This window comes from Nasonia vitripennis (genome assembly GCF_009193385.2).
Source record: "Nasonia vitripennis strain AsymCx chromosome 2 unlocalized genomic scaffold, Nvit_psr_1.1 chr2_random0007, whole genome shotgun sequence".
NCBI lineage: Eukaryota > Metazoa > Arthropoda > Insecta > Hymenoptera > Pteromalidae > Nasonia > Nasonia vitripennis.
This window is the reverse complement of record NW_022279614.1, coordinates 1309328-2359094: the sequence shown is the minus strand read 5'-3', so window position 1 is coordinate 2359094 and position 1049767 is coordinate 1309328. Positions and strand designations below refer to the sequence as shown.

At 38.0% G+C, this 1049767-nt stretch overlaps 17 protein-coding genes and 4 long non-coding RNA genes across 49 annotated transcripts; 7 read left to right on the top strand and 14 right to left on the bottom strand.

Annotated features, from left to right (window-relative positions):
• Positions 1-121611: 121611 nt before the first annotated feature.
• LOC100115226 (uncharacterized protein C1orf43 homolog) lies at positions 121612-123681 on the bottom strand. 4 transcript variants are annotated; one of them, XM_032601562.1, is made up of 4 exons: positions 123281-123669; positions 122597-123084; positions 122130-122286; positions 121612-122055 (listed from the first exon to the last, which is right to left on the bottom strand). In XM_032601562.1, the coding sequence occupies exons 2-4, from the start codon at positions 122753-122755 to the stop codon at positions 121826-121828; spliced, it is 546 nt and encodes a 181-aa protein (XP_032457453.1). In that variant the 5' UTR covers positions 122756-123084; positions 123281-123669; the 3' UTR covers positions 121612-121825. The 4 variants fall into 4 exon arrangements, with proteins under 4 accessions (XP_032457453.1, XP_008208547.1, XP_032457454.1 ...); XM_008210325.4 differs by having other exon boundaries at positions 122133-122286; XM_032601563.1 differs by having other exon boundaries at positions 122133-122286; positions 122597-123681.
• A 13120-nt stretch (positions 123682-136801) lies between these two features.
• Positions 136802-142778, top strand: LOC116416479. Of its 2 annotated transcripts, none has more exons than XM_031925202.2 (3): positions 136802-137074; positions 139843-139926; positions 140419-142778. In XM_031925202.2, the coding sequence occupies exons 1-3, from the start codon at positions 136973-136975 to the stop codon at positions 142690-142692; spliced, it is 2460 nt and encodes an 819-aa protein (XP_031781062.1). In that variant the 5' UTR covers positions 136802-136972; the 3' UTR covers positions 142693-142778. The 2 variants fall into 2 exon arrangements, with proteins under 2 accessions (XP_031781062.1, XP_031781063.1); XM_031925203.2 differs by having other exon boundaries at positions 136821-137074; positions 139840-139926.
• Positions 142779-145670: 2892 nt separating this feature from the next.
• On the bottom strand, positions 145671-146576 carry LOC103318043. Its single transcript, XM_008219153.2, has one exon. It carries the CDS (start codon positions 146574-146576, stop codon positions 145671-145673), a length of 906 nt encoding a protein of 301 aa, XP_008217375.2.
• Positions 146577-154166: 7590 nt separating this feature from the next.
• LOC116416500 lies at positions 154167-158084 on the bottom strand. Its single transcript, XM_031925248.1, has 2 exons — positions 156393-158084; positions 154167-156323 (listed from the first exon to the last, which is right to left on the bottom strand). Exons 1-2 carry the CDS (start codon positions 156512-156514, stop codon positions 154268-154270), a joined length of 2178 nt encoding a protein of 725 aa, XP_031781108.1. The 5' UTR covers positions 156515-158084; the 3' UTR covers positions 154167-154267.
• Positions 158085-159550: 1466 nt separating this feature from the next.
• On the bottom strand, positions 159551-163653 carry LOC116416501. The gene is made up of 2 exons (XM_031925254.1): positions 160201-163653; positions 159551-160133 (listed from the first exon to the last, which is right to left on the bottom strand). The coding sequence occupies exons 1-2, from the start codon at positions 160285-160287 to the stop codon at positions 159636-159638; spliced, it is 585 nt and encodes a 194-aa protein (XP_031781114.1). The 5' UTR covers positions 160288-163653; the 3' UTR covers positions 159551-159635.
• A 22874-nt stretch (positions 163654-186527) lies between these two features.
• Positions 186528-189448, bottom strand: LOC116416498. 2 transcript variants are annotated; one of them, XM_031925244.2, is made up of 2 exons: positions 189170-189448; positions 186528-189075 (listed from the first exon to the last, which is right to left on the bottom strand). In XM_031925244.2, the coding sequence occupies exons 1-2, from the start codon at positions 189272-189274 to the stop codon at positions 188233-188235; spliced, it is 948 nt and encodes a 315-aa protein (XP_031781104.1). In that variant the 5' UTR covers positions 189275-189448; the 3' UTR covers positions 186528-188232. The 2 variants fall into 2 exon arrangements, with proteins under 2 accessions (XP_031781104.1, XP_031781102.1); XM_031925242.2 differs by having other exon boundaries at positions 186528-189094; positions 189170-189374.
• Positions 189449-189784: 336 nt separating this feature from the next.
• On the top strand, positions 189785-195294 carry LOC116416499. Its single transcript, XM_032601561.1, has 5 exons — positions 189785-190162; positions 190249-190382; positions 190487-190639; positions 190705-191044; positions 194707-195294. Exons 1-5 carry the CDS (start codon positions 189967-189969, stop codon positions 195156-195158), a joined length of 1275 nt encoding a protein of 424 aa, XP_032457452.1. The 5' UTR covers positions 189785-189966; the 3' UTR covers positions 195159-195294.
• A 5454-nt stretch (positions 195295-200748) lies between these two features.
• Positions 200749-201912, bottom strand: LOC116416495. The gene has a single exon (XM_031925240.1). The coding sequence runs from the start codon at positions 201910-201912 to the stop codon at positions 200749-200751; it is 1164 nt and encodes a 387-aa protein (XP_031781100.1).
• A 960-nt stretch (positions 201913-202872) lies between these two features.
• Positions 202873-203582, bottom strand: LOC116416494. Its single transcript, XM_031925239.1, has 2 exons — positions 203531-203582; positions 202873-203417 (listed from the first exon to the last, which is right to left on the bottom strand). The coding sequence occupies exons 1-2, from the start codon at positions 203580-203582 to the stop codon at positions 202873-202875; spliced, it is 597 nt and encodes a 198-aa protein (XP_031781099.1).
• Positions 203583-212031: 8449 nt separating this feature from the next.
• On the top strand, positions 212032-213554 carry LOC107981482. The gene is made up of 2 exons (XR_004345203.1): positions 212032-212442; positions 212535-213554. It is a non-coding gene; the product is annotated as an uncharacterized LOC107981482 (long non-coding RNA).
• A 17998-nt stretch (positions 213555-231552) lies between these two features.
• LOC100114658 (protein prenyltransferase alpha subunit repeat-containing protein 1) lies at positions 231553-271788 on the top strand. 7 transcript variants are annotated; one of them, XM_032601560.1, is made up of 3 exons: positions 231553-231693; positions 231763-231943; positions 270491-271788. In XM_032601560.1, the coding sequence occupies exons 2-3, from the start codon at positions 231936-231938 to the stop codon at positions 271698-271700; spliced, it is 1218 nt and encodes a 405-aa protein (XP_032457451.1). In that variant the 5' UTR covers positions 231553-231693; positions 231763-231935; the 3' UTR covers positions 271701-271788. The 7 variants fall into 7 exon arrangements, 4 of the variants coding, with proteins under 4 accessions (XP_032457451.1, XP_031781073.1, XP_003425915.1 ...); XM_003425867.5 differs by lacking the exons at positions 231553-231693; positions 231763-231943 and adding exons at positions 242418-243410; positions 243481-243597; XM_008206270.3 differs by lacking the exons at positions 231553-231693; positions 231763-231943 and adding exons at positions 242981-243244; positions 243290-243597.
• LOC103315784 lies at positions 234676-238194 on the top strand. Of its 3 annotated transcripts, none has more exons than XM_016987477.2 (6): positions 234676-234980; positions 235518-235672; positions 235817-235908; positions 235989-236294; positions 236641-237032; positions 237116-238194. In XM_016987477.2, exons 5-6 carry the CDS (start codon positions 236867-236869, stop codon positions 238048-238050), a joined length of 1101 nt encoding a protein of 366 aa, XP_016842966.1. In that variant the 5' UTR covers positions 234676-234980; positions 235518-235672; positions 235817-235908; positions 235989-236294; positions 236641-236866; the 3' UTR covers positions 238051-238194. The 3 variants fall into 3 exon arrangements, with proteins under 3 accessions (XP_016842966.1, XP_016842965.1, XP_031781076.1); XM_016987476.2 differs by having other exon boundaries at positions 235814-235908; XM_031925216.1 differs by having other exon boundaries at positions 235814-235908; positions 235989-236298.
• Positions 238345-240459, bottom strand: LOC116416483 (putative nuclease HARBI1). Its single transcript, XM_031925215.2, has 5 exons — positions 240363-240459; positions 239948-240281; positions 239511-239863; positions 238834-239419; positions 238345-238753 (listed from the first exon to the last, which is right to left on the bottom strand). Exons 2-4 carry the CDS (start codon positions 240277-240279, stop codon positions 238875-238877), a joined length of 1230 nt encoding a protein of 409 aa, XP_031781075.1. The 5' UTR covers positions 240280-240281; positions 240363-240459; the 3' UTR covers positions 238345-238753; positions 238834-238874.
• A 56853-nt stretch (positions 271789-328641) lies between the features above and the next one.
• Positions 328642-391556, bottom strand: Ndufb8 (NADH dehydrogenase (ubiquinone) 1 beta subcomplex, 8, 19kDa). The gene is given in 4 exon segments (NM_001167978.1): positions 328642-328862; positions 328933-329091; positions 359408-359628; positions 391365-391556. Coding segments are annotated over 4 exon segments (525 nt in total). The 5' UTR covers positions 391450-391556; the 3' UTR covers positions 328642-328802.
• LOC116416496 lies at positions 389722-391282 on the bottom strand. Its single transcript, XR_004226893.2, has 3 exons — positions 391048-391282; positions 390740-390927; positions 389722-390204 (listed from the first exon to the last, which is right to left on the bottom strand). It is a non-coding gene; the product is annotated as an uncharacterized LOC116416496 (long non-coding RNA).
• Positions 391557-452886: 61330 nt separating the features above from the next.
• LOC100118087 (40S ribosomal protein S6) lies at positions 452887-461759 on the bottom strand. The gene is made up of 5 exons (XM_001599652.6): positions 461529-461759; positions 460845-461049; positions 454420-454565; positions 454144-454344; positions 452887-453153 (listed from the first exon to the last, which is right to left on the bottom strand). The coding sequence occupies exons 1-5, from the start codon at positions 461532-461534 to the stop codon at positions 452956-452958; spliced, it is 756 nt and encodes a 251-aa protein (XP_001599702.1). The 5' UTR covers positions 461535-461759; the 3' UTR covers positions 452887-452955.
• A 2037-nt stretch (positions 461760-463796) lies between these two features.
• Positions 463797-468715, top strand: LOC107981214. 2 transcript variants are annotated; one of them, XM_031925251.1, is made up of 4 exons: positions 463797-463972; positions 464425-465185; positions 465867-466284; positions 468208-468715. In XM_031925251.1, the coding sequence occupies exons 1-4, from the start codon at positions 463813-463815 to the stop codon at positions 468210-468212; spliced, it is 1344 nt and encodes a 447-aa protein (XP_031781111.1). In that variant the 5' UTR covers positions 463797-463812; the 3' UTR covers positions 468213-468715. The 2 variants fall into 2 exon arrangements, with proteins under 2 accessions (XP_031781111.1, XP_031781109.1); XM_031925249.1 differs by having other exon boundaries at positions 464425-466284.
• Positions 468716-473048: 4333 nt separating this feature from the next.
• LOC116416497 lies at positions 473049-474640 on the bottom strand. Its single transcript, XR_004226894.2, has 3 exons — positions 474206-474640; positions 474023-474128; positions 473049-473952 (listed from the first exon to the last, which is right to left on the bottom strand). It is a non-coding gene; the product is annotated as an uncharacterized LOC116416497 (long non-coding RNA).
• A 26748-nt stretch (positions 474641-501388) lies between these two features.
• On the bottom strand, positions 501389-1043136 carry LOC103316186 (endophilin-A). 15 transcript variants are annotated; one of them, XM_032601548.1, is made up of 13 exons: positions 1042620-1042679; positions 965559-965715; positions 934007-934103; positions 895523-895591; positions 809092-809308; positions 711827-711960; positions 693645-693711; positions 688323-688423; positions 649366-649469; positions 623077-623174; positions 590591-590683; positions 551857-551978; positions 501389-501851 (listed from the first exon to the last, which is right to left on the bottom strand). In XM_032601548.1, exons 3-13 carry the CDS (start codon positions 934049-934051, stop codon positions 501732-501734), a joined length of 1170 nt encoding a protein of 389 aa, XP_032457439.1. In that variant the 5' UTR covers positions 934052-934103; positions 965559-965715; positions 1042620-1042679; the 3' UTR covers positions 501389-501731. The 15 variants fall into 15 exon arrangements, with proteins under 15 accessions (XP_032457439.1, XP_032457446.1, XP_032457448.1 ...); XM_032601555.1 differs by lacking the exons at positions 965559-965715; positions 1042620-1042679 and adding exons at positions 919908-920013; positions 959076-959225; XM_032601557.1 differs by lacking the exons at positions 965559-965715; positions 1042620-1042679 and adding exons at positions 919908-920013; positions 959076-959225 and having other exon boundaries at positions 688323-688408.
• LOC116738643 lies at positions 721488-728916 on the bottom strand. The gene is made up of 2 exons (XM_032601547.1): positions 728740-728916; positions 721488-723662 (listed from the first exon to the last, which is right to left on the bottom strand). Exon 2 carries the CDS (start codon positions 723658-723660, stop codon positions 721900-721902), a length of 1761 nt encoding a protein of 586 aa, XP_032457438.1. The 5' UTR covers positions 723661-723662; positions 728740-728916; the 3' UTR covers positions 721488-721899.
• Positions 959300-960738, top strand: LOC116416478. Its single transcript, XR_004226890.1, has 2 exons — positions 959300-959601; positions 960548-960738. It is a non-coding gene; the product is annotated as an uncharacterized LOC116416478 (long non-coding RNA).
• Positions 1043137-1049767: the final 6631 nt, after the last annotated feature.

Here is a 1049767-nt window from a genome sequence, read left to right as displayed (position 1 = left end):
GATTTATATGAGATGTATATGAGATCTACGTGAGATCTACGTGAGATCTCATATGCGATCTTATATAGATCTCATATAGATCTCATGTAGATCTCAGTACGAATTTCAGTCATATGAGATCTCATATAATATTTTTACGCGGGTAAGGACGTGTTGGTAGAATCGGTAATCAACTTAATGGCCAGTTTTTGGCCAGTGCTGGGGTCACAATTATTCGGAGAGTCGCTCAAATGACAACTTAAGGGGGGGGGGGCATTGCGGTAAAAGCGATCTGTTTTGTCCCCTGAAGTCAGCCATCGGGCGACCCTGCATCAATTCGAAAATGTTCGAATTACCGGTGACTGCACCGATGAATAAGAAAATGTCAAACTAAAACTTAAAAACAAGAACCCTACGCACCAAATCTAGTTACCAAAAATTTGAATATCATACGTGAATATTAATATGTCCCATAAACTTAAATCTACCTATCCCACGCACAGCGAGATGCAATGTGACGTCACAATAGTACAGTGTTGTTGCGAGAGTCGCATCGTAGAACAAAGCGAGCACATGTTCGAACGTGCACGGAAACGTTGGTGGGGACAGATTTCGGGTGCCAACTAGCCGAGTCAAGAGCCCACGTCCGCGACAGGCTCAGAGTTTTTATGAGTTGGACTATAGGGCCTCTTTGTATTTAAGAAAAGAAACTCGAATCCTTCGATATTTTCCAAGGTAATAACGTAACTGTTGATAACTGTTAAAATCTGGTATCATCCATGGTAAACTAAAAAAAAAACTGAAAAAAAATCTAATCATACCTGTAAATAACTGTTGTCTTTGTCTCAATTCCGACATTCTTCTGCTGAAAATTTCTTGTTTTTTTCAGTTATCTTCTGTTTTAGTCTAAAATCATTAAATAGAAACTGTTATGTGTAGAATTTTTGTTACACTAACGATCACTATAAGTATAGAAAATTATGTAATTTTATACAAAATCATATGTTATATCCTTACATAAAGATCAATTAATTTAATTATCATTTTATTGAATACTTATCTAAATTATTAAATAAGTCAGTATTTAAAATATACTTCGATATAGTTGTCGTAAAGTGCACCATTACGCACGCTCCCCGTGCGTTCAAGCACATTTCCGCCCCCTGTATCAAAAAATAACGTTTGATACACATGCAAAAAGTTGATTTTTAAAATTTTATAAATAGAAAAAATTCAGTTGTCAATAATAGAATGACACTTTATTGATTTTAGAATCACTATGAGTTTCTCACCTAAAATTTTCATCTCTAATATTTTAAAATCAAAATATTGCTCAAAATGGTTTGATGCATCTATTTTTGAATATGGTTTTACTATTTAAAAAATAATTTTCAGTTATAACAAACTTTATAAGACTATTTTAAAAGTAAACCCAATACAATAGTAAACCTAATAGTAGAGATCTCATTTGAGATTTATCAACAGGGATGACTATAGATAATTGATGAAAACGTTAAAATATTAAAAATTCACATCTGCTTGGAGTGCGCAGTCGCACGGCTCGGATATATATATATATATATATATATATATATATATATATATACACACAGGGTGGGCCATTTTAATCAAACCAGTCTAATAACTCCTAAATTAAGCCATGAACAGAAAAATTGTTCAGAGGAAAGTTGTCCAGGATCAAGGGGGACATCTTTTTGTGCAATTATTTTTGACCTTGAACTCAAATTTCAAGGTCATTTGAAGGTCAAATTTTTTTTTTAACTAGGAACCCCTATTTTTGATAGCAGATTCGGAAAGAACAGGAAATTTTACGTCCGAAACGGTATTTCAAAATTTTTTTCATGACCTTCACAAGGTCATTTCAAGGTCAAATGTTAAGAAATACTGTAATTGCTATTTAATCGCATTTTCTGATAGAATAATCGTAGTTAATGTACTTTTATGATGAATATTGAAACCCAATGTGACAATGACCATGAAAATATTTACCTTGAAAACAAAATAATTCCCTCATTTCAGCGCTACCCAGGAACAACGACGTGGACGTATTAGGATTATGTTCCCTTTCGGGTGCTTTTTTAACGTGAGTCCCCTTGCCTCTCACTGGGGTGCTTGTTTACTGTGAGTCCCCTTGCCTCTCACTAGGATGCTTATTTAACATTCGTTAACAAATTTTTAGTGGTCAAAAGTAAATTTTGAAGTAAACATGATAATTTTAAATATCTGAGTTCTTAATGGGAGTGGGAAATGGAACGTTAAAAATCAATGTTGTCAATTCATTCACGGTCGAAGCAGAGTCAAGTAAAAGTTTAACGTTTCAAAAGCGTAAAGAATGGTTAAACAATAAAGGTACGATGTTCAAAAATACATTATTTAAGATAAAATATTAAACAGCATTTTGCTTTTGTAATATTAAAAAAAATTTTTAATAATTGTATTTGCCAAAGTGCATCACTTCCAGTTTAGATGTTTTTTTTTTTAAGTTGAATTTCTTTAATCTAATATGAATTCTAACGATTGTTCTCACGCTGTCTTCAATTTAAATCACAATGTCTTAACGTAAGAAAATAAGAAGTTACAAATTTGATTTAAAAATTATACAGTTTGAAAATTCCTCCTTATTTGTTGTCACTTTCTTATTTTGGTTTAATTTCAATTTCAATAAAGAGTGAATGTAAATAAAATAGTTTTTCTTATTATAAACAAAATTTTCAACATGGGCGATTATCAATCCAATGAAATTGTTGATATGATAATGATCTTAGGCGAAACCCAAAACAATGCCAGAGCCGCGGTGCGACTCTACGCTGAACGCTTTCCTCTAAGAAGGCGTCCTACTCACGACACATTACTCAGATTAATTCGAAAAGCTCATGATGGACATCTTCGTCGTCAACGCAGACACCACGAATACAAGGAAAATGATCCTAAGGTTATAGCTGCCTTAGCAGATGTTCATCTCAATCCACAAATTAGTAGTCGACAAATTGAAAGAGAAATCGGTATACCACGAAGAACAGCATTGAGAATTCTCAATAATCTCCACTATCACGATTACCACATAAGATTAGTTCATGAGCTGAGGCCACGCCATTTTCTAATGCGTATTAACTTTTGCCAGTTTTACAAAATGATCCAGATTTTTTCAGATTTGTTATGTTTTCTTACGAGGCTATATTTCGCAGTGATGGTCAATTAAATAGGCACAATAGTCACTACTGGTCACCTGTAAATCCCCACTGGTACAGGGCTATTGACCATCAAAACCGATGGAGTTTAATGGTGTGGTGTGGGATCATTAATGGTTACCTGATTGGGCCATATTTTTTCGGTCAAAATGTTAACCAGAATGACTATTTAGCATTGCTCAGAGATCGACTGCCAGAGCTTTTAGAGGATGTTGACTATCGGACGTTTCGGACGTAAAATTTCCTGTTCTTTCCGAATCTGCTATAAAAAACAGGGGTTCCTATTTTTAAAAAAAATTTGATCTTCAAATGACCTTGAAATTTGAGTTCAAGGTCAAAACTAATTGCACAAAAAGATGTCCCCCTTGATCCTGGACAACTTTCATCTGAACAATTTTTCTGTTCATGGCTTAATTTAGGAGTTATTAGACTGGTTTGATTAAAATGACCCACCCTGTATATATATATATATATATATATATATATATATATATATATATATATATATATATATAAATTTGTATTACATATATTTTAGTATTATAGTAAACATATATAATATAATAATATTTGTTTAAAACATTTATTTAATAAAAAGTTACGGTTTATTTAAAAAAATTTATATTGTTTAATATTAATCTATTTTTCCCTACTGATAAACTCATGTAAGTGCTCTTTATATAAAGAAAATGATTACATAACGATTTTTGTCATTTCATATTCACAAACATATTGCTTTATACAAAGTGCACACCTGCACTAATAACTATTAGCAGCATCCCTATTATCCAAATCTGCAAATTCCGTCTAGTGATATGCGTGAATACATAGAGCAGTCATCATTTCACATTCATGAACAAATATTTTAAAAAAATTGGATTATAACTGCACAGATAATTATTCTCAGCGTCCCTTTCTCTGGGCCAAATCTGCACGTTACGTCTCGTGAAACGCGTAAATCGATAGAGCACTTGTCATTTCACATTCACAAATAGATACCTTAAAAAAACAAGATTGTATCTGCACCAATGTTTATTCGCAGTATACCTTCCCTTCGGACCAAATCTGCAGATTACTTCTAGTCATATGCGTGAATACATAGAGCAGTCGTCATTTCACATTCATGAACAAATATTTTTAAAAACTCTGATTATAACTGCACAGATAATTATTCTCAGCATCCCTTTCATCTGGACCAAATCTGCAGATTACCTCTTGTGAAACTCGTAAATCTATAGAGTATGCGTCATTTCACATTCACAAACAGATACCTTAACAAAACAAGATCGTATCTGCACGAATATTTATTCGTAGTATCCCTTTCATCTTGACCAAATCTGCAGATTACATCTAGTGATATGCGTGAATACATAGAGCAGTCGTCATTTCACATTCATGAACAAATATTTTAAAAACTCTTATTATAACTGCACAGATAATTATTCTCAGCATCCCTTTCAACTGGGCGAAATCGGCAGATTACTTCTAGTGATATGCGTGAATACATAGAGCGGTCGTCATTTCACATTCATGAACAAATATTTTTAAAAACTCTGATTATAACTGAACAGATAATTATTCTCAGCATCCGTTTCATCTGGGCCGAATCTGCACATTACGTCTCGTGAAACGCGTAAATCTATAGAGTATGCGTCATTTCACATTCACAAACAGATACCTTGAAAAAACAAGATCGTATCTGCACGAATGTTTATTCGCAGTATCCTTTTTATTTGAACCAAATCTGCAGATTACGTCTTGTTATATGCGTAAATTTACAAACCGGTATCTTTAAAAAACAAGATCGTATCTGCACGAATGTTTATTCTCATTATTTCTTTCATTCGAACCAAAAATCTGCAGATTAAGCCTTGTGATAAAAGTAAATACATTGAGCAGTCTTCATCTTTCATTTAGAAACAGGTATCTTTAAAAAACAAGATCGTACCTGCACGAATGTTTATTCGCAGTATCCCATTCATTCGGACCAAACCTGCACATTACGTCTGGTGATTAACGTAAATACATAGAGCTGTCGTCATTTTTCATTTACAAACAGGTAACTTTAAAAAACAAGATCATATCTGCACCAATGTTTATTCGCAGTATCTCTTTCATTCGGACCAAACCTGCATATTACGCATGGTGATTAACGTAAATACATAGAGAAGTCGTCATTTTTCATTTTCAAACAGGTAACTTTAAAAAAAAGACCGTATCTGCACGAATGTTTATTCGCAGTATCTCTTTCATTCGGACCAAACCTGCAGATTATGTCTTGTGATAAACGTAAATATATAGAGCAGTCGTCATTTTTCATTCACAAACAGGTAACTTTAAAAAAAAGACCGTAACTGCACGAATGTTTATTCGCAGTATCTCTTTCATTCGGACCAAACCTGCAGATTATGTCTTGTGATAAACGTAAATATATAGAGCAGTCGTCATTTTTCATTCACAAACAGGTAACCTTAAAAAACAAGAACGTATCTGCACGAATGTTTATTCGCAGTATCTCTTTCATTCGGACCAAACCTGCAGATTATGTCTTGTGATAAACGTAAATATATAGAGCAGTCGTCATTTTTCATTTACAAACAGGTAACTTTAAAAAACAAGATCATATCTGCACGAATGTTTATTCGCAGTATCTCTTTCATTCGGACCAAACCTGCAGATTATGTCTTGTGATAAACGTAAATATATAGAGCAGTCGTCATTTTTCATTCACAAACAGGGAACTCTAAAAAACAAGATCGTATCTGCACGTATGTTTATTCGCAGTATCCTTTTTATTTGAACCAAATCTACAGATTACGTCTTGTTATATGCGTAAATTTACAAACCGGTATCTTTAAAAAATAAGATCGTATCTGCACGAATGATTATTCTCATTATTTCTTTCATTCGGACCAAAAATCTGCAGATTACGCCTTGTGATAAAAGTAAATACATTGAGCAGTCGTCATTTTTCATTTACAAACAGGTAACTTTAAAAAACAAGAACGTATCTGCACGAATGTTTATTCGCAGTATCTCTTTCATTCGGACCAAACCTGCAGATTATGTCTTGTGATAAACGTAAATATATAGAGCAGTCGTCATTTTTCATTCACAAACAGGTAACTTTAAAAAACAAGAACGTATCTGCACGAATGTTTATTCGCAGTATCTCTTTCATTCGGACCAAACCTGCAGATTATGTCTTGTGATAAACGTAAATATATAGAGCAGTCGTCATTTTTCATTCACAAACAGGTAACTCTAAAAAACAAGATCGTATCTGCACGAATGTTTATTCGCAGTATCCTTTTTATTTGAACCAAATCTGCAGATTACGTCTTGTTATATGCGTAAATTTACAAACCGGTATCTTTAAAAAACAAGATCGTATCTGCACGAATGTTTATTCTCATTATTTCTTTCATTCGAACCAAAAATCTGCAGATTAAGCCTTGTGATAAAAGTAAATACATTGAGCAGTCTTCATTTTTCATTTACAAACAGGTAACTTTAAAAAACAAGATCATATCTGCACCAATGTTTATTCGCAGTATCTCTTTCATTCGGACCAAACCTGCAGATTACGCATGGTGATTAACGTAAATACATAGAGAAGTCGTCATTTTTCATTTTCAAACAGGTAACTTTAAAAAAAAGACCGTATCTGCACGAATGTTTATTCGCAGTATCTCTTTCATTCGGACCAAACCTGCAGATTATGTCTTGTGATAAACGTAAATATATAGAGCAGTCGTCATTTTTCATTCACAAACAGGTAACTTTAAAAAAAAGACCGTATCTGCACGAATGTTTATTCGCAGTATCTCTTTCATTCGGACCAAACCTGCAGATTATGTCTTGTGATAAACGTAAATATATAGAGCAGTCGTCATTTTTCATTCACAAACAGGTAACCTTAAAAAACAAGAACGTATCTGCACGAATGTTTATTCGCAGTATCTCTTTCATTCGGACCAAACCTGCAGATTATGTCTTGTGATAAACGTAAATATATAGAGCAGTCGTCATTTTTCATTTACAAACAGGTAACTTTAAAAAACAAGATCGTATCTGCACGTATGTTTATTCGCAGTATCCTTTTTATTTGAACCAAATCTACAGATTACGTCTTGTTATATGCGTAAATTTACAAACCGGTATCTTTAAAAAATAAGATCGTATCTGCACGAATGATTATTCTCATTATTTCTTTCATTCGGACCAAAAATCTGCAGATTACGCCTTGTGATAAAAGTAAATACATTGAGCAGTCGTCATTTTTCATTTACAAACAGGTAACTTTAAAAAACAAGATCATATCTGCACCAATGTTTATTCGCAGTATCTCTTTCATTCGGACCAAACCTGCAGATTACGCATGGTGATTAACGTAAATACATAGAGCAGTCGTCATTTTTCATTTTCAAACAGGTAACTTTAAAAAACAAGACCGTATCTGCACGAATGTTTATTCGCAGTATCTCTTTCATTCGGACCAAACCTGCAGATTATGTCTTGTGATAAACGTAAATATATAGAGCAGTCGTCATTTTTCATTCACAAACAGGTAACTTTAAAAAACAAGAACGTATCTGCACGAATGTTTATTCGCAGTATCTCTTTCATTCGGACCAAACCTGCAGATTATGTCTTGTGATAAACGTAAATATATAGAGCAGTCGTCATTTTTCATTCACAAACAGGTAACTCTAAAAAACAAGATCGTATCTGCACGTATGTTTATTCGCAGTATCCTTTTTATTTGAACCAAATCTACAGATTACGTCTTGTTATATGCGTAAATTTACAAACCGGTATCTTTAAAAAATAAGATCGTATCTGCACGAATGATTATTCTCATTATTTCTTTCATTCGGACCAAAAATCTGCAGATTACGCCTTGTGATAAAAGTAAATACATTGAGCAGTCTTCATCTTTCATTTAGAAACAGGTATCTTTAAAAAACAAGATCGTACCTGCACGAATGTGATATGCGTGAATACATAGATTAGTCGTCATTTCACATTCATGAACAAATATTTTTAAAAACTCTTATTATAACTGCACAGATAATTATTCTCAGCATCCCTTTCAACTGGGCGAAATCGGCAGATTACTTCTAGTGATATGCGTGAATACATAGAGCGGTCGTCATTTCACATTCATGAACAAATATTTTTAAAAACTCTGATTATAACTGCACAGATAATTATTCTCAGCATCCGTTTCATCTGGGCCAAATCTGCACATTACGTCTCGTGAAACGCGTAAATCTATATAGTATGCGTCATTTCACATTCACAAACAGATACCTTGAAAAAACAAGATCGTATCTGCACGAATGTTTATTCGCAGTATCCCATTCATTCGGACCAAACCTGCACATTACGTCTGGTGATTAACGTAAATACATAGAGCTGTCGTCATTTTTCATTTACAAACGGATAACTTTAAAAAACAAGATCGAATCTGCACGAATGTTTATTCGCAGTATCTCTTTCATTCGGACCAAACCTGCAGATTATGTCTTGTGATAAACGTAAATATATAGAGCAGTCGTCATTTTTCATTCACAAACAGGTAACTTCAAAAAACAAGATCGTATCTGCACGTATGTTTATTCGCAGTATTCTTTTTATTTGAACCAAATCTGCAGATTACGTCTTGTTATATGAGTAAATTTACAAACCGGTATCTTTAAAAAACAAGATCGAATCTGCACGAATGTTTATTCTCATTGTTTCTTTCATTCGGACCAAAAATCTGCAGATTAAGCCTTGTGATAAAAGTAAATACATTGAGCAGTCTTCATCTTTCATTTAGAAACAGGTATCTTTAAAAAACAATATCGTACCTGCACGAATGTTTATTCGCAGTATCTCTTTCATTCGGACCAAACCTGCAGATTATGTCTTGTGATAAACGTAAATACATAGAGCAGTCGTCATTTTTCATTCACAAACAGGTAACTTTAAAAAACAAGATCGTATCTGCACGAATGTTTTTTTCGCAGTATCTCTTTCATTTGGGCCAAACCTGCAGATTATGTCTGGTGATTAACGTAAATTCATAGAGCTGTCGTCATTTTTCATTTACAAACGGATAACTTTAAAAAACAAGATCGTATCTGCACGAATGTTTATTCGCAGTATCTCTTTCATTCGGACCAAACCTGCAGATTATGTCTTGTGATAAACGTAAATATATAGAGCAGTCGTTATTTTTCATTCACAAACAGGTAACTTTAAAAAACAAGATCGTATCTGCACGAATGTTTATTCGCAGTATCCCATTCATTCGGACCAAACCTGCACATTACGTCTGGTGATTAACGTAAATACATAGAGCTGTCGTCATTTTTCATTTACAAACAGATAACTTTAAAAAACAAGATCGTATCTGCACGAATGTTTATTCGCAGTATCTCTTTCATTCGGACCAAACCTGCAGATAATGTCTTGTGATAAACGTAAATACATAGAGCAGTCGTCATATTTCATTTAGAAACAGGTATCTTTAAAAAACAAGATCGTATCTGCACGAATGTTTATTCGCAGTATCCCTTTCATTCGGACCAAACCTGCAGATTACATCTGGTGATTAAACGTAAATACATAGATCAGTCGTCATATTTCATTTACAAACAGGTAACTTTGAAAAACAAGATCATATCTGAACGAATGTTTATTAGCAGTATCCCTTTCATCCGGACCAAATCTGCAGATTACGCCTTATTATATGTGTAAATTCATAGGCCATGAGTCATTTCCCATTCATAAACAAATATTTTTAAAAACCCAGATCCTAGCTGCACAGATAATTATTAACAGTATCCTTTTGATTTGGTCCAAATCTGCATATTACGTCTTTTGAAATTCGTAAATATATAGAGCAGTCGTCATTTATCATTTACAAACAGGTAACTTTGAAAAACAAGATCATATGTGCACGAATGTTTATTAGCAGTATCCCTTTCATTCGGTACAAATCTGCAGATTCCGTCTCGTGAAATGCGTGAATCCATAGCGTATGCGTAATTTCACATCCACAAACAGATACATTGAAAAAACAAGATCGTATCTGCACGAATGTTTATTCGCAGTATCTCTTTCATTCGGACCAAACCTGCAGATTACATCTGGTGATTAAACGTAAATACATAGAGCAGTCGTCATAATTCATTTACAAACAGGTAACTTTAAAAAACAAGATCATATGTGCACGAATGTTTATTAGCAGTATCCCTTTCATTCGGTACAAATCTGCAGATTACGCCTTATTATATGTGTAAATTCATAGGCCATGAGTCATTTCCCATTCATAAACAAATATTTTTAAAAACCCCGATCCTAGCTGCACAGATAATTATTAACAGTATCCTTTTGATTTGGACCAAATCTGCATATTACGTCTTTTGAAATTCGTAAATATATAGAGCAGTCGTCATTTATCATTTACAAACAGGTAACTTTGAAAAACAAGATCATATGTGCACGAATGTTTATTAGCAGTATCCCTTTCATTCGGACCAAATCTGCAGATTCCGTCTCGTGAAAAACGTAAATACATAGAGCAGTCCTCATTTTTTCATTTACAAACAGGTATCTTTAAAAAAGAAGATCGTATCAGCACGAATGTTTATTCTCAGCATCGCTTGCATCCGGACCAAATCTGCAGATTACGTCTTATTATACGTGTAAATTCATAGGCCATGAGTCATTTCCCATTCATAAACAAATATTTTTAAAAACCCAGATCCTAGCTGCACAGATAATTATTCTCAGCATCGCTTTCATTTGGGCCAAATCTACAGACTACGTCTCGTGAAACGTGTAAATCTATAGAGTATGCGTCATTTCACATTCACAAACAGATACGTTAAAAAAACAAGATCGTATCTGCACGAATGTTTATTCGCAGTAACCCTTGCATTTGGACCAAATCTGCAGATTCCGTCTCGGGAAATGCGTAAATCCATAGAGTATGCGTCATTTCACATTCATAAACAAATAATTTTAAAAAACCAGATCCTACCTTCACAGATAATTATTCTCAGCATCCCTTTCAGCTGGACCAAATCTGCAGATTCCGTCTTGTGATAAACGTAAATACATAGAGTATAAGTCATTTCACATTCACAAACAGATATCTTTAAAAAACAAGATCGTATCTGCACGAATGTTTATTCGCAGTATCCCTTTCATTCGGTCCAAATCTGCAGATTCCGTCTCGTGAAATGCGTGAATCCATAGAGTATGCGTCATTTCACAGTCACAAACAGATACCTTGAAAAAACAAGGTCGTATCTGCACCAATGTTTATTCGAAGTATCTCTTTCATTCGGACCAAATCTGCAGATTCCGTCTCGTGAAATGCGTAAATCCATAGAGTATGCGTCATTTCCCATTCATAAACAAATATTTTTAAAAACGCAGATCCTACCTGCACAGATAATTATTAACAGTATCCTTTTTATTTGGACCAAATCTGCATATTACGTCTCGTGAAACGCGTAAATCGATAGAGCAGTCGACATTTTTCATTTACAAACAGGTAACTTTGAAAAACAAGATCATATCTGCACGAATGTTTATTAGCAGTATTTCTTTCATTGGACCAAACCTGCAGATTATGTCTTGTGATAAACGTAAATACATAGAGCAGTCGTCATTATTCATTTACAAACAGGTAACTTTGAAAAACAAGATCATATGTGCACGAATGTTTATTAGCAGTATCCCTTTCATTCGGTCCAAATCTGCAGATTCCGTCTCGTGAAATGCGTAAATCCATAGAGTATGGTTCATTTCACATTCATAAACAAATAATTTTAAAAAACCAGATCCTACTTTCACAGATAATTATTCTCAGCATCCCTTTAATCAGGACCAAATCTGCAGATTCCGTCTTGTGATAAACGTAAATACATAGAGCAGTCCTCATTTTTCATTTACAAACAGGTAACTTTGAAAAACAAGATCATATGTGCACGAATGTTTGTTAGCAGTATCCCTTTCATCCGGACCAAATCTGCAGATTACGTCTCGTGAAATGCGTGAATCCATAGAGTATGCGTCATTTCACAGTCACAAACAGATACATTGAAAAAACAAGATCGTATCTGCTCTAATGTTTATTCGCAGTATCTCTTTCATTCGGACCAGACCTGCAGATTACGTCTGGTGATAAAAGTAAATATATAGAGCAATCGTCATATTTCATTTGGAAACAGGTATCTTTAAAAAACAAGATCGTATCTGCTCGAATGTTTATTCGCAGTATCTCTTTCATTCGGACCAAACCTAAACAAATGGACATAAACAAATATTTTTAAAAACCCAGATCCTAGCTGCACAGATAATTATTAGCAGTATCCTTTTGATTTGGTCCAAATCTGCATATTACGTCTCGTGAAACGCGTAAATCTATAGAGCAGTCGTCATTTTTCATTTACAAACAGATAACTTTGAAAAACAAGATCATATCTCCAGGAATGTTTATTAGGAGTATCCCTTTCATTCGGACCAAATCTGCAGATTCCGTCTGGTGATTAACGTAAATACATAGAGCAGTCGTCATTTTTCATTTACAAACAGGTAACTTTGAAAAACAAGATCATATGTGCACGAATGTTTGTTAGCAGTATCCCTTTCATTCGGCCAAAATCTGCAGATTCCGTCTCGGGAAATGCGTAAATCCATAGAGTATGCGTCATTTCATATTCATAAACAAATAATTTTAAAAAACCAGATCCTACCTTCACAGATAATTATTCTCAGCATCCCTTTCAGCTGGACCAAATCTGCAGAATCCGTCTTGTGATAAACGTAAATACATAGAGTATGCGTCATTTCACAGTCACAAACAGATACATTGAAAAAACAAGATCGTATCTGCTCTAATGTTTATTCGCAGTATCTCTTTCATTCGGACCAAACCTGCAGATTACGTCTGGTGATAAAAGTAAATACATAGAGCAATCGTCATATTTCATTTGGAAACAGGTATCTTTAAAAAACAAGATCGTATCTGCTCGAATGTTTATTCGCAGTATCTCTTTCATTCGGACCAAACCTAAACAAATGGACATAAACAAATATTTTTAAAAACCCAGATACTACCTGCACAGATAATTATTAACAGTATCCTTTTTATTTGGACCAAATCTGCATATTACGTCTCGTGAAACGCGTAAATCTATAGAGCAGTCGTCATTTTTCATTTACAAACAGATAACTTTGAAAAACAAGATCATATCTCCAGGAATGTTTATTAGGAGTATCCCTTTCATTCGGTCCAAATCTGCAGATTCCGTCTGGTGATTAACGTAAATACATAGAGCAGTCGTCATTTTTCATTTACAAACAGGTATCTTTAAAAAACAAGATCGTATCTGCACGAATGTTTATTCGCAGTAACCCTTTCATTTGGGCCAAATCTGCAGATTACGTCTCGTGAAATGCGTGAATCCATAGAGTATGCGTAATTTTACATTCACAAACAGATCCCTTGATAAAACAAGATCGTATCTGCACGAATGTTTATTCGCAGTATCCCTTTCATTCGGATGAAACCTGCAGATTACATCTGGTGCTTAAACGTAAATACATAGAGCAGTCGTCATTTTTCATTTACAAACAGGTAACTTTAAAAAACAAGATCATATCTGAACGAATGTTTATTAGCAGTATCCCTTTCATTCGTACCAAATCTGCAGATTCCGTCTCGTGAAAAACGTAAATACATAGAGCAGTCCTCATTTTTCATTTACAAACAGGTAACTTTGAAAAACAAGATCATATGTGCACGAATGTTTATTAGCAGTATCCCTTTCATCCGGACCAAATCTGCAGATTACGCCTTATTATATGTGTAAATTCATAGGCCATGAGTCATTTCCCATTCATAAACAAATATTTTTAAAAACCCAGATCCTAGCTGCACAGATAATTATTAGCAGTATCCTTTTGATTTGGTCCAAATGTGCATATTACGTCTTTTGAAATTCGTAAATATATAGAGCAGTCGTCATTTATCATTTACAAACAGGTAACTTTGAAAAACAAGATCATATGTGCACGAATGTTTATTAGCAGTATCCCTTTCATTCGGACCAAATCTGCAGATTCCGTCTCGTGAAAAACGTAAATACATAGAGCAGTCCTCATTTTTTCATTTACAAACAGGTAACTTTGAAAAACAAGATCATATCTGAACGAATGTTTATTAGCAGTATCCCTTTCATCCGGACCAAATCTGCAGATTACGCCTTATTATATGTGTAAATTCATAGGCCATGAGTCATTTCCCATTCATAAACAAATATTTTTAAAAACCCAGATCCTAGCTGCACAGATAATTATTAGCAGTATCCTTTTGATTTGGTCCAAATCTGCATATTACGTCTTTTGAAATTCGTAAATATATAGAGCAGTCGTCATTTATCATTTACAAACAGGTAACTTTGAAAAACAAGATCATATGTGCACGAATGTTTATTAGCAGTATCCCTTTCATTCGGACCAAATCTGCAGATTCCGTCTCGTGAAAAACGTAAATACATAGAGCAGTCCTCATTTTTTCATTTACAAACAGGTATCTTTAAAAAAGAAGATCGTATCAGCACGAATGTTTATTCTCAGCATCGCTTGCATCCGGGCCAAATCTGCAGATTACGTCTTATTATACGTGTAAATTCATAGGCCATGAGTCATTTCCCATTCATAAACAAATATTTTTAAAAACCCAGATCCTAGCTGCACAGATAATTATTCTCAGCAACGCTTTCATTTGGGCCAAATCTACAGACTACGTCTCGTGAAACGTGTAAATCTATAGAGTATGCGTCATTTCACATTCACAAACAGATACGTTAAAAAAACAAGATCGTATCTGCACGAATGTTTATTCGCAGTATCCCTTTCATCCGGACCAAATCTGCAGATTACGCCTTATTATATGTGTAAATTCATAGGCCATGAGTCATTTCCCATTCATAAACAAATATTTTTAAAAACCCAGATCCTAGCTGCACAGATAATTATTAGCAGTATCCTTTTGATTTGGACCAAATCTGCATATTACGTCTTTTGAAATTCGTAAATATATAGAGCATTCGTCATTTATCATTTACAAACAGGTAACTTTGAAAAACAAGATCATATGTGCACGAATGTTTATTAGCAGTATCCCTTTCATTCGGACCAAATCTGCAGATTCCGTCTCGTGAAAAACGTAAATACATAGAGCAGTCCTCATTTTTTCATTTACAAACAGGTATCTTTAAAAAAGAAGATCGTATCAGCACGAATGTTTATTCTCAGCATCGCTTGCATCCGGACCAAATCTGCAGATTACGTCTTATTATACGTGTAAATTCATAGGCCATGAGTCATTTCCCATTCATAAACAAATATTTTTAAAAACCCAGATCCTAGCTGCACAGATAATTATTCTCAGCATCCCTTTCATTTGGGCCAAATCTACAGACTACGTCTCGTGAAACGTGTAAATCCATAGAGTATGGTTCATTTCACATTCATAAACAAATAATTTTAAAAAACCAGATCCTACTTTCACAGATAATTATTCTCAGCATCCCTTTAATCAGGACCAAATCTGCAGATTCCGTCTCGTGAAAAACGTAAATACATAGAGCAGTCCTCATTTTTCATTTACAAACAGGTAACTTTGAAAAACAAGATCATATGTGCACGAATGTTTATTAGCAGTATCCCTTTCATCCGGACCAAATCTGCAGATTACGCCTTATTATATGTGTAAATTCATAGGCCATGAGTCATTTCCCATTCATAAACAAATATTTTTAAAAACCCCGATCCTAGCTGCACAGATAATTATTAACAGTATCCTTTTGATTTGGACCAAATCTGCATATTACGTCTTTTGAAATTCGTAAATATATAGAGCAGTCGTCATTTATCATTTACAAACAGGTAACTTTGAAAAACAAGATCATATGTGCACGAATGTTTATTAGCAGTATCCCTTTCATTCGGTACAAATCTGCAGATTCCGTCTCGTGAAATGCGTGAATCCATAGAGTATGCGTAATTTCACATCCACAAACAGATACATTGAAAAAACAAGATCGTATCTGCTCGAATGTTTCTTCGAGTATCTCTTTCATTCGGACCAAACCTGCAGATTACATCTGGTGATAAAAGTAAATACATAGAGCAATCGTCATATTTCATTTGGAAACAGGTATCTTTAAAAAACAAGATCGTATCTGCTCGAATGTTTATTCGCAGTATCTCTTTCATTCGGACCAAACCTAAACAAATGGACATAAACAAATATTTTTAAAAACCCAGATACTACCTGCACAGATAATTATTAACAGTATCCTTTTTATTTGGACCAAATCTGCATATTACGTCTCGTGAAACGCGTAAATCTATAGAGCAGTCGTCATTTTTCATTTACAAACAGATAACTTTGAAAAACAAGATCATATCTCCAGGAATGTTTATTAGAAGTATCCCTTTCATTCGGTCCAAATCTGCAGATTCCGTCTGGTGATTAACGTAAATACATAGAGTATGCGTAATTTTACATTCACAAACAGATCCCTTGATAAAACAAGATCATATGTGCACGAATGTTTATTAGCAGTATCCCTTTCATTCGGTACAAATCTGCAGATTCCGTCTCGTGAAATGCGTGAATCCATAGAGTATGCGTAATTTCACATTCACAAACAGATACATTGATAAAACAAGATCGTATCTGCACGAATGTTTATTCGCAGTATCCCTTTCATTCGGACCAATCCTGCAGATTACATCTGGTGATTAAACGTAAATACATAGAGCAGTCGTCATATTTCATTTACAAACAGGTAACTTTAAAAAACAAGATCGTATCTGCACCAATGTTTATTCGCAGTATCCCTTTCATTCGGACCAAACCTGCAGATTACATCTGGTGATTAAACGTAAATACATAGAGCAGTCGTCATTTTTCATTTTCAAACAGGTAACTTTAAAAAACAAGATCGTATCTGCTCGAATGTTTATTCGCAGTATCTCTTTCATTCGGACCAAACCTGCAGATCACGTCTCGTGAAATTCGTAAATCCATAGAGTATGCGTCATTTCACATTCATAAACAAATTATTTTAAAAACCCAGATTCTACCTGCACAGATAATTATTCTCAGCATCCCTTTCATCTGGACCAAATCTGCAGAGTCCGTCTGGTGATTAACGTAAATACATAGAGTATGCGTCATTTCACATTCACAACCAGTTATCTTTAAAATACAAGATCTTATCTGCACGAATGTTTATTCGCCGTATTCCTTTCATTTGGACCAAATCTGCAGATTCCGTCTCGTGAAATGCATGAATCCATAGAGTATGCGTAATTTCACATCCACAAACAGATACATTGAAAAAACAAGATCGTATCTGCACGAATGTTTATTCTCAGCATCCCTTTCATCCGGACGAAACCTGAAGATTACATCTGGTGATTAAACGTAAATACATAGAGCAGTCGTCATTTTTCATTTACAAACAGGTAACTTTAAAAAACAAGATCATACCTGAACGAATGTTTATTAGCAGTATCTCTTTCATTCGGACCAAATCTGCAGATTCCGTCTCGGGAAATGCGTAAATCCATAGAGTATGCGTCATTTCACATTCATAAACAAATAATTTTAAAAAACCAGATCCTACCTTCACAGATAATTATTCTCAGCATCCCTTTCAGCTGGACCAAATCTGCAGATTCTGTCTTGTGATAAACGTAAATACATAGAGCAGTCGTCATTTTTCATTTACAAACAGGTAACTTTAAAAAACAAGATCATATGTGCACGAATGTTTATTAGGAGTATCCCTTTCATTCGGAACAAATCTGCAGATTCCGTCTGGTGATTAACGTAAATACATAGAGTATGCGTCATTTCACATTCACAAACAGATACTTTAAAACACAAGATCGTATCTGCACGAATGTTTATTCGCAGTATCTCTTTCATCTGGGCCAAATCTGCAGATTCCGTCTTGTGATAAACGTAAATACATAGAGTATGCGTCATTTTTCATTTACAAACAGGTAACTTTGAAAAACAAGATCATATGTGCACGAATGTTTATTAGGAGTATCCCTTTCATTCGGAACAAATCTGCAGATTCCGTCTGGTGATTAACGTAAATACATAGAGTATGCGTCATTTCACATTCACAAACAGATACTTTAAAAAAACAAGATCGTATCTGCACGAATGTTTATTCGCAGTATCTCTTTCATTCGGACCAAACCTGTAGATCGCGTCTGGTGATTAACGTAAATACATAGAGCAGTCGTCATTTTTCATTTATAATCAGGTAACTTTAAAAAACAAGATCGTATCAGCACGAATGTTTATTCTCAGCATCGCTTTCATCCGGACCAAATCTGCAGATTACGTCTTATTATATGTGTAAATTCATAGGCCATGAGTCATTTCCCATTCATAAGCAAATATATTTAAAAACCCAGATCCTAGCTGCACAGATAATTATTCTCAGCATCGCTTTCATTTGGGCCAAATCTACAGACTACGTCTCGTGAAACGTGTAAATCTATAGAGTATGCGTCATTTCACATTCACAAACAGATACGTTAAAAAAACTAGATCGTATCTGCACCAATGTTTATTCGCAGTAACCCTTGCATTTGGACCAAATCTGCAGATTACGTCTCGTGAAATGCGTAAATCCATAGAGTATGCGTCGTTTCACATTCACAAACAGATACCTTGAAAAAACAAGGTCGTATCTGCACCAATGTTTATTCGCAGTATCTCTTTCATTCGGACCAAACCTGCAGATTACGTCTGGTGATTAACGTAAATACATAGAGCAGTCGTCATTTTTCATTTACAAACAGGTAACTTTGAAAAACAAGATCATATGTGCACGAATGTTTATTAGGAGTATCCCTTTCATTCGGAACAAATCTGCAGATTCCGTCTGGTGATTAACGTAAATACATAGAGTATGCGTCATTTCATATTCATAAACAAATAATTTTAAAAACACAGATCCTACCTTCACAGATAATTATTCTCAGCATCGCTTTCATTTGGGCCAAATCTGCAGATTACGTCTCGTAAAATGTGTAAATCTATAGAGTATGCGTCATTTCACATTCACAAACAGATACGTTAAAAAAACAAGATCGTATCTGCACGAATGTTTATTCGCAGTATCCCTTTCATTCGGCCAAAATCTGCAGATTCCGTCTCGGGAAATGCGTAAATCCATAGAGTATGCGTCATTTCATATTCATAAACAAATAATTTTAAAAAACCGGATCCTACCTTCACAGATAATTATTCTCAGCATCCCTTTCAGCTGGACCAAATCTGCAGATTCCGTCTTGTGATAAACGTAAATACATAGAGTATGCGTCATTTCACATTCACAAACAGATATCTTTAAAAAACAAGATCGTATCTGCACGAATGTTTATTCGCAGTATCCCTTTCATTCGGACCAAACCTGCAGATTAGATCTGGTGATTAACGTAAATACATAGATCAGTCGTCATATTTCATTTACAAACAGGTAACTTTGAAAAACAAGATCATATCTGAACGAATGTTTATTAGCAGTATCCCTTTCATCCGGACCAAATCTGCAGATTACGCCTTATTATATGTGTAAATTCATAGGCCATGAGTCATTTCCCATTCATAAACATATATTTTTAAAAATCCAGATCCTAGCTGCACAGATAATTATTAACAGTATCCTTTTGATTTGGACCAAATCTGCATATTACGTCTTTTGAAATTCGTAAATATATAGAGCAGTCGTCAGTTATCATTTACAAACAGGTAACTTTGAAAAACAAGATCATATGTGCACGAATGTTTATTCGCAGTATCTTTTTCGTACAATTGCAATTCGTTCGTAATCGTAATCATAGTATCGTATTAATCAAAAAGATACATGATAAAAGATCGTATCTGCACGAATGTTTATTCGCAGTATCCCTTTCATTCGGACCAATCCTGCAGATTACATCTGGTGATTAAACGTAAATACATAGAGCAGTCGTCATATTTCATTTACAAACAGGTAACTTTAAAAAACAAGATCGTATCTGCTCGAATGTTTATTCGCTGTATCTCTTTCATTCGGACCAAACCTGCAGATCACGTCTCGTGAAATTCGTAAATCCATAGAGTATGCGTCATTTCACATTCATAAACAAATTATTTTAAAAACCCAGATTCTACCTGCACAGATAATTATTCTCAGCATCCCTTTCATCTGGACCAAATCTGCAGAGTCCGTCTGGTGATTAACGTAAATACATAGAGTATGCGTCATTCACATTCACAACCAGTTATCTTTAAAATACAAGATCGTATCTGCACGAATATTTATTAGCAGTATCCCTTTCATTCGGTCCAAATCTTCAGATTCCGTCTCGTGAAATGCGTAAATCCATAGAGTATGCGTCATTTCACATTCATAAAAAAATAATTTTAAAAACACAGATCCTACCTGCACAGATAATTATTCTCAGCATCCCGTTCATCTGGGCCAAATCTGCAGATTACGTCTCGTGAAACCCGTAAATCTATAGATTATGCGTCATTTTACATTCACAAACAGATACGTTAAAAAAACATGATCGTATCTGCACGAATGTTTATTCGCAGTATCCCTTTCATTCGGCCAAAATCTGCAGATTCCGTCTCGTGAAATGCGTAAATCCATAGAGTATGCGTCATTTTTCATTTACAAACAGGTAACATTGAAAAACAAGATCATATCTGCACGAATGATTATTAGCAGTATCTCTTTCATTCGGACCAAACCTGCAGATTACGTCTGGAGATTAACGTAAATACATAGAGCAGTCGTCATTATTCATTTACAAACAGGTAACTTTAAAAAACAAGATCATATCTGCACGAATGTTTATTCGCAGTATCCCTTTCATTCGGGCCAAATATGCAGAATACATCTTGAGGAATGCGTGAATCCACAGAGCATGCATCATTTCACATTTACAAACAGGTATCTTTAAAAAACAAGATCGTATCTGCACGAATGTTTATTAGCAGTAACCCTTTCATTCGGTCCAAATCTGCAGATTCCTTCTCGTGAAATGCGTAAATCCATAGAGTATGCGTCATTTCACATTCATAAACAAATAATTTTAAAAACACAGATCCTACCTGCACAGATAATTATTCTCAGCATACCTTTCATCTGGGCCAAATCTGCAGATTACGTCTCGTGAAACGCGTAAATCCATAGTGTATGCGTCGTTTCTCATTCATAAAAAAATAATTTTAAAAACACAGATCCTACCTGCACAGATAATTATTCTCAGCATCCCGTTCATCTGGGCCAAATCTGCAGATTACGTCTCGTGAAACCCGTAAATCTATAGATTATGCGTCATTTTACATTCACAAACAGATACGTTAAAAAAACATGATCGTATCTGCACGAATGTTTATTCGCAGTATCCCTTTCATTCGGCCAAAATCTGCAGATTCCGTCTCGTGAAATGCGTAAATCCATAGAGTATGCGTCATTTCACATTCATAAAAAAATAATTTTAAAAACACAGATCCTACCTGCACAGATAATTATTCTCAGCATCCCGTTCATCTGGGCCAAATCTGCAGATTACGTCTCGTGAAACCCGTAAATCTATAGATTATGCGTCATTTTACATTCACAAACAGATACCTTGAAAAAACAAGGTCGTATCTGCACCAATGTTTATTCGCAGTATCTCTTTCATTCGGACCAAACCTGCAGATTACGTCTGGTGATTAACGTAAATACATAGAGCAGTCGTCATTTTTCATTTACAAACAGGTAACTTTGAAAAACAAGATCATATGTGCACGAATGTTTATTAGCAGTATCCCTTTCATTCGGTCCAAATCTTCAGATTACGTCTCGTGAAACGCGTAAATCCATAGTGTATGCGTCGTTTCTCATTCATAAAAAAATAATTTTAAAAACACAGATCCTACCTGCACAGATAATTATTCTCAGCATCCCGTTCATCTGGGCCAAATCTGCAGATTACGTCTCGTGAAACCCGTAAATCTATAGATTATGCGTCATTTTACATTCACAAACAGATACGTTAAAAAAACATGATCGTATCTGCACGAATGTTTATTCGCAGTATCCCTTTCATTCGGCCAAAATCTGCAGATTCCGTCTCGTGAAATGCGTAAATCCATAGAGTATGCGTCATTTCACATTCATAAAAAAATAATTTTAAAAACACAGATCCTACCTGCACAGATAATTATTCTCAGCATCCCGTTCATCTGGGCCAAATCTGCAGATTACGTCTCGTGAAACCCGTAAATCTATAGATTATGCGTCATTTTACATTCACAAACAGATACCTTGAAAAAACAAGGTCGTATCTGCACCAATGTTTATTCGCAGTATCTCTTTCATTCGGACCAAACCTGCAGATTACGTCTGGTGATTAACGTAAATACATAGAGCAGTCGTCATTTTTCATTTACAAACAGGTAACTTTGAAAAACAAGATCATATGTGCACGAATGTTTATTAGCAGTATCCCTTTCATTCGGTCCAAATCTTCAGATTCCGTCTCGTGAAATGCGTAAATCCATAGAGTATGCGTCATTTCACATTCATAAAAAAATAATTTTAAAAACACAGATCCTACCTGCACAGATAATTATTCTCAGCATCCCGTTCATCTGGGCCAAATCTGCAGATTACGTCTCGTGAAACCCGTAAATCTATAGATATGCGTCATTTTACATTCACAAACAGATACGTTAAAAAAACATGATCGTATCTGCACGAATGTTTATTCGCAGTATCCCTTTCATTCGGCCAAAATCTGCAGATTCCGTCTCGTAAAATGCGTAAATCCATAGAGTATGCGTCATTTTTCATTTACAAACAGGTAACATTGAAAAACAAGATCATATCTGCACGAATGTTTATTAGCAGTATCTCTTTCATTCGGACCAAACCTGCAGATTACGTCTGGAGATTAACGTAAATACATAGAGCAGTCGTCATTATTCATTTACAAACAGGTAACTTTAAAAAACAAGATCATATCTGCACGAATGTTTATTCGCAGTATCCCTTTCATTCGGGCCAAATATGCAGAATACATCTTGAGGAATGCGTGAATCCACAGAGCATGCATCATTTCACATTTACAAACAGGTATCTTTAAAAAACAAGATCGTATCTGCACGAATGTTTATTAGCAGTAACCCTTTCATTCGGTCCAAATCTGCAGATTCCTTCTCGTGAAATGCGTAAATCCATAGAGTATGCGTCATTTCACATTCATAAACAAATAATTTTAAAAACACAGATCCTACCTGCACAGATAATTATTCTCAGCATACCTTTCATCTGGGCCAAATCTGCAGATTACGTCTCGTGAAACGCGTTAATCCATAGAGTATGCGTCGTTTCTCATTCACAAACAGATACCTTGAAAAAACAAGGTCGTATCTGCACCAATGTTTATTCGCAGTATCTCTTGCATTCGGACCAAACCTGCAGATTACGTCTCGGGAAATGCGTAAATCCATAGAGTATGCGTCATTTCACATTCATAAACAAATAATTTTAAAAGTAATCTGCAGGTTTGGTCCGAATGCAAGGGATACTGCGAATAAACATTGGTGCAGATAATGATCTTGTTTTTTAAAGTTACCTGTTTGTAAAATGAAATAATTAATCGGCTCTCATGTATTTTACGTTTAATCACCGGTATTTTAACCGTGAAGTGATTGGTCCGAATGAAAGCGGGATACTGCGAATATTTTCATTTACAAACAGGTATCTTTAAAAAACAAGATCGTATCAGCACGAATGTTTATTCTCAGCATCGCTTTCATCCGGGCCAAATCTGCAGATTACGTCTCGTGAAATGCGTAAATCCATAGAGTATGCGTCATTTCACATTCATAAACAAATAATTTTAAAAACACAGATCCTACCTTCACAGATAATTATTCGCAGTATCTCTTTCATTCGGACCAAACCTGCAGATTACGTCTGGTGATTAACGTAAATACATAGAGCAGTCGTCATTTTTCATTTACAAACAGGTAACTTTGAAAAACAAGATCATATATGCACGAATGTTTATTAGCAGTATCCCTTTCATTCGGTCCAAATCTTCAGATTCCGTCTCGTGAAATGCGTAAATCCATAGAGTATGCGTCATTTCACATTCATAAACAAATAATTTTAAAAACCCAGATCCTACCTTCACAGATAATTATTCTCAGCATCCCTTTCAGCTGGACCAAATCTGCAGATTCCGTCTAGTGAAAAACGTAAATACATAGAGCAGTCCTCATTTTTCATTTACAAACAGGTATCTTTAAAAAACAAGATCGTATCAGCACGAATGTTTATTCTCAGCATCGCTTTCATCCGGACCAAATCTGCAGATTACGTCTCGTGAAATGCGTAAATCCATAGAGTATGCGTCATTTCACATTCATAAACAAATAATTTTAAAAACACAGATCCTACCTTCACAGATAATTATTCGCAGTATCTCTTTCATTCGGACCAAACCTGCAGATTACGTCTGGTGATTAACGTAAATACATAGAGCAGTCGTCATTTTTCATTTACAAACAGGTAACTTTGAAAAACAAGATCATATATGCACGAATGTTTATTAGCAGTATCCCTTTCATTCGGTCCAAATCTTCAGATTCCGTCTCGTGAAATGCGTAAATCCATAGAGTATGCGTCATTTCACATTCATAAACAAATAATTTTAAAAACCAGATCCTACCTTCACAGATAATTATTGTCAGCATCCCTTTCAGCTGGACCAAATCTGCAGATTCCGTCTAGTGAAAAACGTAAATACATAGAGCAGTCCTCATTTTACATATACAAACAGGTATCTTTAAAAAACAAGATCGTATCAGCACGAATGTTTATTCGCAGTAACCCTTGCATTTGGACCAAATCTGCAGATTACGTCTCTTGAAATGCGTGAATCCATAGAGTATGCGTCATTTCACAGTCACAAACAGATACCTTGAAAAAACAAGGTCGTATCTGCACGAATGTTTATTCACAGTAACCCTTGCATTCGGTCCAAATCTTCAGATTCCGTCTCGTGAAATGCGTAAATCCATAGAGTATGCGTCATTTCACATTCATAAACAAATAATTTTAAAAAACCAGATCCTACCTTCACAGATAAGTATTGTCAGCATCCCTTTCAGCTGGACCAAATCTGCAGATTCCGTCTAGTGAAAAACGTAAATACATAGAGCAGTCCTCATTTTACATATACAAACAGGTAACTTTGAAAAACAAGATCATATATGCACGAATGTTTATTAGCAGTATCCCTTTCATTCGGTCCAAATCTTCAGATTCCGTCTCGTGAAATGCGTAAATCCATAGAGTATGCGTCATTTCACATTCATAAACAAATAATTTTAAAAAACCAGATCCTACCTTCACAGATAATTATTGTCAGCATCCCTTTCAGCTGGACCAAATCTGCAGATTCCGTCTAGTGAAAAACGTAAATACATAGAGCAGTCCTCATTTTACATATACAAACAGGTATATTTAAAAAACAAGATCGTATCAGCACGAATGTTTATTCGCAGTAACACTTGCATTTGGACCAAATCTGCAGATTACGTCTCGTGAAATGCGTGAATCCATAGAGTATGCGTCATTTCACAGTCACAAACAGATACCTTGAAAAAACAAGGTCGTATCTGCACCAATGTTTATTCGCAGTATCTCTTTCATTCGGACCAAACCTAAACAAATGGACATAAACAAATATTTTTAAAAACCCAGATACTACCTGCACAGATAATTATTAACAGTATCCTTTTTATTTGGACCAAATCTGCATATTACGTCTCGTCAAACGCGTAAATCTATAGAGCAGTCGTCATTTTTCATTTACAAACAGATAACTTTGAAAAACAAGATCATATCTCCAGGAATGTTTATTAGGAGTATCCCTTTCATTCGGACCAAATCTGCAGATTCCGTCTTGTGATAAACGTAAATACATAGAGTATGCGTCATTTTTCATTTACAAACAGGTAACTTTGAAAAACAAGATCATATGTGCACGAATGTTTATTAGGAGTATCCCTTTCATTCGGAACAAATCTGCAGATTCCGTCTGGTGATTAACGTAAATACATAGAGTATGCGTCATTTCACATTCACAAACAGATACTTTAAAAAACAAGATCGTATCTGCACGAATGTTTATTCGCAGTATCTCTTTCATTCGGACCAAACCTGTAGATCACGTCTGGTGATTAACGTAAATACATAGAGCAGTCGTCATTTTTCATTTACAAACAGGTATCTTTAAAAACAAGATCGTATCTGCACGAATGTTTATTCTCAGTATCCTTTTCATTCGGACCAAACCTGCAGATTACATCTGGTGATTAAACGTAAATACATAGATCAGTCGTCATATTTCATTTACAAACAGGTAACTTTGAAAAACAAGATCATATCTGAACGAATGTTTATTAGCAGTATCCCTTTCATCCGGACCAAATCTGCAGATTACGCCTTATTATATGTGTAAATTCATAGGCCATGAGTCATTTCCCATTCATAAACAAATATTTTTAAAAACCCAGATCCTAGCTGCACAGATAATTATTAGCAGTATCCTTTTGATTTGGTCCAAATCTGCATATTACGTCTTTTGAAATTCGTAAATATATAGAGCAGTCGTCATTTATCATTTACAAACAGGTAACTTTGAAAAACAAGATCATATGTGCACGAATGTTTATTAGCAGTATCCCTTTCATTCGGACCAAATCTGCAGATTCCGTCTCGTGAAAAACGTAAATACATAGAGCAGTCCTCATTTTACATATACAAACAGGTATCTTTAAAAAACAAGATCGTATCAGCACGAATGTTTATTCGCAGTAACCCTTCCATTTGGACCAAATCTGCAGATTACGTCTCGTGAAATGCGTGAATCCATAGAGTATGCGTCATTTCACAGTCACAAACAGATACCTTGAAAAAACAAGGTCGTATCTGCACGAATGTTTATTCACAGTAACCCTTGCATTCGGTCCAAATCTTCAGATTCCGTCTCGTGAAATGCGTAAATCCATAGAGTATGCGTCATTTCACATTCATAAACAAATAATTTTAAAAAACCAGATCCTACCTTCACAGATAATTATTGTCAGCATCCCTTTCAGCTGGACCAAATCTGCAGATTCCGTCTAGTGAAAAACGTAAATACATAGAGCAGTCCTCATTTTACATATACAAACAGGTATCTTTAAAAAACAAGATCGTATCAGCACGAATGTTTATTCGCAGTAACCCTTGCATTTGGACCAAATCTGCAGATTACGTCTCATGAAATGCGTGAATCCATATAGTATGCGTCATTTCACAGTCACAAACAGATACCTTGAAAAAACAAGGTCGTATCTGCACGAATGTTTATTCACAGTAACCCTTGCATTTGGACCAAATCTTCAGATTCCGTCTCGTGAAATGCGTAAATCCATAGAGTATGCGTCATTTCACATTCATAAAAAAATAATTTTAAAAACACAGATCCTACCTGCACAGATAATTATTCTCAGCATCCCGTTCATCTGGGCCAAATCTGCAGATTACGTCTCGTGAAACCCGTAAATCTATAGATTATGCGTCATTTTACATTCACAAACAGATACGTTAAAAAAACATGATCGTATCTGCACGAATGTTTATTCGCAGTATCCCTTTCATTCGGCCAAAATCTGCAGATTCCGTCTCGTGAAATGCGTAAATCCATAGAGTATGCGTCATTTTTCATTTACAAACAGGTAACATTGAAAAACAAGATCATATCTGCACGCATGTTTATTAGCAGTATCTCTTTCATTCGGACCAAACCTGCAGATTACGTCTGGAGATTAACGTAAATACATAGAGCAGTCGTCATTATTCATTTACAAACAGGTAACTTTAAAAAACAAGATCATATCTGCACGAATGTTTATTCGCAGTATCCCTTTCATTCGGGCCAAATATGCAGAATACATCTTGAGGAATGCGTGAATCCACAGAGCATGCATCATTTCACATTCATAAAAAAATAATTTTAAAAACACAGATCCTACCTGCACAGATAATTATTCTCAGCATCCCGTTCATCTGGGCCAAATCTGCAGATTACGTCTCGTGAAACCCGTAAATCTATAGATTATGCGTCATTTCACATTCACAAACAGATACGTTAAAAAAACATGATCGTATCTGCACGAATGTTTATTCGCAGTATCCCTTTCATTCGGCCAAAATCTGCAGATTCCGTCTCGTGAAACGCGTAAATCCATAGAGTATGCGTCGTTTCTCATTCACAAACAGATACCTTGAAAAAACAAGGTCGTATCTGCACGAATGTTTATTCGCAGTAACCCTTGCATTTGGACCAAATCTGCAGATTACGTCTCGTGAAATGCGTGAATCCATAGAGTATGCGTCATTTCACAGTCACAAACAGATACCTTGAAAAAACAAGGTCGTATCTGCACCAATGTTTATTCGCAGTATCTCTTTCATTCGGACCAAACCTAAACAAATGGACATAAACAAATATTTTTAAAAACCCAGATACTACCTGCACAGATAATTATTAACAGTATCCTTTTTATTTGGTCCAAATCTGCATATTACGTCTCGTCAAACGCGTAAATCTATAGAGCAGTCGTCATTTTTCATTTACAAACAGATAACTTTGAAAAACAAGATCATATCTCCAGGAATGTTTATTAGGAGTATCCCTTTCATTCGGACCAAATCTGCAGATTCCGTCTTGTGATAAACGTAAATACATAGAGTATGCGTCATTTCACATTCACAAACAGATACTTTAAAAAAACAAGATCGTATCTGCACGAATGTTTATTCGCAGTATCTCTTTCATTCGGACCAAACCTGTAGATCACGTCTGGTGATTAACGTAAATACATAGAGCAGTCGTCATTTTTCATTTACAAACAGGTATCTTTAAAAAACAAGATCGTATCTGCACGAATGTTTATTCTCAGTATCCTTTTCATTCGGACCAAACCTGCAGATTACATCTGGTGATTAAACGTAAATACATAGATCAGTCCTCATATTTCATTTACAAACAGGTAACTTTGAAAAACAAGATCATATCTGAACGAATGTTTATTAGCAGTATCCCTTTCATCCGGACCAAATCTGCAGATTACGCCTTATTATATGTGTAAATTCATAGGCCATGAGTCATTTCCCATTCATAAACAAATATTTTTAAAAACCCAGATCCTAGCTGCACAGATAATTATTAGCAGTATCCTTTTGATTTGGTCCAAATCTGCATATTACGTCTTTTGAAATTCGTAAATATATAGAGCAGTCGTCATTTATCATTTACAAACAGGTAACTTTGAAAAACAAGATCATATGTGCACGAATGTTTATTAGCAGTATCCCTTTCATTCGGACCAAATCTGCAGATTCCGTCTCGTGAAAAACGTAAATACATAGAGCAGTCCTCATTTTACATATACAAACAGGTATCTTTAAAAAACAAGATCGTATCAGCACGAATGTTTATTCGCAGTAACCCTTCCATTTGGACCAAATCTGCAGATTACGTCTCGTGAAATGCGTGAATCCATAGAGTATGCGTCATTTCACAGTCACAAACAGATACCTTGAAAAAACAAGGTCGTATCTGCACGAATGTTTATTCACAGTAACCCTTGCATTCGGTCCAAATCTTCAGATTCCGTCTCGTGAAATGCGTAAATCCATAGAGTATGCGTCATTTCACATTCATAAACAAATAATTTTAAAAAACCAGATCCTACCTTCACAGATAATTATTGTCAGCATCCCTTTCAGCTGGACCAAATCTGCAGATTCCGTCTAGTGAAAAACGTAAATACATAGAGCAGTCCTCATTTTACATATACAAACAGGTAACTTTGAAAAACAAGATCATATATGCACGAATGTTTATTAGCAGTATCCCTTTCATTCGGTCCAAATCTTCAGATTCCGTCTCGTGAAATGCGTAAATCCATAGAGTATGCGTCATTTCACATTCATAAACAAATAATTTTAAAAAACCAGATCCTACCTTCACAGATAATTATTGTCAGCATCCCTTTCAGCTGGACCAAATCTGCAGATTCCGTCTAGTGAAAAACGTAAATACATAGAGCAGTCCTCATTTTACATATACAAACAGGTATCTTTAAAAAACAAGATCGTATCAGCACGAATGTTTATTCGCAGTAACCCTTGCATTTGGACCAAATCTGCAGATTACGTCTCGTGAAATGCGTGAATCCATAGAGTATGCGTCATTTCACAGTCACAAACAGATACCTTGAAAAAACAAGGTCGTATCTGCACGAATGTTTATTCACAGTAACCCTTGCATTTGGACCAAATCTGCAGATTACGTTTCGTGAAATGCGTGAATCCATAGAGTATGCGTCATTTCACAGTCACAAACAGATACCTTGAAAAAACAAGGTCGTATCTGCACCAATGTTTATTCGCAGTATCTCTTTCATTCGGACCAAACCTGCAGATTACGTCTGGTGATTAACGTAAATACATAGAGCAGTCGTCATTTTTCATTTACAAACAGGTAACTTTGAAAAACAAGATCATATGTGCACGAATGTTTATTAGCAGTATCCCTTTCATTCGGTCCAAATCTTCAGATTCCGTCTCGTGAAATGCGTAAATCCATAGAGTATGCGTCATTTCACATTCATAAAAAAATAATTTTAAAAACACAGATCCTACCTGCACAGATAATTATTCTCAGCATCCCGTTCATCTGGGCCAAATCTGCAGATTACGTCTCGTGAAACCCGTAAATCTATAGATTATGCGTCATTTTACATTCACAAACAGATACGTTAAAAAAACATGATCGTATCTGCACGAATGTTTATTCGCAGTATCCCTTTCATTCGGCCAAAATCTGCAGATTCCGTCTCGTGAAATGCGTAAATCCATAGAGTATGCGTCATTTTTCATTTACAAACAGGTAACATTGAAAAACAAGATCATATCTGCACGAATGTTTATTAGCAGTATCTCTTTCATTCGGACCAAAGCTGCAGATTACGTCTGGAGATTAACGTAACTACATAGAGCAGTCGTCATTATTCATTTACAAACAGGTAACTTTAAAAAACAAGATCATATCTGCACGAATATTTATTCGCAGTATCCCTTTCATTCGGGCCAAATATGCAGAATACATCTTGAGGAATGCGTGAATCCACAGAGCATGCATCATTTCACATTCATAAAAAAATAATTTTAAAAACACAGATCCTACCTGCACAGATAATTATTCTCAGCATCCCGTTCATCTGGGCCAAATCTGCAGATTACGTCTCGTGAAACCCGTAAATCTATAGATTATGCGTCATTTCACATTCACAAACAGATACGTTAAAAAAACATGATCGTATCTGCACGAATGTTTATTCGCAGTATCCCTTTCATTCGGCCAAAATCTGCAGATTCCGTCTCGTGAAACGCGTAAATCCATAGAGTATGCGTCGTTTCTCATTCACAAACAGATACCTTGAAAAAACAAGGTCGTATCTGCACGAATGTTTATTCGCAGTAACCCTTGCATTTGGACCAAATCTGCAGATTACGTCTCGTGAAATGCGTGAATCCATAGAGTATGCGTCATTTCACAGTCACAAACAGATACCTTGAAAAAACAAGGTCGTATCTGCACCAATGTTTATTCGCAGTATCTCTTTCATTCGGACCAAACCTAAACAAATGGACATAAACAAATATTTTTAAAAACCCAGATACTACCTGCACAGATAATTATTAACAGTATCCTTTTTATTTGGACCAAATCTGCATATTACGTCTCGTGAAACGCGTAAATCTATAGAGCAGTCGTCATTTTTCATTTACAAACAGATAACTTTGAAAAACAAGATCATATCTCCAGGAATGTTTATTAGGAGTATCCCTTTCATTCGGACCAAATCTGCAGATTCCGTCTTGTGATAAACGTAAATACATAGAGTATGCGTCATTTTTCATTTACAAACAGGTAACTTTGAAAAACAAGATCATATGTGCACGAATGTTTATTAGGAGTATCCCTTTCATTCGGAACAAATCTGCAGATTCCGTCTGGTGATTAACGTAAATACATAGAGTATGCGTCATTTCACATTCACAAACAGATACTTTAAAAAAACAAGATCGTATCTGCACGAATGTTTATTCGCAGTATCTCTTTCATTCGGACCAAACCTGTAGATCACGTCTGGTGATTAACGTAAATACATAGAGCAGTCGTCATTTTTCATTTACAAACAGGTATCTTTAAAAAACAAGATCGTATCTGCACGAATGTTTATTCTCAGTATCCTTTTCATTCGGACCAAACCTGCAGATTACATCTGGTGATTAAACGTAAATACATAGATCAGTCGTCATATTTCATTTACAAACAGGTAACTTTGAAAAACAAGATCATATCTGAACGAATGTTTATTCTCAGCATCGCTTGCATCCGGACCAAATCTGCAGATTACGTCTTATTATACGTGTAAATTCATAGGCCATGAGTCATTTCCCATTCATAAACAAATATTTTTAAAAACCCAGATCCTAGCTGCACAGATAATTATTCTCAGCATCGCTTTCATTTGGGCCAAATCTACAGACTACGTCTCTTGAAACGTGTAAATCTATAGAGTATGCGTCATTTCACATTCACAAACAGATACGTCAAAAAAACAAGATCGTATCTGCACGAATGTTTATTCGCAGTAACCCTTGCATTTGGACCAAATCTGCAGATTCCGTCTCGTGAAAAACGTAAATACATAGAGCAGTCCTCATTTTTTCATTTACAAACAGGTATCTTTAAAAAAGAAGATCGTATCAGCACGAATGTTTATTCTCAGCATCGCTTGCATCCGGACCAAATCTGCAGATTACGTCTTATTATACGTGTAAATTCATAGGCCATGAGTCATTTCCCATTCATAAACAAATATTTTTAAAAACCCAGATCCTAGCTGCACAGATAATTATTCTCAGCATCGCTTTCATTTGGGCCAAATCTACAGACTACGTCTCTTGAAACGTGTAAATCTATAGAGTATGCGTCATTTCACATTCACAAACAGATACGTTAAAAAAACAAGATCGTATCTGCACGAATGTTTATTCGCAGTAACCCTTGCATTTGGACCAAATCTGCAGATTCCGTCTCGGGAAATGCGTAAATCCATAGAGTATGCGTCATTTCACATTCATAATCAAATAATTTTAAAAAACCAGATCCTACCTTCACAGATAATTATTCTCAGCATCCCTTTCAGCTGGACCAAATCTGCAGATTCCGTCTTGTGATAAACGTAAATACATAGAGTATAAGTCATTTCACATTCACAAACAGATATCTTTAAAAAACAAGATCGTATCTGCACGAATGTTTATTCGCAGTATCCCTTTCATTCGGTCCAAATCTGCAGATTCCGTCTCGTGAAATGCGTGAATCCATAGAGTATGCGTCATTTCACAGTCACAAACAGATACCTTGAAAAAACAAGGTCGTATCTGCACCAATGTTTATTCGAAGTATCTCTTTCATTCGGACCAAATCTGCAGATTCCGTCTCGTGAAATGCGTAAATCCATAGAGTATGCGTCATTTCCCATTCATAAACAAATATTTTTAAAAACGCAGATCCTACCTGCACAGATAATTATTAACAGTATCCTTTTTATTTGGACCAAATCTGCATATTACGTCTCGTGAAACGCGTAAATCGATAGAGCAGTCGACATTTTTCATTTACAAACAGGTAACTTTAAAAAACAAGATCATATCTGAACGAATGTTTATTAGCAGTATCCCTTTCATTCGGACCAAATCTGCAGATTCCGTCTCGTGAAAAACGTAAATACATAGAGCAGTCCTCATTTTTCATTTACAAACAGGTAACTTTGAAAAACAAGATCATATGTGCACGAATGTTTATTAGCAGTATCCCTTTCATCCGGACCAAATCTGCAGATTACTTCTGGTGATTAACGTAAATACATAGAGCAGTCGTTATATTTCATTTAGAAACAGGTATCTTTAAAAAACAAGATCGTATCTGCACGAATGTTTATTCGCAGTATCCTTTTCATTCGGACCAAACCTGTAGATCACGTCTGGTGATTAACGTAAATACATAGAGCAGTCGTCATTTTTCATTTATAATCAGGTAACTTTAAAAAACAAGATCATATCTGCACGAATGTTTATTCGCAGTATCCCTTTCATTCGGCCAAAATCTGCACGTTCCGTCTCGGGAAATGCGTAAATCCATAGAGTATGCGTCATTTCACATTCATAAACAAATAATTTTAAAAAACCAGATCCTACTTTCACAGATAATTATTCTCAGCATCCCTTTCATCTGGAACAAATCTGCAGATTCCGTCTGGTGATTAACGTAAATACATAGAGTATGCGTCATTTCACATTCACAAACAGATATCTTTAAAAAACAAGATCGTATCTGCACGAATGTTTATTCACAGTATCCCTTTCATTCGGACCAAATCTGCAGATTCCGTCTAGTGAAAAACGTAAATACATAGAGCAGTCCTCATTTTTCATTTACAAACAGGTATCTTTAAAAAACAAGATCGTATCAGCACGAATGTTTATTCTCAGCATCGCTTTCATCCGAACCAAATCTGCAGATTACGTCTTATTATATGTGTAAATTCATAGGCCATGAGTCATTTCCCATTCATAAACAAATATTTTTAAAAACCCAGATCCTAGCTGCACAGATAATTATTCTCAGCATCGCTTTCATTTGGGCCAAATCTACAGACTACGTCTCGTGAAACGTGTAAATCTATAGAGTATGCGTCATTTCACATTCACAAACAGATACGTTAAAAAATGAAAAGGATACCGCGAATAAAACATTCGTGCAGATACGATCTTGTTTTTTAAAGATACCTGTTTCTAAATGAAATAACGACTGCTCTATGGCTTACGTTAATCACCAGAAGTAATCTGCAGATTTGGTCCGATGAAAGGATACTGCTTAATAAACATTCGTGCACATATGATCTTGTTTTTCAAAGTTACCTAAGGTTTGTAAAATGAAAAATGAGGACTGCTCTCTATGTATTTACGTTTTTCTCACGAGACGGAATCTGCAGATTTGGTCCGGAATGAAAGGGATACTGCTAATAAAAACATTCGTTCAGATATGATCTTGTTTTTAAAGTTACCTGTTTGTAAATGAAAAATGTCGATCGCTCTATCGATTTACCGCGTTTCACGAGAGACGCACATGCAGATTTGGTCCAAACAAAAAAGGATACTGTTAATAATTATCTGCAGAAATTCAAGGCTTTTAAAATATTTGTTTATGAATGGGAAATGACGCATACTCTATGGATTTTACGCATTTCACAGACGGAATCTGCAGATTTGGTCCGGAATGAAAGAGATACCGCTGAATAAAACATTGGTGCAGATACGACCTTGTTTTCAAGGTATCTAGTTGCACTGTGAAATGACGCATACTTCTATGGATTCACGCATTTCACGAGATCGAATCTGCAGATTTGGGACTGAATGAAAGGGATACTGCGAATAAACATTCGCAGATACGATCTTGTTTTTAAAAAGACATCTGTTTCAGAATGAAATGACTTATACTCTATGTATTTACGTTTATCACAAGACGGAATCTGCAGATTTGGTCCAGCTGAAAGGGATGCTGAGAATAATTATCTGTGAAGGTAGGATCTGGTTTTTTAAAATTATTTGATTATGAATGTGAAATGACGCATACTCTATGGATTTACGCATTTCGAGACGGAATCTGCAGATTTGTCCAAATGCAAGGGTTACTGCGAATAAACATTCGTGCAGATAATACGATCTTGTTTTTTTTTAACGTATCTGTTTGTGAATGTGAAATGACGCATACCTATAGATTTACACGTTTCAAGAGACGCAGTCTCAGATTTGGCCTCAAATGAAAGCGATGCTGAGAATAATTATTCAGCAGCTAGGATCTGGCTTTAAAAATATTTGTTTATGAATGGGAAATGACCTGCGGCCTATGAATCATTAACGTATAATAAGACGTAATCTGCAGATTTGGTCCGATGCAAGCGATGCTGAGAATAAACATTCGTGCTGATACGATCTTCTTTTAAAGATACCTGTTTGTAAATGAAAAATGAGGACTGCTCTATGTATTTACGTTTTTCACGAGACGGAATCTGCAGATTTGGTCCAAATGCAAAGGGTTACTGCGAATAAACATTCGTGCAGATACGATCTTGCTTTGACACCTGTTTGTGAATGAAATGACGCATACTCTATAGATTTTACACGTTTCAAGAGACGTAGTCTGTAGATTTGGCCCAAAATGAAAGCGATGCTGAGAATAATTATCTGTGCAGCTAGGATCTGGCTTTCAAAAATATTTGTTTATGAATGGGAAATGACTCATGGCCTATGAATTTACACGTATAATAAGACGTAATCTGCAGATTTGGTCCGGATGCAAGCGATGCTGAGAATAAACATTCGTTCAGATATGACTTTGTTTTTCAAAGTTACCCGTTTGTAAAATGAAATATGACGACTGATCTATGTATTTACGTTTAATCACCAGATGTAATCTGCAGGTTTGGTCCGAATGAAAAGGATACTGAGAATAAACATCTCGTGCAGATACGATCTTGTTTTTAAAGATACCTGTTTGTAAATGAAAAAATGACGACTGCTCTATGTATTTACGTTAATCACCAGACGTGATCTACAGGTTTGGTCCGAATTAAAGAGATACTGCGAATAAACATTCGTGCAGATAATACGATCTTTGTTTTTTAAAGTATCTGTTTGTGAATGAAATGACGCATACTCTATGTATTTACGTTAATCACCAGACGGAATTCGCAGATAACTTTGAAAAACAAGATCATATCTGCACGAATGTTTATTAGCAGTATCCCTTTCATTCGGTACAAATCTGCAGATTCCGTCTCGTGAAATGCGTGAATCCATAGAGTATGCGTAATTTCACATTCACAAACAGATACATTGATAAAACAAGATCGTATCTGCACGAATGTTTATTCGCAGTATCCCTTTCATTCGGACCAATCCTGCAGATTACATCTGGTGATTAAACGTAATACATAGAGCAGTCGTCATATTTCATTTACAAACAGGTAACTTTAAAAACAAGATCGTATCTGCTCGAATGTTTATTCGCAGTATCCCTTTCATTCGGACCCAAACCTGCAGATCACGTCTCGTGAAATTCGTAATCCATAGAGTATGCGTCATTTCACATTCATAAACAAATTATTTTAAAAACCAGATTCTACCTGCACAGATAATTATTCTCAGCATCCCTTTCATCTGGACCAAATCTGCAGAGTCCGTCTGGTGATTAACGTAAATACATAGAGTATGCGTCATTTCACATTCACAACCAGTTATCTTTAAAATACAAGATCGTATCTGCACGAATGTTTATTCGCCGTATTCCTTTCATTTGGACCAAATCTGCAGATTCCGTCTCGTGAAATGCGTAAATCCATAGAGTATGCGTCATTTCACATTCATAAAAAAATAATTTTAAAAACACAGATCCTACCTGCACAGATAATTATTCTCAGCATCCCGTTCATCTGGGCCAAATCTGCAGATTACGTCTCGTGAAACCCGTAAATCTATAGATTATGCGTCATTTTACATTCACAAACAGATACGTTAAAAAAACATGATCGTATCTGCACGAATGTTTATTCGCAGTATCCCTTTCATTCGGCCAAAATCTGCAGATTCCGTCTCGTGAAATGCGTAAATCCATAGAGTATGCGTCATTTTTCATTTACAAACAGGTAACATTGAAAAACAAGATCATATCTGCACGAATGATTATTAGCAGTATCTCTTTCATTCGGACCAAACCTGCAGATTACGTCTGGAGATTAACGTAAATACATAGAGCAGTCGTCATTATTCATTTACAAACAGGTAACTTTAAAAAACAAGATCATATCTGCACGAATGTTTATTCGCAGTATCCCTTTCATTCGGGCCAAATATGCAGAATACATCTTGAGGAATGCGTGAATCCACAGAGCATGCATCATTTCACATTTACAAACAGGTATCTTTAAAAAACAAGATCGTATCTGCACGAATGTTTATTAGCAGTAACCCTTTCATTCGGTCCAAATCTGCAGATTCCTTCTCGTGAAATGCGTAAATCCATAGAGTATGTGTCATTTCACATTCATAAACAAATAATTTTAAAAACACAGATCCTACCTGCACAGATAATTATTCTCAGCATACCTTTCATCTGGGCCAAATCTGCAGATTACGTCTCGTGAAACGCGTAAATCCATAGAGTATGCGTCGTTTCTCATTCACAAATAGATACCTTGAAAAAACAAGGTCGTATCTGCACCAATGTTTATTCGCAGTATCTCTTTCATTCGGACCAAACCTGCAGATTACGTCTGGTGATTAACGTAAATACATAGAGCAGTCGTCATTTTTCATTTACAAACAGGTAACTTTGAAAAACAAGATCATATGTGCACGAATGTTTATTAGCAGTATCCCTTTCATTCGGTCCAAATCTTCAGATTCCGTCTCGTGAAATGCGTAAATCCATAGAGTATGCGTCATTTCACATTCATAAAAAAATAATTTTAAAAACACAGATCCTACCTGCACAGATAATTATTCTCAGCATCCCGTTCATCTGGGCCAAATCTGCAGATTACGTCTCGTGAAACCCGTAAATCTATAGATTATGCGTCATTTTACATCACAAACAGATACGTTAAAAAAACATGATCGTATCTGCACGAATGTTTATTCGCAGTATCCCTTTCATTCGGCCAAAATCTGCAGATTCCGTCTCGTGAAATGCGTAAATCCATAGAGTATGCGTCATTTTTCATTTACAAACAGGTAACATTGAAAAACAAGATCATATCTGCACGAATGTTTATTAGCAGTATCTCTTTCATTCGGACCAAACCTGCAGATTACGTCTGGAGATTAACGTAAATACATAGAGCAGTCGTCATTATTCATTTACAAACAGGTAACTTTAAAAAACAAGATCGTATCTGCACGAATGTTTATTAGCAGTAACCCTTTCATTCGGTCCAAATCTGCAGATTCCTTCTCGTGAAATGCGTAAATCCATAGAGTATGCGTCATTTCACATTCATAAACAAATAATTTTAAAAACACAGATCCTACCTGCACAGATAATTATTCTCAGCATACCTTTCATCTGGGCCAAATCTGCAGATTACGTCTCGTGAAACGCGTAAATCCATAGAGTATGCGTCGTTTCTCATTCACAAACAGATACCTTGAAAAAACAAGGTCGTATCTGCACCAATGTTTATTCGCAGTATCTCTTTCATTCGGACCAAACCTGCAGATTACGTCTGGTGATTAACGTAAATACATAGAGCAGTCGTCATTTTTCATTTACAAACAGGTAACTTTGAAAAACAAGATCATATGTGCACGAATGTTTATTAGCAGTATCCCTTTCATTCGGTCCAAATCTTCAGATTCCGTCTCGTGAAATGCGTAAATCCATAGAGTATGCGTCATTTCACATTCATAAAAAATAATTTTAAAAACACAGATCCTACCTGCACAGATAATTATTCTCAGCATCCCGTTCATCTGGGCCAAATCTGCAGATTACGTCTCGTGAAACCCGTAAATCTATAGATTATGCGTCATTTTACAGTCACAAACAGATACGTTAAAAAAACATGATCGTATCTGCACGAATGTTTATTCGCAGTATCCCTTTCATTCGGCCAAAATCTGCAGATTCCGTCTCGTGAAATGCGTAAATCCATAGAGTATGCGTCATTTTTCATTTACAAACAGGTAACATTGAAAAACAAGATCATATCTGCACGAATGTTTATTAGCAGTATCTCTTTCATTCGGACCAAACCTGCCGATTACGTCTGGAGATTAACGTAAATACATAGAGCAGTCGTCATTATTCATTTACAAACAGGTAACTTTAAAAAACAAGATCATATCTGCACGAATGTTTATTCGCAGTATCCCTTTCATTCGGGCCAAATATGCAGAATACATCTTGAGGAATGCGTGAATCCACAGAGCATGCATCATTTCACATTTACAAACAGGTATCTTTAAAAAACAAGATCGTATCTGCACGAATGTTTATTAGCAGTAACCCTTTCATTCGGTCCAAATCTGCAGATTCCTTCTCGTGAAATGCGTAAATCCATAGAGTATGCGTCATTTCACATTCATAAACAAATAATTTTAAAAACACAGATCCTACCTGCACAGATAATTATTCTCAGCATACCTTTCATCTGGGCCAAATCTGCAGATTACGTCTCGTGAAACGCGTAAATCCATAGAGTATGCGTCGTTTCTCATTCACAAACAGATACCTTGAAAAAACAAGGTCGTATCTGCACCAATGTTTATTCGCAGTATCTCTTTCATTCGGACCAAACCTGCAGATTACGTCTGGTAATTAACGTAAATACATAGAGCAGTCGTCATTTTTCATTTACAAACAGGTAACTTTGAAAAACAAGATCATATGTGCACGAATGTTTATTAGGAGTATCCCTTTCATTCGGAACAAATCTGCAGATTCCGTCTGGTGATTAACGTAAATACATAGAGTATGCGTCATTTCACATTCACAAACAGATACTTTAAAAAATCAAGATCGTATCTGCACGAATGTTTATTCGCAGTATCCCTTTCATTCGGCCAAAATCTGCAGATTCCGTCTCGGGAAATGCGTAAATCCATAGAGTATGCGTCATTTCACATTCATAAACAAATAATTTTAAAAAACCAGATCCTACCTGCACAGATAATTATTATCAGCATCCCGTTCATCTGGGCCAAATCTGCAGATTACGTCTTGTGATAAACGTAAATACATAGAGTATACGTCATTTCACATTCATAAACAAATAATTTTAAAAACCCAGATCCTACCTTCACAGATAATTATTCTCAGCATCCCTTTCAGCTGGACCAAATCTGCAGATTCCGTCTAGTGAAAAACGTAAATACATAGAGCAGTCCTCATTTTTCATTTACAAACAGGTATCTTTAAAAAACAAGATCGTATCAGCACGAATGTTTATTCTCAGCATCGCTTTCATCCGGACCAAATCTGCAGATTACGTCTCGTGAAATGCGTAAATCCATAGAGTATGCGTCATTTACATTCATAAACAAATAATTTTAAAAACACAGATCCTACCTTCACAGATAATTATTGTCAGCATCCCTTTCAGCTGGACCAAATCTGCAGATTCCGTCTAGTGAAAAACGTAAATACATAGAGCAGTCCTCATTTTACATATACAAACAGGTATCTTTGAAAAACAAGATCATATATGCACGAATGTTTATTAGCAGTATCCCTTTCATTCGGTCCAAATCTTCAGATTCCGTCTCGTGAAATGCGTAAATCCATAGAGTATGCGTCATTTCACATTCATAAACAAATAATTTTAAAAAACCAGATCCTACCTTCACAGATAATTATTGTCAGCATCCCTTTCAGCTGGACCAAATCTGCAGATTCCGTCTAGTGAAAAACGTAAATACATAGAGCAGTCCTCATTTTACATATACAAACAGGTATCTTTAAAAAACAAGATCGTATCAGCACGAATGTTTATTCGCAGTAACCCTTGCATTTGGACCAAATCTGCAGATTACGTCTCGTGAAATGCGTGAATCCATAGAGTATGCGTCATTTCACAGTCACAAACAGATACCTTGAAAAAACAAGGTCGTATCTGCACGAATGTTTATTCACAGTAACCCTTGCATTTGGACCAAATCTGCAGATTACGTCTCGTGAAATGCGTGGATCCATAGAGTATGCGTCATTTCACAGTCACAAACAGATACCTTGAAAAAACAAGGTCGTATCTGCACCAATGTTTATTCGCAGTATCTCTTTCATTCGGACCAAACCTGCAGATTACGTCTGGTGATTAACGTAAATACATAGAGCAGTCGTCATTTTTCATTTACAAACAGGTAACTTTGAAAAACAAGATCATATGTGCACGAATGTTTATTAGCAGTATCCCTTTCATTCGGTCCAAATCTTCAGATTCCGTCTCGTGAAATGCGTAAATCCATAGAGTATGCGTCATTTCACATTCATAAAAAAATAATTTTAAAAACACAGATCCTACCTGCACAGATAATTATTCTCAGCATCCCGTTCATCTGGGCCAAATCTGCAGATTACGTCACGTGAAACCCGTAAATCTATAGATTATGCGTCATTTTACATTCACAAACAGATACGTTAAAAAAACATGATCGTATCTGCACGAATGTTTATTCGCAGTATCCCTTTCATTCGGCCAAAATCTGCAGATTCCGTCTCGTGAAATGCGTAAATCCATAGAGTATGCGTCATTTCACAGTCACAAACAGATACCTTGAAAAAACAAGGTCGTATCTGCACGAATGTTTATTAGCAGTATCTCTTTCATTCGGACCAAACCTGCAGATTACGTCTGGAGATTAACGTAAATACATAGAGCAGTCGTCATTATTCATTTACAAACAGGTAACTTTAAAAAACAAGATCATATCTGCACGAATGTTTATTCGCAGTATCCCTTTCATTCGGGCCAAATATGCAGAATACATCTTGAGGAATGCGTGAATCCACAGAGCATGCATCATTTCACATTCATAAAAAAATAATTTTAAAAACACAGATCCTACCTGCACAGATAATTATTCTCAGCATCCCGTTCATCTGGGCCAAATCTGCAGATTACGTCTCGTGAAACGCGTAAATCATAGAGTATGCGTCATTTCTCATTCACAAACAGATACTTGAAAAAACAAGGTCGTATCTGCACCAATGTTTATTCGCAGTATCCTTTCATTCGGACCAAACTGCAGATTACGTCTGGTGATTAACGTAAATACATAGAGCAGTCGTCATTTTTCATTTACAAACAGGTAACTTTGAAAAACAAGATCATATGTGCACGAATCTTTATTAGCAGTATCCCTTTCATTCGGTCCAAATCTTCAGATTCCGTCTCGTGAAATGCGTAAATCCATAGAGTATGCGTCATTTCTCATTCACAAACAGATACCTTGAAAAAACAAGGTCGTATCTGCACGAATGTTTATTCGCAGTAACCCTTGCATTTGGACCAAATCTGCAGATTACGTCTCGTGAAATGCGTGAATCCATAGAGTATGCGTCATTTCACAGTCACAAACAGATACCTTGAAAAAACAAGGTCGTATCTGCACCAATGTTTATTCGCAGTATCTCTTTCATTCGGACCAAACCTGCAGATTACGTCTGGTGATTAACGTAAATACATAGAGCAGTCGTCATTTTTCATTTACAAACAGGTAACTTTGAAAAACAAGATCATATGTGCACGAATGTTTATTAGCAGTATCCCTTTCATTCGGTCCAAATCTTCAGATTCCGTCTCGTGAAATGCGTAAATCCATAGAGTATGCGTCATTTCACATTCATAAAAAAATAATTTTAAAAACACAGATCCTACCTGCACAGATAATTATTCTCAGCATCCCATTCATCTGGGCCAAATCTGCAGATTACGTCTCGTGAAACCCGTAAATCTATAGATTATGCGTCATTTTACATTCACAAACAGATACGTTAAAAAAACATGATCGTATCTGCACGAATGTTTATTCGCAGTATCCCTTTCATTCGGCCAAAATCTGCAGATTCCGTCTCGTGAAATGCGTAAATCCATAGAGTATGCGTCATTTCACATTCATAAACAAATAATTTTAAAAAACCAGATCCTACCTTCACAGATAATTATTGTCAGCATCCCTTTCAGCTGGACCAAATCTGCAGATTCCGTCTAGTGAAAAACGTAAATACATAGAGCAGTCCTCATTTTACATTTACAAACAGGTATCTTTAAAAAACAAGATCGTATCAGCACGAATGTTTATTCGCAGTAACCCTTGCATTTGGACCAAATCTGCAGATTACGTCTCGTGAAATGCGTGAATCCATAGAGTATGCGTCATTTCACAGTCACAAACAGATACCTTGAAAAAACAAGGTCGTATCTGCACGAATGTTTATTAGCAGTATCTCTTTCATTCGGACCAAACCTGCAGATTACGTCTGGAGATTAACGTAAATACATAGAGCAGTCGTCATTATTCATTTACAAACAGGTAACTTTAAAAAACAAGATCATATCTGCACGAATGTTTATTCGCAGTATCCCTTTCATTCGGGCCAAATATGCAGAATACATCTTGAGGAATGCGTGAATCCACAGAGCATGCATCATTTCACATTCATAAAAAAATAATTTTAAAAACACAGATCCTACCTGCACAGATAATTATTCTCAGCATCCCGTTCATCTGGGCCAAATCTGCAGATTACGTCTCGTGAAACGCGTAAATCCATAGAGTATGCGTCGTTTCTCATTCACAAACAGATACCTTGAAAAAACAAGGTCGTATCTGCACCAATGTTTATTCGCAGTATCTCTTTCATTCGGACCAAACCTGCAGATTACGTCTAGTGATTAACGTAAATACATAGAGCAGTCGTCATTTTTCATTTACAAACAGGTAACTTTGAAAAACAAGATCATATGTGCACGAATCTTTATTAGCAGTATCCCTTTCATTCGGTCCAAATCTTCAGATTCCGTCTCGTGAAATGCGTAAATCCATAGAGTATGCGTCATTTCTCATTCACAAACAGATACCTTGAAAAAACAAGGTCGTATCTGCACGAATGTTTATTCGCAGTAACCCTTGCATTTGGACCAAATCTGCAGATTACGTCTCGTGAAATGCGTGAATCCATAGAGTATGCGTCATTTCACAGTCACAAACAGATACCTTGAAAAAACAAGGTCGTATCTGCACCAATGTTTATTCGCAGTATCTCTTTCATTCGGTCCAAACCTGCAGATTACGTCTGGTGATTAACGTAAATACATAGAGCAGTCGTCATTTTTCATTTACAAACAGGTAACTTTGAAAAACAAGATCATATGTGCACGAATGTTTATTAGCAGTATCCCTTTCATTCGGTCCAAATCTTCAGATTCCGTCTCGTGAAATGCGTAAATCCATAGAGTATGCGTCATTTCACATTCATAAAAAAATAATTTTAAAAACACAGATCCTACCTGCACAGATAATTATTCTCAGCATCCCATTCATCTGGGCCAAATCTGCAGATTACGTCTCGTGAAACCCGTAAATCTATAGATTATGCGTCATTTTACATTCACAAACAGATACGTTAAAAAAACATGATCGTATCTGCACGAATGTTTATTCGCAGTATCCCTTTCATTCGGCCAAAATCTGCAGATTCCGTCTCGTGAAATGCGTAAATCCATAGAGTATGCGTCATTTCACATTCATAAACAAATAATTTTAAAAAACCAGATCCTACCTTCACAGATAATTATTGTCAGCATCCCTTTCAGCTGGACCAAATCTGCAGATTCCGTCTAGTGAAAAACGTAAATACATAGAGCAGTCCTCATTTTACATTTACAAACAGGTATCTTTAAAAAACAAGATCGTATCAGCACGAATGTTTATTCGCAGTAACCCTTGCATTTGGACCAAATCTGCAGATTACGTCTCGTGAAATGCGTGAATCCATAGAGTATGCGTCATTTCACAGTCACAAACAGATACCTTGAAAAAACAAGGTCGTATCTGCACGAATGTTTATTCGCAGTAACCCTTGCATTTGGACCAAATCTGCAGATTACGTCTCGTGAAATGCGTGAATCCATAGAGTATGCGTCATTTCACAGTCACAAACAGATACCTTGAAAAAACAAGGTCGTATCTGCACCAATGTTTATTTGCAGTATCTCTTTCATTCGGACCAAACCTGCAGATTACGTCTGGTGATTAACGTAAATACATAGAGCAGTCGTCATTTTTCATTTACAAACAGGTAACTTTGAAAAACAAGATCATATGTGCACGAATGTTTATTAGCAGTATCCCTTTCATTCGGTCCAAATCTTCAGATTCCGTCTCGTGAAATGCGTAAATCCATAGAGTATGCGTCATTTCACATTCATAAAAAAATAATTTTAAAAACACAGATCCTACCTGCACAGATAATTATTCTCAGCATCCCGTTCATCTGGGCCAAATCTGCAGATTACGTCTCGTGAAACCCGTAAATCTATAGATTATGCGTCATTTTACATTCACAAACAGATACGTTAAAAAAACATGATCGTATCTGCACGAATGTTTATTCGCAGTATCCCTTTCATTCGGCCAAAATCTGCAGATTCCGTCTCGTGAAATGCGTAAATCCATAGAGCAGTCGTCATTTTTCATTTACAAACAGGTAACATTGAAAAACAAGATCATATCTGCACGAATGTTTATTAGCAGTATCTCTTTCATTCGGACCAAACCTGCAGATTACGTCTGGAGATTAACGTAAATACATAGAGCAGTCGTCATTATTCATTTACAAACAGGTAACTTTAAAAAACAAGATCATATCTGCACGAATGTTTATTCGCAGTATCCCTTTCATTCGGTCCAAATCTTCAGATTCCGTCTCGTGAAATGCGTAAATCCATAGAGTATGCGTCATTTCTCATTCACAAACAGATACCTTGAAAAAACAAGGTCGTATCTGCACGAATGTTTATTCGCAGTAACCCTTGCATTTGGACCAAATCTGCAGATTACGTCTCGTGAAATGCGTGAATCCATAGAGTATGCGTCATTTCACAGTCACAAACAGATACCTTGAAAAAACAAGGTCGTATCTGCACCAATGTTTATTCGCAGTATCTCTTTCATTCGGTCCAAACCTGCAGATTACGTCTGGTGATTAACGTAAATACATAGAGCAGTCGTCATTTTTCATTTACAAACAGGTAACTTTGAAAAACAAGATCATATGTGCACGAATGTTTATTAGCAGTATCCCTTTCATTCGGTCCAAATCTTCAGATTCCGTCTCGTGAAATGCGTAAATCCATAGAGTATGCGTCATTTCACATTCATAAAAAAATAATTTTAAAAACACAGATCCTACCTGCACAGATAATTATTCTCAGCATCCCTTCATCTGGGCCAAATCTGCAGATTACGTCTCGTGAAACCCGTAAATCTATAGATTATGCGTCATTTTACATTCACAAACAGATACGTTAAAAAAACATGATCGTATCTGCACGAATGTTTATTCGCAGTATCCCTTTCATTCGGCCAAAATCTGCAGATTCCGTCTCGTGAAATGCGTAAATCCATAGAGTATGCGTCATTTCACATTCATAAACAATAATTTTAAAAAACCAGATCCTACCTTCACAGATAATTATTGCAGCATCCCTTTCAGCTGGACCAAATCTGCAGATTCCGTCTAGTGAAAAACGTAAATACATAGAGCAGTCCTCATTTTACATTTACAAACAGGTATCTTTAAAAAACAAGATCGTATCAGCACGAATGTTTATTCGCAGTAACCCTTGCATTTGGACCAAATCTGCAGATTACGTCTCGTGAAATGCGTAAATCCATAGAGTATGCGTCATTTCACATTCATAAAAAAATAATTTTAAAAACACAGATCCTACCTGCACAGATAATTATTCTCAGCATCCCGTTCATCTGGGCCAAATCTGCAGATTACGTCTCGTGAAACCCGTAAATCTATAGATTATGCGTCATTTTACATTCACAAACAGATACGTTAAAAAAACATGATCGTATCTGCACGAATGTTTATTCGCAGTATCCCTTTCATTCGGCCAAAATCTGCAGATTCCGTCTCGTGAAATGCGTAAATCCATAGAGCAGTCGTCATTTTTCATTTACAAACAGTTAACTTTGAAAAACAAGATCATATGTGCACGAATGTTTATTAGCAGTATCCCTTTCATTCGGTCCAAATCTTCAGATTCCGTCTCGTGAAATGCGTAAATCCATAGAGTATGCGTCATTTCACATTCATAAAAAATAATTTTAAAAACACAGATCCTACTGCACAGATAATTATTCTCAGCATCCCTTCATTGGGCCAAATCTGCAGATTACGTCTCGTGAAACCGTAAATCATAGATTATGCGTCATTTCAAACATTACAAACAGATAATTACAAAAACAGATCTATTGCCGTAAATGTTCTAGCATGTTTCTTTCATTGCCAACTGCAGATTATTCGTCTTATTAAACGAAACCAGATATAGCAGTCGTCATTTTCATTACAAACAGGTAACTTTGAAAAACAAGATCATATCTGCACGAATGTTTATTCGCAGTATCCCTTTCATTCGGCCAAATCTGCAGATTCCGTCTCGTGAAATGCGTAAATCCATAGAGTATGCGTCATTTCACATTCATAAACAAATAATTTTAAAAACACAGATCCTACCTGCACAGATAATTATTTCAGCATCCCTTTCATCTGGGCCAAATCTGCAGATTACGTCTCGTGAAACCGTAAATCATAGAGTATGCGTCATTTTACATTCACAAACAGATACTTTAAAAAACAAGATCGTAACTGCACCAATGTTTATTCGCAGTATCCCTTTCATTCGGCCAAAATCTGCAGATTCCGTCTCGTGAAATGCGTAAATCCATAGAGCAGTCGTCATTTTTCATTTACAAACAGGTAACTTTGAAAAACAAGATCATATCTGCACGAATGTTTATTAGCAGTATCCCTTTCATTCGGTCCAAATCTGCAGATTCCGTCTCGTGAAATGCGTAAATCCATAGAGTATGCGTCATTTCACATTCATAAACAAATAATTTTAAAAACACAGATCCTACCTGCACAGATAATTATTCTCAGCATCCCTTTCATCTGGCCAAATCTGCAGATTACGTCTGTGAAAACGTAAATCTATAGATATGCGTCATTTTCATTCACAAACAGGTACTTTAAAAAAACAAGATCGTATCTGCACGAATGTTTATTCGCAGTATCCCTTTCATTCGGCCCAAATCTGCAGATTCCGTCTCGTGAAATGCGTAAATCCATAGAGTATGCGTCATTTCACATTCAAAACAAAAATTTAAAAACAAGATCTACTCACAGAAATTATTCAGCATCCTTCATTGGCCAAACTGCAGATTACGTCTGTGAAAACGTAATCATAGAGATCGTCATTTCATTACAAACAGGTAACTTTAAAAAACAAGATCTATCTGCACGAATGTTTATTCGCAGTATCCCTTTCATTCGGACCAAATCTGCAGATTACGTCTCGTGAATGCGTGAATCCATAGAGTATGCGTCATTTCACATTACAAACAGTAACTTAAAAAACAAGATCGTATCTGCACGAATGTTTATTCGCAGTATCTCTTTCATTCGGACCAAATCTGCAGATTCCGTCTCGTGAAATGCGTAAATCCATAGAGTATGCGTCATTTCACATTCATAAACAAATAATTTTAAAAAACACAGATCCTACCTTCACAGATAATTATTCTCAGCATCCTTTCATCTGGGCCAAATCTGCAGATTCCGTCTCGTGAAAGCGTAAATCCATAGAGTATGCGTCATTTCACATTCACAAACAGATACGTTAAAAAACAAGATCGTATCTGCACGAAATGTTTATTCGCAGTATCCCTTTCATTTCGGCCAAATCTGCAGATTACGTCTCGTGAAATGCGTAAATCCATAGAGTATGCGTCATTTCACATTCACAAACAGATACTTGAAAAAACAAGGTCGTATCTGCACGAATGTTTATTCGCAGTAACCCTTGCATTGGACCAAATCTGCAGATTACGTCTCGTGAAATGCGTGAATCCATAGAGTATGCGTCATTTCACAGTCACAAACAGATACCTTGAAAAAACAAGATCGTATCTGCACGAATGTTTATTAGCATATCCCTTTCATTCGGTCCAAATCTGCAGATTACGTCTGTGAAACGTAAATCATAGAGCAGTCATTTTCATTAAAACAGGTAACTTTGAAAAACAAGATCATATCTGCACGAATGTTTATTAGCAGTATTCTTTCATTGGACCAAACCTGCAGATTATGTCGGTGAAACGTAAATACATAGAGCAGTCGTCATTATTCATTTACAAACAGGTAACTTTGAAAAACAAGATCATATGAGCACGAATGTTTATTAGCAGTATCCCTTTCATTCGGTCCAAATCTGCAGATTCCGTCTCGTGAAATGCGTAAATCCATAGAGTATGCGTCATTTCACATTCATAAAACAAATAATTTTAAAAACACAGATCCTACCTGCACAGATAATTATTTCAGCATCCCTTCATCTGGGCCAAATCTGCAGATTACGTCTCGTGAAACCGTAAATCTATAGATATGCGTCATTTACATTACAAACAGATACGTTAAAAAACAAGATCGTATCTGCACGAATGTTTATTCGCAGTATCCTTTCATTCGGCCAAATCTGCAGATTCGTCGTGAAACGTAAATACATAGAGCAGTCGTCATTTTCATTACAAACAGTAACTTTGAAAAAAAGATCATATGGCACGAAGTTTATTAGCATATCCTTTCATTCGGTCCAAATCTGCAGATCCGTCTCGGTGGAAAATAGACGTAAAAAAAAAAAAAAAAAAAAAAAAATCCCCATCGCAGATCGTGAACGATATAGAGTATGCGTCATTTCACATCACAAACAGATACTTGAAAAAACAAGATCGTATCTGCACGAATGTTTATTCGCAGTAACCCTTGCATTTGGACCAAATCTGCAGATTACGTCTCGTGAAATGCGTGAATCCATAGAGTATGCGTCATTTCACAGTCACAAACAGATACCTTGAAAAAACAAGATCGTATCTGCACGAATGTTTATTCGCAGTATCCCTTTCATTCGGTCCAAATCTGTAGATTACGTCTGGTGATTAACGTAAATACATAGAGCAGTCGTCATTTTTCATTTACAAACAGGTAACTTTGAAAAACAAGATCATATGTGCACGAATGTTTATTAGCAGTATCTCTTTCATTGGACCAAACCTGCAGATTCCGTCTCGTGAAATGCGTAAATCCATAGAGTATGCGTCATTTCACATTCATAAACAAATAATTTTAAAAACACAGATCCTACCTGCACAGATAATTATTCTCAGCATCGCTTTCATTTGGGCCAAATCTGCAGATTACGTCTCGTAAAACGTGTAAATCTATAGAGTATGCGTCATTTCACATTCACAAACAGATACGTTAAAAAAACAAGATCGTATCTGCACGAATGTTTATTCACAGTAACCCTTGCATTTGGACCAAATCTACAGATTCCGTCTCGTGAAATGCGTAAATCCATAGAGTATGCGTCATTTCACATTCATAAACAAATAATTTTAAAAAACCAGATCCTACCTTCACAGATAATTATTCTCAGCATCCCTTTCAGCTGGACCAAATCTGCAGATTCCGTCTCGTGAAATGCGTAAATCCATAGAGTATGCGTCATTTTTCATTTACAAACAGGTAACTTTGAAAAACAAGATCATATGTGCACGAATGTTTATTAGCAGTATCCCTTTCATTCGGTCCAAATCTGCAGATTCCGTCTCGTGAAATGCGTAAATCCATAGAGTATGCGTCATTTCACATTCATAAACAAATAATTTTAAAAAACCAGATCCTACCTTCACAGATAATTATTCTCAGCATCCCTTTCAGCTGGACCAAATCTGCAGATTCCGTCTCGTGAAATGCGTAAATCCATAGAGTATGCGTCATTTTTCATTTACAAACAGGTAACTTTGAAAAACAATACCGTATCAGCACGAATGTTTATTCTCAGCATCTCTTTCATTCGGCCAAAATCTGCAGATTCCGTCTCGTGAAATGCGTAAATCCATAGAGTATGCGTCATTTCACATTCATAAACAAATAATTTTAAAAACACAGATCCTACCTTCACAGATAATTATTCTCAGCATCGCTTTCATTTGGGCCAAATCTGCAGATTACGTCTCGTAAAACGTGTAAATCTATAGAGTATGCGTCATTTCACATTCACAAACAGATACGTTAAAAAAACAAGATCGTATCTGCACGAATGTTTATTCGCAGTAACCCTTTCATTTGGACCAAATCTGCAGATTACGTCTCGTGAAATGCGAATCCATAGAGTATGCGTCATTTCACAGTCACAAACAGATACCTTGAAAAAACAAGGTCGTATCTGCACCAATGTTTATTCGCAGTATCTCTTTCATTCGGACCAAATCTGCAGATTCCGTCTCGTGAAATTCGTAAATCCATAGATTATGCGTCATTTCCCATTCATAAACAAATATTTTTAAAAACGCAGATCCTACCTGCACAGATAATTATTAACAGTATCCTTTTTATTTGGACCAAATCTGCATATTACGTCTCGTGAAACGCGTAAATCGATAGAGCAGTCGACATTTATCATTTACAAACAGGTAACTTTGAAAAACAAGATCATATCTGCACGAATGTTTATTAGCAGTATTTCTTTCATTGGGCCAAACCTGCAGATTATGTCGTGTGATTAACGTAAATACATAGAGCAGTCGTCATTATTCATTTACAAACATGTAACTTTGAAAAACAAGATCATATGAGCACGAATGTTTATTAGCAGTATCCCTTTCATTCGGTCCAAATCTGCAGATTCCGTCTCGTGAAATGCGTAAATCCATAGAGTATGCGTCATTTCACATTCATAAACAAATAATTTTAAAAAACCAGATCCTACCTTCACAGATAATTATTCTCAGCATCCCTTTCATTCGGTCCAAATCTGCAGATTCCGTCTCGTGAAATGCGTAAATCCATAGAGTATGCGTCATTTCACATTCACAAACAGATACGTTAAAAAAAGAAGATCGTATCTGCACGAATGTTTATTCGCAGTAACCCTTGCATTTGAACCAAATCTGCAGTTTACGTCTCGTGAAATGCGTGAATCCATAGAGTATGCGTCATTTCACAGTCACAAACAGATACCTTGAAAAAACAAGGTCGTATCTGCACCAATGTTTATTCGCAGTATCCCTTTCATTCGGCCAAAATCTGCAGATTCCGTCTCGTGAAATGCGTAAATCCATAGAGTATGCGTCATTTCACATTCATAAACAAATAATTTTAAAAAACCAGATCCTACCTTCACAGATAATTATTCTCAGCATCCCTTTCAGCTGGACCAAATCTGCAGATTCCGTCTCGTGAAATGCGTAAATCCATAGAGTATGCGTCATTTTTCATTTACAAACAGGTAACTTTGAAAAACAAGACCGTATCAGCACGAATGTTTATTCTCAGCATCGCTTTCATTCGGCCAAAATCTGCAGATTCCGTCTCGTGAAATGCGTAAATCCATAGAGTATGCGTCATTTCACATTCATAAACAAATAATTTTAAAAACACAGATCCTACCTTCACAGATAATTATTCTCAGCATCGCTTTCATTGGCCAAATCTGCAGATTACGTCTCGTAAAACGGTAAATCTATAGAGTATGCGTCATTTCACATTCACAAACAGATACGTTAAAAAAACAAGATCGTATCTGCACGAATGTTTATTCGCAGTAACCCTTGCATTGGACCAAATCTGCAGATTACGTCTCGTGAAATGCGTGAATCCATAGAGTATGCGTCATTTCACATACAAACAGAACTTGAAAAACAAGTCGTATCTGCACAATGTTTATTCGCAGTATCTCTTTCATTCGGACCAAATCTGCAGATTCCGTCTCGTGAAATGCGTAAATCCATAGAGTATGCGTCATTTCACATTCATAAACAAATAATTTTAAAAAACCAGATCCTACCTTCACAGATAATTATTCTCAGCATCCCTTTCAGCTGGACCAAATCTGCAGATTCCGTCTCGTGAAATGCGTAAATCCATAGAGTATGCGTCATTTCACATTCACAAAACAGATACTTAAAAAAACAAGATCGTATCTGCACGAATGTTTATTCGCAGTAACCTTGCATTTGGACCAAATCTGCAGATTACGTCTCGTGAAATGCGTGAATCCATAGAGTATGCGTCATTTCACATTCACAAACAGATACCTTGAAAAAACAAGTCGTATCTGCACGAATGTTTATTCGCAGTACCCTTGCATTGGACCAAATCTACAGATTACGTCTCGTGAAATGCGTGAATCCATAGAGTATGCGTCATTTCACAGTCACAAACAGATACCTTGAAAAAACAAGATCGTATCTGCACGAATGTTTATTAGCAGTATCCCTTTCATTCGGTCCAAATCTGTAGATTACGTCTGGTGATTAACGTAAATACATAGAGCAGTCGTCATTTTTCATTTACAAACAGGTAACTTTGAAAAACAAGATCATATCTGCACGAATGTTATTAGCAGTATTTCTTTCATTGGACCAAACCTGCAGATTATGTCGTGTGATAAACGTAAATACATAGAGCAGTCGTCATTATTCATTTACAAACAGGTAACTTTGAAAAACAAGATCATATGAGCACGAATGTTTATTAGCAGTATCCCTTTCATTCGGTCCAAATCTGCAGATTCCGTCTCGTGAAATGCGTAAATCCATAGAGTATGCGTCATTTCCCATTCATAAACAAATATTTTTAAAAACGCAGATCCTACCTGCACAGATAATTATTAACAGTATCCTTTTTATTTGGACCAAATCTGCATATTACGTCTCGTGAAACGCGTAAATCGATAGAGCAGTCGACATTTATCATTTACAAACAGGTAACTTTGAAAAACAAGATCATATCTGCACGAATGTTTATTAGCAGTATTTCTTTCATTGGACCAAACCTGCAGATTATGTCGTGTGATAAACGTAAATACATAGAGCAGTCGTCATTATTCATTTACAAACAGGTAACTTTGAAAAACAAGATCATATGAGCACGAATGTTTATTAGCAGTATCCCTTTCATTCGGTCCAAATCTGCAGATTCCGTCTCGTGAAATGCGTAAATCCATAGAGTATGCGTCATTTCACATTCATAAACAAATAATTTTAAAAAACCAGATCCTACCTTCACAGATAATTATTCTCAGCATCCCTTTCATTCGGTCCAAATCTGCAGATTCCGTCTCGTGAAATGCGTAAATCCATAGAGTATGCGTCATTTCACATTCATAAACAAATAATTTTAAAAACACAGATCCTACCTGCACAGATAATTATTCTCAGCATCCCTTTCATCTGGGCCAAATCTGCAGATTACGTCTCGTGATACGCGTAAATCTATAGAGTATGCGTCATTTCACATTCACAAACAGATACGTTAAAAAAACAAGATCGTATCTGCACCAATGTTTATTCGCAGTATCCCTTTCATTCGGACCAAATCTGCAGATTCCGTCTCGTGAAATGCGTAAATCCATAGATTATGCGTCATTTCCATTCATAAACAAATATTTTAAAAACCAGATCCTACCTGCACAGATAATTATTATCAGTATCCTTTTATTGGACCAAATCTGCAATTACGTCTCGTGAAACGCGTAAATCGATAGAGCAGTCGCATTTATCATTTACAAACAGTAACTTTGAAAAACAAGATCATATCTGCACGAATGTTTATTAGCAGTATTCTTTCATTGGACCAAACCTGCAGATTATGTCGTGTGATAAACGTAAATACATAGAGCAGTCGTCATTATTCATTTACAAACAGGTAACTTTGAAAAACAAGATCATATGAGCACGAATGTTTATTAGCAGTATCCCTTTCATTCGGTCCAAATCTGCAGATTCCGTCTCGTGAAATGCGTAAATCCATAGAGTATGCGTCATTTCACATTCATAAACAAATAATTTTAAAAAACCAGATCCTACCTTCACAGATAATTATTCTCAGCATCCCTTTCATTGGGCCAAATCTGCAGATTCCGTCTCGTGAAATGCGTAAATCCATAGAGTATGCGTCATTTCACATTCATAAACAAATAATTTAAAAAACACAGATCCTACTGCACAGATAATTATTCTCAGTCCCTTTCATCTGGGCCAAATCTGCAGATTACGTCTCGTGAAACGCGTAAATCTATAGAGTATGCGTCATTTCACATTCACAAACAGATACCTTGAAAAAACAAGGTCGTATCTGCACCAATGTTTATTCGCAGTATCTCTTTCATTCGGACCAAATCTGCAGATTCCGTCTCGTGAAATTCGTAAATCCATAGATTATGCGTCATTTCCCATTCATAAACAAATATTTTTAAAAACGCAGATCCTACCTGCACAGATAATTATTAACAGTATCCTTTTTATTTGGACCAAATCTGCATATTACGTCTCGTGAAACGCGTAAATCGATAGAGCAGTCGACATTTATCATTTACAAACAGGTAACTTTGAAAAACAAGATCATATCTGCACGAATGTTTATTAGCAGTATTTCTTTCATTGGGCCAAACCTGCAGATTATGTCGTGTGATTAACGTAAATACATAGAGCAGTCGTCATTATTCATTTACAAACATGTAACTTTGAAAAACAAGATCATATGAGCACGAATGTTTATTAGCAGTATCCCTTTCATTCGGTCCAAATCTGCAGATTCCGTCTCGTGAAATGCGTAAATCCATAGAGTATGCGTCATTTCACATTCATAAACAAATAATTTTAAAAAACCAGATCCTACCTTCACAGATAATTATTCTCAGCATCCCTTTCATTCGGTCCAAATCTGCAGATTCCGTCTCGTGAAATGCGTAAATCCATAGAGTATGCGTCATTTCACATTCACAAACAGATACGTTAAAAAAAGAAGATCGTATCTGCACGAATGTTTATTCGCAGTAACCCTTGCATTTGAACCAAATCTGCAGTTTACGTCTCGTGAAATGCGTGAATCCATAGAGTATGCGTCATTTCACAGTCACAAACAGATACCTTGAAAAAACAAGGTCGTATCTGCACCAATGTTTATTCGCAGTATCCCTTTCATTCGGCCAAAATCTGCAGATTCCGTCTCGTGAAATGCGTAAATCCATAGAGTATGCGTCATTTCACATTCATAAACAAATAATTTTAAAAAAACCAGATCCTACCTTCACAGATAATTATTCTCAGCATCCCTTTCAGCTGGACCAAATCTGCAGATTCCGTCTCGTGAAATGCGTAAATCCATAGAGTATGCGTCATTTTTCATTTACAAACAGGTAACTTTGAAAAACAAGACCGTATCAGCACGAATGTTTATTCTCAGCATCGCTTTCATTCGGCCAAAATCTGCAGATTCCGTCTCGTGAAATGCGTAAATCCATAGAGTATGCGTCATTTCACATTCATAAACAAATAATTTTAAAAAAACAGATCCTACCTTCACAGATAATTATTCTCAGCATCGCTTTCATTTGGGCCAAATCTGCAGATTACGTCTCGTGAAATGCGTAAATCCATAGAGTATGCGTCATTTCACATTCACAAACAGATACGTTAAAAAAACAAGATCGTATCTGCACGAATGTTTATTCGCAGTAACCCTTGCATTTGGACCAAATCTGCAGATTACGTCTCGTGAAATGCGTGAATCCATAGAGTATGCGTCATTTCACATTCACAAACAGATACCTTGAAAAAACAAGGTCGTATCTGCACGAATGTTTATTCGCAGTAACCCTTGCATTTGGACCAAATCTACAGATTACGTCTCGTGAAATGCGTGAATCCATAGAGTATGCGTCATTTCACAGTCACAAACAGATACCTTGAAAAAACAAGATCGTATCTGCACGAATGTTTATTAGCAGTATCCCTTTCATTCGGTCCAAATCTGTAGATTACGTCTGGTGATTAACGTAAATACATAGAGCAGTCGTCATTTTTCATTTACAAACAGGTAACTTTGAAAAACAAGATCATATCTGCACGAATGTTTATTAGCAGTATTTCTTTCATTGGACCAAACCTGCAGATTATGTCGTGTGATAAACGTAAATACATAGAGCAGTCGTCATTATTCATTTACAAACAGGTAACTTTGAAAAACAAGATCATATGAGCACGAATGTTTATTAGCAGTATCCCTTTCATTCGGTCCAAATCTGCAGATTCCGTCTCGTGAAATGCGTAAATCCATAGAGTATGCGTCATTTCCCATTCATAAACAAATATTTTTAAAAACGCAGATCCTACCTGCACAGATAATTATTAACAGTATCCTTTTTATTTGGACCAAATCTGCATATTACGTCTCGTGAAACGCGTAAATCGATAGAGCAGTCGACATTTATCATTTACAAACAGGTAACTTTGAAAAAACAAGATCATATCTGCACGAATGTTTATTAGCAGTATTTCTTTCATTGGACCAAACCTGCAGATTATGTCGTGTGATAAACGTAAATACATAGAGCAGTCGTCATTATTCATTTACAAACAGGTAACTTTGAAAAACAAGATCATATGAGCACGAATGTTTATTAGCAGTATCCCTTTCATTCGGTCCAAATCTGCAGATTCCGTCTCGTGAAATGCGTAAATCCATAGAGTATGCGTCATTTCACATTCATAAACAAATAATTTTAAAAAACCAGATCCTACCTTCACAGATAATTATTCTCAGCATCCCTTTCATTCGGTCCAAATCTGCAGATTCCGTCTCGTGAAATGCGTAAATCCATAGAGTATGCGTCATTTCACATTCATAAACAAATAATTTTAAAAACACAGATCCTACTGCACAGATAATTATTCTCAGCATCCCTTTCATCTGGGCCAAATCTGCAGATTACGTCTCGTGAACGCGTAAATCTATAGATATGCGTCATTTCACATTCACAAACAGATACCTTGAAAAAACAAGATCGTATCTGCACCAATGTTTATTCGCAGTATCTCTTTCATTCGGACCAAATCTGCAGATTCCGTCTCGTGAAATGCGTAAATTCATAGAGTATGCGTCATTTCCCATTCATAAACAAATATTTTAAAAAACCAGATCCTACCTGCACAGATAATTATTCCAGTATCCTTTCATTTGGACCAAATCTGCAGATTACGTCTCGTGAAACGCGTAAATCATAGAGCAGTCGCATTTATCATTTACAAACAGGTAACTTTGAAAAACAAGATCATATCTGCACGAATGTTTATTAGCAGTATTTCTTTCATTGGACCAAACCTGCAGATTATGTCGTGTGATAAACGTAAATACATAGAGCAGTCGTCATTATTCATTTACAAACAGGTAACTTTGAAAAACAAGATCATATGAGCACGAATGTTTATTAGCAGTATCCCTTTCATTCGGTCCAAATCTGCAGATTCCGTCTCGTGAAATGCGTAAATCCATAGAGTATGCGTCATTTCACATTCATAAACAAATAATTTTAAAAAACCAGATCCTACCTTCACAGATAATTATTCTCAGCATCCCTTTCATTCGGTCCAAATCTGCAGATTCCGTCTCGTGAAATGCGTAAATCCATAGAGTATGCGTCATTTCACATTCATAAACAAATAATTTTAAAAACACAGATCCTACCTGCACAGATAATTATTCTCAGCATCCCTTTCATCTGGGCCAAATCTGCAGATTACGTCTCGTGATACGCGTAAATCTATAGATTATGCGTCATTTCACAGTCACAAACAGATACCTTGAAAAAACAAGGTCGTATCTGCACCAATGTTTATTCGCAGTATCTCTTTCATTCGGACCAAATCTGCAGATTCCGTCTCGTGAAATTCGTAAATCCATAGATTATGCGTCATTTCCCATTCATAAACAAATATTTTTAAAAACGCAGATCCTACCTGCACAGATAATTATTAACAGTATCCTTTTTATTTGGACCAAATCTGCATATTACGTCTCGTGAAACGCGTAAATCGATAGAGCAGTCGACATTTATCATTTACAAACAGGTAACTTTGAAAAACAAGATCATATCTGCACGAATGTTTATTAGCAGTATTTCTTTCATTGGGCCAAACCTGCAGATTATGTCGTGTGATTAACGTAAATACATAGAGCAGTCGTCATTATTCATTTACAAACATGTAACTTTGAAAAACAAGATCATATGAGCACGAATGTTTATTAGCAGTATCCCTTTCATTCGGTCCAAATCTGCAGATTCCGTCTCGTGAAATGCGTAAATCCATAGAGTATGCGTCATTTCACATTCATAAACAAATAATTTTAAAAAACCAGATCCTACCTTCACAGATAATTATTCTCAGCATCCCTTTCATTCGGTCCAAATCTGCAGATTCCGTCTCGTGAAATGCGTAAATCCATAGAGTATGCGTCATTTCACATTCACAAACAGATACGTTAAAAAAAGAAGATCGTATCTGCACGAATGTTTATTCGCAGTAACCCTTGCATTTGAACCAAATCTGCAGTTTACGTCTCGTGAAATGCGTGAATCCATAGAGTATGCGTCATTTCACAGTCACAAACAGATACCTTGAAAAAACAAGGTCGTATCTGCACCAATGTTTATTCGCAGTATCCCTTTCATTCGGCCAAAATCTGCAGATTCCGTCTCGTGAAATGCGTAAATCCATAGAGTATGCGTCATTTCACATTCATAAACAAATAATTTTAAAAAACCAGATCCTACCTTCACAGATAATTATTCTCAGCATCCCTTTCAGCTGGACCAAATCTGCAGATTCCGTCTCGTGAAATGCGTAAATCCATAGAGTATGCGTCATTTTTCATTTACAAACAGGTAACTTTGAAAAACAAGACCGTATCAGCACGAATGTTTATTCTCAGCATCGCTTTCATTCGGCCAAAATCTGCAGATTCCGTCTCGTGAAATGCGTAAATCCATAGAGTATGCGTCATTTCACATTCATAAACAAATAATTTTAAAAACACAGATCCTACCTTCACAGATAATTATTCTCAGCATCGCTTTCATTTGGGCCAAATCTGCAGATTACGTCTCGTAAAACGTGTAAATCTATAGAGTATGCGTCATTTCACATTCACAAACAGATACGTTAAAAAAACAAGATCGTATCTGCACGAATGTTTATTCGCAGTAACCCTTGCATTTGGACCAAATCTGCAGATTACGTCTCGTGAAATGCGTGAATCCATAGAGTATGCGTCATTTCACAGTCACAAACAGATACCTTGAAAAAACAAGGTCGTATCTGCACCAATGTTTATTCGCAGTATCTCTTTCATTCGGACCAAATCTGCAGATTCCGTCTCGTGAAATGCGTAAATCCATAGAGTATGCGTCATTTCACATTCATAAACAAATAATTTTAAAAAACCAGATCCTACCTTCACAGATAATTATTCTCAGCATCCCTTTCAGCTGGACCAAATCTGCAGATTCCGTCTCGTGAAATGCGTAAATCCATAGAGTATGCGTCATTTCACATTCACAAACAGATACGTTAAAAAAACAAGATCGTATCTGCACGAATGTTTATTCGCAGTAACCCTTGCATTTGGACCAAATCTGCAGATTACGTCTCGTGAAATGCGTGAATCCATAGAGTATGCGTCATTTCACATTCACAAACAGATACCTTGAAAAAACAAGGTCGTATCTGCACGAATGTTTATTCGCAGTAACCCTTGCATTTGGACCAAATCTACAGATTACGTCTCGTGAAATGCGTGAATCCATAGAGTATGCGTCATTTCACAGTCACAAACAGATACCTTGAAAAAACAAGATCGTATCTGCACGAATGTTTATTAGCAGTATCCCTTTCATTCGGTCCAAATCTGTAGATTACGTCTGGTGATTAACGTAAATACATAGAGCAGTCGTCATTTTTCATTTACAAACAGGTAACTTTGAAAAACAAGATCATATCTGCACGAATGTTTATTAGCAGTATTTCTTTCATTGGACCAAACCTGCAGATTATGTCGTGTGATAAACGTAAATACATAGAGCAGTCGTCATTATTCATTTACAAACAGGTAACTTTGAAAAACAAGATCATATGAGCACGAATGTTTATTAGCAGTATCCCTTTCATTCGGTCCAAATCTGCAGATTCCGTCTCGTGAAATGCGTAAATCCATAGAGTATGCGTCATTTCCCATTCATAAACAAATATTTTTAAAAACGCAGATCCTACCTGCACAGATAATTATTAACAGTATCCTTTTTATTTGGACCAAATCTGCATATTACGTCTCGTGAAACGCGTAAATCGATAGAGCAGTCGACATTTATCATTTACAAACAGGTAACTTTGAAAAACAAGATCATATCTGCACGAATGTTTATTAGCAGTATTTCTTTCATTGGACCAAACCTGCAGATTATGTCGTGTGATAAACGTAAATACATAGAGCAGTCGTCATTATTCATTTACAAACAGGTAACTTTGAAAAACAAGATCATATGAGCACGAATGTTTATTAGCAGTATCCCTTTCATTCGGTCCAAATCTGCAGATTCCGTCTCGTGAAATGCGTAAATCCATAGAGTATGCGTCATTTCACATTCATAAACAAATAATTTTAAAAAACCAGATCCTACCTTCACAGATAATTATTCTCAGCATCCCTTTCATTCGGTCCAAATCTGCAGATTCCGTCTCGTGAAATGCGTAAATCCATAGAGTATGCGTCATTTCACATTCATAAACAAATAATTTAAAAACACAGATCCTACCTGCACAGATAATTATTCTCAGCATCCCTTTCATCTGGGCCAAATCTGCAGATTACGTCTCGTGATACGCGTAAATCTATAGATTATGCGTCATTTCACATCACAAACAGATACTTAAAAAAACAAGATCGTATCTGCACGAATGTTTATTCGCAGTAACCCTTGCATTTGAACCAAATCTGCAGTTTACGTCTCGTGAAATGCGTGAATCCATAGAGTATGCGTCATTTCACAGTCACAAACAGATACTTGAAAAAACAAGATCGTATCTGCACGAATGTTTATTCGCAGTATCCCTTTCATTCGGTCCAAATCTGTAGATTACGTCTGGTGATTAACGTAAATACATAGAGCAGTCGTCATTTTCATTTACAAACAGGTAACTTTGAAAAACAAGATCATATCTGCACGAATGTTTATTAGCAGTATTTCTTTCATTGGACCAAACCTGCAGATTGTCTGTGAAAACTAAATCATAGAGATCGTCATTTTCATTAAAACATAACTTTAAAAACAATATATACACGAATTTTATTCAGATCCTTTCATTGGCCAAATCTGCAGATTCCGTCTCGTGAAATGCGTAAATCCATAGAGTATGCGTCATTTCACATTCATAAACAAATAATTTTAAAAACACAGATCCTACCTGCACAGATAATTATTCTCAGCATCCTTTCATTTGGACCAAATCTGCAGATTACGTCTCGTGAAACGCGTAAATCTATAGAGTATGCGTCATTTCACATTCACAAACAGATAATTTTAAAAAACAAGATCGTATCTGCACGAATGTTTATTCTCAGTATCCCTTTCATTTGGACCAAATCTGCAGATTCCGTCTCGTGAAATGCGTAAATCCATAGAGTATGCGTCATTTCACATTCATAAACAAATAATTTTAAAAAACAAGATCCTACCTGCACAGATAATTATTCTCAGCATCCCTTTCATTGGACCAAATCTGCAGATTCCGTCTCGTGAAATGCGTAAATCCATAGAGTATGCGTCATTTTTCATTTACAAACAGGTAACTTTGAAAAACAAGATCATATCTGCACGAATGTTTATTAGCAGTATCCCTTTCATTCGGTCCAAATCTGCAGATTCCGTCTCGTGAAATGCGTAAATCCATAGAGTATGCGTCATTTCACATTCATAAACAAATAATTTTAAAAAACCAGATCCTACCTTCACAGATAATTATTCTCAGCATCCCTTTCATGGACCAAATCTGCAGATTCCGTCTCGTGAAATGCGTAAATCCATAGAGTATGCGTCATTTCATTCACAAACAGTAACTTTAAAAAACAAATCGTATCTGCACGAATGTTTATTCTCAGCATCCCTTTCATTCGGCCAAAATCTGCAGATTCCGTCTCGTGAAATGCGTAAATCCATAGAGTATGCGTCATTTCACATTTACAAACAGGTAACTTTGAAAAACAAGATCATATGTGCACGAATGTTTATTAGCAGTATCCCTTTCATTCGGTCCAAATCTGCAGATTCCGTCTCGTGAAATGCGTAAATCCATAGAGTATGCGTCATTTCACATTCATAAACAAATAATTTTAAAAAACCAGATCCTACCTTCACAGATAATTATTCTCAGCATCCCTTTCAGCTGGACCAAATCTGCAGATTCCGTCTCGTGAAATGCGTAAATCCATAGAGTATGCGTCATTTTTCATTTACAAACAGGTAACTTTGAAAAACAAGACCGTATCAGCACGAATGTTTATTCTCAGCATCGCTTTCATTCGGCCAAAATCTGCAGATTCCGTCTCGTGAAATGCGTAAATCCATAGAGTATGCGTCATTTCACATTCATAAACAAATAATTTTAAAAACACAGATCCTACCTTCACAGATAATTATTCTCAGCATCGCTTTCATTTGGGCCAAATCTGCAGATTACGTCTCGTAAAACGTGTAAATCTATAGAGTATGCGTCATTTCACATTCACAAACAGATACGTTAAAAAAACAAGATCGTATCTGCACCAATGTTTATTCGCAGTATCTCTTTCATTCGGCCAAAATCTGCAGATTCCGTCTCGTGAAATTCGTAAATCCATAGATTATGCGTCATTTCCCATTCATAAACAAATATTTTTAAAAACGCAGATCCTACCTGCACAGATAATTATTCTCAGCATCGCTTTCATTTGGGCCAAATCTGCAGATTACGTCTCGTAAAACGTGTAAATCTATAGAGTATGCGTCATTTCACATTCACAAACAGATACGTTAAAAAAACAAGATCGTATCTGCACGAATGTTTATTCGCAGTAACCCTTGCATTTGGACCAAATCTGCAGATTACGTCTCGTGAAATGCGTGAATCCATAGAGTATGCGTCATTTCACAGTCACAAACAGATACCTTGAAAAAACAAGGTCGTATCTGCACCAATGTTTATTCGCAGTATCTCTTTCATTCGGACCAAATCTGCAGATTCCGTCTCGTGAAATTCGTAAATCCATAGATTATGCGTCATTTCCCATTCATAAACAAATATTTTTAAAAACGCAGATCCTACCTGCACAGATAATTATTAACAGTATCCTTTTTATTTGGACCAAATCTGCATATTACGTCTCGTGAAACGCGTAAATCGATAGAGCAGTCGACATTTATCATTTACAAACAGGTAACTTTGAAAAACAAGATCATATCTGCACGAATGTTTATTAGCAGTATTTCTTTCATTGGGCCAAACCTGCAGATTATGTCGTGTGATTAACGTAAATACATAGAGCAGTCGTCATTATTCATTTACAAACATGTAACTTTGAAAAACAAGATCATATGAGCACGAATGTTTATTAGCAGTATCCCTTTCATTCGGTCCAAATCTGCAGATTCCGTCTCGTGAAATGCGTAAATCCATAGAGTATGCGTCATTTCACATTCATAAACAAATAATTTTAAAAAACCAGATCCTACCTTCACAGATAATTATTCTCAGCATCCCTTTCATTCGGTCCAAATCTGCAGATTCCGTCTCGTGAAATGCGTAAATCCATAGAGTATGCGTCATTTCACATTCACAAACAGATACGTTAAAAAAAGAAGATCGTATCTGCACGAATGTTTATTCGCAGTAACCCTTGCATTTGAACCAAATCTGCAGTTTACGTCTCGTGAAATGCGTGAATCCATAGAGTATGCGTCATTTCACAGTCACAAACAGATACCTTGAAAAAACAAGGTCGTATCTGCACCAATGTTTATTCGCAGTATCCCTTTCATTCGGCCAAAATCTGCAGATTCCGTCTCGTGAAATGCGTAAATCCATAGAGTATGCGTCATTTCACATTCATAAACAAATAATTTTAAAAAACCAGATCCTACCTTCACAGATAATTATTGTCAGCATCCATTTCAGCTGGACCAAATCTGCAGATTCCGTCTTGTGATAAACGTAAATATATAGAGTATGCGTCATGTCACATTCACAAACAGATATCTTTAAAAAACAAGATCGTATCTGCACGAATGTTTATTCACAGTATCCCTTTCATTCGGACCAAATCTGCAGATTCCGTCTAGTGAAAAACGTAAATACATAGAGCAGTCCTCATTTTTCATTTACAAACAGGTATCTTTAAAAAACAAGATCGTATGTGCACGAATGTTTATTAGCAGTTTCCCTTTCATTCGGTCCAAATCTGCAGATTCCGTCTCGTGAAATGCGTAAATCCATAGAGTATGCGTCATTTCACATTCATAAACAAATAATTTTAAAAAACCAGACCTTCACAGATAATTATTCTCAGCATCGCTTTCATTTGGGCCAAATCTGCAGATTACGTCTCGTAAAACGTGTAAATCTATAGAGTATGCGTCATTTCACATTCACAAACAGATACGTTAAAAAAACAAGATCGTATCTGCACGAATGTTTATTCGCAGTAACCCTTGCATTTGTACCAAATCTGCAGATTACGTCTCGTGAAATGCGTGAATCCATAGAGTATGCGTCATTTCACAGTCACAAACAGATACCTTGAAAAAACAAGGTCGTATCTGCACCAATGTTTATTCGCAGTATCTCTTTCATTCGGACCAAATCTGCAGATTCCGTCTCGTGAAATGCGTAAATCCATAGAGTATGCGTCATTTCGCATTCATAAACAAATATTTTTAAAAACGCAGATCCTACCTGCACAGATAATTATTAACAGTATCCTTTTTATTTGGACCAAATCTGCATATTACGTCTCGTGAAACGCGTAAATCGATAGAGCAGTCGACATTTATCATTTACAAACAGGTAACTTTGAAAAACAAGATCATATCTGCACGAATGTTTATTAGCAGTATTTCTCTCATTGGACCAAACCTGCAGATTATGTCTTGTGACAAACGTAAATACATATAGCAGTCGTCATTATTCATTTACAAACAGGTAACTTTGAAAAACAAGATCATATGAGCACGAATGTTTATTAGCAGTATCCCTTTCATTCGGTCCAAATCTGCAGATTCCGTCTCGTGAAATGCGTAAATCCATAGAGTATGCGTCATTTCACATTCACAAACAGATACGTTAAAAAAAGAAGATCGTATCTGCACGAATGTTTATTCGCAGTAACCCTTGCATTTGATCCAAATCTGCAGTTTACGTCTCGTGAAATGCGTGAATCCATAGAGTATGCGTCATTTCACAGTCACAAACAGATACCTTGAAAAAACAAGGTCGTATCTGCACCAATGTTTATTCGCAGTATCCCTTTCATTCGGCCAAAATCTGCAGATTCCGTCTCGTGAAATGCGTAAATCCATAGAGTATGCGTCATTTCACATTCATAAACAAATAATTTTAAAAAACCAGATCCTACCTTCACAGATAATTATTCTCAGCATCCCTTTCAGCTGGACCAAATCTGCAGATTCCGTCTCGTGAAATGCGTAAATCCATAGAGTATGCGTCATTTTTCATTTACAAACAGGTAACTTTGAAAAACAAGACCGTATCAGCACGAATGTTTATTCTCAGCATCGCTTTCATTCGGCCAAAATCTGCAGATTCCGTCTCGTGAAATGCGTAAATCCATAGAGTATGCGTCATTTCACATTCATAAACAAATAATTTTAAAAACACAGATCCTACCTTCACAGATAATTATTCTCAGCATCGCTTTCATTTGGGCCAAATCTGCAGATTACGTCTCGTAAAACGTGTAAATCTATAGAGTATGCGTCATTTCACATTCACAAACAGATACGTTAAAAAAACAAGATCGTATCTGCACGAATGTTTATTCGCAGTAACCCTTGCATTTGGACCAAATCTGCAGATTACGTCTCGTGAAATGCGTGAATCCATAGAGTATGCGTCATTTCACAGTCACAAACAGATACCTTGAAAAAACAAGGTCGTATCTGCACCAATGTTTATTCGCAGTATCTCTTTCATTCGGACCAAATCTGCAGATTCCGTCTCGTGAAATGCGTAAATCCATAGAGTATGCGTCATTTCACATTCATAAACAAATAATTTTAAAAAACCAGATCCTACCTTCACAGATAATTATTCTCAGCATCCCTTTCAGCTGGACCAAATCTGCAGATTCCGTCTCGTGAAATGCGTAAATCCATAGAGTATGCGTCATTTCACATTCACAAACAGATACGTTAAAAAAACAAGATCGTATCTGCACGAATGTTTATTCGCAGTAACCCTTGCATTTGGACCAAATCTGCAGATTACGTCTCGTGAAATGCGTGAATCCATAGAGTATGCGTCATTTCACAGTCACAAACAGATACCTTGAAAAAACAAGGTCGTATCTGCACGAATGTTTATTCGCAGTAACCCTTGCATTTGGACCAAATCTACAGATTACGTCTCGTGAAATGCGTGAATCCATAGAGTATGCGTCATTTCACAGTCACAAACAGATACCTTGAAAAAACAAGATCGTATCTGCACGAATGTTTATTAGCAGTATCCCTTTCATTCGGTCCAAATCTGTAGATTACGTCTGGTGATTAACGTAAATACATAGAGCAGTCGTCATTTTTCATTTACAAACAGGTAACTTTGAAAAACAAGATCATATCTGCACGAATGTTTATTAGCAGTATTTCTTTCATTCGGTCCAAATCTGCAGATTCCGTCTCGTGAAATGCGTAAATCCATAGAGTATGCGTCATTTCCCATTCATAAACAAATATTTTTAAAAACGCAGATCCTACCTGCACAGATAATTATTAACAGTATCCTTTTTATTTGGACCAAATCTGCATATTACGTCTCGTGAAACGCGTAAATCGATAGAGCAGTCGACATTTATCATTTACAAACAGGTAACTTTGAAAAACAAGATCATATCTGCACGAATGTTTATTAGCAGTATTTCTTTCATTGGACCAAACCTGCAGATTATGTCGTGTGATAAACGTAAATACATAGAGCAGTCGTCATTATTCATTTACAAACAGGTAACTTTGAAAAACAAGATCATATGAGCACGAATGTTTATTAGCAGTATCCCTTTCATTCGGTCCAAATCTGCAGATTCCGTCTCGTGAAATGCGTAAATCCATAGAGTATGCGTCATTTCACATTCATAAACAAATAATTTTAAAAAACCAGATCCTACCTTCACAGATAATTATTCTCAGCATCCCTTTCATTCGGTCCAAATCTGCAGATTCCGTCTCGTGAAATGCGTAAATCCATAGAGTATGCGTCATTTCACATTCATAAACAAATAATTTTAAAAACACAGATCCTACCTGCACAGATAATTATTCTCAGCATCCCTTTCATCTGGGCCAAATCTGCAGATTACGTCTCGTGATACGCGTAAATCTATAGATTATGCGTCATTTCACATTCACAAACAGATACGTTAAAAAAACAAGATCGTATCTGCACGAATGTTTATTCGCAGTAACCCTTGCATTTGGACCAAATCTACAGATTACGTCTCGTGAAATGCGTGAATCCATAGAGTATGCGTCATTTCACAGTCACAAACAGATACCTTGAAAAAACAAGATCGTATCTGCACGAATGTTTATTAGCAGTATTTCTTTCATTGGACCAAACCTGCAGATTATGTCGTGTGATAAACGTAAATACATAGAGCAGTCGTCATTATTCATTTACAAACAGGTTACTTTGAAAAACAAGATCATATGAGCACGAATGTTTATTAGCAGTATCCCTTTCATTCGGTCCAAATCTGCAGATTCCGTCTCGTGAAATGCGTAAATCCATAGAGTATGCGTCATTTCACATTCATAAACAAATAATTTTAAAAAACCAGATCCTACCTTCACAGATAATTATTCTCAGCATCCCTTTCAGCTGGACCAAATCTGCAGATTCCGTCTTGTGATAAACGTAAATACATAGAGTATACGTCATTTCACATTCATAAACAAATAATTTTAAAAACCCAGATCCTACCTTCACAGATAATTATTCTCAGCATCCCTTTCAGCTGGACCAAATCTGCAGATTCCGTCTAGTGAAAAACGTAAATACATAGAGCAGTCCTCATTTTTCATTTACAAACAGGTATCTTTAAAAAACAAGACCGTATCAGCACGAATGTTTATTCTCAGCATCGCTTTCATTCGGCCAAAATCTGCAGATTCCGTCTCGTGAAATGCGTAAATCCATAGAGTATGCGTCATTTCACATTCACAAACAAATACGTTAAAAAAACAAGATCGTAACTGCACGAATGTTTATTCGCAGTATCCCTTTCATTCGGCCAAAATCTGCAGATTCCGTCTAGTGAAAAACGTAAATACATAGAGCAGTCGTCATTATTCATTCACAAACAGATACGTTAAAAAAACAAGATCGTAACTGCACGAATGTTTATTCGCAGTATCCCTTTCATTCGGCCAAAATCTGCAGATTCCGTCTAGTGAAAAACGTAAATACATAGAGCAGTCGTCATTATTCATTCACAAACAGATACGTTAAAAACACAAGATCGTAACTGCACGAATGTTTATTCGCAGTATCCCTTTCATTCGGCCAAAATCTGCAGATTCCGTCTAGTGAAAAACGTAAATACATAGAGCAGTCGTCATTATTCATTCACAAACAGATACGTTAAAAAAACAAGATCGTAACTGCACGAATGTTTATTCGCAGTATCCCTTTCATTCGGTCCAAATCTGCAGATTCCGTCTCGTGAAATGCGTAAATCCATAGCGTATGCGTCATTTCACATTCATAAACAAATAATTTTAAAAACACAGATCCTACCTTCACAGATAATTATTCTCAGCATCGCTTTCATTTGGGCCAAATCTGCAGATTACGTCTCGTAAAACGTGTAAATCTGTAGAGTATGCGTCATTTCACATTCACAAACAGATACGTTAAAAAAACAAGATCGTATCTGCACGAATGTTTATTCGCAGTAACCCTTGCATTTGGACCAAATCTGCAGATTACGTCTCGTGAAATGCGTGAATCCATAGAGTATGCGTCATTTCACAGTCACAAACAGATACCTTGAAAAAACAAGGTCGTATCTGCACCAATGTTTATTCGCAGTATCTCTTTCATTCGGACCAAATCTGCAGATTCCGTCTCGTGAAATGCGTAAATCCATAGAGTATGCGTCATTTCACATTCATAAACAAATAATTTTAAAAAACCAGATCCTACCTTCACAGATAATTATTCTCAGCATCCCTTTCAGCTGGACCAAATCTGCAGATTCCGTCTCGTGAAATGCGTAAATCCATAGAGTATGCGTCATTTTTCATTTACAAACAGGTAACTTTGAAAAACAAGACCGTATCAGCACGAATGTTTATTCTCAGCATCGCTTTCATTCGGCCAAAATCTGCAGATTCCGTCTCGTGAAATGCGTAAATCCATAGAGTGTGCGTCATTTCACATTCATAAACAAAGAATTTTAAAAACACAGATCCTACCTTCACAGATAATTATTCTCAGCATCGCTTTCATTTGGGCCAAATCTGCAGATTACGTCTCGTAAAACGTGTAAATCTATAGAGTATGCGTCATTTCACATTCACAAACAGATACGTTAAAAAAACAAGATCGTATCTGCACGAATGTTTATTCGCAGTAACCCTTGCATTTGGACCAAATGTGCAGATTACGTCTCGTGAAATGCGTGAATCCATAGAGTATGCGTCATTTCACAGTCACAAACAGATACCTTGAAAAAACAAGGTCGTATCTGCACCAATGTTTATTCGCAGTATCTCTTTCATTCGGACCAAATCTGCAGATTCCGTCTCGTGAAATGCGTAAATCCATAGAGTATGCGTCATTTCACATTCATAAACAAATAATTTTAAAAAACCAGATCCTACCTTCACAGATAATTATTCTCAGCATCCTTTTTATTTGGACCAAATCTGCATATTACGTCTCGTGAAACGCGTAAATCGATAGAGCAGTCGACATTTATCATTTACAAACAGGTAACTTTGAAAAACAAGATCATATCTGCACGAATGTTTATTAGCAGTATTTCTTTCATTGGACCAAACCTGCAGATTATGTCGTGTGATAAACGTAAATACATAGAGCAGTCGTCATTATTCATTTACAAACAGGTAACTTTGAAAAACAAGATCATATGAGCACGAATGTTTATTAGCAGTATCCCTTTCATTCGGTCCAAATCTGCAGATTCCGTCTCGTGAAATGCGTAAATCCATAGAGTATGCGTCATTTCACATTCATAAACAAATAATTTTAAAAAACCAGATCCTACCTTCACAGATAATTATTCTCAGCATCCCTTTCATTCGGTCCAAATCTGCAGATTCCGTCTCGTGAAATGCGTAAATCCATAGAGTATGCGTCATTTCACATTCATAAACAAATAATTTTAAAAACACAGATCCTACCTGCACAGATAATTATTCTCAGCATCCCTTTCATCTGGGCCAATTCTGCAGATTACGTCTCGTGATACGCGTAAATCTATAGATTATGCGTCATTTCACATTCACAAACAGATACGTTACAAAAACAAGATCGTATCTGCACGAATGTTTATTCACAGTATCCCTTTCATTCGGTCCAAATCTGTAGATTGCGTCTGGTGATTAACGTAAATACATAGAGCAGCCGTCATTTTTCATTTACAAACAGGTAACTTTGAAAAACAAGATCATATGTGCACGAATGTTTATTAGCAGTATCCCTATCATTCGGTCCAAATCAGCAGACTCCGTCTCGTGAAATGCGTAAATCCATAGAGTATGCGTCATTTCACATTCATAAACAAATAATTTTAAAAACACAGATCCTACCTGCACAGATAATTATTCTCAGCATCGCTTTCATTTGGGCCAAATCTGCAGATTACGTCTCGTAAAACGTGTAAATCTATAGAGTATGCGTCATTTCACATTCACAAACAGATACGTTAAAAAAACAAGATCGTATCTGCACGAATGTTTATTCGCAGTAACCCTTGCATTTGGACCAAATCTACAGATTACGTCTCGTGAAATGCGTGAATCCATAGAGTATGCGTCATTTCACAGTCACAAACAGATACCTTGAAAAAACAAGATCGTATCTGCACGAATGTTTATTCGCAGTATCCCTTTCATTCGGTCCAAATCTGTAGATTACGTCTGGTGATTAACGTAAATACATAGAGCAGTCGTCATTTTTCATTTACAAACAGGTAACTTTGAAAAACAAGATCATATCTGCACGAATGTTTATTAGCAGTATTTCTTTCATTGGACCAAACCTGCAGATTATGTCGTGTGATAAACGTAAATACATAGAGCAGTCGTCATTATTCATTTACAAACAGGTAACTTTGAAAAACAAGATCATATGAGCATGAATGTTTATTAGCAGTATCCCTTTCATTCGGTCCAAATCTGCAGATTCCGTCTCGTGAAATGCGTAAATCCATAGAGTATGCGTCATTTCACATTCATAAACAAATAATTTTAAAAAACCAGATCCTACCTTCACAGATAATTATTCTCAGCATCCCTTTCATTCGGTCCAAATCTGCAGATTCCGTCTCGTGAAATGCGTAAATCCATAGAGTATGCGTCATTTCACATTCATAAACAAATAATTTTAAAAACACAGATCCTACCTGCACAGATAATTATTCTCAGCATCCCTTTCATCTGGGCCAAATCTGCAGATTACGTCTCGTAAAACGTGTAAATCTATAGAGTATGCGTCATTTCACATTCACAAACAGATACGTTAAAAAAACAAGATCGTATCTGCACTAATGTTTATTCGCAGTAACCCTTGCATTTGGACCAAATCTACAGATTACGTCTCGTGAAATGCGTGAATCCATAGAGTATGCGTCATTTCACAGTCACAAACAGATACCTTGAAAAAACAAGATCGTATCTGCACGAATGTTTATTCGCAGTATCCCTTTCATTCGGTCCAAATCTGTAGATTACGTCTGGTGATTAACGTAAATACATAGAGCAGTCGTCATTTTTCATTTACAAACAGGTAACTTTGAAAAACAAGATCATATCTGCACGAATGTTTATTAGCAGTATCCCTATCATTCGGTCCAAATCAGCAGACTCCGTCTCGTGAAATGCGTAAATCCATAGAGTATGCGTCATTTCACATTCATAAACAAATAATTTTAAAAACACAGATCCTACCTGCACAGATAATTATTCTCAGCATCGCTTTCATTTGGGCCAAATCTGCAGATTACGTCTCGTAAAACGTGTAAATCTATAGAGTATGCGTCATTTCACATTCACAAACAGATACGTTAAAAAAACAAGATCGTATCTGCACGAATGTTTATTCGCAGTAACCCTTGCATTTGGACCAAATCTGCAGATTACGTCTCGTGAAATGCGTGAATCCATAGAGTATGCGTCATTTCACAGTCACAAACAGATACCTTGAAAAAACAAGGTCGTATCTGCACCAATGTTTATTCGCAGTATCTCTTTCATTCGGACCAAATCTGCAGATTCCGTCTCGTGAAATGCGTAAATCCATAGAGTATGCGTCATTTCACATTCATAAACAAATAATCTTAAAAAACCAGATCCTACCTTCACAGATAATTATTCTCAGCATCCCTTTCAGCTGGACCAAATCTGCAGATTCCGTCTCGTGAAATGCGTAAATCCATAGAGTATGCGTCATTTCACATTCACAAACAGATACGTTAAAAAAACAAGATCGTATCTGCACGAATGTTTATTCGCAGTAACCCTTGCATTTGGACCAAATCTGCAGATTACGTCTCGTGAAATGCGTGAATCCATAGCGTATGCGTCATTTCACAGTCACAAACAGATACCTTGAAAAAACAAGGTCGTATCTGCACGAATGTTTATTCGCAGTAACCCTTGCATTTGGACCAAATCTGCAGATTACGTCTCGTGAAATGCGTGAATCCATAGAGTATGCGTCATTTCACAGTCACAAACAGATACCCTGAAAAAACAAGGTCGTATCTGCACCAATGTTTATTCGCAGTATCTCTTTCATTCGGACCAAATCTGCAGATTCCGTCTCGTGAAATTCGTAAATCTATAGAGTATGCGTCATTTCACATTCACAAACAGATACGTTACAAAAACAAGATCGTATCTGCACGAATGTTTATTCACAGTATCCCTTTCATTCGGTCCAAATCTGTAGATTACGTCTGGTGATTAACGTAAATACATAGAGCAGTCGTCATTTTTCATTTACAAACAGGTAACTTTGAAAAACAAGATCATATGAGCACGAATGTTTATTAGCAGTATCCCTTTCATTCGGTCCAAATCTGCAGATTCCGTCTCGTGAAATGCGTAAATCCATAGAGTATGCGTCATTTCACATTCATAAACAAATAATTTTAAAAAACCAGATCCTACCTTCACAGATAATTATTCTCAGCATCCCTTTCATTCGGTCCAAATCTGCAGATTCCGTCTCGTGAAATGCGTAAATCCATAGAGTATGCGTCATTTCACATTCACAAACAGATACGTTAAAAAAACAAGATCGTATCTGCACGAATGTTTATTCGCAGTAACCCTTGCATTTGGACCAAATCTGCAGATTACGTCTCGTGAAATGCGTGAATCCATAGCGTATGCGTCATTTCACAGTCACAAACAGATACCTTGAAAAAACAAGGTCGTATCTGCACGAATGTTTATTCGCAGTAACCCTTGCATTTGGACCAAATCTGCAGATTACGTCTCGTGAAATGCGTGAATCCATAGAGTATGCGTCATTTCACAGTCACAAACAGATACCCTGAAAAAACAAGGTCGTATCTGCACCAATGTTTATTCGCAGTATCTCTTTCATTCGGACCAAATCTGCAGATTCCGTCTCGTGAAATTCGTAAATCTATAGAGTATGCGTCATTTCACATTCACAAACAGATACGTTACAAAAACAAGATCGTATCTGCACGAATGTTTATTCACAGTATCCCTTTCATTCGGTCCAAATCTGTAGATTACGTCTGGTGATTAACGTAAATACATAGAGCAGTCGTCATTTTTCATTTACAAACAGGTAACTTTGAAAAACAAGATCATATGAGCACGAATGTTTATTAGCAGTATCCCTTTCATTCGGTCCAAATCTGCAGATTCCGTCTCGTGAAATGCGTAAATCCATAGAGTATGCGTCATTTCACATTCATAAACAAATAATTTTAAAAAACCAGATCCTACCTTCACAGATAATTATTCTCAGCATCCCTTTCATTCGGTCCAAATCTGCAGATTCCGTCTCGTGAAATGCGTAAATCCATAGAGTATGCGTCATTTCACATTCATAAACAAATAATTTTAAAAACACAGATCCTAACTGCACAGATAATTATTCTCAGCATCCCTTTCATCTGGGCCAAATCTGCAGATTACGTCTCGTGAAATGCGTGAATCCATAGAGTATGCGTCATTTCACAGTCACAAACAGATACCTTGAAAAAACAAGGTCGTATCTGCACCAATGTTTATTCGCAGTATCTCTTTCATTCGGTCCAAATCAGCAGACTCCGTCTCGTGAAATGCGTAAATCCATAGAGTATGCGTCATTTCACATTCATAAACAAATAATTTTAAAAACGCAGATCCTACCTGCACAGATAATTATTAACAGTATCCTTTTTATTTGGACCAAATCTGCATATTACGTCTCGTGAAACGCGTAAATCGATAGAGCAGTCGACGTTTATCATTTACAAACAGGTAACTTTGAAAAACAAGATCATATCTGCACGAATGTTTATTAGCAGTATTTCTTTCATTGGACCAAACCTGCAGATTATGTCGTGTGATAAACGTAAATACATAGAGCAGTCGTCATTATTCATTTACAAACAGGTAACTTTGAAAAACAAGATCATATGAGCACGAATGTTTATTAGCAGTATCCCTTTCATTCGGTCCAAATCTGCAGATTCCGTCTCGTGAAATGCGTAAATCCATAGAGTATGCGTCATTTCACATTCATAAACAAATAATTTTAAAAAACCAGATCCTACCTTCACAGATAATTATTCTCAGCATCCCTTTCATTCGGTCCAAATCTGCAGATTCCGTCTCGTGAAATGCGTAAATCCATAGAGTATGCGTCATTTCACATTCATAAAAAAATAATTTTAAAAACACAGATTCTACTGCACAGATAATTATTCTCAGCATCCCTTTCATCTGGGCCAAATCTGCAGATTACGTCTCGTGATACGCGTAAATCTATAGATTATGCGTCATTTCACATTCACAAACAGATACGTTACAAAAACAAGATCGTATCTGCACGAATGTTTATTCACAGTATCCCTTTCATTCGGTCCAAATCTGTAGATTACGTCTGGTGATTAACGTAAATACATAGAGCAGTCGTCATTTTTCATTTACAAACAGGTAACTTTGAAAAACAAGATCATATGTGCACGAATGTTTATTAGCAGTATCCCTATCATTCGGTCCAAATCAGCAGACTCCGTCTCGTGAAATGCGTAAATCCATAGAGTATGCGTCATTTCACATTCATAAACAAATAATTTTAAAAACGCAGATCCTACCTGCACAGATAATTATTAACAGTATCCTTTTTATTTGGATCAAATCTGCAGATTCCGTCTCGTGAAATGCGTAAATCCATAGAGTATGCGTCATTTCACATTCACAAACAGATACGTTAAAAAAACAAGATCGTATCTGCACGAATGTTTATTCGCAGTAACCCTTGCATTTGGACCAAATCTGCAGATTACGTCTCGTGAAATGCGTGAATCCATAGAGTATGCGTCATTTCACAGTCACAAACAGATACCTTGAAAAAACAAGGTCGTATCTGCACGAATGTTTATTCGCAGTAACCCTTGCATTTGGACCAAATCTGCAGATTACGTCTCGTGAAATGCGTGAATCCATAGAGTATGCGTCATTTCACAGTCACAAACAGATACCCTGAAAAAACAAGGTCGTATCTGCACCAATGTTTATTCGCAGTATCTCTTTCATTCGGACCAAATCTGCAGATTCCGTCTCGTGAAATTCGTAAATCTATAGAGTATGCGTCATTTCACATTCACAAACAGATACGTTACAAAAACAAGATCGTATCTGCACGAATGTTTATTCACAGTATCCCTTTCATTCGGTCCAAATCTGTAGATTACGTCTGGTGATTAACGTAAATACATAGAGCAGTCGTCATTTTTCATTTACAAACAGGTAACTTTGAAAAACAAGATCATATGAGCACGAATGTTTATTAGCAGTATCCCTTTCATTCGGTCCAAATCTGCAGATTCCGTCTCGTGAAATGCGTAAATCCATAGAGTATGCGTCATTTCACATTCATAAACAAATAATTTTAAAAAACCAGATCCTACCTTCACAGATAATTATTCTCAGCATCCCTTTCATTCGGTCCAAATCTGCAGATTCCGTCTCGTGAAATGCGTAAATCCATAGAGTATGCGTCATTTCACATTCACAAACAGATACGTTAAAAAAACAAGATCGTATCTGCACGAATGTTTATTCGCAGTAACCCTTGCATTTGGACCAAATCTGCAGATTACGTCTCGTGAAATGCGTGAATCCATAGCGTATGCGTCATTTCACAGTCACAAACAGATACCTTGAAAAAACAAGGTCGTATCTGCACGAATGTTTATTCGCAGTAACCCTTGCATTTGGACCAAATCTGCAGATTACGTCTCGTGAAATGCGTGAATCCATAGAGTATGCGTCATTTCACAGTCACAAACAGATACCCTGAAAAAACAAGGTCGTATCTGCACCAATGTTTATTCGCAGTATCTCTTTCATTCGGACCAAATCTGCAGATTCCGTCTCGTGAAATTCGTAAATCTATAGAGTATGCGTCATTTCACATTCACAAACAGATACGTTACAAAAACAAGATCGTATCTGCACGAATGTTTATTCACAGTATCCCTTTCATTCGGTCCAAATCTGTAGATTACGTCTGGTGATTAACGTAAATACATAGAGCAGTCGTCATTTTTCATTTACAAACAGGTAACTTTGAAAAACAAGATCATATGAGCACGAATGTTTATTAGCAGTATCCCTTTCATTCGGTCCAAATCTGCAGATTCCGTCTCGTGAAATGCGTAAATCCATAGAGTATGCGTCATTTCACATTCATAAACAAATAATTTTAAAAAACCAGATCCTACCTTCACAGATAATTATTCTCAGCATCCCTTTCATTCGGTCCAAATCTGCAGATTCCGTCTCGTGAAATGCGTAAATCCATAGAGTATGCGTCATTTCACATTCATAAACAAATAATTTTAAAAACACAGATCCTAACTGCACAGATAATTATTCTCAGCATCCCTTTCATCTGGGCCAAATCTGCAGATTACGTCTCGTGAAATGCGTGAATCCATAGAGTATGCGTCATTTCACAGTCACAAACAGATACCTTGAAAAAACAAGGTCGTATCTGCACCAATGTTTATTCGCAGTATCTCTTTCATTCGGTCCAAATCAGCAGACTCCGTCTCGTGAAATGCGTAAATCCATAGAGTATGCGTCATTTCACATTCATAAACAAATAATTTTAAAAACGCAGATCCTACCTGCACAGATAATTATTAACAGTATCCTTTTTATTTGGACCAAATCTGCATATTACGTCTCGTGAAACGCGTAAATCGATAGAGCAGTCGACGTTTATCATTTACAAACAGGTAACTTTGAAAAACAAGATCATATCTGCACGAATGTTTATTAGCAGTATTTCTTTCATTGGACCAAACCTGCAGATTATGTCGTGTGATAAACGTAAATACATAGAGCAGTCGTCATTATTCATTTACAAACAGGTAACTTTGAAAAACAAGATCATATGAGCACGAATGTTTATTAGCAGTATCCCTTTCATTCGGTCCAAATCTGCAGATTCCGTCTCGTGAAATGCGTAAATCCATAGAGTATGCGTCATTTCACATTCATAAACAAATAATTTTAAAAAACCAGATCCTACCTTCACAGATAATTATTCTCAGCATCCCTTTCATTCGGTCCAAATCTGCAGATTCCGTCTCGTGAAATGCGTAAATCCATAGAGTATGCGTCATTTCACATTCATAAAAAAATAATTTTAAAAACACAGATTCTACTGCACAGATAATTATTCTCAGCATCCCTTTCATCTGGGCCAAATCTGCAGATTACGTCTCGTGATACGCGTAAATCTATAGATTATGCGTCATTTCACATTCACAAACAGATACGTTACAAAAACAAGATCGTATCTGCACGAATGTTTATTCACAGTATCCCTTTCATTCGGTCCAAATCTGTAGATTACGTCTGGTGATTAACGTAAATACATAGAGCAGTCGTCATTTTTCATTTACAAACAGGTAACTTTGAAAAACAAGATCATATGTGCACGAATGTTTATTAGCAGTATCCCTATCATTCGGTCCAAATCAGCAGACTCCGTCTCGTGAAATGCGTAAATCCATAGAGTATGCGTCATTTCACATTCATAAACAAATAATTTTAAAAACGCAGATCCTACCTGCACAGATAATTATTAACAGTATCCTTTTTATTTGGATCAAATCTGCAGATTCCGTCTCGTGAAATGCGTAAATCCATAGAGTATGCGTCATTTCACATTCACAAACAGATACGTTAAAAAAACAAGATCGTATCTGCACGAATGTTTATTCGCAGTAACCCTTGCATTTGGACCAAATCTGCAGATTACGTCTCGTGAAATGCGTGAATCCATAGAGTATGCGTCATTTCACAGTCACAAACAGATACCTTGAAAAAACAAGGTCGTATCTGCACGAATGTTTATTCGCAGTAACCCTTGCATTTGGACCAAATCTACAGATTACGTCTCGTGAAATGCGTGAATCCATAGAGTATGCGTCATTTCACAGTCACAAACAGATACCTTGAAAAAACAAGATCGTATCTGCACGAATGTTTATTCGCAGTATCCCTTTCATTCGGTCCAAATCTGTAGATTACGTCTGGTGATTAACGTAAATACATAGAGCAGTCGTCATTTTTCATTTACAAACAGGTAACTTTGAAAAACAAGATCATATCTGCACGAATGTTTATTAGCAGTATTTCTTTCATTGGACCAAACCTGCAGATTATGTCGTGTGATAAACGTAAATACATAGAGCAGTCGTCATTATTCATTTACAAACAGGTAACTTTGAAAAACAAGATCATATGAGCACGAATGTTTATTAGCAGTATCCCTTTCATTCGGTCCAAATCTGCAGATTCCGTCTCGTGAAATGCGTAAATCCATAGAGTATGCGTCATTTCACATTCATAAACAAATAATTTTAAAAAACCAGATCCTACCTTCACAGATAATTATTCTCAGCATCCCTTTCAGCTGGACCAAATCTGCAGATTCCGTCTCGTGAAATGCGTAAATCCATAGAGTATGCGTCATTTTTCATTTACAAACAGGTAACTTTGAAAAACAAGACCGTATCAGCACGAATGTTATTCTCAGCATCGCTTTCATTCGGCCAAAATCTGCAGATTCCGTCTCGTGAAATGCGTAAATCCATAGAGTATGCGTCATTTCACATTCATAAACAAATAATTTTAAAAACACAGATCCTACCTTCACAGATAATTATTCTCAGCATCGCTTTCATTTGGGCCAAATCTGCAGATTACGTCTCGTAAAACGTGTAAATCTATAGAGTATGCGTCATTTCACATTCACAAACAGATACGTTAAAAAAACAAGATCGTATCTGCACGAATGTTTATTCGCAGTAACCCTTGCATTTGGACCAAATCTGCAGATTACGTCTCGTGAAATGCGTGAATCCATAGAGTATGCGTCATTTCACAGTCACAAACAGATACCTTGAAAAAACAAGGTCGTATCTGCACCAATGTTTATTCGCAGTATCTCTTTCATTCGGGGACCAAATCTGCAGATTCCGTCTCGTGAAATTCGTAAATCCATAGAGTATGCGTCATTTCCCATTCATAAACAAATACTTTAAAAACGCAGATCCTACCTGCACAGATAATTATTAACAGTACCTTTTTATTGGACCAAATCTGCATATTACGTCTCGTGAAACGCGTAAATCGATAGAGCAGCGACGTTTATCATTTTACAAAACAGGTAACTTTGAAAAACAAGATCATATCTGCCGAATGTTTATTAGCAGTATCCCTTTCATTCGGTCCAAATCTTCAGATTCCGTCTCGTGAAATGCGTAAATCCATAGAGTATGCTTCATTTCACATTCATAAACAAATAATTTTAAAAAACCAGATCCTACCTTCACAGATAATTATTGTCAGCATCCCTTTCAGCTGGACCAAATCTGCAGATTCCGTCTTGTGATAAACGTAAATATATAGAGTATGCGTCATTTCACATTCACAAACAGATATCTTTAAAAAACAAGATCGTATCTGCACGAATGGTTATTCACAGTATCCCTTTCATTCGGACCAAATCTGCAGATTCCGTCTAGTGAAAAACGTAAATACATAGAGCAGTCCTCATTTTTCATTTACAAACAGGTATCTTTAAAATCAAGATCGTATCAGCACGAATGTTTATTCGCAGTAACCCTTGCATTTGGACCAAATCTGCAGATTCCGTCTTGTGATAAACGTAAGTACATAGAGTATGCGTCATTTCACATTCACAAATAGATATCTTTAAAAAACAAGATCGTATCTGCACGAATGTTTATTCACAGTATCCCTTTCATTCGGACCAAATCTGCAGATTCCGTCTAGTGAAAAACGTAAATACATAGAACAATCGTCATTTTTCATTTACAAACAGGTAACTTTGAAAAACAAGATCATATGTGCACGAATGTTTATTAGCAGTATCCCTTTCATTCGGTCCAAATCTTCAGATTCCGTCTCGTGAAATGCGTAAATCCATAGAGTATGCGTCATTTCACATTCATAAACAAATAATTTTAAAAACACAGATCCTACCTGCACAGATAATTATTCTCAGCATCCCGTTCATCTGGGCCAAATCTGCAGATTCCGTCTAGTGAAAAACGTAAATACATAGAGCAGTCCTCATTTTTCATTTACAAACAGGTATCTTTAAAAAACAAGATCGTATGTGCACGAATATTTATTAGCAGTATCCCTTTCATTCGGTCCAAATCTGCAGATTCCGTCTCGTGAAATGCGTAAATCCATAGAGTATGCGCCATTTCACATTCATAAACAAATAATTTTAAAAACAAAGACCTTCACAGATAATTATTCTCAGCATCGCTTTCATTTGGGCCAAATCTGCAGATTACGTCTCGTAAAACGTGTAAATCTATAGAGTATGCGTCATTTCACATTCACAAACAGATACGTTAAAAAAACAAGATCGTATCTGCACGAATGTTTATTCGCAGTAACCCTTGCATTTGTACCAAATCTGCAGATTACGTCTCGTGAAATGCGTGAATCCATAAAGTATGCGTCATTTCACAGTCACAAACAGATACCTTGAAAAAACAAGGTCGTATCTGCACCAATGTTTATTCGCAGTATCTCTTTCATTCGGACCAAATCTGCAGATTCCGTCTCGTGAAATGCGTAAATCCATAGAGTATGCGTCATTTCGCATTCATAAACAAATATTTTTAAAAACGCAGATCCTACCTGCACAGATAATTATTAACAGTATCCTTTTTATTTGGACCAAATCTGCATATTACGTCTCGTGAAACGCGTAAATCGATAGAGCAGTCGACATTTATCATTTACAAACAGGTAACTTTGAAAAACAAGATCATATCTGCACGAATGTTTATTAGCAGTATTTCTTTCATTGGACCAAACCTGCAGATTATGTCTTGTGACAAACGTAAATACATAGAGCAGTCGTCATTATTCATTTACAAACAGGTAACTTTGAAAAACAAGATCATATGAGCACGAATGTTTATTAGCAGTATCCCTTTCATTCGGTCCAAATCTGCAGATTCCGTCTCGTGAAATGCGTAAATCCATAGAGTATACGTCATTTCACATTCATAAACAAATAATTTTAAAAACCCAGATCCTACCTTCACAGATAATTATTCTAAGCATCCCTTTCAGCTGGACCAAATCTGCAGATTCCGTCTTGTGATAAACGTAAATACATAGAGTATGCGTCATTTCACATTCACAAACAGATATCTTTAAAAAACAAAATCGTATCTGCACGAATGATTATTCACAGTATCCCTTTCATTCGGACCAAATCTGCAGATTCCGTCTAGTGAAAAACGTAAATACATAGAGCAGTCCTCATTTTTCATTTACAAACAGGTATCTTTAAAAAACAAGACCGTATCAGCACGAATGTTTATTCTCAGCATCGCTTTCATTCGGCCAAAATCTGCAGATTCCGTCTCGTGAAATGCGTAAATCCATAGAGTATGCGTCATTTCACATTCATAAACAAATAATTTTAAAAACACAGATCCTACCTGCACAGATAATTATTCTCAGCATCCCGTTCATTTGGGCCAAATCTGCAGATTACGTCTCGTGAAACCCGTAAATTTATAGATTATGCGTCATTTTACATTCACAAACAGATACGTTAAAAAAACAAGATCGTATCTGCACGAATGTTTATTCGCAGTATCCCTTTCATTCGGCCAAAATATGCAGATTCCGTCTCGTGAAATGCGTAAATCCATAGAGTATGCGTCATTTCACATTCATAAACAAATAATTTTAAAAAACCAGATCCTACCTTCACAGATAATTATTGTCAGCATCCCTTTCAGCTGGACCAAATCTGCAAATTCCGTCTTGTGATAAACGTAAATATATAGAGTATGCGTCATTTCACATTCACAAACAGATATCTTTAAAAAACAAGATCGTATCTGCACGAATGTTTATTCACAGTATCCCTTTCATTCGGACCAAATCTGCAGATTCCGTCTAGTGAAAAACGTAAATACATAGAGCAGTCCTCATTTTTCATTTACAAACAGGATCTTTAAAAAACAAGATCGTATCAGCACGAATGTTTATTCGCAGTATCCCTTGCATTCGGACAAATCTGCAGATTCCGTCTTGTGATAAACGTAAATACATAGAGTATGCGTCATTTCAATTCACAAATAGATATCTTTAAAAAACAAGATCGTATCTGCACGAATGTTTATTCAGCAGTATCCCTTTCATTCGGCCAAAATCTGCAGATTCCGTCTAGTGAAAAACGTAAATACATAGAACAATCGTCATTTTTCATTTACAAACAGGTAACTTTGAAAACAAGATCATATGTGCACGAATGTTTATTAGCAGTATCCCTTTCATTCGGTCCAAATCTTCAGATTCCGTCTCGTGAAATGCGTAAATACATAGAGCATGCGTCATTTTTCATTTACAAACAGGTAACTTTGAAAAACAAGATCATATGTGCACGAATGTTTATTCTCAGCATCGCTTTTATTCGGCCAAAATCTGCAGATTCGTCTCGTGAAATGCGTAAATCCATAGAGTATGCGTCATTTCACAGTCACAAACAGATACCTTGAAAAAACAAGGTCGTATCTGCACCAATGTTTATTCGCAGTATCTCTTTCATTCGGACAAAATCTGCAGATTCCGTCTCGTGAAATGCGTAAATCCATAGAGTATGCGTCATTTCGCATTCATAAACAAATATTTTTAAAAACGCAGATCCTACCTGCACAGATAATTATTAACAGTATCCTTTTTATTTGGACCAAATCTGCATATTACGTCTCGTGAAACGCGTAAATCGATAGAGCAGTCGACATTTATCATTTACAAACAGGTAACTTTGAAAAACAAGATCATATGTGAACGAATGTTTATTAGCAGTATCCCTTTCATTCGGTCCAAATCTTCAGATTCCGTCTCGTGAAATGCGTAAATCCATAGAGTATGCTTCATTCACATTCATAAACAAATAATTTTAAAAAACCAGATCCTACCTTCACAGATAATTATTGTCAGCATCCCTTTCAGCTGGACCAAATCTGCAGATTCCGTCTTGTGATAAACGTAAATATATAGAGTATGCGTCATTTCACATTCACAAACAGATATCTTTAAAAACAAGATCGTATCTGCACGAATGGTTATTCACAGTATCCCTTTCATTCGGACCAAATCTGCAGATTCCGTCTAGTGAAAAACGTAAATACATAGAGCAGTCCTCATTTTTCATTTACAAACAGGTATCTTTAAAATCAAGATCGTATCAGCACGAATGTTTATTCGCAGTAACCCTTGCATTTGGACCAAATCTGCAGATTCCGTCTTGTGATAAACGTAAGTACATAGAGTATGCGTCATTTCACATTCACAAATAGATATCTTTAAAAAAACAAGATCGTATCTGCACGAATGTTTATTCACAGTATCCCTTTCATTCGGACCAAATCTGCAGATTCCGTCTAGTGAAAAACGTAAATACATAGAACAATCGTCATTTTTCATTTACAAACAGGTAACTTTGAAAAACAAGATCATATGTGCACGAATGTTTATTAGCAGTATCCCTTTCATTCGGTCCAAATCTTCAGATTCCGTCTCGTGAAATGCGTAAATCCATAGAGTATGCGTCATTTCACATTCATAAACAAATAATTTTAAAAACACAGATCCTACCTGCACAGATAATTATTCTCAGCATCCCGTTCATCTGGGCCAAATCTGCAGATTCCGTCTAGTGAAAAACGTAAATACATAGAGCAGTCCTCATTTTTCATTTACAAACAGGTATCTTTAAAAAACAAGATCGTATGTGCACGAATATTTATTAGCAGTATCCCTTTCATTCGGTCCAAATCTGCAGATTCCGTCTCGTGAAATGCGTAAATCCATAGAGTATGCGCCATTTCACATTCATAAACAAATAATTTTAAAAACAAAGACCTTCACAGATAATTATTCTCAGCATCGCTTTCATTTGGGCCAAATCTGCAGATTACGTCTCGTAAAACGTGTAAATCTATAGAGTATGCGTCATTTCACATTCACAAACAGATACGTTAAAAAAACAAGATCGTATCTGCACGAATGTTTATTCGCAGTAACCCTTGCATTTGTACCAAATCTGCAGATTACGTCTCGTGAAATGCGTGAATCCATAAAGTATGCGTCATTTCACAGTCACAAACAGATACCTTGAAAAAACAAGGTCGTATCTGCACCAATGTTTATTCGCAGTATCTCTTTCATTCGGACCAAATCTGCAGATTCCGTCTCGTGAAATGCGTAAATCCATAGAGTATGCGTCATTTCGCATTCATAAACAAATATTTTTAAAACGCAGATCCTACCTGCACAGATAATTATTAACAGTATCCTTTTTATTTGGACCAAATCTGCATATTACGTCTCGTGAAACGCGTAAATCGATAGAGCAGTCGACATTTATCATTTACAAACAGGTAACTTTGAAAAACAAGATCATATCTGCACGAATGTTTATTAGCAGTATTAAAAAAAAAAAAAAAAAACAGTATTAAACAAAAAAAAAAAAAATATATCTGCACGAATGTTTATTAGCATATTTCTTTCATTGGACCAAACCTGCAGATTATGTCTTGTGACAAACGTAAATACATAGAGCAGTCGTCATTATTCATTTACAAACAGGTAACTTTGAAAAACAAGATCATATGAGCACGAATGTTTATTAGCAGTATCCCTTTCATTCGGTCCAAATCTGCAGATTCCGTCTCGTGAAATGCGTAAATCCATAGAGTATACGTCATTTCACATTCATAAACAAATAATTTTAAAAACCCAGATCCTACCTTCACAGATAATTATTCTAAGCATCCCTTTCAGCTGGACCAAATCTGCAGATTCCGTCTTGTGATAAACGTAAATACATAGAGTATGCGTCATTTCACATTCACAAACAGATATCTTTAAAAAACAAAATCGTATCTGCACGAATGATTATTCACAGTATCCCTTTCATTCGGACCAAATCTGCAGATTCCGTCTAGTGAAAAACGTAAATACATAGAGCAGTCCTCATTTTTCATTTACAAACAGGTATCTTTAAAAAACAAGACCGTATCAGCACGAATGTTTATTCTCAGCATCGCTTTCATTCGGCCAAAATCTGCAGATTCCGTCTCGTGAAATGCGTAAATCCATAGAGTATGCGTCATTTCACATTCATAAACAAATAATTTTAAAAACACAGATCCTACCTGCACAGATAATTATTCTCAGCATCCCGTTCATTTGGGCCAAATCTGCAGATTACGTCTCGTGAAACCCGTAAATTTATAGATTATGCGTCATTTTACATTCACAAACAGATACGTTAAAAAAACAAGATCGTATCTGCACGAATGTTTATTCGCAGTATCCCTTTCATTCGGCCAAAATATGCAGATTCCGTCTCGTGAAATGCGTAAATCCATAGAGTATGCGTCATTTCACATTCATAAACAAATAATTTTAAAAAAACCAGATCCTACCTTCACAGATAATTATTGTCAGCATCCCTTTCAGCTGGACCAAATCTGCAAATTCCGTCTTGTGATAAACGTAAATATATAGAGTATGCGTCATTTCACATTCACAAACAGATATCTTTAAAAAACAAGATCGTATCTGCACGAATGTTTATTCACAGTATCCCTTTCATTCGGACCAAATCTGCAGATTCCGTCTAGTGAAAAACGTAAATACATAGAGCAGTCCTCATTTTTCATTTACAAACAGGTATCTTTAAAAAACAAGATCGTATCAGCACGAATGTTTATTCGCAGTAACCCTTGCATTTGGACCAAATCTGCAGATTCCGTCTTGTGATAAACGTAAATACATAGAGTATGCGTCATTTCACATTCACAAATAGATATCTTTAAAAAACAAGATCGTATCTGCACGAATGTTTATTCACAGTATCCCTTTCATTCGGACTAAATCTGCAGATTCCGTCTAGTGAAAAACGTAAATACATAGAACAATCGTCATTTTTCATTTACAAACAGGTAACTTTGAAAAACAAGATCATATGTGCACGAATGTTTATTAGGAGTATCCCTTTCATTCGGTCCAAATCTTCAGATTCCGTCTCGTGAAATGCGTAAATACATAGAGCAGTCCTCATTTTTCATTTCCAAACAGGTATCTTTAGAAAACAAGACCGTATCAGCACGAATGTTTATTCTCAGCATCGCTTTTATTCGGCCAAAATCTGCAGATTCCGTCTCGTGAAATGCGTAAATCCATAGAGTATGCGTCATTTCACAGTCACAAACAGATACCTTGAAAAAACAAGGTCGTATCTGCACCAATGTTTATTCGCAGTATCTCTTTCATTCGGACAAAATCTGCAGATTCCGTCTCGTGAAATGCGTAAATCCATAGAGTATGCGTCATTTCGCATTCATAAACAAATATTTTTAAAAACGCAGATCCTACCTGCACAGATAATTATTAACAGTATCCTTTTTATTTGGACCAAATCTGCATATTACGTCTCGTGAAACGCGTAAATCGATAGAGCAGTCGACATTTATCATTTACAAACAGGTAACTTTGAAAAACAAGATCATATGTGAACGAATGTTTATTAGCAGTATCCCTTTCATTCGGTCCAAATCTTCAGATTCCGTCTCGTGAAATGCGTAAATCCATAGAGTATGCTTCATTTCACATTCATAAACAAATAATTTTAAAAAACCAGATCCTACCTTCACAGATAATTATTGTCAGCATCCCTTTCAGCTGGACCAAATCTGCAGATTCCGTCTTGTGATAAACGTAAATATATAGAGTATGCGTCATTTCACATTCACAAACAGATATCTTTAAAAAACAAGATCGTATCTGCACGAATGGTTATTCACAGTATCCCTTTCATTCGGACCAAATCTGCAGATTCCGTCTAGTGAAAAACGTAAATACATAGAGCAGTCCTCATTTTTCATTTACAAACAGGTATCTTTAAAATCAAGATCGTATCAGCACGAATGTTTATTCGCAGTAACCCTTGCATTTGGACCAAATCTGCAGATTCCGTCTTGTGATAAACGTAAGTACATAGAGTATGCGTCATTTCACATTCACAAATAGATATCTTTAAAAAACAAGATCGTATCTGCACGAATGTTTATTCACAGTATCCCTTTCATTCGGACCAAATCTGCAGATTCCGTCTAGTGAAAAACGTAAATACATAGAACAATCGTCATTTTTCATTTACAAACAGGTAACTTTGAAAAACAAGATCATATGTGCACGAATGTTTATTAGCAGTATCCCTTTCATTCGGTCCAAATCTTCAGATTCCGTCTCGTGAAATGCGTAAATCCATAGAGTATGCGTCATTTCACATTCATAAACAAATAATTTTAAAAACACAGATCCTACCTGCACAGATAATTATTCTCAGCATCCCGTTCATCTGGGCCAAATCTGCAGATTCCGTCTAGTGAAAAACGTAAATACATAGAGCAGTCCTCATTTTTCATTTACAAACAGGTATCTTTAAAAAACAAGATCGTATGTGCACGAATATTTATTAGCAGTATCCCTTTCATTCGGTCCAAATCTGCAGATTCCGTCTCGTGAAATGCGTAAATCCATAGAGTATGCGCCATTTCACATTCATAAACAAATAATTTTAAAAACAAAGACCTTCACAGATAATTATTCTCAGCATCGCTTTCATTTGGGCCAAATCTGCAGATTACGTCTCGTAAAACGTGTAAATCTATAGAGTATGCGTCATTTCACATTCACAAACAGATACGTTAAAAAAACAAGATCGTATCTGCACGAATGTTTATTCGCAGTAACCCTTGCATTTGTACCAAATCTGCAGATTACGTCTCGTGAAATGCGTGAATCCATAAAGTATGCGTCATTTCACAGTCACAAACAGATACCTTGAAAAAACAAGGTCGTATCTGCACCAATGTTTATTCGCAGTATCTCTTTCATTCGGACCAAATCTGCAGATTCCGTCTCGTGAAATGCGTAAATCCATAGAGTATGCGTCATTTCGCATTCATAAACAAATATTTTTAAAAACGCAGATCCTACCTGCACAGATAATTATTAACAGTATCCTTTTTATTTGGACCAAATCTGCATATTACGTCTCGTGAAACGCGTAAATCGATAGAGCAGTCGACATTTATCATTTACAAACAGGTAACTTTGAAAAACAAGATCATATCTGCACGAATGTTTATTAGCAGTATTTCTTTCATTGGACCAAACCTGCAGATTATGTCTTGTGACAAACGTAAATACATAGAGCAGTCGTCATTATTCATTTACAAACAGGTAACTTTGAAAAACAAGATCATATGAGCACGAATGTTTATTAGCAGTATCCCTTTCATTCGGTCCAAATCTGCAGATTCCGTCTCGTGAAATGCGTAAATCCATAGAGTATACGTCATTTCACATTCATAAACAAATAATTTTAAAAACCCAGATCCTACCTTCACAGATAATTATTCTAAGCATCCCTTTCAGCTGGACCAAATCTGCAGATTCCGTCTTGTGATAAACGTAAATACATAGAGTATGCGTCATTTCACATTCACAAACAGATATCTTTAAAAAACAAAATCGTATCTGCACGAATGATTATTCACAGTATCCCTTTCATTCGGACCAAATCTGCAGATTCCGTCTAGTGAAAAACGTAAATACATAGAGCAGTCCTCATTTTTCATTTACAAACAGGTATCTTTAAAAAACAAGACCGTATCAGCACGAATGTTTATTCTCAGCATCGCTTTCATTCGGCCAAAATCTGCAGATTCCGTCTCGTGAAATGCGTAAATCCATAGAGTATGCGTCATTTCACATTCATAAACAAATAATTTTAAAAACACAGATCCTACCTGCACAGATAATTATTCTCAGCATCCCGTTCATTTGGGCCAAATCTGCAGATTACGTCTCGTGAAACCCGTAAATTTATAGATTATGCGTCATTTTACATTCACAAACAGATACGTTAAAAAAACAAGATCGTATCTGCACGAATGTTTATTCGCAGTATCCCTTTCATTCGGCCAAAATATGCAGATTCCGTCTCGTGAAATGCGTAAATCCATAGAGTATGCGTCATTTCACATTCATAAACAAATAATTTTAAAAAACCAGATCCTACCTTCACAGATAATTATTGTCAGCATCCCTTTCAGCTGGACCAAATCTGCAAATTCCGTCTTGTGATAAACGTAAATATATAGAGTATGCGTCATTTCACATTCACAAACAGATATCTTTAAAAAACAAGATCGTATCTGCACGAATGTTTATTCACAGTATCCCTTTCATTCGGACCAAATCTGCAGATTCCGTCTAGTGAAAAACGTAAATACATAGAGCAGTCCTCATTTTTCATTTACAAACAGGTATCTTTAAAAAACAAGATCGTATCAGCACGAATGTTTATTCGCAGTAACCCTTGCATTTGGACCAAATCTGCAGATTCCGTCTTGTGATAAACGTAAATACATAGAGTATGCGTCATTTCACATTCACAAATAGATATCTTTAAAAAACAAGATCGTATCTGCACGAATGTTTATTCACAGTATCCCTTTCATTCGGACTAAATCTGCAGATTCCGTCTAGTGAAAAACGTAAATACATAGAACAATCGTCATTTTTCATTTACAAACAGGTAACTTTGAAAAACAAGATCATATGTGCACGAATGTTTATTAGGAGTATCCCTTTCATTCGGTCCAAATCTTCAGATTCCGTCTCGTGAAATGCGTAAATACATAGAGCAGTCCTCATTTTTCATTTCCAAACAGGTATCTTTAGAAAACAAGACCGTATCAGCACGAATGTTTATTCTCAGCATCGCTTTTATTCGGCCAAAATCTGCAGATTCCGTCTCGTGAAATGCGTAAATCCATAGAGTATGCGTCATTTCACAGTCACAAACAGATACCTTGAAAAAACAAGGTCGTATCTGCACCAATGTTTATTCGCAGTATCTCTTTCATTCGGACAAAATCTGCAGATTCCGTCTCGTGAAATGCGTAAATCCATAGAGTATGCGTCATTTCGCATTCATAAACAAATATTTTTAAAAACGCAGATCCTACCTGCACAGATAATTATTAACAGTATCCTTTTTATTTGGACCAAATCTGCATATTACGTCTCGTGAAACGCGTAAATCGATAGAGCAGTCGACATTTATCATTTACAAACAGGTAACTTTGAAAAACAAGATCATATGTGAACGAATGTTTATTAGCAGTATCCCTTTCATTCGGTCAAATCTTCAGATTCCGTCTCGTGAAATGCGTAAATCCATAGAGTATGCTTCATTTCACATTCATAAACAAATAATTTTAAAAAACCAGATCCTACCTTCACAGATAATTATTGTCAGCATCCCTTTCAGCTGGACCAAATCTGCAGATTCCGTCTTGTGATAAACGTAAATATATAGAGTATGCGTCATTTCACATTCACAAACAGATATCTTTAAAAAACAAGATCGTATCTGCACGAATGTTATTCACAGTATCCCTTTCATTCGGACCAAATCTGCAGATTCCGTCTAGTGAAAAACGTAAATACATAGAGCAGTCCTCATTTTTCATTTACAAACAGGTATCTTTAAAAAACAAGACGTATCAGCACGAATGTTTATTCGCATCCTTTCATTCGGCCAAATCTGCAGATTCCGTCTCGTGAAATCGTAAATCCATAGAGTATGCGTCATTTCACATTCAAAAAATAATTTTAAAAAACAGATCCTACTGCACAGATAATTATTCCAGATCCCTTCATTTGGCCAAATCTGCAGATTACGTCTCGTGAAAAACGTAAATACATAGAACAATCGTCATTTTCATTTACAAACAGGTAACTTGAAAAACAAGATCATATGTGCACGAATGTTTATTAGCAGTATCCCTTTCATTCGGTCCAAATCTCAGATTCCGTCTCGTGAAATGCGTATAATATTCATTAACATATTTACCCTACATTTTTCATCTTATTTCAATTCGGTACGTATCATACATTCAATACAAACAGTACTTAAAAACAAGACTATGCACGAATGTTTATCAGATCCTTCATCGGCCAAATCTCAGATTCTCGTGAAATCGTAAACATAATTCCATTTACAAAACACAGATCTACTGCACAGATAATTATTCCAGATCCCTTCATTGGCCAAATCTGCAGATTACGTCTGTGAAAACGTAAATACATAGACATCGTCATTTTCATTTACAAACAGGTAACTTTGAAAAACAAGATCATATGTGCACGAATGTTTATTAGCAGTATCCCTTTCATTCGGTCCAAATCTTCAGATTCCGTCTCGTGAAATGCGTAAATCCATAGAGTATGCGTCATTTCACATTCATAAACAAATAATTTTAAAAACACAGATCCTACCTGCACAGATAATTATTCTCAGCATCCCGTTCATCTGGCCAAATCTGCAGATTACGTCTCGTGAAAACGTAAATACATAGAAGTATCCTCATTTTCATTCAAACAGTATTTACAAGATCGTATTCACGAATTTTATTACAGTATCTTTCATTGGCCAAATCTGCAGATTCCGTCTGTGAAAACGTAAATACATAGAGCAGTCTCATTTTCATTTACAAACAGGTATCTTTAAAAAACAAGATCGTATTGCACGAATATTTATTAGCAGTATCCCTTTCATTCGGTCCAAATCTGCAGATTCCGTCTCGTGAAATGCGTAAATCCATAGAGTATGCGCCATTCACATTCATAAACAAATAATTTTAAAAACAAAGACCTTCACAGATAATTATTCTCAGCATCGCTTTCATTTGGCCAAATCTGCAGATTACGTCTCGTAAAACGTGTAAATCTATAGAGTATGCGTCATTTCACATTCACAAACAGATACGTTAAAAAAAAAGACCGTATCTGCACGAATGTTTATTCGCAGTAACCCTTGCATTTTGACCAAATCTGCAGATTACGTCTCGTGAAATGCGTGAATCCATAGAGTATGCGTCATTTCACAGTCACAAACAGATACCTTGAAAAAACAAGGTCGTATCTGCACCAATGTTTATTCGCAGTATCTCTTTCATTCGGACCAAATCTGCAGATTCCGTCTCGTGAAATTCGTAAATCCATAGAGTATGCGTCATTTCCCATTCATAAACAAATATTTTTAAAAACGCAGATCCTACCTGCACAGATAATTATTAACAGTATCCTTTTTATTTGGACCAAATCTGCATATTACGTCTCGTGAAACGCGTAAATCGATAGAGCAGTCGACATTTATCATTTACAAACAGGTAACTTTGAAAAACAAGATCATATCTGCACGAATGTTTATTAGCAGTATTTCTTTCATTGGACCAAACCTGCAGATTATGTCGTGTGATAAACGTAAATACATAGAGCAGTCGTCATTATTCATTTACAAAGGTAACTTTGAAAAACAAGATCATATGAGCACGAATGTTTATTAGCAGTATCCCTTTCATTCGGTCCAAATCTGCAGATTCCGTCTCGTGAAATGCGTAAATCCATAGAGTATGCGTCATTTCACATTCATAAACAAATAATTTTAAAAAACCAGATCCCACTTTCACAGATAATTATTCTCAGCATCCCTTTCATCTGGACAAAATCTGCAGATTCCGTCTTGTGATAAACGTAAATACATAGAGTATACGTCATTTCACATTCATAAACAAATAATTTTAAAAACCCAGATCCTACCTTCACAGATAATTATTCTCAGCATCCCTTTCAGCTGGACCAAATCTGCAGATTCCGTCTTGTGATAAACGTAAATACATAGAGTATGCGTCATTTCACATTCACAAACAGATATCTTTAAAAAACAAAATCGTATCTGCACGAATGATTATTCACAGTATCCCTTTCATTCGGACCAAATCTGCAGATTCCGTCTAGTGAAAAACGTAAATACATAGAGCAGTCCTCATTTTTCATTTACAAACAGGTATCTTTAAAAAACAAGACCGTATCAGCACGAATGTTTATTCTCAGCATCGCTTTCATTCGGCCAAAATCTGCAGATTCCGTCTCGTGAAATGCGTAAATCCATAGAGTATGCGTCATTTCACATTCATAAACAAATAATTTTAAAAACACAGATCCTACCTTCACAGATAATTATTCTCAGCATCGCTTTCATTTGGGCCAAATCTGCAGATTACGTCTCGTAAAACATGTAAATCTATAGAGTATGCGTCATTTCACATTCACAAACAGATACGTTAAAAAAACAAGATCGTATCTGCACGAATGTTTATTCGCAGTAACCCTTGCATTTGGACCAAATCTGCAGATTACGTCTCGTGAAATGCGTGAATCCATAGAGTATGCGTCATTTCACAGTCACAAACAGATACCTTGAAAAAACAAGGTCGTATCTGCACCAATGTTTATTCGCAGTATCTCTTTCATTCGGACCAAATCTGCAGATTCCGTCTCGTGAAATTCGTAAATCCATAGAGTATGCGTCATTTCCCATTCATAAACAAATATTTTTAAAAACGCAGATCCTACCTGCACAGATAATTATTAACAGTATCCTTTTTATTTGGACCAAATCTGCATATTACGTCTCGTGAAACGCGTAAATCGATAGAGCAGTCGACATTTATCATTTACATCAGGTAACTTTGAAAAACAAGATCATATCTGCACGAATGTTTATTAGCAGTATTTCTTTCATTGGACCAAACCTGCAGATTATGTCGTGTGATAAACGTAAATACATAGAGCAGTCGTCATTATTCATTTACAAAGGTAACTTTGAAAAACAAGATCATATGAGCACGAATGTTTATTAGCAGTATCCCTTTCATTCGGTCCAAATCTGCAGATTCCGTCTCGTGAAATGCGTAAATCCATAGAGTATGCGTCATTTCACATTCATAAACAAATAATTTTAAAAAACCAGATCCCACTTTCACAGATAATTATTCTCAGCATCCCTTTCATCTGGACAAAATCTGCAGATTCCGTCTTGTGATAAACGTAAATACATAGAGTATGCGTCATTTCACATTCACAAACAGATATCTTTAAAAAACAAAATCGTATCTGCACGAATGATTATTCACAGTATCCCTTTCATTCGGACCAAATCTGCAGATTCCGTCTAGTGAAAAACGTAAATACATAGAGCAGTCCTCATTTTTCATTTACAAACAGGTATCTTTAAAAAACAAGACCGTATCAGCACGAATGTTTATTCTCAGCATCGCTTTCATTCGGCCAAAATCTGCAGATTCCGTCTCGTGAAATGCGTAAATCCATAGAGTATGCGTCATTTCACATTCATAAACAAATAATTTTAAAAACACAGATCCTACCTGCACAGATAATTATTCTCAGCATCCCGTTCATTTGGGCCAAATCTGCAGATTACGTCTCGTGAAACCCGTAAATTTATAGATTATGCGTCATTTTACATTCACAAACAGATACGTTAAAAAAACAAGATCGTATCTGCACGAATGTTTATTCGCAGTATCCCTTTCATTCGGCCAAAATATGCAGATTCCGTCTCGTGAAATGCGTAAATCCATAGAGTATGCGTCATTTCACATTCATAAACAAATAATTTTAAAAAACCAGATCCTACCTTCACAGATAATTATTGTCAGCATCCCTTTCAGCTGGACCAAATCTGCAAATTCCGTCTTGTGATAAACGTAAATATATAGAGTATGCGTCATTTCACATTCACAAACAGATATCTTTAAAAAACAAGATCGTATCTGCACGAATGTTTATTCACAGTATCCCTTTCATTCGGACCAAATCTGCAGATTCCGTCTAGTGAAAAACGTAAATACATAGAGCAGTCCTCATTTTTCATTTACAAACAGGTATCTTTAAAAAACAAGATCGTATCAGCACGAATGTTTATTCGCAGTAACCCTTGCATTTGGACCAAATCTGCAGATTCCGTCTTGTGATAAACGTAAATACATAGAGTATGCGTCATTTCACATTCACAAATAGATATCTTTAAAAAACAAGATCGTATCTGCACGAATGTTTATTCACAGTATCCCTTTCATTCGGACTAAATCTGCAGATTCCGTCTAGTGAAAAACGTAAATACATAGAACAATCGTCATTTTTCATTTACAAACAGGTAACTTTGAAAAACAAGATCATATGTGCACGAATGTTTATTAGGAGTATCCCTTTCATTCGGTCCAAATCTTCAGATTCCGTCTCGTGAAATGCGTAAATACATAGAGCAGTCCTCATTTTTCATTTCCAAACAGGTATCTTTAGAAAACAAGACCGTATCAGCACGAATGTTTATTCTCAGCATCGCTTTTATTCGGCCAAAATCTGCAGATTCCGTCTCGTGAAATGCGTAAATCCATAGAGTATGCGTCATTTCACAGTCACAAACAGATACCTTGAAAAAACAAGGTCGTATCTGCACCAATGTTTATTCGCAGTATCTCTTTCATTCGGACAAAATCTGCAGATTCCGTCTCGTGAAATGCGTAAATCCATAGAGTATGCGTCATTTCGCATTCATAAACAAATATTTTTAAAAACGCAGATCCTACCTGCACAGATAATTATTAACAGTATCCTTTTTATTTGGACCAAATCTGCATATTACGTCTCGTGAAACGCGTAAATCGATAGAGCAGTCGACATTTATCATTTACAAACAGGTAACTTTGAAAAACAAGATCATATGTGAACGAATGTTTATTAGCAGTATCCCTTTCATTCGGTCCAAATCTTCAGATTCCGTCTCGTGAAATGCGTAAATCCATAGAGTATGCTTCATTTCACATTCATAAACAAATAATTTTAAAAAACCAGATCCTACCTTCACAGATAATTATTGTCAGCATCCCTTTCAGCTGGACCAAATCTGCAGATTCCGTCTTGTGATAAACGTAAATATATAGAGTATGCGTCATTTCACATTCACAAACAGATATCTTTAAAAAACAAGATCGTATCTGCACGAATGTTTATTCACAGTATCCCTTTCATTCGGACCAAATCTGCAGATTCCGTCTAGTGAAAAACGTAAATACATAGAGCAGTCCTCATTTTTCATTTACAAACAGGTATCTTTAAAAAACAAGATCGTATCAGCACGAATGTTTATTCGCAGTAACCCTTGCATTTGGACCAAATCTGCAGATTCCGTCTTGTGATAAACGTAAATACATAGAGTATGCGTCATTTCACATTCACAAATAGATATCTTTAAAAAACAAGATCGTATCTGCACGAATGTTTATTCACAGTATCCCTTTCATTCGGACTAAATCTGCAGATTCCGTCTAGTGAAAAACGTAAATACATAGAACAATCGTCATTTTTCATTTACAAACAGGTAACTTTGAAAAACAAGATCATATGTGCACGAATGTTTATTAGGAGTATCCCTTTCATTCGGTCCAAATCTTCAGATTCCGTCTCGTGAAATGCGTAAATACATAGAGCAGTCCTCATTTTTCATTTCCAAACAGGTATCTTTAGAAAACAAGACCGTATCAGCACGAATGTTTATTCTCAGCATCGCTTTTATTCGGCCAAAATCTGCAGATTCCGTCTCGTGAAATGCGTAAATCCATAGAGTATGCGTCATTTCACAGTCACAAACAGATACCTTGAAAAAACAAGGTCGTATCTGCACCAATGTTTATTCGCAGTATCTCTTTCATTCGGACAAAATCTGCAGATTCCGTCTCGTGAAATGCGTAAATCCATAGAGTATGCGTCATTTCGCATTCATAAACAAATATTTTTAAAAACGCAGATCCTACCTGCACAGATAATTATTAACAGTATCCTTTTTATTTGGACCAAATCTGCATATTACGTCTCGTGAAACGCGTAAATCGATAGAGCAGTCGACATTTATCATTTACAAACAGGTAACTTTGAAAAACAAGATCATATGTGAACGAATGTTTATTAGCAGTATCCCTTTCATTCGGTCCAAATCTTCAGATTCCGTCTCGTGAAATGCGTAAATCCATAGAGTATGCTTCATTTCACATTCATAAACAAATAATTTTAAAAAACCAGATCCTACCTTCACAGATAATTATTGTCAGCATCCCTTTCAGCTGGACCAAATCTGCAGATTCCGTCTTGTGATAAACGTAAATATATAGAGTATGCGTCATTTCACATTCACAAACAGATATCTTTAAAAAACAAGATCGTATCTGCACGAATGGTTATTCACAGTATCCCTTTCATTCGGACCAAATCTGCAGATTCCGTCTAGTGAAAAACGTAAATACATAGAGCAGTCCTCATTTTTCATTTACAAACAGGTATCTTTAAAATCAAGATCGTATCAGCACGAATGTTTATTCGCAGTAACCCTTGCATTTGGACCAAATCTGCAGATTCCGTCTTGTGATAAACGTAAGTACATAGAGTATGCGTCATTTCACATTCACAAATAGATATCTTTAAAAAACAAGATCGTATCTGCACGAATGTTTATTCACAGTATCCCTTTCATTCGGACCAAATCTGCAGATTCCGTCTAGTGAAAAACGTAAATACATAGAACAATCGTCATTTTTCATTTACAAACAGGTAACTTTGAAAAACAAGATCATATGTGCACGAATGTTTATTAGCAGTATCCCTTTCATTCGGTCCAAATCTTCAGATTCCGTCTCGTGAAATGCGTAAATCCATAGAGTATGCGTCATTTCACATTCATAAACAAATAATTTTAAAAACACAGATCCTACCTGCACAGATAATTATTCTCAGCATCCCGTTCATCTGGGCCAAATCTGCAGATTCCGTCTAGTGAAAAACGTAAATACATAGAGCAGTCCTCATTTTTCATTTACAAACAGGTATCTTTAAAAAACAAGATCGTATGTGCACGAATATTTATTAGCAGTATCCCTTTCATTCGGTCCAAATCTGCAGATTCCGTCTCGTGAAATGCGTAAATCCATAGAGTATGCGCCATTTCACATTCATAAACAAATAATTTTAAAAACAAAGACCTTCACAGATAATTATTCACAGTATCCCTTTCATTCGGACTAAATCTGCAGATTCCGTCTAGTGAAAAACGTAAATACATAGAACAATCGTCATTTTTCATTTACAAACAGGTAACTTTGAAAAACAAGATCATATGTGCACGAATGTTTATTAGGAGTATCCCTTTCATTCGGTCCAAATCTTCAGATTCCGTCTCGTGAAATGCGTAAATACATAGAGCAGTCCTCATTTTTCATTTCCAAACAGGTATCTTTAGAAAACAAGACCGTATCAGCACGAATGTTTATTCTCAGCATCGCTTTTATTCGGCCAAAATCTGCAGATTCCGTCTCGTGAAATGCGTAAATCCATAGAGTATGCGTCATTTCACAGTCACAAACAGATACCTTGAAAAAACAAGGTCGTATCTGCACCAATGTTTATTCGCAGTATCTCTTTCATTCGGACAAAATCTGCAGATTCCGTCTCGTGAAATGCGTAAATCCATAGAGTATGCGTCATTTCGCATTCATAAACAAATATTTTTAAAAACGCAGATCCTACCTGCACAGATAATTATTAACAGTATCCTTTTTATTTGGACCAAATCTGCATATTACGTCTCGTGAAACGCGTAAATCGATAGAGCAGTCGACATTTATCATTTACAAACAGGTAACTTTGAAAAACAAGATCATATGTGAACGAATGTTTATTAGCAGTATCCCTTTCATTCGGTCCAAATCTTCAGATTCCGTCTCGTGAAATGCGTAAATCCATAGAGTATGCTTCATTTCACATTCATAAACAAATAATTTTAAAAAACCAGATCCTACCTTCACAGATAATTATTGTCAGCATCCCTTTCAGCTGGACCAAATCTGCAGATTCCGTCTTGTGATAAACGTAAATATATAGAGTATGCGTCATTTCACATTCACAAACAGATATCTTTAAAAAACAAGATCGTATCTGCACGAATGGTTATTCACAGTATCCCTTTCATTCGGACCAAATCTGCAGATTCCGTCTAGTGAAAAACGTAAATACATAGAGCAGTCCTCATTTTTCATTTACAAACAGGTATCTTTAAAATCAAGATCGTATCAGCACGAATGTTTATTCGCAGTAACCCTTGCATTTGGACCAAATCTGCAGATTCCGTCTTGTGATAAACGTAAGTACATAGAGTATGCGTCATTTCACATTCACAAATAGATATCTTTAAAAAACAAGATCGTATCTGCACGAATGTTTATTCACAGTATCCCTTTCATTCGGACCAAATCTGCAGATTCCGTCTAGTGAAAAACGTAAATACATAGAACAATCGTCATTTTTCATTTACAAACAGGTAACTTTGAAAAACAAGATCATATGTGCACGAATGTTTATTAGCAGTATCCCTTTCATTCGGTCCAAATCTTCAGATTCCGTCTCGTGAAATGCGTAAATCCATAGAGTATGCGTCATTTCACATTCATAAACAAATAATTTTAAAAACACAGATCCTACCTGCACAGATAATTATTCTCAGCATCCCGTTCATCTGGGCCAAATCTGCAGATTCCGTCTAGTGAAAAACGTAAATACATAGAGCAGTCCTCATTTTTCATTTACAAACAGGTATCTTTAAAAAACAAGATCGTATGTGCACGAATATTTATTAGCAGTATCCCTTTCATTCGGTCCAAATCTGCAGATTCCGTCTCGTGAAATGCGTAAATCCATAGAGTATGCGCCATTTCACATTCATAAACAAATAATTTTAAAAACAAAGACCTTCACAGATAATTATTCTCAGCATCGCTTTCATTTGGGCCAAATCTGCAGATTACGTCTCGTAAAACGTGTAAATCTATAGAGTATGCGTCATTTCACATTCACAAACAGATACGTTAAAAAAACAAGATCGTATCTGCACGAATGTTTATTCGCAGTAACCCTTGCATTTGTACCAAATCTGCAGATTACGTCTCGTGAAATGCGTGAATCCATAAAGTATGCGTCATTTCACAGTCACAAACAGATACCTTGAAAAAACAAGGTCGTATCTGCACCAATGTTTATTCGCAGTATCTCTTTCATTCGGACCAAATCTGCAGATTCCGTCTCGTGAAATGCGTAAATCCATAGAGTATGCGTCATTTCGCATTCATAAACAAATATTTTTAAAAACGCAGATCCTACCTGCGCAGATAATTATTAACAGTATCCTTTTTATTTGGACCAAATCTGCATATTACGTCTCGTGAAACGCGTAAATCGATAGAGCAGTCGACATTTATCATTTACAAACAGGTAACTTTGAAAAACAAGATCATATCTGCACGAATGTTTATTAGCAGTATTTCTTTCATTGGACCAAACCTGCAGATTATGTCTTGTGACAAACGTAAATACATAGAGCAGTCGTCATTATTCATTTACAAACAGGTAACTTTGAAAAACAAGATCATATGAGCACGAATGTTTATTAGCAGTATCCCTTTCATTCGGTCCAAATCTGCAGATTCCGTCTCGTGAAATGCGTAAATCCATAGAGTATACGTCATTTCACATTCATAAACAAATAATTTTAAAAACCCAGATCCTACCTTCACAGATAATTATTCTAAGCATCCCTTTCAGCTGGACCAAATCTGCAGATTCCGTCTTGTGATAAACGTAAATACATAGAGTATGCGTCATTTCACATTCACAAACAGATATCTTTAAAAAACAAAATCGTATCTGCACGAATGATTATTCACAGTATCCCTTTCATTCGGACCAAATCTGCAGATTCCGTCTAGTGAAAAACGTAAATACATAGAGCAGTCCTCATTTTTCATTTACAAACAGGTATCTTTAAAAAACAAGACCGTATCAGCACGAATGTTTATTCTCAGCATCGCTTTCATTCGGCCAAAATCTGCAGATTCCGTCTCGTGAAATGCGTAAATCCATAGAGTATGCGTCATTTCACATTCATAAACAAATAATTTTAAAAACACAGATCCTACCTGCACAGATAATTATTCTCAGCATCCCGTTCATTTGGGCCAAATCTGCAGATTACGTCTCGTGAAACCCGTAAATTTATAGATTATGCGTCATTTTACATTCACAAACAGATACGTTAAAAAAACAAGATCGTATCTGCACGAATGTTTATTCGCAGTATCCCTTTCATTCGGCCAAAATATGCAGATTCCGTCTCGTGAAATGCGTAAATCCATAGAGTATGCGTCATTTCACATTCATAAACAAATAATTTTAAAAAACCAGATCCTACCTTCACAGATAATTATTGTCAGCATCCCTTTCAGCTGGACCAAATCTGCAAATTCCGTCTTGTGATAAACGTAAATATATAGAGTATGCGTCATTTCACATTCACAAACAGATATCTTTAAAAAACAAGATCGTATCTGCACGAATGTTTATTCACAGTATCCCTTTCATTCGGACCAAATCTGCAGATTCCGTCTAGTGAAAAACGTAAATACATAGAGCAGTCCTCATTTTTCATTTACAAACAGGTATCTTTAAAAAACAAGATCGTATCAGCACGAATGTTTATTCGCAGTAACCCTTGCATTTGGACCAAATCTGCAGATTCCGTCTTGTGATAAACGTAAATACATAGAGTATGCGTCATTTCACATTCACAAATAGATATCTTTAAAAAACAAGATCGTATCTGCACGAATGTTTATTCACAGTATCCCTTTCATTCGGACTAAATCTGCAGATTCCGTCTAGTGAAAAACGTAAATACATAGAACAATCGTCATTTTTCATTTACAAACAGGTAACTTTGAAAAACAAGATCATATGTGCACGAATGTTTATTAGGAGTATCCCTTTCATTCGGTCCAAATCTTCAGATTCCGTCTCGTGAAATGCGTAAATACATAGAGCAGTCCTCATTTTTCATTTCCAAACAGGTATCTTTAGAAAACAAGACCGTATCAGCACGAATGTTTATTCTCAGCATCGCTTTTATTCGGCCAAAATCTGCAGATTCCGTCTCGTGAAATGCGTAAATCCATAGAGTATGCGTCATTTCACAGTCACAAACAGATACCTTGAAAAAACAAGGTCGTATCTGCACCAATGTTTATTCGCAGTATCTCTTTCATTCGGACAAAATCTGCAGATTCCGTCTCGTGAAATGCGTAAATCCATAGAGTATGCGTCATTTCGCATTCATAAACAAATATTTTTAAAAACGCAGATCCTACCTGCACAGATAATTATTAACAGTATCCTTTTTATTTGGACCAAATCTGCATATTACGTCTCGTGAAACGCGTAAATCGATAGAGCAGTCGACATTTATCATTTACAAACAGGTAACTTTGAAAAACAAGATCATATGTGAACGAATGTTTATTAGCAGTATCCCTTTCATTCGGTTCAAATCTTCAGATTCCGTCTCGTGAAATGCGTAAATCCATAGAGTATGCTTCATTTCACATTCATAAACAAATAATTTTAAAAAACCAGATCCTACCTTCACAGATAATTATTGTCAGCATCCCTTTCAGCTGGACCAAATCTGCAGATTCCGTCTTGTGATAAACGTAAATATATAGAGTATGCGTCATTTCACATTCACAAACAGATATCTTTAAAAAACAAGATCGTATCTGCACGAATGGTTATTCACAGTATCCCTTTCATTCGGACCAAATCTGCAGATTCCGTCTAGTGAAAAACGTAAATACATAGAGCAGTCCTCATTTTTCATTTACAAACAGGTATCTTTAAAAAACAAGACCGTATCAGCACGAATGTTTATTCTCAGCATCGCTTTCATTCGGCCAAAATCTGCAGATTCCGTCTCGTGAAATGCGTAAATCCATAGAGTATGCGTCATTTCACATTCATAAACAAATAATTTTAAAAACACAGATCCTACCTGCACAGATAATTATTCTCAGCATCCCGTTCATTTGGGCCAAATCTGCAGATTACGTCTCGTGAAAAACGTAAATACATAGAACAATCGTCATTTTTCATTTACAAACAGGTAACTTTGAAAAACAAGATCATATGTGCACGAATGTTTATTAGCAGTATCCCTTTCATTCGGTCCAAATCTTCAGATTCCGTCTCGTGAAATGCGTAAATACATAGAGCAGTCCTCATTTTTCATTTACAAACAGGTATCTTTAGAAAACAAGACCGTATCAGCACGAATGTTTATTCGCAGTATCTCTTTCATTCGGACCAAACCTGCAGATTACGTCTGGTGATTAACGTAAATACATAGAGCAGTTGTCATTTTTCATTTACAAACAGGTAACTTTGAAAAACAAGATCATATGTGCACGAATGTTTATTAGCAGTATCCCTTTCATTCGGTCCAAATCTTCAGATTCCGTCTCGTGAAATGCGTAAATCCATAGAGTATGCGTCATTTCACATTCATAAACAAATAATTTTAAAAACACAGATCCTACCTGCACAGATAATTATTCTCAGCATCCCGTTCATCTGGGCCAAATCTGCAGATTACGTCTCGTGAAAAACGTAAATACATAGAACAATCGTCATTTTTCATTTACAAACAGGTAACTTTGAAAAACAAGATCATATGTGCACGAATGTTTATTAGCAGTATCCCTTTCATTCGGTCCAAATCTTCAGATTCCGTCTCGTGAAATGCGTAAATCCATAGAGTATGCGTCATTTCACATTCATAAACAAATAATTTTAAAAACACAGATCCTACCTGCACAGATAATTATTCTCAGCATCCCGTTCATCTGGGCCAAATCTGCAGATTCCGTCTAGTGAAAAACGTAAATACATAGAGCAGTCCTCATTTTTCATTTACAAACAGGTATCTTTAAAAAACAAGATCGTATGTGCACGAATATTTATTAGCAGTATCCCTTTCATTCGGTCCAAATCTGCAGATTCCGTCTCGTGAAATGCGTAAATCCATAGAGTATGCGCCATTTCACATTCATAAACAAATAATTTTAAAAACAAAGACCTTCACAGATAATTATTCTCAGCATCGCTTTCATTTGGGCCAAATCTGCAGATTACGTCTCGTAAAACGTGTAAATCTATAGAGTATGCGTCATTTCACATTCACAAACAGATACGTTAAAAAAACAAGATCGTATCTGCACGAATGTTTATTCGCAGTAACCCTTGCATTTGGACCAAATCTGCAGATTACGTCTCGTGAAATGCGTGAATCCATAGAGTATGCGTCATTTCACAGTCACAAACAGATACCTTGAAAAAACAAGGTCGTATCTGCACCAATGTTTATTCGCAGTATCTCTTTCATTCGGACCAAATCTGCAGATTCCGTCTCGTGAAATTCGTAAATCCATAGAGTATGCGTCATTTCCCATTCATAAACAAATATTTTTAAAAACGCAGATCCTACCTGCACAGATAATTATTAACAGTATCCTTTTTATTTGGACCAAATCTGCATATTACGTCTCGTGAAACGCGTAAATCGATAGAGCAGTCGACATTTATCATTTACAAACAGGTAACTTTGAAAAACAAGATCATATCTGCACGAATGTTTATTAGCAGTATTTCTTTCATTGGACCAAACCTGCAGATTATGTCGTGTGATAAACGTAAATACATAGAGCAGTCGTCATTATTCATTTACAAAGGTAACTTTGAAAAACAAGATCATATGAGCACGAATGTTTATTAGCAGTATCCCTTTCATTCGGTCCAAATCTGCAGATTCCGTCTCGTGAAATGCGTAAATCCATAGAGTATGCGTCATTTCACATTCATAAACAAATAATTTTAAAAAACCAGATCCCACTTTCACAGATAATTATTCTCAGCATCCCTTTCATCTGGACAAAATCTGCAGATTCCGTCTTGTGATAAACGTAAATACATAGAGTATACGTCATTTCACATTCATAAACAAATAATTTTAAAAACCCAGATCCTACCTTCACAGATAATTATTCTCAGCATCCCTTTCAGCTGGACCAAATCTGCAGATTCCGTCTTGTGATAAACGTAAATACATAGAGTATGCGTCATTTCACATTCACAAACAGATATCTTTAAAAAACAAAATCGTATCTGCACGAATGATTATTCACAGTATCCCTTTCATTCGGACCAAATCTGCAGATTCCGTCTAGTGAAAAACGTAAATACATAGAGCAGTCCTCATTTTTCATTTACAAACAGGTATCTTTAAAAAACAAGACCGTATCAGCACGAATGTTTATTCTCAGCATCGCTTTCATTCGGCCAAAATCTGCAGATTCCGTCTCGTGAAATGCGTAAATCCATAGAGTATGCGTCATTTCACATTCATAAACAAATAATTTTAAAAACACAGATCCTACCTTCACAGATAATTATTCTCAGCATCGCTTTCATTTGGGCCAAATCTGCAGATTACGTCTCGTAAAACATGTAAATCTATAGAGTATGCGTCATTTCACATTCACAAACAGATACGTTAAAAAAACAAGATCGTATCTGCACGAATGTTTATTCGCAGTAACCCTTGCATTTGGACCAAATCTGCAGATTACGTCTCGTGAAATGCGTGAATCCATAGAGTATGCGTCATTTCACAGTCACAAACAGATACCTTGAAAAAACAAGGTCGTATCTGCACCAATGTTTATTCGCAGTATCTCTTTCATTCGGACCAAATCTGCAGATTCCGTCTCGTGAAATTCGTAAATCCATAGAGTATGCGTCATTTCCCATTCATAAACAAATATTTTTAAAAACGCAGATCCTACCTGCACAGATAATTATTAACAGTATCCTTTTTATTTGGACCAAATCTGCATATTACGTCTCGTGAAACGCGTAAATCGATAGAGCAGTCGACATTTATCATTTACATCAGGTAACTTTGAAAAACAAGATCATATCTGCACGAATGTTTATTAGCAGTATTTCTTTCATTGGACCAAACCTGCAGATTATGTCGTGTGATAAACGTAAATACATAGAGCAGTCGTCATTATTCATTTACAAAGGTAACTTTGAAAAACAAGATCATATGAGCACGAATGTTTATTAGCAGTATCCCTTTCATTCGGTCCAAATCTGCAGATTCCGTCTCGTGAAATGCGTAAATCCATAGAGTATGCGTCATTTCACATTCATAAACAAATAATTTTAAAAAACCAGATCCCACTTTCACAGATAATTATTCTCAGCATCCCTTTCATCTGGACAAAATCTGCAGATTCCGTCTTGTGATAAACGTAAATACATAGAGTATACGTCATTTCACATTCATAAACAAATAATTTTAAAAACCCAGATCCTACCTTCACAGATAATTATTCTCAGCATCCCTTTCAGCTGGACCAAATCTGCAGATTCCGTCTTGTGATAAACGTAAATACATAGAGTATGCGTCATTTCACATTCACAAACAGATATCTTTAAAAAACAAAATCGTATCTGCACGAATGATTATTCACAGTATCCCTTTCATTCGGACCAAATCTGCAGATTCCGTCTAGTGAAAAACGTAAATACATAGAGCAGTCCTCATTTTTCATTTACAAACAGGTATCTTTAAAAAACAAGATCGTATGTGCACGAATATTTATTAGCAGTATCCCTTTCATTCGGTCCAAATCTGCAGATTCCGTCTCGTGAAATGCGTAAATCCATAGAGTATGCGCCATTTCACATTCATAAACAAATAATTTTAAAAACAAAGACCTTCACAGATAATTATTCTCAGCATCGCTTTCATTTGGGCCAAATCTGCAGATTACGTCTCGTAAAACGTGTAAATCTATAGAGTATGCGTCATTTCACATTCACAAACAGATACGTTAAAAAAACAAGATCGTATCTGCACGAATGTTTATTCGCAGTAACCCTTGCATTTGGACCAAATCTGCAGATTACGTCTCGTGAAATGCGTGAATCCATAGAGTATGCGTCATTTCACAGTCACAAACAGATACCTTGAAAAAACAAGGTCGTATCTGCACCAATGTTTATTCGCAGTATCTCTTTCATTCGGACCAAATCTGCAGATTCCGTCTCGTGAAATTCGTAAATCCATAGAGTATGCGTCATTTCCCATTCATAAACAAATATTTTTAAAAACGCAGATCCTACCTGCACAGATAATTATTAACAGTATCCTTTTTATTTGGACCAAATCTGCATATTACGTCTCGTGAAACGCGTAAATCGATAGAGCAGTCGACATTTATCATTTACAAACAGGTAACTTTGAAAAACAAGATCATATCTGCACGAATGTTTATTAGCAGTATTTCTTTCATTGGACCAAACCTGCAGATTATGTCGTGTGATAAACGTAAATACATAGAGCAGTCGTCATTATTCATTTACAAAGGTAACTTTGAAAAACAAGATCATATGAGCACGAATGTTTATTAGCAGTATCCCTTTCATTCGGTCCAAATCTGCAGATTCCGTCTCGTGAAATGCGTAAATCCATCGAGTATGCGTCATTTCACATTCATAAACAAATAATTTTAAAAAACCAGATCCTACCTTCACAGATAATTATTCTCAGCATCCCTTTCAGCTGGACCAAATCTGCAGATTCCGTCTTGTGATAAACGTAAATACATAGAGTATACGTCATTTCACATTCATAAACAAATAATTTAAAAAACCCAGATCCTACCTTCACAGATAATTATTCTCAGCATCCCTTTCATTCGGACCAAATCTGCAGATTCCGTCTAGTGAAAAACGTAAATACATAGAGCAGTCCTCATTTTTCATTTACAAACAGGTATCTTTAAAAAACAAGATCGTATCAGCACGAATGTTTATTCTCAGCATCGTTTTCATCCGGACCAAATCTGCAGATTACGTCTTATTATATGTGTAAATTCATAGGCCATGAGTCATTTCCCATTCATAAACAAATATTTTTAAAAACCCAGATTCTAGCTGCACAGATAATTATTAATAGTATCCTTTTGATTTGGACCAAATCTGCATATTACGTCTTTTGAAATTCGTAAATATATAGAGCAGTCGTCATTTTTCATTTATAAACAGGTAACTTTGAAAAACAAGATCATATCTGCACGAATGTTTATTCGCAGTATCCCTTTCATTCGGTCCAAATCTGCAGATTCCGTCTCGTGAAATGCGTAAATCCATAGAGTATGCGCCATTTCACATTCATAAACAAATAATTTTAAAAACACAGATCCTATCTGCACAGATAATTATTCTCAGCATCCAGTTCATCTGGGCCAAATCTGCAGATTACGTCTCGTGAAACGCGTAAATCTATAGATTATGCATCATTTTACATTCACAAACAGATACGTTAAAAAAACAAGATCGTATCTGCACGAATGTTTATTCGCAGTATCCCTTTCATTCGGCCAAAATCTGCAGATTCCGTCTCGTGAAAAACGTAAATACATAGAGCAGTCGTCATTTTTCATTTACAAACAGGTATCTTTAAAAAACAAGATCGTATCTGCACGAATGTTTATTCGCAGTATCCCTTTCATTCGGGCCAAATCTGCAGATTACATCTTGAGGAATGCGTGAATCCACAGAGCATGCATCATTTCACATTTACAAACAGGTATCTTTAAAAAACAAGATCGTATCTGCACGAATGTTTATTCTCAGCATCCCGTTCATCCGGACCAAATCTGCAGATTACATCTTGTGGAATGCGTGAATCCACACAGCATGCATCATTTCACATTTATGAACAAATATCTTTAAAAACCCAGATCATATCGTTTTCGATTAATTAACGAAATGGACCATTTACAATAAATAAATGGTTACATTAATAAAAAGAAAATTCTCTGACTAAGATTTGAACCCAGAACCTTGGCATGATAATTCAATGTGCTGCTGAGCCATTTGCTCCCTTTGCATGTTTATGTATAAAAGCAATTCATATCGATACATTTTCATTTTTATTATTGTTCTTTATTGTACATATAATTTTTTTTTTAAACAGAAATAAATAAGTATATATATTGTTATATTGATCAGTTTGAAGATTCCAAAATACCCAATCACGAAATTAATTGATGGGATTATAACTAATTACTTGTTCAATAACAATAAATTTGTTTTTTATTATTCATTTCTATTTCAAAAAGAAAATTTATTTGTACGAGAAAAAATGCCTATAAGAATGAAAATCTACATATATGGATTGTCTTTATACATAAACCTTCGAAGAGAGCAAATGGTCCAGTTAGTAGCGCATTGGATTATATCGCCAAGGTTCTGGATTCAAATCTTGGTAGGAGAATTTTTTTCTTTAATGTAACTCTTTATTTATTGTGAATTGTCTATTTCGTTAATAGATACCGTTTTTAGTATTTTCAATCACATTTCAGAATTTATTATTAATCGCGTGATAATTTTGTCGATAACTTCACGTGATTATCACATAATTATCACAGTAATATATGTACTGTTTAAGTTACGTGATTATCACATAATTATCACAGTAATATATGTACTGTTTAAGTTACGTGATTATCACATGATAATCTCGTAACATTTTTAGTAAAGATAGCCGTCACGCATGGCCGTAATTCTGACAAAGTTTCGTGCCGTCTCAATATGCGCATGCGTGCTGGCACGCTGTGCCGCTAAAATGTCAACATTATGACTTCCCGAATAGCAGGAAAATTTTTTTTTTAAATTCCAACGAAAGATGTCTTGAATACGTCACAATGACGCCATTTACGGCAGGCACGCGTTACCCCAAAATGCCCGGCACACGATGTTATCGGGGTCCCCGATAACATGATGTTGGCCGAATGACGGCACCGAGATTACTCCGAATAGGCCCCCTGATAACATTGCGTGCCGGGCAATTTTGGGTCACGCATGCTGGCCACTCGTGCAGTTATTGTGACGTCCCCAAGACATCTTTCGTTGGAATTTTCAAACATTTTTTTTCCTGCTATTCGGGAAGTCATAATGTTGACATTTTCGCGGCACAGCGTGATCACATTGCGACGGCACGAAACTTTGTCAGAATGACGGCCATGTGTGCCGGGCACAATGCCGTCATTTCCGGGATATGGAGCAGGGGTACCTGCACGTCACGCATGGCCCATTCCGAACAGTCTCGGTGCCATCATTCGGCCAACATCTATGATATCAGGGCCACGCGTAACGTCCAGGTACCCCTGCTCCATGACCCGAAAATGACGCGATGCTTGAAATGAAACGGCACGATGCTTGCACGCGGTGCAAGCATTGTGCCGGCACTTACATTATGAAAAAAGAAAAAAATTTTACCCGAGCGGGCATCGAATCGTGAACCTTTCAGTTAGCAGGCTGGCACTTTTTCTTCCAAGTGATTCTTTATAAACAAAAGAGGTTATTAGATACATTGGTAAAAGAATACATACAGAAAACCAATTACATAATAAGTGTTACGCAGAATGACCCCATAGGACTCTCGCTGTGATAAGATATACAATGTTTGTGTTTACTTAAGTATCGTTTTGTAATTTAATTTTTTAAGTTTCTCGTATCTTGTTCTTATGCTAGAAAATATGCGGGTACAAAACAAGCTGAATTTTTGTCGTTGAAGTTCCTTACTAACTAATTAATGCTATATACATTAATTACAAACAAATATGACTTGTCACTGGTTTCACACTTTTATTTATTACATTTTTGTGAGTAGTAGTCGAAGTCTTGTAATTCTATTTGTCCAATTCGGTTATTGAGTAGTTGTAAACTAGATGTACATTGTGTATTCTGTCTGGTGTGTATTGAATAGATTTGTTATGGATGTTTCTCGGGATATGGTATATTATTGGGATTTGATGGTTATTTATTAGGTAGTTATTCTCGTCGGGTTATTTAAATGCTTCCGGAGAGATTAAGCCAACAGGTAAGCATCTTTCGTAGTACATAGGTCTTTCCATGAATGGAGCTAAGATCAAATTATTAGTTTTGTTTTTTATCAAATTTTTTATATGATTTCTAGTCAGTTTAATAATGAAACAGTCTATTCTTACGATTCCTGCTCTTTTATATAAATTATAATTACTCACTCTTTTTTTGTAATTATTATAATCATAGCGATACCAGTTAAGACATACACGGAGGCATTTTCTTTCAAAAAGTCTTAGCTTTTCCATGTAACTTACACTGATATTAAACCAGAAGTTGCAACCGTATGTGAGAATGGGTCTGATTAACATTTGATATGTTATTATTTTTGTTTTTGCGATTAGGTGAGGGTGATAAAAAAGTCTATGTAGTTTTTTGAATGTATTTGCGGCTTTTTCTAATTGATTTTTAATATGTAAGTTGAATTTTAATCTTTCGTCGAGCGTAATGCCTAAATATTTTACTTTATTAGAGTGTGGTATTTGTGTTATTTGGTCAGCTTCAGTATCTATTAATTGAAATGCTTTCCAATGTCTTTTATTTTTCCTGGATTGGTTCCTTAATGTATTGCGGAATAAAATCGTTTCGCATTTTTTTGCGTTTATACTTAAGCCTCAGTTTTTGTAATAAATTTTTATTGTATCGTATAGTTTTTGCAATTTGTCTGGAATGATCGTAGCGTCTTTATTTGCTATGTAGATGATTAGATCATCCGCAAATGCCAGTCCGTAGTTTCCATGTTCCTTGTTTATATCAGAGTTTCAGTAATTTAGCCGTAAAGATGTTAAACAATATTGGGGAATTGACCGTGCCTTGTTGAAGTCCTCTGGTAATTTCGTATGTCTTCTTTGAGATATTATTATTTAGAGCGAATACGAACTTTCTTTTTCTTATCGTGTTATTCATTAGTTTAACTAAGTGGCTAAGAGTATTCTATTTAAGTAGTTTGTATATCAATCCGTCTAACCAGACTGAATCGAAAGCTTTTCTTAAGTCAATAAGGGCAGCTTCAATCATCTCATTATTAATAAGATGCCAGTTAATGTCTGACATCAGTTTATTTATAGCATGCAACGTTGAGTGATGATTCTTAAATCCAAATTGGTGCTCTGGAATGATATCATTTTCTTTGCAAAATTTATCGATCGATTTTTTTTATTATTCTTTCGAATATTTTACTTATGGACGGTAAGATGCTTATTGGCCTTAGGTTATCAAGTTCGTTTAGTTTTTCTTTTTTTTTTCTTTAAAATGATTAGTTTAGCAGTTTTCCATTTATTGGGCTAATAGCCTAGGTTTAGGGCATTGTTGAATAATATAGTGTAGTGTTTAGTAAGTTCTTGTCTTCTCTTGCATTGGTGAATAGTATTGAGTCTTGTTCTTTAATTTTTGGATCGGTAGTTTTATTCTCGTCATTGAAGGTTGTAAGTGGCGTATTATTATTAAGTTCGTCTCTTTGTGAATGAATATGGTTTTCTACTATATTTTTAAGGAGGGAATCCATTTGGTCGTCTTTGGTGTTGATAATTTCTAGATGTTTGCCTATTACATCCGGGAGTATTTTTTGGTCGTCTATTATCAGTTCCCTGTTATTAGCTGGGTTGATGAAGTCGGATTGATCGGGAATTACGTCAGTCAAGAGTTCCTTTTCTTTTTCGTTTATTTTTAAGTGATCTATGTCTACAGTATCTTTTGGCCGAAATAGCTTGTTCAAAAGTGGAAAGAATTTCGGAGATTGTCTATAGTACATTTTTTTTATTTCATTAGTCGAACTTTTGTTTGAGCTGGCAGTAAATTCTTATTTTATAGATTTTTTGATATTTTTTAGTTGAGCGTTAAGTCTGATTAGGAGAAGCTGTGAATTTGTGTCATTTATGTGTTGCATCCCCCCTATGAATATAAGTTTGGATCTTATGTTTTGATTCATAAAGTTTTAAGATTTTGTGATTGGTTATTTTTTCTAGTCTGTTTTTGTACTTAAGGACCGATGTGGTTTCTTCTATTGATTTTAAAATAGCGTTTTGCAAATTGTCAATATGTATGACTATCTCTTTCGTGCTTAGATTTTTATTTACTCGGAATATCAAAGATGTAGTTTTTATTTAATGATTTTTCAAATTTATTCCAATTAGTTTTTTTATAAATATAGATTTTTTTTGCTCCTCTTCCACAGGCTTAATTTCATTTTTTAGTACAAGTGTTGTTTCTATAGCTTGGTGGTCACTATCGTAGTCATGTGTGAATAGGTCATTATGAGAGAATTCTAGTCTCGAGTCTGAAATTGAAGTATCAATGAAAGCATTTGATTGTGGAAAAGTAGGGTTGTTTGGGTTTTTTATTTCACATTTGTAGATTATGTTATTTTCCGATATCCAGTCATATAATTATGTGCCTCGAAAGTTTCTTTTTTGATCGCTCCAATGTTCGTGTCTCGAATTTAGATTACCTATTAGTATAAAATAATTGTTTGTCTTATGAAGCATCAATATTTGCAGATTAAAGTTAACTCGTCAGCTATTTTATTTTTGTTCGAACCGGATGCGTAGGCGCTTATTATGAAGAGGTTTTCATTATCGTGAATCGGAATTTTTATAATGCAAGTTTCTATCAATTTTAAGTTATTGACTTTAACTACAACCATGGGTATATTATTTTTTATCAGTAGTGAACCTCCCCCCCCTTTATTATTTATTCTATCGTTCCTTAGAATAGTATAGTTATCAAAAAATATTTTATGTTTTTTGTTAATCTTGGATTCGTTGATAGCCAGTATCTCTGGATTGTGAGCTTGAATGCATTGTTGGAGGTTGTATCTCCTATAATTAGCTGGAAGTGAGTTTACGTTTATTGACATTATTTTCAATGACGTTATATTAAATTGTTTAAAATAAGTTGTGACGGCCGAGTGCACGTCAAATGTCTAACGGCTAATCATGTACTAATTGTAATAAGATTATTGTTTCAGCAAGCTGCCAACGAGCGCCGAAACGAGCGAGAACGAGAGACAAGGCAAGATAGAGACAGAGAGAGTGAGAGCATAGGTAGCGCGGTTGCCGCCTGGCCGCACAGCGTTGGCGAGATATGACAACGATGTGCCGACGGCCGGGAGAGCCGCGACTAGAGTTAGTCTCGCTGCGCTATCCACACGAGTAGCTCGCGCTACTATATACGCGGGTTTGTTGTGAGTCCTGCGAGCATCCCGAGAGCGAACGATATTCGTCCGTGCGTTACCGCCAAGTTGCTGCGACGCCCGTCCGAACTGTTACATCTCCACGTCCGAGACTGGATCACGTCCGTTGCGTCAAGTACTACTACCACTACTGAGTTGTAAGTACCTGCACTCTCACTCTCTCACGTCGACAGGGTAATATCTCTCGTCTCTCTTTATCGTTCGTCGAAGTGTGCGGTGTTTGCACCTCCGTGTATAGTTACAATTGAATATATATTTCCTTATCTAAACTTCTCGTGTGTTATTTCCTACGACCCGACCTACGCCGCCTCTGCGGGCTCGTGTAAAAACACGTGCATGATCTGAGTCGGCCGAGCCGTGCCTTCTGCACGCCCGACGTTAATTTACAATAAACAGGGCCCTTCTGGTCCTGGTTATAACACGGCAGAAAAGTATTAACCGAGTGTTATAAAGTAAAATTTATAAATTTCAAATAATGAGGGCCAGTACTGGTGTTACCATCAGGATAATAACACGAAAACTCTGGCTGTGAGCTCCAAAATTTTTATTTTTTAAGAATTAAAAAAAAATTGTTTAAATTAAATTATTGAAAAACAAAAATAAATATATTAAAGGTTACAAATCTTGAATGATTATCACCTGATTATCACCTGATTATCATCAACATTTTATCTCACATAAACGCATATTTATAACTATCAGCTTTATTAAAAATACTGAGCCGAAATCACCTGATAATCAGCTGACGTTTTAGCATGATTATCAGCTGATTATCAGTTGATTGTCATCTGATTTTTTTCAGTAGGGAACTAACCTAGTGAATCAAAACACTATAAAAATAGACTTAATAGCCCAACATTTCGGCCTTGAATGGAGTGATAAGACGATCTCAGACCTGACCAATAATGGATAATATAACGTCATTGAAAATAATGTCAATAAACGTAAACTCACTTCCAGCTAATTATAGGAGATACAACCTCCAACAATATTCATCCAAGCTCACAACCCAGAGATACTGGCTATCAACGAATCCAAGATTAACAAAAAACATAAAATATTTTTCGATAACTATACTATTCTAAGGAACGATAGAATAAATAATAAAGAGGGAGGAGGTTCACTACTGATAAAAAATAATATACCCATGGTTGTAGTTAAAGTCAATAACTTAAAATTGATAGAAACTTGCATTATAAAAATTCCGATTAACGATAATGAAAACCTCTTCATAATAAGCGCCTACGCATCCGGTTCGAACAAAAATAAAATAGCTGACGACTTAACTTTAATCTGCAAAAATTGAAGCTTCATAAGACAAACAATTATTTTATACTAATAGGTGATCTAAATTCGAGACACGAACATTGGAATAATCAAAAAAAATGATCTTTTGTGAAGATATTACATTTATTATTACCTATATTCTTAATAGAGAAAATTACCTCTTTGTCGATAGACCTTATCTTGTTGATTAGGTCGTAGGCGTTGAGTCCCTCAGTGATGATTGGGGGTTGTTTCTGTTGTTTGATTGAGGTCGATGACTCGTTCGAGTGGATGCTCATGTTGTCATTCTCTTGGTCGTCTGCAGACTGCTGCTGTTGGTTGGTAACATTTCTGTCGTCGGGTAAGGTTTTTTTGTATAAACCACTATATTTAGTTATTTTTTACGGAGCTCGAGCGAACGTGTGCTCATGGCTTGGCGGTGGGAGGCCCTCTAGCAGGCTGGCACTTTACCACTCGACCACGAACACTTGTTAGAAGTCATAGAAAATTGTGTCCTCATTTACTGCGAGTAGCTGTTGATGTTAATAAAGTTGCAAGTTATTGTAATAAACAATCACCAAAATTATTATTAACGCGTTTAACAACATTAATATTCGCCGCTTATTTCGTGTAAGGCGTGAAACTGGCAGGCTGCTATAAATTCCGTAGTAATGAAAGAATAGTCATAATAATATAATTGATAAAAATTGGCAAGGAACAAAGTTCGGTGGATAAATAATAGCCCAAATTAACAAAATCAACAGCCTTAAAATATAACACATTGAAAAGCTTTATTTCGTGAATTGTGCGGCTGAAAATTTTCTAAGTTTCGCAGCCAACAAAGCCAGCATTCTGCGGGAATTTCGTTCAGCAACCCGAAATTCCCGTAAAATAGTTGCGTGGCGTCGTCGCCGGTCGAGCGGCGGTAGCGTTACCCTCTTAACGAGGAGTATTCGCAGCCACGCATTACGAATAACCGCTGTTCGCATCGCCACCGAAGTATCCCTTATTGCGAGGGTTTTCGCGACGTTGTAGGAGATTTTCGCGATTTTCAGCACATATTCTCACTGCGGGAAAGACGGCAACGAAGAACTAATACCTTTGCCACGCCAGGCATATCTGTTCCTAGACCTAAACGTTGTCCCCTTCTATAGATGTAAGAGTCCGCGGTACGAAGATCGACGTAAAAACAAGTGTAATCTAATTGTTTGCGTCACCGGTTTGGTTATAAAAAGCGCAACATCACATTATATAAATTAAATTATATTTCAAATCGGTTTGAAATAATCATATGATTTACCATATGATTATATTTGCAATTTGATATTTGATAGAATATATGTTTATACATGTAATAAAACTTATGATGAGACATGTGATTAGATATGTGATTTACCATATGTATATTTTCAGTAGGGGTATAGACCGATAGAATCATTTTAACATCTTTTGTAATTTTAAATGAGCGATAGTCTCACAATATATATATACTTCTATAAATATATTATTAGCTGTACCTTTTATTCTTTTTGATAAATTGGACTATTCGTAATATAAGTAATAATATAAAATAAGTAATAATTTATATTTTCCCAAAGAATTAATCGAAGCATTTATTCTTTCGAGCGCCTCTTTTTGTTCTTTTGACTTTAGAGTGTAGTGCTGCCATATTATGCCAGGTTACGCCGTACTATATCGTACCATACCATCAAAATGTACTTAAAATTTGTAAAAAAATCGAGAAAAATATTTTCAATCCTCTAAACATAATATAAATGACATTAGTATAGCACAATAAGCACAGTTTGGCATGATTTTGCATAATTCGACATAGATCAGCATGATTTAGCACAGCTGATTGTTTCTATCAGTGCGAACATTTAAAAAAATGAGAATTGTCATCTACTCACGAAGTCAAAATTTAAGAAACTCGAGCTTGAACAGCTCGCTTCGCGCGCCCTAACTTAAAAGACATTTGACTTCCTGACTTATGTTAGACGCATGCACACTACATAAGCCAATCACAAAACGTCTATCTTGGCTTCACAAGATCCGGTCATGACTTTTTTATATAGGGAAACTACCTTCTCTCTTACAGTATACTACTAATACATTTTGCATCAATATCTTAGTTACCATGTTCATGACGCATAGCTGAGTGTAATAATGTCTATTGTAGCATTAAATTAACAAGAACTGAAAATTTGAAATTTTTAAAATTTTTGTCAAGAAATTAAACATGAGATGTCAGCTGAGATCTTATCTAAAATCTCATGTTGAAGGTTTGATAAAAATTAAAAAATTTAGCAATACAGTGTACAGCTATTTTCCAATGGTAGCACCAATAAGGCATGTCAATTTTCATTTGAAGCTAATTTCTTGTGTTTATTGATCTACTAATGATTTTGACTTCCAAACATACATAAGATTTTGGCGTGAGATCTTACACGAGATCTTATTGCAAAGAAAACCTCAAAAATTGAAAATCAAATAAATATCGAATGTACTAGACTACAATTCCCATTCCTAAAAGGTACTTCTTAATGTATCCAAATGTATGCTTCATACACCTTAATATATCTATAATATGTGTCTAAATATAGCTTAGCGTATCGTATATAATATATAAGCATGTTATAATTTTTACTTGCTATAAGGTATTTGGTAGTCTTCTGAAGTCATGCATCACTTTTAACTGTTTGTTGGGTATGAAAATATCTACTTTATTGGTTGAGCTTCTGAAAAGCATGTGGTGCTCAATTTTGCACGAATATAGAGTAGAATAGAATAGAACAGAATACTATTTATTTTCAGGGAAAAAAAATGTATAAACCAATAGCCCAATATAACCCATAAATATTACAAAATATGATGTAGTTCTAATGTTGACACCACTTTATTTTCATCATCATTAATTATTAAAAAATAGAGGTAAAAACCAAAAAAGTGTTTACCCTGTTGCATTTGAAAAATTTCTCATAATATACTTTTTCTATATTAAACATAAGCGTCAATTAATTTCAGTAATAATTTTGAATAGATTTCATATTCTTCATCCTGAAATTCTGATGGATCATGACGAGCATGTTCATATAAATCACAAAATTCATGAATCATGTGTTGTCCATTTCCAGTTAAATTATCTGATAATGCATTAATTAAGTATCCTCGTATATTTTCTTTTGGGTGTCGTTTAAAAAAGTTATTCTGATGATTAATTTGTAATTCTAAAAATAATATTCAATATTTTTTAATATTAAAATCCACACAATATCTGATAAAAATGTAAATTATTTATTACCACCTAATTTTTTAAAATCATTTACAGCTTTTAATCTGTAAAAATGGGAAGGAATTGGACCTTCATTCATTAATTTATGTATACTCTCATCAAGATATGGCTCATACTGTATCCTTGGAATAACATGAATCCTTCGATCTATTTCCTTTCTAAGAGACTGAAATAAAGATCAAATTTATAAATAAAAACAGATGCAAATGATATGCTACAACATAAATAAAATGCTAGAAATTTACATGATAAATATAGAAGTATACAAAAAAAATTTTAGCCTTGTTTAAATATTTGCCTATTCAAGCAAAGCAATTGTAAAAGTATTATTAAAGTTTGAAATTACATTCTCTTACATTTATAGAATTATTTTACTTGATATGTGCGCAAAAGTGTATACTAAATCATGAGTATACACTTTTTTTATATTAAACTTTAGTATTTAAACAAAATTTGTATGCAATACCTCAACTTACTTTAATAGTATCATATGCTATTGGAGTGTGAGGACCTCTTCTAGAGCGCAAAGTGAATCGCATTATTTGTCTTTTTGCAAAAATAAATAGAAGAATCACAGTTTGAACCCCTGCAGCGATAAACAGTACAATGTTGACACCAGACAATTGTTGCAACATGTTTGACAGCAGACAATATTTTTTGTATGACAAAATCAATTTCACAAGATTATGTCATATGAATAACCTGAATTACATTTTTCTAAGGAAGTAATTGCTGTACGGTTAAGAAACAATGAATGACGCGTACATAAAAACTTATCTTCTTCTTTTTTTTTTGTTCCTTGTAGGTATCGTCAAGATGCGCTATAGTGCGCATACTCAACTATGTAACAGTTCCGGGACTCCGAGTTCCCAACTTAGTCCAGTGAAATTAGCTTAGAAATCGAAATGCGATAGAAATGGCTGCATTTCGGTTAATAGGTAAATCGAGGTCGAAAAAGACGATTCTGAAATTTGCAGCTTCCTAGGTTAACGGGTTCTATGTGTGCAGAAATTAATTTTGCTTATATCTCGAAAACGGATTAACGTACAGTAAAATGACCTGCACCATTCGAAAGAGCGTTCAATTTTGCATTGGAATCGATTTTTTACTCGATTTCGACGAGTGCAAAGTTCCGAGATAATAAATAAAAAAGAAATTACCTAAATGTAGAAGGAGGAGGAGGCGCGACGCGTACAAGCCAGCTCCGGGACCTAGGCGAACGATTTGCATATTTTTGAATTTAAAAAATTCCATTAATTGCGGAATCGTTAACAATATTAACAATCTCACTCCAAAAAATTGCGGGTGCTTTTGTTTTTAAAAGAAAAATCAAAAACTATTTCAGCTGCGAGAAATCATAATATATGGTATTCTCAAAACAGGCACTCATATTTCAAGGATGAAACCAATGCGAATCGTTTTCAATTTAATTGCGGATTGCAAATATAAACTTTTTATTTCATGATTCGCGATAATTATTCAGTTATAAATTAATTTTAATCTTGGGTTATTCGCCGAGCCAGTCCACCGCTCCGCGTCCTTCTGCGTATGTCCAGTGCTGGGGTCACGATTATTCGGAGGGTCGCTCAAATGCCAACTTCAGGGGGCATCGCGGTGAGAGCGATCCGTTGCGTCCCCTGAAGTTAGCCATCAGGCGACCCTGCATAAAGCGGCTATGTTCGAAAATCGAAATTTCCCTTTTATGAGTTCCTCCTTGTTATCAGAAATTTTTTTTTAAATTTGCAGAAAAGTAAATAATTATGCCTAAATATCCCACGCATTACTTTTTGTCGTAAAAATATATAGGGAGAGGGGGGCTAACTTGAACGCTTTTTTTTTGACGCTTTATAGTTTAAAACGGTTACGTGAAAATAAAAATTCAAATAATTGGGTTTCAAAAACTTGGTTTAAAGTAGTTACACATTTTCAGCTCCCTAACCGCCACTATAAAAATCCGTCTACAGCTTTAACAAAGCATCAAATGTATAAAATTGCCACAGAGGTGGGGCAATCCTATAACGGTCTCGGGCAATATTAAACAGATTGAATTTAAATACAAAATGGGGTGAACAAATTAATCAGAAAATTGTATACATAATTTTTCAAACTTTTTTATTTTTGAAAGCGCTGTGGCGGAGATGAAGCTTTTATATCATATTGGCGACCCATATCGCTATTATAGATCAGTCATCCTTTACCACAGCTTATGCGGCATTTGACAGCTTTTTTGAGCATACTGCATTTTTCCTAATCTTTTTTTATAATATTTACGAACCATTTTAAGATATAATTGAAGTACTAAAGGCATGTTTATAAAAAATGGATTTTAAGTCCATATTTCTCTATGTTAATCTTATGTACAGTATTGCCCCGTACCTGATGTACGAACGAGCTCCAAGGGTTTTGAAAAATTCAATTGTCAATGTCTAGCCTTAAAACTTACGTACAGCAAGCGACCCAGCGTCAAAATCGCCCTTTTAACATGTACTTTTTTATCTCACGGGCCTGCAATAATTATTTTGAGACACACTGGCGTGGTCACACTTTTCCTGACTTTTAAAAGTTACAGTGTTCGAGAATTTTTTATTTACTGGCCCTGAACGCATAACCGCCGCTTAAAGAAAAGTCCGACGGTCCAAATGTTGGTTTTAGTAAGATATGACATACATGTTACCGGCGGAGCGTAGGCGCGCTTTACTTAAGTTATACAACAGTATATACTTCGAGAAGAGAGAATTTTAAGTCAAAATAAGATTTCTCGTTTTTTTGTCAGAATATTTGTTTATTTTTATTTATTATCATTATGTATAATACTATTATTTACCATCATTATTATCATATTTATTATCATTAAAAACACAGGGAAATAAACTTGTTAACGTAGTTATAATATTATGTGCGCGTTCGTTCAATGCGCGCTAATGTTCGCGCATTTTGCCAGTGTCTATCGGATTTGTGAATGAAAGCCAAATTATTTCATTGTATATTTAAGACGTTAATTAATGTTAAATAAAGAAATATTTCACCGATTGCAGAAAATGATAATGGTCTTACTGTTATTTTCTACAAGATACACTGTATATCACTTTCTCAAGTCAAATCTCAAAACATTTTCTTTCGGTAGTTTAAAAAAATGAATCCTGAAGTCTTGCGCGATTTTCCAAATAATAGACTAGAGAGAAAAAGAGAGATCCAGAATCTTATTCTTCATTAATGAGCTCCAATGGTTGATGACCTAGGACTTTGCTGCTTGGTGTACTCCTTTGGCTATTAGCATCATCATGACGATGGTTTCCATCTAAAACAGTTATTACTATTAGTTTTACTTATTATAATAGTTGAAATAAATCAAATGTAATATCATTAAGTAAGTATAACTTTATCAAAATACGTGTTCATTTGCCAAAGTGGACAAAATAGTATATTGTGTACCAAGAGCGTAAAGTAGGCTTTTTTAGACCGAGTGTGGAGATTGCAGCACAAGTCGAGGCGAGTAGACCGAACCGAAGGCGAGGGCGTTTACGCGCCGCAGACGAGTACTGCAATATCAACACGAGGTCAAAAAGCCTGCTTAGTCGTTCGTGCACACCGTAATTTTTGTAACGCATGTATTAATTACCGAGTTTTTTGTGACTATGAGCGAAACTAAGGTGACTTTTTTTTGACACGGTACCTCAAAGTATTAAGTTCTATATATTATACACAAATTTATATTTATATGTGACGGATACATGTTTTAATTATTTTTAATATTTTTTAAAAAGCGGACAAAAAATTCTTTTTTGCCCGCTTTATCAGGCCGATTGAGGACAGGTCACTTAAGAGCCGCTTTTTAGGTATAAATAACGCGGAAATCGTGCGTGTGTTACAAAAAAAAACTTGTTAGGTCACTGCTCAAAAAAGATTCACTCTAATCCCGATTAATAGGTTCGTCCTTGAACTGTATATGAAAGAGATTGAAGTTACATATATCATACCATATCCATTGGAGTTTTTGTGGCTTCCATTGTCACCATTTCTTTCATCACGGCCCCTTCCGCCACGACCTCTTCCACCACCTCTTCCACCACGATATCGTTCTCCACCTCTGCCGCCATGACCTCTTCCAAGTCCTCGTCCGCCGCGCGACTCTTGGTTACCATGAGACTCTCGTACTAAATCTCCAGATGCTGAAATAGTTAATTATGCAGCAAATAGCAAATGTAGCAGATTTAACCCGCTAGTGAGTTTACATGCAGAAATTATTTTTGCTCTTTGAATTATTTTTGTTCTTAAATAGAAAATTGAGCAAATATGGAGGAGATGCGCCCAGCGCGGGACGTTGCCTTCCGTGGGACGTTAAAAATAACATTGCTTAGCCTGGCAATACCTTGAGAGAAGATTGAAGGAAAACTGCGATCGATTTTCATAAATGCTGGAAATTGTTATGAAATCGACGACAAACAAGGAAAACCGGCTTCAACGTTTTTTTTTTTTTCATGTAAAGCAAACAATTACATAATTTTATTAAGACGATTACAGTGTATATATCGTAATTATTGTGAATATTAGTGGCTTTCATTTGGGATATTCCGCAAAATTAAGGACACGGCCTAACAGAACAACAGAAGCCTATATAACAAACACCAAATCCTCTAGTTTGAACAACTTTTACTAATCGAAAGTTAAAGTCAAATACGCTAAGTAGTTTTATACTGGGCGCATCTACCCTGTAGAACGTGCGTAGCACGTCTAAAGTCACTTGTCGATAAAAGATTTACTTACCAGTGTCGGCAAGAAGTGCAAAATGCAGCCCCCAGACTTTTCTGGCCCGGTTCATAATGGCGCATTCGGTACGCTTTGTTACGTGCGATACTCGGGTATTAGGATTAGGGTGGTCGTAGCGTTCGCAGCCCTACTGAAAAAATCAGATGATAATCAACTGATAATTAGCTGATAATCATGCTAAAACGTCAGCTGATTATCAGGTGATTTCGGCTCAGTATTTTTAATAAAGCTGATAGTTATAAATATGCGTTTATGTGAGATAAAATGTTGATGATAATCAGGTGATAATCAGGTGATAATCATTCAAAATTTGTAACCTTTAATATATTTATTATAAGTTGTTTAAAATAAGTAAAATTTATAATTTCACATAATGAGAGCAAATACTGGTGTTACCATCAGGATGATAACACAAAAACTCTAGCTGTGAGCTCCAAAATTTTTATTTTTTAACAATTAAAAAAAAATTTGTTTAAATTAAACTTGGCGAAGGAACAAGAAAATCTTTGGATATGGTGTGACTACTTTTATTCAAAGATAAGTAGCGAGAGAGAGGTGTGACTGCTTGAGAGATTCCCGTAGAACTGCCTCGCGAGCCGGTTGCGCACGGCTAATTAAGCCTGCCACTGCACGTCGGTATGCAGTGATAAGGCGGGTGTAAGGTGTCATCCGCTCGGTTCGTCCGAGCTCGCGATGCCCTTCCGTTGTTGCCATGCTGCGCTACACGTAAGCACGCTAGTGTGCGTACGTGACACGCCCAATGGCCGCGACGTCATCGTCCCAATGACGTGTGAATAAATTGGATCGTGTGTATGTAAGTGTACTGGTGTTTGTGATTTCTTCTTAAGTGTAGGTACATGTGTGGCCTCTCTCTCATTTTGTATATAAATAAGAAAAGATGCTTAATCTAGTTGTAGACTTTTCTTATTACTATAATCTGTGTAAAAATATATCATAATAAAATGGTAACATTACGTATAATATGAAAATACAATAGGTGATTAATTCGATACAATGATTAAGAAATGTGATTACTAAGTCACTTTGTTCGTATGCCGTATGTAAATATAATTTTACCTTGTATCTGGTGAAATTGGATTTTGTATGATTTTTTGTGAGTTTGCTACATATCATCGATAGTCGAGTTGAGCTTAGTATCGTAGATTATTTATTTAAGATTATTTAAAAAATTTTTTTTTGTCCTAAACGATGTGTGCGATTGAAGCAATTAATTAAATAACTAATTTTTGTTAGTATTATATCTGTGTTTATAAAAAATGGGAGCTAAGAATAAATGTGGTCTTATCTCACACAAAGATCAAGAAGCTTGAGAATTTTTTTTTTTATGATGTGACTACTTTTATTCAAAGATAAGTAGAGAGAGAGATTGTTCACTAGTTGTGCAGAAAAAGATATCAATATTTTCTGCTGCATAATTGTCAAGTTTTGCTTGGAGAACTTATGCTATATAAATATGCTTAATTATTATAATTGTACTGATAAAGTCGTAGAAGTGAACAACCAAATATAAGCTCATGATATGAGACTATTAATAGTCGTACTTTTAATGTTTCTTTTGTATTTTTGTGCTCATATAAGTATATTGAGCTTTGATTTTGAGCAACAGTTAATAAATTCCTTTTCGTTCTCTCATACCATCCGATGATCGTTGAAATCGACACGAGCATTCGTGCTCCTATATTTCCTGATTTCCGCTGTGTAAGAATTATTTGTTAGTTTTGTAAATTTTAAGTTCTGCACCCTATTGACAAATCTCAGGTGAGATCTCAGGTGAGATCTCACGTGAGATCTCACGTGAGATCTCATGACAAAATCTCATCTGACCTAGTGCGTCAATTAACTAAGTCCGTCACTCAAAAAAATTCTAAGTTCATCTCGGAAAAAATTAATTTAAAGACCATTTTTGTACGTGTTTCAGACGATTTTGAATCGTTCTAGATAGCTGCCAAATGTATGTTCAAAATATTTTTTTTTTAGAAAGATTTGCAAAATCCGACCAAGTCCTTAACCGAAAAAAGTTCTAAGTTCATGGGGGAAAAAATAACTTTTAGAACCATGTTTTTTATGCGTTTCAGACGATTTTGAATCGTTCTAGATAGCTGCCAAATGTATGTTCAAAATATTTTTTTTTTAGAAAGATTTGCAAAATCCGACCAAGTCCCTCAACCGAAAAAAGTTCTAAGTTCATGGGGGAAAAAATAACTTTTAGAACCATGTTTTTTATGCGTTTCAGACGATTTTGAATCGTTCTAGATAGCTGCCAAATGTATGTTCAAAATATTTTTTTTTAGAAAGATTTGCAAAATCCGACCAAGTCCCTCAACCGAAAAAATTCTAAGTTCATGGGGGAAAAATTACTTTTAGAACCATGTTTATTATGCGTTTCAGACGATTTTGAATCGTTCTAGATAGCTGCCAAATGTATGTTCCCAATTTTTATTTTTATAAAGAATCGCAAAATCAGACTAATTTCTTGAGCCGAAAAAATTCAAAGTGCAGGGGGGAAAAATTACTTTTAGAACCATGTTTTTCCCGCGTTTCAGATGATCTTGTATCGTTCTAGACAAAAAAAGAATCATAATAAGAAAAAAGTTTCATATGCAGAAATATTAAACAACTTTTATTTCATAACGTATAATTGTGTAATGTATTATTTTCATCTAACGTTGTTCATTCAAAAGAATTCTTTTTCTCCTGTTGTCTCTTATGTTAATACTTAATCTTCGTGTACTGTCTCTTATCATTACTCTCTTTACTTCGTCCTCCAAATTTTTGTAACGATCATCTGTATTGATGTAGTCTTTAACTAAGCCTGTAAACAGAAAGAAACTTTTTATATTTACTCTGTCGCACAGAAAATTTCACAAAAAGATAACACTTTTTATATTGTTGCAAAAAATGAAAAATTAATTTTGCTTACTTAAATATAATTCCAATTTTCTTGGTGAGCACAATTTTACAGGACTTCGACCAGGAATGGAATTTTTTACTTTTGTTATGTCCAAGCAAATATTTTCAACTTTATTTTTCCACAAATATTTAGCCATCTCCCTGGTAAAGACCAACAAGCCTTTTTTTTTGCTTAATTTCCAACTATATTTTCCAGCGGTGCACCCTAGTCCTAAGTACACCTACATATTAATAATATAATTATTTACTGAATAATATTGAAGTAAAATACACATGATTTAAGAAAAGTTATTACTTTATTATTTTCAACTATGGCATAGCGATCAAATCGTTCAGGTGTCGCTGTAAGAAAAAAACAAATTAATTAAATAATAGCGTACTTCCGGTGAGGGCAGAACAAAAAAAGCACTTTTGCTTCCTTTTCTTCTGTCGCTCGATAAACTGTATTTTAACTAAACTTAATAAATACTGCAAAATGTCTTTTTTATGCATGTGTTATAAAATAATTGGTACCTGCAGGTGTAAGTAGATTATATTTCTTGTATCGTTTGTATAGTTTCGGCTTATATCTTTGTAACACAGGAAAGTTTGCATCTTCTTCGCCCACTTCATCGTCATCCAAATCTACGGTAGTTTTGGATTAGTATTTTAAACTATGTGTATCTAGGTATAAATCTAAATATTTATAATGTTCTAGATTTTGAAAGACTAAGTAATAACCGCAAACTGGAATGTAATGAGCAAGCATCAATCCAAATTTTAAAAATTTTAGATTTGTAAATTTTATTTTTTATTTTTGGCTTACTAAATTTGAAATAGAACCACTTTTTGTCACGGTATTTGTATATACACATATAAACAACAAAATTTTATTACCATCATCATTTTCATCCTCCACTTGTACTTGTGCATGCTGCTGTCTTACAGGCGATTGTGATCCAGATCGATTTCCATCCTCAAGGGCATCGCCAGCATTAGAACGGTGGGGAGAGAGAGAAGGAGAACGGGATGGCGGATTATTTCGTGACCCTACCCGTGACCGCGAGCTTGAACGAGACCGTGACTTTGACGTACACAGTGATTTTGACCTAGACCGTGACTTTGACCTAGACCGTGACTTAGACGTAGACCGTGACTTAGGCGTAGACCGTGACTTAGACGTAGATCGTGACTTAGACCTAGAGCGTGAATTACACCTGGACCGTGACTTAGAGCTAGACCGTGATTTTGTCCTAGACCGTGACTTAGAGCTAGACCGTGATTTTGACCTTGACCGTGAATTAGACCTAGACCGTGACTTTGACCTAGACCTCGACTTTGAGCTAGACCGTGACTTAGACCTTGACTTTGACTTCGATATAGAACGTGACTTTGACCTTGACTTTGACTTAGATCTAGAACGTGACTTAGACGTTGACTTTGACTCAGATCTTGACTTTGACTTTGACCTTGTCTTTGACTTAGACCTAGAACGTGACTTTGACTTTGACCTTGTCTTTGACTTAGACCTAGAACGTGACTTAGACCTTGATTTTGACGAAAATCTTGAGAGGTCGAAAGACACACCACCAACGATACTTGAAATTGACCTTGAACGTGACTTAGATCTAGATCGTGACTTAGACCTAGAGCGTGAATTACACCTGGACCGTGACTTAGAGCTAGACCGTGATTTTGTCCTAGACCGTGATTTTGACCTTGACCGTGAATTAGACCTAGACCGTGACTTTGACCTAGACCTCGACTTTGACCTAGACCGTGACTTTGAGCTAGACCGTGACTTAGACCTTGACTTTGACTTCGATATAGAACGTGACTTTGACCTTGACTTTGACTTAGATCTAGAACGTGACTTAGACGTTGACTTTGACTCAGATCTTGACTTTGACTTTGACCTTGTCTTTGACTTAGACCTAGAACGTGACTTTGACTTTGACCTTGTCTTTGACTTAGACCTAGAACGTGACTTAGACCTTGATTTTGACGAAAATCTTGAGAGGTCGAAAGACACACCACCAACGATACTTGAAATTGACCTTGAACGTGACTTAGATCTAGAACGTGACTTAGACCTAGAGCGTGACTTAGTGTTAGATTGTAACTTCGATCCAGACGGCGACTGTGATCTTGATTGTGACTTTGAAAGTGCCCGTAATCTTGACAGCGACTCCGTTCCTGGCGGCGACTGTGATCTTGATCGTGATTTCATTCTAGACGGTGACTGTAATCTTGACAGTGACTTAGACAATGACTGTGAGTTAGATTTAGACCGTGACTTAGACCTAGATCGCAACGTAGACCTAGACCGTGACTTAGTCCTACACCGTGTCTTAGACCTCGACCGTGACTTAGACCTCGACCGTGACCTAGACCGTGACTTAGTCCTACACCGTGTCTTAGACCTCGACCGTGACTTATACCTAGACCGTGACTTAGACCTCGACCGTGACTTAGACCTAAACCGTGACTTAAACCTAGACCGTGACTTTATTTTCGAATTCGATCGTGACTTTGGCGTAACATTTTGTGACAAGCAAGACTGTAACTTCGCTTTAGGTTTTATTGCAAGTAAGGAAGGTGAGGAGCAGTTGATTTTAGAAAAAGGTTCGAGTTGAAGGGACTTCTGTCTCGACAGTTTTAATGGAAGTGTAGAAAACCCAGATGACATTGAATCGTTTCGAGTAGGCATTGTATTTAATGGTATCTTTTGTAAAACGATGCGTGGCTCCTTATTGTTTAGTAATTTCGTGGAATCACCAATTGCACTACAACCCAGAATAAATAATTTGTATTATTTTTAAAACTATTTCATTTGCATTAAAAATAATTAAAAAAATATAAAAATATACGTATGTACGCTGCTAAAAAAAGTTAATAGAAGTTGATAGAAATCAATAAGATTTTTTCTCGACTTTGAGACTAACTTTTAAGACCATTTTTTGCATTAGAACTTGATAAAATGTGATAACATCGATTTAAGTCGATAAAATTCTATACGAAAAATCACACTTAAAAGCTATAGACTCAATCTTCTTAAACTTCCATCTATTTCTATTGAATTTTTTCATATAGAATTTTATCGACTTATATCGATGTTATCGCCTTTTATAAAGTACTAATGCGAAAAATGGTATTAAAAGTTAGTCTCAAGTCGATAAAAAATCTTATTGATTTCTATCAACTTCTATTAACTTTGTTAGCAGGGTACACATTTATACTAAGGAAATTCTTTAATTTAAAATTCGATTTAAAAACCATTAATTTCTGTCTAAAAGTAATAACATTATTAAACATGCTAACATTCAATTGTATAAATTCTCATGTTTATTTACATTTACAGACGTTAAGAAGTTTTTAAAATAATTATAAGCCTTTGAATAGAAATTTTGATTACCCTAAACTAAGGTTTTCACACATTTCTGATATGCGCCTTTTTTTTATTACACCTTCATCGGTAGATTTATCATCATCATTTGCATCATCGAGACAAAGCTGCTTTCTTGTTTGTAATAAAATGCTCTTTTTGTACTTTTGGATAACATTACTGGAGTTAATAATATTTCCTTTACTTGTAGCAAGTTTACTCGATTGCTATAAATATAATATACAGTTTATTTAAACAATCATTTTATACAAAATAACTACAATATTATATATTGCCTTTCATAGCATAAATATTTTATGTAATATATCACGTAAAATCGCTTGGGCGCTAACCTCAGCAGCAGGCCTTTTTCATTTTTTTTACCTGTACAAGCAAGCGTTTTTTATATTTTTTTTTAAAAATGGACATTTTGGTTATAATAGTTTATGACACGCCGTGGCCTAAACCTCGATTTAGGTCACGCACGTGCAAAAATGCACTCAATAAATCTCGGTTTATTCACGTTATTTCATAAAATATCGTACGATACTCGCTTCGCTCGGGCGATATTGTCCCCACGAGGGTGAAACTACTCTACCACACTACTTTGCTTGTGCGGGAACGATCCACTTTGCGCACTCGTATCGTAATATTAGTATATCGCAAAGTGAGATATCGCGTGAGTAAACGCGTGAGTAATCACGTGAGTGACGGGGTGTGTGTGGGGGGGGGGGGGGTGTAAATGTAGGAAATTGACAGCGACAATAGTTTGATAGCGATAAAAACACGCAGCAAAGGCCCACACACACACACACACACACACACATATATATGAAATTATTATTAAAAAATATAGTTATATTAGTAAAATTCGGGAAATTTTTTTTCTAATTTTGACAATTAAAGCCGATTTAATGGCCATTTTTTGATTTAAAAAAAAAAAATATTTTTTCATTTTTTTTAAATATATAATTTATTTAATAAATATGTTAATAATGGTTCTACAACAGCTTATAATTTTCTATTTTCTCCCGCAAGATTTTCAAGATTGACCATTTCATTGAATTGTTATGATAAAAAAGGTGCTAATTTTAAATAGAATCACATTTTCAAAAATAAATAGTCCAAGGTTTTGAAAAAAATCATGACAGTAAAGAATAATAAAAACCGAAAATCAAAAAAAAAAATTGGTTGGGTTATCTATGTCGTACAGCAATTTTCAGTGATTAATTTTTAAAATATCGACTTTTCCTATTAGCACCAAACGTATTTTAGATCATAGATAATAAATATATGTACTTGTTTTTTTTGGTTATTATAGCCATAAATAACATTAACATAAATACATACATCTTATAGTTCAAATTTCAAACATGAACTTAACGACGCCGAACATACTGTACACAAAAATACCCTACATGAACTTATTTTCGTACACGGAATAATTCTACAAAGATATTTTCTATATAAGAATTCCCTACACACATTTTTGGTTATTTTTACTCCACTGCAAAATTCTACACAAGCGTATAACCTATTGTTATACCATTGTTACAATAATAGGTTATACGCTTCTGTAGAGTTTTGCAAGGCAATAAAAATAACCATAAACGTGTGTAGGGAATTCTTATGTAGAAAATATCTATGTATAATTTTTCCGTGTAGGAGAATAAATTTTTGTAGGGTATTTTTGTGTACAGTATGTTCAGTGTCAACTTAACATTATCGTTACAATTACCCATTAATAAAAACATGAGAAGAATACAAAAACTTCAAAATTGACAAGCTTGGACCTATGTAACTCGATTAGCAATAATCTATCCTACAGAGAACCACCAATATACGCATGTGTTTAAACATAATAAAAAGTAATAATATAACTAGCAGGGTCAGCCGCTCCTAACGTCACTCCATTTATGTAAGGTATAAATATTTATAGCTTTAAGGAAAATTTGAAAAAAATTATATTATAATAATAACTACAAAGATATAAAAGGTTAGGCGAGTTTTTTTTTTCTGTGTATGTTAATATCACAATGTGATAATAGTACACAGATAGCAGCACGTGCCAGCAACTTTGTACGTTAAAATACTACTAACATTACAAATATTACAAATATTACTAATTTTGTATGTTAAAATTTTCTAGAATGTTTTAATATAGTTTTTCATTAGAAATATATTTTAGTATCAGAGCAGACTAAACGTTCGGAAGGCTGTGCCGGTTATATTTATTTAAATATTTTGCTCTTGTTTATCAATAAAATCTGAGCATGCGTAACAATATGTATAAATAGTGTGAAAAATTGGTTTTACTTCAAATTAGATGCGATATAGACAAAATAACGTCAACTGTATGTATAAGTAACTAAAAAATTTTAATTAAAATCAAATTAGATGCGATATAGACAAAATAACGTCAACTGTATGTATAAGTAACTAAAAAATTTTAACTTTTTGTGATAAAAACTTGTGCCTATGTTGACTTTATGTGTTTTAATTGAGGGGCACTGTTCACTTTCGTGTTCTGTGAGACGGGTCTGAAATTGTTACCCTTGTCAATGCTGTTGTTAAACACAAGGTTTTAAAAAGAAGATTTAAAAGAGATACGAATTAAAAAATTTTCCTGTAGACGATGTTTATGTATCAAGATGACTACTAAATGTTAAGTAATTGAGAAAAGATGTGGAAACCGAGAGGCTTCACGGCCCATGGGTACGTTAAGCCCTTTTATATAATAGAGGATTATAAAAATAATAACAATAATAAAGACTTACGGATATTTGTACTTCCTCCTCGACCGTACTTTCAGTTGATTCACAGCTTGTATCAATTTTTTTCTTTAATCGAAATCTTTTTTGCCTTTTATTAGCTGCTTCTAATGTCTTATCTTCAGATTCTGTAAGAAGATAAGTAGATATATAAGAAATTAAAATAGAATTAAATATATAAGTAGTTGCAATAAGGAATATGTATATGGGTCATTTGCAAAAAAATAAGATTTTTTTGGAGCCATAATTTGACTCAGAAGTATCCATTTTTTTGCAAATGACACATATCTTAAAATATACTAACCTCCTAGACTGATAATATGAGCTTTGTAAAATGAGCAACATTTATCTTCAATGTTACAGTTGCTTCCACACGACCTCCAATAAACTTGATAGACGTGACTCTCATCAAAATCTTGTGCATTAGATGGAGATATATGTTCTTTTTCCTTTTTAGATTTGTAGATAACATCAACTGGTTTACAATACCTTTTGTTTGGATCATCTTTTGTGATAATACATGCGTATTTTATTTTAGCCATCACTAAACTATTATTACGTAGTTTTTTTAAAACAGTAAAAATATATAATAATTTATATAAAATACTACTTCGTATAGTTTGCACATCACAAAAGATAAGTGATAACGCACACATGTATATATATATATATATATATACATCGTCGATCAAAGCAGAAAGATTATATAGACCATAGACTATAAACAATAGAGGGGATACCTCTTTTCTATTTTAAGCAACGAGAAGACGCGAAACGAGACAACTAACAAGGGAACGGAACGGACTGTAGATCTATACATGTTGATGTATATATACAAAAGTGAAAAGTTTAACTTTCTCTCTCTGTGAGTCGAATACACTGTCGCCGTAAGCGTCCTTCCTCCATGTAGTATATGCTCTAAGGTGTCAACACGCATGTAATCTATATGTATGCATATTATTTACTTAGATAATAATTGAAATAAATAGATTATTTTAAATAGTGATAAATAGTGCATAATGAAGAGGTATAAGCAATATTTATTTGATGGAGATCCAGCTATTATACCGCGTACAGCTGAACGCCATAATCTTGATCTGAATACATCAGATACTGAAGTGGTAAACAAAATTATATATTCTTAAAAGTAATGTTTTAATAGTATACATAATTTTGCAACTTTTAAAAATAATGATATTAAGAAGGCCTATTTATTTTTTTTTAAAACTTATTGACAAAATTTATGGATTTATCTAATTACAAAATTAAACATTTAATTTATATTTATACTATACATTGAAAAATTCATTGTTTGTTATTAATAATATTATTGCAGTTGAATACTAATATTACAATATTGAACGCACGTTTCTCAATTTTTGTGTACAGACTTGATCATTTCAGAATAATGTATGTACACAATTTATTAATTTGATGATAATTATTATTTAAAATCAGACAATGTACTGTAGTATAATTTTGTATGTTATATTTGCTTTTATTTCTATAAAAACTTATATTTATTTAAATATAAAGTGTAGTGTCCATCTACCTATCTGTCTTTGTTCGGTGCGTCATATTAAACTGTGTGGTATTTACAACTGATTAATAAAATTAATAGACATTATTCATATCACCATCATTATAGTCGAAATGTCTTGTTTAACATTTAACTAAACCTAATATGAACCTACTAGGACATTCATTGTGATTTATCGAGTACATTAGATTTCAAAATTTGCTTGGCATCGGTGTTTGGTCAAAATCTGAAATCAGCTAATGAAAATGATTACATGATAAATTTTATTTTAACTTATTTTTTAGCTTTTGGCATTTCCGAAAAGAGTACAGATCAATAACTTTTTATTTTATAGTTCAGAAGCTATTGGAAAAATTCAAAAGAATCTTAACCATTGGGTCGTACTTTTTAATTTTAAAAGATAAGAATTTTCTAATAGCATCTGATCTATATCTATACCAAGCAAGATTTAAAATTTGTATCTAGTGTGCTCGACAAGTCACGATGAATGAATTCTAATGGTTTCATTGTAATTTAAGTTTTGTTAAACAAGATATAATATTTTGCACTATTATCATGCTAATTTAAATAATATCTATTAATTTGTTTAACCAAATAACATGAAATAAATTTTGATGACTTAATTGCTTTAGTTAAGTGGAATGAAGTTCAGTGTACGCGATCACAAAAACTTTGTGAAGATTGAGAAGTAGGGCTGTTTTGAATAAAGCAAATTAGATTATTTATGAAATTGAATTAATTTATTAACTGGCATTATGATTAAATGTAGTTTATCGAGTTGTAAGCAAATCAATATGTGTGTGCCATCCTAACCTCCTAACCTCAAATTAGCCTGCCTCTACCTCTATAAGATAGTACATATCTTATATTCAGCTGATTATGAGCTCATAATTAGCTGATAATGTGCCAAAACGGCAGCTGATAATCAGGTGATAATTAGCTTAATATCCATAATTTTATTTAAACAAAAATTTTTTTTAATTTTGTAAAATAAAAAATTTTAAGCTCACAGTCAGAGTTTTGGTGTTATCATACGGATAGTAACACCTAAATAGGTCCTCATTATGTCAATTTTAGGGATTTTAATTATTTTATAAAGAACTTCAAATAAAAAAAAGAGGATCCAAATTTTTTGATAATAGCCCTGTTGGAAAAAGTTAATAGAAGTCGATAAGATGTCTTATCGACTTGAAAAGTGAATCTTAATGATAATTTTTGCATTAGGGCTTGATAAAATGCGATATAAGTCAATATAGGCCGATATAGGTAAATATTGTATTGTATATAGATATTGTAAAAAATTACAATTGATATCGATAATATTCAAGATGATCTTGAGTCTATTGATTTCAATTGTAATTTTTCGCATAGAGTTTTCATCGGCCTGTATCGATCTATATCGGCCTATATCGACTTATATCGCATTTTATCAAGCCCTAATGCAAAAAATGGCATTAAGATTCACTATTCAAGTCGATAAAAAATCTTATCGACTTGAATGGTGAATCTTATCGATTTCTATCGATTTCAATCGGCTTTTTCCAGCAGGAAGGGAACAGACATGATTTTTAAAATGTATTCTGAAATAAAGTTAAAGTTAAAACTTATACAAAAGTAGTAAGAAATCACGTGATTGTATCGATAAATTACTCACGTGAATACTCACTTGAGTACTCACGTGAGTATTTACGTAAGTATATAATCATGTGGCTACTCACGCGAGTAATCACTGGAGTACTCATGTGAGTATCCACGTGAGTAATCACAGGAGCACCCATGTGAGTACTCACGTAACTACTCACGTGAATTACTAAAAAAATTATTCGTCGCAAAATTCATGTTTACAATTTTTCCCTTCCCTGCTAAAAATAGTCAATAGGGGTCGATTAAATTTTTAATCGAATTTGAAGCTGAATCTTAATCACATTTTGTATTAGAACTCTATTAAAATCGATAGAATCGATAGGAATCAATAAAACTCTATACGAAAAATGACTATTAAAGTTAATAAACGCGAATCGTTGGTATTAACTATCGACTTTAATTGTTGCTTTTCGTATTAAATTTTATCGACTCCTATCAATTCTATCGATTTTAATCGAGTTCTAATACAAAAAGTGTGATTAAGATTCAGCTTAAAATTCGATTAAAAATTTAATCGATCCCTATTGACTATTTTTAGCAGGGTTATCATACAAAATAAAATGGCAATAAATATGCTTTACACTTTTAATGCTCACTCACTCAGTCACGATAATAAGTACCTTGAATTATGAAGAGTTGCAATAATGTATACTTATTAATTTTTTTTATTACTAACAAAATTAATCAATTATGTATTGAAAGTAGCAGGTAGAGACAGAAGAAAATGATTTAATGGATATAGAGCAGGATACTTTTATCAATACTGATGCTCAGTCTACAGTTATAGAGGTTAGTATTTGTTTATGTTCTAGAGCAAACTGTTTTTTAAAAACATTTACAAATTGAATTCAGATCATTAAAATTGTCAAAAAAGTTTAGTCACGCGATTAATCACGCAACTAATCATACATAAATTAGGCATCCTACTTCTAAATTTTTCGTTTTTAAAAATTTTGTATAATACAAAAATTATTGTAAGTAAATCACGTGAATAGTCGCGCGATTAATTGCGTGATTAATTGCGTGATTAATTGCGTGATTGGCTGCATCATTAATCAAGTGACTGATCTCGTGAATAATTCTCAATTATATAATCACGTGATTAACCATATGATCAATTGATTACTAATATCGCGTCATTTATCACGTGATAAGTCACGTGTTTATCACGTGATTTTTTTCAGTAGGGCAATTTGTACGAAGTAGAAAACGAATTTTGTAAAATGCAGTTTGCTATATACTTATCGTTCTAATAAATTTTTAACACGTCATATTCTTTAGGATATTAATGTAGAAAATATCTATGATGGAGACGTAGAAGATACAACGTACGGCACAACTGAATGGAATTGGAGAATCGAACTATCTAAAATAATTCTGAACAATGAATTGAATAATATATATGGCAAGATCGGTAATTTGAAGGAGTTTATTGAGCATAAAGCTTTTTTTGAAAAAATTTCAACAACAATGAACAAAAGTAGAGGAGAAATTTTTTTAATGATTTTGAAATTTAGTATTTCTAATGAGTTATCTTTCTCTGGCTTGATAAATTTATTCAAGCTCATTAATAGTATGTTTGAGACTCCTATATTACCAGATTCGCGACATATTATTGATAAACTTGTCAATCCGAAAGAGGGTGTGGAATATCACGTTGTTTGTCAGGAATGTTCAGTATATTTAGGAAAAATTGGAGATATACCATCTAGTAGTATTTGTAATGTCTGCAATTCTACAATTAATCTTAAGAATAATACCGATTCAACCTTTTTTACCTTAATAAACCCGGCACAACAAATTTCGGATCTTATAAGTAATCATGAGGATTATTTTTATTATGTAACGAATCAAAGAGTGCATAAGCAAGGGCATATTAGTGATGTTTATGATGGTAAAAAATATACTGAGTTCGTTAAATCGTTACCAAATGAAGAGAAAGATAATTATGTTACTGCAGTATTTAATACTGACGGAGCCCCGAAATTTAAGTGCTCTCAGTATTCTATTTGGCCACTGTATCTGATGATCAACGAACTACCGAAAGAAATTAGAACAAATAAACTAGTAGTATGCGGATTACTGTTTACTAATAAAAAACCAAACATGACAGTATTTTTAGATAAATTTGTAGATCTTGTTAATAAATGTCGAGTTCCTATTAAAATAAAAAATGAACAACGAACTCTGAAAATTTATGTACAGACATGTTGTGTTGATGCTGTTGCCCGAGCTCCCGTTCAAGGCTTAACTCAGTACAATGGTAAATATGGATGTAATTGGTGCTTACATCCCGGAGAATATCATGGAATTATGAAATATCCATTAATGAATGCACCAATAGAACTTCGAAATCACAATGATACTGTGTCTCTCATGTTAGAAGCGGTTCCGGGGAAACCCCCGGTCTTCGGAGTAAAGAACCCTTCACCTCTTATTAACCTACCGAAATTCGACATCATTGAAGGATTTACTCCCGATTATATGCATATGGCATTAGAAGGTGTTGCAAAGCAATTAACTTCTTATCATTTGGACGTTTTGAGCGACGATGTTATTAAAGCTCTTGATAACAAAATGAACATGATAACTATTCCTCAGCAAGCTTCTCGTTATTGTAGAAGATTAAGTTGTCGAAAAGATTGGAAGGCCCGGGAATGGGAAAATTTCGTCTTGTACTATAGTATTGTTATTTTTCCATCTATCTTGAGCAGAAAAGCTATGCAGCACTGGTTACTATTTGTTGAAGCCTTATATATATTATTGAAAGATAATATTCATATTGACGAATTAAATAAAGCTGACGAAATGTTACATCAATTTGTAGGTGAAGTCCAAGAAATATACAATGTGAAAGCCATGACATATAATGTACATATTTTGTTACATGCAAGCAAAAGTGTATTGAATTGGGGACCTCTGTGGACGAATTCCACGTTTAGCTTCGAATCGGCTAATCAGCACCTCTTAAAAGCTATTAAGTGTGCTAAAGGTGTATCGCATCAAGTTGCAAGGTTCATAAACGTCTGCCACAGTTGTTCCGTAGTAGAAGAAAAAGTTATTCATCAAGCTGACGATGATGTTGTAAAATATTGTAATGATATTCTATTAAGAAATGTCCAAAATGTTCATTTATCTAATAGTAACATATTATATTTTAATCGATATAAAGCAGATGATAAACTGTTGCATTTATTACACTTATCTACACATTCTACTGAATTCTTCTATAAAATGGTTAAAAATCATTGTCTGTATGAATCACATCTGATATCAAAAACTCGTTCAAACAACTCATTTGCATTGCTGAAGGACGGGCAATTTATACGTATTGTTGCCTTTATAGATGATATCTCTGATGGTATTGAATTAACAGTATGCAATTATGTACAGACTAAAAACTGTTTTACAAGGGCCTACAAAGCATGTCAAGTAATAGAAAGAATTCACGAGGAAAATATAGCTATACCCACTAGTAGCATCGAGAAAATAGTAGTTTATATGAATGTAGACAAGATGTACTTATGTCCTATGCCAAACTTATTACATTACTGAATAAATATGTAATATTCTAAATATTTTGATACACTACTATGCATATTGTTATAATAAAAGATTCATTAAAGTAATTCTTAGAGTAATTATGTTTTCAAATTTATTATATTGTTGTATGGGACACAACCAACATTCGTTCAAAGTAAGTATGACTAATAAAAATCATTAATTATAATTTCTTTTGTTCACGCAATAATCAACCGAGATTTACATTCATAAAACTATAACAGCTGCGTTAATATTTTCTACATTTGGCAGCTATCTAGAACGATTCAACATCATCTGAAACGCATAAAAATCATGGTTCTAAAAGCAATTGTTTCTCCCATGAACTTAGAACTTTTTTCGGTTGAGGGACTTGGTCGGATTTTGCAAATCTTTCTAAAAAAAAATATTTTGAACATACATTTGGCAGCTATCTAGAACGATTCAAAATCGTCTGAAACGCATAAAAAACATGGTTCTAAAAGTTATTTTTTCCCCCATGAACTTAGAACTTTTTTCGGTTGAGGGACTTGGTCGGATTTTGCAAATCTTTCTAAAAAAAAATATTTTGAACATACATTTGGCAGCTATCTAGAACGATTCAAAATCGTCTGAAACGCATAAAAAACATGGTTCTAAAAGTTATTTTTTCCCCCATGAACTTAGAACTTTTTTCGGTTGAGGGACTTGGTCGGATTTTGCAAATCTTTCTAAAAAAAAAATATTTTGAACATACATTTGGCAGCTATCTAGAACGATTCAAAATCGTCTGAAACGCATAAAAAACATGGTTCTAAAAGTTATTTTTTCCCCCATGAACTTAGAACTTTTTTCGGTTGAGGGACTTGGTCGGATTTTGCAAATCTTTCTAAAAAAAAATATTTTGAACATACATTTGGCAGCTATCTAGAACGATTCAAAATCGTCTGAAACGCATAAAAAACATGGTTCTAAAAGTTATTTTTTCCCCCATGAACTTAGAACTTTTTTCGGTTGAGGGACTTGGTCGGATTTTGCAAATCTTTCTAAAAAAAATATTTTGAACATACATTTGGCAGCTATCTAGAACGATTCAAAATCGTCTGAAATGCATACAAAACATGGTTCTAAAAGTTATTTTTTCCCCCATGAACTTAGAACTTTTTTCGGTTGAGGGACTTGGTCGGATTTTGCAAATCTTTCTAAAATAAAAATATTTTGAACATACATTTGGCAACTATCTAGAACGATTCAAAATCGTCTGAAACGCATAAAAAACATGGTTCTAAAAGTTATTTTTTCCCCCATGAACTTAGAACTTTTTTCGGTTAAGGACTTGGTCGGATTTTGCAAATCTTTATAAAAAAAATAATTTGGAACATACATTTGGCAGCTATCTAGAACGATTCAAAATCGTCTGAAACACGTACAAAAATGGTCTTTAAATTAATTTTTTCCGAGATGAACTTAGAATTTTTTTGAGTGACGGACTTAGTTAATTGACGCACTAGGTCAGATGAGATTTTGTCATGAGATCTCACGTGAGATCTCACGTGAGATCTCACCTGAGATCTCACCTGAGATTTGTCAATAGGGTGTCGTCTCGATTATCGAATCATGTTAACTAATTTCTTGTTTTATAAAGAAGGTTTCGAGTACTGTGTATCAAGCGTTTATAAGGGATGAATTTAGCAATTGTAAAATAATTCTGCTTAAGCGCACGCATATACTTAAACTCATTATCATAAGCTTAATACATGACGGTAAATTTACGCAGTATGTAATGAGTACATGTTTGTTTGTATAATCACATACAGTAAAGACAAAAACAAGAAACATGAGGTTGGCATAACTCAAGAATCAACAATAATCATAAATTGAATAAAAATTGATTTACAATATATATGTTTCTTGTTTTGTTTAACTATTCGTGTTATTCTATTTTAATTTCTGTAAGCATTGTTTTGTTTAAAGTTATTTGTGAGACATGAGCATTAGTAGGTAGGCTAGGCCGGTTCTGGACCATTTACCTACCGTCGGTAAGGTAGATCTCTAACCCAACTTACCGGTCTGTCCTGGAGCACTTCCCTACCGTCGGCAAGGTAGATCTTTAACCCAAGTTACCGACTGAGCAGCTAACCCAAGTTACCGATCGAGTAACCCAAGTTTTCGACCGGGCTGATGACCCAAGCCCGGGAATCCCCGAGGGGTATAAGTTTTAGATAGGACCCAAGACTGGGAATCCTAAAGGTGAAAATTAATTCACTACAAAAAAAATTGAAAAAAAATTTTTTTAATTTAATTTTTTTTATAAATTTTTTTTTAAAGATATTCTCAGAATCTCTTGTATCCTTCTCGTTCAGGTAAAGAGCGTGTGTTGCTGGAGTACTTCTCGGTCAGCTTACTATTCTTCTCATCTGCTTCTTGTCGGTTCTGAGAAGTATCCTTATTTTCACAATCAGGAAGTGAAGTATACCTTACGTTGCTCTTCTTTTCTCGCTCCATGTCTCTCGATGTATGCTGGGAGAATCACAGAGTATTTATAGGTGTCCAATCCATGTAAACGTTGTCCAGGTAGAATTTTTTCATCATCATAACGTTGTGGAGTGCGCACAAGCACAGATCGTCACCAACTTTGGCTGGTCCACACAGGGAAAGCCTAATTTTTCGATGTCTTGAACTCGGAATTTAAAGCGCTCCAACCACTCACTTTTCACTGGACCAATCACAAGTATTTTCGTGGCGGCTCGTAAAGTTGATCGAAGAATATCTCCGATTTGAGTGTAGAGTAGATTACCCGAAGTCCAAGGTATGCCATGATAGCTGCGCTCGAGCCATGAATTTTCCTTTCTGTTCTTGTCCGAGAGTCTGCGCCAGGGAAAGGGTTCCTTGAATAGCCAGACTAGAGGTTCAACGTGTAGAGGCGCTATCGCCAACTCTTTGAGGATGAAGTCGTCCACAGGTTGCTTGAAGCCCTGCATGTCCACCATGAACTCCATCTCTCTCGAAGTGACTCAGACAAGTTTCTTTACGTCTCCACTCACAGGATTGTACTGCACAATGCGATCGTGAAGTATCAAACAGTAAGCTGACGTTCCAGCTGGGAAATTGTTTCTCGCTTCGAATTCTAGACAAACGTCCACTGGAGCGCTCTTCAATGACTCGTTCTGCTTGGAGCAGTCTATCACAATGAGAGGCAAGTGCGTGATGTAGTCAGTTTTATTCAGTACAGGCTCGGCCTGTTTCTCGTAGTACGCACTCTGGAAGTTGGTGTACATTTTGTAGAGTACAGGATACTGGTTGCGAGATATATCTAGATTGAGATTTCCATAGGGATAGCACTGCGAATTCAGGAAGAGTTTCACATTGCTGATGTTGCAGTGATCAAAGCGACTGGCATTAGCAGCTTTCTGTCCTTTTCGATTCGTTTGGTAACCCACCACAACGAAGCGGGGCTTCTCCATCTGATTGGAAGTTTTCACCGTCCAGACGTGTTTCGGTGTAGCTGGAAGCAGTGGATACTCGAACAACTCGCAACTGCGAAAGCTCATGGCAATGGGTCTATCCTTCTCGATGTTATTCAGAAGACGTATCTTGTGAGCATTGGATGCCAACACATACGGCACGAGCCATTCGATTCTCGTTAAATTAATCTTGAAATCTTCAAAAGTAGCTGGATTACCGGCTGCCGTTTGAACAACAGCATTTAAATCGTTTCTCGATCTCCTGATTATGAGCTCGTGCTTGACGTTGACCACGATCTTGCGATAATCTTCGGCGAAGCCGAGGATCATGCTCAGAGGAATGTATACGTCAAAGTAGCCCTCGTTGTTGCTCAAACTCAACGCTGTCTCCTCGACGTCGAGCCATCCCGCGTTCTCCAAACTCTGATTGGGATTGATGGATATCCAACCCTTCATTAGGGTAGTCAAGCCAACATTCTTGCACCTGTCTATCTCGATAGCGTTTATCTCATATCAAACTTCCTCTATTATTCTCTACTATTATCAGCTTTGTCGATTCGACCGCACACGTGCAATGAACTGCGTGCTGGCAGAAGACAGAGATCTTGATGTTGAATGGAGATGCGGATCTCGTCGCTGTTGTTGTAAGTGCTGGCTGTATACGGCTGGTGCGCGTGAATCTCGTAGTGCGCGACTGATTCGTCAAACGCGACGGGTGTCTGAATGTTTAGAATCTCTTCCATGCCAGTGACAGATGAATACACACTTCAATCTTTTCCAACAACGACTCGCAAGCCTAGACTTTTCAGAAATTGAATGTTTCGCCGTGTTAGCGCTTTGACTGCTCGTCGACGACTGATAGTTGGTCGAGGTTTCGAGCTCCTTATATAGCTGCTACTGTGATTGTACATGATACCCATCCTCAGACTTGCTTCACATGCAATCTGATAGTTATGACTTCCTCTCGAAAATTCACCAAATTACCGTCCTGGTCGACTATGCGCACTTGCAAGTGATCTATGCTCTTGACAGCGATTGGAAGGTAGATTACCTGCGATGGAACTTCGATGATCTTGTATCTGGGTGGTACTGCTGGGAAGAACTCGTGTATCGTGTGGACTCTTTGACTGTTTATATAGGCACCCAATGTGATGTTGCACTCGACGCGTATGCCGTTGACCTTGAGGATACGCACAGGTAGATCAGAGCTGTGAGTGACGTTTGCCTCGAGGATGCGCCTTTTGAAGCCCAGTAGCGTAGCTATGGAGTCAGCTGGACGGAAATCAATGACGTGACTGCACTTCACGACACTGCGTAACGTATTGTTATTTGGTTTGAGACTGATCGATATACCTTTTGGAGCTAGTAACTCGTGAAGAGCTTTCTCTATGTCTTCGATCTCGTAGCTACCCGTCGCTACAGTAACTTCCTCTTCGCCCACGTAGAACTTGTTCTCACCTGTATCGATGTTCGGTATGGTATTGAAGGTGAGAAGTTCAACTAAACCGAGAACGTACGTCTCGTTCGGTGAGAGCTCAATAGGCGGAAAATACTCAGCTTCGAGTACGGAGGAGTAGCCTGACAGAGTCAGAGTCAGTGATGACTGCTCCATGGATGAACTCATAATGAGGCGAATCTACTCTCGCTGGTCTTTATATAAGCTTACCCCTCTCTAGCTCGTTGCACAAAAACTTCAGACAGAGGTGACCGCAGTCAAAGGTGTCAAAGTTCTGATACCTCTCGTGATTGTAATGGATCTCATCGACGCCGAGATACAGCATTAAGTCCCGAGGTGGTTAACGATCGCTGACTCACGATATTGCGGACCATCAGGCAACGAGTCACGCATATACACTCCGCGGAAGTGAGGAATCTTCAGCAGTTTGGCGAATTTCATCGTCGATGTTGGAGAGTGCTCTTTGCGGCAATCTCACTTCAAGGATGTTTTTTTTTTCGTTTTCGTCACCATGTGAAGGCCAAGTCCGGTTTTGTATGGTTTCAAGTAGAGACCTTTACCAAGAGCGATGGCCTCCATCGTCTGGTTGTGGCGTTGACTCTCGGCCAAGTGTTTCTGAGCTGCCTTGAAATCGTTGACAGCTTTTGCTATTCCAGCAGCACCACCTGCCAAAGCACCCGTTGCACTCAAGCCGGCAAACAGAGGTATGAGAAAAGGTAAGAATCCACCTAGCTTCTTTGGGATTGGTAGAATACGCGGCACCTTAAAGCAGCACGAATGGCTTTGCGTGCACTACTAGTTGGTACGGTTGACACAGATTTGATCACCTTGTTCAACGAGACAGGTGGGTTCTTCTTTTTGCACTTTTTGAACCCCCTACCGAGTTTGGACTTCAGCTTCATAGCGTTGGTTATAGTGTAGGCAGCTGCCTTCTCAGCAAGACCCGAGTCTTTGATTAGAACTCTTCGCCAGGCTTTGTCAGCTAGAACTCTGTCTGCTGCGTTCCTAGCCTCAACGTTCTCACGATTCTGAGAATAGGCAGTATCGTGCTCCTTGCACGCTGCGCCCAGAGGATTGATACCCGGATCACCTCGGGCAAGGCGTTTTTTCAATTTGGTGCCGGGTCCACAGTACTGGTATCCAGGCAGATGAAGCTCCACTGGTAAATTGTTGATGAGATTGTTCAGTAAGTCACGTCCTCGTTGTCGTCGTCGCTTCTTTACGATCATTACGCTTCAGAGGTTGACTCACGACTGAGGATGCGACTATAAAAGCGGTCTATTTATAGGCTGAGGCTCAGTCGTGATCGAGACAGTTGCAAACATGGATTTCAAGGAACCAACTGTCAAACTACCGGTATTGAATTTTGACGATATAGCGCAGCAGGATATTGGACCTAAGAAGCGACATGGTGAATTACTTCCGAGTAACGTACGAGCTGTATTCTGTGGACCATCCAACTGCGGCAAAACTAACAGTCTACTGTCACTCATCACACATCCCAATGGACTGGGATTCGAAAACATCTACATCTATTCCAAATCACTCGATCAGCCGAAATATCGTCTGCTCAGAGAACTCTTGGAATCCATAGATGAAGTGCAGTATTTTGCTTTCAAAGAGCATGATGAAGTGATCTCTCCCGACAACGCATTACCCAACTCCATCATCGTATTCAATGACATAGCATGCGAGAAGCAGGGCAACGTGAGAGCGTTCTTCTGCATGGGTAGACACAAGCAAGTCGATTGTTTCTATCTCTGTCAGTCTTTCGCGCATATTCCCAAACATCTCGTGAGAGACAACATCAATTTGTTGGCAGCATTCAGACAAGACGATGTGAATTTGAGACACATCTACAACGATCATGTGAATACCGATATGATATATGCGCAATTCAAAGAACTGTGCTCCAAGTGTTGGACAGATAACAAGTATGGATTTCTCGTGATAGATAAAGATAGACCACTCAATGCCGGACGGTACAGAAAGGGCTTCGACTGCTTTGCTATAAATACAAGACCTCTCAATCGAGTAGACAGCAGTTGAGTGAGAACTGTTGAACCATCAACATGTCAGTAGAGTTTCGACGAGAAAAAAATGCTCTTCGTCAAATTGCGAGAGCGAGAGAGGCGATCAGACGAAAACATAGACTACTGAAGTATGGTAAAGAGAATACCACGAGAACTCTGGATGAAACCTTCAAGCCCATCGTCAATCCACTAGAGAAACTCATCAACGTTACGGAGAGCAGCAGCAACGATATCAAGCATGAAATCAAGCGTATGAAGCCTGAACTCGATCGTGATGAACCAATCGAGGATGACGATAAGAGCGTTTTATCGACTGGCAGCCTCGACGATACCTATAAAGTTGACAATGATGCGATACAGATTTATAAGGAAGCCGACACATCTTTTGAAACAGCTGAAGAAGAAGATAAAGAAGTTGATCATTCAAAAAATAAAGAAGATCGTCAAAATAAATTCATGCTTGATTCAAGATATAGCAAGCATTTGGATAAAATTTATGGAGTGCGCAAGGAGAAAGGGGCATATATGATTGGGAATTCTCCGATACTATTCGATGATCTGCATGTCAAAGTGAATAATAAAAATTATACAAAAACTCAAGGATTATTGGTCTTACTTATATCAAAGCATCCCAATAGACAGTTGATTACTGGCGATGACTTAAAGAATTATCGAGAGATTCTTGAAACGTCTAGCGTACACAAAAATAAATTCAACCCCAATAAATCTATTCGCGTGCACAATAGTAAGAAATGCAGTGAATTCATTGCCCCTCTTTTTACTGTTGTGGATAATTCGCGAAAACGAAAATCTACTTCGAAAACAGGTGGACAGATATTACAACGGCTACCTCCGTACAAAATCGCAAGAAGAGATACGCGAATGGATTACGTTGCGACGCTGTGCCTCCCAACACAGGTGCGCAACACTTGACGCCTCGTACGCGCCAAGATTTTTCGTTAATCTCGGGATTTAATGTAATCGCCGACGTTTGGGAGAACGTGGAGGAAAGAAGGAGGAAGTAATCACACAATTTATTAACTTGTATTGCACGTATATTTATCCCAGCCCTTCCTTACAGCGTGGTGGCCGTAGCCGCCCACACACAATAGCCACGCAGGGCTCGCCGTCACACCTCTACTCTCATATACGCGCGCACGCCTCGAGTCTCTCGCCTCTGACGTTGCGCTGTCTGACCCGTCTGCGCTCTCTCTCTCCCGCTTCCGAATTTCGGCTCGGCGCGACCCGCTCGAGTAGCGATACGGCCGGCGCGCTCGTTCTCTCTCTCGTTCTCTCTCTCTCTCTCTCTCTCTCTCCCGCACGGATACTCGCGAGCACAGCGCGCGCTCACGGCAGCGTTGTCGGCCGAACCAACGCGGCCCCCCCTCTCTACTCTCGAGCACGCACACACGTATCGGCGCGCTCACTAACAGCTCGCGCCGGCGGTCCCGGCCTGGCGAGGCCTAAACCGACGCCGGCGTAGCTATCGGTTGTCCCCTTCCTTCTCTACTCTCTCCCGCTCTTCTTGATGCTCGCGCGCACCGACTTTGCCGCGCGTTGGCAGCAAGCCCGACCTGCTGCTACCGAGCAGCGAGGACTTCTCGAACGCCCCGATGCTTCTCTCTCTCTCGCTCTCGCACACACACACTCTCCCGCGATCCTTCTACGCTACGCTGTTCTTTTCTTTTCCCGCTTTCGTGTACACTGGCCCGATGCCCCGCGTAGACGACGTCGAGGTGTACGCCCGCACCGTACACCGCTCTCTCGTCTCACTCACTCTTTCTCGTACACACTCGCGACTTTCTCTCTCTCTCTCTCTCGCTTCTCTCGGCGGCCTAATGGCTCGCACCGAGAGTATCCCGAGCAACCCAAGAATTCTTACCTGGTGTAGGAGAGACGAACACCAGTCTCTCGTCCCCCAGTGGAAGCCTCGCTAGCCCAGGAGGTGCTGGCTTCCCGTACTCTTTCTCTCTCGCTCTTCCTCTCTCTCTCTCTCTCTCTCTCTCTCTCTCTCTCTCTCTCTGCAGACAGGGGAATGAAGGCCTGGCTCCCGTTCCGGCTTCCTTCCTCTGGCTGAACGGCTGGATAGTCGTCTCCGGGGAGGGATCTCTTCCTCGGGGCGATGGTCCAGGTCGTGGCGCTGCTGCTCTCTATCTCTCACTCTCACTCTCTTCGTGATTCCCTCTCGCGTGCTCTCGTCACTTCGAAGTGTTATCGACAAGGCTCGGAAAGGAACTGCCGAGCCGCTCCGCCGCGCGCGCTCGGCGTCTCGCCGTCGTCCGTCGGGCCCGGCTGATAACGTAGCCCGATTGGCTGCGCGAGGCGCGAGACGTGCTAATTGGCTGCTCGTTTCGCGCCAGCTCGAACCGGCGAGCTCCCCCCTTGGGTACGTCGGCCAGCGAATTCCACGAATTCCCGGGACGTAGTTCGCGTCCGAGAAAACGCGGGCCTCGCTGGAACCGATCGTCTTTTCTTCCTCGCATCGAGTGAGGTTACCGCGCAAACAGCAAAGCGCGATTTGCTCGGCTGCGACGTACAACGTCGCAACGTCTACTGGGATGATCCGAACGAACTCGTGGATAGACTTCGCCTATTGATGGCTGAGACAACAGCTGGCAATCCCAGTCACACCAATGAGATTCGTTCTATTATAGAAGAGTTGCACGAGGGAGGCTATATAAACTGAGCATGTACAAAGATTTTAATCATTTCCAATATGAGCGTCGACGTGTTTGGTCACACTCTGGAATAAGTCAATAGCAGACCAGGTCCTCCCGGTATCGGCTTCCAATTGACAGCAGACGGTCAGTACGATCTGCAAAATAAGAGATTGTGCAACCTTTCGGAGCCTCAGGAGTCGAGCGATGCAGTGAACCTCGACATCTTGCAACGCTCGCTTCATTCTGAAGTACGCAGTGTGTACGAGGTTACAGCTCGCTTGAGAAAGGACCTCGCCGATGCAAAATTAGAGCTACAAATTTTCAAAGACCAGAGTGCAGAGAAAGTGAAGAAAATTGACGTGGCTATCGAGGAATTGCACAACTTACTGTTCACTGGCTCACAATCGAATATCGAGGCAAACGATGACACATCGGGGAATAGTAGAGGAAATTCATAAGCCAGCACGACGCAACTATCCCAGACGAAAGTTTAACGTACGAGGATTGGATGAGACTTGGCAAGCTGATCTCGTGGAGATGCAACCCTACGCTCGAGTGAACAAAGGCTTCAGACACTTGCTGACCATCGTGGATGTATTCTCCAAGTCTGCGTGGGCTGTCCCAGTCATGCGAAAATCCGGACAAGAAGTCACTGCAGCGATGAAGTCTGTACTGCATCAAGGACGAGTACCTACAAATTTGCAGACAGATCGAGGCAAGGAGTTCTACAACAAGAGTTGCCAGAATCTCATGAAGTTCTACAACATCAATCTCTACTCCACATACAGCAATCTCAAAGCTTCGATTTGTGAACGCTTCAATCGGACTCTCAAGAACAAGATGTGGATACAGTTCAGCTTACGAGGAAACTACAAGTAGCTCGACATCTTGCCCGATCTCATAGCAAAGTACAACGATACCAAGCATCGAACTATCGGTATAAAACCCAACGAAGTCTCCAACCATCGAGCCCAAGTTTTGAAACGATTTCGTAAAAAGTCCGGAGTAACGAAGAAAAAGCAGAAGTTCAAGGTTGGCGACAAAGTACGAGTGAGCAACGCCAAGCAAGTGTTCGATAAAGGATACACACCCAACTGGTCCACGGAGATATTCACAGTCAGCCACGTGATTCCTAACAATCCAGTGACTTACAAGTTGAAGGACTATCGAGACGAGCCCATAGCTGGTGGATTCTACGAACAAGAACTCTCGAAGACCAAGTATCCCGACGTATACCTCGTGGAGAAAGTCTTGAAGAGACGAGGAAATCAAGTCTATGTCAAGTGGCTGGGGTTCGACAGCACTCACAACAGCTGGACTGACAAATCATCGGTGTAAAAAAAAGGACTGAAATAAAGAATTTTTTTTTAAAACTTATATGATAGTGTTATTTCTAATCCTAAATTTTTTTAGAGATGGTGAGAGCCCCCACCTTCGCTCTGACCTGTGAGGTACTTCCAGTTCAACGTCACTAATGAGTCTCTTACCACGAGTGGTGGAAGGCGCACGAGCGACTCGTATACCTCTCCGTTTATCTCTTTTTTTTATTTTTGATCGGTGTATTTAACAAATAACTTGTAGTGTTGGATAGACTCCTGCAGGCTCTCGAAGAAGTCTTCATTCCTATTGAGTGCACCCGACACTCGGCTGGGTAGGAACATCTGGAACTCGTTGTTGAGCTCCGCGACGACTCTCTTGCCGTACTTGGTGCTGACCTTCCTCAGCGCCGTCACCAGGAAATGCTGATTCTTCGCACACTCGGAGAACTTCTTCGTGGGCAAAAAGCCTCCTGTGCGATCTGGTTCAGCTTGGTGATGTCCATTTTTCTGAAACAAATGACTCGTCATTATCGAGATAAACACCTATCACACACACACGCATACACACACACATTTACCTCTGATCAAACTCGTAGATGGTATTCAATGTTCCTTTCGAGACCTCTTGTTCTCTGGCTCTTCGGACGACTCAATTATGCCAGGTCCGCGGCGCTCCGCCTTATGTAGGGCTGTCCCCACCACTTCTTCGGGCGGCGGGTTCGCGCGCGCTGGCGGGTCCGCGTGCGCCCCGACAAGATTCATCAGGAGCTCCTCCTCCGATATGGCGTAGTGCCCCTAGGGCAGTGTGTCCGTCTCGCCGGGGACGAGGTAGCGCTTGTTGTCGTGTGGGCTCAGCGCTATCTTGCTTTCCTTCTCGCTGCGTACAACGTGAAGTCGAGACGTCAGCCTTCACACCCTTGGCCTTCTTGATGACATCTTGGCCCTCGTTCTTCACGGTGTACATTTTGCTGCGCAAGCCCACAAACTCCGTCATGACACGGCCGCAACACTCGTCCTTCATGAGGCCGACTACTTCCTTATTGGCACGAGGTATGCCGAACTGATTCGTCTCGGGATAGTCCGATGTATCGAAGTGGTCGATATCCTGCCTCATGGCCTCGTACATGTTTAGATCCGTTACCTCGTACACGAGGCTGTCCGTGTCAGTGTACAGGAGCTTGCAACGATCACCCACTCGGTCTCGTATGTACTCGTAGTGGAAGTCGTAGACGAGCGACTTCGATAAGTCGAGCACACAGAGACCGATGTACATGGGTTTCCTCACGGTGATCTCTGTGCGTGCAAGTTCCACGGCAACGAGATTCTCCTCGAAAATGCAGCAGCTGTGAAAATTGGGCTTGGCTACGAGTGCTTCTGCACCGTATCGCCCACACCACTTTGTGACGAGCTTCACGTCTATTCGCTTGCGCTCGTTCTCCATCGTTTTTCCATATATGGCGTTGTTGAAGAGCTTGTAGAGGAGCTTCTCGAAGTCGTTCTTAGCCTGCTTCCTCTTCTCGCTGTTCAAATCGATGTACGATCGCAGCCACACCCTCTGGTCGAACTTCAAGACTCTGTGGATCTTCTTCAGTCGCAGCCCATGCTTGAGAGCCTGTTTGAGACTACGATAATGGATGACGTATCTCTCCTTGTCGTGGAGAGTCGTCATCAGCTTCTCTTGTCGGGTGCCTGGAGCTGGCATACGCTCGGGACACAGGGGCAGGTCCTTGTGGGCGTCGTGAAGTGCCTCAGGGTACTCGAGGTCGACCTCGAGAATGTAGCCCACGGGATGATCGTCTGGCACTTGGAAAAAGTCAGACGTCTCGACGGCGACGTTGACCCACTTGAAGCCGCCGTATGGCAGACACTCCCGCATCGCCCAACCGTAGAGATTGTTGACGTCGTAGTAGACGAGATACTTGGACTCCTCTATCTCGTTGTAGGTCTCTCCCATGTATCGGTTGTTGGCCTTGGCGTAACGGTTGGAGCATTGACTCACACCACCTCTTATGCCCCATTCGACAAACAGGAGCATGTCGACGTCAGTCAGCAGCTCGAGCTCAATGTTCGTATACTTGAGCATGGCGTCCCACGTGAGGCCAGGGGTGGTGTAGTAGTATGCGGGGTCGAGGCCGTAAGCTTCGAGACAGTTGTCCCTGAAGTTCTCGAAGACGTCAGCGTGAAGGAGCACGTCTGTCTTGAGATACAGGTCCGAGTATTCTCCAAGAGTCTGGATGTCGAAGGCTTGCCACACAGCCTTGGCGTGTTCGTAGTCGTCGTCGGAGATGTAACTATCATTCAGTTTGTTGTAGAATTCCTCCTTGGTAGGTAGCTCAGTCTCTTTGAGCTTGTCGAAGCAGCTGATGTAGTCGTAGGGGAACACCCCCTTCCTCTTCAACAACTCCGTCTGATCAGTTGTGTAATCCAGCTGGAACTCCTCCTCTGCAATGCTCAGTTTCTCGAGGTAGAAGGCGAGCTTCTCCAGACTGGATGCCATGAAGCGGTAAGAGTCAATGAATCGGATGTTGAATTCCGTACCCTCGACAAACTTGGAGAAGGAGATGTATCGCTCCTTGGTATGTGGTATAAGCGACACTCGACCCTTGAAGCAGGTTGCTTTCTCCTTGATAAAGAGATGACAGTCGTAGCCGCTGAGGTTGTGGAATATCACCCGTGGTATGGTTCTCGAGTCGTTGTAGTTGATGTTGCACTTATTGTGTGCTGGACCTCTGTACCTGAAACACACATACACAGAACAATGTGAGGTTAGAAATAATCAAATTGACATAATTCAGTATACATACCTTCCCGTGAGGTGACAATGATCCTTGACCTTCGTGTCCTTAGCTGAGAATGGCTTCCGACAGATGTGGCAGACTCTAGCTCTCTCAAACTCTTCTCTCTCCGAAGCAGTGAGAGCATTCATAGGTTTGGGGTTCTTGTATATCTCTTTCAATTCTACAGTCAAAACTTGCAGGCTCTTGACGAACCACCAGGCTGAACTTTGCGAGCCTTCGTCTATCTGCCTGTAGCACTTATACTCGGAACGAGAATCGTCGAAACTACATCTGAGGTAGTAGCCGACACTGAATGGCTCGTGCTGCTGGTACGCACGCTCGTCGTCGACAGGTCGCAACAGGCACTCCAAGTCGGCGTAGACGACGAAAGGCACTCGCTCTCTGTGCCCAAAGTTCTTGAACTTAAGGATGTTGTCGTGTTTCGTGGGCAGTTTCAATTTGCATTGATTGACTTGTGCGCAGTCGACCTCGTGAGCCCGCAGTTTTAATTGATTACGAAAGTAATGGAGGCACCTTTCACAGATATATTGTTTGTGTGTTCGATTCGACAACTGCGCACTCACTAGCCTCGACAGGTCTTTTATCAACACATAGTGGAATTTAGGCAATAGCTCGATGTCGTCATCGTCGTCGTCGTCGTTGTCGTCGTCCTCGTCCACGTAGTAATCTTGCACGAAGAGAAGATTGACGTGTTTGATCTTCTTCGACGCCGTCACGTGGCACGGAGACACTTCAAATTTCTCACCCCTCTTTTTGAGTATGTACAAGTTCACCGACACGTCGTTCTGAACTTGACTTGATCTTCTCGAACTTGACGATATGTTTCGGCGGCACTGGGAAGTCAATAACCTCAAAGTAATTCGTCCGCGAATTCCTGGTACTTTGAAACTCTATCTACATGATATTGTACTGGATGCAGCGCGGATAGCACAGCCCACTTGAAACACTGGTTGTCGTTGTTTTTAACGTTGACGCATGCGTGCTTCGACTTGATGAGGGATGGTAGATCGATGTAGGAGTTTCCTCTCATCGGATTCAACTTGTTCACATTCACCGACAAGTTCAGAATGGAATGCAGGGTCCAGCCGGATCTCGCTCTTGGAATTCTTCCATGTCGCGTTCAATGGGCTGTTGGACTTTCGCGGAGAACCACTCGTTCAAGTCAGTGGTCTGATCAATCGACTTACTCTTCGTGTTGAAGTACTTGATGTCCTTCGTTTCCTCGTCATTCTTGACGATCACTTACTCGGCTGCCAGCACTGTATTCACTTTTACAGCATTGTGTTCACGGAGCGCGAGCTCGATCTGCGAGGCGAAGAGAGCTCTAGCGTTATCCATGAACGTGGTTATGTCCAGATGTCTCATGTTCGTGATCACACCCGATCTGATACGACTCGCAAAAGCCGACTTCACTTCGTTCCAAGCTACACTTGGCTGCTAGAGGCTTCCACCACGCTTGACAGAAATTCTATGTGGCATGGTATGCAGGAGTGCCACTGTAGACTAGTACTTCTGTCTCTCTGGCACACTTAGCCCTGGTGTCTCCAAGAGACGCTCGAAGGTAGCGATGTGATCGGGTACAATGACGTTGGTCCAGCGTTCCACGGATGCATCGTCGATGGTACCCTCAACCATGAGACTCAGTGCCTCCTGCATCATGGCGACGGCCTCCCTGCAGTCTTCCGCAGAAGCCATGGTGACCCTGAAGAGTGTGTCTTCTTCGTAGGCTGTTTTTCCTCTAGGTCTTCCGAAGAGTTGTTCACTCCTCGAAAAACTTTTGATACTGAAGAAATCTCGGACCCCTGGCTCCTTATATACACCTAAAAGTGCTACACGTTCGAACAGATATTGGCAAAACCAGCATCGGCTTGAAAGAAATTCTGATCGACGCTCGCTGAGATCTACAGGTTAGAATAGCTTCTCCAGTACCTGCATGGACTCGCAGGGTCTCAGCAAGTTCTGCCGATCGATCGAACATGCATCGACTCGCCATAGCAGACGTGGTGGGGTAAGCCTCAGAGAAGGGTATAAAAGCGGTGAGAGCAGCCTAGCGAATCAGTTGCCATCGAGATGGAGTTTGTAGTAGACGTACAAGGCTTCAAGAGGCCGGTGAACGACTTTGTATTCAAGGAGGTGGCCGTGGTCCCTCTCCAGGAAGACTCTCTGCCGTCTGTTTACCTCTTCCAGCCACCATCTAGCTAGGACTACTTATCTGCCAAGTACAAGAGCGAGAATCGATGGTTGGAGTACAACTACCGGGATACCCTGGAGCTCGGGTGACATCTGCTACGACGAGGTCGCCACCACAATCCAAAACGTGCTGCAAGATGCGAGCAAGGTCTTCGTCAAGGGCCGAGAGAAGAAGAAGTGGTTGATGGGAGTGACGATGACGTACAACATCTACGATCTCGAAGAAGTAGGATGTCCTTCACTGCAGAAGCTCCAGGAAGCCACGATTACCAACACCGCCTGCTCGCATCATACATCGAACTGGGTTCCGATCTGTGCCGTGCACAACGCTATGATAATGAAACAATAGCTGCTCAGCAACCGAGGTATTGACGAGGTCGACTGTGGATGGAGCACCGAGTGTCTTGCCCCCTCGTCACCACTCAGAAACTATTACAATGATGTACAAAATATGATTGAATAAAGTTAAAAAAAAGAGAGATAAACGGAGATGTAAACGAGTCGCGCATGCGCCTCTCACCACTCGTGGTAAGAGGCTCATTAGTGACGATAAGTTGGTAGTATCTCACAGGTGAGAGCAAAGGTGGGGGCTCTCATCATCTCTCTAAAAAAAATTAAACTATTTCGCGCTATCTCTGAGTGGTAAAAGCAAGCTCTAGGATTCAAGGTCATTATTAATTTAATAAAAAAAAAATTTTAAAGTTGTTACTTGAGGACACGTTACAGGCGTCTAATTACTATAAGAGATCGATTAGAAAAATCCATCGTCGGCTTTGACTCAAATGGTAGAGTGTCGGACTTGCAAGTCGGAGGTTCGAGGTTCGCGCCCGACTCCCGTCACTTTTTTTTTACAATAATAAAAACTGTAACAAAGTTACGTAAGTGGTGAAAGCATACTATCGGATTCAAGATCATTTTTTTTATTTTATTTTATTTTATTTTTTTTAAGGAAGTGATGAGAGCCCCTACCATCGCTCTCACCTGTGAGGTACAGCCAATCAAGTTTACCTCTCCATTTGACTTCCTTTTTTTTATTGCTTTTATTTAAAAAAAATACAATTAAAATTCATTAAAATCTAATCTGCGGCGCTTGGTGCCAACCACCTGCGCTGGTCGGGTGACCTTGCGTACGCAGGGACCTTCCGGGGAGCGTTTACGAGGTGCGCGCTTCTTATCAGCAGAGGGTATCGGACAGCGCACGGGAGAATTTTCTTTCTCCTCGTCGTCACTCGACGGTACACTCTGCTGACGAAGAGGGCACACCTTCGCCAACTCTTCCAACACGAGATCGCTGTTGCTGGAGAGGTAGAGGTCGCGCTCCAGTAGAGCCCACTTCCCCGGTACCTCTTTCTTCGTCGATGGGAGGCGGGAGACTGAGTCTCCCACCAGCAGGCTCTTCTCCAGCAGGGCCTTCTCCAGAAGGGAAGCCGCCGCCACCAAGCTCGTGTCCAAGCTCGTGTCGGACAGAGCAGAGCTGTGCGCCAGGGGAGACCACGAGAGAGGAAAACCTTCCTCCTCCGAGCTCGTCGTAGCCATGGTCTCGTCGTTGTGTGTTAACTATGAACAAATGTCAAAATTTAATTATTGACAAAAAAAAAAATCTATGTAACATATTGATACTTACGGCAAATGGTGGAAGAGGTAGCTCCATCGGCCTAGCCCTCTGCAGACGAGGATCATTAAGATGGTCTAGGCCACAAGAACAAAACATTTCTCTAGCTCTTACTCTCAGTCAAGTTAGACAAATAATGACAGTTCCTCGCTCTACGACTTCTTTTTATAGGGTCAGTAGTCGAGACAGTCTAGAACTTGCATAGCGATATTGGATGCTGCAAGTACGACGAGCAGTCCCGAACCTGCATACAGGATATTGGGTACAACGAGTTTAACAAGCAGTCTCGTATACCCGTTATCTGAAAATAATCTTTCGTCATTTCAGTCATCTTTTAGCATCATTTTGTATCTCGCTATCTGTAATAGCTATGGGGGAGGTGATAAATGGTATCGATGTGTTTCGGCCCCCTCTCTCGATTGACGTCATCAGTTTTGAATAAATTTTTCAGGTTAGGATTCGTTTTTTTGTCTATATCTCGGCAGGGAAAGCTTTTCGTGCAAAACGGACGAAATTTTCACCCCATACATGGGGGTCCGACTTCGCACTCTCCACCTAATAGTGAAAAAAAAAATTTCAGATTTTGAGGTTAGTTTATCTAAAACTTATACCCCCTCGGGAATTTTCCGGGGTTGGGTCATCAGCACGGTCGATAACTTGGGTTACTCGATCGGTAACTTGGGTTAGCTGTTCTAGTGATTTAGATTCTATTTTACATGTTTATACTTGAATTTAGCATGAATCTCTCTTTTCTTCTAATTTCTATCTCAAATTTTGTGTCCCTGGATGCCAGGTGCATAGCTAATATGCACCGATTAAAGTCCCTAGCGGATTGGATTCTAATCCAAACCTCTTATTGATTTGTGAAAGTCGCAATTAGTATTTTGTGTGTGTGTGTGTGTGTGTGTGTGTGTGTGTTCTTGTAAGCGCGTGTGTTGTGCTTAGCAGCCGCTGCTGCCTTACATGGATCTGCGAAGCGGAGCTCTTTTACATACATACTATTACAACTGTGTATTGTTATCATCTGTATGCATATAATATTAAAATGATGATATCATTACCTAACATTACGTGAAGCTGAAACCAAAAAAAACAATGAACATATTGCATTGCGCGATACAGGCTAATGCACTCTTATGAACTAAATATTTTAGGTTTATTATTCCGCTGCGCCGCGAAGGCATTCGCCTTTCTCGCTTAGAACAGCTTGGCTTTTTCGATTTTATTACTTTCTTTTACTATAATAAAGCAAATAAGTGCGCTGGCAACGTCGCCTGCTTTGTGCGAGAAAGAAAAATAATTTCTCCTCTATTGTATTTATCGGCTTCATGAGGTCCGCTTCCCGGTGTTCTGCGCGCGAGATGGACGGGTAAGTTTTTACTGCTTTTATGCCGCGGCGACTCGTAAGCCGGCTCACGGTAGTGTACACCGGCTGTTACGCTGCGGATAAAGCCGTGCGACCATACCTATGGATGCTGGAAGCTAGGGAAAATAGCTACTTAAAACCGCTCACTAAACGGTAAGATAGAAACGCCTTGCCGGCGTCTTAGCGAAAACTTATTATGAATTTTATATTAAAATCTTACAAATGTGGTCAACTAAAGTTAACCTTTTAATGATTTTGCTCGTTGATTTCCTACCAGGGGAGTTAATCGGTATTAATAGAGCGGTGACTATTACGTCGATGATTCGGCTAGATTCCGGTGGAATTCGCGCGCCATTTCCAGATGCATGATTGTTTTCTGTTGTTTCATGTGAGATCACGCATGGGTTTACCTGCGCGGTAGCGTACAAAACACCATATCAGTCCGATCGCGATTACGAGGGCGCCTATCATGGACCACGATGAGTATCCGAAGATGCTTGAATAATTGCTCAAATTCTTTAGCTCGAACGCCGTGGCTTTTCTCTGCGCGATTTCCCGAGCTTTGTTCGCGATTTCGCGTAGGCCCGTCCCGGCTTTTAAATTCTCGAGGTCAGTGCCGTGCAAATTTTTGGCGCGGTAGGCCCGCGCCTAATAATCGGGTGGCTATTTGTTCAGCGCGTAAGCATTGGATGAAAATGTCTTCTGGCCATCTTGTGGAGTAGATCCACGTATTGGCTTTGTATAATCTAAGCCAAAACGTGTCTCTTCGCTGCTTAATTCTAATATCACAATGGCTCGGATCTTCGACCGGATGCCCCGAAGCTATTTTTATTTCGCGCGCGGCGCTGTCCTGAATCTCTCGGATGGGTTCTGGATTTACCGCGATTAAAATATTACCGAGCTTGCGCAGCTTCGCGACTCTTTCTGCTGACAGAGGCATGTAGGTGCGGTTCGAATCGCTTACCGCAAAATAACTGTACTTCGGCCAGATATACGCGGCGATGCTCGACGCATTCAATATCTGCTGCACCACCGGTATAGGCGAAGCTTTAAATAAGTTAAATTTTTCAATGTCGAGTAGCGGAATGGCCACCACGTAGACCAGGTGGCCGTTCGATAGAATAATTGTTATTTTTGACACCTTCATCACCGGAATTACCGATAACTTGCCGTCGGGGAGCGGAAATTTCGCGTTGACCACCGCTAACATTCGCGGATGGATGAGACCCTTAGCCGCGAATAATACCGCGTCCGTGATGACTTCGATGTCAAGCCTAAATTGAGCTATACTAGCCCTCGCGCTTTGAATCGCGTTTTGCGCGGCTAGATTGTTGCTGTTTTCGACTGATCTGTTAAATAAGATGTCGGTTGCTACCTTCATTTTCCATATTCTGCTATCTACATCGGAGAGTTCGCGTTCGACGATCTCTGTTTGGTTTGCGAGGAGGGCCGCGGTTTTACGCGTGTCCTCGGCGATCGCTTTCACTGCCTCCTGTATTTCGGCCTCGTCGGCTTCGGTCAATGTACCATACAGGAATTTGTGAATTGAGCCGATAAACGGGAACAGGGACCGTCGAGCGCGACGGGACCCTTCGCCCTCGCCGTGCGTTAGGACTAATTGTAAGTCTATGACGCGTTCGGCCTGGCGAGCAGCTATGCTGGCCTCCTCGATCAAGCCGTCGGCAGCGCACCGAGGCGTGCAGGCGCGAATGATGCTCGTTACGTGCTCTACGAGTTTTTCGCTTGCTTTAAAATAAGGTCGCAAATCGGTTTTTTGAATAATCTTCCAGTCCGTACTGGATGTCGCGAGGGGTGCGATTTTTTCCGTGATTAAGCCCAAGTTCTCCTTTAACTGGTGAATAAATCGGCCTGGGCCGCTACTGGGCTGCGGATCGACTGCCCCTTCGCAGATGTGTGCACGAAGTCTGAAACCAAAAGCTTTGGTTAACGATTTTTGGTATGAAAATCCGGAGCAGTCGGCTTTACGTTGCGTGAGGCGCGTTTCGGGAGTACAAGGACGTTTTGTTTTATTGCGCGGCCCTCGCCCGGGGACGCGTAAAAAAACAGTAAAAAAAACGTCCTACTCCTCGGGATCCGCCGCTGAAGAGTCAGCTTCCCTAGCTAGTGCGCTTGGTCGTACCAATTTATTTATATGCACTACTTTTGACATTTGCTCATTTTTAATCGTAACGTTATTCGTTTTTCTATTTATACCGATTATTTCGAAGGGTCCGTTAAACTCTTTCACGAATTTCCCTTTTTTCGTTCTTTAAGTAAAAAGACTATTTCACCCTCGCGGAAATGCTTTGAATTTAACTTCCGGTCGTAGTAATGCTTTGATTGCCATCGTTTGCAGGGCCGTAAGATTAAGAGTCATGTTCCGTGCAGTTATACGCGTGCTTGCAAGTCGCGGTCCAGACATCCCATTCGTCGGTGTTTCTAACGTACTTCCGCAGGTATTCCGTGAGCGTATGGTGCATCCGTTCAATGGAGCCATTCGCTTGCGGATGGTATGCCGTGGTACAAAATTTGTTTAATCCGAAAATTCTCGCGAGTTCGTCGAGTACCTTATTTTGAAAATGCGTACCCTGGTCGGTCACGATCGCGGCTGGTGGCCCGAAATACAAATTATATTTTCGGTGAGCACATGCGCGACTTCCTCCGCATTGGCATGTTTTGTCGTTGTCAAAATTATGTATTTTGTCAGCATGTCCTGCGCGGACAAAATGTATCTATAGCCGCGTCTCGTTACCTCTAGAGGGCCGTAAAAATCTAAGGCTATTTGCGCGAAGGGGGTGACGTATTACTGATGAGAAGCGGAAATCGCGTTTTACTCGAACTAATTTGTTGCTCTGACACGTAGCGCATCTTGCGACGAATTGTTTTATGTCCGGACGCATATTACGCCAGTATGTTGACTTCGCCTAGTTTAAATTCATTTTCGGTTAAAACGTTCGGGTCCAAATATCCCCGTTCGATCAACGCCTCCTGTATCTCGGTAGAAATGAATTTATCTGCCGAGATCAGGTAGACTAAGTTTTCCTCGAAGCGAAACGGGTGTTCATTATACGATTGCATGTGAACAAACGGAGGGGGCTCCTGATCAGCGGGAATCGTCCATGGGGACTTTTCGCGCGGGGGCCTCGGTCCGGCAACTCCATAGCGCTTCATTTTGTTATTGCTTAAAGCGGCTGCGACGGCGCTGGCGCCCACGCCAGCGGCCTTCGCTGCATCGCTCTCGCTACCGACGTCGCGCGCAGCTGACCAAGCATTTACGGCACTTTGTGGCGGATCCGAGTTGTGCTGAGCTGCGACCTTGGCGGGGCTCTCGCCGGTTCGGTTTTCGCTGAAGTTAAGTTCGAAGCTTGATTCCGGGGACTTGGCTGCGCTTAGCGAGTCTCCATCCACAATTAGCGAGAAATTCATGGACGAGTCATTTCCGACGTCTAACTTATTTTTAGGTGACGGCGAACGGGTCGCTACTTCCAGCAATGGCCCGTCCCTATCTCCCGAGGCCACTTCATCCTGCATATCACCGTGATTTTTACTACCGACTTTACCCGGACGTACGCTCTTGCGCGGCGCCTTTTTATTTTCACGATTCTTTCTTCCCAAAATCGGAGACTTAGGGCTCTCGCTTTCCTCGCCGCTCGATGGGGACGAATCGCGTGTGTGCTTTCGCGCTTTCGCTTTCGCGGTATTGGGTGTTTCTACCCGTATGTAAGGCGTAAAGTGCTGCCCGGTAAGGTTTAGGTGTATCGTTTCCGATGCTCCCGGCGCTATGATATGGCAGAAAATGCGCGTCTCTCCTGGAAGGTCATAATGAACGCAGATATTCACCTTGAACTCGCTTGCGAAAATAAACGCGCAGTCAATGTTGCCGTACTCGGTGTTTGATTTTAAAATTCTTTCCGCTTCCGCCGGTTCTCCGCATGAATTTAGCATGGACGATGTGAGTAATCTACGCCTGAGGCCGGTTGCTGATGTTTCGAGCTTGAGTACTTTTATTAGTGAGTAGAATAGACAATTTCCCGGCGGTACGCTGGGAATTTGTCAGATCGGCGTAGCTTCGCGTGCGGTTCCGCGCATTGCTTCTTGCGTATGTATGTATACATGCAGACGTTGCCCGAACTTGCTGACGAATTCTCGTTCGATGGGGCGGCTCTCCTTTCGTAATTCCGTGGTATACCCGAAAAGTCCTCAAGTGGGCCTTCGGTTTCGGATGGTAATTCGAACTGAGACTCGCTAGCTTTATTCGCGTTACAATTCGTCGCGAAATTTTCGTTAGGTGCGCACTTTTGAACGTCGGCGGATTTTTCGGGCTTCGAGTTGCTTTCCTGCCTGCCAGATCCGTCTTTTCTGTAGGAAGCGCTCAGTTTTCGCGATCGAGTCGATCCTATTACGCTGATGGAACCTAAGCTTACCGCGCGCACGTTTTGCTCGATTGCGCGCGTGTTTCCGTCCCGCGCGTGCAGCGCTCTTGCTGACGCTGCGTCTGCCTTACTGCCGCCCGGTGCAACCGACGACTTCGCTTCCCACACGTCTATGCGCATGCCGCCTTTGCCCTCGAACTCCTTTCCCTGTAATTCGACCCTTAACTTCTTTTTAAAATTATCTCCGGACCACGGCCAGGCTGACGCTTCCTGGCTCTTGGGTACTTCCGTCGACGGATCTTTCGTCCGCGCGGTTGGGCTCGCGGGTTTCGGCTTAGCTAGTACGTTTGCGTATGTAGCGGGGGAGAGGAATTTCTAGCGGCTAGTGACGCATTCGATGAACGGGGGTGCTGTGTCGGTTCCGGGGAGACCACGTTCCGCGCTAAGGGCCCGAATGGGAAACTGAACGTTTGGAGTGGCTCTAGATTGCTGACCACTTTGCCCGATGGGGGAGTACGGCGGCGCTCGTCCTCGCTGCTAGTGCCGCTGGGCTCATAGAGTTTTTGGGATGCTGGTCCCCGTGTCCGCTGAGAGCTGCGGACTGCCTCGCTTGCACGATCTACATATTTTAAGTATGGCCGAATTTCGGGCAGGATAGATGAGCTGTCCGTGTCGTACGAGAGCGCGGATTTTACCGAACGCATGGATTCGTCGGCGCTCGTCATCCCGGCACGACTCGGGCTCGGTGCGGGAGGCCCCATAGCGGGCGCGTCGGCGCAAAATTCTATTGACGCTTTTAATATTTCTTTGATTCGTGCGCTTTCGGCCCCATCCAAGAAGTATCTATTTTTATTTGCCCTTTTTAACGTGACGTTAGTTAATACGCAGTTAAGCCAAGTTGTATCTCGGTATTCCGGGGTGTAAACGAATTCGCAGCCTTCTACTGCCGAGAACCATTGAATTTTTAATTTCTCGTCATCGTGATAAACGTCGTGTAATAATCGGCATATGTAAAAGTCGTCGAACTCGTTTCTCACATCTAGGAATTCCCCCCGACTGTACATTAACGAGTCCTCGCCACAACGTTTTTTCGCTCCCTCGCGAGTTGCCGAACTCTCCCAGCTCGAAGCTTCCCGCCGCGTTTTCTCGTTACCGTCGGCGCCCTGTGCCTTGATTGCGCGGGCCCGGAATATTCTGCCCGGCGGTGCGCCGGCTTCATCGTCCAGATTTTCCCTAATCTGCTTATCGGCTTGTTCGTACAGTTGCAAACGCGGTAAATCTGGGTTCACTTCGCCTTCTGCAATTACCGGGTTCCGAGAAAGCGCGTCTGCGTTCGCGTTCTTAATGCCGGGACGATATATGACGTCAAATTCGTACCCCGCGAGAGCTGCTTTTAGACGGTTGAAGCGCAGGTCCGGTTTCCTGGTAGTATGGAAGTGCTTTAACGCCTCATGATCCGTGCAAATTGTGAATTTTCTTCCGAAGAGATAATATCGGAACTGCTCCTTTGCGAAAACGATTGCGAGGAGCTCCTTGTCTTATGTCGGATATTTAAGCTCGACGCGTACGCGCACGGTTGATCCGAGCCTATCTTCCCCTGGCTCAAAATTGCGCCTACGGCGAAATCGCTGGCATCCGTGGTCACGACATTAATCTGCGTAACGTTTCGAAAGCCGTGCGTTCCGTATCGCCCCAGACAAACTCCGCATCTTTTTGCAACCGTCTAAATAGAGGGTACGCGATCTTGGAAAAATACGGACTGAAACGCCTGTAATAGCTAAATAAGCCTAAGGCTTGTTTTAGCTTTCTCGCGTCCGTGGGCGCCGGATAATTCGCCATTGCGTGCGTTTTAGCCGGGTCCGTTTTTATGTATCCCCCGCCAACTATGTGTCCGAGCACGTGAGACTCTTTCTTTAAAAATTGACATTTTTTGGGCTCTACTGTCATGTTCGCGTGTAAGAGTCTTTTTAGACAGCGGCGTAGACGGTCTCTATGCTCATCGAGGGTCTCGCTGAAAACCATCAAGTCGTCGAGGTAAATCTCGATCTCATCGCCTTGCAATCAGGATTTCAACACTATTTTGTGCTGCAGCATGTGAGTCGCGGGCAACGGTTCGCCGTCTAGCCCGAATACTCCCGCATATTCATCGACAATCTCGCGAATGTATTCCCTTTCCTCCGCGTTGCACCCTTCGAGGTCCGCCAGCCCCATGATTTCATCGACCCTAGCGCGCCTAACTTCGGCGTTCTCCTGCAGCCTATTATTCAGGTGGAGAACTTCTCGATATTTTTCCGGTTTGTTCAAACATCCGGCGTAAATTAGCGGAAAATTTTGCAACATTTTCGGCAGAGCCGTGCTCATCGGCTTGAAATAGATTATTTTCTACGACTGTTTCGCATTCAATCAATTCTACCGTAGGTGTTGGGATAGTCACGTCCGCGTCACCGATATTGATACACTCCGCGATGATTCGACCATTGATATTTCTGGATACGAAGTTCCCGAATAACAGATTAGGGTGTAAGTCCATCAGCGGGACCCACCCTTCCTTCGTATCGTTATTACGGACGCGCGCGCTTATAATCATTTTAACCCGTGCTGGGATGGGGATCTGCTCGTCAGACTCGAATGGAAAAGTAACGCCACCGAGTTTTAGGGTTTTGCTTGCTGCATCGACACATCCGTCATGGGTGTCGATTACGTCCCAGCCAATGATTCCCGAGTTTTGAACCGGAAAATCGTTGGGCACAACTTGGAAGTTGCAGACTAGCCCTTGCAGTTGTATAACTGCCTGACCGAGCGTGTACGCGGTACCCGCTGTCACCCCCTTCACTTTAACTATTTTCTGCGCGTCGTACGGATAACCGGGTGCTAACTCCCCGATTTTCACGACCGAAATATCTGCGCCGGAATCCGCGTAGAATTTACCCGATCTTTTTAATAATTGCGGGCAATTCACGGTGACGACTGGTGGCTGCCTGCCCGCGGTTAGAAACTTGATTTTTGCCGAAATTAAATGTTGCTCATTTTCCCGCTCGGTATTATTTTCCGATTCGGTAGACTCACGCTCGACGCTTGAGGATCGTGTCGAACGTGCGTCTAGTTTAAATCCTCGGCTTGCTCATCAATCCCCGGTTTCCCTCGTCCCTATCGTTTGATTCGTCCGAGAGATTTTTATTACGGTGATTCTGATTTCTCTTTTTATTGAATTTTCCGTTACCGCGTTTATTACCAGAACTCGGATTGTCGTTGTTGCCGCCGCCCGATTTTTTATTATCAGGGCCCCCGCCGTTTTTCTTGTCGAGGTTAGCGATCAGTTTTTGGGCCACGTGTTTGATTAACAGATTGCAGTTCTCCACCGCATGGCCCGTCCTGTCGCAATAACAGCAGTGGGGTCTAGTTTTCGGTTTCTGGTCTTGAGATTGGGCCTCCCCCGAATTTCCCGGGTTTGACTCGTGCTGCTGATTCTTCCTAGTGTCGACCTCCTCCGCCGTGGCCCTACGAACCTGCGCGGCTGGCTTTACGGGCGGGGTTACAGTGTGGCTCGCATTTCGGCCACTCTGTTTCCCCTCGAACTCGATAGCCGCCGTTATTGCGGCGCCTAGGTCTTTCGGAGATCTACTGCGCACTAAGTGATCTAGCGGGTGATTTATTGGCTCTTATTTGCGCGTGGATTTGGTCCGCGATACCGATGTTGGCGAAATGCAGCGTGAGATCGTGGAGAAGCTTTTCTACGGAGGTATAGTTGGCTATTCTCGCGCGATACCCCTCTGTACTTTTTGCTTTCAGTCTATTCGCGATGTGCAAAAGCATATGTTTCTCGTGGCTTTGACCGTACGAGCTCATGACGTCGCGGATCGCATTGCAAAATAGATTAAGGTTATCGGGATCGCCGTCGAAATACGGGACAAAGGCGGCCGCTTGATGGAACGGCATTTTTGGCTCGTACGACTTATTTTCAGACCAAATCGCGGTTACTCGTTCCATGGGCGGCTCGTGAGGCGGTGATTCATCTACTGTCTACTGCCCGACTCATTTCCGACGCGCGGTTACGTTTCTTATTTGATCCATGGTCCGGCGGGCGTCGTTTCTCGCCATCCGATGGCTCGCGGCGCGGTGGCTCTCGTCGGGTCGGCTCGCGTCCACTACGTCTACCCTTGTAATTATTCGGATTATTTCGCGGGCTTTTATCATCGCTGTTCCGTAAGCTCTTATCGCCGCGACTTCGTATCTCCTTTTTCGGCGAGCTTGCGTGCTTCGATCCGTATTTGCGCGTCCTTTCATTCTCGGCGGGATTTGCACGTCTAACGTGTTTGTGCCTCTTTGTTGGGAGTAATCATCCTTCCATCCGCTCGCCGTCTCGAAAACAATTGCTAGCGTCCTGCTAACGGAGTCGCCGTCTGATTCACTTGCTGAGATATAACCGGCTCCGATATCTACTTCGGATTCTGATTCGTAGCTGAATTCGGTACTCGACTCATCGCTAAGTGTGGCGAATGAGCCATGGTCAGACGCGTCGTCGGGCTCGCTGTCGAGCTCGAACTCGGACTCCGTGTCCGAGTGGACTTGCTCTACCGCGTTTACGTTTCTACGGGGGGAGCGCTGCGCTGGTCTGCAAGGGCTTGAATTTGACCGATTGCGGATGCATGCGTGGGCGCGGGGGCCATGAGTTAGGCGGCTGTCCACTCGCCGCGAGACCCCCGATTTCGTTTTCTTGATGGCTCGGTTTGGACGGGCCGGTGACACTTGCCCCGGCTTCCCGGATTTCTCGGGATGCGCCGTTCTCTTGGTCCTCGCATGGCGACTGTCGCGGCTGACGCTCGAATGGCTTCTACGCTCGATTCCATTGCCCGTCGTGCCCTGCTCGATTAATGTTTTCAGCTGATCTATACTAAGCGTTACCGTGGACTGGTCGACACCAATATTCTCGACCACAAATGCTCTTCGCTCGGAGCGTCGACTTCTACCGGAATCGCTGAACTCACTACAACTGCTTGAACTTACGCACGACTCTACGGTGCTTTTTACGCGCTGGTTATGTTTCGGGCGATTCTTTCCCGGTGCGATGGTTTAGGCCACGCGTACGCCAGGCTGGCGTGCCGCCGTCAGCTCCCGCGGCTGCGCGATTCCGTCGTGCGGCCCGCCGTTATTGGACGGATTTGGGTCCCCTGGCTGTGCTGCTGACTGCTGCATTCTATTCGCCGGGTCGACGGGTGGCCGTTGCCTTCTGGCCATTGGGTTTATCACCCGGTTCTGTGAGCTCGCGCCGACGTATTTCTCCTCGTAACGCTCCTTCCTAAACGCGCGATTTTCTCAAACCTTCCTGCGCTCGTTCGGATCCCCCCAGACTGCTCTTTTTATGTCGTGATATGTTCTAATCCCCTCTAAACACTTGCTATCGATGTTTAGCCGCTGCTTCGCGGCGAGGGGTATTCCGAGCGGGCCGAAAGCTTCGTCCCCGTTACGCGTATCCGCGTCCAACTTAAGCTCGCCGATTTTGTCGCCTAGTTTGTCTAGTTCTTGTAGAATCGGCGATTCCCTTTCTACCTCGGCTAACGTCCGTGCTCCCGCGACTGAAGCGGCCGGGCTTGCGGTTTTATCTTTCGAAAGATCGCGGCTCTCCTCCCCGGAAATTTTTCGATCGGGCGCGGTTGCGATAACTTTGTGTTACCGGCTAGCAGTCGCATTTGGTCCGCTTGCCAGTCACCGGTCATTCTCATCGCGCGTTGAACGGTGTCCGAACCGTCCGAATCCAGCACTAACTGACTGGCGGTTTTCACGAACGCTCTCCCCGTACGCGGCGTCATTCTACCGAACTGTTCAAGACCTTGGTAAGCGAGCTTTTCCTGCTCTCTGGAATGCTCCGGGTCGCTTTCGACCGCTCTCGTATGCCCTTTCTTCCACGTGCCAAGGCCGAGCGCGGCCTTGGCCGCTCCGAGTACACCGGTCGGTACCATCCTGAAGCCGCGACGTGTTTCAGATTACTACGGATCGGGTTCGCGACTTCTGCGGGATTTACCCTGCACTACCGAAAAACCAAGCTGCTCGAGATAAAAGCGAGAAAGACTTACAGTAGGATGACGACGACTAACGCACGCATGATGACGTTTCTCCGGACTGCTCGATGAGTCGCGCGCGTCGGTGGCTGGTCCGCACCGACGACTAAATTGCGCGCGGTGGCTGCCGTGTTAAACTGCGTAATTCGGCGGCTGGTCCGCGCCGATGGCTATTCGTTGGCCCAGGTTGGCTTTGAGGGCCGAAGGTCGGCTTTGTGGGCCCAGGAGGGCTTTGATGCGTATGTGAGCCGGGAGCTTCTCCAATTCGCGGAACGTCTGCTCCCGCGTGTTCGACCGTCGCTTATTTCCCTTACTGCTGGAGCCGGGAATGCGAGATCCAGACGGCCGAAAAAAAATTCTTTCTTTTTCGAGCTCGAGAATTTGTCTCGAGCCTCGGCGATTATGCTGTGTTAAATTAATCTACACTTGGCGAAAGCTTCTTAATTATGTGCTGTTTGCTTGTCCAGTCGTCCCAACTCCCTGCTTGAAGCGCTCTGCGATGGGGCCGCAAAATTAATTTCCGCGCGCTGGGATGTTGGCGGTCCGTAAAACAAAATGATCTGCGGTATGCTGGATTGCTTCTCTGCGCTGTCTCGTAGACTCTGCGACAGAGCCCCGCTTGGGATGCCAGGTGTTACGGATAGATGGTGGGTAGGTTCTGCTCTGTGAGCGAATGGAGAGAGCAGCTGGAATAGGGTTATGATGCTTTATTCCCTCAAACTGGAGCTCCGCTCGACTTGGTGGTCGCCTGTGATCTGCCCGCTCCGCCGTCGAAGTGCATTCGCTGCACTTCTGCCCGAGGAGACTCCGGGCACCGGCTCTGTCTGCTGACGCCGCGCTGCATGCGCCGCGAGCAGCCGCCATCGGAGATGCCACCGGAGAGCCCATGGCTCGTCCGGGACACTGTGTAGAGTCACGGCTTTTGATTTTCGCAGAGAATGTTCTTATCATATACGCAACTTTCAATGAATTTATTATTTACCTGTGTACGATAATTCTTGATATTTTCATGAACAATTTTCAAAATATTTTATTGCGCAAAATTCATTGTAAGATGCGTTTGTAATGTCTTAAAGCCGGCTTAATACTTCACGAATATTCCATTATATTCATGATAAATGATTTTAGTAATCAATTCTGATATTACGTGGCTTACATTTTAAAATTGCGTGCACTGCCGCGCGCCCTATGGGCGCGGAATTAATAAGGTGATAGTTTTACTAATAAATTGAATAATGTGTTAGTAAAATGCGAGTGACAAAATGATGTGACGTTGAGTGTTTTATTATACACAATAATTGATCTTGTAGATTGTGTTCTATTTCAATTCTGTTACCTTGAATCATTGCTGTGATTCGATGTGTTTATCTAAGTGTGTTGTAAGATACTTTGACGGCAAGGCGGTGGATCCTTGAGTGCCGTGCATCTCTTAATTTTATCCATGATCGTTACTTTGATTACATCGCCGTTTTTCAATTTGACATTCTTCGTTTTATAATTTATGCCGATGATTTCGTACGGTCCTTCGTAGTCTCGGTCGTGCTTGCCCTTCTGCGGTTCTTTAAGCATATAGACTAGTTCCCCTTCTCTAAAATGTTTTACATTAAGTTTCTTATCATAGTAATATTTAGATCTATATTTTGCCTGAACTAAGTTCATTGCCGCCAAGGTTTGTAATTGAGATAAATTGCTTATTAAATCGGTAATGTATTGGTTGTAAGTTACAGACATGTCAACGTCTCTCGGCTGGAAGCTTGATGGTGTTCGTGGTTTTTGTCCGAAGACTAACTCGTGCGGCGTGAAATCCGATGCCTCGTGTTCCGTACAGTTATATGCGTGCTGGCAAATAGGAAGCCACTTGCTCCAATCCGTTTGTGACTCCATGTATTTTTTTAAATATTCAGTCAGTGTATGATGCATTCTCTCGATGCCGCTATTTGATTGTGGGTGATAGGCTGTTGAGCAGTACTTATATATTTTGAATAGCCTCGCAAATTCCTCCAGGAGTCTGTTTTGGAAGTGTGTGCCCTGATCCGTTAAAATAGCTGCTGGCGGGCCAAAATAACATATTACTTTGTCCGTGAATGCTCTTGCAACCTCTTCAGTTGTCGCTCTCCTCACCGGTATCAATATGCAATACTTTGTAAGCCAGTCTTGCACGGTCAAAATATAATTGTAACTTTTCAACGGACCGTAGAAATCCATTGAGACTTTCTGAAAAGGTTTGGATGGTGTGTCCGTTATTTTTAGAGGCATTCTTGTTTTAACCCGTATAAGTTTGTTGGTTTGGCATTGAGGGCAGCCCAACACAAATTGCCGTACGTCTGGTCTCATATTTCGCCAGTAATAATCGTTTGCGATTTTACTAATAGTTTTGTTTATACCTCTATGTCCAGCGATAGCGGCTTCGTGGTAGTCCTTAATTAGTTTGTATCTATCCGCCACCGGAGGAACCGGTAAAGTGTTAAGATAGATTATTCCTATGGCTGGTATGCCATTGAGGATTGTCTCAACAAGATTCATGAAATCCGCCCACTCTGATAGAGTTAGCATTCCTAGGTCTCTAATAAGTGCAAAAGATTTTATATTTGATTTTGTGATTTCAGTTCTTAGATTTTTAATATATTTTCTTAAATGCACTTTGAGCAGTTTCTCATTAATGTGACTTTTGATGAATAATCCGAAAAGTTTCATGCCTTTGAAATCAGTAATGAAAACGTATCCCAAATTTCTCTCGGTGCTTCTTAGAACATTTTCGTTTATATATCCTCTTTCCAGCATAGCATCAAGGATTTCCGTTTCCAGGAATATATCCGTGGTTAACAAGAAGATTATATTTTCTTTGTATTTAAATGGATGTTCTGGAATTTCTTGCAGTTTTGTAAATAACGCAGGTACTTGATTCTCTGGTATTGACCAAGGAGGTTTTTCTCTTGGTGGTCTTGTATTTACTATAAGGTATCGATTCAATAGTGCATTTTTGCCTCTTTCGACAATCAATGCCTCTCTTGCGCTTATGTCGGATGATTTTGGTATGGTAGTGTCATTATTATCTGCATGCTGGATTCTAGAGGTTTGTGAATTATTTTGTTCTAATGGATTTTGTTTGTTGCTCGCCTCATGCCGATGCCTCTTACCACTGTTTGCGTTATAGGATTCTTTAGGTTCGGAATTTTCGAGGTTCGGTAATGTATCAGATTCTGCCCTTATGTATGGCGTGAAATGTCTGCCGACTAAATGTAAATGTATATAGTCGTGTGTTTGGTTTGTAGTGATATGCCAGTAGTCTATTGTTTCGTTGTTCTGTTAATGTCACGTTGTTCAGGTAATGTATACATATATTTTGTTTGAATTCCCAAGCTTTTCAAAGCTTCTTGAGGACTACCACAATTCTGTAAGAAAGGTGATTGAGCTAATTTTGCTCTGAGACCAAGAGCCGAGTAATTTCATTTTGCTGTTTTAATAATAGAATGGAATAAGCAATTGCCCGGTGGATATGGTGGTATATCGTCGCTACGTATAAGGTTTGCATGTGAGTCTGCACAGTGATCTTCGTAGGCGAATACTCTGAATCTTCCAAGATAGAAGACTGAGGTATCTGGAGTCGTTGATTCTGCTACTTGTTCTCGTTCGGCTTGTCGTGGGACGTATGCGAAGTCGTCGAATGCTTCAAAAACGGATACTGGTATTCCAAGAGGTTCCGAGTTTTCCGAAGATGTGTCTGATACTCCACATTCCGATTCCTCATTTGCCAAAAAGCCACTAACGGTAGTCATGCTATTATACGTTGGATTATTGTCCAAGTTTCTATCCACAACGTTTGGTTTTTCCGCGTCATTGATGTCCTTCTTGGCAATGTTTATAATTTCCTCGATCGAGGAGTTACTACTTATAGCATTTTTGCTATTTTGTTCTGGCGTTACCTCTCACGATGTGTGTGTTGTGATTACCCCTTCCCCGTGAGAGATGTTATTCAGTGTGCCTGGTTTTGCTTTGTCAGTATTGTTTGTACATTTTGACTGTGAATCAGTTTCCCAAATATCCACTTGTATGCCGTTTTTACCGTTGTGATCTTTTTCTTTGATGTTCACTCTCAATTTTGCGTGCATCTTCATTGCTATTTCGGGTAGCGTTTGGTTTGGGGGTGAATTATTTGGGCTATCATGTTGTGGTTATATCATTTGATTTTTTCTGTTGCAACTTTTCGGGCGGAGATTTAGGTGTGGAGTGGATTGGTGGCTGAAAATTACTTGTTATATTATTAAACAGCGTCTCATTTTCGTTGTGACTAATAATTTCTAGTGGCGGCATGTTTTGATTTTCTCTAACTAAATCCTCCGGGGTTACGTCAAAATTTGGCAATGACCTGTGTAGTGAAGCCGGTCTAATTGGTTTTCTTGTTTTAATAGCCGGATTTTGCGTGGATGATTCGTTTTGTTACGATTTTGATTTTTCGGCACTTATGTTCTTGTTGCATGTGAGTGTGTGATTATGTCCGGATGATTTTGAAGCATAACGATCAAATAGTTTTTGTGCATTGGGAGAGTATGGGAATGAAGTATTCTGCATCTTTTTCGTCTTCTTGCGTTTCTTCCTACAACTTTCCCAAGGATCCCTTGTGACATTTGGGCCTAATAAATCGTCTGGAGAATAGTTTTCTATATTTGCAGGAACAATAATGGAAGTGTTGTTGGAGATAGGTAGGGCACCTTCAACATTTAAGGCAAATTTTTGTATTGGCTCATATAATATTGATTAAATACGCTGTTTTTCTTTTGGGTCTAAAATGTATTTATCTCTACCTGATTTCGCCACCCTTACATTTGTCAAAACACTGGACAATGGTATGCAATCCCTGTAATCTAGTGTTCTTTATCATATACATGATGTGTTAATAAGCATAAATAAAAAGTATCCTCCTCATTTCTTACCGCAAGTACTTCTCCTTTTTTGAATAAAATTTCAGTTTCCTTGTCTCTTTTACGAGGGATGTTGGTTAGTGAATTTTCGGAATCTGGATGAGGTCTCTTTTTCTTTTGTAATTTGGTTATGATATTTTCACCAGTTGCCTTGATTACAAATAGTCTAGCAGGTGGTGATTTTTCGTCGAGATCACTATTCTCATATTCTTGCTCACTGGCAAGTTTATATAATTGAGCCCTCGGTAATTCCGGATTTTTCTCGCCTTCAGGTATGATGGGATTGCGTGAAAGAGCGTCTGCATTTACATTGGTACGTCCCGGTCTGTATATTATGTCGAAATCGTAGCCTCGTAGAGCTGCTCTTAACCTGTTAAAACGTAAGTCCACTTTCTTCGTGCTGTGAAAATGTTTGAGTGGTTCATGATCTGTGACCACTGTGAATTTTTGGCCATATAACCAGTGTCTAAACTGTTCCTTCGCGAATACTATGGCAAGAAGTTCTTTGTCATATGTTGAATATCTGAGATCGCTGCCTTTGAGTGGTCTTGAAGCATAAGCGCATGGTCGGTCTTGTCCAATTTTACCTTGGCCTATGACGGCCCCGAGCCCATAGTCACTTGCGTCACATGTTACAATAAACGGTTACAATAAATCGACAACTAGTCGCCATCTCTGGTTACCGTTAGCGTCTGGCTTTTTGGGAACGATCCATAAATTACTGCAAAAATCCGAGTCCGAAGGTTCCACGATTTGGTTGTTTCTTAATTCTTCTACCTCATGTATTAAATGTTTTCTTAAATTTACCGGAAGTCGGAAACGCTTGGCATGTACAACTTTCCCTGTTTTTAGTTTAATAACATGTTGAAGTACGTTCGTTGCTGGCAAAGGTTCATCATCTAAGCCAAACACTCCCGAAAAATCTTTTGTTAAATCACGCACATGTTCTATCTCTTCCTCAGTGCAACCTCATGTGTCTATGATGGACATGACTTTATTTATCCTTTCTTCTCTTAAATCTGGATTTTCCGCTAAAATTCTATTTTTCACAGCGACGTCAATGGGTTCTTTAGTGTTGCAAAATAGTGTACGTATGTTTACATAATTAGAAGCGTCAATGTGATCATCCTCATCGACCACATGGCCGCTAGAATGTCTAGAAGTGAGACATTCGATAAGTTCAACATGTGGTACAGGTAACTTTACAGGGCAGTGGACTGTATTGTAGCAGTATCCGTAAAGCATATTATTTTTGTTTGTTTCGAGAAAATTTCCGAATAATATGTTTGGTCCTAGGTTCTGTATTGGAACGTATCCATATAATTATTGTTTCGACCATTGTTTAACTGATATTCCTTGGTACGGCAAATGTCTATAGTATGCCCGATTCTGCCGCAATAGTTGCAAAATCCTTTTTCTTTCTTCCACTTTTCACATGCAGGTTTTAAATGATCCTTGGACCCACAATAATTACAAGTAAAAGAAAGCGCCTCCTTATCTTTTCCGTTTGTATTTGAACCCTTATTACCGTTGGTCGGCTCGTTTCTCTTTTGGGTTTGTTTCGCAGTGGAGAAATTTAATTGCGCGTGTGACGCATTTTGGTTATTCATGTTTTGATATTTATTGATTCGCGCGCTTTGCTTGTATTCATATTCTATAGCGAGTCTAATAGCTTCGCCAAGTGATTTGGGATGATCACTGCGAACTTGATGATCGAGAGGGGACCTAAGGCTAAATGTGAAGTGTTGTAATGCTTCACTATTTGCTGTTCTTTTTCTGTACATGCGATCATTATCATCAATGCTGGGAGCAGACTCGTAGATCGTAGTGAGTCTGTTGAGCAACTTTTCCGTTCTAATACCATAGTCCCCGGCCTTTTCTCTCGGCATTTGAGTGATCAATTTCAAATCACTCATAATCTCATCCGCTAGACCAATATTACTATATTGTAAAATTAGATCTGATCTGAAAATCGTATATAGAGCTATAGTTTAATAAACGCGCCGCAAAGCTGTCCGCGGCTTTTCCGGATAATTTACTAGCCAAAGACATAAAAATGTATTTGTCCGAGTCAGGACCAAAATTCGCACGTACCTGTCTAATTGCCATGCAGAACATGTTTCATTTCTCCGGGGAACCATCAAAATTCGGTATTAGGTTTAAAGCTTGCGAAAGGGTCAAACCCCTTGTACGCTGATAAATATCTATACGGGCGTTAAGAGAAATTTGTTCTGGACTTTTTAATCTATTTACGGGTGTTTCAATATATTGTGAATTGTTTAAATCATGTATGTTCTGTTCGTTAGAATTATCTTGCATTTTGAAGGGTGTAAAGTTTACATTGTTGTTCGGAATTTGATGCGCTTCAAAATTTCTATTATCAGTTAATTGTGTAAAATTTGATTCAAGGCTACTTCTGTTTGCTGTTACTACGTTATTATTATTCAACTGTGACTCGGGAGGTATAAATATTCCGGTGTGTATAAATACAGTTGTGTCAAGTTGTGATCCCAAGTAATTTTTATATCCCTATTTTCGTTTGAACTTTGCCGATTAATCGTATTATTATAGATGTATGTCGGGACGGTTGTGAAAGCTACATTTTGACTAGAATAGATAGAATGATGTTGTGTGTGTATGGGAGTGCTTGCATGACGCATATTGTCTAATATGCGATTGTTTTGCGAATAAGTAACTAAGGATGGATATAAGTCGCCTGTCGTGGATTATTTAATTGATTATTTTGCCAACCCGTATATGGATTGTGGGTGGAAATACTTAGCGTGTTTGTTTCTGTAGTGTGAGGCTGTTGTATTTTTTTAATACTAGAAATAGGGAAGAAAGGTGACTGAATTTCGTAACTTGAGAGCGGTATGCCGTGTGTAAAATGTTTCTGTATGGTGCCCGTATTATGCGCTGAGGTGGCAAACTATTGTGGTATATGAGTGATTGTATTAGTATTCGGAAATGTAAAAGCACTTCCCTGATGTACTGATGTAGTGTGCGTATTGGCCAAATTCGGAGATCTAATAGCACTTGATGTTATGATAGGTGTGGTGAATTGCGGCTCGCTTTTAGTAGTTTTTGTAAGCGGTGGTGGGTTTAATGAAAAATTTTCTTTCGCCGCGGATTTATATTTTTGCGGGAACTGATCCCATTCCGTTTCTATCGTTGGTTTTGATGTGGGTGGTTCCGATTGTGTATGATCCGGATAAGCACCGGTTACCGAAGAGGGGCGAGATGTAGCTGTGCGACGGATAAATTCTGCTGCATCTTCCGGATCTAGGCGCGAAATTATCTTTTGAACCAGCGAATCCTGTTTATTTATAAAGTTTGCCGGATCAAGGCCATTTAAACTATTATAGCGCGACGGTACCGTGCTTCTGGAGGGCGATCTCTTATTTTTATTTAGATTGAAAATTCCCGAAAATGCCATATTGTGTGTTTGAATATGTTAATAAAAGGAAAGAAAATTATGTTAAATGCTTGTTCTTTTTATAAACAATTCATAAATATTTTACCCTTAATACCGCTTGATCGAATACTATTTGTTCTTATTCAATTCACTCGTTGCAAAATTATATAATTTGTCAAATTTTGTCCCTATTTTTATTTGAAATTCAGAGCATTTGAACAGGCTGTCATTTGATGGTGCCGTTTCTCTTTGATTAGAATCGTGTGTGAAAGAAAGCTTGTCAATCTTTTTGTAAACAATTCTTAACACCTCTAAGAGTTGATTTTTCTGTTTTATTAATTCTAGTAAGAGTATTTTCTTTCCGCTCCGTTTGCTTTTATTTTTGCTTATGCCACAAGTCCCACTATTCATGAGATGAAACAAGCTTTCGTATGGTGAGAGTGATCTGTTTTAAACAGATCGAAGGATAGGCCGCAATTAATTTGGCCCAGGAAAGATGACCGCTAAGACAGCAGATCTGGGGAAAGCCGCTACAAAGCAGGCCGTTAGGTGGTGAGAGAAGACCGCTACAAAGCAGAATTATTGAGTGTGTGTGTGTGTGTGTTTGTATATACCTCATTGATGTATATACTTTATAGTAAGAATCTATATGCAAATTACAATCAATAGTTTTAGGAAGCTAAAAATTAGCAATAGTTTTTATTCCAATTAATCTATCGAAGACATTTCTTTATTGAGAAAATTATTATGTTTTGAAATGCCTTTACTATATTTTGAGGCCTTTTAAGGGCGAAGCAATTAAAAATAAAATAGTTATATAAAGTTATATATAATTTATATACGTCTATTCACCTCTTCTGTTGTAGCCAATTTTGTCATTTTAATCATCAGCGACATCAGCTTTATACAATAAAATCAGTATTATAGAATTATACAAGTGTGTTATTTTGTTATTGATACATGAAAACATATCAGATGAGCAAATCCACGAGCGAGTGGAAACAACTCGGGTGTTGGAAGATGAAAATTTCAAATTGAGGACACACCGATCAGACCAACTTTTTTTCATTCTTTGGGCTATCTGGTATGAGAAAATGCGTGCGTGCATGGCCGATCGCTTGCCAAACTTTTTTCGGAGTAGTTAAAATTCTCTTATGGGAATTTGACACGGGGAAAATTAGCGAAAACCAGAAAATTGCCACTTTTTGTCTGGAGACGCAATCCAAAAATGTGCTTTAATAAAATCGAGGTATTAAAAAAAAGAACACAACGATTTTTTACGAAAATTGGCGATTTTTCCTATTTTTAAAATCTTTATAACTTTTTATCACAGCGGTCAATTTTGACCATCAATGTTTTCACTCGCTCGTGGATTTGCTCATATACAGTGCAACAAGTATGTACTATCAGAAACATAATCTATGATTAAAAAGCGAAGTAAACCAAACTTTTGTGTACATTACGAAATAATCAGCTTTTTCTGTGTATCAATATCACTTAACAGACAAACACACACACACACACACCCACATATATATACAATATATATGTATATATATAATAAATTATTTACCATTGGGTACCAACTCGTTCAAGTTTTTGTTGTTGTCTGAAAGAAAAAACTATTTTGTATTTCCAAACTTCTAGAAAAACAGAAAGTCCGATCGAATTTTTCTTTCGGTAGAACGATTCATTAAACTTAACACTACGGCGCTACAGACTCGGTTTTTCATTTGCAAACTTTATTCAAAAAGTTTTATGTAATAGAAAAACAGTTAAAGTTGTAGATATTTTCAAAACACAACTTTTCACCGTGACAAATATTTTTTTGAAACGCTTTAACGAAGGACAAATTCTCAAAAATTGTTTTTGAAGTAGATTTTAACACAAACGATAGATAACGAGTACGAAGCGCGAGCGTCAGCGGTCGCGTCTTGCAAACTATTTATTAATTAATACAAAATCGCATAAGTTGTAATAAGTGTTTATAGATGGATCGAATAATTTTCTAACTAACGACTATGAGATCAATGTTATACTTGTAAGCATATAATTTGGGTTAAGTAAAAACTTCTACTATAACGTACTTATTACTATTTACATAACAAATTAAATATTATTCACTTAAACTCTTCAACGACGTCAATAATAAAAACAACAACAATCTTACATTTTTATTCATTGCATTTTCTGATCTCTAAAAAAAATAGTAACATATTTTAGAATGTATGCGCATCCTGGTCAGCTAAATATTTCAACAGTAAAGCTTAACAAATTTACAACAAACAACAATTTTGATACAAAAGGATCACTTATTTCAGCGAATTTCTTTACTTGATTAAACATTGTTATAGTTGATTTAAAAACAAATTGTCGGGAAATCAATAAAATAGTATATTGTGTACCAAGGGCGTGAAGTTGGCTTTTTTAGGTCGAGTGTGGAGTTTGCGGGCGATGGCGTTTACGAGCCGCAGACGAGTACTGCAACCACACGAAGATAAAAAGCCCGCTTAGCCCTTGGTGCACACCATATTTTTTGTAAGGCATGTACTGATTTTCGCGTTTACAACTGCACTTTTTGAATTTCACGCGAATTTAGAACATTTGCCAATGAATTACTTTTGCGCCCGCTGCTGCATTTTTCCGCCCACCAGTCTGATAACGACTACTTTTGTCTCTAATTTTAGGTCAAAAAAACGCGAAAATCGTGCATGTGTTACAAAAATTTTTTAAAGTATAATTTCTTTAAGTAAAAATTTCTAAGTTTTACAAATATAAAGATTAGAAAGTACTAGTATATTAAGTGCCGATTCAAAAAGTTTGGAAATTTGGATCATTATGAGTCATCGTCACTTAATATCGAAGCGCGGCTTCATGAATGCTTTGATTTTGAATTCCAATAATTAAAATAAGCCGTTGTGCTTTTCAAATAATTAATGATAAAATTATACTTTTATCACAATTATGAGAAGTTACATGGCTGTTTATCGGTCATTTCACTGTATTTCTCAATTTCGTATTAATTTTTTTGAAAATATGAATTTTTCTATTGTAATTTAGTATATGACTTGAAATTAAGAAACTACGTGAAATACGAGGCACATTAGTACAATTTCGTTCATATATATTTATTTACTTAATTCAAAGGGAGTTTTTAAAATGATAAACATTTGTTTTTTTTTTATTTTCAAAATTTTGGATGACACTACTTAAAAAATTTAGTGTTATAGCATTATCCCTTAATACTGAAAATCAGAGTAGTTTATTTTAGAATTCCATGAATAAATATATCTCACAATGTGTGGCTTCAATATTCTATTCATTGAGCCTCTTTCAATTTTCGTTTAATATATCTAGGACTCTTTACAAATATTATGAATATATTATTGTACAGTTTAATCTGCACAAAGCATACAAGTGTCTATTGACTCATATGGAAGATAATTTGATTTGTAATATCTTGTGTGTGTATATCGCTTACATTTGCGCAGCAAATTTGCATTGCTGCGCATTTGCAGCATTGAAATTCATTAAGTATATCAGAACGGTTCGAAAAGCATAATTGACATAAATTTTTCATGTCATCCGATCGAGACAACAGCAACTGTGCAACGTATATTCTGTACAGCAAAGGATACAAATTTTTATCATATTTCTCACCTTTTTTACCACCTTTGCCGATGCAATCCATATAATACATGACGTATGCACCACAATTATAACCATCTTTTTGAAGTGGACACCTTTTGGTAAATGGTTGTAATTTCCATTCAGTAATGCAATTTAAATTATAGTAAGTGTTTTTTTATTAACATTAATCACAAACAAACACCAGTGGTTACAATGCTCATAAGGCATAAGTATAGTACCTTTAAATTTTCCATTAAGATAATACATGAATCAATTATCATCTGGTTTTTGAATTTCGTTTGGAACCAAAAGCAACTTGGTGATCTGAGTGGGGACATAAATTGTGTTTCTCCATTCTCTTTCTTTAATGACACAAAACGCATCAATGGCATCTCCATCAATATAATTGTTTTGGTCATTGCTGACGAATAATGTTTGATACTCTTCGGAGAAAATCTTAAATGTATGATCTTTGTTGAAAAATAATGGATGTTCCATATTTTCAAGAGGTCGATAGTCTCGTATTGGATGATCTTTAATACTTGAATACTGACCAATAGTGTATATTACGCTACGATTATCATTATCGCCAATTCCATTTACAAAATTTACAGATATTTTATCTCTATAAAAGAAATAATTAAACATTAATCCATTTTGCATAATAGGACAAGAAGGTGATAATTCGCGACCATTGATGATAAAATCATCTTCTAGAAAAGAAACACATTTCAATTTTTGTTTCTTATCGACATTCATCTGATCAAGTTCTTCATTGACAACAGCAGCATTATGATCCTCTATTATCATGTTTTCTGTTGAAGTATCGATTCTTTGATGTTTTTCTTCCTTGATAACGATATCAAGACTTTGCTGCTTTAGTTTTTCAGTAATTATATCAAGACTATGATGCTTTACTTCTTTAGTAAAAAAATCAAAGTCTCTATCAGCTGTCTTATTTTCTAATAAGAACAGATCCATATTTTCAAAGGTATCACTAACGTTGAAATCTGTATCAAACTGTCTCTTCTTTGATATATGATTGTCGCATTCGTTGGAATATTCATCGTCGTTAAAGTCGTCATAATTAAAATTTATTTTCTAATCACTACCATCAATACCATCGTCATCATTATCATCGTTATCATTATCTTTAAGTCTGCCATACTTGCGAAAGTATCGAACATTTGCTTCTAAAGCTTCGAACATTTGATGTTCCTCTATGATGTTGTCACCATATGTTTCGGACGTCTGATTATTAGGAATTTGTTTTTTATCCCTTTTTCTTTTGTAAGTACGAATAGGCTTTCGCATGCTATCGATCATTTCTTTTGGAGGCTCAAATTTTATTGCCCCGCCCTTTTCTTTAACACACTGAGCTTCAAGCAATTCTCCTCGAATGCTGGAAAAAACTAAAGAAGCTCTTTTTTCAGTTTTTAAATTTTTCAGTCTGCTCCATGTTCTTTCAGGTGACGCATTTGAGTTCGGAATGCATAATGCATGCAGAGAAAATGTGGCAATATTTTCGAAAAGTAAATCATTATTTGTGTTAGTGATTATTTTATTGCAAACCAAAAATCATGAGGATTTTTGATTTTGTTAAGTTTATTTCTTTCATCTTCCGAAAATTCATACAGCACCAAGTTCATCCACTCGCTATTAATTTTATTTTTCAAAATTTGGTCATCGTGATTTACAATACATTTGAATTCATTTAAAACATGATTCAAATCAGGATATTCTACACGACAGTTTACACTCAAGGCATTTGTTGGGTGAAAAACTTTAGAATGTATTCCTCTGGGATTGTCAAACGTAAATCTTTTGTGCATCTGTGCGCAAACTTCTACATAAAAGGATTGACAATTTTCAGTGAATACCTTTTTCTGTTCTAACGTCATTTTGTTTGTCTTAAGAAACTTTCGGGTATGCCCTGGCGGAAAAATGTGCAGTTTTTTTTAGTTTTTTTTAGTTTTTTCTTGTTGTATGTTACTATTTTGTGTTCATTATGTGTTTTTTGTTGTATAAAACTGCTATTTTTTTACCGAATTTGGAAAATTGAAACAAAAAAAAACAGTAAAAAGCTAAGAAAAACTAGAAAAAATAGAATACTAACAAAAAACTCAAAAAATAACTGCAATAAACAGATATAAACTATAATAATTAGTGAAAAACAGTACATGCATAATATAATTGTAATATAAAATTAACGTACAATAATGAATTTAAACCTAAAAAAACAGAAAAAAACCATAAAAAACAGATATAAACTATAAGAATTAATTATTTTAAAAAATCAATGAAGTTAGCATGTGTTCTACTTTTAATTAAACATATAATAATAGAAAAAAAAAATGAATGAAAAACCAATATTATTGAATATCAACATGCATAAATAGATTTTAATCACAAGAAACGTTAATGAATAAGAATAAACGATTGCTGCACAAAATTTGTATTTAAATTATAAATGTCTGAGTAAAATATAAAATTGATTTTAAAAGCATTCGTTTTCAATATTAATTAGATTTTTTCATTAATGAGAAGGAAAAATGTGGGGAATATATATGATAGAAAAAATTATTGTAAAACATGTAAAAAATAATTTATTAAAATATACACATCATTAATCACCGAGACATCCTCTTTTTATTTTACAAATGTAATTTTTTGCATTTACTGCCATTAAAATACACTGCCCCTTCAAATCTTCTAATTGACATACATCTAGTTTGTTATATTTAATTATACATTCTTTAATGTGACTAATGTGACGTAAATTAAAGATTGGTTTTTTTTTTTAATATAATAGGATTAAAAAAAACCACTATTTTATTTTGACTGTCGTCATAAAAAAAACATATTTTCTTTATAATACCTGTATGACCAGTCTTTGTTTCTATAATTGAATCATTAATTTTTAAATTTTGTGCATACGCACTGGTTGTGTAACGAATTCCTTTGTAAATGAGCTTTTTGTAACTGCAACATATACCACTATAACCCAGTTGTTGTTCTTCTTCAGATAGTTCATAACTCGTCCCATTAATTAAAATAGCTTTGTCAACTCTTACATAATATTTCAGACGACTTTCAAAATCTTCAGTAAATTCAACAACTCTATTTCCTATCTCGAAATTTTGGCAAAATGAAGGAATTGATCTGTAGAACATGTATCTTTTTGCTATCTGAACTGGTATATCAGTAGGACTGGTTTTCATCTGTAAAAGTAATCGATTTTCGTTTTCAAAAGCAAATGCATCGTGCACATATAAAGGTCCTAAATTAATTACACTTCTTGTAAGGTGCAGCAATAAATGAATATTGTATGTCATCTGTTCTTTACCAAAATAGCTTTGGAAGTAGACGACAAATTCAACTAATAAATTTTGTGCAACACTTAATTTTTCAGGTATGATAGAATCACTTATTAAAATTTCTATTGCTGCTACGAGTTTTGACAAGTGCGTTAAATACTTGTTTGGAATTATTCCCTGTAAGGATACAAGACTGTAATTAAGTAACCAAGAACGCCATTCCGAGGCTTTCCATGAATTTCTGTTAGTCAAAGATCTACACGTCCTTGTAATTATTTTTGGAGATTTAAATGACAGAAGGCGAGCATCAATGACTGATAAATCATTTGGTGCTCCTACGTAATAAGGTTCATGACATCGGCCTAAAATTAAATTTGTGTATTGTTCTGTCACACCTAGATATACACAATGCATGCTATCCGGAGTCATTCCATCACTTAAATTGAAATACTCCAAATTTAATAATATGGATGGTCCTTTTACTCCATTAACCTCTTGCGTCTCAATCTGTCCAGATTGTGAATTCACTGATCTCGTTAAAATCATATCCTGAACAATTTTATCATGAGTTCGGAGCAGATGTACATTTTCATCTATTGGATATTTCCTAGTTCCTTCGACATTTTCTGTTGGATGGTAACAAAATGTACAACCAAAAATTCCATTAAACTGCTTCATATTTAATAAAGAACATCTGCAAACAGAATCCACACAACAGCATAAGGCTATAAATTTTGATTTTATTGTTTCATCATCCATTTTCCATTCTATTCCTTCTGTTGCGATGACATTTAATTCTGTAATTATAGGCTGCAAAAAAGTATTCAAAACCGGTTTTTCCTCGTTTACCCATAAACCTACTAATATCATATGTTTGTCTCTTATTTTTGGTGGTAACTCATTGATTTTTAGATAAACTGGCCATGCACTCACTTTGCTCGAGTCACTAGTTTGACACCCATCAGTGTTTAGTATATATGAAAAATTCCATTTGTCGTGTAAAACATTCCAGGTAAAGATAAATATTCATACAAGTCGCCGTCATACACATCTTCAATATTCTTACTGTCTTGTTTTTGTCGAATATACTTATACTGAAGGTGTTTATTGATCATCGGATTATCCAATAGTTGTTTTAGTTGTGATTTTATATTCAGTGTTAAAAAATACGGAGATTTCTTAACATTTTCTATCACATGTTCACAAGAAGGACAAACTATAGTATTTGAAAAATGTGAACGATTTCCAATATAAATTTTACATACTGGACAATAAATATGATAATTAAACCACTTTTTATTTTCAGGAAAGAAATTGAACAATTTGTATTTACTTAAATGTATGACATCTTCGTCAAATAATTTATTAATTAAATTAAAAATATCAAGCATGGCTGTCCAAGTAAGAGAATGACGTACGCCTAGCATAATGCACATTAAAATAATCTCACCATACCTGACGTTTGTTTTTTTCTGCAATTTTTTGTTTAAATACTGATTTTTCTTAAATTGTTTTGTAATTGATTTGTTGTTTTCTTCTTCGTAAACTGTATTTTCTTCACAGCTTTCACTTTGTACACTTTCTTCACAAATTTCACTTTGTACACTATTGTTATTTGTAAAAGCATTAATCCAATCTTCGTTATTATTATTTTCCATTTCACTGTAAATAAAACAATTCTCTCCAATATGTGTGAAGTCTTCAGAATGATAATCTAGATTTTGAACAGGCAGAGAAACAGGAGATTGTATATCATGAGGTAATGAATCATGATTTTCTTCCTCACTGATTTCGCTATTCTCAAGTAAACTCTGAAAATAAAACATTGTTCTTTAAGTTTAGAAAATTTTAGTTTACCTACGTTTTATGTTAAATTCGTAAATAAAATGTTTATAGCTTACTTACTTTTAACATTTTATGTTTATACAAGTACTCTGTAGATTTAGGAATTCGTTTTTTGCAAGTTGGATCCATCCAATTTTTATACCCCTTTCCTTTCCTTCTTGACATTTTTAAAGTAAAAAATCGTTTTAATTTTTTTTTATTCAAGTTAAACTTTTGAGCAAAGTGTGTATACAATTTGATTTACCAGCTACACATAACCTAAGAAATATACATATGGTATAGAGAGTACTATTTCATACATAGTGTACACACATCGTAAGCATGTTCCGTGTACACTGCACAGGTAAGCATGTTCCGTGTTCCGTTTTTCCATTCCTGTGCCGCGAAGCCCGCGACTGTGCGTGTGCCGTGAACATAGCTATGCAGCCGACGGTAGCGCAAAAGTGCACTTCGGACGGATACCGTGCGATGGGCGCACTGAAGAATCAGCAGCAACATTGTTTCATTCTTTTATTAATTAGTTTATTAATTAATTTTGCCGCCCAACGTCGATGGTATACAGTGTGTGTTCGTAGCTCGGCGGATCATGGTCCATGGATGACGGAACGAAATGTGAATCGACAGTTTTAATAAAACGAACGGACCCATACATGCAGGTTCAGTTCACAGTTTGATATATATATATAGTTCGCAGGTATAATACACCAATACGCGTGTAATACGATTGTAACCTCTTATGCATTTGTCTCCGATGTCCCGCTGAATATATTAGGAAAAAGCTCTGATCCGTCATTCAAAAAGTGAAAGTCGTAAAAAAAATAAAACTGCTTTTGCAAAATTTACATACACATGTAATTATGGCGGCAGAAACATTGTATGCATATGTCTATGTAAAGGCAAAAACAAAATACTACACTTTAGAAGAGTCTGATATTGTGAATTTTAGTTATGAAAATTTGGGAAACCAGAGTGTTGAATTTTCATCAAAACCATTCAAGTGCTATCTAAATGACTCAGAAAAACAGGAAGTGTGCCAAATTTTAATTGTAGCACGTACGTTATAACAAATTTACCTTTGATTTTATTTTGATATACATCATTTCATTAAATGTTGTTAATAAAAATGTACATTTTTTCAGAAAATGCCAAAGATTTGAAAAACTACTTGTCAAAACAAAGAGTGAAAGTACCAAATCTAAATAAATCTGATTTAGAAAAAACACCAAACTTGACACCCGCTGCTGAAAAGCATAAAGCTCAAAAAAATAAAAAGGTATGCAAATTTAATATCGTTTATCGATGCAATTCTGCCTATATATTTTGGTTTTTAATTACAATTTTCGGTATATGTTAATATTCATATCATATTTTTTATAGGTAGTAGCAAAGAAAAGAAAAATTGCATCTGAAAAGACAAATTCAGAGATTATCAGAGCTTATTCAAATGCGAGCGTTAGAACGACAGGTTTACCCACGACAAGCACACCAAAATCATTTTTAAGCATAAGCCCACCTAAATCACCTCCAAACGTATGTACTTTTTTATAGTATACATAATGTTCTTTGTATTTGTACTAATTTTATGCTTTTTGCAGGAGAATCAATCAGATGGTACATTTACGGATTCAGATATTGATCCATTAGCTGGAGATGACGAACAAGCAGGAAATCGCTCAGATTCACCTCCTTTTCAAAATATAGATGATGATGATGGAATGTCAGATAATGGGGAAGAAGAAGAAACTACAAATAGAAATGAAGAGAATGGAGCATCAGGTGAAAGTGATAATTCCTTGTTAGAGCGTACCAAGAAAGAATTTGAGAAAAAATTGGCAGAGGAAAAAAAGAAAAACACAATTTTAGTACGATCAAATCGACTTTTTCAAGAAAAATTACTGCAGCTAAATAAGAAGGCATGCAAAACTGCGCAAACAGGTTAGTTACAAAAAGTTCAAGCTTTGAAATCATAATACAAATTTATTTTTTATTTTTGAATTATTCATTTGAAATTATAATACAAATTCTCATGCAAAAGTGAAGCTCCTTACATGTCACAGCCTTCCAATGAGAGCGAATAACAAATTTTTATTAATTCAATTGCTCGGATGGCATGTTGTTTGTGGTTGGATTCTAAAAGTATTATGCCAACAACAAAGCTGAAATTTTGCATGATAATTTGTATTATGATTCTGAAGACATGCATTAAGTCAAGTGGCGCGGGAGCGCCACGAAGGCGAGTTTGAGAAGCAGACGACGCCGCGGCGCCCGTGACACTATTTACTTCTATATTGGTCTCTCGAATTTTCAATTAAGGAAATAAATTATTTATCATTCATGTAACCAGCTAATTTTGATAAATGTTTATACTGGTATGCCAAACTATGATTTTAAACCAAAATATCAGCAATAAACCAGCTTTAACATAATAAACAAGTATGCAGGTGAACAAAAATGCTGAAATCACTTGCTTAATTTTTCTTCAGCCCAAAAAGTGGTAAGACCGTTAAGTTAGCTGCGTGCAGTTTGACCGAGTGGTTAGACTGTGAAGTTGGCCGCACAAGCTATTGAGCCTACATTGTCTGCTCCTCTGCTTGAATTATAAATGTGTGCTCCGTAGTATTCGGTGTTTTGGTGTAAAAATCTTTCAAGGAAGGTGTCTAGATAAATAGGGTAGCTGATGACGACGTCTAGGTGGTGCGCTCCGTGATTTTTGGTGTTTAGATAAATAAATCATACGAGGACGGCACCTAGGTGTACAGGGCGGCCGATGGCGAGGTCTAGGTAGTTCGCACCGTGGTTTTTGGTGTCTAGGTGTTGAAATAATTCGAGGGCGGTACCTAGGTGTACAGGGTGGCCGATGACGAGGTCTAGGTAGTTCGCTCCGTGGCTTTTGGTGTTGAAATAATTCGAGGGCGGTGTCTAGGTGTACAGGGTGGCCGATGACGAGGTCTAGGTAGTTTGCTCCGTGGTTTTTGGTGTCTAGGTGTAAAAATCACTTGAACGCGGTGTCCAGGTGTACAGGGTGGCCGATGACGACGTCTAGGTGGTGCGCTCCGTGATTTTTGGTGTTTAGATAAATAAATCATACGAGGACGGTATCTAGGTGTACAGGGCGGCCGATGGCGAGGTCTAGGTAGTTCGCACCGTGGTTTTTGGTGTCTAGGTGTTGAAATAATTCGAGGGCGGTACCTAGGTGTACAGGGTGGCCGATGACGAGGTCTAGGTAGTTCGCTCCGTGGCTTTTGGTGTTGAAATAATTCGAGGGCGGTGTCTAGGTGTACAGGGCGGCCGATGGCGAGGTCTAGGTAGTTCGCACCGTGGTTTTTGGTGTCTAGGTGTTGAAATAATTCGAGGGCGGTACCTAGGTGTACAGGGTGGCCGATGACGAGGTCTAGGTAGTTCGCTCCGTGGCTTTTGGTGTTGAAATAATTCGAGGGCGGTGTCTAGGTGTACAGGGTGGCCGATGACGAGTTCTAGGTAGTTCGCTCCGTGGTTTTTGGTGTCTAGGTGTAAAAATCATTTGAACGCGGTGTCCAGGTGTACAGGGTGGCCGATGACGAGGTCTAGGTCGTGCGCTCCGTGGCTTTTGGTGTTGAAATAATTCGAGGGCGGTGTCTAGGTGTACAGGGTGGCCGATGACGAGGTCTAGGTAGTTTGCTCCGTGGTTTTTGGTGTCTAGGTGTAAAAATCACTTGAACGCGGTGTCCAGGTGTACAGGGTGGCCGATGACGACGTCTAGGTGGTGCGCTCCGTGATTTTTGGTGTTTAGATAAATAAATCATACGAGGACGGTATCTAGGTGTACAGGGCGGCCGATGGCGAGGTCTAGGTAGTTCGCACCGTGGTTTTTGGTGTCTAGGTGTTGAAATAATTCGAGGGCGGTACCTAGGTGTACAGGGTGGCCGATGACGAGGTCTAGGTAGTTCGCTCCGTGGCTTTTGGTGTTGAAATAATTCGAGGGCGGTGTCTAGGTGTACAGGGTGGCCGATGACGAGGTCTAGGTAGTTTGCTCCGTGGTTTTTGGTGTCTAGGTGTAAAAATCACTTGAACGCGGTGTCCAGGTGTACAGGGTGGCCGATGACGACGTCTAGGTGGTGCGCTCCGTGATTTTTGGTGTTTAGATAAATAAATCATACGAGGACGGTATCTAGGTGTACAGGGCGGCCGATGGCGAGGTCTAGGTGGTGCGCTCCGTGATTTTTGGTGTTTAGATAAATAAATCATACGAGGACGGCACCTAGGTGTACAGGGCGGCCGATGGCGAGGTCTAGGTAGTTCGCACCGTGGTTTTTGGTGTCTAGGTGTTGAAATAATTCGAGGGCGGTACCTAGGTGTACAGGGTGGCCGATGACGAGGTCTAGGTAGTTCGCTCCGTGGCTTTTGGTGTTGAAATAATTCGAGGGCGGTGTCTAGGTGTACAGGGTGGCCGATGACGAGGTCTAGGTAGTTTGCTCCGTGGTTTTTGGTGTCTAGGTGTAAAAATCACTTGAACGCGGTGTCCAGGTGTACAGGGTGGCCGATGACGAGGTCTAGGTCGTGCGCTTCGTGGTTTTTGGTGTCTAGGTAAATAAATCATACGATGACGGCGTCTAGGTGTACAGGGTGTCCGATAACGAGGTCTGGATAGTTCGCGCCGTGGGTTTTGGTGTCTTGGCGTAGAAATAATTCAAGGGTGGTGTATATCAACAATCAGTGATCTCATGTTAGTGATAAAAATGTTACAAAAAAGCTTTGATCTAAAGGTGCTAAATATGCTTATATTTTATTTCTACGACGTCGAATATGAAATACTCAAAAAATTTTACTAAAAAGGATTGAAATCTCTAAAAAAAATAACTTTTAAAAAAGTAAAAAGTTAGGCAAGTTTAATATATTTCGCAACAAAATTACAGATTGAAAAGTACTAAGATCAATCAAACAAAGTCAAGTTTATTATATTTAATCGTGATGAAGCAAGGAACAACTCTCAAGATAAGTATTACGTAACTTGCCATGCCCGTTTAATTTTGTTTATTGGTGAACAACTAAAATTTCCTTTTATGTATTAGAACGTCATACAAACACCATAAGTACAATGAAACGGGCATGGCAAGTTACGTAGTAATTATCTTGAGAGTTGTTCCTTGCTTCATCACGATTAAATATAATAAACTTGACTTTGTTTGATTGATCTTAGTACTTTTCAATCTGTAATTTTGTTGCGAAATATATTAAACTTGCCTAACTTTTTACTTTTTTAAAAGTTATTTTTTTAGAGATTGTATTTACCTGGAGTTTCATACTTTTACTTATTCGTGTTAAGGTAGTACCGTGCCTGTAGTCAAAATGAGCGTGCACGTGTAATTTCTTGTTTATTCACGATATTTATGTTATTAAAGAATCTGCATAAATGAACATCAACCAAATAATTAATATGCATTGGCATTAAATTACTTTATTCGTCATTATTATTAAAAATTTGTACTAATTAGACTTACTTTTAGAGGTTATTTAGTTAACTATCTTAATATAATAAAACAAACATCGCAAATTGTTTTATTTATATGCATAGATCATATGTAAATATATTTTTATTTTATTTTTATTCATAAAAATAGGTGCTAAAGCTGACAAGGAGTCTGAAAAACAGCCCACAAAAAAAAGAGAAGGATTCCCTACGCCAATAAATACAGGCAGTGGCATAATGGCTCGTGCCGAAGCAGTAGATAACGCATATTCTAAAGATGAGCCAAGCAAGTTTTATATTAATTTATGCTATGCTACTTGGGGATACAAAGATCTGTCTGAAAGATGCATAAAAAAATCTAAAAAAACATTGGATAAAAAAGTTCTTACACCCAAAAAGAAGAGGACGGTGAATCAACATTTTACTCACTACTTAGAGCACTATAATTACTCTGACTATTTAAGTAAAGTCTATACGTCAAAAGCAAATATATATGCTCATAGAGCTATCGTTAATGCCAAAGCTCACATGAAGCTGATAGAGCAGTATCCAGAATTAGGAGAAAGCAACGAGGATGCTAATACAGAAATGATAGAATTATAATAGTATTTTGATATTGTTGATTATTAATAAATATAATATTTTTATATTAATGCGCGAAGAGTAACAAAATATTTTTATATTTTTCAGACTTGTAAAAAATGTAAAAAATCAATAAAAATAATATATAATGACAAAATGCCTAATTCATGCAATTAATCTCCATGAAAATTATTCAATGTTTTAGATTTTATATTAATAATTCTGTAAATTATATTTGTTGTGCATCACTAAAATCGATCTGCTTTTATTAACTTATTATAGTATTTATTAGCTTTGCAAAATTATTTCCTATTTTTTCTTGCTTATTTCTGTATTTTTTAGTTTTTTTCTGTTTTTTTCGGTTATTTGTAACATAAATTAGTAGATTTTTATTTATGTTTATATTTTAATGCATTTTATTGTTTCGAATTTCCAAATTTGGTGGAAAAAATACATTTTTATACAAATTTTTTTATAACTTTTAACGCAATTATACCTTTTTTAACATGTTTTAACAGAAATATTTAACTTACAACTACGATCAACATAAAAGTACAGAATAAAACCATAAAAAGCAGAAAAAAACAGAAAAAAACTAAAAAAAAACTGCACATTTTTCCGCCAGGGTGTGGATCTAAATCTACTTTTGTTTTGAAATATTCACGATTAGCCGGATCAATCTCTGATATCTTAGATTTTCGAATAGAATTTTCTATGTTTTCTTCCTCCATGTACCGGCGTAAAATTTGTATATAAGCAATCGACAAGTCTTGATCTTCGGATGTAATTGGGGTCTCAGACTGCAATATTCCATTCGCTCTCACTATTATAGATAGTGTGGCTTCTAGAAATATGAAGTAAGCTTCACAGTGAACATCATCTATCACATTTAATAATGCTTCCAAAGATTGTTCAGTACTTTGTGAGTTGGTACTGTTCTCTATAAATTGTAGTTCTTCGTGCAGAAAAAATTTCAAACATGGGAACCTACGAAGAATGCGTTGGATGTCTTGTAATGATTCTAGCCACCTTGTTGCACAAGGTTTCAATATTTTAATTGGCTTCAATCCCATTTTCTTTTGTGCAACTTTCCATCTATTCATTTTTTTAGAACTAGAGGATAAATAATAATAATTATAAAGAGCTGGCCAAAAATTTATATACTCATTTGGACATTTTTTGACTGCATCTCGAGCACATAAATGTTCTAGATGACATTTACATCTAACCAGTATTACATCTGGATTTAAACATTCTAATCTTTGAAATACTGAGTTTTTTTCTCCTTTCATGACATTCGCACCATCCGAACAAAATGCCATGATATTTCTTGTATTAACATTTACGTCTGTAAAAGATGATATTATTTTTTTGTATAAATTTTCTGTGCTTGCAGTCGAATTCTCATCATCGTCATACACTGCAACTAACTCCCATAATGTATCAACAATTTTTTCTTTTTCTTCGTCCATATAGCGCACATTAATGCACAAGTAAGAATCAACAGATTCATCTGTTGATTCGTCTACTAATATTGAAAATTTCGTCTTATTCAAAATATCGATTAACCCATCTTTATGCCAAATAGCTATGACGTTATTAATGATATTCTGAACTTTTTTATCATCGATTTTAACTTTTTCAAGTAATTCCGAATCAGGTAATACTGATTTCATAAACTGTATCATATTATTTGTAAATCGAAATGACAAATTGTGATCCGCGCATAAAGCAGCTATACGAATTTCAGCGGCAGCAACCGCAGGATCGAATTTTGGATTCATTTCAACATCTTCACCATTTGTATGTCTATGTTTTAAGGAGTTTAAGTGATTATCTATTACCGTGGTTGTAGCTGTCATTGATTCCTGACAAACAGTACATAAAACTCTTTTCTTGTTGCCTTCTATAGGCTTAATACATTTTCTATAACCTTCCTTGTTAATCCATTTTTCTTGAAAACCTCGGTGATACTCTTTATAAACTTTACCTATCGATCGATCTGTAGGTTTCGATACTACGGTATCAATAGATTCGGGTTGAGTTTCAAAATTTGGGGGATTCTCTGAACTAACATTTACGTTTGATAGCTCATCATTAGCTGCATTTTCTTCCACCCCATTTACTAATGAATCTCCTTTAATATTGTTTTCTTCTTCAACGGAATTTATAACATTTTTTTTTCGAGCTAATTTTAGAGCTATATCAACAACATGATTTCATGTGCCGTTTAAGAGTGTCTTTCCTAGGCTGTAGGGCGTACCTACAAAGCGTGCAATACGCATCTACTTTATTAATAGCTTTTCTTAACCAAGGATTAAAATGAGGCTCACGTTCCCACTCCTTACGATACCTTTTGGAAGGCATTTTACTTAACGATATTTTAATACAAAAATCCTTTTTTTAATTTTTAAGTACAAACAAATTTAGTGGGTAGGCATTTCTCTATTTCTGGGAGGATAGGGCGCAAATATGGATCCAGGAAGGATTACCTAAGAAAGGAAAAAGGCAAAAGTTAGGACTGTATGTTTGGCTGAATTTAATAGTATATTGATTGCAAATTATTCAAAACAATAACTACTCTGGTGGAAATAATCAGCTGTGCTCAAGCATGCTAAACTATGTCAAATCGTGGTAACTGTGCCACATTATGCTCACTCATGACATATCGGACATAACGCACAGTTTGGCACAGTGTGGTACAGTATAGCGCAGTATGAAACAGTATGGCACAGTTAGGCACAATATTATATTTTTAGAATTACAAATATTCTTCATAACAGTAAGTACTTTCGCCCCTAGGGAAACACTTTCACCTGAGATATTTGTATTTTCATATGTGTGTGTATGTGTGCGTGTGTGGGTGGGACACACACTCATATATGTATGTATATACCGTCGGTCTGTGTGACATTAGCTGCTTTTTCAGGCTAAAAAGAGCGTTATCGATGCACTGATTATAAAAAGCACGGTACACAACAAGAGGCGAATTCAATAAGAAAAAAAACCCTGTGGAACCGGAGATGAGAAAAAAATTGAACCAGGGTCGCCGGCGTGCCAATTGAACACCCAACTGCCTGAGCTTTTTTCTTATAATGTTATTCTACCTTTTAAAAAGTAGCCAATATATCTATTAATTTATAAAAAGTAGTTAATTTAATTGGTAAACTTAATAAACGATTCTCAATTTTTATAAACTTGTATTATATATGTATATATATATATATATATATATACTAGGGGGGTACCACCCTGCTCGCTCCGCTCGCCAACCCCTAAATTTTGGTTTTTATTATGTTGTATTGATAAATAATAAATTGAGTATAAAAAATGTAAATATTTATTTATATAAAAGTATTGTAAATAATTAAAAAAGGACAGTTCATCTGTAGATAGTCAATTTGGATAGGTTTTTTTGGAATTTAATCTTGAAATCATATTTTAACTCTCGTTTTTATTGTCTGATATATTCTGAAATTAATGTAAATAAATCAATTTGGTATTCAGATAGAAATTCATTTTTTTACTTAATAACCAATCTATTTTATAATAGATGATATAAAAATGTTACCTTTATGATAAAAAGCAATAGCTTATGTCATTACAATAGAATTTCAAAAGAGAGGATTACCACACGCTCATATTGTAGTTACGCTACATCCAAAAAACAAGCTCATGACACCTCAATCTATTGACAAATACATTTCTGCTGAAATTCTTGATAATTCAGATAAAGGTTTACAAAAATTAGTAATTAAACATATGTTACATGGACCACATACAGATAAATCTCCTTGCATCATCAAAAATAAGACTATTTGTAAAATAAAATTTCCAAAACCATTCCGCGATATCACCATTTTTAAAGAAAGTGGTTATCCTGAATATCGAAGAAGAAATAACATTTCACAAAACTATACTTATCGAATTAAAAAATTTAGAAAAATTATTCCAGTTGACAACACAATGGTTGTTCCTTATAATAACTTTTTATTGAAAAAGTATAAGTGTCATATTAATGTCGAATATTGTGCATCAATTCAAAGTATTAAATACATATTCGATTATATTCACAAAGGTGGAGATAGAGTATTATGTAAGATGAAAAAAATTGAAAATCCAAATAATTCTAGCGAAGAAACTCCCATAGTACATGATGAACTCATTCAGTATGTAGATGGTAGATATTTAAGCCCAATGGAAGCTGCTTGGCGTCTACAAGGATATCCTCTTTGTGGTAAAATACCCGCTGTAGAACGTTTAGGAATCCATACAAAAGATCAACAACATATAGTTTACGAAGAAAATAAAGAATTGCAAGCCTTAAACAATAAAGAAACTACTTTAACAGCATGGTTTAAATTAAATAAAATTGATGATTTTGCAAAAACACTTAAATATGTTGAACTGCCTGAATATTATAGATTTAATAAAAAATCAAAATCTTGGATAAAACGTTCACGTTTTTCTCAATACAATACTATTGCTCGACTTAATATCGTATCACCAAAAGATACTGAGAGATTTTTTTTAAATTAATACTAAATCGAGCAAGAGGTCCAACTTCATTTGAAGATTTGAAAAATCATAAAGATATAGAGTATCAAACATATAAAGACGCAGCACTTGCAATGGGCTTAATAGAGATGATTCACATATTTTTATTATTTTTGAAGAAGCTTGTCACATCATGTTACCATTTCAATTACGTAAATTTTTTGCATGGTTTATTTTAGCAGAAAACATACAGGGTAATACAATTTGGAACAAATTTAAAAATTATTTCACCGAAGATTTTAAGACAAATAAAGAGAATAATGCTCTATCTCATATTCAAATTATATTAGAGAATGAAGAAAAATCTTGCAAAGATTTCAGTTTACCAACCAAATAGTATTATTAATGATGATGCATCTATAGATAATGTCTTACAAAGTGCCGATATCTTTAAATGTATGTTTGATCAATTGACCGATGATCAAAAGGCAATTTTTGAAGAGTTAGTTGACAATGAACACAAAATTTATTTCATTGATGGACCTGGAGGTTCGGGAAAAACGTTTTTATATAAAACATTAATTTATTATTACATGTCATTAAACAAAAAAGTTTTATCAATGGCATGGACTGGTATCGCGTCTATTTTGTTACCTAGGGGATTGATAAGTCATCGAACCTTCAGATTGCCTTTAGATTTAAATACTATTGAAAGTGCTTTTTTGAAATTAGAGTCTGACAAAAAAAGATTAAGAGAGGCAGATTTAATAATTTGGGATGAAGCTTCAATGATATCTAAAAAAGCTTAAGAAATTATTAATCGTACTTTACAAGATGTATGTCGTAACGATATTCCTTTGGCGGGAAAATTAATAGTATTAGGAGGAGATTTCAGACAAATTCTTCCAGTAATTAAACATGGATACCGAAACTGTATCATAGAAGAAACAATTAAATATTCAACTTTGTGGCCTCTTTCTAAAATCTTGAAGCTCAATAAAAATATACGTTCGAATAATGTAGAATTTTCCTCTTTTTTGTTAGAAATAGGAGAAGTCGATACATTTGAAATTCCTCAAAAATGGAAAACTACCGATTATTATTATTATTATTACTATGGGAGTCGGTCTTGTACAGACCACTGGACGCATGGGTAATCCCTTGGCGTCCCTCCGGTTAGTTCAGTCGCTAAACAAGCGCCAATCGCCTCCCAGAATGAAAGAATTCCGGGGGCGTGCTTGGCTTGAACATCTTCCGCTTCTAAGAAAGGGGCACCTAGATGGCGCCGCCTCATGCCCGTTATGGCGGAGCAGTTGCACAGGAGGTGTTCAGGGGTCTCCTCATACGTGCAGCAAAATCTGCAGAATGGGTCTTTGCTTAGTCCCATTGCATGTCTGTGGGCATTTAGGATGCCGTGATCTGTGAGGATCTCTACGAGCAGCTTGGTTTTATCCCTTTTGAGTCCTAGAATTGCTCTGGACCAATCTTTTGCATTATCTGTCGTCACGAAGGCTTTAGTTTTGCCGCACGTGGCGATTTCTTCCCAGATCCGGTTGGTCTCATTGCTTGCCCATTGTCTGATCTCCCCTTTGATCAGACTCTGGCAGAGTCGGACAGCCGGTTCTGGTCCTATAAGGTCGCTTTTTGCGCCTAGCTTAGCCAGGTCGTCTGCTATCATGTTTCCCTTAACACCGTTGTGCCCCGGGACCCATAATAGTGTGACACTTGCTTTGAGAGCTAGTCTGTTTAGGGTCTGCACACAGTCCCATACCAGCCTAGATTTAGTGGCGAAGCTATCACGTGCTTGTAGGGCACTCTTGCTATAAGAGCAGATATAAATCCGCGGGCGCATGCTCCCTGCTAATGCTGCTTGCGCCGCCCACATGATTGCTATCAGCTCCGTTTGTAGTACGGTGGTATATCGACTCAACGGCAGGATTGTTCCAACGCCGTTCTGACGACAGTACACCCCCGCTCCTGCGGCATGCTTCCTTCTGGATCCGTCTGTATACCACAGGTCTCCGTTGTTCGGGATGTTTATTCTTTCGTCATCCCGTTCCACACGGGATGGGATGCTTAATCTATATTTCTTATCAAACAGGAGGGTTTTGCTCATCCGAAGAATCCCTTTTTCGTCCAATCCTTTGGGGAGCTGTGGTAGTCCCTGCATATTGCCTTTCCCGAGCGAGTTGGTGATCCTGTGCAGGGCTTGCGCAGCCGCTGCAGCCAGTGTCACTTTTAGTGGTTCTATATTAAGCAGCAGTCCCAGTGCAGCCATTGGTGTCGACTTGATTGCGCCCGAGATGCTCCTCACGATTAGACTCCTTAGTCGCTCTAGGAGGATGTTTCAGGTGGAGAGGGCTGTTCGCTTCCACCACACCGCCGCTCCGTACCTCAGCCTGGGTTTGAGAACAGCCTCATATATCCATCTCATGGCCTCTGCCGACAGGCCCCAGTTCCTGCCTATGACTCTTCTCAGTTGCTACAGGTTGGCCGTGACCTTGCCTATTACATATTCCAGATGTTGCTTCCAGGACAGCTTACTGTCCAGGATGACTCCCAGGTATTTGACATGACTCTTAAGAGATAGTTTTTGTCCCCCAAGAGTCAAGTTACATTCCCTTTTCCATTTGTATCTTCTGGTGCAGACCAGGATCTCCGTCTTGGCTGGATTGACAGATAGTCCGGTCTTGTTGCAGCACTTGTTAACTAACGTTAGGGCTCCTTGCATTACTCCCATCAGGGGGTCAAGAAAAGAGCCACGTGCAATTATTAGGATATCGTCCGCGTATCCAATAGCCGTGCAGCCTGTGTTGTTTAGTTGAGTCAGCAGCTCGTCCACTACCAAGCACCATATTAGTGGTGAAAGGACGCCACCTTGGGGGCATCCTGACCTCACTGTGCCTTTGAGTGTTGTGCTGCCTTTACTCGCTTCTAGGTTCCGGTTTCCCAACATGTGGTCAATCCATCCCGCTATTGCTAGAGGGATCTTGTGGCTATTCATAGCTCTATTGATCACCTCTCGCGATGTGTGGTTGAATGCTCCTTCGATGTCCAGTAGTGCGCCTACGGTGTATCTTTTAGCATTCAACTGTGTTTCGATCGTAGATACTGCTCTATAAAGTACTATCTCGGTAGATCTGCCAGCCCTGTAGGCATGTTGCTCCTTATGTAGCCCTTCGTCCTTCAAGACCATATCTCAAATGTATCTGTCGACCATTCTTTCAACGGTCTTAAGTTATATGATCAGCGAGTGGTCCGACAACGATGGTTCGTCGCTCACTCGCCATTCGCCGATCAGATACGCTATCTTGGTGGATGACAGAGTTAGGTCTATCACTTCCTCTCTAGCAGCGTTCCTGAATGTGGGTGTGTTACCAACGTTCATTATCTCTAGGTCTGTTCCCGCGAGATAATCAAGTAGTCTAACTCCCCTAGCATTGGTGTTAAGCATGCAGTGTTCCACTAACCTTTGGACTTCCCTTGTCGGGTTGTCTGTACTATCGTACGGTAGGTAGGCGGAAGCTATCACGACCCGTCCTACGTCTTCTAACTCTGTTTGAACTGCCATTAGGTCCCCTGTGGCGAAGTCCAGTAGCGGCAGCACGTTCACTCCCTTGACTGCGATGCAGGCTCTTGGCCTCTGCTCCTTTGGGTTCCTGAAACAGACTAACAATAAGTTACCTAGTCCCCTTATGGCACCCTTCACTACCCAGGGATCCTGGATAAGTCCTATGCCTGTGTGCGCCACTGTCAAATTCCTCAGTAAGATTGCTGAGGCATCTTTACAGTGATGCAAGTTAATTTGTGAGATAGAGAAGGAGGAGCCATTTATGTTTCCATCACTTCCACCTCAGCCTCTTTTCCATTCTCGGCAGACCCCTGCGTCTCTCGGCGGTGCACCTTCATGTGCACCATTCCGAGGTCGTACCAGGGCCTGTCCTCCATCTTCGCCAACGTCCCGGCGTAGGATTAGGGGATGGTTAGCACAAGGAGCTGCTTGTCCCCTGCACCCTCCTCCCCCTCCTCCCCGATCCCCGATTTGAACCCCGAAATTGACCGCTCGGATCAAAAGTTATAAGGATTTTAAAAATAGAAAAAATCACTGATTTTCGTAAAAAATCCAAGTATTTGTGATTTTTCGCTACTTTCAAGCCTAGACAACTTTTTACCTAGGCAACCATTTTAACTCATCAGCCCTCAAATTAAAGCTCTCTTCTAAAAGTTCGACCCTAGTAATACACATTTTTGGATTGCGCCTTTAGACACTGAGTGGGTAAAGTTGAACCATGGCTAATTTTTGTTTATTTTTCCCATGTTAAATTCCCATAAGAGAATGTCAAGTGCCCGACAAAAGAATAAGTATTTCGTAATCTTGGGAACCCAAGGTTTTTTGGGTTCTGGGTGGCCTAAGGAACACAAAAAAGTTGGCCTGGAAGGTGTGCCCTCAAATATCAATTTCGTTCACTCAGACCCCTAAAAGTGTCCGTTTTTTTTTTGATTTGCACATATAAGTGGTGTTATTCAAAATAATTTCGTTCTTTTAAATTAGTCCTTGTTTCGATTCATTGTTTAGGCGCACGTTAATTAATATAGTTTATTTGCTTCAATTAACAATTATTTATTAAAATCTTAGTTTAGAAACGTTGGAGGCATTTTTCCCTATTTTCCAAGAATGTTACCCTATTTTGCTCTCAACCTTTGTCAGAGTCGGTTATTTTCTACGTTTTTAAAAAAACACACAATTGGCCAGATAATAAATTAACCAAGGCGCAACAAAGACTATATTTGGCAATAAGTAATTGATCCGTAACTTTTTGTTGTCATATAGTATGGAGGTAGCACCCATGTTGCTTATTATTGTATGTCCAAACGCATGTAAAAATCTTGGTCTGGTGCGTGTGTCCTCAAAATTACAAGAGCTCGATTTTTCGACTATAACTTGCCCAACTTTTCTTAGAATCATTTTTATATGTGTGTGTGTGAGTGTGTGTACATATATATATATATATATATATATATATATATATATATATATATATATATATATATATATATATATATATATATATATATATATATATATATATATATATACACAAGACAACACGCATCCACAATGAAATATGGTATTTTCAAAACAGGATCACACCATATTTTAAGCAAATGCATATTTTTTTGCATCATACAATTGATTAAAAAAAAACAGTTGATTCTGTAAAAAATTGTTAACGATTAAAATTAGTGAAAAATCATTAAAAATATACACTCGATATTGAAACATTTCTATAAACGCAAGAAAAAACAAAAAATCCACAGTTTGTCCGGATATATAGTTCATTTTCTCATATAGTAACAATTGGTTCAATGTAAAACATCAAATTGTGGTAGTTAATAGTTAATTATCTTAATAGTTTCATCTTAATTTGTTATGCATGAGTTGAATTTCAAATAATGTTTACTATAAAGCTTCTTCAATTAATGCTATAGTACAGAGTATACAATTATATACGTATTATTATACACAATTATATACGGACAAGCATAGTGTAAGAAATAAGTTAAAAAGTAAGTGTGACTTACCTTTTATTTGATATTTACTTCATATTATTCAAGTTGCTTTTGTTGATAATTATATTAAAATTTTACATAAATATGTTCATTATTAGAACGGAATCGTTTTGAAATTGTATATATATATATATATATATATATATATATATATATATATATATATATATATATATATATATATATATATATATATATATATATATATATATATATATATATATATATATACATGTATGTGTATGTGTGTGTACATGATCATTTTATACTGATACTTAAAATGCAAATATTTTCTTAAGAAATATCTGCGTCTTCTTCTATTCCTTCGATGTTTCCAGAAAAATATTTTACTACTAAAATACTTCGCGTAGATATCATCTGTAATGCCCTATACACGGTCCCGCGTGTAACTTCCTAGAACATATACATTTAAAAAAATCCTAAAAAACATCCGACTCTGCCTATACAGCGAGCGCACGGAATATTTCGGCCGTCCCCACTCTTCTCACCTCCTACGAAACCAGCAGCTACGCAGTATTCAACGCAGCGACGGCAGGCCATCGACGCGCAAGTGTGCGTGCGCGTCCCCCTTCTCTCTCCAGCTACCAAGCCAGCATTAGCAGCAGCGCGTTGCGTAACAGTATTTATATGTATATGCGAGCGTAAGCGAGCGACGGCGAGACGTGCGCATCCAAGTGTTTGTATGAATGATAAATGAAAATATGAATGAATGATAGTATGATTGTGTGAATGTCAACTATAAAAAACTATATAACACTGCTAGGCAAATAAATTGGTCAAAATTTAAGAATACAAATGATCCAAATGAGAATATAAACGAAATGATAAAAGAAATCCAATATTGCGTGGAGAGTTCGAAATATAAAAAACCAAATCTGCGGAAATCCAAACAAACCCCCAGGAAAGACTGGATAACAAATGCGATTCTAAATTCCTGTAATACAAAAGAAATACTTTACAACAAACTCAAACAAAATCCGAATAATGAAGAACTAAAAGCAAACTATAAACATTTCGTTAAAACTCTAGATAAAGTTATTAAAGAAGCGAAAATCGAACATGAAAAAAAAAAACAATTGAGAAAAATAGGGATGATCCCAGAAAACTCTGGGCCTGCATTAATAGCAAGATAAGCAAAAATAAAAATAAAACAGATAGTACTATCAGTCAACTAAAAACTGAAAACAATACTACAATAACCGATAAGAACGAAATTGCCAACAATATGAACCAATTTTACTGCAAACTTGGAGTAATAAAATAACTTCACCAAGAAATAAAAAACTAGAATTACCTAAAAGCAATCCAAAAACAATCTACATCAAGCCAACCAGCGAAATTGAAGTTATAAAAATAATAGACTACATGAAACTTAAAAAAGGTGGTATTGATAAAATAAGTGCAAAGGCACTGAAAACTATAGCTACTATTATTGCAGATCCCCTTGCCCACGTAATCAATCAATGTATCGAAATGGCAATCTGGCTTGATATATTGAAGGCAGCTGAAGTGATACCAATATACAAAGCTGGGAAAAAAAACTAAATGGGAAACTATAGGCCTATATCACTAATATCAAACATTGCTAAAATCTTCGAAAAAATTATACATAATAGAATAATAGAATTTATATGTCAAAGTAAAATATTAAGTAAAAATCAATATGGATTTAGAAAAAACATTGGAACGAAGGATGCATTAAACACGATCTCAAAAATAATATATGAAAACCTGGATCAAAGTACACCGATAGCTATTACATTTCTAGATCTAGCAAAGGCATTTGACACTGTTAATCATATAATACTTCTAGACAAGCTTTATGCATATGGTATAAGAGGCAAGGGGCACCAACTTATTACAAGTTACCTAAACAATAGGAAGCAAAAAGTAAGAACAGGTTCGCATACAAGCGAATTCGAAAATGTAAATACCGGCGTCCCCCAAGATACGATACTTGGCCCTTTGCTATTTATACTTTACGTAAATGACTTGCTAATAAATATGCCAGAAAACTCCATAATTTCTTATGCAGATGACACTGCAGTAATAACTACTGGGAAAACTTGGTCCGAGGTTGAAGTAAAAATGAACAAACATCTCGACGATATCTCTACATGGCTCAGGCTAAATAAATTGACACTCAATGTTCAAAAAACAGTATACATGACTTTTGGAAATTACTGCGTTAGTGTGCCGAAAAAAATTGAATTTAAAATTAATAATGAAATAATATAGAGAGTAGAAGAAACGAAATACCTAGGCTTAATTTTTGACACGAACATGAGATGGGATAAACATATTGAATACCTTATAAACAAGACAAGATACCTTGTTTTTATCTTCAGTAAAATCTCCAAATTCATGGACACAACTACTCTAAGAATAATTTACTACGCATTCTTTCATAGCCTGATTAACTATGGAATAGTTGCGTGTCAAAATAACCTAAAATTGTTACAAGCGGTCCAAAAAAAGAATCATAAGAATTATAAACAAAAATACCTTTCAAAGTGTTAACCCACTTAACCTTCAACAATTATTCGCCTACGAAAGCCTACAGTGCCACTACAATAGCCTCAAAGATCAGTATACAAAATCATCAAGCATAACAAGGAAAAAGCTAATAATCCTACCGAAGTATGCTAAAACTATTAGTACAAAAACCAGCTACATTAAAGCTATCATCATCTACAATAATCTACCAAACAATCTCAAAATCATAGATTTACGGAAAAAATCAAACATCAAGAAAACACAAGATTGGTTGAGAAATAATGAGTGAGATAAGTACTCCCACTACAATTGACTGCAAGCAACTTAAATAATGGTTCTTAGAGATGTCCAATCAGGAGCATGGTGACCAACAGAGAGTAATATCTTCATTAATACAGGATTTAATGCAGCGCAGAAATGATATGAAAAGTAATAGACAAAAAACTGAAATAAATTCTGTTTACTTAGATATTAGAACTTACATTTGCGCTAAGGGCAAATGTAACTCTCACAAAATACGTAAACATCGACGTATCTCCAACTACAACTATAAAAAAATGATTTTAACATATCAGAATATTACAGATAGTTTAGACAACATAACGAATGAAATAATAAATACCTGCATGGTCAAAACTACAAAAAATAAAGCAAATACAAAATTGATTAATTTCGTAAAAGCAACTGCAAATGAATGGGATGATAACAAAAACGTAAACACTGAAAAATACAAACCAATAGAAACGGTCTTCTCTATGATAGATGAAATGGCTGAAGAAAATAGCAACAAAGCAAGGAGTAGAGAAGCGACGGCCGCACCGGGCCTAAAAATCACAGAATCAGCCAGTCTCAGAATGACGTATGGCGATATCAACTATCTAGGATTCAACAAAGCTTTTTTCTATTTTGATAGAGGAATACGAGGAAAACAGCTTTTTAAGAACTCAGTGTCCTCACTTAAATTACAATCACCCTACAAAGACATAGTAATCATAGATGATATTGTTTTACGTCAGACTGTAAATGTGACTCATCTAATCAGCACAAAGAAATGTTTCCACACTATAGAGTTACCTGTACTGTCGGACTCACATGCCCGGCTAGGCTCACCTCTACAGAGAAACTGTCATACATAAGAGAAAAAAATGCAACAACGGACAGATTTATGACAGCAAGACAAATGTTAGTTCGGAACTGGTGAAATTGTGAAAGCTGTGAAAAGTGCCATGATACAAATGATGATTAAGTATTCATCGATAAATCTTGAACAAAGTTCATTTCACATTGAACATCGTAAATTGATAGTCAATGGTAGTTGTCTGCCACGAAGGCAGTATTTTATAGATTGTTCTACCAAAATCTTGAGTTTTCGTAACACATGCCCTTTTGACAGCATCTCTGAAATCATCACAAGTATGTATGTAGAAAATACATATTTCAAGAAAGATCTTCATACTAAACTAAGAAATGAACCTGTGACTGGATTTTTGCACTCAGTATTAGAGTATTGTCAAGAATCTTTTGAGCTAAATAATTATTATAATAGTAGAGCAAGCATTTTATATAGACGATATAAAGCTAGAGAAATAAATTTAAATAAATGTACTATTGATTGTCAGGACAATGTAACAACTCTGTTCATAGATTTAATGAAGTTGGTCCCAAGCATTATTCAATTTTCTCAATGTGCTTATGGACTTGAAGAAAAACGGTGTGTAGTTACATCTAGCATATCTGCTATGGAATTTTTCAAAACTAGTCTAAGCAATTTAGAATCTATTCTGAAGGAACACTGGAAAGAGAAAGTGACTTACTGTAATTCATGCAAAAATAAAAATGCAATATTAAGTCATGAATTACATAATTATATTGCAGTGGACGTAGAATTTCTATGTGAAAAAAAGAATACCACTTTACTGCAACGCAGTGCTAAAAATGCAATTGTTAGAAAAACTAATCTTAACACATTACCAAAAAATTACTTTTGGAAAGAAAACCTTCGTATTAAGAGGAGTAGTGTGTTTTGAAGGAGAATCTATTCCGTGCGAAAGTATTGTACATTATATAACATACATTTTAGAAACTTTTACCACGGAACAAATAGCAAAGTGGACATTATATAATAGTTTATCACCAACCGTTCAAGAAAGCGAATCACCGGAGGAGTATATGGCTCTAATCCTATTTGATGCAGTTTGATATGATCAGCTGACTTACTACTGCACCCAGATTACCGTAGGCGTAGAGGAGCGCATTATACGCCGATATAAATCTAATCTACATTTATTGCGCACTGACAATAATATTGTGAACGAGACAGTACTGCTGATATCTCATGCTTACTTTTCACTTCTAAGAGTCTTGCATACTCTGACTAAATTAGAAAGTATTCTTTTAAGTCTGACTGTCGATCATTTATGCAATACAAGTACGCAAAGTTTACGCGATCATCAGTAATAAATTGTCAGAGGAATTGTGGAAAGCGACGTTTGGAGAACATTTGCAAAACTACATCAGTGCATGGGATGCCGAGTAAGTTGTTATCAGTCGTACAGCTATATACATATAATTAGTTACAATGTGTGCGCACCGATTAATTTTAAAAGCAGTACAGCGCTTTGCATGTACTATGCAAATGCTGGTTTGAGCCTGAGGTGAAGAAACTCTACTCCTGGCGTTCCTCTTGGATTGCTGCAGTCGGGAGCACGGCGACCAGAGCCTCCGCTACCAGTTCCATCTTCTCCGCATCAGCAAGAAATATGGAATACTGTTTAGCCTCGAGAGCCATGTCGAGCATTGCATCCATGCATACAATCTTTCATTGATAACGCTTCTGGAATTCTGAAAAATATTTAAGAAAAAATTAGTATTTTTATTAATTTATTTATTTACTTATGCTAAATGATTTTTGTGAGTCTACGCCTATAAAGCTTCTTGAACAAATAAGTATAATATAATCAGAACTGATCAGCCACACTTTACTTAAAATTGATTGCACGATATAGATTTGATAAATGTGAAATAAGCTACTACCTTAGCCTAATATTAAGTTTATTACTAATCAATGTAAATGCATATTTTATAAGATTTTATGTGACATGTACACCATTGTGTTATATATTGTATTTAACTTATTACTACAATTAAAGACTATGAAAATCATACCATTATGTTGTCTAGATGTGATGTAGAGACTTCAGAATGACGTCGAATTTAGATCATCAGTTAGAGGAAACGACCAACAGGTTAGAAGCATCCAACCGAGAAAGAGATAAGTATGAGCGGGAACTGGTCACAACAAAGTCAAAATCAGCTGGAGTGAAACGTACCCTAGGTAGGTTAATGTGAAATATATAACATTCCATACATCAGATTGTATCATCAGTGATTTTATTTTAAAACAAATTTCTTAGATTTGGACCATCTAGAAAGAAAAGGAAAATAAATTTAATCAGAACAGAAGAAATAAGAAAATGCAGAAAAAGATCAAGTAACCCAACTCAATAAGCACATTGAATCACAGACAGTACGTATTACAGAATGCAGCGGATGGAGTGCAAACTAGAAACTGCAAATGCTAAACTAATGCTCGTGCTACATAAGCAACACGAGCTTCTGAACAGTCAAGTAGAAGAGATGTCTAAAAAGAAAATAGCTGAGAAGCAGATGGAAGAAGCATTGAAGTCGTTGCAAGTTGAAAGGGAAGCAAAATATGTCCTAAAGAAGGAACAGGATCAAAGAAATCAAATGAACAGTGAATAAATACCTCAGTAATCTTGCAAGTTGTTTCGCTCATTCGAATGAAGGATTTGTCTCTCAAAATGCTAGCTTTGTTCATCACAATTTACAATTCTTCAAAAGGCAATATATATCAATCTGAATTATACACAGATAAAGTTCTTTATAAAATACTGTACCGGGTGAACTATTTTATTTCAAGCTTTTTTGATACCACCACCCATATCAACCAAGGTCATTTTTGGATTATTTCTGAAATAAAACTTTCATTAACTAGCATTATAATTATCATAATTTTTCACTTCACACTTACCCAATATTGTTGATCATAACATTTTTTTTGTACGTAGATTTTGGAACTATTTTGTCAACTTTGTTGTACCAGGGTATATCTGTAATTCTTACAAGTTTCATATTACTCACTTTTATTAACCTATTTTTATTTTTAGACAAAGTTTTCGTTCTTTTGAATCCAGAGGATAAAGGTCTTCTTTTCAGCGGTGTTGACGAATTTATTGGATTTGCAATTGAGGCAGTTGGTCTGGTATTTCTTTTTACCCTTATCATCTTTCTTTTCGATAACGACACTAAACTCGAGTTTTTAGAGCCAACTTAATTATAGGAACTGGAGTACGAGATATAACAGGATTTTTTGTAACTGAAGCCACTGTACTAGTTAATTTTCTATGACAAGAGCTACTCCTAAAATTAGTGGTATTACCAGTAGAGCAACTTGGTCCACTATTGGAAATTGTATTTCGTACATAAGGTATCCTAGAAGTGTCTCTATTTCTGTTGTAAAACTTTGCCTTCACCAAAAGTCTCAGAAACTAATGGCTGCAATAAACTTTGGATTGATATGGATTGGAACACTGTTTGGTATATTACTGCATGAGTTATTTACTGGAATCCTCGGTTGATTAAAAACTGCTGGATTAACACGAACCTTGCTTGGAACATTTCTTGGTATCATCTGATGATTGTACGTAATTGGATTAACACAACTTGGAATTTGTAAATCTTGATGGATTATCTTTGTTTGTATTAACTGATTAGAATTGAAATAAATTTTAGCTTTTGCAGCTGCAGCAATAAAATTAAACAACTGTTTCCAAGCATAGTCTCTCTTGGCGACTCACGGGATGAGGTTAAGTTTCGCAAGCAGAAGCAGCTGATTCTGTCCCCGTGACGACGCAAGATAATTATACTGGATTATCTATCTTCTTCTTCTCCCAGCTAGCACAGGTTAACTTTTTGGACGTCCAAAACTTGACCATTAGAAGTTATCTTATGGACGTACCAAATTGTTATCAAAGAGATACGCTGCAGACAAAAATTTTGAACATCTATTTTTTGGATATACATTTGACATCTAATAGATGTTCTTTATTTCTGTCACGTCTGGCGATAATGTATTAAACGAAGGATATATAAACCTGTCAGTCGGTACTACAGAGAATAACAGGACTCCAGAGATACAGGACCAATCGTCGGTACAGCAGAAATCCTATATAACACAAGATATAGTAGGATTCGACAACATGAAACTACCACTATCGCAATGGCAAATCCAATCAGCCACGCACACAATTACAACAGACAAGACACGTGTTATGACTCCAGGAGGTCATCCGAAGGAATCAATACCGAACTTGCAACTAGAAACAAGAAGCTGACAGCTGCCCACCTGTAGAAGGGGAGGTACAAATTATGAGTGTTCGGTCTCGCAAGTAGGTGACAGGCGGCGACCATCGGATAAGCTATAAATTAACTGCGGGGAGAAGGGACGCCGACGTATTTTCGGAGCACCGCCAAAAAAGACACACCCTTCATCCTATCCTTTTCCATACCTCCATCCACCTATAAAAACCCATGTGTGACCACGATGAGGAGCCTTCTGCAACCGGAGTTCACACTGACAGGGCGAAGCTCTGTCTGTCCGCCAACTGATCTTTATTAAATTTCGGACTTAGTTCTCGAGACATTCCGAGTTTCTTAGTTTCATTTAACGTCTGACTTAGAATAACTCTCTGTAAAAAGTCTTTTGTAAATTTTATCCGAGAATAAACTGAAACTCTTTATTAAACTTATAAATTGCGAGTCACGCGGCTTATTCAAACTTCCCGCTCTAAGAACGAGTCAACGTAGCTGTCTGCCGTCGCGAAGCGAAGCCAAGCCGAGACCCGAACAACTTCACGACAAGGTAAGCTATAAACTACTCTGAGCTTTATGTCCATGTATGCATGATTGTGTAAGTGTCGTAAAGGAATCTAGTCCTCACTCCCGCTTAACAGAATAGCCGACGGATAATCAGTACGGGCGCGACCGATCATTAATAATACTTGTTCGGTCGTCTCTACCTGTGCGTTCGCTACCTTTGCCCAAGGCGGTCGGTGTAAACCGCCGTGCTGAACTAAAGGACGCAGTTTCCGGACAAATAATAAATATTTTACGCAAGTATTCGCTCTGTGCGGCTTACCCGGACGTAACATTTCATTAAAAAAGTTATCTAAAAATTGTTTATTTAAAATTTAACAAAATGCTATCAGTTTTCTGTTACCAATCAGATATTTTAGGTGGATATTCGGAAGATGCCTTTTTTAAGGATATTTGTAGAGGCACCGATAAGCGGTTGTCTAATGTATAAGCAAACGTTGTTTTGTTTTGGATAAAGAAAAACTGTCTAAAAAAAGATTGCCGAAATGTTAAAAACTTTTCGTTAACCAATGAATAACTGAAAAAAGATTATCAAACGATGGACTTATTAAGATATTTTTCAGGCGGCAAAGAAATAATCATCCAATCAATATCCAAATGTCGTCCATTTTTCATTCTAATGACAAACTTAACTAATGATAACTAAATAATATCAAATATTAGATGTTTTATATCTCAAAAATTAGGCTGCGTTTAGATGGAGTCTGTCAATCAGAATGGCAGATTGGAGAGACCGCGAGATTTAAATTCAACGTCAAAAGTATAAAAAAGTCATCATCATAAATGTTGTGATCCACTTTATGGATATATATTATAATATTTACATGTATAATCATGTTAACGCATCAGCAAATCATAATTTTTTCGAAAATATGCTTGTAAATTTCATAACCTCAAAATGGCGGATGTCGCGAGATATTCATATTGACATTCTATCTTGGATTCATAATATTTTGCTTACATATTTGGCTAAAACTGAATGCTGTTTTTTAAAAATAATACAAAAACTTTTCCTAAGGTGCATCACTACATTAATAATAATGAATTTAGTAGACGAGAATGAGTTTGCCAGACTCCATGTAAACGCAGCCTCACGAAGTAGTCGTCGATTTTTTAATATCTTTTGGACAAATTTTTCTGGATATCCTATGGTTATCATTCTAATGCGCTCCGCTGTAATACCGACTGCTAAAACGTCCAATATATTGATATTTATACTATGCTTTACAGTACACTGGAAGCCAAAAATTTTTCGTCTTATTTAAACAAAATAATAGAGAGCGAGATAGCTCTCAAAGCAAACAATTTACACAAAATACATACTGATACACTCAGCACAGGCTCAAGTTTTTATGACATCATACAAAAAGCCAAATCTCTATCGGAGTTTCACAAAGCTAATAGCAATTTCGAAACGTTTAAAAATACAATTCAAATCTCAGGATATACGCTAGCAAGCATTGCACTGTTTATAATCATAGTTTGGAAATGAGCAATCCCGGGGGGATCCCGAATACTAAAATTATTAGCAGTCTCAGCCACACCGGAAAACGCGACAAACAGCCATGTTATAAGACTCGACTTGAGCAGAATAAACAGCCAAGAAAAAATGCAGCCGCTTTACGACCCTCAAATTCCATCGGCGATAAGTGCGCCTATGCCGATCCCATTGCGGGCGTCAGATGTCAACTATACCCAGAATCAGAGATCTTCGACAACTCGAGCCCTCAGCATAAAAAGAAAACACACCATGCACTGCCCGATTTTATAAACAATGACGACCTAACGCTTGACGACACCGCAACCAAGAACATGCTGGAGGCCGCCGTCTGCAATTTGAGAGTGTCCATGATAAACTAGGAACTTATTGCAAACAACATTTTAAAGAAAGTAGAAGAAGAGGAGGAGAAGACACTGCAACCTGTCCCGTCAACTAGTGGTACACAAGGCAAGGCCGCAATTCACACAGAGACAATATTCAAGTAGCGCTAGTGAAAATACAATCAAGAAAAAGAAAAGTGCACTTAGGAGAGTAAGGAGAGAAGAAAAGAGAAAATTAAAGCGAAAACGGCATAGTGAGAAGGAAAAATTGAAGAAAGTAGTGAAAAGTGAATTTCTCCGTAAAGCAAAAATGTGCGTACATAGGGATGCATTCCCAAACCCGGAGGTTGTAAAGTATAGCAGCAGTGATGAGCACAGTTCGGAAAGCGCACCACTCGCCTCCCGCATAGGCGCTAATCCAGTCTCGGCCATAAAACGGCTAGCGGCTGAAAGAGAATCCTTTGCGGCCCCATCTATACAGCAGGGTACACAGTGCGTGAGGTGCGGCACCAGATTCAGGAAATCAAAGGAGGAGGAAGCAGAAGAAAACATGGACGTTCGAAATGAACAGTGGTAGATATGCAGATTATGCAGTAATCATACACATAATTCATGCATGACAAGGCACGAAATACAGCAAGGACCGCTGTTCGTTTGCAGGACATGTGCCAATACAAAATCTATGATAAATTCAAGATCCTGCAGCAAGAGCAACAAACCAAGAGTTTAATCCAATGGCGTGGTGCACGTGCACATAGCACCTGTGAATTCGGTCGGATCAACTACCCAAGCTGCACCATTCCAATCTACCTCACAAACAATGCAGCAGTGGAGGGAGAATAAGGAAGCCTTAACAGAGGCAACAAGTCCCAGCTGCGACACATGCGAGGATTCATGCATGGATCCTACCTGCAGCTGCAGCAGCCAAAGTGAAAGTGATTAGTGAAATGTGTAGTGCGAACGAGGTGTGAGAAAGTATGTAAGGTATGGGCTATGATAATATTAGAATATAACTAATTATTATTCAAAATTTATTAAAATCACGACATTTCAATGTATATACAGTATACACTTGTATGAGATCAAGTCTTAAAGTCAGTAAAAACTTCAAACATTTCAGTTACAAAATATTTAAATATAAATGTCATTATTTTAGTAAATTAATATTCACGTGATTTCATGTTAACGCAAAGATATATAGAAAAAAAACTATTAAAAAAAATGTAGACTACGTAACAATAAAACCAACAACTGAAATCGTTCATCGCATAATCTTTCACTTAAAATATTGAAATAGGGAATTCCGAGACAGCCAGATAAAGTACCTGATCGACACGGGCGCTGACCTCTGCATCTATCCCCGTGCCGCGATTCGCGGGCAGTTAAAAAAAACCACGTACGAGCTCTCGCCCGCTAATGAGACGGCCATTGCTACGTACGGAACGCTTACGCTGTCGCTCAACCTCGGACTCCGGCGCGCATTCTTGTGGCGATTCGTGATCGCGGATGTGCCCAAGGCCATCATCGGGGCGGACTTTCTGTCGCACTACGGGATACTCGTCGACCTCCAAGGCAGCCAGCTGCTCGACCGAGAGACGAAACGCAGGTCACGAGGTCAGATCCTCACCGACGGAGGTTCGAGCGTCAAGGTCATTTCCGGATCGTCAAGCTACCACCAGTTGCTAGCCCGATACCCGGACATCACGCGACCTGACGGACGAGCACCAGTGACGCGGCACACGACGCGTTATTACATCAAGACGACGCCAGGACCGCCGGTAAGCAGTCGCCCCCGCCGCCTCGCGCCAGACCGTTTCCAGAGACCCAGAGAGAAGTTCAACCTCATGCTACGCCTCGGAACGGCACGGACGTCCAACAGCTCCTGGGCTTCGTCACTCCACATGGCACCGAAGGGCGAGGACGACGAGAGGCCATGCGGCGACTACAGAGGCCTCAACGCACGCACGATACCGGACTGGTATCCAGTACCGCACATCCGAGACTTCGCACAGCGGCTCCGGGGCAAGAAGATCTTTTCCAAGGTCGACTTGGTCCGAGCCTACAACCAGATTCCCGTCGCCGAGGACGACATCCCCAAGACGGCCATCACCACGCCATTCGGACTCTTTGAATTTCCATTCATGAGTTTCGGGCTTCGCAACGCGGCACAGACTTTCCAGCGCTTCGTAGACGAGATGCTACGGGAGCTGGATTTCTGCTACGCGTATATCGATGACATCTTGGTGGCATCAGACGACGAGGAGCAGCACCACCAGCACATGCAGCAGCTGTTTGAACGCCTGCAGGAATACGGGATTGTCATCAACCCGGCCAAGTGCGTTTTCGGGCAGCCGGAGGTAGAGTTCCTGAGTTATACCGTCACGAGCAATGGAATCCGACCGACCGGGAAGAAGGCCGAGGCCATCCGAGGCTATCCACAGCCTCAGACCGCCAAGCAGCTTCGCCGTTTCCTCGGAGCTGTCAACTTTTACCGGGACCTTCTGCCAGACGCGGCGCAGATGCAAGCACCCCTCAACGAACTTCTCAAGGGCAACATCAAGGGGAACGCGCCGATAAACTGGAACGACGAACGCGTCCGCGGCCTTCGAGAAGGCGAAGTCCGATCTCGAGCGAGCAACACTCCTGGCACATCCGAAGATAGGCGCCGACCTAGCGTTGGTCTGCGACGCATCGGATATCGCAGTCGGCGCCGCACTCCAACAGAAGATCGACGGACGTTGGAAGCCGCTAGGTTTCTTTTCGAAGAAATTGAGCCCAGCGTAAACTCGCTACAGTGCTTTTGATCGCGAGTTACTCGCCATCTACAAGCACTTTCGCCACATGGTCGAGACTCGAGAGTTCACCATCTTCACCGACCAAAAACCGCTAATCTTTGCTTTGAAACAGAAACCGGAGAAGGCAACACCACGACAGGCACGGCACCTCGATTTCATCGGACAGTGCTCCACGGACATCCGGCATATCTCCGGCATAGACAACGTCGTGGCTGACGCGCTGTCTCGCATCGAGGGCATCTCTACACCCATCGACTATGCCAGGCTAGCCGAAGCACAACGAGATGACGCCGAGCTACGGCAGCTAGAGAATTCAGGCACCGACTTGCAGCTGAAACTCGTTGAGCTACCCGGAGCAGACGCCCGAGTACTTTGCGACGTTTCCTCTAATACCGCGCGACCGTTCCTCACGAAGACCTTCCGGAGGGCAGCATTCGAGGCAGTGCATGACCTCGCACACCCCGGGATCAAGGCCACGGTCAAGCTGATGACGCAACGATATGGCTGGCCATGAATCAAGGCCGACTGTCGAGCCTGGGCGTAGGCGTGCATCCAGTGCCAGCATTCCAAGGTCTCTCGGGACGTCACATCGCCAGTCGGCGACTTCCAACCACCAACGGCCAGATTCGAGCACGTGCACACGGACATCATCATCCTCCCAACGTCGGAGGGCCAGAGATACTGCCTAACATGCGTGGATCGGTACACACGCTGGCCAGAGGCTTTCCCGATGCCAGACCAGGAAGCAGAGACCGTCGCACGCACATTCTACGCAGGATGGATCTGCCGATTCGGCACACCGCTGCAAATCACCACCGACCAGGGCCGGCAGTTCGAGTCGCACCTGTTCAAGTCGCTCAGTCGACTGACAGGTACGACTCACCTCCGCACGACCGCGTACCATCCGCAGGCCAATGGCATGGTGGAACGTCTCCACCGGCAGCTCAAAGCAGCAATCCGCTGCCACCAGGATGACCAATGGACGCGCATTCTGCCCACCGTCCTACTTGGTATCCGGGCAGCATGGAGAGAGGATCTGCAGGCAACCGCAGCAGAACTCGTTTACGGAGAGCCGTTGCGACTCTCTGGCGAGTTTCTGACCACCAACGACCGTCAGAACAAGGACCAAGCGGCCTTCACCAACGAGTTACGCCGCCACCTCCAGCAGCTACGGCCCGCAGACGTCACACGCCACTGCACAAAGAAGACCTTCATTTTCAAGCAGCTAGCAATATCGAAATGCGTTTTCATCCGGCACGACGGCGTGAAGAACTCGCTTGAAATGCCGTACGACCGTCCATACGCAGTCACCAGTCGAAGCGACAAGACGTTCGTCGTAAACATCCGCGGCAAGGACGTCACAGTTACCATGGATCATTTGAAGCCAGCGTACATCCTGTCGGAGGACCAGGCAGACCATGAACTACCAGTCCCGAAGATACAACCACAGCCACCGCAGAGTACTTCAACAGCGAACCAGCCAATCCAGCCTACGGCCATCCAGAACGAGAGGACGTCGGACGAACCAGCAGTTCGTCGATCCGGTTCGTTCGCGGAACGCTACCAAGCGGGTTTTAATTAATTTAATGTTATTTCTGTTTTGTCATTATATTATTAGTTATATTCTAGAAAGTAGGTTAATTACACACCGACAGATTTTTTTTCACACACATGTATATATTGTAATACACGTAACTTCACACGAACATCATTATACAGAATTGTAAATATTAGGTTAAGTTCTACTGTATCGTGATTTCATCACTGGCAAGGGGGTACTGTGATGACCACACAGCACCCACTCGCCCACACACACACGCTCACACACTCGCACTCACACGCGCGCGCGCACATATACAAACCTCACGCGCGCGCGCACGTGAAGACTCCAGCGTTCGTGCCTCGAACGACGCGGCCCGCATTAGAACTTGGTTTTTCCGGCCCGGCCGAGCGCATTTGGACAATTAAGTCCTCCGCATCGAGGAGGCAGTAAAACGCTCGGGCCCGCACTCGAATCCTTTTATTGCGGTCATCCGCACCTCGACGCGGGCGGCTAAAGCTCGCCGGCGCGGGCAATCCCTGGTGTAATAAAACAGTAATCGGCCGGCCGTTTAGGCCAGCTGCCCTCGCCACCGATGCGCTATCCGGACTGCGCGTGCTCCGTCCCTGCCAATCCGATCGGCGATCGGTACAGGAGGCGGAACGATCGAGACCTTCGACGGTCGACGCTGGAGCCGACCAGAAACAGTTCAACAGCAAATCAACGACAAATAAAACGACCACTCCGAAACATCAAGTTCCGCGTTATTCGATTTCTTCACCTCACATTCTCCTTCACTCTCCTGCACCACCTCACTCCAAAAGATCTTAGGCAAGATCTTAACACCATGATCAATACAAATCTTTTAATTTATAATTTATTCAAGATCCTATGCAAGTTCTTTTATAAGATCCTATGTATATCTTGAGTTAGTGATCAATAAAACGGTATCCCTTTAAGTGTTATATCAGATATTAGATAAGAACTTACATAAGATCTTGAATTAATTATTAATAAAAAGATTTTTTTTGATCATGGTGGTAAGATCTTGCATAAGATCTTATGTAAGAAATTGGAAAAGATATTACGTAATGTCCTATGCAAAATCTTGAATACTATCTTGAATGAATATTTGATGAAAATAATTTTTTTTATCATGAACATAAGATCTTATATAAGATCTTCCGTGTGATCTTATCTTCGTTCTTGGTCGAAAATCGCTGATAATAATAATTTTTAATAGGGTCGCGGCGCGTGATTAGATTAATACGCACTATTATATTATTTGCACGAAAAAGATATGAGAGGCTTCACATGTTGCTAATATATATCTAAAAAAACTAAACCATACATTGTAAATTACGATTAATAAATGAACACATTTACCGATAATAATCTATTGTACTCATTTCATCGCCCCGATATTTTCGCAAGAATCGTAAACTTAACACGAAGAACAAAACCATCGACTCTCACATGTAACATTTGTACTATAATATTTATATTTTACAATAACAGTCCGTGCATGCGTACAAATATTTTATATATATATATATATATATATATATATATATATATAGACTGATCAATGGAACAACTTTCACTTTATATATATATATATATATATATATATATATATATATATATATATATATATATATATATATATATATATATATATATATATAAAGTGAAAGTTGTTCCATTGATCAGTCTGCTCGAATCTTTCGATATAGTATGAACAGTAAATTATAAACATTTTGTACGATAATGTTCCTATAAGTTTATGTGTAATACTTTTCTAATATAGTATTTGACGCAGAAAATCATAGTGTCAAAGCCGACCAAACTTTGGAAGGCAGTGTAAGTTAAATATATATATTTATACATATTTCTGATATTCACAAATGCAATCTGCGCATTCGTACCAATATGTATAAATAGCCGGAAAAGTGGTTTGGATTTCTCAGTCTGCCCTAAACATTAGAAGTGGCCAGTTCGGAAAAATTATAATAATTTTGTACGATAATTAGATAGCCGGGGAAATTGTTTTGATTGCTCAGTCTGCTCTGGCCTTTGAAATTGGAAGATCATCAATTTTTGTGCAGGGATGGCAACCGGAAGTGCAGAAAGTTGCACCGAATGGTTAACTTCAGACCACGGAGCGTAGAAAATAAATTTCTATAGTCCGTAGCGCGAGAGTCGCTCTTCTGCAGTGCGTTCTGCTAGGCGCATGTAAACAGCTGTGCATAAATCCTCGCAGTGTACGCGTACTTGTTGTTCAAACCCCTTCTTTAGTTATAGTCAGGTAGAAAAGTTAATCAGTTGCGATGCAAAAACTTTCTAGAAAATTTGTTTGTTGATTTCGCATATGCTACAAAAATTTCACGCACGCTAAATTTTCTTTCGCGTACGCGATATCGGCCGCGTAGATACACTCGGAAAGAGTGAAAATTTATAACATTATTTTTTATTTATTCTGACAGGTAATCCATATAATGATAATTTCTACATAATCCGCAAATGAGGAGAAATCGATTCGTGTCAAAAATATTAATATTAACGATTTTTTTGTATAGTTATAGGAAAATACAAATTTAGCGCCGTACCTGGATCAGCGATTTTCTTTTCTTGGTAAATGGAAAACGGGAAATCCGCAAGTGAAAATTCTTATGGAGATTATTTCCGCAAGTAAGGAGGAATCGTTTTAGATAGGGTAGGTTCATAAATAATAATATTGATTTATCTCGTGCGCTAAGAATTACTATTCAAGTCGATAAGTGATATAATCGACTTCAATCGTCCTTTTCCAACAGGGTACGAACATTAATATGTTAATTATAATGAAATTTATTTTTTAGATGCTGCACGGGAAGTAAAAAGAAACCGTCAACGCTATTACAAGCATTGAGTATACAGTGGATTTTTTATGTTTATTGTGTTTAATAATAAATTGTATTCATAATATCTTCTCTAACTGCTGCCATAGCACGTCCCATCTCATGCACAGCACTGCATAATATTAATGAGAGCACGTAGTATCCCATTTCATTGTAAGGAATGTCAACTCCTGGAACCTGGTGACGATTAAATTATTTTTATAACTTTCAAGAACACTAATAATAGAATGGTAATAAAAATACAATTAAATTTACAATAAGTTCAAATACTTGTTCTTTCTTTTCATTTGGCAATGCTGGATTGTACAGCCAAATGTTAAGTGTCACTTTTAAAATGACTACTATCGATATTGGAAACAGTAGAATTGTTGAGACCATTCCTGCATTGTACCACAGTGACCAGAATTTTGAACAATTCATGCCCCATCTCATTAATGAGCGATTCAAGGTAGTGGTGAACCATTTTATGCGTATAATAATTGGATTTCCAGACAGAATTTTTTTAACAGAGTCAGATAGGGTAGGTGCATACATGACTGCAATAAATATTTCATATTAAACAAGCAAAATTTATGTCAAAGTAGAAAAATATCCAGCTATACATGTATCATACGCTTGGCTGATGAATGACTAATCCAACGTTGTTTGTTCCTGGATTCTGGTCTCGCATGAAGTCTCTGTGACACCAGGTATGGCATCAGGTTGCACCAGCGTCTAATCAAACTTTGGCAGTCACAACATAATCGATAAACTCTTCTCAGTCATCACCTCAACCGTTGCAAATATTAAATGCATCCTAACCTAACATCTTGATTTTGGAGCTCTGTGTGAAAGGCAGACTGTTCACTCGCCAGTTTTGTTCAAGTGTGCAATAGCTTCTGTACAAGAGAATAAGTACAGCGATGGTCCAGAACATCTGAAGCAATGAGCTCGACTGCTGCAGCACACATTTTACAACTTGGCAATTCACAAAACAGCAGCATCTCCCGTACACCCACAACTGCTGGAATCCCTGCTTTTGTTCGCACATTTTACAACACTACACTATTACAACTATTAGCAGCACGAGAACGGGTTTGAGCAACAAGTACGCGTACACTGCGAGGATTTATGCACAGCTGTTTACATGCGCCTAGCAGAACGCACTGCAGAAGAGCGACTCTCGCGCTACGGACTATAGAAATTTATTTTCTACGCGCCGTGGTTTGAAGTTAGCCATTCGGTGCAACTTTTTGCACTTCCGGTTGCCATCCCTGTTTTTGTGCTACAAACTTGTTGTGACTGTCGACTTTATGGGTTTCAGTGAAGGGGAGCTGTTCGCTTCGTCGATCGTTGAGACGGGTCTGAAATTGTTACCCTTAAGCCTATGTTGTTACACAGTTTATAGGACTTCAAAAAATTCAAATGAGATAAGAATTATACTAATAGATATAAATAGGTCAGTTATTGAGAAAAGATATGAATGGCTTCACGGCACACAGGAATATTTAAATAACCTGAAATTATTGAGGGTTACAAATTTTAAGGTTATAAATTTTAAGATTTAAACCTGTTAAGGCTCTAAAATATTTAAGGCCCAATAATTTTGATGCCAAAAAATTTTAAGGCCCAAAATTATATCCTAGATGTTAAGTTATTGGGAAAAGATGTGAAAGGCTTCACGGCACACGGGGACATTAAGCACTTCAATATAATAATAGATTTTATAATAAAATGTAACAATGCATAAGAAATTGTAAGAAAAAGTAAAAGGATGTAAGCAGAAGTAAGAAAATAAAAAAGTCGTCATTTTCTTATATAATATTACGCTTACAGACAATTTTTTACATTTTGTTATACTTTTATACGTATCGATACATTTGCCGTTTCAAAGAAGAGACCCCCATGAAATCCTGGATCAATGGATTTGTAATAAATTGTAATAAAACGTAACAAAATCTAATAAAATGTAGCAAACTGTAATAAAACATAAAAAAGGTCCGAAATTTAACGAAAACGTACAAAATGGTACGATTTGTTACATTATCTTATATGTTATTACACTTCATTACATTTTTTATTTCCACTAGGGTTGGCACCCAGAATTATAAATTTTAACTTTATAATAATTTAGTTTTTCTCCACACCTGCACTGAAAATACCACATTTCCTCCCGGGTACCTGGAGAGTAATGTGCATTTTCGGTACTGGTGTAAAGAAAAATAGTATACGCACCACGGGAGGAAAATTGGACAGCCCATATCTCGTGTTTGCCACCCTCGCCTTCGGCTCGGGTGACAATTTACACGAGATATGGACTGTTCAAGTTTTTTCCTCCCTAGGCACGTAATATACTATTGATACTTCCTAGACCTTGTAAAAACTTATAATATTTCATTCGCCTCGTTCTCGAGATTATGTGTAGTCATCATTTCATCCGCTAGATGTCACAACGTTTAGAGACTGAAAGGAGAAGAAGGTGGGGAGAGCGCGGCGCGACTCGCGCTGACTCCTCGACTCACCCCTCATATTCTTTCGTTGTGCGCTAGAGTCAGGACGAGTTTTTTTCGTTTGGGCTTTTGCGTTTTGTTTTTTCTTGTGCTTTTTCCTTGAGAGTGATCGGCTATAGGTAAGAGGAAGATTGATGAGTTACCGTTCGGTAGGACCAAGAAGTTGAAGAATAATCCTGGACGAAGAGACGAATTCTCTTCCGGCGAGGAATCCGACTCAGGAAGCACAGACCCTGGTAGCTTCTACGACAAGGACTTTGATTTCGGCGGACAGGATGAAGCCAAGTCAGAGGGTAGATAAAAAGCTATATTTGTAATGTGGAGAGTTTTTGAGTGAAACCACCTTTGTTTTTTTTTGTCTAAACGCGCTCGCAAGACGCGGTTTGTCATTCTTTGTCTTTGGCTTTCGGCCTGTTCGCAAGGCGAGTCACGGGAAATTTGTTTTTTCCTTTTTCTCTCTTCTAAATATATACAAAATACAAAACATTCTAAATATGTACACTCGCAGGATGTGCATAGTATCTTATAGAAGAGTATTTAACGTTGCTCGCAGGATAACGCAGTCGAAGCTTTGCATTGTTCGGTCGACAGGTCTGTGCTTGCTATTCACGGTATTACCCGCTCGTGTTTTGTCTGCCGCGCGCGAGCCAGCGCAGATTCGTGGAAGGCGGCGCGCTTATCGAACCCTCGCATGAGGTTTGTGTGTAAGTTTGGCCTGTTTTTTCGTACAAGTGACACCCGATAATTCTTTTCTTGATATCTAGAGGGGAAAGTTTTGGTATGAGAATGGTTTGCCAAAAGAAGAGAGAGAGAGAATATTCTAGAGAAATATGGCACCGCAGTTGGAGTTGTAGTACCCGAATCGAATCGTGAGGTAGAGAAGAAGTTACCGAGCCATGCCAAGACAAGGGATTCTCTGATGCTCAAGAGACAGCGACTTGCTGCTGCGTCTTTTAAACCTAATAGATGGCTATTATGTACATTTATTGAGAATAAAGAAGGTGTTGATAGACTGGAGTATTTGAAAAGGTTGACTGATGTTATGAAATTGATAGCAGAAATTATGAACAGTCAGACAAAATCGTGAAGAGCACTTATCTTAGGAGGCCTAGACAAACAGTCAAAGAGTATTTTGGAAGAATGAAGGCCGATAATTAACTTTTCGGCGAAAAGCTGAGTGAGAAGGTGAAGGAGACGAAGAACATGGATTCTTGTCCCATTGGCTCAAGGAAATAGCCTAGTCAAACTTCCCGGATACCTTTCACGCATCGCCAGCCTTTAAACTCGTGCGGCCAGCAGGGAAAGAGATCGACCCAAAGCGACGTAGGCCGCTAGCAAAGTCAGTTCAATTCGTTCAGAGGCAGAGGGCGCGTGAACTTCAGGAGCAACTACCGCAATCAACCGTTCGACCAAAGGGCGCCGTACCAAGGACAGAACCAATTCAGGAATCAGGACCAACGAAGATAAACGATGTATGTGAAGTTGTTGATCGTCTGCAAAAATTTGTTAAAGCTTAGGAGGAGGTTACCTCTGATAGTTTTATTTTAGGATGCGTGTCGGGATATAAGATCGATTTTAGTTTGGAAGTTTCTCAGGCTATGTTACCGAGAGAGAAAAGTTTTTCGCGAGAAGAGGTTAGACAATTAGAAATTTCTATAAAAGCCCTTCGTCAGAAAGAAGCGATTGAAACTTGTAGTTTTCATGAGAGGCAGTTCATATCCAGCTATTTTCTAGTGTCGAAGTCGGATGGTTCTTCACGTTTTATTTTGAATGTTAAAGAGTTGAATAAGTTTATTATAACTCCACACTTTAAAATAGAAGATATTAGAACTGCGACCGGTTTGGTCTTTCCTAACTTTTATATGGCTAAAATTGGTCTCGAAGATGCCTACTTTCCAGTGCCAGTTCATCCTAGTAGTACAAAGTATTTAAGATTTATTTTTCAAGGTCAATTGTATCAATTTGTATGTTTACCTTTTGGCTTAAGTCTAAGCCCATTCATTTTTACCAATTTATTGAAACCAGTAGTGACGTTACTAAGATCGAGAGGCTGTGTGGTTGTAGTTTACTTAAACGATTTCTTGTGTATCGGCGCCGATGCGAGGGATTGTAGGAAGAATGTTTGTATGACTGTAGAGTGCTGGAATCTCTAGGATTTATGATAAATAAGCGTAAATCATGTTTCGAGCCGGCAACTAGTTGTGAATTCTTAGGTTTTATTATAGATTCATCCAGTTACGTTCTTGAATTACCTCCCAGAAAGAAGAATGTTTTGTTAGAGAAGATTATGGAGATAATTAGGAAACGTTCATGTTCGATTTTGTTGTTTGCCAAGTTGATAGGTAGTTTGGTGGCGGCGTGTCCGGCAATCGAGTATGGGATTGTATATATGAAGGTCTTGAAGAGAGTTAAGACGTTAGCCTTAATTAGGAACAATTTTGATTTTGACAGTAAGATGCTAATTTCAAAGTCTGTTCGGTCGGATTTAACTTGGTGGATTAATGTGATTCCGAAAGCTAATAATAGTTTTAAGTCGTTTGACTTTCAGATAGAATTTTTTACAGGCGCGTCTAATATGTGGTGGGGTGCTACGACGGGAGACACGGAATGTCACGGTTTTTGGGCTGAAGAACAGAAAAGTTTTCGTATTAATTACAAGGAACTGTTAGCGGTTAAATTGGCCTTAGAGAGATTAGCGGCTCACCTTCGGAACTGTCAAATCCTGTTGAGGGTTGGCAACACTACGGCAATCGCATATGTCAATAGAATGGGAGACGTTTGTTATGAGCTGTATAATAGACTTGCAAGAGAGATCTGACAGTGGGCAGAAAGTAGGAGGATATTTCTTTTTGCTTCATACATTGCTTCGGAAAAAAATAAGGAAGCTGACAGACTCTTTAGGCTAGTCAACGACGATATTGAGTGGGACTTAATGATAGTTTTTTCACTAATATTGTAGAGGAATTTGGAGAACCCGATGTGGATTTGTTTGCTAACGCGAGTAATTCGAAATGTAACAAATTTTTCCCTTGGAAGCCCGGACCTGGAGTGATGGGTGTTGACGCTTTTACTTACGATTAATCCGATTGGTTCTTTTACGCTTTCCCGCCAGTTAGTTTAATTCTGAAAACATTAGTTAAAATCCGGCACGAAGGATCGTCGGGTATCTTGGTAGTACCTTTCTGGTCACGGCTTTTTAAGAAATTGCTCTGTGATGAGGAATTAGTTTTTGGACCGGACATTAATATGTTATTATCACCCTGTAGGGAGAAGACACATCCTCAAGCGTCTCACTTGAAACTAATGGTCGGAAAAGTATCCGGGAGGCCTTTCTAAGAAGGGGCGTTCCTACGGAGGCTTTGGAGGTCGTGCTTGCATCGTTAGCGCAGTCGACGATAAAGCAGTATGAAGGTGCCATCAAGAAGTGGGACCTCTTCGCATCCCAGAAAAGGCTCGATTTTCTTAACCCGGACAGTGCTGGTTTAATTAGTTTTTTTATCAGGTAGCTATAAGGAAGGCGCGTCATATGGTACGCTAAATTCATATAGATTAGCGTCTTATCTCCCGTAGTGTTAAGTTTAATGAATCGTTCTGCCGAAAGAAAAATTCGATCGGACTTTTTATTTTTCTAGAAGTTTGGAAATACAAAATACCCCGTGGCGGATTTGCGAAGCTTTTGCGCCGACATCCCCTTAAGGTAGTTCACCGGCTGCAGTGGTGCTCAATTAGGGTTTTTTTATTAAAAAATTCATTTTTTAAGATATTATAAAGTGTTATCTAATGTCAAAACCTTACAATTCATAGTATCAAACATTAGAATGGTGATATAAATTGTTTAGAGTATAAAATACTCTCAAAACTTGTAAGGAGGAACACTGCGCACCTATATAAATATACTGATAGCATGGGATGAAAACATTGAATTGTTGTATCTTTAAAAAAAGCCTTGTTTGCCCTATCCAACTTTTTCTCCATGATTTGTATTGCTATTTTACACCTTAAGCTAGTTTTTCAAAAATATTCTAAGAAAACTCGCTTCGCAATTCAACTAAACGTGCTCAAAATTCGGACTCGGTATAGGCTTCCCATGTTAAAATACAAAATTTCAAGGTTCAATATCTCTAAAAATAATGTTGCTTGAGGGGTAAACAAGAATACCACGTTGTAGAGGACACTTAATTAAACATGTAAACAAAGTTTGAGCGTTATCCTAAGAAAATAAATATTCCGTTGAACTACCTTAAGGTCTAGATACTTAAGAAAGAAATACAATAAATGGAGATGTTATTTATACGACAAAAAGTTCCCTAGGAGATTTAGCCTAAAGTTAGTTTATATTTCGCAGCTATTTCACCGTAACTGTCCCACTCCCTTCTTCTCCATGATGTAGGGAGAGAAGGTGTCAAGGTGTGCTCCATGGAGGAGGGGAGGCCGGAGCAGACCAGACTCCGTGTTTCAAAAGTGTCTTACTTTTTTGGCCAGAGATTGCCAGTACTGCTGCGCGAAATCGCTGAAGCCAGTGAGTTACAGAGCCCTTTGTTAGCGGAGCAATTTACTATTAATTAAAATCTATTATGCTGACATTTTTTTCATACTTTTATTTTTATCATTTTATATAACAAATAATATATACACGTAAATTAAAACATATTTATTTTTAACAAAAATCAGGTTAATTATATACGCTCAAATATAATCAAGTGTAAAGAGCGTAACTTATTAGAATAACATATTTCGAAACGCTTTTTATTATATTTGAGATTGTTTATTAGTTTTGAGGTACACTTAGCAAGTCTAATTGGAAATCGCAGGATTTTCACACGGTCTAGCAATGTCCTTATATTAACAAATCTACATGCTCATAAACGTTTAAAAAATATAATTTGGATACGCATATATTTGGTAAATCGCATAATAAATTTCAAAATCTTGAGCAGAGATCTCTGCAATTGTAAATTATTGACATTACATACGCCGTAATTTCGTACGCAATTTTCTCAAACTGCCGCAAAGAACCTCTGAAACTCGCTGGCTTCGGTGATTCCGCTGAGCGGATCTCTCGATCTCTGTCTGAAAAAACTGGCCACTTTTGATGCCTCGGCTCATAAAAGTTTGGTCTCCTCCGGCCTCTCCTCCTCCTCCATGGTGTGCTGCCAAGGCGGACTAATTTTCGACGTCTAGTGCGCCTTTCCATGTTCCGCCATATTGAAATATGGCGGTCGTTCGTTTACTTCATGAGAAGTGTTTACGACTTGTCAGTGGTGTTCAGTAATTATTATGGAATATAATTAAAATGTCAGGTTGTTTAGTTAAATGTTGCACGAATTGGAATAGCAATACAAAAAATACTGATATACATTTTTTTCGTTTCCCAAAAGATGAAGAAATAGTAAATAAATGGATTGAAGTTTGTAGTAATGACAACCTCGATCTGAAAAATGGTAAAACATTTTAAAAATAATCAAATTACTATTAACTCAAAAAATTACAGTAAAATTAAATTTTCGAATATATTTCATTAAATCATTTATTGCACATACTGTTCCGTCGAGACCCGAGGTGTAAGTTCCGCCGTGAAAACGGTGTCGAGCGAACTCAGCGAGGTCGACGTAGAGCATGTGGCTCCATCTCCCGTGCTCGAGTTGAACAAGCGGAGTCGCGACTTGCCGCGCTCGCCGGCAGCGCCGCCGGCCTCGTGTCGCGCGCGGCCGGACGAGCGCCGAGTCAGTTGACGATAAGACGCCAAGCTTGACAGCTCGTGCAGTTAAGCTAGCGAACGATCGAACTTTTTGGCTCTTGCGAATCCGTCCGTACGTCCATCGAGCGTTTCTGGTGCTGGTGCTTGTGCTACTCTCTCTCTCTATCTCTCTCTCTCATTCTCTCTAACTCTCTCTCCTTTGTCTCTTTCGCTGCCTGCTACTCGCGTTCGGCTCGCGCCCGGTTCCGCGAATCGTATCTCGCGCGCGTCGAAACGTGCAAGTCGGTAGAACTGCGCTACCGACTTGAGTCTGTGGAACTGCGCCACTGACACGAAGCGAAGATTCTCTCTGAGAATCGCACGAACACGACACACACACGAACACGACACACGTTCTTCTTTTTCTTAGCAGCTTGTAAGAACTTCGAGAGGGGTTTTATGCCTCACGGCTTTCCCCTCTCAATTTGAGCGTGATTAAATATTCTCGATTTTCGCTCAATCGACTTCTTTATTTCTCCCACACCTCACTCCTTGCGAACTCGAACACACACACAAAAAAAGCGGGAATATTCGCCTCAGAATATTCCGCGCGCGACAATTCACATACTATATATTAATTTTTTCATTTAGCGCCTGGATCTACTCTATCCATTTTACTCAGGATTGCTTTAAAAAAAACCGGATTATTTAACTATTCCTGGCGACAAAAATATATTCAAATTGACCAAAACAATCCCAACAGAAAACCTAACTATAAATAAAGATCAACTAAGGTATGTGATTTTATTATTTACATAGAAAAAATTGTGTTGATGTATGTTAAATAATTATTTTCTTTTCAGATGTAACAATTAATAAACGTAATGGAGAAGTTAATGTTCTGAAAGATGCAAACCAAAATAATGATCTGGAAAGTAAAAAGCTTAAATATGGTGCTGCGAATCCTATATTTTTTACGCCACCAACAAATCAAGAAAATGAATCCGCACCTCATGTAATTGAGCTTGGCCAATATATGTCTCGGTAAACTTTATAAGATTTTATTATGAAATGTTATAAAATATAATAAGATTGATATATTGATAGAGTATTAATAAAGAAAGTGATTAATTAACACTTTCATTGCTAACAATGTATAAGGGTTTTCTTTCCCCCAGTGCTATAGCATTTTTAAGATTATTTCATATGAAAGAAAAAAGTTGCTACTGATTGATAAATGCATATTTTATGATGTTGCGCTTTTTATAACCGATTCCGGTGACGCAAACAATCAGTTTACACTAGTTTTTACTTCGATCTCCGTACCGCGGACTCTTACATCTACAGCAGGGGACAACGTGTAGGTCTAGAAACAGGTATGCCTGGCGTGGCTAATGGTTGAAATAATCGTCACTCAATATTGTTTATGCTGTACAAAAATGTCATAATATATTCTTCAACCGCCGGGTGTATTAGATATGGTTACAATGTTTTCTCACGGTCAAAGATTTGTCACGGTTGATGATTGCTTTAGGCTTTCGTGTTATCGCCAAACGGCGGTCGATGTTACTTCATAATTACGGCACAATTAGTCGCGAGGACGCGATTTACCTTCAATAGTACGAGAATCTTTCTGTGCTTCTAAACGCGACTTCTAAATTCGATTAACGACTTTTAATAATCACGCGACTTCTCAATATTCTCCAAAAACAACCGATTCAACACTTTATTCAGTACTTCTCCGCGATATTCACACTTCAGTGGTCCAAAATGGCGGTGGCGTCCTTTTAACCGACGCGGCTCGATCAAGATAGGCGCAATGATAGGAGGAAGGAATCCTCGGTCGCAATGGCCTGACGCCGGCGCTATCCAGAGATTTCTCTGATCTGTTGTCGCTATCTGCTTCGCGTTTTGGGTTTGCGAGTCTATTATTTAGTCCTCGACTTATTGGCGCCACGATCCAAAATACAATTTGTCCCGTTCGCCTTACCGATCTCCATCCAGACTCCGCGATCGCGTCATCTAACCGAAACGGACAATACTTGTTGGCTTATTTTTCGCGGTTCGTACAACAACAAAACGGCGAGAAAACACGATCTCTTTCGTGACAACTTCGTTCCTGATTTATGCGAACACTTGCGACTCGACAACTCCATACGTACGACTCCACGACTTTACAATGAAGGACTACTACTTCGACTACTCCAACTGTTTGGCTCCAGGGTTGACGACGAATTGAACGATGAGGAAGCTTCATCGCGGCGCGAGACCCTGCGCGTCTCGGAAAAGACGCATTCGGAACGCCCTCTATATATTATTTCTCCCGCGCGAAAGAATGCGAGTCATAATGAATATTAATGGCGTCCTGCGGCGTCAATTACGAATTGGCACTATTGTCGCATCCTGACGCTACCTAACGCGGTCATTCGCTACGATAACGAATGGTACGGAAACTGCTAGTGGCGACGCGCCATATTTTCCAACAACGCTCGCGAGTGTCGACGCGCCTTTACGCCTACTGTACGCGAGTCAGCTGCGCGGCTCTCTGGCCCTGGCCACATAGACGCGTATACGTGCGTATACATGCGTACGCGTGCGCAGAAAATGTTAGTGACATTTCATACTGCCAACTAACGAAAGTCAGTGAAAACGAAAGCAGGAAAATACGAATACACCACAACAATCATAACCTCAACGAAAACGTCTACCTATACTTATATATCTACACATGATCTACACGTTCTCACTCTCTCAGAATAGGTAATTATACAACTGATAATAGTAAATAAAAATAGCAAAATCTTTTGTAATAGAATATTAATCAATGATATTTTGTATTAATGTATTTACAGTATACAATCATGAATAGAGTAGAAAGGATTATCATTAGATTTTATGCTGCAAACACTTTTATGTTTGATCATGAGGACGAAAGGTATTATTTACGGAGCGAAAAAAATAATATTTTATCAAATATAAAAACAGCTATTTTAAAAGAGCAAGCTATTAATATATCAGGTAATTAATTAATCCATATATTAAAAAATAAATCATTAAATGAAAAAATTGTTATTGCATACAAATAATTATTGTTGTTACAGAGGAAGAAATCAAAACTAAATACAAATATCTTAGGGATAATTTTGTTAAGGTTGATAAGTTAATTGAAGAGAAAAAGAATATTACGTATTTTCAGAAATGTTTATATCAAAGGATGTATTTCTTAAAGCCATTTTTGGCTCCGAATGCGAAAACTGAATCAACTTATGAAGTGCAAAGGAGTATACAATCTTCTGAGACCAGTTCAGAAGCTTTTATTAAAGAACTTGAAGCATATCGTATAAACACTCATAAATTGATTCCAAATGAATATGTTAATATTTTAAATAAGAAATTACAGGAGAACACTGATACACGTGTACAAAGATTAAAGTTTTCTATCATCATGAAATCAATAAGAGCTTTTAAAAACCATTATAAAGTCAGGTAGAACATTGTAAAAAATGAAATTTCTATTTGTAAAATAATGTAAAAAATCACTTGAAAAAAATTTTATAATTAAAAATTTGTTGAAATATTTCTTTTTATATATTTATCAATGCCAATTTGTATACAAAATCTTGTATAAAAAGTAACAGTTTGTAATATCTGCTTTTAAAGATTTAAATATGAAATGAATAAAAACTTAGATAAAGTGATATGCCTATACATATACGTTCACACACACAGACTCTACCTATTGATTTCAATCTCTCTATCCTCCCCCCCCCCCCCTGTCTCTCTGGCATTCGTGCCATGCCATCTGCTCTGCTCAACTGATGTAGCTTCCATTTACTTATAGTAGCTATAGGTATACCTCCTACTTTATGTACAATATACAGTGAGAAAGAAACTCCGCCATTTTATATTGCTCCAGACGCAATTATTTTGGAGTCGAGTTGGTGAAAATCGGAGCCGCTCGCCATTTCGATGGAATTACAATGTTAATTTATTATATTGCATAGGATAGTTCACAGCCATCATAAACATCGATTGCATTAAAAAAAAAAAACAGAAAAATACGTTTGAAATGAAAGAAACAGTGAGTACTATGTTTACTAGATTTATTTCTCATTTTACAAAACTGTAAAAAAAACATAAATTAGCTGATATCATAAACTTTGCATGCATAATTAAAAAAGAAATAAAATATGAAATGATTAGTAGCACCATTTATAGCTGATTTTTTCTTCCAAGAGATAATATTAATTAATCTGCAAAAATATTTTTATGTAACACGCGAACGATTTTCGTTAGTTACGATAAATAATAAAAATTGCATCACTTATTTATTCTGATCAATTACCTTTGAGCGCATCTTGTTGCTGGTCGAACTGTTCCAGTTTTGTTAGAACGTATTCCAGACATTGTTCTTCATAACCTACTGGAATTTGATTGAACGCAGAATTCAAATAATGTCTGAAATCAATTGTTGATTGATCAGATTGATCTGATACTTGAGCTATTTCTGGATTGTCCATTTTTTGTTGGACATGCTGTAGAGTTCGAAGCATTTGGCTTTGCATCTCCCGTATTTGTTGATCATCTTCTGCCATAATCTTAAGTTTCTTTTTTGCAGGTTCATCGAGAACTGGTACCCTTGGTGACTGTGAAGCTGGAGGAAACAACTTGAAACTCAGATTTCTCCTGGTAGCAGATGAGCAGCTAGTCGATGGAAAGGTGGCAGTGGCAGCAACCTCTGGCATCCCCTTATACATCAAGGTTCCTGAAAAGGTAAAACTTATACAACTTACTCTAATACTGATTAAATGAATATTTTTTCTTTAAACTTACGTAATCCCACATCATAAACTGGCAAATTTTGTGATCTTGGAGCTGGAGAACCATCAAACGTCAAATTAATTTGTTTTCCAGCAGCAGATGAATAGCTTGGCGATACAGAAGTGGCAGTGGACGATGGCTTTGCTGCAGCCTGCGGTATCTCCTTGGACATTAAGTTTCCTGAAAAGGTACAAATTTTACTACTTACTCTAATATTGATTGAGTAAATTATTTTGTAATAACTTACGTGATGCCTGTTTATTTGTAGGAGCAATGATGCCAGTCGACAATCTTTCACGATGAGCCAAAGCAGGTTTTAGGAACAATAAATGTTGATAGTATGGGAAATCATGTTGGACGGCAGCTGACCCTGTTCCTGAATTTTTTTCATTGTTCAAGCATTTTTTGAATTGCTGCACTAGCGTTTGCCAGAATTTAATGGCCTCAGATACTGATGAAGGGAATATTAAGTAATTAATAGATAAAATACGCAGTCTACAATATCAAAATACAAAAATATCTGAAAAATTTGTTGTAACCTGATATGTTGATGTCCAATTCCTTCAAATAATTTGTGGGTACCTTGATTTTTTCTATTTTATCTATTGTATAAATATAGCGTTCATCCATCTTATCATAGAGATCAGGATTATTCATGTAATAATTTATAATAAGATCATGAACAATTGGTTTTTGGAATTCTTCTAAATTGGCCATTTTTTATTTAGTCATTTAGTTATTGAAAAGAAAAAAATCATCATTTGAAATCTTCAACATAACCTGTATTATAATCATAATAAACGATAAGTTATAAGGATATAGTAATTTATAGTAATTAATAGTTTCCACGAATCTATTAGACAATTTAGTAATATTTTACGCATATGAATAATACTTATTAATAACAACATTACTTACAGATCAAACAATTGAAATATAGATAATCCAAGTTACCACAGCTCTTGCGGTTTTCGAACGTGAAGAGGTTCCAGGAAAATGTGAACTTGTCTGGCTTTGCAATGGCAAACGTCTTCAGTCGCCTGTGTTGCCCGCTCTCGCTTCTGATTAATTTAGACGATTCATATACGAAACGCAAGGTGGTGAAGTACCAAACTCAATTGTTATTTTAACAAGCATTAATCAAAAATGGACAATATACAAAAAATGATCGTGAAACATTTATTGAGTAGTCATTATTACGACTTTATGTTCGATGCGAGACATACTAAACACGGAGACCAAGAGAGCATTATCAATTTTTGTGAAATAGTGAAAAGAGAAATTAAAGGCAAAGAAAATGTTGACATTGAAGGTAATAGTAATCTATTAACAATTATATTTGCTTGTGAATATTTTAAATTTTTAACTGAATAAATAAAATTCTGTTCTTTGTAGTTGACGATGTGAAAACTAAGTGGCACAACATGCGTAGGAAATTTGTGGACATAAACTTAAAGAAATTTCGACGACAAAAGATCTCAGCTGCTCATGAAGACTTTTACGTATATCTGATTTTTTTAGAGGATTACATATCGCACAAAAATGCACCTGTTTTCAAGTCCCTTAATAAAAAGGAAATCCAACAAAGTGTGTATGATCTTCTAACAGGGCACACATTTGAAGAGCCACGAGAACAGTTTGAAGAGGTCAAAGAGGCAGATAATATTGATGATAATAGTGATGATTTTGATTTGCAAGATTATCCAGATTTAGGTCACATATTTCATGACAACAGCCATCAATCTCAGGATCTTGCTGCTCCAGAAGTCGATGAAATATATGAAGAGGTGCACGAACAAGCAGCTACTTACAAAAATACAGAAAGTACAGAAGAAACTGCAGAATTAGAAATTCTTGATGGTTATGAAGAAGTAGTGATCATGAATTTGGTATCACATGCGAATGAAAACGAGATACCGTCTACTTCTCAAGAACAACCAACGCAAACCCAATTTCTATTTCAAGAGCCAATCGTTAAAAAGAAAGATATTGATAGGCAAGCTGATAAACAATTTCTGTCTGAAAATAAATTACAAAAAATTAATTTAGCAATGAATGTCAGCATTGAAACATCAGTAAACCACAATCTAGTTCAATCTTGTATCGATACAGTTCATAGACATGAATTTCAGCTTTCTTCTGTCCGCTTACACAATGAAAAATTAAACTTGAAAATTAAAAGTGATTTGATCAAAGAAGCTGTTAATATTATTTATTCAGCATTAATGGAATCAACGAGCGTACCATTGAGAACAATTCGTTTCCATATTATAATTAATGCTGTAAATGATTTTATTAAATCAGTTTTTCATATTCCAATTACAAAATAGAAAAAGGTTATTTGTATTACAATCACTTTATATCAAATTATAAAAAATACTTCTATGCACTTAATATCAGATCAGAAAAAAGGCTTCAACGATAGAAAAATGTATTTTACAAACTATGTATTTTATCAATAAAAACTATAAAAAGAGACATATTTCATTTTAATACAAAAACATTATAATGTTTACCATTTTATTTTAGAATTGCAATAATTGGAAAGTTACATATTTTTGAAAATTTTTAAATTCCTACTTTATCCATATCTTACATTAAAAAATAGATAAAAAATGTGTATAAAATGTTATTTACATCACTTGAAAACTTTTTTTATTACAATACAGTTTCTGTCTAAGGTGTTAAAAATGATTCTTGTACGTTCAGTCTTATTTAAATCTGAATATATTATCTGAAATGTATATGCTATCATACGTGGAAAACCATTGATAATTTTCTGAATTTTTCGATGTTATTAACCCTCTTGTATTCTTCAGCTGCTCTGAAAACTATATCTGGTTTACCCTTCTTTTGTAGTACATGAACAGGCACTAGTTCATCCTCAAACGCATTCTGTTCTTCGTTTGTAACTATTAGTGGTGAGTTCATCTTGTTGCTTACGAGTTATTCCTAGTTTTTTGGTTGTATTTTTAGCACAGTTGCCCATATAGAATTACGTCTGTTAAGTAATCCATGAAACACAATACCATCCTAAAAATTGATTTATTTGATTAGGAACAGTATTTCATTTGGTGGCATTTCAAACAGCAATAAGAAAAAAAATTATATACCTCTAGTTTGACACCTCCATAAGTGGAATACAGTACACTTTTTAAATTCTTGCCCACTGCCATGGAACAGACCCAGCAGGAGTAATAAAATATTCACAGAACTGCTCACGTATTCTATGTGCTCCAAGGGGTTGATCTCTGTTAATATCCTCGTGTTGAAGAATGGGTATGATTCTATGATTATTGTTCCATCTGTTTCCTACCTCGTTATACTGAAAGTCTTTTATAACATTATGAAGACACAGTGAACTCATAATTATCCTTTCTGATGTTGTTAGCTTCCATTTTAAATTTGATTCATTTACTAACCACCTTTCAGTCAATTCTCCAAACGCACTTTCAATAATCCTACGTGCATGACTCAGTCTGTAATTAAAAACTCTATGCGGTATAGTCATGTTACCATTTCTTATGAAAGGCTTCATTAAATTCGATTTTAATGGAAAACCTCCATCTCCGATCAATACATATGGACTTTGGATTTGTGTGTTTGGCAATGGTTGTGAAGGCGGTAGCTCGATCTCATTGTTTAATAAAGCATGTCCAAAATCATTCTCAGCAAATATGCTTGCATCGTTGCAAGATCCTGTAAACGTATTTCAATATATGTTTCAATTAGAATACAAAATAATAATATAAGTCTTATAAATATATATTAATGTTAATACACGTCTCACCATAATCTCCAATATTTGCCCAGATAAAGCGTTTTTTTTTTGAATCACAAACTGCCATCAGAACAATACTATAGAAATTTTCGAAGTTGAAAAATAAGCTACCGCTACCTGGAGGCTTGTTGATCTTACAGTGTTTTCCGTCAAGAACTCCTATGCAATTTGGGAAATACAAATCTTCCATCAATTCATTTGCTATGACTTGAAATTGTTGACGTGAAGGATATTGGAGGAATAGTGGCATGAGTACTTCGCATAAAACAGTGCATACTTCTGGTATCACTTGTTTGACAGTAGACAATCCAATATTATAAAACCATTCGTGCTTTCGAATTGAATCACCATGCGCCAAATAGCTAAAAGAAACATATTTTATATTTTTATGTTAAAAATAATCACATAAGGAAAAATTTATTGGAGAAATTATTTTGTTTACCTACTTTAAAGTTAAAGAAAATCTCAGCTCAGGTGGCAAAGCTGGTCTTATACTTCTTTTGACCAATCTTTCTCTAACAAGATCATACACATACATGTATGTCTGTACATTCATCCTGGTGAAATTTATAAACTGCTCCTCATCATGAAGTTGAAAATACTGGAATGTCATTGCGTAACCACCATATCCTGTCAGATAGTTTTGTCGGATCAGTGGTTTGCTCCACCATCTCTTGAACTTCTTTCTTCTTCGAGAAAGGTATTGCTTTAATACAATCAGCTGCTGACTTAACTCAACTAGTAGTACTCCGATTTCCACATAATTTTCATTATTCATTTCTTGAATACAATGTAATTATTAAAAATTAGATCCCATGTTAAATCAATTAATATGCTTATACTATAATAATTTTCACTTACTTCAATAATTATTCCAAGGCCAATTTGTAAATATAAACAACGCTGTATCTATTTAACTACGTAGGAGTTGTATACATTCACGTTAGTTAGGTTAGAAAGAGAGCAGAAGATGAAACTGCTTCAAAACTCGCTATAGCCACCTTGGTGCGTTCGTTCATACACTACCAGAAACATGGTTATTTTTTACAGTTGCCTCCATGAAAAAACACCACATTTTCTTAGTTACTTCTGCGCACGCGTACGCATGCATACGCACGTATACGCGTCTATGTGGCCAGGGCCTCTCTCTCGCCGAGGCTCACGCGCGCGTTCCCCCTCTCCGCGGCTATACACTATCGCAGCTGCCATATGCTCGCGGCTTGGCGCTTAACTACTCGTACGAATGTTTTTGCGAGCGGTCAGTTGCGGCCTCGTGGCTATCGCGCGCGGATCTTCTCGTATTCCGGAGGACGACGCCGTCACCAGCAACAGGCACGACGGTTCTGCCGATATAACAGCGACCCAGGGTTTCTGCTGGGCCGCATTGGCGCTATTTCCGCAAGTGATGCTCTTTCTGTCAGTACCGGGGAGCTCTGGCTCCGGTGCTGACGGGTGAGGTTAGGAACCCCAGGCGTACCGGATAACAGGAAATATAATCCAATGTTGTTGATTCCCTGATGCATTTATCACAAATACGTCCGAGAATCAACGGCTCAAAATTATGTGTTGTAATCGCGTGTCGTTATTCTAACGACACGTCGCAATTTTTGTAAAATATTATTATTTTTATTTTTTAAAATATTATTCATGTTTTTATTTTTTAAAAAATCACGAACCGTATGTGGCTCATGTAGCAGTGAAAGTGTTAAAGCGTATACGTATATTTTCAGACATATTAACAATTATGACTTGGTTCAAGGTGAAATGCAATCATCACTAAATCTCAATGTTATTGGAGATGTTTCCTTGACACATTCCACAGAATCTGACATCAGTTCAGTCTTCAACAGTACCGAAGATAATGTTGTATTAGAGGACAATGCGAATGTGGTAGATTCGAGCGCCACGAATACTTCTAGAAATGTGTAAGCTATTTATAAAACGTATTATAAATACAATTTTAATATTTATAGGAGAGATATAATTGTTTATATTTCGAATTTAACTACTTTTCATAGTCTAGATTTAGATATAAAAGGATTAATGACAGCAAATGACATTTTAAAAGCTAAAAATCAAGATTTAAATTCAGAAAATAAAAAATTGAAGAAAGAAGTACAGAAATTGAATAAAAGGATGCGTAAAGTGTATGAAATTTTAAAACCATTTTTTACTACCGAACAAATAAACAAGCTGTTGCATCCCGGAAAATCGAGTATAAGATGGAGCTCCGAAGACATTGCCTCTACAATAACTCTGAGAAGCGTGTCACCTATGAGATATAGACCCTATTTTAAAAAAGCACGTGATTATCACGTGATTATATGTTACAATCATGTGAAGTTATCGACAAAATTATCAGGCGATCTAATACGCGATAATTCTCAGATTTCGGGCCCCCCCCCCCCCAGAACCTCGAGGCCCTAGGCCTCTATACAAATGCGCCCCTGCCGCCCTGTTCACCTGAACGGCCGCGACGGGATCCTAAACACCTCATTGTCCGCTCGAATCTACCTGCGCGTTCGTTACCTTTGCCCAAGGCGGTCGGTGTTAACCGCCGTGCTGAACTAAAGGTCCTATCATTCTGGACAAATAATGATTATTTCTATTTTACGCAAGTATTCGCTCTGTGCAACTTACCTGGATGTAACAGCATGAACTCGAGAAAAAAAGTCATTTTTTATTGTAACTTTTGACCTTGGCATTGATTATGCAATAGATGAAAGAATTCTCATTCCTACAATCTCCATGTTGTTCGCATGCCTAGCCTAACTCTCGCGCAATATACTATAGCTTTCTGCTGTTTAAGTCGGTGCGGTCTGAAGTTAGCCACTGGGTGTGTTTTCTGCACTACTGCTCGGCAACACTGATTATTTGTGGCAAATATTTTGTCTACACGATTTTGGTGAACAGTACAATAAGCCGCCGTCAGGCTGTTCTGTTACTCGCTAGGTCACGGAGGCTTCGCCGAGCGCCGGCGATCTTCGCCGGGAAAAAGGAGTCACGTCAGCAATGTGGGCCCATAAGAGATTGGTCTCCTTCTCTTTCACTCCCTATTAGCAAATTAGTTTCTTTTGTCGTCTGCTGTTTTGTGGCGCGAAATCTGGATTTGAATTGACTATGGGACTCCCTTAAGGGGATGTCGTCCCAAAAAACACTTTTTTTCTATTACATAAAACTTTTTGAATAAAGTTTGCAAATGAAAAACCGAGTCTGTAGCGCCGTAGTGTTAAGTTTAATGAATCGTTCTACTAAAAGAAAATTACGATCGGACTTTTTGTTTTTCTAAAATCTTGGAAATACGAACAGATGTTTACGCGTACTTCGTCGTACTCATGCGATTGTAGCGCCAACCTTAAAATCTAATTTTACATAAAACTTTTCAAATAAAGCTTGCCAATGAAAAACCGAGTCTGTAGCGCCGTAGTATTAAGTTTAATGAATCATTCTACCGAAAGAAAAATCGATCGGACTTTTTATTTTTCTAGAAGTTTGGAAATACAAAATACCCCGTGGCGGATTTGCGAAGCTTTTGCGCCGACATCCCCTTAAGGGAAAAAAAGGCGGAGGCGTGAACTAGACTGACCGCTGGACGCTGACGCACAGCGCAAGTGTGCAGACTGTGCACGCTGCGCTTGCGAATTGCGTATGATCAAGGTGCGTAATTCGTAATTCGTACATACTTGCGTATGATCAAGGTGCGTAATTCGTAATTCGTACATACATACTTGCGTATGATCAAGGTGCGTAATTCGTAATTCGTACATACATACTTGCGTATGATCAAGGTGCGTAATTCGTACATACATTCTTGCGTATGATCAAGGTGCGTAATTCGTACACACATACTTGCGTAGCAAGTTGATGGCCATACAGACCTCTTGTACTACTAACCATAAAGAAGAAGAAGTAAGACGACTTGCGCTTAGGGTACTTTATTATATTTTTTCGGATGGGCACTTATACTTAATGATTCTAGTATTTCTAGTTGGAAATTGTATTCGATTATTTTACGCATAATGGAAGAGGATATTTTTCTGGCAGCTGAAAAAATATTATCTGATATTGAAAATATCTTACGGAAGGATACAAATTTGTGAGCATTTAATTAATGATAGTATATAGGTTTTTAACTTACAGCAAACAAATATTTTTTTATTTTAAGGTAAATAAATCTGGACCTGTTAATGATCTATTATTTATTTTTCACTAATATTTATTTCTTTTTAAATTTTTATTCCCTGCCAACAGTTGGAGATTCGAACGGATTAAAAAATTAAAATGGAGCACAAATGCCGATTAAAATCGATTAATTTAATCTATTTTGATCAGCATTAGTGCTCAATTTTAATATTTTAATCTGTTGTAATTTTCAACTGTTAACAGGGTTACTCTACTATTGTCATTATGGTCCACTCTAGTCAATGCAAAGTAGCATTATATAAATTCAAAGTTAATTATATAACATTTTTTACTTGCTAATAGTATATTATGCTGGGTAGAAGGTAAAAATGTCGCTTATCATTTCACCTTCCCAGAGCAATATGCTACTTTTTGCAACATTTTCGGTAAAAGCAGATTTTTGGCATCAGTAGAGAATGAGAAACTTTTACCCAAGATGTTGCAAAAAAATGATTCATCATGGATGTATTTTTCTTCCAAGTAAGATTAATATATTGTTTTCTGTCTTTTATAATTATTTATTGAGTTTGTATCAGAATAATTGAACCATTAGACTGAAATCTCTCGTGAAAGGTACCTAGGTGGATATTTATGTTGATTCACATTTATTCTATGTTTCTTCAACATGGATAAATGAATTTATTACTTTGGGAATCACTCCTGTATTGAATCCTGAGTATGTTAGATTTGAATGATTCAATAATTGACCCTAGGCTTGTAGTCGTTTGTGGCTTCTCTGTCGGCAGCAAAATTGTCTTGTTATGTCACAACACAAACAGCAATAGGGACTAACAAATTTAGGCCATTGCATAAGCAGCATTCTCTGGCATGGTACAGGCGAAAATTCTACTAGATAACATGCGTATATTTCACACTGGTAAAGTACTATGTGTACTTTTAAACACAATAATTTACTTTAAAAGTAAATATGCCAATGGAATATGATTATATTATAGTAATATTAGATAAAAATATTTATAAAGTAACAAGAATATGTAGGGTACTGGTATAAACAATAAATCTGAATTTTAAGGTTAAGTTTCTGTATTACAAGATATCAGATTTTATTGTAATGTTTTATAATCTTGCGAACACTTTAATAAAAAATTCTGACACTATTAGGAATAATCCTAAAAATACTAAAATGGAAAATCTGGCTTTTAATCATTGAAGTGAGATTTAATAGATATGTTATGAATATTGTTCTACTCAAGATTATTAAATTAAAATTTTATATGAAAGTTTATTTTATTAAAAAATACAATAAAAAAACTCTGAAGAAAGTGTTTAAACTTATCTTTAGTTAATGTTAATAAATAACAATACTTTTTGAATTCAAATAACAGGTTTAGAAAAAAAAAGTTTTGTACAATGAAAAAAAAGATATGTGTCAAATTACCATACTATTATAGATACCTGTACCATAATTTTAACTTTTTTTTGGCAAATAACACTTGTATCCAAATGTACTATTGCAGTAAAGAAACCTGAATTGATAATAGTTTATTATTATGCAAAAATTAATATCCATATTATGAATTGTCAAATATCAAATACAAGACAAAGCTTGACATAAATCACGTTGCTAGCGATACAAACCAATCAGCTGATTATCATTAGCATTTTATTTCATATCAACGCATATTTGTAACTATCAGCTTAAATAAAAATATTAAGCTGATATCACCTGATAATCAGCTGGCGTTTTAACACGATTATCAGCAGTTTATCAGCTCATAATCAGCTGATTGTCATCTGCTTTTTTTCAGTAGGGGATCAGGCAAATCATACATTTTTTGAACTGATCGGAAGCAACTATGAATACGAGTCTTACTACAACGATAGTAGGATTAATAGGAATGACGGAGTTATAGTAAATAGAAGCTTAGTTCAGAGCACAGAAATTGTTCAACAGGGTAGGATTAGAATTGTAAATATAAAAATTAACTTGAATAATAATAGCATTATTGAAGTCTTATCCATGTACAGATCTCATAGCATACCTAAGACTGAGTTTATATTAGATTTAAATAAATATTTGATAAAAAAGAGGAACATTAAAAATCACTTAGTAATAGGAGATTTCAATATTGATATATTGGAGTACGATCATGTAAGACAAGAATTCCTGTGTAATTTCTTTGATAAAGGATATATTCCTGGATTCGTTGGAATTACGAGGCCACCTGTGGGCATTGCAAAGGGATCTTGCATTGATAATATTTTCATAAAAACTGATAACTCAAATACAATTACTTATAAACTTAAAATATCTATATAACAGACCATTACTCTATATTTATAGCTCTTAATAAAATGAAAATAGTACATAACAAACCAACAATAGTTTTAAATTATAAAAAATTAATAAATAGTGCTGAAACAAGAAACTGGAATGAAATTATCACACTGCAGGATCCTAACTTGGCCACAGATAAATTGTTGTATTTATTTATTTATTTATTTACCAGAGTAATACATGACTAATACAGGTAATACATGTTTGCTAACCTCTTGACATACTTGATATGTCCGAGGAGGCAGCTAAAACATCCTATAGAGGTAGACATAGCTACCTGTACATAGGTCCAATATGATACATACTACTTAAAACTACTTAAGAAAGACTTAAAATTAGATTCCAAGGTCTTCAAAAAATCTTGAACAGAATTAACAATTTTAATAAACCCAAAATCATAACATTATAATTCAATTATTCAAATATTGCTTGTAATATACTATTAATACTATAGTATATTTGTTTTAATCCATTTTTTAATTTTGTTCTTATTATATTTTTTGCTAATATCTAGGACTTAAAGAAAAAAATGTTGTTTAAGATTTTGTTCTTTGGAGGACTATTATATACTTGTATCGCTATTATGTAGTTATATTTATCACTAACTGCTTTAGAGCTCTTAGGCGGTATTATAAGTTTGTTTCTAGTTACACTGCTAGACATTACATATAATTTCTTGAGATCAACATAGTTATGCACTCATATGCAAAAATTTGTTTAACGTTCAAGGGACTTTCTTCATCGAATTTATACTTGTTTACAAGTTTTAAAATACTTTTCTGTGCCCTTTGTAGTAGGTCGAGCTTATTTTTATAAGCACCACCCCATGCTGTTTCCATAGCTTATGATGCTATGGAAGAATGCATAATATATCATTTTGAGTGTATCGGTTTGCATATATTTCGACATTTTATACATTATATATATTATATATTTGGTTTTCTTTATTGGATACTCAATATGTTTATCGCATCTTAAATTATAATCAAATATAATACCCAGGTATTTACACGATTCGACCCTGCTTAATCTATTACCCTGTATATAAATGTTCAGATCAACTGGAACACTATCTTTATAATTACCAAATGTTATATATACAGTTTTTGTTACATTCAAGGATAATTTATTAAGTTCCAGCCAAGTAGTTATATCCTCTAAGAACTTATTCATTTTCTTTCAACTTTCTCCCAAGTGTTATCAGTTGCAATAATAGCTGTATCATCAGCGTATGAGATAGTACTTTCATTCTGATCAGTTAATAAGTCATTGACATAAATAATGAACAGGAGTGGTTCTAAAATAGTTCCTTGAGGTACACCCGTACTTATACTTTCATAACAACTTTCAGTCGTTCCAATCCTTACTTTTTGCTTCTATTGTTTAGGTAGTTTGATATTAGTTTATGGGCTTTCCTGCGGACACCATAATTATATAATTTATCTAACAAAATCGAATGATTAACAGTGTCAAAAGCTTTTGCCAGATCAAGGAAAGTAATGGCTATTGGTTTACTTTTATCTAATTTGCTATACAGTAGATTCGTTATATAGCTAAGCGCATCTTTAGTGCCTTTATTTTTCATGAAACCAAATTGATTCTGTGCTAATATTTTATATTTATCAAAGAATGAGTGAAGTCTTGCATAGATAATTTTCTCAAAAATTTTAACTAGATTTGATATCAACGATATCGGTCTATAGTTTGATATTTTAGTTTTAGCACCAGATTTATAGATTGGAACTTCTGCTGTTTTTAGGGCCATTGTCGATACAGATTTTTCAAGGAATAAGTTAAAAATATGAGACAGTGCATTAACAATAATTATGATATTGTTTCCAGGGATTTGGTTGTAATATTATCAACCCCCCCCCCCATTTTTTAATATCATATTTTCAATAATTTGGAGTATCTCTAAATTACTAGTCGATTCTATGAATATAGAGTGTGTGTTAATAGGTGTCAATTTTAAATGTTTACCCTGTGGGTTTATTATTTTATAACTTAAGTTTTGTCCAATTTAAAAAAAAATAGGAATTCATGTTATTAGCAATTAGAACTGTGTTATCTATCATTGTTGGAAGGAAGTAGTGAGGTGGACGGATTAAGTACACTTAACACTCGAACAATCTTTTAAGTACCAAGGCTTTATTATTTAATATCTATATCAACTCTACGTGACCGAACGTGCGCTCTCTTTGAGGGTTGACGTTACTCTAGCCGGCGGAGCGTCGAGAGTCTCTCTCCAAGCGAGCGCAGGCGGCGCGCATGCGCAAAGGCTTGCGGGCCTGACTAGAGAGCGAAAGTGTTGCTTTATTCCAACAATCATATTATCATTAGTAATTTTAATTTTACTTATAGTATTTTCGGTTTGTAAATTATTTCCCATTTTATTTTTATGTATTTCCAAAGTTCTTTTGAATTGCTCATATTCTTCTTAATTAGTTTTCTTTCATAATTCATTTTTGCCTCATTAATCACTTTATCAAGACGCTTTACATAGTTTTTATATTCTAGTTTTATTTTATCATTATTTGGTTCCTTTTTCATTTTAAAATATAATTGTTCTTTTTTTTTCACATGATATAATTATTGCCTTGGAAATACAATCCTTTTCTTGGATTTTTTTCATGATTCTTTGTCCTTATTACTTTTTTTGATTTAATTAGGCAATCTTGTATCTCATTTATAAGAAAGTTTATAGCTTCATCAGGATCATGCATTGACTCTATTATATTCCAGTCTTTGTTGGTTGCTATTCTATATAATTTAGTATAATTATATTGATGCTGTACAGTCTTATTTTTTATATTTGGTAGTTTTTCCATTTTCAAAAATAGTGGATAATGATCTGTAAAAGGGGTGGATATTTTAAAAGTGTTAGTGCCAATTGACTGAGATTTTATATAGATATTATCAATGCATGTTCCGTTGACGCCAGAATCACTATAGGTCTACCCTGGTAGCAAATGGCCGATAAGTTCTGGCCCGTTCCCTAGCGACTTGGTAGAAATGAAACCCAGAATCCGTCGAAAAATATGCGTAGTTTCTAACCCGAGTAGCAGAAGTTCTCTTAATTTTTTGCGCATGCGCGTACGGTTCAGGCTAGGCACAGGCATACTAGAAGGATATGACGCGTATTGTAGAGGTTGTCTGCTATGTTATACAGCAGAATAGCATAGTAGACGAGAACTATAGTTCTAACAGTTTCAGTCAATGTTGAATAATAAATATCGTATAAATTCATCTAGTATGTTTTTTGAAGGGGAAATATGATATTCAACTGTTACAATGCCGCTACCCTAAGCGGGTCTTGGGCGTTGTCGTACAGATCGGACGGGTGGGTGCCTATCACCACTACACAGCGCGTCCTTAGGTTGCGGATAGAGGAACAGCCCCTGAGAAAGAGGTTAGCTGCGAATAAATTGAATAAGCAGCCGCGGACAGCCGATAGGAACAGGCATGGGTGTGATGAGCTCACACTGTCGAACGCATTCATCTAGAAACACTACGCAAGCACCACAACAACAAAAACACTTCACATTATCTCTTATCTCTCAATCTATCTCTTTCATCACACATTACAAAAATGGGTAAAAATCCTGCTGCCGATGAGGATGCGGGAGCGATGACAACTGCCCCGAAAGGGGATGTGTAGAATGATTCGTCACCTGGTCTTACGCGGTAACGATGCCAGCGAAAGGTGCGCTGCCTTGCAGGGGGGCGTTAGGATGCGAGAATGAAACCGCAGTGTGTCTGACGACGAATTGACACTGTACTCGTCAAAGTCGGAAAGCTCTCATACTTAGTTCTAGAGAGGTATGGGGGTTATCACCTCTAGAACGGTGGACTCACCTGCGATCGGAACAGGATCCGAAGCGCCCGGGTTTAACATAACATCATGGCTCAAAAAAATCAAATCCGAACCAAAAGGGACTTAAGGGTCGGAACTTGGAATGTTCGCAGTCTATACAGAGCAGGTGCGTTTAAAGAACTCGTAAAGGAAGCTGATAGGTACAATCTAGATTTGGTAGCAATACAGGAATCGCGGTGGCCAGATGGCGGAGTACTAGCATCGGGTAACTTCACGTACCTGTATGGGGCCGGGAGTGGGGAATCTCTAGGCACCGGATTTCTCGTAAGCAAAAGCATCATACATTCGGTTAAAAGTTTTAAATCCGTCAATGATAGGCTCTCGTACATCATTATCGAAGGTGAATGGTATAGATATGTATTTATTAATGTACACTGTCCTACAGAGGACAAAGAAGAAGAAGCTAAGGATCTCTATTACGAAACTTTAGAGCAGGTAATCGACCAGTTCGCGTCTTACGATACAAGAATAGTATTAGGCGATTTCAATGCTAAAATAGGTAGGGAGGAAATGTTTAGGCCTACTATAGGTAAGGAAAGCCTGCACGAAGCCAGCAATGATAACGGTATTAGGGTCATAAATTTCGCGGCGGCAAAAGATCTTATAATCAAAACTACGTGTTTTAAGCACAAGAACATACACAAGGCAACGTGGACATTGCCGGACGGGGCCACACAGAACCAAATTGATCATTTCCTCATTGAAAAAAGACGTCATACTAATGTTCTTGACGTAAGGGCTTACAGAGGGGCAGATAGCGACTCGGACCACTTCCTAGTAGTAGCCAAATTAAGAGCTAGACTAGTAGCGAATCAAAGTAGTAAGCGAGCAAACAAGGTAGAAAGCTTCGATATTGAGAAACTACGAGATAGAACAGAGCGAATTAGGTACCAGATAGAAATTAATAACAGGTTTCAGGCACTTGAAGAAGCAAATACATCGCCGGAGGGGAATGACGAACCGAATAGCTTATGGGGGGACATCGAAAAAACGGTAAAAGAGGCCGCGAACAAAGTACTCGGTAAAAACAAAAAGCCAAAGAGCAAACCATGGTTTGACGAAGAGTGCGAACTCTGGTTTGAAAGGCGCAAAAAGGCTAAATTAGATAGCTTACAAAATAGAAGCGATAGGACCGTAGAAGAGTATTCTAACGTAAGGAAACAGACGAGCGCGATCTACAGAAATAAGAAGCGGGAGTATCAAAAGAATCTTATTAGGAGAATAGAAACTAACAGTAAGGAAAATAACCCCCGCGAAATGTACAGAGGGATTAACGCCATCAGAAAGGGTTTTAGGAGTAGAGCGCAATTGATGAAGGACGAAAACGGGGACCTCGTAACAAATGACAACGAATTACTGTCGCTGTGGAAAAATTATTTCGATAAATTATTAAACGTGCACGAAAATAGCGAAGAATTAGGGGACGAAATTCACACTGCTGAACCCCACGTGGAGGAACCGAGCTACCAAGAAGTAGAGAAAGCGATTAAAAAACTAAAAAACAACAAAGCCGCGGGAAATGACTCTATACCAGCTGAGTTACTCAAATATGGGGGCGTCGAGCTCACTTTCAAAATCTATAAACTAGTATGTGCCATCTGGAAAAATGAAACAATACTCGAAAATTGGAAGGAATCTATCATTATACCGATTTTTAAAAAGGGAGATAAGACAGACTGCAATATCTATAGGGGTATTTCACTTTTAGCAACGTGCTACAAAGTTCTGTCAAACGTAATACAAGCTAGACTCACTCCATTCGCGGAAGATATAGTAGGAGATTATCAGTGCGGATTTCGGCGCAACAGATCGACGAGCGATCAAATGTTTACCATAAGACAGTTGTTAGAGAAAAAGTGGGAATTTTGCGAAACCATACACCAACTATTTATAGATTTTAAAAAAGCGTACGACTCTATTAAGTGAAGCAAAATGTATCAAATTCTAGTACTTCTCGGTGTACCGAAAAAACTCGTGAGATTAATTCAAATATGTCTGAACGGAAGCACGGGATAGGTCCGAGTAGGCGGTAATGTATCAGAACCCTTCATGATACGCGATGGTTTAAAACAAGGGGATGGGCTCTCTACGGTGCTGTTCAACTTAACGTTAGAGTATGCCGTTAGAAAAATGCAGGTTAGCCAGATGGGCGCAACGTTCAATGGAACAACGCAGATACTAGGCTACGCAGATGATTTGGATATACTGGGGGATTGTAGGGAAACGGTAGCAAGAAACGCGGAAATCCTCATAAAAGCGGTGGAGTATACAGGGTTAGAAGTTAGTGAATCAAAAACAAAGTACATGATTGTGGATAAGCTAGGCATCTGGGGAGGAAGATCTCAGAGTTGGGAATTTTACTTTTGAAAAGGTTAGCGAATTCAGGTATCTGGGTACGACCATAAATGATAGAAACGAGATTAATGTCGAAATAAATAAGAGACTCCATTCAGGTAATGCTTGTTTCTACGCCGTGAGTAATTTACTTAAGTCGAGGCTGTTGTCTAAAAACGTTAAAATAAGAATATACAGGACAATAATACTGCCGGTGGTTCTGTACGGGTGCGAAACGTGGGCTCTCACTAAGCAGGCGGACAACCGTTTTAGGGTATATGAAAATAAAGTCTTGCGAAAAATATACGGGCCGAAGAAAGATGAGGAAACCGGGGAATGGCGGAGACTACACAATGATGAGTTACACAATCTGTACGCGTCACCAAATATTAACAGAATAATAAAATCGCGCAGATTGGGATGGGCAGTGCACGTAGCGAGAATGGGAGACGACCGTACGGCAGCGCGTGTCATGAAGGGCAGGCCGATGGTAACGCGACCTCTAGGTAGACCTAGACGTAGATGGGAGGACAACGTAAAAGCGGATCTAGTAGAAATAGGACGGGTGGGTGTCGATCGGAGAGGTGCATCTTGGGTGGGGTTGACACAAGATAGGGCAGCGTGGAAGGCTTGCGTAGATGAGGCGATGAACTTTCGAGTTCCAAATGCCATGTAAAAAAAAAAAAATATATGATATTCAAAGTGTGCATTAAGAGTGAAAACCTACACATGCATACTCTCATACATGACAGTATGTACAAGCATGCTGTACTGACTTTGTATTATTCAAGTACAATTACTGTGTAAAAAGTGTCATCAATGTGCTCAAAGTCACCGATGATTTTCACAGAGGTTTGCACAGATGTTTCCACCACATCAGTATGCGAGCCAGTTACTCTCAACTACCAAATCTCTCATAATCATGGTAAATCCATGATATTAAAGGTGGATGTCTGTTTCTTTTGCGTTAAGACTTGTTCAATTATTTAGAAACAGACTGCCATATCAGTTTTTACTTAACAGTCTTGGTTCGGCTTTTCAACCTGAACCCTATGGATTTGGCGTCAAAAAATACAGGTGGGCCTATAGATAAAAGTTGAATTCATATCAGCTAGAATTAATTCAACTCAATATATTGTTTTAATATGCAAACACAAATTAGGTTGCAAAATTTCAGCCCTCTAGGTATGATAGTTTTCAAATCATCATTCACTTTCCTAAATTGCTTAGTTTTAATGTCTTTCTCGTTGACTAGGATATCACAAACCTTGTTTGTAAATTCTTTCTAGCCTTGTTCATCTGTTTTAATGTTTTTGACGATGATTTTGGGTATTCTTTTTCTTTTAGTAGGTAGTACATTGGACGTGACTTGTGCGTAAGTTTATAGGTTATGCTGTAACCTCACTGAATCATCACTTTTCTCTTTTTTTATTAATTCTTTGAGCAGTAGATTTTTATCCATTAGTTCTTGATTAAGTTGTTTTAATAACTGATTTTCATCATGTAAATTTTTTTAATCATTATTGTCCGATAGAATTGTTAGGTTAAATTTGTTTCCTCCATCCACTAATTTGGATGCATTTTCATGTGATGACAAGATCGAAATTTCATCTAGAATTCTATGTTTAACCTCATCCTCCTTTGAACTTTTTATATGAGCTATTAGAGTTTTAGCTTCTTGACTTAATGCAATATCATGGTCTTTTAAGGTTATTAAACTATATCACGCAAATATTGTACAATAACGTAAATAAATCGATACCAACAATAGTCACTTTTCTCGACTTGGCTAAAGCTTTTGATACAGTCGACCATAAGTTGTTATTAGATAAACTTTATTGTATTAGTATTAGAGGACAAGCGTTGGATCTTCTTTGAAGATATTTGAATAACAGATATCAAACTGTTAAAATTGACGGTGTAGAGAGTGATAGTTTACTAATAAGTACGGGTGTTCTACATGGTACGATACTGGGTCCACTCCTATTTATTAGGCACGACCGCGACACGGAAGTGCCTTATAGTTTCGTGTGCGAAAAATGTGTGAGATGCGATATCTCACGCAGTTTTCGACTGATCGGGCTGAAAATTTAGGAGGTCTCCTTTTGCAAAAGCTAAAAAACTATTTTTTTTTATCCCGATCCTCTACGTCGTTTTGAAATGTGGGCACAATTTGTTCGATTTTTAAGCGTTTTTTTAATAAAAATTTTCCTGTGATGCGATTATCTCGGAAAGACTTTAATCAATCGGGCTGATCCTGCACGTATACGCAGAATGCGGTCACCTCCAAAAATCGCTAAAAACGGTTTTTTAGCTCTAAGTCGAATTCTAAGCATTCTACAAAAAAATTTAAATGGAAAAGTTATACATTTTTGAAAAATACAACTTTTTCCCATTAACATCAAATCATGAAAATGCTTATAACTCGAGTTTATAGCCTAAAATCGATTTTTTACAGCTAAAAACCAATTATTTGCCATAAAACATTACGGATTTACGTTTTACATGAAAATGTTAAATGTAAAAGTTGTAAACATTTTCAAAATACAACTTTTTACCGTGGCAAACATTTTTTTAAACACTTTTTGTCATACACAACCCTAAAAGCGATTTTTTGATACATAAATTCAATAATAACTTCGGTGCAACATGCCCCATCCAACCCAATTATTTTCAGCAATTTTCCTATATTATTAAAAGCTGAAAGTTATATTTTGGCCTTTATCTCATACATATATACAAAATTAAACCACTTTTTAAATTAAATTATAAAAAATGCATAATTTAGGAAATACGTAATCGCCGAATACAAACTTGGCATCATATAACTACGTACGCTATATTAATTAAATCTTTTAAGCTGAATCAGTACAATTCACTTTCAAAATTCAAGTCTATACTGTGTATATATACTGAACTAGAAAAACCTAAAATCAATAAAGAAAATTGCTTAGATTGAAGAAAAGTTCTAAGTAGCTTACTACATCCCTCTAAACTATGCTAAATACCTAAACAATCAATTTTCTAATATTCTAATTGAAATCCTACAAACGAAATATCATCCTTTTGTTTACTTCCTCTTGAAAACTGCGATACAAGAGTGTTGTATTATTTATCTGAAATTACAATAGAATAAAATTAAGATAAGATATATTTTAAGAATATCTACAAACAAAAATAAATAATTGATACAAATACAAATAAGTTACTAATTTTCCAGTAGTTTTGATGATAGTGTTGATGACCACCAGAAGAATACCAATCAAAACTTTGACAACAATATGGAAAAAAAAAACAGGATAACCTTGCGTACTGGCACCGGATTTAACCACACTACCCTGTAAAGACAAATAATCCTAAATAAATAATATTAGTAAAACAATTATCTACCTATTAGATAGACTTAGGCATCACCAACACTAATACTGCAAACAATTTCTTGTTTGCTGTATGAGCCACCTTAATTTTCTTTGCACCTGTAAACAAGCCAACTTTCAAAAGATTTGCCAAAGGTACAAAATTTATTGTCATTGAATTATTCGATCCTATTTGTTGGTACGTTTATTTTTGCGCATTTTATAGGTATAAGTACTTGTCTAACTATTTGTAGCCGAGTGCAAGCCACGGCTACGCTTTAACCAACACCATAGCAAATTGCTCGGCCCGAGAATAATACCCTCCCTTTTTACAGGCTGGAGTACACGCGCGTTAGAAGCGATTCGGATTTAAGCACGCGAGACAACAAATTTGCGTTAATGGATTCGAATAGAAGAGTACACGTTCAAACGTATGTGTCACTTTTTAAGTGGTGCACAGGCCATAGTGTGAGCTCTATCTGCAAATATTTACAAGAACGCCAGACGAGAAAGGACACTGTATCTGAATTAAGTTGCAATCAACGTGACGGTAATGTTAGTGCCTACAATGCAATTTACAAAGTAATAGTTACAGTAAGATTACAAACGCCTCAACGTGTAGAACATCTGATTGGCGAGCACTTCTTACTTATTTTCCCGACATTATGCGAGACGCCACACGTATTTGTCGATGAACGCAACTTAGTCAGCAAGTATACATTTATAAGGAAAAATTTGTTACCTCATGAAATTTTTCTTCAATATATGTGGGGGTCCCCTCCGAGCACCACCAAGGGACCGACGCGCCACCTGGCGCACCACCCCGCCGTGGCGAGCGTGAGGCGAGCTTAGGCGCTTATCAATCTCGGCCTGGTCGCCGATCTGGACAGACCCTTCGGTATATTACATTGTGCCAAAATTGCTCAAGTTGAATGAATGAAGAACTTCGCTGTGACCAATGAGTGAATGAAGATGACTAAAAAAAATATTATGATTAAAATTCTATAGTAAAATTGCAAACCTTATCAGATTTTAAAATGTACGAATAATAAATCATCACTGATTTGAAAGATAACATTTCTAGACATTTCTCTTGTCATCTATGATGCTCACTATTCTCAAAGACAATAGCGTATCAAGATAAAAAATACAACACAAGATGTAGTGTATCAAAATTTCATTCAGTATGATTAATGCATTTTTTATGCACCTTTGTCTCTAAGTAATTCAAATTACTATGCTGCTTATGCTACGTAGTTGAGTCATTTTTGTTTTCAAGACAAAGTTATTTAAATCATGAAATATAAAGCAATTTGCAGTTGTTTTATATTGTTGATTAGACATTATTAATTAAACTAAATAATATAGTTCCTCACCTTATTCAAAGGACCATCTCCATAGAATTCTTGAAACATTTCACACAACAAGATTTGCAGAACTGAATGTTCAGTCATGCTATGCTTCTCTGCTGATGTAGAGCCAATGTGCTCATCGCATCCAGTGCAATACAGCCTAAGAAAACGGACAAAAGCAACATCTAGATAAACAAAGAACAGTTCTCAGTTATAAATCAATGTTACACATTAATTTACGGTTGATAAAATAATTTTAACTTACCACTGCCATATGTCAATTTAGAAAAGTAGTTTTCTTCCTTGGAAAAATTCTGAAAAGAAATGTAAAAGAAAAGCGATGCAAGGCGGCAAGCCAACGCGGCCGGAGGGCCGCGCGTGGCGAGCTAGTTTTATATACAAATGATGTTCTAAAGGAGATTCCACTAGAATCAATTCTATCGTACGCTAATGATACTGCAATAATAGCAACAGGCAATACGTGGATAGAGGCGCAAAAAAATATGAATGATTTTCTTACTGTGATATACAAATGGTTGGCGGTAAATAAGTCTCTAGATGTGGATAAAACAGTTTGTATGACATTTGGAAGCTATTGAGACAGTGTACCGAGGTATATTGATGTAAAAATTCTGAATAAAAAGATAGCTAGAGTTGAGAATTACAAATACTTGGGGATTGTCATAGATTTCAATCTGAAATGGGATAAACACATCCAATATATAATAAAAAAAAACAAAGTATCTAGGCTATATTTTTCATAAATTATCACACACTATGTCAACAAAAACTTTAAGAATGATATACTATGCTTTCTTCCATAGCATAATCAGCTATGGAATAGTAGCCTATGGTGGTGCCTATAGAAATAACCGTGATTTATTGCAAAGTTCACAGAGGAAAATTCTTAAGATTATAAATAAAAATACTTTTAGTATAGAAGATAGTTCATTAAACTTAGAGCAACTTTAATTTTGAATCCCTTAAAATCTATTATAAGGTAGTGAATTATATGTTATAATGCCATTATAACATATAATTCACTACCAAATTAGCTCAAGGAATTAGATATAAGCAAAACCGCGGTAAAAAGTAAACTTAAGGTTTGGCTATTTATGTCGTACGGGTCACTTCGATGAGGACTGGCAACAATTGAGTGTATCCACCTTCTGATTTGATAGGCGCGACACAGTGTGCAAAAATTTTTCATATTCTCGAATTTCTTGATACCGTGACTAGTGCACAGCAAGACGTTCGGAAATTGCTGCGCTAGTTCGTCAAACGAAGGCGCACTGAAATCTTCTAAATTGATGATTCTTTGAGCCACTACTTTTTCCAAAAACTTGGCTTTTGTCTGGCTACGCACGTATATACGGCGGGCGTCTTTCACTAAGTTGCACAGATTACGACGCAGATTCTTAAAGAGATATCTCCGTCGTGCCACTCTAGACCGTGTACATCAAGAGTGCAGTAATTATTCGTCTGCTGCATATCCGCGGGTAATTCGGTAAAACTGAACAGCGCGCGAATGATTCAATGACCAACTATACGGCTCTGGGCAGATAAAACTCCGACTTCTTTGGGAATACATTTTTTATTTATATCCCGAAAGCCTTGAATATCGAACACGTATTCCGCCATGATGATAACGATGATGCTGTTGCTGCTCGAGTACGTTAGGTGCTGGCTGTTGCGAGAGGGAGACTAACTGCAGACTGTCATCGCGCTCGCCTTATTAAGCGCAAATCAAAAAAAAAAAATTTTGGGGCGCTGCGATCTCGTATGCGTGTGCATCAAGCGCTAAAATCCGTTACGATATGGCGGCTAGAGTCGATTTCCAGAACGTTGTCGTACTCTGCGTAAACGATACAGTTGATAGCAGTGAGAAGAGCCGTCTCAAATCTCACTTCAATGCGTATGCTACCCGAGCGCACGAGATTCCAATGTGTGGCACAGTGTGCCGATAAATCAGGACTGAGATCGAAGGCTGTCAAAAAATTGCCTTTGTCATAGTTGTAGCGATTGATGCCAAAACCTTTGTTGAGAAAATGCACGCCTGTGCCCGTGTAAAGTGTTCGAAAAGTGTCAATGTAGAGTTTGTCAAGACCCGTGAAACGTGGCTGCAAAGGTTTGCTTGGAATTTGTACGCCGTCGACGTAGAGAGAAATATAATTTATAGAGAAGTGTTGAAAATTAAAAGGGTTTAACACGCGGTTACCGTTGAATGCTGTGTTTTCCCAAAGCCCAAGATTATTCTCTTCGGCAGCTGACCGTGTATAACGTTGTCGATCGAATCGCCCAATATTCCCGAATGAAGAGTAAACGACTTAACTTCGACTCTCGTTATGCGATATTTAGCCGTAGTTTTCGATAACGCTTGCGCATAAGCCAGTAAAACTCCAGGACTGATTTTTACTCTGCGAACTATGAGCGTAGCTTCTTTGATGCTGAGTTTGAATTTTCCATCGGCTGTCGCGTCCATCAGACAAAAAGCATCCTTACTCCTCACTGGACGTACGCGCATTTTTACGCCAATAATCAGCATTTTATCCTGATTAAAGAGGTCGTGATGTAGATGTCCAATCATGTCAAAGTATCGTCGATTCTGTGTAAATATTTGCGATTTTCCAGCTTTTTGTTCACGATCATAGGTGCTGTGGCAGTGCTCACCGCATTAGCTGACGAATCGAAACAGCCGCTTGTGTCGTCGTACCACAGACTCGCTGTAAGATGTGACTCTTTAGCAGCCGGAGCGTAGTTGAGAGGCGTCTTGGTGTACGCTCTGTAAGGATTGGCGTTATTAGGCGGCAAAACAATTTTCTGATTGAAAAAATGTCAATCAGATTGAACATTGAATTCATGAAATTGTTCATTGGTCCGACTTGAAGGTCTTCGGTCGTTGCGGTAGCGTCGTCAGCGGGTACGATTTTAGCTTGAACATGAAGAATAGTGTGAGACAGATCGAAGTAATGCTCGCTACCTGCCGGCACGACAAATTCCAATGGTGCGTCGACATCGTCGCAAAGAGACGACACAGGCTTACAATCCAGAAAGCTGCAGCTTTCAATGGACGTTTGGGTGGCTGGAACCGTTAATAGATCCAGCTCGCTGGACATGCATTCCGTCGAGTGAGAATGTAAAAATACCATTTTTACCCCAAACTTAATACGTCTAGGACCAATAATATCCGTAACACTTTGCAAACTCTGCTGCTGTTGCTGAGTACTTCTCTTTATAGGCCTTTTCTTCGTTTTCCTCGTGACTCTCTTCTTCCGTCCTGTCGTATGTTGTTTGCGTTTTTTGCTAGAGCCGATTGTACTCGATGTACGTGTCTTTCTCAACTGACGCCTTCGATGCACTGCGCGTGATTTATAACCATAGCCTTTCATCATTTCTGCTATCTATTCACCGGCTTTTCTCTTCAATTTTTTTCCAGACTCTTTAGTACGATATTTGAACGCCTCCTTGAAATTCGAGCCGTTGTTTGCAACGTCGTCCAACACGTTGATGCCTGTGTGCACAGCCTCTTTGCCCACAACTCTGATACCAAAAGTGATGTACGGAAGAATTTTGCGAAATAAACCTCCGAGCCACGCACCTAACCTCGTCCGCGCTGATACGTTGAACTGGAATAGACGTGTCTCACTCCTCCACCTCCTACTTGCTCGTCGTAGTAGTGTGTGTAGGGACTCATCGTGACATAGCTTTGCACTCTCTCTCTCTCTCTCTCTCTCTCTCTCTCTCTCTTTCTTTCTCTCTCTAGCGATTACGTTTAAAGTGAAGCGTAACCGTCAGCGTTCCATATTCGAATGGTATTCGCACTCCGTGCTGATCCCTTATATCTATGACAATCGAGCAAAAACTGTGGAATATAATTAGCAGGTGCAAAATGTCTCACGATATTACTGCCGAATTTGTACTTTGCACTATCCACGGAAAATATACGCAGTAGAGCAGCTTGAGTGTCGCCTACAGTGTATGGCTCGCATACATCCGTGTACACATATTGCTGATCGGGAATAGCTCGGGAAAGCGATGCTGGTCTGTTTCCTAGCGTGACTACACTGCCCATTAACGATGTGACAAAGGTGCCGTTTTTTCGCCGAGTCTCGGCATCTTCGAAATCGAAAGTACGACAAATTTTTTTCGTTAAATATTGTCTGATGCTGATCAACGCAGGCATACTTGCGCTGTAGCATGTAGTAGCCCTTTTGAAAGGGTGCAACTTCGAGACGCAGATGATCGTGAATGGCGGCTGATTTATTTATTTCGTTGGCTAGTTGCTCGATCTTGTCGTCAATACCGTGCGGAAAAAATGCGTTTCCTGCTTTCCGTTTTCCGACTATTTAAACGTGTAACAGGCGTCCGATTCTTGAATGTGCGTGTCAGTGCTCGGCACGTGCACGGCAATTTCGACGAGCGCAACGGACCAATTCCCGCTTAGTCTGAGCTCGCGTGAGAGCTGCGTTGTAAAGCAGCTGGTGGCGTTTTCTTTGTAGTACATCATACTGTTGCTAGGCAGAACTAGGTAAAAATCGTTCTAATCCATTTTAAAATTTTGTGTACTTTAGAGGCTTTGATCCACGACTTGAATTTGTCCGGATAGCCACGACCCTTTGTACGAATTACGCGTTGTATTTTGAATTGCTCAGCAGCGTCCGACATGCGTTTTGTGACAACGTGAGCGAGCTCCTCAAGATAGAAAAAGCCGTCAATCTCTTCGACGTTCAAATCTTCCAGGATAAACGTTGGTATCTGCTGTCTGTTGGATATGCGCTTAATCTTGAAAAATTCGTCGCTAAAGTTTTTTTCGTGTGACTAATGCGTACGTAAGATCCGGGCTTGTATTTATTGATTACACCTAACGCCATGTTTTCGCGATTCTTGTAAGCCGATTGCAGACGAGCTCTTTTCGCTAAATTTTCGCGCGCTTTCCCAGTATTGTATATGCTCACGTCACAGGGGCGCATCTTTGTACCGCTGTGTTGCGTATGATTGTAAGCCTCTATGATTTTCTGCACCACGTAGATGTAACGTTACGTGTTATTGTGAGAAAAGTATCGCCACATTCGTTCGCGTATAGTACGGTTTAGTCTTTCCACCACAGCCGCTTTGATATCGGTGTTTCGAGCTTTACGGAATTTGATGTCGCGTTTTTTTAAAAATTCCTGAAACGTCGAGCCTACAAACTCCTTACCCTTGTTGGATTGTAAGAGTATCGGGACGCGTCCGCCGCTGCGTTCGAGTATTTGCCCGAAGGCTGCGGTTACGTTAGCTGTAGTTTTATCGCGTAGAGGCTTCAGCCACACGTGTTTACTCAATACATCCACCACTACGGGTAGGTTACAGTATCCGTCATTGTGCTCTTTGATCGTGGTTAATTAAAGCAAATCGCACTCCCATACGTCGTCGATATTGCTCATGTTGTAACTTAATCGCGGAAATTTACGCTTAACGGGTCTGTGAAGAGTATAGGCGTCTTGATTATTAAGCCACTCGTATATACGTTCTTTCTCCCGCGTGTCAGCCGCGCTAAATAATTTGCCTTTTCGATTTACACGCACGAGATTGCGCGTACCCGCGTAACCAGCCTCGTGCGAGACATCGTACGACGACGATATGCTTAAAAGTTTGCGAGATGTAGCCACTTATTCTTTTCTCGATTTCTCATCAAAGTAGGCGATGCCGGTGATCCGCTGCTGCTAGCGTTGTGTATTTCCATCAACGCGTTGATGCTCTCTTTACTAGGCAGTCGTCGTTTCGATGTATTATTGGGCTCTGTCAAATTTCCGGGTTTCCAATCAGCATAATCGGTGTGTCGACTGACTTGATGAATTTGGCGAAAGGTAAACGGCCGATGGGCACTTCCGACTGATCCAGTGTCTTTTTTCTGCGTGCGACAACGTCGCTAATCAGTTCTATAATCTTGGAATTTTGTATGGGGCGGCCGTCTATACTGACTCTGCCAGTGATATCCCACATGAGACGATCGCCGGCAACGGTTTTCCAGTGGTTCAGCAGAAGGCGCGTTTTTTGAGCGTAACTCTTGGGGACGCTGTCGAGTATTATTTCTTCAGTCATTGGTGCCGATGTGGCCTCTATTTCGTCGACGTCGCGCTCGTAATCGTGTTCATCGTGACGTTCGGAATCTTTGAAAAACAGATATCGCCGCAGTACTTGTAAATAGTTTTGACATTTTTCACGCTCATCTGTAAATTTATTCGAATGTATAATTGTGTACATCTCGGAAACAAGTCTCGAGAGATTGTCGCCGCACGTTTGAACAGCGTTTTCACACTACTCGTTTACTACTGGCACTGCTGCTGGCTGAACGTTTTGCATGCTCGAAAACATATCTTCGGGCACGATAATCATTTTTCTCGCACGATCCATTTTAGTCTTCCGCTGCTGAATTAAATAAGTTCGAGACAAGAGCCCCGATAGTAGGTGCGAGTAGAAGCGGCAAAAAAGCACAACCGTGCTGTACGAAAACTCGTTTCTTTTTCTGCCAATCTCTGACAGATTCCTTATTATTGCAAATTGTCAATTTTCTCAGCACGTTTTTGTGTTTTTTGAGTCGTCGTTTATGCGAGTCTTTGATTTTGATTACACCTTGTAAGATATTCAAAGCGCAATCGCATATGCAACGCACGAGTCTCTTGTCGGCTGTGCATAAAAGAGCCGTACATTGTTGGCCGTCCGTGTGACAAAGAGCGTTCAGTACTGCTACTCATTTTCTGTTGAAATGCTTGGTGTCCAGTGCAGCCACGGGTATACAACAGCCAGTCTATTTCTTCCGATGTTGTTGGCACCATAGCTTCTCGCCTACTGTCTATGCCGAGAGCTCTGCACGCCTATTTTGTATTTTTACTTTTTACCGATTTTCGGCACGTAGGCGTACTGAATATCGTCGCTTGGGAATATACACATGCAAACCCTATACTTGTCCACGGCCGCTTGAGTTAAATCGAGAAAAAGATACGAGTGAGGTCCGCGCGTAGCGTCTATGTAAGCCTCCTGCAGAAACCTCGGATCTTCCGGATAAATTTGTCGCGCGAGATTCCGAATCTGAGCTCTGTCGCGAGGATTTTTAAATATAACAAGATACTTTGAATTTAAACTTATGTCGCGCTAAGACTTTACCTGGTGAAAAATATTCTGCGTCACCAGAAAGACCGCCAAATTGAAATAATGAGACGAACGCGAGAACAAATCCAGAACTATATCGTTCCATGATTCTCGCATCAAGTCGTCGAGTAATAAATAATTTTTTCTTTCTCGTATCTACGGAGTAATCGCTTCGCTGCGGAAGTCCCTCTCGAAACTGGATAGGTACAGCAGCACTCCCACCAACTTTCAATTCACTGCGGTACGTCTCTTGCCACTCGGTATAGTAGAGCAGAACCCTGTCGAAGCGAGCATCGCACATCTTCGGCAGATGATCAAGAAATTTTTTCAGAAACCAGCTTTTTCCAGCTCCTGTCGGTCCTGCTATGCGCGCCGTAAAAGGATGCTTCCAACGCGTATCCATCTTTTCGACTGAAGCGCTCTCTTCTCGAAAAGCGCTTTTTATTAGTATTATTCCTCTACCGCGGGCCGCGTATACGCGTGTACTTTCGGGGACCTCGTATACGCGCATACTCACACGGGCCGCGTATACGTGTATACTCACACGGGCCGCTTATAAGCGTATATTAGCGCCCACGAGTATCATCCGCGGACGAGCCGTCTATACGCGTGCATGTACGGCTCGCCTATAAGCGTGCGATGAAGAGTAGGTAAAGGAGAGAGAATGATGTTATAATTACAAGAAAAATTTGAAAATACTTTTTTTTTATTATAAATATATTAAACATAACGTAGAACAATTTATATTACTTCAAAACTAATACAAAAACGAGATTCTTAAATTAACTTTATTTTATTCACAAATAACTTACATACTATACTTAACTTTTGTAACCGTACAGGAGCGATAACCCGGGAGTAACATACCTATGCTTTTTTAGAACTATGCTACACGATTTGACCTCTTCTCGCATGACGACAGTGTGATCTGGCAGTCTTTTAATAGAATTAAACTTAAGAATAATGCATTCATTCTCTTCATCAGGATTAAAATAATGTTCAATCATACTCTTAATGCTAGGATAATTTATTCTCAAAGAATTGGAGAAATTTAGCGAGATACCCTTGACTTTACATTTTTCGGATACCTCGCCAGTTCTCGAATTCACGGTTCTGTAGCCGTAAAATTTCGGACCACCTCAGAGGAAGCTCGTAATATAAGTCCCTTCGTCGAGCTCGTCGGTCATATCGCCGAGAAATGAGCCTAACGGTGGCCTGTATTTTTGTGCGTTTCCGTTGCACACAAATATGCACGAATCAGTGTCGCAGTACAGCGTTCGCTTGCCGAGCTTCTCCAAATACGAAAATAGTTTCAAGCGGGCCAGAGTTGTCGTGTAGGCTGCTATAACTACGTTCGTATATGGAGTAGACTTCACAGCATCGTCGATGTACTGCCAGCTGGCGTACATCACCTCCTCGTTGACTAGCAGGAGACTCAAGACCTCTTTATCCTCGGCTGTTAGAAGTTTAAGGAGGTCTTCGCGCTCCTTGGCGATTACCGTCTGTTTTAAATTATCGCGCTGTCCGAAATTGCCCCAGTACGAGCGATATCCCCTCATTCTCGCGATATTCGCGAACGTAACGCGCTTTCGATTCCGCGTCAACGCACCAAGCTGGAAACCCCGATGATTCCTGCTTTAATCCCAAGAAAGTGTCGATGTAGCCACCGAAAAGTCCTCCTTCACCTGTGAGCGGGTCGAGTCGGTCATACTATACTGCCATATGACGAATATTTCAGTTATAGTATAGCCGAGTTCGATGGCTTTTCGTAGCTCATCCGCCACCCAGGTTCCGCTGAACTCTCACCGACTCGCATCCATCGAGGGGCAGGTGGCAACAATCGCTCTGCCGCATCTCTTCGCGGCATGTACGACACAGTGCGAAGAGAAGCTTGCCGTGCATTTTTATCGGCAATACAGGCTAATAGAATTTTCTCGGCGGTAAAACCTTACATTTTACCAGCCCATCTATGACTGAAAAATTGTTGAGATTGCCACCCGTCAGCTCATTAGATTCCTCGCCGACGTAAACCTTTGGATGACTGAGCGGAAATCTGCCTCATTTACAAATGTAAGGATACAGCGAGCATATATCTGTATACAGAATACGCTCGCCTGGCTTAGCATCGTAAACTGCGACGAAATTTTCGGTCCGTCCGCCGAAGAACGCGTCACGAGGATTAAGCGTTATTTTGCTGATGAGCGGATGCTCCGACACGTACTTGGCGATTTCGGGGTTTTCACGCTTGACTCTGTCAAACTCGCACTCCCAAATTTCGCGCGTCTCGTAACCGAGCTGTTGGATCTGCGCGATTTTAGCGCGTGTACTCTCGAGCAACGCGTCGACAGTACGACCCCAGGCATTCGGCTTGTTGCGATTGTTTTCGAAACATTCAGGACAGCCATGCGTATAGCAGCCCTGGTATTCAAAAACAATGGGATTTTCTGCTGGATTGGTAGATGGTAAGAATCCATCGACCAAAAATCCCCCGCGAAGCCGATATTCGCGCGGTCTGCCTGCATGCACGATTTCGCGACCGATCTCTCACTCGCACTGCAGCAGCCATTTTACAGCTTTTTGGGAGTGCTTATCGGCGCGTCTATAGCCGCCCCTGGGGACTATTCCTATAGTCTGTGGTTTTAAGAAATTTTTTCTATAGAGATAAGAGCATGCGGACGCGATTGTAGTAGCCACTACAAACGGGTCCAGTCTTCGACCTCGAGAAAATTTTTTCTGAAAGCCACACACGCGCGACGCAGAATCGTCACATCCGTGCGACAGTAGTCGATGATTTCCTTGCTGAAATCGAATACTACGTCCGCTGCACGCATCTCGCTGTGCCACAGAAAGAACTGCTCGCGCTCGCTCGACGACATAGTGTCGAGCGAATAATTGTGCGCATCCGGTATGGCGCCACGGTATTCAGCGTTAGCCGAGGTGTTAGAAAGGTGGGGAAACAGCCTTTTTTCGTAGTCTCACCTAAACCGAATGTAGCAGGCAACGCAGCCAACTTCATTTTAAAATAGCTAAGACTATCGATGAAATTTGTGCGTCCATACCCGATGCACAGTATTTTCTGACCATTCAGTATGACGCTTGGCGTGCAAATTATTTTACGTTTGACAAGTCGTCGTAAAACGAATTGCGCATCGTACCCTCGTGCGTTGTGTGCGATGCATATTATATTTTCAAAATCCGTTTTTTCGCGTAGTACAAGCTGTAGCGGCTGACCAACTGGATCTTCGGTAAATATATGTTCGCGCACACCGCACGAGGGACACTATTCTGAAATGTTGTCAGAACTTATGCACTCTGTGCAGACTTGCTGTGCAACGCAGACATTCGGGACGTGCATCTTTATGCTTTTATCGCCTCGATATGATGCTTCTTGCATCGTTTCCAGATCTTAGAAAATATAAAGATATTTGTTCGCTGAAGCATCATTTTTTTTCGGCTGTATAAAACAGTGTTGATTATAACCGTGTGTCGACTTGCAATGTCGACACCAGTTTTTATCGCACTCGTGCTTACCGCGCTGCCGGTTCACGCTTTTAGGTAAAGGCGCGCGGCGCGAATGTGTATAGGTGTGTTCACGGCGCGCCGCTTGCGCTGCCTGGCGCGTCGCCGTTGAGTCGCTCACCGGCTTTCGCGCTCTGCGCTCGTGCGGACTCGCCTTGCGGATGTTGCGCGCGGGCTCAATCCGCGTCGGGCGGATTCGTCTTTCGTTCGTTGCACGCGCTCGCTCGCTGCGTATGCCGCGTCTATTGCGGCCGCCTTCACACGTCTTTACGTGTGCGAGACACGTGTCTCGTCACAATAGGTATAACATATATGTATGACTTTAAGGGTATTTTTATTCAAAAGGTGAGAAAATTTTACAAAAATAAGTATATCCATATCTATAGTGAAAACTGCTTCCCTGAGGAGCTATGAATTAATTAATTTGTGCTGAAAACCCACAAATTTCCAAAATTGACATCTTTAGCTCTCTACCATTTTGGTAAAAAGTAATTTAAAATTCAGGTGCATTGGAAACTGTTTCTGGAACATATTTATCGTGGGTTGAAGAAGAAAAAAATGTTTGTTATATAACCGCAAGTGTAAGAGGCTAGACTTATGCCAGCTTCTTAACTCGCGCACAAAAAGATACTCTGACCGAACTCTGATAGGAAAAGGAGACTCCATGCTCCTTTCCGTTCGAGCTTGGTCAAGCGAATGATGCTGAGGAGCTGAGCGAGGCGCCTTTTATCTTGTAGGCGCTACTGCTCCGAGCCACTGCTGCACGCTTCCCCCTCCAGTCCGCCGCTGCTGCTGCTGCCGCTTCCCCTTCCAGTCCGCCGCTGCTGCTGCTTGCTGATTGGTTTGGCGCTGATCTCCTTTTTGATATACTCCGCCGTCGTATCTTGCTGCTCTTTTTGAAAGGAACCCGTCTAGAACCTCAGCTAGGGATCCGCAAGAACTGGTGGTGCCTAGCGCGCGTACCAACGTGGGGCTGTATTCCTTTAAAGCCCAGCGTGCGCGCCTTTGGAATTCTCTCCCCGCGTAAAAATATTATATGAGATCTCATATGAGATCTCATATGACTGAAATTCGTACTCAGATCTACATGAGATCTATATGAGATCGCATATGAGATCTCATATGAGATCTCACTTAGATCTCATATACATCTCATATAAATCTCATATGGAGTGAAAATATTATATGAGATCTCATATAAGATCTCATATAATATTTTCACGCGGGTCCCACACGAAGTAAGAGATCTTCCATCGCTTAAATATTTTAAGGCGGTAATGCGTAGGCGCATATACGTACGCGAAATTTAATGTACTGTAGATCAGAACACTGTTTCTGCAACATTTCTGTGACTTCGTTAAATATTGTACCGTCCAACTATTTATTTTATTTATATTATTATTTTATTTTTGATGACCATGACCAAAGGTTTTATTTTAAGTGACGTGATAGAGTAGTAAATAAGAACAAATGTACATAATGCGTAATAATGACTTAACGAATCTGTGATAAATCTGTGACAATATGTGATACACATGTATTTTTTGACTTGTGCAAAATAAATGCTAATCAATCTATCTATATATCTACTTCCTTTTCGCGATTTTTTTTGTGCGCAAGTATTATTCTGACTGCATAGGCCAGGCTGTAGGAATTTAAAACAGCCTTATCGTGACATAATTTGTTGCAGCAAACCGATTGTGCGATCATATAAGGGATGATAAGCAGATGAAAAGGTATGTTTTTCACTCGTATTTCTGTTTCTTATTGTTGGTTATTAACAATTTATTGCAAAATGAACGCGACTTTGGTCTCTTTTGCTTATAACTTTAAAACTAAGGGATCTATCGGAATGTTCCAACGAAATGATTTGTAGAGAATAGAAATCTCAGGACCTAATAATCCGATTGAGGCGTTCGACCTCTCATTTTGTAGATATTTCTATTTTCTACATATCATTTTGTTGGGGCATTCCGATAGCTCCCTTAGCTTTAATGTTATAAGCAATAAAAGACCAAAATCACGTTTATTTTGCAATAAATTGTTAATAACTAACAATAAGAAACAAAAATGCGAGTGAAAAACATATACCTTTTACCGGCTTATCATCCTGTATATGATCGCACAATCGGTTTGCTGCAACAAATTATGTTATGTAAAAATGCTCTACAGCTTGGCCTAGCACACAAGTCAGGACCGTTACATGCCGTGTAACTTATGTGAATTAACCTTGGGCCCCTGCATTGGGTTTTATAATTTGTGCCTATTTAATTTAGATCTAATAAATTTTGGATCTTATAAATTTTAAGTTTTGTAAATTTTGGGTCTTGTAAATTTAGGGCCTTATTATTTTGGAATCTTATTTTTAAGCTTTCTATACATCGTGGCCTTAAAATTTTGGATCTTATCAATGTCGAGCATACTTTTTTTCGTGGCCTATTCATTTCAGGGCTTTATATGGATTTGTATCTTTTACCAATGTAGGCCTTATTTCTTATTTTGTTATTACTTCTTCTCCTTCTTTTTTTTTATTATTTTCTTATGCTTTCGGAAACCAGGTATCTCAGAGAATCTCATTACCTGAGTTACTTGGTTTTCGAATGCATTTACTGAGATACTTGGTTCTTCAACTTAATCTCCGAAATAGCTGGTTTTCGGAGACTCCGCTGAACTAACTCCTAATCGTCGATATAGACTTAGTTTATAGTACATTCCTATACAAGCGATACACGTGACTTAAGTGGCTCATTATTGCATGACAGGCAGTTTGCGTCTGAGCATAGCACAGGCAATATTGACGTTATGCAATGGGCTGCTTAAGACGCGAGTATGTTATACTATTTTATAACACTATTTGTTTTCATATCTAATTATTTATATTTATTGGAATAACTAATATCTGTTCTCAAATTTCATGTAGTAAAATGTAATATATTTTGTTGCAGGATAAGTTTTGAAATAATACCTGTTAAAGACAATGAAAATAAATCGCCAATATTTTATGAAAAAAATTCACTTGGCCTTGCATCTTGGTGCATCCAACCTCTTTACTGCTATGTTTATAATCGACTGATAGATCTAAGACAAAATCTGCATCAACGAGAAGAACCAGAAGTTATTGCCCGATGGCTTTTAGGGGCTCTTTTATTAAATCCCGACGTTTCAACATTCTGGAATATGAGAAGAGGATTGTTGCGAAGTAGTAAAATTGATCCTATAAAAGAATTACAATTTATAGATGTGATCCTTTACTTTAAAGCAAAATGTTTTGAAGCATTTTCATACCGACGCTCTGTTTTGCAGTTTATACTTATTAATGATCGAGGATCAACCTATAACGTAGAAACAATATTACGAAATGAATTTTATATTACTTCTCTAGCAGCGGAAAGGTATAAGAACAATTCTCATGCTTGGAGTCATCGTGAGTACATTATTCGTATGTTTGAATTGAAATGTACTAAAGAAATTGATATTCTTTTAACCGAGGAATGGGAAGAATCTACAAAGTGGTGCAATAATCATGTATCTGATTATAGTGGTTTTGCTTATAGACAATTCCTGTTAAAAAAATTACTTTTACGCGCACAGTGCCCTGAACAATCCGAATATTTTCATAAAATATGTAAACGGCGAGAAATTATTTATGAATTTGTAAAAAATACTATTAAAGATTGTTGTGATGCTTTAAGTGATAAAAGTGATGAGGAAGTTTTAAACCGTTTACATGGTGTCATTTCTATAAAATCTTCTGAAATAACATTTAAACAGACATTAATAAATCTATCATATTGGGTTGAAGACTGCATCATTAACGAAGATTTACTTAACGCTTTTCCAGGACATGAATCTTTGTGGTATCATAGACGTTTTCTTGTTTTTTTATTTATTACTTTAAGTAATTCCTATGCTAATTATTTTACATACAGGGTAGAAGATTCAAAACTATTTGATATAACAAAAGTTTATAATAAAATAAATAAACATTCAGAATCAACTATCATAACTGAAAATACTTATCATAGTCTCTTAAGTATGGCATTTCGTTTGCGGAATAAAGATATCATGTTTGCTGCGAAACAATATGAAAATTATAGCAACGATTTAGCAGAAAAGTTTTCGAACTTTCTTATATGCATGAAATTTGAAGTGTAGCAATCATTTTTTCTTATATGATATGTATAAAGTAATGTTTCAAACAATTCTGTAAAATAATAGTTTGATAAAACATTCCTACTGAAGATATGATCTTACTTTTATTTTTATATCCTTCTCCTTTTATTATTTAAAAATATTGCTGAAAAAAGCTGACGAAAGCCGATATAAATAGAAATGATAAGCTAATAAGAAATCTTACCAAATCCTATCAGCGTTTCCCAATAGAAAATCTAAATAAAGCCTGTAGTCAGGTAAGAACAGTAAAATTGCCTTGTCAAAATTAAGCTATCGGGATGACAGGACATGACGATATTTGTATTGTATCAAAATATTCCTACAAATTGTCAGCACTCTGGACATTTCTCCTTACACTTTTGAATAGTAGTCACTTAAAAAAAAATTATATCTTTCTACTATATTTCTAGCTAAACTCAATGCCAAAACCATGAAAAATATTTGAATTCTTTGAAAAATACTACGGTAAATACATAAAAAGATAATTTGACAAAAAATTCGCTGTTACTTTCTTATTATTTTCTTTGATTTAAAGAAAATAAGTCAAGTTTAAATCAATCAATAACTCAAAATATTAGCCAGAATGCACTAAATAGTCGAATCACTTGAAATTTTTGTGGTGCATAGTTTGACTAATAACCTATCATTATATTTTATTCATTCATTATATCAGATATATCTACCTTTAAAAAATCACCTCTTTTGCTTTTAGTGCCGAATCGTGCGGTCGTTTCCAATTGCCTAACGGGAGAAAGAAGACAATTTTTTCTTTCAAACGCGTTGTAGCTGTGTTTTTTGTAACAATAGAATTATAAATATAAATGCCAAAAATGCATTTTCTTATGTGTAGAACTTTCTTGAAATCATTCATTCAACCCTACTGAAAAAAAAGTCGCAGGAAAATGGCATGAGTTTTCTGATTAGTTCCTTGCACGAACTTTGCGCGATAAGCACGCGATTATAAAATTCAAAAACTTCAATAACGATAAAAAATTCAGCATTAGCTTCCATTTCCAGTGCTACTATTCAAATAATAACTCCTTTAAAAATAATTTATATTTGCGTTTCGTTTTAGGTCTGTTTTTTAGACTCATCAATGAGGTATAAGAAACGTAAATTTTTCTTTATTTAAGGGGACACAACACCTTTAAATCCTGAAAAAAAAGAATTATGAGTAAAAATGACAAAATTATAGTATAGTATAGAAGTTTTATTGATCATACCTTAATTATATACAATATTAACATTTCCTTTCGTATAAACATAGTTATTACTATACAGTTTGTTTATTTTTTTATTTTAAAAACTTTAATCTTCCTTATTCCTTCTCATGGCTCTCTCCTCTTCTTCATCTTTTCTCACCTCCGGTCTCGCCTTTCTAATCCTTCCCTCTTCCTCGTTCCAGACGTATACTTCTCCTTCCACTTTGACCCTGAACTCACCCTTTCGATCCTCTTCCCCGTTTCTTTTTGCTACTTCCTCCCTTCTTTCTATAATATCCATGACCACCCTCCTTGCTATTCTCTCCTCTCTACTCATCCATTGTTCCAGTCTCACCTCACCTTCTGTGTTGACCTTGTCCCTTTTCCTCCATATTTCTTCCAACTCCTCCTTCGAGGAAAAGATTATTTTTTTATGTGTCCACATTCTGCGTCTCCTCTACCTCCCAGCATGTACCTTGTAGAAACTCCTCCAGCAACTCGTGCAGCTCTTTCTTTTCGTCCCACTTGGTTCCTCTGTGCAGGATTAGGCCTCTTTCCCACACTTTGCTCTTTCCCTCCTCGTCTCTTTTCCTTTTGCTCGCACTGACTAGCCTAACCTCACTTTTCATCTTCACCTTATCATTGACAGATCCTTTTCTCTCCTCTCTCCTTGTCTTACTCTCCACTTTGCATTCTGTCCCTCTCTCTTCTTTCTTGTCTTAGCTTCTCTTTCAACATCACCACGTCTCCTTCCAAATCCGTCATCTTTCTTTCTACCGCTTTCTTTTCCCTCTATCCAGCTCTAGTTTCACATTCCACTCTTTTACCTCCTCGCTTAGGTCTTTCATCTCACTCTCTAGCCTTCTCTCAATCTTCTCTATCTCTCCACCGCTTTTTTTTAAACTTTCTCTCTCTCTTTTTTTATCTTTCTCTGCATTCGTTGTTATCTAACCTCTCTGCCACCACGTGCTGCTAAACTTGGTTCCTCCTCGTTCCTCACGTCTTGTCTGTTCCGTTCCTCCTTTCTGTGCTGTTCTGCCTTATCGATCAACCTAGTTCCTCCTCCTTCGGCCCCTAGTAACTTTTCGCAAACGGCCCTAGATGTTTTGCGCGGTCTGTTTGAATTTCTTTTTTACCTCTTCTTCTTTCTCGCCTCTATTCTGTCTCCTCCTCTTTCTTTTTCCTCTTCCAGATGATTCCGTTTAGGTGTCTTACCTGGTTTTTCCTCCCTCCGCAGACCTGTTGCCATTTCGTACCTGGTATTTTCGTTTCTTCGCAGTGTTCTATAATGTGCCTCAGTGTCTCCTCTTCCTTCCCGCACATCCTATACCTTCTCTCTTCTTCGTTTTTCCAGTTTTTTTTTTGCCTCTTGTTTCGTTCTCCAATTTGAACCTCACTATAATGCCAAGCGACCCTCTCCTATACCTTCCTTCATCGGTCATGTGCTCCAAATTTTCTCCTTGTTCTTTCAGCAGCTCCCTCGTTTCCCTTGCGTAGTTTGAATCCCTTACCTCCTCTCTCCACTTTTGCCATTGCGTGTCTTTATTTATCCTTTCAATCTCCACTTCTATTCGTTCTCCTTCCTCTACCCTTCTTGTATATTCTGTCTTTGCTATCCCACATTTCTCTAGCTCGTTCCTTCTCACGTTCTTGCCTCTTCCCTTCGATCCTCCTCTTTCTCCCTCCTTCTTCAGCAACCTCCAGCATTCTCCTAGGATAGAGTTTTCATTCGCCCTGCTCAGTTTTCCCTCATATTTTATCGCCCTTTTTCTTGCTCTCGTTTCCAGCCTAAACCTCGTCGTCTCCCAGTGTAGGATATGCGACGGTGTGGTCCTCTCTAGCCTCAGTACCCATTTCATATATCTTCTCTGTACCTTTTCTAGCTCTTCATGACATTTCCAGCCCCAAATCTCCGCTCCATACTCCATTACACTTTGTACGAATGTGTCGAAAAGCTTCATTTTGATCTTCCAGTTTTCCTTACATATAGCCTCCCCGATTCCCCATACCGTGCTTATAAGCGGCATTGCCTTATCTTTCAGTTTCTTTATCGGTTCCTCCTCTTTTCCATTTTCTTTCATTGTGTAACCCAGATATTCGAATTTCTTCGCCACTTCTATCTCTATTCCGTTCCACTCAAATTTGTCTTCTTTCCTTCTTCTACCTCCGTTTTTGAATATGATCACCTTGGTCTTCTCTGTGTTCAACTCTAGTCCCTTTCTTTCCATAACCTTCTTAAACCTTTTCAACATTTGCTTCGAGCCCACCGCATTTGTTGCCAGTAGCACCACATCATCCGCCTATGAGATTAACCATGTTTTTTTTCCTAGAATAACTCCTCCTTCCTGGATCTTGCTCATCTCTCCTTCCAGGTCCGACATTGTCACGTTGAATAGCATTGGGCAGTACGGGCATCCTTGTCTCACTCCTTTATGTGTCTCGAAACTTCCAACTCCCCTATTTCCTATCTTCACTTCACATTCTGTTTTGTCGTAGATCTCCTTTACCCTTTTTATTATTTTTCCATTCACTCCTAAGTTCTTCATCATTCTCCAGATTTCTTTCCTTTCAATCTTGTCGAACGCGGCCCTCATATCTGCAAAACAGGCGTATATCTTTCTCCCTTTTTTCTTCAATTCCTGTTCTACTGTCTTGCTCACAACGTAAATCGCGTCCGTCGTTCCTCTGCCTCTTTTGAACCCTATTTGAGTGTCGCTTAGTCTACCCTCTTCTTCCAGTTTCTTTTCCATCCTACCTCTTATCATTTCCGCATATATTTTGTATCCTAAATCCATTAGTGTTATTCCTCTATAGTTTCTGCAGTCTCGATTTCCCCCTTTTTTGTAGATCGGTGTCACTGTCCCTTTCTTCCCTTCCTCCAGCAGGCCTCCTCCATCCCATATCTTTCCCAGGATATCCGTTATCACTCCCAGTAGCATATCCTCGCCGAATTTCCATGCCTCGTTTTGTATGCCGTCTCCTCCTGGAGCTTTTCTTTCCTTCAACCTACCAATTATCTCTCTCACCTCGTCTATTCCTATCCCTCCTTCTTCACTTCCTTCTGTCTCCTTTTCTAATCCATTCTCTTCCCTTATCTCCTCCTCTTTTTCCTCCAGTTGTTCTTCGAAATGTTTCAGCCATTTACCGTCCTCTTCTGCTTCTTTAATCTCCCTCCTTAGCCCTTCTTCCTTTTTCTTCCTGCACAAGTTTCTTAGCTCCTATATAGCCTGTATATATCTTTCTCTGGACCTCCTTTCCTTCTTTAACTCTCTTTTTGCCTTCTTCATTTCAGCTTTCTTATTCTTGCATTCCCCATCCCGCCACTTTTCCTCTTATTTCTTTTTCCGTCTCCCTCTCCTATACTGCATCGCGTTTCCTACCTTTATTTTTAACTCTCTCCATGTTCTGTTCAGCAGTTTTCCCCCTCTTTGTTTATGACCTCATATTACCTTATTGACGAAAATTCAATCCAATAAGTGAACTTGATGACACAAACTATCGAATGCATAAAAAATATGAAAAACTTGATGACTTGCAATAACTTAACAGATAAAACTACCAATAACATACGCAATATACTGATCAAAAAGATCACACAACACAGATAAAAAGACCGTACTTGATATCAGGACGGGCTGCTCGAGTCTACGAATAATTATTTAAAACTCGAAACGAATTGCCTATCTTTCAAATGAACTATCTTTCAAACCAATATTCTTTTACCGATATGTCGACGACATTATTACATGTGTGCCGAATGACAAAGTTGACAAACTTTTAAAAACATTCAATTCTTATAACAATAGATTACAATTTACTCACGAGACTAAGATCGATAACTCCATAAGTTCTTTAGATGTTTTATTGATGAAAGACGCAAAAAAGTTAATAACCGATTGGTACACCAAACCTATGTTCTCCGGCAGATTTTTAAATTACACATCATAACATCCTATGTCTCAAAAAATCGCCATGGTGTACAATCTTGTTGATAGCGATAAAACTATCTAACAAGAAATTTCATGATAAGAATATTCATAACATCATAAAATTACTGCACGAAAATAATTATCCACCCGCCTTCGTTAATAAATATATACGCAAAAGAATGTCCACGATTACATCAAACACACTTTCGAGGCAACAGATCAGCAGTAACAAAAAATGTAACATTGTAAGCCTACCATATATTCACGGTTTTTACGAACAGACCAGTCAAGCATTCAACGCTCTTAATATTGAAACTGTGCCAGAAATAAACAGTCAGATGAAAAATATCATTATAAAAGGCAAAGACAAAAAAGAAAAAGATCTCGAAAACAACGTTGTCTATAAACTTGAATATAATGACTGTTCTGCTACGTACGTAGGCCAAACAAAAGGGATGTGTGTATACGTATAAATGAACATAAGAAATCGAATAACACTGTAATCTCCGATCACATCAACAATTTGAATGACACTTTCGATTTCGAAAATTATCACATTAAAGACAGAGATCAATTGAAACAAATACTAGTTTCTGAAATGCTACACATACACCTACAAGAAAATGGAATAAATAAGACAGATGATAACCAAATTTAAATACAGTATACACACACTTTATACACCAGCTGAAAAAAAAAACAAAATCATGAGCCATGCTCTGACGTCAATAGCGGAAAAAATTGTCAACACGGCCACTCGACTCTCTGCTCACTACTCCGCGCTGTATAAACACGACGAAAATCTCGACTCGCACAAATTAGAAACAAACACCTTGAAGAGACATACTGTTCACCTACGTTCTCCCGCCGCGCGGCGAGGACGCGCCTACTCGAAAATTTTATACTAAGTGATACTCCATAATTGTAAGTTTCTTCTTGTCATACTGTACATACATATATATCAACAATTTTTAAATAAATACAACTTTTCACGTAAGTTTTCTGGTGAGGGCGGCATTGACTGTCAAAACGTTGAGAAAAGAAGAGAAAATGTTATAGAAAAAAATTGTTTCTCCTTTTCACCACACCATCTGCCTTGGGAAGACCAATAGAGTCAAAATCAATATTTTAAACGTTTTCCATCACAAATATTTAATAGCCATTGTTTAAAATTGTCATCATTGTTGGATACACGAAGGTTTCGATTCAATATCATGCGTCTAAAATTCGTCCATAAATAGCCACTTTACTTCACTTCAATTCGACTACCGTGTCGTAGGACCGGTAATGTTTGTCTAAAATCTCCTAAAACGATCATAGATTTACCAGCAAATATTACTGTTACGTCACATAAATCTTGAAAAAGACGATCAACTGCTTCAAAAGCTAATTTCGATATCATTAATATTTCATCTCATACTATAATATGTACATCTTTAAGTTTTCTTTCATTCCTAAATTAGATTTTATGTTGTTATAAGAGTATTTCAACAATTCATATTTTGTGTATGTCGACCACTGTTTTGATTCACCCAGTAAAGCGAACCGAGAACAGTGCGAGCCACGAGCGTTGACGCGCTCTCCATAGGATCAGATCGCGCTGTTTCTGTTCAAGCAGGAGCTCGAATAAATGTACAAGGTTACCGCGCCTAAAAGTTTCATAATAAATACTCTAAGTGTCTTCCATATACAGGGTGACCCAATTTAAACGAGCATCGCTCATAACTCGTCAGGGACAGCCACAATCGAAAAAATGGTAGAGACCAAAGTTGTAGGATATCGAAGGGACAACCCGATGGTGACCTTGGATTTGACTTTGAACGCGTTTTTCAAGGTCATTTGAAGGTCAACTTTGGTTTTTTAAATAGGAACCCCATTCTTTTATTGCGGGAATGGAAAGAGCGGTAAATTTTACGTTCAGAATGGTATGTTCGGTTGCGGCACTGAAGGTCATCGCAAGGTCATGCAGCCAGAATGAAACCCCGCCTACGTAATTCCTCTAGCAACGCCAAATTAAAAAAAAGTGGTAGAGACCAAAGTTGTTGTATAGGGGGGGGGGGGGGGAGAATTGTGACCTCGAATTTGAGCCAGTCCTACAAGGTCATTTCAAGGTCAAATTATTTTTTTTCAAACTTTACTTTTACTTTGTATCCGAGATGAAATCCCTTCTTAGATGTTCTCTGTCCAGCGGCCAAGACGCAAATGAGCCCTCGCTAGCGTCCAAACATAAGTCTCGCTATTCCCCGAATGATCCCTTCCGACAGTTAACTTGCGAATGACTCCTCTAGGTGGTCGCCACCTACCTACCCGAACTCCTGATGTGCGAAAAATAAAAATGGCTCCCGAAATAAGCCTTTTAAAATAAGTCCCGCGCTCAGTCTTGCCACCGCGACTCCGTCGAACCTTCCCCTACGACGCTTAACTCACGAATGATTTTCAAGCAGGCGCCCCGGCCCCGCGCCGTACCTGCCGCCCGAACTTTCGATTTGCAAAAATAAAAATAGCCTCCGAAAATTGTCGAAAGAGTCTCACACTCGGCCTTCCGCCAAAAATATTAACGAAAATTTTTATTAAAAAGCCAATCATCGATACAGAAAAAGATTAAGTAAAACATCGAAGTATTGTAGAAAAACGTCAAAGTTTGATAAAAACGTAAAAAAAATATTAAATGTTTTATTTTTAAAAAATCATAAATTGATAAACCGTAATGCCAAAATACGAATAGAATTTTACAATAAAAAGCCATCGATACAGAAAAAGAAAAAGTAAAACATCGAAGTATAAAGTAAAAAAGTTTTTATATTTATTTTACACACATTTATTATTTGAATCAGAAATAAATTGCATTATGTTTTTTTAAATAACGTTGTTGTTTTTCCATTTAATTTATTCATAAATTATTATTGTTTTAAGTATACATAGATATACATACATACGTATGTTTGTATACATATGCTATACACACATACATGTAAACACGCATGTTGAAAATACATATGTATAAGCAGAATTATAAAGTTTGTAATACATACCATGTCGTCACACAGATTATACATACAATTACTGGCAACAGTTAATATAATTATTTAGTGATAATTCCACTGTATAAATATTTTAATTCTATTAGAAATATTTTTGCAGCAGAAATTGGTAGGTACTTAAATTTTTTGCACTTTTCTATTAGATAAGTAATAATAAACAACCAACAACACTAAAAAATGTATGTTCATTATTTAAACTTGTACAATATGTAAGCTGTAAAATATTGTATTTAACACGATAATAATTAATTAATAACATACATATTAATATAAAATATTGCATCTAAAGTTATGTTAATGTAAAAAAATTTTTATCTAACGTAACAGAATATTTATTATTGTTAACAAATGAAGATTGTACTTTTTACATCATTTCATTTAATATTAAAAATAATACGAATATACATTTTCTATTAAAATTTTTGTATTAATGTCTTGTATAAAAAAAGTTCTGCAATACGTAATGAAGGTATTTCTTGAAGAATCAATTTACTTAAAATTAAAAAATGTTTGATATAATTTCAAGTCATAGCGATTATTCTAGAAAATATTGTTTAAGAGCTAAATATTCCGATTAATTACCCATATTTTAAATGTATGTATAAGTTTGATTTCACTTCATAAAATTTAATAAGTTAAAATAAATCTTTTACTAAAATACAATTTTAACTATTTTATAAGTTATCTATTAAAATTTACTTTTAACACTTTTGGAATTACAAAATATTTATTTATTATCTATTTCATAAAAGCTTCCTAATCAATAAATTATTTTATAATAAAAAATTAATAATTACTATTTGCAATTAAATAATTGTTCAAGTAGTTTTTTATTTATTATTTTTTGCAGAAAACAGTCTAAGTTCTAGTAATGCAGTAGAATTTTTAAATTTACTTAGATATTTATCGACTTCAAATACTAATTTAATAATTGAAAATATGTGATTTGAGTCATTTTTTTTATTTTTGTAATATTTATAATCTAAGTAAATATGCCGGACTATAGTCGAAGCGAAATTGTTGATATTTTATTGATTTTGGGAGAGTGTCGAAGAAATTATAATGCAGCAGCACAATTATATCGGAGGCGTTTCCCAAACAGAAATCATCATCCATCTCGAAGTACGATCCAGAGAATTGAACAGCGAGAGAGGCGAGGACCTCAAAGATGGTACGCTAAATGATTAAAATCTTTTCTTCTATTTTAAATTTACTACTTCGTTTAAAGTGCAACATTTTACACGCTTTCAGGATCCGGAGTCGAAAAAGTGGGTGCTGTTTGAAAAAAAATAATTTGACCTTGAAATGACCTTGTAGGACTGGCTCAAATTCGAGGTCACAATTCTCCCCCCCCCCCCCCCTATACAACAACTTTGGTCTCTACCACTTTTTTTTAATTTGGCGTTGCTAGAGGAATTACGTAGGCGGGGTTTCATTCTGGCTGCATGACCTTGCGATGACCTTCAGTGCCGCAACCGAACATACCATTCTGAACGTAAAATTTACCGCTCTTTCCATTCCCGCAATAAAAGAATGGGGTTCCTATTTAAAAATCCAAAGTTGACCTTCAAATGACCTTGAAAAACGCGTTCAAGGTCAAATCCAAGGTCACCATCGGGTTGCCCCTTCGATATCCTACAACTTTGGTCTCTACCATTTTTTCGATTGTGGCTGTCCCTGACGAGCTATGAGCGGTGCCCGTTTAAATTGGGTCACCCTGTATATATGTATATATATATATATATATATATATATATATATAATTTCCTCTTGCTTTTATTTATTATACCTCAAATACACCTAAATTTTACATTACATATTGTACAGTCATTAATATTCAATAATGATTTAAAAATTGTATGTACTGTTCATCAATTACTAAGTAAGTTCGCTGCAATGCCGGTCCAAGCAACACATAAAAATGGTATATTATGTTATTTTTAGTAATCTATTAAAACATTGAGTAAATAACTTTTTCCACGTCCTCCTGGTCACACACACACGCACACACGCATACACACACACAGATTCCAAAGAGGAGACGCAGGGTCCATCATAGATCTCACGTTTGTCAGCAGCTGTCTGATTGGCTCAGTTAGATCGTGGATGATGAGCGATCATTACACAAACAGTGACCACCAAGCGATAATAATGGAGATAAGAATATCAAAACAGAGATCCAACGGGAGGGCAACGACAAAAAAAATCGGCTATAAAACGAAGGATTATGATAAGGAGACATTCCTGCTGGCCCTAGAAGAAATACAGCTGTCTGGATCTTCGAATGATAAGGTCGAGCAGGTAATAGGAAATATTAGCCGAGCCTGCGACGCAACGATGCCAAGAAGAACTCCCAACAATAGACGACCGCCAGTATACTGGTGGGATAAAGAAATCGACGCGGCCCGCAAAGAGTGTCATCAAACCAGAAGACGGGAACAGCGGGCTAGGAATAAATACTACAAGACTGATCGTGGTAAAGAAATAGTAAACGCCCTAAATAAAGAAATGAAGAATGCTAAACGGATACTCAAGAGAAAAATCCGAGAGAATAAACGACGGTGCCTGAAAGAGTTACAGGATGAGGTTGAGCTGGACCCCTGGGGTGACCGTACCAAGTGGAAATGAAGAAGATAAACGGAGGTTATATCCCCCCTCCTAAAAGCTCGGAATCGTTGGATCGTATTGTGACCATACTGTTTCCCCTTCAACTGAAAGTAACAGCTATTCCTGAAGCAGAGGTGAATGACGAAACCATTCCAGCAATCACCACAGAGGAATTACTGGCTGCATGCGAAAGAATTTAGAACAACAAGGCTCCAGGCCTAGATGGCATACCCAATATCGCATTAAAACAAGCTATACAGGCGCGCCCCGATGTCTTTATGGACTTGTACAACTCATGTCTTGAAGAAGGGACGTTTCCTAAGAACTGGAAGGAGCAACGCCTGGTACAATTACCAAAAGGAGATAAGCCGACTGGAGAAGCTTCCTTATACAGACCACTCTGCATGCTGGACACCCCGAGCAAGATCTTATAGCGAATAATCGGCGTTAGAATCGACCAAGTCGTTGAAAAACCAGGCGCGCTTGCGGAATATCAATACGGCTTCAGGGAAAAACGCTCCACTCTTGATGCCATAAGCTTAGTAGTTGACACCGCTAGAACTGCAACAGAAGAAAAAAAGGAAAGGAGGATCCAAGAAGTACTGTGCTATTATTACACTGGATGTCAAAAATGCGTTTAACTCACAAGGAAAGGTACCCAACCCGAACTCACCGATTTTGATGATTTTCATATATGTTGTAGAACATAAAAAAATAAGAGACACGTATTTTTTTTTATCGGCTAATTTTCACTTTTAAGGGGTAAAAACCTCCCCTAAAGTTAACCCCCAAAAAGCGTTTTTTTTAAATATCTCGGCTTAAAATTAATATTTTTCAATGAAACAAATTGGAGGTTATTTCTTACAAAAAGAGCAAGTATTTCATGGTGATTTTAAGAGTAAGAGTAGCATCCCCTATTTTTTAGGGGTTGAAAACATATATTTTTTGGCATAATTTTATAATAAAAATGTTTAAACCGACTAAAAAAAATTGGAAAAAATGTTTAAACATACTTAATAACAAAATTTAGTTGACGTCTTTCGGTGTTTTCATAAATATTACCCCTAAGGGGGTAAACCACCTCTAACACAAAATAACTGTAAATATGTAATTCAATACATAATATTTCGTAGAAAGTTTGTATATAGAGGTTTTCGAGGTCGCTGATTACAAATCTGTTATCAGATTTTGAAAATTCAAAATGGCGGAACCAATAGGACGGAAATATCGAAAAAAAATTTTATATAATAAAAAAGTTTTAAACGACTAAAAAAATTGGAAAAAATTTGTAAACATCTATAATAAACAAATTAAGTTTTTCGATTTTTTCATAGATACTACCCTTTAGGGGGTAAACCACCCCTAACACAAAATAACTATAAGTATACTTCAATCCATAATATTTTGTAGAAGGTTTGTATATAAGGGTTTTCGAGATCGCTCTTTGCAAATCTGATATCAGATTTTGAAAATTCAAAATGGCGGAACCAATGTGGTGGACGAAAATGTCGAAAAAAAATTTTAACTTTCATAAAAACTTGTTATAAATGTGTTATCTTTGTAGCCTGTACATGTGAACTAAAGAGCCTTAAACCCTAAACCCCTAAAGAACAAATAGGCTAAATGGTTGTGATTTTTAACCAAACCACCTCAAATTCCTAAATTTGTAAACAAGAAAATTCTGTGTGTGAAGCAGTTTTATAATTTCCGTAGAAATTGTTATCAGAATGTTATTGAAATTCCTTTATTGTAAATTCAACTTATAATGTATTTTTGTTTATAATATTAGAGTATAATAATAATCTACAATCTTGTATCTTTTACCATAGTGCATTTTTTGTATTGAGCATAAAATATATTATTTTACGATGTTTTTACAATAATGGTAGTCCTCATAAAAGTGTTTAAAGCACAATGCTTTTTTGCACCAACCACATCGTACAATTGCAATGTTTGTGCACCCTTCTATTTCACAATGTGTTGCACAAGACTTTCCAAAACTGAAATCTATAGGATTATCAAATTTATCTGGTTTTTCATTGACGTAACCGCTTTTATACCAGGAATATTTAAACAAATCTATATATCTCGGTGAAGACAGTTGGTTGTGAACCAATGATTGAAGTTTAATTATATTATTTCTCACATGTAAATTCATATCATGATCCATTAACATTACATTATCAGAAAATGTTCGGACAAAGTTTTTCCAAATACGGAATCCATAGACATCAAGTGGTTGTATTTTTCCTGTGGTTCCAGTTGGAATTTTTTTATGTTAATAATTTTATTTTGTGGCATTGTTTCTTCTATAACTTTGTCACAATGACCACTCCAAGAATCAAGTAATAGTATTGAGTGATGGCCTACATAGGGATAAAATATTTTTTCCAACCAGATTTTGAAGTGATCTGCAATTAAACGACTTACTAATTAACTGATCAACGATATTACAATGTAAAAATTGTTATTAGTTCACTTACTTGTTGTTAATTTTCCAGATTTGGATGCTTCCACGTACACGTTTTCTGGTCTAAATATGTTTTGTTCTACAATAGGGCCAAACTTGCCACTTGGTTCCTTTAAAACAAGAAATAGCGGTGACAACAGTTGTCCAGTAGCTGATATTAGTGGCTGTATAGTATAACTATGCGTTGTTGCTGAAATTGACTGTACCAGACATTGCACTTGCTTTTCTCCTTCTACTGCTAATGTTCTTCCAGAATGCATTTCTAGCTGAAATCCGCTCTGATCTGTATTATACAAATTTTCGAGTCCAATCCTTGGTATACACGATTTAACGTCATCGATAAATGCTTCAGCTTTAGCCGTAAGTTCTGCACTACTTTCTAGTGTTTTTCTTGTTATGAACTTATTTATTTTCCTAGAAACTATTCGGTGTGCTTGCTTAAATTTGAGTAACCAATGTTTAGAAGCTTTGAATCTAATATCATCAAAACCAATTTCTTTTTTAGCTTGTAAGGCCCATCGAATTATATCTTCATCATGGATAATTGAACGACTGTCGAGAGCTGCTTGAAAATTATCCAGGGTATACTGACAAATTTGTGCTACTTTTTCTCTATACGTGCCACCTTTATTAATTGAATGAGCCCAACGACGTAGCTGACTAATAGATGATACTTTTTTTAATCTGTTTTGCACTGGTTTGAGACTTAAATTTTGCTTCGTTTTGCTACTTCTCCAAAATTCTACAGCTCTTTTTTTGTATTCAAAATCTAGTTCTTCATTATCTGCTGTACATTGATTTGTTGGTGCTATATCCGGATCAGGAAAATGATGTTGCACTTCATCTTCAATTATTTCCACATTATGGTCTTTATACTCTTCTTGAAAATCCAAAGAGTCATCAGTAATCATTTCTACATCGTTGAAATCATGTGTTGCATCTATTAAAATTTCTTTTATTTTTTCGGCCAACTCTGTTTCGTGATAATTCGTGACACTATCTGGTATGTTTAACGCTTGAAAGTATGCTAATAATAAGTTTAGAACGTTTAACGGATTAATTTTCATTTTTCAATCTAAAATGAAAACAAGCGGTAAAATTTATACAAGCTGTGTTTTTGCATGTAAGGCACGACTGCTACATTTCTACCAGAATAAAACGAGTGAATGTAAATTGAATCAAATCATTAATTTATGCATTGGAGAAGAATTCTCGTTCCACTTTGTGATGTTCGGAAAACTCTATTTTTGGTTTTATTCAACTTTTATTCACTTTGAAATTGAATAATGTAAATCTATATAAAATCACTAAAGAAAATTTTCTACAACTGTATGATACCACTGACAAACAAAAAGACGTACTATTCGTACTTTCCGGCATCGAACTAGAATACCCACAAAACTCACTCACTGCCTAAAAAATAACACAGGCAGCTGAGGTAAACACTCGATGAAAACAATCTAAAAAAAGAACATACTAATTCGCACATATTGTCAACAACTTTTATGAGTGAAAGACATTTATCTGTGGAATTATCATTGAATGTACGATAACATTCATTAAACTAATGAATGCATATAAAATTCCCTTTCAATAACAACGTGTTCTTTAATTGCAAATGAAGTTCGAGTATTAATATTCTTTTATGTATTTTTACCAATAACAAAAATTATCATAGTAATATAATAATAATAATAAGAAGAAGAAGAATAAGCATAATTGCAATAGCAATAATAACAGTAATAATGATAATAGCAATGATAATGAAAAATAATAATAATAATTAGAATAATATTTATTATTAAATTTAGATTTTTTGATAAATTCATTAAATCGTATCAAATAGTATTATTATAGAATTCCAGACTGTAAATATTTTACTATAGATACAATAATCATTACTTCAAGAATTCATCTAAAAAACGTTTGGCTTACGAAATAATTGTAACAATGAAAAACTCCCAAGTTTGACAACATTAAATTTTATTACAAAGCGCAAAAGAGTTTGATAAACTAATTTTATTAACCTATGTTTTTTCATTTGCAAAAAAGTGTGGACTTTTTGAATTTATAAAATTATATAATTATGCAATTTATGAAATACTTTATAATTTATGAAATTACTTTTGAAATTATGCTAATTTATAAAAGCAGAAAAATAAATAATCTTTGATTGAAACATAAAACGAGACGTTATTTGTTACATACAAAATGATAGAATAAAATATCGGTAATATGTCTATACTCGTGTCTACGGTAAAGCATAGGCCTTCGGCTTGTCTGGAGGTTAGGGGTTTGGAGTCGTTTGGTTAAAATGCACAACCATTTAGCCTATTTGTTCTTTAGGGGTTTAGGGTTTAAGGCTCTTTAGTTCACATGTACAGGCTACAGAGATCACACATTTGTAAACAAGTTTTTTTGAAAGTTAAAATTTTTTTTCGATATTTCCGTCCACCATATTGGATCCGCCATTTTGAATTTTCTAAATTTGATAACAGATTTGTAATCAGCGACCTCGAAAACCTCTATATACAAACCTTCTACAAAATATTATGGATTGAAGTATACTTATAGTTATTTTGTGTTAGGGGTGGTTTACCCCCCTAAGGGGAAGTATCTATGAAAAAACCGGAAAACTTAATTTGTTTATTATAGATGTTTACAAATTTTTTCCAAATTTTTTAGTCGTTTAAAACTTTTTTATTATATAAAATTTTTTTTCGATATTTCCGTCCGCCATATTGGATCCGCCATTTTGAATTTTCAAAATCTGATTTGTAATCAGCGACCTCGAAAACCTCTATATACAAACTTTCTACGAAATATTATGTATTGAATTACATATTTACAGTTATTTTGTGTTAGAGGTGGTTTACCCCCTTAGGGGTAATATTTATGAAAACACCGAAAGACGTCAACTAAATTTGGTTATTAAGGATGTTTAAACATTTTTTCCAATTTTTTTTAGTCGGTTTAAACATTTTTATCATAAACTTATGCCAAAAAATATATGTTTTCAACCCCTAAAAAATAGGGGATGCTACCCTTACTCTTCAAATCACCATGAAATACTTGCTCTTTTTGTAAGAAATATCCTCCAATTTGTTTCATTGAAAAATATTAATTTTAAGCCGAGATATTTAAAAAAAACGCTTTTTGGGGGTTAACTTTAGGGGAGGTTTTTACCCCTTAAAAGTGAAAATTAGCCGATAAAAAAAAATACGTGTCTCTTATTTTTTTATGTTCTACAACATATATGAAAATCGTCAAAATCGGTGAGTTCGGGTTGGGTACCTTTCCTTGTCAGCCAGCTGGGGCAAGATATAGGAGGCACTACGGAAAAAGAGGTACCCGCATATATAAGAAGGATTATGTCCGACTACCTGAAAGACAGAACCCTTTTGTATGACACAGAGAGCGGCACGAATCCTATGAAGTAACCGGAGGGGTCCCACAAGGGTCAGTGCTCGGTCCACTATTGTGGAACATCATGTACGATGGCGTACTTAGGCTACCCAAAGGTGCAACAGTTGTAGGGTTAGCAGATGAAATTGCAGTAGTCGTAGTAGCAAAGCAAAAGGAAGAGGTGACGGAAATCGCTAACGAGGCCGAAGGTTATTCCTAGCCAGTGTAACTATTTCAATTATGTTATACGGTGCCCCAATATGGGCAGACGCTATGTTGGTGAAGTCCTATGCACGAAAGCTGTCAACAGTTTATAGGAAAAGTACATTGCGGTACCGAACAGTATCAGAAGATGCAGTGTGCGTTATTTCAAGCATGCCGCCTATTAACCGTCTAGCAACAAAACGAAAGAATATATACGAAGAAAACTGGCGTGGTGACAATACTCAAAAGAAAGTACGGAAATCCGCAAAGGAATAAACGTTAGCTGAGTGACAAAGACGATGGGACTTCAGTGGAAATAGGCGATAAACGCACCGCCTCATACCATGTATTGTTGGCTGGAACAATAGATAGGGTAACCCCTGAGGCAATGATGACAGCTATGCTACCGTCGAAAGATGGCTGGTGCGCAGTAAACAACTACGTAAGGACTATTATTGTATGGGACAAGACTAAATTAAGGTTCAAAAATAAACTGTGAAATCATTGTTGATCAGATATTATGACTTTATTGAAATCACCTAACGATATGGTCCTTGTGTGACCTTCTCTCACAAGTTGTCGCCGAGAACTGACGCTCTACTCATTAAACGCCGCCGAAAACTTGGGCTCGCTAAAACAAAAGCGCTTACCCGAGGACTGCCGAAGGGACTCGAATCAGTGCGCGCGCTCCTCTATATCTATAGCTATACACACGCAGTCATGTGCCCACGCGAACGCCTCCCGCCACTCGACTCTCTGGCCTGTCAGTCACAGATCGGCCCTTTAGCCTCTTCGCACTGAAAGTGACCCTCAAAATCCACGGAGTAAAACTCCTAGAGGGGGTCGTAGCAGTCTAGGAATGATTATAAAATCACTCCTAACCGTATTGTCCTGAAGCCACGAATCGCCTTATCGATTTGTGCATATGAGAGGAGGGCTAGGGTAGTATCGCGTGCTATACTCTGGTATGTTGTTTCCAGTCTGGCACCGCTTACAATCATGTGTTGGAGCCATGTCAGCTGTCTCCATAGACGGGGGGATCGACGATGGTCAGACACATACCGGAATGAAGACTATTATCAAGCATGGAAAATTTAACTGAGCCAGGAGAGAAAGCAGGAAAAGGAGCTCTCGAGATCTGGAATACAATCCGGGATGCTGAGAGAAAACGAGAAAGCATATAAGAGAAGATCCGGGACAGGCTGGACTCTATGGATAATGCTGTGTCAAACACATCCAATATTCATAAGTTTGTTAAAAACGATCTATCGGCGATTATTATCCAGGTTGAGCGGCTTAAGAAAGGACAAGTGGCGCTGGAAAAGAGCAAGGAGAGCCTTGGATTAATGCTAAAAAAAGCGGAAATGTCACCGAACCAGCAGCATATTCAGAAGGAGGACAAGGCATCACAGACGATAGAAGCATCAAACGCGGTGACGACAAGAACGCTAAATAAGCGTAAGGCAATGTCACCAAGCCAGGCAGAAGAGCGACAATAAAACAACGCTAAAAAAACGAGGAAAAATAAGGAAGTAGCCTCTGTGAAAGTCGCATCAAAAATCCAATCCACTTTGTGATGGTCAGGCTCTTCTTGTCCACCGTTCCCCCTTTCACGCTATAGCCGTAACTGAGACCTGGCTAAGCGACAATATAGCATCCATACCTTCACTGGATGATTACATTTTGTACAGAAAGGACAGAAACAGGAACGGTGGAGGCGTGGCCTCTACATTCATCATTCATTGACAGCCAGCGTTATCTCGTCATCTGACGGCGAATAGTCGGGCAAGCCGGGTGACCTGGCTTGACCTATGCTTAATTAATGAGCAGGATCTCCTGCTCTCACACTGGAAGACACCATACTGAAAAAATCAGATGACAATCAACTGATAATCATGCCGAAACGTCAGCTGATTATCAGGTGATTTCAGCTCAGTATTTTTAATAAAGCTGATAGTTATAAATATGCGTTTATATAAGATAAAATGTTAATGATAATCGGGTGAGAATCATTTAAGATTTGTAACCTTTAATATATTTATTATTAGTTATTTAAAATAAGTCAAATTTATAAAATTTACATAATGAGGTCCAGTACTAGTGTTACCATCAGGATGATAAAACGAAAAATCTGGCTATAAGCTCCAAAATTTTTATTTTTTAACACTTAAAAAAATGTTATTTAAATTAAATTATTGAAAAACAAAAATATTGGAGCTCACAGCCAGAGTTTTCGTGTTATCATCCTGATAGTAACACCAGTACTGGCCCTCATGAGAAATTTATAAATTTTAATTATTTTAAACAACTTTTAATAAATATATTGAAGATTACAAATTTTGAATGATTATCACCTGATTATCATTAACATTTTATCTTATATAAACGCATATTTATAACTATCAGCTTTAATAAAAATATTGAGCTGAAATCACCTGATTATCGGCTGATTATTAGCTGATTATCAGTTGATTGTCATCTGATTTTTTTTAGTAGGGCAGACACTCCTTTCATCAACGGACATGGCCTTATCACGGCCACACTTGACGTGCAGATTCCACGCTACGTACCAGCTATATACTCTTACAGAAACTACAAAGGAATCTGTGCTGTGAAGTTAAGGGACATTCTTAGCACACGTGACTGGTCATCCTTGATCACGCCATCACTTGACGAATGCATTACCATTCTTAACACTAACCTAACCAACGCCATAAATCATCTCGCCCCATTAAAGACTGTGACACCAGGACGTAAACGTCACCCGTGGTTCACGGCGGCTCTTTGTGACCTTTTGACTGAAAGGAACAGACTTTACAGGCGCTTTCGCAGAAGTCAATTACCTTGGGATCTATACTTCTATAAAATTGCAAGGGACGACGCTCATAAACAGGTTGAGGAGGCTAGGCTGAATTTCTATTATTCACGCTTGTCTACCTTGACCGACGTTGCAAAGTTCTGGAGAGAGCTTGAAAATCTTGACATTACTACCTCTAAATCTCCTTCACCTGCTCGGTTCTCTTCAGATGCTCTCAACAAACACTTCAGTTCCATCTCTTATGACCCTCAAGCTACATCTGTTGAGGAATTATCTGCGAACTCTGGAGAGTCTGGACCTCCCTGAACACTTCATCTTCAGGGCTATTACAGAGTTGGATGTGTCGGCTGCTGTATCACACTTTAACTCCCAGGCCAGGGGAAGCGATGGTATCTCACAGGTTGTAATCTCCAAAGAACTGTCAATACTCGCTCCTCTATTATGTAAAATATTCAACCTGTGTTTGAGCGAGGCACGCTTTCCCTCCGCCTAGAAGTCGTCGCTCGTAAGAGCACTAAACCCATGTTTATAAGTAGCTGATAAGGTTAATAAATATGATTTACGACCGCTACTGTCATAAACAGTCTGTCATCGATGGGTGACTTTTGTTTGTTTATTTATAAATAATTATAAATAATTTTTAAACAAAAGCTATATCACGCATACGATGCCATAAGGTTAATAAACATGATTTACGACCGCTACTGTCATAAACAGTCTGTCATCAATGGGTGACTTTTATTTGTTTATTTATAAATAATTATAAATAATTTTTAAACAAAAGCTATATCACGCATACGATGCCAGCCCTCCCCCTTTTACTCAAGCAGACCCGAGCGCGACGCTCTCTCTCTCTCTCTCTCTCTCTCTTTCGCTGTCCACTCTATACCGGCTCCGAGCTCGAACGCACGTGCGCGACTCTCGCTATACCAGCCCGTAACCCCCTCTCCTTTTACACTACAGGGTGTTTCATTTTAATCCGACCACGACAAAAAACCATGGAAAAACTAATTTTAACGAAAAATGACCTTAACAAAAGTTGAAGGGGGTAAAGGGGGCCATCGAATGACACAAACACCTATGACCTTGAACTCGATTTTCAAGGTCATTTGAGGGTAATTGTGATTTTTTTAAATAGGAACCTCTATTTTAGACCTTGGAATCGGATAGAGCGGAAAAAATTACGTCGCAAAGGATATTTTAAGTTTGCTTTGGTGACCTTGAGAAGGTCAATTCAAGGTCAAATAACAAAAAATCTGCTAAACAGCTGTTTGTCTGGTTTTATTTTACTGATGTCGAAAGATGACCTTGACAAAAGTTGAAGGGAGCAAAAGGGGCCATCTAATGACACCAACACCTTTGACCTTGAACTCGATTTTCAAGATCATTTGAAGGTCATTGTATTTTTTTAACGGGAACCCCTATTTTTGACCTCGGAATACGGAGCAGCGGAAAAAATTACGTCGGAAATGACATTTCAAGTTTGCCTTAGTGACCTTGAGAAGGTCAATTCAAGGTCAAATAAAAAGTACCAGCCTAAGATTGTTTTCCTTTCAATTTTTTCGTAGAATTATCATTTTGTTATTGTAATAAACATTAAGAGAATAATTGACTTAAAATGTGATTATGCTTTGCTGACTTCAAAGCCATTTTGTAAGGTCAAAAGTGCAAAAATGCAATATCAAATGTTATGTGGAGTCCATATTTATATCCTAACTTTAGCGTTACCCAGGAACAACGACGTGGACGTAATAGGATTGTGTTCCCTTTGGGGTGCTTGATTAGAGTGAGTCCCCTTGCCTCTCATTTTTCGGGGTGCTTGATTAGAGTGAGTCCCCTTGGCTCTCACTTTTCGGGATGCTTGATTAGAGTGAGTCCCCTTGCCTCTCACTTTTGCTCAAAATTCAACGCAGGTGCTCAAAGACACCACCATTTTGTTGGATACACAATTCAATTCGCTGCTGAAAATGTTCTGAGTAATACAGCTCTTGGGATATTTTCACAAGCGGTTTGAATTCTGTGGATCATATCTTCCCTTGTTGTAGTTTCATGTTCATAAACAACATCTTTCAAATACCCCCACAAATAGAAATCGGGTGATGTCATATCTGGAGATCTCGGTGGCCATCGAACACCCAAATCTCCACGTCCAGTGCGTCCAATCCACCTGTCACGGTAATTTTGATTAAGATATTGTCTAACTATTCGAGCATAGTGCGCAGGAGCTCCATCTAATTGAATCCACATTCTTGCTCTTGTGTATAAATCTACTTCTTCAAGAAGTACTGGAAGACGCTCTCTCAGGAACTGTAAAAAATTATGGCCATTCACATTTTCATCGAAAAAGTATGGGCCTACAAGGTATCCGTTAACAATTCCACACCAAACATCAAGACTCCAACGATTTTGGTTATCTATCTGCCTGTACCAATGCGGATTAACATTCGACCAATAATGACAGTTGTGTCGGTTAAGCTCTCCATTGCTTTTGAATTTTGCTTCATCAGAAAACATTACGTATTGAAAAAAGTGACGATCATTCGCAATCATTTGTCGTGCCCATTGGCAAAACTGTAGCCTTAACCTCATATCAGCTGGTGTGAGATCCTGAGTGAAAGTAATATGATATGGATGATAACGTTGACTTCTCGGTATTCTCCAAGCAGTAGCCATAGGTATACCACTTTGCCTTTGAATTTCACGGGTACTAACGTGGGGATTCAAATGAAACATTGCTAAAACGACCATTACACGAAGATCATCTTCGTTGTAATTACGACGTTCTCTAACCCGTGCTAGTTGTCCTTGTTGAGCTCTACGGTAAATCTCACGAATGGTTGTATGACTTGGATGTTTTCTATCGGGATATCGAATTCGATACAAAGCTGCAGCTTGTCCATAATTACGTCTAGATTCACCAAGAATCAATAAAATATCAACCCTTTTAGCGGCTGGATAATCAGCCATTGTTAAGAATTTATAACAAGTTCAATAAAAAATTTTGTTTTTACCAAACTGAACAAATTAGATAGCTTTCGATGAGTAATAAATTTTAATAGAAAAAACAAAGGTCAATGAATGAAAAAAAGAAAATGTTAAACAAATGATATTTGATTAGTTTGGCTAATCAATAACTATTCAATAACTAGTAAACTATTGAATACTAAGTGTAAGTAACAATGAGTAGAGGATAAATTCATATGAAAAGAGATCTCTTATTAGAAAAATTGTCTATTTCAACAATAAGTCGCGGGAAAATTCAACATGAAAAATCATCTTTACAAAATAAATTATTTATTTCAACAATAAATTCAGGCAAAATTCGATGAGGAAAATTAGTAGCCAATTGTGTCCACGTCGTTCCTGAGTAACGCTAAAGATAGGATAAAAATTTGCTTACGAAAACATCCCAAGAACTGAATAGAATCCAAAAAAATGGTGGTGTCTTTGGGCACCTACATTCAAATCTGTACATAATAAAAGTGAGAGGCAAGGAGACTCACTCTAATCAAGCACCCCAAAGGGAACACAATCCTATTACGTCCACGTCGTTGTTCCTGGGTAACGCTAAAGTTAGGATATAAATATGGACTCCACATAACATTTGATATTGCATTTTTGCACTTTTGACCTTACAAAATGGCTTTGAAGTCAGCAAAGCATAATCACATTTTAAGTCAATTATTCTCTTAATGTTTATTACAATAACAAAATGATAATTCTACGAAAAAATTGAAAGGAAAACAATCTTAGGCTGGTACTTTTTATTTGACCTTGAATTGACCTTCTCAAGGTCACTAAGGCAAACTTGAAATGTCATTTCCGACGTAATTTTTTCCGCTGCTCCGTATTCCGAGGTCAAAAATAGGGGTTCCCGTTAAAAAAATACAATGACCTTCAAATGATCTTGAAAATCGAGTTCAAGGTCAAAGGTGTTGGTGTCATTAGATGGCCCCTTTTGCTCCCTTCAACTTTTGTCAAGGTCATCTTTCGACATCAGTAAAATAAAACCAGACAAACAGCTGTTTAGCAGATTTTTTGTTATTTGACCTTGAATTGACCTTCTCAAGGTCACCAAAGCAAACTTAAAATATCCGTTGCGACGTAATTTTTTCCGCTCTATCCGATTCCAAGGTCTAAAATAGAGGTTCCTATTTAAAAAAATCACAATTACCCTCAAATGACCTTGAAAATCGAGTTCAAGGTCATATGTGTTTGTGTCATTCGATGGCCCCCTTTACACCCTTCAACTTTTGTTAAGGTCATTTTTCGTTAAAATTAGTTCTTCCATGGTTTTTTGTCGTGGTCGGATTAAAATGAAACACCCTGTATAGTAGCCCGTGAGCTCTGGCGCGGTGGCTCCCTCCGCTGCTGTACCGGACCCGCTTCTCTCTCTCTCCCCTCTCTACGCCATACTCGCGCGCGTCCGCCGAAGCCGCCGTCTACCTGTCGCTCGCGTATACCTGCTGTTTGGCTTTATTGCCCTAGCGCCGGCTCTGATCCTTTCTGCGCTGTAAATAGAGAGATTGTTCCACGTAAATAATTTATATGGTGGCCCTGAAAAGGGCCGATTGTTTTTTGAAATATATATTATTGTAATTAGCGTTTCAGCTTGCTGTAGCCGTCTTTTTCGGGGCACGAAAAGGTGTTTGTGGAAAAGGATTTTTGATTCTGTGACGAGGAGGTGGAGGAGGATTTTTTAGACAGATTATTATAACCGCTTTTCTCTGGATACGAGAAAGTGTTGGTTGAGAATGACGACTGATTGTTCTGCTTTCTTGGCTCCTTGCTTCTCACGAGAGGCTGTCTCTACTCCCACGTAGAACCCTTTTTCTGCTCTTTGCTCTGCTTCTGTCCCATGGTCGAGTTGCTGCTTTGCCGGTCGCTTGACGAATGATTCGCATCGAAATGAACGCGTGCATATATAACTCTATTACTCGGTGCCGCAAAGCTTACTCTAAATTTCGGCTTTGGGGATCGTTGATGGGAGTGGGGGGTTTTGCACGCATAAAAAGAGAAATTCTGGCACAATATTTATTTACTAAAAAACGCGTACGAGTCGAATGACTCAGCTTGCAAGGTAATGAAATAATAAAATGACACACGAGCGCGAGCACACACACACACAAACATACTTACACAGCCGCACGCACACACACTCTAAATTTCTACGCTATAAATTATAAACAAGCGATACGCCTACACTTGCGAGTGGCGCGTTGTATGCGCAGTTGACGTGTGGGCCCTCCTCGCAGTAAACCAGGCACCAACTCTTTCGGCGGAGTAGGCATCCGATGAAAGTTGTAAGGTACGCTGCGGTTGCGGCGTGCTGTCGGTGGTGTACCTTGGACGTTGTTGTCGTCACTGTCGTTGTCGTCGCCTGCTGCTGATGATGGTGGAGGCGAAGGCGATCTCGGCGAATCCATATCCAGGATGCACGGGCAGGGCTGTCCGATGCACTTCCAGCAGCGAAAGAGAAGGCATCTCCAGCACAGTTGCCACACGTCGTGCTCCGAACTGTTGGTTGAGATGCACACTCTGCACCTCACGTTGATCGGCACAAACTGTACCGCCAGAGAAGCCTTTCGCTCGGCTTCTTGCTATTTTTGCTGCAACAGCGCTGACATGTTCAGCATTCTCTGCTAGTAGCGCTCGAGCTGGCCGTTCAGCTTCTCCATTGCACGTTTTTTAGCTTCGATACTTGCGAGAAGCGTATCGCGTTAGGCTGCTAATTTTTTCAATTGTGCCATGATGGTGGCCACGCGTGTGCTCTCTGTAGGGACTAAGCCGTTGGCAAAAATTTCTGCACGTAGGTAGAGGGGGATCGCACCTCTCCACTCTTTGCCTTTTAACGACGTTCGTTGTCTTAAGAATGCGAGACCGTTGGTAACGTTATACTCGGACTGGATTATTTGTATACACTTGAGCTCCAGCGTCGTGGGCTTATCAGAAAAAATCGGAGACGGGTGAGAGCGAAAGAAAGGTTTTCAATGTCTCGCGAATCAGCTCCAGGAAGTATCGTGTGATCATGGACTCGGGCTTTGTTTTATTATCGCCAACGGATTAGTTTTCAAAACTAAGCAGAGAATGAATCAACGGATCTCCGGTAGACACTTGAGAACGAGTGTAAACTGTTTATACAGAGATTACAGGTGTCCGGTAAGAAAGATTAAAAAGGGTCAGCCGTAGAGTCATAAAAAACTGTTTGGTCCGTGTCACCGGATCTAGCGGTGGCGACGGCCCATTCTCTGAGACGTCCGCTATCCGCCTAAGGTTTATGACGTGTACGGTATCGGATTTATTTCTTTCGATCACTGGTGGCAGCCTAGATTTCTCAGCTATGGCTGTAATATGCGCTGTTTTAAAACAAATCCCCCTCTTTAACGGTTTTTCTGCTCTGCAATCTTCTTATTCGATGAAATCATTCCTAAGAAAGGCATGTTATTTTCATATCAGCCCTGAGCCGTCTACAGAACTTCTCCGTACGCTAGCGCAGCCATCAGTCTCTCGAAATGCGTGTCATTGAGAGAGCCAGCTTACCACGTGTTGCAGAAATGCCCAGTGCTACGAACGAAGTTCGCGATGCGATCCTGCGCGTAGCCAACGCGCTCAAGGGACGTCACATACCTGTGCAGAGGACGTGTACCCGCGAGTGGTACGTGCGCGTTCATCGGATATGCGAGGAGAGGCTGCGACGCGAGCTACACTGCTTGCTGACGCATTGCGCATACCGCTGGATCGCCGATTTTTATCAGAGATACTTTAAACATTCTAGTGTTGTGATAAAAATCGTCGGCAGTTTTTTGGTGGAACGCGGTGCACTTGATCTGTACTCTCTGAGGCATATCATCGAGGAACATGGTAAGTGTTTACAGTGTTCCCTACAATCAAAAAAAATAGTACTTTATTTTTGTTCTTCTTGTAGCTCAAATTACTCTGCAGGAGGACACTGAGGAGAGCGACAACTTGCTTGAAAAATCAGCAGACGAGTTATTTTCTATGACTGAGTTCTAGATGGCCGAGTTGTTCTGCGACATCATTCAATGCTACAACGGTCGTGCGGAAGAATGAAGGCTCGCTTCTTTGCAGTCGACGACGATAATGTCAGCAGTAGCGAGGAAGAGGGCCCATCATCGCCGGAAATATCATCGCACTCTTCAACAGCGCTGAGCCCTACATTGTCGATGCTGCAGGAGGTCGGTTCTACGATGCGGGTCACCCGATCATCGATGACAGCACAGCGGCATATCGCAGGTAGGTGGCACCGTCACCGAATAATAGTATTTTAAGCGGTCCTGCTGCAGCTTCTGATTCGGATCAGGAGGAGGAGGAGGAGGAGGAAGCTCGTGACGATGAGCGATATCGTCGCTTCGAAATTATCGCGAATACGGTGCATCGCGTACGGAAATTCCGTACAGACGCTCGCCGTCTGACGCTAAGGATTAAAACACCGCCGCGTGGGACCAACATGCTCAGCTGGGTTGAGTTAGCAATACGTGACATTTACGAGTATTTGCTAACTCTAATCAAAAGCGGAAGCGATCGCGTCGGTGTTTCAATCTCTAGCGAATATTTCGCAAACGGGTCAGCCGGGCTCTCGTATCGTCTCGCGAACGCGCTGACTGGCAATGATTTATGGTCTGTGGTGTCTGGACTCGTTCAGAGCAACGCAAATTTTCGAGTCGACGAGTCATTTACCGTTTGTTTGACCGTCGTAGAGATGCCTGTAGGTGCAGGTGGCTCTCGACGGAAAAACTTGACCGTCGACAGCGTTTCTCAACGGTCCATCATTCAGATCGGCAATCGTGACAACCTCTGTCTGCCGAGAGCGCTCGTTGTAGACGAGGCGAAAATCGCGCTTCAGACGAACAATACCCCGGTGATGCGAGCCGAGTGGAACGTCATCCGCGACGGTCGTAGGCAACTACAGCATGCGCGAGCTGTAAAATTGTGCCAGGATGCCGGTGTTCTCGTACCTCGCGAAGGTTGCGGTGTACGAAAGCTTCGTCAATTCCAGCATTATTTTACTGCTCGTGGTACAGCTTTAGTTGCTTACGAGAAAGACTCGATGGGCAGCGATGAAGCACCATTTTTTGACGGACGCTGCGATGCCTGCACAACCGTAATATTTTTGATCTACTCCGAGCTACATTACGACTTGATCGTCAATATTTTTGGAGCTGCGAAGGCAACATTTTTCTGTACTTTTTGCAATCACGGCTACAGTAATATCGAGGATCACATCTGTAGGCAGCTGTGTTCGCGCTGCTTCGTCTCGCCACTCTGTAGCGAAAACGAAGCTTTGCAAAAATGCGCATCGTGCAATCGAAGCACAAGCGATTGTGCGATGTGCTGCAGATTTGTCTTACCTGCTGCAAAAGCGTGAACCGGCAGCGCGGTAAGCACGAGTGTGGCAAAAATTGGTGTCGACATTGCAAGTCGACATACGGTTATAATCAACACTGTTTTATACAGCCGAAAAAATATCTTTATGTTTTCTACGATCTGGAAACGATGCAAGAAGCATCGTATCGAGGCGATGAAAGCAGTCTGCACAGAGTGCATAAGTTCTGACAACATTTCAGAATAGTGTCCCTCGTGCGATGTGCGCGAGCATATATTTACCGAAGATCCTGTTGGTCAGCTGCTACAGCTTGTAGTACGCGACAAAACGGACTTTGAAAATATAATATGCATCGCACACAACGCACGAGGGTACGATGCGCAATTCGTTTTACGACGGCTTGTCAAACGTAAAAATAATAATGTTTGTTTGATTAGCGTCTGCCCTCCATGCGTGGCGGCCATGACAGCTGAGACGCGTACTGGCGCCACCTGGGCCGAGCTTGCAGGGCAAACATCCTCATATTTGCAACTCCTTGTGCATGGGGTAAATAGATTTAGGGTGTGGGGGTTTTGTTTTAATTTTTAGATTTGCAATTTGTTATGTTCGAACGGCTCGGTCACCGGCAACACGAACATAGCTACTTGCTGCTGGGGCTCCCAATGACTAACTTCGGGGGGCACCGCGGATCGTCTTTACAGCAGTGCCCCCCTGAAGTTAATCATTGGGAGTCTCAAATAATAATCGTGACCCTAGCACTGGCTATCACACGTAAAAAGGAATGAAGGCACAGCGAGGATTGCGGAGGAACAATCAGCGTCTCTGTTCCCTCATGTGCCTCCGACGTGTTTTTACGTGTGTCTTGTTAGGTCCGTGACAGACAAAAAGGCACAGAGCATAGCACACAAGATTAGCATTGGTTAGTATATTTGTGTAGCTCAAACACACAACACACAAGATCTTGTGCTTTATATCTATAGATATACTAACCAATCTAAATCTTGTGTGTTGTGCTCTATGCCTCTTTAGCTGTAATGGCCCATATTTGATAACACGCATGTCGCGGTTACTCAGATAAAAACAAAAATATTAGATTATTCTGGTTTGTACTTTTACGATAATTGTATGCGCCTGAACTCCAGAGAGCTTTTAATTTAATTTAATATCTCAGTTACCTGATGCCCTTAGTTTGTGCCCCTAAATTTTGTGAACTTTGATAATATATTGTTCACAATATCATCATGAAATTTTACATAAAATTATATGTAAAGATTTCAAACTTTACTTACATGTACAGTTTTACATGTATCGATAAAATTGTAAAATTTGACGTGCAGTTTTACAATTTCATTGATACATGTGAAATTTTACATGTAAAAGTTCGAAATCTTTATTTACGCGATCCACATCAGTACAACCATTTAACTACATTTTGTCATTAGATATAATTATTAGAAGCTATCAAATAAATGAGATTCCAAACCTAATTTCCACGACCATCGTTATCATTGATAGAATATCATTATATGTACACGATCCTTATATAGGGAACTATACAACAACTTTTGGGAACAGAATATGATTCTGGTCCTATATACACTGAACAAGCAACCAGACCTAACTTCCAAGACCTCAGTCAGGATTGGTGTAGTACTACAGTTAGCATGTGACCTTCATCTATTAAAAAGAAAATTTTAACTACTCTAAGGAATCCAATATAATTTTGAATTTATATCGAATAAAGGGGCGATAACACCGCATTTCCACGAACTCAAACATTATCGGTAGATAAACATTTCATTCAAGCAATTCACATAAGTATAACAATTTAACTACTTTTTGTCATTGGATATAATTATTAGAAGCGATCAAATAAACGAGATTCCAAACCTAATTTCCACGACCATCGTTATCATTGATAGAATATCATTATATGTACACGATCCTCATTTAGGGAACTATTCATTTTTAGGGGAAAGAATATGATTTTTGTATTATATACAAGGAACAAGCAACCAGACCTAACTTCCAAGACCTCAGTCAGGATTGGTGTAGTACTACAGTTAGCATGTGACCTTCATCTATTAAAAAGAAAATTTTAACTACTCTAAGGAATCCAATATAATTTTGAATTTATATCGAATAAAGGGGCGATAAAACCGTATTTCCACGAACTCAAACATTATCGGTAGATAAACATTTTATTTACGCGATCCACATCAGTATAACCATTTAAGTACTTTTTGTCATTAGATATAATTATTAGAAGCTATCAAATAAATGAGATTCCAAACCTAATTTCCACGACCATCGTTATCATTGATAGAATATCATGTATACGATCCTTATATAGGGAACTATACAACAATTTTGGGAACAGAATATGATTTTAGTTCTATATACAATGAACAAGCAACCAGACCTAACTTCCAAGACCTCAGTCAGGATTGGTGTAGTACTACAGTTAGCATGTGACCTTCATCTATTAAAAAGAAAATTTTAACTACTCTAAGGAATCCAATATAATTTTGAATTTATATCGAATAAAGGGGCGATAACACCGCATTTCCACGAACTCAAACATTATCGGTAGATAAACATTTTATTTACGCGATCCACATCAGTATAACCATTTAACTACTTTTTGTCATTAGATATAATTATTAGAAGCTATCAAATAAATGAGATTCCAAACCTAATTTCCACGACCATCGTTATCATTGATAGAATATCATTATATGTACACGATCCTCATTTAGGGAACTATTCATTTTCAGGGGAAAGAATATGATTTTTGTATTATATACAATGAACAAGCAACCAGACCTAACTTCCAAGACCTCAGTCAGGATTGGTGTAGTACTACAGTTAGCATGTGACCTTCATCTATTAAAAAGAAAATTTTAACTACTCTAAGGAATCCAATATAATTTTGAATTTATATCGAATAAAGGGGCGATAACACCGTATTTCCACGAACTCAAACATTATCGGTAGATAAACATTTTATTTACGCGATCCACATCAGTATAACCATTTAAGTACTTTTTGTCATTAGATATAATTATTAGAAGCTATCAAATAAATGAGATTCCAAACCTAATTTCCACGACCATCGTTATCATTGATAGAATATCATGTACACGATCCTTATATAGGGAACTATACAACAATTTTGGGAACAGAATATGATTTTAGTTCTATATACAATGAACAAGCAACCAGCCCTAACTTCCAACACCTCAGTCAGGATTGGTGTAGTACTACAGTTAGCATGTGACCTTCATCTATTAAAAAGAAAATTTTAACTACTCTAAGGAATCCAATATAATTTTGAATTTATATCGAATAAAGGGGCGATAACACCGCATTTCCACGAACTCAAACATTATCGGTAGATAAACATTTTGTTTACGCGATCCACATCAGTATAACCATTTAACTACTTTTTATCATTAGATATAATTATTAGAAGCTATCAAATAAATGAGATTCCAAACTTAATTTCCACAACCATCGTTATCATTGATAGAATATCATTATATGTACACGATCCTCATTTAGGGAACTATTCATTTTCAGGGGAAAGAATATGATTTTTGTATTATATACAATGAACAAGCAACCAGACCTAACTTCCAAGACCTCAGTCAGGATTGGTGTAGTACTACAGTTAGCATGTGACCTTCATCTATTAAAAAGAAAATTTTAACTACTCTAAGGAATCCAATATAATTTTGAATTTATATCGAATAAAGGGGCGATAACACCTCATTTCCACGAACTCAAACATTATCGGTAGATAAACATTTTATTTACGCGATCCACATCAGTATAACCATTTAACTACTTTTTGTCATTAGATATAATTATTAGAAGCTATCAAATAAATGAGATTCCGAACCTAATTTCCACGACCATCGTTATCATTGATAGAATATCATTATATGTACACGATCCTTATATAGGGAACTATACAACAACTTTTGGGAACAGAATATGATTTTAGTTCTATATACAATGAACAAGCAACCAGACCTAACTTCCAAGACCTCAGTCAGGATTGGTGTAGTACTACAGTTAGCATGTGACCTTCATCTATTAAAAAGAAAATTTTAACTACTCTAAGGAATCCAATATAATTTTGAATTTATATCGAATAAAGGGGCGATAACACCGCATTTCCACGAACTCAAACATTATCGGTAGATAAACATTTCATTCAAGCAATTCACATGAGTATAACCATTTAACTACTTTTTGTCATTGGATATAATTATTAGAAGCTATCAAATAAACGAGATTCTAAACCTAATTTCCACGACCATCGTTATCATTGATAGAATATCATTATATGTACACGATCCTCATTTAGGGAACTATTCATTTTCAGGGGAAAGAATATGATTTTTGTATTATATACAATGAACAAGCAACCAGACCTAACTTCCAAGACCTCAGTCAGGATTGGTGTAGTACTACAGTTAGCATATGACCTTCATCTATTAAAAAGAAAATTTTAACTACTCTAAGGAATCCAATATAATTTTGAATTTATATCGAATAAAGGGGCGATAACACCGCATTTCCACGAACTCAAACATTATCGGTAGATAAACATTTTATTTACGCGATCCACATCAGTATAACCATTTAACTACTTTTTGTCATTAGATATAATTATTAGAAGCTATCAAATAAATGAGATTCCGAACCTAATTTCCACGAACATCGTTATCATTGATAGAATATCATTATATGTACACGATCCTTATATAGGGAACTATACAACAACTTTTGGGAACAGAATATGATTTTAGTTCTATATACAATGAACAAGCAACCAGACCTAACTTCCAAGACCTCAGTCAGGATTGGTGTAGTACTACAGTTAGCATGTGACCTTCATCTATTAAAAAGAAAATTTTAACTACTCTAAGGAATCCAATATAATTTTGAATTTATATCGAATAAAGGGGCGATAACACCGCATTTCCACGAACTCAAACATTATCGGTAGATAAACATTTCATTCAAGCAATTCACATGAGTATAACCATTTAACTACTTTTTGTCATTGGATATAATTATTAGAAGCTATCAAATAAACGAGATTCTAAACCTAATTTCCACGACTTTCGTTATCATTGATAGAATATCATTATATGTACACGATCCTCATTTAGGGAACTATTCATTTTTAGGGGAAAGAATATGATTTTTGTATTATATACAATGAACAAGCAACCAGACCTAACTTCCAAGACCTCAGTCAGGATTGGTGTAGTACTATAGTTAGCATGTGACCTTCATCTATTAAAAAGAAAATTTTAACTACTCTAAGGAATCCAATATAATTTTGAATTTATATCGAATAAAGGGGCGATAAGACCGCATTTCCACGAACTCAAACATTATCGGTAGATAAACATTTCATTCAAGCAATTCACATGAGTATAACCATTTAACTACTTTTTGTCATTAGATATAATTATTAGAAGCTATCAAATAAATGAGATTCCGAACCTAATTTCCACGAACATCGTTATCATTGATAGAATATCATTATATGTACACGATCCTTATATAGGGAACTATACAACAACTTTTGGGAACAGAATATGATTTTAGTTCTATATACAATGAACAAGCAACCAGACCTAACTTCCAAGACCTCAGTCAGGATTGGTGTAGTACTACAGTTAGCATGTGACCTTCATCTATTAAAAAGAAAATTTTAACTACTCTAAGGAATCCAATATAATTTTGAATTTATATCGAATAAAGGGGCGATAACACCGCATTTCCACGAACTCAAACATTATCGGTAGATAAACATTTCATTCAAGCAATTCACATGAGTATAACCATTTAACTACTTTTTGTCATTGGATATAATTATTAGAAGCTATCAAATAAACGAGATTCTAAACCTAATTTCCACGACCTTCGTTATCATTGATAGAATATCATTATATGTACACGATCCTCATTTAGGGAACTATTCATTTTTAGGGGAAAGAATATGATTTTTGTATTATATACAATGAACAAGCAACCAGACCTAACTTCCAAGACCTCAGTCAGGATTGGTGTAGTACTATAGTTAGCATATGACCTTCATCTATTAAAAAGAAAATTTTAACTACTCTAAGGAATCCGATATAATTTTGAAATTATATCGAATAAAGGGGCGATAAGACCGCATTTCCACGATCTCAAACATTATCGGTAGATAAACATTTCATTCAAGCAATTCACATAAGTATAACCATTTAACTACTTTTTGTCATTGGATATAATTATTAGAAGCTATCAAATAAATGAGATTCCGAACCTAATTTCCACGACCATCGTTATCATTGATAGAATATCATTATATGTACACGATCCTTATATAGGGAACTATACAACAACTTTTGGGAACAGAATATGATTTTAGTTCTATATACAATGAACAAGCAACCAGACCTAACTTCCAAGACCTCAGTCAGGATTGGTGTAGTACTACAGTTAGCATGTGACCTTCATCTATTAAAAAGAAAATTTTAACTACTCTAAGGAATCCAATATAATTTTGAATTTATATCGAATAAAGGGGCGATAACACCGCATTTCCACGAACTCAAACATTATCGGTAGATAAACATTTCATTCAAGCAATTCACATGAGTATAACCATTTAACTACTTTTTGTCATTGGATATAATTATTAGAAGCTATCAAATAAACGAGATTCTAAACCTAATTTCCACGACCTTCGTTATCATTGATAGAATATCATTATATGTACACGATCCTCATTTAGGGAACTATTCATTTTTAGGGGAAAGAATATGATTTTTGTATTATATACAATGAACAAGCAACCAGACCTAACTTCCAAGACCTCAGTCAGGATTGGTGTAGTACTATAGTTAGCATATGACCTTCATCTATTAAAAAGAAAATTTTAACTACTCTAAGGAATCCAATATAATTTTGAATTTATATCGAATAAAGGGGCGATAACACCGCATTTCCACGAACTCAAACATTATCGGTAGATAAACATTTCATTCAAGCAATTCACATGAGTATAACCATTTAACTACTTTTTGTCATTGGATATAATTATTAGAAGCTATCAAATAAACGAGATTCTAAACCTAATTTCCACGACCTTCGTTATCATTGATAGAATATCATTATATGTACACGATCCTCATTTAGGGAACTATTCATTTTTAGGGGAAAGAATATGATTTTTGTATTATATACAATGAACAAGCAACCAGACCTAACTTCCAAGACCTCAATCAGGATTGGTGTAGTACTATAGTTAGCATATGACCTTCATCTATTAAAAAGAAAATTTTAACTACTCTAAGGAATCCGATATAATTTTGAAATTATATCGAATAAAGGGGCGATAAGACCGCATTTCCACGATCTCAAACATTATCGGTAGATAAACATTTCATTCAAGCAATTCACATAAGTATAACCATTTAACTACTTTTTGTCATTGGATATAATTATTAGAAGCTATCAAATAAATGAGATTCCGAACCTAATTTCCACGACCATCGTTATCATTGATAGAATATCATGTACACGATCCTTATATAGGGAACTATACAACAATTTTGGGAACAGAATATGATTTTAGTTCTATATACAATGAACAAGCAACCAGACCTAACTTCCAAGACCTCAGTCAGGATTGGTGTAGTACTACAGTTAGCATGTGACCTTCATCTATTAAAAAGAAAATTTTAACTACTCTAAGGAATCCAATATAATTTTGAATTTATATCGAATAAAGGGGCGATAACACCGCATTTCCACGAACTCAAACATTATCGGTAGATAAACATTTTATTTACGCGATCCACATCAGTATAACCATTTAACTACTTTTTGTCATTAGATATAATTATTAGAAGCTATCAAATAAATGAGATTCCAAACCTAATTTCCACGACCATCGTTATCATTGATAGAATATCATTATATGTACACGATCCTCATTTAGGGAACTATTCATTTTCAGGGGAAAGAATATGATTTTTGTATTATATACAATGAACAAGCAACCAGACCTAACTTCCAAGACCTCAGTCAGGATTGGTGTAGTACTGCAGTTAGCATGTGACCTTCATCTATTAAAAAGAAAATTTTAACTACTCTAAGGAATCCAATATAATTTTGAATTTATATCGAATAAAGGGGCGATAACACCGTATTTCCACGAACTCAAACATTATCGGTAGATAAACATTTTATTTACGCGATCCACATCAGTATAACCATTTAAGTACTTTTTGTCATTAGATATAATTATTAGAAGCTATCAAATAAATGAGATTCCAAACCTAATTTCCACGACCATCGTTATCATTGATAGAATATCATGTACACGATCCTTATATAGGGAACTATACAACAATTTTGGGAACAGAATATGATTTTAGTTCTATATACAATGAACAAGCAACCAGACCTAACTTCCAAGACCTCAGGCAGGATTGGTGTAGTACTACAGTTAGCATGTGACCTTCATCTATTAAAAAGAAAATTTTAACTACTCTAAGGAATCCAATATAATTTTGAATTTATATCGAATAAAGGGGCGATAACACCGCATTTCCACGAACTCAAACATTATCGGTAGATAAACATTTTATTTACGCGATCCACATCAGTATAACCATTTAACTACTTTTTATCATTAGATATAATTATTAGAAGCTATCAAATAAATGAGATTCCAAACCTAATTTCCACGACCATCGTTATCATTGATAGAATATCATTATATGTACACGATCCTCATTTAGGGAACTATTCATTTTCAGGGGAAAGAATATGATTTTTGTATTATATACAATGAACAAGCAACCAGACCTAACTTCCAAGACCTCAGTCAAGATTGGTGTAGTACTACAGTTAGCATGTGACCTTCATCTATTAAAAAGAAAATTTTAACTACTCTAAGGAATCCAATATAATTTTGAATTTATATCGAATAAAGGGGCGATAACACCGCATTTCCACGAACTCAAACATTATCGGTAGATAAACATTTTATTTACGCGATCCACATCAGTATAACCATTTAACTACTTTTTGTCATTAGATATAATTATTAGAAGCTATCAAATAAATGAGATTCCGAACCTAATTTCCACGACCATCGTTATCATTGATAGAATATCATTATATGTACACGATCCTTATATAGGGAACTATACAACAACTTTTGGGAACAGAATATGATTTTAGTTCTATATACAATGAACAAGCAACCAGACCTAACTTCCAAGACCTCAGTCAGGATTGGTGTAGTACTACAGTTAGCATGTGACCTTCATCTATTAAAAAGAAAATTTTAACTACTCTAAGGAATCCAATATAATTTTGAATTTATATCGAATAAAGGGGCGATAACACCGCATTTCCACGAACTCAAACATTATCGGTAGATAAACATTTCATTCAAGCAATTCACATGAGTATAACCATTTAACTACTTTTTGTCATTGGATATAATTATTAGAAGCTATCAAATAAACGAGATTCTAAACCTAATTTCCACGACCATCGTTATCATTGATAGAATATCATTATATGTACACGATCCTCATTTAGGGAACTATTCATTTTCAGGGGAAAGAATATGATTTTTGTATTATATACAATGAACAAGCAACCAGACCTAACTTCCAAGACCTCAGTCAGGATTGGTGTAGTACTACAGTTAGCATGTGACCTTCATCTATTAAAAAGAAAATTTTAACTACTCTAAGGAATCCAATATAATTTTGAATTTATATCGAATAAAGGGGCGATAACACCGCATTTCCACGAACTCAAACATTATCGGTAGATAAACATTTTATTTACGCGATCCACATCAGTATAACCATTTAACTACTTTTTGTCATTAGATATAATTATTAGAAGCTATCAAATAAACGAGATTCTAAACCTAATTTCTACGACCTTCGTTATCATTGATAGAATATCATGTACACGATCCTTATATAGGGAACTATACAACAATTTTGGGAACAGAATATGATTTTAGTTCTATATACAATGAACAAGCAACCAGACCTAACTTCCAAGACCTCAGTCAGGATTGGTGTAGTACTACAGTTAGCATGTGACCTTCATCTATTAAAAAGAAAATTTTAACTACTCTAAGGAATCCGATATAATTTTGAAATTATATCGAATAAAGGGGCGATAAGACCGCATTTCCACGATCTCAAACATTATCGGTAGATAAACATTTCATTCAAGCAATTCACATAAGTATAACCATTTAACTACTTTTTGTCATTGGATATAATTATTAGAAGCTATCAAATAAATGAGATTCCGAACCTAATTTCCACGACCATCGTTATCATTGATAGAATATCATTATATGTACACGATCCTTATATAGGGAACTATACAACAACTTTTGGAAACAGAATATGATTTTAGTTCTATATACAATGAACAAGCAACCAGACCTAACTTCCAAGACCTCAGTCAGGATTGGTGTAGTACTACAGTTAGCATGTGACCTTCATCTATTAAAAAGAAAATTTTAACTACTCTAAGGAATCCAATATAATTTTGAATTTATATCGAATAAAGGGGCGATAACACCGCATTTCCACGAACTCAAACATTATCGGTAGATAAACATTTCATTCAAGCAATTCACATGAGTATAACCATTTAACTACTTTTTGTCATTGGATATAATTATTAGAAGCTATCAAATAAACGAGATTCTAAACCTAATTTCCACGACCTTCGTTATCATGGATAGAATATCATTATATGTACACGATCCTCATTTAGGGAACTATTCATTTTTAGGGGAAAGAATATGATTTTTGTATTATATACAATGAACAAGCAACCAGACCTAACTTCCAAGACCTCAGTCTGGATTGGTGTAGTACTATAGTTAGCATATGACCTTCATCTATTAAAAAGAAAATTTTAACTACTCTAAGGAATCCGATATAATTTTGAAATTATATCGAATAAAGGGGCGATAAGACCGCATTTCCACGATCTCAAACATTATCGGTAGATAAACATTTCATTCAAGCAATTCACATGAGTATAACCATTTAACTACTTTTTGTCATTGGATATAATTATTAGAAGCTATCAAATAAACGAGATTCTAAACCTAATTTCCACGACCTTCGTTATCATTGATAGAATATCGTTATATGTACACGATCCTTATATAGGGAACTATACAACAACTTTTGGGAACAGAATATGATTTTAGTTCTATATACAATGAACAAGCAACCAGACCTAACTTCCAAGACCTCAGTCAGGATTGGTGTAGTACTACAGTTAGCATGTGACCTTCATCTATTAAAAAGAAAATTTTAACTACTCTAAGGAATCCAATATAATTTTGAATTTATATCGAATAAAGGGGCGATAAGACCGCATTTCCACGAACTCAAACATTATCGGTAGATAAACATTTCATTCAAGCAATTCACATGAGTATAACCATTTAACTACTTTTTGTCATTGGATATAATTATTAGAAGCTATCAAATAAACGAGATTCTAAACCTAATTTCCACGACCATCGTTATCATTGATAGAATATCATTATATGTACACGATCCTCATTTAGGGAACTATTCATTTTCAGGGGAAAGAATATGATTTTTGTATTATATACAATGAACAAGCAACCAGACCTAACTTCCAAGACCTCAGTCAGGATTGGTGTAGTACTACAGTTAGCATGTGACCTTCATCTATTAAAAAGAAAATTTTAACTACTCTAAGGAATCCAATATAATTTTGAATTTATATCGAATAAAGGGGCGATAACACCGCATTTCCACGAACTCAAACATTATCGGTAGATAAACATTTTATTTACGCGATCCACATCAGTATAACCATTTAACTACTTTTTGTCATTAGATATAATTATTAGAAGCTATCAAATAAACGAGATTCTAAACCTAATTTCCACGACCTTCGTTATCATTGATAGAATATCATGTACACGATCCTTATATAGGGAACTATACAACAATTTTGGGAACAGAATATGATTTTAGTTCTATATACAATGAACAAGCAACCAGACCTAACTTCCAAGACCTCAGTCAGGATTGGTGTAGTACTACAGTTAGCATGTGACCTTCATCTATTAAAAAGACAATTTTAACTACTCTAAGGAATCCAATATAATTTTGAATTTATATCGAATAAAGGGGCGATAACACCGCATTTCCACGAACTCAAACATTATCGGTAGATAAACATTTTATTTACGCGATCCACATCAGTATAACCATTTAACTACTTTTTGTCATTAGATATAATTATTAGAAGCTATCAAATAAACGAGATTCTAAACCTAATTTCCACGACCTTCGTTATCATTGATAGAATATCATGTACACGATCCTTATATAGGGAACTATACAACAATTTTGGGAACAGAATATGATTTTAGTTCTATATACAATGAACAAGCAACCAGACCTAACTTCCAAGACCTCAGTCAGGATTGGTGTAGTACTACAGTTAGCATGTGACCTTCATCTATTAAAAAGAAAATTTTAACTACTCTAAGGAATCCAATATAATTTTGAATTTATATCGAATAAAGGGGCGATAACACCGCATTTCCACGAACTCAAACATTATCGGTAGATAAACATTTCATTCAAGCAATTCACATGAGTATAACCATTTAACTACTTTTTGTCATTGGATATAATTATTAGAAGCTATCAAATAAACGAGATTCTAAACCTAATTTCCACGACCTTCGTTATCATTGATAGAATATCATTATATGTACACGATCCTCATTTAGGGAACTATTCATTTTCAGGGGAAAGAATATGATTTTTGTATTATATACAATGAACAAGCAACCAGACCTAACTTCCAAGACCTCAGTCAGGATTGGTGTAGTACTATAGTTAGCATATGACCTTCATCTATTAAAAAGAAAATTTTAACTACTCTAAGGAATCCGATATAATTTTGAAATTATATCGAATAAAGGGGCGATAAGACCGCATTTCCACGATCTCAAACATTATCGGTAGATAAACATTTCATTCAAGCAATTCACATAAGTATAACCATTTAACTACTTTTTGTCATTGGATATAATTATTAGAAGCTATCAAATAAATGAGATTCCGAACCTAATTTCCACGACCATCGGTATCATTGATAGAATATCATTATATGTACACGATCCTTATATAGGGAACTATACAACAACTTTTGGAAACAGAATATGATTTTAGTTCTATATACAATGAACAAGCAACCAGACCTAACTTCCAAGACCTCAGTCAGGATTGGTGTAGTACTACAGTTAGCATGTGACCTTCATCTATTAAAAAGAAAATTTTAACTACTCTAAGGAATCCAATATAATTTTGAATTTATATCGAATAAAGGGGCGATAACACCGCATTTCCACGAACTCAAACATTATCGGTAGATAAACATTTTATTTACGCGATCCACATCAGTATAACCATTTAACTACTTTTTGTCATTAGATATAATTATTAGAAGCTATCAAATAAACGAGATTCTAAACCTAATTTCCACGACCTTCGTTATCATTGATAGAATATCGTTATATGTACACGATCCTTATATAGGGAACTATACAACAACTTTTGGGAACAGAATATGATTTTAGTTCTATATACAATGAACAAGCAACCAGACCTAACTTCCAAGACCTCAGTCAGGATTGGTGTAGTACTACAGTTAGCATGTGACCTTCATCTATTAAAAATGTTGGAGTGGTGGATCAATAATTACTACACTGTGAGGTTTAAATAATAATATGGTATATTGTAATATAAGGTAGAGTGGCAAATAGCCTTGTCGGTACGTCCGACTACATCGGAGTCTAACAGAAGAGAGAGTGTAGAGTACAGAACAGCATAGTCTGACTCTACACACGGAGTATAGTATAGTACGTAATAGGCGCTTAGAGTATAGTTGCGAAGCATGCGCGATACGCTCGCTCTGACTTGATCTCGTCTCACTGCACAAAATCGTTGTCTGCCAATAGATGGCGCGACGAGTATCGTTATGGTATCTCATCAAGATTATAATACTTAATATTACAACAAAAAAGAAAATTTTAACTACTCTAAGGAATCCGATATAATTTTGAAATTATATCGAATAAAGGGGCGATAAGACCGCATTTCCACGATCTCAAACATTATCGGTAGATAAACATTTCATTCAAGCAATTCACATAGTATAACCATTTAACTACTTTTTGTCATTAGATATAATTATTAGAAGCTATCAAATAAATGAGATTCCAAATCTAATTTCCACGACCATCGTTATCATTGATAGAATATCATTATATGTACACGATCCTCATTTAGGGAACTATTCATTTTTAGGGGAAAGAATATGATTTTTGTATTATATACAATGAACAAGCAACCAGACCTAACTTCCAAGACCTCAGTCAGGATTGGTGTAGTACTATAGTTAGCATGTGACCTTCATCTATTAAAAAGAAAATTTGAACTACTCTAAGGAATCCAATATAATTTTGAATTTATATCGAATAAAGGGGCGATAACACCGCATTTCCACGAACTCAAACATTATCGGTAGATAAACATTTTATTTACGCGATCCACATCAGTATAACCATTTAACTACTTTTTGTCATTAGATATAATTATTAGAAGCTATCAAATAAACGAGATTCTAAACCTAATTTCCACGACCTTCGTTATCATTGATAGAATATCATGTACACGATCCTTATATAGGGAACTATACAACAATTTTGGGAACAGAATATGATTTTAGTTCTATATACAATGAACAAGCAACCAGACCTAACTTCCAAGACCTCAGTCAGGATTGGTGTAGTACTACAGTTAGCATGTAACCTTCATCTATTAAAAAGAAAATTTTAACTACTCTAAGGAATCCAATATAATTTTGAATTTATATCGAATAAAGGGGCGATAACACCGCATTTCCACGAACTCAAACATTATCGGTAGATAAACATTTCATTCAAGCAATTCACATAAGTATAACCATTTAACTACTTTTTGTCATTAGATATAATTATTAGAAGCTATCGATAAATGAGATTCCATATATCGTGGGAGCGGTTACCGGGGGGAGGGGTTTCGCGATCCTATGAGAGGTGGAGTTTTAGTGGGTATGCCTGGCGATTGTCCCGCTTTAGGAGAGGCCCATACACGGGGAGTCCCGCACAACTCCTGACATGGTGCACCAAGCATTTCTCCAACTATCCAGATAAACAAAAAAAAACCTAGTATATTTTATGTCTACCGATACGTATATATTAAACCTTGATATCTTAAGAACTATGGGGGTTTGAAAGCTGCGCAATGACCTTAGCCAAAATACATAAAATATCTACTTTGTCCCAAAATCTCGAGTGCCAAAGAGGCCTTTTTACGTCCGTAATCGAGGCACAAAAAATTCTCATTTTTTCAGTTTTCGATTTATTATTGAAAATAGTACATTGTGCAACAAGGGGAGAAAATAAGCTATGTCAGGCGTGGGTGAGGTGTTCAGCACGAGTTGGAGTCGAGTGCTGAAAACACCTCACCCGTGTCTGACATAGCTTTTCTTCCCGTATTGCACACCGTGTTTTTTCCAACAAGGGCATGAAAGGGAAACTAGATATGCATGTCAAATTTTATTGATATTGACGGAGTAGTTCCAGAAATATTACGGTACACATACACACACATCCATACAGACATTTTCTAAAAACACTTGATTTAAACTTCTAACACAGCAAAAAGTATTTTTTAGAAGTTTTGACGAAACTTAAAATTTTACTATTACAAAGCTTCCTCTAGGAGGAAGCAATATGATAATCAGAACATATCCTCTGCGAATATTAGAAGTTATAAAATTAATTTTAATTATAAAATATACAGTCATAGATATCCTGCACTTTTCTATGAAAACCTTGCTTCAGAATTGGTCCGGATCGAACGCAGGTCTTGGTGGTTCTTTGGAGACTCGTCGTAGCTCGTTCAAGCATTCCCTGAAGAAAAGGGGCTCAGTCCTGGGGACGTGAGTTCCGAGATTGCGGACGTATCGCCTTTCCTGGCGCCATCCGTGGGAGCAGAGTGGACAGTCTCGCAATGTAATGTTCGGGCGTCCGCAACGGTAGCAGAAGGTGGTGGGCGGGTGTTCGCAGTTTCGGTAGTGGTGTTGTCGGCCACAGTGAAGGCAGCCTTGGAGCCTGGGAGTATATCTACCCAGTTGCGTGTCGGTGGCCTTGTCTCTGACGAGCACGGTCACCTCTACTCGGGCCAAAACCTTATCCAGAAGGTGTAGAGGGTTTTGGATTTGCTGGTTTCGCTTCCCGTCCAACAACTATAGGCCTATTAGCTTGGGCTTTGGCACGTGGAAGAAGGTCCGTCTGTGTTGATCTCGTGAAAGTGGTGACCGTAGAGGCTGGGCTCGTTGGCTCTGGCTCAGCGATGGTCGGAGATGCCATGGTTTGGGTAGCCAAGTTCGTTAGGCGAGGAGCTCGAGCTTTTTCGGGTTTCGTCTAAGTGGCCGTGGAGGACGCAGCAGCTACTTCCGTCTGTGTGTGAGCAGAGAACTTCTGTTTGCGTCTCTCTGCCTGCAGCTGAATTAAGCTGGTACACTGCACCGCTTGCCCAGCTGGTGGTCCTACTTGGTTTGAGCATTTCAAGTATTCCGATGTAGGTCAACGAGCCGGACAACATGCATGATCGCTTTTGGGCCATTTCGATGATGTTGGCTTTCACTTCCCTGAAGGCTCCTCCTAACCATGGACTTTCTTCAAAGAGTCGTTCGAAGGCTTTAATGTGGACTCTTAACAGGTAGTACGGGTGGACTTTCAATTCTATCGCCTCCCGCCTTCTTCTCTGCTCTCTTATTTCTCTCCGAGGCACTTCTTTTGTGTCCAGGATCTCCTCAGCCATCTATCTGTCAGTCCATGTCACCTTCGACGAGACCGCTGTTGCTTTTCGATGAGCCGGGACTCTGAGTTGATGCCGTCGAGTTGACTTCGTCTGGAACTTCATTGCGCTTCGGTTGTTGGTCATCCTCGACCATGACGAAGTCGTCCTCCGGAGGAGACTCCCCCCTCCTTAACAGAGAGCCTGCCACAGGCTCTCGCCCTCTCAATTGGTCTTGATCGACAGCTGGCGGATTCGCCTATCGTGGAGCCGGTGGAGGCAGCGAAAGTACTTCTATATCTGAATCCGTCGGACTCAACGTCTAACAGTAGCTGTTCCTCTTCTTCCGTTGACGAGTCAGGTTTATAGTCCATTATTCGGTAAAGATAGCGTTCTTACAAAAAGTAGCCGTCGTAGACCTAAACCATTACAATAATAAAGATATCCGTTCGCTCTAACTTTATTTCATAATTTACGATATACTTACAACCTATGAAGGTAGCCGTAGATATATATAACCAGTGCCGATTCCAGTGTAGGTAGTCGGTAATATAGAGATCCGCAAGGTAGTCTGTTATAACCCACCCGCAGGCTCTCTCGCACAAGCCCCTGGATGCCGGCAACCCGCTCGACAGCGCCGCTAGTACCACGCGCGGCCGTCAGGCGGCTGCCGTAATCCCCAAAGAGGAGCAGCGCCTTGGAGGGCATATAAGCGGGCCGGTTTCCAGGCCGAGGCACCTCTCCCACCCCGCATCAGACCGCGTCTGAGTGGCAGCAACGGAGCCCAGGCTACTTGCACAGTACACTCTAGCGCAATAAATCTGATTTTGTTCGCAAAAGAAAATACTTCGTGTATTTCCTTTCCCCCTTCCCTAATCAGCACTTCTCAGCGCTAATTTGGCGAACATCGATGCCGACCTTTCGAACTCTTCAGGAGCTGAGGGCCGAGTGCAACTTGCTGCATCTGCTGCTTGCCGAGACCAACCGAGCGCTCATCTCAGAGCGACACCAGCATCGGAGGTCTCCCACTGCCGACGCCGCCGTCCAGACCGATCCCACACCAGATCGCCAGCACAGCAGTGATCAAACGGATCTGCCGCTGCCCGCCACTCCACCGCCTGGGTCAAGGCCACACACCCCAGGATCATCATCCGACGTGCTGAACGCCGAATGGCCCGAACATCTACAACCCCCACTTTCCCCTTTGTAAATTGGGTGGTGCAACCTACATCGGGTTGGGCGGCCCTCCCTCGTCCAGACTCGATCCAAGAGTCGACCTAGAGAGGTCCGAGCAGTGTCCGCTCTCTAGGCAACGAAGACCCAAGGCCCTTTCTGCCTGCCTGCCTCCTCACCGCCTGCTTTACAGCAGGCCTCTTCATCACTCCGCTCTCCAAGGAGCGAACTCCACTGACACCAGCGGGCTGCGTGTCGCAACGAGCGCACGTGCCTCCTTCTCTTCACCCGACCTTTTTAGACCACCCCGACTAGCCCGCTTACATCAAGCCTTGGGTGACCTATGCACGATTTGGATTTATGGAAATATATGGTTTAAGGTAACATATGTGTATCTTCGAGACGACTCGACTGTTCGCCGTCTTAAGCTCATAAACCAGTGGCGAAAGTGACTTTTGAAACTGTGTAAGGTCCTTTGAAGGATTTTACTAATTTGGCCGCAAAATTTTTCGTTGCGTCTGAGAGGACTCTATTGCGCATTAGAACAGTGGGCCTATTTTGTAAGTTGTTTCGCGGTATTTTTCGTTGTAGTAAATTGCTTGTCTATCATGCGCTTTTTCTGAATTTTCTACTAACCAATCTCGAACGGCGTGTAACCTGTACAGTCTTTCCGACCACTGATAGACGTTTCCTTTTTCCAATTGATTGATCTTTTTAATTCTCGTCTAAGAGACTTTATCAAAAGGAGTTCTGTCCTGAAATTCAAAAAAGCTGGTGTAGCTTGTGTGGAGCTGAGCTTGGAAATCGATAATATGCGCGTCCCAATCGCGATGGTCTTGGTCAACGAAAGCGCATATAAATGTCTTTAAAACTCGGTTTACTGTTTCAATGGGGTTCGCCTGAGGGTGATAAGGTGGTGTTGTTAAGTGTATAATATTAAGTTCGTTTGCGTATGATGTTAATGTTTTGTTAATAAATTCTGTACCGTTGCCTGGAATAAACACTCGCGGTGTTCCCCAACGCATTGTCACTAGATAGTGAAGAGCGTTCTTAATTGAGCTTCCTGTCGGGTTTCAAAGCAGTTGGACTTCTATCCACCTAAAGAGATAAATAAAATCCTGTATAACTAGCAGATATCGCATACCTTCCTTGCTACGCGGGAAAGGGCTTATGATGTCTGCTGCGACGACGCTCCACGGGTGCTCTATTATGCGTTGTCCTAGTAAACCAGGTGGTGCGAATTGTTCCGGCTTTAATTTTTGACAGACGTCACAGTGTTTTATATAATTAACGATATCCTTGAACATACCGGGCCAGAAGTAATCGTTTGTTATTTGTGCATGCGTTTTCTCAATTCCAAGGTGTCCGCTTTGGACGTTATCGTGCGCATCGAATATTACTCGGTCGCATCTTTTTGCCTAACTACAATTATCCATGCAGTATCATCTTGTTTTACGGCATCGCACATTGTATTTGTGGTTTTATAGTATAATATACCTTTATATGTTCGCCAATTATAGAATTTCTTCGGGTTTTGTATCGCAGCTGTCATGTGGATTCATACCAGTCGTTATTACTCTTTTTTAACGAGTTCAACTCAAGCTGATTTTCGTACATGCGCGAAAGCGCGTCCGGGATATGATGCATAGCTTCTTTTCTATGGATAATACCTACATCATAAGCTGCTAGGTACATTGACCATCGAGCTAGTCTACCTACGGGTTTCTTAAGCGTTTTGAAGTACGCTCGACGTGCCCTCTAAACTTCTATTGCCCAAACAACCCCCAGGCATTCAAGCTCAGTGGTGGTATAGTTTCTTTCCGCGTCTGTTATTGCACGGCTCGCGTATGCGATAACTCTCTCCTTGCCGTCGATTCAGTGCTGGATTAAGGGGTGGGGGCTTTGGGGGCTACGGCCTCGGGCCCCGGTCCGCAGGAGGGCCCCGTCTGACCAAAAAATTTGAAAAAAAATTTTTAATGAATAAATTTTTAAAGCTAAAAAACTCACACGCAATAATCTGCAACCCAAAATATTTTTAAGAGCGTGCAATTGTAAATATATTACGTAAACGAAAAACAAAATTATTTTAAATTTATTTTCCCCTCATAGATCGATTTAAAAATATAAAATGTAGGATTTTCAAACTTTGCCGCGTGCGCGGTGTGCGCTCTGATTTCATTTTTGATTGGTCAACATCGCTGTGTTAGTACGCGTACATGCCTCATAACCTCTCCCACTCTCTCGCTCTTTCTACACATACATACTATACATCCACAGGCCCGTTCGTTACACTTGGTATCACCGGCTTTTCAAGCACGTGCTTTCTTCTGTCGAAACAAGTTCGAGTCGTTCGTCCACTATAAATTAATACTAATCAGTACGTGTATATGCTTGCAAGATATAATTCATAAATGTTTAAACATGTCAAGAAAATATCTTAGTGGTAATTTGAAGAGAAAACGGAAAGCAGAAGAGACAATTTTGAAAAGAAGCTGCCTAAACTATCAAATTTTTTTCCTTCGACGAGCACTGCAGGGAGTGATCCTTCGATTACAGAACAATCCAGTAATGAAGCAGTTGATCTTTCCAATTGTGATTCACTGATTGAGAGATGAAACAAATAAAAAAATGAAGTGTCAGTTTCATTAAAAGTGACTAACTCTAATTTTCTTGAAGATTCAACGAAGTCAGGTATGTTTATTGATACAATAAGAGCTACTTTCTGCTAATCCAATCTGATCAAGGAGATGCAAAAATGCAGGGAAGAGAGGGGCCTCTCTCTCTCCGCGCACTGCTCTCCTTGTGGCGCACCTCCTCTCGCAGCCAACGAGCTTGACGGCTTGTTTACGTTTTCGTAAATTTCTAAGAAATCCACGTGACGACCTAGGTTAAACTATTATATCTTAGAAACCAAATCTTCTAAAATGAATTCAACGTCTCATATATTTTTATTCTTAATCTATTTTCTTATAAATTTTATACGTATGTAAACATCACATTTCGATGTTCATGCAGATGCTGATTTAAGATCTTCACACCAGTGATAAAGTAACTCTGAAGCTATCATTGCAACAACTTCAAAAGAGCAGATTACAAATAAAGATAAATTATTTTTAGATGCAGACGAAATTGATATTGTAGAAACAGACGAAACTTTAACATTAAAAGATGATCCAAAGACAGGTACTACTTTGTATTTTATATAAGGTTTTATGCATGAGGCATTTCAAAAATATGTAATGAACATTTTAAAATTATAATTATTTTGATAAAACTATTTAAGATTTATAAAATGTTATAGTATTTATTATATTTTTTTACGAAAGTTATTTTTATAGATAAGGTGGATCAGGATCCAGCTCTTTGGCCGTTACATTTCACAGATGTAGAAAGATCTAGATACTGCGAGAAAGACTCGACATTTTTTCAAAATAGAAATTCGGATTTCAAAAGTTCTGTAACATATTATAAAAAACAAAATAGATTTTTCAATCCTAAGCATTTTACAAGGATATTGAATAATGGTGAAAAGTGTAAAAGAAAATGGCTCTTATAATCTCAATCAACGGGAAATGTTTATTGCTATACTTGTAAGCTTTTTGGGGTCGATCATGATAACTCATTTGTCACAGGATTTTCGAATTGGAAAAAAAAAACAAATTTAATTAGTGCTCATGAAAATAGCAGCGAACATAAACAAAATATGTTGTCGTGGATTACGCGCATGAGAGTATCAGAGAGAATAGATGTTCATTTAATGAATGTTATAGATAGCGAAATAAAATACTGGATCGAACTATTAAAAAGAGTAGTAGCAGTTATCAAATTTATTGCTGAGCGAGGTCTTGCGTTTCGTGGTACACATGAAGTTATAGGCTCTCAGAATAATGGAAATTATCTTGGGATCATAGAGTTAATATCTGATTTTGATCCGTTCTTAAAAGAGCATATAAGTTTATACGCAAATAAAGGCCGGGGAACGGTTTCATATTTGTCAAAGACTATCTGCGAAGAATTGATAACTATAATATTAGAAGCTGTTAAAAAACAAATAATCAATGAAATAAAACAAGTAAAATATTGGGTACCAGTAGCCGATTCTACCCCTGACATTTCGCACACAGATCAGTAGTTATCTGTAATTTTAAGGTACTATTACAATGGCCATGTATATGAACGATTTTTTTGCTTCCTGCCGATAGCTAGTCACACCGGTGAATCACTTAGTGTAGAAATATTTCAATTACTCGAAGACGTTGGAATCAATATAAGTAATTGTCGAGCACAGACCTATGATAATGCCAGTAATATGTCTGGCAAATATTCGGGATTGCAGGCACGAATAAATGAAGTCTGTGACTTGGCTATCTACGTACCTAGTGTTGGACATTCTCTTAATTTGGTTGGAGAAAATAGTGAAAACGAATGTATTGATGCGATGAATTTTTTTGGTATACTTCAACGTCTTTACGCTTACTTTGTTGCATCGACACTTAGGTGGAATATTTTAGTTAAAAATAAAGGTGCTAAAGTAACTAATTTGTCAGATACAAGGTGGTCCTGTCGAGAAGATGCAGTAAATGATGCGGTAAAAATGCTCTTTTAGAATTAAAAAACGATGTTCATCAAAAAGCAGATACTCGACATGAAGCTGCGACATTGAGAAAAAATATGGCGAAATTGGAATTCGCCTGCATGGCTGTGTTTTGGCATCGAGTTCTAAATCGATTCCACAAAACAAGTAAGTATTTACAAAAAGTAGAGCTGGATTTATATACCGCTAATAATATATTAAAATCGTTGGTCACATACGTACAAGAATTACGCGACGATTTTACAAATATAGAGCATAAAGCAAAGAAATGAAATCCTCTTGTTAGTCAAGCATACTCTGATACAGAAACACGAAAAATTACTCGAAGGCTTGCGGATTCTCAAACACAAGCACCAAATTTGGAAGGCTCTGATAAATTTCGTATGTGTACATACTATGTAATCATAGATAAGCTGACTGCAGAATTAAACAAACGAAGTTCTGCTTATCTCTTTTATCAAATTATTTGGTTTCTTAGCTAATCTTAAAAGTTTGGAAAGGACTGATTTGCAAACGAGTGCTGAAAATTTAGTCGAAACATATAAAAAAGATTTGGAAAATAATTTTGTATTAGAATTGGAGCAATTTGTAACATTATTAAAAGAACAACCTCGAGGATTATTTTCAAATCGTATTGAAAACGAATCTTTGTCTGAAAAGAAAAGAACAAGGACGATTCTTTATGCCCTTTGAAGGTTTTAAATTGGATGATAGATAAAAACATAACAGACATTTTTCTAAATGTTTCTATCGCATATCGTTTATTTGTAACTGCGCCGATTGCTAATTTTGAGTCAGAAAGATCGTTTTCTGTTTTGAAACGCATAAAATATATGTACAGATCTACGATCGCGCAAGAACGACTAACATCATTAGCAATATTGTCTATTGAATCTGAGATAATGCGAATGCTTGATTTGACTCTCTCATAAAAGATTTTGCTACGATGAAAGTCAAAAAGCGCGCCTTAGTAAAGTAATAAGTAAATATACAATAATTTAAACAATTAAAATTATAGTAATTTTATTTATCAAAACCTTATTTGTATTGAGTGCATATTATCTATATAAATTTATTCTTCAACCTTCTAGGTGTGCATGGGTTAGAAAGATTTAAAGGCTCACGTATAGTGATATTTTATATAGATAATTTTTTTACTTCTAAATATTTGCTAATAAAAACCTAACAACCCGAATGAAAAAGGATCCCCGACTGATCACAGCCCCGAGTCTCCCCAAATCTTAATCCGGTCCTGTGTCGATTACCTGAGTTAAGACGCTTCCTAGACAATCTGCTACAACGCCGAAGTCATGTAAAGTGTCAAGTCCTATGATACAGTCTTGGTCGAGACTATTCAAAAATCGAGCTTCCACTACTCTCACTCTTTTTTGTAATTTAATTGGGATTTCTATCGTTTCGCGTATCTCTTCTGTTTATCAAAGCGGTGTTTTGATTCTCGTTGATATAGTTTTGTTAATAAATAACGCGTTTCGTACGGCAATTTTCCCGAATGGCCGGGCCTACGAAGGTTTTACTAGCCCTACTATCTATTAAAGCTTTAAACTTATTACCCGCTATGTCAACGGTCGAGTACAGCAAGCCAGGTGTCGTGCCTGGTATGTTATACATTTCGTGTAGAATATAAGGCTCTTTGAACAGAAGATCGTTTTTAATCGGTGAGTATCTATAGTTTTCGATGGCCACGCTCGGAATCAAATTTTCTAAAGATTTTATATCTTCCACGTAATGCGCGAACAAAAGTTTTTCTTTTTCTTCCAGGATTAAAATATCTAACTGCGATGAAAGCCACGTATTAACGATCGGCTATGATCTTTCGATACTTTGGCCAATCTTCGTCTCTTGGCCTTCATTATTATAGATAGCCTCCAAACCGTTTTGACTTACGTGTGTACTCGCATTGATTGAGGTAGCCTGCAGAGATTTACTATAGATATCCGTACGATCAATCGTAATATTGGATATAGCCTGTAATATTTTACTATAAGCATCTGTACAATTTATTGCATTATCGGAGATAGCCTGTGAAGTTTTACTATAGACATTCGTACTCTTGATTGCATTATCGGAGATAGCCTGTAAAGTTTTACTAAAGGCATCCGTGCTATTAACCGCGTTATCTTAGATAGCCTGCGAGTTTTTGCTGTAGACATCCGTGTTATAAACTGCGTTATCTAAGATAGCCTACGAGGTTTTACCATAGACATCCGTTACACGAGTTGTATCATTACAGTTAGACATTGTTTCTATGCGCTTTGAGGTCTCAGTACGTTTTTTTTAGATAGCCTACTAAACCGCAGTCGTGACAAAATATTTTTGGTGGATTGCATGTTGGACAGTTAGTAAATTTCACGCCTGTTTTCCGCATTTGTAACAAACAATATGTTTAGGATTCGTGCCACCTTGCGAAAAATGTCCCGGCCTTCCGCAGTTATAACGAATAGTTTGTACCTGGCCTGCTGTTCTATTTGCAATCTGATTTTGCTGTCACGTCATGTTGTTGTAACATTTATCCCCGCGGTAACCCACGGCATATAAGCCTTCGTCCTCTGGCGGCATTACATCGGCGAGATATAAGCCGATATCGCTTTTAGATTGTTGATCATCACTCTCAACCAAGCATAAGTTTGCTAACGTCTGTCGTATAGGTCGCGTTGGACGCTGGTCTTTGTATGCTAAGTCCGGTAAGAGGAAATAAAAGATAGGATAAACAACCTAAAAAGGCAGCGTGGCCGAAAGTCGTCACAAGAAAGTCAACGAAGAAGAAGAAAAAAGCAAGCAAAGAGGATAAAAGTGTCCCCGGCGTTACAAACCAGAATAGGACCAGCAAGAATGGACCGAAGCAGGCAAGACCCCTCAGACCGGATGCTTTAATCATCAAGGCTGCAAAAGAAAAGAGCTATGCAGACATTTTGTCAAAAATAAAAGCGGCTCTGTCACTCAACAAGATGGGAAACAGCGTAAATAAAATACGCAGAATGGTTTCAGGAGATCTTCTTATAAAGAACAATAAAAGCACTACAGCAAAAAGAAACCATTAAAGTGAGAGATCTGGATATGCTTACCTCAAAAGAGAAGGTACTAGAAGCACTACAGAAGGAAATTGGCAAAGAGAACATCATAGAAGACTCTACGATGAGATCTCCTCGAAAAACGTACGGTGACACACAGATTGCAGTAATGCGGGTACCAGCTCAGATACCGGCTAAGATCACAAAGCTACAGAAGATCAGAACAGGATGGGTCGACTGTAGGACCCGGGTAGCTAACCGCAAAAACAAGCCACTTTGGTGTTATAAATGCCAAGGTTTTAGCCATATCAGTAAAAACTGCACAATAACTGGAGATAGAAGTAAGCTTCGCCTTAAGAGTAAAAAAGATAGGTACAAAGCGAAGGAGTGTCAAAACCAACCTAACTGTGTACTCTGCAAAGAAGGAACCGGTGGAAAGAGTGACCACGCAGCTGGTAGCTACGTATGCCCAGTTTACCGAGCTGCAGTAGAAGCCACTGACAGACGAAGGAAATGAAAATAGTGCAGTTAAATATAAATAACTGCAGAACTGCACAGGACCTACTGAGCCAGTATGTCCGTGAGACAGAGATCGACATAGCTATCGTCTGTGAACAATACAGAGACCTAGACAAACCATCATGGGATATGGACAGTACTGGTTAAGCGGCGATATGGGCATGCAGAGACGCCGCTTTCCAGGAAAAAATGACAAGATGTAAGGAAGGATTCGTACGCGCTAAGGTCGCAGGCGTACAAATAGCTGCTATGCTTCTCCTAACGTGCTGATAGAATAATTCAGACAAATGTTTGACCGGCTAGTGCAGGATGCTGTAGAAAGAAAACTGGTAGTGATAGCAGGCGATTTCAACGGCTGAGCAGTAGAGTGGGGCAGCGAAAGGACGAACGAAAAAGGACGAGCGCTATTAGAAGCATTCGACCTTCTTGACTTGATCTTAGTTAATCAGATCATGTTCTTACACATTTTAAAGAGGTCCATCATAGATCTCACGTTTGTTAGTAGCTGCCTGATTTGCTTAGTAAGATCGTGGACAGTAAGCGATTATTACACAAATAGTGACCACAAAGCGATAATAATCGAGATAGGAATATCAAAACGGAAATCCAACGGAAGTGCAACGACGAAAAAAGTCGGTTGGAAAACGAAGGATTATGATAAGGAGACATTTCTGCTGGCTTTAGAAGAAATACAGCTATTTGGATCTGTGAATGATAAGGTCAAGCAGGTAATAGGTAATCAGAATTGCATTGCGGGTCGCTTCTACCTACCGAATAGTATCAGAAGATGCAGTGTGAGTTATTTTAAGTATGCCGCCTATTGATCTTCTAGCAACAGAACGAAAGAATATATATGAAGAAAGCCGGCGTGATGACAATACTCAAAAGGAAGTTTGGAAATCCGCGAAGGAACAAACCCTAGCTGAGTGGCAAATACGATGAGACTACAGTGGAAAAGGGCGATGGACGCACCGCCTCATACCACGTATTGTTGGCTTGACCAATAGACGATACAGGGAAGTGAATCACTACCTTACGCAGTTTTTGAGTGGACATGGTTGCTTTTGAGCCTACCTACACTGCTTTAAGATAGAGGACAATCTAAATTGCCCAGTATGTTTGGAAGCAAACGAAGATGCGGAGCATGTCTTCTGTGACTGTTCGCGATACGAAATGGTACGAGAAGAACTCGAGTGTTACCTTTAGATTAGCGTGACCCCTGAGTCAATGATGACTGGTCGATGTTGCTCGAAACAGACGACCGGACGATGCTGCAGGAAGCGGACGGCTGGACGATGCAGAATGAAAAAGACGGCAGGACAATGCAGAATGAAGAAGACGAGTTTGATCCTGAACTCCTAATCACCTTGGTGGATAAGGGATGTATGGAAATGTCAAACTTCAAAGAAGAAGCATAAAAAGGCTAGTTAACGGGCTCCACGGAAGTATTGTTCAACGATAGTACCTGCGGGGATCCGGTGTCGGAGGGCCACTTGTGCAGAACTTGCTCTGCCTAAGCCACATAAAAAAGAAAAAAAAAACACACATATCCATACGGACATTTTCTAAAAACACTTGATTTGACCTTCTAACACACTAAAAAGTATTTTCTATAAGTTTTGACGAAACTCAAAATTTTACTATTAGAAAGCTTTCTCTAGAAGGAAGCAAAATTTCAATTCAATTTGGAGGAATTTGAATAAATTGAACCAAAAATGACATTTCTGATTGAAAATTAAGCAAATTAATATTATGTAGATGTAGATGTAGGTAAATAAATACAATGATGTTAAACAAGACTAGCCAAAAAAAACTGCATTTCTCCACCTGGATATCAATTATATTTTTGTGGATGCATTCGTTTAGTATAGCTGCAGATAATAAATACCTAAATATTGTTTCGATACTTCAGTAATAGACTGTTTTACGTTTCCTGTTACACAACGAACACAATGACCCTCTATAAAGTCATTGTAGACTTTCATTTTTTTCAAACGACTGTTTTTTTGTGTTAAAATCCCTGCTTTCCAGATCACAATCGACGTATTGGTCCAAATAGAGAACGTTTTGCGTAGATGAACCGTAGTCGACTGCCCAAGGCTCTCTCATATGATTGCTACACTTGCCTTACTTGCATCGTTTAGGTTGGCTTCTCCCTCGGTCATGCGACGTTAAATCTGGACCTAGAAGCTGACGCCGGTCAAGTAAGCTGCTTCTGCAACAGCACACTTAAAGTGAAATGATCTACAACACATATTTGCTTATTAATATTGCTGATTACGTGATTTGGAGCGGAGAATTCGTGCGTGGATATAAGCATAGACGAAAATAATCCTCGGATTCACACTTAAACTACGTTAATTTGAAACGTGCCATTACATACTTTATTTATTAGTGTATTTAGAATCTCATCTTGCAAAGTATCGTGATTACACGTTAGTTTAATTGGACATAAAAAATGTTATCAACATCTAATTTATCGTTATTTAGAGTACTTTAACATTAAATTATTATGCTTTAGACTTATTCAATTCTTTCCGGCACTGTGTTAGTATCAAGGGTAATATTTGAAGTAGCTATCACAATAAGAAAAGTAGAAGCTGACATTTAGGTGTGCAAGTTTAAATATATTCTATTGCAATGCTTTCGATAATGCTTAAATGAACAATAGTCTAATACAGGTTTGAATAGAATTTTCTAAATACAATTTTTTTTTAAGTATAACTTAAAGAATTTACTTTCATCAATAATTATACATTTTGTTTTATTAGTTCACTTTTTCAAAAGTGTAATATGTCTTTCCTTTCCATGGATATTGTTTTTCTGCCTAAAACAATAAACAATATTATATAATAATAAGTTTAATTTTTACGATCAAATCTAATGTGTTTACTTACAACGGGCTGAAACATTGGAATGTAGTCGGATAAGTAGCATGCGCCAAAGAGAGTTCCAAAAATAAGTAAGAAACTAGTCACCATAACTTTATTTGAATATCGATCAGAAGCACCAGCATCATAACGATCTTCACCAAGTATGTTTATATCAATATGAACCTGCAATTATTTAATAAGCAATTATGACAATGAAAAAAAACCGCTGCCAATTCTTTGGCACGTAGCTTCCTCCAACTAAATTTATAGTTTGAACAGATAAAATATTGTTCTAATATACAGTATATTAATTCTGTATTAAAATATTTTTAATCTTAGTTATTTTACTGAAGAAATTTTATTAGCGAAAGACTATGGTAATTATCAAGATCTGATGAAAATCTTTAAAATAGGGAAAGGGTGACACTTACAGGGGTGGGGTGATATTTACAGTGTGTGAGCCCATTAATACGAACTGTATAAAAGAAGTGTATCAAACATTAGTAAGTGGCTCGCAACTACCTTGCCACCGCGCTGACTAGCTGTTAAACGGACGCCATTTCCGCCCATCACTCGTCACAGTATCAAATCATATAATATCCATGAAAAAATTTGAACCTCAACATTATTAATACCATAGGATTCTCGTAATCTCATAAAAAATTCATTTTCTTAAAACATTCTGAACTTTAGTCAGCTAGTTATAAGGTTTAATAAAAATAGTAATTTTTAGTTATACAGGGTATACAGGATGAGAGAAAAAGAATTCGAATCTTAATATATTTTAAACTAATCGGTTATATAAGCTGCAAAAAGTATTTAGCCGAGGCAAGCAATAGACCTATCTTTTCCCAAAATTTTAACACAATTTTAGCCTTTTTTACTTCCGTAATCGTCCGATATAGAAAACCCATTTTTTTGGTTTTCGATTTTTAGCTCGAAAACAAGTCGCCTAAGGCTTAAAATTTTTAGAACAAATAGATATTATCGTTTTTTATTGTCATAAATTTTTTTCATAACGTTTGAGAATTAAGTTTTAGAGATATTATTATTATTTTTTTAATAATATCTCTATTTTTATCAAATCCTTTTTAATAATAATCGAACAGAGCTGGAAAATCTTGCGGGAAAATGTAGGCAATTTAATGCTTTCTTAGAAACTAATTGCTAAATTTATTGTATGCATCATATCTTTAAGAAAAGGAAATATGCTTTTTCAAAAACTGAAAAATGGCCGTAAAATAGTCAGAGTAATAAAAAAAATTCCTATATCTAAAATCAAAAAGTATACATGCATGCCAAATTTTATTACGATCGGTCACGTGCTTCTAGAATTTTGACACTATACATACTTATATACGTGCACACATACGCAGATAATTTTACTTCCCTGCCCGATGCAGAGGAACGTAGTAGCTAGAATTGAGTATCACCAAGTGCTCCTTAGACCGATGCTGAGGAATGTACACTGAGGAAAAATCATGGACTCGTTGCTGGTGAGTCCCCCATGGAGTATATCCTGCGCGAGCAGCCTGGAGTAATTCCAAGTGCTGCCGCCTGGACTGCGACTGGCGCTACGGAAAAATTGCAGGCGCTCTCTCCCGCCAATAATTCCATGGCGTAACCCCAATTATCGCGACAGGCGCCTTGGAATTTACGGACCACGTGCATGCACGCGTGACAGTACTATGCCTTTAGATTGTTTGCAGGTTTTTCGCAAAATTTTGTGCATGAGATAAGACGGAGGAAAAAGCAGATTTTCATTCAATTAATCCCATCAACTGCTGCTAAATTATTAAATTAGCTCAGACTAAGAAAAGAGATACAACAACAAACAACCCAAAATTGCTTTTTCGCACAAACTTTTTTATTAAAAGACCTACAAAAATTAAAAAAATACTGGCTAATTCTTCATCAAAGCAAGATAAAAGAAGGTTTCTATAATATTTTTTGTTAACCTAATAGTTTTTCAATTAAAAATCTGACAAATTTTGATTTTTCCAAGTTTGCATGATTTTTAATTGAAAATCTATTAGGTTTACAGAAAATATTATAGGTACCTTTTTTTATCTTGCTTTGATGAAGAATCAGCCAGTATTTTTTTTATTTCTGTGGGTCTCTAAATAAAAAAGTTGAAATTTGGACCAAATCACCGATAGAAGCAAAATTTTGAGGAACTCCTCTAAACATTAGTTTATTTAATCTATACACTTGCAAATGCATGACAAAGTTATATTTCAAATATATTGGATACAATCTCAACTTTGTGGAGGTTATACTATGCATATAAATTAATACTTGAGAATTTATGAACTTTCATAACAAGGAAGACACAAGATTCCAACTAAACCATATATTCCAATTTTCTTCGAGTAAAAACATCTATCTATAACTGACATGAATAAGATATTTGTTATTAAAGTTCATTCAATTAACTTAAAGTTTTTGATCAGGTCACAAACTCACTGATGAGATTTGTATCCTAGCAGTACGAGCGCCCGCAACTATTCCATGAGCCTGTCCCGATAATTGCGGATGGCTCTATGGAAATATTGCTTGGACTTCGTTCAATAAGTCTCGTGCCCGTGAAAAGGGTTACAAATATGTATGGACCCGCGATGATAATATTCTTGTACGCAAGAACGACACGTCGGATATTATCAATATCGTTACTAGCCGCGATCTTGAGCTTTTGTCTTGACAGCTAGCACCTCCCTCTGTCAACACCAGCGATTCTAGCCAACTTGTAAACAAAAATGAGCCTTCCATACGCATACATGGTCTGTTACGGATTGCTCATATCAACGCGAACTCAATTAAAGGGCATTTAAATGAAATTGAAATTTTTCTTCGTGACAAACATGTCTATCCTAACAATATCAGAATCCTGGTTAACGCCCTTACACGAGTCTGCTGCGTTTGATATTCAAGGCTTTAATCTTATACGCAACGACAGAGGCCTAGAATCCATAAGAATTCGCGGAGTAGCGACCACATACATTCAAGGCAGCGGTGTAGTCTGCTACATTCGTGACGATCTTCGTTCTTCTATTATAGAATCCCCACAAATAGTCTACATAAACGACACAGAATTCCTCCTGATTAATATCGAGTACTCTCCGAAACTGTTACTTGCGGTAGCGTATCGTCGTCCTAAAGGTCGATCCCTCTCCAATTTCTTTGCTATTCTTGAGGATAACATTCATCGTTTCAGTAACTTGGTACTAGCCGGTGACCTTAACTCTGACTTATTGTCAGATGGCTTTTATGGCACACACTTGCGTGGCCTCATCCGAGAGCACTCTCTTTTCCTCGTTCCATTCGGAGCAATTCACCAACAAGAAGGCTCGGACACGTGACTGAATGTTATAATTACCGATTCAGCCGATAAAGTCGTCTATTATGAAAAATCTTCTGCTCCATTTATAAATGGTCATGATTTCCTCATTATCGACTTCCTATTCGATATACCTCCTAAAAAGGAAGTCGAGCTCGTTTCACGCGATTTTCGCACATTCTGTCGCACTTCCTTTGTCAACGCCCTTGCACTAAATCCGGGCTGCGACATGACTACTTAGACAGGAAGCTAGAAAGCTTTCTATTAACCGCTATCAACCTGCTCGACATACATGCACCGTTCACCACACGCAAGCTCAATCGTCGCCCAGCTCCCTGGTTCACACCTGAGCTTAGGGCAAAATGCAAAGACCGGGATCGGTTATGCAAGCATGCGAAGCGAACGGGAAACCCGATTTTATACCAGGAGTACCGTCTGACAAGGCGGCAAGTCAAAACTGACATCAGGAAAGCTCGAAATGATTATTTATCTCATAACTGCCTTGACCGTTCTAAGTGTTGGACTCTCCTACGTAGGGTCGGCCTAATACGTGGCAAATCCAAGTCCCCCTTGCACTTTTTCACCAAAGACGAATTAATGGAATTCTACTCGTCAGTCACGTGCGTACACCCGTCCTGTTCCGAGGATTCCCTAAAAAGGTTATGTGATTCCACATTCGACATTCCGGACACCACTGAGAAATTTAGTTTTAGACAACTCGATAACATTGAAGTCTTGCAAATGATGCAGCAGTGCCTCCCTAAAGCTAGAAACCGAGGCTGTGACGGTCTCTCTTTATCTTACTTTAAAGACATCTTGCCGAAGGTCGCCCCTTTCTTTACTGATTTGTTCAACCTCTCAATAAATAAGTGCTGCTACCCGAACATCTGGAAAAGGTCCGTGATTGTACCTCATAGTAAGGTTGCTACGCCAAGCTTGGTGTCTGAGACAAGACCAGTAGCAAACATCCCCCACTTTGCTAAGGTTTTTGACACGCTACTGACCAACCAAATAGTTGAGCACATCGAGAGGAATACTCTTATCTCGCCTTATCAGTCGGGATTTAGAAGAAATCATAGTACAGAGACTGCGCTCCTAAAAATTGCCGAGGACATCTGACGTGGAGCTGAGGATGGCGTGCTAATCCTGCTACTACTATTTGACTTTAAACGAGCATTTGATTCCATCGATCATGAGATACTGCTGAGAAAATTAAAAAATCTCGGATTTACTAACGAGGCTACGACTCATATTTTTGTAATATCACTTGTAAATTACTATAAATTTTTGTTGTATTTTGCACTACGCCCTTCGGCCCTCGGGCCTGGGCGTTAATAAATAAGTTATAATCTAATCTCTCCCCCCCCCTCTCTCTCTCTCTCTCTCTCTCTCTCTCTCTCTCTCTCTCTCTCTATATATATATATATATATATATATATATATATATAGACGCACACACACACACGTACGTAGATAGATCCTTATATTATTTGTAGACATTGTCTGCAAATAATATAAGGATCTAGACGAATTATCGTGGGAAATGGACATTACGGGTAAAGCAGCGATATAGGCATGCGGAGACGTTGCTTTCTGTGAAAAAATGAAGACCCGTAAAGAAGGATTTATACACTGAGAGAAACCTACAGTTAAAATCGCTTCGGAGGCCCAGGCAAAAAACGGCTTGGCTTGCCGAAGACTACTAGAAAAACAAAACAGTGCGCGTATAGACACGCACAACATTATAAGTTGGCGACCGCCGTGACGGTACTAGAGAAGGAGAAGAGGCGAGGCCATATGGCATCATTTTAAGCCTACTGCGCATCTGATGTCCATCTACCGCGCATGTCATAGCGATTACTTGAGAGCCAGGCAAATACTCCCGGAGTCTTCGGCAGTTTTAGCTTTAGATTTCTCTCAGTGTACAGGCTAAGGTAGTTACAGCTGCTTCGCTTTACCTAACGCTCTAATCGAGCAGTTCAAGCAATTGCTAGATCGGCTCATACAAGACGCAGCGTGGAGTAGGGCAGCATAAAGACTAACCACAGAGGTCAAGTACTCCTGGAAGCATTCGCTTTTCTGGATGTGGTCCTAGTTAACCAAGGATGCACCCACACCTTACGAAGAGAAGACACAGTCGACCTGACGTTTGTTAGCAGCAGCCTTATTGGCTCAGTTGATTCATGGCCAAAGTGAGCACTACACACATAGTGATCGCCAGGCCATAATAATAAAGGTAGAATATCAAAACAGGGACCAAGCGCAAGTACAACGATCAACAGAGTTAGTTGGAAAACGAAGGATTATGATAAGCAGATGTTACTATTAGCACTAGAGGAAATGCAACTGTCTGGAACGGCGAACAGCAAGGCGGAGCTGGTAACGGTAAACATCACCCGAGCATATGACGCTGCAATGCCACGAAGAGTGGCATACAGTAGACGACCACCAGTATACCGTGGGAATCACTACCTTACGCAGTTTTTGAGTGGACATGGTTGCTTTTGAGCCTACCTACACCGCTTCAAGATAGAGGACAATCCAAATTGCCCAGTATGTTTGGAAGCAAACGAAGATGCGGAGCATGTCTTCTGTGACTGTTCGCGATACGGAATGGAACAAGAAGAACTAGAGTGTTACCTTCAGACTAGGGTGACCCCTGAGTCAATGATGATAGGTATGCTAGCGGCGAAGGATGGCTGGTGCGCAGTAAGCAACTACGTAAGGACCATTCTCAAGAAGGTTAGAAATCACGAAGATAGAATGGAAGGACAAGGCGAAACAGCTGAGTAAAACTGTTGCTAAACGAAGGCCACTTGGTCGTAGATACAAAACGCTCCTCGAACTAATGAAGAGGAACGTCGGTCACAGAGTTGAGTTTCACTCCCCTGCCCGATGCAATAGAACCTAGGAGCTAAGGTTGAGTAGCTCCAAGTGCTCCTCAGACCGATTCTGAGGAACGTAGGTAAATGAGTTGAACCCAGACTTTTTCACCCGATGCAGAGGAACATAGGTGTCGGGGTTGAGTCTGTCCAGATGACTGGTTGATGCTGCTCGAAGAAGACGGCAGGACGATGCAGAATTTGCGAAGACGAGTTTGATCCTGAACCCCTAATTACTTTAGTTCTCTCAAATAACTAATCTTTTAAGTATCCTAACTAATTTTTATATCCTAATTTTTTTAGTTCTGCTCAAATAACAATGTAGCGCCGAAGCTACGCAAATATTTTTGTTGCTGTTAAACGTGGGTAATAGTAAACAGCTTGTTTTCTACTTTTCACTGAAGTTTTTATGCGATCTAGAATTTTAATTTCAATGCCCGATTCTTTATCTTCGATGTTGTCAATATTGATTAGTGAAAACGTTTGCATGCGATGTGCAGTTATTAACGTTAGCAAGGTAATTAGTTTTATACTTGATTCTTTTAAACATAATTCTTCATTTTTATCTCAAGAAGAAAAATATTCCAGAACAATCTTTGGATTCCAGGTAGAATTGTACTTCGGTTTGGGTGGCCTTAATTTTGATTGCCCTTTAAACAATCGTTTTGCTCCCTCTTTTTTTTCTATATCAGTCCTGATGATCAGAGCTATCGCAGATCTATCACAATTTTATGAGCCATAAGCCACTTCTTGATTGTATATTTGCGTCAAAAAAGTTAGCACATTTTCTACCGAATTATCGAAAGGGTTATTTCTCTTTCTTTGCAAACCGACCACTTCTTTAAGCATGTTTCATACTGCTTAAGTGATGAGTCGGTTAAAATAAAGTGTTATCTGCAGTAATTCTTTTGGAATTCCGCTTCTCTGGAACGCTTTGCTGATAAGACTCCGGCCACCTGGATAACCTCGTTCCAAAAGGACTGCTTGTCTTCACTGGACAATATAAGACAATCTTCAGTTTTATATCTTACAGGTTCGAACATTAAGAAGTTATAAAAGAGCGGGTACCTCGATTGTGCTGGCCACTCTTCTAGCATTATATGTTTTTATTTATGATCAAGGCAGAAATGCATAGAAGAAAAGTTGCTTCCAATGCAAAGTGAATGCATCTATTGCTACGGATTCTGGGTTTTTTCCCGCAAGACGAACGTAGCAAATTTCGCATTTTTTCTACTAGCAAATACATCGATTTCGGGATTTTCAAAGCACTTACAAAGGTCATTAAATGCAAATATAGATAATTCAAAATCAGCTTCGATGTTTCGATTGGATTCTATATCCAAATCCTGCGCATTTCACACCTTTGCTGTATATTTTTGGCTTTTTAATTCAAATTATCAAATTGAACACCTTCTATTTGATTGATGTAAGCGATCGCGTTAGTGTTATTAATATGTAATAAAATTCGGCAATTTTTTTATTTAGAAGCAAAGATTTTAAATCCAAAGAAAGCTGTTAGTAATTCTAGATGATTTACAGATAGTTACTTTTCATTTGCTTTCCAGCATCTGTTAGCGTTTTTGTCATAGCAAAATGCTCTCCAACCGGAGAGGGAAGCATCTGAATATATTTCTATGTCGAATTTAGAAAACTTTATAGGATTTTTGGACAAGTCATCGATGCTTTTCCACCACTATAAATTATCAATAATTTCGCGGGTGACATTCATTTTTGCATTATAACTGCTATTTGTGTTATCTTTAATTTTAGTAATTTCCTTATTTGATCTCTCTTTTTTTATAGATGGTTCTATAGTCATTTTAGGGAGTTATAACGAAGCCCTTAAAATGGGCATTTTTGACTGGTCACAAAATTGCTTTTCTTACTATTTATTATGAACCCGATTTCTTCTAGTAACAATTTTGTTCTTTTAATATTTTCCAGGCGCTTATCATAACTGTCACCGCAGAATATTATGTCATCATGGTACACGACGGAGTAAAACCCTTGGTTTCGCAAGTGTGAAATAACTGGTTTTAAAATTTTTGTAAATACCAGCGGTACTACGTTCGATTGGAATGAGAGACATGACAATTCATATAATTTGTTTTGAAATCGAAACTTTAAGTATTTACGTGATGTCTTATTTATTGGTATAAGGTAATATGTATCTTTTAAGTCTAGTTTAGCCATTTAGCAACCTTTGTTCATTAGTATAGCAAGCAACTGTTCTTCCATCCTCTAGTTTAAAGTGATTCGTTTCAATAAATTTAGTTAAATTTTTTTAATTTGAGATGAGCCTATTACAGCCTTTTCTGCCAAGGTGAAAGAGCCCTTTTATAAGAGAGCTCTCTAAGAATGTTAGAAATTTTAGCATCATTGTTCGAGTTTGTTTCTTTCGGCTCGGATACATGGTGAGCTTTATTTACAAATAATATTTTGAAACCTTTTAACTAGGAAAGAATTGTTAAGTCTGAAATTACTTTTGGCAACTTATATCTAAATGAGTGTCATCTATCTGCGATATTCTTTACATTTTCTTTTAGCATCGCCTGTGGTAGTCCTGGTGTTTCTTCGAGTGATTGCAACACCCCGTACAGGATCCGCAAAAAATTATAAAATATATTAAAAACTTAAATTTATCAAACGATATTCTAGAGTATATCGCGCTCCCCTACTCTCCATTTGAAGTAGCGATAGAGCGGGAAGTGCGCGCAACACGCGCGTATACCTGTATATAGCGAGCGGTTCGAGAGAAGGAGTAGCGAGCGCGTTAGAATATATTTCTGTGAATGACTTATGTATATAGGTGTAAATGTACGCGTGCAAGTATGAATGTAAACGTTTTTTCGACGGCTCGATACCCGCTCTCTTCGCTGCCTATATAAAGACTTGTACGGGCTATCTGAGCTCACTAGCCAAAGCGCAACTTAAGCGCCAGCGCAACTAAAGCGCCTATACCCTACTCATGAACAACTTACGCCTTGAGTAGATAAAACTTAGAAGCATTTCCGTATTTCAAAATTCTTATAAATTTGTCATGTCGAATCTGATAACGCAACTAAGGCGTATTAGATAAAAAAAATTCAAATATCCGTCATACTTAAATAATTCTGTTCAAGATTCATACATTTTTCTGTGACCAAGAATATTTGCTATTGACGCAATAAAAGACTATTTATTGAATATATTTAATTTTGCTATTAAAACGAAATAACAAAGTATTATTACTATTGTAACATTCTTCCACTACCTGGTATCCCGGATCTCTTTTATTTTATTAATATATTTCAAACATAGAATCAAATTTCTATTTATGCTGCCGATACTGTCTTCTGTTCGGATTCCAAGTTTTAGATTTATTGTTTTGTGTTGTAATTCGAAGGCTCTTAGCTGACATTTTTAGCGCTTTTGCCGATTTGATCGTGTCGCCTAACTTTTTCACAGAACAAGAGTTTGTCGCAAGTCGTGTTAGCTAATGTATCTTTTGATGCTGAATTGATACTTGTGTTCGATATTATTAGGCTTCGTCGTATGCCTGATTCTGTAACGGAGGAGCACTAGGCTTCTCCGGTGACGAAAGCCGACGATGGTCCTGCATCGTCAGCGGGGAACGCCGTCGCCTGCGTTTCTCACGCTCAGAAGTGCAGTGGATGCACTTCTGCACGTGGGATCGCTAGCCGTTGCCTAGTCGCGACAACGGCGTAGCGAGTAGTCTACCGGCGACCACGACTAAGAGAGGAGCTCAAGCGTCGAATAAAGCTCGAACAGCATCTCTTTCTTTTTCCTTCTCCGTGTCCGGAGAGCACCCTCGACCACCCGCCGTCCGTAACATTCTGGCATCCCTCGCGGGTCTCCGACACAGTAAACGTAAAGTGCGGAGAATATTAAAACTATTCGTTGAGTTTACCAACGAATAGATCGTTTTTACAAAAATTTCGGTCGCCGAGGCTCGGAATAATAATTAGTCCGGGCTAAAATCATCAAGGCCAACAGCCAGCCGCAGGACTCCGTCCACGAGATAGACGGCGGCAAATAAAGTCTAGTGCACTGGTGAGACGCCCTCAGCTCCAGCAGTTCGAGCAAGAAGTTGCCCAGGAAATCGAAAAACTCCTTCAGAGCAACCGGGCAACCACATCTTCACCAGCGCACAGGTCACCGATCGTTCTAGCACCAGGAAGGCCAGAGAACGCAGCGAGCCATTGCCTCCGCTACGTGATCGAATTCCGGTGCGGCGGTGAACCAGCCGTAGCAGCAGCCTAAAAATACGCGCCGCTCTACAAAAACAAACAGAAAACACGAAAATCAACGCACGTCGTGCGCCTCAAAGTCGACCTTCGGCCAACAAAGCCCGCCTGGGCCAACGATAGCCGTCAGCGCGGACCAGACGCTGACGTGCGAAGCAGCCGCAGGAAGCAGACAGCGCGCGCAACCAGACTCCGGCGCGAGCAGCAGCCCAGCTCCACAAGCCAGCTCTGCCAGCCCAGGTCTTCGCCCAGCAGCAACACTTCACGATGAATCCGAGCGTTCTTCTAATGTAAGTTTTTCTTGCCAATTATTCTTGAGCAGCTTGGCTACATGGGAGTACGCGTCGCGATTTATTCGAGAAAATAAAAAAAAAAAAAAAAAAAGTGTTTCGTTTCTCTCGCGAGCGCCGCAATACATTTCGCGTCGAGTAAAATCTTCAGAATAAGAATTTTTCTTTTTGTCTTTCTCTCTCGTGAACGATGTTAACCAGAAGAAAAACATTCAAGACGAAATTTCGCCCAGCGAGCCGCGAAAGCCTAGACCGCGAAAACATTAAAGCTGTAAAGCGAATAAATAAAATTATTGATTTACATACTAATAATCCGCGGGTCGCACGCAAAGCTCTCGCGCGCACACTCAGCCGCGACGCTCTCTCTTCCGACGAGGCGAACGCGCCCGCCCGGGAGCAACCAGCGGACTTGCTGACCGGGGCGTACCGGCAGCAGCAAGGGAACGATTTTCCCAGTCGCACGGAGGACGAAAGCGGCGAATTCGAGCGACAAGTCGCGCCTAGCCCCGTAGACTCGGTGGACGGAGCACGTGCGGTCCCGACGACACAAAGAAAACCAACCAGCGGCCTCGATTGGATCGGGTTAAATCAAAAACTGGCGGCATGGAATCTAAAGACCGACATGCGCCCCATGAGCGCCCCTAACGCGGGCACGCCGCTCCCCACCGCGCCGAACGACGGATTTAAGCGAAAGTCGCAAAAGGTTTTGCTGCCTATGCCGAGCAATCCAGCCGGCGGAAAATTTGAGCGCAGTAAGCAAGGAGCTTTTGCGCGATTCTCGCGAGCTGGCGCTAACCAGCATAACCTCGCCAGCACACTAAACCCGCTTCCCCCGTTCATGTTTCCGGTCGCATCGGTCCCAAATACGATGGGACAGTTAAATAAAAACACAAACGCGTTCGCGAACGAATTGCAAAGGGGCGCGCCCGAGCGACAAGCAAGGAGTACTGGTGCGTACGGTCCAGCTCGTGTTGTGAAAGAGACACGGCGGCTTTCCAACGCATCCGAGCGCCCAGTATCGCGTACCGCCAGCGTAGCGAGCACAGTAATCGGGAGCGCGTGCACCGCCAGAAGCAGCCAGGGTGGCACGGATTTCGCAGCCCTGTCCGAGCACATGGAGTCTATCGAGGCAAAGCTGTCAGCAAAGATCGACAGCTTGGCGGAAAAGATCGATAGTAGAGCCGGGCCCAGCCACGCGAAAAATCTTAACGTGCACGAAGCGATAAGGGAAGAAGTCGGAAAGCAAGTCGACATCCTTCGCGAAATTCGCGAATCAAGCTTAGCAAGCACCATGCCGATTCAAACGCCGCCAAGTCGAAAGCTGACGAGTCAGGAGCCGCGGCGCCAAGAGCCCGTACACCTGAATTCCTCGGGCAAAACACCGGCGCGCAAAGAATCGGCAGGTCTCGACAGGCGGCCGACGAAAAATCGAGACCCCAAAACCGCGCAGCTCATTGAACTCGCAGAATCCTCGAGCAGCGACAGCGCGGCAGATACCGAGTCTGACATCGAAGCGGTCACGGAAACGCGGCGAAACGGCGGGACTCGCGCCGAAAAGCTCGTGCATAAAAAGACGGCGCAGCAAATACGGGCCAAGGCCGAAGCAGCAGCCCGAACCGCAGTGCGCGAGGTGTCAAGCGGTACGACGGGCCAGAATAAAAATAAACGTCACGCATACGCTGGCGGCTTCTACCCGTCGGACGACGATCCGGAATCAGATCCGTCTGATAAAGACGGCAAGGGAAAAAAGCCGGACAAGCCGGGTAATCGGAAGCAGGACGCTGACAGAAACCCGGCACGTCGGCAGCCGCGCCGCGGCGATAATCGGCCACCGTCAGATGACCCGGACGATGGTCCGTCGGATGGCAGCGACGAGAGCGAGAGCGACGAGGACGACGGCGACAAGGGTCCCGAAACCCCGCGCATAAAGAAAAACAAAAATGAAATTGGGAGCGGCACGAGTAAGGGCGAGAAAAATCTGCTCCCCCCGAAAGTGTCATTTAACCAGGCGATCGGGAGTCTGCCCGATTTTGACGGAGACCCAGACAATCTCAGCCTGTTCAGCCGAGCAGTGCGCAACGTGTTAAAATCACACCCGGCGCACGAAGACTACATCCTAATGTATGTCGCAAAAAAGCTCACAGGAGAAAAAACCAAGGGCTACCGCACGCGCATCGGAAGTTACACTTCCGTGGAAGCCCTACTGCTCGACTTGACCCTACACTTCGCAAATGTGAGCGTAGCGGACAAGATAATGGCAGAGATTCGCGCTGTCAAGCAAGGCAGTGCGGAGTCAGCAGGAGATTACGGTCTGCGCGTCGAGAGACTAATCAATCGTTACTCGACGATTATCGAATCGGCGCCAGACCTATCCAAAGCGGAAAGGCGACTGCGCGAGCGCCTAGCTCAAGAAGATGCACTAGAGCAATTTTTGCTCGGCCTCAAGGCACCGCTAGATCACCTGGTGCGAGGTAAAAACCCGACCAGCCTGAAAGCCGCGACAACCACGGCAATCGGTTTCGAGGCTAAACAGAGCGGTCGAGGAGCCCTGAGCACCTCGCTGGGCCCCGAAAATGGGCAGGCGCAGGTGCGTCGTGCGAAGGCTGAGCAAGCTCGGCCAAACAACGGCGCGCGAGGCACTGCAGATAGCTCGCCAAAGCCACAACCGGTCTCGGGCGATGGCCCCGAGAAGTATTGCCCGTACTGCAATAAGTATAACCATTCGCTTAGCGAATGTAAGACAATAGCCCGACATGTCGAGTTGCAATTGATCAAAAATCCAAATTACTCCAACGATGATAATCGAGGTGGCGGCGACAATAATCGCAACAACGGCGCTAGCAATCGCGGCAGTAATAATAACCGCAAGTATAACAAGAAAGACTCCCAAAACAACAACAAAAAAGGCAAGCGCGACCGCTCTAGCGACAGCAATGGTCGTAACCAAGAGAGCGGAGAGCAAGCCGACAAAAATAACAAAAATAATTTAAACTAAAAACACGTTCGCTACAATCCTCAAGTAGTGAGCGTAAAAACGCCGAGCAAGTGAAGGACGAATATCAGCTGACAGCGGCTACTAGCATAAAATTCATCGTCACGGGTACGCAACCGCCGATCGTAGCTGTAGATTGCCCGCAAATGTTAAAACGCAGAGGCAAATTCTACGCCGATTCGGGAGCGGATATCTCAGTAATAAAAATCGAGGAATTGGCACCGGGCTATCCTATCGACACTGATAAGATAGTGAAAATTCAGGGAGTGACCGAAGGCACAGCCTTCACACTTGGCCAAGCAGAAATCCAAATAAATGGACTACCCTGCAGTGTACAAGTGGTAAAAAATGATTTCCCGATAGAAAATGCAGGAATCATCGGCTGGGACGTAATCGACAAGCACAATGGATGTGTCGATGCGCTCAGCAAAAGCCTCAAGCTAGGTGCGACCCACCTACCTTTCGAGGCTGACGAAAAAATCACAATCCCTCCGCGTGTCAAAATGGCCATCAGCGCACCTCTAAAAAACCACGACGTAAAAGTCGGGTGGGTCCCACTGTACGACCTTCACCCCGACCTATTATTCGGCAATTTCGTTTCCGAAAATCGGAACGGCCGTGTGCACGGTGAGTGCATAAACGTCAGTGACTCTGAAATAACGATATCTGCCCCGATGGTCGAGTTACTCGAATGCGAAGAAATCACTAACCCGCTATACCAGGCCGATGAGGACGGCTCAGCCGAAAATGTCGCCACATTCACTGCCAGCTTAAGACGCTTATTCGGCACAGAAAACCCAAATGAAAAATATCGCGAGGTATCTAACCTCAACCGCGAGCTGCAGTCGAACGCCGAAAAAAGGCGCGCCAGAGTCGACAAAATTATGAGTTTAGCAGACCTCGAGGGATGCAGCGAAGCGGAGAAAAACATAATCCGCGAAATCGTTGACGAATTCGCCGGTGTGTTCGGGCTCGAAGGGGAACCTCTTCCCGCGACCCACCTGTTACAGCACAAAATAGTGCTGAAATCAAACAGGCCTATAAGGAACCACCGCTTTCGCTTCCCGCCTGCTATAAAGGAGCACATGATTCGCGAGCTAGCAAAGCTACGCGAGCAAAACGTCGTGGTGCCTTCTAACTCTAATTACTCGTCGTCGCTGTGGATAGTCCCGAAAAAACCAGATGCCAGCGGAAACAAACGATTCCGGCTAGTAACTGATTTTCGAGGACTCAACGAGGAAACAGAGGGAAGTTGCCACCCTCTCCCGTTCACAAGCGACATTTTGGAGCATCTCGCGACGGCTAATTTTATAACCGTCATGGACCTCAAACAAGGGTACCACCAGATCGAGATGCATCCCGACTCGGCGCACCTTACAGCGTTTTACGCTCCCGACGGCAACCATGGCAACCAGCTGTTGCAATTCAACAGGATGGCGATGGGCCTGAAGGAAGCAACTATAACGTTTACTCGCGCCATATCATTAGCCATGAAGGGCTTACAGGGCGACGAAGTCGAAATCTACCTTGATGACCTCATGGTATTCGGCGGGACATTCGACGAGCACAATAAGCGTCTGCGACGAGTGCTCAAGCGGCTACTCGAAGCAAATATGACTGTCGAGCCAAAGAAATGCCAATTTCTGAAGAAAGAGGCCCAAGTGCTCGGGCATATAGTCGGGGGCGGTCTGATCAAAACAGACCCGGCGAAAACTCACGCCATGGCCAATTACCCGACGCCCACCGACGCCAAAAAGCTAAAACAAGCTCTCGGCTTGTTTAGCTACTACAGGCGATTCATACCCGATTTTTCAAAAATCGCATATCCCCTATTCAAACTCCTACAAAAAGATATAAAATTCCAATGGGGGAAAGCAGAAAAAACTGCATTCGAAAATCTCCGAAAATTAATGGCGGAGGAGCCGGTTTTGAAAGCACCAGTCTTATCAGAACCTTTTATCGTGACGACGGATGCGAGCGACTACGCCCTTGGCGCAATTTTAAGCCAAGGAAAAATAGGCGCGGACCACCCGTGCGCATACGCATCGCGCTGCTTAAAGGGCAGCGAGCTACGTTATCCGACGTACGATAAAGAGCTTCTTGCCGTTGTTTTTGCTAAAGAGCAGTTTAAGCCTTATTTATACGGCAGAAGATGGACCTTGGTAACGGACCACGAACCATTGAAGCATTTTCATACGTCCAAAAAGCCAGACCTACGCTTTAATAGGCTCAAGGCTGCGCTAAACGGCTATGACTTCGACGTCGTGTATCGGCCGGGCATTAAAAACTCGAACGCCGACGCGCTCTCTCGCAATCCGGTACTAGCAGAAGGCGAAGTAAACCCGGATTTGCCGCGCTACGAGCTCTACGAGCTCGCTGACCAGCAGGTAAAGGAAAACCCTGACGAAGAAGCAGGTGCCCCTCCGGGAAGAGTCTTCCGTGCACGCGCCGTAAAAAAGCAAAACCAAAAGGCGGGAAAGAAAGAACGCGTGTCTGAATCAAGCTCTAGCGACGCATCAAATCGCGGTTTAAGCAAAAAACCTCGGCAAGATAACGCACTAATTTACGAGCGCAACGAGTGCGTGGCGGTTAGAAACGAGTTCAACGGATATTACATCTGTCGCGCGTTACACGATGTTCACCAAGGCGACGAAAAAATCGCTGTTCAATGGTTTACGGAAACCAAAAATCTAAAACACGTGTACGCGCCGGATTACCGCGACGCGGTTTGGTTTGATTCCATATTAACCAGCGCATCCTTGAAACGGCTCGACAGAAATCATTATCTGCTGGGCGCCGCGGAACGTACGCGCATAGACGCAATCTTACGCGAAGCCATTGAATTTATCGCCGACGCACCAGCTCCGAAGCCTCCGGAAATTTCGGCAGTTGCAGCCGAATTTTCGGATTCCGACCAATCAATGAAGTCGGTAGCATCAGCGCTTTCTAGCTCTTCGGGATTTTCGTTACTCCCTCCGGAGTTGCGCCCGGTTGCAAAATACGTGTGGCCCTCCGAGCGAAAAACTCGCGGGTCGGAAAAAACAAAAATGACAGTATCGCGAAAATCGCGCGAATTGGGCAATTCAAGCAGCGAGGAAAGCATACGGATCTCGCCGTCGGGAAAAATCGCAAACGTGATCGACGAGCCGCAGATCTTCTCTTTCCCTCAAAGGGTTTTTTCGCGAAGCCCGAGCCCTCCGCAGAGCCCAAAGACGCGCGTCACGCCTGAACCACCCGTAATGACTAAAAGCCCTTTGCGTCCTACGGCTGCCGAATTTCAAATGCCGGCGTCCACTCAAGCCAGCCAACCGCGCGATAGCAGCAACGCGCCGCGTGCTGAGAGTGCGCTAGCTGAGCCGCCGGGACCCAAGTCAGGCTCAACGTGGCCATGGTCAGGTAATAAAACCAAGAAAAAACTAAGGGTAAATATCGAAGGGAAAGACTTCGATGGAAAAGGCGGCGTCCGCATCGAATGTTGGGAATTAAACTCAAGCGTCGCGCCACAGGATAAAATAATACCTGCACGAGTGGAAAACTCCCAGCAGCGTACACGCGCGCGCGAGCTGTCCGCAAGGAAAGACAACGCCATGGCGATAAGCAAAAGCCCAGTCAGCTCGGAAAAAGAGACTGCTGCGGGTAACGCGAGTGCGCCTAGCGGAAAAAACAGCTCCAAGAACGGTCGCAACGAGAGTGGCAAAAAAGCACCCGATACGGGCAGCCTTACGCCAGCCGTCGTATCACCGCCAAAATCAGCCGCGTGCATGACACACCCGGCAATGATTCCGCCCCCCCCCCCCCCCTCGTCAGTGGGTCCAAACGAGGATTTTGCGGGAATACTGCGGAATTATGAGCGCGGCCCGCAGCCGTCTGACGAAAATTCGTCAGCAAGCTCGGGCAACGCGTGCATATGCGTATATATTCGCAAAAAGCGCTGCGCTGAGCCTCTCGCCCAACTGCGACGCTCAAACAAGATTCCTAGTGCTCCGCCAGGAAATTGTTTGTTTTACTCGCTCATAAAAATTACGAAGCTGAGTATATCGGCTACGGAGCTGAGGCGCATGTTGCTAGACTCCCCATGGCTCGGATCATGCGGAGAGCCGTCTTTGGCACACGAAATCCTGAATTCTCGCTCTGAATACGGCAATATAGATTGCGTATTCATATTCGCGAACGAATTCAAAGTGAATGCGTGCATTCATTACGACCTCCCTGGGGGCAAGCGAATATTTTGTCACATCCTAGTGCCAGGCGCAACCGACACTATCCATTTAAATCTCTTAGGGCAGCATTTCACGCCCTATATTCGCCAAAAAACCCCCGAGGCGCAAAGGAAACGCCTAAGTCCAAGGCGAAGCCGCTCGCCTTCTAGCGGAAGCGAGGATGGGCGAGCAAAATCGCCAGTTTTCGGGTTGAAAAAGCGTTCGAAGAAGAAAAATCGGCGCGCCACCTCACCACCGGCAGCTGAGCATAGTAAAACCGGCAAGTTCGGCGGCCAGCAGGTCGCAAGCTCGGCAATTACGTCGCCCGCAGCTGTGCCCCCGGTCGTTCCGGACCAAGCAGCATCAACCGCGGAGCTCGCCGCGCAGGAAAATCATTCAGCACAGTCGAAAGCAGACCGAATGTCGTATGAGTACCTGGATTTTCCATCGGCAGCTGCACCGTTCGAAGACAGCCCGCCACTGCACGAGCCGGCAGCGCCAGACAGCACCCAGCTGAGCGCCACCGAAGGTCAGAGCAGGGCAAGCACCGATGGCAATGAGTCGCTGCAGGCCACACCGCGAACACATAGCAGGGCAGCATCAGCGATAAATAACTGCAGCGCCAGCAGCGACAACGCAGCATCGTCCGACGACGAGCGCACCGCAGCTGCTAGAGAAGCTGCTGTTAAAAATGACAAATTAAAGCGCTACACAGTAGCAAAAGCGAGACCTCCTCGCGAAAAGCCGCCGTGGGCATGCCCAGACGGTCAAGAGCCCCCAGCTTTCGTTCACTTGCAGAGCTACAACGAACATCCCTTTCGCTTCAAGGAAAACCTAGTTTACCTGGTTTCGGCCGACGGAGTTTTGTCCACCGAAATTCAGGAAGCTTTATGCGAAAGAGGATATATAAACCCATTCGATTTGACTGAAAACGAGTTCAAATTGGGCGAGATAAATGTTACGGCCTGCAGGAATTTTAAGCTGTTCGGAGTATATATCAAAAATCACTTCGAAGATCGGCCGCTTCGCGCCGACTTGCGAAAATGTCTAAAAACCTTAAAAAACGTTATATTAAAGGAAAATATCCGCAGCATAGCTCTGATTAGAGATCTGGCGATGCTCACGGTATCCGAGTGGACAAACTTCGTCGAGTTATTCGACAATATTTTTGCCGGAGTTGCATTAATTGCAATTCTGTACAAAAATAATTTGCCAGCCCCCCCAGTCTCTGAGCGCTTTAATCTCATTAAAGAGTATCACGAGGCAACAATGGGAGGGCATCGGGGCAAAAATAAAACATACAGCAAAATCGCCAATGATTTTTATTGGCGAAATATGCGCCCCGATGTAAAGCAATTTGTCGCTCGCTGCCCAACGTGCCAGAGCAATAAGCTGGTCCGAATAAAAACTAGGCTACCCATGCTTATCAGCAACACGCCATCGATGCCATTTGCTCATATCGCCATAGATTTCTATGGGCCGTTGGAACGTTCCAAACACGGGAACAGATATATTTTGTCGGCGCAGGATATGCTCACAAAATATATAGTCCTAACGCCAGCAAGGCATGCGAATGCGGACGAGGTCGCGCGAATTCTCACGGAGAAAATTATTTGTGTTTTTGGACCACCTGCCGCATTGGTCTCGGACCAAGGTAGCCATTTTCAAAATAAAATTCTGGAGGAATTCGCTAGGATCTTCAAAATAAACAAATTTTGCACTACGGCATATCATCCGCAGGCAAACGGCTCGATCGAGCGTATGCGCCATACGCTGACCGAGTACCTGCGGAAGTATGTAAGACGTGCCGATACTTGGGATGAATGGACGGCCGTATGCCAGCATGCATACAACTGTACCGAGCACGAGAGCACTCGGTACTCGCCGCACGAGCTGCTCTTCGGCTTCAAGCCAAGAACGCCATCCAGCTTCCCCCGAGTCAGCGACGATATGTCCTATAACAATTATTTGACCGAGATGACAAACAATCTCACGGCCCTGCAAACGACGGCGGCCATGAACTTGGTGCAATCCAAGTATCGGTCAAAACACTACTACGATCGTAAATTAAACTCGAAGCATTTTCGGGAAGGCGAAATCGTCTTTCTGATAAATGAGCCCAAGAAAAACAAATACCTTAAAGAATACCGCGGGCCCTTCGAGATAATTGCGATCAACCGCAAGACTAATAACGTGACGTTGCAAAACGACGAGATAACAAAAGTCGTGCACGTCAACAAAATCGAACGGCCGAGCGAGCTAGCAAGAAACGCAGACTTATCGGATTCCGACCGTGCAAGTTAGGACGTTTTTTTTTTCCTGTTTTTTTGCGCGCCCCCGGGCGTAGCGCAAAAAAAAACAACGTCCTAACCTCAAGATTTAAAAATGAATAAATGAAAGACACTCCCAGCGCGTCAAAAGCCAGCTGCTCATTTCAGCAACATAGATATAAGGTGCTTTTACCATTAATTGCAGGCTATGCGCAGCCTGCGTGCTAGGGATCGAGGAAACTCCCCAGGTCCACAGCCCAGGGCGTTTCGTGCAGGAGTTAAAACAGAACTTGGGGTTGATCACCGAGAAGATTGCACCCCTCTCAACATCCAGTACTAGCTGGAAGTTAATAGAAAAAATCGACCTGAACGAATTCTTCCAAGCGAGTAAAGTTTTGGTCGATCGCGTGTCAACCGCCGCTCGAGCATGCCATCCGCGTTGCGATGCCGCCGGGTTGATCAAAGAAGCCGAATCCGTCACCGCGCAGGCTGAACGCGTTATAAAATTGATACAAACGGATAGCAGCGGACACCAAGCCCCACGGGAGCGCCGCGCCATACTACCCTTTATTGGCTCACTCCACAAATGGCTATACGGTACACTAACGGAAGCCGATGAAGCTGAGATTCAAGCGGCAGTGCAAAGGATCGCAGAAGATACTCGTCTGACAGCCGCGTTATTGGCGAATCAGACCGAAATAGTTGAACACGAGTTATCACACTTGAAAAAGAGGATGCGCAAACTTGAATCATTTGCAGTAGTGTTGGAAAATAATTCGGCCAAAAACCTCGCCAACATTAATAGCCTGGATGTCGAAATGAACATTAAGACAACTCTATTGCAGTTCAAAGCCGACACCGAGCTGATTAATACAGCAATACTATTTGCAGTCAAGGGTCTGATTCACCCAAAAATCCTAGCGCCGGAGACGATCGCCCAAGCGGCGAAATCGGTAGAGGATTCACTTTCTCACGCGAAATTTCCATTATCTCCGGGCGATTTTTCCGTCATTCCGATAATGGAAATATCGAGAGTGGCAATCCTATTCTCCAACGGATACTTAATTTATCACATTGCAATACCGCTGGTAGATGTCGAGGAATTTAATCTCTTTAAGGCATCTCCGATACCCACAGTGCAAAGCATCCTTAATAGTGCTCACACGGCCGCTTACATATGGCCAGTGCACACCTATTTTGCGATAAGCACGTCAAATCTCACCTACCTTCCGATCCCTGCAGAAGAAGTGCGCAAGTTGCGCAAATTGCAGGACACACTGATTGTGGTCAATCACCCGGAACCAGTGCGCGAGATCAGTGACAGCGTATCGTGCGAGATCAAAGTCGCCGCGGGCCGTAAGATAGAAAGCCCGGAGGTATGCGACATCCGCTTAAAAAGATTACGCGAATCATTCTGGCTGCGCCTACACCGAGCTAACACCTGGGTGTATTCAGCCAGAGAACGGGAAAATATTTACATACAGTGCCCAAAAAAGGAGCTTGTCACCGCACAGATAAGCGGCGCAGGAGTCCTCGAACTCCGCGAGGGGTGCGCAGCGCACACGGCAAGTGCGCGCCTGGTCGCCTCTCATATAATAACAAAGCAGCTAGAGACGCTATCTCTCGGCGCCTTGCAATTCAACATGTCCAAAATATGGGCACATGTAAACGAGTCTTCTGCCGCAGCGGCAGATCTCAAGCAAGCCATCGCTATCGGCACCGAGCATCGCGCCGATAACGTGCACGGCTCGGACCTCGACAACTTGAAAGCAGGCGAGAGCTTGCGCGAGATTACGGCAAGAGCACGTGACATTGCCTACAGGAAGAAAACAGAGTTCGAACTCAAGGACCTAAGCGGACACACCGGCATTTTGAGCTGGGTATCCTGGTCCTCGTTGAGCATCGTACTCATCTGCGTCGTCGCAGTATGGTGCTTCATGCGCTATCGTGCTCAGCAACCCATGCGCGACCTTGCGCGCCAGCAGCGCGACCTCATGCAACTGGAGGCCGCACGCAGCTTTGCACAGCTGTCAGCCAGTAGAAGGGCCGCCGAAGCCGCGAACGCGCAATAGCTTCCCTTCTCCCCCCTTCAGGGCCCTCGTGTAAAAACAAAAAAAAAAGAACGCGCGAAACGGCCAGGGACAAAGAAACGCGCGCCACTTTTCCGAAAACAATAAATTAAAATTTTAATACAAAATATAATACCCAAATACCGGTAACGCCGCGTCGCGCGAAGCAAGCACGAACGGAGCTACGGAGCTCTGGAGTTTTATCGCGCGGGCCGATAACGCGTGCCTCTATTTCTATAAGAATAATCTAATCGCCAAAATAGCCAAGCTGCCGCTATGGCAAGAAAAATATCCAAGCGATATGATGCGCTGCATAACGCGCAATTTTGTTATATATACATATATGCATGTAGGTTATAATAAGAAAAATAACAAAATATACACATTTATATGCCATATCCTACAAATTAGAATGTTATAGCTTATAAGGAAATACCGTAAGTTGCGAATGCAAGTACGCCATGAGGCTTATAATTATATTAATAAATGTAAACACACTATGTTATAGCTTATAAGGCAATACCGTAAGTGGCGAATGCAAGTACGCCATGAGGCTTATATCTATATTAAGAAATGTAAACATACTAATATTAAAAAAAAAAAAAAAAAAAAAAAAAAAAAAATGTATCGAGCTCCGCCTCTAAAAAAAAAAAAAACTCTGTGAGACAGCAGCGGCTGTCGAAAGACAACATCCGCGCCGACTCACACACACACACACACATACGCACACATATCAACGCTTAACAGATTTTTTTTAAGAGAAAAACAAAGAGAACTGACATTACGGAGTCAGCAGGATTTAGAAACCCAATGCGCTTCTAATGCGCTGTGCTCAAGCACTGGCATCCCAGAAAATAGAAAAAAAAAGAAGTAAAAACATGTACACATACATATACCCTCAGGCGAGGAGCGCGCGACAGCGCGCCCCGTCGCCTTACACACTCAAGCAACGCACGCACGGCTCCGCCGGCGACCCTGTTTTTTGAGGGCGCTGAGGACGTCACCCGCGCGCCCAAGGGCGTGTAACGGAGGAGCACTAGGCTTCTCCGGTGACGAAAGCCGACGATGGTCCTGCATCGTCAGCGGGGAACGCCGTCGCCTGCGTTTCTCACGCTCAGAAGTGCAGTGGATGCACTTCTGCACGTGGGATCGCTAGCCGTTGCCTAGTCGCGACAACGGCGTAGCGAGTAGTCTACCGGCGACCACGACTAAGAGAGGAGCTCAAGCGTCGAATAAAGCTCGAACAGCATCTCTTTCTTTTTCCTTCTCCGTGTCCGGAGAGCACCCTCGACCACCCGCCGTCCGTAACAATTCATTTCGTTGTATGTCTGCCATGAGTTTTATTGCGTCACTAAGATATTCAATGGCTGACAAGTCTCTGCCATCTTTCATGAGCAACGTCAGCGCTTAAGAAGTATCTGCAAGCAACGCTGCAATTATTTATTGTTTTAGTTCAATCCGAGCGTCTCTAGTCGCAGCAGCTTGGCAGATAACATTTTCGATCTCCAGATTAATTTTCGGTGGATTACTGAATACGCAGTTTTCTGGTAAGTGAGACTTCTTAATAGATTCCATCCTATCGTCGTTGGGAAGTCCTTGTGTAATGACGTCTTGCCAGCGATTAGCTATTTCCGAATGCAACAGTGTAGCAAGGATACGCTCTTCGAAATACCTCTTGCCAATGGCGCTCAGAAAGTCTGCACTTAGCTGAATTTCACATAGAGAAACGTAGCCTTTTCTCGGTCACGTGGGTTAGGGCCACAACGTGGTCGCATATTAATCTGCTAACGGTAGGCTTATAGTTGGTAAAGGCCAACATACATTTTATTCCGATGTAAAGATACGCTGTCTATTGATTCTTACGCGATTGCGACTAAGAAATTTCAATTGACATTCGTAACACTAACCTGCTGGATGACATTTTTCTACTGCAACTCGGTAAACTGGGCATGCATAGCTACCAGCTGCGTGGTCACTCTTCCCACCTGTACCACCTTGGCAGAGTACACAGTTGCCTTGGTTCTTACACTCGTTCGCTTTGTGCCCATCTTGTTCACATTTAAAGCAGAGCTTAGTTCTATCTTCAGTTACTGTGCAGTTTCTGCCGAAACAGCCAAAACCTAAGCATTTATAACACCTAAGCGGCTTATTTTTGTGGTTAGACACCCGGATCCTACAGTTGACCCATCCTATTCTGATCTTCTGAAGATTAGTTATCTAAGCCGCTATCTGAGCTGGTACCCGTATCACTGCAATCTGCGTGTCACCGTACGTCTTTCGCAGATATCTCATCGTAGAGTCTTCTATGATGTTCTCTTCGCCAATTTCCTTCTGTAGTACTTCTAGTACCTCCTCTTATGAGGTAAGCATATCCAGATCCCTTACTTTAATGATCTTTTCTTGTTGAAGTGCTTTTATTGCGGCGCCTGCCACCAGTACTGCTTTAACTTCTTTGGTAATCCGAAGTTTTGACTTCTTTTATGTGTTAAAGCTCTATCAGGAGATTTCCTGCAACTGTTCTGCGTATTTTATTATATTGCGAGGAGGTCTTGTCAGCTTCGATCTATCGTTGCTAGTCCTATTCTGGTTTGTAACGCTAGGGACACTTTTATCTCATTTGCTTACCTTTTTCTCTTTTTTTGTTGACATTCTTGTGAAGACTTCTCGCCACGCTGCCTATTTGGGTTGGCTATGCTTTTCTTTATTTCTTATATTTTTATCCTGCGGAGAAGTTGGGGCTTTCTTTGTTGTACCCGCCTTCCGAGATCTAAGACTTAAGATTGTCTGGGTTTTCCCTCCCCTGAGTTCCCGGGCGTTGGCATTGCTGTAAGTTATCATCTGCCATGCAGATATTTTTACAGCTTGCTTTTATGATCCGGGCAAGATCTTTAATTTGTTTGTGCACATTGTGCCTGTCCTTGACATAGTTCATCAATTCCACGATTCTGCTGCCAATGCGGTCCAAGTACGCATTCCTTTGCGTTATGCAAACAGCTCTCTTATCCCTGTCTGCATCAAACTCCATTTCCATATCACATGCGTCTATACATGCAGCAAGGGTCAAGTGACAAATCTCTGCGGCTTCTAAGTGAGTTTACCCCCCCCCCCCCCAATCTCTATGAGGCTAGCGCCGACCACCTGGGCTTTCACCCGATCGAAATCGACAGCAAGACTGGGCTCTATGGCGTCACCCGCTTGGAGTAGTAATGTTATTAACTCAATATCCATGTTTAATTCATCTTTGGGGTTTCTTCTCCTAGCTTGTTTGGTCCGCGGAGCATATTTTATTTCTTCTCTACCCTTTGGCCGGTTGAGGAGACCTCAACGCGCAACATACGGGGTATCGGCATCCCCGCGCGGGTGTGTGTGTGCGCGTGTGTGTTTGTTTGTTGTTCTTTCTTGGAGAATGAGGTGTTACGGAAAATCTTAAAAAGACCATAGCATGAGTTTGTTTATGGGGTCGTCGAAACAGCTTATCTCCAATGTCAGCCGTTTGTCGGATTCACACCGACTAAACCCATACCCCTTACGGCCAAATGAAAAAATACCCAGCCGTAAAATGAACGCTCTCTTTGCCTTTATCGACTCTCGGTAACGGTGCATAGTTTTATCTTCTATGCACCTGAACCCCGCGGTACCACCGTCAAGCAATGCTTCGCGGGGCCGTAAAGCTTCTGTCCGCTTCTGGTTAATGTGGTCTAAGACGGCGGGCCCACCTGACTGGTAAGAGAGCAGCAACGGATAACTTGCCGATATCGGCAAGTTACCGACCATGTGGCGCTAGTGTCGACTATGTACTAATCTACCTAGGCGTAGGTAGATGGCGTGCGAGTATAAAGCATTGGAGAGAGGGATAGCCCCCGGTATTAAAGGAGCTCCCCGCTGACGGAGTCATTCGCTTTCTGATGAAGCAAGCATAAACACACACACACACACGCGCGCGCGCGCGCGCGCATATATATATATATATATATATATATATATATATATATATATATATATATATAATATAGGAATATATATATATATATATATATATATTCCTATATTATATAGTTATTTTGGCTATACTCCCCCCACCCCCCCACAAAATAACGTAATAATCGTTTATTGTATTTTTAAAAATATGTATCCCCCCCCCCCACAGCCCTTTACACAGCAATAACACGAATTTTGTAGAATTAACTTACTTAAAATGTACTGTTAGTTAACTGTCAATGTTTATGGTTTAAAATTATATACTATATTCTATAGTTATTTTAGCTATACTTATGAACGGTAAAATAACCACCAGTAGAGAGTTTTCCACACCACCCAAGGGGTACTGTCAGAAGCACACACAGAATACATTTTTTTAAACATAAATTTGCAATATACGATTTCTTCACTATTATCAATGTTATGGAAATCGATTTTGTTTGGCATAGGTAAACCAAATTATTCACATGATTTATCATCAGTTTCAAATATGTTATTAATATCTATAAGTGCAAGATTTTCTTTGTTTTCAGTAAAATCTTCTGTAAAACTATTTTTGTATTTGTTCCATATATCATCACCTTGAATATTTTCTGAAAGTAAAAACCATGCATAAAACTGTCTTAACTGAATTGGTAACATAACAGTGCTTGCTTCTTCAAAAATATCCATTATTTGAAAATCATGTTCTAACAAACCCATTGAAATAGCAGTGTCTTTATATGTACTGTAATTTATGTTTTCGTGAGTTTTTAAATCTTCAAATGAGGTTGCATCTTTTATTTTATCTAATATTAATTTTAAACAAAATCTTTCGTGATCTTTAGGTGAAACTACATTTAATCTATCAATTGTAACATTTTTCTTTACATTTTTTCTCTTCTGCCATATATTTTTTGTCTTATTAAATATATAATTTTGCAAAATTATCAATTTTATTTAATTCAAACCAAGCTGTTAATGGCGTTTGCCAACTGTTGATTGCACTTTTAATTTTACTCATTTCAAATATCTTATAATTTTTGTATTTTTCATGTACAGGCATATTTTCAACTTTATGACTTCTTATACAAATTGGAAATTTGTGAAATCGCCAATCTGCTTCATTTGGATTAAGATATCTACCATCAAGATAATTTGTAATTTCGACAAGTTTTTCTTGATTACAATCATCATTTTGACATTTTTGAATTTTGATAAATGCTCTATCCCTACCTTTGTGAATATACTTATAGATATATTTTATACTCTGAACAGATGCACAAAATTCAACATTTGTATTTCATTAACAAAAATTTATTATATGGTACAACCATTGAATTATTAACTGGAATTTCTTCCTTATTTTTAGTTCTATAAATATGATTTTCAGAAGTATTGTCTGTTCTTTTATATTGAGGATAACCATCTTGTTTTATTATTTTTACATTAGCAAAAGGTGTTGGAAATCGTTTATTGCATTCATGCTTAGGATTCTTAAGACATGGACTTGTCTCATTGTGAGGTCCATGAAGCATATGTTTAATAATTAATTTCTTAAGTTTTTCAATATTTGAAATTATTTCAGCAGATATAAATTTATCAATTTGTTCCGAGGTTATTAATTTGCTGTCAGGATGTAACGTTATTAAAATATGTGCATGTGGTAAACCTCTTTTTTGAAATTCAACTGTATAAACATAAGCTAATACTTTACCAAAAATCTTTTTTTCCGTTATATCATTCATAATTGATTGTAATTTTGTGTGAAATAGTCTAACAGTGATATTTGGTATATCATTTGGATTTGTTCTTTTTGGAATTTTTTTTTAAAATTAATTTTAATTCTTTCGTACTTTTTCTTGCTAGTGCAGTGCTATCGCACCACTTGATCTAAATAATGTACATACCTAAGACTTCAGAAACGGATTTTATTTTTATTTTCTCAACTTCGACAAACATTCAATCTTTTTTTATAATCTATAAAATTGAAATAGAATAAAACTTTGAAAATAAAAATCATACAAAAACTATACTGGGGGGTTGGCGAGCGTAGCGAGCAGGGGGGGGCGAAGCCCCACTAGTGTGTATATATATATATATATATATATATATATATATATATATGCATATAACTAATAACTAATAATTGTATTCATCGTTTTGAAAGAATCATACCGATAGATGTGGATAACAATGACATTATTTATTTATCAAATTAAAACAGTATAGAATTTTATAATATCTTATTGATAACAGATCAATTATTAATTATCTATAAAAACTATTATCAATAAGATATTATAAAATTCTATACTGTTTTAATTTGATAAATAAATAATGTCATTGTTATCCACATCTATCGGTATGATTCTTTCAAAACGATGAATACAATTATTAGTTGTTGCATCAACACTAAACTTATTATTTTATTATCTACATTATTTTTTGATTGATTTGTAGCAGTTACTTTTTCTTTTTGTTGGTTTCTAAAAAAATTTCTAAAAAAAAGTTTATCAATAGTATCATAAATGTGTCATAAATAGTCGTGCAACAGCAAATAATCTTTTTTTTATTTTTATTTTTGACAGGTTGTTAAGTGACGAAGTTACTGGATGAATATTCAGAAACATTAAATTAAATGAAACAAAGACAACAGGAAAAATCCAGAAACTTCGACGCTTAACGAGCGCAAGAAGTAACCCTAAACCAAAACAAACTTCTCCTCCCTCGGCTGAAAGCGCGCGTGCACAGTCGACGCTGCAGTTTAGCCGTTGACCGTACTTAGGCCCATAAGGCCTAATGAGTAAGAAAGAGAGCGCGGCTAAACTGAAGTGCGAAGGAGATTATTCATTCCTGTGTGTGCGATCCAAGAGTAAGGACGCTATTGAAGAGTTCGATTTTATAGTTATATTTCTGAGTTTTTAAGTTGGAGTTTAGTCTTAATTGTGTTTCCGTCTTGATCATCATTTATCGAAATTGTGTCTTATTCAATTTGAAAGTTATTTGAAGTCTCCAGAAACAAATAAAGGAATTTTTGAAATAATTGAGTCTAAGAAATTGTTTGATTTGAAAGTTTTGATCGTCAACCTTTGGGTCATCCTCGTCAACAAACACAAGTAAGTCGTTCTCGTTAACAATTTAATTTTCCTTGGTGTTTTATTATCACGCAAACGGTTTCGGCGCAACAATCAGTGCGAAGTACTGATCTCCCCCCCGTATGGGAGAGTAAGCTATCATCCGCATAATCACACAACATTACTTTGTTAGTTCGGTAAATTTATTACTACCCTAACACAGGTATTTTTAGACTAATTAACTAATTTAAGTGATTTTCAGCATACTTTTTTTTTACTTTTTTTTAAATCAAATATCACATCGACAGTGATTAATTGACGTAGAGAAGTATACAATTTTAATACATAGCGAAATCACGCCATTGATAAATATGCATATGATAATATAAAAATTTCACGTTGCTTACTAGATAATAATGAGACACCATATTTTTCTATTTGTTTACGAAAATTTTAGCGTCTTCATTTTCATGATAATCAGTGCCTGAATAATCAATTTAACTTGGCGGCAAAAATTTAGAAAAATTAGAATTTGAAAAAATTAAAGCATGAAAGGCAAAAATTAAAAAACTGAAATTATGAAATCAAACAATTTTTAAAACGAAAATGTTGAATTGAAATATTACACTCTAAACCGAAAGTTGAAAATCTGGAGGTCGAAAGTTTAAAACCTACATTTTAAACTTTATGAAATATTAAAAGCAAGAGATTAATTTATAATGCAATTTGATTTTTGTAAAAAGATTGAAATCAGGCAATTAAATTATGCAACGTTTAAAATCTATAAATTAATCTCTTAATAGTTAAAGTTTAAAGTTTGGCTTTTAAACGCCGATAAAGTTTAAAATGTAGGTTTCAAACTTTCTACTTCCAGATTTTCAACTTTGGGTTCAGAGTGTAGAAAATAACAAGAGTTTAGAGTATTTCTATTTTAAATTTAGAATTAAACATCTTTTTTTTGACTATCATAGCTTTTTATTATTTTCAGTTTCAAAATTTTACCTTCCATTATAAATCAACGCGTAATTTACCTGTTTCAAATATTAATTATTTAAAAGTTTTACTTCTACCCCTATTAGAAATTGACATTAAGAAAACAGATCTTAACAAAACTTGTATTTTATTACTATTGCAATATATATTTTAATATACAATGTTAATATCAAAAAAATTGCTTACCGGTTCATCGTAATTCCTTCTGTGTTCAGGATGATCATAAGGATAATATGGATCCCGCAAAGCAACCCCTTTAAACGGGAGCTTAGGATAGTCGCCATAACCAAGTCCATCATCTGGATACGCTTTATATTCATCTGGATGCAAATTATATTTTTCTGCAGCAATCTTACGTTCTTGTTCAGTTTTCGGGTATGGCTTTGCAATCCAATCTTTGTTCCAGTCTATAAAAAATAGTATAAAAATACTTTTCATCAAAAAATATCTACAAATCCCTCTTCCATAAAGTATTAAACATTTTTTATTTATATTAATGGAAAATAATACTTTTATTAACACTTTGTAATTTCAGTAACTTCTGGTTTACTTCCGGTTCACTTTCAGTCGACTTCCGATCTAATACCGGTCAACTTCCGGTTTACCCCAATCCCTAAGAAGGGTTTTGGAGATGAAGTGAACTTATAGCCAGATACTACCAGATACATTTAATATAATAGAGGAAGAGGATATTAAAAACTTAACAGATAACTTAGCAACAAAACTAACAATAATTAACGAAAACAATTGTTTTGTAATTTTTAATGTTTAGAAGAAATTAAAAAAAAAAAAACACGTTATTTTCGTCAATCAGCTCAAAAATCTTATCAGTTTTGTTAGGATATACTTGATGAACCTGTAAAGTTTCAGGGAACAAGACGAGTACATTCGAGAGGGCTCGTGGTAACCATTTTTGGCCAAATATTACATTTTTTAATGTTTACGAAGAAATTAGAAAATACTTTACTTTAATCAAACGGCTTCAAATTGTTATCAGTTCTTCACTAGGTTATACTCGATGAATCTGTAAAGTTTCAGCAAAAAGTACAATTGCGTTCGGGAGTTATGATAAAGAATTTTTTTGTCTTTAATTTTTTTATGTTAAAACATATTTATTTTTAAACGCACTTTATTTCAGTGAATCGGTTCCAAATTCAATCAGTTCTTTGTTAAGTTATACTTGATGAACCTGTAAAGTTTCAGCAAAAAGTACAGTTGCATTCGGGAGGTGCAATAAAAAAATCTATCAATTTTTTAATAAAAAAAAATTATTCTTAAAAATACGCTTCATGTTTGTGAATCAGCTTTAAAATTTAATCCGTTCTTTATTAGATTATACTTGATGAGCATGTAAAGTTTCAGCAAAAAATATAAATGAGCTATCGAAAAATAAGAAGATATCGAAAATTTTATCATCACAAAGCATTCTCTTGGAGAAAACAAAAGTCTCCTTAAGACCAATTATTTCAATAATAGGATCGCCTATATATTTATTATCAAAAAGCTTATTTCAAATTTTACAAGTTAGTATAAAAAAACTTGTCTCATATATAAAAAATAGCTATGATTTCATAGATAAAACAGAAAATATAACAGTTCCATCGAACCACCTCTTGAACAGTCTAGACGTAAAATCGCTTTATACGATGAAACGGTCACGACTCTTCTCGGTCTTGTGTGCGTATATGATTTTAGTTTTTAGAGAAGAGCAGTAATCATTTAATCTACATCGTTATTATGCCGACAGATCATAAATAGAAATTTGATTCTATGTTATAATAAGAGAGGTCCGGGATACCAGGTAATGGAAGGATATTACAATAATAAAAGTTTTGTTATTTCGTTTCAATAACCAAAATAAATATTTTTTATAAATAGTGTTTTTAGATAGAATATTGTGTGAATTGCAGATATTCTTTGTAACAGAGAATTTTATGTCTTCACTTTGATTTTATAGTATATTTGCAAGACAATACGTTTAACTTTTGGCGTTATTGACTCTAGATCACGATTGCATAAGTATATTAGATATTTGAAATTATTCTATGTTCTCGACTGATACGCGTTAGTTTCGTTATCAGTTTTGATTCGACAAATTTATAAGTATTTTCAGATACAGAAAATTTATAAGTTTAAGAAATATTCGAAAATATTTAAAGAGTTTTACCTGCTCAAGGTGTAAGTTTCTCAAGAGCAGGGACTAGACGCTTTAGTTGCGCTGGCGTTTAAGTTGCGCTTCGGCTAGTGAGCTCAGATAGCCCGTACAAGTCCTTATAAACGCAGCGGAGAGAGCGGGTATCGCGCCGCCGAAAAAACGTTTACATTCATACCTGCACACGTACATTTACACCTATATACATAAGTCATTCACAGAAATATATTCTAATGCGCGCCGCGCCGCCGCTGCGTCGCTACTCCTTCTCTCGCGCCGCTGCGCTTGCCGCTCAATTTATATAGGTACACGCGCGAGTTGCGCGCTCTCCCGGCTCTATCGATGCTTCTGCTGTCGCCGCTCGCTGGTACGTCGCGGTGCTGTTGTGAGCTCAGCTGTGGCCTGAATAGTTCAAATGAAAAGTGGGGGAGCGCGAGATACTTAGGCCAAGCAATAGAGCATTTCTTCATGACATAAATACTACCTGTAAACCAACTATGCGATTTTGTGGAGGGCAGTTAATAGATGAATTCTGCACACTTTCCAACTCGTGAATCGTAATTTTTAATTAGTTATTAATAATTTAGATGAAAAATTCGCATTTTTTTAGTTTTTTGCATATAAAATGGAAACTATGCGAGCAATCTTAATGCGGTTACAAAATGAATTGTAGATAATAAAATTACGAAGAGAATGAGAGGTCAAACGATCCGATCGGATGATTAGAACCAGGAAAAAATCCGGAAAAACAGGAAAATTTGACGTTTTTTTGAAAAATTCGCAACTCCGCCATTTTTCAATATCAAGAACTGAAACTTGGCACACAGGTAGCTATTTATATGTATTTTGTGTGTGCAAAACCCTAATTCTGTCAAACGAATAATTTTTGCACAATCGCGACTGTAATTTTTTAGCAATTTTTTTCGCGGAGGGCGGATGTTTGTTTGAGTGTCCGATTTAAGTTTTGAAAACGGAATTTGAAACTATTCAGGCATAGCAACAAAACGCCTATTTCCGTTTTATAATAAAATAAAGCGAAGTAGGTGAAATACGGCCTTGAATATGTGCTAGTAGAGGGGGCAGCGGCAGCCCGAACGGCGGCTGAGGGGATGCGCGTATATATAGTTTTTCCGGATTTTCTCCGGTTCTAATCATCGGATCGGATCGTTCGACCTCTCATTCTCTTCGTAATTTTATTCTCTACAATTCAATAGAAAAAAAAGAGGGTGGAAGGAGGAAGCAAGATGTGTGAAAGAGGGCTGATCATCTACAGCAGCTTCAGCTGAGAAGAGGACCAACCTCTCGAGGGATGCCTGAATGAAGCGTTGAAAGGGGTATACTGGGAGGTAGAGGATACGAGGACAACGGGGGCAAAAAAGTTGATCTTCGAAACCTAGGAGGACATAATGAGGATCTGGGAGAAGAGGGAAGAGATAAGTGGAGGGAGAAAAGTGAGACTGGAGCAGTGACAGACGCAAGAAGAAAAAAGGGCGAGGAAAATAATACTGGACGAGAAGAAAAAGAGGAGAGAACTAAGTGAAAAAGAAGGAGTGTTATTCCAAGTAGACGTGATTATAGCAGAGGTAGAGGGAGTCAGGTATAAGTGGGACGAGAACCAGGATAGACTGCTAAAGATTAAGAGGGAGGCAGGGGACGAGGAAGAAAAAAGGGTATTCAAAAGGCAGAGAAGGAGAGGAGCACTCACACACACACACAGACACACAGAGACACAGAGACACATACATCAAACGAATAAATGAAGTAAATAAGACTAAGCACGCAGTGTAAAATATTGTAAAATTTAATGCGAGTTAAAGATTAAAGATTATTATTATTACTTAGCCTACACTCGTGGAAGCAGCCACAGAAACTGGAAATTAGCAGTACAGCAGACGATCTACCATTGAGCCCTGGTCATACAACTGCAGTAGATCCAAGATAAAAATCAACAGCATGATGGAAGATGCATGCCTGTTAGCACAAAAAAAGCTGACCTTGTAGTTGCAGCACTAAATCTTGTATGTACAGCTGCAGTAGACCATAGATTAACAACAGGAGTAGAGCGGGACATGCAGCAATAGAGATCCGTAGTTGTATAGCAATAGTTGACTCCAGACAAGTATCTTTAGAGTCGTTTCCGGGTGGTTGAACCAGATGGAAACACTATCCAGAACTGCCAGAACAAGCATTTACATATCCAGGGTTGTATCCAAGTGGTAGAAGCATCCGGCTGCGCAAGCCAGCACCAATAGCTGTAAACATATAGTTTCAGGGTGCCAGCAAGGTCAGACTGTGAAATTTAGCTCCAGAGTCGTATTTAGATAATTTAAGTGCCCAGATACGCCAACCAGCACCACCAGGCAGTGTGAATCAAGTACCAGGGTCGTCCTGAAGTAGGTCAAGCAGCCGGAAATCCCAACCAGCACTCCAGGGACGTTTACGGGTAAGTGTATCAACCAAAAACGTCAATCAGCACTGCCAAAGAGCGAATACCCAGGATCAAAGTCATATGCAGTTTCTGAGTCATCTCTAAGTAGTTCATCACTAAGAGACCTGAGAAGAAACATTAATTTAATTCTAAAAGTAGATAATACAATTGAAGATTCATTAATTTGTGAAGAAGGTATCGAGGCACAAGCAGCGATGGTCACTCTTCATCCAGACTGCGACCAGGAAGAGAGTATCAACGCAGGAGTACTAAAAAAAAAACAAGGAATAATCTCCAAGCGATAACTGAAGTTTCTTGCTGGTGTTGCATATTTTTCTCTTTAGCAGCACTCGCAATGAGAGAAGACTACTTGAAAATAAATACGTCGCACACACAGGCCTCGATGCAGCACTTTTAATAGTAAACTAACACTACTGCATCACGTCATTGTTGCCGTTATGTAAATACTTCTAATAACGCCAAGAAGTTTAACCGAGCAAGATATTTTGCAATAAACAAAGGCCAGGATGCCGCTCTAAACGTCAAAAAATACGCGGCATGCGGCTGCGTGAATGTGTAGCCGGCCGTTAGATCGATGCGCACAACATAAGCGCAATCATCCAACTCCCTTTGCTAGAGCTACGGCCAGATTCAACAAACAGCTGATCGGCTACTCTTGGATGATAATAAATCTTCTTTTTTTTCGAATTACGCAAAACCAGGTCATCGTTGCCCTTCATTTGCTTATTTTATATCTCTATGCAAAGTTTCAAGTCGATCTGTCAACGCATGTAAAAATGGAATTCAAAAGAAATTTGCAGTATGTGAATTGCTACAGCTACTAATTTTTGTTCGAATGCCATTTATTAATGCGTTCATATTTTTATTTAAGACTTTGCATAGTGGGAGATGGTTCCGAGTGGGAGGGCAACGATGTCTTAGTTTTGCGTAATTCATTATATTTATTTAGTTTTAAGTAATTTTCTATCGAGTACTCGTACTATTGCCTTGGTCGGTAAAAATTGACTTTGACATCCCCTTAAAGCTTACTATTTAGGAATTTCTAGCGATGTTCGTGGGGATGTACAACAAAAATCGGCACTAATATCTAGCAGGAAAAACATTAAGACGATCACTCTAATAGTAGATAGCTATAAAATTATTTTTAAGCCGTCCATGTGTTTGCCTCGGCTTAGCGAAAGTGTGCAGGCTCTCTTTTAACAAAGGGGCGCCAGACGACCGAATCGTCAAGACCGCGAGGTCTTTTTCTTGCATCTGCACTCTCGCGTCACTGAATCTTCCCGCAGCTCAGTCGTGATAATGTTTAGAGCGGGGGGGGGGGGGGTCCTTGGTCAGTAGAGGAGGTGGAACAGAGGGGAAAATTACGCAGAACTCAAGCGGTTTATGCTGTGACTGTATTATTTATTTATATCCTTCATTTCACGCTTACAGCATATTTTACTCAACACTTTAGATACACCGAGTCCTCGCAAAACCAACAGAATTCGATAAACCGCCGAAAACTGCCGAATTTTTGTCCCAAAGCCGAACTCATTTACCTAAGTACTCATATATACGGTCATACGAACCCCCCGGCACTCCTCACGAAGCGGCACTCCGGCCAAGCTCGTGCATCAGGCGACACTCTATCGCCTGTCCCCGGACGACTCCTTCGCATTTACCCGCCGCGCTCACCACCTCGCTAAATCGTACTCGGAAAGTCCAGACGTGGCCGACCCTTCCCAGACACACCTTAATACCGAACCTCCCGACGTACCGAATAGATCCTGCCCTTGCTACTGCTGCCCGCGACAGATAACCGCTGTTATCCTCGCTCGCGCCAGGAGATAGCGGACAACAACCGTTTAGGACGCACAAAAAATTCACGCTTCTAACCGCTCGCGCACGGCTCTGCCTGCAACGAGCAACCGCTGTCGCTCTCGCTTGCACCAGGTCGTCGCAGGCACGCGCCGGCCGTCTAGTCCAACTAACCAATATGCACTTTTTACTTAAATCTTTCCGAATTGAACAACACTACCCGGTGATATACTTTTGCCTTTAAAACCTCCGATTTTCAACAGCACTTCGTCTTTACCAATAAACCGAGCTTTCTGTATTTAATGTAAGCCAATTGTCGACCTAAGATAAACCTCGATTTTCGCATTAAACCAAAAGATAAACCCACTTTAGCGAACACCAAAAAACCGGGAGACAAACTTGCGGAAAACCGGAAATCTATATCTCGATGGGCGACACAAAGAAAACAAAAAAACGACACAAAACTAAAATGAAACAAACACAAAACTCTCTAAACCGAAACCCGTTCAAGTCCCCTCAACCAGGAGTTTCGGCGGCACGCCTGACCGTGAAGAAGATTTTCAGAGGAGAAAAACCCCTGACCTTTGTTTGAGTGCGTAGATGGACAGGTCCGTCCCGGACCAGAGCTGGTAAGCAAGAGCGCGAGCGCTGCTCCTTGTTCAAACTTGTGCATAAATTTGTTTTAAATCTCTTTAGAATAGCATCAAGTTTGAGCTACAGGTGCGGAAATTATTGTAGCACCTTTCCCTAAACCCATCCGACCCCTAGAAACCACCCCTACCGAACCACAAGCAGTCTAACTCACCTAACCCAGGGAACAGCGAGATTAATCGCGTCCTTTATTCTTAAAATAATTCAGTTCCACACCAGAAGCCAGCAAACCACCTAAATACCTACCCCTAACCCACTTAACCCCCATCGCTACCAAAACACAAGTAGGCTAACCCACTTAACCCAGGAACAGAGAGTTTAATCGCTTTCTTTATTCTTAAAATAATTAGGCCACACACCAGAAGCCAACAAACCACCTAACTACGTACCCCTTAACCCCTAGAAACCACCCCTACTAAACCACAAGCAGGCCAACCCACCTAACCCAGGGAACAGCGAGTTTAATCGCTTCATTTATTCTTAAAATAATTAAGCCTTACACCATAAGCCTGCTAAGCACCCAACCACTCACCCTCCTAACCCCTAGAAACCACCCCTACTAAACCACAAGCAGGCCAGCCTAACTACCCCTGGGAACAGCAAGTTTAATCACTTTTTTTTTAATAATTTAGCCCTACACCAGAAGCCAGCTGATCATCCAATCCCTAACCCATGAAACTGGAAACCCGTTAACTCCAAGACCCACAAAATCCAAAACTCATTCTCTCCAAGATCTGTCAACCCTAATACCAATTAACTCGAAGATCCATGAACTCCAATACCCATAAACCCCGAGACCCAAAAACTGTTAAACACATCAATCTCAAAAAATATAAACCCAGAAACTCATAAATACCTATCTAGCAATCCATTATTTTCAAAACCCGTCCTTAATATGTATGAGCTCATAAACTTTGAGTCCCATAAATCCGAAGATCTATAAACCCAATTTAACAGTCAAAGACTGTATATGATTTTTTCCAATAAAACAGGGTTTAAACAAAATTTTATCATGTCGATTTTTAACATTGAAATCATTTAAGATTTAATGTTTGGAGCAAAGAAATCGTGACCTCGAAACTTGAACTTCAAAGTGTCACAATTAAAATTTTGAAAAAAAAGGTGAAAGCACATAAAATGGCGGCTAACACGGAAAAATCGTCAAAAATTTCCAGAATTTTTTACTTAAGAAAGATAGACTTTAGAAAAAAATTTACTGAAGAAAAAGTTCTTAGAACTTGTTGTTTCCTGGGTTAGGTAGGTTAGCCTACTTGTGGTTTGGTAGCGATGGGGGTTAAGTGGGTTAGGGGTAGGTATTTAGGTGGTTAGCTGGCTTCTGGTGTAAGGTTTAATTATTTTAAGAATAAAGCCTCTTACAAAAATCGTGGATCCTCAGGACGCAGTTGACGTGATAGATGCTGTATCTGAGATGTCTCGGAAATTTCTAAAAACTACAATATATTGTGAGTTCAGGGATATGTCACGTTATTCTCCACCCTGATGAAAGATGTTCTGTGTGATGAATATCACCGTGAGCGACTAATGATGGGATGCCTTCGAGAAAATGTCGACTATACTACAATTGGACGAAGATTCACGCATTACATCATCAATGATTACAAGTTTAGGATGAGAATCATTAGCGTAGTCAGTAGTCTGGAGCAAGCCCTCACGAAATTCCACGTTCTTGCCGTGAAGATCGTTATAACCTGCCTGCCACTCTGCGTAGTAGATAATGATGCGCTCAATTCGGGTATCACACATACGCTCGAGATCCTTGAAAAACTCTTTTACAAACACCGTTTTACCAAATCCTGTTGGACCACACAGCATAGATGTAAACGGATATTTCATTGTGTACCCATAATAGCTATTGACACAATCACGTGTCCGTTGCCTTACTTTACCCTTTACATGGAACCTCGCGCGATTATACTAATAGTTACATAAGTACAACCAATCAGATTAGCGATGGTGAGAAAGAAAGAAAAATTTTTCCTCGTTGAGGACTGCCACAATCTTCGAGCAAAAACGTGTCTTGACTTCTTTCAGTGACGTCACCATATGATGACGGTCAATCTCCAGCTCGGATATTTTCTTCGCGGGAAGGTAGCCGCCGCTAGCAATCTTGTTAAGGCCTTCTAAATCCATTTAATATAATATACTTTAATATATTATATTATTCGAGTGATAGTAATAATCATTATTCATATACATACTTTGTTATTGAAGCAAAAAATCCCTTTTAACGTTTTGTCGTGTAGCTGGTCAAATACTGGTAATTTTAAGAGTGAACGCTTTTGCTTGGATATAAATGTACCCGCTGCTAGCGCCATCGTTGCTCTATCACCACCACCACCACCTCCAGTGTCGTCAGTACAAACAGCCAATCAGCTCGGTGGTTACGAATTACGAGCAATCAGGTTGATGACGGTGTGTCGCGCTCATTCGGCAAGATGCTCGGCCAATAATCAGCTCCTTTGATAACGCCATCTGTGTACAGGGTTTCGATGTATCCCAGTGTAAATCATCAGTTGTCGCTGACTCACTATTATAACCTTATGGGTAGCTTTTATCTAGCCTCACAAATCTTCGTTTACCATATACAGGCTTACATGTTTTGGTCTCATCCTGAGTAATAACGTCGTGAAATGCCCTTCTACGTATAGCGCTGTTAGTCAGCAGTATTTCCATGTTTGGAGAAGTTATCATCTCTCGAATCGTATCAAAATTGACTAGCTGACTATTCGTGTAGTTCAGACGAATACCTTTCCCTTGCACACGCAGTCCTCTTCATCGTTTGGTTTTCTACATTTGTACGCGTAAAATTTTGGACTCCCGTCAGAAAGCTCGTGATGTATGTACCAACACCTTTGTCGGCTAACTCATCCGTCAAACTACCCAATGGCGTGCCAATTGGTAATTTATACTCGTCATTTTCCCCATTGCTAACATAAATTACTGAATCCGTGTCATAATAGATGGCTCGAGGTCCCAAAGCATGCAGATATTCGAACAGTTTGAGACGTGCTTGTGCCGTTGTAAAAGCAGCAAGGACCACATTTGTCATCGACGATGATAGAAAAGATGTCAGAGCCTCGTCTCTGTAGCACCAATTGACGTAGAAGGTTTCGTCGTTAACAGGTAAAATACCGTTAACCTCTACCTCGGAACTGGTAAGTAAATTTATCAAAGTCTCTCGATTGTTTACAAGCGTTTTCGTTAAGTTTTCACGCTGACCAAACTTCCCTCACAGAGAGTTTAAACAGAGTTTTTCCACGGATCGTAAACCGGAATTTAAACGTATATCATCTTTATTCAAACTTATTCCCTCGCCGTGTTCCGATTCTTTGATGTAGCGCTCCTTGTCTTCCTCTGTGATACAGTCTGGTGGGTAGCCCGACGCTGCAACCTTTTGAGTAAAGAACTCGTTGATGTATTCAGCAAAAATACAACTTTGACGTTCCTTCTGGTTGTACTGGGTCTTTTCGTATTGCCAAATTTCATAAACAGCTTTGACAGCTTAGCTTCATGTGACAGCCACTGTCACTTTTTCCGACACCCATGTTCCTCGCAAAAGGCGCTCTTTAGGATCTTTATGAGGACAGTCATCTTGTATCATTTGTTCGCAACATGTTCGGCACAATGGAAATATCAATTTGCCATGCATTTTTACTGGTAATAAAAGATGATATAAATTTTGCGGTGGTAATATATCGGACGCAATCAATCTATTTACTTGTGAAATGTCGTTTTGGGGACCAATGGGGTAGACACCACGTTTACAAATAAATGGATAAATTTGCTCTGTTCTTGGCCCTGACAATCAAACACCTTGACTGTGATACCTGTGCGTCCGCCGAAAAATACATCTGGTAGATTGTGGTTTTCGTCTTACATTCACCACATTTTCACGAGTAAAATGACGGAGTTCCTCATTTTGCGACATCTCATGATTAAACTGACACTCCCATTTTCCAATTAACTGATAATTGGCTGACCTCAATCTATTACTTATCCCCAATGTTCTTTTGTATCTTTTATCCATCGACTCACCACTCGCTAATTTTGTATCTCTGTTTATTCTATAACATTGGGGACACCCGTGTTATAGAAAACAGCCGTGAAACTGTAACACTATACCACGGTGATTATCCTCGCCTTGCGGCTCACAATAACCATCAACTACGGTATTTTCTGGTAGTCTTTTTTCCTGTCCTCGCCCCGCATGTTCGATGTTACGATGAAGGACTGACTGCTCCACCCAGGTGAGACAGTGTATAGCAATTTCAGACTGATTGTCAGTCAAGGTGTAACCACAAGGTGGTATAATACCAATTTGATCCTTTTTGAAGAATTTCTTTCTAAACACTCGCATGAAGAAGAGGCTATAGGTGTGCATTCAGTGAAAGGATCTACATCGAATTCCATGAAGGTTCTGCGGAAAGCTAAGCAAGCCAATCTCAAAATGGTCACATCTTGTTTAAAGTATTTTAAAATTTCTCTTTGGAAATTAAACACGGATCCATCTTGCACTTGTTCATCGTACCACTTTAAAAATTGCTCTCATTCCCTGCTACTCATTGTATCTGGAGTATACGAGTCAAGGGGCGGTAGAGGACCTTCGTAAGTCTGCTTTTCCACAGTATTGAATAAATGCAGGAAAATACCTTTCTTTATATCAGGTAAACCGTAGGCTTTCGGTGAGCTGCTTAGAGGTATGTGAAAATAATTTAAACTATCAATAAACTTTGTTCGTGTAACCTCCATTAAAATTATTTTTGAGCCATTCATGACAACCGATGGTACGACTCAATCTTGATTGAATTTCTCAACAACATATTTAAATATAAATTGCGCGTCGAATCCTTGAGAATTATATGCTATGCATATAATCTGAGAAAACGCAGCTTCCTACATAAATTTCTATCGATTGCTGCTGAAGATCTGAAACCTACACTGCACCACACATCGTATGAATGTACGGATCTAGAACTTTCGCAATATTCAATGCTTCACGCAAAACTTTTACTAAATGTGTCACACTTGCTCGAATAATTCTATAAAAAAAGATGTTTTGACTATCCGAAGGAAACTGGCAAGACCCTCGAGCGGAGCTATTGAAATACTCTCTCGATGCAGAGTAAACAGTGGGGATGCAGTGCAAAATCCCACGCTCTTTTTTTCGCTGATACGGCTGATAGAAGACAAGTTATTTTTGACTCATTCTGCTTACTCACAGTCAGGTGTACATATTTTTTTCAGAATTTGTTTTGCAAAGGCTTCTTAGAATGACACCGGCGAGTCCTCATATTTACAGGCGACATGAAAGCTAAAAAAAAAGAAAGTTTAATGCAAGGATTTCTTAGAATGGTTAGTAGAGAGGCATTCGTTCAATAATTTCTTTTAAAAAATTAAAACGCCGACAGCCCGTGCAAGTGTTGAATACGGACAAAAATGTTCCTGTGTACATTAAGGGGTCCAGCCTGAGTTAAATCCTGAAAAAACAAAAAAATATTCGTCTGATTAAATTTTTTTCTTTTCAAGTAAATTATAAAGCAAAAAATATCTAGTGAAAATATTTACAATATACATTATTTCTACCAATAAATATTATATATATATATATATATATATATATATACACATACCATACAAAATCACTGACCAAAATTCATGACATTTTACTATATAAATAAGTGTTTTTAGTCACTTGCCACGGCTTTGTGAAAGATTCGCACCGTCTTTTTTACTCTATCCGTGCTTAAAATATACCTTAAACATGCACCCTCAGACCTAATGATAGACATTTTAAAAAAATATTAATTAAATGTTGTTAGCAACAAGTACAGTGTTAAAAATCTACACTATATTAAAACACTAAAACGAGCAATTATGTAAAAATTCGCCGGAACTAGTGAATCATTCCGGGATGATAATTACTTTATGATAGATATGTGGAACAAACATAAATACATAATCCTACTGAAAAAAAAATCAGAATTAAGTACACTTTTTCGATAAAGAATGATTCACAAAAAGTGACTGGGTCATGAAAGATTTCACATAAATTACGTATAGGTATAAAATAATAATAAACATTTATATTTATGTGATTTTTTTTGTAGTTGATTCGAAATAAAGTATATGTATACATATATCAAATACGCAGTAAGGATGGTCCAGATGTGTCGGATGCTGTAAATGATAATCTTTTTAGAGAAATATGGCAAATATGTTTACTTATATTTATAATCTGAATTATTTTTTAAATCATATGCGCCACATAGATACATGTATGTTTTACATATATCATTAGTAGTGATCTTGAGATTCGGTCCAGATGAAAGGGATGCTGCGAATAATCATCTGTGCTGATATGATCTGGTTTTTTAAATATATCTGTTTGTAAATGGGAAATGATGACTGCTCTATGTATTCATGCATATCACGAGACGTAATCTACAGATTTGGTCCAAATGAAAAGGAAGCTGCGAATAATCATCTGTGCAGATATGATTTGGTCCGGATGAAAGGGATGCTGCGAATAATCATTTGTACAGATATGATCTTGTTTCATGCCTGTTTTTGTAAAGAAGCCTGGAAATGATACTATTGTAAATGATTATTTATATGAATTATTTATATTACAGGCGACATGAAAGTAATTAATTTCAGTTGTAAATTTGCTCTCTGCGTTTCACGGCGTGGTGACTGTCGTTAATTATTAAATGTAATATTTTTAATAATAACGCCCGCATTACAAATTATTTAGAAATGTGTCATCAGATTTAATATATATATATATATATATATATATATATATATATATATATATATATAAAAAAATTATGATAATGTTAATATATTGCTACAAAATTAACTTAACGATTACTTATCTAATATTTATACAATTTAATATCGAGGAAATGTCGTCCCCAAAGCTTCGCAAATCCACCACGGGGTATTTTATATTTCCAAACTTCTAGAAAAACAGAAAGTCCGATCAAATTTTCTTTCGGTAGAACTATTTATTAAACTTAACACTACGGTGCTACAGACTCAGTTTTTCATTTGCAAACTTTATTCAAAAAGTTTTATGTAATAGAAAAACAGTGTTTTTTAGGACGATATCCCCTTAAATATATCTAACATTTGGATTTTGAATATAGTTTCTGTGACGATTATTTGGCCAATATTTTACATTTCTAATTTCAATATAATTATGTTAAATTCACATTTTATTTACAATTCTTAATATGACATATGATATTTATTTTCAAGTGATAACTTAGTTATTCAATATGTAGTTAAAATTTTAGTAATGTACTATTAGTGGAGATAATTTAGCCGATCAATAGAAAAGTAATATTTGAACAATTTATAATTAATGGCGATTACTCAGCCAATTAATTTAAATAACTTAAATTTTATTAATTTACTATTAGTGGAGACAACACAGCTAATTAATACATAAATTGTATTTTAGTAATGTACCATTAGTGGAGATAACACAGCCAATCAATATATAGTTTAAATTTTGGTAATGTATAATTAGTGGTAATTATTCGACCAATCAAATAATAATTTAAATTTGAGTAATGTACTATTTAGTGGAGATGACGCAGATTTTAGTAATGTACTAATAGTGTTGAGTTCTCAGCAAATCAATATATCATTTATACCTTAGTATTGTTGCATTAGTAGCGATTACTCAATCAATCAAAAGATACTTTATATTTTAGTAACGTTTTATAATATAATATAATTAATTTCTGAATATTTCAGAATAAACTATGTTTTTTTGTAAATTTTCATTTCGTTGTTTAATTTTTGTTTTTTACCGTTATTTGTAATATTTGTATTATTTTTGTATGCAGATTCATCATTTAAAAATTTTTAATTTCTCTTTTGATGTTGTTCTTGATAATGCAACATGTAACTGACCGTGACTAAATACTGGAATGGATAAATATAAACCAACTTTGTCAAACGATTGGCCTTGAGATTTATTTACTGTTATATCAAAGCTAAGTCTTATTGGAAATTGCCTTCTAACCATACCAAATGGTATTTCATCTAGTCATAGAGCTAAATCGATAGGAGGCAATAATACTTGTTTACCGAAATATTTTCCAGTAATAATTTCTGCTGTAAAAACATATTGTTCCATATCTTTAATTATCAATCTTGTACCATTACAAAGACCACCGTCAATGCCTAAATTTCTTAAGCAACTAATAATTGCACCTTTTTTTAATATTAATTTATGTGGTGGCAACCCATTAGGTGTTAATGAATTTAAAAATTCTGTAGGTATCGTGTATGTCAATTTGTTATCTGCGTCACTTTGGATTCGATCATCACTATAGTATATATAGTGGTCTCCATCTATTCTTTCAACTATACTTTCATTTATTTTTAGTACATTAGAATTTAACGGTGACAATATCACTTTATTTTTCAATGTCAAATCATTAGGATCAATTTAATGTCCAAAAATTTCTGTCATTAAATCACTTTCACAAATATTTAGTCATTAATTCATATTTAGTCATATTTTTGTTTTCACCTATGGCAAGTAACCAATTTTCAAATTTATTATCTGGACTAGCAAAAAACGCTCGCTTCACTGGCAATTTACATATTGATTAAAATGATATTCAATCATTCAATGTGTCATTATTAAATATACTGTTAAATATTAGATGTATCTTCGATGATGATTAATTTTCGTAGAACGTTTTTAAAATGGTTTAATTAGATTGTCGGAAAAATTCCAATTAATCAAAAAGCACGATTTCAAAAACGTTTCAATACTCTAACGTTAAGTTGAACAGCACCGTAGAGAGCCCATCCCCTTGTTTTAAACAATCGCGTATCATGAAGGGTTCTGATACATTACCGCCTACTCGGACCTTTCCCGTGCTTCCATTCAGATATATTTGAATTAATCTCACGAGTTTTTTTCGGGACACCGAGAAGTACTAGAATTTGATACATTTTGCTTTGAATTGGGTTTTCTTAACCTTAAAAAAATCTCGAGAGCATTTAAATCATTATGTGTATTACGCGTATGCGCAATCTGTTGGTATCTACTTGAATATATTAACCTAATCTTTCATGATTAAAAAGATTCATCCAAAATATTAAGTTATTAACTTAATATTGCAAGTTGAAAATTTGCTCGGTATATTTCTTTTCGTTCAGAGTTTCCATCCTCTCCCGATTTTTTTCGCCTCCTCCGGTCACGTGACTCCCGGTGAGTATTATATTAGCTATTATACACCAGTGGTTAAAGTGGTTCATCTACTTGACCGACATTCGTCTGCTACTTGGCGACACACGCGATTATATGAATATAATAATGCTATACGATTATATGCGCGATGCGATCAATGTCTAAAGCAATAGTAGCTTCGTGTCTATCGAATAGATCAAGATTTCATGAAGTGCAATAGCAAGGAGGATATGCTTTGTAAAAGATGTGGAATCTCCCAAAAACACTTTTTTCAAAAGTGAAAACCTTGGCAAGAAAAAGACTAATAAACGTAGTGAAATCTCTAAATATTAAAACGTCAAGTAAATGTTTTTTGCTATACGCATTAAGATATAAAATTAAAGTTAAAATTAGTTTTCCCAAAAAATGATATCTTAATGCGTATAGCAAAAAACATTTACTTGACATTTTAATATTTAGAGATTTCACTACGTTTATTAGTCTTTTTCTTGCCAAGGTTTTCACTTTTGAAAAAAGATTTTTTGGGAGATTTCCTATACTGTTAATTGTAGCATTAATGATTGGATCATAATATATCATAGATAATTTTTTTTTTATTGGTAGACAAAGTATTAATTAATGTTTCTAAATTTTCACCATCTTTACATACTTGTAATTCGTTATTATATTCTTCATCATCGTAATTATTTTCAATACTAGATATATGAAAATCATTTAATCTCAACCCACGTAATAATAAAAAACTTTTTATGTTTTTCAAAGCACTTTGTTCTACTTGAATTTTTGGTAATTTTAAATCCATAAAGTGACATTTATATTTATCGTATAATTCTAACGAATTAATAGGTTTTTGAAATTCAAGAATGTATGCAAATAATTCACACATGGATTTTGAAAACTTGAATACTGCAGTTTCTGCCAAACATTTATTTCATTCCTCATCAGTACTAATAATACCTCTTGATATACAAGCATTTCCATATTTATCATAAATAATTCCATCTACAGTACGTATATCCGCAAACGATTTTGCACCACGTACGTGTAATAATAAATGTCGTAGAACAAGTGCTTCACGCTTATTTGGATTTACAAAATACATTCTACTAATGAGAGGTTTTATAAATTATTTTCTTTTATTCCATTTTTTTGTTTTTTCATCAAAAACTTAATGGAACGGATTTTTATCTTCTTTATTTAATTTAAATCAAGATGTCAATGTAGTATGAACATTTTTATCAATCATTCCGTGTTCACATCTTTCTTGATAATAAACATATTGTTCATCGTCTTCATGAACAGGTAATCTTTTAATTACATAAGATTGCTCATGTAGTAAAAATTCCCATATATGATATATAGCTTCAGATGCACATACATATCTGGTAGAAAGATTTGATATTTCATCATATTAATATGTATCGTTATTTTCGTTTACATTATCTTCATTACCTGGATTATGTTCATTTGCAAATTTCACAAGAGCTGTATTAGGACCTTTATGAAAATATTCAAACAAATATTTTATAGCTTTAATCGTACTACATATTTCTACATTAATATGACATTCTAAAAGTAATAATAAATATAGATTATACGGTACGACACAACTTTTATCTGCAATCCTATGTTTTGAAAACGTAATTTTATTATTATTTTTTCTTCGTCGGTAAGAAGGGTAACCTTCAAGATTATAATCGGTTTGATTAACATAAGGTTTAGGAAAATTTTTAGTACAACGTGTTTTATCTTCATTCATACAAACACAATTTTTTTTTGTGATCCACAGGGACCGTGTATCATATTATTTTTTACTATATTGTATAATCTTGGATATTCATTTTCATTTTGTATTTCAGCACTTATGATAAAATCAATTCGATCAGTATCTCGAAATTTATCATTGGTATGCAACCATAATAACATATAAATATGTGGTAATCCCTTTTTTTTGAAATTCTATTACGTAAACATAACCTTTAACTTTACCAAAAATATATATTTTTTAGTAGTTCGGTTTTTAAAATTTTAACTTTTTCTTGGAAGACTCTTGAGATTAAATCAGGACGATCTATTGTGCTTTCATACGGTAATAAATTTTCTTGAATTTCCTTCCAATTTGGATTACATGTAATTGTTATAAAAATATCTGGTTTTCCGTCGACTTGTAGTTAAGTCATTGAATCTAAATAATTTTGTTGTATTGATTTAGGATTACCTATATAAGATGATAGTAATATTACCATTTTTCCAATTCGAGAATTATCAATATTTGCCCGATTGGAAACGTAATCCATTAATCTTTGATACATTTCAGTTCTTAATTGTGCTTGGTGAGTACGTAAGTAATATATTCGACATCCTTCGATCCTTGTCCAAACAACAACAATGAATTGTTGTGAAAAATTTTACAAATTCAAATAAGGATTGAAATCACCATTTATGCTTAATCTATATGAATAAAACTGTAGTGTAGATATATTATTATTTTTATATTCTTTTTTTGTACATTTTTAATAAGGTTGCCATCCTGGATGACCAAAATAAAATATCAAAGGATATGTCATACGATTATTTGCAATTTCATTGTCAATAATATACAATTGGCCATATTTCGAGTCTTCGTTTTTATTCGGATGTAATGAATATGGATTATGATATACCTGTCCACATATCTTTAATACTTGTAGCCCTGGATTGTTAAAGTATACTAATTTAGACCCAAAACTGGCAAATACAAATGAATTATTGTAACCTTTTATATTTTTCTTAAAATTAATACTTTTTGAATTATTTTGAAATAATAGATCCTTCAATTCTTGGGGATATGATGTTTTATCATCAAGAATAACCCTATTTTTATGACAACAACGATTGTATTTTTTATCATAGGATATTGCTCCTTTAAAATGTTTTGCTTTACAAAACTTACATTTATTATCTTTTGTGATAATTTTATCGAAAGAGTTAATAAAAATAGTTAATGTGTACCTAAAAGTGAATAATATAGAGATATCGATAGATATATAATAGATATAATATAATATAAATATAATAGATTATCGTTTATCGTTCTTTTGTTATGCAGCAAAAGTGACATTTTTTTAAACCCTTATGGCTCGATCACTACACTGTGCAAGTTCTACAAAATCATGATTGTTATAATTAATACTTACCGCGTAAATATCAAGTTATTTCACTAATTATTTCCTGAGAAAAAATTCAATTATTAAAAAATAAAGTTCTTGTTTCCTACTTATAGAACCTTTGCATTTTACAGACCAAGTTAATTAAAGAAAGAAGGCATAAATCATATCAAAAATTTTGATCTAAACAGATTTTTTTGTTATCTTAATTCTTATTTTTATATGAATTTATCGATCTCTACAAGTTAAATATACTTCTTAAATCTTTACTTCTAGCTCCTTATTAGCTGTATTCGATTTATTTTTTGTCAATATTTTTTCGAAAACTTGAGATTAAATCTTACACCAAAGTATGCACAAAATAACTATATACTATAGGTATGTATGTATGTATGTATGTATGTATGTCTCTGTGTGTGTTTTTTTTTATGTGGCGTAGGCAGAGCAAGCTCTGCACAAGTGGCCCTACGACACCGGATCTCTGCAGGTACTATCGTCAAACAATACTTCCGTGGGCCCGTTAATTAACCTAGTTGGCTTCCTCTTTAGTGTTTGCCATTTCCATACATCCCCCATCCACCGAAGTGATTAGGGGTTCAGGGTCAAACTCGTCTTCTTCTTTCTGCATCATCCAGTCGTCTGCTTCTTGCAGCATCGTCCGGTCGTATACTTCTTGCAGCATCGTCCGGTCATCCTCTGGACAGACTCAACCCCGACACCTACGTTGCTCTGCATCGGGTGAGGGAGTCTGGGCTCCAACTCAGTTACCTACGTTCCTCAACATCGGTCTGACGAGAACTTAAAGGTACTCAACCCTAGCTCCTACGTTCCTCTGCATCGGGTAGGGGAGTGAGAGCTCGACTCTAGGACCTACGTTCCTCTGCATCAGTCCGAGGAGCGGTTTGTCTTAGCGACTTAATGGCCTTCGTCTAGCGACTTTTTACTCGGATATTTCGTCTTGTCTTTTCCTTCTTCGTCTTTCCTGACCTTGTTAAGAATGTCCGCGGCATAACTGTTTACCGTCTTGCATCCTTTCTCTGAAGCCAGTAATGCTTCCATTATAGACTCACTCTTATAGGGTAACTCTGGTATGGAGGTAGCCCTCAAGATTTTCTCGCTCCTACTGATATCGTGAGCATTCACAAAAGCCATGCTCTACATCTTCGTCAGCGTCCAAACAGACTGGGCAGTTTGGATGGTCCTCTATTTTAAATCGATGTAGGTACGCCCGAAACATCCGTGCACCGTCAAAAACTGTGTGAGGTAGTAATTGACTTCCCCATGTCCTCTTTCCATCCAGTCCGCTATTCTTGGAATAAGGCGATGTGTCCATCGCGCCTTGTCGATGGAATCCTATCTTTTTTGCCACTCGGTCATTGCCTGCTTCCTAGCGGAGGCACAAACTTCCCTCTGAGTGTTGTCATTAATCCGTCTCTTCGCCTCGAATATGTCCTTCTTCTCCATTGCTAAAAGGTCGATAGGCGGCATGCCTGCTATGATGCAGACCGCCTCGACCGATACCGTACGGTAAGCCGATGCAACCCTTAATGCACTTCTCCTGTACACGGTCGATAGCTTTCTTGCGTAACTTTTCACCAACATAGCATCCGCCCATATTGGGGCCCCGTACAATATAATCGATATGATTACACTGTCCAAGAGCAACCTTCGTTTCTGCGTTGGCCCTCCTACATTTGGCATCAACCTCGATAAAGCAGCGCCAACTTTTGCTGCTTTATCGCTTACTACTTCGAGATGTTGTTTGAACGTTAGTCTTGCATCGATGGTGATGTCCAGGTACTTGAGGGTCGGTTGAGAGACAATCTCATGTCCACCCACCGTCATTGTTATTGTCTCCATCTTCTTCCTACTAGAAATAAAGATAGGTTCGGTTTTGTGACTGCCCAGTTCTAGCCCTGCTTCTGCTAGCCATTCGTGCATTATACGAATAGACTCCTCGGCTATGTCTATCACTTCTTCTTTGTGCTTCGCTACCACCATTCCTGCAATATCGTCAGCAAAGCCTACCACTGTTGCCCCTTTGGGTAATTCCAGTCTTAGTACCCTACTGATGTTCCAAATAGGTGGGCCAAGCACTGATCCTTGGGGGACGCCTCCTGTTACTTCATAGCTCTCCGCGCCGTTCTCGGTGTCATATAATAAGATTCTGTCCTTCAAATAGTCAGACATCATCCTTCTTATATATAGAGGCACATCCTGCTTACGGAGTGCCTCATGTATATTACTCCATTTCGCCGAGTTGAATGCATTTTTGACATCCAGTGTAACGATGGCGCAGTACTCCTTTGTTCCGCCGTTCCATCTTTTCCCTGCTATCGCTGATCGCGCCGTGTCAATCACTAATCCTACCGCGTCCAGGGTTGAACGCTTCTTCCTGAAGCCATATTGGTGTTCCGCAAGTCCTCCAATGCCTTCTATAGCCCGATCCATTCTGACGCAGATTATGCGTTCTAGGATCTTGCCCAAGGTGTCTAGCATGCAGAGTGGTCGGTATGCTGCAGCATCATCGGGTGGTTTCTTGCCTTTTGGTAGTAGCACTAGGCGTTGTTTCTTCCAGTTCATGGGGAAAATTCCCTCTTTGAGACATGAGTTGTACAAGTCTACAAAGAGCTCTGGCCGGGCTTCGATAGCATGCTTCAATGCGATATTGGATATGCCATCTAATCCTGGAGCCTTGTTGTTTCCTATCCTCTTGCAGGCAGTTAGCAGCTCGTCCGTCGTAATGGGGGGAATATTTTCCTGGTTTACCTCTGCTTCCGTGATAAACGGTTCGTCCAGCTGTCTGAGAAATAGTGCATTCACAACCCTTTGCAATAATTCAGAGCACTTAGGAGGGGGTACATAGCTTCCCCTAATCTTCTTCATTACTATTTTATATGGTCTACCCCAGGGGTCCTGGTCGACCTCGTCCTGTAGCTCCTTAAGGCACCGTCGTTTGTTGTTGCGAATTATCTTCTTTAGTTTCCGCTTGGCGTCCTTCATTTCTTGCTTGCAGATATCCACTGCTTCCTGTCCTCTTCCAGTTCTATAGTACTTCTTCCTTGCCCGCTGTTCCAGCCTCCTGGTTCGGTGGCACTCGCTACGGGCAGTGTCCGCTTCCTTGCTCCACCAATATACTGGTGGTCGTCTTCGGTTAGGAACTCTTCTCGGCATAGCAGCATCGCAGGCTCGGGTGATTTCCGTCACCTGTTCAGCTTTACTGCTTGCCGATCCTATCAATTGCATTTCTTCCAATGCAAGCAGAAACATCTCTTATCGTAGTCCTTCGTTTTCCAACCGACTGTATTGGTCCTTGTACTCTCGCTGGAGCCCTGTCTCGATTTAACCAACTCCATTATTATGGCCTGGTGGTCGCTATTTGTGTAGTGTTCACTCACAGTCCACGTGTCAATTGTGTCAATTAGACAGCTGCTAACATACGTCAGATCTACAATAGATCCTGTGTCTCCTCTTCTAAAAGTGTACGTGCTACCCTGGTTGACTAGCATTGAAGTCCCCTGCGATTAGTAGCGGTTTTCTTCCTACCGCATCTTGTACAAGCAGATCCAGCAGTTGTTCAAACTGCTCGATTGGCGCGTTAGGGGAAGCGTAGCAGCTATAAATATGTATACCTGCTACCTTTGCGCGTACAAATCTTTCTTCACGGTTAGTCATTTTTTCCTGGAAAGCAACGTCACCACATGCCCAGATTGCTGCTTTGCCAGTGCTGCCCGTATCCCACGATGGTTCGTCTAAGTCCCTGTATTGTTCGCACACAATGACTACGTCAACCTCTGCCTCGCGGGCGTATTGGATTAGTAGGTCCTGTGCTGTCTCGCAGTGATTCAAGTTTAGCTGCACTATCTTCATTTTCTGGGTCTATCTAGTGCTCCTACTGCAGCTCGGTAGATTGGGCATCCATAACTATCAGCTGCATGATCACTTTTCCCTTCTGCACCACGTTCCTTACAGAGTACGCAGTTCGGTTCGTTGTTACATTCTCTGGCTTTGTGTCCTCCGGTTCCACATTTGTAGCACAGTCCACTACGATCCTGAGTTACTGGGCAATTTTTGGCGATGTGGCCAAAACCCAGACATTTGAAGCATCTAAGCGGCCGCGTGTTCCGCTTCATCTCCCTTATTCGACAGACCACCCAGCCTATCTTGATTTTCTGCTTTGCTAGCATCCGCTGGGCCATTCTCGCCGGCATTTGGATGACCGCTGTCAGCGTGTCACCGTAAGCCTTCCGCAATGACTTCACTAACATCTCCTCCGTCGTGGACGTGTCGTCATTTTGGAACTCCTTGTGTATTGCCTCCAAGACTTCTTCCCTGCTGGTTAATACGTCGAGGTCCTATATTTCAAAGACCCCTATATCTAATAGAGTCTTGGTACCATCCTCCAGCACCCCTTCGACTACTTTTCGAAGCTCTGCTGTCTTCCCTTTCGCCTTGTGTTGGAGTTCCAAGAGCAGGTCTCCGGTCGTCGACCTGCGTACCCTGCTTACGCTATCGCTGAGCATCGTCAGTGCAGGGTCCGCCTTCATATTTCTCAAGATGTCGGCGTAAGACTTTCCTTCCGCAGCCTTTATAATAAGGGCATCTGGCCGGGTTGGTCTTGCCCGTGGCGGTCTTTTATTTCTGGTTCCTTTTTGGCTTAAGGTACCAGTGCCACCATTGTCGTCCTCTTCATTCTTCTTTTTCTTCGTCTTCCTCGTTTCCACCACCTGCCAAGGTGGCTTTGTGCCTGGTGTGGGCAATGGGGACTGCAACGTTGCAGCCTTTTTTGCCTTCGTCCTGGTCGCCGTGTCCTCCTCCGGTGATGTTCTCCTACGCTTGTTCGGCGTTTGCTCCATCTGTCTCTGGACGAAGGCGGGAGAGGTTAGGCTCTCTCGATCCTTGCTACTTTTAGCCTTCGACTGTGTACCTGTTGTGGTCTGGATCGAAGTCGTAAAGTCCTTTAGCGCTCTTCTAGTAGCCTTTGCCACAGTCTTCAACTGTGTGTGGATGTTTTTCTTATCCAAGATAAAATCCACCAGAGCTTCAACTTTCTCTTAGAGGAGACTGAACGACATAGCCTCAATTTCTTGCTCCTTTTCTTTTCCTTCTCTTATAATGCCCTCCTGATTTAGCCAATCAATACCTCCATTTTCATCCTCCGTCGCATGGGCAATGGGGGACAGAAGGACTATCAGGTTTGCGTTTGACGCGCTACCCAGACTGTTACTGTCTAGTTTACTTCCTTGCTGCTGATTTAGCCAATCTCTTCCCAAGCTGTTGTTGCTGCTTGGTTTCTGGGTAGGGAAGCCAGCTTCAATGGCACTTTTCGAGGTATCCGAAGTCCTCGGGTTATTCTTTGATTTTTTTTTTTTGCTTTGGAGTGAGAGGTGTAAGGTAAAAATCTTAAAAATGCCATAGCGCGACGTTGTTTATGGGGTCGTCGAAACAGCCCCATCCGCAATGTCAGCCGTGTGTCGGATTCACACCGACTAAACCCATCCTTTTTATGACCAGATGAAAAACATCCAACCGTACCAAGGAACGCCCTCTTTGCCTTTATCGAACCTCGGTAAAAGCGCACCTAGCTCTACCGTAACCTTCGCTTCTGAGTTGGGGCCTCCTAAATTTGGCATCAATCGTGATAGAGCAGCGCCGACTTTTGCTGCTTTATCGCTGACTATTTCCAGATGTTGTTTAAAAGTTAGTCTTGTATCGATGGTGATGCCCAAGTACTTGATGGTTGGTTTAGAAGCTATCTCATGTCCATCTACCGTCAGTTTAATTTCCTTCATCTTCTTCCTACTAGAGATAAGAATAGCTTCCGTTTTGTGGCTGGCTAGTTCCAGACCAGTCTCCGTTAGCCATTCGTGTATTCTACGGGTCGCCTCTACCGCTATTTCTGTCACTTCTTTTTTATGTTTCGCTACTACCACTACTGCTATCATCGCCGGTGGGCTAAGCACTGACCCTTGGGGTACGCCTTCTGTAACTTTATAGGTCTTGGTACCGTCCTCCGTCTCTAAGATCCTGCGTCTCCTCTTCTAAAGGTGTTAGTGCTACCCTGATTAACTAACACCAAGTCCAAGAGGGCAGATGCTTTTAGCAGTACTCGTCCTCTTTGGTTAGTCCTTTGACTGCCCCACTCTATGGCCCACACGTTAAAATCGCCTGCAATAATTACTGTCTTTCTTCCCGCAATATCCTGCACGAGTCGATTTAACTGCCGCTCGAACTGTTCGATCGGTGCGTTATGCGAAGCATAGCAGCTGTATACGTGTATTCCTGCTATCTTTGCACGAACAAATCCTTCCTCGCTGGTCAACATTTTTTCCTGGAATGCCACGTTCCCACATGCCTAGATCGCTGCTCTGCCAGTGTCGTCTGAACATACTGGTTAAGTAAATCCTGTGCTGTCTCGCAGTGATTCAAGTTCAACTGCACTATCTTCATTATCTTCGTTTTTTCAACTTCTCTACTGCCGCTCGGTATACTGGGCATGTGTAGCTACCAGCAGCATCGAGTTACGGTTTTATTGAAACTGCTACTGAGATACGGCCTTCTTGCATTCAGGTGTCGATATAAAACAATATTTAGTTAGTAGCACGCTGCAGTAGACAGCCACGTCGCAGTAGCAACCGTTTCCTCTAAACTTTAATAAAACGCATTAAAAGTATATGAAATCGGTTTAAAAAATACCTTTTACAAGGTAAAATGTTGGCAACCATAAGTCTTGTGTCCATCCTCACCAATCTGTCGCTTATAATTATAATTTCTCCTCCAAAGGGTTATGAAATCCTTATAGGTATTGTAGAAAGTTTTTCTGTATTTTTATCAATACTTATACGCTAATCAATGTAGTGAAATCAGTTTTAAAAATGTCAAGTGCTAAAAATCAGCACACTCACAACAATCATTTCTTATTACTCTAAGAAGAATTAATCTCACTATAGCTTCAAGATGAAAATTCGCTTAGTATTTAATGATTCTCCTTCATCTAATCTGAATCTTCTAAAACTAATCCGAATCATCTTCTGCAAAGAAATGCGTAGAATCATAAATATAAAAAAATCAAGTTGATTCCCTGCTAAAAATGACCAATTAAAAATGATTAAAACCATAATTGGTTTTAATACGGAATTGTGATCCGGAATTGTCGAATTCAAACCGATTAATACGATATAAACCAATTATAAAAGTTCATCGGTTTTAATCTGATTGAATCCGTCGGATTTTGATCGGAGAAAGCTTCAACTGAATGGATTAAATACAATTAAAACCGATCAATTTTTATAATCGGTTTAAATCGTATTAATCGGTTCTAATTCGATAATTCCGGTACACAATTCCGTATTAAACCCAATTAAGGTTTTAATCGTTTTTAATTGGTAATTTTTAGTAGGGTTCCTCTTAATTACAGGAGAATTATTTCAACAAAAAACCGATTTTCATCTAGAATCTATAGTAAGATTAATCCTTCTTTGTTCTCTGTTGACTAGTAGAGAGATTAATCATCTCTCTACTAGTCAGCAGATCGGGATTAATCTTATTACAGAATCTATAATAAGCTGAGTAATTGTTTTTGAAGTAAGAAATGATTTTTGTCAGTGCAGGTAAAAAATATCTGCTGACTAGTAGTTGCATAAATTAGGATGGTTATACTTTTTAAATTTTAATTTTAATGCTTACTTGCCCTCCCGTTGTCTTATAGTTTATCAATGAAACACTAAAATGACTACTTTAAGGTATGAATCTGCGAAATAATATTAATTAAAATTACAACATTTTTATATTATAATCTTCAAATATATGTTTGTAGAAAAGAAAAAAATCTTAAAACTAAATTTAATATTTTGCAATAATAGCAAGTAGTTTTTGAATCACATTATTTTTGCTTCAATAATTTTGCTTTACGATAAATCTTGATTAAAAAGGCGATAAATTTTTATATTTTTGCGGGGATTGATTGTTAAGTAATCAATAAGTTGTTTTTAGTTAGTATGCATACGATTTGCAACGGCAAGTAAGCATTAAAATTAAAATTTTTACAACAATTACAGCCATCCTAATTTTTGCAACTACTAGTCAGCAGATATTTTTTACCTGCACTGACAAAAATCATTTCTTAATTGGTTTAAATCGTATTAATCGGTTTGAATTCGACAATTCCGGATCACAATTCCGTATTAAAACCAATTATGGTTTTAATCATTTTTAATTGGTCATTTTTAGCAGGGAATCAACTTGATTTTTTTATATTTATGATTCTACGCATTTCTTTGCAGAAGATGATTCGGATTAGTTTTAGAAGATTCAGATTAGATGAAGGAGAATCATTAAATACTAAGCGAATTTTCATCTTGAAGCTATAGTGAGATTAATTCTTCTTAGAGTAATAAGAAATGATTGTTGTGAGTGTGCTGATTTTTAGCATTTGACATTTTTAAACTGATTTCACTATACATTGATTAGCGTATAAGTATTGATAAAAATACAGAAAAACTTTGGACAATATCTTTAAGGATGTTATAACTTTTTAGAAGTTTTAGAAACCTAAAAAAAAAGATCATTTTGTTCTATTTATGCCTTGACTGTAGGGAAAAGTTAGAGGGCAACATTTTTTGACGCATGCAGAAACAATTTAAGAGGCGGCTGCATCTGAAAGTGTGATTTTTCTTTTGGGTATCCTCTCTTTAAAAAATGATGGCCTTTGTTGTGAAGCATTTAATACGTGATTCTGATTGTTTGCTGGTTGGTTGCCTAGGCAACGAGATCAGAACCGCTTTAATTCATAACCCTCAAAACAGTCATAACTCATAACCCTGGTAGAAATGTTGGTGTTTAAAATGAAATGTGGAAACCTTGATAACAGATAAAATATATGTAATATAACTAGCAAGAAATTTTAGTAAAAATTAATCATTACCAAGAGTGTGTAGTATTACAATATGTGTATTGAAAAGTGGCACCCTAACCCTATTTAAAGTAGTAATAAAGTGTGTGAATATTATTCAGTTTTTTTTTTAAATGTCAGTGAGAAGTTCAATTAAAAGAATAGAGTTTGAAGATATACTGTGTCTCTGTGCCCAAAGTCGCCCTCGGTGAGGTTTGAGGGGTGAATTTAAAGAAAAGTTCAGTATCCGAGTCTGTAAGTTTAAGTCTATCATTATACAATGCTCTTTGAATTGTAAAAAGGCTACTAGATAACTAAAATATGACACTGCCACTTCCTATGTTACCTAGAAATATGTAACCTAGATGATTCTGATTTAACTGTTTTCATTCATATGTTCACATCAAGGCTCATGCGAATCTTTTAATTGAGCAGGTCGAATTTTACTTATAGCCAGTTACGCAGAAACTACTATCTCTAGCACATTGTATTTCTGGTTTCTGGTGTATTTTTACATGGAGAAAGTTATAAATGTTTTGGCTTTTTTGTCAAGGTATTATTTAGAATTTTTACTTTTAATAGTTGTGAGAGATTTTTAGACTAATACCTGTTTTTTCATTTTTGGATTTATTCTCATTCAAAAACTAACAGGTCTAGAAAGCTTATATTTTGCATATAGATTTCTTTTGTGATTGTGGAAAGATATTTAAAGTTGGATCGACTTTAACTGAAAAACTTCTGATATTGACTCCGACACTGATGTGAATGCAAACTCATGCTATACGACTAAATAATTATTATGGGTGTTGTAGTCGAACACAAAAGTATTTCAGTTAACGTTGATTCAACTTTAAATATCTTTCCACAATCACAAAAGAAATCTATATGCAAAATATAAGCTTTCTAGACCTGTTAGTTTTCGAATGAGAATAAATCCAAAAATGAAAAAACAGGTATAGGTCTCAAAATCTCTCACAACTGTTAAAGGTCATTTTATAATTAATGCCTTGACAAAAAAGCTAAAATACTTATCACTTTCTTCATGTAAAAATACACTGGAAACCAGAAATACAATGTGCTAAAGATGGTAGTTTCTGTGTAACTGTCTAAAAGGAAAATTTGATACGCTAAATTCAAAAATTCAAAAATATGAATGAAAACAGTTAAATCATAATCATGTAGATTGCATATTTTCTAGGTAGCATAGCAAGTATCTGTGTAAAATTTCAGTTGTATGGCTTTTTTATAATGCAAATAAATGGCATTGTAATGATAGACAAACCCATTGACTCTTATACTGAACTTTTCTTCAAATTCACTACTTAAACTAATGATACCGAGATTTAGGATTATTAATATATTTTTTTTAAATAGTTTTGAGGGATTTAGTAACATGTTACATGCTTATAAAATATTAGCAGACGTTAGTGTGCCGCCCAACACTTATGGTGGATTTTCTACCAGTGTTATTAGACAGAAATAGAATCAAGAGCGTGCGAAGCGCGCCTTCATTCCTAGTAGCATTATAAATAAAACTTGCAATAAAAAAGCAAGAATAGACTAGTGTAGTGCTGAGTTCAAAAAATTGTTTTTTTTTGTAATAAACCCTAGTGGAAAAAAAAATGTAATAAATTGTAATAAAACATAAAAAATGTAAGAAACTGTACCTTTTTGTTGGATTTCGGACCTTTTTTCTCATACGTTTTTGTACACTTTCTTACATTTTCAGATTTGTTAACTTTTTTTTACATTTTATTACATTTTATTACATATGTTATTTTACAGCCTCATACAGTCAATATATTTTTTTAATTATTAATTTTATAATAAAATGTAACAATGCATAAAAAATTGTAAGAAAAAGTAAAAGGATGTGCGCAGAAGTAAGAAAGAAAATAAAAAAGTCGCCATTTTCTTATATAATGTTACACTTACAGACAATTTTTTACATTTTGTTATACTTTTTTACGTATTGTTACATTTGTCATTTCAAAGAAAAGACCCCCATGAAATCCTGGATTAATGGATTTGTAATAAATTGTGATAAAATGTAACAAAATGTAATAAAATATAACAAACTGTAATAAAACGTAAAAAAGGTTAGAAATCCAACAAAAACGTACAAAATGGTACGATTAGTTACATTTTCTTATATTTTATTACACTTTATTACATTTTTTATTTCCACTAGGGAATAGGTCAATTAGACTTTTAGTTTTTTTTGGCATTGGAAATACACACGAGTGTTTGACGACTACAGAAAACTTCACTTAACCTCAAAATTTCTTTCTTTCATTAAATAACGTTATTATAAATAGGTTTTCATTAATATGAAGAGTTGATTGGCATAGTTTTAAATTCACAGAATCATTTTAACAACACGAGAAGCCGATCAGACTCTTAGTTCTTTTTTGGCATTGGAAATACAAAATGTCTGGTGGCAGCATTGCAAAGCATTAGCACTGACCACTCCTTAAATTTCTTTTAAAAATGTACATTTCTAATTGTTTGAGGCACACTTAGTTTCAAAATTCGTATAGTTAAATTTACTTACCCCTCTAAAAAAAGTGATGGCCTATGTTTTGAAGCATTTGTCGTGAAGTATTTAATACGTGATTCTAATTGGTTGTCATGGTTTATTGGTTATGAAGCGACATCTGTGTTAAATGGCGCAAAAATTTTAAATGTAATTTCAATTATAACAATAAAATCATTATTTTCAAATCATTTTGAATCAGAAATTTGAATTTAGCATTTTCAGCGGCTTTACCATATCACTTTTTTAAGAAAGGATTGTAAAATTTTAAGTAAAGTTTTAGAGGTCAAGTAACAAACTGGGCAACAAAACTGAGCGCGCATAGCGCATTGGACTTTGCTAGTACATCAAATTTTATGTTATGATTTTGAACACATATATATACAATTTCATATAAAGATTAGTACATAAAGTTTTTGATGGAATTTTATGTAAAGTTTCACAATTTTATTTGCGCATGTGAAATTTTACATGAAATTTTACACAAAATTTAGTGTAAAATTTGACATAAACATTTTCAACAGGGTATGTTGCAATTTTTGCCACCTTATTTGATTCACTGTACATTTTTTGCGATATTGTGCCCTGACCTAGGCAAGTTGTCAATTTATAAATGTATGAACTCAAAACGTTCTGTTAGAGTCTTAAAAACTTACATCACTTCTCTAAAATGGGCAACTATATCACCATACAATATTGATTATACATTCCTCTGATATCGAAAGCAGACATACATTTTGTGTAGAAATTTTTTAACATTTTTTATCAAGATATCTGAGTCATATGATTTTATTGCTGTCCAATTTTGCCCCAACCTTTTCTACTACAGGACCACTATATTATACTAAACAAAATATGCAAAATATAAAATAGAGTATTCATTCATAAGTACTAGTTTTTGTACGTAATATAATTTATGATTATAATTTAAATTATAATTTCTATTAAAAATTGATTGCCTAACCTTAAAAATCAGTTATATAACTAAATTAAGAGATATGCTGGAGTTTTGCAGCAAATTTTACTAAAATCAATATTATATTCTTTAAATAGTCCTATGTGCAAACAGATTAAGCATCTTTTAAACAGAAAAAAATATTATGAATACTTTTAAAGTTCAATGAAGAATGACATATTTTTATAACCCTGATAACGTGTGCGAAATAATAACAAATATATATTTTATAAATTAGAAAATGTTTTGCAATAAAAAATGTATTAAAAGAAACGGAGCTAAATTATAAAAATCCAAAATGTAATATATTTAATCTTTAAACTCACGAGCATTAATCGAATGAGACGAACAAATATTTCGTTGAAAACTAATCCTTAGAATATTCGGTATTTTGTTTAATAAAAGAGTCATTTTTTTGAATAATTAATAATCAGAATATCATAAATATTTATAAATATTAATATTTTTAATCAACTATCCAATCTATTTGTTTTATTTTTATTTCTTAAGGTTTTGGCACAGTGTTGGCCCTTGAAAATTTGATTAGTGATCAATTTCGCGCGTTTAAATGCTAACTTCACGGAACACAGAAGTTCTAAGGTGATTTTGATTTATTATGCTATAAAATTTTAAACATGCAATTCTTTTTTGTATGCGTTATATAAGAATAAACTATTTTATTGCGAAACCCAAATACGTTTCTACTATTATTGAATAACGATATAGAATAAAATTTTTGATAAAAGTTTATTATATGGTTTTGTAACAAGATTATTTGAATTGCAAATAAAGATCATTCAAAATATTATGTTCATAGTTAAAGACAAATTCACCCTTTTTCAGCACTAAATTATTATAACGCAAAATAATGAATTATTTTTTTTTTTTTTTTGTAGATTTGGAGTATGTTGGTTCTCCCCGGCTTGACGATGTCAATACGCCGACCCGACTGGTGTTGAGTATTTGGCAGGGCAACACCCTGTTTTCCGTGAGGGGTTTAGAGTAGTAGATTTAATTTGGAGTGGTTCTTGATGATTTTCTTTCTTCAGCGATTGCTAAAACTGGAGTAGTCTTCTGTCTTCGTATGAATTGAGTCAGTTGAGACTTCTCCGAGAGGTGGCGTTGGCTTCTAGGTGTATATCGGACATAGTATATCTCTGAAATCGCTAACTTCCATAAAAAGCGGGCTCTTTAAAAGAGCATAAGAAGTGTTTGGATTTTACAGTACATTATTCTATATTCTAACGCCTGCTTTAATAAGGAATTCGCAAAAGATTTTTATGACTTCTACATTCATAATAGCCAGAACAGAAGGGGTATTCGTAGCATTGATGTTGAATTTGTTTTGTAAGGACTCTTTCATTTCCTCTCTAAGGATAATGTGCTGGTTTCATTCCCAAGCAATGTGATGCAAGTCACAGAAATCATATCCACAAATGCAATTTACTGATTCTATAAGTTTAAATTTGAAAAGTTTGTTTAGGTAGTTACGGTCCTTTTCATATAAGTTACTCGAGTGAATCTTGTGCCATTCCTCTGACAATTTTAATGATAAAGACTTGAAGAGTTGAAACCAATTCGATTTAAAATAAAAAGAGATAGGGAAATTGATTGCCTCCTTTGCAGCACGGTCAGTGATCTGCATACCTGTGCTACTATTGTGACCTGGGATCCAGGCTAGTGAAATTTGTTTGTTTTGACGAATAATAAATCTGATATTTAGTCTACAGTCTAGAGTGGTTACCGTTGTTTTTGGATCTATCTTTTTATTTGCTATCGACTTTAATGCTTCCATTGAGTCTGAAAATAGGATAACCCATTTGAAATTATTTGACTTAACGAATCTGAGCCCCATCAGGATAGCGCATAATTCCGCGTCAGTGCTAGTGTGAGCATTTTTAATATTTCTTTGTGAAATGAAGTTAGAGTTTTCATGAAAAATTGCGATCCCTGGGACTCGCCTCTGAGTGGTTTGACTGAATCTACGTAAATCCTGTCATACTCCGAAAATTTAGTCAGGACTATTTGATCTAAGTTTGATTCTTCGGCGCTAAGAAGATTGGCCGTGACCACCTCCAGGTGAATTTCAGGGTCATGGCTTTCGAGTGGATATTCGTATGGGATTGCCAATTCTGTTCGAAAAATGTCTTGGATTTTATCCTTTATTTTACTATAAATGAGGAGATTATTTTTCATGATAAATTTTTATTTTATTTTTGTGGACTGTATTTGATAGTTGTTCAATAGTGGATATTATGGGATTGTTTTTCAGACTGTCATATTTTAGCAAATATTTATATGCGAGGGTGTCTCTACGATGAGCTAGAGTAGTTTCTCCAATAACATTCAGGGATATTACATTTGCGGTAAATTTTGGAAGTCCTAAACACATTTTTATTCCTGAGTTGTGAACAGATTCGAGTTGTTTAAGATGAGAGGCAGCTGCATTTGAAAAGCAGGAGTAACCCCATTCTAGCGTGGCTCTCATAAGTCTTGTAAGTGTTGAGAAGTAACCTTGTTGTGACCCCAAATTTTTTATTTGTAAAGGCTTTTATAAGATTTATATATACTGCTCTATTTTTAATATATTTAATATGGTGAACCCATTTTAATTTATGGTCCAAAATGACTCCTAGAAAATTGACCTGATTTGATGGAAGAAATTCTGTGTTTCCAATTGTGATTTTACAATCTAGTGGCAATTTTCGTCTGTTATTAAAAAAGATTAATTTAGACTTATGGGGGGCTATATTTAATCCTCTGTTTCCCAACCATATTTTAAGTTTGTTTGCTCCTTCTTCGATAGCTTCAGCGGCCCTGTATGGATTTTTGTGAGAGAAAGTTATGGCACAGTCGTCTGCGAACTGCAAATTATTGCATTTACCTATGTTAGCTATTATTTTCCTAACATATATATTAAAAAGCAGGGGCTAAGAACCGAACCCTGTGGAAGGCCCTTATATGTAGTTTTGTCCGCTATGTGTTTTTTGTTAACGTAAAATGAAATGTTTCTACTTCTAATGATATTTTGGATAAAAGATATAATGTTGCTAGAAATATTCAGTTCGATAAGATCATTTATTAGTGTGTTGGGGTCTACATTATCGAAAGTTCCTTCTATGTCCAGTGTTAGGGCAGCAAAAACTTGTTTTTTTTTGACAGGGATAGATATGCTCTAGTAGCTAGTAAGGTGGTGCAATCTTGGGTGGATTTCTGCTTTCTAAACTCGTACTGGGAGTGAGGAACGATGTAGCTTTTTTCGACAAACCATTCCAACCGATTTTTGATTATTCTTTCAAGAAGTTTGTGGATGTTTGATGCTATGGCTATAGGTCGAAAGCCCTTGTTTCCTGGTTTGGGGATGAGTATAGTAATATAGTTAGTCCAATCTTTAGGGAATTGTTTAAATTTGATAAGATCGTTGAATATATTTCTAAGAGTTTCTTTTGCACTGTGCGGAAGTCTTTTTATTATATCGTTTGAGATCATATCTTTTCCTGGGAACGATTTGGATTTTAGATTGTCAATCGTGTATCGCATTTCATTTGTCGAGATTGGATTGTCAAGTTGATGGTTGTATTTTGTGTTGGGGATAACTATAGGGGATTTTTCAGTGCTTGTACAGAGTTTGTCGATAGTTTGGGTAATCATGGGGTTTTCATAGTCAAAAGCTTCTACAGTTTTTGGCGTATTTATGAACCCCTTCAACCCTTTAATCGTGTCCCAGATTGATTTTTTACTCGATGCTGGATTAAGGGGGCACACCACCTTTGAAATTAAAATCAAAATTTTTCATAAAAAATTTATAAATAATTATATAAATGAACCAGCTGGATCTGATTTGGCGGTTGGTTAGATCAGAAGCGTTTGAGTGAGGTGCGTTAGTAGTGTACAGTTTTAGAAAGTAGTAAGCGGAGAAGAGGGAGAAGGAGGGATTAGGGAGAGAAAGGGAAAGGTGAAGAAAAAACAGGTCAAAAAATCTGAACTGGAGCGTCGAGGAGGGATAAAACAGAAGGAGAGAAAGGTGAGAGCGGCAAAGAGAGGTTAGGATAGAGTAGAGAAGGACGGAGATAGAGAAGGCATGAACTATAGCTACGAGCAGATAAACGAAGTGGTAATAGGGAAACAGAGGAACGACGGAAGCGGAGAGGAACAGGAATACGGAACCCCGCGGGGATTTGAATTTACACAGGAAAGAGGAGAGACAGGGAATAGACTGAAGGACACGCCGACGGGTAGAGGATCAAGAAGAGGAGGAAGAGGAAGGGGAAGGGGTCTGAAACAACGAAGTTTATCGGAGAGCTTTGCAAAAGACATAAAAGAAGGAGGAAAGAGAAAGGAGAGGAGCCCAGCGGAGGACGAGGCAAAGAAGAGAGAAAAGGTCGAGGAAGGAGAAGAGAGAAGCCGGTTTGAGAAGAGTAACCTGACGCTGAGGACACCACCGAAGAAAGGAAACGAGAAAGAGATAGAAGACCGGGAAATGGAGCAATTGCAGGAAACCCTGAACAACATATGTGAAGGGATGAAAGAAGAGAGGAACGAGAGAAAAAGAATGATGGAGAAGTGGGAGAAAAAATGGAAAGAAAATGAGGAAAGGATAAAGGAAGCCCTGGAAGAATTCAAGAAGAAGATGGAAGAGGAGAGAGAGGAAAGAATAGAGATGGGAAAGAGAGCAGAGAAGGCGGCAGAGGAGGAAGGTAAAAGAAGGGAACAACTAAAGGAAGAAATGCTAGAGAAAATAAAAAACCTAGAGGAGAGATTTGAGGAGAGAATGCCGGAAAGAAGCAGAGAAGGACCAGAGCAAGATCGAAGGGAAAAGAGTGCAGAAGAGGAAGAAAGAGAAAAAAGGCAGATGGAAGAACTGGAGTGGAGAATAGAAGAGGGAGAGAGAGAGAGGAAGAGAAACAACGTGGTGATATCAGGAATCAGAGGAGAAGGATGGGACAAGGATAAGCTGAAGACTGGGTAAGAGACAAACTGAGAATAGAGATAGAATTCAAGAGAGTATGGACAATAAGAGGAAGAGCCAACAGCAAAATAGGAGCTCAGTGCAAAGACGGAGAAGAGAAAGAAAAACTGGTGGGGATGAAGAGCGCGCTGAAAGGGACGGACGTTTTCATCGACCACGACACGACCTGGAGGGAGAGAAGGACGAGGGAGAAACTGAACGAGTTAGCAAAACAGTGGAAGAGAGAGGGTCACACAGTAAAAATAAGGAGAAACGGGCTCACAGTAGGAAATACTGAATATGTTTGGGCAGAGAGGAAGGAACAGCTTTTTCGAAGAGAGACAGGAAAAAGGGCAGAGGACAGAAGAGCAGAAGGACAACACAAGGGAGGAGACCAATGAGAGCATAAAGGTAGTAAGCTGGAACGTGGCAGGGATAAAAGGACTAGGAGAGGAGGGCTGGAGATACCTAAAAGTGTTCGATGTGATCTGCCTGCAGGAAACATGGATGGAAGATGGAGAAGGAGACAAGATAAAAAAGAGGCTAAAAGGATACGAAATCGAGGTAAGAGAAGCAAAGAAGGGGGGTAGCAGAGGTAGGCTTAAAGGGGGTTTGCTAATGGCAGTAAGGACAGGGGGGAGCGGGGATAAGATAGAATGGATGAGAGGCAGGTCAGGAGAATGTATAGGGGCGAAGGTGAGGATAAAGGGGGAGGAATGGTGGATATGCACGACATACATGAGAGAAGAGAGGAAAAACAACTATGAAGAGATGGAGGAATTAGTAGAGAGGGCAGGGGGGGACAAAATTTTGTGGTGTGGTGATCTAAACGCTAGAACAGGAATAGAAGGGGGCGGTTTCGATGAGGAGGGCAACGAGGAAAAAAGAGAGTCGAAAGATAAGATAAAAAATAGAGTGGGCGAAGAACTGTTAAATAGTATCAAAGAGATGGGGCTCAGCATACTAAATGGCAACATACAAGGGGACGAAGAAGGGGAAATCACATACGTGGGAGGGATGGGGTGCTCGGTGATTAACTATGGAATAACGAATGAGGAAGGGAGGAATAGGGTGAAGCAAATGAGGGTAGTAGACAGAATGGAGTCGGACCACGAGGCGCTAGAGGTCGACCTCGAATCGGGAAGGGAAAGGAAAGGCAACGGAGGGAGGAAACAGTGAAGGTCTCATGGTCAGAGAGGGCAATCGAAGAATATAGAAGATGGATAGTTAGAGGGGGGGCCGCGAGGACGTGGGGGGAGATCAAAGTGAAGGTAGGGAACGCGCTACAATTCAAGAAAGGGAAACCAGGAAGAAGAGAGGAGGGAAAGTGGTGGGATGAGGAGTGCAGGAGAAAGAAAGCAGAAATGAGAAAGGCAAAAAAAGAGGTAGGAAAAGGGAGGAACAGCATGGAGAAATATAGGCAGGTCAAAAGAGAGCTAAGAAACCTATGCAGGAGAAAAAAAGAGGAGGGCCTAAAGTCAGAGATAAAAGAGGCAAAGGAAGATAGAACGGGCAAGAAATTCTGGGACATGGTCAAAAAGAGAAGGAAGAGAAGAAGGGAGGAAATAGACAAGAGCATAAGAGATGAAAAATGGTTAGAGCACTTTAAAGGGCAACTGGGGGAGAAAGTAGGATGGCAGGACGAAGAAAGGGGAGCGATACTAGAAACGGGCAGTGAGAACGAGGGCGGAGAGGGAGAGATAGAAGTGGACGAGGTGAGAAAGATCATAAGAAAAATGAAGGAGAGAAAGGCACCTGGAGACGACGGAATTCAAAACGAGGCATGGAAACACGGAGAAGATCTAATGCTGGAAGAGTTAACGGAGATTATGGGGAAGATATGGGACGGAGAAGGCTTTTCAGAGGAATGGAAGAAAGGGACAGTGAAACCGATATACAAAAAAGGAGAGAAAGGAGACTGCGGGAACTATAGAGGAATCACACTAATGGACACAGGATATAAAATCTATGCGGAGCTTTTAAGAGGGAGAATGGAAGCAAAACTAGAAAAAGAGGGAAGACTAAGCGACACACAGATGGGATTTAGGAGAGGGAGAGGCACGACGGACGCGATATACGTGGTGAGCATGGCGGTGGAGCAGGAGCTGAAGAAAAAAGGAGGAAAAGTGTACGCATGCTTCGCAGATATGAAAGCGGCATTCGACAAGATAGAAAGGGGAGAGATCTGGAGAATGATGAGGAAGCTGGGAGTGAACGAAAAAACCAGAGAAAGGGTAATGGAGATTTATGATAGGACAGAATGTGAGGTGAAGGTAGGAGAAAGGAAGATAGGAAGCTTTGAGACACAGAAAGGAGTGAGACAAGGATGCCCACTAAGTCCACTACTCTTCAATGTAGCAATGACAGACGTGGAAGAGGAACTGAGTAAAGTACAGGAGGGAGGAGTGATACTAGGAAGAAAGAAGATATGGTCGATTTCGTACGCAGATGACGTGGTGCTACTAGCAACAAACGCGACAGGGCTAAGACAGATGATGAGAAGATTCCAGAAAATTATAGAGAAGAAAGGGCTGGAGCTGATGCGGAAAAAACGAAGGTGATGATATTCAGAAACGGAGGCAGAAGGGGGAGAGAGGAGAGATTTGAATGGAAAGAAAAAGAAATAGAAGTGGTGAAGAAATTCGAGTACCTGGGATACACAATGAAAGAAAACGGAAAAGAGGATGAACAGATAAAGAAAATGAAAGAAAAGGCAACAGCTTTACTAGGCACAGTATGGGGGATAGGAGAACAGATATGTAAGGAGAACTGGAAAACCAGGATGAAGCTATTCGAGGCACTAGTGCAAAGTGTGATGGAGTACGGAGCAGAGATTTGGGGTTGGAAAGGCCAGGAGGAGTTGGAAAAGGTGCAGAGGAGATACATGAAGTGGATACTGAAGCTAGAGAGGACAACTTCAGCGCATATACTACACTGGAAAACGAAGAGATTCAAGCTGGAAACGAGAGCAAGGAAAAGGGCCATAAGATATGAGAGGAAACTGAGCAAAGCGAGCGAAGGCACGCTACTAGGAGAGTGCTGGAGAATACTAAGAAGAGAGGGGGAGAGAAAAGAGAGGAGCGGAAGAGAGAAGGAGCAGCGGAAGAAAGAGATGGAGAAATGCGGGTTATCCCTGACAGAATATATCAGAAGAGTGGAAGCAGGAGAGGAAGTAGAAGAGGAGATTGAGAGGATAAACAAGGACACACAATGGCAAAGGTGGAGAGAGGAGATAAGGGACTCAAAATTCGCGGGGGAGACCAAAGAACTGCTAAAAGAAATAGGAGATACCCCACTACATATGACGGACACAGGAGAACACAGAAGGGGATCATTAGGAATAATAGCAAGATTTAGACTGGGGAGTGAAACGAGGAGCAACAAATACTGGAGAAGCGAAGAAGACAGGAGGTGCAGAATGTGCGGAAAAGAAGAGGAGACACTAAAACATGTAATAGAGAGGTGCGAGGACACAAAGATACCAGGAGCGGATTGGAAAAAAGTTTGCGGAGGAGAGAAAACACAGATAGGGTATCTAAACGGAATAATATGGAAAAGGAAAAATAGAGAGGAAAGAGCTGAAATATAGGGAAGAAAGGAGTCACAGGAGAAGAAGGAGGATTGAGTGAAGAAAAATAGAGAGAAGAGAAGAAAATAATAAAGAAAAAACAAAAAAAAAAGTGATTTAAATATATATTACTAAGCTGTACACTACGACGCAATAGTTTATAGTTTTTCATTGTAAAATATTGTAAATACTAATGTATAAACAATAAACGATTCTATTCTATATAAATGAACCAAATTTTTATTACTATTCTTAGACATAATTACCTTTACTTTGATGGTTTTAGACCTTCTATATACCACTATAATACCTACGTATAGTAGGGAGTCCATAATTCACTTACCGTAAGATTCCAAAGGAATGAATGGCGCAAATGAGCTCAAACTCTAGGATATTGTTGAAAAGTACATTAGTTATGTTATGAATGAGGGGATTTGGTTTAAATTTCATAGAAAAAAAGTTACATGATAGTTATGTTAAAATTAATCAAAAATTGATAAAAAAATCAGTAATATGCTTATAAAACTTTTTCTATGAAATTTAAACCAAATCCCCTCATTCATAACATAACTAATGTACTTTTCAACAACATCCCAGAGTTTGAGCTCATTTGGGCCATTCGTTCCTTGGAATCTTACGGTAAGTGAATTATGGACTCCCTACTATACGTAGGTATTATAGAGGTATATAGAAGGTCTAAAACCATCAAAATAAAAGTAATTATGTCTAAGAATAGTAATAAAAATTTGGTTCATTTATATAAGAATTTATAAATTTTTAATGAAAAATTTTGATTTTAATTTCAAAGGTGGTGTGCCCCCTTAAGGGATTGCAAGAATTTTCGCGTGAATTCTTTTTTGGTAATTTTAGTTAGATTTTTGACAAACTCATTTGTTTCTGCATATTTACGTAAATGCTCACTATTTCTGTTTTTCCGGAATTTAGATGTGGCATTTTTCCTTTTATTAACCGCAATGTCTAGTTCTGTCGTCCACCAAATCGGTTTCGTGACCTTAGAGTTTCTATTTCCCTTAGATATTTTGGCACCTGCTTTCTTCAGTTCTTCAGTAATTAGTCCTGTAAATCTTTCGTAAGCTTCAACTGGATTTTGGGATGAAAAATTCTTTTTTAATAACTCTAATTCTAATGTTTGTTGGAATGAGTCCCAGTTAACTTTATTAGTATTAAGTTTAGTTCTATTGGTGAAAAATTCTGTAGTTTGTTCTGAAATTGAAATCACAACCGGAAGATGGTCGCTACCTAAACCGTCCTCCAATAGGGACCAATTTGTATTGTAAATAAGACCTATAGAAACCAAAGTTACATCGGGGGATCCAGATTGATTGCTTAACTTGGGAACTAGCGTAGCTTGAGAGGGATCATTTATTATGACAGTTTAAAGAATTAAGCATTTCTGAGACCAGCCATTTGCCGATTTTGTTTTCTCTACCCGAGCTCCACAGAGGGCTATGTGCATTGAAGTCGCTGCATATCAGTACATTTTTAAATCTAGATATGAAATTGATTAAATCTTTTAAAGTTTGGTTTTCGAGATTAATTCTATGATCTCGGTAAATATTGAAAATATTATAGGTTGAGTTGTTTGATTTGACTCTAACCGCTAAAAACTCAAATCCGTTGAACTCTGGGACTTTTTGAATTTGATTATGACTTAAGTCATTTCGAACGGCTGTAATTAAGCCACCTCCATGAGTATCTGAAACACGATGTTTTCTAATCAGGTTAAAATTTTTAAATCTAAAAATATCAGAATCATTTAACCATGTTTCTTGAAAGCAAGCTATATTGAAGTCATTTAAAAGGCTTTCAATTTCATATCTTTTGTCTCTCAAGTTACGAGCGTTCCATTGCAAGAGTTTTATATTATTTTGTAGAACCATTTTTAAAATAATTGTTTGAATGAGTGTGGGTGTTCGTTATGTAAGAGTACTTGAAGATTGAGCAGATTTGCAGATAATTTTAATGATTTTTTGGAGATTTTTCGAGAGAACGTCTGTATAGAATCGTTTGGGATGCGTGTTTAGATATGGAATTTGACGTAGGACTAATGGTGCGGTGTTGCTTTTGTTTTAAAATTAACAGAAAGAAATAAAAAGATATTATAGATAAATTGAAATAAACATTTGGACTAGAATAGTGTTTAAGTAAAAATTGACTAAGCATTAACTGAGTTAATTCCCATTGGTAATACTGTTTGGGATATTTTTCTCCTTGGAAATAGCCTCTATAAGCGTAAAAACCGCGGTATTCATTTTTATATTTTGCTGAATAAGAGTGTTTATCGCTGAGAGAAGTATACTAATGTTTGTGTTTGTCGTGTCTTGAGTTTGATACTTCCTTTGGGTCGGAGATATTTTGGTTAATACATCTCCTCGTCATCGAACTGTACAATAGGTGGATTGGTTCTACGCTTTTTGTTCAGTGTTTCTAAACAATTTGCATTGGAGAACATTAAAAACGTAGGGATAGACCTTGACTGCTACACCGTAGAATTTAACTTGTTCTGGAAGAGAATTTGTATGGAAGAAAATTTTGATAGTATTCGTTGGTGTAAGAACTTCGTCAATTTTTTTGTAAATTCTTTCGATTTTCTCTCCCTTATATTTTGATTCTATAGCAAGAGTAAGTTTGTCAACTGGGTAAGATGGGTCTATGCCGTGGAATTGACCGATTTTAAGGACCTTGTAATTCGGGATATAAGGTGCCCATCCCGCGGGAAGGTTTTCTGGTTCTTCAACCAGTTGATTGGCATCATTAAGATTTGAGAAGTTTAGTTCGATCTTACGTGGTCCTATTCTCCTAACATTATCAAAATTTACATGCTGAGCAATTAACAATTACAAGTGCTATAATTTAAAAAGCATAGTAGCTTGAATTTAAGTGCTTTTCTATTTAATATATGAAAATAAGAAAAATATTAAACAATTTTTGGGTTTTGTAGGTTATCATAGAAGGTTTATAGATAAATTCGCTGACATCGCACTACCGCTAACAGAAATGTTAAAAAACGACGCGGAATTTAAATGGTCAGACGAAGCGCAGAGAGCATTCGAAATATTGGGAGATAAATTATGCGAAGAACCGATATTAGCCTTTCCTGATTTTTCTAAGCCATTTACATTGGTAACAGACAGTTCGGGATATGCTTTAGGAGCGTGTTGTTAAATGGAGAACCGGGTAAAGAACATCCGGTAGCATACATGTCGCGTACCTTAACGGAGGCCAAAAGGAAATGGGATACGTACAATAAAGAAGCAAATGTCTCGGCGATAAAACATTTTAGACCATATCTATTCGGGAGAAAATTCGAGTTAATCACGGATAACATCGCGCTACAATGGCTGAAATCCCACAAAGATCCAAATTCGAGGGTTAATCGCTGGAGACTATTGTTGGCTGAATTTGAGTTCAATATTCAGTACAAACACTTTCAAGGAATCCGGTCGAGGGCATAGTAAATATCGTAACGGCCGAGGAAAGCGAAGAAGGTAAAAAACAAGTGCGGACGAAGTCTTGCAAGGGGGGACCGCACGCAGTGAAAGTGCGGCGCCGGCACATGCAATGATGACGCGCACTTGAGCAGGTAGGCAGTTAGGAGAAAAGTATAAAGAAGCAATAAAAGCCCTCATGCCCCGGGAACAAAAAAGAAAAGAGGCGCGAAGCGAAGAACAATCGCGAGAAGAAAGATGTCAGAAAAGTAATAAAGTTGACGAACCGACAGAACAAAGCGAGAAAAAAGGGCCGACTGAGAGCGACGGGTGCGAAGTAACGGAGTACGAGTTACGACTAGAAAGCAGCGGGGGCGAGAAAATCGAAATCGAGAACGAAGAAGAATCGGAGGAGAGTAGGCGCGAAAAGACGAGAGATACTATCGTTCAAAGCGAAACGCCGCAAAGCGAAACGGAGAGCGAAGGGGGCGATGTCGAAGAAAGGGAGGAGCCCGACCAATGCCAGGAAAATGAGGGGCAGACCGCGAGCGTGGAGAGAGCGGCCATTGTATGCAGGGAACAAATGTTTATGAGAAAAGACAATTTCGTGTACTTTTTAACAACAAAGGGACAACCGTGCGATGAAGGGTCGAGGCAATTAAAAGTAAGGGGGAAATTACTGCTGTTTACGCAATTACAAGTAGGAATCCCTAACTCTGTGAAAATAAATAATAAAATTCACCTCGCTCTACCGTTAAGAGAGGAAGCGATAACGGGACCTACGAAGTCGTTAGAAACAATTAAAATTTTGTGCGCCAATTTAACGCCGTTTTTGAGAAAGTTCGAGATAAGTTCAATAAGTGTAGCAAAAACCGAATTAATCGAGGGAGTAGAATGGGATAGAGTATGTAAATTACTAAAAGAGGTATTTGCACATAACAATATTAAATTAATTATATGTCTATGAATAATTAAATATCCGCTAATGGAAGAAAGGGAAGAAATAATTAGAGCAGCACACGCAACAATAGTCGGCGGACATAGAGGCGTAACTAAAACTTATAAAAGAATTAAACAACATTTTTTATGGGGGAATCTAAAAGTTGATATTCAAAATGTTATCCGCAAATGTTTAGATTGTCAATTAAAAAAGTTAGTAAGAGTACAAACGAGACTGCCTATGGTTATTACGGACACACCTACCGTGAGCATGGATAAGCTCTCGATGGACGTAGTCGGGCCGCTGCCGGTCACGGAAAAGTGCAACGAATACGTTCTAACATTTCAAGATAATCTAACTAAATTTGCAATAGCAGAACCGTTAAAAGATACGACCGCGAGTACGGAAGCAACAGTGTTAATTCGGAAAGTAATATGCGTATATGGAGCACCGAGAGTCATACTAACAGATCAAGGCACAATTTTTTTAAGCAAATTAATGAAAAGAGTAGCGAAAAGATTCCAAATTAAACAAGTAAAAACAACAACTTTTCATCCTCAGTCAAATGGTTCACTCGAGAGATCACATTCCAGTCTGATGGAATATATTAAGTTTTTCATACAAAAGAATAAGAAAGACTGGGACGAATATATCGACTTAGCGACCTTTAATTTTAACACAAGCGTCAACGAAGCTACCTGGCATACGCCGTTCGAACTCGTGTTCGGGAGACTAGCGCGTACGCCGACTGAGGACGAACTGGATGCAGATGATTTATTGCCTACCTTCAACGGGTACATGAAAAACTTGGTCACAAGGCTAAACGAGTTGCAGGTGACTGCCAGAGAAAACGCGATAAAAGCGAAAGAGAAAGCGAAAATATATTATGATAAACGCGTAAATATAAAAACATTGCAAATCGGAAACTATGTATGGTTGCTAAAGGGACCAAAACCTCATAAATTCGAAGATCAATATAGCGGGCCATATCAAGTATTGGACGTCAGTCAGAATGGAAATATTAAAATTCAAATAAGCGGAACTAAAGAAAAGGTCGTGCATGCTAATCGCTTGCGTATGTCACATGTTGAAAACACAGAAAAATCTTAATAAACTTGCATAATTCATCCTAAACATATACATACATAAACACAAATATTCAAAAACAACAAAAAAGAAGTAATAATAAACAAGCTTGACATAAATAGCAATTTTTTTTAAGCATGCAAAGCTAATAACTTTCGCCTACAATAAAAGAAATTCGAATAAAAAAACATAGAAAAGCATGTAAAAAAAACATTCAACAATAAATGGGCTTAAAAACATTAAATGAATAAAATAATAATGTATGCATTCCAATGTTTACAGATGTTAAAATCACTACTTATTTGGTGAACAGCATTAAGTCAACTAAGCATCAACAGTGAAGCAATAATAGCTTATGACTGCTCTCAACAAGTTTCAAATCTAACAACATTTTCACTAATTAATGTGGGAGAATGCGATATAGACATACCAGTAGTAAATACGACACGGGTTTTTGTCAAACTTTTATAAATTAACGAATTCACGAATACGCACGTAAGATTTTGCAAAGTCGAAATTAAACGAACAGCAAGGTCATGCGGTGCATTTTCACACGCGAGCGACGTATTTAATGGGGAGGTGAAATTCATGGATGATATAACGAAAGATGAATGTAAAACAATGCATAATCACCGAGTGCATAGATTTCATGAAAAGTTAATAACTAATTTGAGAGTAAATGCTACTACTGTACACCCAATGACCTATGCGGGAAAATTAGATCATAAAGGTAATTGCGAAAAAGCGGGAAGGTATATGGAACCGTATGGGGTGTACGAACACGCAGTAGTATCCGGATATCTGTCAATAACGCTAAAAGAATACGAAGCATCGGTAAATTTGAATACTAATGAGATAATAATGAGATCGGGGACGAGATGCACATTAACATTAAGATGACTACGCATATTGGGATCCGATTCCGCCGGCAACGTGCAAATTTAGCAAATACGCAGAATTATACGCAGGCGAAGTTAACAAAGTAATAGAAGAAGGGTCGGGGTTGAGACCGGTATACATAATGGAGTCGGAGGAAGTCACCTTCGCATTCACAGCAGTAGGCACAGTAAACGTATGCGGTTACGATATAATACGTACTGAACATCCTAAATTATTATTTTTAGAAGGACTGCAAACTGAATATTTCCGTGCAGTCAAAGGATCTTCTATCAATAATCTCGACATCTTTGCATATGTAAATTCGAAATTTGTTTACGTTGAGAAACACATCAAAGGACAGATTAAAAGGCTATATCATTATTTGATTATGCAAAAGTGCGAACTTGAAAAAAAAATGATAGCAAACGCGCTCAGCATAGCAGCAGCTGCACCCGACTTAATTGCATATCAAGTTACAAAAAGAAGCTGCTATATCGGACTGGTAGCAGGAGAAGTAGTACATTTAATGAAATGTGTGCAAGTCGAAGTACACAGAAGAGAAGAGACTACATGTTATCAGGAACTACCGGTAATGAAAGATGATAAAAAATATTTCTTAACTCCGTGAACTCACATATTAAAAACATTCGGCACATAAACAACCTGCAATCCCCTCATACCACCGATGTTTCAATTAGAAAATGAATGGTACACGGTGCTTCCGGGCTCAGTAACTAAAGACATAACACCAAATGCATTAAAACCTCAAACAAAGCTGACCTGGAACTACACTGATCCAACATATCTTGCAAAAAGTGGCATATATACGCCAGCACAAATCCAGGCGTTGAGACATCATTTAAGGGGGCACACCACTGTTGAAATTAAAATCAAAATTTTTCATAAAAAAATTATAAATACTTATATAAATGAACCAAATTTTTATTACTATTCTTAGACATAATTACCTTTATTTTGATGGTTTTAGACCTTCTATAATACCTACGTATTGTAGGGAGTCCATAATTCACTTACCGTAAGATTCCAAAGGAATGAATGGCCCAAATGAGCTCAAACTCTAGGATATTGTTTAAAAGTACATTAGTTATGGTATGAATGAGGGGATTTGGTTTAAATTTCATATTTTTAATTTCAAAGGTGGTGTGCCCCCTTAATGTTTCCGGTAGAGAAACCTGCAGTGTTAAATTCTATCGCTATGAGTATAGCAGGAAGAAGCTCGAGAATTTACGTTATCATGAACGACGTATTCAGAAATTACGTAAGGGTGGCGTACTTGTACGCTAACCAAAGTATATGTTTGGAGTCGTGATTATCCGCAGAGAGGAAAGGAGCTGGAAGGTGGAGATCCAGGTCTCTGAAAGAGTAGACTGTTCAATCTAAAAGCGCTTTTATTCTTACGTCTAAACTATGTCTAGGTAATAAAATCTAACGTAAAATCGTAATCTAAATCTAGTTGAAAGTGCGGCCTTGAGAGGACCGCTCTGGGAGACCACTCAGAACTATCTGAAGGAACGTACTCCTCGTCGCTACATCTGAGGCGGCTGTTGGCTCGAGAGAGGTGGATTTTGCCTCTGGTGGTCTGGGGGTTCCGGCTCTATGATTCGTGGCTCAGAAGAGCTCTCTCGGCACCAAGAGTTGTTTGCGCCTCGATCGCGGCGCTGACGTAGCTGGTTGTATCGCCACATATGTACTAAATGCTATGTAAGGATGAAACCGCTCGAAAGGACGGCAGCCGCATTAAACGTAACCAGAGCAACCCGAATGCAAAGAAACAGAACACCATCACTGTATTGTGGAAAGTGTAAAGAAATCATTGAGTTCGTTGCGTGCTTTATCGATCAGTCGATCAAATGTGGTGTCAGAGAAATGACACTAACGAGGAAGGTAAAAATGAAAATAGGAATGACTGGAATCCGGGGTACTGATCGAACGCACATCACTCACACCTTACTTAACCGGTGGAATAATGAGTATATCACCGAGGTCAAGATAGAAGAATCCAGAGCAAATGCATAGCTTGAAAAGGCAAAGAGATGGACAGACGATGCGTAAGAGAACGACGGAGCAGGTAGCTCGGGGGGTCCCTGGGATCTGCAAATAATAGAAACAGGGGGGTTAATTGAGGTGCAGTCGCACTGTACAGGTCAATTGGCCGGCGAAGTAACAGGCTCTGGAATTACAAAAACTGAACCGATGAATTCCAATCACAAAGAAAATTCGGGAAATACAAACACTAACTGGACATTTGAATTCATAGAGACTGATGAGACTATGTCTATTGAGTTCATGGAAGCTATTGATAATTTCATTGAGTCATTAGGCGAGAGTGGCAGTGAGGAATTAAAAGAGAATGAATGAGAATTGACTGAACTGTAAATCAATATCAATATATGATTACGATTCAACTAACGAAATTCTTGCAGATGAAGAACACATTTGCGGCCTTCGTTTCGGTCATAATGGGGATAAGCAAGGCTCTTGGAGGGATTCGAGTCGCCGAGAGAGAAAATAACCCAGGGCTGATGTACCGACGCATTGATGACATCTGATTAACCCTTGGAGAATGGATGTTCGTCACGGGAATCGATCTAAGCAGCATATTTGAAAATGCTGGAGTGTTTCAGCGAGCGGCACAAATGTTAATGCAAACGGAAGAATATAAAAATGCCAATGAATCAATATTATTAAATCAAATGTACACGTTACAAGACAAAATATCACAGTTGAATAAACAAACGGTAATGTTTAAAACGCTTAAAGGACCGTACGACATCGGGACACACAAACGCAGAGGAAAAATCATCGAGGATCTTGAGCAAGAAGACATAAACAACTTGATTCTCTTGGAAGACCTAAGGAGGGGAAAACAAAATGAACTGTATCAATTTTCATATTACAAAGTCATAGTGGAAAATGAAGTGCACGACGATAGAAAAAGGCTAAAAGACAGGATTAATGAACTCAAGAAGAAATTCAATCTCGATGAAGAGGAAGAAGATGAACTAGTACCGACCGCACCACCAACCATAGAAGAAACTACGCATATTATTAATAACAATTTGGAAATAACTCAAAAAATCATTAATATAATGCAAATTAAAAATATGCTCTGGGAACACGCACTCTCAGAAATGCATTAACCCGACTGAGAAAACATGAAGGAAGAGATTTTACCACGTCAATCGAATCGGTTAACCAAGCAACATTAGAGGAATATGGGCCTATGGAAATGTCGATATTAAAAGGGCAACTAATACTACAGTTATCACTGCCGCTAGTAACGGAAAAAACGTACCAGACCTACGAGCTGGTGCCAATACCAGTGTTCGACACGGAAGAACTCCCCTTCAATACAGCGATGACAATAGTCCCGACAGCCAGGTATCTGGCAATCAATGACAATAATAACGAACACTTTTTCCTGAACGAAGAACATCGAAACAAATGCATGAAGACAAGTTACGGTAGGATATATAAGGTCATGGAAAAAATCACCCAAAAATCAGATTGTGAGAGTGCTCTTAAATTAGATCCGGAATCTTATCAGGCGCACAGTTTGTATAAAGGGAAGCTAATAACTGGGCCCGATCATTATCTTATTAAAACCTCCAATCCCGCAAAATGGATTTATTCAATTTCTCGGCGGATAAATAGTACCGCGAGGTGCAAGGAGGATGAGTCAGTGTGAATATTAAAAGGAACGGGAGAAATCAAAAGAAAAAAACCAAGCCATGTACTTCGACTAAGAATAAATAATTGTGTGGCTAGAAATAAGGGAATTTTATCTTAATCTTAACATTAATCGCCAAAAAAGGTAAAAGTCGCGGAATAAATTAAAATGAAAGTAGTACAAAGATAACGAATAAGCTGAAAAACAAAAGAACAAATAAATAGCAAAGGCAATTAATGATAAGAAAGCTTACTAGAACAACGTATATCTGAATGTCTATAATATGTAGTGAATAATAATTATAAATCCTAAACAAGCTGTAAGAGAGAATAGAACTTACGTCAGAATAAAACGACAAAAAGATAAATGAGGCTAGATAATAAGAATCTTTTCTTTAAAAGGTGAATGAATTTACAATATAATTAAACAATAAGATATTTTAATAATAAGAACAACAAAAGAGAGAAAATGTAAGAATTTGGTACAGAAACAGCTAAAAGAAGCCGAAAACTGTACTAAGTTCGTAAATAAAAAAATTGTATAACCAGAATCGTGTAATCCAATTATTCTATTAATTGATAAATGTCGTGTTAACAAAAGTAACAAATCAATAAAAACGGGCTAATATAACCACCCACAAAAAAACAAAGGTTCTGAGCACTTAATTGAACGTGAGGGGGACAAAAACGGGATAAATAATTACAAGAGAATTGTACATAGAAAGGGGTATATTGACAAATTGAAAAATAAATTTTTCAGTCGGGGCATAACAAATAGAGCAAATCACGTAAGCACCTTCAGGGAAATTCCAGAAACAGTTATGACATCGGAGCCAGGTAACACGTCGAACCTCGGGAGACAACTCTTCGAGCTCAGGACGAGAATCCACAGCATAATAACCGAACTGCAAGCGAACAGGATCCATAAGAATTATATATATAACAAGGAGCAGGTAGGAAATTTTTTTTTACAACTCACCCCGCGAGAATTTCCATCGTCGGGTTCATAAACATCCACACAGGAAGGGTCACGGGCGTCTTGACGGCAAATCAGACAAACTCCGTAAAGCACTCTGATTCCAGAACCAAAACGATGACACGGAAAAATCATGGTGTCAGATACCTCTGAGGATGGAACAGATACGGAGCCGTCGGAGGAGATGGAGGATGAAGATTGTGCACTCTCAGAAGAAGATGATGCCGGGGTAGGCGGCGGAGCGACCACCCTAAGTTCAACGTCGTCGGTGCAGTTAGGAACCGAACGACGCGTGAACCACACACACCACCAACAGGTCAAAAAGGTGGAAATTACACAGATCACTGCTAAAGCGGAAAGCAACATCTTGAAATACTCCGTACGAAAGCTCGAAGGAAACTGAGAGAAAAAATAAGGAGACTGGATGACAGGACCGGGTACAAGTGGTGCACAAAAGAAAAGTAGAGGGAGACCAAGCAAGAAAAAAGGAAAAGCATAAGAAACTCCCCTTGGGAAAAAAAAAGAAGAGAGACAGTACGAAAAACTAGCAACACCTTACCCTCACCACGGAGCGACACTAGTACGTGTACATGGGCCTGAAGGATCTGAAGAACACGCCCCCGCAAAAAGGCCGAGGAGTAGACGCAGGCCGAAAGGTCATTACGAATTCAGCTGACAGTTAAGAAGGACCGTATCACACCGCAGAACCATGGCATCGAGGAATTTAAAAAGGAAGCGGAGCGAAGCCGAGGAAGTCGAGGAGGCCCTACTCTGCTATTCGGGGCACAAGCACGCGAGGATAGAAGGACACCGGGAAGCACACGCTCTTCATGGAGGGAACTATGAACCGGTAGCCCACCAATTCCGGAGGTGCAATCGCGTTTCCCTGGCCCACAGGGCAATTTATCAGGGGTGCACGATGAATTGGGAGTTGGCATGGGAAGCGGACCTCAGGCGTGGCCTGAAGTGCTATTCCAAGGAGAACACAAGAAGCCAGAATGATGAAAACTAGCATCTAAACTATCCCCGGGAGAGAGAAGAAGAGGAGGACCTCGGACTCTGGGAGTATGAAGGAGATGACCCGGAGGCCCGAGCTAGGCAGAACCAGGCCAACGGAAAGATGGTCCAACAAAATCTTTTCAACTTGTGGGATCAACAAGCTCAAGAAGAGGAATTGGGACAACCTACGCAGACAGGTTGGAATTATTAAATTACGGATGGAAGGAAGATCAACACAACGAGATGGAGGAAAGCTGGGATTAGACATCCAACAACAAATGATGATGAATGAAAAATGAAACATGAAACTACCACTATCGCAATGGCAAATCCAATCAGCCACGCACACAATTACAACAGACAAGACACGTGTTATGACTCCAGGAGGTCATCCGAAGGGATCAATACCGAACTTGCAACTAGAAACAAGAAGCTGACAGCTGCCCACCTGTAGAAAGGGAGGTATAAATTATGAGTGTTCGGTCTCGCAAGTAGGTGACAGGCGGCGACCACCCGATAAGCTTTAAATGAACTGCGGGGAGAAGGGACGCCGACGCATTTTCGGAGCACCGCCAAAAAAGTCACACCCTTCATCCTATCCTTTTCCATAACTCCATCCACCTATAAAAGCCCATGTGTGACCACGAGGTGGAGCCTTCTGCAACCGGAGTTCATACTGACTTCAATTAACTTCTGACTTAGAATAACTCTCTGTAAAAAGTCTTTTGTAAATTTTATCCGAGAATAAACTGAAACTCTTTATTAAACTTATAAATTGCGAGTCACGCGGCTTATTCAAACTTCCCGCCCTGAGAACGAGTCAACGTAGCTGTCTGCCGTCACGAAGCGAAGCCAAGCCGAGACCCGAACAACTTCACGACAAGGTAAGCTATAAATTACTCTGAGCTTTATGTCCATGTATGCATGATTGTATAAGTGTCGTAAAGGAATTTAGTCCTCACTCCCGCTTAACAGAATAGCCGACGGATAAGCAGTACGGGCGCGACCGATCATTAACAATACTTGTTCGCTCGTCTCTACCTGCGCGTTCGCTACCTTTGCCCAAGGCGGTCGGTGTAAACCGCCGTGCTGAACTAAAGGACGAAGTTTCTGGACAAATAATAAATATTTCTATTTTATGCGAATATCGCTCTGTGCGGCTTACCCGGACGTAACAATATATAGACTACAGATATACTGAAACTGCGCTCCCCATGAAACTAGCGAGTGAGGGTTCATACGGCCCGTAAGCGCTGCCAATATACCAGTAAATTATGCTTTTAATATTGTTATCTATGAAAGTCTATCACGTTCACGTATTATAGCGAGTATATACTTGAGTAACCGTGGGAAAATAACATTTGTCATTTACATCCTAAAGTTACTCTACTAAAAATTGCGACGCGTGCGGACATATTTTAAATTTTTGCGAAGTATATTTAAATGTTAGATCATATAGTGACAGTGGCGCATGGGGTATTTTGCGGCGCGTGGTATAGGTGAGTTTGAGAGTGCTCATTTCAAACGCCACCTCCAATTTCACTCTCAACCCTTCGATACACGGCATATTTTTGAAATAGAAATATTTTCCCGCAGAGAACTCGCGAAGCGTAAGGTATCCTATTTCAGTTATTTTTAAAATACTGTCATTGTTGTCGTTCGCTTCCCTTTGATATGCCGGCGTATTTCGTTAAGTAATATATTTTTGCCTTAAACATTTGCGGCGAGTGGAGTAGGTGGGTGCGGAAACTTTTGGTTTAAGCGACGGCTTGCTCTCGCCCGGCCCTCTTTAATGTTCTTTCTATTTAAAAATATATATTTTTTGTATAGAACTCGTGGCTCGAGGTGTAAATGGATTATATATCAAGATAACGTTCCCTCCTTCGCATGCCATCCTCCGATGTGCTGGAGTATTCTTCCATGAAAATTCGCGGCCCGTGGGGTAGGCGAGTTTAAGAGCTTTCATTTAGAGGCTACCCTTGCTCTCGCTTGCCACCCTTCGATGTCCCGGCGTATTTATTTAATAACTATTCATACATAAACAATTGCGAGACCCGGGGTAAGTAGGTTTAATGGCTATAGTTTTAGATCAGGGAAAGTGGGGTAGTTTGGTTTTGGAATTATTCCTCGCTCAGCTCGCCTTCCTTTGTGTACCGACGTGTTTTCAATAGTATATTGTGTACCAAGGGCGTAAAGTGGATTTTTTTACGCCAATTGTGATGTTTGCAGTACGAGTAGCAGACGAGTACTGCAAACTCTCCGCTGCTGCATTTTTTGCCCGTTGGTCAGAAAACGACTACTTTTGTCTCTAATTTTAAGTCGAAAAAACGCGAGAATCGTGCAAGTGTTACAAAAATAAATTACTGTACTCGGGGAATGGGTAATTGGGTTTACACATTTATGTTTCAAATTTATTCCTCGCTTCGTTCGCCTTCCTTTGATGTACCGAGGTGTAGTTTGAATAAATTATTATACTTGGAAAGCGCGGGGTGCTTTGGTTTTAGTATTTCGGGTTTAGATTTATTCCTCGCTTTGCTCGCCTTCCAACGATATGCCGAGGTGTAGCTTGAATAAATTATTAAACATGGAAAGTATGGGGTAAGTGGGTTTAAGCGTTTTGGGTTTAGATTTATTCTCGCTTTGCTCGCCTTACATTGATGTGCTGACATATTTTTGAAATAAATTATTGTACTTAGGGAGCGTGGGGTAATTGGGTGTAAGCGATTTGGGTTTAGGTTTATTTCTCGCTTTGCTCTCCTTCCTTCGATGTGCCTACGTGTTTTTTAAAAAAATTATTGTACTTGGGGAGCGTGGGGTAATTGGGTGTAAGCGTTTTGGGTTTAGGTTTATTTCTCCCTTTGCTCTCCTTCCTTCGATGTGCCTACGTGTTTTTTAAAAAAATTATTGTACTCGGGGAGCGTGGGGTAGTTGGGTTTACACATTCAGGTTTTATTTTTATTCCTCGCTCAGCTCGCCTTCCTTCGATGTGCCGAGGTGTAGTTTAAATAAGTTATTTTACTCGGGAAGCGTGGGGTATTTTGGTTTAAGTATTTTGAGTTAGAGTTATTCCTCGCTTTGCTTGCCTTTTTCCACAATGCCAACGTTGTCTTTAGGTGAATGTTTTTTTTTAAAGGGCGTGTGGAGAACGTTAGTTCAACAATTTTGATCTTACATTTTATCCTCGCCTCTCTCCGAGGTGCCAATACAGTTTTAAAATAAAATAAATATATCGATATGAATTAATTAATATTTTTTTGCCACAAAAACGAAATCTCGTTATCAGATTCGTGCTTGGCAACCCCAGAAACAGTATATATATGATCCTCTTTGTGAAACGTATGTAAAAGAGTGCATTTCGCCATAATTTATGTAAACACAGTTGTTAAAATAAATGATTTTGCAAATCAGATTCGTGATCAGCGACCTTCGACACCCCCAGAAAAACACTAGTGTTCATTAAATCCTTAACTTTGCAATAATTTTTATAAACAGCATTATTATATAATATTGCAAATCTGTTATCAGATTTGTGTTTAGCGACTCCAAAAATGGTATATATTTGACCTTGAAAAAGATGAATTTTGCCACAATTTATTTAAAAACAATCGTTTAAACAAATGATTTTGCAAATCTAAACGCATTCGTAATCACCTGGCTGAAAATAATCCGGAGATCATATTATAATCATATGAGCACTCATATAAGAATCATATGATACTTTTGACTGAATTCTCATATGATTATCATATGATATACCGCAAGTTTTCATAAAAATTGATTATCTTACTTACTTATTTCTACCGTGCTCTGACGTTTATTAGATTTTTTTTTAGTACTACTGCTTTGTTCTGTTACAATGCCGCTACCCTAAGCAGGTCTTGGGCGTTGGCGTCCAGATCGAACGGGTGGGTGCCTATCACCACTACACAGCGCGTCCTTAGGTTGCGGATAGAGGAACAGCCCCTGAGAAAGAGGTTAGCTGCGAATAAATTGAATAAGCAGCCGCGGACAGCCGATAGGAACAGGCGTGGGTGTGATGAGCCCACACTGTCGAACGCATTCATCTAGAAACACTACGCAAGCACCACAACAACAAAAACACTTCACATTATCTCTTATCTCTCAATCGGGGACACACAGAACCAAATTGATCATTTCCTCATTGAAAAAAGACGTCATACTAATGTTCTTGACGTAAGGGCTCACAGAGGGGCAGATAGCGACTCGGACCACTTCCTAGTAGTAGCCAAATTAAGAGCTGGACTAGTAGCGAATCAAAATAGTAAGCGAGCAAACAAGGTAGAAAGCTTCGATATTGAGAAACTACGAGATAGAACAGAGCGAATTAGGTACCAGATAGAAATTAATAACAGGTTTCAGGCACTTGAAGAAGCAAAGACATCGCCGGAGGGGAATGACGAACCGAATAGCTTATGGGGGGACATCGAAAAAACGGTAAAAGAGACCGCGAACAAAGTACTGGGTAAAAAGAAAAAGCCAAAGAGCAAACCATGGTTTGACGAAGAGTGCGAACTCTGGTTTGAAAGGCGCAAAAAGGCTAAATTAGATAGCTTACAAAATAGAAGCGATAGGACCGTAGAAGAGTATTCTAACGTAAGGAAACAGACGAGCGCGATCTACAGAAATAAGAAGCGGGAGTATCAAAAGAATCTTATTAGGACAATAGAAACTAACAGTAAGGAAAATAACCCCCGCGAAATGTACAGAGGGATTAACGCCATCAGAAAGGGTTTTAGGAGTAGAGCGCAATTGATGAAGGACGAAAACGGGGACCTCGTAACAAATTACAACGAATTACTGTCGCTGTGGAAAAATTATTTCGATAAATTATTAAACGTGCACGAAAATAGCGAAGAATTAGGGGACGAAATTCACACTGCTGAACCCCACGTGGAGGAACCGAGCTACCAAGAAGTAGAGGCCGCTATTAAAAAACTAAAAAACAACAAAGCCGCGGGAAATGACTCTATACCAGCTGAGTTACTCAAATATGGGGGCGTCGAACTCACTTTCAAAATCTATAAACTAGTATGTGCCATCTGGAAAAATGAAACAGTGAAGGGGATGGGCTCTCTACGGTGCTGTTCAACTTAACGTTAGAGTATGCCGTTAGAAAAATGCAGGTTAGCCAGATGGGCGCAACGCTTAATGGAACAACGCAGATATTAGGCTACGCAGATGATTTTGATATACTGGGGGATTGTAGGGAAACGGTAGCAAGAAACGCGGAAATCCTCATAAAAGCGGTGGAGTATACAGGGTTAGAAGTGAGTGAATCAAAAACAAAGTACATGATTGTGGATAAGCTAGGCATCTGCAGAGGGGAGGAAGATCTCAGAGTTGGGAATTTTACTTTTGAAAAGGTTAGCGAATTCAGGTATCTGGGTACGACCATAAATGATAGAAACGAGATTAATGTCGAAATAAATAAGAGACTCCATTCGGGTAATGCTTGCTTCTACGCCGTGAGTAATTTACTTAAGTCGAGGCTGTTGTCTAAAAACGTTAAAATAAGAATATACAGGACAATAATACTGCCGGTGGTTCTGTACGGGTGCGAAACGTGGGCTCTCACTAAGCAGGCGGACAACCGTTTTAGGGTATTTGAAAATAAAGTCTTGCGAAAAATATACGGGCCGAAGAAAGATGAGGAAACCGGGGAATGGAGGAGACTACACAATGATGAGTTACACAATCTGTACGCGTCACCAAATATTAACAGAATAATAAAATCGCGCAGATTGGGATGGGCAGGGTACGTAGCGAGAATGGGAGACGACCGTACGGCAGCGCGTGTCATGAAGGGCAGGCCGATGGTAACGCGACCTCTAGGTAGACCTAGACGTAGATGGGAGGACAACGTAAAAGCGGATCTAGTAGAAATAGGACGGGTGAGTGTCGATCGGAGAGGTGCATCTTGGGTGGGGTTGACACAAGATAGGGCAGCGTGGAAGGCTTGCGTAGATGAGGCGATGAACTTTCGAGTTCCAAATGCCATGTAATAAAAAAAAACTACTGCTTTGTTAGCTGCTTTTAGAATTTATTTTTGAATAAATATTACCGTGAAAAAAAATTGGACTCGCGGAGATTTAAACCCGAGATCTTCTGTTTATGAAGCAAGCGTTCTACCACTGAGCCATCGTGGTCTTTGATATCTTAAGATTCAAATCGTCATCATAACTTACACGTCCTTGTATATTCTATTTATTATTACTCGATTACAATTATTTAGTTTATTCACAACTAATTAGTTTACTTCTAAGATTACAACTTATTAGTTTATTTTCTTCATTACAATTGGTTTATTTTATTAAAACATAAAACATAATAAACTAATTAGTTTATTTTCTTGATTAAAATTAGTTTATTTTATTAAAACATATTAAATGAAATCAAGTAATGATAAATGGAACATATATGGGCGTGAAATAACTAAGTAAGATAATTAATTTTTATGAAAACTTGCGGTATATCATATGAGAATCATATGAGAATTCGGTCAAAAGTATCATATGATTCTTGTATGAGTGCTCATATGATTCTCATATGATTATAATATGTCCGCATATGATTATAATATAATCCTCATATGATTATCATATGATCCTCATATAAGTGCTCATATGATTCTCAAATGATTATTTTCAGCCGGGCAACGACCTTTAAAACCCCTAGAATAACACTAGTGTTGGTTAAATTCTCAATTTTGCAATAATTTGCATAAACAGCATTGTTTAAATAAATAATTTTGCAAATCTGATATCAGATTCGTGTTTAGCAACCCTAAAAACCGTAGGACTGATGTGGTGACAAGAAACAAATTTTCAGAGCCATATAGTACAAAAACGCATGCAGTGATCGGCCATTTTGAATTTTGATTGTCAAATTTTGGTTTAGCCATGTCAAACATACGACAAGAAACAAATTTTCAGAGCCATATAGTACAAAAACGCATGCCATGGTCGGCCATTTTGGATAAGCTATTTCAATTTTTGTTCTTAAATTGCTGTTCGTATAGATTATAAATCTTAACAATCGATGCTTTTACTTAGGCATTATCAGTATTTATCCTGTTGAACCTCCAATTCACGTTTGATATCCGTTTCGATCAAAATGCAATCAAGGTTGATATCAAGATGAAATCAAGGTTGATATCAAGGTTGAAATCAAGGTTCAATCAAGGTAGTATCGACCTTAATATCAAGGTTGATATCATGACATTTCCAGCCCCAAATCTCCGCTTAATACTCCATTACACGAGTGTGTCGAAAAGCTTCATCCTGATCTTCCAGTTTTCCTTGCACATAGCCTCCCCAATTCCCCATACCGCACTTATAAGCGCCATTGCCTTGTCTTTTAATTTCTTTATCTGCTAAAAACGGACTGTTATCCCGCTATATACTAGTAAATACAAAGAAAATGAGACTTTGGAGAATTGAAATCCACTGGGTAGAAGCTGAGCTAGAGGGGATACGAATGAACGCACACACACATCCATACGGACATTTTCTAAAAACACTATTTTTCGACTTAAAATGCCTCAAAACATAGTTCCTACATGATTTTACCCAAACTCCAAAAATCACTATTACAAGGCTTCCTTAGGAAGGAAGCAAAAATTAAAATCCTACGTCCACGCTATTCGACGAAAGGCGCAAGCGGCCGAATCCGAATTCCTAGAAATAAGCACGCGCGACGTACAACCACGTGAGCAGGTCGGTGCTCGAATTCGTCGAAACGAACAAGTAGTGTAAGAATACGTGACCAACGCGCGCGAATTAAACGCGTAAAATTTCAAAATGGCCGCCGATTCGAAGAAAAAAGGCACTGACGCAACTAAAAAATCCCGCACTTTTTACTTAACCTAATCGCGAAATACCTTGACGCACGTAGTGAAGAAATGAGGATGACGATGACGTTGATGATGACAGGCCCTGGTGACGATGTCCAAGTGAGCTGCTGGACAAGATGCTGCCTGTCGTCTGCCGCGATGCTGCCATTGACTGCTTGCGCTGCGATGTGACGAGCAGCGAGGTTTCTGGAGATGCCGACGACGATGACGATGACGAGCTGCAGCAGGTAAGGCGGTCGCTCCTAGAGCTGTAGCCGCCGAGACTGCTGCAGATGCAGCTTATGATAAAAGGTAGTCGCCAGGAAGGCAGACTACGAGATGATGAAATTTGACTTGAAAATCACCGAGAGCCTGCCTTGTCCTATGTCCTTCGGCGAAACGGCCAAAGTTCTTCCTGCCGTCGACTGAAGTCGGGGTCACCAATGTAGCGATGGTGTAGTCCAAGGATGACTACGAGAGTCCCACAGCTCTGGAGGAGGATGCACGAAGGAGTACTGAAAGACGCAAGGAGTAATTAGTATCGGGCTTTATTGTGGTGTGTACAGCTTAGATGCTTGTGTTCCACTGTCTCACGCAGGAGGCTTTCTCTCTCACTCGCTTAACCGCTCTCTCGTTTCAAGATGGCCAAACCTCCACTACTCTGTGGTCGGAGATGAGGGAGTAGTCCCTACAAGGTTTCGGCAATTTCGCTGGGCGGACCTGTCGATCTCGAGCGAGAAACGTGAGCCATTTTCATTACACGGAGTTAGGTCTCCTTCTCTCTTACTCCCTGCTCATGATCATGACGTAAGTATGTTTGCCCTACAAGCTGGAGCCAGATGGCGCCAGTAAGCATGTCGGCTTTCGTTAATGCCACACCTATAACTTAGCTGAATACATAGCTGCGCTAGCGGCTAGTCTGCCGCATACTCGTGTGCCTATTGACAACATAACCGTATAGGCGTCTGCTACGTGATACGTCATCAATATGGCCGCCAACGACGGAGCAATTGTACGTGGTATATGGAGCTTATTAGTTTTTTTGAGTTTATACATTATTTTTAAAGCAAACATAAAATTGCAAATGGCTGAAATATGCAGATTTGCCCAATGTACGGTATCAAGCCGAAATTACGTTATAGGAGAGAAAGTCTTTAACTCAAAACACGTATCGTAGCATAACCGCTGGTAACATAAAAATAATTGTTTATTGTTTACAAACATCAGACTTAAGAGGTACCCTACTAAAAAAATTATTAGCGAGATTAATCGCGGGAATAATCGCGTTAATTTATCGAACATTTTTCGACGCGATTAGTCGAACGATTAACCGCGTGACTAATCGCGCGATTCATCGAAAATAAATCTTGTAGTAAAATAAAATTGTTTGAAATGCAAAATTATTAAGCGGGGTGGTCAATTTAGATGTTAAAATCCGGATGGTAACACCTATACTGACCACTCCGCTAACTAATTTTGAACCTTAAACAATTTTATTTTATTCAAAAATTTGTCTTAAGAAAAATCGCGTCATACGTTCCATGGTTAGTCGTGCGACTAATCACGCGACTAATCGCGCGATCACTCGCGTGATTAATCACACGATGAATCGCATGACAAATCGCGCGATCCATCCAAAACAAATTTTCAAATAAAATAAATTTATTTAAAATGTAAAATTAGGTAACTGGGTAGCGTGTAATTGGTCACCCTGTTAATAATTTTGCATTTTAAACAATTTTATTTGATTAAACAATTTATTTTAGATAAATCGCGCGATTAATCATACGATTGATTGTGCGACTAATCGCGTCGAAAAAAGTTTTTTTTTCGACGCGATTTTTTTCCGTAGGGTACACCACATGAAATTAATGGTGAAATTAGTGGTAATAATACCATTACAAGTTTCAAATGTTCATGTAAGGCTGGATTAAGTGGAAAATGTAAACATGTGTTCGCTGTATTATTGCATTCTAACATGTAACTGATGATTTAAGCAAATGCACCTATTTTAAAAATTTAGTAAATACATGTTTTTTATTATAATGTAAGGTTTGATTCGAATGACTTTGAAGTTTTCTCTTGCACCGACATAAAATGTACATAAAAGCAGTCTCAGAATAAAACTCTGGAACAGTATCGGTAGGTGCAAGAAAAAATTCAAAGTCATTTGTATCTGAAGAAAAGCTAATGAGTTAAAAAAAAATTTATATATATATATATATATATATATATATATATATATATATATACACTAAAATTAGGATGGTGGAATGGCTAAGGGAAGGTTGGGAAGTCAAATCAATATTACACAAATTTCGCAGGTAAAAGACGAATTGCCTCAGCTTAAAAACTCTCACGAATTAGAGTAAAGCCGGCACAAGTGAACTATTTATTAGATAAAGAAAGGAAATTATACAAATAAAAAAGACTCTAAGATATTCGAAAAAGAGAGAGAAACGCAATCACAATTTACACTATCGCCGCGAGGTACCTTTCGCATGCTGGAGAGTTCTGCTACTTTAGACGCAACGAACGTGGACAGCACAACGAAAAGCCCTGGCCACACGTGGGTGGGATGCACCTTCCCTGGTCACAGGAAGTATTAAAGTCTCGAGGAAGCCTATCCTGGACCACGGGCAGACACTTTTAGCCCTGCCGCGTAGGTGACGATCGCCGGGTGGAGGTCAGCACGCCGAGGAAGCTCGCACGTAGCCAACGTCCAAACTCACGAAGAAACACTCACACAGCACATCGCTCGAATAAATTGCACACACAACGCGACGCACGCTACAAAAAAGAGGTCAACCGTCCTGAAAAGGACGTTCGTGAATACCTGATACGCTTGATGTACAAAGCAAGAAAAATCGCAAATAGACGCTGCTTAGCTGAAGTTACTGGTTCCTCAAGAGGAGCTGTCAAAACTAAACAGCATGTGCTCGCGCGCGCTGGAGCGCGCAAACGGAAGAGGCCCTAAACGGCGCGCGCATGCGCTCGACCGGTCTCGCCGCGCTCTGGCGCAAAATTCAAAATTCCCCTTCCCGCACTTACATAACCCAAACAGTATCAAATCTTACATTAAAATAAAAAATATGTATTTACCAAGTTTTTAAAATAAATGGATTTGCTTAAAAGGAAATTTCGATGATGAGCATTGCAAATAATGAGATCCGAAATGCGATGAACTGGGGGAAGTAGCATCGCATGTTTTTGATTGAAAAGAAGAATGGAATTTTAGCTCCCGCAACCTAATGGAGTGAAAGCCTTACGACAAAAGACAGCCTAACGTTCAATGGTGAGTACGCCCTTGACTCGAGTGTGTAAAAAGGAACGCCCTCTTTGCCTTTATCGACCCTCGGTAAAGATGCCTATCTCCATCTTCAATACCCCTGAACCCCGCGGTACCATCATCAAGCAATGCTTCGCGAGAAGGCGTAAGGCTTTTACCCGCTTCTGGTTGATGTGGTCGTCATCGATATAATCATCCTTTATTTTCTGCGTCACACACACACACACACACACGTATGTACGTGTGAAAATAAAGGATGATTATAGTGATGACAACCACAAAGGAGTATGTACTCAGCCTCTTCGTCTTCTTCTGTCCTCTTCGTCTTTTCTGACATTCTTGAGAATGTCTGCTGCATAGTTACTGACGGCACACCATCCATTCTCTGAAGTCAGCATGGTCATTATAATCGTCTTAAGAGATACTCTGTTCTGAAGATACCTCTCAAGTTCTTCTCGCTCCTGATGATATCGTGAGCACTCGCAAAAGACGTGCTCAACATCCTCTGTTGCATCTGAACATATTTGCCGTCTAGTTTGAACCGATGCAGGTACGCCCGGAAACATCCATGCCCGGTCAAAAACTGCGTGAGGTAGTAATTAACTTCCCCGTGCTTCTTCCAATCCAGTCTCATATCCTTGGTATAAGGCGCTGAGTCCATCGCCCCTTGCCACTAGCGTTTCATCTTGTTTGCCATTCAGCCATCGTCTTCTTTCTTGCCGCATCCGAGATTTCCTTCTGGCTTTTGTCATTTGTTCATCTCCTAGCTTCGAATACGTCCTTTCTTTCCAACGCTAAAAGGTCAATAGGCGGCATGCCTGCTATAATGCAGACAGCATCGTCCGATACCGTACGGTAAGCGGACGCCACTCTTAGTGCACTTCCCCTGTACACGGTAGTCAACTTTCGTTCATACGATTTCACTCGCATCACATCTGCCCCTATTGGGGCTCTGTATAACATAATCGATGTGGTCACATTGGCTAAGAGTAACCTTCACTTGGCCCTCTTACAATTGGCATCAATCGTAAAAGAGCAGCGCCAACTTTTGCTGCTTTATCACTGATTATTTCCAGATGCTGTTTAAAACTTAGTCTTGCATCGATAGTGATGCCCAAGTATTTGATGGTTGGTTGAGAAACGATCTCATGTCCATCCACCGTCAGTGTTATTTCCGCTATCTTCTTCCTACTAGAAATGAGAATTACTTTCGATTTGTGACTGGCTAGTTCCAGAGCCGTCTCAGCTTCGTCTACAAATACTGCTTTAACCGCTTTTTAAAGTTCCTGCGTTTACACATACTTGGTGCGTCGTAGCTCCAAAAGAAGATCTCCTGTCACCGTTTTGCGTATCTTATTTTATGACACGCCGTGGCATAAACCTAGATTTTAGTCACGCTCGTGCAAAAATGCACTCGCTCAATCTCGGTTTATGCACGTTGTTTTATAAAATACCTTACGATACTAGGGGGGTAAAGGAATTTCACCCTCGTGGGGGACATTATCGCCCGAGCAAAGCGAGGTGAAACTACTTTACCGCACTAGTATCGTAATATACTATGCGCTGTTACCAAGCACTGTCAGATTGGGGTCCGCTTTTATTTTCCTCAAAATATGAGCGTACGAATTTCCCTAAGCAGCTTTTATAACAAATGCATCATGCCTGCTGGGTCTCTCTCGTGGTTTTCCAGTGCCATTTTTATTATTGGCACCGATGCCTTCATGTATATCCTTTTTCTCTTCTTTTCTTTCTTGTTTTTCTTTCTGGTAATAATCTCCTACCAGGGTGGGTCTGCCTTTTTTTTCTAAAGACTCCAGTGATTGGATTTTTGACGTGCCCACCACAGAGACTACTTCCTTATTTTTTCTTGTCTTCTTAGCGTAGTTTTCTTGTCGCCTTTCTACCTGGCTTGGAGACATTGCCTTACGCTCATTTAGTGTTCTTGTCGTCACCACGTTTGATGCTTCCATCGTCTGTGATTCCTTGTCCTCCTTCTGGATATGCTGCTGATTCGGTAACAATTCCGCTTTACTTAGCATTAAACCAAGGCTTTCCTTACTCCTTTCCAGCACCTCTTGTCCTCTTTCAAGCCGCTTAACCTAGATCATGATCGCCGATAGATCGCTTTTAACAGACTTATGAATGTTGGATGCGTTCGACACAACTTTATCCATATAGTCCAGCCTGTTTTGGATCTTCTGCCAGATGTTTTGTTATTTTCGCTCAGCATTTCGGATTGTATTCTATGCCCAATAATAGTGTTCATCCCGGTATATGTCCAACCATCCGCAATCCCCCTGTCTATGGAGGCAGCTGACATGGCCCCAACACATGACTGTAAGCACTCGCCCTAGCCGATTGACTAGTACTGGCTATGTGCAGGTTTCCCTATTCTTGCGGTTAGCGGAAGTCTAAGGTAGTTCGGTTACTGTGGCTTGCAACCTCAGATTGCCTCCCTACCCAGAATCTCCTTTGGCAGCTTACGGGTCGCACTGCACGGAAAACGCGGAGAACTGATTTAGTCTACTGAGTATATTTTATTTTTGCTCTACTCTCCGAGGTATATAACCCAGCGAGCTCTCCCCCATCCGCTACCTAGGAAACGCGCCACATACGGAAGTCAGGCTTCGCCGCATATATAGAACGGGGAATGGGAACGGAGCAGAAGAGCAGGTTTTTAGAGCACCACAGCCAAGCATAATAAAGTCCCTAGATGAAGAGGAAGAAAACACCAGAGGGTCTGGAACGCCGAGAGGGGGAACAGGAAGTGGAAAAGGAAAAAGGGGCATCAAGCGCAAGCAGAGGAAATTAGAGATCAGCCTGAGGGAGAACTCGTTGAAAAGGAAAGAAAGGAGCCCGGGAGAACAAGAGGACAAGAATAAGAAAGAATCAACGGAGATGGAAAGGACATACGAGGAGGAGGGAATATTTGCTAAAAGTAACAAAGTAAAGAGGTCGCCGCAATCGGAAAGTAAGTTGAAAGAAGGGGAAGATAAAGAAGAAAACTAGGAGAGTGGAGCTGAAAAAGAGAAAGAGAGTGGGACAATGGAAAGGATTTTAAAGAACCTGGATGAAATGAACAGGAATATGGACAAGGAACAGGAAGAGAGAAAGAGGATGATGGAAAGATGGGAACAGAGGTATGATGCGCTGGAGGTTAAAATGAACAAGAGAGTAGATGAAGGGCTGAAGTGGATAGAAGGCAAAATAAAGGATGAGAGCGAGGAAAGGAAGAGGTTAAGAAGATAATGGAAAGAAGCTATGGAGAGGGAGGAGGTTAACAGGAAGGCGGACAAGGAAGAATTGGAAAGCGAGCTAGAGAAGGAAAAAACAAAGAGGAAAGAGGAGACAAAGAGGATTTTAGAAAAACTAGAAAAACAGGAGGAAAGACAGGGGGAGAAGGGCTCGCAAACAGGACGAGCAGTAGAAGGAGGAGATAAAGGAATAACAGCAATGACAGGGTTCGACAGGAAACAGATGGCAGAGTTGGAATGGAGGATAGAGGAGGGAGAAAGAGACAGAAAGTAAAATAACCTAGTGATATCAGGATGGCAAGAAGAAAAATGGGACAAAGAGACAGTGGAATCGTGGATAAAGAAGAAGCTAAATATAGAGGTAAAGATAAGAAAGACGTGGACAATAAAAGGAAAGACCTGCAGGCTAGGGCTAGAATGCGGGAAATGGGAGGAAAAAGGGGCGATTATGAGAGTAAAGTCGAAGCTACAAGGCACAAACATCTTCATAGATGACGACCTAACCTGGAAAGAAAGGAGGAATAAGGAAAAAATAAAAGAGGCGGCGATAAAGCTAAGAAAGGAGGGAAAAGTGGTGAAGATAGGATACAATAGGCTATGGATAGATGGGATAGAGCACACATGGAATGAAAGGGAACAAGAATTTTTTCGGAGCAGAAGAAGGACAGGGGAAGTAACAAAGAGAAAACGGAGGAACATACGGATAGTTAACTGGAATATAGCGGACATAAAAGGATCAGATGAGGATACATGGAAATACTTGAGAGGATTTAACATCATCTGTCTACAAGAGACATGGATAGAAAATAGAGAGGGTACATTCTGGAAAAATAAGCTTGTTGGCTTCGAGTTCAAGACAAGGGATGCAAAAAAAGAGGGAGAAAGAGGAAGAGTAAAAGGAAGTTTAGCAATGGCAATAAAAATAAATCAAAAGGCAGAAGAGGTAGAATGGGTATAGGAAAAATCAAGTGAATTCATAGGGGCTAAAATAAAAAAGAAGGGAGAGACATGGTAGATAGGGACAACATACATGAGAGAGGAGAAACAGGAAAACTACAAAGAAATAGATGAACTGATAGAAAGGGCCAGAGGAGAGAAGGTGCTAATATGTGGAGATATGAACGCAAGAACAGGTACGGAAGTAGGAGGACTGGATGAGGAAGGAATGGCGAAGGTAAGAGACTCTCAAGACGAAAAGAAAAACAGAGAAGGGGAAGAATTGGAGGACAGGACAAGAGAACTAGGCTTAAGCATTCTAAACGGAATCACAGAGGGAGATGAACAGGGAGAGTATACTTATATATGAGGAGCGGGCTGTTCTGTAATAGACTATGCCACAACAAATGAGGAGGGGAGAAGAGGAATAAAGAGAATGAGTATAGCATACAGGCTAGAATCGTACCACAACGAAATGGAGATAGAGGCAAGTACAGAGGAATGGGAGAGAGAAAAAGAGGAAAGTCAGGTTGAGACGGTAACAGTGTGATCAGAAGAGGCAGTAGGACTCTTTAGAAAGGGTCTAGAGGAAGCAGAAGAAGCGATAGAATGGAAAGAGTTGAAACAGAAAATAGAAAGGGCAACCAAGAAAAGAATAAGAAAAAAGGGGAAGAAAAAAAGGAACACCTGGTGGGATGAAGAGTGCAGGAAGAAGAAAGCCGAAGTAAAGAGGATAGGAAGAGATATAAGAGGAGGAGAAGAAAGGAGGGAATACATAAAAGCAAAGAGGGAATGGAGGATACTCGTGGAGAAGAAGAAAGAGGCGGATATGGAAAAGAGGATAAGGGAAGCGGAAGAGGACAGGTCAGGGAAGAAATTCTGGGAAGTGGTGAAGAAAAGAAGAAGGAAGAAGAGAGTAAAAGGAGGCAGTACCATAGGAGAAGGGACGTGGATTGAACACTTCAAAGCACAGCTAGGAGAGGAAGAGGAACAGGAAAACTCAATTAGAGAAGGAGGAGCAGTGGAAAGGGGAGAGGACTCGGGAGAGGATGGACAGATAACGGAAGAAGAGGTGAGGAATGCCGTAAGAAAAATGAAAAAAGGTAAGGCACCGGGGGCAGGTGGGATACAGAACGAGGTATGATTGTACAGGGAGGAACAGGTGATAGGAGAGTTAACAAAGATACTAAATGACATATGGGCGAGAAACACAATCCCAACAGAATGGAAGACGGGTTTAATTACCCCACTATTTAAGAAGGGGGACAAAGAGGATGCAAAAAACTACAGAAGGATAACGCTGATGGACACAGGGTATCAAATCTACACAGAAATAATCAGAGGAAAAATGGAAAGGGTACTAGAGAAAAATGGGATGCTGAACGATACAGAACTCATGAAGAAAGGAGGGAAAGTGCCTTCTTCGCGGATATGAAGGCAGCGTTTGATATAACCGGGAAGTAGAGTTAGGGACAGGGTAAAGGAGCTTTATGAGGGCACAAGGAGTGAATTAAAAATTGGGAATAGAAAGATAGGAGGCTTCGAATTACACAAAGGTGTAAGAGAAGGATGCCCGCTAAGCCCGACGTTATTCAACGTAGTGATGGCAGACGTAGAAAATGAACTAAGTAAATTGCAAGAAGGAGGGATCGTACTAGGAAAAAAGAAATTTTAGTCTTTATCATACGCGGACGATATCGTACTTCTAGCGATGAGCGCAGGAGGATTAAAGCAGATGCTAAGGAAGTTTAAGAGGATTATAAATAGGAAAGGGCTGGAGCTAAATACAGAAAAATCTAATATAATGGTATTTAAGAATGGAGGAGGAAGGAAAAAAGAAGAGAAATTCTACTGGGAAGACACAGAACTGGAAATAGTAAAGAGCTTCGACTACCTAGGATATACACTAAAAGAAAATGGCAAGGAGGAGGGACAGATAAAAAAGCTAAAGGAGAAGGCTAACACAGTGATGAGCTCAATGTGGGGGCTAGGAGAAGAGCTTTTCAGAGACAACTGGGAATTAAGGATGTGGTTATTTGATGCAATGGTCAAAAGCGTAACAGAGTATGGGGCAGAGATATGGGGATGGAAAACAAAGGAAGATTTAGAGAAAATACATGAAATGTGTATTAAAACTGGATAGGACAACACCAGAGCACATACTGCACCTAGAGACGAAAAAATTCAGACTAGACACAAGGACAAGAAAACGGGCGATGAAGTATGAGGAAAAACTATGCAAGGCGGAGGAGGGCACACTATGGAGTGAATGTCGGAGAGTTTTAGGAAAGGAGACGGGAGAAAGAAAAGGAAGGAGAGAGCTCAGAAAAACAAGAGAAGAAGAGCTAAACAAAAGAGGATAGTCAATAACGGAATACCATAGAAAATTGAGAGAAGGAGAGCAGGTATGGATAGAAATAGAAAAAGTGGACAAGGATATGCAGATCCAGACATGGGAAGGGGAAATGAGATACTCAAGACAAGCAAGAGATGTAAAGAAGCTAATAAACCAAACAGGAGAGAGGCCTGAGTACTTGAAAAGAGGAAGAAACACGAGGAAGAGAGGTTTAACCACGACAGCAAGATTCAGGATGGGGAATGAGGCTAGAGGATACAGATATTGGATGAAGGAAGAGGAAAGAAGATGCAGGTTATGCGGAGAAGAGGAGGAAACGCTGGGGCACATCTTTGAACGTTGTAGCTATACAGGAAGCAGCGTGGAGGTCTGAAGAAAAGTATCAGAGAAGTGAAAGTGAAAAGCAAAGAAAGCGAAGTAGGGTATCAGAAATGTCAGAGAAGACAGAAAAATAGCAAAGGGAGATAAGAGATTTAAAGGAAGAGGTGGAGATCTGGAAAATCAAGATGAAGCTGGAAAGAGGGAGAGGAGACGGATTGGAGAAAAGAATGCAAGAGATGAGAGAGGAACTGGAGGTAATAAAAGCGAAAATGAGGAGCTGAAAAAAAGAGATGGAGGCCCGCGTGAAAATATTATATGAGATCTCATATGAGATCTTATATGAAATCTCATCTAGATCTCATATAGATTTCGTATGACTGAAATGCGTACTGAGATTTATATGAGATCTACGTGAGATCTCATATGAGATCTCATATAGATCTCATGTAGATCTCAGTACGAATATCAGTCATATGAGATCTCACATAATATTTTTACGTGGGAGAAGAAGAGCTGGAGACAGTATGGATAGCAGGAGCAGAAGAGAGGGAAGAAGAGAGAGACCGGAAAAAAAGAAATATGAAAATAAATGTATGGTGTGGGAAAGAGGGTTGATTGTGCACCTAACTAATTGGAATGGGGAGGACTCGTTGAAAGAATGGATGGAGCATATCATGGAGGGAGTAGCATGGGAACTAGAAGACACGAGAACGGAGGAGACAAAAAAAGTAATTTTCAAGAGTAAAGAAGATATGGAGAAAATCTGGGAGAGGAGGGCAGTGATTGGAGAAGGAGGAAAAATTAAATTGGAACAGTGGCTCACGCACGAGGAGAGAAGAGCCAAAGCACTCATTATGAGAGAGTTAAGGAAGAGAGAGGAAGAGGAAAAAGGGGGAGATGGAAGATGTCTGCAGGAGGAAATAATAGCAGAAGTGGACGGTATGAGGTACTCATGGGACGAGGAGGAGGAGTGGATAGTGAAGAGAGGAACGAGGGCTAGGATCCAAGTAGAAGAAAAAAGATACAAAAGATGGAAGGATGAAGATAAAGTGGAGGAAGAGGAAGAGTGAAGGAGTGACAGAGACAGTAGAAGGAAGGAGGGAGATGGGAAAAAGCCCATAGTTCGCCTACAAAAGTGGAGGAGCAGGCGCGCACGCGCACTCATACACACGCGCTCACACAAACACTCACTTAAAGACACGAGCACAAACAGACACATCCGTATATGAAACTACAGAACATACAAACATGCACACAAAACATAACCTAAAACAGACACACACCACAGACGGACATACACAAAAGGAGACAAGAGGATGAAAATAAATAAAATAAAAAAAAATAAATGTAATATAAATGATGTAATAAAGTGTACAAAGGAAGAAGTTTGTAAACCCCAGAGAGGAGACACAATAAAGCTTAATAATATACATATACATGTTTAGCTTAATAATATACATATATAATTTTGAAGACATACACAACATAGAACGTGATGCAGAAAACATCAGATCACTCAACAAGATCATCTCGAAGAAAAAGAACTTAATTCTCTGTGTAAATATAAGAAGTTTAAACGCGAATTACGAAAAATTAGAATCATTTATTGAAAGCTTGGTAGTAAAACAAATTATTATAATATGTACGGAAATATGGATCTTACAACATCCTCAATACTATCAATTACAAGGCTATAAAAGCTATTACAATAACAGTAAAATAAATAAGACTGATGGAGTCATGTTATATATAAAAAACAATATACAGGAAAAAACTAAAATAGAAATAATTGATAGATTGAGTGTTGTAAGTTCTGATACCTTTCTAGAGTCAGGTGATGCAATCAGGATCTCTGCTATGTACAGGTGCCACGATGTATCGAAATCTGAGTTTACTAATTCAGTAAGAAAATTCCTGGCTAAACAGGTTAATATAAAAAATCAATGTATATTTAGAGATTTTAATATTGATATAGGGGAAACTAATCATGACAAAATTGGTTTAGCTGAAAAGACAATCGCTCAAGAATTTCTGAATAATTTTTTTGAAAATGAATATACTCCATTTTTTAGAGGAATCACAAGACCATCTCAGAACAGTGAGAACGGTACGTGTATAGACAATTGTTTCGCCAAAGTAAGAAATATTGAGTTGGAGTCTTTTAAGTTAAACATACCGTTTAATGATCATTATCCACTCTTCATAAGTATTAATAAATTCAAAATACAAAATGATTACAATCAATCAGCCTGCATTAACTATGGCAAGTTAATAAATATTGCAAAAAGAATTGAGTGGGACTCATTGTCACAAATAAATGATCCTAACCAAGCTATAAATGAATTAATAAGTATGATCCAAAGCAGTGTTGAAAAATCAACTGATAGAAAATATTCTAATAAAAACAAAAAAGATTCAGTTCCTAAGAAAAAATGGAATACGAAAGCAATATTAATATCCTGTAAAACTAAAGAGTTGTTATATAATATATGGAAAAAGAATCCAACAAATATGAAACTGAAAATGGATTATAAAAATTATGAAAAAATTTTGAGTAAGGTAATTAAAGATGCTAAGTATAAATACGAAAATAATGCCATTAGAAAATGCAGTGGTAATTCAAGGCAGCTTTGGAGCATAATAAATGATAAGTTAGGAAAAAAAAGAAGAAAAGGAGGATCACTTGATAGTATAATAGTTAATGATCAGAAAATTGATGACAAGACTACTATTGCGAACACTATGAATGAATATTATTGTAATGTAGGATTAAATTTAAGCAATCAAATTTAAAAAATGGACTTAGAACAATTGAAACTGCCAGTTCGAAACAACTACTCAATTTTTATTAATCCAACTAATATGTATGAAATTCAAAATATAATTATTGCAATGAAAAAAAAAGGCTGGTGGAGTAGATAATATTAGTGCAATAACTATCAAATCTTTATCGAAACATATATCAAAACCGTTAGAGTATATATTTAATCTATGCATACAGAAATCAATCTCGCCTAATGCACTGAAAAAAGCAGATATTGTACCTATATATAAATCGGGAGACAATAGTTGTATTAGCAACTATAGACCAATATCGCTAATTTTTAACATTGCCAAAATACTTGAAAAAATCATATACAATAGACTTTATAATTTTATCATGAAGCACAAAATAATATCTGATAGACAATCCGGCTTTCTAAGACAGAGAGGAACAAAGGATGCTCTCAATTGTCTATCAAATATTATATATAGAAACCTAGATAAAAGCAAACCGATTATAACTGCGTTCTTAGATCTGGCTAAAGCCTTCGATGCGGTAGATCACAGTATACTGCTGGACAAATTAGAAAGATACGGTGTAAGAGGAGAAGTATTAAAATTACTCAGCAGCTATCTATCATCTGATAGGAAACAATGTGTAAAGATAAGTAACGGCAAGAGTGAGTACAAAAAAATCAGGATAGGGGTTCCACAAGGAACAATACTTGGCCCTCTATTTTTCATATTATACGTGAATGGCCTACTGATAGATATGCAAAATGAAACAATATTATCTTACGCTGATGACACAGTTATCATCTCATGTGATAACTCGTGGACAGCTGCGCAAGAAAAATTAAATGAATATCTTCGTAAGGTGGCAATATGGCTAAACCTAAATAAATTATCGCTCAATGTAAATAAAACCGTATATATTGCATATGGCAATTACTGTGATAGTGTGCCTAGCACCTTAAACATCAGAATTGGTGATAATGTAATAAATAGAGTAGACAGTTGTAAATATTTAGGTTTAATAATAGACTATAACATGAAGTGGGATAAACACATGAATTATATTATAAAAACAACAAGATATTTAATCTTTATTTTTGCGAAGCTAAAGAAATTTATGGATAGTAAAACGCTAATGTTACTATATTATGCCTTCTTTCTAAGTATTACAAACTATGGCATCATTGCATGGGGTGGGGCTTATAACAATTACTTAAATTTAATTCAAGGAATACAAAAGAAAATACTTCGAATTATAAATAAAAACTGTTATATAGCAGAGAACCAACCTCTAACTATAAGGCAAATGTTCGAACTAGAGTGTATAGTATACCATTATAATGAATTAAGAGACAGATACATAAGAAGTACAAACAAAACACGAAACAAGAATCTACCATTGCCTAAAATTGATAAAACAGTAAGCAAGAAAAGCAGTTATTTCGTGGCTGTAAGTGTATTTAAGACGCTACCGAATGATCTCAAAGACTTAGCAATAAGTAAAATCTCTATGAAAAGAAAATTAAAAAGATTTATAGAAAAGAATTAACTTTTGGATGTTATATATTTTTTTTAATATTTTAATATTGTTAACTTGCTATGAAAAGGAAAAAGGGCATGCTAGCGTTAAATGCGTTATCTTGGCTCTATATGGTAGTTTTAAGTATATTAGTATTAGTGATTATGCCATCCCTATGTACAGGCAACTGTGTTTGCCTCTATAGGATGCCTTTTAAAGGGCATATGTATATGGTGTTGAAATAAATAAATAAAAAAATATATATATAAATAATAATAATATATATTTTTTAGAGGGATTATGATTGAACCGACACAAACAAGTTAAGCTTAAGCTTAAACGAAGCTAAATTAAACTAATAAGCCACCCCAACATCCCTATAAACATATGCTACTTTCAGTTTTCATACATCAACGACGATCGTGGCGGCGCGGTCTACTTTATTGCTTAGTATTCTTATGCTCTTATGCACTCGGGTTCGAGTCCGAGTCTCGGCAAATTTTCTTTTTTTTTTTTTATTTGCTTATAAAATGTTACAATATGCCATTCTGCTTCTGCAATTATATTTCAATTTAGGTAAGTATACGGTGGGCCTGCAATAAATATAGATATGATTTACTTCTCAATCACTTTAGTAGACTCAAATAGTCATTATATTATCTAACACGTCCTTGTATACTTTATTTATTATTAATTAAAATGAGTTTATTTTATTAAAACCCACCAATAGTAATTGAGTAATAATAAATAAAACATACAAGGGCGCGTAAGTTATAATGACTATTGCATTCTACTAAAGTAATCGACAATATCAAAGATCACGATGGCTCGGTGGTAAAACGATTGCTTCATAATCTTGAGGTTCTGTGTTAAAAAATCTCCACAAATCCGTATTTTTTTAAATGTAATATTTATGTAAAAATAAATTCTCGATGCAACTTACAAATCGGCAGTACAAAGAAAGATAATTAATAAGTATCAAGTAAGGGTAAAATAATTATTTATTTTTATGAGAATTTACGATATATCATATGACAATCATATGATTCTCATATGAGGATTCGGTCGAAAGTATCATATGATTATTTTCAGCCGGGTAAGCCACACGTATCGTAATGTACTATTAAATACTGACTTATTTAATAATTTAGATAAATATTAAATAAAATGATAATGAAGTTAATTGATCCTTATGTAAGGATCTATATGATTTCGTATAAAATTACATAATTTTCCATATTTATATTGATCCTTAGTGGATAACAAAAATTCTGCACATAATAGATTTCATCCAAAGATTATAGACCAGAACTGACAACCCTGCTAAAAATATGCGATTGAATTCGATTGAAATCGATCAAAATTTAATCGAATTTAATCAGTTTAAATCCATTCAATCGACCAGCCAAATTTGGTCGATTAAATTCCTATCGATTTAAATCGTTTTTAATTACAATCGGTTTCAATACGAAAAATAAGTATTAAATTTAATATATTTTTATCGACGTTTATGTAGTAATTATTTTAGTGCAGTGAAATTGTAATTTTTTTCAGTAATTCTAATCGATTTGAAAATCACTATTTATTACTAAATAGTTTATCGATCCCAATACTAGTTTTATGAATGGCTCTGAATATAGTTTAATAGACTTTAAAAACCAAAACAACCATTATTCTTGCAATATCATTTAATTGTTATTTTATCAGTATATGTATATAAATCTGTTCGAATGGTACTTTATTACGTATAATAAAAATAATAATTATTTTTCTAATATGATTTGTTCGTAATTTTATCAATAACTTTAAATTAATTTATAATGTAATTCGTTTATATAATATTTAATAAATCTCGATACTTTTTTGCGGTTAGATTCAATTATCCTTTAATCAATTAAAATAATCAAAAAAAGAATCCCTGCTAAAAATACTTTTTTTGTTTTACATGGCATTTGGAACTCGAAAGATCATCGCCTCATCTACGCAAGCCTTCCACGCTGCCCTATCTTGTGTCAACCCCACCCAAGATGCACCTCTCCGATCGACACTCACCCGTCCTATTTCTACTAGATCCGCTTTTACGTTGTCCTCCCATCTACGTCTAGGTCTACCTAGAGGTCGCGTTACCATCGGCCTGCCCTTCATGACACGCGCTGCCGTACGGTCGTCTCCCATTCTCGCTACGTGCCCTGCCCATCCCAATCTGCGCGATTTTATTATTCTGTTAATATTTGGTGACGCGTACAGATTGTGTAACTCATCATTGTGTAGTCTCCTCCATTCCCCGGTTTCCTCATCTTTCTTCGGCCCGTATATTTTTCGCAAGACTTTATTTTCAAATACCCTAAAACGGTTGTCCGCCTGCTTAGTGAGAGCCCACGTTTCGCACCCGTACAGAACCACCGGCAGTATTATTGTCCTGTATATTCTTATTTTAACGTTTTTAGACAACAGCCTCGACTTAAGTAAATTACTCACGGCGTAGAAGCAAGCATTACCCGAATGGAGTCTCTTATTTATTTCGACATTAATCTCGTTTCTATCATTTATGGTCGTACCCAGATACCTGAATTCGCTAACCTTTTCAAAAGTAAAATTCCCAACTCTGAGATCTTCCTCCCCTCTGCAGATGCCTAGCTTATCCACAATCATGTACTTTGTTTTTGATTCACTCACTTCTAACCCTGTATACTCCACCGCTTTTATGAGGATTTCCGCGTTTCTTGCTACCGTTTCCCTACAATCCCCCAGTATATCAAAATCATCTGCGTAGCCTAATATCTGCGTTGTTCCATTAAGCGTTGCGCCCATCTGGCTAACCTGCATTTTTCTAACGGCATACTCTAACGTTAAGTTGAACAGCACCGTAGAGAGCCCATCCCCTTGTTTTAAACCATCGCGTATCATGAAGGGTTCTGATACATTACCGCCTACTCGGACCTTTCCCGTGCTTCCGTTCAGACATATTTGAATTAATCTCACGAGTTTTTTCGGTACACCGAGAAGTACTAGAATTTGATACATTTTGCTTTGCTTAATAGAGTCGTACGCTTTTTTAAAATCTATAAATAGTTGGTGTATGGTTTCGCAAAATTCCCACTTTTTCTCTAACAACTGTCTTATGGTAAACATTTGATCGCTCGTCGATCTGTTGCGCCGAAATCCGCACTGATAATCTCCTACTATATCTTCCGCGAATGGAGTGTGTCTAGCTTGTATTACGTTTGACAGAACTTTGTAGCACGTTGCTAAAAGTGAAATACCCCTATAGTTATCGCAGTAAGTCTTATCCCCCTTTTTAAAAATCGGTATAATGATAGATTTCTTCCAATTTTCGGGTACTGTTTCATTTTTCCAGATGGCACATACTAGTTTATAGATTTTGAAAGTGAGCTCGACGCCCCCATATTTGAGTAACTCAGCTGGTATAGAGCCATTTGTCCCCTAATTCTTCGCTATTTTCGTGCACGTTTAATAATTTATCGAAATAATTTTTCCACAGCGACAGTAATTCGTTGTCATTTGTTACGAGGTCCCCGTTTTCGTCCTTCATCAATTGCGCTCTACTCCTAAAACCCTTTCTGATGGCGTTAATCCCTCTGTACATTTCGCGGGGGTTATTTTCCTTACTGTTAGTTTCTATTCTCCTAATAAGATTCTTTTGATACTCCCGCTTCTTATTTCTGTAGATCGCGCTCGTCTGTTTCCTTACGTTAGAATACTCTTCTACGGTCCTATCGCTTCTATTTTGTAAGCTATCTTATTTAGCCTTTTTGCGCCTTTCAAACCAGAGTTCGCACTCTTCGTCAAACCATGGTTTGCTCTTTGGCTTTTTCTTTTTACCCAGTACTTTGTTCGCGGCCTCTTTTACCGTTTTTTCGATGTCCCCCCATAAGCTATTCGGTTCGTCATTCCCCTCCGGCGATGTGTTTGTTTCTTCAAGTGCCTGAAACCTGTTATTAATTTCTATCTGGTACCTAATTCGCTCTGTTCTATCCCGTAGTTTCTCAATATCGAAGCTTTCTACCTTGTTTGCTCGCCTACTATTTTGATTCGCTACTAGTCTAGCTCTCAATTTGGCTACTACTAGGAAGTGGTCCGAGTCGCTATCTGCCCCTCTGTGAGCCCTTACGTCAAGAACATTAGTATGATGTCTTTTTTCAATGAGGAAATGATCAATTTGGTTCTGTGTGGCCCCGTCCGGCGATGTCCACGTTGCCTTGTGTATGTTCTTGTGCTTAAAACACGTAGTTTTGATTATAAGATCTTTTGCCGCCGCGAAATTTATGACCCTAATACCGTTATCATTGCTGGCTTCGTGCAGGCTTTCCTTACCTATAGTAGGCCTAAACATTTCCTCCCTACCTATTTTAGCATTGAAATCGCCTAATACTATTCTTGTGTCGTAAGACGCGAACTGGTCGATTACCTGCTCTAAAGTTTCGTAATAGAGATTCTTAGCTTCTTCTTCTTTGTACTCCGTAGGACAGTGTACATTAATAAATACATATCTATACCATTCACCTTCGATAATGATATACGAGAGCCTATCATTGACGGATTTGTGACTTTTAACCGAATGTATGATGCTTTTGCTTACGAGAAATCCGGTGACTAGAGATCCCCCACTCCCGGCCCCATACAGGTACGTGAAGTTACCCGATGCTAGTACTCCGCCATCTGGCCACCGCGATTCCTGTATTACTACCAAATCTAGATTGTACCTATCAGCTTCCTTTACGAGTTCATTAAACGCACCTGCTCTGTATAGATTGCGAACATTCCAAGTTCCAACCCTTAAGTCCCTTTTGGTTCGGATTTGATTTTTTTGAGCCATGATTTTATGTTAAAACCCGCGCGCTTCGGATCCTGTTCCGATCGCAGGTGAGTCCACCGTTCTAGAGATGATAACCCCCATACTTCTCTAGAACTAAGTATGAGAGCTTTCCGACTTTGACGAGGACAGTGTCAATTCGTCGTCAGACACACTACGGTTTCATTCTCGCGTCCTAACGCCCCCCTGCAAGGCAGCGCGCCTTCGCTGGCATCGTTACCGCGTAAGACCAGGTGACGAATCATTCTACACATCCCCTTTCGGGGCAGTTGTCATCGCTCCCGCATCCTCCTCGGCAGCAGGATTTTAGCCCATTTTTGTAATGTGTGATGAAAGAGATAGATTGCGAGATAAGAGATAATGTGAAGTGTTTTTGTTGTTGTGGTGCTTGCGTAGTGTTTCTAGATGAATGCGTTCGACAGTGTGGGCTCATCACACCCACGCCTGTTCCTATCGGCTGTCCGCGGCTGCTTATTCAATTTATTCGCAGCTAACCTCTTTCTCAGGGGCTGTTCCTCTATCCGCAACCTAAGGACGCGCTGTGTAGTGGTGATAGGCACCCACCCGTCCGATCTGGACGACAACGCCCAAGACCCGCTTAGGGTAGCGGCATTGTAACAGCTGCTAAAAATACTAGATTGATTTAATCGACGTTTTAAATTATCGATGTGAATCTGTCTCAATCGCAATCTAAATATCAAAATAAAGATATTTTTATTGATTTTTATGTGATGATTATTTTAATGCAGTTCAATTAGGATTCTTTCAATAAAGATGAATCAACTTTTTAGTCGATATTAAACTAATTAGTTTAATTTTACAAATAATTTTGATAACATTTTAAGTGACCTAATGATCAAAGTTTTGTAAAATCCCTTATGAAAAAAAAACTTTTATATTTCGATTAGAATCGATTAAATTTATTGCAAAACTAGTCGATTTTAATCGCCCCTATGTTTCTTAATATAACCGCTTGGTGCCGCATCAATCATACTCGCAAGTGACAAGATTTCTTCTCCGTTACTATATAAGAAAGGTCAAATGCTGTACAAGACAGAATAGATTTATTAACTACAATCGATTTGAATTGAAACTTTATTAAAATCGATTGACTTTATTCAACGACACATGAAAAAATTCATGTCAATTCAAATCGATTAACACCACGATATACACATCAGTAAAAGCGATTGCATAGTTGAATACAGTACGATTGAATAATATCAAATGTTATTTTAGATATAAAAAATCATTAAAACCGTTTTTCTGTGTACACAGATACATTGATTCCGATTTAAATAGGCATTGAATCGATTATGTGAATATCCTAATACTTATGTATTCTAATCCGGTTTAATCGGTGCAGTGGCACCGAGTATCGGCCTTCTCGTTCGCGCTTAAGCTTCGCGAGATACTCTCCACGTCAAGTTTCACCCCGTTACATGGCGCCCAACTGAATTACCCACAGGTGTGGATAAGGAAGATTTCCACGGTTCTCCAGGAGTTCCACGAAGAAGGAGGAGACGAGGAAGAAACCCCCACCTACGAAACTGACTCTCCCAGGCGGGAAGAGGGATCGAGCAGATCAGCTGCAGCGGTAGCCCAGGGCACTGCGGATTACGACATGCGGTCAAGAAGACGAGTGCGAAAGGTGCGGGGATGTACGAGGTTGGAGACATCGTCGAAGAGCTAGTCGGCGAAGAAGAGTTCCTGCATTACCGGCGATCCTGCGGTGGATTGGTAGAGTCATAATCGGGACGATAATCCGACTCTAGCGGGGAGTTGTAACGAGGAACAACGTCCCTCGCCACGCCGGTAATTGAGGCAGGATAGAGTGACGAAGTAGGGCGGCGTTGCCTCAAGTGGTAGCACGCGCGCCTAGAGATCTCGGAAGCGCCGGATCGATTCTCGGTCCCGGCGTCTCCTTTTGTGATTTTCTCCTCTCACGTCAAAGTCACACCCCGTTACAAGTTACAAATATGCGTTTATATGAGATAAAATGCTATTGATAATCATCAACAAATTTTTAACCTTTAGTATATTTTTTCGAAGTTGTTTTTAATTAATAAAATTAATAAAATTCAGATAATGAGGGCAAATAAATACGGTTTTTTATCCAGATAATAACACCAAAACATTGGCTGTGAGCTACAAAATTTTTATTTTTTAATAATTTAATCTAAACAAATTTTTTTTAAATATTATAAGTTCCCTTAACAAAGCAATGCTTACCAAATATGTAAACTAACATAAAATATAATTATTAAATAAATGAATATTTTTTATAAAACATTTAATATGAATAAAATATCTCCCGCGAGTCATTAAAAATTTCCTGGTGGACTTCTATATAAAAAAATCAGAAAATTAAGAAATATTACTTTTCTGTAAAATTGTGTAGAAACATGTATAATTGTGTACGTTCGCGTACATTCGCGTTTATTCGCGTACGTTCGCGTATGTTCACGTATACGTTCGCGTACGCTTATGTACAAGCGAGTATCTTTTAGAACCGTTAAATTTTACGTATAAAAATTGTTTTATCTCTGATAATGTTTAAAACTGTACATATTCGTATAAATGAGTATATTTCAGCAATTTTTCCGTATGGTCACGTACGTTGGCGTACGTTTGCGCACAATTGCGTAAGTTTGCGTACGATTACGTATAATGATGTATTAAATGTCCGAATTCCATCCAAAACGTACGCGAATGTACGACAACGTACACAAGTCTACAGTAATGTGGAGGTGATAGATGCGTGAGAGAGAGAGAGAGAGAGAGAGAACCTTTGTATAGGTTTACAAGCGCGAGCGACGGTTGAGCGAGAGAGTCTGAGAATATGGTTGACACGTGTGCAATATGCGGGGGCCAGCTGAGGGCCTGAGAGCGAGTGACGTACGAGAGTGAGTGAAGAAGGGTGACTGGAAGGGGCAGGTTCACGGAAAAAACAAAGCACTAGCGGCGGCGCTGCCGGCAGCGTCGAGAGAGCTGCCCGGCACCTGTTTTCCAGTGCCGCGGCTGAAAAACGCATCGGGAGATTTTCGCGTAGAAAAATCATGCGCGTCAAGATTTCAAGGAGAAATAAGTAAAGAAAATTTATTGCATTTTTTTTATTAAAGAACTTATAAAGTGTGTCTGGTAGCGACGAACAAAGCATCTTCTTCTTTAAATAACAAGTAGGGAATTTTGTTTGCTAATGCATCGTACATAATTGTATGTTCGTCTGAATCTAAATAATTAACACTGTACGCAAAATAATCAGTATTAAACCCTACACTAATTAAAGCTGAGTAATAAAATATAATTTTATCATCATCAATTTTATTGATTTTGCCAAACATTGGCATATCATCTTTGAAGTCCAGTACAATAATACTGTCTTTTTTATAACAAAAACTATTAATTGTAACATTTTTTATCGCATTTTCGTTTGAATTATCCCATACCGTGGGGCCGAATGTTATATAGTCATATTCATATTTTGAAAATTGTAAGCCCATTTGCGATAATGCATATCTTAAACTTATAGTCTTTAAAATTTGAGGATGCGAAGATGAATGGGATAGAATTAATTTTATTATTCGGTGATACGATTCGAATCTCATTGATGAGAATTTAGAAACTGGTCCATTTGTCAATAGTTGTTTTGGATATTGAACGAGTAGATGGAATTTCGGTTTTAAATTTCCAATGAGTTGAAGGTGCATATCATTTAATTCAATAATTAATCTTTCAATTTGCAATATATGAGAATATGTTAAAGATGGTGCAGTAAGAAAATGAATTAATGCTCTTAATTTTTTATACATTTTCCAATATTTGTTGTCAGAGTCTATAACGCCGCCTACGATTACACCAAAATAACGCGTAAAAAATAAGCTTTCAGCTGCAGACATTTTCAATCTTCGATTATTTTTAAGATAATCTAAATTAATCGAGGGTGGTAAATTAGAGGAGTCAAAACCGAAATCCATAGAATGCAGCCTATACTTAATATAATCTATATTAAGTAATTTATCTTCTACTACGAGCTTTAATAAAATTTCCGCCATGACGTAATTACAAACTCCCTCATATGTATCGTGCATAACGTCTACACTTGAATTTTCAATTACATTAATATCTTTTACGGCGTTAAAATATATTTTTCTCTAATACCGCTGTCAGAAAAACATATTTTTTGTACATCCTCTTCATATTTGTCAGCAGTCCGCAATAAACTTTCATCCTCACACACTAAAGTATGCATAGCGTCTGCATTTACGTAGCAAATTCGGCACCAGCAAGTTTTCGAGATAGACGATGTGAATCCAAAGATACTATTAATTCCAAGGTTGTCACCGAGTATGAGAGTAGTTATGAAATATACTTTTACGGTTCGAGATTCGTTTTTCTCTTTTATAACCAACTCAATTCCATTTTCGCGTAAATCGTTCAGTTCGTCGATAAATCGCTTAAAAATGACACCGTTACCGTATTGTTTTCTGTCATTTGTATAAAATATATCAGATAAAACAATGCTCTCAAGTTTAAAGGTGAAGTTTGGAGGCAAGGAAGGTAACGTAACATAGACTGATCCAACTTCGTTGTTTTTCGCATGGGATCCTAAGCTGTTACCTGTTTCCACATCATCGAAATATCCGAATAAAGGGAGAACGATACCATTTTTATCAAATGTCGATATCTGTTTTTGCCATAGCTGGCCTTGAATAAAATTCGTCATGGCTGTTTTGTCATTATTTAAAAATTCCATATACTCTGTAAGTGCATTTAACAATCCATTGATCTCAAGCAAATTCTTGAGCTATGTTTTCAATGGTATATGCGTCATTATAACATTCTTGTCTTGCACAACAAGCTTTTTTCCATTCGATGTAGTGATTTCTTTAGTAGCTAAGCAACAGTCTTCTGGCTCCGAAAGTAAGCCAATTTTTTTATAATATCCCATTAACGTCCAAAACAGAGAAATCGTAACTCTGTTTTCAACCGTAAATCTATCACATATTCCACGAATATATTCAAAGCAAACATACTTTTTCTGAAGTATTTTTTTCTCTACTTTCCATTTCTGGTATCAGAATTGCGTATTTTTCACTCAAAAATCCAATATGGCGACGTTTAAAAGAAAAAATGCAAAATTTCGATACTTTTTTTTTTAAATCCAATTTCTTGTTGGGTTAACGTTGAGGACGGAACTTTATTTTTCAACTATGAGTGCATAAATGAGTTGTACTTTAAATTCAGTTTGGTCCCGAATCCAGAAATTCAATATGGCGGCTAGAAAATGGCGCCTGAAGCGCAAAATTTTGCCCAAACTTTCACGAATTTTTTTCTCAAATATAATGCATTCGACGAAAAAATCAATAAGAATAAAAAGTACTTAGAATCAATCAAGGAATATGTCTCAATTTTTTCACTGAGTTTTGAGCAACTTTTTTATTTTTGCCAATTGGCAATTTATGACAAATTGGAAAAATTCATCGAATCGTCTCGAAAAAATTCAGATATACTTCTTGGTCAATTATAAGTACTTTTTATTTTCTAACTTTTTCTTATATAACACTTTGTTTTTGAGTAAAAAATCAAAACCTTAAAAAATTTGAATTATGCAACTTTTGGAATTGTTTCATAAACTATATTGAATTCTCAATCGAAAAAGTCTGAATTTAATTACTATATTCAATTTGCCGAATTTTGCCAAAAGCTTTTGTAATGTTTTTATCTGAATTTCAAAATAGTGAATCATCATTGAATGTTCATAAATCGATTTTGAAGAATCTTTAGTTTTTTCACTCTTTGTCTACTATACTGTTAGTGTTCTAAATATTAGCGTTAATATTTTACTTGTGTATTTAGCTTTTCAAGTATTTAAATTGTAATGGCTCCAAAACGCCGGAGAAATGTAAGATCTCTGTTATCTCTCGATAATATTTTGGTACCTAATCCAGATGATTCGGGCAGTTCTGGTCAGAGTGACGAAGATTCTGGTTCTGAATCTATTGATAACTTATTACTGAGTACATACGCAGAAACTTCTAATAATTATACGAATGATCAATCTAAATTGGAAAATGAATATATTTATAAATGGATTTTTCAATGCGAAAATCATATCATCTGGAATGTGACAGATACTCGGGCACAAATTTGAAGTAAATTTGCTCATAATTGACCAAAAAGTGCATATGGAACAAAACATTTTAAAGTTTTTGATATTTTTAGAATTTCAAAAAATCTTAAGAATTTTAAGGTTTTTGATTTTTTACTCAAAAACAAAGCGTTATATAAGAAAAAGTTAGAGAATAAAAAGTACTTAGAATTGACCAAGAAGTATACCTGAATTTTTTCGAGACGATTCGATGAAATTTTCCAATTTGTCATAAATTGCCAATTGGCAAAAATAAAAAAGTTGCTCAAAACTCAGTGAAAAAATTGAGACATATTCCTTGATTGATTCTAAGCACTTTTTATTCTTATTGATTTTTTCGTCTAATGCATTATATTCGTGAAAAAAATTCGTGAAAGTTTGGGCAAAATTTTGCGCTTCAGGCACCATTTTCTAGCCGCCATATTGAATTTCTAGATTCGGGACCAAACTGAATTTAAAGTACAACTCATTTATGCACTCATAGTTGAAAATAAAGTTCCGTCCTCAACGTTAACACAACAAGAAATTGGATTTAAAAAAAAAGTATCGAAATTTTGCATTTTTTCTTTTAAACGTCGCCATATTGGATTTTTGAGTGAAAAATACGCAATTCTGATACCAGAAATGGAAAGTAGAGAAAAAAATACTTCAGAAAAAGTATGTTTGCTTTGAATATATCCGTGGAATATGTGATAGATTTACGGTTGAAAACAGAGTTACGATTTCTCTGTTTTGGACGTTAATGGGATATCTCAAACTTTTGTCTTCGCTGCTAAATTGTAAAAAGGGATTTTGCCATTTTTTCAAAAGTTTTTCTTATTTCCTCACTAACTTCGTGATCGACACCATTATGCAAATTGGTAGACAATTGTTCATATAAAAAAAGGGTTGTAAACATTCGTAATTAAATTTTGCATCAACTCAATAACAAATTGAATATCCGTCCTTGAAAGGCTCAAGTTGCCATACAATTGACAGGTTATCTTCAATATTTTTTCCTGAATATCCATTATATATTATTATTTTAGAGTAATTTATAACTCTATACTTTATTATACTACGATTTTACTATATTAATGACTACGATTTTTTTAACACAAACGTTTTGCTTATAAACTACAAACGACTTACAAGCTACTTTATTTGAGAACTACGCAACTTTCGGAGTATTTTCTAATTCGAAAACAAACTCATTAATTAATCGACTACCTAATGTTCGCCTTTCGTTTTCTAATTTATATACATAGCGTTGAAAAAATGCCCATAAGCGAGCAGTCATAACAGGATAGTCTATTTTTAAACTAATAAAAAGTTTGAAGAGGAAGTCGATCGCTTCAATACAATTTGTAAAATTATAATAATTGTCAGCGATTATTACATGACAACACTGTAGAGAATCGAGACTACCGCAAAATACGGCATACGGTATACTTTTCAAGTAATTATGATTAAAACTTGTACGATGCTCTTTTACCGAATCTTCAAAGTTTTCGTGACCCTTTAAGGGGATGTCGTAGCCAGAAATTGCGAGTTGTGGGGTCTACTGCTTGTGTCACGTGACAGGTGGAATTATATAATGGCGCCATCTATCATAACACAAATTAGCCGATAGATGGCGTCCCACTTTTAAAAAGCGATAGAATGTGAACACAATCAGAACCGTGCTTTCTTGTCAATTATTAGAGACGCAACGGCCATGACTGCAGTTTTTTTGCACATCTTATTTTTTTGTAAAATATATTTTTTTTATAAATATATAATTTTTATACTGCACATGCGGTATAATAAACAAAATTTTGACTTACAAAAATGTTGCATAACTAAAAAAACTATTTTTCTATTTCCATTTTGTACTCTTTTCAATTCCGTTGAAGAGGTTTTTCAAAGCGTCTACAACTCACTTTAGCATATACCATACATTCTTTTTTTTCTTGATAAAGTCTTATAATTTTATATATTTCTATTGGATATATGCAAATATACACACATTTTCTTGTAGAACAACTTCCAATAATATAGGAGTATAATAAAAATAAGCGTGGACTACAATAAATGTACAAAGTTATAAAAAAGCGTATGAGATAGAGCATGTGATAGACATAATTGACATAAAGCGGTTTCCATAATCTGTCATTGATGTTGTTTGTATAATATTTGTGCCAGCATTTTTTTTTATTTAATGTAATAATTTTGATTTACTTTATATAATTTGTTTTTTTGCACCACAACTAATGATAATTTTTTAATACAGAAAAAGGAAGCATGCACTACACAATATATAGCAAGTAATCAAAAGTAAGAAATTTAACATACAATGAATTATTTCTGACATTTTCATGTTTTATTGTAAAGTACTGTAGGTTGGAGAGTATATCAAGCTACTTTAAATAAGAACTCGGTGTTCGTTTTGCTTTATTCTTTATTCGTCGGACGTGTGACAGTGGGCTCGTCTCTCGACGTTGACAGATCCAGAGGCGAGGAAGGACCGCCGTCCGAGGTACATCTGCGAAACCAAAGTACCTCGGAAGGTATCGCGGAGAGTGGGAGGCTAATACGCGGTGCAGATGCAGAAAATACGCTCTGGGAAAATGCCGAATATCGCCGGACGTTTTATGACTTAATCCGACGGGCCGCTCGGCGACGTGCCGCGCGGCGTCGGTTGGGGCTTATCCGGGCCCTATCATAAAGTCCGGACGACGGAACATTTTCCGAGCGCGTCTCGATTTCTGCTCGCCACAGTACATTGCATTTTATTTCGCTTTTGTACGTATTTATATCTTTTATTTATATAATTTTTTTTCTTTTTATTTACAAACTATTATCATAGAAACTAAAAATAGTATCTTGTGTACCAAGGGCGTACAATAGGCATTCTTAGACCTAGTATGGGGTATGTGTATGGTCGAATTGGTAGCGATAAACAGTAGGTTTGTTCGATTATTGAGATTGGACATGAATTGGACAGTCTAGTTCACTAAATATAGACATACTGCAGCATGCGCTTCGGACAGTTCCAGGCAGAACTGAACTGTCTAATCTCCAATATTGAACGAATCTAGTACTTAAATTATTTCTGTCCTCTGATAGCAATGTCACATAGCTGCCAGTAGGAGACATGGGAATTACAACATTGATTCCACTCTAAAAACAGATCACACAGTCACATAGATACTTATTTCACTGCACATAACACGATAAATATCTGTTGTAAACATAATAAACACAAGAATAACGAAAAATCTATTATCAATCTTGTGTGATGGTGAATCTTTATCCAGACAGCATCTAGCAAAAAGAATGTATGAGTACATCAGTAGAATCAGCAGGAGCAGTCAAAAATACAAGGGATAACCTTCAAACGCCAAAATCTCAAAGTTTCTTATTGGAGTTACGTATCTTCCTATACTGCAGCACTCCTTGATGGGATGACACTCAGGTATATCATCGTCAGTGCCATTCCGGGTGCATCACTTTTAAATACTTGTCGTACTGTCTCATAAACGAAGAACCGTGAACAGACGATCAGCGTGCGAGATCGCGGGGAGCTGAGCGGAGGTTATGTCTCAAAACAGATACGGGCGCCACACTAGCACTTCTGATTATATAACTGACACTTGTAGCTACATCGCGTACTCGCTATCACTGCGTAATAATGTCCAAAAAGTTGATCTGAGCAAAATGTCGCGGTTCGCGGAGGTCCTCAAGCGGCTTCGAAACGGTCAAAACACGCACAGGCGGGATGGCAGAGCATGAACGTGCTAGCCGCTCGCCAAATAGACGCGCACAATGCTGCGCATAGCGCAGAAAAGCTGACAGTCTGTCGAGCTCACTTCTCCAGAGCCAACGAACAGCTGTTCGACTAAGTCTGGATGATAGTAAAAATATGAATAAAACATTTTTTTATTCGAATTAATCAAATCCAGGACACATAGTTGCCGTTTGGCAATAATCTATCCATGTAAATTTCATGACTTTAGGAACGTGATGAAATTCCCGCATCTAATACTTATAAACTTGAATTAAAATACTATAAATAGATAATTTTTTATAAATTTTTTAATTTCCGGAAATAATAATGGTTTTTAATAATATTTATAATAATTTCGCTGAGCTAAAAGAACGCATCTTAAAATTATGAATGTATATTTCAAAATAAACAATATTGAAAATTCGAATTCGTGAGTCGAAATTATTCACAAAGAACTAAAAAAGTTCGGATATGATATTGGATACTTGCAGAATGGTCGTATATAACTCGTATAAGCTTTTATAAAACTACCGAGAGCACTATATAGAGCCCATATTTTCACGTAGAGCTAGAGTCTGCGGGGACCGGGTAGCAGTTCAAAAGGACCGTTGCTCGGTCCCCACAGGTTCTAGAACTTTGTTTATATCCTCCTCTATTTACATATGATATTGAATACTGATTTCGAGGTCGAGTATAACTTATTATATCATTTTTATCATAGGTAAATATCATAGGTATATAGATGAGGATCTGAACAATGTTCTAGAATCTGCGGGGACCGGGCAGCAGTTTGCAGGTGTGTTACCCGGTCCCCACAGGTTCCAGCACGTTGTTTATTATATCTTCATATACAATATGCACGATATATATATATATATATATATATATATATATATATATATATATATATATATATATATATATAATATCGTAATCTTTGTTTTTTAATTTTTCTAAAACTACCTCGTCTATTTGAAAAGCTCGCCTAGTATTTGTTTCAAGTGCATTGTTTGGTAATTCTGCAGCAATATCGCTATTTTCCAACAACTTGAAATATCTCGTAAGGTAGTCTGATTGCACTATTATGAGCCTGATCAGCAGAATTGTACTCGGGAAACCTCTTAAACATTTTATACATGGTGCAAAACTTATTCTTCAATTCGCATTCTACGGGTACTATGCTATTAATATCATCTTCACTTAACGACAAAAACTTTTCTTTGTCGATTTTTTTCACTGCAACAATATAAACCAAAATCTCAACTACTATACTACTAAAATCTAATGTAAACAAAATCTATTTCTACATGTGCGCGCGTCATGTACATACATAACCTCCGCACTTGCTACGTTCTTTATTTTGTAGTTTATATAGAGTGAATAAATATATATACCTGTAAAGAAATACAGAAGGTCGGATAAGTTCCACTTCTCCAACATTTCTTCTACGTACACGTCCATTATGCCATTGAAATCCAGCCAAGAATCACGTTGAAAAGTCGCAAAAATGCACACACGCTCAACCACGTTTTCCGGAACGGCACTGAAAAACAGATGCCGGGCAGCTTCGCGCACGCTGCTCGGAAAAGGCAAACATCGCGCCGCGCCCCCCACCACGCCGTGCGCCTCGGCCTGCTTCGGGTAGCTCTCTCGACGCTGCCTTTCAGCTCCGCCGCTGGTGCTTTGTTTATTCCGTGTATAGCCGTGGCGCTGACCAGCAACCCCAAGAGCGACAGATCTAAGCGAGACGCCGTAGAGTGCGGATGTAGACTGACCCGAGTAAAGACGATGTATCTTATGGTTTAAATATATTTGACATTTCTTAAATATACACAAGGCTCATTTATGCAATCACCCCGTAATATCCTACAGTAATGAACCGAAATGTACCACAATCGTACGGTAATTTGCGTTATAATACAGTTGAAAATTTCCATACGGATTTTCTATGTCGTACGATTACGGGAGTAAAAGGCTTTAAGTTAAATTTTGGAAAAATATCGATTTTTTGATTAACTGATCGGCTAGATTCTTTCTGCAGCTAATGAAACCGTTTAGTTTAAAAGATAGGATTCAAATTTTTTGTCTCACCCTATGTATACCCTGTATGACCGAATATTATTATTTTTGTTAATTTTTATAACTTGTTATCCAAAGCTCAGAATGTTTTGAGAACATTTATGGTTTTATGAGGTAGAAATGTCTGTGCAGATGGCTTTGTGTGTGTGTGCGCGCGCGTGTTAGCGTGTGAATGTACGTATACCGACATAATTCTGGAACCATGTGACCGATTGTAATAAAATTGGACATGTATATATGTTTCCTGATTTTCAATTTGAGTACATTTTATTTCAAGATTCTAACCATTGTATGATCATTTTATGGTCATTTCATGTCTATTTTTCAATTTTATAAAAACTATTTTTGTTTTTTTTTAACTTAATAGTCAAGAGTTTTGAAAAAATTATGATAATAGAAAATAGATAATATCTACTTCCTTTAAAAATGTTAAGCCATTTTGACGAAAGCCATTCTGTTTCAGTTTACATTTACCTTTTACCTTTTCAAAATGCAAAAAATGCTTAGACCACCCTACGACTTGACCCTCTGTAACTCGAAGAATATTTATGAAAGATCCTGAAATACATGAGATCCTTGAAACACTGTAAAATGTCGCCGAGAAAACCTTGAAAAATGCAATTTTTAAATATTTTTAAAGGTTTTCTCGGCGATATATTATTATAATAACTTGAAACTTTGCACAATGATAGATAATTACATTACGGATGGCAAGTAACTCTTGGTTTTTTGTAATTTTGCTTTATTTAAATGTTATAAGTTGGGTGAGACGACGTGAGAGGAGAAAATCACAAAAGGAAACGCCGGGACCGAGAATCGATCCGGCCCTCCCGAGATCTCTAGGCGCGCGTGCTACCACTTGAGCCAACGCCGCCCTATTTCGTGACTCTATCCTGCCTCGATTACCGGCGTGGCGAGGGACGTTGTTCCTCGTTACAAAGTAAATTAATTATTTTTTCGTGTGCTATTTTGTGGCGCGAAATTTGAATTCTTAATTAAGTATGGGACCCTCTTAAAACAGTTAATGAATATTTCAAAGCAAATACTTATGAAAATCAACGAAAAATGCTTCTAGTTTCTGTGTATCATCGTAAAATATAAACATTGAGTCTTAAAAATTAATTTAAACAGATTGAAAATCGAAGTGAAAAAAGTAGGTTGGTTTAATTTTTCATTTGTCTGACAAAACGCGAATAAACAATGTACCCGTTAGAATCAAAGCTTATTTGATAGTTTAGACATCGTACCTTCAGGCTTTATTTCAATTTTTATCTGACAGTGCATAATTATTGTGTATTAACAATCGGAAAAAGCAACAAAAATGGGGCACGACAAATTTGTTGCGCGGCGCGTCTGCTGTTGTTTTCCTAACCTCAAAAAGTGTATACCGCTGTAAGATCGAATTTTGCTTTTTTATGATTGTAGCACCTATCATACAATGAAATATAGTTCAGTACTTCTTATTTTATTAATTTTCCATTCCATTATTTTTGTTTATAATATCCCATCGTGTCCTACCTGGTGCCCATTCGAGTGGGGTATGACGGGCACTTTAACAGACTTTGCTTTTTTATTTTTATAAATAAAACCGTCACAACAAAGAAATTCAACTTTCTATTTCGATTCTTGACGTCAATGTCCAAGTTTCACTTTTTTAAATGTTTTCCATGTATTTATATTTATTATAGTTTTATACTAAAGTTAGCAAATAGGTTAAAAAGCAATTTCGAAGCTAGAAATTTTCTTAGGGCGCGTGTTGATTCTGTTGTTATGGAACCCTCTGAAGTTGCTCCCTATTTCAACTTTACCCGCATCAATGAAAATTTTTGATAACGGTCTGAATTGACTCTATAGCATCAATTCGATACTAATCGCTATCTCTATTGTAGATGGGTTAGGTCCCTGTGCTTCCCGACGACACAGTGTATAAAACTTATACTTACTATCGGGGCGCTACCATGCTCCTTGATCAATCTCTATTGACTATTTTTAGCGGCTGGATTTAAATCATTAATAACATCTTCAGCTTTAGAGATCATTTTATTCTAATAAAAGTTTTTTGCTCTTGCTATGGTCAATAATTTATAGAATAATGCATGTCAAAGTCACAAAGAGCACAAAAAAATCATTACATTACCAATCATATATAGAAAATGGAAATCAGTGATGGAGAATGTAAGCATTTAAACATGTAAATATATTATAAGATCGTATTTATTAATTATAAGATCATGTTAACTATCACGTAATTAATATACAGGATAGCTATTTGACAGCAATTGGTGTTGATTGGTTTGATGATTTTGAGTCACGAATAGAAGCACTACGTCTTCGTTTTATTTCTTCTTGACGACGAGCTTTAGCTTCCTTCTGTCGCTGAGCCAAGAGTTTTGCATATTCAGCAGCTTGCTCTTTTCGTGCTAAGCAACGCCTTTTTTTCAGCGCAACTCTATGCCTTTTACGCTGAAATCATACATTTTATAAAAAATATATATAAAAAATGTTTAAATAACTTATTGATCAAAGTAATATTTTTTTTGTTAGTCATTTATTAAAGTTATAAATATTGTCTATTATTAAAAATCTTCATTGCTTCAAAATCAATACAGACTCTCTTTTGTATTATATTATAACTCCAAAGGTATGTTATTGTAAACTTTTACAATAATGATTCAATCTATGATTGCATTGTATATTAATCGATTAGAACTCAATTTTGAGAATCTTTTAGTAAATAGATATTAATAAAATACATTGTGAATTTGATCATCAATATCATACAAATATATATTTGAGATGTATATGTATTCCCTTACTGGAAAATCTCAGGTGAGATCTCACGCCAAATTTTCATATAAATTAGCAAAGTGAAAATCAGCTACGCTTTGAAAAGCTTAATAAAATATAATAATAATAAATATAATAGCATGAGGATTAAAATAATTTTTAGGAGTAGGTGCTTACACTTGCTTGTAGAGATTAACTTAATAAAATTGCGCATAAAAAATCTGATGCACCTTATTGGTGCTACTATCCGGATGATACATCGGAAAGTAGGTGCATTAAAGTACTTTTGTGCAAATATTTTGTTTTTTAAGCTTTTCAAAAATCTCACGTGACAACTCACATGAGATCGAAGGCGAGATTTTTTAAAAAGCTTAAAAATAAAAAAATTGGCTTTAAAGTACGTCAATGCATCTATTTTCCGATGTATCATCCGCATCCGACTTTTTTACAAGTGAATTCATGCATTTTTCTAACACGTAGCTGATTTTTATTTCACTAGTTCGAATAAGAGTTTGGCGTAAGATCTCACCTGAGATTTTCCAGTAGGGTCATGCTTGATATGGCAACAAATTTCATATCCACCCATTCCTTAATTGTAAAACTTGCAGTTCTTTTACCCATTCGAATAGCTTGCATGCATTTTTTATAAATAAAAAAAAACATTACCTGTAAAGTCAGAGGAGTAATAAGGCGCTGGATTTTAGGTGCCTTAAATCGTTCTTTCTTGCCTTCTTTCTGAATGGGTCTTTTAACAACAAATCGTCGAACATCATCTTGTTTTGTTAAATTGAAAAGTTTACGGATTTTACTGGCACGTTTTGGTCCTAAGCGGCGTGGAATATTTGTATCAGTAAGTCCGGGTATTTCCTAAATAATTAACAAATGTTGACTGCTTATTTATTCAATACAAGTGCAACAATAAATCAAACATTTTTTTCTCACCTGTTCACCTTTTTTAATAATCACAAGAGCCAAGACTGATAAATTTGCATCGACAATACATCCTCGAACAGATTTACGTTTGCGTTCTCCATCACGACGTGGTCGATAACATGAATGACCCTTTGAAAGCAATAGACGTACGCGACCTAATAAATAAAAAAATTCATTGATTTATTTGAATAAAATTAATTTCTTTTGATACAATTTTTTAATGAATTTCCCATTCTTTATTAAGAAGATCTTAGAACACATTAGTTATATTTATTGATTGCACATAAACACAGTAAACCAAGATGTACACTTAATACATATCAGTATAAGTTAAACGCTTATCTCATGTCACATTTCTTATTGTTTTCTTTACAAATAATAAGAACCGTGACGTGAGATAAACGTTTAACTTATGCTGAAATGTATTCTGTACCATAAAAGATATATCACTCTTCTATCCTGGTAGCAAATGGCCGATAAGTTCTGGCCAATTCCCTAGCGACTCGGTAGAAATGAAACCCAGAATCCGTAGAAATATGTCTAGTTTCTACGCTGAAACCCGAGTAGCAAAAGTTCTCTTAATTTTTAACGCATGCGCGTACGGTTCAGGCCAGGCACAGGCATACTAGAAGTATATGACGCGTGTTGTAGAGGCTGTCTGCTATGTTATACAGCAGAATAGTATAGCAGACCAGAACTACAGTTCTCACAGTTTCAGTCAATGTTGCATGATAAATACCGTATAAATTCATCTACAATGTTTTTTGAAGGGGAAATATGATTAAAAGTGAAAACCTAACTCTACACATGCATACTGTCTCATACATGACAGTATGTACAAGCATGCTGTACTGACTGACTTTGTTTTGTTCAAGAGCAATTACTGTGTAAAAAGTGTCATCGATGTGCTCAAAGTCACCAATGATGAGGTTTGCACAGATATTTCCACCACATCGGTATGCGAGCCAGTCACCTTTAACTACCAAATCACTCAAAATCATGCTAAATCCATGATAATAAAGTTGGATGTCTGTTCTTTTGTGTCTTGTTACACCTCTATAGTACCGAATGAATTCCTGTTCAAAGAAATTATTTAAGAATTCCTGACTTATTGATATTGCACCTATATTATTATTTTGTACATTAACTTTCTATTATATCTATATTGAAATCTCCTATTATACAGTGATTTTTGGTTCTAATGTGTTTTGATAGAAATTTTTTTACACTATTAAGAAATTCTTTTTTGGAAACATTATGACACCTGTACAAACCCGAAACTCTTAATGATTTGCCTGATTGAAGCTTAAGATCTGAGCTAAACACCCTCAATTTATCAATTACTTCTACTTTGGTTTTTTCATAAATAATATTTTTAATATACACATGGACACCATCTGCCCTATTAATTTTACTCTCGTTGTAGCATAATTTATACCCATGTAATTGATAGAAATGAGGGTGCTGCACGATCCATGTCTCCGTACAGATTATCACACATGGCTTTTTTGACATACTTTCTACAAATGTTTCTAGTTTTTCAAAATTTGCATTGAGACTTCTTATGTTCACACACAAAATTAAATTTTTCTTCGTGATCTTCCTGTTGAGTTCTCTGATGTTTTCTACTTCTTATTTATTCAAGATGGTTTTATTATCAAGTTGCTTAACCCAATAACCCAAGTAAATATGTAAAACCTCTCATAAGAGCAATGTATCTCACAATAATTATTTATATTCCAATTTTCGCCACCAGTTGAATCCTCATTTGATTTAACATAGCAACTTGGCGCTAGTGTGCCCTTACCAAGGCGAATAATTTTCATTTGGATGTTATTGAGTTGATTTACCTAACATCTTTACATAAGTCATGAGGTTAAGTGGTTATAGTTTACTGTGGATTGTGGCTATCCAGTCTTCTTCCATTATTGCATAAAACCTGTACCATTTACCATTGACTATTGACTCAAAGTAGTACAGAAAACTATCAATCTTTGTAGTATTCACAATCCACTATTCCCTGTTAACCCTTGCTGGTGCTGGTACCTAGACACTATGTTTCTATTATTAAAACATTCTTAAAATTGTTATATATAAAAGAGAGTGGAGCATGGTGGGCACTGCGTTTAGATGGGCACCTTGATCTTCAAACAAATAATAAATATTCCAAAGAAATTAGCATATTTAACTTTTTAGCACAATGGTGGTGCCAGCTATAACCACTTAACCTCATGACTTATGTAAAGATGTTAGGTAAATCAACTCAATAACATCCAAATGAAAATTATTCGCCTTGGTAAGGGCACACTAGCGCCAAGTTGCTATGTTAAATCAAATGAGGATTCAACTGGTGGCGAAAATTGGAATATAAATAATTATGGTGAGATACATTGCTCTTATGAGAGGTTTTACACATTTACTTGGGTTATTGGGTTAAGCAACTTGATAATAAAACCATCTTGAATAAATAAGAAGTAGAAAACATCAGAGAACTCAACAGGAAGATCACGAAGAAAAATTTAATTTTGTGTGTGAACATAAGAAGTCTCAATGCAAATTTTGAAAAACTAGAAACATTTGTAGAAAGTATGTCAAAAAAGCCATGTGTGATAATCTGTACGGAGACATAGATCGTGCAGCACCCTCATTTCTATCAATTACATGGGTATAAATTATGCTACAACGAGAGTAAAATTAATAGGGCAGATGGTGTCCATGTGTATATTAAAAATATTATTTATGAAAAAACCAAAGTAGAAGTGATTTAGCTCAGATCTTAAGCTTCAATCAGGCAAATCATTAAGAGTTTCGGGTTTGTACAGGTGTCATAATGTTTCCAAAAAAGAATTTCTTAATAGTGTAAAAAAATTTCTATCAAAACACATTAGAACCAAAAATCACTGTATAATAGGAGATTTCAATATAGATATAATAGAAAGTTAATGTACAAAATAATAATATAGGTGCAATATCAATAAGTCAGGAATTCTTAAATAATTTCTTTGAACAGGAATTCATTCGGTACTATAGAGGTGTAACAAGACCCTCTCTAGATAACGAACCGGGTTCTTGTATTGATAATTGTTTTCAAAGACTATAGACGTTAATATTGAATCTTATAAACTATGTACTCCGTTTAACGACCACTATCCGCTTTTAATAAGCATCGATCAGCTTAAAGTGCTGAATAAGCAAGAAAAGATAGAAAATTGTATTAATTATAGAAAGTTAAAGGAATATGCTAAGAAAATAGAATGGAATTCATGTTTGCATTTGCTGGATCCAAATCTTGCTTTGGATGAACTAATAAAAATGATACATAGCTGTGTTGGAAAAGCCACTTGTAACAAAAAAATAAGAATAAACAATTACCTAGGAAAAAATGGATAACTAAAGCAATATTAGTACCGTGTAAAAATAATGAAAATCTATATAATATATGGAAAAAAATCCCACAAATATAACTCTAAAGCATGAATATAAAAATTATGAAAAAATTTTGAATAAAAGATGCTAAATACAAATTCAAAAACAATGAGATAAGAAGAAGTGGCCATAATCGAAGACAGCTATGGAGCATCATAAACAGTAAAATGGGCAAAAGCAACAAACAAATGAAATCGCCTGACTGTATAGTGGTAAATAACCAAAAAATAGTAAACAAGACAAATATAGCGAATGAAATTAATGATTATTTTAGTCAAGTTGGATTAGACTTAAGTAACCAAATAAATAATAAGTGCGATGATCAAATAAGACTGCCAGCAAGAAATAGCGAATCCATATTTATACAACCAACTAATGTTTGTGAAATACATAGAGTAATAAGCGAAATGAAGAAAAAAGCTGGTGGGGTAGACAACATCAATGCAAGTACAATCAAGTGCATTGCTATGTTTCTGGCAAAACCCTTGGAACATATTTTTAACATAAGTATTCAGCAATCGATTTGGTCGAATGCGCTAAAACGAGCTGATATAGCACCAATTTACAAGTCTGGAGATAGTACATGTATTGCAAACTATCGCCTAATATCACTGATTTCTAATATAGCTAACATATTTGAAAAAATTATATACAACAGACTTTTCAATTTTATAGTGAAGCATACTATTATATCAGAGAGACAGTTTGGTTTCGTCAGAGGCAGAGGAGCAACAGATGCGCTTGATTGTCTTGCGGATATTATATACAAAAGTCTAGACAAAAGTGAACCAATAATAACGACATTTCTAGATCTAGCCAAATCTTTTGATACTGTTGATCACAGAATATTATTGGATAAGTTAGAAAGATATGGAATAAGAGGATGTGCCTTAATACTCTTAACTAGCTATCTATCATGTATGAAACAATGTGTTAAGATAAATAATTTCAGAAGTGAATACAAAGATATTTCCATAGATGTTCCGCAAGGAACCATTTTAGGTCCTTTATTTTTTATCCTATATGTAAATGACCTACTGATAGATATGCTAAAAGACTCTATAATGTCTTATGCAGACGACACAGTCATCATCTCGAGTGATGACTCGTGGTCGGCAGCACAGGACAAGATGAATTTTTATCTTAGCAAAGTTGCCAAATGGCTGATGTTAAATAAACTATCGTTAAATGTAAATAAAACTGTATACATAACCTATGGCAACTGTTGTGATAGTGTTCCAGAGGATATAAATATTAAAATTGGAGACAACTTTATAAATAGGGTTGAAAGCCATAAATATTTAGGGTTACATTTCAATTACAATATGAAATGGAATATACACATTGACTCCATTGTAAAAAGAACAAGATATTTAATTTTTGTCTTTGCAAAAATTAAAAGTATAATGGATAGAAAAACCTTAATGATGATCTATCATGCATTCTTCCAGGGCCTAGTCAATTATGGAATAATTGCCTGAGGTGGGGCATATAACAATTGTATGTACTCGATACAAGGAGTACAAAAGAAGTTATTAAAAATTATTAACAGAAATCATTTTGAAACACAAAATTCCCCACTAACAGTTAGGCAGTTGTTCCAAATTGAAGCAATAACATATCACTATGGGAAACTAAGGGATATTTAGGGTAAAAATACGAAAACTACTAAGCAAAAGAGTATATCATTGCCAAAAATTAATAAATCTATAAGTAAGAAAAGCAGCTACTACATGGCTGTGAAAATTTTCAATTTACTCTCTAAAGAGTTAACAGTTAGAAAAGTAACTATAAAAAATAAATTAAAGGATTTCATAAGAAATCTAATAGTATAAATCTATTAGAGACACTAGTTTAACTTCTGTTATAAGTACAAGAAAGAACAGTACAAAAAGATTAATTTTAGTTTTTAAGCTATCTGTATAATTATTGTGCCATACCTATGTACAGGCAACTTGTTTGCCTCTATAGGAAGCCTTTAAAAGGCTTATGTATATGATCATTAATAAATAAAATAGACAAAAGGGGTTATGGGCTATTTTTATGGAATTTAATTCTTTGTCAACAATGCTAAAATATTATTATAGTTGATTCGTTTACTGTTTTCGGTAATCTATCCAACAATCTTGAGTTCTTTTTACAATTTATTGTTACATACTGTTCACTGACCACCATTCAGTTTATTATCATGCCCCATAATAAAGATTTAAGAAAAAGTTAGAGAAAATATCTGAATATTAATATAACTACACACACACACACACACACATAATTATTCATTAATTAAATTAAAATATATAAAAATTTACTATATATTTATGCTAACAATGTTCATCAATACAAGGTTTTAGACAGACCATACATATAAATTTATTGTTCAATCTTATATCATTATCATAAAAAGTTAAGATTACACCAATTCTATTTTTATTCTGTCTAAAGACCTGTATTTGGTAGACAAAGTATACAGAATAATGTTCAAGAACAAAATTAGTGTTTCCCAAGGATGATACTAGGATGATTTTAGTTAATATTTAATTCAAATATTGACAGTACTGACTCGTGTATGAGTAATATATTTATAAAAAATTTAAGTAATACTAATCACAATTCTAAAAACTCACAAGTTATTTTTCACTCTTCTTCACTTTTGTACATCTGAGAATACAACAATGTAAAAAGGAGTGGGTAATATAATAAACCGTTTAATTATTTAATATAATTATTTCAATAAAATTCACTTGATAACAAAAAATAAAAAATATTTTAAATAAACTTAGGTAATGTATTTTACTGCTAACTTTTCTCATTCAATATTTATTATACATTAATACAAACAAAATTGTAACTATGATAAATATTGAACGTAAAAAAAAATGTGATGATTCCTTTAGCTTATTATTGTTGGAAGATGAAATATGTGCACATTTTAGTATGTTAATATGTGTAAGAACTTTAATGTATATAAAGAATGTATATTAAAAATAGGTAACTAATTCTTAGATTACCATTAGTTAGAACACCCTGCTTCATTGGAAACCCTTGTTTGTCATTTCCACCAGCAACGCGAACAACATAGCCTTTCCATTCATCGCCTAATGAATCAGCTTCTACTTCAGCCCCCATACGCTTTTCATTAAATATTCTAAGCTTGTGTTCATCAGCAATTTCAAACAATTTTTGACATCCTGTCGCTGGGAAAGACACGTTGAGCTGAAAAAATTTTTTCAAACCAAAGTTAAATTTTTAAACTTCCTTCATATTTAGAAAGATTTTAAAAAGAAAAATCCGATAAAAATAATGGACTAATTATTACTATCAACACTATCAAATCTCTACAGTTATTATTGAATCAAGGACATTAACTTTTATTTAGATTAGATAATATAAATGTTTAGTCAATCAGTTTATAGCGACTTTTAAATTGTTATGAACAACTTTCGTTTGTTATACATTAGATTATCATTAATAATGAATTATTCTATTTATTAAATAAGAATAAGAGATAAAATAAAAAATTAAGACTGGTAGGCAAGTTTTACAAACTAAGGTTAGAAAACAAGAGGTGTACAAAAACGAAATAATTTTTTTTAATATACATAAAATAATATCGTAAATATTACAAGCACAATAAATTCTACAAAATATTTTTGATTATTTTGAAGATTACAATGATATTTTAAGATTTTTACCTTCATCGTGCAAAATTACACGATGCAGCTTAAACGAGGGATACAAAAGAAAGATTACTTCGTGAAGATAAAAGTGTGCTCACAATAATTTAACATCAACGGCACGCTCATATAAGAATCAAAAGAATCGAGAAAAGATGAAGTGTCGCTTATTTCCAGCGTTCCGCGTCTAGTAATGTGGTTATATTAGGTTTGTTAGATTTACCTACTAGCCACTAGGGAGTGCTGACCTTGTCGAAAGTTCCGTGAGACATCTACTTATTGTTAGTGATAGACGAAAACTACTACTTGGATAAACAAACATTTCAGATATGGATGGACTATGGAGAAATTCCAGAATAATGAAGAAAAATAAATCTATATCTGTTCTGTATTCTTTGTATTATAATGCTTATTTCACCTTTGACAATTATCAAGTGGTATGCGACAGTCCCAAAAGGACGTTATTTTTTGTCAGGAATTGGAACTCATGACTTCATTTTACGTTTGAAAATAATACTCTATTGAAAATAAAGACGTTATCAAGTGGCGCGGTATAAGCGCCACGAAGGCGAGTTTGAGAAGCCTCCGGCGACCGCGAAATAGGGTAGAGGCGCTAGTAGTTGGCCAGTTTTATTTTAACTTTAATTAAATAAATTTCGGTTATCAGGCAAAATAATTAGTTCGATATAAATCCATAGAACTTGTCTGCCCTATTGAAAATTATTTCATTGCGTGAAAAGATTCAAATTTACTTATTTGAAAGTATAAAAAAGTGTCCGACTACTGGTACATGAACTTTCTGATTAAGACCAGTGGTCGGACATTATATGAATGCAAATAGAGGTACTGTTTTTGTTTTATTTCGTTGTATAACCTTTTTTAAATTGTGCTACAGTATCCACTGAACAAATTTTCGATATTACGTTTTTCGTTTAGTCTTTTAAAACTAAATATACAGCTGAAATGGCCGACCACTATGTGTCCAACGGCTTAAGTGGCCGAGTACTAGTGCCTTTACCTTATATACTTATACTTATTTACTATTTTCTTCTATATTAAGTTTTCAAATTTTTAATTCAATGAATATAAATATTTACATTATTTACTATTTTCTTCTACATTAAGTTTTCAAATTTTCAATTCAATGAATACAAATATTTACATTATTGTATCTGAATTTTTTTGCGTATAGTTATATTTGTATGCTTAACTGTGATTTCTAATCGATGTATTGGCAAGAAAGCAGCTTTTTTTACAATAAACGAGCATGCCTTAACAAAACGGCTCAAATCCGTTTGGGATTCTTTAGCCCAACAATGTTCAGACCATGAAGTTAGCCGCACATGGTTTGTTAAGACCGTGAATTTAGCCGCACAACTTTGCCACATACTTATACAGACCAGCGGGATTACCGATGTGATCACACATATACAGACCAGTGGGATTACGGGTGTGATATTAACGAGAGTCTCTATCCCACTCTAGCCCACGATGCGTACGGCTGGTGCGAAAGAGAGAGGGAATACAAGCCGAGCGCGGCAAAGCATTCAAATCAGTCACGTGAGAGAAGGGGAAGTAGTTCATACCACAGACGCTACACGAAGCGCAGCCATCTTTGGCGCGTAAGGAACAGGCATGCGCACGTTCTATGGCTGGCCCAAGCGGCAGCTATTGTGGATGAAATCGCTCCGTCTCTTCCGCGAACGGGGACGTACATGCGCGCGGAACTAGTGAAACGGAGGGAGAATGGACGAGTTCGCTCTCTCTCTCTCTCTCTCTCTCTCTCTCTCTCTCTCTCTCTCTCTCTCTCAGTATGACAGGCGCTAAGTTTAACGAGTTCCGCTATGTTTTTCGCGACGTCTACTAGGTCAATGTTGTGTGTGGATATATGACGACGCTAAGGAACGGAGGGAGAATGTGTGTACGCTAGGAGACGACAGGTGTTTGGTTTTACTAAGAAGCAGCAAGCGCACAGATAAGAACACACACAGGCCAGCGCACGACTAGCAGAAGCCTTTCGGAAACTGCGATACACCTGCTGGCCGGACACGTGTGTCAAAATCCACGCTGCATGCTATAAGAATAATAAATAGTGCCCATGTGTTTATACTTATGATTATATATATAAATATATGTAAATGGTTCGGTATATGCGGGATAGGCTATGTATATCAGCCAGCGTCAGGCCGACGGTGTACGCCCCCCCCCCCCGCCCCGCGCATCCGCATGCGTGCGCTGGCGCCGTGGGGCAGCTCTCTGGCCGACGCCTCTGCTAATTAAGGAATGTAAAGCTAATGAGATTATGCATTTTTCAGCTTCAAAAAGGGACTACGAGGAAGCAGCCAAAAAGCTTAAAGACGCGTATCTTACGGAAGACTATGCATTTAAGCACGCTGTTTACCTCGTGCAAAAGAAAGGTCATCTATTTTTAATCACCGAAAACTTTGAGGATTTACGCATAGGTACGTTAAGTTTAAGTTATGTTTACGTCATGTTTAAGCTTATATCTACGTTAATGTTTTTGTCAAGGGGTTATGTGACCCACATGTTATGATTAGGCTTGGATCTGAGTCTGCGCGAGCTCGTGGGGGTAAAGCCAACCACGCGTAACGTTCGACTGTAGATGTGTGGCCACACATCAGCCCCTTAGTCCGGGTAACGATTAAAAGTCAAAATCGGGCCACCACGAGCTTGCAAAACACCATCTCCAAGGCGCGCAGGTTTCGGAAGGCGAGACAGTACCTAGTACATACTCGACTGGACGGAACTAGGGCTACCGGCTGAAGCTTTTCGTAAGCTCGCCGGCGGCTCAGTTGTCAGTACGGAACATGTACACAATATCTTTGTACCTGGCAGCACGGTTACCCTTCAACAGAGCAGACTGTACGCTAACGTTCATCTTTAAATGTTTCAGACGCAAATCTCTTTACCATGGAAGAACTGGCAGCCCCGATTGCGGTGGTAAAGAACACGAGAGATCGGACAATTCTGTTGAGGGAACCACCAAGCTGCTCTACCGACTTAATTGAGATGAGTCCGACCAACCTAGGCCAGGATAAGGAAGCGATAACGTGGAAAACTGCCAACAAGATGATATCCTATATGAGTAAGCAGGAAGTGACGATGAAGGCATTGGCAGAGAGTATGGATACTCTGGTGAAATGCTCGGTCAGAAATACGGATGCGATTGTTAAACTAAGCAATCATTATCGAGCCGCTCAATGTAATGTAATGCCTGCTGTTAAAGCCATAAAGGAACGCTCAGCTGAAGGAACAGTCAAGCCTGCAGACAAGAGTTTGTTCCATAGTGTCGGAGCACAGACAAATCCTGTCTTAAGGGCTTCAGAGGGAAGGAGCATAAATAAACTTTTATGCTCAACCAAGATTTATTCTCCGCTTTTGAAGAATAACCAAGTCATGGAAAAGGCAAAGGTTCCGGACGTGTCAGCCATCGGGTTGGTGGACACCGATGAGGATGAAAGACCTAGGAAACGACTGAACGTCACTACACCTGTGGGACATTGGACCCAGGAACAGCAGCAGGAGGAATCATGGGACGAAGACCCCATGGCTCAATCCATGCTGGACAAGCATGCGTACAAGGACTGGCGCAAAGAGGCGACAGAACACTTGGGAAAGGGTCACAAAAATCTAAGATTAAGCCCAAGACATGAAGTAAGTAACGATTCTTTGAATTTACTTGATTCTATGCTTACAAACCAGGAAAAAGCCAGTCAGCAGATGTGCTGTACACACGGTGGGAGTACGGCAAACAGATCTAGCATGGCTGAGTTTAAACTTAAGCAAGCTAGTATTACACGGACGTACAGACTCAAAGCTAACTCAGAGTACGCCCCTTTCGAGGACTTCCTCTTCTCAGAGCTGAAGTCTCGAAAGTTGTTTTATATTTTCAGCAACGAAAGCAATCTAGTCCCGGAGGATGAACTCATGCATGACAAGAATGTGGTAAGAGAGATAATACTTAATCGTATAGACGAGAAGTATCATCTCTACACGATGTCAATTAAAGATCCAGTAGAACTACTGGTTAAACTGAAAGAAATAAAACGCAGCGAGTACCGGATAAACCCTTACACAGCTCAGAAAAGGCTTTTCAATCGAAAAATGATTAAAGATAAAGAAACAGCTTTCGAATTTTGTTTGAAGTTCGAAACGCTTATGCGGGAGTATGAAAGTGTAGAGGGAGTTAGAAAACTGCCCGACGTACAAAAGAAAAGCCTTCTCTATAACGCTGTACTTCAGGTCTTTCCGGAAATCGCTACGGCCGAGAACTTAGCAAAGCACAGTTGCGGCAAAGGATATGACTACGACCAACTAAAAGATTTAATCTTTCAGATCGACGCCTCTAAAAGCAAGGACTCATCGAGTCAAGCTATGATGACCAGCCAGTCAAGGACACCGTCTCGTTCACGGGAGAACTCAAGGGAAAAAGAAATATCCACGAACATGCCGCATAGGGAACGCTCCAAAAGCCCAATACGGAAGCGGTGTGAGCGTTGTGGCTCTCTAGACCACATCCGAGTGGACTGTAAACACAAGGACCCCAAATGCTTTAACTGTAACCAATTTGGGCACATCGCCTCTGGACGTCCGGAACCCAGGAAACGACGAGGTGGGGCAAGCCAAGCGACAAAACGGCAGAGTCGCCGATCGGACAGCAAGTCACCCCGACGCAACCACCAGCGATCGGCATCCAGGAGCCCGGCTACTAAAGTCCGACGACACAGGTCACTTACACCACGTAGGGAGAAAGGTAAACAACATGATATTTGTCTCTATTCTAACGCTCCCAAACACGAACACACGCTAGAGAAATTTGTGGTAGACTAAGGTGCCACGAGCCACTTAACAAATTCACGAATGATTTTTACTAGCTTGAACAATCAGGTAAAAGGTATAGTAGGTTGTGCGAATAAAAATCCAAAAGCGGACTTGCATATACAAGGTCAAGGAAATGTAACTAGGATAGTAATCAGAGATTTCAAGGACATGAATCTTTATGATTTATGCGAGACTTACGCACCGTCTCGAGACTGCCCTTGGTACGAGCAGTTATATCAATTGCTAACAAGTTCGATTTGATTCTTTGGCAGCTAGATGTTGCGACGCTGTGCCTCCCAGTACAGGTGCGCAACACTTGACGCCTCGTACGCGCCAAGATTTTTCGTTAATCGAGGGATTTAGCGCAATCGCCGACGTTTGGGAGAACGTGGGGAAAGAAGGAAGAAGTAATCACACAAGTTATTAAGTTATATTGCACGTATATTTGGCCCAGCCCTTCCCTATAACGTGGTGGCCGTAGCCGCCCACGCACAGTAGCCACGCAGGGCTCGCCGTCACACCTCTACTTTCATATACACGCGCGCGCCTCGAAGCTCTCGCCTCTGACGTCGCGCAGGCTGACCCGTCTGCTCTCTCTCTCTCTCACACACACACACACCCGTATTTCGGCTCGGCGCAACCCGCTCGAGTAGCTACGCGGATTTGCTCGGCTGCTACGTACAACGTCGCAATGTTAAAGCAGCCTTCCTTCACAGCCCAATCAAACGGGAAATTCTGATGGAAATTCCAGACGAATACGCAGAGCAGAAGATACAAGGCAAGGACATGGTGTGGAGATTAAAGAAATCTCAAGTAGAAGAGATCCATGCCTATTTCTCCTTAACGAAAAGGACACAGTTGTCATACTCCTGCTCTATGTCGATGACATACTCCTGACAGGAAACAAGGAAGAAAGGCTGGATCAAATTCAACTTGAACTGGCTAAGCGATTTGATATGAAACTCCTAGGAGAACCGAAAGAGTTTCTAGGATTGTCAATCACACGAAATCAGTCTAAAAGAGAGATCAAGCTAGATCAAAAGAAATTCATCGAGAAGATGCAGGTTAAATTTGGTTACTCTCAAGCCAAGCCTCAGAACACGCCTATGGTGACTAATCAGGTATTGACCAAAGAACGCCAAAATCGCGAAGAAAGTGTTACGATTGACAAGGTAATCAATCAGAGGAAATATCGTGAAATTGTGGGTTCTTTGATCTACTTACTTGTTAGTTAACGGAATACGTCCAGACATAGCATACGCTGTAAATGTACTCAGTCGGCACCGGCTAAGTCCAACGGAACACGAATGGAAAATGGTCACACGTCTGTTCAGATACTTAGAGTACTCTAAGGACTGGAGTCTGACATACAAAGGTAAATCAGACAGCATAGAAGCTTTTTCAGATGCCAGCTTTGCAGACTGTAAGAACTCTCTTACAACAAGTGGACACGCAATTCTGCTGTACGGAGACATAGTGTCATGGAAGACACATAAGCAGTCATACGTGGCCTTGTCAACCTGTCAGGCTGACTATGTAGCTCTAAGTGAAGCATGCCGGGAGTCGATAGCACTTAGTATATCACTCAGAGATATACCAAACGCAGTTTCATACCCAATCACGCTATGGTGTGATAACAAGGCACCCAAATGGATGGAAGCAACAAACTCAGGCACATGACAGAGGTTTACGAGGATTATGTCAAACAGTGTGCAGAAAACAAGCTAGTAGAAATTAAGTGGATATGCTCTAAAGAACAGAGAGCAGATGTGTTCACAAAGCCTCTTCCCCATGAAACTCATTATAAGCTATGTAAGTCTTTGTTCAATTTCTAATATGTTTTCATATGTTTTAGAGTGAGTCTACAATCTCAACCAAGTCTGCGACCCTAAAGGTGCACATCTCCCAACGGGAACCATACCAAAAGCAACCTCTGCCAAAGACAAACCGAAGAGAGTGGACCGGCTCGACCAACACTACAAACACAGATACTACACACGGTCAACCCTTACACACACACACACACACACACACACACACACACAACATAAACACTTACACTATAGTCTATAATCTTTTGTTACACCCCTAACGAAGCCAGGGTGATCTCCGCTCCGAACGGCTATCGGGAGGGAGTGTTAGATTTAAGAACACCCAAGAGGGTTCACGGGCTAGTCTTTAAGAACGCTAGCCATTCTATGCTGCGCGCAGAGTGAGCATAGCTCCCCACCACGAGCGGCCCTTTTCCCCCTTTCTCAGCCGCCGCAGAGAAAGGACGGCAGAGCGTTTAGTTCCTCTCGTCATCCCGACGTACACGCACGTCTCGTTTACGCTAAAGAATAAAGACCACGTTTCACGCTGAATCTTTTGTTCTCTTTCTTGCCCTGTCTCCTTGCGCTTTCCTGAATAACCCGCTTAATACCAAAAGTAACAAAATGCTGGTTAGCTTAGCTGTATACACTACAGCCAAAAACCTCCAGCTATACTAACTACCATACTCTACTTCAAAACATTCACTCTGTATGACCGTACTTTCCATGTCGGACTTCCAAACAATGGTTATACCACCATACTTACTCATTCACACTCAAATTCGGTATAAGGGTCTATTTGACTCCAATAGCTTCCAAAAGTTATAAAAACCGTTTTTTGTATATTTAATGTTAGTTTGTTTAGCCGAAGCTATGTTGATACCTCTTCTAAGTATTTGTTCATTTTGATTTCTACCTCATTCCAAGTTTCACCATTAGCTATTACAGCAGTATCATCAGCATAAGACAGGATAGTATTTTCTAGCATATTCGTCAGCAAGTCGTTCACATAGAGTATAAAAAGTAAAGGGCCAAGTATAGTCCCTTGTGGAACTCCAGTATTTATGTTTTCAAAGTCACTTGCATGTGTTCCTATTCTTACTTTTTGTTTTCTATTATTTAAGTAACTCGCAATAATTTGATGGCCTTTTCCTCTTATACTGTATGCGTAAAGCTTATCTAACAGTATCTTATGGCTTCCAGTATCAAAAGCCTTAGCCAGGTCTAGGAAGGTAATAGCTATAGGTATACTTTGATCTATGTTTTCATATATTGTTTTAGAGATCATGTTTAAAGCATCCTTAGTTTCTATGTTTCTAATGAATCCGAATTGTTTTTTACTCAATATTTTATTCTTACTCAAAAATTCTATAAGCCTGTAGTGTATGAATTTTCAAAAATGTTTGCAATGTTTGATATTAACGATATAGGCCTATAGTTACCCATTTCGTTTTTCTTCCCTGCTTTGTATATATGTATCACTTCAGCTGCCTTTAACATATCAGGCCAAATTGACATTTCTATACACTGATTTATTACATGAGCCAAAGAGTCTGCAATGACTGGAGCAATTGTTTTCAGAGCCTTTGCACTTATTTTATCAATCCCACCTTTTTTCAATTTCATATTGTTTATTATTTTTATAATTTCAAGTTCGTTTGTAGGTTTAATGTAAATTGTTTTTGGATCGTTTTAGGTAGTTCTAACTGTCTATCCTTTGGTGTAGTTATTTTGTTACTCAATGTTTCTCCAAGTTTGCAGTAAAACTCATTCATTTTATTAGCAATTTCACTCCTATTTTTGATTATTATGTTATCTTCAATTTTTAACTGATTAATATTAGTGTCAGATTTATTCTTACTTTTGCCTATTTTGTGATTTATGCAGGCCCAGAGTTTCTGGGATCATTACTGTTGCTCTCAATTTTTTTCCGATCATATTCGATTTTAGCTGCCTTAATTACTTTATCTAGAGTTTTAACAAATTTTTTGTATTCTGCTTTGAGTTTAACGTTGTCTGGATTTTGTTTTAATCTATTGTATAAAATTTCTTTAGTATTGCACGAGTTCAAAATTGCACTAGTTATCCAGTCTTTCCTGGGAGTTTTCTTTGATTCTTTTCAATGCATAATTGAATTTCATTTATTATTTCATTTACATTTTCATTTGGATCTTTTTTATTTTTGAATTTTGACCAGTCTATTTGTCTAGCAGTATTGAATAATTTTTTGTAGTTGTAATAAACCATGTCAGTCTCTGTCTCTTTGTTGTTTGGATTAAGTGTACCATTTTTTATTTCTAGAAATAATAGCGCTGGTAGAAAATTGACTAGTTGAACTACTCAGTCATTTAAGAAATCGCCAGTTACGAAAATGAATTGTTCGCCGCAAATTCGAATAAAACTCGGCAGTAATTCGTGAACGCGAAATCCGTATACGCGCATGCGCGCGTGTGTAGCAGCCGCTCGCCCGCTTCTGCCTATGTGTATAGCGCATGGTGTAGTCAAGTGTGTGCAGCGTCTGTTGTGAACATAACCGTATTGTTCCTTTTTGCATTTAGTGAAGTTAGAAAGTTATAATCAATTTTCGGAAGATCGAGAGAAAAACTTATATATGGAAGAAGATTCTCCAATTGAAAACATTGCTTCATATCATATTTATTATTCAGACCACAGCAACAGTTCTAGTGAAAGTGAATTTAACAGTGATTCAGTTAATTAATTATTTATAATTTTTTTATTGTTTTTTTAAACATATTTATTATTTTAATTACAAAAACGGACTATATGTTAAGGATAGAATGAGGATAAAATGGACGCTCATAACCTACAAATTCAAATTTCATTCGCTAGACGGGTTTTTCTCGAGTTTTTGAGTAGTTAACATCGCAGATGACGAGGTTTCTGGAGACAATGGCGAGCATAAATTGGCGTAATTTTCTAAATTCGAGATAAACTGGGCAACAACCAGTCAAGATATCTACCAGGGGGGTAATGATCTGTTATATGCACCTTTAGAGTTAGTGCTTTTGTATTTAGGAAATCCGTTTTGATGAGGATATTGTCAATACACGTTCCTTCATTCGAAGTTATATTTGATGGTCTGGTAGTATTTATAAATCCTGGGAGGAAGCCCTTTTCTAGTAGGTTATTTAGGAAATCCATGCTTATAAGATTATGATCCTGTATGTTTAAATAAAATCACCTATCATAATGTGGTTTTTAACCTTTATTTTTTGTTCTAAGTAAGTTTTGAAATTCTGATTAAATTGGGTGCAACTAAGTCCATGCGATCTATATAGAGAAGAGATTTCTAGTTGTTTATTGTTATTTAAGGTAATAATAGTATTTAATATTTTAAGTTTACTTATTTCTATCGTCTCGTTAGTGCGCTTTACATTCTCTTTTACATAGACCACAATACCATCATTTTTATTAATATCTCCATGATTGTAATATAACTTATAATCTTTGAGTCTATAATACTGGTAATGCGTTAATTTCCATACCTCGGTACATACAATAACGTAAGGTTTTATTTTGAGGCTTTTAATAAGGATTTGTAGTTTATCAAAATTGGCATTTAGACTTCTAATATTTAAGTATAATATTAAAATGTTATTACTATTTCTTTCCTTATTAAAAGTCTCAAGATCTCTGTATAGCCTCTCCTGTTCATGAATACTATTTTGTATTTCTTCAATTATATTTATTTGTGCTTCCATTATACGACCGTTCCTGCTGAGCTTGCTGAAGGTGTCTAGTGACTGCTGCGTTGCTGTTGTGTTGCACTTGTTTTATTTCCTGTATTCTTCTCTGGCTTCCTTTGGTAAAGTAGTTTGTTAGTTTGTTGACTGTGTATTTGTTTTAGTGCACTTGCTTCATCCCATGTCGGTAATATAGGTGCAATCGGGTAATCAATAGAGTTGATATATTTTTTGATCTTTTTTTTTGAGTATACTACACTTAAGTCTGTCTGTTGGCAAGTGATCCGTAGGTAGACTTGTTCTGTATGTAGTATTATTAAAAATACAGTTCACACATTCAATTTTTATGTTCTTGGATACACTCACATTATGATTTCCGGAGCACTTTATACAAGCAGTTTGATTTCTACATTTAGATGCACTGTGTCCATATCTTTCAGAGTTATAGCAAGGGGTAATGTTTATCAGATCTTAGACTTTGCAGTACTGATGACCTACAAAGGCTTTGCTATTGTTATCACGTATGCACTTGTAGATTTCTGGTGTTACTTCCATTAGCACTGTGCAGTTTTTGGTTCTGTTGTTTATGTACATGTGTAATACCTTGCCATTGCTATTATATTGTCTGAAGTTCCTTGTGTTTATGTCATCTTCAATATCCTGTTCATCCATATTTGTAACATTGTTTATACCAGTGATTTTTATTTTCGGATTACCTTGTTGTTCAATCTTGATCTGGCTGGTTATGTTTAGATTCCTGTTTAGCACGTTCTCAATTTTTTCTAGACTTTTTGTATTCATGCAGCTGATTTCAATTTCGCTGTCATTCTTCTTGCGGATATACTTAGTTTGTGCATTCTTCTCTGAAACTAGACACTTCGTGACCAGTTCCATTGTGTTTGTATGGCCGGTATCATTGGCCTTAACTATTATACTTGGAACTCTCTTCGGCTTCGGTTTTATATCTCTCATCACTTCAGCATAAGTTTTTATGTTTGTTTGTGTCGCGTTACTTTTATGTTTTTGCAATTCAATGATTTATTTTTGTAGTTGGTTTTTATCTTGCAGTTCTGTAACTAGTTGCTTGAGTAAGGTGTTTTCTTATAAATCTTATAACAATAAATAAAAGATTTCTATAATAATACAAAATTATAAATTACATTTTATTCGTGTATGTCATCAGCGGGTCAACAAACATAATCATAGCAGGTACAATGGTACATGCATTTGGACCGATTAACTTTATATCTTATAACTAGTTTTATGAATGTATCAGTTAACATTTTTTTAAACTATAAAACATTTATAATCTTAAACAAAAAACTTTTATCTCAAATAAAAAGTAACTTTCTTCTGATTAAGTAATCACAGCCTATCATTTAGGACACTAAATAGTTTTTCTAAGTATTTGAGTACTTGACGGTCAAAATAAGCTTAATCTAATTTCCCCGTCAAAACGATCAACGTTGATTCAATGCTGATTTCAATATTGATTTCAGTCTAAAATCGGCGTTGATTCAGTATTGAATCCACGTTGAATCAACGTTGAATCAACATTGAATTTGTCCGAAAACGCAACGTGGATTCAGCATTGATTTCAGACTGAATTCAGTGCTGGATTTCATGGTTCAATCAGAGTTGTAATAAATAATTGTAAAAAAACATATCGCTAAAACCTGGGGTCGAACCCGAGACTTTTTGAATAGTAGACGAATGACGACTTAGCCATTTCGACACTTACATTTATATCTCATAATGTAACATAAACGGATTCCTATAGAGAATAACCGAAAATTAACCTACTATATCATGATTTTTATAATAATACTGGACTGGACCCTCAACTGGACCTCTCTGTGCATATGGAAAATCCACCTGGATATCCAGGTATATATTTTCAACAGGGCTCTTATTTAAGAATCCTATAATTAGCATTTGAACTGGCAATCGCTCACTCTGAGGTATTTTCCTCATGCACTCTCCAACTTGAATCAAAAACCCGTCAACTTTATCCAAAGGCTGGTTTCTCTTTCAGTATATCCATTACTTTATTACCAAAATCTTCATGGTCATTTTTCTTAGCATCTGTAACATATTTATATTTATATTTTATGTCTTTTAGTATAATTCTTAATACTCCAAATAAAATACACACGTTAGGCTGGTTTTTTATAAAAATCATGGTCGATCTTTAGATCTTGATTTTTTTTGATAGTGGAGAAGATCTTGATTTTTCCACTTCTTGCAAAGATGTAATGGGGCTTAACAAAAATTAGAATCCATTAGATGTATGCAATTATTATGTGTACAGATATAAAAGCATAATATGTTTGCTCACCGTACTGGATCTGTTGAGTCATTCAAGGACTGCATGCAGTAGTAAAACTTGAAAGAATCATTCATTTTGTGGTTTTGCTGCAGATCCACTGGGTTTATAAGCTAAAACTTTACTTCTAGTTATGATGTATCTATTTCTTAAATATTCCTAACGTTGTTTTACTTCAGTCAAATCTAGACTTAGTTCTTCGGCTACTTGTATCCAAAGAGTAGTCTTCTTGAGACGATTTCGGTCTTATACTGACACATTTTTAGTGTTATATAATGCAGGCCTTTTTTCTACAGCCAGTATTATTTATTTGTCAATTTTGTCTTCTTTTGAAACACTAGTTGATCATTTGATAATTCCACTGGCTGCATATCACTTTTTAATGCTTAAAAGAAATAACATATACAAGTTAGCTCATTGTGCAATTTAGAAACATCACATAACTTACCGGCAAACAGTTGATTATTTTCATTTGATACAATGGAATAGTTGATATAATCTATTTCAATGAAACAGTCACGATCCCATAAATTCTGATTCACGTCGAGAATACCCGCGCACTCTCTGTATATGAATAGTTGCTAAAATAAATGAAATTTTGCATTAAGTAGGTTATTTCATGCAATTTAAATAATAAATGTCGATATTAATACAGTTTTATTATTTCTTTCTTTATACACGTTTTAAGCTTGTTTTTATCAACAAAAAATTGAGGTTATGTGACAGTAAACATAAGTCATACTTACATTATTATTGTATATGTATAAAGTAAACTTAGAGAAAGTGCAAAGATGTTTACTCAAAGATAGGTTGATTTTGAATGACAGTTATTTTTACAATCAATAATATGAAGTTGCATGAAAAACAATAGAACTTAAAAAGAACGGTTATTGAAATATACTACATTTCCTCCCTCCTTTATAAAGATTTCTTGAATTATCTTGGTGGAGAGTAAATTGTTCGTGATTTGCGTATCCGAGATGATTGTTATGTCGCAACATTTTGTCCAATGCTAACTATCCATTGGACGTGTACATAATTTCGTTCTGCGCCTGCGCGCGCACCGAATGTGTGTGTGTGCGCGCGCGCGCGCGCGTGTGTGTGTGTGTGTGTACTGACAGAGTTTGGCGTGATGGCAGCACCGCGCGTCGCTGCCTCCGCCATCTTGAGCGGGACTCTCCCGCTTCTTTCGTGCGGCTAGTCCATTAGTCACCGACTATCCTTCTAAGCGTGCGGAGCTCCTTCGCGACTCTTTGTCTCCTCGAGACTGCCAGGCATCCTTGCCTATACCGAATCTAAGCTGTCTCCACGAGACTGCCAGGCATCCTTGCCTATATCGAATCTAATCTCATCGAAATTGTGCTTTCAGTGTAGTTTGTTAACGAAATAAAAGGGTTTTTATGCCGAAAGGCTTTTCCCTCTAACAGAGTGTAAAATGAGTTAATCTAACCACTCACAAATTAGCACCAATTTTATCTTCAAAAAATTTTACTCTTTCTGATTTCTTTCTTTTTCTTCCCCTTCTTCTGATTTCTTTGTAAAAGCACGAATTTGGCCGACGTGTCGCTTATACTTTTTTTCCATGTAACTGATTTCATAATGCAGATCTCCTAAACGAGAATTAATTTGTCCTAGAATCCATTTATCTAATTTTGAATTACCGGAAAGAAAATAAACATTTTCAAGTGGTTTAAATTCTTGGTATGTATTGATAAAATCAGTTTGATTTTTCTCAGCAATCTTCTCGTTGATAGGTTCGAGTCGAACAAGATTTAATCTTGTGCGAATGTTTAACTTTAAAAAAATAATAAAGCAGGTGGTTGTCTAGTAGTTGAATTAGGAGCTTTTCTATATTGTCTCAAGAATTCATTCAAGTTCCCTTGCAAAGAATCTTGTGTCGTATCCATTTTAAGTAAGGCTCTTTTTGTTGTACCCACACATTTTTCTGCTTGACCATTTGTCGAAGGGTGATAAGGTGCAGTAAGTTTATGATATTTCACTCCACTTATCCTGAGAAACGTTTCAAACTCATCTTAAACAAATTAACGGCCATTATCTGAAACAACAATGCTAGGTACTCCATACACTCAAAAAAAGCACAGTCGTTTCTGCTGTAAAGTACGGTAGTTTTAACCGTTCTGCCACCGTAACGACTGTTCAGTAAGAACAACGGTGTGCCACTGGTAGTTTTGGCGAGTCGCGACTCGTAAAATTGGTCGCTTACGCGGGACACCAGCAAAAACGAACGAACTGATTCTTAAAAACTGCTGAACTCTACGGTAATTTTGGCGAGTCTTCGTACAATGACGGATTACCGGTGCGAGTTCAGTTAAAATGGCTGTGTTTTTTTTCAGTGTAAGTAGCGAATAACTGATCGAGAATATCGAGTGTAGCAGTGCTAGTACTGGAACTTGCGACCTTCACTTTAAGCCATTTACTATAAGCATCAGTGATAACTAAAAGCATCTTACCAGCTACTAGTCCAGCGTAGTCTATATGGATACGTTCTCATGGACTTTTAGGATATTCCCAATGATGTCTGTTGAATTTAGGAGGAGCATAAGCATGCTTGGCTCACTCAGCACAAGATTTAGCAATAAATCCAATATCTGCATCAATTCCTGACCAGTAAACAAAAGATCGTGCTAAACCTTTCATTTTGACAATGCCCAAATGCACGGAATAAATGTCGTTTAAAATTGCTTGACGAATAGACGATGGAATCACAACTCGGTTTTCAAATTTAAGCAATTTGAAGATAGACCATAAAAAGACTCAGGTGCTAACGGTATGACTTCCCCCGAGAGACTGGATAGTCAGTCGGATCCAGGATCTGGATAGGGAAAAGGAGCAATAATGAGTCTGTTTTTATATTTTAATAATAATGAAGTATATTTCGTAACTACACAATAGTGTTGGGAGTCAGGTGTTAAATCCCGGCTGAAACAGAAATCAATTATGCGTTTCGTTAAGAAACGAGAGCCTTTACAATTGGAATGGTTTAAACTAACGTGGTTAACAAATTACAAGTATGACTACGTGATTTCGGTACAATTGTGGTTCGGTGGCGGTGTTACGGGTCGGTAACGGATTTCGAGGTTAGAGAATTCATTTGGTACGGTGGTGTCGTGTGCGCACGGCTACACCGATCCGAATGTGTCACGTAACAATGGTTCCGATCGCTCTGTGGGCGCACAGGTGCGGTTGGAATGGTGTTACAATGTTTTGAGGTTATCCCTTGGACTCGTAGAGTCGTGAGCGCACAGAGAGTCGTGAGATGTCAGCGTAAAGTTGGTTGTGGAGGTTAGAAGTTAATCTCAAATTCACCAGGACGTGAGCGCACGACCTGGAGGATCGTCGACGAGATTATCGTTACTTCCTCAACCCTGTGTGCTCACAGTGGCAGAGGGAGCAGCAATATATCGAGACGTAGGTTAGGAGGTTATGGTGACGCTGGGTGCCGTCCATGTATGCTCACGTAGACGAGATTCGGTGTCGTTCGGATGTTCCGGGTTGTCTCGTGTGCTCACGACGGCAATCCGGAATTTCGGGTTTCGGTGCGGCTAACTAGTCGTCACATGGGCTTACGAGACGATTTCGTCGGCGTGGGTCTATCTCTCGCTTTCCTTGTAGTAACGTGTGCTCACGATAATATCCGGAGTGGAGCTCGAAAACCGCTCGAATCGTAATTCGCTCAATTCTATACAAAAAATATTTCCTGCTTGTCCCAAAACAATTCGCCTATTATACGCTTATAATACCTTAAACTTAAACTATAACTCATTTTCTACTACAATTTCCTAAACTTAAGCGATAAACTAAATTTCTATTTTCTTCATCTTCCTCGGAGCTACTTCCTATTCGCAGCCATCGCAACCTCTGTGCCTGGTGTCTGCTGAGCCTTCGCCCCTGGTTTTTCTTTTCCTGGTTTACTGGACACATAAACATTCGAGCGTGGATGGAGGTCAGGACATTCATTCCGATTATTCAATGTGGTTGCTGATCTGCTATTGCTGCCCAGGGACTAGTAACTAAGAAGCCTTTTATCCTAGTTTGGACCATTAGAATGCGAATTAGAATTTATTTACTCACAGACTAGGGACTCAGGGTCTGTTTTAGTCATAATTGCTATAGAGTATATTTACAACAAAATAAGTGCAGGAGTGGACTGTCGCTGTAGTCCTAACAAAGTTGACAGACGGTAAAATACATAAAACTTAAAATTAACGTAAAACAAATGCGTAAAAACAAATAAATAAAATACATTTTCGAAAAAGAAACAAAACAACAAATGGCACGCGTGAACGCCGTAAGCACAAAATAAATAAAAAATAAGGCTGTCTCGGGGAAAGCCGATAGAAGTGAATACTGCAATAGGTGTTATGGAATTCAATTATTTTTTAAAAATAGGTGAAAAATGAAAATATCGTTTTTTGTATAGAAATTTATTTTGTACAAATTTTATTTACAACTTTATTTATCTACAGTAGAATCACAGGCATCTTCATTTTTTGACTCAATAAAAGAAACAATTGGTTTGTGGTAACTAAAATATGATATGAACGTTTTTGAATCTATCTTATATAAAAATCTTGAAAATACTGCATCTAATGTTGTGCCGTACTTAGTAGCTGATTGTTGCGAATCATTATTCATTTCTAAATGAAATTTATTTATGAGGAACGTAATTAATGGTTGTGCACCTTGGTCAGCAAAGTTAACATTAAAATCTCCTGCTAAAATCAGTGGAATTTTATGGTCATTTGTACCAAGCTCCCGAGCCCCCACCTCAGTGAATGCAAGTAGTGATCTGTGGATGAATTGAATTATGTCTGGAATGTTTTGATTTGGTGAAATGTAAATCGCCGACATGACACATATTTGACCATCTTCTAAAATGCAGTGAGCAGAGCATATTTCAGCTATTTCTGACGTCTGAACATCTAAGTTTATCGGTCTTCTAATTTGCAATGATATATGTTTAGTGACAATGTTGGCAGTGTCACGTACATTTTGAAAAATAGCAACTTCCCCTGCTCTTTTATTTTTCCGATTCAAACGTGCTATACAATTGAAATCTGGTACATCGATAACATCTTCTTGAGGGCTCATCCGAGTTTCGGTTAAAAGTAATATATTACTATTTCTAAAGACGGAATCAGTAAGATCTAGCGCATGAGATCGAAGACTTTGGCAATTAAAAGTAACAAATGACAATCCTTTTTTAGTTGTAATGAAATCTGTAATCATTTCTGCTGTTGTTTGTAATTTTTTAAGAGATAATCTACGGAATTCATCTTGCAAAGAGACATATATTATATATACTATATTCATCATTTCGTCGACCATGATAAAATATGAATTTGCTTGGATCATCTTTGAAGGTAGTAATGTAAAGTTCTTCTATACTCGTAACACGGGATAAAGCGACGTATACTAACTGTTGAGAATGCTTCCTTTCGTATTCGTAAACAACTTGATTAAAAGTGCATCCTTGTCATTCATGTATTGTCATAGCTAACGCCGGAATTAATGGAAAATGATTTCTTTTGGCAAGGATAGTTTTATTGTTATTGAGAGGAATGCTACTTGTTCTTCGGTCTATTGGTACAGCTTGAGGACTAATGTTGTGCGTAGCAGCATAATGTGCTGCTTTTAATCTAGATTTTTGACCAATTTTCGGTGAGTTTGGAAATTGTAGCCAAACTCTCTTGACCTCATCATTAACATCAAATTCAAGGCGTACCAAGTCTCCAACTGCACCGTTTGCCAAACCATTTGATACTTCGATATTAGTTGTAATTATATAGCATTTATTTATCACGAATATAATTTCATACGATAAACTACGAATATCAATGACAGACATTTTGTGCAGCTTTTGTGTTACAAAAGTTTCTTGTTCCTTACTTTGACACCCGGTAATAATATATCTTGCAATAGAAATAGTTTTGTTTTCTGAGCGCTGTAAAATTGAATTATTGTACTCATTAACTGAGTGATTGGTAAGGAATAAGAGTATCCCGTCTGGACACAATCGATTAGCATCACTTTTTTGTAAAATCTTGCTTCTATAAGAGCGAGTTCAGCGTCATCTAGCTGAATGCTATTTCCGACCTTAGTTAGCAAGTGTCAGTTCATAAAATCGTAATCCTCGCCACAAAACTGGCCAACCATCCGTTGTCTAAGTGGCTTATTGATTGGAGTTGCCTGAACAGACGGTAATTGTCGCAAATCTCCAATTAAAATTATATCTAAACCACCGAAATTAGTTTTGAAATTCCCAGTTATCTGCTTCAATCTAGAATCAATTTGTGCTAACAGCTCCGCATCCATCATGCTAATTTCATCAATAATTATAACCTTAACGAATTTAAATAACGCTCTGTAAAGCTGTGCCATTTCATTAGATAGTGTCAATAACTTTGACAGTGATATTTTGAGAGCTGTATGCACTGTTATTCCATCAATTGCAACAGCGGCTTTTCCGGTTGATGCACAAGTAATATATGCATTACAGTATCCATCAGTGTCGGTAGGTTAGGTTAGGTTAGGTTGAAGGGTTCTGTGCAGTCTTCGAAAGAAAACCGCACTTCGCTCGGTGGCCTGAGGCCCATTGCGATACCCTGTTTGTCGATGATCGGAGCTAACCTAGTTCCTTTACTTTTGCTGAAAGCATTTCCAGCTTTTTGCAAAGTTCGTTATCTTCCCAATATCCATTCCTGCTGCCTCGTCCAGTTCCACTAGGAAGCTGTGGCCCAACGTATTGTGCCTTTTGCTTTCCAGGGCTGGGCAATGACATAGCAGGTGGGATATGGTTTCTTCTTCTTCGCAGCATTCTCTACAGAAGTTGTCTTTCGTCTTTCCCCATCTCTTGAGATTGACCCCGACCGCACAGTGACCTGTTACTACTCCTGTGATCGTGCTTAAAAACATTTTCCTGTAATTTAGCAGCTTCTTTGTTTTTTCCTTGTCCACCTCTGGCCACAGCGTTCTCGATGTAAAACAGTCATCTCGTGTTCTCCATCTCTCGCTGTGAATTACCTCGATGGCTCTGTCAATGATCGTCTTTATCACGTTGATCGTTGGCAGTGGGTGGCTGATCGCTTCGCTGCTGTCTTTCTCCGCTCCAAGCTTTGCCAGTTCATCTGCCTTGATGTTCCCTTCGACACTATTGTGTCCGCGTACCCAGCAGAGTCCGACTTCGCTGTTGCGGATCCATGACAGGGCTTCGTGGCAGCTCATCACTGCCTTTGATCTCGTTAATTTCGACGCCAGAGATTTGAGAGCTGCTTGACTGTCTGTGTAGATAGTCACCATCATTGGCGCACCATCGTTTAGCTGTGCCAATCTCGCTGCTTTCTCAATTGCTAGGATTTCCGCTTGCAGAATGTTGCAGTCGTTCTTGAGTCTGTATGACTTTTGAACTCCTAGTTGTTCTGAGTAGACTCCTGCTCCCGTACCTTTTATCGTTTTTGAACCGTCTGTAAACATTGAGATCTCGTCCTCTTTTATTATTGAGTTTTGTTCCCAGTCTTCTTTCGTCGGTATTGTTATTTTGATGTTTTCTTTGAAACTTAGGTAAGTGACCGTGTAGTCCGTCTGCTGTGTTAGCAGGGGCTTTAGGTTTTTACTTAGTTTCCCCATCTCCTTCATCACCGACGCATGCCCGTGGTTGGTTTGTTTCCACAATTTGGAGTCTCTTAATCTGAGAGCCCCTTTTGCGGCTAGTCCTTTTACGTACAGATCTATCGGTTGTAGGTTTAGCATTGCCTCTAATGCCGCTTGTGGTGTGCTTTGAATTGCTCCAGTGATACCGAGTGCTGCAAGTCTTTGCACCTTGTTAAGCGTTTTCCTGCTTACTTCCTTATCCATGGCTTGCCACCATACTAAGGCTCCATAGGTAATTACAGGTCTTACAATCGCCGTATACATCCAGTGTATGATGTATGGTTGTAAACCCCATCTCTTACCGAACATCTTTTTGCATGTGTAGTATGCGTTTATTCCTTTTTTCATCCTTTCTTCCACATTCCTTTTCCAAGTGAGTTTGGAGTCCAGGATGATTCCCAGATACTTTGCCTCCTTGGATAGCGTGATTTCGCGCCCTCCAATTCTTGGCGGTGTGAACTTGGGTATCTTGTATTTTCTTGTGAACAGTACTAGCTCGGTTTTACTTGGGTCGCCTCCCAGACCGTTCTGTCCTGCCCATTTAGAGATTTCCCCCAGTACTGACTCCATGATATCTCTAATCGTGGTTAGGTCCTTACCCGTGATTAGTACTACCACGTCATCTGCATACGCTATTATTTTTATCTTTTCATCCTCAAAGGTTTTTACTATCTTATTGATTACTATTAGCCATAGTAATGGGGAGATTACTCCACCTTGTGGCGTACCTCTTGTGGTTTTCCTTTTTATCGAGCTGTCACCCATCTCTGAGCTGATGGTTCTGCTTTTCAGCATTTCCATTACCCAATTGATGGTAGTTTGATCCGCTTCAATTTCTTTTAAAGCTTTGTCTATTGATTCCGTGTTCACATTGTTGAAAGCTCCTTCTATGTCTAGAAATGCACCTAATGTGTATTCCTTTTCATGTAGAGCTTTTTCTATAGTTCCCACTTTTCTATAGTTCCCACATCAGTGTCGGTAAATCTATTGTAAATTTTCATAATAAGTTTTATTACAAAAGTCTTACCACAACCTGCTGGACCAGTGAAGAATATTTGAAGCGGTGACGAATTTGAAGAGAGAAGATGTGAGATAACATGTAATACAATTTCGTTTTGTTTATAGTAAGCCATTCTCATTAATTCACAAAATTGTTGGAGATTCATTAAATTTTCTTTTTTTTTTAGCTATAGGGCCAAGTTTATTGAGAGTTGCTAGACGCAAATCCATGTTGACATCTGAATGTGGATCATGGTATAACTGTTCAAAAGGATTTGCTTCTGGTATTATGGCTGCAACATTTTGAACCTCTGATTCATCATTAGAGATTCATGATTCATCACTAGATTCAAATTCTTTTCTTCGTTCTAGAATCAAATCTGTATTTTCTTCATATATTTGTATATATTTATCTTCTTCCAAAATATCTCGTTCTTCATTTCTGAATGGTATATGTAGCATCACCATTTCTCGTTTATAGCCATTATAATCCGTACCCATATGATAATCTCTATATCTGATAATTCGTGGCTCTTGTCTTTGTACATAAATTCCTTTATTATTTTTATAATATTTTGAAACAAATTATGTTAAGTTCACGTTATTTAAATCTTCTGGTCGTTTTTCATATTTATCAAACCAGTTTTCTTTCTAAACATCTGTAGAATCATCATCCATTTCATTTAACTCCTGCATAGTTTTTCTAATCCGTTGACATTCGATAGGCAAAACTGTTGGCATGTAAACAATAACGACTGAAGACTTCGACATTGGCTCACGCAGCATATACCAAGCATCCATGATTTGTATTATATTTCGTTGCAAATTACTAATGCCTCTATTTGTTTTATTTACATATTATCGACATATGCAGCACATGAATGTTCTCCCGTGATGATTTTAAAATCCATATTCGATTTTAAAACGCTGAACACAAATGGATTAAAAGGATTATGCCATTTTTCAGATGATAAGCGCTTCGGGTAAACCCTTGGTCTCGTAATTCCAGGCCGAAGAATATTACAGTAATGCTCATCTGATAAAATATTGTTTTGTTCGTAAAAATCATGAATATCATTATAATCATTATTTTCCAAGTTAGTTATAATTATGGCATAATGAGTTTTGTAATCTCTGTAATTCTCATGTTCTTTTTGCATAGGCGTTAATATAGTAGTTACACGTGATGGCATAAACGGTGCTTCAAATCTACATTTTTGGGCTCTGTTGGCGACAATTTTTTTGTAACATGTGAAAGTGTGTTTGAAGTTTGCTGTTACCTGATGCTTCTGATGCTGATACACAAATCAATTCGTCGACTAAATGTATAGCTTCTTGATAATTTTTATATCCTCTTGAAGTAATCGATCATTCTATATTTTCCAAATGGACTCGACTTTTTAGCCATTAAGATTGACATTATACCATTCACTAATTTGTTAAAGTAGACAGAACAAGTAACAGAATCATCATTAATAAGAGTACTTTTTTCAATAAAATTTAACTGCGTAATAACCTTATCTCGGACATCATGTACGGTGTGTTTTAATTTAACAATAATTTTAAATATTTTTTGTATTCAGACTTTATTGGTATGTTGCCTTTGTCAATTGCTCTTTTGCAAGTAGATCATATGCTTATATTATCCAAGTTTTCATAATTCTAAAAAAATATCCGTGGCGAAAAAATCACGTGATTTATCACATGATTATTGGGGTGATAAATCACTCAATTTCTTACGTGATTATTTGGCGTGATTTATCACGTGATATATCACGCGATAAATCAAGTGATTTATCACGCGATTAGTCTTTAATCCTTGGAAAATTATCTGTAGGTAAATGAAGCTGATCCTTTGGAGTATGTACATTATGAATTAATGCTACAGTTTTAACTTGTATAGCGCTAAAAGTAAATCATAAAACGGATGTTATTTAATAAAGCGCGCGCGTGCATGCGTTTCTGTAATAGACGAAATATACTTGTTTTGTTCTTGTTTTTTTCGTTGTCGATATTCTCTGCAGTGTTCAGCATGACTGTTTTAGAAAAATCACGAAAGATATTATTAAAAAAGAATGTTACTATGGTAATGAATAATTATAAATAAATTACCGTTTTGATATTTTGGTGGCACTACTAGATTGATTCCCTACTGAAAAAAATCAGATGACAATCAACTGATAATCAGCTGATAATCAGCTGATAATCATGCCAAAACGTCAGCTGATTATCAGGTGATTTCGGCTCAGTATTTTTAATAAAGCTGATAGTTATAAATATGCGTTTATGTGAGCTAAAATGTTGATGATAATCAGGTGATAATCATTCAAAATTTGTAACCTTTAATATATTTATTATAAGTTGTTTAAAATAAGTAAAATTTATAAATTTCAAATAATAAGGGCCAGTACTGGTGTTACCATCAGGATGATAACACGAAAACTCTGGCTGTGAGCTCCAATATATTTGTTTTTCAATAATTTAATTTAAACAAATTTTTTTTAAAGAGAATTTTTTATGAGGCGTAAAGAGGAGTAAAATGCCGATTTAAACCATCAAAATCTGATCAAAATAAGTTAAAGTTTAATTTTAAAACATTTTTGCAAAATCTTGTTTTCATCATCAGTGGCTGTATCAGTATCAGTGGCTGCTTGAGGAAATTGTTGTTTACATGTTTGTTCATCACGGCTTTGTTCTTCCCTTTCACCTTCACTTGCACTCTTTGCATCTAAATTAGTGTTTGTATCACTTTCCATTATATAATGCGATGCGTATATCAGTTATAATAAAAAATGAACTGATTTGTTTACATACAACTGACGCTATTAGATATAGAACGCCGAGCGTGTGGAGACGCGGCATAGCCTTACATCAGATTATACTAGGTAGAGAACGCCAAGCGCATCAAGGGGCCCGAAATTCGGCGGAAAGAGCCAAGAATACCCGATAGCCGCTTGCAGCGCTTGTAGATCAGTGCGGGGACACGGTGAGGTGAGAGGAGAGAGCTGTCAGCTACGCGTCGGCGAAGAGAGCGTGGTGAAGGGGGAGCTGCATGTACGCCATGCGCGCAGGGAAGAGAGCGGTGGAGGGGAGAGAGCGTAGAGAACACAAAACGCAAGTTACAAAAAATAAATAAATTAATAAAGTGCAAAAAGCAGATGACTAGTTACGACTAGTTACAATAGACGAGGGTCCGAAAGTGTCGAAAATTTCGTCAAGCGCGATTTGAAAGCGGATACAGGATACATGCTCCCGTACAGTTCGCGGAGATCAGTGGGAAGCTCGTTCCAAAGCTGGGCTGCACCTACGCGAAACGAATTAGCGAAGTACTTCGTGCTAAATTTGTGTCAACCAGCGCTAGCACTGTATCTCGGTTTATCTGTACACTTACTAGGTATCGGTCGTCTTGGGACGGTCTCTTGCTACCGTAGAGCCGTCCCTTGGTGCGTTTCTCGAACGATCCGGGAATCCATGGCAATCTCTTGAGGACACCGTCCTTCCCGCATACGGAACAGAACTTTTGTGCTATATTTTTGCAGTCAGCGCGGGCATGGCCGCGTTGTTTGCAACGCCAACAGCATTCGGCACTGTTATAATAGTCGGTCGTCCCGGTGTTCTTACTCGTAGAGGTGCTATTAATGACGGTTTTCCGTTCTTGTTCGTGCAGTTTGGCGGCAATATCCTCGTATTCTTCGATGCGCTGTATGAGCTGAGGCACATCCTTGATCTCTTTTCTACGCACTTGCAATTGCAACTCGGGTTTCATATTATAATACAGGTTGTCGATGTGTTCTACCTCCGTCTCATCGGGGTTGTTAACGCGTTGCAATAAGACCTTATGTTCTCGTTGGGTTTTTGAATTCTCTCGGCGATTTGTCTTGTTAGATTACGCCGTTCTCTGCTCGATAAGTAGACATTTCTTAACCTGATTTCGAGCTCCTCCCAGGTCCGACAATCGCTGGCGTTATTCCGTCGCCATTGTAGGGCTTCTCCTCGCAGCAGTTCAGGGGCTCCTTGAAGAAGCTGTTCACCGGTAAACCCGTAAGACACCTGTAGTTCCCGGACCCTTTCTAAGAAAGAGTAGACGTCTCTTCCCTCAAAATGACAGTTCTATTTGCGTATCTGGTCGAGAACTTTGTTTTCACCTGGTGGTAGTTCTGGTGGATCTCCGGTTAGAGTAGATGAGCGTCCGGCATTACGGGTCTCTTCAAGCGTTCGTTGAATTGATTTGTAGCATTCCAGTTCTAAGTCTTGTTTCAAATCGGCCTCTTCATCATATCCCGTTGGATCTTCTGCTTTATCCGATAAGTTCCTGCGGATTCTTTCGGACATATCGAACTAGCCGTTGGTGAAGCTCTACTACGGTATTATCGCTGTCGAAGTTTCCCCCCCCGCACTTCGGTGATAAGCTGTTCCTTGTTGAGGCGGTAAATACAAATAACCCTCATCGCGTAAAAAAAATTTTCCAGTTTTTCTTCGAGAAGTTTTTTCTGTATACAATTTATCGTAAAATTTTAGGCGAAATATTCTTAAACAGGTCCCTGTCCGAGCGCCATGTAACGGTATGTCTTTCCCCGAAAGGCTGGATAGTCGGTCGGATCCAGGATCTGGATAGGGGAAAGGAGCAATAATGAGTCTGTTTTTATATTTTAATAATAATGAAGTATATTTCGTAACTACACTACGTACAATAGTATTGGGAGTCAGGTGTTAAATCCCGGCTGAAACAGAAATCAATTATGCGTTTCGTTAAGAATACTTCGCCTTTACAATTGGAATGGTTTAAACTAACGTGGTTAACAAATTACAAGTATGACTACGTGATTTCGGTACAATTGTGGTTCGGTGGCGGTGTTACGGGTCGGTAACGGATTTCGAGGTTAGGAATTCATTCGGTATGGTGGTGTCGTATGAGCACGGCTTTGCCGATCCGAATGTGTCGCGTAACAAGGGTTCCGATCGCTCCGTGTGCGCAAAGGTGTGGTTGGAATGGTGTTACAATGTTTCGAGGTTATCCCTTGGACTCGTAGAGTCGTGAGCGCACAGCTCTACGAATCTTCGTCGCTCGTCTCGTTCTTCTCTTTGCCCTATGTGCATACAGTGACAAAGAGAGTCGTGAGATGTCAGCGTAAAGTTGGTTGTGGAGGTTAGAAGTTAACCTCAAATTCACCAGGACGTGAGCGCACGACCTGGAGGATCGTCGGCGAGATTATCGTTACTTCTTCAACCCTGTGTGCTCACAGTGACAGAGGGAGCAGCAATATATCGAGACGTAGGTTAGGAGGTTATGGTGACGCTGGGTGCCGTCCATGTGTGCTCACGTAGCCGAGACTCGGTGTCGTTCGCAAGTTCTGGGTTGTCTCGTGTGCTCACGACGGCAATCCGGAGTTTTGGGTTTCGGTGCGGCTAACTAGTCGTCACGTGGGCTCACGAGACGATTTCGTCGGCGTAGGTCTATCTCACGCTTTACTTGCAGTAACGTGTGCTAACGATACTACTCGGAGTGGAGCTCGAGTAGAACTGCCCGTTGCACCGTGCGGTCCGCTTTATAAAGGCGCGTGGCGCGTATGCGTACGGGTGTGTTCACGGCGCTCCGCGTGCGCCGCTCCCACCGCCTAGCGTGTCGCGGCTGAGTCGCTCGCCAGCCGCCGTAGTCCGCGCTCATGCAGATTCGCCTTTCGTTCGTTGTGCGCGCGAGCTCGCTTTGCATGCCTTGCGACTACTGCGTTTGCCTTCGCATGTGTTTACATGTGCGAGGCTCGTGTCTTGTTACACCTCCAACCGTTAAAGGAAGTGGAGCACGTGAGCAATAATCTGCATTTGCATTAGCTTTAGTTGGTTTGAACTTAATATCGTAGTTGAAATGAGCTAAGTAATCAGCATAATTAGCCATTCCACTGATACAAAAAATACGAAGTGATTTTTCAGGATGAAACATCTGTGTCAATGGCTTGTGATCTGTAAACAGTGTAAAATGACAAGCGTATAAATAATTGAAAAATTTTTGACAAGTCCATACAATAGCTAAAGCTTCCTTGTCGATTTAAGGATAGCGTTGTTTAGTAGTAGTTAATGTAAGGTTTGCATAAGCAATTGGCCTTTCGATTCCGTTGCTAAGTTTAAGTGATAAAACAGCTCCGTGTCCTACTTTGCTTGCATCAGTGGCGAGTATGAGAGGTAAGGATGGGTCGTATGGCATCAAGATTTAAGAAGAAACGAGAATATTTTTGAGCTCTTTGTATGCTTGTAAGAGATGCTCTAAAAAGATGATGTTAGAAGATAAGATAAGTAAAGAAGATAAGTAGTTGAGCTTTTGTAGCTAAATCAGAAATGAATGAATTCTAATACGTAGCTTTACCAATAAACAATTCTAGTTCTTGAGGTGTAGAAGGTTTAGGTGCATTAACTAATTGCCTTGATGTGAGAATCAAATTTATAAATACCTTGTGTATCTAGTTTATGACCCAAAAATTCTACAGATTTTGTAGCGAAAACACATTCACATCTATTGTGACGAACAACATTTTCAAGAAGACGCATCAAACACATTTCCAGAATAATCAACAATTCTTCGAAAGTTCCAGCCCATACAATGATGTCGAAAAAATTCCCAACGTCTTTTAGACCTTGTAAGATTTTTTTTCATCCACGTGGCCAAACTGCATGAACATTAGCTGCGCCGTAAACAGCTCGTGTAGGACGAACTAACATATGTGTAGGTGTATTGAGGGTCAAAGCATGGCTATACTCGTCGTCAGCAGGAAGATAAGTATAAGCATCTGTAATATCAAGATGTGTGTAAATTTTAGCTCCTTTTACTTTGTTGAAAATGTCACAAGGTTTTGGAATAGCACATTCATCTATTATTATACGTGAATTCGACGTAGGTTTATAATTGTCAGCTATACGAATATCACCATTTTTTCTAATAACTACGTGTGTAGGCAAAGCCCACTCGGAAAAATCGACTTTTTTGTAAAATCCAGATGCAAGTTTAGCGTCAACTGCTTTAGAATATTTGTTACGCAACGCATATGCTATATCTTGAGCACAAGCAAAAACAGGAGAAGTTCCAGGTTTAAAATGTACCTTAACTGGGGGTCCAATAACTTTTCCGGCTGTTTCACTAAAAATTTCAGCGTACCTTGTCAAAAGTTGACCCAGCTTTGCTTGTTGATCACGAGTTAATGAAGGTAAAAGAGTAGAGAGCGTATTAACCTTGATTGGAGAAAAGAATTTGGTCCAATCAATTTCGTGAGTGAATTGTTTGATCCGTTCACGACCAAATAAGGAATCGTAATAGCCTTGAATAACGTAAACTGGTAGTTTACAAGATGTAGAACCAAATGAGACATTCACAGAGCAAGTACCGATGCAGTGGAGGCGATGTTGCGAGTAACTCATGAATTTCTTAGAAGTTGGCTGCAATTAAAAATTAGGTTTCAGGTTGTGAAGTGTATCGCTATGAAACCATATGGTGCACCAGAATCTAATTCCGTATTAAATTTATGGCCTTCAATGAGCACTTGAATTATTTTCTTACCACAAGAATCAATAACGTGGATTTCTTCGACTGCGTTGAAACATTTCAATGAGTCTATTTGTTGTGCAGGCTCTTTAAAACTTTGTATTTGAGAAGTAGAAAGCAAAGATGAAGCTCTGCAAAGTTTCGCTATGGGCCCACGTTTTTTGCATTAATGACATTCAGAAGTACGAAATAGACACTCATTGCGTTTGTGACGTTTTTCGCATCCATAACAAGTGTACTGACCTGGTTGTGTGCCATGATCTTGCTTCCAAGAAGTACTGCGTGATGTATGCGAATGCATTCCATTTATGCTTGAAATGAGTCGTTGAATAAGATAGTGCATGTATCTTATTGGAAGTAGAGGTAACCTCATCCGCTGTTCGAGTTAATTCCTATGTATGTACTATTTTGTAAGCGTCATTGAATTTAGTAGGTTTCTTGGCGATTATTTCGTATGTCCTTCCATGTAGGAGCTGCTTAATCAGCATCCTGTCGAGAAATGTGTCGTATTCGCAGAACGTAGCTTCTTGCTTTAATCGCAGTAAGAAATTAGCAATGGATTTATTTTGTAGCTGTACAATTTGTCGGTACTTAACACTTTCTGCACATTTATTTTTCTCGACGTCAGAATGTGCAATTAAAACAGTGCGAATTTGTTGATACGACTTTCTGGTGTATCAGGAGCGACAAGAATGTTTAGAGCATCATTAAGTTCTGCACTCATATGTACTTGAGCGAAATTACAGCATTCTTCTTCCGAAATGTTACTTAGTTACAATGCCCACTTGAATCTCTTGAAATAATCGGCGACTGTCGTTCCGTTGGACGAACGATATTCTTGGTACTTGAACGGAGGAGCTTTGGGTTAAGCTTGAGAAGTAGATTCAGGTTGGTTTATAACAGAAGTGGTAACTTTTGGAATAGCAATCCTTAGAGCATCCGCCAACGCCTTCGTCACAGCAGCAATCAACGCAGTAGAAGGTTCGACTACGTCCGACATGGTTATGTTGACTTTGTAATGAAAATATGTACTTTTCACTATTTCTCTCTGCGTGTTATTGTAGTAGAATATAGAAAATCAAGTAATAGGCGTATTTTCGAAAATAATTCTGATACCAAAATATTGTATATGTTTAGAGTAAACTTAGAGAAAGTGCAAAGATGTTTACTCAAAGATAGGTTGATTTTGAATGACAGTTATTTTTACAATAAATAATATGAAGTTGCATGAAAAACAATAGAACTTGAAAAGAACGTTAATTGAAATATACTACAATTATCATTTACATTACTCATTTTTTTTATTAATTCTATACTACATCAAGTATTATATGTTCTGAACTGTAATCTTTTCCTGTTCTAGATTGTACTCTGTACAAAAAAAAAACGCCTTTTAAAACATGCCCACCTTCGAACTTGATCTGACAAACTTAAGAACACTAGACTCCATGTAAATGCAGTCTCACGCTTATACAGCTGTAACTCCTAATACAAATTGAATGTTGTAAAGTGAAAGGTATTTAATTGAATTTTTTAAATGGTATAAAAATAAATTCCGGTCGTATTAAGAATTTAGTTAACGGTGCCTTCGCAACCAATAACCAAGAAACTAAAAAAATGAACGATTAATGTAGTAAAATACAATTAAAATTTAAGGCTATCAGACGAACTAAAGTGCACGAAGTTATAGCGTGTGAAAAATCGAAAAAAATGCTGTGTTGTATTGAAAACAAGTATAATTTAACAAAGAAGTGATTAAATTTTGAAGCCGTTTGACTGGAATAGTTTTTTTTTTATTTTTCTTCAATATTAAAAATGGCATATTTGGCTAAAAATGGTTACCACGGTAACTCCTAAACGCAATGTAGTATTTCTCGCTGAAACTTTACAGGTTTATCAAGTTTAAACGAACAAAAAACTGATTAAATTTTGGAAACGATTTACTAAAATAAAGGGCGTTAAAAAACGTTTTAACATTAAAATAACCGCTGCCAATTCTTTCGCACGTAGCTTCCTTTAACATTATGTATCGCTTTAATAACTGAATTGTTTTTACTTCATATATAATTCTATAAAGCTTTTGTACTTTCTCGTTTGATAGATAAAAATAACTATAATTGTTTAACGAAGCTCCAACGAGATCACCCTTCTTTTTTTACCTGACATCTTATTTACCAACCTGTATATTTGTAACAGGGTTGACTTGTAGTTGAAATACGGTTGAGAAGCAGAACATTTAGTTTCCGAGTTATAATGATTTGGATAGTTCGAGGAACGTATCTAAAATCACTAGTGATCGAAAAATCGCCATAAAAAAACGCACATGCGTAACTGAAAATCTTGTTTTTAACAAATTGGTAAAACAATAACAGAAAAAAATGAGCCTAGGTATAGCTTAAAATCCATTAAATAGAAGCTGAGATCTAAGCGATGCAGTTTCCAGTTATATACAGTATACAGGATGACAAAACAAAATTTTGAAGCTTAATATCTTTGAAACTAACTGGTATCATAAACAACCCAAAGAAAGCGATCAAGGTGCTATATAATTCTGACTAAATCCAAAATTTTAAATTGATTATTGCTTTTTTACTCCAGTTATCGCGTCCCATAGAAAAAAGACTTTTTTCAGTTTTTGATGTTTTTCTCCGGAACTGATCCATAAAATGACTTAAAATTAAAGTGATATATAGTTATAATTACCTTCAATAATCATATAATTTTTTAGAAAGATTCGACATTTACTTTTCGAGTTATAACGGTTTAAAAAAATTGCACTTTATGGTGTATAATATAAAAACAACGAACAATAATATAAATTTTACGCGGTAAAAAGATAGGTAATTTTATTCTCTTTTAGGTGCATACTAAGCAATTTACTTTTATCAACTTTGTCAATAATTTTATTAGAAAAAACTGAAAAATCGATATAAAAAAACTGGTCCAGAAAATGTAAAAACAGACTGTTATCCCGCTATGTACTAGTAAAAACAAAGAAAATAAGACTTAGTGGATTGAAATCCACTGGCTAGAAGCTGAGATACAAATGTCTACGAACGCATACACATACACACACATCCGTACGGATATTTTCCAAAAACAGCATTTTTCGACTAAAAATGCGTCAAAACACACTTCCCACATGTTTTTACACAAACTCTAAAAATTACTATTACAAGGCTTTCTTAAGAAGGAAGCAAAACTAGAAATTCGCGAGTTCTAAAAAAATATCAAAATTTATATGATGCAATGCTCAACACACGTCGGCATCCGTGCCGAACACACGTGGTAGGTCGGCGATACCTATATGATGTTGCTAGCGTGACAGACAACAGCTGCTTGGTTTGACCCGATAGTTGTAGTACTTACTTTCCTTCAAACCACAAATGAACACAAGGGAAGGTACTTTGTCTTATTACTTTTGCACAATTTATTGTATTTATCCAGCTTCAAGTATTTTTCTACTGTGCAATTGCACTATATGACAGCTGGTAGATAGGCTTACGTGCTACCATCTGACGGCAGGTAGTCTTGCAGAAATGATAGTAAAATTACTTTTTTTAAAAATAATTATGCAAAATCACGGCATAGTTGCCCTTCCTTTCATTATCCCCTACCTCTGTTCAAAGTTTCAAGCGATTATATGCATTCGTATAAGAATGGCATTTGAACGAAATTTCCAACATGTGCTCGATGCAGCTACTAATTTTCGTTCGAATGCCATTTGTTAATGCGTTAATATTTTTATTTGAAACTTTGCATAGTACTAGATAGTTTCAATACGAAGGGCAACTATGTCGTGGTTTTGCAATATTCATTGTATTTATTTTGTTTCAAGTATTTTTCGACCTTGTAATCGCAATATTGACTCAGTCGGTAAAAATTGGGTTTGATACCCCCTTAATGGAAATTGTTATAATTTATTAAATAAAATATATATAAATATATATATATATATATATATATATATATATATATATATATTGTTACGAGAAGGAGAAGAGGAGCACGGTCGTGGTTCGAGGAGAATGACTGAGTTCCTGTTTGGTTGCTGCTTGCTGTATTCGAAGAGACGAAATCTTTTTAGGTTGCCAGGATACAAATTAAGTGTGCGTGTGTATTTGTATAGTGTTGAATGTGTGTGTGTTCCACATGAACACAGTGTTTTATAAAGATTGTTTGTGTGTATATCCTCTCTCTCTCTCTCTCTCTCTCTCTCTCTCTCTCTCTCTCTCTCTCTCTCTCTCTCTCTCTCTCTCCTTCTTAGATATAATTCGTTAGTCTCCGTGCGATAGATAATTGCTGGTGATATTATATAATGTGGTAAATAATATGTATGTGTACATGGTTTTGTAAAATAATATATACTATGGACAATAGCAGGAGTTTATACTGATATGAATGTTAATACATGCTAAGCCTAATCTGACTTCTTTTAAATATTTTGTGATAATTGTAGAAGAATTGGAAGAGTGATTATATAAGTATATATGTCTCGAAACCTGAGTATCGTAATCTTACAAGTTGAACTTACATTGTTAAGTTTATGACGAGAAAAGAAAAGAAAAAAAATTTAGATTAATATTTTGACGTGTTTACCACCATTATGAGGATAATTTTATAATTAGGAATTGTATTTATAACTAAATGTTTGTTGCTGTTATCCAAACGCTGGTGCTATAGTGGCGTACTTTAATTATCTGAACTTATTCTATTAAGTGTAAAAGGGAAAAAAATTCATCTTAATTCATGGTAACTATGTTTACTGCTAAATGCAAAGAGGAAGAAAAAGGAACACAACCTTATGATAAGGGATAATGTTTATATTTGATAGTCTACTTGTTACCTTTATTTAAGATGTGAGCGCCTTAGTGGCACTGTTTTCTTGGTTAAACCTATTCTGTTTAGTATGCAAGAAAAGTTCATCCTGATTAATGGCAACTGTATTTACTGTTAATGTGAAAGATTTTATAAAAGTTTAATTTTGTGTCTGAGAATTTGCTCGTTACCATTATTTAAGATGATGATGTCTTAAGGACGTGGTTGACTTAACTTATTTTATTAATTATACGAGAAAAGCCATCTCGAATAATGGTAGCTGTCTTTGCTGCCAAAGTAAAGATATTATGGTAAATGATATTTGAGATTGAGAATTTGCCAGCCACCATCATTCAAGATAGCAGGGAGCCTCGGCTGTAGAAGATTGCTCTTTTCATTGTGATGAGAAGGCGTATACCCTGTTAAGGTAAAGGTGTGCAAATTCCAACAGTGCCCCTTTCTAGTTTAAATTTGTATAGTATATAATGAGCGTTTACTGTTATTATTATTGAGTGTTAAACATATGCTGTTCCGAGGCTACATGGATTCTTATAATCATAATGTTGATGAAAGTCTGAGCATGTCGCGCCTTTGTTGTTGTTGACCCCTCCTGGAGATACCCAAGTAATCGGTGACCTCGCATCCGAATCCATCATATACCGGCGTGTCCGCGTGTATGTGGATGATGGTGATGTCTCTAGTCTTTGACGTATTTCTCGGATATCTGTTCATTTGAGACCGTGTATATGGATTCGCATGTACGCCAGCGTGCCTGCACGTACATGGAATCCTACGGTGCTGGTTCTATGGCTCTGAGCCAGGCTTCCTGTGGAGTTGATAGGTCCAGTAGACGAGCAGTCTGTGTGCCACGTCTGGGCATAGGATTGATTTGATCATCCCATGTATATATATATACTAGTGGGGCTCCGCCCCCCTGCTCGCTTCGCTCGCCAACCCCCTATTGTAGTTTCTGTGTGATTTTATCTTCAAAATTTTATTTTCATGAACTGATAATTATGTTCTGGATGGTTGAAAATGATCGATCTTATTGTATAAGAAAACCTGTTACTGGAAGTAAAAGTATTGTTTAACATTGAACTTCTACTATTAATGGCATTTAAAATAGTTTTAGCTAGTTTTTGAAGTTTTCTGACGCTTGAAATTCATCATTTGAATTTATATATATATTTTTTTTTAAATTAATTTTAATTTTTTTTAATGTTCTTAATGTTTAAATCTTTGTGCCGCAAAAGGCATCTATAAAATGATTGACTTTATAAAATTCGAGTTGCGCGCCATTGGGAGACGTGAGGTGATCCTGAGAGCAGTCATGTTATTTGGTGGGGGGGCCAGGCGGGGGGTGGTGGGGGGTTGGTGGGGGGGTTTTTGAGATTTTCGAAAATAACAGAAAAATGAAAGAATTTTACGTGTTTTGGTGGGGGGGCCAAGGTGGGGGGGTGGTGGGGGGGTAGTGGGGTGGTGGTGGAGGGGTGGTGGGGGGGAGTCTTGCTAAAATTACTATATAATATAGGAAGATATATATATATATATATATATATATATATATATATATATATATATATAGTGTACATCTATATAGTCTAATGAATAGTAAATCAATATGTTATATGATATAGTAACAATGAATATTATATAAATTTATTGAAACAGTTTTACCAGAATTGCGTTAATATTCATGAAGGTGAGCTACAATCGAGACAAGCTAAGTCTTTATTATTTGTACGACCAATGACAGTAGGGGTCAGGAAAAAAATATTGTTCTACAATTGTAACAGGGTTGCACGTAAAAATAGATTCCTAGAGGTGATCTTATGTATATGGAATATTGGGAAAAAGTCCGTTTCTGTGTGAATCGACTGCTCAAGGGCTTTGCCAATTTGTCAGAGTTTTGCGCGATTAGAGGAGGGGAAAGATTTTTCGAATCCAATTTATAATCAATGTGTTTTCTGCGTGTAAATTATACCATAAAAATTTGTTGTTATTTGGATGTTTCGGATACCCAAGAATTTAAATGATGTAATATTAGCGTTTGAAAAGGCATAAACAAGTTGCAAGGTACACCTGTGCAAAGGTTCTGAAAACTTTCAAGACTGAAGAAGTTATAGAGTGCTTAAATTTCTCTGATTCCCTAAAAACAATTACGAAAGAGGGTGTAGAGTTTGTAGTGGTGTGCTTGAAAGGCTTGATGCTTTAAAGGTCTAATGACTATTTTTCTATTTTTTTGAAAACACCTGACAAATCGAATGACTTTGAAGTGTTTGAATTGTTTGATTTATCGAATCTTGAAAAGGTTCTAAATTTGCAACAGCTTTGTTATAAATATGTAATGATCTAAAAATTTTATAATTCTCACTGATTTTGAAAGGTTTTAGGATGTTTGAATTGTTTTAAGTGTCAAAATTGAAAAAGTTCTGAAATTGCAACCGCTTTCTTATGAATATGTAGTAAGTTTAGAAGTTTTATAATTCTCGCTGATTTAAACGGTTATAAGGTGCCTGGATTGCTTTAATCTCTAGTAACAATAAAAGCTTTCGAGTTCATGCTAGTTTTCTAATAAATAAATAATTATTTGTACAAAGTACGGTCTTTACACGTTGTCACGAGAGTTTGAGACGGAAGAAGAAGAGGTAGCAGGTTTTGGAGAAATTAAAGACGAGACGTATCTCGAGTTGCTTGTCGAGGTAGAGAAATTTCCGCTTAACTGGCAAGTTGAAGACGGTAGCTATACCAGTTTCAAAATAAGCCCGTGCTCGATCCGATAATCAATCGGGATGAGGGTTGACGTTTAGTAGTGCCGATAGAGCAGAGTGAGCACGTTCTTATGTAGGCTCATTGCACGCCGTTGACGGGACATTTAAGCGTGGAGAAAACGTATGATCAGGTGGCGCGCAAGTGTTATTGGAAGGGAGTATATCTCGATGTGTACAATTTCAAGGCAAGAGAATAGGCAAGAGGCCTTGGGTGGTGGTAGCCGCTGACTTAATGAAGTTTCCATCCAGCAAACTGTGAAATAAATACTTGGTTGTATTCCAAGATTCATTTACTACTCATAGACGCGCTAGAGAAGGCGTGAGTCTTCAGTGCCCTTATTGTTCGAAATAGTACATTCGAAGAAAGTGATAGAGACATCCGGAAGATAGGGGTGAGTCTTCACCTGGGAAATTAACACCGAGAAGCCATAGGGAGGAGTTGGGTAGAGGGAAGGAAGATAAGCGACGATAGCAGGATGAGTGTAAGAGAACGGCTGAGTGAAGGCAACAGGAGATGAGAAGAGAAGTGGAGAGGTGAGTTCGAGATGAAAGATAAAGAGCAGGAGAAGAGGGTTGGCAGAGAGAGAGGAAGAGCAGATAAGCAGATACTTGAAGCAACGTAAAGTGGAAAGGCGCGCGAAATAATCTTGTCAGGAAGCAGAGGCTTTGAGATTGAAAGAGAAACGATGGAAGGAGAACGAACGCTTACAAGAAGAGGTTGCTCGTCTCCTAGAGTGGCAAGAAGAAGAGGCCCTGAGAACGCAGCTTCTGCACAAATGAAAGAGAGGAGGACGGAGGTACAACGGGTAGCGGCAGTAAGGATTAAGGAGGAAGCCTGTAGAGTTTAAGACCAAAGGTGGCTGAGGAAACAGCAGGACGAGCTACAGAGAGCCAAAGAAATTTGCTGGCAAATTCGAGAGGCAGAACTTCGTACGGCTGAGGAACTAAGAAGAGTCGAAGCCCAGTGCCAAGTACTGGAGGCTCGGTGGCTGCAGCCAGTCCTAGGAAACGCGTCGAAGTTAGAAAACAGGGCGAAGCGACTACCAAAAGTACCGCACTTGCCAGCAGAATAAGCCCAAACCAGAGGCTCAGTACGAGATGCCCAGTCTACTACGCCCGAGGGAAGAGGCCATCCGGCGGAGGATCACAGAGATAACGACGAAATAAACGGCGACGTCGCCTCCGACGACAGAGATAATAAAAGCTCTCCTTGCACGTCTATCTCTGATTCGTCACAATCGATCACCGTCAGCTGCACAATCGTCCCTGCTTCTTGGCAGCCATCACGCAAAAGGGAAGAGTTTTAGCTGTCCGTCGCTCAACGTTCGCCACCTGGATTCTTCACTACTGCAAAGCGGTACTGTCATCTCATCCCTGGTTACGTAAGCGAACTTGGTTCGCGAGACGGTAGGGTAAGCGATAGCCTCCTGGCAGGGTTCGATTGAGTTCAAGCTCGGGGAGATCGTTGATTCTCTGAGTGCTTTGTCAACCTTAACACAGAGAATCGGCTGCCTCGAAACGAAGGTGGATTCGCTCGAGGCCCGGCTTATTAAGCTTGGCGATGGAATGGTGGCAGTGTCGGAGGAGTACGAGAGACTGTGAAAAGTCGTTGATCTCTTGAACAAAAAATTAGCGCGCATGCCCTGTCTTCTCCTTCCTCCGATACGACCATTATTATTGTGCCTCCGTCAGTGTCATCCGTCGATCACTCGGGGACTTCTATCTTGGTTTTGGGGACGAAGCTGTCCAGCGAACGTCTGGACGATGCCACACAAAACAGACAACCGGACCATGCAGAAAAAAGAAGACGAGCTTGATCCTAAACCCATAATCACCTTGGTGGATATGAGATGTACAGAAATGTCAAACTTCTGAAGAGAAGCTAATTTGGGCCATTCGTTCCTTTGGAATCTTACGGTAAGTGAATTATGGACTCTCGTAATTATGTCTAAGAATAGTAATAAAAATTTGGTTCATTTATATAAGTATTTATAAATTTTTAATGAAAATTTTTGATTTTAATTTCAAAGGTGGTGTGCACCTTAAGCACGGTTCAAAAATGGACTACTTATGTCAAAGATAGGCGTGACGTAAGTGCGGATTTATGCTAATTAGTGCTATAAATTTGGTTTAAACGTATCTTTTGGACTTAGGAACCTTGACAACATTGAAATTTATGAATCCTTTGATTCGGAAATTTGAATCGTTACAAACCTTTTTTTTGAGGAAGAAAAATCTTTTCATTTAATGCAGTGTGATTATGTTGACTACGTTGGACTAGGTCTAAAAACGAGCAGATTCCACACTGAGAAATTCTCCGGACTGCTGCTCTGCTGCTGCCATCATTTTCATCCTTCCAAAATTTTGCGCCGCTGTTATACAAAAATTGCGCAGCAGTCGTCCAAAAATTGAGCAGCAGCTGTGCAATCTACTCTAGGTGGCGCCATCTAAAGCACTGCTGCTTAATTTTCGGACGACTGCTGCACTATACAGTGCATGCGTAGGTGCCTATTTTTTCCTCTGCACATTTCACGCCAATCACTTATCACCTTATTCAAAGTCAAACGATGGTTTAACTCGTTACAAAAAACAGCGCTTGGGCACTTTTATGATTTAATTTTTGCATTACTTTTATTATTATAATCATAATATTTATGTTCATTATATTTTAAGTGTTTAGATATTTGAAGCAAAATATGATCAAATAAACAAGAGCCGCATCTATATTGAGCTAAAAACAATTGACTAGGGCAATGAAAGACTAAATTCGTTATTTTTATTTAAATATATGGTTGTAATTTTTTGCTTTATTTAAAAGTTCAGTTAGTACGCCACAAAAATAAATAAATAAATAAATTTTAAACGAACAACCCGTTTTTATCACACATTAAACCAATACTCTTAAAAGTTATTATAGAGCATTATATAATGTTGTTTACTTCTGGTCTCTTCCAGTCTTCTTTGCTATATTTCAGTCACTTTAACTTTATTTCTGATTAATTTCAGTTACTACAGTTCTCTTTCAGTCCCTTTTTATTCAGTTTTGGTTGACTTCTAGTTCACTTACTATTCTTTCTGATTTATTCTCGGTTTACTTTCAATCCTGACTGGCCTACTCAACATTCGGTTTACTTCGGTCGCTTGAAAAGTGTAATATTTGAGAAAAAATGAAATTGCAATCTATCGAAAAATTATCACCAAAGATAAGTCGCCTCTTAATGTATAAAAGGACTAAAGAATGTGCTACAGGAAAAATTTGTAGGATAAAGAAAAGCTTTTTTAGATATTTTTTGTAATATACTGTGTGCAATAAATATAAACATTCGTATCATTGTTTATCATATAGATTACAAGATCAGAAAATTATTTAAGAAACTCGGTTAATTTGGAAAAAACTAATCTAAAAAATTAATCCTTAAATTAATTTATTACATCAATAAACTTAAGGTTGTTTAACATAAGTTTAACATTTTCCATTGTACATTATACACACGCGCACACATACATACATGCACGCACATATATTAACATGCTTATATATATTACTTATTATCTTTATTTTGGTACATTCGTCATTGGACTTATAGGAAGATTATCCATTTAAGATCAGGAATAACCACAACAAAAAAAAAACATTAAAATTTTAAGAATACAAGAATAAGGACATAAAGAGTATTGTAGGTACATCCGTGTTAGATGACATTATAAACAAGTGCATTATTTTGGCTTTCAAGCTTCACCCAGTATCTTTCTATGGTAACGGCACGACGACTTGCACGTAAGATACAGGGAAATAACCAGTTTGACCATTTACAGTGCCTTCAAACCAATTGTCATCGATCTTCTGAATTAAGGTGATCGTATCGTTTTCCTAAAAAATAAAAATAAGTTTTTATCAGTAAAATTATATATTTCATATATTTATGAATTACGATTCATTTAGAGTTTATCAATAATGATTGATAATGAATTAGTGCTGTATATTTTTTTAAAATAATTTCGAAATAATCTTACCAATTGCATTATTTGGAGATGCTTACAGTCAAATTGAAATAAATAACTAAGCTAACAGCTAGTTAGTGTAATGGAACTAGAAGAGTAATATTAAATATTAAAGACCAGTTTAATAATATTGACGAATGTGAAACGGAGAATTCTTAAAAAAACGTAGAGGCGGCTTGGGGATTGTAGAGTAGGAGAGTATTGCAGAGATGTAGCATTGCGATCTCATCCTTTGTCTAGGAGTCAGTAGTACTGATTATTCTGTCAAATTTCGGCGTATTTGTAGGGGCGAAGATGCGAGAAAGGGGGCCAGAATACTGTGACAAACGGCCACTGTGATTTCGCTCGGTATCAGAAGGGCAGGAGAGTGCAGGAGGTGTGGGAACGAGTTTTATCACCGATGGGAGTTTACGCAGAGCCGCGCCTATGCATAGCACGTCTATGTGCTCCCTCACGCCCCTACGATGTTCCGCATCAGAGGAAGGGCCTACTACGCCTAGTGAAAGGCGGAAGGACCGGAAAGGTAATTCCCACTTCTCTTGTCACACTATCCACAATCACAAAAAACTACCTTGACTTACTATCTCATAGATAAAGTCATTCTTCTTTCAGACCCCATCTTTCATAGAGATAATATAGTCTAAATATTGTAAAAAACAACTGTACATATTTATAAAAAAATTGGCTCAATACAAACGCTGACACGAGAAAACACACCGACAACAATAGACACAACATACCAATTCTTCCACATAATAAATCCATCAACCCCAAAATAAAACGAATACTTAAAAAACATGACATCTCACTTATCAATAGAACCTTGGACGAATTCAATGAATATTAAAAATTAGACTAAGACAAGATAGACAAAAAAGATACGAGTAATGTAGTACACAAATAAGACTGTAATGATTGCGACGCTACGTACATTGGCATAACATCTTGACTCTCAAAAAGATGCCAATATGAACACCCATACTGTGTAAAATATAAAGACCAACAATCTCCCCTAGCAATTCACTACATACAAACGGGTCACGAATTTGATTATAAAGGAATCAAGATTGTGGACAAAGTACAGTCTAATTACACGAGAAGATTTTCTGAGATGCTACGTATATCAATAGATCGAAAGATACCGATTTCCACCAAAGTAGATATAAGTCATCAATTAACCATCTAAAAACTCATATGCACCAGAATAATAGCACTTCATTTACTTCACTTGCCAAAACATCCACCCAATTCTCCAATTTCCGCACGCTAGCCCGATCCACAGTACCAGGATAGCAGAACGACGAAAGGGGTGGGGAGTAGCCGCGCCTGAGCTCCTCTCGGTACCTCCGCCTTCACTGCGGTAGGCCCTTTCTCTGACGCGAGACATCGCACGGGTGGGAGGGAGCACAAAGACGTGCCATGCTTAGGCGCTGTGTGAACTCTCATCGGTGACAAAACTCGTTCCCTCTCCTTCTGCACTGCCCTGCCCTCCTGAAATCAAGCCAAATTACAGTAGCCGTTTATCGCAATATTCTCACCCCCACTCATCTATACGAGCACTACAGAATTTCATACACTCTCTCGCCCGAATTCTCTATACCCTCGCCCCTTCACCCCTATAATCAATGCTACATCTCTGCAATCCTCTCCTTCCTTGCAATCCCCAGGCCACTTTTCTACGTTGTTTCAAAAATTCTCTGTTTCTCATTCGTTTGGGTTATTATACTGGTCTTTAATATTTAAATTTACACTTTCAGTTCCATCATACTGACTAGCACTTAGCTTAGTTATTTAATTAAATTAGACTGTAAGCATCTACGAATGATGCTATTGGAAAGATTATATGTATATATATATATATATATATATGTGTGTGTGTGTGTGTGTGTGTGTGTGTGTGTGTATGCATTAAAACTGTTTTTGCCGCATTGGGAAAAAGTTGCATCAGTCCCACTTAATATGTAAAAAAACGCGGAAATCCATACTTGTGGTAAAAAATATGATGTGCACCAAGGGCTAACTGGACTTTTTGACGTACTGCAAACACCCTACTCGGTCTAAAAAAGCCCACTTTACGCCCTTGGTACATAATATTGATCTATAGTTAAGAAGATATTGAAAAAATTTAAACCAAACGATATTAGAAGGCACGGCTCGATACCTTAATAATATTAAAAGTAACACATGCACGATTTTCACGTTTTCGTACCTATTTAGCGGGCGTAAACTACCACTTTTTTTACCAGCGGGCAAAATGTTCGCAGCGGACAAAAAAGGCTGCAGCGGGCAATAAACTTAGTGGCTGACAAAAACTTGAGCAGCGGGCAAATAAAGTGAGCAGCAAGCTAAAAATAGTATATTACATACCAATAGCGTAAAGTGGGCTTTTTTAGGCCAAGTGTGGAGCTTGCAGTACGAGTCAAGGCGAGTTAGTCCGAGCCGAAAGTGAGGGCGTTTAGGAGCCGCAGACGAGTACTGCAACTTCACGAGGCCAAGATGCCTACTTAGCCCTTGATGCACACCATATTTTTTGTAACGCATGTACTAATTTCCGCGTTCACACACACACACACACACACACGCACACACACACACACACGCATATGTGTGACGCTGCCCGCAGCGAGTGTCATCGAATCAGAAGACGGGAACAGTGGGCTCGGAAGAAATACTACAAGACTGGTCGAGGTCAAGAAGTATTAGACGCCCGAAACAAAGAAATAAAGGATGCTAAACGGATACTGAAGAAAAATATCCGAGAAAATGAACGACGGTGCCTTAAAGAGTTACAGGACAAGGTTGAGCTAGATCCCTGGGGGCAACCGTACTAAGTAGTAATGAAGAAGATAAAGGGAGGTTATATTCCCCCTTCTAAAAGCCCGGAATTGCATGGACCGTATTGTGACTACGCTGTTCCCCCTTCAACTGGAAGTAACAGCTATCTCCGAAGCGGAGGCAAATGACGAAATCATTCCAACAATCACAACGGAGAAGTTACTGGCTGCATGCATAAGAATTAGGAACAACAAGGTTCCAGGCCTGGATGGCATACCCAATATTGCATTGAAACAAGCTATACAGGCACGCCCCGATGTCTTTGTGGACCTGTAGAATTTATGTCTCGAAGAAGGGACGTTTCCTAAGAACTGAAAGAAGCAACGCCTGGTACTACTACCAAAAGGACATAAGCCACCTGGAAAAGCTGCCTCATACAGACCATTATGCATGCTAGATACCCCGGGCAAGATTTTAAAGCGCATAATCGGCGTTAAAATGGACCAAGTCATTGAAGAATCAGGTGGACTAGCGGAATATCAATACGACTTTAGGAAAAAACGCTCCACTCTTAACGCCGTAAGCTTAGTAGTCGATACCGTGAGAACTGCAATAGAAGGTAAGAGATGGAAAAGAGGAGCCAAGAAGTACTTCGCTATTGTTAAACTGGATGTTAAAAATGCCTTTAACTCAGCCAGCTGGGGCAAGATACACGAGGCACTACGGAAAAAAGAGGTACCCGTATATATAAGAAGGATTATGTCTGACTACCTGAAAGACAGAACCTTTTTGTATGACACAGAGAACGGCACGAAAACCTATAAAGTAACCGGAGGGGACCCACAAGGGTCAGTGCTTGTCCCATTATTGTGAAACATCATGTAAGATAGAGTACTTAGGCTAGAGCTACCCGAAGGGGCAACGGTTGTATGATTTGCAGATGACATTGCAGTAGTGGTAGTAGCAAAGCAAAAGGAAGAGGTGACGGAAATAGCCAACGAGGCAGTAGATATGATCCACGATTGGCCAAAGCAGACTAGACTTAAGCTTGCTAGCCATAAAACGGAGGTTATCCTTATATCTAGTAGGAAGCAAATAGAGACATAACATAATAACATTGACAGTGGTCGGACACGAAATAGACTCTCAGCTGACCATTAAGTACCTAGGAATCACCATGGACGCCAGTTTAACGTTTAAGCAGCATCTCGAGAGGGTAAGCAATAAGGCAGCAAAAGTCGGAGCTGCACTATTGCGACTAATGCCTAATGTGGGTGGACCAACGCAGGGTCGAAGGTTACTCTTAGCCAGTGTAACTACATCAATTATGTTATACGGTGCCCCAATATGGGCGGACGCTATGTTGGTGAAGTCCTATGCACGAAAGCTGTCAACAGTTTATAAGAGAAGTGCATTGCGGGTCACTTCTGCCTACCGAACAGTTTCAGAAGATGCAGTGTGCGTTATTTCAAGTATGCCGCCTATTGACCTTCTAGCAACAGAACAAAAGAATATATGCGAAGAAAGCCAGCGTAGTGACAATACTCAAAAAGAAGTTTAGAAATCTACAAAGGAACAAACCCTAGCTGAGTGGCAAAGACGATGGGACTCCAGTGGGAAGGGGCGATGGATTTTGTAACGACTTGAATTGTTAACACTAAATGCTATATCTCGTCGCTCTTAACAAAAAGTAGTGCATTTTGAATAGTTATTTTGGTTAAAACTAATAAAATTGCAATATTTTTAAAGTTGCCAAAAAAACGTTTCAAACCTTTTAAAATTTAAAAAGTTGTTATGCGATTTGATATTCATATTTTTTTTTAATATAAATTTTTTAATTTTTCAAAAATTGTTTAGCAATTTTAAAAATATTGCAATTCTATTAGTTTTAACTAAAACTATTTGGTTTCTTTAAAACAATTGGACATTTTCATATGGGAAAGATCTGAAATGTACTAGCCTTCGCAGCAAAAATGAAATGTACTAGTCTTCGTTAGAAGCGACGATCTGACCTTGTGCCTGCACTTCTACATAATTTTGAAATATTGTATTTGATCAGAATTGTAAAAATTCCCCAATACTTGTTAATATACATTTTTATCATGCTTCTTTAGGGTATATATGTGCAAAAAATATAAACGCTTCATCCGTAATAAATTTTATATTTTTCTTTATTTAAAAATTTGTTTAGCAAAATGTTCTGTTTTTTTAGCAAAATGCAAAAATGTCCAAGGACACGTAAAACATCCATTCTTTTTTAAGTATACATTATTTTATTATGATTCTTTGAGGTATATATGTGCGAAAGTTTATAATCTATCATTCTACTATTAAAGATTTTACATTTATTTTTTTTTTTGTTAACATTTTTCAAGCTAAATGTTGATCGGTAAAATGTCTGGGGTGAAAAATGTCTTTTGTCTTTTTGCATATGAATTCTTTTACGGATAGTTGAAAGAAGTAAAGAAATACAGTTTTATTATAGTATATTTATATGTATACATCTTTATAGATATATTTATATAATCTATAAAGATTATAAACATACAATGATTATATTTAATCAATATTTAGTGGATTATCTTGAAAATGATGTTATGTCATTAGAATTTAATTTAAATAATAAACATTTTTTGAAAATTATGTCTCTTTTCTATTATTAAATTATTTAAAATAGCAGAAAAAGTTTAAAATAATATTAATCTTCTATATCTACATCTACATCCTATTAATTTGCTTAAATGTCTGTCCAAAACATCATTTTCAGCTTAATTCATTCAAATTCGTCGAATTCTAATTGAAATTTTTTTAACTGTCACGCGAGACTTAACATCTAAGAATATTCCTACCGTTTCATTTTTTTTCTTTAGTGCACCAATATCGCAATATTTTAATGAAAAGATAAAATATAGCACTTTCCGGATTTTTTAGGGAATTTTTCTGGACTTCTTGGAATTTCGGTCTTCCTAGAATTTTAACGCTGATAATAAATAACGAATAATAATAACGAGGTTTCTTGGTGGTTAAACTTGGTGTGATTTAAAAGATAGTACCATATATCATTTACCATAACTATAATGGGTTAACCTCGGGATCATCCTGACACATGAACATTATCTACAGGAAATGAACTTTTTTTTCGGTACATTTGTTGTATACTTAGTGCGTTGTATCATAGACCATGTCTCGCCATTTGGAAGGTAATTTTGACACCTGGGAATCATCTACAGGAAGTAAAAAATTTTTTTAGTATACTTGTTGTACACTCAGTGCGTTGTATTATAGACCATGTCTGGTAATCCGGGAGGTGATTGTGACACCTGGACATCGTCTACTGGAAGTGAAAATTTTCTTTGGTACATTTGTTATACTATAATAATAAGCGTCAAATGGTTATGTATCAGTAAAAAAAGTGTAACCTAAATTAGGGGCCAATTTTACCCAGTTTTCATCGTGTAATATACACGAAGAGAATTGGTAATTGTTTAACAACCTAAAACACTGGACAAGTAAAAATTTTACTAGTGATTTTCGTCTTGGGTATAAAATATACCATTTTTATTAAGACTAAATATATTTAATAATGAAAAACAATAAATGATATTTAAAAAAAGGAAATAAATTAAAAATAAAATATATATACACTTATATGTAATCAATAGCCAACACTTAACCATTGAATTAAAATAATAAATATTATCACTAGTATAATAACGTTCGCAATTTATCCTGCCGGCTGCCATGCTACCACGCGCCCCACAAAATGTGGCTTACATTAACACATTAATATACTTTTTCATTTAATATTTTTCAACTTATAAATTTAAAATTATCCTATTATTATATTCTACTTAAATTTAAGACTTCAATGTTATTAACTTAAATTTTTATCAAGTGGCGCGGTAGCGCCACGAAGGCGAGTTTGAGAAGCAGACGAAGCTTTGGAGCCCGCGACACTATTTACTTCTATATTGGTATCCGAGATTTTACTTTTAAGAAAAACAATACTTTCCATAATTGTTTCTAAGTGATTTTATATATTATCACATTCGTGTGCTAATTAGTGACTTTTAATATAAGTTGTCAAAAAAAAAAAAAAAAAAAAAAAAAAAAAACGCTGTCATTTATATAATATGAACAATCTTGTATATGATTTCCTCAAATTATTATCTTTTTCTCCAGTGTGAAAGGACGGTGAAGTTAGCCGCCTCCACTGTGAAAGGACGGTAAAGTTAGCTGCGCATCACTGATTTTTTAAATTAATTTTTGATTAATTTTAACATAATTATCATGTAACTTTTTTTCTATGAAATTTAAACAATAAATGTATTTTATTTATTTGGGCCATTTGTTCCTTTGGAATCTTACAGTCAGTGAATTATGGACTCCCTACTATACGTACGTATTATAGAGATATATAGAAGGTCTAAAACCATCAAAATAAAGGTAATTATGTCTAAGCACAGTAGACAAAAATTTGGTTTATCTATATAGGTATTTATAAATTTTTAATGAAAAATTTTGATTTTAATTTCAAAAGTAGTGTGTCTCCTTAAATTGAAAGTTTATATTATAGATATAAAAATCATTCAAGGGCGGTGTCTAGGTGTACAGGGAGGCCGATGACGACGTCTAGGTAGTTCGCCCCGTGGTTTTTAGTGTCTAGGTGTAAAAATCATTTGAACACAGTGTCCAGGTGTACTGGGTGGCCGATGACGAGGTCTAGGAGGCGCGTTCTGTGGTTTTTGGTGTCTAGATGTAGAAATAATTTGAGGGTAGTGTTTATCAAAACAATCAGTGATTTCATGTTAGTGATAAAAATGTTACAAAAAAGCTGTGGTCAAAAGGTCCTAAGGATGCTTATATTTTATTTTTACGACGTCAAATATGAAATACTTAAAAAATTTACTAATAAACATTTAAATCTCTAAAAAAAATTAACTTTTAAAAAATTAAAAGGTTAGGCGAGTTCAATATATTCCGCAACGAAATTATAAATAGAAAAGAACTGAGATCAATCAAAAAATGTTAAGTTTATTATATTTATCGTAATGAAGCGAGGAACAACTCTCAAGATAATTACTACGTAACTTGCCATGCCCGTTTCATTGTACATATGGTATTTGTATGACGTTCTAATACATAAAAAGAAAATTTTAGTCACCAATAAACAAAATGAAACCAGAATAACATAGTATTAACTAATAAATAGACAGAACTGACATAGTGTCGGTATATAAGGATTTTTCGGACGCGAGTAGGAATAAGGTGATATGCCATTTAAGAACACTTCACAAGTAGAGTAAGAGAAAAAGCGTGGCTTTATTAGAGAGTAGAAAAAACAACAGGCTAAGACGCGTAACGTGAGCGAAGAGCATGGAGCTGGCTCAAGGAGCTGGCAAGCAGTGAGGCGGCGAGCGGAGAGCGCCGCCGAGCTCAGCGGCGGGTCACGTGGTCACAACGGCTTAACGTCTTGGGGGCGCTGAGGCGCCATCGGAAAGAGCTAAGTGTCGTGTGATATCGTCAATATTTTGGGCGTACTGCTCAACGTAGTCCTCATGTACCTCCGGCATATGTCTGAGTTTATTACTCCCATCTATCTTTGTGCAAGCTACTGCTGCTTTGTTATCGGACCATAAGATGATTGGAAAGTACATTATATCTGGAATTTCTTTTAATGACAGGCACATGCTAATTGCTTTCCTACAAGCATCAATTATAGCCACATATGCGGCTTGGCATGTTGACAAAGCGACATAGGCCTGTTTGTGCGTTCTTCATGCTATCGTATCTCCGTACAACGTAACTACATAACCGCTAGTAGTAAGTGAGTTTTTGCAATCTGCAAAACTTGCGTCTGAGAAAAACTCTATTTCCTCAATTAATCCTCTGTACGTTAATTGCCAACTCGCAGAGTAAGCAATGTACTTAAATATCCTGGACCATCTTTCATTCGTTTTCGGTCGGATTCTGCTGATGTCTACCCAGATGGTTGACTGCATATGCTAAGTCCGGCCTTGTACCTGATACCAGATAGATGAGAGAACCAATCAATTCTCTATATTTACGTTTCTTTATAACTTGCTCGTTTGTTGATTCATTCTCTAGTTGTTTTCTTTGCTTGTTCAATACCCAATTGGTTACCATAAGGGTTGATTGACCTTTGGCCTGTGCGTATCCAAATTTCGTTTGCGTTTTGTTGGTTATAAACTTAATTTGGTCCAATCTTATGATCCTTTCTTTTCTTGATATGGTAATTCCTAGGATTTCTTTAGGCATACCTAGGAATTTCATATCAAACTTCTTACTTGATTCTTTCTGTACTTCTCTCATTTTAGGCTCGTTACTGCCTGTTAGCAATATGTCGTCGACATACAACAACATTATTATACGACTGTTGTTTTCAGTATACACAAATAAACATGGGTGTCTATTGTTTGCTAGAAAAAAAATGCGTATTGCAGTTCTTTGGACTTGTTTTCAACCCATACAAGGATTTGTGAAGCTTCCAAACTTTTGTTTGTCTTTGATTTTCATAGTCTTCGAAGCCATCTGGTATTTCCAGAAATATTTTCTTCTTTATTGGGCTGTAAAATAATGCTGCTTTAACGTCCAGTTGCCACAATACATAGTCGTGTTTGTTCGCTATGGCTAGAACTGCTCTTACAAGTGCAAGTCGTGATACCCGTACGTATGTTTCTCAGAGATCGCAGAGATTCGAATCTTTGAAGCTTCTTATGACGATTTTTGCCTTGTAGTCTGGGTATTCAGTTCTGTTATCTTTATGTTTAAAAACCCATTTCGAATCCAAGATTTTCAACTTCTTGCCGTCCTTGCACGTTCTATTAACTACTTGTTATACTTTGTTCTTCTTAAGAGCTTCTCTTTCTTTGCTTATGGCTTCTTGCCATCTGTCTGCATCTGGTGACGATACAGCTTCTCGATAAGATTTTGGATCCCCATTGATAGATGTCAGTAGTGCATAGAGACCATATGGGCCTTCGATTTCCTCCTGAGCATTTTCTTAACTTGCAACTTCTTTACTTTGAGTCTGCCTATGTGTAATGGGTCTATGTATTACCTTTGAGGCTAACTTCACCGCTGATTTTTGATTTTCTTTACGTGGCTTGCCTCTCTTCTTTGGTGTTATCACGACTTTTTCAGATTGAACCGAGTTTTCCTTCTGAAATTCGAATAACCAAGTGTCCTTGTTCAAGGTGTTCGTTATCGTTTGATTCTTTATATCTTAGTGTCAGTATATCCTACTAACACTGTTTTGTTCGATAGTTTATCAAACTTGGTTTCCTGCTGTCCTTGGAATTTGGTAAATGCCACGCATCCAAATCTTCTGATTTGATTTATGTATACTTTGGACTTATAGGGCGTCAGGTTGTACAGATATACTGCAGCTTTCAATGCCAGATCCCAGGCATTTGCTGGCAGTCTTGAATCATACATCAGAGCTTTCGTGATCTTCTGGATTGTCTGATTGTAGCGTTTTACGATGCCGTTCAGCTGTGGTGTATATGGGCAAACTGTTCTTAGTTGCGCACCATATTTATCCAACACCTACTTGATCTTCCCACTGGTAAATTCAGTACCTTGATCGCAATCTAAGTAACATAATTTTTCATCTATTTCCGCATATATTTTTACATTTTGCTATGAAATCGTCAATACACTGAGAAGCGTCTGACTTCTGCTTAACTGGGTAGGCTATCGCAAAGCGTAAATAATTATCCACTATCACAACTATAAACTTGCAGCCTTTCAGATGAGTAGCTGGCTTTGTAGGTTCCATTGTATCAGCACTGACTCTTTGCAATGGTTTCTTTGCCATTATCTTGTTATTTTCGAATTTCGGCTAATTCATTTTCGTTACTTTACATATTTCGCAATCTCTCAAGCACACACCGTGGTCATTCTCCCAAAATTCCTTAATATCCGGATACAACTTTTTCAGAACCGTCACTTTGTTCGAAGACGTGTGTCCTAACCTAATGTGCCACAAGTTCATAGTATTTATCACGCTTGTCGACTTATCTGTGTTATTGTCATCAATTTGACTTGTCGAGTCTGTAATTACATTTTCGTCGCCAATCGTTTTCTTAATAGTCTTTTCTTAACAGTCTTTTTATTGTTTTTATGAGAGACCAGAGCATTTGTGTGTATCGCTTGGCTCTCATTTGTTTTTAACTTCAAGTCAATTATCCAAAACGGATTTTCAAACTTCCCTTCTAAGATCTTTTCTTTCGTATTTGGTTAGTAAACAATTATTGTTTTATTGTCCAGATACACACATAGGCCCTGATCTGTGAAACGCTTGAGTAACCGAAGATTCTTACTTAAATTTTCCGCGTATACTACTTTATCTAGTTTTATTACTTTGCCATTCGATAACTCGAACTTGACTCGACCTAGATTAGTTGGTTTTATGCTCGACTTTTTGTCTCTGTTGGCCCAACCTATTACATACTTGCCTTTTTCATGAAGTTGTGTTAAAATGAGTTTAGACGTCGTCATATGATCTTTTGTGTCCGAATTTTTCGCTGGCGTTGGTGATCGAAAGACAAATCGTCTGAATGGCGATCTGGACATTGACTTGCTGTATCGACCTTGGTTACGTTCCGGCGACTTGCTTTCGTGCCTCCTTTGCTTTCACTTCGGAGAAAGACTCTCCTCTCGGAGAAAGACCGGAGAAAGACCTCTTTTCCTCTCTGACGTTCTTTTGCGTGAAAGTCCCTTCTTCGGTTTAATGCAGTCTTTTGCAATGTGGCCAAACTTGTTGCAATTGACGCACTTCGGCTCATTGTGTGTGTAGTCAGCAGTCACATGACTCTGAGTGCCACACCTCTCACATCGTTTGCTTGCGGTCTTTCACGGCTTTTTAATCGTCCTTCTGATGAACGTTTTCTTCTGTCCTATTTAACATTCCTAAGCAAGGCTGACTTTTCTGTGCTTTTCTGGCGTGAGTTATCGATCTGAAAAATTAAGTCTTTCAATTCATTGTATGTATATTTCCCACCCATACCACGGTTTGCTATCTTTTCTGCCGTGATAATCTCAGGAAAAGCTTGCAATACTGCTTTGTAGAGCAGGCTTTTCTTTTCTACATTTGTCAGCTTGGAGATTCTTTCATCGTTTTCATATTTTCTGACTAGATTTTTAAATTTTAAGCAGAACTTAAACGATGATTCTTCATCTTTATAATGCCTTACGTCGAACAGTCGTTTTTGAGTTACGTCTATATTCTCCGTCGGTCTCAAATCCTCAAAGTGGATACCGAGGTATTCTGTATTCTTCAATTTATACATGCAAACATGATTATCTTATATCTGTTTGTATCTGCGTATTTGTTTCATTCGTACAGGCTGAGGTCTGATGCCTTGGCATAAGAGTAGACGAAGTCCTGAATGTTGACCTTGTTGCATCACTTGCATCTATCTTCTATAGCCAAAAGTAGAGAGCGGCCACCATTCGTCGCCTGATGATCTTACCTTCTCAGAGGCAGATAGTACGGCTTCTTGGGACGTAAGTCACTCAGTAACTTAGATTTACCCAAGTTGGCAGTGACTGATGCAGACTTGACTGAAGTAAAAAGACTTTTACGTGCATTCGTGCCCTGATCAGGTTAACGTTCGTTTTTCGTTGGTCCTGGTCCTAAGTCATACTCGTGGGTATGGACGTAGTGGCTCCTGTTCTCTCTACATTGCTACAGTGGCTTATGGGTCCTCTCAACCCTGCCACTCGTTTCTTGGCTGTAAAAAATATACGTGGGCGTTATAGTCTGCGGTTGAGAGGATACTTGTACAAGGCTCCCGATTCTTTGTGAACAAGTTTCGGGCTAGAGGCTCCCCAACCGGCCTAGTCTCTTTTTGCAAAATATGTACTGAAGCACGACTCTTGCCGTCCGAGACCCACTGAGCACGAGAACAGATTTGGCAGATCTGTGTGAGGGTCTAGTTTTTATTGAGCGTGGGACACTGACCAAGTGTCTGTACGTGCGCACGTACCTAGTCAAATTCGTGGTTTCATGTTAAACCTCTCACAGATCCGTGCTGAGTTTTACATACATTTCCATATATTCATAAAAACTTTATACACTATTCATGAACAGACTTCATTACCCAATAGAAGTCTTTTATCCTTGCTGTTGATGAACCATATGTTATCACTAAAGAGTGCCAGCAAGAATTACTTATCGGACTAGTCATAATACAGATCACATTGGTCCAGAATCTTGTTCCGTATGTCTTCCCAGTCTGTGCATGAGCTTGAATCTGTGGGGACAGTTCTTAATTAATATATGTTACTTTATTTGAATTGTCTTTTCTTTATCCTGCATACAAGTTTTCAAATGAAGGTCGTTTTGTTGAACTGATTACTCAATTGATTCATTGCAGAGTTTACTTACACACCAGCAGCCCAACCTACGCGGTGTCTGCAAATAGCGCAGCACGCAGGCTGACTTACACTAGATGTGTAAGCGTTCATTCACAAATATCGCGTCGTTTTCCTTATAGATAAATCGTTCCTTATTTAATTAATTTAATAAATTAATTTATTGCTGAATGCACCTGTACATCAGCAGCCCCACCTATGTGGTGTCTGCAAGCAGTGCAGCATGCAGGCAGACTCACACTAGATGTATATGTGCGCGTTGACGTTTCAAAGATTGCCGCGTATGAAGCGAGTGATCACGTGACTTTCTGCGTCTGCGCGCAATCTTTTTCACCGCTCTCGCTTTATCACGCGTGTCGATGTTGCTTGCATGAACCGTACAATTTTGAACATGCATATACCTGCACATCAACGTATATATGTATATAGATGTCTCCTTGACTTTACTGTATCGTGTTTGCACACGGTCTGCTCTGAGGCGAGAGCGCAGCGACGGCAACTCTCCCTCCGTTCTCATGCACTCGCGCAAAGATATAGTGCGCCGCTACTTTAAAATGGCGTTGCCGCGTTTCACGTGCGCCTTGCTCTCTCTCTCTCTCTCTCTCTCTCTCTCTCTCTCTCTCTCTCTTATACATACTCTAAACATGCTTCAATCTATTGTTATTTCTTTTCTTACTTTGTAATGCTGTAAACTTACAATTGTACAATATAATGTACGCAAAATAAAACTAATTAATCTAATCTAATATAATCTCTCCCTCCCTTTCGTGGGGGGCTCATAACCTGTCGGTATATAAGGATTTTCTGAACGAGAGTAGAAATAACGTATACGCAAATCAAGAACACTTCACAAATAGAGTAAAAGAATAAACGTGGCTTTATTAGAGAGTAAAAAATGCAGCGGGCTGAGACGCGTAACGTGAGCGGAGAGCGCAGCCAAGCTTAGCGGCGGGTCACGTGGTCACGATGGCTTAACGTCTTGGGGGCGCTGAGGCACCATCGGAAAGAGCTGTGATATCGCCAATATTCCGACACATAGTAACTGTAATAACCGCGCCATAATATGGCAACAGATACAGTGTTAAGTATATTAGAAAACCGAGTTAAAAAAAATCACAATGTCATATATCTGTTGTATGACTCCAACAACCAATCGAAGCAGTTCAATTAACGTGACATCAACATCTGTATTATATCGCGCCTTTTTTACGTTAATTCGTCTCATCGCCAGATCTCGATGTAAAGAACATCTAAAAGACTATGACCGTCGTTATGACGAACATTTCGCAATTTCGTATTTATCATTTATCGTCTATAGTGATGTAGTTCTGTCTTGACGTCAAATTTAGTCCTTTTTCTCTGGTGCTTTGTCCGTCGTAAATAAAATCTAATTCATTCGGTATTATGTTTAATACATCACATCGCATCAAAATAAATGTATTTTTTCAATAACTACATAATATTACTAAGTAACAATACATTCTTCGAATTTAATTTAATTTAAACTAGTCAAAAGACTCGCTCGCTCACTTTCGCTCGTAATATCAAAATTGATATTTTAAAGTTATAACTTAATTACAAAAAAGAACTAAATATTAACCTTTATAGGAAATATATCAAAATATACAATAAATATAATTAAATAATGTAAGTAAGTTAAGTAATAATCGAAAATTATTATAAAATTAAAAAGTAGATTAATTTAATCTTTTTTAATATACAATCAAGGACTCTAATGCTCGTTGTACTTACGAATCTTAAACTTTTTTAATATAGGAAATATAAAGAAAATGTATTAAAATTCTTAACAATTTGTAAAATTATTTTGATGTATTTAATTTTATTATCAATTTTATAAAAGTTTTATATTCAAACTAAATTTTTTTATAAAAATAATAGAAGTTACATACGTGTCATTGGGGTGCATTGTAGCACGGATTAGAAATTTTTTAATAAAGTTTGATGATTTTAATTTCATCATATTATATTAGTTATAATATTTAGTATACTCAAAAGATTGTATATACATTATAATAAAAATGATTCTCAATTTTTATTTATCTATTACTATAAACGTAATACTATAATATTTCATTTGAATTGTATTTTATAAGAGAATTATATTGTGCATTTGATTTTTAGAAAATTATAATTAAAGTTACAAATGGCTTTTAAATATTGGTGACGGAATATTTTCAACTAATTTTGAAAGTATCAACGAAGTAGTTAAAATACTAAAAGAAATGTTATGCACTAACAATATTATTGATAAAACTTATGGAAGTAGCTTTAATAAACAAAATATTAATGAATGTACTAAGTATTAATGATGAAATTTTATCAAAAATGGAAGGTGAAGTTGAAGAATACATTAGTATAGATTCAACGCTTAATGATAACGACAAAATTTTAAGAACTGATTTACCATTTGATTGTATAAATTCACTAACACCAAATAGCCTTCCACCACATAAATTAAAATTAAAAGTTGATGCAATGTTACAATATTCTATTCGTACAAAAATAATTGATGGGAGTAAAATGGGAAATAAAGTATTGAGTATTTAATATAAATTTAATCTAAATTACATATTAAAAAACTCATACCTAACGTCGCTCGTTTAAAGTATATTCTGCAATAGTGATAAAATAAAAGTTTTGTTAAAATCGTATTTCCTAATTTTTGATAATATATAACAAAAATTGTCTTGATGATGATCATACAATTTTTAATAATAGGCTGTTTCCAAGTAAAGATAATTTACGTATATCTTTTGAACAAGAACAGTATCAAACTAATTCTTATGATTGCGGCGTTTTTGCTATAGCATTTACAGTATGGAAATCTTAACTGTAATATTTAAGAAATCTTAGTGTCGCAGACAATGAAAGCTTAACCCATATATCTTGAGAGTTATTTATAAAATGCAGAAGTGTTTTTAAAAGCTTACAGTAATTTAGACGGTCTCTCAGAACATAGTGGAAGCCTTTTTGAAGCGTGCATTAAATTTCGCTGAAACTTTCATGAAATTTTTCAAGAAGTTTTCTTACTGTAATCTTTCTTATTAAGTTTAACAGCTTCTCAAAAAATGGCACGAGCTTTCAGTAAGCTTCAATAGACATTCACTGAATCTTTAATAAAATCTTTAAAAAGTATCCCTGGAATGTTTAAGTAATCTTTCCTGAAATATTTTTTGCGTAAAAGTGTCGCGGTCATTTTCATCTTTCAGGAAGGTTACATGAAAGCTTTTCAAAAGATTCCACAAAACTCATTTAAATTATTTCACAATATTTATGGAAGCTTACTGCAATCTTTTTCAGTAAGTTGAACGGCCTTTTAAAACTTTCTCAAGCTTTCAGCAAGCTTTAATTCATATTATTGCAATATTTAATAAAATATTTTAAAAAGTTGGTTGCTAGTTACTAGTACACTAGGAAGTACTAGTAATATTGACTGAAATATTTCTGAGGTTAAAGTGTCGCGGACATTTCCGTCTTTCAGGAAAGTTACACAAAAGCTTTTTGAAAGGTCTCCAAGTTTCCTTGGAAGCTTCCAGGAAGCTTCCCCTAACCTTCCATGCTATGAGGGATTTGCAGTCGCTATTGTATTTAATATTTGCCCATGTAATGCACCATTTGATATTAGTAAAATTCAAGAACATTTTATTAGAATGTATGATACATTTACTTTATCATTTTTTCCAATATCAAAAGATTCTAAAAATAAAATTAATTTTGACATAATTGCTAAAATTCCAATCATAAGAAACGTTACTCACGCAATAAAAATTGCAGATTTTAAATCGAATTTTGATAAAATTAATATTGAAGAATTTGAGGAATTATATACAGGAAGACTTCGTTAAGAACAGCAATCATCAATGAACTCTTTTAGAAGCACACTCAAAGAAAAAATAACTGTTAAAAATTAATAAAAAAATAATATAGATAATAACAATGACATTTTTTCAACGAATTTCGAATATAATATTTTTATATAAAATTGAAAATAAAATAAAATTCATCAAATTAATTTTACCAACAGTCAAATATTTTCTTTGTATTTACATATATTAAAAAATATATAAATTGATCTACTTTTTAATTTTGTAATAACTTTTGATTATTACATTTAGTTATATTTATCATATGTTTTGATATATCTCCTATAAATGTTAATATTTAGTGTAACGGGCGTAAGCTTTAACATCGGTAATTCCTATTATTTTGATTATTAAAATTATCTGGAATATACTTTTATATTTATCCACTCAAATTTAATGCAGTATCAAAAGTAGGCTAAACGTTCGAAAGACTTAGCATGTTGAGTTTATATAAATATTTTCCTGTTGTTTATCAATGACGTCTGCGTATGCGCGAAAATATGTACAAATAGCGTGAAAAATTTGTTCAATAGCTCATTCTGCTCTGATCTCTTGAAGCGGTGTCATAATCATAGTCATATATAATTTAGTATCATAAACAGAAATTTTTTGAAGTCTGCGCAGGTTATTATTTATATTATTTCTCATTTTCAGCGTGTTTAATAAATTCAATAACTACAACCTTGCAATGTGCATATATTGACTTTATGGGTATTAATGGAGGGGCACTGTTCGTTTTGGCGATCGGTGAGACGGGTCTGAAATCGTTACCTTTAAGTCGATGCTATTGCACAAGGTTGTTAATTAATTGATGATTAAAATGAGATTTTAATATAATAGAGAGGTCACTTTAACACACACTCTAATTCATAAAAAAATATGAACTCGGAAAATCGGAGAAACGGAGAACCGGAGAAACGGAGAACCGGAGAAACGGAGAACCGGAGAACCGGAGAAACGGAGAACCGGAGAACCGAAGAACCGGAGAACCGGAGAAACGGAGAACCGGAGAAACGGAGAACCGGAGAAACGGAGAACCGGATAAAAGGAGAACGCCCAAAAGGATTTGAGGGTAGCACCCGTAAGAGCTAGTCGGTGCGAGTGCAGGGTACACGGAAAAAACAAAGCACCAGCGGCGGAGCTACCGGCACCTGTTTTTCAGTGCCGTTTCGGAAAGCGTGGTCGAGCGTGTGTGCATTTGTGCGACTTTTCAACATGATTCTTGGCTGGATTTCAATGGCATAATGGACTTGTACGTAGAAGAAATGTTGGAGAAGTGGAACTTATCCGACCTTCTGTATTTCTTTACAGGTATATATATATATATATATATTTATTCACTCTATATAAAACTACAAAATAAAGAACGGAGGTTATGTATGTACATGACGCGCGCACATGTAGAAATAGATTTTGTTTACATTAGATTTTGGTAGTATAGTAGTTCAGATTTTGGTTAATATTGTTGCAGTGAAAAAAATCGACAAAGAAAATGTTTTGTCGTAAAGTGAAGATGATATTAATAACATAGTACCAGTAGAATGCGAATTGAAGAATAAGTTTTGCACCATGTATAAAATGTTTAAGAGGTTTCCCGAGTACAATTCTGCTGATCAGGCTCATAATAGTGCAATCAGACTACCTTACGAGATATTTCAAGTTGTTCAACAAATAGCAATGCAAATATCAGTACAAATGCAATGGAAAATAGCGATATTGCTGCAGAATTAACAAACAATGCACTTGAAACAAATACTAGGCGAGCTTTTCAAATAGACGAGGTAGTTTTAGAAAAATTAAAAAACAAAGATTACGAAAAGTTCTACTCGCAAAGTAAATTATTAGTTATTATTTTGATTTCTTCTTTAGTTGAAATTAAGAATTACAAAATATTATTTCTGTTTTGAATTTTATATGTTAGTTGAAAAAAATAAGCCGCTATACAAGGTACTGAGTGATTCAAATAATTTAAAGGGATGATTAGCGCTATTGAAATACGCCGAAGATCAGCAGCTCACATTATTTAGAAAACCAATTAGTGATATGATAATCCAGCATGAATTATTACAAACGTTGCATTTACAAGTCCCTATGAAGTAAGCTTGCTTTGAAATGATGGTTTTATGATGTAGAATAATTTTTATAATAGATAAGCACAGTATTCGACTATAAATCGCACAATTGCGTACGTTTATTACGACTGTAATTGATGATATTTGTCTCCTCTTACAATTTTCACTTTTAATACTGCTGTATATCAAATAGGTACAAATTATAAAATAATTATGAATCCTGTATGCACTAAGAAAAGAATATGCTATAAATGCAATATTTAAGTTTTTATAAGATTGAGTGAATTTGTATTACTTTTTTGTTTACTTTTCACATGTATATATAAATATAATCAAAATTTTTCAATATAAGCCATGATAGATATCTTGATTTAGCCGCATCTGTAACAGAACTTTTTAAAAACGAAAAAGTTGAACTTTATCACGAATCAGGATACACAACACATAGGACAGTGAATGGAAAACAAATTTCCGAAAAAAAGAATGCTAGTGGACTCTTGCATCAAAGTTATGAGCGATGGAAAGAGTGTATGCGTAAAGCTAATCTCATTAAAGTAACTTATGTACAAAAGAGAACGAATTCTGATAGTAACGGTAATAATACATCGAAATTTTATTTTTTTGTATATATCCTATAAATTAAATTCTTAATAAACACTATTTCATTTTTAGTAACGCCTACAGAACTTGATTTGTCCGTACTGCAAAAAACGTCGAATGATTTAGAAGCTCATGAACAAAATGCAATAAAGGAAGTTTGGAAAAAAGTCGTAACCATAGGTTCAAAACGATATATACTAATGAAAGTGGTCTACAAATTATAAATGCGTATGGAATTTTAAAAACTCAATTTGCATGGCAGTTGGTAAATTTTTCTAATAACTTTAATTTTTTACTTTAATAATTTAGTGATCTTTTTTGAAATCGTAAATTTAAAATTGGTTAAATTATGCACTAATTTATGGTTTAGATATGTTTGGATTTTGAAAGTCAAGTTACCGTAGATATACAAAATAAAGATAATCAGATATTGACATCAAATCGATTGAAGCAAGACTGGCCTGCAATAGCAAACGCAATAATTGAAATTGCTAAAAAAAATGTTAGCCAACTAAAAGCTAAAAATGATTTTATCGCGTCGATTATCCCAGATTACAATGAATTGCTCGACGTATTGGAAGCTAACGAAACCTTGCATAATAATGGTAAAACTACTAATTTCTATTAAAAATATAAGTCACATTACACATACGTTGCCTACACGTTTTAAAATAATAGCATTTCAGAAAATAAAAATGCGTTAGAATTTTTGCTACTCGTATCATTGTTAAATGATCCATATAGAAAACCACGTGATTGTACTTGGGCAGTAACGAGAGGACAGATCAGCAAATGTTATATACAGCATATTGAGGTAAAAAGCATTCGTCTTTTTTTTAATGTACTTACTTAGTTTTATTACTTTTTTTGAATATTGTTTAAAGGGGATGTCGGAGCCAGAATGTCGGCAATGTAGGTACCTAACCTACCGAGAAACATATTTATTGCAATAAATAAATAATAAATCACGTATGGCCCAAAAACGTTGTGTTCCGCGGTACCTATCATGATTATCAACAATATGAAGCCATCAAACTCACATTTACTAGTGTATTTTTTACAAACAATGTAAACTACGACGGGAGGTGATGCAATGCCGTGGAATGGCATACGGATATCAGAATCGCTCAATACGGAAGAATAAAGCACTGCACATCACAAACATTTGTGTTCCGCGGTGCCTATCGCTTTTAGAGACATGCGTAGGCATAAATTAACACTGATACATAAACAATTACGACAAACAATGATAACTACGGCACGAGGTGGGACGACAAGAACGACGCCATGTTCGCCATGAAAGTAACTGGTAGCAGTACGTGGCTGTAGATGGCGTTTGCAATGTTTTCCCGTGCCAAAATATATAGTTATTATCTCTACACATAAATAAAATCTTTATTCATAAATATAATATTAAAGTCACACCCTCAAATTTATTCATGTATATTATCTATAAAATAGTATATTATGACACAACAGTTATATTTTATAGCACAACAATCTCAAAATCTACAACGAAGTTGGCATTTTGAGTTTAGTGTGCTATAAATGATATAATAAGTTATACTCGACCTCGCGATCAGTATTCAATATCATATCTAAGTAGAGGAGGATATAAACTATGTTCTGGAACCTGTGGGAACCAGGTAACAGTCCTTCCGAACTGCTGTCCGATCCCCGCAGACTACATATTTTATACTGTCCATAAATACATCTATATACTAACAAAATGCAAAACAAACATTTATAGACAAATGCCCATACCCCATATTATAGGTCGATGAAGGTCTACAATAAAACTGATATATATATATATATATATATATATATATATATCGTGCATATTGTATATGGAGATATAATAAACAACGTGCTGGAACCTGTGGGGACCGGGTAACAAACCTGAAAACTGCTGCCCGGTCCCCGCAGATTCTAGAACATTGTTCAGATCCTCATCTATATACCTATGATATTTACCTATGATAAAAATGATATAATAAGTTATACTCGACCTCGAAATCAGTATTCAATATCATATGTAAATAGAGGAGGATATAAAAAAAGTTCTAGAACCTGTGGGGACCGAGCAACGGTCCTTTTGAACTGCTGCCCGGTCCCCGCAGACTCTAGCTCTACGTGAAAATATGGGCTCTATATAGTGCTCTCGGTAGTTTTATAAAAGCTTATACGAGTTATATACGACCATTCTGCAAGTATCCAATATCATATCCGAACTTTTTTAGTTCTTTGTGAATAATTTCGACTCACGAATTCGAATTTTCAATATTGTTTATTTTGAAATATACATTCATAATTCTAAGATGCGTTCTTTTAGCTCAGCGAAATTATTATAAATATTATTAAAAACCATTATTATTTCCGGAAATTAAAAAATTTATAAAAAATTATCTATTTATAGTATTTTAATTCAAGTTTACAAGTATTAGATGCGGGAATTTCATGACGTTCCTAAAGTCATGAAATTTACATGGATAGATTATTGCCAAACGGCAACTATGTGTCCTGACTTAGTCGAACAGCTGTTCGTTGGCTCTGGAGAAGTGAGCTCGACAGACTGTCAGCTTTTCTGCGCTATGCGCAGCATTGTGCGCGTCTATTTGGCGAGCGGCTAGCACGTTCATGCTCTGCCTTCCCGCCTGTGCGTGTTTTGACCGTTTCGAAGCCGCTTGAGGGCCTCCGCAAACCACGACATTTTGCTCAGATCGACTTTTTGGAAATTATTACTCAGTGATAGCGAGTACGCGATGTAGCTACAAGTGTCAGTTATATAATCAGAAGTGCTAGTGTGGCGCCCGTATCTGTTTTGAGACATAACCTCCGCTCGGCTCCTCGCGATCTCGCACGCTGATCGTCTGTTCACGGTTCTTCGTTTATGAGACAGTACGACAAGTATTTAAAAGTGATGCACCCGGAATGGCACTGACGATGATATACGTGAGTGTCATCCCATCAAGGAGTGCTGCAGTATAGGAAGATACGTAATTCCAATAAGAAACTTTGAGATTTTGGCGTTTGAAGGTTATCCCTTGTATTTTTGACTGCTCCTGCTGATTCTACTGATGTACTGATACATTCTTTTTGCTATATGCTGTCTGGATAAAGATTCACCATCACACAAGATTGATAATAGGTTTTTCGTTATTCTTGTGTTTATTATGTTTACAACAGATATTTATCGTGTTATGTGCAGTGAAATAAGTATCTATGTGACTGTGTGATCTGTTTTTAGAGTGGAATCAATGTTGTAATTCCCATGTCTCCTACCGGTAGCTATGTGACATTGCTATCAGAGGACAGAAATAATTTAAGTACTAGATTCGTTCAATATTGAAGATTAGACAGTTCAGTTCTGCCTGGAACTGTCCGAAGCGCATGCTGCAGTATGTCTATATTTAGTGAACTAGACTGTCCAGTTCATGTCCAATCTCATTAATCGAACAAACCTACTGTTTATCGCTGCCAATTCGACCATACACATACCCCACACTAGGTCTAAGAATGTCTATTGTACGCCCTTGGTACACAAGATACTATTTTTAGTTTTTATGCTAATAGTTTATAAATAAAAAGAAAAAAAATTAAATAAATAAAAGATACAAATACGTACAAAATCGAAATAAAATGCAATGTACTTTACAATAAAACATGAAAATGTCAGAAATAATTCATTGTATGTTAAATTTCTTACTTTTGATTACTTGCTATATATTGTGTAGTGCATGCTTACTTTTTCTGTATTAAAAAATTATCAGTAGTTGTGGTGCAAAAAAACAAATTATATAAAGTAAAACAAAATTATTACATTAAATAAAAAAAAAATGCTGGCACAAATATTATGCAAACAACATCAATGACAGATTATGGAAACCGCTTTATATCAATTATATCACATGCTCTATCTCATCCGCTTTTTTATAACTTTCTACATTTATTGTAGTCCACGCTTATTTTTATTATACTCCTATATTATTGGAAGTTGTTCTACAAAGAAAATGTGTGTATATTTGCATATATCCAACAGAAATATACAAAATTATAAGACTTTATCAAGAAAAAAAAAGAATGTATGGTATATGCTAAAGTGAGTTGTAGACGCTTTGTAAAACCTCTTCAACGGAATTGAAAAGAGTACAAAATGGAAATAGAAAAATAGTTTTTTTAGTTATGCCACATTTTTGTAAGTCAAAATTTTGTTTATTATACCGCATGTGCAGTATGAATATTATATATTTATAAAAAAAAAATATTTTACAAAAAAAATAAGATGTGCAAAAAAAACTGCAGTCATGACCGTTGCGTCTCTAATAATTGACAAGAAAGCACGGTTCTGATTGTGTTCACATTCTATCGCTTTTTAAAAGTGGGACGCTATCTATCGGCTAATTTGTGTTATGATAGATGGCGCCATTATATAATTCCACCTGTCACGTGACACAAGCAGTAGACCCCACAACTCGCAATTTCTGGCTACGACATCCCCTTAAAGGGTCACGAAAACTTTGAAGATTCGGTAAAAGAGCATCGTACAAGTTTTAATGATAATTACTTGAAAAGTATACCGTATGCCGTATTTTGCGGTAGTCTCGATTCGCTACAGTGTTGTCATGTAATAATCGCTGACAATTATTATAATTTTACAAATTGTATTGAAGCGATCGACTTCCTCTTCAAACTTTTTATTAATTTAAAAATAGACTATCCTGTTATGACTGCTCGCTTATGGGCATTTTTTCAACGCTATGTATATAAATTAGAAAACGAAAGGTGAACAGTAGGTAGTCGATTAATTAATGAGTTTGTTTTCGAATTAGAAAATACTCCGAAAGTTGCGTAGTTCTCAAATAAAGTAGCTTGTAAGTTGTTTGTAGTTTATAAGCAAAACGTTTGTGTTCAAAAAATCGTAGTAATTAATATAGTAAAATCGTAGTATAATAAAGTATAGAGTTATAAATTACTCTAAAATAATAATATATAATGGATATTCAGGAAAAAATATTGAAGATAACCTGTCAATTGTATGGCAACTTGAGCCTTTCAAGGACGGATATTCAATTTGTTATTGAGTTGATGCAAAATTTAATTACGAATGTTTATAACCCTTTTTTATATGAACAATTGTCTACCAATTTGCATAATGGTGTCGATCACGAAGTTAGTGAGGAAATAAGAAAAACTTTTGAAAAATGGCAAAATCTCTTTTTACAATTTAGCAACGCAGACAAAAGTTTGAGATATTATAAAAAAATTGGCTTACTTTCGGAGCCAGAAGACTGTTGCTTAGCTACTAAAGAAATCACTACATCGAATGGAAAAAAGCTTGTTGTGCAAGACAAGAATGTTATAATGACGCATATACCATTGAAAACATCGCTCAAGAATTTGCTTGAGGTCAATGGATTGTTCAATGCACTTACAGAGTATATGGAATTTTTAAATAATGACAAAACAGCCATGACGAATTTTATTCAAGGCCAGCTATGGCAAAAACAGATATCGACATTTGATAAAAATGGTATCGTTCTCCCTTTATTCGGATATTTCGATGATGTGGAAACCGGTAACAGCTTAGGATCCCATGCGAAAAACAACGAAGTTGGATCAGTCTATGTTACGTTACCTTCCTTGCCTCCAAACATCACCTCTAAACTTGAGAGCAATGTTTTATCTAATATATTTTATGCAAATGACAGAAAACAATACGGTAACGGTATCATTTTTAAGCGATTTATCGACGAACTGAACGATTTACGCGAAAATGGAATTGAGTTGGTTATAAAAGAGAAAAACGAATTTCGAACCGTAAAAATATATTTGATAACTACTCTCATACTCGGTGACAACCTCGGAATTAATAGTATCTTTGGATTGACATCGTCTTTCTCGAAAACTTGCTGGTGCCGAATTTACTACGTAAATGCAGACGCTATGCATACTTTAGTGTGCGAGGATGAAAGTTTATTGCGGACTGCTGACAAATATGAAGAGGATGTACAAAAAATATGTTTTTCTGACAGCGGTATTAGAGAAAAATATATTTTTAACGCCGTAAAAGATTTTAATGTAATTGAAAATTCAAGTGTAGACGTTATGCACGATACATATGAGGGAGTTTGTAATTACGTCATGGCGGAAATTTTATTAAAGCTCATAGTAGAAGATAAATTACTTAATATAGATTATATTAAGTATAGGTTGCATTCTATGGATTTCGGTTTTGAATCCTCTAATTTACCACCCTCGATTAATTTAGATTATCTTAAAAATAATCGAAGATTGAAAATGTCTGCAGCTGAAAGCTTATTTTTTACGCGTTATTTTGGTGTAATCGTAGGCGGCGTTATAGACTCTGACAATGAATATTTGAAAATGTATAAAAAATTAAGAGCATTAATTCATTTTCTTACTGCACCATCTTTAACATATTCTCATATATTGCAAATTGAAAGATTAATTATTGAATTAAATGATATGCACCTTCAACTCATTGGAAATTTAAAACCGAAATTCCATCTACTCGTTCAATATCCAAAACAACTATTGAAAAATGGACCAGTTTCTAAATTATCATCAATGAGATTCGAATCGTATCACCGAATAATAAAATTAATTCTATCCCATTCATCTTCGCATCAACAAATTTTAAAGACTACAAGTTTAAGATATACATTATCGCAAATGGGCTTACAATTTTCAAAATATGAATATGACTATATAACATTTGGCTCCACGGTATGGGATAACTCAAATGAAAATGTGATAAAAAATGTTACAATTAATAGTTTTTGTTATAAAAAGACAGTATTATTGTACTGGACTTCAAAGATGATATGCCAATGTTTGGCAAAATCAATAAAATTGTTTTTGATGATAAAATTATATTTTATTACTCAGCTTTAATTAGTGTAGGGTTTAATACTGATTATTTTGCGTACTGTGTTAATTATTTAGATTCAGACGAACATACAATTATGTACGATGCATTAGCAAACAAAATTCCCTGCTTGTTATTTGAAGAAGAAGATGCTTTATTCGTCGCTACCAGACACACTTTATAAGTTCTTTAATAAAAAAAAAATGCAATAAATTTTCTTTACTTATTTCTCCTTGAAATCTTGACGCGCATGATTTTTCTACGCGAAAATCTCCCGATGCGTTTTTCAGCCGCGGCACTGAAAAACAGGTGCCAGACAGCCTCTTGACTCAGTGGTAAGAGCACGCGCCTTGAGATCTCGGGGACATGTGGTCAAATCTTCCTTGTCGCATTACTTTTGTGCGAATTAGTTCCCGAAAACCACGTCACATTAGATTGAACTTTAATATGTAATTCACGGTTTTTTGAATTAACAAGATACAAACTGGTAAAAATTGGTTTTTATAATTCTTTTCTTGCTTTCCATACTTTTTTAATTTCTTTAAATTTATATATGTATGGTACATCCGTGTATAAATAATTTTTTGCATTTTCATCATTCTGATTAAGTAGAAACCATGCCGTTAAAGTTTACGTTGTATTTAAATTTTTATTAAATAACATTTCTTCACAGCCTTCTTTAAAATAAACATATTGTTCATTCATAAGATGTACTGTTAATCTATACATATATGACGTTTGCTTCAGGAGGACTGACATACCTGGTATTATGATATTGCTTAATTTCATCATAATTATAATCTTCTTTTTCGATTTCACAGTAGTTATTAAAACTAAAAGACACATCAATGTTACTTGTTTTTAAAAATTCGCAATCGTTGTCTTTAAAACAATATTTAAATAAATATTGAACGCCCTGTACAGTTGAGCACACTTCAACGTTAATGTGGCAGTTAAATTTTAATAATAAATATGGATGTAGCAGACGACGCACTAACCTCGAGTCACAACAGTACGGAAGTGCGTCGAATGCTGCCATCTTCGGTTACCCCGCAAAATATTCCCTCTTCAGAAATTAATTTTCAAAATTGATTCAAAATTGAATAAACACAAGCGTAATCGTATAATCGTGGTTTTAAGCATTATTTGCCACGGCCTATCGAATAAAAGGGCTTAGAGCACCTTACCTAACTTTTTTATGCACCGTTGCATTATACCTATTGCCGTAAAAAAACCTTACGACTCGGGGAAAAAAGGGTACGGTAACTTTGTAGAGCGTGATTTGACCTTTAATTATCCCCCCTAGTTTTATTTGCGCTCACGCTATTTTTTTCTGAATCACCAAAAAAGCAATGTGTCCGCTTTATTTGCGACATACTGTATATAGTTAAGAGTATTTTTATTCAAACATTCAGGAAATTTTACAAAAAAAATATCCTGATAGTTTTAGTTAAAAATGCATCCATTATTAGCTAAAAATCATTAAAAATAGGCAAAAATGCAAAAATTTCTTGAAACCCCAACTTTTACTAGCTATAACTCGAAGCAAAGTGAAGGGATCGCGCTGAAATTTTTTTGACAGAGAATCACCCATACATAAATATAAAGAGCCCGCTTTATACATTTTTTGGGAAGAAAATGGGAGAATCTTTCTCTAATGAAAGATGGCAATTTTTATGTTTTAAATCAATAAATTGTGAAAAAAATATCAAAGTTATAATTTTTATATATAGATTTTATTCTCGTGCTTTAAACAAAAAAAAATACTTATTAGATTTGACAAAATACTACTCAATATAAAATGTAAAGATGAAAGTCTTAACCCTGTTAAACGCAAAGAGTAAATAATATTCTGCAATAATAAATAATATATACATTAATGAAAATAAAATACCAAAGTAATAAGCTTTATTACAATAATATATCGAAATTAGGCAAAACTCTTCGTATACAATATCCAATAGGTAGAATGACCCTTAAGTTGATGAATTATTGTCTACAAAAATGAGCACCAGATGTACATCGAATCTATTGAAAAAGGAATTGTACGTCCCTGTAAACGATATCCAGGTGTCAGGGTACCTCTAGGTCGACAAGACATCGTCTAGGAGAATAAGCACCAGGTGTATATTCCAATTTACCAAAAAAGTAATTATACCTCCCTGTAGACGATGTCCAGGTGTCAGGGTGACCGCAAGGTCGACGGGACATCGTCTACAAGAATTAGCACCATGTGTACATAAAATCTACTGAAAAACAAATATGTACCTCCCTGTAGACGATGTCCAGATGTCAGGGTGACCTCTAGGTCGGCGAGACATCGTCTAGAAGAAGAAGCACTAGGTGTATATTCCAATTTACCAAAAAAGAAATTTAACCCCCTGTAGACGATGTCCAGGTATCAGGGTGACCGCTAGGTCGACGAGACATCGTCTACAAGAATTAGCACCATGTGTACATAAAATCTACTGAAAAACAAATATGTACCTCCCTGTAGACGATGTCCAGGTGTCAGGGTGACCTCTAGGTCGGCGAGACATCGTCTAGAAGAAGAAGCACTAGGTGTATATTCCAATTTACCAAAAAAGAAATTATACCTCCATGTAGACGATGTCCAGGTGTCAAAGAAAAGTCGATAAAAAAAGTGCTGAGTCACGATTTTGATGACCGGAGAATCTCAAAAACAAGTTATCTACCTTTAATCCGTTTTTTTTTATAAACGTAGAAGCAACCTCTAAAAGCTTTTTTCAGAACAATGTAAAGGAGTATGTAGTCAAGAAAGGGGATCCAAAATAGTTTAACAGAATTGTAAGAAGATATGCATTATTAGAAGGAAAAGTTGAAAAACGCATTAGAAAAATCTAATTAATATTATGTAGATATAACAAATAATACTTTCTAATATTAATAATTGAATATATTTATTATTATTATCATAACACAAGATCCGAATCTAATTATTGTAATAATTCTCCACTACCTGATATCCCGGACCTGAACATAATTGATTCTAAATCACATAAGATTATTTACCTATGTTTGACTTGTTGTCATATTTACGACGTAGGTGAGTAAATGTGAATCACTCTGCACAAACAACTAAAAGCATTAAAGCACATAGGACCGAGCAGAGGAGTGACCGTTTCAGTATTCATGTTGGTATGTGCGTGTGAGCGCGAAAATGGTTACAACGATAACTCCTTAACGCATTTTTATTTTTGTTGAAACTTTACAGTTTTATCAAGTATAATCTAACGAAGAACTAATTAAATTTTGAAGCTGTTTGATAGAAGTAAAGTGTTTATTTTCTAACTTTTTCGTAAACATTACTCTCTAAATTTCCAGGAGTAATTTTTTCACTCTAAAAAGAAGTGATCAGGAAGATCACTCAAGTTTGAGTCATAACATGATCCAAATCACTCTTATAGAGTGATTTTCCATCACTCTAGTTATAGAGTCTTAAAATTGCTCAAAGTAATCAAGTGATAAAATTTTCCTGCTCTGAATCACTCGATGCTGGAGTGATGTCGCACGGAAAATAATGCGAATTTAAAAGGTATGAATTGACTTATCTAATAATCAGATGTTTATTTACATTATGCAAGTACTGCTGATTTTATTTATTAATTATTGTTCATATATTATTAACTTTAGTTAATATGTAAAGTAGTTGATATATTCGATCCGAAAGTCTGTGTTCACACGAGTCCTGTTTGGATGAGTGGTTAGTGTACTCGACTGTCAAGCTGGGGGTCCAGGTTCAAATCCCGTCGCCGTAAAAAAATTTTAATTCTCTATACTAAATCAATACATAAGGTAATAATAATATAAATGCATGAATAATAAATTAATAATAATACGAACAATAAATTAAATAATGAGTTAATAAAAATAATGAATCTAAAATATAATAGTAAAAATAATTAAATTTTTGAAAATTTATCTTTTTTCAAAGTTACTCGCAGCGTGATGATAAACATACATTTTTAATTATTTTTAGGTTAGGTTTGTAGTATTAGTAGAAATATCATGTCACTCAAAGATTTGAGTGACATGAATCACTCTTGAAGAAAGTAACTTTTCACTCTATTCCGACTGGCTCTGTTTTATGTTCCCAAAAGAGTGATATTTGACTCTATTAGAGTGATTTTTCACTCTTGTACATTTAGAGAGTACAAATTTAATATTTGACCAAAAATGCTTACCACGACAACTCTCGATTGCACTCGTATTTTTCGCTGAAACTTTACAGGATTATCAAGTATATCCTAACAAATAACTAATCAGATTTTTAAGCTGATTGACGAAAATAATGTATTTTTTTAGATTTCTTCTAAACATTAAAAATTAACAATAATCAATTAAAACAATTTAAAAAATTGTTTTTATTAATTATTGTTAGTTATTTAGGAACTGTAAACTATCCGTGGTTTTTTTAATTGTTCCAGTCAGAGGTCATGAGTGCGTCGTTGGCTCAGTGGTAGTGCACGCGCCTTGAGATCTCGGGGATGTTAGGTCAAATCACCATTATCGCTTTACTTTTATTCAATTCAGTTCCCAAAATCTCCGTTACAATATATACATTGATGTTACTTGTTGACAAAATAGAACTTTTTATTGGCTGTTTGGAGCTGGTAAAAATATAAGGTTTTTAAAAGGCATCATTCTATCAAAGTTAAACGATTCTTTTAATTATCACATCTCTCGGAGAAAGCATATTGTTAAAGAAGTCGGCAGAGGTTTTTTAATGTCGTAAGTGTGCCTTGTCGTATCAAGCGCACAGGGGAAGTAACACTAATTAAGCGGGGAATTCTCTCTCTCTCTCTCTCTTTCTCTCTCTCTCTCTCTCTCTCTCTCTCTCTCTCTCTCTCTCTCTCTCTCTCTCTCTCTCTCTCTCTCTCTCTCTCTATCACACACTCCTCGTGTCGTCGACCTAATATCGACGAGCACAGGAAAAATTCTTTAATCTCTTACACGTCGACGTGCTCCGTCGCAGTTGGGAGAGAACTGGTAGTTTCCCGCTTGTTCTCGCGCTTACACTATTTCTAAGTTGGTCGGGCTCGCACTTCTAAGCTGTCCTTTGATTTGCTCGTGGTCCGTGCAAACAACGAGTCATGCATCGCTGCTCGCTGATTGGCTCGCGACATGCGGAGGACCAATCAGCGAGCGCGGCGACAATGATTGTTCTCACGTCAATGTTGACGGATAGCTAGCCTGTTCTTCGAACTTGAGGACAGGCCAGCACCGTCAACTACAAGCCGACTTGTGTGTTTCTTCCGCTAACTCAAATGCAAATTAAAAGGTATGTACTCTTTTTCGAAATGCCAAGAGGTGATTAATAAGTTCAAGTAACCTTTATTGTATTATTACTTTAATTGATTGATTTGAGATTTTGGTGCAAATCACCGATGCCAAGAAAATTGTGAAATATTCTTATCTACATTTTTTTTTAAAGATTTCAGATCTTTTTAGTGAATTTTTTTGAGTGTTTCATATGGCCCACTATCTACACTTCGTCATTGGCCACTCTGTACACCTAGAAGTTGTCATCGTATGATTTCTATACCTAGACACCGAAAACTACGAAGCACACCATCTAGACCTCGTCACCAGCCCCTCGTCACCAGCCACTCCGTACACCTAGACACCGCCCTCGAATAATTTTTACATCTAGATAATAAAAACCACGGTACGAACTACCTAGACCTCGTTATCGGCCACCTCGCACACCTAGACACCGCCCTCGAATGATATAGAGCAAAGATTTATAATACTGTAGCTGACTTCACGACACACGGCCCTCTGTGTACTGTTAGTATGAAGAAAACTATGGAAAAGCAATGCCCAACTATATTACACACATAACTTGTGCGGCTAATTCACGGTCCTACCACTTTTGGGCTGAAGAAGAAAATTTAATATGAGCATTCTTGAACTACACACTCGTTTATTAGGACATGAAACGCCTTTTTTGCTAATATTTTTATTATAAATCATAGTTTCACATTAAAACATGCTAATAAGTCAAAATAACTTAAGAACAGTCATGATGTCTTGATGTTTTGATGGAATGTTGATAGAAAATAGGTGTATCGATTAAAAAAAGGCGTTTATTTGTTTAAAGGAAATAGCTCTTGATAAAAGTGGGAATGCAGTCTCAGTGAACTGTCCTAAAGGACTCGGGGAAGCCCGCTCGCTTCGCGAACAAAAGTTTAGGCTTCGCGTCTATAGAGGAGCGAGATATCTTACGAGATTGAGAAAACTAACTTCTACACTTCCGCTGTTTGCACAATCTCGCGATTGTCGGATTATTGTAAGAAAGATTCTTGGCTTACTAGACCGAGGCTGCTGCAAAAGTACAAAAATAGATTTCTTGGCAGAGCTTTCGTGAATGTGTCTGCCAGGTTGTTTTTCAAGGTTACATACTTTATGTTAAGTTCACCATTTTCGTATTTCTCGCAAATAAAGTGGAACCGGACGACGATGTGTTTAGTTCTTTATCACATCGATTGCCCTTATCAAATCGATATCCGAATCCGGTCAACAGCTTTCTCAGCCAACACGTTTTTTTGGCTGCGGTTGCTGCAGCCACGTATTCAGATTCGGTGGCACTCAATGTTACAATTTTTCGACATTGTAAAGTCTACGTTATCGCGCCTCCGTTCATGCTGAATATATAGCCCGTTGTGGATCTTCGGGTGTCCACGTCGCTCGCGAAATCGGCGTCTGAGTGTCCTACTACAGGTGTACATTCGTTTTTTCCTCCGTACATTATTCTTATGATTTCTATCGTGATTGTTTAAGTATTTGCTTAATGAATTTATAATGTAAGCTATGCCCGGCCTAAAGACGATACTTAGAAACATTAATGACCCGATGGCCTCTCGGTATGGTACCGCGCACTCGTTCTCGCATTCCAGATCAGCTGTTTGTAGCCTTACCTTCGGATTTGCTGGCACACACATCGGTTTCGCATCGTATATTTTGAATTTCTCCAATGTTTGTTTTAGGTACAAGCTTTGACTAATAAACATCGTTTTCTCATCGCGATTTCTCTGAATTTGAAGACCGACAAAATAGCTTACATCTCCTACAAGGGGAAAATGAACTTGAGTTTATTGCATGAACGCACTAACAAATAATACCTAAACCTAAACGCATGCTTTTTTTGAACGAAATAGACAGATTTAAGGCAAGTGAGATATACGAAAAACGCCTGAGCGCTCAGTATACAAAAATCACAAACGATCCATCGGAAAATCCTATGAACCTCATGCAAAATATACATGACTCGACGGTCCTTAGTTTGTACTTATCTTTGTGGTACGGATCTGTGTTCAAAGGGCTCTCCGGTGTATGCTATACCAAGGGACGGATTTAGCCCGCTCCCAAGGTGTTGGACGGATTAGCACGCTCCAAACACTAACACTAGCAAACACCGCCGCTTCACCTTAGAATCAGTCGTAACCGCCAGTGACGTTTGAATCCATCCTATATTCATGGAATCGCTGGGATAGTACGAGCTTGAGCGTCAGCGATTTTGGCTCGTAAATGGACAGTAGGATATCCCACATTTCTATCGACATCGTACATACCAGTCGTCCATCTGTTCCGGCTCCATCGCCGCTAATATTAGGTATTTGGCCTTGGCGTGCTGCTTGAACCAGGCTTTACCTTCGGCTTAAGTATGATTATTCGGCCTTTGTTCTGTGCCGTCGACGTATCCGAGGAGATCATTTGCCACTAATGCTGCTGTCAACTTGAATTTCCAACGTTGAAAATTCTTCCCATCAAACTTGGTTAGACTTCGTGCTTATATTTCTCCGGCCATTTTCCATTTTGACTCATGCAAATGGTTTCTTTAAGAGACACTTACTTAGTACTATTGCTATGTCAAGCACTAAATGCACAGGAAACCCGGACGTTCCGGAATATCTATTTTGTAGAGTACAGCAGGGGGCTCCCCTCCGATCTTGGTTGGTGTAGTATACAGACCCCCGAACGTCGCTATGCAGAAAAAATCGGACCTTTTTGATCTTCTACGCGAAATTAGTAGTGACTATAGTAGCAAGATTATTATGGGTGACTTCAACTCCGATATAATATCGCCAACCGACGCGGACGCGAAAACAATCAAGCATCAAGTAGACGACCTATCGCTTAGGCTAATCGAGCACGGTCCGACGCACCACACTTCTACATTTCACTGGACATAAAAATCAATGCTTGCCCAGTTTCGGGAAGCACGCTATCATAGATGTCACCATTGATATCTTTGTGGCGGCTCCCCCCAAAGAGACATTTTCATTTAGAAATTTCAAAAATATATGTCCAGCCTCGTTAAATGAACTGCTATTAGGCTGTGACTGGACAAGCATGACTGAGATCGAGACCGATCTGGAGGGGGCTTTAAATAATCTCAACACAAATTAAAATTTTTCAATAGAGGAACTCGCTCCCCTAAAAACAGTTAAACCTAAAAAGAATTTTGCTCCATGGATTGGTCCTGAGTTGGAGAGGCTTATTGACAAGCGGAATGCTACCCAGCGACGCTATGAGCGTAGTGGGCGAGCAGAGCTTTTTGATGAGTTCCTTCGGCTCAGCAATGAGGTCGACTTACGTATTACTCAGGAGCGAGACTCCTTCCTACATAAACATCTCTCAGACGCTCTCGATGAAAACAAGGACATTTGGAAGGAAATACGTAATCTCGTCCTCCTGCCAAAAAGAAGAAAGGAGGACTGTCACGGTTTCACACCAGGGGAGTTGAACGACCACTTCACTGGGATCTCTGTCTCACCCTTTGAAAACACAGAAGACGCAATGAATATAATTTTAACTGCAAACGAGGAAGGTTTTTCGTTACAGTCACCATAAACGATGTAATCCTTGCTATATCTCATTTCTCCACGCAGGCAAGGGGGGGGGGGCGACGGTGTTCCGTAGGGAGTGGTCGTGAAAGCTCTGCCGGTTATTGGTGGTTATGTTCTCCTCTCTTGCTCGGGGGGTTTATCTTGGGCCTTGGAAGAGGGCGCAGATCCTAGCGCATAAAAAGACCGTAGCTCCGACAACGGTCTCGGACTTTCGTCCCATAGCGCTGCTCTGCTTCCTCTCTAAGGTGCTCGAAAAGATCGCCCACGACCAGATCATGGAGTATCTAGATAGCACTAATATACTTGATCCCCTCCAGACCGGCTTCCGTCGGAATCATAGTACACAAACAGCTCTACTGAAATTTATCGACGACATGAGGACGGCCAGAAACCGAAAGAAACTGACGCTACTGCTACTGTTCGACTTCAGTAAGGCTTTTGACAAAATATCTCCGTCAAAGAATGGCAATATCGTTAACGATATGAGCTTGCCAGGCATTGGGATGTGGTACTTGATAGTGGTCTAACGTGGAAACCGCAGATAAACCAAATAGTAAAGAGAGTCAACAAGGCCCTGTACAGCTTGCGGTTTATCAGGGCCTGTACCACTGAGGCTCTTCGCAAGCGACTAGTTGAGGCACTGGTCCTGCCGCATCTTGACTACTGCTCTGTGACATATTTAGACGCAACGAACGAGCAAAGGACGAAACTACAGAGACTGAATAATTCATGCGTGAGATAGATTGTGTCTTCGGGGTTAGGAGGGATGAGCATCATCATCATGAGCACATCACTCCGTACCGAAAACGCCTGGGCTGACTCCGAACTGACTCGCGAAGGCAGTACTTTATCGCACTGCTAATATATAAAATCCTACCTATTGGAGAGCCGAGCTACCTGGATACTCTCTTCGCGATTTCAGCCACGTCCTACATATAGAGGAGAGCCGCCGGAACTCGCCACTCCGGCGGTGTGCGCGGGGTTTTTTCAGACTGAGAGTGTCCGCCTCTGGAACTCTCTGCCATCATCTTTGCGTCACGCACCATCCTACGCGAGTTTCAAAAGGATGGTGCATCAACATCTATTTGAGATTGACCCGTAATGAAACAATCTAACTTTATGTTTTATTATAGCGACAGTGTTATTACTTTCCGACTGTATTATTACATGATGGAAACGATAACCTTGACAAAAGTATAAATTAATATTCTATTGTGTAATCTCACTATTTTCGATGTGTTCTCACGAACTATATTTTAAATCTAATGACTTGTATCTACTGATTGTATTTGTACTGTTTTGCTAAGGCGAATAAAAGGTATCTCTCCCTCTCTCTTTCTCTCTCTCTCTCTCTCTCTCTCTCTCTCTCTCACTCTCACTTAACTCATGCGTTCACACCGTCGCGGCACGCTGGACAGAATTAGGGCTCAGCCTGACTAAGTTTGACTTACAGGTCGTACAAAAGACGCTAGCCTCCGGCTGCTTCCAGCTCTGTCTTGATGCTGCTCGTCCCGTCTTCTTCCTCGCCTCGTCTTCTTCTTCTGTACCTTCCAGTCCAGGACTGGCCAGGAGTCGCTGGGTCGTCTCCTCACGATCCTCGTCGCCTTGGCCTGGAATGGATGCGGGATGGTCGTCTTCTTCCTCTCGCATTTGCGCTCTCTCTCACATTTCTACACACCCTCACTCTCGCTTGACTTCTCGTCTCGCACACGCGAACGCGCTCCCCCGAACTCTCACGATCTCACACCTCGAATTCGCGATGTACAAAAAAGCTTGTAAGACTGTTACACCGATACGTGCGTCTCGGGCAACGGTCGGACAAGAAGTGTCGCGCCACGCCGGCCGCCGCATCGATGCGCGCTTTCTCCGCTTCAGCCCGGCCAATCAGCGCTCGCGAATCGGCCTGACCTCGACAACCGCACTCTACTCGCGCCCCGACTAGCCTGAAATCAGGCTAGTGGCCGTCGATGCGGCCCCATTCTCTGACGGCTCGAGTCTCCTCTCCCGCTCGACTTGCGTCCAGCAACCCGCTCCCCTGCGATGCTCAACGCGCGTACCCATACAAATTTCCGCGAATTCTTCGGACGCAGCCGGAGCTACAAGGATTCTGCGAACATTCTCACATTCGGTTTTCTTCCTATTCTCCCCGAACTCGCTGCTTCCCTGAGTCCTCGTCGTCGCTCCTTGCCCTCCGGCTTCCTAGATTCCTCACACAACACTCGCACCGAGAAACAGTAAAACACACACGAGTTAACAACAATTTGCGTACACGACACAGAGCACGCCGAAGATCACGGCGCACGACGAGTTGCCTCGTCGCATTTTAATTCATTAGAATACCAATTTGGGAAATTACCAGAATAGAGTCGTTTCAAAGGTACCAGTTTACGAAGCACACTGTATAACGTTTCGTAAAAGATATTATTCTTACATTCTAAATATTTGGCATTAAATTCAATCTTATCGTTTAGAATACTATTCCAACTCAGTGAATGTGAAAAACGCGACTTACATTTTAACGCGCTTAGCTTAGACTTTAATGAAGTTAATTATTCCGTAGTAAATGATCAACTGAGTTCAACAAATATGTGTTCATGGTGGCTATCGGACTTGACCAGCTGATCTTGAAACTTCAGTGTCGCTAATTCAGGTATGTCCGAGGACAGGAGGTCCAATGTATAACCTTTAGCTTGATGAACGGGATAATGTTGAGACAGCTGGAGATAAGAAAACATAGTGCAAATATGAGAGATCCCGTCACGTAAGTTTGGAGGAAGGTAACCATGGGAGATTATAGATAAATTTGTGTTATTCACCCATACTGTGTTGGGAAGGTTGTAAACAATTTTACACTAAATACAATTTTACCTAAATTTGTTGAAGTCTGCGCAGGTCATTATTTATATAATTTTTCGTTTGAAGTGTATTTAATAAATTCAATAACTACAACCTTGTGCATATATTGACTTTATGGGTTTCAATGGAGGGGCGCTGTTCATTTTGGCGATCGGTGAGACGGGTCTGAAATCGTTACCTTTAAGTCGATGCTATTGCGCAAGGTTGTTAATTAATTGATGATTAAAATGAGATTTTAATATAATAGAGAGTCACTCTAATTCATGAAAAATTATGAACTCGGAAAATCGGAGAACCGGAAAACCGGAGAACCTGAAAACCGGAGAACCGGCGAAACAGAGAACCTGAAAACCGGAGAACCGGAGAAACGGAAAACGCCAAAATGGATTTCTCTTTAATATAATAGGGGGTAAAATGAGATTTTAATATAATAGAAAGGTTACTCTAATTTATAAAAAAATATAAAATCGGAAAATCGGAAAACCGGAGAGCCGGAGAACCCGAGAAACGGAGAACGCCAAAATGGATTTTTCTCTAATATAATAGGGGATTATGAACTAGGAAAATCGGAGAACCGGAGAACCAGAGAACCGGAGAAACGGAGAACCGGAGAAACGGAGAACGCCAAAATTAATTTTTCTTTAATAATATTTTGTGATCTGGGTATTTAAGAGATACTTCCTTTGCACTTGCAGCATGAAGTTCATAGACGTTAGCTGGTGAATTTGGCGGAATGTAGGTCACTCCTACTACAACTTTAAGTGATCCTGTAGAGATGGCTACAAATTTTTGTCTTAAGCATATACAGGAAGTAGCAATTGGCGTAGATATCAGCTGTTTACTCACAGCTATGAGAACTTCACCACCGGTTGTGAGAAACCTAGTGAGGTTGTTTCTGTCTTGACGGTAAATGTGGTAATTTGGTAAAAGAAGTTCCTCGTTCAATATTTCTTCAGATAAATAAGTTTCAGTCAGAGTGATCATTTTAGGTATCACAGGCATTAGGTAAAGATTTGCAGATAACGACTTTAGCTTAGTTCTAATGCCATGTGCAATTTGATAGTAGATTAAGTTCCTTGACTCTGGCTTGTTGTTGCTGAGTTTTTTGGCTGCATGTCGGAGGAAACAGTTTTAGGAATTCCATGTATGTATTTTATAGTTTTTCGCTCTGCAGATTTGATGCCATTTGTGCGTTTAATTCCGCACGGAGAGATTTTAGGTATTCTCTTTGCTTAGGAGTAGACTGTACATGGTCATACCTTGTGGAAGTAGGTAGGTAGTAGATTTCTTAGAAAGAATGGAAACTGCTTCTGCCTCCGATGATAATTTTAGTAGGATTTGTCGAGTCTTATTTGGAGAAGCTTTCCCCAATCTTCTTTTATGCTCAATCGGAGGACCATTACAGATTACATCATTAAGTATAGCTTGTACTTTAGATCGGTCCACTGATGTTGGGTTTTGTGTAGAGGCAGGGATTTCAGGTACACCGTACATTACAATCTATTTTGCACGGACAGTTCAATCCTTGAACTCAGCAAATAACTCTTCAGTGATTTGGGAGAGTATAGGGGATCCTTAAGTTTGACCTCATCCACGTTCAGCCTTTCTAATGCATTGTCGATTTTAGCATAAAAATTATCAAGACGTGTTTGAAGCGATGAAATTTTATCCTCGAGATGCTTTGTGTTTCTATCGGACATCTCCTAATGCTTGGAGAAGAGTTGGTCAGAAGAGGTTATGCCCGGAGGATTTGGCGACGAGGATCTTGACATGCCACAACATTTTTTGAATGCACTGTTTGGTAAACGGCCAGCGCGTTCGGGCTTATAACAGCTGGCATGATAATAAGAGTCACACCCAGGACACTTCACTGCATTGGCAAGCAATATCAGGCCTTTCTGAGGGCACAAGTAACATTTGATTTCTGGCATCCTGGTAGCTGCCAGTAATAAATTACCGAAATTGATTCTTCGTGGTAACGGTTAAAGGTTAGGAATTCACACGTCGGTAAGAAGTTCAGGAGGCGCACCCGTGTCACTAAGTCTCACCAGGGTTTGTATTTCAATACGTATATTAGCACTTTACGAAGCTATTTAGAATATGTCAGTGAATTTTGAGTCTATTATTCAATAATTAAATCACAAAAGAGTGAGAGCTATATTCTGCAGTGTGTCAACTTTTCGCCACCTAGCGGTCGATGAAACGTTAGGAATAAATAATAGTGACGCGGATTCGGGACTTTTAAGCGATAGAGAAAAATCGTTTCGCAGGTTTTGCCATATCACATTTATAACTTGAAGTAGAAATCATGGAGACAGAAATAAAAATTATAGTTTTCAAAAGTTACGCTCAATTACACACAGCATTGTAACTGTCATTTCAGTACACTTTTGTATACTTTTTATACTGCGCTCAATATTATAAAATAATCAGGGGCAGCTGATTCATTAGCGAAATCGTGGTACGAGAAAGCTGCTTGAAAATAATACACGTACGTCATAATCAGCACTTTTAATCTACATTTATACTTATAATACTATCAAAAACTTGAACCAAACGTGACATTGCGATGGGTGAAAGCATGGAGGCTGCCGTATAACGTCAAAAAAATCGACATGCCAGGTGGCTGCGTGAGCGTGTCGCCAGCCACCTACCTCACTGCGCCAGATACGCACAATGTATGCGCACATTTCTTGTCACCAGTAAAACGATAAGAAAACTAGTTTTTTTTTTCTAAATTATGAAATACCAAGACATGATTGCCTTTCTTTGATCATTTTACATCTCTATGCAAAGTTTTGAGTCGATGTATCATCGCATGTAAAAACGGTTTTAAATAAAATTTCCAACAAACACACGCTGTAGCTATTTAAATGCAATTTGTTCAAGCATTTATATTTAAAAGGGAGGGCAACTATTTCTTAGTTTTGCATAATTCATCGTATTTATAATTTAAAGAAAAAATAATAATACGAAATTTTTTAATTATGTTAAATTAACAGACTAGGTAGGTGCTCACAATAAAGATACACAAAAGATTTGGTCGTAAGTAAAAAGCTTTATTCGGTAAGAGTGACAGGCGATGCACACCGATCGGTAGCTCGGAAGCAAGTGGCGCGCAGCGCCGCTTCTCGCGGAGATGCCAACATGGCGCTCTCCACTCCTGTACATGGGCATAACGCCTATGGTCTATATATATATTCCCACACTCTCTCTCCATACGCGTTATGTCCTTATGTCTTGATAAGACTATTATTTGGAACTCTGGACCAAGTGCCTCTGGCGTAGACTTATTCTTCCTCCTCATCTCCAGTCTGTGGCTCCCAGGGTTCTTCTGTAACATGAGGCATATATTAGTTATAAATCATATTTAGTAGTAATAAGGATAACTTTTCATGCACAGGAAAGGATAGGGCTTTGGTAAATATATCTGCTAACTGATCAGCAGATTTAACCCATGTTATCTTAACGTAACCTCGCTTCACACACTCTTTAATATAATGCTCTTTCCTTTCAACCATATGCCTCAGCCTATTACCACCATCTGTGTTAGCGCATGCTTGTGCTGCCATATTATCACAAAATAGATCTATTGGATACATGTCGTTCCTTAGTATAAAACAAACTGAATTATGCAGAGCTAAAATAGCTTGGCATGCTTCGCTCATGGCTACATACTCAGCCTGACATGTCGACAAGGCCAAGCTTTGCTGTTTGTGTGTCTTCCAGTCCACTGTGTCTCCGTACAATTGTATGGCATAGCCACAAGTCGTCAGAGAACCTCCACAATCGGACAAGCTCGCATCTGAATAAGCTTTCATGTAATTTTCTTTTCCTGAATATATCAATGAGTAATGGCGTGTTCCAATCAAATATTGGAACACTCTTTGTACCATTTTCCATTCATACTTTGTTGGAGCTACCTGATGTCTGCTCAAGACATTCACAGCAAACGATATGTCTGGCCTTGTCACACCAGCCAAATACAACAAAGAACCTACAGCTTCTCTGTACAACCTGTTATTAACAGCCTCAGATACAATATACTCAGTCTCTCGAGTTTTCCTATCTTTATTCGTGATTTGTGTTGATGCTATCGGAGTATTGACAGATCTAATTTTATCAAAGCCAAATCTTTTTAACATATTATCTATAAACTTCGTTTGATTTAATTTAATTATTTTCTTTTCTTCACATCTCTCAATTTTAATCCCCAAAAACTCTTTTGGTTTACCCAAGTCCTTAATTTTAAACTTCCTACTTAACTTTGAGCTAAACTCAGTCAGTTCTGTCATATTGTTGCCTGCCAACAAAATATCGTCTACATATAAAACTACAATCATCACCCCGTAATTAGATTGTCTGAAAAATAAACAAGGGTCCATGTCACTAGAAATAAAACGTAATTCATTCATGACAGCTGTAAATTTATTATTCCATTTCTTTGGACTTATTTTGAGTCCATACAAAGCCTTTTTCAATTTCCAAACAAACTTTTTTCTGTATTCTTTGCTAACCATAATCCCTTCTGGTATTTCCATGAGTATTTCCTCAGACAAATCTCCATATAAAAATGCAGTTTCTACATCTAGCTGCTTCAATTTCAAATCATATTTATTTGCAATCACAAGAAAAGATCTAATCAAGGACATCCTAGATACCGGAGCATACGTTTCACTCAACTCATACGCATTCTTATCCTTGAATCCCCTAATGACTAACCTACTCTTGAATTTAGTTTTTTCTTGCTTATCAATTTTCCTTTTGAAGACCCATCGTGAATCAATTACATTGGGCTTTCCCATACGTATTCTTCCTTTCGGTCTTTCTATTATTTCATAGACTTCCTTATCTTTAATTAAATCTAGTTCTACCTGTATAGATTTGAACCAGTGTTCACTATCTTTGGAGCTTACTGCTTCCCTATATGTCTGTGGATCACCCTGGATTTTAGCTAATAGTGCATGAAGTGCAAAATCCCTTGTTTCTGTTTGTTCAGTATTTTCATTCGCCTCTGAACAAAACATCACTGACTGCTTGGTCAATTTTTTCGGTCTACCTCTCTTTCTTTTAGTTTCTTTCACTTTATCATTGGACTCAACTTCTTCTGAGCTAACTAGTTTGTTTACATCTATAACATCAACCTGACTCATATTTTCTTGACTTTTCCTCTCCTGCTCTACTTGTTGACTATCAACCTCATCCTCTATATTTATCTTGAATAACTCTTCGTCAGACTCTCTTTTATCAAAATAATCTTTGTACACTACCTCCTCTATGCATTTAACATGTCTACTCTCATATAACTTTTTCTCTTCAGGTGTATATAAAATATACCCTGTTGGAATATAACCCACTATAAAACTCCTGATTCCTTTGACGCTAAACTTAGTGCCCTCATTTCTAGTTGCCCTTACATAAGTTACACATCCAAACCTCTTTATCTGTCTTAAATTGCTATCAATTTTCGAGTTTAACAAATCTATCAGAATTTTCATTTCATTAGACTTATGCGGCGTTCGATTATACACATACATGCTCGCTTTCACTGCCAAATCCCACATCGTAGAAGGTAAACCTGAGTCAAACATCCATGCTCTTATCTTGCTCTGAATAGTCCTATTGAAACGCTCAGCCACGCCATTATGTTCTGGTGTGTCTGGGCATGCCAATTGCAGTTCAGCTCCAAACTTATCCAGAACATCTATTATTGCATTTCCTGTGAATTCTGTCCCTCTATCACATCTCAAATAGAAAAACTTCTCATCTGAACCTAACACGTATCTGACACTCCTAATAAATTCTACTAGACATTTGCTAACCTCAGTTTTGTGTCTAATAGGATATGCTAAAGCCGTTCTCGAATAATCATCTATGGAAACCACAACAAACTTATAGCCTTTTGGAAATGAAACTGGACTAATAGGTCCCATCGTGTCTGCATGGACAATTTGCAATGGCTTCGATGCTCTAGTCCTAATTTTATTGATAGGAAGTTTGCAACTTTTATTTATTAGAAACACTTCACATTTACTAACACTTTCTTCTACATTTACTCGTTTTATATCAAGTATTTCAGGAAACTGTTCTGCCAGTTTTCTGATGTACATAGCCGATACATGTCCTAGTCTTAAATGCCAAATCATGGCTTTGTCAATTTTATTAACTGATTCACATGATCTTCTTTTATAATCAATCTGAAGATTATCATTAGAGCCATTGCAAGCCTCCATTACATGAACCTTTCTATCTGTAGCAGTATGTAATAAATCAGATATTCTGTCTCCTAGACTTGAATTTTCTGTGTTTTCATCTGTCACTAATTTTTCCATATTCTCCTCATTTTTAGATTCAACCCTCTCTTCTACCTGACTTAATTCATTTCCCTTACTCCTGGTATTGTATGGATGATTCTGTTCTAAGGAGCTTATTAAAGCAAAAGCTTTAGACACTTCAATCTCGTTCTTGCCTTTGGGTGCAATCTTTAATTTAATTAGCCAAAATGGATTTTCATACTTTCCGGTCATAAATTCTCTTGGGATTTCGGATCAAATATATTGATTACTTTATTGTTTAAATAGACTTCGAGTCCTTGATCAACAAATTTCTTTAGTGACAATAAGTTTTCCGACAACTCATTAGAATACAATACATCTGACATTATTAACTCCTTACCATTTTCTGTCCTAATTCTAACATAACCTTTTCCCTGAGTACTCAGATAATTATTCTTATTCGCACAATTAATTTCATTCACTTCATTTTCACTCAATCTCTCAAAAATTAATTTCGATTTACTCAGATGCTCTGTTGCACCAGAATCCGCTATAAATTTAGTAATTTTATTATACTTCAAATTTCTATCAATTAAATTACAATTTAATTTACCTTGGTAATACTGATCCTGCTCTGGGTTTTCCATGTAGCCGAAATGGGCTGAGGTACCTCTGCCTCTAGCACTTCTGCCTCCTCGTCCTCTGTTTCCTCCACGTCCTCGGTTAATCGAACCTGCGCCACCACCTCTCGTGGATCCTTGGTTGTGGCCTCCTTGGCCCGTCCAGTCTGGTCTTCCACGTCCTTGGTTGTGAGCAGGTTCCAATTTCGCCCTTTTGCTAGCTGGCTAGAGATGTGATTTCCAACCTTGTTACAATTGTAACATACCACCTCTCCTGGGGTCGGACAATCTCTGCTGATGTGTCCATTCTTGCCGCACGAATAATACCTGACATCATCCTTCCCTCTTCTCTGAATTTGCTCTCCTCTCTTGCCTCCTCGAAATCCGGCGTTGAACGCGGACTTAGGTGGTTGCCTCTGCGGTCTCAAAGCTTCCTCCTGCAAAATAAATTTTTTTAATTGACTGTACGTCATTTCTCGCCCAGTCGATTCCTCAAGTAGACAATCCGTCACAGTTACGTTGGGCACCGCATCTTTGATTGCTTGTATAAACAGATTCTTTTTATCTTTTTTCCGGTAATTTATCAGCATTAGGCGTATTTTCATATACTTTCACTTTTTCCTCAAACAAATCCCAAAATTCAGAAGCTTTATGCTTATTTACATCATATCTTAAGTTGTTTAAATCGTTTCTTGCAGTTAACCGCATGATTCTAGTTTCAAACCTTTTTAATTCCTTTAGTTTTTCCACCATTTCAATAGTTTCTTTAATATCAATCATTTTAGTGTAATATTCTATGTCAATATGATTGATTATGATATCTCGAACTCTATGCTTATTCTCAATTAATTTAGGTTCATTCACATCCTCACATTTCTTTTTATCAAACACATAGTCTAACCTTTTGGTTTTAACCTCAGACATCAAATAATCTTCAAAAATCTCAAACTTCATCCCAGTAGTTAACTTATAACTTCGCATCACATTACTCTCTTTGCTAGAAACCTCAATTATGATTTTATTCTTGTTACTGTCATTAGTTGGGTTTATTCCGCCATTTCCTCCCTTATTATCCTTAGCTAACGATTCTTTAATTTTATCTTCTATAATTTTAACTATGTTTAGATTATTATTGCTTACCCCATTTACTCCATCAGATATTCCTATATGATTCATATCATATTTACTTGTGGTCTTGTTTGCCCTTCTGGTGACGGCCTCATGTCAATCGATCAGATCCATCTGAGTTTTGGGTGATTTCCCTGTTGTCATTACAATCTTACCTGGGATGATTTGTTTACCCTCCCAGTCTTGAGCTTCATTGACTTCTCCTTCTTCCAATTCCTCATCCTGATTTCTCTGTCGTCCTAAACAATGAAGGTGTCGGAGAGCAGAGATGCTTTCTCCCAATTCCCTCTTCCTCGGTCCCGGTCTTCTGGATTGGAACTACAAAGTTTTCTTCTTCCAGTAGACTTTCGTCAATGGTGGGCTTTAGCCTTAGATCCGCTCCTAGTCTGTTCCTTTCTTCGTATTCCTTTACACCCTGCCTGATCTTCAGTTCAATATCCACGTCTTCTATGTTTTTTATTTTTGGAGCAGCTTTGGTCCCTGGGGTGGTTTTAGTCGTTGCCCACCTTAGCCACGATCTGACTTTTGTATCATTCTCAACCTTGTCTTGCTTTGGAGCTTCGATCTCTTTCTGCTTCTGTATGCCTTCTGTCATTTTTGAAAGCGTGCTTTCGATTAACTCTTTGTTGAGTTTTGCTTGCATATCAAAGAATTCCTTCTGTTGTTCAGTGATCCACTCCAGTGTAGTCTTCACCTTCGTTTCTACGGTCTTTTCTATTTCCTGCATAGCCGCCTTCAGCCTCTCCTCTGTCACCATTCTTTCGGATATTCTGGGCTCCGACACAAGCATGACTTTCTCCCCTGGAGGCCATATTTTCCTCAGGAACTGACAGTCATCTTCTGACAAGAATTGACCTAAAATAGCACAAATAAGCATTAGTTTAATTTGAATATGATAAGCACCTCATTTATTCTGATCATTTCAACTCATCATATAGCATCACATAACATAACTCATCCCGGAATTCGTTGTTCATTTCATATACCATCTCATATATCTCATCTTTGCATGCATCACATCTTATCTAGTCATATATTCATCATTAAAATATCTCATGTTCAATCACACTTCATACATGTCATACATTTCATTTTATTTATTTATTAGAATTCAATTCTTATTTTATTTTACTTTCTATAACTCATGCGTTTCTTAATAAATTACTGTCCCATACTTCATATCCTAATCTGATTTTACGAGGATCCTAACTTACTCTACTCTTTAGCACATCCCATGCATGCATAATTTTAATAGTAAGTTAAGAATTATCCCATCTGAATAAATTCCCTCAACCTAGTAACCTCGGTTTCCCGTCCTCTGTCAGTGCGCACTTTCTCATCTCCTTACTAGGACACGCCCTCTTAAATCATCACTAAATACACTTCTTTACTTTTAATCCATCAGTACACTTCCTTACCTATTTTGAACAGCGAATTCTTCGTGGAAAATACCAGTTTTCCATCTTTTCCTTTTCCTAGGTACACTCTCTCCTCTGCCAGTATATGTAAAGCATTCATCGCCTTACATACTCTTCTCACTATCTCTTCGATTCTCTCCTCAGTCTCTGTAAATTCAACATAGCATTAGTTCCACAGATAGCTTATTGTATACTACGGCCGCAGACAATCATCACGCACTACGCCTGGCAATAGTGCCTATCGGCCATACGCGCGTGAGCACGTGCCCTCGGCACTAGAACCTGCGGACATTCGTCGGCGTCGAGTCAAGTGGCAACCGCAGCACTTCGCTTAGGGTAAAAAACGATCAGCTGTTTTTCAAATTTACAGTCTCACGCTCATGCATACTCTCTTGTTCACTCATGTATGCTCTTTCTCTCTCTCTCTCTCTCTCTCTCTCTCTCTCTCTCTCTCTCTCTCTCTCTCTCTCTCTCTCTCTCTCTCGTGCATGGCATACGCTCTCGCGTCCCCGCGCTGTACCGCTTTTTCCCTCTCTCTCGCATGCACGCGCTTCAACTCTGCCGGTACAAAATCTCTCTCTCTCTCTCTCTCTCTCTCTCTCTCTCTCTCTCTCTCTCTCTCTCATGCACCCCATCCTTGCCGCTCTTAGCGCGCGCAGCTAAGCCACGCCCCCTTCCTTGCGCTACTCTGCTTCTTCACGGCGAAGATATGCTCGCTCCCGCTTTCTTTTCCCGACAGTGTTGCCGCTCTTCCTTTCTTTCTCGCGCATGATTTCCCGCTCAGACTTGCGCCGCTTGTCAGCCATCTTGCCGATTTGACCGGTTCTTGGAATTCAGAACACGCTTGCTTTGTGCCAAGAAACGCATGCACGTTTAATCACGATTTCAGCTTGCGTCTTTTTTTTTTTTATAAATTTTCCTAACTTTCCGTTTAACCCTTAAGTCGTCAAATTTCTGAGAGATCGTTTTTGTTTCGCGTCTTTTGTTCAGCGTTTCCTGATAAACGAATTTATTTTACACTATTTCACACACGTCAGATTTACTTTACTCTCGATTCCGTGATTTTAGTTTTCTTTATCTCCGCGTCTTTTCGTGCATTATGTAAACGTCACTTCCGCGTCTCTAACTTTCCTAAGATTTTACTCGCGTCTTTTGTATGTACACTCACATTAATTATCACCTACCTGTCTCCATTATTGACTTAAGCGCCGTACTCTCCTCAGGAATCTCACGACCTTCCTCAATGCCGCTCGAAGCTACGTTTTCTCTCTTCCTCTTAAAGTACGCACTCACGAACACTTTCACACTATTAAAATTGTTTATTCGCGCCGTGGATGCGGGCTGGGACCCATAACCTGTTAGAATAACAGACTAGGTAGGTGCTCACAATAAAGATACACAAAAGATTCGGTCGTAAGTAAAAAGCTTTATTCGGTAAGAGTGACAGGCGATGCACACCGATCGGTAGCTCGGAAGCAAGTGGCGCGCAGCGCCGCTTCTCGCGGAGATGCCAACATGGCGCTCCCCACTCCTGTACATGGGCATAACGCCTATGGTCTATATATATTCCCACAAATTAGATCCTAAGCTACTAGATTCTCAAATCAGATTTCAAGATACGGGGTTCTAAAACCAGAAACTTCGATACTGGGTTTTTGAACTCAATTTAGAGCTTGCGAAGAAGGAACAGAGATTTGGGATTCTTAAAGCGGATAGGAAAAAAAAAATAATTGGGGGCTTTTCCGAACTCGGCTTCACAACGTGTCGTGTTAGATTTCTGGATGAATTTAAGCTTTCAAAAGCTTATAGGGTAGGCTCATCGCATCTACGCTTTTTTTAATCCTAGTGTCGTGAGTAAGATTTCCATTAAAACCGAAAAAACAGGTCACGATAATGGGATTTAAACCCACGATCCCTCGAGCGGGTGGTTTACCACGAAGCCGTCGCCGCTCTATCCCCGGCAGCAATATTACGTAAAATAATGATAAAGTATAGTTTACAAAAAGTTGCACAACCATAAAATGGCAATAGCTTCGGTAACAGTTATATGAGAATGATACTTGAGTTTAAACCTTATTACCTTAAATCCAAGTTCTCCGGGATTTTCAGGTTCAAAGTCGTAAAGAGCTGTACAGTAAGGCTGCTTTTGAGGTTGAATAGGAGTCCTTGATGGAGATTTACTTGGTGATGGTAACGGTGAAGCTTAAAATATAAAGATAAATTGCGTTCAGAAACACGACCTTATGCAGTATTAATTAAAATTATTTTATTTAATTACCAGCAAAAAAATGCTTGATCACGTGATTTACCAAGTGATTTTTCGAGTAATTTATAGTTATATAACGTTATTAACAGAAATTAATGTTATTACATATCCAAAAGTAAAAAACATTAAAACAAATGATATATAGAAAATTTTGCCTGGCCGAGGCTTGAACTCGGATCCTCAGTGCAGTAATTTGCTATCCTACTACTTGAGCTGTTTTTGCTCATACATGACGTAAGTTTAAGTGGGTTGTTTATTATAAAATAAATGGAATAACTTTTAATTTATTTTTAGGCACGACCGCGACACGGAAGTGCCTTATAGTTTTGTCATCGAAAAATGTGTGAGATGCGATGTCTCACGCAATTTTCGACCGATCGGGCTGCAATTTTAGGAGGAGTCTCCACAAACCTAAAAACTTATTTTTTTCATCCCGATCCTCTAGGTTTTTTTTAAATGCGGGCACAATTTGTTCAATTTTTGCGTGTTTTTTTAATAAAAATTTTGGTGTTACACGATTATCTCTAAAAGACTTTTATCAATCGGGCTAAAAATTTTTGTGCGAACTCCCCTCGTAATAGTAATGTGCCAAATTTATTTTGGGCTCGATCCTGCATGTATACGCAGAATGCGGTCACATCCAAAAATCGCTAAAAACGGTTTTTTGGCTCTAACTCGAATTCTATGCATTCTACAAAAAAAAGTTACCTAGAAAAGTTGTAGATCTCGAAGAAAAACAACTTTTTCCTATTTACACTTAAGCGTGAAAATGCATTTAATTCGAGTTAACGGGCCAAAATCTATTTTTTTTATAGCAATAAACCAGTATTCATCATAAAACTGTAAGGCTATACATTATACATAAAAACCTTGAACGTAAAAGTTGTAGATATTATAAAAACACATCTTTATACCGTGACAAACATTTTTTCAAAACGCTCATAAACAACAACTCTAGAAATGATGTTTGATACATATGATTGAATAACAATTTCGGTGTGACACGCCCTATCTGGCCCAAAAGCTTTAATTGATTGCCTGACGCTCGCGCGAGCGTCGATGAATCGGGCAAGCGCGCAGCGGGAGCGTCAGAAGGCACGCCCTTTCGCGTTTTGCGCTCCTTGTATCGCTTTGCGTGGCCACCGTGGCCGGAAGGCCGCGTGTGGCGCGCTAGTTCATAGTTATTTTGGTTTGCCTTGCAAAAAAAGGATTAAGATATGAATAATTAGTAACTTAATTTCATGCATAATCTGCATGCCCAATAAAAAATAATAGGATAGTTTACATAGTATTAGCGCAAGGATTGCGTCTAATTGTCATTAAATTATGATTTATATACTTCAATTAAAATAACTTTAGAAATAAAAAAAGTTGGCACACATATAATAGTAAACAAATCAAATTCAAACTGAAGTTCTAGATTTACTAAAATCTTCGCTGGATGTTTCTAGTTAGGTCTGCGTCAGGTAAGATCCAACTAAATGCGATTGGTTGCATTTCTTGAATACCTCCGTATTGATATTATTTAAGTCTCGTATTTAGATCTTTGAAGGGATTCTCTCTGGCTTAAAAAAATTAAGATATAATTTAATATAATCAAGCCCAGCACTGAAAGGAGCCTCTGACTTTCTGTAGCCAGTTACGGCATTCTCCGAGTGAGTTATAAATAAGTCAAGCCAGGTGTTGGACAACGTATCCGTGTGAGTGATGCGTGGCTTTGGACGGTGAATACGGAGCAGGTGCGAAAAATGGCTAGCGTAACCTCAAAATTCTTAGAAGCAGACAAAGCAGAGATTCCCGGCTCAATGGTAGCGAGCCCGGTGGTGAAAACTCGCTTAAACGAGAGCCAGCTGGATCCCGCAGTGCCTGTACGGAAAGAAATATTGAACTGTGAGACTACCATAGTTTGTTAAACGCCCCCATTACCATCGCCTTTACCTCTCAGAATACCAAAATTGGACAGCTGGAGCACCAAAATCATTCTCAAGTAAAAAATTCTGGAAATTTTTCACGATTTTCCCGTGTTAGCCGCCATTTTATGTGCTTTTACCTTTTTTCTTCAAAATTTAAACTGTGACACTGAAGTTTAAGTCTCGAGGACACGATTTCTTCGCTCTAAACATTAAATCTTAAATGATTTCAATGTGAAAAATCGACATGAATAAAGTTTTTTTTTAAACCATGTTTTATTGCTTGTGGTTTGGTAGGGGTGCTTTCTAGGGGTTAAGCAGGTTAGGGGTAGGTATTTAGGTGATTACCTGGCTTCTGGTGTGTGGCTTAATTATTTTGAGAAAAATAAAGCGATTTAACTCGCTGTTCCCAGGGTTAGGCTAGTTAGCCTGCTTGTGGTTTGATAGGGGTGGTTTCTAGGGGTTAAGCGGGTTAGGGGTAGGTATGTAGGTTATTAGCTGGCTTATGGTGTGTGGCTTAATTATTTTAAGAAAAAATAAAGCGATTTAACTCGCTGTTCCCTGGGATAGATGAGTTAGACTGCTTGTGGTTTGGTAGGGGTGGCTTCTAGGGGATCGCATGGGTTTAGGGGAAGGTGATACAATAATTTCCGCACCTGTAGCTTAAACTCGATGCTTTTTTAAAGAGTTTAAAAAAAAATCATGGCTCTATGATTAAAAATGACGCGTGGCTCGAATTTTGTCCATTTTCTCCCACTGTGCGGCCGCTCGACTCTCTTCTTGCTGCTCCGCGCTATACAAACACGACGAAAATCTCGACTTGCGCGAATTAGAATCGAATAGCTGAGAAAGAAACACTGTTCACCTACTTTCCGCCCGCCGCACGGCGGGGAAGCGCCTTCTCGACAATACTTTGTACCGATCTTCTCCATAATTGTAAGTTCTATTCTTCACACTGTACATATATTGTTATACAACAAGTTTTTAATAACAATTTTTCACATCAGTCTCCTGATGAGGGCGGCATTGTCCGTCGAAACGTTGAAAAGAAAAGAGAAAATGTCTTAAAGTTTTTTTTTCTCCTTTATCACCACACAACCTGCCTCGCGAAGACCGATAGAGACGAACCAATATGCTTGATCACCACCGAGGGACAGCATCAGATAGAGAAAAACCATTTTTCTCTAAAAATATTTTTATTATCTGACACTTGTTGAGTGTACGAATCATTAAATGTTATAATTTCACTATGATTTAAAATTGAAGCTTCAAATAATTTAATTACTTCATACGAAGCACAAAAACCTAACGATTGTAAAATTTGAATTAATTCTTTAGATCCATATTGCTTATAAAGTATAGCAGCTAGTCCAACTTGTACAGATGAAATGAACGATCTTGGTCGAGTTGCGGCGATTATTGCATGTGCAATAGCTATAATTATTGGCTCGTAATTTTCCGGTTTTGCTTTATCTTGAGTTATAATACCAGATACCAATTCTAATAAAGTTTTTGGAATATCTGCCTTAGATTTTTCCAAAAAGCAATTTGGAGCTGGATAATGCTTCGTGTCGTAATAAGTATTTTTGATGTCTTGAATAATTATTTTTGAGCTATTTTTTACAAATCTAAGGTGTTCTTTAGTTCATCAGCGCTCTTGTTTTTGTACCACTTTTCAGTTAAAATTTTGTTACCTACGTTTGAAAATGTTATTATAGGCCCGTCTCTTGATCTATGAATAGTTATGTCGTTTCTAAAGCTATCGTTTAAATATTTTATAATGTATTTTAAATACGGCAGTCTGTCAGTCTCAAATTTATCTGAAATTTCTGTTATACAAAATTGGCAAGATTGCTCTTTATTTTTTATAACATATTCGGCAATGAATCTAGCAGCTTTGACAGCGACTGCATTTTCTGGGTCTGCAGTATCTAATTTGTTTTTTAATAAACGCGGTATACATTCGTGATATCTAGCATGTACTGCGACTAAATCTGGAACGCTCCTTATGCGAAAAGCAACATATACAGCCTCTGGATCACTTCGGTTTTTTAACTTTTCAACTAGCGAATCTTTGGTTTCTGATTTCGTAACATGCCTTACAATTTTCCGGCTGCTTGTTGGTTTTTAGCCTGCTTTTTAACGAATTCGTCGGATGCATCTTCAGCACATACAAAACACAGATTTTCAAAGTCGAAATCACTATGAACGAGGCTTCTGGTAAGGTGAGAAGAACTTTCATTACTTACACGACGTCTTAAAGTGATTGGTTTTTGTTTTCACCTTTCCCGCTTTTGCTCGCCTGCCGCCGATTTACCAAAGCATTTTTTAAAATAAAGTTCGCTCGTCTTAAACTGTAGGTGCGTGGGGTTTGAGTGTTTTTAATCCTTATTGATTTCGCTTGCCTTTCTCCGATGTGCCGAGGTACTTTATATTATACTGGCTACGTATGGGGCAGGTGGGTTTAGGCATTTTTATTTTAGATTTTATAGAAAAAATTAAAAATGTTGTAGTCCCATCAGCCTCAATGTAAAATCACTCTATTTATCACAACATTGACAAATCATTAGTCAAGAAGAGCATCGAAAAAAGATATATACAAATTGTACAAAAATCTGAAATACCTCTTAATGAAATCTTGTTGGCTTGTGAATTACTTATGGGGAGTACGTTCTTTCAATTCAATGGCAAATTTTACAAACAGCTATTTGGCACACCAATGGGCTCTCCGATCTCAAGTTTCTTTGCTGACATTGTCATAGATGATCTCGAAACGTATTGCCTATCTAAACTATCGTTCAAACCAACATTCTTTTATCGATATGTTGACGACATTATTACATATGTGCCGAATGACAAAGTCGACGAAATTTTAAAAACATTCAATTCTTACAACAATAGATTACAATTTACTCACGAGCCTGAGATCGATAACTCTATACGTTTTCTAGATATTCTATTGATTCAAGACGATGATAAAATAGTAACTGATTAGTACAACAAACCGTCCCTTCTCTGGCAGATTTTTAAATTACACATCACAACATCCTATGTCTCAAAAAATCGCCATGGTGTACAATCTTGTTGATAGAGCGATAAAATTATCCAACAAGAAATTTTACAATAAGAACATTCAAAACATCAAAAAATTACTGCATGAAAATCATTATCCACCCGTCTTCGTTAACAAATATATACGAACAACGTTAACATCGAACACATTGTCAAGGCAATAGATTAGCAGCAATGAAAAACGCAATATTGTAAGCCTACCCTGTATTCAAGGTTTTTACAAGCAGACCAGTCATACATTCAAGACTCTCAACATCGACACTGTACCGAAAATAAATAGCCAAATGAAAAATATCATCATAAAAGGCAAGACAAGAAAGATAAAGATCTAGAAAACAACGTTGTCTATAAATTTGAATGTAATGATTGCTCTACCACGTACGTAGGCCAAACAAAAAGGAATGTGTATATACGTATAAATGAACACAAAAGTACTGTATATCTCCGATCACGTCAACAATCTGAATCACACTTTCATTTTTGAAAACTACCACGTTAAAGACAGAGAGCTCAATTTAAATAAAAGACTAGTTTCCGAAATGCTACACATACACCTACAAGAAAACGGTATTAATAAGAAGGAAGACACTCAAAATTAATATACAGTATACACACACACCTTATACACCAGCTGAAAACAAAACAAACATAAGCTAGGCTCTGACGTCAATAACGTAAGAAATTGTCAACACCGCCGCTCGACTCTCTTCTTACTGCTCCGCGTTATATAAACACGACGAAAATCTCGAATCGCGCGAATTAGAATCGAATAGCTGTGAGAGAAACACTGTTCACCTACGTTCACCCCGCCGCGCGGCGGGGAAGCGCCTTCTCGACGAAACTGTACCGATCTTCTCCATAATTGTACGTTCTATTCTTCACACTGTACATATATTGTTATATAACAAGTTTTTAATAACATTTTTTCACATCAGTCTCCTTGTTGAGAGCGGCATTGTCCGTCGAAACGTTGAAAAGAAAAGAGAAAATGTCTTAAAGTTTTTTTTTCTCCTTTATCACCACACAACCTGCCTCGCGAAGACCGATAGAGACGAACGAATATTCAGTTTCAGATAATGCTGATCATAATATAAAAACCATTGATGGTTTAAATACTTTTCATGCTATGGGTAGTATTTTAATAATCACTCCCGCAGAGTCAGTTGAGTCGAGTAAAGTTATTGATCGCATAACAAAATTCCGAGCACAGAAATTATTGGGAAATTTCATAATGATAGCGATGATGAGAGTAAATGTCCAGTTGAATATGTATGTAAAAAAGCTAGATTAAGTATGGATATATAAACACTTCATATGTATCATTATAATAAAACAAATATTTTTAATATAATTGAAAAATTTCACGGAGTTTAAATTAGTTTATAACCCAGAAAAATCCCCATCCCGTTTACTCCTAACTCCTGAAAAGACTATAAATTATTTTCTCAATAACATTTTTAACAATTAAATATGAGAAACTGCATTACGGTTTCAATGCAGCCAGAATAATGAAATATAGAAAAAAAATGGAGTCCGCCAGTATTATCAATTCGTTTCGGTATATAAAATTAAAAAATCATCTATCTAGCTTGTTTAGAAGCTGAGATATCGAGATTTTTTCCGACATTCTCATTTTGAAGCCATGCGCTCCAGTTTCTCTCTGCTGCGAGTCGCTCCCCCCACCGCCGCGCCCGACCGGACGCGCCTGCTTTCCCGCTCGGTTACAAAAACTTTCGTACAAACTATCAATGTGAAGCTTTTGGCGCATTGGAAAGATATTTTATTAGTGAAAAGTACTCTATAAATGCTGCGTTTTGCTGTGCGATAGTTCAAAGTTTCAAAGCTTTGTTAATTAACTTAAATCAGTATGCAAAACTATTGCACGTACTGCGAGCGGGGTTCGTGCACTTATTGTAGATAACTTTAAGTTACTTTTTCATTACACATCAGAATCTAAAAGCTAATTTAATAACTTCATAAAATTCGGTAAAAAAATGCATTTTTTTTACATTCACGCTATTTGCAAGGTCATTTTTGCAATTTTGGACATCGGACCCGATGAACCTTATAGGAAATTTCCCAAGGAACAAATTTGCATCAGCACTATTTTTGCTAAAATACATTAGTTTCGGAGATATAAGTCACAGTCCGAAACAAAAATCTCATTTTTGAGCATTTCTGAGCATTTTTGTTAATAACTAAAGAAGCTCGCACTTTCACGCCGGAGCATGAAATTATTTTCTGCTGCCCACTTTTCCGACCGAATCCAATAATAATCTTGCCTCTACCTCTTACATCCACTTTGAAGCTTAAATTCGAGTAATTCGTCTGGACTTAAGAGAGAGAAAGAGAAAGGGAGACTGTATTTTTCACATTGGTCATGTATGATTATTGGGGTGGTGCTTATTTCCCAAACTGCTTGAGTCCGTGCTCCTTAACCTAAAGTAGGTTTGTTATCACTAAAAAAATGAAAAGTCAATTTTTTTTATCCTCTTAAAAAGCCGTTTAAACCGTTATACTTTGCAAAGAACATGATTTATTTCGCTCTTACGTATTTATTGCTTTAGCATTCAAGGACAGTCAAACGTCCATTTAAAAAATATGTCACATTTTGATTTTATCATACAACTCAAGCTAAAAGCGCTAGGGGCAAAACATAATGCTTTTCAGTGATTTCTTGTACCTAGCGCTCAAATTCGAACACTCACTTTCGCCCCTAGGGAAAAAACACTTTCGCTTTAGATATTTGCATTTTCGTGTGTGTATGTGTGTGACACATCTCATACATGTATGTATATACTATTAATCCGTGTGACATCAAACTCAATTCAGATTTACAACAAAATTTTACCATGAGATACTGGACGACTCTGCTTTTTCAGGCAAGCTAAAAAGAGCGTTATCGATGCACTGATTATAAAAAGAACGGTACACAACAAGGGACGAATTGGCTTTTTTAGACTCATCATCCTTGTCTGAAAAGCCAACTTTCATCCCTAGTTGTGTAATCTACTTTTCGCCTCATATTATATGTATATATAGTCCAGTATGTATGTATATAGATACATGTAGTATATAAATATATTTATATACTACTGCGGAGCTTGTACGAGGTGTTACATGATTTCTTACTAAACTGATTTTTGAAAAGAAAAATTTACTATATTAGAAGTTATTTCTAAAACCTTTTGAAGCATTGACAAAAAATTTCTAGATCTTCATTAACTAAATACCAGAAAATCTCGGATAAAAAGTTAGAGGTAGGAGATTACTTAGAATGTATAATTTTTAGGTTATATTATGAAATATTTTTAAGATGATGATAAGTAATTAGATAAAATTGAAACTAAAATTAAAATTATGAGGGCCAATGCAGGAGCCTAAGGTTAATTTGCGTAACTTGCACCTTGCCAGTTTGCCTAAAATAACATTTTCAAATATTGGCGAACGCAAATATTTTAGTAGTTTTGAAAAAGAGTTAGAAGCGATTAAAATTCCACACGAAATATTAGCAAGCCACAATATTATTACAGAAATATCGGAAAAAATTCAAGTATCAATAATGAGGAGATTCACAAAGAAGTTATTCTAGCTCCAAAAAATGTAGATGCACATAATGTTACCAATAAAATACAATTTTCCCAGCCTTCCCGGAATTATGAAAAAAAAAATATATATCTACTGAAAATATTTACAATACACACCATTTCTTCTGAAACATATCATGTATACCATACAAAATCACTGACCAAAATTCATAACATTTTACTATATCAATAAGAGTTTTTATAGTTACTTGCCACGGCTTTGTGATAGATCAAGACCGTCTTCTTTACTCTACCTGGACTTAAAATGTACCTTAAACATGTCCCCTCATACCTAATGAAAGATATTTCTAAAAAAGTTGTAAGTGACTAAAAACTTATTTATATAGTAAAATGTTATGAATTTTGGTCAGTGATTTTGTATGTTTTTTTTTTTAATTTACGTAAAAAGAAATAATTTTTAACAGACAAATATTTTTTTTTGTTTTTTTTGCATGATTTAACCCAGACTGGACTCCTCAACTTTCTTACCTCGTGAACGTGCTTGAATAAGATTCATTTACTCTCGTCCTTCCGGCAACTGCCGCTCCCGGGTAGCTCCATCCCGACCTCGTTCGTCTTCTTTCCGGATCTCCCTCGTCTTCTTTCTTGGCTTCGCTCGCTCGTCGCCTTCGTCCTCCATGTCGATTTCCTCTGCTTCTCTCGGTACCAGCGTCCCATACTCTACATACGTCACATTCTCGATTCTCTTGCACTGCAAGCATCACCGCTAGATCAACTTGCTTTGCGCCCAAGTCTCGTCACTAGGTATTATTATCGACACAACGTCGACGTTAAAGCACAGTGTACCTCTAAAAGAACTCTTCAGCCCGCGAAGACGCGACACAAAAAATTCACAGCTAGACTTCTCGAAACACGACACGTGTGTCTCGGTTCGAAGCTTACTGCAAAGTGCCGGGATGCACGCCTCGGCTCGCGTGCTCGTGCTTTTGCGTCGTAGTTGTGTCGATAATAATACCGAGTGACGCGACTTTGGCGCGAAGCAAGTTGATCTCGCGGTGCAAACGAACCGAAAGTGTGACGTGTGTGGAGTGTGGGATGCCGGTACCAAGAGAAGCAGTGGAAGCCGACGTGGTGAACGAGACGGCGAGAGAGCGAAGCCTAGAAAGAAGACGAGAGAGATCCAGAGATCAGCCGAGGAAGAAGACGAGCGAGGTCGGGAGGGAGCTACTTGGAAGCGCCAGTTGCAAAATGACTGACCAGTTCATAATCTGCAATTAAAAGTAGGCATTGTTGTAATTTATCTTCATAATATTAATCGGAATGATGGTCTTTATAACGATGCTTGATTGATTGTACGAAAATTAATGAATTTTTGTTTTTATGCTCAAATGATTAGTGGTTGTAAAGCAGGAAATATTGTGAATGGTCAATACTACGTGTTAATTTAATTTCCTCTAAAGATGAAATACTATTCGGAATGAAAAGATGACAATTTCTACTAAAATTAAGATACGTAATGACAATTAATAATTTTACAGGTCAAACTTTTATAAAAGTTTGAATATATTTACCAAATCCAGTTTTTAGCCATAATTCGTAGCACTTTAAGTGGTAGTTTTGAAAAAATTTAAGGATTTAGCTCCACAAGAATTTAACAATTTATAATCATAAAAATGATTAATCAAAAAGTTTATATACTAATAATGTTGTTTATCAAGAAATTTTATGATACATAATTAAATTCTTATCATAGAGTCCAAATAACAGATATGGGACGAGAGGTTAGGTTTAGTTTTAGGTCTTTTTTTTAGGACGAGAGGTTAGGTTTTTGAACAAAAGCTAATGAGTTCAAATTATATATATATATATATTAAATTAAAATGGTGGAATGAGTGAGGGAAGCTTGGGTGAATAAATCAACGCAAAACACAATGAATTTCGCGGGGGAAAAAAGACGACTTGCCGCGGCGTAAAAACTCTCACGGAGTAGAGAGAAAAGCCGGGACAAGCCTATAGCTTTATTTTAGAAATAAGGAAATTATACAAAGAAAAGTGACTCTAGGATAGACTAAACAAATAGAGAGAAACGCAATTATAATGTACGCTTATACAAAAAAAGAGAGACTCTACTATAGACAACAACCGAGAAAGAAACGCAAGTAGCTTAATTCTATCGCCGCGAGGTACCTTTCGCACGCTGGAGAGCTCTCCTACCTTAGACGCAGAACGAGACGTGGACGGCGCGAAGTAAAGCCCTGGCCGCACGCTGGTGGGATGCACCTTCCTCGGTCGCAGGTCGCCTCGACGTCTCGAGGGAACCAATCCTGGACCACGGGCAGGCCTTTTCAGCCCTGCCGCGTAGGTAACAATCGCCGGGTGGAGATCGACACGGCGAGGAAGCTCACACGTGGCTGAAATCCCAACACTCGAAGAATTCACACAATCCGCACACCGCACGAAAAATGCACACACACTACGCAACGCACGGTGATACAATAAAGAGTGTCGATCGTCCTGAAAAGGACGATGATGACGACTCTATTCGCTCGCAATTTACACAGAGGCCTTTGCAATTGCAAGTACAAAGGCGCAAGAGGTCAACTGATTACTCGAGAGGAGCTGTTAGAACTGAACTGCACGTGCACCCTCGCGCCGGAGACCGCGCAAACGGGAGAGGCCCACATCAGCGCGCGCATGCGCTCGACCGCTCTCGCTGCAGTGCTCGCCGCGCTACGGCGCGAAATTCAAAATTCACCCTCCCGCTCTTACATAACCCAAACAGTTTTCTTAAATTAAAAAAGTGACTTAAGGTGGGTCTCCACTGATTTTTAATTTTTCTTACTTTTTGCACTATCTATTGTCAGATTTTGAAGGCTTGATTGTGGCAAATAAAGAAGGTTACGTACCAATTTTGGGTTATATTTGTCCACATATACTTAAATAAAATTTTCAAAAGGAATAATAAAAATGCCTTGCGTAAATAACTTGTTGAAGTCAAACGAATAAGTTACGAGAAAACAGCGTTTGAAATTTTGTTTTTGTATGCAATCTAATGTAAAATATTTTACTTAACTGCCTATAACATTGATATAATTTTGAACTTTTACATCAAGGTGGTCTCAAAATGTTCATAAAACTATAAGCAATTAAAATATAAAATAAAAAATATTTTGAGTTTTTGTCCAAAAATCAGTGAAGTTTCACCTTAAAAAACTTGTTTGAGAAAAAGAGTTTAAATTTATAATTTTAAAACTTCATTAAGCCCAAACGCTGATTCCTCAATTTTTGAAAAGTTTTTATCATAAGTGTCAAAATTCAAAAAGCTTAAAGAAACAAAACCCAATATTGGTAAGACCCAACATTTTAAGGCTGTAATGCCCCGTACATGATCCGTCGGGCATTGAAAAATAAATAAAAAACTTAAGTCATTGGATTGTATTGCAGAAGCTACGCGAGGCTTTTCTACTGCCCCTCTCTTTCCATAAACACTCCAGCTTACAGCCAGCAGCGGCACAAGAGTCGCATACCAGCAGTTTTATAGCTGTATAAAATGAGAACATATCCTACGGAGTCATAAGAGACCTTTGACGATTCTACAAGTTTTTTCCAATTGTCTAAATAAAAAAAAATCCTACAAAATTTCAAAGGGCAGATTTGAATTCAACGTGAAAAAGTACATAAAAATAGTGTTTACAGACATTAAATAAAAAAATCCATTGTTCTGCAGTGACATTTGTAAGTTTTTTGCGAAAACCGTCAACTTTAACGAATTTTCCTAGGCCATACAGTCAACATCAACCTTTCTGCTTATTTTTCTGTGATTTCTGATAGCTATTTAATTTTGAAACACGAAAAGTCGAAATACCCCATAGTGCGGCGTAGCAAAGCTCGCATGAATAGTATGGATGTGTGTGTAAAATAGAAGCGAGCGATGACGCAGCAGCGGAGAAGCGCGCGCATCCTTGCATGATTATATATACAGGCTGTTTCATTTTAATCCGACCACGACAAAAAACCATGGAAAAACTAATTTTAACGAAAAATTACCTTAACAAAAGTTGACAAAACCTTCTGAAGATCACCAAAGTAAACTTAAAATATCCTTTGCGACGTAATTTGTTCCGCTCTATCCGATTCCAAGGTCTAAAATAGAGGTTCCTATTTAAAAAAATCACAATTACCCTCAAATGACCTTGAAAATGGAGTTCAAGGTCATAGGTGTTTGTGTGATTTGATGGCCCCCTTTACCCCCTTCAACTTTTGTTAAGGTAATTTTTCGTTAAAATTAGTTTTTCCATGGTTTTTTGTCGTGGTCGGATTAAAATGAAACACCCTGTATATATATATATATATATATATATATATATATATATATATATATATATATATATATATATATATATATATATATATATATATATATATATATATATATATATGTATACAAATTCATAATATTTATGACCTACGGGAACTAAAGTGACATATAATTCTATAAAAAATTATTTTCTAACTTTATAATTAAATAACAAAGTTGATATCAAAGTAAGGTAAGGATCGTGCATCTGGATACAGGCTTTGGCCTGTATTAAGACCTATACAGTGCAACAGGGATTTTTAGTCGTCGACTCGAAGACATGTAAGTCCTTGTGACGCTGCCTTCTATCTATAGGTATACTGGTATAGGGCTCTTTGGCCTGGACTCGGCAGCCTCCCTTTCCGCGCAAAGCTAAATATAGGTCAACCCTCTTCGGACCCTATACCCTCTCTCCGGGTGCTGGAATAAGTATAAATACAGCAATACTTTCGAACCACCTTTCTCTCCGGGCATTGCAATACCTATAGATATTTTCATCTCTAAAAAAATTAAGAAAGTAAAAGGTTATGTGAGTTTGATATATTTCGCAACGAAATTACAGATAAAAAAGAACTGAGATCCATCAAAGTCAAGTTTTTAGGCACGACCGCGACATGGAAGTGCCTTATAGTTTTGTCATCGAAAAATGTGTGAGATGCGATATCTCACGCAATTTTTGACCGATCGGGCTGAAATTTGGAGAGGAGTCTCCTCTTGCACAAACCTAAAAACTAATTTTTTTAATCCCGATCGTCTACGTTTTTTTAAAATGCGGGCACAATTTGTTCAATTTTTGCGTGTTGTTTTAATAAAAATTTTGGTGTTACACGATTATCTCTAAGAGACTTTTATCAATCGGACTGAAAATTTGTGTGCAAATTTCCCTCGTAATATTAAGGTGCCAAATTTATTTTGGGCTCGATCCTGCATGTATACGCAGAATGCGGTCACATAAAAAAATCGTTAAATACGGTTTTTTGGCTCTAACTCGAATTCTATGCGTTCTACAAAAAAAGTTATAGAGAAAAGTTGTAGATCTTGAAGAAATACAACTTTTATCTATTAACACTTAAGCATGAAAATGCTTTTAATTCGAGTTAACAGGCCAAAATCGATTTTTTAATAGCACTAAACCAGTATTCATCATAAAACTTTAAGGCTATACATTTTACATAAAAATCTTAAATGCAAAAGTTGTAGATATTTTAAAAACGCAACTTTATACCGTGACAAACACTTTTTCAAAACGCTTATGCATAAACAACAACCCTAGAAACGATTTTTGGTAATATAATTGAATAACAATTTCGGTGTGACACGCCCTATCTGGCCCAAAACCTTTAATTGATTGCCTGACGCTCGCGCGAACGTTAGAGATCGTGCCTTACACGCAGAACGCGAAGCGTTTTGTGCCCCTTGCATCGCCTCGCGATGCAAGGCGGCAAGCCACCGTGACCGTAAGGCCGCGTGTGGCGTGCTAGTTTATATTTAATCATAATAAAGCCAAAAAAATTGTTTTGTTTAATCAAGGGCTTACTTAACTTAAAGTTAAGTTATATGATGATCCATTAGGAACAACTTTCAAGATACTTACTACGTAACCATAAAAAAACTATCTGCTGTTGAAATCTTAAACGATTTCGTTGATCAGTTTTCAAGTAAAGAGCTGAAATGTAAAAACCGATGTTTTTTACTCACTCTTTGGGAAATGGGTTATTTAAATTAAACCATACCTTCAAGCGCGGTTTTGCTAGCATTTAAGAAAAATTTATTCGTAAACATTTAAAAAGCATAAATATACTCTATATTAAAAAAATATTCTATTTATAAATTGAGTTGGACCTATGAATTTAGTTGGAGGAAGTTACGTGCTAATGCATTGGCAGTGGTTTTTATTATTTAAGCTTTTTCAAGTCTTACATATGTAGAACTTATACAGCTGTTTAGAAGAAGATACATACATTTTACATGATAGTTACATTATAATTAGTTACATAACATATTTTGCACTTATTTTAAATATACAAATCGTATTTTTTAAAGAAAGAACATATTAATTCACATGCTTTAATGTTAGGTTTTTCAATGATGCTTTTGATTTTAAGCAGTAGGTACAAACGAATTTTTGTCAAGTTCTCTATTAATTTTGATCTTTCAGCATCATATTCTTTACATTGCCATAGGACATGGTTTAGATCTTCGACGTATTCTTGACATGGACATATTGCATTATTAGTGCATGAATTAGTATATGAATTTTTGCAAGCGATGCTGAAAGATTATATTGGTTCGCTCTGCACCTATTTATGGTTACAATACTACGTCGGCTAAGAAATACATTAAAATACCAAGGCTTTTTGTTTGCTGAATAAAATAATCAAAAATACTCTATTCCTTTATTTAGGCCTATTTCTTCTAAACAAAAAGATCAGTTTGTGTATTCGTATGTTTTCTAAATTGCTCATAATAATCAGTAAAAGGTATTAGGACAGCTTCATCATGATCGATATTAGTGGACATTTTTGATACGCTACCTGCTTTTTCGTTTCCGACAATGCCAGTGTATGCTCGACTACAAAAGAATCTTACGGAGTTGTCAGGATTATTTAAATAATAATTGTTATATCTATGCTTGCTTTCAAAGATGTGTAGGTTGATAGTTGAAGTGTGTTTGAGCAATTAAAGGCATAAAAGGGGACTAAATGAGTCGGAAAATATTATATAATTCCTATGAGCATTCTCGAGGGCTATATCTAGTGCATTTGATAGAGCAAGACATTCAGCTGTGTACACTGAACAGTTTTTGTTGATGGCCTAACATACAAATTCTGTTCGAGGCTCTATTAACGGAAGCTTTAAACCGAATGATTTCGCTAACAGAATATTTTTTAGTGTACCAATGCAGTAATCTAGAGCTGTTTTTAATGCTATGAACTAAATCTTTTCTATCATTTTTTAATAGTTTTTTTTGCGTTGGGTAGTATAATATAGGAAATGGTTCAGGTAGAAACTTCACCAACTGCTGCTCAGCGTCGCTCAAACCAACGATGTCGACAATTGGCGACGTCAAGCGCTCAGCCGAATCACTTGCTGCCATTTTATTGTTAATAATAATGATGCACGCACAATAAAGCACAAGTATGGACACACCGTTCGCGAAGAAAGCTGGCCGATTACTGACAGCCCGAGAGATTAATATCTACAGTGATGCAAGGGATTATCGCCTTCTTCTGCAGAAATAATTTCTTTAGAAAATTCTAAAATGCTCAAAAAAGATACCTGACTTCTAGTCTTGAACCCATTTCTTGATAAAGAACACGTTCTTCGAGCGACAGGTCGATTAAGTAACTGTCAGGAGAAAAATTCATTAGTTGAACCGATCATCTTAGATGCAAAAGATTATTTCACTAGCTTATTGATAAATCATTATCACAATAAGTACTATCACGGGAGTACCGATACTGTTTTAAATGAATTGAGACAAACTTATTGGATATTAGGCCTTCGGCAAGCTTTACGAAGTCTTATAGCAAAATGTAGCGTTTGTAGAATAATGCGCGCGAAACCTGCAAATCCAAAAATGGGCGCTCTTCCCCTTGCTAGATTAGTTTATCGTTTACAGCCGTTTTCACACTGTGGACTCGATTATTTTGGGCCAATGCTAGTCAAAATTGGTAGAAGACAAGAAAAATGTTGGGGAGCATTATTTACCTGTCTAACCACCAGAGCCATTCACATCGAATTAGCGCATTCGCTTAGTTCTGATTCAGCAATCATGTGTTTGAAACGTTTTATTGCTCGCGGGTGCACCGTTGAAAATTTATTGTGATAATGGAACAAATTTTCGGGGTGCTAGCACAGAACTTAAACAAGCCGTAAAGGAAGTAAATGTAAAAGCGTTAAATGAATTTTCTACACGTAACAAAATTGCGTGGAGTTTTATACCTCCAGCAGCACCACACATGGGAGGAGCATGGGAAAGACTAATACGTTCGGTGTAAACTGCTCTTTCTGTAATTTTGCGAGAACGCGCACCTAAAGAGGAAACACTCGTAACTATTATGGCTGAAGTAGAGCACTCTATAAATTCACGACCACTTACACATGTCTCATTGGATCCTAGGGATCAAGAAGCGTTGACGCCTAATCATTTTTTGATTGTTACGTTCTCGGGTGAAATTCGATTTGGTAGATGTGATGCTCAAATATTATGTACACGAAAAAATTGGAAAATAAGTCAATCATTAGCAGATGTTTTTTGGAAGAGATGGTTGAGAGAATACCTTCCGTCATTGATTTCTGAGAAAAAATGGCATCAAAGTGATAAACCTTTAAAGAAAGGTGATATGGTTCTAATTTTAGATGAAAATTTAGAGCGAAATCAATGGCGGAAGGGTTTAATTACACGAATTTTTCCTGGAAAAGATAATGAAGTACGAGTGGTTGAATTGCGTACAGCTAATGGAATTTTAATTAGACCATCTAGAAAGTTAGTACGATTTGCGGAGGTACAAAACCTCTAGGTTTTGTACGGGAGGGAGAAATGTACTCTACACTATATTGTAAATTCGATGTTCCGGAAAATAAATGATAATAACTCAATAAATTGAGAAAAGCTGAAAGAATGATCTCGCCTCGAGGGGTTGAGACTCTCGAGTAGGCTGTGTCACGGCGATCGCAAAGGATCGTCCGGGGACACCTAATCCTTTTTCGACTCGAGAAGTCAAAAATAAAAGGCACGTAACGGAAAAATAAATAAGGTTTTTGCAGGCTACGGTGAGCCATAGAGACATTCTGTGGAAGTGCTTCTCAATTTTCTTTTCTTTCTTTTTTTCGAACTTTCTGAGGTTGCTATGACAACTAATTCTGGAAAATGAATCCCTCGTCGTTTTGTTTTTTCATTCGTTCTGCGACTATCGATCTATCAAGACGTGTTACTTAAAAATAAAGATCTTGAAAAAACCTGAATACGTTTATTATAGTTAAGTCGAAAACAGGACCTATAAATTTAGTTGGAGGAAGCTACGTGCCAATGAATTGGCAGCGGTTTTATATATGTGTGTGTGTGTGTGTGTGTCTATATATATATATATATATATATATATATATATATATATATTCTGTAACTACCAAATAATTAAATAAACATTGTAATATTCGTATTGCTTGCTATTATTATTATTTATAAATTAATATTTAAACTTACAAAATTAAAAATAGTCAAGCATATTTAATACATAATTTTATAATGGTCATTAATTGAAGGAGACAAAACAATCAATCGAACTGTAATAATATCATATTTTTTAAGTACGATTTGAATATTGCAACGGGACTTGATTTCGGAGGAAAACTCGGCAATACTCGACCAAATCGCAATCCCTCAGTGCGTCGGAGAACCCTCTCAACGCCTGTGATTAACCCGCGTTGCAACGCAGATCGCCGCAAGAGAAAATAATGTTTAAAGAAACCCACAAGAATTAATCTGTAATAATGATCTGACTACAGAAATTTTTGGTCATAAAATTGATACAAATGATTTATCTTTAAGAAACAAAGTAATTTTATCACCTCTAAATATAATATATGAAAAATTGATGAAAATATAATTAAAAATATTGATGGAAAAAGCTTTCTCTTTTATAGTGATGATAAAATTAAAAGTGAAAATGATGACAATCTTATAAACGCAATACCAAATGAATTTCTAAATTCGTTGTCACTAAATGGTTTACCACTACATATATTAATCTTGAAAAAAGGGGACATAGTTAGTTGTTTAAGAAATTTAGATATCGATGGCAGTTTTTGTAATGGAACATTGTTATTTAAAATATTAAAAAACATTTATAAGTTGGAGAAATCATAACTGGTAAGTATTCTGGTAATTTTTCAAAAATAAAAAGAATTAAATAAATTTTATGTATACTGGTTATTGTTTGGATAAGTTATCGCCATTATAAAGTCTAAATATATAATACCATTATACAAATTGTTTGGCTTAGTTATCGCCATTATTGTTCCTAAATGTATACCATAATAACGAGTTAATTATTTTTTTTGGCTGAATTATTGCTATTGCCATTTTTATATATAACAATAATAATAACCACTTGATAAAGATATCAAAAAATGTATTACACATGATAGTTATGATACTGGCTGTGTTATTGTGATCATAAATTTTATCATTATTATATAAGTGTAATATTTTAACTATTTTTTGTATTATTTCCAAATATAAATTATGATATTCATAGTAAAATATATTTACACAGGTCGACAAATCCATTATTATATTTATTTGATTTAAATGTGTAATGATAGTGCATAGCATATAAAAAACATACTCATATTTTTTAAGGGGACACATTTCTTTTAAATCCTGAAAAAAAGAATTATGAGAAAAATGACGCACGGACAGTGAAAAAATTCAGAAAACATTGCACCGAGTGCCATAATGGGCCAGCAGGGATAATTAAGGTTTTAGAACGGTAAAGTTAAAGGTATTTATACCAAATATTAGTCAAAAATTTTTATATGATTTACTTTAATTTTGTGATTTTCACTTAGAATTCTTTTTTCAAGGTTTAAAGGTGTTGTGTCCCCTTAAGGGGTCAAGCCTGGGTTAAATCCTGCGAAAAAAACAAGCCCCGATAGAGTAATGAAGACGGTCCGGATCTTTCAAAAAGCCGTGGCAAGTGACTAAAAACACTTATTTATATAGTGAAATGTCATAAATTTTGGTCAATGATTTTACAAGGTATATACATGTTTTTTTTTCGATAAAAATGGTGTATATTTTATATATTTTCGATAGATTTTTTTTTCAAATTACATCAAATCAAAAATTTTTTGTAGGATTTAACCCAGGCTTGACCCCTTAAGGTATTATATACAGCAATCATTAATTAACTCTTTTAGAAACCAACACAAAAAAAAGTAACTGCTAAAAATCAATCAGAAAATAATGTAGATAATAAAATAATAAGTTTAGCTGATAAAACAACTAATAATCGTTTAAATGTACATTTTTGAAAATGATTCATATTTATGCGATTTTTAGTATGAGATACAATTAGAATATAATTATATTTCAACACTAAAATATGTTGCGATGTGTAGCCTGTTCGGCTACACGTGTACCCGATTGCGACACTCAGTTTGCGCCACACGATGTTTTTCCCTGCTGCATTTATGCATGCAGCAGAGGAATAACAACAATGATTGTTTGCGCCGAGGAAGCTAATCTCACCTGCCAGCCGCATGGAGCAACGGTGGCTCCCCTGCAGGCTCGGCAGGTGACTGAGCCCTCACTATAGCGCCGCCGCGGATCACCAGGTGTTCTCGGACACGGCTATGCCGACGCAGCCGACACGCACCTGCTCCTGTTCGCACCAGGAATCGCGCCGCGAAACGAAGAAACGAACTCGAGACAAGGGCGGAGAGCAGCACGAGACGGAATGACGCGTGCGCATTATCGCCGCGCATATGCGAGCGCGCCGCGGTAGCTCGGCGGAGCGATAGAGAGAGGGGGTGAGATAGACCGAGAGAGAGCGCGCGGAGAGAGGGGCTCGCGCGCGAAGCCCGCATGCCGTCGCGGAGTCAGCGTGACTAGTGGGTGGAGAGCATACACCACTAGCGCGCTCCACTATCCGAGCCATGCCGCCGCACTAGCGCAGTCCAGTGCGCTAGTGGGAGTCTCGTGCACTATGACTGCACGGTGACTTAATCTTAACAATCGCGCCAGATGACGCGTCAGAGCGATCTAAAGTGTTCGCGCCATCTCTCTCTCTCTCTCTCTCTCTCTCTCTCTCTCTCTCTCTCTCTCTCTCTCGTGTTAGGCGTTGATGGAAGAGATCTTTCCTGCGGTTGACGCTGGCGGTGTCGCGCCGCCGGCGATTGATATAGAGAGCGCGGATTCGGACTTCCGGGTACGCGCAGGACCTCGAGGACGAGAGAGACTTCCTCCTCGTCCATAGTAGTCTTAACCTTTGCAGAGAGCAGATGTATTTTCCAGCCACAAAGCAACATCGAGAGATAGAAAGAGAAGTGGAGAGTGAAATTGTCAAGTGCATTGCGTTGAGCCGATGCAGATCGCTAAGCGATCCAGCAATTACCAAGTGTATCCAGCTTCCAAACTGAAGAATTGTCGAGCCGCTGTTAATCAAAAGAACCAGCATTTAAGCTGTAATCCTTAGGTTAAGCCGCCGTCGATCTTTAAGATCCGGCAAAATACGATTTTTCCGATTACAATCTGCGTAGCGTCGTCGCCGTGATCGAAAAAGCGGTCCAAAAAAGAATCATAAGAATTATAAACAAAAATACCATTCAAAGTGTTAACCCACTTAACCTTCAACAATTATTCGCCTACGAAAGCCTACAGTACCACTACAATAGCCTCAAAGATCGGTATACAAAATCATCAAGCATAACAAGGAAAAAGCTAATAATCCTACCGAAGTATGCTAAAACTATTAGTACAAAAACCAGCTACATTGAAGCTATCAACATCTACAATAATCTACCAAATAATCTCAAAATCATAGATTTACGGAAAAAATCAAACATCAAGAAAATACAAGATTGGTTGAGAAATAATGAGTGAGAGAAGTACTCCCACTACAATTGACTGCAAGCAACTTAAATTATGGTTCTTAGAGATGTCCAATCAGGAGCATGGTGAGCAACAGAGAGTAATATCTTCATTAATACAGGATTTAATGCAGTGCAGAAATGATATGAAAAGTAATAGACAAAAACTGAAATAAATTCTGTTTACGTAGATATTAGAACTTACATTTGCGCTAAGGGCAAATGTAACTCTCACAAAACATCAACGCATCTCCAACTACAACTATAAAAAAATGATTTTAACATATCAGAATATTACAGATAGTTTAGACAAAATAACGAATGAAATAATAAATACCTGCATGGTCAAAACTACAAAAAATAAAGCAAATATAAAATTCATTAATGTCGTAAAAGCAACTGCAAATGAATGGGATGATAACGAAAACGTAAACACTGAAAAATACAAACCAATAGAAACGGTCTTCTCTATGATAGATGAAATGGCTGAAGAAAAGATCAACAAAGCAAGGAGTAGAGAAGCGACGGCCGCACCGGGCCTAAAAATCACAGAATCAGTCAGTCTCAGAATGACGTATGGCGATATCAACTATCTAGGATTCAACAAAGCCTTTTTCTATTTTGATAGAGGAATACGAGGAAAACAGCTTTTTAAGAACTCAGTGTCCTCACTTAAATTACAATCACCCTACAAAGACATAGTAATCATAGATGATATTGTTTTTACGTCAGACTGTAAATGTGACTCATCTAATCAGCACAAAGAAATGTTTCCACACTATAGAGTTACCTGTGCTGTCGGACTCGCATGCCCGGCTAGGCTCACCTCTACAGAGAAACTGTCATACATAAGAGAAAAAAATGCAACAACGGACAGATTTATGACAGCAAGACAAATGTTAGTTCGGAACTGGTGAAATTGTGAAAGCTGTGAAAAGTGCCATGATAAAAAGTAGAAATTTTAATCTTCAAATGTTTTTGCCGTTAAACAACATCAAATTATAACACAAAAATATAGACTCTTAGAATCGTGCAATATAATCTTATTTAATATGATATTTAATGTCGTCGTAGCATTACTGGTTTAAAAGACAAAAATATAGAATCATTTACGAACACTTTAGAAAATACCAACTAATAACTTATTTTTTTATATACAACTGTTAAATGGATTATATGTCATTGTTAATTTTTTATGTAAATACTAATATTATATACTGTTATCAGAGTTGGGGCGAATAGAGTCCAGGGACTCCTGTAACCCAACCTAGGTTAAGTGTGAATGAAAAGGATGGTATGATCTGCGTCTGGAAGTCCGACAAGGATTTATGCTATTCCTACGTATGAATGGAGGCTGGACTGTATGTAGTATGACTGGAGGTTATTGCTGTAAAGCAATAACTAACCAGTATTTATATGTATTCTCGTTATCTCTGTTATCCGGACCTGCGAACAGGAAATATTGTTTTCCTCTGCATCGGATGCAAATGTTTGTAACTCTGGAGTTAAATAAATAAATAAATAAACTAAATTTTTATTACTATTCTTAGACATAATTACCTTTATTTTGATGGTTTTAGACCTTCTATATACCTCTATAATATCTACGTATAGTAGGGAGTCCATAATTCACTTACCGTAAGATTCCAAAGGAACGAATGTCCCAAATGAGCTCAAACTCTAGGATATTGTTTAAAAGTACATTAGTTATGGTATGAATGAGGGGATAGAAAAAGTTTTATAAGCATATTACTGATTTTTTTATCAATTTTTGATTAATTTTAACATAACTATCATGTAACTTTTTTCTATGAAATTTAAACCAAATCCCCTCATTCATACCATAACTAATGTACTTTTAAACAATATCTTAGAGTTTGAGCTCATTTGGGCCATTCGTTCCTTTGGAATCTTACGGTAAGTGAATTATAGACTCTCTACTATACGTAGGTATTATAGAGGTATATAGAAGGTCTAAAACCATCAAAATAAAGGTAATTATGTCTAAGAATAGTAATAAAAATTTGGTTCATTTATATAAGTATTTATACATTTTTAATGAAAAATTTTGATTTAATATCAAAGGTGGTGTGCCCCCTTAATAAGAATTTTAATTTTCAAAAGTGGTTTTGAACACGATGACTAATTTTCAAATTTTTTTGCTGCTCTCATTCAGAAACTAATATACGTATAGAGCTGATCTTTTGCATGCACATTTCTTTTACAATAATGAAACAATATTTAAAGTTAAATTTTTCTGACGTGATATACTTTTAATTTCCATCCAGATCCCCATGTAAATATTAGAGTTCATCGCTGAGATGTTCATATGGGTGTCCGGATGAAAATTAAAAGTATATCACTTGAGAAAAATTAGAGAAAAAAAACAGAAATACAAGTGGCTAAAGTTATTAGATCCTCTGGAACAAGCCTAACAAGAAATGTCATCAGCCAAATCCAAAATTTCTCATAGCCCTCGAGCTGAGAATTCCAACTAGGACATTTAAGTAAAAACTGATACGGTGACTAATTTTTGAATAGTTAAACAAATATCTGTACAAAAATGCAGATATCTAGCTTTAATACAACACAAATGGAATAGTAATAACGAACTTGGACGTCGACTACTAAGACTATGGCTCCCATATAACTTAAGTCACTAACATAACCAAGATGTAAAATAATGTTTGATATCACTTAATTAAAATATAATCAATAAAAATATGAGCCTTCATTAAAAAATCATTTTTATACGAGCGTTTTTTACTAGAGAATATTATTTTATTAATGATGAAAGAGGTTTCAGCGTTTTCATGCATCTCATCAAGCAATTTATTATCAAGAGAATTTCTAATTTTTTATTTAAAAATATAGAAATGTTAAAATGAGGGATGTGGAATTGTTGCATTCCTTTAAAACTGCAGCTGACCTGCACGCGATTACTGCATCCTACGACTGTGCAATAGGCACTAAAAAATGTGTAAATAGCGGTCATGTAGGAAGTATAGACACGGCGAGTGTAGACTCACATACGGTGACTAGTGAGAATTGACTAGATCATGGAAGGGTGACAAGAACAGAGTGTGACGGGTTCATGGCAGGTTTTCTTAACGCCACCTCCCTATATGCGCATATGGGGATGTTCCGTTAATTCCTGGACACTGCTCGGCCCTCGTATCAGATTTTCGGCGTGGCGGAGACGCAATTCGGGCATGAGGTCAATGACGCGTTCGCTCGGATAGATGGGTTTTCGATTATGAGGCAAGATAGGAATAAGCGCGGCGGAGGAGTAGCTCTGTATGTCCGGAACGACTACAAGCTACACTACTATCCTCATAACCTACACAGATTAAAGGAAAGCCGGGTATTCCGGAATACTTAATATGTAGCGTACAACAGGGCACCCTGACGCCGATATTCGTTGCTGTAATTTACCGTCCACCAGGTATCTATCTCGAAAATTCAAGCTTTACTGATGATTTGCGAAACAATTAGGTAGAGTATGATCGTAGGATAGTGATGGGAAATCTGAATGCTAACATGTTATCGACCTCACGTGATGCCGAGTTTTTCCGATAGCTGGCCTGTGAAATGAATTTAAAGTTAGTAAATCATGGTGCGACACACCATGTCGGTGATTCGCACACATGGATTGATGTAATCTATACTGACGACGACAATGTAGTGCTGAATGTAAACAGTTCGCTGGTGACATTCCCAAGCAAGCATAATATTATTGATGTTCAGATTAACTTTTAAACTCCCTACTCTTAACAGTTTTATGTACTGGGATTTTAAGTCAATTAATACGGGGAATTTCTGTCCCTTCTTGCTTCTTGTGAATGGTCGACGGTGAATTGTCCGGACAGCGGAGTTGACACCCGACTCGAACATCTGAGTTGAAACATCATGAGCGTCATTGACGAACTTGCTCTACTGAAAGAATATAAACCGAAGAAAAAAGGTCTTTCTCCTTGGGTTGACACAGAGCTTAAAGACCTTTATAACCATCGAGGTGCGTTAAAAAGACGGCACAAACAAGCACGGCGAGACACACGACGACGAGACGAACTGTGGACGATATATCAGTTTCTCTAGGGCAGTAGTCCTGTGGGTCAAGTCATTCATTACAGGACGTAACCAGCGAGTGGTTACGACATCTAACGGCGAATCAGGTTGGCAAACTACCAACCTTTGATTTCAAAGACGTACTGACTGACTTCAAGAGATCAGAGAGACCGGAAAAACTGTTGACGAATAGTGTTGCGCATTTACTATACGCAGACGACCTGCAAACCTACACTCAATGTATGAGCGATAATCTTCGTGACGGTATGGATCGTCTGTAGGCTGTGGCGAGAGCTGTGTCGGGGTGGACCTCTGATAATGCTTTGTATCCTTATACTAGCAAGACTAAAGCGATAATTTTCGGATTAGATTATAACATTAATCAACTGCAGGGGTTGAACTTGCCTGGTGTTGAGGTGCAGGACGGCGTCTTTGTCTTATTTGTCGACACGGTAACTAACCTCGATGTAGTCATGGACTCTAAATTAACGTGGAAAGCGCAAGTTGATGCTTTCCTTAACCTTTCGGCTAACAGAGGCCTTTATAGACTAAGGTCTTTTCAATCCTTTAGACACACGACATAGACCGAACGATACCGAGTCTTGTCTACATAAGCACACCCGATATATCCAATTTTGCTTTTAGATCACAATCTAATATACTTTGAGAAATTGCAGGGTGCTCTAATGTCGCAATTGTTCGATCTTCATGGTGTAAAAAATCGTTATGTTTGAAACACTTTTTTGATGATTATCATTATTGTTCTACTTATGATCCTTAATAACAATTAAGATAATCATGCCATTTTAAATTACAGATGTATTACACATAAATTGCATGTTCTAAATTATTGTAATATTATAAGTTTGTAGAATGTATTCAAAATAAAATGTATTAGATTTTTCAATAATCCGCAGTGAATATTATTAATCAACATATCTAAATACAATTATTGGTAGCGGATAATATAATCTTGACAAATAATTTATTACACTAGAGTTCAAAATTTAAATTTATTTCAAACCTTAATGTTGTTTTATTAAAAAGTAAAAAATATACAATAAATGTGTAAATCTGCAAATAAATTAAAGAAATTAAAAAATTAATTTTATATCGCTTACCAAACATTTTAAAATTGAAAAATTATTCATAAATATAATTTTTCATTTAAGGATAAAATAAAATAATAACCTCAGGGGTAAAAGTTTTTTCTTCGTAAATCTCAAAACACTTCAACTTTAATTTTTTATTTTCTTGATGATAGTGTAATTTTGAGCCAAATCTAATTTACCGTTCCAATACCCCTAAAAACAATAGAGGTTGACACCCTTCGGAATAAAAGTTGTGTCTATAGTAGCGTCTTTTTATAATAAAGAATTGGCGTTGGTTTTATTTAAAAACTCCAAATAGTTTTTGGGATATTAGAAAAAACCTGTTTTTGGTAGTAAACTTCAGGGGCAATGTTCTACCCTTAAATCGACGAGTTAGCACGTAAGAAAAAACACGTGTCTAATATTTTCTCGAGTACTACAACATATCACAAAATGATCAAAATCGGTGAGGTACACCTGGGGACCCTTCCTTGTTAAACGATTTAGGAAAAATATAAACAAAAAGTTGGATTTTTCATTTTTTGACAATTTAAGGTGTATACGTCCCATTAATCAGCTATTAAAATGATAATCCGATTATACAATCTGTAATTCTATGTATATTTTGTTTTTATGACCATGAAAATAAAAATTATTTCTATTCTATCCTATTCTATTCTATTTATTACATGACACTCGATTCTTCAAATCATCAGAAATTTGGTAGGCATGTAATTATTCAATTGCTTACTGATGATGGGGAATTGATGTACAGTAACAATTTTGATGCTTTGCATAAATTGCGACGCTACCACCAGATATCGCAAACACATAAATTCAAAAATAGATAGCTCTTACGCGGCATCTTGCGTCTATGTCATCTCGAAGTCACCGTGCAGTCATAGTGCAAGGGACTCAAGAGAGCACACTGGGCTCTGCTAGTGCGGCGGCATGGCTCGGCTAGTGGTGCGCGCTAGTGGTGTACGCGCGCGCTCCCCACTAGGGGCGCCGACTCCGCGGCGGCGATCTCCCGCTCCGCGCACTAGCTCTTCTCTCTGCACGCATGCTACTCGGCAGCTCTCTCTCTCTCTCTCTCTCTCTCTCTCTCTCTCTCTCTCTCCTCTCTCTCTCTCTCTCTCTCTCTCTCTCTCTCTCTCTCTCTCTCTCTCTCTCTCTCTCTCTCCGGCTCGTTGCGAATAGTGCTTTCGCGGATACGTGGTGGCGATACATACTCGTCAGTACGCTTCGTGTTTTCGCTTACGCTCATGGTGTGCCCAGGAGCGTATGACCATGAGCTGCGTGGGCATAGCGGTAATTCAGCGTAGCGCCTCTGGACTGTAGAGACCGCAGGTTTTCGGCAGGTTGCCGTGGTTGTTAAGAGAGAACATGAAAAATAAATACGACATATCATATCAGCAGCAAGCCTTAATGAGTTTTATGACCCACGACCCTGTTCGATACTCCACCCATTCCTTAGAGCTAGTCGAGCTCGTCTCCCACGCCGTCAGGTCCCAACACACGGTGGCGCTCACACGGAAAGGGTATCGCGGGATCCTTGGAATCTCGATGCCTGGCGCCCTGGGCCAAGGCGGCCCGCCACCGTGTATGCATTGGAGTGTGACGGCGTGCGAACATAGATTTAAGAACGCTGCGCTGCGCTAGTAGACCCCAGTGTTTCAACTGGCGTCCAACTTGCTCGTAAAATAATTCTCATGCGGGCTGCTGCGGGCTGATATGGTCGTACATGGCATGATTTCGAATGTACGAATTGGAGTAATTAGTAGAATTGTGAATTCCGAGTGTGTATGTTAAAAATTACCGAATTAAAAAAATCATTTAATTTAAAAATAACGTAAAATAAAATGCGAATTTAAATTAGATAGTAATAGTTAGATAAGTAAGAAGTAGAATTAAGTTATGCGTTTAAATATATATATATATATATATATATATATATATATATATATATATATATATATATATATATATATATATATATACAGGGTGTTTCATTTTAATCCGACCACGACAAAAAACCATGGAAAAACTAATTTTAACGAAAAATGACCTTAACAAAAGTTGAAGGGGGTAAAGGGGGCCATCGAATGACACAGACACCTATGACCTTGAACTCGATTTTCAAGGTCATTTGAGGGTAATTGTGATTTTTTAAAATAGGAACCTCTATGTTAGACCTTGGAATCGGATAGAGCGGAAAAAATTACGTCGCAAAGGTTCCCGTTAAAAAAATACAATGACCTTCAAATGACCTTGAAAATCGAGTTCAAGGTCAAAGTTGTTGGTGTCATTAAATGGCCCCTTTTGCTCCCTTCAACTTTTGTCAAGGTCATCTTTCGACATCAGTAAAATAAAACCAGACAAACAGCTGTTTAGCAGATTTTTTGTTATTTGACCTTGAATTGACCTTCTCAAGGTCACCAAAGCAAACTTAAAATATCCTTTGCGACGTAATTTTTTCCGCTCTATCCGATTCCAAGGTCTAACATAGAGGTTCCTATTTTAAAAAATCACAATTACCCTCAAATGACCTTGAAAATCGAGTTCAAGGTCATAGGTGTTTGTGTCATTCGATGGCCCCCTTTACCCCCTTCAACTTTTGTTAAGTTCATTTTTCGTTAAAATTAGTTTTTGCATGGTTTTTTGTCGTGGTCGGATTAAAATGAAACACCCTGTATATATATATATATATATATATATATATATATATATATATATATATATATATATATATATATATATATATATATATATGTATACAAATTCATAATATTTATGACCTACGGGAACTAAAGTGACATATAATTCTATAAAGCTCGTTCTCGTAATATACAACTACCGCAAGCTACCAAGAAATTACACGACCAAGCTATACCGTAAAATATTACCGACTATAATTGCCTCCTTAATCCACAGCTACTGAAAAATTAAAATACCGTGATTCACTATCGATTATTGTTTTATTTAGGCGTGAGACAGTTACCGAAATTCAAGCTACCGTAAATTTGAAAACAAAGCTATCGTAAATTAGGACCGAGTGAATTTGAATTGTCGCACTACACGTGGCTATCGGAATATTAAACCAATTTTTTTTTTTCACACAGCTATCGATTCAAAATAGTTATCGAAAAAAGGCACGGTATTAAATTCCTTTTTGTTACCAAAAAGTAAATTTACACTACCGTATCTCGTGCAGTAACGACAGAAATAATTTTTTTTTGTTTCTAAACAATGACGGACGCAGGTCAAAAGGAGGAAGAAATTAACCGTTGGGTATTGAGACTGACAATAGACGACTTACGCATGGAACTTTCGAGTAGAAACTTAAATGCAGGGAGCGATCTCAAAGACTTGCAGATACGCCTCGCAGATGCATTATATGTGGAAAGAGGCATTGATTCGATGTCGGGGGCAGCTGGCGGTAGTAAAGGAGAGGGAAATAGACTAAGTTTAGGTCCGCTTGGAGTGATTCCCGAAACAAACACGTTGTCGAATCAGGACTCGAGACTGAGTCCCCCAGGCGAATTCCCTCTCCGCGACGCGAGAGTGAGCACACTCGACCCCAATACGTCCTCGAGAATTGCATCATGGAATTTTACGAACACGCAAAGTTTCGCGCCATCCTCCCAAAACATCAATACTAGGACAGTAACGTCCACTCAAACATTATCGCCGGGCGCAAATAATTCTGGGGGGGGGGACAGTCAAACGTACAGGGTTCAGCAGTAGCATAGCACTTCTTAACCCTGCAGGTAAATTTCCAATTAATCCGGGAAACACGGCAACTAACCGCAGTCTTGAGCCCCAAGCGCAACAACGTGAAGGTCGTCAAGATCGAACGGATTTCGATATGACTTATGGGACACCCGGTATACGCACTGTACACTTCGTACAAGAAACGTTTCGCGATAATCCAACGTTTACGGAAGAACACCCCCGGGATCGATCTAATAATTTTTCAAATGATAGACAAGTAGATAGGAGTCGGCAATGGACCCCTAATCACGTCTTTGAATTTCTTCGAAAATGCAGAATGCGTTTTTCGGGTCGTCGGGACGAAGACGCGGAGGAGTTTCTACGTCGTATTACGGAAGGCAGACGTTTCATGGAAATACCGGACACGGAACTGATCGCGATGCTACCATTTCTCTTAGAAGGAATAGCTTTAAATTTGTTTAGAAATAATTCACATAAATGGAGATCGTTCGGGGAATTCGCGTCGGACTGGCGTAAACGCTTTTTAGACGCAAACTTCCAACACTCGTTACAAACTGAAGTACAGAACCGACTCAAGGACCAAACGAACCGGTTGCCGGCTACTTAACATGTTTACGTACGATATTCCGCAGACTGGAACCGAGACTGACTCCCGACCGAGAATTAGACATAGCATGGCGAAACATGGCACCGCGAATTCAATTAAAAATCGACATTAACGACATTTTCGACTTAGACGACCTCGAACGTGCCGCGGTTCAGAAAGAGAAAGGATTACGGATTGCAAGGGACTATAGACCTCCACCTAGTGCAAATGATTCGTTGTTACCGAACGTCGCGTACAGAGACAGCAGTTACATGAGAGTACAACGACCTAACAGACCAGGCTTGGCCAATCTCGACATTACCGAAGACGAACAACTAGACGATGACTTTAACGATAACATGGACCTATCATTCGTCAATTCTGATGACGAATTAGACTTAGCAAATCTAACAATAAGAGACGGACAAAATAACCGACAACGCACAAATTACCGACAAAATAGAAATGACAACGCTACCGTAAATCAGCAACCCCAAGGGAATTCGCGATTCAGATCCGATCAAAATGGCGTACGCTCAGACAGATGTCATAACTGCGGAGAATCGGGACACTTCGCGCGCGAGTGCAATGGTCCACGGAGGGTGTTCTGTCGTAGATGCGGGAAGCGGGGAACGGTAGAAAAACTTTGCCCGAAATGCAACCCCAAAAACATATTTTGCTATCGCTGCGGTAGATTAGGTGTTATCCGAAAAGACTGTCCGGATTGCTCGGGAAACGGAAAGTGAGGTCGCCCAGGGAGGCGGGAGCGACCGACATAAATAGTCTAACCGCCCCTAAAGTATCGATTAATGACACAACACACAGACAAGACGAACTCGACGAAGCTATCGTACCGATGATTGATCCAGAACTGACTGATTCGATTCTCGCACTAGAAAGTTTAACGTTCAAAGAATATTTTTCGGATATAATAGATATTGTAGATAATGACACAGAAACGGAAAACGAGACGCTTTACGTGCTACCGCTAAAGAAGAGACACAATTTGCTGTACTTAAAAGTCACTACGCTTGAATCGGAAATACTGGCTCTCGTAGAATCGGGCGCTTCAAGCACATTCATCGGAAAAGAACTTTATCATCGCGCAATGACCTACGGCGTAGAATTAATTAATAATATACGCGGGAATGTAACTACAGCTGTGGGTGCGGTAGAACCCATTAAAGGCGGGATCAAATTATCAATTAAAATCAAAAGAGTGACGAATCAGTTAACGGTACGCGTACTTGACAAACTGGACTATGACTTGATACTTGGTATTGACGCTGTCGAAATTTTCGAAATAAATATAGACTTCTCGACATGCACGTGGAATTTCCGTAATAACAGACAGGAAAACTTTACATTCGACCATCCCGTGACAACCGCAATGACGGAAACCGATTCTCGGGCTTGCGGACTAAGAGACCTAGACCGCGAGCAAGAGAAAACGCTCAGTGATTTTCTTAGGCGCGAGTTACCACCTGACAAGGGAAAATTAGGACTAACAACGGTACTACAGCATAAAATCGACGTAAACGGACACCCCCTAATTAAACAACGTAGCTATCCGGTTTCGAAAGTAAAAGAACAGGCACTTCATGCGGAAGTGTACGAGATGCTAAGTCAGGACATCATCGAACCTTCACATAGCGATTGGGCACCACCCGTAGTAATGGTAAAGAAAAGCAACGGTACATATCGATTCTGCCTCGATTTACGTAAAGTAAATCAAGTTTCAAAAAAGACGCTTATTCACTCCCACTGATGGACGCAATTTTAGATAATCTAAAGCGAGCGCGCTATATTTCGACAATAGACCTTAAACAAGCGTACTTTCAAATTCTATTAGAGGAAAAGAGCAGGGAAATAACAGCTTTCATTGTACCGGGACGCGGTTTATTTCATTTCAAAAGACTTTGTTTTGGCCTTTCGGGCGCGCCAAGTACACTTCAAAGATTGCAAGATAAAATATTAGGCCCGGGCCTACAACCGCACGTATTCTATTACTTAGATGACATATTAATAGTTACAGAAAACTTTGATGATCACCTCCGTTATTTAAAAAATGTTCTCGATAAGCTCAAGGGCGCGAACTTAACGCTAAACAGGGATAAATGCGAATCCTGCTGCGCGTCGGTAAGATACTTGGGTTTTGTTATCAACGAGGAAGGGTTGAAAATAGACACCGAAAAAGTAGCACCCATTAGAAATTACCCTCCACCGAAAACGCTGCGCCAAGTCAGACGCTTTATCGGGATGGCATCGTGGTACCGTCGCTTTACCAAAGACTTCGCGACGATAATTGAACCAATTACCCGACTACTCCATAAGAAACAAACATGGGAATGGGGCCCCGCGCAAACCAAAGCATTTGACACCTTAAAAGAACTACTAACCTCAGACCCTATCCTAATTAGACCAGATTTTGAAAAACCGTTGCAATCCACACAGAAGCGAGCATGGTAGGGCTTGGAGCAGTTTTGACCCAAACGATCGATGATACGGAACACGTGATTGCGTACGCAAGTAGAGCCCTTTCAAGTCCGGAGAAAAATTACACAACTACGGAATTAGAATGCCCACGCTCGGACGACGAGCCTCTCCTTCGTCGACCCCACACGAGACCACGCGACAGACAATGGACAGACAGACAATGGACAGATGACGCGGAGTACCCGGAGTACGAGGCACTGTGGCCCTCGAGCCCCTCGACGGACACGTCGACAAGATCGAGGCCTTCCTCCGCGCCAACCCTCCGAGATGCGATGCAAGAGACGCTAAACAGGATCATCGAAGTAGTGCGCAGCCGACCTTGCAAGGCAGCAGGGCCCACTCTATCCTGCATGGGTAAAGTGGACATACCAGTAGTAGTGGCCTCTCGCTCGCGACAGCACCTCTCGGTGCAGCCACTCCGATCGTCTGTAGACGTCGAGACCTGGACGGAACAGACGACGACAGACACGACGACCCAGACCGACCCACCAGATACCGACGAGAAAGAGACGCAGTCGACGACGACGATCACAACCGACGCGGAGACGCAGACGACCCAGCCGACGAAAGCTCGAGTCGAGATGGAGGCGGTACGGACCAGCGACGAGGCCGAACACCGCCAGGATGCCACCCCCTCGGCACCGGCCCCCAGACCAACAGCAGAGCCAACGCCATCAGCACCACACCTGTGCCCCGAGAATTTCACGGGGTGGCAGACCATCAACGGCAGGCAGGTCTTCGTGAATGCTCCTCGGCCAGGGTGCTGGGCCTGCGGAAGCTCCAGCCATCGAGCTCCACGCTGCCCTGACCGCCAGCGCCACAGCTACCGCTACTGCTACCGGTGTGGCCTGGGCAACGTCATCATCCGAGACTGCCCCGTCCACGGCGAGGCTTGGCGAGCCCAGGGCCCATACATCCCCTCTCGGGGCACCAACATCCCTCGGGACCAACTGCCCCCTCGGCGATAAGACCGACGCGACACGACGACTGACGAGACTCTTACTTAGCTATCGACCTTGACTCACTGCACGCTCTCGCCTACCCTTACGCACCTCATCACATACCCACGCTCTCGCTACACCTGTAATTTTTGTAATAACCTGACACTCTCACTTACACACATACTACCGCTCTCACCTATCGCTATACACACCTACACGAATCACCTAAGCTACCGTCACACCTTACACCGCATATAAAATTGTTATCGTTCTCTTTTATTTTGTGTTAACTATGCCATGAGGGTCAGAATAAAGAATATAATCAACTAACCTAGACGCCTTTATTTTAAAATAAGCATTATTCCTTAACCTACCACCCCGTATTACCTTCTCACTCAGCAAGCTTGCGTAGTAAGTTCAAGCGATTTAGGGCCAGCGAGGAAGCCACTACAACCGGACGATACCAACCATCCACCAACCAGGTTGCCACCATCGAGCAAAGGGTCTAACTACAGCGCAACCCCTCCACCCCAGGAAGAAGGGAGTTGGAACATGGCAGTTCGACTACACGTTACAAGTGGAAAATTTGCGCCGCGCAGTAGAGAGGCGACGACAACCTCGCAACGTGGCAGGTCGAGCCGCTAGTAGGCGCGCAGAACGGGGAGTAGTTCTCGTGGGGAGCGCGCGCAGCGCTGGCCCCGCGGCCACGTGTTGCCGCATCACGAGAGCTCGGCCTCTTTCGCTCCGCAACGCTGCTACCGATAGGACGTCTGCGCTGCTCACCGAGGTTTTCCATTGTCTCGTGACACCTGTACCTGTGCGCCATTGCAGCTCGCCTTTGCTCTCGCTATCGTAGCAAGTAAGTAAAAGTGTACTTAGCGTGCGAATAAATTAATGCGGCTGTGCCTCGGATGAACGCGTCGTGACACGGTTAGTGCGACGCAATGCACTTTGACGGTCGTGGCAAGGGCGGCGAGCCGAGTGCCGTGAGGTCTCGTCGCCTGTTGCGAATTTTGTAAGCTCTCGTTTTTCCTCGCTATCGTTCCTTTCACGCTACCGTTACCCTCCGCTCGAGCTACCGTTTGTCTTTTTCACGCTCTAACTCTCGCACAATTCCTCGCTATCGTTACCCATGTAGTGTGCATATTTCCTCGCTATCGCTCTCCTCTAGTATTGTACCTCCTCGCTATCGTTTCCTTACCCACGCTATTCCTATCAGCTACCGATTACTGTGTGTTACCGAGCTACCGTTAGTAAGTAAGTTAGCGATTAAGTTAGGTTAGTTATTATTAGAGTTTCCGTTAAATAACCGTTAGAATACACGAGTGTGCGCGGAGAGGACGGGCAAGTGTTGTGTGTCGTCGCGCGGTCGTATCGAGGTCGTCACATCGTGAAGTGGTTTTCGGGGATTTATTATAGTAGGAGGGTTTTTCACGACGCGGTATATGGGAAAATAAGCGTCTGATGGGCCGGGGAAATCGCATAACTCGCGAGAATACGCCGCGACGTACGCGCTGGTCGTCGGGGCCGGTAGACGATCAGAGAGGCGAGGCGGGTATTCGCCCGCACCGACAAGTCGGCGGATGGCGCGCTGACGAGCGTGGCGGTGGCGTCGATTGTTCGGTGGGCGCGGGTAATCTCCCCGGAAGGAGGTTAGAATTATTAAAATCGTTGCGGGGCCGCGTGTAGAAATTCGCTCTTACTCACGATGACCTCGATTCGGTGGCGTGACGTGCCGCATAGTAGTTTGGTTAATTCAGCGTAGCGCCTCTGGACTGTAGAGGCCGCAGGTTTTCGGCAGGTTGCCGTGGTTGTTAAGAGAGAACATGAAAAATAAATACGACATATCATATCAGCAGCAAGCCTTAATGAGTTTTATGACCCACGACCCTGTTCGATACTCCACCCATTCCTTAGAGCTAGTCGAGCTCGTCTCCCACGCCGTCAGGTCCCAACACACGGTGGCGCTCACACGGAAAGGGGATCGCGGGATCCTTGGCATCTCGATGCCTTGGTCCAAAAAATTGGTTTGTTTAATCAAGGGCTTACTTAACTTAAAGTTAATTTATATGTTGATCCATTATAAACAACTCTCTAGATACTTACTTCGTAACTTGCCATGCCCGTTTCATTTTGTTTTCTGGTGAACAACTAAAATTTTCTTTTTATGTATTAGAACGTGATACAAACACCATAAGTACAATAAGGGCATGACAAGTTACGTAGTAAGTATCTTACGAGTTGTTTCTACTGGATCAACATATAAATTAAATTTAAGTTAAGTAAGCCCTTGATTAATTTATTTTTATCTGTAATTTCGTTATAAAATATATCAAACTCGCCTAACCTTTTACTTTTTTTAAAGTTAATTTTATTTAGTATATTGTCTCATTATTATCTAGTAAACGTATGAAGAGATTAGGGCACTCGACGCGGGAGCCATATTGACCTTCTGGAGAAGGGCAGGCTCACCTGCGTAGGGGATGCCATGACGAAGGGTGGTACAATGGGTTTACAGCCTAAGTGCCAGGGATCTTGGTGGTCCCCCCTTTATAGTAATAATAATAATAATAATAATCTAGTAAGCAACGTGAAATTTTTATATTATTAAAAAAGTTATCTATGCATATAGTTATTTATCACTGGCAACAACATTGACGTGATTTTTTTATGTATTAAAATTTTATAGTTTTCTACGTCAATTCTTCACGGTCGATGTGACGTTTGTTTAAAAAAAAGTAAAAAATTATATGCTGCAAATCACTTAAACAATTAATTAGTGCAGAAATACCTGATAAAAATGAAATGTTCACTTCCAGTTCACTTCCAGTTCACTTCCGATTCAATTCCAGTTCACTTCAGTTTCATTTGCAGTTGACTTCCAATTCACTTCCAGTTCACGTCCGGTCGACTTCCGGTCGACTTTTGGTTTACTTCTAGAGAACTTCTCGTTTACCCCAATCCATAAGGAGGGGTAGTTTTGGGGATGAAGTAAACTTATAGGTAGAGACTACAAGACACATTTTAATATAATATAAGAGAACGGTCAACTTTTGGTTTACCCTAACTCCTAAGGAGGGGTAGTTTCAGGGATAAAGTGAACTCATAGCTGCAGACAACTAGACATATTTTAATATAATAGAGGATAGGAGATGGTCAACTTCCGGTTTATCCCAACCCCTAAGGATTTTTGGGATAAAGTTATAGTCGGAGATTACCAGACACATTTTAATATAATAGAGTATTTTTAAATCAATCTAAACATATAGAGATACATTGTCATTCTGTTTATGAAAGCGTGAAATAGTATATTGTGTACCAAGGGCCTGAAGTGGACTTTTTTAGACCGAGTGTGAAGTTTGCAGCCTGAGCTGAAGACGAGGGCGTTGACGAGCCGCAGACGGGTACTGCAACCACACGAGGACAAAAGCTCGCTTAGTCCTTAGTGCACACCATATTTTTTGTAACGCATATACTATTTTAAGCTTAATCCCGCGGCAGATGTCAAAACTGTGCGACATTGTCGCATCTTTTTCTTGGGCTTAAACCGTTGCCAATTGCACAAAAGACGATGCACACAGAAGAAATTACATAAATTCATTAAACTATTATTAATAACCAAAGTCTCCTGGCAATTCTACCATGAACCTTAATAATTCTGCTTTCTAGCTAATTATATCAAACAGTAAAAATATATGGTATTAAGAGTACAGATAACATATCAATAAATACTGGCGTTTTGGTAACCACAGTAGGACTAATGTTTTTTATTCTGTATATTAACGTTTAGGAGCTATGTCGATAGAAACGGATCCCAATGATGGGATTCAAACTCACGATCCCTTAAGCGGAAGGCAGGTGGTTTACCAAGCTATTCTTACTCACTACATAGATCATTAAATGAAAAAAAACTAGCATTTAAGGTCAAATAACGAGATACTATTAAGTCAACTTATCATGGATAAGTTGACTATATTGATAACCCTCACGCTAAGATAAGCGAAGATTGACAAAAACGAGAAAAAGTCCAATATTTACTCTGCGAAGCCCAGCGGTCTGCACCGTTCAAGTGACAAAAAAAAACTATTGTTATCATTCAAAATATAATAATGCAATATTTATTTAAGAAATAATGTATCTGTGATTTACCATTTGTTGATTGCGGTTGATTACCCGCTGAAAATAACTCCAGTTGCGAACGCTTACTATCACTAGGTACCGGAGATCCAATTCTGCTTGCTCCTATCAATTTTAAAATATAAATTATCATCAAGTTATAATGTTGATACAGTAAAAATTTACTATTTACATTCACTAATTAAAAAAAAAAAAAAACTCAAATAAAAAAGTATCTAGTCTGTTTGGAAAAGATAGGCCTCTCGTTTTTAAATGTATGACTTTGGAAAAATAATCGCTTAAAAAAAGTAGAATTTTGCAAATTAAATTATCTGCTTATCAATTAAGGTAGTTTACGCTTAATTAAAGTAATTAGCATATGATGAGCCGTACGCTTTGCTTTTTACATAAGGTACTCAACTATCGTCGAAGATTGGGTACAACACTCTTAGATACAGACAAAAAGGCATTATAAGGTAATATTTAAATGAGGCTTTTTACCAACTTGAGTCAACGTTGCTGACGAAATCAGATGGTGTGGCGGATAATAGTATATTGCGTACCAAGGGTGTAAAGTGTGTTTTTCTTAGACCAAGTGTGGAGTTTGCATCATAATGGACGCAGCAACAAAAGGGCCAATTGGCAGAACGCAAAGCTAGAGACTCGAGGAAAGAGGGGATTCTGCTGCAAAATAGTCTGTGCACAGACTCGTAGCAGACTCATCGAGCTCGTCGGTTCCGTCACGGCCGGGAAAGAAGCGCGGTGATTGGCAGGGATAGATCGAGCGCGTCTGAGAGTCACGGCGCACGGCCCGCCACTGAGCCTTGAGCCGTCGAAGAGGAGAGATGTGTTCGCGAGTTCTATTTCTTGTGTCTGTGCCGAGAACTTCTTGGGTCGCGTCGCGTAGCATCGCCGAGCGTGCATCGAGAGAATCGCGCGTGGGATTCTCACAGAGTGGTGTGTGCAAAGAGAGAGAGAGCGCGAGGAGTGTAGTGAGAGAGAGAGCCAGCTAAGTACCAGCTCCAGAGAAAGAGAACGCGGGCGCCCTGTCAGGCGATAGGAAGCAGAAGAGCAAAGGTTGAGTCCAGGAAGTTGTCGGAGAAGACGAGCGAGAGAAAGTTCAAGAAGAAGACGAAAAGAGAAGTATCGAAAAAGCAAAGGAGTCAAGAGAGAAAAAGAAAGTCAAATTGGGCAACTAGCTATGTTGCCACCTGACAACTAACATACGCGCTTCTCGCGCACCAGTCTTGTTCTGACCGCGATAGTATTCGCAAGTCTCGGTCGTCTGCGATTTTAGATAGGTCCCGACACCGCTCTGATCGCGCACACTACTCGATATGATTGTATCGACATTATTGTATCGAAAATAACGAGAGGCACCTTCCGATAACCACCAGACTAGTCCTGAACCGTGTTTCCCCGGCCGTCTTTCCAAGGGCAATCGGGACGGACGTCCAAGCACATTAACTGCTCCCTCCCTCCCTCCCTCCCTCCCTTCCTCCCTCCCTCCCTCCCTCTCTCTCTCTCTCTCTCTCTCTCTCTCTCTCTCTCTCTCTCTCTCTCTCTCTCTCTCTCTCTCTCTCTCTCTTTCTCTCTCAAAAATATTAGTTTGTAATAGTCAAAAATTTTAACACATTTTGATTCTATTTACATATTGAAAAATATATAAATTGATCTACTTTTTAATTTTATAATAACTTTTGATTATTACATTTAATTATATTTATCATATGTTTTGATATATCTTCTATAAACACAATAACAATAATACAATAACACTACGCCTAGCCTAAATTTTTAAAAAACCTTATATTACATGTCATACTTGCTTGAATCAACTTTTTTTACTCAAACTCACTATATACAGGGTGACCCAATTTAAACGGGCACCGCTCATAACTCGTCAGGGACAGCCACAATCGAAAAAATGGTAGAGACCAAAGTTGTAGGATATCGAAGGGGCAACCCGATGGTGACCTTGGATTTGACCTTGAACGCGTTTTTCAAGGTCATTTGAAGGTCAACTTTGGATTTTTAAATAGGAACCCCATTCTTTTATTGCGGGAATGGAAAGAGCGGTAAATTTTACGTTCAGAATAGTATGTTCGGTTGCGGCACTGAAGGTCATCTCAATGTCCTGCAGCCAGAATGAAACCCCGCCTACGTAATTCCTCTAGCAACGCCAAATTAAAAAAAAGTGGTAGAGACCAAAGTTGTTGTATAGGGGGGGGGGGAGAATTGTGACCTCGAATTTGAGCCAGTCCTACAAGGTCATTTCAGGGTCAAATTATTTTTTTTCAAACAGCACCCACTTTTTCGACTCCGGATCCTGAAAGCGTGTAAAATGTTGCACTTTAAACGAAGTAGTAAATTTAAAATAGAAGAAAAGATTTTAATCATTTAGCGTACCATTTCCTGCGTTTTGTCATCATTATAAAACTTGATGTCCAGGACCCACGACGAGGACGTAGCAGGGTGGATTTTCAGGTCCCATTTTGATCCGGCCGATGAAGGCAAGACGTGAAGACACCGGCCGATTAAGGCAAGAATCATAGCCCGGCCGATGAAGGCAAGACGTGAAGACACCGGCCGATTAAGGCAAGAATCATAGCCCGGCCGATGAAGGCAAGACGTGAAGACACCGGCCGATTAAGGCAAGAATCATAGCCCGGCCGATGAAGGCAAGAAGTGAAGACACCGGCAGATGAAGGCAAGACCATGAAAAAATCACTTTATAAATAGAGTTTAAGCTTTACCTAATTAAGTGTTCAAAAATCCCTCCATGATGTCTAATACATAGTTGAATTCTTCGCTCAAAGCTTCCAACAGTCGACAGAAGCACATGCCTTGGTATGCCTCTGCAAGTATTAATGATTCTTTGCATTTGATTTAAAAAATCTTGAACATCTAAACTTCTATGCGCAGGTGCACCATCATGTTGAAGCCACATACGCATTCTGGTTTGTATATTAACATCTTCTAACAGATTTGGTAATTCATTTGTCAGAAAATGGAGGTATCTATCTCTGTTAACATTACCGTCAAAAAAGTAAGGTCCAATTAGATAGCCATTAACAATACCACACCATACTACAAGACTCCATTGATGTTGGTGATCGACTGCACGGGTCCAATGAGGATTTTCAATGGACCAATAGTGGGAATTGTGTCGGTTTAGTTGACCTGTATTATGGAAAGTGGCTTCATCGGAAAACATGACGTACCTGAAAAAATGTGGTTCGTTTTGCAATCTTTCCTGTGCCCATTGGCAAAATCGTAACCTTCTTTCAAAATCACGTTCTGTTAGCTCTTGGGTCAAAGTAATATGATATGGATGGTAACGATGGAGTCTTGTTATTCTTCTAACTGTTTCTCTCGGGATGCCAGATCGTACTTCTATTTGTCGAATTGAAATATGAGGATCTAAATAAATCATAGCAAGCACCACCAATACTCGTGGATCATTTCGCTCGATAGTCATTACTCTATGACGTTGTCGTGATATTTGAGGTCCTCGCCTCTCTCGCTGTTCAATTCTCTGGATCGTACTTCGAGATGGATGATGATTTCTGTTTGGGAAACGCTTCCGATATAATTGTGCTGCTGCATTATAATTTCTTCGACACTCTCCCAAAATCAATAAAATATCAACAATTTCGCTTCGACTATAGTCCGGCATATTTACTTAGATTATAAATATTACAAAAATAAAAAAAATGACTCAAATCACATATTTTCAATTCTTAAATTAGTATTTGAAGTCGATAAATATCTAAATAAATTTAAAAATTCTACTGCATTACTAGAACTTAGACTGTTTTCTGCAAAAAATAATAAATAAAAAACTACTTAAACAATTATTTAATTGCAAATAGTAATTATTAATTTTTTATTATAAAATAATTTATTGATTAGGAAGCTTTTATGAAATAGATAATAAATAAATATTTTGTAATTCCAAAAGTGTTAAAAGTAAATTTTAATAGATAACTTATAAAATAGTTAAAATTGTATTTTAGTAAAAGATTTATTTTAACTTATTAAATTTTATGAAGTGAAATCAAACTTATACATACATTTAAAATATGGGTAATTAATCGGAATATTTAGCTCTTAAACAATATTTTCTAGAATAATCGCTATGACTTGAAATTATATCAAACATTTTTTAATTTTAAGTAAATTGATTCTTCAAGAAATACCTTCATTACGTATTGCAGAACTTTTTTTATACAAGACATTAATACAAAAATTTTAATAGAAAATGTATATTCGTATTATTTTTAATATTAAATGAAATGATGTAAAAAGTACAATCTTCATTTGTTAACAATAATAAATATTCTGTTACGTTAGATAAAAATTTTTTTACATTAACATAACTTTAGATGCAATATTTTATATTAATATGTATGTTATTAATTAATTATTATCGTGTTAAATACAATATTTTACAGCTTACATATTGTACAAGTTTAAATAATGAACATACATTTTTTAGTGTTGTTGGTTGTTTATTATTACTTATCTAATAGAAAAGTGCAAAAAATTTAAGTACCTACCAATTTCTGCTGCAAAAATATTTCTAATAGAATTAAAATATTTATACAGTGGAATTATCACTAAATAATTATATTAACTGTTGCCAGTAATTGTATGTATAATCTGTGTGACGACATGGTATGTATTACAAACTTTATAATTCTGCTTATACATATGTATTTTCAACATGCGTGTTTACATGTATGTGTGTATAGCATATGTATACAAACATACGTATGTATGTATATCTATGTATACTTAAAACAATAATAATTTATGAATAAATTAAATGGAAAAACAACAACGTTATTTAAAAAAACATAATGCAATTTATTTCTGATTCAAATAATAAATGTGTGTAAAATAAATATAAAAACTTTTTTACTTTATACTTCGATGTTTTACTTTTTCTTTTTCTGTATCGATGGCTTTTTATTGTAAAATTCTATTCATATTTTGGCATTACGGTTTATCAATTTATGATTTTTTAAAAATAAAACATTTAATATTTTTTTTACGTTTTTATCAAACTTTGACGTTTTTCTACAATACTTCGATGTTTTACTTAATCTTTTTCTGTATCGATGATTGGCTTGTTAATAAAAATTTTCGTTAATATTTTTGGCGGAAGGCCGAGTGTGAGACTCTTTCGACAATTTTCGGAGGCTATTTTTATTTTTGCAAATCGAAAGTTCGGGCGGCAGGTACGGCGCGGGGCCGGGGCGCCTGCTTGAAAATCATTCGTGAGTTAAGCGTCGTAGGGGAAGGTTCGACGGAGTCGCGGTGGCAAGACTGAGCGCGGGACTTATTTTAAAAGGCTTATTTCGGGAGCCATTTTTATTTTTCGCACATCAGGAGTTCGGGTAGGTAGGTGGCGACCACCTAGAGGAGTCATTCGCAAGTTAACCGTCGGAAGGGATCATTCGGGGAATAGCGAGACTTATGTTTGGACGCTAGCGAGGGCTCATTTGCGTCTTGGCCGCTGGACAGAGAACATCTAAGAAGGGATTTCATCTCGGATACAAAGTAAAAGTAAAGTTTGAAAAAAAATAATTTGACCTTGAAATGACCTTGTAGGACTGGCTCAAATTCAAGGTCACAATTCTCCCCCCCCCCTATACAACAACTTTGGTCTCTACCACTTTTTTTTAATTTGGCGTTGCTAGAGGAATTACGTAGGCGGGGTTTCATTCTGGCTGCAGGACATTGAGATGACCTTCAGTGCCGCAACCGAACATACCATTCTGAACGTAAAATTTACCGCTCTTTCCATTCCCGCAATAAAAGAATGCGGTTCCTATTTAAAAATCCAAAGTTGACCTTCAAATAACCTTGAAAAACGCGTTCAAGGTCAAATCCAAGGTCACCATCAGGTTGTCCCCTCGATATCCTACAACTTTGGTCTCTACCAATTTTTTTAATTTGGCGTTGCTAGAGGAATTACGTAGGCGGGGTTTCATTCTGGTTGCATGACCTTGCGATGACCTTCAGTGCCGCAACCGAACATACCATTCTGAACGTAAAATTTACCGCTCTTTCCATTCCCGCAATAAAAGAATGGGGTTCCTATTTAAAAATCCAAAGTTGACCTTCAAATGACCTTGAAAAACGCGTTCAAGGTCAAATCCAAGGTCACCATCGGGTTGCCCCTTCGATATCCTACAACTTTGGTCTCTACCATTTTTTCGATTGTGGCTGTCCCTGACGAGTTATGAGCGGTGCCCGTTTAAATTGGGTCACCCTGTATATTGAATATGCTATATTCTACACTACGCCTAGCTTAAATTAAAAAAAAACCTGATATTACACATACTTGCTCGTACTTACTTGAACTAACTTTTTTCACTTAAACTCTACCCTACTGAAAAAAATTAGATGACAATCAACTGATAATCAGCTGATAATCAGCTGATAATGATGCCAAAACGTCAGCTGATTATCAGGTGATTTCGGCTCAGTATTTTTAATAAAGCTGATAGTTATAAATATGCGTTTATGTGAGATAAAATATTGATGATAATCAGGTGATAATCAGGTGATAAAATTTTTGTTTTTCAATAATTTAATTTAAACAAGTTTTTTTTTAATTGTTAAAAAATAAAAATTTTGGAGCTCACAGCTAGAGTTTTTGTGTTATCATCCTGATGGTAACACCATTACTGGCCCTCATTATGTGAAATTATAAATTTTGCTTATTTTAAACAACTTATAATAAATAACTTATAATATTAAAGGTTACAAATTTTGAATGATTATCACCTGATTATCACCTGATTGTCATCAACATTTTATCTCACATAAATGTATATTTATAACTATCAGCTTTATTAAAAATACTGAGCCGAAATCACCTGATAATCAGCTGACGTTTTGGCATGATTATCAGCTGATTATCAGCTGATTATCAGTTGATTATCATCTGATTTTTTTCAGTAGGGTACACCATGCCTAGACTAAATTATATATCTATATATATATATATATATATATAGACACACACACACACACATATTGGGCTTTCTACTGGGCTTTTACGGAAAATCTTAAAATTATTAATTCGTTAAAATACATTAGCTTATACTTTTAACGCACAGAATGATATAATTTGCTCCATAAATATAAATCTCATTTAACCTTATAGTAACAGAATTAAGAACTATTTAGATAAGAACACATCTATTTAAGAGAGAGCACACAGTAGTGATGTCGGCGTTCAACAAGTTTAAAACTATAGGCCGCAACAACGCGACATAAACCGTCATTAGTGGTGATTACTCAGCCAAGAAATATATAATTTTTATTTATTTATTCCAGAAAATGTACAAGGTATGAGGTTCATACCTGTAATCCTGTAGAGGTACACGTAGGTACCTGTTGGCAGGCCTGGTTACAAAAAAGAAAATACAAAATAATACTTAAAATTAAAACTTAAAACTATTTATATCCTGTTGTTTATGTACATTCACTTTAGATCATTCTAACAAAATTTGTTGCGCACGCGCCACAATAACAGTTTTATAATTCTAGACCTTAACAGTTACATTTTATCCACGCTTTAATAAGTTTCTTATTCGAGTATTTTTCTATATTCAAAGCTTTTAGATCACTCGGAAGCTCATTGAAAACATTAATTGCTTTCATGAAGCTATTTTTATTACTAATCCTTTTTTTAGTTTTAGTTATAATAATACTTTTGTTTCTCGTAACACTATTTGATGCTAAATATTTGTCTTTCAGATCATTGTAATGTGATTTCAGAGATTCTAGGGCGAAAAGTTGTCCTATATTTAATGGATTATCATTCACTAGGAAATTATTTTTATTGACAATTCTTAAGATTTTGTTCTGAAGCTTTTGTAATCTGACTCGACAATTACTATATGCTCCACCCCACGCTATAATACCATAGCTTATTACGCTATGGAAGAAAGCATAGTAGATCATTCTGAGTGTCTCTGTGTGCATGTATTTAGAAATTTTATAAAAAATATATACTAGGTATTTAATTTTATCAATTATATATTGAATATGGCTGTCCCACTTTAGATTGCTGTCAAAGACAATCCCTAAATATTTAATATTTTCTACTCTAGTTACATTTTTATCAAAAATTTTTACATTTATTTGAGCTGGAACGCTCCCAACACTACTTCCAAATGTCATGTACATAGTTTTTCCAACATTTAATGACAATTTGTTTACAGCCAGCCACTCAGCTATCATAGATAAAAACTTGTTCATGCTAACTTGGGTTTCTAACCAATAATTTCCAGAAGCTATTATAGCAGTATCGTCTGCATACGAAATTATTGACTCAGAAGGAATCTCCTTTAATATATCGTTAATGTATATAATGAAAAGCAGCGGTCCCAAGATTGTACCTTGAGGGACACCAGTGTTAACTACTAAGCTATCACTCTCAGTACCATCAATTTTGACTATTACTTAGAGCATTTATTTTATCAACTCCCCCATTTTTCAGTTTCAGTGTGTTGATTATGCTTATTATTTCCGTATTACTTGTTGGCTTCATAAAAATCGAAAGAGGATTCATGGCCGGGAGCTTAAGTTCAGCACTTACTGGTTTAACAATACTTGCACTCAGATTCCTACCTATTTCACAAAAAAATTTATTCATGTTTTGTGCAATTTTGAATTTGTCCGTAATTTTTTGGTTATTTATCTTTATATGATTTATGGCATCATTTGATTTTTTCGCTTTCCCGATTTTCGTATTTATTATTTCCCAAAGTTTTTTCGGGTTATTGGAATTTTTTTGTACAAGATTTAATTCATATTTTATTTTGGCATCGGTAATAACCTTATCCAAAACTTTAACATAGGTCTTATACTCTGCTTTTAGTTGTTCATTTCGCACATCTTGTTGCCATAAATTATATAAAAATTCTTTTGTTTCACATGACCTAATTATTCCATCAGTGATCCATTTTTTCCTACCAATGTGCCTTTTTGCACTTTTCTTTGTTTTCGCTAGTTCAACGCATAGTTTGATCTCATTTAACAGTTTCTCAACGGCCAAATTTGGATCAGTTATCGACAATATTTCATTCCAGTTCTTATAGTTAGCAGCATTTATTAATTTTTTGTAGTTTAAGAATACATATGGCTCTTTAGTTACTGATTTCAACTTATTTACAGCAATAAATGTCGGATAATGATCTGTTATATCAAGTTTAAGTTTGTATGTGCATGAGTTTATGTTATGTGATTTAATGAAAATATTGTCAATACATGACCCCTTTTGTAATACCCACAAAACCAGGAACATATCCTTTATCGAGAAAATTACACAGGAAATCTTGACTATAATGATCACAGTTAAGTAGATCAATATTAAAATCACCTATCACTAAGTGATTTTTTACGTTTTTCTTATAAACTAAATAATTATTAAGGTCTAGTATAAACTCCGTTTTCGGTATCTCGTGTGATCTGTACAACGCTGATATTTCAAGACCGCTTTTATCATTTAAAGTTATCCTAGTATTTATTATCCTAATTCTTCCAGCTTCTACCACTTCCGTATTTTGGACTAGATTGTTGTTTACAAAAACGATGACTCCATCATTTTTGTTTATCCTACTTTCGTTATACTACGTTTTATATTCGTAATTAGGACCATTCAGTTGATACATTTTATAATTAATTTGTTCAAAAGCTTCAGAACATATCACGATCGCTGGTTTAATAGTTAGACGTTCTATTAAGATTTTGCGTTTATCAAAATTTTCTGTCATACTTCGAATGTTAATATGCATGATATAGTCTTTTTTATTGTTTATAGATTTATTAAAATTTTCAATATTTCCGCATGTCTTTTCTTTTTGCACCGAATCATTTTTAAACCTATCTAAATAATCAAAACTATCCATTTTTACCTATTTTTAATCCTGTTTTTTTCAATCTTGTTGCTCGGTGTCGATGCAGAGGAATGCGGCTTCAGATGGTTTGGTGGAATTTGTTAATCCCGCTTTGTGAGAGGTCTTCGGTTGAGTTCTGTTTCTTGCCTTGTTTTGTTACGTAGTGTTCCATTTTCTTGTTGTTCATTAGCTACGACGTTATTACCATTTGTAGGTACATTACGCCTATTTGCTAATTCCAAGTTGTAGTAGATCAGTTCCGTTGCCGGTAACGTAGGTTTTATCGGATAATCGATAGAGTCAATATATCTATCAATTTTCTTTTTTAGAATGCTGCAAAGCTTCAGGTCAAGGTGTGATGCTTTGTGTCTAACTTTGAGTTGAATTTTGCATTGCTATAGTTACAGTTTATGCACCTTGCAACATCTTTATCACAGTCACAAGTATTATGCTTTCCTGAGCATTTCAAACATAGAATCTCATTTTGACATTTCTTGGCATTGTGTCCAAATCTATCGCACTTGAAACAAGGACAGATGTTGACCAAATCATAGGCTTTACATTGTTGATATCCAACAAAAATTTTGTTATTACTTTCTCGTAGATGCTTGTAGATTTCAGCTGGAACTTCCATTATGACCGTACTCAAGCTGGTATGATTATTCTTGTACATGTGTATAGCTTGGCCTCATTTATCAAAATGACTGAAGTTCCTTTCATTAATGTCCTTCTCAATATCCGTGATTTCCATGTTTGTGTGATTATTAATACCTACTATCTCGATCTTCGGGTTTTTTAGTTCATTCTTCATGATATCACATTGGTCCACCAACTTTTCTTTTAGCACTGTCTCTGTCAATTCCGCACTATTATCATTAAGACAGCTTATAATGACTTCTTCGTTTTTTTTTTGACATACATGTTTTTTGTTTGGATATTTTTTTCAGCTGTGAGGCATTCAATAACAGTCTTCATGGCATCAATACTGCTATCACTGTTTTTCCTTACAGATATTTTAGGAACTTTTTTTTAGGTTAGTCTTGGGTACTTTATAACATCTGAGTACGCAAGGAAATTGCTATCCGTTTTGCTACGGCTATTTTGCAACTTTTCTTTCAAGAGGTCATTTTTCTCTGTCTGTTCACTCACTAATCTTTTCAACAGCATGTTCTCGGTTTTCAGCAGTTCAAGATCACTTTCTTCAATGGATTCATTTTCTAGCTGGTCTTGAGTCCTGTTACTAGTCTCAGCCAGAAGGTCACTCCTCACCTCTTCTGATTTTTTTAATTTGATCTGGGCTATCAAAATTGCTGCTGACTCACTCAGAGGTACCTCTTCAATTTTTGAGGTTATATTTCACTCGCTGTGTTCCGAGCAAACTATGAGGTTATTTCCAATAAACTTATAGTTTTCGTTCTTTTGCCTAAGACAGCTAAAATGATGTGCCTCATCACAAATTACACAAACTGCTGTTGTTGCTGGTTTTTGTTTGCAACATGCAAAATTACCGCAACACTTATCAGGAGACTTATCTCGGCGCGGCGCCATATTGACAATAATTTTTATATTAGTAATGTTCTATTAATGGATATAATAACTAACTAATACATAATTTATATTTTAGTTATATATAATTAATGGCGAATACTTAGCCAATCAATATAAAATTAATTTTTGATAATGTATTATTTATGGCGATTACTCAGCCAATCAATATAGAATTTAAATTTGAGTAATGTACTATTAGTGGAGATGACGCAGATTTCAGTAATGTACTAATAGTAAAGAGTTCTCAGCAAATCAACATATAATTTATACTTTAGTATTGTCGTATTAGTAGCGATTACTCAATCAATCAAAAGATACTTTATATTTTAGTAATGTTTTATAATTAATATAATTAATTTCTGAATATTTAAGAATAGACTGTTTTTTGTGTAATTTTTCATTTCGTCGTTTAATTTTTGTTTTTTACTTTCGTTATTTGTAATATTTTTATTATTTTTGTATGCAGATTCATCATTTAAAAATTTTTAATTTCTCTTTTGATCTTGTTCTTGATAATGCAACATATAACTGACCGTGACTAAATACTAGAGTGGATAAATATAAACCAACTTTGTCAAAAGATTGGCCTTGAGATTTATTTACTGTCATAGCAAAGCTAAGTCTTATTGGAAATTGCCTTCTAACCATACCAAATGGTATTTCATCTGGTGATGGAGCTAAATCTATACGAGGCAATAATACTTGTTTATCGGAATATTTTCCAGTAATAATTTCTGCTCTAAGAACATATTGTTTCATATCTTTAATTATCAATCTTGTACCATTACGATGACTACCGTCAATGTCTAAATTTCTTGAGCAACTTATTATTGCACCTTTTTTTAATATTAATTTATGTGGTGGCAATCCATTAGATGTTAATGAATTCAAAAATTCTGTAGGTATCGTGTTTATCAATTTGTCATCTGCGTCACTTTGGATTCGATCATCACTATAGTATATATAGTGGTCTCCATCTATTCTTTCAACTATACTTTCATTTATTTTTAGTACATTAGAATTTAACGGTGACAATATCACTTTATTTTTTAATGTTGAATCATTAGGATCATTTTTATGTCCAAAAATGTTGTCATTAAATCACTTTCACAAATAAATTGTTTTGGTATTTCATTTATATTATTTTCTAATTCATATTTAGTCATATTTTTGTTTTCACCTATGGCAAGTAACCAATTTTTAAATTTATTATCTGGATTTCGTAATCGTAGATTCTCACTTAAAGATTGTCACTCACTTGAAGACACTTGTTCGGTTTCTATGCCGTACCATAGGCAGGGTTTGTCTAAAGTCACCAGATGTTACAATAACTTTCCCTGCAAAAGGAAGGTGTTATGTCCTAAAATATTGAAAGTTGTCACCGGACAGTAACTCTACGGGTTGGTTTGCTTTATAAGCACGGAGGACGACAAAGCTTTGAACGCAGAGTCTTAACGCCCTCGGTGCCTGACTAACTTTGCGATTTAAGAAAGAACAGCCTCCAGTAGCCGCCGGAAAGTTTTTTGAAACTACTAACGCCCTTGTATAATTTTAATTGGAATCCCACCCTAAGGTGAATAATTTAATTTAATTCTCTCTTGACAGTTGGTGGAATAAGACGTCACTCCTATCGTTATGGTTGTATCGCGGACTAATATTTCGCTACGCTATCGAGTGGTGTGGTTAACTTTTTATGAAACGCAAAGAAAAAGAGAGGAAGAGAGAAGTGATGCGCAATAGAGGCGTGCAGCCTGTTTAGTAATGTGTCACCTATCTTTCTATATTTTCTGCTGCTGATCCGCTCTGCGTCCAGCACGTCCTCTTAGCAGCTTTGGCTCAGCTTCCGAAGCGAAGTGAATGCGAGGGTGGACGAGTTCGCAAGGAGTCAGTAGTTTCCAAGTACAAAATACACTCGCGATTTCGTTTTTTCTTATTTTATTCAATTTTAAACAACTTGAAAATAACGCTCGCTTGCAACTATCTAACGTTTTGTTAATTATTTCGGTTTGTCAAGAATGACGAACAACAACGTAAGTATGCTAGTTCGATAAAGTGGAAAATTTTATAAGTGTTGCACGATTGTTTTAAACGAGAAAATATATTCTAAGTTCCCGAACTATCTAAAATATTCAAAGTTCCAAGATGTTATACTGGACCGGGCTCGGGCAGAGCTTGGCGTGGCGATGAATTTTGAAGAAGACTGAGGACGTGAGGACGTTTTGCTGGACTCTTTTATGCTCTCGTAGCAGAGGCCATCTCCAATTTTCGTCTCCTCGGCGGGGTGGGTGTTTGGCCAATTAGGTGGCCTAGATGCAGCTTCTTGCCTGATTTGGAGCGTTTAATGCATGTGACGTTGCAGGAAGGGCCAATCAGAAAACCAGAGTAAAAATCCTCTCCTCTAGTACATCGAGTCCCATTGTGCTCTCTGCTGTTAGCTAGCCTCTGATTTACTTTTTCTCATCTGCATTCTCATCTGTATTCGTTATATTTTGTAGCGGCTCGGTTTTATTATCGGTGTGTTCTGCTTATTGTTAGTCTCCTGCCGTAGAGTCATAAGATGTGCGTGAATGTCGGTGTGTCTTTACATTATTATGTGTTTGCTCTAATTTATCATTATTGTCTTACGTAAGTCTAATATTATTATTGATTTCTTAACTGATTTTACTTGTAAACATTCGAATTTAATTTTGTTTTTATTCTTACTTCGCCTTACGTTGTCGTTCCTTGTTCTTATCTATTTCAATAATTATTGAATGTGTCAATTACTATCGGTTCCGTATTTAGGGTCTGTTTAATGATCATTTGATAGTATTCCAATACCAAGTATAGTGTTATACTTTGTGCTATCGAGAGCGTATTTTACTATACGCTGCATTCTCGTGGGAAGGGTATCGAGTGATTTGCTTATAATAACTAACCTTACTTGTTTTTAATATATTAAAATGCGAAAGAAAGTGAGCATTTCACAAAGGCCATTTTTACATATATCACGAAAAATTTATCAATTGCTTCAAAAGCAGTTTTTAAACCATTGATAATTCATCCCAAATTATAATTTTTACATTTTTAATATGTTCACCATATTTTGAATTAGGACAAATATTACACTTGTTTGTTCATTAATATTTAATGGTAATTTAAAAATACTATAGACAGTTTCTCCATTAATTAATAAATTAGCAGCAATACCAGTCCAGGCCATTGTAATGAACGGAACATTCATTGAAATTGAATGTTTAAGCATCACGTTATGTAAATAACTTTTAGCGCTTCCACCGAGACCATCGATAAAATAGTATTTATTTCCTATACTGTTAATTGTAGCATTAATAATAAGATCATAAATTTTTGCTTCCTTCTAGAGGAAGCTTTGTAATAGTAAAATTTTAAGTTCCTTCAAAACTTCTAGAAAATACCTTTTGGTGTGTTAGAAGTTCAAATCAAGTGTTTTTAGAAAATGTCCGTATGAATGTGGGTGTGTATACCGTAATATTTCTGAAACTACTCCGTCAATATCAATAAAATTTGATATGCATATATATTTTTGGATTCTGAATTCGGGAAAAATAGTTATTTATTTTCTCAACTATATTTTTTTAATAAAATTATCTATTTTTTTTCGTTTGGTCCTCGGAATCGACCGCTTTGTTAGGAAAATAAAATGAAAACAGTGATTAATTAAAAAAAATTCATATCTCTGAAACTAAACATCATAACCTCACGAAAAAAATCATTTCGATGGGTCACGTGTCAAGCTATATTTCATTAAAATTTTAAGTGATTTGACAACTTATTTTTCTAGTAATAAATCGAAAACTGAAAAAAATGAGTTTTTTTGTGCCTCGATTACGGACGCAAAAAGGCCTTATTGCACTTGAGATTTCGGGAAAAAGTAGATATTTTATGTGTTTTGGTTGAGTTCATTGCACAGCTTTCAAACCCCTATGGTTCGTAAGATATCAAGGTTTCAATTTTTTAATTTCTTATACCTCTAAAACAATGTAGTCAAATGCTTGAAATTTTATTTGGTGATTCACCATAAAAAAGCTATCTGCTGCTGAAATTTTAAATGATTTCGTCAAGCGGTTTTCAACTAAAGAGCTAAAATGTAAAAATCGTTTTCTCGAAAATTGCGCAAGCGACCTATCTAATGAATAGCCTGTTGTTTTGATGGTTAGATTGGTTAGGAACACATGTAAACATGCGTGAATTTCTGTGAAAAAAAAATGATTACAGTGTTCATATTCGATAATAAAAAAACATAGGGGTCTGCAAACTTTTGGACAATGAACCATCCAAAATTTATATTAAATTATGTATCAAAAACCGCCTTATACATTAGCAAGCAGATATATTACAACATTTTATTTATTGGACCTATAAATTTAGTTGAAGGAACGTGCCAATGAATTGGCAGCGGTTTTTTTTCGGTAGACAAAGAATTAATTAACGTTTCTAAATGTTCACCATCTTTACATAATTGTAATTCGTTATTATATTCGTCATTATCGTAATTATTTTCAATACTAAATATATGGACATCATTTAATCTCAACCCATGTAATAATAAAATACTTTCTATGTTTTTCAAAGCTCTTTTTTCTGCTTGAATTTTTGGTAATTTCGGGTCCATAAAGTGACATTTATATTTATCGTATAATTCTAACGAACTAATAGGTTTTTGAAATACAAGAATGTATGCAAATAATTCACACATGGATTTTGGAAACTTGAATACTGCAGCTTCTATTTATTCCATTCTTCATCAGTACTAATAATACCTCTTGATATATAAGAATTTCCATATTTATCATAAATAATTCCATCTACAGTACGTATATCCGCAAATGATTTTGCACCACGTACATGTAATAATAAAAGTCGTAGGAAAAATGCTTCACGCTTATTTCGATTTACAAAATATATTCTACTAATGAGAGGTTTTATACATTTTTTTCTTTTATTCCATTTTTTTTTGTTTTTATCATCATTATACATTTTTTTCTTTTATTCCATTTTTTTGTTTCTATCATCAAAAATATAATGGTACGGAATTTTGTGATATAAATATTGCGTTGCATTTTTATCTTCTTTATTTAATTTAAACCAAGATGTCAATGGACATTTTTGATATTAAACATATTGTTTATCTTCTTCATGAACAGCTTCATATATAGCTTCAGGTGCACATGCATATCTGGTGGTTGTGATATTTAATCATATTTATATGTATCGTTATTTTCGTTTACATTGTCTTCATTACCTGGATTATGTTCATTTGCAAATTTCACAAGAGCTCTATTTAAACAAATATTTTATAACTTTAATCGTACTACATATTTCTCCTTTAATATGACATTCTAATAGTAATAATAAATATAATTATACGGTACGACAAAACTATTATCTGCAATCCTATGTTTTGAAAACGTTATTTTATTTTTTTTTCTTCGTCGGTAAGAAGGGTAACCATCAGGATTATAATGGGGTTGATTGACATAAGGTTGTAACGGTTGCCAGTGCAATTAACGCACGTTACGACGTCTCTCCGGGATAGAATCAACATTCGGTATAATACTTCTGTTGTTACAGCTACTAAAGGCGCAGCATGTGAGAGAGTAAGAGAGACAGAGAGAGAATAAGCATCGAGATTTAAATTCAGCAACGTACAATGTTGCCACCTGCTCGCACACTGCTGTCAAGAGTTGACAACAGTGTGTCAGAGGGCATAGGTAAATCTGTGCTCGCGCTAGCGAGCCATTCCGAGTCTGTCTTCGCACCGCTCCTTTTCGCGAATAGACACTCTGCGATTGCGATTATTGTGTGCGAGGGTTGCGAGGTCAACCGAACCGAGGACAATCCATCCGAGACCATCTTCGCGTGGGTTAGAACGGCCGTACCGGCCACGTACATCTGTAAGTACTAGTTCTTATCAACTCTCGCTTACTCGGGCGACTTTAAGCCTCCTCTCTCTCTCACCTCGACTACATGCTGGTAGCTGGCATGCGCCCGTCTGGCGCGCTTGTGTAAGCCAAGCACCAATAAACAGTTAATCTAAGTTTTACAATAATCCGCGAGTGTCATTGACATTTCCTCCTTTTGAATCCACGTCCTGAGTACTACTGTTACCGCCGTGTGTTCATACGTCTTTACGTCCGTGCGCGGATAGATTATAGTCGGTAGAATTTAGTGCCTTCTGCACAGCCGACGGAATCGGTGAATACTAACATAAACAACAAACAATTTAAAATAATAATGACGGCCGAGCTACCGTCATAAGGTTTAGGAACATTTTTAGTGCAACATGTTTTATCTTCATTCATACAAACACAATTTTTATTTTGTGATCCACAGGGACCAAGTATCATATTATTTTTTACTATATTGTATAATCTTGGATATTCATTTTCATTTTGTATTTCAGCACTTATGATAGAATCAATTTGATCAATATCTCCAAATTTATCATTGGTATATTGCAACCATAATAACATATGAATAGGTGGTAATCCTCTTTTTTGAAATTCTATTACGTAAACATAACTTTTAACTTTACTAAAAATATTATTTTTTAGTAGTTCGGTGTTTAAAATTTTAACTTTTTCATGGAAGACTCTTGAGATTGAATCAGGGCGATCTATTGTGCTTTCATACGGTAATAAATTCTCTTGAATTTCCTTCCAATTTGGATTACATGCCATTGTTATAAAAATATCTGGTTTTCCGTCAACTTGTAGTTAAGTCATTAAATCTAAATAATTTCGTTCTATTGATTTAGGATTACCTATATAAGATGATAGTAATATTACCATTTTTCCAATTCGAGAATTATCAATATTTGCTCGATTGGAAACGTAATCCATTAATCCTTTATACATTTCAGTTTTTAATTGTGCTTAGTGAGTACGTAAGTAATATAATCGACATCCTTTGATCTTTGTCCAAACAACAACAATGAATTGTTGTGATAAATTTTACAAATTCAAATAAGGATTAAAATCACCACGTATGCTTAATCTATATGAATAAAACTAATGTAGATATATTATTATTTTTATATTCTTTTTTTTTTTACATTTTATATAAGGTTGCCATCCTGGATGATCAAAAGGAAATATCTAAGGATATGTCATTGGGTCAAGATGTTTACTGAGAATATTTATTTGTTGTGGTTTTTCAGTTTTTGGATAAATACGTATATCACTGTCAAACGGAGGTTCGCCAGAATTTGCTATATATACAACAGCAACTTCAGTACATGTTGCGAGATATGATTTATTCTTTGTATCATTATCACGCGTTAATAACATTACTATTTCAGAACGTGTTATATTATTATTATGAGCATTAATATTTTCTAGTCCATACATCATTTTATATGCTTTTGCATAAGGATTGTTTAAAGACAAAAAAGTACATAAAAATTCTAATATGTTTGAATCGGGTTTATCAATTTTATAGTTATTTGCTCTATATAATTTCATTGCCAATAATATACAATTGGCCATATTTCGGGTCTTCGTTTTCATTCGGATGTAATGAGTATGAATTATGATACCTTATAGTTATGATTTCTCTTCTAAAAAGTTATGCAATCCTTAAAAAAATTGTCTAATGTTTATAGCTTACAAAAGTTTTTCTGTATTTTTATCAATATACGCTAATAAATGTGATGAAATCAGTTTTAAAAATGTCAAGTGTTAAAAATCAGCACACTGACAAAAATCATTACTTATTCCAAGAAGAATCAATCTCACTATAACTTCAAGGTAAAAATCGGCTTTGTATTTCACGATTCTCTTACATCTAATCTGAATGCTCTAAAACTAATCCAAATCATCTTGTGCAAAAAAAGAGCAGAATCATAAATATAAAAAAATCAAGTAAATTCCTTCTAAGTATATAGAAGAATCATTTAAACGCAAAGCGGATTTTCATCTTATATAAAAAATAAGATGGTTGTACTCTTCAAAATTATTCTTTTAATGTTTATTTGCTTATTTCACAAAAGACCAAAACGGTCGGAAATTGCGCTTTAAGCCCGACTCGAGAGACGAGATGTAATCACGATACTTAGACCTAGACATTCTGAGACAGACGGCTCTCAGTCTTTTGAATTGGATTTCATCTTGCTTACATTTAGACGATTTCCACGTAATGTGCGCTATTTTCTTTTTACGAATCGCATCGATGAGGTCAGAGTCATACCATTTTGGGTATGAACTGAGGGACTGTCTAGAGATTGGAACGTGTTGTGCCATGACATCATTTATAATGACATTGAATTTATCAACAGTTGCGTCAGGATCATTAGACAGTGAACTGAGGACAGTCTCCCAGTTCACCTCCGAAAGGCGGACCCCGATTGCCTCATAGTCGGCAGCGGAGAATTCACGTTTACAAAATCTAAATACACGGGACGCATCGGGTACACTGCACACATTACACATAAATACACTAGGAACGTGATTCATTCATGAATTACAGCATAGCATAGTTAGAAGTTTAAGTTTCATTTTTGCACAATCTACTACACCTGCACTCAAATACCCTTAAAGTCACACACACACACACACACACACACGCGCGCGCGCGTATATATATATATATATATATACAGGGTGACCCAATTTAAACGGGCACCGCTCATAACTCGTCAGGGACAGCCACAATCGAAAAAATGGTAGAGACCAAAGTTGTAGGATATCGAAGGGGCAACCCGATGGTGACCTTGGATTTGACCTTGAACGCGTTTTTCAAGGTCATTTGAAGGTCAACTTTGGATTTTTAAATAGGAACCCCATTCTTTTATTGCGGGAATGGAAAGAGCGGTAAATTTTACGTTCAGAATAGTATGTTCGGTTGCGGCACTGAAGGTCATCTCAATGTCCTGCAGCCAGAATGAAACCCCGCCTACGTAATTCCTCTAGCAACGCCAAATTAAAAAAAAGTGGTAGAGACCAAAGTTGTTGTATAGGGGGGGGGGGAGAATTGTGACCTTGAATTTGAGCCAGTCCTACAAGGTCATTTCAAGGTCAAATTATTTTTTTTCAAACTTTACTTTTACTTTGTATCCGAGATGAAATCCCTTCTTAGATGTTCTCTGTCCAGCGGCCAAGACGCAAATGAGCCCTCGCTAGCGTCCAAACATAAGTCTCGCTATTCCCCGAATGATCCCTTCCGACGGTTAACTTGCGAATGACTCCTCTAGGTGGTCGCCACCTACCTACCCGAACTCCTGATGTGCGAAAAATAAAAATGGCTCCCGAAATAAGCCTTTTAAAATAAGTCCCGCGCTCAGTCTTGCCACCGCGACTCCGTCGAACCTTCCCCTACGACGCTTAACTCACGAATGATTTTCAAGCAGGCGCCCCGGCCCCGCGCCGTACCTGCCGCCCGAACTTTCGATTTGCAAAAATAAAAATAGCCTCCGAAAATTGTCGAAAGAGTCTCACACTCGGCCTTCCGCCAAAAATATTAACGAAAATTTTTATTAACAAGCCAATCATCGATACAGAAAAAGATTAAGTAAAACATCGAAGTATTGTAGAAAAACGTCAAAGTTTGATAAAAACGTAAAAAAAATATTAAATGTTTTATTTTTAAAAAATCATAAATTGATAAACCGTAATGCCAAAATATGAATAGAATTTTACAATAAAAAGCCATCGATACAGAAAAAGAAAAAGTAAAACATCGAAGTATAAAGTAAAAAAGTTTTTATATTTATTTTACACACATTTATTATTTGAATCAGAAATAAATTGCATTATGTTTTTTTAAATAACGTTGTTGTTTTTCCATTTAATTTATTCATAAATTATTATTGTTTTAAGTATACATAGATATACATACATACGTATGTTTGTATACATATGCTATACACACATACATGTAAACACGCATGTTGAAAATACATATGTATAAGCAGAATTATAAAGTTTGTAATACATACCATGTCGTCACACAGATTATACATACAATTACTGGCAACAGTTAATATAATTATTTAGTGATAATTCCACTGTATAAATATTTTAATTCTATTAGAAATATTTTTGCAGCAGAAATTGGTAGGTACTTAAATTTTTTGCACTTTTCTATTAGATAAGTAATAATAAACAACCAACAACACTAAAAAATGTATGTTCATTATTTAAACTTGTACAATATGTAAGCTGTAAAATATTGTATTTAACACGATAATAATTAATTAATAACATACATATTAATATAAAATATTGCATCTAAAGTTATGTTAATGTAAAAAAATTTTTATCTAACGTAACAGAATATTTATTATTGTTAACAAATGAAGATTGTACTTTTTACATCATTTCATTTAATATTAAAAATAATACGAATATACATTTTCTATTAAAATTTTTGTATTAATGTCTTGTATAAAAAAAGTTCTGCAATACGTAATGAAGGTATTTCTTGAAGAATCAATTTACTTAAAATTAAAAAATGTTTGATATAATTTCAAGTCATAGCGATTATTCTAGAAAATATTGTTTAAGAGCTAAATATTCCGATTAATTACCCATATTTTAAATGTATGTATAAGTTTGATTTCACTTCATAAAATTTAATAAGTTAAAATAAATCTTTTACTAAAATACAATTTTAACTATTTTATAAGTTATTTATTAAAATTTACTTTTAACACTTTTGGAATTACAAAATATTTATTTATTATCTATTTCATAAAAGCTTCCTAATCAATAAATTATTTTATAATAAAAAATTAATAATTACTATTTGCAATTAAATAATTGTTTAAGTAGTTTTTTATTTATTATTTTTTGCAGAAAACAGTCTAAGTTCTAGTAATGCAGTAGAATTTTTAAATTTATTTAGATATTTATCGACTTCAAATACTAATTTAAGAATTGAAAATATGTGATTTGAGTCATTTTTTTTATTTTTGTAATATTTATAATCTAAGTAAATATGCCGGACTATAGTCGAAGCGAAATTGTTGATATTTTATTGATTTTGGGAGAGTGTCGAAGAAATTATAATGCAGCAGCACAATTATATCGGAAGCGTTTCCCAAACAGAAATCATCATCCATCTCGAAGTACGATCCAGAGAATTGAACAGCGAGAGAGGCGAGGACCTCAAATATCACGACAACGTCATAGAGTAATGACTATCGAGCGAAATGATCCACGAGTATTGGTGGTGCTTGCTATGATTTATTTAGATCCTCATATTTCAATTCGACAAATAGAAGTACGATCTGGCATCCCGAGAGAAACAGTTAGAAGAATAACAAGACTCCATCGTTACCATCCATATCATATTACTTTGACCCAAGAGCTAACAGAACGTGATTTTGAAAGAAGGTTACGATTTTGCCAATGGGCACAGGAAAGATTGCAAAACGAACCACATTTTTTCAGGTACGTCATGTTTTCCGATGAAGCCACTTTCCATAATACAGGTCAACTAAACCGACACAATTCCCACTATTGGTCCATTGAAAATCCTCATTGGACCCGTGCAGTCGATCACCAACATCAATGGAGTCTTGTAGTATGGTGTGGTATTGTTAATGGCTATCTAATTGGACCTTACTTTTTTGACGGTAATGTTAACAGAGATAGATACCTCCATTTTCTGACAAATGAATTACCAAATCTGTTAGAAGATGTTAATATACAAACCAGAATGCGTATGTGGCTTCAACATGATGGTGCACCTGCGCATAGAAGTTTAGATGTTCAAGATTTTTTAAATCAAATGCAAAGAATCATTAATACTTGCAGAGGCATACCAAGGCATGTGCTTCTGTCGACTGTTGGAAGCTTTGAGCGAAGAATTCAACTATGTATTAGACATCATGGAGGGATTTTTGAACACTTAATTAGGTAAAGCTTAAACTCTATTTATAAAGTGATTTTTTCATGGTCTTGCCTTCATCTGCCGGTGTCTTCACTTCTTGCCTTCATCGGCCGGGCTATGATTCTTGCCTTAATCGGCCGGTGTCTTCACGTCTTGCCTTCATCGGCCGGGCTATGATTCTTGCCTTAATCGGCCGGTGTCTTCACGTCTTGCCTTCATCGGCCGGGCTATGATTCTTGCCTTAATCGGCCGGTGTCTTCACGTCTTGCCTTCATCGGCCGGATCAAAATGGGACCTGAAAATCCACCCTGCTACGTCCTCGTCGTGGGTCCTGGACATCAAGTTTTATAATGATGACAAAACGCAGGAAATGGTACGCTAAATGATTAAAATCTTTTCTTCTATTTTAAATTTACTACTTCGTTTAAAGTGCAACATTTTACACGCTTTCAGGATCCGGAGTCGAAAAAGTGGGTGCTGTTTGAAAAAAAATAATTTGACCCTGAAATGACCTTGTAGGACTGGCTCAAATTCGAGGTCACAATTCTCCCCCCCCCCCTATACAACAACTTTGGTCTCTACCACTTTTTTTTAATTTGGCGTTGCTAGAGGAATTACGTAGGCGGGGTTTCATTCTGGCTGCAGGACATTGAGATGACCTTCAGTGCCGCAACCGAACATACTATTCTGAACGTAAAATTTACCGCTCTTTCCATTCCCGCAATAAAAGAATGGGGTTCCTATTTAAAAATCCAAAGTTGACCTTCAAATGACCTTGAAAAACGCGTTCAAGGTCAAATCCAAGGTCACCATCGGGTTGCCCCTTCGATATCCTACAACTTTGGTCTCTACCATTTTTTCGATTGTGGCTGTCCCTGACGAGTTATGAGCGGTGCCCGTTTAAATTGGGTCACCCTGTATATATATATATATATATATATATATATATAATACCTATCTTATAAGCCATTTAAACCCTAATATTGGTGAAAGTAAGAGTTTGATCCGGAATACGACCACCAAAAAATTCGTGGAGATACCTTTTTATAGTGCCAAAGTTCCTGAATTGCAGAGACCCTGTATCTTTGGCAAAAATTAAGATATTCATAAATTTGTGCTAAAATTATTAAAATTTATATTTAAAGCCTCTGGCAAAGCTTATGAATTGCTTGGAGCATTCCTAAAAAAATCACATGACACTGGGAAACTCTTCAGTCTTGACTGGACTCAGGTTGAAGGCTGGAGACTGCCCTCTGCGCACTCTCGTCTGAGGGCAGAAAGATGACCTTCACAACTGGACGCTGGAACTCGGAATTGTCAGTACGGATGGTAACTACTCGAACTAGACCATCTTTCCCTGGATGTACCGCTGTAATTCGACCCAGTGGCCACTTGGATGGAGACAGAGCTCGCCCTTCAGAAGCACCAAGTCGCCCACGACCAACTGTCGTCCAGGAGTCAGCCACTTGTTTCTCTGCTGTAAATGATGCAATACCTCCAGTCGCCATCGCTCCCAGAAATGGTTTCTCATAACCGAGAGTAGCTTTCACCTGCAAGTGCGAGATTTTAGATTCACTTCTTCAAAGGGCTCGGGTAATACATTGAGAGGAGCGTTCACAAGAAAGTGACCAGGCGTAAGCGCCACCGAATCAGTGGATTCAGAGCTCAGTATCTGCGAAATAATCTTCGCAATATTGATCCTCCTCGGACAAAACTTTAGAGGTGGAAATCTCCTCTATTTCCCAAAACCTCTCTATTAACGTCGAAATTGATGGCTCTACTTCCACATGACAGGCCTGAGCGCTCTGAGCTCTATCAGAACTCCAAACAAAATTCTGTGTTCAACCTGGACTTTAATTGAAGAAAAACTTCACTCTTTGACACCGCAGAAGGACCTGCACCGACACCAACCACAGACACAGAAATAGGCTTAATCTTTGCGGACAAACATTGCACAACTCTTTGCGTGACAAAAGAGACCTCTGCACACGGATCAATCAAGCATCTAGCGTACATCGAATTACCATCTACGTATTGAAGTAAGACCTTGGCTGTGGCCATCAACCGGGTCCTACCCACCACTGTTGTACTTGCTGATACCTCCAGCATACTTGACTTGCCAGGCGCGCTAGAAGAGCCGTTCTAACCTGTTGAATTTGAAGAATCCGCAGCCTCTCCTCCTTGTCGTCGATCCGAGTGAATCTTCGTGTGGTGTCTGCCCTTACAATTGGAGCAACGATTCTGAGAGGTGTAATCAGCCAAAAAATGTCCAGATCTCAAACAATTGAGACACAATCTCTCCTTTTTACAATGTTCAAAACGAGCGGAAGTCGACATACCATTGAACCTTGGACACGCTTGAAGCTGATGAGGACCCCTACATAAGCTGCATTTTACAGAGGCATTGCGATTGCCTTTAGCAAACGACGTGCTAGTTGCGTTGACTGAGACTGACTCACGCCGAGACGAACGATTCGAACCATTACCATTCTGACTAGATTGTTTGGTAGGCGTCTCCGCATCACTATCTGCATCCTGATCAAGCGAGGACGCACGAGTTTCGAGAAAATTTGTGAGAGCTGAAAATGTCGAAAAACCTACCACCGACTCTTGCGAAATACGCCACCCTTCTCGCGTCTCATTATCCAACTTGCGCTCGACCATATGGATAAGACAACTGTCCCAATGTTCGCACGGGCAACCTACATCCTTGAAGGTTTTAAGCGCGGCTTCCGCCTTATCGAGTAACTCGATCAACTCTCCCAAAGATTTCCGCTTAACCGGTTTCATATCTATCAGCAATTCCATATACGTATGCATGCGCCTCGTAGGGTTATCGTACCTGCGCATCAATTTTTGCCAAGCCAACTCAAAACTAGCTCCCGTCAACGGAAGACCCTTTACTCTGAGTGCTGTAGGCCCTTCCACTGAGTCTACTAAATATTGCATCTTGATAGCATCCGGTAAGTTGGCCTTGTTTTTCACCATCGAAGAAAACTGATCCTTGAAGGTCTCCCATTCCTCGGCTTTTCCGGAAAATTTCGGGATTTGACATTTCGGCATGTTCGCGAACTCCGACGGACCCGGAACAGGTGGTGCATGTACGACCTGATTATTTTGCGCGCTTGCAGCGGTTACCGGTGGCCTCGCGGCAATTTCTAAATCTTCAATTGATTGAAGCACATCCGCTTTACTCTCCACATAACTCGACTCAACCTCGAGATACTCGTCGTTCTCGAAGTACGCCTCGCCTTTGAAAGCCGACCTATTCGCTTGCAGGACCAGATCCCTTGGAGTGTACTCGGACCAATACGACTAACAAGCTCAAACGCGTGCGCATGTGCGGCAGCGTGCGAGCAGATTTACGTTTGAAATTCAGCAAGAACCCGCTTATGCGCTTCTGCTGAACTAATTCTGCAGCCGCATCAGCCATTGTTACAAAGTGCCAACTCGATCAAATACGAATAATGCTTGATTCAGAAATTCTAGCAGCGATCGAACTACGAGTAGAGAGCGAGTCAAAAAAATAAAAGGCATGCTTAAGTGCCGCCGAAGGTCTGCATACACACGGACACTATTCAATATGGCCTTTGAGACGCCAATGCGCGAAGAAATGCGCTGTGTGGTGCGGCCCCCGCGGCCTAACGACGCATGACAGCGAAAATGTCCGTCTCGTCCGGAGGGCGAGCCGAGCAACGAGCGACGCGTCAAGCGAGCGAGCTTGCGCCGGCCGTTGAACGAACGAGAGACAGAGAGAGAGAGAGAGAGAGAGAGAAAGAGAGAGAGAGAGAGAGAGAGAGAGAGAGAGAGAGAGAGAGAGAGAGAGAGAGAGAGAGAGAGAGAGAGAGAGAGAGAGAGAGAGAGAGCGAGACTAAAAGCGAACACCGCTCTGCCGCTGCCTCAACGTGGCCTAACGACGCCAAGTGAGCGAGAGCGAGACAGAGCAAGCGAGAGAGAAAGAGCGAGAATGAAATTCAAACCTCGTTTACGCCGGTGCCGTCGACTCCCGTGATAACTTTGCGTACTGGTCGCGTCGTCCGAAGTTGGCGGGAATGCGGTACCAATATGGCCGTCTTCTTCTTATTTCCCCTCGTTGTGCCCCAAATGGCGAACTCTTGGCGTCCTTCGAAGTTCAAATCTTGACCGTTGACCTCTAGCCTCTAAACCTCTAACCTCTAATCCTCTAAACTTCTAATACGTCTAACCTCTAAACAAATAAATACTTCTAACCGTCTAAACGTCTAAATTGTTACAACAACAACAGGCAGCTAGGCCCCATGCGGCCAACTGCGAGAGCGAGTTCCAGGAAGATTCTGGACGCTCTCCGACCGTTGCGACTTCGAATAGTCGAACGGCTGCCGAAGTACTTTAACACGCCTTCACTATGCAAAAAACCTCTCCGTACACAATACACTTAATGCCACGATACTGCATGCTCTGCTACCAATATTTATAGTCTCTCGAACTGATGTTAGAGACTTGTGGATCTCGAAGGACTAGTTGGCAATAAACAAAAACACTCTCAACCGTTAACTTGAATTAATATGCCGTAAGAAAAGGCCTTGATATTTATTGAAAGATAGAGTGTATTTACAAGTGTTTAAACTACGGAAAAGAAATGAAGGCTACAGTGTTAAAAGTACTGACGCGTTAACAAACGATATTGTTTAACGGTCGTCACTGTGAGGCGAGTCCTCACAGCGCTTCGGCAATACGATAACTGAATAACACAAATCAGCGAAAGCGGCAGAAGACCGCTCACGAAACACTTAACTTTAAGTTAAGTAAGCCCTTTATTGATAAAAAAAATGTTGTTGCTTCATTATGATTAAATATAATAAACTTGACTTTGGTTGATTGATCTCAGTTCTTTTGTATCTGTTATTTCGTTGCAGAATATATCAAACTCGCCTATCCTTTTACTTTTTTAAAAGTTAATTTTTTTAAAAGATTATAGTCCTTATTAGTAATTTTTTTTGAGTATTTTATATTTCTCCAAAAAATAAAATACAAGCATCTTTAGTACCTTTCGACCATGGCTTTTTTGTAACATTTTTATCACTATGAAATGAAATCACTGATAGTTCTGATACATTACCCTCGAATGATTTCTACACCTCGATACCAAAATCCACGGAGCGCACCACCTAGACCTCGTCATCAGCCACCCTGTACACCTAGACACCGCCCTCGAGTGATGTATTTACCTAGACATAAGAAATTACGTAGAGCACCACCTAGACCTCGTCATCGGCCACCCCGTACACCTAGACACCACCTTCGAATTATTTATACACCTAGATACTAAAATCTATTTGTGATCGAGCATGCGGAAATCCGATAAAAAAGCAATACCCATCTCTACATAGCTGCGCGGCCAACTTCACGGTCCTAACACTTGTTGCGGCTAACTTAACATTCCTAACATTTTTGATTTGATCTAAGCATTTTGTGAATGATACACTCGCGTATTATATCAAAGGTAGCTGTTTTTATCAATATTTTTGTTGAAAATCATAGTTTGGCATAATAAAACATGATATAAGTCAAAATATATTAGAGACAACAAAGAAACGCATTTATTTCTTTGTAATGAAAAATGGCGAACCCCAACATAGAAGTAAATAGTAGCGCGGGCGCCGCGGCTTCGTCTGCTGCTCGAACTCGCCTTCGTGGCGCTGCCGCGCCACTTGATTCTTGTGCAACGTTTTTGAAATCGTGCTGTTTGATTCATTGAAGTTTTTTAATCTGACAATCTAATTGAACAATTTTAAACATTTCTACAAAAATTAATTATCATCAAAGATACATCTAATATAAGTATATTTAATGATGACACATCGAATGATTGAATATCATTTTAATTACTATGTGAATCGCGAGGGAAGCGAGCGTTTTTCGCTAGTACATCTTTAATTCTTAAAATAGTATCAAGATTTTCAAACTACAATTGTTTTGTATAATTCTAATATCAAGTGGCGCGGTAGCGCCACGAAGGCGAGTTTGAGAAGCAGACGAAGCTTTGGTGCCAATGACACTATTTAATTCTATATTGGTGTTCGGATTTTTCATTATACAAAGAAAAAATACATATCATTCCTGTTGGTAAGGGTTTTTGGCTTATTAGAATGTTTTCTGAGCTAAACTATGATTTCCAACGAAAATATTAGTGAAAAGACTGCTTATTTTTATAATATGTGAGTGTATATTCCACAAATGCTAAAATCACGTTTTTCTTCTTCAACCCGAAATGTGTTAGGAGCGTTAAGTTAGCCGAAAGAAGTGTTAGGACCGTGAAGTTGGCCGCACAGTTATATACAGATGGGAATTGCGTTCTCAAGAAAATATAAATAATATATCACGATATGCTGGTGCATACTCTGCGTCCTGGAGCAGTTACTAGATAGCCAGGGTAGCCAATAATAAGGTTCAGGTAGTTTTCGGTGTCTTGGTATAAAAAGCAATCAAGTACGGTGTCTAGGTGTACAGGGTGGCCGATGACGACGTCTAGGTGGCGCGCTCTATGGTTTTTGGTGTCTAGGTAAATAAATCATACGAGAGCGGTGTCTAGGTATACAGGGTAGCCGATGACGACGTCCAGGTAGTTCGCACCATGGTTTTTGGTGTCTAGGTGTAGAAATCTTTTGAACGTGGTGTCTAAGGGTGCAGGGTGGCCGATAACAAGGTCTAGGTAGTGCGCTCTGTCGTTTTTGGTGTGCAGACATCATTGATAAACAACAGGAAAGTATTTATACAAGTAAAATCTTTGCAGCCTTCCAAATGTTTAGTCTGCTTCTGATACTAAAATATTTCCAGTGAAAAACTATAATAGAAAATTTTGAAAAATTTTATTGAATAAAATTTGTATGTTTTGCCAATCTCACTGCTTCCAAAGGTCAGAGCAGACTGAGCACTAAAACCAATTTTCACAATATTTATCAAGTGGCGCGGTAACGTTCGGAAGGCTGCGCAGGTTGTACATATATAAATACTTTCTTGTTGTTTATCAATGACGTCTGCGCATGCGCGACAATATGTATAAATAGCGTAAAAAATTGGTTTTAGTGCTCATTCTTCTCTGAGCTTAGGAAGCGGTAAGATGAGTAAATCACACATATAGATATAGCGGAAAGTTTTTTACATTTTTAAAATGTGAATAATAACCCAAGATATCGATTTGTTGCTCAGTCTTTTCTGAACCTTTGAATCGGTAATTTCAGTAAATTTTTGAACCATAATTTATCTGTATTATTTTAATATGGTTTTTCATTTACAGGATGATCCAAGCCGCATTGTAGTGTCATAGCCGACTAAACGTTGGAAAGGCTGTGCAAACAATAGTCATTTAAAAATTTTCTTGCTACTTATACATACGATTAACGCAGTTTGCAAAATTATTCTAATTGGAGTTGAAAATTATTTAGCGTTTTGTGTATATTATTTCTTATTTAAAATTTGTATCTACAACCTTGTTGTAGATAAAAACTACATTGACTTTATGGGTTTCATTGGAGGGGAGCTTTCTACTTCGGCGATCTGTGAGACGGGTCTAAAATCGTTACCCATAAGTCGATGATTGTCAATTATGAACTCGGAAAACTGAAGAACAGGAGAACCGGGGAACACCAAAAGTGGCTTCTCTTTAATATAATAGGGGATTATGAACTCGGAAAACTGGGGAACAGAAGAACCGGAGAACTGGAGAACCGGAGAACCGGAGAACGCCAAAATGGGTTTCTCTTTAATATAATAGGGGATTGTTAAATTATTTTAAAATATGGATAAGTATATTCAGAAGGTTATAGTCATGGTGAATACTGCATAATTTTGCAGTATTTCATTTAACATAATTAAGTCGCTATTGATTTCATAATATAAATAGATTTTAAACTGATAGAAGAGTGCGCGTTAAGTAGCGTTATCTTTCTTTGACAGAATTTTTCTAAGTATGTTTCAACACTGTGATCCGACCTGACTAAAGACCTTGACACTAAACTACAAAGACTAATTAATACTGTAATACGTTACATCCAGGGTATGAGACGGGCTAAGCACATCACCCTTTACAAGCTAGAGTTGCATTGCTGGACAAAGAAAGTACTTTACAGCCTGTTTTCTCAGGAAAATGTTTAATACAGCAACCCTATCATATCACTCCGCCCAGTAAGGAGTGATTTGATACCTCTGGACATTCAGTCCTTCGGTACTAAGACGCCGAGGAATTCATTCCATATAAGCGCCTCACTTACGGAACTCTCTACTCCCACAGATTCGTAACACAACATCACTTACCCAATTCAAACTTGAAGCTAAAAAATACCCTCACCCCCTCTATATTCACCTTAATCCACAATTCACCTTCAATGTTTCTTACCTTTCAATATATTTAGTAAATGTACAACATAATGTACAGAAAAATAATTCCAATCTCAATCTAAAATCTCTCTCTCTCTCTCTCTCTCTCTCTCTCTCTCTCTCTCTCTCTCTCTCTCTCTCTCTCTCTCTCTCGCTTTTCCTCTAGTTCCCGCGGATAAATAGCCATGCATCAGTGCTCGCTGATTTGCTTGTGACGTGCGGAGGACCAATCAGCGCGCACGGTGACGATGATCGTTCTCGCGCCAACGTTAACGGTTAGCTAGCCCGTTCCTTGCACTTAAGGACAGACTAGCACCGAGAACAACAATCCGACTCGCTTGTTTCGTCTGCTCACTCGAGGTTCCTTCGGGGTTCGAGATTCCTTATATCAACTTGTCTGCAACGTTTGCAACGTCACAAGATCAGTTTCTTTATAATGTGTTACAGACGCACACGTCTGCAACGCGAGCGTCGAGAGGAGTCAGCGATAAGAGTCCGCCGAGCCGTACTACGATGCATAACGTCCGAATTCATCGTTGACGTTAGCTCTGTGGTTAGAGCTCTCAATTGCTAATCTTGGGTCCCTGGGTTCAAGCCCGACCTCGTCTGCTCTTTTTTGCTTTCCAACTTGCCTCCTTTCCGTCCGTAACAAATCCATCAATGAATTTCAGTATAAAACCTGATACATTCGATAGAGTTTACATTCTTCATTTAACAAATAAGTAACATAAAAAGCTACTTCATAGTACAGTAGATCTCAACTTTATTTTAAAAATTATGAGCACTTGATAAATGGAAATTTATTTTAATCATATAAAAATTATAAAATGAAATGCTTACCGTTCATTCCATCCGACGCAGGTAATGCATCTACGTGTAAGTCAGCTAAGGTTTTTGGAACAAATTCTAATTTTGGTCGATTTGCCGCTTCTTCTTTTCTATAATTGAACATTTTAATGAATTCATGTAGAATAATTCATTTTGTTTATAAAAATTAGCAATACAAGTTTTATCTTCTAAATAACACTTGAATTCAAATATCTGTTTTATTTAGTTAGTTATTAAAAAAAGTATTTTTTACGTGATAAGTGCACTATTAATATAAAATTAGTCATTAAATTATGAACATGGGCGACAGGTGAACGTTATCTCGGTTAGTCGAGTAGAGCATGTATGCCAGACGCCAAACTCAGTCATTCAGGAAAATAACGACTGTTTATATCAAGTGTTATTATATGTATATTTAATGGCACTTTGAAAAGATATGATTATATACAGAAAAGCTGCTGCCAACTTCATTAGCAGTATGCTTTCTCCAAAAGATATGATGATTGAAAGAATCATTTTTATTGAATAAAAAGATTCAAAGTTTCTGAGAACACACTTGATAGCATTGTTGGTGACGTCCATGCTCCTAAAATAACGACACAACTTGCCCTGAATTTAATTTGCATTTTCTAGAAAATACAAAAATTTAATTGTTATTATACAACAAAACATATCAGTTACGAAGTATAAATATATGCATAGTTACCACTTATTAATTAAAAACTAATATATTGTTTTCTTAATGTTAAAATTTTATACGCTCTATTTACATTAGTCAAGCGCTTTTTATCGGGCATAGAATATAACCACGCATAGTTTATATTTTTCACACAACTAACAATAATGGACAATAACATTTTTTTTTCAATTTTTAATGTTTAAAAAGAAATTGAAAAAAAAAACTTTTTAATTTAGCAAGCAGCTCCAAAATCTAATCAGTTAATTTTTAGGTTATACTTGATGAACCTGCAAAGTTCCCGCAAAAAATACGATTGCGTTTAAACGCAACGATGGAACAATTTTTTTTCTTTAATTTTTTATTCTTAAAATAGTTCAAGAGCCAGCGCCTAAAAAACTGTTTCAATTTACTAAGGTTAATTTTTTAATAGTTCATTACAATGGTTGTGTACACAAACATACTGTGGCCACTTAAGCGAAACCGAGATCAGGTGACTCAGTTCCGCTATGAGAAGTGGCGTGCCTGCCGATGTAATAAAATGAATTTACTAGGCCGAAAATTGTTAGAAAACTTGTAAATTGCATATAAATAAAAGTTGTAATGGTCAGTCAGCTGGATTTGGGGACAAAACTAGTCAGTCGGCTGCTATTTATGTGCAAAGTAGTACTGTGACGAGACACGAGTCTTGCACATGTAAATACGTGTGAGGGCAGCCGCAATAGTCGCGGCATACGCAGCGAGCGCGTGCGCGCGCAACGAACAAAAGGCGAATTTTGTTGCACGACGCGGATTGAGCGTGCGCGTGCAACATCCGCAAGGCGAGTCCGCACGAGCGCGGAGCGCGGCAGCCAGCGAGTGGCTCAGCGGCGACGCGCCAGGCGGCGCGAGCGGCGCACACGGTGCGCCGTGAACGCACCTATATACTTCTGCGCCGCGCGCCTTTATAAGGCGGATCGCGCGGCGCAACGGGCAGTTCTAGTCGAGTTCCACTCCGGGTAGTATCGTGCGCACACGTTACTACAAGGAACAGCGAGAGATAGACCTACGCCGACGAGATCGTCTCGTGAGCCCACGTGACGATTTTGTAGACGAACCGAAACCCGAAACTCTGAAACCCAAAACTCCGAATTGCCATCGTGAGCACACGAGGCAACCCGGAACATCCGAACGACACCGAGCCTCGTCTTCGTGAACACACGTGGGTGACACCCGGTGCCACCGTAAAATTCTAACCTTCATTCCAACATATTACTGCCTCCCTCTGCCACTGTGAGCTCACAAGGTTGAGGGAGTAACAATAGTTCCGCCGGCGATTCGTCCGGTCGTGCGCTCACGTCCTGGTGAAACAAAGGTTAATTCCTAACCTCCAAAGCCAGCCTTACGCCGACATCTCACGACTCGCTTTATCTTTGTGTGCTCACAGGATAAAGAGAGGAATGAGACGAGCGACAAAGATTTGTGAAGCCGTGCGCTCACGACTCCACCGTACCGAATGAATTCCTAACCTCAAAATCCGCCACCGACCCGTCATACCGCCACCGAACCGATACACCGCAGCCGCGAACACCGAATCATTCTTGTAATGAAATCGCGTATATATTCTTGTAAATTGTCAACCGCGTTCTATTTGCAAAGGCGAAGTATTTTTAACAAGACGCATAATTGATTTCTGTTTCAGCCAGGATTTAACAACTGATTCTAAATTGCTATTATTTAATTAAGAAATATATTTTGTTATTGTTGAGAATATAAAAACAGACTCTTTTTTGCTCCTTTCCCCTATCCTGATCCTGGAACCGACTGACTATCCAGTCTCTTGGGGAAAGTTAAACCGTTACAGTACATTATGCAACAAGGGACTCAAGTCGTAGATTATTCCCGCGGGTGGGTTTACTGCGCGAGTGAAGCGAGGGCAGTAATCACCCGAGGGAATGATCTAGTTTAGCCCCGTGTTGCATAAAGTGCTTTATTCACGACTAAACTATGTAGCCACTTTATTTCTTGAAAAGTGGGGCCTTTTCAGCCATCGGCATTATAATGAAAATATACATTTAAACATTCAAAATATTTAAAATTTTTAATTATTTACAAACTTTAACATTTTTTCATAATTTTTTTACTTTTTAACATATTAAAATTTTCGAAATTAAAAAAAAAAAAATTTATAGCCCAGTGTGGCTAAAATCCGCTGTTAAGTCACGAATAGGCGAGACTTGCGGATTTTAGCAGTCTGTGATATAAAATTTTATTATGTAACACGCGAACGATTTTCGCGTTTTTCGTACCTATTAATAGGGACTAAAATGACTCTTTTTTTGACCGGCGGGCAAAAAAGTTATTTTAGCGGGCAATAAAACCTTTATTGCCCGCATATTCAAACAGCGGGCAATAATGGTCTGTATTGCCCGCTGTTTGCGGGCAATAATAGCCTTTATTGCCCGCAAAAATTTTTTTTCTGTAATTTAAAAAAAAAGTTGATTTTGATAAATTTGCATTATTTATTTATTTTATATAATGTTTGAACAAGACAAGAGCACGGTTGCCGTGTCAAAAAATAGTCACATCAGTCCCTCTTAACACGTACGAAAAAACGCGAAAATACGTCCGCGCGTTACATAAAATATGGTATGCACCAAGGGCTAAGTGGGCTTTTTGGCCTCGTGGATTTTGCAGTACTCGTCTGCGGTTCGTAAACGCCCTCGCCTTCGGCTCGGGCTAACTCGCCTTGAGTCGTACTGCAAAATCCACACTCGGCCTAAAAAAGCCCACTTTACGCTCTTGGTACACAATATACTATTTTATATCACACCGGCGCTTACACTGCGCCGTGTAAAAAAGAATCATTTGTCACACGTATCGTAATGTACTATTTTTACATTTTGCGCGAATAAAGTTCTTTATTCACGTGTTTGGTGCAAACAAGAAAAGATTAATGCAGCAACAACTTTAACAATTGAAGATAGCTCAAACACTACAATAACAAGCTACTCAGGCGAAAAGTACAAGATTAAGAAGCAGTAAATCTTAAATTAATAAAATGGTTACTTTTGATTATCTAGATATAATACAAAAGAATTCAATGCAGAAAGAAAAAATATACAGTGGTATTGGCAATTTAAACAAGGCGATTATTAACAAAAATGATACAATTATGCACATAAGTGTAAGAAGTATGAATGTCAATTTTGACAAAATGAAAATATGTTTTGAAAGTCTTATCGTCAAGCCATCTGCTATTGTTCTTTATGAAAACTTTGAACAGGTAAATCATAATTTTTTGAATTGATCGGAAGTAACTATAAATATGAGTCTTACTACAACGATAGTAGGATTAATAGGAATGACGGAGTTATAGTATTCGTAAATAAAAACTAGGTTCAGAGCACAGAATTGTCCAACAGGGTAGAATTAGAATTGTAAATACAAAAATTAATTACTTATGAACTCAAACTATCTATAACAGACCTAATGGGTAATCCCTATATTTATAGTTTTCAATAAAATAAAAATAGTATATAGCAAAACAACAATAGTTTCTAATTATAAAAAATCAATAAATAGTGCCGAAACAAAAAACTGGAATGAAATTATCACAATGCACGATCTTAATTTGGCCACAGATAAATTGTTGTATGAAATTAAACAATGTATAGAGTTATCTAGAATGAATTAAAGAAAGCCTGTTGTATGAAATTAAACAATGTATAGAGTTATCTGAAATGAATTAAATAAGACCTAAACATGTAGGGAGGAAAAATTGATCACTGATGCGATAATCAAATCGTGCGAAACCAAAGAATTCTTGTAGAACTTATGGAAATTAATTATCAATAACGAACAACTTAGAACTGAATACAGAACTTATTCAAAAATTTTAGAGATAGTTATTAAAGACGCTAAATATAAATATGATAATAAACTAGTCGAAAAAAATACTTATAACCCCCCAAAAAATATGGGAAATCCTAAATAAAAAAATCGGCAAAATAAATCTAATAAAACCATAAGTTATATACAGATCAATGATATTAAAGTTAAAAAAAGTTGAGATAGCTAAAAACATGAACAAGTTTTTCTGTGAGATCAGCCAAAAATTGAGTAATGATATTGTGCAACCCAATAACCCTGAATTTTGACTACCCAATATTTATCTGAATTCTATTTTTCTAAAACCTACAAATACAAATGAAGAGAAAAACACAATCAATATATTGAACATGAAAAATGGTGGAGTGGACAAAATAAATACAAAGTCTTTAAAAGTAATTTGTAATTATATTGCGGTACCCTTAACGCATATTTTTAATTTGCGCATTGAAAAAGCTTTATGGCCAGATGCACTAAAAAGAGGTTGAAATCATTCCAATATATAAAGCAGGGGATACAAATTATCAATTATAGGCCAATATCACTCATATCAAATGTCGCTAAAGTTTTCGAAAGAATTATCTGTAACAGACTATATGATTTTGTCCAAAAAAATAAAAATTTCCAAACACCAATTTGGATTTATGAAAAATATTGGCTTAAAAATGCTTTAAACTATATCACAAAAATATTGTACAATAACGTAGATGAGACTATACCAACAATTGTAACTTTTCTAGACTAGAATCAATACTATCGTATGCAGATGATACTGTATTAATAGCTACAGGCAATACGTGGATAGAGGCGAAAAAAAAATGAGTTTCTTTCTGTGATATACGAATGGCTGGCGGTAAATAAGTGATCTTTAAATGTGGATAAAACAGTTTGTATGACATTTGGAAGCTATTGCGACAGTGTACCGAAGCACATAGACGTACAAATTCAAGATAGAAAGATAGCTGAGTTGAAAACTATAAATACTTGGGAATTGTCATTGACTTTAATCTAAAATAGGATAAACACATCCAATACGTAATAAAACAAACAAAGTATCTTGTCTATATTTTTCACAAACTATCACACACTATGTCATCAGAAACACTAAGAATGATCTACTAGGCATTATTTTATAGCATAATCAGCTATCGAATAGTAGCCTGGGGTGGCGCCTATAGAAATAACCGTGATTTATTGCGAAGTGTACAAAAAATTCTCAATATTATCAATAAAAATAATTTTATTATATAAGATAGTCCATTAAACCTAGAGAAACTATTTAATTTTGAAGCCCTAAAAATCCATTATCATGATCTAAAAACTCAATTCTGCATCAGCTTGTATTTTATTTTTCTGTTGCGGGTAAACCTTGTACTTGTTTGCTTTCTTTAATCTTTCGTACTAACTCTTCACTTTATTGGCAAAACTAAACACTGATTCGTCTTCTTTTTGCAAAATCTTTTCAATTCGCCCGTACAGAGAGTGCATATTCTCTCTCTTGATGGCTATATTTGTCGTATTGCTTTTATAAAGTCCTCGATATTGTTGATTCTTACATTTAACAAAGCTTTATAAGTTTCATCCTATAATTTAATTTTTAAAATTGGAATTAAATTAGCTTGATCTAATTGTGATAACATATTCTTAGCATGTTTCAATTTTTCAATATACTTTTCTACTGAAATATTTTTTTCATCAAATTCTGGTACTAAATTAGCTACATATTTTAAATATAAACGTAACGGATTCTCCGCCATGTTGTTATCGTTAACGCGATTATGGTTTGAAATGTTCTCAAAATCAAAAGTAAAATTAAACTTGGACAACTTGTTTCCAATTAATCTTGGCTGGTCACCAATACCATCGATTTCTATGAGCGATGCTTTCTGTATTACTTGTTTAGAGCTATTATCAAGCGTTATATCTTCTACTTTAGGAATCGCTGTACGTGGTGTTACTGGCAATAGTATAGGCCTCGTTGGTGTTTTTAAACTTTTATTAGCTTGTTCTTGTATAGGCAATATATTAAGAGTTACCTTGTTTATTCTGATTTGTTTTTACTTTTGTTTGAGAACGAAAAGTTGTTTTACTTTTTGCAAATGCCACTTGATCGTCCGGACCTCTCAATTGTTCTTTCAATGCAGGATTTACCCGTACCGCGTTTCTCGTTAATCTCTGATCTTGTTCTTCGCTATTTTTCTTACTTCTTCCTTAGTATTATTCATCTCTCAATTCTTCCTTAGTATTACTCATTTGACTCTTTACATCATTTATGTTGCATAATTTTACCCATTAATTATTTCAACTGCTGTTTTCTTTTACATATCTTGCTACGTATGCTCTACTAAAGTTATATATTACTTGTATTTAATTTTCGTCCACACATCAGCAATTTTTTGGCAATTCTTTTACCGCAATGTTATATGACGCAAGCCGATTGATGTGCTACTTATATTTCCAAATCTCGCGTGTGACCTACTCTCCGCGTTTTTGCAAAATATACAAATTTCAGTCAGTTCGTTTACCGCTGCTCTTTACTCGTAACACTGTAATTTGACTCAACTCTGCTATACAAGTATTCTTTAAATGGTTTTAGGCTTAATACTGTTTATCCTGCTAAAGACCATACGTGATTCTAATATTTTAAATTCAAGTTTACTTTACAAAATCTGATCTATTTATTTATTTATTGATTTTTTTTGGTTATTATTGATCTATTATTGTTTATTTATTCCTTTATTTTATTTTATCGTTCGATTACGTACCAGAATCAATGTTAATTCGACCCTATCCATCGTTAGTTATTTATTTGAAAAACTAAATACCTAGTCTATATTTTTTATAAAATCTCTAAATCAATGCCCATAGAGACTCTCAGAATGATTTACTACGCATTTTTTCATAGTATTATAACTTATGGCATCATTGCTTGGGGCGGTGCATATAGGAATAGCCGAGACCAAGTTCAAAAATTACAAAACAAAATTTTAAAAATCATCAATAAAAATAACTTTTTGTTACAAGACAATCCATTAAATATAGGTCAACTGTTTGCTTTCGAAGCTCTTAAACTACACTACTATGATCTCAAAGAAAAATTCTTAGCATCAGATAGTGTTACTAGGAATAGAAGTATTATTATACCAAAAACAAATAAAAGAATCAGCAATAAGAACAGCTATATGAAAGCAATTAATGTATATAATGAGCTTCCTAATCGACTAAAAGTATTAAATATAAATAAATACCCTCAAAAGAAAATCATAAAAGACTGGATACGATACAACTGTTAGAAAAAATAATAAAAGAAAAAAATTGTTTCTGTATGCAATACACAAATTTGTTATTAGAAGCTATGCCAAATGTATATATCTTAGTTTTAAGTTTTAATTTTAAGTTTTGTTTATATCTTTCTTTTCCTTTGAAACCAGACTGCGAACAGGTAATTTTATTTACCTCTGCAGGTTTCCAGGTATGAAATACATACCTTGTAAATTTCTTCTGGTAATAATAATAATAATAATAATTGTACTTATACTTAATAACACTTGATGTGGGCTGAAACTCTGCTGCTGTAGCTGGGACAGTCGTGTGTAGGATATAATTAATAATGAACACTTATAATTTATAGACTTTACTATTTATTTAAACCGAATCGTGACTCAATCCTGGTAGCTATCTTTCCCCAAGAGACTAGATATTGAGCCGGTATCAGGATCTGGGTAGGGAAAATGAGCAAAAAAGAGTCTGTTTTTATATTTTTAACAATAACAAAATATATTTCTTAGTTAAACAATAGCATTTGAAACCAGTTGTTAAATCCCAGCTGAAACAGAAATCAATTATGCGTCTCGTTAAAAATACTTCGCCTTTACAAGTGGAATTGTTCAAAATAACGCGGTTAACAATTTGCAAGAATATGTATGCGATTTCGTTACATAATGATTCGGTGTACGCGGCTGCGGTATATCGGTTCGGTGGCGGTATGACGAGTCGGTGGCGGATTTTGAGGTTAGGAATTTGGTACGGTGGAGTCATGTGCGCACGGCTACACCGAGCCGAATGTGTCGTGTAACAACGATTCCGACCGCTCTGTGTGCGCACAAGAATGGCCCGGATAGTGTCACGGTGTTTTGAGGTTATCCCTCGGATTTGTGGGGTCGTGAGCGCACGGCTTCACAAACCTTCGTCGCTTGTCTCGTTCTTCTCTTTATCCTGTGTGCACACAGAGATAAAGCGAGTCGTGAGATGTCGGCGTAAGGCTGGCTTTGTTGGTTAGGAATTTACCTTTGTTTCACCAGGACGTGAGCGCACGACCGGGCGAATCGCCGGCGGAACTATTGTTACTCCCTTAATCCTGTGGGCTCACAGTGGCAGAGGGAGGCAGCAATGTGTCGGAATGTAGGTTAGGATTTTACGGTGGCACCGGGTGTCGCCCACGTGTGCTCACGTAGACGAGGCTCGGTGTCTTTCGAGTGTTCCGGGTTGCCCCGTGTGCTCATGATGGCAATTCGGAGTTTCGGGTTTCGGTTTGTCTACCAAATCGTCACGTGGGCTCACTAGACGATTCCGTCGGCGTAGGTCTATCTCTCGCTGTTCCTTGTAGCAACGTGTGCGCACGATACTACCCGGAGTGGAGCTCGAGTAGAACTGCCCGTTGCGCCGCGCGATCCGCCGTATAAAGGTGCGCGGCGTGGATGTGTAGGTGCGTTCACGGCGCACCGCGTGCTGGCAATTAAACATTGCCAGAAACAAAATTTGTTGCTAGCAATATTTAATTCATATTTTTTAGAAATGTCTCTAGTTCAGTCTGAGGGGGCATGTTTAAGGTACATTTGAAGCCCGAGTAGATATAAGAAGACGATCCGGAACTTTCAGAAAGCCGTGGCAAGTGACTAAAAACACTTATTTATATAGTGAAATGTCATGAATTTTGGTTAATGATTTTAAAAGGTATATACATGTTTTTTTTTTCGATAAAAATGGCATATGTTTTATATATTTTCGATAGAATTTTTTCTCTCAAATTACATCAAATAAAAAAATTGTTTGGTAAGAAGAATATCTTTTTGTTTTTTTGCAGGATTTAACCCAGGCTTGACCCCTTAGAGTTATATGTTGATCCATTAGAAACAACTCTCAAGATACTTTCTACATAACTTGCCATGCCTTTTTTATTGTACTTATGGTGTTTGTATCATGTTCTAATACATAAAAAGAAAATTTTAGTTGTTCACCAGAAAACAAAATGAAACGGGCATGGCAAGTTACGTAGTAAGTATCTTCAGAGTTGTTTCTAATGGATTAACATATAACTTAACTTTAAGTTACGTAAGCCCTTGATTAAACAAAACAATTTTTTTTTGCTTCATTATGATTAAATATAATAAACTTGACTTTGTTTGATTGATATCAGTTCGTTTTTATCTGTAATTTTGTAACGGAATATATCAAACTCGCCTAACCTTTTACTTTTCTAAAAGTCAATTTTTTTAGAGGTCCTTTTAAGTAAACTTTTGTCCTAAAAATAAAATAAAAGCTACTTTAGCACCTTTCGACCATGGTTTTTTTGTAACATTTTTATCATTAACATGAAAACACTGATTGCTCTGTCGCAAAATATTAGTATGGTGGCTATGATTGATAATGTATGTTAAAAAATTTGGATAGGTGTAAATTTTCGCTGTCCACGAATATTATTATTACACTAAGACACAAACAACTACAAAGCGCACCACCTAGACTTCGTCATTGGCCATCCTGTACACCTGGACGTTATCCTCATATGATTTATTTACCTAGACACAAAAAACCACGTTGCAAATTGTCTAGACCTCGTCATCGGCCACCCTGTACATCTAGACACTGCCCTCGAATGATTTTTACACTGAGACACAAAAAAAACCACGGTGCACTTCACCTAGACGTCGTCATCGGCTACGCTGGCTACCGGTACCGCGCCACTCGATATTGAATAAAAAAAAAAAAAAATGAAATCACACCCGTAGTCCCGCTGGTCGGTATATGTGTGATTACATCAGTAATACAATTGGTCTTTATAAGTATAATCCTCAAAAATGGTTTTTTATGTAGATAACTAACACAAATGTTAAGTAGCGAGAGCGCAGCGCGAGTGTCGGTGGGCTTGGCGAGCCCGAAGCGCGAACTTCAGCAGTCGTGCCTTATATGTAAATCGCGAAGCCTAAAGGCCGCGCGTGGCGCGCTAGTTTCATTTTATCAACAAATTTTGTTATCTAAAAAATATCAATTAAACATTGCTAGCAACAAAATTTGTTGCTAACTATATTTAATTCATATATTTTAGAAATGTCTGTCGATCGGGCCGAGGGGGCATGTGTAAGGTACATTTTAAGCCCGGATAGAGTAAAGAAGACGGTCCGGATATTTCAAAAAGCCGTGGCAAGTGACTAAAAACACTTATTTATATAGTGAAATGTCATGAATTTTGGTCAATGATTTTACAAGGTATATACATGTTTTTTTCGATAAAAATGGTGTATATTTTATATATTTTTAATAGAATTTTTTTTTTTTCAAATTACATCAAATCAAAAATTTTTTGGTAAGAAGAATATCTTTTTGTTTTTTTGCAGGATTTAACCCAGGCTTGACCCCTTAAGGTAAGTATTCTGAATATACTTAAGAAAAACTTAAATTGTGTTTATTCGTTTCAGTCGTTTCGAAAATGCCAAATATGGGTGTGGATCCATAACTGATGGAGTGCGCAAAATAACCATCAACATACGTAACTTCGTACCAGCTGAATTTGAAAAAGGAGATGCTGTCACTGTGATTGGGACTATTGATCCAAACAGTAAATATATTTATATCCATTTTTATATTTAATATTTAATATTACTAATGATTCATTAATTTTTATTTTTAGATGTTCCATTGACCATAAATTGCACAAATATGACTGCAATAACAAGAAGACAGAACATAGATCCTATGTCTGAAGCTGATTTGATGCGTGGAGTTGGAGCCATCAAGAGACGTACAAGTGCTGCAGCTTAAATTGTTAAAGTATTTCAAAGTTTCATAGTCGCAAAAAAAGACTGATTCTTATTTAAAATGACTCATAATTTATAAAAGTCTATAAATTAAGCCATTAATTTAAGTTGATTGTACAAATTGTACAACTTTCATTAAAATTTTTACGTTTTATAGTTGTTAACAAAGGTAGACTGATTCTAATAAGAGATTAGATCAAATAAGAGATTTATCTTCGAATTTATATATTATCCAACCAGTTGATATGTAAACATTTTAATTGCTTATGTATAAACAAAACGTTGCTTATATTTATGGTATATTTAAAGAAAAGATTGTGATATTAATTCTTAAAACAAGCTATTAATGTTTTATAAGCAATTAAAATGTTATCGATATGGATATTGCGTTTAAAGTTTAAAGTTTTCAACTACTATCAACAGTTTTTTTTATTTATTTAAACTATATCAACAGTTTATGTACTGTAACGGTTGCCAGTGCAATTAACGCACGTTGAGCACGTTACGACGTCTCTCCGGGACAGAATCAACATTCGGTATAATACTTCTGTTGTTACAGCTACTAAAGGCGCAGCATGTGAGAGAGTAAGAGAGACAGAGAGAGAATAAGCATCGAGAGAGATTTAAATTCAGCAACGTACAATGTTGCCACCTGCTCGCACACTGCTGTCAAGAGTTGACAACAGTGTGTCAGAGGGCATAGGTAAATCTGTGCTCGCGCTAGCGAGCCATTCCGAGTCTGTCTTCGCTCCGCTCCGTTTCGCGAATAGACACTCTGCGATTGCGATTATTGTGTGCGAGGGTTGCGAGGTCAACCGAACCGAGGACAATCCGTCCGAGACCATCTTCGCGTGGGTTAGAACGGCCATGCCGGCCACGTACATCTGTAAGTACTAGTTCTTATCAACTCTCGCTTACTCGGGCGACTTTAAGCCTCCTCTCTCTCTCTCTCACCTCGACTATATGCTGGTAGCTGGCATGCGCCCGTCTGGCGCGCTTGTGTAAGCCAAGCACCAATAAACAGTTAGTCTAAGTTTTACAATAATCCGCGAGTGTTCATTGACTTTTCCTCCTTTTGAATCCACGTCCTGAGTACTACTATCACCGCCGCGTGTTCATACGTCTTTACGTCCGTGCGCGGATAGATTATAGTCGGTAGAATCTAGTACCTTCTGCACAGCCGACGGAAACGGTGAATAGTAGCATAAACAACAAACAACTTAAAATAATAACGACGGCCGAGCTACCGTCATAGTACTTATTGTATTATTATTTATGTGAAATCATTCGATTATAGATCGCATGATACATTGGTTTGTAATTTTTATGTAAAATAATAAATTCAACAAAACGTCTTCATTTTATTTACCCAGTTAATAAAACACAATTTGTTTTCAAATAAAGTTTGTTCGAATAATGCGATAGAATTTTTGTTATGGAATTATAAATATTGACTAGATATATTTAATATAAAAATAAATGACTAGATGTAATAATGTTTTATAATAAATAAATTGATTTGATTTTGATTAAAAATAAACGACTAGATAAAATATTGACTAGATTGCATGAAATCTAAACAAAACTACAAAACTATTTGTATAAAATTATATGTAATATAAAAATAAATGACTAGATGTAATAATGTTTTATAATAATTAAATCACTAGATATAACAAAAAAATCTCATTGTCGTTTGGTTTCAATTTAGGCAATATTGCAAATAGCGAGGACAGATTTCATTAGTTTTCAGAACGTAACAATGGTATAAGGTCGGCGTGGTGCTGAAAAAATCAATATAATACTGTCATGGCGCCAGCATTACATGTTTCAGTCACATGTCAGTCACTGAAATAAAATCGTTATCAGTTTTGTGGCATTAACTTGGTTTTCATCAGTAAATTAAGGTATAATCTATAATTTAACGATTCCTAATGTCCTTTTTTCGAAATAAATAAAATTTGTTTGGAGGTTAACCTTTCAATTTATGTGTTTACAGCATTTGCATTCCGATAACAGCAAGTATATTGCCAACAAGGAATCATTTTAATTTCAATACCAGCAACTATTGCATTTGCAATTCAGTTTTAACTGAGCTGTTGCTGTTATCAGTGAATTAAGGTATACTATCTATCTATAATAGATTTTGTGTTTTTAAAGGTTATTATTTTCAAATGTTAATTACATCATTTTGTTTTGTTTCAGGGTTTTTTTACACAAAACTATTTTGCTAATTAGTTTTTAGAAAAGGTCAATCTACACATCACAGAGAATAATTATTAAAGACGTGTATTTTATATACAATTGAAGTACATATATGGTACTATATTATTCCTTTTATTATCTAAACCAAAATTGTTTATATTGTTTATAATGTAATAAAATTTTGTCATCACTTACGCATACTTAATCATAACCTACCAGCATTACCGAAATAACCTACATAATAGCCAATTTACCATTACCTACCTAATAACCAATATTTACCAACACCTACATAATAAGCTATACTCACCAATACCTACAAATAACCAATACTTACCATTACCTACAAAATTAAAATAAAATAAATAAAATTATTAACCATTATTCGTAAATATAATTATTTTACAGACATTTTGTTTTGTTTTTAATATTTAAAATAATTATTCTATTTATTTTTCAACTCATTTTGAATACTATATTTTGTAAAATCACGCTAAATCCAGCGCTTACACACACACACACACACACACACACACAGTTTAATTGAAGTTAATAATTTAAATTTTCAACTGTATTTGGACTAGATATTTGTTTCTCAACTAATAAAAGCGCTTTATTAACGGCTTTAAAACAGCTGGTCATCACTTTATGAAAGAGAGAAAAATAAATAAAAATTTCATGTCATTTTATTTAGCTTATTTTAAGAATTAATTTTTGATAAGGTGATATATTGTTAGTACTATTTTTGAAAACTTTTTTTCAATTTCGATTAAGTATTTAATAAAATAACATAATGCCTCGCCGACGAACTATTAGCACGGAAGAAGAAGAAATACTGCACCAAAACACTTTACGAGAAAGGAGAGCTGCAAATCAAAGACGCCGACGACAGGCGATACGAATTGCTACTATCAATGAATCTAGGAACAATCAACCACTTAATGAACAAAATAATTTGGAAAATCAGCATTTAACTGTCATTCCAGATTACTTAGGGCAGATGAATATTCTATGCACACATTGCAATGCTAAACATTTTATTTCGGAACAAGTTTCAAACAAAGGATTGTCTTTTAATGATTGCTGTAGTCATGGAGCAGTCGTTTTGGAACCTACTCCTATATTTCCTACAGTTCTCCTTGATTTATTTAATGGATCTCATACAAGATCAAATGATTTTTTTCAACACATTCGTGCTTACAATAATTCATTATCATTTGCTTCTTTCAATGCTAATTTGGTAAATTTCAATGCAAGACGCAGCGGACCATACTGTTTTAAAATTCAAGGACAAATATATTATCAAATTAACACTGCACTATATCCGGAAGATAATGATAATCCTTCTTACGGACAACTTTTTATTATTGACCCAATAGAAGCTATAGATTTCAGAATGCAACAAAATTCAGATCTTCAATATGTAACGTTGGGAATATTAATTGAACATATCAAGGATTACATGATTATATGCAACGTTCTGCTAATGATATTAATGGGCAAATTGGAAAAACAGTAATTCTTCCATCAACATTCATTGGTTCACCTCGCAATATGCAGCAATGTTATCAAGATGCAATCTATAATTAATCGCAAAGGTAAACCTGATATTTTTCTTACAATGACGTGTAATCCCAGATGGCCAGAGATAGTAGAAAATCGTTTACCATGTCAACAGCCTTCTGACCGACCCGACATAGTAGGCAGAGTATTTCTCTGTTAATTATTAAAAAGAAATTTTTTGGCGAAGTTGCAGCGTATGTGTATGTGGTTGAGTTTCAAAAAAGAGGTTTACCTCATATGCATCTGTTAATTACACTAACCCATGGTTTTAAAATTACTACACCAGATATTATTGATAAATTTATTTCTGCAGAAATTCCAGACGCTCAAAACCGTACATTGCAAGAAATTGTTTTGAAAAATATGATACATGGTCCATGTGGAAATTGGTGTCAAGTAGACGGAAAGTGTTCGAAAAAATTCCCTAAACGTTTTGTGAACGAAACAAACATGGATGAAAATTGCTATCCGAATTATCGTCGAAGAGATAATGGTATTTCACACGAGCAAAATAACGGAAACTTAGTTGATAATAGATCGGTTGTACCTTATTGCCCAATTTTATTAGAAATATTTAACTGTCATATTAATGTAGAGGTAGTTACAAGTATTAGATCGGTTAAATATTTGTATAAATATATTTATAAAGGTCATGATGCCGCTGATGTAGTAATTGGCGAATCTAATGAAGAAAGACTAATTAACCATGATGAAATTAAAGATTTTATAGAAGCTCGATATGTAGGACCTGTCGAAGCAATCTACCGCATACTTAGTAAAGCTTTGCAAGATAAGAGTCATTCAATAACAAGATTACCCGTACATTTACCATGTCAACAATTCATCATAATTGTTGGCAGAGAAAATAATGTTGAAGACAATTTAACTAATTCAAGTAGCATGCTTCTTGATTATTTCAAACTAAATTTAGAAAATCCAGAAGCAAGAGAATATTTTTATTCAGATATTCCTACCTACTTCGTTCATAAAAAACAGAAATATGGCGATTCAACTGTTACAAGTTAGCAAGTTTGCAAACAACAATTTAATTGTATTGGTCGCATGTATTCAATTAGCCCAACTTAAATAGAACTCTTTCATTTAAGACTATTATTATTGCATGTAAAAGGGGCTACAAGTTTTGATGATTTACAAACTGTAAATGGTATTATACAATCTACATTTACAGCGACATGTTTAGCTTTAGGGCTCATTGAAGACGATGAAGAATGGATTAGAGCTATGGAAGAAGTAACCATATGGATGATGTCTGTACAACTTCGTCGATTGTTCGTTCGTATATTGATTCATTGTCAACCTGTTCATCCTGAAGAATTATGGGACAAATGATATGGTCTTCTCCAACGTGTCAAAATGACTGCTATTTTTGTATGACTAATACCAAAGGTTTTAACACGGCTACTAAATCTAAAATTGTATACGCAGACGTTTCTTCAGTAGTGAAACCTGTGAGAATAGAAGTCAGGGATAAAACTGTTAGTATCGAACCCATGGATGTGGACCGCTCAGGCGAAGTAGAAGAAATGCAAGTTGATGAGTCCTGTGACGAAGAAGGTTCTGAGGTTGAAGAAGAATCTGACGAAGAATCCTCAAACGAAGAATACCTGCCAGCTAGTACAAGAAAAGCTCCAGAAACCTTTAACCAAGAAGAGTTAAGTGATCTTATTCGAAATTTAGGATTTCCTAAAGATGGAGGAGAATATCTAGCGTCAGTTCTTAAAACGAAAAATCTGTTAGCAAAAGGAACGACGGCCTCTTTTTATCGAGATAGAGAAAAAGAATTTAGGAATTTTTTTACGAACGATGAAGAGAATTTGTTGGTATATTATATAGATGTTAAAGGTTTAGTCGATGCAATAAAACCGAATACGTATAAAGACGAGGAGTGGAGACTTTTTATTGATTCGTCAAAACGAAGTCTGAAAGCTGTTCTGTTTCATAACGGGAAAAGGTTTGCATCCATTCCCATAGCTCACTCGACTAAGCTGAAAGAGACTTATGAAAATTTAGAAATTGTATTGGAAAAAATAAAGTACTTGGAACATCAATGGAAAATTTGTGGTGATCTTAAAATTGCAACCATGATCTTAGGACGATCGCCTGAGCGGTCCACATCCATGAGTTCGATACTAACAGTTTTATCCCTGACTTCTATTCTCACAGGTTTCACTACTGAAGAAACGTCTGCGTATACAATTTTAGATTTAGTAGCCGTGTTAAAACCTTTGGTATTAGTCATACAAAAATAGCAGTCATTTTGACACGTTGGAGAAGACCATATCATTGGTTTTGTAAATTTCAAGTTTCTTTCTGTTTTATCTCTTTCCCAGCGTGTTACCATCGTATAACATCTACTGCAAACTTTTTGTGGCACCCAGTTTACATTTCCAACATCAATGGAAAATTTGTGGTGATCTTAAAATTGCAACCATGATCTTAGGACAACAATCAGGTTTTACTAAAAATCCCTGCTTCTTGTGTTTATGGGATAGTAGAGACAGGGTAAATCACTACGTTAAGAAAGTATGGTCAACTAGAACACATTTTGAACCAGGATCGAGGAACATTATACGTACGCCATTGATTGACCAATCAAACTATCTGCTACCACCACTTCATATCAAACTTGGACTCATGAAGCAGTTCGTCAAAGCTCTGGATAAAGATGCCGATTGTTTCCAGTATTTGGGAGAAAAGTTTCCCGCAATAAGTGAAGCTAAATTAAAAGAAGGTATTTTTGATGGTCCTCAAATTCGTACTCTATTTGTAGACGAAACATTTATCACAAAAATAAACGACACAGAAAAAGCTGCATGGCAAAGTTTTAAAACTGTTCGTGAGAACTTTTTAGGAAATAAAAAGAGTGAGAACTATCAGGAGCTAGTTGAACAAATGTTGGAGAATTTCAAAAATTTGGGTTGCTTGATGAGTTATAAAACGCATTTCTTATATTCCCATCTTGATTACTTCCCTCTTAATCTAGGAGATGTCAGTGAAGAACAGGGAGAACGATTTCATCAATATATAAGTGTAATGGAGAATCGATACCAAGGAAGATGGAATGTCAACATGATGGTAGATTTTTGCTGGACACTGAAGAGAGACATTAAAACAAATAACAAAAAGAGAAAAAGAAACCCATTGCATAGGTCATTTGAAGTAAAAAGAGTTCGTTACAAGAGAAAAAAGGAGTAAAGAAAGACATCGAGAGTTACTAAGCTAGTGGAAAAAAAGCAAAATAAGAAAAAAATATAAACGAAAGCAACTTTTCTCTGTACACAAGGAATATATTATGTGATTAAATAAGATTTTTTACAATTTTTCGGTATCTTTTTCCATTTTTGGAAAGTTTTGATATGACATTTTAATCGGTTTAAACTGTTTCTTCTCAGTTTGACCTTGAACTGACCTTGAACCTGACGAGATGGGGCCAAACTGATTCCGGATTTGGATTCAGCGACCAAAAAAACATAAATATATGGCATTTTAATTTTTTTAAACCTTTTCTTCTTAATTTGACCTCCAACTGACCTTGAACCTGACGTGATGGGGCCTAACTGACCTTATATTCGAATTCAGCGACCCGAAAAACATAAAGATAGATAGGTCTGATTTATCGCGCAGACAACTTTTTTTATTTTGTGTGCCGGTGTAATTTGCCATTTGGAGGTAAAATTTTTATATTGGGAGGTGATTTCCGACAACTTTTGCCAATAAAAAATAAAGGAACACGAAGTGAAACTCTAAATCTCTGCATTAAATACAGCGAATTGTGGAAATATTTTAAAAAATTGACTCTTACCACAAATATGAGAGTTCTGCCTAATGATGTACATTTTGCAAAATTTTTATTAGAGATAGGTGACTGAAAATTAAATGACGTAAATGAAAACATTAATGTTCCTGATCACTGCATTCTTGATGGAAATACTAATATAGCTTACCATTATTCGGTAAATTAATTGAAGAAAAACGATTCGAAGGTATGAGTAACTGTGCTGTATTATCAGCTCGAAATATTGATATTGATGAAATCAATAAACAAATTACAAATCTATTAGATGCAACAACTGAACGCCTATATACTGACATAGATAGTACTGAAAATTGCAATAACGGTGAATTAGATGAAGTACTTTTACCAGAATACTTAAACTCATTAAGTCCAGCCAGTCTGCCCCCCTATGAATTGCGTTTAAGAAAAAATTATATTGTGATGCTTATTAGAAATATAAGTATCAATGAAGGTTTGTGCAGCGGTACAAGATTGAGAATACTAGATTTTTCGAACCATTTACTCAAATGTAAAATTTTAACTGGTGACAACGCTGATCGTATTGTTATTATAAACCGAATAACATTGTACTGTGAAAATGAATATCCTTTCACATTTAAAAGAAGACAATTTCCAATTAAATTGGCTTTTGCAATGACTATTAATAAATCGCAAGGCCAAACATTTAATAATATTATTATTGATTTGCGAACAGATGTCTTTAATCACGGACAGTTATATGTAGCAATGTCTAGAGTTCGGTCTTGGGATTCTCTTAAAATCTATCTTGGAAACCAAAGACAAGGCGTAACAATACAAAATCATATATATAAAGAATTATACTTATAATTAATTTAAAATTAAAATTATACAATTACTCCTCTTTAAAATGATAATTACAAATTGTGAGTGTTTTTAAAGGCGCGCGAAGCGCACGTGAATTTACTAGTATAGTATATTGCACTGATTGCTGAAGATATCCTTATGTAACCTTTAATCCCATAACACATTCTTGTATTGTTGTACATCAAACAAAAAATCATTGGAAACAATAAAATGCCTTTAGTTTAAAAAGCAAATTCTAAGTATAATAGGGCCGCGCTGCTCCCCGACAGCACAGTGTATAAAAAACGTATACTTGCCAACGGGGCGCCAACCGCCCCCCCCCCCCTTAATATGATAGTTTATAACAATCTACTTCTACTATTATATTAAAGTGCTTAATGTACCTATGTGCGGTAAAAATATTCACATCTTTTCTCAATAACTGATCTTTTTTATTATTTTATTATTGTTCCGTAGAGACCCGAGGATATGAGTTCCGCCGTGACACCGGTGTCGAGCGAACTCCGCGAGGTTGACGTAGAGCGCGTGGCGCTATCTTTCGTGGTTGAGTTGAGCAAGCGCAGTCGCGACTTGCTGCAATCGCTGGCAGCGCCGCTGGTCTCTGGTTGCGCACTGTCAGCGCCGAATTCAGTTGACGATAAGTCGCCAAGCAAGTGACAGCTCGTGCAGTCAAGCTAAGCGAACGATTTTACACAACAGTTTTACATTGCGTTCTCATCCCCGCATTCGCCGAAGTTACTCTCTGGTACTGGTGCTTCCTCTCTCTCTCTCTCTCTCTCTCTCTCTCTCTCTCTCTCTCTCTCTCTCTCTCTCTCTCTCTCTCGCTCGCTCGCTCGCTCGCTCGCAAGAACGAGTAAGTGTAAAAAATAGTGCACTAGATGGGTTAATTGATTTATTACCGTTTGAAATGCACTTGCCCGAATACAGATTCTGTGGTCCAGGTTCAAAACTAGCGGAACGTATTGAACGTGGTGAAGTCGGCATCAATCTGCTGGATGAGGCATGTCGTCAGCATGATTTAGTCTACGGGGATCAGCAAGGCAATCAACGAAAGGCTAATCGCGTGCTAGCTAAATACGCATTTTCGCAAATGCTTGCGGATGAAACGGCCAGAGACGAGCGAACACTGGCAATAATGACTGCCTGAAGTATGGTGAGCAAGATAAAGTTCGAACAATTTTTTATGCGAATAAAAAGTGCGCTGAAGCAGAAAAAAAAGAAGACATCTATTAACAAAGATGACGCATCGGTGAAAACAGGGAAAGAGCATAATAAAAAAATTGAAAAAGGAAAAGAAGGCGCACAATGAGTAGTGAGATGAGGGGGAAAAAAGAAAAATTTGAGAACATTTATTACGCATCTCTACATCCAGCAGCGTACGCCTGTGTTGAAAAACTTTTTCAAGCTACACGTGGTCAAAAAACAGTGAAAAAAAGGGGAAGAAGAAAAATTTCACCGTAAAAGTGTTGTGGAGTGGCCCGTGAGTCAAGATGCGTATAATCTATCGACTCGTTAGACGATGATTTGCACGAAGTAGTTACAATGTGCAAAATTTAGATGATGTGTGGGAGACTGATCTGATGGATTTGCGATCTCTAAAAACTTACAATGACGGCTCCAGTTACATTCTGACGGTGATCGACGTCGTCAGTAAACTTAGTTGGCTCGAACCGATCAAGGAAAAAACTTCGAGAAACGTCGCTGAGGTTTTCTCACATGTGTTGCCAAGAAGCAGCGAGCGTCAGCAATATGCCTCTAGACAGATAAGGGCAAAGAATCCATTGGTCGTGAGACACAGCAAGCTTCGCGCGACAACGACATTATTCACAGAGTGGCACGCAGCCCAGATACAAAGCCATTGCAGAGAGACTGATACGAACCGTCAAGGAGCGAATTTGTCAATATTTTACCCACAAAAATACTCGGAGATACATCGATGTATTGCAGAACATAATAGCGGCGTACAACTATAGTAAGGCATATGTGACTGTGTACAACATTGCCAAAGCACGAGAGAATTTACAGCGTCGTTAAGATAACAATAAGCATAAGTTAATGAGACCCAAATTCAAAGTCGGTGAGCTGGTTTGCAGCAGTCGGGCAAGATCTGTCTTTGACAAAGGTTACGAGAGAGATTGGACACCGGAGCTATTTAAAGACACACGGATTTCTCTGATACGGTAGCCATCTGTCTATCATTTGCAATTGAGCAGAGTTCGAAAAGATTTGGAAGGTGCATCTTTTGAAATAGAAAGTATTTTGCGTAGCAGAGATAAGGATCGTTCGAAGGAGTATTTCGTCAGCTGGAAAGTTTATCCAGAAAAGTTCTATTCTTGGGTCAAGGCTAGCCAACTTCCGCAAATATAAAAGATAAATTTTAAATTATTTTGCCTAGCAACAGCAGCATGAATTATTGCTCGAAAAGCACTACAACGCATTATGTTACACAGTTGCTACAACAGATCAGATTACAAGATTCATGGTTGGTCGCGCTCATTGAAGTTCAAATACCTCTGACATTCCAACACGTGCCATCTGAAAAAGAGAAGAGAAAAATTTACCTAAAACGAATACTACCCACAAGACTTGAGACAAATGAGACGAGGGAGGAAAATTTTACGATCACTGAATCATTGATTCCTCCAGAAAATTATACAAATATTCTCACTCTAGTTGAGGAAATAAATAATCTAGAATACATCCGTGGTCATTTGTGGGTGACAGTTGAATGTGGTGGTTATGATCAACCGAGTCTTCGCAAAGAGTAGCTGCTTACAGTTCAGTCACGAGCTCTATTAATCAAAAAAAAAAAAAAAAAAAATCTTGTATTTGGAAAAGAGAGACAAGGAATTTGTTTTATTGGAAATCAATACACTATAGAGTCGAATAGACCTGCTGGACTTTCCAAGGGACTACCATCTATGTTCATGATCTACAGCGACATCTGTGAGTCATATGTGACAGGTGATGTTCAATCGCGTCTACTACGAGCTGTATCGATGAATACCGATAATTACGAATATGGTACTACTTGAATCAAAAGTTTCTCCCCACCAATGCACGCACATACCACTGTTATTCAACGCATTTCAGACAATTGAAATAGATATAAGAGACCAATGCCGCCAGTCGATACCATTCGATTACGGGACAGTGACTGTAACACTTCATTTCAAGAAAGTCGATGACTAGTCATCAATCGCTACGAAGATTACTTAACTGCCAATCAGGTAATGGCTACCAGTACGTTGGGGAGGGGGGCGGAATACTTACACTGGTGAAGTTGGTCACATTTACATTGAATCTCCCTACTAAAGAGGTCACGGTGGTATCAGCTCCTTTCTAGCTGGCATATTTCGCCGCGTCCTTCCACTTATCAGTGGTGGGGCCAAAGCGGTGGGTAAAGAGGTCGTACGTACGGGATTCAATATCATATCTGACGTTGCATCACACAACACACCGGTAAAGGTGTCCTTCCACAATTGTGTAAGAGAATCTGGTGAGATTCTCAAGAGAAAGGCTAAGGAGAAACTGGACAAGTTGATGGAGGAGTCAGGATATAAAATGTCACGCTACGGAAATTCTGTTCAATTGCATTTGCTCGCTGGTCCTGTCACAGCGCGTAGGAGAAAAAGAGGTGTTGGCGGGAGAAAGAAACGCAAGCCAAGGAGTGGTGGTTTGAAGAAGACAAGTGCTACAAGAAAGGTTAAGAGACAGAAGAAGAAGAAGAAGAAAACATCTCGAAATAAAAAACCTTCGTCCATGAAGGAGAATAAGAAGCAGAACGACGAGAGATATTTTGACAGTTAAAGATGACATTCTTACATACCTATTTTTGCGAATGTTTAAAGTCGTAGCTGCTATTGTTTGACATTTAACCGACCTAAACAACGATCGAAGGCTCGCATTAGGTTCAATATAAGCCTATATCGTCTTTGACAGATGATTTACTGATGGAATTTGTGATACCCGGAAACAGCTATTAATATCTCGATCTGGCCAATACAATAAGAGTATAAAATCTAGTACAAGCAAAGAAGATGTGGCTGAGGCTTATCGAGCGGCTTAACAGCCCAGGTGGGACCAGTCAACAATTTTATGCATTCACTATTCAATCAAGTGGATCTATGTTTTAATCAGAAACCCGTGTCACCACCTACCAATGCTTATGCCGACAGAGCATACATAGAGACGCTGCTAAATTACGAACCTGCCGCCAAAATCTCTCACCTGTCGACTGTCCTGTAGTGTGACGATACTGCCGGAAAAATGAACACAGAAAACCTGACCGAGGGGTTTGTGGAAAGGCAAAAGTTACTTGCGTCATTCTAGAATGATTCACAAGTTCTGGTGAATTTTTACAAAATTGATCATTTTATTGTTTTAATATAGTGTAGATGTAGATTAGCATACAGACCCAGATAAAAAACCACTACCAATTCTTTGGCACGTAGCTTCCTCCAACAAAATTTATAGTTGAAATAGATAGAATATTGTTCAAATATACAGTATATTAATGATTTTTAAAATACTTTCAATCTTAATTATTTTACATAAGGAGCATCCGTCACAATATCAAATCATATAATTTTCATGAAAAAAATTAAACCTTAATATTTTAAATACCATAGGGTTTTCATAACCTCATAAAATCATGAATTGTCTTAAAACATTCTGAACTTGAGTTAGCGAGTTATAAGGTTTAACAAAAAAAGTAATTTTCAGTTATACAGGGTAAACAGGGTGAGAGACAAACAGTTTGAATCCTGATATCTTTTAAACTAAACGGTTATATAAACTGCAAAATTTTTTTGGTTTATTTGTTGTATACTTTGTAACGAGCGGCGAGATATTATATTCTCGCGCGCTCGTTCGTCGCGAGAAATTAGATAGACCAACAGACGACGCGTAGACCAAAGGAGTCGGCAGACTTTCGCTACCAGTGTGCGAGAAAGGAGCTCATCTCCAGAACCGCAAGAAGCCCGCTAGTGGGACGGATCCGACCCGTGTCCGTGAGGGATCTGCAAGGGAAGCGCCGGAAAGGACCTGGAGGACGCCTCTACCGTTCAAGGGGAAACGCTTTCCGACGCCCGGGATTGCATCGCCACGGTGAGAGGTGCGAGTCGAGACCGAATCCTCGCACTAGCGTAAGTCTCGCGTGTGTTCGCCGCGAAAAAGCCCGCGCGGATCGTCGCTGACCATTGCTCGTGGCCACCAAGCTTCGGTCCGGTTCACACCAATTATCGCGTCTCTCGCGCCCGTATGATACGCCGTCGCTTCGGGCGACGCGCCTTCTGTATTCATGATTCAAGTTTTGCTTACAATATAGTTTATCATTCTGTTGTTTACATTTCTGTATCCTTATTCATCCTGATCCCAGCTGCCCAGTTCGAGGCTCACGGGAAACCCTGTAGCCGGTGCAAGTCCGAACGCGAAATCGAGGTGAGCTTCACTCACCTCGCGTTTGTCAACGAGATTCTCTTCATTGACCGCGGAGAATGAGTGAGGGTTGCACTCTCGGTGACGCGTCGACTATCGCGTTTGATACATTAGAAAACCCCGTTACAACTTAGTATATCGCTTAGTTCGATATCATCATCAGGAATTTCTACACTAATATGTTAGTCGATTTTATCTAAATTTGTTAGCTTATCTTTGGAGTCAAATGTAAATAACATATGCGCATGTAGAAGACCTCTTTTTTGAAATTCTATTACTGAAACGAGAGCTATAACATTACCGAAAATTTCTCCTTTAAAATGTAACATAGAAGCGCCCGGAATTTACACACATTAGTTGTAGCCCTAGAGCATTGTATAGTAGACCATGTTTCGCTATTCAGGATGTGATTTTGATACCTGGACATCGTCTACTTGAAGTGAACATTTTTTTTGTATATTAGTTGTATTCTTAGAGCTTTGTATGGTAGACCATGTTTCGCCATTCAGGATGTGATTTTGCAATATTTTTATGTAAAGATGAAATTTTGCACTTTCCGAATTTTTCAGGGAATTTTTCTGGACTTATAATTTTGGTCTTTCTGGAATTCTAACGCAGATCATATACTTATGACATTGTCTGCTGTAGTTAAAATTTTTTTGGTACATTTGTTGTATACTTATAGTGCATCGTATCATAGACCCTGTTTCGCTATTTGCTATAATAATAAGTGTCAAATGGTTATGTATCAGTAAAAATATATATATATATATATATGTGTGTGTGTCACACATGTGTGTGTGTGGGTGTGGGTGAGTATAAGGAATTACTACTACTAAGATTTACATTAAATCATTGTGATCCATACGTACTTTTCTATTAATTTTTCACATAAAACCTTCAGAATTTCCGTACATTGTTGATGATAATCTAATAACGCTTCACTGAATGTTGCCAACTGTGCTACTTGTTCTATCTGTAAATATTTTAATTTTTATAATTAGAATAATATTAATTAAAATGCATAAGAATACTTATTTAATGATAAGCAAATAAAAAATTGAATATTTTCATAATTTTCAAGTACTTAGAAAAGTACTTTTTTCAGCATGAGTTTTAAAAAGGCTCTTTCTGACGAATATAAAGTTTACTGATATTAGGGTTTTGCCGACGTCAATGCTAAAATGTAGCAATGGCTGATTTTAAAAAAAGAGTCTAAAAAGAAGGGAAAAAAGTGATCTTACTCTAGTGCGCTAGACCACTAATTCTAGGTAAAGCTAATGCATGAACCTAATATTCAGTTTTGGTATATCTGAAGAGAACAAAGAAAACATTTTTTTTTTTCATTTATAGATATAAAGATATGAAGCTAGTGGCAGTTACGAAGTACGATTTCTTGGATTTAATAATACAAGAAATTTCGACTAGAGGTGGTAATTGTGGATCTCGAGAAAGCACCGGGCATGTAAGCTTGCTTATTACACTAGCTTCCAAGCTATTGGGTACTATTTCTCCAGAAAATATTCACACTGTCCAACAGTCAGAGTTGTCATCCGGAATCGCCGTTTAGATCTCCTCAGACTTCGGTAGCGGAACTGCACATTTGAGTACGGAGAGATATTAATATTATAAAAGTCAAGTCTACGCTTGAATTAAGAAGACGGAAACATCTTAAATTGTCAAAAATTGCGATTGTATGCCTTATAACAAGGTGCGAAATCGGGTGGATTCGCGCATTATTGAAACGCGAGGTTGCGCAAGTGCGAGGCAAGATTCGGGGTCTCACGTATGAACCACGGTCTGTCAAACGGACAGATAGCTTCCAACTATCGATGTAAACGCATCAGCTCTCGTCTTTGAGACTGACTTTAACGAGTGATTCGTACAGCGTGCAAAAAAATATGATTGTGCGTAATCGCGAGAAGCAGGCGTCTTGGTCAGTTTCAGCATTGCAACGCGGGCAGATCGCAGGCATTTATAGTTCTTCGCACCATCGAGGGATCGTGATTCGAGATTGAAAATTGTAACCTTTTTTTTATAACCACTAGTCAGCTGATCTTATCTGACCTGCTGAACTTTAATGCTTGATGCTTGACATATATAAAATTGATATCACTACATTCATTAACGTATATTTATAAGCATATACTGAAACTTTACAAGCTGCAAACACTTGGCAATTCCTTCAATGATTTCATGAATTTTTAAGGAGAAATTAGAATAGAATTCTTATACAAATGTACGGATTAATGAAGATGCCCTGGTAGAAATGCTTTTCAACGGTAAACTATTGGCCAAAGGGACGTTTTTAGCAGGTTCGTTGACCAACCATAATCAACTGTTGGGTTATTTTCTACCAGGGTGGAGACCATACTTATAGTTTTATATACTACTGAATCAGACTGAGATGCTCAACAATTTATTATTATTACTTATTGCAGTTGCGAATGGGCAAGTGTGGTACTTTATTGACGATTCTTTATAAATATAGAAATCTTCAAATAATAGTGCAAGCGTCGCTATCTGCGTTAGGGGATCGAGAGTAATCTTACCTTCTCCCCCGGAAATTCCGCTAGAGTAGGAGGTTTTTGGGCCCATGCGTAGGAAGAAAATCTCTCTCTCCTATTTAAAAATCGCTTGAAAACCTCTCTTGGAGGCAATTAGAGTTATGGGCCTAGCATGACGAGTTTCCTGAGTACGCACTCCGAAGTCACGGCGGTCCTGGCTCTCAGCCGGTCAACAAAACTATACGCACTTAGTCCGCATCATCAAGTTTTTTCTTCACACGTGCTTGCCCACGATTACGACTCCGGTCCCGGCTCTCAGTTAGCTCAGAAGTTCCTAAACATATCACTTATTACACGCGTTCAGTCCGCACTTTAACATTTACAAATTTTATACACGCTCGGTTCGCTTCTACAATCTTTCAACTCATTTTTCATTGTACGCACTCAGTCCGCGAAATGTATATATATATATATATATATATATATATATATATATATATATATATATATATATATATATATATATATATATATATATATATATACATTTATATATACATATATATATATACATTTATAGAGCTACCCAAAGGGGCAACGATTGTAGGATTTGCAGATGATATTGCAGTAGTTGTAATGGCAAAGTAAAAGGAAGAGGTGACGGAAATTGCTAACGCGGCAGTAGGTATAATCCACCATTGGCTAAAGAAGACAGGACTTTAGCTTACTAGCCATAAAACAGAAGCGATCCTTATATCTGCTGGAATGAAAATGGAGACAATAACACTGATAGTGGACAGACACGAAATAGACTCCCAGCCAACCATTAAGTACCTAGAAATCACCATGGACGCCAGACTAACGTTCAAGCAGTATCTTGAGAGGGTGAGCAATAAGGCAGCAAAAGTCGGTGCTGCACTATAGCAGCTCATGCCGAATGTAGCTGGACCAACATGGGTTAAAGGTTACTCCTAGCTAGTGTAACTGTACACGAAAGCTGTCAACAATTTATAGGAGAAGCGCATTACGGGTCGTTTCTGTCTACCGAACAGTATCAAAAGATGCAGTGTGCGTTATTTTAGGAATGCCGCCTATTAACCTGCTAACAACAGAAAGAAAGAATATATACGAAGAAAGTCGGCTTGGTGACAATACTCAAAAGGAAGTTTGGAAATCCGCGAAGGAACAAACCTTAGCTACGTGGCAAAGACGATGGGACTCTAGTGAAAAGATTTTCGACTAGACCAATGGACGACACGGGGAAGTGAATAACTACCATACGCAGTTTTTGTGCGGACATAGGTGCTTTCGAGCCTATCTATACCACTTCAAGATAGAGGACAACCCAAATTGCCCAGTATGTTTGGAAGCAAATGAAAATGCAGAGCATGTCTTCTGTGACTGTTCGCGATACGAAATGAAATGAGAAGAACTTGAGTGTTACTTTTAGTCTAGAGTGACACCTGAGTTAATGATGACAGCTTTACTGTCGTCGGAGGTTGACAACTGTGTAAGGACAATTTTTAATAAGGTTAGAAATGTCGAAGAGAAAGGAAGGAAAAGACAAGGCGAAACAGCCGAGTAAAACTATAAAAGTAAACGAAGGCCACTAAGTAGTATATATTATACGCTCATTGGACAGATGCAGAGAAACGTAGGCCACAGAGTTGAGCTTTTACTTCCTTGCCCAATGCTGAGGAACGTAGGAGCTAGGATTAAGTACCTCTAAGTATTCCTTAGACCCATGCTCAAGAACATAGGTAATTGCGTTGAGCCCAGACTCCCTCACCTGATGCAGAGAAACGTAGGTGTCGGGGTTGAGTCTGTCCGGAGGATGACTAGTCGATGCTGCACGAAGTAGACGACCGAACAAAACTGCAGGAAGCAGACGGCTGGACGATGCAGAATGAAAAAGACGAGTTTGATTCTGAACTCCTGATCACCTTGGTGAATGGAGAATGTATGGAAATGTCAAACTTCAAAGGAGAAGCTAAGTAGGCTAATTAACGGGCTCTACGAAGGTATTGTTTAACGATACTGTTTGTGAGAGTCCGGTGTCGGAGGGTCACCAGTGCAGAGCTGCCTACACCACATAAAAAAAACACACACACACACACAAAGTATGCAGACATTAAAATATTATTGATAAATTCATTAAACTGTCATGGGATAAGACTTCACGATGAGAGAAGGAATCGTCACTTTTTTCTGTTCTTATTACCGGTTGTGTTACCGGATAGTATTTTTAATATACTGACCATGTTTTATAGAAGAAATTCGTATTCCTATTTATTTATTTATTTATTAAACCAAGACAAAGCTTTCATAGTATAAATTTACAGTACGCATACCCGCAAGCCTTGTAGAGGTAAACTTAGTTACTTGTGTACAAGCTTGGTATATAATAATAGTAACAAAAAAAAGCGTTGAGAACTTAATACTAAAACTTAAAAACTAGTACTTAAAAACTAAGATAATTACATCATCAGAATGCTAAAACAACACTATTTACATCTTATTTTTAAAAATGTAACAATTTGAAATAAAATTAAACTATATGGAAAACTAAGTTTTGGTTTTGATCTAATTCTCAATTTTACTTTTTGCCGCTATTTTGCTTATATCTAATCCCTTGAGCTCATTTGGTAGTGAATTAAAAATTATAATAGTATTATTATAACTGTTTTTATCAGTTACTCGTTTTTGCTTTTTGGTACAATTAAGCGTTTTTTCCTAGTCACACTTGTAGACATTTGGAATTGACTTTTGATATCATGGTAATGGATTTTAAGGGATTCAAAATTAAATAGTTGTTTAAGGTTTAATGAACTGTCTTATATTGTAAAATTATTTTTATTGATAATCTTGAGAATTTTCCTGTGTAAACTTTGTAATAAACGGTTTTATTTCTATAGGCACCACCCCAGGTTAGTATTCCATAGCTGATTATGCTATGGAATAATGCATAGTAAATCATTCTTAGTGTTTCTGTTGACATAGTGTGTGATAGTTTGTAAAAAATATAGACTAGATACTTTGTTTTTTATTATATATTGGATATGTTTATTTCATTTTAGATTAAAGTCAATGACAATTCTCAAATATATGTAATTCTCAACTCCAGATACCTTTCTATTCTTAATTTTTACGTCTATATGTTTCGGCACACTATCGCAATAGTTTCCAATGTCATACAAACTGTTTTATCTGCGTTTAGAGATAACTTATTTGCCGCCAACCATTTGTGTATCACAGTAAGAAACTCATTCATATTTTTTGCGCCTCTATCCACGTATTACCTGTAGCAATTGTTGCAGTATTATCTGCATATGACAGAACTGATTCTAGTGGGATAAACTTCAAAAAATCATTTATATATATAGAATAAATAGGAGTGGTCCCAGGATCGTACTCTGTGGAATACCCATACTCACTAGTAAGCTATCACTTTCTACACTATCGATTTTAACAATTTGATATCTGTTATTCAGATAGCTTTGAAGAAGATCCAATGCCTGACCTCTAATACCAATACAATACAGTTTATCTAATAACAATTTATGGTCGACTGTATCAAAAGCTTTAGCCAAATCGAGGAAAGTTACTATCGTTGGTATTGTTTTATAATACAATATTTGCGTGATATAGTTCAAACAATTTTTAGCCAATATTTTTCATAAAACCAAATTGATGTTTGGAAATTATGTCATTTTGTTATGATAGGCCTATAATTTGTAATGTTATGTTTTCCCCCTGCTTTATATATTGGAATAATCTTGGCCTTTTTTAGTGCATCTGGATATATAGCTTTTTCTATGCACAAATATTTACTGTAAATATTTACACTATAAACTATTTCTACCAAAAAATATCATATATATACCATACAAAATCACTGACCAAAATTCATGACATATTACTATATAAATAAGTGTTTTTAGTCACTTACCACGGATTTGTGAAAGATATGGACTGTCTTCTTTACTCTACCTATGCTTAAAATGTACCTTAAACCTAATGAAAATGAAAACCCCCTCAGACCTAATGAAAGACATTTCTAAAAAATATTAATTAAATATTATTACCATACGTTGTATATGTAGCTAATAAATTTAATTAATACTTTTTACCCTGTACTTGTTGCTAACAACATTTAATTAATATTTTTTGGAAATGTCTTCCATTAGGTCTGAGGGGGCATGTTTAAGATACATTTTGAGCCCGGGTAGAGTAAAGAAGACTGTCCGAATCTTTCAGAAAGCCGTGGCATGTGACTAAAAACACTTATTTATATAGTAAAATGTCATGAATTTTGGTCAGTGATTTTGTATAGGATATATATATATATATATATATATATATATATATATATATGTATATATATGCTATTTTTGAGTGAAAATAGTGTATATTGTAAATATTTTCAGAAGATATTTTTTGTTTTTTAATTTACGTAAAAAGAAAACTTTTTTGGACGAATATTTTGTTGTTTTTTTGCAGGATTTAACCCAGCCTGAACTCCTTAAGGGTACCGCATTACAATTGCAGATTACTTTTAAAGACTTCGCATTTATTTTGTCCACTTCACCATTTTTTAATTTTAATTTATTTATAATGTTTTTCACTTCATTCATATTTGTAGGTTTTAGAAAAATAGACTTTGTATTATTATCCGTTAGTCTAAATTTAGCGTTATTGGGTTGCATGATATCATTACTTAATTTTTGGCCGATCTCACAGAAAAACTTGTTCATGTTTTTAGATATTTTAACTTTCTCTGTAACTTTAATATCATTGATCTTTATATAACTTTAGATTAAAATTAGATCTTTTTTGCCAATTTTATTGTTTATGATTTCCCATAGTTTCTTTGGGTTATTAGCATTTTTTTGACTAGTTTTTTATCATATCTATATTTGGCGTCTTTAATAACTTTCTCTAAGATTTTGGAATAGGTTCTGTATTCAGTTTTAAGTTGCTCGTTATTGATATCCAATTTCCATAAGTATATATACAAGAATTTTTTGGTTTCGCACGATTTGATTATCGCATCAGTGATCCTATTTTTCCTCCCCACCTGTTTAAACCTTCTTTGATTGATTTTAGACGACTCATACATTGTTTAATCTCATACAACAATTTATCTGTGGCCAAATTAGGATCCTGCATTGTGATAATTTCATTCCAATTTCTTGTTTCAGCAATATTTATTAATTTTTTATAATTTAAAACTATTGTTGGTTTGTTATGTACCATTTTCATTTTATTGAGAGTTATAAATATAGGGTAATGGTCTGTTATAGATAATTTGAGTTTATAAGTAATCGTATTTAAGTTAACAGATTTTATGAAAATATTATTAATGCATGATCCCTTAGCAATGCCCACAGGTTGCCTTGTAATTCCACGAATCTAGGAATATATCCCTTATCAAAGAAATTACATAGAAATTCTTGACTTACACGATCGCAATCTAATATGTCAATATTGAGATCTCCTATTACTGTATGATTTTTAATGTTCCTCTTTTTTATCAGAAATTCATTTAAGTCTAATATAAACTCAGTCTTAGATACGTCATAAAATCTGAACATGAAAGAAAGGCTATAGCCGGGTTACTATGGTGAAATGGCCCCCTTGGAAAATGTATATATGTTATATACCATTCGATGGGGGATAAAAAAAAACTCCCATAGCCAAATTTTTAGCTCTCTGCCTAGTGCGCATGCGCAGTAACGTCGATAAACGTGTTTTTTTTGATTTTATTTTTTTCTGAAGTCCCTATAGGATAAAAATTTTTTTAAAAATTCACATTGGTGTATTTTTATGTCATGAATAACTGCAATTTTTTTGGGATTACATAACCTCAAATATCGGATCTAAAAAAATTATTAAAGTTTTCAATCGATATTTTGACCCCCTTGTTTTTGAGGTGCAACTTTTTAAGTAGACTTTTTTTGTGTACTTTTTCCCGTTCTTTACGATGGCACTAACGTTTTCTCCTTAAAAATGGTGGCACAACTCGATTTGAGCCAAAAACTGATTTTTTTGCCATTTTTTCACGTTTTTAGCTGGTTATGTTACAATTTAGTTACTAAAGTGACTCCTTTTGAGTAGTTTTGCATATCTTCCCATGAAAACATAATCAAATGAAATATTTTGTTCGCTCCAAGCCGTATTTTTTATATTATCTTACGTTTTCAATGATGGTCTTATCAGAATTGTGATATCACCTTATTATAAAACTGATGGCTAATGTTATGTTCTTTTTAAACGTTCTGTGATTGGTCGAAAGTATTGTCTCTGTCGCACTTTTTTGTTTATTGTTTATTTTTATTTATAATAAAAGGTTATGCTTGGCCGCGCGGTTGACGCGGCGGCTGCAATGCAGACGATCTGCGTAGTGAATGGTCAATCATAAAATTAAGAATTATCAGGAGCATAAACAAATAAAGTATTTTGATTTCTTAATTAATTAAACGATGCGCAAACCAATGGCCAACATTGTTTTTTTCAAAACTAATTTTTTTTTTTCTTACAATTGTCTATATAAGGGAGAAAGTACAATACGTCCCGTCCCGTCCCGTACCGACCCCGGGACATACCGTCTGAAATAAGTCACTTTTATATTATTGGCTAATTCTGTTCGATAACCCAATCGACGGTACAGAATTAGCCAATCCCGTAAAAACAGCTTATTTCAGACGGTATGTCCCGAGGTCGGTACGGGACGACGGACTCAATTGTACTTTCTCCATAATATACTAATACAAGTGAATGGTGAAAACGCTGTTAGTATAAGTTTATAACTTTTAAAGTAAATTAAAATCTAGCAAATAAAAATTGTTTCGATTTTTCTTTTTACTATTTCGGCTTTTGACTGATAATTGATAGCAATACTAGAAAAAATAATAAAGTAGTTAAGTATTTATTTTCAAATACATTGGAGTTAGTTGGAACCGAAGGCTGACGCGGCTACTTTAAATCTTTCTGCTGTTTACTTCAAAACTAACAATCTTGTATATTTAAAGTGAGTACTATATATTTTACATATCTTTTAAAAAAATGAAGATTTAACAAAGTTTTTCAAAAGTTTTGACATCACAGATTATATGCTTTGATATTAAGGTTATATGTATTTCTAATACATATTACACAATAAATTAATATTTTGTTAAATAACTTCTTTAAAATCAAAACCTATTATTAATATCTAAAATGTTATTTTTATGCCGACACTTTGAGTTTTGAAAAAAATACTGTAACCAACCTACTGATAAATAAAAAATCTCCCATGTATTTATAATAAATACACTTGTATTTTACCGGTATATGCAGAGTAAGACTTATTAATGGGTAGAAAAATAAAATTTTTATTATAAATTCTGTAGTATTAAGAGTAATTGTATCAAAAATAATGACAGATAATATAGTAATATAATAATATGCTATAATAATATAATAATATGATATAATAATATAATAATATAATATAATAATATAATAATGTAATAATAATAACAGATAATTATTAGACCTTTTTATACGCTAAATAAGAAAAACATGTTGTGTACGTTATTAAATTCTTGCATAAAATCAAAAGTTTAAACCAACATTAAATTATAAACTGTTTTAGTACTCGCATAAAGATCCGATCTTATCCTAAAACAAAAATAGCAATCAGATTTTAAATCAATAAGCTAACAAAAAAGTAATTAATAAAAATGAATTTTCAATCCTATAGATATAGATATACGTACAATGCATGTAAGGGGAACGAGTCTTTATCTATTTAACTTAACCAATTTAGGCTAATCACATAAAGTAAAATGAGAAATTAGTTAAACATAAAGTTGTTGAAACTATTAACTAAATAAAATTAAGAAGGAAAAACATTTGAATAAAATATGACAATAAACTTTTGCTAGAAACGGATTTGACGATTGATGAGTTGCATGTTTTGATGTAATGCGGTATATTAATTATACAAGTATGATTAAATTGATAAAATATAGAAAGTCTTGAACAATAATTAATTTGTTTATGTATAAAATACTGTCAAATTAATAAAAAATGCACATAAATATCTGCATATGACTATATATGATGTGATTTTTACTATAGTTAATTATTATGAGATGAGAAAAAATATTTGGTTTTACATAAAAACAATACATGAGAAATAATAAAAATGAAAAATAGAACTAATAGGATGCGAACTTATTAATTGTCAATTAACTTTTAAGTTAAAAAAATGTAAAATGAATAAAGTAAACACAAGCTAACCTATGCTTTAAACACATACGTATATGAAACATCATTAAAAACAACATTATTTATTTATTTTAAAATACACTATTATTCATGTCTAGATACAAGAACATATTTTTACAAAAAAACAAATTGAATATAATAATTTCATAGGTTTGTTGATTTTATAAAATCACTAGGTGCAAGCACTTCAATACAGTTTTTATGACAAAAAAAAATTATTTGCTTAAAAAACTTATAAATGAAATACAACTTATTTCACTTTTACTAGGCAATATTATTTTTTTACTTTTCATGTAAAGCTACTGAGAAAACTGGATTATACAAGAACTTAGATTATAATATTTTTGTAATATTTATTATTCATTCTAGTTTTTAATTTAAAAAAAGGCAAACAATTTTTTTAGATTTTTAAAAACTAACTAACAGCATTTTTAAATGTATTGTAAAATATTTATATTTTATTATTTCAGAAGTGATCTTCTTGTCTAATGGTTAAATAAATATGGCATCTAATAGTAATGAAGAGTCAGATAACATCAGGAAACGCGATGATCGAAGATGTGCCATGTGTAATATTTATATTAGAAAATCAATTGGTCGAGAAAAGGAAATCGAATATGCTAAACAATTATCAAATAAAGATATTTACATCCATGATGTAATTTGTGATTCATGTAGAAAGCGATTAGCCAAATACATATCAAGCTCTAAACCTAAAAAGGTTAATGTTCCAGCAACTGCTTCGTCTCAAGATTCAAATGTTTCTGAATCATTTTCTCAGCTAACTGTCACTTCATCATCTCAGGAAAGTACACAATCATCTGTATACACAATAAAGGAACAAAAAGTACGAGCAACCACGGAATTACTTATTCAAAGGACGATTGCGACACATAAATATTGCTTTGTTTGTGGGTACCAAAAACAGACTAATAATATATTAGTTCCTTTAGAGGCCCGAATTCAAATTTATAGTAAAATGAATGTTTTTATTCCACATAGCAATAGATGCTGTTGCACACATTTAATTAAAAAAAGATTTTATGAAGATGAACTAAATAAAATTAATATTTTTTCCACTACAAGTACGGTATATATTGATGAATTACTACAATTTTTGAGTCAATTATCAATGAAAGCAGACGAAACTTTATTAGATACAGTAGCTGAATTTTCCATGCCTGAAAAAAAATTGAAAGTTTTTACGGGATTAACGTGGGAAAATATTAATTATCTTAAAGATCAACTCACTTCTCTGAAGAATTCCTGTGTAAGGACAGCGACACAAGCCATTGTCGTATTTTTATTCAAAATGCGCTCTGGGAATTCTAACTCGCTCATCTCTACAATATTTGACATTGAAAGCGAACAACAAGTATCTCGTTTTTGTCAATCAGTATTATTATCTTTCGAAAAAGATTTACTACCAAAACACTTTGGATTAGAAAATGTAGACAGAAATGAATTGATTGAAAATCAAACTTCTAATATGGCAAAGAAATTACATCCTGGTAAACAACTTATTTTGATTGCTGATGGTACTTATATAAGGCATGAAAAAAGCTCTAATAACGAGTACCAAAGAAAATCTTATTCAGGCCAATAAAAAGTTCCTCTGACTAAACCATTTACTATATGTACTACTAATGGTTATGTTGTTGACCAGTTAGGTCCATATCTTGCAAATAAAAATGATGCTACAATACTGATTGAAATATTGGAAGAGAAGCAGAATATTTTACAGAAACTTCTTCGCCAAGGGGACATTTTTATACTGGATAGAGGTTTCAGGGACATTAAACAAAAATTAGAAAATATGGGTTATATTGTTTTGATGCCTGCACTCAAAGGTTCAAAATCTCAACTTTCTACGCAAGAATCAAATGAAACAAGATTCACGACAAAACTGCGATGGGTTGTTGAAGCAGTGCACGGAGTTCAAAAGAAAAAATATAGGTTATTAGATCACAAACTTGATAATAAAATGGTGAAAAATACTGGATCTTATTGTAAAATTTCTTGCTACTTAAATAACTTGTTTGGCAAACGCCTAGATTCTGATGAAGACATGCAAGATGAAATATTTAGTGCTATGCAATCTAGAAAAAATGTTGAAAATACATTAGCAGTTTTAGTAGCAGACAAAAGATGGAGTCGTCGGAAACTACCATTTAAAATAATAACTTCGGATGATTTACCAGACTTTCCTGAATTAACAATAAAAGATTTGAAAATTCTGTTTACAGGAACATATCAGCTTAAACAGACAATATCTTACTTAGCGGAAATGCTTGACGCAGATAATAATTTGAAGATTGGATATTCAAAAGAGACTAACAATATTCTCAAACTTGAAGTTCAATCCAGGCATATTAACAGAAAACAATACAAATGTTTCGTTGAGTATAAACCATAAATGGTATTGGTTATTCTAGCATCTTAAGACACTGTTGTGATTGTGCTAACGGTAACCGTACTATAGGATGTTGTGCGCATATTGCTGCCATAATCTATTATCTTTCACATGGAAGATATTTATCAAAAATCATACGACCAGCTGAAATTCTGTCTAAAATGTTTCTTAATGATCAAATTGAAGTGTGTATTGATGAAGATAGTGACAATGATGAGTGAATCATTTTTTCTATTGTGAACATTCGTTATTTTTAAAAAGCTACTTGTATACGTTCCATAATTTATTTTAAATAGCCTATGAAGATAATAAATTATACTTTGTACGAATTGAACATACTTAACTTCAATTCCTTTTTACCTGATAATTATTACTGTCAATAGATTTTGAATAATCAATTAAGTAGAGGCAGATAAGCCAAATATGGCCTTTTTAAGACCACAAGACGCCAAAAGTACCCTCAAACGATCGATTTCAAGGCTATGTTTAGCTAAAAACAGGCTTTTTTGCGTGAAAACTCTTGCATTATGACATTTTTAGGTTAGTTTTGGGTTACATGGTACCAAAAATGGCCTTTTTCGGCGTTAAATCACTCAAATGAGGGCATTTTTAGGTTAAAGAGAAAAGCAGACACTGACAGAGGCGATATTCTTTTTATATATAGAGAGAAACCCTTTATTACCTAAAATTCTGATAAGACCATCATTGAAAACGTAAGATAATATAAAAAATACGGCTTGGAGCGAACAAAATATTTCATTTGATTATGTTTTCATGGGAAGATATGCAAAACTACTCAAAAGGAGTCACTTTAGTAACTAAATTGTAACATAACCAGCTAAAAACGTGAAAAAATGGCAAAAAAATCAGTTTTTGGCTCAAATCGAGTTGTGCCACCATTTTTAAGGAAAAAACGTTAGTGCCATCGTAAAGAACGGGAAAAAGTACACAAAAAAAGTCTACTTAAAAAGTTGCACCTCAAAAACAAGGGGGTCAAAATATCGATTGAAAACTTTAATAATTTTTTTAGATCCGATATTTGAGGTTATGTAATCCCAAAAAAATTGCAGTTATTCATGACATAAAAATACACCAATGTGAATTTTTAAAAAAATTTTTATCCTATAGGGACTTCAGAAAAAAATAAAATCAAAAAAACACGTTTATCGACGTTACTGCGCATGCGCACTAGGCAGAGAGCTAAAAATTTGGCTATGGGAGTTTTTTTTTATCCCCCATCGAATGGTATATAACATATATACATTTTCCAAGGGGGCCATTTCACCATAGTAACCCGGCTATAGCCTTTCAATATTGCTATTATTATTTAGGTTAATTTCCGTATTTACAATTCTTATTTTACCCTGTTGAACAATTTCTGTGCTCTGAACCTTTTTTTTTATTTACGAATACTATAACTCCGCCATTCCTATTAATCCTACTATCGTTGTAAGACTCATATATATAGTTACTTTCGATCAATTCAAAAAAATTATGATTTACCTGATCAAATCTTTCAGAAAAAAACAAAAGCAAATCGCTTGACGATAAGATTTTCAAAAAATATTTTCACTTTATCAAAATTTGCATTTATACTTTTTACATATAAGTGCATAATTGTATCATTTTTGTTGCTAATCACCTTGTTTAGATCGCCAATACCACTGTATGTTTTTTCTTTCTGCATTGAACCTTTTTGTATTATAAATATATAATCAAAAATTTCCATTTTATCAATTTAAGTTTTACTTTAGAAAAATAACGTATCTAGTCGGGCGCAGGCCCCAAAATTAAAATTTATAAATTTTTGGTCGTTGCAATATATATATATATATATATATATATATATATATATATGTGTGTGTGTGTGTGTGTGTGTGTGTGTGTGTGGCTATGTGTGTTTTAATAAAATCGCACAACCCGTGCCATTACGCACCCCAAGCTTATATTAATTATTGAATTATATTTTATGTGATAATGATTAGAGATTATTTTTGGCAATTTTTTATGAGAATATTTTTTAATTAAAACACATATTTTTAGTTTAATTGCTTTAATTGATGTTCTTATATTTTTATTTCTTCATATGTCATAATTACAAATAATTTAATTATTATTATTATTACTGACACCATAATTATTATATATATATATATATATATATATATATATGTATATAATTTTTCTAATTATAAATATAAATAATGAATTAACAAAATTATATGCAGGTTGACAAAACCAACAAAGAAATATTATAATATTTTACTATGTAATTTAAAAAAAATTTTGTATATAATCTTTATTATTCTTATAAAACATATTTATACAAACAAATATAATTTATAAATGTTTATTCTTTTATAACATGCTTCACAACAAAATATGTTAACTGATGGTTAGCCACTGCAGCTCCCGCCTGTACGGGGAGATGCGCTCATCTCTCCTTACACCATAGATGTACCGAATTCCTGTATTCACGAGCCTCTGTAGTCCTAAGTCAGGTCACAGTATACAAGAGAACAGTAGTCGATGATCGGAAATAGGAGCACTTGCACGAGATGCTTGCGCAACCTGAGATTGGTACTCTTTCTGAAAAAGTAGAGCCTGTACATTAGCGAGTGAGCACGCTTACACACTTGTGTAACGTGCTCCTTTCACGTGAGTTTAGAGTCAAGCACGTGGTGAACCACGGGTGACGCTGTCTTCTTGGTGTCACAGTGCGTAATGGGGCGAGATGATTGATGGCGTTAGTGAGGTTAGCGTTAAGTGTAGATATGTATTCGTCGAGTGATGAAGAGGTGAGGGATGACCAGTCACATGCGCTAAGAAAGTCCTTTAGCTTCTCGGAGCTGATTCCTTTAAAGTTTCTGTAAGAGTATGTGTTAGGTACGTATCGTGGAATCTGTACGTCGAGAGTGACCGTGATAAGGTCATGTCCGTTGATGAAAGGTGAGTTTGTCTTCCAGTATGACAGCAGGCGATCCTGCTCGTCGATTAGACAAAAGTCAAGCCAGGTATCAGAACCCTGTTTGTGGTGCGTGGCACGATTATGATCTCCCATTATGACCTTCGTGGAATAGTTGTGTATGTGGGTTGTTAGTTGGTCTATGAAGTTATAGCCTTGAAGGAATGGAGCATGAGGTGGATGATACACAACCCCCACGAAGATAGGAGAGACTCCCTTTGCCGATACCTCACAGAAGAGATATTCAGGCTTGCGTGGCTTGCCAGACCATTCACCGTCAGATGATGAAATAACGCTAACTGTCAGTGAATTTTGTATGTAGAGGGCCACACCTCCTCCGTTTCTGTTTCTGTCTCGTATGTACAGTAGGTAGTCGTCCAGTAAAGGGATGGACGTTACCTTGCCGCTCAACCAGGTCTCAGTAACAGCTATTACGTGGAATGGAGAGCGAGTGGATAAGAAAAGCCTGATCATCTCAATGTGACCCGTAAGCGAGTTCGCATTAAAATGGCAGGCTCGTAGACCTTCGGACAGAGATACCTTAGAACAGGATGAAGGCAGATGAGCTTGATGGTGGGTGTGGTGGATTGATGTGTGTGTGTTGTAGCCTCAGTGTTGGACGATGTTGGCAGCGGGCGGAAACCGGGCTAAAAAAGTTTCCAGCTCGGCGTTGGTGGTGATGATGGTAGCACGCTCGCTGTCATTGTTGCAGCGCAAGTAAAGTCTCCCATCTCTGACGAAAGTTCGGCAGCCCTGCCTCCTCTTGGCCTCCAGCCTAGCCCTTGTACGCAGCTTATGGACGTCTGAGGGGAGCAGCTCGTTGATGTTGATGAGCCCTTGATGGTCAGGACTCGGAGCTTAAGCCTCCTCCAGCAAGGTAGCGTCCAATTCGCTAGTGAGTAGCTTGCGTTTCCGGGCTTTGGCGACGACGATCAAGCGTGCAGGCGCACTTGAAGATAGGGTGACGGCTAGTGGTGGCAGTCTGCCGTCACCCTTGGCGGAGCTGTTTGTATCATCAAGCCTCCCCATGGTTCTGACGGATGCTACGTCTCTTCTGAGGACCGTGGGGTCAAGCGCGTTCACAACTGAGAAAGCGAGGAGGTGCAGCGAGGTTTCACTGGTATAGTGCAAACCCGTGACAACGACCACACAGTTGTCTCTCTGTCTCTCTGGTGAGTACATTTGACAGTTCTGCTGATCCATCTTTTTTTTGTACTGCTTTTCTGCTGCTTCTTGCCTTCGGGCCCTCTTCTGTTGTAAATAGTTGCACGCTCCCTTTTGCAACCGTCACGATGATACATCAATCGCCGAAGGCTGCAATTTTTCTCTGTCATCTTTTCTACTCCAAACTTTCTACACGGCTCCTAACCTACAAATCTGCTTGGCTTAGCTTGTTTTCTCACTTGCACGGCGTCTCTTTCTCTCCGCAATCAACATCGTGGCGACATCTGCTGCATCGTGGGAGAACTTTCAAGGCGCCTTCACACTGATTAAGGTCGGTACTTTCGCGCTCTTTCCACTAACGCTCCATCTAGCCGTAAGAGTCACGATACCTACTCTTTCACTCCGTCGATAACTTATCATTCTCCTACAAATATCTGCTTTACCGACTGCTAGTAAGTTATCGACGAAAAATGAGTGCAAACGGCGAGAAGAGTGTGGAAGTGCCTCTTCAAGCATGCAGCAGCTCCAAACAACCCATACAGCACAAAGACCCCAAAAAGTGTGAATTTTGTGGTCTGTACTACCACGTCAAGAGCCAAAACACCATCAACATCAAGACTATCGTGGTGAACAACAGGCAGATTATAGCCTGTCCCTCATGGGCAGACAACAACAACGCCAAGGGTGCCAAAGTGAGGACTAAATCCACCTCTGCTACAACATCAGCAACGGGAGTAACTGCAACAACAGCAGCAGGCAAGGTCAAGAAGACGAGGTCAGCACCACCATCAGCCAACACATCGAGAAACCCCTCACCAACCCGCTCGGCCGGACCAACACCTACGCCGTCCGTTGAGGCCGCTTTGAGGGACATTCGCGGAGCACTTGACGACATACGTAATGCTCAAACGGAGGCCCTCAAGACCCAGATCATCGTGTCGGAGAGGATTTCTAAAATTGAGCAGCGTCTGGGCCCGCTGGAGAAGCGACTTAAGGCTCTCGATGAGCTGTCTGCACTCAAAACTCGCATATACAATGCTCAGTCCACCATCACCGAGCTGCAGGCATAAATCCAAGATCTGTCATCGAGGAGCCCGACAATGCAGCAGGACAACGGCAGCACTGTGCCCAACACTGCGGAGATTTGCAGCCTACGCAGTGAATTGGCTGAGGTCAAGAGGCGCGAGGAGCAGACAACAGAGAGAGAGAGAGAGAGAGAGAGAGAGAGAGAGAGAGAGAGAGAGAGAGAGAGAGAGAGAGAGAGAGTAACAGGTGCGCTGCACGCCGACACTTACAGGATATTCGGTGAGCCGTCAGTTTCTGCTGCGTTGCTCGAAGTCGGCCGCGTGCTGCTCCGGGAATTCGTCAAGCTGTTCGTGCCCTGTTCCTTCTCGCTCTCACGCGCCCAGGAGATTCTGCCTGCGGCTGTGCCTCTCCCTTCGATTGGGTCGATGCTCGCCCTCTGATCCGCTCTCTCGCCTCGTCGAGAGCGCCGGGTACCTCTTGCTGCTATCGCAGTTATCGGAAGAGTGACCAGGCTTGGTTTCATTGCCTGGTGTGTCGCTCTCTCTCTCTCTCTCTCTCTCTCTCTCGCACCTACCTTGCTTGTCCTATGCTTATGCTTCGCGGGTGACTCCTGTCGACTCGGCATGCGTCTCGTAGGCGCGTGTCGTGTAGTGTCTATGTGTGCGTAAGCGCTGCTTACGCGCTTGTATGTGCTGTGTGCACGCTGTTTTAGGTGTGTGCGTGTGCACTGTCACAAACCGATTAACCAAAAAATTCATGTAATCTGAACAAAAGAACTATTTAAACAGAAACTGTTCAGTACTTTCGGGATCATCTTTCTGTAAATTATGTTCTTTTAACTTCTAGTATTTTTGGGAAGATAAGATGTAAAAAAGTCGTTCAAACGCTATGACCTTCGAGCTTTAGGGGATTTATGAACGAATCTGTGTTTATAATGTTTATAATAACGAATACCAGTGAATTGCAAAATGTGGTGCAGCACCATCTTGTTGAAGTCACATTCTCACCCGCGTAGCAAAGTCAACATTTTCTAATAGTACACGTAATGATCCCTAATCAACTCTAGATAAGAGCCTCGATCAACATTCCTGTTAAAGAGATAGGGTCCAATCAAATACCTTTTCACTATTCCGCACCGTACCATGAGGCTCCACCGATTTTGGTGATCCAAAGCTCTGTACCAATGGTGATTTTTGTTCGACCAGTAGTAACAGTTACGCCTATTGAGTTGACCATCGCTCTAGAATTTAGCTTTATCAGAGAAAAAAAAACATATCTAAGCAAATGACGATCGTTTTAGAGCATTTGCAAAGCCAAATTGACAAAAATTTATGCGTGCTAAAATTTGATGTGGCCTTAATGCTAGAAACAGTACTTTTTGGGAAACCTGTTTCTCTTTCAATTTGCCGAGCACTGATATGCGGATCCGTATGAAAACACGCTAAAATAGTTAGAACTCACTATCGTCGGGCATCACTTTCGTCATTTTCGCGATGTTGCCGTTGACAAACGAGACCTCCATTCCGAACACTTTTAGTTAAACTTCTTATTATTACTTCAGTCAGATGTCTGCTATCTAGATATCATTGAGCATAAAGTATTACTGCAGTTGCATAATTGTTTAGACATTTCCCTAAAACTAATATCATATCAACAATTTCTGCAGGTGGATAATCAGCCATGTTTCGTAATTTACTTGAAAATGAGCAAGATAAAATCAAACCATAAATTGACTTTAACAAATTGAAGTCAAGTTAAATAAAAAATAAAATGTTCTGCAAAAATATAAATATTTGAAGCACTATTTTTTATCATTTAGAATCGTAGCATATTTTTTATTTGTCATCGTCAGTTATTAAAGTATTATTAAGATATTTCTTAAACAAAATTTCCACTAAACCTGAAATTTCTTCATACTCTTCATCACCGATGATAAATTTAGCTTTTTTAAAACGTATAGGAGTATTTCTAATCACTAGTATATCGTTACGCATTTTTCGCACTTCATATAATATATCTAAGGTTTGTACTAGTACATTAAGCATCAATTGAACGTTTGTATCCACAATATTGCTTATATCAGGTTTTTCATCATCCAAATCATCAGCATCGTCATCATCATCGTCATTTTCTTTTTTTCTAATCTACTCAAATTTTGCCTTCTATCTATTTTCTTTTTTAACTACTGCTTGTAGTAGTGATGAACTTCTGGCCCTTACACTAATGAGCTTTCCTAGAGATTTCACGATTTGCTTGAACGAGATATTCAAACTATTTTCAACTTCTTAAATAATTTTAATAAATCATACGTTTTTTACAGCTTTTTAAGCTTTCTTAACTTCACACAGGACTGACACCTTGAGAGTTTAGAATCTTCGAACTAAATGTTAAATTTCTTTCGAATTTTGTATATTTTTTCTATTTTTTTTTTTTATTTATTACCAGGAAAATACTGAATGTAAATACATATCGTACCATCCTATCAAGGTGAACTAGTTACCTGTACATAGGCTGGTATATTACTTGAAACTGAAGATGACAATATCATTTTGAAAAAATGGATATCCTCCATACGGAAAATCGCATAACATCACACACATACACACACACGCATACACACATCCACGCGGTGACGCCGATACCCTGTATGTGGCGCGTTTCCTGGGTGGCGGATAGGGGAATGCTCATCGTCGCAAAGAGGTCTCCTCAACATGTCGAAGGGTAGAGCAGATATAAAATATGTTCCGCGGACCAAATAGGCTAGAAAAAGAAATTCTGAAAAAAACTAAATATAGATAGTGAATTTACAATAACACTACCCCAAGCAGGTAAGGCAAAAAAAAAGCCAAGTCCCGCTGCCGGTTCCGATCAGTTGAAAGCCCCGGTAGCCGACGCTGGCTCCATGGAATATCGGGGAAGGGGGAGGGCAAACTCTCAAGCTGAATACAGAGGTTTTTAACTTGGCCTCTGATAGAAACATAGGTACAAGTTATACGTAGGTAGAAGAGATCTATTGCAACGGAGAAGGAAGTGCCTGCTTAAAACGCAGAAGCTCACGGCTGAATCATCTGGGCGACGAAATTGATAAAGTAGTTATTTTGTCAGAGACCCGAATAATGTACACAAGAAGATCAATGATCTTGCTCGGGACATGAGAGCTAGCTTTAGGGTTATCTGCTCGGCGGATGACGGGTTACAACTGTGCCAGCGACTAGGAATGGGAAGAGAGAAAACACAAACTAACCCAAGTCTGCGGGGCAGGAAACCGAGCGTAGTCGAACTAGAAAGTCCATAGAGCTCATCTGCCACTCAAGTCATGGAACAACCATGGGAGAAGGCAGGAACCAAAAAGGAAATAATGCAGATAGAAATGAAAAATAAAGAAAACGGTAAAAGGGTCACGGTGGTCGGAAATCAAAAAGGCCGATACCCGCACCGTATGAAGTCCTGATTGGAAAAGCTACTACAGGCAAGTCCTACGCAGTCAGCCTAAGGCAGATAAAGGCGGACCCCAAACTGAAGATACTGGGGAAAAATGTCAACAGACTACGTAGGACAGCGACTGGAGCTCTTCTACTCCAACTTCAGCGTTCCGCGTGTTGCGACATCATTGGAATGCCAGCGGCAATGGCTAAGCAGGTGATAGGAAAGAAGAAAATCAAGATAGGATGAGTAGTCTGCAGAATCCAAGAGGTACAATAAGAAACACGGCCACTAAGATGCTATAAATATCTAGGTTTTAGGCATATTACCAGAAGGTGCACAGCAACACAAGATCAAAGTAACTGTTGCTACAAATATGGGAGCAGAAAACATAAAGCAAGAGACTGTAACAGCCAACCGAACTGCATACTCTGTCAGGAAAGAGACGCAAAAGGGAAACTCGACCACGCAGCTGGTAGCCACACATGCTCAGTCTACAGAACTGCAGTAGAGAAGTTAAATAAACAAAGGCAATGAAGATAGTGCAGCTAAATCTAAATCACTTTGAAACAGCACAGGACTTACTTATTCAGTACATCCGTGAGACAGAGGTAGATATAGCCATTATATGTGAGCAGTACAGAGATTTGGACGAGCCATCATGGGAAACGGACAACACTGGCAGAGCGGCAATCTGGGCATGTGGGAACGCTAGTCTCCAGGAACAAATGATGACTCGTGATGAAGGTTTCGTCCGCGCAAAGGTAGCAGGTATACACGTATACAGCTTCTACCGCTTGCCTTATGCACCGATCGAACAGTTTGAGCGGCAGCTAGATTGACTCGTGCAGGATGCTGCCGGAAGAAATCCAGTAATTATCGCAGGTTATTTAAACGCATGGGCCGCAGAATGTAGCAATCAAAGGACTAATCAAAGAAGGTGGGTGCTCTTGGAAGCATTTGCTCTTCTAAATCTAGTGTTAGTTAACCAGGGTAGCACTCACACTTTCAGAAGAGGAGACACAGGATCTATTGTAGACCTGACATTTGTTAAGAAGATATTTCTGCTGGCATTGAAATAAATGCAACTATTAGAATTGGCAAATAGCAAGGCTGAGCAGGCGATGGAGAATATCACCCAAGCCTGTGACGCGGCTATGCCAAGAACAGTACACAACTGTAGGCGTACTACTAGTATACTAATGGGACAAGAAGGTCAACAGTGCACATAGCGAGTGCCACCGGAACAAAAGACAAGAAATTGATTCGTGATAACAAAAATTATAATAAATACTGCATACTGAAACAACTATTAAATAATTAAGCAGTAAGCTTTCTATTTGATGGGCTGATTGTGAATTTATTGCATTTTCGAATTCAGCGTCGAAAAGTACATCGAAAACCCGTATCTTTACTCACCTCTCGAAAATAAGTCGATATTACATGAAATCAGGGCGATTTTTGCCATATTTTAGGGGCTGATTTTTTATTTACTGCATTTCCGACATCAAATTCGGGTTCAGCGTCAAAAAATACATCGAAAACATATATCTGCACTTATTTGTAGAGTTAGTTTTTGTTTTCAATCATTTTATAAATTGCGGAAATAATAATTACATTTTTTATTAACTTTATCGATTTTTTAACCTTATACGCAGGTTTATAATAAATAAGCGGTATCCTATTTCATTCCTAGGTACATCAAGATATGTTTTTGTGCCATTTTTTTGATTTTGAGACCACCGTGCGCTCTGCATGCTCGCATAATTTGTGTCAGAATGGACCATTTTATAGAAGGACAAGGTGAATTGGCGGGACACTAATATGGTTTAGGAAGAATCATTCGAAACTGAACGCAGTTAGCCTAGTTATTGCGCGAGCAGCTAGACGGGAAAAGGTGGAAAGAAGGAAAAAAAGATTACTGCGCCATAGTTACGATTACATTAGACGTCAAAAATGCATTCAACTCGGCCAAATTCAGAAAAATACACGAGGCACTCCAAAAGCAGGATGTGCCCTTTTATGTAAGAAGAATTATTTCCGACTAATTGAAGAACAGAATCCTATTATATAACACTAGGGAGGGTACTAAGACCTATGAAGTTATAGAAGGCGTTCCCCAAGGGTCAAAACTTGGCACACCAACTTTGAACATTATGTACGATAGGGTACGAAGACTAGAATTACCCAAAGAAGTAGTAGGCTTTGCTGACGATATTGCAGTAGTGGTGGTGGCGAAACACAGAGAAGAAATGAGGAGCATAGCTGAGGAGTCTATCTATATAATACACGAATGGCTAGCAGAGGTAAGTCTAGAACTGTCCAGCCACAAAACCGAAGCTATTCTTATCTCTAGTAGGAAAAAAATAGAGACAATAACACTGACAGTGGATGGACATGAGATTGTCTCTCAACCGACCCTCAAGTACCTGGACATCACCATCGATGCAAGACTAACGTTCAAACTACATCTCGAAGTAGTAAGCGATAAAGCAGCAAAAGTTGGCGCTACTTTATCGACGTTGATGCCAAATGTAGGAGGGCCAACACAGAAATAGTCAATACGGGCTTCGCAAATTCGAAAAGCTTTTCCGGACTTCAACCACGATCTCTTTCGCACATTATTGTCGTACGTAATCCATTTTTTATTGCCTGTAATTATTTGTTTCAAAAATGGCCCGATTTCGTTTCGTTTCAGCTAGGATTCACAAATGGAAACTTGGTCTATTAAATTTTTTGACGTTAATTTGTGTAGAACTCAAGTATCGAGCTTTTTTTGTATCGAGTCTTATGTAAATGGTTCAAAACTGTTTTATGGTCTGTATTGCCCCGTACACAATCCATCGCGTATTTAGAAATAAATATAAAACTAAAGTCATTATACTGTATTACAGAAACCACTCGGGGCTTTTCCATTGCCCCTCTCTTTTCGTAAACACTCCAGCTTATAGCCGAGCAGCCACCAGCAACACAACAGACGCATACCAGCAGCAGCGGCAGAGTATGAGCACAACGCGCACATAGTTACGTAATGAGAGCGAGCACGCAGCGGCGTAGCGAAGCTTGCCCAAGGATAGTGTGTATGTATGTGTAAAATAGAAGCGAGCGATGACGCAGCGGCGGCGAAGCGCGCGCATCCTCGTATGCTTATCTGTATAAAGGTGTGAGGTATGAATGTGCGAATAATTTCGCCGGCTCAATCCGCGCTCTCTTAGATATCTAGCTCTTTCCTATAAAAAGCCATGCGCGGCCTATGGATAGACACTAGCCCCAGCGCAACATCAGCGCCTAGTCTCTACTCAAGAGCAAATTACGCCTTGAGTAGATACAAAACTTAGAAATATTTCGGTATCTCATAATACTTATAAATTTGTCGAGTTCAACCTGATAACGCAATTAAAGCGCATCAGATAGAACATTTAGAATAATTTCAAACATTTTCTCTATTTATAAAATTGTGATTTAGACTCAATGACGCAAAATTAACGCGTATTGATCTACGAATCAATAAAATGTCATGAATTTTGGTCAGTGATTTTCTATGGTATATATATATATATATATATATATATATATATATATATATATATATATATATATATATATATATATATATATATATATATATATATATATATATATATATATATATATATATATATATATATATATATATCATATTTCTCAGTAGAAATAGTGTATAGTGTAAATTTTTACAGTAGATATCTTTTGTTTTTTAATTTACGTAAAAAGAAAAATTTTTATTGGACGAATATTTTGTTATTTTTTTTTTTGTAGAATTTAACCCAGGCTGGACCCCTTAAGCACTTATCACCATAAACACTGCACATTTTTCGATGAGCCTGCGCTGCAGTTTTCCCTTTTCGGAAGTATAAAAGCAAAATGTAACGAAAGTGGCCTTTTGGAATCTTCATTGTCAAAGCACATTAATTTTTGAATCAGTAAACGAATGACGCTAATTTGTACTCTAAAATATTCTATAGACTTTAAACTTCTAAACATGCTATAGCGTGGCTTCATTAAATAAGCAGTACTATAGATATACGACTTTAACGCTATCTATTAGGAAGAACCGAAATTATTTTTTCTCTAACCAAATATTACGTCATCTACATCTACACTATATTAAAATTTTATATTTGGTCAATTTTGTAAAAACTCTCCAAACCTCTTAAAAATAAAAAAATTAGATCTATTTTACGATAGAAATGTTCTTTGAACTTAAATCATTCAAGTTACCGAAAAAAATATCAAATGTATGAAATTTCAATTAGTTTTTAGCAGTGAAAGAACTTAAAAACTGTCCGTCCGCCCGTCCGTCCGGATTTTATTTATTTCACAAAACTTGATGTATTTTATAAATAAAAAACTATTTAATGGTATATACAGGTACATATGATAAAAATATACATTCCTAGTAAAAAAACATTTTCAAGATTTGGTCCAGGTAGATTGAAAGTTGTTAAAACAATTAAAAAAAAATAGGCTCGCTCGACTCTTTTCTCACTGCTCCGCACTATATAAACACAACGAAAATTTCGACTCGCGCGAATTAGAATCGAACAGCTGAGAGAGAAACACTGTTCGCCTACGTTCCCCCGCCACGCGGCGGAGAAGCGCCTTCTCGACAAAATTTTGGACCGATTGTAAGTTTTATTTCAAACTGTACATACATTATTATAAACCAACAAGTTTTTAATAAATTCAAATTTTTTCACATCATTCTCCTGATGAGGGCGGCATCGTCCGTCAAAACGTTGAAAAGAAAAGAGAAAATGTTTTAAAGTTTTTTTCTCTCCTTTCTCACCACACAAGCTGTCTCGGAAAGACCGATAAGACGAGACAAATCAATATTCTTGATCACCACCAAGGGACAAAATCAGATAGAGAAAAACCATTTTCCCTAAAAATATTGTTAAACAATATAATTTTTTTTTTAATAAACCATAACTTATAATCAATTAGATGTTTAAAACAAACATTACCATAAATTATATACTTTCATTAATGTATGTTTACTATAATATACAAATTTACTGCACATCCCAAGATGATGTGAATTTTCAATATTTTAACGTATTTATCAATTATCTATAGTTATTTATATTAATTAATCTCAAATGAGATATCTACTATTAGGTATACTGCTCTTTTAGGTTTATTTCTAAAATAATCTATGTTCGTTATAATTGAAAATTATTTTTTTAATAGTAAAACTGTATTCAAAAATAGATGCATTAAAGCATTCTGCATTCATTTCAGAATCAATAAAGTGTCATTCTAATACTGACAGCTTAATTTTATCTATTTATAAAATTATTAAAATCAACTTTTTGCATGTGTATCGAACGTTATTTCCTGATACGCGTAATAGTGCATTTTACGCACACACTATTGTAATATATGTTAAATACTGTCTTATTTAATAATTTAGATAAGTATTACATAAAATAATAATAAAATAAATTTATCTTTATATAGGGATATAAAATATGATTTTGTATAAAATTACATAATTTTCCATACTTATATTGATCCTTAGTGGAACAAAAATTCTGCACATAACAGTTTCCATCTAAAGATTTCAGACTAAAACAGAAGATAACTGAACAAACCAGAAATGTTTAGCAGAAGAATGTCGGAATTAAGACAAAGTCAACAGTTATTTACAGGTATTATTCGTTTTTTCAGTTTTTTTTTTAGTTTACTGCGGGTGGTACCAGATTTGATCAGTTTTCAACAGTTACGTTAATTAGATTCTGTTATCAAGTGGCGCGATAGCGCCACAAAGGCGAGTTTGAAAAGCAGACGAAGCCGCGGTGCCCACGCTACTATTTACTTCTATGTTAAGGTTCGCATTTTTCATTACAAAGAAATAAATGCATTTCTTTCTTGTCTCTAATATATTTTGACTTATATCATATTTTATTATGCCTAACTATGATTTTCAACATAAATATTGATGAAAACTACCTTTGATATAATACGCGAGTGTGTCATTCACAAAATGCTCAAATCATTCAAAAAATATTAGGACCGTTAAGTTAGCCGCAACAAGTGTTAGGACCGTGAAGTTGGCCGCACAGCTATACACAGATGGATATTGCTTTCTCATAGGTTTTTAGTGTCTAGGTGTAAAAGTAATTCGAAGACAGTGTCTAGGTGTACGGGGTGGCCGATGACGAGGTCTAGGTGGTACGCTCCATAATTTTTTATGTCTAGGTAAATACATCATTTAAGGGCGGTATCTTGGTGTACCGGGTGGCCGATGACGAGGTCTAGGTGGTACGCTCCGTAATTTTTTATGTCTAGGTAAATACATCATTTAAGGGCGGTATCTCAGTGTACGGGGTGGCCGATGACGAAGTCTAGGTGGTGCGCTTCATGTTTTTTTGTGTCTAGGTGTAAAAATAATTCGAGGGCGTTATCTAGGTGTATAGTGTGGCCGATGACGAGGTCTAGGTGGTGCGCTCCGAGGTATTTGGTGTCAAGGTAAATGAATCATACGGGAACGACGTCTAGGTGTACAGGATGGCCGATGACAAAGTCTTGGTGGTGCGCTTCGTGTTTTTTTATTTCTAGGTACATACATGGGACGGCGTCTTGGGTGGCCGATGACGAGGTCTAGGTAGTTCGCACTTGGTTTTGGTGTCTAGGTGTAGAAATCATTCGAGGGTAGTGTATCAGAACAATCAGTAATTTTATCTTAGTAATAAAAATGTTACAATAAAACCATGGTCAAAAGATGCTAGATATGTGTATATTTTATTTTTAGGAGAAATATGAAATACCTAACAAAAATTACTAAAAAGGACTAAAATCTCAAAAAATTAATTCTTAAAAAGTAAAAGGTTAGGCGAATTTGATATATTTTGCAACGAAATAACCGATAAAACAGAAATGAGATCAATCAACCAAAGTTCAGTTTATTATATTTAATAATAATAAAGCAACAAAATTTTTTTGGTCAATAAAGAGCTTACTTAACTTAAATTAAGTTAACTTATATACTGATCAATTAGAAAAACTCTCAAGATATTTATTACGTAACTTGCTATGACCATTTCCTTTTGTTTATTGGTGAACAACTCAATCTTTCTCTTTATGTATTAGAACGTCATAAAAACACTATAAGTACAATGAAACGGTCATAGCAAGTTAGATTTAGATTTAGATTTAGATTTAGATTGGTTTTATTTTTGTACATTATGTTGTACATATACATTATAGTAGTTTGGTGAAATAAAGATAATAATTGTTGTGTCAGGGTGTAAGTGTGAAAGTGAGTAATGGAATTAAGTGAGATGAGATGAAAGTGTGTTCATGAGATGAAATGTTTGCGTCATGTTTGTGTATTTTCCAAATTGAAGAAGTGATTTTTAGCCGCCTGTTTAAAGTGTGATATGGACAGGGTGTTACGTAGGTGAGATGGAAGGCTGTTCCAGAGGTAGGAAGCGCTGATGAAAAATGAGTTCTTCAGCGTCTCCGTCTTGAAGGGCGGGATGTCCAGGGAGGTCACCTCACCCCTCACAGGCCTGAGCGCAACGTGGAAATCAAAATAGGCTAATAAGTAAGAGGGTACTGAGGTGTTAAAGATTTTTCTAAGAAAACATGCCATAAAGTATTTCCTACGTCCGGCGGTGGTAAGCCATTGCAACTCACGCCTATAAGGGGAGATGTGCTCGTCCCTCCTTACACCGTAGATATAACGGATCCCCGTGTTGACAAGCCTCTGAAGCTTCAGGTCGAGTTCTTGCATCAGGTCACAGTAAGCCAGTGAACAGTAGTTGATGATGGGAAACAGGAGTGCTTGCACTAAGTGTTGGCGCAATCTGAAGTTAGTGCTCTTCCGAAAAAAGTAGAGACGATACATTAAAGAGTGAGCACGTTTGCAAATTTGTGTGACGTGCTCTTTCCATGATAGTTTGGAATCGAGCACCAACCCCAGATTGCGTACAGATGATTCGTAGTCGACCTGGGCTCCCCCTATATTTATATAGGTGTTGGCAGTAGAAGGAAGAGCATTGATATAGTAGGGGGAACCCAGGACGATTGCCTTAGTCTTACTGACATTCAGCCTAAGCCTATTTAGTGCTGCCCAGCCAATTATCCTCTCGGCGTTAGCACTCATCCTGACAGAACAGGAGTCGAGCTCCTCAAGGGGGCATTGGCAGTAGATTTGCAAGTCATCCGCGTATATTAGATGGGATACATCTGAATCAAGGCAGAAGCCAATGTCATTGATGTACAACGCGAACAACAAGGGGCCCAAAACTGACCCCTGTGGGACACCGGTGTTTAGTGATAGGAATGTTGAGAGTTCGTTGTTGTCACCAATGACGGCCTGTTTTCTTCCGGAAAGGTAAGATGCAAGCCAGCGGATGACCTGCTTGGAGAAGCCGAAAGAGGATAGCTTTCCGAGCAGCCTGACGTAACACACTGTATCAAACGCCTTGCTGAAGTCAAATAGAAGTAGCAGAGTGACTTTCTTCCTGTCAATCCCAAGCCTGACATCATCAGTCAGCTTAATCAAGCCAGACTGCGTGCTGTGGCCAGTGCGAAAGCCAGTTTGGAAGTTGTCAAGGTAAAGCCTTGTTTCAAGATATTCAGAAATTTGCTTGTGCACCAGCCACTCCAGCGCCATGGACAGGAAACAGAGTAGAGAGATCGGACGGTAGTCAGTTACAGCTGTTGGAAAGTTGACTTTATTTAGTGCTCTTACGAGCGATGATTTCCAGGCGGAGGGGAAGCGTGCCTCGCTCAGAGACAGGTTGAAAATTTGACAGAGTAAGGGAGCGAGTATTGGCAGTGCTTTAAAAACTACAACCTGTGGGATGCCATCACTTCCTCATCAAATTTGTTTTTCATTGTTCCGGAAGTTAGCGAATCATTTATATAGTATAAATGTGCTTCTAGAGTGAGATTACTGTACCTAATGAACTAAACTCACTCGCAGAATAGGAGAATCTTGTGTTAGACTGTGTTAGAAAAAATCTTTTCCTTAATTATCGCAATCAAACCTCTTTTGGCATGAAAGTTTCAATTAAAGCCACGTGTTGTTTGTGCCTTTTGTTGTTCTGTGTGTTCTAAGGAAATATAACTAAATATTTTTAAGGATGATTTAAGATTTTGTTTTGTCGATTTCACTTTTCCATCCTGCCTTTCCATTTTGATTATCACCATAAGGAGAGTAAAATATTTATAACTTTTGAAGAAAGTGAATTATTTTCGGAGTTTTTTTTTGTTCAAGATTAACCAGCAACAAACAAGTAAGTTAAGACATATATGTTTCGGTTGAACTAAAAGTTGGCAAACAGTATTGCAATTTGTCTCGCCTGTATAGAAGAATAGCAGAGCCAAGCCCAATAATTAATTATTTCGGTGTTTGTCGTGTTTAACTAATTAGCCCCTTGCACTAAGTTTTAAAACACTTACTACGGCATGCAGCACTAGCCTGACTAGTGAGGAGCTGTTGCATAAAATATGAAATCTTCTCCAAGGAGGCTACACTAGAAAGTAAAGCTGATAACCTCTTGTGGATAGAGTGTTGACAAAAACAGCAAGTCATAACTCAAAATAAAGTTCTTACTGGCAGTGCTTTTTAGTAAAGCAATATAGGATCAGATATTGTATCTATACAGAGGGTAGAAGGCTCCCGTTTACTAGGCAGGTCTGGCTGTTTGCAGACATGAAATAATAAGAGTAAAAAAAATTGCAAAAGTATGTATACTTGTAGGTTATCATTCTCATGTGGTACTGCAGTCAAAATGCCATTATTTGCGACACAAAATCTATAGCAAAACCTTACGAAAATAGTGTACCGTGATCTGTGCATAGATCTCTTCATTGTTTTTTTCACAAATCTCTGTACAAAATTTTAACAATCTCCTTTTAATTTTAAAGAAATTCTTAAAAGCGAAAAATTGACTTAACAAGTGCATTTATAGCTATTATGATACGGATAATAATACCAAAACTCTGGTTGTGAACTCTGAACATTTAATTCTTTTTTTAACTATTTGATTAAAACAACATTTTTTTAAATATTGAAAAAAAAATGTTAGAGTTCTCAACTAGTGTTTTAGAGTTATTGTTCGAATAGTAAAACTTATACAGGCACTCCTCTGGCAAGAAAAATTACGTGCTTTATCAAACAATCAATTGCGTGACTATTTGGCGTGATTTCTCAAATAAAAAACCACTGCCAATTCATTGGCACGTAGCTTTCTCCAACTAAATTTATAGGTCTAATAAATAAAATATAGTTTTAATATCTATCTGCTAATGTATGAGGCGGTTTTTGATACATAATTTAATATGTAAGTTTTCGATGGTTCATTGTCCAAAAGTTTGCAGACCACTCTGTTTTTTTTATTATTAGAATACTGTTGAGAATAAGCGAGCAGAATTCGAGCGACTGCAGAGAGCACGATGGGACTGTTCTTCCCTCTCTCCCCGTCGAACTACGGCCAGCGTCGACGTCGCGGCTGCGGCGGCGGCGCTCACTTCTCTGTGTGCTCTCATGCGAGAAAGGCGCGTTCGCGATACGATTGCATCTACGTAGTTCCTTTGTTTGTTAGTTCGATTTATAGTTCATTACTTGTGTTAAGTAAGCTCGAGGGTAAGCTCCAATTAATAAAGTGTTTTATATGAAAATAGGTGTTATTTATTTTCCCAAGTCACGCCAGGCCTAGTATAGGTCCAACAAATACAAACGCTGCCGTCAATTTTTTTTCACATATATATATATATATGGTTCTCTGTGAAATCGAAGATAACAATTTATATTTTGCCCAAACTGTGTATATGTATATGTTCTCTATGTTGTACCTGACTCTCAAAACTAATTTCAACGCGATTCCTTCATTTGGCTTAGGGTTATAGCTAGTCAAAGTTGCGGTTTTAAGCTATTTTTGACTCTAACTTATCCAGATACTTTTTTTGTGAAATTTTCTGAATTTTTTAATAAAAATACTTTTAAAGCCCTATATATGTTAAGGCTACCTTATTTGCATTTTAAACCTTAAAATATAAAAATCTGAATGTTTGATCCGGACTCCGACAACCTAGATACAGTAAAAAGATACCTTTTTATAGTAAATAAGTAGCTGTAAAGTTTAAAAATGGGCCTAACCTTCTACTAGAAGTTTTGTAGAAAACAAACATGATATAATGGCTAATAAGCTCACACACCAGAAGACGGGAACAGCGGGCTAGGAAGAAATACTATAAGACTGATCGTGGTAAAGAAATAGTAGACGCCCTAAATAAAAAAATTAAGAATGCCAAACGAATACTCAAGGGGAAAATCTAAGAGAATAAACAACGGTGTCTGAAAGAGTTACAGGACGAGGTTGAGCTGGACCTCTGGGGGCGACCGTACCAAGTGGTAATGAAGAAGATAAAAGAAGGTTATATCCCCCCTCCTAAAAGCCCGGAATTGCTAGATCGTATTGTGACCACACTGTTTCCCCTTCAACTGGAAGTAACAGCTATTTCTAAAGCAGAGGCGAATGGCGAAACCATTCCAGTAATCACCACAGAGGAATTAATGGCTGCATGCAAAAGAATTGGGAACAACAAGGCTCCAGGCCTGGATGGCATACCCAATATTGCATTGAAACAAGCTATACAGGCACGCCCCGTTGTCTTTTTGGACTTGTACAACTCATGTCTTGAAGAAGGGACGTTTCCTAAGAACTGGAAGAAGCAACGCCTAATGCTACTACCAACAGGAGATAAGCGACCTGGAGAAGCTTCCTCATACAGACCACTCTGCATTCTGGACACCTCGGGCAAGATCTTAGAGCGCATAATCGGCGTTAAAATGGACTAAGTCATTGAAAAACCAAGCGGACTAGCAGAATATCAATACGGCTTCTGGAAAAAACGCTTCACTCTTGATGCCACAAGCTTAGTAGTTGACACCGCTAGAACTGCAGCAGAAGGAAAAAGATGGAAAGGAGGATCCAAGAAGTACTGTGCTATTATTACACTGGATGTTAAAAAAGCGTTCAACTCAGCCAGCTGGGGCAAGATACAGGAGGCACTACGGAAAAAAGAGGTACCCGCATATATAAGAAGGATTATGTCTGACTACCTAGAAGAACCCTTTTGTATGACACAGAAAGCGGCACGAAAACCTATCAAGTAACCGGAGGGGTCCCACAAGGGTCAGTGCTTGGCCCATTATTGTGGAACATCATGTACGATGGCGTACTTAGGCTAAAACTACCCGAAGGTACAACAGTTGTAGGGTTTGCAGGTGACATTGCAGTAGTGGTAGTAGCAAAGCAAAAGAAAGAGGTGACGGAAATCGCTTACGAGGCAGTAAGTATAATCTACGATTGGCTAAAGCAGACTGGACTTGAGCTTGCTAGCCATAAAACAAAGGCTATTCTTATATCCAGTAGACGAAAATAGAGACAATAACGCTGTCAGTGGACGGACACGAAATAAACTCTCAGCCGACCATTAAGTACCTGGGAATCACCATAGACGCCTGAATAACGTTTAAGCAGCATCTTGAGAGGGCGATCAATAAGGCAACAAAAGTCGGTGCTGCACTATCGCGACTAATGCCAAATGTAGGTGGGCCAATGCAGGGCCGAAGGTTACTCCTAGCCAGTGTAACTACAGGGTGGACCATTTTAATCAATTATGGGAAATATCTCAGATTTATGGTTGGATACAGAAAAATGTATTAGACAAAAGTTGTAGAGGTCTAAGGGGGTCAACTTTTGGTACCAACAACTTTGACCTCAAACTTGTTTTTGAAGGTCATATCAAGGTCAAGATCATTTTTTTTAATAGGAAGACCTACTTTTGACTCCGGATTTGAAAAGTGCAGAAAATTTTACGTTCCAAATGATATTTTGAACAAGGTCACGGAAGGTTATATGAAGGTCAAATTTACGAAAATTGTTAAATAATGTGTGTTATCTGGGAATAGCGGTTGGAAACATCAAAATGTTTTTAAAACACGTTGTCAAGGGTGGAGAGTTTCACTTTCTGGTTGCAATAACCTTGACCTTGAATTTGGTTCTCAAGGTTATGTCAAGGTCAAAGTGATTTTTCAAGCGAGAACCCCTGCTTTTGATCTCCGATTTGGTAAAAATAAGAGAATGCCCGTTGGAAATGCTAATCAAGGTCATGGTAAGGTCGTGCCAAAGCCAATTTACTATGCACTTCAAAAGTTAAAAATAAATATTTGAAGGTCAAAAGACATCAAAGACCTTGAACATCTGTCTAATTTTGAGGTAAAATTATCTTTATAAATGGTTTTCTGGCTATTTTGGATACTTATCCGTTAGCCAGCCGTTAGTAATATTTGCACAGATGGTACTTAGATACACAACTACGAATGTAGCAATACCCTTATCGAACCGTCACCGTCCGGTAAGACTTCACGGTGATTTTCACTCGCAAGATCCAACTACGAAGACGGCTCGCTAAGATTATTCAAAAAATATTCGAATATTTTCTCTCGACGTGCAACCCGTACTCGAACGGTGACGGTTCATTTATCTTTATACAGTAGTTAATTTTGTAAAAATATAAAATGGCTGATTACCCCCAAATGAAATTGTGGACATGATTATGATTTTAGGAGAGTACCGAGGTGTTTATGTTCCTGCAGCCGCACTTTACGCTGAACGTTATCCAAATAGGCGTCCTCCAAATTACATTATCATTCGAGATCTAACCAATAGAGCTCAAGAAGGACGATTACATCGTGAACGTCGTCGCCACGAGTATGGAGAAAATGACAATCGTGTTTTAACAGTTTTCGCAGTCGTTCACCTTAATGCTCACATTAGTTCTCGAGAAATTGAAAGACAACATGGAATACCAAAATCAACAGTTCTTAGGATCCTCAAAGCCCAAAGGTATCATGCTTACCACATCACATTAATTCAAGAACTAACGCTTCGGCATTTTGCACAACGTCTTCAGTTTTGTCAATGGGCATTACAGCATCCAGAGTTGTTCACATTTGTTATGTTTTCAGATGAAGCAACTTTTAAAAACACTGGGGAACTACACAGACATAACTGTCATTACTGGTCAGATGTGAATCCACTTTGGCACAGAACAGTTGATAATCAACATCGTTGGAGTTTAAACGTTTGGTGTGGAATTGTAAATGGATATGTAATTGGTCCTTATTTTTTTAACGGTAATGTCAACCAACATAATTTTTGAGAGACCATTTACCTGGCTTGCTTGAAGATGTCGATTTAGAGACCAGGCAAAGAATGTGGGTGCAATTGGATGGTGCACCACCACATTTTGCACGGACTGTAAGAACCTTTCTTAACAAACGGTACCCAGACCAATGGATTGGACGTGGAGGTCCAGTTGCATGGCCTCCTAACTCACCTGACCTAACTTCACCTGACTTTTACCTTTGGGGATATTTGAAAAACACTTGTTATGAACAGCAACCAACGACACGAGAAGACATGATGGAACGCATACGAACAGCTTGTGCAGAAATTTCTTGCTTTCTACGGTAAGACATTTTTTTAGAAGAATTCAACTTTGTATCGACGCAAACGGTCGTGAGTTTGAGCACATACTCAATGGTTAGAAGTGAGAGGCAAAGGGACTCACGTTAAACAAGCACCCCAGTGAGAGGCAAGGTGACTCATGTTAAACAAGCACCCCAGTGAGAGGCAAGGTGACTCACGTTAAACAAGCACCCCAAAGGAAACATAATCCTATTAGGTCCACGTCGTTGTTTCTGGGTAACGCTAAAAATAGGAAGTAAAAAGCTTTGAGAAAGTCATAGGTACTTGGCTGATTTTCTATCTTTTAAAAAATGTAAAATACCAAGTGAGAAAGATTTGTCTTAAAAAAATTAATGGATTTCATGTAATTTTTTTATATTTTAGGCTAATTTTACCTCAAAATTAGACAGATGTTCAAGATCTTTGATGTCTTTTGACCTTCAAATATTTATTTTTAACTTTTGAAGTGCACAGTAAATTGGCCTTGACACGACCTTTCCATGACCTTGATTAGCATTTCCAACGGGCATTCTCTTATTTTTACCAAATTGGAGATCAAAAGCAGGGGATCTCGCTTGAAAAATCACTTTGACCTTGACATAACCTTGAGAACCAAATTCAAGGTCAAGGTTATTGCAACCAGAAAGTGAAACTCTCCACCCTTGACAACGTTTTTTAAAAACATTTTGATGTTTCCTACCGTTATTCCGAGATAACACACATTATTTAACAATTTTCGTAAATTTGACCTTCATATGACCTTCTGTGACCTTGTTCAAAATATCATTTGGAACGTAAAATTTTCTGCACTTTTCAAATCCGGAGTCAAAGGAGGTCTTCCTATTTAAAAAAATGATATTGACCTCGAAATGACCTTCAAAAACAAGTTCAAGGTCAAAGTTGTTGGTACCAAAAGTTGACCCCCTTTGACCTCTACAACTTTTGTCTACAACATTTTTCTTTATCCAACCATAAATCTGAGATATTTCCCATAATAGATTAAAATGGTCCACCCTGTATATCAATTATGTTATACGGTGCCCCAATATGGGCAGACGCTATGTTGGTGAAGCCCTATGCACAAAAGCTGTCAACAGTTTATAGGAGAAGTACATTGCGGGTCGCTTCTGCCTACCGAACAGTATCAGAAGATGCAGTGTGAGTTATTTTAAGTATGCCGCCTATTGATCTTCTAGCAACAGAACGAAAGAACATATACGAAGAAAATCGGCGTGGTGATAATACTCAAAAGGAAGTTTGGAAATCCGCAAAGGAACAAACCCTAGCTGAGAGACAAAGACGATGGGACTCCAGTGGAAATAGGCGATGGACGCACCGCCTCATACCATGTATTGTTGGCTGGACCAATAGACGACACGGAGAAGTGAATTACTACTTTACGCAGATAATGATGGAACTTATGGAAAAGATGGTCAATCCAATTGTCAATGTGTGTGCCAAAAGCTGATTTGATTGACCGTCAAATTGTTGCTAGAGACATTTGTTAATTTAGTTCAATGATTTTATTGCAGCTAATTGTTTAATTACTAACCGTTGGTTTCATAAGTTAATATCGTGGTTACAGGTTCTAATTGGACTAATGAAACGTATGGAAAAAAAAAAATTTCAAAAAGTTAAAATCAAGTTGCTCTTTGCAACCAACAAAGCGGGACATCTAAAAAGCGTTATAATAAATTCTCCCATAGAGTAGAGCATATTTTCGTCGTTATTCTCGACAAAAAATTCACCTAGGTCTCTTTTTTTTCAAGATAGCTTTTCTTTTTAAACGTAATTGTTAATAAACTATTCGACGTATCGAACTGAAATTTCGGGAATAATTAAAGAAAGAGTCAAAATTTAATCTTTAAACAGTTTCACATTGATATTCTAGGTAATAAACGCGCTAGCAAGAGTGAATGTTAACGTTAATGAACTACCTGTGCGCGCGAGGAGGAACGCTGAGCGCGCACGCGCATCCGCACCGCTCTCGTCTGCGCGCCCGACTTTTGATTTGTATATTTCAAATTTGCTTTGGTCTCTGTAACTCGAGAACCGCTCGGTGGATTTTAATGATTTTTTTGTGGTATCTCCTCGAGATAAATGCGATACCGTCATAAAATTATACTTCTATAACGAAATTTTGTCGCAATGCCCAGCTTTCACGGGGACAATATAGAGGGTGTTGGGGGTTTCCATGTTGGGGTTAGAGAAGCTAAGGTCAAACAGCTTAGCATCCATTTGCCAAGTTGCCGAAGCTATAAATAAGGGTTTATAAAGTAATTTCTTATGGTACAGGAGGCACAGCATAATGGGCTTCGCCTGAGTGCTCGACCGGTAAGTCCCCGTGCAGGGGCCGCCGCAGTTCACCTCCGTCAAACATACTAAGACTAAGCTTACCTAGCTTAGAATTTCACGCTCTATCACCCTACGAAAAAAAGGTTCTAGTACTAAAAACCCTACAGACTATCTGCTGCTATTTAATAAAATAAGAATATGCGAATACACAGATCTCTGCACATCATTTTCGTAAAGAAAAGCTAGATATAATAAGATTATTTAATTTGATTGCATGTAACTAAATTTATAATTGTTATTTATGAAACATATTCTATAGAATACGTTAGTCATTAAACATATTTTATAATGAGTAAAATGTTTATAATATTTTTAACTAATATTTGACGTGAATTTTAAATGCCATAAAAATGTCAATTGTAAAGTTATTTTATGACACGCCGTGACGTAAACCTCGATTTACCGCACGTTCGTGCAAAAAATGCTCTCGCTGAATCTCGGTTTACCCACGTTGTGTCACAAAATATCGTACAATACTAGAAGGGTAAAGAGATTTCAAGAGAGGGAAAAAATATCGATTAATATTTTCCTGTTGGTGCACACAAAGTGACACTTTTTCACATTTTGGAAAATTTCACAAATTTTAAGCGCGATCCTATTTTAAAAAAAGCAAGAAATCTTCATTTTAGATTAGTTCATCTTCTGATTAGTCAAGCAACTGATAATATTACTTACCCAACCAGTATTTCAATCGAGATAGGTAGCTGGACGCGCGTTATTTATTTGTTTCTAATCTAAAAAAGGGGCGCGGTTGGAGAAGCAACCGAATGGCGCTGCCGCAACTTCCAAATAGCGCTACGGTCAGATGGCCAAATTCCTATTTCAACAACTAATACAATACCACCGCATACTTTAGAAACAAATCGTTCTGTACTGGCCTTCCATTTATCATAAAGTAGAGTAATTTATATGAAACATAGTTATGAGTGTATATCTTCGACGTAGTATTAGAATTACGATATAAGCTACCAAGGCGGTCACTGAATATAAATTTAAGATAGCCGCTTGTTCTCTTGCTGTAATTCCAATGCTATGTCAAAAGGTGCACTGAATACCATGTTTCATATGAATTTGCTGCATAATCTTCTGTTTTCTTAACAATTTTATATTCACATTTATTAAACTTAAGGTATAAAAATATTACTGCAGAAAAACTTATTTAACTCACGTCATTCTCTAGTAAGTTGAACATTCCCATTTGCGCTAAATGTAGGCTCTCTGCGAATTTTTCCTCAGCTTGGCGGATTTCATCGTCTGAAACGTGAGAACCTGTACGCAAATGTTGCGTCATAGAAATATTAAAACTTGCACTACGTGATTGAAAAAATTATGCGGTACTAATACAAATTTTATATATAACAAGCATAAAATCAAGCCATACAATTTTTTATTTAATAAAGTAAGTTAATGGATTCATCTATAAAAAAATTATATCACAATTATTCTTCTGGCTTTCATAATAAAACAACGTGAAATATCGTAAAATAGGACATTATGCAACCAGGGGTAAAAGTAGTAGATTTTTCCCGCGGGTAGGTTTATTGCCTGAGCGTGTAGAATTTTCGCTAGAGTGCGTTTCATAATCACCAGAGGGAAAAATATTCTCGCAAAAGGAGTATTCGCCCAAGAGAAATATCTACTTTCATTCCGTGTTGCACATAGTAGCATTTTATTCTACTTTCGGCCAATAGGCCACTATTTAAACATAAAAAGCAGGAACGAAACTTTTAAAATTGTTCAGGATTGAAAAATTTTTTTTTATTATTTCCCGCAAATTTTTTTCACAAATTTTCTCATTTTTCTCGCAAATGTTTTTATTTTTTTCGCAAATGTCTTCTTTTTCCCTCGAATTTCTCCTTTTTCCCTCAAATTTCTCATTTTCCCCGCGAATTTCTCTTTTTCCCTAAAAATGTCTGATTTTGTAGAAAATTTTTCATTTTCCGCAAATTTCTCATTTTTCTCGTAAATGGATTGCATTTGCAGGAAAATATACTACTTTCACCCCGCATTTCAGGCAAAAAATGAGCATTTTTGTTGAGTGTGAAAAAATACAGTAGAATTTAAAGAGAGCGAGAGCTATGGTTATAAATTTGATTTTTTTTAGTAATCTTACCCTGGTATAAATGTTCGCGATTTTCTGACCAGTTTTGAGCGAATATTCGCCATACTGGTGAGAAAATGCCGAAAAAACTGCATAGTAAATCGTGTAATTTTCGCACTTTTACTGCCCTGAAACTAGGCAGATCTGAAGTATTTTTAAAATCAAAATAATCATCGAATTATTATCATATTTATTAAACAGAATGCTACTGTTCTTTTATCAATTATGGAACTGTGAATATAAAAATTCAATAACTAGTCATAATTCATTAAAAAAAACTTTTTGGTGGGATGCAAATAGAGTTGAAAAATTCCGAACCTAAAGTACGAAACTCAAATGAGCGTGATAGATATAATTGGAACAGTAAAATTGGACTTATTAATAATATTTTGAACCATCATTATGCAGTACAAACTATGTCCAACAATAATTTACATCTTGAAAAGTTATGATGGTAAATTAATTAATATTAAGTAGATAAATAGGAGCCAGTTTTAGTATAAGTAGTATATCATAGTTCGTTATTATTATGCCATCTGCATTGTATTGTAGCTAGATATCTAAATTTTTGTGTAGATATTTGTTAACTTATTTAGAAATAAGTAACTATGTCAGATTTTACTCAACTGCCCTTGTTTGATTTTTCAGTTCGAAGCCCATAAGAATTTTCAATTTGGCGGGTGACATTTCATGTGAAGTGATATACTTAATATTTCAGCGATGGAGTACATAGTATTTACATGGGTGTCCGGAATGGAAATCAAACTTACATCACTTGAAATTAATTTTTAATTTAATAAAATATGTAAATCAGTTATGTGCAGTTTCCAGGTGCTGATGACGCGGTCGAGGTAGTGCGCTCCGTAGCCTTCATTGTCTAAGTGTGGAAACTGATTTCGGGCACTGAAAGCTATAGAGTGTATTACCTGGACCCCTTTATCAATAACCCTATGCATCAAAATAACATGAACGAGAGAGAGAGAGAGAGAGAGAGAGAGAGGGAGAGAGAGAGTGAGAGAGAGAGAGAGAGAGTGAGAGAGAGAGAGAGAGAGAGAGAGAGAGAGGGAGAGAGAGAGTGAGAGAGAGAGAGACCCGGCATGACGATCAAGAATTTCGTGCGCTAGCCTTTAGAAAGCAAGAGCAAGCGAGACAGACGTCCAACGCTACGGTGACCAATAGGCGAGCGTGCCGCTGCGGTGGCACGGGAAAGCTGGACCTCGGTGTTTCGGCACCTAGCTGATCCCGAACGTACAAGTCTGCAGCAGCTCCCGGAGGTTTTCTCAGAGTACTTTAATGTGTAAAGTTTCTGTTGTTATCTTGGATTTCCTTGGATCTAAGAAGAGCAAATATTTGTGTATAATTTCTGACTTTCTTCTAGCTTGTCTCTGGGTTGTCTCTGTCTAGGCTATTTTGCACATTTCGGCTACCTGGTTGTCTTTTGCGGTGCGATAACGTAAAGTGCGGTGTTATGTAAAGTATGGAAATTGAGAGAGAAAATAGAGGTGTATTTAGTGTTTGAATAAAACTGTCTGGTTGCCAATGTGAGAAGTTTTATATATCTCCAAACCACTTTTTCTCCTATACTATTTGCGGAGCTGAGTTAGCTAAGAAATCTCTCGTTTCTTTGAATCTCGAAACAAAGAGTTGTGAGATTCTGACGCTTGTTGGCGATCGCCTGGCGCCCCGGGTTTTTAACGGTGGGATTTGGTACAGCGAGGCTTTTTTCATGGGTATGAAAAACCAACTTTATAATACACACACACACACGTACCTGAAGAAGCAACAGTCGTGGGCTTTGCTGACGACATAGCAGTAGTGGTAGTAGCGAAACATAAAGAAGAGGTGACAGAAATAGCGGAAGAGGCGACCCGTATAATACACGAATGGCTAACGGAGACGGGTCTGGAACAAGCCAGTCACAAAACAGAAGTTATTCTTTCATTTCTATCACCATCGATGCAAGATTAACTTTCAAACAACATCTGGAAATAGTCAGCGATAAAGCAGCAAAAGTCGGCGCTGCTCTATCACGATTGATGCCAAATCTAGAAGGATCAACTCAGAAGCGAAGATTACTCTTACCGCGCGTGCGGTAAATCGAGGTTTACGCCACGGTGTGTGATAAAGTAATAATGTTTACTGCAAGTCAATAATGTTTACCTGTAAACGTTTCGCGCATATTAAAAAAGTCACATCGTCTAGTTGACGCAAAAATTGAAGCGCCCTTAAAAGGCACCGCTATATTAGCGCATCGAGGGGCCCGAAATCCAGCGGGAAGAACCGAGAAAACCCGATAGCCGCTTGCAGCGTGTGTAAATAAGTGCAGCTGATATGTAAGGGAGAAGCTGAGCTGTGCGAGCACGCTAATATGCTTGGCGAAGAGTGCGTGGTAGAGGGAGAAAGCTACCGCTGCTTTCGTGACGATCGATCTGTCTTCCCGCCCACACCGTGACGGTCGCCGCTCACCGATTCTTTCCCCAGTAAAATGTGTTCTTAGCGAGCCTATAGAAGTTTTAACTTCAACTAGGGAAAGGCGAAGAAGAGAGTGAGACAGGAAGAGAGGCGGAAGAAGAGGGAATCAAGAGGAAGCGGAAGTGCTGGAAAATACTGGTGAAGAAGGGAAAAGAAGAAAACTGAAGAAAAGAGAGAAAAAGAAACAAACATACGCCGCTGGACGTTAACAAAATACTACAGAAGATTGAAAAAGTAGTTATTGTAGAGTTATTGTAAACACAAAAATCTGTGTAAAAACCCTATCACTACTACTACTGCTACTATTTTAATGAGAACAAAAAACCACATTGAGTTAATCAATTTTTTTAATTTTATAATATATTTAGATAAATTTGAAGCTTAAATGTTAACTGTACAAAAACGTATTAAGGATGATTTTAAAATCATAGTAGATCAAGTACTACTAGACCATGGTAATACTAATACGGGAAATTTAGCAACAAGGTGTCTTGCTGAGCCAGAAAAATTTGCTGATTAATTTTTGAAGACTAAAACTCGTGTCACGTATTAGATACATCACAGTTTATTTCTATGGGCTAGGATGAACCCTCACAAACTATTTATTCATGGGTGTAAAATCGAGAAAAAGATACTATTGCCAATGGCTTTATTTTCTGAAGATGCAAGTGAAGCCTGACATAAGTATTACAGGAACAATATCATAATGCATGCTCGACAAACTAGTAGAGAAGATAAATTAGTGGATGTTTTTAACCGAGTAATATATTCCTCTGACCATTTGTTGTCATTGATGTACATTGAACAACGGTCATTAAAACATAGTACACATGCAATTCCAGCATTTGAAAACAATTTTTTAAAGAAGGGCAAGTAAAATTTCTAAAATCATAAACTGTAAAAATTTGTAAAAATTTGTTAAATTATGAATAAGCATTGAGTAATTTTAAATCAGATTATTGATTTGAAATAAATTAAGAAATATTCTACCTGATTTAACGTTATTCCTTATTTTATAACCTTTTGCCGGAATAGATGGTATAAAGAATGGAATTTTGTATGACAACTAGGTTACATTGAAACACTAATATATTAATTGAATAAAATTATAAATTTGAAAACAATTTTAACTTAAACTTGTTTTAAAACTTGCAGTAAAAGATTTAGAGAAGTTATTGGTTCAATTGCTACAGGGGTTGTTGCTCTTATTTTTTCCTCCAATTAGATGAGATGCGACTTATGTGTCGTGGCAGTCTCTGTGTCTTACGCTTTCGTCGAGTTTAAAATCAAATTTCGGCTTGAGGTGCGAGATTCTGACCACTTCGAAGTTAAAATTTTAATAACTATCGTTTTTCAAAATTAGCTGATGTAACTACCAGGAACTTTATTCCAGCTCTTTATTAAGACTAGTACCTGTTTTCTTACAGATGAATCGCTATCTGTCCTAACTGGACTTAAATCTGATAATTTTATTACATCTAAAAAATGTAAATATTAATCCAACGTATAATACTAATTTATAAATGGAATAATCTTAAATCTTGTACTCATATATCTCGCAGGAAACAAATTTAACTAGTTTTTAACAAGTGCCAGCAATAAAGCCAATGATAAACTATATTAAGACGGACTTCCAAATCGTAGACAATTGACTGCTCCTGGGTTTATTATTATATTAATATTTCAATTAAATTAAACTTCATGCATAAAATTGTGATTGCGAAATAGATCGTAAATTTATCTTCATGCAACTGAATTATGTAGTTAAAAAATAATAATGCATGCTTGAAGACGCAGAAAATAGTTAAAAGTAAAATTTCATTAGTAATGAAAAATGACATTTCAAATTAGCTATACATAAATAAAATGAGTAGATAATAACTGTATAACATATATTTTTCAAAATTATCTATTTACCTTTAGCTTGTCGTCTGCGTTTGCAATCAAAATCTAATCTTCTGCCTTGTAATTTCTTACGGTGGTGCTAGAATAAATTCGTGTTTTTTCAATATACATCAATTAAAATACCATCTATAAACATGATATCTATTATTTTATTCTAAATCAGTTGATTGGCCTATGATCTTACAATTGATTAACTTTCTTAAAATTAAGTAATAGAGAATAGACCTAATATCAAAATCATAATTAATTTTTTGTATTCTTTGAATAATTTAAGGGGACGGATACACCCTAAATTGTTAAAAAATTAAAAATTCTATTTTTTGTTTATATTTTTACCAAATTATTTAAAAAATAAATAAACTATTAAATATATTCAGGTATAATGTAAGAAACATAAAACCATGTTTATATGTGCCATATTATCAGGTATGACATTTCTTCAAAGGCCAAAATTAGGAATTTCTATTTTTCAGCTACCGCAGACTTACTACAGATTTGGGCTACAAAGGGCACTTTTATACTAATAGCTTGAAACACATATAGTTTATAGATAAATGTAGGGTTTGTTACGAAAAAATATTATTTAAAAAATATTGTACGTGGTGGCCGATGTAGAGGTCTAGGTGGGGCGCTTTGTAGTTTTTGGTGTGAAGGAAAAAAAATCATACGAGGACAGCGTCTAGGTGTACAGGGTGGCCGATAACGAAGTCTAAATGGTACGCAATATAAAACACTCAAAAAAATTTACTAAAAAGATCTAAAATCTCTAAAAAAAATTAACTTTTAAAAAAGTAAAAGGTTAGGCGAATTTCATGTATCCCGCAAAATTATTATGTATGTCAGTTACGTAGCATTTCATACATATTTATTACAGCAATTCTTCTATTTGTCAAAATTCATTGTGACATTCAGCAACTAAATTACAGATAAAACATCGCTAAAAGCGAAACGCTTTGCTTTTCACATAAGGCACTCGTCCATAATTACAGGTTCGCTGATGAACACACATACATGCACACACATAGACACACACACACACACAAAGTATACAGATATTAAAAAATGTTGGTATTCAAATATTAGTGATAAATTCATTAAACTGTTAAGGGGTAAGACTAAACGATGAGAGAAGACATCGTCTTTTTTTCCTATTTTGATCATTGATTAGTTACCCGATAGTATTTTCAATAAACTCACCATGTTTTATAAAAAAAATCGTATTCTTATGAAACAGATCAATTTTTCAGATTCGTCAACTGCATAATCTAAATAAAACTACTCAGTTTCATTCGAATACTTTTATTGATCTGCTGCAGCAAAAAATAATGTTAAATTTTAATGACAATTGATTTGTGTATAAAAGATTTTAGGGATTTTAATGATTATAGCATATAAAATTTAAAAGTAAATGATACGATTAGAAAAAAATAATCAACGAGACTTTTTTCGCAGTAGCATTATTCCAGCTTGAAAAACAGACTAAACTATTGCTGATAAATGCTGCACTACAGGATAATACTTATTTAACATTCTCGACAGTGGGGCACGAAAGTAAATTTTAAGGGACTTCACTCGAACCGCTAGCGTCCGTAATTATTATCAATACGTCCGCGAACTATGAGGAGGGTTACGACCAGTTTCGTACGTCAAATGTACATGGTTGTCGAGATACGAAAGGCATTTATTATTCTCATCGTTTTATAAAACCGTTCGAAGGTTCTCGTGAGTTAATCTAACCGTCGGACACAACAAATGGCAGATATTGTCGCAATTCTTTTCATGGTATGAAATTTATGTTAGACCGTTTAGGATGATGCATGTACGTCCGGTTGAAAAGTGACAAAAACCGTCCATACGTATTCGATCGAGTTAGTCATCCACCGACTGAATAATGAGAAACTTGCTTTGACAAATGTAAAACGGGTTATTTGTTCCAGAAGTTAATCTCTCCGTTCCTTTTCGTTTTGCGTTCGACGTTAGGCATAAGTCTGCCGACATTAGTCCGTGTACAAATTCGGTAACGGCCGTGAATGACGTTGTAACAAGCTATAGGAACCCAGAGAGAGAAAGGAGGTAACCCCTCTAACTTGATATACTTTTGTTTGATTCCATATTCTTTTCTTTTCTTATCATCTTTATTTCTTTTTGATTAAATAAAAAATAGAATTGTCCTGGATCGCCCGGATAGACGTAGTGGATAAGAGCTGGTACACCTGACCGGCTACCCAGCGTCTTGGGGGGGGGGGGGTGTTGTAACGGTTGCCAGTGCAATTAACGCACGTTGAGCACGTTACGACGTCTCTCCGGGACAGAATCAACATTCTGTATAATACTTCTGTTGTTACAGCTACTAAAGGCGCAGCATGTGAGAGAGTAAGAGAGACAGCGAGAGAATAAGCATCGAGAGAGATTTATTTTCAGCAACGTACAATGTTGCCACCTGCTCGCACACTGCTGTCAAGAGTTGACAACAGTGTGTCAGAGGGCATAGGTAAATCTGTGCTCGCGCTAGCGAGCCATTCCGAGTCTGTCTTCGCTCCGCTCAGTTTCGCGAATAGACACTCTGCGATTGCGATTATTGTGTGCGAGGGTTGCGAGGTCAACCGAACCGAGGACAATCCGTCCGAGACCATCTTCGCGTGGGTTAGAACGGCCGTGCCGGCCACGTACATCTGTAAATACTAGTTCTTATCAACTCTCGCTTACTCGGGCGACTTTAAGCCTCCTCTCTCTCTCACCTCGACTACATGCTGATAGCTGGAATGCGCCCGTCTGGCGCGCTTGTGTAAGCCAAGCACCAATAAACAGTTAATCTAAGTTTTACAATAATCCGCGAGTGTCATTGACTTTTCCTCCTTTTGAATCCACGTCCTGAGTACTACTATCACCGCCGCGTGTTCATACGTCTTTACGTCCGTGCGCGGATAGATTATAGTCGGTAGAATCTAGTGCCTTCTGCACAGCCGACGGAAACGGTGAATAGTAGCATAAACAACAAACAACTTAAAATAATAATGACGGCCGAGCTACCGTCATAATATACATAATCAATTATAATTCTCTCTCTCTTTTTCTCGCATAGCTATAATTGTTTATATTATATTATTATATATAGTTAATGGCATGTCACCGGCATGAAAAGAAAATTTGTAAATTTTTTATTTATTATTCAATTTCTTATTCATTTATTGTATTTATTTAGCTTTAAGTATTTTCTACTGTGCAATTACACTATTATAAATAGGCTTACATACTGCCATCTGACGGGAGGTACACGTGGGTGCCTTACTGGAGAATTGACATTCGTCACTATAACGCGCGCCAATTGCCAAAGAAAAAAAAAGAGAAAAAGGTACTCTGCGCGTTGGAGTTAAAATTCCTCCTTCTCGTTTTTCTCCGGATATGCTCCATGAAATAAGTTAAAATTAAAGTCTATAGTTATAATAACATTCGATAATCATGATGTTTTAAAGAAAACATTTCAACATTTAGTTTCCGAGTTATGATGGTAAGGATAGTTCGCGGAACGCATCTAAAATCACTAGTGATGGAAAAATCACCATGAAAAAATACACATGCGTGACTGAAAATCTTGTTGTCAATGAACTGGTAAAACAAAAATAGAAAAAAAAATAAGCCTAGGTACAGATTAAAATCCATTAAATTAAAGCTGAGATCCAAGCGATACAGTTTTCAGTTATATAGAGTATACAGGGTAAGAAAACAAAATTTTGAAGCTTAAGGGGGCACACCACCTATGACATTAAAATCAAAATTTTTCATTAAAAATTTATAAATGCTTATATAAATAAACCAAATTTTTTTACTCTTCTTAGACATAATTATCTTTATTCTGATGGTTTTAGACCTTCTATATACATATATAATACCTACGTATAGTAAGGAATCCATAATTCACTGACCGTAAGATTCCAAAGGAACGAATGGCCCAAATGAGCTCAAACTCTAGGATATTGTTTAAAAGTACATTAGTTATGGTATGAATGAGGGGATTTGGTTTAAATTTCATAGAAAAAGTTTTATAAGCATATTACTGATTTTTTTATCAATTTTTGATTAATTTTAACATAATTATCATGTAACTGGAATTCAAAACAATTCCACCTCTCACTCGAGCAGAACTAGCGCAGCAGCTTTCAAGGCTTGCGGCGTTGCCAGGCCCATAAGGCCGAAGCAATGAGCCAAGCCAAGAAAACTGCAACGCTGGAGTAGGGAAGGTAGACGGGACCACACGTGGGGGGTAGCACAAAGCTTACTCCCTCTCCTCTTTCTCTCCCTCTCGAACTTCAGCGTCGCTTGCTGAAGCCAAGCAACGGCAGAGCGATGTGTGCCCGCATCGAGAACGGAGCTTTTCATTTTGCTTAAGAGTACTTAGAGCGCGAATTAATCAAGATTATTAAAAGTGGTTTGTTTTTTCCCTTCATTGTTCATATTTCGAATCATTTTGTTGCATTTTTTAATTTTCGGTGTCACTATATTTGTAAAGTTTGAATTGGTAATCAGTGAATCGAATTAGAACTATTTAGATTGTTCTAATTGAGTTTTCCTGCCACATCAAGTTACCCAAAGGGCCCAAGCAGTGTTCTTGTCACAGAAAAGGAGAAAATAAAGGTAAAAAAATCACGATTAACGTTCATTTAAATACACATATAAATATATCAAAGACAGAGCAAACTCGAGGCCGCGCGCCGATTAAATTGGCTACTTCTGTATAGGAGTATTAGTTTCCACTAACCCAAAATCACAAAACAGAATATTTAATAAAGATAGTTTTTTATCTTATCACCAGATCTTATGTGAGACCTTAAGTAGATTCATGGTTAAAAGTCAATGAAAAGATCTCGTGTACGATCTTCTACAAGATTGTACATAAGATAGTTTGTAGGATTTTATTTCAGATCTTGCGAAACATTTTTAATAGGGCTGCCATTCCGGCTCCGGCATAGCCGTGGCTGCTAGACGGATGGAAGTGTCGTCACTGTCGTGACGAAAGATTATGCCCGTTCCTGTTGAAAATATCTGGCTGTATATCCATGTGGATTATTCACGTAGATATCCACGTAGATAATTCACATGGATATCCAGCCAGATATTTTTAACAGGGGTTATACGCAAAAAGGAACAGCAACAAATATATACTGACCTACCATGTTCAATAAGTATTATTCTGTAGTGCAGCATTTATCAGGAATAGTTTAGACTGTTTTCTTAGATGGAATAATGCTATTACGTAAAAAGTCTCGTTGATCATTATTTTCTAATCGTATCATTAACTTATAAATGTTCTATGTTATTATTAATACGATCCCTAAAGTCTTTTATACACAAATCAATCGTCATTAAGATTTAACATCAGTTTTTGCTGCAGCAGATCAATAAAAGTATTCGATTGAAACTAAGTAGTTTTATTTAGTTTATGCAATTGACGAATCTGAAAAATTGATCTGTTTTATAAGAATACGAATTTCTTCTATGAAACATGGTCAGTATATTGAAAATACTATCCAGTAATACAACCGGTATCCAGAAAAAAGACGATGTATCCTCTCATCGTCAAGTCTTACCCCATCACAGTTTAATGAATTTATCAATAATATTTGAATATCTGCATACTTTGTGCGTGTATGTGTGTGTTCATCAGCGAATCTTTAAATATCGGCGAGTGCCTTATGTGAAAAGCAAAGCGTTTTGCTTTTAGCGATGTCTGTACTAACTGTATATCGTTTTGTCATTTATAGATTTCAACAATCATTCAAATATAAATCTCTGAAACGGATAGTGTTTTTGTGAAAAGTGCTAGTCTTCGCAGCAAAGATATGAAAAGTGCTACTCTTTGCGGCGGGAAATAAAATGTTCTATTCTTCGTTAGTGATTTTAGGCGTGCCAGTCTTTGTTAGGAGAAATGATTTATTGTATCTTAATTGACGCGCTTTTATTATTAAGTGCATTTTCAAAATAAACAAGAAATGAAATTTGACTAATTCCGAAGATCACAAAGTAACATCGTACTTTGCAAGAGAAGTAACAAAGTTAGGTTAAAAAAACTCCTTACCTGGCAGGACTTTACTGATTTGACAATCAGTATAGTCCAGCCAGGTAAGTAGTAATCTTAAGTGTCGAACCACGGAAACAATTTGTTTTCGAGTATTTTCGTGTTCCAATCAGAGGCTGCAGTTTTTACAGGAAGAGGACGAAAATAGAAAAAGTACTAGATCCATAAATGAAATACGATAATGACATAAATAATAAAACTAGTTACATTCTTACATACATGAAGATAATCAGAAGGTAGAGCGTATAGCCGTGGACGCCGCCTCATCAGCTATCTTAGCGCTAAAGAACCATAAATTTACGCACGCGGACGACGTGCAAGAGATACACACATGCAAATACTGCGTGCACTCATACCACATACCCGTCGTTGGCTGAAAAACGTTCTTCCTTTCGTGACAGGCTGTCGTGGGTTTGGCAGGACGTTGACGAACAACTGGGGTCCGTAGCACTTACGCACACACCCATACACACAGACGCACACACACACACATACACAGTGGGGATGCCGATACCCCGTATGTGGCGCATTCCGATCGGGTAAAAGCCCCGATAGCTGATGCTGTCTCCATAGAATTGGGGGGGGGGGGGGCAAACTCACAAACCGAATACAGAGGTTTCTCACTTGGCCTCTGATAGAAACATAGCTACAAGTGATATAGGAGTAGAAAAAATCAACTGCAACGAGGGAATAAGTACCTGCTTGGAACGCAGAAGCGCACGGCTAAATCGTCTCGGTGACAAAATTAATAAACTGACTCAATTTTGTCAGAGACTAAAATAATATGCACAAGCAGATTGAAGATTTTGCTTGAGGCATAAGAGCCAACTTCAGGGCTCTCTGCTTAGCGGAGCAGAGAGCCCTGCGTGTTTGTGGATATGAAATAACGAATACTGTATGTATTTATGCATATCACAAGAATCTCGTAGCTCGAAAAATTCAGGAACTCGACTCGACTCGGTTTTTTCGGGAACTTGCACATCCTTACTCAAGATGTTATCTGCAGTTTTAGTAAAAATAAAAGAAATGCTCCGAATCATTATTTGTACAGATATGCTCTTTTTTTAAAGCTACGTGTTTGTGAATTTGAAATAACGAATGCTGTATGTATTTCTGAATGTCACAAGATGTAATCTGCAGTTTTCCCCGAGATGAAAGGGTTACTATGATTTATTATTTGTGCAGATATGCCCTTCTTTAAAGCTACGTGTTTGTAAATATAAAATGACGTATCCTGTATGTATTTATGCATATCACAAGATGAAATCTGCAGTTTTGGTCAAGTTAGAAGGGTTGCTGCGAATCATTATTTGTGCAGATATGCTATTTTTTAAAGCTACGTGTTTGTGAATTTAAAATAACGAATGCTGTATGTATTTAGACATATCACAATATGTTATCTGCAGATTCTGTCCAGATTAAAGATTTGCTGCGAACAATTTTTGGTGCCGATATGATCTATTTTTATCTATGAAATCTGTGTGAATATAAAACACGAATGCTGTATGTATTTATGCATGTCATAAAATATAATCTGCAGATTTGGTCCTGATTGAAGGGATACTGCGAATAATTATTTTTCCAGATGTGATCCTTTTTTTAAAGCCATGTGTTTGTGAATATGAAATGACAAAAATCGTTACGTTATCATTTTCTTTATGTAAAGAGCACTTACATAAGTTTGTTCAGTAGGAAAAGATAAATTAATATTAAACAATATACATTTCATAATTTATAATCAAATAGATGTTTTAAACAAACATTGCAATAAATTATATACTCTGAATAATGTATTATCTATGTTTATTATAATATCTAAATATATCTTATGAAAATTTATAGTTGTTTACAATTCCCGCAAGCCGTGCGTTTGCACACCCCCAAGCTGATGTAAAAATTTATCTTCTTCTTGATGTAATATTACACCCTCTTTAATTTAGGGCCGCACAAAGTTGTGAAATAACCAAAAAAAAACTGTAGAGGGTGACATATTTTTCATCGATTAATTCGATATAAATTTATATAGGGGTGCGGCCCTGAATTAAAGGGCATGTAATATTGATGCTAACGAAATAATCTTCGATTTTAACCCCCGAATTCACGAGAATTAATTACCGTCGAGTATAAATAAATATATTCAATACAATCAACATTCTATAAAAGTAATATGACTACTAGGATACAGGACCGATTTTAAAATTATAGAATAAAATGAAAATAAATTTAAAATATTAAAAAATGTTTTCAAACTCTTTTCATCGTTCCGCGTATGTTTGAGTACAATTTCCGCACCCTATATTGGAAAATAATGTTTAATACACATGCGAAATTTTCATGTCTAATATTTTAAAATCAGAATATTGCTCAAAATGCTCCAATGTATTTATTTTTAAATACGGTTTTACTATTAAAAAAATAATTTTTAATTATAACAAACTTTATATGAGTATTTTAGAAGTAAATCTAATAGAGCAATATACCTAATAGTAGAGATCTCATTTGAGATTTATCAATAAGGTTGACTATAGATAACTGAGGAGGATGTTACAATATTAAATTTTTACATCAGCTTGGGGGTGTGCAGACGCACGGCTCTCGGGAATTGTATACCAATATAAATTTTCATAAGATATATTTAGATATTATAATAAACATAGATAATACATTATTCAGAGACCAAAATACATTATTCAAAGTATACAGGGTGAGTAATTTTAATCTTTAATCTCAATTATCTCGTTGGCAAAGCATGCCAGCGAAAAAAGTTTCGGGTAAAAGTTTTAGGATTTTTCCCTGGCTATCTGCTGATGACCTTGACAATGTCATTGAGCATGACCTTCAAGGTCATTTGAAGGTCAAGTCGATTTTTTCAAATAGAAACCCCTACTTTTGGCACCAGAAATGGAAAGAGCGGGAAATTTGACGTTCGAATATGTGATTTTGGAAACAAATCATCTTTTGTGCGGAAATTACCTTTGACATCAGCCGAACCCAGGATGCACCATCGAGGAGGTTGTCAAAAGGATTTAGCATCCCATTTTTTGTTTTATTTTTTTTTATTTGTTTTTTTTTTGTTTTTTCCCTTTTTGTTATTTTTTTGGTATTTTTATGGAATGTTAACTGGAGTTAACAATTGATTAATTGTTCGAAATTACCGCCGTTTTTTTGGATGCAAAGATCAAGTCGAGCTCTGAATTGTCTTATGGTTCTAAGTAGAACATCTCGAGGGATTGCTGCACAAGCTGTACAAATGCGTTCGATCATATTATCTCGCGTTGTTGGCCGTTGAGCATAAACAACATTCTTAAGATATCCCCATAAGTAAAAATCGGGAGGGGTTAAATCAGGTGAACGAGGGGGCCAGGCAACTGGGCCACCTCGTCCAATCCACCTGCCATTGTAGCGGGTGTTTAAATAATCACGAACAATGCGTACATAATGTGGTGGTGCTCCATCTAATTGGATCCACATTCTTAGCCTTGTGGCTAGGTCTACATTTTCTAGTAATTCAGGTAAAATGTCTCGAAGTAATCTCAAAAAGTTTACCCCATTCACGTTCTCTTCAAAGAAATAAGGACCAATCAAATAGCCATTGATGATTCCACACCAGACCATAACACTCCAGCGGTGTTGATTGTCTATGGGCCTGAACCAATGAGGATTTTCATCTGACCAATAATGGCAATTATGTCTATTCAATTCTCCAGTGTTTCTGAATGTTGATTCATCTGAAAAAAGAAGGTGCCTGAAAAAGTCTTGATCTTGTTGAATCATTCGTATTGCCCATCGACAAAAACGTACTCGCAAAATCATATCATTTGGAGTTAACTGTTGTGTTAATGTTATGTGATAAGGATGATATCTTCTCGCTCTCAATATTCGGGATGCTGTTGATTGAGGTATACCTATTTCTCTTTCTATTTGTCGAGTACTAATGTGAGGATCAAGATGAATAATCGCTAGAATGGTAATAACACGAGGATCATTTTCGTCGTATTCATGATGATGGCGTTGACGAACAAAAGCTCCATTTCGAGCTCTCTGAGTTAAGGTTTGAATAGTAACATTACTTGGGTGTCTCCTATTGGGATAGCGTTCAGCATGAAGTCTGGCAGCTGCTGCATAATTATTTCGACTTTCTCCCAAAATCATGATCATATCACCGATTTCGTTGGGACCATAATCAGCCATGATCAAAATCAAAATAATTTGTTACAGACCAGTAAACAGGGAAACAGATTTTTTTCAATAATAATTATCGATTTACAAGAAGTAAAAAACACGATTAAGCTTTTCTGCACTAATTTGCTATCTACAGAACTGTTAAGAGTAGTTCAGTCTCAAAAATTGACACTAATACAAAATAATGGTATGACTTAACTACATCAAGAATTTTGAAAATTGACACTAATACAAAATAATGGAATGACTTTGAAAATTTTTGAAAACTGAAAAAATTACGAAAATTTTAGAAAATATTGAAAATTTCTGGAAATATTGAAAATTTTTTCATTTTTGAACGCATGTCACTCTCTTTTCATTTATGGGGCTAAAAGTAGGGGTTTCCATTTCAAAAAATCAACTTGACCTTGAAATGCCCTTGAAGATCCTGTTTAACGACAGGGTCAAGATGACCATTCGTCAGCCGGGGAGAAAACTGAAAACTTTTGTGGGTAACATTTTCTCCTTGAATGCATTCGAGTTCAGCTAACCAGTTGTACTGTTATCGGCATGACCAATGACCTTGACCATTGAATTCAAGTTCAAGGCAAGGTCATATTCAAACGTAAAATTTCCCGCTCTTTCCATTTCTGGTGCCAAAAGTAGGGGTTTCTATTTGAAAAAATCGACTTGACCTTCAAATGACCTTGAAGGTCACGCTCAATGACATTGTCAAGGTCATCATCAGATAGCCAGGGAAAAATCCTAAAACTTTTATCCGAAACTTTTTTCGCTGGCATGCTTTGCCAACGAGATAATTGAGATTAAAGATTAAAATGACTCACCCTGTATAATTTATTGCAATGTTTATTTAAAACGTCTATTTGATTATAAATTATGGTTTAGCTAAAGAAATTTATATTGTTTGATATTAATTAATCTTTTCCTACTGAACAAACTTATGTGAGTGCTCTTTACATAAAGAAAATGATAACGGAACGATTTTTGTCGTTTCATATTCACAAATACATGGCTTCAAAAAAAGGATCACCTCTGGAGAAATAATTATTTGCAGTATCCCTTCAATCAGGACCAAATTTGCAGATTATATTTTATGACGTGCATAAATACATACAGCATTCGTGTTTTATATTCACACAGAATTCATAGATAAAAATAGATCATATCGGCACCAAAAATTATTCGCAGCAAATCTTTAATCTGGACAGAGTCTGCAGATTGCATCTTGTGATATGCAAAAATACATACAGCATCTGTCATTTCATATTCACCAATACATATCTTAAAAAAAATATATCATATCTGCACGAAAAATTATTTGCAGCATCCTTACATGCCTTACATCTATACCAAATCGGCAGATTACATCATGTTATATGCATAAATACATAAAGCATCCGTCATTGCACATTAAAAAAGACGTACCTGTAAAAAAATATTATATATATATATATATATATATATATATATATATATATATATATATATAGACCCACACACACACACACGATCGTCATCGAAATACAACCGAGCGAGCGTCAGCAAGCAAGGCATCTACTACTAATCCAGTAATTATTGCAGGCGATTTTAACGCATGGGCCATAGAATAAGGCAGTTAAAAAACTAATCAAAGAGGATGGGTCCTCTTGGTAGTGTAATGTCCCACGTTTATATTATCAAATTATATCATGGTACATCATGCGAACCGGCAACCGTGTGAGCATGTAGAGAGTGCATACGGACCGCAGGTGCGTCCGAACATGACATTGCAACCACGCGCTGAAAATCAAACAGCCATTGACCTGCGAGTCAGCACTGGCCGCGCACAGTTGACTACAACATCAATATAAGCCTATCTTAGTAGTGGTAGATGCTGATTAGTCGCTAGAAGCCGCATATTTAAAATCACGACAATTGCGTGTATCAACACAGAAGCTATATAAGCTACGGGATCGAACCACGCATTGCCTTTTGTAGAATATCTCTTCGTGTAGCGTGAGTATCTGCTTTTCAGGTGTAGCAGCAGTGTAATTGCTGTCCGTGTTGTAGCACGCCAAATCCGTCCAAACACCTAGGGAGCGTGTCAAATCCGTCCCTTGACTAGGAACACTGGAGAGCCCTAGAAAGCTGTGTCAGAACGTCACGAAAGATCGAGCCTAAGGTCCGTTGAGTGAAATCTCCGGCGTTAGCAAGAGCAGTTGACCAACGCAAATTTATACTGCCACGTGAAAGCGTGTAGATAATAACGATCAGCATCTGCCACGAACGAGTGTTTAGAACCATCTTAAGTGCGCAGGACTATCATAGTTGTAAGTCCTTAATTACATAATACCTATAGCATAAATCTATCAAATGAGCAACGAAACTAATCCGTTAAGTTCATATAAGTTTTAAAACAAGTTAAAACCGCATAAACTATAACATCTGTGTCCGCTACAACTGTGCTTAAGTGCTTGGTCAATAAATAACAACATGGCAAATATTTTCAATTAGACGTCTTCTAAATTGTAATAAATATTTCTAATGAACCTAATAAACCCGAGTACTGCACTAAGATGGACAATCTTCAACAAGATAAGAGATACTAGGTGTTACGAACAGAGAGGAGACAGAGTCGAAAAGCTAAAAAAGTAGACGACGGGACTCGAACTCGCGGACCCGAAGCCAGAGGCCTGTGCTCTAACCACTGAGCTAACGTCTACGATACATTCGGACTCTATGCATCGTAGGCTCGGCGGACTCTTATTGCTGACTCGTTTCGCTGCTCGCGTTGCAGACGCGTATGTCTGTGACAATAGGACATCAGCAGTAAAAGCGGACAGACTAGTGTCCGCACGTGAGTAGAGCGGACTCAACACCGTCCGCAGATCCGAGCGCCCACACGCATCGTCGAACGTCCGCATAAGCACCAAGAACGGACAGACTACCGTCCGCACACGAAAGTGTCCGCGCAGGTCACTCAAATTAACTCGCGTACGTCGGATATACTACAATATCTAGTAACAATAAAAGCTTCGAGCTTATGCTAGTTTCCTAATAAATAAATAATTGTTTGTAGAACTCGCACAGCCCGTCCTTACAAAGTACGGTCTTTACAGTAGCATTTGGTCTCCTAGACCTGGTGTTAGTTAACCAGGGTAGCACTTAGACCTTCAGAAGAGGAGACTCGGGATCTATTGTAGCCCTGACCTTTGTTAGTAGCTGTCTACTTAGCTCACTTGACACGTGGACCCTGAGTAAACACTACACAAATAGCGATCACCAGGCCATAATAATGGAGAGAAGAATTTCAAGGCAGAGAATCAGCGCCTGTACAAGGACCAAAAGAGTCGGTTGAAAAACGAAGGATTATGATAAGGAGATATTTCTGATGGCATTGTAAGAAATCCAACTGCTAGAATCAGCAATCAGCAAGGCTGAACAGATGATGGAGAATATCAATCGAGCCTGTGACGCAGCCATACCAAAAACAGTGCACAACTGTCGACGACCACCAGTATACTGGTGGTAGGACAAGGAGATTGAGAGTGCACGTAGCGAGTGCCACTGGACCAGAAGACAAGAACAACTTTCGAGGAATAAGTACTATAAAACTAGAAGAGGCCAGGAAATAGTAGATGCCCGTGAAAAAGAAGTTAAGGACACTAAAAGGAGCCCAAAGGCCAAATTCGTGAAAACAAGCGACGATGCCTTAAGGAATTACAGGACGAGGCCGAACAAGACCCTTGAGGTCGACCGTATAAAGTAGTAATGACAAATATTAAACGAAGCTCCGTGCCCCCTCCAACATACCCGGAACTATTACACCTGGTAGTAACCACACTGTTTCCCAGGCAAATGGAAGAACCAAGTGTCATTGAAAAAGGTGTGAACAAAGAAGCTATTCCGCCGATCACGATTGAGGAACTTTTAGCCGCTTGCAGAAAAGTAGGAAACAACAAGGCTTCAGGGCTGGATGGCATCTAGAGGAGGGGATATTTCCTACAAACTGAAAGAAACAGCGACTCGTGCTCCTGTCAAAAAGAAAAAAGCCACTCCAGGAATCAACACCATACAGACCGCTCTACATGTAGTGATTGACACTGCCTGAGAAGCTATAGAGGGGAAAAGGTAGAAAGAAGGAAAAAAAAACACAAATTGAGAAAAATACACGAGGCACTCCAAAAGCAGGATGCGCCCTTTTATGTAAGAAGGATTATGTCCGACTACTTGAAGGACAGAATCTAATTATATGACACTGAGGAGGGTACCAGGACCTATAAAGTTACAGGAGGCGTGCCTCAAGGGTTAGTACTTGGCCAACCGACTTGGAATATCATGTACGATAGGGTACTAAGACTGGAATCACCCAAGATGAACCCAGGCCTAGAACTGGCCAGCCACAAAATCAAAGATATTATTATTTCTATAGTGATTACAGACTCTTATGCTCGTTGTTATTAAAAACTGTAGGAATAGAGTAATCTCTACAAGCAGTTTTCTTAATTTTCATTATTGTACCGACGTTTCAAAAGATTAAATCTTTCCTCTTCAGGGCATCGATAAAATACATGAAAAAAACTTCGTTGTCACATATCGACTACAAGCACAGTTGTCCAGGGTATTATAATATAATATATAATATATAAACATAATATAAAATAATATATATATATATATAAACATCTCTGTGCGACAGTCTCTTTAATACGACAATAAAGAAAATTAAGAAAACTGCTCGTAGAGATTACTCTATTCGTACAGTTTATTATTATTTCTACTAAAAAGAAGACGAGACGAAGAATAACACTGACGATGGGCCAACATGAGATTGTATCATCTTGATGTATTAAGTGATAAAGCAGAAGAAAAGACGCTACTTTATTAACGTTGATGCCAAATGTAGGAGGACCAACACAGAAACCATGGTTACTTCTAGCTAGTGTAATAACATCAATTCTTTTGCACGGGGCCCCAATATGGGCGGATGACTTGTTGGTGAAAAGTTATGCATGAAAGATATTAGCAAATTACAGGAAAAGTGCACTTAGGGTCGCATCAGCTTACCGTACGGTATCGGGCGAGGAGGTCAGCATCATAGCGCAGGCATGCCGCCTATTGACCTTTTAGCAATGGAGAGGAAGGACATATTAAAGGCGAAAGATGGATTAGCGACAACACGCAAAATGAAATTTGCCAGTCAAATAAGGTTTTTTCGCTGCAGAGAGTAGAAAAATAGACGCTAATTTGACTGGCCTATATACCAAGAATAGAGGGCTGGATGCAAAGAGGACACGGAGAGGTCAATTGCCACGTCACACAGTTTTGGACGGGCACGGATGCTTTCGGGCGCATCTACATAGATTTAAAATAGAGAATTGTTCAAACTGGCCAGTCTGCTTGGACGCTACCGAAGATGCGGAGTATGTCTTATGTGGCTGTTCGCGATACCAAATAGAGCCAGAAGAACTCGAGTATCATCTTCAGACAAGGGTGACGCCTGAGTGAATGATGAAAGCTATGTTGACGTCAGAGGATAGTTAGTACGCAGTAAACAACTACGTGAGGGCCATTCTTGAGAAGGTCAAAAATGACGAAGAGAAAAGAAGAGTAAGACGAGGCAAAACAGCCGAGTAAAACTGTTCCTAGAGAAAGGTCACTAAGTCGTAGATACGAAACGCTCCTCGAACCGATGCAAAGGAACGTAGATAACTGAATTGAACTTAGACTCCCTCTCCTGATGCAGAGAAATGTGGGTGTCGGGTTTGAGTCTGTCCATAGGATGAGCGGTCGATGCTGCACGAAGTAGACAACTGGACGATTCAGAATGAATGAATGAAGAAGACATGTTTGATCCTGAAATGCTAATCATCTTGAAGGATGGGGAATGTATGGAAATGTCATACTCTCAAGGAGAAGCCAACTAGACTAATTAACGGGCCCCACGGAAGTATTGTCTAACGATAGTGTCTGTGGGGATCCGGAGTCAGAGGGCCACTTGCGCAGAGATTTCTCTGCCTACGCCACATAAAAAAATACACACATCTTCATGTTTTTCTCACCTAAAACAAAGACACTGGGGAAAATCCTTGTAAGTCACTTTTAAATACGTAGTTTACCATACCTTTGCCGTAATCTATCTCAGGTGCACGTGACTCGCACAGCTTTGTCGCTACTTGCTACTGGCCAAACCAACCCAAGCGCACTCGAAGGTCTCTGAATCGCACGATTTATAATCAATGTTGTTCAATATTACTTAAAAGGCTAAAAACATTTATAAAAAAAAAATGTTCGCTACTGCAGTTCGCTTTCTTTGACGCATTACGCATAAAAGTAATTTCTATATGCAGATATTTATTTTTATCTTTGAACTCTTTTGGTAATATTCTACTTAAAACGAATATAATTAATAAAAAGTAAACTTTATGTGATTAAAATAATAATAGGCAATTTTCATTAGTCTTTTATTAACTTCTCAAAAATTCAAGTCATAAAATTAATTAACGTTACAACCAATTATCATCTGAATATCAACAAATTTAGATGTTATTATTTATTTTTATTCAAAATAAAACTACCAAAAAAGTTCAACGACAAAAATTATTTGCATATATGAATTGCTTTCATACGTTATGCGTCAATGAGAGCAAATAACTCAGTTGGTAGAGCAATAAACTGTCACGCCAGAGTTCTGGGTTCAAATCCCGATCGAAGAAATTCATTCAGGATATTCATAATATTGTAATACGCGGATTTATACTCGGTTACGGAGAGCAGAATTTTGTTCTGCATAAACACTGCGATATATAATTTAAGTAGTTAAAATAATGAATCTTAAGTTAATAAAACAAACTAAATAAAAAAATAACGAAGTGCTGGTGCTTCATTACCTGCTCTAATATTCCTGACAAAGTAGACGAGGAAATTCAGCGATAAAAACTTACAACATTTATAATATAAATGCACGAAGTTTTCCTGCTTGTACGAAACAAGCAGGTAGCGACCGTAGAAGGATACAACCAACTTCGGAGATCACGAAGTAACATCGTACCTCGCACGGAAAATAACAGTCATATTGAAAACCTTCTCAATTTTAATTTAATAGAACTTTTCTAAGATAGCGGCATGGCGTAGAGTAAGCGAACATAAACAAAAACGTGAACAAAGGGCTTATACATGCAAACTATTGACGAGCGAAAAGTATATAAGCCCAGCGCGCGGCCGTATCTGTCATAAGACTCGCTTGATAGCTTAACTGGACAATTCACCGGACTGGTGGGTTGATGTACTACAGGGGCCCTAGCACATGTGCGATGAGCATAGCGCTCTTTACAAGTGTGTAGGCCATCCTCTTCCTATTGTACTGAATGTCAGCTTCTTACTTCGTGAAACAGATTCAAAAAATGTTTTATTATTCATAATTAATATGTTTTAATTCTCAGTTTCCACCTTCACCTCTACATGGTGTAAGTAATTTCTTGGAGCTTTCGCCTCTGAGTCATATACCGAAGCCCTCCACCATGGCAAGTTGCATCGGAATCATACCGTTGTGCTTCTGACTTGTGGGTTGTGCAGCGTTAGCCTGAGGATCTACAATTAGAAAAAATGTATCCCTCCACTTGTCGTGACGATCTCAGCATCGACTCTTCTCGGGCCAAGCCTTGCATCGGTGATTCGTGAAGAGTTAGGGACATCAATATAGGTTTACCTTCCCTTAGTGCGGGTGACCCTAGATTTGATACAAATCTCAGTGCATCCACCCTGCTCCACCACGTTTCGAGTCTAGACACGAACAGAGTTTCGTATTTAGAAGTGCGGATTCACCTGGTTCGTTTCAGTTCTAAACGATTTGTATTCAATTATCTTATTAACATAAAAAAATGTATAAAAATACTAGCCCTATTAGGCATTTATATCATTATTTAAATACAGAGCGCAAATTTCTGCTGAGATTTCTTACCATAACTTCCTTAAGATCCTTAGTTTGCAAGTGATGAAGTGGTTCTAAAAAGTTTTGCTTTATGTTGTCATCTAAAGAATATTTTACATCAGCCATTTGTTTCATAGAATCACCCATTTCAACCATGGCTTGTCCTGTAAAAAAAAAAATATTTGTAATTTTGACAAAAACAGCAAATTAGAAACAAATTAATAACTTCTATAACAGGAATAATAATAGACAAGTAACGTTAGGATATGCCTTATGGATACTTTTTAGTCGTTTTTGCCATCGCTCTAGCAAAAGAATATTTTCCAGAATTAAATCTCTGTAACACGTTATAGTCGACAAAGCACATAATTAAATATAACAATAAACTTACGTAATGAACCATATATATATATTTTCAAATGTGGGCACAATTTGTTCGATTTTTGCGTGTATTTTGGAATAAAAGTTTTGGTATTACACGATTATCTCTGAGAGACTTTAGTTGATCGGGCTAAAAAGGCTATAGCCGGGTTACTAGGGTGAAATGGCCCCCTTGGAAAATGTATATATGTTATATACCATTCGATGGGGGATAAAAAAAAACTCCCATAGCCAAATTTTTAGCTCTCTGCCTAGTGCGCATGCGCAGTAACGTCGATAAACGTGTTTTTTTGATTTTATTTTTTTCTGAAGTCCCTATAGGATAAAAATTTTTTTAAAAATTCACATTGGTGTATTTTTATGTCATGAATAACTGCAATTTTTTTGGGATTACATAACCTCAAATATCGGATATAAAAAAATTATTAAAGTTTTCAATCGATATTTTGACCCCCTTGTTTTTGAGGTGCAACTTTTTAAGTAGACTTTTTTTGTGTACTTTTTCCCGTTCTTTACGATGGCACTAACGTTTTTTCCTTAAAAATGGTGGCACAACTCGATTTGAGCCAAAAACTGATTTTTTTGCCATTTTTTCACGTTTTTAGCTGGTTATGTTACAATTTAGTTACTAAAGTGACTCCTTTTGAGTAGTTTTGCATATCTTCCCATGAAAACATAATCAAATGAAATATTTTGTTCGCTCCAAGCCGTATTTTTTATATTATCTTACGTTTTCAATGATGGTCTTATCAGAATTTGAGGTAATAAAGGGTTTCTCTCTATATATAAAAAGAATATCGCCGCTGTCAGTGTCTGCTTTTCTCTTTAACCTAAAAATGCCCTCATTTGAGTGATTTAACGCCGAAAAAGGCCATTTTTGGTACCATGTAACCCAAAACTAACCTAAAAATGTCATAATGCAAGGGTTTTCACGCAAAAAAGCCTGTTTTTAGCTAAACATAGCCTTGAAATCGATCGTTTGAGGGTACTTTTGGCGTCTTGTGGTCTTAAAAAGGCCATATTTGGCTTATCTGCCTCTACTTAATTGATTATTCAAAATCTATTGACAGTAATAATTATCAGGTAAAAAGGAATTGAAGTTAAGTATGTTCAATTCGTACAAAGTATAATTTATTATCTTCATAGGCTATTTAAAATAAATTATGGAACGTATACAAGTAGCTTTTTAAAAATAACGAATGTTCACAATAGAAAAAATGATTCACTCATCATTGTCACTATCTTCATCAATACACACTTCAATTTGATCATTAAGAAACATTTTAGACAGAATTTCAGCTGGTCGTATGATTTTTGATAAATATCTTCCATGTGAAAGATAATAGATTATGGCAGCAATATGCGCACAACATCCTATAGTACGGTTACCGTTAGCACAATCACAACAGTGTCTTAAGATGCTAGAATAACCAATACCATTTGGTTTATACTCAACTAAACATTTGTATTGTTTTCTGTTAATATGCCTGGATTGAACTTCAAGTTTGAGAATATTGTTAGTCTCTTTTGAATATCCAATCTTCAAATTATTATCTGCGTCAAGCATTTCCGCTAAGTAAGATATTGTCTGTTTAAGCTGATATGTTCCTGTAAACAGAATTTTCAAATCTTTTATTGTTAATTCAGGAAAGTCTGGTAAATCATCCGAAGTTATTATTTTAAATGGTAGTTTCCGACGACTCCATCTTTTGTCTGCTACTAAAACTGCTAATGTATTTTCAACATATTTTCTAGATTGCATAGCACTAAATATTTCATCTTGCATGTCTTCATCAGAATCTAGGCGTTTGCCAAACAAGTTATTTAAGTAGCAAGAAATTTTACAATAAGATCCAGTATTTTTCACCATTGTATTATCAAGTTTGTGATCTAATAACCTATATTTTTTCTTTTGAACTCCATGCACTGCTTCAACAACCCATCGCAGTTTTGTCGTGAATCTTGTTTCATTTGATTGTTGCGTAGAAAGTTGAGATTTTGAACCTTTGAGTGCAGGCATCAAAACAATATAACCCATATTTTCTAATTTTTGTTTAATGTCCCTGAAACCTCTATCCAGTATAAAAATGTCCCCTTGGCGAAGAAGTTTCTGTAAAATATTCTGTTTCTCTTCCAATATTTCAATCAGTATTTTAGCATCATTTTTATTTGCAAGATATGGACCTAACTGGTCAACAACATAACCATTAGTAGTACATATAGTAAATGGTTTAGTCAGAGGAACTTTTTTTTGGCCTGAATAAGATTTTCTTTGGTACTCGTTATTAGAGCTTTTTTCATGCCTTATATAAGTACCATCAGCAATCAAAATAAGTTGTTTACCAGGATGTAATTTCTTTGCCATATTAGAAGTTTGATTTTCAATCAATTCATTTCTGTCTACATTTTCTAATCCAAAGTGTTTTGGTAGTAAATCTTTTTCGAAAGATAATAATACTGATTGACAAAAACGAGATACTTGTTGTTCGCTTTCAATGTCAAATATTGTAGAGATGAGCGAGTTAGAATTCCCAGAGCGCATTTTGAATAAAAATACGACAATGGCTTGTATCGCTGTCCTTACACAGGAATTCTTCAGAGAAGTGAGTTGATCTTTAAGATAATTAATATTTTCCCACGTTAATCCCGTAAAAACTTTCAATTTTTTTTCAGGCATGGAAAATTCAGCTACTGTATCTAATAAAGTTTCGTCTGCTTTCATTGATAATTGACTCAAAAATTGTAGTAATTCATCAATATATACCGTACTTGTAGTGGAAAAAATATTAATTTTATTTAGTTCATCTTCATAAAATCTTTTTTTAATTAAATGTGTGCAACAGCATCTATTGCCATGTGGAATAAAAACATTCATTTTACTATAAACTTGAATTCGGGCCTCTAAAGGAACTAATATATTATTAGTCTGTTTTTGGTACCCACAAACAAAGCAATATTTATGTGTCGCAATCGTCCTTTGAATAAGTAATTCCGTGGTTGCTCGTACTTTTTGTTCCTTTATTGTGTATACAGATGATTGTGTACTTTCCTGAGATGATGAAGTGACAGTTAGCTGAGAAAATGATTCAGAAACATTTGAATCTTGAGACGAAGCAGTTGCTGGAACATTAACCTTTTTAGGTTTAGAGCTTGATATGTATTTGGCTAATCGCTTTCTACATGAATCACAAATTACATCATGGATGTAAATATCTTTATTTGATAATTGTTTAGCATATTCGATTTCAACTTCAGATTCGATTTCCTTTTCTCGACCAATTGATTTTCTAATATAAATATTACACATGGCACATCTTCGATCATCGCGTTTCCTGATGTTATCTGACTCTTCATTACTATTAGATGCCATATTTATTTAACCATTAGACAAGAAGATCACTTCTGAAATAATAAAATATAAATATTTTACAATACATTTAAAAATGCTGTTAGTTAGTTTTTAAAAATCTAAAAAAATTGTTTGCCTTTTTTTAAATTAAAAACTAGAATGAATAATAAATATTACAAAAATATTATAATCTAAGTTCTTGTATAATCCAGTTTTCTCAGTAGCTTTACATGAAAAGTAAAAAAATAATATTGCCTAGTAAAAGTGAAATAAGTTGTATTTCATTTATAAGTTTTTTAAACAAATAATTTTTTTTTGTCATAAAAACTGTATTGAAGTGCTTGCACCTAGTGATTTTATAAAATCAACAAACCTATGAAATTATTATATTCAATTTGTTTTTTTGTAAAAATATGTTCTTGTATCTAGACATGAATAATAGTGTATTTTAAAATAAATAAATAATGTTGTTTTTAATGATGTTTCATATACGTATGTGTTTAAAGCATAGGTTAGCTTGTGTTTACTTTATTCATTTTACATTTTTTTAACTTAAAAGTTAATTGACAATTAATAAGTTCGCATCCTATTAGTTCTATTTTTCATTTTTATTATTTCTCATGTATTGTTTTTATGTAAAACCAAATATTTTTTCTCATCTCATAATAATTAACTATAGTAAAAATCACATCATATATAGTCATATGCAGATATTTATGTGCATTTTTTATTAATTTGACAGTATTTTATACATAAACAAATTAATTATTGTTCAAGACTTTCTATATTTTATCAATTTAATCATACTTGTATAATTAATATACCGCATTACATCAAAACATGCAACTCATCAATCGTCAAATCCGTTTCTAGCAAAAGTTTATTGTCATATTTTATTCAAATGTTTTTCCTTCTTAATTTTATTTAGTTAATAGTTTCAACAACTTTATGTTTAACTAATTTCTCATTTTACTTTATGTGATTAGCCTAAATTGGTTAAGTTAAATAGATAAAGACTCGTTCCCCTTACATGCATTGTACGTATATCTATATCTATAGGATTGAAAATTCATTTTTATTAATTACTTTTTTGTTAGCTTATTGATTTAAAATCTGATTGCTATTTTTGTTTTAGGATAAGATCGGATCTTTATGCGAGTACTAAAACAGTTTATAATTTAATGTTGGTTTAAACTTTTGATTTTATGCAAGAATTTAATAACGTACACAACATGTTTTTCTTATTTAGCGTATAAAAAGGTCTAATAATTATCTGTTATTATTATTACATTATTATATTATTATATTATATTATTATATTATTATATCATATTATTATATTATTATATCATATTATTATATTACTATATTATCTGTCATTATTTTTGATACAATTACTCTTAATACTACAGAAATTATAATAAAAATTTTATTTTTCTACCCATTAATAAGTCTTACTCTGCATATACCGGTAAAATACAAGTGTATTTATTATAAATACATGGGAGATTTTTTATTTATCAGTAGGTTGGTTACAGTATTTTTTTCAAAACTCAAAGTGTCGGCATAAAAATAACATTTTAGATATTAATAATAGGTTTTGATTTTAAAGAAGTTATTTAACAAAATATTAATTTATTGTGTAATATGTATTAGAAATACATATAACCCTAATATCAAAGCATATAATCTGTGATGTCAAAACTTTTGAAAAACTTTGTTAAATCTTCATTTTTTTAAAAGATATGTAAAATATATAGTACTCACTTTAAATATACAAGATTGTTAGTTTTGAAGTAAACAGCAGAAAGATTTAAAGTAGCCGCGTCAGCCTTCGGTTCCAACTAACTCCAATGTATTTGAAAATAAATACTTAACTACTTTATTATTTTTTCTAGTATTGCTATCAATTATCAGTCAAAAGCCGAAATAGTAAAAAGAAAAATCGAAACAATTTTTATTTGCTAGATTTTAATTTACTTTAAAAGTTATAAACTTATACTAACAGCGTTTTCACCATTCACTTGTATTAGTATATTATGGAGAAAGTACAATTGAGTCCGTCGTCCCGTACCGACCTCGGGACATACCGTCTGAAATAAGCTGTTTTTACGGGATTGGCTAATTCTGTACCGTCGATTGGGTTATCGAACAGAATTAGCCAATAATATAAAAGTGACTTATTTCAGACGGTATGTCCCGGGGTCGGTACGGGACAGGACGGGACGTATTGTACTTTCTCCCTTATATAGACAATTGTAAGAAAAAAAAAAATTAGTTTTGAAAAAAACAATGTTGGCCATTGGTTTGCGCATCGTTTAATTAATTAAGAAATCAAAATACTTTATTTGTTTATGCTCCTGATAATTCTTAATTTTATGATTGACCATTCACTACGCAGATCGTCTGCATTGCAGCCGCCGCGTCAACCGCGCGGCCAAGCATAACCTTTTATTATAAATAAAAATAAACAATAAACAAAAAAGTGCGACAGAGACAATACTTTCGACCAATCACAGAACGTTTAAAAAGAACATAACATTAGCCATCAGTTTTATAATAAGGTGATATCACAATTCTGATAAGACCATCATTGAAAACGTAAGATAATATAAAAAATACGGCTTGGAGCGAACAAAATATTTCATTTGATTATGTTTTCATGGGAAGATATGCAAAACTACTCAAAAGGAGTCACTTTAGTAACTAAATTGTAACATAACCAGCTAAAAACGTGAAAAAATGGCAAAAAAATCAGTTTTTGGCTCAAATCGAGTTGTGCCACCATTTTTAAGGAAAAAACGTTAGTGCCATCGTAAAGAACGGGAAAAAGTACACAAAAAAAGTCTACTTAAAAAGTTGCACCTCAAAAACAAGGGGGTCAAAATATCGATTGAAAACTTTAATAATTTTTTTATATCCGATATTTGAGGTTATGTAATCCCAAAAAAATTGCAGTTATTCATGACATAAAAATACACCAATGTGAATTTTTAAAAAAATTTTTATCCTATAGGGACTTCAGAAAAAAATAAAATCAAAAAAACACGTTTATCGACGTTACTGCGCATGCGCACTAGGCAGAGAGCTAAAAATTTGGCTATGGGAGTTTTTTTTTATCCCCCATCGAATGGTATATAACATATATACATTTTCCAAGGGGGCCATTTCACCATAGTAACCCGGCTATAGCCTTTGTATGCAAACTCTCCTTCACCACCAAATATCTTGTTTTCAGCTTTATCCCGTACATGTACGCAGAATGCAGTCACTTCGAAAAATTGCCGAAATCGTTTTTATGGCTCTAAGTCAAATCCTAAGCATGCTACAAAAAAAGTTAAATAAAGAAGTTATAGATCTCCGAAAAATACATTTTTTTTCTATCGACATAAAATTATGAAAATGCTTATAACTCGGGTTAACAACCCAAAATTCTTTTTCTACAACAAAAAATGAATTATTTACTATAAAATTTTGCGGCTGTGCGTTTTACATAAAACTGTTAGGTGTATAAGTTGTAGATATTATTAAAACACAACTTTCTAACGTGACAAATATTTTTTGAAACTTTTTAACGAAGCATAAATCATTAAAAATGGTTTTTCAAGTAGACAACTAAAACAAACGTTAGGTAGTGAGTGCAAAGCGCGAGCGTTAGAGGTCCTGCCTTATACGCTTCGCGTTTTGCATGCCCTGCATTGCGAAGCGATACAAGGCGGCAAGCTACCGCGGCCGTAATGCCGCACGCGCCGCGCTAGTTCACTATGTTACCGAAACTTAGACAACTTCTTAAATGTCAAAAACGTGTTGTTAAAAATGGCGCCTGAACGTATAAAATTTTGCGAAATTAAGAAAATTGCTTCAATATCAGATTCTCAATGTTATTTCGTAGCATAATAATAAAAAATAATTTATTTCGAATCTTGTGTGGCCTATCTTAATAAGCAGGGGCAATATTATGCCATAAAATCAAATCTCAAAATAGCGGCTGTTTTAAATTAACTAGAAATGCGTATACTACTAGTTTTATTACAGACATATACGGTTTGACATATCAGAATAATCTCATGAAAAAAGATACATATGCTTATGTATTTTTTCCAGCTATATGCGGTAATGTTATTATTAGTACCTGACTCCCAAAATAATTTTCAGCGCGATTCCTTCATTTGGCTTCGAGTTCTAGCTGGTCAAAGTTTAGGTTTTAAGCAATTTTTGCATTTTTTGCCTATTTTCAATGAATTGTAGCTCTTAAGGGATGCAATTTTAACTAAAACTTCCCTGATACTTTTTTTTGATGAAATTTTCTGAATTTTTTAAGAAAAATATTCTCAAGTCCTATATGTATGTTAAGGCTACCTTATTTACAATTTAAACCTTAAAATCTAAAAATCTAAATGTTCGACCCGGTCTCCGACCATCTCAATACAGTAAAAAGATACCTTTTCATATTCAAACGAGAAAAACTCGAGCGGTACCTTTAGGCTAGGGTGACTCCTGAGTCAATGATGACAGCCATGCTAGCGTCGAAGGATGGCTGGTGCGCAGTAAACAACTACGTAAGGACCATTCTCAAGAAGGTTAGAAATGACAAAGATAATAAAAGGGAAGGACAAGGCGAATCAGCTGAGTAAAACTGTTGCTAGACGAAGGCCACTAGGTAATAGATACGAAGCATCTCGGACTGATGCAGATGAACGTGGGTCATAGAGTTGAGCCCAGACTCCCTTACGCGATGCAGAGGAATGTAGGTGTCGGGATTAACTTTGTCCAGAGGATGGCCGGTCGATGCTGCAAGAAGCTGGCAACCGGACAATGCAGAATGAAGAAGACAGTAGGACGATACAGAATGAAGAAGACGAGTTTGATCCTGAACCCCTAATCACCTTGGTGGATGGGGGATGTATGAAAATGTCAAACTTCAAATGAGAAGCCAAAAAAAGGCTAGTTAACGGGCCCCACGGAAGTACTGTTCAACGATAGTATCTGTGGGGATCCGGTGCCGCAGGGCCACTTATGCAGATCTTGCTCTGCCTACGCCACATAAATACACACACACGAGCCACAGCAGCCAGCAGCGGCAGAGGGAGAGCGCGACGCCAATATATATATATATATATATATATATATATATATATATATATATATAGACACACAGACACACACACACACACACCTATAGCGATGATGCTGCGGCAGCGAAGTGTGTGCATCCTCATATGCTTATTTGTATGTAGGTGTGATGTATGAATGTGCGACTGTTTTTGGCGGCTCAATCCGCGCTCTCTTAGCTACCTATAAAAGGCCATGCGCAGCCTATGGCTAGTCACTAGTTGCAGCATCTTAAGCGCACTAGTCTCTACTCAAGCGCAATTACGGCGTTGAGTAGATATTTCTATACTTATAAAAATTTTATTATACTTGTGAAATATGTTACTTTTAGATATAAATGCACAATCCACGGTGCATTTATTTTCATTATATAAGTTCGATAAACCACTCTTTGTAAATACAATAGAAACCAGCAAGAATTATTTGCGAAAATCTAGCAAAGAATATCGGCTAATTCTCGGCGGAAACCCGGCAAGAGTGAATACATGCATACTGCAGTCGTGTTTCAATTAGACGTTATATTTTCGGACGATTGCTTTACAAATAAATAAATGCCTTAAGTATGCAGCTATCTTATTACAAAAAAAATGTAAATCATTCACTCAATGATATATTGTCGGTCTCTACGAAGACTAGCACGTTTAAAATCCCTCTAGAAGAGTAGTACTTTTCATTTTTCGCCGCGAAGACTAGCATGTTTCACGACTTTGCTGCGAAGACTAGCACTTTTCACGAAAACACTTGCGGTTTCGGGACTTTATGCTTTAACAATTGATGATATTTATGAACGCCAAATTGGTACATGTGGGAAGAGGACGTCTAGGCTAGGCCAGAGATTGAACACTCTTCTCCTGAACAATCACTTTATTCTCTCCTCTCTCTCTCTCTCTCCAGCTCAACCGACTTGTACCGTGGTCTGCGGAACTCTGCTGCGGCGTCGGCGGTCGCTCGCAGCATGGCTGCTCTCTCTCTCTCCGCAGTCGGGAGGTGCTGCCACCTAACGTGGGGCACCTACAGTACTCCCCCCCCGAAAAGGAAAAAAAAGACTGAAAAGTATTTTTATTATTTTGATCAATGAAATTATGACGGAGAGAGATTACAACATTTTTTTGTGATTGCGAAGTGTCAGTAGCTGGAGAGCATTTACAGAAGTTATGATTAAAACTAAAAATATTAGAATCTGAGATTACAATATAACGATTGTGTAAATTCTAATGGTAACAACTCGCGGTATGAACTTATTAATATGAACTTAAAGTATTTACAAAGTCTTTAGTAAAGAGACAGTATTGCCTAACGCTCGTAGACTAACGCCGTGTGTAGCGAGATCTTGGCGAACGTGCGTCGGAACATTGATTCGACAGTTAACAAACTTAAAATCTATTTGTTCGCAGGCGTGAATCACTCCAGCTAAGTTAGCTAGGTTGATTACTCGAGTTCTTTTCTTTCCCCACGTATTGTTTATGAGTACTTCAAAGGTTTGTTTAGGACCAGCACTGATGAGTGCATTTAAAATATGGTAGTTGTAATTTATCCGGATCGACCGTAATTGAGGTAAATTTGAAAGAAGTAACGGATAATTGAAGTCCAATCCTAATAAGTTCAACTCGACTAGGTTTGGCGCATTGTCTATGATGTCTGTAACAAAACCTTTGAAATAGTCGTTGTTTTCGAGATTGAGTGTCCTGAGAGCATTCGTACGCAAGAATACTACTCGAGGAATGATCTCAGTACGGAATACTTTACAAGCTGAATAATTGAAGTTAAATGCTTCAGTGACATTGGACGGTGAGAAAATTGACATAATAAGATCGACTGTGTGTCTCTTTCTACCTTGAGAATCTGAGAAATTTAATTCTGTAAGGTGTGTATTGTTTTTTACGAAGTCGAACAGACGTTCGATAGGCACTTCTTGGCAGTTGTTAAACGATAGAGAACGCAGAGAACTGCATTTTTCTCTGGTTAAAAACTTAAGCGATAAATTTTTGTTATTTACAAAGTTCAGTGATTCTAAGTTGGTTATTGTTAGAAATTCGTCGCACCCACCTGGAGTGCTGCCCAACGTGAGTTTGTTTATTGCAAAACTGTCCGAGAGTAAGTCGAAAGTTTTCTTAGAGACAGTGACAGCTGATAGGTCCATTTCGCGCAGACGAAGATACTTGTCGGGAATGGGCCTGTGGCTGACGCAGCGCCATAACAATTTGTTAATAAACGGAATTTCTATTATATTGACTGAAGTATTGAATGAAATACTAGTGAATTTGAAGTTATTGACATCCTCAAGCATTCTATTCAGAGCACTGGGGTGAGAGTACCGATCGTAACAAGAGTCGAATGGAAGCGCTGTGCCATGGAATTGGGGGTCATCATGGCAAGCTGTGTAAAGATTTAGGAAATTATTGTAAGTAAGATAGTGAGCTAAGCGTTTGATCACATCTCCACATTGTAAAATGTCTACAAGAGGAGTGGGTAGAAGCGTTAATTTGTTGAATGCAGGCTGAGTGCTCGGTAAAGGTTCTTGCTGAGTGAATTGATCAGGTCTCGTTTTGATGTATGAGACTCTGCCTCTAGGATCTGTGAAAGTCAGTTCTTTTTTACAAGATTTGATCTGAATAGCGCATGAGGATGACAGCAACTTGCAAGAAATGACCGCGACGGAGCCCTTTCTTGTATTCTTAAGACTATCTATGGAAAAATCGGTGCACCCTTGTGCTGACAAGCATTCGTAGAGCTTTTTCCTAGTAACGCGATACAGGATGTCACGCAGGAAAAGTCGCAATACGGGTTTGTTGTTAACGAACAATTGAGGAACTTGAGCATCTTGGATGACCGGAAAATTTGACGAACTCGCGTATCTGGTGGTGAGTGCTCGTGTTTCGCGATGCTCGAGGGGTTGCTGAAGGAAGACTTCGAATTGCTCGAGGTCTAAATCAACTCGAAAGCAATCCGCACGCAGCTGCTCATCGGAAGAGGCATTTCTGTATGCCTGCAGCTGTGTTCGAGCTTCTCTGACCTTGTCCATGACTAGACGTTTAAATAATGATTATTAGATAAATTAAATAAGTAAAGAGCGTGAGAGGACTTAGTCGCTACACCCCAGCGCAAATGAGCTTGACTAACGTGAGAAAATTTCTCGTAACGTGTTAACAATGTATACTAAATCTAATTTGTTCTTTGGTTGAGTTTCTGAAACGAACGTTCTGACTTGAGGTTTACGAGCGAAAGAGATTCGTTTCTTAGAAGTCTCGTTTTGTAACAGAATCGAGTCCGAATGCCTATTCCTTTTTAAAATGTTCGGCACGAACTTCGTACGTTTGGGTGTATGAGGTTGTGGGGAAGGAATAGGGTGATCCACCGGATCAGTGGTGAGGGGTGCTGGACGTGTGTCGTCTGCTGGTTGAACGCGGTTAATATCCGTCGGTGAAGGAATCCTGATCGGTTCAGGAGTGGTATTTTCCTTAGTGCCGTCGGGATCATCTTGCAGGATGAACGCGGGCTTCACCCGTTCAATGTTGACTGTTTTGACAGTGCCATCCTTATCTATGTTAAAGGTGTGGTTCGCTAGATTGCGCGAAATTATTTTGTGAGGGCCAGTATAGGGCCGCGTCAATGCAGGTTTAATAGGTTTTTCCTGTAACCAGACGTGTGTACAGGTATCTAAACCTTGATGTGTGAATGGCTTGGTAGCTGTCTTGTGATTAACTGGAACTGGTCTCAGTTGTCTCATGTAATCGCGAAATTCGTTGTAGAAGACACGAACGTTCGACTCTTCGTTGGTGAAGGGAGAGAAATCACCGGGAATCCTCATTGACTTGCCGAAAACTAAATCAGCTGGACTAGCATTGGTGTCTAAACGGATGCGCGTGCGTAGTCCAAGCATGACTGTGGGCAGTAAACGAACCCAGTTTTGGTTGTCTCCGTGGCACATGAGAGCTGACTTGATGTCTCGGTGGAGACGCTCCACCATGCCGTTGGAAGCAGGATGATACGACGAGGTTCTGATCCTGTTGATTCCTAGGATCGATAATAATTCTGAAAACAATTTGGATTCGAACTGGGCACCCTGATCTGTAGTGATCGTCGTGGGTGAACCGTAACGACAGATCCAGTTGTCATGAAAAGCACGAGCTACCGTAGCCGCAGTGGTATCTGTAATTGGTATTGCCTCTGGCCATCTCGTGTAGCGATCGATGATGGTGAGGAGATGCGTGTAGCCGTTGCTGTGGGCGAAGGGGCCTACGAGATCCAAACGGACGTGATCGAATCTAGCATCTGGAGCAATGAAATGCCTGGGCAAAAACTTATTGTGTTTGGTCACTTTAGATTGCTGACATGCTGTGCACGCTTTGCACCAAGAGGCGATGTCGCGACTCATGTTCGGCCACACATACTGCTGGTGGATGAATCGGGTTGTGACTTTGACTCCAGGATGCGAGGGTGAGTGAAAGTTGTTAAAAACTTCCTTTCTCAATTTCTTGGGAAGGTATGGACGAATGACGTCCTCGTAGATGTCGCAGTAAAATGTTGCGTGCGCGGATCCCCACGTAAGTTTGCGCAGCTTTAAGGGGTGGTCCGGCGTTTGCAGAATTTCTTTTAGCTCTTCGTCCTTTCCCTGTTCCTCGCTGAGTTGTTTGGCGTCGAACAGTGTTGGCAGCTTGAAAGCGTTGATGCTAGCGAGGACTTCCCTGACTTGTGGATCAGCCAAGAGTTCAGGATCGCTCCAGTTGAAAAATGCAGGAGATGTGAAAGCGTTGATTCTTGACAGTGCGTCAGCAACGTCATTCTCCTCCCCTGGGAGATAAAGAATCTCCGTGTTATACTGGGCGATATATGACAATCTGCGTAAGCGAATTGCTGGCATTTTGTGGTGGCTCTGCTGAAGAGCGTAGATCGAAGGCTTGTGATCCGTATGAATTTTAAATTCTGCTCCTTCAAGGTAGTGATGGAAGTAACGAATTGCTTCATAAATTGCCGTTAGTTCCCTGTCATAAGTGGCGTATTTCATTTGCGCAGGAGAGAACTTCTGCGAGAAGAATGCTCGAGGGCCGCTCCCATTGCGGTATCGGAAGCATCTGTGATGAGGCGCAGTTCAGCGTTTTCACTGGAAAAAGCTGTGAAAGCTAAGTTGATGAGATCCTCTTTGCATTTGCGGAAAGCAGCCTCAGCTTCCGGAGTCCAGGGAACTGGGCGTTTGTCTTTCTTCTTGGCACCTTTCAAGAATTCATTAAGAGGGCGTTGTGTCTCGGCAGCGTGCGCGAGTAAACGCCTATAGCTGTTCACAAGACCTAAGAATCTTCTTAATTCTTCGATGGTCCGTGGTAATGGAAATTCTTGAATCGCCTTAACTTTCTTTAGAGTTAGGTTTGAAACCGTTAGGCGTGATGAGGTGACCCAGGAAAACGAGTTCTGAAACCCCGAGACTGCATTTCTCCAGGTTTACCTGCAGCTCGTACTCGTTGAGGCGATTGAGCACTGTATCTAAGTGCTTCTGGTGCTCTTCTTCAGGCGTGGAAGCGATAAGAATGTCGTCTAAGTAGACGAAGACAAAGTCTAGGTCTCCCAACGCTGAATGAATATAACGCTGGAAGGTTTGTGAGGCATTTCGAAAGCCAAAAGTCATAACTAGGAATTCATAAAGTCCAAAAGGTGTAATTATTGCCGTCTTGGGCACATCTTCTGGTGCTACCGGGATTTGATGGTAGGCTTGGCGTAGGTCTAGGGCCGAGAAAATCTTCTTGCCGTGGCAGAAGGTCATGCAATCATGCATGTGCGGAATCGGGTAACGATCCGGGACTGTGATTAGATTTAATTTGCGAAAGTCGCCGCAAGGACGCCATTGGTTGTTTTTCTTCAGCGCCATGTGAAGTGGACTGACCCATGCACTGTTGGAAGACCGGCAGATGCCCAGCTCGCACCATTTCCGAAATTCCTGCTTCGCTGCCTTGAGCTTCGCTGGAGCGAGAGGACGGGCTCGCTGCGAGACTGGCTGGCCCTTGGTGACAATGTGGTGAAAAACTCCCCTTTTCTTGACCGTTCTGAACTGGTCAGGGCCAAAGACTTGGGGATATTTGTTCACGATGTGTGCGTATTTATGGTTCGGAGCCAAAAAGGAAATTTGCACTGGCTGCACTGACTTGACGAAAGCGGGAGCGTGCGTAAACTGATTTCCATCTACCAGTCTCTTGAGCTTGAGATCTGGCAGAAGATGGTAATGCTTCAGGAGATCGGCTCCTATGATTGAATGCGGAACATGCGCTATGGTGAAGTTCCAAGCGATTTTGTATGGTAGGCCAACGTCCAACTCGCGACGTTTAACGCCATAAATGTTGATAGTAGAGCCATTGACCGCATAGAGCTTGAGGTCAGCTGGCTTACCTTGCCAATTGTCTGGCTTGGGGACTACGGAAATGTCCGCGCCGGTGTCTATCAGGAAGACTTCATTTGAGAGATTGTCTCTCACGTGGAGACGTGCGGTGAGGTTGGACCGGCTGTCAGTCTCCTCGACAGCAGGATTCTTTAGTTTTCCTGTTTGTCCGTTTCTTTTGGCTGCCTTATCTTGTATTCCTGACCGGGGCCACGTTTCCAAGCACACGGCAGCTGACAATTACGCGCTTCCTTGCCAAATTTCCGATGGAAGGTGCAAAAGTTTGTGTTGTTGGAATAGCGCGGCTTGGATTTTGATCTGCCCGAGGTCGAATTGCGTCTATTCTTTGAATTAGTACGAGACCTGTTGTGACGCTTGTTTGGCCTAGAACGACCTTGCTGTTCAGGATTGATTGTCTTCTGAAGTGCAGCTAATAGTTGTTCGAACTTGTCGACCGGGTAGGCGGCAGGCTGGTTATTGTCCTTCAAAGCACTGATGTTGTGTGACTGTTGAAGGATGTCGAAGGCCATATCTGCGCTTTTGACAAGTTCTGCTTCTTCTTTGTAGTTCCAAACCATCAGTCGTATTTGTGCTGGAAGACGGCTTTTCCAGAGCGAAATTACTGTATCTCTGGGCACTCGGTCCTGCGCTAGGCTGAGCAGTTCAGCGAGGAAGTCTGATGGTCGCTTACAACCAATTTCCAGACCTTTGAAAAGCCTGTCTAATTGTTGCTCCGGAGTCTCAGCATATTTATCCGTGAGAATTTTTTTTTAGTTCCTCATATTTGCAGCCTCTAACAAGAGTGTTCATCTTGTACTGGAGCTCGTGATGAATGTCTTGACTCAAGCGTGTGCCGACGAAGTTGAATTTGGCTTCGTCGTCCTGGACGTTGTGAGTCAAGAACAGATCTTCCAATTGCTTGAACCATCCTTGAGGATCGTGTTTGTGGAAGTTCCAGAATTGTAGATGCTTGGTGCTTGGTGCCGTTGGAAGGCAGTGTGGCTGTCCAAGCATGGAGTTTCCTTGAAACTGATTTCGTTGTTGGAAGTCTGCTCCTGAATTGCTACGTGAAGCAAAAGGCAGGTCAGGCTGAAAGGTGTGACCAGTTGAGGGAATGTTACCGAAGACGTTGGGCGTCCAGCTGGAAAAACTATAGCAGGTAGTGCTAGCAGTTGTTGTCGTTGCCAGTAACGAGCTTGCGAAGGTCGAGGTCGTTGTCATTACAGCCTTGTTTTCAATGACGTGATTCGTGGGTTGCTTCTGCGACCACGAGGCGAAGCATTCCTCCATGTACCTTTTAAATTCATCCATCTTGCTGTCAATCTTCTGGTCGATCGATTCCAGGATTTGGTCGGCATTAGGCGCTCGTCGCTGGCCGTCTGAGGGCCTGTTTTTGTTGGTGGCACCAGTGTAGTTGGTAATGGTGCTAGTGGTGCTTGAGGGCCAGAAATACGAAGTTGAAGTTGGAAAATTTGATCGCTGGCTCACTCCTCTGAAGTCAAAGCCTCCCGCTGTGGTACCAGGTGGTTGGCGAAAGCCATCTTGAAAGGCGTTTGCCGTACCGTTGGGTTGCTGGCCAAAGCCGGTTGCCATATTTGTTACCTCTACGTAGTCAAAAATCGTGTTTGACGAAGTGCTCGGTAATGAACCCGAATTAACGTGGGTGATGAGGAAAATGATTGAAATCACAAAGTTCCTAGATAGGAAACGTAAAATTATGGAATTAAAGTTTGTAACCTGTATATGCCGCGGCGCAGAGTTGACCTTGCGGCGTGTGTAAGAGGACTCTCTCAACTAGAGATGATTGTTGTTCCTTCTGCGTGAACCAACGTCCGGGAGAAGGAAGCAACGTGTCTGCACGTGAGAGGCCTGACGTGCCCTAAGCCTTATGAAACTAAAAGAAGATCACACGCTTGTGTTAATTACGCACTCTAAAAAAAAAATATATATAGATTTACTGAATCTATTCGTTGCCGAATGCCTTATGTGAAAAGCAAAGCGTTACTCTTTTAGCGATGTTTTCACCTACATTTATATTATAACATATTTCTACACGTCGTGTGAATATTCAATTATGTTATTACAACAAGAGCCAAAAGAGTATTGTTTATTATTGTTAACGTCAGTCGTGCAGAAGACACGGTTCGGCCCACTCAGATGTGCTCGCATTTATGCGCAGGAGCAAGCAACGTCGGCCGTCCGCAAGAGCGGGATGTCCGTTAGAGAAAGAGAGAGAGAGAGAGAGAGAGAGAGAGAGAGAGAGAGAGAGAGAGAGAGAGAATTCACAATTTTGTAGATAGACATCGGGTACTCGTACAAACGTTGTCCTGCTCTACTCGTGTGGACGTTGTGTTAGATTAATCCTATTTGGATGGTTGATGAGGAGAACTCGTAATTAAACTAGGCACTAATATTCTGTTATAACTCTCTATTTATTTTCTTCTGATGTATAACTCGGGCGACGGAGCTGTTGCTTCGAGAGCGGTCGGCAGGAGAGAGAGTACTTTGCAGAGCACGCGTGAATACCTAGCGCTGCCCGCATGGTGGCGCTAGAATAGCCCTGTAGTCTACTATAGACGGCAAGCGGCGCGAAGACTCGCCAACACGTTGTTCTAGCCTACTCGTGCAAGTAGGCTAGATGTGCTAGTGTAGCCGTCAGGACGCTTCTATCCTGCTCCGTTCGTTTATGATTGGCATTGTGCGTCGACAGTTGCGATAACAGACTACCGGTTCCAGCGATACTGACTACAGTCTCGCGTGCGCAGACTGACCCCTCACCCTTCGACACATAGTTGTCATATTTCTGCAACAATGTGCGGGTAGGTGGCATCAGCGCTATTGCTAAATTTGCTCTCTCTCTCTATATATATATATATATATATATATATATATATATATACAGGGTGTTTCATTTTAATCCGACCACGACAAAAAACCATGGAAAAACTTTAACGAAAAATGACCTTAACAAAAGTTGAAGGGGGTAAAGGGGGCCATCGAATGACACAAACACCTATGACCTTGAACTCGATTTTCAAGGTCATTTGGGGGATCGTGATTTTTTTAAATAGGAACCTCTATTTTAGACCTTGGAATCGGATAGAGCGGAAAAAATTACGTCGCAAAGGATATTTTAAGTTTGCTTTGGTGACCTTGAGAAGGTCAATTCAAGGTCAAATAACTAAAAATCTACTAAACAGCTGTTTGTCTGGTTTTATTTTACTGATGTCGAAAGATGACCTTGACAAAAGTTGAAGGGAGCAAAAGGGGCCATCTAATGACACCAACACCTTTGACCTTGAATTCGATTTTCAAGGTCATTTGAAGGTCATTGTATTTTTTTAACGGGAACCCCTATTTTTGACCTCGGAATACGGAGCAGCGGAAAAAATTACGTCGGAAATAACATTTCAAGTTTGCCTTAGTGACCTTGAGAAGGTCAATTCAAGGTCAAATAAGAAGTATCAGCCTAAGATTGTTTTCCTTTCAATTTTTTCGTCGAATTATCATTTTGTTATTGTAATAAACATTAAGAGAATAATTGACTTAAAATGTGATTATGCTTTGCTGACTTCAAAGCCATTTTGTAAGGTCAAAAGTGCAAAAATGCAATATCAAATGTTATGTGGAGTCCATATTTATATCCTAACTTTAGTGTTGCCCAGGAACAACGACGTGGACGTAATAGGATTGTGTTCCCTTTGGGGTGCTTGATTAGAGTGAGTCTCCTTGCCTCTCATTATGTACAGATTTGAATGTAGGTGCCCAAAGACACCACCATTTTTTTGGATTCTATTCAGTTCTTGGGGTGTTTTCGTAAGCGAATTTTTATCCTATCTTTAGCGTTACTCAGGTACGACGTGGACACAATTGGCTACTAATTTTCCTCATCGAATTTTGCCTGAATTTATTGTTGAAATAAATAATTTATTTTGTAAAGATGATTTTTCATGTTGAATTTTCCCGCGACTCATTGTTGAAATAGACAATTTTTCTAATAAGAGATCTCTTTTCATATGAATTTATCCTCTACTCATTGTTACTTACACTTAGTATTCAATAGTTTACTAGTTATTGAATAGTTATTGATTAGCTAAACTAATCAAATATCATTTGTTTAACATTTTCTCTTTTTCATTCATTGACCTTTATTTTTTCTATTAAAATTTATTACTCATCGAAAGCTATCTAATTTGTTCAGTTTTGTAAAAACAAAATTTTTTATTGAACTTGTTATATATTTTTAACAATGGCTGATTATCCATCCGCTGAAAGGGTTGATATTTTATTGATTCTTGGTGAATCTAGACGTAATTATCGACAAGCTGCAGCCTTGTATCGAATTCGATATCCCGATAGAAGACATCCAAGTCATACAACCATTCGTGAGATTTACCGTAGAGCTCAACAAGGGCAACTAGCACGGGTTAGAGAACGTCGTAATTACAACGAAGATGATCTTCGTGTAATGGTCGTTTTAGCAATGGTTCATTTGAATCCCCACATTAGTACCCGTGAAATTCAAAGGCAAAGTGGTATACCTATGGCTACTGCTTGGAGAATACTGAGAAGTCAACGTTATCATCCATATCATATTACTTTCACTCAGGATCTCACACCTGCTGATATGAGGTTAAGGCTACAGTTTTGCCAATGGGCACGACAAATGATTGCTAATGATCGTCACTTTTTTCAATACGTAATGTTTTCTGATGAAGCAAAATTCAAAAGCAATGGAGAGCTTAACCGACACAACTGTCATTATTGGTCGAATGTTAATCCGTATTGGTACAGGCAGATAGATAACCAAAATCGTTGGAGTCTTGATGTTTGGTGTGGAATTGTTAACGGATACCTTGTAGGCCCATACTTTTTCGATGAAAATGTAAATGGCCATAATTTTTTACAGTTCCTGAGAGAACGTCTTCCAGTACTTCTTGAAGAAGTAGATTTATACACAAGAGCAAGAATGTGGATTCAATTAGATGGAGCTCCTGCGCACTATGCTCGAATAGTTAGACAATATCTTAATCAAAATTACCGTGACAGGTGGATTGGACGCACTGGACGTGGAGATTTGGGTGTTCGATGGACACCGAGATCTCCAGATATGATATCACCCGATTTCTATTTGTGGGGGTATTTGAAAGATGTTGTTTATGAACATGAAACTACAACAAGAGAAGATATGATCCACAGAATTCAAACCGCTTGTGAAAACATCCCAAGAGCTGTATTACTCAGAACAGTAGAACATTTTCAGCAGCGAATTGAATTGTGTATCCAACAAAATGGTGGTGTCTTTGAGCACCTGCGTTGAATTTTGAGCAAAAGTGAGAGGCAAGGGGACTCACTCTAATTAAGCACCCCGAAAAGTGAGAGGCAAGGGGACTTACTCTAATCAAGCACCCCGAAAAGTGAGAGGCAAGGGGACTCACTCTAATCAAGCACCCCAAAGGGAACACAATCCTATTACGTCCATTTGATATTGCATTTTTGCACTTTTGACCTTACAAAATGGCTTTGAAGTCAGCAAAGCATAATCACATTTTAAGTCAATTATTCTCTTAATGTTTATTACAATAACAAAATGATAATTCGACGAAAAAATTGAAAGGAAAACAATCTTAGGCTGATACTTCTTATTTGACCTTTGAATTGACCTTCTCAAGGTCACCAAAGCAAACTTAAAATATCCTTTGCGACGTAATTTTTTCCGCTCTATCCGATTCCAAGGTCTAAAATAGAGGTTCCTATTTAAAAAATCACGATCCCCCAAATGACCTTGAAAATCGAGTTCAAGGTCATAGGTGTTTGTGTCATTCGATGGCCCCCTTTACCCCCTTCAACTTTTGTTAAGGTCATTTTTCGTTAAAATTAGTTTTTTCATGGTTTTTTGTCGTGGTCGGATTAAAATGAAACACCCTGTGTATATATATATATATATATATATATATATATATATATATATGACCCTTTTGCCTTCGAAAATTCCGCTTAAACCATGGTTTTCTGACATTTTTTGACCTATATCTCCTCAAACATAAGTACAGAGGAAATTAGGATAAAAATGTACACCAGATTATTAAAGTAAAGAAAAAACTTTCAATTTTGCCAGTATTAAAAATTTTCTGGGTGCTACAGAATCCGGTTTGCAATTAAAGTTGATAGTTTTTCCAAAAACAAGACTATTTAACATTTTTAGCTTGTTTCTCTTAAGGATTTAGTGAAAAGGGAACCAGGACAATATTACATTGTAGGTTATCAAATTTAAGTAAAAGACCTGTAATTTTACTTTTTTAGAGAGGTTTCTAAGTGATATAGAATCGGTTTCACAGCGATTTTAAAGTAAAGTAGGGAAATTGCGCAAAATTATCGTTCACGTATTTCACGCCTAGGAAATTAAAAAATCTTAAATTTTATAAGCCCGCTTCCAAAGCACCTAGAGGCTTCTTCCAACTTAAATATTTTGTTCGTTTTTTGTTAAATTGCATCGAACAAAGCTGATTATATCTTAAAGATGTATACTTTTATCTTTTATCTTTCATATCTTAAAGAAGTATACATTTGGGTGCAGAAGAAAATGGTTTTATAAAGATTGTGATACAAGATGCGCCGATATTGTTGGGGAATCTGAGCAATAGCCCTTCTAGATTAACCACAAATCACGAATGTTTAGCTGTAGCGAATGTGTAGCACCCAGTAAATTTTCAATACCAGCAAAATAGAAGGTTTTTTCTCTACTTTAATCTGGTATGAATTTTTGTCTTGATTTCCTCTGTACTTATGTTTGAAGAGACATAGTCAAAAACTGTCAAAAAACTATGGTTCAAGCAGGATTTGACCAAAAACATACCAGTTATGGTTTCTCTATCTGATATACATATTTTAATATCTTTACCCTGGTAGCAGCGTTCCCGAGAAAGTACCTGAAAGCTACCGAGATTTTTCAAATCTAGCAGGTTTTCAGAGTAGAATCTAGATGAAAACCCTGATAAATCATACATAATTTCTGGAAGAAATCTCAGTAGAATTTTTTCTCCACTATGATTTGTTCATATAACCTTACTTTTCACACCAATGATCCTGCTCTGCATTGACATTATTTGAAAACATTCATAAATTGATAAATATATATATATATATATATATATATATATATATATATATATATATATATATATATCCCATAAATTCATCTACAACGTTTTTTTGTAGAAGAAACATGATTTTTAAGGTGCACATTAATAGTGAAAACCTAACCCTACACATGCATGCTCTTATACATGACAGTATGTACAGGACTGTGTACTGACTGACTGTATTATTCGAGTACAATTACTATGTAAAAAGTGTCATCTATGTGTTTAAAGTCACCAATGATAAGGTTTGCACAGATATTTCAATCTCATCAGTTTGCGAGCCAGTTACTCTCAACCACTAAATCTCTCATAATCATGCTAAAACCATGATATTGAAGTTTGATGTCTGTTCTTTTGCATTAAAACTTTTTAAATTATTTAGAAACGGCCTGCCATCTCAGTTTTCACTTAACAGTCTTGGTTCGGGTTTGCACCCTGAACCCTATGGTTTTGGCGGCAAAAATACAGGTGGGTCTATACATTGAAAGTTGAATTTATATCAGCTAGAATGAATTCAACTCAATATATTGTACGGCATGCCAACACAAATTAAGTTGCAAAATTTCAGTTCTCTAAATATAATAGTTTTCAAATGAGAGCCAAAATAAAATTGTGAAAAAATTAATCGAAATCAATAAAAATTTGATTTTGCTCTCACTGCAAATGTGTCAGTGGACATTGTCTAGGTAAATGCATCATTCGAGGGCGGTGTCTCGGTATACAGGGTGGCCGATGACGAGGTCTAGGTGGTGCGCTTCGTGGATTTTTGTGTCAAGGTGTAAAAATAATTCGAGGGCGGTGTCTAGGTGTAGAGTGTGACCGATGACGAGGTCTAGGTGGTGCGCTCCGTAGTATTTGGTGTCTAGGTAAATGAATCATACAGAAACGGCGTCTAGGTGTACAAGGTGGCTGATGACGAGGTCTAGGTAGTTCGCACTTGGTTTTGGTGTCTTGATGTAGAAATCATTCAAGGGTAGTGTATCAGAACAATCAGTGATTTCATGTTAGTGATAAAAATGTTACAATAAAACCATGGTCAAAAGAAGCTAAATATGCTTATATTTTATTTTTAAGAGAAATATGAAATACCTAAAAAAATTTACTAAAAAGGACTGAAATCTCAAAAAATTAACTTTTAAAAAAGTAAAAGGTTAGGCGAGTTTGATATATTCCGCAACGAAATAACAGATAAAAAAGAACTGAGATCAACCAACCAAAGTCCAGTTAATTATATTTAATCATAATAAAGCAACACAATTTTTTTTGGTCAATAAAGGGCTTACTTAACTTAAGTTGAGTTAAGTTATATACTGCCCTGTTGAAAATATATACCTGGATATCCAGGTGGAATTTCCATATGGATAATCTATATGGATTCATGTAGATTCCATATGGATTTATGTGGATTCCATGTGAATATTTCATATGGATATACATATTGATATCCATCTAGTTTTTTAAAAAGTCAAGACAATTAAAAATGTTTTATGCGCCTGTTATATATAGTTCATCTAACCATTAATGGAAGTACCATCCGGATGATAACACCAAAACTGGGGTTGTGAGCTCCGAAATTTTTAATTTTTTAGCATTATAAAAAATTTTAATTTCTATAAAATAATTAAAAAGTGAAAATTTTGGAGCTCACAACCCTAGTTTTGGTGTTATCATCCGGATGGTACTTCCATTAATGGTTAGATGAACTATACATAACAGGCGCGAAAAAAAATGTTAATTGTCTTGACTTTTGAAAAAACTAGATAGATATCCATGCGGATATCCATATGGAATATCCATATAGAATCCACATAAATCCATATGGAATCCACATGAATCCATATAGATTATCCGTATGGAAATTCCACCTGGATATCCAGGTATATATTTTCAACAGGGTGATCAATAAGAAAAATGTGGCTGTCTCGAGGACAGCCGATACAAGTGGATACTTAAATATATGGTGTGGAATTTTGGAAAATTTTGAATAGTTTCGTTGCCAGAGAATCAAACGTACACAAAGTGACAAATGTACTAGTCTTCGCAGCGGCGCTGCAAATGTACTTTATATAGTTTTCGACGCAAAATATATATACTATTGCCTTCGCGGCAAAACTGAAATAAATTAGTCTTCGACGCAATTTCAAATGCGTCTTCGTTGTGTGCAAAGTACTAAATCTACAAGGATACATTTAATTTTTTGATAAATTTTTATGATTTTTTGATTTAGTGATTTTGATGCGTAAATCGCCGCCATTTTCTTATTTTTCCAACTTAATCGCAACTTTGACAGAGAGTTAAAAAATCTTAGGTGAAATAATCATTGATCAACTAGTAAATTTAGGATAGGCAAAATATAATACGAGTAAAGAAAATATAATAAGAATAATGGTATCGTACAATAATTTATGATACAACGTGCGTGATCCGAGATTTAGAGAGAGCATTTTTGCACGAGCGTGCGGTAAATCAAGGTTTACGCCAGGGCGTGTCATACAGTGATAATGTTCACCGCAATAAGTCAATAATGTTTACCTGCAAATGTTTTGCGCATATTAAAAAAGTCACGTCGTCTAGATGCTAACATGCGCGGAGAAGAGTGCGTGGTGGGGGGAAAGAGCTGCCGCTGCTTTCGTGACGATCGGTCTGTCGCGCTGCCGTGACGGTCGCCGCTCGCCGATTCACTCCCCAGTAAAATGTGTACCCGGCGAGCCTATAGAAGTATTCACTTCAAAACTCTCAAGATACTTACTATGTAACTTGCCATGACTGTTTCATTTTGTTTATTGGTGAACAACTAAAATGTTCTCTTTACGTCATAAAAATACCATAAGTACAATGCAACGGTCATGGCAAGTCACGTAGTAAGTATCTTGAGAGTTCTTCCTAATTGATCAGTATATAATTTAACATTAATTAATGTAAGCCCTTTATTGACCAAACAAAATTTTGTTGCTTCATTATGGTTAAATATAATAAACTTGACTTTGGTTGATTGACCTCAGTTCTTTTTTATCTGCTATTTCGTTGCGGAATATATCAAATTCGCCTAACCTTTTACTTTTTTAAGTGTTAATTTTCTTTTTTGTGTTATTAAAGGCGTGTTTTTAAAGAAGTTAAGAAAAATGTGTAGAAATCCGAAGATAGATGCTTTGATTAGGAACAAACTAGTGAACGTAGAAGACAGCAATTATAAAATGAAGAAAACTGCTTTAAACTATGAAAAAAATGTTGTCTTAACTTATTAATAGTTATCGTCTGTTGTATTCATTTTTTTATATATTTTCTAAATTGTCAAATTTTACACCCGAAAAAAAAATCTAACTGAAGTATCTAGAAAACTAAATAAAACTGAAAACAACAAAAGATTACTGTTATCTGTGTCTTAATTCCGACATTTTTCTGCTATCATCTGCAGTTTATAACGTTTTTTCTTTTCAATTGTTTTCATTTTTCTTTTTCGTAAGGGATTGAAGATATCGTTATCATTTATTATAAAATGCGACGGTGCCTTTTACACGTCGCGTGAAGGCAAGTTAGCCGAACGCGGAGTACCACTGGCGACAGCTAAGTTGCCAGGGCTCTTCTAAATTTTGTGCTATTTTTCCCGAGGTACATCGCGAGTGCGCGTAGTGCACGTGAATATGGAACATCACCGGAGCAGAGGAAGGACGGCGCCGAGGAAGAGAGAAGAGAAACAGAGAAAGGTGTAGAGAGTGGCACTGCTGCGCCAGTGCGGAGATAGGGATAGTGTATGAGTGCGAGTGAGAGAGAGCGTGAGAGGAGAGCGTGTGCGCCAATCGCCGAGCCAAGCCGAGCTTCGCGCCGTCGGGGCAACGAGGAGCGGGGAAGATGAGCCGTGCAAGGCTGATACGCGTCGGTTTTCGGCCGATGGGACCGCGCCCGAGCGGCACACACGCGCCGGAGAAATTTGCATTAGAGTCTTTGTGAGATTTATTGTGGGGTATAGAGTTCGAGGGTTATCGTGGGGACGTCTAGAAGAAGACGAAACGAGCAGCCAGATCGAGAGGACGACCTGGACTTCCGAGGCCACTTCAACTGAGGGAACAAGAGAGGAAGCTGCGCCAAGGTCATCTCCAGGAGGTTGACATCCCGAGTCGAGCTGCCAGCGTCCGTCTAGGCGTCGAGGCGAGAACTAAGTAGGTACTCAGAGACGAGTTAGGAGATTCGCGGACGCGATCGTGAGAGGAGCGCGAAGGCGAACGTTGTTGAGAGAGTGTGCTTGTGAGAGTGAGTGAACAAAGAGAGTGAGAGAGGATGAAGGAGAGAGAGAAGCGTGATCGCGGACGCGAGGATATCGTCGAGCAGCAACCGCGTCGTCGAGGAAATTCGGCTTCGGTCGCGACAGCGTGGCTCGTGCCAGAGCGCGGCTTTGTTCGGAGATTGCGACGCGACACGCGGGATCGGAGGTGAACGCGAGAGAGTGTATGAGAGAGAGAGAGAGAGAGAGAGAGAGAGAGAGAGAGAGAGAGAGAGTGAATGCGTAGAGATTTTGTAACGGATCGGAGGACAGGTGAGAGAATAAAGTGTTGTAAACAGAGAACTCGAGAGTTATAATTTCCGATTACCCCCCTTGCAAACCCGAGCGAGGGAGAGAGGATTCGGCGGAACCTCCTCCGAGAAAACGCGGAGAAAACGTATAAAAAAATTAGTTGTGCGGGCCTTCGGGCCTCGTGGGAGACTTCCAAATTTCCCCGAGTTTGGCCACGTCACAAAAAGTAAATATTGTATTATGTATTACATTTTAGTACAGAATATAAATGTTATGATTGTTATAATCTCACAATTTACATTATTTTATAAATGTAAATGAAAAAAATTTTTAATTATTATTATTTTTTTGTTAGATTTTGTTAATATTATTAATACTGTCATCAAATAATTACAAAGAGTTTAAAAACATTTTTTAATATTCAAAATTCATTTATATTTTATTCTATAATTTTAAAGCTGGTCTTGTGTATTAGTAGCTATAACTACTTTTATAGAATGTTGGCTGTATTGAATATATCCATTTATACTTGACAGTAATTAATTCTTAACTTCATTTCCGAAGTCGTGCTTTTGATTAGTTACAACTTATCAATATGGTAATCTTATTGGAGCATTTAAAAAACGTCCCACAAGAATTAACTGCCATCAAGTGTACATCTAATTTTTAACAGTATATTTAATAATGACACGTCAAATAATTAAGGGGATGTCGGCGCAAAAGCTTCGCAAATCCACCACGGTGTATTTCGTATTTTGAAACACCTAGAAAAACAGAAAGTCCGATCGAATTTTTCTTTCAGTAAAACGATTCATTAAACTTAACAATACGGCGCTACAGACTCGGTTTTTTATTAGCAAACTTTATTCAAAAAGTTTTATGTAATAGAAAAACAGTGTTTTTGGGATCCCCTTAAATAACATCATAATTAATTTGTAAATCGCGAGCGAAGCGAGCGTTTTTTGCTAGTGAACTACTAAATGTTTTTTAAGATTATTCTATGTTGTGGTAATCAATTTGGATTTAACGAATTCAAAAATTCAGTTATTGAATACGATATATAGTCTAACGATTTGTTATTTTGTTCACTCTCAATCCTCTCATCAGAGTTTAATACAAAACTTTTACCATGAGTTTTTTCAGCTGTATTTTTATTTATTTTTAATATATCAGAATTTAGAGGTGATAAGATTACTGTTTTTTAACGATATTAAAGTGGATCAGTATTGTATTAAAAAATGCCTGTAATGAAATCATTATTACAAATCAATTCTTGTGAGATTCTTTTAACATTATGTTATAATTTGAATTTTGTTACATTTTTAGTTTCTCCTACACCAAGAAGCTCATTTTTAAATTCGGGATTTTTATTTTGTAATTTTATTCTCATTTAATAATAATTTCAAGAAAAATGACCATCATTTACTTCTCTTTGCACATAATTCCATTACTGTTGTTTGATTACCATGATGTACTAAAGGAAGTGTTTCTCTAAAGTCATCGATGCAACAATAATATTTTCTGCAAAAGGATTGTTAATACCACATAAAGCTTGTAAAAATGTATCTATTGCTTCAAAAGCATATTTAGATGTCATTGATTTTTCATCTCAAATTGTAATTTCGACATTTTACAAAAATATTCCAAATTTTGAATTATGAGAAATATTACATGTTGTTTGTTCGTTAATGTTTAATGGTAATTGAAACTGCTATCTACAAACGGTTTTTACTATTCATCAACAAATTTACAGCATTACCAGTCCATGCTATTGTTTAGAATGTTATATTTAATAATAACATAGTATAAATAACTTTTGCTACTTTCACCAGAGCCGTCAACAAAATATATTACAAATATTGTCAATTGTATCTTATGACGGTGTGATTTAATAATCAAAGGCGTAAATACGCGAGCCTCTTTGTCGGCAAATTATTGCTCCAACTGCCGTCTTGCGCAGGAGAAGTTGGCAGTAGCGTAAGTATAGCCGCAATTTAATTTGTTATTGTTTATCAAAATGTATAACTAATAAATAAAAATTCGTAGGAAAGAAAAGTTGATTGAACAGGAGGCTGGAATTGAGCAGTTGAAAAAAAAACTTAAACTTGAACGAGACTTCATTAAAAAATTAAAATATCAAATTCAAATAGTCAAATATAATTGTTGTGTTAGCATAAAATCGTAAGCAAAATGCGTACATGTGTAATGGCGTAGAGTATAGGAAAACTCGGAGAAAGCGGTAGAGTAGCGATTAAGCTTACGGGAAAAACCAAATCCGTCGATCGCCATCCGAGACACGTTTTATAATAGGGTCATTTATGATAGGGCCTTTTTCGGACAGGCGTGGGTCTATAACAATCGATACTCGGACCTTAGTCTATACCTGCAAAAAAGGTAACGGCTAAGGGCGTAGTGGGAGGAAAAGCGACGCCGCATCCGCGTGCGACAGCCAAAATATCGGCAGTGTTGAACGAGCATTAAAGCGAGTAAGATCGACGATCGATTTGAGCAAATGTAACGCTTGATGTCTCCGAATGTAAAAGTATAAGTTCTTCTTTTTTGTCTTGAATAATAAACCTAAATATATATAGCACAACTTATTTTCCCGAGTCTTTTTCAATTTGATAGAACAAAGGCGCTGAACTCACTGAATCTATTGCTGGACGATGTAACGTCAGGGACCGCGGAGTTAACTGTGGCCTATAGTCTAGTAGCAGATAAACATAGTGAACTTCAAAGTATTGCGACCAAACTCCTAGATGAACTGACGAGCGACGAGGTGATAGAAGACGCCGTTATTGAAAAGGAACTTGATGATAATGACGTGTATAAGAGTAAGTTTCTATCGGCAAAGTTCAAGTTTGATAGCCGAATCGCCGCCAGGAACAGCAGGACGCAGAGTGTATCTCCAAATCCAGCGAGTTTCAATAAAAATACTGCTCCAGTAGAAACGAGAGAAAAGAAGCATTACCCGAAGATAGAGTTGGCAAAATTCAACGGTAACGTACGAGATTGGCTTCAATTCTGGAGTTTATTCAAAAAGATTGACGAGAGCACTAATTTGGATAATGAAGACAAGTTCCAGTATCTGATACAGGCCATGATACCAGGCTCGCGAGCGGCGGAGTTAGTGAAAAGTTTTCCGCCGACTGGTGATAATTATGGTAAAGTGATTGAAAGCTTAACGAAACGTTTCGGCCGCGACGATATACAAATAGAGGTGTACGTGCGCGAACTTTTACAACTCGTACTGCAAAATGCAATGTCTTCCAATGAAATAGAGCTCGCAAGCTTATACGATAAAATTGAGTCGTATTTAAGATCATTAGAGACGCTCGGCGTCACAACAGACAAGTGCGCGGCGATGCTCTTCCCCTTGGTCGAATCGACGCTGCCAGAAGATTTGTTGCGTGTGTGGCAGCGCTCAAGCGGTTCTAGTGAAGTGAGCGCGGCGGGAAACTCGTCTGATGCATCTAAAACGCGCCTGGAGAAGTTGATCAAATTTTTAGAGTCCAAAGTTCAGAACGAGTTGCGAATTTCGATGGCAGTGCAAGGCTTCTCGTTGAAAGAAGACAGTGAGAAAGAACGCGTCAAAAAGAGTAAAGGACAGTCCGCGGGGAAAGAAGTCGCGAGTGCGCGGAATCTGCTTGCGTCAAAAGGTAAAGAGAACGTGTGCATTTTCTGTGAGAAAGGCGATCACGAAAGTGCTAAATGCTATATGGCAAAAGATATGTCGATTTCTGAGAAGCAGGCTATTGTAAAGCAGAAGCGTGCTTGTTTTAATTGTCTGAAGTTTGTGCATAACTATAGAATGTATCATGTTAATGTAAAGTGTTCCAAGTGTAACCGTCGGCACGTAGATGTCATGTGCTTTGCGGAGGAAAAATGCACGGGCTCGCAAAATGCAAAGACTGTAAATTCGGTGAGCGCTGTAAATATTCAAGAGGAATGTAGTTTGGCGTCATCGAACGAGATACCGTCCACGTTTATGCAAACGCTTAGAGTAAAAATTCGTAACGACGCGACGGAAATCATTGTGCGCGCTGTGATTGACACTGTCTCTCAAAATTCTTATGTATTCAGAGATGTAGCCAATAAATTGAACTATGAGCCGCTTGAACAACAAAATATGGTGCATTTGCTTTTTGGCGGAGATAAGTCTAGGGTAGCAACGCATAATAAATATTTGGTGCGGATTGGCAGCTTGGACAACAATTACAGGTTCAATTTTCAAGCGTTGGATCAGAATATTATTTGTGCAGATGTTCCCACAGTGACCGAAGGTAGCTGGCTGCAAGAATTGAAGTCTTTCAACGTAAATTTAACGGATGTGTGCAGCAAAGAGAAGTCCGTGGCTCTTCTGATCGGAGCTGACGTAGCGGGCAAATTGTTCACCGGGCGAATACACGTGTTAAAAAGTGGCCTCACGGCAATCGAGACGCACCTTGGGTGGACTCTTATGGGGAAAGTTCCCGTGATTAAAGGACGCATAAACTTGGCAATGTCGGCCATTTTTATGTATGCTAAGGACGCCGACATTAAGGATCTATGGTCTCTGGACGTTTTGGGGATTAGAAACCCTATAGAGCATAAGACGCAGGAACAGCACAACTCGCAAGTAATAAAAGCGTTCAGAGAAAGTATTATAAAAAATGCCGAGGGTCGGTATGAAGTAAAGCTCCCATGGCTAGAGTGTCATCCCGAACTGCGAGATAATAAGGGCATGGCAATTCAAAGATTAGAGTCTATGGTCCGCAAATTGCACGCAACGAGCAAATACGAAGAGTACGATGGCATTTTCCAAGAATGGCTGAGAGCAGGGATCATCGAACGCGTCCCGCTTGAAAAGGAGGCGCACCACGGCAATTATCTCCCGCATCGGCCGATTTATAAGGACAATTCGACGACGACGACCAGGCCCATTTACGATGCGTCGGCCGGAGTCCCATCCCTCAACAGATGTCTAGAAAAAGGTCCGAACCTCATTGAGCAGGTCGTCGATATTTTATTGCGCTTTAGAGAAGGGACCATAGGCGTAATTGCGGATATTAAAAAAGCTTTTCTGCAGATTAGTGTGAACCCGGCGGAGTGAGATTATTTAAGATTTTTGTGGTACGACGCTAAGGGTAATTTAATTGTTTATCGACACTGCAGAGTAGTTATCGGAGTTTGCAGTAGTCCTTTCATTTTAGGCGCGACTATTAATTTACATTTGGAAAATTATTTGCAATCGATTGAGAACGTTGTAAGCGCAGAAAATTCCGATTATGATAATGTTTTTAAACTTAGACACAGTTTTTATGTAGACAACTGCGTGTCAAGCGTAAATAAGGTAAGCGATTTAAATAGTTTTATCTGCGATGCTAAGGCAGTGATGGAGATGGGTATGTTTGATTTGCGCGGTTGGGAGCACACTGATGATGGCGACTCGCTGACTCAAACCGGAGTTCTTGGCTTACTATGGGATAAGCAACGAGATGCTTTATTAATCAATGTTACGACGTTAGAAAAATTAGAGTTTGAAAAAATAACTAAAAGAAATATATTGTCAGTCGCTCACCGCATTTTTGACCCGCTCGGCTTTGTTTGTCCGGTCTCGCTTGGCGCGAAAATTTTATTACAGGAAGCATGGGCAGCTAAAATATCGTGGGATGAGGAAGTTAATGAAATATCAAAGAGAGATTTTTAAAGTGGGTTGAATAACTAAAAAATTTAGGTCAAATAGAAGTACCGCGTTGCATGATAGGGGGCGTAGACTCGAGCACGGAAATCTCCCTGTATACATTTGTCGATGCAAGCAAACTCACGTACGCAGCGGTGATTATTTTAAGAATTCAAAGAGGGCCTAATGTTCAAGTTCATTTCGTACAAGCGAAAACTAGAGTAGCTCCAGCCATTAAAAGTGAAACGGATAAATCCGCGAGTATCCCGCGATTAGAATTGTTAGCAGCGACTATCGGCGCGAGACTGACTAATAATGTCTTAAAAGCCTTAAGCGTAAAGTGCGACAAAGTATATTTTTGGACCGACTCGTCAACGGTAATCACGTGGCTCAATAAAGTAGATAATTGGAGTATTTTTGTAGCAAATAGAGTCAAAGAAATAAGGGAAATAACGGAGCCTGGGCAATGGAGGCATGTACCCGGCCACCTTAACCCGGCTGATTTGCCGTCAAGAGGCTGTACGGCCAAACAGTTGTTGGCATCGAATTGGTGGAAAGGGCCGGAATGGCTTAAACGGGAACCAACAAGCTGGCCTAATAATGAATTATGCGTTAATGAAAAAGAAGTTTTTTCGGAGTTAAAAAAGTCAGAAAAAGCAAGATGTACAACCTTAGTTAGTATCGGGAATAACAGCGAAAAGATAGATTATAGTTGGATTGAACGTTTTTCCGAATATTCGAAATTAATTAGAGTTTTAGCTCGTGTTAAAAGATTTTTGATTAATTTTAAAATTGAAAAGGAGGCTCGAGATTATGGTTATTTGACGTCAAACGAATTTCGTAACGCGGAGACTTCAGTGTTAAAAATAATTCAAGATAAGCATTTCAAAGAATTAGACGATAAACTTATCGAATTTTGTTTACCTTTTAGAGACGAACAGGGACTTATTCGCACAAAAACAAGACTTTTATATCGGGAAGATTCACTTAATTTTAGATGTCCTATTATATTGCCTAGTAAAGACAGAATGGTCGAGTCAATTATTCGCGAAAAACATGCAGAGCTCAATCATGCAGGAGTCGCGAGCACTCTAAATGCGCTGCGCGAGAAGTTTTGGATAATAGGGGAACGAAAAGTAATAAAAAAAGATATAAATAAATGTGTACAATGCCGCAGACATGATGCGAAGAACAGCATCGCACAAGCAGCTCCTTTGCCGCTTAATCGCGTAAGAGATGCAGCGATTTTTGAGATAATAGGGGTAGATTTTGCGGGGCCAATATATTTAAAAGGGCAATTCAAAGCTTGGATTTGCATTTTCACCTGCGCCGTATATAGAGCTGTGCATCTAGAACTAGTGAACTCGTTATCAGTAGCATCCTTTTTAATGGCTTTGAGGCGTCATATAGCGAGAAGAGGTAGACCGAGCGTAATTTATAATGACAATGGAACCAAATTTGTCGGGTTAAATAATGCCTTAAAATTAGTTAATTACAACAAATTAGCGGAAACACTAGCCGTGCAGCAGATTGAATGGCGTTTTAACCCGCCGTCAGCTCCTTGGTGGGGAGGGTTCTGGGAGCGCCTCATCGGTGTACTCAAGCGACTGTTAAGGCGTACTCTTAAAAAAGCTTGTCTTAGTTATGAGGAGATGATGACCACTCTTATTGACTGTGAAGCGGTTATCAATGCGCGTCCCTTAACATTTATTTCAGAAGGCTATGAGGAGGCTATACCCATATCTCCATCAATGTTCTTTCAAGAAGTAAAAGAGATTGGCGACATAGATTTAGATAAAGTAGAAAAATTAGATATTAACAAGCGATTTGCGTACCGTCTTAAAATAAAACAAGATTTGCGAAAGAGATTCAGAGACGAATATCTAGGTGCATTAGCACATCAAAAGCGAAAAAATAAAAGCTGTAAAGCAGTAAAAGTAGGAGACATCGTTCTTGTAGGAAGTGATAACACAAAAAGGTTAAATTGGCCATTAGCTAAAGTCAAACAAATTTTTACAAGTAAAGACGGACAAGCCCGTGTAGTGCGATTAGTAACAGCAACTGGCGAAATAACGCGCCCAATTCAGCGCATATATCCTTTAGAATTAAATTCCAATGAAACAGAAAAATGCGACGAACAAATTGTAATAAAAAAGTTTAAAAATGAAGCCACGAAAGGCAACGATAAAGAGAAAACTGTTATTGTAAAACCGAAATATAAAGAAATCGTGACTAGAAGTGGTAGAATTTCGAAAAAACCAAACAGATTAATGTACAATTAATAACGTAATATTTATATTTCTCATTTTCAGATAAGTCTTATATTAATTGTTCTTGGCATCATTCTTTAATTTTAAGCAAAACTATATATGTGTATTCTTACTTTTCTAGATTTACGATATTTTGTCAATCTAATTTTCGATATATAATGTATTTTAGTTATTTACACCTTTTGTTTGAGGGGAGGATGTTGTGTTAGCATAAAATCGTTAGCAAAATGTGTACATGTGTAATGGCGTAGAGTATAGGAAAACTCGGAGAAAGCGGTAGAGTAGCGATTATTTGTCTTGAATAATAAACCTAAATATATATAGCACAACTTATTTTCCCGAATCTTTTTCAATTTGATAAAACAATAATCGAAGAAATTAATGTAAATCATTTAACATAAAATATCGTTCTGTAAACAACTATACTTGTTGTACACTATTTTTAATCTCGTTTTCTTGGATGCTCGCTGCTGGTTTCGAGTACTGGTGGTGGTGGCCTGCTTTTCTGCAACGCGGCCTTCTGCAAGAGCGTTTACGCGGCATAGCGGCGGCAGCTCTTTCGTCGGTCTTTCAGGTCTGTAAAAAGGATGTGCGCGAGGAGGAAAGAGAAGGGCACTGCTCGGGACACACAAGAACTAATAGGCGGTGCGAGAAACAAGCCGACCGCTAGATAAGCGAAAGCTCGGACCCGGCGCGCGATAATTTGTTTCGAATGCGCGCCAGGCCCCTTCTCTCCGATTCTCGTATCTGCAGCGCGACGTCTGTATTATAAGGCCAACGATCAAGTATTGTAACCTTATACGCGTGATAGCAGACAAATGACTGTCGTTATCGATATACTGCAGTCATTTTCTAATAATGTCAGACGTCTCACAAAAAGGATACATGCTGCGATCGCTAGGAAAACGGTCTAGCGTCCTCACATAACTTTTAATTTTAACGAGCCGTGGGAGCGATTCTAGCCATTTATAAATCACGCGAGGTCGCTCTTTCTGTCCTGCTGCAGCAGGCCCGCTCTGCGTGGGCCTTGAGATAAAAAACGAGGAGGCTCCTAGCAAGGCCGAGCAGTGGACACGACAGCTACGGATCCGTCGTGGGAGTCGCTCGCGCACAATAGTCGGAAAAGGCGCACCTCGAAAATTCGCGTGTGTACAACGGTGTAATAAGGACGAACCCTGCGTGACTCCGATAAATGTAAGAAAACGCAAATACTGCCGCGGCTCTACTTGGCGCAACCGAAAGTCTGCGTGAGGAAAAGTATATTGGGCACCTGTAACGGGCAATATGGATTTCCGTGAGCGTCAGCGTGTTTTCGTGCAGTTGTTAAATTTGACATCCATCTACAGATTTCTCTAACGCGGCAGCTTAGTGAGAAAAAAAATCGCGTCGTACCCGCGGCGACTAACGTAAACACAGGGGTGCGTCGGTTGAATTTTTTTCCCGAGCATGACTCCGCTCTCTATTAAAATTGAATTGAGAGAGCGAAGGATAAAAATCCACTCGTGCGCCGTGGCCCGCTTTGTAGCCGAACGCTAATTGATTCTCCGCGCTTCAGCTCCGTCTAAACGAGATGAGGGAAGGGTGGCTTAGAAAGCCGATATTCGAAAAGGGCGGGGTTTAAATCCCGAGCAAGGGAATTTTTTTTCTTTTTTATTGCAAGGTTAACCTAATTGTAAATGTAACAAATCATATCATATTTAAATAAAAGTAATAATATAATATTTCTACCGTTTTTTCGACAAATAGTGGAGAAAAGAGAGCGATAGCAAGGATAAAATCTAAAACTGAAATGATACAATACATTTATCCCACGCGGCACTATTTAAACTATATGTAATAAACTTGCTGTAATTATTTGTTATACTACAAGTAATAGTAATCCGTCTTAAAAAAGGGATAATAGGTGTGTAAGCCGAGCACTTAGTCGACAAAGTTCGAAATCCGCGATTTTCACCTCTTCGAGCGCCCTCTACTTAAGGTTCCTCACCTTCGATCATGACCAAACTTGCTGTAATTATTTCTTATACTACCAGTAACAATAATCCCTCTTAAAAAAAGGGATAATAGGTGTGTAAGCCGAGCACTTAGTCGACAAAGTTCGAAATCCGCGATTTTCACCTCTTCGAGCGCCCTCTAGATAAGGTTCCTCACCTTTGATTATGACCAAACTTGCTGAAAATTATTTGTTATACTACCAGTAACAATAATCCGTCTAAAAAAAAAGGGATAATTGGTGTGTAAGCCGAGCACTTAGTCGAAAAAGTTCGAAATCCGCGATTTTCACCTCTTCGAGCGCCCTCTAGATAAGGTTTCTCACCTTCGATTTTAACCAAACTTGCTGTAATTATTTGTTATACTACCAGTAACAATAATCCGTCTAAAAAAAAGGGATAATAGGTGTGTAAGCCGAGCACTTAGTCGACAAAGTTCAAAATCAGCGATTTTCACCTCTTCGAGCGCCCTCTACTTAAGGTTCCACATCTTCGATCATGACCAAACTTGCTGTAATTATTTATTATACTACAAGTAATAATAAACCATCGCAAAAAAAGGGATAATAGGTGTGTAAGCCGAGCACTTAGTCGACAAAGTTCGAAATCCGCGATTTTCACCTCTTCGAGCGCCCTCTACTTAAGGTTCCTCACCTTCGATCATGACCAAACTTGCTGTAATTATTTCTTATACTACCAGTAACAATAATCCCTCTTAAAAAAAGGGATAATAGGTGTGTAAGCCGAGCACTTAGTCGACAAAGTTCGAAATCCGCGATTTTCACCTCTTCGAGCGCCCTCTAGATAAGGTTCCTCACCTTTGATTATGACCAAACTTGCTGAAAATTATTTGTTATACTACCAGTAACAATAATCCGTCTAAAAAAAAAGGGATAATTGGTGTGTAAGCCGAGCACTTAGTCGAAAAAGTTCGAAATCCGCGATTTTCACCTCTTCGAGCGCCCTCTACTTAAGGTTCCTCACCTTCGATCATGACCAAACTTGCTGTAATTATTTCTTATACTACCAGTAACAATAATCCTTCTTAAAAAAAGGGATAATAGGTGTGTAAGCCGAGCACTTAGTCGACAAAGTTCGAAATCCGCGATTTTCACCTCTTCGAGCGCCCTCTAGATAAGGTTCCTCACCTTTGATTATGACCAAACTTGCTGAAAATTATTTGTTATACTACCAGTAACAATAATCCGTCTAAAAAAAAAGGGATAATTGGTGTGTAAGCCGAGCACTTAGTCGAAAAAGTTCGAAATCCGCGATTTTCACCTCTTCGAGCGTCCTCTAGATAAGGTGCCTCACCTTCGATTTTAACCAAACTTGCTGTATTTATTTGCTATACTACCAGTAACAATAATCCGTCTTAAAAAAAGGGATAATGGGTGTGTAAGCCGAGCACTTAGTCGACAAAGTTCGAAATCAGCGATTTTCACCTCTTCGAGCGCCCTCTACTTAAGGTTCCTCATCTTCGATCATGACCAAACTTGCTGTAATTATTTGTTATACTACAAGTTATAATAAACCATCGCAAAAAAAAGGGATAATGGGTGTGTAAGCCGAGCACTTAGTCGACAAAGTTCAAAATCAGCGATTTTCACCTCTTCGAGCGCCCTCTACTTAAGGTTCCACATCTTCGATCATGACCAAACTTGCTGTAATTATTTGTTATACTACAAGTAATAATAAACCATCGCAAAAAAAGGGATAATAGGTGTGTAAGCCGAGCACTTAGTCGACAAAGTTCGAAATCCGCGATTTTCACCTCTTCGAGTGCCCTCTAGATAAGGTTCCTCACCTTCGATCATGACCAAACTTGCTGTAACTATTTGTTATACTATCAGCAACATTAATCCGTCTAAGAAAAAAGGGATAATAGGTGTGTAAGCCGAGCACATAGTCGACAAAGTTCGAAATCCGCGATTTTCACCTCTTCGAGTGCCCTCTAGATAAGGTTCCTCACCTTCGATCATGACCAAACTTGCTGTAACTATTTGTTATACTATCAGTAACAATAATCCGTCTAAAAAAAAGGGATAATAGGTGTGTAAGCCGAGCACATAGTCGACAAAGTTCGAAATCCGCGATTTTCAATTCGAGCGCCCTCTAGATACGGTTCCTCACCTTCGATTTTAACCAAACTTGCTGTAAATATTTGTTATACTACCAGTAACAATAAACCATCGCAAAAAAAGGAATAATAGGTGTGTAAGCCGAGCACTTAGTCGAAAAAGTTCGAAATCCGCGATTTTCACCTCTTCGAGCGTCCTCTAGATAAGGTACCTCACCTTCGATTTTAACCAAACTTGCTGTATTTATTTGCTATACTACCAGTAACAATAATCCGTCTTAAAAAAAGGGATAATGGGTGTGTAAGCCGAGCACTTAGTCGACAAAGTTCAAAATCAGCGATTTTCACCTCTTCGAGCGCCCTCTACTTAAGGTTCCTCATCTTCGATCATGACCAAACTTGCTGTAATTATTTGTTATACTACAAGTTATAATAAACCATCGCAAAAAAAAGGGATAATTGGTGTGTAAGCCGAGCACTTAGTCGACAAAGTTCGAAATCCGCGATTTTCAATTCGAGCGCCCTCTAGATACGGTTCCTCACCTTCGATTTTAACCAAACTTGCTGTAATTATTTGTTATACTACCAGTAACAATAATCCGTCTAAAAAAAAAGGGATAATTGGTGTGTAAGCCGAGCACTTAGTCGAAAAAGTTCGAAATCCGCGATTTTCACCTCTTCGAGCGCCCTCTAGATAAGGTTTCTCACCTTCGATTTTAACCAAACTTGCTGTAATTATTTGTTATACTACAAGTAATAATAAACCATCGCAAAAAAAGGAATAATAGGTGTGTAAGCCGAGCACTTAGTCGACAAAGTTCGAAATCAGCGATTTTCACCTCTTCGAGCGTCCTCTAGATAAGGTGCCTCACCTTCGATTTTAACCAAACTTGCTGTATTTATTTGCTATACTACCAGTAACAATAATCCGTCTTAAAAAAAGGGATAATGGGTGTGTAAGCCGAGCACTTAGTCGACAAAGTTCAAAATCAGCGATTTTCACCTCTTCGAGCGCCCTCTACTTAAGGTTCCACATCTTCGATCATGACCAAACTTGCTGTAATTATTTGTTATACTACAAGTAATAATAAACCATCGCAAAAAAAGGGATAATAGGTGTGTAAGCCGAGCACTTAGTCGACAAAGTTCGAAATCCGCGATTTTCACCTCTTCGAGCGCCCTCTACTTAAGGTTCCTCACCTTCGATCATGACCAAACTTGCTGTAATTATTTCTTATACTACCAGTAACAATAATCCCTCTTAAAAAAAGGGATAATAGGTGTGTAAGCCGAGCACTTAGTCGACAAATTTCGAAATCCGCGATTTTCACCTCTTCGAGCGCCCTCTAGATAAGGTTCCTCACCTTTGATTATGACCAAACTTGCTGAAAATTATTTGTTATACTACCAGTAACAATAATCCGTCTAAAAAGAAAGGGATAATTGGTGTGTAAGCCGAGCACTTAGTCGAAAAAGTTCGAAATCCGCGATTTTCACCTCTTCGAGCGCCCTCTACTTAAGGTTCCTCACCTTCGATCATGACCAAACTTGCTGTAATTATTTCTTATACTACCAGTAACAATAATCCCTCTTAAAAAAAGGGATAATAGGTGTGTAAGCCGAGCACTTAGTCGACAAAGTTCGAAATCCGCGATTTTCACCTCTTCGAGCGCCCTCTAGATAAGGTTCCTCACCTTTGATTATGACCAAACTTGCTGAAAATTATTTGTTATACTACCAGTAACAATAATCCGTCTAAAAAAAAAGGGATAATTGGTGTGTAAGCCGAGCACTTAGTCGAAAAAGTTCGAAATCCGCGATTTTCACCTCTTCGAGCGCCCTCTAGATAAGGTTTCTCACCTTCGATTTTAACCAAACTTGCTGTAATTATTTGTTATACTACAAGTAATAATAAACCATCGCAAAAAAAGGAATAATAGGTGTGTAAGCCGAGCACTTAGTCGACAAAGTTCGAAATCAGCGATTTTCACCTCTTCGAGCGTCCTCTAGATAAGGTGCCTCACCTTCGATTTTAACCAAACTTGCTGTATTTATTTGCTATACTACCAGTAACAATAATCCGTCTAAAAAAAAGGGATAATAGGTGTGTAAGCCGAGCACATAGTCGACAAAGTTCGAAATCCGCGATTTTCACCTCTTCGAGTGCCCTCTAGATAAGGTTCCTCACCTTCGATCATGACCAAACTTGCTGTAACTATTTGTTATACTATCAGCAACATTAATCCGTCTAAGAAAAAAGGGATAATAGGTGTGTAAGCCGAGCACATAGTCGACAAAGTTCGAAATCCGCGATTTTCACCTCTTCGAGTGCCCTCTAGATAAGGTTCCTCACCTTCGATCATGACCAAACTTGCTGTAACTATTTGTTATACTACCAGTAACAATAATCCGTCTTTAAAAAAGGGATAATAGGTGTGTAAGCCTAGCACTTAGTCGACAAAGTTCGAAATCCGCGATTTTCACCTCTTCGAGCGCCCTCTAGATAAGGTTCCTCACCTTTGATTATGACCAAACTTGCTGAAAATTATTTGTTATACTACCAGTAACAATAATCTCTCTTAAAAAAAGGGATAATAGGTGTGTAAGCCGAGCACTTAGTCGACAAAGTTCGAAATCCGCGATTTTCACCTCTTCGAGCGTCTTCTAGATAAGGTACCTCACCTTCGATTTTAACCAAACTTGCTGTATTTATTTGCTATACTACCAGTAACAATAATCCGTCTTAAAAAAAGGGATAATGGGTGTGTAAGCCGAGCACTTAGTCGACAAAGTTCAAAATCAGCGATTTTCACCTCTTCGAGCGCCCTCTACTTAAGGTTCCTCATCTTCGATCATGACCAAACTTGCTGTAATTATTTGTTATACTACAAGTTATAATAAACCATCGCAAAAAAAGGGATAATAGGTGTGTAAGCCGAGCACTTAGTCGACAAAGTTCGAAATCCGCGATTTTCACCTCTTCGAGCGCCCTCTACTTAAGGTTCCTCACCTTCGATCATGACCAAACTTGCTGTAATTATTTCTTATACTACCAGTAACAATAATCCCTCTTAAAAAAAGGGATAATAGGTGTGTAAGCCGAGCACTTAGTCGACAAATTTCGAAATCCGCGATTTTCACCTCTTCGAGCGCCCTCTAGATAAGGTTCCTCACCTTTGATTATGACCAAACTTGCTGAAAATTATTTGTTATACTACCAGTAACAATAATCCGTCTAAAAAAAAAGGGATAATTGGTGTGTAAGCCGAGCACTTAGTCGAAAAAGTTCGAAATCCGCGATTTTCACCTCTTCGAGCGCCCTCTACTTAAGGTTCCTCACCTTCGATCATGACCAAACTTGCTGTAATTATTTCTTATACTACCAGTAACAATAATCCGTCTTAAAAAAAGGGATAATGGGTGTGTAAGCCGAGCACTTAGTCGACAAAGTTCAAAATCAGCGATTTTCACCTCTTCGAGCGCCCTCTACTTAAGGTTCCTCATCTTCGATCATGACCAAACTTGCTGTAATTATTTGTTATACTACAAGTTATAATAAACCATCGCAAAAAAAAGGGATAATTGGTGTGTAAGCCGAGCACTTAGTCGACAAAGTTCGAAATCCGCGATTTTCAATTCGAGCGCCCTCTAGATACGGTTCCTCACCTTCGATTTTAACCAAACTTGCTGTAATTATTTGTTATACTACCAGTAACAATAATCCGTCTAAAAAAAAGGGATAATAGATGTGTAAGCCGAGCACATAGACGACAAAGTTCGAAATCCGCGATTTTCACTTCGAGCGCCCTCTAGATAAGGTTTCTCACCTTCGATTTTAACCAAACTTGCTGTAATTATTTGTTATACTACAAGTAATAATAAACCATCGCAAAAACAGGGATAATAGGTGTGTAAGCCGAGCACTTAGTCGACAAAGTTCGAAATCCGCGATTTTCACCTCTTCGAGAGCCCTCTAGATAAGGTTTCTCACCTTCGATTTTAACCAAACTTGCTGTAATTATTTGTTATACTACCAGTAACAATAATCCGTCTAAAAAAAAAGGGATAATTGGTGTGTAAGCCGAGCACTTAGTCGAAAAAGTTCGAAATCCGCGATTTTCACCTCTTCGAGCGTCCTCTAGATAAGGTGCCTCACCTTCGATTTTAACCAAACTTGCTGTATTTATTTGCTATACTACCAGTAACAATAATCCGTCTTAAAAAAAGGGATAATGGGTGTGTAAGCCGAGCACTTAGTCGACAAAGTTCGAAATCAGCGATTTTCACCTCTTCGAGCGCCCTCTACTTAAGGTTCCTCATCTTCGATCATGACCAAACTTGCTGTAATTATTTGTTATACTACAAGTTATAATAAACCATCGCAAAAAAAAGGGATAATGGGTGTGTAAGCCGAGCACTTAGTCGACAAAGTTCAAAATCAGCGATTTTCACCTCTTCGAGCGCCCTCTACTTAAGGTTCCACATCTTCGATCATGACCAAACTTGCTGTAATTATTTGTTATACTACAAGTAATAATAAACCATCGCAAAAAAAGGGATAATAGGTGTGTAAGCCGAGCACTTAGTCGACAAAGTTCGAAATCCGCGATTTTCACCTCTTCGAGGCCCTCTAGATAAGGTTCCTCACCTTCGATCATGACCAAACTTGCTGTAATATTTGTTATACTACAGCAACATAATCCGTCTAAAAAAAAGGGATAATAGGTGTGTAAGCCGAGCACATAGTCGACAAAGTTCGAAATCCGCGATTTTCACCTCTTCGAGTGCCCTCTAGATAAGGTTCCTCACCTTCGATCATGACCAAACTTGCTGTAACTATTTGTTATACTACAGTAACAATAATCCGTCTAAAAAAAAGGGATAATAGGTGTGTAAGCCGAGCACATAGTCGACAAAGTTCGAAATCCGCGATTTTCAATTCGAGCGCCCTCTAGATACGGTTCCTCACCTTCGATTTTAACCAAACTTGCTGTAAATATTTGTTATACTACCAGTAACAATAAACCATCGCAAAAAAAGGAATAATAGGTGTGTAAGCCGAGCACTTAGTCGAAAAGTTCGAAATCCGCGATTTTCACCTCTTCGAGCGTCCTCTAGATAAGGTACCTCACCTTCGATTTTAACCAAACTTGCTGTATTTATTTGCTATACTACCAGTAACAATAATCCGTCTTAAAAAAAGGGATAATGGGTGTGTAAGCCGAGCACTTAGTCGACAAAGTTCAAAATCAGCGATTTTCACCTCTTCGAGCGCCCTCTACTTAAGGTTCCTCATCTTCGATCATGACCAAACTTGCTGTAATTATTTGTTATACTACAAGTTATAATAAACCATCGCAAAAAAAAGGGATAATTGGTGTGTAAGCCGAGCACTTAGTCGACAAAGTTCGAAATCCGCGATTTTCAATTCGAGCGCCCTCTAGATACGGTTCCTCACCTTCGATTTTAACCAAACTTGCTGTAATTATTTGTTATACTACCAGTAACAATAATCCGTCTAAAAAAAAGGGATAATTGGTGTGTAAGCCGAGCACTTAGTCGAAAAAGTTCGAAATCCGCGATTTTCACCTCTTCGAGCGCCCTCTAGATAAGGTTTCTCACCTTCGATTTTAACCAAACTTGCTGTAATTATTTGTTATACTACAAGTAATAATAAACCATCGCAAAAAAAGGATAATAGGTGTGTAAGCCGAGCACTTAGTCGACAAAGTTCGAAATCAGCGATTTTCACCTCTTCGAGCGTCCTCTAGATAAGGTGCCTCACCTTCGATTTTAACCAAACTTGCTGTATTTATTTGCTATACTACCAGTAACAATAATCCGTCTTAAAAAAAGGGATAATGGGTGTGTAAGCCGAGCACTTAGTCGACAAAGTTCAAAATCAGCGATTTTCACCTCTTCGAGCGCCCTCTACTTAAGGTTCCACATCTTCGATCATGACCAAACTTGCTGTAATTATTTGTTATACTACAAGTAATAATAAACCATCGCAAAAAAAGGGATAATAGGTGTGTAAGCCGAGCACTTAGTCGACAAAGTTCGAAATCCGCGATTTTCACCTCTTCGAGCGCCCTCTACTTAAGGTTCCTCACCTTCGATCATGACCAAACTTGCTGTAATTATTTCTTATACTACCAGTAACAATAATCCTCTTAAAAAAAGGGATAATAGGTGTGTAAGCCGAGCACTTAGTCGACAAATTCGAAATCCGCGATTTTCACCTCTTCGAGCGCCCTCTAGATAAGGTTCCTCACCTTGATTATGACCAAACTTGCTGAATTATTTGTTATACTACCAGTAACAATAATCCGTCTAAAAAAAGGGATAATTGGTGTGTAAGCCGAGCACTTAGTCGAAAAGTTCGAAATCCGCGATTTTCACCTCTTCGAGCGCCCTCTACTTAAGGTTCCTCACCTTCGATCATGACCAAACTTGCTGTAATTATTTTTATACTACCAGTAACAATAATCCCTCTAAAAAAAGGGATAATAGGTGTGTAAGCCGAGCACTTAGTCGACAAAGTTCGAAATCCGCGATTTTCACCTCTTCGAGCGCCCTCTAGATAAGGTTCCTCACCTTTGATTATGACCAAACTTGCTGAAATTATTTGTTATACTACCAGTAACAATAATCCGTCTAAAAAAAAGGGATAATGGTGTGTAAGCCGAGCACTTAGTCGAAAAGTTCGAAATCCGCGATTTTCACCTCTTCGAGCGCCCTCTAGATAAGGTTCTCACCTTCGATTTAACCAAACTTGCTGTAATTATTTGTTATACTACAAGTAATAATAAACCATCGCAAAAAAAGGAATAATAGGTGTGTAAGCCGAGCACTTAGTCGACAAAGTTCGAAATCAGCGATTTTCACCTCTTCGAGCGTCCTCTAGATAAGGTGCCTCACCTTCGATTTTAACCAAACTTGCTGTATTATTTGCTATACTACCAGTAACAATAATCCGTCTAAAAAAAAGGGATAATAGGTGTGTAAGCCGAGCACATAGTCGACAAAGTTCGAAATCCGCGATTTTCACCTCTTCGAGTGCCCTCTAGATAAGGTTCCTCACCTTCGATCATGACCAAACTTGCTGTAACTATTTGTTATACTATCAGCAACATTAATCCGTCTAAAAAAAGGGATAATAGGTGTGTAAGCCGAGCACATAGTCGACAAAGTTCGAAATCCGCGATTTTCACCTCTTCGAGTGCCCTCTAGATAAGGTTCCTCACCTTCGATCATGACCAAACTTGCTGTAACTATTTGTTATACTACCAGTAACAATAATCCGTCTTAAAAAAGGGATAATAGGTGTGTAAGCCGAGCACTTAGTCGACAAAGTTCGAAATCCGCGATTTTCACCTCTTCGAGCGCCCTCTAGATAAGGTTCCTCACCTTTGATTATGACCAAACTTGCTGAAATTATTTGTTATACTACCAGTAACAATAATCCTCTAAAAAAAGGGATAATAGGTGTGTAAGCCGAGCACTTAGTCGACAAAGTTCGAAATCCGCGATTTTCACCTCTTCGAGCGTCCTCTAGATAAGGTACCTCACCTTCGATTTTAACCAAACTTGCTGTATTTATTTGCTATACTACCAGTAACAATAATCCGTCTTAAAAAAAGGGATAATGGGTGTGTAAGCCGAGCACTTAGTCGACAAAGTTCAAAATCAGCGATTTTCACCTCTTCGAGCGCCCTCTACTTAAGGTTCCTCATCTTCGATCATGACCAAACTTGCTGTAATTATTTGTTATACTACAAGTTATAATAAACCATCGCAAAAAAAGGGATAATAGGTGTGTAAGCCGAGCACTTAGTCGACAAAGTTCGAAATCCGCGATTTTCACCTCTTCGAGCGCCCTCTATAAGGTTCCTCACCTTCGATCATGACCAAACTTGCTGTAATTATTTCTTATACTACCAGTAACAATAATCCTCTAAAAAAAGGGATAATAGGTGTGTAAGCCGAGCACTTAGTCGACAAAGTTCGAAATCCGCGATTTTCACCTCTTCGAGCGCCCTCTAGATAAGGTTCCTCACCTTCGATTATGACCAAACTTGCTGAAATTATTTGTTATACTACCAGTAACAATAATCCGTCTAAAAAAAAGGGATAATTGGTGTGTAAGCCGAGCACTTAGTCGAAAAAGTTCGAAATCCGCGATTTTCACCTCTTCGAGCGCCCTCTAATAAGGTTCCTCACCTTCGATCATGACCAAACTTGCTGTAATTATTTGCTTATACTACCAGTAACAATAATCCGTCTTAAAAAAAGGGATAATGGGTGTGTAAGCCGAGCACTTAGTCGACAAAGTTCAAAATCAGCGATTTTCACCTCTTCGAGCGCCCTCTACTTAAGGTTCCTCATCTTCGATCATGACCAAACTTGCTGTAATTATTTGTTATACTACAAGTATAATAACCATCGCAAAAAAAAGGGATAATAGGTGTGTAAGCCGAGCACTTAGTCGACAAAGTTCGAAATCCGCGATTTTCAATTCGAGCGCCTCTAGATAAGGTTCCTCACCTTCGATTTTAACCAAACTTGCTGTAATTATTTGTTATACTACCAGTAACAATAATCCGTCTAAAAAAAAGGGATAATAGGTGTGTAAGCCGAGCACATAGCGACAAAGTTCGAAATCCGCGATTTTCACTTCGAGCGCCCTCTAGATAAGGTTCCTCACCTTCGATTTTAACCAAACTTGCTGTAATTATTTGTTATACTACAAGTAATAATAAACCATCGCAAAAAAAGGGATAATAGGTGTGTAAGCCGAGCACTTAGTCGACAAAGTTCGAAATCCGCGATTTTCACCTCTTCGAGCGCCCTCTAGATAAGGTTCCTCACCTTCGATTTTAACCAAACTTGCTGTAATTATTTGTTATACTACCAGTAACAATAATCCGTCTAAAAAAAAGGGATAATGGGTGTGTAAGCCGAGCACTTAGTCGACAAAGTTCGAAATCCGCGATTTTCACCTCTTCGAGCGCCTCTAGATAAGGTTCCTCACTTCGATTTGACCAAACTTGCTGTAATTATTTGTTATACTACAAGTTAAATAACCATCGCAAAAAAAAGGGATAATTGGTGTGTAAGCCGAGCACTTAGTCGACAAAGTTCGAAATCCGCGATTTTCACTTCGAGCGCCCTCTAGATAAGGTTCCTCACTTCGATTTAACCAAACTTGCTGTAATTATTTGTTATACTACAGTAACAATAATCCGCAAAAAAAAGGGATAATAGGTGTGTAAGCCGAGCACTTAGTCGACAAAGTTCGAAATCCGCGATTTTCACCTCTCGAGCGCCCTCTAATAAGGTTCCTCACCTTCGATTATGACCAAACTTGCTGTAATTATTTGTTATACTACAGTAACAATAATCCTCTAAAAAAAGGGATAATAGGTGTGTAAGCCGAGCACTTAGTCGACAAAGTTCGAAATCCGCGATTTTCACCTCTTCGAGCGCCCTCTAGATAAGGTTCTCACCTTCGATTATGACCAAACTTGCTGTAATTATTTGTTATACTACCAGTAACAATAATCCGTCTAAAAAAAAGGGATAATTGGTGTGTAAGCCGAGCACTTAGTCGAAAAAGTTCGAAATCCGCGATTTTCACCTCTTCGAGCGCCCTCTAGATAAGGTTCCTCACCTTCGATCTAACAAACTTGCTGTATTATTTCTATACTACCAGTAACAATAATCCGTCTTAAAAAAAGGGATAATGGGTGTGTAAGCCGAGCACTTAGTCGACAAAGTTCGAAATCAGCGATTTTCACCTCTTCGAGCGCCCTCTACTTAAGGTTCCTCATCTTCGATCATGACCAAACTTGCTGTAATTATTTGTTATACTACAAGTTATAATAAACCATCGCAAAAAAAAGGGATAATTGGTGTGTAAGCCGAGCACTTAGTCGACAAAGTTCGAAATCCGCGATTTTCACCTTCGAGCGCCCTCTATTAAGGTTCTCACCTTCGATTTAACCAAACTTGCTGTAATTATTTGTTATACTACAAGTAAAATAACCATCGCAAAAAAAGGGATAATAGGTGTGTAAGCCGAGCACTAGTCGACAAAGTTCGAAATCCGCGATTTTCACCTCTTCGAGCGCCTCTAGATAAGGTTCCTCACCTTCGATTTTAACCAAACTTGCTGTAATTATTTGTTATACTACAGTAAAATAAATCCGTCAAAAAAAGGGATAATAGGTGTGTAAGCCGAGCACTTAGTCGACAAAGTTCGAAATCCGCGATTTTCACCTCTTCGAGCGCCCTCTAGATAAGGTTCCTCACCTTCGATTTTAACCAAACTTGCTGTAATTATTTGTTATACTACAGTAAATAAATCCGCTAAAAAAAAGGGATAATTGGTGTGTAAGCCGAGCACTTAGTCGAAAAGTTCGAAATCCGCGATTTTCACTTCGAGCGCCCTCTAGATAAGGTTCCTCACCTTCGATTTTAACCAAACTTGCTGTAATTATTTGTATACTACCAGTAACAATAACCATCGCAAAAAAAGGGATAATAGGTGTGTAAGCCGAGCACTTAGTCGACAAAGTTCGAAATCCGCGATTTTCACCTCTTCGAGCGCCTCTAGATAAGGTTCCTCACCTTCGATTTAACCAAACTTGCTGTAATTATTTGTTATACTACAAGTAACAATAATCCGCAAAAAAAGGGATAATGGGTGTGTAAGCCGAGCACTTAGTCGACAAAGTTCGAAATCAGCGATTTTCACCTCTTCGAGCGCCCTCTACTTAAGGTTCCACATCTTCGATCATGACCAAACTTGCTGTAATTATTTGTTATACTACAAGTAATAATAAACCATCGCAAAAAAAGGGATAATAGGTGTGTAAGCCGAGCACTTAGTCGACAAAGTTCGAAATCCGCGATTTTCACCTCTTCGAGCGTCCTCTAGATAAGGTGCCTCACCTTCGATTTTAACCAAACTTGCTGTATTTATTTGCTATACTACCAGTAACAATAATCCGTCTTAAAAAAAGGGATAATGGGTGTGTAAGCCGAGCACTTAGTCGACAAAGTTCGAAATCAGCGATTTTCACCTCTTCGAGCGCCCTCTACTTAAGGTTCCTCACCTTCGATTTTAACCAAACTTGCTGTAATTATTTGTTATACTACAAGTTATAATAAACCATCGCAAAAAAAAGGGATAATTGGTGTGTAAGCCGAGCACTTAGTCGACAAAGTTCGAAATCCGCGATTTTCAATTCGAGCGCCCTCTAGATACGGTTCCTCACCTTCGATTTTAACCAAACTTGCTGTAATTATTTGTTATACTACCAGTAACAATAATCCGTCTAAAAAAAAGGGATAATAGGTGTGTAAGCCGAGCACTTAGTCGACAAAGTTCGAAATCCGCGATTTTCACCTCTTCGAGCGTCCTCTAGATAAGGTGCCTCACCTTCGATTTTAACCAAACTTGCTGTATTTATTTGCTATACTACCAGTAACAATAATCCGTCTTAAAAAAAGGGATAATGGGTGTGTAAGCCGAGCACTTAGTCGACAAAGTTCGAAATCAGCGATTTTCACCTCTTCGAGGCCCTCTATAAGGTTCCTCACTTCGATCATGACCAAACTTGCTGTAATATTTGTTATACTACAGTAAATAAACCATCCAAAAAAAAGGGATAATAGGTGTGTAAGCCGAGCACATAGTCGACAAAGTTCGAAATCCGCGATTTTCAATTCGAGCGCCCTCTAGATACGGTTCCTCACCTTCGATTTAACCAAACTTGCTGTAATTATTTGTTATACTACCAGTAACAATAATCCGTCTAAAAAAAAGGGATAATAGTGTGTAAGCCGAGCACATAGTCGACAAAGTTCGAAATCCGCGATTTTCACTTCGAGCGCCCTCTAGATACGGTTCCTCACCTTCGATTTTAACCAAACTTGCTGTATTATTTGTTATACTACCAGTAACAATAATCCGTCTAAAAAAAGGATAATAGGTGTGTAAGCCGAGCACATAGTCGACAAAGTTCGAAATCCGCGATTTTCACCTCTTCGAGGCCCTCTAGATAAGGTTCCTCACCTTCGATCATGACCAAACTTGCTGTAACTATTTGTTATACTATCAGCAACATTAATCCGTCTAAGAAAAAAGGGATAATAGGTGTGTAAGCCGAGCACATAGTCGACAAAGTTCGAAATCCGCGATTTTCACCTCTTCGAGTGCCCTCTAGATAAGGTTCCTCACCTTCGATCATGACCAAACTTGCTGTAACTATTTGTTATACTATCAGTAACAATAATCCGTCTAAAAAAAAGGGATAATAGATGTGTAAGCCGAGCACATAGACGACAAAGTTCGAAATCCGCGATTTTCACTTCGAGCGCCCTCTAGATACGGTTCCTCACCTTCGATTTTAACCAAACTTGCTGTAGTTATTTGTTATACTACCAGTAACAATAATCCGTCTAAAAAAAAGGGATAATAGGTGTGTAAGCCGAGCACATAGTCGACAAAGTTCGAAATCCGCGATTTTCACCTCTTCGAGCGTCCTCTAGATAAGGTGCCTCACCTTCGATTTTAACCAAACTTGCTGTATTTATTTGCTATACTACCAGTAACAATAATCCGTCTTAAAAAAAGGGATAATGGGTGTGTAAGCCGAGCACTTAGTCGACAAAGTTCAAAATCAGCGATTTTCACCTCTTCGAGCGCCCTCTACTTAAGGTTCCACATCTTCGATCATGACCAAACTTGCTGTAATTATTTGTTATACTACAAGTAATAATAAACCATCGCAAAAAAAGGGATAATAGGTGTGTAAGCCGAGCACTTAGTCGACAAAGTTCGAAATCCGCGATTTTCAATTCGAGCGCCCTCTAGATACGGTTCCTCACCTTCGATTTTAACCAAACTTGCTGTAATTATTTGTTATACTACCAGTAACAATAATCCGTCTAAAAAAAAAGGGATAATAGATGTGTAAGCCGAGCACATAGACGACAAAGTTCGAAATCCGCGATTTTCACCTCTTCGAGCGTCCTCTAGATAAGGTGCCTCACCTTCGATCATGGCCAAACTTGCTGTAATTATTTGTTATACTACAAGTTATAATAAACCATCGCAAAAAAAAGGGATAATTGGTGTGTAAGCCGAGCACTTAGTCGACAAAGTTGGAAATCCGCGATTTTCAATTCGAGCGCCCTCTAGATACGGTTCCTCACCTTCGATTTTAACCAAACTTGCTGTAATTATTTGTTATACTACCAGTAACAATAAACCATCGCAAAAAAGGAATAATAGGTGTGTAAGCCGAGCACTTAGTCGACAAAGTTCGAAATCAGCGATTTTCACCTCTTCGAGCGCCCTCTACTTAAGGTTCCTCATCTTCGATCATGACCAAACTTGCTGTAATTATTTGTTATACTACAAGTTATAATAAAACATCGCAAAAAAAAGGGATAATTGGTGTGTAAGCCGAGCACTTAGTCGACAAAGTTCGAAATCCGCGATTTTCAATTCGAGCGCCCTCTAGATACGGTTCCTCACCTTCGATTTTAACCAACCTTGCTGTAATTATTTGTTATACTACCAGTAACAATAATCCGTCTAAAAAAAAGGGATAATAGGTGTGTAAGCCGAGCACATAGTCGACAAAGTTCGAAATCCGCGATTTTCACCTCTTCGAGTGCCCTCTAGATAAGGTTCCTCACCTTCGATCATGACCAAACTTGCTGTAACTATTTGTTATACTATCAGCAACGTTAATCCGTCTAAGAAAAAAGGGATAATAGGTGTGTAAGCCGAGCACATAGTCGACAAAGTTCGAAATCCGCGATTTTCACCTCTTCGAGTGCCCTCTAGATAAGGTTCCTCACCTTCGATCATGACCAAACTTGCTGTAACTATTTGTTATACTATCAGTAACAATAATCCGTCTAAAAAAAAGGGATAATAGGTGTGTAAGCCGAGCACATAGTCGACAAAGTTCGAAATCCGCGATTTTCACCTCTTCGAGTGCCCTCTAGATAAGGTTCCTCACCTTCGATCATGACCAAACTTGCTGTAACTATTTGTTATACTATCAGTAACATTAATCCGTCTAAGAAAAAGGGATAATGGGTGTGTAAGCCGAGCACTTAGTCGACAAAGTTCAAAATCAGCGATTTTCACCTCTTCGAGCGCCCTCTACTTAAGGTTCCACATCTTCGATCATGACCAAACTTGCTGTAATTATTTCTTATACTACAAGTAATAATAAACCATCGCAAAAAAAGGAATAATAGGTGTGTAAGCCGAGCACTTAGTCGACAAAGTTCGAAATCCGCGATTTTCACCTCTTCGAGCGTCCTCTAGATAAGGTGCCTCACCTTCGATCATGGCCAAACTTGCTGTAATTATTTGTTATACTACAAGTTATAATAAACCATCGCAAAAAAAAGGGATAATTGGTGTGTAAGCCGAGCACTTAGTCGACAAAGTTGGAAATCCGCGATTTTCAATTCGAGCGCCCTCTAGATACGGTTCCTCACCTTCGATTTTAACCAAACTTGCTGTAATTATTTGTTATACTACCAGTAACAATAAACCATCGCAAAAAAGGAATAATAGGTGTGTAAGCCGAGCACTTAGTCGACAAAGTTCGAAATCAGCGATTTTCACCTCGTCGAGCGCCCTCTACTTAAGGTTCCTCATCTTCGATCATGACCAAACTTGCTGTAATTATTTGTTATACTACAAGTTATAATAAAACATCGCAAAAAAAAGGGATAATTGGTGTGTAAGCCGAGCACTTAGTCGACAAAGTTCGAAATCCGCGATTTTCAATTCGAGCGCCCTCTAGATACGGTTCCTCACCTTCGATTTTAACCAAACTTGCTGTAATTATTTGTTATACTACCAGTAACAATAATCCGTCTAAAAAAAAGGGATAATAGGTGTGTAAGCCGAGCACATAGTCGACAAAGTTCGAAATCCGCGATTTTCACCTCTTCGAGTGCCCTCTAGATAAGGTTCCTCACCTTCGATCATGACCAAACTTGCTGTAACTATTTGTTATACTATCAGCAACATTAATCCGTCTAAGAAAAAAGGGATAATAGGTGTGTAAGCCGAGCACATAGTCGACAAAGTTCGAAATCCGCGATTTTCACCTCTTCGAGTGCCCTCTAGATAAGGTTCCTCACCTTCGATCATGACCAAACTTGCTGTAACTATTTGTTATACTATCAGTAACAATAATCCGTCTAAAAAAAAGGGATAATAGGTGTGTAAGCCGAGCACATAGTCGACAAAGTTCGAAATCCGCGATTTTCACCTCTTCAAGTGCCCTCTAGATAAGGTTCCTCACCTTCGATCATGACCAAACTTGCTGTAACTATTTGTTATACTATCAGTAACATTAATCCGTCTAAGAAAAAGGGATAATGGGTGTGTAAGCCGAGCACTTAGTCGACAAAGTTCAAAATCAGCGATTTTCACCTCTTCGAGCGCCCTCTACTTAAGGTTCCACATCTTCGATCATGACCAAACTTGCTGTAATTATTTGTTATACTACAAGTAATAATAAACCATCGCAAAAAAAGGAATAATAGGTGTGTAAGCCGAGCACTTAGTCGACAAAGTTCGAAATCCGCGATTTTCACCTCTTCGAGCGTCCTCTAGATAAGGTGCCTCACCTTCGATTTTAACCAAACTTGCTGTATTTATTTGCTATACTACCAGTAACAATAATCCGTCTTAAAAAAAGGGATAATGGGTGTGTAAGCCGAGCACTTAGTCGACAAAGTTCAAAATCAGCGATTTTCACCTCTTCGAGCGCCCTCTACTTAAGGTTCCACATCTTCGATCATGACCAAACTTGCTGTAATAATTTGTTATACTACAAGTAATAATAAACCATCGCAAAAAAAGGGATAATAGGTGTGTAAGCCGAGCACTTAGTCGACAAAGTTCGAAATCCGCGATTTTCACCTCTTCGAGCGTCCTCTAGATAAGGTGCCTCACCTTCGATTTTAACCAAACTTGCTGTATTTATTTGCTATACTACCAGTAACAATAATCCGTCTTAAAAAAAGGGATAATGGGTGTGTAAGCCGAGCACTTAGTCGACAAAGTTCGAAATCAGCGATTTTCACCTCTTCGAGCGCCCTCTACTTAAGGTTCCTCATCTTCGACCATGACCAAACTTGCTGTAATTATTTGTTATACTACAAGTTATAATAAACCATCGCAAAAAAAAGGGATAATTGGTGTGTAAGCCGAGCACTTAGTCGACAAAGTTCGAAATCCGCGATTTTCAATTCGAGCGCCCTCTAGATACGGTTCCTCACCTTCGATTTTAACCAAACTTGCTGTAATTATTTGTTATACTACCAGTAACAATAATCCGTCTAAAAAAAAGGGATAATAGGTGTGTAAGCCGAGCACATAGTCGACAAAGTTCGAAATCCGCGATTTTCACCTCTTCGAGTGCCCTCTAGATAAGGTTCCTCACCTTCGATCATGACCAAACTTGCTGTAACTATTTGTTATACTATCAGCAACATTAATCCGTCTAAGAAAAAAGGGATAATAGGTGTGTAAGCCGAGCACATAGTCGACAAAGTTCGAAATCCGCGATTTTCACCTCTTCGAGTGCCCTCTAGATAAGGTTCCTCACCTTCGATCATGACCAAACTTGCTGTAACTATTTGTTATACTATCAGTAACAATAATCCGTCTAAAAAAAAGGGATAATAGGTGTGTAAGCCGAGCACATAGTCGACAAAGTTCGAAATCCGCGATTTTCACCTCTTCGAGTGCCCTCTAGATAAGGTTCCTCACCTTCGATTTTAACCAAACTAGCTGTAATTATTTGTTATACTACCAGTAACAATAATCCGTCTAAAAAAAAAGGGATAATAGGTGTGTAAGCCGAGCACATAGTCGACAAAGTTCGAAATCCGCGATTTTCACCTCTTCGAGCGCCCTCTAGATAAGGTTCCTCACCTTCGATCATGACCAAACTTGCTGTAACTATTTGTTATACTATCAGTAACATTAATCCGTCTAAGAAAAAAGGGATAATAGGTGTGTAAGCCGAGCACATAGTCGACAAAGTTCGAAATCTGCGATTTTCACCTCTTCGAGCGCCCTATAGATAAGGTTACTCACCTTCGATTTTAACCAAACTTGCTGTAATTATTTGTTATACTACAAGTAATAATAAACCATCGCAAAAAAAGGGATAATAGGTGTGTAAGCCGAGCACTTAGTCGACAAAGTACGAAATCCGCGATTTTCACCTCTTCGAGCGCCCTCTAGATAAGGTTTCTCACCTTCGATTTTAACCAAACTTGCTGTAATTATTTGTTATACTACAAGTAATAATAAACCATCGCAAAAAAAGGGATAATAGGTGTGTAAGCCGAGCACTTAGTCGACAAAGTTCGAAATCCGCGATTTTCACCTCTTCGAGCGCCCTCTAGATAAGGTTCCTCACCTTTGATTATGACCAAACTTGCTGAAAATTATTTGTTATACTACCAGTAACAATAATCCGTCTAAAAAAAAAGGGATAATTGGTGTGTAAGCCGAGCACATAGACGACAAAGTTCGAAATCCGCGATTTTCACTTCGAGCGCCCTCTAGATAAGGTTTCTCACCTTCGATTTTAACCAAACTTGCTGTAATTATTTGTTATACTACAAGTAATAATAAACCATCGCAAAAACAGGGATAATAGGTGTGTAAGCCGAGCACTTAGTCGACAAAGTTCGAAATCCGCGATTTTCACCTCTTCGAGAGCCCTCCAGATAAGGTTTCTCACCTTCGATTTTAACCAAACTTGCTGTAATTATTTCTTATACTACCAGTAACAATAATCCCTCTTAAAAAAAGGGATAATGGGTGTGTAAGCCGAGCACATAGTCGACAAAGTTCGAAATCCGCGATTTTCACCTCTTCGAGTGCCCTCTAGATAAGGTTCCTCACCTTCGATCATGACCAAACTTGCTGTAACTATTTGTTATACTATCAGTAACATTAATCCGTCTAAGAAAAAAGGGATAATAGGTGTGTAAGCCGAGCACATAGACGACAAAGTTCGAAATCCGCGATTTTCACTTCGAGCGCCCTCTAGATACGGTTCCTCACCTTCGATTTTAACCAAACTTGCTGTAATTATTTGTTATACGACCAGTAACAATCATTCGTCTAAAAAAAAGGGATAATAGGTGTGTAAGCCGAGCACATAGTCGACAAAGTTCGAAATCCGCGATTTTCACCTCTTCGAGCGCCCTCTACTTAAGGTTCCTCATCTTCGATCATGACCAAACTTGCTGTAACTATTTGTTATACTACAAGTTATAATAAACCATCGCAAAAAAAGGGATAAAAGGTGTGTAAGCCGAGCACTTAGTTGACAAAGTTCGAAATCCGCGATTTTCACCTCTTCGAGCGCCCTCTACTTAAGGTTCCTCATCTTCGATCATGACCAAACGTGCTGTAATTATTTGTTATACTACAAGTTATAATAAACCATCGCAAAAAAAGGGATAATGGGTGTGTAAGCCGAGCTCTTAGTTGACAAAGTTCGAAATCCGCGATTTTCACCTCTTCGAGCGCCCTCTACTTAAGGTTCCTAACGTTCGATCATGACCAAACTTGCTGTAATTATTTGTTAAACTACCAGTAACAATAATCCGTCTAAAAAAAAGGGATAATAGGTGTGTAAGCCGAGCACATAGTGGACAAAGTTCGAAATCCGCGATTTTCACCTCTTCGAGCGCCCTCTAGATAAGGTTTCTCACCTTCGATTTTAACCAAACATGCTGTAATTATTTGTTATACTATCAGTGACATTAATCCGTCTAAAAAAAAGGGATAATAGGTGTGTAAGCCGAGCACTTAGTCGACAAAGTTCGAAATCCGCGATTTTCACCTCTTCGAGCGCCCTCTACTTAAGGTTCCTCATCTTCGATCATGACCAAACTTGCTGTAACTATTTGTTATACTACAAGTTATAATAAACCATCGCAAAAAAAGGGATAAAAGGTGTGTAAGCCGAGCACTTAGTTGACAAAGTTCGAAATCCGCGATTTTCACCTTTTCGAGCGCCCTCTACTTAAGGTTCCTCATCTTCGATCATGACCAAACGTGCTGTAATTATTTGTTATACTACAAGTTATAATAAACCATCGCAAAAAAAGGGATAATGGGTGTGTAAGCCGAGCTCTTAGTTGACAAAGTTCGAAATCCGCGATTTTCACCTCTTCGAGCGCCCTCTACTTAAGGTTCCTAACCTTCGATCATGACCAAACTTGCTGTAATTATTTGTTAAACTACCAGTAACAATAATCCGTCTAAAAAAAAGGGATAATAGGTGTGTAAGCCGAGCACATAGTGGACAAAGTTCGAAATCCGCGATTTTCACCTCTTCGAGCGCCCTCTAGATAAGGTTTCTCACCTTCGATTTTAACCAAACATGCTGTAATTATTTGTTATACTATCAGTGACATTAATCCGTCTAAAAAAAAGGGATAATAGGTGTGTAAGCCGAGCACTTAGTCGACAAAGTTCGAAATCCGCGATTTTCACCTCTTCGAGTGCCCTCTACTTAAAGTTCCTCATCATCGATCATGACCAAACATGCTGTAATTATTTGTTATACTACAAGTTATAATAAACCATCGCAAAAAAAAGGGATAAAAGGTGTGTAAGCCGAGCACTTAGTCGACAAAGTACGAAATCCGCGATTTTCACCTCTTCGAGCGCCCTCTACTTAAGGTTCCTCACCTTCGATCATGACCAAACTTGCTGTAATTATTTCTTATACTACCAGTAACAATAATCCGTCTAATAAAAAAGGGATAATTGGTGTGTAAGCCGAGCACTTAGTCGACAAAGTTCGAAATCCGCGATTTTCACTTCGAGCACCTCTAGATACGGTTCCTCACCTTCGATTTTAACCAAACTTGCTGTAATTATTTCTTATACTACCAGTAACAATAATCCCTCTTAAAAAAAGGGATAATAGGTGTGTAAGCCGAGCACTTAGTCGACAAAGTTCGAAATCCGCGATTTTCACCTCTTCGAGCGCCCTCTAGATACGGTTCCTCACCTTCGATTTTAACCAAACTTGCTGTAATTATTTCTTACACTACCAGTAACAATAATCCCTCTTAAAAAAAGGGATAATAGGTGTGTAAGCCGAGCACTTAGTCGACAAAGTTCGAAATCCGCGATTTTCACCTCTTCGAGCGCCCTCTAGATAAGGTTCCTCACCTTTGATTATGACCAAACTTGCTGAAAATTATTTGTTATACTACCAGTAACAATAATCCGTGTAAAAAAAAGGGATAATTGGTGTGTAAGCCGAGCACTTAGTCGACAAAGTTCGAAATCCGCGATTTTCACCTCTTCGAGCGCCCTCTAGATAAGGTTTCTCACCTTCGATTTTAACCAAACTTGCTGTAATTATTTGTTATACTACAAGTAATAATAAACCATCGCAAAAAAAGGGATAATAGGTGTGTAAGCCGAGCACTTAGTCGACAAAGTTCGAAATCCGCGATTTTCACCTCTTCGAGCGACCTCTACTTAAGGTTCCTCATCTTCGATCATGACCAAACTTGCTGTAATTATTTGTTATACTACAAGTTATAATAAACCATCGCAAAAAAAGGGATAATTGGTGTGTAAGCCGAGCACTTAGTCGACAAAGTTCGAAATCCGCGATTTTCACCTCTTCGAACGCCCTCTACTTAAGGTTCCTCATCTTCGATCATGACCAAACGTGCTGTAATTATTTGTTATACTACAAGTTATAATAAACCATCGCAAAAAAAACGGATAATGGGTGTGTAAGCCGAGCTCTTAGTTGACAAAGTTCGAAATCCGCGATTTTCACCTCTTCGAGCGCCCTCTACTTAAGGTTCCTCACCTTCGATCATGACCAAACTTGCTGTAATTATTTGTTAAACTACCAGTAACAATAATCCGTCTAAAAAAAAGGGATAATAGGTGTGTAAGCCGAGCACATAGTGGACAAAGTTCGAAATCCGCGATTTTCACCTCTTCGAGCGCCCTCTAGATAAGGTTTCTCACCTTCGATTTTAACCAAACTTGCTGTAATTATTTGTTATACTATCAGTAACATTAATCCGTCTAAAAAAAAGGGATAATAGGTGTGTAAGCCGAGCACTTAGTCGACAAAGTTCGAAATCCGCGATTTTCACCTCTTCGAGTGCCCTCTACTTAAGGTTCCTCATCATCGATCATGACCAAACATGCTGCAATTATTTGTTATACTACACGTTATAATAAACCATCGCAAAAAAAAGGGATAAAAGGTGTGTAAGCCGAGCAGTTAGTCGACAAAGTTCGAAATCCGCGATTTTCACCTCTTCGAGCGCCCTCTACTTAAGGTTCCTCATCTTCGATCATGACCAAACTTGCTGTAATTATTTGTTATACTACCAGTAACAATAATCCGTCGAAAAAAAGGGATAAAAGGTGTGTAAGCCGAGCACATAGTTGACAAAGTTCGAAATCCGCGATTTTCACCTCATCGAGCGCCTTCTACTTAAGGTTCCTCATCTTCGATCATGACCAAACGTGCTGTAATTATTTGTTATACTACAAGTTATAATAAACCATCGCAAAAAAAAGGGATAATTGGTGTGGAAGCCGAGCACTTAGTCGACAAAGTTCGAAATCCGCGATTTTCACTTCGAGCGCCCTCTAGATACGGTTCCTCACCTTCGATTTTAACCAAACTTGCTGTAATTATTTGTTATACTACCAGTAACATTAATCCGTCTAAGAAAAAAGGGATAATAGGTGTGTAAGCCGAGCACTTAGTCGACAAAGTTCGAAATCCGCGATTTTCACCTCTCCGAGCGTCCGCTAGATAAGGTTCCTCACCTTCGATTTTAACCAAACTTGCTGTAATTATTTATTATACTACACGTAACAATAATCCGTCTTTAAAAAAGGGATAATAGGTGTGTAAGCCGAGCACTTAGTCAACAAAGTTCGAAATCCGCGATTTTCACCTCTTCGAGCGCCCTCTACTTAAGGTTCCTCACCTTCGATCATGACCAAACTTGCTGTAATTATTTCTTATACTACCAGTAACAATAATCCCTCTTAAAAAAAGGGATAATAGGTGTGTAAGCCGAGCACTTAGTCGACAAAGTTCGAAATCCGCGATTTTCACCTCTTCGAGCGCCCTCTAGATAAGGTTCCTTACCTTTGATTATGACCAAACTTGCTGAAAATTATTTGTTATACTACCAGTAACAATAATCCGTCTAAAAAAAAAGGGATAAAAGGTGTGTAAGCCGAGCACTTAGTTGACAAAGTTCGACATCCGCGATTTTCACCTCTTCGAGCGCCCTCTACTTAAGGTTCCTCATCTTCGATCATGACCAAACTTGCTGTAAATATTTGTTATACTACAAGTTATAATAATCCATCGCAAAAAAAAGGGATAAAAGGTGTGTAAGCCGAGCACTTAGTTGACAAAGTTCGAAATCCGCGATTTTCACCTCATCGAGCGCCTTCTACTTAAGGTTCCTCATCTTCGATCATGACCAAACGTGCTGTAATTATTTGTTATACTACAAGTTATAATAAACCATCGCAAAAAAAAAGGGATAATTGGTGTGGAAGCCGAGCACATAGACGACAAAGTTCGAAATCCGCGAATTTCACTTCGAGCGCCCTCTAGATACGGTTCCTCACCTTCGATTTTAACCAAACTTGCTGTAATTATTTGTTATACTACCAGTAACATTAATCCGTCTAAGAAAAAAGGGATAATAGGTGTGTAAGCCGAGCACTTAGTCGACAAAGTTCGAAATCCGCGATTTTCACCTCTCCGAGCGTCCGCTAGATAAGGTTCCTCACCTTCGATTTTAACCAAACTTGCTGTAATTATTTATTATACTACCAGTAACAATAATCCGTCTTTAAAAAAGGGATAATAGGTGTGTAAGCCTAGCACTTAGTCGACAAAGTTCGAAATCCGCGATTTTCACCTCTTCGAGCGCCCTCTAGATAAGGTTTCTCAACTTCGATTTTAACCAAACTTGCTGTAATTATTTGCTATACTACCAGTAACAATAATCTCTCTTAAAAAAAGGGATAATAGGTGTGTAAGCCGAGCACTTAGTCGACAAAGTTCGAAATCCGCGATTTTCACCTCTTCGAGCGCCCTCTAGATAAGGTTCCTCACCTTTGATTATGACCAAACTTGCTGAAAATTATTTGTTATACTACCAGTAACAATAATCCGTGTAAAAAAAAAGGGATAATTGGTGTGTAAGCCGAGCACTTAGTCGACAAAGTTCGAAATCCGCGATTTTCACCTCTTCGAGCGCCCTCTAGATAAGGTTCCTCATCTTCGATCATGACCAAACTTGCTGTAATTATTTGTTATACTACAAGTTATAATAAACCATCGGAAAAAAAAGGGATAATTGGTGTGTAAGCCGAGCACTTAGTCGACAAAGTTCGAAATCCGCGATTTTCACCTCTTCGAGTGCCCTCTACTTAAGGTTCCTCATCTTCGATCATGACCAAACGTGCTGTAATTATTTGTTATACTACAAGTTATAATAAACCATCGCAAAAAAAAGGGATAATTGGTGTGGAAGCCGAGCACTTAGTCGACAAAGTTCGAAATCCGCGATTTTCACTTCGAGCGCCCTCTAGATACGGTTCCTCATCTTCGATTTTAACCAAACTTGCTGTAATTATTTGTTATACTACAAGTTATAATAAACCATCGCAAAAAAAACGGATAATGGGTGTGTAAGCCGAGCTCTTAGTTGACAAAGTTCGAAATCCGCGATTTTCACCTCTTCGAGCGCCCTCTACTTAAGGTTCCTCACCTTCGATCATGACCAAACTTGCTGTAATTATTTGTTAAACTACCAGTAACAATAATCCGTCTAAAAAAAAGGGATAATAGGTGTGTAAGCCGAGCACATAGTGGACAAAGTTCGAAATCCGCGATTTTCACCTCTTCGAGCGCCCTCTAGATAAGGTTTCTCACCTTCGATTTTAACCAAACTTGCTGTAATTATTTGTTATACTATCAGTAACATTAATCCGTCTAAAAAAAAGGGATAATAGGTGTGTAAGCCGAGCACTTAGTCGACAAAGTTCGAAATCCGCGATTTTCACCTCTTCGAGTGCCCTCTACTTAAGGTTCCTCATCATCGATCATGACCAAACATGCTGCAATTATTTATTATACTACAAGTTATAATAAACCATCGCAAAAAAAAGGGATAAAAGGTGTGTAAGCCGAGCAGTTAGTCGACAAAGTTCGAAATCCGCGATTTTCACCTCTTCGAGCGCCCTCTACTTAAGGTTCCTCATCTTCGATCATGACCAAACTTGCTGTAATTATTTGTTATACTACCAGTAACAATAATCCGTCGAAAAAAAGCGATAAAAGGTGTGTAAGCCGAGCACATAGTTGACAAAGTTCGAAATCCGCGATTTTCACCTCATCGAGCGCCTTCTACTTAAGGTTCCTCATCTTCGATCATGACCAAACGTGCTGTAATTATTTGTTATACTACAAGTTATAATAAACCATCGCAAAAAAAAGGGATAATTGGTGTGGAAGCCGAGCACTTAGTCGACAAAGTTCGAACTCCGCGATTTTCACTTCGAGCGCCCTCTAGATACGGTTCCTCACCTTCGATTTTAACCAAACTTGCTGTAATTATTTGTTATACTACCAGTAACATTAATCCGTCTAAGAAAAAAGGGATAATAGGTGTGTAAGCCGAGCACTTAGTCGACAAAGTTCGAAATCCGCGATTTTCACCTCTCCGAGCGTCCGCTAGATAAGGTTCCTCACCTTCGATTTTAACCAAACTTGCTGTAATTATTTATTATACTACACGTAACAATAATCCGTCTTTAAAAAAGGGATAATAGGTGTGTAAGCCTAGCACTTAGTCGACAAAGTTCGAAATCCGCGATTTTCAATTCGAGCGCCCTCTAGATACGGTTCCTCACCTTCGATTTTAACCAAACTTGCTGTAATTATTTGTTATACTACCAGTAACAATAAACCATCGCAAAAAAAGGAATAATAGGTGTGTAAGCCGAGCACTTAGTCGACAAAGTTCGAAATCCGCGATTTTCACCTCTTCGAGCGCCCTCTAGATAAGGTTCCTCACCTTCGATTTTAACCAAACTTGCTGTAATTATTTGTTATACTACAAGTAATAATAAACCATCGCAAAAACAGGGATAATAGGTGTGTAAGCCGAGCACTTAGTCGACAAAGTTCGAAATCCGCGTTTTCATCTCTTCGAGCGTCCTCTAGATAAGGTGCCTCACCTTCGATTTTAACCAAACTTGCTGTATTTATTTGCTATACTACCAGTAACAATAATCCGTCTTAAAAAAAGGGATAATAGGTGTGTAAGCCGAGCACTTAGTCAACAAAGTTCGAAATCCGCGATTTTCACCTCTTCGAGCGCCCTCTACTTAAGGTTCCTCACCTTCGATCATGACCAAACTTGCTGTAATTATTTCTTATACTACCAGTAACAATAATCCCTCTTAAAAAAAGGGATAATAGGTGTGTAAGCCGAGCACTTAGTCGACAAAGTTCGAAATCCGCGATTTTCACCTCTTCGAGCGCCCTCTAGATAAGGTTCCTTACCTTTGATTATGACCAAACTTGCTGAAAATTATTTGTTATACTACCAGTAACAATAATCCGTCTAAAAAAAAAGGGATAAAAGGTGTGTAAGCCGAGCACTTAGTTGACAAAGTTCGACATCCGCGATTTTCACCTCTTCGAGCGCCCTCTACTTAAGGTTCCTCATCTTCGATCATGACCAAACTTGCTGTAAATATTTGTTATACTACAAGTTATAATAATCCATCGCAAAAAAAAGGGATAAAAGGTGTGTAAGCCGAGCACTTAGTTGACAAAGTTCGAAATCCGCGATTTTCACCTCATCGAGCGCCTTCTACTTAAGGTTCCTCATCTTCGATCATGACCAAACGTGCTGTAATTATTTGTTATACTACAAGTTATAATAAACCATCGCAAAAAAAAAGGGATAATTGGTGTGGAAGCCGAGCACATAGACGACAAAGTTCGAAATCCGCGAATTTCACTTCGAGCGCCCTCTAGATACGGTTCCTCACCTTCGATTTTAACCAAACTTGCTGTAATTATTTGTTATACTACCAGTAACATTAATCCGTCTAAGAAAAAAGGGATAATAGGTGTGTAAGCCGAGCACTTAGTCGACAAAGTTCGAAATCCGCGATTTTCACCTCTCCGAGCGTCCGCTAGATAAGGTTCCTCACCTTCGATTTTAACCAAACTTGCTGTAATTATTTATTATACTACCAGTAACAATAATCCGTCTTTAAAAAAGGGATAATAGGTGTGTAAGCCTAGCACTTAGTCGACAAAGTTCGAAATCCGCGATTTTCACCTCTTCGAGCGCCCTCTAGATAAGGTTTCTCAACTTCGATTTTAACCAAACTTGCTGTAATTATTTGCTATACTACCAGTAACAATAATCTCTCTTAAAAAAAGGGATAATAGGTGTGTAAGCCGAGCACTTAGTCGACAAAGTTCGAAATCCGCGATTTTCACCTCTTCGAGCGCCCTCTAGATAAGGTTCCTCACCTTTGATTATGACCAAACTTGCTGAAAATTATTTGTTATACTACCAGTAACAATAATCCGTCTAAGAAAAAAGGGATAATAGGTGTGTAAGCCGAGCACTTAGTCGACAAAGTTCGAAATCCGCGATTTTCACCTCTTCGAGCGTCCTCTAGATAAGGTTCCTCACCTTCGATATTAACCAAACTTGCTGTAATTATTAGTTATACTACCAGTAACAATAATCCGTCTTAAAAAAACGGATAACGGGTGTGTAAGCCGAGCACTTAGTTAACAAAGTTCGAAATCCGCGATTTTCACCTCTTCGAGCGCCCTCTAGATAAGGTGCCTCACCTTCGATTTTAACCAAACTTGCTGTAATTATTTGTTATACTACCAGTAACAATAATCCGTCTAAAAAAAAGGGATAATAGATGTGTAAGCCGAGCACATAGACGACAAAGTTCGAAATCCGCGATTTTCACTTCGAGCGCCCTCTAGATACGGTTCCTCACCTTCGATTTTAACCAAACTTGCTGTGATTATTTGTTATACTACCAGTAACAATAATCCGTCTAAAAAAAAGGGATAATAGATGTGTAAGCCGAGCACATAGACGACAAAGTTCGAAATCCGCGATTTTCACCTCTTCGAGCGCCCTCTACTTAAGGTTTCTCACCTTCGATTTTAACCAAACTTGCTGTAATTATTTGTTATACTACAAGTAATAATAAACCATCGCAAAAACAGGGATAATAGGTGTGTAAGCCGAGCACTTAGTCGACAAAGTTCGAAATCCGCGATTTTCACCTCTTCGAGCGCCCTCTACTTAAGGTTCCTCACCTTCGATCATGACCAAACTTGCTGTAATTATTTGTTAAACTACCAGTAACAATAATCCGTCTAAAAAAAAGGGATAATAGGTGTGTAAGCCGAGCACATAGTCGACAAATTTCGAAATCCGCGATTTTCACCTCTTCGAGCGCCCTCTAGATAAGGTTCCTCACCTTCGATCATGACCAAACTTGCTGTAATTATTTGTTATACTATCAGTAACATTAATCCGTCTAAGAAAGAAGGGATAAAAGGTGTGTAAGCCGAGCACTTAGTCGACAAAGTTCGAAATCCGCGATTTTCACCTCTCCGAGCGTCCTCTAGATAAGGTTCCTCACCTTCGATTTTAACCAAACTTGCTGTAATTATATATTATACTACCAGTAACAATAATCCGTCTTTAAAAAAGGGATAATAGGTGTGTAAGCCTAGCACTTAGTCGACAAAGTTCGAAATCCGCGGTTTCACCTCTTCGAGCGCCCTCTAGATAAGGTTTCTCACCTTCGATTTTAACCAAACTTGCTGTAATTATTTGTTATACTACAAGTTATAATAAACCATCGCAAAAAAAAAGGGATAAAAGGTGTGTAAGCCGAGCAGTTAGTCGACAAAGTTCGAAATCCGCGATTTTCACCTCTTCGAGCGCCCTCTACTTAAGTTTCCTCATCTTCGATCATGACCAAACTTGCTGTAATTATTTCTTATACTACCAGTAACAATAATCCGTCTAAAAAAAAAGGGATAATTGGTGTGTACGCCGAGCACTTAGTCGACAAAGTTCGAAATCCGCGATTTTCACCTCTTCGGGCGCCCTCTACTTAAGGTTCCTCATCTTCGATCATGACCAAACTTGCTGTAAATATTTGTTATACTACAAGTTATAATAAACCATCGCAAAAAAAAGGGATAAAAGGTGTGTAAGCCGAGCACTTAGTCGACAAAGTTCGAAATCCGCGATTTTCACCTCTTCGAGCGCCCTCTACTTAAGTTTCCTCATCTTCGATTTTAACCAAACTTGCTGTAATTATTTCTTATACTACCAGTAACAATAATCCGTCTAAAAAAAAAGGGATAATTGGTGTGTACGCCGAGCACTTAGTCGACACAGTTCGAAATCCGCGATTTTCACCTCTTCGGGCGCCCTCTACTTAAGGTTCCTCATCTTCGATCATGACCAAACTTGCTGTAAATATTTGTTATACTACAAGTTATAATAAACCATCGCAAAAAAAAGGGATAAAAGGTGTGTAAGCCGAGCACTTAGTCGACAAAGTTCGAAATCCGCGATTTTCACTTCGAGCGCCCTCTAGATACGGTTCCTCACCTTCGATTTTAACCAAACTTGCTGTAATTATTTGTTATACTACCAGTAACATTAATCCGTCTAAGAAAAAAGGGATAATAGGTGTGTAAGCCGAGCACTTAGTCGACAAAGTTCGAAATCCGCGATTTTCACCTCTTCGAGCGTCCTCTAGATAAGGTTCCTCACCTTCGATATTAACCAAACTTGCTGTAATTATTAGTTATACTACCAGTAACAATAATCCGTCTTAAAAAAACGGATAACGGGTGTGTAAGCCGAGCACTTAGTTAACAAAGTTCGAAATCCGCGATTTTCACCTCTTCGAGCGCCCTCTAGATAAGGTGCCTCACCTTCGATTTTAACCAAACTTGCTGTAATTATTTGTTATACTACCAGTAACAATAATCCGTCTAAAAAAAAGGGATAATAGATGTGTAAGCCGAGCACATAGACGACAAAGTTCGAAATCCGCGATTTTCACTTCGAGCGCCCTCTAGATACGGGTCCTCACCTTCGATTTTAACCAAACTTGCTGTGATTATTTGTTATACTACCAGTAACAATAATCCGTCTAAAAAAAGGGATAATAGATGTGTAAGCCGAGCACATAGACGACAAAGTTCGAAATCCGCGATTTTCACCTCTTCGAGCGCCCTCTACTTAAGGTTTCTCACCTTCGATTTTAACCAAACTTGCTGTAATTATTTGTTATACTACAAGTAATAATAAACCATCGCAAAAACAGGGATAATAGGTGTGTAAGCCGAGCACTTAGTCGACAAAGTTCGAAATCCGCGATTTTCACCTCTTCGAGCGCCCTCTACTTAAGGTTCCTCACCTTCGATCATGACCAAACTTGCTGTAATTATTTGTTAAACTACCAGTAACAATAATCCGTCTAAAAAAAAGGGATAATAGGTGTGTAAGCCGAGCACATAGTCGACAAATTTCGAAATCCGCGATTTTCACCTCTTCGAGCGCCCTCTAGATAAGGTTTCTCACCTTCGATTTTAACCAAACTTGCTGTAATTATTTGTTATACTACAAGTAATAATAAACCATCGCAAAAACAGGGATAATAGGTGTGTAAGCCGAGCACTTAGTCGACAAAGTTCGAAATCCGCGATTTTTACCTCTTCGAGCGCCCTCTAGATAAGGTTTTTCACCTTCGATTTTAACCAAACTTGCTGTAATTATTTGTTATACTATCAGTAACATTAATCCGTCTAAGAAAAAAGGGATAATAGGTGTGTAAGCCGAGCACATAGACGACAAAGTTCGAAATCCGCGATTTTCACCACTTCGAGCGTCCTCTAGATAAGGTTCCTCTCTTTCGATCATAACCAAACTTGCTGTAATTATTTGTTATACTACCAGTAACAATCATCCGTCTAAAAAAAAGGGATAATAGGTGTGTAAGCCGAGCACATAGTCGACAAAGTTCGAAATCCGCGATTTTCACCTCTTCGAGCGCCCTCTACTTAAGGTTTCTCACCTTCTATTTTAACCAAACTTGCTGTAATTATTTGTTATACTACAAGTAATAATAAACCATCGCAAAAACAGGGATAATAGGTGTGTAAGCCGAGCACTTAGTCGACAAAGTTCGAAATCCGCGATTTTCACCTCTTCGAGCGCCCTCTACTTAAGGTTCCTCACCTTCGATCATGACCAAACTTGCTGTAATTATTTGTTAAACTACCAGTAACAATAATCCGTCTAAAAAAAAGGGATAATAGGTGTGTAAGCCGAGCACATAGTCGACAAATTTCGAAATCCGCGATTTTCACCTCTTCGAGCGCCCTCTAGATAAGGTTCCTCACCTTCGATCATGACCAAACTTGCTGTAATTATTTGTTATACTATCAGTAACATTAATCCGTCTAAGAAAGAAGGGATAAAAGGTGTGTAAGCCGAGCACTTAGTCGACAAAGTTCGAAATCCGCGATTTTCACCTCTCCGAGCGTCCTCTAGATAAGGTTCCTCACCTTCGATTTTAACCAAACTTGCTGTAATTATATATTATACTACCAGTAACAATAATCCGTCTTTAAAAAAGGGATAATAGGTGTGTAAGCCTAGCACTTAGTCGACAAAGTTCGAAATCCGCGGTTTCACCTCTTCGAGCGCCCTCTAGATAAGGTTTCTCACCTTCGATTTTAACCAAACTTGCTGTAATTATTTGTTATACTACAAGTAATAATAAACCATCGCAAAAACAGGGATAATAGGTGTGTAAGCCGAGCACTTAGTCGACAAAGTTCGAAATCCGCGATTTTTACCTCTTCGAGCGCCCTCTAGATAAGGTTTTTCACCTTCGATTTTAACCAAACTTGCTGTAATTATTTGTTATACTATCAGTAACATTAATCCGTCTAAGAAAAAAGGGATAATAGGTGTGTAAGCCGAGCACATAGACGACAAAGTTCGAAATCCGCGATTTTCACCACTTCGAGCGTCCTCTAGATAAGGTTCCTCTCTTTCGATCATAACCAAACTTGCTGTAATTATTTGTTATACTACCAGTAACAATAATCCGTCTAAAAAAAAGGGATAATAGGTGTGTAAGCCGAGCACATAGTCGACAAAGTTCGAAATCCGCGATTTTCACCTCTTCGAGCGCCCTCTACTTAAGGTTTCTCACCTTCGATTTTAACCAAACTTGCTGTAATTATTTGTTATACTACAAGTAATAATAAACCATCGCAAAAACAGGGATAATAGGTGTGTAAGCCGAGCACTTAGTCGACAAAGTTCGAAATCCGCGATTTTCACCTCTTCGAGCGCCCTCTACTTAAGGTTCCTCACCTTCGATCATGACCAAACTTGCTGTAATTATTTGTTAAACTACCAGTAACAATAATCCGTCTAAAAAAAAGGGATAATAGGTGTGTAAGCCGAGCACATAGTCGACAAATTTCGAAATCCGCGATTTTCACCTCTTCGAGCGCCCTCTAGATAAGGTTCCTCACCTTCGATCATGACCAAACTTGCTGTAATTATTTGTTATACTATCAGTAACATTAATCCGTCTAAGAAAGAAGGGATAAAAGGTGTGTAAGCCGAGCACTTAGTCGACAAAGTTCGAAATCCGCGATTTTCACCTCTCCGAGCGTCCTCTAGATAAGGTTCCTCACCTTCGATTTTAACCAAACTTGCTGTAATTATATATTATACTACCAGTAACAATAATCCGTCTTTAAAAAAGGGATAATAGGTGTGTAAGCCTAGCACTTAGTCGACAAAGTTCGAAATCCGCGGTTTCACCTCTTCGAGCGCCCTCTAGATAAGGTTTCTCACCTTCGATTTTAACCAAACTTGCTGTAATTATTTGTTATACTACAAGTAATAATAAACCATCGCAAAAACAGGGATAATAGGTGTGTAAGCCGAGCACTTAGTCGACAAAGTTCGAAATCCGCGATTTTTACCTCTTCGAGCGCCCTCTAGATAAGGTTTTTCACCTTCGATTTTAACCAAACTTGCTGTAATTATTTGTTATACTATCAGTAACATTAATCCGTCTAAGAAAAAAGGGATAATAGATGTGTAAGCCGAGCACTTAGTCGACAAAGTTCGAAATCCGCGATTTTCACCACTTCGAGCGTCCTCTAGATAAGGTTCCTCTCTTTCGATCATAACCAAACTTGCTGTAATTATTTGTTATACTACCAGTAACAATAATCCGTCTAAAAAAAAGGGATAATAGGTGTGTAAGCCGAGCACATAGTCGACAAAGTTCGAAATCCGCGATTTTCACCTCTTCGAGCGCCCTCTAGATAAGGTTTCTCACCTTCGATTTTAACCAAACTTGCTATAATTATTTGTTATACTACAAGTAATAATAAACCATCGCAAAAACAGGGATAATAGGTGTGTAAGCCGAGCACTTAGTCGACAAAGTTCGAAATCCGCGATTTTCACCTCTTCGAGCGCCCTCTAGATAAGATTCCTCATCTTCGATCATGACCAAACTTGCTGTAATTATTTGTTATACTACCAGTAACAATAATCCGTCGAAAAAAAGGGATAAAAGGTGTGTAAGCCGAGCACTTAGTCGACAAAGTTCGAAATCCGCGATTTTCACCTCTTCGAGCGTCCTCTAGATAAGGTTCCTCACCTTCGATATTAACCAAACTTGCTGTAATTATTAGTTATACTACCAGTAACAATAATCCGTCTTAAAAAAACGGATAATGGGTGTGTAAGCCGAGCACTTAGTTAACAAAGTTCGAAATCCGCGATTTTCACCTCTTCGAGCGCCCTCTATTTAAGGTTCCTCATCTTCGATCATGACCAAACGTGCTGTAATTATTTGTTATACTACAAGTTATAATAAACCATCGCAAAAGAAAGGGGTAATAGGTGTGTAAGCCGAGCACTTAGTCGACAAATTTCGAAATCCGCGATTTTCACCTCTTCGAGCGCCCTCTACTTAAGGTTCCTCACCTTCGATCATGACCAAACTTGCTGTAATTATTTGTTAAACTACCAGTAACAATAATCCGTCTAAAAAAAAGGGATAATAGGTGTGTAAGCCGAGCACATAGTCGACAAAGTTCGAAATCCGCGATTTTCACCTCTTCGAGCGCCCTCTAGATAAGGTTCCTCACCTTCGATCATGACCAAACTTGCTGTAATTATTTATTATACTACCAGTAACAATAATCCGTCTTTAAAAAAGGGATAATAGGTGTGTAAGCCTAGCACTTAGTCGACAAAGTTCGAAATCCGCGAACGAAAAATTTTTCGTCGCTAGAAACGTTGCGAACTTTAACTACATAACGCATTAACCGTTGTAACGTCTCTCCGAATCAAATAATACAGACATGTTATCAAAATTTATCTGTTTTAACTACCCTCGGCGCATGTCAGTCATGCGAGCATGAGAGAGAAACTTTAGCACGTAAGAAAGAAAGAGAGAGAGAGAGAGAGAGAGAGAGAGAGAGAGAGAGAGAGAGAGAGAGAGAGAGAGCCATAGGTACAAGGTTGCCGGAGTATTGAGATATCTTACGGGAGATTTCTCGCAAACAAAAAAATCCTAATTTAACAGTTTGTAATAACTTGTCAACAACATTACGCAAGCTGCAAAAGTGAGAGCGCACAACTTACCACAGCTAATAGACGGTAGTCTTTTTCACCATATAGAAAATATATCGACATGTTGACAAAGAAGAAATTCTCCAGCTATCCAGAGCCTGTCATGGTCAGAAAATCAACAGCCGTTAGGCACATTATACGTGAAACCGAGCGACAGTTTGATCGATCTGAATGATGATTCGAGAGGTCAGAACGAACAAGAATCACTCAGAAGCTTAAGGTTTCCACCAGTAAATCCTGAAGCATTCACTATACCGCTTCTAAAACGATTAGAGAAATTGGAAGAAGAGGTAGAACAAACAAAACGCACGCAGAACCAACTTTTGTTCCACACTTAACCAAAATGGCCACTTTTTGTGCTTGAAATGCGGGGCGAAAGAAGCATATTTTTCCATTTCCCGGAAAAATGAGAAATTTTCGGGAAAAATGAAAATTATGAGGAAATAATGAGAAATTTACGAGAAAAATGAGAAAATTTGCGGAAAAAATTTACGGGATAAACAAAGTTTTTGTTCAATTTGGTTAAATTGAACAAAAACATTAATAATAAAATTTTTAGAAGTTTTGACCCCGCTTTAGGCTTAAATAGTGGCCTTTCGGTCGAAAGTGGAATACAAGTACATTATCGAACAAGGGAATAAAGTAGATTATTCTCTCAAGTGGGTTTACTCTCCGAGCGAAGTGAGGAGAGTAATCACCCGAGGGAGGTCAACTGTAGTCCTGTGTTGCATATAGAAGTTTATTCAATACTTAAATAGGTAACCACTTCGTTGTCTAGAAAAGTGGGACCTACACATCCATTACTGATACACACTGAATTTTAAAAATTTAAGATTTTCAGTTTTTTTAAATTAAAAATTTTTTTTTAATTTTTACAAAAATTACAAAATTTCAAAATCATTGAAAATTTTATTCCGGCATTTGCGAGAATAATGTAACTTAATTTCCGCAAATACGGGGGAAAATATATGAGGGAAGGAATAGTACATTGTACAACAATGGGCGAAAATGGGCTTTTCCAAGCGAGGATGATGTTTCAGCACGAGTGGTAGTCGAGGGCGCCGTAGGCCTACGGCGCCCTCGACTATCACTCGTGCTCAAACATCATCCGAGTCTGAAAAAGCACATTCGCCCCTCGTTGTTCACCGTACTTTTTATAACAAGTGTATAAGGAAGACCATTTTTGTCGCCTATGAAATAGATCGAGAATAGAATTTTTCGAGTCGTCTACTACGGTATGCGTGTATAGATGTATATATATATATATATATATATATATGTATATATACTAGTGGGGCTTTGCCCCCCCCCCCCTGCTCGCTACGCTCGCCAACCCCCCAGTGTAGTTTTTGTATGATTTTTATTTTCTTTTTTAAAATTTGAATATATAGTTATTTTGGCTATACTTATGAACGGTAAAAAGATAACCATCAGTAGACAGTTTTCCACACCACCCAAGGGGTACTGTCAGAAGCACATTATTTCAGTCATAATGTACTTTGGGCGCGTTGAATTTTTTTTTTATTTTATTGTATAAAAATTACCAATAATTTTCTGACATGATCAAATTATACTAAATTATGGCTATTGTTAAAAATGAATGAATTTTGTTCTTAAGATAATGCATTTGAAAATAAAATAATTAATACTGATTCATTTTTATACAATAATCTAAAAAAACCGTGGAATCATCGCCGAGAGCCCTATAACCACGGGAATTTTTTCTGAAAAAAATAATGAAGTTATGGTAATTTTGAAAAGAAAATAATTTTATGGTTTCACTAATTTTGATAAATGTGATCTAATATATTGGCTATATTGATGATGTATTCAACATAAGCCTCAGTATCATCTTTTAAAGCATTCGGGAATAAATTTTGTTTTTTACGAAACTTTAGAATATTTTGAATTGTTAATGTTATTTTTGTAGGAATTTCATTGACTTCTGTAATTTTTTTTAACGTGTTTTCTAATATTTCAAATTTTTCATAAAATTCAATTTTCGAATTTAAGTATCTCAAATCATTTTCATCATTTTCTCGTATCATCTGATTGATATAACTTACTTCATCAAATATGTGTTCTTCTACTTGAACATTTAATGCCTGTAAATAATTTCTGTGCTCTTCAGTGTCAACTTGAACGAAAGAATTTTGAAGTGGATTCCATTCCATTGTCAAGATTTATTATATATCTATAAAATAATGAATGTGAGACAAAAGAGGAAATGTCTTATATAAAATTGTTTTGAAATGTATAGCTTTGTATGTTAAAATTTAAATAGCTACTGTATAGGAGCTGTACTAGAGTATATACATTATTAGTGAACGCGTAAGACAGATTGCAGTTTTTACAGAGAGCATAAGGTGAAAATATGTAGTTGTTGAGAGACATTGTATATATTCACTGATATAACAAAAGAAAAAACAACAAATATAGAATCAAGAAATTATATACAAACTCTGTATTAATTAAAAATTTCCTTCCAAACTATATTTTCAATTTCAGTATCATTTTCATTTTCAATTTGGATAAATAATTGATTAGGGTTTTTACATCTGGATAATGCTACATATAATTGTCCATGAGAAAATAATGTTTTTTTTTAATATAATCCTACATTATCGAAACTTTGACCTTGGGATTTATTAATAGTCATTGCAAATGCTAAGACTAAGGGAAATTGTTTTCTATATACAATAAGTGGTAACGAAGATGTAGGTAAATTTCCAGTATTTAATTCTCGGTATAAAAACTTTATTTCCAATTTTTTCTCCAGCTATAATTTCAGCTTCTATGTTGTACTTAAATAATTTCGTAATTTTTATTCGTGTTCTATTACATAAACCTTCTGTTATACTTAAGTTTGTTATTAACATAACAATTGCACCAATTTTCAAATTGAGTTCATGTGGTGGTAATCCTTCACGAATGTAATTTAATACTTCTATCGGAAAATTTATATAAATATTATCATCAGATTGGTCAACATCTTTGTATGTTGCAGTATCTATGCTATAATATATTTTTTCCTCGCTATCCATTTGTCTTAACATTTTTTTATTTAAAAAATACGTGTATTCATTATGAGAAGTGAGTATTACACTATTTAACGAAAAGTGAAATTTTTTACCAAAAAGTTTTGAACATACATAATTTGTTTTCCATTCATTTGGAATTTTAAATGTTGTAATATTTCCTTCTCCAATTTTCAGTAACAATTTTGAAAATTGTTTATAACATGAACGCATGTTTATATTTAACTTCAAAATATTGAAATTTGACCAAAGGTATGATAATTTTATAGTTTCTGCTATAATAGTGCTTCTCTTACTATTTTTTTAAAACAGGGAGAATTTGTCGAAAATCCCCCCCCCCCCTAATACTATTAATTTATTTCCGAAATGAATTTCGATATCACATAGATCACGTAATGTTTTGTCAACTATTTCTAAAGCCTTTTTTGGAATCATAGAAGCATCCCAAATAATTAAATCCGCGTTTCGTAATTTTTCTTTGTCAGATTTATATCTTAAAAATGAGACTTGGATATTGGTTAAATCTAGAGGTAAACGAAAAGTTCTATGACTGGTAATTCCCATTGGAAGTAATATCGAAGCTATACCAGTCCATGCCATAGATAAAATTTTGTTGTTTTGAGAAATAAAATAATAAATTAATGTTTTATATAAAAATGTTTTTCCCGAACCACCAGGACCATCTATAAAATACATCTTATGAGTTTGTTCGCATAAAATTTTGAAAATATTTCTTTGATCATCATTTAATTGAACATATATTTTTTTTTAAAATAAATTTGCAATATACGATTTCAAGTGCAAGATTTTCTTTGGTTTCAGTAAAATCTTCTATAAAACTGTTTTTGTATTTGTTCCATATATCATCACCTTGAATATTTTCTGAAAGTAAAAACCATGCATAATTTGTTGGTTTTCTTAAAAAGATGGTTATTTTTTAAAAAGTTTAAGCGATTGTTTTCTATCATTGCATAACTGTGTATGAAAAATTGTTGTGTTAGTCTTCCTGCGTACAATAAAGGACAAAAATTTTTTTCATTTGGTCTATAGGCAAGTCTATATGAATAATATTGCAAAAGTGTAAGATTTTCTTTGACACGATCATGATGATTTTTAAAGTAATTAGTACTCCATCCTAAATCACCTAGCGGAAACATTATTGGAAATACCATTGGATCGACGAATTGTGATAATTTATTCAAATATGTATTTTGTGGATGATTTTCTGGTAAATCTTTAGGATATATACAAAGATCGTAATTTTCTGGCAAACCTGAATCTGAAACAATAATTGCACCACACTCAGCGGTCACTGGTTTGTTATATACATGTTTCTCTTTTCCGTCTTTTCGTAAAAAAATCATATTGTAATTTGGTAGATTTTGAATATTTGAAATTTGGTGCAAGTGTTTATAATTTGTTGCTATGGGATTATTTTTTAAAACATTCGTCAAAGTTTCGATATGTGATTTAATCAATTTTTTATTTCTATCAGAATTTAATCTTTGTTCAACAGCTTCCTGATCATCATATATATAAAATTGACTATGTTTTGGAGTATTCCTATTACCTAATTTTAAAGTACTTGAAGTTACATAACAAATTTGACCTTGTATATTAATATTGTAAACAGATTTTCCTTTTTGCTCTATTTCATTACTTGTAAAAGATGCAAAACTAAAAAGGTTGTTATAATATCTAATTAATTGTCTAAAATCTTCATCATATAATAGAAGATTTTTTAGATTAGCATCATATTCACTTAAAGGAACGAAACAAATTTTTCCATCATTACAACAATTTGATTTTTGTTTTTCTTCTTTCCAAAAATTTAGCAGAAACATACTTGCATTAATAAGTCATTTCACCATAATTTAAAGGCTCAACAAAAAACTTATCATCAGTTACGTTATTATCTGTTGTACATGTTTCAATTTTAATATTTTTTTGTTTTTCTTTATATAAAGTATAAGAAATACTTTTTAATTTTTTTTAATATCACGATTCTCGGAATTTGCTAAATGATACCCTACTGAAAAAAATCAGATGATAATCAACTGATAATCAGCTGATAATCATGCCAAAACGTCAGCCGATTATTAGGTGATTTCGGTTCAGTATTTTTAATAAAGCTGATAGTTATAAATATGCGTTTATGTGAGATAAAATGTTGATGATAATCAGGTGATAATCATTCAAAATTTGTAACCTTTAATATATTTATTATAAGTTGTTTAAAATAAGTAAAATTTATAATTTCACATAATGAGGGCCAGTACTGGTGTTACCATCAGGATGATAATACAAAAACTCTAGCTGTGAGCTCCAAAATTTTTGTTTTTCAATAATTTAATTTAAACAAATTTTTTTTAATTGTTAAAAAATACTTATTTTAAACAACTTATAATAAATATATTAAAGGTTACAAATTTTGAATGATTATCACCTGATTATCACCTGATTATCATCAACATTTTATCTCACATAAACGCATATTTATAACTATCAGCTTTATTAAAAATACTGAACTGAAATCACCTGATAATCAGCTGACGTTTTGGCATGATTATCAGCTGATTATCAGCTGATTATCAGCTGATTATCAGTTGATTGTCATCCGATTTTTTTCAGTAGGGTATAGACCAGAATCAATGTTTCCTGTAAAAAATAATGCTAATTTCAAACTAGTCAACGTTTTTCCAAAACTTAACATGTAATTTGAATTATTAATAGTTATATTCAAGTGCCAAAAATGCCCGATTGAGATATAAAGTCAAAATAGTTATCGCTACTTTTAACATTTTGATAATAATCACTTCCTACAATAAAATCACAATAATATTTCCAATTGTTGATAACTTTTTTAACTATCATTGTTCTTATATTGTTATGTAAATTTTCATTATTGTATACAAAAATTGAAAAAATTCGAAATAATCCATTACCATCGTGTATAGTAATTTCGTTTTTATTTGTTGATTTTTTAATTTTTTTGTTTTTAATGACATCTTTCCTAAAATCAATAATTTTTCTTTTGAGATGTATTGAACGTTTCGTTGAAATAATTTTTAACATTTCTTCGATATTTTGATTCTCTAAATTTATTATATCATAATGACCAGAATCAATATTTTCAGAAAAGAGTAACGTCAATTTCAAATTACTTGTTCGGTTTCCGAATCCATTATTTTGATCAGTGTTATTAAAAGTAGCTTTTACAAAAACATCGAAAAATACTGCGAAACTTTGTATTTCAACAGAGGTTCCTTATATACCATTTTGAGACATTAAATGAAAATAATCTCGAATATTTTTAACATTGTTGTAATAGACGTTTCCTATGATGAAATGATAATAATTATTCCATTTACTTACAACATATATAACTATTAAGTAACGAATTAACATATGAAATTTTTGATGACCATATAAAAAACAGAAATAGTTCTAAATAAACAATTTCCATCTCCTTCTGATGTGATTTTAGTATTATACACATTAAAATATTAGAACAAATTAATCATGGAAATTGTCTCCAATAGTCACTGTAATTTTGACTACACGTGAATGATTCACAAGTAACTGATCATTTCGAAAACAACACATAAACGTACCCGATAAATAAGGAGTTCTTTTATGTAGCTGTTATAACAAAGGTCAAGCTATAATTAGTGTTATATGTAAACAAATTAGCAAATGTTATGGAGAATTGGCTCTAATAGTGTGCGTGAATCGCACGCGGGAAATTGACTCCAATGGTCACTGTACTGTTGACTATACTGTACTGTTTGACTGTACATGAATGATTTACGAGAAACTGACCATCTCGAAATCAAAGTAAAAGCGTAGGCGACAAATGTGGAGATCTTTTATGTGGCTATTATATATTGCCAAGATATGGTCAGTTTCGCGCATTACCCAATCTAACCTACAACTATTAGTATCATTAACACGTATCCACAACAGAAATTGATTTCAATAGTCACTTTAATTTTGACGAAAATGTTTCGCGCAATATAGACACAATTTTTAAAAAATCTATATTTATGAGCGTAGAGTTACCGTCCTGGTACTTAGTTGACACTCCGTGCCAACCAATTATAGATCTTCGTTAAAAGTTCCAAATTGAATGTACTATTTCAACATATTATCACATTTATGTAACAATTTGTAGATTAATAAATAGAAGGATTTATGGTTATAGGAGAACTGATGCTTATTATTGTTTACACAATAATAACTATGTTTATCGTGAAGTTAATCGTGGAGTTAATTTAAGACAAACGAAGTAAACTATATGCAGGTAATTGACTCTTATAGTCGTTGCGAGTTTGAAATTCATTCGTATAAAATTATGTTCTGATAGCAGGTGTAATTAGATTTTCTAAATAACCTAATCGGGAATAAAATTGTAAAATCTAATTTTTTGTAATTTCAGAAATGTGTCACCTTCCTTAACGCTATTGATATTTACAATAATACGTATTTATTGTAAACGTCTGAAAACCAATAAAATTTTGTGACTGATATTGTAATTCTACAATAAAATTTCACAAGAAAATACATTGATAAATTTACATACTTACTATATTAATCTTTCTTGTGAACTTTTTTTTTTATATCTGCATAATGCATCATTTCTTAAGAAACTAAGTCCACAATCAGGGTAAATTTTATTTTTTGATCCATAATGAGTCAGTAAATGTCTGTTTAAATGAGTTTGTCTCTTGAACGTTTTCTCATAAACTCTACATATTTTTAACTTTTTAATTCGTGTTCTTTGATTTGTTTTGTATAATGTTTTCTATTTTTAATCACGATTTGGCACATAAGACATTCATGAAAATCAACATTTTTAAGTCTAAGTCTACTGATGGTTATCTTTTTACCGTTCATAAGTATAGCCAAATAAACATATAATATAGTATATAATTTGAAACCATAAACATTCACAGTTAACGAACAGTACATTTTAAGTAAGTTAATTCTACAAAATTCGTGTTATTACTGTGTAAAGGGCCGTGGGGGGGGGGGGGCTGTGGGGGGGAGTATAGCCAAAATAACTATATAATATAGGAATATATATATATATATATATATATCAAAATTTTGAAAAAATTTGAAAATTTTGGAAATTTTTTCAAAAGTTTTTAACGATTTAAAGCTTTAGTAAAGAGGTGGGAAACAATAGATCGAGAGGAGCGAAAAAGGTCGTTTTCGCCCCTGACGCTCAGAAAACCCTATTTTCGGTCCACTTTATAGGCGCAGAAAATGGTCTTATTCAAGCACGTGTTATAAAAAAGTTACTTAAGTCCCGCTTTTTAGGCATGAAAGTAGATTTTTCCTTGGCTGATTACTGCCTTTGTGAAAATATGTTTTCCTTGAGTGATTACTGCTTTCGCTCCGCTCGGCAGTAAACGTACCCTCACGAAAAATATACTCGCTCGGGCAGTAAACTCACCCAAGAAGAAAATCTGCTACTTTTGTCTCTTGTGGCATAATGTACTATCTATAATATTCTCATCTGTTAACAGGTAAGAAATGAATATTTCTCAACACTTTTGAAAACACGCTCGAAATGATCAAATTTCTCTCCAAAATTCTAGCATGAAAAAGGACCTATTTCATGCGCAAGTGGGAAAACTTTTTTTTGCGCCGAGAATAACAAAAATTCTACTTTTCATAATGCGGGATAAGGAAAAATTTTTTTTGTCCCGCTGCTAAGAAAAACTCGATTTTCCATTTATTTTACATGCAAGGAAAATGACGTTTTTTATGCACGCATTATAAAAGAAATTCAGCTTTTCACCAACCATTTCACCCACTCAAACGGGATCTTAGCCATTCAACCTACTTGTACATACTCTTAGCCCAATATCCCCATACATCTCCGCCATTTTTGCGATACCTGCTGATTTTTGATTTTTGATCTAGCTGAACAGAAGCCACAAAGGCGTTTCGACCTCAAAATCGTGTAAAAATCCTTAATCGAGTTTTTGCCAAGCATTCCATTTGATCAAACGGGACCTAGCCTGCAAGTAGGGCCCTCACTTTGCTCAGGCAGTAAACGTAACCTTGCAAAAGATCTACTGGCTCGGGCAGTAAACCCACTTGCAGAAAAAATCTAAATAGAAGAAGAGCCATACGTGTGTGTTCACTTTCTCACACTCTTATATACATTTATCATCGCGCGCTATACAGTATCAGTTGTGCTATGCGTACGGCATAAATAAATCTCTATATTTTAACAGTATAGCCTTATACTTACTAAACAAGCAAAAAAGAGTGCGCTGTGTACTCCGGGCTTTAACCAGAAATCCGATTTAAGTAAAGTCCTTCTCATTACTGTTCACTTAGAAGCAGATCAAACATTTACCGACCGAGTCGACTGAACAAGTGCAGATAAGAAAATGACTTGCAACTAAAACAAAACCGCTGCCAATTCATTGGCACGTAGCTTCCTCCAACTAAATTTATAAGTCCAATAAATAAAATATTGTTTTAATATATATATATATATATATATATATATATATATATATATATATATATATATATATATATATATATATCTGCTTGCTAATGTATGAGTCGATTTTTGATACACAATTTAATAAAAGTTTTGGATAGTTCATTGTCCAAAATTTTGCAGACCCCTCTGTTTTCTTATTATAGAATACGAACACTGTCGTCAATTTTTTTTTCACAGAAATCCACGCATGTTTACATGTGTTCGTAACCAACCTAACCATCAAAACAGCAGGTTATTCATTAGATAGGTTGCTCGCGCAATTTTCAAGAAAACGATTTTTACATTTTAGCTCTTTAGTTGAAAACCGCTTGATGGAATAGTTTAAAATTTTAACAGCAGATAGCTTTTTTTATAGTGAATCACCAAATAAAATTTTGAAGCATTTGACTACATTGTTTTAGAGATATAAGAAATCAAAAAATTTTCAAAAAAAAATTGAAACCTTGATATCTTACGAACGATAAGGGTTTGAAAGCTATGCAATAAACTTAGCCAAAACACATAAAATATCTACTGTTTCCCGAAATCTCAAGTGCAATAAGGCCTTTTTGCGTCCGTAATCGAGGCACAAAAAAACTCATTTTTTCAGTTTTCGATTTATTACTGAAAAAATAAGTAGTCAAATCACTTTAAATTTTAATGGGGTATAGTTTGACACGTGCTGTTACAATGCCGCTACCCTAAGCGGGTCTTGGTCGTTGTCGTCCAGATCGGACGGGTGGGTGCCTATCACCACTACACAGCGCGTCCTTAGGTTGCGGATAGAGGAACAGCCCCTGAGAAAGAGGTTAGCTGCGAATAAATTGAATAAGCAGCCGCGGACAGCCGATAGGAACAGGCGTGGGTGTGATGAGCCCACACTGTCGAACGCATTCATCTAGAAACACTACGCAAGCACCACAACAACAAAAACACTTCACATTATCTCTTATCTCTCAATCTATCTCTTTCATCACACATTACAAAAATGGGCAAAAATCCTGCTGCCGAGGAGGATGCGGGAGCGATGACAACTGCCCCGAAAGGGGATGTGTAGAATGATTCGTCACCTGGTCTTACGCGGTAACGATGCCAGCCTGCCTTGCAGGGGGGCGTTAGGATGCGAGAATGAAACCGTAGTGTGTCTGACGACGAATTGACACTGTCCTCGTCAAAGTCGGAAAGCTCTCATACTTAGTTCTAGAGAGGTATGGGGGTTATCACCTCTAGAACGGTGGACTCACCTGCGATCGGAACAGGATCCGAAGCGCGCGGGTTTAACATAACATCATGGCTCAAAAAAATCAAATCCGAACCAAAAGGGACTTAAGGATCGGAACTTGGAATGTTCGCAGTCTATACAGAGCAGGTGCGTTTAAAGAACTCGTAAAGGAAGCTGATAGGTACAATCTAGATTTGGTAGCAATACAGGAATCGCGGTGGCCAGATGGCGGAGTACTAGCATAGGGTAACTTCACGTACCTGTATGGGGCCGGGAGTGGGGGATCTCTAGGCACCGGATTTCTCGTAAGCAAAAGCATCATACATTCGGTTAAAAGTTTCAAATCCGTCAATGATAGGCTCTCGTACATCATTATCGAAGGAGAATGGTATAGATATGTATTTATTAATGTACACTGTCCTACAGAGGACAAAGAAGAAGAAGCTAAGGATCTCTATTACGAAACTTTAGAGCAGGTAATCGACCAGTTCGCGTCTTACGACACAAGAATAGTATTAGGCGATTTCAATGCTAAAATAGGTAGGGAGGAAATGTTTAGGCCTACTATAGGTAAGGAAAGCCTGCACGAAGCCAGCAATGATAACGGTATTAGGGTCATAAATTTCGCGGCGGCAAAAGATCTTATAATCAAAACTACGTGTTTTAAGCACAAGAACATACACAAGGCAACGTGGACATCGCCGGACGGGGCCACACAGAGCCAAATTGATCATTTCCTCATTGAAAAAAGACGTCATACTAATGTTCTTGACGTAAGGGCTTACAGAGGAGCAGATAGCGACTCGGACCACTTCCTAGTAGTAGCCAAATTAAGAGCTAGACTAGTAGCGAATCAAAAGAGTAAGCGAGCAAACAAGGTAGAAAGCTTCGATATTGAGAAACTACGAGATAGAACAGAGCGAATTAGGTACCAGATAGAAATTAATAACAGGTTTCAGGCACTTGAAGAAGCAAACACATCGCGGGAGGGGAATGACGAATCGAATAGCTTATGGGGGGACATCCAAAAAACGGTAAAAGAGGCCGCGAACAAAGTACTGGGTAAAAAGAAAAAGCCAAAGAGCAAACCATGGTTTGACGAAGAGTGCGAACTCTGGTTTGAAAGGCGCAAAAAGGCTAAATTAGATAGCTTACAAAATAGAAGCGATAGGACCGTAGAAGAGTATTCGAACGTAAGGAAACAGACGAGCGCGACCTACAGAAATAAGAAGCGGGAGTATCAAAAGAATCTTATTAGGAGAATAGAAACTAACAGTAAGGAAAATAACCCCCGCGAAATGTACAGAGGGATTAACGCCATCAGAAAGGGTTTTAGGAGTAGAGCGCAATTGATGAAGGACGAAAACCGGGACCTCGTAACAAATGACAACGAATTACTGTCGCTGTGGAAAAATTATTACGATAAATTATTAAACGTGCACGAAAATAGCGAAGAATTAGGGGACGAAATTCACACTTCTGAACCCCACGTGGAGGAACCGAGCTACCAAGAAGTAGAGGCCGCGATTAAAAAACTAAAAAACAACAAAGCCGCGGGAAATGACTCTATACCAGCTGAGTTACTCAAATATGGGGGCGTCGAGCTCACTTTCAAAATCTATAAACTAGTATGTGCCATCTGGAAAAATCAAACAATACCCGAAAATTGGAAGGAATCTATCATTATACCGATTTTTAAAAAGGGGGATAAGACAGACTGCAATAACTATAGGCGTATTTCACTTTTAGCAACGTGCTACAAAGTTATGTCAAACGTAATACAAGCTAGACTCACTCCATTCGCGGAAGATATAGTAGGAGATTATCAGTGCGGATTTCGGCGCAACAGATCGACGAGCGATCAAATGTTTACCATAAGACAGTTGTTAGAGAAAAAGTGGGAATTTTGCGAAACCATACACCAACTATTTATAGATTTTAAAAAAGCGTACGACTCTATTAAGCGAAGCCAAATGTATCAAATTCTAGTACTTCTCGGTGTACCGAAAATCTCGTGAGATTAATTCAAATATGTCTGAACGGAAGCACGGGAAAGGTCCGAGTAGGCGGTAATGTATCAGAACCCTTTATGATACGCGATGGTTTAAAACAAGGGGATGGGCTCTCTACGGTGCTGTTCAACGTAACGTTAGAGTATGCCGTTAGAAAAATGCAGGTTAGCCAGCTGGGCGCAACGCTTAATGGAACAACGCAGATACTAGGCTACGCAGATGATTTGGATATACTGGGGGATTGTAGGGAAACGGTAGCAAGAAACGCGGAAATCCTCATAAAAGCGGTGGAGTATACAGGGTTAGAAGAGAGTGAATCAAAAACAAAGTACATGATTGTGGATAAGCTAGGCATCCGCAGAGGGGAGGAAGATCTCAGAGTTGGGAATTTTACTTTTGAAAAGGTTAGCGAATTCAGGTATCTGGGTACGACCATAAATGATAGAAACGAGATTAATGTCGAAATAAATAAGAGACTTCATTCGGGTAATGCTTGCTTCTACGCCGTGAGTAATTTACTTAAGTCGAGGCTGTTGTCTAAAAACGTTAAAATAAGAATATACAGGACAATAATACTGCCGGTGGTTCTGTACGAGTGCGAAACGTGGGCTCTCACTAAGCAGACGGACAACCGTTTTAGGGTATTTGAAAATAAAGTCTTGCGAAAAATATACGGGCCGAAGAAAGACGAGGAAACCGGGGAATGGAGGAGACTACACAATGATGAGTTACACAATCTGTACGCGTCACCAAATATTAACAGAATAATAAAATCGCGCAGATTAGGATGGGCAGGGCACGTAGCGAGAATGGGAGACGACCGTACGGCAGCGCGTGTCATGAAGGGCAGGCCGATGGTAACGCGACCTCTAGGTAGACCTAGAGGTAGATGGGAGGACAACGTAAAAGCGGAACTAGTAGAAATAGGACGGGCGGGTGTCGATCGGAGAGGTGCATCTTGGGTGGGGTTGACACAAGATAGGGCAGCGTGGAAGGCTTGCGTAGATGAGGCGATGAACTTTCGAGTTCCAAATGCCATGTAAAAAAAAAAAAAAATAGTTTGACACGTGACCGATTGACATGATTTTTTTCGCGAGGTTATGATATTTAGTATCAGAGATATGAATTAAAAAAAATCCCCTTTTTTATTTTATTTGCCGAACAAAGCGGTCGATCCCGATCACCAAATGAAGAAAAGTAGATAATTTTATTCTCTTTCAAATGCATTATAGCTGAATTGTTTGTAACAATGGGATGATTGAAAAAAACGCAAAAGAGTGTTTTTTAAAAATCAAAAAATGGCTATAAAACAAATATAGCTAAGAAATTAAAAAATAACTGTTTTTCCCGAATTCAGAATCCAAAAATATATATGCATGTCAAATTTTATTGATATTGACAAAGTAGTTCCAGAAATATTACGGTATGTACGGTACACACATACGTCCACACACACACACACACACACACACACACACACATCCATACGACATTTTGCAAAAACACTTGATTTGAACTCCTAACACACTAAAATGTATTTTCTAGAAGTTTTGAAGAAACTCAAAATTTTACTATTACAAAGCTTCCTCTAGGAGGAAGCAATACAATACCCAAAAAAAAAAAACAAGAGTTAGTCGCCCATCCTTTTATAAACATCTATTACTGTGCCAAGTTTCAAATAACAATATTAACGCATTAATAAATAGCATTTGAAGGAAAATCAGTAACCGCAGCGTGCATATGCGCAATTCTCAGCACATGCACGCTGCAGCTCGATAGCAAGGCACTTAACGGCGGTCTACAAACCATGTTAATTCTGGCAGAGTTAAAGGGTGGAGAGACTACTGCGAGGAAATAAAAAAATTCCCAGATACAGCTAATCCGAATACTCGCAAAGAATCCTAAAGTATCCAGAAGCTATAAAATTACTCACAGGAGAACATGTGGCTATGGAGGAGGAGTGTCTTCTTTTCCTTTTAGGAACCAACTTTGCGGACCTTCAGCCGGTGAATGAAACGTGGCCTGTTCCCCTTTAAAGGAACAGACCACAGAATACAGTCTGGGAGCTAACGGGGAGGGTCGTCATTCCGGAAAAAATCAAGTGGGGCATCGGGAACTTTCAGCCCATCAAGGCTCCTGGCACGGATGGTATACATCAGGAATTCCAGCAAGAGGGACTAGAAGAACTAATAGACTCCCTGGTCGAACTTTTTAAAGCTAGTGTTGCCCTGGCATACGTGCCCAAAATCTAAAAAACGGCCAAGGTAGCATTAATCGCTAAACCTGGGAAAACTAGTCACACAACCGTCAAGGATTTCAGGCCTTAACTCCTTTGTGTTTAAAACACTTGAGAGGTTAGTTGACAGATACACACAAGGATATATCTTTACCGTAAATCCACTACATCTCAACAAGCATGCGTATAGGGCGAGTTACTGCACGGAAACCGCACTACACTCGGCGGTTTACCGCATCGATGAGCAGCTGGGAAAGGGTGACCTCATGGTGGGAGCGTTCCTGGACATAGAGGAAGCGTTTGTACTTCTAATTGTACCTCTATTGAAAAGGTAACTGAAGAGACGCTGATTTAGTGACGCGTGGACATGCTTAACTGTAGTCAGCGAAGAATGTGCGCAGGAGGGAGTGGCGTCCCCACCATTTTGGAATTTTCTATAAAATTGGACATAATGATAGTGTTACTTCTTTGGAAGGAAATACGAGATCATCGTTCCAACGCGGCAAGACTGGGAGACTAGTACTACCTACTCGGGAGCTACTTGACCTTTTGGAGAAGGGCTAGTTTACCTAAGTAGGAGGATGTCCGTTCAGAGGGAGGTATAATTGGTTCTGCCTAAGTGCCTGGGGTGCGTATGCCCCCGTCCCCTACATTAATAATAATAATAATAATAATAATAATCCCATCGGTATGCCCGCTCCTTGTCGTAGGCGGCTGCTTTAACATCTTCGCAACCTGCCGGGTGATGAGCTTACGAGAGCAGCAGTCCCCTGAGGGAGTGAATGTATGGCATTCTGGTGGGAGTGTAAATGAGGGACGATTGAACGAAAATCCTTAAGAAGAGTATCTCGATGAATCAGCGCACGGAGCGGAGATGAGCTGCAGTAGCAGAAAGGGAAACCGAATATGCATGCTGCATGCCAACCACAGTCGGAGCCGTAGGTCCTTTAAAAAGACCTTGACCGGCCACACAGAGACGCAGGAAGGCACGCACTATCAAAGACCTCTATAAACGGGTGTTCTTTGAGAAGCGAAATCACATGCGGAGCACAAGCCGGGACTATGCCCTTTCTGCGGCGACCCCGCAGCATGGTAGCGTCTTGGTGGAGAGAATTGTTGATGCATGATTAAGGGGGTCCTATAAACGGATATCTCCCGGACGTATCAGAGTGATAGATGGGAGTGTTTTGTTGTCGTCTAAGTCAGGGGAAGGCTGCTCTCAAACCAATCAAGCGGACCGCCGTGTTGGCCGTGCGGTGCGACCCGTGAGCTGTCAAAAGGAGATCCTGGGTGGGGAGACGATCTTAGGCTGCGTGCCGAAGTGACTCGAGCCACCTTTGGCTCCCGCTGACGGCAAGACGGGAGGTCGGTTGCCTAGCCAGCACCGATCAATCGGCTTGGCGAGTGCCTGCTGTCGTGTCACGCCTGCTGTAAACTCTCCAAAGAGCTGAACATTTTTGTTCGGGGGTGGGAAGCTCGAGAGAGCGGAGGTGGGCTAGTGCGGCAGTGGGTTCTATATCCTGGTATGATGTACCCAGTCTGGCATCGCCTGCAGGCATGTGTTCGGGCCATGCCAGCTGCCTCCATACACGAGGGGATCCAGGGGGTCGGACACATACCAGGACTAAGTTTGATTTCAGCATGGATGAGGCAACCGAACGGAGTAATTTGAGGATGGAGGGGTACGGCGTGCCTGCAGACGGAGATGCGGTCAGCGGAGGTAAAAGTAAGAACCTGGTAGGTAGCCTGGCTACTATAAATGACGTAAAGGGACGGGCGATATAATCGGAGGGTTGCCTCAAAACTGGGAGGCTGCAGAGAGGAAGTTGGAAGACCAACTACTCATAATACGCAACAACCTGGTGAAGATGAAGGCGAAGACAAACGTCCAAAAGAATGTCAGTCGCGTAATTACGGATGGAATGTGTGAGATCTATGAAGCTGTTGAGGTTGGGATGCATGAACTCCAACGTATGAAGCAACTGCGACAGACTCTCACAGAAATATAAAGGACGGACACGGAAAAAACGCCACGAACCAAACGTAAACGGGACAGACAGACCCCGACTCCGGAACCGGGAACTTTAGACAAGCAGGAGTTACCGGCAAAGGATACGTGGACAACCGCCACGAAACGAAAGAAACGAAAGGCGGCCACGAAAACAGAGACAAATGCTGCTGAAGCAACAGGACAAAGACAAAAGAGCCCACAGCGCGCAAGACAGATCGCCTAAACCTGAAACCCTGGCGAAGCGCGATTTTGATCAAGCCAGCAGAGGGTAAGACGTACGCGGACGTTCTACTTCATATGCGACAAAGAGTGAATTTGACGGACAGTAAAGTGGACATACGAGCTATTCGTAAGACCAAAGACGGTTCTGTATTGCTACAGCTTGACAAAGAACAGGAGTGACAGGTTTTCCAGCAGACGTTACAAAACGTACTGGGACAGACTGCCTCAGTGAGGGACGTGACTTCCAAGGAGACACTGGAATTCATGAACCTGGACTGCATCACAACAGTACAGGACGTCGCGGACGCGATCAACCGCGAAACGGGGACCACGACTGACCGAAATGTCCACATCTTTGACGCGAATAACGGCGGACAAGCGCTAGCTGTCTGTGAGTTTGACACGAAGGAGGCAACGGATCTACTTAAGAAAGGCCGAATTACAATCGGGTGGATTAATTACCGGATCAGACCCAGGCTTCGCGTTCCGAGATGCTACAGGTACTTGGCTATGGACACGTGAGGGTTGACTGCAAAGGACTGGACAGACAAGACTGCTGCTGGAAATGCGGCCGAGAGAGGCATGTAGGCAAGGCGTGCACAAGCGCGTCTTCCTGCTTCCTCTGCGCGGGGCGAGCCAACCAAGATCTAGCACACGTGCCTGGCACGGCCTCATGCGCAGCATTTAAGGCAGCCCTGACTGCATATAGGACGAAACAGACAAAATGGACCTGACAATACTCCAATGCAACCTGAACGGGAGCAGCTTTGCACATTCGCTGCTCCCACAAATTGCGGCGGAAACGGACGCGGACGTACTCGTGATAAGCGGACAGTACAAAAACCTCTCCGAGCCATCGTGGATCGCTAGCAGCTCAAACACGGCGGCGGTGTGGGTGCGAGGGGTGAACGCGGCGCGGATTATAGACAGTGGGGCCGGAGAAGACTATGCTTGGACAAGGGTGGGCTCTGTCACTATTGTCAGTGTCTACCTTTCTCCGAACAATAGCGCGCGCGAATACGAAGACAAGCTAAAAGTCCTGAAAGACGTCGTCAGAGACCTTACTGGCGATGTAATCGTGGCGAGCGATTTTAACGCGAGAGCGATCGAATGGGGGATACCTATGACGAACAGACGAGGACGACTGATTCTACAAATGGCCGCCCGACTAGAATTGGAAGTCATAAATGACGGAAACGTGACCACCTACAGACGACCCGGTTTTGGTAATTCTATACCAGATATAACCCTAGCCACGGACAGGATGTTGACAAGGCTGAGGGGATGGAGAGTGATCACACATTTTGAGTAAGTCCTTGGGTGCACCGAGCTCATAATTCTTCATTTGACAATCTTTCATATATTGGTAGAATATTTTCTACAACAACCTGATTCAAAAACACTTGCATACTTGTATGACTATGCGGCTTTTTTTCTGTTACAGCACGCTTGTAAAAGCACCAAGACTGCTTTCCTTGAGGACACAGTGAATGATTGTGCTTTTTATCTGTGGAACTACAATGATATAAAGTAGCCATAATTTGTTTTTGCATGTCCCATACATTGTTTTTATTGCGAACAATAGCATTCCTATAATATCCAGCAAGCGTATCAATCACTTTGTTGGTCAGCGCTCCAGCTGACTTTCCACCAAGTGTTATCCCCTTTGCTTTAGCACTTTTCACTATTTCTCTTAAAGCTGTAGATAAGCGTTTAGCCACATGATTGATGCACTCTTCTTTCGCTAATGGATCCGAATAAATATTAAATGAGGATAAATGATTGAATGTCTTAGCGTCACCATCAGATAGCATTGTCATATATCTCATTTCACAATCACTCACAGATCTTCGCCATAGAATTTCAGCTATGGCTAACTCCATGGATCCGGAAGAGCCATCATAGTTTTTATTACAATTGCCTGAAGCTTTGTGTGATTTGTACCAAATATCAAACTCTGGAGAGTCAGATCCTAAATCCTTTTCAGTAATCATGCACATGTGGCAATATTTACTAAGCACTTCATAGTCGACAACAAGACCAGTCATCACATCAATAACGCAACCAACTCCATAAAGAGAGGTGAACCCACGCTTATGCCAAGATCCATCGTACGAAGAAATAATGTCAATTACTTTTTCAGATAATAAATCTGGATTCAAACTTCTATGAACTTGATGCACAATTTTTCTGCTCTTTGAAAGAACTTCTCTTTTTAGCTGTATAGCTTGACTTTTCACTGTTTCCATGTGACGGTAAAAGGACGAAGTGGATGTACAGTGCATAATTATAGAAGCTCAAACATCCTGAAGAGCAGCGATTCCTAATCCTACTTTTGTAAAAGACTGCACTACGATCTCATTGATCACGAAAGAAGAGTTGTTCTTAATAGGATCTGTACGTGAGCTTGAAAATGTACCCACACATACTTCACCACAAACTTTGCAAATAAACAATAAATTCACAGCAAAACCATTTCGTTGTCCTAATTCAAAATTCACTGAATTTGTTTTACAAAATTCACATGTCATCTTGTCAGCTATAACTGTAAAAACATTTATGTTAATAAACATGTTTTCTTCGTCATCAACAACGTCACTTGAACTTTTTAACATATCAGTAAACGCCAATTTTCTTGTTGTTGCTGACTCTTGCAGTTTAGCTTGCATAGCATTTACTGTATTGTTAGAAATACTTCTAGTGCAAGGTTTTTCACTGAGAGAATTACGATTTGGAACACTATTTTTTTTGCATTTTTATTTTGATCAGTCTCGTTTACATTTGCTCGAGCTTTTATTAGGTTAGCTGCACTCGTAGCACTTTTACGATTTTTTGTTGGCTTCGGTTTACGCTACTTTGAATGTTTAGCATCCATTGTTGTAATTTATAAATTAATAAATTATAAATTATGCAACTACAAGTTTAGCATATACATATATTTTGTTTACATGTATGGTATATAAGTATGTAACAAACATTGACTCGCACAGCAGAAAAATTTGTACCGTATAAACGTTTCTGCCGCCATCTATCGCAGGGTTCACAGACTGGGCCGATTGGATAAAATGATACTTACGTTTTCGTTTTGCATTCAAACTACCTATTCGTCATTTAAAAATCAATATTAAAATTAAATGTGTAGCAATTTATGCACTAGAATGCACACATTTAGAATTTTATTAAAAAATCGAAAAACGTATTATTTTTTTTAAACTTCTATAGCTTGCTTTTCATGTATATAAAATTTATCCCCATAAAATGAACTTGATACTAGATTCTACGCATTATTTAGAACACTTTAAAGAAATAAAAAAATTTTCGATTTTTTGGTCCAAAAACACCAGAATCCCACCTTAAGTAGTTGTGCTAAGCTAGTGGAACAAAAATATTTATAGCACTGCATGGCATAAATCCGCAATTTATTTCATGCCTATCCGTGGCATAAGCAGTCATTATTGCACCGTACATATCGCTACGCTCAGGCGCTAACCACACGGTGCAAAAAAGGACTGCTTATGCCATAGGCATAGCAGCGGATTTATGCTAGTCAGCGCTGTAAAATGATGTATGATACACGTGTCATGAGTCGTTCTTCATGGCATGGCGTTGAGCGCACTCGCTACGCTCGAGCACTTATACACGCCGTGCCGTAAAGTACAACTTATGCCACTAGTACCGTAATGTACTACAATGTACAGTATTTTAAAGATGTAACTAATATGATAGAATTTGTCTTATAACACGGCAAAATTTCGCCGAGCAACAACGACGTTCACGGTCGGGGTAGAGCGTCTCAAGGCTGCTTGTATGAATGAAAGAGTGCATGTGTCTAAGTGCATCGTTTATTTTTTGAGTGAACGACGAAAGAGGAGCAGTGGCTGCGACGGACAAAAAGGACAACATACGTTGCTGACTCGCGAGTGAGAGATGCGAGGAGACGACAAGCAACGTTGGCGCAGCAACAGCGACCTTTCACCTCGACAGGGCGTTCAAGTCGGCCCCGCGCACTGTAAGACAGCCGATGCAGATGGCGAAGCCCTTCGTGGGGTCTACCTACGTGAGCGTCTGATGCAGCAGGACCAGCGTGATGGCAGCTCGCCCGCACGAACGCCAGGAACAAAAACTACAGCGTCGCGCGTTCGTAGTGACAGATGCCACTTGTGTCAATGGCCCTGACGACGAGGTATTGGGAATCACTACGGGTTCTACGGTCAAGAGTTATCTTGGTTGTCTGTGAGTAAAAGGCTGCCTGTGTGCTACGAGCGTTAGAATTTCGCGGCTATCTACTTCGACATTGTATTCGTGAGAATGTCTGCGCGCATGTGCGACCGCGTGACACGGCAATGGCGCGCAAACCGATAGTGTTGCGAGCGAGCGGACTGTCAGACCGCGACGCATTGACAAATTAGCGCGCGCACGGTACGGCGGCTAGGAAGAGCAGAGTGGTGGCCGCGAGCGTCCGAGCCGGCACTCGCCTGCCCCGACTGCTCCCGAACGGACGCGTTCCTGACTTCGTCTTCACCCGGTGCTTCAGCTCAACATCGCATTCGTGGAGGATTTAAAGGTCAGTGAATCGTTTCTTTTTTCTCCGGCCGAATCCGTCTCGCGGGTAAGTTCCACGTTCGGTTTCGCGAACGAATTGGTTATCTCGCGTGTGCGTTGGTTACCTCCAGATCGCTATCTTTATCTCTTCATCTTTTTGTCTTGTATTCTGTTCAAATAAAAGGTTGTCTTATTGTACGGGTTATCTTCTCGCGTAGTAAATAAAGTGTAGAGTTGTAACATTCCGTACAGGCTCCGCATAAAATTATAAAAAATATTAAATGATAAATTTTGTTGAATGAAATTTTAGATTTTACGCGAGGATATCGCGCTTCCCCACTCTTTATTTACACGCTCCGGATCAGCTGAGCTCACAGCAGCAGCGCAACACCAGCAACGCTACGTATATAGCGAGCGGCGAGCGCAGTGACGCGAGACAAAGAGTAGGGACGCATCGGCGGCATGGCGCGCGCATTAGAATATGTTTGCCTGAATGATTTTTGTATATACGTGTGAATCTACGTGTGCAAGTATAAATGTAATAGTTTTTTCGGCGGCAGCTCGTAATTCCTCTTTGGTGATTGTTGGAATGATTTCGTCATTTGCCTCTGCTTCAGGGATAGCTATTACCTTCAGTTGAAGGGAAAACAGCGTAGTAACATTACGGTCCAGCAAATCCGGGCTCTTGTTAGGGGGAATACATCCTCCCTTTATTTTCGTTATTACTGCTTGGTACGGTCGCTCCCACGGATCCAGCCCAACCTCGTCCTGTAACTCTTTATGGCATCGTCGTTTATTTTCTCGGATTTAATTCTTCAGTATCCGTTTAGCAACCTTAATTTCTTTGTTTAGGGCGTCTACTATTTCTCTACCTCGACGAGTCTTGTAGTATTTCTTCCGAGACCGCTGTTCCCGTCTTCTGGTTCGATGACACTCGCTGCGGGCAGCGTCAATTTGTTCATCATCTCATTAGTATTCAGGCGGTCGTCTATTTTTAGGAGCCCTCCTCGGCATCGTTGCGTCGACCTTATCATTCGCAGACCTTATCATCCAAACAGCTGTATTTCTTCTAGATTTTTCTTCCTTATCATAATCTTTCGTTTTCAATCGACGCCTTTTGTCGTTGCCCTCCCGTTGGATCTCTGTTTTGATATTCCTATCTCCATTTTTATCGCTTGGTGGTCACTATTTGTGTAATGATCGCTCACCGTCCACGATCTAACTAAACCACTCAGGCAGCTGCTAACAAACGTGAGATCTATGATGGATCCTGCGTCTTCTCTTTGAAATGTGTAGGAACATCTCTGGTTAACTAAGACCAAGTCAAGGAGGGCGAATCCTTCCAATAGCGCTCGTTCTCTTTCGTTTGTCCTTTGGCTGCCCCACTCTACTGCCCATTACTGGCATTGAAATCGCCTGCTATTAATACCGGTGTTTTCTTCCTACAGCATCTTCTACTGGCCGGTCCAACAGTTGTCTGAATTGTTCTATCGACGCGTTAGGAGAAGCATAGCAGCTGTAAATGTGTACGCCTGCGACCTTAGCGTGTACGAATCTTTCATTACGTCTTGTCATTTTTTCCTGGAAAGCGGCGTCTCTGCGTGCTCATATCGCCGCTTTACCAGTACTGTCCATATCTCACAATAGTTTGTCCAGGTCTCTATTGTTTACAGACGATGGCTATGTCGATCTCTGTCCCACAGACATACTGGCTTAGTAGGTCCTATGCATTCGCGCAGTGATTTATATTCAACTGCACTAGTATGTGTGTGTGTGTGTGTGTGGCTGCGGCGCACTACGTAACGCACTACGCGACTGCACGCAGGAAACCTTCTTTCGACATGGCAGATTCCCTGCCTCGAAAATGGCGCGCGAAAGTTCGGCAACGAGTTACACGGCTTTGTTGTCAGAGCCGTTGCGCGTCCTTAGAATTCTCGGGCCCGGTGAGCTCGCGGAAACGATCCTCGAAGCGGCGAGAAGAACGACGTCAATTAGGATAGTTAGTGCGGCACGATCCGCCAATCGGAGCGCTGCTTTGATTCGGCCCGAGGAGTAGGGAAGGTAGCGAGCGCGACTGGCGCGCTCCGGACCGGCAGTATCTCGTGAGCCTTCGTTGACGGAAGTCGACTGACATTGAGTTTTACGAGCGCGTAAGGGAGAGAGTTGAGAGTACACTCAGGTTGGAATGTCTGACGGCTTTCTGAGGTGCATCCCGACATCAGCCCGGTGACAAGGAGGCAGCAGAGAAGACCTAGCGCTGAGGAATAACCCACGTGCCTTAGGAGATCGAGAAAAAAAGAAAGAGCGAGTGGGAAAAGGATCGTCAGCGGGTCGACTAGCACCTCGTGCGGCGTATGCCACCGCGTTGTGGGGAAGAGTTGGGTGAAATATAGCAAAATATTGTGGAAAATAAAGTGTAGTTTTTTGTTCTCCCCACGCGTTTTCAAACGTACGGCGACTGCGGCAAATCCGCAAATTAATTTTATTTAATTATTAATCTATTTGATGAAAAGGTCAAAAATATCCCACCATACATTTTTTACACTCATTACCTTCAACCTCAGGTTACTATTTAGTTATACATCTTATTGAAAGAAGCATACAACAATATATAGGACTCAGTTTATTCACATAACATAAATTATGTAAAACTATTAAAAACGTTATTTAATTTGAATAAGTAAATAATTGTATAGTGTTCATTTATTTATATAAATTAGCATATTTTACGTAAAATAATCAAGAAAAACATCGAGCGTACCAAATATACTGTCGTCACCCATTTTTTTACCATAATGAAGCATACAATCGGCTAAAACTCCTTCAGGTTGTGGATACGTGGAGGCTTTCGCTTGACCACTAAGTTTGCTGATTCCTTTAACAGCGGCCATTTTAGCTCTTGCTGTGGGATTTGGCTGCAGAAATTCCTTAGTCTTCATTTGTAATTCTTCAACTAGCTCAAAAGTCACATCTGTTTTCTTTAGAATTATAACAAGATTCTCATTATTATGATGGTGACTATTGTTAAATTAGAAATGAATAATAAAATTCATATCATTGTCATGATTATGTAATTGGTAGAAAATTAAACTGTTAGAAAGTTAATTCCGTTAGAATTAGCCAGTGACTAGTCAACATTTATCTCGATTTCTATCAGTTATATTGCAATAGGTGCAATGTGATATTAACAACAAGATACATTTTTTCTAATAATAATAACTGAATGAATATTTTTCTACGACGTCTACTCTAAGTTATATTCAACTATTAAAATTAGAAATTAAAGAAATCCCTCTATTTAACTTAAATATTATTTATAAGTTAATTTTGTTTTTAGGTTAATATTTCTTTATTTAGATGTTATCAATACACACCAAAAAATTATGTAATTTCGCTAACATGGGTTTTTTACATTTCATTATGATTGTTTTGAAAATTGTGAAGAAGCCTACATAAGTCTGTTCGTCGGTCCATACATACGATCATACATACAATTTTAGCAATACCGTTTTAAAAAAAAAAACTATTATATTAAAATATGCTTGTGCGAATGATTTTCGTTCAACTGATAGAACTCATTTTAATAAATTTTCTAGAGACTCAATTTCCAGGTTAAGCCAATGAGAGAATGGCGAAAGCCTCGATTTCGGAGCATCTGCTGCAGTTTTCTTTCGCTTGTATTTACGGTCAAAATTCAAAAAACGTCAAAAGCTGTCTTTTTGGAGCAGCTGCGGCTGTCTTTTCGCGATTTTTCGGCCTTATGACACTGGCAAAGGGCACGAGGAGCTCGATCTGCGTCGAGACCCGGAAAATATGGGTTTTTCTTTTGAGCGTAAATTCTGAAAACGGCGAAAGCTGCCCTTTGTCACACTGGCAAATCGCACGAGAAACACTTTCCGCGAGCCTATCAGCAGGACTTTATGCAGTACTTTCTGCAGTACTTTCCGCGGGCCTATTAGCGGAACTTTATGGCGGGACGTTATGCGGGCCTATTAGTGGGGCTTTATGAAATACTTCCTGCGAGACTTTATGCAGGCCTATCTGCGGGACTTTATGTGGAGCTTCCTGCGGGAATTTTCGCGGGCCTATTAACGAGACTTTATGCGAAGCTTTCGGCAGGACGTTATGTAAACCTATCAGCGGGACTTACATGTCTGGATAGTACAGCCGAAAGCTCCGTATAGAGTCCCGCTAATAGGCCTGAAAAAAGTCCCGCTGATAGGCCCGCATAACGTCCCGTCGAAAGATCCGCATAAGGTCCCGCTGACAGGCCCGCGATTTGCCAGTGTGATGAAGGGCTTTAATTGTCTGGGAAATGTATTAAAATTAGTTCTGTCAGTTGAACGAAAATCATTCGCACATGCAGATCGTCAGACTTAAAATAATTGCGCTTTTCGTTTTTTTCAACCTCCTTAGCAACGGCGCCGTGGCCACCGCGATCACTTCCCCTCACGCGCTTTTCCGCTGGGCGCTGTGGTGGGGGGATTTTTCTTTCTTGACTGGGAAAGTGAAAAGTGAAGGAAAATTTTTCGGACTAATTCCCCTTGACTCAGTTTTTTACGCTGATCACGATGGTATATAAATGTTGTATTGTTTTAGAATCACCCTGTCTATATATTACTTCCCTCCTTAACCGTTTCGTCTCTCTTTTAACCGTCTTTTTCTATCCTTCACCTGTTTTCTTATCCTATCAAATTACACCTGACCTCCCTCTATCAATTCCAATATGGCACCTATACACACACACAAACACACAAACACACACACACACACACTAGTGCGGAGTTTTGCTGTTTTCTCCCATCTGGCGCCTCCCCAGGTTGCGGATAGGGGAACGCTCGCCACTAATGGAGGGTATCGTGGAAATAAAATACACGAGGTGGACAAAAAAAGCGGCTAGGGGAAGGAACTCCAAAAATAAACCAAATATGGAAAGGGTAGTGAAGGAGAATACCATTACGGTGCAGGGGAGGGATACCCCAGTACCGGCGCCTACAGGGAGTGAGCAAGCGGGCTCCCAGGCGTCGTCATCCGGCGACCGCAATGCTGCAGAGGTTGGTCACTCGGCTCCTGCAGCATCCAATGCTACAAGTGACAGTAGAGCAAAGAAGGAGGACCGCGAGGAGGAGGCTGACAAAGCCTTTTCGCTCCCTCCTCAGCGAACGGATTAAGTCCCTTGTGGACTTTGTTCTACCAAGGAGCAATGTCCACAAGGAGATTAAGATGCTGGCTAGGGCTACTAGCAAGGCGCTTAGCGAGTATGCCAAACTGCGCCATCTTAGCCCAGCCTTGGCAACACCGACGGTCAAGAGGGAGGATGGGGGATGCCAAACCTCCCCCATCTTCCGCCAGAACATCCCCCAGAACACCGGGGAGCATGAGCTGCCATCGCCGCCACTACCACCGGCGGCGAAAAAGAGGAAGGCGGAAGGTGACACGCAAGGCCAGTCAAAAGCCCCTGACTGGGCCACCGTAGTAAAGAAGCGCAAGAAGAGGACAAAGGGCAGCCAGCCGCAGCAGCAACAACAACAGCAGAGATGTGCCAGCAAACTGGCCAAAGGCACGTCCGAGTCTAAGGCCGGAGTGAGACCCCCGCGCCCAGATGCCATCAAAATCAAGGCATCAAGCGGGGGCTCCTCTTACGCTGACATCCTCCGGAAGGTCAAGTCCGCACCGGAGCTTAAAACCCTAGGAGATCGGGTCACCCGTATCAGGCGCTCCAGGGCTGGGGAGCTTCTCCTCGAACTGGGACGACCGGGTACGGAAACACCAGACCTGAAGACAGTGGTCTCATCCACCCTGAGCGGGTCAGGCTGCTGACTCACCAAGAGTCCATTACTATCAAGGACATGGACGAGTCGACGACAGCACTGGAGGTAGCCGCGGCGATTGCGACAAAGATCGGGCCAAATGTGGTGCCCCCTGACAGCATTAAAATCAGAGGGTCCTATAGCGGCACTCTAGCGGCGACCATACAACTCCCGGCAGTAGCTGCTAAAAAGCTGCTACAAAACGGGAAAATAAGGATCGGATGAGTCAACTGCAGAGTTCGACTGCGAGAAGGATCCTCACGGTGTTACAGGTGTCACGAAGCTGGACACATCGCGAGGGACTGCAAAAGCGCAGTCGACCGGTCGGCGCAATGCTACCGGTGCGGCCGAGAGGGACATAAAGTAGTGGATTGCGGGGCCATAGTGAAGGCCCTGCAGGAGGCGGGAGTACCTATTAGAAATGACTAAGGTACTCCAGATCAACCTGAACCACTGCAGGATGGCCCAGGACCTCCTGCCTCAGTTGGTCAGGGAGGAGAAGGCAGACATCGTCATTATCAGCGAGGAGTATAAGGATCTCGAGGACCCAAGCTGGGTGAGGGACAGTACCAGCAAAGCGGCCATCTGGGTATGTGGAAGCCTCCACATATCCCGCAAGATGGCCGCCCCCTCCCCAACTTTACCTAGGTGGAGGTAGCCGGGGTACGCATTTACAGCTGCTATCTTCCGCCCGGCGACACCATCGAGGATTTCACGAGGTCCCTGGACGCCATCGTCACCAGCGCCCAATCCTCCCGGTTGCCTGTTGTAATCGGGGGGTGGGGGGGGGGGGGTGGGGCTTCAACGCCTGGGCGACGGAATGGGCAGCGCGAAGACCACCGTTCGCGGACGCACACTCCTCGAAGCCTTCTCCACACTGGAGCTGGAGATCGCTAATAGAGGGACGACTCCTACCTACGCTAGGGGTAGCAAGTCGTCCATAGTTGACCTGACCTTCATCGATCCAATCATGGTGGGGGAAGGGCACGACTGGAAAGTTAGCGATCGATACACGGGTAGCGACCACCAAGCTATCGTGTATCGGCTCCAGCTGACCAACAGAAGATCCGGGGCAAAGCTGCGAGCTGTGAAGAAGAGGTGGTCACCAGCTTCCTTTGACCGAGAAGTGTTCATCTGCTCCCTCCAGGGAGGGGAACCCACCGAGAGCGCCCGAGACCTCGCGACGGCCATAACAGCGGCCTGCAATGCGTCGATGGCCACAAAATCAACCCCAGGGGTGCGGCAACGCCCACCTGCCCCGACTTCCTCGACAGGGTCGTTCGCCACCTTTTCCCACAACAACGGGAAAGGGCACCAGATACGGGCCTGATGGTAGCGGACGGTGCAGACGAGCCGCCAGACGTATCAGAAACCGAGTTGAGGATGGCTGCTCAGAAGATCATCCCCAGAAAAGCCCCAGGACCGGACGGTATACCTGGCCTGGCAGTCAAGAGCGCAGCGTTGGAGGTCCCTAGCCTTTTTAGAGACACCTTCAACGCATGCTTAAAGGAAGGATGCTTCCCGGATCAGTGGAAGGTACAAAGGTTGGTACTCCTACCGAAGGGAAGTAAACCCCCGGAGGAGCCATCCTCTTACCGACCACTTTGTATGCTGGATATACCCGGGAAGCTATTTGAGCGGATAATAAGTGTCAGGCTGGAGGCAGCCATCCTATCGGAAGGAGATCTTTCCGAAAACCAGTTCGGCTTTCGGAAGGGTCGCTCAACCATCGACGACATAAGCCGAGTTGTCGAGCTCGCCACCAACGCCATCGGTGGCTGTAGAAGTGCCAGACGCATGTGCGCAATCATTGCCCTGGACATCAGGAACGCCTTCAACTCGGTTAGATGGGACAGCATCATGCTGTCTCTAGAACATCTCAAGGTGCCGCTCTACCTACGAAGAGTCGTTTCGAGCTACCTGAGGGACCGGATCCTGCTCTACGACACCGATGCAGGTGTGCGCTCATACAACATTACTGGAGACGCATCACAGGGTTCGGTCCTTGGGCCGCTGTTCTAGAACGTCGTGTACGACGGTCTTTTAAGACAGCGGCTCCCCCAGGGGGTTTCAATGGTGGCTTTCGCCGACGACTTAGCTCTTGTCGTCGTTGCAAACAGCGTTGAGGAGGTGCAATACCTCGGAGACGTCTCCATTCAGGTAGTAGCGGACTGGCTGAGCGACCATGGATTAAGTTTGGCGGCAGAAAAGACGGAAGCGGTGATCATCTCTCGCACGAAGAAGAGGATGTACGCTACCTTCACGGTTGGTAACAAGGAAGTCCGATCGGTAGACTCCATCCGATATATTGGGGTCACGCTAGACGCGCGACTATCGTTCATAGAACATCTTCAGAACGCAGGCTTAAAGGCAACAAAGGTAGCTCGTGCGCTCACTTGCATCATGCCCAATATCGGGGGACCAAAACAGCCTCGAAAGTCCCTCCTCGCATCGGTGGTGAGCTCCGTCATTTTATACGGAGCCCCAATCTGGGCTGATGCATTGATGAGGAATGCGAGCTTTGGAGCTCCCTGTCGGCGGGCCTGTAGGGTCGCCGCTCTACGCGTGGCCCGAGCCTACCACACCGTGTCGGATGCCGCTCTCTCGGCAGTCGCTGGTCTATCCGAGAGAGCTGAAAAATATCGTGAAGCGTCGCGTACAGAATGAGAAGAACAGGACAACTTGGGCTCAAGATGGGCCGTCAACACATATCGGCAGTGGCAGCAACGGTGGGGTTCAGCCAGCGAGGGTCGCTGGACCCACCGCATCATCCCGGACATCAGCAGGTGGTCGAGCAGGAAACACGGCTTCGTCACGTTCCATCTCACCCAGGTGCTAACCGGGCACGGATGCTTCCGCAGCTACCTCTATCGTAATAAAGTGTACAGAAGCGCGGAGTGTCCAATATGCCCTGGAGTAGACGAAGACGTGGAGCACGTCGTATTCCATTGCCCAAGATTCCTGGATGAACGACAGCAATTCCAGGAGTATTGGAGCGGCCCTTTAACACCCGAGGGCCTAGGGGCGTGCTTGCTCGAGTCGCAGAGTGGGTGGGATGCCGTGGTTACCCTCGCCACAAACTTTTAACTAACATCATCGAGCGACTGAATCTCATCAGAAGAGAAGAAGAAAGAAGAGGAAACGTCGGCAATAACACCAGCCAGACATAAAGTGTGACGGCCCAGACGAGGCGTGGCTGCCCCCCCCCCCGAAGTAAAGCTTTACGGTAGCTCCCGGGGGGGGGGAGTAACAGTCGTATGGAGGAACCCTGTTGGTGCGATCTGGCAGGGGGTTTTTAGTGGGTATTCCTGGGTTGTACGGTGCAGCACCAGCGAGTCCCACACTTCGTGCGTAAAGGCATTTTTACCCTTCCGCCCAATGAAAAAAACACACACACACACACACACACACACATATATATATATATATATATATATATATATATATATAGATATATATAGATATATATATATATATTAAGGCTACCTTAGTTGCATTTTAAACCTTAAAATATAAAAATCTGAATATTTGATCCGGACTCCGACAAATTCAATACATTAAAAAGATCCCTTTTTATAGTAAAAAAGTAGCTGTAAAGTTTCATAATGGGTCTGACCTTGTACTAGAAGTTATGTAGTAAACAAACATGATATAATGACTAATAAGTGGTTTTACATGCAAATTTGACCATTGTAATCTACTAAATTTCATGTCACACAGGTTCAATCATTCGGATCAAACATTCTGATTTTCAAAAATAATTATAGTAGGATCAAACGTGGGAGGATTACCCCTGGTTTCCCAGAAAAACAAACTAATATTGCATAAACATTGGCAACATTTTGTCCCGGGTGAGGACCTCTTCAAGCCATACTAATAAAATAAATAATATCACAGACAGACGATAACGTCTCAATAGTCATAAAGTTTTCTCAGTCAGTGACTGTTATAAGGGAAGCTCGCACACAAATTTTGTGCCTGATTGATTAAAGCCTCTCAGAGATAATCGTGTAACACCAAAATTTTTATTAAAAAATGCACGTAAAAATCAAACAAATTTTGTCCACATTACGAAAAAACCGTAGAGAATCGGGATATGAAAAAATTAGTTTTTTAGTTTGTGCAAGGGGAGATTCCTAACAAAATTTCAGCCCGGTCGGTCGAAAATTGCGTGAGACATCGCATCCCACACATTTTTTGCTGAAGGCAAAGGCTAAAACTGCAAGGCACTTCCGTATCGCGGTCGTGCCTAAAAATCATATCAATATAACTCATTTTCAAAAATGTACATTTGAGTAATATTTAACGTAGTATACAGTTGAACATACTGCAACGTTAATGTGGCAGTTAAATTATAATAATAAGTATGGACTATATGAAAAAATAAATCAATTATCTATTGATCTTATCTATGTATTTTATAATATCTATTGATCTATTATCAATAAGATATAATGAAATACTATACTGTTTTATTCAAATTTTTGTGTTTTCTGTTATTTTGATTTAATGAATATACAATGTCATTGTTATCCACTTCCATCATTCTTTCAAAATGATGAATACAATTATTAGTTGTCTTATCAGCAAAACTTATTATTTTACTATCTATATTATTTTTTAATTTATTTTTGGCAGTTACTTTTTCTTTGTGTTGGATTCTAAAAGAGTTAATTAATAATTGCTGTATATATAAACCTCAAGTTCCTCAATATTAATTTTATCAAAATAAGTTTTCACGTAAGAATTTATCCAAGATTAGAAAGAACTTGTAAAAAATCGTTATAATATCTTATGTAAGATTTTGTACAAGGTCATCATAAACGTAAGATTTTGAATGAGATCTTATGTAAGATCTTACGTAGGTTCGTGGTTGAAAATCGATGATAAGATCTTGTATACAATTTTGGATAAGATCTTATATCAGACCTTATGTAAGATCATTTACAAGATCTCATCTCAGATCTTGCAAAAAATTTGCAATAGGGATTGAAAAAAATTATAAAGTTAATCTTTCATACATTCCAATCAAACGTCGCACGGGCATACATTAAATACAATAGTGACTGCAAATGCTATTGCAAAGACCGTGCTTGGTATAATGTGCAGACGAGGATCTGCGCGGACGGTGTTCTGTCCACGCTGTTTGCTAAGGCGGACAGGTTCGTTTCGTGCGGACGCTGTTGGTGTGCCAGCAGTAACGAATTGGGACTCGCGGGCTCTTGTCCACGACTAGAGCATCTCGTCGGTATATTGTCACGCTGTAGAATCGCGGACAACGAAATGTCTGCGACTAAGTTGCTTGCTCTTATCTTGTGTTGCTTATGGTGTAGACATCAAGTGTATTTTCTCCTTCTATTCTATTTTCAATAGTTTTAGGTTGTTTTAAGGATGTTCTTAATTATTAATAATAATTATAGAAACTGATTAAGTGTTATTGTTTTGTTTTATTGGAGACAACCCAGAACTCGGCAGATGTTACAGTTTCTTATAAGATGTTTATGATAGTATTGTTTTTATAGTCGTGCGGTGGCTTATTTGTAATTACGCTTGATTATTGTATGAATGAACTTAACTTACATATATTTTTATATATTCTCTCTCTTCTGTGACCTGGATCCTTCGTGGCACGGCAGGTGCTGATTAGTCTTATTCTACACGATCACTCGTGGCTGATTAATGTATGGATAATCTAAGTTGCTCTATGGGTTCCCACTAACACTGGTCTGCTATCGACGGGCCCTTCGTCTATTGCTCAATGCAGACTTTCGAGCCAGAAAACAAGTAGTTTTACTATATCTTGTACACAGAGTTTGAGTGGTTTGCACGCAAATAATAAGCGAAGCATACAGAGAGATAGAACCCGTACTCGCTGACCGGGTACAGCTACACAACAACAGGTTACTTGTACAAAAGGCTCTCCGTGGATCGTTTCCTGGCTTTTTAAAGCCTCGGTGACGATTCAAGGAATTGTGAAATTCAATGAAACGCGGCAATGATCGACCACTCAACATCTGACGTGCAAGGATGATTTACAAAAGTATGTCAGTTATACGTGCGTAAGAAGTGCTGACTCGTAGGTCAAAGCACTCGCTCTGATGTTCGGCGATCGGTTTCATACTGTCGAAATCGATCTAGTATACATCGTCTGTATGAGTGCACGAATGCAGTCGCACAGGCGTTATACATATATATGGGTGGTTCTCTGTGAAAACGAAGATATGAAAATTTTAATTTTTGTCTAAACTATATATATATATATGTGTGTGTGTGTGTGTTCTATGTGTTGGACCTGTCTCCCAAAAAAAATTTCAGCGCAATTCCTTGATTTGGCTTCGAGTTCTAGCTGGTCAAAGTTGACGTTATAAGCAATTTTTGCCTATTTTCAATGATTTGTAGCTCATAAAGGATGCGTTTTTAACTAAAACTACCCGAACACCTTTTTTGTGAAATTTTCGGAATTTTATATTCTATTATTTCTTCCTGCAGACATCTTCCATCTCCCTATTTTTCCTCTTCCTCTCTCTTCCTTAGCTCTCTCATAATGAGTGATTTGGCTCTTCTCTCCTCGTGTGTGAGCCACTGCTCCAATATAATTTTTTCTCCTTCTCCAATCTCTGCCCTCCTCTCCCAGATTTTCTCCATATCTTCTTTATTCTTGAAAATTACTTTTTTTGTCTCCTCCGTTCTCGTGTCTTCTAGTTCCCATGCTACTCCCTCCAAGATATCCTCCATCCATTCAACGAGTCCTCCTCATTCCAATTATTTAGGTGCACAATCAACCCTCTTTCCCACACCATACATTTATTTTCACTTTTCTTTTTTTCCGGTCTCTCTCTCTCTTCTTCCCTCTCTTCAGCTCCTGCTATCTATACTGTCTCTGACTCTTCTTCCTCTTCTTATTTCCTGCTTGCTCTTCATCATTCCCGCTTTTGATTCCTTCTCCGCAACAGCTTCTCTTACCTCTTCCATCTCTTTTTTCCAGTTCATCATTTTTTTTTTCATTACCTCCATATCGTCTCTCATCTCTTGCATTCTTTTCTCTCTTGCATTCATTTCTGTATCGTCCAGCACCCTATTTCTCTCTAGTACCCTTTCCATTTTTCCTCTGATTATTTCTGTGTAGATTTTATACCCTGTGTCCATCAGCGTTATCCCTCTATAGTTTTTTGCATCCTCTTTGTCCCCCTTCTTAAATAGTGGGGTAATTAAACCCGTCTTCTACTCTGTTGGGATTGCGTTTCCCGCCCATATATCATTTAGTATCTTTGTTAACTCTCCTTTCATCTGTTCCTCCCCGTACAACCATAACTCGTTCTGTATCCCGTCTGCCTCCAGTGCCTTACCTTTTTTCATTTTTCTTATGGCATTCCTCACCTCTTATTCTGTTATCTGTCCATCCGCTTCCGAGTCCTCTCCCCTTTCCTCTGCTCCTTCTTCTCTAATTGAGTTTTCCTCTTCCTCTTCCTCTCCTAGCTGTGCTTTAAAGTGTTCAATACACGTCCCTTCTCCTATGGTGCTGCTTCCTTTTACTCTCTTCTTCCTTCTTCTTTTTTTCACCACTTCCCAGAATTTCTTCCCTACCTGTCCTCTTCCGCTTCCCTTATCCTCTTTTCCATATCCGCCTCTTTCTTCTTCTCCACGAGTATCCTCCATTCCCTCTTTGCTTTTATGTATTCCCTCCTTTCCTCTCCTCCTCTTATATCTCTTCCTATCCTCTTTACTTCGGCTTTCTTCTTCCTGCTCTCTTCATCCCACCAGGTGTTCCTTTTTTCCTTCCCCTTTTTTCTTAATCTTTTTTTGGTTGCCCTTTCTATTTTCTGTTTCAACTCTTTCCATTTTTCGCTTTTTCTGCTTCGTCTAGACCCTTTCTAAAGAGTCCTACTGCCTCTTTTCTCTACACTGTTACCGTCTCAACCTGACTGTCCTCTTTCTCTCTCTCTCTCTCTCTCTCTCTCTCTCTCTCTCTCTCTCTCTCTCTCTCTCTCTCTCTCTCTCTCTCTCTCTCTCTCTCTCTCCCATTTCTCTGTACTTGCCTCTATCTCCATTGCGTTGTAGTCCGATTCTAGCCTGTGTGCTATACTCATTCTCTTTATTCCTCTTCTCCCCTCCTCATTTGTTATGGCATAGTCTATTACAGAACAGCCCGCTCCTCCTATATAAGTATACTCTCCCTGTTCATCTCCCTCTGTGATTCCGTTTAGAATGCTTAAGCCTAGTTCTCTTGTCCTGTCCACCAATTCTTCCCCTTCTCTGTTTTTCTTTTCATCTTTAGAGTTTCTTACCTCCGCTATTCCTTCTTCATCCAGTCCTCCTCTTTCCGTACCTGTTCTTGCGTTCATATCTCCACATATTAGCAGCTTCTCTCCTTTGGCCCTTTCTATCAGTTCATCTATTTCTTTGTAGTTTTCCTGTTTCTCTTCTCTCATGTATGTTGTCCCTATCCACCATGTCTCTCCCTTCTTTTTTATTTTAGCCCCTATGAATTCACTTGATTTTTCCTCTATCCATTCTACCGCTTCTTCCTTTTCATCTATTTTTATTGCCATTGCTAAACCTCCTTTTACTCTTCCTCTTTCTCCCCCTCTTTTTGCATCCCTTGTCTTGAACTCGAAGCCAACCAGCTTCTTTTGCCAGAATGTACCCTCTCTATCTTCTATCCATATCTCTTGTAGACAGATTATGTCAAATCCTCTAGTATTTCCATGTATCCTCATCTGATCCTTTTATGTCCGCTATATTCCAGTTAACTATCCGTATGTTCCTCCGTTTTCTCTTTGTTAATTCCCCTGTCCTTCTTCTGCTCCGAAAAAATTCTTATTCCCTTTCATTCCATGTGTGCTCTGCCCCATCTATCCATAGTCTATTGTATCCTATCTTCACCACTTTTCCCTCCTTTCTTAGCTTTATCGCAGCCTCTCTTATTTTTTCCTTATTCCTCCTTTCTTTCCAAGTTAGGTCCTGATCTATGAAGATGTTTGTGCCTTGTAGCTTCGACTTTTCTCTCATAATCGCCCCTTTTTCCTCCTATTTCCCGTACTCTAGCCCTAGCCTGCGGATCTTTCCCGTTATTGTCCACGTCTTTCTTATCTTTACCTCTATATTTAGCTTCTTCTTTATCCAGGATTCCACTGCCTCTTTTTCCCATTTTTCTTCTTGTCATCCTAAAATCACCAGGTTATTTTTTTCTGTCTCTTTCTCCCTCCTCTATCCTCCATTCCATCTCTGCTATCTGCTTCCTGTCAAACCCTGTCATTGCTGTTATTCCTTTATCTCCTTCTTCTACTGCCCGTCCTGTTTGCGCGCCCTTCTCCTTCTGCCTATCCTTCACCTGTTTTCTTATCCTATCAAATTACACCTGACATCCCTCTATCAATTCCAATATGGCACCTACACACCCACACACACACACACACACACACATATATATATATATATATATATATATATATATATATATATATATATCTTAAGGCTACCTATTTGCATTTTAAACCTTAAAATATAAAAATCTGAATGTTAGATCCGGACTCCGACAACCTGAATACAGCAAAAAGATACATTTTTATAGTAAAAAAGTAGCTGTAAAGTTTCAGAATGGGCCTGACCTTCTACTAGAAGTTATGTAGAAAACAAACATGATATAATAGCTAATAAGTAGTTTTACATGCAAATTTTCCATACACTTATAACCTAGTAAATTTCATGTCTACTGATACAAACACATGTTGGTAAAGATTGGTAAGATCTGTCAAAATATCGGCGGTCTTGCTGATACTTAATCGGTTTTATACTAATACATTGTTTATACTAATACATTGGTTTTATAGTAATACATTGTTTATACTAATACATTGGTTTTATAGTAATACATTGTTATTAAACTAAAACATTGAAGTTAAGTTTTTAACATGCGTTTGGTCATACAATATGTAAAAAACATGGGCGCAACCTTCAAACCTTATGCCAGCAAAAAGTTATGGGCCAATTACTAATAACCAACAGCCTTTATTGTGCTCCGGGTTAATTTATTGACTGGCTAAGGAAACTTATATTCTTCGGCATTAATGGAGAGCGGAGCCCGAGATCTAGAATAAAAAGAAAAATTGTCGAAAGTAACCGTACCTATGAAAAGTTACGAGCGATTTAAAATAGGGTAAAAATCGTAAAAAATGGGAAATTCTGTCGAAAAAGTGAAAATTCTGGCTTTTCAGGCATTTCTTCCGGTTTTCGACGAATTTAAAGCTATTTTAAATAGCTCGCAAGTTTGATAGGGATGGTTATTTTAGACAATTGTTATTCTAATTCCTGATCTCGGGCTCCACTGTCCATTAATGCCGGAAAAATAAGTTCCCTCGTTCAAGTAATAAATTACCTGGGGCGCGTTAAAGGCTGTTTTTTTGGCAATTAGTAATTGGGCCGTACCTTTTAGTTGGTATATGATTTAAAGGTGGCGTCTATGTTTTTTACATATTGTAGGCCCATACGCATTTAAAAAACGTTGTAACGGCCAGTTATGTAGGGGAGAGGGGGGCTAACTTGAACGCGAAGCAATACTATAACTCTTCTATCACTTTTGAGTACTGCGTAACTCCATTCTGCCGGTAACATATATGTTATATCTCACTAAAACCAACATTTGGGCGTCAGATTTTTCTGTCAGCGGAGGTTGTGCGTTCAGGGCCAGTAAACCGAAATTTCTTGAACATTTTCTGTAACTTTTAAAAGTCAGGAAAAGTTTGACCACACCAGTCTGCCTAGAAATTAATATAGCGGGCCTACGAGATCAAAAAGTACATGCTAAAAAGGTGATTTTGACGCCGGGTTGGTTGCTGTACGTAATTTTAAGATTAGATATAGACAAGTGAATTTTTTTAAAACCTGGGAACTAGTTCGTACGCCAGGAACAGGAAAATTCTGTACATAAGATTAACGTAGAGAAATATAGAGACTTGAAATCCATTTTTTATAAACATGCCTATAGTACTTTAATCATAGCTTGAAATGTTTCGTGAATACTAAAAAGAGATCAGTAAAAATGCTGTATGATAAAAAAAAGCTGTTTAATGCCTTATTATCTGTTATAAGAGATGACTGATCTGTAATAGCAGCACGGGTCGCCAATATGATATAAAAGCTTTATTTCATCACAGCACACATAAAAATAAAAAAATTAAGTGCTAAACATTATGTATACAATTTTCTAATAAATTTTTTTGCCTCATTCTATGCTTAAATTCAATGTGTATAATATGCCCCGCGACCAATATAGGATTGCCCCACCCCTGGGACAATTTTGTCAATTTTATGCTTTATTAAAGTGGTGGACGGATTTTTATAGTAGCCGGTTAGGGAGCTAAAAATTCGTGTACAACTATTTAAAACCAAGTTTTTGGAACCTAATTATTCGATTTTTGATCTTTATGTTTTAAACTATAAAGCGACAAAAAAAGCGTTTAAGTTAGCCCCCCTCTCCCCTACATAGTGACCTTAACAAACACTTTAGTTCCATCTCAAATGATCCACTGGCTCTTGCAGTAGAGGTTTTTCTGCGTACCCTCGAGAGTCTAGACTTCCCTGAGCATTCTTACTTCAAGGTTATTACAGAATCGGACGTTTTGGCTGCTGTGTCGCACTTCCACACCCAGGCCAGAGGCAACGATGGCATCCCACAGGTTGTAATTTCAAAGGCACTATCCGTACTCGCTCCTTTACTATGTCGGATTTCAATATCTTGAATCAAGACTACTCATTGACAACCTACAAACAGGCTTCCGCACCGGTCACAGCACACAGTCTGGCTTAATTAAGCTGACTAATGATGTCAGGCTTGGCATAAACAAAAAGAAAGTCACGCTTCTGTTTCTATTTGATTTTAGCAAGGCGTTTGATACGGTGTGTCACGTCAGGCTCCTGAGAAAGCTATCTATCCTCTTTCGGCTTCTCCAAGCAGGTCATCCGCTGGCTTGCATCTTACCTTACGGGAAGAAAGCAGGCCGTTATTGGTGACAACGACGAGCTCTCCACCTTCCGACCCCTGAACACCGGTGTCCCGCAGGGATCGGTTCTAGGTCCCCTGCTGTTCGCGTTGTACATCAATGACATTGGTTTTTGCCTGGATTCAGATGTGTCCCATCTAATCTATGCGGATGACTTGCAAATATACAGCCAATGCCACCATGAGGAGCTCGATTCTCGTTCTGACAAGATGAGAGCTAATGCCGAAAGGATAATGGGCTGGGTTGCACAAAATCACCTTAAACTTAATGTCCTGAAAACTAAGGCAATCGTCCTGGGCTCCCCCTACTAAATTAATGCTTTACCAACTGTTGCTAACACCTACATCAACATAGGGGGAGCCCGGGTCGACTATGAATCATCTGTGCGCAATCTGGGGTTGGTGCTTGACTCCATACTAAGGTGAAAAGAGCACGTTACACAACTATGCAAACGTGCTCACTCATTAATGTATATGCTTTACTTTTTCAGGAAAAGTACAAATCTCAGGTTGCGTAAACATCTCGTGCAAGCACTCCTATTTCCAATCATCGACTACTACTCATTGGTATACTGTGACCTGACCCAAGAACTTGACACAAAACTCCAGAGACTCGTAAACACGGGAATTCGATACATCTATGGTGTAAGGAGGGACGAGCACATCACCCCCTACAGGCGTGAACTGCAATGGCTTATAACTGCCGGACGTAGAAAGTACTTTCTCGTCGCGCACAGGCCTGTGAGGGGGGAGGTGACGCCTCTGGACATCCCGACTTTCAAGACGGAGACGCTGAAAGGTTCATTCCATATAAGCGCCTCATACCTCTAGAACTCGCTACCATCACGCCTTCGCAACACTAAATCCATGTCACACTTCAAACAATTAGTTAAAGAATATTTTTATGCACTTGAAAACTCATAATTATCTCACAAACACTTACACTCCTCCAATCTATAAATATTATTTCACATTCACTCTATATATATATATATATATATATATATCATCTCTCACACACACACACACAAATTATAACTTGTTTTACTTTATACTGTTATTTTGAATTGTACAACACAATGTACAGAAATAAAACTTATTTAATCTAATCTAATCTAATCTACATAGTAGGCGATCGAAGTTGTCGCATAAAGACCAGCGCCGCTAGCACTCTAGAAGATACTCGTTCTCGTCTATTATGGGGAGCCATCTACGGTATCGTTGCGTTGCAGGCTCGGGTAATATTTCCTATCACCTGCTCAACCTTATCATTCGCAGATCCATACAGCTGTATTTCTCTAGAGCTAGCAGAGATGTCTCCTGGTTATAATCCTTCATTTTCCAGCTGACTCTTTCCGTCCTTGTACTCACGTTGGATCTCCGTTTTGGTTTTCCTATCTCCATTATTATCGCTTGGTGGTTACGATTTATGTAATGATCCTCCTCCTTTTTCTTATGATAGACTATTGCTCATTAGTTTACTGCGACCTGACATGAGAACTAGACACTAAACTCCAGAGACTTGTTAATACGAAAATTCGTTACATCTATGGTGTAAGGAAGGACGAGCACATCTCCCCTTACAGGCATGAGTTGCAATAGTTTACCACCACCGGACGTAGAAAGTACTTTATAGCCTGCTTTTTGCGAAAAATCTTTAACACGTCAGTGCCCATCTACATTCTAGCCTTCTTTGACTTTCTCGTTGCACTTACAAGGAAAGGTACCCAACCCGAACTCACCGATTTTGATGATTTTCATATATGTTGTAGAACATAAAAAAATAAGAAACACGTTTTTTTTTTTTATCGGCTAATTTTCACTTTTAAGGGGTAAAAACCTCCCCTAAAGTTAACCCCCAAAAAGCGTTTATTTTTAATATCTCGGCTTAAAATTAATATTTTTCAATGAAACAAATTGGAGGTTATTTCTTACAAAAAGAGCAAGTATTTCATGGTGATTTGAAGAGTAAGAGTAGCATCCCCTATTTTTTAGGGGTTGAAAACATATATTTTTTGGCATAATTTTATAATAAAAATGTTTAAACCGACTAAAAAAAATTGGAAAAAATGTTTAAACATCCTTAATAACAAAATTTAGTTGACGTCTTTCGGTGTTTTCATAAATATTACCCCTAAGGGGGTAAACCACCCCTAACACAAAATAACTGTAAATATGTAATTCAATACATAATATTTCGTAGAAAGTTTGTATATAGAGGTTTTCGAGGTCGCTGATTACAAATCTGTCAGATTTTGAAAATTCAAAATGGCGGAACCAATAGGACGGAAATATCGAAAAAAAATTTTATATAATAAAAAAGTTTTAAACGACTAAAAAAATTGGAAAAAATTTGTAAACATCTATAATAAACAAATTAAGTTTTTCGATTTTTTCATAGATACTACCCTTTAGGGGGTAAACCACCCCTAACACAAAATAACTATAAGTATACTTCAATCCATAATATTTTGTAGAAGGTTTGTATATAAGGGTTTTCGAGATCGCTCTTTGCAAATCTGATAGATTTTGAAAATTCAAAATGGCGGAACCAATGTGGTGGACGAAAATGTCGAAAAAAAATTTTAACTTTCATAAAAACTTGTTATAAATGTGTTATCTTTGTAGCCTGTACATGTGAACTAAAGAGCCTTAAACCCTAAACCCCTAAAGAACAAATAGGCTAAATGGTTGTGCTTTTTAACCAAACCACCTCAAATTCCTAAATTTGTAAACAAGAAAATTCTGTGTGTGAAGCAGTTTTATAATTTCCGTAGAAATTGTTATCAGAATGTTATTGAAATTCCTTTATTGTAAATTCAACTTATAATGTATTTTTGTTTATAATATTAGAGTATAATAATAATCTACAATCTTTTATCTTTTGCCATAGTGCATTTTTTGTATTGAGCATAAAATATATTATTTTACGATGTTTTTACATTAATGGTAGTCCTCATAAAAGTGTTTAAAGCACAATGCTTTTTTGCACCAACCACATCGTACAATTGCAATGTTTGTGCACCCTTCTATTTCACAATGTGTTGCACAAGACTTTCCAAAACTGAAATCTATAGGATTATCAAATTTATCTGGTTTTTCATTGACGTAACCGCTTTTATACCAGGAATATTTAAACAAATCTATATATCTCGGTGAAGACAGTTGGTTGTGAACCAATGATTGAAGTTTAATTATATTATTTCTCACATGTAAATTCATATCATGATCCATTAACATTACATTATCAGAAAATGTTCGGACAAAGTTTTTCCAAATACGGAATCCATAGACATCAAGTGGTTGTATTTTTCCTGTGGTTCCAGTTGGAATTTTTTTATGTTAATAATTTTATTTTGTGGCATTGTTTCTTCTATAACTTTGTCACAATGACCACTCCAAGAATCAAGTAATAGTATTGAGTGATGGCCTACATAGGGATAAAATATTTTTTCTAACCAGATTTTGAAGTGATCTGCAATTAAACGACTTACTAATTAACTGATCAACGATATTACAATGTAAAAATTGTTATTAGTTCCCTTACTTGTTGTTAATTTTCCAGATTTGGATGCTTCCACGTACACGTTTTCTGGTCTAAATATGTTTTGTTCTACAATAGGACCAAACTTGCCACTTGGTTCCTTTAAAACAAGAAATAGCGGTGACAACAGTTGTCCAGTAGCTGATATTAGTGGCTGTATAGTATAACTATGCGTTGTTGCTGAAATTGACTGTACCAGACATTGCACTTGCTTTTCTCCTTCTACTGCTAATGTTCTTCCAGAATGCATTTCTAGCTGAAATCCGCTCTGATCTGTATTATACAAATTTTCGAGTCCAATCCTTGGTATACACGATTTAACGTCATCGATAAATGCTTCAGCTTTAGCCGTAAGTTCTGCACTACTTTCTAGTGTTTTTCTTGTTATGAACTTATTTATTTTCCTAGAAACTATTCGGTGTGCTTGCTTAAATTTGAGTAACAAATGTTTAGAAGCTTTGAATCTAATATCATCAAAACCAATTTCTTTTTTAGCTTGTAAGGCCCATCGAATTATATCTTCATCATGGATAATTGAACCACTGTCGAGAGCTGCTTGAAAATTATCCAGGGTATACTGAATTTGTGCTACTTTTTCTCTATACGTGCCACCTTTATTAATTGAATGAGCCCAACGACGTAGCTGACTAATAGATGATACTTTTTTGAATCTGTTTTGCACTGTTTTGAGACTTAAATTTTGCTTCGTTTTGCTACTTCTCCAAAATTCTACAGCTCTTTTTTTGTATTCAAAATCTAGTTCTTCATTATCTGCTGTACATTGATTTGTTGGTGCTATATCCGGATCAGGAAAATGATGTTGCACTTCATCTTCAATTATTTCCACATTATGGTCTTTATACTCTTCTTGAAAATCCAAAGAGTCATCAGTAATCATTTCTACATCGTTGAAATCATGTGTTGCATCTATTAAAATTTCTTTTATTTTTTCGGCCAACTCTGTTTCGTGATAATTCGTGACACTATCTGGTATGTTTAACGCTTGAAAGTATGCTAATAATAAGTTTAGAACGTTTAACGGATTAATTTTCATTTTTCAATCTAAAATGAAAACAAGCGGTAAAATTTATACAAGCTGTGTTTTTGCATGTAAGGCACGACTGCTACATTTCTACCAGAATAAAACGAGTGAATGTAAATTGAATCAAATCATTAATTTATGCATTGGAGAAGAATTCGCGTTCCACTTTGTGATGTTCGGAAAACTCTATTTTTGGTTTTATTCAACTTTTATTCACTTTGAAATTGAATAATGTAAATCTATATAAAATCACTAAAGAAAATTTTTTACAACTGTATGATACCACTGATAAACAAAAAGACGTACTATTCGTACTTTCCGGCATCGAACTAGAATACCCACAAAACTCACTCACTGCCTAAAAAATAACACAGGCAGCTGAGGTGAACACTCGATGAAAACAATCTAAAAAAAGAACATACTGATTCGCACATATTGTCAACAACTTTTATGAGTGAAAGACATTTATCTGTGGAATTATCATTGAATGTACGATAACATTCATTAAACTAATGAATGCATATAAAATTCCCTTTCAATAACAACGTGTTCTTTAATTGCAAATGAAGTTCGAGTATTAATATTCTTTTATGTATTTTTACCAATAACAAAAATTATCATAGTAATATAATAATAATAATAAGAAGAAGAAGAATAAGCATAATTGCAATAGCAATAATAACAGTAATACTGATAATAGCAATGATAATGAAAAATAATAATAATTATTAGAATAATATTTATTATTAAATTTAGATTTTTTGATAAATTCATTAAATCGTAGCAAATAGTATTATTATGGAATTCCAGACTGTAAATATTTTACTATAGATACAATAATCATTACTTCGAGAATTCATCTAAAAAACGTTTGGCTTACGAAATAATTGTAACAATGAAAAACTCCCAAGTTTGACAACATTAAATTTTATTACAAAACGCAAAAGAGTTTGATAAACTAATTTTATTAACCTATGTTTTTTCATTTGCAAAAAAGTGTGGACTTTTTGAATTTATAAAATTATATAATTATGCAATTTATGAAATACTTTATAATTTATGAAATTACTTTTGAAATTATGCTAATTTATAAAAGCAGAAAAATAAATAATCTTTGATTGAAACATAAAACGAGACGTTATTTGTTACATACAAAATGATAGAATAAAATATCGGTAATATGTCTATACTCGTGTCTACGGTAAAGCATAGGCCTTCGGCTTGTCTGGAGGTTAGGGGTTTGGAGTCGTTTGGTTAAAATGCACAACCATTTAGCCTATTTGTTCTTTAGGGGTTTAGGGTTTAAGGCTCTTTAGTTCACATGTACAGGCTACAAAGATCACACATTTGTAAACAAGTTTTTTTGAAAGTTAAAATTTTTTTTCGATATTTCCGTCCACCATATTGGATCCGCCATTTTGAATTTTCAAAATCTGATAACAGATTTGTAATCAGCGACCTCGAAAACCTCTATATACAAACCTTCTACAAAATATTATGGATTGAAGTATACTTATAGTTATTTTGTGTTAGGGGTGGTTTACCCCCCTAAGGGGAAGTATCTATGAAAAAACCGAAAAACTTAATTTGTTTATTATAGATGTTTACAAATTTGTTCCAAATTTTTTAGTCGTTTAAAACTTTTTTATTATATAAAATTTTTTTTCGATATTTCCGTCCGCCATATTGGATCCGCCATTTTGAATTTTCAAAATCTGATAACAGATTTGTAATCAGCGACCTCGAAAACCTCTATATACAAACTTTCTACGAAATATTATGTATTGAATTACATATTTACAGTTATTTTGTGTTAGGGGTGGTTTACCCCCTTAGGGGTAATATTTATGAAAACACCGAAAGACGTCAACTAAATTTTGTTATTAAGGATGTTTAAACATTTTTCCAATTTTTTTTAGTCGGTTTAAACATTTTTATTATAAAATTATGCCAAAAAATATATGTTTTCAACCCCTAAAAAATAGGGGATGCTACCCTTACTCTTCAAATCACCATGAAATACTTGCTCTTTTTGTAAGAAATAACCTCCAATTTGTTTCATTGAAAAATATTAATTTTAAGCCGAGATATTTAAAAAAAACGCGTTTTGGGGGTTAACTTTAGGGGAGGTTTTTACCCCTTAAAAGTGAAAATTAGCCGATAAAAAAAAATACGTGTCTCTTATTTTTTTATGTTCTACAACATATATGAAAATCATCAAAATCGGTGAGTTCGGGTTGGGTACCTTTCCTTGTTAGACCAGTGAGGGGTGAGGTGAACCCCCCGGGACACCACGGCTTTAAAAACGGAGACGCTGAAAAACTCATTTTTCATAAGTGCCTCATATCTCTGGAATTCGCGACCACCACTCCTTCGCAACACAATATCCATACTTCTTAGAGCTGGAAAATACATAATCATCACACAAACACGAACACTCTTCTATTTCATTTCGCTCTACATGATTCATCTTTCACACTACGGTTGTGCGAGTCAAACTCGAACTTTTTTTATTTTGATTGCAAAATAAATCTGGGATATTAAAAATCTACTCAAATACCACGATTGTCGAGTTTTTACACATATCTAACGAATGCTATGGTTTTTCCTCGTTTCGTAACAATGATATATTACTTAAAGCTTCAAGTATTTTTCGAGTTTTTTTCGAGCTTTTGCCTAAAAAATAACTCGATTGGTTATTTGGACCGATTTTACAGCCTATCAACATTTTTTTTTTTGCTTTTGTAATCTATTGAATCTGTTAAATCCGTATGTTAATTTAAAATCTAAACACTTATAATGTATTATTATGTTTTTGGTTTAATTATTTGCACCATAATGTCGTAACCAAATGTAAAACTCGGCTTTTGACTCGCACATCTCTATTTCACACACTTACACAAATTATTTGTATACTATTTCTACGAATCCTTTATTTATATCGTACAACATAATGTACAATATAAAGCAAATCTAAATCTGAAATATATAAATCTAAGGGTAGAGATAGAGCATTTTGCAAAATTAAAAAAACTAATGATAATGAAAATAATGAACCTGGCGTTAAAGTTTATGATAAAATCGCTCAATTTATTCATGGAAGCTATTTGAGCGGAATAGAAGCAGCTTGGCGAATACAAGAATTTCCATTATGTGGTAGAAACCATACTGTCATATTTAGCAGTTCACACTAAAGATCAACAAAAAATTATTTTTTAAGAACATAAAGAGTCAGAAGCATAACGCAACATGAAAACAACTTTAAAGGCATGGTTTAAATTAAATAAAATAGATGATTTTGCAAAAAATATTAAATATGTTGAAATTTCGCAATATTATAGATTTGATCATAAATCGAAGTGTTAGATGAAACTTTCGTGAATCAGTCACGGCCTGGCCGCCGGTGCAAACAGACCTAGTCATCTTATAGTTAAATATAATCTAGTCACAATCAGCACTCAGTATTATCTTTATCCCTTGTACCTTGTCTGTTCGTCATTGCCTACCTTATCTCCTATTAGGAAGCGTAGAAGAAGAGCTCCAATCATCAAAATCTCTCTCTCTCTCTCTCTCTCTCTCTCTCTCTCTCTCTCTCTCGACACCGCCAACAGCCAACATGGATACCACACACTAAAACACACACATATCATTCCACCAAAACCACCATCTAAATCATCCAACTTATTCACATCTGCCTCTAAAGCATTTCTGTCCGAGGGTCTAAGGGTCTGTCATTTCAATGCGAATTCCCTTACGAGTCACATTGAGATGATCAGGCTCTTCTTGTCCACTCGTTCCCCCTTTCACGTAATAGCTGTAACTGAGACCTGCCTAAGTGATAAGATATCATCCATTCCTTCACTAGATGGTTACACTTTGCATAGAAGGAACAGAAACAGGAACGGTGGAGGAGTGGCCCTCTACATTCATCATTCATTGGCGGCTAGCGTTATCTCGTCATCTGACGACGAATGGTCAGGAAAGCCGGGTAAGCCGGAGTATCTTTTTTGTGAGATCACAGCTAAGGGAGTATCGCCCATCTTCGTGGGGGTTGTGTATCGCCCTCCTCACTCACCCTTTATCCAGGGATCTAATTTTATTGAACAACTAACAACACTTATGCACAACTACTCCACGAAGGTCATCATGGGTGACTTGCCGATGCCGATCAGGATTCCTCATCTGAAGACGCCAATTTCATCAGGGCCTTCATCGATGAAAACTCCCTCTCTTCTGTGCCATATGGTGCAACCCATCACAGACAGGACTCTGACACCTGGCTTGACCTATGCTTAATTGATGAGCAGGATCGCCTGCTCTCATACTAGAAGAGAGACACTCCTTTAATCAATGGATATGACCTTATCACGGCCACACTCGACGTAAAGATTCCACGCCACGTACCTGCTACATACTCTTACAGAAACTACAAAGGAATCTGTGCTAAGAAGCTAAGGAACTTCCTTAGCGCATGTGACTGGTCATCCTTCACCACGCCATCACTTGACGAATACATTACCATTCTTAACGCTCACATCACGAACGCCATAAATCATCTCACCCCATTAAAGACTGTGACACCTGGACGTAAACGTCACCCGTAGTTCACCGCGGCTCTTCATGACCTTTTAACTGAAAGGAACAGACTCTACAGGTGATTTCGCAGAAATCATTTACCTTGGGATCTATACTTCTATAGAATCGCAAGGGACGACGCTCATAAACAGGTTGAGGAAGCCAGGCTGAATTACTACTATTCACGCTTGTCTAGCTTGACCGACGTTGCAGAGATCTGGAAAGAGCTTGAAAATCTTGGTATTACTACCTCTAAATCTCCTTCACCTGCTCGGTTCTCTTCAGATGTTCTCAACAAACACTTTAGCTCCATCTCAAATGACCCTCAAGCTCCATCTGTTGAGCAGTATGTGCGAATCCTGGAGAGTCTGGACCTCCCTGAACACTTCATCTTCAGGGCTATCACGGAGTCGGATGTGTCGGCTGCAGTATCACACTTTAACACCCAGGCCAGGGGAAGCGATGGCATCCCACAGGTTGTAATCTCCAAAGCACTGCCAATACTCGCTTCTTTACTTTGTCAAATTTTCAACCTGTCTCTGAGCGAGGCACGCTTTCCTTCAGCCTGGAAATCATCGATCGTAAGAGCACTAAACAAAGTTAATTCTCCAACAGCTGTAACTGACTACCGTCCGATCTCTCTATTCTGTTTCCTCTCCAAGGCGCTAGAGTGGCTGGTGCACAAGCAAATCACTGAATATCTTGAAACAAGACTTGACAATTTCCAAACTGGATTTCGCACTGGCCACAGCACGCAGTCTGACTTAATTAATTTGACTGATGATATCAGGCTTGGGATAGACAGGAAGAAGGTCACTCTGCTACTTCTATTTCATTTTAGCAAGGCGTTTAATACTGTGTGTCACGTCAGGCTACTCGGAAAGCTATCCTATTTCGGCTTTTCCAAGCAGGTTATCTGCTGGCTTGCATCTTACCTCACGGGAAGAGAACAGGCCGTCATTGGTGACAACAACGAACTCTCAACTTTTCTACGATTAAACACCGGTGTTCCACAGGGGTCAGTTTTAGGCCCCTTGTTGTTCGTGTTGTACATCAATGATATTGGCTTTTGCCTAGATTCAGATGTGTCCCATCTAATCTACGCGGATGACCTGCAGATCTACAGTCAATGCCACCTCGAGGAGCTTGATTTCTGTTCTGTCAGGATGAGTGCTAACGCCGAGAGGATAATGGCTGGGCTGCATCAAATAGACTTAAATTTAATGTCCTTAAGACTAAGGCAATCGTCCTGGGTTCCCCCTATTATATAAATGCTCTACCTACTACTGCTAACACCTATATAAATATAGGGAGAGCCCGGGTCGACTACGAATCATCGGGTCGCAATCTGGGGTTGGTGCTAGACTCCAAACTTACGTCGAAATAGCACGTTACACAAATTTGTAAACGTGCTCACTCCTTAATGTACCGTCTCTATTTTGTTCGGAAGAGCACTAACCTCAGGTTGCGCCAAAACTTGGTGTAAGCACTCCTATTTCCCATCATCGATTACTGTTCACTGGCTTACTGCGACCTGACACAGGAACTTGACTTGAGGCTGCAGAGGCTTGTCAACACGGGGCTTCGTTATATCTACGGTGTAAGGAGGGACGAGCACATCTCCCCTTATAGGCGTGAGTTGCAATGGCTTACCACCGCCGGACGTAGGAAACACTTCATGGCTTGTTTTCTAAGGAAAATGTTCAACACCTCCGTACCTACCTACTTATTAGCCTATTTAGATTTCCACGTCGCGCTCTGGCCTGTAAGGGGTGAGGTGACCCCCCTGGACATTCCGTCCTTCAAGACGGAGACGCTGAAAAACTCATTTTTCATCAGTGCTTCCTACCTCTGGAATAGCCTTCCATCTCACCTTCGCAACACACTATCCATATCACACTTTAAACAAACAGCTTAATCATACTTCTTTAAAGTGGAAAACACGCCAACATGACGCAAACATACACACCCATCCATCTCATTTCACCTCATTCCATTTACTCTTCAACTATCACTTCTTACACAACAATTTTATTTTATCTGTTTTACTATATTTACTATATTTAAATATGTACAACATAATGTACAACAATAAAAGCATATAAATCTAAAATCTCTCTCCCCCTCCCTTCCTCCCTCTCTCTCCCCCTCCCAGCCCCTCTTTCGCTATCTCATAATTTATATATATATATATATATATATATATATATATATATATATACACTAGTGGGGCTACGCCCCCTGCTCGCTTCGCTCGCCAACCCACCATGTTAGTGTCTGTGTGATTTTTGTTTTCAAAAATTAATTTTCATGATCTGATAATTACGTTCTGGTTAGTTAAGAATGAAAATGTCAGGATAATACAAAAGATGAACTAAGAGATAATAAAACTAGATAAAATAATTGTAAACTTTCTATCATTAATCAATAAACATTAATAATGCAATGATTATGTTTATTTTATAAATATATCAATTTCGCCCAATTATTAAGCACAAAAAGATAGTATACTACAAATCTACAAAGTATTACACGTGTAATACACATATAATCATATGTATTACGCATTAACATGTTGTTATAGCATTAACAAACCATGCTTAAATTAAACATGTATTTTAGTATGTCAATTATGATTACTTTTATCCGTAAACCTTTTCAGACAAATTAAACATTTGTACTTTTATTGATACTATGCGCTCGCATGTGAGTTATCAAATATTGTTTATATTTATATTTTTTTGAGCAGATTTCACATTCATAAATTCGCCATTTGTATGCACATGTATATGATCAACACTTTTTCAAATAATTTTTTTTTTACAAAAATACTTAAATTTTGTATGCCCTGTAGTTAGTAAAAAGTATATGAATTAAAAGAATTATATAAACTTTATAATTCTTGCTATATATCTTCCTATATATTATATAACAACGAACTTCCGTTTTTAAATGTCCTTTGCGCCGTTTTTCACGACGGTTCTGATGTCAAAGGAGAGTACATAGTGGACTACGCATGCGCCGGCCGCTGAGTAAAGCCAAATTTTACCGCGCAAGTTCGAATAGTATACTTTTCTTTTAGAAAACATTAATAAATATATTTTTTACCATCCAATAATTTGTAAATTATTTATAAATTGTTACTGCTGAGAGAGTTAACGCAAATCATTCGGATGATATACAACAATTATTTTGTAATTGTAAAATTATTTTTTTTAGTTTATAAATAATTATTTGGTAGTAAAAAAATGTATTGATAAAATTTTTTTAAACGACAATTACACTATTTAAGTTTGCGCGGCAAGTTTTGGTTTGCCGCGCAAGACCGTCAAAAACGGTCAGGACATAAGTAAATGTAGTTGTGTACTTTAAAATTTTTTTTTATTTATCAAAAATAATCTAGATTGCATTGAAATATTACGATTGCATTACATATTGCAAGTTGAAAATTTGCTTGATATATTTCTTTTCGTGAGAGTTTCTTCTCCCGATATTTTGTCACGTCACCGGTCCGATAAGATGTATTATACGGTAGTGGTTACAGCAGTAAATCTATTTTACCAAAGTTTGTCAACTTCTGCTACTCGGTGATACTTTTGTTATGTACGTTTGATCTCGTAACATTCAGTCCTAACCCCATCGTGACCACTATCAGCGCAAAAAAAAATAAAACTGGAGAGGATATAGTAAAATTTGATTATAATATTATTGTAAGACCACGTGTGTAAAACTATTGTCGTATAAACAACCTTAGTACCATTATTGTACTTGTACATACAGATCTGTTTTGAACGATAAACCCACTGCCACTGTAAGTTATGGGGGGGGGGGCATACACATTTTTAAAAATAACATAAAAATGAACGATTTTTACGTTATTTTGTGGGGGGGCTGTGTGTGGGGTGGGGGGGGGTGGGAGTATAGCCAAAATAACTATATAATATATGAAGATATATATATATATATATATATATATATATATATATATATATATATATATATATATATATATATATATATATATATATATATATATATATGGGTGGTTCTCTGTTAAATTGAAGATCAAAAATTTTTTTTCTCAACTCACGGTAAATATGTTCCAAAAATAGTTTCACACACACAGATACACACTTCGCTACGCCGGTCCCAAGCCCGGAGTCCCACCACACAAGAAGTGATGAAGGAGGAGGGGGAGGAGTAGCAACCTCGTTAAAATAACCAAGGCTCATCTGGCCCGGATGACAGCACTTTGTTAAAGGGCTCCTTCCTAGGATACAGGATAGGGGAAGAAATCCCGAATATAAATCAATCATGAATAGTGAGTTAATTATAACACTACCCCAAGCGGGTCAAGCTTTACAGCCCGCTCCCGACGTTGGTTCCGATCGGATGAAAGCCCCGGTGGCCGACGCAAGCTCCATAGATATTGGGGGGAGCCAATTAACTCAAACAAGACAGGAGGTTATAGAGGTGGGTCACTCGGCCCTCAAAGGAAGATTAGCCTCAAGTGATGCATCAGGATGTGATTGAGTCATAAACAAGGGAATGCACGAGGTATGGTCTAAAATTCAGACAGCAGATCGTGCGAAAGAAGAGTTCATGGACAAGATTCAGAACCATCTGGACAAGATGGATGCTGTACTAGGTCGAGCAAAAAACATTAACAAGAGTGTTAAGGATGACATGAGGAAGGTCATGTCTTTCTGGAAACGGCTCATCAGCGTAAGAGAAGAAGACCAAGTCTAGCTTTGGACTGATGATGTCAAATAGCTCACGTACCTCGCTGACCTCAGAAGAAAAACGGGCGGTAGCAACGCCAAGGAGGGGGAAGGAACGGTCTCCTATACAGAACGAGACCAATAAGAAAAGAAAAGAAGAGGACAAGACGCCAAAGCATGGCCAGAGTGCGCCACTAGCGTGAAACGGTCACGACTCTTCTCGGTCCGTAGCGCGTATGAGATTTTAAATTTTAGAGAAGAGCAGTAATCATTTACTGATCTACGTCCGAATATTGACAACAGATCATAAATAGGAAAGTAATTATATATAGTAGTGTATTATTATCATATAAGACAGGTCCGGGATACCAGGTAGTGGGCATTTATTTCAATAATAAAAGTTTTTATAACAAAATAAATATATTCAAATTATATTTAAGGATAAGAATATTGCATTAATTGTTGCATATATTCTGTGTCACAAAATATATGAATAAATCTGCTTTGATTTTTATAAATAAGATTTTAAGTAGATACGCTTGAATTTGCGTTATCTGCTTTAGTTCGCAATTTTTATGCAATTTTTAAGTGTTTGACAAGTCTTTGAATTTATGACAAATGTAGCACTGATACGCTTTAAGATACGATATCGTGCCTGACTCGAAATTTTATAAGTATACAAACGATTCGAAATAATTCTAAGTCGTTTATCTTCTCAAGGCGTGAGTTGCTCTTGAGAAGAGACTAGGCGCTTAAGTTGCGCTGGAGCTAGTAAGATAATACGGGTTGTGCGGGTCCTTTTATATTCACATTCATACTTGCACACACTCATTCACACCTATATACAAAAATCATTTACACACTTATAATATAATGCGCACGCTGCGCCGCCGCTCGCTCTTTACTCCTACTATTATTATAATTGCGCCGCTGCGCTCGCCGCGCGGTCTATATAGATATAGGCGCGTGTTGCGCGCTCTCCCCGCTTTCTTGCTGCTTGCTGCTGTTGCCGCTGGCTGGCTCGTGGCGCTGCTGTTGTACTGCTGCTTTGAGCTCTGCTGTCAGCTGTGGCGCGTAGCTTCGTATTTAGAGTGGGGGAGCCTAAGATGCTCTTATTTAATCTAAAATGTTGTTTCATATAGTTTAGTATTTAATATTTATACATTTTTTGCGGAGCTTGTACGGGGTGTTACAAGCGACGACTTCCAGCACTACTCAGTGCACACCGCCCACAACAGGGACATTACCACCCTATCAGAGGGTGGAAACACGAAGGAAAGAGAAGAAAAAGGAAAAAGAAGACGATAAAATAAACAATGGTGTTGTAGATCAGAAAGGCACTAGAAAATCTGAGCCGTCAAGGGCAAGACCAACCCGACCTGAGGCTTTATTCATAAAAGCTACCGACGGGTGTCCTACGCTGATATCTTGCGAAAGATGAAAGCAGACCCAAAACCGAAGATGCTAGGGGATAGCGTAAATAGAATACGCAAAACGGCAGTTGGTGACTTACTTTTGAAACTCCAACGCACATTGGAAGGGAAGACAACGGAACTTTGACAAGCGGTGCAAGAAGTACTAGAAGAGGGTGTCACCGTAAAAACCCTACAAGATGTAGAGGTCTTTAAAGTAAAGGATCTTGATGTTCTAACCACTAAGGAGGACATCGTGGAAGCGCTACGGAGGGAGTTTCAAGATAGCGGCTTAAATGCAGTAGAGGAAACGGCAGTAATGTCTGTGCGCAAGGCATATAGCGATACGCAGACGGCGGTCATTCAAATGCCAGAAAAAATGGCTCAGCAGATGATTGCAAAGCAGAAAATCAGGATAGGCTGAGTAGTATGCAGAATACGAGAGATAAAGTGGAATGCACGTCCATTTCGCTGCTATAAATGTGTAGGATTTGGACATATCGGCAAAAACTGCACAGTAATACAGGATCGAAGTAACCACTGTTACAAGTGTGGAGTCGAAGGACAGAATACAAGAGATTATAAAAACAAACCGAGCTGCGTTCTCTGCTAAGAAAGAGGAGCAACAAAGAAAAGTGACCATTCTGCTGGTAGCTACACATGCCCAGTATACCGAGCGGCAGTAGAAAAGTTGAAGAAACGAAGATAATAAAGAATTACTTTACCAGTACGTTCATGAGACGGAGGTCGACGTAGCCATTATATGTGAACCATATAGGGCTCTGGACGAGATATCGTGAGAAACAGACGACACTGGCAGTGCAGCGATCTGAGCATGTGCAAACGTGGCATTCCAGGAAAAAATGTTGACCAGAGAAGAAGGATTTGTTCGTGCAAAGATAGCAGGAATATACGTATACAGCTGCTATGCTTCGCCTAAAACACCGATCGAATAGTTTGAGCGGCAGCTAGACCTACTCGTGCAGGATATTGCGGGAAGAAAGCCAATAATTATCGCAGGCAATTTTAACGCATCGGCCGTAGAGTAGGACAGTCAAAGGACTAACCGAAGAGGACGAGTACTGCTAGAAGCATTTACTCTCCTGGATTTGGTGTTAATTAATCAGGGTAGCACTAAAACATTTAGGAGAGGAGACGCAGGATCTATTATAGACCTGACCTTTGTTAGTAGTTGCCTTATTGGCTCAATTGACAAGTGGACCGTGAATGAACACTACACAAATAGTGATCACCAGGCCATAATAATGGAGGTAAGAAAATCAGAGCAGAGACCCAGCGCGAGTACAAGGACCAACAGAGTCAAGTGGAAAACAAAGGAATATGATAAGGAGATGTTCCTACTGGCACTGGAAGAATTGCAACTCTCGAGTACGGCAAACAGCAAGGCGGAACAGGTGATGGGTAATATCACACGAGCCTGTGACGCGGCCATGCCGAGAAGAGTGCCCAATTGTAAACGACCACCAGTATATTGGTGGGACAAAGAGGTTAAGAGTGCGCGCAGCAAGTGTCACCGGACCAGAAAAAGAGAACAACGGGCAAGAAAGAAATACTATATAACCGGAAGAGGCCAGGAAATAGTAGATGCCCGCGGACAAGAAATGAAGGACGCTAAGAAGAAAATCTGCGAAAACAAGCGACGGTGCCTTGAAGAACTACAGAATGAAGTCGAACAGGACCCTTGGGATCGACCTTACAAAATAGTAATGAAGAAGATTAAAAGAAGCTACGTACCCCCTCCGAAATGCCCGGAACTATTACACCGGGTAGTGACCACACTGTTCCCCAGGCAACTGGATGAGCCTAGTGTCATCCAAAGAGGTCCGAATGAAGAGGCTGTTCAACCGATCACGATGAAGGAATTGTTAGCCGCCTGCAGAAGGGTAGGTAACAACAAGGCCCCAGGGCCGGATGGTATTCCCAATATTGCATTGAAGCATGCCATCCATACTCATCCAGAGGTCTTCGTAGACTTGTACAATACATGCCGAGAAGAGGAAACATTCCCCACAAACTGGAAGAAACAGCGACTCGTGCTTCTGCCAAAAGGAAAGAAGCCACCCCAGGATTCCTCTTCATACAGACCGCTCTGCATATTGGACACTCCGGGTGAGATCCTGGAACGCATAATCTGCGTCAGAATGGATCATTTTATAGAAGAAAAAGGTGGATAAGCTGAACACTAATATGGCTTTAGGAAGAATCGTTTAACCCTGGACGCAGTTAGCCTAGTGATCAGCACTGCGCAAACAGCGATAGAGGGGAAAAGATGGAAGGGAGGAAAAAAGAAGTACTGCGCCATAGCAACATTGGATGTCAAGAATGCATTCAATTCGGCTAAAAAGAGAAATACACAAAGCACTCCGGAAACAGGATGTGCCCTTATATATAAGAAGAATGATGTCCGACTATTTAAAGGACAGAATCCTATTATATGACACAGAGGACGGAGGAAGGTACCAAAACCTATAAAGTTACAGGAGGGGTCAGTGCTTGGCCCACCTACGTGGAAAATCATGTACGATGGGGTACTAAGCCTACAATTACCTGAAGGAGCAACAGTCGTGGGCTTCGCTGACGACATAGCAGTAGTGGCAGTAGCAATACATAAAGAAGAGGTGACAGAAATAGCGGAAGAGGCGACCCGTATAATACACGAATGGATAATGCAGACGGGTCTGGAACTAGCCAGCCACAAAACGGAAGTTATTCGGAAGTGACAGGAAATAGCTTCTCAACCAACCATCAAGTACTTGGGCATCACCATCGATGCAAGACGAACTTTCAAACAATATCTGGAAATAGTCAGCGATAAAGCAGCAAAAGTCGGCGCTGCTCTATCACGATTGATGCCAAATGTAGGAGGCCCAACTCAGAAGTGAAGGTTACTTTTAGTCAGTGTAACCACATCGATAATGCTGTATGGAGCCCCAATATGAGCAGATGCGATGCGGGTGAAATCGTATGCCCGAATGCTAACCACCGTGTACAGACGAAGTGCACTAAGAGTGGCGTCCGCTTACCGTACAGTATCGGACAATGCGGTATGCATTATTACTGGTATACCGCCGATTGACCTATTGGCGATGGAAACTAAGGAAGTATTCCAAACTAAAAGAAGAACAAGTCACAAAACTCAGAAGGAGATCTGAGATGCAGCAAGAAAGAAGACAATGGCCGAATGGCAAACAAGATGGGATGTTAGTGACAAAGGGCGATGGACACATCGCCTTATACCAAAAATAGAGGATTAGACTGAAAGAGAATATAGGGATGTCAACTACTACCTCACACAGTTTTTAACTGGGCACGGATGCTTCCAGGCTTATCTGCACCAATTTAAATTAGACGACAGTCTGAACTGCCCAGCTTGTTTGGACGCTAACGAAGATGCGGAGCATATTCTCTGTGAATGTTCGCGATACCAAATGGAGCGAGAAGAACTCAGGTGTTATCTCCAGAACAGAGTGACACCTAAGTCAATGATGACAACTATGTTGACGTCAGAGGATGGTTGGAATGCAGTAAACAACTATGTAAGGACTATCCTCAAGAAGGTTAGAAATGACAAAGAGAAAAGAAGGCAAAGACAAGGCGAAACAGCGGAATGAAAATGTAGCTAGACGAAGGTCACTGAGCCATGTCAGGGTTAAGGCTGTCTAGAGGATAGCCAGACGATGTCGCACGAAGCAGACGACTGGACGATACGGAAAAAAGCAGACGCCCGGACGACGCAGAAAGAAGAAGACGACCACATCTACCGATATTAGAAGAGGGCGTAAAAGCCTTTCGCCCCCCCCCCCCCCCCCCCCGCGAAACACTACTCGACGGTCGTACCGCGGGGAACAAGGGCACAGAAGATGGAGCTAGGTGCGTCTTTACTGAAGGTCGATAAAGGCAAAGAGGGCGTTCATTGGTACGGTTGGGTGTTTTTCATCTGGCCGTAAAATAGATGGTTTTAGTCGGTGTGAATCCGACAAACGGCTGACATTGCGGATGGGGCTGTTTTGACGACCCTCACCTCTTCTCCGAGAGAGAAAAAAACACACACAACCATACGGACATTTTCTAAAAATACTTAATTTGAACTTCTAATACACCAAAAAGTATTTCTAGAAGTTTTGACGAAATTCAAAATTTTACGATTGCAAAGCTTCCTCAGGAGGAAGCAAAAAACGTTATGAACTGCAGATGATATTTCACTAGTTTGTGATAGATGATAGTTTACTAGTTGTTCACAATCAAAACAACTATCTTCAGATTTCTACACATTTTTCTTAACTTTTTTAGAAACACGCCTTTAATAACATAAAAAAGAAAATTAACTTTTAAAAAAGTAGAAGATTAGGCAAGTTTGATGTATTTCGCAACGAAGTAATAGATAAAAAAGAACTGCGATTAATCAACCAAAGTCGAGTTTATTATATTTATTCATATTGAAGCAAACAAATTTTTTTTGGTCAATAAAGGGCTTACTTAATTTAAATTGAAATTATATACTGATCAATTAGGAAGAATCCTCAAGATACTCACTACGTTACTTCCCATGACCGTTTCATTGTACTTATGTTTTTATGACGTTCTAACATAAAAAGAAAATGTTAGTTGTTCACCAACAAACGAAATGAAAAGGTCATGGCAAGTTACGTCGTTAGTGTCTTGAGAGTTTTTCTAATTGATCAGTATATAACTCAACTTCGAGTTAAGTAAGCCCTTTATTGAGCAAAAATAATTTTGTTTCTTCATTCTGATTAAATATAATAAACTGGACTTTGGTTGATTGATCTCAGTTTTTTTATCTGTTAGTTCGTTGCGGAATATATCAAATTCGCCTAACCTTTTACTTTTTTAAAAGTTAATTTTTTGAGATTTCAGTTCCTTTTAGTAATTTTTTTTAAGTATTTCATATTCCTCCTAAAAATAAAATATAAGCATCTTTTGCATCTTTTGACAATGGTTTTTTTGTAACATTTCCATCACTAACATAAAATCACTGATTGTTCTGATACTCTACCCTCAAATGATTCCTACACCTAGACACCAAAACCAAGCGCGAACTATCTAGACCTCATCATCGGCCACCCTGTACACCTAGACGCCGTCCTCGTATGATGTATTTACCTAGAAATAAAAACCACAGAGCGCACCACCTAGACTTTGTCATCGGCCACCCTGTACACCTAGACGCCGTTTCCGTATGATTTATTTACCTAGAAATAAAAAATCACGAACGCGCCCCCTAGATTTCATGATCGGCTACCCTGCACAATTAGACACCGTCCCCGTATGATTTATGTACCTAAACACCAAAAACCACGGAGCGCACCACCTAGACCTCGTCATCGGCCACACTAAACATCTAGACATCGCCCTCGAATTATTTTTACACCTAGACACAAAAAATCAACTGTGCGGACAACTTAACGGTCCTAACATTTTTGTATTTGATTTGAGCATTTTGTGAATAACACACTCGTGTATTATATCAAAGGTAGTTTTTATCAATAGTTTTATTGAAAATCATAGTTAGGCATAATAAAACATGATATAAGTCAAAAAATATAAGAGACAAGAAAGAAATGCATTTTTATAGAAGTAAATAGTAGCGCGGACACCGCGGCTTTGTCTGCTTCTTAAGGTGGAATTCTGGTGTTTTTCGATCAAAAAATCGAAAAAATTTTCTTTAAAGTGTTCTAAAGAATGCGTAGAATCTAGTATCAAGTTCCTTTTATGGGATACATTTTATATACATGAAAAGCAAGCTATAGAAGTTTAAAAAAATAATACGTTTTTCGATTTTTTAATAAAATTCTAAATGCGTGCATTCTAGTGCATAAATTGCTACACATTTAATTTTAATATTGATTGTTAAAGGACGAATAGGTAGTTTGAATGCAAAACGAAAACGTAACTATCATTTTATCCAATGGGGCCAGTCTATGAACCCTGCGATAGATAGCGGCACAACCGTTTATACTGTAGGGGAGTCCATCGCCAGCTTGATGGTGGGGGTAGCCGCCATCTTGGCGTGGAGCGAGCGAGCGCGATGAGCCGCCTGCGCACGGCAGAACGTTTTGGACTCTCGAGCTGCAAGCATCACGAGACAATAAAGTTTCCATCGACAAGAATAAGTCTTCGTTCTTCACGTCAACCCTGGAGCCTGGGACTCCATCCTGACTACCTTCGGGCCGACCATTCCCACATTGGTGACCCCGACGTGGGTAGAAGTTCTTTTCGTCGGCATCATCTCCGCGGTAAGCGGTAAGGCCAACGCTTTTGTCGGAAAAGGCCTCTGCAATTCCCCAAGCGTGCTGGCACATCGGCGCTTGTTCGGAAAATTTTGAAGTCAAAGCCTCGACAATTCTACATGCACGCTGGCACGCCGGTGCATGTATGAAAAGTGAAAATTCAAGACTTCTTGATTTGTGTTGTGCGTGCTGGCACGCCGGCGCACACACAAATTCTTCGAATTCCTGGAATCTCGCCGTTCGAGTTCGAGTCGCCGACAAGCTGGCCTTTTCCAGTCGTCGGGCTCCCCGCTGCCGAGTTCCAGTTTCTACAATTAAGAAGACGGTGCGTGAAGCCATCGACACCGGTGCCTTCATCAGCATCGTCATCGGCGCTTTCATCGTCGCAGTTTTTCGAGCCTTGCGTGAAGCCACCGTCACCGTCGCTTTCATCAGCATCGTCATCGGCGCTTTCATCGTCGCAGTTTTTCGAGCCTTGCGTGAAGCCACCGTCAGCGGCGCCTTCATCGTCAGCGGCATCGCATCATCTCCAGTGACTTGCGTAAACTGCGTTTTATCGATAGGTATTTATAGTGCGCGTTGCGTTTTGTGTGTTCAGTTCGCGGAATTCGAATCCCGGAATTGGCGGCCATCTTGAATTGCCCGTCTCGCGCTGCTTACGCCCATCAATTCTCAGAATCGGTACTCGTCGAACCTTTTGAACTTTTTCAAATCTCCGCGTGCTTCGTACAGCATTTCTCGGAAAAATCAAACATTTTTCGTGCTCTGCTAGTCGAGCCCAGTGCCGTATTTTGAAATTAGGTGTTATTTATCGCATCTAGAGACAAGCGATATCTCAATTCGATTTAAGTTTTAATTTTAAGTTTTAACATTGTAACACGCCTGTGTGCGTGATTTAGGTTAGCTCTCTGTAATACGCTGCGTGCGTTAGAGCGTATAGGTTCTCTTTTCATTTTAAACAATGGCAGAAACTGCGGATCAAAAAGCAGCTCGCCTCGAGTTAGAGCTTGCTAATGCCAACGCACGTCTAGCAGAGCACTCCGGAAACCGCGTCGAGTCGTACAGACAGCCGAAGGTCCCGCGTTCTATCGGGCGGATCGCGCTTATTGGTTTTCCAAGGTCGAAGCTTCATTTCGCACTTCGCGCATCACCGTCGAAGGAACCAAAGCAGACATTGTCATAGCTGCTCTCGATCATGAGGTTGCCATTGCGATCAAGGATATAGTAATGAAAGATCCACAACCGGACGATGTTTACTCTCAAATCAAAACGCGTTTGATCGCCACATTTGCAGTTTCTGCATAGAGCAAACTTAGGTAGCTCCTAAAAGGTCAAGTCCTTAACGATGGCAAACCCTCATTGATTCTCAGTAGGCTGCGTAATTTAACAGACGATTCCGTGCGCGATGATTCGATGCTCAAATCGATTTTTCTTAAGCAAATTCCGGCTAATCATAGAGCGATTTTGGCAACTTCTGACGTCCAAGATCTCAATAAATTAGCAGCCATGGCGGATAAAATGGCAGCGTGCATCTCCTCAGCTGACTCTCAAATCGCTAAGGTATCTAGGGATCCGGAAGCTTCTGATTTCTCCTCGGAGCTTAAGCGTGTATCGGATGCACTTAGCAAGCTCACATCGCGCATACAATCGTTAGAGAGTGCTGCCAAAGATGGGAGGTCGCGTTCGAAGTCCAAATCATCGGACAGGCGTGATCGTTTTCAATCCAAGTCGCGCGATCCCTCGGGCCTTTGCCCCGCACACAGGAAATATCCTGATAATCCGACGTCGTGTAGGAAGTGGTGCACCCACTATGCCGATTGGTCTTCAAAAAACTAGCAAGACTTTCTGTTGTTGAGACGGTAACTGAAGGTCCCTCTTCTAAACGTCTCCATGTTCGAGATACCAAGACTGGTCGCGTTTTTCTTGTCGATTCAGGTGCAGAAGTGTCAGTGCTTCCTGCTCATCCTTCAATTCGCCTAAATCCGAGCAATTGCAGGTTGTATGCTGCCAATGACACGCCCATCGATACGTATGGTGAGGCATTTTGTACTTTAAATTTAGGACTTCGGCGTCCAATCTCTTGGAATGTTATTATTTTCGATGTACCCAACGCTAGCCTTGGTGCCGATATTCTGAATCACTACGGTTTGTTAATCGATCTTCGCAATCGTCGCTTAGTCGATTCTCTGACCTCGTTACATTGAAGCAGGCTCAGTCCCTTCCTATCCATTCAGTAGCTTCAGATTCGAGATGTGCGCAATTACTGGCTGAGTTTCCCGATATCACCGGCTCAGCTGCGCCCAACCCTCTGTTCAAGCCTGATTTTGTGCACTACATGTTCACTACTGGTCCTCCAGTATCTCAATGTCCACGACGTTTATCTCCAGAAAAGCTCAGGGCGGCAAAAGCTGAATTCAAAGCTTGAACCGATGCTGGCATTTGTAGACCCGGCAGTGGTCAATGGGCTAGTCCCCTACACATGGCTCTTAAGAAGGATAAAAACTTCAGGCCCTGTGGCGACTACACAGGCCTCAATGCTATAACGAACAAATACCCTACAGCGCATTTGTATGACAGCACCAATGCGTTATATGGTAAAAAAATCTTTACTTCTCTAGATCTTCTCAAAGCTTTTAACCAGATCCCTGTCGCTCCGGAGGATATTGAGAAAACAGCAATTATAATTCCTTTCGGACTTTTTGAATTTATGTACATGACGTTTGGCTTGCGTAATGCCAGTCAGACCTTTCAGAGGTCTAGGGGACTTAGACGCTGTGAGTATGTCATCGATATAAATGTATACGAAATCTGAGTCTACAGAAGAACATTTCAAGCATCTTAGAATTGTTTTTGAACGACTAAAGAAGTACTGTCTGCGCCGTTGAAGAGCTTGAGTTTCTAAGCTATCGTATCACCTCAGAGGGAATTCTTCCCACTCAGCCGAAGATTCAAGCTGTGCTTGACTACCCGAAACCTCGTACCATTGTCGAACTACGACGTTTCTTAGGCTTAGTAAATTTTTACCACCGAAATCTTCCAATGGCAGCGGCCACTCAGGCTCCGTTAAACGGTTACTTTCGCGATTCTCGTAAAAATGATAAACGCTTGATCTAGTGGAATGATATCACGGAAGCTGCCTTTGAGAAAGTCAAATCTGACTTTGCTGACGCCGCGATGCTCGTCCACCCACGCACCGGTGCAGACCTTCGTCTTGTTACAGACGCTTCTGATGTTGCGGTCGGTGCCGTTTTAGAGCAGCAAGCTCTCAACGATAATTGGGAACCGCTCGCGTTTTTCTCCCAAAAGCTCTCTTCAGCACAACAGCGTTACTGTGCCTATGATCGAAAGCTGACTGCCATTTATGAAGCGGTCAAGTACTTTTCGTACATCTTAGAAGGGCGTGATTTTCTCATCCCCACCGATCATAAACCGCTCATTTATGTGTTTATTCAGAATCGTGAGAAATTTCCACTTCGTCGATGTCGACAATTGAGCTATATTTCTGAATTCTCGACTCGTATCGAGCACGTCAAAGGCAACGACAACTCGGTAGCGGACGCGCTTTCCCGCATCGAGTCAGTCCGTTTCCCTGTTGAACTTGATCTCGCTGACCTGGCAGCAAAGCAGGCAGCCGATGATCAATTACAGGAAATCTTAAAGTTTCCTGACTATCCAATCGCGTTCAAACGCATACAGTTTGGGCCTGAGCATGTCACGATATTCTGCGATCTCACGGGTGAGAGCTTGCGACCTTACGTACCTCTTGCTCTTCGCAAGGCTGTGTTCGACCTCTTCCACAACACAGCTCATCCCAGCTCCAAAATCTCCGATCGTCTTATCAGACAACGATACATGTGGCCGGATATGCATCGTGACATCGCAAAATGGTACAAAGGATGTCTTGACTGTCAGCAATCCAAAATTTCGCGCCATGTCAAGCTCATCCCCGAGCATTTTGTCGCTCCCGACGGTCGCTTTGACTATAGACATCATTGGACCTCTACCAGCGCACGAAGGCTTTTCTTACATTTTGACCATGATCGATAGATTCTCTAGATGGATCGAGGCTATTCCTCTCCAAGAGATATCCGCTCAAACCGTGGCGCGTGCGTTTTTTGATAACTGGGTATCCCGATATGGCGCTCCCAAGATCTTAACATCTGATCAAGGTTCTCAATTTGAGTCTCGCCTATTTACGGCTCTGCTCTCATTAATCGGTTGCGAGCGCATTCGTACCACGGCGTATCATCCGGCTGCCAACGGCATGATTGAACGCTGGCACCGCACCATGAAAGCTGCCCTCATGTGTCATAAGGACTCTGACTGGCCTCGCACGCTTTCCACTGTCCTTCTTGGATTACACTGCCATGTTAGAGCCGATTCCAATGCTTCACCCGCTGAATTCATGTTCGGGACCACCTTGCGTCTTCCTGGCGAGTTTTTCCTTCCGGAAGACTTTACCCCAGATCCCAACATCTTTATAGAAGAATTCCGCGAGCATATGCGTTTGGTTCGACCGGTTCAGGTAACGCAGCACTATAAAAAGCGAATATTTTATTTCAAAGATCTCTACAATTGCACCCATGTCCACCTGCGTAACATGGCCAAGAGATCGTTAGAAAGACCTTACTCTGGTCCCCATAAGGTTCTAGATCGTATTTCAGACCACGTTTTCAATATTGAAGTCAACGGTTCATCTCGTACGGTTAATACCGAATTATTGAAACCGGCTTACTTCATTCCGGATGACGTTGAACATGTAGTTCCAGCACAATCGCCAGTTGGCAATCAGCCTTCGATTGTTGGGCCATCGCTCAAGACTTACTCACGTAAGAAAGTCTCGATAGCGCCTACCTCCAAAGATTAAATTAAGTTACTCTGTTCAAACTATTTTAAGTATCATCTTGTATTTTTATTCAACGCATTTTAAGCTCTATTTTTTATAACTCATTGTATGTAATTATTTTCTTTTACAACCCTGTTGTAGCAAATGGTTAATTTACTCGAGGGAGAGTGACTAGATCTAAAGGGGGAAAAAAAGTGAAAACACCAGAACCCCATCTTAAACTCGCCTTTGCGCCACTTGATAATAGAATCTAATTAACGTAACTGTTAAAAACTGTTGAGATCTGGTATCATCCGACATTCTTCTGCTGAACATTTCTGTTTTGTTCAGTTATCTTCTGTTTTAGTTTGAAATCTTCAGAAGGAAACTGTTATGTGCAGAATTTTTGTTTTACTAAGGATCAATATAAGTATGGAAAATTATGTAACTTTATATAAAATCATATTTTATTTCCTCATATAAAGATAAATTCATTTTATTATTATTTTATTTAATCCTTATCTAAATTATTGAATAAGACAGTTGTTCAGTTCGTTTTATTCGTTCAAGTAGTGTAGGTGTAAATTTAGGCTTTTTGAATTTCGCGCCGCTGCACGCTCTCCGTTGCGACGTTGAGAGCGCGCGCGCATGCGTCGAGTTGCGCGCCGCCGGCCCCGCTCGCGAGCGCGCGAAGGGCCCGCGCGCGCTCATTCCTGTTAGGACTGCCTAGCGTTTCGCACGTTTGGTTTACTTACGCTTTTCGACGTTTTTCTTTGTACGGTGACTTGTTCTTCTCAGAGCTATCACTGTTCACCTCGTTCTGCGCCGTGTTTGTTGTGTTTAACGGAAAATTCGCGATCGCGTCGTTCGCGTGTGTGAGTGTGCCTCGAGGAGATAGTCTTAAGGTTTGTTGGCGAAGGTGTCCATGTGTTGTACGTGACTTCTTCGAGGCGAGCGAACAGCGGCAACACCCCTTGTTGCCCTCGTGCAAAGCGTCTGGCTCCCCGAGACGTCGGAGCGCGCTTGGTGCACGGTTGCGGACCATCTTTCGCTCCCCAGGCCCGGCTTCCAGACCTCCAGGACCAGGACGGAAGCAGCGGCGGACTACGACAAGGCCAACTCAACGCCCTCTTCAGCGGCGGTTTTTGCTTTCGTCTTTGCGGTAAGACAGCTCTCTCTGCGTGCGGAAAAGGTACCTCGCGTCTTTGCGTTTTGCGTGCGTTCTTTCACATGAGTTTTTCTCTTTTAGAGTCACTGTTCTCTTTCTTTTATTTGTATAGTTTCCTTTTCCTTATTTTCAATAAAGCTTACACTTGCTGAGGCTTTTCACTCTAAACCGTGAGGGTTTTAACGCCAAAGCAAGTGCTTTTTCTGTACCGCGAAATCGTGTGTGTTAATGAAAAAGAACCCTTCACTCACTCAACCCTTTCCTTTTGTCGGAACTCACTCTGAGTTCTTTCACTCATTCTAAGATTAATATTCAACAGTATTTAAAATATATTACGATATAGTGTACGTAAAATGCATCATCAGGAAATAACGTTCGCATTTTTGCATTTAGCATTATTATTAAGACATGCTTCTTTGTTGAGACACGCTGCTTTCTTGCCAATATATCGATTAGAAATCATAGTTAAGTATACAAATATGATTATACGCTAAAAAAATTTAGATACAATAATGTCAATATTTATATTTATCGAATTAAAAATTTGAAAACCCAATATAGAAGTAAATAGTGTTGCGGTCGCTGTAGGCTTCTAGAAATTCGCCTTCTAAAATTTTTAATAGCCATTGTTTAAACTTTTTGTCATAATTACTAACTCTCATTTTATCTTTTAAAGTTATTATTTGGAATTTACTCCATAAATTACTATTTTTCACCCAATTTTCAATATTTTTTGTTCGATTCCAATGTTTCTTTGTCGAAAGTCACCTGATACAATCATTATTTTGCCACCAAATTTAATGTCATCATTACATTAATCTTTAAATAATTCATCCACTGCCTGAAAAGCATGTTTCGATGTCATTGTTATTTCATCCCAAATTATGACTTGTACATTTTTTAGATTTTTTCTATATATTGAATTAGAAGTAATGTTGCCCGTTGAATCTTCATTTATATTTAATAATAATTTAAAAATTTCATGTAAAGTTCTTTTATTTATTAATAAATTTGCTGCTATACCAGCAATTTTGCTTCTTTATTCAACCTTCTCAATTTCACTTGTTGCATAAAATTCTTAATAATTGGTTTCCTTAAAATCCTTACTAAATTTACGTAAATTAAAATCAATCAGTGTATATCCGTGACTTGTTAAAATAGATTTGATATGTAATAGTAAGATAATATCATGTATTTCTTTATTCAACAATGGACTTTAGAAATATGCTTTATATTTTACAAATAATTCTTTAAAATTTACTGGGTGATGAATTACGCATGTATAACCAAACAGGCTACGCTGAGCTTTAGGAAATTAAACCTTGATTGCTTATTCCAAGCATTTATCCCATTCTTCGTCGTTGGTTATTAATTTTCTAGCTACAACTACTTAATGAAACGTTGCGTATGTAACATTTTTCAATGTTTTTAATTCTTCATAAGACTGAGCCTCTTTTACATGTAATAATAATCATCATAAAAAAAACTTACACGATCTTTTGGATTCACAAAATACATTCTACTTATAATTGGCTTTCAAACTCTTTTTCTTGGTGTCCATTTCTTTGTTTTTCCGTTGAAAACGTAAAAATATGGTATATCAACATACAACTACTGTCTAGCTTGCAGATCGTTTGCATTTAGTTTAAACCATGCAGTCAAAATTGTGTTTGAGTTTTAATTAATCGATTCTTCTTCTAATCCTTCCTTAATAAATACAAACTGTTCATTTTTTTAATGTACAGCTAATCGGTAAATTACTTGTAATAAAACGTAAATTGCATATTGTAGTAGACGATACATTACTTCTGGAGGGCTTACATATCTTGTATTTAAATATTGTTTGATTTTATCGTAGTTGAAATTTTCTTCTTTACATTCGTTTTCATTATTACCTTGATTTATTTCTATAAATGCACAATCATGCCCCTTATAACACTATTTAAATAAATATTTGACACATTGAATAACTGAACATACTTCAACATTAATATGATAATTAAAAGTAATTTGCTAATTAAACTATTTCGGAAAGTTGTTGGTACATTTTTTTGTTTTGATATCCATACATGGTGAATTTAAGGGGTCAAGCCAACCAAAATTCATGACATTTCACTATATAAATAAGTGTTTTTAGTCACTTGCCACGGCCTTTTGAAAGATCCGGACCGTCTTGTTGCTAGCAATATTTAATTTATATATTTTAGATAACAAAATTTGTTGCTAGCAGTATTTGATTTATATTTTTTAGCAATGTCTCTCGATCGGTCCGAGGGGGCATGTATAAGGTACATTTTAAGCTCGGATAGAGTAAAGAAGACGGTCCGGATCTTTCAAAAAGCCGTGGCAAGTGACTAAAAACACTTATTTATATAGTGAAATGTCATGAATTTTGGTCAATGATTTTACAAGGTATATACATGTTTTTTTTTTTTTCGATAAAAATGATGTTTATTTTATATATTTTCAATAGAATTTTTTTTTTCAAATTACATCAAATCAAAAATTTGTTGGTAAGAAGAATATCGTTTTGTTTTTTTTTGCAGGATTTAACCCAGGCTTGACCCCTTAAGTAATTTTTACCACAAGAGCCATGTATTATTGATTGCTTAACGATATATCTAACCTTGGATATTTCATTTCTTCAGGTATTTCTGCACTTGTAAGTTTATCAGCATCATCTGCATTGTCCAGTTTATGATTTTTATGAATAAAAGCCAACAAGTGCATATGTGGTCATACCTCTTTTGCGAAACTCAATTACATAAGTATATACAATACATTTTCCAAAAATGTTTTTTTTTTAAGAATTTCATTCAATAGTTCATTAACTTTTGCATTAAAAACTTTTGTTACTAAATCAAGTCTATCAATAGCTGATTCATTTTTTCTCAAATTTTGTTTAATTTCCTTCCATTTTGGATTACATGTCATAGTAATGGAAAGATCTGGTTTACCATACTCTTGAACTATTGTCATTGAATCTAAAAAGTTTTGTTGTAACGATGGTGGACTTCCTGAAAATGTTGAAGGTAATATAACCATTCTCCAATTTTTACGTTGTCATCGTTACTTTCATTTTTTTAGTTATCCATAACACCTTTGTATAAATCTGTCCTTAATTGGTGTCCTTACTTGTAAGCTAAGTTGGCATTTTATTACATGGCGCTGTGGTATCACGCTCGGGCGATAACTGCACGCCGTGTAATAAAGTGCCACTTAGGTCACACGTATCGTAATGTACTATTTTGTTCTTTTTATTTTTTATATTGGACATATATCCTAAACCTCTATTAGGATAGATAAGTGGATATGACATAGGATGTACATGTTTACTAATGTACGGTATATTATTAGGTGCTCTATGTTTTGAATATATACATACATCTCGATCTTCTGTTGGTTGACCATTTTCACCTACAAATACCAGTTACTTGATTACATTTAGCTGCGTTATATCTACGTTTATCATGATTAGAATTGCGTGTTAAATACATTATAATTTCTTTAGTATTAAACTTAACGTTGTTGTTTTTCAAACGATCTTGTTCTTCCATTTTGATTTCGTGCATCATTTTGTATGATTTAGAGTCCATGTTTACTTGTCAAAAAAATTTTCTAATTCCCTTAATAGCATTCAAAAACATGACACATTAGTTTGTAATTGTAATTGCGAGGCGATTTTATTATCAATGATGTATAGTTGCCCATATTTTCTTGCTTCGTTTACGTCTGGATATAACGTATAAATATTTTGGAAAATTTGACTACGTATTCGAATAACTTAAGATGCTTTTCCGAAAAGAGCGTCAAATCTAGCTCCAAAACTTGCGAAGGCAAGTGTATTATTATATTGTCTAATATTATTTAAAAAGTGTTCACTTTCGTCAGTATTTCCAGAAACTTATTCTTTCAAGCGTTGAGAATAAGTGATACTGTCAGATAATACAACGTTTCCTCTATTGCAACAATTAGAAAACTTCTTATCTTATATTTTGAATTTAAAATATTTAGCATTACAGAATTCACATATTTCACTCACGCTACCTAAATCATTATCCATAATTGTTGATTCATCGAAATCGATCATGGCATCCAATTTTGTTATTAAAAATTCATTAAAATTTTTAATAGTGTGTGACGGCCAAGTGCACGTCAAATGTCTAACGGCTAATCATGTACTAAATGTAATAAGATTATTGTTTCAGCAAGCTGCCAACGAGCGACGAAACGAGCGTGAACGAGAAACGAGGCAAGATAGAGACAGAGAGAGTGAGAGCATAGGTAGCGCGGTTGCCGCCTGGCCGCACAGCGTTGGCGAGATATGACAACGATGTGCCGACGGCCGGGAGAACCGCGACTAGAGTTAGTCTCGCTGCGCTATCCACACGAGTAGTTCGCGCTACTATATACGCGGATTTGTTGTGAGTCCTGCGAGCATCTCGAGAGCGAACGATATTCGTCCGTGCGTTACCGACGAGTTGCTGCGACGCCCGTCCGAGCTATTACATCTCCACATCCGAGACTGAACCACGTCCGTTGCGTCAAGTACTACTGCCACTACCGAGTTGTAAGTACCTGCACTCTCGCTCTCTCACGTCGACAGGGTAATATCTCTCGTCTCTCTTTATCGTTCGTCGAAGTGTGCGGCGTTTGCACCTCCGTGTATAGTTACAATTGAATATACATTTCCTTATCTAAACTTCTCATGTGTTATTTCCTATGACCCGACCTACGCCGCCTCCGCGGGCTCGTGTGAAAACACGTGCATGATCTGAGTCGGCCGAGCCGTGCCTTCTGCACGCCCGACGTTAATTTACAATAAACAGGGCCCTTCTGTCCCTGGTTATAACACGGCAGGAAAGTATTAACCGAGTGTTATAAATGGCGCCCCAAAACGTGTGTCAAGGTCAAGCTATTTAACTCGCGAGTGTACAAAAATTGTATAGCGGCTACTCGTGCTACGGTGTCGACACATTGTAGACGTAAGTGAGACTCGGAAAAAAAAACTGACCGCAACGATACGAAGTATTAGACAGCGTCGAATAATACGCGCAGTTTAACTTTGTAGCGGCAGGCATCAGCCTTCAAAATTCGAAACGGTCAACGACCGAGCGGCCAGCGACAGCGAGCGTATACATTGTTTACATCGCGCGCCGCGAACCGAGAGCTCGAATGCTTACAGTGTCGCCCGTTAGGCAGGGAATTTTTGGCTGAGTGCGATTGAGACGGATGAACTATAGTCAGTATAGGAATTCAAACTATTGTATGGATTTTTGAGAATTCTTTTTGCACTCTGATGCAATTTTTATACTTGACTACTGTTTAAGCCGTAATCTCGCAGTTCAACAAATTATTGTGCTATTAGGAATGTGTAGGCATAAATCGCGATAATAATTTAGACAAATTTCGCGAGATCTTGAGCCTGGTTTTGTGAAAAAAAATAGCTGTGTAGTTGAGTACAGAAACGTACGAATAAAAATACATATACAATCAACACACAGCCGCTCCGGCGTATAATTGCTTTTTCGAATTCGCGTAGGAAAAATTTTTTGCATGATAGAGGGAGTTAGTAACATTTAAATTCACAAATAATTTATTAAAGTGGAATTGTTTTTTTTTACAAATTAGTAAGTTTTTTTCTCTTTCTCAGATTTTAAAACTTGTAGCACAAAACGTGCGTGATTACTTGCTCTGTCAGGCAATCTATTTGCGGTTCAAAAACAAATTATTGTTACCGTTATAAAAATTTAATGGAGTGATTAAAATTAAATCACACGTATTAATCGAAAAAGCAAACGTGTGTTCCAGTGTCGACAACTAAGTATTAAATTCACTTCGAGAGTAACTTGGATTGTTGAATCCTGAGTTTTTTTGGTTGTGCTGAATTTGACTCGGCCCTGCTTCTATTAAATGTCAGAATACTCAACGAGCACAATGTCTTTAACTGGCTCGTACATAGACTTAAAAAGATCGCATGTAGCGATACAAGACCACGTAAGATCGATGGACGCGAATACGTTAGGTCAAGCGTTAGATTTCTTAGGTTTGCAGGATAGGGGGGCTGATGAAGACAGAATGCGTCGATTGTTTAGGTGCCTAGCAGGTGACTACGCGCCAGAAGACTTCCGTCCGTCGCTAACCCTGTTAAATTGGGAGGAGTTATTTAGGTCGCGGGCGACACGACGCGCGTCGTACATAACAAATTATAACCCTCAGGAAGTCAGCGGCATATTTGAAGAAGAAGAGCGGAACGCGAATCAAATAAGTCTAAGAATTTTGCACCCAAGAAATGCAATCAGCAATCCTGATGCTGAAAGTCAGGAGCAACAGGCGTATCAGCCTACGGATTGCAGCAATCCAAGCGGCGTCGAAAACGAATTCAGCTGGTTGGAACCAGTAACAATAGGGTTCGGTCAACCGCTACATAGAGAACAGGTTCGACAACCGTTAGCAACAATTTTCGATGGTAATCCGTGCGATAATACTAGCACGGTAGGGAATGACGTTGTTGAGGAAAGCCTCGAAAATCCAGTTCAAATAAGAATAGACGTGAATCCCCCAGAATAAGCGGATGAACAAGAGAGAACATCGAACGTCGATTCCCTGATGTATTTAGCCAGCGACGGCTGCACGTATAATTTACCGAGAAGAGTCGTCGACGACCTATTAAAGAAAGACGACGAAATCGCACAGTATAAGAAAATACGAGATGAGGCGTGCGAATATATAAAAAAATTACGCATAGCTAACAGCGCTCAGAGAGAGCCCCCAGCGTGTAGTACCCGTTTAAGAACATCAGAATTTACACGGTCGAAAGAAGATGCACCACCATCAGTAGGGACCAAGAGTAAACACGTAGATTTTAATGAGACGTACACGACCAAGTATTTCGAACCAACGAACAAGAATCTCTCAACTTCAGAATTAGAAGATAGCAACATATACCAACAACCTCAGCGAAGGCTAAGTCAACAGTCGACACCACACAACCATACGCCTGGCCAACTACGGCCGATTCAGCCTCCGTATACGTCACAACAGTCGAGTTACGAAAGGAATATCTTTTCACAGAACAGAATGGCACAACAGGCACAAGTACTGACATGTCATCAAAGCCAGTGCTGCCAGACGTGCGATCAGCATAGAATAAACCAACCACAAAATACTGGTGATTCCCATCAAAGGAGTGGGAATGCTTGGAGAGAGGGGGACCAGCCAATACGTCCGAATCGCCTGGTTTCAGAACGAGGGCCAAGCAACCTACAGACTAATACGTCTGGATATTATGACTCTAACCTCAAAAATACGTTGAGAGAAAATTCCGCCGATATTAACGATAAAATACGGAAATGGAATGTAAAATTCGGAGGCACCTCAACAGAAGATGTAGAAGAGTTTATCAGATTAGTGGAAGGTTGCAGGAAACTAGCTCGTCCAAGGATTTCAGAGGAAGAATTGTTAGACGCGTTATCACACACCACCTCTTTACTATCAGGAAAAGCATTGAAATGGGCTAGGGTTGAACGTCCGAAATGGCACACATGGAAAGATTTCTGCGAGGAAGCCAGAGCAACATACGGCATGACAGACGAAGAGCGCTCACAACTAATTGTGGAGGCGAGTTCACGTATGCAGGGACCACACGAAGAAGTAAACGATTACTACGTTAGCTTGGTCATGATATTCAACCGTATGCCGGATGCCCTACCAGTTCGAAAACAGCTGGATATTTTATATCAAAATATGAATCCAGAGTTAAAATTGATTTTCGGTCGTATGGAATTCGAAACTCTAAACGAATTCAAGAGTAAAGCTGTGAGTGCCGAGAAACGGACGAGAGCAAAATCACGTTACAAGCCACCCCCTACTCCGGAGAAATCTATGCTACCAGGAGCGGCTTATAATCCACAGGAGAAGGCAAAGAATAAAAATCAGCCGGCGATAGCAGCTATCTGTCCAACGGATGCAAAGGAGCCACCCCTCTGGTTCAAGACTTGGGTCAACAACAATTACCCTTCAATAGCAAAGAAGGATAACTACGGCCGTCAGAACCAAAAAGGGTCCAATAGATCTACCCAGGGTAAGAAGAAAACCTTTGCGGAAAATCAGCAGACGAAGTCCACAGTGCCGATAGGTGTGAAAAATAAGTCCAACTCCAAGGAGGCCAATAAACCGTCTGGAAATTCGAGTGACTCAGCAAACAAGGAAAACAGAGAACTACCAGTAGTAACGCTGTTTTATCCGACCAGCGCTGGTGGCTGCAGGTGCAGGTAGGTGAATTCAGGGTCAGGGCCCTTTACGACCCAGGAGCCACTCAAACTTGCATCGGGGCTACGTCCGTACAACTAGCCAGTGCATGTAACGCAGAAATAAAACCATGTGACGGAATAGTCGCCTGCATGGCGGACGGTAAAACCTCAATGGTGACTGGAACAGTCGACTTGCCCTTCACGATCGGTGGACAAACCAGGACGCTTACTACGTAAGTCAGGTACTACTAGCATGAATTGCACTACTAGATGCAATTTAGGCGCTGACTTCGTTTTACAATTCGACGCCAGGCTTAACCCTCGTGAACGAACGTTAACGGTTGAAAATTCAACCGACGTCATAAACGCCTGTGAAGCGGTAACAGACGGAACCACTCGTCCGGTCTTAGCTTCGATTGGCCTGCAGGATTTGCATGAAGGCCAGAAACGGATGTTAGAAGAATTACTCGATCGGTTAATTCCCAAAGATGATGGGCCGCTCGGCTTTACGAACTTGGTGGAGTTCGATCTAGAGGTAGAGACATGTCGTCCGATCAAGCAGAAATTCTATCCGGTTTCGAAGAAACTCGAAGAAATGCTCTTTCCTCAAGTAAGAGAGTTACTAGCAGCAGATATCATCGAGCCTTCGTTCAGCGACTGGGCTAGTCCCGTCGAGATGGTGAAAAAGGGGAACAGTGGAAAGCGTCGATTGTGCATTGACTTCAGCAAATTAAATAAAGTTTCCAAAGTAAGCGCTTACCCCCTACCTGTCATAGATACTATCTTGAGTAAGCTTCAATGTGCTCGTTACATATCTACGATAGATTTGAGCAACGCTTACCACCAGATAAAAATAAAAAAGGAAAGTCGACCGTATACAGCATTCAAGGTCCCGGGAATGGGGTTGTTCCAATGGAAACGTCTCCCGTTCGGCTTAGCTGGTGCTCCTGCCTGCTTCCAGCGTATGATCGATTCCTTGATTACGCCCGATCTCGAACCACATTGTTACAGCTATTTGGACGATATTATCGTCTGTACCGAAACGTTCGAAGACCATTTAAAAGTCTTAGAGATCGTGCTGACGAAGCTAGCCAAAGCACGATTGACTATAAATCGCGAGAAAAGTCATTTTTGTCAATCGGAAGTGCGGTATCTTGGCGTGCTCGTCAACAGGGACGGTTTTCGTCCGGATCCGGATAAAATCGCTCCGATTATAGAGTACCCGACTCCGAAGACATTAAAACAACTGCGCAGGTTTTTGGGAATGTCGTCGTGGTACAGGAAGTTCCTCAAAGATTTTGCAACGATAGTTGAACCTTTAAATCGACTGCTTAAGAAAGGAACAAGCTACGTTTGGGGGGAGGACCAAGAACGCGCGTTCGAGCAAACTAAAATGCTGATAGCATCCGCTCCGGTTCTCCACCGACCAGACTTTAATAAAACCTTCTGTCTACAATGCGACGCTTCTGGCACAGGCCTTGGTGCTGTTTTAACGCAGGTGATAGAAGGGGAAGAACGTGTGTTATCGTTCGCGAGTCGCACTATGACTCCGGCGGAACGGAATTACTCAGCGAGGGAGCGTGAATGTTTAGCGGTTCTCTGGGCGATACAAAAATTCCGTCCGTACGTTGAAGGTTACCATTTTCTGGTGATTACCGATCATAGCAGTCTCAAGTGGCTAAGTAATTTACGAAATCCAACTGGACGTTTAGCCAGATGGGTACTTGAATTGCAGGAATATGATTACACGATCGAATATCGCAAAGGCTCAATGAATGTGGTTCCCGATGCGCTGTCGAGACTTTACGAAGGAGACGACGCAGAAGAGACACGTCCGATTATTGCGAGTATTACACCAGAGGATGAAACAACTGACAAATGGTACACCGAATTAAAGAAGGAAGTAACTGATAACCCGCTAGAATTTCCTGGCTGGAAGTTATTAGGTGGAAAATTATATACTTACCGGCCTGACGCATTCGTCGATGATGTTTTCGAAGATGAAAATGCTTGGAAATTAGTACTTCCGAAAGAGAAAAGAGCTCAAGTTTTGAACGAGTGTCATGACGAAGCGACGTCAGGTCATTTTGGCCGCAAGAAAACGCAAGAAAGAGTCGCCCTGTCATACTATTGGCCATCGATGAAAAAAGATGTGACAAATTACGTCCGAAACTGCTTGATCTGTCAACAATGCAAAGTTGAACAAAGAAAACCAGCTGGTCAGATGGGCAGTCGCAACTTCTCGCGTCGATGGGAAACAGTTGCTGGTGACGTAATGGGTCCGCTACCAAAGTCTACTCTCGGTTATAAATATTTACTGGTGTTTCAAGACATGTTTACCAGGTGGGTAGAATGCATACCTATACGAAAGGCCAACGCTCAGACCATCATTAAAAACTTGAATGAATGGGTTTTTCTACGGTTCGGAACGCCAAAAGTCTTCTTTTCCGACAACAGAACAGAGTTCCGAAATAAGGCTATGGATAAATTCCTAGAGGAACGGGGAGTACACCATACGTACGCACCACCGTATCACCCTCAAAACGCTGATCCGCGAATATATCGAGGGTCATCATAAAAACTGGGACGAACATATAGCAGAGTTCGCATTCAGTATGAACACGGCTATACAAGACTCATTCCAGACTTCTCCGGCGATGTTGAATTTTGGTAGACAGCCGAGCCACCCCAAATCTCTGCTTCGACAAGAGGAGATTGAAGCTATAGCCAACGAAGATCAGATCGCTATATCTGAATGGAAGGCTAGGGTGGAGAAGCTGAGAGAACTCCAAGAAGCGGCTAACGATAACGCTCAACAAGCGCAAGCGCGCCAGGCCAAATATTTCAACAGCCGACACCGAAACGTGGAGTACTCAGTAGGCGACTAAGTCTGGAAGAAGAATAGAGTACTGTCATCAGCAGCGGAGGGAGTGTCAGCTAAATTAGCTCCACCGTTTATCGGCCCCTTCAAAATCAGCCGTATACTGAGCCCAGGTATTTACGAACTAGTTGACCGAAACGGAACGGTTGATGGACCGACTGCTGTCGAATATTTGAAAAAGTATCACAATAGAGAAGAAAACGACGGTGAGCCTATCGCAGCAGCAGACGGCTGTGAAGTTACTGATCAAGTAGACGACATCAGGACTACGTCCGTCAACAATAAAGAATCTAACGCAAGTAGCGAGCGACCGAAAAAGCGAGGTAGGCCGAGGAAAACGCTGTTACTTGTAAAACGCAAAACACTGCCGGCGAAGATTGTAAACCCGACAAAAACCGTAAGCGTCGAGGTAGACAAAGCGAAACGCGGAAGACTGAAAGGTTCGAAAAATAAACCGCCTGACGTTCCGAATAGTTTGTCTCCTAGGAAAACGCGAGCGCAAAAGGCGGCGGGTACGGTTGACAATTAAAATCATGCGATTAGGGAGCTTCATTCTTCTGTATACCGTCCCATTCTCCACTCATAATTCCCTTCTTCCCACAAAGACGGCTGAACGCAAGATGGACGACATCAGGGAGTTAGCAGAGGAGATTGCGCAACAAATCGTCGAAGAGTCGATGAGACACACGGTCGACGACACGCCAGCAGTACCGGCCAACGTCCCACCCGGATTAGAGGTGGGAAGCGAACTGCTCAACCGGTCGATCTTTGCTATCCCGGAATCACCGGCCGAGATCGAACTGAGGAAGCAAGCTCTGCTGAAAGAACTGCAGGTGATAGAAGACGCACAGTTCGCTCAGGCTTTAGTCAGAAGACAGCAAGCGAGAAACCGAGCGACGCAGCTCAGCACCGAGCTGATCGCTGCGCTAGAAGAAGCCATCGCTATTGGGTCGGAAATTAAGGAAAATTATGGCCACCGGCTGGATTTACCTAAGGGAGACACAACCCTAGTAGAAACCGTGGCATTTCTAAAGGCCAAATGCAAAGCGAAGCCGCAACCATTGCCAGCGCCACCGGTTGTTTTTTTTTTTTAGAGGCAAAAGACTGCCGTACTGGCCAACGGCCGTATGTAAAAAGAGAGGCGAGAGACTATAAATGAACTATTTTTTTTTATTTACTTCTTTCATTATATGTATTATCTAATTAATGATGATAATAAAAAGTCAAGTTTTCCTTGTAAAAATTGATAATTATTACAAGTTCTTATTACCCAGTTAGACATGACTGAGTGCGAGCTGGTACACCTGGCAGGGTACACAGCGTCTGGGGGAGGGTGTTGTGACGGCCAAGTGCACGTCAAATGTCTAACGGCTAATCATGTACTAAATGTAATAAGATTATTGTTTCAGCAAGCTGCCAACGAGCGTCGCAACGAGCGAAAACGAGAAACGAGGCAAGATAGAGACAGAGAGAGTGAGAGCATAGGTAGCGCGGTTGCCGCCTGGCCGCACAGCGTTGGCGACATATGACAACGATGTGCCGACGGCCGGGAGAACCGCGACTAGAGTTAGTCTCGCTGCGCTATCCACACGAGTAGCTCGCGCTACTATATACGCGGATTTGTTGTGAGTCCTGCGAGCATCTCGAGAGCGAATGATATTCGACCGTGCGTTACCGACGAGTTGCTGCGACGCCCGTCCGAACTGTTACATCTCCACGTCCGAGACTGGACCACGTCCGTTGCGTCAAGTACTACTGCCACTACCGAGTTGTAAGTACCTGCACTTGCGCTCTCTCACGTCGACAGGGTAATATCTCTCGTCTCTCTTTATCGTTCGTCGAAGTGTGCGGCGTTTGCACCTCCGTGTATAGTTACAATTGAATATACATTTCCTTATCTAAACTTCTCGTGTGTTATTTCCTACGATCCGACCTACGCTGCCTCCGCGGGTTCGTGTGAAAACACGTGCAGGATCTGAGTCGGCCGAGCCGTGCCTTCTGCACGCCCGACTTTAATTTACAATAAACAGGGCCCTTCTGGCCCTGGTTATAACACGGCAGGAAATTATTAACCGAGTGTTATAAGTGTAATCTTTTAATTTTTTATAGTTATTATAATAATCTATTTACTTTTATTACTTTAAAATCATCTTTCGAGTTATAAATATATATATATATATATATATATATACATATACCTAATCAACTGAGCAACGTTAGGAGTGAGGTGACCTTGCTAGTACTGTATTAAACTTAAAGAAGCAGCACTTCTTGACAGTTTAGCAGCTCATGGCTAAGTTTTTTGCTTGGTTGATATTAGCAGAAAACGTACAAGAAAATACAATTTGAAATATGTTTAAAAAATATTAATAAAAATTATAAATAAAATGAAGAAAATAATGTTCTATCTCATATCCAAAGTATATTAGAAACAGAAGAAAGATGTCGTAAGGATTTTAGTTTACCAGAACCTGATAATCTTATTGTTAATGATGATATGATACTTTCAAAAATATAAAGTGCCATTATTTTCAAACAAATGGTAAATCTATTAATTGAGGATCAACATTCTATTTCCACATAAGTTATTAACAGCAAAACTAACATTCATTTTATTGATGGTCCTGGAGGTTCAGGAAAAACATTCTTATTAAAAACTTTGATACACTATTATAATTCATGGAACAAACAAGTGCTTTTAGATTACCTTCAGATTTGGATAATACGGATACTGATTTTTTTAAATTAGAATTGGATAACAAAAAATTGAGTTGGCTGATTTAAATATTTAGGATCAAGCATCTATGATTTCGGAAAAAGCTTCAGAAATAGCAGATTGAATTCTGTAAGATGTTTGCTGTAATAAAATACCTTTTGGAGGAAAATCAATAGTATTAAAAGCTGATTTTAGACACATTTTTCCAGTAATGAAACATGGTTATATAAATTCTATTGTTGAGGAAAAAATTAAATATTCCTAATCATGGCCTCTTTTTAAAGTTTAAGAATAAAACAAAAATATGTTTGTACTAATGATAGAGAATTCTTATCATTATTATTAGATTCAGGAGAATATAAACTTAATCCTTTTAGAATACCTTAACATCGGAAAACTAACAATGTTTGTGATAAAATTTATAGCAATGTCACGTGTGGATACACGTCACATGTGTCAAATTACTATAAGAGAGCGAGTAGAAGAGTGCAATGCGGTGGCGTCCGTGGCGTTCAATTACATGTAGGTTTATCTAGATGCAAAAATCCTAATAAAATATTTATTTAAAATAAATTAGAAGGTTCTTTAAAAATCGATAACATTGTGTGAAGTGAGGTTTTCAAAAATCTAATTTAAAATATATACAAGTTATTTCATCAAAATTCAAATTAGTACGAATTATTTTTTTTTAAATTAGTATTTCTTAAGACCTTTATTATATTTTTTTTCTTTTAGAAACATTATAGTACAGTAGTCTGTAATGGGGGCCACTTTCTGGACTGAAAGTCTACACTTGGCGTCAAGATCGCAATCCCGCAATGTGGCAAAGAATATTTTCAACGCCTGCGACAACCCTCGTTGCATGCAGCTCTCGCGTTGCTTTCCTTTCGTTGTAGTATACACACCTCCTGGTGCGTGCTTGGCTGCTCGACAATACGCGTTATCGATTAATTAATAACTCCCGCGGAGGCGGCGGTATTCGCGGGAAGGAGTCGGGATTTGGATCGACCTGAAGATCGAGAAATCACGGAAACAAGCATCAATAAAAAGTCTAGATTATATTCAGCAACGGGTAAAAAACGTGATTTAACAAACAAATAAAACAAACACGCGAGTCGCTACTGAATTGCGCAGGTGATACACTCGCACAATCACTCACTCTCAAGCACTGCGCGCACTCATACCTTACTGCTCCGTGAAAATTGCACCAAATTTTCGACGCTTTTCGTCACGATCGATTACTGCACCATACAGCTGGCCAATCAGGATCCGCTGGGCTCCGTGCACTCACACTTACACATTTCAAAATCGCTGGACACAGCACACGGAACGTCGAAGTCGCAATGTTTGCAATTCCAAAGTCGAGAGCTATCCGAGCACGCACACCTGAAACATTTTTGCTCTGCCCCTCCCCCTCTCCATCCCTCCCTCCCTCCATCCCTCCCTCTATGGGATCTAGATAGTTAGGACGGGGTTGATCTCGAAGTGGATTTCATCAATTTGGGGATGGAGCACGTACACGGTACCAAATTGTCTACGTCTAAACAATTATCTCGGAAGAGATCCAGATATTAAATCCTGCATTCATATCAGAAAAGAGACTATCAAAATCAGGGTCTATTACGTAATAGAAAAAAAAAAAAAAAAAAAAAAAAATTGCAGAAAAACACAAAGATAAAAAAATTATTGAAATTTTCAACGTTTAAATAATTAAATTTGCTACATTCAACAGCAAAAATAATTTTTTTACTTGCACTACTCCAAATTAAAAAAAAAGCAAAAGCAAGTTGCGTGCATTTTTAGCCGAGTAACGGCGTTTTCTTCTGAGCATGCTGATTTAAAACATACTTTTTAGTTTTGAGGGGGGCGTATCGATATCCCTACTACGTCTTGCAGGGTGCTGTCGCCCGCAACGGCCCAATTACCTTTTTTCCGAAACTTTTGTCGTTTAAACTTCATTGTACAAACCCATTGCAAATCATGCATAAAGTACAAACTTTGAACTGCAATTCCTGATTTCGTATATGACATCGTCTTGATTATTTACCGAACAATAGCTTGTTAAAGACAAGCTTAACATGGCCCCTAACAGTCGCAGATAAGCAGCTTTTTTTAAAAATTTAGATGTTAAACGTTGTTTTTCAGTAGAATCTATTAGATTTTGATCGAACTAAAATGTCTTTAGGATTAGTATTAATTAGGCGTTTTAAATATTTGCAGCCAGGGGCACTCCTAATTAAAATTTCGCGGTTTTCTAAAAATTTATTGAAATATAAATCTTCTAAATAACTATCAAGCAAGGGCAGTGATACTGGCTAATTTATCACATTTTGCCAGTACAGTAAAAATTATTTAATTTCGAAATATTGGCGCGACATACAAATAAAAAAAAATGTACTTGATAGAAGTTTGAAATTTGGCATGCTAAACCGAAATATTAAGAATGATATTTTCTTAAAATATCATTGAAATTTTTTTTTTAATAGTTTTTAACAATTTACGATTTTGACAAATATTGTACTTCATCATGATTGGCGAGTAAACAAATAGATATAGAGAGGTCTCCCCGTTAAAACCATCACTTTTCAAACCGCAGAGTTAAATACCAAAAAATATGCTCAAACACGACTTTAATTATCAATTATAAATTAACTTTACAAAATTTTTGGTTTCCATTATTACATTATTTTTCTATACATTTTTCCGAACCATTTAAGCCCTAAACGTTTCTTGTTGGAATTTTGAAGAAAAAAAATAAGCCTCTTGGGCTTAATTTGATTGGACTATTATTGGATTAAACAACAAGATATTATAACTAACTACAACAGAAGCCAAGGGCAGTAACAGGGCAGAAGGTTTATTTTTCTAAGCATGCAAGTCTGCCACATTAGCAATTCGATGCTGGCACCGTCTGCAATACGAGAAAAGAGTGGGGATTGGCTTAGTAGGGATATTTTTCTTAAGCAAGCAAGTCCATCCTACAAGCAACAAGGTATTAGAATTGTTAGTTTTATGTCATATTTTGATACTTTGAATTAACACTATTTTATAGACGAATTTTTTATTTGGGGAATTGTCCATTCGGCCAATCGTTCATTCGGAAAATTGTCTATTCAGCAAACTGTGCCTTAGGTGGATTGTGTATTTGACAAATTGTTCATTCTGCAAACCGTCCGTTCGGTATATTGTCCATTCGGTGAATTGCGCATATAGTGAATTGTTTTTGGCAAATTGTAACTTGTTTGTCATAAAATCGCATTCTTATTTCAGATGTCCCTATTGAGGTTATGTTCTCGAACAGCACTACCACAGGGTCGTGGCAGTAGCTGAACCTTCTGCCTCTTAGTGTGGGTACTTAGATAACTTTTATACGACCATAGAGGTAGATTTATATTATTTGATCGTACTGCTTGGCGTTTTCGGGCGATACAACCAGACGAGGACAACCCAGAAACTATATTTGAATTTTTTGAATATGCTGTAAGGCGTTTTTACGGCAGCAATATTAATCATTTGCGGCTCAGGCAGAACAAAGTACAATAAATTCGCACGAGGCCTTTATCTAGAACAAAATCTTTGACACTCTAGCAAATAATAAGAAAATCTTTAACGAACTGTGGAACCTCGAACTATTATCAAAGGCAGAAGCGGAGCTGCATAGATTTTTCCCGGACGAGTTTAACACTCATTTAGTAGAGATATCGGTCTCTTAAACAGAACGCGACGTAGATCTAGATAATATTCTAACAGTAACCAATAAGGATGTAAATGCAAAAATTGTATCCTTTTTTCACGAAAATCTTTTGTTTTCGTGATATGCGCGACGCAAGTCCAGGGGTTAAAAAAAATGTTTTTCAAACATTTATTACTGCTTAAAAATAATTGGCAATAAAAATTAAAATCATCTATCGTCTGGTGATTTTTTTAACCATTTTATCCAAGCAACCCTATTTTAACCCTTAAAATGGGGGATGATCGTGGCACGGTTGTTGAGTTCCAAAGGATTCAAAAACCTCCTGCAAAATTTTTTCAGTGTTTTTAAATTTTTTTTTGATTTGGAAACTTTGCTTCCTAATTTTTACCCCTAAAATAGGGGATGTCGACCAAGTGGTTGTATCTGTGTAAATACCGTACTCGGTATAAGGACGTGCTGCGCGAGTATACAAATAATTGTTTAAATAAAGAGAAACTAGCCTTCGGCTCGAGAACCTTATGTTACTTGAGTTACGCGCGGACTGAGAGATCTAAGTTTGTCCCACGCTACTCGTTTGCGGGGACGCAAATTTGTGCGCGGACGGTATTCTGTCCGTGACTACGTTTGGCGGACGTAGAAATGTCCGCTGTTACTTACAGTCGTTGCAGGCAAGTTGCTAGTAACACTTCTTTGTCCTGCGGACTCAGCGTTATGTCCGCTAAACTCACCTCGTGTGTGGACGCTGATGGTTTGTCCACAAGTATCGAACTCGTACTGATTTGAATTTATTTGTACCAATTGAGGTTTAATTATTATTAACAATTTAATACACAAGGTTTTTAATTGTATTGATTGATATGTTTTTATTGGCCCAGAGCTTTTCACAGACGTTCGGAATACAGAGTTGACTGAGTTTAGATGTTGTATTATTAGATTCCCAAGTTGTACGTTTTACGGTTGTTTATTAGAAAGCTTAGTCTAATTTCTTTACTGTAGCTATAATTTATCTTAGCAACTTACAATTATTATAAACCTGCGCACTTGAGATGGTTCTAATCACCCGTTCATGGCAGATGCTGATTGTTACAATCTACACGTGTTCACGTGTCAATATATAGTTAAGATGATCAACTGCTATTGCTAACGCCGAAGATTCCACTCGACGGTCCGTAGCTTGTATATGTCCGTAGCTTGTACATCTCTGTGGTACGGATCTGAGTTTAAAGGGCTCTCCGGTGCATGATATGCCAAGGTACGGATTTAGCACACTCCCAAGGTGTTGGGCGGATTTAGCACGCTCCAAACACTAGCACTAGCAAACACCGCCACTTTACCTTAGAATCAGTCGTAACCGCCAGAGAATAAGTCACTACGCAAAAAGGCGCTGCGTGGATTGGCTCTGGGGTTTTTAAAGCCTCGATACCGATTCAAGCAGTTATCAAATTTAGATGAAAAACATCGCGGTAGTCCAATTAGCATTCGCCACAAAGGATCGACGCGTACGCCTTGCAGTCGTCGTTCACGCGCAAGGAGTGTTGACACAGAGGTCAGAGCACTCTCTCCGATTTTCGGCGCTCGGTTGTGCAATGTCGCAATCAGATGCACCTGCGATCCATATGCTTTTTCTACGTGCTCACACGGTTGCCGGTTCGCTGGATGCACATAATTTAAGAGTATAAACGTGGAACATTACATCTGTAACACCTTGCAAAATTTCCTTGTCATGCACCGCCCGAAAGCGTGATAGAAACACGTTGCAAGATTCTATCGCGCGAAAAACGATAGAATTGTAGGTAAAGAAAGAGCACGTAAACGGAGCCCCACCTCTGACGGCGCGTGTCAGCAGCCACCCATGCTAGAACACCAATGATTTCTGCAAAATTGAATGCTTTTAAGTCGTCTAGGATGGCCGGTTATTAACTTGTGCGCCGAGATGGCTTGTTTTTAAAATAGCTCCGCAATATCTGGTTTTTGCTCCTCCAAAATGAATCTGGTTATCTAAATGATTTTCTGAAATATCTGCTTTATCACGTTTTTTCTGGACTAGCTGCTTTTTACTCTTAACCGTCTATATGCTGGTCGAAACAGGCTCGCGCAAGCCATGCGCAGAAAATTTCGCTCGAACATGGCGAGAGGCTTGAGATATCGTTTTTCTTGTCGCTCTTACCAGGTTTTTAGCCCTTAAAAGTTGTAAAAGACTTTTAATGATCAATACAGCTACTTATTGGTGGTGGTTGATGAGCTTACAAAGTACGTATGGGTTGAGCCATTATGCTAATAACAGCCAAAAGTGTGGCCAGTGGTCTGGAGAAAATTCTACAGTAGAATGACAACAACCTATATACTTTCAAATGGATAAGGGCAAGAAATTAGTTGGATGTGACCTGCAGGATTCACTGAAAAAAAAAAAACATTCTTTACGGTGTCGACCTTGACGTTAGGGCATCAGTCACCGATCGTTTTATCAAAACTCTGAAAAAGCAAATATATGGCACTATTTCACATATCTTAACAAAAGACACTACATTAACGTGCTGAACGGTTTTGTACAGTCTTACAATACTTCGTTACATAGCGCGATAAAAATGACGCCATCAAGTAGGAATATGTTTAATGCAGCTAAAGCTCGACGCTACTGTGTCAAAAAGCATTCATGCGATAATAATCAACGAAATCACACTCCCTCGTTGTGGCGGAGAACTCCTTAACGCCCGCGATCTACCCACGTCGCATGCAGCTGTCGAAGCTGCTTTATCTTGTAGTGGTCTACGCACCGCCTGGTGCGTACTCGGCTGCTCAACTGCGTTGATTGATTCTGAATAACCTCGCGAAACGGGACGCCGACTGTGCTCGAGGGGGATAATTATTTACCACGCCGTTATTCGGAAAGTGAGAGCGAGTCTTTCGGTAGCCGCGGAAGCGCGCGTGAGGTGAGGCGACCAATTGAGCGAGTAGTTAAGCCGGAATATCGAGAGGATAGCCGAGGTAGGCGAGAGAGAACAAACCCGTCGCGACGCGGAGATGACTTGTCGAATCAAAAATTGCAAACCGTCAAAATTTTGAGAAGCTGGGAAATTTCCAAATTCGCGGGCGAGGAAAAATCGGAGGATCCAGAGGAGTTTCTTGAGCAAATTGATGAGTGCCGAGACGGATCAGGAATCTCCGACGCGGCGTTGTTGGCCGCGATTCCATGTTGCCTGACGAAGAAGGCATCGAGGTGGTATAGGACAGCGCGTGCGGAAATTTTCTCGTGGCCGGAATTTTGCAAGAAATTCAGAAATCATTTCATGAAATTCTATGACCGCGAGGATCTAATGGATGATTTGCAGCGCCGGACGCAAGCGCAGGGGGAGAAAATCACGAGTTATTTAGCTAGTTTCAAGTATATAATTTCGCGATTTCGTCATCCGCCGTCAGAACGTGAGCAGGTAGAGCTGGCGTACCGTAAACTTCATCCGAAGTACCGTGAAGCGATTGGGGATAAAATAATCGAGACGCTCGACGATATCGAGAGGTATGGCCGAATTTACGAGTGAAAGAAGGATTTGGACTTGCGTTACCTTCCACCGCCAGCGGCTGAGAAGATGCGAGTGCCTGGCACGGCGTACACGGACTCGAGAAAGCCTAAGGTAGCCGCAGTCCAGGAGGAAGAAGAGGGAGTTGCTGGGGTTGAGAGTGCGGCCGAAGGAAAGAAGGGTGGCAAGGGAAAGGGGAAAAATAAGGCTGGAAATAAGGGAGGCGCGCAGGCGTCGCCACCGGAGGTATCAGCTGAGTCTGAAAGCTCGCCGACGCCGTCGCCTCTCTCGCTGCAGTTCAGAACTCGGCGAAAGGCGGAGTGGCCCACGCTAATCAGGCGAACTCACAGCAAGCCGGAAATCAGCTGCCGAATAGCAACAACGCGCCGAACAGGGACTCGAACGCTAAGGCGAAAGCTGTAGCTAGTGGAGGTGCGGTTGGCGCGGGCGGAGAGGTCAAAAGGCAGTATCTCCTGAACGCAAGCGGCGTGAACAAACCGAACGGGGCGGAAGGATTTACGAGTGCGCGTATTAACGAATTTGCGGGGGCGTGTTACACCTGCCAGGGAGTAGGTCATCGCGCGTCAGAGTGCCCAGAAGTTATCTGCTTTGCGTGCCGGAGGAAGGGACACGTGAGCCGACAGTGTCCGAATAAGTGGACGCAGGGGACTTTCGAAGAGAATAACTCTGGCCCGCGAGAACAATGCCAAAGGTGTAACAGGCCCGGTGTTACGGTTAGGACATGTCCCAAGTGCGCTCCTTTATTTGGAAATCTGGGAAACGCGAAGAGCGGGGCACAGAGATAAATCCTTTGTCCCGCAATTCGATCGCGTTCACATGCGAACGAGATCGGACGAGTAGTGAGAGTAGTGTAGCCGTTGAAGAGCCTAGTGTAGTCACGAGTGAGAGTGATGTAGATTAGAGAGAGTCGGGCTCTGTCGCGAAAATACACCTGCGACAAGTCCGCTGGGGAGTGTGGGGGAAGACGATAAAGCACCATGACGAGAAAGCTGCATGTCAGACTCCTGCAGTAAGAAAGTTGCCGGAAGTGCAGGATAAGTCTGCGGCTGAGCTGCAACAGAGCCTGAAGCAGCACGGGTTGGGACAGTTGAAAACGAGTGAAGCTTTCGGCCGCTCGGTGCCGTGGGTTAACGGCTTGCCTGCGTGGAGCGAAGGTGAGTTCTCGCGCGATGCAATCGAAGCAGTTCAATCTCGCGCCGCGAAACGAAAAGAGGTGACTTTTGAGGAGAATTCAAAAGATTCCTCTGACGGTGACGAGGCGACCGGTTACGCGAAGCTGGGAGAAATCGCGCGAGTAATCGAATTGATCGAGGAGAGAGAGGTTCCTGCTGAGCCTGCGCAAGTGAAGCAGAACCTAGCCGGATGGAGTAAGAGTGTAGGGGAAATTCAAGTTGAGAAGAAAACGGAGTCAGCCAAATCAGCTGATGGGCCGTTTTCTAAACTCCTTGAGAAGGAGCAGACGTTTGCCGGAGAATTAGTGAGATAGATAGATGAGAGCGAGATAGTGGTAGCGGGGCTTACAGCTGACAATCGAAATTATGTGTTTGTCAGTCTTGGCGGCAAGAGAATTTTAGCATTGTTAGACCCAGGAGCGACGCTCTCGATGGTCTCTCCGAAAGTAGCGGAGCACTATCGAGGTCGTCTGCTGCCGATTAACATGGGGGTTCGAACTGCGACCGGGAAATTGAGCAAGGTGCAAGGGGTCATGCACGTGAAGGTAGATGTAGATCAGAACGTGAGGGAAATTGACTTCAAGGTCGTGCCGGATTTGGATCACGACGCGATTTTGGGGATGGATTTCTGCGAAAAATACGACGTGGACACGAGGCACGGCCGGAATCTGTGGAGAGTCTGCGAAGGGCCATGGCACGCGTTCGCGTCAGCGACTAGAAATAAAGAGACGCTAGTTTTCGCAGAGTGTGCGGGTATTTCGGAAGTCGAACCAGATCAGCGCGAGGAGATTCAGAGAGTCGTTGATAGGGTTTTGGCGAATCAGCCGGAGGGCGCGGGTCTGACGTGAATGGCGGAGCATCATATGGTCGTTACGGATTCGCGGCCGATTCGGCATCATATTGTCGTTACGGATTCGCGGCCGATTCGGCATCGCTGGAGACGGCGCTCGCCGAAATCCATGCAATTGATGGTCGAGGAAGTAGAGCGTTTGTTATTCGAGGGGTTTATCGAGAGATCTGCGGGAGATTACACTAACGCGCCGGTCATGGTTCAGAAGGCCGACGGTACGTTCCGGTTTTGCATAGATTTTCGCGATCTAAATAAGATTACGCGAAGAGATGCGTATCCGATGATGGGCATGGATTCGATATTAGACCGTCTAAGAAGGGCGCGCTATTTATCGAAAATTGATTTACGTCAGGCGTATTATCAAATTCCGCTCGCTAAGCAAAGCCGGAAGTATACGGCGTTCGCGTTGCCAGGCTCGGGGCTGTGGCAATTCACGCGAATGCCGTTCGGTCTTGTCAACGCGCCGATGACGCTGCAGCGATTGCTCGACGCGTTGTTCGGTCCAGAATACGAGCCGCACGTGTTCAGTTATTTCGATGACTTAGTGATCGCTACCGAGACGTTTGAGGAGCACGTAGAGTGGACTGAGAGGGTATTCAGTAAGCTGAAGGAAGCGGGGTTAGTCGTTAACAAGAAGAAGTGTCAGTTTTTCTGTGAAAAAATTCAGTACCTAGGGTTCGTGCTCGATCGAGATAGACTAAGGCCGGATCCGGAGAAGGTAGCGCCGGTGCTGGATTATCCTGCGCCGAAAAACGTGAAACAGTTGCGTAGATTCTTGGGGATGGCGTTTTATCAGCCGGGATTCAGAGTTAAAAATTCCGCTGGTGAAGCTGTTGAGAAAAGGGCAAGCGTGTCAGTGGGGTGATGAGCAGCAGGAGTCTTTTGACGCATTTAAAAAGGCATTGATGGAAGCTCCGGTGCTCGCGAGGCCGGACTTTAATAAGCCTTTTACTCTGCAGACCGACGCGAGCTCGCACTCGATAGCCGCCGTTCTCACGCAGGAAGGTGAGGACGGAGAGCACCCGATTCTCTACGTGAGTCGAGTGCTCACGCCGGCGGAGAGAAATTACACTGTAACCGAGAAAGAAGCATTGGCCGTAGTTTGGGCGATTAAAAAGATTTGTCCGTATTTGAAGGGCTATAAATTTCGCGTGATTACGGATCACTCCGCTCTAAAATGGCTTCAGAATTTACGCGATCCGACGGGTAGGTTAGCGCGTTGGGCTTTAGAATTGCAGCAATGGGATTTTGAAATCGAATACCGTAGGGGCGCGTTGAACCACCTTCCAGATGCGTTGTCGAGAGCGTTTGAGCCGGAGGAAGAGGTGGCGAGTTTTGGGGAAATTAAAGATCTGGAGTATCTTAAGCTGCTTATAGAGGTAGAAAAATTTCCGCTTAAATACTCGAATTGGTGTGTCGAGGACGCAAAGTTTTATAGGTTTCGAAAAGAGCCCATGCTCGATCCGATAATTGATCGGGATGAGGGTTGGCGATGAGTAGTGCCAGTAGAGCAGCGTGAGCGCGTCCTTACGGATGCTCACTGCACACCGTCGACGGGTCATTTGGGCGTGGAGAAGACGTACGATCGGGTAGCGCGCGAATATTATTGGAAGGGAGTGTACCACGATGTGTATAATTTTGTGAACGAGTGTGAGACGTGCCGGATGTACAAGGTGTCGCAGAAGGGAAAACAGGGCCTACTCGGCAAGAGAATAGTCGAGAGGCCTTGGGTGGTGGTAGCAGCGGACTTAATGGAATTTCCACCGAGCAAATTGCGAAATAAATACTTGGTCGTATTCCAAGATTTATTCACAAGGTGGGTGGAAGTTAAGCCGATCCGTAAAGCGGACGGAAAATCAGTGGCTCGTGCGTTCGAGGAACTTGTGTTGTTTAGATGGGAGACGCCAGAGTATTTCCTGTCGGATAATGGGAAAGAGTTCGACAACCAGTATTTAGCCGGAGTGTTGAAGGAATATGGTGTGAAGCACGTCACCACGCCGCCGTATCATCCTCAAGCGAACCCCGTTGAATGGAGCAATCGCACTTTGAAGACGATGATAGCGAGTTTCGTAAAAGAAGACCACCGGAATTGGGATGTGCATGTGCACGAGTTTCGTCATGCGGTGAACATAGCCGTACAGTCGTCTCTCAAAGTCTCGCCTGCGTTTCTGAATTACGGCAGACACCCGCGACCGGTGGCGAGTTTGCGCAGAGAAGTGGAGCAGAGAACGGGTGTTGAGAAAGTAAATCCGGAGGATTGGGCGAATCGAATGAAGCGTCTTGATGCGCTGCGCGACTTGGTTTCAAAGCACATCGATCAAGCGCAAGAAAAACAAGCGAGAGAGTACAACAAAAGCCGGAGGGTAGTGACCTTTCAGGTGGGAAGTTGGGTGGATCGGCGCACTCATCCACTTTCGGACGCAGCGAAAAAGTTCTCTGCTAAGCTAGTGCCGAAGTGGGAAGGGCCGTTCGTGATAGAGGAAGTGCTTGGCCCGACGGTGTATAAGCTGGGCCCTGCACCGGGGCAGGATGCGAGTCGGAGGATAGCGAAGGCCGATATCACGGAATTGCGGCGAGATATACCGAGCAGAGCAGCTCGGAAGGCAGCGAACCTCGCCTGATTTTCTTTATAGTTTTCAGGGGAACGAGATGCCGTGGAAGATGCCGCGACTCTGTGGCCACAGCAGCCCCGACGAGGAGGAAGAGAGAATTCTGCTAGAGGAGCCACGAGAGAGCGAGCCGTAGCAGCCAGGACAAGCCGGAGCGGAGACCTCAGTAATTCCGCAGAGATCAGCCAAGGAGAGCGTTATTATGATGCAACCTGGAGCTGCTCTTCCTGCACCGGACACTCGTGAAACTGGCCAGGAGGCCAGTGTAAGCGAGCTGGAGCCACCGACGGCAGTCACCGTCCTGGCAGCTCTAAACCAGGAGAGCAAGTTGGAGTATGAAGAGTTTGGTGAGGGGGAGGCCTCTGTATCGGCTGATACAGTGGCAGAAGCCTTTGAGCCAGCAGCTGCGGAGGTGGTGGCGTTAGTTGCTGCCGTGACTGCGGAGGAGACGGTAAAAGGGAATCCTTCCTGGGCCAATGAGGTGGAGGGCCAGCCCAGTCAGGAAGAGCCCCAAGCCATTAAGGAGGTCACTGAGTGCGCGAGCCAGGCGGAGCAGGCGCAGCACGGGGAGATGAGACCACCGATTAAGATTCCGCCCCTGCCTCCAATCGTTTCGGCTGTGACATTCAACCCGAAATTCATGCTGCCGGACGAGCCGGAGCGGTATGCGTGGTTACAACCCTCTGATGCGTCTGTTTTATTTCAGAGGAGCCTGGCCGAGCGACATGGAGCTATCCCGAAAAGCTGGGGCACCCTTAGCCGCCCCCGAACGATTCTGCCGCTGCAGAAGCCAACGGGGAGAGCTGTAGAGAAAGAGACGACGCCGGAGCGTATGGAGACTGAGGAAGAGCCGGAAGATCGAAGCGAGGTAGAGATACATAGCGAAAAGGCGAAGAGAGAACTAGAGAAGTACCTCCAGGCGGGAACTGGCAGCTCGACGAGCAACGGGTCGACACCGGGGCTGCTCTCTCCAGTCAAACCTATGCAGGTCGTGACGCCCACGGCGCAGAGAAGCGGTGCGCTCATTCCCCGGATGATCCCGATAGACGCTGGACGGCTCTAGTCAGCTGGGATGAAGACTGGGATAATGAGGGCCAGCAGCCACCGGCAAGAATAGCCCCTCAAGTGCCAGCGAGAGTAGAGGAAAAGGAGCCAGAGCCGCCTCGGAAGAGTCGCAAGAGGAAGAAGGCTTAGAATCCACGTCGCCAGTTGACTGGAGACGACTACTTCCCGTTACACTTGGAGTCACGGGAAGCTTCGCCGGAGCCCGGAGCCCCAGTGAGACCGGGTCAGAGCCGAGAAGAAGGCGCATTCGCAGGCGCACCACTGAGAGTAGTGAAAAAGACGAGTAGGCCTTCTTCACCGTCTGTTGGAAAATTTCGATGCCCAGGAGAAGCAGCGTGGCGGAGATATAACTTCCCCTTGAGCCGTCTACCACCGCGAAGAGGAGGAGTCTTGTTCCGGGATGGCCAGCCGGTGCCAGTAGTGCCAGCAATCGACCCTCCGCCTTACTGCTGCTTTAACTGCTGGGATCGAAACCACGCAGTTCGGAGCTGCCCAGAGCCGGATAGACGCGACTACTGTGCCAACTGCGGTCGGCATGGAGTTAGGAGGAGTGCCCTCGTTGTGCGGAGGAGTTTAAGAAAAGAGAGCGCCAGAGACAGCCGGAAGATAGGAGTGGTTCTCCTCCTAGAAAGCTGACTTCGAGAAGTCGGAGAGACGAATTAGAGAGAGAGAGGAAGAGTGTAAGAGACGTCAGCGAGAAGAGTTAGAGAAGGCAGCAAATAGAAGACATCAAGAGATGAGAAGAGAATAAGAAAGACGGGAGAGAGATGAAAGATGGAGAGCTGAAGAGGAACGTCGCCAGAGAGAAGAAGAGCAGAACCGCAGATATGTGGAGCAGCGGAAGACAGAGCGACGCGCAGAAGAAGCTCGACAGGAAGCTGAAGCTTTGAGATTGGAGGAGCAGCGGAGAGTAGAGAACAACCGTCTGCGAGAGGAAGCCGCTCGTCTCCTGAAACAGCGAGAAGAACAGGCCCTGAGAGCTGAGCTTCTGCGCCAGCTAAATGAGAGAAAGCAGTCAGAGATGCAGCGAGTAGCAGCAGTTCGAGTGGAGGAAGAAGCGAGAAGGGCGTTTGAACAACGACGACTGAGGGAACAGCAGGAAGAGCTTCTGAGAACCGAAGAGTTACGGCGACAGATTCGGGAGGCAGAACTCCGAATAGCGGAAGAGCTGAGAAGGATGGAAACTCAGCGTCAAGCACTAGAGGCTCCATTCCTGCAGCCAGTCCGGGGAGTCGTGCCGGAGAGAGAAGGAAGAGTGTTGGGACCACCAAGAGTGCCCCACCTGCCAGCAGAACCAGCCCAAACAAGAGATCCAGTGAGAGATGCCCTGGCGCTGCTGGAGGGGCTTCAAGGAGTCACCAATGAGACTAAGGACGCGGTGCTTCGCCGGGTCTACGGTCAACCTCAGTAGACGCAGGAGAAGAGGGATGAGACCAGCCGGAGGGGACCAGCCGGAAGCACAGAGAGCAGAGCAAAGGCCCGCAAGGGCCGGTAAGTACCTTTCTTGCATTTATAGCCGAAGGACGATGGTAGACGGTGTAATCAGGGATTACTCCGGTCTAGTGAGGGGGATTGCGACGAGGCGACTCGTCGTGAGCCGTGTCCTTCGGCGGGCTCTGTGTCGTGTGCGCGATTTGAGCTAACGTGTGTGTTTTCTTGTTTTTCTCGTGCGAGTGTGGTGCGAGAAATCTAGGAAGCCGGTGGACAAGGAGCGACGACAAGGCTTCAGGGAAGCAGCGGAATTTGAGGAGAAGAAGAGTGTGAGAGAGTTCGCGGAACACTTGTAACTCGGCGTTCGGAGAATTCGCGGAAATCTGTAGCGAGAGTGTGCGGGTACGTGTGCCGAGCAAAGTAGGGGAGAGCGTAAGCGGGAAATCGAGCCGTTTGAGGAAGGGGCCGTATTGACGGCCACTAGCCCGATTTCAGGCTAGTCGGGGCGCGAGTTCAGCGCGGTCGTGGGGACTAGCCGAGTCGCGCGCGCTGATTGGCCGAAGCGGAGAGAGCGCGCATCGCCGAAGCAGTCGGCGCGGCGCGGCACTTCTTGTTTGACTGTTGCCCAAGACGCACGTATTGAGCGACAGTCGCACAAGCTTTCCGTTGGTATTGCGAATTCGAGGGTGTCGAGATCGTGAGTGTCGGGATCGCGCGTCGTGTGTGCAAGGAGTCAAAAGAGAGCCAGTGTGAGAGAGTTGGGGGAGAGTCAAGCGAGGCGAGGCGAGAAGAAGAAGTTGCTTCCAATTCATACCAGCCAAGGTGACGAGGATCGTGAGGAGACGACTAGCGACGCAGGGCCAGTCCAGGACAGGGAGGTGCGGAGGAAGAAGACGAGGCGAGGAAGAAGACGGGGGCGAGGAAGAAGACGGGAGATCAACAAGCCGGAGGCAGCCGGAGAATAGCGTCTAGTGCCTGAATTGTAAAGCGGAAAAGTAGTGAAATTAGTGTAGCCGTAGAGCAGCGTAGCATAGTAACGAGTGAGTGTAGCAGAGTCAAGTGAGTCAGACTATGTCGCGAAAATACACCCGCGACAGGTCGACAATAAAGCACCCTGACGAGGAAGCCGTAAGTCCAACTGCTGCGGAGAAAGCGTTGCCGGAAGTGCAGGAGAATTCTGCAGCTGAGTTTATCGCGACGTGTACAACTTTGTGAATGAGTGTGAGACGTGCAGGATGTACAAAGTGTCGCAGAAGGGAAAACAGGGCCTGCTCGGCAAAAGAATAGTCGAGAGGCCTTCGGTAGTGGTAGCCGCGGACTTGATGGAATTTCCATCGAGCAAATTGCGAAATAAATACTTGGTTGTATTTCAAGATTTATTCACAAGGTGGGTGGAAGTTAAGCCGATCCGTAAAGAGGACGGAAAGTCAGTGGCTCGTGCGTTCGAGGAGCTTGTGTTGTTTGGATGGGAGACGCCGGAATATTTTTTGTCGGATAATGGGAAAGAGTTCGACAACCAGTATTTAGCCGGAGTGTTGAAAGAGTACGAAGTGAAGCTGAAGTAAAGGAGACAACGCCGGAGCGCATGGAGACATAGAAAGAGCTGGAAGATCGGAGCGAGGTGGAGTTAGAAAGCAAGAAAGCGAAGAAAGAGCTAGAAAAGTACCTCCAGACCGGAACTGGCAGCTCGAAGAACAACAGCGATGCCAATTCCGAGGATGATCCCGATAGATGACTATTTTTCACCCAATTTTCAATAATTTTTGTTCGATTCCCATGTTTAACAATAGGTAGTGTTTATCGGAAGTCACCTGATACAATTACTTTGCCACCAAATTCAATGTCATTATTTCATAAGTCTTTAAATGATTTATCCACTGCCTGAAAAGCATGTTTTTATGTCCTTGTTATTTCATCCCAAATTATGACTTATACATTTTCCAGATTTTTTCTATATATTGAATTGGGAGTAATGTTGGGCGTTGAATATTCTTTATATTTAATAGCACAAAATTCACATTGTTTATTCATTAAAGAGCTTATATTGTATAATGAATCATTTTAAATTTCACCTGTTGCATAAAATTATTTATAATTGGTTTCCTCAAAATCCTCACTAAGTTTAGGTAAATTGAAATAAGTCAGTGTATACCCGTGACTTATTAAAATGGAATTGATATGTTTCAGTGAGATATTTTCACATATTTCTTTAGTTAACAATAGACTGTAAAAATATGCTTAATATTTTTTGAATAATTCTTTGAAATTTACTGGGTGATGAAATACGCATATATAAACAAACAGGTTACACAGAGCTTTAGGAAATTCAACCTTGATTGCTTAATCCAAGCATTTGTCCCATTCTTCATCGGTGGTTATTAATTTTTCAGCTACAACTACTTTATGAGATGTTGCGTATGTAACATTTTTCAATGTTTTTAATTCTTCATAAGACTGAGCCCCTTTTACATGTAATAATAATCATCATAAAAAAAAACTTCCACGATCTTTTGGATTCACAAAATACATTCTACTTATAATTGGCTTTCAAACTCTTTTTCTTGGTGTCCATTTCTTTGTTTTTCCGTTGAAAACGTAAAAATATAGTATATCAACATACAGCTACTGTATAGCTTGCAGATCGTTTGCATTTAGTTTAAACCATGCAGTCAAAATTGTGTTTGAGGTTTAAATAATCGACTCTTCTTCTAATCCTTCCTTAATAAATACAAACTGTTCATTTTTTAAATGTACAGCTAATCGGTAAATTACATGTAATAAAACGTACATTGCATATTGTAGTAGACGACACATTGCTTCTGAAGGGCGTACATATCTTGTTTTATTTCATCGTGGCGTATTTAAATATTGTTTTATTTCATCGTGGTTGAAATTTTCTTCTTTACATTCGTTTTTATTATTATCTTGACTCATTTTTATAAATGAACAATAATGACCCTTATAACAATATTTAAATAAATATTTGACACATTGAATAGTTTAATTTGTTTCAACAATTATATGACAATTATGTTTCAACGGTAAATACGGATAGTATGGGACTAAAAACCGGTTATCAGCTATATTTTTTTTATTGAAACGAACTTGTTTTCCATTGCTACTTCGTCGATAAAGGGGATATCCAGTATTATCAAAAGTAGTTTGCTAATTAAACTATTTCGGAAAGTTTATGGTACATTTTTTTGTTTTGCTATCCATACATGGTGAATTTAAGTTATTTGTACGATAAGAGCCATGTATAATTGATTGCTTAACGATATGATGTGACCTTGGATATTTCATTTCATCAAGCATTTCTGCACTTATAAGTTTATCAACATTATCTGCATTGTTCAGTTTATGATTTTTTTTAATAAAAGCCGACGAGTGCATATGTGGTAAGCCTCTTTTCTGATACTTAATTACATAAGTGTATGCAATAAATTTTCTAAAAATGTTTTGGAAAATTTATTGCATTTATTTCCGCGTTTATGTCACGTATAATTGTGACATAGCGGACTTAGGGCAGGCAGATCGTAAACCTCTAACTTTTACTCAAGCATCAACAATGTATTGTTGAGTTAATCTTCCTAAATTTAAGTAAGTATTAAAATCGTTTTTAATGCTGAATTTATGACCATCAAATTGTAGCATTAAAATATTTTTTTTTTATTATTTTTATTTTTCATATTGGGCATCCATTCAAAACCTCCATTAAGATACATAAGAGAATATGACGTAGGATCTACATGATTACTAATGTACGGTATATTATTAGGTGCTCTATGTTTTGAATATATACATACATCTCGATCTCCTGATGGTTGACCATTTTTACCTACAAATACCACAGCTACTTCATCATATTTAGCTGCGTTATATCTACGTTCATCATGATGAGAATTGCGTGTTAAATACATTATAATTTCTTTACTATTAAACTCAACGTTGTTGTTTTTCAAACGATTTTGTTCTTCCATTTTGACTTCGTGCACCATTTTTTATGATTTAGCGTACATGTTTACTTGTTGAAAAAAATTATCTAATTCCTTGAATAGTATTAAAGAACATGATACATTAGTTTGTAAGCGTGATTGCGAGGCGATTTCATTATTAATGATGTATAGTTGCCCATAGCTCCAAAATTTGCGAAGGTAAGTGTATTATTATATTGTATAATATTTCCAGAAACTAGTTCTTTTAAACGTTAAGGATAAGTGATATTGTTAGATAATACAACATTTTCTCTATTAAAACAATTAGAAAACTTCTTATCACATAATATTTCAAATTTAAATAACCGTAACCTTTTAATTTTTATAGTTATTATTATAATCTTATTACTTTTTAATTTTTTTCAGATATACAGGGTGTTTCATTTTAATCCGACCACGACAAAAAACCATGGAAAAACTAATTTTAACGAAAAATGACCTTAACAAAAGTTGAAGGGGGTAAAGAGGGCCATCGAATAACACAAACACCTATGACCTTGAACTCGATTTTCAAGGTCATTTGAGGGTAATTGTGATTTTTTTAAATAGGAACCTCTATTTTAGACCTTGGAATCGGATAGAGCGCAAAAAATTACGTCGCAAAGGATATTTTAAGTTTGCTTTGGTGACCTTGAGAAGGTCAATTCAAGGTCAAATAACAAAAAATCTGCTAAACAGCTGTTTGTCTGGTTTTATTTTACTGATGTCGAAAGATGACCTTGACAAAAATTGAAGGGAGCAAAAGGGGCCATCTAATGACACCAACACCTTTGACCTTGAACTCGATTTTCAAGGTCATTTGAAGGTCATTGTATTTTTTTAACGGGAACCCCTATTTTTGACCTCGGAATACGGAGCAGCGGAAAAAATTACGTCGGAAATGACATTTCAAGTTTGCCTTAGTGACCTTGAGAAGGTCAATTCAAGGTCAAATAAGAAGTATCAGCCTAAGATTGTTTTCAATTTTTTCGTAGAATTATCATTTTGTTATTGTAATAAACATTAAGAGAATAATTGACTTAAAATGTGATTATGCTTTGCTGACTTTAAAGCCATTTTGTAAGGTCAAAAGTGCAAAAATGCAATATCAAATGTTATGTGGAGTCTATATTTATATCCGAACTTTATTGTTGCCCAGGAACAACGATGTGGACGTAATAGGATTGTGTTCCCTTTGGGGTGCTTGATTAGAGTGAGTCTCCTTGCCTCTCACTTTTATTATGTACAGATTTGATTATAGGTGCCCAAAGACACCACCATTTTTTTGGATTCTATTCAGTTCTTGGGATGTTTTCGTAAGCGAATTTTTATCCTATCTTTAGCGTTACTCAGGAACGACGTGGACGCAATTCGATACTAATTTTCCTCATCGAATTTTGCCTGAATTTATTGTTGAAATAAATAATTTATTTTGTAAAGATGATTTTTCATGTTGAATTTTCCCGCGACTCATTGTTGAAATAGACAATTTTTCTAATAAGAGATCTCTTTTCATATGAATTTATCCTCTACTCATTGTTACTTACACTTAGTATTCAATAGTTTACTAGTTATTGAATAGTTATTGATTAGCCAAACTAATCAAATATCATTTTTCTCTTTTTCATTCATTGACCTTTATTTTTTCTATTAAAATTTATTACTCATCGAAAGCTATCTAATTTGTTCAGTTTGGTAAAAACAAAATTTTTTATTGAACTTGTTATAAATTTTTAACAATGGCTGATTATCCAGCCGCTGAAAGGGTTGATATTTTATTGATTCTTGGTGAATCTAGACGTAATTATCGACAAGCTGCAGCCTTGTATCGAATTCGATATCCCAATAGAAGACATCCAAGTCATACAACCATTCGTGAGATTTACCGTAGAGCTCAACAAGGGCAACTAGCACGGGTTAGAGAACGTCGCAATTACAACGAAGATGATCTTCGTGTAATGGTCGTTTTAGCAATGGTTCATTTGAATCCCCACGTTAGTACCCGTGAAATTCAAAGGCAAAGTGGTATACCTATGGCTACTGCTTGCAGAATACTGAGAAGTCAACGTTATCATCCATATCATATTACTTTGACTCAGGATCTCACACCTGCTGATATGAGGTTAAGGCTACAGTTTTGCCAATAGGCACGACAAATGATTGCTAATGATCGTCACTTTTTTCAATACGTAATGTTTTCTGATGAAGCAAAATTCAAAAGCAATGGAGAGCTTAACCGACACGACTGTCATTATTGGTCGAATGTTAATCCGCATTGGTACAGGCAGATAGATAACCAAAATCGTTGGAATCTTGATGTTTGGTGTGGAATTGTTAACGGATACCTTGTAGGCCCATACTTTTTCGATGAAAATGTAAATGGCCATAATTTTTTACAGTTCCTGAGAGAACGTCTTCCAGTACTTCTTGAAGAAGTAGATTTATACACAAGAGCAAGAATGTGGATTTAATTAGATAGAGCTCCTGCGCACTATGCTCGAATAGTTAGACAATATCTTAATCAAAATTACCGTGACAGGTGGATTGGACGCACTGGACGTGGAGATTTGGGTGTTCGATGGCCACCGAGATCTCCAGATATGACATCACCCGATTTCTATTTGTGGGGGTATTTGAAAGATGTTGTTTATGAACATGAAACTACAACAAGGGAAGATATGATCCACAGAATTCAAACCGCTTGTGAAAACATCCCAAGAGCTGTATTACTCAGAACAGTAGAACATTTTCAGCAGCGAATTGAATTGTGTATCCAACAAAATGGTGGTGTCTTTGAGCACCTGCGTTGAATTTTGAGCAAAAGTGAGAGGCAAGGGGACTCACTCTAATTAAGCACCCCGAAAAGTGAGAGGCAAGGGGACTCACTCTAATCAAGCACCCCAAAGGGAACACAATCCTATTACGTCCACGTCGTTGTTCCTGGGTAACGCTAAAGTTAGAATATAAATATGGACTCCACATAACATTTGATATTGCATTTTTGCACTTTTGACCTTACAAAATGGCTTTAAAGTCAGCAAAGCATAATCACATTTTAAGTCAATTATTCTCTTAATGTTTATTACAATAACAAAATGATAATTCTACGAAAAAATTGAAAACAATCTTAGGCTGATACTTCTTATTTGACCTTGAATTGACCTTCTCAAGGTCACTAAGGCAAACTTGAAATGTCATTTCCGACGTAATTTTTTCCGCTGCTCCGTATTCCGAGGTCAAAAATAGGGGTTCCCGTTAAAAAAATACAATGACCTTCAAATGACCTTGAAAATCGAGTTCAAGGTCAAAGGTGTTGGTGTCATTAGATGGCCCCTTTTGCTCCCTTCAATTTTTGTCAAGGTCATCTTTCGACATCAGTAAAATAAAACCAGACAAACAGCTGTTTAGCAGATTTTTTGTTATTTGACCTTGAATTGACCTTCTCAAGGTCACCAAAGCAAACTTAAAATATCCTTTGCGACGTATTTTTTTGCGCTCTATCCGATTCCAAGGTCTAAAATAGAGGTTCCTATTTAAAAAAATCACAATTACCCTCAAATGACCTTGAAAATCGAGTTCAAGGTCATAGGTGTTTGTGTCATTCGATGGCCCTCTTACCCCCTTCAACTTTTGTTAAGGTCATTTTTCGTTAAAATTAGTTTTTCCATGGTTTTTTGTCGTGGTCGGATTAAAATGAAACACCCTGTATATATATATATATATATATATATATATATATATATATACAGTTAATTTGGTATATATATATATATATATATATATATATATATATATATATATATATATATATATACCAAATTAACTGAGCGACGTTAGGAGTGAGATGACCCTGCTAGTTTCAATTAATTTTGCTTTAATTTTGTAATTTTCTCTCATGAATCTTTTTTCAGAGTTTAAAAGTAGATTGTTCCCTTAATATAATAATAGAAGTTATACAGCGCATAGCACGCAGCAAATGGCACACCGCTACCTTCTTGATATTATAATAGACTTCCTGCGCTTGTTTGTGGATAGTATACAAGTCTCATCTTAACCACTATAGCCTGACATAAAAAAAAACAAAGTTGTATGTGAATGCATATTGCACACTTTTCTCAGGTACGGGTTTGCATTTTTTAAATGCTGGTGATAAGATAAGACGCGATGCATACTCAAATGACTACTGTATTTTTGCATTCGATTTGACACAAAATGTTATCTGCAGATTCGATTTACATAAAAGGGATGCTGCAAATAATTACTCGTGCAGATATAATTGTTTTTGTAAAGTTCTGTGTTCGTGACATATAATGACGAATGCTGTATGTATTTATTTATATCACAAGATGAAATCTGCAGTTTTTAACGTGATCAAAGGATTACTGCAAATAGTTATCTGTGCAGGTATGATCCTTTTTTAATTCTATGTGTTTGTGAATATAAAATGACGCACATGCATATCACAAGATAAAATCTGCAATTTTGGTAGACATAAATGGGATGCTGCAAATAATTATTTCTGCAGACATGATCCTTTTTTCAAAGCTATGTGTTTGTGAGTATGAAATGACAAAAATCATTATGTAATTATTTTTTTTTTTTATATAAAGAGCACTTACAAATATAAATTGTTTTAAATAAATTGTAACTTATACTCAAATAGCTGTTTTAAACAAACATTACCATAAATTATATATTTTCATTGTTGTATTATATATGTTTACTATTGTGACATGTGTGCTCCTTGCTCGGGCGTAAATTGTTCGGGTGAGTCCTGACAAGCTTCGGGCTAACGCGCAAGGGGCTCACGTATCGCAAAAGTCGTCTTATCCGATCTCTATTTATTCTTTAGTGCTGGCTTCGCCCGTAAAACCTTTTTTTATCGAATTTAACAAATAGAATTTCTTCCGGCCGTCGCTCGGTCCGGGTATTGTATGCTCTCGTGTATATCGTGATTACGAGACATTCGCCGAGGTTATGTGCTGCTAATGGGACTGGTGCTATACGCAATTCTAAGCTAAGCTAGCTGCAACGTCTAGTCGCGCTGTTTGCGCCGCGCGCTTTTCGCGAAAGAGAGAGAGAGAGAGAGAGAGAGAGAGAGAGAGAGAGAGAGAGAGAGAGAGAGAGGGTAACAGGTGCGCTGCGCGCCGACACTTACAATATATTCAAAGCGCTGTCGGTCTCCGCTGCGTCACTCGATGTCGGCTGCACGCTGCCCCGGGAATTCGTCGAGCTGGTTGCGTCTTGTCTCTTCTCGCCCTCACGCTGCCCAGGAGTTTCTGCTCACGGCTGTACCTTTCTTCTCAGTCGTGCTGGTATTTGCCCTGATAGATCAGGATCGCTGTATCGATGTCCCGTTCCGTTCGCTACTCGCCTCATCGAGAGCGCCAGGCACCTCTCACCGCTATTCGGCTGTCGGGAGAGTCGCAAGGCTTGGCTTCGCTGCCTCACGTTTCGGCCTCCCTCTCCTAGCCCTTCGGGATGTGCTGTTGTCTCTCACGTTTGGCGACTTGGCGCCGTTTCAGGTATAGTGTTGGCTCCCGTGTAGCACTATACCTTCTCTCTTTATCTCTCTTTCGCTTACCTGTCCCTATGCTATGCTTCGCGGGCAACTCCTGTCGCCTCGGCATGCGTCTCGTAGAGTGCATGTCGTATCGTGTGTGTGTCTGCGTAAGCGTCGTATACGCGCTTGTGTATACTGTGCGCATGCCGCTTTCGACGTGGCCGGCAGGTACAGGGTGGCCGATGATGAAGTCTAGGGAGTGCCCTCGTAATTTTTTATGTCTAGATAAATACATCATACGAAAAGGATGTCTTGATGTACAGGGCGGCTGATGAGGAGGTCTAGGTGGTGCGCTCCGTGGTATTTGGTGTCTAGGTGAATGAATCAAAACGCATGGTCAAGAGGGGCTAAAGATGCTTATATTTTATTTTTACGACGTTAAATATGAAATACTCAAAAAAATTTACTATAAAGGACTGAAATCTTAAAAAATCAACTTTTAAAAAAGTAAAAGGTTAGGCGAGTTTGATATATTTCGCAACGAAATAACAGATAAAAAAGAACTGAGATCAATCAACCAAAGTCCAGTTTATTATATTTAATCATAATAAAGCAACAACATTTTTTTGGTCAATAAAGGGCTTACTTAACTTAAAGTTAATTTATATACTGATCAATTAGAAAAACCCTTAAGATACTTACTACATAATTTGCCATGATCGTTTCGTTTTGTTTATTTATGAACAACTCAAATTTATTATTTTAAAATTTCATTTTAAAATATATCAAACTTGTCTAACATTTTACTTTTTTGAAAATTTTTTTTATTAAAGGGGTGTTTTTAAAAAAGTTTAAAAATGTGTAGAAATCCGAAGATATCTGTTTTGATTGGGAACAAACTAGTGAACGTAGAAGACAGCAATCATAAAATGAAGAAAACTGTTTTGAACTATGAAAAAACTATTGTGTTCACTTATTAATTGTTATTGACTATTTGTATTCATTTTTTATTCATTTTCTAAATTGTAAAATTGTACACCTGCAAAAAAATTAATTTAACTGAAGATTCTAGCAAACTAAATAAAACAAAAGATTACTGTTCTCTGTGTCTCAATTCCGACATTTTTCTGCTATAATCTGTGCAGTTCATAACGTTTTTTTTAGTTGTTTTTATCTTTCTTTTTCGTTAGGGATTTAAGATTTGTTATCATTTTATATAAAAGTAAATATCGTATTATGTATTACATTTTAGTACAGAATATAAATATTATGATTGTTATAATCTAACAATTTACATTATATTATAAATGTAAATAAAAATAATGTTTTATTAATATTATTTTATTGTTAGATTTTGTTAATATAAAAACATTTTTTAATATTCAAAATTTATTTATATTTTATTCTATAATTTTAAAGCCGGTCCTATATACTAGTAGCTATAACTACTTTTATAGAATGTTGGCTGTATTGAATATATTCATTTATACTCGACGGTAATTAATTCTTATGAAATGTTTTTAAAGTCGTGCTTTTGATTTGTTAAAATTTATTAATCTGGAAATCTGAGTGAAGCATTTCAAAAATGTTCTACAAGAATTAACTACCATCGAGTGTACGTCTAATATTTAATAGTATATTTAATAATGACACGACGAATAATTAAATATCATCACAATTAATTTGTAAATCACGAGCGAAGCGAGCGTTTTTTGCTAGTGAGTTATTAATTTCCCTTTGACTTTAATCAATAGAACGTCTAGAAAACTTATGGAGTTATCGATCTCAGTATCGTCAGTAAATTGTAATCTATTGTTATAAGAACTGAATGTTTTCAAAATTTTGTTGACCTTGTCATTCGGCATATATGTTATAATGTCGTCGATATATCGGTAAAAGAATGTTGGTTTGAACGATAGTTTAGATAGGCAATCCGTTTCGAGATCATCCATGACTATTTCAGCGAAGAAACCCGAAATCGTAGAGCCCATTGATGCGTCGAACAGCTGTTTATAGAATTTACCATTGAATTAAAAAAACGTATTCTCCATAAGTAATTCACATGCTAAGAAGATGTCACTAAGGGGTATTTTAGATTTCTGTATAATGTATATATCTTTTCTCGATGCTCTTCTTAACTAATGATTTGTCAATGTTGGTATAGAGTGATTTTACATCGAGACTGATTAAGTGGTGGTTCGGTGGGACTAAGTTTTTTATTCTTTCTATGAAATCATAGCTATTTTCTACGTATGAGTCAGGTTTTTTAATGCTACTAGTGACATTTTGCGCGCTTTGCGCGAGCAACTACTTTTATTTTTTTATGCTTATTGGACATGTCTTAAGTTTCGAGGTTATAATTTCTCAATTTAGAAATATTGTTTTAATTAATATCAAATTAAAATTTATTAATTAATGTATTAATTGTTTTATTATTTATTAAATTTGCATTTATATCATAAATAACTTTGTAAAAATTAAATCTATTTTAATTCGTAAATACTTTCTAGATTTTGTATTTTCGCGCCCTTCTAAGAGCAGCCAATCAAATCCCGTTTTAGTCGGCTTCATTTTTCTCGTATTTTTTTTTTTTTTTAAGAAGGTGTTTTATAATATTCTAAGGAGGCTTTTCGATAAAGAATAACTAGGTGGGCCTGTTGTTAAAATAATAGGTCGTAAAGAGATATCTTTTTTGTGAATTTTAGGTAGTCCATAACATTTTGGCAAGGTGGTGTCTGTTTGTGTGAATTTAAATTTACTGTATTTTTTTCAGAAAAAGCCGTTAGTGCTCTAATTGTTCATACATCTTTTGACTTTGTTCTGGATTTTTGATAATAGATATTTTGCTATTTCAATGTATGTATTTTTATCTGACAATTGTAGTTTTATTTTTTCGATGTAATCGGATCTTTGCATCGTAACGGTCACATTACCTTTATCGGCGAAAGTGAACATGATGTTATTGTTATTTCTAATAAAATATTTAGTGTCTTGTAGTTTTTTTCTCAAAAATTGTATCTTCTGTTTTTGTGGGCTTAGTTTTGCGTCTGTGTTATGTGATCTTTTTGATAAGTATATTTGCTATGCCAATGGCGGTTTTATCAGGTAAGTTATTTTTTATGCATTCGATAGTTCTTGTGTCATCAAGTTCACTTTTTGGATTGAATTTTCGACCTAGTGACGTTACAAATTGTACAGCGGAAGGTATCTCCATATCGGTGAGATTTTTTAACCATTTTTCGCAATTCGATTCAGAGTTCGTAATTATTATTGTATTTTTACACAATTTTTTGTCATGGATTTTGTTGAGTTTATCGCGGTGGTCGGTATTATTCAAGTCCTGTTTTTCGAAAATATTTTGAATGACGTTGTGTGGTATTATTTCTTTTAATTGTTTTTTTAATTTTTCAGATTCAAGTTCTAAATAATTGATATGTATGCAAAAGTCCTCAATTTGTAAGTTCAGGATTTTACTTTGGAGATTTCAAATGAGTTTACTGAATTTTTGTCTACCCGTATTGCTGCAAAAATTAAAATGGCTTAGGTTACTTGCAATGTTAGTGACGCGTGTAGGCTGAGTGCCATGCATTCTGCATCGAAGTAGAAACTGTCGTTGTGAACTGGCACTCGTCAAGTTCTGTTGTAGGGAAGCTCATCTCTTCAAAAGATGCCGAGCATCGTATACATAATTCCTCTCGATGTTGTTGAAGAAAGCGTCAGTGGATGAGACCGGTGAAAACCCACAATCCATAACAACAATATTTTTAGAGGAAATGGGTTTTTCTCTATCCAATGTTATCCCTCGGTAGTGATCAAAATATTGACTTAGCTGTATCGATTTTTCCGAGGCTCGTTGTGTGGTGAAGAAGGAGAAAAAACTTTTATAACATTTCTTCTTCTTTTCAATATTTTGATTATTCAATGTATTCTGATATTCTTAATGCCGTGTTTCTACTCTAATTTTCTTATCTGTTTTTTATTTAGAGTCTGGTTATCTTATTTTTCGCTGCATTGAAATGGGAAAGGTGTTCATTGACTAATTTTATGATAATTGATCTTCTTAGTTTCTTAATTGTAATATATTAAAAATGCAAAAGAAGCGAGCCAACACTACTTATCCTAATCATTTTTCACATTCGTTCTAGTTATAAGTTGGATTTTGAGTTTATCATAAGTGTAGTAGTAGGGGGATAAGATAAGTCAGGACAGGGAAGGAAGGGGGTTTGTTATTGTTAAGTATTAAAACCTCTCCATATCAGTCATCAGTCAATCATCGGGGCACCAACACCTTCAGAACAACTTGCTCGCAAATGTGCCGCTTTAAAATCAGAGGCACTTTAGATAGTGTGATGTTTGTGGTTCTGCGTGGGTGCGGGATTCTACAGGTGTAGTTATCAGGGTGATAATAACGAGACACTCTTTCTTAATATTATACTTTATTTGGCTCGACTGTCCTCACGGCTCACTCAACTCCTTCTGGCGTCTTCGTGCTATACATTACACTCGGCATCTCATCCCCACTCATGCACCTGCCAATCGAACACACGTATACACTCATACAACCTTACATCTAGATCGCGTTATTGCCACAACCCTATTGCTCTCATACGCTACAGATAGAAAAGTAAGGGGGCAGCGTTCTCTCTGTCTTAAAAAATCAGGACACTTTTGATAGTTTCCTACTCTATCGTGTTTGTGTGTTTGTGTGTATGTATGTGTGTGTGCACGCGCGCGTGTGTGTTTTTTTATGTGGCGTTGGCAGAGCAAGCTCTGCACAAGTGGCCCTCCGACACCGGATCCCCACAGGTACTATCGTTGAACAATACTTCCGTGGGGCCCGTTAACTAGCCTTTTTTGGCTTCTCTTTTGAAGTTTGACATTTCCGTACATCCTCCATCCTCCAAGGTGATTAGGTGTTCAGGATCAAACACGTCTTCTTCATTCTGCATCGTCCTGCCGTCTTCTTTCTTCTGCATCGTCCAGCTGTCTGCTTCCTGCCGCATCGTCCGGTCGTATACTTCGAGCAGCATCGACCGGCCATCCTCTGGACAGACTCAACCCCGACACCTACGTTCCTCTGCATCGGGTGAGGGAGTCTGGGCTCAACTCAGTTACCTACGTTCCTCAGCATCAGTCTGAGGAGCACTTAGCGTGTGTGTGTGTATGTGTGTGTGTGTGACGGACATCGCCCACGTCAATCGACAGTCAACATCTGGAACGCCAACACCTTAAAAAGTCGCTCGGTCGCTTTCCACGGCTTCATAGCTCATATATGTCTTTTATCAATCAAGATTATATTTTAAACGTGATAATATTATATTTATTTGTTAAAAATGATGTACTTCGAATTTCCGGCCGCACATTTATTGCTTTCTCTTTTATTGCGCGCCGAGGGTTTGGGTCCTACGCAGGACTATAAACCTATCGCCCCGCCGCTGACGCGGTGGCCGACCCGACGACGATACTGTCGAAGTCCGAAGGGCCTGGAGTAAGGATAATCCTTAGCACATTTCGGAATATCTGACAGCTTCTGCGACATGCGCTGAACAGTTAGTCGAGCAACAGCCCTTGCAAGAGTAACTGCGCTTACTTGGTTGTCGTCTCTAGTTTCCCTAATTGTATTCACTTGAGTTATAATTAATAAATATTCTATCCTTATTTTTCTGCTAAACCGGATTGCATCTATTTTGCTTAAAGCTTAAGCATATAAATTTAATGTTATTGCATTTATGTGTTGAAAAAATTTTAAAAAGTACAATATTAAAAAAAAAATTATGCATGTAAAGTAATTTAGACTAAATATATTTTTCTTTATACTTTATTATCGTTAAACAAATCAAAATTTGCGCCACAGCTGCTCTGGGCAAATTATGAAATTTAGGGGACATAACAATATTTCAGATATATTTTCATTGGAAAATTTCTGAAAGATTTCAAATCTTCCTTCTAAATATATCGGAAATATTTCATACTGTCGGGTTAGAATGTATAAAGTCTTAGTCTTAGTGCTTTACAATTCACAGAGAATATGCGATGGATAGTACTCAGTTAAACAACTAATGAACGAAACAATGGATAAATTTTAAGGTAACATAATCATTTTTTTATAGTATTATTTTATAATTAACTTTAATTTAATACTCACCCTTTCCATATCTACAAAATCAACATCAAGTTTGGTTCCCTCAGCACCACCCATTTTTTCTGTGACATACTGAAAAATTGTAAATCGATTGAAATAAAAACCATGCAAAGTATTGAAAAACAAATTTATTTTATAAAAAAAAACACTTTTCTATAACAAATTTATAAATTCTAAAAAAACTTTAAAAAATTTAGGTTAAAAAAATATCTATATACGTTTAAAATAAATACTTTTGCAGTTCGTATAAATGTAATTTTTTTAGTTAATTTCTAGCGCATGTATAAATCTATAAGTTTAGGGCAATTCACGCGCGACAACAGGTTTCTTGCTCAAATAGTTGACGGAAATTTCTAGATCAAGCAATTAAGCGCCAAATAGAGCCGCTGCCAATCCTTTAACATGTAACTTTCTCTATTAAATTTAAAGTTTCAATAGATAAAATATTGTTTAAATATACAGTATATTAATGGTTTTTAAAAATATTTTTAATCTTAATTATTTTGCTAAAGGAACAATTTTCTTAGCAAGAGACTATGGTACTCAGAAAGATCCACTAAACATCTTTAAAATGGGGGAAAAGTGACGCTTAAAAGGGTGTGGTGATAGCTACAATGGGTGCTCATTAAAACGAAGTGTATAAACAAAGGGTATCGGACATCGGTAGGTGGCTCGCAACTACCTTACAATCGCGCCGACTAGCTATTAAACGGGCGCTCTACCCGTCCATTACACATCACAATATTAAATCATATTATTTTCATGAACAAAATTTAAATATTAATATTTTAAATATTATAGGGTCCTTATAACCTAATAAAATTATGAATTTTTTCAAAGCATTCAGAACTTTAGTTAGTAAGTTATAAGGTTTAACATAAATAGTAATTTTCAGTACTGCAGGGTATACAGGGTGAAAGACAAAGAATTTAAATCTTGATACCTTTTAAACTGATCGGTTTCATAAGCTGCAGAAAAAACGTAGCCTAGGTAAGCAAAAGATCTATCTTTTCCCGAAAATTTAATTTAATTAAAGCCTTCTTACTCCCGTAATCTTACGACATACAAAACCCATTTTTTTTTTTTTTTTTGTTTTTAAGCTCAAAAATTAGTCGCCAAAATGGCTTAAAATATTTACAGCTAATACATATTATCGTTTTTTATTGTTATAAATATTTTCACGACATTTGAAAATTTATTTTGTAGATAGAAGAGTAGTGTAGTTCAGATTCTCCCGTCAAAGACACCGTACAAACCCTACACCCTGCATCACAGTATATTTCGAAATATATGTGTACCGAGGATGATAATAACGACTATCACAGCTTGACTAGCAGCTGGGATCTTGTTTTTGATCTAATAAAGCCGGTCGCTAACGCCCTTTCTATGACGTGCATTCGGTGCATTAAAATCAATTAAACAAATATGAATGTATATAGCAAATTGTTGTTTTAATCACGCAATCTTTTTTAGGAAAAGTGTAAATAGGGCTCTGTCATGTTATGCTCTGCCCTGCTATGCTCTGCTATGCTATACAGCTGCTAGGCTATACAGCTGCTATGTCACAGAGGCATTTTTCCGTTCGACGTGGAGCATCAAAGTTCTATTTGTGGCTTACTATATTTGTGATATTATATCTTATTTGTGATTTTATATCTTATTCGAAGGTGTATCACTGATACGATATTCAACTCCAAATAGTTATAAAAAATAGCCTTTAGTGCGCCCCGAGTAATTTATTACCTGGCCCCAAGAAAGTATTGCTCAATGATAGGGTCACTTGTTCAGAGCTTACTCTGCCTACGCCACATAAAAAAACACATACACCCGGGGATGCCGATATCTCGTATGTAGCGCGTCCCCTGGGTAGCAGATAGGGGAATGCTCATCGGCGCGTAGAGGTCTTCTGAATGTTTTGGAGGGTAAAGCATAAATAAAATATGCTCTGTGGACCAAACAGGTTAGGGAAAAGAACCCTGAACAATAAACCAAATATGATTAGTTAGTTAACAATAACTCTACCCTCAAGCGAGTAAGGCGACAATGCCAGAACCCGTCACTGATTTTGATCGGATAAAAGCCCAGGTGGCCGACTTTGACTCCATGGATTTAAGAAGAGGAGGAAGGGGACAAACTCAAGCCAAATACAGAGGTTTTTTTCTTGGTCACTGATAAAAACATAGCTACAAGTGATATGGCAGTGGAAGAAATCAACTGCAACGGAGAAAATAATACCTGCTTGAGTCGCAGAAGCGCACTCCTGAATCGTCTAGGCGACAAAATTGATGAATTTGTCAAAGACAGGAATGATGTGCACAAGCAGATCATAGAACTTGCACAGGGCATAAGAGCTAGCAGTAGGGCCCTCCACTCGGCGGACGACGGTTTGCAAGAGTGCCAGTGACCAGGAATGGATAGAAAGGAGACACAGACTACCCCTAGTCTGCAAGACAGGAAACCAAGCGTAGTCAAACTGGGAAGTTCTCAGAGCACATCTTCAACTTAAGTCATGGAATAACCATGGAAGAAGGTAGAAATAAAAAAGAAGAGAAAAAAAGAAAGAAAAGACAAATAAAGATGATAAAACCACGATGTCCACGATTCAAAATAGCCAGAGACTACTAAGGCCGAGAGCTGAACAGCCTGACGCTCTGATTGTAACAGCTACTGCTAACAAGTCCTACGCTGACATCTAGAGACAAATGAAGACGGACCCCGAACTGGAGATACTTAATAAAAATGTCAACATTGTAACACGGCAAAATTTCGCCGTGTCACAACGACGTTCGACGCGGTCGGGGTAGAGTGTCTCAAGGCTACCTGCGTGAATGAGAGAGTAAACATGTCTAAGTGCGTCGTTTGTTTTTCGAGTGAACGACGAGAGAGGAGAAGTGGCTGCGACGGATGAAAAGGACAACGCACTTCACTGACTCGTGAGCGAGAGACGCAAGGAGACGACGAGCAACGTTGGCGCAGCAGCAGCGACCTATCACCCCGACAGGGCGTTCAAGTTGGCCCCGCGCACCGTAAGCCAGAGGCCAGACTAGCGTGACGGCAGCTCACCTGCACGAACGCCAGGAACAAAAACTACAGCGTCTCGCGTTCGTAGTGACAGATGCCACCCGAGTCAATGGCCCTGACGACGGGGCAGTGGGAGTCACTACGGGTTCCGCAGTCGAGAGTTATCTTGGTTGTCTGCGGGTAAAAAGCTGTCTGTGTGCTACGAGAATTCGAATTTCGCGGCTATCTACTTCGACATCCTGTCCGCGGGGCTATCTGCGCGCATGCACGACCGCGCAACTCGGCAACGGTGCGTGAACCAATAGTGTTGCAAGCGAGCGGGCCGTCGGGCCGCGACGCGTTGACCAATCAGCGCGCGCGCGCGCGGTACGGCGGCTAGGGAGAGCAGATTGGCGGCCGCGAGCCTCGAGCACTCGAGCCGGCACTACCCTGTCCTGACTGCACCCGAACGGACGTTCCTCAACTTTAACTTCGCACGGTATTCCAGCTAGAAGGATTTAAGGACCTCGCCCCGGGAAACAAAGAGTGCGAGACTCTGGCGTTCACATGAAGCGCCTAGCGCCACCAGGTCATTTTCCAAGCCCCTGGCGAGGGATTGCACCATAACTGGGGTAGCTCGAAAATCCCAGTTACAACATACTACGCAGGATAGCGACTTGAGATCTTCTACTCCATTTTCAGCGCACCGCGGATCTTAAGGTAGACCGTCCAAAAAACAAATTACTACATATCCAAATAAAACTTTTTGCAGGCTATTTAAAAGCATTAAATATACCTTGTTTAAAATTTTCAGATCTAGTTACGTTAAAATTTCAGATGAGCGTCCAAATATAATTTATATGACGATAAAAATATAAGTTAACATATTATATTAATACCAAATTACATAAGTGTTGATAAAAAAACGTTATATTACTTAAATACTTTAAACAATATTCTTATAACATTTTTCGCACACTCTCAGTTGACGAGGGTTTCGCGTGCGATCTACCTTAAGGCAGCGGAACTTCAACAAGCAGTGGAAATGGTCCGGCAAGCCGGTGCTGAAGTAAAAACTCTGAAAGAGCAAGCGGTTTTTGACATAAAGGACCTCGATATTTTAAGAACCAAGGTTGATATAGTGGAAGCCCTACAAAAGGAATTTTGATGTAGTGAAACGTTCGCAGTAGAGGTAACGTCAGGAAAATCGGTGCGACGGACATACGGTGATACGCAGACTGCGGTCATTGAAATGCCAGCAGTAATAACTAAACAGGTGAGAGCAAAGCAGAAAATTAAGACAGGATGAGTAGTCTTCAGAATCCGAGAGGTACAACAAGGGACATGGCCACTAAGGTGATATAAATGTTTAGGTTTTGGGCATATCGTCAAAAAGTGCACAGATCGAACACAACACATGATTGAAGTAACTTTTGCTACAAATGTAGGAGCAGGGAGCACACAGCAAATGGCCGTAACTGTCAACCGAACTGCGTTCTCTGTCAGGAAAGAGGCGCAGAAGAGAAACAACACAGGACTTACCTATTCAGTACGTCCGTGAGACAAAGGTAGACATAGCCATTATATGCGATCAGTACAGAGACTTGGACGAACCATCATAGAAAGCGGACAACACTGGCAGAGTGACGATCTGGGCATGTGAGAACGCTAGTTTCCAAGAAAAAATGAAAACTCATGATGAAGGTTTTATCCGCGCAAAAATAGCAGGTATATACGTATACAGCTTCTATGCCTCGCCTAATGCACTGATCGAACAGTTTGAGCGACAGCTAGATCGACTCGTGCAAGATGCTGCCGGGAGAATTCCAGCAATTATCGCAAGCGTTTTTAACGCTTGGGTCGTAGAGTGGAGCAGTCAAAGGACTAATTAAAGAAGACGGTTGCTCTTGGAAGTATTTAGTCTTCTAGACTTGGCGTTAGTTAACCAGGGTAGCACTTTCACCTCCAGAAGAGGAGACACAGGATCTATTGTAGACCAGACCTATTTCAGTAGCTGTCCAATTGGCTCAATTGACACGTGGACCGTGAGTAAACACTACACAAATAGCGATCAGCAGGCTATAATAATGGAGGTAAGAAAATGAGAGCAGAGAATCAGCGCGAGTACAAAGACCAAAGAAGTCGGTTGGAAAACGAAGAATTATTAAGTCGAGAAATTTTTGCTGGCAATGGAAGAAATGCAACTGCTAGAGTATGCAAACAGCAAGTCTGAACAGGTGATGAAAAATATCACCCGAGCCTGTGACGCGGTCATGTCAAGAGAAGTGCACAACTGTAGATGACCACCAGTATACTGGTAAGACAAGGAGATTGAGGGTGCACGTAGTGAGTGCCACCGGACCAGAAGATGAGAACAACGGGTGAGAAACAAGTACTATAAAACTTAAAGAGGCCAGGAAATACTACAGTAATGAAAAAGATTAAAGGAAGCTTCGTGCCCACTTCAAGATGCCCGGAAATATTACACCGTGTAGTGATCACACTGTTCCCCAGGCAAGTGGAAGAACCAAGTGTCATTAAAAGAGGTGTGAACGAAAAGGCCATTCGAAAAGGACATATGAAGTTACAGGGGGCGTCTCCCAAGAGTCAGTACTTAGCCCACCAACTTAAAACATTATATATGGGCTACTAAGACAGGAATCACCCACACGAGCAACAATAATAGGCTTCGCTAACGATATTACAGTAGTGGCGATAACGAATCACAATGAAGAAATAAGGGACAAAGCTGAGGAATCTATCCACATAATACAAGAATAGCTAGAGAGCGAATAGCATAGACAGGACTAGAACTAACCTAACTAAATAAGGTAGTGTTACGTCAGAATGAGCGCAACCCACCAATATACTTACTGTGTGCTGAGTTCCTATCGCCGGTAACTATTATTATCTCTCTATATTATAAAAAAAGTTTCGCCGCCGCCGCCGGTTCACGAATTCTCCCTCTTAATTTTCCCCTTTAATTTCCCCCCTCAATTTTTCCCCTCATTTACTCCATCTCACCTACTCTCTCGCATTTACTTTACACTGAAAAAAGATAGGCTCACCAGGATGGCCTGCTTATGGACCTGTGCGACGCGACAGGTTTCGGGCTCTGGGGTCCAATTGAACCTAGCGATATCTCGCGAAACAAAAGAATACTCGCAGAAAATAGGCTTGTGCAACGCTAAAATAGACAATCGTTCGTTGTTTTTCTATATATTTACGATACATTGTTTACTCCAACCGAACCTGTAGGTGAGCCTTCTCGGTAAAGCACATGCTCGCTTGTGGACCGCAGTACTCTGATAAACAACTTGTGTCGAAATTTGAGGTTTTATTTCCCGACTGGAAATAGGAGATGGCGCTGCCGTGGGCCAGCAGTGGTTGCCCTACTGCCACCTAGGGGCTGAGCATGGCTGCCACAGTGGCACCACTGTGGCATGTAATGGGACGCTGACACGGTAGCCGAAAATTAACTTAGCTGGCCGGTAGTTATTGATATATTGAAATTGCAAATAACTTCAGTTGAATTTTAGTTACGCAACAAATAACGCATTCACCACGTTATATTATCTATAAATAAACGGTACATCGATAAATTATACACTCTACACAGCAAAATTAGTTAATTGAACATACGTAGGTCAGATTAGATTTCGGGGTTATGGAAGCACATGACAGCGGTGGCTCGAGCGCGCAGTACGCATGTGCCACAACAGCGAGCAGACCGAACAGACGCACACTTACACAAGGCAACTGACAGATCGCATCTGCGTTTAATATTGTACGCATGCGCATGCGCAAACGGTAGCATCATTACCCGAGTAAGGTAAATCGTGCGCGCCTGCGGCAGCCTAGAGCCGGACCAGGTGGGGGCACCATTACATTTTCGATGTGGGCCAACCGTGGCAACCACAGAAGAGCCATCTCTTTTAGTGTGGCAGTCCTACTAACATTTCCAGGTGGGTTGCGAGCTGTGGCATAGTGGCGGGAGCGCTATTATGCACAAGGGGGCACTATACGTCCCAACGCGAAAGGACATCAGTCCCCCTGCAAAGAAAGCCTACGGTGACCAGCAGAGGACAACAGACGCGCCTATTTTTTTCAGTGTTGCTCGAATCGACATCTTGTAGAATATTTTCGTGAAACATGTATGCAATTTACAGATAGAATAGGGTTGGATGAGTAAATGAAAATAGAATTCAAGATATAGACAAAGGTTGAACAAGAGAAAAAATAGAAAGCTAGCAAAGGTAGAGATCGCGACAGATATAAAAACAATTCAAATGTAATAATTTGTAGAGCTGTCGATTTGAATGAAACATTTTAGAAAGACAGAAGCAGAGATCGAAAATAGAGATGAAACCTGAAAAGATAGATATACAATTCGGAATGAAGATGGTGATATAGAAAATAATTAGAGATGAAGAAAAAGAATCAGATTAAAAGTTTGAGATATAATTACAATCAGATTTCGGGATATCGATGGCTTTCATGATCGACCCAGAGATAAAAGTAGAGATGAAGATGAGTAATAGGGATAAAGTATGAAATACAAAAGGCGTCCATACTTCCGAAGGTGCGTAAAAGTTTAGGTTACGGATAGAGATAAATTAGACCAATCAGAGGTTTGGGTAGCAATAAAGATAGAGCTACATATGTAGTACTATCTTTATCGCTGGGTTTTTAAAAAGGTAGAATATACACGAGAAAAATTTCTGACATCAGCCGTCTTTGATGAAGGACAGAGCACCTCTTACGTTTAAGATACGGCTGCAGTTCCCGTTTCACATGGTACGCAGCGCAGTCTCAGGGAACGGTACTGTCCGTTGAACTTTTGGAAGTCTTGAAAGATAACGAAATAATAAAAATATTATAAAATATTTAAGATAAGAATAGAATTCACCATAAAGAAAAAGGGAGGACGGGAATATGGGTAAAGACGCGAATATGGGTAGAGATGTCGATTCAGACACAAAAAAAAAAACGTAATGATGAAGATCGGAGATAGATGGGAAATCTGAGAATAAAGAGATAAAGACAGAAATCAGGATAACGATGAAATTCGTGATAGATCCAGAATCGTAGATAAATTTATAGGGATATTGATGTAGTCAGAAATAACGATAACATTAGAAATACGTATGAAAAAGAGGACTAATACAGAAGTAGATAGATAAAGTTCAAGATAGAGATACAGGTAAGTAGCTAAAAGTTATAAAAATGTAGATCTACATATTAAGTTAAAGAAAGACAGAGAGAAAATTGGAAACGCAATAGATACGGCATTAGAAATTAAACTAGAGATAAAGGTAAGGATAGTTTATCCTTGAGCGACAAATTAGTTTGAAAATGTATAGCAAGCAGAAATAGGAATCGTGACAGAGATTAAAATAGGTAAAGAAACAAAATTGAGAATGAAGATGCAATCTGTAAACAGAAAGATAGAGAAAGAAATAGGGATGATAAAGCGAAAGAATCAAATGAAAAGTCTAGGTTGAAATACAACGAGAATTCGGGATAACGATGGCATTCGTGAAAGACTTGGAGATAAAAGTAGAGATAGCGATAAAGATAGGGTTGGTGTAGATTATAAGTATAAAATATAAAATTTAGATATAAAGTACAAGAGAAGGATAAAGAAAGAGAATGGGATAGAATTTAGAGTTGTTAATGGATAGTCAGAGAGATGAACGAAGAAGTAAAATACTAAGAAAGAGGTAGATACATAGTTACAGTTTAAAACAGAGATAGAGGATTAATAAAAGGATAGATATAAATAAAATTTAGGATAGAGATCGATGATCTGGATAGATTTAGACATAAAAATAATATAAATTTAGATTAATATTAACGAGAAAATAAAAATGGTGATACAGATAATGATAGCGATGGGATCAGTGTTAAAGGCAGAGAAAAATATGGAGTCAGGAATAAGAATAGTAATATAATAAACTCAAATCAAATTAGACTCAGAGACATCAAGGTGAAGACGAATACAAATATTATAAAGCGTAATAGCTAATAAAAATCAGAATTAGGTCTGAGTCCGACATCAAAATAAAGATACAAGTAATTAAAATATGAAGTTACGGATGGAGATACTAATTGAGTTGAAGTAAATGATATGAATTTAAAAAAATTTTAAATATAAAAAATTTTATATAATAGTTGTAAGATTGAATTTTGACATAAATATTATATATTATATTTAAAATTTTATCATCATTATAGCTTCATTTTCAAATAACATAGAAAATTTCGATTATCAATCAAAATTTGCACTTGGGGAATTGGCGAGCGAAGCGAGCAGGGGGAACCCCCCCCCCCCCCTAGTTTTTTTATAAAAGCAATCCCTTTTGGCTACCGCAGACGCGGTCACTGCCTTCCGGGAAAGGGAGCCGGATAACGAAATCACTTACTCGGGAATAGAATTTAAAGCGATCACTACATTTATTTATGCAAGAAAAAAAGAAAGAAAAGTACCTTTAGAGTGTAACTGGGGTTTTTCGTGTTACCCCAGTTCTGGTGCAATCCCTCGCCCGGGCTTGGAAAATGACCCAGTGGCCCCAGGCGCTCCTCGGGAACGCCAGAGTCTCGCGACTCTTTTTTTCCCAGCGCGAGGGTTTTTTGCACGTGGATTGCTCGGCTAGCTGCAGCTCCAAAAAACGGTAAGGAGAGAGGGCGGTTCGGGATAATAGAGACACGTGGTTTATCAGACGAAACTGTATATTCTTAATAAATTCTTACAACTTATAATCGACTCGTACAAATTACTAACAATAAGACAACCCGTGAACAAAGATAACTCCGACAAGCAAATATCCGTACACGAAAGATATCCCGCGTGACTCACGCACGTCTCAAGTCTCAAGAAGTAACCAGATCACACAAACTGTCTCGCACTTTTCGTCTCTCACTCACTCACACAATTACGTCGCACATGAATTCCGCAAACGCCGAATGACTTATCCTAAAATTACCCGACCACCTTACGCCTCGTGCGTCCAAGTGTCGGCGCCAAGTATTAACCTATGTTTTCACAAAATAACTCTACACTTCTATCATAAAAATCATTAATTCTACACTTCGCGTATTACTCGAGAATATAACCCGTATAGACGAGATAACCCTTTATTCAACGGAACACAATACAGAGATTAAGAGACAAAGACAGTGATCCGGAGGTAACTAACGCGTACTCGAGATAACCTTTTCCTTCGTGAAACCGAACGTAAAACTGCCGTTCATCCGCGAGACGGATACGACCGGAGAAAACGGAAAACGATTCACTGACCTTAAATCCTTCTAGCTGGAACACCGGGTGAGGTTAAAGTTGAGGCACGTCCGTTCGGGAGCAGTCGGGGCAGGCTAGTATCGGCTCGAGCGCTCGCGGCTTGCGGCCGCCACTCTGCTCTCCCTAGCCGCCCGCACGCTCGCAACACTATTGGTTTACACGCCGTTGCCGAGTCGCGCGGTCGCGCATGCATGCACGACGCTGTAGTTTTTGTTCCTAGCGTTCGTGCGGGCGAGCTGCCATCACGCTGGTCCTGCTGCATCAGACGCTCACGTAGGTAGACCCCACGAAGGGCTCCGCCACCTGCATCGGCTGTCTTACGGTGCGCGGGTCCGACTTGAACGCCCCGTCGAGGTGAAAGGTCGCTGCTGCTGCGCCAACGTTGCTCGTCGTCTTCTCGCATCTCTCACTCGCGAGTCGGCGACGTGCGTTGTCCTTTTCGTTCGTCGCAGCTACTGCTCCTCTCTCGTCGTTCACTCAAAAAATAAACGACGCACTTAGACACGTTCACTCTCTCATTCACACAGGTAGCCTTGAGACGCTCTACCCCGATAGCGTCAAACGTCGTTGTTACATCGCGAAATTTTGCCGTGTTGCAAGAGTAATGTGTGTGTGTGTGAGTGTGCCCAGCAGGAGGTTGCAGCTGTAGATTCCTGGCGCTTGGTAGCCTTGCGTCGGTGGTTCAGTGCGGTCAGGCTGGTGTGCGTGTCGGTCCTTTGGCTCGTTCCTCCTCGGAGCAGGTGAAGACAGACGGGCGCCTCGATGCTTCGGCTCTCTTCCAGTGACGAGAGAGGACGGTGTGTTTGGATGAACATGGCACTTGTGTAACTTTTGCACCACTGAGTTTTCTTATTATGCGAACTGTTTGTTTTTACTGAGTCCCTCGATCTCTTCTATGGATTCGCACTTTTCAACTTATTCAGCGCGGACTTATTTCACTTTGATGATAGTATACGTTAAACTGATTTGACCCGCGACTGGCAGCGATTCAATATCGACTGGAAATTAGATGTAAACTGAAGATTTGATCTGGCGACTTGCAGCGATTCGATCCGTATGACAACTTCGGGAAAACTGACGATCAGAGTAACTGGCTGTTTACATTATGTCGAAAAACTGCCCGATCACCCCTTTGCTCCCAGTCTTTATATACTGGAGCTTCTTTTTTCTTTCTCACGACTTTCTTTCTAATATCGCGTGACCTCGTAAAATTTGTATTACCGTCGGTTTTTAAGAAAATCGTCTCGTGACTAGCCCTCCTGCTGCTTTTCGTCGCCTGCGCGCTGTCACGTGGGACTTTCCCGATGTGTTTTCGGGATAGCGCGCTTGTCCGATGTTTGCTTGTCACGTGGTTATTTTGACGAGCTGTCGCTATTTGAGTGATATCGCGTCGTAATTTTACTCGTTTAGTGACATCTTTTTAATTCTGTTGATAGTCTGTGTCAGTTTTCCTGGCGACGGCCTTTCTTTCGGATAATCTAGGCCCTATGCGCAGTTGCCGCTACTCTTCTATTTCTATTTTTGTAGGATTATGCTGTGGTGGGGAAGTACTGCTTCTTGTGGCTGCTGCGAGGGCGGTGTTCGCGAGTGTGTGTCTATGTATATGTGTATCTGTTTTGTGTGTCTCTATTTTAATTGGCGTCGGAGGCATCTAATGGAATCGGGGATTCCATTACAGTAGATACAATAACACTGACGTTGGGCAGACGTGAGATTGTGTGGCAACTGACCATTAAGTAGCTGGGCCTCAACATCGATGCAAGGCTAACGTTTAAACAACATTTTGAAGTAGTGAGTAATAAAGCAGCAAAAGTTGGCGCTGCTTTATTGAGGTTGATGCCAAATATAGTAGGTCCAACGCAGAAACAAAAGTTACTACACGGAGAAAAAAAAACGTTGCGCTTACTCAAAATTAAGTAAACGTAACCTAAATTTTTCAGTAACGGCTGTTAAGTACATTTAACTAAAGTCGCTCGCGTAGTTTCAACTAAATGAACAGTTCGGTAACTAACTCAACTACTAAATAAAATTTGTGAATAAAAATTGCACGATGGATATTATAACTATGCTCTACATAGCCTTAGTCATAGTTGGTTTGCAAAACCAACAAAATAAGGCCATATAATAGTATAAGAAGACCATGCTTGACCGTACCGCGAAGGAGACTCAGACAGAAGTAATGAGCACAGGGAAGGGTGATCGGCGCAGATATCACGTTATTTGTGTCTCGTCTCAAATGCGACACACTATATTGCATATTTATATATCTCTTTCTTTCTCTCTCAGTCTCTCGTGTCGCACGCTACACCATATTAGTATCTTTTTTTAGGTTAGGTGCGCCATTCCTCTTCGCTGTCGCACGCAGTCAAGTAGATTTTACTGAAGTCTATGCAGTGGCATCTACTGAACTACTTTACTTAACTAGCTTCAGTAAATGCTACTGTTTTTTTCTCCGTGTACTAGCCAGTGTAATCACATCAATTGTTTTGTACAGGGCCCCAGTATGGGCGGATGCCATGTTGGTCAAAAGTTATGCACAAAAAATATCGACAGTCTACAGGAAAAGTGCACTAAGGATTGCAAACGACAAATTTCGATCAATGCAGCAAAGCCCCGAGTCCGCGGAAGAAACAAGCGAGTCGACTTGTTATTGTCGGCCCCAGCTGTCCTCAAGTTCGAGGAACGGGCTAGCCGTTCACGTGAACCGTCAACGTTGGCGCAAGAGCGAGCATCGTCAACGCGCGCGCTGATTGGCCCTCCGCATGTCGCGAGCCGATTGGCGACTGCAGATGCATGACTTGTTATCCGTGCGGATTTTGAGCCAATCGTGCGCCAGCAAAAAGCACGGGCCCGACGGGCTCGAGGAAAGAGTAAGCATGTGAACAAGCGAAAAATTCGCCAGTTCTCTTTTGGCTGTCGACGGAGTACACCGACGTGCGAGAGAGTTACCTGTTTTCCTTTGTTCGTCGACCCCAGCTTCACGATTAGAGGAGATTGGGAGAGTCCCAAATGTGCAAAAGTGCGCGTGTATTGCAGGTGCAGTGCGTCGAACCTAGAAAGAACCTATTTCCGGACGAGCCAACGATTATTCGAATTCGAAAGGCGCCAACAGGAACACCAACGGTCCGTTATAGTCGTGACCAAAAGTACATAAATGCGGATACAAAATCACGGCATAGGCGGGCAATTGCAATACCCTTACAAAAATATGTACAGTGATGATGTTTATATACAAATTACAAACTAACTTAAACTTAAACTAACTTAAAAACTACATTTGCGCAGATAAAAGACGCTATTTAAGCGACAAAAATACGCATTTTGTGACGACAAATACAAGTGCCACGAATCATTAAAATGCATATATAAAACAAGTAAGTACATGTATACAAACGACGACGGTTACAATAGACGCAAGAAAATTCAAAAACAAACGGAGACTAAACTGAGGGTGCGACGTTATACAAGACGAGGATCGGTAGACGCAATATGCTCAGCGAGACGCAGCTTAAAGGCAGAAGACGGATAAATACTTTTGTGCAGTTCGCGCAGAGCCTCTGGTATCTCATTCGAGAGTTGAGCTACCCCTACCCGAAACGAGTTCGCAAAAGATTCAGTACGGTATTGCTTAACGATAATATCGAGCTCGCTACCCCTTTTAGAGCCAAGGGTGTTATTTACCACTCTACAAGTTGGTACTAATAGAATTGGAAATCTGTTTTGTAGAAAGGAGAGAGAGAAATGGCAGTCGGATGATTTCCACTAGTTCCCGTCGGAAAGAAAGAGAGAGAGAGAGAGAGAGAGAGAGAGAGAGTAGCAGACCACGCTACGCTATACTGCGTAGCTTCGCCACCAGCCTTACTACTACAAGCCCGCCGGTCCACACGCATACACTTCGTGGAAGAAGCCAGCGTAGCGCCGAACCAGCGTGAGTGAAGAAGAGAGCGAACCGCTGGGAGGGGAAAGCCGCTCGCAGGTCACCGATAAGCCGAGCGTGTGTGTGTGAGAGTCGTTGTATGAGTATGCGAATTATTTAGCCAGAATGAGATAATGTAATTTGCAAACCGAAAATTATGTACTGAATGAAGGAGTGATACTGACTCGCGAGAGTGTGTTTCTGAGCAAAACGTTCTGTCAGAAAGCTTGTAAAACAACAATAAATTAATGAAATATGTATTGTGCACAATTGTATGCGAGACCTCGTCTCGAAATTCTCCGAGGTGACTAGGAACACTTGGGTATGAGACTTAGAAGAAAGCAGTTGAAGATTTGCAGGAAATAGATTAGGTTTCGAATCGCTGCCTAGAAGAGACCCCCCGATAGTGCCGAGAGTAGTAGTTTTTTCTATTGTTCGCGACGGAATTTTCGGAGCACGAGACATCACCAGTACCAGAGGAAGAGCTTTTTTTGCCGAGAAAGTTGAGGTAGAGAGTGAGGTATCCGCATGCCTATTTCGTAGCCGTACTGCCGGGTATTAGATTTGCTCTAGTCGCGAAGCCATCGTGTTTAACCGTCAGGAGGTTAGTTTATCGTGAAAGTATATCGCACGAATGTAAGTTTGCCGCCCAATGTCAGCCGACGTTTCGCTGTGAACCACATAGTCAATTAAAAATAAAAGAGTTGTGATTTCAGTGTATTAAAATAAAGTGTCATAATTTTTCTCCCGACTTTATCCACGGCCGAATCTCCTCAGGAATAAGAAGTCTCCAATAGCCGGCAACGTGTTAGTGAATTTTGTCTAAAGTTAAATTCGTTCGACCTGGAGCCCGTTTAATAAATACGATCGGGCGATATTGACGCTAGTATTAACGAGTGAATGGCGTAATCTAACGCCCGGATTTCCCCGAAAATCCACCCAGTTTCAATTGGTACAATCGGGTATTTCTATTAAAAGTTATCAACAATTTAAAATTGATGAACATGGTCAAAAATCCTAAAATTTATCGTTATTTTATTTCCTAAACTATTTTTTTTTAATGAATGGTATTAGTGCGAAGGAAACGGATTCATAAAATATGGTATCCAAGGAACATATTCACAGAAGAAAAAGTCATTTTGAGTACAACCCCGCTTAAAACAAAATTTTGTTCATTTTTTTCTCATTCAATCCCACTGTGCGACGGCCGTCCATCCTCAAGAAGAGGAAAGAACGAGTAAGAGAGCAAGAGAGAGAGAGAGAGAGAGAGAGAGAGAGAGAGATTTAATTTAGATTTAATTGTTTTTTTATTGTTGTACATTGTGTTGTACATATACAATTATAGTATATTATAAAAAGAATAAAAATTTTGTGTAAGGGTGCTAGTGCGTGTGAAGAGTGTGAAATGGAATGAAGTGAAATGAGATGAATGAGAATGTGTGTATGTTTGTGTGATGTTTATGTGTTTTCCAGATTGAAGAAGTAATTTTTAGCTGCTTGTTTAAAGTGTGATATGGATAGTGTGTTGCGAAGATGAAATGGAAGGCTATTCCAGAAGTAGGAGGCGCTGATGAAAAATGAATTCTTCAGCGTCTCCGTCTTGAAGGACGGGATGTCCAGTGGAGTCACCTCACCCCTCACAGGCCTGAGCTCGACGTGGAAGTCAAAATAGGCTAATAGATAAGTAGGTATTGAGGTGTTGAACATTTTTCTTAGAAAACAGGACATGAAGTATTTCCTACGTCCGGCGGTGTTAAGCCATTGCACCCCCATTTTTTTTTTTTTTTTGTTTAAAACAAAAAATATACTTATATTAAGTAGGAATTGAGTAGCAGTTTTTTTTTATACTTAGCATGTCCAGCGAATGACTTACATAAGTATGAGTATATAGTAAGTATAAGTAACTTATAAATACTATAAATATATGGCGAATGCATGACAAAGCGCTCGCGCGATCGATAATGTATCATATATTCGCACTCGATTACATCGTTTCTTTTTGTTTTTGCATTCCGCTCCCACATCTGTTTTTGTGAACGTACTGTAGCTGTAGTCTCATTAAGCCATCAAGCCGAGACAAGTGCACTAGATTATGTAACACAAGAAACAAAAAGAAAGCGACTAATTCAGCGCGATGGTCCACAAATTGCAGCAGGAGTGTCGCTTTCCAGCAACATTGACGCGAGCTCAACTAAAAACGTTGCTCTATTTTTCCCATCCGGCTATGCTCGGCATTAAGTTATTATACTAACAAGCGCGAGCGAGAGCGTTTTGCAGTATATAAGATATATCGGAAACTCCGCGTGTCATGCATATCCGTGCAATCAGCACTCGGCGAGCGACTCGACCTCTTGCATTCTCCAAAGACTTTTGAAAATGCAGTCGAAAATTGCGTATCTGCTGCTACTGCTTCTATGGACAGTTGCCGGATGCGACGCAGTGCTCTCGATCTTATTCCACACGAAGAACGAAGCGGTGTACTATGTGCCGATCGCCCTAGAGAACTGACTAGAGACGTCGATCCTGGTGTCCAACACTACGATCCCATACCTCTTGCGATTTTATTTTATTATAGAAAAATTTTGTCATCACTACCGCCACCGATCCATACATTTTGTCTCTCAATTAATGTCCTTGAATTAGTGCCCCTCTATTATTTTATTTATTATTGTCCTCGCTTACTACCAGATTCAGCATGTAGAATGCAATAACGAAGAGAAAATAATTGCACTGCCTTTGTGTATGCTTCAAAATCGATTCGCAATTCTTTTGTTAAAAATTTATAACCAAGAAAAATTGTTTATCGAAGTGTAAAAGCCTTTACAAAGCACAACACAAGCTTTTTCTTGGCTACTATTAAAGAGTTCATTGAACTTATGGCGTGGGTACTGTTTAGGCGGGGATACGTTGTAGAAGAGGAACAAGTAAGTGTATGTAGAATCCTAATATTATATCAAATCCTATTCCAATTATTCCATCACCAATTTTTAATAAAAATGATGAAAAAATCATTATTTTCTGATCTCATGTTAGTTTTAATTTCAATACCTTGAAATTTATCCATAAATATGAATTTTTAATAGATTCATTGTGTTCCGTCTCCAGACGAAAAGATATAAGTTTATTAATATTCTTATTTTAAAAATGTATGCATATTTAGACATAATATTATAGCAGATGCTGAAAAAGTTTTCTGAAAATAATCAACAAAAATTGTTTAAACACTTTAAAAAGTAACAAATTTTATGTTAATATCCAGACAACTTTTTTAAATAATATATTTTTGTAAAACCCCACACTCATCTGGAAGCTATATGTGTTTGAAGCATATTTACTAGTATAAAAGTGCCCTTCGAAGCCCAAATCTTAAGTAAGTCTGCGGTAGCTGAAAAACGAAAATTCTGAATTTTGGCCTTCGAAGAAATGTCATACCTAATAATATGGCACATATAAATATGGTTTTATGTTTCTTACATTATATCCGAATATATTTAACAGATTATTCATTATTTAAACAATTTAGAAATAATATAAACAAAATTGAATTTTTTATTTTTTGACAATTTAAGGTGTATCCGTTCCCTTAAGAGAATGCGCTGACCCTTCGCAATAATTACTTTTTTGACGAAGCTTTTCCCGCATCCAATTTACCTGGATTTTTCTATTGCACGCCCACAGCCTAAACTACTGCATCTCTAGCTCTTCCTCCATCACACCTGTAATAAAATATTTGTCCTAGAGGAACCTTCCTGCCTGTTTCGATGCGCCGCCTACACCCCCTCCCGCATCACTAATCCCTCTTGTCACATTAACTTTCTAGACAGGCGACGAGGACAAGATCAGATTCGACTTGACCGCCGCGCAAAGAGCATCTTAAACACTTCGTTCAAGAGCAACCAATACTTATACATTTTAGCGCTAGACTTGTACTATTCATTTTTTTTTAAGTTTACTTTTATATGTGTGAATTATTTTAAGTTTTGCCAAATATATTAAATATATAAGAAAAAATATATTTGCTTGTTACGTGTGCAACTTATTTGAATAGTCTTAACGCAGTAATTTTCGTTAAAACCAAGATCGTCGACATTACACCTCGGCGACTCTTTTCACATTAATAACATTAAATTTAGTGCCATATTTTATAACAGGAAGTGTTTGTCTAAAATCGCCACCGAGAATCACAAAAACAGGTTCTGGTAATCCAAAATCTAAACATTTATAGTGTAATATCCCATGTTCATATATACTTTAGCATTTATATATTTATTTAATAATTTAACGGGCGCAGCGCCCTTTGCAAAAATACTACAGGTAATAAATACAAGTTTTGAGAAAGAGAAAACAAATGAAAAATACTTCATTAAATTCAAATGTACAAAAATGATACGGAAATACATATATCTGGCTAGTAGGCCACCGATAACGAACAGATTTTTTTTTTTAAGTGGCATTTGGAACTCGAAAGTTCATCGCCTTATCTACGCAAGTCTTCCACGCTGCCCTGTCTTGTGTCAACCCCACCCAAGATGCACCCCTCCGATCGACACCCACCCGTCCTATTTCTACTAGATCCGCTTTTACGTTGTCCTCCCATCTGCGTCTAGGTCAACCTAGAGGTCGCGTTACCATTGGCCTGCCCTTCATGACACGCGCTGCAGTACGCTCGTCTTCCATTCTCGCTACGTGCCCTGCCCATCCCAATCTGCGTGATTTTATTATTCTGTTAATATTTGGTGACGAGTACAGATTGTGTAACTCATCATTGTGCAGTCGCCTCCATTCCCCGGTATCCTCATCTTTCTTCGGCCCGTATATTTTTCGCAAAACTTTATTTTCAATTACCCTAAAACAGTTGTACGCCAGCTTAGTGGGAGCCCACGTTTCACGCCCGTACAGAACCACCGGCAGTATATTCTTCAGTTATAGTCCTGTATATTCTTATTTTAACGTTTTTAGACAACAGCCTCGACTTAAGTAAATTACTTACGGCGTAGAAGCAAGCATTATCCGAATGGAGTCTCTTGTTTATTTCGACATTAATCTCGTTTCTATCATGTATGGTCGTACCCACATACCTGAATTCGCTAATCTTTTCAAAAGTAAGATTCCCAACTCTGAGATTTCTCTGCAGATGCCTAATTTATCCACAATCATGTACTTTGTTTTTGATTCACTCACTGCTAACCCTGTATACTCCGCCGCTTTTATGAGGATTTCCGCGTTTCTTGCTGCCGTTTCCCTACATTCCCCCAGTATATCCAAATCATCTGCGTAGCATAGTATCTGCGTTGTTCCATTAAGCGTTGCGCCCAGCTGGGTAACCTGCATTTTTCTAACGACATACTGTAACGTTAAGTTAAACAGCACCGTAGAGAGCCCATCCCTTGTTTTGAACCATCGCGTATCGTGAAGGGTTCTGATACATTACCGCCTACTCGGACCTTTCCCGTGCTTCCGTTCAGACATATTTAAATCAATCTCACGAGATTTTTTGGTACACCAAAAAGTACTAGAATTTGATACATTTTGCTTCGCTTAATAGAACCGTACGCTTTTTTAAAATCCATAAATAGTTGGTGTATGATTTCGCAAAATTGCCATTTTTTCTCTAACAACTGTCTTATTGTAAACATTTGATCGCTCGTCGATCTGTTGCGCCGAAATCCGCACTGATAATCTCCTACTATATCTTCCCCGAATAGAGTGAGTCTAGCTTGTATTACGTTTAACAGAACTTTGTAGCATGTTGCTAAAAGTGAGATACCCCTATATTTATTGCAGTCTGTCTTGTCCCCCTTTTTAAAAACTAGACTTGGCGCAGTGCGCTGCCTACACTGTAGTAGACTATAATTTCATTAACTTATTAAATGGAATATAAATACTTGATTGATATTTTTAATATTTGTTTTATATCACGGAAATATATCAAACTTTACAATATATGATTCATTTCGCGCTCATATAAATTTCAAATTTTCCGCGGTATCGTCGCTAACTTCCTTTTAAAATTTTAAGGTTATGTCTCGAGAATAGAATAGTCTCTCTCTTAGTTTCTATTGTCCTAATAGGATTCCTTTGACACTCCCGCTTCTTATTTCTGTAGATCGTACCCGCCTGTTTCCTTACGTTAGAATACTCTTCTACGGTCCTATCGCTTCTAGTGTGTAAGCTATCTAATTTAGCCTTTTTGCGCCTTTCAAACCAGAGTTCGCACTCTTCGTCAAACCATGGTTTGCTCTTTGGTCTTTTCTTTTTACCCACTACTTTGTTCGCGGCCTCTTTTACCATTTTTTTGGATGTCCCCCCATAAGCTATTTGGTTCGTCATTCCCCTCCGGCGATGTGTTTGCTTCTTTAAGTGCTTGAAACCTATTATTAATTTCCATCTAGTACCTACTTCGCTCTATTCTATTCTGTAGCTTTTCAATATCGAAGCTTTCTATCTTGTTTTTTCGCTTACTATTTTGATTCGCTACTAATCTAGCTCTTAATTTGGCTACTACTAGGAAGTGGTCCGAGTCGCTATCTGCCCCTCTATAAGCCCTTATGTCGAGAACGTTAGTATGACATCTTTTTTCAATGAGAAAATGATCAATTTGGTTCTGTGTGGCCGCGTCCAGCAATGTCCACGTTGCTTTGTGTATGTTTTTGTGCTTAAAACACGTAGTTTTGATTATAAGATCTTTTGCTGCCGCGAAATTTATGATCCTAATACTGTTATCATTGCTGGCTTCGTGCAGGCTCTCCTTACCTATAGTAGGCCTAAACATTTCCTCCCTACCTATTTTAGCATTGAAATCGCCTAATACTATTCTTGTGTCGTAAGACGCGAACTGGTCGATTACCTGCTCTAAAGTTTCGTATTAGAGATTCTTAGCTTCTTCTTCTTTGTCCTCCGTAGGACAGTGTACATTAATAAATACATATCTATACCATTCACCTTCGATAATGATGTACGAGAGCCTATCATTGACGGATTTGAAACTTTTAACCGAATGTATGATGCTTTTGCTTACGAGAAATCCGGTGCCTAGAGATCCCCCACTCCCGGCCCCATACAGGTACGTCAAGTTACCCGATGCTAGTACTCCGCCATCTGGCCACCGCGATTCCTTTATTGCTACCAAATCTAGATTGTACCTATCAGCATCCTTTATGAGTTCTTTAAACGCGCTCCTGCTCTTTATAGACTGCAAACATTCCAAGTTCCGACCCTTTAGTCCCATTTGGTATGGTTTTAATTTTTTTGAGCCATGATAGTATGTTAAACCCGCGCGCTTTGGATCCTGTTCCAAACGCAGATGAGTCCACCGTTCTAAAGGTGATAACCCCCATACCTCTCAAGAACTAAGTATGAGAGCTTTCCGACTTTGACGAGGACAGTGTCATCTCGTCGTCAGACACACTACGGTTTCATTCTCGCATCCTAACTCCCCTTTGCAAGGCAGCGCGCCTTCGCTGGTATCGTTATCGCGTAAGACCAGGTGATGAATCATTCTACACATCCCCTTCCGGGGCAGTTGTCATCGCTCCCGCATCCACCTCGGCAGCAGGATTTTTGTCCATTTTTGTAATGTGTGATGAAAGCGATAGATTAAGAGATAAGAGATAATGTGAAGTGTTTTTTGTTGTGGTGCTTGCGTAGTGTTTCTAGATGAATGCGTTCGACAGTGTGGGCTCATCACACCCACGCCTGTCCGCGGCTGCATATTTAATTTATTCGCAGCTAACTTCTTTTTCAGGGGTTGTTCCTCTATTTGCAACCTAAGGACGCGCTGTGTAGTGGTGATAGGCATCCACCCGTCTGATCTGGACGACAACGCCCAAGACCTGCTTAGGGTTGCGGCATTCTAACAGGATACCGAGCGGATAGAGGGCTTAAATTAAATAAGGACTTAATTAATAGAAGACTTAAAGAAAATGAGGGAGTACCAGAGATTTATATAAATAAATGATCGCAGAGGGGTCCGAGAAATCAACGGTGGATCTCTTAATGAAGCCCAGCATTCGGAGGGATCTGGACACGACCAAGATCCTTGACCGCATCAACTTTCTGCAGCCTAGATCCATTAATGCAATAATAAAAAAAAAAGCAACGACTTGCTCTTGGGAAATAAAATCACAGTGTATCTAAATCCCTCTGAAGCCTCACGGAGTCATCCGCCGATCGAACACGCATAAACAATTTTATATTGTCCGCATACAACAAAACCTGCGCAGTACTAAGTTCGGGAACAAGGTCGTTAAATTATAAACAAAACAATAAAGGTCCCAGGAGGGAACCTTGCAGAACTCCGGATGGTACGTCCACGGGAGACGACACTGCCCCGTTCACTCTTACCGCTTGCGAACGGTTTGTTAAATAGGATCTCAGTAGATCCAACTTTCCGCGTATACCAAAGTTGAAAAGTTTCGAAATAAGACAGCTGAGATTGACGGAGTCGAACGCTTTTGACATATCGGTATAAACAGCATCAGTTTGCTCATGGTTACAAAGAGACCCTGACAGGAAATCGTTAAATACAAGGAGATTAGTAAGCGAGGCGCCCACTGTTAAAGCCGTGCTGCTGTTAAGCGATATTAGATAGAGTTGGACAGTTCTGATGCCAGATAGGCATCAAGAATCTTAGGAATGCAGCTCAACGTGGATATTGGTCGATAGTTTGCTACGCTATGCTTATCTCCATTTTTATAAATAGGTACGACAAAAGAGTATTTCCAAAAGGTAGGGAAATAGCCAGAGCGAAGCATGGACTCAAAAATATGAACAATCGGATGCTCCAATAATGACCAACATCTCTCTACGAAGTACGGTGGAATACCATCAGGGCCACCATTGATGTTGTTGCTTAAATTGGCCACTATACTACGTAAGGTTTCTATGGACAGTACGATGTTAGATAAACCAACCAGAGGCTCGTCATTGGACTCAATCTCACGCAGAGAATCCGTTCTATAAACGAAGCTAAAATATCCAGAAAAAAGATTAGACACTTAAACATCACTGGCGGCCCTAGCGGGTTCATGGTACATTTAAGATGGAATACTTGAATCATTTCTTAAGTTTTAAATAAAGGACCAAAATGTCCGCAACTTACGCTTCAAGCCTAATTCAACCGAAGAGACATACGCTCGATACTTAGATCTACATAACCTCACACATACCGCTCGCAATATTTGAAATTTGATTTCGTCGCGCTTGGAATTCGACGATTTCCATGTGGTATGAGCGATTTTCTTTTTACAAATAGCGTTGATCAATCCCAAGTCGTACCATTTTGGATACGAACTGAGAGACTGCTTTGTGATAGGTACATGCTGGTCAATTACACTATTAAGAATTTCATAAAATCTGGCTATACCAGAGTCAGGATCATCTGAGAAAGAATTAAGTCGCCCAGTCCTCCTCCGAAAGACGAGCCCTTATTGCCTCAAAATCCGCAGAGTAAAATTTACGCTTACAAAACGTAAGATTACAGGACGCAGACGGCGCTACACTAATATTACATGAAAACATGCCGGGAACAGGGTGATCATCACAGGGCAGAATGTTTTCATTGAAGTCCATCGGTGAGATGAAATACTTCTGGGCAAAGAGCAAGTCCAAAGAGTATCCTTTCTTCGGATGATGCTTGAAGTGCTGGACCAGATCCATAGAAGTGGAGTAGCCACTGATGATATCTGCTGCTGACCTCAATGCTGGGCTGAGGTAGACCATCGGTTAGTAATTCGAGGTATCTCAGCTCCAGGTAATGTGATGCAAATTGAAGTCCCCCAGCAGTACCATACGGTGGTCAAGAAATTTGATGTTCGCATCTTCAAGGTTAGATACATGGCTGAAGAACACCTGTACAGAAGAGTCAAGGCGTAAATAAGAGGCCGCAACAATAAGTTTATGAGAGAGGAGAGAGATTCTAATAATGAGTTGCTCAATCACATTACCAACATGGACAAGTTCAACTTGCAGAAACTTCTTCACTCCAATTAGGACTCCTCCACCCCTGTGGACTCCATGCAATGACAGGTCACGATCACACCTAAACACGACGAACTGCAGCATTCCCAGCTCAGAATACAAGACACAATCTTGGAGCCAAGTCTCAGTTATAACAACAATATCCGGCAAGATAGAGAGTTGAAACAGTTTTGCTTTAAAGAGATGAAACTTACCGTACATAAATATTTTTAGAGGAAATGGTTTTTCTCTATCTGATATTGACCCTCGATGGTGATCAAGAATATTGGTTTGTCTTAATCGGTCTTCCCGAGGCAGGTTCTGTGGTAAGAAAGGAGAGAAAGAACTTTAAGACATTTTCTGTTTTCCTCTCAACGTTTCGACGGACAATGCCGCCCTCATCAGGAGACTGATGTGAACAAATTTTATTAAAAACTTGTTTTATAACAATATATGTACAGTGTGAAGAATAGAACTTACAATTATGGAGAAGGTCGGTACAAAGTTTTGTCGAATCGAGCGGCCGTGTTGACAATTTCTTTCGCTATTGACGTCAGAGTCTGGCCTATGTTTGTTTTGTTTTCAGCTTGTTCCGGACGTAACCAAGGACTACTAGCGAACGTTTTTCCGTCATTTGGCTCTCATATGCGCGAATCGACAAGGCGATTCGTGGCTTCAGGCCAATACGGTTAGGAGTGATTTTATAATCATTCCTAGACTGCCACGACCCCCTCTAGTAGTTTTACTCCGCGGATTTTGAGGGTCACTTTCAGTGCGGAGAGGCTAAAAGGGCCGATCTGTGACTGCCAGGCCAGAGAGTCGAGTGGGGGAGGCGTTCGCGTGAACACATGACTGCGTGTGTATAGCTATAGATATAGAGGAGCGCGCGCACTGCTTCGAGTCCCTTCGGTAGTCCTCGAGAAAGCGTCTTTGTTTTAGCGGGCCCGAGTTTTCGGCGGCGTTTAATGAGTAGAGCGTCAGTTTTCGGCGACAACTTGTGAGAGAAGGTCACACCAGGACCTGATCGTTAGGAGATTTCAATAAAGTCATAATATCTGATCAATAATGATTTCACAGTTTATTTTTGAACCTTAATGTAGTCTTGTCCTATATACAGCTGGTGTATAAGGTGTGTGTATACATATTTAAATTGAGTGCCTTCCTTCTTATTAATACCGTTTTCTTGTAGGTGTATGTGTAGCATTTCGAAAACTAGTCTTTTATTTAAGTAGATCTCTCTGTCTTGAAAGTGGTAGTTTTCAAAATTGAAAGTGTAATTCAGATTGTTGACATGATCAGAGATTACAGTATTTTTCGTTTATCAATACATTCAAATTTATAGACAACGTTCTTTTCTAGATCTTTATCTTTCTTGTCTTTGTCATTTATGATGATATAAAACATCATTATAAAAGGCAAAGACAAGAAAGATAAAGATCTAGAAAACAACGTTGTCTATAAACTTGAATGTAATGATTGCTCTGCCACGTATGTATGCCAAACAAAAAAGAATGTGTGTATACGTATAAATTAACACAAAAAATCGAAAAATACTGTAATCTCCGATCACGTCAACAATCTGAATCACACTTTCAATTTTGAAAACTACCACATTAAAGACAGAGAGATCAATTTAAATAAAAGATTAGTTTCCGAAATACTACACATACACCTACAAAAAAACGGCATTAATAAGAAGGAAGACACTCAAAATTTAAATACAGTACACACACACCTTATACACCAGCTGAAAACAAAACAAATATAAGCCAGGCTCTGACGTTAATATCGGAAGAAATTGTCAACGCGGCCGCTCGACGCTTTGCGCTATATGCTTTGCGCTATTGCGAACAGCCGAGAGCATATAAATTTTAAGACATAGCATAACCCCTTTTATTTTTTCCAAAATCATAATACAGATTAATGTGAGGGACAATGCTTTAAAATGAAAATAGATTCATGATGAGTAAATTGATACACTTAAATGCCCGCTCATTACGTTAGATCTTGATCCTTCAATCCGCCATGCATATTAAAAAACTTTTTAAACCGTTTTAAAAACTACTTATTAATCATATTAATGCCTAGGGACCTATCAGCAAAAAATTAATGTTTAACAAATTCTCATCCTATTTTCAACTGTATATAAATATTTATATGTATTTAGCAAACCCATGTCTGTTTCATATTAAAACGTTGCGCTTACAAACTAATGCTCCTACACTCGCAATGATTTTTTGTGGATAGAGTTTATAAAACAAATTGCTTGCATTTGTCAAAAAAAAAAAAAAGAAATTAGTCATTGTTTGCTGGAAGTCAAGGGGCTGTCAAAGCGAACTTTACTGATTGTGACCTTACCTTGTGCCGTAGTTCTTATTATTTGTGTTGAATATTTGCAAAAAAATATTTGAACGGAGGCTTCCAAAAATAAGTGTATATTTATTCAAACAAAAATATAATATCAAATACAAGTTATAAGAACGCGACAGTTGAGAGCATCACAACTGATCGTGTTCGGTGTCGGAATTAGACTGAAGACTCTCCTCCGCTGAAGGCATTACAATACCTCGGAGACAAGGTATGCGATGCGACGACGCGGTCAAAGCGTGGGCTAATGGACCCATCATTAATTACCCCCACCGCCTACCTGGACATCATAAAGTGCGCGGGCTCAGCGGAGCGCGCCTCCCTTTTTAATCCCTAATGGCCGTGTTTGTCGCACGTATTTTTCCTAGCAATAAACGCACCGCATCTCCGAGTCTTATCATCATAAAAGAGTAGACGCGCTGCCGAATTCGGCGACGAAATCGGTGCAGGGTCTGCGCTTGGGGTTTTCCCAGCTATAATAAAATAAAACTATCCTAGAGCTACGCATATTTCTAAATTAAAACTATATCAGATTTTAGTAAAAATTCAACAATTTGCTTTGAATATACTTTAAATTAATCGAAATCAAATTGATAATTGTTCCTTATTGTGTAAGTGACCTCGGAATACAGAGTTTTTAGTGATTTCATTATTAAAAAACTTTATATCATAAAATATTGTACGAAAAAGTGTTGGTCTTCTTATTGATTCTCACTTTCATCGTCGCCTCCACCTTGCGCCGTAGTTCGCATTGTTTGTCTAAATTACATACATTGGTGTACATATTAAGGTGCTTGTAAATATATAGTTTTATTATACGCACCTCAGAGCACCGCGTTGATGTGCGATAAATGAGTGTATGTACTTATTCATGATCCAAAAATCTTTTTGAGGTTAGGAAAACCAGAACATGTCGACCAATCAGCTTGGCTCCGACATCCTCTATATGAATTTTTTTGCTCTTTTAAAAATAAGGCTACTTGACCATTGCAGCAATCGAGCACCAAGACCCTAACCCAATCATCCATGCGCTAACCTTTTGGTTAATTCACAATCTCTTAGCCACTCTAATCTCAGCACATGTATTGCTTACTGAGCCATTTTTCAAATGCAGCTTCTGTTTCTGTCCTGATATTTTTAGCTGAAAGAAGCTGCTTTAGCCTAATCACAGTACACGGGCCTAAACCGAGTCATTGAACGTCTTAATAAAGCCTGCTACCGCATCAACCTTAATAAGACTTCCAAGGTCGAACCATAGCTTCATTCTAATTAAAACAAATCCAAACAAAAATCCTGGGTGCATAACATTTGCCTTCATTCTATCCGAATGGTACACTAATCTCAGCTGGCTCTCAGTAGCTAAGTTTCTAACTTGATTCATGCCTTTTTATTCACTTATCACGCTTGTCAATACGGGTTTTTTTAGTAAGTGAATTTTCTCGGGAAAGAAAAAGTAAAATATCACGATATTCATATAGAAAGTAGTTATTATCATGATTCATCAACATAATTTCGTAAAGAAGTTCTATAGTTTAGTTTTTGAGTTATAATGGTTTAAAAATTTGCACTTTTTGCTCTAACGAACAGCAATCTAAACTCTCTGTGGTATGGAAATGAATAATTTTATTCTATTTAAGGTACGTATTCAGTGTGTTTCAAAAATAACATAAAAATTAACGATTTTTACGTTATATTGTGGGGGGGGGGGGCTTTCACATTATTCAAATCACATGGAAAATGAAAGAATTTTTTCTTATTTTGCGGGGGGAGGGGTGCGGGGAGGGAGTATACACAAAATAACTATATTATATATATATATATATATATATATATATATATATATATATATATATATATATATATATATATATATATATATATATATATATATATATATATGAAAAAATGAAAAATGCCACCGTTTCAAGAATTTTCCCCCTGATTTAATACCCCCAATTAATCCCCCTCAATCATTCCCTCTCACTTCTTTCCTTACTTTATTCCCGTCAACAAAAGACGTTTTCGTTTTTGTTTTGTTTATAATTTTTCTAACCAACAACAAACATCTTTCGTATCGTCCGTTAACTTGTTCGACTTTTTTTAGTGATGCTGTTGTGAACTAAATATGAATAGAATTCACAATAAAAGAAAAAGAAACGGCGAGTGAAACAAAAGAAAATGTGTTGCAGGTACGTGATGTATCTGTGTTTTCATTTCATACACGGCAAATGCGTTTTTTTCTCTCTCATTTGTGCTTGCAGTTCGTAGCGCGACGGCACTTATTTTATCCACCTTCATTCTCCCTTCGTGCACCACAGTTAAATTCAAATAAGTATGAACTGCCAGATACGCTGCGGTTTCGCCTCGCACTTTGATCTGACTCAGCCATTTGATATTAGGTATGTATTGGCGAAAAAATATACTCGTTTATGTTGTCACTATATAGCTACTTGACCTAAGCATATATATATACACACACACGCACACACACCCACACCCGCACCCACACCCATACACACACACACACACACACACACATATATATATATATATATATTTTTTTTTTAGTGTTGAAATATCAAAATATTTCAAATTATGTAGAATTTTTACAAATATAATTCATTTTCGAAACTGTACATTTGCATAAATGGTTAACGCAGTATACAGTTGAACACACTTCAACGTTAATGTGACAGTTAAATTTCAATAATAATATAATATCTCAAGTTCGTCAATATTTATTTGAATGAAATTTAATTTGAATTCAGCAAATTTCATTGCGTGAGTAACATTTTTTATAATTAAAATTTTAGCAATTGTTATAAAATAAATTTTATTTTTATAATCTTTTGATATTGGAAAAAATGATAAATTTAATGTATCATACGGGGACGTCACGTTTGGTAAGTTAAGTCTAGCAGCATCATCGAGTCGCTCTGCTTATTTAGCATTATTTTAATGTGTTTTCTTATTCGAATAAGTGATTTTTCACAGCGGGAAGGATCTTCTATCTGGCTCGCACGCTAGCGCTGAAAAACTAAGACTTTTTCGTGCCTTTTTATCTTAGAGAATATCGTTTCTATAGGTTTGTATCTTTCGATATTTACATCTATGTGACGTTCCTTTAAGCTGGTCGTTTCTTTAACAAAATTAATTATGTTGAACTCAGTTAAGTTGTTCTCATTTTCTTGCATCCAAATGTATATGATATTATTTGTAATTTCATTCAGCTTTAGACTTATTTTTGTATATAGTGAGACCATTTTTTATAATTATAATTCGTGATGCGACTGTGTTTTCGATTATTTTGATATTGGCATTTTCCGTTAGCACAAATGTATGTCTAGTACTATTTTTTCATCTTTTTTTTGTATTTGTTTTTCCCTCAGTTGTGAGATTGGTGTATTCGATAAGAGTAAGATTACCTATGCGCAGAAGGTCATGTATTCTTGACTATCCTTTAATGTTATCTTTCTGGTTGGTTGAGCACAATGACATAAGCCATTTTTTGAGATCTTTGCAATCTATTCTATTGAGATCTTCATTCATTATCTCTTATCCAGTCTTTAATTTTCTTAATATTTTTACTTATATCTAGTGTTATCTAGTGTATGTGCTAATTGCCTTAATATAACTACTAGCAAAGAACGCTCGCTACACTCCCGATTTAAATATTGATTGAAATGATATTCAATCATTCGATGTGTTATTATTAAATATACTGTTAAATATTAGATGTATCTTCGATGATAATTAATTTTTGTAGAACGTTTTTGAAATGGTTCAATTAGATTGTCGGATTGAAAAATTTCAATCAATCAAAAAGCACGATTTTAAAAACGTTTCATAAGTATCAAGTGGCGCGGCAGCGCCACGAAGGCAAGTTTGAGAAGCAGACGAAGCCGCGGCGCCCGCGCTACTATTTACTTCTATGTTGGAGTTCGCATTTTTCATTACAAAGAAATAAATGCGTTTCTTTGTTGTCTTTAATATATTTTGACTTATATCATGTTTTATTATGCCAAACTATGATTCTCAACAAAAATATTGATAACAACAGCTACCTTTGATATAATACACGAGTGTGTCATTCACAAAATGCTCAAATCAAATAAAAAAATGTTAGGACCGTTAAGTTAGCCGCACAGCTATATACAGATGGATATTGCTTTCTTTTCGGTTTTCTGCATGCTCGCTCACATGTAGTTTTTAGTGTCTAGGTGTAAAAATCATTCAAGGGCGGTGTCTAGGTGTACAAGGTGGCCGGTGACGAGGCCTAGGTGGTGCGCTCCGTGGTTTTTGGTCCCTAGGTGTAGAAATCATTCGAGGGTAGTATATCAGAACGATCAGTGATTTCTTTTCATAGTGATAAAAATGTTACAAAAAAGCCATAGTCGAAAGGTGATAAAGATGCTTATATTTTATTGTTAGAAGAAATATAAAATATTAAAAAAAAAGTACTAAAAAGGACTGGAATCTCTAAAAATAACTTTAAAAAAAGTAAAAGGTTAGGCGAGTATGATATATTCCGCAACGAGATAACAGGTAAAAAAGAACTGAGAACAATCAACCAAAGTCATGTTTATTATATTTAATCATAATGAAGCAACAATTTTTTTTGGTCAATAAAGGGCTTACTTAACTTAAATATGAAATACTTGAAAAATTTACTAAGAAGGGTTGAACTCTCTAAAAAAAATTAATTTAAAATAAGTAAAAGGTGAGGCGAGTTCGATATATTCCGCAACGAAAATACAGATAGAAAAGAACTGAGATCAATCAAACAAAGTCAAGTAATTTTCCGAATCTTTTAATAAAAATCCTTTATATATATATATATATATATATATATATATATATATATATATATATATATATATATATATATATATATATATATATATATATATGTTTAGGCTACCTTAGTTGCATTTTAAACCTTACAATATAAAAATCTGAATATTTGATCCGGACTCCGACAAATTCAATACATTAAAAAGATACCTTTTTATAGTAAAAAAGTAGCTGTAAAGTTTCAGAATGGGTCTGACCTTGTACTAGAAGTTATGTAGAAAACAAACATGATATAATGTCTAATATAATGTCTAATAAAAGTAGTTTTACATGCAAATTTAACACTTACAATCTAGTAAATTTCATGTCTACTGATACAAACACATGTTCAAGATAATTACTTATGGTGTTTGTATGACGTTCTAATACATAAAAAGAAAATTTCAGTTGTTCACCAATAAAAAAAATTAAACGGACATGGCAAGTTACGTAATAATTATATTGAGTGTTGTTCCTCGCTTCATTACGATTAAATATAATAAACTTGACTTTATTTGATTGATCTCAGTTCTTTTCTATCTGTAATTTCGTTGCGGAATATATCGAACTCACCTCACCTTTTACTTTTTTTTTAAATTAATTTTTTTAGAGATTTCAACCCTTCTTAGTAAATTTTTCAAGTATTTCATATTTAAGTTAAGTAAGCCCTTTATTGACCAAAAAAATTTGTTGCTTCATTATGATTAAATATAATAAACATAACTTTGGTTGATTGTTCTCAGTTCTTTTTTACCTGTTATCTCGTTGCGGAATATATCATACTCGCCTAATTTTTCAAGTATTTCATATTTAATGTGGTAAAAATAAAATATACGCATCTTTAGCACCTTTCAGCTTTTTTGTAACATTTTTATCCCTAACATGAAATCACTGATTGTTCTGATATATACCACCCTCCAATTATTTCTACACCTAGACACCAAAAACCATGAAGCGCGCTACCTAGACACCTGGACACCTTTCTCTAATGATTTTTATACCTAGATACCAAAAACAACTGGGCTAACTACCTAGACGTCGTTATCGGCCACCGTGTACCTCTAGACACCTTCCTCGAATGATTTTTACACCTAGACACAAAAAACCACGGATCGCTCCACCTAGACCTCGACACCGGCTACCTTGTACACCTAGCCACCGCTCTTGTATGATTTTTACACCTAGAGACCAAAAACCATGGAGCGTACCATCTAGACGTCGTCATTGGCTACCCTGCACACCTAGACACCGTACTTGAATGATTTTTATATACCAAGACACTGAAAACAACCTGAACCTTGTCGTCGGCTACCCTGCAAGCTAGTTACTGTTACAGCTTCGGAATGCAGAGTATGCGCCGGCAACCTCTTTATTCTAAATATCGTAATATATTATTATTATATTTTCTTGAGAAAGCGATTCCCATCTGTATATAGCTTTGCGGCCAACTTTACGGTCCTAACACTTCTTGCGGCTAACTTAACGGTCCTTTCACATTTCGGGCTAAAAAGAAAAACGTGATTTTAGCATTTGTGGATTATTCACTCACATATTATAATAATAAGCAGCCTTTTCACTAATATTTTTGTTGGAAATCATAGTTTAGCTCAGAAAACATTCTAATGAGCCAAAAAACCTTACCAACAGTAATGATAAGTATTTTTTTTTGTATAATGAAAAATACGAACGCCAATATAGAAGTAAATAGTGTCACGGGCGCCGCGGCTTCGTCTGCTTCTCAAACTCGTCTTCGTGGCGATACCGAGCCACTTGATATGAGGATATGTAAAAAGTGAAAAAGCAATTCCCTATTATTTTTGATGCGCAGCTAACTTAACCGTCCTTTCAAACTGGAGGCGGCTAACTTCACCCTCCTTTTACACTGGCGAAAAAGATAATGATTTGAGCAAATCATATACAAGATCGTCTATATTATATAAATGACAGCTTTTTTTGAGAACTTCTATTAAAAATCACTGATTAGCACACGAATGTAATAATATATAAAAATCACTTAGAAACAATTATGGAAAGTATCGTTTTTCTTAAAAGTAAAATCTCGGATACCAATATAGAAGTAAATAGTGTCGCGGGCGACAAAGCTTCGTCTGCTTCTAAAACTCGTCTTTGTGTCACTATCGCGCCACTTGATAATCAATCTTTAAAACATTATAAAAATAAACACGATTAACTGGTCCAGTTATCATTAATGTCCACAAATATTTCGATGAAAAATAATCAAAAATAAATAAATAAATTTGTATATATACTAGCCATTTTTTGACTAAGTCATTGCCATTATGAGTTCTAAGTATACTTATAGATTGCCTAATTATAAATAATAATTGTTTGGCAGAGTTATCACATTATAAAATTTGAATATACAATATTGATTGTTTAGCTGAGTTATGGCCATTTTTTTATTTCTATATATAACAATAACTGCTTGATTAAGATATATTCAAAAATGCATTACCTACGATAGTTATAGTATTAGCTGTGTTATTATTATCTACATTGATCATCTATAACTATAAAAAGCTTCAATCTAATTTAATCTAATCTGTCTGAAGTAAATACTATATATTATCCTGTAAATTTACTTAAGAAAACTTGTATCTTTTTGTAGACTATGTCTAGGTGCTAAAATGACCCATGGTCGACGGCACATCGTCTACAAGAAAAAGCACAATATACATTGAATGTACTGAAAAAAATGTGTATCTTCTTGTAGACGATGTCTAGATGCTAGGATGACCCTTATGTCGACGCGACGTCGTCTACAAGGAAGAGCACCACTCAAACATAAAATATACCGAAAAATACTCCTAATTTCCTGTAGACAATGTCCAGGTGTCAGAATGACCCCTGAGTCAACGCACCAACATCCAAAGAGAAGAGCGTCACTTAAATATAAAGTATACCGAAACAACTTCTAACTTCATAGACGATGTTTAGGTCGACGTGACATCATTAACAAAGAAGAGCACCGCTGAAATATGAAATGTACCGAAAAATACTTTTGAATTCTTGTAGACGATGCTCAGGTGTCAAGATTGATGGAATCGAGGGTGGATTTATAAATAAATTACACTTAGGTTAATAATTGTGAATATATTGTCAAGTGGCAATAGCCACAAGTCAGCAGTGCGTCCGTTTAACTCGGAGTCTTACAGCAGAGATAGAAGAGAATAGAGTATACAGTATAAGTGCGCTTAGAGTATATAATACGCGAGGCATGCGCAGTGCATCAGTATAGTAGCTCGAAATTGTCGCTCGTCTCGCAGCTTGATCAAGAGATGGCGCGACGTGTACAGACTTAGATTACGATCATATGAATTTACATATTACAACAAAAATGACCCCCGGGTCACCGCGACATCGTCTACACGAAAGAGCAGCACTCAAACATGGAATAAACCGAAAAATACTCCTGACTTCCTGTAGACAATGTCCAGGTGTCAGGACGACCCCCGGGTCGACGCGATATCACCTAAAGAGAAGAGTGTCACTTAAACATGAAGTATACCAAAAAATACTTTTAAATTTTTGTAGACGATGTCTAGGTGTCAGGATGATCCCCAGGTCGACGGTACATCGTCCACAAGGAGGAGCATTGTATATAAATCAAATTTGCCGATAATAAATATTTCTTCTTGTAGACGATGTCCAGGTGCCAGGATGTCTCCCTGATCTACAGGACATCCTCTACAAAAAAAAAGCATTGGATATAACCCCGAATGTCCAAAATGATCCTTATGTATATCATATCGTTTAAATAGAGTTTTTTAATGGTGATGATAATGATGATGGTGATGATAATGATAATGGTGATGATAATGATAATGTTGATGATAATGATGATGGTGATGACGACTGTATGAATGCTGATGCAGATTATGCAGTCGTCAATGATGGCAAAGATGCTGGCGAAGTTGCGGCCGATTTGCTTGACAGGTCCGACTCAGGTCGTTACCTGCGTTAGTGTCAGAGTTTTCGTCTTTTTCTGTGACAGTCGTATGTATGTGTTCGGTCACCGTGGTTGTTTCGAGCCGGCCTGACACGCCGTAAGAATGGCCTGCAAATCGGCAGCAGATGCAAACACGTACGCACGCTTCTTCCCCCCCCCCCCCCCCCCCCGCCCGCTTAGTCAGGTACCTGCCACCCGCATACCAGGCATATTTAAAACCGAGTTTCTGTGCAATTTTTCTGGGCAACATTTCATTTATATAAACTTTATGTCAGGTCAAGCAGGTAGCATGTCTGGCAGCTTCCATGTCTAGGACACCGGGCTTGATGTCGCTTGTGGTCAGGTAGTTGTTTGCTAGTGCGCTCTTCACTCGCATGACTTCCCTGACCAAGTCCGGGCTCGCAAGCTTGGTCACAAGCGATGTACGCCTCGACGCGTCGCTGAATTTATCGCGATCGTGTCACTCCCCTGAACCCTGTCTGGTTTAGGCAGGCGCAGTACACAAGTACTGACGATATCGCTCTCCTGCAGGGTGGGTAGGTCTGTGCTGAGCAGTGCGAAGGCAGCTACGTTTAAGATTTTCTCGTTGAAATTATCACCATCTTTTATCAAACCATAAATTATGACCTCGCACACCTCAGTACCGCCTCCTCCCGACCCTGCTACCTCGGTGGCTTTAGACTCAACAATACGAGAACTCGAGGCGGGTATCGGACCGTAGTCCGAAGCCGGCATCGAGCCCGTGTCGGGGTCCTGGCGAGCACGATGAAGCTTTTTGAGTAGTTGTTGCAACTCGTCCCAAGGAATATTATTCTCGTTCAGGAGTAGGTTGTTGGCGTCGAGCAATTTATTAGACGCGCTGATCTTATCGGCTAGCTGCATCTCGGCTAGAGCAGAGACACGGGTATTCATTCATTAATTTTTTCACACCGACTGTGGCACCCCCTTCTGCTAGGGCAAAAGAGACGCGACGTGGTGCCGAAGCCGTCCTCACAAGAGACCTCAGCCCATCAAGCTGATCCTAGAGCTTGTTGGAAGAAAAGCTCCATCGTGCTTATAGGGATTCAAATATTAAAGACACCCAATAGGCTAGTATCACCCAAGTCACGGATACATAATCACGGAGACCAGTGCCAATGAATCGTCGTACCAAGGCATAAAAGATGGAATTTCAGTGACAAAGGGCGATGGACACATCGCCTTATACCAAAAATAGAGGATTGGACTGGAAGAGAACATGGGGAGGTCAACTACTACCTCACACAGTTTTTAACCATGCACGGATGCTTCCGGGCTGATCTGCACCTATTTAAATGAGACGACAGTCTGAACTGCCCAGCTTGTTTGGACGCTTACGAAGATGCGGAGCATGTTCTCTGTGACTGTTCGCGATACTAAATGGAGCGATAAGAACTCGAGTGTTATCTTCAGACCAGAGTGACACCTGAGTCAATGATGACAACTATGTTGACGTCGGAGGATGGCTGATGCGCAGTAAACAACTACGTAAGGACCATTCTTAAGAAGGTTAGAAATGACGAAGAGAATAGAAGGGAAGGACAAGGCAAAACAGCTAAGTAAAACTGTTGCTAGACGAAGGTCACTAGGTAGTAGATACGGAACGCTCCTCGGACTGATGCAGAGGAACGTAGGCCACAGAGTTAAGCTCTCACTCTCCTGCCCGATGCAGAGGAACGTAGGAGCTAGGGTTGAGTACCTTTAAGTGCTCCTCAGACTAATGCTGAGGAACGTAGGTAACTGAGTTAAGCCTAGACTCCCTCACCCGATACAGAGGAACGTAGTTGTCGGGAATGAGTCTGTCTGTTCTTTTGCATCGTCCAGCATTCTGAAGCAGACAGCTGGACGATGCAGAATGAAGAAGAAGGCAGGATGATGCAGAATGAAAAAGACGAGTTTGATCCTGAACCCCTAATCACCTTGGTGGATGGATAATGTGTGGAAATGTCAAACTTCAAAGGAGAAGCCAAAAAAGGCTAGTTAACGGGCCCCACGGAAGTATTGTTCAACGATAGTACCTGTGGAGATCTGGTATCAGATGGCCACTTGTGCAGAGCTTGATCTGCCTAAGCCACTTAAAAAAAACACACACACACACACACACATTAAGACTGCTGTCGCAGCATCTGAAAAAAGTTGCATCAGTTACACTCAATATGTCAAGAAAAAAAACGCTGAAATCCATACATGTGTTACAAAAAATATGGTGTGCACTATGGGTTAAGTGGTCTGTTGGACCTCGTGTGTCTGCGGCTCGGGCTAACTCGCCTTGACTCGTACTGCAAACTCCACACTTGGTCGAAAAAAGCCCACTTTACGCCCTTGGTACACAATTTACTATTTCTTTCGTAAATCTCAAAACACGTCAACTTTAATTTTTATTTTCTTGGTGATAGTGCAATTTTTAACCAAACCTAGCCGATTTGATAATTTTTATATTGAAAAAATAGCAAAAAATTGTACATTTACCCCTTGAAAAATAGGGATTGACACCTTTCGGGGTAAAAGTTGTGCTTATAGTAGCGTCTTTTTATAATAAAGAATTTGGCGTTGGTTTTATTTAAAAACTCCAAATAATTTTTAATTTTACTCCTTAAATCGACGGGTTAGCACATAAGGAAAAACACGTGTCTAATAGTTTTTCGAGTACTACAACATATCACAAAATCATCAAAATCAGTGATACATACATTTTTCCTTCGCGCCTCAAGACTTTAAATACGTGTCATAGAACTATGAATATTGTGATATTAATTTATATGGCTGACAAACCAAGCTTTTGGGCCCTTTTCCCATGTCAATTAGTTTCTTTACCCTTTAGTTGTTATAAGAAAATTATTTCTTTATAAGTATATTTCTTAAAATAAGATTCGATTTTTTAAACATATTGCAAATTTTAGCTGGATTTGCAATATTGATATCTATTCCAGATTACAAATAAACATTTGATCACTTTACACATTACAAGATATTATAAATATATTACAACACAACTATTTGAAATAATTGTAAAAACTATAAATGAAGTTGATGAGTATGCTACTAATTTAGCAGATTTTTGTATATAAAAATCAGTTTATTATACCCTAAGTAAAAAATTGATTGCATATCTTTTCTTGGACTTACTTGATTTGCTTTGTTGATTTGCTTCTTTAACCCCGCAAAAGCCATAGTTATAAAAACTGAGTAGCAAATTGAAATATTTCAAGTATATTGAGAAATCCTAAAAAAATAAATAATCATCATTATAATATTTCCATGTATTATCAATATAATATTTTTATAAGTAGACAGCACTTTTTTAAATTTTCAAAATATTTCAAATTTTCAAAATTTTTTAATTTTTCAAAGTAGCGTAGAAAATCATTCATTCCAAGCGTTTGTGAAAAAGTTCGAACTCGAGCGGGAAAAAATGACCATTTTTCCAAGTTTCTAATTTCAAATGACCACAAGAGGAAAAAAAGTCATTTTTCCCCGCCATAAATACGTGTTTTTTACACTGAGAAAAATTTGATAGTAGAAATTACTATTTGGGATAGTAACTTTTACTACTTTTCATAATAAATTGGTAACATACTTTTAAGATATTAGATTTTACTATTCAAAGATAGTAATTTTTGATGAAATCGAATTTTTAAAAATTTAATTTCAATTTCGCTTAATTCTATATTTTACACTTCTTAGATACTTGGAGCTGTTATTACTTTATTATTTTTATTGATTATTATTATGATGTTTGGAAGAAAGAAAGAGATTTTTTTGCGGCGACGGGAATCGAACCTGGAGCTCCAGCATGAGAGTCGAGTGCGCTGACCATTTATCTAAACAGATATGTTTCGTACAAAATTTCATATATAGCTGATATATTAATTGACGTACGAATTAAAGTTAAGAAAAATTAACGACGATTAATAAATAATAAAGTTAAACCAATAGACACAGAAACTCATTATAATTAAATAAACGTAAAATGTCAACTAGAATACTGATTACCGCAGAAAAAAAAGATTAAATTCAAACCTTACCGACTGAGAAGCGTGTTGCACGCCTTATTTCAACTTTAAATTCAAGCAATTTTTTCATTTTTTGCCTATTCACAATCATTTTTAGCTCCTCAGAGAGGTAGTTTTTCTCGACAAATTTTCTCAACATTTCACTAACACTATTTTTAGAGTCATATATACATATATGTTATAACTGACTTATCTGCCGAAATGAACCTTAAATGTGGAAATTTAAGTGTTCCGGACTACGTTCACCAAAAAATTCATGAAGATGCCTTTCTATAGTACAAAAGTATCTCTATAGGTCTTAATAAAGGCCAAAGCCTTTATGAACATTTGAAAATTAAATTAAAATGGTTTATGTCATAAAACTGTATATTTGACACCTATAAATGAAGAATTTATCATTTGGATCATTATAACAGCGCAAAATCATGGGGCTAGTTATGAATTGTAAAAAAACTAAATTTACAGAGGCCTACATATCTTATAAAAAATAAGATTATATCACTGAAATTATACCTGCACGATTAATATATAACTACTTTATTTACGTACAAAAATAGGCCTTTGAAAAAAATACTTTTACAGATAAAACCTTTTGTTTATGAGTTTGCATTCGTGATCAACTTTGCATTTTCAGTCTTCCAGGTAAACAAACTTTACCTTACTTTCTTATCTGCTTTGTTAATTAACTATGAAGTTAAAAAATAATGTCCCTTTCTCCTAGAGAAAGCTTTGAGAATACCCCCGTTGTAATGTCCCACGTTTATAATCCTAAATTATATATTCGTAGATCCTGCGAACCGGCAACCGTGTGAACACGTAGAGAGTGCATACTGATCGCAGGTGCATCCGATTGCGACATCACACAACCGAGCGCCGAAAATCAGAGCGAGTGCTCTGACCTCTGTGTCAGCACTCCTTGCGCGCGAACCACGACTGCAAAGCGTACGCGTCAATCCTTGGTGTAGCGAATACTGATTGGACTACCGCGATCTTCTTCATCTAAATTCCATTATTGCTTGCATCAGCACCGAGGCTTTAAAAACCGCGGAGCCGATCCACGCAGCGCCTTTTGCTTAATGTCATATCCCTTGCGGTAGCGACTGATTCTAAGGTGAAGCGGCGGTGGTTGCTAGTGTTAGTGTTTGGAGCATACTGAATCCGTCCCTTGGCATAGCATACATCGGAAAACCCTTTGAATTCAGATCCATACCACAGATATAAGTACAGGCTAAGGACCGTCGAGTGGAATCTCCGGCATTAACAAGAGTATTTGACCAACTTAATATATATATTGCCACGTGAATGCGTGTAGATTATAACAATCAGCATCTGCCACGAACAGGTGTTTAGAACCATCTCAAGTGCGCAGGTTAATAATAATTATAAGTTGCTCAGATTAATTATAAATACAACTAAGAAATTAGACTAAACATCCTAAGAAATAACTGTAAAATCGTAGAACTTGCGAACATAATAATACAACACCTAAATTCAGTGAAACTTTGTATTCTGAATGTATGTGAAGTGCTCTGGGCCAATAAAAACATAACAATACAATTAAAACCCTTGTGTATTACATCATAAATAATAATTAAACCTCAATTAGCATGAATAGATTCACATCAACTACGCTGTCACGACGTACAGGAAAGAGCTCCGTTCCTGTAGACAAACCATCTGCGTCCACACACGAGGTGAGAATAGCGAACATAACGCTGACTCCGCAAAACACAGAAGTTTCACAAACAACTTGCATTCAACTACCGCAAGTAACAGCGGATACTGCTACGTCCGCCAAACCGAGTCGCGGATAGAATACCGTCCGCGCGCAAATCCTTATATGCACCAGACGAGTAGCGTCGGACGTACTTAGATTTTACAAAGTCCGCGCGTAACACTAATAACAATAAAAGCTCTCGACCTTATGCTAGTTTCCGAATAAATAAATAATTATTTGTAGAACTCGCGCAGCCCGTCCTTATACTAAGCACGGTCCTTACACCGTAATTCTGGAACTACGCGACCAATCGTAATAAGACTTGACATGCATACATGTTTTCTGATTTTGTATTCGAAATAAGCCAAAATCTATAAGTAGAAGGGGCTGCGCGGCTACGACGTTACCAAATACCAACAGTCAGTTACCGGTGAATCTGTCTTACCAACGTCCGACGCGGGCAGCTTGCATTTGAATTCGATGCATGCATAGAGTTTAAAAATTTGTTCTTATCTGTTTTACCGACGTCCCACGCGGGCAGTCTGCATCAAGCGGTGGCGCCACGAAGGCGAGTTTGAGAAGCCTGCGGCAACCGCGACACTATTTACTTCTATATTGGGTTTTCAAATTTTCAACTCAATAAGTACAAATATTTACATTATTGTATCTAAATTTTTTTGGTGTATAATCATATTTATATGCTTGACTATGATTTCTAATCAATATATTGGCAAGAAAGCAGCTTTTTTACAATAAACAAGGATTTCTCAACAAAAATGCTCAAATACGTTTGAGAGTCTTCAGCCCAACATGTTCAGACCATAAAGTTAGCCACACACGGCTAGTATTAAGACCGTGAATTAGGCCGCACACATTGCTTTCCCACATACTTACAAAGACCAGCGGGAATACTGATGTGATCACACGCATACAGACCAGCGTTAATTTCATTTTTTTTTTAATTTAGGGTAGAGTATCCGATAACGACGTCTAGGTAGAGTGAACCGTGGTTTTTTTTTGTGTCTAGGTGTAAAAATCATTCGAGAGCGGTGTCTAGAAGTACGGGGTGGCCGATGACAAGGTCTAGGTAGTTCGCAATGTGGTTTTTGGTGTCCAGGCAAATAAACCATACGTGGAAGACGTGTAGGTGTACAGGGTGGCCGATGACGAATTCTAGATGGTGTGCTTCGTAGATATTGGTGTCTTAGTAAAATAATAATATTCGTGGACGGCGAAAATTTACACTTATCCAAATTTTTCTAATATTTTGTGACAAAACAATCAGTGTTTTCATGGTAGTGATCAAAATGTTACAAAAAAAGCCATGGTCCATAGGTGCTAAAGATGCTTATATTTTATTTCTAGGACAAATATAGAATACTTAAAAAAATTTACTAACAAGGACTGAAATCTCTAAAAAAAATTGACTTTTAAAAAAGTAAAAGGTTAGGCGAGTTTGATATATTCCGCAACGAAATTACGGATAAAAAATAACTGCGATCAATCAAACGAAGTCAATCATAATAAAGCAAAAAAAAGAACAACTCTCTAGATACTTAAAACGTAACTTGCTATGTCAAACTTGCCTAACCTTTTGCTTTTTGAAAAGTAAATTTGTTTTAGAGATTCGAATTTTTTGCCGATTTGAGTTGTACGGCGTTAGCTTGCATTCGATGTGAGTATGTAAGATATATTTGTGTAACAGCGATCTCGGATGATGCATGGCAATACCCCTCCCTACTACCCGTGCTAAATATAGCTCTTTACCGCATACAGTGCCGAGTTCTCTGTGTAAAACTATATCTATACTCTCTTTTCCGCGCAGTCCGACGCGGGCTATACTGCAACGCGCGCTGAGTATAGATATTGATATGCTCTCTTTTTTACACTACTATACAGCGCACGCTGTATATGCATCTCAACCTCACACTACAAAATGCTGATGAAATTGTTGTTGCCTTATCAGCTAATGGCGATCTGTGTGCTTCTCAAATTACAATGGATAATAAAAGGACAATCATTATGGTTGTAGTTTATATTTCCGATGATTTTAGCAGGAGTTATTTGGAATATATAACAAACTGGCGTCAGAAATCAAATGTAAAAATCACATGAAGGAATACGTAATTTTAATACATTACAAAATTACCTTTTTCTCATTTTAATTGAAAATTCAAATATAGATGTCTGATTTTTTTTTTTTTTTTTTTTACATGGCATTTGGAACTCGAAAGTTCATCGCCTCATATAAGCAAGCCTTCTACGCTGCACTATCTTGTGTCAACCCCACCCAAGATGCACCTCTTCGATCGACACCCACCCGTGCTATTTCTACTAGATCCGCTTTTACGTTATCCTCCCATCTACGTCTAGGTCTACCTAGAGGTCGCGTTACCATCGGCCTGCCCTTCATGACACGCGCTGCCGTACGGTCGTCTCCCATTCTCGCTACGTGCCCTGCCCATCCCAATCTGCGCGATTTTATTATTCTGTTAATATTTGGTGACGCGTACAGATTGTGTAACTCATCATTGTGTAGTCTCCTCCATTCCCCGGTTTCCTCATCTTTCTGCGGCCCGTATATTTTTCGCAAGACTTTATTTTCAAATACCCTAAAACGGTTGTCCGCCTGCTTAGTGAGAGCCCACGTTTCGCACCCGTACAGAACCACCGGCAGTATTATTGTGCTGTAAATTCTTATTTTAACGTTTTTAGACAACAGCCTCGACTTAAGTAAATTACTCACGGCGTAGAAGCAAGCATTACCCGAATGGAGTCTCTTATTTATTTCGACATTAATCTCGTTTCTATCATTTATGGTCGTACCCAGATACCTGAACTCGCTAACCTTTTCAAAAGTAAAATTCCCAACTTTGATATCTTCCTCCCCTCTGCAGATGCCTAGCTTATCCACAATCATGTACTTTGTTTTTGATTCACTCACTTCTAACCCTGTATACTCCACCGCTTTTATGAGGATTTCTGCGTTTCTTGCTACCGTTTCCCTACAATCCCCCAGTATATCCGAATCATCTGCGTAGCCTAGTATCTGCGTTGTTCCATTAAGCGTTGCGCCCAGCTGGCTAACCTGCATTTTTCTAACGGCATACTCTAACGTTAAGTTGAACAGCACCGTAGAGAGCCCATCCCCTTGTTTTAAATCATCGCGTATCATGAAGGGTTCTGCTACATTACCGCCTACTCGGACCTTTCCCGTGCTTCCGTTCAGACATATTTGAATTAATCTCACGAGTTTTTTCGGTACACCGAGAAGTACTAGAATTTGATACATTTTGCTTCGCTTAATAGAGTCGTACGCTTTTTTAAAATCTATAAATAGTTGGTGTATGGTTTCGCAAAATTTCCATTTTTTCTCTAACAACTGTCTTATGGTAAACATTTGATCGCTGGTCGATCTGTTGCGCCGAAATCCGCACTGATAATCTCCTACTATATCTTCCGCGAATGGAGTGAGTCTAGCTTGTATTACGTTTGCCAGAACTTTGTAGCACGTTGCTAAAAGTGAAATACCGCTATAGTTATTGCAGTGTGTCTTATCCCCCTTTTTAAAAATCGGTATAATGATAGATTCCTCCCAATTTTCGGGTATTGTTTCATTTTTCCAGATGGCACATACTAGTTTATAGATTTTGAAAGTGGGCTCGACGCCCCCATATTTGAGTAACTGAGCTGGTATAGAGTCATTTCCCGCGGCTTTGTTGTTTTTTAGTTTTTTAATCGCGGCCTCTACTTCTTGGTAGCTCGGTTCCTCCACGTGGGGTTCAGCAGTGTGAATTTCGTCCCCTAATTCTTCGCTATTTTCGTGCACGTTTAATAATTTATCGAAATAATTTTTCCACAGCGACAGTAATTCGTTGTCATTTGTTACGAGGTCCCCGTTTTCGTCCTTCATCAATTGCGCTCTACTCCTAAAACCCTTTCTGATGGCGTTAATCCCTCTGTACATTTCGCGGGGGTTATTTTCCTTACTGTTAGTTTCTATTCTCCTAATAAGATTCTTTTGATACTCCCGCTTCTTATAACTGTAGATCGCGCTCGTCTGTTTCCTTACGTTAGAATACTCTTCTACGGTCCTATCGCTTCTATTTTGTAAGCTATCTAATTTAGCCTTTTTGCGCCTTTCAAACCAGAGTTCGCACTCTTCGTCAAACCATGGTTTGCTCTTTGGCTTTTTCTTTTTACCCAGTACTTTGTTCGCGGCCTCTTTAACCGTTTTTTTGATGTCCCCCCATAAGCTATTCGGTTCGTCATTCCCCTCCGGCGATGTGTTTGCTTCTTCAAGTGCCTGAAACCTGTTATTAATTTCTATCTGGTACCTAATTCGCTCTGTTCTATCTCGTAGTATCTCAATACGAAGCTTTCTACCTTGTTTGCTCGCTTACTATTTTGATTCGCTACTAGTCTAGCTCTTAATTTGGCTACTACTAGTAAGTCGTCCGAGTCGCTATCTGCCCCTCTGTAAGCCCTTACGTCAAGAACATTAGTATGACGCCTTTTTTCAATGAGGAAATGATCAATTTGGTTCTGTGTGGCCCCGTCCGGCGATGTCCACGTTGACTTGTGTATGTTCTTGTGCTTAAAACACGTAGTTTGGATTATAAGATCTTTTGCCGCCGCGAAATTTATGACCCTAATACCGTTATCATTGCTGGCTTCGTGCAGGCTTTCCTTACCTATAGTAGGCCTAAACATTTCCTCCCTACCTATTTTAGCATGGAAATCGCCTAATACTATTCTTGTGTCGTAAGACGCGAACTGGTCGATTACCTGCTCTAAAGTTTCGTAATAGAGATCCTTAGCTTCTTCTTCTTTGTCCTCCGTAGGACAGTGTACATTAATAAATACATATCTATACCATTCCCCTTCGATAATGATGTACGAGAGCCTATCATTGACGGATTTGAAACTTTTAACCGAATGTATGATGCTTTTGCTTACGAGAAATCCGGTGCCTAGAGATCCCCCACTCCCGGCCCCATACAGGTACGTGAAGTTACCCGATGCTAGTACTCCGCCATCTGGCCACCGCGATTCCTGTATTGCTACCAAATCTAGATTGTACCTATCAGCTTCCATTACGAGTTCTTTAAACGCACCTGCTCTGTATAGACTGCGAACATTCCAAGTTCCGACCCTTAAGTCCCTTTTGGTTCGGATTTGATTTTTTTGAGCCATGATGTTATGTTAAACCCGCGCGCTTCGGATCCTGTTCCGATCGCAGGTGAGTCCACCGTTCTAGAGGTGATAACCCCCATACCTCTCTAGAACTAAGTATGAGAGCTTTCCGACTTTGACGAGGACAGTGTCAATTCGTCGTCAGACACACTACGGTTTCATTCTCGCATCCTAACGCCCCCCTGCAAGGCAGCGCGCCTTCGCTGGCATCGTTACCACGTAAGACCAGGTGACGAATCATTCTACACATCCCCTTTCGGGGCAGTTGTCATCGCTCCCGCATCCTCCTCGGCAGCAGGATTTTTGCCCATTTTTGTAATGTGTGAGTAAAGAGATAGATTGAGAGATAAGAGATAATGTGAAGTGTTTTTGTTGTTGTGGTGCTTGCGTAGCGTTTCTAGATGAATGCGTTCGACAGTGTGGGCTCATCACACCCACGCCTGTTCGTATCGGCTGTCCGCGGCTGCTTATTCAATTTCTGACTGCAATTTACTTCACTGCATATCTAGAGACCTTGCACAAACTATTAACAAAAACGAACATACTCAGACATTCGAAGAGACGCGGGCCTTCTCCAGACATTTTATTATCATTATTAATATTATTACAATATTATTGTCTTTTGCGGTCATCTAATTTTTTAGCCGTGCGTCGCACACGTTCATGACAGTGTTGAAGTATTAAATATCTTACAGACTGTTTCTATCTGCGTAAGATTTTTTCCTCCACTATACAAGTACCAATGGTTAGGTTGGTTAGGAACACATGTAAACATGCGTGAATTTCTGTGGAAAAAAAATTGACGGCAGTGTTCGTATTCTATAATAAAAAAACAGAGGGGTCTGCAAACTCTTAGACAATGAACCATCTAAAACTTATATATTAAATTATGTATCAAAAACCGCCTCATACATTAGCAGGCAGATATACTGTATATTAAAACAATATTTTATGTATTGGGCCTATAAATTTAGTTGGAAGAAGCTACGTGCCAATGAATTGGCAGCGGTCTTTTTAACTGAATTAAAACCAGTAAAGAAATCACTTTTCACTATCACTTCACTACCTCCAACAGTTTTATCAACGTATGATTTCACTTTCCGCATCTTTTTTTCTGGATTTTTAACTTAATCTAAAGAGTTGCAATTTCATTAGCATCCAAAATTTCTGTTAGAACTTCAGCTTCACAGAAGTCAGATTTTTCATAGATGTATTTATTACACGTAAATGTATTTCTATGATAGTTACACTTGCCGAATATATCTACTTGACAATTTTTATCAATACGCACTTTTTCATGGTGTTCGCGCCATTCGAATATTTGCGCGGTCCTAGGAAACTGGAGACCCCCTGCAAACCATTTCTCGCAACTCACTCCCTCTTTCGAGGTCGGCAATTAGCATAAAAGCGCTAGCTCAGGTTCCGCGGCTTCTTGTTCCGGCGCTACCAGTAGAGATAACATCTTTTGTGTCTCTGCGTCCGAGAACCATACAACATTAGTTTTTTATACACACACACACACACACGCACACACACAACGAAATCCACACTACGCGTTTAGATTATTATTGTTAAATTTACACTTAAAACACTGACACCTGTAAAACACACCTTTAATAATTAAAAGAGCACACCGCTCAAGTGCTTAGTGAGTGTCCCGTGTTCGTCATTTCTCAACTCTCCTCTCTCACCAGCTTTCAGACTAACGAGCATTCGGCATATTCTAAGGCCGCGTTAAAGGTAAAAATGTATACGCGATAATTTAAGCTCCCGCGGTCACACATGGTGATATACATCTATACTCTAAACCTAAAGTTGAAAATCTGGAAATAAAAAAATTAAAACCTACATTTTAAACTTTATGAATATTAAAAAGTGATTGATATCCTCAAAATGATAGCATTACAATTAAGTGTAAATCTGTAGAATTGATTTGCATAAAGATTAAAATCCATCAATTAATTCTCTGTGAGGATACCATTTACTTTTAAATACTTATAAAGTTTAAAATGTAGGTTTTAATCTTTTCACTTTCTGATTTTCAACTGTAGGTTTAGAGTGTATGTCCTCAGTAGAATCTTTAAGGGGACCTAACCACCTTAAAATTATAAACAATAATATATTGAATTATATTGTTATATAAAACATAAATTGTTTTAATAATTGATTGAACAATTATGAAAGTTGAGTAGTACTGTAGAAAGCATCAAACATTTTGTCTACAGTTAAATAAAAAAATGCCAAATATTATGTTTAAGTTATAGGTAACTTTTTAAAATTAAATTTTAATACGAATTCCTACACTCATGTCAGAATTATATGTATTTCAAGTATTTCTACCAAAGAAAAAGTGCTCTAAGATGCCCATATCTTAAATAAGTCTGCGGTGAGTGAAATAATAAAAATTGGGAATTTTGGCCTTCGAAGACATGTTGCACCCGACATATGGTAAATATACAAAATGTTTGATGCTTTCTACAGTACTACTTAACTTTCATCATTGTTCAATCAATTATTTAAATAATTTAGGTTTCATATAAAATTATAATTCAATCTCTAGTTTTTTTTAATTTTAAGGTGGTTAGGTCCCCATAACAGAACTCTCGTGAGATGCATTCTCTTGAGGTGTAGTTACCTGACAGTCTCGATCAATGCATACTATTCCATGCTGATGTACATTCATGTCCTCAGTAGAATCTTGAACAAAACTCTCGTGAGGTGTTTGAATGATATTCGTACTCATGATTGTTGCTGCAGTGCTCGATGATTCTTCTTGGAGTCTCCTTTTCATGAAACGCTTGTGCTGATAACAATAACAAATAAATGTTGTATAAAAAGTGTCAGTGACTGTGACAGAGTTATTGTAATATTTGTAATTTGTTTACCTGTTTATAGCAGCTGATTCATTTACTTGCTTTCTCTTGTAGACATCAGGAAAAATTGTTGGAACATAACTGGGACTGAGCTGATTACCCGACTATTCATTGCCAATAAAATGACTGCTCCATATCTTGTCATCAATCAGAACTATCCAATTGATTAACTAATAAAAAATAAGTCATCACTCCTTTAAGCAGCTTGTATACACTCTTGTTCAATTTAATTTAATTAGTTAATTAGTGTAGATATAAGTTTAGGCTTTTTAAATTCCGCGCCGCTGCGAGCTCTCCGTTGCGATGTTGAGTAGCACGCGCTTCCGCACGAGCTCACTCCTATTAGGACCGCCAAGCGACTCGTACGTTTGGCTTCCTTGGGCTTTTCAACGTTCTTTTGTAAGGTAAATTTGAGATCTGCCCTTCTAAGATCAATCGCTATTCACGTTCTCATTCGTGTTCTTGCGTTTTGCGGAAAATTCGCCATCGCGTCGTTCGCGTGTGTATGTTTGTGAGCCCGTGTGAGAGTGTGCCTCGAGGCGGTAGTTGTAAGGATTTTTGGCGAATGTGTCCACGTGTTGGACGTGACTCCTTCAGGGCGAGCAGAGCAGCGGCAACACCCCTTGTTGCCCGAGCACCAAGCGTCTGGATCCTCAAGACGTCAACGTGCGCTTAATGTAGATTGCGGACCAGTCGACTCTCTCCCCAGGCCCGGCTTGCCAGCCCACCAGGACACGGTGAGAAGCTGCGGCAGCGTGCGACGCAGCATTTTCCTCAGCGGCGGCGTTCGAGTTTGCGGCGTTTGCGCAGGCTACGAAGCCCTTAGATGTTTTTTTTTCTCCTAGAGTCACTTCTCTTTTTCTTGTCTTTCCTTTTGTATAATTTCTTTTCATTTAGTCGAATAAAGCTTACACTTGCTACGGCTTTTCCCTCTAATCCGTGAGGGTTTTTACGCCATATCAAGGCATTTCTTTTGTACCACGAAACCATGTGTTTTATTTCAAGAACCCTTCACCCACTCAACCCTTTCCTTGTCGGAACTCACTCTGAGTTATTTCACTCAATTTTAGATTTCTGTTCAACTCTAATAAGTATGGTTATGTTACTCACTTCTTTCGACTTACAGCAGTAATCCATTGTCGTCTCTGGATTAATTTAAATTCTTGTGTTGGGACTTTGTAAAATTTGCACTTATTGTTTTGACTTGTATTTTTGCAATCAAGAACACAACAATAAGGGCGGCCCATTTTTTTAAATATTTACGTAGGGTCATGCACAGATACTCTCGCGGTTTCCCTATTTCTCCGCTATTGAGCGCTGACAGTCACTCCGAAATCCCCTCCATCCTGCTGCTCACGGCGAATAGACGATATGTGGGAAATGTTCGTCATGGTGACGGTCATAGTTTTTTAGATGTACTTTATATCGAGATCTGACGATGAGACGAATTGATTTAAAAAAGGCGCAATATAATATAGATGTTGATGTCATGTTCATTGAACTGCTTCGATTGGTTGTTAGAATCATACAACGGATATAAGACATTATGATTAATTTAACTCGGTTTTCTAATATACTTACACGGGATCTGTTGCCATATTATGGCAAGTTTATCAAAGTTACTTTGTCAGTTCTGTCTATATATTAGTTAATATTATAAATTTAATTGTAAACTAATATAAAAATTTAAGTTAATAACATTGAAGTCTTAGATTTAAGTTGAATATAATAATAAGATAATTTTAAATTTATAAGTTAACAAATATTAAATGTAATAGTACATTAATGTAGTAATATAAGCCATGTTTCGTGGGGCGCGTCGTAGCATAGCAGCCGGCAGGGTAAATTGCGTACGTTATTATACTAATAATAATATTTATTATTTTAATTTAATGGTTTAGTGTTAGCTATTGATTAAATATAAGTTTATATGTATTTTATTTGTAATATATTTCCTTTTTTTTAAATATCATTCATTGTTTTTTATTATTAAATATATTTAGTCTTAATAAAAAATGTACATTTTATACCTAAGACGAAAATCACTGGTAAAATTTTTACTTGTCCAGTTTTTTAGATTGTTAAACAGTAACCAATTCTCTTCGTGTATTTGACACGATCAAAACTGGGTAAAATTGGCCCTTAATTCAGCTTATACATTTTTTACTGATTCATAATTATACGACACTTATTATTTAATAGCAAATAGCGAAACAGGGTGTATAATACAATGCTATAAGTATACAACAAATGTACCAAAGAACATTTTTAACTACAGCAGACAATGTCCAGGTATCAAAATCTTCTCCCGAATGGCAAGACATGGTCTATGATACAAAGCAGTAAGTATGTAATAAATGTACTAGAAATTTTCAACTTCAGTAAACGAAGTCCAGGTGTCAAAATGATTCTAAGATTAACCCATTATAGTTATGGTAAACGGTATATAGTGCTACCTTCAAAATTACAATAAGTTCAACCACAACAAACTTCGTCTATAGTCATAAGTATATGATCTGTGTTAAAACTCCAGGAAGACCAAAACTGTAAGTCCAGAAAAATTACCTGATAATTCCAGAAAGTGCAAAATTTTATCTTTACATAAAAATATTGCAAAAACATGGTCTGCCGTACAATATTTTAAGGATTGTACTAAAAAAAAATTTTATTTCCTGTTGACGCTGTCCAGGTGTCAAAATCACCTCTAGAAAAATCACATTATTTAATACACTATTAGTTACGTAATAAATCGCGTGATTTTTTACGTGATTTATTACACGAGATATCACTAATAAAATTTACGTACGTGTATTAATTATAAGAAATTGTCGTATTTTATGTCAACAATTATAGTCAGATTGATTTATTTATATTCCAAATTAATAGGTCTGCATCCAAACAATCCGGTCTGGACCGTAAGAAACAAAAAAGAAAGAAAATGTCTTCGAACAAACCAAGGATTGAATCCAGGTCCCCAGCGTCCAAAGCCATTATTTTTCTACTTCAGCTAATTGTGCTAACATATCTCGAAATTCTATTCAACTTGTACCTAAAATTATGTTAACTTTACAACTTTATAATTTAACACGTATTTGGAACTTGGTGTTCCTAATCTTGTCCTTGATGTGCGTAGAGGAATGTAGAGCCGGGTTGAAATAACTTCTCACGAGGATATTGCGAATCGAGAAAGTTAACTTTATTTACAGCGACTAATTAGGCTAAAGATTACTATGCGACTAGAATATTCGGCGGCCTAGCCCAGAATGACGAACAGGTGCGCGCTACCTGCTCGTCACCGCGTGGCATCGGCCTGGTGGCGCTCTCAGCTCGATGAAGGCCAGACTCGTTACGAGAAGTCGGGCCTTGGCTGGAGCGTCTCTTTGCGCCGGCGCCGATGCTGCCCAGCGCTAACCGCCATACGTATACAGTTTAATATAAGATTTTAAATGATCATTTTATTGTGTCCGAGATCGAAATACGCATAGCAATCCCTAGCAACTAGATCAATCCCGTTGCGAATATTATTATTTTTGTTCAGCCTGATCCTAATTGCTAATAAGCTTAGACGTATTTACGTTTGAATAAAGAAGCGTAGTTTGAGTTCCACTTCTATGAGTAACATGTTGTTACGTTCACTCGAAGCAGATCATAACAATATTTGTTTCTGAACTGGAGTTTGATATTTAAAATGTTGATATGATATCAAACTTTAAAATAATTTATTAATTAATGACATACAAAAATTATACAAATAACTTTGATAGTGATGAAGGATATCATGCAAGTTTATTTATTTTGACTTTCTAAGACATCATTAATATAACGGGTGAACTAAGATGTATATCAAGCTGAGGGCTATGTATTTTGAAATTTATTAGTTACTGTGTATTTGAAAATTAGGCAAAATATTGGATTTATTGTTTCATAGAATTTATTTAATAATTTAATAATTAATTGGGTAACTTGTGGTACAGAGCAGGATAGTAGGGTAGGGCGAAATTAAAATTATAATTCCTTTTTTTTATATTTAACAATATATAGTGCCACAGAGCCTTTATTTATTTTATTGACCTGGATGATTAGAATACCAATGTGCGAGATTACATCAAACTATTAGTCCGTTAACGGACAAGATTTACAAGTAGGCTTATTCTATTCAAATACCGACCGGTCACAATATTTGCTCATTGCGAAAGGTGACCTGAAGGGCGTGAGTACAAAGAGGTAGAGATACGCAGTGCGTATATACGTTGTGCCCTCCTAGATATGAACTGGCATTCCTGGTCATGAATATAAGGGAATTACGATTATGTTAGTACATTGATGCGATAAAAGTTAAATTTACAAAGCGTATTGCGCGAAAGAGAATTTCCGTTATAATTCAGTGTTAGATGTTTCCTGCGATACAAGCGTATGCCTGGTATTCAAACAGGTCTTATACGATTTAAACCAAAGATTATTAATATATTGAAACGAAGCGCGAATAGTCTATGAAAGGACACGATAGTGATTTTATATTAGCCGGAGAAGAAAATACATATATAAACGAGAACAACATATGATGTACTTGTCTGATGCGTATTATTTATTAAATTATGCAAGCTGGTTAGTGTGATGTAGTTAAATGTACGAATCGCGATGCGTCCTGGGATAACCGAGTGGGACTTGACGTAGCCAGCCCACTCGGACGGCATATAGCGGTACTTTTATATCCTTTAGGAGACAAATTAGTTTTATTAATTTTTGTGCTGAGTTTCTACAAGACCGGAGAGACTCCCCGGATCAGTTCACTAGGGATATCGCCGGGTGCACTAGTTAGTATAAAAATAATTAAAAGGTGCACTTTATACACTTTTGTTTCCTGGGCTGCTTGATGCTGGGTCCCTCGCACCGCAGGAAAACTATCATGCATCAATACGTGTGAAACACGTGGTAGCTAGAGACTTGTAATATAGTAATGTCAATAGCTTGAGTGTCGGATGCATACTAATTTCGGCGGCTCGCGTCGCGAACAGGCCACAGCGGAGACGCGCTCGAGCAGGTAAACTCAGTAACACGTTTGCATATACGCAACGTTATTACTGAGTTTAATTGCGCACAAGCGCGCCCGAAGAAGCCCGAACGGTACAAGTCTGCGTGCGCTAGAGAGAGAGAGAGAGAGAGAGAGAGAGAGAGAGAGAGAGAGAGAGAGAGAGAGAGAGAGAGAGGCGTGACCACATCGCCGAGCGCCCGTTCAAGAAGCTCGCTGCTCACCTGCGTAGCTACAAAAATTAGGCGCCTGGCCCGGATTTTCGGAGCAGGTGTGTATAATGTAGTCTCGGCTCCCTTCTCCAGCACTGATGGCTAGATACTGCTGTTGCAATCAAAATTTTTGATAAATTCATAAATCACATGATGAGTTGTTCAAAATAAGGTTACATGACGAATTGCATACAAAAATTACAAGGAGGATTTCAATACAAAATATGCCGGCATTTAACAGGGCATTCAACGTCAAAAAATAAGTCAAATTAGGTTCTGTATGGAACCTATTGTTAATAATTAGGACGAATAAAATTTGAGACGGCGGCACGGCATAGAGAGATTTAGATTTAGATTTAGATTTATTAGATTTATTTGGCGTACAATATGTTGTACGATAAATTGTACATAGCAGGAGTAGTAGTACAGCAAAAATGTGTATTGTGATAGTATGATAATGTGAAGATGGGTTAAGCGAGAGTGTGTGAGTGTGTGCGTTTGCGTGAATGTGTACAAGAGATTCAAGTGTTTGTATTTTCAAGCTCGAGAAAGTGCTCTTTAGCTAGTCTCTTGAAACCTGAGACAGATGTAGTGTTACGAATGTGAGATGGTAGGTTGTTCCATAGGTATGAGGCGCTGATATGAAACGAGTTCCTCAGCGTCTCCGTCGCGAATGTCGGAATATCCAGAGGTATCACCTCCCCCCTAACAGGCCGAAGTGTCACGCGGAAGTCAAAGTATGCCAGTACGTATGATGGTACGGCTGTGTTAAACATTTTTCTTAGGAAACAAGCAGTGAAATACTTCCTGCGCCCGGCAGTGGTTAGCCACTGCAACTCCCGCCTTTATGGGGAGATGTGCTCATTTCTTCTTACACCATAGATGTACCGAATTCCTGTATTCACGAGCCTCTGAAGTTTTAGGTCGAGTTCCTGCGTCAGGTCACAGTATACGAGAGAACAATAGTCTATAAGAGGAAACAGGAGGGCCTGCACTAAGTGCTTGCGCAACCTGAGATTGGTGCTTTTCCTGTAAAAGTAAAGCCTGTAGCGTGTGAGCACGCTTACAAAATTGTGTAATATGCTCCCTCCACGTAAGCTTAGAGTCGAGCACAAATCCCAGATTACGCACGGAAGATTCAAAGCTGACCTGGGCACCCCCTATGTTAATGAAAGTGTTAGCTGTTGAGGGTAATGCGTTTATGTAGTAGGGAGAGCCCAGGACAATTGCTTTAGTTTTAGCAACATTAAGTTTTAGCTTTTTCTGTGCAGCCCAACCAGTAATCCTCTCAGCATTGGCACTCATCTTGTTTGATAAAGAATCGAGCTCTTCGAGGTGGCATTGACTGTAGATTTGCAAGTCATCCGCGTAGATGAGATGGGAAACATCGGTATCAAGACAGAAACCGGTGTCATTGATGTACAATGCAAACAGCAGGGGACCCAGAACGGACCCCTGCGGGACGCCGATGTTGAGACACCGAGGAGAAGAACGTTCGTTATTGTCAGCAACGACGGCCTGCTCTCTACCAGAGAGGTAGGAGGCAAACCAGCGGATGACTTGCTTTGAGAAGCCAAAGGTGGATAGCTTTCTCAGGAGCCTGACGTGACACACAGTGTCAAACGCCTTGCTAAAGTCAAAGAGAAGGAGTAGTGTTACTTTCTTTTTGTTTATCCCAGCTCTGGCATCATCAGTTAGCTTAATTAGGCCAGACTGAGTGCTGTGACCAGTGCGGAAGCCTGTTTGAAGGTTATCTAGTAAGAGCCTTGATTCAAGGTATTCTGAGACTTGCCTGTGCACTAGCCACTCCAGAGCCTTGGAAAGAAAGCAGAGAAGTGAAATCGGACGGTAATCAGTCAGGGCTGTTGGTGAACTGATTTTGTTGAGTGCGCGCACAAGTGACAATTTCCAGGCAGATGGGAAGCAGGGTTCGCTAAGGGACAGGTTGAAAATATGACTTACAAGTAAGGGAGCAAGAACCGGCAATGCTTTTGAGATGACAACCTGTGGGATGCCGCCGCTCCCCCTGGCCTGAGTGTCAAAGTGCGACACCGCAGCCAACACGTCCGATTCCATTATAGGTTTGAATTCGAAATGTTCCGGGAGGTCAAGACTTTCCAGGGTAACAAGATAATCCTCAACAGCAGGAGTCAGCGGATCATTTGAGATCGCGCTGAAATGCGTGTTGAGTTCATCTGTGGTAAATCTAGATGGTAAGGGGGCCTTGGTGGCAGAAATTCCAAGTTTCTCCAGCTCTTTCCAGATCTCAGCAATATCGGTCAAGGTGGACAGGCGTGAATAGTAATAATTCAGCCTGGCCTTCTCGATTTGTTTGTGAGCATAGTCTCTAGCTAATCTGTAAACGCGTCGATCTGATTCGAGCCTGGAGTCCCTGAAACGCCTGTAAAGTCTATTGCTCTCGGATACAAGGCCACGAAGAGCCGCAGTGTACCACGGGTGACGTTGTCTTCCTGGTGTCACAATCCGCAATGGAGCGAGGTGGTTGATGGCGTTAGTGAGGTTAGCGTTAAGTAAAGATATGCAGTCGTCAAGTAATGAAGTGGTGAGAGATGACCAGTCACATTCGCTAAGAAAGTCTCTTAGCTTCTCAGCGCTGATTCCTTTAAAGTTTCTGTGTGAGTATGTATTTGGTACGTAGCGTGGAATCTGTACGTCGAGAGTGGCCGTGATAAGGTCGTGTCCGTTGATGAAAGGAGCGTCTGTATTCCAGTATGACTGCAGGCGATCCTGCTCGTCGATTAGGCACAGATCAAGCCAGGTGTTAGAACCCTGTTTATGGTGCGTGGCACCATAGGGAACGGGTGAAAGAGAGTTCTCATCAATGAAGGCCCTGATGAAATTGGCATCTTCAGATGAGGATAGTTGATCAGAGTTAAAGTCCCCCATTATAACCTTCGTGGAGTAGTTGTGCATGTGAGTTGTTAGTTCGTTAATAAAGTTAGAGCCTTGGAAAAAAGGAGCTCGACTGCAACGTAAACAAAGAACCGTACTCGTTTACGTCGTTCGTTGCGGTCCTCGTGTGTCGTATACGATATACCGCGGGTGTATTGTGTGCTTTTGCGTATTATATACTCTTGAGATCCTACCGAAGTCTTAATAATCTCTATCTCGCAAATAGTAAATAGTCGCGGTTAAAAATTATTTTTGTTTACGCGCACTCCTCACCGCAATTTTAAAGAATTGTGGTCTTTGCATTTATTCTGAAATCAAAGCAATTTGTGGTTATAAAAAAATATATTTTTTATTTTATTAAACAGTAGTAAGAATAATAAATGAAAATTTAAAATTCTCACTTTTTTACAACATTTATTTTGCAACTTGTAACAAGGTAAAATTTTACCATATGACAATTGTACACGGCGGAGTTCGAAACTGAGCGTCTCCAAGGTTAAATAAATAAATATGTGTGCATATTTTTATAGCATATGTTTGTGTCCGAAAAAAAACAATGCGGGGGCGGAAAGTCGTCTTTAAGAAACAGACAGCATGATTTTTCACAATTTAAACAAAATAAAAGTAGATCATCCAAGCGACGACGAACAGCTGCCTATTGGCTCTGGCCAAGCTCTGCCGAAGCGAGCTCAACAACTGTATTTTTGGTGTACAAGTGCGAAGTGTGAATATTATAAATACATAACATTGCATAAATAAAAATGGCAGAAACATCCCAATGTGCTACTAATGTCGTGTCTGTATTTTCAGGTATTCTCCACAAATTGCTATTTCACGATCTCGCTCGTGGATGTATTTATTTTATTACGTAATATAGAAAATGTAAAAAGGTTGTGTATCTTGGGTGGAAGGTAAAAATTTGGATTACCGTTTCAATTTTTTTATCAGCGATATATATGCCTATCAATTTTTTTATTTTTTCCACCATAAAGCACCTAGCATGAAGTTACTAATACGTTATTTTCGCTTTTGAAGTCATAGATATAATAATTTTGCAGCATATCAACAGTTCCTGGAATTCCAAACAACACTTTCAAAGGCCATTTAAGTGGTATATATTTTGCTGTAACGTTCTTGGTCGAAATGTTCATCGCAGAGAAAAATTCTTTTGGAGCCTCAACTTCAGACATTACTTTATTTCCTATATTCATACATAATGAGTCGATCATAATTCCTTTTTCTTAATACAAAGAAAAGCGTCGGCGTTGTGATTAAAAATAATCAAATACTGATTTCGTAGATTTCATAATATTTAAAATATTCTTACACGTTGCTTAATCAAATGTAGAAGACCTTAATTGTATTTGCTGCGCTGTGTGATTTAAATACGTTATATTAAATAAATTGATAATAGCATCAATAACAATTTGTACTACATTTCCTGGAATGACCGGATTACCATATAATTTTAAAGAAAATTATTTAAGTAAAATTATTTAGTTGCAAATTCATTGCAGACATTTTGTTACTAAGATAGTTAGTGAGAATAGAAAATGTTTAAAGTACAGTACTATATTATTATTTACTGTATATAAATAATCTAATCTACTCTACATAAATAATATTACATATACACAATTACAAACTAATTTTTCTTATTAGTTTTCAAAGCATGACTATATCAACTTGGAGACACACATATAATTTTTAGCAGCAGAAAAGTCATTTTTATAAACATAAAGTTGTAAAAATGTCCATAAATGTTTAAATGAAAAATCTGCATGTAACGAGTAAATAAGACTTATAGCAATACTCTACAGTGTCTGTCATTCTATTAGAAATTCTACTAGAAATTTAGTTAAATTTATGATGATAAAAACTTGTAGATCAGAACATTCATTATTGGAATCTACATTTTTGTTTGCGACTGACTTTTCGCATGGATATCCAATAACTGCTATGTAAGGTCCAATCTTGTTTCCAGATTCAACGCTCAGTTTCTTTCGGTGTTCTTGAAAAATGGTTAGCTGTGCGTTGGTCTAAATACAATGTAAAATGTTTAGAAAATTTCAAAACTAGTTACTAACAAAATGATTGACATTTTTTCATATCATGTACCTGAAAATTTGCAATGAAAGAATTTTGGCCATCCTCTACATTCGTACCAAATATATTGACCTCAGAATTCTTTCGTTTCCTTAAAGTGATTCCTAACAGGTTAGCGAGATTGAAGAATGCTGTGTGTGTCATGTGTGACTAATCACTATAACACTTCCACTCGTAACTGCTTCAATTTTTTTGTTTTTACCTAATAGAATAAAAACCAGCATCATTCGACACCTGTATAAAGACAAGCTTTATTCTTTTACTCACGGTATATATATATATATATATATATATATATATATATATATATATATATATATATATATATATATATATAGACACACACACACACACACACACACACCTGATTCTATTAAAATGTTTTTTAGTACCGTTTATTTTCGCTTATTTTTGGCACAATCAAGTACATCACTTGCAACACTATCCCACTTTTACTTTAAATTATTTTCTGAGTCTGAACACGTTAGGTCAAAATTAATTTCCAACTTTGAAAAGAGTATATAAACTGTATAATACTCTTTAACCGAAAAATATACATATGTATGTATAAATACAAACGATTAAATATAAACTATTAATGCTAACCAAATTGTGTGCGAATAGTGATTGTAAACCTTTGTAAGATGCAAAAAAATGTGCAACTTTCTTACAACGACCTCTAATTGAAAAAGTATCTCGACATTTTTTTAACACTTCATTCTCTGGATCATTATAAGTTGCCGTTAAAGAATTATCAGATGTGTTAACTATTTTAAATACATTTACAAGCCTTCTACCAAACAATCTTTTTTAAAAATAATTGTCCAACAAAGCAATTTTTGTCTAGTGCTCAAATACTTTTCATATAAAATTCCATTTGTACTTATTGATTTGCGAATTTCGTAGCCTCCTGATATAGCGAATAAAAAAAGTTTGCAGTATCATCGGCACTCCTTTCAGTAGTTACAAAAATTATACCCAATTCCCTAGCAACTTGTACAAATCTTTCCTTTTTTATTCTAAAAACATATTTTATTTTCAGTTAAATGTTGTATTTAGTAATAAAATATAGATCCCAAAAAATGTCATATATAAACATACAGCAATGAATATTGATAAAATTAATTATCAATAAATTATGAAAGAAAGCGCATATTATTATCAATAAATGTATAAAATAGGCGCAATTAAGAAAATACTTTATTTATGATCAATGAATTATGTAGTAGTAATAGTAATAAATGCGGAGGTGAACTGCGGCGGCTCCTGCACGGGTACGTGCCGGTCGAGCACTCAGGCGAAGACTATTGTGCTGTGCCTCCTATACCAATAAAACATTTAACCTACAAGTTCTTATTTATGGCTGCGGCAACTAGGCATATCGATGCTATGTTAGCAGCTTTTAACTCTTCTATGCCCGTAAATGGGACTCACCTATAATATCGCCTACAAAAAAGGTGAGCTGTCATGGGGCGGTTGTGATGAAACATCGAAATTGATGGTTATTGAAAGATGTAAATATAAAATCAGGTAAATAAATATTTTTAATTTTGTAAAAGCATAGAAATTGTTTGTGTTAATTTGAATTGCGGTAATTAGGTGGGTCCAAGTTCAGGGCACATTGGCGACTGCAGTACGCATCTCGGCTGTCATGGCCAGCACGTACCAAAGAAGAACAGAATGCAAACTGCCGCGAAATCAAACGTACAATGTGGAGAGCGTGGAGGGGAGCCACCACTTAAACTAACATTATTTTTCGCACAATAACTGCGAATTTCACAAAACCTAAAGCACTCGTAGAATCCGCAATTTAATTAAAAACGTTTTGTGCTACTCTTATACCAATATAAGGCTGTTACTCTTATGCCAATGCACAGATTTTATATCATATAAATAGGCTACCTCACTCATTCTATACAACGAAAATTTAGTAACATATTGGTATAAGAGTAGCACAAAACGTTTTCAATTTAATTGCGAATTCTAAGATTGCTTTGATGCGTTGATTCTAACATGAGTACGCAGCAGACTAGCACAGCTATGTATTCAGGTATGTTATAGGTGCGACGGCCATGACAGCTGAGGACGCGTGCTGGCGCCATCTTGCTCTAGCTTGCAGGGCAAACATTATCATAGGACTAAGAGAAGAAGTGAGTATAGATGTAGGTATACTCAGCGCACGGAAAGCTCGGCACTGCATGCGCAGCGGAGATCTATATTTAGCATGGGTAGTAGGTAGGGGAGCGTAACGCGTCGCCTCATCTAAGATCATTTTCACACCTGGACCACGCCATAAGATGTTTCACATCAAAATGTTGATAGACGAAGGCCGAACTTTTACTCCCCTGCCCGATACAGAGAAACATCGGCGCTTGGGTGAACTATGATCTCTATGCGCTCCTCGGACCGATACAGAGGAACGTAGGTTATAGAGTTGAGCTCTAACTCTTCTGCTCGATGCAAAGGAAAATAGAAGCTAAGGTTGAGTACCTCTAAGCGCTCCTCAGACCGATGCTGAAGTAGGTAACTGAGTTGAGCCCAGACACCCTCATCTGATACAGAGGAACATAGGAGTCGGGGTTGAGTGTCTAGAGGATGGCCGGACGATGCAGCACGAAGTAGACAACTGGACGATGCTGCAGGAAGTAGACGGCTGGACAATGCACAATGAATAAGACGAGTTTGATCCTGAACCCCTAATCACCTTGGTGGATGGGGGATGTATGGAAATATCAAACTTTAAAGGAGAAGCCAACTAGGCTAGTTAACGGGCCCCACGGAAGTATTGTTTAACGATGGTGCCTGTGAAGCTCCGGTATCGGAGGGCTACTTGTGCAGAGCTTTTCCTGCCTACGCTACATAAAAAAACACACACTTCCGGAATTATATCGAACTCTAAAAAATTTGCTACTTCAGCTGTGGAGCGGGCTGCAGCATTGCGTCCGGTGAACGTAGAACTTTACATGGGTCGAAGGCGCATCTCTCGCAGTCGGTGACTAGCGCGGTAAGTTAAGTTACATCCCGAAATCGGGTAGCTAACTCCATGTTTTATCTCTACCCTCTCTCGCATTGATACAGATTTTCGAGAGAACGTCAAATTTCGAAGATTTTTTTGAAAATTTGTTTTCAAGTTTTTACGTTGAGAAAAATTTTTTGACTGTGGGGTTACACTTGATTTAGAATGTGTGCATTCAAATTTAGCTACTGAAAATGTGGTCAGTAAGCAACTGTGGGCCAGACCAGCATCACACAATCACACTGAAGGGCAGCGAATCTAGAGGCCCATAAACGTATCCCATTGTCGGTTCCACAATTACCGTATTTTGATGACTGTGGTGGTGCCACGAAAGAAAGAAGCTTACATCATTTTTACGGTGTGTTGTCAACTAGCATGCATGTTCCAATAATGCCAAATTAATTTCAATAAATTAAATATTTCCACAAAAACAATTATTTAGTTTTAAATATTGATTGTTTTGTAGATTTTATAAAATAAATATGTAATGAATTAATGCAGTTACCATTTTAATATTTTTAACCTCAAAAACGAGTAAAATACGAATGTATGTGTTTTTCATTCTTGACTTTATGTCGTGTCGATCTATTTTTACATTTTAGGAAAATAATAAGTAAATAATGAATAATAATAAATATTGTTCTTTTGTTGTCATAGATGATTTGTTCCATAAATCTATTCGTTGAGTAAAAATGCATGGTGTTACTAAGATCAATTTGTAATAAAAAATGTCTTCGTGTATATACAAAATTTTTTATACGAACAACGCATAAATTCAAAATAAATAAATATGCGATAAATTTGATATAAAGCATCTTATAGATAGCTGCCCAAAGAAATAAATTTTTATAACCGGCATTCAATAACTTGATTGGATATTATATTGTATATACAGCGATAAAAGATAGAAATTTAATTGAAATATAACGCATATTTATCAAACATGCGATACTTTATAACTATTATAATATTGGTACACGCATAAAAACATAGTGATAAAATATACATAGTGATAAAATCAGGTTGTTAATTTTTACATTTTCACGACAATAGTATATATTAACAAAAATTCAAAAATAGTAAAATAATAATTTGATAGAAATGTAAAAAAAAAACTTACCAAATTAGTTTGTATACATTTGTATCAATATAAAAAGTAAAAATTTAGCAATGCACTCGTCTATTATTCAAAAACGTTTGTTTCCAATCTAATAATAAGTATACTTAAATCAAATACATGCACGTTCTACAATGAGGTCGAAAGTCTTTTGGATACTGCGCCTGTGTGGAATAGTTTTGCAGTTTACCGATCGATACATGAAGTGAGTTCACCCCCCCACCCCCCCCCTCTCTCTCTCTCACTCTCTTAGTAGCATAAGACTCACGTACGTGTATTTCCTATGCGCACTAACCTTTTCGTATATACACTGTACACCTAGTTATCTTACAGTCCAACGATAACCTAAAAATTTCTGGCTTGTATCATGACACAATGTGAAGATCATTATTTTGTTAGATAAAAAAAATTAGCAATTAAATATATAGTGAACAAATTGTCATTTTTATTTATTTTAATCAAATAATGTTCTTATATACTTTTATATTCATGTATAAAAATGTTGATCTGAATTGGGTTTGTTAAAAAGGTGTCTAATTAAGTAAATTCTAAAATAATTATAACAATATTATAACTGATATGTAAGATACATTAATTCGAACATGATGATCATAAGAAAGCAATTAGAAAACAATTTAATGTTTCAACAGACAAGCAAATAAAATAAATAAATAGGATGCGTGTTTTGGAATTTAAAAAAATATCATAAAATGTATAATATTACATGAATTTAATTTACGTTGTATGATGACAAAATAAATATTTTGCATTATAGAGTCTGATTTATTGATTCCTAATTTTTTAACATATTTTTTCTTCGCGTCTGAGCCATACATGGAGAGAAATGTTAGCATGAAAATGATTATATGTTTTATTGACCCGGGGAAAACTGACTTACTAAAATAAATTTTATAAGTTCTACATTCCCATAAAAATGTACAATACATCAAAGATTTTATGATGTACAATCCCAGTAATAATTGCTATACAGTATAATAAAAATTGTAAAACCAAAGAATGACGCATTTTTTTGTAAATTTTGATATAAGGCTTGGTAAAAGTTGAGCTAGATTAGGTTTACAAATACATAGCTCTATGGGCTGTATATAATGTTTGATCATACATTATATAAGTATAAAGTTTGGTTAACCTTAGAGATTCATTTCTTCTTATAAGGGCTTTTGGATTTGTAAAGTATCAGTTCTTCAAATTATTGATTCAACAAAATAATAAACAAAACTAAAAAGTGTCACTTTTTTGATGATTGAAAAAGTATATGTTTTCTAGTGTACAACACCAGTACTATTTACAATATTTATGACACTTATGGATTATAAACCTTAGGGTAGATTTTTTTACTTTATACCGACGATTTTACTTTTAATAATAATATTAATAATAATAATAATAATAATAATAATAATAATGATGATGATGATGATGATTATGATTATAATAATAATAATAATTTTTAGTATAACTAGACGACATATAGGCACCAGGATGCTTCCCAGGTCATCAAAACATCGTAAAGAAAGGAGTGCACCAGGCATATATTGCACATATCATCAAGGATACATTTTAAGTAGTTCAAAAATAACAAATCGGATGTAATTATTATGCACACATGCGTATTGCTTAATAAATAATTAAAGTATGAATAATATTCAGCTACATTGAAAAAACATAAAACCGATTATCACCCTAGTAAAAATAAAAAATGTAGTAAAGTGTAATAAAATATAAGAAAATGTAACAAATCGTATATTTTGTACGTTTTTGTTGGATTTCGGACCTTTTTTACGTTTTATTACAGTTTGCTACAAAATTTATTACAAATCCATTGATCCAGGATTTCATGGGGGTCTCTTCTTTGAAACGACAAATGTAACAATACGTAAAAAAGTATAACAAAATGTAAAAAAATTTCTGTAAGCGTAATATTATATAAGAAAATGGCGACTTTTTTATTTTCTTACTTCTGCTTACATCCTTTTACTTGTTCTTACAATTTCTTATGCATTGTTACATTTTATTATAAAATTAATAATTAAAAAAATATATTGACTATATTAGGTGGTAAAATAACATATGTAATAAAATGTAATAAAATGTAATAAAATGTAAAAAAAAGTTAATAAATCTGAAAATGTAAGAAAGTGTACAAAATGTATGCGAAAAAAGGTCCAAAATCCAACAAAAAGGTACAGTTTCTTACATTATTTTACGTTTTATTACAATTTATTACAATTTATTACATTTTTTTCACTAGGGCATGCATACTATATACTGGATACAACATTCAAAAAACCTTATTATTATAGCAATCAGTTCTAAATAAGATCGTCATGACAACAAGCTAAACTTTTCCAAACAAGAATGTTTAAAATGTAGGACAATCACATTCAACATATTCTTGAAAAAACAAAATGCTTTATCTATATATTTTATAAAATTTCAAAATTGATACCAACTGAAAGTAATGAGGATGTATTATTATACTTTTTTCATAGCATAATAAACTACGGAATCTTCATTTGGGGCGAAGTTTATAAGAATAATGGAATCTTATTACAAATTCTTCAAAAAAGAATCTTAAAAATTATAAATGAAAAGAATTTGGCTGCTCAGGACAATCCAAAGAGCTTAGCTTAGTACACAATACCTATAAATTCAAATAGCATAATTAAAAAGAAACCGCTGCTAATTCTTTGGCACGTAGCTTCCTTCAACATTATGTATTACTTTAATATTAAAATTGTTTTTACTTTATATATAATTCGATATAAAGTTTTAGTACTTTTTCGTTTGACGGATAAAATTATTTCTAATCAATTACATACACAAATAGCTTAGGAAGATTAAAATCTATTAATTAGAAGCTGAGATCTAAGCAATGCAATTTTCAGTTACACAGAGTATACTGGATGAAAAAAAAAACGTTGAACCTTAGTATGTTTGAAACTAGCTGGTTTTATAAACAACCCTAAGAAAGGGATCAAGATGCTATATAACGCTAACTTAAATCAAAATTTGAACTTGATTATAGCCTTTTTACTCCAGTTATCGTGTCACGCAGAAAAACAATTTTTTTTAGTTTTTGATGTTTTTCTCCGGATCTGCTCCATCCCTGGTAGAAATTCGAATATATAAAGGCTAGAAACTATGAAATAACTATGAGAAATGGTCTAGACATAACTTGTGATGAAACGCTTTTTCTCCCATTTCTTGAGCATTTGCTGGAATAAACATAACCTTAAATCTTTCATATTGATATTAGTCCTTGTGTCATACACTAATGCAAAGAGGCTTACAGACATTAATCGATTTTCAAATGGTTTACACAATTGACAGTCAATTAGAGTTATACAAGCACGATATACGAAGACATTTGTGATTTTCTTATTTTATCACTTTTTTGACCCGACTTATTTTGCGTAGTACTTTCGTAGCCATCCACTAGCCATGATTTGTGCTTTAATTTAAACAATTAAATCTTTTTACAAGTTTGAAAATTCCTTGTAATACAGTATGACTCTATTCTTATTCTCGTCCATCTCTAGTAATACGAGGTATGTAGTAGATTTAAACTGATATCAATTTCTACTAGGGATGAAAAGACTTAAAATTAAGGTAGTGTTTAGTTCTAATACCCTCAATAATCATGTTTTTTTTGGGAAGGTTCGAGATTTAGTTTTTGAATTAAAACAGTTTTAACAAATAGCACTTTATGGTGTATAATAAAAGAACGACGAACAATAATATAAATTATCCGCGTTAAAAAGATGGATAATTTTATTCTCTTTTAGGTGCATATTAAACAATTTACTTTTATCGACTTTTTAAATAACTTCATTACAAAAATCTGAAATCTCAAAACTAAAAAATTGCTATAAAAATAAAACGCGTCTACAAAATGTAAAAATAGACTGTTTTTCCATAGTGCTATAATAAAAACAAAAAAATTATACTTAGTGGATTAAAATCCACTGAGTAGAAGTGAAGATACAGATGTATATGAACGAACACACACACACACATACATGCGCGCGTACGCACACAAACACTGAGAAACTTTCGACGTAGTGGCTATACCGTAACAAGAGCACCCGAAGAGTGGCTACTCCGATTCAGAACAAAAAACTTGGCACAGCTTGTAGCCACTTATTGAACTAGCAGGTGTTTTGCGGGCAAAAAAAAATGAAAAACGCCCGCCGGACAAAAAAAAATTAAAAACGCCTGCTAAAATTTTTCGGATATTATGTATAAACATTTATTTATATTATAAATATTATATATATATATATATATATATATCCACCTATATTATATAGTTGTTTTGAGCCAAGGTGAGATTCAGCCCCCCTCGCCCTCTCCTTCGCCCACCTCAGCTCCTCCTCAGCCCACCCTCAGCTCCCCTCAAAATAACGTTAAATCGTTTAAAAAAATGCGTTATTTTTTACTCATAAAGCCCCTCCTCGCCCCTCCCTCACCCCCTCTATCCTCCCCTCAGCGCCCCCTCAGTTACTTTATTTAACATTTCTAGTGAGAAATATTATTTATTATGTTAAAAGTTCTATTTTTTGAACGCCACTTATGAGGTAAATATAATAGCGCGTTTTTTTTATTGATGACTAAAATTTTAATGTTTTAAAAATAGGAATAAATATAGAGTCTCATATTAATTTCAATAAGTAATGTATTTTATTCGTGAATTTTTAATACTTTATTCATACTTTATGAAATAAATATGAGAGTTTTTAAGTGTTAAAAAAGATCACTAAAAATTATTTTCAAAATGAAAAAACAACAAAAAAAAAATTGTTATCAGAGCTGTGGTATCCCCAGTAGGCCTAATCCACAGAAAATATGACTTGATAATTTAATATTGAAAAACGATTTCATTATAAACTGATGCTTTTAATAAATAAAATGTATCGTCTCATAACTATTTTAATAGGTATGTATATATTTTATTCTTGAATTTCTAATACTTTTATCATACATTATTGAAATAATTATAAGTGTATTAAACTAATTTTAAATGAATTTGAAAACTACTGTTTTATCAGTTCTTATACTATAAATTTTTAAAGTTTACTTAAATAAATTTTGTTGTTATTCTTAAGGACAAATATTTTAAAATTTTTTAGAAATTATAAATATTATTAATTAAAGTTTTGTTTTTCATATCAAAAATAATTGTCTTTTAAAATAATATAACACGGACATGATGGCGCTACCCGAAAGTAAGCCGCCTGACAAGGCTGATATAAATTTTTACAAGTGCCATAAAAATAAAAAAGTTTCAATTGTGATGTGTTTTATTTGTGATGGTGTTTATGATAAGAGTTCTTTTGAAAGATTGAATAACATAAAATTCATTGGAGAAAATATGGTAATTTGCCCTGAACACAATGCCATAACCTCAAACTACGATGAGTCATCACTAAATGAAGATACAAGAAAAGTAATTGCACAGTTAAGATTAAGTATGATAAACGAAATAAGAGAAATGGTATTAAATGAATTAGAAGAAGATAATACCTCCAGTGCCAGTCAGCAGGATGAGGATGAAGCAAAAGATATACATAATTTAAAGAAAAAAAAACAAGTTACTAAAATTATTAAACATTGAACTACAAGATAAAAACTCATTACTCAAAGAACATCTGAATCATGTTAAACAAGTTAAGAACAAGTCTTTTTCCCAAGTTCTTACTGATGAAATTCCTAAACAAAAACGAATTCCCAAAATCATTATAAAAAAGAAAAATAGAGATGATGGTAATGACCTGAAGAGAAATGTCACTCATTATTTGAACAAAGAAAAATCAATTCAAACAAAGAAAGTGATATTCAAGAATGATAGTGAAGTTATTATTAGCTGCATGAATGAAGCAAGTGCTATTGATACCGAAAAATCGCTAACTAAGAAATTATCCAATACATGTACTATTGAAAAGGAAGAGGTTAAAAAAACCCAGGCTAAAAGTAGTCGGATTTGATAACTATGAACAAATGGACATAAAAACTATAGAAGAAGATATAAATACTAGAAACTTTAAGAAATTTGAAAGTAAATGTACAGTTGTGCACACGTACGTAAATAAAACAACAAAATTACAAAGTGTCATTTTAGAAGTTACTGCTGAAATATACAAACACTTTAGAGAAAGCAAAAACAGGATTTTTGTAGGATACCAGAATTGCAGAGTTTATGATGACTTAAACCTACAACCTTGTTTCAATTGTGGTAGGTTTGGACATAATGGAAATAAATGCTTTAATGAAAAGGTGTGTTTGAAATGTGCTGGATCTCATAATAGTGTATACTGTAACAGGATAAATGAAATGTGCTGCGTAAATTGCCTATACAGTAACAATACGTACAAAACACAGTACGATACTAAGCATGTTACAAACGACAGTCAACACTGCCAAGTTCTAATAAACAGAATTAATAAGTATATAGCAATTACTGACTATCCATTGACTCCAGTTATCCAGAGATACATCGGTAAGATAGATATCTACAAAAACACCGGAGCTGAATCAACAAATGCAAGACAGAAATCACAATCCATGACGTCACTATCACCACGCAGCAGTATTCTTTCAATCCCAAGGAAAACAGACGCAGCTAAAAAACGGAAAATACGATCATGAAGCAGAAAATCGAGTTAATTGACAGTGTACAAAAAGATATAATTCAAACTGAAAATACTTTTCATAGTGTTATCACTCTCAACAATTACGTGAAACATAAAAAAGAATATATTTTATACTTAAATATTCGTAGCCTTAATGATAATTTTTTACAACTGCAAGCACTTATTGAGAGCTTAAATACTAAGCCTAGTATTATAGTTTGCGTCGAAACTTGGATCATAGATTATTGCAACTATTTTAATCTGAACGGATACAAATTATATTACAATAATAGCAAAATAAACAAATCGGATGGTGTAGTGATGTATATTGAGAATTCCATTATTGAAAGTACTGAAATTATTGAAATAGGTAAACTTAAAATAATTAATTCAATCATTGAAACTGATAATGGCAATATAGAGATATCAGCACTATACAGATCACATGACATTCCAAAAATTGAATTTATTACCAATATAAAACAATTACTATATAACAAGAAATATGCTAATAATCACTTAATTATAGGTGATTTTAACATTGACCTACTAAATCTAGATAATATTAGTCAGGAATTTCTGAACAATTTTTTGGATAATGGTTATGTACCGGGATTTTAAGGTATTACTAGACCGTCCGATAGGAATAATAACACTGGAACATGCATTGATAATATATTTACTAATGCTAAGACAATACACACTTTACATTTTAAATTATTAAGTACAGTAACAGATCATTACCCATTATTTACAGCATTAAGTAAATTTAAGAGAAAAAAAATATAGAAGAATCAATAACCCAAATAAATTATGATAAATTAAGTAGCATAGCCAGTAGAGAAAAATGGAGTACAGTATTCTCAATGCATGATTCTAATGTAGCTGTGAATACATTGTTAGAAAAAATAAATAATTGTGAACAACGGGCTACTTTCATAAAGAAATTAAACAATAAACACAATAACAAAGTACCCAGAAGTAAATGGATCACTAAGGCAATACTAAATTCTTGCGAAAGAAAAGAAATACTATACAAATTATGGAAAACTGAACCAAATAACGTGAATCTAAAGATAGAATATCGGAATTATATTAAAATTTTAAATAGGGTAACTAAAGAAGCAAAAATAATATATGATAGAGATCAGGTTGTAAAAAATAGTGATAATCCATTTTTAGAAAGATTAATAGATTTACGCAAATTAAAACTTTAAAAATGATATATTATACATTTTTTCATAGTGTTATAAATTATGGTATAATAGCTTGGGGTGGTGCTTACTCTACTGCTACCAATCTATTACAAAGGCTTCAAAATAGAATTTTGCAAATCATAAACAAAAATAATTTTGCTCAGGATAATCCATTGAGTATTGGGCAACTATTTGCATATCATTTACTAATATACCACTACAACACATTAAAAGTTAAATTTTTAAATTCAGAAAGCAAAACTAGGAATAAAAGCATTCAGATACCTAGGAGACTTAAGACTATAAGTAATAAGAATAGTTATATTAAAGCCATAGGAGTTTATAATGATCTGCCAAATAACCTAAAAACTTTATGCTCTAAGAATTATACTTATGAACTAAGAGAATGGGTTAAGTATCACATGTAAAAAAAAAAATTTTCTTTTTTCTTTTTTATAAAATTAATAAGAAATATTGATAATGTATTTATAAATTGCTATGTATTCTGTATACAAATTTTATTAAAACGTTATTAATCAATCTTTCATATTGTAAAACTGTTAAAGTGTAAGTTAGGTACTAGATATCTTGAAATAGATTTTATTTTAGTTATAAGGAACTATAGTTAGTAAGTATACCTGTGGGGGCTCCCGCCGACCACCACCGGAGCCACCGACGGAAACAGCGCCTGGTCCCCAGGCCCGACTTCACTTAAGCAGTCGCGCTTTCCGGCCACCACCGCTCCGCGGCGCCCCCTCCGAGCCGCCACTACGGGCTCGTCGTCGACGTTAAAAGGAAACGTATCCTCGACACCGACACCTCAAGACACGCAACATGCTCGCTCAAATCGCCAGAGATCCACTCCGTAGAAGTGTGTATATCAGCGGATGTAGCAGAAGGCATCTTCGCCGACCTGATGCGGCAATACTCGGACCTCGCAACCCCAGGCAGCACAACCATCGCCCTCCCGGGCCTCGACGCGCAGCATCACATCACCATAACCGGCCCTCCCGCAGCAGCCAAGGCTCGTCGACTCCTTGGCCCTCGACTCGAAGCCGCACGTGCGGAATTCAAGGTATTGTTGGAGATGGGGATAGTGCGCCTGTCAGACAGCTCCTGGGCTAGCCCGCTACGCCTCGTCCTTAAGCCAGATGGCACCTACCGCATCACTGGCGACTACAGGCAGCTAAACAGCCGCACCGTGCCGGATCGCTACCCGCTCCCAATAATTGAAGATCTCCTGCTCGCGCTAGGAGGCACAATTTTCTCTGTCGTCGATTTGAAGAAAGTTTTTTACCAGCTTCCGATTGCGCCCGAGGACGCGCACAAAACCGCCATCATCACCCCATTCGGGCTATTTGAATTCACCAGATCGTCGCTGGGCCTACGCAACGCCGCCCAGTCTCTGCAGCGAGCCATGGACCAGCTTCTTCGAGACCTGCCATTCGCTCGTGCGTACCTCGACGATATAATCGTCGCCTCCAACAACGAAGAAGAGCACGTTGGTCACCTCAGAACCCTGTTCGACGTTCTTCGAGCGGCCAACATCAAAGTAAACCCAGAGAAATGTGTCCTGGGGAAGAAACAAGTTACGTACCTGGGCTACTTGGTCTCCGCCGAGGGCTCAAGGCCACCACAAGACAGAATCGACGCCATTCAAGCCTTTCCGAAGCCTGGCAACTCCGCCCAGCTCCGCCGATTGCTGGGCCTCATCAATTACTATCGGCGCTGCATCCCAGGCGCAGCTCGCCTCCTGCGGCACATTCCACCGAAGAAGAAGGCCATTCCCATCACCTGGACGCCCGCCGCGGAGGAAGCCTTCAGCGCGTGCAAGCGCGCACTCGCTAACGCCGCCAGCACGATATTCTTGCGCGACGACGCGCCGAGGAGGCTGCTCGCCGACGCCTCTGACCACGCAATCGGCGCGGCTCTCGAGCAGCAAGACCCGGATGGCTCGTGGAAACCCCTGGGCTTCTTCTCAAGGAAGCTCTCCAACGCAGAAAGAAACTACAGCACGTACGACCGCGAGCTCCTGGCAGCCTTCGCGGCTATCAAGCATTTCAAGGGGATTCTCAAGGGCGGCCCTTTCACGCTCGTAACCGACCATAAGCCGCTCACCTTCGCCGCACAGCAGCCATCGGAGAAAGCATCACCTCGCCAAGCACGCCAGCTTGACTATATCCTGCAATTCCAGGTCACACTCGCATACACGAAGGGTCCAGACAACGTGGTCGCCGATGCTCTCTCCAGGGTCGAGACGATTGGCATGCCAGCCAATTTGGACCTGGCGACGCTCGCCCAACACCAAGCAACCGACCCAGACCTGCCACACATCCTCGAAGCTCCAACACCGTCTTTAGTGCTACGCCCGCTCGACATCGACCAGACGACGCTCCACTGCGCGATAGACGGCAACCAGGTGAGACCGTACATCCCTCGACAGCTCCGGAGGACCGCGTTCGACGTCACACACGGCCTTTCGCACCCGAGCGTTCGAGCGTCCATCCGCCTTATCGCGCAGAAGTATGTGTGGCCGGGTATGCGCAAGGACATCCGGCGCTGGGCTCGCAACTGCGTCCAGTGCCAGCAATCCAAGGTGCATCGCCACAACCGTGCTGCTCTGGGGGACTTCGCAGCTCCAGACGCTAGATTCAACCACATCCACTTAGACATCGTCAAGATGCCGCTGCACTCCAGCTTCCAATATTGTCTGACCATCATCGACCGCTTCACGAGGTGGCCTGAAGCCATCCCAATGCCGGACCAGCAGGCCATAACGACCGCCAGGGCTTACTTCGGACGCTGGATCGCTGTCTACGGCACACCTTTAACGATTACGACAGACCAGGGAGCACAATTTGAAGCCGCTCTGTTTTCAGAATTGGCAAAGCTCATCGGCGCCAGCAGGGTTCGCACAACACCGTATCATCCCCAGTCAAACGGCATGGTCGAGCGCTTCCACCGTACGCTCAAGGGCGCCTTAATGTGCTACGCACCCACGCCTTGGCCCGACGCTCTTCCCGCTGTACTTCTCGGACTGCGCACGACCTTCAAGGAGGATCTCCAGGCATCGCCAGCCGAGATGTTGTTCGGCACGACACTCCGCATCCCAGGCGACTTCTTCGTCCCGTCTAGTCGTCCTGGAGCCAACGCACCCGCTTTCGTCGCCGAGCTGAGAGCGCTGATGCAGAGGCTGCGCGCCGTACCTGGATCCAGGCACGCACCGCCTCTCGCGCCTTTCTTTCATCCCAACCTTCGCACGTGCACGCACGTCTTTAGACGTGTCGAGACGGTTCGGCAGACGCTGCAGCCACCCTACACCGGCCCATATCGAGTCCTGGAGCGCCTGAGCGACCAGGTTTACCGAGTCGAGATCAACGGCCAGTCCAAGGCCATCTCCACTGCATCGCTGAAGCCAGCTTTCCTCGAGTCGGCGGATCGAGAGGACTCTCCGCCGGCTCCACAGCCTCCAGCTCAACCTGGCTCGCAGCCTGCCCAGGCGCCGGCCCCACCATCTCCAGCATCCCAGTCGTCGGCGGATCGAGAGGACTCTCCGCCGGCCCCGCAGCCTGCCCGGGAGCAGGCCTTTCCACCTGCGACTCCACAGCGGTCGGTGGATCGAGAGGTCTCTCCGTCGGCCTCACCGCCTGCCCCAGAGCAGTCCTCACCGCCTCCGGTGCCGCGGCCAGAGCCGCCGCCGGCCCTCCAGCCGTCCCAGCAGCAGGCCGCACCACCAACGCCCAGCCTGCCACCCTCGGCAGTGCGACCAGCCCAGAACCACACCCTCAACAGGCAACCACGGCGACATCGTGTATCGTTCCTCCTGGCACCTGACGTCGTCACTGGTGGGGGAGTAGCTGTGGGGGCTCCCGCCGACCACCACCGGAGCCACCGACGGAAACAGCGCCTGGTCCCCAGGCCCGACTTCACTTAAGCAGTCGCGTTTTCCGGCCACCACCGCTCCGCGGCGCCCCCTCCGAGCCGCCACGATAGGTGGCGATCAGGCGACGCGGCGGGGCTCGAGCGCCATCTTAGAACCAGAGAACGCTCTGGTACTTCGAACGAGCGACACGCATCAGAGCTTATAAGAGAGAGAGAGAGTTTGAGCTAAATAAAGAGTCTTATATTTCATTAAATTGACTTCACATTTATTACGACACCCTATCGAGCCGGCGAGTTATCTGCGAACCTGGAGAATCCCGATTCGCACACGTTTCTAAATACCGGCCTCGCGAACAGGTAACTGCGTTTACCTCTGCGGGAATTTTACTATTATGTAAATAATATGTAATTTTTTGTCTGGTTAATAAATAAATAAATAAATAAATAATAACAGAATATATTTGTTCGTTGCCCTGTCCAGCAAGACGCAAGATTGCCAGACGGCATTTTTTGATGCCCGCCGACTAGTTCCAACTTTCAAGGTTGGCAACGGTGCCAAAAGGAGACACGTGTTGTTGTCTGCGGCAGGGGCATCACGGCAAAATTGGCTTTTCCGTACATAAATCCATATACGATTACGGCCCAAGTCGATTCGAATACATTCGAGCTGACCGATAAAAATGGAAAAGTGCAAAAGCTAGTGTCGGCCAAAGAAATGAAGATCTTTTATGACAAAGACGACAAAGGGGGACGACGATGAGTCTTGATCACCAGAGGATGCTTGAGAGGTGAAGGCGATGAGCAACCCACCAGAAGCGTGCGAACTCGAGTCTGAGCTCAAGCCAACGGACGTAGTGGCGGGAGGGAAGCGTGAGCGCCAGCAACGGCCCGGAAAATATGGGTCGACATCCGCGGTGGCGGAGAGAAGTGGGGGACCCGTAAACGGAGCTACTCTGAAACTCTCTCGCCGCCTGCGCAGGCGACCTCGGAAAATTGTAACGACAAAGGCGCCGACAACGAATTAGCAGGATGGAAAGCGTAAGCCCGGCTCATCTAAGGGCTCGACTAAAGCAAATCGGCCGAAACAGCTAAAGCCGACGGCGTTATCATCCCGAAAGAAGTGAGCAAGGAGCCGCAACGGGCAATTATTGACATCTTCATAATATAATCACATTGACACGGGCTCGCCACGAAGAAGAATACGCGCGGATAAAAGAGCAGAAGCGCGTCGAGTATCTCTGGAAGAAGAGGGAGAAAGAGCCGAGATGCTACATCTGCGGCCACCCGGGAGTATAGCGGTCGCATCAAAGCTCGGAGCGAGCCGCACGCAAGAAGATCTTGGTAGAGATCCTACGGGACCGCAAGAAGAACTAGGGGAAAAAAGAAGATGTAGAAGAAATGATTGCTGAAGGGAATGAAGAGTACCTCGTTTCTCCTATATCCTGTGTGTTCTTAATTTACTACCTGATATCCCATTTCACTGCATTCAAGCATCTTATTCTTTCGCATGATCGCGCGACGGCGCCCAGTGTACCAGAATCCGATTTTTATGGCCAAAATTTGCTCGACAAGCCAAATCGCAATCATTTTTAATGAAAAAAATTGCAGAATACTTCTACGATAATTTCTGTTTATGTAGAACTATTTATATTCGATAACGCGTTACATACCTTATAAGAAAAATAGAAAAAGTTATAGCATTGGTTTGATAATCTATAAGGTGTTTTAGACCCCTTCAAGTTTCTAAAATGCCGATTAAGTGATGGTGGTTTATAAAATAAGGATCTAAAATTTATATTTTATCACCACTTAATATTATTGCAGTGTCGTCAGCATACGACATTATTGCCTCCAGGGGGATTTCCTTCAAGAGATCGTTAATATACAGTAGAAAGAGTAGTGGTCATAGGATTGCACCTTGCGGTACAGCTGTACTTATTAAAAATTCATCACTTTCTTTGCCATTTATGTTAACTGTTTAGTATCTGTTATTAAGATAGCTTGTAAGTAAATACAACGCCTGTCCCCTAATTTCCGCGCAATATAGTTTATCTAACAATATCCAATGATCAACCGTATCAAAAGCTTTTGCTAAATTGATGAAAGTTATATAATTTAAAATATTCTTTATACCTATATTTTTCATGAAACCAAATTGATGTTCTGATATTATTTTTTCCTGTTCAACAAAATCGTATATTCTATTATAAATAATTCTTTCTAATATTTTCGCATCATTTGATATCAGTGAAATAGGTCGATAGTTTGTGATATTATGTTTTTCTAACACATGCACGATTTTCGCGTTTTTCTGACCTAAAATTAGGGACAAAAGTAGTCGTTTCCGACCAGCGGGCGCAAACGTACTTTTCTCCACACCTGCACTGAAAGTACCACATTCCCTCCCAGGCGCCTGGAAAGGAATGTGCATTTTTGGTGCTGGTGTGAAGAAAAATAGTTTTTATAACATGTGCATAAAAAAGACAATTTTCGGCGCCTATAAAGTGGAACGAAAATAGGGATTTTTGAACATCAGACAAAATGTAGAGCAAGAGCCCTTGATCATAAGACATGTATAAATTAATCCATTTTCGCTCCCTATAAGGTTGAACGAGCCTACAATAATTTGAGAATCGGAAATCAAGAGAATCAAAAATGCTCGTTTTCGCCCCTGGGAGGGGGGCACGACTATTTTCGCTTCTCTTGATTAATTTTTTTTTCATCTCCTTACTAAAGCTTTAAATCGTTAAAAACGTTTGAAACAATTTCCGAAATTTTCCAAAATTATCAAAATTTAAAAAAATGTATGTGATTATATATATATATATATATATATATATATATATATACACATTTATAGTGACTAAATTGATGTACTTAAAAGCTCTTTAGCTCGCTTCGCTCGGGCAGTTAACTTTCACCCGCGGGAATTATTAACCACTTTACTCCCTTGTTGTAAATGTACCATTATTTCCTATACTGTTAATTGTAGCATTAATGATTAGATCATACTTTTTTTTGATCGGTAGACAAAGAATTAATTAATGTTTCTAAATTTTCATCATCTTTACATACTTGTAATTTGTTATTATATTCTTTATCATCATAATTATTTTCAATACTAGATATATGGAAATCATTTAATCTCAACCCATGATAATAAGATACTTTCTATGTTTTTCACAGCTCTTTGTTCTGCTTGAATTTTTGGTAATTTCGGGTCCATAAAGTAACATTTATATTTATCGTATAATTCTAAGGAATTAATAGGTTTTTGAAATTCAAGAATGTATGCAAATAATTCACACATGGATTTTGAAAACTTGAATACTGCAGCTTCTGCCAAACATTTATTCCATTCTTCATCAGTACTAATAATACCTCTTGATATACAAGCATTTCCATATTTATCATAAATAATTCCATCTACAGTACGTATATCCGCAAACGATTTTGCACCACGTACATGTAATAATAAAAGTCGTAGGAAAAGTGCTTCACGCTTATTTGGATTTACAAAATACATTCTACTAATGAGACGTTTTATAAATTATTTTTTTCATCAAAAACATAAATGAACGGAATTTCGTGATATAAATATTGCGTTGAATTTTTATCTTCTTTATTTAATTTAAATCAAGATGTCAATGTATTATGGACATTTTTATCAATCATTTCGTGTTCACATCCTTCTTGATAATAAACATATTGTTCATCTTCTTCATGAACAGCTAATCTTTTAATTACATAAGATTGCTCATGTAGTCAAAATTCCCATATGGGATATATAGCTTCAGGTGCACATACATATTTGGTGGAGAGATGTTGTGGTATTTCATCATATATATATTGTGACGGCCGAGTGCACGTCAAATTGTTTCAGCAAGCTGCCAACGAGCGCCGAAACGAGCGAGAACGAGAGACGAGGCAAGATAGAGACAGAGAGAGTGAGAGCATAGGTAGCGCGGTTGCGGCCTGACCGCACAGCGTTGGCGAGATATGACAACGATGTGCCGACGGCCGGGAGAGCCGCGACTAGAGTTAGTCTCGCTGCGCTATCCACACGAGTAGCTCGCGCTACTACTATACGGGGTTTGTTGTGAGTCCTGCGAGCATCTCGAGAGCGAACGATATTCGTCCGTGCGTTACCGACGAGTCGCTGCGACGCCCGTCCGAACTGTTGCATCTCCATGTCCGAGGCTGGACCACGTCCGTTTGCGTCAAGTACTACTGTCACTACCGAGTTGTAAGTACCTGCACTCTCACTCTCACGTCGACGGGGTAATATCTCTCGTCTCTCTTTATCGTTCGTCGAAGTGTGCGGCGTTTGCACCTCCGTGTATAGTTACAATTGAATATACATTTCCTTATCTAAACTTCTCGTGTGTTATTTTCTACGACCCGACCTACGCCGCCTCCGCGGGCTCGTGTAAAAACACGTGTATGATCTGAGTGGGCCGAGCCGTGCCTTCTGCACGCCCGACGTTAATTTACAATAAACAGGGCCCTTCTGGCCCTAGTTATAACACGGCAGAAAAGTATTAACCGAGTGTTATTATATATATAGGGTGAGTCATTTTAATCTTTAATCTCAATTATCTCGTTGGCAAAGCATGCCAGTGAAAAAAGTTTCAGATAAAAGTTTTAGGATTTTTCCCTGGCTATCTGATGATGACCTTGACAATGTCAGTGAGCGTGACCTTCAAGGTCATTTGAAGGTCAAGTCGATTTTTTCAAATAGAAACCCCTACTTTTGGCACCAGAAATGGAAAGAGCGGGAAATTTTACGTTTGAATATGACCTTGCCTTGACCTTGAATTCAATGGTCAAGGTCATTGGTCATGCCGATAACAGTACAACTGGTTAGCTGAACTCGAATGCATTCAAGGAGAAAATGTTACCCACAAAAGTTTTCAGTTTTCTCCCCGGCTGACGAATGGTCATCTTGACCCTGTCGTTAAACAGGATCTTCAAGGGCATTTCAAGGTCAAGTTGATTTTTTGAAATGGAAACCCCTACTTTTAGCCCCATAAATGAAAAGAGAGTGACATGCGTTCAAAAATGAAAAAATTTTCAATATTTCCAGAAATTTTCAATATTTTCTAAAATTTTCGAAATTTTTTCAGTTTTCAAAAATTTTCAGTCTTTCCATTATTTTGTATTAGTGTCAATTTTCAAAATTCTTGATGTAGTTAAGTCATTCCATTATTTTGTATTAGTGTCAATTTTTGAGAGTTAACTACTCTTAACAGTTATGTAGATAGCAAATTAGTGCAGAAAAGCTTAATCGTGTTTTTTACTTCTTGTAAATCGATAATTATTATTGAATAAAATCTGTTTCCCTGTTTACTGGTCTGTAACAAATTATTTTGATTTTGATCATGGCTGATTATGGTCCCAACGAAATCGTTGATATGATCATGATTTTGGGAGAAAGTCGAAATAATTATGCAGCAGCTGCCAGACTTTATGCTGAACGCTATCCCAATAGGAGACACCCAAGTAATGTTACTATTCAAACCTTAACTCAGAGAGCTCGAAATAGAGCTTTTGTTCGTCAACGCCGTCATCATGAATACGACGAAAACGATCCTCGTGTTATTACCATTCTAGCGATTATTCATCTTGATCCTCACATTAGTACTCGACAAATAGAAAGAGAAATAGGTATACCTCAATCAACAGCATCCCGAATATTGAGAGCGAGAAGATATCATCCTTATCACATAACATTAACACAACAGTTAACTCCAAATGATATGATTTTGCGAGTACGTTTTTGTCGATGGGCAATACGAATGATTCAACAAGATCAAGACTTTTTCAGGCACGTTCTTTTTTCAGATGAATCAACATTCAGAAACACTGGAGAATTGAATAGACATAATTGCCATTATTGGTCAGATGAAAATCCTCATTGGTTCAGGCCCATAGACAATCAACACCGCTGGAGTGTTATGGTCTGGTGTGGAATCATCAATGGCTATTCGATTGGTCCTTATTTCTTTGAAGAGAACGTGAATGGGGTAAACTTTTTGAGATTACTTCGAGACATTTTACCTGAATTACTAGAAAATGTAGACCTAGCCACAAGGCTAAGAATGTGGATCCAATTAGATGGAGCACCACCACATTATGCACGCATTGTTCGTGATTATTTAAATACCCGCTACAATGGCAGGTGGATTGGGCGAGGTGGCCCAGTTGCCTGGCCCCCTCGTTCACCTGATTTAACCCCTCCCGATTTTTACTTATGGGGATATCTTAAGAATGTTGTTTATGCTCAACGGCCAACCACGCGAGATAATATGATCGAACGCATTCGTACAGCTTGTGCAGCAATCCCTCGAGATGTTCTACTTAGAACCATAAGACAATTCAGAGCTCGACTTGATCTTTGCATCCAACAAAACGGCGGTAATTTCGAACAATTAATCAATGGTTAACTCCAGTTAACATTCCATAAAAATACCAAAAAAATAACAAAAAGGGAAAAAACAAAAAAAAAACAAATAAAAAAAAATTAAAAAAAAATAAAACAAAAAACAAAAAATGGGATGCTAAATCCTTTTGACAACCTCCTCGATGGTGCATCTTGGGTTCGGCTGATGTCAAAGGTAATTTCCGCACAAAAGATGACTTGTTTCCAAAATCACATGTTCGAACGTAAAATTTCCCGCTCTTTCCATTTCTGGTGCCAAAAGTAGGGGTTTCTATTTGAAAAAATCGACTTGACCTTCAAATGACCTTGAAAGTCATGCTCAATGACATTGTCAAGGTCATCATCAGATAGCCAGGGAAAAATCCTAAAACTTTTACCCCAAACTTTTTTCGCTGGCATGCTTTGCCAACGAGATAATTGAGATTAAAGATTAAAATGACTCACCCTGTGTATATATATATATATATATATATATATATATATATATATATATATATATATATATATATATATATATATATATATATATATATATCGTTATTTTGTTTGCATTGTCTTCATTACCTGGATTATGTTCATTTGCAAATTTTACAAGAGCTGTATCAGGACCTTTATGAAAATATTTAAACAAATATTTTATAGCTTCAATCGTACTACATATTTCTACATTAATATGACATTTTAAAAGTAATAATAAATATGAATTACACGGTACGAGAAAACTATTATCTGCAATCCTATGTTTTGAAAACGTTATTTTATTATTATTTTTTCTTCGTCGGTAAGAAGGATAACCATCAGGATTATAGTGGGTTTGATTGACATAAGGTTTAGGAAAATTTTAGTACAACGTGTTTTATCTTTATTCATGCAAACACAATTTTTATTTTGTGATCCACAGGGACCGCGTATGATATTATTTTATACTATATTCTATAATCTTGGATATTTATTTTCATTTGGAATTTCATCACTTATGATATAATTAATTTGATCAGTATCTCGAAATTTATCATTGGTATGCAACCATATTAACATATGAATATCTGGTAATCCCCTTTTTTGAAATTCTATTACGTAAGCATAACCTTTAACTTTACCAAAAATATTATTTTTTAGTGGTTCGGTTTTTAAAATATTAACTTTTTAATGGAAGACTCTTAAGTTTAAATCAGGACGATCTATTGTGCTTTCATACGGTAATAAATTCTCTTGAATTTTCTTCCAATTTAGATTACATGTCATTGTTATAAAAATATCTGGTTTTCCGTCGACTTGTAGTTAAGTCATTGAATCTAAATAATTTTGTTGTATTGATTTAGGACTACCTATAAAAGATGATGATAATATTACCATTTTTCTAATTCGAGAATTATCAATATTTGCCCGATTGGAAACGTAATCCATTAATCCTTTATACATTTCAGTTCTTAATTGTGCTTGGTGACTACGTAAGTAATATAATTGACATCTTTCGATTCTTGTCCAAACAACAACAATGAATTGTTGTAATAAATATTAAAAATTCAAATAAGGATTGAAATCACCACGTATGCTTAATTTATATGAATAAAACTGTTGTGTAGATATATTATTATTTTTATTTTTTTTTTTTTTTTGTACATTTTATATAAAGTTGCCATCCTGGATGACCAAAAGGAAATATTAAAGGATATGTCATTGGGTCAAGATGTTTACTGAAAAGTTTTATTTGTTGTAGTTTTTCAGTTTTTGGATAAATACGTATATCACAGTTAAACGGAGGATCGCCATTATTTTCTATATATCCAACAGCAATTCATTGTATGATTATCACGCGTTAATGACATTACTATTTCAGGAGGTGTAATATTGTTATTATGAGCATTAATATTTTCTTCATTTTCTATATCATACATCATTTTATATGCTTTTACATAAGGATTGTTTAAAGACAAAAAAGCACATAAAAATTCTAATATGTTTGAATCAGGTTTATCAATTTTATAGTTATTTGCTCTATATTTATTTGCAATTTCATTGTCAATAATTAATATATGGACAATATTTTAATATTAATTTATGTGGTGGCAATAGATTGTCACCACATAAATTAATATTAAAAAAAGGTGCAATAATTAGTTGCTTAAGAAATTTAGACATTAGCGGTGGTCTTTGTAGTGGTACAAGATTAATAATTGGAGATATGAAAGAATGTGTTCTTACAGCTGAAATTATTACTGGAAAATCTTTCGGTAAACAAGTATTATTACCTCGTATCGATTTAGCTCCATTACTAGATGAAATACCATTTGGTATGGTTAGAAGGCAATTTCCAATAAGACTTAGTTTTGCAATAACAGTAAATAAATCTCAAGGCGAATCGTTTGAGAAAGTTGGTTTGTATTTATCTATTCCAGTATTTAGTCACGGTCAGTTATATGTTGCATTATAAAGAGCTGCCGCGCCACTTGAGTTTATTGGTGAACAACTACAATTTTCTTTCCATACATTAAAACGTCATAAAAACACCATAAGTACAATCAAACAGTAACGGCAAGTTAAGTTGTAAGTATGCTGAGAGTTGTTTATAATTGATCATTATATTACTTAACTTTAAGTTAAGTGAGCCCTTTATTGATTAAAAAAAAATGTGGTGGTTCATTATGATTAAATATAATGAACTTGACTTTGGTTGATTGATCTCAGTTCTTTATTATCTGTTATTTCGTTGCGGAATATATCAAACTCGCCTAACCTTTTACTTTTTTAAAAGTAAATTTTTTTTAGAAATTTCAATCCTTTTTAGTAAATTTTTTGATTATTTTATATTCAACGTCGTAAAAATAAAATATAAGCATCTTTAGCACTTTTCGACCACAGCTTTTTTGTAACATTCTTATCGATAACATGAAATCACTGATTGTTCTGATATATACCACCCTTGAATTATTTCTACACCTTGACACCAAAAACCACGGAGCGCACCACCTAGACCTCGTCATCGGCCACCCTGTACACCTGGAGACCGCGTTCAAATGATTTCTACACCTAGACACCAAAAGCCACGGGGCGAACTGCCTAGACGTCGTCATCGGCCACCCTGTACACCTAGACACCGTACTTGAATGATTTTTATACCAAGACACCGAAAACAACCTGAACCTTGTCATCGGCTACCTTGGCAAGCTAGTTACTATTACTGCTCCGGAACGCAGAGTATGCGCCGGCAACATCTTAATTCTAAATATCGTAATATATTATTATATTTTCTTGAAATAGCAATTCTCATCTGTATATAGCTGTGCGGCCAACTTCACGGTCCTAACACTTCTTGCGGCTAACTTAACGGTCCTAACACATTTCGGACTGAAGAAGAAAAACGTGATTTTAGCATTTGTGGATTATACACTCACATATTATAAAAATAAGCAGCCTTTTCACTAATATTTTTGTTATAAATCATAGTTTAGCTCAGAAAACATTCTAATAAGCCATAAAACCTTATTATCGGTAATGATAAGTATTTTTTTTTGTATAATGAAAAATCCGAACACCAATATAGAAGTAAATAGTGTCACGGGCGCCGCGGCTTCGTCTGCTTCTCAAACTCGCATTCGTAGCGCTACCGCGCCACTTGATGGGATATAGTTTGACAGGTGACCCATCGACATAATTGTTTTTGCAAGGTTATGACGTTTAGTTTCAGAGATATGAATTTAAAAAAAATCACCTTTTTCATTTTATCTGCCGAACAAACCAGTCGATCTCGAGCACCAATCGAGGAAAAGTGGGTAATCTTATTCTCTTTCAAATGCATTATAGCTGAATTGTTTGTAACAATGGAATGATTGAAAAAACGTAAAACAGTGTTTTTCAAAAATCAAAAAATAACCATAAAAAATATAGTTATAAAAATAAAAAATAACTGTTTTTCCTGAATTCAGAATCTAAAAATATATATGCATGTCAAATTTTATTGATGTACACACACACACATCCACATACACAGTCACACACACACACATCCATACGGACATTTCATAAAACACTTGATTTGAACTTTTAACACACCAAAAAGTATTTTCTAGAAGTTTTGAAGAAATTCAAAATTTTACTATTACAAAACTTCTTCTAGGAGGAAGCAATATAAATTATATATTGCTTGGCTGAGTAATTGGCATGAATAATACATTATCAAAACATTAATTTTATATTGATTGGCTGAGTAATCGCCACTAATAATACATTATTAAAAAATCAATTTTATATTGATTGGCTGAGTAATCGCCACTAATAATACATTAATAATACACTAATAGTAAATTACTAAAATTTGAATTATCTTTTATTGTCTCAGTAATCGCCATTATAATTATACATTACCAAAATTTAAATAATATATTGATTGACTAAGATATTTTTACTAATGGTACTTAACTTAAATATAAATTATGTATTAATTAGCTGTGTTATCTCCACTAATAGTAAATTACTAAAATTCAAGTTATTTATTAATTGGCTGAGTAATCACCATTGATTATACATATATAAATTATAAATCATATATTGATTGATTATAAAGTAATCGTCACTGATAATACATTATCAAAAAATTAAATGTATATTGATTAGCTGCGTAATCGACATTAATTATGAATTGTTAAAATATAACTTTTATATTGATGGGCTAAATTATCTCCACTAATAGTACATTACTAAAATTTAAATTACATCTTGAATAACTAAGTTATCACTTGAAACTGAATATCATATGTGATATTGATATTTGTAAATAAAATGTAAATTCAATATAATTATATTGAAATTCGAAATGTAAAATATTGACCGAAAAATCGCCACAGAAACTATATTCAAAATCCAAATGTTAGATATACTTAATAATGTATTGTATTAATATTAGATAAGTAATCGTTAAGTTTATTTTGTAACAATATATTAACACTATCATAATTTATACACACACACACACACACACACACACACACATATATATATGATGACACATTTCTAAATAATTTGTAATGCGGGCGTTATTATTAAAAATATTACATTTAATAATGAACGACAGTCTTTACTCTGTGAAACGCAGAGAGCAAATTTACAACCAATATTATTATAAATAATTATTTACAATAGTATCATTTCCAGGCTTCTTTACAAAAACAAGCATGAAACAAGATCATATCTGCACAGATGATTATTCGCAGCATCCCTTTCATCCAGATCAAATCTGCAGATTACGTCTTGTTAAATGCGTAAATCCATAGAGCGTGCGTCATTTCACATTCTCAAGCAAATATCTTCAAAAAATAAGATAAAATCTGCACAGATGATTATTCGCAGCATCCCTTTAATTTGGACCAAATCTGCAGATTACGTCTTGTGATATGCGTGAATATATAGAGTCGTCATTTCTCATTCACGAACAGATATCTTAATAATGGACGGTAATAATATAGATAAGAATATCAAAGCAAACATCGAACGGGAGGGCAACGACAAAAAGAGTCGGTTGGAAAATGAAGGATTATTATAAGGAGACATTCCTGCTGTCTCTAGAAGAAACACAGCTGTTTGTATCTGCGAATGATAAGGTCGAGCAGGTAATGGGAAATATTACCCAAACCTGCGACGCAACGATGCCAAGATATAGTCTAGGCGCTGAGCACTTTTCGTCGGACTTGAATGGCCAGTAGATCACCAAGGTTTTTTATTAAAAAATTATTTGTTAATATTCAACAAAATTATGTTATTCTCCAAAAACTTCAACCCATAAACAGTTTTTTAGATTCTTTATATAATTTTAAATCGAAAATGTTCTTATAAGATTTTTTGAAAAAGGTTTTGTTTTCTAGTAAAAGAGTACTATAATCCGGTCAAAATCGCGATTTATTTCTTAATTTTCTTAATTTCTTACGCAAAAACAAAGCATCTTTCAGAAAATCTTATAGGAACATTTTCGATTAAAAATCATGTAAAGAATCAAAAAAAAATTTTTCTGGGTTGAAATAACATAATTTTGTTGAATATTTACAATTAATTTGTTGATACAAAATTACCTGACCAATTTTGGGCATTTCACCGTCGAAATTCGTGTTCAGGAGGCAAAAATACATAGAAAAACCTTGGTGATCTACTGGCCATTCAAGTCCGACGGAAAGTGCTCAGTGCCTAGACTAAGGAGGGCTCCCAACAATAGACGACCGCCAGTATATTAGTAGGATAAAGAAATTGACGCAGCCCGCAAAAAGTGTCATCGAACTAGAAGACGGGAACAGCGGGCTCGGAAGAAATACTACAAAAGTGTTCTTGGCAGAGAAACAGTAGACGCCCTAAATAAAGAAATAAAGAATGCTAAACAGATACTTAAAAAAAAAAATTACGAGAAAATAAACGACAGTGCCTGAAAGAGTTACAGGACGAAGTTGAGCTGGATCCCTGAGGGCGACCGTACCAAGTGGTAATGTAGGATAAAGGGAGGTTATATCCCCTTCCAAAAAGCCAGTGTGGTCACAATACGTTCCAGCAATTCCGGCCTTCCAAAAAGCCCTGAATTGCTGGAACGTATTGTGACCACACTGTTTCCCCTTTAACTGGAAGTAACAGCTATTCCTGAAGCGGAGGCAAATGACAAAATCAGTCTAATAATCACCACAGAGGAATTACTGGCTGCATGCAAAAGAATTAGGAACATCAAGGCTCCAGACCTAGATATTATACCCAATATTGCATTAAAACAAGCTATACAGGCACGCCCTGATGTCTTTGTGGACTTGTACAATTCATGTCTCGAAGAAGGGATGTTTCCTAAGAACTGGAAGAAGCAACGACTGCTGCTATTACCAAAAGAAGATAAGCCACCTAGGGAAGCTGCCTCATACAGACCACTCTGCATGCTGGACAACTCGGGCAAAATTTTAGAGCGCATAATCAGCGTTAGAATGGACCAAATCATAGAAAAACCAGACGTACTAGCGGAATATCAATACGGCTTTAGGAAAAAACGCTCCACTCTTGATGCCGTAAGCTTAGTAGTCGACACAGCTAGAACTGCAATAGAAGAAAAAAGACGGAAAGGAGGATTTAAGAAGTACTGTGCTATTATTACACTCAACGTTGAAAATGCGTTCAACTCAGCCAGCTGGGGCAAGATACAGGAGGCACTACGATAAAAAAGGTAGCCGCATATACAAGAAGGAATACCTGAAAGACAGAACCCTTTTGTATGACACAGAGAGCAGCTCGAAAACCTATTAAGTAACCGGAGGGGTCCCACAAAGGTCAGTGCTTGGCCCATTATTGTGGAACATTATGTACGATGAAGTACTTAGGCTAAAGCTACCCGAAGGGGCAACAGCTGTAGGGTTTGCAGATGACATTGCAGTAGTGGTAGTAGCTGAGCAAAACAAAAAGGTGACGTAAATCGCTAACGAGGCAGTAGGTATAATCCACGATTGGCTAAAGCAGACAGGACTTGAGCTTGCTAGCCATAAAATGGAGGCTATCCTCATATCCAGTGGACAATAACGCTGTCAGTGGACGGACACGAAATAGACTCTCAGCCGACTATTAAGTATCTGAGAATCACAATAGACGCCAGACTAACGTTTAAGCATCATCTTGAGAGGGCAAGCAATAAGGCAGCAAAAGTCGGTGTTGCATTATTGCGACTAATGCCGAATGTAGGTGGGCTAACGCAGGGTCGAAGGTAACTCCTATCCAGTGTAACTACATCAATTATGTTATACGGTGCCCCAATATGGGCGGACGCTATGTTGGTAAAGTCCTATGCACGAAAGCTGTCAAACGTTTAAAGGAGAAGTGCATTGCGGGTTGCTTCTGCCTACCGAACAGTATCAGAAGATGCAGCGTGCGATATTTCAAGTATGCCGCCTATTAACCTCCTAGCAACAGAAAGAAAGAATATATACGAAGAAAACCGGCGTGGTGACAATACTCAAAGGGAAGTTTGTAAATCCGCAAAGGAACAAACCCTAGCTGAGTAGCAAAGACGATGGGACTTTAGTGGAAATGGGCGATGGACGCACCACCTCATACCATGTATTGTTGGCTGAACTAATAGACGATACGGGGAAGTAAATTACTACCTTACGTAGTTTTTAAGCGGACATGGGTGCTCTCGAGTCTACCTACACCGCTTCGAGATAGAGGATAATCTTAATTGCCCAGTATGTTTGGAAGCAAACGAAGACGCGGAACATGTCTTCTGCAACTGTTTGCGATACGAAACGAGAGGGACACGACGGTACCTTCAGGCTAGGGTGATCCCTGAGTCAATGATGACAGCTATACTAACGTCGAAAGATGGCTGGTGCGCAGTAAACAACTACGTAAGGACTATTATCAAGAAGGTTAGAAATGACAAAGAGAATACAAGGGAAGAACATGGCGAAACAGCTGAGTAAAACTGTTGCTAGATGAAGGTTACTAAGTAATAGATACAAAACGCTCATCGGACTGATGCAGAGAAACGTAGGTCACAGAGTTAAGCTCTCACTCCCCTGTCCGATGCAGAGGAACGTAGGAGCTAGGGTTGAGTACCTCTAAGTGCTCCTCAGATCGACGCTGAGGAACGTAGGTAACTGAGTTGAGCCCAGACTCTCTCACCCGATGCAGAGAAACGTAGGTGTGGGGGTTGAGTCTGTCCAGAGGATGGCCGGTCGGATGGCCGCCGCGTTTGCGGGCACTGCCACCCGTAAGCTGCCAAAAGGAGATCCTGGGCGGAGAGGCAATCTAAGGTTGCGAGCCAAAGTGACATGAACCACCTCTGGTTCCCGCTGATGGCAAGGCGGGGGTCCGGTCACATAGCCAGTACTGGTCAATTGGCCAAGGCAAGTGCGTGATGTTGCTTGATGTCTGCCAGAAACTCTCCAGAGAGCCAAGCACTTTGTTCAGGGTAGGAGGTGTGAGAGAGAAGAGGTGGGCTAGGGCAGTATCGTGTGCTATACCCTGGTATGATGTTCCCAGCCTGGCACCGCTTACAGTCATGCGTTGAAGCCGTGTCAGCTGCCTCCATAGACGGGGGATCGAGGGTGGTCGGACACATCACGGGATGAAGACTATTATCGAGCATGGATAATTTAACCGAGCTATGGATAATGTTGTGTCAAACGCATCCAACATTCATAAGTCTGTTAAAAGCGATCTATCGACGATTATGATCCAGGTTAGGCGACTTAAAAGAGGACAAGGGGCGCTGGAAATGAGCAAGGAGAGCCTTGGATTGATGCTAAGTAAAGCGAAAATGTTACCGAACCAGCAGTATATCTAGAAGGAGGACAAGGCATCACAGACGATAGAAGCATCAAACCCGGTGACGACAAGAACGCTTAATAAGCGTAAGGCAATGTCACCAAGCCAGGTAGAAGAGCGTCAAGAAAACTACGCTAAAAGAACGAGAAAAGATAAGGAAGTAGCCTCTATGGTAGTCACATCAAAAAGGCAATCACAGGTGTCTTCGGATGAAAAGGCAGACCCACCCTAGCAGCAGGTTATCACCAGAAAGGAAAAAAAAGAAAGAAAATAAGAGGGAAAAGGAGATACATAAAGAACTTGTGCAAAGAACAAAAAGGCACTAGAAAATCATGAGAGAGGGCAGTTGCACTTGTCATCCATCCAGGCCTGTTGCACTTGTTATAAAAGCTGCTAAGGGGAATTCGTACGCTGATATTTTGAGGAAAATAAAAGCGGACCCCAATCTGACAGTGCTTGGTAACAGCGTAAAGAAGATACGCAAAACGATGGCAGGAGATCTTCTTTTGGAGCTACGACACACCAAAGACGTGAAAATGCAGGAACTTTAAAAAGCGGTTAAAGCGGTGCTGATAGAAGAAGCCACAATCAAGAGGCTCCAGCATGAAGTGGCCTTTGAAATAAAAGACCTTGACGTGCTTACCTTTAAACAAGATATTCTAGAAGCCCTGAATGTGTTTTTAAAAGAGAAGAAAGTAGTAGAGGAGACGTCTGTAAAGACCCTCCGGAAAACCTACGCAGGTACGCAGACCGCCGTCGAACAGCTGCTTGCCCAGATTGCCCAGAAGTCGATCGCAAGGGGAAAGCTCAAAGTAGGTTGAGTTAATTGCAGAATCAGAGAGATTAGTATCGAAAATCATGCAGCGAAAAGATGCATGAACGAGCTGAGTTGAATTCTCTGACGGGAAATGAATGGAGAATTAAAGAGTGACCATGCAGCTAGTAGCTATGTATGCCCAGCCTACCAAGCCGCATTGAAAGAACTAAAGAACCAACGACAATGTAGATAGTGCAGTTAAATCTAAACCACTGTGAGACAGCACAGGACCTACTCAACCAGTATGTCCGCGAGAAATAGGTTGACGTAGCTATTGTGTGCGAACAATATAAAGATCTAGACGAACCATCGTGGAAAACGGACACTACGGGTAAAGCAGCGATCTGGGCATGTGGAAACGTTGCTTTCTGTGGAAAAATGAAGACCCATGAAGGAGGATTTATACGGGCTAAGGTAGCAGGTGTCAGTGTTTACAGCTGCTACACTTCACTTAACGCTCCATTCGAGCAGTTCGAACTGCTAGATCGGCTCATACAAGACATAGTAGCGAGGAAACCGGTACTGATTGCAGGCGACTTCAATGCGTGGGCTGTGGAGTGGAGCTGCATAAGGACTAACCACAGAGGTCGAATACTCCTAGAAGCAATCTTTTGCCTGGATTTGGTCCTAGTTAACCAAGGATGTACCTACACATTCAGAAAAAAAGACGCAGGGTCTATTGTCGACCGGACGTTTGTTAGCAGCAGCTATATTGGCTTTGTTGCTTCATGGACAGTAAGTGAGCACTACACACATAGTGATCACCAGGCCATAATAATGGAGGTAGGAATATCAAAACAGGGACCCAGCGCGAGTACAACGATCAATAGAGTTATTTGGGAAACAAAAGATTATTATGATAAGGAGATGTTCCTGTTAGCACTAGAAGAAATGCAACTGTATGGAACAGCGAACAGCAAGCCGGAGCAGGTGACGGTAAACATCACCCAAGCATGTGACGCTGCTAGGCCTCGAAGAGTGGCATACAGTAGACGACCACCAGTATACTGGTGGGACAAGGAGATTGCGAGTGCAATAACGAGTGCCACTGGACCAGAAGACGAGAACAACGGGCGAGGAAGAAATGCTATAAAACTGGTATAGGCAAGGAAATAATAGATGCCCGCGGACGAGAGTAAAGGACGCTAAAAGGAGTCTTAAGAAGAAAATCAGCGAAAAAAAACAACGGTGCTTTAAGGAATTACAGGACGAGGTCGAACAAGACCCTTGAGGTCCACCGTATAAAATAGTAATGAAGAAGATTAAAGGAAGCTACGTGCCTTCACCAAAGTGCCCGGAACTATTCCACCGAGTAGTGACCACACTGTTTCTCAGGCAACTGGAAGAGCCAAGTGTTATCGAAAGAGGTGTGAATGAGAAGGCTATCCCTTCGATCACGATTGAGGAATTGTTAGCCGCCTGCAGAAGGGTAGGAAACAACAAGGCTCCAGGGCCGGATGGCATTCCAAATATTGCATTAAAGCATGCTATTCACGCTTATACAGAGGTCTTCGTAGACTTGTACAATACATGTCTAGAAGAGGGAACATTCCCCACAAACTGGAAGAAACAGCGACAAGTGCTTCTGTTAAAGGCAAAGAAACCACCCTAGGAGTCCTCAACATACAAACCGCATGCTGGTTACCCCAGGCAAGATCCTGGAACGCATTATCTGCGTCAGAATGGATCATTTTATAGAAGAAAAAGGTGGATTAGCGGAACATCATTATGGCTTCAGAAAGAAGCGTTCAACCCCGGACGCAGTTAGTCTAGTGATTGACACTGCACAAACAGCGATAGAGGGGGAAAGATGTAAGGGAGGAAAAAAGAAGTATTGCGCGATAGTTACATTGGATCTCAAAAATGCATTTAATTCGGCCAGATGAAGTGAAATACACGTGGCACTCCGGAAGCAGGATGTGCCCTTATGTATAAGAAGGATGATGTCCGACTACTTGAAGGACAGAATTCTATTATATGACACTGAGGACGGTACCAAGACATATAAAGTTACGGGAGACGTCCCCTAAGGGTCGGTACTTTGCCCACCGACTCGGAACATCATGTATGACGGGGTACTAAAGCTACAATCACCTGAAGGAACAACAACCGTAGGATTCGCTGACGACATAGCAGTGGTGGTAGTAGCGAAACATAAAGAAGAGTTGACAGACATAGCTGAAGAGTCAACCCGTATAATACACGAATGGCTAACGGAGACGGGTTTGGAACTAGCCAGTCACAAAACGGAACTTATTCTTATCTCTAGTAGGAAGAAGATGGAGGAAATTAAACTGACAATAGACGGACACGAGATAGCTTCTAAACTAACCATAAAGTACTTGGGCATCACCATCGATGCAAGACTAAGTTTTAAACAGCATCTGAAAGTAGTCAGTGATTAAGCAGCAAAAGTTGGCACTGCTCTATCACGATTGATGCTAAATGCAGGAGGGCCAACTCAGAAGCGTAGGTTACTCTTAATTAGTGCAACCACATCGATTATGCTATACGGAGCCCCAGTTTGGGCAGATGCGATGCGGGTGAAATCGTACCCTTACGAAAATATTCTGCATATGATCCTGCATATCTGACTGTATGACATCATGCATGAGCTACTGCATGGACATCTGCACAAAAAACTGTACAAAGGCAATAGCCGGGTTACTATGGTGAAATGGCCCCCTTGGAAAATGTATATATGTTATATACCATTCGATGGGGGATAAAAAAAAACTCCCATAGCCAAATTTTTAGCTCTCTGCCTAGTGCGCATGCGCAGTAACGTCGATAAACGTGTTTTTTTGATTTTATTTTTTTCTGAAGTCCCTATAGGATAAAAATTTTTTTAAAAATTCACATTGGTGTATTTTTATGTCATGAATAACTGCAATTTTTTTGGGATTACATAACCTCAAATATCGGATCTAAAAAAATTATTAAAGTTTTCAATCGATATTTTGACCCCCTTGTTTTTGAGGTGCAACTTTTTAAGTAGACTTTTTTTGTGTACTTTTTCCCGTTCTTTACGATGGCACTAACGTTTTTTCCTTAAAAATGGTGGCACAACTCGATTTGAGCCAAAAACTGATTTTTTTGCCATTTTTTCACGTTTTTAGCTGGTTATGTTACAATTTAGTTACTAAAGTGACTCCTTTTGAGTAGTTTTGCATATCTTCCCATGAAAACATAATCAAATGAAATATTTTGTTCGCTCCAAGCCGTATTTTTTATATTATCTTACGTTTTCAATGATGGTCTTATCAGAATTGTGATATCACCTTATTATAAAACTGATGGCTAATGTTATGTTCTTTTTAAACGTTCTGTGATTGGTCGAAAGTATTGTCTCTGTCGCACTTTTTTGTTTATTGTTTATTTTTATTTATAATAAAAGGTTATGCTTGGCCGCGCGGTTGACGCGGCGGCTGCAATGCAGACGATCTGCGTAGTGAATGGTCAATCATAAAATTAAGAATTATCAGGAGCATAAACAAATAAAGTATTTTGATTTCTTAATTAATTAAACGATGCGCAAACCAATGGCCAACATTGTTTTTTTCAAAACTAATTTTTTTTTTTCTTACAATTGTCTATATAAGGGAGAAAGTACAATACGTCCCGTCCCGTCCCGTACCGACCCCGGGACATACCGTCTGAAATAAGTCACTTTTATATTATTGGCTAATTCTGTTCGATAACCCAATCGACGGTACAGAATTAGCCAATCCCGTAAAAACAGCTTATTTCAGACGGTATGTCCCGAGGTCGGTACGGGACGACGGACTCAATTGTACTTTCTCCATAATATACTAATACAAGTGAATGGTGAAAACGCTGTTAGTATAAGTTTATAACTTTTAAAGTAAATTAAAATCTAGCAAATAAAAATTGTTTCGATTTTTCTTTTTACTATTTCGGCTTTTGACTGATAATTGATAGCAATACTAGAAAAAATAATAAAGTAGTTAAGTATTTATTTTCAAATTCATGACATGGCGTCGGGCGGGGGAATACCACCTGACAAGGTTCGTGAAAAATCGTTTAAATGTCATCCCTCAGCAAGAGTTGGAGTAGTAATTTGTTTAATATGTGAAAATGTGTACCATAGAAGTGACTTTAATAAATTAAACAACATAAGATATGTCAGTAATACATTGGTAATTTGTCCTGATCACGCGCACATAAATCTAACCTCAAAATATAATGAATCGGCATTAAATGAGGATGCCAGAATCATAGTAGCACATGTGAAAAGTCAATTGAAGGAAGAACTAAGGGAAGAAATTTTGAAAGAACTGGAAAACAAGGACGAGGAGGACGAACAAAATAGTCAGGATGATAGTATGGAAGTGAGTAATTTGAGAAAAGAAAATAGTCTACTAAAACAAATAAATACAGAGATGAGCGATAAGAATGAAATATTGAAGGAATTTATTAAGCAACTACAAAAAGAAAACAACATTGTTAAGAAACCATATGCTCAAGTTTTATCAGGAGAAAAGCCAAAAAGCGAAAGAGTACCGAACATCATAATAAGGAAGAAAAACAATGAGGACAGAACAGATATAAGAACAAGTGTGAAACATTATTTAAATAAAGAGAAGTCAATTCAAACCAAAAAGGTATATTGCAAAAATGACAATGAGATGATAATCAGTTGTATGAACAACACAAGTGCTGCTGAAACCCTTAAATACATGAGTAAGAAATTATCTAATACATGTACGATTGAAAAAGAATTAGTAAAAAAACCAAGATTGAAAATAGTGGGTGTGGATAATTATGAACAAATGGACTTAAAAGAATTAGAAAATGACATAAATACAAGAAACTTTAAAGGCTGTGAAACAAAATGTGTAGCTGTGCATAAATTTGTAAACAAAAGAAACAATCAAGAAAGCATAATAATTGAAGTAACCTCAGAACTATACAAGACTATAAAAGAGAACAATAACAGAATCTTTGTAGGATACCAGAACTGCAAAGTATATGACGACATTAATCTACAACCCTGTATAAACTGTGGGAGATTCGGACACAGCAGTAGGAAGTGCATAAATGACAAGGTATGTTTAAGATGTGCAGGCCCTCATAATACAATCAACTGTACAAAGCAGTCTGATTTATGCTGTATTAACTGTTGTTTTATTAATAACATCTACAAGACAAAGTATAATACAGCACACGTGGCAAATGATAGCCACCAATGTCAAGTGCTTATGAAAAAAATCAAAAGGCATATTGAATCAACGGATTACCCTGTGGACCCATTTATCCAGAGATATATCGGTAAAATAGATATCCCTGTACCGACTGATACTAGACCAAGAAGAACAAATTCCATGGACACGCTGCTATCAACTTCACCTCGTTCCAGCCTTCTCAATCTGCAGAGTCAGCGAGGAGGCAATCAAGGAATCAAGTAACATGGAGAATATCATTGACATAGTAGAAGATATACAGAGCGAGACGATACAACGAGAAACAACAATATTAGATCTAAACTCTCTAAATAAACACTTGAAAATGAATAAAGAAAATATACTGTATGTAAATATAAGAAGCTTAAATGCAAATTTTAACAAACTTCAAGTATTTATTGAGAGACTAAAGATAAAACCATGCATAATCGTATGCGCTGAATCATGGAACTTAGATTTTAAAGACTATTTTATGATAGAAGGATATAAAATGTATTATAACAGTAGGAAAATAAACAGATCTGACGGTGTGGTTGTATATATTGAAAACGATATAGAGGAAGACACGGAGATTATTGATATAGGCAAACTTAAAATACTCAATTCTTGTATAAAAATAAACAATGAGAACACAGTAGACATATCCGCAATATATCGATCTCATGACATACCAAAATCGGAATTTATTATGAACATAAAGGAACTAATAAAAAACAAAAAGAAGACTAAGAATCATTTAATAATAGGAGACTTTAATATTGACACACTGACACAAGAGAATTATAGTAATGAGTTTTTATGTAACTTACTAGACTCCGGGTACCACCCAGGATTTCAGGGTATAACTAGACCGTCAGATTCTAAAAATATTGGAACATGCATAGACAATGTATTTATAAAAACTAATACAATTTTAATCAGGACTTTCAAATTAATTTATGCGCTAACTGATCATTATCCACTATTTGTATCGATTAACAAGCAAAGAGCAAACAAGGTAGAAGAGAACAAAACATCAATAAATTACAAAAAACTAAGGAAAATAGCGAAGGATGTAAATTGGGAATTGATATTGACTATGCATGATCCAACTGAAGCTACCAATACACTTATTGAACACATAAAGATTAGCATAGATTTAGCTACGGAAAACAAAAAAATACGTAACATACGAGACAACACAAAACCTAGAAAAATATGGATTACTAAGGCCATAATAGAATCGTGCAATAAAAAAGAGTTATTGTATAAGACTTGGCAATTGGAACCAGGTAATAATAGGCTGAAGAAAGAGTATAAGGACTGTACAAAAATTCTAAATAAAGTCATCAATGAGGCAAAATTTAAATATGATAGTGAACAAGTAGGAAAAAATCTAAGAAATCCTAGACGTTTATGGGAAATAGTGAAAACTAAACTAGGGAAAACAAATAAGAAAGACGACACTATAAAACAAATTTTAAATAAAGATATGCAGAAGATCGATGAACCCACAGGCATAGCCAATGAGTTCAACTCTTATTTCTGCAATATTGGTAAAAAACTAAGTGATAAAATTAAACAACCAACTAGTGCTAAGGCACATCAACCAATAAAGTATCCAAAATCTATTTTCTTGACCCCAACTAATAACAGTGAGATAAGTAGAATCATAAAGAATATGGAATTGAAAAGCGGTGGAGTAGATAAGATAAATGTTAAAACAATAAAGCTGCTATCGGATTATATAATAAATCCATTAGTGCATATTATTAACTTATGTATTGAAAAGGGTATTTGGCCAGAAGCGTTAAAAAGTGCTGAGGTGATACCAATATATAAAGCGAAAAGTAAGAAACAAGTATCAAACTACAGACCTATCTCTTTAATCTCAAACTTAGCTAAGATATTGGAAAGAGTTATATATTGCAGAATTACTGAATTTATAAACAAAAGTAAGATCATAGCGGAAAATCAGTATGGTTTTGTAAAAAATAAAGGCACAAAGGAAGCATTATATCATATAACAAACATTATTTATAATAAATTAGATAAAAGTAAGCCAATAGCTATAAGTTTTTTGGATCTCTCAAAAGCATTTGATACTGTAAATCACAAAATTTTGTTGGATAAACTTTATAATTATGGTATTAGGGGAATAGCATATAAATTAATTAGGAGTTACTTAACTAATAGGTGCCAAAGAGTTAAACTGAAAGATGTCGTAAGCAGTTATGAGGCTGTTGATACAGGGGTGCCACAAGGAACTATATTAGGACCACTATTTTTTATTTTATACGTCAATGATCTCTTGATAAATATGACAAAAGAAACAATCATATCCTATGCTGATGACACAGCTGTAATATCAACTGATGATAACTGGAGTAATGTTGAAATCAAGATGAACGACTACTTAAGTAACATATCGGTCTGGCTTGCACAAAATAAATTATCCTTAAACATTGACAAAACGGTATATATGACTTTTGGTAATTATATTGATAGTGTCCCAAGAAACTTTACATGTCAAATAGAGGGAAAGGTCTTGAAAAGGGTGGAACACTGTAAATACTTGGGTATAATCTTCGATTTCAACATGAAATGGAAACAACATATAGAATATTTAATAAATAAAACTAAATATTTAGTGTTTGTATTTTATAAGCTAAGAACATTCATGGAAACACATACATTATTAATGATATACTATGCATTCTTTCACAGTGTTATAAATTATGGAATAATAGCATGGGGGGGAGCGTATAATAACAACTTGAACATATTACAAAATTTACAAAGTAGATTGCTAAAAATAATAAGTAACAACAAATTCATGACTCATAACAAACCTCTAAACTTAAGACAATTGTTTGCGTTTGAATCCATAGTGTTCCACTATAATGATATGAAAAACAGGTTCTTGACATCGAATAGCGTAACAAGGAAAAAGTTGATACAGATACCACAAAGAACTAAAACTGTAAGCCAAAAAAAAACAGCTATATAAAGGCTGTTGGTGTATTCAATGATCTTCCAAACGAGCTAAAGACTTTAAACAAATATGAAACAGCGAAAAGTAAAATAAAGGAATGGATTAGGATGAATGAATGATATGCTACAATACTAGGGATGAATATTTAGGTTCTATTTAAAAATTAAATTGTAAGAGGATCTCTTGTAATGGGAAAAGTGTTATAATAAAGGAATTGTAATTAGTATTAAGTTTTAGTAGATAAGAGTGGCCAGTCCTGCCAACAGGTACCTGCGAGTACCCTGCGGGATTTACTGGTGCATTTCGGAGTGTAAGTCACTATTGTAATTCACTAGTGTAAATTTTCTGGCTAAATAAATAAATACATTGGAGTTAGTTGGAACCGAAGGCTGACGCGGCTACTTTAAATCTTTCTGCTGTTTACTTCAAAACTAACAATCTTGTATATTTAAAGTGAGTACTATATATTTTACATATCTTTTAAAAAAATGAAGATTTAACAAAGTTTTTCAAAAGTTTTGACATCACAGATTATATGCTTTGATATTAGGGTTATATGTATTTCTAATACATATTACACAATAAATTAATATTTTGTTAAATAACTTCTTTAAAATCAAAACCTATTATTAATATCTAAAATGTTATTTTTATGCCGACACTTTGAGTTTTGAAAAAAATACTGTAACCAACCTACTGATAAATAAAAAATCTCCCATGTATTTATAATAAATACACTTGTATTTTACCGATATATGCAGAGTAAGACTTATTAATGGGTAGAAAAATAAAATTTTTATTATAAATTCTGTAGTATTAAGAGTAATTGTATCAAAAATAATGACAGATAATATAGTAATATAATAATATGATATAATAATATAATAATATGATATAATAATATAATAATATAATATAATAATATAATAATGTAATAATAATAACAGATAATTATTAGACCTTTTTATACGCTAAATAAGAAAAACATGTTGTGTACGTTATTAAATTCTTGCATAAAATCAAAAGTTTAAACCAACATTAAATTATAAACTGTTTTAGTACTCGCATAAAGATCCGATCTTATCCTAAAACAAAAATAGCAATCAGATTGTAAATCAATAAGCTAACAAAAAAGTAATTAATAAAAATGAATTTTCAATCCTATAGATATAGATATACGTACAATGCATGTAAGGGGAACGAGTCTTTATCTATTTAACTTAACCAATTTAGGCTAATCACATAAAGTAAAATGAGAAATTAGTTAAACATAAAGTTGTTGAAACTATTAACTAAATAAAATTAAGAAGGAAAAACATTTGAATAAAATATGACAATAAACTTTTGCTAGAAACGGATTTGACGATTGATGAGTTGCATGTTTTGATGTAATGCGGTATATTAATTATACAAGTATGATTAAATTGATAAAATATAGAAAGTCTTGAACAATAATTAATTTGTTTATGTATAAAATACTGTCAAATTAATAAAAAATGCACATAAATATCTGCATATGACTATATATGATGTGATTTTTACTATAGTTAATTATTATGAGATGAGAAAAAATATTTGGTTTTACATAAAAACAATACATGAGAAATAATAAAAATGAAAAATAGAACTAATAGGATGCGAACTTATTAATTGTCAATTAACTTTTAAGTTAAAAAAATGTAAAATGAATAAAGTAAACACAAGCTAACCTATGCTTTAAACACATACGTATATTAAACAACATTAAAAACAACATTATTTATTTATTTTAAAATACACTATTATTCATGTCTAGATACAAGAACATATTTTTACAAAAAAACAAATTGAATATAATAATTTCATAGGTTTGTTGATTTTATAAAATCACTAGGTGCAAGCACTTCAATACAGTTTTTATGACAAAAAAAAATTATTTGCTTAAAAAACTTATAAATGAAATACAACTTATTTCACTTTTACTAGGCAATATTATTTTTTTACTTTTCATGTAAAGCTACTGAGAAAACTGGATTATACAAGAACTTAGATTATAATATTTTTGTAATATTTATTATTTATTCTAGTTTTTAATTTAAAAAAAGGCAAACAATTTTTTTAGATTTTTAAAAACTAACTAACAGCATTTTTAAATGTATTGTAAAATATTTATATTTTATTATTTCAGAAGTGATCTTCTTGTCTAATGGTTAAATAAATATGGCATCTAATAGTAATGAAGAATTTGTGATTCATGTAGAAAGCGATTAGCCAAATACATATCAAGCTCTAAACCTAAAAAGGTTAATGTTCCAGCAACTGCTTCGTCTCAAGATTCAAATGTTTCTGAATCATTTTCTCAGCTAACTGTCACTTCATCATCTCAGGAAAGTACACAATCATCTGTATACACAATAAAGGAACAAAAAGTACGAGCAACCACGGAATTACTTATTCAAAGGACGATTGCGACACATAAATATTGCTTTGTTTGTGAGTACCAAAAACAGACTAATAATATATTAGTTCCTTTAGAGGCCCGAATTCAAGTTTATAGTAAAATGAATGTTTTTATTCCACATGGCAATAGATGCTGTTGCACACATTTAATTAAAAAAAGATTTTATGAAGATGAACTAAATAAAATTAATATTTTTTCCACTACAAGTACGGTATATATTGATGAATTACTACAATTTTTGAGTCAATTATCAATGAAAGCAGACGAAACTTTATTAGATACAGTAGCTGAATTTTCCATGCCTGAAAAAAAATTGAAAGTTTTTACGGGATTAACGTGGGAAAATATTAATTATCTTAAAGATCAACTCACTTCTCTGAAGAATTCCTGTGTAAGGACAGCGACACAAGCCATTGTCGTATTTTTATTCAAAATGCGCTCTGGGAATTCTAACTCGCTCATCTCTACAATATTTGACATTGAAAGCGAACAACAAGTATCTCGTTTTTGTCAATCAGTATTATTATCTTTCGAAAAAGATTTACTACCAAAACACTTTGGATTAGAAAATGTAGACAGAAATGAATTGATTGAAAATCAAACTTCTAATATGGCAAAGAAATTACATCCTGGTAAACAACTTATTTTGATTGCTGATGGTACTTATATAAGGCATGAAAAAAGCTCTAATAACGAGTACCAAAGAAAATCTTATTCAGACCAAAAAAAAGTTCCTCTGACTAAACCATTTACTATATGTACTACTAATGGTTATGTTGTTGACCAGTTAGGTCCATATCTTGCAAATAAAAATGATTCTACAATACTGATTGAAATATTGGAAGAGAAGCAGAATATTTTACAGAAACTTCTTCGCCAAGGGGACATTTTTATACTGGATAGAGGTTTCAGGGACATTAAACAAAAATTAGAAAATATGGGTTATATTGTTTTGATGCCTGCACTCAAAGGTTCAAAATCTCAACTTTCTACGCAAGAATCAAATGAAACAATATTCACGACAAAACTGCGATGGGTTGTTGAAGCAGTGCACGAAGTTCAAAAGAAAAAATATAGGTTATTAGATCACAAACTTGATAATAAAATGGTGAAAAATACTGGATCTTATTGTAAAATTTCTTGCTACTTAAATAACTTGTTTGGCAAACGCCTAGATTCTGATGAAGACATGCAAGATGAAATATTTAGTGCTATGCAATCTAGAAAAAATGTTGAAAATACATTAGCAGTTTTAGTAGCAGACAAAAGATGGAGTCGTCGGAAACTACCATTTAAAATAATAACTTCGGATGATTTACCAGACTTTCCTGAATTAACAATAAAAGATTTGAAAATTCTGTTTACAGGAACATATCAGCTTAAACAGACAATATCTTACTTAGCGGAAATGCTTGACGCAGATAATAATTTGAAGATTGGATATTCAAAAGAGAGAAAGTTCAATACAGGCATATTAACAGAAAACAATACAAATGTTTCGTTGAGTATAAACCAAATGGTATTGGTTATTCTAGCATCTTAAGACACTGTTGTGATTGTGCTAACGGTAACCGTACTATAGGATGTTGTGCGCATATTGCTGCCATAATCTATTATCTTTCACATGGAAGATATTTATCAAAAATCATACGACCAGCTGAAATTCTGTCTAAAATGTTTCTTAATGATCAAATTGAAGTGTGTATTGATGAAGATAGTGACAATGATGAGTGAATCATTTTTTCTATTGTGAACATTCGTTATTTTTAAAAAGCTACTTGTATACGTTCCATAATTTATTTTAAATAGCCTATGAAGATAATAAATTATACTTTGTACGAATTGAACATACTTAACTTCAATTCCTTTTTACCTGATAATTATTACTGTCAATAGATTTTGAATAATCAATTAAGTAGAGGCAGATAAGCCAAATATGGCCTTTTTAAGACCACAAGACGCCAAAAGTACCCTCAAACGATCGATTTCAAGGCTATGTTTAGCTAAAAACAGGCTTTTCTGCGTGAAAACCCTTGCATTATGACATTTTTAGGTTAGTTTTGGGTTACATGGTACCAAAAATGGCCTTTTTCGGCGTTAAATCACTCAAATGAGGGCATTTTTAGGTTAAAGAGAAAAGCAGACACTGACAGCGGCGATATTCTTTTTATATATAGAGAGAAACCCTTTATTACCTCAAATTCTGATAAGACCATCATTGAAAACGTAAGATAATATAAAAAATACGGCTTGGAGCGAACAAAATATTTCATTTGATTATGTTTTCATGGGAAGATATGCAAAACTACTCAAAAGGAGTCACTTTAGTAACTAAATTGTAACATAACCAGCTAAAAACGTGAAAAAATGGCAAAAAAATCAGTTTTTGGCTCAAATCGAGTTGTGCCACCATTTTTAAGGAAAAAACGTTAGTGCCATCGTAAAGAACGGGAAAAAGTACACAAAAAAAGTCTACTTAAAAAGTTGCACCTCAAAAACAAGGGGGTCAAAATATCGATTGAAAACTTTAATAATTTTTTTAGATCCGATATTTGAGGTTATGTAATCCCAAAAAAATTGCAGTTATTCATGACATAAAAATACACCAATATGAATTTTTAAAAAAATTTTTATCCTATAGGGATTTCAGAAAAAAATAAAATCAAAAAAACACGTTTATCGACGTTACTGCGCATGCGCACTAGGCAGAGAGCTAAAAATTTGGCTATGGGAGTTTTTTTTTATCCCCCATCGAATGGTATATAACATATATACATTTTCCAAGGGGGCCATTTCACCATAGTAACCCGGCTATAGCCTTTATGCACGATTATCTGCATGAGATATTGCATCATATACTGTATATGAATGTGCACGTTGCTGTGCATGCTATTATGGTGGAGTATCTGCACATAATTCGCGGAATTCGTGTATGAGTTACTACACTCTTCTGTTCATACATGTGTGCGTAATATTTTGTATGAACTAGCTGGTTCTGTACATGAGTTTCAACATGCAAACATGCTTTATCGAATATTGTATACAAAAATGTAGTACACAATACTGATCATTGTATTAAGGCTATATTATGTACGTAAATTTTAATACAAGCACGTAATACCTGCAATAAAATATGTTAAAATTTTTGCATGATTTCTTTATGGCTCTTACAGTGGATATATCGCAGTGTCTTCTGTTATATTTTCTGCAGAATTTTTTTTATACGGGGACAGGTCCAAGTCGTTGTCGATGGAATGTCAAAAACGATCGTTACCGCCGGACAAAGACTGGAAAGAGCAATCGTCTGCCTAAAATAACAAATTAAAAACCAAGTATATATATTTTTTACTTAAACATGCATCCCGCTTAGGAAAATTAATTTCCGTATAGAATTCAACGGAGTGACAGAGATAGAGAGAGGCTAGAAGGTTACCTCACGTGCGGCAATCACGAGAAAAAATTTTGAATTCTTATAGAATAATTAGAAAAACAAGCTTATCTGACGTCGATGATGATGCTTTTGAAAATCTTGATATAACCGTACACCAGCTCCATTGAAGATTTCCGTAGCTTCCGCAGAAGACGACTCGTGAAAATTTCTAAGTATAAACAAGACTGAAGTGACCTTACGTTTCTACTGCTGATACATTCATGCATGCAACTTCAGTGTTGTTTGAACTTAGAACATTTTCACGAGTCGTCCTCTATGGATGCTACGAAGATCTTTAACGGAGCTATTGTACGGTTTAATCAGGATTTTTGGGAGCATGATCATTCACGTCAGCTAAGCTTTTTTTTCTAATAACCTTTAAGTATTTAACATATTTTCTCACGATTGTTGGACGTGCAGTAACCCCTATCCATGGGTGAGGGTACAAATTTTGAAAAATAAAAATTAGAAAGGGTAAAGATTAGAAATTCAAAATTTATAAACTGAGATTTTGAAATGAAAAAAATTATAAAACAAAAATGTTGAATTGAAATATTGCAAAAGCGATATTTTTAGGAATTTCCAAATTTAGCTTTTCAAAATTATACCTTTCCAATATTCTGGGGACTCAAAATTTTACCTTTCGTTATAATTCAATTCATAATTTTTGCCTTTCAAATATTTATTTTTCAAAATTTTTACCCTCACCCCCTATCTATCTCTCTCAGTCCATTGAATTCTATACGAAAATTAATTTTCCTAAGCGGGATGCATGTTTGAGTAAAAAAAATATATACTTGGTTTTTGACATTCTATCGGCAACGACTTGGACCTGTCCCCGTAAAAAAAATAATCCTGCAGAAAATATAACAGAAGACACTGCGATATATCTACTGTAAGAGCCATAAAGAAATCATGCAAAAATTTTAACAGAATTTATTGCAGGTATTGCGTGCTTGTATTAAAATTTACGTACATAATATAGCCTTAATACGATGATCAGTATTGTGTATTACATTTTTGTATACAATATTCGATAAAGCATGTTTGCATGTTGAAACTCATGTACAAATATGTACATAGAACAAGCTAGTTCATACAAAATATTATGCACACATGTATGCACAGAAGAGTGTAGTAACTCATGCACGAATTCCGCGAATTATGTGCAGATACTCCACCATAATAGCATGCACAGCAACGTGCACATTCATATACAGTATATGATGCAATATCTCATGCAGATAATCGTGCATAAATTTGTACAGTTTTTTGTGCAGATGTCCATGCAGTAGCTCATGCATGACGTCATACAGTCAGATATGCAGGATCATATGCAGAATATTTTCGTGCGGATAGGCGCGAAAGTTGACTACCGTGTATAGACGAAGTGCACTAAGAGTGGCATCCGCTTACCGTACGGTATCGGACGATGCTATCTGCATTATAGCAGACATGCCACCTATTGACCTTTTAGCGTTGGAAAGAGATCTGGGATGCTTCAAGAAAGAAGACGATGGCTGAATGGCAAACAAGATGGGACGCTAGTGGCAAAGAGCGATGGACTCATCGTCTTATACCAAGAATAGAAGACTGGATTGGAAGAAGACATGGGGAAGTTAACTACTACCTCCCGCAGTTTTTGACTGGGCATGGATGTTTCCGGGCGTACCTGCACTGAGAGACTTTCGGTGTAGCTGCTACTCCTTAAGGTATTGCGGTGCCTCAAATCATGGTAGTAGGCGCTACTCTTGCAATCGGAGTAACAGCTACTCCGATTCGGCGCAAAAAACTCGACACAGCTAAATGTCGTACGAAGCACAAATTCGAGTGTATCGCATATATTAATAATATAATTGTTGGAAATTGTTGCGTATAGAACGTCAAATAACTAAAGCATTAACATTTTAACCGTTTCTAACAAAACAAAACAAATTATCATAAGAAATATTGGTTTACAACTCATAAGTGTATTTTGAGGTTATTTCGTCTGCTAATAGGGCCGCTACTAGATGGAGCCGCTGCTACACTCGTCGGCGCGTGGGCTACGCCGAATCGGAGTAGCTGTTACTCCGATCGCAAGAGTAGAAACGTCATGAACTTGAAGAGTAATAGCTACACCAAAAGTCTCTCAGTGTGCATCGATTCAAACTAGACGGCCGTTCGAACTTCCCAGTATGTTCAGATGCAACAGAGGATGTTGAGCACGTCTTTTGCGAGTCAAGCATATCTCATATCTCGCATAAGCTCACGATATCAGCAGGAGCGAGAAGAACTTGAGAGTTATCTTCAGACCAGAGTAACTCCTGAGTCCTCGGGAATCTCCACTAGAGGGTAGGGCACTTTTCCATGCCACCGAGCGCGTCTACAGGTTGCGGATAGTGGAACGGCCGGGCAGAGCAGTGGGGATGTGAAACCATCTCCGGTTAGTCACTAATACTAAATACGCGACCGCGGACAATGGAATCTTTGATGATGGAAAGGAGTTAAAAAATATGGAAGAGAGCAATGAGAATACAATTAACCCAGGTGGTAACCCACCCGCTGAAACAGCGGCCGAGCCCCATTCGGATTCTGGGAGGGGCTCATCATTGCCCTCTTCGTTTTTCACCGCGCCCGCAGTGGGTCACTTGGCTGCGGGGACTTCGCGAAAAGCCTCAAGTGAAAATAAAAACAAAGAACCCGAATCCCTGACAGGCAAAGTCAGCCCAAGGAGCATCTCTGATCGGATGGATGATATGCAGATCGACACAGCGACTGAAGACGATAATATGTCTATCGGAAGTACAGTCGGGACAGCGGACTCAGAAACCGAAAGGAGGCTCCTTGAAGAGACCGACAAAGCCGGAAAGGGGAAAGAGGGAAAGAAAAAGAAAAAGAAATTTGACCACGAACACAAAGCCAAACGAGGCTACAAGATTGCGGTCAAATTTCTTGAAAAAATGAAAAAGGAAAAGCCGGATGATCTCAATAACAGAGAAAGAGTTTATCCGGAAGAACGAAAAAGTGGGGGAGAAGTACGAACGAGAGCAAAGTACTTCACAATCACTTGAAATAATACCGGAGGGAGCAACGACCGGAGAGAACTGGAGAGACGGGAAGCAGCTACGGAGGGCTGACGCAGTAGACTCTTAACAGTAAGTGTTGCGACTTCCTAAAGCGAGTGATCCACAACTGCGGCGAACTCTGGCAGGGGGCGAAGCTCGAATTGGTGCCAAGGTCGAAACTGCCACTCAGACAAATAATATCTGTCTGGGTTCCCCCACCCGCCCCAGAGAATGACGAAAACATCAAAAAGATCATCATGAGGCAAAATAAGAGTCTCGACACTCAAAGCTGGAGAATTATCTCTTCAGCAAAGAGCAAGAGCGGAAACGGCAAAGACCTAGTCATAGCTGTGGACGAAGAATCTCTTAAATGCCTCAAGATATCGAGCGGAAGCATCAAGTTCGGACTGGGAGTTCTGAAGGCGAGGCTTCCAAATGAAAAGAACATGGACAAGGACCACGGGACTGCAGGTGGTGCAAATTAATTTGCACCACTGCGAAGCAGCCTCGGAGGACTTGATGCTGTCCATGGAAGAAGAGAATATAGACATCGCCCTGATACAAGAACCATGGCTCGCAAGAGACAAAATTCAAGGACTCAGGGCGAAAGGATATGACCTGTTCTATTCTCAAACAACAGGTAAGAAAACAGCCTGTATAGTAGCAAAGAGGGAATTAAAACTCAAACTACTGTCACAGCATAGCACCAATGATATGACGACGGTTGTACACGAACAGAGGAACAGCCCAGCGCTGATCCTCACATCTGTATACATGCCGTATGACGAAAAGGAGCCTCCACCACAAGCACTCCGGGATCTAGTGAGGAATATCACAGACAAGGGCAGCTAGATGGTGATAGGAAGCGACGCCAACGGACATCAATGAAAGAGGTGAGTCAATTTTGGAGTACATACTTTCTAACAACCTTATAATATGCAATAAAGGCAACGTGCCAACCTTTGCAAATAGGATAAGGGAGGAAGTAAGAGATCTATCTCGGCAAACCCAACTCACGAAAACATTGAGAACTCCGTTAAATGGTTAGAGGCGCTAGAGGGAGCCTTCCGAGAAGCATGCTCCATAAGATACAGCCGCAAAAACACCAAACCCTGGTGGAATGCGGAGCTGAGAAATTTGAGGAAAGCAACAAGGAGGCTCCTCGGCGCAGCCAGATACGAAAATAGTAACGATAGCTGGGAAAAGTACAAAACCAGTTTTAGAGAATATAAAGAAAAAATTAGGTGCGCAAAGTGGGAATCCATAAAAAGTTTCAGCGAATCCATCAAGGATACACACGAGGCGTCTAGGTTCAGGAAGATTCTCGAAAAGGACCCAACAGTTCTAAAGAGTATCAGAAGACCGGACGACACGTGGACTGAAACCAGCGCAGAGACCCTTGAACTACTAATGAACACCCACTTCCCAGGATGCCACGAGGAGGAATCTGAATGCGTAAAAATGGAACAAGAGACAGCCAACATGGACAAATGGGAGGTGGCGAGGAGAATAGTTTCAAGGGAAAAAGTAACATGGGCGGTCAATACATTCGACCCGTATAAATCGGCGGGAACGGACGCGGTAATGCCAATCATGCTACAAAAATCCTTATACACGATAATCGATCTATTGGTAAAGATTTACACTGAATGTGTACTTCTAGGATATATACCAAGAAAATGGAGAGAGGTGAGAGTTAGAATATACCCAAAGCAGGTAAAACAAGCCACACGACACCAAAGGACTTCAGACCCATCAGTCTCTCATCGTTTCTGTTAAAGACATTAGAGAGGCTGGTGGACAGGCACATAAAAGAGATCACAGATGTAGAAAAGAAGTGCACATCACAGCACGCCTATCTGAAGGGCAAATCTGTGGAGAGTGCACTACACGAGATAGTGGGAACTATAGAAAAAGCTCTACATGAAAAGGAATACACATTAGGTGCATTTCTAGACATAGAAGGAGCTTTCAACAATGTGAACACGGAATCAATAGAGAAAGCTTTAAAAGAAATTGAAGCGGATCAAACCACCATCAATTGGGTAATGGAAATGCTGAAAAGCAGAACCATCAGCTCAGAGATGGGTGACAGCTCGATAAAAAGGAAAACCACAAGAGGTACACCACAAGGGGGAGTAATCTCCCCATTACTATGGCTAATAGTAATCAATAAGATACTAAAAACCTTTGAGGATAAAAAGATAAAAATAATAGCGTATGCAGATGACGTGGTAGTACTAATCACGGGTAAGGACCTAGCCACGATTAGAGATATCATGGAGTCAGCACTAGGGGATATCTCTAAATGGGCAGGACAGAACGGTCTGGGAATCATCCTGGACTCCAAACTCACTTGGAAAAGGAATGTGTAAGAAAGGATGAAAAAAGGAATAAACGCATACTACACATGCAAAAAGATGTTCCGTAAGAGATGGGGCTTACAACCATACATCATACACTGGATGTACACGGCGATTTTAAGACCTGTAATTACCTATGGAGCCTTAGTATGGTGGCAAGCCAAGGATAAGGAAGTAAACAGGAAAACGCTTAACAAGGTGTTAAGAATTGCAGCACTTGGTATCACTGGAGCAATTCAAAGCACACCACAAGCGGCATTAGAGGTAATGCTAAACCTACAACCGATAGATCTGTACGTAAAAGGACTAGCCGCAAAAGGGGCTCTCAGATTAAGACTCCAAATTGTGGAAACAAACCAACCACGGGCATGCGTCGGTGATGAAGGAGATGGGGAAAATAAGTAAAAACCTAAAGCCCCTGCTAACACAGCAGACTACACGGTCACTTACCTAAGTTTCAAAGAAAACATCAAAATAACAATACCGACGAAATAAGACTGGGAACAAAACTCAATAATAAAAGAGGACGAGATCTCAATCTTTACAGACGGTTCAAAAACGATAAAAGGTACGGGAGCAGGAGTCTACTCAGAACAACTAGGAGTTCAAAAGTCACACAGGCTCAAGAACGTCTGTAACATTCTGCAAGCGGAAATCCTAGCAATTGAGAAAGCAGCGAGATTGGCACAGCTAAACGATGGTGCGCCAATGAAGGTGACTATCTACACAGACAGTCAAGCAGCTCTCAAAACTCTGGCGTCGAATTTAACGAGATCAAAGGCAGTGATGATCTGCCGCGATGCCCTGTCATGGATCCGCAACAGCGAAGTCGGACTCTGCTGGGTGCCCAGACACAATAGTGTCGAAGGGAACACCAAGGCAGATGAACTGGCAAAGCTTGGAGCGGAGAAAGACAGCAGCGAAGCGATCAGCCACCCACTGCCAACGATCAACGTGATAAAGACGACCATTGACAGTCAACGAGGTAATTCACAACGAGAGATGGAGAACACGAGATGACTGTTTTACATCGAGAACGCTGTGGCCAGAGGTGGACAAGGAAAAAACAAAGAAGCTGCTAAATTACAGGAAAATCTTTTTAAGCACGATCACAGGAGTAGTAACAGGTCACTGTGCGGTCGGGGTCAATCTCAAGAGATGGGGAAAGACGAAAGACAACTTCTGTAGAGAATGCTGCGAAGAGAAGAAACCATATCCCACCTGTTATGTCATTGCCCAGCCCTGGAAAGCAATACGTTGGGCCACAGCTTCCTAGTGGAACTGGACGAGGCAGCAGGAATGGATATTGGGAAGATAACGAACTTTGCCAAAAGCTGGAAATGCTTTCAGCAAAAGTAAAGGAACTAGGTGAGCTCCGATCTATCGACAAACAGGGTATCGCAATGGGCCACAGGCCACCGAGCGAAGTGCGGTTTTCTTTCGAAGACTGCACAGAACCCTTCAACCTAACCTAACCTAACCTAACTCCTGAGTCGATTATGACGGCCATGCTGACTTCAGAGAATGGATAGTGCGCAGTCAGCAACTATGCAGCAGATATTCTCAAGAAAGTCAGAAAGGACGAAGAAAACAGAAGAAGACGAAGAGGCTGAGTATGTACGTGTGTGTGTGTGCGACGCAGAAAATAAAGGATGACTATAGTGATGACAACCACATCAACCAGAAGCGGGCGAAAGCCTTTCGCCCCCCCCCCCCCCGCGAAGCATTACTTGATGGCGGTACCGCGGGGTCGAGGGACATAGAAGATGGAGCTAGGCATCTTTACCGAGGGTCGATAAAGGCAAAGAGGGATTTCCTTTTTACAGCTGTGTGTTTTTTTCACCTGGCCGTAAGAGGGATGGGTTTAGTCGGTGTGGATCCGACACACGGCTGACATTGGGGATAGGACTGTTCCGACGACCCCATAAACAAGGTCATGCTATGGTCTTTCTAAGATTTTCCTTAATATCTCTTTCTCCGAGGGAGAAAAAAAAACACACACAATATGGCTGGCTACCTAGTTACTGTTACTGCTCCGGAACGCAGAGTATGCTCCGGCAACCTCGTAATTCTAAATATCTTATATATATATATATATATATATATATATATATATATATATATATATATATATATAAGATATTTAGAATTACGAGGTTGCCGGAGCATACTCTGCGTTATATATATATATATAGCACTAATAATCCGCGCCACTTGATATGATAGAAGTGTGTGGGGAAGCAATATCCAACTACACTATACGTATAGCTTATAAGTGGCAAACATCACGGTCCTAACGTTTTTCTGTCTAGAAAATCGCAAAATCGCGGATCGTTCGTTATTATATAAATAAAATCGGCTTTTTGCTTATCTTTTTACTGGAAATCTTAATAAAACATAAACCACTTGATATAAGCTACAATTTTTACAGCAGGTTAAATGACGGAAAAACAATAATGAATTATAAATCCAACTACACTGCATGTGCAGCTAACTTAACGGTCCTAACATTTGTCTGGAGAATAAAGAGATGATTTGAGCATTCCGGAATTACACATCCATTTATTTGGAAAATGAATATTTTTTGCCAATATTTTTAGTAGAATTATAGTTCAGCACAAAAACAGGCTAATGGGTCAAAAATTAATTGAAAATAGTAAAAATATGCATTTTTCTGGTTACTATAAAAATCTGAACACCAATATAGAAGTAAATAATGTTGCGGCGCCGCGGCTTTGTCTGTTTTTCAAACTCGCCTTCGTGGCGCTACCACGCCACTTGCTTATTCCCTCGGGTGATTTACTGCAGTAAACACTCATCCGCGGGAGCAATCAACGACTTTGCTCCCTAGTTGCATAATGTACTATTATTGTTAGATTTTGTTAATATAATTAACTAGCAAATAACGCTCGCTTCGCTCGCGATTAACAAATTAATTGTGATGATGATATTTAATTATTTGACGTGTCATTATTAAATATACTGTTAAATATTAGATGTACACTCGATGGTAGTTAATTCTTGTGGAACGTTTTTGAAATTCTCTAATCAGATTGCCAGATTGATAACTTCTAACCAATCCAAAGCACGATTTCAAAAACGTTCAACGAAAATTAGTTACCGTCGAGTATAAATGAATATATTCTATACAGCCAACTTTCTATAGAAGTAATTATAGCTACTAGTACACAGGACCGGTTTTGAAATTATAGAAGAAATGGAAATAAATTTTGAATATTAAAAAATGTTTTCAAACTCTTTGTAGTTATTTGATGACAGTATTGATTATATTAACAAAATCTAACAATAAAATAATATTAATTAGACATTTTTTTATTTACATTTATTATATAATGTAAATTGCAGGATTATAACAATCATAATAATTTTATTCGGAGTCCCATCGTCTTTGCCACTCAGCTAGGGTTTGTTCCTTTGCGGATTTCCAAAGTTCCTTTTGAGTATTGTCACCACTCCGGTTTTCTTCCTATATACTCTTTCGTTCTGTTGCTAAGAGATGAATAGACGGCATACTTGAAATAACGCACAATGCATCTTCTGATACTGTTCGGTCGGCAGAAGCGACCCGCAATGCACTTCTCCTATAAATGGTTGACAGCTTTCGTGCATAGGACTTTTTCTTACCTTTTTAAAAACAGGCCTTGAAAAACATAATAGAATCAAATTAACGTAACTGTTAAAAACTGTTGAAATCTGGTACCTTCTGCAGTAAACTGAAAAAAAAAAACTAATAATACCTGTAAATAACTGTTGTCTTTGTCTCGATTCCGACATTCCTTTGGTGAAAATTTCTGTTTTGTTAAGTTATCTTCTGTTTTAGTCTGAAATCTTCAGATTGTTTTTTGCGATCACAGACTTTCCTCTCCTCATTTAATCGAGACAAAAATCTGCATAATTTCAAATTCTAAATAAGTTAAAAATTTAAAGTATATTGCCTACCTAGATCTCATAATATATAGATATCACAAAGGAAGGGAGCAAATTAATTTGACTCAAAAAAATAAACTATCTGACTCTGAATAACTTTAAGAATTAGTGTTCATTTATTGTTTATCACACGCGGTAATTCGCTATAGAGTACAATACAAAGATTTTCTTTATTAATGATTCAAATTAGAGAAGACCGCAACAATGAAATTTAACGATAAAAATTTCTTTCTTAACTGCTACGCTGAAAATAAGTCTCATAGTTAACAATTTTGATTATTTGCGAGTAGACTCAACTGTCTTTCGAGTATAGAATTATAATTCCGCGAACGTGAGACATTGACCTTCATGGCCGCAGCTGAGGACTCTATCCTGCTGTATATCGCACGTACAAGGGATACGAGAACGATGTGACGCAACTTGGACTGAGGATGCTCGACATCCCGCCAAAACAACAAAACGCACGCGAGTTAAACGAGTGTTTGAATTCGGGCCGAGGATGTTCGACATCCCGCCTCCGCTTATATATATAATGTTAAAGTTTCTAACGACTAATAGTTCTGACTTGCCTTTACTAAATAGACTAATGTCGGTCGTATAACCGTACCTGCGATTAAAGGGAAAGATGAAGCGACGTAGAATTCAGCAAACTGAAGCGGTTCCACGAAATGCCCGACCCCCGGCAAGGCGCCACCAAGCGACGCGCGCTGCGAACGACGTTGTTTTTGTTCCACTAAGTATGGATAATTATGTATATTTATACAAAATCATATTTTATATCCTTACTCAAAAATTCATTATTTTCATAATCATTTTATTTAATACTTATCTAAATTATTAAATAAGTCAGTATTTAAAATATGTTTCGCAATAGTGTGCGTAAAATGCACTTTTTCGCACACTCCACGTGCGTTCAAGCACATTTTCAGCCTTCTGAATTGTAAAATAACGTTCGATAAACCTGCGAAAAGTTGATTTTTAAAATGTTATAAATAGATAAAATTCAGTTGTCAATAATCGAATAACACTTTATTGATTGTAGAATCACTATGAGTTTCTCATCTGAAATTTTCATATCTAATATTTTAAAATCAAAATAATGCTGAAAATGTTTTAATGCATCTATTTATAACTAGCGCGCCACACGCGGCCTGACGGCGATGCAAGGCGTGCAAAACGCTTCGCGTTTTACGTGTAAGGTACGATCGCTAACACCGTCAGGCAATCAATCAAAGCTTTTGGGCCAGATAGGGTGTGTCACACCGAAATTGTTATTCAATTATATGTACCAAAAATCATTTCTATGGTTGTTGTTTATGTATAAACGTTTTAACAAAATGTTTGTCACAGTATAAAGTAGTGTTTTCAAAATATCTACAACTTTTACATTTAAGGTTTTTATGATAAATACTGGTTTATTGCTATAAAAAAAATCGATTTTGGCCTATTAACTCGATTTAAAAGCATATTCACGCTTAAGTGTTAATAGGAAAAAGTTGTATTTCTTCAAGATCTACAACTTTTCTCTTTAATTTTTTTTTTTTTTTTTGTAGAATGCATAGAATTCGAGTTAGAGCCAAAAAACCGTTTTTAGCGATTTCTAGACGTGACCGCATTTTGCGTATTCATGCAGGATCAAGCCCAAAATAAATTTGGCGCCTTACTATTATGAGGGAAGTTCGCACACAAATTTTTAGCCCGATTGATAAAAGTATCTCAGAGATAATCGTTTAAGACCAAAATTTTTATTCAAAAAACACGCATAAATTGAACAAATTGTGCCCGCATTAAAAAAAAACGTAGACGATCGGGATAAAAAGAAATTAGTTTTTGGTTTGTGCGAGAGGAGACTTCTTTCAACATTTCAGCCCGATCGGTCGAAAATTGAGTGAGATATCGCATCTCACACATTTTTCGCTGACACAACTATAAGGCACTTCTGTGTCGCAGTCGTGCCTGATAAGGCACTTCCGTGTCGCGATCGTGCCTAAAAACGGTTTTACTATTTAAAAAATAATTTTCAGTTATAACAAACTATATAACAGTGTTTTAGAAGTAAACTTAATACAGCAGTAAACCTTATAGTCGAGATCTCATCTAGGATATATCAATAGGGATAACTATAGATAATTGATAAAAAAATTCACATCAGCTTGGGGTGTGCAGTCGCATGGCTCGCGGGAATATATACAACTATAAATTTGTATAACATATATTCAAATATTATAGTAAACATATATAATGCACTAATCAAAGTATATAATTTATTGTGATGTTTGCTTAAAACATCTATTTGATTGTAAGTTACGGTTTATTTAACAAAATTTATATTGTTTAATATTAATTTATCCTTCCCTAATAATAAACTCATGTAAGTGCTCTTTATATAAAGAAAATGATTACATAACGATTTTTGTCATTTCATATTCACAAACCCATAGCTTTGAAAAGAGGATCAGATAAGGGTAAAAGTTTTGAAAAATAAATATTTAAAAAACAAAAATTACGAATTGAATTATAAAAAAGGTAAAATTTTAAGTCTTAGAATATTGGAAAGGTAGCATTTGTCATTTCATATTCAAAAACACTTAGCTTTAAAAAAAAGTGCATAACTGCACAAATAACTATTTGCAGCATCCCTTTCATCTGAATGACACCGAACGAACTGTACACATGAATACTCCTCATAAACGTATTTTCCTACACGACCAAATTCTACACAGATATTTTCTACACGGATATTCTTTACACCTATTTTTTATTATTTAACAACACTGCGAAACCCTACACACGGGTATAACCCATTGTTGTAAAATGTATCAGACCATAGGAAATGTAATTGTGTAGAGGTCTGCAGTGTAGGAAAATAATAAAAAATCGGCGTAGAAAATATCGGAGTAGAAAATATCCGTGTAGAATGTTTCTGTGTAGGAAAATCTGTTGTGATGATTTTTTATGTGTACAGTTTGTTCGATGTCAATGAAATAATTAGCAGCAACCTTTTGATCTCGACAAAAACTGCAGATTACATTTTGTATATATGATACCATACAGCATTCGTCATTTTATATTCACAAACAGATAGCTTTGAAAAAAAGCATACCTGCACAAATAACTATTTGCAGAATACCTTTTATCAAGAACAAATCTGCAGATTACACTTTGTGATATGCATGAATACATACAGCATCCGTCATTTTATATTCACAAACACATAGCTTTGAAAAAATAGCATACCTGCACAAATAACTATTTGCAGAATACGTTTTATCAAGACCAAATCTGCAGATTACATTTTGTGATGTACATGAAACCACACTGCATTCGTCATTTCATATTTACAAACACATGGATTTGAAAAAAGCATACCTGCACAAAAACTATTTGCAGCATCCCTTTCATCTGGACCAAATCTGCAGATTACATCTAGTGATATGCATAAATACATACAGATTTTGTCATTTCATGTTCACAAATACATACTTTAAAAAAAAGAGCATACATACACATTGTGATTAGCGTAAATTCATTCAGCATTAGTCATTTATTAATTCACAAACAGATAGCTTTGAAAAAAGAGTATATCTGCACAAATATTTAATCGCAGCATCTCTTTTATCTCGATCAAATCTACTAATTACATCTTATGATATGCATGAATACATAAAGCATTCGTCATACCATATTCACAAAAAATTTACTTAAAAAAAAAAAAAAAATTATGTAAGTTCTATTCTTCACACTGTACATATATTGTTATACAACAAGTTTTTAATGAAATTTTTTCACATCAGTCTCCTGATGAGGACGGAATTGTCCGTCGAAACGTTGAGAAGAAAAGAGAAAATGTCTTAAAGTTCTTTCTCTCCTTTCTCACCACACAACCTGCCTCGGGAAGACCGATAGAGACAAGTATGGAGAAGATCGGTACAAAAATTTGGCAAGTAGGCGCTTCCCCGCGGCGCGGCGGGCGGAACGTAGGTGAACAGTGTTTCTCTCTCAGCTGTTCGAATTTAATTAGCGCGAGTCGAGATTTTTGTCGTGTTGATATAGCGCGGAGCAGTGAGAAGTGAGTCGAGCGGCCGTGTTGATAATTTCTTCCGCTATTGACGTCAGAGCCTGGCTTATGTTTGTTTTGTTTTCAGCTGGTGTATAAGGTGTGTGTATACTGTATTTAAATTTTGTGTGTCTTCCTTCTAATTAATACCGTTTTCTTGTGGGTGTATGTGTAACATTTCGGAAACTAGTCTTTTATTTAAATTAATCTCTCTGTCTTTAAAGTAGTAGTTTCCAAAATTGAAAGTGTGATTCAGATTCCCCGCAAAGTTTTATCAAGTAGGCGCTTCCCCGCAGCGGGGAAGCGCCTACTTGACAACACTTTGTACCGATCTTCTCTATAATTGTAAGTTCTATTCTTCACACTGTACATATATTGTTATACAACAAGTTTTTAATAAAATTTGTTCACATCAGTCTCCTGATGAGGGCGGAATTGTCCGTCGAAACGTTGAGAAGAAAAGAGAAAATGTCTTAAAGTTCTTTCTCTCCTTTCTCACCACACAACCTGCCTCGGGAAGACCGATAGAGACGAACCAATATTCTTGATCACCACCGAGGGACAACATCAGATAGAGAAGAACCATTTTACTCTAAAAATATTTATGTACGGTAAGTTTCATCTCTTTAAGGCAAAACTGTTTCAACTCTCTATCTTGCCGGATATTGTTTTTATAACTGAGACGTGGCTCCAGGATTGTTTCTTATCTTCTGAGCTGGGAATGCAGCAATTCGACGTGTTTAGGCGTGATCGTGACCTGTCATCGCATGGAGTCTACAGGGGTGGAGGAGTCTTAATTGGAGTCAAGAAGTTTCTACAGGTTGAACTTGTCCATGCTGATAATGTGATTGAGCAACTCATTATTAGAATCTCTCTCCTCTCTCATAAACTTATTGTTTCGGCCTTTTCTTTACGCCCTGACTCTTCTGTACAGGTGTTCTTCAGCCATATATCTAACCTTGAAGATGCGAATATCAAATTTCTTGACCACCGTATGGTACTGCTGGGGGACTTTAATTTGCATCACATTACCTGGATCTCAGATACCTCGGATTACTAACCGATGGTCTACCTCAGCCCAGCATTGAGGTCAGCAGCAGATATCATCAGTGGCTACTCCACTTCCATGGATCTGGTCCAGCACTTCAAGCATCATCCGAAGAAAGGATACTCTTTGGACTTGCTCTTTGCCCAGAAGTATTTCATCTCTCCGATGGACTTCAATGAAAACATTCTGCCCTGTGATGATCACCATGTTCAACGTGAGTGCTTAGCAATAAAATTCGCGATAGAAAAATTACGATCGTATATAGAAAGAAGTAGTTTTACCATGATAACCGATCATAGCGCACTACAGTGGCTTTTCATGAAAAAAGTCCCTGTAGGAAGATTAGGCCGATGGGCGCAAAAACTCATGAGTTACGATTTCAAAATCGTACACCGAAAAGGTAAATATAACGTAGTGCCAGATGCGCTATCGCGAATGTTCGAAAATGAGGAATCGGTAGAAATAAATGCAATCGCGGTCAACGAGACAACGACCGACAACTGGTATAAAAAACGGTTTTATCAAATACACAAACCAAACAAAGATATCGACGACATATTGACAGATCTAGACACGTGGAAACTCGTTGTCCCTAAACGCGAGCAAATTCTCAAGGAGTCACACTCCGAACCGTCAGCAGGCCACTCCCGCAAAGATAAAACATATTCACGATTAGCACAATTTTATTACTGGCCCGGAGCATACAAAGATACAATCCGTTTCGTCAAAAATTGTACAGTTTGTCAACAAACAAAACCCATACAGCATCCACAAGTGCGACTGATGGGCACACGCGATGTCGACCGACTGTGGAAAATTATTGCAGCCGACTTAACGGGAGATTTCCCTAAAAGCAAAGCAGGTTTCGAATACCTCATAGTATTTGAAGACTTATTTTCTAGATGTATAATTTGCGTGCCAATCCGAAAGAAAACCACAGCAAGCGTCATAAATGCGCTAGAAAATATCGTATGCGCACAATTCGGAACACCAGAAATATTTGTATCAGATAACGACCGCAAATTCATTAACGAAACAATGATAAACTTTTTAGAAGAAAACTCGATATTTCACGAGAAAACACTGGCGCATCATCCACAAAGCAACCCGGTAGAACGAGTAAACCGCGATTTAAAAACACGCATCTCAGCATATATAACAAATGATCATAAAGAATGGGACAAATTCATCCCGCAATTTCAATTTGCTCATAATAATAACGTACACAGTACGACGGGAATGACACCCGCATTTTTAGTCTTCGGCCGAGAACTTTAACCACCAAAATTATGGCGACGGCTAGCAGAAGCGCAATTCGAACCAAATCCCGGAAAATCGAGCCCGATAATTCGCCCGACGACATCGCAATCAACGACAATTATACAGACGATTCCGATAACTCGAGTTCACGTTACGACGGATCCGCGTGCAAGCACAACACGAGAAATCGCGCAAAGAAAAAATTAGAACTAGATATAGGGTTGTGCCACCTATTCCAAAACTGTATTGTTAAGCTCACTGCTTCAGTTGTTCATGCTGTAACTGCCTTTTTTTTTAGTAAGTCATATTTCTAGGTTTATCTTAAATGAGTTGGTAATAGTGGGTACATATGTGGGTACATATGTAATGTTTATACTCTTAAATTATATATTTGTACATCCTGCGAACCGGCAACCGTGTGAGCACGTAGAGAGTGCATACGGATCGCAGGTGCATCCGACTGCGACATTACACAACTGAGCGCCAAAAATCGGAGCAAGTGCTCTGACCTCTGTCTCAGCACTCCTCGTGAGCGTGAAAGACGACTACAAGGCGTACTCGTCGATCCTTTGTGGCGTATGCTGATTGGACTACCACGATATTTTTCATCTAAATTTCATAACTGCGTGAATCGGTACCGAGACTTTAAAAACCCCGGAGCCGATCCACGCAGTGCCTTTTTGCGTAGTGACTTACTCACTGGCGGCTACAACTGATACTAAGGTGAAGCGGCGGTGTTTGCTAGTTTAGTGTTTGGAGCGTGCTAAATCCGTCCCTTGGCATAGCATACACCAGAGAGCCCTTTGAATACAGATCAGTGCCACAGAGAGAAGTACAAGCTAAGGTCCGTTGAGTGGAATCTCCGGCGTTAGCCAGAGCAGTTGACCATCCCTATTTTAAATTGCCACGTGAACGCGTGAAGATAATACAGTCAGCATCTGCCACAAAGGGTGATTAGAACCATCTAGAGTGCGCAGGATATTAATAATAGTAAGTTGTTAAAATAAATCATAAGTACTTTACAATTAATAAATAAATAAGACTAAACTTACTAAATACAACTGTAAAACGACAAAATCCTAAGCAAAATATAGCGAATCTCCGTCAACTCTGTAAACTGAACGTCTGTGAAGTGCTCTGGGCCAATAAAAACATAACAATCAATATAAATAAAACCCTTGTGCATTAAATTGATAATAATAACTAAACCTCAATCAGAACAAATAAATTCGAATCAGCTTCGCAGTCACGACGTTCAGGAAAGAGTACTTTACTTGTGGTCTAACCATCAGCGTCCACATACAAGAGTTAAGCGGACATAACGCGGAGTCCGCAGGACACTGAAGTATCAGAAGCGACTTGTCTGCAACGACCGTAAGTACAGCGGACACTCACACGTCCGCCAAACGCAGTCTAGGACAGAATACCGTCCGCACGCAAAATTCGCGTCCGCGCAGTCCTACTATCTAGTACGGTCTTTACAAAATACATTCATTTTACATATACATTCGTTTCTACGTGTTACAGCAGAGCTCATACAATCTGCTTAAGTATATCAACGTAATTTATACGGAAAAAGTATAGAAAGCTCAAACGTCATCAATAGGTTGTTAAATAACTAGCACGCCACACGCGGCCGTACGGCCGCTGTGGCTTCCCGCCTTGCATCGCGAAGCGCTGCGCGCTCGCCTCGATATTGCAATCAATTGAAGCTTTTGAGTCAGATACGACGTGTCACACCGAAATTGTTATTCAATTATATGTACCAAAAAACGTTCTATGGTTGTTGTTTATGTATAAACGTTTTAACAAAATGTTTGTCACAGTATAAAGTAGTGTTTTTAAAATAACTATAACTTTTATATTTAAGATTTTTATGTAAAATGTATAGCCTCAAAGTTTTCTGATAAATACTGATTTATTGCTATAAAAAAATCAATTTCGACCTGTTAACTCGATTTAAAAGCATTTTCACGCTTGATTATTAATAGGAAAAACTTTTATTTCTTTGTGATCTACAACTTTTCTATTTAACTTTTTTTTGCAGAATGCATAGAATTCGAGTTAGAGCTAAAAAACCGTTATTAGCGATCTTTGGATGTGACCGCATTCTGCGGATACATACAGGATCAAGCCCAAAATAAATTTGGCACCTTACTATTACAAGGGAAGTTCGCACACAAATGTTCAGCCCGATTGATAAAAGTTTCTCAGAGATAATCGCGTAACACCAAAATTTGTATTTAAAAAACACGCAAAAATTGAACAAATTGTGCCCGCATTTTAAAAAAACATAGACGATCGGGATAAAAAAAATTAGTTTTTAGGTTTGTGCGAGAGGAGACTCCTCCCAAAATTTCAGCCCGATCGGTCGAAAATTGCGTGTGATATCGCATCTCACACATTTTTCGATGAAAAAACTATAAGGCACTTCCGTGTCGCGATCGTGCCTAAAAATCGAGGTAAAACGGCTAAACGCGACTGAAAACAATCCGAACAAGGATACGACACATAAAAGCAGTAAGTCATCCAGCAGAGAATAAAAAATTTAAAACACGTACACGATAACGCGCAAGTCCAAATCGAAAAAGAGAAAAGCAGGCAAGAAAGCCACTACAACAAAAATAAGCGCGAACATATTTTCGAAATCTGTCAGCTAGTCTGGAAAAAGAATAAAATCTTATCGTCCGCACAAAAAGATATCAGCGTGAAATTAGCAAATCCGTACGTCGGCCCATATGTAATTAGTAAAAGAATAAGCGAAAACGTTTACGTACTTCAAGACACCGACGGAAAAACACTAAGTAGCTCATGCCACACAAAGGAGCTCAAAGAGTACGCGAGCGAAGAAAAGCCCAAAGAAAAGCCCAAAGAAAAGCCCAAAGAAAAACCGAAAGAAAAGCCCGAAGAAAAGCCGAAAGAAAAGCCCGAAGAAGCCAAGAAAACCGGCAAAAACGGCGCGGCCACCGAAAAACCCAAGCGCGGACCCGGCTGACCACGTAAACAACACGCCGAGTGACGAGAGCCACGCAGCTCTCCGCCTGCCCCCACCACCCGGCACAGCCCAGCAATACGTGCGAACGCCAGCCACACTAGGTGATAGTCCCGCAGCGCACAAAGAAATAAAGCGAGAGAGCAGAGAAATTTCCCGTCCCCCTTCCACTTAGCCGGCTCATAACAGCCGCACGTGTCAACACTAGTCAAGCGCCCGCACAGTTCGACAGCCAAAACAAGAGAGTACGACTGCAGGAAAAATGAGCAACTCTAGCTCGAGCGAGTCATCAAGCGACGGCGAAATCGATCCTAAAGTTTTGAAGAAGCTGCTGCACAAGCTGATCGACAAGTCCAGCAAGAAAAAAGTCCGACAGAAAAAGCCGCAAGGACAGCAGTGCAAGTGGCGTAAACGCGAGTGAAAAAGTGCCAACAAAGCCCTCATCGAGTCCGAACGAAAAAGTGCGTGACGAAAAATCTTACCGCGGCATTGTATACCGCGAACTACGCGCCAACCAACAACAGTTCCTCGCAGAGCAAGAGCACAAACTAAGCCGTGAAAAAAAAACGGGCTAAGCGAAGCCGAAAGGCGAAAAAGCCCAGAAGAAGCCGAAATCCAACTAGAACAAAGGAAAGAACGGCACAGGCGTGCATATGCAGACGCCGAAGCCCGTCAGCGACTCGAAGAGCACCAGCGTAAATTCGCCGAAGACGAAGCTCGATTACGAGTCAGAGCGAAGGCATACGAACAAGAATACAGAGGGCAGCTAATCCGACAGGTCTAAGAAGAACGAAAGATAAAAAGAGAGCGCGAAAAGGTGGAGGAAAGACAGCTGAACAAAGAAGAATTGCAAGATGAATGCGAGTTCGACGAAAAAATGAAACGTAAGGAGATTAAAGCACTCCGGAAGCCAAAAAACCATCTACACCGAAAAGGCACGCAAGCCAGCCAGGCCACGCCAATCTAAGACGGAGATTTCAATTGGGAACGCACCGATCAACTCGCCAACCCGAATCCTCCGACTACCCAGAACATTGAATCAGCTGGGACGGACAGCGTAGCCAGCAGCAGCGGCATAAAGTCGGCAGAAGTGCACCCAAAATCAACAATAGTCAAATCATTCCCCCGACCTGATGGCGCATTACTTCAGCAACGGTGTTAGTGTCGGCGCGCAGCGCACCTGTTACTCTCTCTCTCTCCCTCTCCCCCCCCCATCTCTCTCTCTCTCTCTCTCTCTCTCTCTCTCTCTCTCTCTCTCTCTCTCTCGCACGTGAGTACAACAGTCTGCTTTGCTCTGCTTACTTTTCTAAGATCTATTACTGCCGCACGCTGCCTTCGGGCCTATTGTTTTGTAGTTTGTTGCATGCGCCTTTCTGCAACCTTCATCGTAAGATAATAATCACTGGAGGCTGCAACTTCTTTCAACGCTAATTTCTTGCTCCAACATCACCTGCTGTAACCTAACCTGCAAACTCGCACGGCTTTTCTCCTTGCTGCACGGCGTCTATTTCTCCTTAAAGCGATTCACGTGGAGCCACCTGTCGGGTACACGGAACACCACCAGCAACATCATCAATCACAGGTCGGTCAATTCTCACCTCTCTCCATTAGCACCCCATCTGGCTTTCGAGAGTATTAAGTCTCTAGCTTACCTATCAGTCGATATTATCAGTTGATAACCTACCACCTGCTACTACTTTACAACACGCTCTACATTATCGACTGCCAGTAAGTTGTCGACGGAGACTTAATAATAACATCAAAAATGAGTGGAACTGGTGTGAAGAATGCCGAGTCGCTCCTCACGTGTGCTCAATGTAATAAAGCTGCCAAAGGGAAAATGAAGATCTGCGAGCTGTGTAATCGGCAGTTCCACTCCATTTGTGTCAACATCAGGTCTATAATGGTTAGTGATACTGCAACGCTCGCTTGCGCAGTCTGTGCGGAGGAATATGCCACCGTCACACCAAAAACCACGCAGACGAGAGCTCAAACAGCAGCAGCGGCAGCAGCAGCAAATAGGTCAGCCAAGGGCACGCCTGGAACGGGCGCGCACAAAAAGAACAACTCGGCACCTCCTTCTCTTGCGGGCCCCAGAACCCAGTCGCCTGCAAGAACACAGGTTTCGTTCATCGAAACGTCCCTTAAGGACATATTCGCGGCGCTGGATGACATTAGGAAGATCCAGAATGAGGCCCTTCAGGCACAAAACACCATGTCTGAAAGGGTCTCAAGAATCGAGAGTAGGCTTGGCCCTCTTGAAAGCCGCCTCAAAGCCCTAGACGGCTTGCCTGCGCTCAAGACTCGACTAACCAATGTCGAGTCCTCCATCTCCGAGCTGCAGGCTCAATATCAAGAGCTGTCGTCAAGGAGTCCCGCAGAGCAGCACAACATCAGCAGTGCTCCTGCCTCCGAGGAGATCAACAACCTCCGCAGTGAACTGGCTGAGGTTAAGAGGAAGCAGGAGCGCTCTGCGAATAATGTGGTGGTGATCTCCGGCCTAGCCTACACCCAGGAGACGTCACTGCATCTCCTGGCCTTTACCGTCTTGGCTGCACTGGACCCCACGGTCCTAAGGCGGGATGTTGCAACCGTCAGAACCATGGGGAAACTCGATGCTAACACCATCAACGCCCAAGGTGACAGCAGATTTCCACCCCTAGCTGTCACTCTCTCCTCCAGTGCGCTGGCCCGCTCCATCATAGTGGCCAAAGCCAGGAAGCGTAAACTTCATACCAGCGAACTTGATGATGCACTACTGGAGGAAGCGAAAGCTCTCTACCCAGATCACCAGGGACTTGTCAACATTAACAAGCTGCTTCCTCCAGACATCCATAAGTTGCGCATCAAGACCAGGCTTGAGGCGAAGAGGAGAAAAGGTTGCCGTTCCTTCGTGAGGGATGGGAGAATTTACATCCATTCTGGCGAGGACATTGAGCGGGCCACTATCATCTCCACCGATGCTGATCTTGAGGCTTTTTTAGCCCGAACGCCGCCAACAGCCAGCATGGACATCACACACTAAGACACACACCTATCATCCCGCCAAAACCACCGTCTAAATCATTCATCTCATCGACATCTGCCTCCAAGGTGTCTCTGTCTGAGGGTCTTAGGGTCTGTCATTTCAATGCGAACTCCCTTACGGGTCACATTGAGATGATCAGGTTCTTCTTGTCCACTCGTCCCCCCTTTCACGTAGTGGCTGTAACTGAGACCTGGCTGAGTGACAAGATACTATCCATCCCTTCACTGGATGATTACACTTTGTACAGACGGGACAGAAACAGGAAAGGTGGAGGTGTGGCCCTCTACATTCATCATTCACTGACTGCTAGCGTTATCTCGTCATCTGACGGCGAATGGTCGGGTAAGCCGGGTAAGCCAGAGTATCTTTTTTGTGAAATCATATCTAAGGGAATATCGCCCATCTTCGTGGGAGTTGTGTATCGCCCTCCTCACTCACCCTTTATCCAGGGATCTAACTTCATCGAACAACTAACAATGCATATGCACAACAACTCCACGAAGGTCATCATGGGAGAATTCAATGCTGATCAGCTTTCCTCATCTGAAGACGCAAATTTCATCAGGGCTTTCATTGATGAGAACTCCCTTATTTCTGTACCATATGGTGCAACCCATCACAGACAGGACTCTGACACCTGGCTTGACCTTTGCTTGATTGATGAGCAGGATCGCCTGCTCTCACACTGGAAGACTGACACTCCTTTCATCAACGGACATGACCTGATCACGGCCACACTCGACGTACAGATTCCACGCCACGTACCTACTACATACTCTTACAGAAACTACAAAGGAATCTGTGCTGAGAAGCTAAGGGACTTCCTTAGCGCATGTGACTGGTCATCCTTCGCCACGCCATCACTTGACGAATGCATCACCACTCTTAACACCAACATCTCGAACGCCATAAATCATCTCGCCCCATTAAAGACCGTGACACCTGGACGTAAACGTCACCCGTGGTTTGCCGCGGCTCTTCGTGACCTTTTAACTGAAAGGAACAGACTCTACAGACGTTTTCGCAGAAGTCGTTTACCATGGGACCTATACTTTTATAGAATCGCGCGGGACGACGCTCATAAACGGATTGAGGAGGCCAGGTTGAATTACTACTATTCACGCCTGTCATCCTTGACCGACGTTGCAGAGATCTGGAGAGAGCTTGGGAATCTTGGTATTACTACTTCTAAAACTCCTTCACCTGCTCGGTTCTCTCCGGATGCTCTCAACGAACACTTTAGCTCCATCTCAAATGACCCTCAAGCTCCATCTGTTGAGGAGTATCTGCGAACCCTGGAGAGTCTGGACCTCCCTGAACACTTCATCTTCAGGGAAATCACAGAATCGGACGTGTCGGCTGCAGTAACACACTTTAACACCCAGGCCAGAGGAAGTGATGGCATCCCACAGGTTGTAGTTTCAAAAGCACTGCCAATACTCGCTCCCTTACTCTGTCAAATTTTCAACCTGTCTCTGAGCGAGGCACGCTTTCCCTCCGCCTGGAAATCATCGCTCGTAAGAGCACTAAATAAAGTCAACTCTCCAACAGCTGTAACTGACTACCATCCGATCTCTCTACTCTGTTTCCTGTCCAAGGCGCTGGAGTGGCTGGTGCACAAGCAAATTTCTGAATATCTTGAAACAAGGCTTTTCCTGTGACAACTTCCAAACTGGCTTTCACACTGGCCACAGCACGCAGTCTGGCTTGATTAAGCTGACTGATGATGTCAGGCTTGGGATAGACAGGAAGAAAGTCACTCTGCTACTTCTATTTGACTTCAGCAAGGCGTTTGATACAGTGTGCCACGTCAGGCTGCTCGGAAAGCTATCCTATTTCGGCTTCTCCAAGCAGGTCATCCGCTGGCTTGCATCTTACCTTTCCAGAAGAGAACAGGCCGTCATTGGTGACAACAACGAACTCTCAACATTCCTATCACTAAACACCGGTGTCCCACAGAGGTCAGTTTTGGGCCCCTTGTTGTTCGCGTTGTACATCAATGACATTGGCTTCTGCCTTGATTCAGATGTACCCCATCTAATCTACGCGAATGACTTGCAAATCTACTGCCAATGCCCCCTTGAGGAGCTCGACTCCTGTTCTGTCAGGATGAGTGCTAACGCCGGGAGGATAATGGGCTGGGCAGCACTAAATAGGCTTAGGCTGAATGTCAGTAAGACTAAGGCAATCGTCCTGGGTTCCCCCTACTATATCAATGCTCTTCCCTCTACTGCCAACACCTATATAAATATAGGGGGAGCCCAGGTCGACTACGAATCATCTGTACGCAATCTGGGGTTGGTGCTCGATTCCAAACTATCATGGAAAGAGCACGTCACACAAATTTGCAAACGTTCTCACTCTTTAATGTATCGTCTCTACTTTTTTCGGAAGAGCACTAACTTCAGATTGCGCCAACATTTAGTGCAAGCACTCCTGTTTCCCATCATCGACTACTGTTCACTGGCTTACTGTGACCTGACGCAAGAACTCGACCTGAAGCTTCAGAGGCTTGTCAACACGGGGATCCGTTATATCTACGGTGTAAGGAGGGACGAGCACATCTCCCCTTATAGGCGTGAGTTGCAATGGCTTACCACCGCCGGACGTAGGAAATACTTTATGGCATGTTTTCTTAGAAAAATCTTTAACACCTCAGTACCCTCTTACTTATTAGCCTATTTTGATTTCCACGTCGCGCTCAGGCCTCTGAGGGGTGAGGTGACCCCCCTGGACATCCTGCCCTTCAAGACGGAGACGCTGAAGAACTCATTTTTCATCAACGCTTCCTACCTCTGGAACAGCCTTCCATCTCACCTACGTAACACCCTGTCCATATCACACTTTAAACAGGCGGCTAAAAATCACTTCTTCAATTTGGAAAATACACAAACATTTCATCTCATGAACACACTTTCATCTCATCTCACTTAATTCCATTACTCACTTTCACACTTACACCCGGACACAACAATTATTATCTTTATTTCACCAAACTACTATAATGTATATGTACAACATAATGTACAAAAATAAAACCAATCTAAATCTAAATCTAAATCTAAATCTCCCCCTCTCTCTCTCTCTCTCTCTCCTCTCCTCTCTCTCCTCTCCTCCTCTCTCTCTCTCTCCTCTCCTCTCTCTCCTCTCTTCTCTCTCTCCTCTCTCTCTCTCTCTCTCTCTCTCTCTCTCTCTCTCTCTCTCTCTTCTCTCTCTCTCTCTCTCTCTCTCTCTCTCTCTCTCTCTCTCTCTCTCTCTCCTCTCTCTCTCTCTCTCTCTTCTCTCTCTCTCTCTCTCTTCTCTCTCTCTCTCTCTCTCTCTCTCTCTCTCTCTCTCTCTCTCTCTCTCTCTCTCTCTCTCTCTCTCTCTCTCTCTCTCTCTTCTCTCTCTCTCTCTCTCTCTCTCTCTCTCTCTCTCTCTCTCTCTCTCTCTCTCTCTCTCTCTCTCTCTCTCTCTCTCTTCTCTCTCTCTCTCTCTCTCTCTCTCTCTCTCTCTCTCTCTCTCTCTCTCTCTCTCTCTCTCTCTCTCTCTCTCTCTCTCTCTCTCTCTCTCTCTCTCTCTCTCTCTCTCTCTCTCTCTCTCTCTCTCTCTCTCTCTCTCTCTCTCTCTCTCTCTCTCTCTCTCTCTCTCTCTCTCTCTCTCTCTCTCTCTCTCTCTCTCTCTCTCTCTCTCTCTCTCTCTCTCTCTCTCTCTCTCTCTCTCTCTCTCTCTCTCTCTCTCTCTCTCTCTCTCTCTCTCTCTCTCTCTCTCTCTCTCTTCTCTCTCTCTCTCTCTCTCTCTCTCTCTCTCTCTCTCTCTCTCTCTCTCTCTCTCTCTCTCTCTCTCTCTCTCTCTCTCTCTCTCTCTCTCTCTCTCTCTCTCTCTCTCTCTCTCTCTCTCTCTCTCTCTCTCTCTCTCTCTCTCTCTCTCTCTCTCTCTCTCTCTCTCTCTCTCTCTCTCTCTCTCTCTCTCTCTCTCTCTCTCTCTCTCTCTCTCTCTCTCTCTCTCTCTCTCTCTCTCTCTCTCTCTCTCTCTCTCTCTCTCTCTCTCTCTCTCTCTCTCTCTCTCTCTCTCTCTCTCTCTCTCTCTGGTGAATACAGTTGACAGCTCTGCTGATACATCATTTTTTCTGTACTGTTTTTCTGCTGCGCCTTGCCTTCGGGCCCTCTTCTGTTGTAGATAGTTGCACGCTTCACTTTGCAACCTTTACGTCGATATATAAATCGTCGAAGGCTGCAATTTTTCTCTTTTATCATTTCCACTGCAAACTTTCTACAAGGCCCCTAACCTCCAAAACTGCTTGGCTTGGCTTGGCTTGATTTCTCATTTGCACGGCGTCTCTTTCTCACTGCAATCAATATCGTGGCGATATCTGCTGCCTCGCGGGAGAATCTTCACGGCGTCTTCACACTTTTCGAGGTCGGTACTTTCATGCTCTCTCCACTAACGTTCCATCTAGCCGTGAGAGTTACAACATCTACTCTCTCACTCCGTCGATAACGTATCATTCTCCTACGAATATCTACTTTACCAACTGCTAGTAAGTTATCGACGAAAAATGAGTTCAATCGGCGAGAAGAGTGTGGAAGTGCCTTTTCAGTCATGCAGCAGCTGTACACAACCTATACAGCACAAAGACCCCAAAAGGTGTGAGTTTTGTGGTCTGTACTACCACGCCAGGTGCCAGAACACAACCAACGTGAAGGCCATCGTGGTGAATGACAGGCAGACCATCGCCTGTCTCCCATGTGCAGACGAAAACAACGCCACGGGTACCAAAGTGAGGACTAAGTCCACCTCTGCTACAACATCAGCAACCGGAGTAACTGCAACAACATCAGCAGGCAAGAGCACTCCCAAACAGCAGCAGCCGGGGAACAAGAAGATAAGGTCAGCACCACCATCAACGATCACGTCGAGAAATCCCTCACCAGCCCGCTCGGCCGGTGTGACAACATCAACGCCGTCCGTTGAGGCTCCCTTGAGGGATTCCGTTACACAAGTGTGTAAACGTGCTCACTCGATAATGTACAGGCTTTACTTTTTTAGAAGGAGTACCAGTCTCAGATTGCGCAAACATCTCGAGCAATCACTCCTATTTCCGATCATTGACTACTGTTCTCTTGTATACTGTGACTTGACGCAGGAACTCGACTTAAAACTACAGAGGCTCGTGAATACAGGAATCCGGTACATCTATGGTGTAAGGAGAGATGAGCACATCTCCCCTTACTGGCGGGATCTGCAGTGGCTAACCACTGACGGACGCAGGAAGTACTTCACAGTCTGATTCCTTCGTAAAATGTTTAACTCGGTCGTACCATCATACGTACTGGCCTTTTTTTTGACCTCCGCGTCTCGCTCCGGCCTGTGAGGGGCGAGGTGACACCTCTGGAAATACCTGACTGAAACGCTGAGGAACTCGTTTCATATCAGCGCCTCATACTTATGGAATAGCCTGCCATCTCACATCAGAAACACCTCATCTACTGTCACCTTCAGAAAACTTGCTAAAGATTACTACTTTCAACTCGAAAACACATAACTCATACACACTCATGCACACGCACACACCTACTCATTCTCGCGCTATTCATATTCATTTTCACCATCAGTATACTTTTACGCTATACATAATCTAAGCACGCCTCAACTTACTGTATTCTACTTTCACCTCACAATACTGAATCTTATTATTGTACAACATAATGTACGCAAATAAAAACTATCTAATCTAATCTAATCTAATCTAATCTCTCTCCCTCTCTCTCTCTCTCTCTCTCTCTATATATATATATATATCTTTCTCTCTCACTCTCTCTCTCTCTCTCTCTCTCTCTCTCTCTCTCTCTCTCTCTCTCTCTCTCTCACACACACACACACACACACAAAGGCGCGCAGCACAAACAGTGCGATAGACGCTGTAGATAGGTTAGATAGTAACATTCATCAAGTTAGTGCAGCTGAAAGCACATAACCTCGGTAAGCGTCTCGTGTACGCAAGATACACGCGAGTATATATAATACCCGGACCGAGCGACGGTCGGAAGAAATTCTACTTGCTAATTTAGGAAAATAAAGGTTATACCGGACGTAACTGGACCGAGAAATCAAGCACAAATATACTAGTAAAAATCTTTATTCTGCATGCAAACCCTGCTTCCAACTTTCATTTCATTCAGCCAATTAGAAAGGATCCCGCTAAATCGGAGACGCTGAGCTGGCCGAGGCCGATCCTTGTCGTCAAATCGAATAATTTGGCAACATGTTAGCCTCCTGCGCGCCAGCCCGAAGCTTGGCAGGGCTCATTCGAGTAATTTGCGCGCGAGCAGGAGGCAGACATGTCACAATATGATTTGAAATTATACTGCTGCTCCATCAGTAAAATAATTAATATTGAAAGTGTTTTAAAAATCATTAATATACTGTATATTTGAACAATATTTTATCTATTGGAACTAAAACTTTTGTTGGAGGAAGCTATGTGCCAAAGAATTGGCAGCGGTTTTCTTCTTCTAGTAATTAAATAATTTTACATTGAAAGAATAATGGCCGATACTTGCAAACATGGAAATGGTCGATGCAGCGCAGGAAGGAGAAAAGCAAGATGGGTTATGAATGTTTAAAACGTGGCTGCAATACAAGAAATGATTACTGCTGAAGGACTATTGCTGAGCATACCAAAAAAGCCTATATCATTGACATTACATAGTCAAATAATATAGCATACTAAACAAAACAAGGTATAAGTTTACTGGTTGAGCCGATTAAGCCTATTGCTGGTGCAGAGAAGAAAAAAAACATTATTAATAAATCGGCAGAATCGTATCTTATACATCAGAGAAGTATTTTTTTTTTCTAAAAATACGTCTTAATTATTCTTACTTTTGTTTCAGCTAAATCCACGAATTGTTAAATTTCACTCAGCGATTTATTAATAGCTGAGTTACGATTATATATCTACAAAATTTCACGCCAATTTCTTGTTTTATCAATGTTATACAATTTTTAATAGTTAAGAAAAATTATTGGTTCATTAATTTTCGTCTTCATCTTATTTAGAGTAATTAATATAGGATTCTGATCCATTATAGCAAGCTTAAGTTTGTATGTCATTATACATAAATTCACAGTATTTATGGAGATGTTATTAATATATTGCTGCTCCGTACGAAGAGTAGCATAAAATTTTAGAAATTCGTATTAAAACTTTTAAATTAAGAAATTTTTTACAAAATTTAAATTATTTATTACAACTTTAGAGTTAAACACATTTTTGATTCTAAATTTTCGATAACTTATTTTTTCAAATCATTCGGCAATTTAAAAAATAATCTGATTTTATTCGTTTTATCTTGGTAATTTTCGTTTAATTTTTAAAAATATTCAATATTTTTTTTATGAAGAGAATCTGAGTTTGAAACGGCGTACAAGACCACACACGACCTAGCCGATAAACGGATAACATACCGACGCAAGTATGTTACCAACACATCCGAATTGCTATGGCAATATTTTATAATAGTTTCTTTGCAGCACACGGAGAAAAATAGTAGGGCTCGGGAGCCATGAGACATCATGGCGGATGGCGCTGTCTTCGTTCACCGTGAGGCGGCGTGACTTATTGTTAGTCGCACTCAGCTGTGCATGGCAGGCGCTACCGCCATGATTCCAATCACGACTCACGCGGCGGAAAAATAACCCCGTAGGGGTGTCATTGCATGGGAGAGCAAAGTGATCGGCGTCGCGGTTTGGCTTCGCATTGCAGTTAAAAAACCGCTGCCAATTTCATTAACAGTATGCTTTGTCCAAGAGATATGATAATTAGAAAAATTATATTTATTTAATAAAATAATTTAAAGCTTCTTAATAAAAATACTAGCAATGGTCACTTCGCTCGCTGACGCTTGCTTGGTTGCATTTCGATAAAGACTCAGTTTAACGTGTACACTGTAAATAAGTAAATTGGTAATCAATTTTTTATGATTTGAATTTTCAATTATATAAAAGTTGACTTTGTTGAATATTTGCAATAAATATTTGAACAGAGGCTCCAAAAAATAGGTGTATATTTATTAAAACAAAAATATAATATTATAACACTCGGTTAATACTTTCCTGCCGTGTTATAACCATGGCCAGAAGGGCCCTGTTTATTGTAAATTAACGTCGGGTGTGCAGAAGGCACGACTCGGCCGACTCAGATCATGCACGTGTTTTTACACGAGCCCGCGGAGACGGCGTAGGTCGGGTCGTAGGAAATAACACACGAGAAGTTTAGATAAGGAAATGTATATTCAATTGTAACTATACACGGAGGTGCAAACGCCGCACACTTCGACGAACGATAAAGAGAGACGAGAGATATTACCCTGTCGACGTGAGAGAGTGAGAGTGCAGGTACTTACAACTCGGTAGTGGCAGTAGTACTTGACGCAACGGACGTGGTCCAGTCTCGGACGTGGAGATGTACAGTTCGGATGGGCGTCGCAGAAACTCGTCGGTAACGCACGGACGAATATCGTTCGCTCTCGAGTTGCTCGCAGGGCTCACAACAAATCCGCGTATATAGTAGCGCAAGCTACTCGTGTGGATAGCGCAGCGAGACTAACTCTAGTCGCGGTTCTCCGGGTCGTCGGCACATCGTTGTCATATCTCGCCAACGCTGTGTGGCCAGGCGGCAACCGCGCTACCTATGCTCCCACTCTCTCTGTCTCTATCTTGCCTCGTTTCTCGTTCTCGCTCGTTTCGGCGCTAGTTGGCAGCTTGCTGAAACAATAATCTTATTACATTTAGTACATGATTAGCCGTTAGACATTTGACGTGCACTTGGCCGTCAAAACACCCTCCCTCAGACGCTGTGTACCCTGCCAGGTGTACCAGCTCGCACTCAGTCATGTCTAACTAGGTAATAAGAACTTGTAATAAATATCAATTTTTACAAGGAAAACTTGACTTTTTATTATCATCATTAATTAGATAATACATATAATGAAAGAAGTAAATAAAAAAATAGTTCATTTTTAGTCTCTCGCCTCTCTTTTTACATACGGCCGTTGGCCAGTACGGCAGTCTTTTGCCTCTAAAAAAAAACATTAAGAGAGAAAGAAGAGAAATAAGAAAAAACAAAATGCTTCATTGCACGGGATTGAGGTAAGGTACAGGAGGAAATGAAGTGGTTCGGACATTAGCCTGAGCTTCATCTTCTACTTCTTCTTGTACTTGTCGCCGTACGTTAAGTCCATTCCATGGACGTTGAAATTGTGGCACTCGTCCAATCGAGCAATACCTCGGTATCCGCAAATGGGGCATTGCGGTCCAGGTTCGGTGTAAGTCGGCAGCCTATTTTTCGCTCGACGCTTCAGTTCGCGGTTACGGTCGAACTCTTTATTCAACTGTTCGTTGGTTAGAGTCGGACGTTTCTTTACGGCTGTTGCTGCTGGAGCGGCCGTGGTTTTCGACGCCGTGTCGGGCTGATGGCTGGTCGAATCTGGCCTTACGGCTGTTGGAGCCGTCTTCGGGACAAACGGTGGCGTTGGCAATGGTTGCGGCTTCGCTTTGCATTTGGCCTTTAGAAATGCCACGGTTTCTACTAGGGTTCTACTAGGGTTGTGTGTCACCCTTAGGTAAATCCGGCCGGTGGCCATACTTCTCCTTAATTTCCGACCCCATAGCGATGGCTTCTTCCAGCGTAGCGATCAGCTCGGTTCTGAGCTGCGTCGCTCGGTTTCTCGCCTGCTGTCTTCTGACTAGAGCCTGAGCGAACTGTGCGTCTTCTATCACCTGCAGTTCTTTCAGCAGAGCTTGCTTCCTCAGTTCGATCTCGGCCGGTGATTCCGGGATAGCAAAGATCGACCGGTTGAGCAGTTCGCTTCCCACCTCTAATCCGGATGGGACGTTGGCCGGTACTGCTGGTGTGTCGTCGACCGTGTGACTCATCGACTCTTCGACGATTTGTTGGACAATCTCCTCTGCTAGCTCCCTGATGTCGTCCATCTTGCGTTCAGCCATCTATGTGGGACCTGGAGAATCGCCGGCGGAACTATTGTTACCTCCTCAATCCTGTGAGCTTACAGTGGCATAGGGAGGCAGCAACGTGTCGGGATGTAGGTTAGGATTTTACGGTGGCACCGGGTGTCGTCCACGTGTGCTCACGTAGACGAGGCTCGGTGTCGGTCGGATGTTCCGGGTTGCCTCGTGTGCTCACGATGGCAATTCGGAGTTTCGGATTTTGGTTCGTCTACTAGATCGTCCCGTGGGCTCACGAGACGATTTCGTCGGCGTGGGTCTATCTCTCGCTTTTCCTTGTAGTGACGTGTGCGCACGATACTACCTGGAGTGGAGCTCAAGTAGAACTGCCCGTTGCGCCGCGCGGTCCGCCTTATAAAGGCGCGCGGCGCAGATGTGTATAGGTGCATTTACGGCGCGCCGCGTGCGCCGCTCGTGCCGCCTGGCGCGTCGCCGCTGAGTCGCTCGCCGCGCTCGTGCGGACTGACCTTGCTGATGTTACGCGCGCGCGCTCTCTCCGCGTCGTGCTAATTCGCCTTTTGTTCGTTGCGCGCGCGCTCACTGCGCATGCCGCGTCTATTGCGGCCGCCTTCACACGTATTTACATGTGCGAGACTCATGTCTCGTCACAGGGGAAGGATGGGATACCTCAAAAAGTTATGGCAAAATCTCTCCCAGTTCTCGAACATTTTCTGGTGACCTTGTTTATATATAGTCTCTCGACTTTGATAGAGACTTGTGGATCAAAACAATTAATGTGAAAATAATAACACGCTCTTTAAACTTGAGATGAAAAGGTATACAATGTATACCGTCAAACTATTGATGTTTATTGAAAAGAAAAGAGTGTGATTCCAATTGTCTTGACTATGGAAAATTGAAGAGTATTAGAAGAGTGTTAGAGCACCGAGGCGTTAACAAACGATATTGTTTAACGGTCGATACTGTGAGGCGAGTCCTCACAGCGCTTCGGCAATACGAAAACTGAATAACACAAATCAGCGAAAGCGGCAGAAGACCGCTCGCGAAACAGGCGGAGAGAGACAGAGTAGGAGCGAGCGAGCGCGCGTTGCCATGGCAACCTCATTGGTGCCGTGCGGGCTAGCGAAAACCGTCGAATTTGAACTTAAGGTGACAAGCTTCTCGAACCTTCTCGCTCTCTCTCTTCGCATATTAAACTAATATTCGAACATTGTTAATGCCTTTCTTTCTTGTGGAAAAGGCTCACTTGGTTCTCTCTGAGAAGATTTGGTCCAATAACCTATTGTGTTTTTTCTTTAAGGTTCTGGAGAAGATCGAACATGAGTAGATCACCGACTCATAGCCTCAAAGTAAATTCTTGGCCATATTCGGTCAATTTAAAAAATTCAGGCTGGTATTCGGCACAACCATTCAATGCAGCTCGGAGAACCACTGGAGACAGAATGCGTGCAGTGCACAAGGATACGGAGCACCGCCAGAGCAGAGGAAGGACATCGCCGAGGAAGAAAGAAGAGAAGCGGCGAAAACGTGTAGCAACCGGCACTGTTGCGCCAGTGCAGAAGATAGGGATAGTGTGAGTGCGAATGAGAGAGTGAGAGAGAGAGAGAGAGAGAGAGAGAGAGAGAGAGAGAGAGAGAGAGAGAGAGAAGGAAGAAACTGCGCCAAGGTCAATATTATTTTATTATTATTTTCAATCTAATTGAAGTAAACTTACAAAGTAAACTTACTCCAGTACTAAATAACATTGTAAATAAAAACTGCATGATAGATATTATTACTATGCTAAACATAGTCTTATAGTAGGTTTGTAATACCAACAAAATAAGGTCATATGATAATATAAGAAGACCATACTCGACTGTGCCGCGAAGGCAACTCGGGCAGAAGCACAGGGAAGGGTGATCGGCGCAGATCCGAAGTTCTTTGTGTCTCGTCTCAGATGAGACACACTATATTGCATATTTATATGTCTCTTTTTTCTCCCCCAGTCTCTCGTATCTCACGATACACCATACTAGTATACTTTTTTAGGTTAGGTGCGCCGCTCCTTTTCCCTGTCGCACGCAGAAAAGTAGATTTTACTGAAGTCTATGTAGTATCATCTACTGAACAGGCGTTACTGAACTGACTTCAGTAACCGCAACGGTTTATTTTTCTCCGTGTACTTTTTTCTCTATCTTTCCTAGATCTTTTAACAGATTTGGGAGACCCGTTTTAATTGGCCTGTTCACGTTGCTTCTGCTCTTAGCGTACTTGATTGTTTCAGTAGTTATATCCTTCAGAGCAGTAAAGTTATTACCTTGCTTTACCGGATTGGGAGTTGGCGTCTCCAATAATGATGGTTTTGACACTTTCGATATATTACCCTCTTACTTTAGCTTCACCTTTATTTTTATTCTCTGACTTTTATTGTTTATTTACTACATGTTTGATTCATTTTTGGAGTTTCTTCCCTTATCCTGTATCTTAGGAAAGGACCGTTTGAGCAAATTATGCCACTTCGCCGCTTGAGCAGCAGGGTCCTGGGCCTGGGACCAGCAAAGTGAAATCAGGCACGGCGAGCTTGTATACCTCAGGATACCCTTGCCTATGCGAACCTAAGTCTGCAGCACTTTCTCTGAAGTAGCAGGAGAAAGTCCTCTAGTTGTACACGAGACGACCTTAGCACCATCCTGCTTGCTCGGGCAGTCCGAGACGCCACCCCAAGTAGGAAGCCAGCTCCTTCCCTGAACAAAGTAGTAGTAGTAAAGTGTCTGCATGTGTTTATCGTAATATTTCTCAATCCAGGTTGTTAATGTCGACAAATTTTCATATGTATAACTTTTTTTCAATTTGGAATTCTGAAAAAGAAATTTTGAACTTTGTGCGTTGATCACGCGATACTCGCGCAGTACATTAAACAATTATCAATAATTTCCAGATGAATTCTAAAATATTCCTAAAATTCATGATAAAGAAGGATTATATTGAAAAAAAAAAGTTTGACCGTGGTTTGAACCTTTTTTGAAGATATTTTTTATTTGCTTGAGTAAAAATACACTGTTTAATACATATAGCGAGTTAGCAGGAGGCGCAAATTAAATTGCTAACAAAAACCTTTATTATTGATTATTAAAACGCAATAGAAAACCTTGGAATAACCGTTTTTAAGTATTTGACATCAATAGTTAGCTTGTGCTAGAAGGTGTAGGTTAACGACGGCAATGGTACATCAAAGTTATCGCAGCGTAGTATTGAAGTGGGATTGGTAACAAAAATTAGATCTCGGATCCTGCGTTAGAGGATAATGTGGATAGAAAACGCAAAGAGGAGCGGGGTAAACTAAGGTGTTGGTTTTTCGCAAGTTATTGATCGAGGTTACAAGGTAGGATTTGTGATTGTGAAGTTTTGATTTTAGTCTTACGTAATTGTAACACATAGTATGATAGTACATTATCATTTGGTTTGAATTGAATTCAAAGACTATTTAATTTATGGTACAGGAGACCTTGCGTCGTCCGCGTATGTGAGTGATAGCCAGTAATGGGATCCAGAGCAGCCAGACACGTGTATGCGCCAAATCTCGGATCCGCGGGTGACTCGGTTCACCCGTGAGCTCGCTGTGTCTCTCTCTTACTCATGCGCGCTGGCCCAAAAGAGAGTATTAATCAGTCTCACCCGGCGCGTGAGCAAGCGGTACAGGTGCGATAACGGCACAGTACGCATACAAACTGCAGGTATACAAAGTATCCTCCTTAAATCTGAGCCCAAAAGAACTATTTGTACACTTGGAATCCTACGGATAGTGACAACATTCATAAAACATTGCACCGAGTGCCGTAATAGGCCAGCAGGGATAATTAAGGTTTTATCACGGTAAAGTTACAGGTAATTATACTAAATATCATTTAAAAAAATTTCTAATGATTTACTTTAATTTTGTCATTTTTACTCATAATTCTTTTTTTCAGGATTTAAAGGTGTTGTGTCCCATTAAGTAATTCATCCTAACAGTCATTATCATCTACGCTGTACTTGTAACATCTCAGAGAGTCCAACGTCATTACAACATATCACTTTCGTTTGTTGCGCTGCTGCTTCGTAATACGCTCGGGGATTTGAACGCCGACTCTCTTCAATATCGGCTCTCCGAGCTGCCTCCCCTCATCTCGTTTGAACGAAGCGGGAATGCGGGAACCAATAGGCGCGCGGCAATGAAGCGGGCGACTGCGCACGCGCAGGATCCCGGGACGAGATAGACTTACTGGTCTAAATACGGAAAATCTCGATTTCTCTTAATTAGGAAAAATCTGTCTTGACGTTGATTTTTATTGTTATAATTTATTTCTCAATTGGAATAATAGTCTTCAACTGATTTTCTGTAATCGGAATTAATTGGTTCTGATATGGCTAAAAAAATAATCGTGTTAAAAAAATAGGCATTAGTTACTGTAATAATCGGCTGCAATCGCTATCAGTTAAATTTTTTCTTTATCGACAATCCATAATTGGAACTAATCGGAAAAACCGCGGCGAAAAAAATCACGTGATTAATCACATGATTAATCGCGTGATAAACCACTCGATTTTTACGTCACATATCACGTGATTATTTGGCGTAATTTATCACGTGATACATCACGTTTGAAATCACGTCAGAAATCACTCGTAAAATTTAAATGTTTATATTGAAATAAATTGTTTATTTTCCATCTGAATAATTATAAAATAGTTTATGATGATGATATTGATAATTCATATAAATACAAGTTTCAAACACCTAATCTAATCATACACAAAAATATAATTATATTTATCATTTTATATAGATTATACGCATACTGCATATATTAATAATAATAATAATAACACTTTTAAAATTTCCATTATTTATCTTACAGTATCCATATAAACTAAATAAAGTATTAAATATAATTATATTTTTGTGTATGATTAGATTAGGTGTTGGAAACTTGCAACAGCACAAATAGCTCAGGAAGTAAGACATTCGATTGTCAAGTGGAGGACAGAGGTTTAAGTCTTGGTCAGGGAAATTTTTTTCCTATTTTATTGCGATTTATTTATATGAATTATCAATATCATCATCATAAACTATTTTATAATTATTCAGATGGAAAATAAACAATTTATTTCAATATAAACAAATATTTAAATTTTACGAGTAATTTCTGACGTGATTTGAAACGTGATGTATCTCATGAGGAATCACGCCAAATAATCACGTGATATGTGACGTAAAAATCGAGTGGTTTATCACGCGATTAATCATGTGATTAATCACGTGATTTTTTTCGCCGCGGTTTTTCCGATTAGTTCCAATTATGGATTGTCGATAAAGAAAAAATTTAACTGATATCCATTGCAGCCGATTATTACAGTAACTAATGCCTATTTTTTTAACACGATTATTTTTTTAGCAATATCAGATCCAATTAATTCCGATTACAGAAAATCAGTTGAAGACTATTATTCCAATTGAGAAATAAATTATAACAACAAAAATCAACGTCAAGACTGATTCCTTCACTTGACTTCCATGTTCCAATGTCTTACTTCCTGAGCTATTTGTGCTGTTGCAAGTTTCAAACACCTAATCTAATCATACACAAAAATATAATTATATTTATCATTTTATATAGATTATACGCATACTGCATATATTAATAATAATAATAATAACACTTTTAAAATTTCCATTATTTATCTTACAGTATCCATATAAACTAAATAAAGTATTAAATATAATTATATTTTTGTGTATGATTAGATTAGGTGTTGGAAACTTGCAACAGCACAAATAGCTCAGGAAGTAAGACATTCGATTGTCAAGTGGAGGACAGAGGTTTAAGTCTTGGTCAGGGAAATTTTTTTCCTATTTTATTGCGATTTATTTATATGAATTATCAATATCATCATCATAAACTATTTTATAATTATTCAGATGGAAAATAAACAATTTATTTCAATATAAACAAATATTTAAATTTTACGAGTAATTTCTGACGTGATTTGAAACGTGATGTATCTCATGAGGAATCACGCCAAATAATCACGTGAGAAATCAAGTGATTTATGACGCGATTAATCATGCGATTAATCACGTGATTTTTTCGCCAGGGAAACGTTGGAAAGCGTCTGTCTTCATACAGTTTTGAAAAGGTTTTTTGACAAGAGATAAGTAGGTGAGCCTATCGTTGAAATAATTGGTCGTAAAAAGACTTCTTTTTCATGGATTTTTGGTAGGTCATAACATCTTGGTAAAGCCGTGTCGGTTTTTATAAAATTCACCTTACAATATTTCTTGCCGAAAAAGCCATTCACGGTCATATTATTCATGAATTTCTTTACTTTTGTTTGTTCTTTTGTTAATGGATTTTCGGCTATTGTCGTGTAAGTATTTCTGTCTGACAGTTGAGTCTTCATTTTCTCAACATAATCCGTTCTGAACATTGAAACTGTCACATTACCTTTTTCAGCAAAAGTGAACTTGATGTCGTTGTTAGGTTTCATAAAATTTCAAGTTTCTTTCAATTTTTTTTCTAATCATGTCTTCTATTTTTGCGTGTTTAGTTTTATTTCTGTGTTGTGTTAAGATTTTAGATCAGAGACTTTTACGAGCGGTTTTTACGAGCAAACCAGACATGCCCTCAAAGCAAATAACATTGTATGGGTCTCGAAAATAAATAGCGAAATGTGTATCTCAAAAACAATTGTGTATACAAACTTGAATGTAATGACTGCTCCGACACGTATGTAGGCCAAACGAAAAGAAATTTGTGTATACGTATCAATGAACACAAAAAATCAAACAAAATGTAATCTCTGACCATGTTAAAAATAATAATCACGCTTTCAACTTTAGTAAATTTGATATCAAAGACAGAGAACCAAAACTCAATAAACGATCAATTTCTGAAATGCTCCACATACATTTACAAGAAAATAGAATAAATTTAAAAGAAGATATTGCCTCAGAATTCTTGCATACTTTCTGCAGCTTGTCTTGCAGTGCTTGTATAAACTGTTCACGACTGCTGATTCAGACTTTAATTTCAAATACTATTAGTGTAAAATATATTAGAAATGGATAGTCTTCAATCTGGGTGGTAGCATCAAAAATAGTAGGTACTTACACCTACAACAGTTTTATTCTTTAATAATATTGTTAGAGAGAAAAATATAGAAATTTTGTATGTGTTAGAACTTGTTTTTGGTGCTATCCTCCAGATAGTAGCACCTATATGGCAACTCTTATTTTAATTCTAATGTATTTTATACTAATAATAATTAAAACTCAAGTCTGAATCGCGCAGACGTGTGAAGTTTAGACAAGTGTTGCAAAATAAGCTGCAGAAATACTGCTGGAATTCCGTAGAAATATTCAGCAGAAAGTATGCAGAAAATATGCTTGCCAGGTTCCAGTTGGGCTACAGATTTAGCTACAAACTTTTCGTAAGGAATCCTTGGTAAAAATAACATATTAAATCCAATTCGAAAAGTAATAGGTTTAAATTGTGCTTCTTAATTGGGAAATATCAAATTAAAACTAATTAAATCGATTAAAATCTATTTAATCTTATTATTAAATTTCATAGGTCTTGGTTGGGTTTAATCGGTTTAACATAAAATAGGGTAAAGGCACTAGTAGTCAGTCACTTAAGCCGTTAAAAAAGGTTACACGACGAAATAAAACAAAAAAAGTACCTCTATTTGCATTCATATAATGGCCGACCACTGGTCTTAATCAGAAAGTTTATGTACCAGTAGTCGGACATTTTTTTATACTTTCAAATAAGTAATTATGAATCTTTTTACGCAGTGAAATAAGTTTGAATGGGGCAGACAAGTTTTATGGATTTGTATCAAACTAATTATTTTGCCTAATAACCAAAATTTATTTAATTAAAGTTAAAATAAAACTGGCCAACTACTAGGGGCTGGCCAACTACTAGCGCCGCTACCCTACTATTTTTTTTTTTTTAAATACATAAAATATTATTTGATTTCAAAATGCAACTGATTAAACCCAATCAGGACAGAATAAATTTTATGATGAGCCAAGGATACTTTACGGAATATCTGCAGCTAAATAACATAAGCTGCAATCCGGCATGCATATTTTCTGCATACTTTTTGCAGAATATTTGTACGGAGTTCCAGCAATATTTTTGCAGCTTCTTTTGCAGCGCTTGTCTAAACTTTACATGCCTGCAGATTCAGACTCAAGTTTTAAATACTATAAGTGTAAAATACATTAGAATTCAGATAAGAGTTGCCATATAGGCGCTAATACCTGGAGGATAGTACTAAAAACAAGTAGGGGAGAGGAGGGCAAACTTGAATGCGGGGCAATACTATAACTTTTCACTTTTGAGTAAAGCACACCTACGCTTCGCCAGTTACATATATTTCATATCTCACCAAAACCAACATTTGGATCGTCAGACTTTTCTGTAAGTGGCGGTTATGCATGCAGGGCCAATGAATAAAAATTTCTCAAACACTTCCTGTAACTTTTAAAAGTCAGGAAAAGTGTGACCACACTAGTATGTCTAAAAATTAATATTTTTGGCCTGTGAGATCAAGAAGTACAAGTTAAAGGGTGATTTTGATGCCAGGTCGCTTGCTGTACGTAAGTTTTAAGGCTAGATATTGACAATTGAATTTTTTAAAACCCTTGGGGCTAGTTTGTACATCAGGTACAGGGCAATACTGTACATAAGATTAATATAGAGAAATATGGACTTGAAATCCATTTTTTTTTAAACATCCCTGTAGTACTTTAATTATAGCTTAAAATAGTTCATAGATACTAAAAAAAAGATCAGTAAAAATGCGGTATGCTCAAAAAAGCTGTCAAATGCTGCATAAGCTGGGGTAAGGGATCCCTGGCAGAAATTAAAACTAAGAAATGTAATTAATTCCAGAGAAAAAAAATATCTGCTTATAAAAAATAAGAAAAATTAAGACATTCGAAGAAAAATAAGTAAAAAAATAAGAAAACCTAAGAATTATTACACAATAATGGACAAATTTCTGGCTAATTCTTGATTTTTTTTAACTTTTCTTGACTTTTCTTAGAATAAAACTGTTGTAAGTGTAAGTTGATGCTACCACCCAGATTCAAGACTATCCAATTCTAATATATTTTATACTAATAGTATTTGAAACTATGAAGTCTGAATCAGCATGTGCAAACAGTTTACACAAGCACTGCAAGATAAGCAGCAGAAATTATGCAGGCCAGGCTGCAGCTCGGCTACAGATTCAACTGCGAATCTTATAAGAAGTGACACAGTTTTCATTAAAGGGAAGGCACTTGATTTTGATTTGAAAAGCAGCCAATTTTTAAACAAACTCTACTTCATAAATTAACAATATACACAAAACTACTTTTATTTTGAGTAGCTCAGTATTCAAGGTACTCTTATATTATTGCGCTGGCTTTGAACACTATTTTATACCACAAGCTCTAAAAAAATCCATACCAAAGTTGTGAGTGTTATATAAATACTGTTTACCTTACTAGTATATTGTTGCGTTTAATTCAAAAGCTTACTTAAATGATAAGCTCAATGAAATAAATCTTAAAAGATACAAATTTGTTTCAATTTTAATAAGAAATTTTCAAATATCTACAGTTAATTAACAAAGCTATAATATTCAATTTTGCACATATCTAATCCAATAGGAAAATAATTAATGGACATACATTATTACTTTGTTCAATGATCTATTTAATTCGAATAACCATTATACCTACGTATATTTATAAAATATTCGTAAATTCATAAACTACAAATAAATTATTTCTAGATCAGAGTATGAAATAAAATTTTTAAAATTAAAATATTCAAATTTTCATTTAAAATTAATAAATCATAAATAGTTCTATCATAATATAATTTTCAAAAGTTATATTTAAAATAGATTTTGTTTGTTCACATATAAATATAAATAAGATATAATATTCAAATCAAATATGTATAAACATTTAAGGTTACGTATATCTTATACATGTTTTCAAAAATAGGAATCAGGAATGCGACGAATTTAATATTTTGTATTTCAACTTTCCAAGAGGTCGCCGGATTTAATATTTTGTATTTGAATTTTTCCAAGAGGCCCTTAGGCCGCGACACATAAGAACTGTACTAAAAACTAACTTCAGAGTAATAGGAAATAAGGAGGAATAAGAGGGAATAAAGCGAAACAAGTTATTTATGGGTGTGTTCCAGAGGGAACGCCAGCAGCGGTACAGCAGTCCGGTACGCGTTCGAAATTCCGCTGCTGTACTGTTACTGTGAAATCGTTCCGCGTCAGCTGTTTGCATGGTATCTTTTTTTCATGGTGCTGTAAAAGTTATTACCAAATTAGTATGGCAAATTATACAGAGAAAATTACTTTTTATGACCCTGAAACGCACGAAAACATTATTCTTTGTGTAACTGAAGAGAACTCTTTCAATGTATTACATACTATAATAACTGAACTTATAATAAGTACTTTGTAATGTTCAAGAGGTTACAACTGCAAATAGTACAAACAGAATCAGCTGACGCGGAACGATTTCACAGTAACAGCACAGCACCGGAATTTCGAACGCGGACCGGACTGCTGTACCGCTGCTGGCGTTCCCTCTGGAACACACCCTATATTCCCCTTGTTCCCGCTAGGTTCCTATTCTCCTGAAGTTAAGTTTTTAGTGTGCGGGGGCCCTGAGTGTCGTACGTCGTACGGCTCTACTGACGGGTTGTTAAGGCCGTGACAGCTGAAAACGCCCCCCCCCCCCAGTCCAGCCCGCAAATATATATAAAAATAAATATATAAAAATATATAAAAAAAATACTATTGGGTAGATCTGAATTTGCTCAGTCCACCCACGTTATTATTTTAATTTGCGCCGCCTTGGTTTTTATAGGAAAATCCAAATAAAAAATTGAAATATTTACAACTTTGGAATACTTGTATCTCTCTAAGCGAACATAATAATTGACTTTTAAATATGGCAAAAAATTTCTCAGGAGCTACTTCAATTTGCGCTGTGGCCAAATACCAAAAATAATTAATTATTATTCTGTAAAAAATAGAAAAACGATTGCAGATTATTACTCCCTGAATTACGACATTACAGATTTTTCGTTGCAACTGCGTCACTATTCTGCGCATGGTTCGCTGTCGTGTCCAATACGAGAAAACTTTTCATATCCACTCACGTTTATAATAATATAATCGATTTACTTTGCACATGTCACAATAATAACATCACTAAACCAAGCATGTCCCAATCATATGTTATGATATGCTAGTTTGAGGGATCAATATAATTCTTATATCTCCGTTATTTTATAAACTAAATCGGTGAAAAACCTCTTCTGATAAACACAAAAAAGAACTCATCGATTTGCTTTGCACATTTACCTATATTGATATTACTAAACCGTGCGTGACCCAATCATATGTTATGTAACCCAACAACATACGGTTACATTGAGCGATCAACATAATTCTTATATCCCCGTTATTTTATGAAGTAAATCGGTGAGAATCCTTTTTTTATACGTGCATAAAAGAACCCATCGATTTACTTTGTGTATGTTACAATACTAATGATACTATAAAACTTAGAGCGTATGTGCCTCGATCATATATTAAGAAACTAATAGCGAATACTTATTTGGAACGGATTAATGTAATTTTTATTCCCGTTATTTTACAAAGTAAATCGGTGAAAAACCTCTTTTGATGAGTAAGTATGTGCGTTAGTTTTGTGAGTTAGTTTCTTAATATATGATCGGGGCATATATGCTCTAAGTTTTAGTATCATTAGTATTGTAACATATACAAAGTAAATCGATGAGTTCTTTTTTGTGTTTATCAAAAGAGGTTTTTTACCAATTTATTTTATAAAATAACGGACCCTAGTGGAAATGGATTGTGTGCCAAAGTGTGCCATAGTGTGCCATAATGTTCAAATTCGGAAATTTATTACACTTTGGCATACCTTGGTATACTTTGGCACACTCTGGCACACTTTGGCACATTTTGACACACATGGGTTTTTCGGAAATTGACGACTTAGAACATTTATGCACGAAATCTGCAAAACTTGTATTCCCGACGGATTCCTCTGTTGAGGCATGTTTTTCCAACATTTACGGCGGACAGCAGCTTTAAGGAAATTACGGGTAATTGTTAATTAATATTGTAAAAGTACTAAGTATCTAAAGTTGCTTGAAGTACATGCGTTTAAATTTTTGTATTAACTGTAACGAGTACTTGTGGCTCAGTGGTAAACCTTCAGCTTACTAACCCAAAGGATCCGGGTTCAAGTCTTATCGACGCTAGAAATTTTTTATTCTTTTTTTTTTATTAAATTATTTATTGTTATGTTCTATAACTGGGACTTCAAGCTCCACGCGTGCCGTCGATATGACGGCATCGTGCAGTGGCAATGTTTTGGCGCGCGGGCGGCGGGATATATCTCACTGTACCGAAGTGTGCCAAAATGTGCCATACCGTGCCAACCCCGATAACATGATGTCGGCCGAATGACGGCACGGAGACTGCATGGAATGGGCCACGCGTGACGTCCAGGTACCCCTGCTCCGGGACACGGAAATGACGGCATTGTGCCGGCACTTAAATTAAGAAAAAATAAAAAAATTATACCCGAGCGGGGATCGAACCCTGAACCTTTCAGTTAGCAGGCTGGCACTTTACCACTTGACCATGAACACTTGTTACAAGTCATAGCTAATTGTGTCCTTATGTACTGCGAGCAGCTGTTGATGTTAATAAAGTTGTAAGTTATTGTAATAAACAATCACCAAAATTATTATTAACGCGTTTAACAACATTGATATTCGCCGCTTATTTCGTGTAAGGCGCGAAAGGGAGAGAGAGAGAGAGAGAGAGAGAGAGAGAGAGAGAGAGAGAGAGAGAGAGAGAGAGAGAGAGAGAGAGACAAATAAAGTGCCTTAGTCCAGGAGAAGAGCCTTCTTCTTAGTCTCCGACCAGCCTCTCCTACACAAGTATTCCAAAGTTGTAAATATTTCAATTTTTTATTTTGATTTTTCCTATAAAAACCAAGGTGGGGCAAATTAAAATAATAACGTGGGTGGACTGAGCAAATTCAGATCTATCCAATAGTATTTTTTTTATTTATGTATATACATATTTGCGGGCTGGACTGGGGGGCGGGGGGTTAAAAAGCATAGAGCACAACGCCAGGGCTGTTAATCTACCTTGCGTAAGTATACAATACGTATACTATGTAAGAGTATGTCTTTGGTGTGTGGCGTGGTAGTTGCATGTCAAGGGTGGCCGTGATGAGGTCGTGTCCGTTTATGAATGGAGTGTCAGTCTTCCAGTAAGACAGCCGGCGATCCTGCTCGTCAATCAGACAGAGGTCAAGCCAGGTATCAGAGTCTTGTCTGTGATGCGTGGCACCATATGCTACTGATCTTAGAGAGTTTTCCTCAATAAAGGCCAAGGATTATCTTCGTGGAGTAGTTATGCATGTGCGTTGTAAGATGTTCTATAAAGTTGTTGCCGCGCAGGAACGGGGCATGCGGCGGGCGATAGACTACGCCCACGAAGATAGGTGTTATTCCTTTAGCAGACACTTCGCAGAAAAGGTATTCTGGTTTGCCCGGCTTGCCCGACCATGAGATAGGCTATCTCAGCAGGGTCAGTGGCTTGGCTGCATGATGACTGCTGGCTGGAGGGCTGATTGGTTGAGCTGCCCTTAGATGTTAGTTCGCGAAACTGCGATTGAAGTTCCGCGATTGTCGCTTCCGCTGCTGTCATGCGGGTGACTATTTGTTGCAACTCATCCACAGCTTTGCGTCGCGTTTCGATTGGGCCAAGCCGGCGCTCAATCTCTGCGACTCTGGTCGTCATCTGCCTGTGCTACTCAAGAGCTTCATCCTGCTTTAGTTCGATATCTTTCAGCGCCTTCTGTATATCACACAGAATGGCCTTGAGTGAAGCGTCCATCACTGCTGGTTGGCATGCAGGGGAGTGTATCCGTGATGCTGTGGCTGATGGTGGCGCGGATTTGGGTTTCTTCGCCAGTGATGGTTGCTTTGCCTTTGTTGAGTCCTTTATTGCGTCCAAACTCTTACTGCTGGTAGGTGAGTTGACTGTAGTGCGGGTGCCAAGAGAATTGTTGAGTGGTCCCAACTTCTTCCTTAAATATTCCTCTGCACAGATGGAACAGGTGAAGGTCTGCAAACCCTCAACTAGCAGAGAACGGAATTTTATGCAGGTCGCGTGGTAGTAATTGGTGCACATTTCGCACCTTTTTGGATCCTTGGTCTGTATAGGCAGGTTGCAGTCGCCACAGACCTCATAATTCTGCTTTTTCTGGTTTGTACTCATTTTGTCGATAAATTACCGTCAGTCGATAATGCAGAGAGTTTTAGAAGGTGTTGGTGTGGTAATTAATCGTCTTTACTGACAAGCTTATTACAGTTGTCAGGAGATGGAGTATTGAGTACAGAATAAGACTGATGTACCAACCTTATTGCCTTATTAGTGATTAGTGATGTTCCGTCTAATCAACAGGTGCCGCCTCGTGTTTCAAGATTGACTAGATATGTGTAGAGCAAGCCAAGCAACTATACAAGATGGCGAGGTGCCGCTTTGGGGTTTTGAGGTTAGGACGCACTAGGCAAAGTCGAGCAAGAAAAGTAGTAGTAAAAGCGTGCAGCCAGCCACTATTTATAGCACAGCAAGAGCGTGAGGAAAAGTAGCACACAGCAGGCACACAACACGAGAGCAGGAAAAAAAGATGCACACCAGTAAATATAACAGAACTCACGAGCGAGGCACAGAGTGACCAGTCAGTTTAGAGAGCAGACAACAGAGAGAGAGATTTAGATTTAGATTTAGATTTAGATAGAGAGAGAGAGAGAGAGGGAGAGAGAGAGAGAGAGAGAGAGAGAGAGAGAGAGAGAGAGAGAGAGAGAGAGAGAGAGAGAGAGAGTGAAGACGCGCGCGGCCAATCGGGCGGGCGGAGAGCGCGAGGTCTGCGAGAAAAGGGGCGAGCCCGCGGAAACAGCGCATTTGCAAACTCGCAGCGATCTGCGAGGCTCGTCGGCCGACGTCACGGCCTGAAGGGTGAGCGCGCTGATTGGTCGCGAGCGGGAGCGGGACTGAGCGCGCGAGTCGCGGCGCGCGGCCCATCACTGATTCGCGAGCCGTTGACGAGAGAAGTCGCGTTCGCGAGTGCCGAGCTAGCGTTCGTGTGTGCGTTGCCGGGATTGCTGGGGCGCATCGCGGTGCATCATCGGGCGGGATCGAGAGGATCGCGCGCGGAATTCTCGCGGAGTATAGGGTATAGAGTATTTATTATGAGGCTGAAGACTTCTGGTCCGAAGTAGCCACTATCAAAGCATACATACTCTGAGGGCAAAGCTCAGAGCGAAACATAGGCACGCAAGCCTGACAATATAATTAAGCTGCCCATTAAAGCAAGGGTTGGTGTGGAGCTGCCGGAGTTCGTTCTCACTCTGTGCTTGTGGTTACCCATTCTCTTCACTCGTTCGCTTGCTTTCCACTCTATCCTTAGCTCGAAGGTTGAGAGCTTGGCGAAGATTGAACGGTGTTAATGATCTCAATGAGGCCGCTAGAAGCGAAAGGGCGACGTAATTTCTTCTGCCGCAATAGGAGAGAATATTGTGCTTCTTGTATGTCGGGGTGATATGATCCGACTTTCTGAGAACTTGTCTTCAACGAAACGCGGCGCAGCATTCAGGCATCTTTCCAGTTTCGTCGCTAGTTGCTTGGAGAGGTCGAAGAAAAGCGCGGCGCAGTAGTCCAGGTAGGGCATAACCAGGGCCCTGACCATCATGAGCTTCGTACTGCGTTGACGGAAGTACCCACATCTGCGCAAGCGGCTCAGCGCCGCTAAGCATTTATTGCCGGTAATGCTGCACTGCGCTTTCCGAATCAGACAGCTGTTCGGAGTGACCCCCAGCAGCGTGATGGTGTCGCTCGTGCTGATGACCTGGTCGTTCAACTTGATGCTCGGTAACTCCTGTGCATTCAGTTTACTCTGGAGCCCACGCGAACCGAACCATATTGCCTTCGTCTTAGCGCTGTTGATACGTAGTCCGTTGTTAGACGCCCACGAGTTGATGTTCCCAAGGATCTGGTTGGCTCTGTGGACGAGGACCTCCGCATTCCTGCAGCCACCATGGATGCAGAAGCAGAAGTTGTCAGTATAGAGGTAGTACTTGCTGCCGTTGCACACATCCAGCAGGACGTCGATGTACAGCATGAAGAGGAGTGGGCCAGGGAGCGAGCCCTGCGGTACGCCACAGAGTCTGAGGAGAGGCGCAGAAGATCCTGCCGATTTATCTCTCACCACTTGGGAACGCTTGGATAAAAACGAGCGCACCCAGCTACATGCTGAGTCGGAAAAGTCGAATGCTATTAGCTTTTCAACGAGTAGGCAGATGTTGACCAGGTCAAATGCCCTTGACTGGTCAATCGATACAAGGAACGTAACTTCTCCCACATTGATGCCTTTTCTGATGTCGTCTACGATCGCCACCAGCGCTATTTGTGTGCTGTGTCCCTTTTAAAAGCCCGATTGGTAGGGATTCAGTTCAAGTGTGAGTTTACCTTTAGGCCTATTTCGTCAATGATTTTCCACATT

Bases quoted from the DNA above. Each gene is read 5' to 3' on its own strand.
- LOC100115226 (XM_001599958.6), bottom strand. From the start codon at position 122,755: ATGTTGCAACAATTGTCTGGTGTCAACATTGTACTGTTTATCGCTGCA. The intron at 122,287-122,596 runs GTAAGTTGAGGT...TCTTTATTTCAG, and splicing joins TAGCATATGATACTATTAAA to TCTCTTAGAAAGGAAATAGA. The intron at 122,056-122,129 runs GTAATAAATAAT...TATTATTTTTAG, and splicing joins TGATTTTAAAAAATTAGGTG to AATTACAAATTAATCATCAG.
- LOC116416479 (XM_031925202.2), top strand. From the start codon at position 136,973: ATGAAGAGGTATAAGCAATATTTATTTGATGGAGATCCAGCTATTATA. The intron at 137,075-139,842 runs GTAAACAAAATT...TATTGAAAGTAG, and splicing joins ATACATCAGATACTGAAGTG to CAGGTAGAGACAGAAGAAAA. The intron at 139,927-140,418 runs GTTAGTATTTGT...CATATTCTTTAG, and splicing joins CTCAGTCTACAGTTATAGAG to GATATTAATGTAGAAAATAT.
- LOC103318043 (XM_008219153.2), bottom strand. From the start codon at position 146,576: ATGAAGGGTTGGATATCCATCAATCCCAATCAGAGTTTGGAGAACGCG.
- LOC116416500 (XM_031925248.1), bottom strand. From the start codon at position 156,514: ATGAATGCTCTCACTGCTTCGGAGAGAGAAGAGTTTGAGAGAGCTAGA. The intron at 156,324-156,392 runs GTATGTATACTG...TGTGTGTTTCAG, and splicing joins CATTGTCACCTCACGGGAAG to GTACAGAGGTCCAGCACACA.
- LOC116416501 (XM_031925254.1), bottom strand. From the start codon at position 160,287: ATGTTTTGTTCTTGTGGCCTAGACCATCTTAATGATCCTCGTCTGCAG. The intron at 160,134-160,200 runs GTAAGTATCAAT...ATTTGTTCATAG, and splicing joins TACCTCTTCCACCATTTGCC to TTAACACACAACGACGAGAC.
- LOC116416498 (XM_031925242.2), bottom strand. From the start codon at position 188,134: ATGATATTAGTAGGTTTATGGGTAAACGAGGAAAAACCGGTTTTGAAT.
- LOC116416499 (XM_032601561.1), top strand. From the start codon at position 189,967: ATGGCGGCAGAAACATTGTATGCATATGTCTATGTAAAGGCAAAAACA. The intron at 190,640-190,704 runs GTATGTACTTTT...TGCTTTTTGCAG, and splicing joins CACCTAAATCACCTCCAAAC to GAGAATCAATCAGATGGTAC. The intron at 191,045-194,706 runs GTTAGTTACAAA...TCATAAAAATAG, and splicing joins ATGCAAAACTGCGCAAACAG to GTGCTAAAGCTGACAAGGAG.
- LOC116416495 (XM_031925240.1), bottom strand. From the start codon at position 201,912: ATGGCTGCACTGGGACTGCTGCTTAATATAGAACCACTAAAAGTGACA.
- LOC116416494 (XM_031925239.1), bottom strand. From the start codon at position 203,582: ATGGAGGACAGGCCCTGGTACGACCTCGGAATGGTGCACATGAAGGTG. The intron at 203,418-203,530 runs GCCGAGAGACGC...ATCACTGTAAAG, and splicing joins GGTGCACATGAAGGTGCACC to ATGCCTCAGCAATCTTACTG.
- LOC103315784 (XM_016987477.2), top strand. From the start codon at position 236,867: ATGGACAATATACAAAAAATGATCGTGAAACATTTATTGAGTAGTCAT. The intron at 237,033-237,115 runs GTAATAGTAATC...TGTTCTTTGTAG, and splicing joins AGAAAATGTTGACATTGAAG to TTGACGATGTGAAAACTAAG.
- LOC116416483 (XM_031925215.2), bottom strand. From the start codon at position 240,279: ATGAATAATGAAAATTATGTGGAAATCGGAGTACTACTAGTTGAGTTA. The intron at 239,864-239,947 runs GTAGGTAAACAA...TGTTTCTTTTAG, and splicing joins AGATTTTCTTTAACTTTAAA to CTATTTGGCGCATGGTGATT. The intron at 239,420-239,510 runs GTGAGACGTGTA...ATACGTTTACAG, and splicing joins GGCAAATATTGGAGATTATG to GATCTTGCAACGATGCAAGC.
- LOC100114658 (XM_031925213.2), top strand. From the start codon at position 241,266: ATGCAATCATCACTAAATCTCAATGTTATTGGAGATGTTTCCTTGACA. The intron at 241,427-270,490 runs GTAAGCTATTTA...ATTTTGTTGCAG, and splicing joins ACGAATACTTCTAGAAATGT to GATAAGTTTTGAAATAATAC.
- LOC100118087 (XM_001599652.6), bottom strand. The intron at 454,566-460,844 runs GTAATCTAAGAA...TTTATTTATTAG, and splicing joins GCAGGGTGTTCTAACTAATG to GTCGCGTACGTCTATTGCTT. The intron at 453,154-454,143 runs GTAATGTTTTTT...GTATGATTTCAG, and splicing joins TTACTCCTCTGACTTTACAG to CGTAAAAGGCATAGAGTTGC.
- LOC107981214 (XM_031925249.1), top strand. From the start codon at position 463,813: ATGCATTTTTCAGCTTCAAAAAGGGACTACGAGGAAGCAGCCAAAAAG. The intron at 463,973-464,424 runs GTACGTTAAGTT...TAAATGTTTCAG, and splicing joins CTTTGAGGATTTACGCATAG to ACGCAAATCTCTTTACCATG.
- LOC116738643 (XM_032601547.1), bottom strand. From the start codon at position 723,660: ATGGACAAGGTCAGAGAAGCTCGAACACAGCTGCAGGCATACAGAAAT.
- LOC103316186 (XM_031925198.1), bottom strand. From the start codon at position 934,051: ATGGCTTTTGCGGGGTTAAAGAAGCAAATCAACAAAGCAAATCAA. The intron at 809,309-895,522 runs GTGAGTATTAAA...ATAATTCTAAAG, and splicing joins ATTTTGTAGATATGGAAAGG to AAAACAGATGTGACTTTTGA. The intron at 501,852-551,856 runs GTAATAAGGTTT...TTTATTTTTTAG, and splicing joins CCGGAGAACTTGGATTTAAG to GAAAACGATACGATCACCTT.